Source organism: Plodia interpunctella, chromosome 15, assembly GCF_027563975.2.
Source record: "Plodia interpunctella isolate USDA-ARS_2022_Savannah chromosome 15, ilPloInte3.2, whole genome shotgun sequence".
Lineage (NCBI taxonomy): Eukaryota > Metazoa > Arthropoda > Insecta > Lepidoptera > Pyralidae > Plodia > Plodia interpunctella.
Window position 1 is genome coordinate 8,797,981 of NC_071308.1, and position 1,023,298 is coordinate 9,821,278.

A 1,023,298-nucleotide genomic window follows, 5' to 3' on the forward strand; every position below is an offset into this window, starting at 1 on the left:
GATGCTAAGAGAGCTGCACAAAGCTCAAGGCGTGGCATCGTTGTTGGTTTCATTGGTGCTACTTTATTTTTGGATGCAATCAAGTTAACATATACAACACCATCTTTAGTTATAGAACGAGCGTAAATACACGACCCGTAAGCACGCTCAGAGGCGTCAGAAAAAATGTGTAATTCTACCTTACAGAAATCATCTTGCAGTACCCATCTAGGAATTTTAATATTATTTAAAAAAGTTAACTGTCTTGAGAATGAAGTCCATTGTCCTTTTATATTTTCTGGTACTTCATCATCCCAACCTAACTTTAATGACCATATTTGTTGCAATATTATTTTTGCTTCTACCACTGCTAGGCCCACGAGCCCTAGGGGATCAAAAATTTGACTTATTACTGAAAGAATATTTCTTTTAGTGATTTTATATTTATTTTCAATATTTATTGAAAACGACAACGTATCACACTTAGGGCTCCAAATTAAACCTAAGGTTTTTGATGGAGTATTAGAATATTCAGATATATCTAAAAAATTATTTGAACTTGTTTCCTCTGACAACAATTGGTTTAATATTACTTGACTATTTGATTTAAATTTTCTTAAATTAAATTTTGCTGACGATAATACATTAATTACTGCCTTTGTCTGTTTTACGACGTCCTCTTCAGTAAACCCTCCACTGAGATAATCGTCAACGTAAAAATCCCTTTTTATAGAATTTTTTACAAGTACATCATCAACAGTTTCAGACAGAGAAGAAAGGCACTTGGTCGCTAAATACGGGGAGGATGCAACTCCGTATGTAACAGTATTTAAAGTATATGTCTTAAGAGGTTGGGACGGGTCTGATCTAAATATTATTTGTTGTAACGAGCGCTGAGAAGGGTTAACATCTATAGCCCTATACATTTTCTCAATATCACCCGAAATCACATATTTATGTTGACGAAACCTTATAAGTATAGACACAAGGTCGTCTTGGACAGTAGGCCCTATCATTTGGATGTCATTGAGAGACAGCCCTGTTGTAGTAACTGCAGAAGCGTCAAATACCGTACGTAGTTTAGTAGTGGTACTTGATTCCCTAATTACACCGTGATGCGGTAGGTAATAATTTACAATACTACTATCACGTAAAGACAATGTATTTTCAGTCATATGACCGAGTTCTTCGTATTCACGCAAGAACTCCAAGTATTTATTTTTAAAACCAGGATCTCTACTGAACTTTCTTTCGAGAGAAAGGAAACGGATCTTAGCCATCACGTAAGAATCTCCTAATTCGTGAGGATCCTTTTTTAAGGGCATAGTCACAACGAAACGGCCTTCTTCATTACGGTAAGTATCTAACTTAAATTTATTTTCACAGGCACGTTCTTCAGTCGTAAATGCATATTTAGGCGAAATCGAATCTAATTCCCAAAATTGAGTTATACTATCATCTTGATTTATGAAATTACACTGGTATGATTTAGTTTTGGCACGTGCTACATAACCTGAAACTAACCAACCTAATTTTGTTTCGTATAACTTTGGCATATTTTTACCCAAATCAATAGAATTGTTGCACATGACGTTCCAGAATACCTCTGCACCTACCAGTATGTCTACAGCGGCGGGAATATTAAATGAAGGGTCAGCCAACTGTACACCTGAAGGTATGAGAATGCTATCTATGTTTACAAGTTTGGACGGCAGTGCTTTTGTAATTTCGGGCAAAATAAGACAATTTATATCGGTTTTATAATCACTATGTAAGGACTCAATAGTAAGCTGACACGAGTATGTAGTTTTACACGTTTGATTACAGATACCTGATACCGTGGAGCGTACACCTCGCCTCGACAATCCCAGCTTACCGCATAACTCGCTGGTGACAAAATTTGCTGTACTCCCGTTATCTAAGAGGAGGCGAACAGTGTGTGCGTCGCCCTTGTTATTTCGCACCCGCACGAGTGCTGTTGATAAAAGTACATGCGGAGAAGTATTATATGTAGTGTTAGCCGACAGAACGATAGAGTCTGTCAATTTGTCAGAACCTGACTGAGCAATGTCCGTCGTCAACGCGACAGTCTCTTGCATAGGCATAGATGAAGTTGAAGTTTCATCATGCTTGTGTAAATGTAACAATGTACTATGTTTGTACCTACAATAACGGCAGTGTGAAAGTCTGCATTTTACATGAGAATGGCCTGGGCGTAAACAATTTAAACAAACCTTCAAATCTCTTGCCTTTGAAATACGGTGTTCTATGGACAACTCCCTAAACTTATCACAATGATATAATAAATGACCAGATTTACACATAGGACATAAGTTCTCTTTGCGTGTATTAACTTTATCTGAACCACTGGATACATTTAGGAAAGATTTGTTTTTCGACGTGTCAGGGCATTGACCTTTGTGCATTTTATTATTTTCCTCCAAGGATTCTAGCAGGTCTGCCCTGTTTCGTACAAATGTACAAAATATTTCGAGTGTAGGCGGTTCAGACAAGGTATTCCTGTATTCCTCCCATTTCCTAAGAGTGGTGGAATCTAGTTTCGTAACCATCATGTGAACTATAAGAGTATCCCAGTGCTGGGTAGGTTGCTTCAAAATAGTGAGAGCCCTAATATTTTTATTAGTAACATCAATCAAATAACGCAGTGACTTGCTCGACTCTTTCGTTATTGACCCTATATTAAATAATGCTTGTACATGGTTATTCACCAATAGCCTAGAATTATCATAGCGCGCACACAATAACTCCCAAGCGGTTATATAATTCTCACTTGTGAAGTCAATATTTCGTATAATTATAGCGGCGCTTCCTACTAAAGAAGCTCGCAAATAATGAAATTTACTAATATCATCCAAATCTTTATTAGTATGTATTAAAGAACTAAACGTATCTCTAAATTCGAGCCAATTCTGATAAGCACCATCAAATTTCGGAATATTAATTTTCGGCAATTGAAACCTCGTGTTATGGTTGCAAGTCCCACCTGTTTTGGCGTCGCCGAAGCTCGACACGGAACCTGACCCGCCTCGACGTACTCCAGCGCCGGCTGTGTCGAGCAAGGTGCGGGCGGCCGCGGTCAGTTGGTAGTACTGAGCCTCAAACTTCTCTCGAGCTGCGTACTGCTCCTCAGGGGATTCAGAGAGCGATTCGATCTCAGTCTGCAAATCATCGAATTCCTGGATAATGCTTTCGACACGCGTAAGGCGTAATCGAAGCTCATTGGCATGGACTTCGCTTAGCTCCTTATAGCCTTTAGCTGAATCAAAATATGTTGCGAAATGAGTTAGCTTAGCTTTTATGCTTCCTCTCTTTTTAATAAGTTTGGCAATATTCTCACTAGCTGTTTGCGCCATCATTAAATAAAAAAATAATTTATATTTAAAATAATTAAATTTTGTGAAGCAGAGCAAACAAAGCAAACTGCAAAACTGATAACATGCGATTATGTACCAGGTAATACAGCGCAAACAAAGAAATAGACGTTTTGAAATATGTGAGAGAAACAAGAAATTGAAAAGAAAAATGTGTTGGAATTAATGGAAAATGTAAAAATTTATTTGGGCAAATCGAAATGATGAATTGGAACGAACTCACAGGAGGTGCTCTCGTAGCCGGTGGAATATCACGCCTTTTATTTTCAGAATCTTTTTTGATCTGCCGCCATTGCCATCAAACGCCGTCGCGTAGATATCCATAAATTTTCATTGTTCGTCCATTCGATTGCCTTGCTCGCTTTTCCGCGAAGGACCAAACTGTAGGATCTTGTCTGAGTATATATTTATAAATAATTATAACTCGGTTTTTGACAAAGATTATTTTATTTAAGGGCTGGTAAATTACGAGCAATACATTTCAAACTCCAACAGCCAAGAATCGTCCATGACAGCATTTGTTTTTTAAAGAAAAGAAACATCGCGCAGGCGCGAGCTCGTCGTCACAGCGCATGCGCGTAGACAGGGCATGGCTCAAACCCTCGATATAAGTTGATTTAGAACTCTGGTCATAGGCTAGTCCAGTTTAACCTGGTTTAAACCGGGGCAATATAGTCTGAATATTTTAAAGAAACAAGTACTTAATTTATCGGACAGAGGCAAATTCTAGTTTAAAATTAATTACGACGTTGCTGCCAGTTCGAAAAAATCTGGATTCTTTTTGGACAGAGGCTGGTCCTGGATTCTTTTTGTGAATCAAATCTTGGATATTATTTCTTTTGAAATAATGATATTATGATAGGGTCGGGAGGTTCCCTCTAATGTGGTTGAGCTTCGCGATGGCTGACTCACGCGTCAACTCGTGAACGGGTGCTACTGGGGAAACTGGTCAGCTTGATCTTTTATTAAAAGTTTTTTATTTGGTTAATTATACATATATATACATTTCCTTTCATCAGCACTTGATCACAATCATAATATGTTTCAGTTTACCTTTTGACCATGTACTTTATTGTGTACTCACATTGTTATATTACTGATAAAAAATTATACATGTAATGTAAATGTATTACATTTAAAAAATGGTAAGCCCTTCTGGCATAATTAAGGACCAACACTGTTTGAATGAGTTTCTTTCGGCATTTCTTCTCAGCAGTGGTCGAAATGCTAGTAGTTTGTAGCTTTGGTAAATATCATTTAATTTAGAATATGAAAAAGTGCCTGTAAAGGCCTAATTTCTGAATAAATTATTTGATTTTGATAATGTACCAAATATTGAGGACATTTGATGGATGTTATCCATCTCCTGTCATAAGACTTCATCTCAATTGATTTGGTTAGGATATTAGGTAAATATTTCTTTCTAAGGATAATTAAGTAATGTCATTAATTTCATTACTAAGACAGGAAAGGCAGTAACTAGATATAATTATTAGTCATCATTATAAGTACTGACAGATTTTTTTTATGTTGGGTAGAATTTAAATTGGTCTATTTACATTACATGCAGGCAAGAAAACTATGCGTTTACCTGTGGCATTAGACTCGTTAACCGATCCTGTAAATAGTCGTATGAGACAAGCTCGAGTGGATCTCCTTGAGGTTATTATGTCCTAGTACACCTGCAGCCGCGATCGCGGTCAATGGTTTGCCTTGGAATGGAGCATAGACCAATGTGGAATGGAGTCACACCTCGTTTATAGTTAGATAACTATGAACACAGTGTGCAACTATGTATTAGAAGTGCAAATTATGTATTAACATGTATAGGATACAGGAGACTATAACTCGATCTCTCTTATTCTCATGTGTTCCCGGTTACATTCGGAGCTACGAAGCGCAGGGTGCACGTAAAAAAATGAACCTTAAATTTATAACGACGTCCGGCTGGCTGCCTGATGTCAACACTCTTTGTGGATGCTACTCTTGCCTGTCAGCTGTTAAGGCATGTGTCCCTTAGTCGCCTCGTACGACATCCACGGCAGGATTTGGAGTATAATTAGATAGCTATAGAGTGATTTTGATCATCTCAGTGGTCTAATCGTAAAGTCTCGTTTTTTACATTTTTGAAGATAGTTATAAGTACACAGACGCGAATCAAACAATTCACTTTGGTAATACTGTACAAATAAAAAATGTATCCACAAAACCAAACGCGCAATCTTCTTGCAATGTCGAAACATATAAGCCTCACAAGATTCCTCGGTTAGAAAAACAATAATAATAATAACCTATATCAATTTAAATTAGCTCTTTTTGTAATAAAGAATTTTCCAAAGGGAATAAGGCTGTTTCTCAGGTCTTTCAAATTTCTCACGTTCACCAGTTAGCAATAATAACACACTCGAAAAGAAGACTGTAAAGTTAAATGAAGCAATGCTGTGATATTGAATTTTTAGTGAATAGAAAACGCAGGCGCACACTCGTTTAAGTAGTCGTATAAATGCTTTGTATCTTTCCACTATAAGTGTAATTTTGATTTAAAATATTCACTACTAAACTAGGGAAGATTTAACGTAATTATAAAAGAAATATGGTACTTATCAAAAATATTATTTTGAACATGGAAGAGAGACCGCATGTAATTTTAATACATTTTCCGTTAGCTTAGTATTTGCTTGTATTTTTTTACGGTCTCTAAAACCTTGTCATCATCATCATGGGGTGCCATCTTCGAATTGAAGTTTAGAGGTCAGCATACGGAAACCCTCGCGGCTTTGGGCTGCTATTTTCAGTTGGTTGTATCTAAGTCTGGTCCAATCCTTTATGTCATATATTCACAGTTATAACTTTTCATTAAGTAAATTTATTTAGTGAATTTTTAGCGACTGTGAAGATTATTTTTTTAAAACTTTATACATCCCACTGCTGAGTAAAAGTCTCCCCCAATTCATTTTCTTCTTATAAAGCTTCGCAGATCATCACTCCAGCATTTCATGTTTCTGTAGGTAGCCAGTTGTTCATTGTGGGTAAAATGTCCAACATTCCGCAAACATTAAAAGGATAAAAAGAGGTATTTTGACTGCCGCAGACACGCAAATACACTTTTTGCCTTATTAATTCTGGCAGCGACATCCAGATCGGATCCTCCCGAGCTTGACACAATACTTCCAAAATATACCTACAAAGAAAAAATCTCAGCACCTCCTCGCCGTTGACAATAAGCCAGGTATCATCATAGCTACATAACACACAAAATACTTATTAGCCAAATACTAATAATAAATAAATAATTACACAGCAGAAAACTTGAAGACGACTTCGCTTATAACATAAGCTACCTACTTTATGTATCACGACACCACGCAGTCCACACAAACCGTTACCAGCATCAAGCCTCTACCTTACCATACCCAGTATGCCGCCACAATACTGTAAGTAGGTACATTTATCAAACAATGTGAAAGCGTGGTGTGTGTATAGTGAGCTACATACATTAACGGAGACGCGGCGTTTGCGCGACCGCCCAAAACGTTGGATACAAAGGGGCGCCGACGTAAATGTATTCGACGCTCCCTGTTATCTCAGACAGGACTAAGGTGAATAAACACAGAACCTGGCTGGTTAGTTTTTCCGAATAAGCGTTAGCATCCGTGACGTGGCAGATATAAGTCCAGGAGTGACGTTTGAGCTAATATGTCCACGACAAAATTGATCATACGGAGATAACGTTACGTTACGTTCGTTACGTTAAGTCCGCCTTGTCATGCCAGAAAGGACAACCATCAAAAGAGATGGGTTGATGTCGTCCAGTTTGAAATGCGTGCTAACAACTAGAATGCCGAATACTATGCAAAGTAGAGAAGAAAAATAAGGAAGCGAACCCTGGGCCACGCTTAACAACTGACGAACACACAGAAAAACGTTTAGATGATACACCCGGACTACCTAGAATTACAATTAGGGAGCGCCCCGACATATGTCGCTTAGAGCGATTGTAGTGTTACAACCGGCCTGGCGATCCATAGTAAATAGGAAACATACAACATTTTGAGTTTGCACACGGGTTTGCGTGTCTGACGAGACAAGTAAATATAGAATTAACTTTGTATTTTATGACGAAGCCGATGTTATTTTATTCAATCATTGCTATTATCATAAAATTATTTACTAATAGGTACTATTTTCCCAATTATATATTCTGTCTATTATTATTGTTTTGCTTAAATATTATTTTCAGCTGTACTGTTTCATCATTTGTACTTTTATAGATCGTGAATCGTCGTAAAATATTAAATTCAGAATTCTTTAATATCTATAAAGAATTTCATATTTTAATTGTACCTGAAAAAAGAAAAATGTTTTTAGTTTTACTGACTCGAAGATATTGGTCAATTAATTATTATATATGTTTTTTAATTGAGATCAACATAAAATGCATTCAATCTATGTATATTTTATTTACACTGTACTATATGAGTAATTCATTTAATTTTAAAATTATATCATGAGATAAACAAAAATCTCTCTCTAGCGGATTTCATCGAGTGTTTTCATTTCATTAAATATTTTATAATTCAACCAAAAATCGTATGTACATTACATATTTAATAATAGGTGCTAGGAACTAGGGTAATAGGAACATACATTAAGATAACATTACGTCTCGGTGTGGTTAGAAAAATACAACTATCCACGCTTGAGGAACTGTGAAACAAATTAGTAAACATTGCACCTCTGGAGTGAAAAAAATGTGAAAATAAACGCATAGACATGTATATGGTCAGATGTAGTATCATCCCAAACAATAACCGAGCTAATATATTTCTAGAAGATTATGTGGAATATTATTATTACGTTTCCTGAAGTCGTAAATACCTGTATATTTACGACTTCATTAATACAATTATCAATTTTATCAATTACGTTATTTACTTCATTGAAGGATGTTAGAAAATATTTTTAATTTTGACTCCAATATATGACATCTTTGGAATGTATTTTTTGATTCCGTAGTTATCACTAGAACCTGGTACCTACCTGGTACCCTAAATAAGTGGCATTTATGACAGAAACGATCTAGAAGAATGCGTATTTTTGAAGTAGTCGTAGGAATTTTGGGGCATGGCACATGAATGTTTGTCGCTCAACGTGTCGTACATATGTTAGAGCGCGCTTCGTCGACGACATGTGCTATCTAGCCGGAAACCAATCTGTGTAGAACACATTAGAAAAGCGCTATTTGCGCACTTGCGTAAACGCATCACGCGTTCGTCATAAGATTAATATCTGATTTAAACAATCGATCACGAAGTTAGAAAAACATCGTTTTTAAATTGTTTTCTCCTATTAAGCCGGTTCCGTCGACACTTTTGTATTATACTTAGGTTTTTTCTGCCCGTGTACATATCTATACATAAATACATCTATTTTGTTGTAGTGAAAAGCAGGTGAGATTAATTTGTGGTTTCCGTATAGCTTGGTTCAGTTTTGAAATAATTTCGTAAGAAATAACTGGGTAATCATTATGGCTTGATAACTTTGTATAATGGGAAACACAGCATTTTAGCAGAGTAAATACTCATTATTTTTCTTATTTTAATCAATAACAAAAAATATAGGTATATAGTCAAGATTTAGTTTTTATCTTTGTAATCATATAATCTGTTTTAAAAGTAAATACAAATAAAAGTTCACTAGAACAATATACCATCAGGGTATAAAGAACTGAAAGTAAATTTAAGAAAACGACTGAAAAATAATATTTTAACTTATATTGAAGCTATTTATTTTGTTTTTTGGTTGTAACCATTATAATTAACTAAAAGGTATTAAAGATAGACTTCTCATGTACGCCGGTCCTGCTGAATAATACAAAAACACATGTCTGTATTATGTAAGGATATAATAATAACAACTATTCACCAATCTACACAATAGTAAACACTATATTGCACCAAAAGCTTATGATTCATATTTACATAATTTTTCTTACTCATTTTAATTTCCATGCAGTAACATGATATATACAGTAAAACAAGTAATCGTTGAATATCTAGGCTGTTGAGCCTCACTGGTCGCGATAGATGCATAATTGTTTGACATTATGTAAGCTGTCGTGCTCCAGCGTACCTATTTCTGTGACAGACCGTTATTGACAAATAGTTAATTGTGCCATGATTTAAATAAAATCAGAATCCAGAATGGGGGCCGAATCGTTCATCATTCGTATTATAATTTACATGTTGCAATTGTATAAAAAAAAATTACGTTTTTAATTTAAGCACAATAGCGCCATCTACTTTATAAAGCGCCAGTGACTATTAGAGAAGTGGGCCCTCAGACCACACGCACATTACTTTTTCAATCAAATCTTATAGGAATCACGTACTTTCGAGATAAAAGTATTTTACGTGTAAATACAATTTATCTGCTAATTCAACAGCAAACTTCACAAAACTAGCCCAGCCGTTTGAGCGTGAAGAAGTAATAAACATAGAAACTTTTACTTTTGTAATATTAGTGGGATTTTTACGCGGATCTTGGGCATCTGGGGTCGCAGCCACGAACACAACCACGAAAACACGGAAATGTTAGAAAATAGGCTCTACCTACTCTATCCGTGTTAAAATTTTCACGGAAATCAATTTATTGGACATTTCGAATAAGTTTTAATCATCCCATTTGTCTGTCAGTTATTGTTACAATTTTAGTTAACAACTACGATCATTTTGCTTTGGTTGTTGCGCACAATTAAGTTAAAATTATATAAGGTAGTCGTTCGCCTTACGCTTAACCAACTTTTAATAGGCGCCATTATCTTAAGAAACTGCCATAGAATCATAATAAAAATTGTAGACATGTAGATATAATAAATAGTGTTACAAAATTCCTAATTAAGCGCAAAACTTAACTTTTAACTTAACTAGTAACTACTTAACTTTTGTAGTTCTATAAGTGACAAATACACTTTTTCCCCAAGGGAATCTATAGGAATAAAGAAACTAATATTACATTTTGTAAAATTCTTTTGTTGTTGTCATGGTGGATGGTCAAAATTGACAATGATCTTTTTCAAGGCGATCTGAGTCTGGGATGTACGTGTACCTACATTTTTATGTTATAATGTTATAGGCTAGTTGGTTTCCCATAAAACGAGTTACGAACTTAAATATGTCATCATATACACAATACATTACACATACATACATCATATACAATATCAATAAGTATGTCATCCTTGCATATTATAAGACAAAGTCAAAATACTCAAAAATTTGTCCACGGAATTTCATGTGGTTTTCACCAATAGATAGTGTGATTACTGAAGAATTTATAATTAATTGTTTACCTAAAACTAAAAACGTGCAAATATTCGGAGAGAAATGTAATGTTAAGTACAATAAACATACTTAAATGTCAAAGGACGTACGAAAAGGGCATTCAAAGTTGTTCCTGCTTTCTGTTCACCAATGTCAAGTATTGGGGAGTCCGCGAGAAACTCGACCAGCTCCCCAAGCGCGCTGATAACATAACATCTTCTACTTATCTGTTCTTGTTTTGTACTCAACTAATTACTAGTACCTATGTTGTCAACTTAATGTATAAGGCTGTGTTATCAACAGTATAGTAATACTTATATGTTTTTTTGTTAAGTTTTCGGCAGTGTTTTGTCTAACATGTTATTTTTATTGCAGAATGTTTCTTTTAATCACTGTTTGTGCCAAAATAAGTAGAATATAAATAAGACGGATCGAAGTTGAACTTTGATCGTTCCACTATTTTTTTGCCGTTTCGGTATCGTGAGAGTACAATAAACAGCACATTAAGTTACCCTGCATAAACCTCTATGGCGCGGTAATAGCGGCGAGTTTGCAATAAATTTGGGTAGGTTGATTTGGTGTACTTAATACATTTCTTAGATCAAAACTGATCCGTAGACCAACGTTGCCATAGACAAAACTACAAGAAACTAAAAACTTTAACGACAAAAATGCGAACCAACACAAGTTGTTAGCAAGATTGGGAGCCAGATGGCAGACAGACGGACAGGCCGGACCAGTATGACGGGTTTTTTGTAATCGAACAATCCGCGATTATGGCAGTTCATACTTCATTCTCTCACACGTGAAATTTAATGTTCTGTTCGTCAATTGATTTTGTCGCTAATGTGGCGTTTGTTTTCTAGAGTGTAAGTTTTAAATTTGCATTTAAATTAAAAAAAAAAACGTATATTAGATTTGTAATTTTATTTTATCAGATTACGGTAACAAGTTAAGAATGATTGATTGTTACCTTATTGATACTTACATTATATATTCTACACATTGCCCTTGGTATCTATACCTAGATATCTACAATAATTTAGTAGCTATGTACTAGATCCATGCCTACTACCACTGAAGTTACGGGAAAGCAAAACCTAATATACTTCCAGATATTAACGAAAATATTAAACAGACGATAAAATTACTACAATTATTGAAAGACAGTCGAATAGTTTGCTCTATAATTCTATATCATCGCTAAAATTGCTATGTATGAGGCATGAATCACAACTCCGCCTCAAATTGTGAGAAGCTCATCAGGAACCTGTTTGATTAAAGCTTGGTTTAAATTAGAATCATGTTCAAGCGATAAGCGGAAGCTTCTTTCAAAGAACATTTATTTTTACTATTTGTTTATCTTATATTACTTAATAACACATATATATATTAACGGTACTTAGCTGAAATATCAGCAACATTGAATAAAAAAGGTTCATGCTAAGTCCCGTTAAGGTTATACAGAGGTAGTTGTATCCAAAGCGTGAAAGTTAAAAATCATTATCAGAGGGCTATAAAAGCGCAGTTTATTAATACTGTTTCCATCAATAATTACTTTATTTACAATCTGGGCACAAAGTTCTTGTTGAACTAAATTAAACTGAACTAAATTTAAATGTCAATAAATAAAAAAAACATGCTCACAGACACAATGATGCTGGGATGTAATTCATACGTCTGCTTTACCTTGTTCTGTTTTATGAGATTAGCGAAATAAGGTTAATCTTTTCAGTCATACTCACTAACTACTTTTCGACTTCCCGCTGGGACTGATAAATGTATTAGTAAATTTAACGCTTACGCTTATAAGATGGACAATACTCTCGAGTCGTCGACCGTAGTCTAACTATACTACAATGCATTACATTCCGGGACCACTCGGCCGGCGCGCGCGCACGCTTGCAATCAAACTATTTAGCTCATCGATTAAAATGGATCTAAAAAAATTATGAAATATTTTGTGATTATTAATATATTTTTTATAATCTACATTGAGAACTTTCTTGCTAAATATGTAAAGTGATTAGTGAATTAGCGCAGTGTTTAGTGATAGTGTTCAAGTAGAGGTACCAGGAACGGTGATTTGAAAGGAGATATTGGTTATGGAAGGACATTAAAATAGGACAATTGTGAAAGTGAAGTTATAGAGCGATTTGTGTTCTTTGGATTTATATTAAGGTAAATATAGTTTAATTGCGATGCCTTGCTACTAGACGCGATGGCTAGTCTTAAAAGTCATGTCATATGCCTTTAAAAATATCTGACACCAGTGTTAGCAATTAACATACTCGAAAACAAATAAAGAAGAATTCAATGACAGGAAAGAATAATTTTGTATAAGAAAGAAGACCAAAGAAGAAATTATTTATTATTTCTCATATCTAGAACTCCTAACAATTTTCAAATTACCTAAAAGAAATAAAAAATATGCTACAAACATAATTTTTACATAGTAGTTATATAACTGGTTACAACGACGCACATAAATACAATAATTCTAAACAATGGATAATATTACACTGAAAATTGGATAAGTTCGTATAATTATAAATATATACTTGGTCATAGTTTATCTTTGTAATGGGTACATGAAAGGTTAGTCGTTTATAGATAACCAAAACCGATCAAAACAAGTAGTTCTTTCTGTTTTAAATGCATTTCTAGTATAGAAATCAGTATATATGCAGTGTGCATACAATAAAAATATATAAAAAGGAGTATGGAATACTTAATTCAGAGAACGGTAAATGCATAGTAACGTCTAGGGTAAAATAACGGCTTTTATGCTCTTGGTGTAAAATATGATATTTCCGTTCTTTTCATGTCATTTTCTTGTACGCTTCATCACGCACATTTAATTATTTTTGAACCAGACATAGGAATTTTAAAGCACAAAAGCGGATTTTAATTCAAATTGTTCAGTTATCTATACTATTATTATAAAGAGGTAAGCGTTTGTGAGTTTGTTACTTTGAGGCGGGTAATCTCCGAAACTACCAAACCGATTTCAAAAATTCTTTCATCATTGGGAAGCTACGTTATCCAAGATTGCTATAGGATATTTTATACCAAAATTCCCACAGGCCCCGGGCAACATCTAGTTATTCTATATTTATGGTGTTTACGAATCTTATGCTAAAATTCAAGGAAAACATAGATAAAAATTTCAGTAACCTTAACCACACAACAACAGTATATGCACATTAAAAATTCGTTATAATTTATCCTTATTTTAATACCTAAGGCGGTTATCCAAGAAAATATAACATCAATTTACCTAATTAAAAGTTTGTTCAGCCTAACGAAAACATTTTTTTCCAATGTCGCATAGATAACAATACATGTACTTACGAGTACCTAGCGTTGTTACGAAAAATTATGTGTGTCCTTCTTAAATAGTACAAATAAAGAAGACAATGTCTTACGCAAATAGCCTTAGTAAAAATCTGGTAGTTGAGCACACCATAGTAAAGTGTGTGACGTCATATTTGCATCGTGACAATTTAAAACTCACACTTACGTAAAAACATTAAACTAGTTTACAAAAATGTTGGCCACAAACATTTATAGCCGTTAGAGAGGTCTTGTTACGTTCAAAACGTGCGACAAAAAAAATGATATAGAAAAATTCCAATCTCCGTTAAAGCCACGCAACGTCTACAAATGAGTTGAAGCAAGAAGCGATGAACACTTAAAATGCAATTAGAGGCCCCAGTGTTACTTAATAGACCGTCTTAGAAACTTTGACACTAGTTAAATGATATGCTTAAATGGTAAATGGGTAAATACACAGCTTTCATAGAACTGTGCGTCCCCAAAGAGGTGATATACTCGTAAAAACCTCCAGAGTTGAGTCATGGACAAGACATTACAAACTTTAGGAAGTAAATTTGAGTTTTTTTTCCTATTAATTGAAATGTCCCTTTTTTCATAGCAGCGCCCGACAGGTCCTTAATTTATTCTTATTTTATGCAACAGATTGTTTTTTTTTTGCCCTTTTTAAGATGATTAGGTAGATAAAGAATACTTCTTGTGAATTGATTAATTTGCACTTGATCGGTTTTATTTTTATACGTCATACGGAAATGTTTGTTTTTATCTTTAACTGTTCAATGTTTATGACGGCTCACACGAAGGTGTGTGTGTGTATGTTCGGCACTATAGTTTCTATTTCCGAGCTTGTTTGAACTAAATAACACTTTCACGCTTTATATTTTACTAAATGTTGCCCGGGGTTTCGCTTCCGTGGGAATTTTGGGATAAAATGTAGCCTATAGCAATCTTGGATAATGTACCTTTTTAATGGAGAAAGAATTTTTGAAATCTATTCTGTAGTTTCGGAGATTACCCGCCTCAAACATACAAACTCACAAAGTCACAAACTCACAAACGCTTACCTCTTCATAATAATAAGTATATATTGAGGTGTGAAAAATATTTGAGATTATGCACAAAAAATATAAAGTAGATGTATTAGTTTTTACAAATATTTATAAAGATACAGCCAAATGGATGTTGTGCGTTATTTGTTTTGCGTAAATGTTGTACTCGACGCTAATTTTTTCTGGTAAGATAAGTATTGTACTCCTACTTAACAAATCATACAAATAATCTTAAATATAAAATATGCAAATTTAAAAAATAAAAGTGTTTAAAACATCTGCAGCAGCCACAGTTCGTTAATTTTGCCTACTCGTATTTGCTTTAATATATTTGTTTTACGTGTCCGTCCGTACGTCTGTAGCGACCGGGAAATATTTGTCTATCAACCGGTTCTAGTACCAGAGATTAACACGACTGTATACACCGTAGATATCAATTAGAGTTTTGATAATGTATGTGTGTTTATACATAGAATATCCATCACCTCGCTGCTCGTTTATGCCCATGGCTTTCTACTGCTTCACAATATAATTTATCTAATGCAACTACCAAAATAAGAAACTTTCACACGATACTTTCACTCGACTATGTCACTCCGAACGGTGCATCAAATGGTAGATCTCAATCTTTTATAGTTCGAACATTTATTTTACACCAAAACCTTTGCTCTACCCACGGTCAAAGTATCTAGTACTGAGATCTAGTACATTGCCCGGGGCTTCGCATCCGTGGGAATTTCGATATAAAATATAGTACCTTAATAAGGCTAAAATAATTTTTTAAATCGGTTTGGTAGTTTCGGAGATTACCCGCCTTAAACATACAAACTCACAAACGCTTACCTCTTTATAATAATTTCACTCCCTGAGTGTACCTTTTTTTGTGCACATTTATTTCATTTATTCAGTATGTACATTATGTATCTATGTTGATGTTTACAATATTATAAATAAAGTACATGAACCCGTCGTCTACTGCAGAAACTAAGTAAGATAAAATAATATGATATTATAGATGTTTTTTTTTTCGGCAATAGTGATTATAAATGTATAAATTGTGTGAGTTTCACCGCTGCGCTGTCTGTGATTGTTATATTACTGAGCAAAAAATATATATCTATTTATAATAGTATTTACATAAAAAGTAAATAAAATTATTTTATTCTCATCCACAACTAAGGCCATACCTAATTGTGTAAAGCCTTGGCCGGACATTTGGGTAAAAAGACCGGAACATCCTCATTCATATTCAAACTTTCGCATTTATAATAAATAAATATACTAGGACAAATCACACAGATTGAGCTAGCCCCAAAGTAAGTTCGAGACTTGTGTTATGGGATACTAACTCAACGATACTATATTTTATAACAAGTACATACATAGATAAACATCCAAGACCCGGGTCAATCAGAAAAAGATCATTTTCCATCATGACCCGACTGGGGATCGAACCCGGGACCTCTCGGTTCAGTGGCAAGAACTTTACCAATGCGCCACCGAGGTCGTCAAATATTAGTTGATTTAATAGAAAAATATTTTAATGACCAAGAAGAATTTTTTAATGACCACTTCGATTGGGGTCGCTAGCTAGCTCTTAAACTTGGAGATATTTCCATAGACTTAATAATAAAAACAGTAGTAATTAATTTAATGCATGAGGATATTTGTGATTATTTCGTATTAATTTATAGGCTACTAGCGACCCAACCCCGCTTCGAGTGAGATCTATAAGCCTTCTGTGTGACTGTGTCATAAAAATCCGCAAAAAGAAAGTTTAGAAACAGACAGACGTCGACTTTGTTCTAAACATAGTATTGATATGGTATTGTTTCTATTTTGTCAGAACTGATTATAATAGGTATGATTTATGGAATTATGCACAGAAACAATAGATTTTTTTTCTTCAAACGGAAGATACAAAAATGAATGACAATTTAGTTGTTCGTGTTTTTTGTTAGCCTTATGTTTGTTTCTTATGGAATGTGTTTTTGCTAACACTGGTACCAGAATGTATTCAAGTCGTCTCATGTCGCTCTGATATGACTTACCAGTTATTGTTCCGAGCTTTTACGACTACCTACCGACATCTAGTGGCAAAGTGAACTTAAACTGTCAACCAGTGTGCAGGTTTTCTCACGACGTTTTCCTTCACCGGAAGCAAGTGGCGGTTAATGAAAACTACATTAATACTAGGCAAATGATAAAGCGGGTAAGTTGCAAGCGAACACCGCAGTCCGAAAAAAACCGTTGTTTTTATTTTTTTATATAACTTAGGAATAAAATCAATGTTTAAGTGCAAACAAAACATTATGCGTGCTTGTAAGGCCTTGTGTTTCAACTATTGTAGTGGTATGTATAATAGAAACTTCAAATACTTATCGCATTTTCACGAAATATAATCGTGTGTACATTTTCGACAGACTTCAAAATAGGGGGAGATTTGCTTTCTAACCCATGTCTGTCTCTCATCAAATTATTTTCCCGGTTTCTTCCTCAGCACTAGAGAGTAGGAGCCCAGGGTCCGCTTTTCCACTTTACCATTTTTTCTCCTCCACTTTGTACCGTCTTCGGTAGTTACAAATATAATAAACTATCTTTAGTTTTTAGAATATAGGCACCTATCATCCTTGACGACATCAAGATAACACTGTTTCTCCTTTTGCCAGGATATAAATAATATAAATAAGAATTAATTTAAATATTCTCGGGGGAAATTAATATTAACCTCGCTTCATACAACCGCCATTTAAATAGGTCCAAACGCAATTTGGTAGTGTTACATCATAGATCAACAAAAAGAAAAAAAAAATGTTACACCAAGATTTAATGATAACAATATTATATCCTTTTTTGGAAATAAGTATTCACACCAAAGACCAAGTTAACTAACCAAACTAAATAGACGACGGACGGACCTAGTAGATTTCATGTCTTGGTGTTTGTATACCAAGATAATTTCTTATCTTGGTTACTTATATGTACATTTTATGCAAATGGACATTATGCACTGGATATGTGTAAATGATTTTTTTATTTGATGAATAGGATGTGTTGTATCCCATTTGAAAATACGAAATTACACTGAAACTAGATGTTCAGTGAACAACACGTAACAATTTGATAAACGTATGATAACAGCCGGTGGAAGTGATTCCGACACTGGACTGTGTGGTAACTCGTTAAGCCTGCACCGATCACTTTCAATCCCGGTGGCAACGACTGACTAGCAAAACGATTATTTTCCAAATTGCCCTTTTCATTCTCGTCAAAATAAAATATTTTTATAATTATTAAATTCAAATTATTATTTTTTGTAATAAGACCATATTATAAAGTTAAATAGCTCCTATATATCTATATACCATATGCAATATACATATTATATATGGTAAAGTTCTTGCCACTGAACCGAAAGGTCCCGGGTTCGATCCCCGGTCGGGTCATGATGGAAAATGATTTTTTTCTGATTGGCCCGGGTCTTGAATATTTATCTATATATGTATTTGTTATAAAATATAGTATCGTTGAGTTGTTATCCCATAACACAAGTCTCGAACGTACTTTGGGGCTAGCTCAATCTGTGTGATTTGCCCTAAATGTGTTTAATTATTTTATTTTATTTAATACCCGTATTGTATATATCCTTATATATATACAAAGATATACAATGATATATTGTATATATAAGGCGCCTGTGAAGGCCTACTTTCTGAATAAATGATTTGATTTTGATATACAGTACAGGTATATGGTTGATCTTATTATTGACGAAACACATCGTGAATGTTTGGTTTTTCTCATTTTTATTATTATTTTTTAAAGTGCTTATGAAACTTAGTGAAGTTTTAACGAAGCATGTTGTGGAAATAAACCTGTGAGTATTAAATTTATCATTAAAAATATATAGCTTCATTTATTGGAACTTAAAAGATTTTAATCTTGATTAGATCTTGATAATAATTTCGCCAAAAAAACATGGATAAAATGAATACTTATACTTTTTGCTGAATATTCAATGAATTGGATTCATACATCAACCTTAGAATACATTGTGTTAAACGATTTCAATTAGATATCACGAATCGATCTCACAAGCGTTTTTGTTAATAGCTCTATGAACCACTTTTATGATTGGCTGTCTTCTTCATATTAAAGAACTATGCTCTTGTCGGTGCAGCATTCGCCGCACCTCATCTTCGACTTTACTTTGAAGGTTTCGTCGATACGACACGACGCCTTCTCTTTCAGTTGGTTCGCTTAACACTTGTTACGTCGTCTTGGACCCCTTTCCTTTCACCTTTCCTTCAATAATAGTTTGAAATAAAACATCGTGTAGCCAAATAAACTTTTTCCATACCTATTATATGTTAGTTACTCTTTCACGCAAAATGTACTGGACGGATTGTCATGAAATTTAGTACACCAGTAGAATATGACCTGGAATAACACAAGGTATTTTTATCACGAAATTCCCACGAGAGCGAAGCCCCAGGGCGCAGCTAGTACTTATATAAGTACAGTTGATACTTACGCATGAAAGAAGATCCCAAATAATGTTTCCCAACCGCGAACAATTTACGCACAAACTAGACATTAATCTGCATCCCAGAGGCTGTGGTCCACCTGTGTTTATATTTCTTTGTTAGATTTAATTTACCTTGCACAAGTCAGATGATGTTGGGTAATAAAATTTAACTAAATAAAACTATCTTTGTCGAAGATTTCACCGTTTAAAAGCATAAAATCTCACTCCATGCAGTTATTTCCAAGCATAATATCAAACTTTACGATCAAGAGAAGTGAAAACTAAATTTTTCACCACAGACTCTACTTCCGCAACTATTTATCATTATTATGTACCAATTAAGTAAATTACTTATCAATCAACATTCATTAGCATTTAGTTAATGGGCACAAACACGTTTTTTAGGGTTCCATACCCAAAAGATAACAACGGAACCCTATAAATATTATCCAATTGTCAAACAAAAAGTTTGTATTTGTTAGATTTTTTCGAAGAATTATTACCAACATTAACACATAAATCAAGTAATAATACTTAAGTATTGTATCTAAAAATTTGTTTATGTGTATGTGCAACTCTCGCACTTGGCCAGTTTTTATATACTTATATACTCAGAGATATGTGCCACTTTCATTGGAAAACACTCTTTTGCTTTTACCTAGTGTTGGCTCCACAAGTACGCAGTCGCTTCCAATAGTAATGCTTTTACTGCCTACTTACCGGTAATGTTTGCTTTTAGAGTAAATCTCCATGCCATCGACACGAAATACTGGCTCCTGCTAATGTTTTCGCTTCCTAACACCAGATAATTTTAGAAAAATATTGAATTCAGGGCTATGTAAAAAAAATCAACTTTAAAATTTTGAAGATTCGGTGATGATTTAACAACCGGCCGCGTTACCTATCAGCAGCCACGACTTTGTGTGCCATTAAATCCATACGAATGGATTGAACTTATTTCAGGGCGTAATACACCACACGCAAAGGCCGTAATTGTATCTGTAACAATTTTACAGACAATGCTGAGGTTCCAGGAGATCGCGTTCCAGGCGGAGATGGATCGCCACGACGACCCTGATTCTGAGGAGACGGCGTTGGACCTTTGTAATGAAGACCCTGCTACCAGGAGCAGACATATTGAGGAACTCAGGAACATGATATTTGGTAAGTATTCTATTGAATGTCTTCGTTTGTTTCAGCCTAATGGCTGACACGGCCAACAGGTTGAAACAGAGAGATAGCCGTGAAAATAACTCTGCCACTAGTAGCAGGAATCTTAACCGGCTCCACACTATCGTCGAACAGTTCGGCATACTTTAGTGGATTCAGTATACATTGCTGGTTTTTCATTGCGGTAAATAAAAGCACTCATAGTAACTACGCAATGTTTAATGTGTGAATTCGGCCAGTGTGGAGCTGGCATAGTGAAATCTTTTAAGATATGAGGAATGTCTTGAAGTACTAGGACGGCAGAAGTAATGAGGTGATGGATCGCCGCGACGACAAGGTTTACTTCAACTTGGAACAAATTGGAAAATATCGAAATTCGTACCGTAGTGTTTGAATAGCTTCATACACTTTAAATTCTTGAGTAACGTTTCACAGTCTCTTTTTTATTTGATCGTCACTGTTGACACGATTACACCAACTGTTTGCTTTGCACTGGACTAATATTTTTAGTTTTCAAATTCTTTAGTAATATTTGGATATCTAAGTGCAACTTTAGAAGACATACTTATGTCTTTAGTTTCGAGAAACTCGACGCTTCGAAAATCGATCTATACTCAAGAGTAAATTATGAAATGAAATTGATGTGATAAAATTTTTGTTCTCAATAGAGTACCTATAATTTGAATATTTTTGACATCGCTTGTGCGCCCATATGATTAATTTTATTGATTTTGACATATGGAAAAAGTATTTGATGGCAACTGCCCTATTATTATGCATCAAACGTATTATGTTAATCTTTATAAAAAAGCATTAACCAGACAGACAGAAAACAAAACCTTACTTATATTATTTTATAAACTTTTAATGACACAATTTTATCTTGGCATCAAACCACTGATAGTTAAAGTGCAACGTCCAAAGTGTCCATAAAAAAATCATATCTGAAGCAAGCATAAATTTTATCAGCGCCGTGCATTCGCAATTCGCCTTGGTTTTGGCTATTAGTGGTCACAAAGACTCACACAATGACATACCCGCATATTAGTCCGTCTATTTACCTACATTATTTATCGATCCACCTACGTGGTGTTGACATACGTGTGTGGCTAGGACATCGGACTGTAAACATATATTTAAACAAAGAGACAAGACACACAATCATTACGTACCCAACATCTAGATATCCCATTCATACAGATATGTTTATTGGCAACTACGGTATAAACCGTTTATCGAAACACATAGGTACAAAAACGAATATATAATTGTTGGAATTTGTCGAAAAGACATGAAATGTAATGTTGAAATTGGTAATGAGTTATGTTGTAAGATAGGAAATTCACAATTACAAGAAATTTAATTGATGACTTAAAGCCTGAAGCTCTAGGTTTTTTTCTCTATTCTTATCTATATCTTTTTACCTCGAAATTAAGGCCTTGGAATTTGGTATAGTAACCATAACCATGCAAAAATTTTCGCAACTGCACAGCAATTTTCAAAATTACCCACATTATTTCCACTGCGTTTGACGACGACCATCCGGCGCGCGCGCACGCAATCCGTTTTGCGTATCTCCACCATTAATTTCCAACTGCTTTTTAAATAAAATGCAATTGAAGACCTATCAATTAATTATGACAATAAAAAATATAGTAAAAAAGCTGCCAAGTGCGAGTCGGACTCGCCCATGAAGGGTTCCGTAACATAACATAAAAGTTCTTGTTGATCGCGTATATTTTAGGAAGTTACAGGGGAGGGGGGCACACTTACACCACTTTGGAAGTGTCTATCGTGCTAACTGTTTAGTTTAGAAAAAATATATATTAGAAACCTCAATATCATTTTTGAAGACCTATCCATAGACACCACACACGTATGGGTTTGATTAAAAAAATATTGAGTTTCAGTTCTAATTATGGGGACCCCCAACATTTTTTGTTTTTTTCTTTGCTATTTTCTTCATCTACTTACCATGTTTCGATAGTATAGTTCTTATAATTTCGAAAAAAGTAGCTGTGTCATACGGACAGACGGACGGACAGGCAGACAGACATGAGGGTTCCGTTTTTGTCAATTAGCTACGGAAACCTAAAAATGATGTGACAAAAAAATTAAACTTTATTTATAATTTGTTTTCTGTAACTTATAGTTGGATGTAACATTTTTACAATTTTTGAACTTATTTTATGGAACCAAAAATTCATGTGACTTCATCCGTTAATAGGCGACGTCTACCGCCTCGGAGGACCTTCAGTGTACATATGCATCAAACTTGTTAAAACAGATTGCGATTAAGGAAAACCTTTATTACAAAACTACTTTTAATTGTCAACATAAAATAAAATAAAAATCATTATATAAATAAAATAGAGACAATATAAATTTAGTCGGTTCCATCAACAGGACAACAGCTGTCTTCTGTCCTGTAGCAACGATTGCTCGGCAAGGTCAATGACCAGTAAACAATCGTGGCAAATGGCCACTTAAACGGCGGCAGGTAAACTGCCAAGACTGTCTGACTTTTAAAAACAAAAATAGGTTTTTTTATCTCTTTATAGATTTCAGTTACTTCTAACGTCTCGGGTCTCTACATATACCCTCGTTATCATCATCATGTTATAGCTAACACTGGTGAGTGTGTTATAGCTAACACTGGTGTCAGATTTTATTCAAGCCGCCTAAAGGCATCTGACATGACTTTTACGACTACTTATCTCCATCTAGTGGCAGATAATCGCATACACACTAGGGAACTAAACTGTCAACCAGTGTATGTATAGGTTTCCTCACGTCTATGAAAACTACTATATATCAGTCAGATTGACAGTTATACACACACATATGGCTGAGTAGGATACGAACCTGAGACCTTTCAATCCACAGGCGGGAGTCTTAACTATTACACCAGCACCGCTTCACCCTCGTTATAATCTGTGACTTTCATTTCTCGGTGAACAATGTACTTACTATTTTTTCTCTATAGCATTTCACTCTATGCTCTAGCTTAAAATCTTTTGTTTTCTTATGTAAAATAAAATTTTAGTTTTATTTTACATAAGAAAACAAAAAAATAGCATAAAATGTGAAAGAAATATTTAATTATTCCACAGAAAGAGGAGAATGCAACCCGCCCAGGACTGACGACGCTTTCCTGCTCCGCTTCCTGAGGGCGAGGCGCTCCGTGCCGGCCAGGGCGCACAGACTGGTTGGTACACTGACCATACAATCCACACTAATTTTATAAATAACACACACATGTTACGCCGATTTTTGTGAAATTTGAACCAGGTATAGTCAATGACCGCGGCGTAGCTGCGAGCAATAGCTCCTACATACCATGCACAAGAATCTTTTACCATAGATATCTATTAATATTAAATGAAAAAATTGTTTAATCACCGATTTCAAAAACTACCAATTATTTATAGAAAATTACTTTCTATTGTATCACATATTTAATTAGCAAAGATTTAATTGATAACACAAACCTTTCCTTAGCTTTCCTTTATGTTGATGCATTCCAGATTTACGAGCAATCAGCGACAATAGACGTCATTTATTTTATAGCTGCAATAATTTTATAGATGTCACAGTCTTTCACCTGTTGAATGAAACATATGAATGAAACTCCAACAAAAACATTACAACAAAACATTTTCACACCTCGACACGTAATTCAGAATAATACGGGGCTATCAACGAAGTGTTAAATTGTAATTTTATTGTTTTTACAAAGTAATAATCGTTAAAATTCATGACGTGTTTTCAACCGCCTTTTTATTTTACCACATTTAATAAAAGAACTGAAATAAAATCTTTTATTTCATTACATGCAAATTACGTTTTTTGGATTCACGGGTTAATGTTTATCGCACTCTTAATTTAAATTGTATTGATAGGTTGCGCTTGCGCGGCAAGAATAACAGCAGGCCTACCATCAACTTTTACAGAACGATTCCAATGAAACTCAATTCAATTTAGGCACCTAAAATGAATCGCATTCATGCTAAAAATTAAGTCGATTGTACGAATTTGCGATGCAGTTCAGTTTAGGTCGTAAAGTGGATCGCGATAAGAGATGATGGTAAGCCCCCAGATACCTAGGGTGACATATAACTGCGCGCCTAGCGCCCGCCATCACATTTTTACAAATTTATTTTGTTTATTAGCGAAAACTAAAAAATCCTCTTTCTAAATTATTTTACACTAAATAAAGGAATTTATTGCGAAGTATTATAGTTTTCCATTACACATGGTAGTCACAGTCTACGAACTATTAAAACTATTAAGATTTTGGTGGCCACCGTTTTCAGTTTATTTATTATAATAATATATAGTAATTAAGTAATTGTATGTGATTGTGTACATTGATAAAAGAAATAAGTGTTTTCTTAATTGTTAAGAGCTTATTCATCAAATTCATTGTTTGCTTTTTGAATGACAGAAGGAGGGGAGTTATAACTTTAACGTTTCTGTATATCTGTATGTCTGTCCGTGGCATGACCATTGCAGTAAAACGGCTGAACCGATTTCGAAATCGGTTTAGCCATGTTATGAAAATGATAAATTTTCTTCATATTCTTCCAGTTAGTAAGGTACTGCAACTTCCGTGAACAGAACCCTCACCTGTGGCGGGATGTGGACTGGTTCGGGCTGAGGAGACTGGGCGATGTGTTCGAAGGTGTCCTCTATGACAGACCTGATGTCGGGAGACTCATCATTTGTAGATTAGGTACACCATTATTTGTATTGTAGTGTTAGCTACTACTCTGAAGTGGTGGTGGTGTAAAGGTTAAAACGCCTGTCTGTGCACCGAAAGGTCTCAGGTTAGAATCCTACTCGTGCTACATGAATTTGTATCTGACTCATGTGTAGTTTACATCGACCACCACTTGCTTCCGGTGAAGGAAAACATCGTGAGGAAACCTGCGCGCTGGTTGATTATCAACTTATGAAATGGAGAAGGCAATAGCCACTCCATTATAGTGCCAAGAAAGTCGTTATGTGTGTTTCATTCCACATAGTGACCACGACCCACAGCCATGAGGAAATACGACTATAGAGTAAGCTACTTAACTAGCTTAAGTAGATGTAAGAGTTATATCTAGCTTTTACCCGCGGCTTCGACCGCGTGAATTTCCCACGGGGAATGTACTTTTCCCCATATGCAAAAACCTGCCTTTATTCAACAGTCATGAGCAGTCGCGACTCTCATGGCTCATTTGTCTGTCAAAGAAATTACCGAAATGATATAGTATGACGATTTCCGAGGCGTAAAGATCGCCATGCACGCTGTCCGCTATTTGGAAGTCCTGAATTCGATACCCAGCGTAGGCAAATATCTGTTTCTGTTTTTGTGTCTATCGGGTCTACGTTACAAGTTTCATGCTTATTGTGGACCGTTGAGTGTTGTTCATTTATTAATTACTAGCAGCCCATCCCTGTTTGGTGATTAAAATAAATTATACACCTAATACTTCTTCAGGAGATCTATTATCTATTGGTGAAAACCATAAAATGTTTTCCGGTAGTTTTTGAGTTTATCGCGTTCATACAAACAGACGCGACACGCGGGCTTCATTTTAACATGTAAGGATGACGATTTCCAGGCCAATGGGACCCAGACCTGTATCCAGTGGACGAGCTCATTCGCGGTTGCCTGCTGCTCCTGGAGATCGGCATCATGCAGCCCAAGCTGCAGGTGCTGGGCGGCACCGCACTGATCGACTGCCAGGGTCTCACCATGAGACACATCCGGCATATCACGCCTTCCTCAGCTCTGCACGCCATGAACGTTATGGGCGTAAGTATTTTGTTAATCACATTTGAACACTACTGAAACAAATAGAATTATGGAATGTACAAAATATAACTTTAACAAAGTATTTAAGTATCAGTACTATCAACCTCTTTTTCTCTCAATCTCGTACATCTTCCCGGTTTCTTCCTCAGCCATTGATCGCCAGAGACCTGAGTCCGCTTTACTACTTTTTTGGCATCCTTAGTGACGGCGTGGTATTATTTTTCCACTCGTCCCTAGTCTTAGCCCGTTGTCAGACCATTGAAACAGATATCATCCCTGACGACAGCGAGCCAGCATTTCACTTGAACACAACTACCTATATTGACTACATGTTCTGCAATATCATTCTAATATTTAGATGAATCGAGATGTTTGATCGCGGCCGATGGAGATCGAGAGGATACGAAAGATTAGAATTTTACATCCGAAGGACAAACGTATCCTTCTAAAAAAATCTTATTATCCATATCTCGTCTATGGATTTCATCTCGTATCTGTCTAGTAAATTGTTAAAATATCTGAAATGGTGGTCGAGGCACCCTACCTTAGAAATAGTTTAATATTTGTATTTATTAGAAATCAAATCTTTAACTGGATGTACTTAAAACTCATAGTCATTGCATATCCAGTACGGATTCCCGCTGCACCAACGCGGGATCCACGTGATCAACTGCTCCAGGATCTTCGAGACTGTGTTCCACTTCTTCAAGAGGCTGGCTCCATCAGAAGACTTGTGGAAGAGAGTCTTCTTCCACGGTTATGATCTCAGCTCTCTACATAGGTAAGTTTTATTTTTGTTAACGTGACTTTGCTATTTTCATCTCACGATCGAGTCGATTTGTACACCGTAATTGGTTCGCTGCGTAGCGAATATAATCGAATATATAGTGAGATAGACATGGATGACTGAATATTGTCTTAGTTTAAAGTTTAGCATAGTTAGGAGAAGTACGTTGTATGTAGATTATACAAACAACAGACAGATACTAGATAATGAATAAATTGTAGGATTTATATTGCCTACAATTTATGAATATCTAGTTAAATCTATTCAGGAATATTTACCGTTTTCTCATATTCCTCCCTAATATGATGATTATGATGTCACATTTACATAGAATAGGTAATATTTTTATCCTTGCATCTAACTACACAAGCCACCTCAAATATATGCACGCACAAATAAAAATGTATACTAATCAAAATTACTTTTCCAGAATTACCTCCTTCATATTTAAATTAAAGATTGTAGTTAGCATTTAGTATAATGTAGTATTCTTAATTGTACTGTGATATAATACTAGTTATATTTGAATTGAAGTATGTATTTATTTAAAGTATATTACACTCAAAATTACATTACGTGATGCAATGCGTACAACAATGTTAAGCACTATCTGCCAGTGTACGTATGTTTGATTTCCATTTTTATATTTTTATTTTATTTTCAGGTACATATCTCCCGACTGCCTTCCAAAGCGGTACGGTGGTTACCGCAATGAGGTCACCCTGGAGCTGTGGTTGACCAAGATTAAACAATACAAGAATAAGAGCTTCGATAGTGATATGAGGACTTTAGGCTACTATGTTGATTAGTGTATTTTTATTTAGTTTAGATTTATGAACGTATTAGGAGTTAATGAAGTCGAGAAATTCTTCACAATCGGGTGTGAGGGTGATGTTATTTATGGTTCAGAAGCTCTAAACCAGCTTAAACAGAAGTACATATATATGCTTCTTCTTTTCGAGTGGAAATAGCAAACAAATTATATAAATTTAGATCAGTAGGTACGTAGGCACAATTGCTGTGCCTGTGCCTTTTCATTGGCCTCATTCAGGTCCTCTATGGAGCAGATAAAGGACAGTCTGGGCAAAACAGCAAATAAATATATTATATGTATTTACGTACTTACTTTATATAATGTATTAGCTGTATTAATTGTACATAATGAAGAACTTAGAAAAAGTCTTCACCAATGATTAGGAGAACAGAAACACTAACCGCTCTAGTCAGATCTTGCTTGACTATGGCAATACTCGTATGACATGGTCTATGATATATAACACGAAAATAAACGTGCCTGAAATACAACATCATCTTTACGTATAAATGACAATAATAATAAATAAGTATATAGGGATAAATCACACAGATTGAATTAGCCCTAAAGTAAGTTATCGGATACTAAATCAAAGATACTATATTCTATATCATATACACATATAGATAAACATCCAAGACTCAGGTCAATTTTGAAAAAGATTGTTTTCAATCTTGACCCGACCCGGGATCCCGTCATCTATATACATAAGGTAGTCCTTAATAAAGAAGTTTGAGAATGATATTTTTTGATAACGAAAAAAATATATTTTATTCTATGATAAGAAAACATTTTGTAATGTTAATTTTACTTTGTAACTGCCTTACTAATCTAAATTGTAAAGATGGAAATTCCATGTGATATTTAATGTGTAAGTAGTATATGTTGATAAAATTTACTATAACCTGTTGATAGGTTTGTTGTCAAAATATTTAAAATTTGTGGACGTATTTTTGTAACAATTTATCTGCAGTGCTTATGCATAATAACATTTGACTAACGCATTGTGTTGTGATCATGGGTTTAGTAAGTACTTCGTCGGAGTACCTACTAATTCCTGTGATGTGATAAGTATAAAAACGTACTTTTTGATATGAATCAACTAATTTTAAAAAGTTTAGAAGAAAAGATATTTCTCCACTGATACCTAAATACTTTGTTAAAGTTATATTTTTGTACATTCCATAATTCTATTTATTTCACTATGATAGAGAATAATATTAGAGACATACAAATTAAAGCCGAATTTCTTTTATAAAATACCTACAATAATGCCTTTCTACAAAGTATTAGATTTAATATTAACTGTATCTTGAGAAAATGTTCTATAATAGACTACGCTGACTTTAGTGCTTTTTTTTCTCCTTTATTTTATCGACCTGTACATTTAACCCAACCAAAACTATTTTCAAGCCATATTTTCTCATCACATTCACCATACATTTTGTAATGTTAATTTTACTTTGTAACTGCCTTACTAATCTAAATTGTAAAGATGGAAATTCCATGTGATATTTAATGTGTAAGTAGTATATGTTGATAAAATTTACTATAACCTGTTGATAGGTTTGTTGTCAAAATATTTAAAATTTGTGGACGTATTTTTGTAACAATTTATCTGCAGTGCTTATGCATAATAACATTTGACTAACGCATTGTGTTGTGATCATGGGTTTAGTAAGTACTTCGTCGGAGTACCTACTAATTCCTGTGATGTGATAAGTATAAAAACGTACTTTTTGATATGAATCAACTAATTTTAAAAAGTTTAGAAGAAAAGATATTTCTCCACTGATACCTAAATACTTTGTTAAAGTTATATTTTTGTACATTCCATAATTCTATTTATTTCACTATGATAGAGAATAATATTAGAGACATACAAATTAAAGCCGAATTTCTTTTATAAAATACCTACAATAATGCCTTTCTACAAAGTATTAGATTTAATATTAACTGTATCTTGAGAAAATGTTCTATAATAGACTACGCTGACTTTAGTGCTTTTTTTTCTCCTTTATTTTATCGACCTGTACATTTAACCCAACCAAAACTATTTTCAAGCCATATTTTCTCATCACATTCACCATTGCCATATCCCTCAATCCTTTCACTAGACTCTGATCTCTGTATACATATTTTCGCAGACCTGCTATCCATTCTTCGAAAGCGATCTCAATTTCGCAATGTCCTCCATATGCTTTAGGCAAATGCGATGGATCAATATGTTTATGAAGAGATGTCATGTCATGGCCGTGAAAATGGATGAATTTGTAGCTTCCTGACGGTATGAAAGATTTACTTAGGTATAATATACTACGCAGGATCCAGTTATAGTTGACGAAGTGTACGCCGTGCATCTGAAGAGGCAAGTACATCTGCAATCAAAACACCGACATCATTCTTCCTTACAATATTCTCGTGGCCGAGGGTCGTGCTCGTTAAGTTGAATGAAAACACACAAAGATACTTTTTTGACAATATTAATGGATTGGTATACCTTTACCTTCTCCATTTCAGATACTAGATGATACGTTATTAACTAGAGTGCAGGATTCCTCATTGTTTTCCTTCACTGCTGTAAAAAAATGAATCAGGAAATTTAAACTTGTGTTTTTCGAGAAGATGGCACAATCGGTTCCAAACTGGATATATTAGGTGATGGTGCCTTATGCTTAGCAAATAAAAAAGCTTTTTCAACATGATAAGTGTGCGTACCCCAAACAAGCTAATCAGATGGTGCGCGATCATTGGCGTGAAGTATCTGAGTTTGTTCAGTGTAAGCCCATTCAAATCCACTATCACCGATACACCCACGACCTGGACTTTTGGACTGCATCGCAGATATATCTAACATTGCTAAGGCTGCTTGCAGTTGACCTAAACTTGAAACTGAAGTAACCCAACGTTCTGAAAAAAAAAATTATGTTGCACCTTTTACGCAACTATAAGTATTTATATGATTAAATACTTAGGGAGAAACACTCGAAATCAGTTTTTAATTGCGGCAAATAAAAACACTCATAATAACTACGCAATGTTTAAGACGATAGTTTGGAGTCGGCATATCGTTCGCTAGCAAAACGGTGCAGAGAAACTACGACGCTTGACTGTGTTATTGTCTGTGCGCTTGACACATGTGTGATATTTTGCCTGTCATTTATGAACAGGCGGTATTCGAGCATTCTGTTCTACATTATAGTTCAAAGAAACTATTCAAATAGTAAAAAATCACTGATATTTTGTTAAAATTATAACAATTACAATTTCAAATATTATTAACAATGATCATAGTGAAACCGGAAGTCGTCAAAATTGTAATCAGCATACAAACATCCTGTCGTAGTTACATTTATACTAACATTAATTTATTTTTGTTAAAATTAGTAAGCTTAATTAGGTTTTTGAAACTTTCGCGCTCGAAACACGTAACTACTCTAACTACCATTTTTATTTAATGTTTGTTAATATAATTTATGTAGTTATATGCGTGTATTCGTCGTTAAAATCCCATAGGTACGTTACTTACTAGCTGGCAAAGTCTCGTAGTAAACTTGGTGTAGGTAGGTACGTCCACCACTCTGTCTAAGTTTAATACATCATAGTATTTGTACAATTTGTTCTCGTAACGCACCATTTGAAATTCAGATTGACGAAATTGAAAGCTGATTCCGAAAGGCCTAGTTAGAATATACGAAAGGTACAAGTAAAGTAATCCTATCTTATCCTAATATTATTATAAATGCGAAAGTAAGTTTGTTACCTCGTCTTAATCTTTCTACTCAACCAATCTTCTTTAAATTTTGCATACATGTAGTTTGAAATATGAAGAAGAACGTAGGGTAGGTTTTCATTCTGGAAAAATAGATGTAGCCAATATTGGAATAGATATATAGATAGCCAATGTCGCGAGGCAAATAATATCCTGGGCGGAACTGCGAGCTCAGCTAGTTAATTATAAATCAAATTTCCATATTGTGTCCGATTAATAGTGATCAGGCACTTGGATATGGAGCACATTATATATATCGTAGCATAAGCTGTTGAGAAAATTTGCCTAAGTATAAAAGCAACCCACACATATTTCCCTATTCTGGGTAGCGTTCGGGGCTGTGACACCGCGAAGCCGCAAAAGGCGTTAAAATTTTGAAAATTTGAGTGTAATTTCCCGAGCGTCCTGCTTGACGGAAATTCTCCTTTGGAAAGTTATTGTTGCCTATCAGCTACAAAAACTGTCTTTAAGTCGCCGAGTACGATATCACAGATAGCTAATTAATAAAGTAGGTCAAGGTCCTCTTTATCAAGAGATAAAGTAATTTTTTTGGTCAAGTTCAGAAACAGTGAAACATCTTGTTACTAAAAAAATAATATGAGGTACCTATGTTGTATGAATACTAATAAGATTTAATTTGTATTCATTTATCTCCAATTGTCTATATTGTATTAATACTTGACAAATTGACAATTCAAAGTTAGTGTTTTTGTGTATTTTTTTTTATTGTTTTTGTCGAATCATTTACCTTGAACGATTGTAGTATGCAGCAGTGTTTATCGAATGTGATAGAATTCACTTTCTACTAAAAAAAATATTTTTTAGGAAGAGCAGGTGCGCGGTTCCCCAGACGTGTACATTTGACAGCACATTTACCTACTCAAATTCATTGCAAATTGATGCTATTACCGCTACATAGATGTCGTGACTGGGCTTGACGAGGAGAAGCAACGGGCGAGGACGCGACGGCGCACTGAGTGCATGCGCGATGCACACCAACACACTGGCCAAAGATACAATGGTGAGTACTCACACACCTGCGTTGCTGGGAACATCCCTTTATGTTTATGACTGCCTGGTAGATTTAGCAAAAGACACGTGACTCTGTTGGTGCCTCCCTTAGCGATCGGGGCGCGCGATATAAATTTTGCGGATAGGGTCATTGAACCCCGGCATACTGAATACGTGGAACGAAAAGTTAAAAAAAAATTGAATGTTTTGCATAAATTACTCTTATTAAATAAGGAATATACTTGTTAATACTATTATATTTATTTTAACTTTATACCTTTTTGCCAACTCCCCGAATTCAGGGTCCTTTGTAAAAGTGACTTCGGCTTCAAACCACAGCTCCAAGAAAGGTTTCACAGACATCGCTCACTGTTCACTCTTTGATAATAAATTATTTTTATCTAGTCACTAACGATTTCTGTCGCCTTAAAATGGCAAAATCAAAAAAGTGATACAATCAGCTGATTTCTTCAATCCGCAAGAAATACAAAAAGTTTGCACGATTTGTATTTTTTTAAATATATACTACCAAGCACACAAACAAATAAACAAAAGCATTTTTTAATCCAATTAACACTATGTAAGTGTAAAACAAAGTTAATCATATTTAGACAAATTCACAGTGTTCAAATATAGCCTTGTAAACACTAAACTGAGCTCCTACGAGCATTTCAATTGACGCGGCCGCGCTGTCTTTACTATTTTTCAAATTTCATTACGTATGTTTTATTTGTGGATATAAATTATATGCTTGATTATGAATTGATTGTGTACCTAAGTTCGTAAATGGTTCACATGAGTGATTATTGAAACTTTCATAAGACTTTTAAAAATCATGAAACTGGAAAAACAACACAATTTTTTTATATATTATTTATTTTATAAACATTTTCTAATTTCTAATCTAAACAAAAAAATCTTTAAATAAAAATATTTAAAAAAATTGCGGCGAAATGAGAGACTCCTCCCTTTTTTAAGTTAGTTAAAAATTCACTACCTACTATAAAGTCAACAGTACATATTTGAAATTCACTATAATGTTGTGAGTATAAACTACATGACATGAAAAAAGTGTATTGTGAAAGATCAAGTAAAAGCTTTTGTTATGAAACTGTCCTCATAAACAAAACAAAATTAAGTTGCGCCTGTCAACTTTGTCGTTAACTTTTACAAACCTAAAATGCATACTCTGCGTTGTTCTTGTATTGATTAAAGTTAAAGTCAAAGTTGACAGACGCAATGCCGCCCACCCTAAGTGCAGCATTGCTGTCGTTATGAACCTACTAAGGTAACTGCGGTGCATTGGAATCGTTCCCTAAAAGTTGATGGTAGGCCTTCAGATCTTGTATTCTTGTAAGTAATTCTCTTTTTCATAAAATAATGGGTTGTTATATAAATAATACAAATCAGGCCAAGTTCCAGGTTTTTTTTGTCGATCAATTCACATAAATTCAAACTATACATAAAGAAATACCAGTAATAAACCTCAGGCATGGATTGGCATTTTTATATAGAAACAAACAGCTTCACAGAGACTTGGCAATATGGTTTTTACAGGACGTTTTTGGTGGGATTTCGCGTCGGAATTTTTTTGCAGGAAGCAGTTTTTAACTTGATTAGTTTAGCAGAGCTTTGGAGGCCCATCCATTTCTCGACATTGTTATTCTACTAACTCCTGTTGACATGAACATCACTAGTAATCTTACAAGTGATTCTTCCTTTAATATCGTTTTTAAAGCTCTTCAAATGATAATCTAATAGTCAACTAGTTCATAGCGTCTTTCTCTACATTTATATCATGCTAACATTTCTTCAAGCCATATTCTACTATCACATTTACTATCATCACTTTCAAAACTATACCCCAAGTCTCTCATCTCTCGTTCTAGGAACTCATTTCTATTCATGTACTTCTGAATTCCTGGTAGCCAGTCTTCGAAAGTCACAACATGTCGGCAACATCCCCCATACTCTGGTGGTAAAGTCTCCGGGTCTATGTGTTGGTGAAGGGAGCTCATATCACTGCCATGGAAATGGATCCTTTTGAGGGCTCCTATGGGGATAAACTGCTTGGCCAGGTAGAAGACACTGGTGAGCAGCCAGTTGTAGTTGACCAAGTGGACGCCGTGGATTTGTATGGGGAAGTTCACCTGTAAAGTAATGAAGGGTGGTTTTACTTTTGACGTGGAAAATGTCCCTATCGTAATAACGATCTATTGATCAATCTGTTTTAAAAAATCATTGTCCAATTTCGATGCCTACAAAATTCAGACGAGCAGTGGTGGAAGGGGTTCAAAGACTGCTAATTTCGATTGTCTGACAAACAATAACTATTTTTGGAATCAATATACAGGGTGACTTTTTAATCATTGACTTCCTTTTGTCTACATGCTCAGTCCATGATACTGGTGAATCATGGGAAAGGGCTATAAATTGGAGTTTCCTCTCATAAGATTCACATCAATATATAGATATATCGTTTATCACCGGAATCTCTAGTTAATAACTCGAAAAATGAACTCACCCCCATCAAACTGATAGTCTGGTGCGCGATGTTGGCCGTGAACTGCCTCAGCTGCCGCAGGTGCAAGCCCTCGAGGTCTACTACGATGGAGGCGCCCATGACCTGGATCTTGGGTTGCTGCGATGCTATCTCGGTCATAGCCAGGGCTGCCCGCATCACATCCTCGGCGGTCACGGCGTTCACGTCCCAACGACCTGGAAGACACATGATAAATAGATGGGTTTATGTTTTACAACGGAAGAAAAGTAATGTTTAATTAAATGTGCTCGAGTTTTGAATTGCACAGCAAGAACGCAAGAGTCGATTCGTCAAGAACAATATTTGGGTACCTACGTACCGAACCTCATGAGGATGGTCCGACCACTCTTGGGGCTCTCGGGCAACACACCAGCGTATACGTACTGCACCTTCACCAGGTCGAACAGGTCGCAGTCGTAGAGGGCCGCGTGACGGTGCTGGAAGTCTTGATACCGCAACATCTGGAACAGTTCATTAATTCGCTTTAATCTAATATTATAAACAATGTGCACCCAGCGGTGTTTTCCACGTTATTATTTTTAAAATATACCAAGGTTTTAATACACAGTAAGAGATATTGTCTATCAGACATATTCCGAAATCTGCTTCTCATAGCATTTAATCAAAACGAAATTATGTGGAAAGCGTACTTCAATATCAAATTTCATGAAAACTGGCCCGTACTGGCCGTATGAGTGCGAAGAAATAAAAAAAGTACAAACTTTCACCTTTATAATATTCGAATCTGGGACTTTTCGGTTCACAGGTGGTCACAACCACTGGACTAAGTACTAAGCGGTGGCGCTTCATATGGATTTTATAATGTTAATTAACTTTACCAAATTAAACGACTAATAGGTATTAGTAGTTACGAAATAATAATTAACGTAAATCTCACCAGTTTATGAGTTAGCGCAGGTATGAATCGGCGACAGCGCAAGAATTTCAGAAGGTAGGCATCGTCCAGGCGGCGCGGGTGGCATTCGCCGCGCTCTGAAAAATTGTTCTTATTGTACTAACTAGCTACACGGCCCGGCTTTGTACCGGGAGTATATTGTCTAAATAACAATGAAAACTGCATCAAAATCCGTTGCCTGGTTTAAAAGAAGACAACTTAAACAGACAGAGGCCGTGACTTTGTTTTATACTATGTAAATAGTGATTACCAAGCAGGCGAACAAACAAGCATTCTGCTGACTACATCGCATCTGGGCCAGATGATGGGAAATGCCGATTTTCTGGTCTATGGCCTTATGCCCTGTAATTACACTACCTCTGTCACCCTACCAACCGGAACACCACAAATTGTTTTGATATGCACATAAAAGTTAAAGACCTGAATTCAAACATAAGTTACTTTCTTCAAATTTTTACCCCCTTTGGATTTTTATTTATTAGATTAGAAATGGAGGTGAAAGTTTGTTTGTTTGAAACGACTTTATTGCATATATTTACACACAAAATACAAAACGGTGCAGAAATTAAAGAGTAACTTAAAGGTATCGGTGAACTTATCCCATGAAGGGATCTCTTTCAGTCAGTCGTAAGGCAATAAAGAAATACATACATAAAACCGAAGGTAGCGCAAAGGTCTGGGCAAATAGTAACAACAAAAATATATAATATATGTACAAATAACAAGATAATGTTTATAAGTGGAAAGGGTTTCGAAAGTTCAACAGACCAGAAGGAATGGAAAGATAGAAAGCACTCCATGACTCATCTACTTTACCATTTGGTCTATTTGTAAAATTTGGTCTTGAAAATCACGTTCGTATAACATACGCAATCGATACATTTAGCCGCGGATGAAGCTGCGGGAAACAGCTCACACGGTAATTCGGTAAAAATATTTACCAATGATCATAGAACGTAGTTCCTGAATGACCTTCTGTCTTGTCTCTGGATGCTCGTTACAGTTCCTGCGAGCCACCTCCTCGAAGTCAGGGTCCTCGAAGCGGCTCACGTCGGCTTCGATCGCCACCTCCAAGAAAGCCATTCCTGAACATCAAACAATGTTTATTGGTAACAGTGTAAATAGGTGGTACATGTGTTCTATGGCAGTAAGGCAATCATTGGAATGATCATCATCATCAACAGCCATTTTAATTTCCCTGCTAACTTTTTAACTGGCCTTCCTTATGGAAGGACAAGGATCAAAGGTAACGGGAAAGTATTATTTAGACAGTTTCTGATAATTGGAATAGCAGAGCGTTGTTTGGTGTCTAAAATACCACGATGATTGTCTTTGTAATAATAAAAAATCGTATAATTTTTTTTGACACCAGATTCAATTGCAATTTAAGGTTCATTAGTACCTATTGATGATTTTCTTTTAACAATATAAAAACGATTTCTAGATTTGCATTTAATTCTAATATGTTAGCTTATATTATTATCAAAAAAATCCTAATATACAAATTTTCAAATGTCAAATTCAAGCAACTTGTATCAGATACTTCGATGTTCGAACTTCAAACGTTCAGTCAATTCGTCTATTGTTTCTGCGTGAAGGACACAAGGTGAAGTGGCAAGGATATAAATTTATATTTAGTGGCATTCGCCGCGCTCTGAAAAATTGTTCTTATTGTACTAACTAGCTACACGGCCCGGCTTTGTACCGGGAGTATATTGTCTAAATAACAATGAAAACTGCATCAAAATCCGTTGCCTGGTTTAAAAGAAGACAACTTAAACAGACAGAGGCCGTGACTTTGTTTTATACTATGTAAATAGTGATTACCAAGCAGGCGAACAAACAAGCATTCTGCTGACTACATCGCATCTGGGCCAGATGATGGGAAATGCCGATTTTCTGGTCTATGGCCTTATGCCCTGTAATTACACTACCTCTGTCACCCTACCAACCGGAACACCACAAATTGTTTTGATATGCACATAAAAGTTAAAGACCTGAATTCAAACATAAGTTACTTTCTTCAAATTTTTACCCCCTTTGGATTTTTATTTATTAGATTAGAAATGGAGGTGAAAGTTTGTTTGTTTGAAACGACTTTATTGCATATATTTACACACAAAATACAAAACGGTGCAGAAATTAAAGAGTAACTTAAAGGTATCGGTGAACTTATCCCATGAAGGGATCTCTTTCAGTCAGTCGTAAGGCAATAAAGAAATACATACATAAAACCGAAGGTAGCGCAAAGGTCTGGGCAAATAGTAACAACAAAAATATATAATATATGTACAAATAACAAGATAATGTTTATAAGTGGAAAGGGTTTCGAAAGTTCAACAGACCAGAAGGAATGGAAAGATAGAAAGCACTCCATGACTCATCTACTTTACCATTTGGTCTATTTGTAAAATTTGGTCTTGAAAATCACGTTCGTATAACATACGCAATCGATACATTTAGCCGCGGATGAAGCTGCGGGAAACAGCTCACACGGTAATTCGGTAAAAATATTTACCAATGATCATAGAACGTAGTTCCTGAATGACCTTCTGTCTTGTCTCTGGATGCTCGTTACAGTTCCTGCGAGCCACCTCCTCGAAGTCAGGGTCCTCGAAGCGGCTCACGTCGGCTTCGATCGCCACCTCCAAGAAAGCCATTCCTGAACATCAAACAATGTTTATTGGTAACAGTGTAAATAGGTGGTACATGTGTTCTATGGCAGTAAGGCAATCATTGGAATGATCATCATCATCAACAGCCATTTTAATTTCCCTGCTAACTTTTTAACTGGCCTTCCTTATGGAAGGACAAGGATCAAAGGTAACGGGAAAGTATTATTTAGACAGTTTCTGATAATTGGAATAGCAGAGCGTTGTTTGGTGTCTAAAATACCACGATGATTGTCTTTGTAATAATAAAAAATCGTATAATTTTTTTTGACACCAGATTCAATTGCAATTTAAGGTTCATTAGTACCTATTGATGATTTTCTTTTAACAATATAAAAACGATTTCTAGATTTGCATTTAATTCTAATATGTTAGCTTATATTATTATCAAAAAAATCCTAATATACAAATTTTCAAATGTCAAATTCAAGCAACTTGTATCAGATACTTCGATGTTCGAACTTCAAACGTTCAGTCAATTCGTCTATTGTTTCTGCGTGAAGGACACAAGGTGAAGTGGCAAGGATATAAATTTATATTTATAGGTTGTTACGACTAAATATAGACTAAGTTCTTCCGAGAATCGCGATTCTATAGTATAGTCTTCTTCATTATAGTACTTACCCAACACCCAACCATGTTCACTGAATATTTTTTCGAATTGATTTTATTTCTTTCGCCACCACAGCGGTCCGAAATATTAGAAGTTTTTCGCTTTTAAAATTATCGTATAATAGAAGTAAATACTTACAAATTCATTAAAAATATTTAATAATTAAATAAAGGAAAATTATTATTCTTCGAATGTTAACACCACTAGTGTACTGAACAGTGGACATAGTGTTATTATCTCGTTATATTACCTAAACACATATTTTTATTATACACACAAGAATATATTATTTTAGGCAGAATTGTGTCTGTCTGTTTGTTCAGTATTTCCCCAAGCAAGCAAGAATGCATGAATCTTCGTAATTTTTTGAGTGAGACACATACAATTTTAGATATCCGAAATAAAAAAATATATGTTGTGCTCCTTAACTTTCTTAACCTTACATTGAAAATCTCATTAAAATCAGATAAACCTTCCAAAGATTACCCTGAACAGACAAAAATTCTAAAAATATGTGTTTAGAAAATGGAAACGGATTAATATTATTATGCCAATAAAATTATGCAATTATTTTAGAAATTACAAATAGACAGTGCTTCAATGTTATTCATTTGCATGGAGTTTGGATGTATTGGATTTAAAGTTATATTTTCCATTTGAATCATGGAAAATTCGAAAACAAAATTATACTACTTAATTTGCACATGTCTTGTGATGATCAATAAACTTACTGTGTCTCCTTCAATCAAGTCATTTATCATAATAAATAGTTAATCATCATATATTTATCGTCAAAAATCTTCGAATGAATCAAAGATTTTATTTTAAGTCATGTTGTTACTTATTAGACATTATGAGAAAGATACATATGCGTTTCAAAATCAAAATCAAAATCAAATCATTTATTCAGAAATTAGGCCTTCACAGGCACTTTTTCACGTCATATTCTGAATTAAACGATGTTTACCAAAGCCACAAACTACTAGCATTTCGGAACGACCACTGCTGAGAAGAAATGCCGAAAGAAACTCATTCAAACTGTGTTGGTCCCTATTAAACCAGAAGGGCTTACCATTTTTTTAATATAAATTTATGTATAATTTTTTATCAGTAATATAACAATGTAAGTACACAATAAAGTACATGGTCAAAAGGTATATTGAAACATATTATGATTGTGATCAAGTGCTGATGAAAAGAAAATATATATACCACGACTAGGAAACGTTTTACAAATGAGATCATTTAAATCTTTCTTATCCAGCTATCACAGCTTTCTGACACTGGTAATTTAATTCATGTCGCCTAAACTTATCTGACTGTTGTAGTCGCGAACATGCTTAGGTACGTCTCTCTCTCTCTCTAATCCGAGCATATTCCCGGTTTCTTCCTTAGCCGTTGAGTGTCGGAACCCCGGGGTCCTCTTTCCTACTTTTTCGTCGGCAATCCTAGTTTTCAGACATCAAGCCAGCATCTCCGGCTTCCCTCTTCTGCCAGGTACGTATTTATTGGTACGATTAGTATACAAAGTAAAATGTGCAATGATTGAGCGCATCATTAACCAATAAAAACAAGGCCATGAGCTGCATGCATCTGTAAAAGATGCATTTTAATATGTAATGAATTATGTCCACTAAAGCACAACTAGATTACGGTAATGTCTTATAAAGTAACAAATAAATGGGGAAAGAAATATATAAATGATTGATGCTATGTTTGATTATGTGTCTATAGCAGCTTTCAAGATTGAAGTGAAAGGTGACCTCACAAAAAATGTTTTTAATAATAGTAGAGTCAACAGAACAGGTGAACTCATCTTTTATCAGTCAATCTGTTCGCAATTAACTTTTCATGCGGTTTCACAAATAGTTAGGTTTAAGTATATAATTTATTATGTTTTTACACAAGCGAAGCCGAGACTAGCCGCTAGTTAAAAACAAATCATTTGAAATATCCATAAAGGATATCTACATTCGTTTACATGCCTGTAAGGGTAATCTGTTGAAACTATTGTATGTGCCATCCATGTACTACACAGTTACTGCAATAAAGATGTTTCAGTTCGAGTTTTTTGATTTTGCATAATTCTACTTCAATATATACAAAACTCTTCCGTTACTGAGTGACTGACTGACTGACAGACAACGTACAGCCGAAACTACTGGGCGTAGAAAGCTGAAATTAGGTGTGTAGGTTCCTAGGACAGTGTAGGGGAGCACTAGGAAACGGATTATTACTCACATACGAAGTTGTGGGCAAAAGTTAGTAATATTAGAAATGTGAGAATATAATTGTGTATGTTTGTCTCTCTCACGCAAAATCTACTGGACCGATTGTTATGAAATTTGGTACACGGGTAGAAAATAATCTGAAATAACACATAGAGTACTTTTGATCCCGAAATTCCCACGTGAGCGAAGCCCCGGGGCTCAGCTAACTATATATATTATGTGCAGCCACAGGCCATTTAGTAGGGCTGTATGGTCTGTGGTGTGTAGCACTGCGCTGTGCACGGTACACGCATACTGACATTATGACCTCATACTCATACCCCGTTATTCATAAAAAAAGATAAAGCATCCTATTAATATTATAAATACGAAAGTTTGTAAGGATGTGTGTATGTATGTTTATTACTCTTTCAAGCAAAATCTACTGGACGAATTGTTATATGAAATTTGGTACATGGGTAGAATATAACCTGGAATAACACAGAGCTTTTATCCCGAAATTCTTAATATTCTTAATAACTTATATTATTAAATTTCGGGATATTACGTGTTATTCTTAATAACACTTTTATCCCGAAATTCTTAAGGGAGCGAAGCCCCGGGGTTATGCTGAAGTATGTGTTGTCACTATCGCGCTTTACAAATTTTCGCATTAACAAAACGAGATGAAACATAACTTAGCTTAAAACACGCTTTATGTTTTTAATGAATAACACGGCTTGTTTTTTATGCACAGATAAATGTTGTGTAAAAGCATGGCTAGTTCGAACTAAAGACCCCTAATTTGAGTAAATTATTAACCCGCGTTCTGGCTCTTAGTTTTTGTCCGTCAAGACAAATTTCTAGGCCTGTGGTTATGACTATAATTTACTCTAAGTACATCAGTTATGTGTCATTCGTTACGGGGCATAGTCTCATAAATAGATACGTACAAAGTACTGTCAACTTTGAAATAAGTAGTTGCTATTGTGAAATGTATGTTGACGATTTGATTGTTTCATGTGTTGTGCATTGATTAAGAGATCATTAATACATAGTTATTTGTGATGAAACGGTTAAAAAATGTTTCTGTAAATCTTTATATAATATAAGTTTCCCTGTCGCGTCGATAAACTCAAAATCTTTTATTTTTATACAGATTTATGTATACTATGTTATGGCTTTACCCGAGCGAGAACCGCGCTTGAACTGATTTAATATGTTTAAAAAAAATTGAAATTTAATAATAAAAAAAATAGTGTTGTGTAAATAAATAAAATTAAAAAAAAAATGTTACAGACATATTTTTTTCAGTTTTTTTTTTTATTTTTTTTCATGGTAGTCTCTGGACGGATTTAGATGATTGTGTTGATTGATTGATTGATTGATTGATGATTTTGTTATATAAATACCTATATATACCTTCAGTCTGGGCGACATAGGATGTAATTCATTTTGGAATCTGAAACACCTGATGTTACATCATAACAAAACAACTACGTTAATATTATTACGAGATATATCATGTTCTTTTTTTTGCGTTTCTTTGATCTCTGTGGTTTTAATTTATACTGGCACCAAGAATTAGACAGAAACAAAAAACAATGTTATAAAAATGAACGCTCAATTATCTTACTCCATGATTGTAAATTACAATGATGGAATATGATAACGAGCGATGAATTACAATTCGTAATTAAATAATAACGTTCGAGCGGAATGTATGCCAGAGTCGGTGGAACACATTAATCAAATTCGTCCCGTAGTATGTGCGTGCAATCTCGAAAATTTCGTCATTTTTCATTATTTGTTGCAACTTAAATTTTGTTAAGCCTATCCATTTAACATTCATGTTTAGAAATATATTTCTTATTTAATTAATTACATAGGGTTCTGCCTCACAAAGCTAAAATGGTTGTAAGACACGTTCGTTGTAATATTATTAATTATACTATTATTTAATTGTAATGAAATATGTAAATGTTAAAGAGAATGGATGGATGTTTGTCACTCTTTAACGAAAATTTTATTAGACGCATTTGGATAAAATTTGATATACGTGTTGCTACACGTATATCAAATTTTATCAAAATGCGTCTAAAATAAGCTGCTGCTTATTATAAATTATGACCCGTTATGATATTCACACTTGAACGCAACCTTACCGGTAACTCGCAGATATAACTATAACTACTACTATAAGTATTTTTATTTTTTTATTTTTAGGGTTAGGTATTATAAGTAAGATATAGGTATGTCTATCTATACCTATAATAAAACTGTAAGTGGGCTATGTCTGTACATAGGAGATATTAAAGAACCAAAAATTATAGGGGTGTGGGACTAATAGAAGCCAAAACATAATTTTTTATTTCGTCTGTCTGTATGATTGTCGCATCACGCAAAAACTACTAGATGGAATTGAATGCACTTTTGACAGTTGCACAGCGTATGCGGTCTAACCTAAAATCTGGTGTAGGTTTCATCACAATACGTTGCTTAAATCCCAAATATTAACAATAATTAGTTATGAACGGACGTACAAAATAAACGCGGGCGAAACCGCGGGCAAAAGCTAGTTTAAAATATAAAAGACAAACAATAACAGTAACTTGATGTTTTAATAACGGTATTGTTGAAATGTTGACCTTTCCCGAACGCTTCTTCTAATCGACCCATAGAATTTAAAATCGTGAGCCTAATAGAAGTGCCATGCACATACTGCTGTCTTTTATTTTATGAAGCCTTTGCTCACTACGTTTCCACCAAAGTTTTGTGGCGTCACCCCTAGCATCGAAGCCCTGACGTCAACCCCCTTTGATTTCCCTAATGTTATTAATCAGCTGTCAAGGCGTTTTATTCTTTAGTCGCCTCGCGTTCCCGAGTACAGCACGGTCGATTATCCATGCATCTGCAATAATCTGCATACTGCACCGTCGTCGTCGCTTCAATGTGGCTTAAATGAATTCACATTCTGTGAATACACTACTAACGGACCACATATTATTGTTTCTTATTCTTATTTTATTAGATTTGGATGATAAGATCTATAATTTTGCACTTTCTTTGAGAGCACTAGATTTTTTTTTTGTTAAAAGATTTCGATCACGACTCTCCGGCTTTGTGAATGAAAGCTAGACAAATAAGCTGCCAGTAAATTTTATTTTGAGATATTTAAGAAAAGAACTTGAGATACACACCTGTCTAGGCTGGGCTAGACATAAAAATCTTATGTTTTTAATCGTCATACCAGAATTTCTTGTTCGTATAGTTTACCGTTGCAGAAATCCTCTTGTCATCCTTACACAATTATAAAACAAAGTCGCGGCAGACCGCGTCTGTCTTGTCTGTTCGCGATAAACAAAAAAAAACTATGTAGGTACTGCACAGATTTTCGTGCGGTTTTGACCAATAGTTATTGTGATCCCTGAGGAAGATGTATAATGGGATTATAGTATACCCGAGCGAAGTCGGGATGGGCGGTATATTATGGGATTATATTATAATTTATTATATTTTGATATCATTTTATTCTAATTGTCAAGAATTTGGCGACAGAAATATTGGCCTAAACTGAGAGTCTAATGAATGTTTCAACAGTACATTACACAGAACCTAGTCTCCTTCTACTTAATACTTTCACCTCTTCAAAAAATTATTATTTGACGACCTCGGTGGCGCAGTGGCAAGGTTCTTGCCACTGAACCGAGAGGTCCCGGGTTCGATCCCCGGTCGGGTCATGATGGAAAATGATCTTTTTCTGATTGGCCCGGGTCCTGGATGTTTATCTATATATGTATTTGTTATAAAATATAGTATCGTTGAGTTAGCATCCCATAACACAAGTCTCGAACTTACTTTGGGGCTAGCTCAATCTGTGTGATTTGTCCTAATATAAAAATTAAAAAAAATAAAAAAAATATGAATGTTCAAAATTATTGTATTATACCTAGTTATTCTGAGTTATATCCCAAAAAAATTAACATTTTTAAGTGAAACATCCCACAATCGAAAATCATTTCGTGAATAATTTCCCTTTTTTTGTTGCTTTTGAGCAGATTCACAATAGAAATAGTTCGATCTATAATATTATCGTGATTTTTCGTGAATGCAGATACTTATCTATTGTGCGAACTTAAAAAAATATGGAGAAAAATTAAATTAACTGCAACTGCGTGAGAATCGAGCCCCAGATTGTCAGAATTGAATTGCTTACAGCAATTTATTCATTTATACCTAAAAAAGTTAGTATGTATATACTTTGTAGATTAAATGACTTGTGCAATAAAGGATAATTATATTGCACTCAACATTAGGATTTCAACTCTGACCAACTAAACTGAACAACGGCGACGAGAAAATTTCCTTCGAATTATTTCGATGGCTTGATGAGACGTGTCGAGAAAAAAACAAAGAGGATTTTTATTATTTTACAAGTATGGCCATTCCGTTTCAGCACAGGCCTGGCAGAGAGAGCCAAACAATACTGATTTGAAGAAGGATATGCATGTCAATGGTCTGACTACTAATGATGTCGAGACCGCGTGTGGTTTGGAGAAAAAAAGTAGGAAGGCGGACCCTGGCGGAAGCAATCGAGAAAATAATATGAGAGAGAGATAGAGAGAGAGAGAGACAGAATTAAGCGTCAAAATTCCCGAAAAAGACAACTCAAGAAGTCAATTATTACTGTTTATACAGGTAATGCCGCCAACCAGCGCTGCAGATGCAAGGCCGGTCTTGTTTCAACATTGTAATGCAAGCGAAGTATAGACAAAGATCATTGCTCTCATTTCATTGCACTCAATAAATAATCATTGACACTCATTGCCAATTTCATGCATGTTATACTTAAAAATCTAGGCTATGCTTTGTTTTAGAGGCCCACTCAATTAAGAACAATAGTGTATAATCGGTTAAATAGGTACATAGGGTATTTACTACAAAACTTATATTTTATAAGTCTATAGAATAAAGTATAAACTTTCTATAAAGTATCCTAAATTTAAAAAAGCCGATTTACTCGGTTACCAGAATAATCTAAACTCACCGCTTGCCGCCTAACATAACATTCATTATAACGATTTATCGAGTAATATAGCACTGGCAGAAAACTTAAAAAAAAAAACTCACCATAAATAAAATAAAAAAACCACTAACACATTTTCATTTTAAAATTGGAACGACGTCACTACCGGTCAGACATCCAATGCAAGTGAGCGTTCATTGCACTATGTATCGAGAGAGTAAGAGGCCCTATACCTTAGTGTTAGTTAACTTACGTCTTGCAATCTCGAAGGTCTGTAGGTTTAAAACCTAATATGGTGAATGCAACTAATGAACTGACATAAAATGCAAACTGCAGTAAATATTAATGAACCGACTGGGATGAAATCTGGTATTTCTCAAGAAGCAATTAACGTTATTACCTAACCGAAATATATGAAAAGTAAAATTTAAAGATTTTATAAATTCTTAATTTACATAATAGTTATATTAATCCTCACAATTTAATTTACCTACTTTATCTAAAGTCATTCTAGTTGGATTAATATACCTTGTCTTTGAAACGCCTGATTGTAAAACCAAGGCAAACGTTGTATACAACGTGCAGTCTATTTTACCCGAGTATCCGTCTATTTTACACTATACTTTGACTATCTCCAAGAAAATAAAATTACAACTTACATTATTAAGTTTATTTACTTCTCAAAATAGTTCTATTTTTATCGGTTCTGTAATGTGAAAAGATAAATATCATGTATTTATTAAAGATTAAAATTTCGGCATTGCGTATTATGATTTTTATTTATTTTTATATCATAATTATTATGCGGATTTTACAACATATAGTTACATTGCCTGCATAGGTAAACTTGCAATAATCAATTACATAGTTACGTGTGACTCTGATTATATATTTAAATTTATGAATAAATATAATAATAAACTAATTTTATAAATAACTAAATACCAGGAGATCATGAATGGCTGATACATTGATTAATGTTTACTACGAATTAATTAATTTAAACTCCTCTAGATGAGTAGTAAATTTTATGATGGATCCTCTGTAATTCTTTTTCCACTTCTGCCAAAATCGTTGGATCAATTTCGCTCAGGCTGTCCGCTTCGGTACTATACTGCTCTGGTACTTGCAATGCTTCGTTCTCACCGGGAATGCTCTCTGGTATGTCAAAATAGGTCGTTTCTTCGTCGTATTTATTGTATTCGTCATTGTATTTCCTAGGACCATCTTTCATATGCTCTGGCATTTCTTTTGTACCATGTATAACTAGAGTTAGTGATCCTACTTCTCCCCTGTTGTCTTCATCAGTCTGTAAAAATACAATCTACAAAGTCTGAATTTCAAGGAGAAAGAAGAATGAGCCTTTCGGTTCTTTATTTATAACTAGTACAGTAGTAAAGTCAAGGGTTACTCGTAGAATTTTCTCAACAGTCACAAGAAAACAAAATGACCGATCGTTCCGGAGGGAAAATATTGACGGTGATTATTGTTATTAATGATTATCATCATCAATATTTTGTTCACTTCTTTACAATTGAAGAAATTATGCCTACCGCATCTACTATAACAGCCTTCCACAAGCCCCTAGGATCTTCTCCCCAGGTAGCTACGGAGGTCAGGGGCCAGTCTACGAAACCAGCTGTGGACGCATCCCTGGGCCGAGCACTTAACACCTGGACTTTGGTACCTGCAATACAAGATGAATTCGTATAGATAAGCAACAAAGTGAAGTTTGCGAATTCGTATATAGGTCGTCGCATAGTTGGTGGCATGGCACGTCATTCCGACTGTTTACTGTATTGTAAGTACTAGGACAACATAACTTCAGAGGATGAAATTCTTCGAATTTCATTCTATCACGAAAAATCTGTGCTCGCAAGTCTGTCTTGAGAACAATTTCGGTTGCTACTGTACGAGGAAGACATAACCGATAAAAATATCTCACCCATTGGCGATACGAGATAAATCTGCAGTGCTCCTCTCCTAGTATATTGGACGTTGATGATCATTTCCACGTGCTCGATGTGGTTCACGGAACAACTTTTGTCTACTTCTAATGGTACGACTAATTTGTCCTTTGAATATAACTTTTCCCTATTGTTTTCAGATCTGCAAAGTCATATTACATGAAATTACTATTAAGCTTTATCAGGTATCAGTAAAATCTAACAAAGGTTTATCGGTCTATTAGCGCAACGAACAATAATGACTTTTAACCACGCAGATTAATCCGGCGTCTTTTTAGAAAGAGCAAGAACAACAAGAAATCTTTTAAATTTTACAAAGGGAATCAGTAAGAAAAATTTATAACAATTTAATGAAAACGTATGTATTTCACGTAATTTTTATAAATAAGTTGAGGACGCATCGTCAATCGAAAACTTAACGAATATTTTACTAGGATCACATAACACTTTAGAAGGTTAATAAAGCTTTTTTTATTTTATTCGTCGCAGTTCGACAACTGTTGAGCGACTATATGACTAGGATAACATGATACTCACGAAGATGATTTAACTCTGCATATACTTTTTTCAGGAACAGAAGTCCAGTTGAGAGATGTGGCCACCAGTGCTCCAGCGTTCAGAAGACCAAATCCGAATCGAATATCAAAACGGAATCCAGCCCTAAAAAGTAGGTTATAAATTTTTTTTCAAAACAAATAAAAACAAAGTAGGTACCTATGACCGTTTATTTTTTCTATGTGAAAAAAAATGTTACCCGTTTATTTGCCAGCCAGGATTTGAAGATAAAGGAGCATACTCCGATGTCCAAACAATTAAATGTTGAACGTCGCGCCATGTCAGGTTAGGGCTGTTGGTCACAAAAAGACACTTTAAAAGTATAATCTAAAAATATATAGTCCAAAAACTGGGGATATGTACAGCGAAAGCTAAATGCTTTTATATTCAAGGCTGGTATTTATTTAAGTAAAATCCAAATCGAAAAACATTAATCATTTATTATTATTTATATATTTATAAACTTTAATATTTATAATTTAATATTTATAACTATAACCGATGTAATGTTGAGAAATACTTTACTTGTTTTAATTATTCGAGATTTTAATGCATCGATGTGTCAAGCTAGCTAACAATAATCGAGGAAATATGTTCGAATAGGAGGGGTTTTCAAAACCTACATAGTAACAAACAATCCGATAACAAAGTGAAAAGTCTTTGAGGGCGCCACCGTCCGTGGAAGATCTCTGTAACGTGAGTAGCAACGCTAGTTCATATTGCGCACGTTTATTGTGATCGTTCGCTAATGTCGCTCGGTCGATCGACGAGTCGTCGACATCCAAAGTCTCCGTATTCTCGTATCCGAAACAAACGGACCATACCGATTCTTATACCAGGAGTTCATAATAATTGAGGCGATATAATGAATGTTGTGTGAGTGTATCCCTCACTTTGCTTGTAGAGCGAGAGCGATGATACCGGCAGCCAATGGCGCAGCAGCGGACGTCCCCGTGTGCCCCAGTGTACACGAATCTTTTGTATCAGTAGTAGCCTGTGAAACGGCAAACTATGTTTATCTCTCTTCAACCTTACATTTTTTAAGGAATTGATTGAACGCCCACTTACAATTTTCTGATCTTTGTAAGCACCAGAGGAATATGCAGTGGCTAATGTAGATGAGCAAATCTCGCCGTACCAAGGAAACAGACCGTGCTGAGAAGCACTGCCTATTGATATTGTATAGATGCTAGACGAATATCTGCCAAACAATATAATAAGAAGACATATTCGTTACATTACCCAGTGAGATGTTGCTTAGAATTGTCTATTTCAGGTTTAACAAAACAACTAAATATTTACCCATCACAATTGCAATTGTCGTGATGGCCTCCGCCATTGCCGTTTGCCCAGACATAGATGCAGCCCTTGCCACCTCGACCCTGAAAAAAATTGTTACATGTTATGTTAAATCTGTAAAATATACATTATAAATAATAACATTAACATTATGATTATATAGGTATTAAAAATAATTGTAATATTAATAAAATAAATTTTAGTTATTAATATTACAATACAAATACAATACAATATTATTTATTTTACTAAAATAATACATAATATTTTACCATTATTGCTTAGTCCTTACTGATTGTATTATTTAATTAAATTTCAAAATTGACAAAAAATAATTTTCGTTACAAATATAGAACTTGATATTTAATTAATTTAACTTCACCAACATGAAAGAAAAAGGGACTAAGTAGATTATCTACCAATAATAAAAAACAGAAGGCGTCACGCGCGCAATTGTTGTCCAATAAATGCGCGCGTGTTGCCTTTCGTGCGTGTTGCTTTTTATTTTTCTATTTAATCTGCTCGTATGCTGAAAACAATAACAATTTAGTAAGCAATTATTTTAACTAGGACCTGGATTTGCTTTACCTGCGTGATGCCTCTCTTAAAGGCTTCAATAGCCAAACGACCAGGGCCCTCTACTGTGCGGCCGTCGTCATTGGGTCCCCAGGAAGCGCTGTAAATATCCACCTTGTCCCAAGCATAGCCTGAAATTTATTTAACAAACTGTATTTACACTTTTTTAATCCTTCCAAATCATCAATGTAAGCGGATTTAGTAATTTAAATTAGTAATACCTAACAGTTCTGTTTTATATAATGAACGAATTATATTACTAAAAGTAATTATCGACGACGACATAGCAAGTATAAACAAGTAGGTATATATATATTTTTTCTGCCACAAACTTTTCATGTCGTCAGAAAGATCTTGTTGGAATTTAACTTGTATGTCCGTGCAGTAAACCGTTGAGGAATTCCCGTTGGGAGCCGATTCTGGGTACACAGGTCAAGATATCGATTAATTATTATGTATGCATTACCATTGTCAAAGAAACTGAAGCGACGGAGAATTTCACCTCTGTATGACAAGCGGAAGAAGGTGAAATTTAACTAGCAAGATTTAATTACAGACAAACAAACAGAATAAAGAATAAAAAAACAAATAGAAGCTTGTAAAATGATCTAGTATACATGCAATCGTTATGTTGATATGTATAATATCAAATTTTATCTTTTCTTCTAATTTTCGATATATGTAATCTATGTAAACTACTCAAATATTCTGTTTGATCCATGCAGTCCAGTCACTCTCATATATTCATATTCTCCTAATGCAAGTGACTCAACACTCGATAGATGAAATATCGATACATGTTCATGCATGCAGTTTCCACTCATATAAATACACAGAACACCACATCAAACGTTAGAAAATGAATTTCCCTTAATTTCCTTATATAATGAATATACGATAATTTTCTATTATCGTTTATTAAACTCAATAATAGTAAACATACATACAGACTTCTCTTCCTTATACAAACAGTTCATATGTTTTGGGATGTTTTTTTTTATTATCTAAATCATCAAATCTAAATAAATACGTATTAAACTTCCAACGACTATAAATAAATTAAACGTGAAATATTCATACTTTGATTTAACTAAACGATCTATCTAATCTTCAAATAGTTTTGTATCCCTAGTACTCTGTGTCTTCTATTAACATGTGGCCATCCAGTTATTTATTGGCGGCAGTGGCCATTCAGTTATTGGCACGGTGGCCGTCTCGCTCGGTACTATTTGGCCGTTTGGTTGGTGGCTTTCGTTAATCGTCGTCGTAATCATTATCTTATTGTCATTTCATTCATCCCATAAAAAAAACACAAAATTGATGATGAAATAATTGTGATGTTTGCTTAAGGATCTTACTAAATTGAATAGATAATGATCATGGAATTAGTAAGTAGTTAGTTGTATGGAGTATGGTATTAAGTATGAATTCTTTGGATTATGCAAAAGAAAGAGCAAACAACAAAGGAGACATGAAAAGCACCTCGAGTAACGATCAGTTACGTCATTTCTCACCTATATTACTAGAGTATCATGAATTTTATAGAAGTATCTTGGCCTCGTTACTCCTGCTGGCAAGTGGCACGTGGGTTGCCATGCCACAGACACGAAAACGAAATAAGTCAGAAACGTTTCAAACCAAACTCACAATAGTTATTTAAGCTAGGTATTTATTTAGTTTATTAAATTATATACATACTGAAAAAAAAATATATTGAAAATCTTACATATATTTACGTTTTGATTAAAAAAAAAAATCTTCACTCAGAAATAAGAGTGTATTTATGAGTCGGTCGCCCCGTTTCTCTCTTTACACACAGGGGTTTATTATAAAATTCAGAAATGGTGAGAAACGTCAACTTTGTCGATCATTTCATACGACATTTTGAGCTCAACATGGCGATCAAAATCACTAGGGTATCATGAAACAACAGCAGGCTCACAATTGTATTACCAATAGCTTCGCCTTCAATTCTATCGGTGATTCGTCCATCAAGCATCCGGACCCCGCCTACTTTGGCTCCCCAGGCCACGCCCACTCCACATTTCTTATTATTGGCGGTCATTGCTATCTGAAATACATTTAAAAAAGGTTAGGTTATTTTTATAATTACATAGGTAGTCGAGCTGAAATAACTTTTTACCTCTCCTGCACATCTAGTTCCGTGCGAGTTCTTTTTGATTTCTTCAAATCTGGGTTGAGGATCGGGATCGTTGTCATTACAATCCCAACTGATTTCCGGATCCTGGAAAAACAACCGTTATAAATTCTAATAAAAATAAATATCTAGTAAAGAGTTATTAATACCGTGCATAAAGTATAATAAAAATTTTATAACTTTCAATAACTAAAATAACATACACCTAGCATTGCCTAACAACGTGTTTGTACCTAAACTAATACGTAAATAATATGGTGAGGAAAGGACCTTTTATTTAATTTATAGAGTCGTGGCGCCATCTATGAGTTACCAGTTCATTGATAAAAAGATCACACCGTAGTGAACTGGCAGTACACATGGCCGGGGTGTCGATAACTGGAGCGCTAGGCCCGCTCGATACGCGCGGCGCGTCGCACGGGCCGCGAACTTACCAGGGTAACAAGAGTTGTGTGGAAATCGTTTGGCATCATTTATGAATGGCAACGCGCCATTGATTGCTTAAATGTGAACGACCCGACCCGACTTCAGTCCAGAGTGTTTTGAGGAGAACATAATATTAGATAATTAAAATAATATGTAGTTATTTTGAAATTACATTTCAGATTATTTTTGATTCAATATGTGAGGGAGGATGATGACACTTTTGTATTCGTATTATTGTTATTTAGTAAGTTGTTTACCAAATTTAATTTTTTTGACACGGTACAACTGGGTAGTAATGGCAGCGGACTATTTATTATGTTTGCTTGACGGATATGCATGTAGAAATTGCGAAAAAGGCCGAAAAGGGGAGCTTCTGTTCTACTGTGAGTAGTGCCTTTTCAAAGTAATTCATTTAATTAATGCTGTGGGTACTAATTAGTTTTACACAGCATAACAAAATCTACAAAAAAAAATCAATTTATTTCCATGGTCTATTTCATTGCTCACAGTATAATTCTCAGTATATTAGTATGATAATGATAATAATTCGATAAAAAAATTGTCGATAGTGGACGACGCAGATTAGACGGGGGACGGGTTAACATTCCAACACACCGCCACTAAGGCCACATAACATAGAGTAGTCAAGTCAGACGACGACACCAGAGCCGACGCTACGTCGTCGTTTGCAATTGCGGCCTTTTTGCTTAGTAAATTCCAACCAACTGCTTTCTAGTACTAGGACAGCATGACACTTACGTAGTTAGCGCGCAAGTCGGTATGGTTGTGTTCAATACCATCATCGAGAACAGAAACACGCACACTACTGCCGTTGAACCCCATAGCATAGACAGGTAGCACGTTCAAATCCAAGCGAGGTAGGTTCCTAATATTTCGCGTGTCCTGCTGAAAAACAATAAGTTTTAAATGAAATGTTGCCCTTTTTTCATACTAACTGGTTGTAGGGAGGGATATGCAATCAACACCTGACATTTTTAAGGAGCAATGTCTACGGAGGGAGACGTCACTCTATTAATTTGCATATTGAGTCTCCGGTCCGGCATTACTATTATAATATAATGATTTAAAAAAAACACATCAATCAACATCAATCATAAATAGTATATATAACCAAACAGTAAAAAAGTTTGTCTGTACAGAAACTTAATATGATTACCAAAAAATAATTTAGGTGTTTACGGTTTATTTATTTAACAACATAAGCTGGGAGTACCTAACCTACATGTTGTGAACGCGGTAACAGTTTAGACCTAATTTTCGATAATGACGGTTCTATGATAAAATCCGTCCAGCTGGTTTGGCGTAACTAAGTAACGCAAATAAGTAAAGCGAACAAACATCCTCACTTTCGTATTTATAATTCACTGGAGTCATAAAGTCCACGCGATCGAAATCACGGGTATCAGCTAATATGTAATATATGTATAGAGAGAGGCTACTGATGTATTTTCAACGATTACGTAATAGTAACAATAAAAATGAGACTTTTTAATTTTCAGGCGTGTGGTTCCCGCCCTGAACCACTTTATATCCTACCGTAGATGTTGTATGAGGCGACTAGAGGATTAGAGGCAACAATATTTCCAAAGAGGGTTGACGTCAGGACGTTGTAAAACCACATCCACAAATCTTCGCATAAAGTCTATTTTTGAAGCGTATGGCACGTTCATGAGAAAGAGATATAAACATACCAATTAGAAATATCAGGCAATATTTTTTAAAAACATTAATATTAATATAAATATTATAGTATTAAATAAAAATATGTAGAAATATCAGGCAAATCCTTTGATTGTATCGGAATGTACAATATTTAAGACGTCAAAGTTAAAAAAAAATGTAAAATAAAAAAGTAAATTAGGCAATAAGCTTCTCCTATATGAAATCCTAACTTACCAAATACCACTCCTTGTTCCATAACTCGTCGTTGAACAGCGGACGCCTACTAAATTCTGCTGCCCTGGTGTTCCGAGCTCTGGTGCCGTTAGTTGGCACTCTTTTAACCCTTTCAACAACCCTGTCCGGTTCAGGGGTGGGGTACCGCTTCACTCGAGATTTCAGAAATACTTGTTCTGCCCAGCGTACCTAGTGCCAAAAATATTATTATTTTGTAGGAATGTGTAAATGCTACATAGTTTAACTAGGGTCTTACTTATTTGTCTTATGTATTAACTATATTACAAAAATATGTAGCTTTTTTAACCAGTCAACCAAATTATTTCTTCGATCGAGATTTTTCCTTCATGCAAAAACTAGCGGAGAATTTTTCTAAATCTTCATGGGAATCTTCCCGGGAAAATTTAAAGTTATTTACATTTTCTTTTCTATAATGAATTACCAATAGTAGATCTATTTCATATATTCATTTAAGTATAACGAACACAGACCATTCAGCAAAGAAGAATCTTTGTGAGATGATGGAATTTTAATGATATATTTTTAATGCAGCATAATTTTATTGTTCTTCATCTTAGACTAAAATTAAAGTTACACTACATTGTACATTGATAAATTGGAATAAAATATTACTTGCATTATTACTCATATCAGAGGGGCATACGAGGAATAGGGACTTTTTGCCACCCTACCGGCAAGTGAACCACCCAGTCCGCCAGGGGAGTAGATAAATGGGACACTGACGGAGTCACGTGTATTCCGCTAAATTTACCAGGCAGTCATGAACTATAGAGGGATGCGCCCAACAGTTCATATGTGTACTCACTCACCCTTCTATCTTTGGCCAACGTTCTTGTGTGCGTAGCGGACGGGGTGCGCCGTTGCTTCTCGTGCTCGTATCGCAAAAATGTGTACATGTCTGGGAAACTGCGCACCTGTCACAAAATAGGCTTCATTACAATAGAAGAACTGAATTTTTATTTTCGTGAATTCATTATATTGCTTGCAAACCAAAGTTTTTTGTAACTTTCAAAAGATTTCTGTATGTCTGTCTGTATGTTATGTACCTATGTACTTTGAATGACACCGCTGAAACTATATGAAATCTAAACTATCCGTGAATATTGTAGCAAACACAAGTTTTTAGAACATTTCCGGTCTGAGTGTTCAAAAACAAAGGCCTTGTCATTTAGGGCGTCACAGCCGAAAATTTAACCGGAACCACAGATTATGTATTAAGTACTTCCTCATCTCCTCTACCTCAAATGAGAGAGGGACTAAACTGCGGCTCCGGATGTTATCTGATTACCCAATTTGAATCAGGTACCTACCTACATGATTAGGTACTTCACAAATGAGTAAAGTGTGAGAGCTAATTGTGAATGTATACACACATGTGTGAGATTTTACGTGGGAGGGATGTCTATTTATAGAGGGTGAGTCCAAATGTGGCAAAGGGGAGTGCACCTTAGTGGTACTGATGTAAATTGGTGTAATATTATTTTAATGCTGGTTACTTCTTGCAATCACTATTATTTTATGGAAAACTATTTTCTATAGGTATTCGTTCGTTCCTATGTCCTAGGCTAAGAGTTTAATACTAGCGGCCCGTTCCGGCTTCGCTCGGATATTATAAACCCTCCTCAGGAGAACGGATTCCAATGCGGGTATTTTAATAGATAATGTGATTGTGAAAAAACCCGCAATCAAATCCGTTGCGTAGTTTCAAAGAACTAAGCTACATAAGGACAGATAACGGAAAGCACTTTGTTTATACTATGTAGTGAGAGATAAAGTGGACGTTATGGACTAGCTACTATAATCCGTCATAGCGATTGTAAATCCGTCTAGTCTAGAGTGTATCGAAAGTTATTGGTATATTAATGGAAGTTCTTGTGAAAAATGATATTTATGGCAAGAAAGGGTTTTTATAGACAGATGAACAGACAGATAACTAAGTGTTCTATAAATTGTAGTACTAGTTAAAAAATATCATTCCATGTGACGCCGCGTGCACGCTGGTTACCGCGGGAAAGGTACATTATGCACCCCTCCGTTGCCAAATCACGACACCCCCACTGTAATTAAGTGTGGACCAAAATATTCTCTTATGCAGCTATAATGCCCTGGTAGGAGACGTCGGTAACAATGGGATGTAGGCGGCGCCCTAACAGATTTTCAGGTATTTTTGGGCGGATTTTCTACACGAAATCCGCGCGTCGCGTCGTTGTGTGATTGCGACTGCGTTCCACCAATGGTACAATTCTAAATCCAGCAATATTAGCATTTTTCCTTGCCCTTATTAATAATTAAACCTTTTAGTAGGTCCTTTAAAATAGTTTTTAAAGTATTTTGAAACTTTAACATCCTTCAAATTATTAACAAATAGTAACTTTGCTATCTTAAACACATTAGGCGCTAAATAAGTAACTATCAAAACGAAAGTACGTTATCTACATACGTATCCTTACTTTTTGATTTGCTAAGAGTAAATTAAAACTCGATAAGAAAAGTGCAGGGAAAATTTTCAAAAGTGCAGTATGTAAAGTTTAGTAAAGGTCAAACTAGGTATCGAACTTCTGAACATAAAAATCCCTTCCCTATTTTTTTTTCAGTTGAGCCGAAAGATATAGCCAGAATATAACATTTTTGAAAAAGAAACATTAACGATTTACACCTAAATGTTGAAAATACAATCTTTAATTCGACCTTTTTTTAAGTCAGCCGAGTCACTTTAATTTATATACGATACAAGTAGATATAGTGTATATGCTTTGGTGTGATTGAGTAACCGGATATTTTTTCTTTTTGGTGATCTGTTTTGTCGTGATAAATGTTATTATCTTCTTGTATTTTGTTCAATAAAGGTTAAATAAATAGATACACAGCGATATCACGCTCTCGGTCTTTTTCTTCTACCTATGCTCGCACACACCCACCGTTGATTGATACCTATATTTTGATATCATTGTACACAAATCAGGTAAAAATGAACCCAGTGTACCTACTAATCAATAGTTGAGTCGGCGTTGGTAACCTTGTAACCAAATACGAGTATTATAAATAAAATTACTGAAAATGCAGGCTTCCTGTTTTATCCACAAAAGTTATTGGGGTTCGAAATTGACCTGAATTGCTTCGAGAAAAGGATGGTACGTTCGTGCCCCCGGATGTGCAAGAGGCATACTTCAATAGCAACATGGTGCGCATTTAGGGTGAGATTTAATCAAATCAATCAGATTATATGTATAACATTCTTGAGTGAGATAGCTACAGAAAAAGAATAAAAAAATACTTCTAAAATGAAAATCAAGGTTTAACCATGAAAATAGATAATGCACAATCACCTCAGAATCAACTAACTCAAATTTTAATCTATGATTGCCTGGCCATGTTGTCAATGACAATGTCACTCACTCCATTTTGACAGGATAATGTCTGTCACTCGGAAACAGATTCCGTCATGTGATGTCCAGAACACACGATTGTACTAGGGAAATATGAACTGCAAAGAGATAGTTATATAATCCGAGTGGAGTTTGGCGCCTTTTCGTGTTAGGTATTTAAGAAAACATCTACAGCTCAAATTACAGACTTAAGAGTATATATTGTTAAAATGTAAAGCTGTTGAGTTTAGCAACTTTGTTTTAGTAAACATCTACACATCTGTATTCCACATCAGTATTTTTAGATATAATGTAATAATGTTTGTGTAGGTCTACAACACGCATATAACGTCTAGATTTACTCATGTACTTACGAATTAATATAGTAAGTATTAACTAATATTCCATAACAACACACATGCTAAATGTTTATACAACACCAGCAAAATGTCATACCACAACCTAAGAACGCACATGGATGCACACTAAACTTCGTTGAAACCACACATCCATACATAACCATACAAATATCATCCGTACACATAGATGGAGATTGTACGGTTATCACACGTGTACACCACATGTGTCATGTCGGTTGAACCATGTGAGTTTTCTGAGTCACACATGTACCAGGGCAGCCGAACTGCCGAGGAGGTCGCCGACACATATGCAGACGTGTGGGTTACGATGGAGAAGTATATTTCCCATTCCCACACCCTATGACGGGGTGTGTTTTGTTTGGTTTAGGGCGGAACGACATAAGTTACTTCCATTCGTACTCTGTATTTGTACGATTTTATACTTTACCTTTTGAATTGTAAATACTTATTTATGAAAATTTAATTAAATATTTTAAAAAATATTTATTTTCCTTGAGGATAAACAGTGGAAACGAAAATATACTTAGGACAGCTTTTATATTCACCGAAAACAAAAAAAAATGACAATATATACTAGGTAGTTTACATTCCATCCATGTAGGTAATGCAATTTATGCAAGCCCTCAAATGCAAGTCTATTGGGAATTTGGCAAATTATTTAAATAATTGAAATATATGTAGATTACGACAACCACAACTCTGTAAAATTTCTAACTGATTAACAAAGAAAATAATGATGACATGAATATTTTCTTAGTTAATTAGCAAAAATAGTATTATTAATCTACAAGCACATATTTTTTTGTACCATAAAAAATAGAAAGATATAGTAAAATAGGAAATCTGAACGAAAGCAAAAATTTGCATTGTAACTAAATAATTGTCTGCTTCATTTTACTAACTGCAATAATATCACGAAGAAATAGCAACCCGCACCTTTTTTAAGCTGGTTAAAATTTAATGTAATACTGAAAAACGAAGAACGAACTCGGGAAAATACAATGTAAACATGAACTCATTTATTTTATGCACTCCTATTGCGGAAGATACATTTTCATGTAAACTCTGTTACAGATAAACATGGCTGCCTAGTACCAAACACATTCAAAAAAGATAGGCGTTACCGGCGTTACATTTATCGAATATGTATCGAAAATATGAGTATTATAATACAAACTAGATGTTGCCCGGGGCTTTGCTGCCTTGGGAATTTTGAGATTAAATATAGCCTATAGGAATCTTGGATAATGTACCTTTCTAATGGTGAAACAATTTTTGCAACTTGTAGTTATTTATAGACTAGCGGCCCATTCCAACTTCACTCGGGGTGGCTATAATAAATTACACACCTAAACCTCCCTCAGGAATCACGTGGGGAACCAACCACCAAACAACCACCAACACATGGGGAATTTATTTAATATTATGTAAAGATTTCTAAATAGAACATTTAATATTTTAATATTATAATTTTCATACTATTTTCTTCGATTAGATATGCTTTAAACAAAGAACCCATTGATTGTATCAGTATTAAACTATATGTACGTATTTAACGCCAGCTTTTACATAATATTTACTATAGAAAATAAAGTACTTTAGAGGTGGATATCAATCAGTCCCAACTCTACGTAATACTTCCATCGTGTAATGCTTGTGAAAATATACTGAAATAGAAAATCATGCTATCCCGTTTATTCATGCCCCGCCCGCCCACCTGTTGACTTCAGAAATACGTCGAGGATATTCCTAACTTCTAACTGAAAACTAATCCTATACATTTTCTGGGCGCCTAGTATCGGCGACGCCAATCCTACAGTTAGCGCCGCCTGAAATTCCGCCTGAAATTTCATGATACTTGATGTATTTCTGGCACCCTCTATGCCTGAATATGCATGTATATAAATGAAATTAATTCACTAAAGTTCATATTCACATCGACTGAAGACTTTCCACATGTTTTTTTTTCAGGAACAACATTATGCTAACAACGCCACCTATGAATTTAACGACTAAATCGATACTCATTTCAGTACGCGTTGACGTGTTTCCTTTGTACAAGTCATGCCCCATTGCTCAGTCGTGCTCTGTTGCGACCACGCAGGACGTTGCAGCTCCGTCATGCATTGTTGTTTTATATAGGTTTTGATGGGGCATGACTCAATATAGTTTTTTTTGCAAAAATTACAATCAATGTGACAAATTATCAAAAATACAAAAAAAAATACAAAAACAGACCACACAAAACGAAAACACATGGCGCAACTAGATGTAATTAGAAATGGAAAGAGCGCATATGAAATTAGTTTCCGAAGTTTTGAACATTTAGGGCCTTGCCACATTGCTCAGTTGCGACACCTCAGTGCGTTGCAGCTCCGACGTGCTCCTTTCGTTTTCTATAGGTTTTGACACTGACGTGCGTTGACGTACACCGAAATTTCATGCAATTTCTGCGTTGTCTGTTGACGGACATCAAAGGGACTTACTACAATAGGACTTGCTGTTCCAGATTTTTACTTTCAATATGTGCATGTTCAAATGACAATGTCTGAATCTAATGATGTGGATAATAAAGTTGCTGAAAATAAAATTGGACTCGCTTGATTCATTCAGTGATCCTATATAAACGAACCTCTTTTGAAATATTTTTTGCGAAAATACTCATTAATTGTATGTAAAAAACGCTCTCGATAACTCTCAGCTGTCATTCAAAACATACATAAATTAATTCTTAAAACAGCTTATTTCTAACTTAAGTTAAAAATAACAAATTGTTAAAGAAAACACCGTGGGTAGACCCGCCACGGCTGGTTGCGTCCCAACACTAACCTCTCCTGACATGTGAACTACTAGGGAATTAGAAATGGATGGAATTACAAAACGTAGAGATAAATAAACTTAAATCTCCAAGCTCGAGAATTTACAATAGTTTCTATTTTGATTTTTCATTACAAATTTTCGTTTATTTTTATTTTTATTGGATCGCTTAAATGAAGTAGAAATATAGCGGCACAAAATGGCGGAAAAATATTCAAAGTATTGCATGTGAGTCTTTAAAACATTTCCAATAATGAGGTGGAACGAAAATATTTATTGTTCTCCGGCTCATACATTACTGTATTGTTAACAGTTGTATGCTCATACAATTTGCATAATTTGGAACATTTCCGCTAATATTTTAGAATTGTTACTAAGTTATAATAAAAGTAGAATAATAACATGTACACATGCAGCGATTTATGCCGATCATCATCATAAACATATCGAGTGTGTTCCTTACACTAGTGTCAAATTTTATTCAAGTCGCCTAAAGGCATCTGACATGACTTTTACAACTATCTACCCTGCCATCTAGTAGTAAGTAGTCGGATATACACTAGTGAACTAAACTGTCCACCAATGTGCAGGTTTCCTCACAATCTTTTTCTTCACCGGAAGCAAGTGGTGGTCTATGAAAACTTACTATACACGAGTCAGATTGGTATACAAGTTTGTATACCAATCTGACTCGTGTATAGTAAGTTTGTGGCACGAGTATGACTTGATTTATACCGATTTTTTGCAACAATTGTTACAAATACGAGTACATGTTTACAGCGCAACATTGCTGTAACTGTAACAATTACGAATTTTTATTTATTTAACTTGCAGTGTATGTCCCTATGTCTAATCGGGTGGTGATCTCAATTATGAAGCAGATATCTTCAACTGATTTAGTTGAAATTTTGAACACACGTTTAGTTTGGATGACGATGGTGCACCCAGGAACTGCTCCAGACGTGAAAACTCTTTAGTTGTCATAGCCACGAATGTAACCAAGAATGTATGACAGAGAGGAAGTTAGAGAACCTAAAAATATAACAATCTATTCCCAGTGTATCGAAGCCTTATTAAATAAACGCGCCAGTGATTGACGACACAAACTGTAACAAATGGTAGCCTAATTCCTAACATTTGTCTCCATTATTGAGACTGTATCTCTAGTGTAGCTATCGCTATAGTGTAGCATTTGATTTGGCCAATTATTATACTTTTTTTTCTGTGAATTTTCGTTATGGATGTAAAAAAAAATATTTCCATTCCATACTTTTTAACAGGTTTGGGTCGTTGTATTTCGGGTTTGATTGAGATACGAACTAAACCGCGGCTTCGCCCGCGTCAATTTCTCACGGGAAACGTACTTTTTCTAGTAATTCAAAGTAGCCATGTCCCCGTGCTCTTAACTATAAAAATATGTATGAGAAATTTGTAAAAGATTGGTTGAGTAGTTAAAACATGAAGAGGTAACAAACAAACTTACCTACGTTGGGGAGTTGTTATTGCCACAGGTGTCTTTTTATCCTGAGACTGTCAGTTTGTTATCAAAACTCGACTATGGAAAAATGTCCAGTTGTAAACATTTTCAATCAATGATCAACGTTACTTATCATTAAACTGGAAAGGTTAATTAGCAGTCTTATTTAATTGTTTGCTAAGCCACTTGTATTTCCAATTAAAGGTACGTTTCAGATTGTCCTAATACATTCTCTTTTCGTGTTTCCAGTTTCATCCGCAGCCACAAAGTGGCGGAGCCCACAGCCGCTTTTTTACTCCTTTCTTCACATTGCTTTAGGATTTGATTAAAATCTGACACCATGGTTAGCAGTAACACACTCCATAAGAGAAAGACTTCGCACGGTTTTTGGCATAAATTGATAGATCTTATGCATGCATCATGTCCGCCTTGAAACCAGCAGTTCTTGGCTAGGGAAGAGAAGCCCATTGACCTAACACTACTTAGGTACCTACGTCTTGGAGTCTTTGACCTACTTTTTAACTGTGTTTTAGTACCCATTAGTTTAACCAGTTTTTTAACCAGTTGATACTAAGTAGGTATGTAAATAAAAAAACTATATTTTAGAGATTAATCACGACAATTTCGTGCATTAGGCGCTAGTGATGTTATATTATTAAACATACAACCAAATAATAAATATTCTTGATTAAGGATTATGGAATTACTATTTTTAAGTTTACCGCTAAATAGATTTCATTATTGAATAGCTTGATATGCAATCGGTACCCTTGATAACAGTTATCAATTGACCACTCGAAGTGCGAGCGTCATAATACCTACTTCGAATAAGCATTTAGGATTCCGTAACTCAAACGGAAAATTGGAATCCGTGTTTATAATTCATGTGTCTGACCGTACGTCTCTGTCAACTTGCTCCGAAACTAGATCGAGTTGAAAGTTTGGCGTTCTGTACAGTAGACATTGTAATGCGGTGAATATCATATCAACATAAACCAAATGCATTGCAAATTCACCGCTATCACTCCCAAATAAAGATTGACGAAAGATTTGCAGTTGTATGTACAGTACACGTGTTTACACAACTTACAAACCACATGGTTAGAAACACGAACAGGAACACACCCCATCCGCATCGACGCACACACACACACGGACCAAAGAGAGAGGGTGGGTACTCACCACATGTACAGTGTTGGGCGCATCCCTGTATATTTATGATAGCCTGGTGATTTTAGCGGAATACACGTGACTCCGTCGGTACAGTGCCCTGTCATCCCCTCCACTCTGGTGTGTTGGTTCACCATTCCATCTGTCAATATGGGGTATGGGGGCTTGGGGAATGACTGCACGTATTTAATTCAATTTTCACACTAATGGGTACTAAAATATTTTTAAATGACATCAGAGTATTTTAGGGCAGAGTTTAGTACCTATGTTGTAAGTAGCCAGCTTTTATACCCGTTATTTGTAAAACTATTGGCCCTAAAAATAAAAATAAAATCATTATTTAGAAGTACCTAATAATGAAAATGCCGGGAAGAAAAACGGTGTACAACCACTTCTAGTCGCAGGTTAGTATTAATTGATTGATGATATGTCATATGTCATAGCACGTTGCAGTCTGTATGCTGCATGGATTTTAATATTGATTGAATAAATAATGCTACCTATGTAGCTATTAAATAAAGCAACATAGGCAGAATGGGTCCTTTTCGCTATTACAATATAGACAATATTATAACTATATACTACTTAAAAATATTAGAAAAGAAGAAAAGTACATCTCTATGATCTAAAAGTTAATATGTGCCCAATATTCCACTATTTAATTAAGATAACCCAACACAGCCAGTCCATTCAGATAAGTTTGATATCAATCTGACAGATATCAACCACTCGAGATAGCGTAGCTTTGATTCTCTGAAGCACACGTTGTGTGACAAGCTTTTGAGTTTGGGACTGACGAAAATTAAGGTTTAAAAAAACTTTCTCCATATGTCCTCAATTTTCATTTTCTAACAATCAGACTATGCCATATAGGGTGGCATTTTAAACGCCAGGCAATTTGTCGACCCTTCTAATTGAAACAGATGCATAATTTAAATTAGAGTTTCGCATTTATATTATTAGTATGTATAGTAGAGAGACGTAACAATAAAGATTTACGTCCAGTTTGCTTACGGACAAACCCATCTCAGGGAATTCTCACAAAATGGAAGTTTATTTCATCAATTTAGTCCAAATATTTTTTTAAACAGTTTGAAACGTTCACAAGTAATTATAATCGAAAAAGTTTTATCGATGCCTTCGATTGAAATTTTTCCATTGTTATTAGCTGTACGAAAACAGTTTAAAACCTTTAAACATTTTGGACAAAAATTGATGAAAATTTCGAATTAGAATCGATTCAGCGCATTCGCTAGTGTATCTGGTACCAGAGAAGCAAATAGGTAGTCATTCTATCACTGAGTGAGAATAAACTTTCGCTCGTAAAAATGTTCCTTTACTTACCAACCTACTGTTCATATATAATTAGACCACTTTGGAACATCATTTTAAAATAAATATTGTTATATGTATAATATAAAAGCGAATGCCTTTGAGATTTATAAAGGAAATTTTCATGGCATTGTGTTGAAATTGAAATAGTACTTGGTATTATGGAATCTATTTAATTACTTTTGTATAGCGAAGACTTATTTGTACTTATATGCGTGTGGTTGCCCTAGAATAAGACCACTATATATCTTCCTGTGTATGTCATACAAGGCGACTACGGGACACAAAGTCTTAACAGATTGACGTCACGCACACGGCGGCGGCCGGTTATAAAATGATGGCCAAATCTTCTGAATTTATGGCATTCATAATTTTTTCACGCTCACCCTGGGCTTTTAGGCTTCACAGCTCCGAATGTAACCGCTAACACTCGAAGATAAGACAGAACGAGGGCTGATTTGTACTGAAAATATGGTTGGGTGTCTTTTCGCGGGCAATGTTGAGTTGCAAGTATATATCGCTTAACACACACATATGTTTTTGAGTCGTGTTCAAAAAATAAGCGTTGACACTCACTAGTACCTTTTGCAGATATAATTTAATGCTCGCAACGGAGCACGCCTGAGCAATGTGACATGGCTCTTGGGGTTACGTTTTTTTTGTAGGTCTGTAAACAAAATGTTTCATCTCGCATATTATATTAATGCATATTCATAATGGGACCATGAAAATACAGATTCATAAGGTACTTTGGCTTTGATATGGTAATACATTTATTTATTAATAAGATTGGCTACACAAGCCACAGAGAACAAAATTGTTGGTCGCCATGATCGAAATTTGTCGGATACATAAAATAAATATGGTCGGATATCATCATGCCCGCAGCTTTGCGGAAGCTAAGTTTGACCGCGGATCTGTACTTATTCCACCAAATTTCATCAAAATCGGCCCAGCAGTTTAGGTGTGAAAGCGTGACAGGAAGACTGACTTTCGAGACTTTAATTTTAAATACAATAGTTTAATTTGATTTGATGAATGGAAATTAAATTAAGTATGTTTTTATAATTTCATTGAATATATACCTACCTAATTAACCATATGACAAAGCATACAAGTTTTATTTAAAGTTAGCCACAAGAAGTTCAATGCTAGCCATAAATCTTCTCCTATTGACTGAACTTTGTCGACTTACCGGGCCTCCATAAGCATATCCAAGTTCTAACGCCACCAGCTGCGCGATCTCTTCACCACCTTCTACCTCCACCGTCCACTCATTGACAAAATGTTTAGCGTCTTCAAGGCCATTATGGACTCCATCAAACCCGTGATATCCTGGTTCCCAAGCCTGAGGGTACACCACAGGCTCGTACCACGCTACCACAGACGAAATTAAAATTGTTTTAAAAAGAAAAAAAATAAACATTTTTTATAATTCACTAATTAAAAAAGAATCTTCGTATTATTTTTTAATTTAGTGTCACAACGGCGCGGTGTCTGCACAAATACTAGCGGTCACGCGGAAAACAACAGTAGAAAAAGTGTGATTTTTCCCGCCCAACGTAAACTAGACTTGCGTCCTGGAGTGGTGCGTGAGGCGCATTTTTCTGCGCAAATAAATCTGAATTAATTACAACTTTTATCAAAGAATAGATCAATCTTTATTAACTTAAATTGCACTATCGGTGCCCGATTAAAGTTTCCATTAAATAATTATTTCCATTAATCAACCCCTTAGGAACGTTACGTTAAAAAGAACTTTACGCTGAACTAAAACAAACAATACTCTTACTATAAAAATAAGATTATTTTTCTTTCTATTTTATTTCTTATTCAAACAGTTCATAAAATAGAAAAAAATATATTTTAGTTAAAATTCATATTTTATGAATTCTTATAACGCCTGTCTATCAAACCATAGCAAAATTCTAACGGTGTGGAATTTGAATCGTAAGTAACAAATCTCAGGAGATGTCAATCGTTTATATCCTGAAGGCGAAGGTAAACTTTGCATTATATAGACTATGATAAGTAATTAGCCTATAATACATGTTGGCGAATTCATCCATTATCTAAATACTAAAAATTATGCAAACCTGTAAAATAAAGCGAACGATACTTTGTGGTTTTTGTTCCTATTAATAATTTCAGGGTATCAAAACTTTCAATCCGCTTTGACCGACGAACACCAGGCATTCCTTAGTACTGACACCTGCGTTTGTCTACTGCTAAGTAGCACCCGAAGTTATTTCAAGTGAAGTGATCACCGTATCCTATGGACGGTTGTAAATGAATGAAATGAAGCTCTGAATGATTCTTTTCGCGCCCTTTTTGAAGAACTCCTGATATGTTGTAGTCATTTTTCACAGATATAATATTAACTAATATACTGAACAGTATATTGCATAAACAGCAGTGTGTCAGTAGAGCGGCGCCGACATTGAACGCATCCAAAGTAAACAATCATAGACTAGATAGGGTGACCATCATAGGCATAGAAAAATACATCATACTTTACCTTTTCTTCCTAAAATGGCTATGATAGTGGCGAGACATAGTACATTTCTTGTTTTTACATGTGTTGATACTTTAAAAACCGGCAGTGTAGGTTGATTCGCCATGTTCATGGCCGATAGTGTGTATTGACGACATACGCAGAAGGGCCCTAGATTTTATTATTTGCGAAAGGTATGGAAATTAGAAGTGAAAAGTTATGTAATGGTTTCATATAACACAACTTTTCACTTCCAGTTTCCTCATGTGCGACCTCTACCACAAGTTAGGACTGCAGTTACCTCAGTCTACCTGCGACCACGACTACAAAACGATGTCACAATGTGTTGTATTGTTGTATTTTTATTTTATTTGACAGATAAGTACATCCTATAAATATTCCCGCAAACTACTAATAATTGGTTACCGCATCGGGACGCACATAAAATGAAAATCGTCCCTGGCAACCGAAATACTTGCCCACCCTAGGAACATGGATGTTATTTTTGGCGCAAAACGACTACTTTGAACAGTGGCTTCAAAACTGTAATTGAAAATTTATTATAGAGCGTAATTTATATCTAAGCTATTAAAAGCGTAATTTATATCTAATAAAGTTAAGAGTTTTCGTTTGTTTAGTTTAGACACGCTTATCTAAGGAAGTAGGTACAAAGCTGTTGGATTGGTTGTATTATTCCTAGCTTAGCGAATATAGAATCTACACAAATACTACAGATGTATATACAAATTTTTATTTGTAGTAGGTATTTATTTAGAATTCTTTTTTAATTATTTTTTTTATATTTAGAATTCCCAAAGTTGTTAGCAAGTCCCAATTAATATTATAAATAGGTAAGTTGATTTTACCATTTAACATGTTATCTATCAAATCAACTCATTTTTCTTGAAATTTCGCATTCTTACACTTTGGTGGATAAGTTGTCCTTTTATCTCGGAAAAAGCTCTGCAGCCGGAGGAAATTGAAACGGGCAAATGTACAGGTCTTTTTTGGGTTTTTTTTTTCGGAATTACACATTTACATTTTGCTCATATGTCGTTTCAAACTTAGTCACTGAGTCATGTTTAACCAGTGATTTCTGAATCGCATAATGATTCATTATATAGTACCTACTATTCAATAATTTCCGCATTCTAGATAACCCATTACGATCAAAGAGGACATTGTATAATTTATTATTAACAATAAATAATACACAACGGCACAGATTTATATAAAGATCTCAAAGTAATGACGAAATGGAAATTATACGATACATATTCTACTAATCTTGCTTAGAAAAAAATAAATAAGGATTTTTGTTACTAGTTCACGTTAAATCTACTAAATGTATTGCGATGACAATTTGTGACACAGATAAATAAAAACTATTAAAATCTTAGTTAGTGCGGTGTAGTAATCTGGGAGTGAAGCTCCGTAACGGAACTAATATTAAAACAAAAACAATAGACATACATAAAAAAACTTAGGTCAATAATAATACACTTTACTTCTTGACTCGATCGAAACCATGGAGTTAGTAGGTACTCCGTACAAGGTACTTACTAAATCCATGATCGAAACATAGCCATTTCACTTGATAAATAAGTGAAGTCCAACTCAGTCGTAGAAATTAGTGTCCCACGGCATATTCTTTTCGGTTTGGCCTTAAAAACTAAATACGTTCAATAATTCAGCCGAAGCTTTCAACCTATCAAAACTACTTTGTCGGATACTGGTAATCCAACCTCATTACTGTGAAAATCAAGCCTTACGATTGGCTCTAAAAAACATGGTAGCTAAATAGTCATTTATAACAGCAGATGTCCAACAAAACGCATTCATTCATGCAGCTGTACGGATATAAACAAAAAGTTTGAGCATCACAGGGCAAACGCATCCGCGCACGCGCCAGTCGCAATGCGTGTGCCGGCCGGTCCCGCGGCGTGCGCCGTACTTCTCCTCTTTTATGTTTCCCTGGTACTTACAAGTCATGATGAGACGGGATACTATGTGGAGGAGCCGTTCCATGATGACGTTCTTGACGTGTGAGTGTTGTGATGATGTGAATACTTTGCTGAAAGTGATAAAGTTTTGGTCTAGAAGCTGGTGGGGAAATATGAGAGCTTTTCATGTTCTGTAAATTTGGCATGGAGCAAGTTTTGAAATGGGCTGTCCTTTAATTTAAAGTAATACAAATCAATTTATTAACCAATTTATCTCTACATTCCAAAATTTAACCTGGGTCAAGCAATTATTTTTAAGCAGTTTCCAATAAATATATACCTAGATATGTGACTCTTCACCCGAAATCGAACAAGTCTGAAATATTTAGACTGAAATCAAAGCACCGCAGCACAATCAAATGCATTTATCAGTGTTATCATACAAAAAAAATCCAGTGCTAAGGTCAACGACTGCACGCACTACATAATGCAACACAATTTGATGATTGTTTTGTGTAATGCAGATGTAATGCATTAATGTTTCAAAGGCAACTGATGGAATAAATACGGTTGCGCGTGATTAACGCCTGGATTCCTCTCGAAGGACATAGACAGCGTGGAAGTCATAGACTAGTTAGATGATTAGCGCTTTCTTCAGGAATACACCAAATTTTTTGCCCAGCTGTAGGATATGTTTTAATGCAGCTAAACAGCTAAGCGAACGTGGATCGCTTTCATCCAACTTCCACGAGAAAAATAGTAGGTAGTATTTGGTTCAGAAGATTATACCCTATACGCAAACTTAATTATAATGTAGAAGTGTAGATTAGTTTACTCAAAACTATAAGAAAGAATTAGATCTCCGAATAACCAAGCCTTTGTCGTCACTCTGATCCCTATTACTTACTGAAACTTGAGTAACTTCTCGGTAACAATTAAACTCAATCAACACAATCTAAACTGCCGTTTATTGTTTGTTCTCAGCTGTTAGCGTCGATCTATCACTATCCTCAAGATAAGTCCCAGTTAAATAAACCAAGTTAATCGGTCCAAACAGTAGTCGGAATTACTGCGCATAGGTACTTAGTTTGGAAAATATGAGAGTAATCGAGTAACCTTTGGGAAAATCAGTGGTTGGTCAATTTTTTCATCCATTCTATTCATCATTAATTCCCATTATGACAATGGCTTTGAAATTGAAACCAAGTTTTTCTTAACCTAATACGTCCTACTGCTGGCAAGTCTCCTGAATCTCATTCCAAGCTCGTATATCCAACCTGTGAAACTAAATTCAATATAAATTAAATATATAAAAATTCTCACAATCATCCCCTATCCACTGGTGGATAGACATTGTGATCAATATTTTCATTAAAATCAAAGAGTAATACACGATATTTTTGTCACAACTCGATACTATCGATATGGTGTACCACATACCAGGTAGGTTATCGAGCGAAGCCGCAGGTAACACTAGACAATATTAATTTTATCCAATATTCGAGTAATAACAAAATCACCGTCACCTCAGCTCTTTGAACATTTTTAATAATCTGTCAACACATGACACGGTTTGCCATCATAAAAAATCAGTAAGTAAACCTTATCTAATGAGATCTAAGAGGTTCTAAATACGAGATAAGATAGTAGTTAAAAAATCTAGGATTATGGCATACACAGAATATACGTGCTAATGGTCTGACAACGAAAAATTATCACCCAAACTATGTATCACCCGACTAGTATCAGCTGATCACAAAGAGACGAATTATAGCAAACAGACAACTGTATAAGGTGCGACGGCCACTTAATATCAATGTTGTATAAAAGGCATTGTTTTTGTTGCGCATGATTAGTCAACTACATCATTGCGAAATGTAAGCGATAAGATATCTCTTGGTAGCAAAACAGACGACATTGTCATCATGACATGTTGGGTGCAGCAGGATGCACTATTTTATAGGGTAGCTACTGTAGAAATGAGTATAGCTGTGTCGATTAACGTTCGCGCCTCGACTATTTGTTTTATATAAGTTTATATGAATATTATAAACGCGAGAGTATGTGTGCGTGAAAGATTTTGCGTAACATATACACGTAATGTTGTTATGTGTGTACTATTAAACGACTACTATACTTAGTCGAATTATGACGAAAGGCTGCTTTGGTGTAGAAATAACCTGAAATAGCTCCTCCCTTCTCCTCCTGAAATTCCTAATAAAGAAAAGCCCCGGGGCATAGTTAGTAAGTAACTGTGGGACACTCGAAATTATTCTATTTTTTCTCTTGAAACATAGCTCTATTTGAAACATATCTGAAGAACACCTGTTGACTTCGTCAAGAATAAACAAGAAACTGCGAAGTCTTATTTGATCTTGTCACAACTAGTCGAACGAATCCAACTTACATTTAGAGCCGGCGACTAACATTCGTTAAATAGAACGAATAACAAGATTACAAATTTATCTTCTAATATGGCTATTAGAAGGAAAATTTTGGCCAAAATATATTTGAACTTAAGATAAGTTTGGACTTTTTTATGAATAAGATGAATAAGAGGGTGTATCATCAAGTCTTTAACTATTCCAGAGCTGAGCACTCCGAGTGCCCGACGGACAAGCTGCTGCGCGCGCGACAGATGTGTCACGTTAATGGTGTGGACATACAGTGCATCAAACTACAGTGTTGCGAGACTCATTCTTTGGTAGCTGGACGGTAAGACTTGAGAGACCAGAATATTCCCAGTTTATTCATAAAAAGTCTGCAAACCCAACTTTTTGAATTTTTGGGCAATGGGCTGTGGAAATATTGGACTTGAAACCATCTCTTCTTCAACTATGAATGCTGATTCTACTCAGGTTCTTCTTATCTCGTCGATAAACACGGAACACACAATCCAAGAAATAAACCTTACAATTTCGAAATTTCGACTGTGATTTTACGACCTGCCACTTGCCCGACGTCAACTCTCCTTGACTACTTGGGGAATCTTCTTTCTTAATAATCCTTGTGACCTATTTCAGATGCATACCAAAGTCTATGGATCCTTGTAGCTTGAATATGTGCGAGCAAGCGTGCGACGTTCTCGGGGAAGCCATGCGGTGCTCCTGTTACCAGGGCTACAAGTTCAATCCTGACAATTACAGGAGACGAACCCAGCCGTACTGTGTTGGTGAGGTTTAATTTTCTTGGTTGATAAAAAGTCCATACTCATTAAGTATATTTTTTTCATACATTATTCTTAGTACCACTTACACAAACATTTTCGGGACATCATTCTTAGTACCACTCGAGTGATCGCTCTTCTCATACTGAATGCGACAGTTACACTCAGTTCCAAGAAATCGAAATTAAATCTAAATCTTTCTCAAATACTGATATTATTGCATTTGTTCCTATTATTTTTATCCTATTTCAGACGTGGATGAATGTTCGTCAAATAATGGCGGATGTGATCACCACTGCGTCAACGATCCTGGTGGCTACCGCTGTGCCTGTGATGATCCCCTAGTACTCGCTGCGGACGGGAGACGATGCGAGCGACCTACCCCCATGCCTTTCCCGGTGGGTAATCTCCTTCACCGTTGTTCTTTAAATCTGGTTAAATAATGGTGGGTGGTCACCGCATGACCAACGTATCGTATTCGTAATAGAAAGTTCGGTTAAAAATATATATCTTTTTCAGGCTCCCCTCCCTCTAATCAGATCGTCCTCCCGCTGCTACGCGAGCTGCGACACAGTAGCCTGGCTGACGAAGACAGTGCGAACGCTGACTGAGCAACTGAGAGCAACGCAGGCGCAGCTCAAAAAGATTAGCGACAGCGTCGTTATAAGCGAAGAAGGTACGATTTCAATACATCACAATAAACTTCTACATACCAGTATAAGAGGTTGAAGTGTAACTGGACGAGGATTTTGGAGAGAAAAATACAATTTGTGTAGAAATGTTGTAGTTCCATGGGTTTTTATCACTTAGTTGCCTTATACTACATCAACGACAGGACACGCCAATATTTTACACAACAAATTTTTAATTATTATTTTCACTGTCAACAACCTCAACTTCAGAACAAGATGATCTGACGATTGACGATCAAGATTCAACGGATAATAATATAAGGAGTTGGACAATGGACAGTGATGTATGGCGATGTAGAGGGAGGGCTTTGCCCAACAGTTATATCATAGTATCTAATACAAACAAGTACTGTGCTTTTCAGATGGTAGCTACTCGTACAAGGTGTTAGACTCCGTGGCGCCGATGGAAGGCGGCTACTGTCGGTGCGAGCGAGGACCACGGGTACGTATTTCCCAGTAATTATTCTATTTATATTTAGTTTACATTTAAAATAAGGTCTCGTGGTCTAAGGTTTTCGTGTGGAAAAGACTTTCGTCTTGCCAGTCAAGTGAAGACTTCTTAACCTAGAATATTAATTAAGCTAAACCTACGTCTCGTCGAAGATAAGCAGGCTGTAGCCTGCTTATCTGCACAATAGCGTAACCTAGGTGATTGCCAGACCGGCTGTACCTAGGTCTAGCCGGCTAGACCAAGGTGTAACCGCACTTCGGGATTTAGACTTAACATATGCTTATGTTTAGTAGTTTCTCAAGTTTCTATAAAAGCATTCATCATCACAATATTTGGTACATCGTCTCTATTAAAAAAAATATAATATAACAATTTCAGGGTCCGGCCGGACCACCAGGAGCAGAGGGGCCCAAAGGATCCATGGGGCCGCGGGGCCCTCGTGGCGCCAGAGGTCCGGAAGGTTCCCTGGACTTGATGTTACTACTATTAGCTGACATGCGACACGATATCAACAACTTAGAGCAGAGGGTCTACAAGAGTGGCGAACAGTAAGTAAATAAAATTTAGGAAACCATACAACACTAGTGATTGCGACTGGTTCGCTGTTAGCTCTCGTCATGTCAATATCTGTCTGCAGAGGATGCCTTAAAGCTCACTTTTCAATTAACGTTATCTCGCCGGGGCAGAGCGGTGCGGTAGAAGTGTGCTATGACGCATTTCGTATTGTCAATTTACCAGCAAATCGTAGCCGCCCCAGTTTAGCCAATGATTTAAACCAAAAAGTTGTAGGATTGAGATAAACTGAAAATACAGAAAACAAGCAGATAAATTTCACATGGGATTTATAACTTGATTGAATATTTACATGATTTTTTCTTGGGAACTGGGTAAATACGATGAAGCGTAAACATAGACATTAGACGACTCGACGGAGGTACCTAGTAAATATAATATAACTTCTGAAGGACACATTTTTTTATTTCAAAGCTAGTTAATTAGTGATGAAATTAATTTTCAGACCGGAACGGTTCAACCTGCAAAAGGCGTGGAACTACCAGCGAAGGCAAGAGAGATTGGAATCCGAGCGAAACACAGAACAAGTGTTGGAGGCATTCACCGCGCCACCTGAAATAGCTGCTGAATTTACAGAAGACCACGTACAAATATCATCTAATGGTAAACTTCTTTTCATTTCTGATTGCTTTGTATGGATCGTAAATAGATGGATTCTAAGAGGAAATGCGCGGTCCGGAATTGTTGCTGAAATTTTGATGACTACGGAGAACTCTGTATTTATGTTTGCCTAGTGTAGATATATAGTCAAATGTATTACATACAGAATCTTCAGTCATAAAATTGCCTAACTTTTATAGCCAGTAAAATAGTATGTTTTATAATATGGGCTGCATTGATTTGTCGTGTCGATATACGATATCGTGAAGACATATTTTATCGATAAGTGATTGCATGTTAGGGAAAACGATATATTTCTCTTCGTCGACAAATTTTGTCTTCTCTATCAATAAATGTATCGACTTGTCGCATTTAGAACAGACAAAGGGTATTGTAACTTTTTGGTCGCAAACATGAGATTTACTGTGGGAAATTAGTTTTTAATTTTTAAGAGGTATTAAATATCGAAATCGGTAACATTTTCAGGAGAAACTGGCACGATACCCCACGAAAGCACCACAGATTGGTCCCAACTGAAAGGCGACCTGGATTCCATAGACATACCACGACTAGAAGACCTAAAACTCATAGACGAGAAACTACGACAGTTCTACATATTAGCTAATTCCACTAGGCTGGGAGAAGAGATTGAAGATTTAGATGACTCTGAGTACAATAATTACTAGGAATACATAAACGCAAAAATAACTAATTTTATTTCAAAACTTTCCTGCACATACATATTTTTTAATTAATTTTATGTAATGTTTTGAGTCCTGTTTGCAAATAATAGAACAAATCGAAGTACAAGGAATAATCAGAATCATGAAGAATCATTTCGATTCTCTTTACTACTCGTATTTTTGGATCAATTTTATGCATTCTATCCACTGACCTTTTGAAAGTTAAGAAAAAGAACAGGAAAATGCACAAACTAAAGATTTTTTCACAATTTACACGAAATTAAACAATGACGCTTCCAGACAACATGGCGGCCATTTGCATCTAATGCCATTTTTAGTACCATTCAGCCTCAACGCGGCGCTTCAAATCGGTACAAAAATCTGCTCACATTTTGTATAGAATATGGTGTTGAGGTCAGTGATTACGTCCTAAATGTATATGGCTGCAGAAACAGACCAGACAAAGCACTAAGTACTGAGTACGTAACGAAAAAAACATGCATGCTAGAAATAAAACTACAAATTACAATAATATACTCTGGATTATATTGAACCAATAAAATACTTGCGGCTTTTAAGCCATATCTCCATACACATAGGGTTTAGCTAGCAACTGTAGGTTGGTATTGCGCGGCGAGGCGTTTGAACTCGTTGGTCTTTGCGTTGTATTCCTTCGTGAAAGGGTGCTCGGGGTGGCTGTCTAGCAGCTGCGCTATGTAGCGGCTGGCCACCTGGGGAACAAACATTGATTTTTTTATTTACACCAGATCCACTGAAACTTCGAATTGAGTCCATACAATCATTATAAGACATTCCTGCAAGACAGGCCAAATATAATTGTTTATTTTTTGTGACATTGTTCGTAAAAGTCATTATCTCTGCCGTGAGAGGGGAGCATTCATTTTTTTTAAAATCGAGTTATTTATTTTGTTATTAATGCAAAAAGGCCAACACCCAGTGAGTTTTCGCTTTTGAAAAAAAAATGCTGATGGCTCCTATGTTTGCACATTATCATTAAATTTTTTATTAAAGCTACAGTTTTTATGGTGGTTAAAAACAACAACACATTTCGCGTGTTTTAAAACGTATCATAAATTTAGTCAAATAGCCAATCTGACTCGGCACTACAACGATTTTGATCGCATGCAAAGAAGAATTACGATTTTAAGTAATTGAATAAAAACTTGCCTCTGGAGGTTTAGCACTATGAGTGGCTGTGAGCGCCAGCCCTAACAACAAATCCGGGTGCTGCGGCGCGCGCGACTGCGCCTCCGTCAGCATCTGCTCCGCTTCCTCCCACATGCCTGCAACGTCATAGCCTGGTCACTTGTGTTCTATAATTAACACATTCCTCTCTCTCTCTCATCTTATTCCCGATGACATTCTTGGCAGTGACGCCCCGAAACCCAGAGTCTTTAAAAATAAAGCAATTTTTTAAGATTCAGCTGAGATTTTACGACCGGAAATCTCTTTGGGAATGCTGTCGTTGCTTATCAATATTTCACTCCCTGATACGACTCGCGTGTTTCCAGTTTGATTCGGGACTTTAAAGTAGCTGTCCTTTTCCGACCAGCTTCAGCTGCCAAGGCTATGTGTTGTTTAATCGCCTCGAAGGGGACCTATACTATAGCGGGAGCACGCGCAGGGAGCATACGGATGGAGCTCCATAAGTTCTGGAGTAATATGAATGCAGACTGACCCCTGGCAGCGGCGGCGGCGGCGCCGGCGGCGGCGGGCGCGGGCCCCAGCGCCCCGAGCCGCTCCGACAGCTCCATCACGCCGTAGTGCGCGTCCTGCACGCCCGGCCCGCCCTAACAAACAATACCATATTCATTATTGTACAACGACAAATTAAATATGATTCAGTTAAAATGTATACTTGTAAACTATGATATCTGCGACTCCTATAGGAATCCGAAATTCAGTACTTTCATTATAAATGTGACGTGTTTATTTGTTTGTCTTTCTTTAGTGTCAAATTTGGCTAGTTGCAGTATAAAAATACTCGGTTATCTCAACATGTAGGTTCATCCCAGATATTGAAATCTATCGTAGGTATTTTTTGCAAGACAATAAAAATAAGAAAATAAAATTGTACAGTTTCAGAACACCAGTTTCAAACCAGCAACAAGACAGGTTGCATGTATGTATTATTTTCATGTGATGTAACCATGTGAAAATATTAATTTTAAAAATTTATGAAATGGCAAAATAAATAAAAAACAAAAAAGTCGTGAAACTAGTTAAGGATTTAAATGTAAAAATGTTGTCAAAATAAACATTAATTAAATAAATATAACTATATATATTAGGATAAATCACACAGATTGAGTAAGCCCCAAAGTAAGTTTGAGACTTGTGTTATGGGATACTAACTCAATGATACTATATTTTATAACAAATACGTATATAGATAAACATCCAAGACCCGGGTCAATCAAATGATCAAAATGATCGTTTTCCATAACGTCCCTAATGGGGATCAAACCCGGGACCTCTTGATTCAGTGGCAAAAACTTTACCACTGCACCACCAAGGTCGTCAATTAATAATTAATTCATATAAACCTGTGACAGATTGAGCCAAGCTTGTGCAAGTTGCGTCAGTGTCCCGTCATCCTCAATGTTCTGAAGCAATTTGAGCTGCTTCCGTGCGAGGTCTGGCCGGTTCATGGCTAGCAGACATTGAAGAGTCAATGCATTCAACTCGAGAGACTCTGTTCCATGAAGGATTCTGGAATTTTTGTTTTATTGACACATCAGAAATTACTCCATTCCTCACACAATTAATATTTTAAATCTGTAGCATCTGATTTCAATAAAATTATTATTTTTATTTCATGGAAATGAACAATGCTGTTATGCTGAACGTAAACATGTTAACAAAACAAAACATTCTCACTGAGAATGTTTTGTTAATTTTCAAATTGCAAACTCACACCACATCCTACAATTTAGAATTTTGTATCATTTTACTAGGTTTCATAAAAATGTGTTTGCAATTCAGGTTGTACTTACTTTAAGGCGGCTTCATAGTTGTCCTCATGGTAATAGATTGTAGCTGCTACTACCAGAAACACCTCATTGGATAGTTCCACTCCCTTGGCAACCTGTAATGAAAATGGTTCGGAACACGGGAACACCAGTGCAAGACCAACAGATCACCAGACAGGTGATTGGTCCTGCCATTCTGGGACCATTTCATCCTGTTTTGTTTGTCTCGGATTAATTAGTGTGTAAATTCAGATTTAAACTAATGTTAAATACCAGTGTTGTAATGTTAAATGTGTAATTATACCCTTGCGTCTATGTCAGCTACAATCACAGGCTTGTTGGCTCCTGGAGATAAATATTCCACCAAGCTCTTCAGAGGTTGGAGCATGGGATCAGCCGTTTTCAACTCCTGGAGGACAATCCTGTAGTTCCCCTGCGCGATGTAGGAGCGGTATAGGAAGGCATCTCGTTGAAGTGATACAAGGGGAGTAGAAGCCTGAAAATTATGAATTTTGGTGATAAAGATTAATGTGATATGGTTTTATGTATTATAATATAGTGTTTCCAGTTAATGAACGTCCTGAAATGACTTATTATAAGATAAAAATAGGGAAATACAACAAAACAAGAGCTGAAATTACATTACTCATAACATGAAAAATACAGTAGTTTGAGACTCTTATCCCATAGAAATTTATAAATAATCATTACTTACGTTTACACTGAGTGCTTCGTTAATAGCTTGTTGGTAATTTCCTACGTAAAACGCATTTTTAACATCGAAAAGTTCATCAACATCTTGTTGCTGACGTGCCATTTTGACAGACTGCCTGGCTATGCAGTCATGACAATGACAGTTTCCTTTTTAAAATCTTTTAGTCGAGTTCGCTAACATTAACTACATACGGCAAACAAATGCGTTCATGTTAACCAATTTATATAAAAAATAGACTTTATCAAGGATTTTCTATGAGGATTTACTACTTAATTAATATGCTACTATTTATATATTATATATTTATACTATTATTTATACGACCCTACCTAGTCCCTCGAGAACCAAGCTTGCTTAATCGTAACTAGATGGCGCTTATAGTCTCGTCTGAAAATATATTTACCCGACTGTGGCTAAATTAAATCACACACTCATCCAGCCTACAAGTAAAATCCATTGGAAAGAGACATTGGACATTTCTAGATCTCATAAAAGAAACAAAGTAATAATCAATAATTAATTTTATTTATCCTTTCTCCTAAAGTGGGACCAAATTGAATATATTGGGCCATTGTTTTTCAATTCCATATTTTGTTTTGCTTTTTGAATGATCGCTTTTAAATCCTTTATCTAGCTAGGAAATATGCCTATTGTTTGTGCGAAATGCAAGATAACAAAACCCTTAAGGATAATATAACTACACAACAATAGTCCCTTTTTAGAAAATTCGTATACATTCCGACTTATAAGTTTACCTTCGATGCAATGTTAAAATTTCTTTGTATTTTAATTCATAGTTTTATAGTCTTGGACGATTAAAAATTTTTTTTTTTGGTTCGTCCATGGTACTGTTTTGTATATTTAAGTAAACCTTACACATTTTAGTTTTTTATTCATATCATAATATAGGTAGGGCATGCTACTATTTAGGGTTCCGAATTTCCGATCCACTGTGATTTTTATAACAACCTTTATCAGGCTCTATTAGTTATATCGACACACACCGACATAAAGATTTTTGGTTTATTCAAAAGGCACATATCCAACTAGACTAGATGACTTATGTGCAGTGCACTTGCACTGTCCTGGCTTATACAAATCTCTAGGTCTCAAGCTGAGTTCTGCCTTTTAACAATAACATAACATACCTACAATATTTTTTTGTCATTGGCTTAATTTAAATACTCGAAGGAAACAAAAGCCGAACAAGTTTTAAAACAAAACGTCATCGGGCCGCGTTACCAGGAGGTCATAAAACAAAGGAGTTCGCTTCAGAGGCGGGCGACGACAGTCGGCAACATAAACAATTCTACAACGTGTCGAGATGTAAACTGAAATGTCGCCCTGTGAAGATTATGATATGATTTTGTGCTCATATGATATACTATGCGATACATCAGGTTAGAAAGTTAGAAAAACAAACGAAATTTTTTTCTGAAGAAAAAAGAGAGCGACTACTTTAATTTTTTTTCCGACTGTTTATTGAAGAAAAATATCTAACATAAAAAATGGAAGGCAACTCTCCAAAAATCTAACCAGAAGCGCCATAGCACGAGTGCTTAAAAATACATAATTTATTTAAAATATAATCTGTCCCATTAGAAGTCTGAGAACCATCGACAATAAATCACGGGAACAGGAGCCAGATAAATCAACATAATCAACGCCCTACTTACGTTGGAAAAAAAACCGTCTCGACTGCATTGTGTGGCTCGACGACAGCTGCTTCGCCCTGAGAAAGTGCAGTGCTTATACAATAGAACCTTGGGGTCCGCGAATAAGTTGGTGGGAAAGGCGAATTTTAAAGGCGCATGCGTTTATGTGGGAGTCTCTCAATAATATTGGCAGTAGGTATCTAAGGTCATAGGGCCGCAAAGCATCTGTTGTGGCTTCGCAAAAATATTGGCCATATTGAAAAATAAAGTATGTACCTACATGTGTCTTATAGAATGAAAAACGCGACGGAACAAGGATTTATATGATTTTGCAAAGTCGTTATTTAAAACGAGCAAATATTGACATTATTGAAAGTCTTAATAACAGTGCCAGCTGTTACGTCAACACATATTAAACAAGTTTTAATTTGGGGCTTTTAATGCTTAGCTTTCCAAAAGCTTAAAAAAAACCAATAAATGAACGGTGATTTCAAGTACCTAATGATAAACATTACATGTTATAGTCTAATCTCAGATTGGTTGAGATAAATCACGAGCAAAACCTGTAGAATAGTTGTATTTATTTAAAACATTAATCCCGCGACTTTGTAAACTGTCTGAGAAATTGTCAATTGTGTGTAATCGTCAATGGTTCAATGTAGGCATTTTTCGGTAGGTAGTTCATAATCTATCAGGATTGATCAAATGATACCTGATGTAATAAACGACATAAACCTCGATCTGTATAGGTATCTAATAATATAAACACCCCTTACCTCACCTTCCCAGACTAAGGATTGTAAGTACGTTTTCGCCGGGAAAGCGAAATTAGCGCAAAGGTCAACGAACCTCAGCAGCTGCCGCCGGGCCGTTCTACCCCAAGGGCCCGGAATCTTCCCTTTGCCGAATTCCCAAATCCCTTTTCCGATTCAACTTTCAAATTTTTCTAATTGATCAAACAAAATTTTGTTATGACTTAATTTGTATGGAAAACACGAAAATTGTAACTCAAACTCAAAAAAATTCATAGCTATAACATCGTTACAAAATATAGGTGGTTCATACGAGATATAAGTCTTACAGATTGCCATTCCAAGCATGAAATATTTAAAATTATAAGACAAAATTATACCTACATAAGTAATGTGTTTAAATAGTATTTAGGTTTAGGTACAACAAAATGAAATTCAGTTAAGTTTGCACTAAAAATAACTCCAAAGAGTCTCAACTCAACTCGACGGGCTTGTCGTTTTAGGCTGCTGGGCGGCGCAACCCTAGTTACGTTGTGTAGGAGTCGAATGAACTTGTCTAATCTGCTCGAAAATAATGAACTTACATATCGATCTAGCTAACACTGCGGTGTCAGATTTTCTTCAAGTCGCCTAAAGACATTTGACAAAAGGGTCTTGTAGTACTCAGCTCTGCTTGATTTTACATACATATACGTATAGTGTTTATTTATTATTCATTTGTATATTCTCCACTAATCTTACAATAGTTACTGTCACTACCTATAGTTGTTGTGTTGTCTATTAATTACTACCACCCGACTGAACAGACAACTGAAGACAGAAATCAGAAACTGGTGATAGTAAATCTTAGTACGTAGGTAGTACTTACTTATTTTGAATATTTTAACAATAATAGCAATTTGGGTGGCTGGAACTAACTAACTTGATTAAAACATCGTGTTTACTAAAATATTTAAATTTAGTCCGTATTTATTTATTACTGACAAAACCTCAGCTAAACCGCTCAACGTATGCAAGCCCGCCATTATTATGCATGAGGAGCAGACAGAATAAGCAAAAAAAACTTCGCATCTCTGATTTTTTAACGATAAAACTTGAAACTTCTGTTTGTTTGTAAAGGTGTAAGAATCAAAGCAGGCAGAATCGCATGAAAGCGGTTAAGTAAATATAATGATGTATGGGAATAATATGTGAAGATTTCTCCTTTGCCTGTGTGTCTGTCTGTGCATTCAGAGCGATCGGCAATGAGAGTAGGGTGACCGCTCTGAAGAACAAAAAGAAAATAAGCGGGAAGAAATAAAAAGGAACAAAATATGTTTAATTGCAATTAGATGTTAATTCAAGTAAATTTAAATAAAAAAATATGCTTTACTGAAATTCTATAATAAAAAAAACAACTAAATGTGCCTATTATTATGATTTATTTATTTATGCCATAGATAAAAGACAATATATTTATGCATTGTAAAGAATATTTATGAATAATTCTACTGAGCTGGAAAAACTGAATCTAAAAACTGCAGATATTTTGTTTGTTTCTTTCTTTTTTAAATAATATTAATTAAAATACCAATTCAGAATTTATAGTTCTATCTATCTAAAATATAAAAGTTGGAGAGCTTCGGTACGCAAAGAAGAAGACGAAGTAATAATGTCTTCTTAGTTTGCTAATTATTAAGGAGATAAGTTTTATTCTTCCTAACAGCTGTCAAATATTTAGGGTCATACGTCACAACTTATTATTAAAAACAGTCCGAGCCGTGAGATTGTCCCTGGGGATCCTGCTTCATACGCTCCCTACACTCAAGTTCAAGAATAAGTACGTACGCAACAATGCGCCGGCGCAGGTAGTGATTTTTTAGGCCTTCGAGACATCTGCCTACCCCGGATGGCAGATGCGAACCGTACTATTGTCGTGAACAACTTTTTTTGTTCACTGTACCTCCTTGGTTTCAAGTTGTATGGTGAATCGATTTTAACTTCAGCGCAAGTTTCCGGTGTATGTATGCGTTTTGTTCCTGTCTTGTCTGTCCGTATCAAAGAGGACGTAATATATAAGTAGTCTACTTCCCTTTGATCCCTTTGATTAAGTAAAACATTTTATTGCCCAAAAAACAAGATACAATTTTGAACAAGACAACTAAAAAGATGTGCTTACAATAGGCGACCTTATCACTGATGCAATCTCATATAGTTTTGATTTCGTTTTGGATTTCACAGTTCTGTCGAGTCCAAGAGTAAAGTTATGTCGACCCAGGGTAAGATATGGTTTAAACTGATTCATATGACCCTACTTGCAAAAGGATCTATCGTAATTCTATTGAAGGAGAGAACGGTCCCTCACATTGCCTTTAATTTTAGTCCTAGTAGGTACGAATAGACGAAACATTTCGGCACTATTTCTAGACTAAATATTGATCAACCCACAAGATCCACTTACCTACTATGAAATTTATAAGCCTACTAATGTATTGTCTGACTGTCAAGTTTGTATATTACTTTTATTATAATATTTACAATATTTTAAATATTATCACTAAGCAGTCGTGTTAATGCGCCAATTTTTAATTTATATAGGCAGCATAAAAACTATAAAATTTTGGATTTGGTGTGCGATAATTGGGTCCAGGCCAGTGGCACTTGTCGAAGGCACTGCGGGCTATATTTCTTCAGATATTATGGCCAAAATAATATGTGGTTACCAGCTGCGGGGCTCCGCTAATCCTGGTTATGTTCTGCCCGTGAGCCAGATTTCATGAAAATCCGTCAAGTAGAATTTTCGCTATTGTGTCTATATTTCGCTACCAGACGTGCTCCTAGTATCATTATAGACTCCTACGCTCCGCGAAGCCAGGGGTGAAACATATCATAAATCTTGGAATTTGTCTGGGTTCATCAATCCTCTTTGGGAATAATATTGTTGCGTATCAGTTGGCAAGGCTTTTTGTCACTTTCGCCTTGTACCTACGACATCCGTAGGAGTAGGAGGTAAGGCCCCACACAGGGCGGGAACCACACGCCACAAATTATATGAATAATCATTTGGTTTATTTGACCTAAAAAACGATAGGTATTTGATAACAACCCGGCAGCCACCCTTAGCTAAGGTCGTTCACCCCCGCCGACCTACTGCCCATTCCTTGGCGCAATGACCCTGCGCAATGCACTCTATTGTTATGAGCATAGAGTTCATTTTAAAAGGTCACCGGGTTTGAGGTCAGTGAAGTGAACGATTGAATTTAAATTGCTCATGACGTTAGTGGCAAGGATGGAATCATCACGACACGGCCGGCCAGGTCGCGGGTTCGATTCTTGATATTAAGGATTATCTTTACAAACAGAAGAACGATGTTATTGCTAATACTGGTGTCAAATTTTATTTAAGTCGTCAATTGTACCAAATATCGTTCTAATTACAGTACTATACGGAACACTTGTTACGCGAAGGATCACTCCTTTTTAATTAATTAAAACAAATTTATTTTTTTAATGTTTCCCATCCCTTCATGGTTTCTATTATGCTAAAAAAAAAAATAAACTGTCAACTGTTATCGTGCCAATCTGTGAGCAAATAAAATATTTAACCGACTATCTCCCTTAGAAAATCAATCATTCATACTACATAATAAATATTATGAAATTTGCTAGTTATAGTTAATCAGTGTTTATCAGTTTGTCCAAGGATTTAGTCCCTAATCCATAAATTCCGGAAAGCTCGCGGTGTTCTTTCCATAGAACAGCTGATGACTAGATAAGAAAGCTCTTGGCGTAATTTAAAGCTTTAATTGCAGTAACTTTGGCTTTCAATGCGAAATCTGTTTTAAGTGTATTTTTTAAACATAATTCCGATTAACATTAGTCTCCAACGTATAATAAAATAGATTTAAAATAATGATATGTAGTTTCAATAGTCCGATTAGTTAATGTCGATTAGTTAATCGAATGAAGATTAATCTCGTTCGATCATATGTCATCACATCGAAGGACACAGGCATTCGGAGAGGCACGTGGCAGAGGGTATTTTTCGTATACCAGATTGCTTTGCTTCAATAAGTAAAATTTAAAATTTACCCCATAGTATTGTTCCAAGTTTTATAATAACAGTATTCCAAATAATATATTCCACCAATAAATCTTGTGTGAAAGAAATAATTATATATTATCATGCAATATTACAAACTTTTACCAAAAAGTTTGTAATATCGTTGACGATGGTGTACTTAGATTTGTGCCCTATTATTTAGCAAATAAAGAATCAGATATTTATGTAAATGTGACGTTTACTGTACAATACATAGGTACAAAACATTTTATCCATTAAACATAGACATCGTGCTTAAACCCATTATAATAAACAATTTTGCACGTTGCTTCCTATACAAGTGCTCCAAAACTTTAAATTTTATGGTCACTTGTTGGTAAGTGCCAGTACAGTACAATGTACGTCTCCACCTGCGACGAATTGCAACATTGTTTCTTCTGTTACCCTTTGTTAACCGACAACCAAAAACTATTAGGTAGGTCCAGTGGGGATAGAAACGAATTGGATAAATCAGGTTACGTCACATTACCGTCGATTGATTATACCGGCCGGGCTTCGCACGAATTTTTGTGAATGTTTTGTCGTAACAGTGAAAACTGTATCGAAATCCAATGCATGGTTTAAAAGAGAGCTTAGAAACAGACAGTCGCGAGGACGACTTTGTTTTATAGATAGATAGATAGATAGATAAACTCTTTGTTGCACCATTCACAAAGGAGTCAAGCATACGTTACAACAAGATATTCAAACATAATGAGTGCAAAGGCGGACTTATCGCTAATGCAATATCTTCCAGCCAACCTTTGGATGGAAAGAGACACAAGTAAACTAAGAGGGTGCAGTAAACTTAACAGTTTTAAATAAATAAGACAAAAGATAAAATATTAAAATAAAAAAGATATAGGAGAAATATATAAATATACAGACAAGCACAAATGTTGTTGTTATAGAACAATAAATACTTCACACTCTGTACAAGTGTGCATGCTCTAGTGAATTACTTTTTTAGATTAAAGAAGACTAAAATTATATAGTTCTTGTATAAGCCCTACAACTTTCGAAGTAAATAAGAACCCTCTAATGAGGCCAAATGAATAAATTTTAGCATTCGCAATGTGGCCTCATAACTTTTCTGGCTTTATATAATTTTAAAAAATTCACACTTGTCGACGAAACATAATGTAGTTTTGACATTATAAATACGAATGGTTGGATTTATATTTATGTGACTTGTGGTTAATATACAAGTCTGTGGTGTGTGAGAACATTTGTTACTCAATCATGATCGAATAATTGTCGATGAAAATGTTTTCGATTAAATTTGGTACTATTATATTATTAATAAATCAAAGTTAAACATCAATGTACAAACTAAACCCGTGCACATTGCAATATAACGATGTCAAAAACTTCAAAATGTAAGGTGATATTATTTGACTTGCCATTCTAACTGAATGTCATCTAGCCAATTTGTATTGACCTCAATGATTTAGTCAATTTTCGCTTTAGATTTCTTGGCACATTTGCTCTGTATAGTCAGCCAAACCCGCATGTGCTTAAAGCTATCCTATTTCTTTGAGAGGTTTATTAAATGAAAATACCGGTTCGCAATGCCACCTACCACCACGGGTAAAGCAGAATGATATATTAATGTAAACCTCGAACCCATTAAAAACACCTCGACGTCGTTACGCTATGTATACAAGACTGCAGAGAATACGACGGAGAACGAAAGACCCTGTCACTCATATCGGCTTTACTATACATTATCGGCAAACAGTTCGCCATACTTTGGCGGATACTGCGTACATTGCTGGTTTTTATTGCGATAAATAAAAGCTCTCACACGAACTACGCAATGTTCATTCATTCGCGTCAGCATCTGTTTGAGTTCGACGACAGCTAGCAGGTATTATGCAGGGTATATCTGCGAGCTAGGCAAACTAGATGCGTCGTAGCGTTCTCGTAGCACGCGTACGCCGAAGCACTTTTCTAAGAAGGCAAGATTATTCCGTAGACGTCTCGTAGCAAAATGTAATAGGAATAAAGTAGGATTATTAATTTACTAGATTTTGCCCGCGGCTTCGCCCGCGTGATTTCCCACGGGAGCAGTTGTTCTTCAGGGATGAAATGTACATACCATATGTACTTCCTCGTAATTCAAGCTGTTTGCAAAATTTCTAAAAGTTTGGTTGAGTAGGTAGAGCGTGAAGTGGTAACAAACAAACTTACTTTCGCTTTTATTAGGTAGGATTAAACTTTATTGTTCCAATTAAAAAAAAACATACTTATAAACAATTGGCGAACCTAATGCAAAAATCATTCTCTCACACCTAACTATTAGGAGAAACGGAGTGAGTCGTTTATATATTGAATAGAGATTATAATCACATCGACTGTGAAACGCGTATGCGTTCTCCTTTTTTGTATGGAAGTTTGTCTAAACGTGTGCGTTATTAATTCCTATTAAAAAATATATATTTAGACGTCAACAATTTTCATTGGTTATAACAAAATAACTTATATTATACTCGTATTAACTACACACTTTTATTAAATACCAACCGTAGGAGAAGGACGAAGGGTATAAAGGCTCCTAAGTAGATAGCAGTGAATGGTTAATTAAATCTTTGTTTACATTTTCCTTCCGGCGTCGCTTCTATAACTCTTACTTGTTCTGTTTTAAACGCAATAAATTCAATGTTTACTTCAGCTCTACTATATACGAGCAATAACGACAAGAGATATGAATGGACTCAGTCAGTAAAATAAAAATCTTTCATTTCATTTCAAAAAGGCCAGAGTCATTTTCACGAATTAAGAAAATAAAATCATTGAGACATGATTTTAAGTTTAGCAGAATCGGCTCCCTCGTTCGCACGTGCGTTTGAAAGTAATCGACGTAGGCGCACTTTTAACGCTTTCGTCATTAAACCTACTATTCCAATCACAGCGCTAAATCCCTATATTTCCATCATTTCCTTACATATTATAAAATAAATTCCTCTGCCGTGTATGTGCGGATTTTTCATCCGGTTTTCACCAATATATAGATTAATTCCTGAGGAAGCAATAAATAAATCGTAACGATAATAAAGAGTTGTCGTGTGAACACATACATGAATACTCTTATGTTCGCATCGAACTTTTTAACGTACATACGCGTTGCAAATAAATGAATTATGAATTAACGTATGTTGAAAAACCATATGGCAAGGGGCAAACTCATATGGTCAGGGGGAGGAAAAAGGACAATTGACCAATTCAATTCGAAGAAACTTATCTCAAAATTCGACACTTGCTTATCAGCCGTGTGATGATGCCGCTTCGAGTTCTGCTGACCCGACTTCCGATACGCGAGGCGCCAAATTTCATGTTCCGTCTATAAAAAGGTTAAATGGCCTTAGATAACCGAAATTAATAAGAAATTACTTATCTAAATTTTGTTTGAATACGCGGTCTTTTTATATTTACAACGTTCGTAAGAGCCGTCTAAGGGAATTGATTACCACAGCGATATAACGTGTGACTGTGTGAATATTACTTTCAAGTAAATCAAACGTGAAAAACTTAAGACAAATAGGTAAGCAAAAACCTTACTTTGACATAATATTAGTTTGGTTTGGAATATTAGCAGATAGTATGCATGGATCTACTATATTATGCTTAACTTAGATAGTTAGCAGATATTACGAAATACTTCTGAGAAGGCACGCCGAAAGAATTCGTTAGAGTATATTATTGGCTCCATCATGCGATCCGACTTTATGTAACCGCTATCCGCTACTTCGGAGACCTTCAGACGGTCTCCAATCTCCGACACCTAGATGTGGAGGTCTGTTGACCAGGCCCTTTATCTGTTATTATCTGATAAGAATGAAAACATATGTCAATTCCTAAATATATCGGGAAAAGACAGAGTACATCAGTGGACTAAAACAGCCTAATATAAAACCCCAGTCGCACGTCTAATCACACGGTCGTTTAATTAGACTGTGGATTAATTATAATTAAGATATCTGGCTGGTTACTGATGGATGGAGGAAAACGTGACAATAATTGATAATGTTTGGGAAAATAAAACATTTTTTAGTAAGTAACTAATGTTAATAAAAATGTGCAGTAAATTGGCTTAAGTCAAGAAATGTATGCACGGCTTAAAAAAGATAGACAAGGCAAGTCTCGAGCAAAATCTAGTGATATGATAATAAGGGAATGTATCACATTTAGTCGTCAGGTAGTGGTGTAGTGTAGTGTAGCATACGCTAGGTAAGGTAGGGCGGGCGGAAGCTGGCTGCGTCGTGCGCGCCCTCCATGCAGTCAGCCACCCCGGCGCCCCGCGCCGCGCACCCCGCGCGCACGGCGCCTGCGCCCGCCGGCCGGCCGGCTTCCATCAGTACACCGCCGCGCCGCGACTCGACTACACGCATTCGTGCGTTCATGACCAACCGCGGCGTTTGAGATCGAACATTTTATACCAGTGACCGAGAGGGCAACCTCTCGCTACCCAACAAAATAGCGTCACAAGTGGAAATGCCGTCGAGTCTATTCGGAGACCTGGGCGGTGGCGGCCTGATGGAGGACCAGAGGGCTTACCAACTCGCCCTGGAGTTGAGCTTGCTCAGTTTGGGGGAGAGCCTGCCTACGGCCAATCCTTTAGCCAGCCCTTTGGGATTCGCGCCACCTCCAGATGACAGGGCCAAGAAATCGCAGAACATGACTGAGTGTGTGCCGGTGCCGTCTTCGGAGCATGTGGCCGAGATCGTCGGACGACAAGGTAGGTACCAGGGCTGCCGAACAGCTGTAGAGGTTACACACCCTTATGTAAGGGCGGCACGTGACGATTAGGTTATGTTCGATCAAAGTCACGAAGTTCGCACGCCGCTAAGCATGCGTCGTTTTTATTTTGTATACCCTCGTTTCTGGCTTGTATCCCTCTTTGATGATTAAAATTTCCGTTAAGTATACATTTTGTTGTGTTAATGCATCGAATGCAACACAGCTATTTTAAAGTCGTAAAAGCTCTAACCTGAAAAAGCTCAGTGGAGCCACAAAAACAATTTGCCTATAGTGTTTTCGTGCAGATTGATTGCTTGGTTTATCAGAGGTAGACCTATGTCTACCTACAAACATACATAACACATTACCGGCATGAAAAAAAACATGTCTGTAAAATGCTGCAGATACATATCATTATTTACAGTAGAATAATTTATTTTCTATAACTAATCGTATATACTTAGTAGGTAGGTCTATTTTATGTTTATACTTGTCTTAATTATTCAAGAAAGCTTCGTAAAGGGCCTTTGATATTGCATTAACATTTGCATCAATAGGTAGGCATTTAATTGTTAGATTTTCTTCTATTTGTTTTAGCTAGATGCATTGCACTTTTTATTGTTGATTTATTTTTTAAATACTTACTTAACTCTTACGGAAAATATTTGGAAAAACACAAGATATAGGTAGGTAGGTACCTAGGTACTCACCAACATCCATATTTTCTAATCTAATGAGCCATTTAGGTACCTACATACATGTAGCCAATTATTTTTGTTTATTTTTGTAAATGGCCCATAAAGTTATATCTCCTTGTTACCTACCTACAACGATCCTCAGATCGTACCTCGTACCTAATAGGTACCTTCGTACCTACCTATTCAGATATCATTAGGTAGGGCTATGTACCTATGACATACCTATCTACATACATTTGTATTACACATAAGTTCCTTAAGTAGGCAGCTGCCTACCTTTTCCTAAAAGTTACCAAAATGTTTCCCAAAATTGGGTAATAATTAACACTTAAAAAATTTCCTCCATCAAGGCCACAATACCACACCTTAGGATACCTACCTACAAATTTGACACTCAAAGTTATCACCATTTCAGCAAATCGATAAATCCTGAAACCGTCACTGTATTTAAAATGTCAAATCGTATAATTTTTGATTGCCACCCCTAAATTATCCCCTTGTTAACGTAATCGATTGCTCAGAATCTAGGGTCATAGATTGCCGCTAATCGCATCTGAAATGTCAGTACCCAAGGGCTGTGATTTGGAATTATATAATAGACATACCTAGACATATTTTTTTTATTAAACGCGGCGAAATTTTGTAACAATCTAGTAGATTTTGCGTGAAGGAATAGAATAACAAACATACATAACACATTACTTACATCCTCACAAAATTTCCCATTTACAATATTAGTAAGATCTAGACGTCATGGCGAATCATCAATTTTTTAAATACTTACACTTTAATAATATATTATGACAGATCACACAGATTGAGCTAGCCCCAAAGTAAGTTTGGGACTTGTGTTATGGGATACTAACTCAACGATACTATATTTTATAACAAATACATATAGATCATTTTCCATCATGACCCGACCGGGAATCGAACCCGGGGCCTCTCGATTTAAAGGCAAATACTTTACCACTACGCCACCGAGGTCGCCAATCCAAACAAAGATTTCAAATTATAATCTTGCATAGGCGCATATTAATGAATGCATAGGATATAGTTACATATACTACAACTAAACTTACTGTAAGGCTATCCGAATGAGAATGATAAAAAAAAATCAGTCCAAATGCACATATGACCAACTATGCCTAGGTACCTATGCCTTTACGATCTTTTACGATAGATAATGAGAACGGTCATCAGAGTGGCAACACCGTCCATCTATGTTCGGGTATCTATGTTTGACCCCGGGTCATTTTTTATAACTATTCCAAATATCAAAATCGGCCCAGCGGCGTAGCCGTGAAAGCGTGATAGACAGACTTTTGCAATTGTAATATTAGTAAGAATAATTAGGCATTATAGGTACATGGACATTTCTACAATTATCGGTAGATATCGTTTTTATAATCCCAGAGATATTTTGGAGTCTTAGAAATTATAAGTGACGTAGTGCACGCCAGGATCCGAAGGCCTATAAAAAGTCTGTTAATTAAAAGGTACCATTTGGGCAAAAAAGCGACCCTCAAGGGATGTTGGCATTTTTTCCCATGGGGCAAAAAATACCGACAAAGCTGGCCTATTTCCTATCTGTGCTACAATTTGGAAATGTGCACGCTGGAATTGATTTGGTAACAAATTGATATCATCTAAGAGTAAAAATGACTGTTCATTTAGCTCAACAATTAATATTCAACCAATAACAATGTTTTATATATTCAAAGAAATAAATATAGTCAAAGACCTGAACTCTGTATCCTTGTACTAACTAAAACGCGGACAAAACAGGTAAAGCTACCTATTAATAGTATGCCCGATAATAAATTAACGCATGTTTTTCAAAGTCATGGAAAGGGTTACGCAATGAACCATCAATTGATCTCGCAACCCTTTAAAATGTAAATTCATGGGAATATCGCTTCATCCCTGGTTCGTTTTAGTTTAGATTGCTTCCATTAAGATCAATTATGATGTTATCACAATATTACCACAATATTTGTTGTCAGTGGCGTAAGTAAACCGTTAGACGCCCGCTGCAAGCTTAGCTGATAGGGCCCTTCCTCCCAACAGAGCCAGATGACCAAAAAAATTATCATCATGCTTAGGATCATACAATTTATTTGCAAACTAATATATATACACGTAACACTGAACAGTACGCAAAACCATGGCGGATTTGGCATAAATTGCTGGTTTTTCATTGCTATATTTAATAGCTCTCATACAAACTACGCAATGATTCATATATTCTCGTCGGCATACATTCATGTCTGAATTCCGCGATAGTGTGTAGTCCCATGGAGATCTAGGGGTCTGTGGCATTGTGCCTACATGTCACCCTAGTGATACGGCACTGTGTGTTGTTAAAATTCAGGGTCGCAAAAAAATGACATTACAATTTCACGAGATTCACAATTCCCTTGATCGACTAGTACGGTTTGCGCAGCACGATAATGATATATTACTCTTACAGACCACCTTGAAAGTTATACACATGAATAATAGGATACTTGACCCGGCGAACAAAACTGGAAAATTACGAAACGTCATTTTTTTGTCAAAATTTACACTTGTTTCTCTGTCTCAACATCGTGCTCGTATTTGAAATTACCAATTCAATTCAAAAGAATCCTTGCAGTAGTACCGCTCCAAAACTTTCCACGGCTCCCACTAACTAGAGAACAACAATACATATATCTATACATCATACAGACACACAGTCCCTTGCATTTCCAGACGAGAATCGTAAAACCGAAGCAAAAAAAACGCAGCTGCTCCACTTGCAACCTTGTCTACCAGCCGATCGCTGCTTTCGGCCAACGATCTCAACGGCGATATACGAAGCGCTCAATGCGACAAGGTCCTATCGTGGAACATTTCATGTATTGTTTTGTAGGTTGCGTATATTTAGGGCGATTCGGTTGTGTGTTAGCGTTTTTGTTATAAAATTGTATGTCTAACTAATCAGGGCTAAATCGACGTTTAGTATCAGACCCTATACGAATTTACAAACTGGTTTGGGCTAATTTAGTACTATAAAACATAATGATTATGGCAAACGAAAAAGTTTGAGTAGAACTGAGAAATTAGTGTAGGTAATAACTTGATATAAAAATCATATAGATAAAATACATTTTGTATACAAATAGGTTTTCCTACTTTTTGTCACATACGTGCGGATGTATGGAGTTGTAATCTTGAAACCTTAATCAAACAGTAGCTCATCTCAGCCATAGTTAGTTATAGCCATCCATTCTACTTCTCTATTTTTTTTTATTAGTGTTAGGATAAACGTTCCAGTATCTAGACACATGACCCAGTACACTAGGCCTCTAATATACAGTATCTTCATATTTTGGATTAGCGTAAACGTCCCAATTGTAACACACCGAGCCCAGTACTAGTTACCAGCGTCCGATTACTGTATGCTGTATTATTATTACAAGTATCTGCTTATTTAATACAAACATAACAGCTAAACAATCTTCATGATAAATTGCGTCGACAATAAAATCAACGACAAAAGCTTTCCTTTCAATTTTACTCGCAATCATAACATAATGCGAAAACAAAAAATGGACAAGACATTCTTGGGTATATCTTGGGTTCTTTTTTTTATTCAGACGCGTACAAAAGGCGGTGTCGTAGAAACCCAATACTCTTGCAAACGCACTGGCGTAGAAGGTAGAAGCTTATTGTTCCTACTTACGCTACCTGCCATTGCTATGTAATCTGTACATTCAATAATTCTGCGTACAAATACATTTATTTTTGTCTGCATGCAATGTATGGCTAGAAAAAAGGCTCGAACGTAGAATGTTGAGTCTTATTTTGATCTTTGTTAATGTAAATGTGTGCTGCTGAACATGTTCACGAAGTACAGTCGGCATGAATTTATTTTAATTTTGTACGAAGCTGAAAATTTGAGTTTCATTTATTCATTACATTTTATAGATCATGGATCGTAATAAATTACTGATTTTTTTCAATATATCGTTTTTGAGGCGTTGTAATGTCCGTATTTTAGTAGATTAAACGCCTATTGCCATCTATATGAATTATTATAGCCATCTGTACCATTAATACATATGTTTGTTATTCGCTTATCACCAATCTATTCCGTAAATGACATCACGATATAGAATTGAAAATTCATAAACGAGTACGACCCTTTTAACTACGCATTTACATGAAAAAAAAGACGAGGCCGAATGAATAACCAGGCAGTTTTGAGCTTTATCGTGTCCCAATAAAACAAATAAAAAGCATCATCTTTGTTTGTACCAATGACATCTGTTGAGGCGCAAACCCAAAGCTTGTTTAAAATGGTCGCGTTTACGCATGACGTCATGTCCTGTCTGTCGTCTATCGATGTCGATATGATGTGTCGATGTCGATCGAACCTCCTGTCGGCACGTTTGTTCATTCATTGATAGTACTATCACAGGTACTACTTTGTTTTACATTTATACATTTCGAGATTTTTGCAAGGTAAATCTTTTATCTGCAGACACTGGTTCATTTATAGTCTACACGTGTTTTTATTTAAGCAATTGATTTTTTATTAGCTTATATTGAAATATTTCTAAAAATTGTTAAATCGTATGTAGTTCGTACAACTGGTTAGAATAAGATGGCTCCCAAACGAGGTTTTTCGGGTACGTAATTCATCCCTGTCTGTCATAAGCCGGTTCCTGTGACGAGTCGCTAGGACCGGTTCCACATCAATGACTGCCAGCCCCTCTCCCGGCCTCTATTTACTTCACATCTCTTGATAGCCATGTTTTTTGTCCACAATAACTCTCGATTTTGACGTTACCCGTCCGTTTCAACTCCTCGAGAACTGTGTCTATTTAAACCTGCGAGATGAGCTTATTTATATTTAAACTTCTGTAACTCCTTTGGACGCATGAGAATGTGGTTCTGCGTTTGCATTTTTCATTTTGTAGATTAACAGGGTTGTGAATACTTAAGCTACTTGATACAATTTACTAACGAAAGAGAAAACAATTTTGTAAACACACGCGCCAACGGTATATACTAAGATCACAACACCAACTAGACGGTGCACCAGAATCGGCAAGATTCGCAATGTGGCTCTGCGTGCGTTCCGGTCGACGCCACCGCACAGGGTCAAGGTTTCAAGCTCTTGCACTCTGCTGCATGCCTAGTACGGGCGGGGAGCGCCCCGACGTGGCAGACTTGCTCTTTCCAACAACGGAAATAGGACACTAAAATATTAAGAATTTCTCACATTCTCATTACATTCCTATTACATAAATCAAGATTGATGTCTCGCTAGAATGAATACATTTCCTTATTCATTTAAATCGCTAATAAAGATTACATATTAAATTTAAAGAATAATCAAATTAAAATGTATTTGGTTGATCGGAGCTGTGACAATAAAATATATACTATCAACGGTTTTTGAATGAACGGTAAATTGCTTGTTAAATGGCTAACTGCTATTACTTTAACAAGATTACACAAATCTCCTATCCGTTGACAATTTTTGAATGAATCTACTCGGTGGTAAAAAATAAACGAGCACATGTCCCGGCGCTGCCGAGACGTCCCGGAATTCCAGGGCCCTATTTTTTTCGTGTAACTTGACAGATGCACTCTGGGATGCCGCTAACCGCATCTTGCATCCTTATCGCGCTTTTGGAAATGAAATCTATGGTTTTATCTCTACTACGATGAATTTGAGGGTTATTTTAAGGTGTGCTCTTCTATCCTTGTCGCTCACCGTGGCGCCACCGCCTCAGGAGAAGAGAGCTACACTCGCTTCTGTTTGCATTGCGCGCGTTACCGCAGGAGCATTCTTAAACATGGCTACTTTATGTTTTAAATATTATGGATAAGTTCAGAGAACGACGACGTGAAGTTTAAAACCGTAACGTTGCAAAAGATCTTCGTGACGTCACGGTGCGCGGCACCCCCACGTCTGCGAAACTTAGGGACCCTAATGAATGACTTCCTAATTGCCGCGGCAGCACGAATAAGCCCGTAATCCGGCGCGAAAATTAAAACTTCGTTTAATTATGGACCTTGGGTTCTTTTGTATCTAAGCTTCAAATCGATTGCCTGACTTCTCGCGACAAGTACATCTGGACGCGAGTGGGTAATGTGGAGTCGTCGAAGCGCAAACGACTCTGCACGGTTTGTTGAAAAAGCGTCTTATGATGAGTGATAGTGGATTTAGTTTCGATTGTTTCATTTGTCGCGGTAGGACGTTTCGTCTGAGGAGTTGTTGACTACAGCATAGGGCGACAAGTCGATATGCTCCCGCACTAATGTTGACAACAATCCATCTCTGGCTGTCAGGCGGCGCCGCGAATTAGACTCACTCCCATTTCGATTTACTCTTCACAGGCTGTAATAAGCGGCCTGCAACATTCATTACTGCTGCTCCAAGGGTATTTTCTTCCAGAACTATGCGATAGCTATTTTTGTTCAAGATTAATTTATCTCGGACTACATTATTGTTGGGTACAAAATTACGCGTGCGTTTTTCTCGTAACTAAAGGTTTAATGACAGGATACGATGTAAATATGCTGGGAGTCGAGCGCAGATGTGCGAAATGTCGTCGAAGGTTCCGTTCTGAGTTCTGACACATGTGTGTATTATACACATGTAACTTATACTTTCGATTCTTGATGACAAGAAACCGAGTTAGTTTGAATGTTGAATTAAACTACGACTGGTGTCACCTATTCAAAATATATATTGGTTCTGTCACGTGTCACATAGTTCTGGCTCTGTACTATAGCCTATTTCATCTAACAAATGATAACAGCGACCGGTGAACTTTCCAAGCAGATGGCAGATTGAAGGCTCATTTTTATTAACACGCGAGGGCCATTATCGTTTACCAATTGGAAGAAGTTGGCATCTAATTGCTGATAACGTTGTTACGGCGTACGTTAGGTACATCTGCCGTAACCGACGATGTCTTGCACACCTGCGCAGGCCTGCTGCGCCAACCGTCTTCGCTCCTTGTGTTCATTATTTCCTGGTATTCATAGTACGCAATACTTATCTATTTTACTAGGATATACTAGTGATCTTAGTCGAGTCGATTCGATCTTTTATTTTTTATAATAATAAATTTAAAATGATTTGTTTTTCTTATTAAAAAGACAAAGTAGATTTTTCTGGTCCAATGAGAGAACAATTTGAAATCAACTTAAACTTTAAACTACATAGGTACGACATTTTAAATCACGACATGTGCAAATTACTATTATTAAAGTTTACCACATTAATGAAGAAGTAGCTATTTTTGAAATGTTTCCAACATGTAAGTTAAGTACGCATTTATGCTATGAATGAATTAATTCAACGAGATAATGTTTCTGTAACTGGTCTGGCAAAAAGGATTAAAAATATTAAATAGGTTGGCAGGTGTACACGCCAATACCTTTGTACTCGACGAGTTCGTTTAATGTCAGCACAGGCTTATAGAAAACGCCGTTTCGAAAAGGAATCCAGACATGTCCTTTCAATAATTACTTGTTTTTAACTATGCCGTCAGTAAAGTGAAGTTATTTTTAAAATCTTGCAAAATTAAAATCATTGTTACGTTTCCACGCGTAATAATAAACAATACGTTACACTCTGTGTGAAAATCTGAAACGTTAGTAACACCAAAATCTAAGAACCCTCCATTTTTATTTTAAAATTTACAATAGAGAACCAGTTTGAACCAGTAATTAGGTAGGTAACTGGCACAAGTGTAGCTGGGGTTACCTTATTTCAACCGTCGCGCGAGTTCCCGCGTTTATCCAATGTAGTTTATTGAAGGGCCGCCTAGGCCGCGCCGGCAAGTGGCGGTGCAGCTGTGCTTTCCGTTGGACAACCGTTGGCAACGTGACGATAGGATAGGTGCGTCAATTGTTAAAAGGTAATTACCAAATGTAACGATTTATGGAATTATATATTTATTTAAGTTATTAAAATATGACAAAATATTTTTGAGTATTCTGAAAAATTATTGTTGAGAAATGCCAATTACTGGGACATTTACCTTACCTACTACGGAAATAATTCGCATCCTGTCGCGTATTTGAAGCAAGTCTCCTAGATTTGACCGAATACTACACGTGGTGTGTCTCCATTTACATTTGCAAATGAAGTGATTTATTTCGCAAAGCATGGAAGTTCGCGAGGCTATCTCTGCATGAATCATTACTCATTTGATCCTTACGTAGCGGATGCAGGGTTATCGAAGTCCTTATTATCACAATAAGCGGAAATATAGCTTGTATAGCTTTTGAAGATCAAAGCCACAGCTAAGGGCTATTAAAAATATGAGTTTTATTTGATTTAAAAAGGGCATTCAATTCGTGATGATCCTGACTGATATTAGTAACATTTATTTAATACATTGGTTCAACTTTTTTATTATTATCATGACTTATACATGTAAATACTTGAACAAAAACTACAATTACTACAGTGATTGATTTCGTCGCTTTGTTCGGTCAAATTATAAATTTTCTCCCGTGAAGGAAATTCTTACGTGACTGGACTGGCTGGACCCACCCATTCACAAGTTGTTAAATTTTACACTTCAAAGTTAAAAAAAAAAACTTATCTGTCATTCACTGTACATAATTATTGTTACATACCTTTTACGATCGACAAAAGGACGAATGCTTTGTCCAAAAACATAACTGTACTAAAATTGACCACCGAAAAAAAGGGCGGCAACCGAGCCCGCTGGTCGTTATTAACTTGGGTTCAGAAAATTTCCGTGAAAGGGTCTACCTGCCTTTCGTACCTGCGCTAATCAGCCTTATTCTATTGACGATAAATTAAATGCACTCTTAAATGCATCGAGTGGGATTTATGACCATGTTCAACTTCATTATTTGTGCATTTACATTTGTTTTTTTTTGTCCCGGGTTACTGGTCTTGCATGGGGAATATTTGCGTTTCGATATTAATTGATATTTCATCTGGCAACACTGAAAATTAAAATATTTTTTGTTTTTAACGGCTTTTCATGTACCAGGATTGCAGGCGCATTGCTCTAGTCATGAAAGGCTACGTAGTGGGTGGCGTACAAAACGTGTAAGCTGATCTCTTGTGAAAATGTGTTCAATGGCGGTGTCGTATTGCCCTTCACCAAGTGCGTGTCGACCCTTTAGATTTTCGTCTTGCATGCTGGTACATTATTTCGCGTCATTAATTATTGTGTACAGCTTTTTATATTGAAAGGCTCGCATAAGCCACCTGTCGTAGACTGGCGTACCTACGTAATTAAAGATTGCGCGTAGGCTCGATAAAAGAAGTATCTCCGGTCTCGCCGGTATCGACAGGATTACCTTCAAGAACAAGTGCCTATTAAAGAGGACAATGAGTGTCTATAAAAATATACATGCGTTTTAAGTAGATAAACGACTCGGGTGGATGATGAGATCATGAGACTGAGCGCGTTGCGGTTTTCGGGGTGATCAGCGGGCGAGAGGCGGCGGTTAAACTGGAGCGCTCGGTTCCGCTAGAGGCGGCACAGCTGGCGGAAAGGCGCCATCTGCCGAACGGCGCCCCGGAAACGCAATTTGTTTTGTTTTCGAATTGGTTCGATTCTCCTTATCCACGTTCCTTTGCATATGCAAAGGAACTATGGTCCCGAAGATTGCGGTTTCGGTCACGTGCCACGTTCGAAAATTTAATTATTTTAAACAAGCCGGTCAAATTATCTATGGTCGTTATGGATTCAACAATCGTTAGTTAGAAGTCAATAAAATTAGTGTTAGAAACGCCAGTTGTCGACATGTAGGAACTCAACCGTCAAAAATGAATGTTTCATGGTAAGGGAACCAGAAGGTTGCCCGAATTTCTAACAAGATCCAACAACGTATTTTAGCATAATCGGATCTCTAAGCTTGTATTTATCTCATAAGAAGCCTAATATGCTTAATTTATTCCCTTATTTAGCAGGCTCCTTTAATAAGTATGTTTTTATGGTTTACCAAGCTATCATATGAAGGAAAGAATTACGTAAAACGGAATTAAGGCTATCGAAATGGAACGTCGATGTTTCAACACATCTGCTGTCGCACCTGCCGACGACGCGAACTTAACTTTTTACAATGAGACGCACACATGCATTCCAAAAGGTGCGATGAGACTCCTGATAACTCATATTACCCTGGTACCATTTAAACTCCCTTCGACGTAGTTCCAATTAGAAAGAGATGTTCGCTGCAGATTAAGCCCAAAACAAGATTTATTTTTGCTCGAATCGATGGTATTTTTTTTTATCAATAAGATTTTGCCTTTTGCGATTTTAAATAATTTATGGCTTCTTGTTCTTTTTTCAATTATCTCAAAAAAACTGACAATGAAGAAAGAAAATATGGTCCTGAGGCCATCTTCAGACACGCACGGTCGAAGTCTGTAATTTGGACTTCTGCACATAATCGAGCGGAATGTTGTGATTGCTGCTCGATTTAACGCAACGCATTCTCCAGAAATCCAACGTCTACGAGACAATAAAAATGTCGTCCTGAAACACTAATCGATCGCAGTAAATGATTATCATAATCATGTTTTTAAGTGCGCGATTGTACTCGTAGCTCTAAATAAACTATAAAATCGTGGTGTTTTATGTCGTGGACCGCGTGGCGATGCGTACAGCCGAAAGCAAAAGTTGATCTCGTAATTGAGATGGGATTAGGTACGAGTATATTACGGGTGATGTGGAATATTTTGAAATGTTCATTTTCATAAATATTACTTACAATGATTTTGATCAACCACTGGATTATACCATAGACATCAATACTAGTACTACCTATCTATTATTAAACAAATGTAACTAATTTTATCACTGGCCATCTATAAAAAATAAAGTTCCAAATTAAAAAAAATAATCTGCCGGTGTCAGTAAGAAATGTCTAAACTTGTCTGTACACTACACCGAAGCTCGGAAAGCGAGAGCCGTAGGGTGGCATTCCACAGTAATAATCCTTAGAACGAGCGCCGACGCATCGAGGATCGATCCTTTTGCGACAATCGATTTCGTTCAGGAATCCATTATTCCCGACTTTCCCAAGGCATTTTAATGGCTTTAAAATCAGCCACGGTTTATGTTTTATGGTGACGATGGTGTCATTCCGTCGTGCCATTTAATTTAATACGAAATTGTAATGGTTTCAGGTAGTATTTATAATGCACAGATAAAAGTTAATTAAGGTTAGATTACACCCTGAGTATTTTGGAAAATTGCAACAAATAATTTCTAGTCTGAAAGATGTATGGAAAGAGCAATAGAAGAGGATTCCTAATTATTTATGTAATAACGTTTCTTATTTGCCATGTATATCGAATTCAAATTCAAAATTCTTTATTCAATTTAGGATGATGATATACATCACTTATTGACGTCAAAAAATCGTTTGGCAGTAAACTACTTGTTTGTTGTTTTTACTGTTGTTTGAATTTTTCGTGCTTAGCGTTTCGTTGCTTAATTTTTTGTGTTTAGAGAATTCCAAAATGGCATTCCTCGTTAGTTTAGCACATTGATATATTGTTCTAGAGGATCTGTAACGAGTATTAATAACACAGGACTCCGATATAGCTCTTAGCGGTAACCCATCCCAGTTTAATCCTCACAGCTGTTTCTTGACATGCGTGAACGCTTCGAATAAAGCTATTTTAAACTCGGATAACTACCGAAATGTATGCTAAATTGCTAACCTTTCCGCCGGCGGTATTGAACAACGATTTTATTATAATTGGCAACGCGGTCAACGTTTCTTGGAAATTGGCTTTTTTTCTCCCTTTATTTCCAGCATTTAACCGATCTTGTTTTTGCGTCGGAATCGCTCGAATGGACCTTTGTTCTTGGCCATATTGTTTTTAAAGCCGGCTCGTCAAGGAAACTACGAAAGTGAGCGAAAGTTTGCTGTATCTATTGTTTATACTTATCAAAATAATCGTCACGGTCCATTTTTTAACAAGCGTGTATCCTGGCAACCATAGACAAGTTCGAATTAAGAAATTAAAATTAAAACAGCTCGTTTAAAAAAGAATTCATTCGAAATTCAAAAAATAAACGAATTGGAATGACGTGTATGTTTTTATTGTGTAGTGTTGACATAGAAACACACTCCCCGTAATTAGGGGTACCTAACCAGGGTGAGGTGCGAGGCAGTGTGGAAGCCTGAGGGATAGGCCAGCTGACGGCGGCGCGCCGGACCGTGAACTGGGACTATTCAAACAGAAAATTTTATGCACCGCCACGATATTTACACGTCTACTATAAAATTCTAGAATACCTACTATTTGTAGAACGAATACAGCTTAGTATGTGGGGCACTAGGCAGAAACTTGCAGATATGATTACTAGGATTCAATAGGTTTATATGAGGTATATTTTCTATTATCAAGTTATTTTACAGATAAATAAACATTAACAAAGAACTTTTTACTTACATTCGTCTGCGAAATCGGCAGACAAGAGGTAAATTTATTATCATAATAGTACTTTTTTAATTTTTATTTCAATTAACTTAATTTCAATGTCGACTGCGCATTTAATTAAGTCAATGGCGACTGCGACATGCATAAATCATTAATTTAATTACATATTTTGAAAAAATAACTTTGCAATCGCATTTTATATATTTCACCAAAAGCTATAAATAACAGATTGGATATTTCAGGTATGCCTGAGCAGTCATTAAAATGCCGACAATATATTGTCGAAAACCGCCTTGTATCAGAATCTATTTCTAATTTCTGGCGACTATCTCACGGGTCCCTGCGTCCGTCAAATCTAGTGTTGCCATCGTACTGTGACCCTTCACTTTGTATATTTCCGACTAAAAATAGAGTGCCATTGTAAATCCAAAGGTCAATATTCTTTGGTGGTCTGAATTGTGGAACTGACCGAGACCGTTTGATGTGGCCGGCGTTTCATCGGCCGATTTATTTCACATAAATATCGTCAACAAAACGATTCACAATTCATTTAGATGTTTATACGCTTTTAAGACGAAAAACTAATAACGCTACGCCGCCGTTCAAAGTATTAGCCGACATTAAATTAGTCTTTGAGGTTAAAAAAACAATGAATAGTAACGAAGTTCTTATGGTTAGTCACACAAGTTAATTTGTGTTTTTTTTGCCGAATGTCCAACAAGAATCTAACACACGTTTAAATTAGCTAGTAGCTGGTTAATAAATCTAACAAGAGTCTTATTAGACGACACCACGACGCGTAATAACAAAATCAAATTATCTAATTCATTAACTCGATGAAAAGTCGTGACCGAAGTTTTTTCGGTGCGATTTTCGGCGATCTCGGTCGGTTGCCCCCCGGTCCCACGCCCATCGCCCATAGATCAAAACGTTTAGCCGCCGGTTGACAGATATTTTGATACTCGCAGATTATCTTAATTTATACATCGATGACTTACCGCTTGTTGGTGGCCTGTTTTTTAGCAAAGTTACTTGTAAGTGACATTGTCTCGGTCGCATGGTGGTCTCGCGGCACCTGGCGAGCGAACCCGGAAAGTAAAATGTCAGTTAATACCCCAACAACAATAAAATTTATAACACATTTGAGGCATTTAATTATTTCGCGTCGGTCGATTTGAGTACGGTACGAAAATCGTTAAATTAATTAATAAAGAAATCGTTCGTTTGGTTTCAAATTCTCGGCGTGTGACGATCACGTGGCGTTCAAAATTTGAATAAATGTTTACGGTTCGATTGATTGCATATTTGTCGCGCCCTCTCTGGGTTGCCAACCTTATGCGGTCAATTCCCAGAGCGTTGCACTCGATTCTTTTACAAATAACTTAATTTCGTCTTTCTGCGCCACTTTTTGTAGAACTTTGCCACAATTAAATCTGCATTTTTGGCCCGACCCTCAACTTATTACCATAAGTAATTCATTTGTTTTTTTTTTCTTTTACTGACTTGTCTCTAAGCTTAAGAAATTAAAATTGTTTTCACAATAAACATTTAATACGCACGTTATATTTTTACTTTTATTATGATGTTATAAAAATATCAAGTTATTGGTATTTAATGACCACTAAAATTATGACAGACCGTCAAAATTATTATTATATGTTACAATCAACAAACAAAGCGTTGTAGTATTTTAATAGACCGTTTAGTCTGTGACTCTATCGACCTAAAGACGACCTATCGCAGACAAAAAAATAAAGCCGCCTATTCACAGGCTTGTAACCTTGAACTAGTTAAAAGGGGAACAGAATCCAGACATGGCAACACCGGCGCAGACGGCCGTTTCTCCGTAGCTCGCGCAGACGTATCATTATCCTATTATAATAATATGATAGACTGATCCGCGGTACTCCCTGTACATATGTTTTGATAGTGATGTGATTGTAAAAAAGCATGCATATCTCTGAAGGTTGTTTTCGTTTACAATATGACTACGAGAAGTAATCATCGCTTGGCAAGGCGTCGATGTCCTGTGATGAACTTATCGGCAAATAACAAAAAGTATTATATATATATATATATATATATATATATATATATATATATATATATATATATATAGTCTTTGTAGGTACTAATTTTTGCAACGATTTATTATAAGTAATATTTTATTAATCTAAATGATTCAATAAAGAAACTGTATGACACGTGTCTGTGCAGCTATGCAGTTTTAACGGAGCTTTATTAGTATTGACTTGGAATTGTCGTTCTTATTGGAACGTAAATTAGGTATTATCTACGCGGCTTGCTTGATGCTACTACAACAGTGTTGCTATTTTAATAAAACAGTTTTAAACAAAGTCAGGGCTTACTATAGTATCAACACAACCGTTGTTATTGAAACTTTTTTGCGTGGCATTGCGTCATTCTGCACTGATGCACGCTGGGTCACACGCGACCACTTTGATGTAGGTTCCTAATGACCACAAATCATAATCTTCTTCATCCAACAAAAACTCATATCCATCTTAATTTTACCCTCCCATAAATAACATCATATTTGCAAATTTTTTTCCACAATAACTGTGAGAAACGGGCCGATGAAATATAGCTATATGATATAAATCCGTCCTTTTTTCTGCCACGCCAATTTGCTAATCAATATATAAATTTTCAAATAAGGTCTCGTTTCGGATAGCTCGAATCATATTAACTCACTTACCGCGATTGTATAAATAAGTAGTTATTTGTACAACGTAATCACAGGTTTGGTGATTGCCTCTATAGATATAATTATGGATCATAAACAAAGCGGCCGAGTTTTTCGAGCCGAGAAAAAACCGCCAAAAGCTAATCTGTTCACAGCAATTAACCTATCAGATATTATTTAGTGCTGAAGGTCATCTGTAAATGTCTGTTATACATTAGTGTATCATACATTTCCTATTTCCATCTATCGTCTAGTAATTATAATAATGTGTTATTCAACATGTTAGCAGACTCGCGTGATTGAATAAGTTCATAACAGTTTCAGACTGCTCATTTTTTAAATAATTTTAAATATCGAATAAAGAACTCGAACGGTACCATTATTTTTTAAATTGGTATCGAACAAAGAAGTTGGAAAAGCGAGTTGTTTTGACAACTTTTCATGGTTCTTACCATGTTTAAGGCGAATGCAATTTGGGTGCGGCAGCGCTGAGTCGATTTTGTTTGAGGAATTGTGCGGTCGAGTTACACAAAAGAAGTTGTAAGGTTAATAAGCAGTTTGTATTGGATTCATGGGAGAACGCAATCCTTTCTTTTCGCCTTTTACTGAAATCGTGTAAGTACTGAGGAAACAAAAGCAAGAAACACCTTCTTGCTTGGGCAGAGCATAGACAAACCAGTTCCGCTATGTGCATCTCACACATGTAAGGTTTCCCTGTAAATGAGCCCTGCGGTAACGACCTGTCTGATAGATCGCTTCATTCGATACCTTCGATGACCACTAGCGAACTCATGATGTCCTAGTCATTACCACATAATTTTGTGTAGTGTTACATGGCTCTGCACATGGATGAAGACGATGAGGGACGCCACAATAGTGAAGTGCCAAATTAATTTAATGACTTTTAAAGATATAAATGCAAACCGGTGGTTTCAACACAATTTAATGAAGATCTATCCAGTTTTGTTTTTCTGTTTATTGTGTGGTTTTCAGTATTTGATTACAGTTTTCAGCAATGAATTTTAAAATTTAAATGTATCTCATCTCCCATCTGTCATCTCCCATCAACGCCAATAACTTGTGATAAGATTTCTTTTGTAACATAGTATACGAGTATACACATATTATAGTCTTTTTTCGTTAACCAGAGTTAATCCAATTGTACCAAGCTAATATTGGCAATAACCATACGCACATCAATATCTGCATTACGTGCATCCGGCGAGCTTTCCGTCCGCCGCCGGCCGCCATTGTCCAGCGGATGTCTTGCGGTCACACGCAATTTCACAACCTCTACACTCCCATTGCAGTTCTGGTAGCCTGGTATTCTCTGGCAACTTTAGGTTCGTAAAATTACTCAAAGGAAAGGGAAAATGACCCATTTGAGACTATCATTTCATTGTTAATATTCTTGCACTTTTTTTTTAAGCGTCTAAAATTGTTTTTGAGGCGTAGAGCATAAATTCATTTATTCAGCATTAATTATATAGTCAAGTGTAGACAAAACACAGACATTTCGACAGTTACAAGTACATGCCTTAATAACAATCAATGTTTAATAGAGGTCAAAATGGACTTAGTAATCAAAGTAATCATTCATTCAAAATATTGAGACTTGCAAATTATTCGCACAACATTGGGAGATGAAGCATTCGCTTAAGATTCTCAACTTTAGTCAAATGCTTTTAAAATGTTTAACAAAATCTTCTGAGTTATTATAAAATATACCGTGCAACTTAGGACATAGCAGTTTCTTTCAGATGGTTAATCACTATAATTGAAAGTCCAGTTGCTAAATATTTGTGTAGCCCTATTTTCAGGACTGAAATTAGCAATCCGATTGTTTACAGATATTTCGTTGATTTCAGATAAACATATCGGCTGGCAACAAAATTATTATAATACAGAGAGATTGACAATCAAGCTTTTAAAACGAATAATCTAATACAAATTCGCAATGCCAGAGATCAACAGAATGATCAATCATAAACATTGATGGCTTAAATAACACTCATTTTGGTGTCAGATATCAGATGAGCCGAAATTGTATTTGTTTTTATCCCGACCTACCTCGACGTTCGTTTACGTGGGATGTGGAAACGACCTTCTTTCTGGTTTATGCACTTATAAATAACTTATCATACGCTTTGGCAGCAGTAAAATTATGTATACTTTTGTTAACCATAGAACCTCTACAAACTTCCCACTAAAGTGTTATTAGCGAGCAGTGATCTTAACTATTTATCATGTCTCTTGATCTTGAATTTACTCTCACAGGTTGGCTTAGATATCAGTATAATCTGGTCAATGAAAAAGACAACCGTTTTGACGAACCGGAGAAGACATGAATTATGGAAACGAAACACAAAGAAAAGTTCCAAAAGTTTCAAAGTTATTAGTCACCACAACTAAAAGTGGATAAAGTACTGGCGACTAGGCTATCATGAGTTTATAAGAATCCCCTAATTGTTTGTTCATTGCCTTAGTTTAGCCCGTGAGGTTGATGGCAGGGTCAATGCCGCCCAAGCATTCACGGTGTGCGTCACGCATCACATTTTACGACGTTCGCGGACAAACCGCACATCTTTGGTGAGGGTTCTGGACTACAAAAGAAATTCTAAAACGTATCCTATTATTACCTCTCTTGTTGTTAAAATTTTCTAAATTGCCACTGACTAACAGCTGAAAAAAATTATGTAGCATAAATTATTAAAAAAGGCAGATGTAGGGGATAATGCATTTGTTACTGATATAATAAATGAGAAAGAAAAGAAGGAAGTACCTACTTGTCCAATAAAAGTATGTGATAATTGTATCCAAGGCAATAATTGTGTAACAATTTGATAAGCGAAGAATAAATTTTACTTACGTGGTAGCGGCCGCAATCAGTCGTGTTTCTTTCATTCTGAGTCGTTGACTTATTGCTTTCTCGACCAGATCAATATGTCGCTTGATAACAATGTTATTGTAATTTTATGACTGACCTCACTGGCAATCAATTATACATCAGTTATGTTTAAATATTCTCGAGCCAATATTGAATAAGGATCCATTAAAACATCAAAATATCAAAATAAGTTTTAGCTGCTTGTTTTGGTAAGTCATTGGATTTTTTTTATCACGACACGACTTATTTATTCCTGATACAATATATGTGAAACGGCGAAGTAGAATATGTTAGAAAGAAGAAAGAAAATATGTTTATTTGTCAAAAAATGGATATATGCAGTTTACATTGTTATTATACTAATAGATTTATATCTACACATACATGCATATTGTATCTCATATGTTGATGATCGTGATTGAATCTCGTTATCCGTAACGCATTACGTAATTTAAATTGAGTCTACCTAGAACATCTAGACACGTGCTAGGTATACTCAAGAAAGTAGTTATTTCAAGATTTTTTTGAACCGCCGAATAGCATTGTATTTGTAACAGTAAAGTTCTAAATCGAAAAATAAGAGTTTCGCCCGGAGAAACCTGATGTGTGACCTCCGCGCCCTTGCCCGGTTTAGGGTTAGGTTTTGTAACGGTACAGCGGGCGTCACATTCGTCGCGCTTTCTGCACTGTCATTTCGGCAACTAATAACCTCGAGTTCATAATTTATAAGGCAGTTTGGACCAATGTGGCCGCTTTTTTCCCGCCGCCGCCGTCGTCTGGGAATCTTCAACAAAGAACGACGAAATTCCGTTTTGCATTCCGCCGTGCGTCCGGTGACTGCCGATTTAATGTTTTGAAACGGATCGATCGAGAAACGTGAATCCGAGAATTGTTTTAAAGGGCCGCAAATCTCAGTATAGAAATGGACATTTGTCTTATGCGAATGCTATCTGAAACTATGCTGCCTATAGATATGCAAGTTATATGCAGCAGCTAATTCTAATTTCTGATCTTCTATTCTACTTGAACGAAAGTTATTGCATGTGTATTCTACGAAATGATATCGTCAATATAAAGATCTGCTTGGTTCATTATTCAAGTTGCTCATAGTCCTAAACTAGGATAGAGAATACCCAGACTGGCTTAATTCTTCATAAGCGTTACATCTGTCTCCTCCTTGTTTTATTTATCACTTCAGACTGCTCATTCCAGACGAAGTTAGGCGACGAACTTTTGAGTACTTGCGCACTTAAATCAGTGCTCATGTCTCCGACATTACCTTTGCCGGTGAGAACTGTCGAACGCTGACCTACTTTCGTGCCATAAAGCGCCCCATCAAATTTACCCCAGCATGTTTCGGGTTAAAATTCGCCGCCATTTTTGTTGTTTTTTTTTTACTTTTTAGCAACATGGGCCCGTTGCATTCCCGCGTTTACGACCCTGACTGACCGACGTCTGACAGGAATCGTAAAGGATCAGATTTTATTTCTTATTGTTCGCCTTTCGCGAAATCTAATTGAAGTCTGGGTCGACCCACCGCGGGTTTACAGCTTTTTAATTTTACTGCCGTGGAACGGTGAATTATGTCCTTGCGAGCGATAATGACGAGTAATGAGAATATGTCCATTACTTTTTAGCACTTATTTGTGCCCAGGTTTCCTTCCTATATAATTTAAGAAGGGTTGACTCACGCGGATTAAATAAACCATAGGAAGTCACATATAACTGCCACGAATTCCTATACAAAGAACAATTGTTATGTCATCTGTCTGATATATGTATACCCAGAAGGACCCCAACAAAACAAAACAGCAAAGCTTTATCCATAGCCACATACAATTTATGACTCGAAAATAAGTTTCCATTTTTAATTTGTATGATGTGTTTATATGTACAGTAATATGAGGTAGGTCTGGTGACTTCACTGCGTCTCGAATGCAGCATGTTCTCATACAGTAAACATTATTCGTAGGTAGTCTCTGACCGGCTTGACTTTTATTATTGTTTCCATTGCATCGTCTCATGATTTATGATATCGAAACATATAAAATTTATATCTCCACTCACCTAATTAAAGTATTATTTCGTTATTATTTAAATTAACTAAAATAATCACATTCCGTATCCCCGAAATGCGGTATTTCTTTTTGTATGATTTTTCGTCACAGAAACTCGCTTATAAAACTAGCCGCTTGCTTATGTTCGCAGGTAATGTATATCTGTCAATGAGAAGTTTGTCATTGCCTTGGTGCAAATGTCTTTCACATTCCTCTTCGGGTCCCATCGGGTCGTCTCTAGCTAGAATCTAGCCTCCAAGTATGTGACTCACTTTATATTCGCCATACATCGTCCTGCGTCACGCACGCTCCTATCGGAAACGCTAACGGCCAGTCGCGTATTTAAATACACACCGTCCAGTTTAAAAGACCCTTTATTCCACTCTCAAGCTACTGACTTTTCTAACAAAAGAAGGCAACAGGGTAGTCCCACCAAAAGTGGCAGTTTAATAATGCCTATTCATTCTACATCGCACATAAGAAGCTCGTTATTGTACCTTTTTGGAGACGAATCGCTTGTTCTAAATTGAAATTTGAAAATTCAGCTGAGATGTCCAGATTCGCATCAGTATAATCGTCCAGCCAGTACTTATTGATCGATTCTTCAAATTGCGTTTTGCTTTTTGTTTGTGTTTCACCGCATCTCGCTGTTTACGGATTTTCTGCAGTTTTTCTGAGACAAAGATCGGCGGCTATTTGAAATATTCGTGACGACGTTCGAGCATGTTTTCGAATTTTCGTGGAAACAACGACTTTTAGAACATCTTTGACATCACTCTGCGTTTTATCGCCTACCGGTTTTTCAAGATTTTAGATATAGACATTTGTATACTTGTTCAGTCGCGAGCATTTAATAATTACGATGTTAAGGATATGACCATCATTTTGTGTAATATTAAAAAGGCTTGGTACATTCTTGGCCATTCTTTTGAAACATTGTTGCGAATTAAATTGATACTTTCTACACCATAATTTAAACGTGCTTAAAATATACTCAGTATTACTTTATATGTTTTGTGGTCTGTAAATGTTACTTGTTCTTATTGATATCATTAAGCATAATTGCTAATTACTTGTTTTTTTTTCAGGTAATCTATCGAGAGGAAATTCCGATGTCGATCGAACTGTGAGTTCAATGAATTTGTGCCCTTCATCATTGAAATAATTGGCATTAAGTTACATTGTTGCATTAAGTTCTATTTATAGGAAAAATTGCAAGACGAGCATAAACAAGTTTCCTTCCCGTCTCTCCCTGATCGTCTCATTCTGTCTTAGAAATTGAGTAAAACTGACAATAAGTTATTTGCTTGATTGCTTTTTTTAGGAAAGTGTCAATATTCTGTATTATTACATAATGAAATCACTATATAACTGTAGGTATATATATGTTTTTTTAGAAAATCCTAGATCTATGTAATAATTTCTGTTCAAATAAAGAATGAACACTGGCAACGAACATAAAATATTAAACGAAAGAAATTCGAACGCTGCTCCATTGCATATTTCAATGACATCGTCCATGAGCGAGTCGGAGGCAAATAATTTGTTTATATCGGTGTTGGGAGGTCGCCTGCTTTCCTCCGACCGCTTTTGTTCAACAAGCTTGTAAACCAGAGATATTACTTGTAGCGAAATTAATTTGCGTGCATCAGTACTACTAGATTTAAATTGTTAATAAATAAAACGTTATTTACTTTCTTCATGTTAATACAGAGCAGACTTGCTATTTCATTACATTGCGTTGAAAAAAAAAATCAATTTAGGTACTCTAAAGAAAAAAAACTGTTATTTAATTCACTAAGACTTCATAAAGTGTTAGGTAATTTCTTACATTGATTCGAACTGACCTATCCAACGCTAGAAGCACTTTCTTTTAAACTCAAAATGTAACCGTAACTATGAGCGCACGGTTTCCGGCGCCCGTGACGTCACGGTCGCGCCGGTCGCCGCCCCTACTACGTAACCTTGGCGCGACGCGAGATGCCGCGCACTGCTTAGGGTCACCAACTATAAAGTTAACTAATGAGGGCGCCACTCTCGCTAAACCATTGGCAACATTCGATCTAGTGTAACACACAATTTTACACATGATGATACATCTAAATTTGAAATTGAAATTTTTGTTTTGTGATTTATGAACTCATATTTTTTATTATAGATAGTAGTCGTGTCTCCAGGCATTTAATCGAAATAAAACCACAAATTAAACATAATCCAAATAAATATGAAAACCGTTGTAACCTGGTTACACAAATGGCCACATTTATTTGTCTCAAAATGGCAACGCAATAAAATTAATAATTAAAAATATCTTAATAACCCGGTTAACAATAATATTTATAATTTATATCCATGTCGACATTTGTATCACATAATTAATACAACATTTTACGACACCTATACGGCTTTATAATGAGAAAATGATTAAATGAAATTCATGGCATTCTAAAGGATTTTAAATATATGAAGGTATAGTTTTATTATAAGTATCACAGTCGTAAAGTTCATGCAAACAAACTAAATAAATAATCAGTACAAAACGGAGAATAAGCTTATTGTGATAACCCTGCCCGTCTGCGCCTGCTTCACTATCGTCACTGCCTTCGCTTTCGAAGTTTCGATTTCATTATTCCTTTTCCAAAATCAAATTTCGAACATCGATCGATCTAAAGGTTCAATGATCGTTTGCGTGTAACAAAGGTCTCTTAATATTCGGCCGGATACAAAAATTACATATCGAATGCCACTTATAAGAAACAAGAGCAAAATCAGCGGTAATTTTTCACACGATCCTCTGCATAGTTGCCCTAAGCGCGGCGCTGGGGTGAGCGAACTCGCAACCTGTAATTTTGGACCGCAAAAGGAACAAAACGCATCGAGATCGGTGATTAAAAACCTTTGTCGGTTCTACTAATATTTATATTTTCGCAATACGCCCGACATCTAATTGGCGCTCGTATATTTGATGTAGGTACAAGCTGCGGCCGCGGCGCCGACCACCGCAGCTTCATTAGTTTTCCTGCTAAACAAACCATAAAATACTATTTTTTTATAAATATTAGGGAAATATTAGGGAATAATCGCCAATATTAGAGAAAATCCATTTCCTTTCGCTACAATTCTAATATTCGTGACGCGCTGTAACTATGCCGCTAATACACCTTCTCGTTTTATCAATATAGCTATAAATAGATGCTAAATTAAATAAATATCGCAGGTACAAACGACTAGTTTTAACTGGCCATTGGTTCTCTCGATCGGCCCAAGGTCTGGGATATTGAACCTGCCTCGGAGCAACAGCACGACAAGGTCCGCCGTGAAAGGGACGGATGCACTATCACTCATTGTTATGAGGGAAATGTCGCGGCCGCATGCGCTGCCGGCCCTAGCACTCCTGCCTGACTAAGCCTAAGTCTAATCGGACGGTATGTGATGCAAAACAGCTCTGGAATGACCCCGGCACTTCCTCAAACTTAAGCGAGAGCGAGAGACGTTTCCAGCGAGGATCAAAACTCGCATGTGGTAGAAAAGGATGGCATACGAGAACAAGTACCGCGACAGGGACGGCAGAAGTGCATTGAGCTGACGCATCACGATGTGATCGTCTTTCTTGTCTTTTTATCGACGCTACCCCGCGGCTTTCGGTTTCGTTGTTAACGTCTGTTTCGACGAATGTCGCTCATGCCAATATTAATCAAGGCGCGTAATTAAATCTGCCGGTCGGACCGGTTGTTTGCTTGGCATTTATTAGTTCCCACGCGGTTGATGTCATTTTTGTTATGAATGGCGGAGGAAGGCATGGCGGTCGATCCTGGGTCCACTGACCCACTGCCGGCCGGCTTCCAGGTTTATGCTGCGTCAGCATTGCTCACCTGCATTGCTGCCTTTCAAGTTGAACAGGAAGCGCACAAGGTGCAGCGGCAGATGCGAAGGTAAACGCGCTAAGCGTTCATTGCCATTAGGTATCAAAAATAAATAATGTCAGATTCGGAATGTTAGCCGACGCGTCATCTCGCCCTCCCGCGGAGCTCGCGTGAACTCTTATCGCCGGGTGCGGGCTCATCGTCGAGAAAATTAAAAAGGCAAGATTTATTACTTGGAAATCGACGAAGTTATTGATGATCAGATTTTGCCAAACATTACGCAATTGTACGATCACGTGTTCTATCATATTTATCGCTCCTTATGTGGTAGTTCGTTCTCACGACACCACAGTCCGTTCACACCCATAAAGTTGGATCTATCGAGCGACTCCTCGGTTGATAGTTAGCTTATTTACTGGGCAAACATGAGATAAGCAGTGAACGCCTCGCCTGTGCTTCCCACATCTGCCGCGACCTTGATTCCTTCAGACCCTTGTGTAACCTCCTTATCAGTCACACTCCCCTGGTATTTCACGGCGAATCCCGAGTTTTCCGGTCCAGATAAAGTCCTATCGACGAATTAGACACATTTCGAGACACGTGCGTTATTAGAATCGTAAACTAACTTTTATGAAAGCATCTTTCACTATCGTTTACTTTATGATGGCTAATAAAAATAAATCCAGCCACGTGGATGTTGACTCGTTAACATAATTACAGAGTTTCGGCTGCGCTGACCGGTTTCAAATCGAAAATCTTTATTCTTTTGTGCTTTTTATTGCGCTTCTCTAAATCAATGTTAGTGTTTGTGCGAAACTGAAAGTTGAGATAATCAGCGTTGTTGTAATAAAGTCTCTAACTTCTGAGTGCAGAGCACAAAACTGGTTGTGTTATGTTATTAACGTAAAAAACTGTCTTGCTGAAATAGGGTTATCAAATTTGAGATTCAATAAATTGAACGGGTGAACGGAACATTCACGATGAAGACACCACACCGCAGACGACACCTAAGCATCCGATTATACAAACTAGATTTAAATTAACGTGAAAGATAAAAGAAAGGCGATAGATTTAGGACACGGATAACCATGAAAAAAAAAGATAATTCAAAGGCTGACAACCCTATTCAAAAACTTGAAAGAATAGCGAGGTAAGCTAACCGTTTTGTTGACACTCGCACAAGTTATGAACGATGTGGGTTCATCCAGGGCGGTCTCCCTGAGCCTTTATTATTCCGGTTATAAATTAAACTGCTCGTTAATAGTCCTTTAATCCGTCTGGGCGTTGACTTGTGCCACAGAACAGATTAATATGTGGTCCAAGTCCTTTCTAGCTTTGCGGTATAAAATAATAAACCTCTGTAAAAATGAAGTAGTTGAATTTTTGTTTGACATAGAATTTTTGATTCCATGTAAAAATTTACATGGAATCACGGCAGGCGTTTGTTATGAAATATAAAGAAATTGAATAAATTGATAGAGAAACAGAACTAGTGGTAAATAAAGTACAAACTTGAAAAAAACTCTTTCACATAAATATTTGTATAAATACTTTACTGGACATAAACATAACTGGTATCTAAATAAAGTAACTTTGTATTTCGTCTATGAATTACGATGAATGCCGCACATTGTCCTTAGACAGGACATCGAAAGTTGTAAAATTTAAATGATTCCTTGCATGCGGAGTGCGGGAAACTCTATGGTGGTCTACACGTCATCGAGCAGGAATGTGGTACTGCCTCCGCCGGCAACCTGCAACCAGATATTCGTTTGTTTTTTATTGAAATCACATTTATAGCACGAGCATACCCTCGGACTTTGTGACTAACACGACTAGCTTCTTCCCAAGATTTCTTGCTTCTACCGCGTTAGCAAACTGCTCGGATACTTGTCGTTTATGATTGAAATCACATTTACCTGCTATTAACTGTACGCTTGTTTATACTTTGTCACTAATAGAAATAACTTCAGCCTAGTTAGTTTTTATTAAATTATCACCATTAATTGCTTTGTTGCGCATAAATACTAATAAATAGGCTTTTCTTATGTGCTTATCACATTCATTGATAATATCGTCCAACTATCGGCAACCAATACATCGATTTCTTTTTCTATATTCAGGTCTTTAAAATGAAATAATGGATTTATCAAGCAAATTAGTTCTTATATTTTTACTGTCACATTAATTAATACAAATGTGAAGTAACAGCCAAATGCAATACAAAATTCTAAATCGGGTATCAAACCCGAGACTTTATTTATGACATTTGCCACTACTCTTCACCGTTCATACACAGGCCTCGGATGTCGACAGATAATCTGATCTAAAGTATTTTTTGTGTTATTGTTAACCTCGAGTGATACACTGATAGAATATTTAGCTATATCCGCTGACTTCACTGCTTATAAAAAATGGCGAATAATTAGTCAATAAAAATTCCGCCGATTATATACGTGTATACTCGCTGTTACACGGGTGTTACGTAATTGGAGTAAACGACCTAAGAACTGGTGGTCCAAGCGAAGGTCTTGGACCACGTGGTGCCAGCATGGTTCAACTGAACATTTGTTAGCAATCTGCTTTTTGATCGCACCTTGATAGACCTAAGTTATGGATATTACCAAATATTATTTTATAAACTTGGGTTATTATTTACCATTGGTGTAATGTTCGAGGAATTGGGTATTCGATGACAATAAGCAGGCGGTTACGAAAGGTACAATGAGTCGTTATTTTTGGGTGTATCTGGTTCCCTGGTATTCTTGATAGTTTTACATTGATGACATGATTTTTGGCTCTACTTTTTAGCATTATTCTATGGAGGTGTAAGATCACACTGTAATCAATTCTGATATGATTACGTCGTCTGTTTAAATAAGTACTCTAAATTGTATGTGCAGTTGATTCTGGAACATTACAATGTCTATACCACGAATATGATGCATCATTTATGTAAATGATTCATCATTGAGTTTGTCCAATCAAATAATTAAAATAATTGATGGTAATCAAACAATATCTTTCCCTCTCAGAGTCGTTGACACATTCGGGTCATGGTTTGTATCATATATTTTAAACTTTAATTTGATCTATAAAAAACCGCGTACTATTGTTTACTCCTTTTCGGTATTTGTAAATTCACAACATCAGTAACACAACGCGACTTTATTTACAACTGTGATGAATATAGCTGCTTCGGTTGTTGCCATTTAAATTTGGGTGTCTGTTGAGCGTTCGATGGATTGTGCCCTTGACCGTTGCGAAGCGGCGTGCGCGATGACTCCGTGTAAACAAATTGAATGAATCGCGTACGCTCACGTATGTACTTGGTACTCCATTCATGTGTGAGTTAACGCATGATAATTCAAGTGGTCGTGTGTTTGACTAAACAAGATTACGTACGGGCGTCCCGAGCGGCCGGCTTTGGCGAAAAACCTTCTGGTTTCTTGTTAACCTCACAGGAATGCAGGACTAGTCAGCCATGTTTGTGTTCTCGAACCTGTGAAGTTTGCGTGGAATAATAATGCAGCATTGTTGATCTCAAGTTCTTCAGTTCTACGCAAAAGATATACAATAACGAGCAATAACTCAGTCTGGTCGTGATGTAGGATTTTTTTTATTCTTTTCTATTAGCGTTATCATTAAGATTTATATCATCACGCATAACAAAATGTGCGTATTTCGTTTAGTAATAATTTTGCCGTGGCAACCTTGGATCTAGTCCCGCTCGTTTATCATTTTCTGTCAGTTCTCAAATATTCACTTCACTTATATTGATGTTTCAATTATATGTAGATAGCTCTGTTATAGATAGCGAAATAGTTTTATAATTAAATATGAACTTTTCATATTGTTATATAAACTTAACGTTATAACTCACTCGATGCACTAAAAGTTGCCCAAGGGGTTAGTGCTTTCTTGAACCGTAGGGGTATCGTAGGAACAAGTTGTTTAAATGGCGCAGCAATGTGTCTCAAAGTCAACGGAAATTACAAGCTTTACTGTGGGATCCTTTCGAACATCACAAGTCGTTTAAAATCCTACTCGTGCCTCGTGAGTTTGCAACAAACACTGAGAGGACACATTCTAATTGATTATTATCAGCTAGTGTGCAAACTGTGAAATTGAGAAGGCAATGGTTAACCAAAAGAAAGTATATAATATCCATTTCATCTGTTATTTTTATTGAGATCAAAATTGTGAACCTTGGTCTAATGGAATTAGAACATCGAAAGTGTTAAATTTTCTCTAAAGGTGCTACTTTTTCGCTCAGACTACGATAAATCGTCTCGACGACTAAGCAATGTGTCTCGGGCGAGCGGAAGCGTCGTCACGGGCCGGGAGGCGCCCCTCCGAGACTCCGACATACGTGCCAGCCAGTCACCAACGCAGTTCCATCTCATTTGAAGCCATTTCCTCTTATTTACCAATTGCAATGCGACACTCCGATTGCCTTTCGACTTGAAGACGCTTAATGAATTATTTACGTGCTTGTTTTAAATTGGCACGTTGTAGACGTTGTTGATGGTGGAACCATTGGCTTTATGTTAAGACAAAGTCGTAATTTCTAGTCTGTTATTGTTACTGATACACATATCAGTAAAATATTAGGTACATTTGATTTCGGAACATCTTGTGTGATCTTGTCGGTCAGAGTTTTTACCTATAATACTATTATTTGTCAAATGAGGCCCGCTATAACTTTTTTTTCTTTTGAGGGTTATTTATTATCATCTATCATTAAACTCCTCAAAATATTTACTGGGTAACTAATTTTCCCCGATCCCCAGGCAATCTCACAGGGCATGCGTTAAAAAAAGACAAAAGTCGATCCTGGCACATAATCCTAGGTAATTTGCGGAAGGCATAGTGCAATGGAGTTGGCTCCAGAGAGGCGCGGGGCCGGAGCGGGGCGGCGGGCGCGGGGAGCGGGTGAACGATCGCTCGCCCGTCCGTTCGTAGTCGAAGGTCAAGGCTGATCGAGATGCTATGAGTACGTCCGGCGACCGCTAGCACGCCGACGAAAGAAAAAGTGACAGCCCAAACCTGAATAGAACACGAGGACGTATAAAAATGAAAGCTATCTCGCACGCACCTCGCCCTAAACCGTATCAACGAAAGTTGTGTACGTAGAACGTGTACAACGTAGTAAACCCCTTTTTTGCGCGGTCATTATTCATTGTTATGACTTGCTGTTCCGCGTGCGAAATCTCGAGCAGAGCAAATAGATCCTGGTTGTGGTCTTAGGTCGTTCACACAACGAATATCTGGTCCAATCCTCGATTAACCTATTTCTTATTAGGATGCAACTGAGAATCTGACACCACCGCACCGGCTCAAATTGATTGTGAAGCGCGGGGCGGCGAATTGAGTGCGCGACGGACTGCAAAGAAGATCATATTCGTGCAAAAAATATTGTCTGCTAGCGCATATGTGTCAAGACAGAAATGGTCCCTGATAATAGTTACCGGTTACATATTTTATTTGTTGATTAGCAAATTAATGTAGACTGGAATACATTCTTAAATAAATAAAATTAAAAAATTGCTTAAACATTTGCTACAATTCGTTTAAATTTTTTCATCGCATTGCGGATTGTTCATTTATCTTTCTCTCATCTACTCCAAAGGTCAAATCCCCTTTCCGAAATTTACAAAAAGTTCTAGCAAAATCAGGGCCCCTAGATATCGCCTCTGGATAAGCCGGCCCTGCGCGTTTATTGTCATGCTCCTTTTGTGCGTCTGCGCAGTTCGGAGCATTAATTAAAATGTTCGGAATTGGATCGCCTGTTTACGATCTGTATCATTTTTGTTTAATGAGTTATTTTAGTTGTTTCGTCCGCCAATTCGGATGATGACCTGCAATCATCAATCTGTGACCAACGGACCGACAGACGACGCCTCCAATATCCTTTCTTAGTAGTTTTTGTTAGTATTTGAAACTACGCTAAGGAACTTGCCAGTCAAAGACCTCATTTAAACTTTTAATGCTCTTTGCTTCCTAATGCATAGAATGCAGGCAGGAAATATAAAAAAGAAAAAAGTTATAGCGGGCCTCGTTTGACAAATAGTATTGTAGGTAAAAACTGACCGACAAGATCACACAAGATGTTCCAAAATCATATGAAAATCTACCTAATATTTTCTAATCAAATCGACAGAGCAGATTTACTTAATTTTTCGGCAATTGTGCTTATTTATTTATTAAAAGGTATTGAGTTCTAATACATTACGATAAAATCACGTTTGTTTTCGTTTTATACGTTGACGTAGAATCCGTAAAGACCTATATCCCCTTAGGATCTATATAATTAGGTAACGTCATTTTTTATGTTCGTTAAACGAAAATTGTGATGGAGCTACTACTTACATTCTATTTATTATCTGACATTTGTATAACGTGTGTAATTAATGAGGTTACTCGAATGAAGGTTGTCTGATTTTAATTGAGTCTAAATATAAGAATCGCCGGTCCATCCTTCTAAAATTAATTGGCTTTGTTAAAAATGTCTACAGATATTTAAAAGGAAATCCGATTTTTATTGTTTCAATCCAATTGACACTCATCTTTGACAGAAAATCCTTTTAAACAAAAGGTAAGAGAAAATGTGGAAGTAGAATTTATTATAGATTAATTTGTCTTATCACTTTAAACAGTTTCTTAGTTAATGAACTAAGTTGAAATGAATGCATTTCAAACTACAAACTGATCAGACTTATTTTTTCACAGTTTAATCTGATTTTTCATGCATAGGAATGTCCGTGTTCACATCCTTTTACAACTGGCTGGCACGTTAGGCGATCATAAATTAAAAAAAAAAACTTTTATTGATCTGTTCCGAGCATGGTTAGGTGTTTCTTATTGCTGCTTTTTTAAATTTAACAACCGTGATGTAATTTTGACTAACAATCTGTGGTGCTGGTAATAATATGTTTAAATGTAGAATAGGTACGTTTTCGATGGCAGATTGACTTTTTAGGCGAAGAATCGACACGCAAATATTTTTAATTTGCTTCATCATAATTATACATTTGATTTAAAAAGAAAAACAAGTTAATAAAGTGATATTTATTTCGATAAATTAATATAAAACGAGTATCAGCTACAGCGGACGTTATGTTCCTTGGCATTTTCCGAGACCTTTCGTATAGTCCTATTCATAGTACTGAGTTATCTATACTATTTGATAGTACAGCGAGTGATGCACCTAGTCGTCTAAATGTCACTCGGTGAGCCGCCGCCGCTTTTAGTCGCTCCAAAATAGACCCGCGTTCAACAACCCCTTACATTCGTCATCGGCCAGCCGACACTCCACACCCAATACATTACCACTCTACTTAACTAAAACATAAACACGCCACAAACAAACAGAGTAATGGACATCAAACGCCGCGAACACCACGCCCGCCCAACTCGAAACTTTTCCTGCGTTAAATCTCCTTTTGACGCATCGAGGTTACAAACGTTCGTTATAAAAATAAGACCCCATCTTTATCTGCGTAATTCGATGCTGTCAAATCCGATACCAAATTAATTGAGAATTCGTTCCGATGCAAAATCCTCTAATGATATGACTGCAATTTTCGACCGTCATTATGATGCAGAAAAAACTCTTCACGCCTGATATGCAAAAAACATAACAATCGGTTATTTAATCATAATACCAATTGAATCGGTCTCAAAGCTCCAAACGGCTATATAATCCTGGTAGAAGGATCGTAATCGCCAAGAGCAAAGTCAATGGTCCCATTGTCGAGGTAGACGCTGAACTCCATGTTGAAACTTACAACTGAATGTTTGTAAACATCTCCCGTACAATTTACACTTTTTCGTGGCGTCTCTCCAAACAGCTGGCTTTTATTACACAATCGAGGTTTTATTGAGCCTACGCCATCTATCAAGAATGCAGGAAGTGCCAATCCGCGAATCACTGGCCACTAACGCGACGATAAAAAGTAAAAGATCTTTCTTTACGAAGTGAAGGCTCTTCTTTTATGTTATGATACTGGCGCTTTCTATAGTCGAAATTGTAAATCCGTATGTTCTGTGGTAATTTTTGTTCTTGGCGTGTAATCTTTCACTGTTTGCTTTTGATTGGTCAGTCTGTGCATTGGACATCGACATTTCTACGAGAGCTCTGTTATTTCTAGCTTCGTGAGTGGCGCCAACTTTAGATTAGATGCAGGGCTCATCTGCATTCAGAGGCGTTATTTGTGGAGCTTAATAACGACATCCTCCATTCAGGTCCTGGGGGATGGACGCTCGTAACATTCGGATGGGCTCCGGATTAATGGATTCAACATATTGGTGCCCAAAGTGACTCAACATATTATGTTTTGATTTGGAATATTTTTTAATTTGACAGGTGAGTTGATTAGGTTTTCTAATATTAGCTTCACTGGTGACTAACTATTAAACATTAGAAATTAGCGTTATATTATTTGATGATTTCTATGTTTTTGCTGCTTGTCTGATTAATGATGTAAAACTGGAATATAGAGGAATTCATTAAAAATTTCTTCAGAATAGAAAGAAAATATTTTATCAATGAATTTATTTGTGTGTAAAGGTAACATACAGCTGATGTCTTGATAATGAAGATTTTAGGCTCGGATTTCGCGGCACGACATCGTCGCAGGCGCAGCGTGTGGCTCACCACTCGTGTGTTCAGAGAGGCGGAAAGTTGCCAGTATTTTTAACTTTTTTTCGTCGAGTTTTATACCTCGCTTCTGAAAGGAAACTTTATCCTGCCCGTTGACCTTTATCGCATTGTTGTTTTTGTACGATACTGTTTCAAAATTAATTGTTCTCTATAAATTATATTTTTAATAAAAATTACATCTTGTCACGAGAATTCTTCTTCCTGCATTTAAATAAGATGTTCATTTGTTTGTGTATATTCTCTGTATCATATTTTTAAGATACCTATCTATATATTTTTAATTAAATTATTTTTATCATTCGCAATAGGCACTTTTGGATGAATAGAGTATTTTTTTAACAAACCATCGAAAATCAATTGTCCATAAGCCGACATCTTGGCATATTTTTTTATTCCTTGAGTACGGCCTGCGCACGTGCAGCGTGCTTAGCGGGGGCTTGTTTCCGCCTCATGATATTTGCAAATTAGACGTTTCCTTGTGTATTCATACCGCTATTTAAATTATATGGGGCTTATTTGGTCATATAATAATGAATTTAGCGTTATAACATCTTCGGAGTCGGAATAAACACAAATATATTGATAAAATGCATTTCGTGCTTTATACTTGACCAATTGTCGACGACAGATTTTTTTAAAACTTTTTTCTGTACTTTTTAGGTTGCACAATTTTTTTGTTTTCTTTTTCAAGTGTGATTTTAATAACTATTATTTTTAAAACATGATATATTTTTTTTCCACAACAGTAAGACAAATAATACATTTGCGAGTTCACACATTCATACACAACACATGGACTTTGTGTCAAGCGTGTCTAGTGATTCATACACACACTTAATTTTTTTTGCGATAACCTAAAAATGTCAAATATTGATCTAATTTTGACACTGGTTTCTATATGTAGTCTTTAATTTAATATGAACACACAGTCCCTGCGATTATGTTCATATGTATGTCTTTTATGCATTATAAAAAATTATAACACAATAAACAATTAAACTTCTTATTTACTTATCTGTAACCTATTATAGGAAAAAAAAAGTTTTGCGATTGACTCGAACGAAAGACCTTGTGTTGGTTACGCGTATCGATGGGTTATACCATGTTATAAATAGTGGCAGAAACAAATATTATTATAGGTGTTGGTTTTCTATTATCCTGGTATCAGAGATTCGTAAATCTCAGATGTCATCATCATAATCAATAAAAAATCTATTGACAATCACCAGATAGCGAGGATCTAGCACGGTTAACATCATTAGAAAGACATTACAATACCTACCAAACCAAAATTTTAATTGGTAAACATAAAATCTGCTATAATAACCCACGATCTAGGTGATAAGCTAAACACCTATAAAGTGTGTATAAACATTTCCGCTGACAAAATATTTCATTACCTCGACCTGGATTAACCCTTAACCCGGTCGACGGAGTCAAACAGTTCAAGTGTCCACTCGCGCCGCGCTGGAAGGGTAACCTATCCTAGTCGCCGGGTAGTGATGGACAACCCTTCACGTTTCAAGACAATCTTAGAAAGTATATTGTATACTTTTGCTTTCTTCCATGCTTTTGCATCTAGGAAATGTGCCAGCTGTTTTACCTCCCGCGCAGATTGTAGTAAAAGTCTCATCAGTATTCTCGGTTTCTTCCGTAGCCGTGAAGCCCAGTATCCACTTTCCTACTTTTCTTCTTCTTAGTAATCAGAACACATTCCTTATTGACGACGTCAAGCCAGCACTATTTAGTTTCCTCTTATAGGGAGAAGAAAAGTAGTTTTCCTCTCTGACATTGAGGCCGCAGAATTCGTGCGTTGTGACAGGTTGCAAGCAGACTAACACTCGGCCTTGGCCGGTGCCGTTGCCATCGACGATTACGTGTAGATCCAAAGAAACAACATTCTAATCGTTTTGAAGTTCAAGTTCTTGACTGTGTAGCTATGGTAACCATTCGTTAGGAAAATCCCGAAAAATGTATAATAAAATTATTTTTTGTTTCGTGAAAATCTTCCATCATAAAATTTTACAGCTGTTGTAGGCGGCGGAGTCTCCACGTTTTTTCCCCAATTTTCCTTTCAGTAATTGAAAATAAATAAACTCTTATCTGGTATTCGTAACATGGTTACAAAGCGAATCACCAACCTTGGGAACTCTGTCAGGAGTCCCGCGGGAGGCGACAGCAGATAGCGGTCAGAAAACGGCCTAAATAATTCACAGAGCTATCGACCCGGCTTAAGATTGGTTATTTATAACTGGCTTTCGGCCGCGGCTTTGGCTTATATCCTATTTCTTTCGAACAAAACACTCTTTCTGAAAAGATTTACCAAACTAAAAAACTACGGTTTTAATTTAAAAAAAACATCCACGATCGTATCTACTAACTACATGAAATATTTTTCTAAGATACAATAGATTGGAACAACATGGATACGGTGCAGTTTTGAGAACAGGTTTGAAGTTAAGTGGCATAACCTAACCTCTCAACTCGATCCGAGGCAGACAAAGAGGAAATGGGTTATGTTTGCCTTAGAAGATGTAGGCAATGGGAGTAGATTACTCACAGACTCACTTACATATTAGTGGCAGTACTATATCATAGGTAAATTTAAAAGGTTCACGTCTTCTTATTATATGCTATCCTGGTTAACCTATCCTAGGCAACTAATATTATAGGTACGTGTAATGTTATCAAGGCCCAAAATAAAAATCTATTTCAGTTTACAAATTATTTCGTTTTGAAAAAAGCAGATGTGTGTTATCCTGTAGTTTTTCCAGAATTTTTATCAGACCAGCTAGGTTGCTGGTGAGTCCTAAGGGATTTCAATAATTCGGATGGGTGACCACAAACTTGTGATGGACTTGCATTATATTATGATAAATCTATATTGAAATATATTATGCAAGATAAAGGTATAAACATTATACTATTATATTTTTTTTACGTAACTTTAAATAACAAACAAATATTTTTTCTTTAATACTAGTTTATATTTAGATGTCCTGGTCAGTTGTTTGTCAATTTGGTAAAAAAAACACGATGACGAACATTAGGTTGCCGGTGCGTTGACCGATGACATTACTGTCTTACCTTTTTTTATCGAATAAGTAAATCGACAATTTTGAGACTTTGTTTTACACGTGTTTTCAAATTGTTGCAAAATTGCACAAATCACATTGAGTACCTAAAGAAGGAAAGCTTCAAGAATTTGTGACCCGGAAGTTTTCGTAAAGACAAACAGCAATGTAAAAGAAAATAAATAAATCTGTGTCGTGGTGTCGTGTCGATCTAAATTTGCAAAAATATTGTTGTCGTAGTCCCGTATGTAACTTCACTTTATTTTACTCTCTAGGTTGAATGTAGAGCATTGCACTCATTTACAATTTTAGATTAGATTTCTATTTTATTCTTACTAATTTTACAATATTTGAGATAACACTGGGCAGTTATAAGGTAGTCTACTAAATATTCTCATTTTGCACAAAGCTTTATTTCTATGTCACATTGTGACCACAGACAGTCCTGTCACGGAACAATTTTCAAATGATCTAAAGAGCCCTGAATTTAAATGAGCCACAAACGTATTTAAATGCAATTTGTGATTCTGTACACTGGAGTAAGGCTCCAAGGCTATTTGTATCTTGAGTAAGAAATAAGTTAGGTATCGAACGTCATCGTATCCTCAACAGATCTAATTTTAAAAGAAATTCTATTATTTTAATTACCATCCAGGAAATTTCCAGCCAGAATCAAATCAAACCGCTTTGTTATAATTTAAAAAAAAACGTTAATAGTCAAAATACTATGACATATAAACTGGTCGAGTTATATAAGCCGAAGTGATCTCACGTAGTCTTTAGCCGGAAGCGCGGAGTCGAATATTCGGCAATGAACCAGGTCATAGGCACTGAGTTATCAGCATCTAAACATGAGCTCCGCACCGGTCATGGTGGCCTGGTACGCAATAACATTCCGCAGTAACTTGTACCACTTTGATATTAGCCGTCTCACTCATAAAACTCCTGTGTTTCCTTTCTTAAAACAAAAGTTTCTTGTTTTTATAATTATAACAAATCTAGCTGACGATATACTCAATAAGAAATCTAATCTACTATTGAAATGTAAAATTTTATGCCAATTGAAATATCAAAAATGAAAAACTGCAGTAGTAAACTCCATTGTCATAAGCGACCTAAAATATCAGTGCGTGAGAAACTAGACAAGGTCTATGTCACTGCACTTAGATTGTCGGGTTTACTAACCGATAAGCGTTATCGTTCTTATGTAAAGTCGTACAATACCTCTCTACAAAATAATGAAATGCACCTTTAACATATATTCAGGCACAAAATCAAATAGTTAACTTCCGTACTTTTAAAATGTCAAAGAATTTAATTAGAAAGAAAAAAGAGATAAATTAAGAGTACGATACACTTAGGCGCAATTAAATTTATAAAGTTAGGTTCATCCTCACATATTATAAAAATAAGTCTGTCTTGTCTGTCTGCATGAAGCGATAAACTCAAAAACTACCAAGCAGTTGTACGGTTTTCACCAATAGATAGTGTGATAGCGAATTTCGAATAAAACTAGTACTTTAGACGAGATTACTTCACATTATTACTAAAAATCAAGACGGATGTACCTAGATTACTTTAATCTCAATTGAAAGAAATCAGAATTGTTTTTAATTTGATTACACATGTATTCGATTACGCTAAGCTGTGGCTGCATGTCACAAGGTATATTATGTACTCCTTGCTAGGTACACGGCTTAAGTGTCTACCAGGGAGTTATAAGCTATCAGGAGCTAAGAGTTCAGTGATTAGAAGTATTTACCGTGAGAGTTGGCGACGGGCCAAGCAGGGCACACCGGTGCGTTCACCCACCGGCAACGAAGATAAAGTATATCCATCCACCACGATTGTTTTTATTTTCACTGCATTCGTTCGATAACGCGTTCCAAATATTTTGTTTGAATTTTATCTAATCTTGATGTTAATTCAGGAGTTATCTAATAGATGGCGTTACTATTTTTATGTTTTTTAAAACTCGCAAGCAAAGTTTTTAATAAATAAATCTTGTTGATTTCGTGGCTATTCGTTCTGGTATGTTACGTACGATAGCGACTCGAGAAGGTAAAAAATACACAAAATAGCAAGCGGGGTCGCAAAAAAATGATGTTATTAGTCTGCCGTAGGTAAAGACGTGCTTTATGTATGACAAATAAAGTTATAAAGATGTTATCGCGATGTGATGCGAGTTCTCGCTAGTTCTCGATTTGGAGTTCGATGCACTCGATGCGTTTTGATGAAAAATCGTCTCGTGAGAAAAATTTAATCTTGTCGCTCGTGATTTTTGTTGAGACAGCTATGTTTGAAGGCTTCATTCAAAGTCTCTGTCCTTTTTAATAGCTTCTTGTCCTATTCTGACATATTGCATGAATTGAAGATAAAAATATTGTTATACTTCGCATCTATTTCCTCTGATACCAACCAGTCATTTTCCCATGCTGTTTTGGCAAATTAACAACACAGCATTTAAAATAAAGTCTAAATCCATATCTTAAGAGGCCAACATCACGTTTTATGGCCCGTAAAAACATTACATAAAGTATTAAAACTGTTTTACCATAAGCGCACTGCTTTACACTTAATAAAATCACATATCGAATCAACCATCTATTTATAGCGATTTTATGGGAACCGCGTGTATAAACTCAGAAAAAATTGACAGGCATATGGCTTAATCGGAAGAGATTTAGTGCCACGGTGTTTAAAAACATATCCTATGTATATGACTGCGAAAATTGCCTAGTCCAAAACGTGATGGGACTGTTAGAGTGATTATAGTTGTGCCGAATTTATTCAAAGCATATATACCATCTTTGTTCTGTGACCCTGAATAACCAACGATGAAGTTTCAAACAATAACTAAACGTGTTCGAATTAAAAAATAGATGGCGCTAACGCAGCCTTGATGATGGTCAATATGAATGAACGCACGTGGTTTGACGTCACTGGAACGCCACGATATTACGAATTTTTATTCATAAACGTTTACGTTGGCGATAAATTGTTGTACTAAAAGAACGATTTATTATAATATACATACCTACTCTGTTTATTTGCGGTTGTATTAAAAGATTGAGACACTTGGCGGCTAAGTTCGTTTGAAACCCAATTATGTCAAAATTAGCTGTGTTCCAAATACAAAAAACAAAAGACTTTTGACACAAAACGTACTTCATTTGACAGGTTCGTTTCTACGTTTTTCTGTGGCAAAAACGTTTAAAGTGGGTGTTCCGTAATATCTATTTTTTATTGGTGTCAGGATATTAGTAATAAAGTCGTATAGAGTAACGCGATGCGACAGCACCGGGCCCGCGCCGACACGGTTTTTGCGAAGCGACCTTGCTTCGACTTTTACTTACCTACCTCGATGATTCGGTTTTTATTTATAATTTTTTAATCGAGATGACAACGTACATACAGCCAGCCAGTGATAAAGAGCGGTTTATAGGCAAAGAAATATATGTAAATGCAACCTTTTATTTTTAATTTTTCGAATTCAATATACATTTTATCAATGTATTTTTCTTTCTTTGCAGGTAAATATTTCGCAGACTAATGAACTTCATGGAAACCTGGTAGACCTATAAGTAGAAATAAATACGATTAACACGATTCACAGCGGTTTTTTGAAACAAAATTGGCAGATAATCATGGCTCTTCTAGAGTCAGCACGACACTTGAGGCCGAAAGCACACATTTTCTTGATAATAAAATATAAAAATACCTGTCCGTGCATAACAAGATAAAAATATGTTAATATTTTGCCTATTCCGTTAATTTTCATGTACATCCCATAGAGCGTACTATTTCAAATAAAATAGTCTTTAATACCATACAGCCACAAGCACAAGTAATATTTTACCAGCGTCAAAGTCGACAAAGAAATTCAACACTCGTAATATTACTGGCTGCGCCCGTCTGCGTTTCGTGTCATCGCAAGTCACAAAATTAACACCGTACTAAATATTGCAACACGCATACAATGACTTCTGCATCTACATACAGACAGTCGGATGCATTTGTTTTGTGAGTCACAGTGAAATCATAGCCTTTTTGTCCTTCTCATCCTTTAGAAAACGATTTTTAATTTCACCTGCCCTGGTTTGTATTTGTATTCGACCCAAATTTTTATTGTAAGTCATATAAAAATGCAATATTATTATTAAAGCATAGATTGTGAATGCTACTTCTCATCCCGCGAAGTTAGTAAACTGTGGTTAACGTCCATCCTGGGAAAGGGATATAACTGGAGATTTTTTCCTAGGCGATGGGCTAGTGCCATTAACTGCTTAATATCAATTCGACTAATTTGGTCGCCAAACTGCGAAACGTTGTCTTCGAGTTCCTCAACTCAGCTGTGTCTACCCCGCACAAGATATAGACATGATACCGTACATATGTATACTCTAGTAGCAAGATAATTAAGGCTAGGCAAGGGATTGAGCTTCTCAGTTTCAGTTGATAGTTTCAATAGACTAGGTTGGAATATGTTAAGAGAACATTCTGAAGCATTAAATGTACACGATAATTTGTAGCGCTAATTATATTACATTCAGAATTTCTAAGTAGAAAGATAATCTAGAAAGATTACAAAAAAGCTGGACAACCAAAATAACCGCGACTCGACTTACCATTTCCCTTTCGTCGGAAAGATGTCTATCTCGGGCTATCAGAGAGAGTAGGCCTACAACTCTCTCTTTCACTCCACCGTGACATTCCCTAGACGCCACGTGTCAATCTACAGTCTCATAACGTATCAAGTTGTTGCGGCTGCGTAAATGAAATTAACATTTATTGCTAACTGGACAAGGTCTCTAATTGCTTAAGTGAGTACTCCATGTCACGCTTTCGACCAGAAGGATATCGACATATGTGAGATTTGGTACATTAAAATTTGGTTCTTATGTTGTTTGATATAAGAAACAAAATTCTTGAATTATAATCGTCATTTGTCTTTCAAGACTTTGAACTGTTCCATATTCAAATGTTACTAATTTTGAGCGTAAAGAATTTGTAGTTCTGGACAAGTTCAAAGTATTTGAGAAATAAGCCAGCTGTTTATGCTTATATGAAATCGATTGGTATGAATTAAATTACAGTTATATAAACATTAAATTTCGGGAATTTCTATTCCGAAAATGTCTTAAATTGCCTTTATTATGCCTTAAATTGTAATCTAAATGGGACTATGACAAATTAGTTCGGTAAAACAAATGTCGGCCGGGCGTTGAACGCTGCCAATTTCAGTTCGATCAACCCCAGTCTCCTCACTCCGCCCGCACCCCCGGGTTCACCCAAAAACGCTAAGACGCCTCATTAATCATACCTCAACGCGCATCTCCTTTCCACAAGATGCTTAAAAATATATTCTATTCTTGTAGTATTAAGGCTGTTTTTGATTGGTCGCGGTTGGTTGTTGAGTCCATCTCGATTTGTGAACGGGACCGGGCGTGCGGCCTACCTCCTGTTACCGCTGTACCCCTAGTGTTATGTAAGCTGAGTGCAATGGCCGCCCGAAAACACCAGGAAAGCTATTTTTCCTGCGCTAAATTTCCAAAGGGGGCCATAATTTTAGCATTTCCGTATGATGATGATTCGCATTTCTTAACCATTATGTCCGTAGTCTGGTATAATTTTTTAATAAATATTGTTGTAGGTTGAGAAATTTCTGTTTCATCTTAGTTAAAGAATGTCCTTTTAATCCTATGATGTATGTTTTATAACAAAACCTACCGCCAGCGACTTAAAAAACATACGCATATTTTTAATCTCAGCTCGTAATTAGCCGAAGTAGTGTGACCACGCAGCGCGCAAAAGTGGGTTAAATAGTCGCGGATGTTGCACTGAGCACGGGGTCATTGCCCGGTATCGATCGCGGGGGTGCGACACGGCACGCGCCCCTGCGGCGCCCACCCCTCCCCGCACCTCACACACGCGTTGCCTGAAAACTTCCCGCATGCGACATTTTGGCCATCTTGGGATTACCACGTGATTGACCGCAATTAAATAATGACCGCAGTGAAAATACATATAAATGCCAGCCATTACTTAGATAGTCCTCTTCAAAAAGATGAAAACAGATTGTCATTTGATATAAATAAAGCTAAAAGCTTCAAACTGCATAAAGACTCATATTGTGTGTTTTGTGGCAGGACTCTTACGAAATTATTGGAACTAATACAAAGTCTTCCATTTCAAATGAATGATTCTACCATCATATAAAAAATATTTCCAAACTTATCGATATTTTCACAGAAATTAGCGCGTTTAAAAAATTGTTCAACATGATTATATTGATATAGATTAATTATTGTATTTATTAACTTAAATACACTTTGCTAACAAGCAATAAGCTTTAACTAAAACAAATTCACATGTTATTGTTTGTATCGCAAACAACGCGAGGTTTTTATTTGTACAAAGTTATTGGTGGTCAACATCGGAACTAAGGTACACCATACGAAATTGTATTGCCAGACATCGATTCTAGCGCCGGCACTAAGAAGAATTCATAAATTTGTGGCCAACTTGACACTTTTTACAGAGTTCATCATAGTTCAAGGCTCGTACTCTAAACTGTACGATATCGTCAGGTATTTTCAATTATGGTTCAATTGTATTATTCAACTTTACTTCAATTTTACAAAATCAAGTGCGTATTATATTTAATGTAATTAACTTATTATGACGTATTTTTTATCGTTTTATTATAATATTTATTTATTTATCAATTTATGTAGACAAAACTTAAAATATAAATTACATTATAAATACTCATATTTATTTACAAAGGAGCTACTTATTTCAAATAAAATCTCTTCCAGTAGACCCGTGAGAGGAGATGTGGTACATAGAGGCATCCGCCTGCCGTTCCATATTCTTGTTAGCAAATACTCGACAGGGTTCATATTATACCTATTATGTAAACAGTGTTAGCTAGCTAAGAGAACTGCTGATGTACAATATGAATGGCAATAAACGATTTGAATTAAATAGAAAAATATGAGCAAAAAAAACAAATTTTGAATTGAAAACATTTATGATTTATGATTAAAAATGGATCAAAAAGACATCACTGTTCCGTTGCGATATATGTGAACAATTACCTTGACCGATATCAGGAACGTAAATACGTGACGATATCGTGGAATTCCCGAGAGTACACCCCGTTTTTTGTGAACCTGACGAGATCCACGTCAGCTTGGCTCGCAGCCAAATCCTATGACGAAATGATCAACTTGTATTGACCGAGATACGCCCGGTCCATCATGTACCATCATCCTATTTAGTGCCACTATTTTCATCTTCATAATATTTATCAGTTGCCGCGTGAAAACTTCACTGACGTTGTGTTATTAATTTTTTTTGGTGTTACACAATATTTTAGAAAGCTTTAATTTCTAATAAAATGATTTTTAGATTCAGAACCATTATCTATCGCTTATCCCCGGACAATAGATAGCTTAGTTTATAACAAAAAGTTGATTTGAAATTATAAATATGTACTTATCCTTTTCTGTCCCTTTACGCCTTAAAATCAGATTATGTTAACTCACACAAAATTCATTGTTTACTCACTCAAAGAGATGATACTTGTTATTTTTGTATATTTTATGTTACTTTCAGAAGCAAACAATATCTTCTCATAATAAAATACTGATCGCCAAAAGTACAGTCTTACATTGAATCGAAGAAAATTCCCTGGCATCCAGTATAAGAGAGGTAGTTCTATAGGCACGTATAGGAAACAACTGTAGTAGGGTGCGCGGGAAAACAGACTTTCCGCGCGCCGCGCCGAGGTTGGCCACCCTTGCATCGTTGTTATGGAGACGCCGCCGTTTGATTTATGCTCTCCTAGTCCTTCGTCGCGGTCTTCTCGCTCATTCTATAGACGTATTTGGCAACACTGTCAAAATTTGTAATTTTTTTTCTGGAAATCAGTTCAACAAAATAATTTTCGAAATAATTTGGAGACATAACATTTTTAAAATTAAGTCTTGAAACCATTTGGATACATTGGAACCAAGGTGACTTTGAATTAACGAAAAAGTTGAATCTAGGAAAATTACCAATTATTACACCACTAAATCAATATTTTCGGGTTATGGAACCTTCTGGGTTCTGTAACTCCAGTAGGACGAGAAACCCTCCCTAATCAATACAAAAAAATAAACATTGCATATCAAAATGCGGCTGAACTTTCGAAAGAAAGGCGGAGTGTGCGAACGGGATGGCATTAGGCTTTGTCTTGTTCATTATTCAAGATGACTACGCTTTCCGCTGTTTTCCTTAAGTAGATAATATGTACCTAAAGTTGACCTAGATATGAACAATGCAATAATATGCTTGTTTGAGGCTCTAAGATATATATTTTAGATTGCTTAGTGTTTGCAGACACAGTTTTTCTATAAAATCGAATCAGTCTAATAAAACAAAAAGTAAGGGGAGTAAAAAGTTATTAAGAGCGCTCGCTACTGTTGAACAGAAAGCAAAATTTAAAAAAAAATGTTTTTTTTTTTTTTCAATTTGGCGACCGGTTTTTGTCACTCTGTGGTACATTTAAAAACATAACAAAATTCATGAATGACATTCCCAACATTTTCCTTATTTCCTCCAATAAATTCAAACACTTCAGGCACGAGAACAAATACTAGCCATAGATAATTAAGACGGTTTCTTGCCTACCCTTGTCAATGTCTGACGAATCTCTTTGATGATAGTATTCGTTGTAATCTGAACTTTATTTATAGGGGTATATGACGGATTTTCTATTGATAAATAGTGAAGATACAGTTGTGGAAATTTTATAAATCAATGTTCTGGGGAGTGATTCGAGTTTTGAATTTCGTACATAGATAGATAAACTGTTGAAGGGAAGTCTACTTATAATATCCTTATTTCTAATATACCTTGCCTAGTGTAGGAGCGCGCTAGGTTCCCACTGGATGGTTTATGTTTGTAGGTGATGGAATTGCAAATCGAAAAAGTTGTGGTCGCAATCATCATAATCGCATGTCTGATTTCGATGAAATATATTGATATAGGTATCCCGAAAAAGCTGCAATTTAGAATAGATCTTGGTATCAAAATGTGCAAACAATTTATGTGCCATGAGGAACGGCTAATGAAACACAAAATTATTTCATTAGACAAAGTGTGGGCGAGAGGCTAGTGCAGTAATATTCTCTGTGTTGATCAATGACCTGTTTCCCGCTCACAATGGGCCCCCCACAAAGGAATCTAACGCAGTGTTTTTCCGGAAAACGAGCTTCATGTTCTATTTATGCGGAAAATTCTGCGGGAAAAATAACATTAGCATTAAGCTTTGAAAACTTGGTAATGCTTGATAATCGTATTTACTCGTCGGATTAAAAGTACCAAAATAGGCTTAGTATGTGGTGTCCTAGGTGGGCGATTGAACGCTGCACGGTTCTTTGCTTGCACGAGTATGAAAGATCTTGTAACAACAATATAGACCACATTTAACAATTAATCAATTCGATATTAACGCTGTTGGGTTTTGTGTTGCGCTGTCTTGTCGCAGCTCAGCTAGGACACGGGATATGGTTAATTATCAAAATATATAGTCAACCGCATGTCGAGGTACCCTGCACGGAACTCTATGTGGGCGGTAACAAGGGCGAATTTGCAATGAATTTGGGTAAGTTAATGTGTTGTTGACATTTAGTAATTAGTAGTTGCATAGTAGCGGAACTATTCCCTTTGGTAATGGATAGAAATGAAGTAATTCATGTAGGTACGTGGTATATAACTAATCTTACGTAATTTATTTCGAAATGTGGTTGTGAAAGCCCGACGACTGAGGAAGAATCCGCTCAGATGAAGAACGACTACACCTTATGTCTTAAAGTATTACTGACACGAATTAATAATTATACGAACCTATAATTGGCTTCTTGTAACCCATTGATATATAATTATCTAGTTTTAAGAATGCAAGCTGTTGTTCGTTCTATTGCGTAAAATGATCACTATATTTAAACACCTACTCGTTCATATTTCACACACTTTTTGTACTTACCCACACGCACGTTTTGTTTTTTTATATTAATTTTCTTTTTTGGTTATTTATGTGTGCGTCTGTAGTTTTTTGAATAAACTTATTTCTATTCTATTGATATCAAACCTCTGACAAACTTTATCTACTAACCTTATGTTTTGCGAGCTTAAAACCTCAGCTTTTCGCTAAACTTTGGCAATTGTGGGCGGCTAAAATACTTTCGTCATTGAAGTTTGTGACACACTGAAGTTTAATTTAAATTAACACTTAAACTTTTCTATTGCTACGCTTCATCATGTTATTCCTAAGCTACGAATACACTGGGCAATATTTGACGCGCAACATATGACTATCTCACGCATTACTATTGACTCGAGTGAAATAGCACATAGTCGATCTCACTCATGCAAATTGTAATGAAAAGGAAAGAACTATATGTTGCGCGTCAAATGTTCCCTTGTTTGTGTATTTGTGGCTTTATTTGTTTTTTTAAAAGCTGTTTCTATAAGTAAGTAATTTCGCGGTAAAAGTACACCAAGTGCTACTCCAGGGTAATTTTAGTCTAAATCATTACTAAAAGGGTATCCAACAAAAATCCATTATGCATTATTAAAAAAAAATTAAAAGTTGAATTGCAATTTTTTCCTATTTTTAAACATGTTTGTGAGTGACATCATATTTATGAATATTTTCGCATACATTTTTAATTATAATCTGATACCTTAATTTAATACAAATAACTATACTAGTAATCTCCACAAAAGCATACAGCCAATGTTCAATATACGAACTTAATAAAACGCAGCTACAAAGAGTTTTAAAAATATACAAAGAAAAATGTAATGCTACGAAAATGAACCAACAGAAATAATATGAGTTGTAGCTCGTAGCGGGTGGGTGGTGCCGCTGACCCGGTTGCTACGCCGTAGAGTGCAGTGCCCGTAGCGCCGTAGACACTCGTAGCACGTGCTTATGTACCGTCTGACGCATCGCAGTTTAATGGATCGTTTATTTTATTATTGCCTGGTACTCTTTTGCTGCGTATATTCTCGGAAACAGAATATAGGATTTTTCCTCTCGTAAAAAAAAAACAAATTACTAAGGTCCGGTATTTAACTATCTCCTTATTATTATATATCGGTCTTGGCTGGTCTCCAAATGCAGGCAGTTATCTAGAGGTTGAGTTATATCATGTGGTTCTTTTATGACCTAGGTCCTGGCGTTTCATTAATCTTCAACCGCCGGAAATGGCAAAATTATTTTCTAGAAAAATCTGGTTATTATTTCAACATCTCATAGTAATGGGGGATTTACTTTATCTAGAGATGTATCTTATTGAACTGAAATCTAGTATCATTTCTCGTATAGTCTGGGAGATCTCTCAAAAAGAATGAATAGGCGCCAAATTTTGATGATAAATCATCCAGAAATTAAATTAATTATCCAACCTGGATTTCTGGCATATTAATCAATCCCAACACAATTCAACTAATTTGGATGATATCGAAAAATGATCCCTTTTTGGACACCGTTTTTCTAATTGCTATCCACGCCCATTATATTTTGCACCTTACCACATTTCAAAACAGTTGAAATTCGCAAATTTTCCTGTTCGTACCAAAGAAAAACGCAAACGAATTTAAATCTTATTCGTAATATACATGGATCAGATTATAGCTCACCGCGGCCGAGGTTAACGGCCGAGTTGAATAGCCTGTGATTCACCCAACTACCCTCTATTGTGTTAGGCTTTTCCCATTTGTAATGCCGACATTACACCTGGTTTCCACGCTGAAATGAATGCGCTTATTACTTAGTGTAATGAATTTTTTACCAAACCTTTAGGCACCGCATCTACATATTAGCAGACATTAAGGAAATAAAGGTGACTTTTTAGACGTTGTGAAGTTTTCTTGAGCGTATTATTCTTTCATGGCCTTTTCGTAAATTCAAGTGGAGGTGTACGTATGTTTGTGGATATTAGATGTTCCGTTGCTTTGCCGCAATGGAGTCGTGTGAGAGAGATAAATGTATAGAGGTTACGTGAGTCAGTGCGAGACAGAATGCGAGGATCCACGTGGCAGCTTCCCTAAAGCGATTAAGTACAATGCGGCAACGTTTTATTATTTTGTTACGCCTGAAATTCACTCAAACGTACTGAAACAATTATTTTATTTATGTTAATTTATTGTAGCGCTACAATGTTAATATTCCTCACGCAATGCCGTAGTTAAAATTGAATAATTTACGTATAAATGTAATAATGTATGGACTGCTGAAGGCCTCCCCGCCGACTGCCGGAGTGCGGCTGACGCCGTCCTGGCTCGCAAACTCCAAACCCAAACTGTGAGATGGCCTTCAATATTGTACAATGCCACGACCGCTGTGAATGTGTTGTTTATATAAAGAGAAACCTTGAATACAAAGGATCTCATGTTGGGCGCCAATCTACAAACACGTGTAACCATTTAATTTGTTCTAATCGGCATTTTTCTTTGTTTCAGGGTGCAAGATCAAAGCTCTTCGGGCGAAGACAAACACATACATCAAGACGCCGGTGCGCGGCGAGGAACCAGTGTTCGTGGTGACCGGACGCAAGGAGGACGTCGCGCGCGCCAAGCGCGAGATCCTGTCTGCGGCCGAGCACTTCTCCCAGATCCGAGCGTCGCGCAAGTGCGGCGCCGCGCCCCCGCCGCCCGCCGGCGCGCCCGGACACGTCACCGCACAGGTCCGCGTGCCGTACCGAGTGGTCGGCCTCGTCGTCGGCCCCAAGGGCGCCACCATCAAGCGCATCCAACACACAACGCACACATACATCGTCACACCGTCGCGCGAACGCGAGCCAGTCTTCGAAGTGACCGGATTGCCGGAAAGCGTGGAAGCGGCGAGGAAAGAGATTGAGGCACACATCGCTCTCCGCACTGGGGCGGCCGGCGGAGCCAGCGCGACGCCTGCCGACGGCGAGCCGCTTGCACAACTATACCGCGCGGGCATCGCGTCGCTGCTGCGGCCTGAACAAGAAGCCGCGTTCTCTTCGGCCGGCTCGTGCTCGTCGGGAGGCTCGTCCGCGCGGCTCGGGGACTTGCTCGGAATCTGGTCATCGACGGAGCGCGACGAAGGGCTCGGAGAGTCGCCGTCGTTCGAGTCGCCCGGCGGCGGCGCGGCCGGCGTGTGGGCGTGGGGCCCGACGCGGCCGTCGCCGGCGGCGTCTCCGGCGCGCGCGTGCAACGTGTGTGGAGAGCGCGGCGTGTCGGCGGCGCTGGTGCCGTGCGGACACAACCTGTTCTGCATGGAGTGCGCGCAGCGGCTGGCGGCGGGCGGCGCGCCGTGCCCCGCGTGCTCCGCGCCCGCGATGCAAGCCATCCGCATCATCTCGTAAGCGCCGACGCGCTCCGTGCGCGGACCGGCGTGAGCGGCTCAGCCGCCGCCCGAGCTCGGCCGCGACCACGCACGTTGTAGGGATCGATCTTTTTTACTCGAATCGTTATAAAAATATTAAAAGAATAAAAATCGCGTAATCGAAATCCTGGTGCCAAAAGTCGGCGCCCGCCGGCACGGCCCGTCCGCCGCGCCGCTATCGTAAGTCGGCAGAGTTGTTCACGATATATTTTCTTATTATGAACGTTTTTTATTAGGTCGTCGAGCGCGCAGTGACGCCGTGTTCGACGCCGCAGAGAGAGTCGGAGTACGTTACGATAGAATTTCGAAAAAAAAAGCATAAAATTTAAAAAAAGTTGTATAATTATTATTGATAGCGTAAATGAGAAATCGAAAAATTTATAAAGCTTACCTAACGTAATAGCGTAAAGTATTAAGATATTATTATAATAATATAGGCGAGTGTCCGCGGGCGGCGCGGGGAGGGGGGCGCGGCTGTTGTCTGTTCAGAGTCTAGCTAGTGTAGTGTAGTGTCGTGTCGCGCAGTGAGGCGCCTAGCTAATGTGTTGTTGATAGGTAATGATTGGTTGTGCGCCGCGCCCGGCCGCGCGCCGCCGTGAGACGGGACGGAGCACCGCGGTCAGACTGATCTGGCCGCGCGGGAGAGACGCGTCTGCTTCCCAAGCGCCATGCTCACTATTTTGAATATACGATTATCCGCTTAAATGATATTATACATACGTACACACTATGATTATGATAATATTAATATAATGTTTGTTTTAAGTGTGTTTTAATGTTTAGATTTTTATTGTAATGTTTTTATGGATGATTTTTATCTGTATGATTATTATTATTGATTATTATTTTATGTGTTGACGATGTTTTTTTGTGATTATGTGTGCCCGAAGTCGGGCCGAGGCTGCTGTCTGTTCGTTTACTGGTTATGTACCTATCGAGTAATAATAAATTTAAAGTAATAAATAAAGAACTAATACGACATTCATTATTATAAAATATAGTAGTCTGTAGATCGACATTGACTAAACTAACCATTACCTATTGATACTTATTAAGTATTATTATTATATTATTGAATAAATTTAAAGAATGCATAATTATATTTCATAGGAATCATTATTCTGTATAACTCTAGTTAAATATAACGATATTATAATGAATATGTTTGTATATGTACTCGTTCGGCGAGTGGATCACCGGGGGGTGGTTTTGTGGATTGATATTTTTTTATTTTTTTACCGTTATTAGTTTTGACTTACTCAAGTAAAGAGCGCGAGAGGACTGCCTATTAGATTATATTTTAAAAATAATATTACATGGAACCGCCCCCTGCGTTACGTAGTTCCAGGGATTTCGATAATTTTATTTTCGTAATAAAATGGGTAGACGCTTTAGGTTCAAATGACGTTGTGAAAATTTGTGAAATTTTGTAGACTACATATCTTATTATAAATCTAATATAAACTATAACTTTCGAAATATCATCTTTTATTTTTGTTCCTCCTTCAAAATTGAATTGTACGGTGTAACAACAAGATGTCGGAAATATGTATTTAATTTGTACAAATTGAGATTTTGTAATAGCTTAAACTAAACTTATTTAAATTTTACTGGTTGTTTTCACTCATTCCCATCAAGTTGTTACGCACAATAACTATACAATTGAGACAAATTACGAAACAACAAAAACTTACTACTTCGCTGGCTCTTCAAAAAGGATCTTGACCTCAGATACTGGAATTTCCCCACTCTTTTTTATTCTTCGTGTTGGATGATTGCAGAGGATGGAAGAGAAGGGAAGTTCGCATTTATGAGAAAAGTATGGGTGACAGTATGCGCTGTTTCCCTACTGTCCAGTGCCAGTGCTGATACAATACTTCTACGAATGTATACTATACATACATACCACCTATTTATATATCACATTGGGTTCGACTCCCGGTAGTGCTATATCTTAAAGATTTAAATAATCCGAACCAAATGTAGAATTGAGGCCTGTCGGACCAAATATAGATACCAGTCGCGTTATATACATATATATTTGAGAGTTTTCGAGTGAGTTTAATGCTGGCTGCATCAAGTACAGTTCCACGTGACCTCAACGTCTGGTGCGCACACGCAACATACCCAAATACCTACATAACATATACAACTTTACAGGCATATTATAATCATATTTCTTATCGAGTGTATTGTTGACTGACATCTGTGTTAGATTTTATGCAAAAACTACCTATCGAATCTAATCTATCTCATGGCATGTAGTCGCATACACACTAATAGTAATAAACCAGTGGCGTACAGTAAAACAAGTGATCTATGAAATCTATACAATACTTGCATGAGTCAGATTGACATTTGTATGTCAATAAAACTCATACAGCACGAGTAGGATACGAACTTGAGACCTTTCGATCAGAGAACGGTTTTAATTATTGGATCGTCGCCATTTCGATTTGGGAATGATAAAACTGTTGGGAGAAGAAGATTGTTCTCGGTTGCATCTCCGCTATAAAACTATTAAAATAACCGTTACACAAAGCTGCAAGGAAAAAAAATACTTGGCTAATAAAATTTGTAAGAAAAATAAAAAGTACTCTGGTTCACCGTACGCTTTGGGCAACTGTTAGTAAAATGAGGAACTGTAAAATATAAAAAAGTTTATTTCTCGAAGAACATATCTAAAATATATATATATACTCCCGAACATATAACCTCCTTTTTGGGCAGTCGGTTAAAAAGAGACACGTCCTAGAAAGGCGGGGAGTGTAAACACGCCGGAATAATATTCCTACAGAAATCTTATTTTATTTTGTCTTTATATTAAATTATGTATAAGCACACTACGTAGACTTTGGGAAAATACATAGATAAAAGAAAATACATTTTTTTAATGAATATATAAAATCTTTTGATCTAGGTTCCTACGTCATTTTACCGTTTTATATAAAAAAAATAGCTAACATATGTTTTGTTACATTCTTTCAACAAGTAACGAAAAATGTGAAAGGGACAAAACTTAACTAAAATTGGTTTAAATCAAGCCGTTGAATATTTCATATTTATAACTCGTGAAAGAAAAACAATTATTTACTACAAACGTTTTAATTACAAATAATTTTATTCAGTTAAATGCCAAACAAAACCTAAAGTGCATAAAACTAATAGTACAAAACAAATAAAAGTTTAATTAGAGCGTCGTAGAACGTAACTTCTCGTAGGCCGCTACGAGCTACGAGGTTGGCAGCACGTAGCGCCGCAGCAACGCGACTGCGCCGTCGCGGTGACCGCGCTTATAAAGCCGGTTTCACAAGTGTGTCTCTTTCTCATCTGTGCGTGTTCCCGATATTTTCCTTAGCCGTTGAGCGCGGGAGCCCAGGATCCGCTTTCCCACTTTTTCGCCTCCACTTCGCACGATCGGCACCCCTATTGGTAAGACCATTCACAAGTGTGTATTCAGATGCTAACTCAAGTTCTGCGATGCAATTTAGTTTTAAAATAAATTGGAAAAAAAAGGATTGCATAAATTATATGTTTAATATTTACTATTTTATAATAACTAGGTCAACGTGAGCAAGCGCATAAAAGCCGTGCTTTTTACCGTTCCCGTGGGAATTAAAGAAAATCTCCCAGTGCTCCTCTGCCTACACTCCCCAGCCAACCTTTATACCATTTCAGCTTTCTAGTTATGCTTTTTATGACATTTTGCACGGAGACTAGAGTAACATAGGCACAAGTAACACATAAGTACGAAAAATACAAGTTTATTTGTTAGACAAATTAAAAACATTCAATGTTCATTTCGCTACAACTATTGAACGGTTGAACCGATTTCATGAAACATGGCTAAGAACACTCGTGATAAAATTATCTATGACACAAAAAAAAAGAAAATCGGTTCATCCGTTTGGGAGCTACGATTCCACACGTTTAACTTATAACATCCCTCTTTTTGAGTCGGGGTTTAAAAACAATACAGCTAGACCTTGTGGTCTGGGCTTTATATCTACTAGCAGTGGACTGTCTCGTCGCACTACTAATGCTACTCCAAACAGGTACAATTATGTTTATTTATGAACAACGACATGACGAACGGGCTGTTTAATCATGTACAGTCGACTTTCACGTTGCCCTGCGATCGATTTTATGTCGCGGTAATAGGGGTAGTTTGACGAATTAGTGTAGGTCTGTGTACTGTTAGCTGTACATATATAATGGTAGGATAGTGATAGACTGGTCAATTTTATGTATTTTTTTTTAACAAAAAGGTTCACGACTTATACTTTATAAATATAGTATTACGTCTTTGTCCGTTAAGGAATTGACAGTACCTTCTTTTGTAAAGTTGGACGGCCTAGTTTACCTGTATGACGGACTTTTTGGTGGATTTGAGATTAAATAATTGATTAATGGCTAGCCTATTTTCCCTTGATTCAATTTTGTAATGTGGATGTTATATGAGGCGATTAAGGGGCACGTAGATAGGCGACAACAGCATTCCCAAGTAGGATTGATGTCAGGCAGGCATGTTTAAAATCAGAGCTGAATGTTTAAAATTTCAAGGAAATTTTTTCGTTGATCTCGGGTGCGTCACAGCCCCGAATGCAACGGCAAACATGCGATGATGAGGTTATACTGACTGTAGAATAAACTTCAATTGTTCAGTTAATTCCGAGGTCTAACTTTATAAACACAAAGACAACCACCTGCGTCTTCTGCACCGAGCATCATCCTGTTTGAAAAACGTGTGACGTGCTCAAGAGCCGATCACCGAATGGCAGATGTTCATACATTCTATAAAGTAGCTATTAGCTATAACCAAATCCATTTGCCACTCTGTGAAATAAAGATGCACGACTTTCGCTCTTATTGCTATGATTATACGAGCTTAGGATTGAAGTAGAGATAGTAGGGGTAAATTTGTGAACAAGTGGTGTCAAGTTACAACCAACATCCTGAATTGGTCAGGGTAGAAAATCAAATAAGCCTATTAGTTTGTGTTTCGAAGTAATTTTAAGGACATTAACGTTAATAACCCTTTACATTAAGAGGAAGTTGATATTTCAAAATACCTTGCTTTTGCTTGATACCGCAAAACTTCTTAGTTAGGTACTTCAAAGTAAATGTCTTTTGATAAAAACACTATCCATCATTTTTTGTGGGAAAGATATCGATTTATTTTATCACGGTTATAAAATACTTGTATTAATGATAATTTCTGTAATTTGTAAATTTTTATTTTTTATTTACAGTAATTACTAATCGTTTAACACTTCTACAAACCAAAATAGAATGAATATTAATGGTCAAATCGTTCATAATGTAATATACTTAACATACTTATTTAGGAACTAGGCATCTCGATAGTTAGTTTCCAATTTTAAATTTTCTTCACTTCAACAAAGTTTTTCTTTTTTGACGCTTATAATTTAATATCATTGTTTTTTTTTTGTATTGAAGATAAATTTATAATCTTCTATAGCTATCTAATTTATTTTAACCCATCCAACTAAAACAGTATAATCATTCTACCATAATTATTTCAAAGAGATCAATCTTCATTTAACTTGTGTTTCACGATATGAAGTGCCATACACACACACACTAAAGGGTCAGGGGTTCAACCCCGCTGAGTTTGGGTTGCAGCACAAATATGGAGGGGTACAGAAAATACACAACATCTAAAATGTCATCTCAATAGGTAAGTTCAAAGTATTGAAGAATCGATATTCGGATCTCGCTCAATATCCGTTGCAATTCAGAATTTTGAGCCTATTTACCATTCGAGGTAAAATGATTTATATTTAAACATTAATGCACTGAAATAAAGACGATATTTAGACATTTTAGAATGCGTAATTTAACAATTCTATACGACGTACCAATATTTTTGCATTTTTATGTCACTAATGAAGTTTTCTCCAACTTCGTTATTCGGCGTTATACTAATAGCTACTTACAAAATTAATTCGTGTACCACTGTACTGACACAGAAAGAGTTATGGCCGGGGGTCACGTAGTGATAATGAGAAATATGAATCATTTCTGACGTAGTTTGAGCACTAAATACTATGAAGGGTTAAAGTGATTAGGTCATTTAAACAAGAGCGTAATCGTGTGTTAATATCCATACTATCCGTATAACAATAGTCGTGAACATGTTTTTATTTGTTTGTCCTTATTTAACGTTAAAACGTATATTGGATTGGAATGATTTTTGTTGTGGAGATAGTTGGTTGAAATGATGGCGAGTGAAATAGGTTATTTTTTGCCGCAACAGTTAGTTATCAATATTGTATTTGTTCCAACTTATAATAATATTTATTCCAACTTTGCATAATATACTATTATTGTTTCAATAATGTACTATGGTACAGGAGCGAGAATCACGTCTTTATACTTTATGGGATATAGAGCCAATATAATAAAATTACCGCTCTCTGTCTGAAAGATCGCTAAGCGTATCAATCTTTTAGGCTTTATTAAAATATATTCCCTTTAGAATCATCCGAATTATATTTTTAAATAGCACAAAATTATAATGTTATCCTCTGAGCAGATATATGCTGTCAATTAATCATGATGTTAAAAAATAATAATTTGAAGCGCGCGCGTGCGGGCGGTCTCTGAATATTCAACAGTATTCATGTGTTATCGATACACTTATTAACTTTTTCGGTGAGATGATTGCGCCCGATCCATGCGCATGATTGTGCATACAACATTGTTTTTGTGAATGTTATAATAAAACTATATACTTACTTAAGTTATGAAACCTTTGACATTTGAACTTATGATTTAAGTAAGATCTTTATATAAGGAATTAATTACACATACAAACAAAAACACAGAAGATCGTCTAAGTCTATGGTAACATTATTATCCTTTTTATATTATAAAACCAAATACTCTGCCGCAACTGTCTGTGTGCTATAAACACAAAAAATATTGCACGGATTTTCACTCTGTCTTCACCAATAGATAGTGTGATTCCTGTATAATTTATTGTGTTTTTACCCGAGCGAAGTCGGGACGGGCCTTACTTACTCAATCTGCGTAGAATTTCAAGAGGCAGAAATAGATTTTCTGTATTAAACACAATAATTTCTTAAGTTGGCTAAATTTGATAATTTTCTTGTATATATATATTATTACAAATTATAATACAGACCAGTAATGCAGTCAGCCTTTTGAGCACATTGTCAAAGGGTGACGCCCTCGATGGGCCATTATTTATATATTTATTTTAATGTATATAAACTTTAGTATATTTTACATTTGGGTTTAATTTTATTTAATTTCTTGTCAATCAATGTTTCCTTTATCGAATATAAATTATATATCATTAAAGTATAAGCAAATAACAAATAGACTCATTATTTCCCGTTTATATAATCTGCGTGATGTCGATGTCGTCGCATATGTCTTCAAAGAACAAAGAATTGTTAAAAAGTATTTATATATTATATCAAAGTATTAAAAATAACGACAATAAAGTATAAGCTATTATATTTTATACCATACAAGTACCTATCTCGATTTTAATCTCATTTATTAACCTCGCAAAATCTGTCAAAAGGTTTGCATGCATCCGGTGTACGCACACAAAGCTTTTATGAGTAAACATAATTGGTTTAGAGGTAAAATTTCATATAGAGGGCGCTAGCTGTAACTTTTTATAATATGCTGATATTGTTTTTCAGCATTTCTATATTTAACTATGGTTGGGTATATTAAAAAAAATCTCATGCTAGTTACAGTTACTATATTTATATATTTTTGTTACAGTGAATAAATTCACATGTAATAAATTTAGTAAAAACTGTATCCTAATTGAAAAGGCTTCCTTTTTTACTAAAAGTCCTTTTACATACGGTTCAAGTTATAAACTACTATCGTTTCGATTCGATCAAGTAATTTAAACTAGGCTTTTCAGTATAACTTTTTTATGTATTTTATCAATTATTATAAGAAAGTATTATTTTGCGATGGACTGCGTGCACAAACGAAGTTTACTCTCTGTACCCTCAAATTTTCGGTGTTTCGTGTCGAAGGTTCGGAGGCTGCGGTCTCGCATCCGCTCTCACTTCCGGCGCTCGCGTTACTGTTTTTTTTTTAATTTTTTCGTTCCCATGACCCACCGGAATTCATTTTTTGTAATAAATAAATCGTTATTGATATATGATCGACACTTGCCGACCGATGGTTTGATGCTTTTTTTTGTGGGAATTTTGAAGATTGCTCTGGCGCCAGGATATCAGGATATCTATCTGGTATATTTATTTTTTATTGGTGTTTGATTAAATATCTTTTATAATACTACTTATTATGATTTAAAATGAAGTGTACCTATTTATGGTTAACACTGTGAAAGTATTTGATTTTTAGGAAACGTAAGTTTCGTTTGTCGCTGACAGATTATGGGTTCTAGGCCTGAAATAAACGATTTTTATTTTTATTTATACTCGGACGCATCACAACTCGAGACATCCGAACTATAAAAGGTACGTGTGCGTTTAATAGGTGTTTAATACAGCCAATAATGAAAAGCGAAAGTTTTAAAATTTTTGTTAGTAAATTTGTTTATAATTTCTATGTACAGTTCAAACTGTTATTATGATGATATATTCGTGATGTTATTATGTATTAAAATACAAATAACAAAAACAATCAGCCATTTTAACGTCCCCACTACTGGGATACTGGCCTTCCTATGGATGGATAAGGTAGATGCATAAGGAGCAACCATAACCCACCACGCGGACTCATTGCGGATTGGCGGGTTTTAACGACTGCAAACACAACGGGGACCAACGGCTTAACCCTAAGCACGGAGGAGTTCAACATAATACATTTTTGGTCACCCATCCAATGACCGACCATTGCGAGAGTAACTTAACTGCCATTATCGCAGGCCAAGCGCGCGAACCACTGCTTCATCATTGAGCTTCTCGCTCGAATGTATGATAAATCAAATAATCTTTCTTAATTGCTCTGGCTTTATCCTAAAATGGCTAATTTAAGCATAATAAATGAAGATACAACATTAACGTTTGTCTCAAAACATACGTATAAACTTATTAGCTGTGGCAACAGTTTTGAAGAATAATTTTTATTTGGACGACCTGTTAATTTGACCCATAGATAAAATAAATATATGTTTGACCTTTATTCCCTAATCGTCAAAACCATTCGGCCTCGCCGCGGTGCTGCGGCGGAACAAATAATTGTGGGAAACTCCTATGACTCAGGCGTTTCCTGTCCAGCACACTCATGTCATTAACTCGTAGGAAAGGGTTGTTACCAACGGGTATCGTGTTTACCTTCCTAGTTTTTTCTCTTCCTCGATGCTTTTTGATTTGGAATTCAAATAGCTGGTCTGTTTGAACTACACTATAACGGCAAAAGTTGTTAAGCGTAGTAATTTTAATTATTTCATAGTTGAGGTTTGTGATTTATGATACACAATAACCTAAGCTGGGAGTACCTTCGCATGGTGAAGGCGGTAACATTTTAGGTCTAATTTTCCATGATGAGGGATCATATATAATCATTGATAAAAGCTGATTTAGCATAATTAAATAACAAACTTCCTCACTTTCGTATTTATAATTCACAGGAGTCATAGAATCCACGAGAACGAAGTCGCGGGTATCAGCTAGTTTAAAAAATAGTATTAAAACATTAACTCACAACCGGCAGATTTCGATACACAAGCGTAATCAAATTACATTATAGCACTCCCAACTAAAATGGGACAATGACTCCCGCCCTACCTGTCATCTCTGTATAAGTAACTCCAGCCACCAACCTTAGTACAAACATCTACAAAATCACAAGACATAATATACACTACCTTCTTCGTCAGCAATATTCAGTTAAGCAATCTAAGGTAAGACGCAATGTATAGTGTAGTCGTTGGACAAATGTCGGGAGTCGCATGGTTTGGTACGAGTGGTGGGCCAGTAAGAGTGACGTCAAAAATGCGCGTTTCCATTTGATTGTCTGAGAGTACACACTTCATTCGTTTTAAAGTTTAAAGCGAATGAAGACGGATGTAACAGTTTATAATTTAAAATGTTACAATATGAATACAACCGGCAGAATAAATAAGCACACATTTATAAAATAGTTAAATGAACAACACTCAATGTTTAGTTTAAGTCTTAACGTACATAGGTTTTAGGACTTCAAAAATAAACGTAAGTTTGTGTACTTAGTGAACCAAACCCCTGCATTCGTTTTTTTACTATATTACCAAAACTTTACCACAACTCGATCTATAATAAATCGATATAACGCCATCTTGTACTATATACCTACTTTTTTTCTGACTAATAATCTCTACAACTATAGAAAAAAGGGTACAAGTAGAAATGATCAACGTTAGTTTTTAATCCGTAAAGGTTTGTAAGGATTTTTAATTTCGTAGTTCAAAAAATAAAAAAGCTCCGAATCACTTCTAAACTCATATTATAAACGCGAAACTCTATCTATCTTTCTAACTCTTCTCTCCGTCTGTGATTCTGTCTGTCTGTCACTTTCCAGGCTAAACCGATGGGATTTTAATGTAATTTGCAATAGTTGGCAAAAAAGACAAGTGTCTTTTCGCGCAAAAGGATTCGCGCAAGAGTCTTTCGCGCACGTGTCTTTCGCGCAAAAGTACCAGATCCCTTATATGGAGCTTTGGGGCTCGGAATATTTATAATGTTTTCAGAAAAAAATAATGAGGCTGATAAATTAAGAAATCACTACAAGTGCGCCGCGACCGCTCATTAGCAAAAGGCTCTGGTTGGGTCTGCCATTGGGAATATTATAGTGTCTAAGAAGTTTCATTCAAAATCTGGCTTGGGCATCCTATAAATATCCTCCTGACTTCACTGTGTCGTAAAGAAATACAATGGGAATGAATTCGGTTGAATTGGCATGGTCTCGATAGCTCAGTGGTTAAGAGTAATGTTCCGTGTAGATAAAGGCCAAAAATTATTGAATCGAGCGCGAACTGAACTTATTATTTTCAAAAATACCATGGGGTCACAAAAACAACTGAAACCTTTGTCGTGCCGTGGACGACAATCAATGGACGCGCGCGCTGGTTTGCTGCAGCGAGCCCCGCTCCCAATACGTCAAGACTTTAGGTGGCGCGCAGTCGACGGCTGGATGAATAAAGGAGCCGCACACACAAAGCATTCTCTTTTCTACGTTTTTGTTTATAAAAAATATCGTGAAAATGTTTTTATGCTATTCACGTTAGTATAGTAAATTTGCGGTTAGTATATAAGTCTGTGATAGTAATGCGAGGTCTTCTAGCGCTTCTTATTGTTTGTATACTTTGTGTGTTTCTTCCGCAGCCGAGTCAAAGAATGGCTTTCTTAGTTTTCCTTTTCCACTTCACTTCTCCAATCTTCAACGTCCTCATTCATCAGAAAGTTAATAAAGAATAATTTAAAGTATTGTTTATTTATTTTTTAACTGTGAAATACTTTAAAAATAGTTAAGACAAGATTTGTAGCACAAACATTTGGCTTTATATAATTTTAATTTTACCATTATAAAGTTTTCGGACAGGGGGTGATTAACTAGCACATTTATTTAATGTGCTAGTTAATCACCCCCTGTCAACTAAAAATGATTAGTTTACTACAATTACAACTAAAAATGATTAGTTTACAACAGTGTAGCGGTATCGCCACGATTACATTATATTATGTACATTGGTTTGACAGATGACTAACATCGAGTCACATTTTGCGCATTAGAAAAATGAGTACGTCTGGCTCCGACGGTCTGTGGCTGAGGAAGAACCGGAAAATGGCTCAATAGTATCGTCATGAGAAGCAGATTATAGTTCCAAAAATGTTTTTCCTTCCCATAGTTGACCTCGTTTATTGGGTGTATCAGAGGTAATATTTTACACAACAAAAACACATTTTTTTTTAGTTTTCGTCACATTTCACGTCTTTGTCTAAGTTATTGCCAAATAGGGATAATGTAAATAAAAGATCAATAACGTATCATCAAATCGCCAGCTCACAGAAGGCTGGAGCCATTTATATTCAACATTCATTAAATATTTTCAGTGCTTTGCCAGTCATCAAAATGTTGTCAATAGTACTTCCCTTGTAAAAAACAGAAAATCAAATTTCGACCTTAAAATAACCACATTAGGTTTAATTTTGTAAATTGTTCTTTTCGTTTTACACCCTCTGTTTGCACAACACTGTAATCCTTGCGGGATTTAAAAATCACGGGACTTTTATGTATTGTACTTAATAATTATTATACTTCATAACATTAATTTTAAATATTACAAAACATAGTTATTTACTGGAAAATTATTCTACTATTTCTAGTATACATATACAATCGACCTGAAATATTTGAAATTGAATTTAAATATGCTTAACCCAATGTAAATGAATTTCTAATACATCATTCTAAATCAACAAGCAAATAAAATCCATATAGGTATTTCAAAAAACAATACAAAATGTCATAAATCTATGCTGTAAAGTAGGTTTTTGCGCCTCATGTCGATCATCGCATACACGGCCAGTTCAAAAACCATAACAACAAAACAAACACAATGCTATTCCTGAACGCACAACAATACACAACACACAGATAACCAATTCACAAGTTTCCCGCCGCCGTCGACATTTGGAAATGGAACGCGCCGCTACGTAACACTGACACAACGCGCGCACACATAGAAAACGCCCGGGGAAATTCACTCACACAAACACAATGCTTGCTATAAACTAGAAATTCTAGAACCACCGCTCCTCCTCGGGTCAATAAAACACGTTTGAATTTGGAGCGTAGCTACCTCGTGTCGGAGCTCTCTGTTAAATGGTGCTGCGAGAGAGGGACGGGTGTATCTTTACGCACACAGATGATAGTAGGTTTCCCGGGCTCGGGCGTAGTACTAGAGACACATTGATCCACAGGCTGCGGCGTCTGGCAACATTGATTGTGCAGTTTCCTGCAACCGGCCGTCGCCATGGCGACCGCCCACCTTCAGCACCCCGCTGTATCTATGTACGAAATTTTCCTATAACAAATTGTATTGGTCTTCTTTGATAGATGCCTTTTCTACTCAAAGGATATGTAACGATTTGGTGATCAGAAACTATAAAATAATTTCCATAATAGGTACAAGTTGGTAAGTTCATTAAAAAATTGAAGCATTTTTGAAAATACTTACAGTATGATCACTTTTTTTAAATTTAATTTTGTTTTTTTTTATATTTTTTAAAGAGGCCGTAAATTAATTACTTAACAAAGACCGGCGTCTTTGTTAAGTAAGTACAATAAGTAGTTACATAATAGTTAATTTTCATTATTTCTCTGATGAGTTTAATATCGTTGTACCTAGAATCGTGATCGGTGATGATTGGATGTGTTAACGACTGCACCACTAATGTCGTCTATCTCAAATCCTAGAAAGATCCCCTACAGAGCCGCGCTGAGAGCCCTAATCCTCGCAGCAGGCGCCCAGCAGGGCTACCAACTTAATTAGCTGTGGAGTGCAGTATTGCCAACTCACAAAACAAAATAAATGAAACACAGAAGATTTATTTCTAAATTGGCCACCGATAATCTTATGAAAATAATGCTATTTCAGTCAAATAAATATATACATAAATTTCAACTAAAAAAATTCAACTAAAAAGTCGAATTAGCCCAGCCGTTTGTGTGTGAAGAAGTAACAAACACATTCGCACTTTATAATATTAGTGAGAAGTGGGATGGGATATGAATTCGTAATATATTTAATGTGAACACTGTTATAATATTAAAAAGTTTTAAGAAAATAGGTACTCCACGGAGTACCTACTAATTCCATGGACCGTATCCACACAACCAGCACTTGTGACCGTTGCGTCGCAGGAGTCAGTACTATCTGTTGTTTTTCAATTTACGGCGCAGCCTAAGCCCCGAGGGCTGAGATTTTCAAGGATCTGCTAATTGCTTGAGGATAATTAATTATCCTGTATTTTTAAATATAACCTAGTTACTTTCATGGAAAGTTTTTGTAGGCCACGGGAAATTTTCAGGTAAATGTTGTTTACTTGTTGCGAAAAGATTATTTCAAACGTTATAAAAAAGGGTTAATGGTTCTAACGTGTTTATATCAATATTAATAATAACTTGAATAATACAAAAATATTGGAATCTTCCAGTTGAAAAAAAGAAACTTTTATGTTCTATGGGGTTCTATTTAATTTTAGCTAGAACCCTTTGTCTGTGTTTATATATAGTTTTATAATTACTAGATTAAGCTAACTGGCCACTAGTACATTTTCTTATTTTTAAATTGATGTAAAAATACAAATCTAGTATTTTCCTTCCAATAATATCTGACGAAATGAAAAAACACAATTGGAATTTTAATTTTAGAATACCAATTCCATGTACCCAATCAATTTGCAATCGTCTGAAACACATTGTAATGGTGATAATTGCTAATGTGAACATATTAAAGTCTAGTGCTGCTTCCACTGCGCACCCAGCACTAATGGACTGTGGGGTCATAGATAAATCGTTTATTTACTACTGAAGATAGGTATTTTTTATCTTCTTCCGTAATATGGTATATACGATCACTTTATCTATATATAGGATACTAGTTAAAACTTGTGTTTGAGAGTGTGGTGAGCGAGGCCCCGGGCAAAATTCGTCATAATATTTATGCAGCTTGGTTTAGCTTATTTCATTATATTTTTATGTAAATATTTTATATTCGTTTATTTTGTTGTGGTACTTTTTTGCGCCGCAATTTTTTCTGTTTGTCCTATGGTTAGCTGTGAGAAAATGCTTTTATAAATATGTTTTTACTTGGAACAATATAATTTAATAAATAAATAAATAATGCACTGTTCACCAGCCATTTCTGTTGATCAGATCCGTTAAAAGTCTGAAAATCATAATTCTGTAGCACTACAGACAGGCCCAATGAAAAGTTCAAAAATTCAAATTCCAAAATGGCGGATTCGAACATGCAAACAGCGGTCCAGACGAGCCGGGCCTGGATTAGTAATCAGAAGCCTGCAGCGGGTCGCAGTCGCAGACACAAAAGAACTGCGGTGTGCTGACGGCAGATAAGGCTTGATTCCACCTTGCACTATATTCTGTTGTAGTCGTTCGTACTAATATAGATGTTTGCCCCATGAAATTGATAGGTACTTCGGTAGTACATAATAATTCCATGGTTAGCCCTTAGTGTTAGAAGTACCTTTAATCTGTGCCACTGTAAAGATAGAAAAGCAAGACCACAGACATTAGATACATCAATAACATCGACCGTTATATTTTTAAATAGTTTTAGTTATAACAATTAACATTCTTAAACTATTATGAAACTCCAAAACAAGGTTGATATTCAATATTTATTTAAGAAATTGTAAATTATGTTAATACATAAAAAATCTGCATTTTAACGATACAGCAATGACTTTGAAACAAAATACCTCAATTAACCCCGGGACTCAAAGATGGCCATCCAGCATAACAAAAGAGGGTGTAATCACAGGATCAAAGTGCAAGAACTGCCTCGAATATGACTCTCCCGCCTAATTGGTTTTGGAAAATTCGCAAGGAAAAAAACGAGTTTTCCTAGAACTGAAAAGGATGGAAAAGGATTTAACATTGTTTGAGTATTAAATCGTATCCGTTTCTGAATTATGTTACTAAACTAAAGACTCATAGTTAAATATTTGCTGTCACAATTTATACAAGTCGCCTAAAGGCATCTGCCATGGCTTTTAAGTCATTCACAAACGTTGACACAAAAACTGATCAAAATACAAATTACACTAATTTTGTTTGTACTTAATTTTCAATTAGAAAACTTACAAACTAATCGAATTAGAAACTTACATCATTATTATATCTAAACTAGTAAAAAATCAATAGAGAACGATTAGAATAATTTTTAAATCGTGATAACAATTAACTTAATAATACAACAGTGACCCCACCGACTTCATCACTGTTTGCCCTGCAATACTTATGGTTTATCGGAGCGCTACAGTATTTGTACACTGCTAAGATTTGCATCGACAAATTTGCGCCATACTCTAAGCAATAGAGGGTGTGTGAAGGGGTCCTTTGAAGAAACAAATAAGGGAACTGTTTGTTAAAGGCGAAAAAAGGGGTTATGATTTTGCAATATAGTTCTGCTATTACTTTATTATACAAGCACAGTAATGCTAATCTGAAAATTAGTTACACATAAGCATAATATTTATTGCTTTCTTGTGGAAAGTAGAAATCCATAGTCTCTGGGAAATGGTGATAAATGTATGTATAAAAATTGTTTTCAGTCACTATCCGTCTGTTTTTTCAAAAATGTGCTACTTTCATACTGGACATTTAAATTACGTATGGTGGCGATAATATTTAAACTTGTTATATTTTTACGATTCTCAGAGTCCGTCTATTTTTATACGAATAAACAAAAAAGCGTGTATTTGTGATCTATTCAGAAAGTGCATCAAAGACACCGTTACATGTTTAACAAAATATTTTATTTCGCATTTTAAACTCAACATCAGTCGAACATACCATTAGTGTTAGGACTTAATACATCATTATTATTTTTCTTACCTATTCTCATGACGGTACAAAACATCTTAAATTTTTCCAATTCAATTCTTATGTACAATCAATCTCCATACATTATATACAATGTTCATATACTCAAACTTTGTATTCTTGGAACCATAGATTCAAAATATCGGCGGCGTTATCAAAATCTATGCTTGAAACATCTTAAAATATTTTTTTAATTCATTTCCGTGCGTCATGCATTGCTTACAAATTCGATCCGACCAGGAACATAGGTACGTAGGTATACACAAAGAGATTTCCCGTCGCGTCGGCCCGGACGCGGGCGAGGCGATCGAAAGAGCTGGCGGCACGCACACATGCAATTGCACATGCACTTGTGTGGAATGGCCGCCGAATTGCATTTGCCAGCACCACATTGAGGTAGGTTCAGTGTTTAGCGTATATTTCTTTTTTTTTAAGTCACATTTTCTCGGAGTATATAGCGTCATACTCGAAAGGTAGGTACCAGTATACTGGTGTTTGTTTGACCCGGGTAGGTAGAGTAGTGGATGGGACATGCGGAACCTAACTATCGATCGATAAGAACTCATAGAAAATAAATCTTTCAAGGGCGGAAAGTCAATTTTAATAATATTAGTTAATTTGGTCTCGATTAAGAAAATTATCGTTAAATAATAAGAAAATCCTATGATTTAATAAATATATTAGGACAAATTTTAATAAATATATTAGGATTTTGTTAGCATTTGTTATTATAAATAGCCAGTATATTTAAAAAGAAAAGTAGAGTGTTTAACAGGGTTGGAAAGCATCAACTAGGAATTGATTCCTTTGAAATTTATCTAATAATCTTTTTATTCTATTGTAAGTATCTCATTTGAGCGTGTTCAAAATTTTCATCTCGGTTGTGACGCCCTGAAGTGCGGGCCAAAAATACACCTTTTTGAAGTTCTATCATTTTCCAGGTCTTTATACGCCTTAGTCACCTCGTACGACATCCATAAAGAGCTTTGAAGTGGTCCTATTCTAGGACGGGAACTATTCCGTCGCGTGATACAGGCAGGTGGTGTGGTGATCATATTTAAAATGATTATTTATAAAGCATCTGCGTATAATTATGCGTGATCTTAGACAATAACAATTTTAGCTTCATTATTATAAAATTATAAAGATCACAAAAATATGATCACAATAAATTAAATTGTCCAGAAATAAAATTACATATATTTTATTAACAGGGGGAGTTGGGAGTTATGGTTGATTTCCCAAATCAGATATTACAAAATTTAAAAACTCGCAAACCAATAATTGAAATTTTTATTTTACTTTTGTCTTGGCAAACTTGTTCAAATGTTAACTTTTGGTGGTTTTAAAGATTTTTTTGCTATAAACATAAAATTTTGAGATTATTTTATTGTCAATCAATAGATATGTCATCCGAACGGTAGGACAACGGAAAAAGAAAAAAAAAAGAAAAATTCATCATCACCGTTTTCATCCCACCATCACACAGTGCCAGCTACTGTCTCCACGCAAACCTTCTCTGCTTAAAGTCTTATGACTACAAAATTAGAACGTCAAAATATGACTTCAGTTTGGCTGGATTGTGAAGGGCTTTAATTGAAACTTCGAACGTGTAGGTGTAACAGACAGATCGAACCCCGCCAGACGTTCCACACAGCCATAACTTACAAGTACGGAACCACGCAGACATATACGGCAATACGCGCAGTCTCTTTTTTAAGGATGTTCTCCTGGTAACCAAGCCTCTGTGTCTCACCTGTGCGAAATTCCATTATTTAAATTCAAATTCAAATTATTTGTTAAAATTCATTTGTTAGATTATAATATGTTAAAAAAACGGGAAAACCCGTTTTTTACAACAATTTAGAGATATGTGTGGTCGTGTTCATTCTTATTTTTTGCGTGATATATTCATATGAACTTTTTCGCTTTTCTATGTATAAAAACCCTTATTAGTCAATTATCGTGTTAAACATGATTATGCAATATAAGTATTATTTTGTCTCTTTTGTGTCTGCCAAAGAGTTACCTTAATAAATAAGAGAAATAAATATTTAAATTTATTTTCAAATCTATGAAAAATAAAATATAAATTTAAACTAATAAGATCAACTAAAGTGTTTGATAAACGTGGTCGTTTGTAAAAGTGGTCGTTTAAATCGTCTAAACATCTTCGTCTGTTCTATTCGAAATTCTAAGCAAAGTTTGCTGACCTATTGCTCGAGTTATTGCTTTACGCATTACAAAATAAAACTTTCCTATAAAAATACAAAAGTGGCCTGCTTAAAATGCTGCTCAAAGTATACTAGGCGTCCATAAATCCGAATAAGCGTTGTTAAGTTTGCCGCATGCATGCATATCGTGCTCGGGCCGCGTGAGTAACTAGCCTCCAGGGTTTGTTTTCTTCGCGAAGTCCGATAATTTGGCTGCACCACTACTTACATGCACTTACCAATCACCACTCAAACACACAAATATTGCTTCGCGCTTCAATATATTGCGGCTTTTAAACCAATTCTGGTAACATCATACCCGCGAAAACAAGCAATGGATGCGGTACATAGTAGAAATGTAGACCAACTTGTTGTAATTCACGTTTACATAGTAGCGGCCTCTGTCTCGTCGCCTCCGTATATTGCCGTCCCTGGCCTACCCCAACCCAGGGCGGCTTGCCCCGCCCCGCCCCCCGTAGTGCATCGAAACAACAAAGAAAATGTCACAGTTACAGAAAGGTGAAGAAAAGAATCGATGGAAGTGTAGCTGCTTGCTTACAAAAGATTCCAATCGGACACAAAATTGCTTTTCACGTCACTGAGTTTGTTTTCCAGCTTTCAAAAACAATCAGCTTTGTTTTTACATGAATATTCAGAGTACATTTTTGCCTCACAAAATTTGCCGATCAATATTTCTATACCTTGATATTATAAAGAGTAAAAGATTTTAAATCTTGTTTCTAACTAATAAACTTTTTAAATACTGGACCTATTTTATAACCATTTGACACTCTTTTATTTACCGTGACGAAGTCGCGGACAATGCGCCAATAATTAATAATTCATACGGACGTACTTTCAGCTCAAGTTTCTTCATTAATTTTCTATGTGCCACATTAGCTTTTGCCGCATTTTGGAAAATCTATCACGCAACCAACCATGAATGTAGGTAGAACTAAAAAAATGCGTACTGTAAATAAATAAAAAAATACTGTAGGCATTCGAAGGTAGGTAACTTAGTAAAATCATAATATTCCATAGCTAAATGTAGATTAATAGATATTCGTCTGTCTGGTGTCTGGAGGGAGGATATTTTTAGACGAAGGGCATAATTCGCGAGGGGACTTAGCAAATATAATGTGAAATGAAATTTTACAACACATACTTCTTAGACATATGATATTAAACTGTTTTGGCAAGGGTGCGCTTTCGATAAATAAAAAAAACAATGCAACTTACTTAAAAGTGCGTTAGTCTCATTACAAAAATAAATAAATATTGTAATTTAAATAATACAAATAAAATGTAATTGTTGACATGTGATTATTGTATGTTAAGTACATAAACTACTTACACACAATAGTCACCCAGGGATAAGAACTTTGATTTAATATTAATGTTGAAATATTTGTAAATGAATAGTAAACTGCGATACTTTAGAAACATCTTCCGAACCGAAAGTTTCATATATTCCGAAATTTTATATATTTCTTAAACTTTATTGTTCTATGTAAAAACATACGCGAAATTTATGCCAAGAGCATATTAGGAACAAGAAAAAAGGCGCAAAAAAGTAACACAATATATTATACTTACATATAGGTAGGTACTTAAATATAATGATAATTAAGAAAAAACAAATTACATAAAGTTCATAAAAATCTAATTGAAGATAAAATATGTTCAGCATGGACAAAGGGTGGACGTTAATGATATTCATTCATGACAATGACATCACTAATGACATACGAAAAGTGTTGTGTGGCCGTGTAAAACTATATATTTATAGAAATTTTAATTAAAAGTAAAACTCACTAAAAGTACATTTGTGAAGAAAATTTTACAACAAAGAATAACCGGCAATTGATAGGATTCGTTTTGCACAACGGACTTGTCGGACAAAGTAAGAAAAAACATATTTTTAGTTTATATCCTGGTATTCAGCAAATAGAGCCACGTGATCCGGGCAGCGGTACCAGGTAACTATGAGCGGCGGTAGTCATGGCAACCGCCGGATGCGCCGCCATCGCTTTGCTGCCCTGGGCATTCGGGTGACTATAAGTTTCTGTCATCTATATTAATAATATTTTCGTACGTTACAAGTTCTCAACTTTTTGATGTCCCTCAAGTGACATCTCTTACAGAAGAGTGACGTTTTCTCCCTTTGTACTTGATAAACACCGAGTCATTTTATTGGGTTAGCTCTGTATATCTATCTCCAGCCAGGGTGGTGATGCGAATCGGCATTTTCACTTCTAATAAAGATAATAATGGAAAACTAAAAATACTTTCTAATATAATCCTTTATTGAATCTCGCAAATGAACGCACAACAGGCACAGGAGAATATTCATTATTTCTAGGCAATGTGATAGATAAATAAGGTAGTTCAGTCTAGGATGATTTATTTTGCCAATAATTTTAAAAATGGCTTGTCCATAATCAATGTGCGCGGTCATAATTCCCAAATGGCTGTCAAGTTTCAATGTCAATGGCAGAATAACCTGTGTGCTAATGGCGGATGCTTGTTTTATTGGTCTCCTTCCCGAAACTTAACTGTGACGACGAATTTTACCCACATTCGGAGAGAAAAACTTATATACGATAGCCCAGTGATTTTGTAGTATTTTATCAACTTTTGATCACAACGTAAGCGATTGGTAGACATACACAGGACGTATAATATCAATGGTTCATCGCGAATGACATTACCGGGAAAAGCGATGAGGCGGGAAACGAGAGACGAGCGCAAAGGGTCTTGTCGAAAGTGCCCCATCGCATGGTCACCACGTGCCAACTATGCAACGAGTGGGCTTTGATAGTACCTATTCCGCTTCCATTTACGGCCCGCTAAATACCGTCTGCGTTTCAGCGAACTTATGTAATGAACTACATAATATAAGCGATATTGAATTACCCTGGCCACAGAATATGCAATAGTTCTAGCGTACAGATGGTTTACACAAGAACTACGGTCATTCACAAAAATGAAAATATACGACGTGATTGGCTAACTTGTCGCTATTCGCGAGTGGCTATAATTTCTTCCATTGGCTATGTTGTTCTTACACCGCGCTGACGTAAACGGAATTGACTGTCAGCATTCGAAATGGAGGAGTACATAGTGGAGAAGAAGAAGTAGGAAAGCAGACGCTGGGCTCCGTCTCTGTTTGCGGAAGTATACTTGAAAGAGAACTGTCAGCATAGGAAATCATCTTTTGGCGTCTAAAGTTGGCGCCGATTGAGCATAACGGCGGTCTCTCACTCAGATCTGAGCGTTGTCCCGGTTTCTTCCCTAGCCGTTGAGCGTCGGAGCCCAGGATCTGCTAAAGAGACCGTAGCAGCGGTATTGTGTAAAATAAATTAGATAGTAACTTGATAACGATCGTACCTAATCATTTGGAGCGACTGAGCGGATCCTTGCCGCTGCACGGGAATTATCCAGTTCGAGGAATCTTCTCCCACTCACTCGCACAAAGCGTTAAAGTTAAATTTAATTTCTAATTAGTTTTCAGAATTTTCTGATTTTATAGAAGTATTATTTTATCAACAACAAAAACGAATAGGTAAAAGTAGATTGTAATAAATTATGGAAAAAAGAAGCCAGGAATGTGGTAGACTATGGCACAGTAGAAGAGAGAGGGATGAAGCACCATGATAGCTAGCACTTGCACATGTACTAGATACGTGAAGCCTTATCTTATTACGAAAATTATGGGCGCTGATATAGTTTCGTAACGTTAATATTTATTCGTCATTCGGTCGTACGTTAAGTTTTACAATGCAAGCATTGACATGTTCAATTCACCCTTTATACGTGAAATTTAAAATGAACGCAACTATTTTGATGTCACTAATTATAATAAGTACATTGTTGTACCCATATATATTTCTTTTATCTATGGTTGTACCTAATGAAAATTATGCTTAGAGGGAATGAAAACTTCATTCAATTCACACAGAATACACCTACATACCACCTAAAAATTAAATACCTATCTAGTGGAAACGTTCTTGCCCAAGCCTACATTATTCAGGCATTTAGTCTCTGACTGTCGCATGCGGCGCAGTTTCTATCGATAACAATCCACATACATATATATCATGTAATCCTGGTATTTCACTCCGCCCTGTGTGGACGTGACTGTACGCGGAATGGCGGTAGCCCGGGCAACCAGCTCTATCCGGTTCTGGACATAGATTAAATTAATTTTTAAAATCAGTCAGGTATTTTTTCAGGCTTTCATCAATAATTTTGTAAATTAATCTGTTGTATTTTTAGTTCTTAGGTTTGTTTGGATTTGCTAACTAGGATTTATAATTTTTTTTTTCAAAGTTGATGTTGCAACACTTCTTCATCTTTACATAATAATTTCAATGCGATCAATACAACAGCTATCTTCCAAAATCACATCAGAGTGAAATATATCATTATATTATAAATGTATGATCATAATCAATAAGATAATTAATTTGTTACTTTCCATAGCAAAGAATAAATAAAGCCACTTTTGTGAATTATTTATTGCAAATGTAGGTAACACAGTGATTTTATATAGATAGAAATAGTACCGCTACATTTTACCTTTCGGCATGCAATACTGAAATACTATTTTAATAAAAAAATAAATTCAAATTTTAAGTGTAAGATAATAAGTCAAGTAATGTGCACATTCCATTTCAATTCAGTTATACAATAATTTTATATCAATTTCAAATACATAAAAATAATAATAATTAAAATACCAATTTATAAAATGTCAGAGAGATATTCGTCAATACTATAATATACCTGTTTTTTAGCAAATTTAGGACACAACGTTTGAACTGTACATAACTTAACGACAGTATATCATTTGGTAGATGGTTATATAATCTTGGTGCCTGAAATACGCAGTTGTTATGGAAATATCCAGATTTCCTTATTGGACAACATACTTTGTCAGGATATCTACTACTACGAGTATTACGTTTTGTGTACAAATGAATATTCCTTTTTACAAATGTTACACATTCAAATATGTATAAATATGGGTCTGTAAGTATTCCTAAATCCTTGAAATAGGATTTACAACTGTCGCTAGCAGTGCAGCTGAACAGTTTTTGCAAGCTATGGCGTTCAAAGTACCGAGAGTCCGCTATGGCAGCAAGGTCTTCGAAGGCGACACTAACAATCAAAGTCATTATAATGTAATCTCACCCTTACCCATAACAATCATTTCAACAAATTACAAATAAAAGCAATACTCTCCTTCCCTGATATTAACTGCGTCTTTTAAATATGTTAAAAATAAGATTCGATTCAGAGGTTTTTAGAATTATAAATCGTAAGTATAATTTGTATCAAGATTTATTCCTGTTTAAGTAGTTGTCTCTCTCAAACAGGTAACAAAAGTGACCTACGTCAAGAAACCGTATTGTCGTACGAGAATATGACACACGCTTATTCCATCTTCAGAAAGTTCAAATTGTCTAAAATCGTTGCTAAATGCAGGTTGTGGCCGCCGCGGCTAGCGCATTTCCTCCTCGCCTTGCAGATTTTCCGGGGTAGCTGTCAAAACTGCCGCCCAGACTTCGTCTGTTTCCGCCAACCATCGGTACGCTCCGACACCAGCAAAACCAATACACCATGACCTGCGATAGTCTCGAAAACTCCCCCGCCGATTGTCGATTTAGTATGGAACGACGCGGGAGGTGAAGGTCTTGAAAATTTGGATCATCTTCGTGTGTGAATGCACCGTAATGCGGCTGCGACAATATATATGTGTGCATGGTACTAGTGAACTTTGATAATGAACCGAGGGGCATTTGCCCGGGCACCGGGTGGTGGGTGCAACCCCCCTTTCCCTCTATTACGTAGCCGGGATGTGCAACGACCTGCAGCCACTTCCGTCCAGATATCTAGCCTACCTATTTATCGCCGCGGCATATCGATCGCTTTTTATTAGGCTCGTTAGAGAACTCTTCGGATACTTGCGACCCTAGTAGTAGTGGTCGTCAATCCGGAAAATATTTTTATCATCATATTTCGCTTCTGCTAGCTAGCGGTGTATATTTTCCACACAAGCTTCCACTATTGGAAGTTATTTTGAAACGTCATCTACGTACTGCGCTCGCGTCGTCGTGTAGCGGTTTGTCGTGACTTTGGAAATTACAATAACAAATTAGTAATGGAGTGACGCTGAGTTTGTAGAGATGTTATCACTATACATATGGGGACTAAACTCAAACAATAACATCCTGAAGCTTCACATCACATATTAAACTGGCGGTTCCTGTCAACTATAGTTCATATTACTGATCCTACGTAACACTATGTAATATGTACAGATATTATATAGTCTTACCATTTGGGTGGAAACGCAGCCCATGTTAATGTCTTACCTCACAAAGAGCCTCGTGTAGTCTGGGAGCTGTCCACATCGTCATACGTCTATCATCCAACGTCTCTTCACTCTTGCAAAATAGACAATTTACGAAATAAATGTATTTTCCAAATTTACATTACGATTCATTTAATTTAAAAAAATATATATACATATTACATTATATAGTATAAATCCTTAGGTATTTTTCTTTCAATGTTTAGATTTCATGTCTTTAAATAGAAAGCTAAAAGTATTTCAAAAGAGGATTAAATTTTAAAGCTTGTTGCTGCAGTAGTGAAAAAAAAAACATTTAGTACAATGGAGAAGCTATAGCTAGGCTTACCCTTCGACCAAAACAAATGCGAAATTCCTCTTCAGGCCTGAACGCGTAATAAAACTAGATCTGCCCGGATTCCTATAACTAGTAGTAGTAGGTACTACGTCGGATACCTATAATTCCATCGAGCTTGATCGAGTCGACCGGGCGAATTAATGGTTAGCAAGTGTCATGTCACGATGTTCAATTTTCTGCTGCAAAAAAGAATCAAACGCACAAAAAGATGGTGTTGGCGCAACTTGGCTTTGAAATCTTTCTTGGAGTATAGGCTGGGCAGCCTCGTAACGCTGTTGTGATGTTGTTGATGTTTGTAGACATGTTATTGAGTTCTTCTTTTAGTCCAGTATGTTATTTTGTTAGTAACACTAGTTTGGGATTTCATTCAATTCGCCTAAAGGCATCGAACGTGACTTTTACAACTATCGCTTTTGCTCGTGATACAGATACATTTTATAGGTGTATTGTAAGTAATACCTGTAGGTATTGTAGCTAGTCCCCTGCTAACAGGTCAAAGCGGACACACCGACATCCATACCGACGCCGCAGACCAAAAATAAGCCGTCTCGTCTCTCGTAATTAAAATTCAATCACACATTTCAATCAAAACATTACATTCATCTCCATGAAAGGTTTTCTCAACGTTCAAATTTGAATTTTAAGCCATAAATATAAGAATTGAAATAGTGTATCTAAAAATTAAACGCACACGCATAAGCGATAGGGTTTACAGAGGAGGGGTCCAGACAGAAAAATGCACTTGGTACCCCTCGTCTAGACGGCAGACAGTCTGGGGGACACCACGGTGTGCGGGGACTTGAGAGAAAGACTCAAGGTCGTTGGTTTAAGACGAAATGACAAAATCCCACGGTATCTTGGTATGAAACAGGAATTTCTTGTTGAACATGGGTGGCGTTGATACGTGATATTGCGGTAGAGTGCTACGAAAGAAGACTTTAAATCCAATACTGCATATTTGGGGTTTATGGCCCTAGAAAAGCGCTACTGTATCCTCTCGTGGACGTCGTACAAAGCGCCGACTAAGAGTAATATTATTGACGGCATTTCAAAAGTGCTATACGTTTCTTTTAAGTTATTTTTAACGCGATCTCCGGATTTTAGGGCATCAAGACCAAGAATGCAAATGAGTGAAAGACACGGTGAAAGAGTTTATTAAAGCAATATATATATATTGTTTTGTTATTCTACACTAATATTATCAAAGAGGAAGTGTTTGCAAGTTTTTGTGTAGGGTAATCTTTGGAATTAAAATCGATTTTTATACAAAACATTTTGAAAACACGTCTTCAAATCTTAATGAAAATGAATTGTGATTTGGAACGTAAATACAGGGAATTACATTTCTTACGAAACTCTATAAATATCAGCTTCAATAGCGTACAATCTTATTAAAATTTCAGAATTCCACACAATCAGTGTTCGCCGTCGACAATAAACCTAGTGCTGTATAATTTAGTGCTTGTACTCCAGTCTGCAATCTGTATACTATAGGGATGTATACAACTAGTCACACACCCCGTTGGGGCAGGTCAGGTCTGGACTCGCTGCACCCCGCTGCGTTGCTTTTATTAGGGATTTGTTTGATATTGGTTTGATTCGCTTTGTAGCCTAGTGTTGCGGCCTCTCTACTTTGTAGGCTTTGGGAATTTCGACCATATAAATTTTCCTAAATTTAAATTAAACCGGGCTCCAAAAATAAAAAAAAACTTAGAGCCACTGTAGCCACTTTTTCTATTTCACCATCAACACGTATCACACTTCTTTTCCTATTTTTAACCTCTCGCCATCTTAACTTCTCGTTTTATCTCTCTCTAACGTTATCCTCCTCTCTTCCTAATGGTTGGCACCATTAGGAAGAGAGGAGGATAACGTTACTAAATATCAAATCTATAATCCTACGTAAATATCAAATCTATAATCCCATTAATTAATAATGTACGGGTCACGGAACCAACATTCGGACTTATGCTGTACCTACTTTATTAATGACGGAAATAAATGCATAAGTGTCAACATATATCTCTGATTTTATATCTAAATCTCGTTCACTCATAAACTAATTTAACAGTACGGGCCGCAAACTGTGTCTAGTGCAAACAATAGACGTCCTTGATTATTACGATAACAAAATAATAAAAATTCCTCTTCATGTTCTCGACACCTCACATCAAGCGGTTTCTTACCAACGAAACTAGCTTTACCTTACAAATGTAATCGTAACTACTGAGAAACCGATAACCATGTTGCATTTGCGCCCACGCAATTAAATTGATTCTATTATATGACTCCAACTTAAATGATATTCTAATGACCATCCTACCGGCTTCCGCCCACGGCTTTGTCTGTGTCAATAACTAATTCTGCTACCTAGAAAAATCACTTGAAGCTGTATAACTTAAATAGGTTGAGACACAATTTTTCTTATTGAATTCATTTAATTTTGTAGCCAAGGCCATTATAGTGAAGTTCAGAACTAGGGTTTCTGAACGCCCGCCGTTGAGACGGGCATTCGGAAGACTTTTTATTGTGACTTTTAACTTTTTACAATTACAATAATTATAAAACAAATACGCTATATAAAATAAAACCGGCTAAGTGCGAACCGGACTCGCGCACTATGACTCCGTACCATAATCTATAAAAACGGGTAAAAAAAAAAACGTTTGTTGTATGGCCTCCCTTAGATATTTATTTCGTTATGTTTTTTAGTACTTGTTGTTATATAGTGGCAACAGAAATACATCTGTGATCAACTGTCTCAAAAATAATTCCGTGCTCCTATCACCATGTCCTATAATGAGATTCAGCCTGGTAGACGGACAGACAAACGGACGGACAGTGGAGTCTTAAGGTAAACGGATAAAATGTTTAAAATGTTATACAGTAAAATGTTTCACTCTTTAGGAACGGAATACTAATACACAATACAATTTGAAACCTGAAAGTATAGGTTTACTTAGAACTATTTGCAAGTAAAAATAAACCTTATCAAAATGCTGCTATATACAGAAATCACAAATCCATTTTGGACAGAGCTTTAAAAAAGATTAAAATGTGAATGTAGAAACGAATTAATGAACTCGTAGCTTCGTAGACTGTGAAGTCATCACGCGGCCCGTAGCCGTGCTACGGCGTAGGCACGTAGCGCTACGTGCTACGACACTCCGCCGCAACCCTCTTCATTTTAACCAGGAAATTGTATCAAATGTTTTGAGAAACTAAAATTGTGTAAAAAAAAAATATATTAATTGACTAGAAAAACATGTATAGGACTCAAAAAAAATCTCCCAAAACATAAACTAGAAAATGTCTTTCTTATTTTAAACTAAAGATAATCGATGATAAATTTTGTTTTAATTAATTATCAATTATGTGGAACTTATATACAATATTAGGTACATAAGTATGTTCAGTTAATCAATCTTTTCGTACTTCAAATCTCTTTATGGATAATCTAATTATCGTTATAGCTTAAAGAAATTTTAATCGACTCATTAAGGAATAATTAATAAGTATGTACTTATGAGTAATTAAAAGTGAATAAATAGCAGGTTATTACTATCATATTCATAAATACGCCGTCTACAAAATTAAAAAGGATATTGCTCTCCCGACGATGCATTACAATCGAAAACAATTTGTAAGGTTTGGATTTTCAGTAATTATATTAATGAGTGCAGCATCACAAAGAGATCGTATCAGCTTGCACGAACGTGCGGACCGACCCTCGTCCGGCCAGAAGCTCATTCACATTGCACGAGGCGATTTCTTGGAAACACTGCCAGTGCTCCATTGCAGTGGGCGTCGATTCTCATGCTATCGAAATTCGTTTCATCAATTTCCTCCAATTTTCGATGCGATCGATCCAACTTTCAAATGTGATTTTCAGAAAGTGTGCAATAAAGTTTAAATACATAAATTATTTTATAGTAACATTAAACTATTCAAATCAAGTCGTATTACTAGACAGTATTTATGTTATAACCTGCCTTCAATAAATAAGTGTCGTGGTGGTATATAAACAGAACACAAAATCCACGACACGCCACGTTAATGCTAACTTCGCCTCATACTCGAACAATCTGAATATATACTTTGAACATGTCCTCGTTTCATAGCTCTTCATAGTAATTTCGATTGGAAATATTTAAATATGTTCCGGGAAAATATTTATTTACACAGAGTACTTTGAAGCTTCATATAATTCATCGGAACTGTATTAATATTATATTCGTGAAGTACTTACCTGATTCACGGAATTTAAACAAAGCGATGGGATATATCTAAGATAAGATTTTTAATAAAGCCTTAGTATCCATAATAATTTCTATAGTCAGACATTTTCTTGTGTAGTAAATGTCACTCGTTATTCATATTTTTCTTAAATAGTAACGAAAATTAGGCTTAAATTGATATACAATTAAGGAAACGGTTTCAAAAATGTTTAGAACAAATAACCATTAATTAAAAATAATCTACAAATCTAATTTGAGTTAGAGATTTTTGTCATTCTAAGGACTATTTTAACTTTGCGATAAGTGTAGTTGTTGGTAGGTATGGGTGCAAATAATTATGTAATTATTTAATATCATTAAAGTCTTCTTCACAGTCTCTAGGTCCATTTGTTTTTGAGATTTTTTCCAAAATCAACATCTAGTACTTTCCAAAAAAACTATTTTATTAATCCATCTACCCCGGGCTTACCAGGGTAGCAGAAACTGTGAGTTGTGCACAGCTATAGACGAGGCGCATTGCAGGCGGGTGAACGGCCGCGCATCGATCTAACCCCCCCGCCCCACCGCCGCCTTGCGTAACCCCACCCCCGCGTTATGTAACCATGACGCGCTTTCCGCGATTGTGGATTTTGAGCATTGATTGCATGTGTACGGAAACCATAATTTATGAATGTATGATGGATGTAGAGAATATTTCTTGTTAAGATCAGTTAAGATCACTTCTTATTGCTTGTGATTTTGTTAGTTGTTTCATAAATTAAATAAACAATATAGTTTTAATGAAAACTTATGAAAATCCCTCTGAATTACCTAATAATTAGTATATACATACAATAAAAGTGTAACTGTCATTGTCAAGGTGTTATCAAGGTAAATAAATGCATTATACCATACAACCACTTTCTCGTCCCGTGCTCGGGATCCAAAAACCCTAGCATGGAAGTAGGTTGCGTGTCGCCGGCTTGTGGAGCGAGTGTTGCAAAGGGCGCTACTGCCCTGGTACATTTGTAGGCTTAATAATATTGTAAAAATATCGTGGATATATTTTTAAATAGGTAATTCAGAGGGATTTTCATAAGTTTTCATTAAAACTATATTGTTTAGTTAATTTATGAAACAATTAATAAAATCATTATAAGGTTTTCTGCTTGCAATAGGGAAGCAGAAGCTAAGCAATAAGAAATGATCTTAACTGGATTTTCCTTAACATCTATACAGATGTTAAGGAAAATCCATTCTAATATAATAAAATGCAAAAGTTTGTCTGTCATGCTTTCACGGCTAAACCGCTCGGCCATTTTGATAAAGTATGCAATAGTAATAAATATCGTGAATATTAGAAATTTAAATGAATGATAAATCATTAATTCGTTGTAATGTTTTGATTGTTTACATAATAATCATTCAATCACCAAGGCGATACTGCTGCGCACACGCATGGCGCGATACCTTTTAGTATAATAAAATAATTGAAATTAAACTATGTTATTGCTACATAAACAAGTTTATTTAGTTCATTGATACAATTAACTACTTTAAACAACAAATATGCACGTGGGTAAATCCAACTGGATTCTATTTCTCTACTCTAGTCTCTAGGTTAAATTTTTAAACAAATAGTAGCTGGCACATTTACGTTATCAAAAATATATAGAAAAACATTCAGATAATGATGTATAGAGAAAAAAAGGTATCAGAAATATATGATTATTATTTTAATGATCGTTGATTTTGTCCATTCTGTGACTGGAAGTTTAAATAACATTCTATATTTTTATCTTTTTTAGTCAGTACTACAAGGTCACTATAAACTATATAATAATAATAATAAATATATTAGGACAAATCACACAGATTGAGCTAGCCCCAAAGTAAGTTCGAGACTTGTGTTATGGGATACTAACTAAATGATACTATATTTTATAACAAATACATATATAGATAAACATCCAAGACCCGGGCCAATCAGAAAAAGATCATTTTCCATCATGACCCGACCGGGGCTCGAACCCGGGACCTCTCGGTTCAGTGGCTAGAACCTTACCACTGCGCCACCGAGGTCGTCTATATAATATAAATATAAGTAGATAGTTCTTGTTTATTAGTTATTAGTTATTAGATAGTAGATATTTCTGCTAACTTAACTATTTCAGTTATTAGACTTTTGTACATTAACATTCTATTTGTGCCGTAGTAGTCGGTAAAAAAATATTAAAAAATACTAAAGTCAATACTGCAAAATATGACGAGCCAAATTGCCATCGTTTCTTTTGTAAAATATTCGTTGAGGGCTATCAACCATAGTATATAGTAGTATATGAGGACGGCGGAGGCCGCCACGACCATCATCCAGTACAGCACAGTTCTCGAGAAGAACCGGGACCGTGCCGTAACCGGCGCCCGCGCAGCGTCCGGCAGGTCCAGCGCTGGCGCCGTGTCCGGCATGTCCGGCGCGTCCGTGATATTCACACTCATTCTTCTCACGTACCAAAAAGTCGTATTCGGTTTGAAGGTTTTTGGTGCGAATTTTACTTTGGATTTTCCTAAAAGATACAAATACAAAATATAAACTGTGCCGTATTAAACATGTTTTATGTATACTAGTAATATATAGTTATTGCAATTTTAAGTGTGTTTTTTAAAACGAGTATTTTTTAAATGAACAAAAAGCCTTACTTTGCAAATAAAATATTACAATTTTTAAACGTAAATCCTTTCACATAAAAGCGTTTTAATCTGGATGTATTTTTAATTAAATTAATTAATTAAAACAAAAATAACAAACAAAAGGTGATTCAAAACTCACGGTGTACTCCAGCACTCCACGTGTCAAGCGATTTAAAATCAACCAATAGCAGTCCACAGGCTCGTAGCGCGAACAAAAGAGGAAGCTACGGCGTAGCTCCGTAGCTCGTAGCGGCTGGGCCCGGGCTTGGTCGACGACCCCTGGCCGTGAACGGGGGCGCGCCGGGCTGGCCCCCTGCCCCCCTCGCCCCGCACGCTTCCCCGCACCTACCGCCCCCGGCCCCCTCACGCCGCCGCACACACCCTCTTGCGGCAAACACGTGCGCCGCGCCCGTACATAGGATGTATTTGCATTTAATGTAGCAAACTAAATCCCGGTTCAAAACCTTCGATGTTTCAGGTGCTGTTGAAATGGAATGAAACGTTACAAAAATATTGTGCTCGCAATCTATCCGTCTGCCTGAATCTGACAACCTCGGAAATAATTGATGATTAACTTTTAAATGGAAATTTTAAAATTACTCGTGTATGATATGAAATAAATTTATAAACTCTTTTATATACATAGAAGAGTAATTATATATTTTTCTTTAGGCTTTTCAATGCTTGTCAATAGAGCAGTAAGTAAATCGATAATAAAATACATCAATGGATTTGGTTTTACTGACTTTACATAATTATTATGTTCATCTATTCAGTCATCGAGAGTTAATCAATTCCACTTTAAAACAATGAAAAATAAACAAAGACAAGCATTGTTTCCACGAAGTCCATCCGCAGTGCAGCTATCATCGCCGACCCGCGCTAGCGTTTCCTGACTCCATCTCCCAACACACACACAACTACTATTTACACCACCACACACACACACACAACGTCTCTCTGAAACTCCACGTCGACCGCCACACCCCCAACGTATACGTACAAGGCGGCGGCACTCACACTTCAAAGTCGATCTAGGAGAATCTATCAACGTGTGCGTTATAGACTTGTACCAACAGAGTTTATAGTTTCAATGTGTAAGTGGAAAATGTATGTTAATGTTGTACTTCCGCGTTCGGATTCGTGTCACCCACACATAAAAGATGGGGTGTGTGCGGGGTGCATCGACTTCGCTTCCTGTTTCTGGGGGCAACAACCCCTGATTTACGCTCGTTCGTTTGCGTGCTGTTGTAACATTCAGCCTTCTGATTGATACGATATGCCATTAAGCTGTAATGACGAATCGAATAAAGATTACTATAAAAAAATCGTTTAATTTGGTATTAATCAAATTTAATGTATCATTTCTTTTGTAAAAAAAAAAAAAAATTTTTTACGTTACGACTACGTTTCCATAACCTCAATAACTATTAACCTAAGTCTAAGGTAAAAAAGATTATCTAGACTTTTTACCTTCGCTGCGTCTGACGGAAGAAATACTTAATTTTCGCGCCAACCGGAAAAGTGTACGCTCACGAGCGCGGCAGGTCCAGACAGGGAATCGATATTGCACAGTCGTGACTAAAATACCATTAGATTTGCTCTTGAATTTTAAAAGTCCCTATAGAATTTAAAACAATATTGCCGGTTGGTACGCTACAACTTTATGTAAAAAACATTAACTTTGTATGTCTGTACTACCATGGCCTAAAAGCACAGGCAACAGATTTCTTATTTAACATTTTAAACATTTTATCTCTAACTAAAGGTAAAATTTATTCTCATATAGTTAACTAAACAACGTCTTTCACTCTTGATTAGAATTAGAACTACGTCAATAAATATTTTCGTGAAGGAATCAAATATTTTTTTTCAAATATGGCTCTGTAGTCCCTTTCACGTAGAGGCCAGAGCAACTCGGTTGAAATATAGCTAAAGGCACCCGTCCACGAATCACCCTGAGCGCTCATCCCTCACCGGAGCTGCGCCCAGGCGACCTACTTTGTCCCGCTCCACTCGGCTGAGTGCTTGGCTCTGTGATGACTATATAATTTTTTATATAATAAATTCATTTTTTTTTCATAGATTTTTTTGTAACTAAATAAATCATACATATATACTACTTACTTTTTACATAAAACAAATACATTCACATAATAGGTAAGTGAGAAAGTAATAGGAAGTCGAACAAGTTAATCAAGAATAAAATAATGTATCAAAGACAGATTCGAAGATTATTATACAATATTTGTGAAAGCTCTCAAAAGTTACCATTGAAGCATTATCTTTCCTAAGAACTGGAAACATCTAAATTGGCAGACCTGGACCAATGATTTATCCTGTGCTGCTTTCGTCGAAAATTTCTGCGTGTGCGTGTTTACCAAGCAGAACTTCAAACGCAGGAAAATTAAATCGTAAATTTCTTAGAATTTATTTACTTTTAATTCATGTGAAAATTCAAACTAATTTCTTCAAAAGGAAATGCAATGTAAGGTAGATATTTTGGCTAATATTGTTAGAATTATTATGCGAAAATTATTAATATAACTAACTTTTAAACTTTGGCCTTGCATAATCCAACAGGTATTAAATGCACGCATACCTTTTTTATTCCCCATATACCTGTGTAACAACGGACCTTTGTAACAAGGTCCGAAACGTCTGGGAAAAAATAAGTAATAAAGTAATTATAGTTGTTCATATTTTGTCAGCATATACTTTCTATCTTTCAATTACAATAATTTTTCTATTGTGATATTTGCATAACGTAAGGAAAAGTTAAGACGGTACCTGTGGACATATACTGATACATTCTTGTTGAAAAGAATCCGACCTTTATGTGAGTTTCCCGCGATGGCTTCCCAAACTGTGACGACATCGTTCATCGTCGTATAACTTAAACAAGTTTGGAAACCCAAAGTACAGATCAAACGACTTCTGTTTTTTGTTTGTCTGGAGGCTCAGACGGCTTCAACTTGCGTAACTTGTAAACTTCAAACTTGTAGTTTGTAAATCAAAACAAACTTTTTATGTACAAATATTTTTTTAAATATATCGTGACATATTTTGGATAATTTCATAAGATAATTAATATTGGGAATACGGACTCATTCATTTACTGACGGTGAGCAACATGGGAATTTCGGGATATAAAGTACCTTAAGTGCATGAGTGTTAGAATGAATGAACGTGAATTTCGTTTGTGTAACAATGATAGGCTCGAAAGTGTCTTTCTGTCGTCTGGTATGCGAGATTTTTAATTTTTATTTTTAAACATCCTAGATTATAAAATGGGTAATTGGCACCTCCAAACAAAATTAAGTTATGAATATTAAGGGATATCCCGCAGAGGTAGCCACTATCAAATGTATAACGACGTAATGTATGCCATATTTCAATTATGATGCTAGGCGAGCCATATGTATAAACATATATCTTTACAACATCACCCTCTGAAGTGGCCTGAAAGCCCTTGTCAATCCCTAACAAAAGTTAGACCTTCTCCCGTCTGCGTTGACCATAGACAACGCAGTCTATAGAGCAGATTTAACTGGCAGCGTTAACTATAGATTTTAATTTTTATATGAGTCTTTTCTCATAGGAAACTATGCTTTATTATTAATCCGGAACAAAAAAAATATATCTTTAAAGATTATAAAAAGAATTAAGTGATGAAACTAACTGAATCTATTTGATTTTATTATTGGTACACCTTAAAAAAGGAATATGAGAGAGAAAAACGGAAAACTAGAAATAAGGCCGCTTTTGTGTATATAAATTAATTTTCAAATTTTGTTTTATGTGCAATAAACGGTTATTGTAGGTATTTTTCCTTCATCTAATATACATTATAACTTCTCTAAAATTGATAATGCCAACAAAAAACATACTACTAGCATTAGGTACCATTAAATAATATTACAAAAATTACTAACCGCGCCCCGAAAAGGGAACTCTTGTGGAAATTTCAAGTAGCAGATTTTATTTCAAGGTGAATTATACTCGTATATGAAATTTTGAATTTGGTCCAGTAGTTTTAACGTGAAGGAGTGACAATCCACCCATATCTATTCAACAATAATGATTAACATCGCATTATTGTAGGTTAGATATTGCTTGTGTAATTTTCAACACAATTGTACCTATTGTTATGAAATAAATGAATATGAATATGTGCAAGTTATCTTGTTCTTTTCATCGAATGTATTGCGATCAAATTTCGAACTGCACTTTTACAGTGTCAGTCCTATATCCTTATTATTCTGTCTACAGCCAACATAGCTCACATTTACAGACAGACAGATCAATTTTCGCACTGTGGCCGGAGACTGAGCGGGAATTAAATATTTAATATCGTCGAGGGCGAAGCTAGACGAGCACTTTTATCCACTAGTTTGTTTTAATGGGTTTTTTGCAAGGGTTTGTCGGCTTTGAAGCCTTGCGGTGGTTTTGTTTGGCCCTGGTAGGGGCGGCTATTTTAGGAATATCTACTGTAGGGAGGGTCCTGGTGACGACTAATCATGGGATTTACGATAATATGGTACAAGGAAAAGGATTACTCGAGACGAGTTGTGACGTAGGTGTAAAACAATAACATTTTGTGATCATACATTTCTTAAGACTTTTATGTTCATTTCTGGGTTGATGTAGTCGAGCAGTGTGTGCAGTCTCACAATAAGGTAGGGAAGGAAACAAATATATATATCTATTGCTATCTATTTTATTAATATTGATGAAAAATAATGTAATTGATGCCAATTGCCAACAAGCCGTCAGATTGTCTGTACAATGTTCTGGTGACAACAACCGTCTTCGATGAATAAACTTGAGTGAGACCGTTAAAGCTTTTGCCTTTTATATAGTACTTTGTTATTACCATAAAATAAAAAAGTGTTTCTGTATACACAATACACAACACACCCCGAAAACCAAATAAACGTAGGTACTTCTTATCATGACAAATCTTCTTATTATGCCCGACAGCCACACGATAATATTCCTAATATTCAGGTAATGTGATATAATTTATCAAGGTCGCCCGAAATAATGGCTTGTCCGTATTCAAAGTGTCCCGGCATTATTAATAATTTTCTAACAAATATATCCACCGCAGAATTTATAAACATTTTTTAGTTAAATAACAAACCACAATATAAATAAAAGTGAAAAATTAACTGCAATTCTTAACTTCATTAAAATTATTTATAAAAAAAAACTGAAGGCTGCGTCAACAGATACATTTTAATTTTTGTAATTGTCTATTTTTATTTTCCCACTATGACTTTATCAACATTCCATCAGCAGCAACCATTAGTTTTCACCTGCTGTGCAAAGGACACCCGCTCAAATACCTCTGACCCTAACGGCACAAAAGGTCAGAAGAATGTGGGACAAAAGACAATCGATGTACAAAGAATATTTATTGCTTTTATTTAAGTCGTCTATGGTTTTTTTGGCTAAATGGCCAGCGACATGTGAATTTGGACACATAAAAGTAAAATTTTGAATATTTTTATCATATTCAAAAAGTTATCCTGTACAAAATCCAACCATGTTACAATAAAAAAGTGTATCGCCGCCGCCAGGCTTTCAGACCACCATTATATAGATATAATAATGTTGTATGTATGTCTGTCTGCACTATGTAGCCCGGTGAGTCACGGCAGACAGCGCCAATATTTGATTTGTGCATCCACACCGAGCGTGTGCTGCTTTGAAAGCTATAATATGAAAAATAAAAAAACTGTTTAAATTTCAATATGACTAATATTTAGTCAAGATATTCCCCTTGGACAATAAATATATTGAAATCACATCTTCCTGCGGTCGTTTGCCCCCTCTGATCTCATCATCTTCAACGGTCATTAAAATTATAGCTTATCTCCCAGTGTACCACCAGTTCATAATGTGTAGAGTTGCACTCACTCGGTATCAAAGGGCCGCCAACCCTACGTTTGTTTTGCACACTGTGGCAAATGCGATATGGTTCCCTGGTGAAGATCAATATAAAGCCTCTCCCAACACCTGATCTCCTGGTACCTGTTTTTGTATTGCATAGTTTTGTTTATTCAAAATATTATACGTAGGTACATAACCTGTTTATCAATATATTTTCTAACAAATAAAAAGTTAATAGCAACTTTCGTGTCGAGGAATTGTTATAGTGTAGTGAAATCAAAACATGTAACTGTTATTTGTGGCTGTATCCTCATTATTTTCTAATCGAATGATTATGCAATTTTAGGGAAAAGAAACTTGAGATAAGCTCCTGTAAATTATGACAACTACACAAAACTATACAAATGTAAATTAATGATCACCAAACTTTAATCTCTGTTTTACCGATCTATGAAATAAAATCAAAAATCTTTTTAGTAAAATTTACCGTTCTTGTATTGTCTTCCTGTCGTCGTTGTTTTTCAACTTGAAATCGTATAAAACGGTAACAATAGGGAACAGTTGCACGGTAAATGGTTTGATCACGCATATAATTCATACCTTACCTATCTATTTATTCTACTGGGGGCACCGATTGATCGATATCGTGCGATGATACGTATGGTAAGTAAATAAGGTTATAACTAACGATGTACGCCCACGGGATTACAGACCTATTATCAAATGCAACGCCGCCTGCGTTGCATTTGATAATAGGTCTGTTAGTCTATTTTGCAATGGCATTACAATAAATATTAAATGCTAATAAAAATATTATAAAATGATCAAAGATAAGCTATAGATGACTCGAGTAAAAGTTAATTACGTAGCTATTACTATTACTATACGTTACTCTATAAGTTTCAACTGGCACTTGTACAATTGTACGCGTGGAAATTTAATTAAACAACCAATATCCTAGCTTTATATAGTACACAAAAAGCATCGACGAAATTGGACCTTCGTTACACATATCTTCAACATATACTGTGCACAGCAAGTTATGATTGATCGAGGGGAATGACCCGCGGTTTTGGTTTACATGAACTTACAAGTTACTTCAACTTAGGGACATTATTCATTTCCGTGTCCCAATCAGCATAATTTTGAATAATGTATTTATGTTTTTGGTCCGCAACTTTACGCCGACGACGCGCGACGCCGACATTATGTAATGTCGTATAAAGCTATATTTTATTATTACTGTGAGTTTAAATATACAAATATCTTTCTACACTTCTTCATATAAATAAAACCTATTTTCTTAGTGTTAGTAAGTATTTTAAATATATATATATTAGGACAAATCACACAGATTGAGCTAGCCCCAAAGTAAGTTCGAGACTTGTGTTATGGGATACCAAAACTCAACGATACTATATTTCATAACAAATACATATATAGATAAACATCCAAGACCCGGATCAATCAGAAAAAGATCATTTTCCATCATGACCCGACCGGGGATCGAACCCAGGACCTCTCGGTTCAGTGGCTAGAACTTTACCACTGCGCCACCGAGGTCGTCAAATTTTATATTGAATTTGTTGACTTTAACAACTCTGGATGAAATATGAATAAAAATAGTTTTTCCTATAATTGAAAATTCGCATAAGCATCAATATATTTGCACCTAAGTCCATATTTCCAGAATCGTTATCCGTAGAGGGGAGTCGTCACGGTAATTACATAGAATGAAACAATTTTGGCAACGTAAGGTATGTAATGCGAATAAAATGTATTTATCCATTGAATTGAAAGCACATCTTTCTTTCGAGTGCTTACTTTCATATCATACTTTTCCCCACTTTTTATCACTAAGAGTACTAAGGTAGCATAAAACAGGGAGTGGCAATTTTCTATGTACCGAGTCATTGATTGAACTTCAATCGCTTGGAGGGCATCATTAGGAGAATTTCGGCCAAGGATCCTCGAGGGGCGATGACCCGGGGTCGCATCGGAAGTGGCTCTAACATAGGTATGTACCTACGTACATAAGTGATATAACAGCGATACACAATCACTTCCTATCAGCCAAAAAAATGTATGCTACCAAAATAGGTTGACAATTAACATACATGAATTTTCTAAACAAGTCAAACGTAATACCGTCAGTGGTAGGCGTGAACGTGTAATATGAATATGTATTTTAATAAAACCAAAATTCCTTTCATGCTGGACCAATTTTTCTTAAGTTACAATTTTTAAAGGGCTTTAATATATATATATAGACAAACTAGGCATTCCCGCATAAGCTATTGTATATATTAGTCCTTGACTAGCAACCACTATTTCCGAATCCACCAATACGAGGGCACGCAGACTTGTAGAAGCCTTTTTACCATACTGCTATAAATTATACCTAAGCGACTTGAATATAATCTGACACTAGGGTTCTTACACACTCGATAAGAAAAAAGACTGAAGTCGCGGTAAACAAATGCAAATAAAACAATGATTCAATACGAACCCCACGAACCCTTTGAACGCAAGCTTGATCACGTGGTATCGACTCGACCTGGTTCCGCCCCCGTGACCCGCCTGCCATGAAACGCACGTAATACAATTAGACACCATGGGTGACGTGCTTTTATGATATAGTTGAGGAAAATATTAGGAAAATGCATATAGATATAATTTCCTCATGTTTTGACTTCCTTCCTACTACTACTACTAACTAAAAACGGAACGTAGTGTTAATTTTATTTAGGGTCAGGCTATTCACTGCACTAACACTATTCAGTGTGCTATGCATTTTATCGTATAAATACAATTCCACTTTTCATCTGTCGTAGAAAATAAAATAGAACCCATTTTTCTTCGTATGTATTGTATACAATTTTTAACAACATTTACAAGTAGATTGAGATAATATAGTTACAAAGTGACTTAAATACGAACCTGCGGAATGAAAACCACATTCCGAGTGGGAATTTTAACCCAGAATTTTTTATGTTGGTATTTTTTTATGTATAGAACCTGGAAGCGCTGTAAAAAGAGATTTGGTTTACAAATGCACGGCGCAGGGCTTCTCTGTTTTTCTGCATGTCCCTACTTCATTTTCTAGACATCGACCAGAGATACTACTAACTAGATCATAGGAATCCAAAAAGCTATGGCTATTAACTTGTGTTTAGCGCTCACTGTACCTCCAAAATTTTACTTTACCTACTCTGTAGTGCCAATTCGACCTAAGTGTTTTTCGTTTTTCAACTACCCGAAAGATTCAAAGTATTTACGGTGTGATTGACAGGTCTCATCCAGTAGGATTAAGTCGGATACTTGCTACGCTTCTGGTAGCCTAGTAGCGATGGTGCGAGCTGTGGGGGCACATGACCTAGTTTTGACAAGGGTCTGCACCATCGATCCATGGTTGCTTGGGGCTCCAACACGCTATTTCTATTTCACATAATCGCTTTTGATTTATTTAATGGAGGACTGTGACATTACGTGACCCTACGGCGAGGTAATGTTGGTGCCATGTTGTTTTGTTTACAATATTTTAAACCAAAAATCCAAACGGAAGAAAAATACTTTCATAATGCTTGTTCAATAACGAATAAACCCTAAATAATTTTTATATTACATATGTTTTGAATAAATTAAAGCAAACATTTTTTATCAAAAGCTTACAAAAAACGATTTTGTTGCATTACCTTCAATGAAACCTTCATCTGCTCTGCATAGCTAATTTTTTGCGCAGTCGGTTACATGGTGACGTGACCTGTGTTTGTGACGTTCGCCGTGCACATCGTTGAAGTAAACGCGTTCATTTGTTATGAATTTTTCATACCACAATCTCATGTCGGTTTTCATTTTCATCTAGATCAACAAATAGAAAAAAAATCAACAATTTGCAATTGTGCACAACTCTATCACCAAATAATAATTTTCTTTTTTATATCCAAATGCGCGTAAAAAAAATAACTCTTCGGGCTTTCGTCTATTTGAAAATGAAGTAAATGAAACCATTAGACTTTATTCACACAATAACGTGCGATTTGAACGCTCCAACATCGGATGATTTTGTATCATACAAATTGTCGTCCCTTTCGTTTGATAAATAAATATAACTACTTAGGGAATGAGAAAACGTACTTGTAGATAGATGCCTTTTACGCGAATGAAGCAGCAAACGAAAAGGTATGTCTCATTTTAAAATACTTTTAAAAATATTAACCACATGTTGTGTCACTTTCTTTTAAAATGATAAATTAAGTATATAGTACATAATAGCATTTAACGCGTTCACTAGCAGAACCTTGCACCTTGCAGGCCAGGTATTGACAGTTTGTTGCACATGCACCTGCCGGCCTGCTGCACTTTCGTAATTGCACTCTAATACATTGTCTGTTAGTTTGTGATGAGGGAGCTTTGTGCGGTTGGGAAACATATAGTTGAGCTAAATCCACATATGGTTGGGCCAAAATGTCAAATATTTTTTTCCTTTATTATTTCCGCAAGTATTACAGGCTCTGTCTATATAAATCTGTGGATTCTGTTATGGTTGTAAGCAAATACATACTAATCCATAAAATCATTTTCATTACCCAAAAGACTATACAAATAGACAAAAATATTAAAATGTTTTGGCTTCTATTAGTATAGAAGCCAAAACAATTTTATATTATTGTCTAATAGAAGCCAAAACAATTTTATATTTTTGTCTATTTGTATATTGCATAATTGTTATCTCGTAGAGACATAGCCCACTTAAAGTTTTATTATATGTATATTGATAACATTTTATAATAGAGTTTGGAAGTATGGATATGGATAGTATAGAATTATACTTAGGCCAGTAGGGTAAAGTATGTTGTCCTTGAACCGGAATGACGCCAAGACAACCAGTGGGACAGGCTGGAATTATCCGCAATTACAGAAGCAGGTGACGGCGCGGGATCAACACACTGCCCACTATGCGCAAGCGACGTCGGCCGGTGGATTACTTGGGACGATAATAATAATTTCTTTTGTTTTGAACTGCATAGAGTTCGCGAGTTCGAAAGTTTGTAAACTCCGTCTTTAGGGTTCGGTACTCCTACAGACAAGAAAACCTTATAGTATATACAATTTCACAGTATGACGACATAGGTGATGGCCTCAAGATTCCCTATATTCCCTAAATAATTACTAACTTCGGCCAGACTACCCGAGGCTATGTCTTTGACCCGGTGCCAGGCTGTGAGGTGAGGTAAACAAAAATAAAAGCGCGAAACGCAATTATTACCAAGGTGCGCAGCTGACGGCGCACCTGCCGCCATCTTTACATTTCTTTTTTTCACTTCTTTAACGTCCAAGTTATTGGCCTATTTTTTATGGCGCAAGCTGGTGGGACAGCTGACGGTATTAAAAGCCTTTGTTACCATACGTTGACTGAGAGAGCACCTTAAGCCTCAAGGTATCTAGGATAACAAGGATAACATCTGCGCAGATTGAAAGGTTTAGGCCAGGTGGTGTGAGCGCATCCACGTGGTACGTCTTTTTGTATTTTTTTGGGTTCGACTGCCAGGTTTTTTGCCGGATGCTAACAATACTAACGTAATTTTTTAATTTTATTCAGAACACAATGAGATTTATATAAAAGCGAGTTTGAACCGCGTATCATACTTTTGAAATTTGGTTTGTTATGTATTATAGAAATTATATTCCGTTACATATTATTTTTAAATAAATATAAATAATATAAATTATATTTTAAAAATAGGACAACGTTATCTTTTTATAAAAGATCTTCAATCAATAGTTATAGGACTTGAAGACATGGAACAATAGGTACCTAAGTTATTTACTTCGGCCATAGGAAAGGCCGAAATTAAAGACGGGATTCTATAAATTAAAAACCGCTGATCTTTTTCCTGTATAACGATACCAATAATTCCTTGTGTTTGACCATACCTGGTCGACACGCGCACGTGTCCGCGCATCTGCCTCCCAAATTTACAGACCCCGCATCCTCTTTGTACCTTCTAGCCGCCTGGTACATTTTTCGACCAAATAAAAAATATTGTAATCACCGTTGATTTTATATTGTAATCACCGTTGATTTTTCATTTATTTATCGATTTACTTACTGCTTCGATTTACTTAGAGCTTACTGCCCAATTTTTTTAAAGAGTTTATTTTCATATACAGTCTTTGTTTTCTAGTCCTAGCGAATGTACTATCAGTGCTAAAAAGGACAATAAAATCTTTCAAAATAGCAAAAAAAACGCGACGTTAAGTATGAAAAAAAATCAACTCAACATTTCGATTGCTCAAAGTCGTCCTTTCAGATCTGAATTCGTTTGCACAATCCTAATGTAAATTACCAACCTGATTATTAAAAGTAACTGTACAATACAGGGTAGCAACTGCGTATGACTCCCATAAACTCCCAAACTCCCAGCGTCTGTTCTACAAATTTTGACAATTCGTAATATTTTATTCATACATATTATTATTTTAAGTGGATGCCTTCTAACGTGGCAATGCTACAGGGGTTATAGGCACCTTAGGATCGAACATTTTATTTATTCATTCACAATCGCGTACATGTATAGATGTTTTCCAATGAACACTCGTCAGCTACTGCGAAATCAGTTTTTTTTTATCTAGCCTGTAGGTGATGTGTCCCACTCCTGGGCTAAAGCCTCCCCCTTATTTTTGCGAAAGCAAAGTTATAGACAATTAATGATATCAGATTATATCACATTTACATCATGACATATACGTATTATTTTCATCATATTCAAATAATGATGAAAACAATACATATAAGTTATGATCTAAATGTCAAGATTTAAACTAAATTAGTCAATAAATCTATGATTTAAACACGGGATTGAGAAATTCTTTAAGTGGAGGGTTGGCGGACAATAGATAACTAGTAAGTAAATTTTGTCATTTCCCATAAGTAAATGAGTATACGGTGAAATGTTTTTTTTTCATCGTCCCATCATTGGGACATTCAATGGAACTACGGAAGAAGGGGCCCAAACATAGACGTACGAGAGACAGGGCAATAAATTGAAAAAAGGGCGGGTAGTTTCTTTGCACAAGAGGATGGCCATGACGGCGCAGAGGGGTAATGCTGTCAGCCTTCTGGGAACCATTCCTCGCTGCGACGTGCTGGTATCTTTTTTATTGTTTGATGTTATTTATAGTATTGATTTAATTACTAGTGTAATATGGTAATTATGAAGAAATTGAAAAAAATAACATTTGTTTCTAATGTATTTTGTCGAAATTCATAGAAAAACATTGCTTATGATGTCAGTGTTCTAGTACTTGCAAGTAACCCTGTATGTATACATAATAAAATATAAAGATATATGTAGATTTTCAAGTCACTTTATTATCAATCCCAGCAAGTTTGTACACTTGAGCAAATAATATTACAAATGAAGATTATATGTATGCACTGCTATGCTACTTCCAGTAGATATAATTTTGTCTCATTCACTCGCAACGACCACATCCAATAAATAATTAATGCTTCATTAAATAAGAAATGGATTATATTATCCCAATACATATTTTTAAACTGGTAACATTACTTATTTTTAAAATTTTGATTCAATAAAGTTATGTAAGCGCATAACATTGCTAAGAGTAATTAGATTTTCCCGTGTCATGTCTAGAATGCTGTTGGCTCGGTATTATAAAGCCAATAATTCATTATGCGAACTTATTGCTTTTACAGACTTTATACATATTATCAATATTCATGTCCGATGCTATATGACTAAGTAAAATACCGAATTGGCTACACTTTTATAATAATATGATTCACTATAGCCAAATAAATTAAGTGGTTTGGTTATTCACAATTTAAATATGAATGATAAATTTGTAAGATATCGGAATATGCTCAACATTGAAACCAAGAATTTTGGAACACAACGTCGTGAATTCCAAAATTCGAGAAGCAATATGTTTGCTAATGAATATTATTTTAACGCGACGAATGTATTCGTCTACTTTTATTAACCTTTGATAAATACTCAGGCTTTTTTCCTTAAAATTAACGGAAACACTAGCGCCTAAACAACGCAAGAATCGTAAAAAAATAATAAACTATATTGTTTTTAATAATTTTCCATTATATTTACAAATCACATCTAATAATTTTAAAATAAATTGGACATGTTACCTATAATTTATACAATGCCTAAGAGACTTTAAACTTTATATTACGCTAGTTACAATTATTCCACTGCTGGAATAACCTTGGAACAGGAACAGTTGACGGGTAGGCCCACTGACTTCAAAATCTCGACAAGCTTTTAAGCCAACAATCCGCGCTGCGAACTAAACATCTTTACATAGCATGCATATCTGTATCAGTTTATCTATGTTCCCAACTGATCTGGCCAATGTGCATTAGATGCAAATGTGTCATAAACTGTCCCAGCTATGCAAGGTATATCAGTTCAGTACGGTGAGCATTCATTTTAGCGTTGTGCTCTGAAGTTATCTCAGTTGAAGCGACACTGCTCCCGCAAGCCACAGGAACGAGCATTGTTTGGCTCGTGTTGACACCATAAAACAGCACGCATTGTGGAACGCATACGTGGCACTGTAAAATGAATCTACTGTAAACGGTGTTAAGCCCAAATTCGAATGCTCGTTGTTTTGCTATACAAAAACAGTGTTGCTAAAGGTTTGTAATAAATAATGAAAAACAGATTGTAATGTAGATAAATAAGATTATGTCGTCACCGAAACTGTTCTAGGTAATCTTTCATTATTAATTTCTTCTCTCTTTTTGATTTTGAAAGGAGTTAATTTCAGAGCATTTCTGATAATGTACTGTATGAAGTAGAGACCTTAAATAACTGTCCAGTACACTATGTGCTCCTATTAGGGTATATACTTGAACATGGCACACAGCTAGACCTTGTCTTATCACCAGGTCAGTGGAGACCCTATTTCACAGATTGGAATAAAAGTTGTATAAAATTGGACCTAGCTTGAATTATTTTATGAAATCACTAAACCCATCCTTCCATTACCTCGCCGACGCTAATAAAACCCATGGCGAAAGATTTTGAACCTAATTTCATTAAATTAGCTCTTAGGTTACATCGATCCCTTTCTCTACAAATTTCTAAAATTACTAATTCCATATGTCTTTGCTAAAAAGAGCTTTATTTTAATTGAGCTAAGTATCAAAATCCGCCATGAAATTTGTGAGCGTCTAGCAACGACACGCAGTACATTATCCCTTACTTCTTGATAAAAACGGACAGACCACTCATTAGCATATTATAAAAACGCCTAAATGGAGTTTTGAGTTCTTTGAACCTTCTACTAAAAACCAAGATATACAAATAAAATATTTCATACATGTGACCAATAAATCATATAACGGGCATGAATGGTCATGCACATATAAATGTTTACTCCACTATTAGTTTTTTAACTACACTCAATTTTAATGAATGTACTTGCTCCTAGGCTATATATACACTCACGAGTGGACCAACCGCGGACGCTTCAAGAGTTCCCCTAACAACTTGATGATCAGCAACTAATGCCTAAGTTATGATTTATATTTACAAAATTTACATCAAAACTCAACATAAAACCACTTATCATTGTGAAAAAACGTATAAATTGCTATACAATAAGGTAAAAATCGGTCTAAGTCTGATTGTCCCTATGTAAACCAATGCATTTCTTGCAAACCGATCTTGCGTTATAGTCTATAGCAAAACTCGACAATGCACAAGAGCTCACCTATTCGTTTTTCTCCCGTCTTAAATAAGTTACGTACATAAAGTACGACCTAATAACCGCCTTAGTTGCTAATGCGATTTGGCGACATTTTCGGTCAAAGAATAATTGATAAGCCGAGTTTTATTACAATATGATCCTAAACACATAAGATTTTCAACTTATAGCATTGTGTTCAAAATGTACATGTTACATTCTCAGTGAAGAAAAACAAATAGAAGAACCATGGCCACTGCGACGAGGCATATTAGCAATTCAAAACAAAGGCACACAACTTTCAACAGTTCTTATATATGACATGTGTTATCTAAAGGACTTCAATTATGTTAACTATATATTTTTATACATATTAACACTCGTACAATGGTTGTATTAATAACAATATTTATCATTTCATATTTTACTCATTTTTTCTTGAAACAAATATACAATAACAAGTAGTTTAATTTTATAAAAAATTGTGGATTCATTGACAGGTTATTGGTTAGTATAACATTTTCAGAATAAGAGCTATATTATGATTAGTCGGCCCAAAAATTAGTACAAATACCAGTATATCACTACAGATTTTTATTTATATTAATATCACCCAAGTTTTTAAATAGCAGTATCTTTATTGCTAATTTGTTTCAAGCCAAAATGAATATGCTAGGAAGAGGAAAATATAAACATTTTTTCCATACAAAAATAATATATTTATCAACGAATACTAGCTATACAGTCACTAGATTGGAGTAGTACGACCTCCAACATATTGACACGACTAATATTCCTCATTTACCAGGAGGTAATTACTCGCAGCGGTTCACACAACACTGACACAATCCACAACACAAACATTGCCGAGACGACACGATCACCAGGCGCGCATGAGTTCACAGGAGTTAATCGAAGTCGATGTCCATGTTGTACTGTCGGTCTCTATCGGAGTTGAGGGAGGTGGAGGAGTTGGTGCTGTTGGTGGACGTGGTGGTGGACCTCGTGTGCGGCGCCCACACGCCCGCGGTGACGGACGAGGCGCTGGACATGGACGCGGAGGAGCTGCTGGAGTCCCACGTCTGCGGGGCGCCGCGCAGCGTCGGCCGCAGCAGCACGCGTGAGAACGATGACGGACCTGCGTCAGGGGCATTATATACAGGTATAACCCGTACCACTAATGCTAAAGCACATTAAAATGACAAAGGCATTGTCGACTTATGTGTTGTTTTTTTAACCTGTATTTAGGACATTCACCTTTGACGTTCGATTTCATGAAGACCATCGTTGTTCCGATTATCGAAAAGAAAACAAGAGACGTTTCAGGTAAGGCAAATTATATCTATACCCAGCGTTCCTTGAGCATCCTACGAGTCCAATATAACAATGCCTTCAGGGTGCTGTTGGAGTCGCCACGATTCTGCTATGTGTCATCATTGTTCTCGGAACGGACAGATTTTCATCATAAATTTAGCGTATAATGAATGTATGTTAATGTATGTGAGCAGATTCATGCGTGCATATAGGTAAACACCTATTCGGTCGAAATCCAGCAGTGATGAATACGAGTATACGGAGTTCAATATCCTACCATTATATTCCTAAAGTAATTAAACGATGGCGAACAACTAGTAAAATTTTCTATTACGTGGCGAACAACTGTTCGCCACGAACTTAGACCTCGCGAACACAATATTTTTTTACAAAATTGTGAATATTTCAAAAACGACTGAAACTATTTTAATGCCCCACGAACTTAAAAATTCTATTGGCATATCCTACATACCTTTTAAATTTCATCTAAAGTTATCGCGTTACAAACATACAAACATACATACATACAAAAAGTGTATTTTTGCCCCAAGCAGATTTTGATATTCAGAACATCAGCATCATTTTTGAGATCGAGCAGCTGACGTTCCAGTCAATAAATCATTAAGACAGTAATGTCTGTTAAATGGCTATACATGTTTCATAAAACTCTTCTTTTTTAATCATTCTTTTAAATACATGCAGTAGAATTGATGTGATTATATAACAAACATCCACACACACAAACACTAGAACTATGGCATTTATATTGTTAGCTGTATTTAATTTAGCAATAAGTAATCTTATTAATAGGGATGTTGATTGTAAAGAAATAAAAGTGATTTTAAGTAATTAGGTTATTTTAATGATGGCAATACTGAAAAATACAATGCTTACAATTAACTTCCAAAAAATATTCAACATCCCTATTTATGATACTAAAATATTATTGGTTTAATTCTTCTAATACATTCTACCATGGAAAGCAGTTTAGATTATTATGGCGCGACTTTGGTCAAGACCGAGTGTCCGCTATGCGGCGGGGAGATGTACCAGGAGTTCATAACGTAACACAATATGCTGTAATTAAAAAAATTGGCTTTATTTTTAATTCTTCTCGTCAAATCGAAATGTTTGAACTAAATGACGCGAGAATAATGTATGTACTATCTCGACTAGTTACACCTACAGCTTTCTATGTCTTTTTCACTAAATTGAAACAAAAAACATGGTCAAATTTAAGATATTCGGATTTATTTTTCGTATGAAGAAATACTGATGTAGAGACAATTATATCCAGTTAGATCAAGCTTCAATAAAGCACTAGAGGGAAATAAATATATTATTATACAAAGGAGCAGAACACAAACTACAAAATTATATAATTTGCAGATTCATTTGCGAGAAACATTTGTATTGTAGAGGATTTAGGTGAAGATAACTCTCCAAATATCTTCTGAAGCAAATTTATAGCCATTTGTATCTTCTTCCAACCTCTCTGTCAAACTATAGAAAAATAAATAAAAATAGCAAATTTTCTTTAATTAATTAGTGTTCTCTTTTAACTATATATTGTTCAAGGTACCAGGCGATCATAACATAACAAGAAGCTTTACTAACTGTTCTCGCCGGCGGCGGGGGCTGCGGGGGGCGGTGCTTCCGACGCAGGGGGCTCGGTCAAGAGTGAGCGCCGGCAGATGGGACACGTGGCGTGGAGCTGCAACCAGGGGGAGATACACGTCGAGTGGAATATGTGATCGCATTCCAGTCGGGATACTGTTTCGCCTGGAAATTGAAATATTCTAAGTTAATAAAATGTAAACAAGTAGGTAAATGCAAGGTTATAATACTTTTACTTTATATACAATGACAAAAGACATTGTGTCAAAAGTTATTCCCATTTGGTGTTTCATTGCAATTTAACATTAATAATTGGTGCATTCGAGATCCTCCGTGCTTCGAAAGGCACGTTAAGCTGTTGGTCCCGTCCCGTGTGACATAGGCAGTGGCCGCAACGGAATGGCCGACTCACCAAGCTGGAAGTTCTCCCAGCAAACGGAACACGAGGTGTTGGCGGCGGCCTGCTCCTCAGTCACGGGTACGCTGGGTATCGCCGCTATCTGTTCGCGGGGCAGCGGCGGGGGGCCCGCATTCTCTAGTTGTCCTAACAGCTGCGTCACCACTGCGTCTAGACCTATATAGTACACGGAGTTTATGTTAGCCCAGTATTTTCTTTGATCTCAAACATTTGTAAATCAATCACTCATCACCAGTGAAATAACGAATTAATTTTTTTCTCCCTATACACACACATAATACACGTAAAGAACTTTTTTTCTATACTTTTCTATACCTACCTGTATTATGTTGCTTACCATTTTGAAGGTAGCTTAATAGCCGCTATCGTAGACTGAAGCTAGACCGGATCACCAAGCATACCTTGGAAGCTATATCCAGGGGAGCTGATGATGACGATAATTCATTATTATCGTTATATACCATCAACAACTAAATAGTAACTATTATGTTCAGAATAGAGAAATTTTACTAATTATGTAGTGTTAAAGGCCACTACGTACGAAAATCAAATATTTTTTTGATCACTTCTCTCAAAATATATTGGATTTATGATAAAATTTAACAAATGACTTTATTGAATTAAAAACTAAAAACTTCCATTATGTTCCCATAACTATCGGAATGTGTTTAGAAATTACTCGATCTGAGGCCCTAGTGTGGTTTGCAATAGACTTTACTATATAAAATGTCGTCGCGTTGAGACACTGCTATAGCCGGATAACAGTCGCAGCTCACCTTCGCCGCCGAAGACGTAGTCGCCGGGCGCGCCGACGAGCACGAAGGGCGCGCCGGCGGTGACGGCGCCGGTGACGGGCCTGGCGCCGCCGATCATCCACACCAGCTGCTCCATCAGCGTCTCTCGCCGGCCCGTGCCGCTGTCTGACCTTTTGGAAAAATATTGCTTTAAAACAAACAACATTACAGATAAGGTTACTGAAGGGTTTTAATAATAATGATACTCAACTCGTAGACTCGCCTCTCAAAGAGAACCTTGGTAATAAATTGGGTAATTTATGATAGCACATTTCTGTCATAACATTGACTTAGAGTGAAATAAATACATAGCTTCTACGTGCTATTCGATATGAATAGCACTAAAGGAGAAAGTATATTAAAAACAATATTTTTTGCTACATATATATGCAAATATCCACTTTACTGGGAAAACGTGAGGAAACGTGAGGAGGACAGTTTAGTCCACTAGTGTGTATGCGACTACCTGCCACTAGATGGCGGTAAATAGTCGTAAAAGTCATGTCAGATGCCTTTAGGCGATATGAATACAATCTGACACCAGTCTTAGCAATAACACACTCGATATAATGATGATTGAAAACAAGTAGGTAACTAAAATTTGAATACACGCTTACCGAAGTCGTCCGCCAGACATGAGAAACGCCAGGTCGTTTAACATTGGTAGAGGACTCTGAAACATGACAAAAATAAATAGTTGGTAAAGTTTATAACTATATAATCACATCCTGTTATAGCCTTTGTACAGACAGCTATAAAGAATATCCGTGTGTCGTACCAATAAATAATAATCCTAAAGAGATTGTATAAATGGTAATAATAAATAATAATAAATAAATATATTAGGACAAATCACACAGATTGAGCTAGCCCCAAAGTAAGTTCGAGACTTGTGTTATGGGATACTGAATCAACGATACTATATTTTATAATAAATACATATGTAGATAAACATCCAAGACCCGGGCCAATCAGAAAAAGATCATTTTCCATCATGACCCGACCGGGGATCGAACCCGGGACCTCTCGGTTCAGTGGCAAGAATCTTACCACTGCGACACCGAGGTCGTCGTAATCTCTAGAATTGACTCATCTCCGCATGTTCCCAGTTGCGTTCAAGGTTGTGACGCCGCGAAGCCGGTGGGTCAGCGTACAAAAACCTTTATTTTGTAGATTCGGCTGTGATTTTACAACCGACCACCTTCCTAACGAGAACCCTCTTTGGAAATGCTATTGTTGCCTAGGCCCTGTGTCTCTTAGTCGCCTTGTACGACACCCACGGGAGCATATGAGTGGTACTATTCTAAGGCGGAACCACACGCAACAAACGATGGTTCTCAGAGCGTTTCGACTGCTGCGGCCATGTTGTCATTACGATCCGTAAATTTTGAGGAAGGAGTCATTTCCAAAATCAATCATTCATAAAACTGACATCATCAAATTAATGATTTTGAAGTCAGAAAAACGATATCTTGTCTTTATTAACCACCACCTGATAGTCTGAACTCAAAAATTATATCTGTGTATAACCTAATTCACGAGGATGGCTGGCAATCCAGATCCCCAAAATCCCCACATCATCGAGGCCAAGTGGCACAGCTAGTATTTCAATATGAAAAAAGTTGACACATTGTAAAAATAGCGATATCAAAATAAAACCTAGCACAGAATTGATAAGGCTACTCACAACGTTGATAAGACGCGTGACGTCACCAACTGTTTCACACTATTCATGATACATTATGACAGAATGTTATGCTTATAAAATGGAAAATAATGATGATTCTGTCAAATCTTCCCTGTGTTTCTAGCTCACATAAATTAACAGATGTGTTTGTTTGTGTGTCTCTTGTCTAATAGGACAATGGCAAGGAATCTAAGACCACATTCCATATCATATACCATTGTGAAGCAACTAAGATATGTAACAACAGCATTCCCCAGAGAATGTTCTTTTATTGGTTTATTTAAATCTATAATCAAATGAGTGAGTGAGTTGGTCCTTATAAATAAACTAATTCGTACAGCCTACATCCTACCATCATAGTGCACACATGTAACCTTTTGATAGTATGAGTCATTGTATTATGTGGCCTTTCCCATACATATGCCTAATAAAATTATTATAATATTAGTACAGATTCTTCTATGCCCTTGTGAAAATTAACGAGCAGATTTTTCAATTTAAAACTGACATTATAATTGATTGTGTTTCTGTCTTGCTTTAGTTACTGTTATGAGTCAGCCATATTAAGATTTTTGGAAAGAATCCATGTGGATTGCTCGAAGCATATAAATTAATGTGTATTTAAATGCCAACATTAATACCTATGTGATTGCTTATCACTCCCACTGAATAATATTTAATGAAAGTTTGTGAGAATGTTATGGTCACACAAAGGGTGAAATTCTTGAATGTGCAGAATATTACCTGGAGTAACACTCAATCTACCTTTTAGTCCACAATTCCGACATAAGTGAATTCCCAGAGTGCATAGGAATTAAATAAGAAGGATTAAATAATTTGATGTTCATTACCTGCCGCATGTCGTCCAAATCATCAAGATTGCTGACATCATCAATATTGCTCATATCATCAATGTTACTCATGTCCGCATCACTGAAGTCATCCCCAGACAGGGCCAGCACTTCCGACTCATTCTCCAGCTGTTCGATAAAGCCACTGGCACAGTATGGACATGTGTAATCCTGAAAGAATCATTTATATTAACACATTAGAAAGATAATTTAAAACAACAATTTGATTTCTGATTGTTTGTTCAAATATTTTTTTTGTTATTTTCATAGCTATACAGAATGTCACAAAAACAATAAGAATGTTTATCTTTATGATACATAGCTAGGAAAACATAAAAGGTAGTCTTTTAACACAATTTGAAAATATTGCATACAAATCATAACTTTGGTATATAGGTGTGATTCAGAAACTTGACAAAGACAGTCAAAAGTTTAGCTTTAAGTTTCATAGATTGCAAACATTACGTAAACCCAAAACAAAATCAATCAATACAGTAAAGAGTGTGGCCCGAATATACATATTTACATTGTACTGTATAAAAGCCATTTGATGACATTGTTATCCACAAATACAATTTTATTTAGCACAATGTAAAGTGTTTATGTACATACTTACTGTAGGTAATGCACAGAAGATTTAACTAAAGTAATTCTAAACTAATTCCCTTAAAAATCTATCAATCAATCAAATTGCATCCCAGTAATCTCAAGTCCTATACAGTATTATAGTAGGAATGTATCTAAAAATGTTAAGGCAACGTGATCACGACGTAACGGCAATGTTTACATGAATACCTCTGACATGTCATGAGCCAACTTCCCATTAGCAGAACTCAATGATCCCAGCTCACATGTAATTGATATGATTGATATTAGAAATACGTAGTTACTTGCTGGCCATCCCAAATTGCGTACCGGCTACATTATACCAGATAATTGCACTTTTATTAGTCACATACGCATAATGCAGATTTTACTACCATTCGGCAAATCGATCAATATAATTATATCAAAAAATGACCTTGACATACTATGAAGAAAACTATTTAAATTTTTAAACTTTCCTGGCGTATTTTGGCTAAAATAACTCATTTTATTGATTTTTACCTGCAAAACATCTTCAAATTCTATGTTACACCTGTGGCAGAAGAACCGAGCGGTGGATCTTCGCTCTACCAAAGCATCACCCATTCCTGAGGATTATTCACAGTTTCACACAAACAAATATTTAACGTTTTGAATAAATGCCTGGAGATTGTGCTTTCAAACTCTGAACAAAAATTTACCAATCGCCATTTTCATTTTTTTGAGACATGCACAATCTCAACTTTTTTAGAATTTCACAGACTAAAATATTAATCCATAGACGAACCAGGGTTTATGGCCAAAGCGGTCCACACCACACACTGGTGACTTCATTTCCGATTTACCGATTTATTTACCGATTTTTGTCTTTGACTCCCGAAACAAAATTATTTATTTCATTGGCAACACTTTATGTCCATATTTATATGTGCCAACCATGGCAACACTAATTAATCTGTCGCTTGTCGCCGTGTTGGGTCATGAATTTTCGTAAAATTGTTTATCCTTCGACAAATCATATCTTTTTATGATAATTCCATACATTATCATGACTCGTGAATTAGTTTTGTTGTATACAACTTTAATAGAAGTCTATATTTGAGTATTGAAGTGAATTACAAATACTGAATCAATGTGATTGTTATCAATATAACTGGGGTTGAATAGTCAAATCATGCGGATTTTATTTAATTTGATTAGTAATCTTTCAGTTCATTTGTTAATTTAGGATATTGTAAATATATGGCTAAGCGTGTGTTGTTTAACTGAGCACATAGGTTAATAGGTCAGTGTGAATGAGAGTTATATGATAACAATGAGTGAGAAACTCCCAAATTTCACCAGTTACATCAACTCACCGAAGGTAACCTTTTACTTATCTCTGATATTGATATTTACTCTAATCGACACAGATCATTGTGGGATATGTTTGTCATAATCATGTGAGATTGTCTACATTTAATAATACTGTTTATGGTAAGTTGGTAGTAAACAGTTAAAATTTATCTTCTTTTGAAAATCATCAATACTTCTATAGTGATTTATTTTCCAAAAAAGAAAATTTTGGCGATGTGTTTGTCTTGTAATATATATGTCTAAAAACAATGTAAAGAAAAAGTAGAAAAGCTGAACCAGGCTCAAAATACTTTGTGGCTGAAGAATCTACTCGGGCAATGTTCATGTGAGAGAGATATATGACCTGCACTGTATTTTATCTTTTGTGAATAGACTAGTCAAACAGTCCAATTTGAATAAGATTCACTCATTCATAATTAGTGGCAAAAAATACAATACTCTATTGCACCAAAAGTGAAATATAAAAAAAAAGAAATATCAACATACAAAATAAAAAAGGCAAAGAGGCATAATGTGATTGATTCAGTTAATTTTTTATGTAATACAAAATTATGAGCTTAATTTGCAGTTTTAAATTTTGTATGAACAGGATAATAATTTTTGTGATATTTTTGTAGGATTTTTATAATAATACATTATTTATCTTAAATATATATAACTTTAAATTTATTATTTCTTTTAATTTCGTATGTGGAATAAATACCAACCAGAATTAATCTTTAAGGCAATAAACATTGAATATATTAATGGCTTTATAAAAATTTTAACTGAATCCTTAAGAAAAAAAAATATATTCAAGGAAAATGCATTATAAGCCGGCCCTTAATGGGAGTATTATAGTTATATATTATATGTATTATAGAGTATTATAGTAAACCAGATGGGCCTTATTACATGTTATCACCATATTTTTTTAATAGCTACAAAATGTTCCATTGTTGCCCAAAAGCCTCCAAAAACAATTGCACTTTACAAAATATGTATTTTTTTTATTATTGACTTAATATCATCTGATAGATATAATAATTTTATTTTCAGAACAATGGAGAGAAAAATGGATCGTTACAGGAGGTGAAACCGAGATTGTTAAATGGTAAAAAATACATACTTTATTTATTTTCATGAAAAACTGTAATACATAGCAGTATGCATTTATTGTATGGAATAGTAACATCTCCATACTATGCTATGCATTACACAGTCTGTCAACTCTGACCTTGCTTCATTTTATGTTCATAATTTACAGAATGGGCTATTTGACTGGATAAAAAATTAATACATAAATATGTATTGAAATAACCAAACACAATAATTAAATGGCACTTTAATTGATTTTATTAATAAGGTAATTTACTATTTTTATTATCAAGGAATGCAGTTTGACTCCAATAATTATTACATACTTTACTGTCTTACAAGCTCCATATATTATTTTATTTTCGACATTAGAAAAAACTGATTTGGCTAGTTCTGTACTATGGAAAGTAGCCAATTAAGTAAACAAGTAAATATTATGCTATTCTTAATTTTGGATTATTTATTTAATGGATTTCTTGCAGATGCTAAATGTTTTATGCAGGGTATAATACAACTTTATGATTATCATGTCTATGAAAAATTCAAAGGATAAGTTGATCCATCAACCTCTAATCTACAATTTTCTTGTTGTAAATACTGTTGATGGATTTCATTTCAGTGCTTAATCCCATGGTTTCATCTTGTTACCATGGAAAACATTTTCCTCTGGAACTAGACAAATAGGCCAGTAATAATCTGTAATTAAATCAAATAAACATATTCACTTCACATATTATTTTTATGTTGTAACTTGTAACCTACATAACATACAATACAAGCATATCTAACTTGATATGCTAACTCAGAACTATACTAGGGGTGTGCCTTGAATTGGCCTCTATGTCGTAATATAATGATAATTTTCTTTAAGACGCTTTTCGCTTTTTTAAGATATAATCCCATTTCGGATTTCATAGTTTACACATAGAAAATAATTGATTTGAGACGGGGGCGTAACCGTGGATCTGATAAATACCATAGTAATCGTAGTAATTACTGCATAGTATAAAACAGTCGCCCTCTGCCTGTTTCTAAGCTTTCTTCTTTTAAACTATACAACTTCACGTTTTCACTGCTTATTTAGACAATTTTTTCCATTTGGTATGTATACCTTGTGTGAAATAAATATAAATATAAATGTATCTATAACTTTAATTCTGCAATTGTAAATTTTGCGGTTAATATATATAATATAAATATATACGGACAAATCACACAGATTGAGCTAGCCCCAAAGTAAGTTCGAGACTTGTGTTATGGGATACTAACTCAACGATATTATATTTTATAACAAATACATATATATATAAACATCCAAGACCCGGGCCAATCAGAAAAAGATCATTTTCCATCATGACCCGACCGGGGATCGAACCCGGGACCTCTCGGTTCAGAGGCAAGCACTTTACCACTGCGCTATCGAGGTCGTGAAACCGGGCTGGGTCGCTAGTAAATAATATTCCCCTATATAAAATTAAGTTGTGATACAGAGATGATATCTTATTTACGAGATGATGTCAAAGAATATGCCATAAATACTGCTAATTGGTATTGTTAGTATGTTTCCATCTCTATTCATATGATATCAATTGGCTTTTAGCACTGTTAAGTTCCACAGAGATATACCTACCCCACACATGTGTATAATATAAACAAAAAACCAACGCGTGGGGTCTCGTATTATTAAACTTATCGGGGTCGCATGAACTGATGATGTAAATTATGTCTGATTATGTATGCGTTACGAGCAGGTAACTGTATGCCCATTTATGCAATCCTAGTGACTTTGTTGGGTTCATTCATACCGGCTTTTCAGTCTATGGTGAGTTTGACGTAGTGATGGTTTATGTCGAATTGATGGTTTCGCTACAGACGGGTACGTATATAAATAAACTACACTTTTTATAAAAAAGGGTAAACTGAAATCGATGTGGTTATTGTTTATGTAATTAAATTGATAATGTGACTGTATAAAAATGGGATGACTGACTACTTATAATGATGTTTGCATGCATACCACCTCGTTTCCGGTGTCCTAATTTATAACCGAAGGTTGCAATCAATTATATATGTCTGGCAATCTGATCCTGATTGTTGCGAAGACCACCGTGACAATATCTATTATCTACAGCTTCTGGTGTTATTGCGTTACTGCTTTAGTACCTTAATTTTACCCATCATCTAGGGTCAACGCAGAATGCTTTCTGCCTCCACAATTCACCTTATCACGTCCACTCCTAATACCTTCATATCCTCCCTAATAATTTAAAGTCTTTGTCTTCTAAATTCTTAAATTTTGATAGTGTTTTAAACCTTATGTGGGAAAAATATCTGAAGTAATATTCATAATATTTATCAGTGCTACCCAAATCGCAAAATATATGGCGACTTTTCACGGTCAACGTGTGTTGCGCAAGATTCCTCCAGTTGATGATAAAAAGAGTTTCTGGTTCAGCGCCCCAAGGCTGGAGAAACCTCCGACCGGAGACCTTGTGACCACGTATTGAAGACTTAGTTGTGCTCTGAAGCAAGTAGGAATTTACGATTAAATGCAATGTAGCTAAAAAATATATACAAAAATACCTTTTTAAATCGAACTCTTCTTTTATCATATTCTGTTCGATTTTTATGCTTTTGGGTGAATGTGTTTCTTTTGTTTCGATTTGTGTTCGGCAACACAACTTCCAAAGTCAAAGCACTTATTCAGAAATTAGACCCTCACAGGCACTTTTCCAAGTAAAATTTTAAAATACATAGGGTTTCTCAAAAAGCCACAAACTGGCGTTTCGGAACGAACAACTGCTGAGAATTTAAGAATGCCGAATGAATTTCATCTTGATCCTAACCCTGTCGGAAGGGCTTACTATTATTGTCTTGTTTTCAGTATAACAAAAAGTATACCAAAAAATATATACGATTGTGATCGAGTGCTGATAAAAAAAAGGTTCAAAGTTAAGCTCATTGTCTTCTTCAACCAGACAGACTCTCAAGACTTACGGACATTTTGACTTAAACATATTATTTGTTGATTTTTAGACAAGTGAAATCCCGTGGAATATCTAATTAGTCATTTAAGAATTATTATTGGTGACTGCACCGTAAGGTCGTCACTGACTCACATCATGACAGATCACGGACATATACTGACAGAAATAATTAACACATTACACGTTCTGTCGTATTTTAATGCACAAAACTACAGACTAAAATACAAAATTTAGTACCCAATACTTTTTGTTATATCAATATTAACAGTATTGAAAGACTCTTTGTAAAAGAGCTATCGTTTTAAAGCTTATCGTTATAAATCTGCCTGATGTGATTCGCCAATCCAACTGTTACGAAACATAATTTTTAACGCTGTTGTATATGTTACGTACAGGCTATCAGATATTTGGGCTACTTGAACAAAATCTGACACCAGTGTTAGCAATACTCAATATTTTTATTGCATACCATAAAGTTGACATGGTGTTATAAATTATATAAAAAAGCACATATAATATAGCAATAATAACACACTCGAAAAGATCAGATAGTTTTTCAGCAAGCAGTGCTTATGAGCATATATGTATATTTGTTTCAGGAGAGTTAGTGGTGGGGGCGGCGCACAATGTGATAATGCTGACGCCGCTGAGCGAGCGGGACCGCGGCCGCATGGGCTCTCTCTTCGTCACCAACTACAAACTGTCCTTTGTGCCGCTGGAACTTTGTCCGCACGATGTATGCTGTACTTGTTTATTGCTACTTAAACCCCGCCCGAGGTTTCGCCCCCAAGGGAATATCGGGATAGAAAGTAGAGTAGAATATAGTGTATTTTTTACCAAGTTTCATCATTTGTCAGTGTCAAATTTGACAGTAAGAAGTCAAAAATGTATTTTTAATTTATTTACATAAAATATGTGATAAATCATTGCATGAATTTATTTTCAGGAGAGCGGCCAACGTAACTACTTACTGGGGCCCCATGACGTGCCCCTGACTGGGGTTGGGGCTATATGGATGACGGACGGGGGCCCCGTGCGCCGGAGACGGGTGGGACTCAACGGGGACACCCCGGACAAGGTCAAAGGGTTACAGGTTATATGTAAGGTGAGAATTAAGACCAACTTTTTTATGATACAGAAAATGTTGTTTTTTAAGGTTCCGTAGTGCTACGAAAAGGCAGGGAATGTTATTTTTTATTTGATGACGTACGAAAAAGATGCGTAATAATTTCCTTTCTACAAATATTTTCCTACTGTTTACAGTACTATATGTGAGCGAGATAAAGTTATGAGTTACGAGATTAGTTATCTTACCAGATTTCGAAATAACGAATAACATTGGAGAAGGTTATTTTAAAGCATTTTTTCCATGCATTTCGATAAATTATCGGCATTACCTATATATATATATATAAAATTAAGATTGAGTATTCTAAATGAAGGAACTTCACGGTCTTACTTTTATCCTTTCCATTTCAGAACATGAAAGTTCTAACATTCAGCTTCATCAACTCTTCGAAAGGCAACGGCAGGAAAATCGCAATGGCTCTCGTCCACCACGCATTCCCGAAGCGACACCACCTGCTGTTCGCGTTCGAATATAAAGAGCCTTACTACAGAACGCTACCCTTGGACCTGAACATGTTCGACAGAACAGCCGATTGGCGGAGAGAGTTGGATAGGTGTGATTGTCCTCATTGGAGGATAACACCAATAAATGCCACTTCAGACGCTTTTATGTTAACAGGGAGTCCGACTTTAATAGTGCCTATGTCCGCTTTGGATTGTAATCTGATTGAATACGCGAGGCATTTCAAAAGTGGGAGGATACCCATTTGGGTGTGGGGCCGGGCAGAGGGCGCGGCGCTGCTGCGCAGCGGCGAGCTGCTGCCCACTGCGCAGGCGCTGCAGGCCGAGTGCGTCTTGCTGGAGCACGTATGTATTGGTTGCTTGGTACTCAGGTCCAAGGTAAATTGAATGGACCTAACTCGTGAATGGAGAAATGATCCAAATATAAACCAAAAAGAATTCAGTGGAATTAATAAGGCTTAGCATAACAATGAATTATTGTAAATCAATCTTAACTTTTTTACTGTTTATGATGCCCTGGTACTTTTTACAGAAATTATTTTTTATTAGTCCATTTCTTCCACATGCCAGGTCCGCCGGAGTCACCCCAAACTGACCCCTCCCCGAGTGATATACCTGTGCGGGAACAGCTTCTCAAACACCAGCTCAACCAGCACTCTGCCCCCTCTCGGGATACTGCAGGCCTCGTACAAGAAACTGGCGGAATTATGTACGCCTACTACGCTTGCGGGGTTTTGGGTGAGTTTTAATAGTAATTAAAATTCAAAATTAATTTATTCAGATATAATTTTTAAATTGTTAGAACATATTTAGAAATTTTATTGTAAAGAAAGAAAGCATTTATTTGCATTGAATCACTCATCACTCATCACGTCTCATCCAGCCCAATCTTCAAACCATTTTTATTTCAGGTACAAGATTCACAATATTACTCGATCCTCGATTCGAGTAGATGGCTGCGGTACGTGGCGAACTGTTTGGCGTTTGCTGACGAAGCTGCCGAACATTTGTCCAAGAATGTTTCTGTTGTTTTACAAGAAGGTTATTTATCTATTTAGTATTTATGTCAACCTAGTACATAACATGTGTTTGAAAAGAATATGAGTCGTTTTATAAAAAGTACCGAACTTAAAATCTGATATAGGTTTCATCGCGTTATTACAAGTTGCTCAGAGCCCGCGGGCATCAGCTAGTTTATAATATGACGATCAATGCCTGTGAAGCTCTTAATTTCTAAATAAATGACTTTGATCTTGAAGGATGGAGTCTTTATGTCAGCCTAGTACTTTGAACTTGACAGCATTGTTTTGAGCATCAGTTTTTTTTGTTAAAATCAAGTTGTTCACACATAAGTGTTACCTCCAGGCGACGGCGTGGACTACTGCGCGGTGGTGTCGTCGCTGACGCAGCTGCTGGTGGACCCTCACTGCCGCACGCTGTCGGGCTTCCAGGCGCTCGTGCAGAAGGAGTGGGTGGCGCTCGGACACCCCTTCTGCGACAGGTACTAACAGTTAAAACATCATTCATTTAGCTATTATGTAAACGTGTCATTTACTTTTTCTTATCTGAAAAAAAAAATGCTCAAAATTCAAACGTATATTTTGTTATCAGAAACGTACAGATAACATAGGATAATGTTAATTTAGCTGATGAAAAGATATTATAATAAGCAAAATCAAATTGATCTCATTACTAAAATATCTAAGTTATCTGGATAAAAAATACAACAACTACTTTGACATTGGCGACAATTAAGCAACTCCAAATAGTAAGAAGATTCACATAATATAGTGTAAGATGACGTGATATATGTGTATCGCGTCAGGTTCGGCCTCCCGCGGCCGGGCAGCAGCGCGCCGACGTCGCCCAGCGCGGCGCCGCAAGCCGCGCCCGTGTTCCTGCTGTTCCTGGACTGCGTGTGGCAGCTCACCAACCAGTTCCCCGCGCACTTCCAGTTCACCGAGACTTACCTCACCACCTTGTGGGACTGCACGCACAATCACGTTTTCGACACCTTCCTGTTCAACTGCCCGAGAGATCGGGACCTGCCGCTTGTGAAGGTAAGCTTCTTATACGTTGTGATTGCCTGGTAGAATCTATGCCGGTTGGTTCCTATTTACTCGCCACTGAACCCGAATAACTTGGATATGTAAGGTTACTTGTCATTATTGTCTTATTACACCAGTTTCTATTTCAGCATGTTTAGATCGTTAAAATGCTGGCTGTTTTCTGTTGTTGTTGATAAAACTGTGAGCTTTTAAGCTGCAGCTATACTTTTTTCCTTTTGGTGGAGTTCTTATTTCACCAGAATGTTACATTTCTTGACTGGTTTTTCAAGCATTTCTTCTAAAGGTATTAATGTACACATCCTTTTAACATGTCGGTGTGGGCTAACTATGATTAGGTTGGTTTTTCAACCAATGTCATTGTAGTTTTCGGCTAGTGACGTCGCCTGCTATATCTCTTCTGAATTTCCATCTATTCCTGAACTATCAACTAACAAATCGGTTCCCGAATTAGTTTCAGTGCCCGGAGACCTACCTTTCTTTCTCGGAGGACACAGAAATGGTCCCAAAATATTTTGTTTCCAAACGGAGAGACAGTGAATTGCTGAAAATGAAGGTAATGTTCTTATTGTTTATGATACCCTGGTATGTTTCGTCCGGTGTGAAGGTCTTGTTTGATCAAAGGAAATTTATCGTTTTTGGTTCGTTAGTCTTTTCAAATTCATCATGGTGATGCTTCTAATGGTTGAATTTTGCGATACGATGCTCCTACTTCATATGACTATCCTATTTGGTGGTTAAATGAAATTTTATTAAATCAGCGCAATACCTATGCGTTATATTCATTTATATACTACTAATTCAGTTTAACACGTCCTCGTTCATCAATTTCCTGGTTTGTGTTTGTCTATTTATGTTTCTATACCAGAGTATATCAGCATGATATTTTACTACGTGGACTATTTATACAATACAATAATAATTTATAATTCCATCCATTAACATTTTCAGAATTTTATCCAAAGACCAGTATGGGACTGGAGCGAGCAGTTCTCAGATCAGGACAAGACATTGTTCTACAATCCGTTGTTTTCAATCAACAAGACACCTGCCATGCCCAAACCGAGGCTGTGTAAGTGTTATTAATATTTTCGTTTTATGTACATTTTGTTTCTTATTGCTCTGACCACGTGTGGACTCATGACTAGGGCATAAAATAGAAAGATAATAAAAATAGAACAAATAAACATAATAAATAAATTTCTCATAAATTTTAATTGCAGTCAAAATATTAAACTTGACTCCCTGTAAGTCGATCGACCCTTCGTAATGTCGCTGCTGTAAATAACATTTAATTGATGAATCCGAATCTTTGCAGCACAAACATCAATCAGTATGAAAGCACCGGAATTAGCAAGACTGGAGCCTTGCACGTCCATAGCGGGAACGGAACTGTGGTCGCAGTGCTACGAGCGCTGGCTGTTGCCGCTCGACGCTATGCACTCCGGCGTCGTCCAGTACCACGTTCACAACTACGCGGTGCTGAAGGAGGTGAGCTCCTTTCTTGTTCTGATATCCTGGTCATTTTGATACTATCTCAATCATTTAGGATTCATGTGATTTTTGATAATGTATGTAGGTACGGACAAAGTTGCAGGCCGTTAGCGCACAATATTTACTTGACAATGAAAAATTGTTTTAGTGTTTAGCAGCCCAATTAACATTATTTCACCATAAACTCAGCTAAACATTTCACATAAGCTAATTAACTTGCAAACATTTGTGATACGATCATCTAAAAAAATTAATTAACTAAATGTTTTTACAAAAATTTCATTTTTGATACAAGCTTTTATTGTTGTCAGAGAGATCTTATTGCATTCAATATGTGATAAAAAATTGATATTTTTACTGCGCGACGGTTTACTGCGCGGACATGATTGTCCGCGCAGTAAACCGTTGAGGAGTTCCCATGCCTGAAGCCGTTCCTGGGTGCACCATCAACCATGCTTATCATAATAATATATTGTCATTCAAACTTAGTGTGTACAAAATTTCAGCTGAATCGGTTGTAGATATCTGCTTCAATTTCTTTTATTTTATTATAAGACTAGTCTGTTGTTTCTTTGGTATCTGTGGCAAATTATATAACGAATTATCTAAATTTAGTTGCAAGATTCCACCCGAGACGTAGGGAGGGACATAGCTACATACATTGCAAGCTTGTAATAAAATACTTTACTTTCCAGATCCAACAACTAAACGAGAAACTCTCCCAACTATCAATCCTCTCGAACCGGCAGTCCAATTGTTCAGAAACATCAGAATCGAACCGCGCCGTAGTATCCCGGTTCTACCCGTTCAGCGCGGGGAAAAGAGATGCGCTCACAGGAGCTTTAGATTCTAAGCAGGTGAGCTCCTAGATGTTTCTGGTAGCCTAGTACTCTAAACTAAAAAAATTAAACCGCTCCGCACATTTGCGCAAGCTCATAACCCCGACAGTAAGAAGAAAGAAAAATTTATTCGGCCAAACAAAACATATTTACATATCAAGTTTACACATTATGCCAAGATATACCTAATTTTATAGGAACTTAATAATGGAAATATCGGAAATCGAAGTCGAAAAGGTAACCAGCTCAGCTATGTGCTGCGGCATGAGCCACAGCGCTGATTTTCAGCTGAGTCTGTATAAGTGAAATAAAAAATATAAATAAAAATTAGAAATATAAGGTCAGGTGGGGTAAGAGGGGCTACGGGGGAAGAAAACCAATGTGTTATTACTCGAACACTGTAAGTCATAGCGCCATGATAAGTTAGTCGGTAAAACAGTTCGTATTAACAGTTCATAGTAACAGTAACACGTGTGTGCTCAAGTACTGCCATATTTCTTTCGCACGTATGGTGTGCGACTAAGATAGGCTGAGTGACCGAAATTTAAATTGCGTAAATAATAAAAACATAAAACTTAGTAGCAAAATTGTATATTACTTACATTCTGAATATCCTTATTCTAACTACCCTACAGAATATTCATGATCGCATCATGTACCAGGCGAGCTTAATCGACGCCAGCCAACTTCTGGACTCCCAGTCTTTGCTCAACGCGCCCGACTAACATCAACCCGTCACGCAGTATGTAACACCACTCTTACGCATATTGTGTAACGTTCCTGTGTTCCACCTCTTTGAGCTATGATTCATAGAAAAAAAACACATAAAATATGCTTAGTTAAAGAAAATACAAGGTGGAAATACGACTTAATGCGGCTATCTGTAAAATATATTTGTAATTTTATTTAGTAATTTCTATCAGTTTAGACACGTTAAAAAATCTTAGTGGTCCAACCATAAATTTACTTGGGCTGGGTGTAGTTTTAACTTTACAATGTTTAACTAAAAGTCATTTTAAAACTATATTACTGTTTATTTAACAAATCTTAACATAATTAACATATTGCACACGTAACCGTGAACCGAGATTAGAGTAATTTAGAAAAGTAAACAAATGTTTTTATTTAAAAATAAATTGAACTATGAACAATTCTACGTTCTATTTTAAAGTATTGTAAATTAAGACTGCGATTATATTATTGCCTTTTTAATAGAAATTATCTTATATTAACGAATTCAAAATTTCGCCCTTCAAAAGTGTGGGGTAATGTAACTTTGGCGTTCGAGTTCTTTTAAATGAGGAATTGATTGAAATATTACGTATATTGCTTAGAACAAATTAGTGATATTTATATGTGGTGTAACCATTATTGTATATTTTTTTATTATAGGAGTATTATATTTCCTCGGAAGATTTTTAAGTGTAAATAAATATATGTATTATTAGATAATATAGCCTTCTTTATGAATATATAGATAATAGCCGTACTACGCGACGTGCAGTAGGGGAACTTCCAAGTATACTTGAAATTTTAAAAAGACTAATTATATTTAGATCATTCATTCCATTTACAACTTACAAGAACTTCATTTATCGTTAATTATCTCCACGTTCATTTTAAACAATTTAAAACTGCACTGTCTTATTTTATTGTAACAATACTTTTTCTTACTTGTGCATGTTGAACTGACGAGCACTACTGTTTCACCGACTTATTATACTGAACATTGTATTTTTACGTAAAGGGTGACAGTGGCGCACGTCATTCCAATTTACACCCCGTTTAAGTTGCTAAAAAAGCCTAACATACTTGAAATTGATATTGTCTTTTGAAATATACACTTGGCACATTACAAATTACTAAATAATTTATAATTATTTGCAATGTACAAAGACATATATTTTAATAGAAAGACGTGTCAATATTGAATACTTAAACAAACTAAGTAAGCTTCATTCATGTCATTCGTGTATAATTATCGAGTTTCATTTGAACACATAATTTTCACTGTTTCACACAGTTTAGCAAAACCAGACCGTATAGATACGATCGTTAATGAATAGTGTTACGTTTATGTTACCATATTATACTAAACACTTATAAATACATAAATTAGACCAAATTTACATTTAAGCTTATCGTTGTAAATATGGCAGCTGTCGCTACTTTAATGTTATTCAGTGAATATTTGATTTAATTTATAAATTTTACCTATGACTACAATTTTTGTTAACTTTGTACATAGTTATGGTTTCAAGTAAGGAGATAACACCGCGTTTTGAAATAGAACGTGTAGTGAGTTATACAGGCATATTCGGTAACTAGAGTGTTTAACTTCAATTATGACCGGGGCCACTATAACGAATTACGCATGTTGAAAATGTGTGTTTAGTAGTAACGCACCTACGGGTACTACACACTCGCGTCAACAGCACATCAAGTTACCCTGCATAAACCTCTGTGTCGCGATAATAGCAGCGAGTTTGCAATGAATTTGGGTAGGTCAATGTGCTGTTGACTGTACATTGTACAGTCAACCGCGTGTCAAGGTATCGTGCTTGGCAGTTATGTCTTAAAATTTTGTGTGATCAACTTATAAACGTGTTAATAACATTCTTGTGAATTCACATAAATACTAAATGCGGTTGATTCATTGTTGACTCGGTTATTAGATGTTTAGCATTGTAATATATTATTATAGATTTAAGTTAAACGTAATATTGATGTAATTAATAATTCTATGAAACGTTATTGTATAGCAGATTAATATAAAACAGCGGATATGCTTTTGTACCTTGTTGTATTCTTGTAACTACATGGCATCATTATAATGATTACAACTTCTCGTATTGCCTTATTTTGTTTGGACTTGTGTGGGGATCGACCGATTGAAACTTCTGTGCTTTTAATTATAATATTTTTTTTTACTATGCTCACCGAAGAAATGTTCGCTTAGTCAGTGACCCATAACGCTCCTTGCTTACACGCTGTGCGTACTGTAGCGTACGGCAAGATGTATGCCGTGCACATAACTGTACATCACAGCCAGACTCAGTTCCCCCTAAGCCCTTATAAAACAGGCATATTTCAAAATATCACCAGTGAAAAGGGCGTAAGTCTTATGAATCAAAATATTATAATAAAATCAAAATCCTGTTTTATAAGTTTAAACTTCAATTTGTGTTGACTAAATATATTTTTTTTCTGGTGCTTTTGGGAATATTTTTTTCTTGTGCCATTGAATAACTTTTGCTAGTGTTGCAATTCAATAGATACATTATCCCAGTGTAGAAAATATAATCTCAACCAAATCCTGTTGTTGATTGTACCTGACAACGTCGAATGCAAATGTTCAAACAAGAAATAAATAATTATGGTCGAAATGTGTTTTTTTTTAAATTTGTTCTACACACTACACACGTTTATTATTTTTTACTTATTTCCAAATCCCTTAAAATCGAATGTCTTTTTAATAACATATTTATAAGTTTATTATATATGTTACGGCTAAACCCCCAGTCCGGTTACACCTGGGTTTAGTGGACGAGGTGCAGCCGGTCTTACATGTGTACACCTACGTAGGTGTATCGTTTTTATCTCCGGACTAAAATACGAAAGTACACGAATTAACCTAATCAGATGGTTAAATAACCATCTCTGATCGACTGCAGCACCTAAATCCAGCCGAGGATAAAAACAATACACCTCGGTGGCGCAGTGGTATAGTTCTAGCCACTGAACCGAGAGGTCCCGGGTTCGATCCCCGGTTGGGTCATGATGGAAAATGATCTTTTTCTGATTGGCCCGGGTCTTGGATGTTTATCTATATATGTATTTTGTATTAAAATATATTATCGTTGAGTTAATATCCCATAACACAAGTCTCGAACTTACTTTGGCTAGCTCAATCTGTGTGATTTGTCTTAATATATTTATTTATTTATACCTAGATGTAGCCGAAATGTTAAAGGCTAAACCTAGCGAGCGGCTAAGTTGAGCCGTAAGATATGCGAACATACTAACGTCACTTGACTATTTTGCACTTTTATCAGACTATCTTTTAATAATTTATTTGCCCAATATACAGAAAAAATTAACATACAATATATTTGAAGTACACATGACATGAAAGTGATAAACATACACGAAGGGTTTATGTCTGTCGCCGCTAATTCGCCACGCAGATTCGTTCTCAATGTATAGGAGATACAAATCATAGTCTATACACTGGAAATAAATTTGTCACTCTCACTCAATCCGTTATCTTGACGACTCATTTAATGGAGTTTGAGACACAATCGTCAGATTCCTTTTTCGCCCGAATAAATTATAGGATGGTTATGGCAATTCAACTCAGTGAAGGACAGCCGTCTATCATTGGCACCAAAACCTATATTATTTACACTACTTGATTTTATACAGGGAAGACGATTTGTTATTTAAAAAACTTGATTGTTAAAAGTCACTAGGCTGGCTTGGAGTCGTGGGCAGAGTTTTCCCTCTTCAGCTGGCGGACCCGGTCGAAGTGTTTCTTGGCGACGCGGAGTTTGTTCACCACGAGCGTGCGCTGCCAGCTCCAGGAGGCCCAGCGCTGTTGGCAATGCATACGTGAAACTAAGCCCATCGGCCTTCTGGTGACGAGACAGCCGCCATTGCCCTGATTATGAGCTCCTATGTCGTTCCATAATTTTCAAAAATTAAATTTGAAAATAAGAAATACCCCCTGATGGTGATCATGTCGGACTGCTACACTGGAGGTTCGAACCCAGGTCAGGTCAAGATAGAAAATTATCTTTTTCAGATTGACTTTGGGGCTTACTCAATCTATGTGATTTATCCCTAATATAAAAAAACGATAGCTATCGAGGACAGCACACATTACGACACGTGAGGTGTGCGGGCAGTGGGGGAGATGTCACTCTCTGCTTCAGGACCCGACTGCAGGTGAGCGCTATGCCATTTTTATTTTTAAAAGACAGATAATTCATCGGATTTATTAGATGCTCAGTTCGGTCTTATGGTATACCCATCATAAAGCGGTGGTAGATCATAAAGCGCGTAAGTAAAACTAGAAAAATATTCAACATATCATAACCATTTAATCATGCACCTCGGAATAAGTTAAAACAACAATATTCTCCATCCATAAACAAAATGCGTTCTAAAAAGCGCTCAAACTACAAACTAATAAAATCTCGCGACTATTATATTAAAATTAATATTTTTACCACAACACTTGCCTTGAGCCTCTAGGACTTCGTTCACTCTAAGTACTCTGACTTGTAGCTGAAATGTCGCGTGTCATGTGACTAAGATTTTCTATATTATAGTTGTTGTAGCGCGCGTCATTTCAACTTAGACAAGCAACACTACACTTGCCTTGATCATAAAATACGGGCTTTCTTTACTCGATGGACGACGCAAGTCGCAACATATGTGACAAGGCTTGTCTTAACAGATACTTTATATGCTTTCACGGATTGTTTGGCGATTTTTTGTCAAAAAAGTAACGATTTGTGAATTTTCCTATGTCTCAAGGCGGTTGCATTTCCAAACTAATTACTGATATATAGTAGTATATCATATGAAAATGCAGCGGTTATGTTTATGTTACATGTAAACAGTACTGTGTTATTACAAGCCTAATCTTTTGATACAAGTAAAGATAGCCTAAATCATAATAATTACAGACTTCTGTAGCACTCAGAATCAGCGCCATCTAGGTACAGCGCGAGCAATCAGTTGATGTTCAAACTTTGCTCTCTATCGCATTACAAAAAAGTTTATTTCTCTTTGGGATTCTAGAAAAAATACCTTTAAAGAATCCACAATCCTTAGTCCCAAAACGACAAATTCGTGAGACAGAGAAAACAATACTTCCTTGGCAAAGCAACGGAGATTTCGAAGGAATTTAATTTTTAAATATTTTTAATAACAACTCCCAAGGCAAAATTTCGTATATCTAGTTCTAGTCTAGTGGAAAAACATGTTTTCAAAGTAGATCTTTCGAGTTATCTACAAAATCCACGTTTTACAAGACCTGCTCCGTGACATGCTTATTAAAAAAAGACATAATTAAATTATACAGTTTAAAACTCTCATCACAAAATTTTTGGTAAGTCACAAATACAGGGACTAAAATAATGTAGACTACGTCACGTATTAACGAGAATTAAAGACTAGTCTATCTGTGATAAATATATTAAAATCTCATTACAACCCTTATAATGTGTAATATGGTGCGTGTTATCTTGTTGGATATTTTATCAACAGATTTACCGCACGGGGTCAGTTTTAGAAAACCCTCTTTGCTCAACAATTTTGAAAATATTCGAATGACATTTTTTACCTTTAAACAGTAAGAATTGAGCAAAATTATATTATAACATCAATATCTCTGAAGAGTAAACCAAGAGTTCAGAACAAATTCTTTGAAACCCGCATTGGATTTCAAAGACAAGTTTTCTACACTTCTAATCTGGACCAAAGATGTTAACATTTTTGTAAAATGTGTATTTTAAATTATTTTTATTATTTCAAACTCGAGATTAATGATATCAAGAAAATTAAATTGAAATGATCAATAAGATTATCTTCAAACACAATAGGAATGTTTCTTATCGTTTTGACAAAATCAAGCGAAGCTTTACAAAATTTCTTACGTTTGTGACTATGAAATATGAGAAAAGCTAGCTTTCTATTATAGTTTTATCAGATCCGATGGAACATATTTCGTCAGAAATCAGTCCTTAGAATCGAACAACGTTTCACATCTGTTGGGAAACTATCAGTCTGATAGGTAACAAGCAAATAAAACTACTAAATATTATCCTCTTGAGACACAAAGAGGCTTGCAGGGATGTTGCGGATGCATATTTCTAAAGTGTTTTAAAAGAAAGACTCAGTTTATACTAATGCGGCTGAATACATCAGAATAAATAAGAACTAGAAGTAATGTGAATATATAATAACACAAATTTCGAGTTACGAAAGGGTTAAATGAAGTAATACGCATGGCTGCTACGTGACCAGTTCCTTTAACCTTGGCTGGAGATGCCGCCGCGTGTCTAGATATTCCGCATTTACGGGTGTGTATATCCGTAACACCCCTGAGTCAAAGTATAAAAAGTATCTTGCGTAGTGGTGAGATGCGCAGGCGCACGGCGCCGATCAGCGTCAGTTGTCCTCCTCGTCATTCTCAAACATGTCGCCGTAGTCCCCGGAATGTTCGAAATCTTTCAGGTCCTGCAGAAACGGATGTTGTGAGAATGAGTAGAATGCAACTGGTACGGTTGGAATCACACGAGATGGCGGTACCGAGCTTAGTCACAAGTCGCGTGGCATCGGGCTGGTCGGCCTGAGTCACAGCCTCGCGGCTAAGTTCAGAGCCGCTTCCATGTGAACGCACCATAATACTATACAAGCACTTGTGTACATGCAGTACCCATATTTTGTAAAAGTGTAAATGATCCGAGGTCCAGCACTAAAGTCATGTTTGGCTTTCTATAAAACATTGTAAAAAATATATATGCTCTAGATAAAATAGATATATTTAAGATCATTGTGACACGAACACGAAACGATCCAGCGGCATTGTCACAGACTGTAACAATGCCGCTGGATCGTTATATGAAGATTTTAAGTTGATTGAAAAGTCCATTTAATATTTTTCACTGGTGCTTCTAATAACAAAAAGGCCTTTTAAGTAGTCACCGAAATAAAAAAAAAATCATCAACCCTATCACAGTAACTTGCACAGCACACTTATCACAAACCCTCTAATGTACCTTCATCATATTGCATGCCAATAAATCTTATTGTTGGCAAAGATACTGACATATGTATTGGCCTATATTATGAGCTGTAATTTGCATGCAAAAAATGCAACCTTAATCCAGGACACACACAAGCGAAGCCACGGAGTACAGGGGGCTTACAATCATCTCTTAACGCGATCCACTTTATAGAGAGACCTAAACTGATCGGCATCGCCTTATTTCGTACCATCGACTTAAATTTTTACGAGTAGTATGAATGCGATTCATTTGAAGTTCCTAAATGGAACTGTGCTGCGTGTGTTCCGTAAATGTTGATGGTAGATCTGGAGCTGTGTCAATCGTGGTGAGAACTAACCTGGAACATCCCATTGGCCAGAGCATACCCGGTCATGGCTAGGGCCGCGAACAGAGCGGCCAGGACTTTATTCCTTGTCTGGTTCGGGAAGTTAGCCGCTTCTCGTTCCGATTGTGTGCCCGTTGAGTGTTTTTTAGCATTCAGTCTGTTGTATTCTAAAATACAATGGAGTTTATGACAAATGAATTGACTTGCACTTGCTGACAAGGTACTGGAGGACGTCATAAAGAGTATTGGGTGTTGTGGCAAAAATGTGAATTGTTTTTTGTTATATCTTGGAAAATACTTTGGATAATAAACTGATTTTTTCACTGATGATTTTTTATTTGTGAGGTGCATCCAAGACATTAAATCACAATCTAGCCCTATACTTTTAATGAAAGATATGGATTTTTTAATTTTCATTGACCTGACAATATTTATTAATTTAAACTTAAGTTTTACTTCAGATGTTATGAAATTCAATGACTTTCCTCAGATAAAACCCACAAAAATATTATTAATATGAAATATGTACATGTATTGTTATGAAAATAATGTTTCTACAAGTTTCGCTTTGATAAATAAATTGTTGTCACAAAATATATTTTTGTGATAATTAGTAACTCACCATCTGTCACATGCCTAAAGTTCTTCTGTTGAATTCTAGCCACAAACCTCGACAGATTGGAGATGCCTTTCACATGATTGGACAATGTCGCATTAGGGAATGGTGCTTTCACAAGTGGCGCTAGGTATGCAAAGACTGTTGCATCGAATGATGACGGCCGGTTGCCGAAAAAGTATTCACTTTCACCAAGGCGGTCTGAAAGGGTCTTGAGGCACTTTTCTGCTTCATTGTAAATCTAAAAATCAAAGAACATTTTACTTTATTAGCTGATAGAACATCTGATTTGAACCTGTTACTTAAGACTGTATAGTATGTGTGGCCAGCACTATAAGAAGACTACTCCATATCATCCCATGTATATCATATCATGAGAGGTGACCACTGTACACACAGTTTGGCAGAGTATAGAGAACAATAGCACTTGTATAGTGAGTTAATGTCAGGCAGACAATCTGTTGTAAAATCACTGTGGAACCCCCAACATTTGTTTCTTGCTAGCTCAGCTCAATTCATAATTGATTATTCACACAGATTATTTTAATATAAACCACAAAATATCAACAATTTTAATATCTAGTAAATAATTTATTAAAGAACAATTTGATTCTTACAGTTTTTTCTATGTCTTTGAGAGCAGTGTGCTCTCCATACAATGCATCAATCATTTCCTTAGCAGCACTCTGATATCGTGATGGGTAATAAAAATTGAATGGAACACGTAAGGCCCTAGCATAAGCTGGTCTGGTGAGTTCCGCATAATTCTTCTCATCCACCCACCATGCATACTGAAATGCTGGGTAAAGTTTGTCTCGAAGGTACTGTGTAAATGCACTGGCTTCAGCTGCTTGCATTGTGTTCAAGTGGACATCTGTACTGTAGTGCTGAAAACAAATAAGTTTGATTTTATTACACCAGTGTTTCATCAGATAACAACATATTATGTCAGGTGAATTAAATATATTTAAATAGGTACATAAAAATCAAAGAATGATATAGTCCGTAAGCAAGTGAAGTATTACCAATGACTTCAAATGGTCAACAACTTCTTCAAAACATGTTAGGACTGTGCGTCCATCTCGCATGACTGGAAGTCTCCCTTTTGGTGTAAAGAATGGGTTGTTAGCCTCTCGAACACGCACTGGGACACCAATAAATTTCATGTAAGTCTGTGGGAATATAAATAATAAATATAAGTAGGTAATAAACCGGTAATTACATCGACAACATTAAGGTTATAATAAACTTACCAAAACCTTTAAACATTCTAAGTCAAATGATGCGAGTCCCCATTCGCCTCGCCATATGTCTAATTCTATATTAGCCATTTTTTATTATTATATTATTTTAAAATAAATTTCATACTATTGCAATTCTGTAAATCAAATCGACAATTTTTTCAGATTTTTCGTATTTCGACACTTGACTTTGGTGTCAAATGTGACAGTGACATTTTGTTTTTTTTTTAGGGAAGAAAAGATAATAGTGGGAAAAAAATCCACACTACCTACCTACCTAGTTGTCAATGAGTCAACAATGAGTCAATGTCAAGGAAATTTTATTGTCTTCTGTTTCTGTTTTGCCATGCATGCCAAATGCCAATGTTTCAATGCATTTGGTGGATTGCATTGCATTGCGAAAAGTTTGGGTTGGGAAAAGCGCATTATTTTGTTTTGAGTTGAAGATGTCTGTCTGTACCTACCTATAATTAAATTATCTTTAGTGTAGCTGATATCTATAAAACATCTATTATAAGTATTTCGTAATAATTCGAGGTATTCCTACTAATACTAGTGTCTAAAGAAAATTATAACATTTAAGTAAAAAATGTCTATACAGTGGACATTCATCGCCGGCTACCTTTATTTTGAAATCGCTGTGGTCATCTTAATGATGTTACCTATATTTAGCCCTCGGCGATGGCACCAGTTCTTCAAATCTCGTTTGTTTTTTATGTTCCGGAATCACGCCGCAGTCTACTTCTATGTTCTACTAGGGATTTTGGGAGTATTTCTAATGGATTCTGTCAGAGAAATGAAGAAATATGCTCATTCCCCTGAAGGACATGTCCATTTATCTAGTGAAATGAAGGGAAATGTGAAATTGTTCAGAGCTCAGCGAAACTTTTATATTACAGGTTTCGCTATATTCTTAGCTTTTGTCATAAGACGCCTTGTCACTATGTTGATAATCCAGGATGAGCTGAGTCTCAAAGCTGAACGAATAATTAAACAAGCAGAAGATACAGTAAACTCTGCTAAGACTATGGTATTGAGCAACACCATGCAAGCATCAGAAACTCAGAAACTTGAGGAGATGATTCAGGACTTAGAAAAAGTAAAAAGTGAGCGAGATGAACACAGGGCAAGGGTTAGAGAGTTGGAAGAAGAGGCAACAAAATGGAGGTTGATGTACGAGGAAGTATGTGGTGCTGGAGACGCTAAAACAGAATAAAATTATATGCTATTATAAAAGTGTTGTATTAAGATAACAGATGTCATTTACTAAATTACTAAATTTGTGACCACAAAGTAAAGAAATTATAACTTTCTGTGATGTGCCTAAATTATGGTGCTTGTATTTCAAGATTTCTAAAGTTTTGCATTTGGATGTGTTATGTGTCTAGTCTATTTTTTTTTACAATCTAACAATTGGTTAAATATTGTTATGCCATTAATATAAGTTTTCATTGTCATTCATCTCATAATTTTAAAAAGTTTTATTAAAATTAATGTTACCAAGTTCATCTGGTTTTATTATATCCCTTCAATGTAAATGGCTTCATTCTGATTTTTCATCTTATTGATAATATCCAAAAAGACTTATGTTAACTCAAATTTGTAGTTTCAGGGTTTCATTGATTTGGTTCCAGTAGGAAACTGGAGAACATCTCAACTCAATGTTGAATTAGCAGATAGATAAAGGATTATGATAATTATGGAAAAGTATTGTGAAATTTGCATTGAGTCATAAACATACTATAAAAATTGATACCTGTGTATCAAATTGCATAACAATCCGTCCAGTAGATTTTGTGTGAAAAAGTAATAAACATATATACACATACACACATTCTCACATTTAGAATGTTTTTGCCTTTTCGTAGTACAAAAAAAAATGTCAAAGTCAAAATAATAATATGACATTGAAAATGACAAAAATCATCTGTGATTATCAAATATTTTGTCTATTGTTTTTACAATAAACTATTGAAAGAAGGTATTGCTTTCTCGTTTTTGTCGGCTCGATAATGCTAAGTGGAAAAGAGAAAGATCAAAAGTGAAACTGGTTGGTTTGATACGTATTGGTTGTTTGTTCGTTCAGCTATTATCACAATTCACATTGAATTCTTTAATTTATCTCAAGATTACTAACAAAAACAAAACTTGATTTTTAATGTATTGTTAATGGACACTAGTCAAGAATACTGATTGCATTATTATGTCGGTATTGGTATCGTGACTGTGCTTAAGTTACAAAGTCTTTAAAGTTATTAGTGGCCCTTACAGTGTTTGGGAGGTGGAGTGGTCTAACGGTGCACACCGTTATATTTCTTATTTATGAATGTCGGTATCTTTAACAGAGTTAATCACAAGGTAATTACAATCATCATAATTCAAACAAATTTTATTCCAGCTTCCTTTTACCTATACATTTATATATATATATATATATATTTATTTTACATTCTTTTCCTAAGTCAGTATATGTTTAATTCCTCAAATATTATCCTATTTATGTACCTCCCATCATATTAACATTATTTCACTACACTTGTACGTTAGTCTCCTATCTAGTCCTAATGTTTGCTGTTGTTTGTTTCTGTTTCCGTACATATTATCTTGTTTATTTTGCCACCTTACCTACTTTTGTACTTGGTTCCAGCTGAAAATCAGCACCTTGGCTCGATACCATGGCACCATGCTAAGCTGGTCGCCATTTCAGCTTACATATTATATTCGATCTATATTGGTTACTCTTTTGTACATTACCTTTATGTCTTAATGTTTGGATTGTATGCGTTTGCCGAATAAATGATTTCTTTCTTTCTTCTTTATACAAGTCTTCATGAAATGAACTAGCAGGCACTTTTCATGGATAAAATTTAAAGATTTGGCGTTATTTTTATTTTATGTACACAACAATCAACATTGTACTAGACTAAAAGAAAACCTAATTAAAACTAACTATTCAAAAAAAAAGCAAATTGATTAAATTTTGAATCTTTAGGTTTCGAAATTTGCGGAAGTTTTGATTGTATGAAATTAACACATATTCATGCTTAAACAAAAGTAATTAAATAAAAAACAAAAGTGTTCAATAGCATGTCAAACTACTATAGTAGCAAGCATAGATTAGATAAATAACTATATTGAGAGTTGCAATCATTTTTCACCAGTAAAAATTAGCCAAGACAGAATAGTAGTCCTGCTTCCCTTTCTATTTATTAAATAATAAGGCATGCAGCTGATGTGTCTACATTAGTTAGTGTTGAATTAAATGAAGGAAAAGAAAGTGCTGTTTTTGACACATTGTTCTCTTCTATCCTTTTGCAACATATGACAGTAACTGTATTAAAATAAAATAAACCGAAATTTTAATTGACTGTAGAACAAAGACTGTGGAGGCATGTACTCAGAATGGAGCTCGCTGCCACTGGAGGGCGGCGGGCGCGGCGTGCTGGGCGCGGTCGGCGGCCGCGACGTAGTGCTGGCCGTTGTGCGGCAGTTGGCCAGCCACGAGCCCAGTCCTCTGTCTACTGATGCTGAGGTGACCTATTTTTGTGTGGTTTCTCTTTTACCGACCAGCCTTCTTTTTCAGCCAGCAGTAGATTACATGAATCGTAAAACATTTTCATTATTGGTTAAGTGGGTGTATTACTTCTTATTTTGCTTTCTGTTACCTTTCATATGCTGTTACATGCATTTATTTGTTCTATCCCATGTAACATAAATACGAAAGTAAGTGTTTGTTGGTTCTTCAGTATTAATCTCTAAAGTCACTTTTCATTTCAGAATAAATATAATTGTTTGTTAATTCCAGGTTGAGTGGGTTCTGGAAGTGATCCGCTTCGGTCTCGGTCTCCCGCTGACGGAGCACGAGGCAGTCCGCGACTGCGTGCGCGTGTGCTGCGCGTGGCTGTCGCCGCTGCTGCCCGCGGCCGCGCCGCCCGCGCCGCCGCCGCCCGCTACGCCGCCGCCCGTGCACGCGCAGCCGCACAGATACGCTCGCAAGATACTGAGGCACTTGCAGAACCTCTTCGTGCCTAGACCTGATGAGAGTAAGTTTTTTTTACCTGTATTTTGCATGTTGTAATTTTATATTAAGAAAATTGGACCAGTTTTTAATAGCTGGCAAAGCTTAGGAACATCATTATTTTATCAAAATGGCGTATCATATACTCAAAAATTTTTGGGGTGAATAAATAAAGTATTAAATAAAGGGTTTGTAGTTAAAATCTATCTATGGTAAGGACAAAAGTAAGAAGCTAGAAATTATTTAGAGTTAGAAAGCTGTAATTATATTTTTATAAAAATCGGTATGTTCAGTATTTGTGATTTAGGTTTTTGTTCACCTCGTCATCAGTATCACTGATAAAAATACTGCAAACTGTGTGAGGTTTTCGTCGTAAATATTTTTCAATAAACAATGGCTGTAGAATTTGTAAACAATAAAACAAATGATCAATGCTAGCGTAGGTCTATTGTAGTTTTCATCTATTTCATTGCTAAATGGTACATTGGATTCAAGTAATAATTATGGTTCCTTATTTACAAGCTCTCTCATTTGTATACCAATTGGAATTGGGTAAGTTTAAATGTTTAATTAATGTCGGATGTCTCGCTCGGTCTTGTCTTAAATTTATGTTTAGCGTTTTCTTGCGTAAACAAAAGCTCATGACCCACCCTACTATTAGTGAAAACTAAATATTCCATTACAGTAACTTTAGAGTAAAATTAACAGATAGACAATGAAAAACGCACGTGCGTAAAAACATATGAAGACAAAGATTATTTATTTACAAAAACATGAGTTACAAGGAGGAGTACTTTTTCTTGTATCTGGCTTTTAATGATGTGCGGGCGAAGCCTATTTCTATTAGTGAAAACTTTTAAGTGGTTTCATGTCTAATCTTGTAAAGTCTTAGTTTTCCGAAGCAATAAAATGAAATATATAAACAATGAAAAAATACATTTCAGGCGGTGATTTGATAAGCAAGCAAGCTGTGCTTTGCCACCGCGTGCTCCGTCTCGCTCGCTCTCTGGCCGGCAACGGGAACCTCGGCGCTAGTGAATGGAAAGCTTTATTGTTGCTGCTACTGTCAGCCGCTTCAGCGCTTTTATCGCCGCCAGCGCCGCACCATTCGGCGGCTGAACAGCTGTGTGAGCGAGTGCTGTGTGTGCTTTTTGAAGTATGGATCTTGGCTTGCCACAGGTAATTTCTATTCCATACTTGTCAGCGGGTCTCTCTTTACTTAGCAATGATAGCCTAGTATATAATAGGACCTTTGGTGTTGAAATAGTGCTCGAATAAACAAAATGTAGTCATAATTTACATAAAGTACATTTTTGCAATATTATCTAGTGTGGCATAATCTCCCGTGGTATATTTTTAGTTTTCGCTATATATTAATAGAAATTGATAAAATATGGTGGCAGCGCTCTGACACCGGTCACGTTTGTTTGTTTGTTTGTTTGTTGCAGATGTTTCCCGTCGCCGCCGCTGTGGCGCACGCTGCGCGAGCAGTGCGTGCGCTGGCGGCACCGCGCGCCGCTGTCGGAGCAGTGGACGCGCGCCTCGCTGTGTCTCACCGCGCGCCTGCTCAAGCACATGTACGGCCCGCTCTTCCCGCCTATGCCTATCAGTGAGTTCTGATAGCCTAGTACTTTGTATCGCCGCCGGCGAATACTACGCTCTAATTTTAGAAACAGAAAATTGTAGAAAAGGACAGATTGATGCGGAAAGAGATGGAGAATGAGAGAAAGAGATGGATTTATTTGGAAGAGGACGGACGATGAGTGAAAGAGACAGATTTATACAGAAAGGGACGGAGAATGTTAAAAGAAACAGACTGATATAAAAAGAGACGGAATGCTCTTTCGGCTATCAGTATCTCTTTGGCCGTTCTGATAGCCTAGTACTTTGTACCGCTGGCGGCAAATACTACGCTCTAATTTTATAAACAGAAAATTGAAGAAAGGACGTATTTGATTCACAAACGATGGCCAATTTCACAATACAATATTAATTTTAACATTTTTCTTCTTTTTTGTCGTAGGTGAAGAAGATGCAGGCTTAGTGCCAGCGGATATGAGCGCGGAGGCAGTCATGCAGAGTTGGTACCGCATCCTGCACACCATCGGGAACCCGGTGGACTTGTGCCGCCCGCATCTCATCAGCCAGACCCCAGATTTTTTGCAGGTGAATTATATTCCTACATATATCACTTCTTATGTCGTCTCACTTTATTAAATCTTAAAATGGAACCATATAAGTAATGTGAATCGTAATCCTAACTAATATTATAAATGCGAAAGCAAGTTTGTTAATTCTTCACTCTTTACTTATTCAAATTTTGCATACATGCAGTTTGAAGTGTGGAGAAGAACATAATGTACCTTTCATCCCGGCAAAATAAATGCTCCCGTGGGAAATTCACGCGGGCGAAGCCGCGAGCAAAGGCTAGTAATAGCATAATGTTAATTTTCCACGCAACTGAGCTGATTGGATTTTGTACAAATTTGGAACACTGTAAGAATTGATCCAAAACATTAAGTTTTATTTCGATTTGCATAGCAGTGAAGTTACCAGAAATTTTGTGACTACATTGTTTGTATTTATGTTCGCCTAGTACTCGATAACGTCTGAGGAGGGCGGGCGGGACCCCAGTCAGCACCCGTGCCTGCAGGCGCTGCCCGGGATCTTCCTCAAGGCCATGAAGGGCATCGCGGCTCACGTCGACGCCTTCCTCGGTGAGTACACAACCTGTCTTCAGTTATTAGTGAGTGTTCACTTTATTTTTCGTTTTGAAGCTCTGAGCTCTTATATATGGTGACACAGCAGTTACAAAATGTAAAAGCGCATACTTATCTGCAATTTGACTTAAAGTTGTTGAAAGAAAGAGATGCATGTATATAATAGAGAAGAAAATTTATGTTGCTTTTCATTCTTTTGTATACTTGCACCTCTTTCTTTACGTTCAGTAGCATAACATCGATAGTAGAAAAATAACATTCCATGACATGTATCTTTTGCGATATATTGGGATAATGTTATATGGTACAAATGCTGTCAAATTATTTCGTGTTTCATCGTTTTTTTTCATGATATACAATACAATGGCAACTGTTTATACGTTTCTTGAAAATTTTCGATTTGGTCAAGTACCGTTGTCATTCATTAATTATGCGCAATATGATAGGAGTCGCCTAACGATTTGTCGAAAAGTCTCACAACACTTTGTAATTGCTGTGTGGGAGCAACTTTTCTATTTAAAATTATGGAAATAACAAATAGTAGGAAGGCACTTGGTTTCGTCCTGGGGTTTACTAGATAACCTAATGCGTTCTTTCTGCTCTCAGAATAAGTAGTAATTTCAATTAGTACTTGTTTTCATTGGGAGCACAAACTTCTTTAAGCACATGGTATTGGACCCGGTAACCGGTAAAATTGATGCTTGATATAATTTATTTATTTATTCAAACTTTATTTACGAAAACCTTCGAGAGTAACTAATGTATTACTATTTCGCTCACTTTTAGCATAAATGTCACAAATGTACACAGCTTGAGCTTAATGTATTTATTAGACACTAGAATATGCTCGCGAATTCGCCCGATTGATTTTTACCTTCCAACCTGTGTCATAGATGGTTAGCGGGTCATACCATAGGAAAGGGATAGCGTGATGTATGGGGGGTATTCATTTTGGTTTTGGGCGTGATTTTTTTTGTATATTTTTACTTCTGAGATCGGTGTTTAGAGTGCGCAGGAAATAACCATACACAAATACAAAACTAAAGTTAAAGTTTTGCATATATTTCATTAAATTTAATAATAATACTAGTACATTCACATTTGATTAGATTAGATATACATTATACAAAAACGACAGTACCAAGGGGACCTGGTGGAGCCTCCAGGACTCCTGTAAGTCTATTAAATGTTGCTGTTTTATTTATTAGGTTCTGAAACTAATAAATTATAGTGTTAAATAATAAATTAATTTTGTTTTTGTATATAGAGATCGCTAATAATCACACGTACAAATTTGTATGGAATCACTTGTTCGTGCACGCTCTAAAATATTATTTTCTTTAGTTTCTATATTTTAAAACTTCTCTGCTGGATTTCAATAACACTTTTGGCGGCTGGAATATTGTTTAAGGAGAAAACAAAATTCAATGTTAAATTTCAGTGATTTTTGTTTTCCATTGTTTTTTTACAAATGTCTAATCTTACTATAAAATTTGTTTTTAATTATTATTTCTTCTAAGAAATTATTTGAAACCAATTGCCAGGAGTGTTTATATAGCTGTGTACTTGGTATAGACCAAATAGATCAAACCAAAATTGATATCATACTTTTCATTCCTATATCAATACATATAATAAAACAGTAATTAGACATAAAAATAGTCGTTTCATATAGTTTTCGAGCAAATTTGAGTCTAAGATCAAGTACGCACAATATCTTTTGGTGGATTACGTAATACATTGACGCCACATCGTAAAGACGACATATTGTGGTCATCAGTGAAACTATATCAAAAACACCGCAGCTCCTTAAACGGCTTTTGTTTGTCACTTTCGTATGGGTGATTTTTATGAGACAGAATTTGGGAACAGGAATTGTTCATTTGCCCAATGCATACTGTTACGAAAATGTATGTAAAAAAATAAAAAAATAAATGTAATCAAAATTTGCGCTGTTTCTATCTAGAAATACGTAGCGAAGGAGTGACAGCAAGAAAGTTGAGTACTTGCTTTAAAATATTCATAAATTGGTAATGCGTATGTGCACATATTAAAAAGAATCGATTGCATATCTAGACTTCATAAAGCCTATGTTAATCGAGATAAAGTACCTAATCTAAGAATAAATCAGAATTTAAAAAACTCAAATCACTATATTTTTTAAAATTATAACAATAAGTTGTGTATACTTATCTTTTGTATTTGTGGTCGTTTAAATCAAAAGGAACCTTATGGTGGCTGGCACTTGGGTCTTTATTTGCCGTTGTTTCAATACAAAACAACGGCAATAATGGCGTCAGTGCCGGGCGCCATAAGGTCCATTTTGATTGGGACGGCCACATTTTATTGACAATCGATGTCCATCTACTTACACTATTACAAACATATCTATATTTGATGTAAATCGTGTACATGTAAAAACGAATCTTGAAAACAAAAGCACTCCTTTTTGGGCAATGAACAATATTTTTGCGCCAAATATTTTGGATGTGGTCGTAAATGTATAACGTGCGGCAAGCCAATGGGCACTGAGCACTGAGCACGGGGCGCGGACGGCGACGCAGGGCGCGGCGCGGAGTGGAGCGGCGCGCCGCGCGACGCCGACGTCGGCGACGGCGACACGCCGCCGCAGCACCGCCGGCTGGCCAAGTCCTTCAGCGTCAACGCTGCCAGGCCCCGCGACAAGATGGAGAAAGGTACCTTATTGCCTTGTGTATAGTGACTATTACAGCGTGTTATGGTCATTGTTATTTCCATTTAAGTTTGACTGAACTGACGACGTTCTTATGGTAATACCGATTAAAACGAACGACATTAACAGCTATAACGAACAGAACAATTATTTGTTCTACTAAATAAAAGGTAAGTCATAATTATGTCAAAGGAAAAGTAAATGCCTGAGAATTATTTTCTAGAGTTATGAGTCACATACACGTTTATGTTTTTGGTTGTGGATAGTGAGCACTAGTTTTACCTGTGTATAGTTTTAGATGTATTTTGGGTTGAGGTTAAACACATAACTTTACAAACTCTTACCTTTTTTCAATGCTTTTTGTTTTGTATATTTTTTCTTGTTGCTGCAACCCTATGTGAAACCTTTTATCTTCTACCTTATGTTTATAGTAGATAAACAAAATTAGTAAGTTGCATAAAATTATTATTTTTCTGCTTACTTCTCCTAAGATATAAATATTGTGTGGTCACTCCTTATATAAATTCTATGCCAAGTCAAGAATTCTGTCATATATTTTGTGTTTATGGTTCAAAAATATAGTTTTCTATATTATTTATACGTTTTGTGTACTATAGGTACTCCTAGGACCTCGCTGATTGGTCTGACAAGCAGTCGCCCGCCCAGCGTGGCCCCCACCACTCCGCCCAACTCCATTTCATCTCAAGGTGAGGAATAAGGATTTTAATTCTATTTCTCAGATACAGAAAATATTACTCCAACAAACTTTGCTATAATAAGTATCTGTGACGAGGTTATTTAACTAATTAGTTGGCGCTTTTTATATATGTTGCGAGGAAGTCGTTAAAGTTGCATGCTTCGTATGTAAATATTTTAATTGTCATTTTTTTTGATCATAATTAACCATCTTTGTTTCTTCTTTCCACTGGCGAGTGAGCGTCATTGGCAAAAATTTAGGCTAAAATTTGTCATTCCAATGGAACTTACCTTACTCGACACAAGCGTCTCTGGCGGCAAATTCTAACACGATAGTCCGCATTATAAAATGTTTAATTTTACCGACAGTGGCGGAAGCGGAGAAACCGCCGTTGACGCCGCTGCGCCCGCGCGTCAACTCCATCTTCCATCTGTTCGGAGAGTGGTTATTCGAAGCTGCCTTGTTGGGCACTACGCCTGTCCACACTGGGCCGGGTAAGTTCATCGTGATATTTTTCGAACACTCAAAGCTCGTCGCAGATGGCGGCACTAGCCTCATGCGGTAAACGACCCACTCGTTGTGAATTGTTAAAAGATTTTCATTGCCATAATAAGAGCAAGATCAAGCATGGTTGATAAAATCTGTATTATTCCCAATCAATCAAATCGACTCTTTTCGTATCCTGAATTGTTTGGTTTTTATTAGCTATCTACCATTACATGGCAACATTATCCCCCTTTTTTTCTGCCAACACTACAAATATTATGTATTTGTTTCAGCCCGTGCAGATGGCACACCGCCGCCGCCTTCGCTCTCCGAAGCGCAGTACAAGCTGAACATGCTGGCTTATCAACCGGGTGAGTTTGAGCTTGATGGTCCAGCCGCCCTAGGAACCCCTAACCCAGTCCTCCAGGGGACTGTCATCACTATTCTAGTTCAATCGCCGGGTGGTAATATAATAAACTACGTAACTACGTAGGCAGTGTTGTGAAATACATTAAATTAGGGAAACCTGGGAGTTTTTCTCAGCAGATTAATTCACACAGATCACAATAACTAACTTTTTTTCTTGTTTCTTTCATTCTTTGTCTTGTCTCTTGAACCAGGTCGCGCGGAAGCCTTAGGGACCGTATGCCGCATATTATGCTCGAAGCAAAGTGCCGAAGAAGTCCAAGCTGTATACCTGGCGCGATGTCTGGCGGCGCTCCGCCTCGGGCTCCGAGACTCCGCCACCGCCGCCGCTGTGGTGCTCCACGCGGCCGACCTGTTCCGGTGAGCTCTTTTGTTCTCCTGTCAGCCTAGTAACATTAATCTCCATTTTGCTACAAATAAATCATGTGTTCCACGCGGCGGAGTACTAGGCTCACAGAATTACGAAGGAGCTTCACTCCACCGTACCGTAATTAGTGTAGCAAAATGTTTTAGTGTATTTAGATCGTCGAGTAGCACAATACATGCCTACGCTAAAGTATAGCCATCTCTATCATACAGTTAAGAAGTGTAGATATGTGTTAAAGAGGTGAATATTTATTTAATGTGAAAAACGCGGGATGATGATGAATTCAGTGGCGGCCATATATTATGTACTCGCATCGAGATTTTATTTGATTTCTCTTGACAATTGTAGTCTTTTTTTTTTCAAAGTAAATACATACATATTTTGACGACCTCGATGGCGCAGTGGTAAAGTGCTTGCCTCTGAACCGAGAGGTCCCGGGTTCGATCCCCGGTCGGGTCATGATGGAAAATGATCTTTTTCTGATTGGCCCGGGTCTTGGATGTTTATCTATATATGTATTTGTTATAAAATATAATATCGTTGAGTTAGTATCCCATAACACAAGTCTCGAACTTACTTTGGGGCTAGCTCAATCTGTGTGATTTGTCCGTATATATTTATTTATTTATATTTATTATTTATATTTATTTATCATCCAGGTTGGACTTGGACGGTGTTCTGGTATTAGTGCCAGATTTCATCACGGCACTAGACCGCATACTGTCAGAACGCGAACCGAAGTTGGAGTGCGGTTCTATAGACAAGAGAGAACTGCGCAAGGCCGCCATCAGCGCTCTATTGTCTTTGGTCGCTTTCCCCTACCACTATAAGGGACTGCCGGTTCCTGAGTTCCCAGGGTGTAATGAATAGTAAGTTTTGATTGGTCTACAAGTGTTATCACATTTTAATTTCTATATGTGTGAAATATTGCAGATGTAATTTTATTACAAGAGCTGGATAAACCACTTAAAAATTAATATAATAATAATCTGAACTAATATAATAACAAATAAAATAATAAACCAAATTTTATATTAAGCATAAAAGAAAATCTTTTGCAGCGGAATTTCATATGATTTCAAATTCCAGTTCAGGCATGACATTAGGCGAGCTGATGCGAGGCAAGTTGTCGCTGATTTGCGTGTCGGCCGTGCAAGTGGAGTGGTCTGACGCGCTGGCCGTGCCGCTGTTGTCGGCGCTGTACCTCTGCGTGAGACACAACGCACTGGCTGCGCCCGCCGGCGGCGGCGGCGGCGGCTCCACCTTGTCACATAACACTGATTTTAAAGGTAACCTCCATTGTTCCATAGGTAAAATTAAAATCCATCAAATTTTACTTATTTTGGTGGAAGAAGAAAGTACTAGGCTAACAGAACAACTAAGAAGCTGAACTCCTACGGTCATGTCGAATATTGCAGTTAAAGCAATAAGCATCTATATGCGAGAGAGAAGCAGTTATGTTATATTTCATAAGGAAATAAATTCATTGAACCATAATATTGAATTTGGTGGACCATCACAAAATTCAGGTAATTGACATATTTAATAGACACATTTCATTGCCACTTACATTATGTGAATAAATAAAGCACTATGTTTCCATATAACACGAAAAAGTTCATTAAATTCCTCAATACATTGAACGTCACGCTACCTCACGTTTTGTATCCCACATTAGTTTTACAAGCTATGTTTAATTTGCTATTTCAGACATGCATTTGTTGAAATACATTTAATTATGAATGCACTAGCACCAGATGGGTCTTTGAACATATTTTGCCATCACACATTCAATAGGAGAACAGCCACTTTTTGTGAAAGTCGAAGATGAAAGTCGAACATACGTAGATACATACCGTGTTATACGAACCGAAAACGAAGCTGTGCCGTTGAACAGTAGCCGCCGCCACATAGTATAGCCGCGTCGAAATCAAAAGTTACTATCTCGATGATGGGTATAATTGCTTAACCCATTTTATTAAAAGGGGGGTGTTATAGCTCGGTCGGAGAGCAGTGCGACGGGCAGCGAGGGCCACACATCGTTGGAGGACTTCGCAGCCGATGTTAGGGAGCTTGACCACAACTCGCCACTATTCGGTAAACTACCATTTTGTTTTGTTTGTATGCACATTTAAAATTATGTTTGACAAAATTCTTCAAGTAACTTTTTCTCAATCTATTGAGATTTTAATAATATAAAGTTATCGATGGGAAAACTGTCTAGCTTGTTCTCTAGACTTAAATTCAATCACCTAGATTATATGGAGATTGCGTGTACAAGTTGTTATTTAGAATTTTGTGAGACTTTAACATTAACAACTCTGTTATTTTGCGTCATCTTTCATGTTATTGCTTGCTAATTTTCTTTTAATTTACTATTATTATCATTATTCATTTCCCGTGTAATAAATGACGTAGTTTATTGTGACTCAGTTTTATTTATGTTGAATATCCAAAATTATTCGATCTTCGGAAAACAAAAAATTCTGAACGATTCTGATTCAGAAATTTAGTTGATTTCAATTGAAAATAATGGGGATGGGAACAACAGAATAACGTCTGCTATGAAAATTCGGGTATAATCCGCAAAAGGCATAGACAAAGAAAACTAAATACAAAGAGCTATCATAGCCAAATGAGACATTCAACTTTCTGCCTATAAAACTGGGAACACGTTGAGAAACAAAAGAACTCTGACCCGTTTCTTCTCGTGTATTTTGTAATACTAGTTTCTCTTGTATGAGAAACGAAGGATATAACGATGTCTATAGTTTTCTTTGCCTACGCCAAAAGCCATTGGCCAGTGAGTGAAGGAACCACGAACGCAGGAGCGGCGCTGGTGGTCCGCGCGACGTACCTCGTGTGCCACCGGCTGATCTCGTCGTGGAAGGCCGACCTGCAGGTGTCGCTGGCCGCCCTGGACCTGCTGGCCGGGCTCGCCAAGCTGCACTCCACCAAACCTGGTTAGTGGCACAGATGTCGCTGTTGGAACACCTGATTTTATTTAATCTGCAATGTAACTATGTTTATGTCGATATGTCCCGGGGTGGAATCTTGCAACTCAAGTTTGAAGCAGATATCTTCAACCGATTGAGCTGAAATTTTGATAAAGAATTTTGATTAGGATCTCACTTGACAGAAATAAAAGCTTTAATAAAAATGTTATTATAATCTAGCTATTTCTTATAGCTATTGTTTTGCAGTACAATAAGTATTTATTTTATTTGGCCAAAGGTATACCGAGCCTGGGTGATCTGAATCAAAGCCAAAACTCCCGGAACGTAGACATTTATTATCAATGCATCTTTACACATAGGTATATAGCAAAAACGAAACCATGTCGAGTTCTAATTTCGAACAGCGCCATCTAGACTGAACAAACTAAATTAGTATAGTTATGTAATATTTCATAACTATACGGTTAAGATTAAACATTATTTTCGGGCGTCTCATTTCATTACCAAAAAGTAGGTATTGTTTCTATTTAAGTTTATTAAGACTGAATATATTTAATCTGATTTACCTAAGTATAGACACATATTAAACTATTTAACGGTAGACATTTTTTATTTACACGCTGTCTAGAATTTGTGATTGGTAAGTATCTAAATGCCAGTAAATAGACTAAGTTAAACATAAATGTTTAAAATAGGTAAATTATATACTGTGATACTGCCCCGCCCCATCACTATTATTTAACTATTTATCACATGTCTGTTCAACTTGTTTTTTTATATATACAGAAGCCATCGAGCGCAAGCGGGCGGTCCGTTGGATCTGCGACTACATCAGCGTGCAGTGCTCACGACCTCCTCAAGCCCATTCACGAGATCTACATTCCTGTGTGGTTGCTGCCTACGCTTGTCTAGCAGCTTGGTTATGTCCGGCTTTATTGGCTGACCAAGACTGTCTGGCAACACTCATGGAAGTTGTTGAGTTAGGCATCTCTGGGTCTAAGAGCCAGTCAGGTAATTCTCTTTAGAACTCATGATAGCCTAGTACTTCAGGCGAGTTTCTCAAGATCATTCCGTGTGACTTCGGCCTATAAATTATGTGTTGCGAGGCTATCCTGTGACACCTGCATAGCTAGATAAGTCCCGGGATTGTCTCGCAATGCTGCTGGAAGTCGTTGAATCTCGCCGTCCGCATCTTCGGGATGAGAGCCAGCTAGATAAATCTCTATACAACATATGATAGCCTGGTATTTTATACGTCATCATTGCGGCGTATCTTTGTTATTCGGAAAGTGCAATTATTGCTGTCTGACTTCCAATTTGGCTCTACAGGCAAACCCGGCGACCCTCCAAAGATGAAGGATGAGAAGGAATTAAAGCCTGTTTCCATGCGAGTACGAGACGCGGCCGAATCGCTACTGATGCTTATCTTGGAACAAGTGAGTGTTCATCATTTCCTTCTTCTCAAACCCTAGGGAAAGGTCCGAGAAGTAAATTATTGTCTTTGTAATAATCACGTGATTATTTGAACAACTGTAATTTCTTCTTTTTTTTTTCTTTACTCGGGCTCCAAAAGGTCATACTATTTTTGTTATTTTTATCTGAATATTTATGTAGTTACTCACCCCCCTCGTAATGTACGTTTGAAGTCTGTGACGGGTGGGCACGGCAACGGCAGCTGGTGCAGACTGGACGAGCGCTGGCTGGCGGCGCTGGGCCACGGCCGGCTGCGGCACTACGTGGCCGACGGCAGCGTGCTGCTGTCGCTGCTGGAGGAACCGCTGGCCAACAGCCAGGAACCACAGCCTACGCTTATTGGTGACAATTCAAATTATATAACATTGATACCAACTCTTCGACTAAACGGTTCAACTTATTCGGCTTATTAATCAGTTAAGTCAAAAACGTTAACTGGTTGAATAAAAGGGGAATAAAAATGAAGTGCAATACATTTTTAAGGAAATGAATGAAAAATGCCCATCTATTTTCGTCTTTCCATTGGTAACTTTTTCCTGAAGCTTATGAAAACGTATAGATTCTCCCACAAATGTCTACTATATTATTTTGTGTCTGATAGATGAAAACTTTATTAGAAAATAGCTTTCGCCCGCCTGACCATTTACCGGGATGAAATGTATCTAAGATGTTAACACGGAATATAAGGTACCTACATACCAAATTTCAAGCAAATCGGTCCAGTAGATTTCGAGTGATGCGCGTTCAGACAGACAGACAAAAATTTCCAAAACTATATTTTTGTCATCTATATCAGTAACTAAGTATATTCCATGAAGAATTTAAAAAAATATATTTAATGTCCAAATTTGGCCTCTCTTCAATTTTATTATATGTGTTGATGATGTTTGTATGTTATATGGCAGTGATAATCCGCTGCGGCTGGGGCCGCTTCGCGTGGTCGCTGAGCAGCCGCGGCGCGGCGCGCAGTGCGGCGCGCGCAGGCGCAGCGTGCCCCCGCCCCGTGCCCATCCTGGAGCCCCCGCCGCGCCCGCGCCCCGTCTGTCGTCCGCTGCCCGCAGCCTCCGCCGCGCTGTGAGTGCTCTACTCTACTCTTCCCTTCTTAATCATGGGAGCCTGGTACTACTTTCCGAGTAAGAGCCATGCCCCATTACTCAGTCGCACTCCGACGTTCTGGCGTCCGTTGACAGACAACTCAGAAATTGCATGAAGTTTCGATGTACGACAACGCATGTCAGTATCAATAAATTATTATTTATATAATAAAACAATGGAGCACGACTAAGTAATGGGGCATGGCTCTTACTTGTTTCTAGTCGTCTCTACATAACTTATGCGAGCCTGGTAACCCTGCTCCGATTTGGAGTCCCGAATCACCCAAGAGCAGGCCCAGGGGGCGCCACGGACCCATGTTGGAGCACCCTCTGCTGCATACAGACTATGCACTCGCAGACTCTGCATAGTTTATGCGAGCCTGGTATTTAAGAGTCGCATGTTGAATTTAACGATGGAGACCTACTTTAATTAATTCAATTTAATCTTCAACGGAGCCCTACCAGTTGCCGCAAGACATCCAGCCGCGTTAAGTTCTGTGTTAGAATACTAGTTGTATTTTAGCGACAGAATCGTTTAGATAGCATTTCTCTTTTCAGTGACGCAGCGTTCCCCAGTTTAGAGACGGTCCTCCGCCAACTGAATGACCCCGAGGCGCCCACTTTGTTCAAACTGTTGGAGCAACAAGCCATTGTTGAGAAAGCTGTAAGAGAAAGCGAAGACAATGCGGTAAGTTGTATACTATGTCATGTACACGAAAAATATATGCATAAAAATTATTATCTGATTAAAAATATAATTACTATTATCAAAAACAGGATCGGTTATTTCAAAATTAGCAAAGTCAAGTGATGTACGTCTTCTCCTAGATTCCAGAAGAGTATGTACCACCTGAGCCGGTGACGGAGTTCCAGACGGCGAGACTATTCCTCTCGCACTTCGGATACTTGAACATCGGCGGGGAGAAAAAGGTAAGTCCAGCCACAGGCACAGCTCACTGTCGTAACTTAAATACCAAAAGAGAATCAAGGTTCTTCAATAACGAAACTTTTTTAAATTTCATATTTTGTGCTACTCGAATGACTACGCGTTACGGAACCTCAAAAAAGTTAAATTCTATCTAGACAGGTTTTGTAATTACTTCTTTCGACTCATTACGAAGCAGACTTGAGTTAAATAGAAATAAAACTGTATATTTGACCGTCCCAGGGCCAGCCGCCACGGCTGGTGTCGCTGGACGACACCGCCCCGGGCTTCGCGGCGGCGCTGCGCCGCATCGACGCGTGCGGCGCCAAGCGCCCGCTCACAGTGCACTTGTTCTGCGCTAACGCCGGACAAACTAACGCTAAAGATATACTCGCCAACGTGAACAGTTGTAGCACCGTGGCGCCTGGATTTGTCAGATTATTACGAGGGTAAGTAGATTCTTGAATACTGTGTGGGTGCTAAGGGTCATTCTAATTAAAACGAACGTCTCCAATGAATTTATTGTTGCTTCTGTTTTTACATTTCACATGCATCGTAATATAAATAAGAATTAACGCCATGGTTGATGTGAAGTGCTATGTAATTGCGTTTACGGTTACTACGATCTAGTAAAATATCTATACAAACATCGATACAATAATAAAGAATTAGAACTAACAAATACATGATGTAATATTTGACAATAATATTTTATTACTAAAGAAAAACTGATAATTAATTAAGTTTAGTTTATTAGTGATAATAGAACCAGCACATTACAGACAGAGCAGCGCGGGAAGAGAGACGCAGAAGGCGGGAAAAAAAATACACGACTTGACGTTTATCTATTGTCAGAATAGGGTGCGTTCTATATTTCAACAATTACTTTCAGTCATGTACAACTTTTTTAACATATAATTTGAAGAGCTACTTGTATTTGCAATACCTGTAGAAGGTAACTAAGTTATAAATACATATGTAATAAGTTTAAGACTACCATTTTGTACACTTAGTAAATAAAATAATATGAATGTGACCGTCAGCCTGGGGCGCGCGGTGCGCGTGCGCGGGCACGGCGGCTGGGCCGGCCACGCGGCGCGCAGCTACGACGCCGCGCCGCACGGGTGCGCGGACGCGGACACAGACACAGACACACAAACACCTCTAGCGCCCAGCATCTACGACGGTCGGCAACAGGTAAGAGTTCTATGTAATAATATTTAATGTTTTGATGTTTCATTTGTAACATTTTTAATAATGCCCGGGCACTTTGATTATGGATAAGCTTCTTTTTATAATATGTAAGGGTTTAACTCCATTTTTCTCAAATGGCAATTAAGTATCAAATGGCTTCATTGTTCACCAGATACTATACTGGTCGGACGCGAGCAGTGAGATCGCGTTCGTGGTGCCGTCAGCGACAGAAGATGTCGACCGCAACAACGGCAGCATCAAGTCTGACGTCGACGGCGGCTGCGTCTCTACCACGTATAAATTATATATGTTTTATCAAGTGTGCTTCTCACTTTTTGTGAAACAAAGCACGTTAGTTAGACTCTGTAATTTCGGTCACACAATGAGGGACAAAATATTATAATTGTCTCATTATAAGCGTTTATTTTCTTGTATTTTTAATACACGTTTCTCTTTCTTGTATGAGCGAAACGAAAGATATGACACTGTTTAAACTGTCGTTTTAAGCAGGACCGTGAACATTTTTTTCAAAATTTAGTTATTACATATTTGTTACCAGTGCAAAAAATTCACAAGGAGATCACCTGCCTAAAACATTGGCAGCGTTTCCTCGCTGTATTACGAGACTTGACGCTGAGCAATATTCGAGTATTTTTGTTTTAGATTTGGAAAAAACGTTGGGCGCTCTTGCTTATGACGACAGAATAGTTTAATCAGTGTAACGAATATATATTTTCCAGCAGAAGCGGCGACAAGTCGGGGTCGTGTTGGGACGTGTCACACGAGAGCGCGCGCGCCGCCTCGCTCGACCTCGACAAGCAAAACTCACTCACTGGTGAGATTCTCTATGACTTCATTTTACAGCTTATTGCATTCGGTTTTTAAAGATTACACTGCAAATTAGTGTCCTCTATCTGTCAATACTGGGTGTTTATGAAATTGTCTTACGATTTTCCAAAACGTTACCCCAACAAGAAACTCAGTGTCTGGAAATTTTCAACACCCAATTGTTTTAAAAATTCGTTACAAGTCAATCGTATTTTCTCAAGAATATTAAGTTTATTTTTTTCTGTAGGAAGTGGAAGGCGCAACAGAGATTTCACAACGAAAATTCTCGTCATTTGGCTTGAAGATTTTGAGGATCAGCTTAATTTGCCCATCGGTAAGTGGAATGTAAGACTGTTACGCTGGACTACATTATGTTTGTTATTAATTATTTAAAACTAGCAGTCCGTCTCGGCTTCGCTCGGGTAAAACCATAATAAATTGTACATCTAAACCCTCCTCAAAAATATGAGTATATTTTTACGCTTCGGCTTCGGGGCGTCACAGCTCCGATTGTAGCCGGGAACACATGAGAAAGAGGATTGTTATCTGTTTCCGTTGCAGACGATCTGTTGAAGTACTGCGACACGGGCCTGCCGTGGCGGCGCTCGGAGACGAGCGTCATCTGCCTGAGCGCGGCGCGCTGCGGGCTCGTGCGCGTGAGCGGCGGGGGCGCCGGGGGCGTCGGGGGCGCTGGGGGCGTCGGGGGCGCTGGGGGCGCACTGCCGCACGGCGCGCTGCTGGCCGCCGCGCTGCTGCCCGACTGTCTCGTGCGCGCGGCGCTCGCCGCCGCGCGCAGGGACACGCTCAACACCGACCTGTAAGCTTTTGTTCGAACTTGTACACTAAACAGAAATACGATTTTCCAAAACGAGACAGATTTGAAACTTATACAAACCATTCGCCAGTAGAGCCAACTACTAAGCGAAAAAACATAAAGCTCCGCCCTTTTCATTGTAGCTGTGGCTAAGTAGATGTGGCGTGTCCTCTATATAAGGTGTACTGTGTGCAACAGATACCAGCCGCCGCACGTGCGCCGGCGGCACCTCATCCAGGAGCTGGCGCAGAGCTACAAGCGCGACCTCAGCGAGCCCGAGCTGCTCGAGTCCTTGTTCACGACTCCCGCGTAACACTGCACTTTGATTGTACACGTTATTATTAATTGTCCTATTTCGATTATAGACTAAGTAGAAAAAAGAGCATTTATTCAAAAATTAGACTTAGAAATATTTAGCATTCAACATTACGTAATATTTAGCAAAAATACAAACTATTAGCATTTCAGAATGACTACTGCTGAGAGGAAATGTCGAAAGAGATTAATTTCGACAGTGTCGGCCCTATCATATGCCAAAAGCGTTTATTTCCCACATAGATTAATTTTTGGAATAGCTTGTATTTCATATTGTTTAAACCTATGTGTTTCTTACATAAAAACAGGTTTCTCACTCTCGAAGAGAAACATTACAACATTATTAATAAAGTTCTTCATATGCCGCTATGAGAACCATTTTTTATCTCTCAGTTTGTCTGCTAGTTGACTATAAATTGTGAAACTAAGCTATAGGCAGCTTCTACTACAAAGTTACTACTGACTTTCTTTCAAACTGCTTTCATTCATATAAAGATGATGTATTTTATTAACAATATTTTGTTGTATAATATATGATTATTTATTAAATTATTAATTTTAAGACTGATATAATAAAATATGCTTACATATAAGTCAAAACCATTCCTAATCAAATGTATTACAAAAATGTTTTAATGTATATTTCCAGAATTTAGTAAAAAATATTGATTATTAATAAATAAAATTAACAATGTCAATTTATTTTATTTCTCGTATGTAAAAAGTTACTGTTGTGGTAACTAGAAGTGTAATAAATAACAGAATAATGGGAATAGGAACGAGCTAGTTTCAAATGAAAATCGGCAATAATACTAAAATAGAATGTTTTCCTCTTAAAAATTGTGTGTATTTATAAAAACGTATATTTACTAATAACACTTTAGGTAACTTAACACTTATCTTCATTCCATTAAACAGCTAAAGTATAACGCTTAAATTATTTTATTGAAACAAATCCTTGTTTGTCATTTAAATTTTATACATGAATCAACTTTTAGTAAAAGTGGCATTCAGGGTTTTTACAGTCTGTTAACAACTATGCTCCCAACGATTTTCCGCAAGCTCTAGCATGCTTAACTTTTGGTTACAAGAAACACATCGCCAATCAGGCTCATTGCTGTGAAATTTAGAAAAATGATCTACCATTGAATATTCCAAGTCCATCCCTGAAAATGACTCATTTTTCTCTTTACACAGGCCACATTTCACTGTAATCCAATCTAAATTGTCGGGAAATACATCATCTGTAAACTCAAGTTTACTCAAAACAAATAGAAAACGAGGTGATATAACCTCCTTCAACTGTAAATCATAAACATTACCCTCTATCGGTAAATCACCATCATGCTCAGAGTACAAGTATCTAACATATGGATATGTACTCATGTGTCGACGGAAATCTGAGAATAATCTTATACTATCTGGAGCTCCATTTAAATCTAGAGAAATTTGCTCAAAAACAGCCTCAACCATGACTTTAAATTTGTCTATTTTATTGTAGTGAAGGACTATTCTGCTTATCATCCTTAATATATCAGAGATTTCAACGAAACCACTTTTCTTTGCCCTACATTGCCAATTAGCATTCAATTCTTGTGCATAATTTGGGTCTTTATTCAATTTCTTATTAACTAATGTGTGTTTAAGGTCATGTTGAGTTTCCCGTTTATAAACAAAACAATTCAAATTAATATCAATCTGTACATCCCACCAGTTGAAGATTGATTTGTAAGACAAATTATTTTTAAACACAGGACCGTCAATAATATTGAAAATAGAGTTATTTGAAGTAGGCCTCCTTAGAATAAGTACATTCAGTTGCTCTCGAGAGCAGTACATTTCCATGAACACATTATTATCAGATTTAAATTTTGTGTTATCATTTTTATTTTTTTCTATAGATTCAGCTATCATGCTTTTCATTATAGGTGTAGCTTTATGAAGTATTTCTTTTAAATAGTGTTTTAATTTGAGATGAGTGTCATGCAATAGTGATCTTATAGAGTCATAATCCCTTTGTTCTTTTAACTTGTTGATTGATATATCAAAGGGATCCCATTGTGGCCAGTCTTTTAGAAATTTCTTGACAAGATTCAGATATATCTCCACTTCTAGATCATGCAAGAATGCAACATTAAAGTCAAGTTCTTTTTGGAGGATATTTATAATCTGTGTATTTGTTAACATTGTACTCTGTTTATTGTCACCAATTAGACGTTTGAAAAGATGCATCAATGGTTTATCTGTAAAGTAATATTAATTTTTCTAGGTTAATTTGTTGATGTTTGGGAACAACCTCAGAACAGGGTAGATGACAATTTCTTATTTCTGTCACTATTTGAAAGCCCTAAGTATTATTCATGAGAAAATTACTATAATATTGGTATAGCTTTCAAACATATGACAAAAATTAAATCATACATTTTTAGACTCATCTAAAAGCTCCATTACTAAATGATACTTTAACGTGACATTTGAGTAATATCTTAGCGAAAAAAGTTTTGTTTATTCGACAGCTAGGTAAGTACCTTAATTATTGAGTTTATTATGATGACTTCTTAATAAAAGTTGTTTCAATCAAGGAATTAGTAAGTACTCCATTGTACATAGTACCATGGAATAAGTTTAACACAAACTTTAAATCTTCGTAGGTATACTGAGTTAGCGGCATTAACTGTAAGTCTTAGGTATAAGTAGGTATCTTACAATTTTCTGACCTTGTCATCTAACCTACTTATAAATTCTGAAAAACACTTACCAGCCGGTATTTTGATCATGTTGTCGATTTCGCTATTACTGCTGCTTGTAATAATAACATCATTTGAATTATCATTTTCCATCATTAGTGAGCAGGTTTACATATAAAGTAGGTATCTAGATGATTTTATACATTCGTTTCATCAAAATAAATACCTAAAGCATCAAACAAACACAATCAAAGAAACAAGAACCAACCAAAAAATTACTATACTAACACTACGTTCATGTCAATGTCATAAAATAAATTGTCAAACAGAATGTCATTGACATAACGTAGCAAATTTTCATCTACCCAGCCAGCCCAAACATATACTGTTGTACAGCCTCATCATCAGCCTACCCATCCCACTTTATTTGGGGTCGGTACAGCATGTCAGTCTCCTCCACTTCTCCCTGTCTGATGTTAACCTATCTGTTACTTCCTTTTTGGCCATATCCTGCCTAACGCACTCAATCCACCTCTTCTTCGGCTTGCCCCTATTTCTTTTCCCATTCAATTTCAAATCCATAGCCTTTCTTACAATATTATTTTCCTCCCTTCTCATAACGTGACCATACCATCGAAACCTATTACTTTCCAATTTTCCTATGATTGGTGCTACCTTGAGACGTCCTCTCACATATTCGTTCCTTATCCATCCTTGTCACTCCACCCATCCATCGAAGTCTCATCGAAGTGCAGTCGCCTGTCATCCGTCACCTTAGCCCAACATTCCGAACCATACAAAACAACAGGTTGATCACCGACTTGTAGATCTTGCCCTTGAGTTTGAGTGGCATTCGAGAATCACAGATGATCCCTGTGACCTGCCGCCACTTCATCCAACCTGTGCTAATTCTGCTTTTCACAGCGCGGTCTATATTTACAGCCTATTTTCTACAATTTCTCATTTAAGTATAATGTTTGTGCTGGGATAGGGGATGCCACAGTTATATGCAAATCTCGGATGCAAATGGATGACTGGACTTGACTTCGCAGTAATACAAACAGAACATGCTTTCAAGTTAACAACAATCCGTTAGTATACGAATTAACCGTAATTTGAACTCTCACAGTTTTAGTATTGTAAAAATGACTTGAAATAAGTCCATCTTCCATTTCCTCCCAGATTATCAGGTACCTCATCGAAGTAATAGTTTTATATCTTAGGTATGATTAAATTTATAACCTCGTTTTACACATCACATAGTACAATTCCATATTTGAAACAACTGACACAAATTGACAAAATCCTTCCGATCCATTCGAAAAATGTTGACTTAAAAAAATTCCAATAAAAACGTTTTGTCACTAGTGTTTTTGTAGGCATTGTATTATTTACATTTTGTATCAGTTTGTACGTTTGTATTGAAGTAGTTGGCGTAAATTTATGTATAGAGATATGTTGATCAGCCGGGTGCCTGAGGATGGGGCAGGGGAAGGGCGGGCAGAACCGCGGGAGGACAATTCGCACGAGTATGATACGGCGACCGAGCTATTTGAACTTATAGCGAAGAACAGTTTCATTCCCAACAGTAAGTTTCAAAATTATTCACTATATTCACTACTGTCACTGTTCCAAGTTATAACTGACACCCTTTTATCACAGATGTAAGGAATCAGATCAGAGGCTGATTTATAAGGAGCGTCCAAATTTTCATCTATTTTAGTAGGGTTGGCAAAGGAGCTTTACCTATTAGATTTACATCTCGCAACCTTAATAATTATGCTTTTTTGACTTTATTCTACAAATAACAATTAAAAAAAATTAAAAGTACAAAATGATAAGTTTAAAATTGTACCGAGTACGAGCACGTAACAATGTAACTGCATGCTGCTGCAATATAATAACTAATTATATCGTGTCTGCGTTTCTTCGTGGCATCGTGGCGCCACTGATGAACGAGGTGCTTTTCACTATGGCTGACATTTAGAAAAGCCCGCGTTCTACATTACGCGAATTTGCATTGGACATGGACCTTACTCTAAATCAGACGCCCTGGCGGCGAATTCAATCGCGTTAGCCTTCGTTCATACTACGTGTTTAGTAGAATTTATTCATTAGATACAAAGTAAAAACCCTGAACATTTGACAAAAAAAATATTTGCGACAGAAAAAGAATCTTATTTAAATTTTGAAACTTATTTACAGATGAATCACTAACAAAGAGCGAATTAGTGATTCTGTACAAAAACATTGATTTGGGATCCCGACTAATGCCAAACCCAAACCAACACAAGGCCCCCACACGTGTCAATCAGCGAGTGGAGACTATAGTCCACGCTGGGGAAGACATGGACTCAGACGTTTCCGAAATAGATGACGTCATCAGCAGTCAGGACCTCCCCCCCACAGACATATACCTCATCAACAAAGAAAGACTCGATCTCCTTAACAACCCACCATCGTTAGAAAATACTCTGTGCCACAAATTTGGCGACTTAGAAATCAAATTGTCCACCATCGGAACAGACATTCTCTTCAAGTCCACAACGATCAAAGAACAACTCGATAATTTAAAGCTCATGTCTAGTACTAATGATCTAAACAATACAGTACTCCCTTCATCGTTGCTGGACTACATTTGTTGCAAACGTTTAGAAGAAAACTATACATTTTATATGGAAAACATTATTAGATACGTAAAACATACCATTGATCAACTGAAGCGAATCAGCAACGGGGATTATTTAACAGAAAAGGCTAAAGAGAAATGGAGAGAAATAACCAAAGAAGAAAGGGTCGATGCTGACTCAAATAAAAAAATACTGGCAGCATCCACCAGTATACCGTTACACGTAGAACGGAAGAGCACGGGCAGGACCATCACGTGGGATGACATAGTCCATTCTGAGATGGATATAAGATCGCTGTCTAAAATATTAGAGAAGAAAATTATCTTAGAAGTACCTAAAATAATTTGCGGTTCATATAAGCTGTTCAGTAAACATTGTTCGGATAATCTGATTATAAGCTGCGGGAAAAAAGCGCTGTCTAAGAAAATCGTGAAGAAAGATCCGAGGGTCGACGTGGTGCTGAAACTGAAGAGGTCAAGATCGGGACACGTCGTCAGTAATATAAATTCGATAATGATCTTGCAGACATCACCAAGTTTAACTCACAGTAAGCTCCTTTTTTCTTAGTTACATTGTATTAATAACAAAGTTTAATGTGATTTCAGTTCACATGTTCATTGTTTTTTCATGGTTTTTTTTTACAGAGCCAATTATAGCACTTCCAGTTTCAGAGAAAAAGCAAAATGTTCAAAAAATTATAGAGTTGAATGATGAAACTGAAGAAGCAAATAAAAGCACGGAGACCGACACAACTACAGAACATGAAGAGATATCATCTAGTCCCACGAGAAATCCTTTCACATATAGCGAATGCAGCCCTCAAGAAAAAAGTGATACTAGTGTTCCGCTCAGAGATATATACAACGTTAGATGTGGGAATTATAACCATTACCAGGAAGCTGCTTTCGTAACCACTCCTGACGAACTGTCTTTATCTATGCAAAGACTGGACATACAAAGTTCGCTCCCAGAAGAAAGTACCGAAGATTATCGTGATTCTTCAATGGCCAGAAAAAAATCACCATCAAGAATTCGAATAAAGTCTCCATATGAGAACAAATCTCATTTGATTGACGAGAAAAAGAGAAAAAGGCTTCTCGAGATTCGTGAGAGGCGTGAGAAAAAGAAAATGGCATTGAGCGAGTCATGTAAGATCATGAAGCATCGACACGGCAAAGGCACTCTGACGCCGCAAGCGTCGAGCTCTGTAACCAAACTGTCTATTACCAACAAATCCTTCTACAATTCTATTTATGGGCATTCTGTTTCTGTTGACATTAAACAAAAGAACAAGTTTCGGAGACTCAGAACGAATGATGGTGAAGATCAATGTAACGGGGAAGCAGACGTGCAAACCCCAATAGATAAAAGTAAGAAGTATACGAACAAGACGTATTACTTGGACGAAACTGAGACGGAAATGATGTATATGCAGAAGAAGAGAGAAGAATGCGGGCTCTCGGCTTCTACGTCCTCTGGCTTGACGGCAGAACTAACTGCGAATTTATCGAATATGTCCCAGCAGTTTATACCATCTGTCGCTGATTTTAATGACATCAAAAATACTCCAGTATCACCTGAATCCAGTAATTACCCTGCAGAAGTAGAAAAGTAAGTATTATTTCATGCTCTAGGTATTTGATAATAATAAATTTGCAATAAATACAAAGCAAGTGATTATTTTAAGCTAATATTTAACAATTAATTTACAGATCAGAGACATCGCCTTCACCAATACCCGACGATGGTGTTATAGGGTCTGATATAGATGCTGTGGACAAAAGCGACCACGACATAGTGCCCACTAACAGTCCCACTCGTTTCTCTTCCGGAAACAAACATACAACACCCAACACATCGAGTCTTGAATGCAGAAAGAGCATTGAAAAACTGTACAACTTATTAAAAAACATAGGGAAACCAAATCCTGGTGAAAAAAATTCAAACAAAGTGTGCAGTCCTGGATCTTTCACAGCTGATCCTACGACATTCCGCGAGAGTTCCGACATACAAGGCAGCGACAGCGGGACCAGCTTGAAGCACCATCTAACTTGCTCTGAAACCAGTACCTTCAGCTTCCACAATAAGCCTAACAACAACGTCTCTACTTCATACGAAGTTATACCGCAAATGCAAAATAGATCGACTGAAGTGGAAACAAGTGTGGTCCCCAAAGTTATCATCAGCACGAAATGTCAGACGGCTAAGCCTGAAGCCGAGAAACGTAAAAAAGACCATAAAAGGGTTTGCTTTATGGCGCCAAAAGTAATCCCCGATAATCCTTTGAAAGCCATTTCTCAGTTGCTTCACGAGTTTGATAATGCGCAGAAAAATCGTCATAAAAGTGCGGAAGAGCGTCCGGCTTCTAAGTCCAAGAAGTATGAGAGTAATGCGGGCGGGGACAAAATTGTGAGGCAAAGCCTTGTTAAAGCCCGATCTAGATTGGACCAACATTTGAAGACAGTTGAACCAATGGCGCCAAAAGTTGTCATAACTAGAGATAGAAGGCCGCCAGCCACCGAGACGAGTCGTCTGCCTCACGAGAAGTTCTACGAAAAAATTGTTAATAAAAAAAAGATGAATGAAATAATTGATGAGGTGAAAGAAGCGAGGGGCGAGGCGGTGCGCGGGCCCCCCAAAAGCTCTAGGCTCAATACGTTGGCACAGCCAAAGAAGTCTTATGTGCAGGTAACCAATAATATTATAATATTTAAAATTCATGTCCCTAATCTGATCACTTTTAAACACTATATTCTCACAAATCTTATTTTTTTGCAATTAATAAAATGCAACCATTCGAAATATTATTTAACCATTTTAAATAAAACAAATTCATTCAATTCAGTTTCAAATATTCAGGCTCACAGCGAAGAGTATCAGACAAAGTACGGACGCAACCTCATGGCTGACCGGTTGCAGCGTCTGGCCGCTGCTTCGCCTCCAACTGAGAAGTACACTTCATTCCAGCGAGCGAAGCAAAAGCGAATGGGAAACGACGCCGCCTCTACGGTGTCAGTCAAGCCCGCCCCTCCGGCTCCCCCTATAGGTGTGTAAAGGTGAATTTGTTTTGTATACTCTTACAATTTCCACCAAGGTGCTCCATTATAGACAAAATACATTAATATTCTAACGAAGGCCTTGCGCTTCGTTACAATAAACAGAAGCGCGCCAAGCCATATCCTATGAAGACCTTCCACCCAGCACCGGATGTATTTATAAAGGAAGTGATAAAGAGCATATCTACCTCAAGATAGCTAGCCTAGCTAGATCTAGATCATTCAGAGGTGGTCATTTTTAAGGTTATCGATTTTGAATTGTGAAAAGCAGTAATTGTTGTAGACAGTTGTGGCAAGGCGCGGCGCTCGACAAGCAGCAGCCCCGCCAGCAAGAGGAGCCCCGACCGCAAACACAGCATCGACTGCAAGCAAAGTATCGACCGCAAGCAAGTTATCGACCGCAAGCAAAGCATCGACTGCAAACCAAATACGGACCGCAAGCGAAGCCCCGACATCCGCCAAGATGCAGTCAAGCGGACAGCGCCTGAGGTTCCAGAGACATTGTTAGTCCTCGCTCACATGACTAATAATTCGTGTCGATAAACTAGGTGAATTTAGTCAGATCAGATATTCTTGGCGTCGATAATTAAATTGACAAAAATAACCACTATTCGATATTATACAACACTTATGAATACTCTTATGAATAATATGATTGATTTACACAACACAGACACATTTGCAAGAAATTTGATGCTACAGGAAAGAAAAAATGGTAGCAGTGGAGTCGTATGTGAAAAACCATTACGGTCGCACCGCTTCCGTGAGTCCGGGCGAGTTGCGGGTAGCGAGGAAATCAAGAGTGCCGCTTTTACCTTGCGATATGGAAGGTAGGTGACTTATCTGCGATATTAATCTGGTTGCGTTTTGCTTCTTTAGTTATTTACCTGGTGTTAAAGTTGAAGAGAACATAATGCCAGAGTCTGTTGGAATCGACTCTGACATCCTGTCCTAAAAATATTTTACTGTTACGTAGCCTAAACCTGACTCTGGCCTTTGACTTTGACCTTCTTTCTACTCCTCTTTACTCATTTTGTTCCGTTTCATTTCCAGCTTTATTCATTTTTCTTGGTACAGAGATTTTCTCAGCGTCATTATTTTCAGCTTCAATCACACCGAGCCCGCCAAACGAGGAGTCTACAACAATTGGAAGCCAACTTCATAACATCATTGACACAATGATGAAATCACAAGGCCCGACACTTGCTCCTCTTTCTGAATGCGTTGAGGAGAAAAACACGAATGAGGTGTACATAGAAGATGATTTATCAAAAAATGAAGATCGCTTAATGCCCTTTAACTCCTATCATAGTGGTCTCTTCAAAGATAATATTCATACAGCTGTTGAAGATTGTCAGGGTAAATTTGAAATTGTAGGAAGTACTGCAGATCTAAATGTAAAGCATGACCTAAGACAGTACAGTTCATCGATCGAATTGCAAAGACTGGAAAGTGCATTATATCGTCAAATGTCTATTGGAAATTTACAAAAACGGTTACGAATAAAAAATTTGACCATAACCCCTAAACAGTCTTTACAACATGTGGTGGTGGTGCAATCGGGAGATGTAGGCTCTGTTGTGCTAAAATCGTCGATATCGCAAAACTTCGAACTGAAAAAGTATTCATATACAAATAATATGTCAGAGCTGAACAAAACTATACCCATATTGACGAACCCTGATATGACCTGGCGTAACAGTCCAATACCAATGCAAATTTCGACTATTGGTTACGCTTTTCCACAGTATCATGTTTCTAAAGCCAGAGCAAAAAACCTAAAGTCTTTACCAGATCAGAACAAGAATGAAAATCAAAGGGAATCATCGTATAGCGATAACACCAAGTCGAATAAATCGTACTTGCAAAAAGACTACACCTGCCAAACCTTTAAAGGGCAGCTATCAACTCAAGCCTTACGAACCACTCCTCCCTGCAGCGAGACCAGAGGAACGACTTGCGATGATGAAATTAGTGGCTTATTTGAAAGAGATGACCTTGCATTACTGTCGAATCCTGAAAAGAATTCAAGGAAGAAGAATACACGTGATAATAGTACATTACACGAAAAATACGAAGGTATAAACACGTTACCTGATGAAAACAAAAACAATATTCCAAAAATGGAGGAAGTCAAGCTAGGCGACATTGAAAACTCAACCTCTCTAGATATGCTTGTAGGATTATTGAATGAGATTCAAAAAATTACTCAGGCACAGGTGTTAAACCTTACGGAAAGTTCGCAATGTAGACAGCTGGAGACTATGTTGAACAATGCTGCTACTTTAGAAAATTGTGCAAAAGACCAACCTGAGGAATTAGTTACGATCAGCGCTCTAGACAGGTCAAGGATTCTGGATTCTAGCCCTAGCTGTTGTTCCTTCTACGGTGTAAATAATGAAAAGCTCTATTTAAAGGATAATGAAACCGAAATGTCTGATGTAATATTCGCTAAGGATTTGCCCAAAAATAGAACAAATTACGTTGACAAGGAAGTATCCGTCGACGTGTCCGATAGACAATACCTAAACACATTTACTAATGTACCATCAAGATTTTTGTCTTTCCCTATTACTATAAATACAAGCACCAGTATCTCTAATTCTCTCGTGGGTGTATTGAGCGAACCTTCCGATCAGTCAATGTTCTCTTGTAAAGATATTGTATACGTCGATTCTTTGGCTCATTCCCAGAATAAAATTCTAGAGTTAGATGATCATATTGATGCTCCTTTTATTTCCCACGAAGTAATTAACAATGAAATTATTACAATTGATGAGATGCCTAAATTTAACGTTGGAACTTTAGAAAGTGTAGCAGAAGAAATTGAGACGATTGAAACTAAAAAGTCGAAACTTGTGGAGTTTAGCGCGGCGAAGCAGGAGTTGGATCCCCTACTGAAGTTTAAGCGAGATATCTTGGTGACTGTGTATTCTGTGCTCGTGCTGACTGTGTTCGCAGCGTTGTCCTTCCCGGACTTGATGTATCACACGGACTTGTGATCGTTGGTGCTCGCGAAATTTTGTTGTTAATGTTGTTTTTGGTTATTTATTAAGAAATATACAAGTTTATTTGCCTTGAGATCATTTCTAACAATTGCTGCATTCGTAATATTTTCTTAAATTATGAGACACATACGTACGTTTGGCTGGAATGTTTATTAATGATCATTAATAGTATGATAACAAATCTTGATATTCAACAATAGTTATAATTTAGAAAAATTAGTCATGGATAATTAATTACTTGATAAATTGAACATAGATTACATGTTGATTTTTAACATAATACCAAATAATAACAAAAAAATTCTAGACTAGGGAGGACAAACAAAAAATATGCAAGGACTGGGAATGACGTCGATAACATCTGTGTGTACAGACACTCCCACAAACTGTATAGTATAGCATCGTACGAGTAGCCGGCTCTCCATTAAGCTCACGAGACTGACGAGCCGCTGAATGAAACAGTTGGATCCAATCGTTCCAGTGAGACGCACGGCACCATGGCACAAGATAACCTCTCGGCTCTTCTCGTCAAACCTAAAGATTTGAGATTGGTAAGTTACTATTTTCATAAAAAATCTTTATTACTATTTAGTGGGTATCTATTCAAAGGATAGTTTTTTTTTCACGTCTAAAAATCAATTTTAAAATGTAGTTTTTTTTTAAGTTTTGAATAAGTTGCTTGTTGTCACCGGCAAAGTATAATTTTAGACAAAACGTGTTTAACTTTAGTTTAGCTATATTTTGTTTAGCTCAAGATGTCTAGTTATGTATGTTAGCTTTATCGATCGCTAGTCTGTTAAGTATTTTTCTGGCGTTAGTTTTAATGAACGTCTTCAGAAAATGTTGTGCATATTCTTCGTACCTTCTAACGTTTTTATAAATAAGTAAATAACTAAATAGTTAAAGCTAATGTGTGGTGTAGTAAAGTTCATTTTTATAACACAAAAAAGTATATGAGTTTTGTTTATAGCAAAATATATTTACTTTTACATTATTACCTAGGTAATATGAATCTACTTAAATTGAAAATTTTATCAGGTTAAAAGTTGACATTAGAATTTATCTGAAATGATTTTAAGTTAACCGTTTATTGTTGGTTTATTTGCGACTTTCACGTTTTAATTCATTTACAATCGATCTAGGTAAAATTTAACAAAATATGGCCTACTATGGTAGTCTACTATGAAGATTTTGGTAGCCACCGTTTTTAGTTTAGTAGACTGTGACTACATTGTGTAATGGAAAACTATAATTAACTTTGCAATCTAGTGTAGGATTCATTTAGGTTAGCGGTAATAAAATAAATTGTTAAAAATGCGATGGTCCCCTAGTATGCCGGTATTTATCATAAACTTTTTATTGTACCCTACATTCGAAACAATATCATCAATTAAGGATTTAGAAAAACTGTAATTTGCATTTAGAATAACCTACCACATATATTCGCGGACAAAACTATAACTGTCATATAAGTACTAATATATATAGTAATAGATAAAAACCCGAACTTAATCAATAGGCCAGGTAAATAACTAGATAAGAATAAAAGTATTTTAGTAAAACGTGCGTCATTTTATTATTTAACCATTTTATGCTATTCACGAAAGTCACATCGTGCGTAATGTCTTTGCATGAAAAATACATAAAATATTATTTAATTTTACGAAATAAGTATAACCCTGTTATTCATAAAAAAATAGATAAAGCATACTTTAAGCTAAAGTATGTTTTATCACTATCGCTCTTAACACAATTTGGCATTGAGAAAACCAAACATGTTTTATCTTTATTCTAAACTGTCCCGGCTTCGCTCGAGTAGAACCATAATAAAAACCTAAGTATGTCACTCCAGAAGATTTTGTCTATCTCTGTGCCCAAATTTCATCAAAATCGGCCCAGTAATTTTTGAGTTTATTCATTACAAAAATACAAATCTTTTCTCATATTATGAACATTGGTAGTAAATAAATATGTAAATATATTAAATAAATAAATATAGGTATTACGACAAATCACACAGATTGAGCTAGCCCTAAAGTAAGTTCGAGACTTGTGTTATGGGATACTAACTAAACGATACTATATTTTATAACATATACATATATAGATAAACATCCAAGACCCGGGTCCATCAGAAAAAGATCATTTTCCATCATGAGCGACCGGGGATCGAACCCGGGACCTCTCGGTTCAAGGGCAAGCAGTTTACCACTGCGCCACCGAGGTCGTCAAAATGTAAATAATACCATGTACGAGATTTTTATGAAAATTGGCTGGAAAAATGAGAAAATAATATTAACCAACCATAATGTGTGTGCAGGTGCAGACCCCCATACCCGAAATACAAGAAGACGGTGAGTGACTACAGAATTATATTTATTCAAACTATTATTTATTGTTGTCCCAAAAAATGTTAAACCTCGATGATTGTCGAGGCAAAAAATATAAAACTTTCCACATAATAGAGATAAATTAATTGAAGTAATTCAAGAATTGTTATATAATTTACGTTAAATGCTGGCTATAAACTTATCTAATCTTCAGATGTAAATAACTGGAGATATTAAATTTACACAACAATATTTTATACAACAATAACAACATAGGTACTGTACTTAATAATCGCTTTATGGTAGCTTTCAAGAAAAAATATTATGATTATTTACGTAGGTATTTCCATTTACATACATGTTTTAGACGCGTAATAATCTATACACACGTACTTATTACTTTTTTATTATAAAGTTCAAACGCACTAATATCAGGAATATGGAACTAGATATCATTTGGTACCTTTTGAAAAATCCTGCCAAAACATGCGGAAGAAAGTTTACTGTCTTTTATCTACACACATTAAATCTTGAAATTACACATAACCACGGTTAGTAAAAGCAAGTTCTATATGATTATTATCTATTTGCTGTAGTTTTACAATGCTAATAATAGTCAACAGTTCCCACGTGGCAACTAAGTAAACGGTAAACACTGCTGGTTGCATATAAGGTTTGAAGCCGTGACATTGACCACCATGGGTGTCGAGCCGGGTCGACGACCGATTACAAACGATACTTTGTGTAAAATGATCTTCAAATTTAAGAGCAATGCTCTTCTATCGTTCCGGTCAAAGTCAAAGAAGTAAAATGGCAAGGTTGGCTTTAGCTTAGACTACATAAATTACTTTTGTTTTGTATTCTGAGGGCGAAAGCAATGAAACAGAAATGTTTCAGGAGCCCAGCCCTGATGATGGTGATGTTCTAGCCCAGCTTTGGGACAAAGCTGAAAATGAAAACTAATTAAAGCAGTTTGCAAACGTTAGTCACAGAAATAGACGCAAGGTCGCACCGACAAAGGGACTATAATACCTAAGCATTTTAGTAGAAACTTTATTAAAAAACAAAATTGGTATGTACTTAGCTATGGCGAGAGCTATCAGAGGTTCGTTGACATTACCAACCTCAATTGGACCAGACGCGATCAATGGCATAGGTATTATAAATAGCTTTGTTTCTTGCTTCGATATTAGCAGAATGTCCTCTTAGTATATTTATGTTGCAAACCCGTATTCAAGACAATCCTGGTATTTCGAAATCGGATTTTGACAGGATTCTGGAATTTACAGCTAAGCTAACGAGACGAATCGGAAGTTGTCTTATTCCGACAGAGTTTTCTCCCATTCCAGCTAAAAGGAGACCAACACAAGGGATTGAGAAACCCGATGGGTTAAAATAACCAGATAGGTAACTGGCCAGAAACAAAGTCTACTGAAATACAGACTGCTCTTCTCAAGCGATCCGACGTCTGTCTATAGGACAGAGGTCAGTATTACCTCTATATCCTCTCAACGCTGAGGAAAAAGTTGGGGAAATGTCGAGCTGTGTGTGAGAGAGAGAATACAATAGATTAGAATCTTTTCATAAAATATGGTACAAATGACGATGTGTAATATAATCTGGTTATATTTCCAGAGGTGCTCCTGCGCATGGATAGCGTGGGGATCTGCGGCTCGGACGTGCACTACTGGCAGAGCGGCGCGTGCGGACACTTCGTACTCAAGGAGCCCATGATCATGGGCCACGAGGCCGCTGGCGTCGTCGCTAAGGTCATTTTTACTTTTTATGGCACATTGATATTTTTGACGTGAGATATTTATGACGTGATGACCGATTTTCGAGATCGAACTTGAAGAATTTTGGACGGGGTCATTTACTAGTATGTTGCATTACTATGCCTACTGGCAAGCGAGCGTGCGAGTGCCTGATGGCAAGCATAACGTAAGTAGGTACATGGATTGGATATTAGTAAGTATAGTACTAGTAACAGTTATTTTTCTGCGATGAAAGGCCTACCTTATGTCCTTCTCCATACTTCCTACCTCTCCAACAACATGAATGCAAAATTTCAAGAAGATTGGATAGATGGAGCGTGAAGAGGTAACAAACATTAGTTAGGATTCCTGTATCTATTATTATTGACAGATCTGGCGCATTCCTGGACTCGATGTAAAGATCACAGAATATAAATTGGCCTCATTGGATAGATTGCTGGTTGCATCCATGTGCAATGAGGTGGCAAGGCCGGCTATAAAATAAGACTTCATTACAAAGTCTGCCGTCGACTGAACTATTTAGTGAAAAAGTTCTCATCATTGCGTGTTCCTTTGTGTTAGCTAAACTGACTGCTAAAAACGGAGTATATTTTTTATTATTTATTCAAAGCCATTAGTTTCCCTATTGCTGGGCAATAATATTATACGCATAATTATAGGTATATATTATTGTATTTTTCTAAATTAGCTATATCACAGTAAGACCCCAGCGGTGGCAGTGCATTCCCATAAAACGTGTGAATAAAAATCCTTAATGTCAAAGCAAATTCCGTTTTTATTAAATCTTAACAAAAATAATAATATGTCGGTAGGTATAGTTACACTTGCAAGGTAATAAAGCAACTGATAAGATTTAGTTACGTGTCATGAATTTATCCATTATGTAACAAAACAGTAATAGGTAATAAACTGTTTTAATGAGCGAAAACCAAGATAATACTATCTGTAAGATACCGGTTAAGTCGTAATTGTACCTACACCATCGACAGGTGAGATGATAAAATGTTTTATTGCATGTTTACTTCAAACCATGAAGTCTTTTCAAGATCTTTTTTCAACTTCCAGCGAAGGGCTGCGGTGCCCACTTCCCGTCAGTGGGCCGCATGACCATTTACTGCTTGTTTAGTATAAAAAAGAAATTATTGAGTTTTATTCTATTATTCCATGCTAAAGTAGATATTTCTCTTTTTGAGCGACACTATGCGTACACGACGTGGGGAAAAGAACATGGTCAAAAAGCATGGACGTTGTAACGTGCTACGTGTTATATGTTTCATTGTAGTCTTTTTAGTCGTGCTGCGACGCAGAAGACAGGAAGAGATGATTCTGCTAGAACTAGAACCCAGGAGCCAACAACACGAACGACACATGAGCAAATTGAAACTTTAGATTTATATACTGAATCTTGTTCAAACAAGACTTATTTAGAAAACTGCAAACATTATTGTGCAAACCTGCCATTAACACTCTACTTGGCAAGTACATGATGTGGGTAAATAATAACATAGCTTGATATGAAGGTCAGTAGATAGCGGTCAGCAGATAACCCACGTCACTTGTTGAAATAAACAACCATATTTGATTGAGCTGTTGGAAGTTGAAGCAGCTGACATGGCCCGTCAGATAATAATGGGCCACGAACGTAACGTGTTATTACGTTAACGTGCATTTCTACAAAAATTAGACCTACACAGCTACTTTATCTCATAAAAATTTCTCAAAACGCTACGAACTACTGTCCTTTCGGAACGACCACTGCTGAGAAGAAATGGCGACAGTCATAAGACACTGTGAAAAAAATAAATTGAATGATTATTCCAGAGAAATAGTTACGACATTATAAACAGTTAATATTTTCACATCGCAGACTGGTTCCAAAGTAAAACACCTGAAGGTCGGCGACCGTGTAGCCATCGAGCCGGGCGTGCCGTGTCGCTACTGCGACTTCTGCAAGACGGGCCGCTACAACCTGTGTCCTGACATGGTGTTCTGCGCCACCCCGCCCGTCCACGGCAACCTCTGCCGATACTACAAGCAGGCCGGCGACTTCTGCTACAAGTGAGTGCTAGACTAGCTGCAATTTGTGTCCAGATCCAGACATGGTGTTCTGTACCACCCCGCCTGTCCACAGCAAATGGCCTTCCATACGGGCATACCACTTACTACTAAGCGTTAGCAGCAATAGTAACTAGTAACATACTGTTACATACCATGGTCCAACTAGTTATACGGAGCACCAGTCACTGCCCCGGATTGAATAAAACATGTAAATTAAGAAGAGTAATTTTCCAACTCCTCTTGCAGACTGCCCGACCACGTGTCCATGGAAGAAGGCGCCATGTTGGAGCCCCTCGCAGTGGGCGTGCACGCGTGTCGCCGCGCGGGCGTCACGACGGGCCACACGATACTGGTTCTCGGCGCCGGGCCCATTGGCCTCATGACTATGCTGTCTGCTAGAGCTATGGGCGCTGCTAAAGTACTTATCACTGGTGAGATACTCCTGTATAATGAATTACCCTTGCTGGAAGTCACACGATACTGGTGCTCGGCGCCGGGCGCATTGACCTCATGACTATGCTGTCTACTAGAGCTATGGGCGCTGCTAAAATTATTAATCACTGGTAAGGTTCTTTCCTTCGCGACAGACGCTTCCAAAATGTGTTTGAGGCGCTGGTTCCTACTCTCATATCCACTCATATCCTCCCGTGTATGTCATATAAAACTCGGCTGATAGGTAACGTCTGCATTCCCCAAGACAGCTAGTTATTTTTTAACAGACCCTGGGCTTCGGAGTCTCATAGACGGTATTTTGACATATACTCAATACTACACTTTAGTTAGATTCACTTTGAATAAGTCTATATGAACAGAAAAGTATCATTAAAATAGCATATTTCCGCAGACGTGTTACAATCCCGGCTGGACTTCGCGAAGCAGATGGGCGCGGACCACACCCTGTTGGTCGGCAAGGACTCGAACGAAGCAGACCTGGTGAAGAAGGTCCACGAAATACTGGGCTGCCACCCTGACGTCTCCTTCGACGCTAGCGGCGTCGTGTCCACTGTCAGGCTTAGTTTGTTGGTGAGTTTACTTTTGCTATGTCTCTCTTTTCTTTATCTTTGATTGTCACCTCTCCTGTAAAGAGTAAAGGCTATATATGTATGTATACGTAAGAAGCACAAAGCTGTACATCGTATAAATAAATTTAAAAAATTGTGTGCGGCGATGTCAGTTAAGTCGTACACGGCTATATAACGTACTATAGCGAGAAGTGTGAAGAAAGTTTTTCGTATAAAGAATCTGATCTGAATGGCAACTGCCCAATTGTTATAATACTTCCAAACTAAGGAAACTACGTCTCAAGGCATACCAAAGGGCATACTTCCTCAGTTTGTGGCTGCTCCAGCGTGACCAACAACACAAAGATGTAATAATGATGTTCCGCGTCGGTCCAGGCCACGAAGTCGGGCGGCAAGGCGCTGATGGTGGGCATGGGCAGCCCGGAGGTGGCGGTGCCGCTGGCGGGCGCCGTCGCGCGGGAGGTCGACATCCTCGGCATCTTCCGATACGTCAACGAGTGAGTGCTGAACCCCCAACACTACGAGCTCCTCTCCGAATATTCTTTTCTTCATGTGGTAGCCCCACACCGAAGCCAGAGGTCGGTGTAAGAAATAACATTAAAGTTTTGAAGATTCGGCTGTGATTTTCTAACCGCCCGTCTGCCTGACATCTAACCTCCTTGGAAATGCCATTGCTCCCTATCAGTTTCCATGGCTATGCCTCCCTTGTCCTATGTATGGAAAACATGGAGTCCTATTCTTTACATTTACCAGTTTTTCACCACATGACCTTATTCATAACCCACGGTACACACAGTAAGACACTATCAATATCAGATAATTGTAACAACTGCTCTGTTAATAAAAAAAAATATCGTTTTAGATACCCAATCGCCCTGTCAATGGTGGCGAGCGGGCAAGTGAACATCAAGCCGCTGGTGACGCACCACTTCGACCTGGAGCAGACGCTGGAGGCTTACGAGACCGCGCGGCAGGGTCAGGGCATCAAGGTCATGATCCATGTCCAGCCCCGGAACACCAACAATCCCGTCAAATTCTAGCCTTTGGACGAAAAATACAGTTGTATGTGCGTACGAGGACATTTAGATTTAAAATACAATGATCAAAATGAACAAAAGAATATTTAAAATCCACTACTGAAGCAAATGTTGGAAAATGGGTGTGCCTATCAAGGACATAATATATACGTCCGACCTCGCGAAATTGTAACCTTTACACTAGGGCCTGTTTCACCACTTTTTGATAAACTATTTAAAAAATCTGCCTGAAGTTACAGTGAGCCCTATCCCAAACCAATTTGAAAACCAATTTTTATCTATTTGATATGTGACAAGCATGCACATACTTTATCAGTAAGCGGGGGAACAGGCCTTTAAAGTCATAAAATACCGTCACAAACGGAGAGGTCTTCTGACTAAGCACGGTTGCTCCACTCAATTTTGACGTTAACTTTAACCTGCGCAAAACAAAGTAAAGTACGCCATTTTGTTTTATTGACAGTGGCGCACAGGATTATATTAACGTCTAAGTTGACAGAAGCAATCGAGCCTTAAAATACTTAAATATGAATACTTGAAAAGGGGATAATTTTGCAAAATCTAGATTAGGATAGAATTTCAAATATGGGTCTCATCATATAGGTATATGGAGCATCAATGAGACTCTTTTATATACATTACAGCATTGGACATAAAACATAATAAATGAACTACTCTAGAATTAAATGTACATAACATTTATGGTTAATAAATAATAATATTGAATTTACATTTTAATATGTAATAAATCCTTTTTGTTAATCCTTTTGTACATACAGAGTAAATAAGTAATTAATTCATAGTCAATATAGACTTGATATTCGTGTAAAAACTATTTTTGTATTTTATTTTTAAACTAATAATTTACAGGGATTGAATAAAATTTTGTTTTGTATCAAGTAAGACCAATATTTTATTACGTTCACAAAAAAAAATAATAAACAGGAATTGTAAATAAACAAGTACAAATATACACCGCTGCAGTTTTATTTTCTATACAAGGCCGAATCAAGAATTATTCAGCAAATCAATATATTTATGATTTTTGACTCGTGGTCCCACCAATAAAGTCCCACCAGTCTCATAGTCCCACTATCTGCATAAAAGTGTTACGTTTCATTTCGATTGTAAATAGTATCTCTAGTAGTTACTAGACAAACATTTTTTATAGAAGAAAAATTATAAATACTTATTTACACGCTAGCTTCTTGCGAGGCGACTGGAGGATGGATATAGGAGGCCCTGGCAGCTGATAGACAATGATAACATTCAAAGAGGGGTTGACGCCAGGCAGGCGGCCGGTCGTAAAATCATAGCCAAATCTTTAAAATTTGTAGATTAATGTATTACTGACCTCGGACGTTGCGGCCTCACAGCCCCGAATGCAACTGAACGTGCAAAGATGAGGTTGGAAGGAACTTGTACGCCGACACGTTAGTACGTACATGTAAAACATTTTGTCAATAGATAACACAGATGTGTATTTATTTTTCTTGTTTGTCTTATATCTGTGGAGAGATTACATAGCAAAAATTGTTTTAAGATTGCAATCGTTATGGTTATATATATTTAGTCGTTGCGGTTATATATATTTAGTTCAAATCAAATTTATCACTCTGTGAGACTAATGGTGTTGAGATCTAAGTTGCTACTAATATGGCAGAGAGAAATTATGCCGCTGTTCTATATGGACCCAAGGATTTGAGGGTGGTGAGTACATCCCTATAAAATAAACCATTATGCTTCCTTAAAATCTCTTGAGATGGCGCTGGAATTACTTTAGCTTTGCAATAATAAGTTAGACAAATTAAAAAACCTTCGATATTCATTTCGCTGAACCGCACCGCATAAAAATTAGCTATCAAATACATAAAAAAAAATCGCATCCAAATCGGTTCTATCGTTTATGAGCTACGGTGCCAAGTAGGCAGTCAGACAGACACACTTAGTGGTCAAACTTATAACACCTCTCTTTTTGCGTCGGGGGTTGAAAAGGGAAAATTATCAAAATTCATTAGTGTATCCTCGATTCACGATTCATGAAAAATATTGCATAACTGGGTATTTAGTTTTTCCCTTACTCAGGTAAGACAGAGATGTCTAGGCCCAAGTTCTCGTGGGTCCCCCGGGGGTGTCTCCCAGGGGTTCTTTGGGTTTAGAATATGTATACTGACCGTGTGAGAATTTTTTTTTCATGTTCAAAAACCCTAAATTTTGTTTAGTTTTAGCTACTTTTTTACATTCTAGGTTGAATGGCCCATTCCCGAGATAGGCGATAAGGGTGAGTCTCAAAACAATAATTTCGTGCTTAAGGATTTTTTAATTAATCAAACCTAGATCCGCATATACCGAATTACCTAGATACCGAAGGATTCCGCGCAGATGGCCGCTGCAAGCGGTATTGGATTCAAATAACAAAAGTAATATAACGTACCTACTATGTATATTCAAGAACTCCACGTTACGAAACTTTTTTTGTTTGCGATAAACAACAACTGAATATTTTTTACAAAATAATGAATGGTCAAGGTTTATGAGATAATTATTTTTACATACCTACATAACAATTGTTATCTAAATTAGTTTTGTCAGAACATCGTTTTCTCAAATAAAGATAAAAACACTATCAGCTGTTTACTATTCACCATAAACGATGAAATAATTCCACAATTAATATTGGAGTAAGATATACAAATATATATACTACTAGTGGCCCGCCCCGGCTTCGCTCCGGTAAAACCAAAATAAAACAGCCTAGCCTATGTGCTCTTGAAGGTTTCGTCTATCTCTGTGCCAAATTTCATCAAAATCAGCCCAGTTGTTGTTGAGTTTATAACAAACAAAACAATAAAGAAACAAAAATGCAAATATTTTCTCTTTATAATTAGTATGGACAGTATCGATTGTATGTATCATGTGTTGATAAGCTTATTAGAGTTTCAACTTGACATTATAAAAAAAATATTTTTTAAATAAAGACTTCTAATAGAAAAAAAAATAATAATATAAAAAAATGTTCGATTGAGATCATTTTAAGGCAAATTGAGCTTCCAAATATCCAAGTGAGATCTTGACGTGTAGCTACGCAATTTCAAAGTAATCTTTCAGATGTCCTAATAAAGATGGAGTGTGTGGGCATCTGCGGCTCAGACGTGAAGCTGTACCAGGCCGGCCGCTGCGGCCTCGAGACGCTGGTGGACCCGATAGTCATAGGACACGAGGGCGCCGGTTATGTTGCCAAGGTATATTGACACAATGTAGTTATTTATTCAAAGAATGCAAAATGATTCATGATTAGTACTTAAATAAAGAATAGAATATAGTATGAAATAATGTAATTCCTTGCTCTGAGCCTCCACACGGCTTCTGCAGGTTGTTAGGTAACCAAAAACAAGGTACTCTAATTAGGACTGTAAGGTATCAATATTTTTAACAAATTTTAATAACCCAAGTCAAAATGAACGATCAACTGAAATAGCAAAAAAAATGAAACTATGTTTGGCTGCTAGGACATTATTATTTTGTAGATAATTGAATAACATTTTGTAAATTCAAACAACAGATTACGACCATCGTTTTACTCTCCTCTCTTTCTTATATCTACTATCTCTCTCACGTACTATCACTGTCACACTTAGCATTTCGCTACTTTACACACATTTTGAAGTCCCGTAACCTCTGTCCCACAGGTGGGTTCAAAAGTGGATGCCTTAAAGGTAGGAGATCGTGTAGCCATCGAGCCCACACAGCCGTGCCGCGCGTGTGAGATGTGCAAACAAGGGCGATACAACGTGTGCGACGAGCCTGGCTACTGCGCGACCAGCGGGGGTGATGGCAATCTCACTACTTACTACAAGCATGTGGCAGACTTCTGTCACAGGTGAGTTATTTTACTGTTAACACTGAAATATATAAGCATACAACATACAACGAGCCAGGCTCGTCACACGACGAGCGTCCACGCGGGAAGTGACGGCAATCTCAGTCAACTATAAGAATGTGACAGATTTCTGCTACAGATGATTTATGAAAATCCAGTATTCCCCAATAGTGACAACGTTAGCTTGGCGAAACAAAAAGACTTACTTTACTACATCCGAAATAGGTTCTCTGATAATAAAATATCACGACGAATTGACAACCACCCATATAGGTACCGTCAATATTTCGATGTAATTAGTATAATACTCCTGTTTTAGGTACAATAATTATTGATCGATATTTCGTTTAACTAAAATCAATTGCCATGATTTTATTTTATTTATTTTTATTTTAACATGTTCAAGGAGAACCAACAGCTTGCATTCTTAACTAGATATTTTGTCGTTGAAATACTCGTAATTACTCATAAAATAAACTAAACAAGAAATATAACAAGAAATAAATTATAACTAACCAGGATTTTTTTCAGGATCCCCGAAAACTTGTCAATGGAGGAAGGAGCAGCTGTGCAGCCGGTAGCCATAGCGATACACGCATGCAACCGCGCGGGAATCAAACTCGGGACTGATCTAGTGATATTCGGCGCCGGGCCTATAGGGGTGCTGTGCGCACAGGCTGCTCGGGCCATGGGAGCCACTAAGATCCTTATCACAGGTATATAAGGTATTTTATACCACGTGTGGAGTCCTCGTGACACAATTCCAACACACGTGGTAATGATTAATGGCAAGTTATGTAAACTTGCCAATAACTTGCACAAAATTTTAAAGAAACGGGACAGAATAAATGTAAATCAATTTTTTTCATTTAAAGATCAACAATTTCAGACGTAGTACAATCCCGCCTGGACGCAGCCAAGACAATGGGCGTTGACCTGACGTTACTGACAGAAGGGCAGACGGACAAACAAACAGCGGACACCATCGTGCGCCTGATGGGTTGCCGGCCTCACGTCACTATAGACGCTTGTGGTTTCGCGAGTGCTCAGAGAGTCGCTATGATGGTATAGTTAAAAAATCATATTGATTTAGTTTTTTTTTTTTAAACTTTATTGCACAAAATTTCAAACAATTATGTACAAATGGAGGATTTGGTAATTTTATTTATAGATACTGTATCACGTGTTTATCCCTTACGGGGCAGGCAGAGCCAAGAGTTGCAAAACTCAAAGGTCACGTTAAACAGTAACGTGGACTTATATGTGGAATTCAGATTATTTTATAACCCTTTCCCTTGACCTTTATAACCTTAAAAAGCGCGGATTCCACAATGCATTTAGGACCTTTGACGACAAGAGGACAAAGGAGTTGTCACGCAAAAGCGTTACGTTTCCAGGTAACGCGCACGGGCGGCGTGGTGACCATAGTGGGGATTGGCGGGGAAACGACTGAGCTGCCTCTCAGCGGCGCTGTGCTCCGCGAAGTTGATATCCGAGGATCATACCGGATTGCTAACACGTGAGTACAGGATCCTTTGCTGCACGCACAATACTGTCGGTATACGGAAAAGAAAGACGTATTTTTTGGAAATGTCAGATGCATTATTATTCTTTAAGACGATGGAATTGTAGATAATAATGTACTTCACGTATAAAACTTGTTTGAGAAAAGATGTCCAAAAGGCAGGCTTATTGCTGCACTTATTACGTATGTTTCCCCCTAGAATGTGATCGCTCCATATCTTCGCGTGGATCGAGGGCGCAAAGCCTTAGAAGCTGGTAGGAAACAATAACATTTCCAAGGAGGGAAACGCTACGATACACACAGCTAAACTGTATTACAAAACTTCAAAACAAGAGACAAATATTACATTCGAGCTAACTAATACTAGTCGTATTAGTTAGCTCGAATGTAATATTCTATTCGTTAAGAGCGCTGTAAACAGGTACGTTTGCGTTTGTGACAAAAATTTCATCAGAATTATAATATCTATAATCTAATGGCTTTTGACACTATGTATATAAAACTACTCCATTGCAGGTACCCCGCGGCCCTCGCAGCCGTGTCGAAGGGCGTCATCGACCTGGCTCCCTTCATAACGCATCACTTCCCGCTCGAGCGGGCGCGGGAAGCCATCGATTACGCCAGCACTGGGCAAGCTATGAAGATCATTATACATGTACAGAAGTGAATAAAAATATATACAATCTGGTTCTCTACAGTACCACTCATTCGGAGCTCTGACGCCGCGAAGCTAATGAAAAATAAATCTTTTTTATGATTACTGAACTGCACATTGTGTATGAGTTGTTGAAGAATATTTTCATAAACTTTTACTGGAGACCCTTACCCTTTGCACACTAATGTCAGTGGTAAAGTGCTTGCCTCTGAACCGAGAGGTTTGATCCCCGGTCGGGTCATGATGGAAAATGATCTTTTTCTGATTGGCCCGGGTTTTAGATGTTTATCTATATATGTATTTGTTATAAAATATAGTATCGTTGAGTTAGTATTCCATAACACAAGTCTCCAACTTACTTTGGAGCTAGCTCAATCTGTGTGATGTGTCCTAATATATTTATTTATTTATTTACTATAATGAAACGAAACATTAACAATCAAAATCAATGAAATTTATTATAATATTATTCGTTGGGTTGGTTTTAGAGGTATTATAAATTACAAAATGAATACAAATGTGAACATATTTTTAGCTCGGCCAGCGAGCAATTCTCATAAGTTTGTTAATACATTACTATTTCACAAGAAGACTTCGATATTTTAATATTAGTAGGTAGATTGTCATGTGATATTTTTAGACGTACATTTACTTTACTTTTGGAAAAAACACACATTAATGGTCAATCTCTAGACGGACCTACATTTATGTTACACATGCGCTTTTGGACAACGAGTGATTCAAATTAATTTCACTATACCGTCCATCATGACATGTATAAGTTCACAAAAGCCTTCCTATAAAATTGCTTTTACTAACGTCCCCGGATAAAGTACAAGTAGTTGACACGAGCTCCGTGAATGGGGGACGTTTGAAGGATACGTGATAATGTTGTCACATGGTCCGCGTGTAGCCGCGGCAGTGCGGTCACAGCAGACGCGCGGCGCTCGCGGCCACGCCGGGCCGCGGCGGCGGCATGCAGCCCAGCTTGTTGCCCGGCCCTGGGACAATGTTCTATTTATTTATTTATTTATTTATTTATTACGACCTCGGTGTCGCAGTGGTAAAGTTCTTGCCACTGAACCGAGAGGTCCCGGGATCGATCCAAAGTCGGGTCACGATGGAAAAATGATCTTTTTCTGATTGGCCCGTGTCTTGGATGTTTATCTATATTATATTGTATTTGTTATAATATTATACTTACTTTGGGGCTAGCTCAATCTGTGTGATTTGTCCAAATATGCCAAACAACTATGTTTTCATCAAAGACTAAGAAAAATATAGATAGGCTGCGGTGACCACTTACCATCAGATAGGTCGCAATAATCATCGGTGGTAAGTATAGAAAAAACTACCTTAACTATTATATTCGTCGCAATAGTCTATGTTAGTTTGGAAGGTTCAGTCAGCATCATGACCATTTTTGATAGTCTCACTGCAGGGGCGGCAGCCTAGCTCAAAATTATAAATTTTTGGTCACGCAACCAATGAGCGAACAATTCAAAAGTTACTTAACCACCACGATCGCAAATCAAGCGCATACCACTGCGCCACCAAACTCGAAGCACCAGTGAAACAAGAACATTACCAGCGAAGCCCTTGGAGCCGCCCGCGCTGGATCCGCCCCATCCAGCGCTGGATGCGCCCCTTCCAGCGCTGGATCCGCCCCTTCCAGCACTGGCGGCGCCGCGCCCGCGGCTGTACGACTTCGCGATAGCCTTCTTCTTAGCTGACGAAGTGCCCTTCTTGCGACGGAACCTTCAAAAGTCGAAGAATACATTTCTCCATATGTAATCTATACATATAATAAAACTGTACTGGACTATGTCTGTATATAGGAGATATTTACGAAAAATAAATAGGAGAGGACTATTTACGGTCAATAGAAGACAAAACAATTTTTTTTAGATTTTTTGTCTGTCTGTCTGTATGTTTGTAAGCGCATCACACAAAATCTAATGAACGGATCTGCATGAAATTCGGCACAGAGATAGAATGTGGCCTGGATTAAAATATAGGCTACTTTGTATCCCGAAATCCTATCCCGATAGGTGAGAAATAGGGAGTAGAAGTTAGTATGAAATTTTTGTTATTTTTGAAGTGAGGCACGTACAATTTTAGATTTACGTTCTTATAAGTATCTTTAGGTTGAAGTTTCAAAAACAAGTTTGTATATATTTATTGTCAAAGTATTAATTACGAAAATTTTAGTTAAAATTTCTATAAGAAAAATACAGATAATTAGTTTTACTACCTGATAATAGATGGCGCCACATGTGAACTCATAAAATTGAAAATAAAATCGTCAAATATATAATAATTATAGTTTGACGACGATCGATTTGACTACCTCGGTGGCGCAGTGGTAAAGTTCTTGCCTCTGAACCAAGAGGTCCCGGGTTCGAACCCCAGTCGGGTCATGATGTAAAATGATCTTTTTCTGATAGGCCCGGGTCTCGGATGTTTATGTATTTGTTATAAAATATAGTATCGTTGAGTTGGTATCCCATAACACAAGTCTAGAACTTACTTTGGGGCTAGCACAATCTGAGTGATTTGTCCTAATATATTTATTTATTTATCTAATCTTTCTTCCGTTTCTACGCATGCTTGAGAAGGTTGACAGAAAGTCGACCGGATCGTGATGAGCGTTTAGCTTCACAGCGTTCCAAGATTGCATCGTCTAGATCCCACTATTTGAGACTCTTTTGAAAGGGAATCATGTTTGGATGCTGCCTCTCGATCTATATCAATAAAATATATGACTTTTCTCAACTTGGCTCAATAAACATACTTAATATGCCCGCAATGTCCTGCTTCGGAATGGCACGGAGATCCCAAAGGAATGTGTTGTTCATCAGGCAAAGTTGGACTGCCACTGGAATAGTTGTTATATGGAGAACATCCGCAATCAAAACTAGGTCTACAATAGCGCGCTCTAAACGATGTTTTTTGGAGCCAACTTAATTTTAGAAGGAGCGTTCGTCCTTCACGAGCGTTCGCCTTTAAAATTCATAGCCATGTTTATCATCTAAATAGTTCATTGGTGCGTTCCAAAATTTCTGCAAATATACTCTGTACTTAGACGATTATCAAGACAAGGTAGATTTGAGGCTACTGAGGCAACAAAAAACTATTCCCGTGGCGATTTGCGAAAAACCTGTCGCTTATAGGTGGCGCTACTATGTTAATTTCAAATCAATAAAGATTAAATTTGGCAGGAAGGTAGATTATGGATAGGAGACGTCCGCTGAAAAAGGAATTTTGAAAATTCTTTCCCTAAGGGCGTGAAATAAGATTTGCAAGATTGTATGAAACTTCTTCAATTTAGAAGTATGCGCCATGAAATTTTAGATTTACATTTCCAAACTATCCAAATCCATTGCCGTGGGATTTGCGATAAAAGACTGCCAATAAATATTTTGAATTTTAATATTATAAAAATCAGTAGATGGCGCAGTGTATGTAGGTTTTTGACAGTTCCCGTGATATTTATTGACTCCGAACCCGACACAAAACCGTGAAAGCACGTTTGTTTGTTTGGTAGTTTGTACCTCTTCACACTTTATTTACTTAACAAATCTTGAAATTTCACATATCAGTCGAACGAAGTACGAAGAAGGGCAACTAAAAAGTATTATTCCTGTGGGATTTGCTAGGAATGACTCTGCAATATTGCATTGCTTTATTTATCCATTCATACAGTCGTGGATACAGAACAAAGCACTTCTGGCTTCCAGCCCAATAATTACCATTAATTTTCCATTGAGAAACACAGAAGGTTGCAGAAGTACATCTGAAACGGTCATGCGTTTCCCATGGCCTGTAGTATGTTTGCGAGTGTCCAGTGCTCAGAATTTGTTTAGTTTCCAATTGGGAGAGCAAGCAATATTCCATACAACAAAGTCCTAAAATAATTTTTCAGATTTTTTTCAATCCTATTCCAGTTTATCGATCTCAACTAATATCGTAATATTTATTTTATCTATGATCCCAATCCTATCCTAACTAATATTATAAATACGAAAGTAAGTTTATTTGTTAGCTCTTCACTCCATCTAACTCAACCAAACTTCTTGAAATTTTGCATTTATAGTTTGAAATATAGAGGACATAGGGTGCCTTTCATCTTCATGTTACCGTGAGAAATATACGCGGGCGAAGCCGCGGGCAAAAGCTAGTATGTAAATAAAATACGAACCATCCTATTATCATATGGCGACCTCGCCAGGAAAGCATGCATTTCGACTGCCATTTCGATTCGCAAATAAAAAGAGTATGTTTGGTCCGAAGATTAGGTGGGAGATACGACAGAAATCCCACCAGCGGTCGGGAAAACCTCACAGCTTCCCGATCAATCAATGCATAAATAATTTATTTATCAAATATAGGTACATGCCCGTCCCGCTCAGGTAAAAACATAATAAATTATACCCCTAAACCTTTTTCGGGAATCACACTATTTATTGGTGAAAACCGCATGAAAATCAGTGCAGTTAAGAACGACAGACAGACGCAGCAGTGGACTTTGTCTTATAATATGTAAGGTAAAGGATACAGATGTAACACTATTTGGTATAGTGCGCTGGTGCATGTTTTAAGGGCATTTATGTATGTCAAGGGCAAGAAGTGAATTTAAAAAATAGAAAATAAAAAAATATGAATAAAAAAAATATGAGTTTCCAAATGGCCAGTGTGAATTAGAAAAAAAGCTTAAGACTCGCGTGTTCTTTCAATGCTTTAAGACGTAGCCTATAACCTGTTAACTTACTTCTTTCTAACGCCCCCTCTATAAGTTTTCCTCCCTCTAGTAGAAGTGGTGCTGGTATCCGCACTGCGGCCCAAGCGGCCCCAGTCCGTGTCGGATCCGGATCCGGATCCGTCGTCATCGTGGAAGTCGCTCGTCTTGGGTGAGGGCTTCGCTTGTTCCAGCTCGTCCTGGTATTGCATGAAGAGACCTGGGAGACGAACAAGTTAATATTAAAATTTAAATATAAAATATTTTATTCAACTTAGGATAATAAACATCACTTATTAACATCAAAAAAACTAAGTTTATTGCCGACTTCCAAAGTACATGTGAAGAATACGCGGTGGAATAAACATACAGGATGACACCATTTTTGTTAAAAAAATGGTATTCATGTAAAAAATTAAGTATATTTTACTGATGATTTAATTTTGCATTATATAGACGACATTGCTAACTTAGCGTGTCGACTCTGCCAAATTTGCGTGGGTCAATACTATACCACTGTCGCATTATCAGTGGCGTCATACAGCTCCTTCAGTGCAGGTGTTCGCACCCAAGGCGTCACAGTAAGTGAGCCATGGTTAGAAGAGGCATCACCAGGACACGTCTTCTTTGTTTCGTCCAACTTGTGTCCGGAGCCTAGGCAGACTAGATCCAGGTAAGACAAAGTATTCCAAAAAATAAAACTTTAGAAACGACTATCCGCCCATCCCGGCTTCGCTCGGGTAAAATCATAATAAACTATACCCCTAAACCTTCCTCAGGAATCACTCGTATCTATTGGTGAAAATCGCATGAAAACCCGTGCGGTAGCTTTTGAGTTTATCGCCACTAGACAGACAGACGCGGTGGAGGAATTTCATTTTGTAATATGTAAGGGCGATCTCACCCATTTTCTCGATGGCATAGGCGGAGGTGATCTGCAGCAGCTTGACGCCGTACTTGTGGTAGTTGGCGCGCGTGACGTGCGGCAGCGCGAGGAACTCGTGCTCAGCGTCGGGCAGGCGCCGCGCCAGCGCCCGCAGCGCCGCCTGCGGCAGCACCGCGCCCAGCGAGGCGCCGCGCGCCTGGGCCATCTCTCTGTAGTGTTCGTGTGGATAGGTCATCAACGGGTGAACCGATTTGGATGCGGTTTTTTTATTTATTTGATAGCTAATTTTTGGGCGGTGGTTCTTAGATGTTTTTGATCATAAATCTGTTCAGCCGTTCAAAAGTTCAGGCGTTGTACACTTTTTGTAATGGGTAAAAAATGTTAAACTCGCTCGTCACGAATTTTCTATCAGGTTAGTTACAAATTAATTTTATACATGTAAAACAATGTTACAACATTGCATGTTAAATAAAAGCTTGTAAAACAATGCAAGCCTAAAAATAAAACTTTTTTTATTTTAATATGAGAAATAAATAGTTATAAATTCCGCTTTTCAAACCATTTGTTTACATCAAATAATTTATTTGTTCCCAACAAACCTAACTATCATTGTATTACTTTAAAAAACAATGTTTTATGCATAAATATAAGAAACTAAAATTAATATATGACAACGCCATTGTTGTAGCTATTCAGTCTAAATTATTATATTTTTGTCGACTATTTCGGATCGACATAACAACAACGATAAGATTAGCGAGTGTGTTGAAAGTATAGATCTACAAAAGGTACAAATAGTCTTTCGTGCTTCAACTTTTTCTTTCGGTTCTGAAGTTGTCGCGGCGAGTGTATTTTTTCCCATTTACTTGTTATATATTAGTCACTATATATTAGAAATTCTCTGATAGTGTTTTATATACAAGTTAAGGGCCCTGAATGTATATGTCAGTCGTCTCGATTAAGATTGTTGGAGGCTGAAATAACTGTACTATAATTTGAATTTTTCTACGACGAGAGAATAATGAATTCTTTGAAGATGTGAAAAATAGTAAGTGACCTGCAAGCCTCGACGAGATCAGCGTAGCAGCGGTCCTCCAGCCGGCGCACGAGCTCGTCCACGGCAGACGCGCGCGCGGGCGCGGGCTGCGCCGCCGTTAGCTTCGGCTTCTGCGACACCTTCATCGGGAACAACACCCTCTGACCGCCGTTCATTAGTCTAAAGCCAGAGGTTTTTCATCACATAAGATTGAACATCACATGAGGTTGAACATCACATGACGTTGAACATTACATAAGATTGAACATCACATGAGGTTGAACATCACATGACGTTGAACATTACATAAGATTGAACATCACATGAGGTTGAACATCACATGACGTTGAACATTACATAAGATTGAACATCACATGAAGTTGAACATCACATGACGTTGAACATTACATAAGATTGAACATCACAGAAGGTTGAACATCACATGAGATTGAACATCACATGAGGTTGAACATCACATAAGGTTTTCAATAATGTCTTTTTTTCACACAACAGTCCTACAATTCACTTTTATTTGCTGCGTCAACTACACCGTTTTTTCATCGTCGTTTCCTCCCACCCCAAGGTTGACTGAGATCGCTTTAGCGATAAGTCCGCCTTTGTGCTATTTATTTATTTTGTATGTTGATATTTCTTTTCTGTATATTTCACTTTTAGTGTAATAATGAGTTTTGTATTGTAACTAGCGATGCTGATGACCGTGTGAAGTGGAGACGAAAAATTTGGAAAACGTAGATTGGGCTCCGATACCCATCGGCTGAGGAAAAAATCGAGAAAACGCTTGGATGAGAGAGTCGTCAAGCCGATCCAGTTCCATCTTTAAGTCTTGATCGTTGTGTAAAATGTCAAGACCGTGCATCGCGACTTGCAAGATTTTACCCATCAAATCTTACACTAACTAAATTGCACACTTGCATGCCAGTTTCCAGCTACAAGCTCGTGTAACAGTAGCTGGCACATATTTTCGTTAAAAATTTGAGCATCCGTATTTTAAACATATTCGTATATCATCATATCCGTATTATAATACTCAGAAATGTTATTAACTAACAATATTTAAAATATATGTGATTTAATGATATATTGTTATAATAATAATAATATTTAGTTATACTCACTTGTCAACATTATGCCCCAGTATAAGATAAGCGCTGGCGATGTCGTTGCTGACAACCAGCTTCTCAGCCAGCAGCCCGCGGACCACCATCTGACGCAGCAGCCGCTGAGGGTCGTTGCGTTGCCACGCTTTACAACTGAAAAATAAACCAGAAATTAGTCCTACTTCATGTAATTTGTCATATTTTTTGAACTAGATATTTAAGTCCTACTGTTAGCCAAAACATTAAATTAAAAGAACACAAAAAAAAACCTAAAAAACCTCCTCAAACGCGCCGCACCGAGGCAACGTGCCCAGAATGCTGGCAAAACATTGACAGGTTGCTAGGTGAAACTCCGGTTTAAAGTCCTTTTACTTAGGAGCAGCTGGCATATTCTGTGTTATTCCACTCCCAGACTGGTATGGTTGACAATTGATGTTTATAACTTCTGTGAAAGTAATTTACTAACACACAAGGATCTTATCCGCCGATCTCAGGCATTAGTTCTCTACAGTGTTGGTTCCACAGGGTTTTGCTATGTACCCTAAATGTACCCAATTCAAATATAAATTAGAGAGAAAAATAAACTAATTTTATATATTTACTTTCTAATTTCTTCAATTTGTAATGTGTGAATGAAGTGTATAAGTATACACTTCATACAATACTTCATACGGCAAACATAAGTATGTTTGCCGCATGTGGCTAGAATAGGACCACTCCATATCCACTCATGGCTGTTCTACGATCCACGAGGTGATTAAGAGACATATAGCCTTAACAGCTGATAGGCAATAATAGCATTCTGATAATGGATTGTGGTTGAAAATCATAACAAAATCTTCAAAACTGTATGGTAATTTTTGTCAATCAAATCTTTAGAATAGAATAGAATACGCGAAGATGAGAGAGAAGTGTTCATTCATGTTTCTTGAATAAATATTTACAATTTATTATTTTCTCCATTGAAAATGATCTACGATATATTCTTTAATAGATATTTATATCGTCTCACAAACACCAATAGAGGGGATAGCCGTCGACCGTCAGTACGGATCGGACGTGCGCCTGCGCTCGGCTTGTGTGTGTGTTTCTCAGTGTCCCGGGACAGGATTATCTAACATAAGGACAAGGGTCCTACTGTACGAGTAATTGATTTGAATTTATCTATCTTACGAACCGGTGCAAATGTGTCGGTTAAACAATTGTTCGTTTATCGCGTCCCGATGTTGCGCGATCGACAGATGAAGCAGTAAAGTGAGGTGAGGTGACGTGAGCATTGACTGACCGTCCGTGTATGGGCGTCTGCTGCAGCGGCGCGAGGCGCGCGTGCGCTGAGCCGCGCAGCGCGTCCGCCACGTGCAGCAGCGTGTAGCGCGCGCCCCCCGCCCCCGCCCCCGCCCCCGCCCCCGCCCCCGCCCCCGCACCCGCCACGTCGCGCACTGTGCGCACTATCAACTTGCACTCCTCCGTCACGTCCACGGGCTGGGATTCAAACAACAATATATTGCATGCATGACCTTTCATGAATTTTTGCATTCCATAATTGATAAAACTTTTTTATTATTATTAAAATAAATAGATTAGCTTTCCTGAACGACTGCTAAGCCCCGAATTATACATAATGTATGTATGTTCGTTTCTCTTTTACGCAAAATCTCCTAAATCGAATGTCACGATATTTAGTACACAGGTAAAATATAATCCTGAAATTCCCATGAGAGTGAAGCTTCAGAGCGCAGCTATAAAAAAAGAAGACTATAGATACCTTATAATTCTGTTTCATGAGACAGTTGTCGCAGGCGCTGTTGCGCGCGCGCACACAGAGCTCCCGAGGGAAGCTCTCCCCCAGGTACTGCAGCACCTGCGACCGGCGACACTCCACCACGGACTCGCACACCTCCACCATCCGCAGCAGGTTCTCGATGTGAACCCGCTTCGCTTCCGGGGTCGTGTTGCGTTCCACTATACACAACATATATTCACTTATATCACTTTATTTACGGTGCAGTGGTTAGCGCACACCTGTGATAGTGACGATCAAATCTTGGATGGGTGACCGAAAATGTGTTATCTACAAATACTCCGTACTTCAGAAGGCACGTTAAGTCGTTGGTTCCCGGTTATAATAGCAGTCGTCGAAGCCCACCAATCCGCGTTGACCCTGCGTGGTGTCCATTCTCCTTATCTATCTTTAGAAAAGGACCGTATCCCGATAGCCGTGTAGCAGGATTATTGGTGGAAATGAGATTTAATGGTAGTAGTCGATATGTTGCTAAAATGCGTTGCCATAAAACAGTTTTGGTTGGAACCAAGCCAACCAACATTGGAATCGCTGCTTTTGATTCTTCACTTAATATATTTCAAATTAAAATAAAGACAAAAGCCAAATAGATACTGGCAATATTTAAAAAAACAAAGCCTAATATTTTTTATAACTATTTAAATATATTTTTAGAGACCTCACTTTGTTCTGCGATGTTCACGATTGATTTGCGCAAGTTACGTCGCTAGACGCAGTTGGAGTGTTTTTAAAAACTACAATAATTAAGGATATATAGATTTATTCCGAATAATCACGATCGATTACATGAATAAAACAAAATAAATTAAATCTACGTGACCGCGAGCTTCGGCGGTTGAAATACGACAGCCCGACGATGAGATGAGATGCTTCATTTTCCCCACTGCGGTCCGAGGTGCTGAATCTGCTGTTTCGTAATATCGTCTGTTCGGTTTCGGGAAACTGACTCATTGTTGTACATTTGGGTAAATAAGATACGATGATTCCAATATGTAACATAAACAATCATACAACAATTTTATATTCTTCAAGAAATGGCGTAAATCACAAACGTGTCAACTATTACAATCAATAGAAGTAGTCACGTAGTGGCAATGATAGTTCCCGTGGTCTAACGCTAATACTCACTGTCCAAAAGCCTCCTATACCGGATGACATCAGTGTAGGAGTAGTACAGCACACACGTGGCTGGCTCCCCGTCCCTGCCTGCTCGACCGGCCTCCTGGTAGTAGCCCTCCACGGATTTGGGCATGCTGTGGTGGATCACGAAGCGCACGTCCGCCTTGTCCACGCCCATGCCGAACGCTACCGTGGCGCAGATCTTAAAACAATTAGGGCCTGTTTTATCACTTTCTGGTGATTAGAATCAACAGCCATTTAAACACCCACTGCTGGGGCACTGGCTTTCCTTGGATAAGGAGTTTGGGCCATGACCCACCTCGCGGGCTCATTGTGAATTGGACACTTTCTGATAAAATATACCTATTGTAATCTGACAGATAAACTAAATCCATACTAATATTACAAAAAGAAAAGATTTATATTTTTGTTTGTTGTACTGAATACACTAAAAAACTACTGGGTCAGTTTTAATGAAATTTGGCACAGAGACAGACAATACTTCAGAAGTAACATAGGTTACTTTTTTATTACGGTTTTTCCCGGGCAATGCCGGGACTATACTCTAGTAAATTATATGAATATTGAGACGCTTTTTTGATTAGTTTTAAAAAACATGTGTGACACGTGTAACAACCAAAATAAAATTCTAGTAATATTTAATGAAAATGTAATTTAAAAATTACCACTTTGACCCTATCGGCGACCCAGCTCGCTTGTACCGTCTCCCTCTTCTTGTCACTGAGCCCCGCATGGTAAGCAGCCGCCTGGATGCCCACTTTACGAAGGTCGCCGCTTAGCGTGTCACATTCCTTGCGAGAGAGGCAGTACACTATGCCGGAGTCCCTGAAGACACGAAAGATCTAAGTTTGCAGAAAATAATACTATACCTATCGAAATATAAATATATATATAGCTTAAATAAATAAATAACATAAATGCAGGAATGGTCTACATTCGGTATGTAAAGTACATTTTTAGTTTTTTATTTTATATTTTTTTCTTAAAGAATAATCTATTTTAAGAAACTAATTTGGGTATTTTTTAATTTTCGCTCGCTCGAAAAAGTTCGCTCTAGATATTTTTTTTATTTAATTTAAAAAAAATTAATCGTATTCGTGAAAAGTAGTCAGAACTTGTGACAGCCTCACCTCGCCAATGGAGGCGGACGGAATGACATTGATATTTGTTTGAAGATCAAATCAAGGTTTTGATATTGATAAAATTATTAAGGGAACTTGAGTACTTTTGTTTGTTCTGTGAATTGCTTGATTTGGGAACGGGACCACGAGACGCTATAAAAATGAATCGGTCAAAGACGCTCAATGCTAAATGCTTTGTTCCGACGTGTAGAAATAGTGCTACGAACAGTCGACAAAAAGTGTTTATTTTAGTCAATGAAACTGTAAAAAGAAGATAAAAAGAAGACTGTAAAAAGCAGTAGTCAATGTGTGGGATAAATATCAGTCAGTCCAGGGGGGTAAGCAATGGTCGAATTCAGAGGTAAAATTAATCGTACAATAGCAACAAAGAAACTGTTTTATTTGTGTCAGTTTTTGACACATTGACTTTTTCTTTTTGGAAGGACTTGAAAACTAATGCATTCAGGCTACCTTTTAGAGGTCATTGAGGGTCAACTATTTTTTTCTTTAATGTTAAAAATATATACCATCAGGTGTTTTTCTGGACTTTTAATTGTAAAATATAGTTTACTATGCTAAGATCTCGAAATGGTTTTGGAATCAACATAGTATATATTTTGCTTTACATACCGAATTGTTAATTTTATTTAAATATTAATCTTATTAATTACATACTAACATAGCTTAAGTGTACTAACAAATTTGTGAGTATTGGTTACTTGAATACTTACATAATTTTTCATTCATTCATAAATAGTGACATTTAAAAAGATTTTGAACCACGTAAAAAAAAAACAAATAATATAGGGTAATGTTTCCAATGCCTCGTTAAATTATTGGACCAGATTTTATGTTTTTCAGATTTGAATTATTGATCAAAAATAAATGATGGTGAATTTTATTACGGTTTAAAATCTCGCATTCATCTACCGAAATATTTACCTGAAGAATTTCTCCTTGATGATATTGGCCACTTCCTGGTTGATGCTCTTGGGTTTCTTCTCCAAAATCCTGTACTGCAGGTTGGGCCGGTTGAAGCTGCACAGGAACCATTTGCAGTTCGTCACCTTGAAACATTAAAAATATGAAGTAAATACAGAGATGCCCCCCTACTGCTATTTCTCTAACAAAATTCGTGTGACAAAGACATTTAAACGCATGGGAAACTCCTAAACCATTGGACCAATTTTGATGACATCTGTTATGGGTATACTTAAATACACGATGTCTATAATAGATGACACTTTTATAAAAAAATTAACTCGCAAAGTGCTGCAAATTTTGAAATTACTTTTAACAGTCTGGATGAGGTACCAGGCGCCCATAAGTTACATAGAGATTGCCAATACTAAAAGCGGCGAAGCGGCGATATGAAAGTTGTTACGCTTTTGAATTATGTTTTTTTTCTCTCTTTGATCTTGTCTGACAACGACCGTGCGAATTGGCGTTGAAAAAGTAGGGAAGCGGACCCCGGGCTCAACTCAAAGGCTGAGGAAGAAACCGAGATAAAGTTCAGATGAGAGAGAGAGTGAGAGTGAGAGACGATACCTTGAGCTGATGCAGTATGTCCATGCGTACGCGCGGCGTGGCGGTGGCGGTGAGCGCCATGACGGGCGTGGCGGGGAAGCGCTCGCGCAGCATGAACAGCCGCTTGTAGTCCGGACGGAAGTCGTGTCCCCACTGCGACACGCAGTGCGCCTCGTCTATCACAAATCTGAGCCCGAATCCATGTATTTTGTTACTTGTAAAAAATATTGACCACTTGATACGACGCGACGCTTTATTTAACAAAAAAAAATGCATCGAGTTACTATTTGTTACCGCGACATTTGGCTTTCACGCGACAGGCTTAGGCCTAGTGTAGGGAGTCACAGATCCATTTTTGCGTTTTTGCTTAATTTTCAAAATGTTAATAACAATTAGTTTTTTTTTAGACTAAACAACGTTGTACATGATTCTGGTAAATAAATATGTATTATTATTGAAGGAAAGGGGTCCAAGACGACGTAACAAGTGTTAAGTGAACCAACTGAAAGAGAAGGCATCGTGTCGTATCGAGACCTTCAAAGTAAAGCCGAAGATGAGGTGCGGCGAATGCTGCACCGACAAGAGCATGTAGTGATAAATACATGCATGTGATATACAATTTTCGACTCTAAGTCTATTATAACACTAGTGCTGTCGAATTTGGAGTGGAAAGAAACATTACGTTTCTTCATTATTAATTCCTAAATTCTTCACTATTAATTGAACGAGCGAGCGAAGCGAGCGAGGTCTAAGATTGTACTAAAAAAGGGGCAAAAAAAACTATGTATGTATGTTTGTACACCATAACTTCAATTCGATTTAATTTAAAAGGTATGTAGGATATGCCAATATAATTTTTAAGTTCGTGGGGCAACAAAATCGGTTCAGTAGTTTATGAAATATTCACAACTTTGTAACAAATTGATTGTGTTCGCGAGGTCTAAGTTCGCGGCGAACAACTAGTTACATGCATCCGACTGCGGCCAAACGCATGAAATATTAATAATTTCCTCACCTAGCTATCTTGCCCCTGGAGTAGAGCGAGTCCAGCATGTTCTGGAACTTGGGCGAGCTGCTGATCTTCTCGGGCGTGACGTAGAGCAGCTTGAGCTGCGGCTCCCGCAGCGACAGCTTGTGGTACACGTCCGCGCCCGCCGCCGCCGACACGTCGCCCGACAGGTGGCCGGCGGGGATCTACGTATACAACATGTACGAGGGCTGCTATTTATGTATCCGGAACTGGCCAATAATTCTAGAATATTTAAAAAGTAATTACAACATTTGAAAATAGAACTCTTCGGCTAGAGAATAAATATTTTTCATGTCCCTGTCATTTGTTTTTTTCAATTGGCGCCAATTTTGAAAATAGCTTGTCTTCATTGCCATGGATTTAACTCGTGAACATTTTCGCGCGATGATTTATTATGATTTTCGGCGTGGATTAACTCAAAAACAGTGCATCGAACAACTGATTTTAACTTTTGGAGATGAAGCACCATCGAAAACCACTGTGTATTATTGGTTTAAGGAATTTCAACGTGGACGGTCTATGCTCACGGATGAAATTAAGGAGGGTCGTCCTAAATCGGTAGTGGTACAACAAAATATTGATGCTGTGCGACAATTAGTAATGCAAGATCTTTGCTTTTCCACAGGGTATTATGAGTACAGCCTTATAAATATGTGAACCAGGTTCGATTTTAATCCCTCGTTCGTGCGGGCATAAACGCTTTTTTAACGCACGCACAAACTAAGACCACAATTTAATTGTTAAACATTACGTTCATTACGTTATGCTGTCAAGACGCATACGTCACTTGACAAGACGTGTTTAACCTATTCCTTTTTACAATTACTTAATAAAGAGATTACATCAACTGAATGAATATACATGACCACCTTAGAGCCATGCCCCATTGCTCAGTCGCACTCCGTCGTTTTCATGTCCATCGATAGACAACATAAACATTGTATGAAGTTTCGACAAAAGTTAGAATGAAGTTAGAATGACAGACAGATAAGATTATTAAACAGGATTCGCCACACAACAAATTAATATTTTAACTCAAAAAGTAAAACAAACAGGATACTAACATCGAGCGAGAGCAGCTTGTTGACCTGGTCCAAGATGAGCGACTTCAGCGGAGACACCACTATGGTGACCCCAGGGGTCAGCACTGCAGGCAGTTGGTAACACAAGGATTTACCTGCGAACATAGAGAATTTATTGATTTTTTTATTTCTTTATTTAAGTTACAATATTTTTATATGAAAAACACAAGCACCACCAACAAAAACCTACATAGGTTTATACGTGATACGGCGAACTCATAATACTTAATCATCATCATATCCTAAAAACAGTTTCTGTATATATGTCCCTAGGTATGCTAAAATCTTTAAAACTACGCAACGGATTTTGATACCGTTTTTCTAAATAGATAAAAGTGATTCTAGAGGAAGGTTTAGGTGTGTAATTTCTCATGGTTTTACACGAGCGAAGCAGGGACGGGGCGTTAGTACATGTCACAACATAGATGACAGAAACATGTCTCTCTCTGTCATCTTTGCGTATTCCCGATTTCAATTGGGACTGTGACTCTTTTTTTTTTTTTTAATTCAGTCGTGATTTCAGACGTCAACCCTGACGTCAACCCTCCTAGGAAATGCTATGTTTGCCTCAGACTCAATAAGAACAATTTAAAAAAGCCAATTGCATTTACATCCCAAATATAATATTATAAATGCGAAAGTTTGTTTGTTACCTTTTCACGCATTATATCTACTGAACCGATTGTTATGAAATTTCGTATACGGGTAGAAAATAACCTGGAAGCGAAGTCCCGGGGCGCAGCTAGTTGAACCATAAAGGATGAAGTAGTAAAACTTACCCCCTCCTGTAGGCATGAGCACGAAGCAATCGTTGCCTAATAGAGTAGCATTGATGACCTGCAGCTGGTTGGGGCGGAACGTCTTCAGACCAAACTTTTCCTTGAACATCTCCATCATGAGCTCCGAGTGCGGGTAATTTAAACCGTCGAATTCCCCTGCACAAAATAATGGAACGGTTTAAGATAATTTCACACAGGTCAGACTGTCCCGAAAAAAATTCTAAGGTGTTTAAAAATAGAAGCTTAATTAAATTAAATAAATAAATACATGTATACAGTTATGGGATACTAACTCAACGATGTTATATTCTATACATCCCAGGTCAATCTGAAAAAGACCATTTTCCATATTGACTTGACCGGAGATAGTACCTCCAGTGTAGCAGTCCCGTATGACAATCATTAGGTCGTCATCTTGATTATATTGATAATTGACGAATTAAAAGACACATTTGTAATAAATTTGACAAACTTACCGGTAATTCCATCATTCTTTGTGCCAGCATGAAAATCTCCCATCCCTTCATACTTAGGCTTCTTATCATCACTGATCACAGTCTGCTCCATCAAATTGATCACATCATTATCTTTCTCTTTGCTAGCCAGCTCAAAATCATCCTCAAAATCTTCAATCCTATACTCGGGCCAGCCATCATCATCTATTGGAATCTCTTTATTATTAATCAGTTCAATATTCGAGCTAGCATTCGAATCACTGATATTTATAACACTATCTCTAGTCTGTGTTAACAAGTCCACATCTTCCTCCATATCTACTGGGACTTCATAATCTTCTTCCTCATATTCTGATACTGAATCATCTTTGACTATAGGAGAAACTATTGTGCAAGGTTTATTCAAATTAAGCAACGAACTTTTACTAAACTGTGGAGGTTGGAATTGAACAGAGCTGTTGCCCACCGGAGTTATTTTAGTTGGTTGCTTGTCAACTAGTGGCTTCAATTTCTCTGAAGCATTCTTCAGTCTTTCCAAAGTATTAGAAGGAACATCCCTCGCTGGCGTGGATTTACTGCTAAGTTCTTCCGCTGTCTTTGAAGGTTTTTTAAATACAAATTTGCCTTTGCTTTTATTTGCTTCTGGTGTATCTAAATCTAAAATTCCCGAATTTTTACTTTCCAAATTCACAGTAGAGTTACAAGGTGAAAATGCATCAAATGATAAAGATTTCTTAGCTATCAAGTCTGAGTATATATTCTTGCTTGTGCTAGGCAGTCTGTCGAAATTGATGGGATCAGGTGTTGATGTTTTCATATCCGTTTTATTAAGTGTATCAGTATTTAAATGCTTGGTGCCACGAATGTGATTGGTTTCAAGATCAAAGTCATTTAAATCATCATTACTGTTTAACAGTGAGGGACTTTCATAACCATTTGTTTTATAATCATTATCGTCGTTGACTGGAGAGTCTATTACTTGTGTTAATTCTTCTTCTTCAGGTTTTTGCTCTATTGCGGCCTTTAATTTAGTTTTCAAATGTTTCAGTTTAGCATATGTTCTGCTGTCATAACCAGGAAATTTCTCTTTGATGCAGTTTGGAATTCTGTCGAAGGCATTGCTTATTTTCTCTAAGAGTTCTATATACATTGTTTTGCAGTTGTCTATTTCTTGGTGTTTTAAGGCACTTTTATCCTACAAAAAATATTTTCAAATGTACTTACAGAAAGGAAACAAGCCATTTTTTTCTCAAAACTCCTATGCCTATACACTAGTACACTCATAACACTGTAATATTTTTTAACTAACTAGACTATTCTAGCTAGTCTAAAAATATATTACAGTGTTATAAGTACAAAAAGCATAATACTGTGAATAAAATGGATTTTGTGATATGGAAAAAACATAAAATACAATTAGTACCCAATTTTTGCAAGCATAATTTTTTATATGCTTACCTTTAACTTCTTCAATGCTGGATTTTGTGATACTTTGTTCAAAAACTTAGATATTGAGTCATCAAGTCTCAAGTTCTTCAAGGGATCTTTGTCTCTCTGTGGGCTTATTTTGTCTGGAGTTTTTAAATTCTTTTCTTTTTCTGGACTTACTGTATTCTGTTTGCTTTTAGGAGGAGAGGGTGTGGAACTTATTCTTACAGATCTATCAGATTTCTCAGGTGCAGGTTTTTGATTGGACGGGAACATATCTGGGAGGCAGTTCATTTCATCATCCTGGAAGACAGCATTTTTCATTAGCTAATGTATTTAAAGAGAGCTCTCTTTATCGGGAAGAAGCAAGGTTTGCAATGTATTGCACAGTCAACAAACTTGCTGTGGCATGCGGTTTGCATCCTAGAATATTGAAATGAAATGAAATGAAAAAATTTATTTCAGACTATGCACATATACAATACAAGTCCATATTATATTAGTAAGAAACTTAGACAACTATGTTAGTAGAATTTAAAATGGGGGTTATCGTTTTGGACATGTAACGATGCCCAGGACTTGAGTATTGGGCTATCTACCCTCTTTGACACCACCCTCAGGAGCGTGTTGTTACTGCACCTTACCCGTGACCACAGGGAGGCAACTCTTTTACGAAGCACCGCTTGGAAGCTGTCTGTGCTGTGCTCGGCAAACATTCCTGAGGCACTGCAGCGCCAGTGCAGCCCCAACAGACCCCTGAAGCTGTTGTTGTACTGGACCCGCAAAGCATTGTAGGCTTTTTTGGTATAATTGCACCATAGGTTGCACGTGTATAATGTTTGGCAGTAACTTTTAAAAAGCATAACCTTGACTTCTCGTGAGCAGCGTACAAACCTACGGGACAGCATATTGCCCCTTACCGACAATGCTCTGCGTTCCCTATCAATGTCCATGTCGTCAGATAAATTCTCGGTGACCCAGTGACCCAAGTACTTGAATTTAGGGACTTGCTGTAAGACAGCTCCATTCAGAGTGATTCAGAGGAATTTGGTACGTTTTACTACCTGATTTAAAAACTACTACCTCGCTTTTACTCACGTTGTACCTGAGCCCATGGGTCAGGGCATACTTTTCACAAATACTCAACAGCGTTCTCAATGAGCTGACGGAGGGACCCAGCAGCACCATGTCATCCGCGTAACTAATGTTGTTAATAAAACAGCCATCCACCGAACAACCGACACCCGCGCTGCTGAGTTCCTCAATCAGTCCATTGACATATAGATTAAACAAAGTAGGTGAGGTAAGCCCCCCCTGCCTCACTCCACACATCATTTTATATTCTTCCGAATACTCGCCCGCCCACCTGACAAGATTGCTTTGATTTTCATACCAATACCTGAACATATTAATGATTTCCGGAGGCAAATCAGTCTTGGTTTTCATTTTGTTCCATAGGATATTGTATGAGACCATCTCAAATGCTTTTGACAAGTCCAGGAAGCATGCGAACACAGGTGTATTCCTATCGGTGTAGTACCGGACAGTATGCTTAAGGCACAGTACAGCAGATTCGGTAGACATCCCAGATCGAAAGCCAAACTGAGCATCATGTAGTGACACGTTTTGACTTAAATACCTGTTAAGCACACCATCCAGCACCTTAGCCAGGATCGTCGCAAGTGATATGGGCCTATAGTTACCCTTGTCCGAGGCGTCACCTGTCTTATTTTTAACTATAGGAACTACAATGGTCTTCATTAAGTCAGGAGGTAAGTAGTTATGACGCAGACAGAAGGTAAACAACATGGACAATACTCTGGGTAGGTGAACACCCGCGTGTTGCAGATGCTCGATGCTGAGACCATCATGCCCCGGTGACCTTCCCCTAGACATATGCTTGATAACTTTGACTATTTCAGCATTAGTTATTTTAATTGGAGGGTCATCAGAGGCTTGCTTCCCAGCCTCGAGCATCCGCTCACAGTCCTTCGGACCCAAACGCGGTTCCACCTTAAAATGGCTTCTAAAGAGGTTGGCTACGTCACGAGGCGTACTAACCCCATCCACACTAACTGGAATATTTACTTTAGGAGTAAGTTTATTAGTGGCTTTCCAAAATTCTGAAAAATTTTTAGACTTATGATGGCCAGCTATTATATCCATCTTTATCTGCTCTTTGTGTTTAAGACAGTATTTCAACTTTGATTTAAATTCTCTTCTACTATTACACATCGTTTCATAAATCACCCCCTCCCTTGGTTTACCATTCAGACGCCACTCCCTAAAACACACTCTAGCTTTTTGCTGAGCCTGCCGAACATGTTTATTCCAGCCCGTGACGTAGCTTTCCCTCCTTTTTGCCGCTCCCTTAAAGGAATATACTGAAGCCTCTACAAGCACTGTTACAATTGATTTATACAACTTATCTATCACAGTTCTATGTTCAACGTCATCACATAACTTATCAGCGCAATATGTAAGTTCACTAGGAAAATCAATCATTTTTAATTTGCTATGACATAAATTATGGTATTCATGTATTTGCGACTGATCTCTCTCACCCCATATAACACCTTTTCTTGAATTATTAAGCACATAACTGTCGACTGACACCTTCGGTATACAATGTTGTAGATTACAAACTATTTCTAACGGTAGGTGGTCTGACCAAAAAACGTCATAATGAATTTTTGCACTCTCAACAGTCTGTCTAGCTGCTAACGAAGTCACGCAATGATCAAGCCACCTACAACACCCGTGACTATCACTCACAAAAGTATATGAATCAGGTGGCAGGAGTTCAGTGTCCAATAAACATACTTGTTGCTCCTCACAATAGTCCTTAAGCTCACTGAAAAAAGGCGCGCCGGGATGTGCATTAAAATCGCCCAATATATAAACCAGGTCCACGCTTTCATTTTCTATAATAGCACATATTTCACCTAAAATTGCAACGAACTCGACTAAGTTATTACGTTCGTCAGTAGGCATATACATTGTTATTATTATCATCGAACTATCACACATAGAAACTTTAATACCCGTTAATCTATCACTTTGGCACTGTATTACTGAGACACATGGAAACAGGGACTTACGCCACAGGATCGCCACGCCACCGTACGGCCGACCACGCAGCACTCCCGACGATAGGTCCACCGCTGTTTTTCCGGTGTACTATCCATTTTGTTCTTGTTCCGCCATATTTTTCATTTTGGATCTTGTGAAGTCCACAAAACGCCTAAACAATACACCTTCAGGCCAAAAATTTTCATTTAGGAATATATCCAACTTGTGTTTAGGTACAAAAATTTTGTACGCATTATATCCTCTGTCGTTCTTAAGGGCCAGTTTCTGCAGCGTAATATTAATTTGCGACTTGCTGTATACATGTGACATTATATCATTCACGGTAGTAGACTTGTCTACATTGTAAATAAACAATGGTATTTTTATGTCAGCTGCTCTAAACTTTCCGTCGGGCTCTGTAGTTGCGATCCCTTTTTTGCCCACAATTCTGTTAACGATTCTGTTTCTCAGCCTTTTCTTTTGAACTGTTTTCCATTCTTCAGATAAACTTTCAGCTTTCCATTCACCAGGCGCCTTTACAACTTCAGCTAACGAACAGGAATCTTGTTGGCACATACGCTGTGATGAGTGCGCAATAGCGGTAACTGTATGTGTCATCGGTTCCATTGTACTCGCAATAGTGCACGGTGTCATTTGCTGTTTTGTTTGCGCATCACTTGGAATGCAGTCCTTACCGTTAGTCGTCGCAATCATCGTACTGACCACCTGATCCGACGTTCGCGGTATTGAAGGCGCACTTGACTTATCTTCGTTTTGTCCGTTACGGTTATGACTCACGTTTGTACAGATAATGTCTCTGTATGAATTTACAAACGATTGGTCAGGTGGTCTTGTATTAATTATTGTACTATTATCGTCACCATTTGGACTAGACTCTGGGAAATGATGTATACCCATCGGCCCACTTTCATAGTGATAATCGTTTAAACGATGACCTCCTCTCCTCATATTTATGTTGCAAAAATCGTCACTAATTCCGCTTCCAACTTTCGGGGGTTTTAATGCCTCAACTTGACTTTGTAATATATTGAAGGTGTCCATTGTGACATAGCTGCCCTTTACTGCTATAAGTTCTTCCTTCAGCACCAATATATCTTTAAGTAGTCGGGTCACATCTACGTGGTCGAACGTAATTGGCGGTAGTTTGTGAAGATCACGGGCCACAAAAATAGGAATATTTTCCGGATCAGTCTGCTTTAGAAGCATGATAATATCCTCTATGTCCCGTTGTGTTTTCTTATCTCCTTTATGTACTTTTGGCCGCTTTCCCGTCGGTATGGAGTCAAATAACAATTTCTTTGCACTAAGAAGCTCTTCTGGCGAAAACGCCGTAACACATATTTTACTTAAACTGTCTTCGTCCATCACATCAAGTTTGTTTTTTACAAAAGCCAACACTTCACATATCACCAGGTTACAACCCGTACATTTCATAACATTCGAAGCCATTGTCACAATACGATTAGCGACGCCGGCGCAAACGGAGACTATGCACACGCTCGACCTTGACGACGCGCGCGCGCTGACTGATATTACCAATTCATATTCCCCTGTGGAAATTAAATGCTAAGGGATAAGAATAGCTTTGATAGCAACAACAGCGATAACAGAATTTCCAAAGGTTTATGTCAAGAAGGTGGTCGGTTGTAAAATCATTATAATGTAAAGATTTATTTTTTAAGCTAGGCATATTGGTATGTCACAGCCACAAACTTGAAGAGAGATCTTAGCTTGAAAAAAATGCAGATTCCTTACAAAAGACAATAAATAAATAAGTCTCAACCAATACTAACCACATCCATAGCATCAAATATATCATTACTAAGATCATCATCTTGAATTCTGTTAGTATACTCATTGTTCTTCAAAGCTTCCAGCTTGTTGTTTGACTTTACACTGGGCAATACACTTGGTGATACTTCAACTTGGTTTTCTTTCTGACTCAGTGAGCGCTGCAATAAAAGTAATTTTAGGAAGGCTACTCACACACCTGCTTATCCTAGAGTGTAGAGAAGGGGATGTATGTATTTAATAGAAAAGGAAGGGTGTCCAGCAGGACACCCTTCCTTTTCTAGAAACCACATGGTCAAGAGAAGCATCTCTTCCACCTGTTTTGGTCATGTGGTTTACAAACTTTGTATTTGTTTATTCTATTAGAGAAAATAAAAGTAAAAAACAACTTTTTAAATTATATTATTTTGGCATTTCTTCTCAGCAGTGGTTGTTCTGAAATGCCAGTAGTTTAGGGCTTTATGAGAAATGCTATAGGTATACAATTCAAAATTAAACATGAAACATGGCTTTGACAAATAATGTCATAAATTTATTGTATACTTACAGTAGAATGTGGGTTGTCATTGGTCACTTTCTTGAATGGTGGTGTCCCTAAAAACAATTAAATAAATAAATAAATATATTAGGTCAAATTACACAGAAGTTCTAGACTTGGGATACTAACTCAACAATACTATATTTGATAACATATACATATATAGATAATCATCCAAGACCCAGGCCAATCAGAAAAAGATAATTTTCCATCATGACCCGACCGGGATCGAACCCGGAACCTCTCGGTTCAGGCAAGCACTTTATTACTGCGCCACTGAGGTCGTCAAACAATGAACTTTAAAACAAGCTTCCAAGCTGTTATTATAATTTATTATGTAAGTTGTTTTTACTATTTCATTGGATTTGAGATATAGGTTGCATTGTAAACTTATTTATTTCACACATTTTTACATCTACAGGCTACATAATAACTTAATGTGATATTTATATATAATTTATTTAATATATTTAATTATAGATAGTAAATAGTTTTGGAAGTAATACTTACAGGAATTCGCAGGTGGAGTGGCAGTGACGGAGGATTTTGATTTCCAGACAAATTTAGATTTTTTTTCTGTTGTCGGCTCATTATTGCTACTGAAACATAACGTTTGTTTATTTGAATCATCTTGTGCTTCATAAATCCATAAAAGGTAACACAAATATGTATTCGTATTTTCGAACGTAAACAAAACCTGGGACTGTTGCTTCTGCTAGAATCTCTAGTAGTTTTCTTCACAAAATTCAGTAGAGAATATTTTTTGTCTAAAGCCTTTTGGGACGACATTAATAGGTTTTATTTTAAACCACTAACTAATGATAGCAAGAAAAAAATAATGGATTAAATAAAAATATTCGCGCTATTTATTTCCAGTAGAGCTATGATAATCATGACACATTATTAGTTGATTGACGGATGACTAACAAGACAATAGACATTGACAACAGTTCTTTTTTTCAGAATTAATTATTTTGTCAAGCAAAGGTCAGTGAAATCAGCTGATGTCTATGGTAAAATGTCATTTTAGTTGTTAATGCTGTCAAAACCGCGCTCCCCTCTTCGCTTCTGTCGTGATATTATTCAATTTTTGTTGTGATTGTGAAGTAATTTAATGTGAATTAAATGAATTAAAAATGTCTCTTAGAAAAGCATTTACTTTATCAAAAACTGTGTCAATATATAATCACTCGCCAAAGTTCAATTTAACAAATTCAAAACGTACAAAATGGTTATTTACTGCAGATTCAGTTAGAACTTATTCCACCGAAAATATAGGTTAGTTTTTATTTCATTTCGAAATTACTAAATAAATATAATGTACATCTAGTAAAGTAAATTTACGAAAAGTATAATTTAAAATTAACATGTTTTTTAGTGATTTCGTTCAGTTAGGCTCATTTAGAATAACCAAAACATGCACTGCACCTTCTGGAACTAGTTTTAGCACATCAAACTAAATTCCTGTATGTATATTATCAGCGATAGAAAAAGCTTCATATTTGCACTTGAGATGTTCAAAATGTGCCTGAACCATTTATATTTTATTATTATTTTAAAACACTGAATGCAAAGCACATTGGTTATAGGATCGTAAAGGTATCTCTATCTATTAATTTCAAATTGATGGAGAGCACATTGCCTACACGTTACGTCATATAATTTGGTTTGTCCAATATTTTAAATTAAGGTCTGTATTTATAGGCCGAAGAATATTACTAAACTATGTCGCCTGCAACAAAAATTATCCACTAATTTTAATAGCAGATAAAAAAGACAGACAACCGGAGAAAGTGGACATCCTGGGCCGATTCTTCCCGCAGGCACCTCTCAGCAGTGAGGACGCTCAGACCATCAAGAAAGAGCAAGAGCAGTTTGATAAGGAGAACAAGGAGAAGAATGAAGAAAATGAAAAGAGTTGGAAGCGGATGAAGATTGGGTATACAATAATAACTGATTAAATATTGTCCATGACACATGCCTTGGTGTCCACAGGTTGCAGTGTTTGTTTACCATCAGGCAACCTGCATGCTTGTTTAACCAATGTGCTATAAAATTCACTAATGTGTGTGTGACTATTTGCCACTTGATGGTAGGTAGTCATAAAAGTTATGCCAAATGCCTGTAGGCGACACCATTGCCAGCAATAACACACTAAATAAGAAATAAAGTTTATTATTAGTTTGAGTGAATTTCTGTTTATGCTGTAAATACAAACACTCCATACTAATAAATAAAATTTCTAATATTGTCACCCACCCTAATTACTACTGTGATGGATGGATATTATAGTTTCGGCGTGTTCGGCGGCGCGCTGACGGTGATGGGCGGCTGCCTCGTGGTGGAGATGGGCGCTCCACGGCGCGGCGAAGACGGGCAGCTGCTGGAGGACGAGTTCTCCAATCAGCCGCTGGTGCTGCAGTATCTCAAGAGGACTTGGAAGGAGCTCACTTTCTATGAGAAGGTAAGAAAAGCGCCTGTCATATGTTACCTTGGCCTTGGAGCCGCGACACCATTCAATTGAAATCAATCACTAGCTTATATAATATTAAGTTCACAGGTCTCCTGGACATCAACACAAACTTTGTATTTGAGAAAGTTCCATGGAGTGTCGACATCTATTAGCCTAATGGTCATCATGCCAGACTGCAACATTGGAAATCCTGAGTTTGATCCCCAGTCTATTTTCAGATTAATTTTTCAGTCCATTCATATTTTCACATTACAGAGTCTTGGATGTTTGTCTATATTATATAATGTTATAACTCAATCTGCGTGTGTATTTTAAAAATATCTTTCACCAGATGATCAAAGAGCCATCTCGCGAGAAACTCCTACCAGACCCGCTGCCGGCGCCGTACCAGCCGACTTACACCCTCGTCTTGGAGTTCACCGACGTGCTGGTACACCCCGACTGGTCCTACCAGACCGGATGGAGGTAACTTAGTCTTTGTAAAATATTTTTCCTCTATTTTCAAATTGCTTGCTTCCTCCACCGATCATAATACTCCTTTCGTTTTTTTTATAGTTTTGGTGGTTAATGTTTTATCCCATAAATAAATTGAATGACCAAAACAGTAAATCCCAGTTCCTTGGCCAATTATCTTGCTGTTATAAATTCTAATACATCAAACATTTTCAGGTTCAAAAAACGACCAGGCCTTGACCAGTTCTTGCAAACCGTAGCCAACTCTAATTTTGAAGTGGTCATCTTCACCACAGAGAATGTGTTTATGATCTGGCCAGTCATAGACAAGTTGGACCCGGAGAATAAGCTGATCAATTACAGACTGTTCAGAGATTCCACACATTTCATTGATGGAGTTCATGTCAAGAATCTTGATGGGCTCAACAGGGATCTTTCCAAGGTATGTGGAGGTCCCCTTTTATATCTTATTTTTTACCTATTTGGTCTGGTAAATTTAGCAGTTTCAGGTAAGTTTACCTAGTACATCAACTCAAAACACACCTATATAAATGCGAGGTACCTAAATTTTACCAAAGAAAGCAAACAATTTATGATACTAAACTATTCGTAATTAACTAGCTGGCTGATTTCGCTTGGGTGGCCTTTAGAGGTATTAAAAATAGATAAAAACCTATTCTCAAACATTTAATGAAAAACGGCGAATTTGTTTCGGAAGAGTTTGGTAACTAAAACTGTCACATGAGAATTTTATATATTACATTGATCCATGTGTAGACGATCACAGGTATCAGATTTTAAAATTTGTCACATTATGTAATGTCTTCTCTACACTGTCGCCGAACTCAGACACATGCCGACGCGAATGCGTGAACATTGCGTTATTTGTATGAGAGATTTTATTAACCGCGATGAAAAACCAGCATGTATACCGAGTCCGTCATAGTTTGGCAGAAAGTTCGACGACAGTGTGGAGTAGCCGGCATAATGTGTGTTGGTTGGACGCAGGTAATAGTGGTGGACTGGAACAAGGCGTCGACCAAGTTCCACCCGCAGAACACGCTGATCCTCAACAAGTGGAAGGGCGTCGATGACGACACGACGCTGTTGGACCTCGCCAATCTGCTGCAGAGTGAGCATTTACATGTTTATACTTACTACTTATCGTATACTAGCTAAAGAATACTATAATCTCAAGTATGTTTTATATTGGTACTAGCTCGAATAGTTACCACTAGACAGCATCATAAACATTTTTGTGATTAATGTTTTTATGGAAGCAAATGGTGATCTATTGATAACAGGTTGCGGTGAAGTTTGTTGCGCCGCTTCTTCTTCACCAGCGCTTTGAAAGTCCGCAGTAGACTTAGTTTTAAGTAAATTTTCGACGTCAATAAAAATTTAGAATTTCGACTAGGGTCATTTTTAACATCCTGTATAATTTGAATGGTCAGCGATCGCGATGTCGGAGGTGGCGGACGTGCGCGAGGTGCTGACGTACTACAGCCAGTTCGACGACCCCATCGCCATGTTCCGCGAGAACCAGCGCCGGCTGCTGGAGCAGCTCGAGCAGAAGGAGCGCCAGGCGCAGGACCAGCCGCTCACCAGGAACTGGCTGCGCTCCTTCACCCGCCGCTAGTGAGTGCTGCCTTTGTTACCAGGCACGATGTCTGAATGTGCTCTGACTACTAAGAGGTCTGCGAAAAAGTAGGAAAGTGGACTCTGGCTTCTGACGCTTTATAGCTGCGGAAGAAAAAACGCTCAGATGAAAGAAAGACACATTTTCATCTTCATTTCAAAGTTTATTTTTATGCTGACCTTGGGCTTAGCGACGTCACAGTCCCGAAAGCCGAAAGAATTTAAATCAGCTGGTGTTAAAGAAGCAGATGCTTCTGCATGTTGCAGATGCACCATGTTAAAGAGAAACAAGAGTTCACATTATATTACATAAAACATAACAAATGGAGAAAAAGCGTAAAAAATAAACCTTACCCATTTTTACAAAAATAAAATAAAAAGTATATTATTTAATTTAATTTCAATAAAATTTCTTTATATGTTACTTATTTTTCGTTTATTATCAGGCTTCGGACACCTGTCATTTGCATCATATGGAAATATAACCACCGGCTTCTGAATACTTCTACACTTGTCGACTGACAAACAATGTTATATAGAAAAAGTGTCATTGGTTCGCTGCGTCTCACTTCGAATCGATTCGATGGTGAGAAGTGAAAATGCAAACCCGCACTTCGCCCTCTGATGCCCCTTTTATAATTAATAGACAGCACAAAATCACTTGCCTCATTTGTGACGAAGAAAACTGACAGTCAGAAATCTAATTTAGTAATAAAACTTCTATATTTTGCTGTTGCCCTTTCCATAATTAAAAACAAAGCTAATTAAACCTTTGTCATGTTAAACTAGGCCAACTAATTTCATATTTATTTTCTTGAAATTGAAGAGACTAAACCAATTTAAAACCCTCACTGTACCCTCACGGCAGTACAAAACAATTTTCATTCATTTACCAACTGCTCAATCTTTATGTATTTATGCTAGTATCTATGTATGTATCAGTTATAGTCAAAGTGCTGTTCTAGACCAGTTAATCCAGGAATTAGGACTATTTGTCAAAGTTTATATCGTATTGACTCATTTTCACTTTTTGAGAAGAAATATTATGTAAAACAATAAAATCAAATACCTATAAAGTCAGATATTATTTGTTATTGGAAGACAATGAAATGATAAATTTACTGTTTTTGGAGCGATTATAATTAAACACGTTTTTATTACGTTGGGCGACGTCGACAAACTATTTGTTCCTATCTACTATGTATTGTACAAAGTTAATGCAATTCTTCCTTAAATATTACTCTATTTTTGTTTTGTTTATAATGTAATTATAAGCATGTAAGTACTTATTGTTTTCGGTTGACGTCCCATCGTTCTGTTATATCTACACAAATGCAGTTTTAAACTTACCAGTTCCAGACGATGAGAGACCTTAGTACCGGAAGCGGTAAGATTAAAATCGCATTGGGAAGCATTTGTTATGTTGGTAAATTAATTTTATGTGTAAATGTTGGCATGATTGCTTAGCGTGAGTGTGGGAGTGTTTGTATTGTATCTCAGTCATTATAGATAGGAAATATAGACGTTAATTAATTATTTCGTTTTATTTATTCTCCATCGCTTTGTACATTAATATTTAGATCTAAGTATGATTGGTCAGGGTTGTTGGTGATATCATCCCAAGCATCCAACAGCTCGGGCATTATTTCTTCATTCCTAAATACATCTAATATTTCTTTCTCACTAGGCAAGGGCTTCTCTCTATCTACCTCTATGTTGACACCTTCAAAACTGTCTGGCATCTTTCGTAATTTCTTCCAAATGCTTCTAAAATTATAAATTCCCGTGACTTCAAAAGGTTTCTTTTCAACTTTGTATAATTTCGCCCACTCGTCTAATCGAGGTATAGCATCGTCGTCCATAAGATCTTCCATGTACAAAGGATAAAGTAAATGTGAAGAAATATCGCCTACAGAGTTTTGCATCAATACAGCAAACTTGCTTCCTATATCGACTTCTATTTTGCCACTGATTGAGTACGCCAATCTATTGTCTACAGGATTATTCATGTCCATACATAGTAGCTTCTGTCTTGATTCAGACAAGGTATTGAATATGTTAGGCGGCCTGTAAGGAATCGCTACTCCATCAACATCTGTTATCCTGGTAAGTCTATCAGCATAACTACTAACTACACACATATCTTCACACCATTGACTACTCAAAATTACTAATTCTTTATTCACTTCCGCTTTACGGATTGAAATATATGTCGGAACACATTGCATGCCATGTGTCCATCTTTGAACCACTTTCAATTTATTTTTTTTACTACATCTTGAATCCATAAGGAATAGATGATGTTCAGTTGTAAAATATAAGTTTGGTGAGTCTTCCACTTGAAAAACTGCCGACAAAGCGTTGCAGTCAGTCTCGTCCACAATATCAGCTACTCTATCCCAAGTGTCGATAGGAACATGAGTTCTCTTGTCATATCCAGTTATAGCTTTTTTGTCTACATGCATATAAATACCACGAGATACACCAATCACTGTATTCCAATTATTTACTATTGATTGACTGCATTTTTTCAAATTTACGCATCTTCCCGTAATTCTGTCTATATTTATAATAGTTAATTTGCAGTTCAAATCTGTCACATACAAAATATTTGTGTGAACTTTATCAAATGATATACTTGTGAATGGCAGCTCGGAATCAAAAGACTTAAGTTTTTCTAGCTGTACCTTGCCGTCGTTTTCTATAATTTTTAGGATGAATATTTTAAAAGCAGTCCTGACGGCTACAGTGTTGTTAGAAGAGCATATTGTTTCCAAAATGTTGTTGTTGCAATAGAAAGAAGTAGTGTCATCATAGTCGATAGTCAAATTGTCTTTGTGGAACCTTGTTAATGCTGAAAATATGAAAAATATATTTAAGACATTTATTTACCCATGTGAATTCTACTACTTTAAACTAACTAGAAATAAAATATCTTTGAGCCTTCTGAAACAATTATTAGTTTATTTTGAGGCAATCCAATCTTGGCAATTCACTCATCTTCCGGAATTAGTTAACTATATATTTATAACTATTTCCGGTTCCAGAAATTTGCATAATGTAATAAATTGAAGGTTATTCAATTTGTCAAAATGATACAAAAAAATTGTATCTGTAAACCTCAAAATGCTGCTAGACTTTGGTGGTGCAGTCGGCCTCAGATTAATTATAAACCTATAGGATAAGCAGGCTACATTTAGGTGTAACCATCTAAGGTTGGCCGCACATAGGTCTAGCCAGGATAACAATGGGTAAACCTAGATCTAGCTACACTAAGGATCTAGCTGTAAAATATACTTAAATCAAAAGAATTATACTTACAAACACAATTAAATTCACTATGCAGTAAGTAGTCCATCCAATGTACACAAACAAGCTGCAAATTTCCATTCCCTGCATAGTACCAGTTGTATGAATCTGTAAAATTCTTATCAGGGTCACTGTCGATATGAGCTGCCAAATCTACCAGGTACTGAGGTACCTGCATCACTTCCTCGTTCAAATGTTCGATCTTTGTTTTTTCCTCAGAAACAAAACATACTAAAAAAATTAAAATATTTTTTAGCTTTGTACAATGGGACCAAGCCTACTGGACAAATGACGATTGTCTAATTGGGTTAGCTAAATATTACAAAACTGCATAGCATTTTTTTTACAAATTTAAAAAAAGAATGTGTGTTTACTAAATAATCAAGCCAATAAGATTGTTGTCTTTTGTATTTATTGAGTTATTGTTTTAATTATTGTAATTGGTTGAGTGGAGGTTAAAAATACAGGTAATACTTACAGGTTTTTTGCTTGTGTATTTTATACCTCCATTCATGCTTTCTTTTCAGTAAATCAGTTATGGGATCCTCTTTCTGCTGGTGCTTGATATTTGTGATATATTTTGGCAATAAACTCTTGTATGGAAACTTTTCAAAATAGCAGTAATCAATTTCTCCATCGTAGTTGTCTGTGAAGGCGTTCAATGGGTGTCCGGGGAGTGCGAAATGAAACAAGTCTCTGTTTACTGCCGAAACAATGCCTTTGTACCTGCGTTGGCCCAGCAATTGGTAGTAAAGGCGGTAAGGCTTACTAAATGTAGTTTCCCTGTGGTACAGATCGTGAATAACCTCTGTCAGAGGTGCAGTGTTATCTATAATTACTTTTGAATCCAAATTAGTGTTTCTCTTTCTCTGAAATATTTAAAACATGTTGTCAGGGTTATACATACGTTCTTTTCGTGAGAGTGAGATACAAACGAAAATTAAAAAAATATAATAATATATTGTAATAAAACTTAAGAGGTTAGGATTGTAATCACAATACGTGGATAGGTAATACCTACCTCCACTGTCACGTGCGGTCACATCTTGGACTCTTGGTCATGACAATAAACCACCGACTTTGGTTTAAACATTTTACTAACAATAAACTGATAATTTAGTGATATTTATACTATTTTCTCACTGCAAATTTATAACCTCTAGAACACCGCACAATAATAATATAAATGAATTACCTTTACTCCTTTTTTGGATTCTTCCATTATTATGTTAGAGTTATAGATTCAAGTTGAGAAGTCGTAAAAAAATAAAATTGGACTGGAATAAATTGCTAGTGCAAAACTGTTTTTGTTTGTTTACATTATCACGCTGACAATGTCAATTCTGCACTGTAAGTCAAAGTGAGTGTCATTAATTTGGATTTATTTTTTCTTTTTTTTCTTTAGACACAAATCATTGATGACATGAACCAATGGGTGGTTTGCAGACTTGTAAAAATGTAAATAAATTTGAAAGTTTATCTGTCTGTCAGCCTTCATGGTAGAGTTAATGATCTGACCTTAAACGGATGAACCAATTTTGATCTAGTTTTTTATGAGTGTTCTTAGCTATGTTTGGAAAATGTGCTTTCAAACGTTTGTAAAGGTCTTGTTAGAACTTGTCTATCAGATGAGAGCACGTTTATTATTTGGTTTTAATCATGATTCAACTGTACAGAAGAAGTTTGACTGAGGAGTCAAACTTCAATTGCCTTTTTATACTCTGTACATAATAATATACAGTTTCATAGGAACTGATATTGTAAGCTGCAGTAGCAGTAAATTATAATGCGTCTAAAGGTTCGACCTATGCCTGCTTATGTTCGACTAACATTGTTCTTACGTTTGTGTTAAAATTTAGCGTTGGACACTATTATGTTTATTGTCAGTCATACATACTTAAGTATATTTTTTCGGCATTATATTTATAAGCTTGTTACATATTGGAATCATCGTATCTTATTTACCCAGATGTACAACAATGAGTCAATTTCCCGAAACCGAACAGACGATATTACGAAACCGCAGATTCAGCACCTTGGACCACAGTGGGAAAATGAAGCAACTTCGTCGGGCTGTCGTACTTCAATCGCTGAAGCTCGCGGTCACGTAGATTTAATTTATTTTATTCATGTAATCGATCGTGATTATTCGGAATAAATCTATATATCCTTAATTATTGTAGTTTTAAAAAACACTCCTCCTGCGTCTAGCAACGTAACTAGCTCGTCCGAACATAGCTTAAGTAAGGCACCTGAAGTATATAAAACAAAAACGTATCTGTGACCACGTTCCGAATATGATAACGAAATTATTTATAATCATAACTAATATAGTAACATAGTTCTAATATCTGTGGTTATAGCAGATACACACGACCATGATATTAGTAGGTACTACGGAGTACCTACTAACTCCATGTACAGTACACGACATAACCGACGATACGCAATTAAATACACATTAAGTATAGTCATTGTTACTCTGATCTCATCATTTCAGTTCATTGGTAACATCATCAAATCATGGCCACGTCAATTTTAAGCATCCTCCTATTTAGTATCATTTTTAATGGTGTCATGGGGGACTTAGCTCCCACCAACCTCTTAGCGACCCGCATTGGGCCTTGCTACGCGAACCCCAGTAAAGAAGTCACCGTGTCAGAAATGAGCCTCAATACTAGGCTGTATGATTCGTCTTTGAGTGGGATGATGAATATCACCAACGACGTTGAAAACGGCTGGGTTGTTAAGGTAACACAGTCCTAATGACGAATTCACGAACCCTTAAAGCTTATTTTATATGTTTGCAAATGGCTATCGCGTATGGAGTAAAATTACAAAAATAACAGTCGAATAATAAGTTGTACTCTCCTAATTTGCTGCGGGCTGCGAGTTTATTTTGGCATTTCTTCTTTTAGGGAACCATGCAGAAGTGCCAAGACATACGCAACTTAGATACTTGCGACTATTTTAAAACTTTTACAATTATTTCAAATGGATGCGATGAAGAAGAAGAGAACGAAGAACAGGAGATTTACAGTATGTTTTTCCACCACGTTCATCCAAGGTACCCAAGCGACATGAAATCGTAACTTAATATTAAATTGAGAAATCAAAGTCAAATATAGAATTATCTTATATGTTTATAGGATAACGTGCCCTATAAAAGCAGGCATCTACAAAATAGTAAACTATCCCATATTTACCGAAGACAACTACTTGATCGTGGCAGAATCCAAGATATCCACTAGTGTGTTTGGTTATACTATGCGAATGGAAGGTTACGCTGATACAACCAGGGTACGAATTATTGAGATATTCAGACATTTAGCAACTTCGAAAAATTACCAGCACTGAGTTTCATCCCACATGTCTATTATAATAATCTCGAACTTTGATATTAAGACTTTTTGGGAATGATTTTGCTGTCACGCCTTTTTATCTCTTAGTCACCTCGTACGATATATACGGGAGAACGATGAGTGATTTTTAGGATTGGAATACCATTGTTCACCCTAAATTTTAAAAACCCTGGTACACGGTTTCTGTTCCTTTACTTCTTTGCGAGTGTGTTAACACACCAGTGTCAGATTTTACTCACCTGAAGGCATATGACCTGACTTACGGTTTTCTGTCGATTCATGTCGATATCTTGCAGATTCTGTGCGTCGAAGCCTACCTACAGCTCCTGTACATTCGAGAGTATGAAGAACGTGATGATAGTAGCCAAAAACCGACTGCGGAGCCTTCTAGTGAAGAAGAACGCGTAGCGAGTGAAGAAGAGGAAGGAGAGTGAACTACACACAGATATATAAGCATATCTTGAAGTATGTCTGTGGAACAACGATATTTTCGTTTCTGCAGACACTAATACTATTGGATTTCTGGGATATTAAATAAGGCTGTAAAAGTTTATACTGTAGACTTTAAAAAAGAACAGTGTTGATTGTCAACTTCAAAATTAAAAATATTACGATACGATTTGTCATTTCTTTCCTTTTACCGAAAAACGTGATTTTTGGTTTATTTTGTGCATTTTAGGTTTTAAATAAATATACCTGACTATAATTTAAAATCATTATGGGCAAGTTAGATGTTGTTATATTACGCTATTTAACTAGCGAAGACTTTCGGGTGTTAACAGCGGTAAGGTTATTTTCTTTAAGCTTTCACAGTGTACTTTTTGTATAATGTAAAATAAAAATATTGTGAATATTGTAGGTCGAAATGGGTATGAAAAACCACGAACTAGTGCCTGGATCGCTGGTCGCCTCGATAGCAAACTTGCGCCACGGAGGAGTTCACAAATTGATGAAAGAACTTTGCAAACACAGATTGCTTACATATGAACGTGGCAAGCATTGTAAGACTATTTAAATTTTCTTAAGTATATTTTCATGTTCAAATATAATATTTGATACCTCTGCAAAACCGAGCCTAGCTCATATAAATTTGATTATGTATTATAGTGAATATTATTGATTTATTTTATCACTTACCCTATAGATGATGGTTACCGGCTAACCAACAGTGGATACGACTACCTCGCTCTGAAGGCCCTGACCAACAGGAAGGTGATTGCTTCCTTTGGCAATCAGATTGGAGTTGGCAAGGAGTCCAACATTTACACAGTGGCCGATGAAGACAGAAACCCCCTTTGCTTAAAACTTCACAGGTAGGATTCCAACACATTCTCATCCCATATGGTCAACAGTATTTAAAAAAAAATGCCTTAAAAACACATGATATAGAAAATGCTGAATTGAATCATTTCATTTCATTGACAATAATCTTTGGAGTAGTTTGTTTGAGAATGGTTTATTTTGATATTTAATTTTAGAAGATTTATCTGATTTAACTTCTGCAACCAAGATCACTGATGATCATACCAAATGGAAAAGAAAAGACACAGGGCAAAGTGAAAGTGGTATTAAGCGAGAGATGGAACAATGTCATTTATAAGAACATAAAAATAAAATGTATTTCAGACTGGGTCGTACCTGTTTCCGCAACATAAAAGGCAAGCGAGACTACCATGCGCACCGCAATCGAGCCTCTTGGCTGTACCTGTCCAGGATATCGGCCACAAAGGAGTTTGCTTACATGAAGGCTTTGTATGACAGAGGCTTCCCGGTGCCCAAACCTATTGACTTCAACAGGCATTGTGTGGTTATGGAACTTGTTCACGGAGGTCCTTTGTAAGTTCTCAAGTAAACCTAACCATGATTAGATAACAATTTGTTTATTTAAATTTTATTGTACAACATAAAATGTTAACAATAGGTGGACTTAATGCCATACATATAAGTCATTCTCTCTTAATCCCAAACCTTAGTTTCTAGGGTCGTGCAAATGCGAATTTAATTTCTTCACTTTGGCTTCACTGACCTGAATGAACTTGGAACCTGGAACATGCATAGATAAAACTGTATTTTTATTCTTCTCCACAATTATTGTACAGAACTGTTTTTTTAAACACAATTACAAGCAATTATAAAGATTATGAGAGACTGGTGTCTAAACTATGCAAAGCTTGATGAGAGAGATTCTTTTTTCATCCAGGACACATGTAACAGCAGTGGACGAGCCAGATGTACTCTATGACGAGCTGATGGAGCTTATAGTGCGGCTGGGCAACTGCGGCGTCATCCACGGAGACTTCAACGAGTTCAACATCATGATCAATGAGGAGGGACATCCCATCATCATTGACTTCCCGCAGATGGTGTCCACTTCGCATCCTAATGCCGAGCTGTGAGATTTTTCATGTTATTTTTAAAATGTAACTCTTCCTAAAGATTTTAAACAATTTTTTCATTCTGTAAAATTTATTTAGCAATTTTTTTACTTAATACACTGTTTAAGTATCAGATTTTACATACAGGGTATGAAATGAAAGCCACAAATTATTAATTTTATTCTGATTACTTTTTAAATGAGATAACGGATTTTATTGTTCCTTACGGGCTAAATACAATCTTGACCACAGGAAAAAAAAAACGATTTTCTCATTCCTTTTTTAAGATTTGTGCCTTGAATACAGTTATTTCGACCGCGACGTGCGTTGCGTGCGCGCGTTCTTCAAGAAGCGGTTCGGGTTCGAGAGCGAGACGTGCCCGAGGTTCGCCGACCTCGAGCGGGACGACGCGCTCGACACCGAGGTCGCGTGTTCCGGGTACAAGCGTGCGAGGGAACTTGACGATGATTTGCTGCACGTAGGTTTAACGTTATAGATAATATTACAGCAATATTATCCCGTCAGAGGGCACCACTGATGAATAAATGTATTGGCTTACGTCTAGAATAAATATTCCAGAGTGATGATCGATCAAATAAATCAACGGAGTTACGCCTCCCACATCATATACATGCTAAGAGCATAATCTGACAGTTATCCTTTAGGTCATAGGTTGTTGCAGGAAATGGGCATTGGCCTTGCTGTTAGTGAAGACGAGGAAGATCCAGAAGATGAGCAAGAGATAGACCACAGCAAGTACACCGAGGAGGAGCTAGCGGCGCTTAGAAAAGAGGTAAAAAAACAAATAGGCATAAAAAGCAAATTCTGTTAAAATGAAAAGTAGGATATTCTCGTATACTGTCAACATCATAATAATGCCAAATTAGTAAATATGGCAGTTTCCTGTTTCACCACTCTCTGATGAAATATCATTGTGATCTGACTGCCTGATATGATCTAATAGGGCTAACTAGCCAGTTAGCCCTAACACATGTGAACACAATTTTAGGCTTCAAGAGGGACATAGGCCCTAAATTTTAACTAAGATTTATACATTAGATTTTTTTATTATCAGGTGGATGATTCAATACAAAATGACGAGAAAAAAATACAGCAAATAGCAGACAGAGCGAGAAACCTACAAATTGAAGATGAGCCGCCAACTCTTGTGCCAGCCATAGACAAGACACAACAGGATCATAGAGACGATACAGAGAAACACACTGATATAGAGGACCACAGACAAACAGAGGAACATACAGACAGAACGAGAGAACATGTGGACCCCACGTCACAGAAGTATAGGCTGGCGATGGTTGAGAAGGCTCTGTCAGATGTACGGTCTATGAGGACGTATACGTCTGCTAGCACTATAGCGCCAGAAGTCGTAAAATCACAGGTAAGTTTGTCTTAACAATAATCCTATTGAGATAACGCTACGTATTGAAAAAAGAAAACGTGAATAATTCTGTTATTTTGGGTTGTTCGAAACCACAGACCATTGAACCTTAAGATCGCGCATCACCGGCATATCCATTTGCCAAGCTTATGTCGTGACAGTACATAAGATCGGGCCCCGCCCCTTTTCTTTAGTTATACCGCCGACGAGCATCGAAGCGAAGACTGTGCCAGTTTGCTCCTAAATAAAAACAATATCAAAATAATGATGCCGTATTGTGTGGTGTGAAATGGTGTGGAGTGTAGCTCAACGTTCAGTCTAACGAAAGATGGAATCACTTCACCAACAAGTCATTATTTTTTTATTATAATTTAATTTGATAATTTTCCAAATCATGTTGTTTTAGAAACAATAATATAAGCACAAACAGCAATAAGAAATTTGGTTTTGTGAGGTAGCTACCTCACAAAACCAAATTTCTTATCAATTTCTTTCAAAAAGGTATCAGCTGATACCTTGTATTTTTATCTTTTATAGAGTATTTTATTCCTAAAAGTTTGCGATACTTGTAGGATTTGGTCAAAAAGTCTGATAGTTAATGACGCTTTATAATGTATGAGCAGGGATGCCATGGTTTTTCCTAGAGACTATGCGGTTATTCAAAAAGGACGTGAAAAGATTTACTCGGAGTCATAGTGAAACGTAGACGAAACTTTGGTTAAATATGAAAAAGTATAATTCATCAAAAATTACTGCCTACTATTAGTTAAAATGTCGTTTTTTGTAAATGTCAAATATTGTAAAGTGCTATAGGGACAAAATATAATCGTCAAATAGGGACAAAATAGAACGTCTTTTATTGGGAACTGTATCCGTTTTTATAACAAATTGCCACGGACAAAAAAATTAGAAATTATGTAAAAGAAGTACTTTGTAAAAAGGTATATTACAAGACTAAAAGGCTGCGGTGAAGTTTGTTGCGCCGCTTCTTCTTCACCTGCGCTTTGAAAGCCGGCAGTAGACTTAAGTAAATTTTTTTGACGTCAATAAGTGATGTATATCATCCTAAATTGAATAAAGAATTTTGAATTTGAATAATTTGAACCCTTAAATTTTGAAGATTCGATTCTATTTTTTATGACCGGCGCCTAACGTCAATCCTTTTTGAAAATGTCTAAACAAAACAAATTGTAATATATTGCCTTTTCTTTGTATTATTTTTCTGTTGCAATATTGTATTGTTAGTCATACAGATATATATTTCCCGAGACCTCCCGTACTCTGTTCGAGACAAGAATTTTTTTCTTACTAATGTGGGACATGTGTGTCTGGCCTTAGAAATTCTCGATTTAAGTAAGTTGTCAAAACCTTGTCAATTTTGACGTATTTTTGAACGCTCCAATGAGAGCTAAGTTACCTTCCCCCACACCCAACCACAATTTAGCGATTGCGTTTTCATACTAAAATGTATCTAATCGTGGTCTTAAGGTTAAATGGTCTGTGTTCCAAACCTTCCAATAAAACTGGCAGATATAATGATCGTTTGCATGTAATGTCTATGTCTCATTTAAGTTGTAATAAAAAAAATTAGGTAATTACAAATCCCTTATTTCAGGTGAAGAAAAATCTAGAAGTCCGTCAAAAGAAGATAGAGAGGAAGAAAGCGGTGGCCAAAGGTGAAGCAAGCGCCGTGACGCGCCTGCGACGCGACAACGCGGAGACCGTGCGCGACTGCCGCGGGCTGTGGGGCTGGGGCTGGGGCTGGGGCGACTGACCTCACTGTCTCCTATCGCCTGTCGCCATTGGGACATGTTAGTGTAACAAATATAATACATCTATATATATATTTATGAATGTGGTTTTATTTTAGTCACTTTTTTAGAAACCTATCAAACTATTTTAGTTCGGATCTTGCCACTCAATTCGGAGATATTTTCTACCAATTGAGCTAAACTTTTGTATAAAAGTTTAATTTGGACGACAATGCATTAATGATGATTTGCGTGACCTGACCTACGCGCGGTAAATCCACTCGCGTTACCCCTCATTATTGAGAAACCGCATCTACAACATTACCGCGATTACTAAGAAGTAAAAATCTTAAAGTAATACACATTTATTTATTCATAATATATTTTGTAAAATAAACACTTCTAAAATAGATTGTACACACTTAAATTCAAGACAAATCGTCATAAAAGGAAACAAAAAGTCACTTCCAAAATACAAGAAAATTAAGATTCCTCATTCCAAAAATAATTTTGATAAAAAATATATAGTCCAAATAGTGAGTATCTCATACCTTAAATATATAGTATACTATAACGATTACATCGTATTAATAATTCAATTTATAAAATCATTTCGGTTATACCAATCACAGACACACTAAAAGCACCAGTTTAAAGTACATACGTAAAACAAGCCATATGAAGAAAAGGCGCAACACAGCTACATGTGAAAGGCCAGTTGACTATTCCACTCAATAAACCTTCGTAAAGCAATAATAAAGTATTTTTTTCTTTCAAGTCTTATTGTGTAAACAATCTTTCCATGTCTATATATCATATTTTTTTTAATGTCTCGCTTTCAAATGTATTATATTAGGTTTATAACTGTATTATTTTTTATTATTTGGGTTTTATTTAAGGTGATTGCATACATTGAGTTTCCATACATTTTTTTTCCGCGCTTTGCGGCAAACGTGGTTAGTGTTTCTCATGATACAATTTGATTTGTTTTCAATAATAAGTACTGTGAGGATTGTTTACTACTCGTAAGAAAAAAAATCCGAATGGCAACATTCGTCAATAAAAGCGGGAGATGGACCTTTTAACAAGTAGCTAGTTAGTGTTGCAATCTTCACTTGTAGATAAAACTTATCAAACTACACTAAAATAATTGTTTATTGTGATGAAAATGTCTTCAATTTTTTACATTTAACATAGGATTATAAGCAGTATTCTAGTAAGTTTTGAACTAAAGAGGCGATTATTGGATAATTATAATTTCAAAAAGTGCAATAAACATCAAAATAGTAAACAAATGTGATTTTTTATCCCCCGGATTAGCATGAGTAATATTAAAACATAACCTCATATATTATGTTAAAAATGTGACGTAATTGAATCATCGTACTTAATTCTAACTATTATGTTACTTGTATATAACTAAAAGCGTTTTATTCATAAATGCAGCGTGCGTGCTTGGCAAATATAAATGTCACGACCATATAATATCATACTGTATTTAAAAAAGAAAAACAAAACCAATAATATTTATATGAAATATTAGTACTTATAAGACGAGTATATAACATGTATATTCTAAACAGCCGTTTGCCCAATAAGTATGTGTCCTTGAAATTTAAAAACTGAGATAATATCAATAATCATTTTATAATAAATTCATTCCACAAAACAATATAAGCAATTATCTCATTTCATATAACAAAAAATATTACTCTATAATTTTTTATTACAATTCATAACTCGTGTGTTCGATTGTACATTTATGTGTATTTTCCACAATTTATAAGTTCGACAAGCAGCACGCGAAGCTAACAATAAATCGTCTCAACTCATATTTTGCTTACAAGCTAAAGCCTTAATTTAATTTCACATGTAGACATTGCTATGATAGCTTTAAAATACATGACGGCTAATGCGTTCGCCGCCAGGGCCGTTGGTTTAGTCAAATAAATTTTGAGGTTCGTATGCTGCAAGCATGCGCACAGGAAATCCCGCGCACATGCTTAAAATACAAACTTGAAAATTATTAGAAATTATCCTTTCACTACACCAGCGCCGCTGGCGGTGAATTCAGTCGCGACAGACCTCATTCTAATATAAAAGCACCAGAAACGGTCATAAATGTGGCTCATAAAATATTTTTTGTCTCTTTTAAAGAAAACTGTAAGAAAGGTAACTATATAACCATATTTCCATGGAAGACTATATTTATCGTTAATATTTGTGCTTCGAGGTAGACAATGAGTATTGAGGTAGATGTAATATAACATTTGTAAATATTGTTTGTGTAAATACATAATATTGCAGCCCTGTAAAATGTATATTTGAATAATTCTGTAGACTTACAAAAATAGTCCTCAAAAATATTACACATCGAAGAATTTTAACTTGTATGAAAAAGTATGGCACACTATGAGAGTGGATGAATTTTCTATGCGGTTTAAGCTTTCTAAACTTTTATAAAATCACCAATCAAACTTCAGCAACATTGAACCAAAACTGCCCAATCTCTTTTATATTTTTTTCCGTCTTGTTGGAGATAACGAGGGTGACAGCTTCAGAGCAATGTTTCGCATCACACGTTGGGGTTGTAAGCCGGCTGAGACTTGTCCAGATCTCCATCCATCATGAGGGGCTCTGTGAAAGGTATTGATAAAATTTATCATATTTTTTAGACTATGTAATGGGACTTTTACAGCCCAGTAAAATTATAAACCTTTGCAAAACCTAAATTAGATATCAAAAATGCTTTACTTTTACCAATCAATATTAAAAAATAAAATTTATCAAATCAAATTTATATCAACACAGATGAAAAATGATCTGAAATATATTAAACAGATGACGATACCAGCATTTCTAGTCTAGTCGGCTAACACCACAATAATATTCCTCATGACAAAAGTTAAAAGTAAAATATAAAAAATACAAACTTGTAGCGTCGTCTGGCGTGGAAGGCACCGGAGCACTGGGGGCGTACGGGCTTGCCGTAGACCCGGGCTGGCAAACAAATTAATTATTAAATAAAAAAAAAACAATAATTCCCTCGATATATCGTTGAATAACATATTTTTTAAACTACTTACAGTTGTACACTATTGCGCATGCGCCACACAATTCGTATTGTTAGACATTCACATAGTTAAAATGATATTTATTCGGAGTTTAACCAGAACACTAGCAGCCAGCCCAAGGAGATAGACCAACCTTAGGCAGGGGCAGCAGCGGCGCGCGGGCTCCCTGCTCCGCGCCGCGGGTGAACCCTGTGAATGCTGCTGGATACGGAGAACTAGGCCCTTGAGGTCCGAGTGGATATGGAGAATTTGGCCCCTGAGGTCCAGGTGGGTATGGAGAATTTGGCCCCTGAGGTCCAGGTGGGTATGGAGAATTTGGCCCCTGAGGTCCAGGTGGATACGGACCTTGATTATTAGGATATGAAGAGAGTCCCCCATGAGGGGGATACGGAGATTGAGGATAAGGTGAAGGTTGATTATGTGCCATGGGGTTCGGTGAGGTTTGAAGAGGGATCGATTGTGGACTAGGTGGATAGGGATTGGGTGGGAAGGGGGACGTGAGGTGTGGGTTAGGTGGATAGTTATTGGTTTGAAAACCAGTGTGTGGTGGGTTTGGAGTGGCGTTGGGATATTGTAGGTAGGGGCTGGGATATGGTTGTTGGGTTATTGCTTGGGAGTAAGCCTGAGATTGGGTTATGGTGTGAGGGTTCTGTATAATCTGGGTTCCACCCAAGGGAATGCTACCGAAGATCAAGTTGCAACTGTCTTCGTTGTCGTCGTGGCAACCGTCGGGAGATACGGTGATCTGCAGAATGATGATTAAATCGTGAACTAAAACTATTTCTTCCTATTGCTTTCCGAGATTAATTCTCACATTTCTAATAAATGGTTTTCTTTAATCATTGGTATTCGTAAAGTTTTGAACAGGCTTACAAATTCATGAAATACGGAACTCTGTAAAGGTTTGTTTTCTAATTTTCTCTTGCTCCTAATATCAAGAAATTACCAGGAGATCATAAAACAAATGAAGCCTAGTGCTATGAACGTCTGGGATGCTACGAAAGTAGAAAAAAGGTCAGCGTGGAACAGCGTTCATTTCCCTTTACAAGAAATCGTGATTTCTCATTTTCTCGAATCAGAAAGCATGAGAAATTTAGGCAGAGATTCTCACCTTGAGCTCATACTCGACGCTGATGAACGAGCAGTTCCTCAGGTTATGCACATCCATCTCCGGCACGACGAGCTCTATGGTCCAGCTCTTGGTCAAGTGCGGCGGCACAGGGCCTCGCTTCTCCTCTAGAATCTTTGATTTCTCGTGCTTCGTGCCGGGAGCACTGCGGGCGGTGAACGTTATTTCCTGTGATAGAAATTATATCACACAAATTGGTAGTAAAGTTTCTTTGTCCATCTTTCAGGTCAAAACGGAACGGTTGAGGTGATTTTTGGTATGGATATTAGTTTGAGAGCTAGAGTGTCATAGGCTACTTATGCTAATTATACGTATTATCTTAGTATTAGCTTTGCCATTTGGAAAAGCATATTACCTTCTTAAGAGCGACTTTGATATCAATCTCCTCCGTGCTCCGGTTGATACACTGGACGGCGACGGGGATCACCTGCCCGGGGCAGTAGCCCGAACTGGGCAGCTCCAGCAGGGTCTCCGAGGAGCCGGCGTTCACGCACCAGCAGCAATACGAGTCCTCCATTTTGATGTTGATCGGCTCCTGGAAGATTCAAAAAGTTGCAACCATTCTTCTGTTCCTCTGTCGCGTCTCTCTGTTCGCGACGAATTTTCATGCAGCGTTCACCAATAGATGGTGTGATTCCTGTGGACGATTTAGGTGTAAAATTTATTATCGTTTTACACAAGCGAAGTAGAGTCGGGCCGCTAGTATATATAATAAAATTCTTTTACTGAACTTACGTATAATATTAACTCATGTAGCACAAGTAAGATACGAATCTGGGACATTTCGATTACAGGCGGATGGTATTTACCACTGGACCCCCACCACTTCAACTATTGAATCAAGTAAGACTTACCCTTGCTTTCGGCACCATATTTAAATCCAACGGCGACAGGATTTTAAGCGGCGCACTCAGCTCCTGGTCAGTTTTGAACGCCCGGTCCACCACCACCTTGAGCTCGTAGCGCACATATCCGTATTCCCCCTCGATGGCCGACGGACAGTTGTCTGGAATGCGGATGCTGAAGGGAAGGTCGTGCTGCCCTGCTGGCAACTGGTGGTCGCCTGGGGACGACAGACTGTTCATAATTCATTTATGTCAGACATGAGTTACATAGGTTCCTAAGAATAAATTACACATATAGAATATGCCAAAATATTTTTGAATATGCATGTCAGTTTTAATAATATTTGTAAATACTTAGCTATAAAGATCAAATTGAGTTTACATATTATTATTAATGTCAAATACAGATTAATTCATATAGTCTAGATGGTCATATAAATCTTAGTGTTGTTAGGGATATTTATTAAGATTTCTTTATATAAACTTACGCAAAAGTATTTAAGATTATTAAGACTGATTTAGTTGCATCCTTACCAGCATTGCATCCTCCAATTCCAAATGGACTTTACCTCTAACTGATTGACATTTTTTTCTCCTGATCAAACTGATTAAATCAAAACAAATTAAAAAAACTATGCCTTGCTTGATATTTTTGAAGGTAAGTTCTATTTTTATAGCAAATTGAAAAAATCAGAAATCATTATTATAAAAGGCTATTTTTATGTCACATACAAGATCGGAGAGAGAATAATGTACAGATTCATATTTAATAATAATAATAATAAAGAAACCAGCTTCACTCAGATAAAATCATAATAAACCTTCCTTATTTATACCTTCATCTATCAGACGCGACTTATTATAATATGTAAGGATTGAAATACCCTAAAAAGTTACCTGACGAGCTACCACTGAGGTAAATTTTATGATCAAAGTAATCCTCATAGGAGTCATGGTTGACAGTCCTGTGGCGGTCGTGTTCGGAGTGAGAGTGTGGATTGTGTTCCCGTGACGTCCAGTGGACTTTGCAGTAGCCCCTCATGTGGACATAGATGCCTGAAAAGTTATTATTTTCTATCTTAAATAATTTTTATTATTTCTTCTCAGTTGTGGTCTAAACTGTAGCTTTTCAAGAAATACTATAGGTATAATTTCAAATTGTATGTTCCTGTGAAGATCTAATTCCTGAATAAAAGCTTTGACTTTATTACATTTTACAAGAGATCCCTACATGGATACGTCTGCCATTTTACATGCACCTTGCTCATATCCATTTACTTCTATTTTTTGTAACAAGAAAGTTATTTAACAGTGCCAGAACTAGATTTATTTTCAAAATTGTAATTTCTCTCAGTCTTTCGGTCAAATTAAAAATGTTTTTAATGTTTATCTATTTTGCCTAGATTCTCTAAAATCGATAGGTTATACTTATTATAATCCCAGAAATATTTTGCCAGATTCATTGAAATCTCTCAATACTGACCACATACTTTACAAAGAAAAAACATAAGCTACAGTTAAATAAAATCTGTTCTCCTAAAGTTGTGCAGATAAGATAAATTAGTGCACACATACATATGTAAGTTCAAGGCCAGTATTGAGTACCTAGTTAAAAAAAAAATAGCAGAGTCTACTGAAGTGGTCAATATATGTATACACAAGCAAATAAATATATAATACAGAGCCTTGACATTTGGTTTTAGTGATTAAAGCCTAAAAACTCTAAACGGAATGACTGCTATTTCTGTATGATTATCTAGACACATACATACATATGTGTACATACGCATTTATGTAATTAATCACATTTGTACACTACACTCAGTCTGTTCCACTCTGGGTCTATATCACTTGTTAACCTAATTTGAACCTAGAACGATAAATTTCTAGGTCTAGATTTAAATATGTTGTTGTCAAGGCCGTCAACTATTTTGTATTCATTAGTCTCTTTGTTGCCGAAACGATTCTAAGTTTAAACGTGATTGGTATTTCGGTCAGATATTATCAGATACCTATTCATAAATTCGTCTGTTATGTATTTCACCTAGAAGCATGTGTAAATACATAAAGGAACCATACCTATGAACTTTCATGTTTCTTTCCTATATATTTTTTATGTTTTCATCAGCCAATTTTTTTTGTTATGTGATTATAAAATAACTAAACGACCTCAACAGCATTTAGCAATAGGATTTTTTAATGTGATGGTAATCTTGTGTATGCTACTACCATTAGTACCTAGTAGAATAAACGAGACTCGTCGTTAATATTATTATTTATTTCGATGCTTACCTCTGAATTTTTTGACCTTGTCACTTGAAAACAGTAGCCGCCCATTTAAAGTTTGGCCAGCGTAATAGGTATTGTTAGGACTATCTAATACTATTCGCGCGTTATCGAATCCCATTTCGTATCAATGTAATTTTCTGTACAATTTAAGATACTGTACTAAACCGGCCACTTGCCAAAATAAAACAAACAAAACAAGAAAGAGTACCTATACGATACGACAACGATAGAACGAACTAACGAACTGAGTGGCCATCTAACGTATATAAAAATGTACTCTGTGCTGAGTGACTGAGTGAGATAGAACCATACCATTGGACCTATTACGCAAAGCTCAGCGCAGATGGCGCTACTGGTACAACTAGGTAACAAACATTGCCAATGGAGGTAAAAATTTTCAATATTTTTGAATTCCTTATACGCAATCGTGGTGCAAGTTTAAAGGAAAAAGGAAGGATTTAGTGGATTATTGAATAGGCTTTCAGAACACAAAGTGTTAAATGCAAGACTTGAAAATTTTACAGCGTGAGAGCTACTTTGTTGTATATTTTCACAAACGAATGCTTACATAATGAAAGGATGGAGGAGGAATAAAGTACTCTACAATAAACGTTTAAATTGACATAGCAAAAGGCGGCAAAGCTTTTATTAGTAGGTACTTGTACAACCGAAGTACTTACTAAATCCATGAATGAACTCAAATCATAATTTGTTCGTTCATAACTGTTCTGTCAATTCATTCACTCACTCCACTCAACTAACTCAGTCATTTGTCAAACTTTGTAGTTGAAAGACGTGTTTTGCGGACTTTTGCGTCTTTTGAAATTGGAAACGTAATCTTTTCCGAATTTATTTACGAAACTCATGAGATAAAATTAACTATTTTTCTCTATATTATTCACTAATACAAAATTTTGTCACTTGTGCAGTAAAGTCTTCCAAAGATGCAAATTAGATTTCATGCATTATCAGAAAAATGTACGTGTTCAGTGAAACATGATTGAATTGAATTAACAACTAAAAAAAATACCAGAGACTGAAATTAAAATGGGTTCTCCTCAGAAAGATATAGAGTTAAGTCCAGTGAAGCTCGACAACAAATCTTCAGTGCCGGCTGAGAGGTTAGCGCTGCCATTAAACGATGAGGAAGATATTATCATCGGTAGATTTCGAAAGATAAGTTCAGCCAAGTCGATGGCAGCGACTAATGGAAATATCCAATATCCTACGGAGTTGCCATCTAAGAGCGAGGACGTCGAAGTGGGATTGCAGTTCAGGACGAAAGAGCCTGGAGAAAAGGATCGGCTTCTTGCCGAGGCCCCTATTAACGGACCCAAGATCGTGGCCTCAGTTTCTCCTGTCACTAAGAGCAGCTTCCGAGATGTGGAGAAGCCGTCCAGGTTCAAAGACCACCCTTCTGCCACTAGATTTCAGGTAAGAAAAACTGAGTTTTATATGATGATATTCATAACTTTGTGTTTTAAGCTTTTTATGAGTAGGTAAACATGAAATGGTCTCAGTCCAACCAACTAAGTTATTTGATGCTGTTGTCATATGTTATATAGTTTTGTTTAAACAGTATTTTTAACTATTATAATGAAACAGATAGACTTATATAGCTTGAAGGTTAACAGAACTTGGACTTGAAAGTTAAGTTAACAATTTTTACTTATCAAATATTTAGTTTTGTCCATTGAAAACTGTCATGTGTTGTGAAATTTTCTTCCTCCACATTCTAAAAATTTTATTTGACTATTATTTTATCTTTTATTTTATATAGAATGACTTCTGAACATTGCTTAGTTTGAGACTGTTAATCACACAGCACTACATTATGTCATGTTGTCTTCATGTATACTGTCATCTGGAGCTTCAAAGGTTAATGAAGACATTTAACAAAATCGGCTTGGTAGGAAACTGAGATGCTGAAATTCCTATCTTACAGCTGTTGCATTAGCAGGAATGTTCTGTAGATTAATTTAAAAACATATTTGTGCGAAATTACATTATCACTAAATACAAAAGTTATATTTTCAGTACTAGTTATGGTGACCATGACATATATTTTTTATATTTTATGCTATAAATCAGGTAGGTACAGATAAAGAGACCTGCATACCTGTGTACATAAAGTGTATATAGGTAATGTGCATAAAATTAACATACTAAAATAAAAATAGACAAGCAGTTAACTTCAACAATTCAATTTACTAACAAGTTCCATTAATGCTTGTACAAATTTTAAATATGCCATAATCTGATTTTAAAACATAAAATGTTGTTTTATTCTATTTGTGAACTAATAGTACACAAAGGTAAATTGTAATCTTCATCATGATCACATTGCTGAAGGACAGTATATAAGCCATTATACATTTATTTATTAACTATGTATTATACATATGTGGAATAGCCAGGAACTGTTTTATATGATGACTACAAAAAATGATACTAGTAATTTTGATTGTTGTAAAATATATTTTTGTTTCAGCGTTGTCTTTGTACATAAATATCAAAATTGCTTGTTTGATTGAATTGAAAATTTTTATTAAAGCTTTATTAAAACTTGTAAGAAAGAAAAATATTTCTTACTTAAAGGTGAAAATAAAAATCCTTTTTACTAACAATTTATTTCAAATTGATCAGGAAAGTTGTTGTGTGTGTTTTATTCTACGTTGTGACCATAAGCCTCAGTCATGAAAAGATATGTGTCACCTATAGATAGCTAGTCTTTGAATAACGTTATTTCGCCCGTATCCCATATCTCGATAATCCGCCCCAACCTTGCGGGAATATCCCATCGCAATCTCGGTAATGCTTTAACCGGTAAAATCAAGTTTAAGTAGGGTGTGGTCCAAATGTTGGCGGGAAGCGTGTTATAGCGCGTCATGGAATTAAGGTTGTTATAACTAGGAAATGTAGGGGATAGATGGGGGGTGAAGATCCATAGTACCTGCCAAACCCCATGAGCGGTCTCATGGTAATTTAGGGATAAAAAGTACCTTTCTTTAGTTTTGAAATGCAACTTAACAGAAAGACCCCAGATTTTGGAAAGTTGCGCAAAGCTTTGCAATCTTACTATACTTAATAATTTGTTGTTGGTCTATACTTACACCCTGCCAAATGTCGCCTCCAGCGCGGCGCCAACATACACCTACATTTCCAATGTACGTATAAACTTTCATATGTCTGTTTTGCGTTGAAAGTAGAAAGGTCCAATGCACTACCGAATGGAAATTTTTTTGTTTCGACTTTCCGTCCACACGTCCAATGGCCACGTATAGTATATGGTAGCCCAATTACCTACTGTTTTAGACATATATATGTATTATTGAAATATTGGCACTTTATATTTTGGAAAATTTCTATTTTTCGTGATATTAAAATTTTCCATCATTATAAAAAATACCTACATAAATCTGTATTTTCAATTGTGTAAGTATGCAGTGGCTTCATACACCTATTTTAGTTCTATGAATAACTCCACAATCTTGATAAATTTATTTGCATACCTACTTCATGAATATACATCGCACAATGCCAGGCATTCAATAAAACGGAAGCAGAAAAATAAATCAAAATGGACGATAAACAATTCACAAATCGTCTGTATTCGGGCCGCAGCGGCTTAGTGGAGTTAGCGGTCTAGGTCGGGCGCCTACTTGGGCGCTCCAATAAATCATAATAGCGCTGAATTGGATAAGTGCAGGCCGGCGGGGGCTTCCTATAGCCTCGACGTCTTAGGGTACTCCTTATGGCTTCTGGGCTCTTGGTAGTATTGCGTCATGGCTTAGGAAATTTTTGAACGGGAACATAACCGTGCGTGCTGTGATGTTGTGTCGATGGCTTATAAAGACCAACATTTCCATGTCGATTTTGGTTTTGCTCCATGCGTAGTGCTCCTGGTGGTGTGTTGCATAATATCATATGTTTTTATAGGTATTTTAATTTTTACCCCCGAAAACTGAAGGAAGGGATGTCAAGTTTGGCTGTGTCATTTAATACATCTATGGGCTATGTTGGAAAATGTGTGTTCAGCCGTTTGGAAACAATCAGTTTGACCTCCTAAGAAAAAGTTGAGTTTTTAAATTTTAAATTTAAATATTATTTCTTTTAAAAAAGTGTTTTGTACATACTTACGACGTAAAGTTTAGTTCTTTTTTATGATGTTTTTTATGACTTACAGTTACTTTTCCTTACTAAGTAACTGAAGATGTTTCAAGCTAGTAATTACTCCAATCTTCTATAAATACGCTTACCTTATCTACCGCATAGAGTTAACCACGACCTAATAGACCTTGACATAAAGTACAATCTTGTTTGTTTTCATAGTTAGTAGATACCTATGTTCTTTTTGTCGTAAAACATCTTATTCAATAACTTATTTAGAGTTTTACTACTGGTTCGGTTGAGTAATTTAGGTACCTACCTACTACCTAGCAGCATTGTGGTACCTTGCAGATTCAGTCGAAGTCTTACCGACCACAGAATCAGAGGCGGCGATGGCAAGGAGGAAATGGCGCGTTGACCTCAACTTTTTAAAAGAATATCTGATATGGAACCAGTTCCAGAATATCCAGATATTAATAAGTATCTGGAGATCTGGATATTATTGCATAAATATAATAAATATATGAAGTGACTTTGATCACACAAAGAATTTTACAGGGATGGGTGGAAAAATGAGGGGGAAGCATGCAGTTGCAAAGGAACACATGTGCAGGTTGCTCATAATAAGTTACTTTGTGATCATATACATTTATATGCCATAAACATAATACCATAAATATTTTTTTTGTATATGCCATATTTTTGTATTTTGAGTTACGGAAAGTACCTACCTATCACATAATGTGTTCCGTCGAGATAATAATGTTCTAATGTAGATACTTACCTGTACTAGTAATGTGTTCCAATTTATTGATACATTTCATCTCGAGGAGTAATAATATTCTCAGTTCTATTTTTTTTTGGTTCTAAGTTTTTATATCTTTATCAGCAATTTGGGCGAAAAATGCACCGGTCAGTTTTAAAAAAGACACATCCTCATAAAGCGATGTAAAAATAGTTCCTCTTCAGAAACGGTTATGTATGAGCGCCATGCGTGAGCGGTGCTAAATATAGATTGTTGTACACAAGGCATTTTGGACCCTTTCCTGTAGTAGCAAGGTCGCATTCCATTATCCGTTACAGCTGAGATGATCCACGAGTATCAGTCAGGTATGAACAATCATGGAACACGCGCCGCGAATTAGATTTTGGATACCTATAAAAAGTACATTTGCATATCATATAGTTTTTTGATGTAGTTTTATGTTCGCTTGACTGTTTTGATCTACTAGCCCTCGGGGCCAAATCTTTATTTTTATGAAAATACCTCTACCCTAAGAGATCCCAGGTGAAACACGGGTCTGGACTCAATAATATATATTTTTAAACTTCTATTGTCCCACTGTTGGGCAAAGGTTCCTCACCGCCTTCCGATCTAGAGTTACCTCCGAGTTCCTCTCGAATGACCTCAGATTGACGCTTCACCTAGTCCCCTCTTTTGCCACCTTGAGGATGCCTCTTGTTGGCTAAAATAAAATAAAAAACCAGCGGTCGCAATGTATTCGGCGTTTATGTTACCTACTTCTAACCCCTTCTATCCCTTTTCAACAGAGTTATCAACAGTTTATAACAGAGTATGTATTTCAACCCCTCCGTCGGTTTACGGCAGAATCTTTATTGGCAGATTCGACGTTGAAAAGAATCTTCTTGCAATGCATTTCCACTATGACACGAGTTTAGAAGAACAAAGATTCCGAAAATACAATAAAGGACAAATTCAATACTTGTCTAGGAAACCTTCACCTATAAATCCTCACCAGATTCATCATCCAATTTTATCATTGTGAAGCTCAAAACACCGGACCAGCTATGTCTATTTCCTGTTTAATATCTTTGCCAAAATCCCTGATGAACATTGAGCAAGGTGCTACAGGAAATAACTAACATGAATGAGAATTCCTAGAATTTAGTTAAGGAATGAATTCTGTACTGTTTTCGGGCTGTACAGGGTCTCACCGTGTTGAGCTTTCGAATCTTTGCCAAAATCCATGACGAGTGAAATGCCAGGAAGGAAATGATTAAATGTTTACTATTTCATAGAATTTAGCTGAGTAATCAACATGCCAACCGAGCCAAGTTGTAGAAGTCTGACTTATAGCTATTTCGATCTTTTTCTGTATCCAATATTTCAGTGGGGCTAGCAAGTTTACTAGAACGTAATCATGACAACCTATTTATATGTGCGAGGCGCTGTTCATTTTGCATATAAATATCGATATGATGTTTGCTTACTCGCAAAAATTTGTGCTAAAAGCTGGCATATATAGGTGGAAACTTAAATAAGCATTAAAATACGCATTAAAATATAAAAAAATGTGAAGAAATACTTGTTTTGAAAGCTGAAAAAGAACTACTTTGTATGTACTCGGCGCGTCTCGTTGCCGATTTCATGGTGACATATTGTGTAAATAATTGGAAATCGTGTATTTTTATTTAACGACCGCCGAAACAAGGCGGTGTTATAGTAAATGCGTGATAAATGGCCCATGGACTATTTCACAACTACGTAGTATCTATATGTCATGATTATATGAAACCAATTTCATGTAACTAATTTTTGCACTGTATTACGATAACTTTGGAGGCTTTTATGGGGAGAAGGGTGACTTTGTTTTATACTATGATGTATGTTTGTAGCCGGTGTGTAAGGCCTTTCTACTAAAAACTAAACTTTCTTTCTAAAGACTTCGTTTTAAATAAATGGTTTACGTCAGTAAGTGATGAATTTTGTTTTTATTTCTATTTTGTTACAGATGGAGGATGACAGACAAGACAGCCACGTGACGGAGGACTCTGAAGGTTCGGGCATGGAGAGTGACGACCCCCTTACAGCCACTGACACCAAATATGGCAAAAGTTTTAGGTACATAAGCATTCCATATATAATATACTTTATTGCACAAATGAGTTACATGTTATACATAAGTATAAAATGAATCACACATATGAGTAGTTTATGATAATGATTTTAATTGCGCAAAATCTATGGCGGCCTTATCGCCGTTAGCAATTTCTTCCAGGCAATCTGTGTAATATAACACAAAATGTGGGCGGAGGTGATAGGGATACCTGCCCATTGGTTGACTATTCAGCTCATGCATGCGACTACTTGCCACTAGGTGGTGGTAGTTATTCGTAAAAGTCATAGTAGCAAACCCGTTAACTAAGAAAAAATACTTAGGGCCCGTTTCGTCACGTTCTGATAAGATATCATATCGTGATTTGACAGAAAAACTAACTGCTAGATAAATCTGCCTGATGTATGGCCAGCCCAACACTTGTGAAACACATTTTTAACGCTATATGATATGTCTGATACTTTATCAGCAAGCGGTGAAACAAAACCCAAAGTGTACCTAAAAAATCCGCTTAACCGAGCGCTTAGTGTGCTTTAATGTTTCGAAGTCAACCAATCACATGGTGTTGTAACGTGATGCGAAAAAACTGAGGCCGCTATTGGGGGTGTCGAATGAGGCAACCGCCCGGCCCGCTTCTGCAGATCGTCGCGTTATCATCAGAGTTAAACAAGTATTTTACAAAATATCATTTTTGACACAAGCTTTTATTGTTGTCAGAGAGATCTTATTGCATTCAATGTGTGACAAAAACTCATGTCCGTGCAGTAAAACGTTGAGGAGTTCCCGCGTCTGGAGCCGCTCCTGGATGCACTATCAGGTCAAGCTTATTATAATTATGCATTGTCACCCAAACTAAACATGTGTACACAATTTCAGTGGTTAAATTTCAAGTTTGGAATACGATCGTGTAACTGGAAAAATGGAATACCACGTCCTTATAGGTAGAACAGTGGCGTAATCTCAGATATCATGCCCCTATGCCAGTTAATTATGGAGACTTATGTACTTAGAGTGCGATGTGTTTGTATAATTGTACACACAATTTACGAATAGGATAAATGCTTCGTAAGTATCTACCGCTGTTCGGAGCCACGCAATGACTATGACCGCGCCCCTGATAATAGTGACAATGCCACAATGTGATTTATTGGCTGGCCCCGATATGTTCCCGAGTATTCGATTGGAAATTCGCACTAAGCACCGGTAGAAGACCTGATGATCTTGAACAGATAGAATATAAAGAAGTTTATTTTTTTCACCTTTGTTTATATTATTAACTGTCTCAATCCAGTGCTCTGTTCTTGTATTTGTATGCTACATACTACTATTTATACCAACAAGTGTAATTATTTTACAATGGAGTTTAATTTGCGCAGACATTTCACACGAGAGGCATTACCGAGGCTGGACAACTACAGGAATGTTCTATCTTTACACGCCGCACCACGACCCACCCTGGATGAACTACATAACGCTTCACTTTCTAGGAAGGTTAGTGATCAGACGGTGTACGTACATTGAGTGTGGCAATGGCGCCAATGTCGTCAATGTGGGTATCCGTTTACATTTGCGATATTTTTATAATCTTATTGGACTTCTACATTTGTTCACTAAGTGCTTTAAACGAAAAGGAAGAATAGTTTAATGATCAGATATTATTATGCAATTCAGTTCAATTTGCCGTACGTAAAAAATTGGGTAGAATTAATTACAGACACCGGGACTGGTAAAACTGGATCGATGCTTGTAAAAATGCCGAATAACTTGAGGTGTTATTTCGCGGAACCCGTTTGCTTATACATACCTATCGCAGCATGATAATTACGAAGCATTAGCAGATCTCGGGCCCTTGTGAAAACGGGATGATAACGTCTAGATCCCGTTGTTATACTAACTGTTGCCTGTAGCCCGCCACTGATGTCAATGCTCAGGTTATTAACTACTAGATGTTGCCCGTGGCTTTGCTCCCGTGGGAATTTTGAGATAAAATATAGCCTATAGCAGTCTTGGATAATGTACCTTTCTAATGGTGAAATAATTTTTGAAATCACTTCGGTAGTTTCGGAGATTACCCGCCTCAAATACACAAACTCACAAACACTTACCTCTTTATAATAATAGTATAACATATCTATTCCAATTTTCATCAAAATCGGCTCGGCTCATAAAAATAGTAAAGTTTATCTGCCTCTCAAGTATCACTTGTGTAGTTTAGAAGATCTGCCACGACGATCTGACACATACGTGACACTTTTTCTCATATTTAGTACGCATCGTGTAAAACCAAGAGAGCTGCGCGAGAGACGTGCTAGCTATGTGTTTCATGGTAGCCCTACAAGACACAATAGGGATACTCGCATACCAAGTGGATAATGATCATATAATGATCGATTGCGAAGTAAACAACGGAGTAGATACCCATAAAGCCCAAGTACAATCGTGTTTACCATCACCGATAATTGTCTAATCGCCCTTGTTCATCATTCGGTGCACAGTACCTATACCACTTACCTGTGTTGACACAAGTGCTTGTATGAGTACTTAGATATGCTTGTTTTTGAATTGGAATACCTAGCTGAAATAATGTTATCACTTTGTATGAATATATCTTTAATTAATTGTACCTTGTGAGGTAGCTATTCGAGTGATCGAGACTAATCTCACGTAATGTTTTGCTCGGTAAATAAAACGCTTTCTATATAACGCAAATATTTTTATTGTACATTAAAGTTTCTAAATAATAATTATATCATTTTGTTTTGAAAAATACTTGTTACTTATTTGATTTTATTGCAATTTATGAAACATTTCAATACTTGTCGCTATAAATTATCGATTTATCTTGCAATAGAATAAATCCAACGCATTTATATTATATTAAAAACACATTTTGGCAAATCTCACTTGGGATTTGAGATTTGAGGGTTGGATCAAATCTCTATCTCACGGGGAGAAAATTAAGAAAAAACGTCTCACGTCATTTATCCAAAATATCATTTGTTCCGAAACTATGCACACATTATTGCATCTTAATTCCACCAACAAACCCGCCACACTGCATAATGTGGCCTATGAGTATCGTGACTCTTGGCTTTATCTACCCAGACAGGTCCAGGACTCTGCAAAGGAAGAAGACGCGCTATACCGTATGGACGGTCTGTCAAGAAAATGAAGGAAAACTGATTTCAAATGAACTAATTTTTTTTGTCTTTGCAATACCAAATATAATGGTCACGATTGGTTGATAAACACCTAGTGTTGCCATCCAACTGGAGACAGCGTCCTCATTTATTTACAGCGACCTTTAAAGCTGTGATGGACAAGAAAACATATGCGTACGACTTCAACTGAAGGTGCAGGTTTAATCATTCATAACATTCATCATTCATTTCGGATAACAATCATCACTCACGGTCTATTTGCATCAATTGCACGTATCCAGAGGTTAACGATGCGTGCCTGAGGCACGGGCCACAGGTCAGGATCCCTTAGTTAATGAGTTAATTGTTCATTAGTAAGATCTAGTTGGCATTGCGACACGTGTCAATAGGTACATACCTATTGACAAAACTAAAAACACCACATGGTGTTTTTAGTTTTTAAACTACCTAAACACACCATATGGTGTTTTTAGTTTTTACACGACTACCTAAAGGAGTGTTATGTTTTTAGGTTACATGTCACTCGTCTAAGCGCTATGACGGTTTCTTTAATTATAGAGTGGCTGAATCAAAGTCCTCATCTTTATTGTGTTTTTATTTAATCTTTGTCTTGTAAGATTTATAGGCTATCTGATAATTAGAAAGGCGATTTTCTTTCTTAGATTGGTTCTAAAGTTTTTATCGCTTTACAAAATTCATCAATGTCCATTCAGTAAGGATCTTCAGTAAAGCTTGGTTGATTTAATATTATTATGATGCAAACGTTGTAAGTCCTACTGCAAGGTTTTCCTGTTTCGTTTTATCTCAATGTTGTAATAATACTATTATTACGATCACTCCGCATACTTGCGTACTTATATGTAATTTTATTATAAGTAAGAAATTATAAAAACTGAACCATATTAAAAAACTAAAATTTATTAAGAATTCATCAACATAAACATAATAGGTATAAATAAATAAATATATTAGGTCAAATCACACAGATTGAGCTAGCCCCAAAGTAAGTTCGAGACTTGTGTTATGGGATACTAACTCAACGATACTATATTCTGTAACGAATACATATATAGATAAACATCCAAGACCCGGACCAATCAGAAAAAGATCATTTTCCATCATGACCGGGATTCGAACCCGGGACCTCTCGGTTCAGAGGCAAGCACTTTACCACCTTTTGCACCGAGGTCGTCGATTACAATGTACGTGTCCAACAAACATGTCTTGTAACTAGACTATATAGAGAGTCTTAGTTTCTTTTGGAAGTTGATATACTCCACGTACTGCTACTAAATCCTATATGCACGAAGTATCTATAATGCAGTATGCCATTGCAGCAATAAAATCTAACATTCTTAATTTACTAAGGAGCAGATTACTTGCAATGTAACATGCCTCTGCTGACAGTGCCTGTTTGAGTTATTACAGGTGTGTATCGTCACTGCTCTAATCGTCGCATTATCGAATTGTTCTATGAACGTTACTTATCACAAACGAATTCTCTTCCCAGCCAGGCCAAGCTATAGAGAAAGACCTAGTGACTCCAACGATGGGCAGCTCACAGGTCAAGTTCGGTTGGATCAAAGGTGTGCTGATGAGATGCCTCCTCAATATCTGGGGGGTCATGCTGTTCCTGCGTCTCTCGTGGGTCGTGGGGCAGGCTGGGATTGGTAAGTCTCATGTCCCCATTGAATATGAGTTATCATGGATTATTTTAGGTATAGTAGGCAAACACTGTAGCCTATGAACGCCTGCAATACCACTGTGTCGTATGCGCTTTGTCGCCGTATCCTGTAATTATCTCACTCTTCAAACCGGATCGCAACAATGCAGGTACTGCTGTTTGGCGGAAGAAATATACTAGAGTGAGTTACCCATGCAGACAACCTCTGTAACAAGGTCTACCTCTAGTCTTCTTTTTATAGACCTTTTACCGCTAATGCACAAGCACAAAGGTCGTCACAAATCCGTTACAAATTCCTATGAGGGAAAAACAGTTACTTTTTAGTTAGGGGTGACCTTCCTCGAGCCATACTGGAAGTCTCTAAACAGTCTCCAGGCTGAAGTAGGTGCCTAAACGCCACGAAAACCGAACCAAGTGGGGCTTCTTCAACCGCAGCATGTGTGTCATCCGGTACATTTCGTGTCCGGTACATGTGTGTTATCGTTAACACCGGTGACAGTAATGATCTGGCATGATTTACGATAGCTTTGCCATAATCATAAGCAACTCTTTGTCGGCAGTGCAGTCATTCGTGCTGATCCTCACGACGTCAGTGGTGACCACCATAACTGCGCTCTCCATGTCGGCCATCAGCACCAACGGAGTCATCAAAGGAGGTATGATACGGAGACAAATCACTGAAACTTGCTGATGTGTTTGTCTTATAATTCTAGAAGGAGTCTTCCTCTGGAATCCTAACTAATATTATAAATGCAAAAGTAAATTTGTTTGTGTGTTACCCCTTCACGCTCTATCTACTCAACCAATCTTCTTGAAATTTTGAATACATATAGTTTGAAGTACGGAGAAGGACATAGGGTAAATTAACTCGGGCGAAGCCGCGGGCGAAAGCTAGTAGCTTATAATAATATTTGCTTTAACCGACTTGGATAAAGAAATATGAAAAAGCTCAAAATGTAAAACATTTCGATATTAACACCCACAGCACTGTTTGAATCATACGAAAACGAGTAACGAGTGCTCCATCAAATCATTAATCCACTAGTGTGACAGTTTGTCAAAACAACATCTTTCTTATTGGTGGGCGTTCGCTGTTATACTATTATTGACATAGAGTATATATATACGGCAATTAGAGTCTCTTTATATGTATAGAACTAGCTTCCTTCAGGTAAAACCATAATTAAAAATGTAGCCTATCTTACTACTTTTGTGTCCAGATTTTGTCTGTCTCTGTGCTAAATTTTATCAAAATTTGTGCAATATTTATTGAGTTTATTTAATACGAGTAAATAAAAATATATTTTCTCACTCATTATTATCATGAAAGTATGGATTTGACTCCATCATTCCGGACCGTTACAACGGAGGTACTGCAGGTTCGATTGTCGATCTGGTCAATATGGATAATGATTGGTTATCTGGGTGGATATTTATTTGTATATGTATGTTAAGTTAGTATATCATAACTTAAGTTTTAAACTTACTCTTTGGCTAAATTAATCTATGTTATTGCTTGCTGTATACGAGATAGTTCCCTCGGGATGGCAAATTTTTCGGCACTGTTCTAACTCAATTTTATCCCAGCGTGTTCTTAGTTGGTCACTTTCTAAAAGTTGACACTTTCTTATTATTCAAAGTGAAATCATTTATTCAGAAATTAGTCCTTCCAGGCACTTTTTCACGTCATATTCTAAATTAAATAACATTTACAAAAGCTACAAACTACTAGCACTGTACAGATTAAATCGCGAAGGTCTCAATAATCATAGCCACATTATTTTTACGTCACTCGACTCCGATGAATACGTAAGTACATTCAGGTATATATCATCTTAATTTACCATAGGAAAAATACTCGACGGACTTGATTACAATAATGAATTAACGTCAACTTAATTATCATAAATTTGGGTAGGTACTTATTTATAATACGTTTAATACCGTGCTATGGATTCGGTTCTATAACTAACACATTTAATAAAAATATAGAAACGTATTTACTTCAAGTTTCAAGGTTCGACGAGGACATTTCAAGTAGTTTCTTGAAAAGAGTTAACATTCAGAGGGAATTACAGGCAGAGAGCGACTTTCAATGTATACTTTGTATGATAGTGATCAATGAGGGTAAGGTCAGTCATACTAAGGGTACAATGTATACTTTATAACATGCCGCTTTAGAAGCCAGATGGCAGCCGGTAAAATGTGTACAACATACTACCTAAGTTATCCTTGGGGTTCGACCGGTTTAGTAGGAAACACCTGGCCCTTGGGCATTAATTTCGCTAACCTCAGCAGATCAAATTTTATGATTTTTTTTAAAATTCGAATTCTGAATATGGCGCGCGTCTGACGAATGGGAAATTCAGTTATACATTATATGCTTTCTTGAACCTTGTTCTAAACACTGTTGATTAAAAGATTCGGTAACTTTTTGAAAATAGTCTATTACTACAAGTTTACGAAATAAATTTATATCAACAAGGAAGTACTTTTAACTAATGCTGTATGCATTTTTTCTATGTTCCTTAGTTTTCTTACAAATCATCGATAAAGTATTGAGACTTCAAATTCCGTGTCAAAGCAGTATTATACGCGACAATCGATCGTATTAAGTTTTCTCGCCTCATTATTGATTCTTGTCTTGTATTTTCTTTTCTTTTATGTAATGAATGCGAAACAGTTTCAAATTTATAATGTTACAGGCGGCACGTACTATATGATATCTCGCTCCCTCGGGCCGGAATTCGGCGGGTCCATCGGGCTCATCTTCTCCATGGCCAATGCCGTCGCGTGTGCCATGTACGTGGTTGGTTTTGGGGAGTCGCTGATAACTCTTATACCTGAGACTGCCTACATGGTCAGCAAGAGTTGGGTGAGTAATTAATCCATATGTTGTCCATATATTATAAAAATTATAAATGTGAAAGTCTGTCTGTCTGATTTTGATAAAATATGGTAAGCATTTATACAAAAGCCCTCGTTCAAACATAGGCTAATTATTTTGTTTGAAAGTCTAAATGACTAGTTAATTAACTATTCTACGCTGATGAAGTCGCAGGTAAACTAGTAATTATAACATCGTTTATTTTTCTCCAGCTTGCATTTGAATTGGGTAGTAGCTTTTTCTTTTTCTTCTTGCCGAGTCGGAATGACTATTATAATATTTGACCAATATGCAGCCTCGCTTATGGCTCCACCGTTGTATGGTAGTAGCTTGAAAGAAGGGAAGTAGCTTGAAATACTATGCGTTTCATTATTAATAAATATTGTACATGCGTCAAACGCGCACGTGTCCACGCGTTATTGTAACATGATCCGAAATAAAGATATAAAAAGGCACATACACGTTACATACCTGTACATTATTTATATTTAGTAGCTGTAAAAAAAATATATATAACCGTCCTGTATAAGAGAGCTGTAAAGCCGCACTGTATAAGTGGAGGAGGCAAGTGAGAGTGTAAATCAATTAAAGGCTAGAAAAATGTTGGGTTTGGTCCGTTCTGATTATTAATATATTTTTTATACAACATGACTACACCGTCTTGAACAATATTTATGAGTACTTACTATTACAATGACATATTCGAGCTTATATGAATTGATCTTTAATGGCCCATTCACAGTTCACACATTGATAACTCTACAACGAACCAAATGCGACGCGCAGATGTGCAGGAGCGTGACTTTTTGACCAAATGTTTATCTTTACATGGTAGGAGATTACACGTGCAGTCCCGTAATGGCATAGATCTTTGATTTTTTTATGAGCAATCGAGGATTTTAACTATTTACAAAAGTAATTTAAATGCTAGTCTTCCAAAGAAAGGGAAACATGGAGATTCTTCTAGCAATTAGCAATCTATTCCACTAAGAAGCCGCCATACATCTAACATGGCCTTCGAGTCTCGCAACTCACCGTCTCTAATTTTAAATGATTCAAATTCAAATTCAAATTCAAATCATTTATTCAGAAATTAGACCTTCACAGGCACTTTTTCTCGTCAATTTTTATATTTATAGTTATTTCTCACAAGCTACAAACTACTGGCATTTCGGAACGACCACTACTGAGAAGAAATGCCGAAAGAAACTCGTTTCAACAGTGTTGGTCCCTATCATGCCAGATCGGCTTACCATTATTGTTTCTTACAATGTTTTTTTTTTTCTAATAATATATAAAAGTACATAATGTACATAGTCAAAAGGTATATCAAAACAGGTTATGATTGTGATCCGAGTGCTGATTATAATATATATTTATTTAAACTAACACCGTTTTAGATTTGACCCACCAATGATTGTGATATAAATTAAGACTATTAGAAAAAATAGTCTCCCTCACTTGATGTTCGTTCACAAGAAGTATGTGTGTATGTGTAACGCCAGTGTATGAAATGAATCAAAAGAAATCAAATCTAAATAACTTGAATCAATAAACGCATCGATCAAATGATCGCATTTATGCTTGTTTATTTTGATACGGATTTGACTTTTCAAGGCCGTCGGATCGTAAACGAAATATGTACCTGTTCGTCTGTTCGTATATTTTTTGTTGGTATAAATAGATCAATATGCACTGAGCTAACACTAGAATCTATATTCATATGAACTAGCAAAACATAATTTATGGTTACAATGGAATTTCGGAATCCTAAAGCGTACCAGAAACACACGAGGAGAAAAACGCGCCATTATATTTTGTCCCTTTTCGCGTGTCGCCTTTTACTAGGACTTAACAGCGTTGCACCGGTAAAATTTGTATGAAACAGTTATCACATATGGCTACGCTTACAATAGTTTTCTCTGTCTACCGTGCACTAACATTATTTTACGAATGCCTAATAATTCTATAGTTTTTACTACTGAAATCGGAAAATGTCATTTAAAAATAAATTAAGGTGCTAAATAATTTGTCTCTTCCAGGACCAAGCAATATACGGCTGTATCACGATAGTCTTTCTCACTGGTATAGTGATAGTGGGAATGGAGTGGGAGGCCAAGGCGCAGATAGTACTACTGATCATCTTACTGGCAGCTATCGCAGACTTCTGCATTGGCTCGGCAATCGGACCTAAGTCCGACCTCGAAGTAGCCCAGGGCTTCGTGGGCTATAATAGTGAGTTCCGTATATTTTCTCGCGGCATAAAATACCGGAAAAACCGGATAAATAGCACCGCCGACCAAGTTTGATTGATTACAATCAATCCCCGTTTACTTTGAATATATTTTTTAAACGTAGCTATTTATTTATCGAATAATGTACAGTCCATGTATTACTATAACGATGTTTAATCGATATCCATCCAGATTTTGCCGGGAAAGAGTAACCACAATCAAAAAATTTTTCTAAGAAAATTTCACGTTTACAATATTATTAGGATTACACAGCGTTGATTTTAAACTAGTTTTGTAAAAGGGGAGAATTTGTGAATTGAAGTCAGCACTCGATCTAGCAAAGTTAGGAACAGAACGCTCGAATGCCTAAATGATTATTTTATAGTTATCAAATTCTACTACTTATCAAACAAGCTGATCAATTGTCCATTGTTTCTGACTTTTTAAAGCCTGCTGATCAAGCATACGAATCTTTTTTTATTGGGTCAATCTTTTTTCTTTATTTCAGTGACGGTACTACATCAGAACTTATGGCCGGACTACCGCTTCTTCGAGGGGGTGGAGCACAATTTCTTCTCCGTCTTCTCCATATTTTTCCCCGCCGCCACTGGCATATTGGCCGGCGCTAACATTTCCGGCGATCTCAAGGTAAGACACGACACTCTTAGAATCATCTTATCGAGTGTATAATAGTGGTATTCGATCATTTCGAATCTTTGTGGTGAGACTGTAAAAGATTTTAAACTGTGTTCAAAGTTAAACATTTCCTAACACTACCTAACACATTTGCATCAATTTTTAGATGTTCTTAAATGACCTTTTATAGTCGTCAGTATCTTTTCATTCTTGGCTAATAATGTGTTTAGCTTTTGACTTACAATCTTCTTGTAGTAAGACAGTATTGCTAGCCAACTGGAGACATCGTCTTCATACTATTATATTTACCTAGTATGTAATAAACTATGCTTGATTATTAAAATTTCGCTATAGTTAGCGAGATTCCACAATCATTAAATTCAATGATTCAATAATAAACAAGTTTCCAAACAAAGAAGTCGTTAAATATAATATTTTTTTCACGCCCAGGTTGGTTTAGGCATGTATTTTTTTGGGTTTTCTACATCGATAACGTAGTCGAGTGATAAATTTAAAGTGTAATTGTCACATACAACATTGTAAGAATAGCTTGTTTTTTAAAGTTATTCCTTTCATACAGATGTTCTTCCTGATTTCACCCCGTCCTGTCAGGGGTTGATTTTAAAAGCTTGTCTTCATATCAACTCCATTAATACTGTCCTGGAAGTCTTTGTGTGTGTTACAATCCACATAATGCCCACGATCCTTATGCTCACAGCCATGAGACTAAAAGAACGTTACGAAATGGTAGCTGTAATATTGCACAAAGAATTTAATTAATAATTAATTTAATTAATTAATATGTATGGAACAATCAATTTTGTTTAAATTTATTTCAAAATTTCTCTTCATTTATTTTGTACAATTTATTTTTGCCAGGACCCGCAAAAATCCATCCCCAAAGGCACTCTCCTCGCAATTCTCCTGACAACGATCTCGTATCTCCTCATAGCCTTGATAGCCGGCTGGAATGTGCTCAGAGACGCTTCGGGAAGCATGGACGACCTGGTCTCCTGGACCATGTCGGATTGCAAAGTCAACGGCACGTGCCAGTACGGGCTGCAGAATAGTAATGAGGTGAGTTTTCCTAGCGAAAGGGGTGAATTGCATAAATTGAGACAAGCCTAAACCCAGCGGTGGGATAAAAAAGACTGATGGATGATATACGGATGATAATGAGGTTTTCTTAGTGGTCTGACAACTCTGATTTAGATTGTAAACATATAGATAACTTCCAGTGTAGGTTAAGGTTTTCTCATATTAATATTCATTTATATTGGTGATAAATTAACGTAAATAATTGTCGATAAATAGAAAGTGCGAAGTGGAAAAGAAAAGTAGAAAAGAGAACCCAATGTTCAAGACGCTTTGTTCACAAAATGTTTACATATCATTTAGAAATCTACAAGAATTATGTCGTGAAAAGGCTCTAAACCTAACAAATTCAAAATGTCCATTATTATTGGGTTCACATTACAATGTCTTGTAATATTTACCATTAAAATGACCGATTGTTGCAGGTAATCCGTCTGGTGTCAGGTTTCGGCCCTCTGATCTACGGCGGGTGTTTCGCGGCGACCCTGTCTTCTGCACTGGCCTCGCTGGTTTCCGCCCCGAAAGTATTTCAGGTAATACTTATAACTTACACCGATGTGGTACAGTTTATAACACATCAACCTAATCAAATTCATTGCAATTTCGCCCTTCGATCCTTTATTTCGCTCAACATGCGGTCGACTGTACCCGCCCCCAAATCAATTTTTTCCATTATGACGCATTTGCATGGCCGATATGTATAAATTATTTTATAGGCTCAAATAAATATTAAAATAATTTAATTAACTGTCCGCTATTGGTAGCTACATCAACGTCAATCCTCTATGGGAATGCTATCTTTGCCTATCAGCCGCTTAGGTCCCTTAGTCGCCTTCTACGTCACCCACGGGGTATATAATATAAAGTGGAAGTACAATATAAATAAAGTGGTCTTATTCTAGTGTGAAACCACCACAACAAGTTTATTTTTCACTTAAGATAAAAAAAAAAGTTACAGTTTAAAGTAAATTTTTGATTCTAAATTGAAATAAAGATCTTGATTTAACAGAAATATAAAAAAAAAGTATATTTTCAGGCGCTATGCCAAGACAAGCTGTACCCATATCTGGAGTTCTTCGCGAAGGGCTACGGCAGCAACAACGAGCCAGTCAGAGGATATGTGTTGACGTTCATCATAGCCACCGCTTTCATACTCATTGGTGAGTGGTTCAGTCTCTTTTTACTAATAAAAAATAATAATTCAATGCATAAGTTCACTCTTGCCTTAAGTTTTCTCGTTAATTTACATACTTTTTTGTGTACAATAAAAAGTTTTTCAAACAAACAAATGAAGTACAAAATGTTGTCATTTTATAATTTTCAGTAATTTTTAATTCTAGATGGATAATGTGTTTAGCAAGTTTTTAATTTAAGACATTTTTGTTTTTAATTTAAGACATATGTTGAGAAACGTTGCTTTAGTTGACGAAGAAATTTAAATGTATGGCGAATTTTTTGATGGAATTGAGATTACATAGTGATATGTTGCCAACCTATTCTTTATTCTGATTGGACTTGTCGGCCAGTTATAAATTATGAGTTCACGCCATTTTTTCTTCAATTTTTATATATTTTTTAATTTTTTAAAATTCGAAACTGGAAGTTTCGAAGTTTCGAATTTTCTAATAAGGTTTGGTCATTAGTGGAAATAAAAAAAGATATATATATCGTCAGGTGGCCTGAATCAGATAGCGCCGCTGATCTCCAACTTCTTCCTGGCGGCGTACGCGCTGATCAACTTCGCCACATTCCACGCCAGCCTCGCGCGCCCGCTGGGCTGGCGGCCCACCTTCAGGGTGAGTCTCCACTGCACTCACTCACTACAACCATTGGGAATTCAGAGATAAAATGTATCTTACCTGTTCACTAAAGTTTCCGAATTCCGCTATTTTCTGCGAAATTAAAAACTGTGCAGTGCACGACCTTAAAAAATCGGACATATTAAATTTTGATTATATGAGAATGGGATCCTTGTTTTAGTTGGTCGGAGTGGACATTCTGAAAATTTATTATTAACCGCTTCTTAATATTTAACCGTTGAGTAAGTATCTCATAACACAAGTCTCGAACTTACTTTGTGGCTAGCTCAGTCCGTGTGATCCTAATATATTTATTTATATTAATATTGAACATAACATGCGGCAGCTGTACAACATGTGGCTGTCGCTGGCGGGCGCCGTGCTGTGCGTGGGCATCATGTTCGTGATCTCGTGGCTCACGGCGCTCGTCACCTTCGGCTGTCTGCTGACGCTCTATCTGCTGGTCTCCTACCGGAAGCCCGGTATGTTTTTTTTTGCTAGCAAACTAAGTACTTACCATACATTTATCGATTTATTGGATAGTCATATATCGGTTAGAGATAGATGTATGAACGTACGTATTCCAAATTGAATGTACGTATTTCAAACGCCATTAACGGGAGACTTAAGTAATGTATAAAATTCAGATACGAAATCGAAATCTCTCCGATTGAGATTAGGGCAGACGACATGTATTTTTTTTTATTTGCATATTTATTGAAGAAATAATCAGTACATTGCGGTATCAAATTTTGTCCTTCGGTAAGTTATGAAACAGTTTATCCACAGATGTAAATTGGGGTTCCACTACGCAAGCGCAGAGCTACAAGACCGCGCTATCCGGCGTACATCATCTGAACAGAGTCACGGAACATGTTAAAAATTACAGGTAAAGTTATTTAAACATCTAATTTTGATTACTACGGTGATGTACAACGGCCTTTACACTGATCACGGGCTTCGCGGTGTCGCAGCCCTGTGTCAAACCAAAAACACGGATGATGAGAGAGAGAAAGAGAGATTCAGTGGCATGGACTAATATCACATCAAACTCATTCATTTATAAAGAAAAATAAAGTTGAACTAAATTAATATAGTTATGGTCCTTCTCGAACATGATCCTTCGAGGCGGATATTAGGTATATTTTGATCATTAAAAATATTTCTCCAGGCCTCAAATTCTGGTGCTTACCGGTTTCCCGGCGGAGAGGCCTATCTTGACAGACTTCGCATATCTCCTCACCAAGGGGCTTTCGCTGATGCTGTGCGGGCATATTGTTCAGGTAAACATTTACTTGGTTTATTAATATATAGTAGTGTGTAATTATTTATCGACGACTTAAATAATCTGACACTTTTACTTAAAATGACTACAATGTCTCTGAAAATCCCTTGTCTCGGTCTACTATTTATGAGAAACAGGCGTGATAATATGTGTGTATGTCTGTCCCTTTCTTGTATCTCTGTGTACATATATTGTTATATAAATAATTAAACATTTCTCTCGTTCTCAGTTTTGATTAAAGATAAAAATTTAGTAAAAGGTATTTCTCGCTTTGTCTAGCTAGACTAGCGTCGCGTCCCGGCTTTACTCGGGTCAAACTATAATAATGTATTCAGCTTCCTACGGAATCGCACTATCAATTGGTACACCGTAATAACCGTATAAAAATTCGTCGGTTATGTTTTTGAGTTTCTCGCGTTTATACTACAGGGAGACTTCTTTTTAAAATATGTACGGATGCCAATACTCCTTATCTATCCATAAGAAAGGCCTGAGCTCAGACGGGGACGTATAAATGGCTGTAGATGATGATGGTTGTACTTATTATAAGGGTCAGGTGAGCCACCGCGCGCGCGAAGCGTTGTCGTCCCGAGCGTACCAGTGGTTCACGAGGAGGAAGATCAAGGCGTTCTACACCGTTGTTGACGACTCTAGCTTCAAAAATGGCGCCAGTGCGCTCATACAGGTCTGTTTTACTGTTTGTTCGATACAAAGAACGATGTTCTGTATGACAAGTTAAATCTTTATTATGATATTAGTTTGAATGTGTAGCTTTTGTTTTTTCCACAAGTATATTTTTCTCTTTTTCTTTTCATAAGTTCATAAGTTATTTTTTTTTACTGTTTTGTGTTGTGGTGTTTTAGACTGTGGTCTGGTGTGTTCGACATTTTTTTTTAGTTTATATGTTTTTGTAGACAAGCGGTTTGGGCAAGTTGAAGCCAAACATATTGATGATGGGCTTCAAAGAGGACTGGGTCTCCTGCGACCGGTCGGACATGGTGGACTATGTTGAAGTTATGCAGTAAGTGTTATATATTTATAATAGGATTAGATGTTGCCCGGGGCTTCGCTCCCGTGGGAATTTTGAGATAAAATATATATGCCTATGGCAATCTTGGATAATGGTACCTTTCTAATGGTGAATAAATTTTTGAAATCGGTTTGGTAGTTTCGGAGATTACCCGCCTCAAATATACAAACTCACAAACGCTTACCTCTTTATAATAATAGTATAGGTAGGATTCGTTGTCGTCAAAAGCATGACACTTGAGACTTTTTTATACAAAAACATTCAACTAGTAACCTTGATAGTAAAATCCCTCTTACAGCAAAGCTCTAGACGTTCATATGGCTCTAGCGCTAGTTAGAGTGGAGGGTGGACAACTCGCGGCGGACGCCTTAGATGACGACCTTCAGGCCTTCCTGCAGGACGTGGCCTTACCCGGCGCCGCTACCACGCCTTTGAACATGTCACGTATGTATACTATATTGGCCAAATCCTAAAGCTACCCACTGAAATTAATCGAGAAACTTGAAGTGGCAAAGAGAAATATTGTGAGCAATTATAGGTATTGGAGATCTGGACCAGTGGCCAAATCCTAAATCTACCCAGTGCTATCAGTACGAAATTTACTGAGAAACTTATGTGGCACAGATAAATATTGTGAAAATTTAAAGGTATTGTGTTTAATATTTTGGTAAATGGTACTAGAGACTGTACAGACTGTAGATAAAGTAATATCTATGGCATTAAATATAGCAAATAAATAAATAAATATACTAGGACAAATCACACAGATTGAGCTAGCCCCAAAGTAAGTTCGAGACTTGTGTTAAGGGATACTAACTCAAAGATACTATATTTTATAACAAATACATATATAGATAAACATCCAAGACCCGGGCCAATCAGAAAAAGATCATTTTCCATCATGACCCGACCGGGGATCGAACCCGGGACCTCTCGGTTCAGAGGCAAGCACTTTACCACTGCGCCACCGAGGTCGTCAAATAACAATCAGAGACGCCCATGTATATCGCGTTTGCATATTGTTACTTGATATGAGAGGAGCTAAGACTGAATAAACAAAAGAAGTGAGAAAACTGTGAAGTTTTTTTGAAATAATCCTGTTAATGAGAAACATATAGACAACTGCTGTTTCTCGTTCCAGCGGTGTAATTTTAAGGCTTTTATATTAGACAATTAAATTTAGTATACCTAATTGCATACTCGTTTAGATTGTATTTGTTATAAGTGTTAACAATGTTTGCTGACTCCATTGGTAGTGACTAATTTAGTTTAGTCTGTGTTTATAACAACCATTTGTAATTAAACATTTGTTAATTTACTTTTAAAACATTTTCTAACTTGTAGAAATGTGAGACTAAAGGCAAATATAGTAAATTTTGATATTGAATGTTGAAACTTTTACGAACGGAAATGTATTTAATCTTAAAAAGTTAACAGTTATCATCATCAACAGCCATTTAAAAGTCCCCACTGCTGGGCACAGGCCTTCCTTATGGATGGATAAGGAGACTGGGTTATGACCCATAAAAGTAAATAATAGGTGGATTTAATGCCATATAGCATTCTCTGCCAGTCAAATCTTGGGACCGAATAGAAAAATAATTTTGCCATTAGTCTAACCGTTTATATGTGCGCTTTGATCACCTCACCACTCTGCAGGGTCCATGGGCGATAACTACAAAGAGGCCAAGTCTACTGAGAGCCTAAACCACTCCGTTGGTAAGTCGCTTGTCATGTCAATCATCATTCCTGTTATTTGTTTACTTTATACTTGCTTTATACGTTTCCCTTTACGCTCGCTTTACGCGTATTCTGAGGTTGTGGAATATGGACTTCTTCAAAAAGGGCGTGAATTTATTTAGGGCTGGCAACGCGCGTGTGACACCCCTGGTGTTGCAGGCGCTCATAGGCTGCGGTGACCACTTCCCATCAGGTGGGCCGCATGCCTGTTTGCTTGCTCAGTAGTATAATAATATAAGTTTATTATACAGTTAACCGCATATCAAGTATATAATGAATCTCTATGCAGCTGAAACTGTGGCTGAATTTCAATGATTTTGAGTATATTCATGTACGCGCTAACTATACACAAAACTTACATATTAATGTATATTGGATGTACCTTACTGAAAGTGTTAATTGTGTTTCACACATAATTTTCACTCAATCACATCACACAGTTTTATCTAACTGTTAGTTTTATCTGTCAGATTACAATATGATAGTTTATCAGAAAATGGTGAAACAGGCGATTAATTTATACACCGTATTTTTTCGAATTTATTCGATGGATTGCCGGAATCCATTATAGAAATCTTAACGAAATCTGCAGGAAGCAGTCTATCAGACGTGTCGATGGGGTCCCCGCAGCTGCGGCGCGCGGGCGTGGTGGCCGACCCCGGCGCTGCTCAGGGGAGCAAAGATGCTACCATCATAGAGGAGAGGTAAGTCATTTATCAAAACCGTTTGTTTCTATCATCACAATGTTATTTGTAGTATTTGTTTAACATTTGAAATTGTAGAATTACATTTGGCTATAATCGTAGATGCCAAACAGTTTATCTCGCGCCAAACTAGCGCAATCCAAGGAAGACTTTCGATAGTAATAATTTTAAAACAATGTATTATTTTATGTAATCTTTAATGAATTGAAGTAATTCTGGATGGAACCTATTGATTGAACCTACGACTCTGCCTATCAATGGCAGTGCTCTGACACTTACTCAACTACGACGTAATAACCAAAATTGCAGTCAAGAACACGCGAGGACAAGAGAGCACCTCACGCTTTTCCTCGCGTGTTTCGTACGTTTTCTGATAGCAGTAAGCAGTAGTGTTTTGTAAACTTTCTCGCTTTGAACTGCATAAAATAAATTAACGGGATTTAGCACGGTTAATATTTTTCTGGTAGCAGTTTCCGGTTTAAAAGCAATCGTTGATGCCCTCGCAGTAGGTCGGGCGGGGGCGGCGGTGTGGGCGGCGGCGTGGGCGGCGCGGTGCGCAGGGCGCTGGCGGGCGGCGCGCGGCGCGCGTCCTCGTTCACGTCCGTGGAGCAGTTCACCAAGCGCCAGGCCGGCACCGTCGACGTCTGGTGGCTCTACGACGACGGCGGTGAGTTGCCTATGATGATGGGGGTGTATTAACATTCAGCGGTGTATTTCTAGCGGTGTATACTTCATCATCACCACCTGCAGCTCCGTGACCCACTGCTGGGCATAGGCCTCCTTCCGTCTCCGCCAACGATCTCTGTCCTGGGCCATCGCCATCCAGTTGTTGCCAGCAATTTCCTTTATATCATCGACCCCCTACGCTCCGTTTTCCAGTTCTTGGGTACCACTCAGTTACAGCTTTATCCATTTTAATGTAGCGACTCTGGAGACACAATGTAAAAGTTGTTCGTAAATAAATAAATAAATTAATTAATAGACCACGTCTTAAACTTACAATAACTCAATTTGTCTCTATTTATACAGTGTACTATACAAAAGTTTATTTATTATATTACAACATATGTTTACTCAGGTTTGACCCTCCTTCTGCCGTATATTCTGTCGACGCGGCGAGCGTGGGCTTCGAGTCCATTGCGCGTGTTCACTCTCGCTAACAAGAACACTGAGATGGAGATCGAAGAGAGAAAGTTAGTTGCTCTGCTTTTTTTTTGTTAAGACATTCAAATTTTCGCTTTTTATTCCAGAGTTTGTAAAATGACTATCTTTCAGTATGGCGTCGCTGCTATCGAAGTTCCGGATCGACTACTCCGCATTGAAGATGATCCCGGACATCACCAAGCGGCCGCGGGACTCCACACTCGCCTATTTCGACAGGCTCATAGCGCCTTTTAAGACGAGCGATGACAGTAACGAACATAGTGAGTATCTATATATTTTTTCTTGTTCACAAAAGTCATTATTATTAATTTGAGTGAGTTTCATTTTGATCTAGCCTGATCGAAAGCAAAGATACGGTCCAGGATGTTAACTCAAAAAATGCCTATTCACTTTGGACTATCACTAACACTACATAGTATAAAACAAAGTCGCTTTCCGATGTTTGTCAGTCCCTATGTATGCTTAGATTTTTACAACGACACGATGGATTTTGATGCGGGTTTCTTATTCTTGTAGTGCCGTCAATTCCGCAAACTTATACCTATCCATCACCAGGCGAAACAGGTGTTCCACTCTGTTGAGTCTACCAGCACGTCTTTCTTTGCCCATTATAATAAGTTTTCTTAAAATGAAGAATGGCCGCTAAGAATGGTTATCTAACGCAAACGCCACCCCGCAGCGGGCATCACGCAGGCGGACCTGGCGGCGGCGCGCGAGCGCACGCACCGGCACCTGCGCCTGCGCGAGCTGATCGTGTCGCAGTCGGCGGGCGCGCGCCTCGTGTGCGTGACGCTGCCGCTGCCGCGACGGCGCGGAGTGGTGCCGCCGCCGCTCTACCTCGCCTGGCTGCACGCCATCGCCACCGCCGCCGACCGCGTGCTGCTCGTGCGCGGGAACCACGCCGCTGTCTTGACTTTTTACTCATAACACTTATTTTTTCTGTGAGTTTATTTCGTTTTGGTAGATGTATTAGGTATGTTTCTCATCTGATATATATGTATATATTTTTGGTTGTTATGAGATGGAATAGGTTTATATATACAGGTAATATTGGTCGTGCGAGGTAACCATGTCACTGGGTGCACTTTTTATTCTTGACATTAGTTGTCTTGGACTTGATTATGTTTCTGTTGAATGCGAGAGCATAAGCCTTCAAAATACTCGATTTTCTGATAGGCGTGTTTCTCACATACATAGGTAATATGAGTGATCTATCTTAAAATACCTGTATCTCGCGTAGCTGCACGATATAGCTACTGCCGTCGATGTTTTTCTCGTGCGAGAAAACCACACCGCTTTGTATTTTTATTCTTAACACCGACTTTTTATGTTTGCGTGTTTCTCACATATACAATACACACTTCATTCTCAGAATTTGATTTGTGTAATGAGATATAATTTTCGAGTTTCTCATATATATAGCTCTCATATACTAGCGTTAAAGTACCGGCGTGTTTCTCATATACACAGATATCCTAAGCGAGATTATACCTAGTATTTATTCTGTATTGCGAGAAATAATAGGCTAGTTTCTCATAATAATATACACAAGTAACAGAAGTGATCTATGTAGGAACTAGTGTTAAAGTACAGTCAACAACACATCATGTTGTGTTGTTGACTGTACTGTGTTGTTCACTTGATGCAATGGCAGTATCGGTGATTTTGCAATTATTTTATGTAGGTAGATGTGCGGTTGTCTTTTTGTGGTACCAACTTAATCGTATTAACAAAGCTAAATATATTTTTGTAATAATATGAAATTTAGACAATGAAACTTCGTTTTGACTTGCGTATTTCAAATGTAATTTTAAAATTATTTTATTCATTTTTTGTTGAACCTTTGTTCGTTTTAGTTTAATCGACAGACGAATCTCGTTCAATATTCCATTGATATGTCTAATGTTGTGTTTAAATAAAACAATATAGTTCAATTTCAGTAAATATTACCAGTGAAAACAGGTTTTAGAAATTAAGAAATATAATTTCGTAAAATGAAATATTATGGTATTAACTTTGACTATATGAATCATGTTTTAAAAGTGTGTGTTTGAATATTTAATTGATGTTTTTACAATTCACGTCTGGTGTCGCGTGCGGATTTACAAATATCAAATGTTGATGAAAAATCGTGTTTCGTTGTATGATTTTGGTGTGTAGTGTATTTAAGTTAAAACATTATTTACATTCTAAATAGTGCACTGGTGTATTTGGCAAAAATAATATTCACGATTTTATTCCTTTGACATGATTTATTAAAGTCAACGTATTTTTAATGGTGAAGACGTTTTCTAATTTTCAATCTTAAAATGTTTTCAGTAAGTCATAAAATACAACGGCATAATTATTATGAATTGCATATGTGCATTGTGGGTAAATTAATGTCTTATATAATATTTGATACGTTTATCTGTCTCAAAAATCAGATCGATATAAGTGAAAATAAAATCTAGAATAGCTTTGATCTGAACAAACAAATCTCAATGTTATAATATTTTTGGGAAGTTTACTAAATACCTATTTATTGCGTAGTTAAAAATATAAGTACTAGAACCTCTAAAAGATTTTATAGTATGTGCCTACTTTTACGATTTTTTATGTACATTTTTATATTAGCATTTGACACCATTTACAGAATTTTTAAGTACATTTTATTGTTTAGACAATTTTTACATAACTATCATATATCGACCAATGTTGTAAGTGAAGCGTGAAGTAGCCATATATTTTTGGATATTTTTATTAAATTAAGGTGGATTTGTAAACTATACAAAGATCATAAGAATGTACATACAACATTTTACTGTTTCGACAATTTTACTATTGTATTCACAGAAATGTAAATAATATTGTATTGACGTATGAATTGACTATTAACATGTGTTTTGTTAATATACGCGTAGAGGGTTCGCATGTTTTTCAAAAAGGTACGCGATATCATTTACACTTGTACAACCTTGCAGATTGTTGTTATAAATTGATATTTTGTGTATAGAAATAAATAATATTTAAAAAAACGCACGCAGAATTTGTTAAGTATTTTTTCATGAATATGAAATACGTGTATATGCATTTTGGTTTAAAAAAAAAAATACATTGGATTCTTTTTTTGGAGATGTTAATTAAATAAATGGTTAATTAAAGTTTAATTCTTAGTTCTTTGTGAGTAATCTCAAGCAGTTACGCTTTTTAAGTCGATTAGTGGTCGGTTACCTTTATACATATTATGTGTTTGTCTACGTCTAAAAGGTAGATATTCTTAAAAAAATTGAACATGTCTATACTACGTTCGCTTTAAAATAAAATTCTACCTGACGAACCTTTATACATTCCTTTAGAACTATCACAATAAGAATGCTGCGACAATAATTTAGTATCGTAATAACAAGACGACAATTTATTGGTAAAATAGCGAGTGGTTTTATCAATTCCAGTGTCCACTCATGTTTTGCAAACCCTTTGATAAATAATTTCAATTGAAGCAGTGAATTTTGTATAGATTTTTTTTGTTTCACTTTTTAATTTTTTTATCTTTTTCTTTGATGAAATTTTCAAAACTTTTCTCAATTTTTCAATTATATTGTTTATCAAAAGGGCTAAATTGTTTTGATTGTTTTTTTTTGTTAATGAAGTTGTTTACATTTACATGGTTATTTATATGTTTCACCGATAATTTATGCAACCCTCTTGTTTTATTTATTACAAGCTAGTGATAGGATAAAGCACTTTACGTACTGTACTTGTGAAAAATGGTTTGTTTGAGATTGAATAAATGACGTGATAATATATATTTATTTTATTTCTACAAATGGCTCGACAGCCTTCTTGAAGAAACTTTTATGGCGGGCACTGTTTAAATATGTCTTTCAAGTCCTATGTAAAATGAGTCTATTTGCACGAATTTATGAAGTCAGAAACGGAGTTTTGGTTACCGAGGTGATTACAATATCAGCAGGGCAAAATATTGAAACATTCTGAAACAAATGACAAGCCTATTAAATAATATTGCGTTTTACTCAAATCGACCTAAACAAAAATTTTGTCTAATTAACCCATTAAGTCTTTCTTTTTGTTGATGGGTGTTTTTCAGAGCGTTTCTATCGCTGCGGCCGTGATGTAATTACAATTTTTCAAATTTTAACAAAGACTAGAATTAGTTCTATTATTTTTACTTTATAATAGTTAATCTGTACTGTGGTAATGTCAGTTTTATGAATGATTGATTTTGGAAATGATTCCTTGCGCAAGAAAATTGACGGATCTTAATGACAGCGCGGCTGCAGCGGTCACCTGATCTATGAAAACCTAACATGAGTAAAATGTCTTCTTTACACAACTGCTCGAAAAGTAATGTTAGAGTATTTTCTGAAGCCATCCCGCCACAAGAAACGAGATTTTCCGCACGCTTTCTTGCAGTCCGGCGCTCTTACGCATAATTTATTGACAAACACACTGTGTACACGCGATTTATTCGTTTTCTAACATCGCTCTGTGCGGACACAACATATTTCATGTGCAGAAAAGGTATAGGTAACCATAACTTTTCTGCGCGCTGATAAGGTTTGTAAAACAAGGTGATAATATCACCTCTTTACCACACATTAGCTGCGTCACGGGGTTCGCTCCCGTGGGAATATCAGAATAAATATACCCTTTATTACTTAGGAAACTGGTTGGAAAAAGCATTTTGGAAATCGGTCGAGATGTTACAAAGATTATCCCACAAACTTTCAATAATAGTGATTCGTGTAAAAGTTTAGTTCAGTGTAGGTAGATGAAGATTAACAGAGTTGCTCGGTCGAACGAAGATTATCATAATTATGTAATAATACAATGCGATATGAACGTAAGGCATAAGAATCCATAATATTAAAAATATTAGAACACATTATTTCACATATCGGCGGCTTTGGATGTCTGTGTTAGTGGGCCCATAACACGCGCTTACTAAGCTCGTATCATGGGCCTGAAATTACTTCTGTTGGGTTTCCATTTTCCCTTCATTGAATTTCCATTCTGTTTCCATTTTAATTTACAGCATATTGCAATCATTATCTCGTGCGTGTCGTCTGACCAGTGTTGGTCCACCCACATTGAATTCAGTCGCTTTGTGTACGCCGAGGCGAGCGGACGTGTTGGCCAGACGAGTACACGCGGATAGATATATTTACTAGTGATCAAACTTTTTATTGTGACGTTTGTGTAGTGATATTGTGGATTGTTACTAACGGATCACAACATCAAAGGTTCGTAACACGTGATTTTAATTCAGTTTCATACTTTTATGTCAATGTTTTGCTTCGATAAAGTTTTTTAATTAAATTTGTGATGGCGGGAAACGCTTAGTCGACGTGATTTTTTTTGTAGTTTGATATTCATGTTGGCTAATGTTTAATTGTGATTAGGTGTTAATGTATTGTAACACCTATATCTACTATATCTACGTGTTTTAATTACAAAAGTAATATCTTGATACAAATGTTTTGTAAACACAGATTTTTTTTAGTTACGCATCTACTATACGTATTTTGTCATATTATTTATTTCATTATTTCGTGGTTATATAATAATTCGTCGTAATTTTATAAGATATATTGACGCAATTTATGTGTGTTTTTAAAATTGATCGTCAATTAAATATCCACAGAAACTGCCGTCAATTAATCTCTAGGACAAACAGCTAGTTCTCATTAACTTATTATTTCAATTATAAAAAAATAATAATTATGATTATATTACATCGGGTCTCTCAAATCAAATTGAATTTATAAACCATTGATTGATCTGTCGGCTTTAGGAAACTATTTGATTGTATATCCTTGATTCGCAGTGCAAAAATCCCTTCACCTTTAGGTACCTTAAAGCTAAAATCCACTATGAACTAACTAGTTCGCACAGACAGTTTCCTATATTACATTGCTGAGCAAGGCTTCCATACGGATTTCATCGAGTAGCATAGAAAAAAGTTTCTTTTGAAAATATATATTAAGAAATTCCCAGATCAGAATTTCTTTAGTAAATCTCCAGAATTTTTTGAGGTAAGTTTCCGGCAACGGACATTTTCTGGCCACCTTACTAGCGTGTGTATAGAATTCGATGGTGGATGCACACCCATATAACAAATCTTGCTAAGCTATGCGAGTCAAGTTCGAGGAGGCGGTGGACATTCGGCTTTAAGCTAGAGATTTGAATTGAGATAATGATAGATACAACTAATGATTCATAAAAAAGGCTCAACCTAGCCAAGAATTAATGATTGTTATAAAAAATAATCGACCTAAACAAAAATACATATTATTATAATGAAAGTGTTTGTTTGTCTTTCATTCAAGTTAAAACGGAGAATTTTGCGGTTATTTTTGGTGTGTAGATCTGAAGAGGCTCAAAGATGGGTTTACACCCAGTTTCTTTAGTCTGGCGCAAGTAGAAATAGAAAAGGACCAATAATGGAGCCCTGAGGCACGCCCATATGATTAGGAGCGCTGTTACAACCCAACCTATCTTCTGACTTGGTTTGCATAAGATTTTTTGGGAAGAAACTGAAGTAAATCCATGTATGGTTACTTTTTTGCACAAAGCCGGTAACATCTAGAATTCTAAGTACTAATCTAGCCTCATAATAAGCCCACATTTATTTTACATCCGTTATTGGTAAACGTTAGTGTCATTACATCAAAGTGGCTTTAATACATGTGGACATAATAACTTCTTAGACTGGTATCCAGGTCGCCGGTGCTCCTGCGGTAACCAGGTTACATGCAACTGACTCATGTACCGGTACTGCCAATGATTCCGAACATGTTTACGATCTCATTTCTATAGGGATCCAGAATAATAATGAAAATGAAAGACATCTTTGTTGGAACAGGACAAAAACATTTAAAAACAATGGCATTCGACTTCTTATTTAAAACTGTGTTTAAAACTTCTTAGAAAAACGCCATCTTCGTGTATACCTTGCCTGAGTTGGTTGTGACGGAATAAAATTCTGTGTTAAGATTAAATAATTTCTATCAATTTCGCATTAACGTCAGTATACAATCCCCTACTGTTTTCTTGTGGTCCCATGATTTTCTCCCAATGGAGCGTACGCGGGCGGAGACGCGGGCTACAGCTAGTTTTTTTTCTACAATAATCACCCCCCACTAAAGAAATCAGATATTGAAGTTCTCCCCTCTATCAATTCATATTGACACTTTTACTATAATTGATGAATCTTCGCCTGTATTCGTGATGTTAAGAAAAATCGATCATATATTTAAATATTTTTGTTACAAACAAAAATTGACACAAATCTTTCAGCTCTATAATTTGAGAATAGAAGTATAAATATTACAGAAGATAATATTATAGATAACAGGATTAATCTCAGTCGTGCATAGCATAGGAAAGTTTTGTAGGTATTATTGTGCTGCTGTATTGGCGTTGAGTGGCCTTCTCGAACCAGCCATTGTATGCAAAAAACTCATGAAAGGGAAACTTGTTCGCTAAAAATAATACTAGGAGTACAGATTTATTGTGATAGACAATCAATACAATATTATCTATACATAGTATACATATAATAAAACTGTAACTGTACTGTATATAATAAAACTGTCAAAGGAGTTATTAATGAAAAACAAATATTGACTGATAGAAGCCAAAACTTTTTTTTTTCGAGTTTTTGTTTGTCTGTATTCGCGCATCACGCAAAAACTACTGAATGGTATTTGATGCGGTATTAACAGTTGTATAGCAGATTGTCAAAGTTAAATTCTTATACAGGTTTGATCGATGCTTAGAATTCGTGATATTGACAAAAACATAATGTTAGGTTTCTGTTTATTTCGAAAAATTAGTTATCTTTTTTAATCGTTTATATTCAAAAAGTGTACCTTAGTATGTTCACCTAATGTTGAACTGAATAAAAAAAAATAAATGCCAATAATATAAACTGTGCCGTATCTAATTGGCCACTCGACTGGGTAAATAATAGAAAATATGAAGGTATTTAATTTAATCAAACACGATAATTAATGTCACTTTAATTGATCAGTTTTAATAATTACGAAACTTACTGTTTTTTATAGGAATGCTGTTTGACTCCAAAATCCGTGACAATACATGCTATTATAGACGCACCATAAAAAATTTTGACATTTAAAAAAAGTATCTGATTTGACATATAGCCTATTGTAAAAGCTACATAATTATGCATTTATCTAATAGGTTTCGGTGTAAAATATGTAATATATTTTATAATAATTATTTACCTACCTATCGATAATTACCTAAAATTAATTTATAGAATAAACGCTTTCCAATATATGTAATTATGTAGGTATATATTATAGTTAATTATGTATACTACGCACTCCTGGGCTGCATAAGCTATGCGAAACGAATGACCATTTATTATTGTGAATCACTTAAAGAGATCGACAGAGATTTTATTAAGAAAAGGCTGGTCAAGTACGAGTCGGATTCGCGCAGCGATGGGTCCGTAAATTTCACCTATTTTATGTACACTTGGATTTTTCCTTTTTATACAAATAATGGGAAAAATCTAAGTGTAAGTAGGTATCTATAGGCTGGGATTCCATTGAAAATTGCCTAAAATTGCAAAATATGCTACGTAAATGATTTTATTTTATCCTTCCACATTATAAAACAAAGTCCTCTGCCGTGTCTGTTTGTCTGTTCGCGATAAACTCAAAAACTACATTTTCATGCGGTTTTCACCAATAGATAGTGTGATCCTGAGGAAGGAGGAGGTTTAGGTGTATAATTTATTATGTTTTTACTCGTGCGAAGCCGGGACGGGCCGCTAGTTCGATATAAATTTCAACATGTTGATTTTAAGCGTTCCTGATAAAAGTGCGTTGGCAGACGGACAAGTAAGTGATCCTAAAGCGTTCCTGTTTTAACCTTTATGAGTTACGGATCCCTAAAATGTAAATGTCGACACGTACTACCTATTTCAGGGTTCAATAACCTTGTTGGTCTCAGATTGTTGCGAGATGGCAAGGTGACCAATCGATGATGTTCTACTCAATTTTGCTTTTTCGGCTGTTTAATTGAAGTGTAAATTGCCTGATTAAGTTAAATAAAGTTACGGAATCACTATACTTTTTCTTTGTATTGTAATAAGTCTCCTTCCAACTCATCTCTCCTTTTGGTTAAGAATGAATTCGTCACGCTATTATCGCCTGATCAAAAGTTCTAGTAGAAGCAATCTAATTGTGAGGATGAGCGCAGCGCATTAATTTGCTGTTTATACTTTAAATAAATAAAGCATACAAGTGTATGACACCGCAGATATAAATTTTCTTGACAACCTTTCACAATACAGAATGTTATATATTTTATTTAGTTGTTTAGTGATTTTAAGAAGATTCTAAATGAATCCAAATATAAGATTCAGATTTATTTATTGCAATGTCACAAGTGGAAATGTTAGATGTTACATAGACAATAAGTAAGTACAGGTGACGCCCTGCAAGGGCGCAGCAAGCATCGGGGCAGCTAGATGCCATTTACTTAAATATTGAACATTGTCAATCGTCATGCATTAAATGATATAACACTATGTAGACTTTTTTTTGATCATTCCAAATACTATATCAAATTCTTTGTACTCATTGACTGTATGTATACGAAAAAAAAATCGTTATACCTATAATTATACTTATAGTTTAGTTATAATTCAAAACTTTGCAGTGTGTATTAAAATAAAATCTGTAATCACTCGCTCTGTATACTCTCTAAATGGTGTGTTTATAGTAACCGTCACTGTGTGATTATGACGTTCTTCACAATTAGAGGCACGCGCTCACCCTCTCATCAGCTATAGCGTGTGTCCAAGCAGCGTGGAGATACCACCGTGTCATTCATACAGGCTGATTTCTTCTTAAATACAGCATGTTCTCATATTTCCACGAATAAATAGTTTACAGAAGTTCCAGTTATCTTATTTCAACTTACACATTTGTTTGCATTATTTATCACTAAGTATACTTATTTGGTTTAGCTATATTATATATGTTTGATTTAGTTTAGCTATATCAAGTATTTAGTGACATATACTGTTTTATTTCCTTATTTATTTTCTAAAGAAAACGTACAAATTTTAGTTACAAATACACAAGGAACATATGGCATAGTTGTAAAACTGTTGCCAACAAAACAAAATAAATAAAGTATTCACTATATTATACAAGTAATTTCTTAGTATAATGTATTTGGAGATAAACAACAACAGTTATAGGTCACCAGTTATGGAGACACGTGCGGCTGAATACATTAAATTAACCATTTTAAATCGAGTACATTTTCTGTGTCAAAGTTAAAGTCAAGGACCTTGATTCATATTAAACTTAAATAACATAGCCATGTATATTCACAATAATACGGCATTTACTTGTTTGCAGAAAAAAATACTGACTGCGTTATGAATACTTTACGAGCTATTTGTTACAACTACAAGCTTTAGAACGAGTGTTGAACTCGCTGCTATCAGAATATTTTAATCTTAATTTAATCTTCTGGTGACTGCCACTATCCCACTGCTTGCCAAAGGTGGACACTCAGCAATGCCCCCTATTTTTTCACCCATCTGTCAGGCCTTTTCTTTCAAAATCTTTCAATTTGTTGAGGTCACCCCGCAATCTACTCCTTGATATGCCTATACCTCTTCTGCTCTCAGGCGGCTAATTTTGCCCACCGTACTTAGGGCTTAGTGCGGGTTTGCATTTCACTGGTCATTATCGGGTCGATTCAAAGTGAGACGCAGCGAACCAATCGCATTACGGTGTGGTTGTCGTTGCGACGCAATGGCGCAATGTGATTGGTTCGCTGCGTCTCACTTCGAATCGACTCGATGATGACATTTAACAACATAGTCGCATTACGTACACTGGAGGAGTTTTGACACGTACATAACAAATGAGTTATTTATTTATTATTATTATCTACTACTAGGTGAAATCTGTTGCTCTGCGTCCTATTTTGGTTGGCATGGAGGCGATTCGTTTTCTTCTAATGACATATGAACATACTACACAATAATGAATTTAATTTCAGTTTATTTCGCAGATATTTCTGATCATTTCTCCCCCGCCCTAGACTTGTTGCTTCGAGCACGTGATAAATAAAAACTGATGCATATAGTTCCGGCATCAATCAAACCGGTCTCCGCTCCAGGGTGTTCATGGTCGGCGAGTTGTTCCGCAGTTAACTCCGTTACGTTACGACCAATTAGACTCTGACGGCAGCAGCATCCTTCTCTTCAACCAAGTTTCTGTAAGTACGTGATGCAACCTAGTTATGATGGAATGAAGTAATTGCTCCAAATCCACAGACATAATAAATCTAACTAATATTATAAATGTGAAAGTAAGTTTGTTTGTTTGTTACCTTTTCACGCTATTTAAACCAATGTTCTTAAACTTTTGCATACAAGTAGTTTTAAGTACGGAGAAGGACATAGGGTTCCCAAAGGGGCGACGCGCGTCGCTCCCAAGGGAATATTGGGATAAAAAGGTCTGATACAATCACGAGGTAAATCACGAAAGTGTTAAAAAAAGATTAATTTAACGATTTTACAAATCTAATAACAATTCGCACAACTGCTACGTCTAAATAAGTAACCATATTATAGTTCTCTAATAAAGTTAATCTTATATTTACCCTCTACTATTATAACATAAGCTGGGAGTACCTCCACGTACCTGAAGGCGGAAACAGTTTGGGCTAAGTTTCGATGACAATTGAAGGTATTCGTTGAAAACTTGCCTGAACTGCTACGCGGCTACGCGGGCATCAGCCAGTTATAAAATAAGTAAACGTATATCATTTCCAAATGAGCAGTTTTTCTTGCACATGTGATGTTGTTTAAATAGTAATTAGATACTTTATTAACATCATCAAATGCCTAACAAACATAAGTGTGTAGTCCTATTTGCACAACATCAATGAACCATTATTTCAAACATCGCCAGTAATGGCGCGCTCACTCATTAGTATGCAGCGCGTATGAGAATCGTGACCTACATATGTGATGCTCCATCTGAGTTGCACAATCCATGTATGAGGGCCACGCCACAGCACAAAGTATTAAGGTATAAGACCTTATATCCGTGAGTACCTGTTGCCTGCGGCTTCCCCCGCTGTAAAAGATCAGCGTAAACATATCTTAACAGTTTTGAAGATTCGATTGTGAATTTCACACATAGCAGCCATTTCACGTAAACCCTCTTTGAGAATGCTGAAGCAGTGTAGTTGATTATCAGCTGTCAACGCTGTTCTTATCCTTGAATCGCCTCATACGACATTTATAGTGTGGAATCTCCTCTCAAGGGACGGTTGAAAAAAAATCATTTGAAATAAGTAGAGCCTATGTATATTTCATATTTACTATTCTGTCTTATCACTCCGTGTACATAAACTGTTAAATAAATGTTACAATCCACGAGAAGAGGTATCTTATGGAGGGCAGTGGCTTTCGTGTGTTGGCAAATAACACAGCCATCTGATCTCATGATAACTAACACAACTGCCTCGTTATTTAAAAAACAATTTTGAAAATCTAATGACTTACGCATTAGTGGGTCTGCTCCGGCTCCTAGGGTCGCCTGAGCCCAAGGCCCTATTTGTAAACGGCCAGCAGAGCGTTCACTCAAATCATCCATAACTTTGATTGTAAGATTTTTTGTCCCAATGATTCTCTGCGCTTCAGCTGCTAAGTATTACCAAATAATACCAACCTTGTTCCGTTTTTGTCGAAATAACTGGAAATAATAGAGACATTTTGGAGAAAAAATGAAACTTAATTACAATCGGTGAATAGCTAAATTAAGCATAACGTTAATTCCGGTATTTTTTTAACAATTTAAATGTGCAAAAAATGTTTGAGTTTGAAATACCTAGAATGGGAAAAGAAATACAAGTAGTATAAAAAAAAAGTTTCATTTATCGAGATATATATATAGTATCTTCTTATATGTATTTACTTATTCGTTATTAAAAAAACTAATATTATAAAAATAATTCAAATGTACCTAATTCTTCTCCATGCCTTATTTATTATTATGTTATTTAGGTATATTGTTATTATTATAGAATACCATTTCACTTGTAAGTATTTATTTGCTATAGCGCTGTTCTTAATAAAAATGGTTTATTTTGTTGAAATTAAAAATGTCAGCTAAATATTACGCGTGCGAATTCGAAGGCGCTACTAGTATTTTCTAAATCGTACACGAATCGGAAATCATTCGTTTACAGTCTTGACTGGAATTTGATAGAAAATATTTTTTATTTTAACTGAACTATATGAACATTTTCTGAGCATGCCTGGCACGTTTAGCAAACGTCTGTCTACAATCATCTAGTTCCAAGACGCGAGGTCGTACGTCATCTAAACCTGTTTTCTATTTGCAGGTGATCTTTATCTGGTAAACGAAGCTCCATTCAATTCGTCAGAATCTTTGATACCCGTTTCATTTACTTAGAACCTCTTGATAAGAGGAAAAGGACAACTATCAAATAATTGTAAATATTATTACATTATTGAAACCGGTTTTTGCTTTCGGTCTCAAACACTAGTACTTATTTGAGTGTTTTCCCGGTATAGTATCTTACCGGTCCACGGTCCGGTACTCTACACTAAAGAACCCTACTAGTATTAATAGTTTAGTTCGTTTACACTATATTTAACATTAAAATAGTGATGCTATTGTAAAGGAATACATGCCAATATGTCTCGTGTAGATTTGTAATTGATATCAATTTGACTCCCGTGAATAAAAATCTTGTAGTTCATGGTGAGACAAATATTTGGTTGACAAATATACTAACCTTGGTCATTGTTTATCTTTTGACAAAAAACAAAGATATAAGAGATTGATCAACGTACACAGCTGGGATGGGCAGCACTCAGTAAATTAGCAGACGTTATTAAAAAATAGAAAAGTACCACAAAGGTTAAAAACCCACCTCTTCAACCAGTGTGTCCTCCCTACTATCACCTATGGTGCCGAGACATGGACTCTTACAAAAGGAACGATGTACAAGATTGCGGTTGCGCAAAGGGTCATGGAACGAGTCGGCAATGGATGCTCGGCATCAAATGACAAGATCGACTTCGCAACCTGGAGATACGTCGCCGAACGAAAGTTCAAGACGTGGTCTCCAGAGTCGCGACATTAAAATGGAATTGGGCTGGGCACCTGGCTAGAAGGAATGATGAAAGGTGGAGTAAAGCTGTAACTGAGTGGTACCCCAGAACTGGAAAACGGAGCGTAGGACATCTGGGGTCTAGATGGGTCGATGATATAAAGGAAATTGCTGGCAACAACTGGATGGCGATGGCCCAGGACAGAGATGGTTGGTGGAGACTGAAAGAGGCCTATGCCCATCAGTGCGTCACGGAGGGCTGCCGATGATGATGATGATGAATAAAAATCTCATAAGGAACCCTGTATCTTTTAAAATTGAAATGGAGAAGGCAAATTTAAACTTTACATTAAAATTGTAAGAGAGTTTTAAAATGTATAAATAAATTGTAGCTCTCGAAATAGCGAAATAGTTCTCGTAATGTTGCTCAGTTGATTTAATCACTGTAATAGCATATAATAAAACGGGCCTCGCTGTATACACGTAGTCGGAGCTCTATTGTGAATACATTTGAATAGAATTGGTATTCTGCGATACGCCTTGCTGTTGTTGCAACCCTGGTACGTTGAAATGCAATAGGTTCTAATGTATTGTAAGACAGCAGTACTTTACTATTATATTTCGTTACCAGCCCATGGCAAAGGCCTAATTCCCCTGACTGCTCTCCGTATGTCAAACTATCTCCACATCATAAATTATTTTAATCCAAAGCTCCGTTTTGACGTAAAAAAGGAAAACAAATAAACACACTTTCACATGTTTATGAATTTAAAATGTTGTGACTATCAGGTATCAAATACGCTAAAAGTAATAGAATTTTGGAGGAAGAAACTTTGATTTCTTAGGTCTAAAATTGAAGTCATCATTATCTCAAGATCAAGAAGTTGTCAAAGTTACAGGTATTTCTTTAAGATTTCATTTATAAACTTTGTTGAAAGCAACTAATTAAAGAATTATTAAAAACAAAATCGAATAAGTTTGAAAATACTTTATTTTTGTAAACTAAACATACTATAAATAAATTATGACGTGAAAATGAAAAATCAATTACCAGAATTATGACTATTAAAAATCGAGATGTTTTGAACTCGATTCGAATGAAATTGAGACCGATTACGGCTTGTACATCACTATTGAGTAATCGATTGCACAACAGAGTAGTGTCGAATCGATTCGTACCGACCGACTTGTGAATTGATACGTTATTGTTAAAATTAATATGGCTTACTTTAGAATCTAGTCGTTTTGATCCCACTGCTGGTTAAAGACATCAATTTGGTTAGACAATAATATAACAATATAATTTATTCATAGAGCAATTACGATTTATACAAAGTAAAGAGACATATGTTTTAGGTATCATTATTGCAGTGGCAAAAATTATATCAATAACGAGCGCCACAAATACGTCTAGATATAAAAATTGGAAAAAAAAATTTTTTTTAGCCCATTGATAGGCAAAGGCCGCCCCTTCCTTTTTCCACAAACCTCTGTTGAGCCTGTTGCCACCCCCGTAAAATATTTAATTTATATTTTAATTGCCGTAATGTTAGTCAATTTGAAAATTATTAGTGCTCATACAGCATACACAAACAAAAGTATATCTTTCGTTTGGTTCTATAATTAAAGTTATAATTTAAAAAATAAATTTTAATTTATTATCTGTAGCTATTTATTTTTATTAATTTTTATTTGACATATCTACTTAATGTTAAGGAAGTGAGTACTGTTAATGCTGAACTGGTTATTACCTTGAGTTGACTTCGTCTGCTCATATCTAGATAGATTGCGGCTTTCAATATAATGTACCGAGAGATTAACATTCTGTCAAGCATTAACATTGTCATTAACATTAACACATGACAGTTGTGACTTTCACTCTACTTTAAAAGTCACGCATTAGAGACCGTTATTTTTAGAGTCATTTATAGAGTCACTTAAAAAATAAAATATATACGAGTTTAATATGAGATATGTTATTTTATTTACATGGAAAGGTTTTAAGTAAGATCAATTAGTTATTTTTATGAAATATCTTTCCTCGTAATAACCTAATAATAGAATATAAAGATTTTTTTTCAAATCAGTCCAGTAGATACTCTGTCTTTCATAGATAAGTTCAACAAACTCTTGTATGTAAAAAAAAATTTACTTATTTCGAACCGTACGAAAACGAAGTTGTGGGCACGGTTAGTTCCAACTATATTCCGTGTAATTTACTTACTGAACAAATATTCAAATATGTATGAAATAGAAACTTCAATTTTCAGATTTCCGTGCGAAAACTGCATAAAAATTTTCCACGCATGCGTTGCTATTCAGCTAGTTATTCATAAACATACTCGTAGAACATTAATTCCTTAATCAGGATATTATAAGGTTCTTGGACTTTGTCATCATTGTTCACTTGGTACTAGATGAAAATTTTTCTCGAGAGTTCGAATTTTAATCCTGAGATACATCTAGTCGAGAGAAACTCTTGTATAATAACATTTACACGTACAGAAAAAAGTCGTCAAAGTAAAAATGTATTTGTTTAGAAAATTCATTCACAGACACTTATTCATATAATAATACTCAAAACTGCGTTTGTATAGCATATTAGCACGGCTTTCGGCACTAGTAGTACTCGACCACGTGCTGATACAACAACAGACCTTTCCCACAATGGGAAAAGAAAATGTTGTAAAAACATTTTGACGAGCGAGCACGCTCGGCTAATGAGGCACGTGGCACAAACTGTGTTGTCCGATTGGATTTGTGAATGAATTAAACTCCATGGTTTTTCTCGAAGTATGGATATATGTTGTAGTATTTCGGGGTAAGAGAGAAGAACAAATAGTCAAGTGTGAGATCTTTTGTTGATTATAATGGTTTTGATAATCTTGTTGTCCGTTGTCCGTTGCCTTTTATGGTTATTATTACAGAGTAGTGCAAACTATTTAGATGCATTTGTACTCAAATTCAAATCATTTATTCAGAAATTAGACCTTCAAAGGCATTTTTTCTCGTCAATTTTTATATTTATAGTTATTTCTCACAAGCTACAAACTACTGGCATTTCGGAATGACAGGTTAAAACAGGTTATGATTGTGATACGAGTGCTGATTATAATATATATATATATATATATCGATGTGAAACACAATTAACTTACATAAATATATATGAGAAACGAGATGACCAGTTCCCTCCGGCAGCACCCGTTCACGAGTTGACGCATGAGACAGCTATCGCGTAGCTCAACCATAATAGAGGGAACCTCACGACGCCACTACCAGATTGACCATTTACTCTTTTACCCCGCTGTTAAAGAAGCGAACCTGTGACTGTAGATGTTGTCAGCTACAGTCACAGGTTGTCTTCTTTATACTATATAGATTATATTTCATAATTAAAATTAAAAAATAAAATGTTGTTATCGGCGTGTCTGTTACCCACGTGGTGTCGGTGTTTGGTACAGACGCGCACGGCACGCGTGCGAACACATGAAGTCGTTCGCTGTCAACGTGTGTTGAGGCAGGTTCGATATGTGGTCACCAGGGATGAGTTTTCACCCAGTATTTTTCTAGTCTAAAATCGAGCGATCGAGCGCAAATTTAAGCTTGCGCCAGATATGAGTTATTTTACTATTAGATGGGTTTCAGACTTTTGAGATGAAACTAGTAAAATGCTGAGCCTAAACCCTACTTCTGGGGTGCACTCATGAGGACATTGTCGCAATAATATGGACCCTATGTGCTAGAACAGGTTTTATTTATAAAAGATCTGAAACTCTTCATTACATTGAGATTTCAATTATATCGAGTTTTATGATATACTTAGTCCTTGCACCGTAGCCTGTTGGATCCAGGATTTTGAGGCGCCACAGATGAGTATGTAACCGGAAAGGTTACATATTCATGATATCTGAAGCACATAAGGTGTCTACTCCCTCATCTTTTAAGAGCATTTATACGCAAGGATGAGAGAGATGCTTCTTCGGGCACTACAGCCGTGAATGCAATTGGGAACACACACACGAACATGTGAGAGATGACAAAGCAAATCACCGAAATCAATAAGTGAGACTAAAAATTGTAAACGAGATACTTGCAATGCAGTTCAAAAGTTCTACTCAAACTAGGCATACCTAATTAAAGTCCTAGCGGTGCATTTAACTAGTTTCTAGTCTCGGAATTCAGACCAAAACCCACACGCCCAATCACCAGCCGTTGTGGAACTATTTCGTAATACGGCCAACAGTAAATTGCAAGAAATTGAAGTAGTAAACACGGCCAGTGTGAACTATGGCAAGGTTCTTCACGCCGCGAGCCGTTGACCAATTGCGGCGTATGACAATCTCTGTGCAAATCCTCTCAAGGCTTTTTCGATGCGAATATTTTTTTTAAACTGTTGCTGAGGAATTTATTAGATTTGCTGTTTATTCACCTGTCACAATTTATCAATATACCTTAGGAAAAGGGTCAAGCCGTTAAATTTAATTAATATTTTATCGAGTGTAACGGAAGGCAGTAGCGTTTTGTGCAATGTTATATATGCTTCGAGCTGATAAAAATGAAGTTTGTAAATCAATACAAGTTCTGGTGTTAGTCTGATACCGATAGAGAAACATAGGTTATATACCATCTACTTCTCCTTCCGCGCAGAATGTAAAAGTTAATCAAGGGATAGAGCTATAGAAATTGACATTTTACTTCTGAGTGAAGGGATAGCAATTTGTCACTATTTCAGAGTCCATTCAACAGATAAACCAGCTAAACGTGGCCCTCGAGTTTCGCCACTCATGGCTCTGTCTTCCCCGTAAGACGTGATCTGTAAAAAGACTCACGACTTCTAGAAAAAAAGTCTTAAACTAGTCTAAAATCCAGATAGACCAAGTAGAACAAAATTTAGATTTCAGTCCAATTAACGACGCGATTGTTGAATAATTCTGAGTAATTTCTGCAGGGAGGGAACTCACACTTGACCGCTTTTCTCTCGATGACAGCCATCCGAGCGTTGACTCCTTGAAATCGGCGATGGGCAATCATCATCAATGAAAAAATGAGAGTACTCGCCGTGAAGGCAACTACAATGTAGTTTTAGGGTTCCGTACTGTAATGGGTACTTATTGTAGTTTGTCACAAAGCAAAAATATATCTCTTGTATCAGAATAGGGAGAATTTAAGTTTCCAAGGAGACCTATGATAAAAATAAATGGTTCAACCTCAAAAAAAGGATGATTTTGCCCTTTATATCTATCTCTCTCTCTTTCATCTGAGCGTTTTCCCGGTTTCTTCCTCAGCCGTTGAACGTCGGAGCCTGGCGTCTGCTTTTCTGTGTCCCTAGTTGTCAGACCATTAATTAAACTTTAATCTTCATAAAAATATAAATATTCATGGCTTCTGAACTTTAATAAACTAAATCCAAATGTTCGATAATTCTTAGGCCACACACTGAACTACACCCAAATAATCGGGTGTGAAAGTAATAAAGTAATTTTTTATTTTGTAAATTAGTGTAAAGTGTGTATAGTGTTGTGCGGTGACAGAACCCTTCATCGGCGTGTCCTACTCGCGCTTGGCCACTTTTTTTAAATATCACTGAGTTACATAGCTCTTTTTGTGAGTTGAACAACTCCCTCGCGATATAAGTTATTGAGTGTGCAATACTTGCAACTTCATTTGGTAACATTCAATCTTCATGGTAAAGATATTTTCTTATGGCGTTGCGTTGCTTTGTTATGTAAATTGTATAGTGTACTGTACACCCCAATTGTTCACCTGTTGCATCATAGATACTTATGTATACTTTGTAGTTGATTTGGTATATTGACTGACATACCTAAGCAACCGTATAATTTTCAATGTTGGACATATTTTGAAAGGAATATTGTACTACTAAAAATAACAGTTTTAATTATCAGACTATTTAACGAGACTAATATTTTTTTCGGCTTTTCTCATCTCGAATTAACTAGGAAAGCGGACCCTGGGCTTCGACGCCCAACGGGATGAGAAAGAAACCGAATGAATGAACCGAACCGAAACTTGAGAAGTGTGAAAGTGAAATATCTTTCGGTAACCATTGTTGTCTCCCATCCATACTAATATTATAAAGAAAAAAGGTTTGTAATTTTGTTTTTGTTTAGGCGGCTTTTGCCACAGAGACAGACTAACCCTTCAATAGTACAAGAGAACATAGGCTACTTTTTCATTGTGGATTAATCCGAGCGAAGCCATAACGCGCCGCTAGTCTCTAAATCCATGTGTACAGGCGTTTGTTCGTACAAGACAATCAGATAAATACCCTGTCAACAGTCTCGCATAGATTATTTGTAGTTAGACTATCATGGTGAATCACGGCAATCATTGAACGAAAAGAAACGGTTGCTATATTTATCGCCATTTATAACTGGTACAGTTGTTATTGTATTGTTACAAATAAATGAAACAGTGGAAGGTATCCTTTTGAATCGTCGTTTTAAGTTCAGTGGGTCAGACGAATGGTACTTATTGTTTTATACAGAATTAATATGTAAATATCTATGTAGGTACCTAAACACTATTATAACATTAACGTTTTTTCGATAGGAAAAATGACTATTTAAAAAATTGTATAACATTCAGTGTTGGTCGAATTTTATGGCGGGAACTACACACCGCGTTCATTAAATATATATTAGGACAAATCATACACAAATTGAGCTAGGCCCAAAGTAAGTTCTAGACTTGTGTTATGGGATACTAACTCAACGATACTATATTTTATAACAAATACATATATAGATAAACATCCAAGACCCGGGCCAATCAGAAAAATATCATTTTCCATCATAACCCGACCGGGGATCGAACCCGGGACCTTTCGGTTAAGAGGCAAGCACTTTACCACTGCGCCACCGAGGTGTCAATTATACTTCAAATAATAAAATTTAAAAATATATTAACATTAAGTAAAGTGAATGTGAAGCGAAGAGCAATGACCAATCGGGTCCGGGCTCAGTGTGTCAGTCAGCCGGGAATCGAACCGGTTGTGCTGTGCCACATACTGCACGCGCAACGCACATGGAGGCCGGTCAATGTCAAGTGTAAATAAATTTTATGAAAAAAACATTGTGTATGTATTTAAAAAACATTGGATTCTATATATATACGCTTATTCTATATATATACGCTATAAATGGTCGAAGCACTGGCAGCAATCCGTGCCGGCCAATGTCAAGGCTGTTCGGTTTTCAAAAATAAATTTTGTAAAAAAAAATATGTATGTCAAAATAAGCTGAGAGTGAAAAAAAAACAATTGTTGAATCCCATGCGCGTTGTTGCCTATTATAGCTTAGCTGAAGGCTGTGTAGTGTTGTTCGCGAAAGGTGTGGTCCTATTTTAGGGCGGGGCACAGAACAAGTAATAGTAGTTAGTCTCTGGCAGTCTCTGGTCACTAGATTCAAGAGCACTCGCGAATAAAACCTACACACTTAATGTCGATCGAAAAGGGGTTAGTGCGTGTTAGCATTTCACTTCTCACCATCGAATCGACTCGAAGTGAGACGCAGCGAACCAATGACATTGCAGTGTGGTTGTCGTTGCGTCACAATGGCGTAATGTGATTGGATCGCTGTGTCTCATTTCCAATCGATTCGATGGTGAGAAGTAAAATGCTAACCCGCACTTCGCCCACAGGTCTGCCTCTAACATTTTTTCTAATCATAAAACCCTTATTTAAATCGCTTGACAATTAAATTTATAAGGATTTATTTTATTTGTAAATATAGTTTAAGAGCTAGATCTTTAGATTGGTCTTAAATGCCAGTAATTATTGTTGAGAAATAGGTCAATTCGTTTTGTCTCAGAGCTCTGTCAATCGGTGAGGAAAACAATTAGTTAATGCTGTATTGTGTGCTAATTGTCTTTCTACTAATTCAATTATGACAGCTTTACTCATATTTTATTCAGATAAGCATAAATTGTTTCGTTTTCTTACATTTGTTTTCTTATAGTAAACTAGCATTTGCACGCGGCATCGCCCGCGTTTATTGAAATGCCCGGGATGAAAAGTAACCTATATTCTTATCCATACTTTAAAATACATGTATGAAAATTTTCAAGAAGGTTGATTGAGTAGATGGTACCTGAAGAGGTAACAAACTTACTTTCACATTTATAATTTTCTTTATAGTCGTATTCCTCATGTCTGAGGGTCGTGGTCATTACATGGAATGAAACACACGTAACAAACTTTCTTGGCATTTATTAATGGAGTGGTTTGCCATTGCCTTCTCCATTTCACACACAAGTTAATATAATCAACCAGTGTGCAGGTTTCCTCACGATGTTTTTCCTTCACCGGAAGCAAGTGGTGGTCGATGAAAACTACTATACATGAGTCAGATTGGTATACAAACTCATGTGGCACGAGTAGGATTCGAACCAGGGACCTTCCGATCCACAGGCGGGAGTCTTAACCATTACACCACCACCGCTTCAATATAAATAATATTAGTTTATAATATTAGTTAGGATTAAGATTAGGATAATATCTCACACTAAATTGGAATGTTCTTTGGAGAAAGATTGTAGGCGCAAATAGTGCTACATTGAATAAAGGTACAGGATCCAGTTTTAACTGGTAGCTAAATGAGTGGTGAATATACAGAGCATTTATATAGCCGGTCTGAGACCAGACATAAATGGTTACTTTTTGATCGCTGCTGCAGACAGGCTCCATTCATCTGAACTACCACTCACTAGATATATAGATAACTTGTTGTTCGTATATTGTAAGTAGATCTTGTTTTAAATCATTTATCATTATGTATAGTAAATTGGTAATAATAAATATGATTTATTCTCAGACCAAGGATCCATACAGAAATAAAATTGAGATCATCTTTACATAAAAAATAATCTTTACATTAAAGATATTAACTTGTATGTTTGATGTTGATTTAAACCGTTACTTTAAGTACTAGCTTATTTATAACGAGAGGTAAATAAATACTATCACAGATGATAGTTAAAATGATACCTCGTTAAAACACTTTGTTAAATTAAGAATTCACAAAATACTCGTAGAATAGTTAAGTTAATAAATATTTTTGACCGACAGTTGCTACAACAACTTATGACATAGACACACATTAGATACTAATAAAAACGTAAAAATAACTAATAAAAAACGTAAAAAATGTTTTGGTGTGTATAATGCTCCGGGGGAAATAGAAACGTGTAGGTACTAGAGTAGACTGCAATAATCTCTGTTTCTCTGCGTGTGGTTGAGCGTTTCTCAGTAACCTCGTTATATAAATTGTAGCTATCATACTTGGGGTACATGTATTACACTGAGAAAGTGTAGAAAATCTTTTGTAAACCGAAAGTTTTTAATAAACTTATAACAAAATAGTTAGGTCAATCGGGTTTAGTATGAAAACTCAAAAATGGAACTACTTTTGAAAGTTGTTAAATCCTATTCATGTACCTATATGTTTTTCTCTCTCTGAACTTTTCGTGTTCCGGATTGCTAACGGTGCTGTGACACCGCGAAGCCTGGGGTCAGCGTACAAAATAGACAATTGAAAGCCTGACGTCAATCCTACTTGGGTATGTTATTGTGGTCTATCAGCTGTGTCCCATAGTCGCCTCGTATGACATTCACGGGAGGATGTGGAGTGAAACTATCCTAGGGCAGGGAAACACACCTCACGTACTCATGTAGTACATATGTATATTAATATACCGTCATTGTATCATGGACGATATTGGGAATTGACTATATAGTCAAGCGCTCAATATTTAAGTTATCTTATGTATAATCATTTTGTTTGTAAACAGCTACAAATATTTTGGACCCTAGTTACTGAACCAAGGACTGAACTGATCTAGAAATTATAGCCGCTGTAGTTGATCATACAACATAACAATTAGAAGCACAGTACAACACAGTCAGACAAACAGTTTGTTCCTACGATTGTTAGAGTCAAATACAAGATCCGTAACCTTGCCGGCCGCTCTCCGGCCGTGAGGACAATTGATCAAATTATGTGCCCACTACTATGTTGCTTTATATCTTGAGGTCTAAATGAATGAAAAAAGTGGCACTGGTGTGAATTATTTCACTGTTATTCCGCTATTTGTTTTAGCATCTACGTGCTAGATGATTATTGATGCTTAAAGAAACATTTTATCTTGTATGGTTCCCTCCAGAACGATTATTAGTTTACTTTCCCGTTCGGTCTATTTTGAATGTTTGGTCTATTTTCCCAAACTGTACTTTTATTTTCCTAATCCGTGTATTGAGGCTTGAATGGTATAAATAAGTAGATATATATGAACTCCTTATTGCATAATGTGTCAAGTGTGTATAATCAATTATATGATTACTAAGGCGCGACCGTCTTCGATGTGCGTGAAACCCCGTGTACCCTCTGGTGGTATCTGAAAACCAGTGCCCTGCTCTCTTTGTCGAGCAGAATATGCACTGAGATACTACCCTTTTATATCGCTGCGGCACATGATTGTATAGTTATGTAGAATGTTTCTTGTGTATTTGTCCTTTATTTTAATAGTTTACTGTAAACAAATGTATATTGTGTGTCCTCGATATAAATACACAGTTTATCTATCTCATAATTTACAGAATTAACAGTTATAACTAGGTATTCAAACATAAATGAGCGCAAAAGCGGACTTTATCGCAAATCATCTTTCGGCTAACTTTTCAATGGAAAGGGAAATAATTGCGAACCAACTATGTAAGTAAAGTGAGATTTGTGAAGTATATATTAGGTACTGTATTTGTTGACGTATGTTCAATACCATAATCTATTTTCAAATGAAACTCTGCTTTCATGGAAATTTTGGTATTGATAGGGTTATGCTATCTCTCTCTCTCTCTTACAGTCGTACCTATTCCTAATGCTTAAGGGCTGAGGCCATTACCTATGTGAAATATAACAGACACAACGACTTCCTAGGCAATATTAATAGAATTCTTTTCATTGTCTTCACATTTCACACACTAGCTGATAAATTATCATTTATAGCGTACAGGTTTCCTCAATGTTTTCCTTCACATGAAGCAAGTGGTCTATAGTGGTCTATTAACACTACCTACTTACACGAGTAAGGTTGATATACAAACTCAAGTGGCACCAGTACGATTGAAACCTGAGAACTTTTGGTCTTAACTACTGAATCACCGTAATCTCGATGCATTTACAAACGATTTGTCACAATTACCAGTAAAACTCCAACAAAAGAAACCGATCTGAAACGATCTAAAATTCATATTTTTTCAGCTGCTACACCCGCGCATTGACGCACCAAAAAACCATCTTTGTCATTGATATTTGAAGTGTATGAACTCATTGATGGTTCGCTGAAAACTGCATGACCATTTACAGTGGCAATTAGCTGATCACGGATCGAATCCAGCTCAAATACAGCGGGAGAAAGCTGCATCTATAAATATGCATAGTTGAATGATTTCTCCCACTGCACGCTATGCGCGCGCAGAAAACTCTTGGCCGAATTGAGTACCTAATAGTTCTTTTGCTTTGTGTATTGTCATGTTGTGTTTTTTTTACGGAATCAAGTTATTTTTATTAAAGTCAGAAAAAAATACGTTCATGTAAATGTGTCTGTACATCCTTACATATACATACATATTATAAAATTAGCCCTTTAGAGCCTCTGTTTGTCATTGTTACATGTTACTGAATACAATAAATGCGCAAAAAGTAGTCTTAACATTGTGATAACGCGATCAAGTGACAGCATAAAATGAGGTAATATAGTTCGTTTTTCTTGCTGCCAATATCTAGATGATCTAACATATCGATCTATTTGGCATGCGACACTGTGACACATAAGTGATGTTACGTCACCGATCACTTTCATCGTTCTGCCTGGCGAACCGTGACTGGGTCAAGTGTAAGAACTAGTTTGTGTGACATAAGGTACTTACAGTTTAAACACAAACATTTTTTTTTTCAAACTATTTAGGTATTATATTCAAGATTAAAGATATACTTAGACAAAAACAACAATTGCTGAACTACGGAAAACACGCAGGTTTTATCTGTGTTTCAATTCTTCAAGGTCAGCAGATTTTCTCATAGGAGAATGAAAAAAGTGTTTCTTTTTTCATTCTCCTATGAGAAAATCTACATGATACCTGATGTCATCAGGGATGATATGCGTGTCAATGGTGTGACACGATACCTAGGGATGCCGATAACCGTGCGAAGTGGAGAAGGAAATGTAGCAAAGCGGACCGTGGCTTCGATACTCAACGGCTGAGGAAGAAACCTGGAAAACGCTCAGAAAAGAGAGAGGGAAAACAAAACAAAGAATATCCAAACTTGCATCACTGAGATTGAATATACAATCGAATAGAAGTAGAGAATCAATCAGTTAATTGGCAGTTTGCGACAGCGCAGTGCTCATAGCCGAGGGCGTGGGTTCTGTTCCGGGTTGCACTTCCGTACTTACTAGTTATGTTCCTTTATTTAATTAATAAATTACAGGTCTCGATGCAAACTGCGCTGTGATCTGCTAACTATGTAATTTTGTAGACGGAGAAAGTATAATTCTCTATGATATATTGGCGAAGTGTTTCATTACATTAGATTATCCATGAAGTCATTAACTGTTTCCTAACAGCCGATTATGGCTTGATTGATATTAAGTAATGTTACAATATTGTTATCGTTTGGTACTTTGTATAACATATCATAAAAATTTATACAGAAAATACGTGTTTCGGGTAAAAACAGCGGTCTTAATTTGGAGTCACAATAAAATTAGTTTATTTTAGCGTTGTATTGCTCTCTCTCTCTCATCTTCCCGGTTGCATTTGGAGCTGTGACACCCAAAGCCCAGGTACAACATACGAATTTACCTTTATCTAAATTTCACAATACTATTAAATAGGTATCTAAAACTTAATTAACATAGATTCGCCGTTGAATTTTTGTCCGTCTCTTCTTTTGCATTTTTAAATGCGAAAGTTCATATTATTCTCTACATATATTCCACATTCAATTATGGTCAATGAACTCATAAAATTGAGTTGTCAAGTGTCACCGGAGATAGGACCCGGGGTTAATGGGTTTAAACCAACCTGAGGAACCTCATTACGATATTTTATCATGTCCTGTTTTGCGTGATTGACCTTTTTATACTGGCTACAAGATAGTACCAACTGCACGAAAATCTAAAAAAAATCATTGCATATTCACCTGTATTACCACCTTATAGAGATTAATGTAGTAATTTGTTATATGCGGCTAAGTTTTTGCGTGATTTGCGAATGCGAAAGTTAAATGATTATCTCACAAAATGTAATCATCATAGGCGACTGAACTTTGAAGATGGCAACACCTTCATTTGTGGGCGGGAAACGATAGATAGCCATACCTTGAAGTTCACTCATTTTTTTTTTTATATTTTAGACAAATTGATGTCGAAATGAATTACACCACACACGTTTTACCGAATATAGGTATGCAAATATAAATAAATAAAGAGGAGCATGCTATCCACTACAAATCCAAAACAAAAAAGAACTATAATGTATACTAGCACTAAATTCTATCCGAGTCTATCATTAAAGAAATCATTTAAAGTATAATAATATTTATCAGTTAATAAAGACTTGAGGTGCTTTTTAAATAGATTCAAATTTAAGCTTTTATATTGATTTGGAATTTTGTTGTAAATTTTCGGTGCCATACATACTATGCTATTACCGAGTAAAGCATTTTAAAGTGTATCCGATACTTATCCTTCATTTAACGAGAACAAAGATTACATTACATTACAGGATTATTTCTCGGGATAATATCCTTTTTGTAATTTCAAGAAAATTATTCTAACACCTAAAATTACATGTTAAGTAAAACTGCTCTGTCGATTTTGATAGAATTTGATAATAACGAAGGTTCCTTTTGAGTCTAAATATATCTTACTTGTGAGATAGATCGATTTTCATGATTTAAAAAAGTAATGATGGTTACTTTGGTGACTGATGCCAAGTATATTATTCATTTAGACTGTTAATTTCAGTAGTTCCATCGGAATTGCTTTCATTAAAAGACATTACAATAATTTGTCCATCACAGTCATTGACCTACGCATATTATATGGGCCAATCACCTCTGATGACCAACCCTTTGTCTATAAAGCTTTAAACGGCAATTTAAACCTTATTTTCTAGGTCTTAACATTTAATATTCCATTTTAGGAAATAGCGCACATCTAATTTCAATAGACCCCTCATTATTATGGAATCGTATAGGGTTGATATGTCATGTTATGTTGGCTGTATTGTAATGATAGGGTAAATGTCCCAATAGTTGACACAAGTGAACACGCGAGGTTCGATTTTTAGGCAAAGTTCACGCGATGTTACAACATTTACTAGGAATTTGAATGCTGATAAAATTGCCCTAAATGTTTAATTGTTCTGATTGTTACAGTTAAGAACGAATGATTTTATTGTAGCCACAGTTATTGGGGTACTTTTGTAGGATGGTAATTTAGAAGGATCTCATTGTCGATTTTTGCGTCATGAAATTCTAAATGGCTCCAAAGGTAGAATCAGTTAGTACACATATGAAGCTGCGGTAAAATCATATACACACCAAGTTTTATTATATACTTACTTAAATATTTAATCTACTTATGGGACACTCTTGATTATTGATATCAAATTAATAAAGAAATGATTTTCTTTTGTTTCTAATCACAAAATGAGTGTAACAAATTATATTATTTTCTTAAGTTCACATAGTTTACAAAAAAACACTATTCTCGATTTTTTTTTCAAAAGTAATAAGACCCCTTGGTGATCGAACCCATACATACTAAATGACTAATGGCGTAACCGTTACGGCAAAGGTCAGTATTCAACAAAAACGACTGTAGTTCAGTGATTGGTCCATGCAAAGCAGGGTGTCGAAACATGATTATAATCTAGCGAGAAGGTTGCTGCAGTAACGAGCAATTTCGTTGGTACAGTGGACGGCACATCAACTTATCAAATTTCATTGCAAATCTGCTACTACCGCGGCTAAAAGGTCCATGCGGTCGACTGTACATGCAATGTGCCATTCACAAAAAGTAGCAAAGTCTACCGAAGTTTTTGCGCTTCCATTTACTCTTGTTTATTTATTTTTAAGTATGACATCATATAATTTATTTCGTGACATAGTTTTTGTTATTGACTTGGTTCGCGTGGAATTTACTGCTGTTAATCCGGGACCTATGAAACAGTTTTTAAGTCAGTAATCACATAATAATTGTTATCAATACTGCGAATACAATATCAAATATTACTCAGTCCTGGGTTGATGCGTTTACAAGTCAAGACAGTCTTTGTCCAGAAGTAGTTTGTCTTTTATCAAAAGAGCAGGTTCAGTTTTTTTTTATTATATGTAAAGAAAGATAAGTTAGAGACTATATTGAAAAAGATAAGATAAGAAAGATAAGAGTTAGAGACTATATTGAAAAAGATAAAACTATAAAATTTGTTTCTTTTTGTTACAGGATGTTCGTGGAAGACTGATAGAAAGAAAAAGGTTATTATATACTTAATATTTATTTAATCTTGATCGTGTGAGTACATGGTTGCTTCAATATAAGCAGACAAATTCAGAGTCAACAAGTAGCAATATATAAATCACTAATAGTATAAAACAGTAACTTCCCGGTGTTTGTCTGTCTATCCCTATGCGTGCTTAGATCTTTAAAACAACGTAACGGGTCTTGATGCGGGATGGGTCTTTTAATGAGTGGTCCAAGAGGAAGGTTTAGGATTTTACCCGAGCGAAGACATTAGCGAGCGAAATTATCATCCAGCAGTGCATATGCACGCTTCAAGTGAAGTTCATACCATAAGGTTTCAGTTATCTAAGCAACCATACGAGCGCGATCCAAATGGTTTAGATTAACACGTGCGTGCCATATGCAGATTTATGATAAGAAGTCACATTATAAGAAAATATTATAGAATAAATAAATAAAATAAATAATAAATAAATATATTAGGACAAATCACACAGATTGAGCTAGCCCCCAAAGTAAGTTCGAGACTTGTGTTATGGGATACTAACTCAACGATACTATATTTTATAATAAATACATATATAGATAAACATCCAAGACCCGGGCCAATCAGAAAAAGATTATTTTCCATCATGACCCGACCGGGGATCGAACCCGGGACCTCTCGGTTCAGTGGCTAGAACCTTACCACTGCGCCACCGAGGTCGTCGAGAATATTTAATGTAAAGTATGTGACCGTGCAACAAATTGGTCCCAAGGCAATGGATTGGGACCGCGGTCCCAGACGCCCAGGTTCTGTTTCTTTATGGGTTCACTGGGACAGTGGACTGTACGGTCATAATAGTCACCCAAGAACTTTCTGGAATTGGTCGATCGATACCACATTCTTATGAGAGAAGACATGTACCTAGTTTTATTACACAATTGCTATAATGTCCATCGGCTATAGTAGAACTACTAGAATATAACATCCTACAAGCTCAACATCCCCTATATCCGAACATAGCCCTGCATTCCCCGCTGCAGTCGGGTAAATAGAATCCGTCTCGTAGCCGCTCTGGTGTACAGTCAACAGCACATCAAGCTACCTAAATATATTTCAAATTCGTCGCTAATACCGCCGCATAGAGATCAAAACAGGGTAACTTCACATGCGGTTGACTGTAATTCGTCGCGCTCCGTCTACCATCTTTACGCTTTCGCGGGCTCCGCATCACACGAACGCCAGTGATATGTGCTCCTTCTGCACTCGAGATGAGATGAAATATGTTATTTTATACAGATCCAACTAGGGAATGCAATACCGGGTTATCAATTTGCCGAAATACAGGGATACCGCATACATTTTGCGGGACTAATGTCTACTAATAGTGTAATTCACTATACATCATGTAAAAGTAAATATATAAGGACAAATCACACAGATTGAACTAGCCCCAAAGTAAGTTCGAGACTTGTGTTATGGGATACTAACTCAACGATACTATATTTTATAACAAATACATATATAGATAAACAACCAAGACCCGGGCCAATCAGAAAAAGATCATTTTCCATCATGACCCGACCGGGAGTCGACCTCACGGTTCAGCGGTAAGCACTTTACCACTGCGCCACCGAGGTCGACAAAAGTGAACCAAAAAGACCAGAAAGCAAAAATATGTACCTAATGACAAGGAAACAGTTATTTTCCCGGAATGAAAGGTAGCATATGTACTTCTCCATACTTCAATCTTCAAAAATGTCAAGAAGATTGGTTGAGTAAATAGAACGTGAAGAGGTAACAAACAAACAAACAAAAAAAACGAACTTACTTTCGTATTTATAACATTAGTTAGAATTAGAATTAGGATTACGCTGTTCTAAAGAAAAACTTATGTTCCACATAAAAGTTTTTGAAAATCAATTTAGCATCTACATAAATATATGTCATTATTATCAATCAAAAAGAAAATATGGCTCTATTAAGAATTAAAAGTAAATGGAAATATGGTATAATACACTTCACACTAAACTTCAATTTACTTTCGCGATAATCTAAGATAGACGAACCGATTCTCTCGTAATAGTTTTGTAATGCATATAATTCGTTTTGCTGTATTTCTATGTAAACAGAAAGCGGTTATACTATCACAATGAATGGAGACGACATCGCGGAATCAATACAAAATTGGAATTAAACTTTCGTATATTGATCGATCAGTATTAAACATTTGACTTTATGTTAGTTATTTTAATTATAAAAAAATGAGATTTTTGACAAGCTTTTAATTTCGTCGTACAGTCGCATATTGTTATCAAACTAAACGAATAGGGTATCTATACAAAATGTCACCTCTTTTAGCTAAAGTTTTCCCCCGGTCAAGCTTACATTGCATGTTAAATAAAATAAATAGTGACTTCACACTCACTGTTATAGGAAAAGCTTAATTTATATAACAAGTATTACTTTATTAAATTTATTTCATTATTTAATACAATTTGAAATATCCGCAACATGCTTCGTCAGAAAGTGTACAGAAATGTCAAAGTTTTTACTTTATTAAATATATTATATTATATAAGTAAGTTGTTGTTGTCTGCTCTATTCGAATATCTCAACGGGCAAACAACGGTAATGACAGGTTGTGTGTATGTTTGGCAATCAAACGTTATGTACGCCACAATCTGTGCCATTATCTTGGAGTCTTACGAAACTGGCTTCCTGTTTGCCCCCGGATTTCCTTGCGAGATCTGCGCCTTTGTCTGTGGATGGCCATAGACTTGGGTTTTATTGTGCACTTAAATAAGGCCCAGTTGCACCAGTCAAACTTAACGGGAACACCTCCATTCTCAAACGAGGGAACGTTAACTTTAACCTACGCGCCGGCGATGCGTCGTTGTGCGCAGGTTATAATTGACGTTAAAATTGACTAGAGCAAGCAAGCAAGCAAGCCTAAAACATATTTTAAGATTCGTTTTAGGTTTATAATATGCCTTGAAGTTCAAGTTTTGCTCGTATCACTGATGAATTCGATTAATTAATAGTTTTTTACGCTAGCCTAAATTATTGCGAGCTTTTGTGTGTTAGTAGGGTTCCTTAACGGAGGGTACCTACACGTAGTGCCATGAATAGGGAGAAGTGGAGAAATATTACAAAAGCCGCAACAAGCATAACGGATGAGCCATAACCACGACCACTCCGTCAGGAGTGCACGACTGAGAAGTGTGTTAGTAATGACTTACTATTAAAATTATTCCTTCGTCACCATTGTACTGAACATACTGACGTGATAAGCGTGATACAGAGGCAGACCATTGATCAACAAAAAACAAGGAAATAACACCCGGATAATATAATAATTTCTTGGACGTATGATTTTTTTAAAGTTATCTGTTACCTTTTTTAATAAGACGAGGGTGATCGTTTTCCTTATGGAACTGCGGGAAACTACAAACACAGCACAATTTATTCTCTAATAATACATAAATAACATTTTGAAATAAATTATTCAACGTGACGAACGTAACCTAAATATTACTTGAACATACTTCGCCGGCTCACCAATCCTCAACGTGGCCGAGTTACTCTTAAAATATTTGGGCTCCTATTCTATTCTTTACTAGTTTTTTTTTTCCTTGTTTCTTTCCCATGTTCGTTACCTAATGATGTTAAGTTTATCATCATTATGTTTATATTTATCCGGCCGAGTAAATTGGCTTTCAAATTCAAATTCAAAATTCTCTATTCATCTCAGAATGATATACATTACTTATTGACGTTAACTTACTTCAAATTAAGGCTACTGCCGACTTCCAAAGCGCAGATGAAAAAGAAGCAACGCAACAAACTTCACCGCAGCCTTTTTTCCAAAGATGTCAATTAAGAAAAGTATCTTTAAGATAACTTACCCTAATAAGTTTCCTCATACTGATCCAATGCGTAGTTTGTGGTTTGTAACACGTCGTTGCCAGTTATATAAATATTAATTGTAACATAAACGAATACTTCAAGTCTTCCAAAGCATTTGACAACGATTCTCCACGCTCTTTCCACTCAATTTATTAGACATGGCTGTCTTTTAGTATAAGCCGCGACATCTTATGATAATTTGTGTGACAAACACTTTCTCTATTGTGACTAGCCCATGTGGCATGTATTGGAAGGGATACATTATGTTCCTTGTTACTATACACCGATATTCCTACATAATCTAGGACGTTTAGTAATTATAGAACTCCACGCAATTGCTTCGAACTGTATCTTTCCTAGCTTATTCCAGTTTCCTAGCCTACTCGTGTTAATGTATCTACTTCAAATAAGAAATAGATATAATAGAATTTGTATAGTCTATACAAACTTATGAGGAAGAAATAACAAATGATTATAATCAGAAACATGCAAATCGAGGCATTAATCTGAATCCAAATGACGTCATTTGAAGATGGCGGCGATAGGATAGGTTGACCCAAATGCCCACAGCCTATTAGTCCATGAACTCTGAGTGAAAGTGTTACTATAATTTTCTTGGACTGCCTTTGTGACGGAAGTTGGAAAAGTTCGGGTCGATCGAAATATATGTAAAGTAATTACAGAGCGCGGTGGTGGAATGGTTAGGACGCCCGTCTGTGAACCTATAGGTCCCAGTTTCGAATCCTATTTGTGCCATGTGAGTACCAATCGGACTCATGTATTACTATACATGAGTCTAAATCTACTGATTTCATAGATCATGAACCTTATATGGTTCCTGATTCCGGTAACGGAAAACATTGTGAGGAAACCTGTACTCTAGTCGATAATTTAACATGTGAAATGGAGAAGACAATGTCAAACCACTCCATTAATATTGCCAAGAAAGTATAGTTATGTATGAAAATGTATGAATATGTGCTTCATACTTCTAATTTAGGTACATCTAATTTCGGAGCAGTATCCGTAATGGTTAGGGTCATCAGCCGACACCAATTCCACTTCGACTTATGTATTTGTGTGAGTGACAAAACATTTTCATGGACTGAATTATTTGAAACGCATAATATATATTTTTCCCATAGCATTTCTCGAGTCAAAGAGTAAAAGGTACCTACTATAACCCTATAGCTATTTATGATTGTGTAAGACGGTCTCAATCGTCGCTTCCTTATTAGTTTTGTGTACTCCTTACGGCCACTTTCCTTTTCTTTATCTCTTTTTAATCCATAGGGTTATGTAGGCGTCCCTTTCTATCTTTGTCGACTCACGCGTGGTACCAAATCTAAGGAATTTTTCCCTTGTGTTCTCTTATCCTACTCTTTTTTTGTCTCTGTCTTCCATCTATCTCCATCGTCTGTGTTTTGGAAGGCATGAGTGTCTTTGCATGTTTGTTAGGTGCTCATAAATGAAATAGCTTCATTGTCAGTAGTGATCCTATAGACTTTTCTAACCAACTTTAAATGTCCTTATAATGATCCAGCCGCATTGTTACAATCTATGAATTTCCACAATGGTCTTAAATAGTTATATAAGTATCTAGTTTATCTAAAGCACACATATATTTTTACAATTTTCTGACCCTGTTAACTGCCCTATTGCAGGGTACCGTAGCGTAGTGAGTCAACTGTTATCTCGAATAAAAGTGGGCGGAACCGTCTCTGGTTACAATCTGTTGTGATAACTTGATGAGCTATATAGTCAATAATTTTGTATTCCAGACGTCAATGGGAATTTGGTTAGAAATAACGATACAAATCTATCACTGGACTGTATGACCTTCATTTTCATACAGTTTACTCAATTTACTTACTTTTTTATGTTTTCTTACTTCTTATTAAACATTTAACAGTTTTAAATATTCAATGAAAGTAATCAGTGAAAGGGTTTTATAAAAAATTTGATTGTTTACAATTTGCACTTGGGATGGATCGCAAATATTTCACTTTCGCTCGAGACATACACAGATTCAACAAAAGTGAAATGATACCGTGATTTTTGTGGTTAGCAGAGCGGAAAGGACGGATTCACTTAATGCTGATGAAGCGGTGATGGCCCAGTGGTTAAGATGCCCATCTGTGGTTGAAAGCTCCCAGGTTCTAACCCTACTTGGTAAACATGAGTTTTAGTTTGAAGCGGTGCTGGTAAGATGCCCGCCTGTGGATCCAAAGGACTCAGGTTCATATCTTACTCGTGCCATATGAGTTTGTATACCTATCTGACTCATATATATTAGTTTTCATATCACTTGTTTCCGGTGAAGGAAAACACCGTGAGGAAACCTGTACACTGGTTGACAGTTTAGTTCCCTTGTGAGTATGCGATTACCTGCCACTAGATGGGAGTATGCGATTACCTGCCACTAGATGGCGGTAAGTAGTCATAAAAGTCATGTCAGATGCCTTTAGGCTTCCCTTGAAGGAAAACACCGTGAGAAACCTGAACACTGGTTGACATTTCATTTTGGATGCGACATGAATAAAATCTGGCACTAGAGTTTGCAATAAAAAACTCTTTTTTTCATACAAGAAATATGTAATCGTTCTACTGCAGCAAACTGTAGATTTTTATAAAAGAAAGGCTATTAAACATAATTTATCTTATTATGTAACTAATTTAAGTTATGAAATTACTGTGAAAGTTTAAATTTATTTAAATCTGGCGCAGTCTTCTTTATTTTACCAAAAAAGGAATTACTTTTTTATTATTTAAACGAACTTAGCGTTTTCATCTGTTAGAGTTACCAGAAAATCGAGGTTTTTATAACACTGCGTTAATTACTACTCTGGCAATATTTTTACGCATAATTGCATTTGCAAATGGAGTACAATCAGAGAAAATAGATATTTAAATACTTGTCATAAAGTTTAAATTTGAATATCGAATTTTGTGTTGCCAACCGTTAAAAACTGATTTGCAATAAAGTTGGCACAAATCTTCGTGGTGGAGTAACCATCTGTTTATTTGATTAGGCATTTTCTCAGACCGAATCGAAATCTAGACAGAAATATAAACACTTTTTAGATTAAATTGTTGGCAATACTTTTTGCATGAAGAAACAGATTTATAATTTGAGTATTGCAATTATTGCAATATTGTGAGCTGAAGTAAAATAAATTCTGTTCATACTTCTTATAAAAAAAATTATTTTTTGTACTAAAGACTACTTGACTACTTGAAAACAAGAAACTTTTATTCTACGATTTTTCGTGATTCGTAGTTTTTTTTCCTATAAAAAAAGTAGGTACAATCTAATTTGCGATTCACACATCTTAACTCGCAACACGAGACAGTACAGTAGCGTTATGCAGAGTTTACTTTTTATAGAAATTACATTAAAACTAAAAAAAGGAAAATTTTTGTATTTATTACTTTTAGACAAAGGTAGAACAAAAGATGTTAGACTCTATGTACCTTATGCGCCTTTGGAAGGTTATGCGTTAGACCAGTAACCCTGTACATTAACATTTTTGTTATTGTGTAGTCAAGTAAGTAATTCTTGAGATAAAGACGTAGGTAGCAGTGAGTTGCGAGAAGATAACACGAGTTTATAATTATTGAACGATTACATCATAATGAATACGTGTGTCGGGAATCCCAATATTTTCTTAAATTATGTTATACAACGAATTTTGTTTATTACAAATAAAAAAAAAACATAATCAGCATAAAAGAATAATAAGCATAAGAATGTTCTTAATAAAAAACTGAAGAGTTAAAACGGTCTAAGGGCGTGTTCACATTGCTCAGTAGCGTTGCGACGTAGACGACGGATCAACGCAGAAGAACGTAGACATTGTATAAAGTATCGACGTACAGTCGACAGCATATTAACCTACCCAAATTCATTCGCAAACTCGCCGCTATTACCGCGCAGTAGAGGTCCAAGCAGGGCAACTTGACGTGCTGTCGACTGTACGACGTCAGTATACACGCACAAGAAACACGCTTTAACGCAAAATCTGCATTTATCTCAAAACTTGCACATTAAAGAAAGAGCACTTATTAAAACTGCGTTAAGTGCGAATTGTATATTACGCGCCAGAACCGTTTGAAATAAAATCATTAGAGTTTATTAAAAGACATAAAATTGTGTCAACTAATCCAAATTAAGCAATTATAGTGCTTGTAGTAAGACGTTGGTACACAATTGAGCTTGTTAGAATTCGAGTGCCGGCCCCGTGTGTCGACGTTTTATTGGCATAGTGATGTACTCAGCTATACATACAGACATGACGATGGTTTTTATAATTTTCAATTTTTCAAATTGTCTGTGTTAACCCTGTTAGTATAGGATAATTATTAAATCTATCCATCAAAAATTATCTTTTGACGAATAATTAGACTAAATAATTTTGTACTATTATAAACCTTCTTTATTGTCTAGTGTTTTATTGCTAATATTGGTGACAGATTTTACGTTAGTCTCCCAAAGGCATCTGACATGTATTCAAATAAAATAATGAATCCGTCTAAACAACAAAATATAATTCCTACATAAATTCAAAGCATCTTAAATATTCGTTTACATGCGTTTTATCTCGCGAGATCAATACCACGCGACGCTATTTGTAGAACGACAGCTATATATATATATATATATATATAGCTGTCGTTTACAGGTCGTAAATTATTATGCCAGTTATTCCTGAGTACAATTTTAAACAGTGTACTACTACTTACGTATTTATCGAGAAAATCATCGACAACGCACGCTACATCACTACGTCTCGCGAACGGAGCGCAGGCGCATTCTGTCACGATCTTAACTGCGTGTCTACCATTTAAGGTTTCATTTCCATTGCAACACTATTGCTGACATCGCAATGCATTGCCCATTTCGTACTACGGATATTAAATCTGTCGATACAAATAGAGCAATGGACACTGTTTAATTTGTTAAGAATAATTGCAGCGTTTGGCAATTTGAATAAAATATCAAGCTGTGCACGATTCTAATAATATTTCGTGCGTGCCACGGGTTTTGTGGTAGAAACTTTGTAAAGCTTTTGTATATTAGACGTTAACATTTCAACCAAAATGGAATCCTTTGCCTCTGTTGCAATTAAGACAATCTATGGTTATCATAGCAGTTGACTTAGGATTTTAGAACTAAACACATAAAATTAAACATGTATAATGGGCAATAAAAGGAGCATAAATATTTAAGTTGGGCTTCAATCAATAAAAAATAAACAGAAAATTAAAACACACGTGTTAATGTGTTAGATAATTGATTATATATTTTTTTCTAAGAAAGTTGATAATTTCCTTTATAAAACATGTTTTAAGTATATGTATGTACACATACTTAGGTATAAGTAGTTTGGACTTTGATTTTGTTAAGAATTTATATGTGACGTTCCGAGGGGGCAAAAATATCTCATTGTTGATTTTTTAAAATACGCTTATTACTGTAATCTCTTAGTTTTTAATTTTTAATTTCTCTTAATTTCGATAAAAGAAAAAGTAATTATTGTGTTCTTATTTTAAATATTTTTTTCACTGACAGCTGCTAGCTATGACTGAATATTCCCGCCGACTGCTTGTGTTGTGATGTAAAAGTGATAATTATATCTTTGTTTTATTATAATTAAATTAAATTCCATGTCTATTGGTCGTTAAATGAAACTAGTGAAGTTTTTAATTATTACGACCATACAATTTGGTCAAGTGAGATCATAAATAAAAACACATTATTTAAAAAAAACCGTCCATGAAGTACTTTTACCCGTGCAACGTCACAAATATCGCACTTTTTTAAACATCATCTGTATTCTTCGCAGAAAGAACTAGATAGAGCTATGCCCCATTGTTCCGTTGCGCTTCGTCACATTAAAACGCAGAATAAAACAGAAATTGTTAGGAGAATCGACTTACTTCGAAGCACGTCACGTCAAAATCTCTGGAAAATAACGGAGCACGACTGAGCAATGAGGCATGGCTCATAGGAAAACCAAAACCCAGTTTGGCAATCAAAAGTCCACTATACAACATGGTCAATTAAGGTCACCTTTATGAGTCATGCCCGGCAATGCTGTCCATAGTCCATATTTGACCGTATGACATGCCTTGACATTGCCAATTAATACGATAAACACGAAGACTGTTTACGTATTTAATCTCTGGAAATACCAAGCTGAATAGTATGTAAAAAACATCAACAAAGACCTCCTGGCCGCCCTCGACGAAAGTGGTTTGATGACATAAAGGATTGGACCGGACTTAGATACAACCAACTGAAAATAGCGGTCCAAAGCCGCGAAGGATTCCATATGCTGACCTCCAAACTTCAATTCGAAGATGGCACCCCATGATGATGATGATCGACAAAAAATAAAGAAAAAAATTAAAAGATACACATAGTTTCTTTATCGAAGCATATTTAATTTTCACCGTCGTCTTCGCAGAGAATCGAGACATGAACAATTGCTTGACCGGCGCAAAGTAGACATTATGGAAAATGGAAAAAAACGTGAAACGTATAATCCTTTCCTCGAAGTCGGACAAAAATAAACAAAAACAAGAATAAAAACTCATAACAAGAAGACTTCACAACAGATTTGATTAAATTAATGTTACTTTCACAGTGATACTAATTAACTAGCTATTACTTACATACGTTAATTATTACGACAGCTGCATTCATGAAAACAAATTACAGGCTTCCTAAGAGCTAACAAAAGATATATACCTAGTACTTAGATGACACGGTTTTTCATGAAAAAAATTAGAAGATAAACTTCATAAGTTCCACAGGCTTTGTTTATTTTCGGCCAATTCCTTCGCCCTCCAATCTTCACGACTCTGGAATGCTTTGCCCGCTGACGTTACCGTCTTAAACAGCAGATTTTCTGTCAAGAAAACAGTTCGTGCTCATCTTTTGGACTCCTTTTCCTCCTGATTTTATCTTTTCTGTTTAGCTTTTATCTGTATTTCTTGGACATAATTTTTATTGTTTTGGTTTGTATGATATATATGTAGTCTTATGTTATTGCTTTGCTATTTATATTTTTAGTATATGGTAGTATTTGTGTTTAGGTTACTTTTTTGTGCCGCACAATTTTGAGAATGCTTATAGCATGAAGTTCGCCATTTATTTAAAAGTATATTTTTACTTGGAACAAATAAATAAATAATAAAGTCACAAAAAGGCTATTAAAAATAGATTCTTTTCGCATTTTCCGAACAAAAAGTTGACCAAAACTAGTTGTTACTTGGCCCAAATTCGAAATTACTCCGTTCCGTGTCCTCATCGACCTACTGACTCCTTCTGAACCCCATGTTCTGCCATTTATGTCTAATTATGATAGCCGTCTGTTGTATTGTATTGGTAGGTCAGTACCCTTATGGTGAGGAAGTCATTTGCAGACTCAAAAATTACCTAATGTAAGTTCTAGAACTTCGCTAAAATAATTGGTTCCCGGAAAATTATGATGGGTTTTTGGTCAATATAATTATGTTTGACGGTTTAGTTTACTACAGTGTGTATATATTATTTTGCTCCTACTTTGCCACTAAATATCGGTAGGTAGTAATTAAAGTCATGTCAGATGCCTTTAGGCGACTTGAACTGAATCTGACATTGTTAGAAATAACCACATTTGATGAGAAAGGTCAATTTTTCAATTATACTTATCATGCATGTTATAATACCTTGACCTTGAGTCCTAGATTTATGCACACACATATTTAGCCCTATCGCCATTGCAAAATGTGCTCGACCGCCACCGCGGGAAGACCGCACGGCTCCGACGGTGTCATGTCGGAGGTTGTATTTATGCTTCCAATCAAAAACGCACTGTCTGCGCGGTTTAGGCTTGTTAGCTGTCCATAGTGAGTCGACCGTCGTGCCATCTGTCCGTAGTGTCCTGGATCACTTGTGTGGCTTGTTATTCGTTGCGTTTGGTCGGCTTTTTACATCTGCGCCGTTGTGCATGTGGCGTGGTAGATGTCGCCACAAGTGCTAATTTTCGATCATCAATCTCGGAGGTGGTTTTAAACTAAATAAATAAATAAATATATGATTTAACCCCAAAGTAAGTTCGAAACTAGTGAGAGTCAAATCAAAATGGCGGGTGTACCCAAGGAATAAAATTGTAGTTACTGTTAAAGTTAAATTGACAAGTACAAGTTCACTAGAAGTAGACCTTTGTATAAAGGTCATGTGCACCTCTCATCTATTTCAGCCGCCAAACAGCAGTGCTTGCATTGTTGTGTTCCGGTTTGAAGGGCGAGAGAAGCGGTGTGATTACAGGGTACTGTGGCAAAATATCCAAGGCCACAGAGTAGCCAACGCGTTGCAGGCGTTGATAGGCTGCGGTCATTACTTATCAGGTGGGCTGCCCTGCATGCCCGTTTGTCTGCTTGGTAGTATATAATACAAGAAAAAAGAGTGAAAATTTCCACATTGAAATTAACTATCTGCAACACAGATCCGCAATATCGCAGTTGTCATCAATACCAAGGCTCAGTCACACCGATGTTACGCTGTATGACACCCATTACACCATATTGTTCAGTTTACATAACCCGTTCCCACATAATTAAAATGCACAAAATAAAAATGACATGGATATTTACATTAATAATATGTAAATTAAGCGTACATTTAAAATCTACGAACAGTTTATTTTCTATATTTGGGTCAAACGCGCGTATTTTTCATTTTCCTGTGTTAAATAGCCTAAAAATAACCAAATATGTAACTTTTTTGTAGGTATATTATTATCATCATCATGGGGTGCCATCTTCGAAATGAAGTTTATTATGTGAACAATATCTATGGTCGTAATAAATGAAACTCTTGTGTAGTGGCAATTAAAATGTAAATATATATTGGAAACCAAAAATACAACTCAACTATCGGCGGCAATTTTCTTGACAGTGAAAAATATTTGAAATTATAATAACGTTGTCAACTTATTTCTCTAATACAATTTTCGTGGCCAGTGCAGTTATTTTATTGTTATTTAAATCCTGGACAATTATGTGATTTCATTAATGAACACATACTGATATAATTACAACGGGACAATATTACTGTGATTGATTTACGCATGTATTTACTAAATAGGTGATAAAATGAATATTATACATTATAATAATGTAGAATAATAACATTTTCACTATTAAATGAATTTGAAATATATATAGTCAATTCTGAACAGTTTTTATTTTGCGATAATATTCTCACGACGGACGTGTGAGGTTATCTATCCGTACCTACAATTAAAATAATGAGATTTTTCATGTTTGTGGGATGGTAATAAAGAAACATAATTTACCGCCTGGATACTCGTATAATGAATCGTAAAGAATACAATACAGACACTATAAGCCGTAAAAATATATCACTATCTATTATAACAACAAATATAGACATACGATTAACAAATTAGCAAATTATATGCAGTAGATCGTTGTACAATTGATGCATTGAAAGAAAATGCTGCGGTGACGTCTGTTGCGCCGCCGTTTTATATAGGGATAATTATAGTGTACTTACCATGCGTTCGACAAAATCTTTTGAAACGAACACACTTTTTGGATTTATAAATAAAATGTGCTAATTTCTCCAAACATCTTCAAGATTTTCGATTATTGGTAAGGTTTAAAATATGAATTTATATTTTCAGGGCAAGCCATGCCAAGCACGTGATACTAGCGCGCCACAGACGACATCTACTGGCGACAAAATGAAATAACCATGGAGTCTCCAGTTAGAATATGTTTAGGTAAGTTTACAAAATTCAAAGCCATTATTCTTGACCATATGATTATTTATTATCTTAATAATCATATGTTTAAAATTACATAAAGTTGTGCAGCAATGTTTAAATAAATAAATATCACATAAACTAATATTTCTTATGGCAATATCATTTTTAGATGAAAGTTAGAAATTATAATATATTTTTTTTAATCTGGCCACGATCGAACTCTTTTAAGAAAAACAAAATCTAAAAAAAAAATTTCAATAATCAAATTACAATAATGAAATTTATATATTATATATTTATATCTATAGAAATTTATTAACTTGTTATACAGTTAATAATATACTTAAAAGTGTATAAGAAAAACAACGTGGCTAACAAGGTTTTCAATATATAAAAAATTGCTTACGCAAAGTATTAAGACTTTTCTTATTTTCTTATTTATTTCTCAAATATATAAAATTGAAATTTCAGGTGCAGCATTAGTAGTACATTTACTACTTTTGAGCAGCACATCAGTTAGTGGAAATGCGTTACCTCACGAAACGACCTCGACTACAGTGAAAGACGAGAAGAATCCACGAATAGCAAGAGCAAACACTACCTCCTGGGCGCCCAGGCATAATGTCAGAAGCCCAGATGCATCACTCAATGAACTTAGCCCTAAAGAATCACCCGCTGAAGAAAACACAGAAAAAAATGCTAAATACAAACACAGAGGGAGGGTACGATTCAACACACAAACTAAATCTACAACACAGTCTAGTTTAAGGAGAGTCCGGTCTACAACAGAAACTCCTAATATTATTATTGTAACTCCAACACCTGAAGTTAAAAAACCTGCACAAATTATCGATAGTATGAGAACATACAAAAGGACTAAAATGCCAGTTGTGTCCACGACCGCACCTAGTACAATAAGTTCAAGTTCTGCAACTAGTACTACGACAAGTACAACTACTGAGGCTTCCTCTAAGATCATTAAAAAAGAAACTGAAACTCATAGTGAAGAAGAAGAAGAGTATGAAGACGAAGATGAAGAAGAGAAAGAATCGTTTGAAAAATATTCGTCCAGTGATTTTGATACTAACTTTTTTACTATACCAAGCTATAATGATTTCCCAGGATACAAAGACTCCAAATCAAAAGGAAAAGAAGACTACAGTAGTCCCTCTTTTGGAGGATTTTCTACATTTTTCCCGTCTTTTGGTCCCAAGGATAAGGATCACGAATCATACAGCTCTGATAGTTTCTTTGATTTTGGTTCGGAATTGACAACACCAAAGAACGACTTCTTTGATAAGAAGTTTCAACAAATATCTGAGAGCATACAGAAAAAACTTGCTACAAGTGCACCAAAATCAAAATCTAATTCTACTAATGTTCATTTTATTAAAGAAAATATAGGATTAGAAAAATTAAATAATAATACACCAAGTAATAAATCATCGGTGTACATAAAAAATACCAAAGAAATACGTCTCTTGGACAATGAAGGTGCTGGTAGTGCTAATAAAGAGCTCTCTGATGTTCAGGGTACAAGTATTTACTATGAAATGTCAGTGCTCTCTACAGAAACTTATGCTATAGAAAACTCTGATGATGATTGTGAAAACGACACCTTGCATGTCGAGCCCACAGTCAGCACATCAGCTGAAGAAGAATTGGCGTCATTAAAAGGAATAAAAACTACTTTAACAGGCTCTACAAAACCATCTTATACCGATATAAAACGATCGTACCCTGATCCAGTCGTCAGTTCTAGTAAATTAATAAATTCAGAATCAAGTTCTCTTAAATCAACAAACCAACCAACAATATATTCCAATCAAACTTCCGAGTCTATATCAACATTATCATCTAGTTTCCTACCAGTTTCAAGTTTTGTACCTGATATCTACAATTCAGTCAGTCCAGTGCCTATTTCAACGCAGAACTCTATTTACAGTCAGTCTTCAACTCAAAGTCCTATCAATGGAATATCGTCCACAGATAGAACGATAAAAATTTATTCCTCTTCCTTTACTAGGAATAGAAGTTATTCTAAGCGACTTAATTTGAATGGGACAAGAGATTCTCCGAACAGTGTGACCTCAAGGACAGATACAACATCTGCTTCAAATAAACCACAAACGCGAAGATTCCATCATACAACACCTAAAAATAAAGCAATTTGGATGGCTCCACGAAGGAACATATCAAGAACGTACCCTACACGACCTACCACTATTTACTCCGAACATTTTAATATTAGAGATAAATATTCTTCTACACCAAGATATCGACATCCAAATAGAACGATGCTAACCACTGTATCCTCTGACATTGATCCAGTTTTGCAGACAGATATAGGAGGTGTAGAAAAGGTAGTTCACTCACCATCGATATCTGATAACAGTATTCCATCTGTGTGGAAAAGAGGATCAACAAAATATACGACTACATCAGCTTCTTCGGAAACTGGCGGAATAAGTGATCTAGAGATCCCTCCTACTTTGACAGCGTGGGCACTTGCCAGTCTGAGAAGCCCACCGGTGGCAAGTGCTTCAAATTCAACAGTTTCGACACAGAAAAGTGTTGACGAAAATGAGTTGCAGAAAGTTGGAGAAATCTCAGGTTGGTTTCCATAATGTTTTTAATCTAATTCAAAAATCATTAAATGTAAAATTGGAAATTTTACTACATGAATTATTAATTTGTATGTTATTGTCATTTGATTGAACTTTGACGTTAAAAGTGAATAAGTTTTGTGAATTTCCATATACAATAATTTAAAAAACATCCTTCTATTACTTAGTTTTATATTTACTTTGAAATATTTACAAAAATAATAAAAATTTTCTCGTTTCAGTGAAAAAAGAAACAGAGGTTTCTTCTACAACTTCAGTTTCAAATACATTGAACAATGACATTGATAATAAAAAGATAACAGAAGTTGAGCAAAACAAAATTCCATGGCGACCAATATTCCCAACAAAGCATAAAAATGTCGTCATCACGGATGCTCCACCGAAGAAAACAGAATCCTTGCCTGCTGAAAGTGTAATCTCAGTTCAAAGCAGTGCCACACCTGCTGAAACAACCGAGGCCATGAGTTCTCAAACAACTGAACCGAGTAAGGCTTCAAAGGATACACAAACCTGGGTTCCGGTTACAATGCAAGTAGAGCCTACGACGGAGTCTCTAGAAGTGAAACCCCTTCCAACAGTAGGCGCTACACGAACGACCAGTTTTGAATCTATAACAAAACTACCGGCAGATATTACCACGCCTACAGATGAAACAATTTCTAGTTCCAGCCATCAAAATCAAGCTACGGTTCAGGAAGAAAAACTACCAACAACGACTGACTATGAGATAACTACGATTAGGTTTTCATATGTACCAACTGAAGAGACTACAGAAAGTATTGACAGTAAAGAGACCACAACAACAGTACCTATAACCAATACCAATTGGCATACTGTATTCCCTACGAGGACTAGACAGACTACTACAATTAAAGATGTTCCCATCACCACTTATAGACCATTATATACTACAATAGATGACACTGAAGATTCAACTAGTTTAGAACCCGAAGTTACTTCAACGTCTATAGAAGTTTCATCTGAAGAAATCACTACGACTGAAAAAGCTCTCGATTCTACGAAAGCAATAAAACAAACCATACCAGCTGCTCCTACTACTACCAAAACTGCTGAAACCACTCCAATAGAACTTGAAACCGAAGAATTAACTACATTACCCGTTAATGAAGTAATAATACCAAATGATACTACCACGTCAATGGAGACAACAGTACAACCGGAAACGACCTCCATTGTTACCGAAGTTGTTACAGAGATAAATACGGAAATACAAACAAAAATGACTACAGAAATACCTAGTATTACGGAAACTCCGCCTGCGGAATTGACTGACGATACGGACTGTACTTCCGAAGAAAATAGTGACAGTAATGAAATAATAACTCAAGAAGCTCCTAAATCTACTACAACGCCTGAAATTTCAACTGAAACTATTACTACGATGCATAAGGTTACAACTGAAGTGAAAACTGAGATTTCACAAGAAACTACAACTTTAGATGGAAGTCTAACTACTGATAAAAATGCAAAGATATCTGAGACAACAACAACCGGAGATAATAGTGAAGAATCTACAACAGACATTAGTACAAGATCAGTGAGCGATTTGGAGGATGTTAATAGTTACAACGGGGATATGACGACTGAGGCTAATGCAAGAGTGACGGGAGCAGAGGATGACCCGGGCTCTGGGGCAGCTGTGGCGATTGCGGTCAGCACGATTGGAGTCATAGCCTTGATCCTACTTATTGGTCTATTGGTAAGTTCTTCGTACTTATCTTGGTTAATGGTAGAAACATGTTACAATATAACGTCAATTTCAAAGGTGTAAACTGATACTGTTCTGTAAAACTCATGACAAATAATTTGTGGGAAGAGATTTCTGTGGTAAAAACAAACTACTAAAAGGCTTTCAAGATTACGCAGAGTTCACATTTACATCCAAATAAAAATTAATAAACATTCAAAAGCAATTATATGAACATGAGATAGCAGAATATAATTTTCTTTTCTTCTTTAATATTCTTCTTTTTTCTTTGCATAAAATGTATTTTCCACATCGCTACAATTTTTCTTTTTTTATCTTTTCTCTTGAGTTTCGCAGAGCATTCGCACAACGTATCCAAAGTAATGAGCATAATATCTATTAGTCAGTCTCACGATAAATTACGTTCACTACTTTGGGGTACGTTGTCGACTGACTGGACCGGCAGCTTTCCTTCACTGGAATTAATAAAATTAAAAATTTCAATTTCTTATCATTGTACAGGATGTTTGTATGTACAGTTTTTTAAATCAGAGGTCGTGACAGCCCAAAACGGACGGGCGTCATAACTTTTTGTAGCTTTGATAACTTAATATATGTAATTTAAAATTTAACGTGAAAAAGTGTTTCATATATTAATGTGATAGTTATCTCGTAGTACTTGCCACTGAACCGAGAGGTCCCGGGTTCGATCCCCGGTCGGGCTATGATGGAAAATGATCTTTTTCTGATTGGCCCGGGTCTTGGATATTTATCTATATATGTATTTGTTGTAAAATATAGTATCGTTGAGTTAGTATCCCATAACACAAGTCTCGAACTTACTTTGGGGCTAGTTCAATCTGTGTGATTTGTCCTAATATATTTATTCATTTCGAGATCAACAACAGTCTTTACTCTGTAGAATAAAGAAATAGCGCGGTCTAATAATTTTCCAGTAGATTTTTCTTTGGATCTACTTAATTGTAGGGTAATGATCAGGTTATGTGATTATAAATTAATGACTTTTTGCTGACTTACCATTTTTTAAAACTGGTACATTTAGTATGGAGTGAATGCTGCGTAGTCAACACACCATTTCTTGAGCAATCTGAAAATAAAACAACAGAAAAAAATCGTTAAGTAATGATAGTAATTGTTCATTATATTATATTATAGTATCTTGCACACCAGATGACTGTTTGGTCCACTAGTGTGTATGTGAATCGTGCTGATAGATGGCGGTAGTCGTAAAAGTAATGCCATATATTTTTTGGCGGTGAAATAAAACTAAGACCAGTGTAAACAATAACACACTCGATAGGAAATAATTTTTACATCTTTCATATTCGGTAAGTAGGTCCTTATTACCCCAAAAAGGGGCTTGTAGGTGACCAATAAGCGCACTGGGTAATAATGTAGCTAAAAAAACCCTAGGACTTTAAGTAATTAAAAAACCACTTCACACTCTTTCAAAAAGTTCGCGCACATCTAACCATCATACTGGCAATAGATATCATACATTCCGCCTAATGATCAAAGAGGTTGCTTCGCTATTCAGCCTTGTCTTCGTATGAGTATAACAGTCATCAATTTTAAATATCGAACGGTGCAGCTCAATTTTGTTCTAGAAAAAAAAATTAAAATGTTCTTTACTTGGTTCTTTTTAATGAAAAAAGGCGGGAAAAGATAACTTTTACTTTAAAATGTTATATTCTTGTAATGCCGTTTTTTTCTACTTACAAAGCAGAGCCGTTAAGCTCGGGTGTAAGCATCAATTGCACCCTCGAACTATCTCGAGACTAAAAAATAAAATATCTCGGCCTGCAATTAATGCCTACAGCCGTTGGCTACTAATCTACTATTAAAAGATGTCAGTTCGTTAAATGAGCTCACCGATACCACACAATGAGCCCAGTCATATAACTGTCATCTAAGTCCGGATGTAGCTTAATAAGAATCGTATAACACATACAAAGTTGATTACTTAGAAACCATTCATGATAACAATATGAAACGTTAGCGATAGGGCTAAGTACATAAATATTTTTAGAATATGCGAGATATGGACCAGGGATTATTTATATATTTATATCAATTTCAAGGCGGAGGGGATTTCCCATACAAATCTGATACCAAAATGGTATTCAAGTTAATTTTTTAACATAATTATCTTGGGGTCTCGTTGTAAATCGCATATATTTGTATGTGAAAATATTGGATAAGATGTTTGAATAAAAGAATATACCTCTACAGTTTAAATATTCAACGGGGTTCGCAGCGTCACAGCCTCGAACGCAACCGGAGGAGATGAGAAAGAGAAAATTTACGCTTTTCATTTTATTTTGGTATGGGAATTATACTTAAAGGACTGGTCTGCAGTGAGGTCCTGCCAGATGCAGATAATTGTTGCCTTGGGTCCTGCCAGAAGCAGATAATTGTTGCCTTGAGTCATTGAAATCCAAAGATAGTTGGTTACAATAAATAATATCACGTCTTTATCCCTAACGGGGTAGATAGGGCCTGGAGTACCGAGGTTCCAAGCCCTCGTTCAGCTACATAGCGGGTTAATTAACGGAATTGAGATAGTAACAAATTTCCCTATCAACTTTGAGATCCCTATTTTATAGCCATTTCCCGTGATGAACTTTTACAATCTGAGTGGATGGCTGAAAATATTCCAAAATATTTACAACCATCATATTCGAAACAGGCTTGAAGTCCGACGTTAGATATAAAGCAATAGTAGAACAAGATTTGATTTCATCCAGACAGACAGACACAAGGCGCATACCGGATAGCAACATACAACACCTCCCAACCGATTACTTTTGAATTTGACTCGAGGGCCGCGATATCACCGCCACAGTCTATAAAAATTCCAACGCTCAAACCGACGCGACACCAGACACTGTTTAGCAGAAATGTCGGTCATGCTGGGCTATTAGCTTCGTGTTCTCATGATTAGACTGTGACATAATAGGGGCGCGGACAGATCTGTACACGTAAAGGTTTCATCAAACCGCATGTCAAATCCATTTAAACCGTATATAGTTTGAAGAAAAATAAAATTTTAGTTTCAGTTCCACACGGCGTGTGGCCCATGAATAGGACCTCTTCAAATCGTATCGTGGATGTCGTACGAGGCGACTAAGGGACACATCCTTAATAGCAGATAATAACAGTAATAACATTCCCAAGAAATAAGGTTGATATCAGGTAGGCCGGTCAAAAATCATAGCCAGATCATCAGAATATAATAGTTAATTCTTCACGCGATCCCTGGGCGTCACAGCTCCAAATGTTACCGGGCACTCGCGAGTGAGAGAGAGAGAGTTGTATGTGGGGCGGGGCAGTCCCCTCATATATTTTTTATATGTTTACTTTGTATGTTAATACTTACAAAGATGCAACTGCAAATTAATAGTTTTGCAATGGCTGTTATATGTGGACATAACAAAAACGGCACCCTATAATGTTTTTTTTTCTTGCGGCTACGGAACCCTAAAGTTAGTATTTGATCTCAATCGATAATGATTCAATAGGCATACATCAAAGCCACAATTTTAATGTGTTTGACGCAAAATTAGCATTGCATTTTTGAAAATGTGCATTTATAAAATGATAATTTCATCTTGAAATAATAGATAAAATCGAGCAGTGCCGCCTGCGCTGGTACGGCCACGTCTTGCAAAAACCTAGTGAAAAAATCTGACTATGCCGTTATGCAAACGAAAAAAAAATCAGATTCAAATTCGTTTATTTTGTGAACATAGGTAAAAAAATTAAAATAAAACGTCGGCTTGTTGTCGTCAAGGGGATATGCCGAAGAATAATCGAAGTGGAGAGGAAACAGTAGTTAAGTGAACTCTGGGCTCCGACGCTTAACGGTTAAGGAAGAATTTAACGAAATTCCAGACATGAGAAAGAACGGACACAAATCGAGACGAAAGAAACAAAAGAAATTTTCGTAACTTAAATTATGTTGCGACTCAAGCACCTCGTCAGGTGGGGGCCACCTCGACTGCAGCTCTTGCCGTTTTTGTGTATTGAAATTCAAAGGTATTTATTCAGAAATTGACTGTCACAGGCACTTTTTCACGTCAAATTTTGAAATAAACGCCGAAGTTCAATACATGCGCTAATTTTGGCACTGAATGTATTAAAAAATAATAAATGCTAATTTGGAACCTGAAATAATAGCCATTGGAGTAAAGTTATCAACGTTTGGTAACAAACGTTTTAAGGAAAATATTCAAAACTGCGTCATGAATGGAGCTTTGTATTGAACCTTACATTGAACCCGGAATTCCCGCTCTAAGACTATGATTGTAACGAAGTATTTACTTGATAAAATATCAAGTAATTATGGTACACGTGTGTGTAGGCACAAATAAATTTGAAATAAATATGTACTGAACCGCCACACATATAGATACTGAAATCACGTATTTTTGCTTTTTAAATATTTATTTACGTAAACACTGATTTAAAAAGCGACCAAGAAAACTCGACTCAAACGGCATAGGACCTACCTACTTAACTATAATCTTGTTAAAGTGATACTATGCCTATTCATCTTGGACTAAGAGAAAAGGTAAACAAACCTTGAACAAAAATCATTATTTCTCCTTATTCCTTTGTTAATTTTGTTCTTACTTTCTGTTAATGTTAAATTTTTTGTTGTTGTTGTTTTATGGAGTCATGTCGCTTACTTAAATGTTTGGCTTTTGTTAATTTCTCGTTTCTTTTTTGTTTACTTTTTGTCTCAGTCCAAGATGAATAAGGTATAGTTAATTTATCCGGTTAATTACCCTGTTTATATTGTACAAAAATACAATTTGTAATTATCTAACGTTTGGGTCATAAAAATAAATTTATTTATACATTAAATATAAATAATAGGGTTACAGTTTAGTTACATAATAATAAATAAATAGTGTTCGTTTGTCTATTTATCAAAATAAAGCATTGTACTCGCGTGGGAATATCGAAAAAGTACACTATATCGCTCAGAATTGATTAAGTAGAAATTAATTCCAAAGATTACTAATTAAACACAAACTTGCAAACACTTCATCTTCATAATATTAGTTTAGAAGTATATTAATAATATAATAAAATGCACATTTTAAATTACAAATAAAAAACAATATATTTGTAATTTCTAAAATAAATTTATTTTAAAATGTGTTTTTCAGTAGAAAATATTAGATTTTTCAGTAATTAAGATTATGTATGTTTATATATATTACCTAAACAAACGGTTTACACTCTACTTTAAAATGAACCAGAACTCAAAGACTTGGAACTTTTGCGCCAGGGCTTTGAAAATCTAATCAGCGTAGAGTTCAGTTCGAGTGGAGCGTATTGCGATTGCGCGGCTGGGACTATATCATGTGCTCCAAAATATTTAGTGATCTAAAATTATATAGTTTTGGTTTAGAAAGAATTTTCTAGTTAGACGGACTTCTTTATAGGGACGAAGATTTTCCAAAGGCTGAAACATGTCCATTTTGAAAATCACTGACACTATTTTGGACATTCGTTAAAAAAGAACTTTAAATTTACTAATAAATGTAATTTTCTCACCTGAAAGCCGGTATTTTTATGAATTTAAATCTAAAAAAAAACCACTTAATTTAACAAACCTGATTCTTTAAAATTATTCGTAAATAAAATAAATTAGTTAAGTATCTATAAATAATAATCTAAAATAAAATATTGTCATCAATAATGGAATCTAAATTAAATGTAAACCAAATTGAAATGGTTTTTGAAATAAGAATCAGGTCCGTTGCGCACGCGCACGTGTGTTTCGCGGGCGCGTACGTCACTCGAATGTGAACTGTGACCGGGGCAAGCGCAGGGCGTTGGGCCGTAGGGCTAGGAAATCAGATTGCTTGGCAGTAAGTTGGTAAGGGTGGAAGAAAGTGCTGGATTTACTGATTAAAAAACAGCATCGAACATTGTTCAACAGACGTGTTCTTCGTCGAAGAACACACGACATTCTTCAACGTTATGGTTTATAATAAGTTGGAGGCTCTCTTTTCACTCCTGGCAGTGAATAAACTTTCACTTTGCCTAATAAAACACCATGTGAAAATTTTCGGCGATTTGGTTTGATTGCAATTTGTTCGATTTCCATACAGCTCTTCTTCACTACACGCATATGTATGGCTAGTAGTCTTCCTGTTTCTAAATAATTCTATTCCATTCCTTTCTGCTATCAATAACTCTTACTGATACACTTATATTAATCAGTATACTTCGTAATATTCCTAATTTATGAATTACATAATATATTATTATTTAATTTGGATAATCAAGTAATTCATACTACGTACAAAATAGTTGAGACTAAAAGCACAACTCTTCTAAAATGAAGTAAGTCAAACCGGAACTTTCCACCAGCCGCACACATGGCCATACATTCCTACCAGGGCGTAGGTGTCGCCGTATCGCCGTAGGATGTTTTTACATGCGAATTATAAACAAAGCGACTGATGACGGACCTTCGGTGCGCGGCCCCATTGTCGCGTCATTTGTTAACGGGTGGTTCTCAAAGCGTTTCGACCGCTGCGACCGCGCTGTCATTACAACCCGTCAATTATCTTGAGGAAGGAATCATTTTCAAAAATAATCATTTTCAAATAATATTCTAATATTAAAATGACCTAAGCGTTTGTATGTTTGAGGCGGGTAATCCCCGAAACTAACTAGACACTTTAGTGCCCTATTTCTCTGTCTTAATGACTGTTTTGATTAAATATATTTCGCTAATATTATTCCGATCTAGGCTCATAGCAGGATAGTGAGTAATGTTACTTGATCTTGTTTTACTCGTATAATGTTCATAGTCTAATAATGTCCATCGGCACTTTTCTTACTGTCTCTATAGAATTATTTATAGGCCTATTATTAATATTTTGTGGTTGGCCGGCGCAAGTTTGGCCTAAGTAATACTTAATTATTATGTTAGGACATACAATGCAACCAAAAAAAATTAAGTTCAAATATATTACTTATTATGACCAAAATAAAGCTAAATAACGCTTTCTTTTCATATATCTCTAAATCGTTTCACTAAATTTATTGTGTAGGTAATAATAACAATGCAAAACATATGTGTTCAATTAAATGTGTATGATTATAAAAAACTTACACTACTACTAAACTATTTAAACTAGTAAAAACTTAAAATTAAACCAGAGAACATTTTTTCTTTTCGTTTTTCGCCAAGCCATATGTCTTGTATGTTATTATCGTTGTTGAACGGACCCGCGCACATTCAGAGAGCACCTCGTAAATAAACTTTCAAGTGGACTCGCCAAGAGTGATCGAACATTTTTCGTTGACAGAAAGCTCGAGAGTTGGTTTAGAAATATTGTGGGATAGATCTAACACTTGATTGTTTTATTCCTTAAGTGTTTAGTTTATTTATTTTATCAGGACCAATGGATACAAAAAGGGAAAAGAGCATATTTGCTGCACTCATTGCCCCTATTTCTTATGTAAAATATATCTGCCGAAGACTTTTCCGCATAGTAGTGACTCCGAACAGTACATTGCTGGTTTTCACTGCGTCGATACAAAGCTCACATCAAATACAATATCAGCAATGGTAGTTGACATCTGCATCCCTCTGATTTCGTTGATCCTTGTTACACAGCAATCAATATTTATTTGAACAATTTCTATTTGAACAAAAACTTTTTGTGAAAAGGACAAACAAATACACAGTTATACTATTAGTATAGATGCTATGGATGGCTTCAACAAAAGCAGTAAATTATGTTACTCAAAAACATTTATTTATAAAGAATAAGAAATTGAAAATTATCAGAAAAATAAGATTTATAAAATATTCTACTATAAAGTGTTACTATATAATATTGTTTATTGTATACCTATATATATATTATATAGGTATACAATAAACAATATTATATATGTTTGGCAGAAAATTGTTTTCACACAAAAACCACAAAAATTTTACATGAATAGAACTTTTACTTGAAACATAATTATCTATCTTCCATCTAGGAGCGAAATAAAAGCATAATGCCAGGTTTAATTGCGCGCAGATTAAATATATTAAATATATTAGGACAAATCACACAGATTGAGCTAGCCCCAAAGTAAGTTCGAGACTTGTGTTATGGGATACTAACTCGACGATACTATATTTTATAACAAATACATATAGATAAACATCCAAGACCCGGGACAATCAGAAAAAGATCATTTTCCATCATGACCCGACCGGGGATCGAACCTGGGACCTCTCGGTTCAGTGGCAAGAACTTTACCACTGCGCCACCGAGGTCGTCAAGGTAAAGATTGTTAAGGTAAAGAGCTGTAAACTGGAGATTCTTCTCTTAGGCGATAAGCTAGCCTATGAATATTTATATCCTGGACTTTGAAATTCTCATTCTCAACTCTTGGTTCTGTTTATCCCGTAAAGGATAAAGACGTGATTTTTAGAGTCGATTTTTAGTGTGAAAGAGAGCGATAGAGTTCGTGCTTGAATTTTTTTGATACCAAATAACGTTTCGGTAATAAACATTTTCATTAATTAAATCATCGCAAATTTTCTTCTTCTTAATAAAGTACTAATTTTGTCATATGTGATTTGGGTTTCAATCGTTTTAGCAGTAGTATATTCTAGGATGGTAGAATATTTCTTTTAAATTTTTTAGTGGAGTAATCGCTTTTTTAAAATAAATTGTTGTAATTGTTACACAAACAGCTAACCTTGACGGAGTTTTGACCACATTGTGGGGGATTAACAAATAATAATAATAATTTAATCTGTCTCTTTAACAAAAAGAACCTACTAGACCTACCATTAAACTTAGTCGGTTATGGTGTCAATAACATACGAAAAATATTGAGATCGGATAATATTTCGGAAAACATTTTCTTTTTTCGTTCGTTCTTTTTCTTCTTAAAATGAAGTCTCCCTGTCTGTCTGCATGAACGTGATAAACTCAAAAACCGCCCGGACGGATTTCTGGAAAAATAGATAGTCTGATTCCCAAGGAAGATTAAGGTATTTAATTTATTATAGTTTTACCCGAGCGTAGCAGGGACGGGCCGCTAGTTGGGTAAGTCTTTGTATGTAGATCAACATCCTGTCGAATTTTGGTTACGTTCAGATATTTTAATGAATGGTCATCGACGGACGGACAGGGACGATATCGCTATGACGTCATGACGTGAAGGAACTTATTGTTTTGTCTACGCGAAGTTGCTGACACACACACAAAAGACAAAATAACAACTATTATAACGGTTGGAAAGTTAAATTGGCTATCATATTTAACGCATGCTTGCTCTAATTTAAAATGCATTTTCAAAATGAATTATAAACATGAATTATAAAACAATTAATACATACGATGTGATAAAGTGTGGATGTCGTGCGTGATAAAAATATAAATTTCTGAGAGAGGTCCTGAGGTTATAGTCAGGTACGGCTTTCTATTGTTTCGTTTCCACTGTGCCCAGTTAGCGACATCCTTAAAATATCAAACTTCAAACGCATTTAATGTAAAGAAGACCGTTCGAAGTGAAGAATGCTCAAAGCGAGCTCTTTCTCGCTCAGGGTCGCTTTCCTATTGTCAATGTCGTGAAAACGATCACTTTGTATAAGATCATCCATAAATTTCGGACTGTAAACATAAATGTGACGTGGTATTTCCAGTTGGTTGTTCGCCGCCGCGGCCGTCGAGGCGTGTACGCTCAGCGTTGTACGCCCGTGTCGCTGGACGCTTACAGCTTGGACAGTGTGAGCGTGGGCCACAGGAAGGGCAACCACCGGCTGCGGGCCAGCAAGAGGAGCTATGGCAACCCGGCCTATGATGACGAGGTATGTGTGTAGTCTGGACAGTATGAGGTAGGCCACAGGAAGGGCAAATATGATGACGAGGTAAGTATATGGAAAAGTCCTCTATAGAAGCGACGTCAGTAGAAAGATATCTGTAGGAAAATGATGCTTACAAGAAAAACATTCGTCATAACAATATAAATCAAAGGCAACTTAAATTTCATCAAAATAGGCCCAGCGGGTTATGTAGACAGACAGACTTTCTTCGGTAAAATTTTATTGCGGATATGAATTAAAAGCACAGCATTATTCATGTACCGAATGAAATAAAATTTTTGCGTTGTATCAATTTAAATTTCTCTCTCCACGATCTGATAATTATTGTAATACTATTGTCACACTAGTGTGACACAGAAGAATATTTTTCTTCACAGCGGCGTCACACACATAACCGGGAATACGCGGATGTTTGACATCTCCACTTCCATCTCAAATTCTAAAATCCCTTTCAGGTGACATCGCACCCCATGCAATACGCCGCTCTGGCCAACTTCGCCATGGACGTGGAATCAATATGCGCGGAGTTTGCCGAGATCCCCTCGGTGACCGTCCGCCCTGACGAGGTGCCTCCGGGCTGCGAGGACAAGAACCGCTACTCCAATGTGCTGCCGCTGCCGGAGACCAGGGTGCCGCTGAGGAGGATCGGGAACGATGCGACCACGGAGTATATTAATGCTAATTATATTATGGTGAGTCATAGACTGTTTTCTTTTTTATGTCCCAGAGCTATCCACTCAATACCGGTCGAAGACTTTTATTGACATTTGCAGTTTTATATTTTGTTTAATAATTATCATTTAATTAAATTTAGAAGAAGAAGCATCCATCTTTTTTAAATCTGTTCAACACACGTAGTTTGGCGATTTTTTGTTTATTGATAACCTGTAACTGTTTTTCTGGATAAATAAATAATAATAATAAAAAAACATTTTTTATATTCTTTTTTAAATTCTTTAGCAAAAATAGTATTAAATATAGTAAATCTATTACCTATACACGTATTTAAGTAACTGTATTTTTTTTTTAGTAACAGGCAGTCTAGCAAAAATCTTGCTGATGGGTGACAAATGATTAATTGAATTTGGACCAGATTATAAAAAGTAAAGGTTTTGATGATTAAAAAGCATTTAGATTTCTTTCTGATGTTAGTACAGATTTATTTTCGAAATCATCAGCTAGGGTGCTTTCCTAATGGGTGGATAAAGACAATGGGCTATTCGTCATAGCCTATATAGTCATAATCTAAATCCATTCTGTTGTTAAGGTGTGATGCAAGATCAATAGATGTTCTTGCAAACACTTATTATATAAAAAAATCCCTGCAGGGTCCCGGCAACATCCGCAACTACTACATAGCCTGCCAGGCGCCGCTGTCCAACACAGTGGTGGATTTCTGGCGCATGATCTGGGAGCAGAACTCCAGGCTCATCGTGATGCTCACAGAGTACATGGAGAATGGAGTGGTACTATATTAACATTGATTAATTGATTAATTATTATAAATAGTGTACTGGTATTATATGCGTAAGTAATTCGTTTTTATTAGTTGATGCAAACACACTAAAAGTATTCTCGACAGTGCTAGAATAGGTATGCCATGGCATCTCGAGAAAATCATAAATTTGAGGCAGATTCGGAAGTCCAAGGTGATATCGAAACTAGTGAACATTAGTGTGTTTTTCTACATTACTGTTTGTTTCCTAATTATAAAATTATATAGGTACCTACGTTTCAATCATCACATGTGGATTGAAACAGAAATTCCGACAATAGGGTGCTTGGTCCATGGATCTTAAACTTGCAATGTACCTACAGCTCGGTTTTATCGCTCGTTCATTCCTCGGAATGTCTGGCTGTTCGTTATCGCACGGTCATTTAGGCAGCCGAAGAAATCTGACACCAAGTAGTGTCGCCTTGCACGCGATCCATGAGGCAAGAACAAGAAAATATAAAGTTTTATAAGATGCAGTTCAAATAATGTAGGATTTAGAAGCTTCCGTGTCTATGGTAACTAGTGCGAGTGAGATTTTTTGCTCAACCGCCACAAAGGGAAGATCTTCCCGCTTGTTCATCTCCTGAGATTTTTGCGTCCCACTACATACAAAATTACTGTATTCTAAACAGCACACAATCAGTGCTGGTTTTAGTTCTATAATAAGCGCCTTGGACCAAATTTCAACGGAGGCGCTCCCTAAAAATAGTTAACTTGTAGAAAATAACGTGCGTTCTTTTATATCTCATCTATATGTAATTTTAAGGCGACCTAAAGAACTTTATTGGCAGGAATCATCACAAGCACGTAATATTTGACCTGTGCGAAGATTCACTAGCAGCCACGTCAATCACGTTTGCGCTCATTTTCGTAAGGTCCTTTGGTATCCAGCGTCTAGTACACTGCTCACGCCGCCACTATTAAGTTTACCAAATACATTGATAACTTTACAGGAGAAATGCTACGAGTACCTCCCCCCTTCCGAGGTGTCAGACAATCGGCGCACATTCGGTGACTATCAAATCATCTTGAAGAAGCGTGAGCAACGTGATAAGTACGCCATCTCCACGGTCCAGCTCATCAATCTTGGCACCAGGTGATTCCAGTTGTATTTTTAATAGTCCGTTAATAGTTCTGACGTGTGGTTCACCCTAGGATTGTACCACTTCAAATCATCCCGTGGATGTCGTACGAGGCGACTAAGGGATACATAGCTGATAAGCTTATTCCCAAAATGGGTTGACGTCAGGCAGGCATCACCTGCAAAAATGTTGAAATCGATGGTGTAATTGCATTGTCGAACTTCAAGATAAGACAGACAAAGATTAATTATTTGCAAAAACATGTTTGACCAAAAAGATGTTTTTGACCAATGTGTAAATTCGTAAAAGTGTGCTGTAAGATAAAGTACTCGATTCTCATGTGGTGTGCTACCTTTAATGTAACTGAGTTCCGTAGTTAATAACAACTGATTTTAGGACGTGGAGGGAAATCACTCACATGTGGTACTTCTGGCCGGCGAAGGGAGTGCCTGATGATTATGATTCGGTGATCGAGTTCTTGTTGGAAATGAGGAGCTATATGAAGATCTCGCAGACTGCTAAGGAGTATGACGAAGATGGTATGATTTTAGGTTTTAATTGTGGTGAAGTGTTCGTTTCAAGCATAACAAAAATTGCATGCAAATAAATGTGACACCAAATCCCGGGCTTCCTGGACAATCAGGAACTCTCTCAGATGAGAAAGAGAGAGAAACAGAGAGAGATCTTAATATTACGATTCTTCACCTATGCTTCCTAAGCCTTTGTAATCGGCGTCTTAGGAAAAAGACGGTATGTGGCGTTTATGGGCTGTTTCTTCTATTGAGCTTAAGAAATTGTGGTAAATTAAAAATAATAATTAAATAGTTACATCAATTATGATATATTGTTTCTAAATTATAAACTTTGTAAGCATTCGGCTATAACTCAGTTATTAATTTTAAAGCTTTTTTTGTATGTTATGTACTGGCTATAAATAGTTTTGCACTTCTTATTGCGTAAAATAAATTCTCAGAAATGCGACTTATATTCGATAAAATTCATTCCAGGGGTGGAAGTAATCTACGGGGATATGAACCGGTCTTCCTTCGGGAACTTGTCTAAGCTGCGCAGCGACGACAGCGGCTCCGGGAACGGCCTCAACGTATACTCGCCAGCGAAGGCTGAGGAGCAGATGAGGAGGGGAAATGTTACCAACGGGACGCTGGGCAGGATGAAGACTGCGTCGGAGGTTGAGGGTACGTCGAAAATCTACCTATATCTATTCTTCTATGTCTATACACACGAGTATAATCAAACTGTAAGTGGGCAGGTTTGTTCGCGAAAAAAGTAAAAATGGATGGAATTTAGCGAATTTATTTTTCTTAGTTGCATAGTGGACGGTTTAACCTAAAATCTTGTATAGGTTTCAACGCGATATATTGCTTAAAACCCGTGATAATAGTTATGAGCGGACGATTACATTTCTGAATAATTCTGTTGAGCTTGTATTCGCTAGAGAGGAAATGTCTCCTGAATCTGTATTCCTTGTTGTAGATGAGGCTTTTGTTGAATCCGACGTGGAATTGCACATATTTATTGAGATGAAATTTGTCAGTACGTAACATTATTATATAGTCATTCTACTAGGTTGGCGAATGTAGTGTTAGCTTAGCTGATATAAACTTTTCCTATATTGATTTTCATTTAAGTATGTATTGTGTTTATATGTTGCTTTATTTTTTGATTCATTGAGTTAAACCCTGGACTGTGGGATGACTACTATGCCACTTCGCCAATTTTAAAGTCTGCTATGTTTTGCTTTATGTGCAATTGAGAGTTGAGTTTGTGACTGCTCTTTGGAAGACGGCAGTAGACTTAATTTCAAAAAATTTTTTGACGTCAATACATTTATTGGCGACGTCAAAAGTTTACTTGAACCGATATAATAATCAGAATAACAATGAGTATTGAATGTGCACGTGCAGGTATCCGTCCGTGCGTGGTGACGTGCGCGTCGGGCGCCGGGCGGGCGGCGGCGCTGCTGGCGGCGGACGCGGCGGCGCGCGCGCTGGCGGCCGGCGCGGCGGACGTGCCGCGCGTCGTGCGCGACCTGCGCGCGCAGCGTCCGCACGCGCTCACCAACAGGCACCACTACATCTTCTTGTACAAGGTAACCTTCACCACTTACGCACTATTTACGGGTTTCGTCTATCTCTGTGCCAAGTTTCATCAAAATTGGCCTTACTAGTTGTTCGCCACGAACTTAGACCTCGCGAACACAAAATTGTGAAAATTTCAAAAACGGCTTAACCGATTTTGTTACCCCAACGAACTTAAAAATTCAATTGGCAAATATAGGATACCTTTAAAATTTCATCAAAATCGGACCAACGGTTCGAAAGTTATCGCGTGACAAACATACACACATACATACGCACGTACGTACGTACATACATTAATACAAAAAATGCATTTTTGCCCCAAGTGGAATTGTAGATTGTTTTTACTTGATACAATTAGTATGGATTGTTTTTACCTGAGCAAAGCCGGGACGGGTAGCTAGTGTTATAATAATTTGTACACGTTGTCTTTTATGTTTGTTACAGTTGCTCAGTGAATACGGCAACAAACTCATGGGTGGCGGAGTAGACACGATATAAAAAGCCACGACTACCACCAGGGTCGATGGTGACCCCCTACTTTACTTCAAACTGTAGATAACTACAGTTTCTTCAAGTACATGGACATCGCCTGCAGGTACCATGTGAATTTTGTGCTTTGTACATGAAGGTGAAAATAGGAAGGTGAATATATCAATGGAGTAAAAAATAAATGATATTTGGTCATTTGTTTTGCTCAATAAAAGAGAATATTTATACAACAGTGTTGCGATCTCGATTTCGCCCGCAATTTCGATATGCGAAAATATCTGCAAGGATGTGATAATATCAAATGCAATCATTAACCTCTCATGTGCGCACAGCGTCGTGCAGCATTTCATCGCTCACTTGGGACGCCTGATTAGATTGATCTAAATAGATAGCACAAGTACTCCTTGGTACGTCAGAAATCGCCTGCGAATCAATTGGAATTGAGTTTTAGCTTTACGGTGACAGTTTAGCTTATTTTTAAGAATCTCTATTGGCATAATGTTCCTAGCTTTTTGCTTTAAAAAACTTTATTTTTAACCATAAGATCAGTGTATTATTTACTCATAAGTATAATAATTATCTACTAATGTAATTTGGTGTTTCAGTATGCCTACAAAAAACTAATTCGGTTGCTCAGACCAAGAAAAAAAAAGATTCTTTTTGTTTTTAGTTCGGTTGTTATAGATTCGGTTGTCTTAATATAACTTATCGCCAGAAGAATTAATCTATCATAAATTCGAAACCGAATTCGGTCGTTATCGTACGAAGAGAATTATGCCGTGAGGTAAAAAATCGAAAAAATATATGACAAACTTTTTTTGTCTAATTATTTTTTTAATAGAAGTCAATGAGCGTGTTTGTGGAAAAGTGACTTTTATGAAAATGATTTTAACATATATTTTTTTTTCAATACTTTAGTATTATGTACGTAATGGACATTTGGTGTTCAATGCCTTGCCTGATACATACGTAATTGCCTGTTTTTTTCTATATATATATACACATCTGTTGATTACTTGAACTATATTTTTACTGTTCACAAAATTTTATTCAATAATAATCACAGTACAGGAGAGATAAATTATATGTCTGAGTCTCTCTTTTACTATAAAGTATATTATAGTATATGGATATATATATAATTAATTTTTGACAATCAAATGGAAATGGAAAGAAAACACAAAATTTTAGTTTTAATAAAATAGGTTTTATGATTAAAGATTTGTTAGTTTTTAATACATTTATTATATTACAGATTAATAAATATGTTTATTTATGTATATAATATTTTTTGTTTGTATAATTGACAATCTATACCAAGCCTATAAAATAAATATACCTAAGTATTAGATACATTATATAGTTATATTATATATTATTTTAGTAAAATATTACTATTTGGACTATACCAAAGTTTAATTATGCGATCTCCAAAATTGAACGCTCAAAAGAATTTTGTTACAATTTTAAACCCTGTTGTGTTGGTAAGAAATTTAAATTTATTTTGCTATAGTTAAAGCGAGTTAGATATAGTTAAGGATTGTAGTTAACTATATTTGTATATAAGACAATTTTATTTCGAACAAGATAATCATATTTTTGCGCTAGTCTAATTTATATTTTTAATTATTTCAGATTTGTCTTCATTTGGCAAAACTTTAAATGCATAATTATTTCATAATAATAGTTTATTTGTAGTTATCGAGGTCTGCTGTGATTCCTTGTTTTAAACTTTATACTTATTTAGATACTATATTTATAACTGAAAATATATTTTTCGAAATAGTAGCTAATATATTTTAACGAGAAATACACTTTCATATTTAGATGTCGCAACGAAAATATTCTGCATATTTAAAAATCTGATCGGTAAACCCTCTGATATAAAAACCATTCCGTATTAAAAAGTATATAATCTGTCTTTTATAATTTATTTTGATCAAAATTCAACTGAAGTTTACAATGCATCTGTGCATAGCTTTTTTGTAAATGGGTCCTAATGGATGTCTTTTTTCAAAAACTGCTTTGCTTATTATAAATTACTTTATTAATATCATATTGTTGAATTTACATAATATACATGTTTTATATATTGCAGAACATAATATGAAAGCATTTAAAATATAAAATTAATATTAATTGCACTGTTTTATCCCACACGTTAATATAAGTTTTATTATAAGTGCATTGTATAAATATAGACCAAAAATGAATATAAAATTATTAAATATATATTATAAGTTTTATTTGTTCGATGGTCCAGGACAATTAGGAGTTTTGTAAGCAATAATAGATTGATTATAAGATAATTGTGTTTTATTGACTTCTTAAAAACACTTTAGCACATGAAATGAATCGCAATAAACATAAGTTAAACATTAATAAAAAATTAGTACACTAAAAATAATATGTACCTAGATAATCAAAATTACATCTCAACTCAAAGGATATTCATATTTCTGATTATTTTTGTAACTAAGCGAAAGAAAATAATCGAAAATAAAAATTGTGACAAAAACCCTTCACTGTACATCATTGTCATAATTATTGACATTGACGATTGCAAATTCTTCAATAAGATTTTCTTTTATATCTTCTTGTATGGAATTATCAGACTCGATGTCAGCATCCAACGCTTGGTCGTCAACAACAGTTTGCTCATCGTGTGCTTCATAAAACACAGTTTGTTCATCAATTGAGCTAAATTCATCATAATCAGGATCTTGATCTTGAATCGCTTCTTCATACAATTTCTCACATATCAATGGTTCACGAAAATGTACTTCGGACACATTTGACATTTTTCGTTCGCTATCATTTTCGTCATCCTTTGTGATAGCTTCGTCAGTGATAGACATCACCCGTTTCTCATTTTCATCTTCGTAGTCGATGAATGATTGTACTCTTTCAGGATATTTAAAGTCGTAACTAATTTCTGATAGCATTCGTTCATGACGGGCGATTCTTTCGTGAGAGAGTTCAGCTTCACTAAGAACCATTTGGCTTTCAGTCTTGTGAATACTCACTGATGAGCATCCTTCGGCTGGAGTTGTTTTTGGAACATCTATAAATAATCCAGATGTCGTCTACAATATACATATGACCTCTGCTGTTTTAAATTCTAATGTAATTGTCTCTATTTTAAATTCACAGCTATATACACACATAGCTGAGAATTACGGTTCTGAGGTTTTTAAAAACAAATTCATTTGGATATCAGACATATTGGTAGAATTGAAATAGTGACAGATTGCTATAAAAATTACTAGTTTACAGCCCGTCTCTTTGATTGACTAACAATAAGACGGAAGGGCAAGAAAATGGCATATTCTGTATATGTATTTCTTTCGGTCGTAGACCAGCATTGATGGAAATACTTAGATATAAAGAAACTAAATCCTAGGAACTACATATTCATTATTCCCTTTAAATTTGATAAGTTTTAGAATAACTCAAAGTACAGGGAAAATAAGTAAATAGTGAAACAGTCAAATAGTGGTCATGATATAGTTACAGGATTAATTTACTTGATATACCTGCTTCTGATGTTTGCGAAGCGTCCATTTCCAATGTCTAAACAAAAAAGCAAACATTTTTTATAATTCCTCGTAAATGATAAGTGGTAATACACTAATTACTTAAATATTTTTTTTGCAAATTGGATTTAGCGGATGGAATTACCTAATATACTTCTTTGCAAGTCATAGCTAGGCTATAAAATTATACAGTTGTTGACTTATACTTGGCGATAGTAATCGCCATGTCAAAAGCCTAATTGAGCTCCACCATACAGTGTAGTAGGGGCATTTCGGATATGATAATAGATGAGAAATGATTTGCACAACTCCACAGTCACACGGATTATTATCCGACATACCCCATTTAGCTAAGTTTTCTCGGCTTCTCCGGTGCTGAGGTGAACATAATCTCATCTCTGGACGGGTATTAGCAAATAGACAGTATTTTCCCAATTCATTCCTCAAAATTCGGGCGCAAAACTTTTAAAACATGGAATTTAGAAATTTTAGAGGTTCCAACACTATCCCGGAGTCTATTTAGAGTTATCCAGACTGGCCAGGGTAGATAACCATCTGGTGGAATCTTCTAGGCTGGTGTCTGATCAACTGGCTGCGTTGCGAACCTTTTTTTGTTTTAGCATCCTAGTGTTGGGCAGTTTTCTTGGCGGGTAAACTGCCATATGAAGCATTTGCGACTTCTTAAAGGTATTGGTGGTGGGAATAAATAATGAACAGAGCTCACCTCGGTAGAGAAACGAATATGGTGTCGTACTTTCTTCTCAAACATAGGCTTCGAATGACACAGACGACGCACACCATAGGCGCGATATGCTGCCTGCAGACAATAAAAACTCATAATTATGTTATGGTATGAATTGAAGTAAACTATTGTTTTTCTTTCACATTTAAAATCAGCAACGTATGTCGCCGCAATTTCGACATTACGAGTAGGTATGCCTAATAGCAATTTTTTCTCATACGTGCATTTTTCCCGGCTTTTTCCCCAGCCGTTAAGTTTCGGAGGTCAGGATCTGATTTATACTACGTACTTTATTTCTTTTCCACTTTGCACGGTCTTCAGTATCATACATTCGAGGTCGATACGCATGTACTCCTTGACGACATTACACATACCAGCACTTTGTTGAGCATTAGTGAATGACGTAACACTTATGCCCAAAAAGTGCTGTATGTATATCCAGCAATCTGAAACAGTTTTAATCTGGAATTAATTCGATAATGCAAATACTATTGACGAACCTGTATCCTCTTGGCCTTTTGATCGTAGTCCACGTCAGCAGGTCCAGTCGCTGCATACAGCTGCATTGTGTGAACGGCGGCGTTTGTAATTTCATCATCCTCTGGTTGCATCTGAGAAGAAAATACAGATTTACAGGTTTACTGGGGGAAATTGGATTATTACATAATGACATGTTAGTTGGAATTGGAATAACTTTGAGAAGATCCAAGTACGGTTTATAGTTCTTTAGTTGGATTAACAATTACAATCAGTGCGGGAGATGTTGCTGGCACATTCTACGTTTTTCAAAAAGCATGCAAGCAAAAAGACTAATTATTTTTTGATCAGTTAACTAGTCACTGTTTAGAAAAATCTCTGACGCTCTTTAGATAGCTCTTAGTCTTAGAAATTTTCTAAGCAGTTTTAAAATTCTTTATTCTTCTCGATCGACAATATTGTAAATTCAACCCGTTTTAACGATGACGTAAATACAATAGTCGACAATTTTATACGTAACAGTGGTTTCAAATAAATTATACCTTCTGCCAGGTATCATTAGTTCTTTTGATGTGACGGTAAAGGAAAGCTTTCCGCACCACCTCTTGCACCAGCTCCAAGTGATCCTGTGGGATGCTGAACTTCCTCAGCAGTCTCCCCATAAGGTTACTTTCTTCCACTAAAACATTTATTAATTCATTATTTTTACTTTCTACTTAAAAAAAAAAATACTTGGTCGAGCAGAAGAAATTCACAAAATAAGATCTTTTTCACTGTATCATAATTTCAAAATCAGTCTGTCTCACCGTAATAGTAAATCGACACCATTCGATTTATTATAACAGTGATTAAAAAATTCGTCAAAAAACACTTTTTTCATTCGACTGTTTATAAAGCAGACTGTGAAATTATACTGTTGATGCCACTTCTGGAAATTTAATTTGACATTAGATTCAAACCTCTTCCAGTTTCAAAGTAATCTTGAATGAGCTTCTTAGCCTTAGCTGCATCTTCGTCAACAAGAAAAATGTTCTTCAACTCGTCCTCCAGTTCTGGATGGCATGTGTGGTCACACACTTCTTGGCAAAGTCGACTAGCCACAGACAAATTCTCTCGTGTTACCAACAAGGCAGCCAGGTATTTTTCGATAAACTCGTATAAATGTGGCGGTTGCGCTCGAAGAACCTTAAGAAATGGTTCTTGAATAAGATGTTGTCACTAAAATTGCTATCAGATTTTATTCTTGGCCTATGAATACATACCTAAATATAAAATAAAAACTTACTTCTCTAGATATATCAGACATTAGCTCTTTCAGACCATTAGGTAGAGCGAGCTTGCAGCTCTCCTTAATTTGAGATTGCAATAGATCATCCATTATTATTACTCAAATATCTATATAATTTTGACATAATAATAATCTAGGCAGCTACGATAACAGTGTTTACATAAATACCTTAATAGGAAAGAAAGAAAAAGCAAATATAATTACTTAATTGACACGATCAAATTATTTTAAAACCTTTAATCTAATTCAATCTTCGATCTTTTTTCCCACAACGTGTATAAAACTTTGTAGGAAAAAAAGGATCGATATTTTAATAATAAAGAGGCAATATATGGTCACGTCACGTATCACAGAAGTTATTAAAACAATTGTAAACTAAAACAATATTTAATAGAAGTTGAATATTCTATCGCCCTTTGTCTTTTTATAAAAGTAAATATGTTACTACACAAAACTAACAAAACGCGCTTTTAAGGAAAATAAAAGAAAGCCATTTGTAGTGTTAAAAACATTAATGTGAATAACGTTTACAATGCTTTAAATTCAAAATACAGAGTAGTAGCTCTCAAAATGGAAGTACATGACGAAAAACATAGTATGTGAAACAAAACAGTATTTCATATTTGCATAATAACTCCCATTCACTCCCATTCACTTCGCAGATCTAGAAAGAGATGCATGTAAGTACTTACGCTACACACATAGAAGCAAAGAATTGAAAGGACTTTAAAATTGATTCAAAAATAACGATGTCTTAATCGGGTTAGCGTTTGCCAACCTGTGGTAATACTTTTTTATATTGTAAAATCAAATAGTAACACATGGCTTTTGGAATTGCTGTGAGTAGCAAGCTAAGTAAAATCAAGTGCTCCTGCTCATTCTTCGTCTGTGACGTCTGTGTGAGGCGTAGAAGCCGGTGCAGGCGAGTGTGTGGAGGATGGCGGTGCTGATGATGGCGTGCTTCTCCCATCACCTTCGCTCCTCGAATCTGAAGGATAACCATTCAATAAATGTGAAATTGAATTTGTTATTTCTTCTCGCTTTATCTAATCTTTTTGAAACATTTAAGTACGGAGAAGGACATAAGTATACCTATACCTTATCCTTCTCTTCTTTTTATGTACCTATAAAAATACTGTTTCTGCGGGATAAACATACTACTTAAGGAATTCATAAACTAAGGTCGTCAGTATTAGTAGGTAATAGATATTATGTTTCCATTGAAGCACCATATCCATCTTGGTTTTGCCATTATTCTATTTTCTTAAATTTGTAAATTAATCATTGTTTTATTTATAAAAAAGCGTCGAGGAAACGAGGCCATTCAATAAGGGCGTTAAACCTCGACATTCGTTGTTTGTTCCTGAATAACCCAAATTTGTGGCCATGAATATGTGTGTATTTGTAACCTGGAGCTTCATCTGGAACCTCTGGCGCTATTTCAATCAATGGAGGAACAATCTCTTCAGGTATGTCATCGTCATCAGTATCATCATCAGCATCAACATCAAAGTGAAATGGTATCTGAAATTCATATTTTAAATGTTAATCTGAGTCTAAATGACACGTATTTCACATATTTTTTTTATTTATTTGATAAATACAAATATTTACATTTTAAAACTTAATTTATTTTATATGTTTATAAAGTTTCAACCGAATACGGCAAAAATATATATCATTGAAAAAATATAAAAGTACTTTACACGGAATTTTCAACATTATCATCAAGCATTGATGAGAAAACTTACGCGGGTAATGTTACAAGTTTATGCATTATTCGTAATTTAATGAAATTTATTTATATTTATATAAATTACTGAAATTTATTTATATTTATAAAAACTAAAATATTTCCTTTATAGACAGTTGTGTCAAAGAAGATAAACGTACGCTTGCTGGGGCGAAAGAAATTCTGTGCCCAGAAGGAATTGGCGTAGTCGTTGCGAGCCCACCAGATACCATACTTGGTCTGGATTTCATCGTTGGAGCGATTATACTTGGTCTTGACTTCGCGGTCGAAGATATAATACTTGGTCTAGATTTCATTGTCGGAGCTATTATACTGGCTCTGGGCTTCAACCCACTCGATTTGATTGCTAAAAGGAATTATAAATGATTTAATTTCATGCAAAACCATAGAGAGTTGGCTCCATGAAGATACAAAAACCGATGATGTGGATGCTGGACTCGCTCACCGGTTACGTAAAAATTCAGATTTATTCCTACACATCATGTGCAATGTGCATCAAGCCAATTCCAATCAAGAAGTAAGGCTATTTGTTTTGATACCCCTGTAAAATATGTGACTTATAGTCCTATCCTTTACCACTTAGAAGTATCTTCCTTTCAAATTATTGACTTTGTGAATTATACAAAATAATGTAATAGGGAGGGAAACAATTTGTTTTGCCTCCGCCTAAGATACATACAGTCAGCGACAGAATCTTTCGCCACTACTACAGAAACCCTCCTGGCCATAAGTTCGCTGGGTCTTGCTGAAGGCGTCTTCGACCCATCCGGGATCACTTCCACGTGAGTTAATGTCTTCATTGGGTCATATTGTAGTCCTAATTTCTTACTGGCGTGCTTTTCGTATATTCCCGTGACGTCGTCCTCTTTAACATTTAAAACCTGAAAGTTATAGTTGATAATTTTCAATTATATCAGAGGCATGTCGATTTGAAAAATATCATCTCATTTCTTCCCGTGCTGCGCATAAGATTAAATGCAAAATACTAGATTGACAATCTTTTAGGTAACTATAAATACAATAGTAACTACTATTACATATATGGACAAAGATAGTTGTCTTGACTAGGGTCGTCCAGACAATGTGATCTTGTGTCTGCTTTAATGACTTTCCCATTATCAATGTAGATAAACCTTAAATTTGTAAAAACTATTCAAGCCCAAAAATTAAACACAGCATAACAAATATATCATAAACAAATAAAGCCTTAATCTTTTATAAAGGCTTATGTCTGTTTTGCACATTCACGCAGTAGACAATGAACTTAGTGAGCATTCATATCCATCTCACTAGTTGGTGCTTTTTGACTTGCAGGAAGACGCTCCAGCAGAATGAGCTTCTCAAATCTGAATAATTATAGATCTCGAACTTACTATAACAGGCCCAAGTTCCATGGTCCTTGAACCAGCTACGTCTAACGGTGGTCCTGGCAGATCCACTTTCGGTCCAGTCTTCTTAGGCTTCAACTTCAGGTGGCGTAGAAGGTTCTTGCGGACATAGTAGCCTCGGTAAGCTGCCTGAAAAGGATAGACTAATTTTATTCATTTCTTGAATATGGTAATTGTTAGATACAAGTACTTACGTTACTAGTTTTCAAGAAGAATGAATCTAATAATCAATAAAGAAAACATATATAGGTACATGTAGTAATGACAAGGAAATGTCAACTATGAATGCCGTAACTTGTAAGTACATTACAAGTTACAAGTACAGGCGGCATCTTAGATATGACCCCTATTTACATTGGCATTAGCAGAAGCCTAATTGTGGCGTGTGGTTCCGCCCTAGGATAGTACAGCTCCTTATCCATTAGGATTATAGACATCAGATCGATTGTAACTTTGTAATTTTTTTTCGCTGATCCCGGGCTTCGCGGCATCACAGCCCCGAATGCAAATGGAAATACACAAATGGAGAACACGAGAGAGGTAAGAAGGAATAAACCTGTATCTTCTGAGTAGCTCTGTTGAGTTCAGTATATGAAGGCTTCGTTTTCTTGTAAATCTCCAAAGTTCTTTCAGCCGCAATCTGCCAAGGCTCCTCTGGTTGAGATTTCAGAGCCTGAAATTAGTTCTACTGATATAGTTACGACATAATTTGTAGTGGCAATGAAGCTAGGCTAAAGTATACTGTCAATGAATATTAATATAAAATATTTTGCGAGTCCTTCTTGTTGCAATATTTGCTTTACTTTTTACGTCAATAAATTTTGTTTCGGAGGCGAAGATGCTCTTTTTAAGAGGTTAGAAGAACAATGCTTTAATAGATTTGTTTGAACAATAATACTGTTTACGCGTTGACGGTTATTCATGATCAATTAAAGTATTAGATATCTATTATAATAGCAGAGGCATATTACATTATACGTAGTCACTGTATAAACAAATTAGGCTCATAACTATAAGGTCATCATGTTCAGCCATCGATGTGACTAATTTTATACGAGTATTTATGAAGAGAGTGATGAGTGCTTATAGAGAAAGCAAGTGAAACTCAGATTCGTGGTAAGTGGCTAGTCTCCATGGAAGACAGACAGACAGGCGTGACAATATTTATGTACAGAGCCTTACCTGTTCCATGAGCTTCTTCCGGTACCAGTAGTCACGGTAGGCGTTCCTGCTGACCTGGCAAACCCTCTCCGCCATGTCCTCGTCTAGGTTAACCCGCGCCAGGATCTTCTTCATGATTAGCATCTCTTTTACCTTTTCTGTAACCCATTACAGAACTAATTAGGACAGGATTCTTGACAGTTCGAGAGTAAATAGTAATATAGCTACACAAGTGTACCAGTGGTTCACTATAAAAGATTACATGCCCGCAATGTGTGAGGATCTTAAACATGCAGACGTTCATGTTTTCTAGTGCGTTAATTTCTAACGCTTGTGTCAGATTTTATTCCAGTCGCCTAAAGACATCTGCCACGATTTTTACCACTACCTACTAGATAAGTCCCCACCTAATATTTCTAAATGAACAAACCTTTCCCGTCAACAGGTTCAAAGACCTCAATCTCCTCCTTGATAACCTGAGAGAGGGCCGAAGCCACATCTCGCTCCATGCCGAGCTGCAGCAGATGCTCGGAGACAGTTGGTCGACAATCACACAGATCATCTAGCAGCTTGACCGCTAAAAGACCGTGCTCGCGTGTCAGAATCAAAACTGAGAGGTAGTTGGTTATGTAGTCATATATCTTCTCAGGTTGATCGCGGAGAACCTAAGATAAATAAGTAAATCCATACGTTTGGTTAAACATATTTCTCATCAGTTTCTTATTAGACTAATAATAAGTATTATTCAGACAGTGATGAGGCAAAGGATAGAATCCCATTTGACCAAGCTGCCAGAAAGAAGAGCTGCAGCCAGAAGAGGGAGATACTGTGCTCAGATATTAAATCATCAGATTTAAGACATAACACTAGGGCAGCTACTTAGGTTTTGCAAAGGTACGGATAGATTTAACGGGTCGCCGTAAACATAGGGTTACCAGATAACTTGCATTCCAAAAAAAGATTGCGGGGAAACGGGTGACATTGTGTCAGAATAGGAGGACCGCTGGCGTCCACAAGCAGGAAATAAATAATAACCTCCCGTGTAATATCCGCCATGAGTTCCTTGAGTCCGTCAGGGACGCTGAATACCACAGAACACCCATGTTTTTGCAGTAAATCGTTCATTTTATATATCCTTCCTTTGAGACTTTCAATTTACAGCTGACATGTTGATAATTTGAAAGGATTTGTCAAAAAAGACTTTTTAATAATATTCTTCTTTTAGAACAGCCTATAAGAAGAAGTATCTATATTTTTTCTGACTACACTCAACGGTCCACGCTTAACAGAGTTTATGCCCTGACTGACATTCAAGGTACCTCATTGAGCTAAAAGCATATTTATTTTATCTATGGCTAAAAGGTTTTCTAGTTCTTTCGTGAGAAATCTAAATAATACTTGTAACTACATCAATAACGTCATCGCACGGGTACAATAAATAAACCTTCCTCTTGAATCACTAGATTTATTACAAAAGCCCGCATCAAAATATCTTTAGTAGTTTTAATGATATAGTGTTTTTTTTATTGGTGATCTTTTCGAATTTTTATCTGATAAAATGTATCACTTTTTTTCTCCCACGGGAATATGATAAGATATAGTAAACAATTTGTCAATCTCCAATGTGCTTATTATACAAATATAAACTAAATTATTGTAATTTTACAGTTTAGACATTCGTATAATCAAACGAATCATCCTTTACAAAAAAATGTATGATAAATAAAATCGGTTACAATTTTACTAATACCTTACTACCTGCTTGTATTTATTAAACAGTGTTCTTTGTTTAATAACGTCTAATTTATTAAGACCTTTTCGATTTATATGCATCTTACGTTCTGATGCATATTAACCTGGACGAATAGGTCTTGTTATAATTGCTATCAATATATCAAGTTCATATCCAGAACGTCGTGAATGTGATTTATCTTTAGACAATAATGAACCATAAGCCACAGTTCATAGCACTTAAAATCTAGTTGAAGTAAATCGTTACAAAACCGAAGAAGTGGCAATCGAATCATACATGGCATTCAGACTCAATCAGCCCAGTAGCGCGGTCGTCAACATGTGGATTTAAAAAAAAATTGATAAACACGTGTGTGATAGTGATAACAGTGTAAATAATAAGTGTACATGATTTGTACAAAACGACAGTCTCGCAGATAGACGAAAAACGTTTTTTGGATCAAAATAAGGAAACAAAAATTTACCAAACTCAATTCAGTTGTAAATAATCCCAAATATATTTGAATTTTAGAGTCATTTATGGACTAAGATCATTTAAACGACCCAAAAATAAAATTGGTGAAATTTGAGTTCTTATTGAAGACGATTTTAAAGCGTCAAAATGGAGTCCTCCACAGCAAAGGCAATCGCGATGTTGACATTAGGGTTGGGTAGTTTTATAACGGGTATGCTTCCCGCCTGTTTCTCTGAGAGTGCCAGACAGAGACACCCTCTATTCATATCTAGTCTTCTCTGTTTTGGGGCTGGGGTCCTTCTGTCTACATCTTTAACTCATATGCTGCCAGAAGCGAGAGAGAAGCTTCCAGATTATTCAGAATTGATGCTCTGTGTTGGATTCTTTATAGTCTATTTAGTGGATGAGATTGTCCATTTCTTTTATCAACCAAGTTCTTTACATCAAGAAAGAAGGTCCTACGGTAGCAGTGAAGAAACTGGGCTTTTAAGTTCTCAAAGGGATTCGAGAGATGGAGAATTGAGAGAGAGATGTTGTGGTGATGCAGATAACCCAAGGATGTGTCATGTCAGTCACACTGAGCCTTGTAATAAAAGTTCGTCGGGTGTGATCGGGCTGTTGTGTGCACTTTTCGTGCACAGTTTTCTGGAGGGACTGGCAATTGGTCTTCAGGAAAACGCTTCTCAGGTAGGTACTTATTTACCTCCTTGATTTGTTTATCCTACATTTTCCATTACATAATGTAAGGTCGTGATGAGAATAGAAACAGGAAGATTAGGACAGCTGAATTAAATGGAAAATGGCTAGGACTGATGCTGATTATAATGATAACATATGCAATATTTCAAAATGATAGATAGGTTTTCTATCATGTCTTCAATGGGTTATGAAGTTGGTTACAAATGGGGACTCACCACAGTGAACTTTCTCACTATAATTTTCAGTCGTGAATCATCGAAGTTCAGAATCCTTAGTCCTACTTTTTCTCCGCCACGTTGTACGGTCTTCGCAAGCTTTTGTCAGATCATTGGCACCGTATTCTTCCTGGTGATATCATTTTTTGGGTTTGCCCCCCCTCTGCCAGTTAGAAGTGCCATAACTAGACCTGACTCTAATCGATATGGTTCATTTAATCATGGTTCTTAGTAGAAAAATCCTTCAGACCAGTCGTAGCTTAACATAGGTCTTGTGCCTTTAATGGCTTTTATTGTATTTTTCTTTCTTGGCAATAAAGAATACTTGTATTTTAATGTATTGAATGTAAAAAAAGAAATTTATCATGTCTTTAAAAAAAAATTATAGACACATTAAACTTGATCGGTGTCAACGACTTGTTTTTACACTTTCTTTTGATATGATAATTAAGGATTTTTAGATAAGAATATGTCATACATTATTTACTTTCCTTATCAATAACAAACTAGACCACTTATGCAGTGTTTCCATATTCATCGACCAATATAAATTATCAAAACTTCACATGAAAATCCGTGCAGTAGTTTATGAGTTTATCGCGTACAGACATAGGTACAGACTTTTTATATCATAACCTGTTTTGATATACCTTTTGACTATGTACATTATGTACTTTTATATATTATTAGAAAGAAAATAAAAACATTGTAAGAAACAATAATGGTAAGCCGATCTGGCATGATAGGGACCAACACTGTTCAAATGAGTTTCTTTCGGCATTTCTTCTGAGCAGTGGTCGTTCCGAAATGCCAGTAGTTTGTAGCTTGTGAGAAATAACAATAAATATTGACGAGAAAAGTGTGCCTGTGAAGGTCTAATTTCTGAATAAATGATTTGAATTTGAATTTTATAATATGTAAGTACATCCGGCTTTGCTCCCGGGGAATTCTAAATTTCCATATTGCCTTTCAAGTTTTAAATAAAATAAATTTAACTATTTATAATTTAATTTTCATTGTAGTTATATAGGTCAAGATTAATAATCCTTTATTTTGCACTGAATCCATGGAAAATGTTTAAAAACCGACCGCCGCCTGCTCGACGTCAACCCTCCATGGGGATGCTATTATTGCCTATCAGCTATCGAGGCTATGTGTTTTGTTTGACATCTACGAGAGGGTAGGGAGTCTATTCTAATGCGGAACTTAAAAGTATCCATCAACACTCTGCAAACATTTTAAGGAACAGTTGGATACTTACACTATTTACTAATTTTTAATAATAATTTATAAATTTTCTTCAGTTCGGTAAATTCTCCGGCAGAAGAATTAGCTACCCAAGAAGTACTGGCGTGATGTTGTAACGGATCATGATATGTGTGCCAATGGTCTGACCCATAAATTTATTGCAATATGGTTATAGAAAATGTAAAAAGATGTTACGAATGTGCGGCTAAATCACCTGTCCTTCATCACGACTTTGTGATGGATAAATATCAATGATGCCTACCAATTTATCGATGATTTCACAATACACAAAAAGTGTCTAATTGTCTGGTTATCTTGTCGCTATCTCTATAACCTCTTGTACCAACTAGGCCATTGATAACGGCGTTACTCGGCGTTACGATAAAATTTTACCTAACTAAATAAAATAAATATATAATTAAAGATTTAAAAGACTCTCAATACGTCCCAGTCGTTGAGCGTGCAGGTTCAAAGCCCGGTCCAAATTTTTTTCTCAATTTCGGACGGTCCGAATTCTATTACATCCGCATCTAGTATATACATATAATCTAATAGTTTTCAACAATTAAAGACATTCAATCCACATTTCAATTATAAGTCGTACCTACGCTATGAATCAACTGAGCGGGTTAAATTCAATTGTAAACATTGAAGAAATGTTTTCAAAGTTAATAGTCGATACTTAGCTACCTACTACTTGTTGGTGATTCACGTTTAAGCTTATGAGGTCATCAAAATGTTCATTTAAATGTGTCCACATTTAAATAAACATTTTAACTGGACTGGTCTAATTAGTTTAGAAATAGCAGTGCATTGTTAGATACGGTTAGAAAGGAATCAATTTCACACAAATGAGGTATATACCATATTTGTTTACCAGTTTACTTTGAAAGAATTTTATTTGTAAATATAGATTAGCAGTAATTTTATCTGCGACCTTTGCGGAAACGGACTGATAACTCGGTGAGTTTCAAGGCTGATCGATTGAAATTTTTATTTTAAAATTATGTGAGATCGGCCTCTCCCATTCTGTAATTTCAATTCATTGCATCTCAATGCAACTGAATGAGTGCAGTTCCCCGAGCGAGACCCGTTTTTGGTTAACTGGTACACTTAGGTACTTACAGCCACTAAATGTAACACTCACTGAACCCTGCTTTAATTTTGATAATTTCATGGGATGTCGCTAACATCCCTCGGAGATAGTTCTCAATCCTCAAAAATTCAAAATCCCAATAAAACTACGCTAACTTACTTTGTGCGTTAAATTATTTTCTTTCAAATATTTGGTTGACTGGAAGAAATCCCTTTCTGGGATAAGACCATGGGCCATAAAGAGTTTATAAACAAACAAACAAAAGTTAGATAGAAATCCAATTCAATTTTAATTCCACTTTTATTCAACTTTAATTCAAATCCAATTCAATGCTATTTTATTTGAATCTCTATTTCGTTCGAATTGATCTTAAATGAAACTTTAATTAATTCCAGGTGCTCATCCTCCTCGGTGCAGTATGCTCTCACAAGTTCGTGGTGGGCTTCTGCCTGGGCGCGGAGCTGATGGCGAGCGCGCCAGGGCGGCTGTGCCCGCACATTGTCAGCGTGGCGTTGTTCAGTGGGGGCTCTGTGGCGGGCATCGGCGCCGGCGCAGGTCTAGAGTCTGTCAGCGCGCTGAAGGATTCTGTTGCTGTCTCAATCATGCAGGTAAATTGTGAAATTGAATGGCAATATCGTTCATCGTTCAATTAGAAAAAGTAACTAAGTATTTAGAACATTTCGGAATTGCAAAAAACTTAATTTGTATGAGAGATATAATGAATCCGCCAAAGTTTTTTGGCGAACTGTTCGACGACGGTGCGGTGCTGGCATTTTTGTTTCAGGCCAATTTTCAATTTCAGGCCCTGGCAGCAGGCACCCTGCTGTACGTGACTGTGAGTGAGGTGTTGCCCCGCGAGAGGGCGCGCTGGCACGAGCGCAGGCGCAGCGCGGGCGTCGCTCAGTTCTCCTCCGTCTGTCTCGGGTTCGGGGTCATGTATCTGCTTACGATGTACCTCGGTGAGAATTGACATCGTTGTTGTCAAAGATTTGCTTGTCTGTTATTTATCTGAACAGTCTCTTGACCTGCGTTGTGGAAATCGACGGCAGAATTTAAGTTTTGACGTCAATAAGTGATGTACACACTTACAGTGTCTTGTTACCCATTCGTACCTACTAATTCCATGTGTACACATCATAGAAATTCGAATTTTCTCAAAGTTACTCTCGTTGCCCTCGGTATAAATCAAAAATCAATCGTCATCAGTATGTATACATATAAGTATAAAGTCAATCTGTCTGTTTTAACGTCTTCTAGTATCACAAATCTCTCTCTCATCTGAGCGTGCTTGTAATTATTATTAACGGCTGCCACGCCTCGAATCCAGCTACGTTAAATAAATGTGAGTTTAAATTATGACGATTTGGCAGTATTTTTACAGTTTGACGCCTGCTTGACGTCAACCATCAAAATCTGTTTGCTAATAAGCTTTCTTTATATCCGTTTTTCGCCTCGTACGATATCCTAGAAAGGATTATTAACTAGCCGGCTAAGTCGGCAACCAAACGTCACGTCACAAGCTTGTACCTAGGTACGTCTTAAAAATTATAGGGAACCATTAGTACCTACTTATGAATCCCTTTGCTTAATAGCTTGAGGAACTTGAGGAATAAATAAACTTTTACTGCCTTTTGTGATATTTTTGTTTCTGCTAAGTATGTTTTGTTAATTCTACAACTATTTCGTTACTTGTCAGCCGTGATTTTTATGACATTTATTTGTTTAAATTTCAGATCACGATGCCTAAAACGTTCGAGTAGATAGGTATCTATTAATTTTAAACTTAACAGTGAGTTACTTACAAATAAAAGTAAAATTAGTGGTAAATTTATAATTAGATGAAGACTGCCATATGATTGAATATGATTAGTATGATAATAAGTATTTTATATGACAATAAAACAATTTTAGCTATTTCTGGTTTTTTATTTTATTTAATATTGTTTGATGTCAACATTTGATTTACATTGTCTGAAATATGGGTCTGTAAAAATAATTACATAAATTATAATAACGAACACACAAAATGTCCTGTAAAATTGTGTAAAATCATCACAGATTTCAGAATAGTGATGTCACGTTTTAAATGTAAACGTTGATAACTATGGAATATTAATGAAAATAATGTATATTATTATGTACAAAATGTTACATAGGTATAGCTTAAGAATTTTTTTTTGATAAATAATTTCAGTAAATACATGGCACTGATTATTTTGAGTAGCGACATCTATCTTTGGATGACTTAACCATTGAATGACAATAGGTTGACTATTCAACAACAGATGGCGCTGTAGTCAGTATGTTAATCTATTCGCTAACAGATGGCGTTAATAATGTTTACGAAATGAATAAAATATTTTGCTATTACACATTTAAATGCACAAAATAATCTCAGTCCACAAAATACTATTGCTTTATTACATTATTATACAACAATACAATATGGAAGCGACTTTTGAATACAACTAATAGTCATACTGAATATGGGAATACCTCGTATTATACAGTATAAATAAATGAATTAATTCTTACAATAACTAAAATTTAAATACAATAAAAGTATTACAAAATAGATAATAATACAGATCTTTGACTCGATGTACTTATGTCTAAGAAAAGTAAGTGCCGTTACATTAAGCTTAACAAAAAGTTGAGAAATAAATAAATATTCTTAATTTTTATAGGGGAAAGAGAGCGTGTTTTGAGTTGGCGTTATTTGGGTCCTTGGGCGACTGAGACTGCAACAAATGGGCGAATAGGGCCGCAATCCTTGTTTATTACGGTCCCAGTCGCCTAATAACCCATTATTTCATTGCTTATGTAATAGCGTAATCGAACCCAATCAAAAATTTAAAGGTTAACTCCTAAGAAACCAGATTTTTTTGATAGCCCCATTTTATGATTTACATTTACATGTAAAAAAGTAGGAGAAGGATGTACCTCCTGAAAATAATGTAGATTAACAAGTTTACTTATTACAAAAGCAATGCAGCAGATTCATACGATTCCCGGAGGTAACTATTACATAATACGTATTTCAGGCCACAAATACTGGCGTTAAAACTAAATGGGTCTATGGTTATATGTTTCTTTCCACATTGGTGTTCCACCAATGGGATATGCAAGGGAACTACGGAAAAGGGAACATGGTTTTTTTAATCAAAATTAAAAACAAAACACTACATTTATAACATTTTTTTTGAGGAAATTGTGATTTCATTGTGATTTAAAACCAGATAAGATCGAAATCAAACTGTTTTCGAAAAAGAACCTACAATGTACACTGAATTTATGGCAAATACAAAAGTTTCGGAGAAAAGTTTAAAAATAAAAAAAAAAACATGAAAATAATACTTATTTAAATACATGTACAAAATACGCATTGGAATAGCAATTTACATTTGCAACAATATTTAAGGCACTGTTTTTAAGACACTTTAAACTGTTTACTAGCCAAAATTGTTTTTATCCAACAACTAAATTCCTTCAGGTTGCTGACAAGAAGACTATTGTTTGATCGGACACAACGGATCATAGGTATCTTAGATTTACAGTTCTTTTCCGTTGGATAAAACCAAAATTCGCTTCGGAACAGCACTAGATAATTGTCAGATTCAAACCGACGTTCCGTACTAAAATACTAAAACAAGCGTAATTAATTAAATAGACAAAAAATTTTCAAAATAAATATAGTAAAAATACATCGACCGAGTGAAGACGTGCGCGCGTCATCGGTAACATAAAAGATTCGACGTCACTGACATCTGTTCAAAGCCAGGTATCAGTATCTCCGATCAGCGTTATACTGAACAGGCCGAACCCTGTTCTATTTAAGTTCCACTGGTTTGAAAACACATCACTATTAATCAGGTTTCGTCGTTCTCCTCAAGTTTTTTGTTTTTCCTCCTCTGCCGATGTCGTTCTTTCTTCTTGTGGGCTTGTTTCCTTTTCGGCGTGATTTGGCATTCGCAACCGGCCCTCACTTTAACATAGTCCATGGACCAGTCCCCCGAGCCTGGAACAGCAAAATGTCCTTCTGTTCTGGGATGGGGCATTTCTGTAGCTGTGGTATACCGCACTAGCGCGTAAGAGTAAGAGTATTTTTGCACACATCGAGATTGGTTATACACACGAGGGTCAACGAATCTACAGGGTCTGTCGACGACTTCTGGGGCGCATGAAAGTTCGTAAAGTCGTTGTTTGTTCTCGCCGGCTTCGTACAGCTCGACGTAGAGGCCGCTGTAAGTCCTGCCTCCCTTTTTGGCGACCATCTCGAGGACGGAGGGGCAGCACTCGACCACCTCCTTCTCGCGCCGTAGGATGGAGTTCATCTCGCGCCAGTGGGAGCGCCGCCACGCCACTGTCGCGTCTAGGTCCTCATCGGTCCTGGAATGTTTGGAATGTATGGAAATATCAGTTTCAACGCACGCATTTTTTTTTGTTTGTTTTTAGCAAAAATATCCCTAATTTTGCGGGATAGTTTCACTTGCCTGATGAAACTTCATGCATTACATATACAAATTCAAGTTATAATGAGTGTAGTAATTGGGGAAGCGTTGTGTCAGCTCTTAAAAAGATCATTCTCTCTTTACCACTTAGAAAAAGAGTAAGCAGAAATGATTCTTAATCTTCCCATATTATTTGTTACTGATATCAGTGTTATGATATATTATTCAAGTCATAAAAGCATCAGACATATCTTCGACTATTCACCGTCTACTAGTGGCAAGTAGTATACACGTTATATAACCTAATACCAAACATTAACCACATGCACGGTTCTTTCACGATGTTTTCTTCGCCGGAAGCAAGTGGTGGTGACACTAGAAATATACTTAAGTTTATCGGAGACTTTTAGATGAATATTGAGGTATTTGAGTTAATAAACATCAAACGGTGTTAATGGCGCTGAAACAGCGACAAATTTAACATAATAAAGCAATACATTCATGATACTGTTGAAAGCTCGCGTTATCTCCGATCAAATACCCCATTGGCATTTAGTTAACCTGCCGATGATTGGTCAGGATTAGGTGCAATTTCTGCAATATTTTAGCAGAGGAAATACTTAATGATGAGCTGTAAGTAGCTGTTGATATATTTGGTATGCAAAAATGATGGTTTGGTGCTAGTTATGCCATTTGTGAAAACACAACCTTTGGCCCCTGACAGCGTTTATCATATCCAATGCTTAGAAATCAAAGCTTTAAATTTCATTGGTTTTCTGCACTGATCTTGCTTAATCTATGTTATTTTTATGCAATTATTAAAGCTACATCCAACTATTGATTGACTTAGGGTTTTACGTTAATTGACAGGCTACTCTCCTAGCCTATTATTTAAAGTTTGTATAAAATTAGTTTACTATTCACTTTTAGTTTGAGGTCACATGGAATCAAAGTGATCTGTAAATCACAAGATTAGTTGCGGTCGGCACTAGATTCATGATAGTGATTAGTTTCATTTACCCTTTGATACTTAAGTAGTTGTTGAACTTTAGATAGATAAATTGCCGCCAATTACGCTGTCTGAGATCTACAAGGATATATTTTTATAGAAGTAAGGAATAAAATTGAATTTTGATGTAGTTTTCTGAATGGAAATGTGAACTTGTATATTTATATAGATTCTGGTTAACTTTAGCTAGTTATCTACTAGACAATGCTGTTGACATAGAAGAGTAGAAATTAGTAGTTGCAGGATGCGTCGTGTACAAAATAAAAGAATATTGTTGATATTACACAATGATAAAGATGTACCCGGGGATCAGAACCATGAAGGATATCTATCCTTCTGCTACTCACTGCATTTAGTAGATACTAGAGTTTGATTGCGGAGAGTTCCGGCTTACGAACTGCCTCTTTGAAGATAGGGTACCAGGAGAACAGAATTGCAAAGGAGTACTCACTGTATGCGGTGAGAGTGGTGTGGTTGTGGAGAGCGCCGTACGCGGCTCGTGTTGCTCATCAGCTCGCCCGCGCCCGCCACTGCACCACACAGCACCTGAAAACATTGATGTAATGGTATTTTCATTGATTTAGAGGAAAAATGTTTTAAGGTTATGTTAATCACAGAAGTCACATTCCAGTGTAAAATTATCCTGTGTGTCCGATGGCTTTAATTTCACACTTTAGCCAGGTATAATTCATTATACTTATGACTTTAGACTTGAATCAAAGCTGTCACCAGCGATCATTTAGTTATCTCATCTATTTTTGTAGTCTGATTCAAAGCATAGTACCTAGTAACATTTTCTTAAATATTTTTATCGATTTTATTGATCATATTCTCGTCAGGGTTATGTTCTTTCAATAAAGTAGGTAATTATTGCCATAACGTCATTTATCTGTCGCCGTACATACTGCCTCATTAGTTCGTTTTGGTTTTATTTTATGAAAAATTCTGGTTTTTCTATCTACACGAGCTGTTCAGGTGACCTTGCAAAATGAACATTTTATAATACATTACGAATATATTCAATTAGGTGCCTGATTCAGATAGATATGAAATTTATTGTGTTAACTATAAACATATAGTTTCTATATATTAAAATAATTGATATTAATTAATAATCTTATATATAAAAATATATAATAATAATATTATTATCATATATTTATATATATATATCTTATGATATCATAAGCTTCAGCCTTTGAAATATAATCATCAGAACGCATAATTTGCACTAAAAGTCAATGTTTTACAAGCAATACTGACATTTACCGCAAAATATGTGTATTTATAAAGATAATAACTCGAATAACAACACATTTTACTCCAAGTTTAATGTCAAATTTTATCTTATCTTCGTCTATTTCACTATTTAGTTTTAATGTTGTAACAAACGAAGTATAATCCGAACTTTACAGTTTTGCTAGGCTTTAAACAGTTACGACTCCGGGCGCTAATCCAGTCACAAGTTCATTGAGGACGTTATTTCTGCGTATAAATTGTCGTAAAATTGTAATATAACTTCAGGTTCAATGCACTAGTTGTACAGCCAATTGCACATCAAGCTAGCCAAATTTATTGCAAATTGGATGCTAATATCAAGGCAACTGACCATGAAGTAGATTGTACGCCACCTAACTTCAAAGTTGTAGAAAATAATTAAGATTTATAAGTATTTATAAATAGTATTCATCCAATATTCATGGATGCAACAATGTAGGGAATGCAATCATCAACTCGTCACTGGTGCTGGGTATATAAAGATACTATGTCAGTATAAAGATGTATGAATAAAATAAAAACAAAAATGAGTAGTATTAGGTACAAGATTTCAGGTTTAAGATTAAGATTAGGATAAGAAGAACTCAAGTATAGTTATTGCTATGTATGAATCTCTGATTGCATGACAATATTTTGTCATGCAATCTACAACGGCAAAGCGCTCAACGCGACTATTCATCTGGAAAAATCGGACTTTTGAAATAGTGTTTTGGTAGTCTCCATAGATAAAATTAATATGTTTCTTTTATCTATGGTAGTCTTCGTATCTGATTTTGGAAAATCAGACTCTTGATAGACAGAACGACAGGAAACACATTAATATACATACACAAGAAATGCAGTCAGTTGCACTGTTAAAATCAATTAAATAAGTGTATAAAAAATTATATAAGGTTTTTTTTCATATAGATGAGTGTAAGGTCTTTATGGATCACAAAATTAGCCTACAATTTTAAAATTTCATAGTGTGGGCCGAAATTTGCACCGTTATGTTTGTTCTGTCCATATAAGCGTCGTGTATGGATTGTACGATTGCTACAACCACAAATATATTGTTATTACTTGTTTTATACGGAATTCTTATGTAAATAAGGTAATTTGGTTTTACTGTAACGTCTCAATTTTGTCTGTGTTCATAGCGTATATTGAAACGTTGCTGCCTTTGTGCTGCCTACGATTTGACACTACAACTAATTATATTAACATTTTTTATATTTTCTTTGTTCGCTTTATCATTTTTTTGGTTTATCTAATTGGTTAATGAGGTCTTTCCTAATGTATAGTTTCATTTTTAATATATTTTACAATATATACTACAAGATTTAAAAAATATATGTGAATTAATATATAATTTGAATTATTTTAAACAACGCATAAGATAATAAAGACTTTATTTAAATTAAATATTATCTGGTTGACGACCACGGCGGTGGCGCAGTGGTAAAGTGCTTGCCTCTGAACCGAGAGGCCCCGGGTTCGATCCCCGGTCGGGTCATGATGGAAAATGATCTTTTTCTGATTGGCCCGGGTCTTAGATGTTTATCTATATATGTATTTGTTATAAAAATGTAGTACCGTTCTACCGTACTAGCAATCAATCTGTGTGATTTTCCCTAATATATTTATTTATTTGACAATAAAAATATCACATCAAAAATATCACGATATAAAATTCAGAAAAATGTATTTATTATTTATAATTTAGTATGACGTCACATTTGATAAATCTAGATCTAAAAAAAATCATGAAATGTATTCCTGTGGGTAAAACAAGGCGACAATAAGATATAACAGGTGTATATAGGTACCTAAAAGGTGTAGCGCCTTGTTAATAGAATAGAAATAAGTTTATTCAAAAAACTACAGACACACACATAAAATAACCAAAAAAGAAAATTAAGATAAAAAAAAAAACAAAACGTGGGTAAATACAAAAAGTGATTATGTGTGTGTGTGTGCTGCAGCAATCTAAACAGGCCACAACTCAGTGATGTTATTACTCTAGGAGCAATACACTGATTTTCAGTTGGAGCCTTTACTACTAAGTAGGTGCATCACATACGCTGCAATCATCAAGTCACTGCGATTTGTGACGGTCAATCTTGTCTAAAAAATATTTGTTTTCCTTTGAAACAAAATATATTACAAGAACAATCCATTGAATATTTCCTTTCATTTGTACAGCCAGCTTTCGCCTAAATTCTAGTTGGATCAACGTTAATGCTATTTCAGATACGACCGTCATATTCACAACTGAATCTGCTAGAATAACAAGCTGCATTTAGAATTCACGGTAACGTATCAAGATTGATAGATTTGGGTCGCTGTATGAGGAGTAATCACAGAGTTGTCGACTACTATTGTTTTTAGATAGGACTTTCGAAAGAAAATTAGATTTTCTCTTAAATATCGGCTTGCAATCATAAAATGTCAGTGTTTGCGGGCTATGTTAGTAACGGGCCATCGTATATTATGCGAAAGAAATCTAAAATGATCAATCATTGCAGAGATAATGACAATTTAAAAACGTTACAACCGAAAATCGGTGCCAAATTGTTAAACTTATGAGATAATGGAGTTGTTTCCTTGTATTAATTTAACTGGGCTATTTTAACAATACGTAACATACAATAATTTTCTATCATTAAAAACAAAACGAAACTAGAATTATAAAAGCATGGCACCAAACCAATAACAACAGAGAGTCATAATTTGAAAATATGTCACTTAGATAATAAATTTGTCATAAGTTATTAGCTTATTTTGTTAATTTAAAAATTGGTTTTATATTAAATAGCCTGATAGCAAGAAGCCTACACCAAATGGAGGAGGAGTTTACGTAATAATTAATTAATTAAATAAATAAAACAAATAAATTTATTAGGACAAATCACACAGATTGGCCTAACCCCAAATTATGTTCTAGACTTGTGTTATGAGATACGTACTCAACGAAACTATATTTTATAATATATAGATATATAGATAAACATCCAAGATCCGGGCCAATCAGAAAAAGATGATTTTCCATCATGACTCGACCGGGGATCGAACCTCTCGGTTCAGAGGCAAGCACTTTACCACTGCGCCACAGAGGGCGACAATTTCCAATTTTGATGGCTGGATCAAACTATCTTCGTAACATATTTTATAACCATCACAGCTATCTGGTATCTCAACAGAATATGGTACGGGCAATGTTTTGACGTGAACTGAATCCGCTGCATTGTTTTGTCTGTCAATAACCACTGTAATACTTCAACATGAAAAACCAAGTCTAAATTTAGCTTCTAATCCATTGTACTAAGAAAGATTATTGGGTAACCATAAAGGCGGAATACGAATTGTATCGTTGTAAACTAATTGGGTTTCATAATATTGTTGTTGCGCGCAAAATGTTTGTTATTATGATATTTCATACGATTAATGTGATCAATACGGAAGACCACCTTTGCGAAATCCATGTTGACTTTACGTCTATAAATTGAGTTAGGTATGTAATAAGTTTCCGATCTAAATATAGGTAACTAAGAATTGGGATTCTCATTGAATTATCATCATAGCTTTAAAAATCACATGAAAACATCTAGATGCTCAATATTGGCTGTTTCTTTGTTTTTTCAATCACACAAATTCATATATAAAAGCATATTCATATTTTGTGTAACTTATATATTTTTATATGTATAACAATCAGGTACGTCGTATCACATTTATCTATTTGTCTTGTATATAATATAATACGCCAATGATTCTTTTTTTTTTTCAATTCGCGCGTTTACTGGATTAATTTATATACTTAGAAATTTATAAGAACCTTTGTACTTACTTTCCTATATATTAGTTTTATATTTACACTGTTACGGTGTGTACATAAATAAATAAGCGATCCGCACAGATAGCTAGTAAAATTTTAATTACTTTCTACATCCTCAGAATTCAGTAAATATAATTAGTTTATTTGTAGTATAATGTATTATATTTTTAGACAGTAATGGTGCCGCTTTCAATAATAATTAGCGGGGAGCGGTACCAGGTTAATTTATTGACATAGTGATGAAGTAACGAGGGCTATCTGGACACTACGGGTCGTAAAAATGGAGATTGCGTCGGCGCATCCGAATGGGGAATTATGGACCGGTAGTAAAGGTCTCGTGTGGGCTACACACGGTCAAGGAAATTGGCCAACGTATTAGTTGAAATTATTAAAAATTTGACGATTGCCGAAAATTGCAGCCAGTTAACATAAAATACCTATAGTTATATTTTTTTTAATAAACAAAAAAGAAAGAAAATATACCTAAATACAGCATATCAGTTTAAAAAAATAATGTGTATATTTGAAATATTGATATGGATTGTGTAATTGAATGTGCTGAGAAAGTGGGTGCGTGGCGTTTCATCTGACATAATTACGTCGAAAAGAGCACATTTATTATTTATTCGAAAAGAAAACTCGCAAGGAAGAATAATAGAAACACACGCATATCGAGCAAATCGGACTAGCGTGATCGCTGTGTGTGGCTGTCATTAGATGAATGAATTTACCGGGACCTGAATTTATGCAAACACATTAAATAAAGATGCAGATAAAGCAGGAATTTCAAATAAACAGTTAATTCAGACAGTTTTCCATAAGTAATATGAGATTTGACGGCTTCACGAAATTTGTAATCATAATAACCAAATGAAATGTTAATAGAGTAGACTTCTCATAGACGAAATAAAAAAAAAAGTTTATGGACATGAATAAAGCTGTCATTATAACACTTTAGGGAGATTTCATCAAATGTAAAACGATCGGTTGACAAATATTTATGAATAAAACCAATGATTATACACGTTTTTTTTTTGCTTGTATTAAACATTTAAAAAAATCGTATTTTCCAGTTTTATACAAACTGAGAACGTTTCGAAAGGTCAATGAGGAATAATATGTAAATTATTAAAAAATCGAATGGAATTGATCGGTTTTCGGTTAATAAAAATGCTATAAAACTGCAGAGTTTAATAGAATTATTGTGTTTGGGCACGCAAATTATTATTATTGATAAAAATCATTGAAAAAGTTTAAGAAATAAGATTTAGTTGTTAAAAGAATTTTGATTATAGTTTTTATGGTGATTTCGTGACATAAAAATAATATAAAACTGACAACAACTTTTAAAACGGAAGCAGAAGTAAGTAAGAATATTAATAGATTAATCAAAACACGGAACTATCATTAATAAAGTGATTTTTAAAGAAAAAAAAAATCACGCCAAATAGTGAACATCGTTCAAGTTCCGAAGATTAGTAAAATAAAATCAACACATTTGCGACTTCATAATCTGTGCTTTCGTTTAGTCTATGCCATACTCTATGGTACCTCCTGCGGTGAGCACCATAAACTACCAGCCGCACCCGGCTCCACCTATATCATAAGAACCGGGCCAATAAATGTTAAGAGTAATTGTTGGAATCTAAACTATTTCATGTTTGCAAATTTATTGTTAACTATTTGTAATAATATAATAAATTATACACTGAGGAAGGTTTACCTCAGGAACCACACTATTTATTGGTGATAACCGCATGAAAATCCGTCTAGTACTTTTTGTGTTTATTGCGAATAGACAAGACAAAAGATTTTTTTTTTATAATATGTAAGGAAAATAAATATTTTGTCGGGTAGGGGCATAGATAAAAGAATATAACTATGGGTAGGAGAGTTGCATCGATATATCATATAAATTTCTTACTTAATAATTAATCATCAATTATCAATAAATCGTTATCAGTCGTTTGCTTTACATTGGTAGGTATATGTGCTTGAAACATTTAAGTTATTTGATGACCTGAAGCAATTTAACCATTTTGCTTTACGACAAGGACAAGGTTTCATTCGATGTATTATGATCTAAGCGATATAAAATCAATAAAATAATATTAATACATTAACAGAAATCATAATAGTAGGTACTTTTTATCTTTAAAATGTATTATTTTTATGAAAATCCGTTAAGCCGTTTACTAACAGTGATTTTTTTTTAGAAAATTAAAATCTTCGATCGTCCTTATTTCATCTTTCAAAAAATGTCGCTTAAATAATTTAGCCTTTGAAACTAATAATACATTCTGGTTTAGGAGCGAGAGAATAAAGTAGAATATGCCTGTGTGTTCACCATCCGCACATATTGTAAAAGTTAATCAAGAAAAAGGGCTATGAACTTGCAGGATTAGCAATATGAAATACCTTTGTTGCCATGATTTATATATATGTATGTATCTATTTCAAAATCTGCATGACAAGCTTCACAATCATTAAATAATAATGATTCAACCAGCTTCCGCTCACAGCTGAGAATATTCCCCTCTTTTTGTACGTCACCCTTTTTCATCTTGTGCTGCTCTGATCCAAGTACCTCTAGACTTTGGTTACGTTGTTTTCCCATCTCTGCAGGTCGTCTGCTATTCATGTCTCCTTTTGGACAACTACTTATTCCACCAGCCATCACTCCGATATGTCAAATATTCTGCTAAAATCTATTTAAGCTACACAAGCATGTCTAGAACGTCCTGTATAAGCCTACAAATATAAGCTTAAATACATAAGAATCTCAATTGACTTCATTCAAGAACAATGTAACCGTCAATCGAGTGAAACGATCGATTGTCACTTGAATCGATAAAGTCGACAATCGATTAGAATCGTGAACAGTTTACTTAGATTTATATTCCGTGACCTGTCTTTCGATATTAGCTTAGGGTCTTGTAGTCTATTATGAAATTCTACATGTATGTAATACGCTCTGCGCATCAATAGAAGTGGAGAAGAAACAGAAGGAAAGAAAACCTTGAACTCCGACGCTCTTCGGGTGCGGAGGCAACCCGGAAAGCTCTCACATAAGAGGAAGATATTACTGCAAATAAAGTATATAAGATTCCGGATGGCATTTATACATATCTAGTTATGTAATTAGCATTAATAGCATTTATATTGACGAGAGTGAGTGGTTTGCTTAAAATTTAAATCGTATATATTTTTTGCATAAATTAAATTACATCGCGCATCCTAAATTTATATTTAGAGTTTATTATAAATGTAATGTCACTGTGTGTATAATCTCACGGTTGTTTGACAGTTGATTCTCCACGGCCAGGATTTGTTCTGACGCCTGCGCCGGAGTCGGTCTGATGGTAATCTGACCAGGAATGTCCTACTTAAAGGCTCTAAGGCGTGTATTTCTCTCAAGGATGGTGCAGAATCAGTTAGATATATTCAATTTTTGTCCGTAATATTTGTAAATTTATCAATTCAATAAGCGCATGTTCATCACTTCATATTTTATTTGGAAAAATCTTTGTTTTTTATATGAACACTTTCCAGATTACATCTGTCTTTTATCTTCGCGGGTTCTTGGTAACATTCGGAACTGTGACGCCCTAAACCTCAGGGTTCACATACAAAATTATACATTCAATTTTGAAGTTTTAGGTATGATTTTTCGTCCTGACTTCCTTGAAGCCTTTTTGGGAATGCTATTGTTTCCTATCAGCTGTTAAGGCTGTGTCCCTACGTGTAACATCCACGACAAGATATGGAGTGGTCTTATTCTAGGATAACAAGTCACAAATAACTTTCCCAGTTAAATTATCAACTGAAAATTCTAAAATTAAGTTTTTGTTAGCACTGTGTTCTTTTTATGCTTTATGCATTACGCAGTTACTCTATTACCGTTTTCTCATTGATTTTTAATGCACGGAACCCAAAAAGCAATTGATAGAACAATCTGTTAAAACAATCACAACTAGTCCCTTCCTTCTCCATTACACACGATATACATTCTATGATATTTGAAGCGATTTGACTAATGTCCTCAGATCTAAAAAGCATTGGGTATTTTATCTCATTTACTTACATCCATTAGTCGTGTAGTTCACTTGCTACTTCAATTATAATCATTTTGTCAGGTCGGTGGTGGTCACTTTGATGTGATTGGTCATATCATAAGTAGCTTTCTATTTGAGTTATTGAATACGGTTGCTAGGTGGCGCCACAATTAAAGGAAAAAAACACACGTTCCCAGATTTTATTGACTGTGTATTTCATTTAACGGTGATACTTTCGAAAAGTATATATGTACTACGGTAACGGTGAAAGCTAAATCTATAGCGCGTTTTAATAACAATATCGTATTTTTACAAAATAAGAATAAATATTTTCAACGTGAGTGATAACCAAGTGCAGTTTTGTTAAAATCAATAGTAATATAAATAATAATAATAAATATATTAGGACAAATCACACAGATTGAGCTAGCCCCAAAGTAAGCTCGAGACTTGTGTTATGGGATACTAACTTAACGATACTATATTTTATAACATATAAAGTTAAACATCTAAGACCCGGGCCAATCAGAAAAAGATCATTTCTATCATGATCCGACCGGGGATCGAACCCGGGACCTCTCGGTTCAGAGGCAAGCACTTTACCACACACAATATGACTAGATAATTACAAAACTGGAAACTTCGTTTAGCTTGTCTAAATAAATTTTTATCCAAGACCAAACAAAAACATTATATTTATAAATGCAATGCGAACATTATAACAAACTCACAAGTGTTGCCATGCGTGTACTCCGAAATTGCTACATGTCGAACACGCCATAAACTCTATACAACACTAAAAAGGTTGCCAGATCAAACAAACTTAAATTTACACAACCTGATAAATTACGATCAAAAACAGCGGTTTTCTTGAACCAAACTTTAATTTGCGGTCGTAATATACCTTATAATAATAACAATAAAAGCGACATTGTGTCGCGCTAATTTGCAATGCAAATAACTATTGAACTAAAATATTTGACAGCTGAATGTCTCTGTGACAACTCTATGTGGCAAAGTGTAGGGTTTCCAGACTTATTGTAATTCTATGTTGTATTTATTTGCTACGTGCCAGTTCAGATGTTTATATTTAAGGTATACAGAGGGCCCGAGGCTAAAAAACGTAAATAGATACGTTTTAAGCATCAAATTCGGATGGTGAATGTAGTATTCAATTATCATTTACTCGTGTATTATAAATATATATACAAATATAAATATTAGGACAAATCACACAGATTGAGCTAGCCCCAAAGTAAGTTCGAGACTTGTGTTATGGGATACTAACTCAACGTTACCATATTTTATAGCAAATACATATATAGATAAACATCCAAGACTGGGGCCAATCAGAAAATTATTATCTCTCTCTTACCTGAGCGTTTTCTTCAAAAGTTAAACATCCGAGCCTAGGACCCGCTTTTCTACTTCAGTTCGTTTCCATCTCTAACTCATCATAATTTGTACGATTTAATTGCGGACGGAAAAGGATAAAACAATTAAAAAAGTTATATTATGCAAACAAATCAGTTTATCATCGACATCCTTAGTAGTCAGACCATTACCGAACGCATATTCTACCTTCTCGACATCAAGGCAGGCGACATTTTTCATCAGAAAATGAAGAAAAAATGTCTTTTTTTTTCTAAAATTCCATTGTTGAGACAAATGCACCAATAACATGAATGAACAACTTCTATTTGTTCAAATAATGTTTGCATCCACATCTGATTCAAAGCGCGCCGTCTTGCTCCATCGCTGGGCCAATGTTTGTCAAACACCAAGGTTTATGTAAGACATTTGTCCAACACCTCTTGAATCCATTTCCTGTTTGTTCACGATAAGGGTCTCATCAAATGTTGGAATGTCGGACACCGGTACACTGGTTTCTACCCTTTCGTTGTCCAATTCATGTTTATTTTTGAACCTTGCTTTGTAAAGTCCGTTTTTTTTACACTTTTAGTGTCACTACACACATAATAATTTTTGCCCAACAGTGGGACCTGATAGCTAAATAACATATATGTTTATTTGATTTACTGCATGCATATATATTATTTAATTTGTCTTTTTATTCTTTCTTGGCGATCGTTTTGTTGTAAATACAGGTTTAGCATTTTATTTCAGTCGTCTAAAATCATCTGATGTGACTTTTATTATTACCACTGTTCGCCAATTCAGTAGCAGATGTAGACGCACACAGACTAGAGACTTAACAGTGTGCAGGTTTTTTCAAACTTAAAAAGTACTGGCTTGATGTCGTCGAGGAGTATATGCGTACCAAATGGTCTGACAACTAGGGATGTCGACGACCGTGCGAAGTGGACATTTAGCAGTAAATTTTTGTTTAAATAATTCATTACTTATCATTAAAAAAAGGAAGGAAAGATTGGATTTTTTTATTTTATTTAAAATTACTAATAAACTGATTTGTATGACTGTATATTATATATACGTTTCTAATTGTTTTAACCTTTTCCGTCGGCAATTAAATCGTACAAATTATGTGATTCGGTCTGTTTAACTTAGATTATATATTACCTAGGAACAAGTATTTCCAGATAATTAAAATATTGTTTTGTTTTTTTATTCTTTTATATTTTACGCTCTGTGAAACACATCGTAAGCCAATATATCTTATTCTAATTGATGTAACATAAATATTAAATTTATTTAGGTCTGTTTCGTCCATTCCCTGGTTTGGTTTTGGTATGTCTTTGTATTATAACTTACTAGTTATCTAAATGATATTCTCTCAGAGCATTTTCCCGGCTGCTTCCCAGACATAAAGCGCCGAAGCCCAAGGACTGCTTTGCTCCCTAAAATTTTCTCCTCCACCTCGCACGGGCTTCGGCAACCTTAGTGGTGGGACCATTGGCACATATCGATCGGTATACTTTACAAATAAATAAATAAAGGTATCAGCTACCTCAATTAATATGAAATTTCATAAAAATTTGCCCAGCCGTAACTCAAACATACTCACAAACTATCGCTTATATAATATTTAGTGGTAATTATCCCCATAAATGGTAATTATATACATAAAGAGGCTAAACACAGCCCAATAAAAATGTTCACATTGATTGGTATTATTGTGCTCGTATTGAAAGGGATTTTCACCCAATCACCGCACAAGGTCCACCTTTCGTTTGCGCATGCGTTCTGTGAAATAAAGTAGCCATTTTGGGAATATTTTAAGCTCCGCCTTAATTTTAATTAAAGTAATTTAAATATAAAATATAAATAATTGCATAAATTAAAAAAAAATAATTTTTTTGAGTCCCTATTTACTTCATTCATTGTGTTTATTAGATTTTTTTTTCTTCAGTTCGAATTTCCAGACGATTCTGAATCAATAAAAGTTCAGGAAAATATCAAAATTGGTGTATGATAACACGGTTCAATGTGACCCGTCACAACATACATTTATTGTTTTATTATTAGGTAAAAATAAAGTCGTGTTATCGGTCTACTGAAAGTATTTCCCCACGATTATTGCACCCAATTCCTATCCAATAAATACGCAATATGTGACTTGAATATCACCTGATAGATAGAAAGATTTATTACATATGTTTAACGTGTCGTGTGTATGTATCTGTATGTCTGTCCGTGACATCGTAGCAGCCAAAATGGGTGGGAGCGATTGTGATCTAGTTTTATAGAAAATTCATTCGAGAATTTTCTTAGCTGTTCAGGAAATGTGTGAAAACTTTGCTTTTTAGAAGGCGGATTTTATTTTAATTTTTATAGTAGTAGATTTTATATTTAGGTCTGCTTCTGAGAAAATGATAACTAAGTAACTAAAACTACTTGACCGATTTTGGTGAAATTTGGCACTGAGATAGACGAAACCGTCAACAGTTACAACGGCCACATTTTATTGTGGTTGGACCCGAGCGAAGCCGGGCTGGGCCGCTAGTATACTTGGATTTTATTTTACTGTACAAATTTTATAAGCAAGATTGAATGATGAAATTGAGTTGATTCAAAAATGAATCTTGAACATATTTACACGAACTATATTATTTGTATCTTTATATAATTTCCTGTGGGTGTGTCATATGTGAATTAAGTATTTTATAATCTGATACCAATTATGATAATGAAAATATTCGATAAATGATATAAATAATATTATTATCGAATATAAATAATATTATTATCGAATATTTTCATTATCGTATTTTGTAACGTCGTCTATTCACCGTGAGATAAAATATTTTATTATATTATGGGTTTGTTTCACGGAAAGTTACAGAATGTCAGAACTTGCTTACGTCAAATGAGTCGATATTGCGCTGGAGTTTAAGTGAAATAAGATTATTATTATCTTTATTTATTTAAATGTTATATACCTATAGGTGTTTCAATAAATGATTACATTCCATCAGTGTTACTAATACTTTGAAATTTGTAAAAAAAGTAACAGGATGGTTGAATATTTTTTGGACGTTGTAATTAATACAAATAGCGGGAATTTATGTTGTTACTATCTACACCCCGCTGCTTCGCTTCCGTATGAATTTCGGAATAAAAAGTACCCTACGCATTATTCCAAGTTATATTCTACCCGTGGACCAAATTTCATAGCAATCCGTCCAGTATATTTTGCGTGAAAGAGAAACAAACATTCGCATTTATTATACTTATTTTTCGGATTTAGATTTTTTCTTGAACTTGAATATGTTAATGTAAGCAACGACTTTAGTCAATAATATACATCCATAAACTGACAATTGAAAAGTGTAATGTCTGTCTGGAATTATTTTTTAAAAATATTACTTAATCGATTGAAGCTATAGTTGGCCAGACCTATTTCATATTAATGACAAATTATTTAATACAAATATTGATTAGAACGTAGCTAATTTATCAACTTTGGCCTGACGACCTGTCTCATTTAGGTTAGACTGATTTCTCAATATTTCTCAATTATTTTTCCATTGAAAGGACATTCTTTCATTCTGCGAGCTATTGCAGCATTAACTCAGGAAGCGATTAAGTCGGCTTTGGTCATCCAACTAGAACTGGTTTTTACTAGAGTTATTACATTGTCTGTCAGCGCATATAGGGCAAAACCCTTACAAAATCAAATCGTTTATTCATATCATTTCGTCATATTCTAAATGAAATGGAAACTACTAGCATTTCGGAACGACCACTGCTAAGAAGAAATTCCGAAAGAAACTCATTCAAACAGTGTTGGCATAATAGGGATTATGCCAGAAGGGCTTACCATTTTTTAAATATAAATTTTGTAAAGTAAATCTTCATATGGTCGTCTCTGAAATATCTATTTTCAATTTAGTTGATCGTTTCTGCTCCTGTCGTTCAAAATTTAAAATTCTTTTCTTATTTTTCTTTATTTATTTTTCTGAAAAATATATTTTAACAGAAGTACACAGCAAAGAAAAAAAAATGTTTTGAAGAATGTTCCGCAGCAAGAATCGGCAATACAAATATTATGCCACAGATAAAAGTATAATGATTTATACACATGCCTTTTCTTCAAAGTCGTCTCTCTCTCTCTAAGTGTTTTCCCGGCTGCATTGTAGCCCAGAGTTTCTTAACTTTTCTTCCATAATATCAAACAAAGTGGGTAACATTTTTTTGCTTTAAAAATAGTTTAAAATGCACCAGGAAAACAGGTCAAGATTTGGACCTCCCTGTTCTTGATTTCTTCCTTACAAGAAGCTCATTTAAAGGGTTAAACTTTTGACTGCCATTGTTCCCGACACGGAAGAGTGCATTTTACAGGGAGCAGTTGATTCGATCATTAATCGATTTATAATCGATTCTATTGTTCCGATTTCATGCGTATCGATTTTTGTATTGACATTTTAAAACTTAATTGCAGTTGCATGGAAGACTGAAGATAATTTTGTCATACAGATTTTTTTTATTATAAAGATTGCAATACAAGTACAGAATAAATAATTACTTAAGTAATAAAAAAATGTTTTGCCAATGACGGCTGTAAAATATACTTTTATCATATCTTCCAAAACCTATGATCCAATGAAATAAATGATTAATTGCTCTCGAAATTGGGTCGTCAGGGAAATTTTATTTAGCGGGATAGCGGGTCGTAACATGCCGAGCAGTAGAATCCGGAATCGAAAAAAAAGTTTTTAATTATTTTGCGATTTTATTTTTATAATCGTGAACAAACAGATTAACATAACGACGCAACGGGGGTCATTGTAAAATACTTAATGTGAACCACTTCACACACATTAGGTATATATCAAACAAATCTAAGGAATTTAATCACACCCGCCAATTAATTATTGAATGAATTAAATGGGATCTTTATCATTATCAGTATGGATTAATCTAATAAAACAGTTTGTATCTATTGTTTTCAAGTTTCAATTATTTTTATAATCTACAATTTTGCAATATTGCATTCCTTTGTGATTAGAATTGGCAATCTACCTATTTTCACATCGATTTGTTATTTGACTGGCGGCCCGACTCGGCTTCGTTTGGGTAAAAATATAATAAATTATACATATAATGAAATTGAAACTCAATACCGTGTCATTAAAAAGTTATTTTAATTTAATAATAAAACGCGAAAATATTCAAGAAAACCGCACATTTCATTTAATAGTTTTCCTCACAATAGTGCGATAAAATTATCGTAAAATCTTTATTTCATTACACGAGTGACTCAGTGTTAAGAAAATGGTTTGTGTTACGTTTTAATGACTTTAAACCATAGACATTGGGACATTATTTTTAATTATCTCTGGAGCGAAGTTGTGGTTATACAGAAAATGAAAGATCAACATTAAAAAAGTAACATTACAAAGTTTTATGGCTTTCAGTACTTTTTTATTGTTGCAGTTACTTTTTATTTCAAAAACAGATATTATTTGAATTGATCCCGGCAGGTAGTAATGTCACGATTGTAAGAACGATAATTTTAAAATATTCCATGTTTACCAAGTTATTTTTAAATTTAACACAGATAAAAAAAACTATGGAATTATACTATCTAATAAATAAAGTAATCAAATATCCATTTAATTAAATGGCTTATTAATTTGAATTTAAATGAGACATTGCGTCGTGAATCTTAAAAGCGGCTACGTAAAACGTACGTAAATGTAATTATTAATTAAAAACTCACCATATTAATTGCCGTCAGCAAAATTAAATTTATCCAAGGACTTGAATAAATCATACATAAAATTTGAGGTCACCACAACCATTCATTCGAAAATGTTTATATTCGGAACGATTTTGTGCAACACTCCAACATATTAATTAACACTTTAAAATATGTAACGAATAATCGTTATAACTGTTTAGAACTGGCCATCACTAAAAAGTCGATTTCGAATATTTTAATTTGAGCATTTGTATTCCATTTTCCAATTTGTGGCGCGCGCGTTTTTTGACAGGCCGCCGCGAATGGCCGTAGAGAATACGTGTCTATTTTTTAAGACTAGCGTAGTGCACGGCAGTTGGAAGTATACTGATGCGAAGGAGTTATATTCGATTGGATATAGAGGTTTGATGTGTCGACTCTTTGGTATTCCGTGGATTGTCATCATCATGTCTAGATAAAACTAATTCTGCCACAGTCAATCGGCTAGTTCATAAATTATGCAAAAGGATTTTTGCGGAATCGGAGCGGTGAGAACTTGTTTCAGCGCTAAGTACTTAGTCACTATTTCTACGTTTTATAGTACTTAGTTTTAAACTTGTTCTATTTGAAGCATGCATAGGTAAGACCATAGATAAAAGAAATATATATATATATATATATATATGGTAAGATATATCCTGGCATCGGAAGGTACCCGGGGCACGATTCTCACGCAATGTTCATTTTACCAATTTTTGACAAATTTATAAATGTTTCAAATATATATATATATACATATATATATATATATATATATTTCTTTTATCTGTGGTCTTACCTATGCATGCTTCAAATATAACAAGTTTAAAACTAAGTACTATATATATATATATATATATATATATATATATATATATATATATATATATATATTATAAATGTTTCAAATAGGGTTCTATTTTTGGAAAGTAAGCCTCAACAAAATTATATTTCAGTATTGTGCTGAATAATGACTAATGTACGGTACATTAAGGTGTATATTTTCGGATATGGAGCTATCTTACTTATTAGGATAAAAAGGTATGGATGCCTCAAAAAGGTACCAATGGACCTCCATTGCTAAAAATGCGTACCAACATAATAAGATGTATTTTAAAATAGGTTCCGTCCTTTAATTTTCAATTGTGAATTCACAATATTGTGTAAACCGATTGGTATTTAAAACATGTAATTAATTACTCACTTCTATTTTACGTATTTGACGAGTCAACAGGTAGTCGTTTATTAGTAGTTAAACTAATTGTTTTGTTAATTGCCTGTTTTTCGGAAGTAGGTCGTTTTTTTTTTGAACTGTTGATTTTTGTCGATGAGACCAACCGTTGCGCTTAATTCTTAAACTTATGTTTTTTAAATATTGTTTCACCTTACGTACGTATGTGTTATTACATAGGTATTATATCGCATAAACTCACACATCTCGAAACATAAATTTACGCACATTCGACACACTGAAAATTATACATATTATTATATGATCTGCAACAATAATCTAGTATATTTATCTGCCCATGTTTTAATGTATAATTAGTTATATAAACTTACATTATGTATCTGTGAAAAAGCGAAGTCTCCTAAAACAGGTATTGTATAAGTACTTTACATGTCTCATATTCGGTAAGTAGCTCCTTATTACACCCAAATGGGGCTTGTAAGTGACCAATTAGCGCTCTAGGGTAACAATGTAGCTAGAAAGCCCTTGGGCGGTAAGTAATTAAAAAAAAAACCACTTCACTCTTTCAAAAAGTTCGCGTACATCTAACCATCATACTGGCAATAGACATCATGCATTTGTACATACGTTAAATCTTTATACCTGCCATGTCTTTGAGCAAATAAAAATTATGATTACGATTTTCAAGTTAAGATATTTTCTATATACTCGTATAAAGAATTTTTTCTTCATTTCGAGCCCATGCGCAAAAAAATGTCCGTACAATAACAAATATTAATAATACGTGGTATAATACAGTGCACGGTCGTGCATGAGCCAAGTCACACACAGCGTGGGCCTCACGCCGCACGGCAGTGTGTAAGCCAAGTCTTACCGCGAGCAGAGTGGGCAGGGCGCTTGCCATGCGCATAGTCGCAGCGCGGCGGTGTTGCGGGCGCCGCTATCTGACGGAGGCGGCGGACGGACGGGCGCGCGCGGGCCGCATCCCCCCGCCCTCCGGACCTCTACCACCTTTGCCGACTCATCGTACACCTAGGAACATAAATATGTATTGTTTTAATATATAAAAAAAAGTACAACAGATTTTATAACGGTGTAATTGTTATTGACTGAGTGAGCGGAACTCGCTTTGCTCGCTCACATACATACATACATACATACAACATACATACATACAAAAAATACATTTTTTACTTTCGAACCGTTGGTCCGATTTTGATGAAAATTAAAAGGTATGTAGGATATGCCAATAGAATTTTCGTGGGGCATCAAAATCGGTTTTCAAAATATTCACAATTTTGTAAAAAAAATATTGTGTGCAATAAACTAGTTTTAGTAGAAGTCTATATAGTAGGTTTGCCTACGTACACATGTATCTTTTAGTGGGGAACAAATTCGTAGAACTTTTTACATTAATATTTCTCTGTAAGTCGCCACGAACTATGCAAAAAATTTCATTTGTGGAAGTTACTTTGAGTCATGCTATATAATATAATCAAATGATAAAGATTAAATTAATTATCTGACAGTTTTCAAGGCGGGGTTAATACTTAGTTATTTATTTCATTTCCTGCCTCAATATGCAATTTTTTTTACGAAAACAAAAAAAAAATAAACTAAAATTTACAATAACGTGTCTCCTTGTTTGTTCTCATGCGTGATATTCTGCCTTGCTCAAACTAAACAAAAGTTAAGGCTCCAGTGGGAGGAAGAAAATGAAAGGGCGCATGCGTTAACGAAGACCAATAGAAAATAAGACACATTAAAAACAACAAACATAGGCCGATTATGTAATTCAATATTCTTTATTATGTATTTCAATATTCTTTACTCCGCCATAGATAAAACTATAGAATTTCACGACTGAAGCAATTGCAATTTACCTGAGCGAATTTATCTCTTTCTCTCTCTGTCTCTCATTAGCCATTGAGCGTCGGAGCCCCGGGGCCGTTTTCTTACCTTTTTTCACGTCTCATTTTCCTTATCATATTTTATTTGCTTCCGGTCGATATCTCAATACCTGGTGGTATTGACATAAAAATGAACTCTCTCTCTCACTATACTGAAAGCATTGAAGCACCATAAAACCACAATCTCATTGTGAGAATAACAAATTTGTTTGTAGTAAAACAATCTGTTTGATGTGTAGAGTATTTGACCCGGCGCGGAACGCAGACAAGTGGGTCAATCCATTAGTTTCGCTTTGAACTGTATTTAGAATACTCTTTATGGCGGAAGGTGGTTAAACACACTTTGATTTTTAGCTCCTTTGTTTTTGAAAAGTAACTTTAATTACAGAAGATGTGGCGTGTGGTCCCCGCCTTAGAATAGGACCACTCCATGTCCTCCCGTGGATGTCTTGTGAGACGACTGAGAAACACATAGCTTTGACAGGAAAAAATAACATTCCCTAAGCATTCCCCCGCCTGACGTCTACCCTAGACGTCAGGCGGGATGTTGCCAGTTTTGGCCGCCAATTCAGACAAATATTCTATTTTTTCCTTGGGCATTTATCAATAAAGTTTTATGTAAAAAGATGTGTTTATGATTTCATAATGAGACCAGTGTCTTTGTAAAGTACTTATGTAATTATTCTTACTTTATTCGGGTACTTACTCAAATATTCTCTTTAATTTCTGTTTATTTTTTTGTGTTTTGTAGTATGCAATAAAAGTTATTTCAAAGAAACATATACCTACCAATAGATGTAAATCACGAAGAAATATGTATGTAAAATATGAAAACAGTCGTATAAAATTCTTGTCAAATTAAATAGTTTTGACACCGCAAGTGACATGCCATAAGTACGTAAATAAAATGAGTATTCTAATAAATCAACCCATACCACCTATATAAATAAGTACAATTATTTTCCTCATAACATGGAGAATAACAACGACATTTGCCCGGCGACCAAACTTGGAAATCTAGGTCATTTTTGGAATAATTCAATAGCAGCAACGACACTCTTACTAGACTATATATAATTCCCGCGTGTTTCTGGCATTCGTGGCTGTGACGCCGCGAACCAGGACCGCATGTTTGATGGCAACCCATTTAGAGAATGCTGTTGTTGTTTATCTGCTATCAATGCTTTTATTCGCCTCGTACTGCTTACGCCGTATGATTCTATTCTAAGGTTCCGCATGCACCATCTGGGCCACTAAAGTTGTTCCTCTGAAACCCAAGGTAGACGTCATGCATCGTGACGTCATCAGTCAAAGTCCGCAGAGATTATCGGTCGTCGTTTAAGGTACGTGAGCAATTTTATCAAAAATGATAAGTAGGCGCCATGAAAAAACCAAAATTTATTTGCATTTATGATAAGACTAAGGGTACTTTTGTCATGGTAAAGCTTAGTTGTAAACTTGTATTTTATTATTAATAAATGCTTCAATATACTTAAAAGAATTGGAAAAAATACCCAAATGATAGTAAGTAATGTCTATGTATGTCTTTCAGCTCTCTAACTCTCTCTACACCAAAAATCACCTCAATCCAATGTTCCGTTTTGATGTGAAGGACGCAAACAAAGAAATACACTCTCTCATAAATATTATTAGTATACAATTAATTTATATTTATATTTAAAAATGGTAAGCCCTTCTGGCATAATAGGGACCAACACTGTTTGAATGAGTTTCTTTCGGCATTTCTTCTCAGCAGTGGTCGTTCCGAAATGCTAGTAGTTTGTAGCTTTGGTAAACATCATTTAATTTAGAATATGACGTGAAAAAGTGCCTGTGAAGGCCTATTTTCTGAATAAATGATTTGATTTTGATTTTGATAAGAATCTTATCCGTATTCTTTCTCAATAACACTCATGGATTTTATGGAAACCACCAACTTGAAACCTATGTATGAACAGATAAGTAAATAAATAAATATATTATGGACAAATCACACAGATTGAGTTAGCCCCAAGGTAAGTTCGAGACTTGTGTTATGGGATACTAACTCAACGATACTATATTTTACAACAAATACATATATAGATAAATATCCAAGATCCGGGCCAATCAGAAAAAGATCATTTTCCATCATGACCCGACCGGGGATCGAACCCGGGACCTCTCGGTTCAGAGGCAAGCACTTCACCACTGCGCCACCGAGGTCGTCAAATAAAACAATGATGAAACTGATAAAATAAAATATATTCGCGCCCCGCACCTGTTTGTTCGAGCGCGGACCCTGAATTATCTATTTGCGAATGTAATATATCTCCACTTTTGAATTGATTCAAACACAAATAAATGTATTAGATAAACATCCAAGACCCGGGCCAATCAGAAAATGATCATTTTCCATCGTGACCGACATGATCTGATGAATTATATTATGGTTTATCGTACTGAGTTATGTATGGGTACTGAGTATCATCATTGCTATTTGAACGCCCCTACTGTTGGGGCACCTCGCTTAAGGATGGATACGGAGCATGGACTATGTCAGACCACGCAGGCCCATTGTGGATTGGCTAGCAAACGCCTTAACGTATCTTCCGAAGCACTGAGGGATACATTTTTATTCGCCCATCCATTAACTGACTATTGTGAGAGGTCAAGCGCGATAACCACAACTAGTAATAAGCCAGGTATATAAAAACAAATAAGTTATTTCATCAAATAGACATATGCCCTAACAATCCGCCTTCGATTGAGATCATTGGCGCCATTTAACACCTACAGCTCACGTCAATTCGTTCTTATCAGTCCTATCATGCCATTATCTCAGCGCCGCTTATCAATCAACATACTTGCAATATTAATCATTGACATACGAATCGAATATTGAATAGTGTTGTATTGTATTATATATTATATTAGTATATTATTATTTACTAGCTTTTGCATTTTTTCTTTTGATTAAATTTTTAATTAAATGCTAATCTGTTTTACAACGTGCCAATTGATTTGTCCAAATTGACGTATTTCACAACGACAGGTTTGAACATGTCGCAGGCATTCAGTAGAACTGTTAACGGCGGTTAATTAATTAGCGAGTTTGTACTTCGACATGGACGGACTTAGGAAAGCGTGTTTTAAAAACATTTTTCGACAGAATAATGCTGTGGAATCAATAGTATGTCAGAGTTTGAGAGCAGCCTCACTGCTCCGTCATGCTGCGTTGCGTCGACGCTCCGTGTTTTTACATTTTACATAGGCTTGACATTAATATAAGTTGACGCGTGTAGTTGCGTTACTGCGTTGAGCCGTTGACAAAGCGCAGCGCGATGGAGCGCAATGGTTTAGTGCACTTACAACTACAGGCCTCGCTATAGTTGTAAGTACACTGAAAAAACATTAAATTTAAATTCCAACGCAGTGCAGATCATCAAATTCAATTTCAAATTTACACATAGAAATGTAAACAGAGTGTCAGTGTTCAATCAACTGATTAAGCACCTAAGTCCAGCCCTGTCTATCGAATCATCAATCAATTTGTACATGATGTAATTCATCGACAATGGTGCAACATTCACACTGAATGAAAACTGTAGGATATAAGACATAATTAATTTGAATATTTAACAGTTGACAAATTACAGTAATTTGTAAATCCTTTTGAAACGGATACGTTTGATGAGATCACTAAAACTTGAAATTTGGCAATAAGATTTGGTGGCATGAGTCAATTTTGACAAGTATGCATTTTATATAAAAGATGGCGGCGCGCATGTTAAAGTTAACGTCAAAGTTTACTTGGCTTGAAAACGCTAGTCAAACTTTACGCTCAGTCAAATGTATAACGTGAGTCAAAGTTTGCTAAAACATTTTTTTAATATAGAAAAAACACATTCTTTTAATATATAAAAAATCAAATAAGTGGCCGTATTGGCCATAACATTGTCAATCGTCATTGTCAATACTAGTAGTTTGTAGCTTTGGTAAATATAATTTAATTTAGAATATGACGTGAAAAAGTGCCTGTGAAGGCCTAATTTCTGAATAAATTATTCGATTTCGATTTTCAAAAGCGACGTGACTTGACCGACCATATATTTAATTAGTACATCGTTGTACGGAATACCTACTAATTCCATAGACTTGACGGTTAGTTTACATTCGACAACTTAGACATGGTGCCTAGTATTGATAGAGAAAACGTTATATATCCCTATGGATATATGGATATATTTATCTATATAAAAGATCAATGTTATATTTAGACAAAACAATATTGGGAGATTTTAAAAACAGGGGAAAAAAACTTTTTTCCAAAATTACAAAGAAATATTGGTATTCATAAAAAAATCGCGCAGTTATAAATCAAAAATATTTTCTTATTCTCGCTCACGTTGTTTACTCGATCTTGGTCTATCTAAAAGGGAAGTCGGTGGCTATTTCCTATAGACAAAAATAAATCTTGTTTTTTAAATTTTGCTTCTTCATTTAAATATTAAGATAAATCGACTCATTAACATAGCGTTAGTGTTTAATTTACTTTAATTTTTGTAAAAACTTCATTACATTTTGGATAAATTGATTGCAGACAACTATTAACTGTGATATAAATGATTATATGTAAAATATGATTATGATATATAAGGCCAAAACTCTAATTAAAGTAGCGTTCACTAAGCACACATTACATCAAAATGGTAATAAACATGAGATGTTTGTATAATATTGCGAAGTAGGAGTGTCTGACAGTGTCCTGATTTACGATTGGTCAGAGTTTAATGAATTATTTAATGGACGTCGTAAAATTAGCGCCGCGAAGGCTGACGTCTTACTGCTCGAGGAACGAAATACTCGTATTTGTGGCTCTCACACGCTATCGCTGAACAGATAGATTCTGTTAATGTGTATTGCGTAGTTTGTATTTTTGCTTTTTATTGCTAGGTACATGAAAAAAAAACAACAATATACGTCGAAATTATGGTCTGGAATAATTAAGGTCACAACTGAAAATGAGTATATTGCCCCCCCGGGTAATAGTACCGCTGAGTTGTGTCCTTTTTGTATTGCTGCAACACACTCTTTCTGTATTGTGTGTTATTAATATGAAGAACTTGTATGTGTTGTATATTTTGTTTTGTGAATACAAATAAAGATTTTATCTATCTTATCTCTCTATCTGTCGAATCCTCTAAGTTCGGCGATCTTTTTGCCTACAGTCATGCGAGGTTACAGTGCAGTTTTATTTAGTACAGTGAGTAATTGACATTTCTATTACCTACTCATTTCCGATTAAGTTTATTTAAAAAAAAAAACAAACATTTTGTATCGGCAACAATTGTGTTGCTATGCCACTGAATTCGACAACAATTGCGTTGTCAAATGATGAATAGAAAAATTACCACTTACGTGGTTAGCCCGATTTGGTCTCATACTAAATAACCTAGTTTACTGTATGCGTATTGTAATGTGCATTGTATGTTCTGCATACGTAGTGTTAAAATGGTTTTTCTTGTAATTAAAATGCTTTGGATTGTCTATGGAGTAATGAAATCCTTCTTTTCCACCTCTTATATTCCTGCCTTTTCTATTATCTGCCTATTTGTTCTGCCATTTAGCATTTTTCATTACTATTTCTTTTTTTCTAAGAAATTTTTATTTTTGTTAAACTAAAAATTTCTTAGCTTAAACTAAACTATTTTTTTTTTGTTTGGCTCTATCGTGACTTTCGCTGCACGCTGTCAGTTAGACCGTAGCTTTACTAATACATCATCGGATAATCTCAAGTTCGTTATAAAAAACATACGTATATCTTGTTATAGGAATACAAGAATTGAGCAGAAGTGTCGTTTGCTTATCAGCTTTTAGCTTTGAGAAATAAATCTTTTTTTTTCGTTAGCGTTGAAAGATCTCAATGTGCGAGTTATTTTTGTTCCATGCCAATTAAAAATTGCTAAATATATATTTTTATCATGCGTAGAATATTGACGCCACTAAATTATACCATATACATATATATTACGTTGATAAATTCACGTTAACAATTTGTCTCTAGGCCCTCATTTTGTAAATAAATCTTTTTTTGTGAATAGTTGTCAGTTTATTATTTACTAGTTTTTTCCGCGGCTACGCTTGCGTGAAGTGACGACCTCGGTGGCGCAGTGGTATAGTGCTTACCTCTGAACCGCCTATCGGTTCAGATATATTGACCCCTCCCGGGTTTGGTCCCCGGTCGGGTCGTGATGGAAAATGATCTTTTTCTGATTGGCCCGGATCTTGGATGTTTATGTATATGTATATGTTATAAAATATAGTATCGTTGTGTTAGTATATAACACAAGTTTAGAACTTACTTTGGGGCTAGTTCGATCTGTGTGATTTGTCCTTATATATTTATTTATTTGTAATTTTCATTTAACTTTTCATCTCCTTTTATGGTCATTTGGGGATTTTCGAAAAAAAAGTATTTTGTTAATATAATTTCTCGCAGGAACGTAGCCCCAGGTCTATGTAAAACAGTGCACTTACTTTTTCACTCAATACAACTCTCGCTTTTCATTAGTTAATTTTAATTACACTTAATTTAATTACTTTTTATTATATTGAAGATATCGTATGTGGTTTTATTTGATTATTTTCTGTATCATTCATACTCTCATTTTAAGAGTTTAACTTAAGAAATGTTTACGAGTATTTAGGTACGAAGTATATTGTAAGCCATCAGGACACAGACCACACCCCTATCTTGTAGTCAGATAGCGTCCTACATGTTACGGATATCTTGTCAGAGACGTGGAAAGCGAAGGAGATTATTATTAGAGAATTATTTGATGAGTACAAAAAATATTAAAGTATTTTTTGTACTCATATCTTTAAAGTTACTTACGAATTCAAATTCAAAATTCTTTATTCAATTTAGGATGATATACGTCACTTATTGACGTCAAAAAAATTACTTAAACTAAGTCTACTGCCGGCTTCCAAAGCGCAAGTGAAGAAGAAGCGGCGCAACAAACTTCACCGCAGCCTTTTCTCCAAGGACGTCAATTAACAAATATAGGTCTTATACATATATTAAAAATTAGGAGGACGAATTTACATTATTATTAAAAATGACAAAATTTGAATAAATAAATAAAATAAAAGTTGTATTTCCAATAATTACGTATTTAATTTTATTTATTCATCAAATAATTATCTACGTATAATCTTTGACATATCATATAAATGAGGATCATACATATTTATTGATAGGATTTGGATGAAATTAGTTAAACGGAAAGAATAAAACCTGCGGGCAAGTAACACAATGGCTAAAATATAAAAAGCTTTGATTAATTGAAAGCTTTGAGAATTGAGTGTCCTTCGAATTAATTCGAGATTAGATCGAAGGATAAAAATCGAACAAAAATAAATTAATCGATTAACTTCACACTATGCGCCGGCGCATTATACGAGCCACTGGTCTGTGAAATAGCAACACGTACGCGATTTAGCGCATGTTTAATGGTCAGCCAATGAGCATTTTAGATATTTTTCTGCTGAATTGACATCGAAAATGGCTTCACAAAGTGACACTAACTAGAATTACGATGAGTTTGATTTGATAATGCAAAGACACGCGCAATTATACAAGTATAAAAAATCAGTCTAGTTTTGCCTGGTAAACTATCTGTCTCTCTTTTCTTCGTGTATTTCCGGTTGCATTTAGGGCTGTGACGCTGCGAAGCCTGGGCTGTGTAAAACATAAACTTTATTTTAAAGATCCGGCATAAAATCGATCCGGCTAAGGCCAAATCGCAGGCAAAAGCTAGTTTTGAGTAAATTTTATTCAAATCCGACAATAGTAATGTATTAGCCAATCAAAACAATTACATTTAAATTGAGTCGATTAATTAAAATTAATTAATTCATGACATTATGCCCTGTTATATTAGAATAGTGGGATCATTAACAAACAACTATGGAGTCATTTAATTGTATACTTTAACATAATGGTATGAGGTTTAAAATGCATTGATTAGTAAATTATGGCTTATAAATTACATATTTACATAATGCATCAAAAGGGATAGATTTGTAAGGATAAAACAATCTTAAATTTGTCTAGAATAGAGTTTCTAATCAATTTTACAGTTATTTTCTATGTGTTCCGATATTAGTGATTTTATAGTCAGAATCGAGTTTCTTTTATGATGCATTCATGTAAAGATAAATAAATAAATAAATAAATAATATTTAATGCATTTCGTGGCTTTATAATAAAATCATACACTACTTTTTCATACAGAATACATACTAATATATTAGACACGCGGCAGTGCGTCGAGCCAAGTTCAATAAATAGTATGCTATAACGTCAGACCACAAAGATAGTCTTTCTTGAATTACTGCTAAATATTGACGTCAAACGGGATAAGTAAAAGCCTAATAAATTATCACGTAACGTTTAAAAACATATTGTTCACTTAATTGTCTATTTAATATATCATAAATCATCCTTGTGACACATACACGTGTCGGTCCCACGCAAAACTAATCGTAAAACCAAATGTGTTTTATCCTACGCTTTATTAAGGACCACACAAGTTACTGCGACGTAAAATAAATATTCTATTAAAACGACACTTGTACCACGTACACGGACCTTTATAGCGCTTGTCTAATAAATGGAATAATAAAATGGTCCTATTCAGATGATGGTTAAGCATAAAATAAAGTAACATTTAGTGTTTGTTTATGCTGAAAATAATTTGGAACTAAATACTCTCATACTGGCTGTGAGACACTGATGCTATTTGTACAATAATAAAGATTTATAACAGTAACACAATTTTATCTCCAATGAATTATTAAAAAAAATTAGACCTAACAAGTTTTTGAGGAGATATATGATGGTTTTGAAATCATTTCACAGCCACAAAATTAATAACAAAAATACACAAACGCTTTCTGTTAATTTTCTCGTAATGTCTTTTGCATAAATCAATCGAAATATAATGTTAGGTCATAGTTTGAAATCTAAATCAGTTTACGAATTTACGTCCACCTTGTCACGTAGTTAAAGTTTAAATAATAGTATAATTACAGGCTTACAAAGTTGTTAGTCTTGGCGACACCTAGAGCAATAAATGTCTAATTAATCGAACTGGCTCCTTATAGGCTTAGCATAAACATTGGAACTTTGCGTTATTTATCATTGAAACAATTTTATTGCCGACCTTCGCTTAGCAAGAGAAAGAATATAAGTTGGATGTTATGAAATTGAACCATTACTTGAACGAAGACGTATTTTTCCGTTAAAATCTTTACAAACGTATATTTGCCATTTGATTGTGACTGTTATGATAAATACCAATAATTTATTTATGATAGTTATAAACCAGTAAACTAATGATCGCTTTATATGGTCGATCCCATAAATATTCAGTCATAACTCATGCGTATGCATGCATGCGTGCGCAATAGCCATGCATGCATGCAATAACAGGCGCCATGCAACGAACGACGTAACTAGTTTGAACTTGGACCAATTTTTATAAATACCGTTTTGTAAACTTAGGATAAGTTGCATAAGTAAATTTGACGTTACCTATGAAAAACGTATAGTAGGTACGCCATTTTATTTCAACAATTGCCGCGCAGTTTAGTTATCTTAAAAGTTGACTGAGTTAATCACAATATGCAATCTATTCCTAATGTTACGTTTCTATGGCTGTCATGTAATCAAAAATGTAGATATTTTCAATCGTACTATTTCTATTTATCAGCAAATTGGTGATTTTTTCTTTGAGTGACCAGCTCCGTGTAGCTATTCAATTTAACCATTACATATTTGGTAAATAGTTCTAAATTTCCAAACATAATTAAAAAAGGCTTTTCATAATTATTATATTCATATTACAGTAGTTTAAGTGGTCATCTCGGGGCACTATTAACGGGTAATTAAATTATCTACTAACAAGATAAGGACATGTTCCAGTTGAATTGAAACAGTGGGTTGGTTCGTTATCTATTCGGGCAGTGATGTGATTGACGCTGACACAACAGGCGCCGACTCAGAATTCACTTTGATAACTGAAATAACTTAACTTATTCTACTGTTCATACTTTGTATGAATGGTTTTTAAAGCTTTTACGTAAAAGATCTACTTCGGCACGGAGTTTGACGTATATTTTTTTAAATAAAAATCATCTACTAAATAGTTAGTTTTTTCCATGGTGTCGAATTTAGTGCTAATGAAATAAAAAAAAAATCAAAATCATAATCAAATCATTTATTCAGAAATTAGGCCCTCACAGGCACTTTTTCACGTCATATTCTAAATTAAATGATATTTACCAAAGCTACAAACTACTAGCATTTCGGAACGACCACTGCTGAGAAGAAATGCCGATGATGGAACAATATTCAATGAGATGGAGAAACTAGTGCCAGAGAAACACTCGGTATATCAGAGATTACATGTATCGCAGGCCTTTCCTTGGTATTGAACAATAAATATGCTAATAATAATTAATTAGTAATGTACTTGATGTGGGAAAGGAAAAATTTTGCACATTAGTCGGACCACGTGACCAGAGCGAGTCTATTGTTTTGACTTGATATGGTTTTTTGGGACAAAAAAAATATTCAAATATTCAAAAAATTTTTCCAAAAATGAACGTTCATACTTGCAGTATGTGACTTAAATTAGCAAAATTTTGAAAGTATAAAAAAAAAATTTGCATTATGCGAAGGCTTTTTAAATATATGTCGCATGAACACTTATGCAACGTAATTACAATTCAGTGTTAAGGTGTTAAATCGGCGGTCCAAATGGCCCCCGGCCACCATTGGTGTCGAGCGAAAGCGTGCGAATTCCGAGGGTTTACAACCTTGCTAAAATGCGGGACAGTGGATAGGAAAAGTGTTTAAGTTTTGTGAGATATATAATATATAATTAATATATGATATTTTTAATTTTGTGATTGTGAGATGTTTTCCTTTCTAAAAGATGAAAACTGAAACGAAAAAATAAGAAAACTTTATCAAAATTTTACCACCAAAACAATCATCAATAATCATTCAATCGTAAAACAGTATTATCAAGTCCAGTTTATATAAATAAGATTTTCTGATTGATGTCCACCTGAATACTAAAGTTATACAAGCAAAGATTTTTTTTGGTTTGTTAACTTTTAACGCTCTATCCACACAACCAAAATGTTTCCATAATTATATTATAGTTACTATACTATGAAGGAAGACTTTTGTCCAGGACTAAACGTACTATTCTCGTGAGAAATTGTCTCGGGTGAAGCAGTGATGTATTTTTTATTTTAGTATTATGTTTTCTACACGCTTGTACTTGGAACAACATGTAGAAGCAGGGTTGTCGGTAACTGCTTTGAATATTGAAAAAATCATAAATTGTTACCAAGTAAGTCCAGTCGAGTTGTTTTTAATTTAATGAATTTTATTACGAGGAAAGCCAATTGACGAATACCGTTACTTCTTACTCCAGCAGTTCTGAAACGTTTTTGAATATGGAACGCTATTCGAAAGCTAAGACTTAGAACTTTATAGACAGTCTATCGTCTGTTTTCCGACGCATTTGTCATATTTTTTCATGAGAAACATAAAAAAAAAGCAAAAAATATATGCAATTTCATTTCTGTTACTATAACAGAAACTAAATGTTATACAGAATAATAATATTGTGTTATTTTTCCATATTTCATGAGATTAAGTATATTCTACCTATCAGATTAAATATCATTATAAATTTTAATAATTCTAATTTGACTAAACATACTACCATTTTATTGCTTAACGTTTCCTTCAAAACAATAACAAAATAATTACAACGGGCATTAAAATGCGATTTAACGTTAAAACCTGTCATAGAGACAGACATAAAAGCGAAGAAAATATTAAAATATTAATATGCGTTTTACTAATAAACCACAGATACAGAATGGTAACCTTTACCACAAGAAGGAGTACGAGTACTTTGGCCAGTGTAATTATGTGTGTTGTTAAACCGTGTGACATGACAACTAAAGATGTCTTCCTCTAACGTTGTACTAAATAGCTGAACTTGGCGGTTTCGACCTGTGGGCGAAGTATTGCATTTCATCTCTCACTATCGAGTCGATTCGCGTGACGCAGCGAACCAATCACATTGCGGTGTGGTTGTCGTTACGTTACAATGTCGCGCTGTGATTAGCTGCGTCTCACTGCGAATCGACTCGATTATGGTGAGGTTACTACGCACACTATCTCCCTGTGGTACTAAGTTAGATAGGGTGTTAGGTTTATCTGTCGCGGACTGTTTTACGCCCAGTAATGAAACGCATTAATTACGGGCATTTTGACGGAAATTTTAGTTTTTCGATTTAGATCGACAATTTTCACATAAACTGGAAATTCCACGGGGGCACTGAAAAATTGTTATTGAATCCTTTCAAATTATCGTCAATTGGCAAATTTAGAAAATTAAAATTAAACTCTTTTATAGTATCATTTTGTATGCATGAGCAAGTGAATCGAGTGATATTTGTATGTATGAAATAAAAATTATCCGGTATAAGTACTTTAAAATCAGTTTAACACATACATACAGCCGTGAACCGGCATAATAAACTGCGTCACAGGCAGAGGACAGGACTAGTAATAAAAACGTGTTTTTTCTGCCATAACATTTAAATTGGCGTCGGTATAGGTACTATAGCTCTAATAATACAGTGTTAGCAAGTCCGCAGCTAAATACCCATAATTAAATATCTTTTTTTTTCTGAGTCGGACTGACGCCTGAGCAGTCGAAGTTGCAAGTTGCCAGATACATTTAATTTTTACAAATCATCTTTTAATTTTGGTAACAAAAATATATTTTAGGTTATAACCATATATCCTTATATTTGTATAATAATATGTCTATATAATACTATAAGAAAAAGAATTAATTAGTAGTTATTTAATGATATTTAAAAAATATTTATTTTCTTTTTAATAAAAATTACTGATTTGTTTTTGTGTACAGAACACATTTAAAGAATTTGAAATTTCCCAGGAAACGTTAAAAGCAGTTTATACACTTTTATGACAGTTGTGATGTTTTACAATCCCGTAAATCGAAATGGACAGTTTGACCTCAGTGAAGGCACATATTTCAAGGAATCGTACAGCCAACTGCACACCGGCTTATCTAATGTTCTTTCGGCGTTAACACCGTCACTTACGGTAACTTACGGTAGTTTGTACGTGAATATTACAAGAACCTGCATTTTTTTCCATAAAACGAATAAGTACATAAATAAATAAATATATTAAGACAAATCACACAGATTGAGCTAGCCCCAAAGTAAGTTCGAGACTTGTGTTATGGGATACTAACTCAACGATACTATATTTTATAACAAATACATATATAGATAAACATCCAAGACCCGGGTCAATCAGAAAAAGATCATTTTCCATCATGACCCGACCGGGGATCGAACCCGGGACCTCTCGGTTCAGAGGCAAGCACTTTACCACTGCGCCACCGAGGTCGTCAAGTACATTGGTTAAATACACTTCAATAAGGAGGTTAAATCATAAGTATGTAGTGGAATAATTAGTAAATAAGATAATAGAAAGCAAATAATGCTTAGATTAATTGAACAGACGGGTAAAGTCAAGCGAATTATTTTTGATTCGTTTTCTGTTTTTTTTTTTATATATAGTTAAATGTTTATATATTGTTATATTAAAAACACGAAGAATCCCTACTGAAAAATTCACATTTTTTAAAAATAATTGCATGCATGAAGGAGAACGCAACATCTGAAAAAAAATTCTTCGGATTTCGCAGCGTCACAGTCTCGAATGCAACACGCAAAGATCAGAGTCTACTGGTACTTACCTAGATATTGTTTAGATAACCTATAAAGGTAGCAAAAATAAAGAAAAATGTTTTTAATATCCAATAGCGACGTTCTCGTATGAGCTTGTTTCTCTGTAAATGAATCCAATACAATGTAAAAACAACAATTAAGTAATATACAAAATGGAGTTAGCTAATGAAATAAAAAATTATAAAACAGAGTAATAAGAACACAATCCAAAGACTAAAGAAGTTTAAACCGATTAAAAGTATATGAAACGAGCCAACGCCAGGCTTGCAGTAATTTTTTTGCGGCGCGGCACCCAGCAAATTAGCCAATAAAAGAGATAATTGAGACATCGACTCGAATGATCTTTATCTGTATCTCGATCTGAATGTAGTGTCGGCGAGAAAAACGGCGGGAAATAAATATTTGCACAATTTTATATTCTTGATTTTGATGTTTTTCCAGTTACTTTACTTAAGTATTTTATGCCAATATAATGTACCTACTTAAACTTGTTTTTAAATATACCTTTGAACCACGATAGGCTCGCAACATGGTCACTATTTAAGAATCTTAAATTCGCCATGAAGCCTGTTCTCCAGATAAACGTCGCCAAAAAGTTTCGAGACTAGACTTTCTACTTCGCAAGATTTTAATAGTGAATCTATATTTTTTATTATCATTTTTTCAAAATGCAAACTGATTTAGAATTTAGTTTTTCTTAAAATAAAGCTCTAAATTTCTTAAAATATATTGAGATAAAAATTAACACTTTTGACAGCAAGTTACGTTGTGCATTTATCTGTGTAGCGATACAGCCACACCCCGATGTGTATCTGGCGCAAGCGCAGATTATATACGGGCCGGCACAGGTGACGCAAAGTACAGTTGACGACAGTTAACAAGGGAAAACTGGTAAACAAAAATGTGTGTCGTAAATTACAGAAACTTAACTTATTAATGTCAATATATCTAAACTTTCTAAACAACGACACTTCAACTTCAATGACACCTACACCAGATTTCATGTTAGACAATCCGCTATACAACTGTGAAAACAGCATCTAATTCCATCCAGTTGTTTTTTTGTGATGTTCGACCAAATATACAGAGAGACAAAAATTAAAAAAAAAAAATGTTTTGGACACCCATAATAACTTTTCTTTAATATCTCCTGTGTACAGACATACATCAGTTACAGTTTATATATATAGAGGTTCGTGAGGTTTCGTGACCAAGCCAATCAAATTTCAAGGCCTGGGTTACAATTACAAAAAGTGCACTTGATTCGATGTATGCTGACAAACATTAAAGATAATACAGAATAGACACGCTTAATTCGTTACAACTCTAATATTTACACGGGCGGAACACTGGTAGTATACTATTAATAGTACTGATCCTAGTTCAATCAATTAATATCCTTTTCTTGTCAATGTCTTTGAAGAGAAGTCTGCAGTGTAGTATGTTGCGACGCCGCCACTTTTTCTTTAGAAGTCGGTAATAGTAGTAATTAGTTTTAAATAATTTTTTAACGTCAATAAGTGAACAAAGAATTATTTTTTTTAATAATTAGTACACATACATAAATGCGTTGCACCATAGTCCATTTCGTTGATGTTAACTTTAGACTTTTACACAAGATATTATATACAAATTATGGAGAAATCTGAAATAAATTTATTTTTATTATTTACGCAATAAAACGCCAAGTACGCCATTTTATCTAATCGGCGGCAGCGCGAACGTCAAAGTGATTAATGCAACTTTACTGAAGCTGCACCACGGGAACAGCAGCGATAACTATATTGGGTAATGCGTTCGTTCTTCTGTGATTTAATCATTTTGTCCCGCTACCGGAGGAATCACAATAAAGACGACCATAAACAACGCTCGATGTGGGTGCGGACAGCTCGCGTTTATCGACCGCCGACCACCGGAGGCGCCTCCCGAAATACAACATACGGGTTCAAGTACATAATATAATTTAAAGAAATTCTTTTTATAACGTTTTTATCCATACTAATATCATAAATGCAAAATTATGTCTGTCTTACTCTGTGTTTCTGTATCTCGCCTTCTACGACTAAATTTGGAATAGGTTTAATATAGGCTAATGCGGGCGGAGCTACGGGCAAGAGCTAGTATTACCTACATAGAATTACCTACTAAAACCTGAGTTTGACCTATAAGAATAAACAAAAGTGTGCAAATTAGTGTTATTAAAATGATAATAATTTTAGCATATTAGTTGATCTGCATACATAATGATCTTATATGCCAAAAGTTTTATTTACTTATTTATTTCATCATGTTACTTACTACTACCAGTTCTGTTATATAGCACCAGTTACCAGTTATGTTATAGGTCAATACAACAAATATAAAATGTGAGATGGCCTATAGTGGACTTCTTGTGGCTGAGATGATAAAACATAAAATATCTACATCAAAAAATCCGTGAATATTGTACATAATAAAACATTTTTTCATATTAATATTACCTGGTATCGGGTGGAAAAATTAGTATTTATATATATATAAAAGACACAAGAGTAGGTTCGCCAATTTTAGCAACTCGATAAAAGGTTATTGGGACCGAGCCGTGGCCACGGTTCACTTAGCCGAATCACCAAAGACCATTTCTTTCACCAACAGCTCCGCTGGTGTTCCGCGAGTGAGATTTACGATCGACAGAATTATTTGCGTCAATATTGTGCTGCGCGCTCACCGGGAACATTAGGTTCGGTAAAAAAAACTCACATGTATCGAAAATCAAGCTTTGAAACTTCAAAGATTTGTAAACAAGTAATAAAAATAGGGGATTAAAGAAATTGATAAACAATTTTCGTGAAATTTCAAACTTTTATGGATGCATTAACCTGTTTGTAACTGGGAGCACGGCGGTGCCTCCGCCCAGTCGAGCGCGAGGCAAACACTGCCGTATTATCCTTTACAGGAATCATTTCGTTGTATTCCATTCGTGTCCTTATTTGAGAACCTCTTGAAGATTTGTCTTGGTTTTACTTGAAAAATTACTTTTTATATAGGAACAAACACCATTTTATAGAGGAACAACAACGTGATCCAGTCACTGTTTAATTTAATCATTTGGTTTATTAGCTAGAGAAAATAGTTATCTACATTTTAGGTATTATACACAATGTTCAAACTTCTATTATATTCAAACAATATTTTTGTGTTGTTTTAGTGTTGACTCCAATTACTACAGCTCAATATAGAAATAAATGGAGGGAGAAGCGAGAGGCCTTCGCCTAGCAGAAGGATCTTTATGATTGATAAATAAATAAACAAATATTTTCAAAGTACGTATTCTGTTCTAGTGTGAATGCTCCAGGTCAATACGTAGCTTTATAGAAAAGCGTTTTACCTCAATACCTACTGGTGATAAGTTCAGGAAGCTTTCTGTCTCAAGGTTGATTTCATTTAACAAATGGGTTAGAGAAATCTATGTGGGATTGAGAGGGGGCCGATTGATTTGTGCTCGCCATAAAAATTATGGGACTTTATGCAATGATAGATTGATTTATTTTGAAGAATTCAAGAACTGGCTGTAACAAAAATATAGGTGTTCTTATTCCATTTGGATTAGCTATACCAGACATTGGTAGTACGTTGTTAAAGGCACCTCACTCTCGGCTATGTCAGCCTCCAAACAGCAGTGCTTGCATTGTTGTGTTCCGGTTTGAAGGGTGAGAGAGGCGGTGTCATTACAGGGTACTGTGTACCACAAAGTAGTCAACGCGTGTGTGTTACCTTCGGTGTTGCAGGTGTCCATAGGCTGTGGGGACCTTATGCCTGTTTACCTGATAGGCAGGAGCCTAATTTAGTCGAATAAAACCTTCACTTTCTAGCTTCTGCTATTTTGTTATCGCCAAGGATAACGTACGTGCTAATATTTAGACAATTAAGGATGTCAAAGACTATGCTAAGCTGAGAATAAAAAAGGAAAATGGACTGAAAAGGCTTAGACGCTCTATGGTTGCGAAAGAAACTGGATATTATAAAAAAATCGATTTCAGTCAAGTGATTGACACTTGACTGGCATCGGTTTTTTTATATGACAAACACGGAAATTTTAATTCTATTTTCTCCAACACTAGCGGCCAGTCCCGGCTTCGCTTACCGCTTACCGCACGAGTAGTTTTTGAGTTTATCGCGATCAGACAGACAGACGCGGTATAGGACTTTTTTTTATAATATGTAACGAAAATGATAATCACAGTCAACCGGCTGAAGGCGTTATAATAAATTGTAGCAAAAACGAATTGCCTACCAGATAATTTCACGGCGGCAAATAGCATAGATAATGACACCCAGTGAAATGACAGCGTTCAATCATAGAGCCCACCAATCAAACTAAACGATGTACCGTCAACAGATTATAAACCTACGCAAATTCACTCTAAATTCACCGCTGATACCGCCGCGAAGGTAACTTAATTTTATGTTGACTGTACCATTTAAAATCACGTTTATTTATTAGTCAGATTCATAATTTTCTCGTTCATATTTAGGCAACAGTTGGACTCACTGTTTTTTTTTTATGGAAGGAATACGATATTCAAAATTATTTGCTCGTGTTTAACTTGTTCTTCGCCCAGAAATAACGTGAGTTTTTTTCACCTGGGCACATGTCTCCTACTTCTGCTTGTATTGTTGAAATTTTCCATGTCGCTTCAGTTTCGGAGCATGACCTGATGGTGCACCTAGGATCGGCTCACAACGATAGAACTCCTCAACGATTAACTCCACCAACATAACTTCCCAGTCACGCGCTGATTGCAACAAATGTAAATAATGTAATTTTTGTAAAAAAAACTTGTTAGATTAATAAATTTTTCGTAGGCTGAGCTATACAATGCTAAGTTAGTATAGATCCCAATGGCCGCCTGTCACACTCTGTTCATAATATTGCTATCAATTTGTTCCAATCAACGGCGACCTTAGCAGTGACAGGGGAGAAATGCGCGCATTCGTGACAACGCCCGATTTGGCTTCATCAAGCTGAATGAGACCAATAAATCTAGATACCAAGAGCACAAGGTTGGAAGAAAGAAAGAAACATATTTGCATTATGTCTATGTACGTACAATTGCGGCTTGTGGTCGGCGAGTTAGTAAATTATAAAACGATACAGCGCTTCTGCCTGGCAGAAGGAGGAGCCAGCATTCTTAGGTTCAAAGAATGCTGGCTTTATGACGTTACCGCCAATAAACAGACAAGTTATCTTTCAAATTAAAATAAATCATAAAGGTTCATGTCGTCGAAGGTTCAAATATACCACAGACATACATACAACAATACATACAATAAGACATACAGACAGATATACAGTCACCTCAAACTTAGACCATTATAAAAAGTAAATGTAAGCAAGATGCAGAAATGTAGATAGAAAATAACAAGAACCTCGCTTTCTGATGATCAATATGTCTCTAAGACTAATAGTGAATGTATTAATAACACCCAAGATTTTAGACCGACAGACCTGTGTGGCGCCTTAACTATTACCATTCATATAATTACGTTTGTGCAATATTACATTAAAGTATTCAATACAGCAAAGCATTACGTCAAACACGCGAAATTTATGGATCACTTTGGTTCAATAGTCTACTGTTCAATTCAATACGCTCATGTTATTTCTAATATATTATGTTCAAAGCCGTGTATGGAGTCTGTATGTATTTCCATTGATTTGTATTAATAAAATGCTGTTTCAAATGAATTTTGAATTTTAGTATGACGTATATATAATTCTGGCTCAAAATGATCAGTATTTATGATAGTAGTCTATTTTAAGTCAATGGATAACATAATGTGGGTCACACGTTTATTAAATCATCTATGTAATATTCACGGCTTGGCATATGTGTGCTAAGTATATGTATTTTCGCATTGTATCAAAAGAAACCTTGTATAATTTTCTATATAACGTGTAATAACTTTTCTATAATATTACTAGTCTGGTTGTCGTTCACGTCAAAAACTTCCATTTTATTCTCTTTTTTTAGGTCTTTTTTTATATAGGTGTATTAGATACAATCAAACGAATAAACACGAGCGTTCACTACTTTAAAGGCTAAGATATTACCAGGCCACAGTATCCTGTGATTACACTAGCTCTCTCTCTCATTTCAAACCGAAACACAACAATGCAAGCACTGGTGTTTGGCGGCAGAAATAGTTGACAGTCAACTAAGTCATCATAAAAACCTTTGTCATACTTCCTAACATATTCATTACTCAAAACAAAACACATGCATTGAAAGCAATAAATTCTCACCAACTGCATCTCCCTTCAGGCCACCACTTAAAGTGACAAATGACAATCGCCACATTAAGTTGTCACTTCTTTGTTTTCCGTTATGAAAGACAGCGACATTTTAATTTAGATTTTTAAACGGTTATAAGCGGTTGACAGCGGCACGGTCAAAGGAATGAATGAACAATTCATCTTATTGTTGTCTTTGTTTTTGATGTTGTAAATGGGCGGAGAAATATGTCCTATCTTTAGCTTAAGTCTTTTTTTTTTCAGTTTGACATCCAAGCGTTTTTCTAGTTTTTTTCGCAACCATAGAGCGTCAGACGCTTTATGGTTGCGAAAGAAACTGGAAAAACCTTTTCAGTCTATTTCCTTTTCCTTCTACTTTTTATTCTCCTTAGCATAGTCTTTGACATCCTTAATTGTCTAAACATTAGCACGTACGTTATCCTTGATGATAACAAAATAGCAGAAGCAAGAAAGTTCAATCAAAGCGGGGGTTTTATTCGACTTAATTAGGCTCCTGCCTATTGGACACAATACTAGCACAACCGGTTGGCCCAATATCGCTTTATGTATTTGTCTATTACTCTTTAGTGATTTGACACCCTTCTCTCTTAATTTCTAGCAACAACATTCTGGTTGCAGAAAAAACGCCAGCGCTCATTGACATCAAACCAATTGAAACAATTTCTCGTCGATTAATGATAATGATACGAAAAACATAATTCCTTCAATGACTCGCATCACAGTTTTATTGAAAACTCATATAGATTTATGATCATGGATACGACACTATCTTCTTTATCAATGACATAGCAATTGAGTGTAAAAGTGGTGCAATTTTGTGATATCGTGTACAACGGAATTAAACCGCATTGTCAGGATGATTCAATTAAAATACTTCTAATGAACATTATGGTACCTTGTGATGATGATCTCTGGCCGATTTTGGTTATAGCGACAACTTCAACAATATTGTGCTCGCTTTATATCCGTATATCGAAAGTGTTAGATGCTCGTCTGCCGTCTGCATTATACCTACTACATAATAATATTCATGTAAAATAAGCTAGGTACCTTATTAATATTCGACTGCTTGATTTGTGAAGTTGCCTTGGCGTTGGGCCTGAAACAAACAAACATGAAACTAGTAAGTTACAATTAATCAATTCAGAGTTTCTGAATTACTTAAACATTTAATATATATTTTTTTTTTCATCGCCTATTGTCCTGTATCCCACCGCTAGTCAAAGGCCTCTCCTTTTGTCTTCCATAGGTTTCTGTCTTGAGCCGTTGGCTGTCAACCACGCTGAAACTGGTCTAGAGATCGTCCATGGTCTACCTCAATGCCTGCGCCCTTTGGGAACCTAATATATCGTGTCATAATATACATACAAAGTATATTTTTATCAAAATGGCAGATTTGAATTAAGTAATAGAGCAAGTTTCCTTAAAATCTTATTCATTCAATTTGTTGTTATGGGACGCACATATTAAGTAGGTTCGCTATGTATATTAAGCTATTCTAACTTGTTGTGTTTCTAAATGTTCGCTGCCAACAGCAGGGGGTTTGTACGTAAACGTTACTATTACGGTATTCATTCCATTTACATTATTAAATACTTGTTGATTGGAAGCGGCGTAGTAATAGGTAAGTTATATATGATATATGATGATTAATTTATGTTGGCTTTTAGAATAGTCAGTTCTGAAATTCCAAAGATGGTAAACGAGGTGACTGGTTGCAAAGAGGTTAATGTTGTTGATGATTGTTGAGTATCTAAATGCCTGTAAAGAAAAAGACTGAAAACTAAACCTGAGTCATGGGCACGACGAACAGAAACATAGAAATGAGCATAACATTCACAAAACCGGGGACAAATATCTGTGGAAACAATCACAAATACTCGTACGCGCTGAGAATGCAAGCCACGGTTTCAAAGTGACGGACGAAAATGGTGCTACGCTATGAAAGGTCGTCAAACTAATTACGAGTACTCGTAATTCTTGGTACTACACCAATGAAGATGAGAAAAACAATAAAAATCGCCACACTATCACTATTTTTTAACTTTCGCGTTGCATAATTATGTATATGTAAATATTAAACAGGTTTTGAGTTAAACAGGCTGTGCCATAAGCTGATAGAAATTTGCATGGAAGATTTTTCCTGCGTTAAAAAGTTATAAATGTTGAACATTAATAGTTTAGCAACAGCTCTCTCTCTTCTTCACGTGTTACATTTAAAGCTGTGACGCTCAAAGCTAACCGTCTTTCGGAGTGCTATTGTTACCTAGGCCAAATTTCTGATTTGATTTTGATTTAGAGATACATCTGTTAAGGCCTTAGTAGCCTCGTACATCCACGGAAGGATATGGAAAATCAATTCTAGGGATGAGAATTATGGTAAGTATAACCTGATGGTGCAACCAGGAACGGCTCCAAATGTGGGAACTCAATTGTTTACTATTCAATGCAATAAGATCTCTCTGACAACAATAAAAGTTAAAAATTTCATTTTTGTTAAAACACTTATTAAAGACTAGATTAAAGGTGCCCGAGATTTGACAAACAAACATACTTACTTATAAACCTTTGCATTTATAATATTATCTTAGGAGAATTAGTAGGATATCAGTTCAAACATTGTACTGCATTATTAGATGCAGACAATTTATGATTGCATTACCTCTGCATTTGCATCCAAGTGTAATTATAACAAATCACGATGTTTGAACTTCATTTGGAGTGGTTTGCACTTGTGCATTATTCGCAAAATGATCGTTATTTGCAATTTTGCGTCCAATGCGTTTAGAGAATAGGATCTTTATTTCTTTGTCTGTTTTACTTCCGTTATTATGATTTGATGTGTATGAGTAGAGATGGGAACTCGATTCGTTTTATTTTTCATTAATAAATACATGATTTTACTTTCTCTATTGACCACATTTACTTTTTACTATATTAAACTGAATTTACTGAAAACCTCAAACATCAAATTCCTATTAAGAAACACAATAGCTTAAGAACAATAACTTGAGAAAGACAAAACGTCTGCATAGCTTACAATTTTAGTATCAAAAAAGATATTACGGTAACTGTGTCCGTTATATCTCATGCAAAATATCCTCTTCATAATATTAATGTCCGCGAACAACAGTTTATTTAAAAGAAGTAAGTTATCTATATACCTATTTATCTTTATCAGATCATTGCCGTTGTTCTTAAAAAGTTAGCAATCAGTTACTATTAGTATCATTAAGCCGCAAGTGTCCATAGATTGCTGTGTTAGCTTACCATCAGACAACTTGCATTCTCGTTTACCTACTATACTATAAATGAAGTATCTATATATTAGACCTGATGCTTTTCGATATCTTTACACGCAACAACTAATATTGTTTTTGGTGATGAACGGTTTTGTCATTAACCTTCACCTTCAACATTATCATTATCGTCACCATTTTCTGCCTATATCAACCCACAGATGGGTATACGCCTCCCTTTTCCGCGTCGCTTTTTCGGTCCTGTGCCAATCTCATCCATCACTTTCCCGTGACCCAAACAACGTGTTCTGACTAGCGGGCTGGTCACTTCAGATACTAGGCAATTATCAACTACATAGACTGCAGGTTTCTTCACGATCTTACCCTTCTCCTCACTTAGTTCTCTCTTTACTGCTAAAAAGTTTGTAATAGGACCAATCGACCTCGCATCACTAGCAACGTGAGTAATGTATGGCACCCTGCCGTGTTGTTTGTAGCACCTGTCATGGAGCCATTTCAATTTGCCGGTTGCAAAACCACGCCTGGCGCTTCTAGGAATGTTTTATACCAACGTAACCTTTGATATAAAATCTACATATGTATGCATACTGAACATAAGGTTATTATAGTCTAGGGCAGGCCACCTAAGAAAGCAAAAATTAAAAAGAGAACTCCGATCAAGTTGAAAATGAAGCATAGGAAATCGCCGTGTTTATAGTTTTTCTCCAGCAGTATTAAAGGTATATGAAAAATCAGCAGCGGTCTCTATTTATATAAATAATCATATAATAATCATCTCCATAAATTAGAACGTTTTCGACGTATACTTTAGTTGTATGATCGTATCGTAATGTTTGACGTATATTTCATCATAACCAAACGTATAAAATTACAATAAGAATTTGAAACTAACTCCGTTTAGTTCAGCAGTAAATTTTGTCGATGTCTATCTATTTTTATCTCAATCTTAATGCACGTTATAATACGCAATATTTCCTAGACGATTGCGTTATTTGCGTTCCACGTACATAATCCTGACAAGAGCTCATGCCGACAATAAAGTACGTAAGCTGCATTCAAACACAAACGCCTAAAATAACATTTATCATCTTGGAGATGTTTAACTCCATACAAAACGTTACTAAACCCATGTTTTGATCGAACGTTAAATGCTCAATGGACATTTCAATTTCCCCAACCTCACGCAATCCACTTCGTACACGATAAACAAGGATCAAAAGTGGATAGCGATTACACAAAAATCCAATTCAATTACCACATCTTTTGTGACTTAAAAGCCGCCTTTGTGCCAACAGCCAACTCGAATAATCAGTCCAAATATTTGAACTTCAATTTGTTTACCAAAAATGTTACAGGGCAGGCGCCCAGTGGTGTTACATTCAACAACGAGGGTTTCATTTTACTCCATAACATGAGAAAATCCGTCAGGACACCGTGGGAACGTTGGGGTTACGCAAGGGTCAATATTGGGCTCCGCGTTCATTGTACATGCGCGTCCAAGGTAGTTTTTCGGATGTATTTATCAAACACTTTTGGTACCGCCCGGGAACTCTTACACCTACGATTCTCCTGTGTTTATGTTTGTAATTAGTTTGTCTGTCGCTTGCCGATATATAATAGTAAATAATGCATTGTTGTGGGTCACTTTTATGACTGGAAGCTTGGAATTCGTCATGGGTGGCTTATGGTTGTAGTATGTTTTTTATTTGTTCGCTTTCAAGCCACAAGCGTATTGTATTTCGTTCAATACTCACGGTAATTAGTTTTAAACTGATTTACGACTACTGCTGCGAGTTGCTGCTTTTCAATATTTAGTGAAGGTAGTAAAAACTTTCAGAGAAAATAGTTTTGTTCGCTAGACTTTTGTAGATTCAATTCTTTTTCTTTTATCACTCTTTTATCTATTCTATTATCATATATCTATTATCAAATTAATTTCTAACCATCGCACAAACTCCGCAATATATATATAACATCTCCTTTCTCAATGTTCTCTTTAGTAATCATACTTCAGTCTTACTCCAGGCGGCGAGAGGCTGGTGTAGATACAGGCTCTGCTTAGTTCAGGCACCAGTCTCTCACAATATTTTTTATTGTAACCTATGTACAATGTAATATATCTAGATTATACCATGTCAAGATTTTTAAAACACAAAGAATTTTTGATTTTGAATTCTTCATTCAAATTATAATACAAGTTTGACAAAAATAATTATATATTTACAACAGAGTTCATAGATAATTTTGAAAATAACAAATTTAATATTTTTATTAAATATCTATGAAAATAAAACATAAAACGAATCGTCGTTATATTATAACCGATTTGGGATTCTACAGATAAAATATTTCAACGCTCATTTAGTCAAGCTTAAATAAAGATAATTTATTTCGAACTGAATGAGTAATTAAACAAATTACAATTTAATTATGAAGTTTATTCATTTTACGAGAATGTGGAGGTCTTTGGTAAAAGGAGTACAATTAAGATTGAGAGTTATTTTGTTATATTACTGTCAAACTCAATGTGTCTGCCTAAATTAAATAATCGTGCTGCAAACACACGTACCTATTATAGTTCTATCAAATTTACCAAGATTCCACATAGCAGGTCTTTGTTTGTTACTAGATACCTTTAAAAGTCTTAACAATAAAATATTTATTGATAACAAAACAAACAATTGAAAACGTATTAATATCTAAAACAACAAAATATTTATTGATAACAAAACAAAAAAAATTAAAACGTATTAATATCTAAAATTAAATATGTACTTATCAAATTAAAACGAAATATTCTTAACAATAAAATATTTATTGATAACAAAACAAAAAATTGAAAACGTATTAATATCTAAAACAATAAAATATTTATTGATAACAAAACAAAAAAAAAATTAAAACGTATTAATATCTAAAATTAAATATGTACTTATCAAATTAAAACGAAATATTTAATAACTCAAATAAATAAAATGCATACATACAAAGGTAAATATATAAATAACAGAAAGATCTAGTTAAATATGTAGCTAAATACAACGTTACACGACAATCCTTTGGCCCTTTTAAAGCCTAATAGACAACAGTCATCTAAGTACCTTTTGTATGAAATGAGATCAAAATTTATTTATTGATAGATAAAATATCCAGGAAACCGGCACATAACCGTTTGCCAAAACATAGCTGGTTTTTCATTGCGGTATATGAAACACTCATACTCATTAACATACATAATAAAACAAATTCGCGTCGGCAATGTGTCCGGGCTCGACTGTATGGAGCTGGTAGGTATAACAAATGCAAGAGAATTAAGTATTTTAATGTTTTATTAGTGTCAGCAAAGACAAAGTTTTTGATATAGACTTGGAAAACGTATTTTGCGTGCATGACCTGTGATATTGTATTGTTTTTATTACATTTCAAACAATATGCAGTCTCACTTTCTTACTTTCAGAAGTTTCTTTCGGGTGTTCTCAATCAAATGGAAAAGCTAATTAACCTATACTTGTTCGCCATCATTATGTTCTATCAATTTCTTATATTTCTTAGCGGATACTAAAAAAAAATCACCATTGTATAAAAAAGATAAAAATGTGATATCTATACTATTATTATAAAGAGGTAAGCGTTTGTGAGTTTGTATGTTTGAGGCGGGTAATATCCGAAACTACAGAAGCGATTTCAAAAATTCTTTCACCATTAGAAAGGTGCATTATCCAAGATTGCTATAGGCTATACTTATCTTAAAATTCCCACGGGAGTGAAGCCCGGTGCAACGAGATTTTTGCTCTTGCCCGCGGCTTCTGCGAAAGCCATTCACAAATTTTCACCTCCATTATAGTCAATTGGGGGTTGATTTAAAAAAATCTACCCTAAGTTTGAACGGGAGCGTTTAAGTATGTATACTTACCTAATTTCATCAAAATCGGTCCAGGGGTTTAGCCGTGAAAGCGAACAGACAGACATATAGACAGACTTTCGCATTTATATTATTAGTATGGATATGTATATGCCATAAATAAGAAATTGATAAAACGTAATTGAAGCGCTAAAATACGGGTAATAAATATGTTTGGAGCCTTAAACATACATTTTTCTCATTCAATGCGTGGAAATTTATTTCGTACAAACAAAACCTTACGCTATCTTTTAGTTGTCTGTTGCTTTATATATACATACAAAGTGACATTTATATATATTTAGATATGAGTGTACTACACGAGTGGGTTGCACCAGTTAGCTTTCATGTTAACTTTAACGTGTGCAGAAAAACGAAAAGTACGCCATTTTGTCTAAACAGCGGCGCGTAAGTCAAAATCAGTGTCAATGTTGACTGGTGCAAATGGTGCAACTCACCCAAAATTTATAAATGGAATTTAATGTTATTAAAAATGCGATTGATAAAAACATTCTAATTACGGAATGGTTATAATTATTTAATAAGGTCACCAGGAGCATTACGCACCGGAAACATACCCGATATAAACTCGATTAGTTTACAAATGGCGTAATTTTACTCACATCATAATATTTACGGTAATAAATCTCGAAACGACGTGGGAAGAGAAACACGGGTTTAGTAAGCACTGGACCTCCTTAATTCAACCTTACTTATTGTCTAGTGCGACTGTTTATCAAAAACCTTGACTGGAGATATAAAAAATTATCTGTGCTTACAATAGATCTAATAGGGTAGTTGCCAAGGTCAGACAATTGTCAAAAATATTTAGACAATTGTAAAAAATGTCTACATAAAATAGATATATTTAGGATCATTATTATAATTCATAGACTGTAACAATGCAGCTGGATCTAAATACGAAGATTTAAAGATGGTTGGAAAGTCCATTTTCAAAAATTATGAAATTATAAAAATAAATGTAACAATCATAAATAACAAAAAAATTGTAACAACTTTTATTAAGAAATCATCACCATAAACATAATATTTAATGTAGCTGTCGAACAAACATATCTTTCTTCGTGAACATTTTCGCACGTTGTGACGTCACTTTGTTCATGTCATTTAGTATGGAGCGTTTGGACGAGTCCAAAAATGTGTGATTTTATTTTTGTCATATCTTTGAAAGTATTATAATTATCACAGTATTTTTTTCACTGGGGTTTTTAATGATATAAGAGCCTTCGAATAGTCATTAAAACAAAAATTGGGCAACTAGCCTATTTTAAAGGTTTACTATACCAGTATAATTTATATTATAGTATCAAATGAAACGCAATCAGTTCAGTTTCTTTTTTTATAGTTACTAATAAACTACAGACGACTGCTGTATGGGCTAAGATCCCTTTGCCATTCCACATGAAAAAAATGTCTGTGACATCTAATGTCAATTGTCACTGTTTATTGTTGTGTATCGTTGTTTTGCCGCCAATAAAACAAGGTTATCCGAAATATCTTTTCTTAATTAAAACTACAATATTCCTTAACAAGAAAGGTCGAATGGGATGTCGATTGGGACTTTTTGCATTCGGGTCGTGTGTTTAAGGTCCAATGGGTCCCTAACGATGTGGGAAGAGAGAAACACGGGTATTTCTCATGGTTGTTTGGCATGCCACTTGGACGGCTGAGATCTCGAGCACTTGTTATGAGACAAATAAGTTTTGGATATTTTACATGCAATATTATTTTTTGTTCAATTTTATATACAACTAAATGTTTCCCGGGGCTACGCTCCCGTGGGAATTTTGAGATAAAATATAGCTAATAGCAATCTTGGATAATGTACCTTTCTAATGGTGAAAGAATTTTTGAAATCGCTTCGGTAGTATCGGAGATTACCCGCCTCAAACATACAAACTCACAAACGCTTACCTCTTTATAATAATAGTATAGATTTATGGGTGTTCGGTGAAAAGGTACGAAAATTGATAAAAAATTGCAATATTATTATATAAGCCAAACTAATATAATTCGCTTTCACAACTTAACCGCTGAAATAATATAATGAAATTTGGTACCTATAAAGGCTAGGCGTTTAAACACATAGGTTACTTTTTTCAAAAAACAATCCCCGAAGTACAAATAAATCATCTTGCAACTTTTTAGCCCAACTTTATACTCCTGGGTTAATGCGTTAGCGATAAAACTTTATGGGCATGTATGTACTTTCCTCCACAAGTGCATTAATGTACGCTGACTTTAGGAATTCCTGGCATCGAAATATAAAGAGTCTACAGATTGGATATATAAAATTTTGTGTTCAAACGAGCAATGCTCGCAACGGTAAATGTTTTTCTGGAGAAAATTGGATTTTCTCTAGTAATACCTCTGAATCTGGCGTTAAGATTTCTCGGCATGTAGTTATAGTCTAGACATTTTAATGTTGCATGTTTGACCTGGGCCATAGAATATTTAATCGTATAGAAGGTGATTTCGTATATTTTTGCCACAGAAGGTTCATAACATTCTGTGTTCAACAATAAATTCAAATTCAAATTCAAATCATTTATTCAGAAATTAGACCTTCACAGGCACTTTTTCTCGTCAATCTTTAAATTTATAGTTATTTCTCACAAGCTAGAAACTACTGGCATTTCGGAACGACCACTGCTGAGAAGAAATGCCGAAAGAAACTCATTTGAACAGTGTTGGTCCCTATCATGCCAGATCGGCTTACCATTATTGTTTCTTACAAAAAAATTTTTTTTTCTTTTCTTTCTAATAATATATAAAAGTACATAATGTACATAGTCAAAAGGTATATCAAAACAGGTTATGATTGTGATCCGAGTGCTGATTATAATATATATATATATATATATATATATATCGATGTGAAACACAATTAACTTAAACTTTTTGTGAAACACAATAAACGAAATCAAAACTTACCTAGCGTATAAATTCCATTGTATCCGTTCTTGGCAGTTTAAAAACTATTTTTGACGGACTTCCAAAAAATGAGGTTCCATATTCCAGTTTATATATATTTTTATATAGGAATGTTTTATTTTACGACGGCAGGCAAATATCTGTTCTAATTCATTCTATTATATTTTGCGCTAAGTTCATTTTAACGTACAAGGTTATATAACCTGTAATGTTATGTAATGTTGGATGTAAGATGTATGATAATAAAATAATAATAATAATAATTTTCATCTGTAATCTGTAATCAAATCTTGCAAGTTGAATATCACCTATTTCCGCTTCTCACACAGAGCTGAAAATTTCCATGTCGCTATAGTTTCCATAATAATTTATTATTATTATAAGCGTGACATGATGGTGCATCCAGGATCGGCTTCCAACCAGGGAATCCCTCAACGGTTTACTACACGGACTTGATTTTTGGGTCACGCGTTGAATGCAAAAAGCAAGATCTCTCTGACGACAATAAAAGCTTGCGGCAAAAATTACATTTATCTGTAAACCTTGTTATCCTAAATGTATTTTATTAAAATCCTGACAAATATTTTACGTTACGATTTTAAATGGGGTACAAGGGCGCCCCACAAGGGGCGCTCTAGCCATGTTGCCTACTCTTCTGAGTTACTCCCTGTCTAGACTTGGGTTTATATCAATGTATATATCAACACGCGACTGTGAGACGTAGCTGGAAGCAATGAGATAAATCCTATTTGCAATTCTAACCTGTCTTAACTCTATCAATCATTTGAATAATGAAATTAGCACATTGTAGGAATTCCTGAATTTTAATCAGATTATATTGATGGCGCTCGACACGCATGCGGAATATTTTACTAATAAATATTATTAAGTTATTAATTAACCATGAAATAAGTTAGCAAAATACAGAGAAGTCATTACTTCCATACAATTCATATTTACAGGTTCGGTTGCATCAGTCACTTTTGACGTTAACTTTAATCTGCGCAGAAAAACGCTAATTACCACATTTTATCATGGATTTACTTCGGAGTACCTACTAATTCCGTTCATTTTATCTAAGCAACGATGGCGGCGCGCAGTTAAAAGTTAACATCAAAGTTGGCTGGTGCAACCAACCCATAATATAAGTACCTACTAAATTTGAATATGTGTTTGTTTGTCCTTTTTCCCCGTCAAAATCTAGCATCGAATTGAGGCGATGCTTGGTGTGGAGATAGAAGTGACAGGACTTTTTGCCGCAGGCGGAGTCGCGGGCAGCAGCTAGCTTTTTATTGCCTGACTACGAACGAACAGTATCAGTGGATTCTTGTCAATAATGTTTTTTTAAATTTACACATAACTACATATATAAATTAACGGGACTTCAGAACGTATTTTTATCGCTCTTTAATATACTATATACTATACTATATAATAATATACTATAGAAAGCTCGAGATAAAACGTATCTCGAGCTTTCTATAGTATAGATAATATCGATATGTAGTCCTTTTTAGATGAAAACTATCGATTCTAAAACCATCGACAGTTCGGCAACACTACCACAGCTAATATGGAAAATAAATCAATAAAACTTCTTGGTCAAATTATCGCGTTTCACACTTGGCCCTTTTGGTATAATTACAATGGTTCTCATAGGGACAAGGGTGGGCGAGTGTTAAATAACTTATTAGGCTGTGAGATCGGTAGAAAAGGAGCTGTGTTTATCATTAAATTAAAGAAAAAACTTCAGTTGTATTAGGGGACATGGTTTAACATATTTTTAAGTTACTAATTTATTGATCTCATACGACGCTGGGTTTCAGTATGGCATGGATTGAATAAATCTAATACTTAATATTAAATCACAATACAAGCGGCCCGTCTTGGCTTCGCTCGGGTCAAAACATAATCAATTGACGACCTCGGTGGCACAGTGGTAAAGTTCTTGCCTCTGAACCGTGAGGGTTCGAACCCCGGTCGGGTCATGATGGAAAATGATCTTTTTCTGATTGGCCCGGGTCTTGGATGTTTATCTATATATGTATTTGTTATAAAATATAGTATCGTTGAGTTAATATCCCGTAACACAAGTCTCGAACTTACTTTGGGGTTAGCTCAATCTGTGTGATTTGTCCTTATATATTAAAAAAAAAAAAAATTATACACTACTATATTATATGTAAACATTTCTTAGGAATCACATTATCTATAAAACTTGCATAAAAATTCGTTGCGAAGGTAATATATATTTAGCTCCTGATATAATATATATTTATATATGCTACCATAATTAATAAAATAATGATGTGAACACATCTAATGTTTATTTAACCAAACAACAAAATAGACTAAAAGACTTTACATCGATTAGAGTATCGGCTCCTTTAATGATTGGACCATTACAATCATCGATTTATGATCACAAATCATCGAATGTGTGAGCAATCGACTAATCACCGTTTTATCATCGACTAGTCATTATGTGTTCATGTAATTTGGTCGATTTTTACGACTAAATGTAGGTCAGGGATGTCTAATTATGGTTGTTTAGATAGTTTTACTGGAACGTCTACTATGAAGTACTTCTAGAATAGTTGACTGGGAAAGATCATAGACAACAATAGAATAAAGGCAATTAAGAAGTTTGACAAAAGGATGATTGTATGAATCTTCAAAGTTTTAAAGTTAATCTTTAATGCTGACTTTGGGATTCAGTACGTCACGGCAGGACGTACGCGAGGATGAGAGAGACTGAACAAGTATGAAAAATGAAAATCCGGTATGAAAACGTTTTTCCGTGGATCCCGTCGAAAATTTTCAGGTCTTAAACAAAATATTTATTTATTTTACAAGTCTTATTCCATTATTACAGACTTGCATGTTGGCACCCAATAGAATAGGCCATTTAAATTCAATAAAGATATAATTTAGATTCATAACGTGTGATGTGTAGTGAAACCATTGTGAACTTACGAGAACACTAGAATATGTCACCTCCGAAATTTGGTTAAGAACTCGCAGTATGACAGGATGAAATAATATATATATATATATATATATATTATTTCATCCTGTACATATATATATAATATATATATATATAAATATATATATATATATTTTTTTTAATTAACTCATCCGAAACCCAGTTAGATCTCAAGCTTAACTCGAACCCGACAGTAAACGTTTACAAGCAAAAATAACGGGACATTAACGTTTATTGAGAAGTTGATACGTCAACTTTTAATTGGATTCTGTGAATGAGAAATTCTGGACAAATAAAAATTTCTACTCAAAAATTGATGGGGTTTTCAACAATTTTTGCAGTAATGTAAAGAGAAGTAAACAATAATACAAATATTAAATACTTATATCAGTGTTGTAATGGATTCAGTTAAATTTGAATATTGCAATTTATACTTGTAGTATAAATCGGCTTTATTATCTATTTAATTATTTAATGGTTATAATGTAAACATTAAAAACTAAATTAAACATTTAAGCAGCCCTCTACTCCGAAGTTGCTGGCATAATCTCATCTGCTATTAATGAGCTGATGGTTTCCAAACGGATAAACGCACATTTTTTAAACATAAAAATAAAACTACATTAAAATCGGTTCAACAGTTTGGCTGGTACCATGCAACGGATAGACATACAGATACACAGACAATTAATTAAGCTTATAACTGCCCTCCTACTGTAGTCCGGGATTAAATAGAGAGAGTGAGAAATTTGTAATTATATTGGCAGTTATTGCATGATACTACATATTCTGTGTAATTTAATATTATTTCACAGAAATCAAATAGATACCTACTGGTTCAATTTGTAATTATTATCTTGTGTTTGCGATGTTATTTATAAATCAATAAGATCAAGTTACAACGAATTATCTCTAATTTGAAATTATTATTATGTACCTATTCATAACCAAAGGAAGTTTTCCTTCACTGTCATAACTAAACATGATACTACGTAACTCTCATCTTTATCATGCAAATTGCATGTCCCTAATACACGTCATACCGTGTGTCATGCAGTGCAATGCATATTTATTTATATCTATAAAGTTAGACAAGCAAAACGACGTGGCTGCGGTGAAGTTTGTTGCGCCGCTTCGTATTCACCTGCGCTTTGGAAGTCGGCCGTAGGACTCAGTTTTAAGTAAATTTTTGTCGTCAATAAGTGTTGTATATCATAGGATGTAGTTAGGATATAGTATAGTATAGTGTATTTAGTTTTTTTATTTATTTAAAGAAAAACTTAGCTTCGCTTCTTCTTCCTGATGTTTTTCCACTCATGTGTGATCGGCACAGTATGTTAACTTCTTACGTTTTAGCTCTGTCATTTACCATTTCTCATAAGACGCTTCCAATTAATTATTTATAATAGAAACAAACAGTTTTTTTGCCTGTGGTGTCTCACTGCTAGGCAAAGGCCTCTTTGCCGTTCATTCCTGTCCATTGCGTAACTCCTCCAGTTCATATCCGTTGCATCAAATAATACACAGTTATTTTACATATAATTACGATATAAAGATGGGATAAAATTTAAAAGATAAATATAAATATATCTATCAAATAAAATAAATAAATATATTAGGACAAACCACACAGATTGAGCTAGCCCCAAAGTAAGTTCGAAACTTGTGTTATTGGATACTAACTCAACGGTACTATATTTTATAACAAATACATATATAGATAAACATCCAAGACCCGGGCCAATCAGAAAAAGATCGCTTTCCATCATGACCCGACCGGGTATCGAACCCGGGACCTCACGGTTCAGAAGCAAGAACTTTACCACTGTGCCACCGAGGTCGTCAAAAAAAATGTATTATCGGTTGTAGTTTTCACATAAATTTCACCCTCCATCTTAGAAATTTCAGGTTTGATTTATAAAATATAGCCTTTTATTTGTTTTGTATGTAAAAATCCATTCACGGGTTGAACAGTGAAAGAACATACAGATAGACAGACATAAAGAGAGATAGAATTTAATAGTACAGCAAAGGAAAGTATGAACTGAGTGAAACTTAAGCAAATAAGCTACTTAAACATATCCGACTATAGAGCCCGGTGTAAACTAAAGATCTAACTAGTAATATCACTTGTTACAGTACCAGTTTGGCTTAACGAGGGTTACAATAAATTATGCGCAGATATCATCAGATTTGTAGCCAAATAATGTGCAAATGTTTTGGAGCCAATGCAAGCTACTTACTGGTAATTGACTATTGAATGGTACAACAGCTGATGATATATTCAGTATTCGATAAGACCATTAGTGATTGATGAAGCAATGACGACCTCGGTGGCGCAGTGGTAAAGTGCTTGCCTCTTAACCGAGAGGTCCCCTGTTCGATCCCCGGTCGGGTCATGATGGAAAATGATCTTTTTCTGATTGGTCCGGGTCTTGGATGCGTTTATCTATATATGTATTTATTATAAAATATATTATTATCGAGTTTAGTATCCCATAAGACAAGTCTCGAACTTACTTTGGGGCTATGCCAATAGTTTGTAGCTTGTGAGAAATAACTATAAATATAAAGATTGACGAGAAAAAGTGCCTGTGAAGGTCTAATTTCTGAATAAATGATTTGAATTTTGAATTTGAATTTGCTATCTCAATCTATGTGATTTGTCCTAATATATATATATATATATTATAAAAAATTGCAATCTGCAGACTAAGCACGACTTTTATTAGCAGTATTGTTTCGACAATACTTTTGAATTTGGCACCAGGATATCTATAAAACTATCCTACTTTAGTATTGTAGATACTGATATGGAATGGTATCATGATAAACTTGATGGTTAGCCCCCTGGTGGAGATTAAAAATAAATTAGTTGACTATGAAACTTAACATCATAATAACACGTTTCCTATACCAATGGTTAGAATCTGATGTGTGGGTCCAGTGGTGGTAATTCAGTGTTTAAGTTGCATGCGATCGAATAGTTCCAGGTTCGTATAAGTTTTCATAGACCACCACTTGACTCCGGTGAGGTATATGATGTGTGGGTCCAGTGGTGGTGATTCAGTGTTTATATTGCGTGCGATCGAATAGTTTTATGTTCGAATAAGTTTTCATAGATTCCGGTGAGGGAAAACATCTCGAGGAAACCTGCTGTTTAAGAGTTTACTGCCTTAACGTGGCGGCAGTCGTAAATGGCATGTTAGAAGCCTTCAGGCGACTTGAATAAAATATGTCACGATTAGAAGCACTTGTAGACTTGATAGGAATTTACAAATTTTACATAAGTGATTTTATAGTTTTGCTGTATATATGTATAGGGTTGTATATTATTTATTTATTATTAATAATTTATTGTTAGTTATTGTAAAGTTTTATTTATAAATTATATAGTTTTATTTACTAATTATACTTACAGGGTGATTTCTTATACATTGAAATTATTTTATCTATTTGCTCAGTCCAGGGTACTGAACAACTTTTCTTATGGAAGCAACCTTGAAATCACGAAAAAAAACTCAGCAGATCCATACATTTTCCAGAAGTTAGGTATTTAATTTTGTTTTAACAGCTGATTTCGGAAGTTACCCCCCCCGTACTAAAATATGTTCAGAATCATGGACTGAGCATGTAGACAAAATATTGCCAATGTATTAAAAGTCACCCTGTATATGATTAACCAGTCGAAGATAGTAGAATAAAAAAGACACTGACCAGACACTGTCATTGAAAGGACAGAATCAACGGGTGATGATGAAATGGTCTGGATGCGCGACGATTTTTTCACGATACAACGGGTTAGATGCAGTTCAGCGCGATTTGTTTGACCTCACAAAGGTCTGTAGTCACCCAGCCGCTGAATTTTTTTACGATATGACTTGAAAAAGTAAAAACAAATCAAAATCACCTATGATCAAAATAGTACCTAGTTTTTATTAATTTTCTTTCTATATTTTCTAAGAATAGTATAGCCTTAAAATTTTGAATACGTTTTAAATACAAACAATTATAACCATTTTATTTTCATCAAAATTAGCAAATGTTTTGGAACAATATTAAGCTGATATCTATTCGTTTCCATAGGATATTATTTATTCAACTTTTGCTTGTTTGTCGGAGTCAATAAATGATGCGCAAAACAAAGTGGGCTTTGTACGATATTTCATTGGAATGTTAACTCTTTCTACTTCCTCAAGTAGGTGTTAGACGATGTGTGAAACCGAAACAAACAGTGACTCACTGGCTCCAGGGCGTATAGCCACTGAATGTGTAAGTGCGCTAGTTACCACCTGCTTGCAACGGAATATGTAACGTGTAACTAAAAGTTACAACACGTTTGCAACCAGTCCGTGTGAACTGTCGATCTGTGATGATTGTACTGTAATAACTGTACCATTGATAGATAGTTCTAAATTATTTTTTGCAACGCTAGTGTGTAGGATCAAATCAAATGAAATCATATCATTTATTCAGAAATTAGACCTTCACAGGCACTTTTTCACGCCAATTTTTATATTAAATAGTTATTTCTCACAAGCTACAAACTACTGGCATTTCGGAACGACCATTGCTGAGAAGAAATGCCGAAAGAAACACATTTGAACAGTGTTGGTCCTTATCATGCCAGAAGGACTTACCATTATTGTTCCCCAGCACCCGTTCACGAGTTGACGCACGGGTCAGCCATAATAGAGGGAACCTCACGACCCGGCCCACGATCCGTAAGGTGTACGGAGACAAACATGCTATGTGTAAAAAATCTATCGATGGTATTATCTCGGTCTGATTATAATGTCGATAGCTTAATCTCTCTAAACAAATTCGACATGAAAACTGGCATATGAAAGCGTATTTTTTTAATAAAGTGGTCAGACTTAGACATGCATTTTGGTAATGAACCCTTCCATGACTAGTAGGTCAGTTGCAAGTAGGTCAAGAGTGAATCAATAATAATGAGCCAATAGAACATGCTAATGTCTAACAAGAAATAATGAACTATTCCCATTTATCATAGAAATCAAAATTTTACACGAAAGATCTAGAAGCAGTAACTGATTCTGGCAGAAAAGTGGAGTTGTGGAAACGATTAAGCTTTTGATTTTTGTGTAATTATAAACTTAATATTATAAGGTGGACATAAAATTAACTAAGGATTTATAGTCGATTTGTGTCCACCATGTATACCAATTAACAGTTAATTAGAACAGGTTCACTTCATATTTTATACTCCCGGAATATCGTAAGAGAAGAACAGCTGTGCCAAGGGATAATTAACACCGTTGACATGATATTTTTTTTTATATTTTGTTCTTTAAAACACTCTTTTTGCATTTTTCTGTTTGGTCCTATTATGCAATAAAGTTTTAAAACATAAAATAAATTTGTGGTCTTCGAGTTCTTTGAAATTAGTAAGTTAAGTAATTAAAGTAAGTAAAAGAAATTAGATATTCGAGTATACTTGAATAATTTTAAAATATTTCGTATCAAAATATATTTTCTGTTGTGAAAGTGGAGAGACACTAGTTCCGGTAATTATAGACTATCAAACAGGTCAATTGACTTCTTTACCAGATGTTGGCTGTATTATAAAAAGATGACCGTCCCATAACTTAAACAGCACGGTAGATATTACTTATTAAAGCTAATTTATAAGATGGTCCGATGGCCCAAGCCAGGCGGCTCTTTAAAACTAAAATGTAAATAAATGTATGCCAGTTGATAGCGATGAAAATCTTTAAATGTTGTCGAAAAATGAATACTTTCCAAGTATTAATCAAATGTTGATCATCTGCAAAAGCTATTAAGTGTAGGCCGAAAAACCATAGGAACACTTAAATATCTTATCACCTGCTTCCTGATGAGGAAATGTACACACGGATTGATGGTTGTATATTATTTCAGTCGCTAGATGGCAGTTCTTTCAGTCGCTAGATAGCAGCTTGCGGAAACGTCATGTCAGATGCCTTTAAGCAACTTGAATAAGCTTGACACGAAATAATAACAACTTAATCGATAAGGAAAGAAGTAACACAAATTTAATGTACCGATATATTTAGAATTTGTATTCATACGGGTCTAGCAACCCGCAGTGAAAAACTGTCGCTGTGACAAAAAAGTGAACGTCACAAAAACATCTCAATGTCTGGATGGTTACAGTCCGCGTCGACCTGATCGATTCCGGTTCACACTGGATGCCGATCGCTTCCTGGTGACGAGGGGTCACGAGTCTGGGTGTTTGTCATACCTTTTGTTGCCACGTTCAATGGGTTACATGTGCAATATTATATGGGTCGACAAATTATACATATCAGGTTATGTCGTGTAGTCACGCGCTAGAGTACTCGTATGACCACTCCATGTCTCTTCCCGTGGATGTCGTACGAAGCGACTAAGGTACGAATGGCCTGGGCAGCTGATTAGCTGTAAGGTAACACTGGCATTCCCAAAAAGGGTAGGCGTCAGGTAGGCAGGATGCAAAATTACTGCGAAATCTCCCTAAAACCCTGGAACCGCGTAACAATCTTATGTTTATATTTTACTCTGACTCCGGGCATCGCGGTGTCACAGCCTCGAATTAGAGAATGAGAGAGACAGACAACACATGTGTGACATAGATATAATAGTGATAGGTAAAATGCGGACGATGGAATCACGGAAAAACTTTTAATATGGATTTCTTCAAAAATAACACATAACTGTTTGAATTGCGACACACCTAGAATTGACAATGTTTATGGGTTATGGCGGTGTAATGGTTAAGACCCCGCCTGTGGATCGAAATGTCCCAGGTTCGAATCCTAATCGTGCCACATGAGTTTGTATACCAATATTATGTTTTGATCGACCACCACTTGCTTCCGGTGAACGAAAACATCGTCAGGAAACCTGCATACTTGTTGTTGTATGTGAAATAGAGAAGGCAATGGCAAACCACTTCATTAATAATACCAAGAAAGTTGTTATGTGTGTTTCATTCCACGTAATGACCCCGACCCTAAGTCATGAGGAATACGATTATGAAAAAATAGTTATGGCCATTGCTTTCTATCACATGCAAGAGCAGCTTTATAAACTAATATTCCGAGCATTTTGGGTTTAGAGCAAATACCTTAAATTTAATATGCATGCCATACCAGCATATGGTATATAATTTCATCTGGACAACTCGAGCGCTAAGTAAACACTGCCGCCCTGGAACCATTTCGGAGTTTTTAAATGCCTCTATTTGAGAACCTCGCAATAGATTTAGAACATTTAAATTTTCGTCTTCTAGTAAGTTATCAATATACTCTCAAAAACGTCTCAAGGAGTATTATCTTTCATGTTGATTCATTATTTATTTCATCATTAAGTATTAATGTCTTGTTATTTTTTTCAAATCTTCATATTTCTGGTTGTATAAGTGCTTATGTTTGTGTATGTTTATTTATATTGTATTTATTTGTTTATGTAATCTATTTATGTAAGTAAATATTTATCATTATGTTCATTGTATTTGCCATTTGCTGTGCCCACCCCCTGCTAATTTGATCCTCTTCTCTACCCAAAGGTTGGCTGGAAGAGATTGCTGAGCAATAACTCCGCCTTTGCTTCATATGTACCTAATCTCTATTCTTTGTGTACCTAATGTGTTTATGGGCTATTGCCCATATTATATTATTATTATTATACTATATCAGAACATCAAAATTTCAAACTTATAGGTCATATACATATCTGAAGTTATGCGACAGCTAAGTTTCTCGATTTCAACACTGATACACTAACAGATCATCAAAATAGAACTACGAAGGTAGATGTACCCAACCACAATCATTTCTGTCAGTGATATTACAACTAAATTATTTATAAAGTTATATTGAAAACCGCTTCCAGGCGATCTTTTATATAGGAAATTTATTTCAGAAAGCTTTGTCCTATAGTACACCGCGTATATTGAGTAACAATAAACTTTCACAGTTACACATTGTGAAGAAGATGGGATAGCAAGCAGTTTTGCAGAAAATAACTGTATTTACACTTACCTGAACAAAGGAGACTGTTATGTTCTTAGACTGCTACAAAAGGAACATGTGTGTGCATTTATAATTGTTAATATTGCATTTGGTTGATTCTACTCCGCAACAATTAAACAGACAACATGAATAAATCCTTTTCTTGGATAACTCCGATTTTGTATTGCGTCTCATTGCATTTTCACTGCTTTCCTCCTATGTGTTTTCTTTTTTGCAATATATTTTTTTAATTTCTTGGTCTTTGTAAATATAATTAGTTTTTCATGTTTCTACTGTTGGAAATAGCAACATTTTAGATTCAACATTCATTTCTCCGCTCTCTGTGCTCAAATATTACAGTTTTCCACTAATATTTTCTTTTAGGTATAAACAACCATAGACGATAGTCTATCGTTGAAGTAGTCCATACTTTTTCCTTCCTTTCTTTTTTATGGCTATTATTGTGTTTCTTTCCACGACCCCTAATTTTATTTCTATATTTTCTAAGTAGTTTAAGTTAGACAAAAATGGTTCTTGGAAGATTATCAAAGTTTATGTGGTTATAAATATAATTTGATATTTGAATCATAGGTTGGCATAAGGATCTCATTAATACATTACTACATAGTATAAAACATGGTCGCTTCCCGCTGTCTGTCTGTCCCTATGTTTAGATTTTAAAAACATTTTGATGTTTATTTATTAGATAGTGTTTCAAGAGGAAGACTTATGTGCATATGGTTTTAACCGAGCGAAGACAAGGGGGCCGCTACTTTATTATATACTATATTGTTTAATGGAATTTGTAATTCTCGAATGAGGATTTACATAGTTGGAATAACCCTCATTGCATAATACAAGCAATGGAAAAACAAGCAAACAGATCAGAGACGTTTGTTCTTAAATGCATTGAAACACCCACGACGCGAGATCCTATTTATATGCAAATTCAAGAGAAACAAAGTGACAAACAGACGGATGCCACGTCAAAATTAACGCATAATTCAAGTAAGAATGGCGTATAATTCAAGTGAGTTGTTAGAAACTTTGACTTCTTTATACCAATAACTAGACAGGAATTGAGAAAAAATTTATAAATATTTTATGTATACTTAATAATATTGACTCACAAGTAAACGATTTAATTGATTGATATATAGGTACATAGAATTTAATATATATTGTAATTTTATTTTTATTGAACTTCTATACCAATCCCACATGGAATGGGATAAAGCCGTGCACACCGAATGAGTATGAATATAAATTGGGCGCAATGCGAGAACGCGTGTCTCTAAAATTTCATACAATCATTGCTGCATATGAATTGGATCTTCAAGCAAACATACAAGAAAACATACGAGCTTTTGTATGATGATGCAAGGCGAAAATTAAAACAAAATATAGATGACGCTGCAGCGGTGAAAATTGTTTTGTTACCAGCGATTTTCCATATTATAGTAGTTTCTGAAAATGTTAACCAACGTTTGAGTTTGGCCATACAAAGAGAAAATGTCGCCAGCCTTCTGGGAACTTTACCGCGCGACGACGGCGATTAAGTATCAATTTTTTTAAAATTAATTTAGCATTTATAACTTAGTTTTAATTTTTAATTTAATTTAATTTTTTGTTATAAAATGAAGTATTGTCTCATACTGTAACTTAACTACACTGTTAAGCAAAATGCAACCTAATATCAAAAATAATATCATGAAATTATTCCTTCACTAGTGATAGAAAGTTTGAGGACAAAACCGGGTTATTCCCTATGAAAACACATGGATCTGATCACGCGTGTGGTCAAATAGTTAATTCTCAGTTGTTCAACATTACAGTCACGTAAAATTACGTGTCATGACTCTTATTTACTGATTTTAAAAGGTTACTTTTACTAAATATTTCATGATCAGTTTGTTGGCGACTATATCTTTATAGAATGGTGTCATTAAATGGCGAATTTTTTTTTTCGCAGTTTGACCATTTGACCACACACGTGGTCAGGTGCGTGTGGTTAATGCTGAATAACCCGTAAAGTCTCTGTCTCAGAGCCAATTTAAATCTTGACAAACATTGTTGTAGCGAAATTTATTCAAAGTTACGGAATAACTAGATATTCGTAACTGTTAAGTGGTTCTTAACGTCAAAACAGTCAGTTTACTGTGTTGTTGTTTCGACACAACTCTAATAATACCAAAGGCTGTGGAAAGCTTATTTATTTCTGAATATCTAGCTTCGATTCCACTTAGGGTTGCCACCTTTTCATGTCGACGAAATAGTATTTATTTCTAAATGGCGTTTAAAATAATGTATTTTGGAGAATCCAAGAAAAAAAAAACATAGAACATTTATCTTTTCGTGTACATATGATTGTACAAATTTATTTGTTACAATAAAAAAATTATAGTACAATTTTGTGAAATACAATACAAAGTACAGTGTGCGTAATGCGACTTTGCTATTTACATCTCACCATCGAGTCCAGCTAACCAATCGCAGTGCGTCATTGATTGGTTCGTTGCATCTCACTTCGAATCGATTCGATATCACTTCGCCCTCAGTATACGAGTGGCAACCCTACTCCGTTATCGATTAAGGTTTCTACATATCTAAATGTTGTTAGGTATTTACTGTCTTTCCCTTCACTCATTCTAGAGTGCTCATAATTAAATTCTCGGCTGAGACGCCCCGAATACCAGGGACAGTAAAAAAAACTTTAAATTTTGTTTCAATCCTCTTTGGGAGTGCTGAGAAAAATTAAAATATAGATTAACAAGAATTGTCCTTTCTTTTATAAGAAATAGTGATGTGAATGACGTAGCATAACAGTTATCGTTATAGATTCTCGTGACAAATAGCGACAACGGCTCGTCACAGGTTGGTACTAATCAGTATGTCAACTGTCAACACTTTGTGCTCGCATTGCCGTGGGAACGAGTGGCTTTGTTACTTATACTGTGGTTTTGTTAACCTCACTGATGCTATATCGACGATGTGGTAGGTTAGGTATACCAGGTGATAGTATTTTTTTTAGTATTGTTATTATGTACTGGGCGCGGTGATCCGCTCTCGTGGGATTTTCCCTTTCGGCATCCATGGCTTGCTTAATGTGATTCGAAGTTTTTGATGATGATAAAACTAAATGATGACCTCAGTGGCTTAGTGGTCACCACGTCCATCCGCTATCTGGAGGTCCTGGGTTCGATTCCCAGCGCGGGCGAATATTTGAACGTATGATTATAAATATTTGTCTACGGTTCTGGGTGTGTTGTGCCTGTGTTTGTGTCTATGTGGACTCGCGATACAAGCTTAGCGCTATGTGTGGACCGTGTGTGATGTATGTGAGTGTTGTCCTTTTTTTTCGGACATGGCACATCCTCTTTATAAATAAAGAAGGCTAATGGCCCAGAAGTGGGCACGTTATAGGCTGAAAATGTTGAGAGCTTATTGATTAAAATTTTGACTCATATATTAATAAAGCATCTGCTTTATACCCGCCACCTAATAAATAAAATAACATAAATTTGTAGTCTATCTAATAAAAAAATTATAAAACTTATTTACTTCAGCATGAACGATTTAGTCACGTCAGAACAAATTTATTGTTATACATGTGCGGGCGCGCGGCCTACCCTGTTTTTTGTAGCGGCTACTTACCACGTGTTCGCTAATGGCTTACGATCACTTAGGAATTCCCAGAACATATATTTTGACTGCAACAGTTTAATTGTCTAACATTTTTTTGTACTTACACCAAATCTGAAACCTTTAGAAAGATTACTATGGAATCGAATTTAAGTGGATGTGAGTCATCACTAGCGTCTATAGGTTAGATGCCATAAAGTCAAAATCAGATTATTTTTTTCATGTGTCTAGAACAAAAAAATCTATGGGGCTTGTATTATACAAAACGAAATATATATAAATTAAATAAATATATTAGGACAAATCACACAGATTGAGCTAGCCCCAAAGTAAGTTCGAGACTTGTGTTATGGGATACTAACTCAACGATACTATATTTTATAACAAATACATATATAGATAAACATCCAAGACCCGGGCCAATCAGAAAAAGATCATTTTCCATCATGACCCGACCGGGGTTCGAACCCGGGTCCTCTCGGTTCAGTGGCAAGAACTTTACCACTGCGCCGCCGAGGTCGTCAATAAATAAAAATAAATAAATAATAAATAAATTGATCAATAAAAGTGACATTTGAATATCGTGTTTCATTACGTGAATACATTTGTTACAAACATTGCTAATAGAAGTTAATGATTAACTAGCTTTTAATCGCGGCCTCGCCTGCGTGCATTTCGCGTACATTTTACAACAAATAATCGTTTCGTAGAAAAGCATATCTATAAAATACTAGCAGCGCCCCGGGGCTTCGCTCCCGTGGGAAATTCGAGAGAAAAGGTACCCTATGTGTTATTCCAGGTTATATTCTGCCCATGTACCAAATTTCATAACAATTCGTCCAGTAGATTTTGCGTGAAAGAGTGATAGACACACACATACATCATCACAAACTTTCGCATTTATAATATTAGTAAGAAGTAGGTAGGATTTAATAGATTAGGTATGCGATGAAATAGTAAGTATACATTTCACCGCCTGAAAAGTTACTCTGTATGGGACTCTGTGCAAAGACAATTACACAAATATATATATATATATATTCTTATATAATGTGGATATGGATAACTTGTATGGAGGCGTCACTTGTTTAGGTATAAAAACATAGAGAATGAAGTTTTTCAAGATACTTCTAAATTGTTATTTAATAGTCTTTACTAACCGTCAAACCAGCTGTTAAATTTTCCCTGCTTTCCTGTCAACACGGAAGGTATAAAGGTTATCGATTGACCGATAACGATTGCGTACACGTTTCGAAACGAATCGATATCTCGATTATGGCTTCTCGAATCCAGATACTTTTGAAACCCCGCCGTGTAATAGTGACGAGGAGAAATGATTATTTAAATGGCTAGGTAATTATGGAAAAGTAATTAATAACAGTAAAAAATAGCCATCATCACATTGATCGTTATATTAGTGGCGACGAAGCCTGTTTTGTGGGAGAATCCATTTGATGCAACTTTACTACGACGTTGTTCTATTAGATTCTTTTCTATCAAGTTTTTGTAGTGAAATAATACATTATTATTTGTATTAATAAGTTATATATCTGTAAAATAGTTTTAATTAGCTTTCGCTTTCGGCTTCACGGTCTATTTAGATCTCACCATCGAGTCGATTCGCAGTGAGATGCAGCGAACCAATCACAATGACGCAACGACAACCACACCGCAATTTGATTAGTTCGCTGTGTCTCAAACTCGCATTTCGCCCTCTAATCGCAGTACGTTTGGTGTTTATACAAATACTCACGCATAGCACTGGGTACATTAGATTAATACTTTTTAAGATTCAGATTTTGACCTTGATACAAACATGAGCACAGCCAAAATTAGTCTGCCTTCCGAGAACGGTACTCAAGTTCGCATTCCGAGGTAGGTACTTAGAGGACACATTGTTATAAGAGCTGGACCTTTTGTGTGCCCGAATTATGCCACGACTTCTGTACCACTTTCGTTTATTTTACACAAATTATAAGTTTATATCTTAGGGTGAGTTCACCGTCAAATTTCGTTAACGTTGAAGATTTAGGTAACATTTATTTTATTTGCGCGGGTGGAAATCCGCGCACCGTTGTCGTTTAGACAAAATGGCGTAGTTTGCATCATTTTAGTAATCAATATAGCCGTAACATCAGCTTTCTGGACAAAATATTTTAAAGTAAATGATACATCCAACGTTAGGCGTTCTGGTTTCGATTTTCTATTCTTCTATAAATAAGTCTGCCCGTCTGTCTTCTATACTAAGTATGTATATCTATACCAGTAGTGTAAGTTCTGTTTTCTTTGACCTGTATGTACTATATACATATACATCAAATTGTTTACATTTTTTACCACAAGTAGACCTTGATACAAAATTCGTCTGCATGGATACCACACTCTCATCTAATTAGGTCACTGGATAGCAGTGCTAGCATTGCTGTATTTCAATTTGGTGAGAGATACCGTGTAATCACAATCACGTATGTAATGTAGCAAAAGACATTTGCCTGTGTGACACCTCTAGTGCTGCAGACGGCCATAGGATGCGGTGACTATTTACGATCATATGGGCAATGATTTACAATCATAGTTTTTACAGAAATAAATATTTATTTAACCAGTATATGAGTAGTCGGTGACATAAACCTTTGCCATTTGACTTGTCATTAATAGCCACATTACATTTAATATTTTATGCTTTAGAATTAATAAACGTTTAACTAAATTGATTGCAATCACGATCAGCCATCTTAGTGGCGCCTTTCAGATTGATAGTGTAACAACTTATCTGTAATTATCATCATCCGTCCTAACTTTGTTGTGAACATTGGCTGGAATTTATTTTATTTTTGAATGATATGATTGTCTTTGTAAGGTGGATGTTATGAGCATCCATAACCGGAGAGCATACCTGAAGAAAATTATGAGTGTAGTGGAGACGAGTGACATTTGTCAGGATCGTAGAAATTGTAAATATGCCTATTCTATATCTTTATAACAAAGTGAAAAGTTGAAGTAAATCGCTACATATTTTTCTCTCATCTAAACGCGTACCAGCCTGGGACGCGATCAATTTTCATGATTCGACAGTGATACTTAATGATCAGCCGTTTGCCTAACAAGAAGTTGTAAACCATTAGCTGTGAAGACTTTCTTATCACTTATACTCGTCGTAAGACATCCACGGGAAGAACTGGACTGGCCTGAAGCTGGACAGAAACCACTCGTCAGAATTGCTAATCACTGCATGGTATAAAACAAAGTCGCATGCCGCATCTGTTTATTTCTAAGCTTTTTTCTTTTAAACGGCGCACGCAATGTATTTTGATGCAGTTTTCACTGTTGTTAAGACATTTTATTAACTAAGGTACAAATGAAACAGCCTATTAGACCGTGCGAAGTCGCGATACAAATACATTGAAAAGCATTGATTGAATAAGTATGTTGCTGAAAAGAGATTTTCCTGCAATACATTCACGGCATCGCGACCAGATACGCTTAGTAGAAGAATTATATCTTAAAATTATACCTTAGCCGCTAACTAGGAAATGAATATCTGTTATTTAAAATTACTTAAAGTGACAAATGAAATTAATTTATCAAAATGGTGTAACTATCATTACGACTCCTGTTATTTGGACCAAATCAAGTTATTACTAGATTTGGTGCAAATGACAGGTGAAACAACTATTTATTTTTCATACACCAAATCTGGTATACATTGTCAAAAATAAATGGTTTATAAGTCTATTACATTTATTTCTTAGCGAAAATAAAACAGATTATGCCACATAAATTATTTTAGTAGAAAGTATTATAGTTTGCATAATATTTATTATTATAGAATATAATAAATTATCTAAAGAATAGCGTAATTACTGCATAAAAAGATTTAGTTATGACGTATAAAAATGTAGCTGTATAAACACTGCATGTAACCAAAGTTACACAGACACTAACGTATCAAGTTATTCTCTAGAATATATCAAAACACTTTCTAGCAATAAAAGTTTTAATCCAGCCAGTATTCAAACGTAATGCAATGAAAGAAATATAACACCAAATAATACACCACATAATATAACGATAAAACTATTTAACAGTACAACGAAAGCTACCATACAAGATGGGATAACACAAGTAACCAAGTGTAAATACAACAATAATTTTCCCATAAGAGTCCAACTTTTATATTGAGCAACCATTTATCATGTACGCGACGACGTATCCAATGCGTGTATACAAACACTTAATGAGGCGAAAACTCAAAGAAAACAAGCTATGGATGACGCCTACGCAAATTCCAATGGTGATCTATGGAGATCCACTTACGATTGAGCCCTTGGTGCCTTAAATTTAGTGTAAAGTATAGGTCTTGAATTAGTGAATAGTAATGTCAATGCGTTTGATACATTACTTTGTTCAGTTCCATTATATTAAAGCGATTTGAAAGAGAAAGGTTTAAATGCACTTGTCCCTTACAATTGTTCAGGTGATTCAGAACATATTTTATTATAACTAGGTTGACATTAAAGTACACATTTAATTTATTACTGTAAGGCTAGCATGAAATTTTGCGAGTAATCGTATTGCCAACAACAAAATTTATATGAGCAGGACCGCCTGTGTTATGCTTCTTTTTTCATATAACTTTTGGTGTCGTTACATATCAGCTGACAAGTTTTCTATATCTTTGTCGCCTAGCTTAATCTCGATAGAGAGGTTCAAAGGTCTAGTTGCAGCGGATCACAAAGGTTAATATAAAAATCGCCTTGTGATATCAATTATCGAGTGGTCCAATTCTAAGGCGGGAACCACACGCCTCAGAAAGAAAAAACAACACCCCTGTGATACTTCAACAACTTAAACGAGCAAAGCTGTAGACGATAGTTTAGTAATAATTGCGAAACAATACCATATTAGCTCGGGCCGTCTGGTACTGTTAAATTGACACTTGAGCCTCTATTGTTTCCACAGCCATCGATACCGATTCTTTTATTTTCTCTCGTCTACCTGCCTTTCTCGAAATCTCCAGACCTCTCGAGTGTAGCACCCTTGGAGGCGCCAGACCTTGGAAATTGCACTTGTAGTTATTTAGAATAGGAATGTAACGTAAATATATGTAATTTGATTTTATTGTTGTTACGTGTTGTATACAAATCGATAGAATTAGACTTTGTCTACTAACCAAAAATTTCTGGATAGAACTAGCCTTAAGTTTTTTTTTATAGTAATGGACGGCAAACTAACAAGCGAGTCATTGGATTGTGATCACCGCTGCTCAGAAACAAGTGAAATACTAGTGGTTAAACTGGAGCGTTGCCGACTTTGGACAAAGTTGAAGATTCATTTCTTGAAGGTAGATAGATAAAGGATAAATTTACCAAGTGCAGGTTTTGTTAAGATTTATTCCCTCATTGGCAGAAAGTGGGCGTTGAAAACTACCATAGATAAGATCGGTAAACAAACTCAATTAACATAAGGGACGTTTTAATTCCATGTGAATTGACAGAACAGACGTGCATGTGAATTAAAAAGTCTCACCACAGGATCACCGCTTCTGTTGATAGCTAATGTAATCAAATAACGCCAATAGTAGATATTAAAATATACGTTTATAGATCGTGAAGATGCTATGTCACAATCACAACTCGCATTTGCCATCGATAAATATTGACCGACGATTTCTAGTACGATTCTGCACGCAAAGTATCGATTTGTGTTAGGTAACAATGTTATCGGATCCGATAAAAAAATTACACTTGATCACATAGTAGAATAGAATACAGAGACGAGACTCACACCCACACAGATTACAGAACATAGACTGCTTCATAAAGAAAATCTCAAAGCAATCTCTCTTCTCACAGCCATTGATAGGGTAAGAACATTAAAAATATGATAATTTAATAATGATAAATGTCAACATAAAAAAAGCAAAAATGCTTTCCCTATACTAGAGTTAAGTACATATGAAAAGTGCAGAATGTAACTTTAACAAATATAGTATTGAAAGATGTTCAACACTTGTGTACACAAGCATAATTAACATCCTGAAATAGTAAAAATAGTGAATAATTTGTCCACAAAATATGTGAAGGCACTCAGGTTTTTATTAATGGTAGTCCTGTTTGCCGATGAAGTTGTCGACGAGTTTACTAACGTCGAATTAATTCAACAATCCTTGTTAATTTGCTCACTAATGTGCGTAAGTGTGAATGATCTTTTGGACTAGAGCCAAAGTGATATAGAAATCACTGTGACTGAGAACTCGATTGAAGACGAGACATTTTAAAATAAGACTGAACAAAAACCATAAAAATAAAACAATTGAATTTTATTTTAAGATTATAAAGGTGGTGTGATTTCAAGAATACGCCAGAAAAATGCCCAACAACAACAACAATTTTGAAATTGTCACGACTGTTTAAGAATATTAATTACCATTTAAACGGTATCTTTAGACTCTTTCAATGTGACTAAATGAAACGATTCTTTCACCAAAGTGATCACTCAATCGTTGTCAGTCACAAGATAAAAGACCTTTTAAAACACTTTATGTTAAGATCGAGTACGAAAATCTAAAAGTGTGACGCTGTTAAAAAGAGACCGTACAATTATGATATATGACATATTGAGGCCAAATGGTCCCTGGAGACTTCAAGTGGCAAATATTGTGACTTGTAAAGATGAGAAAAACACTTTAAATGTCGACCAAGATGAACAACATAAATAAACGACTGGCGACAATGTTGTGATTAGAAAATGATGGAGCCTTCCAAGTAAGTATGAAATAATATTCATACATTGAAATGTCAAATAATACTACAAGCGCAATAAATGTGAATTTGCTATATGTAATGTACCTGTTGATATTATGAATTTATAAACGGTTGTGCAATGCCTCAAATCTGGGATTTACCTACTTTGCTAGATTTGATTAATAGAGTAATTCATTTTGTTCACGTGTAGTTGATTTAACACGATTTGAATAATTAGTTATAAATTCTAGGTATGATCATTTCAGATTTTTAGAGATAATTTAAAAAAATAATGTCTACAGCTTGTTTCTTTTCTTTTCATATGTGGTAATTACTAATATTGGTAATAATATTTTATTTAAGTCTCCTAAATTTATAACGATAAATATTATTAATCTCTTCACCGTAATAATGTTAATATATGCCAATAACTACATATTACAAAATAAAGTCTTTGCCTCTATCGATCTGTTTCTAAGCTTTCTTCTTTCCACACAACGGATTCTGATGCAATTTATTCCTGAAGGTTTAAGAATAAAATAATCGTATCACATTACAAAAATCAGAATACAGTTACTAGTTTCGGGATCAATCGCATAAGCACATCCATTTTTTTTGTCAAGTTACCATTAGGTAGTATTGTCGTCGACAGACGCCTGTCCCATTGAGTCATTGAGTGACGGGCAATTTCGTGTTGCTTTTTGAAAGAGATATGATCGTAAAAAAACTTGTCAAAACACCGAAACTGATCGGAGGTCCGTTGGCGCCGCTGATTCTGCTTAAAGCACTTCAATAGCATCACTGGATAGTCCAAGAAATAGTAGAAAAGATGGTTGTTGTTGACTGCTTTTCTGAAAAAGTCTGTCCTGGATTAGGTAAGAAATTCACGTGTCTTTTGGCACGAATTAACCATGTCCTTTCTAATATCCATACTAATATTTAGAAAGAAAAGATATTTGTATGTTTTATTTGTAATGAATAAATTACTTAAATTAATAACCTACTAGATCGATTTTTAAATAATCTAGGAGTAATTTAAGCTTTTTTATTGTTTACAAGCGAATCTGGTATGGATTGCTAATTAATTATAAAAATGAAAAAAAAAAGAAGTATATTTATTTAATGCTGTCTCTCGTTTAGTGAATAGTTGTTTGCTTTAGTATATATTCAGGTGGGTTGACAATTTGTAGGTCAATTCCATTAAAATATTCATTTGTGAACTGAGTCATTCACATTACCATCACCATACCTTATTACTAAAAACTTTCTAAGATAACTCAAAACATGGTGAGCGTAGACGTTATCCTTATGGTTTTAACTTTAGGAAGTTCTGATATTCTAGAAAGGAATCTCAATATTGTTATAATTACTCATCAAGATAGTGACGATGACAAACTTATAGAAAACAATATTCATTGTGATTGTGGGTACGAGTGACAAAACAATTTAAATGATTACTTAAATGGTAACAACAGAGAGGTTAAAACAGCGGTCTCATTTATCTACAGACGTTGTAATGTTGATGAAACGATCATGTTGTGTTATGTAAGCCAATCAACAATCAATTTCTTTATTTTATTGTTCAAATTCAAATCATTTATTCAGAAATTAGACCTTCACAGGCACTTTTTCTCGTCAATTTTTATATTTATAGTTATTTCTCACAAGCTACAAACTACTATTGTGAAAAATAAACAAAATCTCAATAGACATGATGCTACACTAAATAAAGAATTGTTTCGTAGAAAGTATTATAGTTATCTATAGTACAACATGGTCAGAGACGACACAGTTGACTAAATCGAAAACGCTGGCCACCAATATCCATTTAGTTTACAATAACGACTTATCGGTGGTAGAATCGACACACAGAAATTTGTAACAGAAACCGAGAATAAAAATTCAAATTCAAATTAATTATTTCATTGTGAATAATTATGTCATAGGTGAACAAAGATGGTACAACACATTGGAGAGTTCACTATGTCCTGCCACGTGGGGCTTACAATGATATTTAATACTTCTTATTCTTATTTAAGAGCTATGCTCTTGTCGGTGGAGTATACGCCGCGCCTCTCTATCCTCGGCTTTGCTTTTAAGGTCTCGATACGACACAACGCCTGCCTTCTCTTTCAGTTGCTTGCATAACTCTTCCTCGGTCTCCCGGGACCTCTTCTTCCTTTCACCTTTCCTTCAAAAATAGTTTTAAATAAGGCGTCGTGTCGTATCAAGTGGCCAATCATTCTTCCCCTTCTATTTTCTATTTCTGCCAGCAGTCTTCTCTTTTCGTTTACTATTTCCAGCACTTCTTCATTGCTTTAATACAATAATTAAATAATAATTTAACAAATCAAATTTTAACTAGCATATTTATCAACAAAAAGTAATTAAGGTCATTTAGCTTGATAATAAATCAGATTTTCATTGTCATCATTTAGGAAGTCATTTATATGATAGTAACATTTATTTAATAATAAAATGTGTAGGGATATTTTATATAGTTTCAAATCACTCATTGTACGAAAATATTTAGGGAGTTTGTTATATATCTACGGTCAAAGAGGTAAAATATGGTATAAAAGATGGTGAATACGGCGAATATTCTATAGACAGCGGTTCCTTTGAATCGGTGGTGGTATAATGGTTACGACGCCTGTCTGTGGATCGAAATGTCCCAGGTTTGAATCCTAATCGTGCCACACGAGTTTGTGTACTAATCTGACTCAGTACTTATAGTAGTTTTCATCGTCTACCATTTGCTTCCAGTGAAGGAACATCGTGATGACACCTGTACACTGGTTGATATTTTTAATTTAGTGTGAAATGGAGTAGGCAATGGCAAACCACTCCATTAATAGTGTCAAGAAAGTTGTTGTGTGTATTTCATTCCACGTAATTACCACGACCCTCAGCCATGAGGAAATACAACTATGAAGAGAAGAGACTCCACAGGTAAAATTATAAATTTTCAAATTAAAAAGAGACACATGTAATATTGAGTTTCAAACGAAATTTATAGTATTGTTGTAAATATTTAATTTTTAATGTTTATAATGGCTGTTGTTGAGAATAATAATAAAGTTTATAAGCAAATTGCATCTCTCCTACGACCTGATCCTAGTTAGGCGCAGAAGGCGTGGAACCATCAATCAAATAAATTTCAATTAGTCGACGACGCCAGTCAAGCCTTTTATTAAATCGAGTTGCATAAATCTTAAGACGATCATTTCCATACTAGTCAACTTGTTTATGATTTTGATGTATATTTTCTATATTTCTTTCTATAACTTGTACTTTTCCAGAAATCCTTCTCCATTTTGCATGTGTATGTCATTTTTAGTTTTAAAATAGCTTATTGTCATGTCAAAAGTTTAAAATATATTTCAAATGTAGTCGAGGCTGTAGTAATGATGATATTTAATACGCTAGCTGCGCCCTGGAGCTTCGCTCCCGTGGAAATTTCAGAATAAAAAGTACCCTATGTATTATTCCAGATTATATTCTACTCTACACGGGTAACAAACATATGATACATACATACTCACAAACTTTCGCATTTGTAATATTAGTAGGATGGTGTTAACACACCATCCTCCTTTATATCTAAAGATTATAACAAATATGGATTGAAAATTGGGAAAAAGTATTCTAGGAGTGCAGGCAGTGATTTTTGCACAGAGAAGGAAGATTTTTATGCATGCAATAAGGTCAATAAATTCAGAATTTTGCCTCTCTCAGCATCACCAAGACATAACTTGAAAGCGAAATCATATCAGCATTTAATCAATTCATAACCACATTTCCATTTATCGGTCATGTTCCATTGTCACGAACAATTGCTTGCGGTTCACTCAAATGTTGTACATTCTTTTCATTCGTTCGTTTCTCAGAAAACAATAATCCAAGTTGAAAAACAACGTCATTCTCGGAAAGGGTGTGGTTGGTCCTTTCTTTTGTTGGGTGTAAAAAATATTGCATTTGAACTGGAATTTGTAGGTTACTTTGTTAGCAAGTCTACGCTAACACGGAATTCCGTGGTAAAAACAACTATTGATCACTTTTTTGCTTAAGATCTTAATAAAATAAATTGTTGTTGTTCTGTTTCACTGCTTGCTGATAAAGTATCAGATATCGATTAGCTATCAGACACCAATAGCGTTAAAATAGTTTTTCGCAAGTTTTTATGGCCAAACACATCAGGTTAATTTTTCTGTCAGAATAATTATCACAACATAGGTCTTTTATCAATGAAAATAGCTGACAAATCCATTAGTGCTAAACCTTGTCTATTAAAACGTGTAGAAAATTAAATAAATATTGTAATTAATAAAATCAATACTGCTGATATAAGATTTATTGGTCAATTAATATACTCATGAAAATTGACAATATCTTTTAAAACAAACATTATCGTAGTATAGTAAAAACTAAATGCTACAAAATACAAAAAAGACCCCACACGGGACCCGCGCGTGAGCAAGTCTTACTAAACAAACAATATAAGGGAAGAAAAAAGAAATTTATATTTCCGGCCAGTCGAAGTTGAAAGTAAAGATTTTTGAAAATAAAAATTGGAACTCCTCGATCGCCACGTTTTATAGCCAGCCAGCAACAGATAGGAATTGTGGTTAAAATTGTGTTATTAGTGGGGCTAAAATTAGGCAGCTCAATATGTAACGATTGCTTTACACTTCAAAATAAACAAAGGAAGACGGTTTGAAGTTTACTTCAAGTCTGTAGACATCCGAATTTCGATAAAAGGAAAACAGGAATTTTTACACATTATTTACCTACTTTTTATGATAGGATTCCAACGGAAGCAATCCCAATATAAGCTGCATCTGGCACTTGCATACATAGACAAAGGAAATAAGTATCATACTTCAAGTTATAATTATATCACTAAATTGAATCATTTATATTAACGCCAGTTAATTTCAAAATCAGGAGACTATTACTAAGTCGTTGGCGCCAGTGGATAATTACATAAATGCCTACGTTATATACCTACAGTAAATAAGTAATGTAATAGGCGAGAGTTATCTATTAATTTTAATATGTAGTAGGTAGGTACTAGAGGTTCAAAATTGTGTATTTTTGATAATAAAAAGAAAAGAGAAATTTCTCTAGTTAGTATTAAAATATAATTTATACTATACTGTCATACACTGTTCAAATGAGTTTCTTTCGGCATTTCTTCTCAGCAGTGGTCGTTCCGAAATGCCAGTAGTTTGTAGCTTGTGAGAAATAACTATAAATATAAAAATTGACGAGAAAAAGTGCCTGTGAAGGTCTAATTTCTGAATAAATGATTTGAATTTGAATAAATATAAATATCTAAATAAACGTATTTTTACTGTTTGTAAAGTGTGTGGAATTGATGATCAGAAAATATTTATTAATCAACAATGCGGCAAAAAATCCACAATAAGATAATTCTGAATTTAGTCCTGCTCCCCGCTGCACTGGGCTTCAAATATTTGACCCCTGTGATCAAAATTAGACACTTTCAAACAACACAAAAGTTAATAAGAAAAAGAAAAATATTTTTTTGTCCAATTCATTCATCACTAGCAATGATCTCATTGGGCCACAGTTTTATTTTATTTTTTATTATATTTAAGTTTATTCCTTTTGTTTGACATTAAAATGACACTTCCTAGATGTGTCATGTTAATGTCAATTGGTATAACAGTCCATCAACAATCATAACTGTGAATCAAATAGTTAATATCACGATCGTTCGTTAAGTGTATCGTATGAATTGATTAGAATAGCCATGTTTTATGGTATACCATAAAACATGGCTATTTGCAGCTTCCGTGGTCCAGAGCAGTGCGGTGGCGAATTCGTCCAAAAGGCTCAGGTTCAAATCTCAGACGAGAACAAGACCTTTAAACTCCTATATTACTGTTAAGTGATTAATACAAAATATTTTATACTACTGCTGACGTTGATGCTCACTGTGGACTTATATGTGTTCTTATATTATGTACTATATATATTTGTTCTTTATATGTGAAATAAATATATTAAAAAAAACCGGATGGCATTATTTATTGTTCTTTTAAAGGTCATAGCACACTTCCACCGCACCGCTCCCACTCGGCAAGATTACGTTCATTGAAAAGTGAGTCTGAGCGTCCACTGCAGACACACTTTACATTGACACCAAATTAGCGAACTTCTTATTGACAGCTCTCGTTTTGTCAGTGTGTACTATGCCTAAAGGGCTATACTTTAAAGCTCATTTTTCAATAAATGTAATTTTGCTGGGTGGGAGCGGTCCGGTAGAATTGTGCTATGGCGACTTCAAATAAAATACGAAGGAAAACATCGACAGGAGACCATGGGGCTTACCATCATCTCTTAACGCGATCCACTTTACGACCTAAACTGAACTGCATCGCAAATTCGCACCATCGACTTAATTTTTAGTATGAATGCGATTCATTTCAGATTACTAAATTAAACTGCGCTGCATTTGAATCGTTCCGTAATAGTTGATGGTAGGCCTGCAACCTCTAGATAGGAGACTCTGGATAGCAGACTGGATATATAAAGCACACATGAAAGAAAAATGCTTCTTTTCGTAATAGATTGTTGTGGTCATTACGTATTTATAAGTAAGTTCCACTACAAGAATTTTTTAGTCGCAAAAAACATTTGCATTGGCACACACGTCTTTCAATTTAAAATCTACAGTCCATTCAAAAGTGCTCCTTATCCCAACAAGTTTCTAATATTATTGTACTTGCAAACAAATTGACAAGAAACGTGCCTATAACTTTTGAGTTGACCTCACTTCAGAACTGTCAACTGGGCACCACTTGCCCAAAATTGCAAAGTCATTGCATAGAGACAGAGTTATCTCGACAAAGAGTTGCGTGTTTAGAGACAGGAAAAATTATGGAAAATACACAAACTTTGACTGTTAAATAATTGCAAAACAATATTTAATGAGCAAATATTCACTTAAAAGCTATAGCTTCCGGCATCGCTTAGCCCAACTGGTTTATCTAAAGATGGTCAGTAGAATAAGGTCGCTATCCATAGCTGCGTAAAGTATGCAAGATAGTTTTGTGTTTACCTCTGTTTTCATTTCCGCCATTTTCCGCTCCTGAACATAGGCTACTTTTAGATATTAAATTATGCGTGTCATCATTTTAAGGTGTTGTTTTATCAGCTATGTATGAAATGGAGTAGGCAATAGCAAACCACTCTATTAATACCATTATACAAGTTACATTCCACATAAAGGCCACAAGCATCAGCTAAGAAAAATATGATGGATTAAGAAAATAATTTACGCCGAATTTTTAAATAAGAACGAAGAGAAGAAGTTCAATAAATAAATTAAAATAACTCTTTTGTGTTGTTATTAGTAAAAAACATGATGGTCAGTTGAATCTGAAGTGAGTTCACAATTATAGCTTACTGGTCGATATAGCTTAGCAATAGCGACACACAGTAGTGGAGTGACGGCTTTTGCACGGGAGCATTACAACGAATCGCTGGTCAAACATGCACCACTAACACTTGTAACTTTGTAAAAGTTTTCTTCTTAGAAACAATAGCGTGAAATTTGTTTTGTTTATAGAAATTGTAACTATGACTGTTGCTTTGTGCCAAATTGAGGAAACTTGAAGAAAAATACCTTGGCAAACAAAATATTCATCTCTCTCTCATCTGAGCGTTTTCCCGGTTTCTTTCTGAGCCGCTGAGCGTCGGAGCTTAGCGTCCGCTTTCCTACTTTTTACTTCACTTCGCAAAAGTCTGGCTGTTATTTTTTTAGGGTCAGTTGCACCTGTCAACTTTGACGTTAACTTTAACCTGCGCGCCGCCGCCGAATAGTTGAAATGGCGAATTTTACTGGATCAACTTTTAGGGCGAGTTGCACCAGTCAGCTTTGACGTTGACTATAACATGGGCGTCGCCGTCGTTTAGACAAAGTTGACTGTCGTATAAGTTGGCTGGGTCAAGGATTAAAATGTGTTTTGTTTTCTTGTACAAGGGTTACAAGTCTTACGATAGATTGTTTATTTAAACGTAATTTATTATTAAATGTATATAGTGTGTTATGGTTTAACCTGAGCAAAGACGGGACGGGCCGCTAGTAAACTATATGAAATTATTACTTATTAAAACTGAACCCAATATCTAAGAAATTAACACGTATCAACATGATCGGTGTGAAATCAAGTTTCATAATTAATTATGATAAGGTGTGGTCGATTTCCCGTCCATTGATTGGCTGGTTTTAAATAGCTACTTTATATAATGTTGCGTTAACGACACACTTGCAAATATTAATATAATATTCGCAAGTGTGTCGACGGTATACAAATTTCAAATACATAGAGATCTATGTATTTGAAATTTGTGAAATTCATCCTCCTCGGTGGTATCACTGGGGGGATATTTTCTTTTTTTTTTTTTTTTTAATAAAAAATCTACACCTATTTCTTTCACGGTAAAAATTTCTCAAATATTTACCTTCAATTTTGTAATTGACGACAAAAACGTTACAAAATGTAACTACAGTAACAAAAACAAATGAGCTCTGTTTGCCCATTAAAACCCAGTAATGGGCTGTTAATTTTCAGAACCTATAAATGACGCAACAGTCTATGAACAACCCACAATGGAGTGTTATATTAACATTCCAAATCAAACAGAAGCATAAGCAACTAAATATGTTAACTACTTATTTGACAAAGACGTTGTAATTTTGTCATGGTGTGTTCTGACCTTTATGTCGTGTGGCCCATGTCATAAGAGAAAAACGTTTCGTTTTCCGCAAAGTTAAGCAAAAGTAATGAACAAATCTATGATGAACTGCAATAAAAATGGACTTCTAATAATATCACGATGGTCAATTTTAACGATCTCTGTTGCTCGTGATTACGTGGATCGAGATAACGTAATACACTCATAAATATATTAAGACAAATCACACAGATTGAGCTAGCCCCAAAGTAAGTTCGAGACTTGTGTTATGGGATATTAACTCAACGATACTATATTTTATAACAAATACATATATAGATAAACATCCAAGACCTAGGCCAATCAGAGAAAGAACAAATAATAAAAGTAAATAAAAAGTAATTAACCTCTATATAGTAATAGGTAATTAAAACTCGGCCATCTTTTACGGTCAATGAAATGAAGATAGAAAAAAGCCAAGCCACAATTTTCTTAAGTAGATACATATATAAGTGTTTGAAAATACTTATTAATTAAGTCTGTCTATCGTATTCAACAAATTGTGCAAAGAAGCTAAAATAAATCAATAAAAATATTTTTTTAAATAAATAGAAATCGCTAATCGTTTATTTTGGACCACAGCCAAAATGCCCCCGGTAAACCATCAACATTTCAGCGGAGGGCGGCTGGATCCCCTTGATTTATAGACAAAAGCTCAAGTTGTTATTGAAAACCAAATGTGGTAAGCACTGCTGACTACTGCTGACATAACACTCATCTAATTGACTGCTGGAGATTGTAATCTTTTATCTCCTTTTGAAATATATTGAACTATTAATTTTGAATCTTAATAAGCTTTTGTCTCTTTCTATCAATTGACCTGTTTTTACTCAGACATAATTCTGTTTTGACACAATTATTATTAGTCGATGACCCGATGGTGCTTCTAGTTTCGGCTCCCAACTAGAGAACTCCTGAACGGTTAATCTCAACTTCCTAACTATTATTGGAAATGCGAAAACATATTTGTTTGTTACCATTTCAAGCTTTATCTGACAAGATAATTTTCTTGAATTTTCTCATATGTTAAGAAGAACATAAGCTACTACTTTTCATTTTGGGAAAAAGCATTCTTCCCGATGAAAATTCACGCGGGCTAAGCCTCACGTAGAAGCTAGTAATATATATATATATATATATATATATATATATATATATATATATATATATATATATATATATATATATATATATATATATTACTAACTTTTACGTGATTGTGAATTGGATGCGAAAAAATGGTGACCACTCAGTAACAGAAGTCGTAGTCAAGTACTTATACACTAGAGTGAGTTGCACCAGTTAATTTTGACGTTAACTAGAAAAAGAGATAGTACGCCATTTTATATAAACGTCGCGCGTCGGCGGTGCGGCGGCACGCAAGTTTAAATTCATGCCAAAGTTAACTGGTGAAACCGAACTTAAATCTATCCATTAACTTGATAAGCTCATAACCTCAATTAATTGTCGCAAATATCCGTCTTAATAAATTGTAACTTAGAATTGAAATTTTATGTGGTCACTAGCTTCTGTCTGGAATATAGTAAAACTTTCTTAAATAGTTATTTTTCATGGGTTTATTGAAGTGGTGGTAATAAAATGATTAAGACGCCCGCCTGGTGACCTAAACGTCCCAGGTTCGATTACTACTCGGGCCACGCGAGTTTGTATACCAATCTGACTCATGTCAAGTCGTTTTCGTTAACCACAATAAAGTTCCGATGAAGGAATCGTGAGGTAACCTGAAGGTTTGCCTTCTCCAATTCACAAGAGGGTGAATCGAGAAGGCAATGGCAAACCACTCCATTAATATTGCCAAGAAAGTCGTTGTGTGTGTTGATTATCACGTAAGGACCACGACCCTCAGCTATAAGAATAAAGGTTTAAAAAAACGACTGTAAAGAAGGTTTCCTTACATATTTTTAAAAGAAATCACCCTGTCGTGTCTGTATGTGTGAACGCGATAAACTCAAAACCTACCAGGTGGATTTTTATACAGTTTTCACCAATAGATAGTGTTATTCCGAGGATTTAAGTGATGATTTATTATGGTTTAACCCAAAGGTAGCCGAAGAAGAGTAACAGAACAAATGATTATACAAAATCATAATTCATACGAATAATGCCGCGTGCTACAGTTAGTTTAAATAAAGATGAATGGTAATGTAAATTTAAAAGCACTAAACTGTATGATTATCATGGGGGTCAAGTAAAATGTAGGCCAATACAAAACGAGTTTGTCTGTAAGTTTATATGGTAGGTACTATATTATAATGCAATAAGAAAATATGTACCTAATGATTCCTATAACTTTCAAAGACATAATTTACAGTTAAGTTATCAGCAGTAAACATAACTAAGCTTTTCTTTGATTCGAAATTAGTTATTGACATTTTTATACATAGGGTAGATGACAATATAAATAAATAAATAAATATAAATATATTAGGACAAATCACACAGATTGAGCTAGCCCCAAAGTAAGTTCGAGACTTGTGTTATGGGATACTAACTCAACGATACTATATTTTATAACAAATACATATATAGATAAACATCCAAGACCCGGGCCAATCAGAAAAAGATCATTTTCCATCATGACCCGACCGGAGATCGAACCCGGGACCTCTCGGTTCGGTGGCAAGAACCTTACCACTGCGCCACTGAGTTCGTCATAGGTAAAAATACAATAGGTAAGAAAGTTGTAAAAAATATGTATGTTTTACATAAAATATTAAGACCATATTTAATTAAGACCATTGTGATAATTTATATAAAGACTGTAACAATGCTACTGGATACGAATATTTAAAGTTAAACAACAATAAACTCAAACAATACTCACCATCGGAAAAAAACTTCATTTTGAAGAACTTTTATTAAGAAGTCATCAACGTAAACGCATTTTTTTAGGTAGCTGTAGCGAACAAACATGGCTTTTGATATTACTCAATCGTGACGTCACGTTAGAGTATAATTTCGTATGGAACATTTGGACGTAACTATCTTAGACGTAAGAATAATCTTATCTTGGACGTACGAGTATTTCTCCCTCAGGTAGACAGAGCCAATATTTGAGAAAATCGAAGGTCTAGTTTGGTACCTACATCTAGCTTATCCATTACTATTTCACATATATACATATATATGCTAGACATATATATTAACAACCCAACCCATTACCCAACACATTAGTTTAACGTGGTATTTATTTAATAATGTTCTGTGTATTGTCAATTTATATATTACTATGTATCTATTAAGGATACAAATATTTTAAAAAGTAGCTAAATTTCATTGCAAAAAAAAATCAGTTACCTTTATTCGACTGATCATTCAATGCTATTTAATATAAAAATAAAAAAGATTATAAGTTGTAATAAATGTTAAATTTCAGAGTTAATAAATAAACCTTTAAAGGTACCTAAAATACCTAAAATATCCTTTATAGAAAAAAATCTTTAATTTAATTTCAAGCTATAAACGATCAGACTAACCTGTTAAAACAACACACATAACTTTTAAAAAAACCACAACCCTTTTTAACACTTCACGTCACAAAAATTAAAAGCACAATCACTGAATCCGAATACAGAAAATAATTCGCTGAATCCCAATTCACAAATCGATGTATCGACGATCGTAAACAATCGATTATGATCGAGTCCGCGCGTGGTATCACGATGCGCGTGCGCGTCGAACTGGCGTAAGCTCTCGAACGCTATTGAACTTGGCAAGCCTGAAAAGCTTATTGAGCTTTTGACGATTCGATTCGGTCTCATTTGTAATGACTTGGATATATTTGGAAAAATAGAACAATTTTCTATATTTATATATCATTAGTCATTTTGCGAGTAAAAATTTAAATAATATTAGATTATTCCGTGAGATATACTTACCAACAAATATAATGTACGTATACTTATTTTAATTTTGCTAAATTATATTATATATAATATAAATCAAAGAATAATGATAAGACAATATTTTCTTATCACTTAAACTTAGCTAAACATTTTAGATATTGGTTTTCATGAACTCTTTAACTATAGGAACCTTAGCCTTACGACAACTATTGGAGAATTTTCTTGTCAACGGTGGTATCTCTTCCATATATATCTATGTAATACACGTACAGTCAGTAGCACATCAAGGTACCCTGTATGAACTTCTATGGCGTGGTAATAGTGACGAGTTTGCAATGAATTTAGGTAGGTTGGTGTACTTGAATACATATTTAAATCACTACTACAGCTCCTACCTTCAATTTTTAATTTATTCAAACAAGCGTCGTTGAGCGCAAACGGTTGGCACAAAAAATGACCAAACCAGCCATTGTTCCTAAGTCCGTACCTGAAGTAATTGGTCTCATTGTTGTCTTTAAGACTTTCTTCACCTGGTATAAATTAAAGGCTCTAAGCATTTTGAATTAAGGTTGAAAATCGAGTGAGAGTGATAAGACTTGTCTAAAGTGTTTCACAAACAATTGAAAGTACGTCTTCACAAATACTTTATTATCTGTCGTGTCGTGGTGTTTAAATATGGTACTTTGCTTACTATATCTAAGACAATATCATGGATGGTCGTGGTAAAAGTGTCAAACCGTGGTAAAAAGTGCAGTGGTAGGTGTCGTTAACCTAACCCAGTAAGGATAACAAAGACCATGCGAAGTGTAGAAAAAAATAAGAAAGTGGTGCCAAAGAAACCGGAAAAACTCGAATGGGAGACCTTAGAGAACGATGGACCCAAGAAAATTATTAATTATCATTATCAGATGATGATCCTCCTCGACGACAAGCCAGCACTTCACGGGTTTACCCGTTCGCCTGTGCCACGTGGAAGGGACTGATATTTGTTCTCCTAATTCTTAATACGATTAGGTACTTTTCTATTTTAATTTGTGGTAAACTAGCTTTTGCTTTGAAAGGTACCTTGTCCTTCTCCATACCTTAAACTGCATGTGTGTAAAATTTCAAGAAGATTGGTTGATCAAGAAGATTGGTTGACCAGCCATGAAGAGGTGACAAACAAATATACTTTCGCATTTATAATATTAGTTAGGATTACTTATGATCGTCGTTTCTAAAGTATTTTATTATTATCTAGATAATAATGAATTTTGTATCAAACACAGCTATGAATTAATAAAAGCAGTACCTACATGTATATACTTTCAATGAGATTTCCATCGTTTCATCGTTAAGGCACGGATACACCTATTGCAGACCAATTTCATTTAGGTTTTAAAAATACATAATATATTTTTTTACAAAATCAAGTTGCAATCGGGTCATGATGGAAAATGATCTTTTTCTGATTGGCCCGGGTCTTGGATGATTATCTATATATGTATTTGTTATAAACTATAGAATCATTGAGTTAGTATCCCATAACACAAGTCTCGAACTTACTTTGGGGCTAGCTCAATCTGTGTGATTTGTCCTAATATATTTATTAATCACAGCGTGACTAACATAAATAAAAGCTTGTAAAAATGATTTTAAATAAACAATAAAATAGTATGAAATTCGCAAGGTGGACAACCGTCACGATTAGAGATTGAATTACAACTGACTCGGGAAGCGCGGAAGCGATGCCATGGGATTACGTCATATCCGTTTAGCTTGCTTAGCACCTTTACTTAGGGTTGTCAGCCCTTTGGCATACCAAGTAAGGATGTGACGTGTACGCATCTACACAGCCAGCCATGCATACAAAAAAGCGCACGCGTGCACGCGTTGGGTGTGCACCGACCTTAAATATAACTTAAGTAGGTACGTATGTTCATTTCGCACAAACCATTTGTTTTATTACATTTGTTTTATTATTTCAATGATAAAAGTTAGCACGGTGCGTGATCAGGTTCCTAGTTGTGTACTCATTGAAAAATCGAAAGGTATTTTGATATTAAATCAAATTTTATCGTTTTTAAATTCTTTAAAAATAACTCCAAGAATATTTTTCATTCTAAGAATAGTTTAAATATTGCCCTTCCTTATTGCTGAAAGTTATAGTTATAACGAATACGTGGAATGAAATATTAATACTTTTCCTGATAGTAGCGACGGAATAGTTTGCCATTATATTTTCCGTTTCACACATATATAAATAAAACCGGTCAAGTGCGAGTTGAGCTCGCGTTAGAGAGTTACTTACACTTTATAGAATTCCTGTAATAGGTTTTCCTATAATCTAGAAGCTATCAACTTATTATACATATCACACATGGTTTTTAACTTATTTTTGAAAATAAGAATGAGATGAAAAAAATCTGGAATCGAGCGGGAATTGAACCTGTCTATCCGAGACAGTGCCCTTGACCCAGTGGTCGAGAAATCGAACGGCTATTTTTTCATCTAAATAAATAAATAAATAAATTGTTCAAAATCTTTGCCTCAGTAGTTTCGGAGATCAAGAGGGGTCGCCAGCAACGCCAGGGGTGTCACGCACATATAGGTACTCCATACGAGTTTTTTTTTTAGAGATTATAATCTCAAATGTGATATTATAATTGTTGTGATTATTAAACTTTAATTTGCCAAATATTTATAACTTTTATTCTACGAAAGAGAATATATAATATAATCCTATTCATATCACAATTCCTGTTACGATAGGAATTGTCTGTCGGGTCAGGTTAGGAAGCGGGTTAGGTTTATAATAAATATTGTTTTTTTTTTAAGTTCCTAACCTAACCTGCGACCGGGTTACAATTTTAGGTCAGGTTCGGAATAATCGAAAGAAATTTAAACAACATTTTTTTAAATAAATACAACAACACGCAAATTCAAATATTATCCTTCCTTATATTAAATGGGTTTAACGGAACTGTAGTTGTTAGAGCAGTCCGAATTTACCAAAATATTTTGTGTTGCTGCAGAACATGTCAGCCTTTATTAAAAAAAACTTACCTTGTTTTAATGATAAAAGAAAATCAGACAATGCTATTACGTGGGTGGACGGTACATCAAAAGGCGCGTGGACGTCGTGTTTATCACTGGTGTCATCGTAAACACTTGCTTACACCCTCGCACTGTCGCCGTTAAAGCTTAGCAATTTACAACACTATTGTCCCTTAAAACACTATTATAGTACAATAAAGCGCATGTCAAACTACCCAAATATACAAGAAGAAATAAAAAGGAGACGCCTTATAACTAATCTCTAACTAAAGTTATGTGTCGATGCGCGGGGCTGAGCTGAAGCTCACCGTAGTCAGAGAAAGCCATACACTCTGTCATATCTTCCATTTGGATTTACAAGAAAGACAAGACACCTGTTTAGAAATATATGAGAAGAAACAAAAAATAACGCTGATATCTTCTGTCCCTTCAACCAATTGAGCTGAAATGTTATACACACGTTTAGTCTGGATGACAATGCATTGTTATGATCTGATGGTGCACCCAGGTTGGTGGTTGGCATGTTTTCCTTCAAAAGGCCTTCACCGGAAGCAAGTAGTGGGGGTACTATGAGGTAATGAATAGCGAAAACCGTTACTACAAAGCAAACACGAGTCAGATCAGTGTGCGTATAGTGCGCTTATGCTATATCTATCTCACCGTCGTGTCGACTCTCAGAGAGATGCAGCTAACCAATCACAGTGTGTCATTGTGACCCAACGACAACCAGACGTCAATGTCATTGGTTTGCTGCATCTCCCTTCGAATCAATAAGATAGTGAGAAGTGAAATGAAATCCCGCACTTCAGCCTTGTGTGCCACGTAACTATCGATTAAGTTTCGTACGTTGTGTAAAATTTTACAAAATCACTGGCTCAGTCTAAACTTTTACACTTTCTCAGGCGAGCACATAGTACAGACGTAAACAAAAACAAAATGCGTTCACGCATTTGTTCGCCAGTCACGTAACGTCTATTTTTATGTACAGTCGGCACCAAAAGCCTTTTGATTTCGGGTTTTTCGGACACTTTGATCTACACGGTGGCCGGGATTAACGATCTGGAGTGACAAATCGTTCAATTGAATGAATGATTGATCTATGTGTTGATGTTTTTATAGGTTTACTTTAGTGTTTTGTGGTTAACCAATTTTGTTCCGATGGAATTTCTGTAAATTTTTAGTTCTTAGGCATTCTGTGAAAATATCATGATACCTGATATTTTAACATGTTTAATGCCGTACATAAAAGAAGGAAACATAAAAAAAAATACTTTTTTTTACGAAAGGTTATTGCATATTTTCAAATTTATTAATGTTTATATTGATAATAATAAATTAGTGTGTTTTATTACAGTAAAAAATAAGTTTACAAACACAAGCGTTTTCGGCGCCAACAGAGCTAAGAATTTGTTTTCAGGAAAGTTTGTTTTGTCGATAGCTTGCGGGCGGTCGGAAGTTTAGAGCACAACTTGCAAAGTCAAACTTAAGCACGTTAGGTTGCCGAGATTTTGTAAGTCTCTATTTGTAATACAAATGTAGGTGTAATTAGAAATTATTCCATACATATTTTTATTTACAATCAATGTTATATTTTATATATTCGTTCGTAGTTGAGATGAATATTATTTAGGCAATTTAGAATATGATGAGAAAAAAGTTGAAGGTCTAATTTCTGACTGAAATGTGAGAAACGTTGTGAATGAACGTAATGAACTTGTTACAATTACAAATTGTAATTTGCTCATAAGACATTTTACAATTTAATTGTATTCACTTTTTGATTTATATATGTCTGTAATTCGACTATATTTATATAAATTGTTATAGCATTTCTTACAACTATAATAAGTCGAAAGAACCCCGACTACCATAAAATATTTAAAAAAATAAATAAATATATTAGGACAAAGCACACAGAGAGAGCCTAGCCTAGCCCCAAAGTAAGTTCGAGACTTGTGTTATGGGATACTAATACTTTATGGATGCGGACAATTCAATTTTTGAAATATATAATGCGGGAACATGTTCTGAGAGCCATACTAGTTTATGGCTAGCTTACCGAACATACTGTAATTTTGGGGCCATTTTAAAAGATATAATATTAAGTTTTGTCAAGATCATTGAGAACGAAGAACTTACCGTAAAAAATGTTATACAATTATTCATTCATTCATTATTATACAATTATTCTATAACTTATAGATAATTAAGTAAATATATGTAATTACACAGAACTTTGCTTATGGCTCTAATATATTTGTAACTATCATTGCAATTTTTTATTTCGACATAATAATTTAGTTGTAGCTATTTTTACAAATTTAAATGTAAATATCTGAAGAACCCTGATCATAATAAACATTTACAAAGCGGTTTGTAGATAGCATTGCTAAATATAATATCGTAAATAAAATTCGATTTCAAACAATATAAAATTTCTTCAATAATGGTTAAAAGAATTTTATTATAGACGATTAAAGATTTGAAATTTAAGAAGGAAAGCGTAAGTTGCGAGGAAACACAAGAAAAACGCTTAGGTGAGAGAGTAGTTTTTTACAAAAAATATATAATACGTAGGAATATTATAAAAATATTAATTATACACAATCAAAACGATATACACAATTCTCCTTTATTCGCAAAATATGAGATTCTCCGAACACCTATAAGATTCTTGTATTCAGCAATAAATTATGATTTCATATGTACATTAAAATTATTTGTTGATGGAATAATGCAGTGTATATTACTACGTCCCTGACGACTATTACAATAAACTGGGATTTGTGAAATATAAATTGTCTCTTTGGGATTATCGTAATCCACTATTAAGTAGTCCACGCTACGCTTGTGGCGCCCATTTAACATTGCAACACTCTAAACATTGTTACACATTTACATAAATTTTTGCTTGCTTAAATACAATCTATTCAACGAGCAAAATTTCTATTAAGAATAAAATAGAATAAATTTTTGACGCCAACCGTTATATGTATGTCCGTCCGGTGCGTGGCGGCGGATCGCGTGTCTCATTATGACACAAATTATAGCAATTTCGAGATTTTTACTTTCGAATTTCGCTTTGGCGGGACGAGGTTGCTGACCCGTTTAATTTGACATTTTTCCCTGTCTCTCTCTCTCTCTCTCATGTTTGCGTGTTCCCGGTTTCATTCGATGCTGTGACGCTACGAAGCTAAGTTTCAGCGTAAGAAACAAACCCTTAAATTTTGATGAATCACTTGCCCAACTAAACTGACATAAATAAAAACCGGTCAAGTATGAGTTCAACTCGCGTGAAGACAATCCGTACAATTTCTAGAATTCTTATAGATTTTCCTGTAATCTGCAAACAAAGAACTTTAGTACTTTTTTTATTCAAAAATTTAGGCTCAGTGATTTCGGATATTAGGCGGATTTTAGTCGAACAATTTAATATTTTATGCATCTAAAGCAGTCAGTCGTCTTTTTTAATGAATAACACCGAAACTGTTTATATAACAATAATAACAAAAGGCTTTGACAAACGAATGGACAGACAGACGCACGAGTGATCCTATATGGGTTCCGTATTTGAATTTTTTGTACGGAACCCCAAAAATATAATTTTTCATAAATTGTCTACTTAATATAAAAGATATTCATAATTGTGTGGCAACAATAATATTTAGTTCATCACCCCTCAATATTCAAGAGTAAATCCGAAGATGATGTGGCAGCATTCCAATTGCAAATCCCTTGAAAGGTCAAATATAACACCCATGCAATAAACAAACAAACAGACTTAAGATCAGTAAATAAAATAGGAGAGTTATCATCAATATATAGTACGATTTGTGGTTATAATCTTATGCAGTTTCGGCGGCCTGTTTCTATGTGTCTGTTTCTATGTATTTTGTTCAGTTGTTACTTTGTTTTTTTTTTCTAAAGACGTCTCCAACTAGAAAAAGTTAACTATTAATACATATTACTAAGTCTCTTTTGTCTTAAGATTAGTTTACGAGTATAGTTATTGTCATCATGGGGTGCCATCTTCGAATTGAAGTTTGGATGTCAGCATACGGAAATCCTCACGGCTTTGGGCCGCTATTGTCAGTTGGTTGTATCTAAGTCCGGTCCAATCCTTTATATCATCAATCCATTTTCGTCGAGGGCGGCCAGGAGGTCTTTTGCCAGGGATTTTGCCTTCGAGAATCAGTCTTAGAAATTCAAACTGGGGTCCCCTTTGTATGGGGCCAAAGAAACCAGCTTTCCTCCTCCGAATGGTGGTCATCAGATCGCGTTGACACTTAGCTCGTTGCAGTACTTTGACATTATATGTAAAACTGGTCCACGGAATCTTGAATATTCTGCGCAGCAACCACATCTCGAAGGCTTGTAGCCGATCACAGCTGTCTTTTCTAAGGACCCATGTCTCGCAGCCATACAACAGGATGGACCAGACATAACATTTCATAAGGCGATGTCTTAATGGGAATGGGATTTTTAGGTCACACAATACTTTGGTCATTTTGAAGAAAGCCGATTTGGCTTGTCCAATCCTACATTTTATTTCATCTAGCATTTCATATAGTTATTGTGAGTTTACATTATTCACAATTTGGTATTAAAAGAAAACTTAAAACTACATGTTTCACCGGCTATGGGTATGCAAATTTAAAATTCGCTATCCGGTCCATTTTATAATTGAAAAGTCGGAGGAGAAAAAGCGAATGATAAGAATAATTAATACGTTACAAACATTAAAAAATCCATAAAGCGGACTATAACGTAGAGATTTTATATAAATGATTTAAAAAAAACACATTATTTAGTATTTGCATTGTTATATAGCAAACGGAGATCGTAAAATTTTAGAACATTTACGAAATCAATCCGTGAACCAAACTTTTTGAATGTGCGCTCTCATCAGTTAGCGCGAGATGGTATTACTAACATACAAATTATATAATTTAGCAGGACTTCAATGTATACAATATATGCACAAGCAAAATCAAATCTAAGTAAAAAATTTACGAGCAAGAAGTGTAAAGGCAATTAACATTTGAATTCAATAGTGGTGATTACATACATCTAATATGAAAATGGTCTGGTATGTACTACTACCATTCTAGTTGTAATAAACATTTTTCTAACTGCCTTTATCCATAAATGGTGCAATTAAAATTGACTAATTAATGAATGTCTCAATTAAATTTCAAGAATTCCGCTCGCTTACCTCGCACGCACTTAAATCTTGAATAAAATATCAATCAATTGATACTAAATAGCATATCGGTTGAATTATTGTTAATTATTAATATCAAATTAAACTGGAATGTGAAATAACGAAGTTTTCTTGAAAATATCGCTTAAATACAAGCAATACTTCGGATATTTGATAAAATAAAAATTAGAATTATGGCATTATTTTTAGAGTTCCGTACTTAAAAAACGGGACCCTGTTACCTAGACTTTCCGTTCGTCCGTCTGTGTGTCTTCTCGTCTGTCACCAAGTTGTTTCTCATGAACCATGATAGACAGTTTGAAATTTCTGTTGTCGCTTTTTGTGCCATTTGTTTATTAGATAGTGTACGGAACCCATTGTGCCAACAAATGTCGCTTTTTTGCCATTCGTATATTAGATAGTGTACGGAACCCATTGTGCACGAGTCTGATTCGCATTTATTTATTTATATTTATCTAATTATCTAATTTACAAGGATGCTCATTTCAAATTACAGAAACAAAATGTTGATGACTTCACTATATTTAAAAAATGGTAAGCCCTTCTGGCATAATAGAGACCAACACTGTTTGAATGTGTTTCTTTCGGCATTTCTTCTCAGCAGTGGTCGTTCCGAAATGCTAGTAGTTTGTAGCTTTGGTAAACATCATTTAATTTAGAATATGACGTGAAAAAGTGCCTGTGAAGGCCTGATTTCTGAATAAATGATTTGATTTTGATTTTGATTTGATTTTCACGATCGGGCAATGGTGAAGTATAAACATTTTTGACAAATCACCGATCGTTACTGGCAACACCGGCAAAGATAGTCGGTGCGAAACCGATTGGATTCCGATCCGTTTATGGAAACGACATCGAATCCGGTTGGGCATTGACAAGAATTTGCACAAATAACGTTTTGACAGGACTTGTAAAGAACTAGAAACCTATTTGAATATTTCGTTTGAAAAATTCGATTTTCGACGAATTCCGATCACTTTTATCTTCGATACAGGCTGGCCTAGTGAAGAAGACATAGTTAATAAGATTAATTTGTAAAAATTCTGCAATGTATGTATACCTATATTATAAAATGTTATACTTATTGCAGCAAATAAATTCATTTTAACTTTTTTTTTTTTAATTCGAATACTTACAAATATGGACATAAACAATTTAATAAGAGCTGCCATTGCTACGTTAGTAATTTAAAATTTTGTTTACATTCACATTCGATAAAGGATACATACTCGTAATATTTAGTCAGTATAGAAACGTGCGGCAATAAGGAGAGACGCCTTATTATAGAGTTTTAATAATAGAGTTGTCAACAACTTTAGGATAATAATGGATCTCAAATTTAATGTAATCTGTATAGTGTACTTATAACCTTAAGTGTGGCGCCAAAAGCCTGAGAATGGTTGCAGTTTAAATCTAAATCTTAGATAGCGAACACGTTCTATTAGACCTGTATTTCCGCTTTTATATTTTATAATCATAGTATCAATTTACTTCAAAGTAAATAATTTTGATAAGGAAAACTTACACTTGTAAAATTAAGAAGGGTCCAAGTTTTTTTATCATTTAAGTTATTATACAAAATTTAAATTATGTTATATTTAATTATTATAATCACTTAAGTTTAAATGTTTTTATACCGGTTATATATAATAGCGATACAGTTTGCCGAGATTTGTCGGATTCGTAATTCAAGTAAAATTGTGTGATTTTTTGTCACGATAATATTTTAGCCTGCACCCAAATTTACTTATATTAGAATAACATTTGTAATTTCAACTTATTCATTATATTTAGGTATTGTTAAACCGTTTTCTAAATTCCTGTGTCGTCTATTTGACTTCAATGGCCGGTGGCATACTTTGTATTGTGCAGATCCGTTAAAGTTTTATGATAGTAAAATATACTGTGTTATGTTGAATCTATTTTCGCCAAACCCACATCGGGATATCGAATTCCGAAAGTGCGTTTCACCATTGACATCTGCCACTATAGATAACAAATTTGTTTTTTTTGTGTGTGTGTGCGCGTTTGTGTGTGTATGTATGTTTGTTTAACTAAACTAAACATGTAAACTAAGGCAATGACGTAGGAACACTCTGCATGTGCAACCACAAATATTGAAGACTTAATATTGATCATATCAGTGAACACCGGGTTCACTACGGCAAATCGAATCGACCGCACCTCTACACGCGTTATCTACTCAACCAATCTTCTTTAAACGTATTATAATAAGAATATGGAGAATTTTAGGTGGCGCTAAATGCACGTTTTATAACTATGCAATAAAAATATTCGATTGAAAAAAATAAAGTAAAGACATTATGCATTTGTTTGCACCGTAAGAAGCGGTGGTGATGTAATGGTTAAGACGCCCGCCTGTGGATCGAAGGGTCCCAGGTTCGAATCCCACTCATGCCACATGACTTTGTATACCAATCTGACTCATGTATAGTATAGTTTACATCGACCACCACTTGCTTCCGGTGAAGGAAAACATCGTGAGGAAACCTGCACACTGGTTGATTCTTATTAACTAGTGTGTGAAATGTAGAAGACAATGGCAAACCACTCCATTAATAATGCCAAGAAAGTTATTGTGTGTGTTTCATTCCACGTAATAACCACGGCCCTCAGCCACGAGGTATACGACTATGAAGTCTGAATGCATTTGTTAAAGGTGATGAAACTTAACTTCAATCACCTATTTAATTACACGTCTATGATTCACAAGTTGTCCTACTTCGTATGTCAAGGGTACTATTGTGCAGATTTCGTCGTAATATTTCAAGTTTATGGTCAAAAGGAGTTAGTAAGTTACTTAACCGGACAGGCAGACAGACACAGTTACATTTAGAAAGTAAGAAAACAATAAGGGAACTTATTCTACTAATATTTTAAATGAAAATGTTTTGATGTGTGGAGTATTTATTTACCCATACCTTCGCCTGCTATATTTGGTCTCGCGTCGTTAACTATATCCCTTCCAAATTTCATCAAATCCCTTCAAAAATCGGCCCAGCGGTTAAGCCGTGAATGCAGACAGACATGCATTGTAGAAGTAGGAATTTCCACAGCTTGAATATAATCTCTGGAAACAGTAACTTGGAGAGCAGTAAGCACAAATAGATTATGATTAAAATGAAGCGTGGGTAAATTTCACGAGCATTTGAACGCGGCGTGTAGCGGTTCATTAGTGTCCGACATTTTTTTTAATAAAGATTTAAAAAAAAATTAAACATTTATAAAATAAACATTGTACCAGTACTTTACTTATTTATAAAATAGGATAATTTAATTGATTACTGTGTACGGTACAATTGAATGAACACTAATGAGAGCCCGCGGCGGAGTTCAAAACTCGTGAAATTCACCCGCGTGTAATTCCGCCCTAAAATATGACCGCTCCATATCCTCAAGGTCGTCTGCATGGATACCTCACTCTCATCTATTTCAGCCGCCAGACAGCAGTGCTTGCATTGTCGTGTCTCGATTTGATGGGTGAGAGAGGCAGTGTAATTACAGAGAACTGTGACAAAATATCCTAGACCACAAAGTAGGTAACGCGCGTGTGACACCCCTGGTGCAGACGTTGATAGGCTGTGGTGACCACTTACCATCAGGTGGACCACATGTCTGTTTGCCTGCTTGGTATATAATATATTTTAAGGTATATTTTATGCTGACCCTGGGGTTCGTTACAGCCTGGAATTCAACCGGATACACGTAAAGATGAATAAAAAGGAATATATTGTAGACAAGGTTGACTTAACCTAACATTAAAGGCCGATATTCATAACATTTAGATCATAAAATGTGTCAATTAGCCAACATCAAATAATCACGCTATCAATATACTTATGATAATCTAGAACTAATCCTGTTAACCGTTAGCTAACGTGCAGCGTGAAATAATCGCTTGAATTAACTAGTGGCTTTATCTAGCTCTAATGCTCGACAAATGGTCGTCCATTATGGGAGATATTGGAATCACTGAGCTGTTTGAAATTGATACTGTTGAGTATTTTAAGGATATAATTAAACAGTGTTGGCTATAATTAAACAAAGATCTCTACGCCATTCACCTCTAATAGCAATCTAAAAGTTTCAGTCTTTAGTTAGTTGAATACCTTCAAATGAGCTGCATAAAATCTGACACCGGTGTTAGCAATAACACATTCTATAAGAAAGAAATAAGTCTACTTGATTTTTTTGTATAACCGATCACTAAATTACAACTTTTCAATCTAAACAATTACGAGGGCTGCCTTTTAAGTTGTGTCGTTTGAAAAAAGTATAGACAATCTAATACATTATTACTATTTATTGTTTTTCAAAGAATCCTCTCTCCGCGATATTTTATACACTTTTGCATGCGTCCAAACCAGTTTTTAAAACATTTATTACACTCCGAATTGAGGGTAGTCAAAATGGCCGATTTGTATGCGTCAATAGCTACTTCGGGTGAGCTAAAAAATTTACCACGTAGACTTTGCTTAATTTTAGGGAACGTAAAAAAATCGTCAGGGCTCAAGTCACGGCTGTAAGGTAGTGATCTAAAATTTCGACATTTTGGGTGCTCAATCTTTGTTTGGCGGGCGGTGTGCGAACTCATGGTGCGTCTTGTGTTGTTTTTTCGAAATTCTGTGATGACTTGTGGCAAACAAACAGTGGTATACCAGTCAGCGTTAGACGTCTTGCGATCTTCTACAATAGTGGCGACGTGACCACCCTTTGCCACAAACGACGCAACCATTTTTTTTGAAGTGCTCCGTGAGCGTGTGACTTTTGTCGGTTTTGTCTCATCTTGGAAGACCCAGACAGTTGACTGCTGCTTGGAATCTGGATCGTAAGCATATATCCAAGACTCGTCACCACTAACCGTATCATAAACGTGTTTTGACTCTCCTCGGTTGAATCGCTGCAGAGTTTTGCGACACCATCTAATACGGGCTGTTTTTTGGTCGTCGCTAAGCAAATGTGGTATCCAACGAGAGACCAACTTTCTTACGCCAAGTTCTTCGGGCAGGATTTTTTGGTTAGTAGTCCCTGAATGCCCACGGATGCCTCTATTTCTCGGTATGTCACATGACGATCTTCGACGATCAGCTGTCGCACGGCGTCGACATTCTCTTGTGTCATGGCGGTTTTTGGACGACCTTCGCGTGGCTTGTCACTGATACTACAGTGCCCACGTTTAAATTCTAAATATCAGCATTCTATAGTTCTAAGACATGGTACTGCATCACTACACACAGAAGTGATCTCCTCAAAGCACTGATGTCGCGTTAATCCCCCTTGAAAGTTGTAGAAAATTATCGCGCGCATATTTTCCTTTGACATTTCCATTTTGACAACGGACTTGTCACCTTTGAACAGACGCTATAATAAAACTATTCGACTATTCAAAAAACATTCTTTTGTTTTCGAATTCGAAATTCAAAAAGGAGGAAAAAATAATGTTTTATTTTTTAATAATCGCGGGAGGTTTTCAAAAGACACAACTTAAAAGGCAGCCCTCGTATTATAAAAAGGTAAGTTTGAGGCGGGTAATCTCCGAAACTACCGAACCGATTTCAAAAATTATTTCACCATTACCGAGGTACATTATTCAAGATTGCTATAGGCTATATTTTATCTCAAAATTCCCACGGGAGCGAGGCTCCAGGCTTCATCTAGGAAATTATAACCATCCTTGTCATCCCTCGTCGAGGAACTCCCACTGTTATGTTGGTTACATACTATCGTCGAACTCATAATGTATCAAATAGCCTACGCCAATGAATGCCATAGCAGAGTTTGAATGACAGCTTTTATTTACCGCAATGAAAAACCAGCGTTGTATGGCAAATCAGCTAAAGTTTGGTGAACTGATTATATAGCTGGCATCAAAGACGTAATATTCATGGACAAAACGGTCATAAAATCAGCTTTTTGAGCTTTGAAGTTTTGCCGGAGCTGTTTATAGCCTTTTAATTTTGCGGAGATTTTGCTGAGCCAATTGATTCATACAAAATAAGGAGGAGTATTTAATTCTATCACTTTCAACTATTTTCATTGTATTTAGTCACATTCGGGAACATTTTATTAGTGTTCATGTAGTGACCACACCGTTCGTAAATTTTATAAGGTGCTTATCTAAATTGTAATATTTTAGTATTACAATTTAGATCAGCACCTTAAAAAAATAGATTCTTAGATTGCAATCTGTTTTTGTGTGCTAATAAATAAATAAATACTTGCCCATATTAGAAAGATGTAACAGCATTTGTTGATGGAGTGTGCCCGCAACGAGGCACTCCGCCGTACATGTAATCATGTTCTAGCTTCTCCATTATCGGACGATGCAAAAACACTTCATCTAACAATATCATCATATCATTTAATACTATTTGTAGCCTTATGGAAGTGACATAGTCACTGCGTGACAAAATCCCTTTAAATCAATAAAGAAAAAAAAGAATAGGATGAAGAAACAAACGACCACAAAAAACCCTACTAACATAATAGATTGTATTAATGATATTCAAACGCGATATATTTTCATTAGTCCTATGATAATTATTAACGTTTATGACATCAATATTTCTGACTGTCACTAGCCGAGGTTTGGTCTGGCTGCCGCTTGATATGTACCTAACATCCATATTAATCGATTACATTTATCTCGATTAGGTTTCGAGGAAACGATTGGCAATCGTAATTCTGATAGATAACTTATATTCGTGGAAGGAAGTTGTTATTGCAAATTGCCAGAGTGTAACGTGTAGATTAAAAAAAGAAATAATTCTTAATATGTAATTAATAATAAAAAGTTAAAGCATATTTTAAGCTAAAGTATGTCTCGTCACTATCGCACTATACAAATTTTGGCATTGACAGAACGAGGCAAAACATACTTAAGCTTTATCTTTTACGTATAAGAGGGTTAGAATCTGTAAACCTTACAGAGCTGTTTCATATATAGTTATCAAAACTTCAGATTTTGTATTGAACGGGTTTAAAGCAGATCAAATTAATTGAGTACGAGTTCCACCGTGGCACCAGTGCTGCGGAAACGGCTCGAAGGGTTAATGTTGTGAGTGGCGGTCGTGTCGAAAAATAAAATACAGTGCGTTTCTGGTTCCAACGTTTTCGTTCCCTGAAACCCGGATCCCTGTTCCCTGAGGGCCGGAGACCCTAGTTGATAATGAAGAATTGAAGGCTATTGTGGAAGCGGATCCATCGCAAACCACGTCCGAGTTAGCTTCAGGCTTCGGTGTTAGTGATAAAACTATTTTAATCCACTTGAAGCAATTTGGGAAGATTAAGAAACTTGAAAGGTACCTTTCAAGTTTCTTCACCTCACGAATTGAGTGAAGCAAACCGGCAAACGCGTGTCGACTGCTGCGTTACATTACTTAACGTTTTTAAATCAAATCATTACCTGTGATGAAAAGTGGATTCTCTGCTCCAACCGATTACCATTTTCGAAATTTGGATAACTTTTTCCAAGGGAAAAAATTCAACTCCGATAGGGCAGTCCAAACCGCCTTCAAAGATTTTATTGATTCCCGTCCGAATGGTTGTTTTAGTAAAGGGACCAAGGAACTACCTATGAGATGGCAAAAGTGCATAGATAATAATGGTTCTTACTTTGATTAAATAAATATATTATATTAAAAAATATTCGACATTTTGTTTCTCCTATACCAAACGCCAAGTTCATATGTAAGGACCTAATATATAGTATGTACTATAAAACAAGACGCTTCTCTTTGTCTTTCTGCTTATTTTTTTATAGATAGAGTGATTTAAGAGGTAGGTTTAAATATATAGTTTACTAGCTTTTTATCGCGGTATAAATTTCCTACGGGAAAGATTTATTTTTCCGCAATGAAAATTCCCTATGTTCTTCTCCGTACTTCAAACTACATGTCTGCAAAATTTCATGATGATTGGCTCAGCAAATAAAATAGAAGAGGTAACAAACAAACTTACTCTCGCATCTATAATATTTTAGGATTAGGGTTTTACCCGAGCGAGGCCGGGACGGGCCAATAGTATAATATGTAATAGAAATATGATAAACCACGCACATGAACCTTGTTTACGTATCTCGTACACTTCATGAAAATGTAAGTACGAAGTAATGATAGCCGTAAATAACTCAGTAAATAACATATTTAGCCCACTTTACACGGAGGTCAATGTAATCTAGACTATAAATCGGATAATCCTCTATATCCTAATACTGATTTCGTCTAGACACAGATTTATTGTAACACAGTCTAGATCCCTGTGGAAAACTTTGAATGTTCTTACGGAGAGATAAACTACATTGTAACAATCGAATAAAATATCGATTTGAACTCGATGGTCGATTTAATTTTATAGGGAACCAGCTTTTGCCTGCGGTGTCGCCCGCGTGTTGTCCCACGGGAACAGTTCTTCTTTCCGGGTTGAATGGTACATTATCTGTACTATTAATTACATGTATGCGAAATTTCGAAATGAAATAAACGTATTCTGATTTCATAATTAATCCATAATGAATCACTTCGTTACGTTTCTTAGTAATTTCCTTTAACGGAAGCAAGCCGTAGATGAAACCAATGAAAAGGTGCGTGTGATCTGAGGGATGATCTTCAAATTCTAGGAATATATGAACCGTAAAAAAGACCGAAATATAAAGTCCTAAATATTTAGGACTATAATAGAAAGGGAATAACGTCCTTCCCAAACAAATTACTTCATTCGTGCGTACAGCAAACGCGACACATTAGCTCCACAGCAAGAGACTTAAGACGCACAAAAGGATCAAACAAATCTCAATATTGACCCAGACTACTGGAAGTATTATATAATCTGTACCCAGACTCAAACTAATGTTTGAACGTAATGTTGAACGTTGAATCTTAAGTCTTTATAATAAAGTCCAAAATTAAACACGATTCATTCAAAGTATTTCAAGAATTTGTTGCTATCTTTGATTAGTAGTTCGAGCCTTATATCATTGCAATAAAAGCTATTGTGGAAAGGTAACTACAAATTACTAAGATGAACTACGGTTTGTATCCTTATCTTCTAATCCGTGCAAATTATTACACGTCTAAAATTTAATTGTAATCGTTTCACTAAACATCTACATTGTTATTAATGAACATGGTATCCCTTCCGGTACCTTATGATTATTTTGAGGGCTAACCAAATATCATATATCAATGTTATTAGATAAAAATAGAAGGTGATTATCTATGTACCTATTTTTTTATAACAAAAATAAATAGAGATTAACTTTATATTGTGAAAATTATCAATTAACACTATTAATAATTAGCAAACATAACAAATAATGAAATGAAAACAAATAAATATATGCAATCTCAAAAAAATCAAATGTATAAATCAATAGAAAATAAGGAAGGAGTATAAAATGGTAAATCATAAATAAATATCATAAATACGATATTAGGACGAATCACACAGATTGAGTTAGGCCCAAAGTAAGCTCGAGACTTGTGTTATGGGATACTAACTCAACGATACTATATTTTATAACATATACATATATAGATAAACATCCAAGACTCGGGCCAATCAGAAAAAGATCATTTTCCATCATGACCCGACCGGGGATCGAACCCGGGACCTCTCGGTTCAGTGGCAAGAACTTCCGAGGTCGTCGAAAAACACTAGATGACTTAAATAAACAATTATTTATTATGGCATCAACAAAAATCCATAATTCTATACAATTAATATTACAAATGTTTGTATAGAAATATGGATTTTTGTTCCTTTTTCATGTCAAAACGATTGAGGCGATTCTAGTATGGATATCGCTGGCAACGACAATTCTAATATAAGTTAAATAAAATACACAGGTTTTTTGAAGCAGTAATTTACCCTGAAATAATATATTTACTTTGAGCATTTGATATTAAATCAAATAGGACAACTTTCATCTTATCACGAACCTTGAAATTGCAGCAAGCAATTAACAAAGGCGTAATAAATACAGCAAGGAAACTGGAACGATACAGACAGACGAGCATACAGTAATGAAAACAATTTCATTGTGATACGATCGTGGGTGGACACAGATCGACTTTCCCAAACCCGTATTGCTAATAGACAATATAAATTGAGGTTAAGTCTAGATAGATATACGAATCATGGATTAAATAAAATTGATCTTCACGACTTCAAAAAGAAAAAATTAAAAATTTTACAATTTGCAAAATGCTTCATGTTGCAAATTGTTAAAGATTTTTAATTTTAAAAAAGATCTAGCATCTTTTTGGAAAGATACGATTTGACTTGTTCTCCTTGTCAAATGCCATCGACATGCAAAGAACATGAATCAACCAATTTGCCTGGTTGAACGTATAATTATAGGAACGTATAAATAGATGACAAAACAGGAGTTGGTGAAACGTAAAACAATATGTGAGTAAGGGAACCATCGAAGTTGAACAGCTATTTTAAAAGATTTGATAATTGCTTGACTTGATACATTGAAAAGATCTAGTAATGGAGTGAATGACTTACAAAATGAAGCAGATATTTCGACAAGATCTGAACTAGTCAGAACTAAGAAATCAGACGTGATTTGTCGCGCATTTATGAAGTCTAGTCCACGTTACAGCTGTCCAAGCTAATATAAAAAATAAAATTGACACGACATTCTTGGTAATAGAGTGGTTTAAAAGGGCTTCATATGTTTCACACACAGTTGATAATTCAACTGTAGGTACAATGTGAGTACAAGTTTCCAAATTATAGTATTCTTTCACCGGAAGTTCTATTACAACAATTTTAGATTGGTCTTTAAATGTAGATGTTTATGCTGAAGATTTGAACCGAGAACTTTGCGGCACCCGGCCTAGAATAGGTCCATATCCTCACATTGATGTCGTAACCGGCGACTAAATAATAAAAAGTCTTGACAACAAGTTGCTCGTGATAAGACAAACTAAATTTATACATGTACTACCATCTAAAATTAGCAAACTATCACATAAATCATATCATATTGTTTTCGTTGAGGGAATAACTTTCAAAATATTTGCGTCTACTACGTGTTGGAATTGTTTATTCGGTTTTAACGGTATCGAGTTTATTGGACAGTTAACAAACAGTTTCGGGCGATGTACTGCGGAAATATGATTTACATTTAATATCGTACTATTAAACATGTGTTGCATACAAGTATACTTCTATATTATATATATATATATATATATATATATATATATATATATATATATATATATATATATATATATATATATATATATATATATATATATATATATATATATATGTATTTCTATATTAATTATCTCAGCCTCGGATGTGTCCGGTTACATTGGTTGTGACCTGTGACATTATCTTTGCAATTTTGAAGATTCGGCTGTGACTTTACGACCGGCTGCCTGCTTGTGGTAAGCCCTGTCAGGGAATGTTGTTGTTGCCTTTCACAACTAAAACTAATTAAGAGCTTAAATTAATAAAAAAGGTATATTAGATATATTTACAAAAAAGGCCCGCGGTAATAAAATTATTTAATTTGCATTGTATTCTTTGGGTGAGTGGCACCACTCAACTTTGACGTTGACATTACATTGCGAGCCGCCGACGTTTAGAAAAAAATGGCTAAATGGTTTAATCATTTAACGGTCAACGTCAAGTGATAAATAATTTATCGTGAATTCTACGGCGCCTATATATCACTTTGCAAGGGAGGACATAAGCTTTTGTATGTCCTAGTGTAATGTTGATCATTGAATTAACCTGTTCTAATCGGTTGACATGAGATAATTAATCTTTAATACAAATTTAGCTGAAGTAGTGGGTTGATTTACTACAATAGATCTTTAGAAAATTATAGTTTTGCTGACGTTAAGTACTTTTTATGGATATAAATCTATAAATCAACTCTATAACATTATACCATTATATTGGTACATACCAATGACAGAAAATACACGAGTATATAAATAAATATAAATATATTAAGACAAATCACACAGATTGAGCTAGCCCCAAAGTAAGTTCGAGACTTGTGTTATGGGATACTAACTCAACGATACTATATTTTATAACAAATACATATATAATATAGATAAACATCCAAGACCCGGGCCAATCAGAAAAAGATCATTTTCCATCATGACCCGCCCGGGGATCGAACCTGGGACCTCAAGCACTTTACGACTGCGCCACCGAGGTCGTCCAATGTATAAAGTACCTAATATGGAAATTAAGTAGCAAAATAATATAATGGTAAAGGTAAATGTTAAATCAGCTGGTAATTATTTGGGAGGTAGGTATTCTCCAAAGTAATACAAGACGAAATAGAATAGACAAGAATAGAATACATTATATTTTAGGTGGCCTTTAATCTGCAGTGAATGTAATGGGTATACAAAGAAGAATATTTCTCAAAGAACACACAGCGCATCAAAACTACGCAAACAACATTTTTTTAAATGGATTTTCAATTTAATCCAATACATGTCAGAAATCAGACCTAAGCCATGTAGTAACGCGATATAACAACAAAATTGGATTCCACCGGGCCCCGATATCACTTTCACCGAAGTCCGGTGTGGTGTTACCGACATATATTTAAATTTGCTGGACAGACTGTGAATCATTCTCACCAGTTCCACTGGCAAATATTTCCATGAAACAAGTGAGATTTTTTTTCTCAGTATTTTCTCATTGACGCTTCAAAGCCACAGAACTATTTTCCAGTGGAACTGGTGAGAATTCTCCCAGACTACGATTTATGTTGAGACAACGTCTACCCACAGTTCAGTAAACTTTTTTGATAAATAATAAATCATAAATGATAATAAATAATAATAATAATGATAAATGATAATCATAAATTACCAGTATAAAATAAAACAAAGCGCTCCGCTTCCCGCAACGATACCTTAGATATTAATTTAAATTAAAAGACTGTGATAAGGTTTTTGATCACTATCAAAATTACACTATTCTTTACGATTTATGAGATTAAACACAACATCAGGAATTGTTATGTTAAATATTTATTTCAACGATATTGTATCACTTTCTATAATATTTGTAGATCGTTGTGCTCATATGTGTACATTCAAACTTTTGTATTATTCAAGTTCAAGCAATTTATCTATATTTTGTTATTAACCTCTCCAGCATTAGTGGTCAACGTATACTTAAGTGACCAACATAAAAAGTTATTTATTGACTGGATCCTAATTATTCGATGTGTATTCAACACGAGTGATAAATGATTTTAGAGATAATGATCAACTAATAGAGATACAATTTCGTAAATATCTTAGGTATTCATTCATAGATATAAAATTGATTGGTTTTAAAATAGCATGTTCGGATAGGATATTTTATGCTGTTTCAACGACCTCGGTGGCGCATTGGTAAGGTTCTTGCCGCTGAACCGAGAGGTCCCGGGTTCGATCCCCGGTCGGGACATGATGGAAAATGATCTTTTTCTGATTGGCCCGGGTCTTGGATGTTTATCTATATATGTATTTGTTATAAAATATAGTAACGTTGAGTTAGTATCCCATAACACAAGTCTCGAACTTACTTTGGGGCTAGCTCAATCTGTGGGATTTGTCCTAATATATTTATTTGTTTATAATTCAACTGTCTATACTAAACAATATAATCTGTTACAGAAAACACTTTATCATCAATATTTATATCAATTTATGGATGTAGGCCTTCTCCAGTTAACTACAACAAGGGCGGTATCCATTAAAAAATTTATAAACTTTCTTAACACACGGATTTTAGCTCCAAAGTAATTTCGAGACATGTGTTAATAAATTTATTATTTATTTAGATTATTACATTATACAAAGTCTTCCAAGATCCACGCAGGTAAATATTACATTGAATTTAAAGAAGGTATATTTGTTTTCTAATTTTAAAATAATCATAGATATATTTTTAGAGCGCCTGAGTCACTTAGGGACATATAGCCCTAGCAGCTCATAGGCATAAATAGCATTCCCAAGGATAGTTGACATCAGGCAGCCGGTTGTAAAGTCACAGCCGAATCTTCAAAAGTTCTAGTTTATTTTCACGCTAACCTCAGGCTCCGTAGCGTGATAGCCGCGGACGGGACCAGAAATTACTCGTTTCTTTTTTGTCAAAGTTCACGTCTCCCATCCGTATCGAGTTATGCTCCATCAACGTACTAAGTAGTCTATTTTTAACTCATTTAGATACTTACATGTACAAATATAATATAATTAAATAGTAAAACAACGTAAGAAACATAAAAAATCATTTTGTGTGAAAGCAGTATTTGTTTCAACTCCATAACTGTTAAATGAATAATATTTAACATTAGCGATATAAAACAGCGTATTTACTATTAACCAATGATATATTTTACGATTGAGATTATACCAATTACTTGTCTGTACTAAAAGTATAATAATATCGGCTGTTACCTTAAGTTCACCTACTTAACAAGTATAGAAAGTTGTAATTTTATGGTCAAATATATATAGTACTTCTGATTACTATACCATAGATACGTAGACCTGTAGGTTGACCAGACCAGACTTTTTATAGATAAGGCAAACGAGCGGGTGACCATGGTAAGTGACCACCGCTGCCCAGGAACAATACCCCTGGTATTGTTTGGCATTTCTAGAACATTGCCGGGTTCATTAAAACTCCTCAAATTTATTTCTGTACGAGCTTCTCATATAGGGTTGACGACAGATAGGCGGTCGTAATATCACAATCAAATCATCAAAACTTTGGAGTTTAAGCAGACCGTGTATTTTAGGCCATCACAGCCAGACGACGTTCCAGAGAATATTGTCCCATATGTTGGTCCGACCAGCAGGCCTATGACCGGCTTTTACGGGACGATTCAAATGCAGCGCAGTTAAATCAAGGAACCAGAAAGTATTAAAAATATACTTGATGGTACGAAATTGCGATGCATATCAGTTTAGGTCCTAAACTGGATCGTATTAAGATATGATTCACAGGTATTCATATTATTTATTTGCCAACCAAGTGTTACAATGATCTTAAAGTAATTAGATAGTAAGCCCTCAGATACGCTTGACTCCAAGGATCAATCCAAGGCGGAGTACATGCTGGTGGCAGCCTGATGGGTCGACGATGTAAAAGGAAATTGCTGGCAACAACTGGATAAAGACGGCTCAGGACAAAGATTCATTTTTAAGACTCCAAGAATCAAAATCAGTGACGCCATTGGAGCGGCGGAGCATAGTACATGCGGGGGTAAGGGTAAGGATGGCCCAGGACATAGATTTACGTAGACGGAAGGAGGCCTATACACTGTAGTGGATCACGGAATGTTGCAGATGATGTCGATGATGACGGACCATCTTACACAATGAATACGTTGCAAAGAAAGGAGGTGAGCAATAAAAATGTTACTGATTTCGTGAGACAAATACATGATCTATTTCTTAATAAAAAAAAATCATCTGGTATTTAAATAGCAACCCTTAAATGTGTGTACTATAAAAACCTAATACTCGGTCGTAAAAACACGACTAATGCAACTATTCACTCGTAAAAAACATGATTTACTTGCGCTAGTGTCGACGTATTTACACCGATCGCCTCATTTGAAAGTCGTAAAATCTTTTTCATATCGATACGACTTATTGGAGGCAAAATCGAGTTATCTCTCACTCAGTTTATAGGTTGGGGGCGGATGTGAACGTACTTGTATTTTTGGGATTCAGAAAGTGAGAAAAACCTTTTTGGTAGAGTAGAAAAACATACTTGCTAATTCCACAGATTATAGTATAATACATTCAGTACAAATACACATATAGCACTTACAAGTGTTTAGCTTTACGACAATAGTAATGTTATGTTATTAATAATGAACACACAAAACATAACACCCGTTTTTGTGCAGTCATGTAAATAATATGATTAAAGACTAGACAAATCTACAAACAAGCTCTATCTCTGATAATCGCGTGTTTCTCTGATAATCCGGTAGGTATTAACAACACCAATCATCCAACGCCACATGTTCCTTAGTCGCCTCTTACGACATCGGGAGGATATGGAATAGTACGAATCTAGGGCGGAACCACACGCCACGACGTGCAAGCTCACACGTTTTATGGCTATATTCAGTAACATGTGTTCGTGTTGTACCGAGATATTTTCGATGTAACAACAACATTACATTTGGTAGTAACATCGCGTAGAAATATTTTATCATATGTTTGAAGATACCTGTGATTTTATTACATGTTATTTAGCATATTTTGTAATAAACATATATGACGAAATTGAGAACAAATGTCGTTTAGTTTCATTGATTAATGAAAAATCCAAAAAATAAATACTTATCACGTTACTCATAAAAAATACTTTAAGCTAATGTTTTCTCACTATCGCACTTTACAAAATTTGGCAGTGACAAAACGAGACAAGACATACGTTATCCTGAAAGCATGCTTTATCTTTTTTATGAATAACAGGGTTATATGCGAAAGTTTGTGCAAATGGATATAAGCTACATGAAATATCAAATTGCATTTTTCAACTCTGAAGCCAGGGTTAAAAAATAATATAGATAATTTAAAAAAACCGGCTGTGTTTTTATGATCGGCTGCTTGCATAACGTCAACCCTCTTTAGGAATGCAGTTGTTGGAATCAGTTGTTAAGTCGCCGCGTAAGACATCCCCAGGCGGGCGCGGAGTGGTCGTGTTCCAAAGCAGTACATCACACCACACGCCATACTTCGACTATTTTAAAATTAAATCAATGAAATAAATTATCCTGTTTACAAAACGCGTATCAGTCTCGTTAAAGTACCGTTTACGCGTAAAAGTCACAGTTCCTACTGAATATCGATACGAGTACATATTTCATTCCGAGATTGGTAAATTTTATTCGTATAAATTCATATTAATACCAGATTTGTATGTAGGTACCAGTTTATAGCAGAAAGTTAGCCTAATACTAGAACTACTGGACTTATTGGTTTATGCGCAAAATATGGTTTACAATAATAATACTTTTTATTTCACTCCCACGTCTACTTAGACGTCTTTTCTATAATGTGTTTTTCAATTTATGCAAAAAAATTCGTCTAAAATGAATAAAATTCGCCATTGATAGCAAACCGTAAATCTAAAAAACACGGGTTGCACTAAGGGAGTGCCAGCCAGCAGAAGTGAAAACTTGAATATTAACGTTGTGCATTTGCGACGTCTTACGCATTTTCGATCCTGACGCGAGTTTAACATTTTTTACCCATCACAAAACGTGAAAAAAAAACGACGCTAAAGAAATTTTCACTTCAATAATAAAAAGCGCGAATTGTAAAAAAAGTGTAAGAAAAACATTTTACTATCACGAAGATTTACGCCACGGTGTGATCGTAAAGGAACCACGGATTTTGATATATGTAGTATTAAAGAGCATGTCCGAACGTCTTTATGACTGTTTAGTGGGCCGTCGGACGTTTACTGTGGGAACTTTCTTAATATCCCACATCCGCTTTTACGACGTTTTAAGCATTCTCTGAATAATTAGCATTTTGATTTTACTGCGTTTGGGAATTTTTTTTTACCGGATTTTCTCTCTGTTTAGGAAATTAGAGGCGTTAGATTGTTAAAGTTTACTATTTTCCTTCTCATCTTTTTGTTTACTGGCGAACATGTCGAAATCAACTATACGAGTACAGCAAAAAATTATGAATTTAATTGAATCATGAATTATGAGCGCGTACGTTTGTACGTGCGCGTCTTACGTGTTTGTTTTACTGTATTTTTTGTCGAATAAACTTTTTCTCTTTCGTTATTTCTATATCGACAAAATTACGTTGGGAACATCTGTTCCCGATGCCAATCCAATGGAGAGACAGCCGTTGGCCATGCCGTTTCCACCCGAGCCCATAAGAAGAGGCATACCCAAAAAGTGCTGGCTTGACTTTATCAATTAGGATGAGTTCCGGAGATCTTGCGAAGTAGAGAAACAAACTAAGAAGGCGAATCCTTCGTTTCGACCTTTTAAAGGCTGAGGAAACAACTGGAAAATTGTTCAGATGAGAGAAAGAGACATTAAGAAATAAATGATACTGCAAATAACAGGACAAAACAAGCGTGGGATCTTAATGGCTTCAAAATTAATAACATTTATTAATAATGAGTTAACCTCTTCGATTTCAGACAATGATGGTAAAATTTAGGGCATATTCTTGATGAGTCAGTGAGTGATCTAATTGTGGATTGATGTTATTATTCCACCAAATCTATTTGTCGTGATAAATTAACCTTTTGATTTTTCCAATGGCCACAATCAATGGAAAATCAAAAAACTTAATTTTCAACAAATAGCATGTAAACCTAGGTAGGTATTTATTATTTTATATGTCAATCAAAATATATCCCTTTCAATTAAATTGTACAATTTTATTGTACACAAATACATGAATTGCTTCTGTAATGTTAGGATCAGATATAGAATTTATAGACATGTTATACAAGCTATTAAGGATATAATTATACACATAAATCGAACAGACTTATACTATCCTGATGGAATACAGAGACATGTTGTTATTTCGTGAGAAAATGACAAGATTATATAGGAATGCGATTCGTGCGAGTCGTAAATTTATCATTAACTATGGCCTTAATACAGTACAGATACAGTAATCACGTCTTTATTGCTTGCGATGTAGACAGAGACTAGAGCTGCGAAACTCGAAGGCCGCGTTTTGATGTATGGTGGGCTTATGGGTGGGTGCAAATGAGATCACAGTGATAGGTTTTTATCCCATCGTCATAATGTGTCACATACTACAAAGGAAGACATACAATCTTTTTCTATCTCTCTCTATCATCTGAGCGTGTCCCTGGTTACATTCATGGCTGTGTCACCTCGAAGCCCATAGTCAAAATATCTTAGTAAATATTTAAAGATTCGGCACATACGGTACTTTTGCCGAGACGTGACTTTAAATTTTTTTTTTACTATTTAAGTCTTAGCTATAAGGAAGTTTATTTTTTGTGTCTCATTAATTCTATTTTTATGACAATAATTTTTAATTAATAAAGATTTTTTTAGATTTTTTAAAATAATATCTTTAAAAATTCAGACTATACTAGCCATTTGGGCAATGTAATAAACTGACTAAATATGTACGTCTAGTACGTAGATTGTTAAGAAGTATATGCGTGCCAATGGTCTGACAACGAATGATGCGCACGATTGTGCGAAGTAGGGAAGAAAAAGTAGGGAAGCATATCCTGGACGACGACTGAGGAAGAAACCGAGAGGACGCTCATATTAAAGAGAGACATTTTATCTTATTCACTGTTTAATTATGAGTAATAAGGTATTTGAAATCAATCACGTTTCCGCCCAAATACCAGATTCCACTTCTGGCGTCCACAACCACAAAAATTTCGTCACCATCAATTATCCCTGACCGGGCAATAAAAGCTTTATGTGTAACGACATAAAAGTCATTTTCGGAAACACGTCGTAAATTATTTTTTGAATTCTGATTAATCAAACGAATGTCTTTGCCTGTATCGTATTTTACGATGTTTTAATGACTTAGATAAAAAATGGCCACGCGTTGCTACAAATTAGAACTGATATAGAGTCAATGAACCGATGTATGTCATAGAGTTAGTATAATTTTTGGATTAATTTCTACAGACCTCGTTCCCATTTGAGCGGTTTCTTCTTTAGTTGTTGGAAGTCGGGGTCTGTGTCCGCTAAATCAATTTATATCGATATTTCATGACTAAAAAAGTGCGGATACGTTACGTTAACTTATATTTCATGACTAAAAGCCGAAGTGCGGCTACCTCGACCTAAAAACATAAAGCTAAACGTAAGTTTATCTTTTATCATTTCGGCTAGACGTAGGTGCAACCGGTCTTCGTTATGGGTGCAACATGCATGTTCGGGTTCAGCCGTAACACATATATTAAATGGATGAGGCAAAGTAACATACAAAAGAGACCTGATATGATACACAAACCACACCACATTTCCAGCGCCGCTTAAATTGCATCGTTAGTAATGTCTTTGCAAATATTTCCATCAAAAAAAAAAACTATTGAACACTTGAAGAATAAAACTAGAATTAAACCTTACCTAAAACGAAATTCTCGATTCGTTGTTGCTAATGTAAAAAAAAAAATCGTAAATAGCTAGATCAAGGAAACATTGTATGAGCAACTGCTCTATAAAAAAATATTAACTCTGCATATTTTTTTTCATTTATTTATACGCTGTTTCGTATCAATATTGATAAAGATGGATCTATTTAAAAAAATTAAGGCTTTAAAGTGATAAAAACAAGTAATTTGACGATAAGTTAGAGTTAAAAAGTCTGTTAATTTTATTGCTTAGACCCTCAAAATATGGTATCACGATGGTCGTCGTAAAACTTTAATATAAGTATTTAATTACAATATATTTACATTTCTATTTCTAAAATTTAAGTATTTGTAAAATTTAGGTTAAGTTACTTAAGTATTTATCGTTTAATTGGGATGCTGAAATTGTTTTATGCATCACTATATGGCTTTTAATAGATTTGGCTTAATTTAATTTCATCATTTTAAAGCGGTGTAATTGAAGACCCTGTGGCCTGTGGATCAAAAGGTTCCAGGTACGAATCCTACTCGTGCCACATGAGTTTGTATACCAACCTGACTCATGTATAGTTCTCATCGACTATCACTTGCTTCCGGTGAAGGAAAAACATCGTGAGGAAACCTATACACTTGTTGATTATTAACTTGTGTTCGAAATGGAGAAGGCAATGGCAAACCACTCAGTCATGAATACGACAATGAAGAAGAAGAGTTTCATCATCATAAACAGCCATTTAAACGTCCCCACTGTTGGGGTACTGGGCTTCCTCATAACCCGCCACGCCCATTGTGGTTTTAAGGTCTGCAAATAGAACCGGAACTTCCGAAGCACTTATTAAAGTTTATTAGGTACTTGTTTGATTTATTTTGTCTTTGTTAATAATATCCTTCAATGTGAAATCTTCAATTCACCTATTAGATACTGGGAAAAAGGGTATTTACTAGTCCAAGTGGAAATTGAGTCCATTCCCACCTGTAGGCCTACCATCAACTTTTACAGAACGATTCCAATGCAACTCAGTTCAATTTAGGCACCTGAAATGAATCGCATTCATACTAAAAATTAAGTCGATGGTACGAATTTGCGATGCAGTTCAGTTTAGGTCGTAAAGTGGATCGCATTAAGAGATGATGGTAAGCCCCCTGAAATTACAGTTTAGCCTTCATTGAATGGAGGCTAAAGTTTTTCTTACTTTAATTGCACTCCGGGAGTGCCGCCAGAAGTGAAAACTTGAATATTAACGTGATGTATTACGAATTTTAGATCGGGCGAAGTGCGGGTGTGCATGTCACTTCTCATCATCGAATCGATTCGAAGTGAGACGCAACGAACCAATCACATTGCGCCATTGTGACGCAACGACAACACACTGCAATGCAAGTGAGATGTGAAATGCAAATCCGCACTAACATTCGTCACGTGTCCTGACGCGAGTCCAGCATTGTTTACCCATCACAAAAAGTACACAACGCCGCCGCTAAAGAAGTTTTCACTTCAAAAATAATTGATTAATCACTCAGGTTAATTTACTCTCTAAAAAACCCTAAGCGCAATTATTTAATTATTTAGGGTCCTTACTAAAATATTTTTTTATTTTGTGACTGACTGACTACACACAATACAGTCATTCACAAATTCAGACGAATAAAGTATAAATCACCAAAATTGGACGCACCAGTAAGAGTTTCTTGGAATTCGCGGGAACTTTGCGAAAAAAGTTAGGATCGCATTTTAGAGTTCATTCACTTAGGCCTAAGGCTACCAGCACACTGGCTATTAAGGCTACTCAATTTATGATTACGGGTCCTTTGCGGGCGATGTGTGAGACCGCCTTGCTGTGGAAACACACGGGAGATAATACCGACCGCATCTGCTGCGTTTTACAAATATTTTCGTGTGTTGTGTCCTCTATTTATTATTTTGCTGATGGTTATCAATACCTATGATATGATTAAATAAATAAATCACATTATTAATGGAGTATACATTCTGAACCATGAAGCTAAAACAAAGTATATTAAGTGTATATTTAAGATTTTAATAGACATCAAAAACATTATTATGACTATCGGGAGTACTTAATCATAACACATACCTAATTACAACATTGATATAATAATAATGTTTCTCTTTACTTTCCCAATAGACTATTATCAAGTGAAATAAGTTACAAATATTAATATAGGTTGGTAGTATAATATATTTTTGAAAGTAACGCGTCAGGAACGCGCCAAAAATTTGCACTTTAGTCTACGCAGTCACGAATTCACTCGGAACTAGATTCCATGTATTCAATTGTGAAAAAATATATTCCATATTGCATGGTCATAAAGTTGAAAATCGTATAAACGAGTTTGTTAGGAAATTGATAAAGATTTCAGACTTGATATATTTTCATTTTCGTAACAATTGATATTGCATCTAAATATGCAAATAATAAAGTTCTTTTTAGAATACAATTATTGTATCAAAAGGGAGAAGTATCCAAAATTTCTGATATCTCAATTGCTAACGATTATATTTCTGAATTTATGGTTTTGTAACAACCAAGGCGATGTTTGTTAAATCATTTAATATAATGGTTTGGTCTTACCAATTTTTTTAAAAAAATTTTACTTCGTGATTATTACATGACATGATTGTTATATATCAAAAAAGTATTTCTTACATCTTTTCAGGTTTTATCCATGACGATTTTTCTTTATTCTGAGGTACCATTTTCAAATATGGGTTTTAGGTAACAAGTATGAATTTATCTACCAATATAAAAATATAGTGGGGGCGTTATATCTCATGTACTTTTGCGGTTACCACCGAAGCGGTGGTGGTGTAATGGTTAAGACGCCCGCCTGTGGATCGAAAGGTCCCAGGTTCGAATCCAACTCGTGTCACATGAGTTTGTATACCAATCTGACTCATGTATAGTTAGTTTTCATCGACCACCACATGCTTCCGGTGAAGGAAAACATCGTGCGGAAACCTGCACAACTGGTTGATTCTTATTAACTTGTGTGTAAAATGGAGAAGGCAATGGCAAACCACTCCATTAATAATGCCAAGAAAGTTGTTGTGTGTGTTTCATTCTACGTAATGACCGCGACCCTCAGCCATGAGGAATGAACTATGAAGAGAGACCTACTTTTGCATGACAACATGAAAATTGTAACTTGTTAGTTTTAATTAATTTACATATTTTCTGTTATGTTATTTATATCAGAATTAAATGTATCTGATTATAAAATATTAAACCTTACATTATGAAAATAAAATTCTATGAATATGCTCTGTACACGAGAAGCTATTCATAAGTAAATTGAAATATAACTCAGAATATATCCTTATATTGTATATTATATGCCTCGACTATAACTTTTGCCCCTAGCTCTACCCCATATCCTGCAACATACTTCAAACTACATATATGCAAAATTTCAAGAATATAACTTGAAGATATAACGAAACAACAAACTTACTTTAGCATTTATAATATTGCTTAGGATATACACACTTGCGATCAAATCACTTTGCGATCTTTGTCTTTCACGCACTTCTGTTAAGTAAAGAGGAAGACAGCCAACCAATTTAATTCATTATTATTTGGTTAGTGGAGCTTAAAGTTAAATGAAGTGTCTAAGATGTTTCTACAGTATAATACTAAATGTCATCATTTAATATTTTTTTTAGTTAGTTAGAAAATTAAAAAATTAGAAGAAAAAAACTAGCGTATTGATTTTGAAAATTTTTGCTCCAATACATTATTGAGGCCCCTGGAGCCAGCCCTGAAAATATTAGCACTTAATTGGTGTCCACCTTATATGTTTAAATGTAATTCGACACTAAAATTATTACAAAAACCACCATTTAATAATATATGTATATAACTATTCGGCTTGTTCTATTTACATTTAATATGATTTTATCTTGAACATAAATATCTCAACTATAAATATTTACGACGAAACACTTAAATTCCAAAAAAATACCACTTATTCATGACACTAGGTGTGAATAGGCCATTAAAATATTTTATTAATGTGTTATCCCAAAATAATAGAGGGCAAGTCAATATTTTCTTTACTGTTGCTGTGTTCTGTATGGTGTGATCGTATTAAAAATGTATTTTGATAATAAAATACTTGTATTAATGTAAAAAAAAAACATGTTACGGATAAATAGTGATATTAATACAACACATCAAAATTCAAAGTCTTAACATTTATTTAGAAATCCTTTTCATGGAAAATTCTAATTATATGGTATTTTTTTAAAAGCTACAAACTACTGGCATTTCGGAACGAACACTACTGAGATGTATTATCTGAAAGAAACTAATTTGAACAGTGTTGGTCCCTATATGCCAAAATTAATATCAAAAATTCAAAAGAGCTTCTTTACAAAAATATATAAATATTCACTTGCGGAATATTAATTTTTACATAAGTACATAAACTTTTCTATCTGTTTTCTACAAGATGTCACATCAATATAAATCACGTGACTTTATGGAACTATTTTTTTTTGCGTATTTTTACTAATTTGAAAACGAAATGTCTACTTTTGACATTAAAAAATCCAGTTGTATTTTTCGATCTCGAACTGGATCACTAGAAGCGGTTTGAAGCGACCAGACGGGATTCAGTGTCGTATATCTTGTATCTATCTGTCGAGCGGAACAGACTGGCCACTATTAGTCGCCGGCAATCGGCAACTTTATGGCTATTAGTAACATTGTCGAATATAATCCTGGATCCTACCAAAAACAACAAAACAAATAATATCCAAATCAAATCATTCCTTTAGAAATTAGGCTTTCACAGGCATTATTCACGTCACATTCTAGATTCAATATTATCTACCGAAGCTACACACTACTAGCATTTCGAACAACGAAGCTGAGAAGAAATGCCAAATAGCAAAGTAATAAATAAATCTATTCGTATATTCTATTAAAAGTTGACGACCTCGGTGGCGCAGTGGTAAAGTTCTTGCCAATGAACCGAGAGGTCCCGGGTTCGATCCCCGGTCGGGTCATGATAGAAAATGATCTTTTTCTGATTGGCCCGGGTCTTGGATGTTTATTTATATATGTATCTATTTATAAAATATAGTATCGTTGAGTATAGTATCCCATAACACAAGTCTCGAACTTACTTTGGGGCTAAGCTCAATCTGTGTGATTTGTCCTAATATATTTATTTATTTAAAAAAAAAAAAGTAATTAAATCACTAGATAAGGCTAAAGCAAGTCTAATCCTTACTGCGATTACTTTATCAATATAGGTAGAATTATTGTGACCAACCATTGATTTTTTAAGAATAAGTAATTATTCTATCTTTTTAAGAATAAGTAATTATTTATCGTAAGATAAATAGAAGTCAACAGCCAAATTAAGTCGCGCGCTGCAAATTGCAAATACGCGTCTTGTACAACATTCTGAGACAATATATAATATAAATAATATAACAACAACAAATTAATAATATATTTAGCATCTGTGTGATTTGTCCTAATATATTTATTTATTTTTTTAATAGAATTTCATGATCGATTTCCTTTTCTACTCAACTCGTTGTGTTTTTTTTTTAAGTTTTTCGACTAGTTATTATATTATTGTAATACGAAAAAACAAAGATCGATTGATGTTTCGTGTAAAACAAACGACGGATCTGCAACATCAGCAACGCGACTAAAAGCAGAATGTTTATATTTCCTCTTAATGAGATATTTCCATGGTTCGTATGAATGAAATTTCGACCACCTACCAGGTCTCTTAATGAATACAACAAATTAAATATATAAGTATTCTATTTGGTTGTATGTATGTTACTACTATAATGAATTAAAAAAAAAAAACGTGCTATTAATGTTACTGCGAATATTTTTTCATAATAATCTTCATCATCACCAATAAATTTAAGAATGAGGTTCAACTCTGATACGAAAATAATAATCTTGTTTAATTGAATAATATTTTTATTTTATCTATGACAGGACTGGCAGCTAATACTATTCCATTCCTGTATAATAATGGAATACAATTTAATTTAAAATGTAAATGAAAAAATAACATAGAACTGAATTTGAATTCTAACAAAATACGAGGTCAGAAAAACATAAAAAGATTAAAAAAAAAAATTAGAAATCGAATCATGAACTTGTCATTCATAATTATAATTTCTCATTTCAAATATGAGAATAATTAAAATATACATAATTAAGGTCACCCAATACAGATTAACGTATTTAATTTGTGACCTTTAATTTAGGATTAAGATTCATTTTAATGAAACGGGCATATTAAATAGATATTATTTGTATTATAATCTAATTTGCAATAAATAATTATTAAAAATATGATAAAAAAAATAAATGTATAATTTTGTTAAAGCCAAAAAAAATGTCACTATTAGGTACTTGTTGACATCTCAAACTGATATATGAAATAAATATTAATATTATATTTTAAAAAACAGGTTTGTGTATATAAGTAATCTCGTTTAAAATACTATAAACTTAGTTATTTATTGACCTAAGAAATATTAATGAACTTGATATTATACTTTATTAATTAATAGATTATTTGAGATAACACCTATTCGCATAATACGACAATTTTTGAGGTCAAAAGTCCAATTTTAATACGAACAGCTTTTATAAATAGTTAATATTTTCTGTTAGTTGTGTGAATAATATCTACAAATTGTTATTATTTAAAATTATAAATTTAGCCCCCCATGGAAAACGAAGCTCGTCAAAGGTTCCAGGTTCGAATCCTATTCGTACTCATGCCACATGACTTTGTATACAAACCAATCTGGCTTATGTATAGTAGTTTTCATTGACCACTACTAGCTGCACCCCGGAGCTTCGCTCCTGTGGGAATTTCGGGATAAAACGTGCCCTATGGGTTATTCCAGGTTATGTTCTACCCGTGTACCAAATTTCATAACAATCCGTCTAGTAGATTTTGCGTGAAAGAGTAACAAACTTACATCCTCACAAACGTGTAGGATAAATACAAGTACCTACTTAATACAACATAAACGGTAGACTTAAGCAAAAAACTTATTATATATATATATATATATATATATCACGCGTGGATTTTAGGTTAAGTATATAAATATACCTCAAATGATCTTGTTAAGAGTCATCAAGAAGCATCAAACGCGATTTTAGTTAATTTTATTTATATATATATATATATATATATATATATATATATATCACGCGTGGATTTTAGGTTAAGTATATAAATATACCTCAAATGTTAAGAGCCATCAAGAAGCATCAAACGCGATTTTAGTTAATTTTATTTTTTATTTTTATTTTTCAAAATCCAACGAAAATGACGATCCTTTGACATCATTGACACCATTCTTAACTGAAAAATGTCACCATATCAAATAATTTCGAACCTAATTTGTGTCCACATAAGGTTTATAATCGAAGCGAATGAAGAATTTGTGGAGTAAATAAATCTCCGATGAGAAATTTCAGCGATTTGTTACCATACAAGATGCCGAATAGTCGTAAAGTTTGAGATTTTCTGTGGAATGCTTTTCACGTTCAATGTTAGGGTGACCAAGTTCTCTGACACCAACTTCAATTAACACAAAAACCTGATTTCAGACGACAAATTCCACTTGTGTGTAAGCAAAAGAAATTAAAATCTAGAATATTACCTCTCGCAATTATTCAATATGTACAAATAATTTTATTATTTTGTGCGGTTGTCAAATCCGAAAAAACCTTCCCAAAATCACGAACGACTAAAAAGAAGAGTTTACTTAATGAAAATAGTATTGAAAGTAAAGTGTGACAGGCAGCCCATAATACTTGACTAAATATTTGAGAGTGCACAGTCAACTGCATGTCAAGCTATCCAAATTAATTGCAAATTCATCGCAATTACCACGGTGCATAAAAATACTTGTATAACTTGATATGCGGTCGACGGATATATATTGAAAATCATACTGAATAATTTACTAGTGTGCCATTTTCCTCATTTAGACCAAATCTGTAGCCATAGGGAGCACTAAACAAAGAATAAAAGATAAAAAAATAAAACTCACACAGTTGTAGCCCCACATCCATTTACTACAAATAAATACTACAATGATGTAAAATGTGGTCACCCTATTCGGTAAACTAATGGACCGAGGGAACCGCTTTGTCGAACTCAAACGATATATTGACAGACCACTTGTGCACACTATTTCCGGCATTGTTAATAAATAGCCATTTAGTGTACCTTTTATCCTACCGACGAAAATGAGATATAAATGTGTCAAACGGCTGCCATTGTCTGGCTAGGAAATCGACAATTAAACTGATTTGAAATTTTTATTTTTATTTTTATTTATCATAGAATCAACAGCACTTGAACAAAATTACATTTTATCTTACAGGGTGGTTAATCTTAATGCCAATTAATCAAAATCTTGTTTTGTAAATCATAAAGTTATAAACAGCTTAGAACAGAAAGGAAAGAAAACAATAGACAAACATGCATGTTGCCTAGTATGCGACCAATTGTATAAGCAATGTAGCAAAGTTTTGTTTATTTAATAAATATCATTTCATTTTATCTATTTAAAAAGCACCTCAAGTCTTTATTAAACGATAAATGTTATTATACTTTAAATGATTTCTTTAATGATAGACTCGGATAGAATTTAGGGCTAGTATACATTATAGTTCTTTTTTTGTTTTGTATTTGTAGTGGATAGCATGCTCCTCTTTATTTATTTATATTTGCATACCTATATTCGGTAAAACGTGTGTGGTCTAATTCATTTTGATTATTTGTACTCATGTGTTTTTGGCAAATAAATGTTTTCTTTCTTTCTTTATTTCAAACAGGGACGCATCACGTTATGTGTGTAATGGGTATACTAATCAATTAGACCAATGAAATTATCTGTTACGTAGGATGGAAGAAATAAGTTTTTGAAATGCCGCTTTGGAATGAAAGAAAATGTCAACAGATGTTGATATATTATTATAATTATCTAAAGTGCGTAAAATAGTTGAATGACTTGCGTAACTACAGTTGCAGATAGGAACATAGAAAAGATTGGTTTGTCTTGTGCGTTTTACGGATGTTCTAAATTGTAAGAATAAATAGCCATTCAAGAAAATCTTAATTATCCTGATCCTAACTAATATTATAAACGCGAAAGTAAGATTGTTTGTTTTTACCTCTTCACGCTCTGTCTACTCAACCAATCTTCTTGAAATTTTGCATACATGTAGTTTGAAGTAATGGACACGAACACATGGTACCTTTTATCCCGGAAAATTAACGCAGGCGAAGCCGCGGCTAAAAGCTATTAGTAAATAATCACACATCATAGTTTAAATTTCTGTTTTTGCCATGACTTTATTAAAATGAGTGTAAAATCTGCAAGTACATTGGCATAGTGAAATTTAAATAGTATGCCTATAAATAAATATAAATATATTAGAACAAATCACACAGATTGAGCTAGCCCCAAAGTAAGTTCGAGACTTGTGTTATGGGATACTAACTCAACGATACTATATTTTATAACAAATACATATATAAATAAATATCCAAGACCCGGGCCAATCAGAAAAAGATCATTTTCCATCATGACCCGACCGGGGATCGAACCCGGGACCTCTCGGTTCAGTGGCAAGAACCTTACCACTGCACCACCGAGGTCGTCAAATAATACCTTTAAATAATAGGTATAACGTTCCCATTTTCTAGAGACAGTTCTATATATATATATACACCTATGTCTGTCTAGTCTATTCATTACCCAGGACTAGAATAATAGTTGGTTGCAACGTTTACGATAACTTTAACCTGCGCAGAAAAACGCAAAGTACGCCATTTTGTCTAAACGTCGGCGGCGCGCACGTTAAACTCGATGATGACTGGTGCAACTCACCTTAAATCTTGTCCTCGTATTAAAAGACTGTTCTTTTGTCTATTTGTCATTTTGAACAAATCAGCTTTGATCTCACGCTGATTTATTTCGACCAATGAGCGGCGTTAAACAGTTGGGAACGTGATTTATTTTTAAACCCGGTGGCAGCATCGACAGATATGTAATTAAATGCATATGGGATATTCCGTGGTGAAACAGAATAATTCCGTTTTAATAATTCCGTGGTAATCACGCTCAGTTGGTCACCTTATTCAATGGAAATTGCATGCTGTTTTTTAAGTTATTTTGCTAAATTTCCAAATTTTCCGGCCGGCATAGTTTGTTTCTCACTAGTCTGAATTTGAATGTGTGATCATTGATACACTGTATAGCTTTTTACGGCTAAATAAATGTAACTCTCACATTTGTTTATTGACGTATTTAAAAGAACCCTTTCTTGCGGTGCGGTGAAGTTTGTTGCGGCGCCCCACTTTGCGCTTCTTTGCGCGTCCCAATTCTTTGTGGTCCAGTCGCCCAACAACCTAGGCAGGTAAGTCGTTAGGTTACATATAAGCATGTTTGTATATCAATCAATTAGCTATGGAAACACGCTAATATCTTCACGATATTATAACACTTACGTTTTATCGACTCTAAATCGCTTACATTTTGTAACTGGCTATAAAAGTTACTTACATTGTAACTAAGAAGTATATCCTATCATAGTATTGTATGAGTAGTTCAATTACTCATTCTGAAAAGGATGGAAACATTTTGAAGGAAAAATGTTGAAATTACGTATTTATAATGTTAAACAATATCGATGACACACTAATATTCTTCGAAGCGCACTCCATTTTCAGATAACGTACAGTCAACAGCACACTGTGACAGCCTGTTCATGTTACCCTGCATGAATCTCCACGGCGGCGGCGCGATAATAGCGTCGAGTTTACAATGAATTTGAATAGGTTGATGTACTGTTGACTGTACATAGACAGCACATCAACCTAAGGTGACTTGGAATAGGTAGATTTATTTATTTTATTTACGGAAGTCTTATAATATAAGATAGGTAAACATATGTTTCAATATATAAAACTGCTAATGACAACAAAACATTTTTTTCTAATCTCATTCTTCATTTCAATGATTACATTTTGTCCATGTTACGAAACACATTCGTTCAAACTAACCTCGTCTAAAATTCTCATTTTCATGGAATTAGTAGGTACTCCTTACTAAGTACTTACTAAATCCATGCTCATTTTATAAGGAAACTAGGTTGATTTCATCGTCTAAATTTTCTGAACCAAATTCTTCTTATCGTGTGTTTTCTAACACTGGTGTTGGGTGTTAGATATAAAACCACGTACTTTAACACGACCGTAAGATTTTTAAAATAAATTGGAGTTTTCAATTGAAATAAAAAAAAAACCTTTTTGCTTCGTGTCTGGTATGTTTAGAGAGGGAAATTTTGTCTAAAATTATTTGTTAACCGAGTCGCCACTGTTGGAAATCCCAACACTAAATTATATTTTTATTTTTTACTATAGCAACATTTACGCTCACATTTAAAAAAATGCTCCTCTTCCTCTTTGTCTTTCATGACAATAAAAAGTGCTCCCAAGTAATCTCGGCATATTTATTTAACCGGCTCTGAAAAAACTACAATAAATTACAGTCCACTGCACCACGAGCCGTCATTTATACAGCCACTATATTAATAATAATATTAGATTGCCATATGCCGTTAAGCCTTGCCATTTGTACACAATTTGGTTGTAATTTTGTGCAATGAAGTCTTAAATAAATATAATGAATTTAAAGAAAAAAAAATGGATAAGTACCCACATAATCATAAATATATTTTAATTACTTTACCTCTAGTGGCAACATCACTGCTAAATGGAACTTGTTAAGCTGAGATTTTTCTCAGCTTAACAAGTACAGCGTTTTCGCTGTGGGTTGCATAATAATTATTATTATTACAACTATGTATATTATACTTAAACTATATTATATAACTGTTTGTTTTTCCGAAATAAAATTAAAAATAAAGAAGAGGATTAAGATTGCTGTGTCCAAAGATTATACTGTAATGTACTGGCCAACATTTTAAATAATTGGCAAAATATTTTTATATTGTATTTTATGCTATTTTTGACAATAATCGTAAACATATAAACCTCACGACAGAATTTAAAGAATGAGAAAAAATTGTGTGTAAAGCTGTGACAGCAGTCTGTGATACTAGCTTATACATAGGTATGACTCATGCTTACAATGCTCTCAAAGGGTCGCAAGTTACGATTGCTTGTTCCCGCCCACGTGCACAACCTTCCGTGTTGCCCTCATTTCTACCTTATGCCTCTTTGGGAGCTGTAAATCTCTAGACCTTATGTGTCAAGGGTTCACAACGGTATAGAACATATTGTATTGTTATACGTTTTGGATAGTTTTCCGGATTAATGAAATTCTTGGAAAAGGCAATGCAAAAATTGGTATTTACAGGATATTCTTGAAAATTGGGTCACAAGTTCGAATGGTGGAAAATTAATTATTCTATAGTTATATGTATTGAATATTTTAAGGTAGAGTGGATAGCATTAAAATTTGTATATCTCTTTGAATTGAAAATAAACTTACCCTGTATTCTCTCCTTCATTTCAACGTGCTTCTAATCTGAAACAAATGAAACAGTTAATCATAATAAAAAACTTTTATGGGTGAATTCATTTTTGAGAAAGTTTCATTAGCGTCGCAATTTTTTTTTTTAATAAAGAAACATTTGTTTTCTAAATTAAACATTTATAAAATTAACATTGTACCAGTACTTTACTTATTTATAAAATAATATAATTAAATTGATTAGGTACTGTGCATGGTACAATTTAATAAACACTAATGACAGCACGCGGCGGAGTTTGAAACGCTCGTGAAATTCAACCTTGTGTAGACGATTTGATACGAAAAGAGATCTAGAGGTACAATAAAATCATCACGAGCTCACATTGTAGGTATAAAAATGCATTAAATGACACGTTATAGTCATTATAACTATACTGTATTAATTAATTTTGAGATTGATCACAGTATAGTCATTCCGAAACGCAAGTAGTTTGTTACTCAAGATTTTGATATATACAGGGTTACTGGTATCAAACACAAAACCTCCTAAAGACTACTTGGGTTCGTCAAAACAAGAAACTTTTATTCTACGACTTTTCGTGATTCGTAGTTTTTGTTTTCATATTAAAAAATATATACAACCAAACTTGCGATTCTAACAGGCGATTCTACACGTTTTAACTCTGTAATACCCAAGGAACACGAGATAGTACAGTAGCGTTATGTAGCGAAATCGAACATAGAGGTAATGTTGTAAAGAAACGACATTAAACCTCTTTGTATTTATTACGTTTAGACAAAAGGCGTAGAACAAAAGATTAGTTAGTTAGTATAGTACCAGTAACCCTGTATATATATATTTTTAAATTTAGTCCGAATGAATGATTTGATTTGTTATACAAATCTTCGTATTCACTTCATGCCGCCAATTAGATAGGACCATAAAGGATGTAACACACGTCAAGCGTTGCGACGCGACGTGACGCGACGCTGCGTCTAGACGTGAGCTCAGTATGCGAGCTGTTCCGTTTGTTAACACGTGACATGACAGGATACGACTATGTGGAATTAAGGCAAGGGCCTTAAAATATAATTCATATAAAACATTTCAACCATGAGATTTTTAGTCTAATTCCATTTTTTTTTCACTCTGTGTTATTCCCTTCAATATTTACCTAAATAAAAGTCACAATAAAAATATTCTTCTTCAAAAAAATTAAGCGATTTATAGATTAGGTTAATAGCGATCTACAAAATGAAACTCGTTTCCTATGAAATATATCAAATTTCCAATTCCGGAACACAATAATCTAAAAAGTTGTAAAGCCACAAATAATCACGGCCAATGAAAGTACCTATATATTTATATGTAGATATCTATGAGAATTAGATTCAAATGCCTAGCTATATTTGAACAGGATATAAACCATCAAACGCGTGAAAACTCGCGACAAATGACCGTCTAGACTCACGTTGTCTAGACCTGACGCCGCTTCGCTCTCAATATGCGATGTGCGGTGTGTGCTATTACCTTTATAGGACCACCGGCGCAGGCGCGGCACGGTCAAATATTTCTTCGTTTATTGGACACCAGACTAACTTTCTATGAAATAATCTATCTAAAACTTTAAATTTTTTCCAAGTTCAATAAACACTTAAGTCTCAGCTATTCTGTAAATCCTATAAAAAATTTACTCCAAAACGTAAATGCGATACGATTAAATTCGCAACGTAGAATCTTTTTCATAAACATTTCAAACTTTAATGTTGTTCATAATGTGTGCGTTAGAGGCGTTTCGAATATTCGGTTTCAGGTTTTAGTCCAAATTTGACCCAAAATGAGGTTTCGGCCTAAGTTTTAGTTTTGGCCAGTATTCAGCCGGAACTTTCGGCCACGCGAACGATGTCGTGGGCAAAAAAAGGATTAAGAAAGTAAAACGTTCAGATGATAGAGAGCACATACTATAGAATAATGTTCTGAAATTCAACAACAATCCTACTAAGTAATATCATAAATGCGAAAGTTTGTGAGGATGTATGTATGTTTGTTACTCTTTCATGCAAAATCTACTGGACCGATTGTTATTAAATTTGGTACACGGATAGAATATAACCTGGAATAAAATACAGGCTACATTTTATCCCGAAATACCCACGCCATATTTCCGTATTTGCAATATTTTAAAGCTACTTTTACAGCATTTATGCTATGTAGGGCAAGCTCGCTGGTAGCCAGCTTGTAAGGAAGTTTGCTTGTAACACATAATATTTGGAATACGGCGAAGTCAAGCGACGGGGTTCCGGCTATTTATATCAAAAGCGATTCGTTTCTGTAATCCGATTTTGTTTGACGATCTGTGGTTTATTTTGTAATCATTTACAAGATTTGCATGAGCTACATAGATTTTGATTCTTCTAAAAAAGTAGAAGTATTAAGAAGGAATGAAAATAAATTAACAAAATTAGTAAGAAGAAGAAACGCACCTTTTGCCTTGATCGATAGGCGCGAGTTTCTTTAGAAATTGTGGCACTTAACGCGGGAAAGTAATCTCTTCGCATTCTTCATCTTCATCATCATTGACAGCCTTCTTTTTCCCACTGCTGGGAATAGGCAATAATTTAAAAAAATATGACTTCTAATTTTGTTTTTTTTACGCGTAAAAATATTTAATTTGTATACTACACAATAATTGATGACGACGAAAATCTGACGACCTCGGTGGCGCAGTGGTAAGGTTCTTGCCACTGAACCGAAAGGTCCCGGGCTCGATCCCCGGTCGGGTCATGATGTAAAATGATCTTTTTCTGATTGGCCCGGGTCTTGGATGTTAATCTATATATTGTATTTGTTATAAAATATAGTATCGTTGAGTCAGCATCCCATAACACAAGTCTCGAACTTACTTTGGGGCTAGCTCAATCCGTGTGATATGTCCTAATATATTTATTTATTTATTATCAATTAAAATATGGACATTTATAATGATTTGTTATTGAAACTCATTAGAGATTCAAAATAAAATTGCTATTGCAATTAGAGCTAACTTGTGCAGACTGAATTTGGAGATACCTATATCATTTTTATTCTTACTTTATGTCTCTTGTATTTTTCTTTAGCCTGATTGCTGAGCCATCCGTAAGATAAATGAGGTTTTTCCCCTTCCGATATGAATCAGGTAGGTGTACCTATATGTATGCAGACAGCAACTATGATAACCATATGTGTCACACCCCATCCCACTCGAAAACACATAATTCCTATGTAGGAACCATTAACCATTACCATGCACACGCGACAAACAATGGCGCCATCTTTGATAAAAAAAGAACAAATACCTTGCTAACTTCTAAAATTTTAATCCAACCTATTAAGCTACTTATTAGTGTGATTTTCGCTTGTACAACATTCTAAAAACGGCACACTTAAGTTTGTAATCAATATTCGACGCGCCTCAATTGGCGCACGCTCAAAACTTATTGCCTCGTATAAAAGACTCTACTATTCATACAAATAGTCGATTAACAATCGATTTAAACGATGCCTTTCCTTTTCCAATTCGTCATTCCGCGGCAGCAATGAGCGAATTGTTTACGTACGTGAGCGGACAATCGAGTGCGATTATCGATTCAGTATCGAGCGCATTCGATTGATTTGTTTGTCTTCGATGTTAATTGCTCGTTTATGGAGTTTAATCGTGTGAAGGGACCTTACTGATTTACTGGTTCTGGGAAAATGTTATTGTTGTTGAATGCATTTAATTTTATTTGTCTCACGATTGTTTAATAGTTAAAAATATCAATGGGGTCTTTAACGTCTTTGTTTTATTTTTTAAAATCTATGTATCAGCTATTAAATAAATTAAATAAATATATTGGGACAAATCACACAGTTTCAGATATCCCCAAAGTAAGTTCGAGACTTGTGTTATGGGATACTAACTCAACGATACTATATTTTATAACAAATACATATATAGATAAGCATCCAAGACCCGGGCCAATCAGAAAAAAATCATTTTCCATCATGACCCGACCGGGGATCGAACCCGGGACCTCGCGGTTCAGTGGCAAGATCTTTACCACTGCGCCACCGAGGTCGTCAAAGCTACAGTATCCTCATTATTAAGTTTCTTTCCTGAGTACTAATGATTTTTTATATAGTGAACAACAGAAAAAAATGAAGCATCGCCGTCACTAACAGAGGATTGGATTTGCTATATATTTTATATTTAGCACCCAATAGAGCCTTGTAGATTTCATTAGCCATCCACAAGCAATAAAGAAGACTAACAGAGAAAATTCCCGAGAGATAGTTGAGATCATAAAATGTTGTAAACGAAAAAAACTATGCTAAAATCTAGTTTCAATTCAACACATTGACAATTTCGGCTGAATTATATTGGTTGAAATTAGGATTTAATAAGTAATTCGTGAGTACCTACTTATTACATGGTTGTAACCATGTTGAAACATAAATTACGACCGAACTTTTTAAAGATCGAAACCAAGTCACAAAACCTTTAAAAACTCTTTGATTCTACAAAACATCAGCAGTCATATTCCAAAGTTACTCTCGGTTGCTATCCAGATTAATGTCTCAGCTTACACTACACGCAATAACCGAATACACAAATATTGCATATTTATTAACACAACATGACCAAGTTTAAACTACGTTTAAACTTATCAAAGCAAACGCATCCGGGATACTTTATTTATAGCCGATTAATACTCGGATCGTATGAACCCACATTTCAAAAACACCATTACAGCTATAAACTTTCCTATAACAGGTGAGTTAAATTTTTGCCTGTAGGTTTTTTACTTAATATAGCTGCGTCTGGCTACCGTAAGAATAGAAATAGACATACAATACCAATACAACGACTATTAGTATAGGAAGTAGGTAGGTACTGTTCGAGACGATAATCACTGGGCTTGATTTTCTAAAATGGACACTATGACAATCAGATCATTACAACACAACCAAACCACAGATTAGAGAACACTTCCAGTAAAATCTACAGACCCGTTCAGTTTCCCACAACTTGGCACTTATTATAATACTTAATGTAAATAATTTCTCCCATATCACATTCGGTTAGCCCTAATCTCTATTAGAAGAATTCGGGTCAGTTTTAATACCATTAAAACCGTAAACAAAATCTTCAGGTCAAGCACATTTTTATTCAATTTTATTGAATCTTATCGAGAATCTGACAGGCCATCTGATTAGATGACTTAATCAATAATTTACCGATTTCCATCAGCGTCTTTATTTAGATTTTGAGGTGTCATAATATTTGTAGATTGTTGATGAATTTTAATAAAATTTTAATTAGTTAATATATTTTATTTATTTACATAAACAAAACATGTTAACTAATTAAAATTTTCTTTAAAACTTCCAACAGTTCATGTCTTATACCCTCTTCATAGGCCAAACAGTCTTTATTTTCATGTTCATCTGTGTCTTGTTATATTTATTTATGTAAAAAATTTACTAATCAACATTTCCGTCACTTTATATAGTCTATTTTTCATATTTTTTGTCTCTATAATGTCTCTTTTAGTTTGTTATGTTTTAATGTGTTTTAGTTTGTTATATTTTATTTCAGTATTAGTTTAGCTTTCATGTAAGTATATTATGTCAACTTTCCATCTTAGTCAACATAGCTAGATCTGGAGAAAAGTTTGTTGATACTATTTAATTATCGGTGACATGTTACTGTTACTAGTACCTAAGCTGAGTCACTTGGCATGCGGTGTACAGTTTAATAAAAATCTTTTATGTGTTCCTGTAATGAATTGTTTAAGAAGTCTTCATAAAACCCTTTAATGTGTTTGTGTCAAGCAAATAAATATATTACTGAGCTATTAAACTTAGCGGCGCAAGCAAACGCAATAAATTTCACATCTCAGGTTTTAACATCATCGAACTTTTGTGTTAAAACAACAGTCATTAAGTGTTTGCTAACGTTAGAATGCTTAATATCTATGGTGTTTGCCATGCCTTCTTGCCTATTACTAGTTACGTTTATTTTCAAAGCTATTACTTTAGCTGTTAGTTTATTTGTTCAATTATCTGTGAAAATATGTTTTAATTACTTATAAACAAATTTTTGCACTAAAATACAAAGCAATAAGGAAGTTCCATGCAAGTAAACAGAGAGAAGGAATTCGATTCCTTGACCATCAGCTGGTCATAACTTTTCCTTTCAAATACCAGGTGGATATTTCATTTTCTAAAACGTTTTAATTGTTCACTTGCCTTGCTAACTAATTGATATTTACTACCACTTCTTTTGGTAATACAGGATTCATCTAATATTTTCAAAACCGTGGCATTTGTTACAGTAAACACCTCTTCAACACCTCCATAAAGTACTGTATTATCTACATCATTGAGTTCAAAATCAATTGCATCACAAAAAAGGTTATTAACACGAGGTATTATGAAATTAAATGATTACATATTGACTTGTATATAAAGTCTTAATCAAGTTGAACTCGCCATTGTCATGTTCCTCTATTTGTTCTATTCATGATATTTGTTTGCTGGATAGCGTGGGAGTACATTTGTCTATGATTTCGTAATGTTAAATTGCCATTGTATAAGAATTAGCACTGTTGAGTGATTCTTCAATATTCTGTTGGTTCATGTCATATAAATGAATGGGCTTTATAAACGAAATCTGGTACGCGTATTCGATGTTATTTTTAGAATATTGTTTACAAAAAATTTACATATACTTCGATAGTTTACATGTTTTTTTTTTTATAAACAGTAAAAATACAAAATATTGTTTTTTTACAACTTTGTCGACACAATCGCGGACCCGTCGACACTTCTTCATTTTTTTTTAGCATTTCTTTTAAGAAAAATATAAGTATGTAACGAATTGCCTCAAATTCTTGCGAGAACGCTTCCCGAAACACTCGCCCCATGTAATAAATCTCACGAAACTCAAACTTCATCATGTATGTGTAAACAGTCAGATTTCAGATCAAAAGAACTTATCAAAGCCATAAAAAGGTAAGTTTTATAGGTTTATTAGTCGATATACTTCCTCCTTAGTCTTTCGCAACTGCTTTTGATCTCGATCGGAATACATGGTAAATATAAAATTCACTCTCTCATCATCGCATCTTGGTTTAACTCGGTTCAAGAATCAAGAATCAAGAATCATTTATTCGCACAAAATATGGCACAGAAAGATGTTAAAATTAAATAGTATCACATATTTTGCCAAACAATGGCATGCAAGTGTAGGTACATAAATATCAATTAAACTCTAAAATTGTTAATTTCCAAGATTACATTATGTCAACAATAATTGATTTTATAATTTAATTTCAAATAAAAACACATTTTAATTTAGTCATTAGTTAGTCAAGTATAAGTAGCACATTTAAAACATTAGTTGTCATATTTAAAATTTACTGTTTAAAAATTGCTGAATATTATAGAAACATTTGTCTACAAGCAAATCAAACAGTTTATTTTTAAAAGGCCCAAGATTTAGCTCCTTCATTGTGTGGGGTAGTTTGTTGTATAACTGTATGTTGGATAGAAGCAGCTTACATTTATTTCTGGTCAGTTTTGGATGTACGCTAAAATCAACTATTCGTTTAAATAAATTTGGATGTATCTTAGCAAATACACAACATTCGTAGATGTACAATGAAGGAACCGTGAGTATTCTTAATTTAGGGGTTGTGACGCTCCGAAGCCCAGAGACCGCGAAAAAATATTCTATATAAAACTTGGAGATTCGGTTGTGATCTTACGACTGGCTACGTGCCAGACGTCTAGCTTGGAAATGCTGAAGTTATCACATGTCGTCAGCTATCTCGGCTGCTCTTATCCTTTAGTTGCTTCGTACGATATCCTCGAGAGAATTGAATAAATAATTGGCCATATTCATACACCATATATCAACCATTGTATTAGTCAATAATGGTAATATACTTAGATATATATCATGTCTAATTTGACCTGAAAACGTATATGTAAACTTCAAATTTTTTAAAATTAGATTGCGCTTAAAAATTCAAACGAACCCATACAACTGGATATAATCTAGTCTGAACCCATATGTGGAAATCACCATATCAGTCTGTCACTAGACTGCAGGCAGCTATAAATCTGAAATTAGTGACTGTGTATATCTAAACCTATATGTCACAGTCGTGTTTTAAGTGAAAACCGTTGTAGATTTATGTTAAATCGACGTTAATAAATAGAGGCGGTAAATTGGTTCACGTATTTAGGAGTTATATGCCAGTTTTCTATCATGGCACCTAAAAATATAACACTCAATTTTGGGCAGTCATCTAATCTATAATTCTTATCCTTACACATTATAAAACAAAGTCCTGTGCCGCGTCTCTGTCTCTGTCTGTTCACGATAAACTCAAACACTAATGCATTATATTCTGATGAGGTTTTCACCAATAAATATTTCCCGAGGAAGGTTTAGGTGTATTATTTTATTATATTTTACCCGAGCGAAGCCGGGACGGGCCACTTGAACTTAGTAATGTATGGTGTGTTAGTATAAATCTTCAGAGGATTGCACAACATTATATCAGTGTCATTGGCTTCTCTCATAATCTTCCAATCATAATTATAGTTCATACCACATTTTGGCTAATTCATTTTTATTTCACTACTTTCATACCATTTCCCATCATTCGGGGTCGGCGCAATGAGTCTTTTCTTTCAATTTTTTTTTTATTTGTTGTCATACTCACATCCACTCCTTATCCTCCCTCACATCATGTATTTCTTGATCTCCCTCTTCTTCTGTATTTCAACCAGTAGTGTCATACTTAAATCTGCAGATAGGAACTATCTTCACTTAAATATTCTGTGCCATAATGCCAAACAACCTGTCCTCATCCATCCATATTTCAATCGCGGCTGATCAACACATTTATTTACGTAAAGCTTCTCAAAATGTTGGGACTCTAACAGAAATAATAGTAGAACAGTAGTTTTATTACTTCTTACTTAAAGTACTCAAAATAAGCTAAAATATATTACTTAAGAACTTATTTGAGTAGTTATGTTAAGTACTTTATTTCATCATGTCCGAATGTAAGATGTTTAATGTATGTCTGTTGCAAGAACATGATATAAATATGAGTAACTCGGTAAACCAGCACTTAAAATTATCATTATAGCGATGACAGGCTCACCGGACAAACATTTATGGTTTTTGAATACCAAAAAAGGAATATTTTCATTTTACGAGAAAAACTAAAAGTTGTGATTATGATTTCTTAAAATTGACAACTTTATTTATTTATTTATTTATCATACATAATGCTACACTTTAATGCTACACAATCCCAAGTTTCCATAGACCGGACGAAGGAATATTTATTATTATTATTATTTTTAAATTAGGACAAATCACACAGAGTAAGTTCGAGACTTGTGTTATGGGATACTAACTCAACGATACTATATTTTATAACAAACACATATATAGATAATAATCCAAGAACGTGGTCAATTTGAAAAAGATCATTTTCCATGTTGACGTGACCGGGGATCGAACCCGAGACCTCCAGTCTGGTATGATGGGCCTATCAAAAAAATGTCATTTTCCATCATGACCAGACCGGGGATCGAACCCGCGACCTCTCGGTTCAGGGGCAAGCACTTTACCACTGCGCCACTGAGGTCGTAAAATATCTTTAGTTTTTCATTGTGACCTGTTTTGATTTGTTATCTCGTTGATTATTAACCACAATTTAATTCGGAACATGTCGTATATATCAAAAATATAGGCATTATAGGGTTTGCTGGCTGGCTCCATCGGCTGTGTAGCATTGATACCCAGCAAGCTGAAGGAACCCTTGTGGGTATCAATTAGTTACCAGAACCTGGCTACAAAGCCTTACATACGAAGAAACAGAAGTACTGCTTCGGCCTATTATTTAAAATGTTCCAGTGGTAGTGATGATCCCATCACTACTATTCCCAAGAGACAATCGTAGGGCTGATCATATTAAACCTTTTCACCTTGAAAACTAAATATAGAATACCTTGTTTATATTTTGATATTTTGTACTCCTATTGAACCACTTTAATAATTAAGGATTTAGATTCAAGCACTATTTTTGTATAAATTCCCCCAACAACCTAAGTCAGGCTATCTACATCTCTGTCTCTTGTTTGTATTCTTTCTGAGGGGAGGCCTGGTGTCCTGTATGACAGGTTCCATTGTATACCTAGTTCTGGCACCAGTTCTCCACAGCAGATCAATTACAATGTTTTAGTTATAGTGTAGTCTAGAAACCTGTATTGTTGTGGCGAGAAAATAAAGTTTATATTTATTATAATTTTTTTAATTACATTTATGAGTCTTTTATGTAACTTTTACTAAGAAACAAATTAGTATAAATATTATACCCCGCTTTTAGAACCACTGTTCAAAAGCTACACGAACATATTTCACCCAGTCTATTTCGGATTCAAGTAAATTCGTTCCTATTCGGTGTTCTGTTAACGTTAAGAAACCTCACAAGTATAGCTTGTTTTTGTTACGTACAGTTTATCAATTCTGCCGGTCTTAATAGTTTCAGTGATTTACAATAATTAGATATATTTAATTTATTTATGACGATATAAATTCGCTTTACAGCTGTAAGTTAGCGTTATTAACCGGATAGTATTTAACCTACAATCATTTTAGTCTATATATCGTGTAGCTCTATTTGTAATATTTTTATTGCATGACACACACCTTTTTCTTCATAGTCGTATTCCTCATGGCTGAGGGTCGTGGTCATTACGTGGAATGAAACACACACAACAACTTTCTGACATTATTTTGTGGTTCGAAAAGGTAAATTTTATATATAAAATGTTTATTAGTAGTGTTACGTGTGTATCATATGTCGTTTTTCAAAACATTTGAAGTACGACACCTGTAAAGTACCTAGACTGGAATAAAACACCAGTACAATCAACGGCACATCAACCTACCCAAATTCATTGCAAACTCGCCGCTATTATCGTGCCATAGAGGTTCCCTGCATGAATCTAAAACTTGATTGAACTTACTGTAAAATTTCAATCAAAAGTGTTGATTTTTACAATATACAATAAATCACGATAATATCCAAAAATAGACGATAATTCAGTCCATTTTTATGAATTCCGAATGTCAATATACTTTACCTCATAAAGTATCTAATGTTAATTTTGCAACATCATACTTGCTGTATCGACTATCGCTAGAATATCAATTGAATTGATAAATCATGCCTTATACATAATGCAAGTATTTGCGTCTAAATTAGTGACTAAGCAAATATTAGATGATTTAGAAGGCTACCTAATATATTAAGGCGTTGTGCACACTCACGAATCCGTCCCTAAATAATATAAAATCTATATTTCATACTTATTAAAATAGAAATGGGAAACTCTGTGAGTCTGTCACGCTTTCACGTAAATTAATATCTACATTATCAAAATGTATGCTGTTTTGTTCAGAAACATTTTTTATAAAAAAAAAAACACACACTCACACAAAAATATTTTTGTCATACGGCACACTTTAATAGTAAGTGTTCACCACAGCCTATCAACGGCTGCACTACCACGTCAATATTACGCGCGTTAGCTAATTTTTTGGTCTAGGAACTTTTGCCACAGTACCCTATAATCATACTCTCTCCTAGCACCCTCTCCTCCCTCTCAGCCTCTCTCACCCTTCAAATCGGAACACAACAATGCAAGCACTGCTGTTTGGCGACAGAAATAGATGGGAATAACGTGATTAACCCATGCAGACGACCTTTGTACTAAAATACTTACACTACCTCTAGTGTTTTACGATGACTAATATTGAGCATATAAGTATTATATAACATTTGATAAATTCACCATGGTCTTAACAAATTGTTATCAATGCTAATCGCAATCTTGGGTCTGTTCTCCTGCCATTAATTCTTGTCGCAGCAAGTATATCGGTTGATCTTATCGTAATGTTCTGAAGTTGGCGCCTGCCTATCATTGGATAATGTAATCTCAAGCACCGAGAATAATATTGATTGTACAGTATCTGACACAACATATAATAGAACAACAACAGAACAACACTAAAAAGCCTGTCAATTCAGTTAGTGGGTGAAATGGAGAAGACACCGCCAAAATAGATAACTCTAAAAAGAAGAATCTCTTAACATCTGATGAAGAACTTTGAGATGAAACAGTAAAAGACTCACGTAATGCACGTGAGTCTATTAATAATTGAAGTAGAAATTAGAACAAACTTGGATACTTTCAATTAGCTCTTCTGATTAATTTCATTACAAAACCTTTATATATAGTTTAAATAATCCTGTTGACAGCGACATGCTTCCAATTACTGTCAACCAATGTCTACCAAAAGATCAACTTATTGATTTACAATTGAATGTTTCCAACCCGTCGTGATTATGTTTCTATCATATTGTTATTACCAGAATTCTCCGAAATCTAGATCTGACTCGAGATTAGGTTAATAATTCCTATAAATAGGAAATTCCAATCATATATTATAGTAAATATAATAAAGTATACATTTTGTAAATAATGTTTTTGAAGGTAATGTTGCAGTGGAGTTTGTTGTGTCGCTTTCTTTGATTTTTATGGTATTGCATTATGATTATTAAAAATATAAATGAAATTTTCAAACATAGCTTAGAACACTCTTGATCAATTTATCTTTGAAATAAAAAAAAATATACAGATAAATAGAACCCAACCCTTCTCCTATACACTTTCTTCTGTCATCGAGGGTTAAGAAGGCGTTAAGAAGAAATAATGAAAACTAATTTCTAAAATTAGTAGGTACTACTTAATGCAAAAATATTTTTTGCAGACATTAAAAATCCGAGACAGATATAAATCGTCTGGTGGTTTACACGGATTCGCTTTCCAGACAGATTGATATAAATGGCGGCACAGAAAAATACGAAAGTTATTAATATGATGTGGGTTTTAATTGTGCAGAAAATTTCCGCGGACATGTTCAGGGAAGTGATAAATTCGTTTTTGACAAATTTTAGGAACTCAAGTAATCTTTCATTTTTAACTGGCTACATTATAGTTTTAATGAAGCATGAAAATTATAATACGCTAACAATGATAAGTGTTTTATTCTATAGATAACTATCCGGTTATAACGAAATCTTTCTTCGATCGTTTCGAATTGAGAATATTAACTTTCAGATAGATCTCTATTGTGTACGATGATAGGATAACCAATTAAAATGTTAGTTGTGTACCATTATTAATAACTATGTATTACCGTAATCTTTTTCCATGAACATTCTTTGTGAGAAGCCTGTGGCAGGCCATCATGTCGACATCATCAGGAGCTTCATGTAATGTTCCAAATGATAGTTAATAAAGTTCAAATTCAAATCATTTATTCAGAAATTAGACCTTCACAGGCACTTTTTCTCGTCAATCTTTATATTTATAGTTATTTCTCACAAGCTACAAACTACTGGCATTTCGGAACGACCACTGCTGAGAAGAAATGCCGAAAGAAACTCATTTGAACAGTGTTGGTCCCTATCATGTCAGATCGGCTTACCATTATTGTTTCTTACAATGTTTTTTTTTTCTTTCTAATAATATATAAAAGTACATAATGTACATAGTCAAAAGGTATATCAAAACAGGTTATGATTGTGATCCGAGTGCTGATTATAATATATATATATATATATATATATATATATATATATATATATATATATATATATATATATATATATATATATATATATATATATAATGTGATGTGAAACACAATTAACTTACACGAAAATATATGAGAAACGAGATGACCAGTTCCCTCTGGCAGCACCCGTTCACGAGTTGACGCATGGGACAGCCATCGCGTAGCTCAACCATAATAGAGGGAACCTCACGACCCGGTCCACGACGCCACTACCAGATTGACCATTTGAGTGAGCATGACACACTCGATTCCCATGACTTCATATTTACAATTCTTATTCGTCGAAATAGAAATATAATTCAGACACTTGAAGATTACAAATCACGTACATGTTTTACAAATAAAATTTAAATGTCACAATATATGAATTATTATATATATAATAAATAATATTACTTTTTAGTAACTTCTCACCAACAAAACTCTGAGTTTCCAACTGCAAACCCACCAAAATAATACACATTATAAAACTCCACAAACGAGACTTCAAAGTCCTCATAATAAAAGTGTCACCAAAACAATTCGCGAAGTTTCAAATCGCCCATTTTTCTCTCAGTCCCGTCTAGCTTTTTGTAGAAATATCTAGAGGACTTTTCGATGATAAATTACTCAACTATATGGATTTGATCGGGACAGTTAGTGACTAATAAATTATTTAGTCATCTGTTGATAACACTGGAGGAGTAAACACCACGCCAGTAGGAAATTATGCAATAAACTAACGTCTTGACATAAAAAATTAAATCACATTCTTATTATGCGGTTCCTAGCTGCCGAATTACCAGGTGCACAGTATAAAAACAAAGTTCTCTCTCTCCTTCTGAGTCTGTCGGTTTCAAAGCATACTTCTTTTAACATGAAGTTTTAAATGTTTATTTCCAAAGGTTTATACATACATATATGACCACGTGTGAAGCCGGGCCAATTCGCTTGTGGTGTATAAATATGTATGTGATTACGCCTAGTTCTGAAACTAAAGAAATGCTGGCTTGAACAAATATTATATGCGTTAGATGCGTGACAAAGCGCATTGACGGATAAAAGTAAGAAAACAAGCAAAGTAGACAAAATAGGAATGGGGACAATGGAACGATATATTCTATTCATATTATTAATTCGCCAACCAGTGTTACAATGATATTAAAGTAATTACAATTAGTGCTTATTATAACTTAGTCACCTATTCAGGTATTGCGAATTAGCGAATTCTATGGTTGGAGAAGCTTACTTACTACTTGAAAAGAAATCATAGAACTAAAAATATATGTCTCGGAAACCCAAGGCCTCAATACATGGGATATGTTACGTATACTCAACGCACGAAATGGTATATAGAAACTTTCTTAAAACAGAACAAGATAATAAAAAAAAATATTTGAAATCCCTCATTCAACTTTAATCCCACTGGATCCCTTAACTTAATCCCGAGTCCAAAAATACCGTGTCTCGCGTCTCCTCGCGACTTTTGTGGCGCCGACATATTTTGCGAGACACTTGGCAGCGAAGTCGTTCTGTTGATCGACCTTCCACAATCTGTGTGGTCTGCAGGTATATAGTGTAAAAAAATATATATTACGAATCTGATGCAAGATATACGCGTTCAAGACTAAATAATACTAAGGATGTTATACACTAATTTTGAAATGAAATTTAAAGTCAGATGTTATTATTTCTTAGCCGTGTGGCTCCGCCTTAAAATATCCATCCCATACCGTTCTTGGCAGCTGATAGACAATATTAGCATAGACAAGGAGGCATGATGTCAGAATCGGCTGTTTTGTCACAGTCGATTTTTATTTTTTACCCTGACAACGGGCTTTGAGGCATCACAGTCCCGAACGAACGAACGAAATCAAGAAAACGTCAAGATAAGAGAGATATTCTCTTCTCTGTCAACAAACAGAACTAAATATATTTTTTTAATATTAATTGTAATCTGCGTCGATCTCAGAGATGACAAGATAACAGCGCGTTGTAACTCATAAAAAATGAGTTATAAATCATTTCAATTTAGATTTAATCTGTGATGCTTTAATTACAATTAAATTATGTTCAGAGATAAGTACTTTATTTATTAGTTGAGTCATAATTTGTTGTTACTGCTAATGGTTATAATAAGGAATTGTAAATGGTAGGGACGAAAACGGATATAAGAATTATACACTTTCTTATTATAGACATGACCTGATTCTCACCATCGAATCGATTCGAAGTGAGACACAACGAACCAATCACAATGCGGTGTGGTTGTCGTTGCGTTAGAATGGCGCAATGTGATTGGTTGGCTGCGTCTCACCGATTCGATGGTGAGAAGTGAAATGCCTACCCGCACTTCGTCCTTTAGTGGATGATTTATTTCTTTTGAGCATGAAAATGACTTCAAAATAAAAACAAGATAAGATACATGTAGATGCAATATTTATGAAATAAAATGCAATTGTCTATTTAAATATTGTATTACTTAATTAAATTGCTTATGGACGTTAAAAATGTACAAAGAGCTATGTCTACTGACGACATAACAGCCATATACATTATAATAAATATAATAATAATAAATATACTAGGACAAATCACACAGATTGAGCTAGCCCCAAAGTAAGTTCGAGACTTGTGTTATGGGATACTAACTCAACGATACTATATTTTATAACATATAAATATATAGATAAATATCCAAGACCCGGGCCAATCAGAAAAAGAGCATTTTCCATCATGACCCGACCGGGGATCGAACCCTACCTCTCGGTTCAGTGGCAAGAACCACTGCGCCACCGAGGTCGTCATTCATAGAACTGTTAGATGACCTGGAAAAAAACCCTACACAAATACAAACTACATCATAATTATCACAAATACCTCCTCGACGAAGGAAGTATTTGTGAAGTTGCCATCGAACCCGGGACGTTCGATCCCCGGTCGGGTCATGATGGAAAATGATCTTTTTCTGATTGGCCCGGGTCTTGGATGTTTATCTATATATGTATTTATTATAAAATATAGTATCGTTGAGTTAGTAGCCCGTAACACAAGTCTCGAGCTTACTTTGGGGCTAGCTCAATCTGTGTGTTTTGTCTTTGTAAAAAATAAATAAAATAAATACAAACGAAAATAATGCTATCTGTTTCTCCTATCGCGTATATTGTAAAAGACAATCACGGTAATGGGCTATAAACTGGAAACTATTCTCATATCGATGGTCAACCATTACTATTTTACAATCTCAATCCACTAATAAGCTGTAAACTATTTAAACGTGGGCTTCGAATTTCTAACTAATATATATCTCTGTCTACTCCATAAAGATAAAGTGTGATAAGAAGAGGCCGTGCACATTGAATGCATATGCAGCTTGTATTGCATGGAATTGTGGCTACACGCGTTCAATTCCTACCTATTCCTAATTTGCTACGCCCGTTGCACCGCCGCGCCGGCGTCGTTTGATAAAATGGCGTACTTTGCATTCAGCGCAGGTTAAAGTCAACGTCAAAGTTGACTGTAGTAACGTAACCCACCCTTTCTATCTGTGTTGTGTGCTGTATACGCTTTGGTATGCACTAAATATATAGCTTTAAATGTTGAAAATCTTAACAAATGTGCAAAACTGGATTAGTTCACGTATCGAATCAGTGGTGCAACTGGGTGAAGATTACGACGCCATTATGGGCGATATCGGTCGCATAATTAATATAACACGATTTACATTTGTAGATATTAATTCGCGAATCAGAACCGGTCGCCATAATAGCAGAGAAGTTGCATCTTGACAAGCAATAGAATTCATTACACAAGATTTGTCACCTTTTGACTGCGAACGTATTGATGGGCCAAAGAAGACTTAAGGTCGGGTTGCACGTACGAAGTCAGAATAACGTAAAGTACCTACTTTGTATTTTTCTGCGCACGTTAAAGTTAACGCCAAAATCGACGGTGCAACCCACCCAGTCATTAAACACTCAACCATCAGAGGATTTCAACAAACAAAGAAGAACATCAGATAGTCCAATGGGTGAAGTTTTTCTTTGTTATTGAGCGTGTTATTGCTAATGCTGGTGTCAAATTTTATTCAAGTCGCCTAAAGGCATCTCGAATGAAACCCTACCTTTTTTACATCTAGTGACAAGTTTGCATACACACTAATGAACTGAACTGTCGATCAGTGTGCAGTATTCCTTACGCGAATGCAGGACTGAATTACCGAATTCACGAAAGTTCGGCTAACTGTATCGCAATATTTGTAGGTATACAATACATACAAACTCGTGGCACGAGTTGGATTAAAACCTGGGACCTTTCGATCACAGGCGGTCGGTCTTAACAACTGGACCACCAATGTTTAAATGCGCAATGCGTGAAGTTGACATACGATTATAGGCGAGCCTTCAAATTTATACGTCGATGGTCCGGCCGGAATCAAACCCATTACCTCCATATCGAAAATGTACATTAGTGTAGGTACATCATTTTATGCTTATCTTCGATTCTCATACTTTATGGACAGCTAGCTATAAATAAATTTATAGAAACTTCAAATGCGATTCAAATCTCGCTGGTTGATTTCGATGAAATTTTGAGTAGACATATTTATTGACCCAGTATTAAATAATAAAGGCTCAGCAAAGGCGAAGCTACATGCAACAACTAGTTAATTTATAAATTAACTACAACAAACAAACCATACGTCGCAACAACCTGCGTAATATTCATTTTAATTGCAAGTAAAATGTCAAATGTGTAATTTACGTCATTTAGTAACACTTAGTATAATTGCGGTTACCTAACTTCCTATTTTATAAAGATAATAAAATTATTAATGATTCTATAAATCGAGACTATCGTAAAATACTTATTTATTATTCTTGTGGCAGCGGATATATCGAGATCTTTATCAAGAACGTAAGGACTTTATCGTGAATTCAATATTACGTTTTGGTTAATAACCATCAAGTTTCTTTTCTCCCTCTCACATCTGAGCGTTACCAAGCTTCTTCCTCAGCCATTGAGCATATTACCTAGGCCACTTTACCTATTCGTCATAAATAAACGTAGACATTTGGACACGAAGACTAATAAGGGGAGGTAAATAAATAGACCGATTGTTCCGATTGGTATTATAATTATTTACGTCTCCAGTCATTGCATAGCTATTGTCGAACCACGCGTCAAAACTAAGTAATGTATGTCTATTTGTTTGAACTAGCTGAGCAGTGTATATGTATAATACTGTATTATGAGATAAAAATGGCTACTGTAAAGCTTGTTATGTGAAACAGAAAACCCTGCAGTGAAGTCTGCTGCGCCGCTTCTTCTTCACCTGCGCTTTGGAAGTCGCCCGTAGATTTAGTTTAAATATTTTTTTCATGTCAATAAGTATAATACGTCGTAAGTGTAATAAGTAACGTATATCGTCGTTGAATTTAATAAAGAATTTTGAATTTGACTTTCTTATAGTACGTTCTAATTTTCGGGATTCGTCAATTTGGGAATTTGTCATTTTCGGAAATGATTATATAATTTAACATTAAACGTTTTGGGAAGTTGTCGTTTCAAGCCTGAGCGAAATCAAGATAATTCATTTGTACAACAAGTAAATTCAAATTTGGCGTTTAAAACATATACAGACAGGTAGGTGTGTCTGGTATATTATTTATATACTGTTACATGGCGATTACTTATATTCCATCGTGATAATCATGATTAGTTTAATCATTAACTGGCGGTTGGCCGCGAGTTAATTTATACTAATTATGACATACAAATTATTTTTTTTAGAAATGTAATAAGAAAAATGGAATTTATTTTGTTTGTAAATGGAGTTCTTTTTTTTTTCTTTTTTTTTTTTGCGCGCGCGGGCAACCCTAGAGATTGAACGTCAAAAAATCAGCTGTGCAATAAATAATCTAAAATATCGTTGAATATTCGAATTTATAAGAGGCAATAACAGCATTGTCAAAGAGGGATAAAGTATGTACTCATATAAGATAATGAGAGAGAAAAGATGAGAAATCAATGGCAATTTTTTCCTATTTAAATCTCGTGATACATAATGGTATGTGTATCGTGATAAAGTCTATCCTTTCATCACAAAAGTTAAAAAATCCTTTCAAGTTCTTATAAATATAATCCTTAACTTTGCTTCCCTGTCATGTGTTCAAATAATTCCAAACTGAATGCCCTGTTTGAAATAACACATTGTGTCACGCCCCACATACTATAAAAGTTGTAAAAATTTCTCAAAATCAAAATTCTAGTCAGTGCCATCATACTTTAGATACTTAAACTAATAGATTCAATTGTAAGTTTTTTTTTATTAATTACTATAATAAATCACAAGACACAGAAGTAATTTTGATATTTGATAACAAACAATTGATAAGGGCTATCTATAAAACATTTGCATTGTAGAGTATAGAGTAACTATTTTGCAATAGAACTCGCAATGTTAAAGTGGAGTCTATGACATATTATGTGCCTATTTAATAAGAGAGGCAATGTAATTACAGGGCACTGTAGCAAAAAATCCTAGTTCACAAAGTTGGTAACTAACGCGCGTGTGTGTGTGGTGTTGCAAGCGTTGATAGACTGTGGTAACCACTTACTGTCAGATGCGCCGCATGCCTGTACCTGGTACCACAGACTCAATTTAAAATGGGATTGGGTATAGAATAAAAAGAAGACGCCAAATTTAGGGTAAAAAAATGTAATAACCCTTGTTATGTAGTCTTTAACTCTTGAAATACTAAAAGACGAAATTATGTGTCTCATCCTTCAGGTTTCATTCACACGACGTCATGACGCCATGACGCCATGAGGACGGACGTTTGTGTAAAAATAACCCGATAAGCTTTGAAGATTCGATGATTTTACGACTAGCCTGTCTGACGGTCTTCTTTGAAAATACTGTTGCCAAGGAATTTTATATCTTAGTAGCTTTTTATGATATCCACGGGTCAATATGGAATCCTATTCTAGGGCGCAATGACGTGCTGCCACATGATCGGTATTGGCCTATGACATTGACATTATAAGGGCATAGGCCATGGAACGAGCCATGCTCGGCATTAAATTACAAGAGGATTGCGTTGAAGGAGAGTTTTAGACTGGGTCTTCAGATTTTCGGCATGAAAATGGAACGGGGCACATGGCTAGAAGGAACGAGAGAAGATGGAGTAAAGCTATAACTGGTACCCTAGAAACTGATAACGGAACTTTGAACCCGGCAGCTAGATGAATCGACGATTTAAAGGAAATTACTGACAACAACTGGATAAGGATGGCTTGGGATAGAGATGGTTGGCGTAGAAAGACGAAGGCTTACCCAGCGGTGGATAACGGAGCACTGCAGATGATAATGATTTAATCGCGCGCTCTATATTGCACATAAATAATAATACAGCACTCTACGCCTTAAGATTGTGTGACTTGTGGGTTTGTGGGCGGCTGATAAATTTATGTGAAAACAGAAACGCTTGTAAACGTAAGGTTGTAAACTGATATACGCCTTGAGCTTTACAGCTTAATAACGTTAAGTTAGGAGATATTTACACTTGAAATTACATAACCGATAACATAAAATATATACAATGTTAAATTATTTTCAGCCGAATAAGAGCTCCGAATGCGGTGATGAGAAACAAATATTCCAATTTAAAATTCTTTATTCAAGTCTGGGTGCTATATCATAATTTACTAAAGCATAAATAGGACTGCTCCATATCCAGTGGATGTCGTACGTGGCGACTAAGGGACCCATAGCAGCATGACTCAAGACAACAGATGGCAACGAAAGCTTTACCAAGGAAGGTTGACAAGAGGGTTGTATAACCACAGCTGATTCTTCAAAATTTTGAGATTCAATAACTTTTTTTTTGCTACGCAAATCCTGGGCTTCGCGTCGTTACAGCCACCAATGAAACTGAGAACACGCGAGAGCGAGAAAGATACGATTACGGATAAGAACATAAAGTACCTAGTGATCCTGTTGTGGGCTAAAACTAATTCTTAGTATTGTAAGATTTTAAAAAAATATGTCAAGTAGATACGGACATCGAGTTACAAGCTTCTAATGAGCAGAAATTCTCCAACATTCCAACCTACTATGAAGCTTTCTCATGTTTTCCTTCCAATTCTGGTTCATCAAGCATTAAGTATAGATGGTTAATGGATGGTAGCATGTGATGATATGACCAGGTTAGGCTATAAACTATGCCAGACGCTGTCCATAGTCGTCCCCGCCAGACATATTAATACGTTGACGTTAACTTCAAAGTGCACAGAAAAACGCAAAATACGCACGCCATTTTGTCTAAACGTCAGCGGCGCGAATGTCAAATTTAACTGGAGCAATAATAGAATTAGTTGTACGGAGTATCTACTAATTCCATGGGAACAATACACCCAGTTCAACCGTCAACTTCGACGTTAACTTTAAACAATGGCAAACTTTACGGCACGTTAAAGTTATCGTCAAAGTTGGCTTTTGCAACTGTGTTTTACAAAGATGTTATCATGTGATAAAACACTTACCTACGATTGAAAGAAAATAGTTTTGTACCGTTTATGGGATGTGGTAGTGATCATAGTCAGCGCAGTTAAATATTTGTACTTGCTATAACAGAAATTTGTTTGCGGCTCTATATGGAACAAATAGACACAAATACAGAAACGGACAAGTTGTGTCTGTGTTTGTCCGTATCATAGTGGGCCCGCGATCCCAGTCACCTTCTTCTTCTTTGCGTGTCGATGGTAAATCAACGCTCTACCTACTTATTGAGTACTACCTAATTATAAATAAATAAATATATTAATATAAATAAATATATAATAATACAAATAAATATATAAATAAATATTAAGACCAATCACACAGATTGAGCTAGCCCTAAAGTAAGCTCTAGACTTGTGCTATGGGATACTAACACAACGATACTATATTTTATAACAAATACATATATAGATAAACATTCAAGCACTTTACCACTGCGCCACCGTGTTCGTGGTATATGATGGCACCGAGCTATATTCCTGCCAAAACCGAGCCACTTCGATGGCTTCATCGGAAGCTGGCATCAAGTCAGCCCGAGTACAAATGTTTGGACACTCGGGACAGACGAGGAGATGAACCAAAGAATACTATACATAATTGGGGAAAAGATCAAACAGAAAATGTCCGAACAAAATCAATAAATAAAACAATCAACCATCTACATTGTGAACTCGCCTTTACATAACATTATTTCCCTACATTAGTGTACTCAGTAACCTTTGAGACGATTTATTCATCTGTCCTCCCAAACGATTCGTTATCGAGTCGTAAAATCGATTACTAATCTATATCGGTAATCAAAGTGAAAACCTTAAATATTCATCAGGCTTATCATTCAGATCATAATATCATTCGCAATTTATTTAGCCTAGTTATCTACTCGTAATAATGTTTACGTATTTAATTAAATATTGTTTTAAATAAATTTGATTCAAAGTGTAAACATGTGGTAACAATACTCACATTTAAAAAGTTATCTAGGTTACCTGTATTCAACCGATTTTGAAGTCAATATACTGATGTGTATAAATTAAATTGTATCCTATAAATTTATAATTTTGATTTGTTTTAAATTGGATACTAAAATAGTATTAAATATAACTAGTCTATTTCTATAAACTCTCTCACTCTCTCTCTTTCACCTGAACGTGTTCCCGCTTCCTCATCCGTTGAGCGTCGGAGTCCGTTTAACTACTTTTCGTCTCCACTTCGCACGGTCGTCGGCATCCCTTTAGCACTTTAGGATTTGCCTCTTCTGCCAGGGCCAGGTGGGAGCGGCATAGCCAGACATTTGTTCCCTACGTAATTTTCCGGGATTGTTATAGTTGTATGTCATAAAAAAACTCTGTCTGCAATAAAAAGTGACAAAAGTAAACACAGTCACAAAATAAATAAAGTTCTCATGGAAAACCTTTGTCGAACACTTACAAAGTACTGTTTTTATTACGAGAGAATCTGTGGTCAAAAATATACAAAATGGGTCCAACTTGCAAATCATTATTGCGTAATCACACAAATAAATGATGAAGTTAGTAAAAATTTAATCTAATATATTGAAATAAAAGTAACTGATATGGCAATAGGATTACTGCCAAATAACATCTGATATTAGTTTCAGTAAATCTCAATAAGATGAAGGTAAAAATCCGCAAATAACTGCGTCATATATAAATAGCAATACTAGACTACAGACAGACCTACCGGACACCGGAACAGGTGGTAGTTAAACCTTGTAAAACAGATTAGAGGACATGTCACTTAAAGATTCACTACACATAGGGTTGTCTACCATACTACTTTTATTCATTTTTTTTAGTGACACTACTGCAGATAAATGAATATTCAACAGATAGAAAGCGTTGGCAATAGTAAACACGCGCATACTGCAGAACTTCGACCATATCTCTAGACGCGAAAATAATTTAATAGAGCGTGTGGTAGTGCAAGGAAAATTAGGGGGAACCAGATCACGCAGCTATATTATGCGGATAATTTTGTGGCTACTGAATCCAAAAATTGTATAAAAGATCTAATTAAAAGTTCGCAACCCTATCAACATCTGATAACATCAACAGCTTAACAGCAACTTTCTCCCATAACTTCAATATATGCTAATGCATAGACACTAAAAGGCTAGGAAACAATAAATTTGATTCGACGATCGTAATTATAGAGTACACGACTGCTTGACTTCCAGCCAATCAGCTGTTGATGACCTTGCCAGGAGGTTGTCATCGGTGGCCTACGATTGGTTTATAGTTACGTTGACCAGGTGACTTGTAGAACGAGTCTGGTGCTGATACGTTGTCACGGCAATGTATATTGATAATATGCATGTTTATTTTTAAATCACATTATATAAAGGCCGCAGTGGTGTCACTTTGGGCTACATAATTCGTCGACTTGAAATAATATTTACCTATTTATGCCGTATCGACAATATTTCTTGCTAAATATCATGATTGTAAGTCAACGGGAAGTACTCTATAGGTGTTGATTGATATGAAATCGCAAACTTGCGACATAAATGGCCATATCTTATGATTCCAAGTTTATTTTTAACGGCTGAAAACTACCGTAGACGAACAGATGAACAACATAGTGCTGTTGTATGGGTTCTGAATGTGCCTTTTGTATTACACGACTCAAAAAATCAAAATGAATAAATAAATATATTAGGACAAATCACAGATTGAGCTAGCCCCAAAGTAAGTTCGAGACTTGTGTTATAGGATACAAACTCAACGATACTATATTTTATAACAAATACTTATATAAATAAACATCCAAGACCCGGGCCAAACAGAAAAAGATCATTTTCCACCATGACCCGACCGGGGATCGAACCTAGGACCTCTCGGTTTAGAGGCAAGCACTTTACCACTGCGCCACCGAGGTCGTCAATTTGAGAAGTTGCTTAAACGTTAAAAAATAACGAATCATTTATTTGGTCAGCGGAGATTTCTGAATCAACCAAACCGAACAGCGTTTTTACAAATAAGTCAACTTGTAAATCAGGTTTTCATTCACTGCTGTAACTATTACCAACTTCCCGTTCGATTGTTTCGTGTTATCTTACTAATTTATCTGTTAACATGTCATCAACTATCCGGCTGCCGCGGGGAGCCGTAATATATAAATAAATTGATTTGGAAGCCAACAGTCGTTAGTTTGTCGACAATTAAGAATAAATATCATTTATCATGATACCTGTACGTAATTTGGTATGAGAATGTGGATGGAATTTTAAACTGGTTACTATGTGTTGAAGTTCACACCGTGAGCTTTTGATTGAAAGATTGTAATATATTTTTCAAGGTTCCGTTACTTTCCGAAACCTGTCAAAATTTGTGTGTCAAAAATTGTTATAGTTATCCTATCTATTCGTTTTGATTTTCTTTTATTAGCTGTTGGAGTCCCACTTCTGGGCAAAATCCTCCCCTAACTTCTTCCACGCATTCCTAGCCTTTGTGTTCCCTTGCCATTCTTTGTCGAACTTTTTGATGTCATCCGACCATCTCGTCCTAGGCTTCCTCTTTTCCTGTATCCGTCAGTTGTGATCCATGAGGTCAATCCGTATGTTTTGCAATTATATAATTGAATTTCATAATTATTTACCTAGGTAAATAATCGTGAAAAGATTTTTTAATTAGATATTTATGTTTTATAATTGATGATTTATATAGATATTTAGTAAAATTTTAATAATTTTAATCGTCTAACATTTAAGTAATTACAAAGGACTTCACACACGAAGTATAGGAATCTATCCACAGTTACTACAATGACTAAGCGATAAATAACTTGACGATCCCATTGCACACAGAGAGGCATTCAATTGGCGTTCAATTTAGCAAAACCAAGAATCAAATTTACAAGCTTCGTATCAGTAATTACTGTAATAAAATACTAAATACATGTCCCATTTGCATGTAGTATGAATAAAGTAGCTGTCTTTATTACGTGGGCTTAGCCGAGGGTGTAGCAATTACTCCTATGTCCTAAACTGGTATTTAATAATCGGTTGTATTACCATAATTCGCCGTTTTGGATCCGGCGCCATCTTTAATAAGGACATGTGGATGGCGTGAGCGTGACGTGTCTATGTGTAAACCTTTGTCTATATGAATCTACCCTGTATAATAATGTCGAGGATTAAAAAGTGATAATTATATAGTAAAACCTATATCACTTTTTAACACGCGACGACAGATGGAGGGCAGTTATAAGTTTAACGTGTCGTGGCATCAAAGGCTGAACCGATTTTGATTTAGTGTAAAAACACTCTTATAGCTAAGAAGCTATATTATGCTATGTATTGCGTGTAACAAAACTTTCATAAAAAGACGTTAAAAGTTTTCAAACACGCAGACTTATGGGACTCGTCAAAAGATTTAGTATTTATCTCAACGACAAGCTATTTGTCTCTGGCAACCGACCAGAACAGGCAATTGGCACAAGATCTAGACTTCAACACTAATTGATCTTATAATTTAGTGACGAATTTGTAGCGACATGCGTGAGTCCCGATAGTACGGGACACATGTGCCACTGTAATTATACTACAATCTTGCACGTGCAATATCTATCACAGTCGAAAGCACATCAACCCAAATTCATTGTGTAAATACGTCCCAATTAATGTGGCATAAAGATCCATCATAAATATCTTGACATCCTGTCGACTGTACCTACTAAATGACTTTTTTTTTGCTATTATGTAATTACCTAACATTTTAAATCCCGTTTTTTAGCTTGTTCCTTCATTCCTCGTCAAATTATTTCAAATTATCGAACCCCTTTACCTTCTACTTTTCCGTTAGCAGGTTGGAATCCATGAGAATGTGTCTCATTATCATCAACAGCTATTTAAACGTCCCCACTACTGGGGCATCTTATGGTTGGATATGGAGTACGACCCACCACGCGGGCCCATTGCAGGTTAGCGGGTTTTAACGACTGAGAATACATTCAGAACCAACGGTTTAATGTGCTTTCAGAATCATGCGGGTCTAATGAAAAAAATACATATCGGTCCCATCTATCTTAAATGGAGCTAAAAGGACTACAGAAGAAAATGAAACATCATTCTATACTATTATTACAAAGAGGTAAGCGTTTGTGACTTTATGAGTTTGTATGTTTGAGGCGGGTAATCTCAGAAACTATTGAACCGATTTCAAAAATTCTTTCACCATTCTAAAGTTACATTATCCAAGATTGCTATAAGCTATATTTTATCTCGAAATTCCTACGGGAGCGAAGCCCCGGGCAACATCTAGTGATAGTGTAAAAACATCATTATGTTTTTACACTATCAGAAAAGAATCTAAGCCTATGACTTCATAACGAGGAAATCTAGTCAGAACAGGATCCAACGACCAGCCAAACACTTTAGTTTCCCAGACTGGCCATAACAATTTTATATTATCCAATAATACACCATTTGATCCATTGTTGACATGAGAATAAAGTCCCCAGACAATCGATACCGATTCGAATCGCGGAAATGGTATCGATTGTGAAACAATCGATTGCCGAGTTTACGTTTCACTCGGTCGTGTTTCATAACGTCGCACGGTGCTTATGCTAAATACTAAATATGTGCTATAAGGGGAAGTCTGCCAATTATAATAATGATGATGATATAAACCATCCATGATATAAACATTAACAAAAACTTTTGACATTTAGACAGTCACATATTTTAAATTCTCAAAGGCACAAATCACTAGCTTTTAAGAAACTATTGTTTAAGTTTACTTTCTCTACGTGTCGAGTTTATTGCACAGAGTATATATAAATTAAATATATTGTAAATTGTAACAAGGTCAAATGTGGTCTGGTTAATTTATTAGATGTAGTAAAAAATATTGAATTGTTAAAATATATAGAAGATTGAAGTATATAAATATAAAATAGACCGGCGTAAAATTCAAATGTTGGTTTTATTAAAGAGTAAACATACATTATACTCAAGCCCAAGGCTTGTAATTTTTATCGTTAAAAGACGTACTTCTCCTTAACCAAGTACTTAGATTATAATCCGCATACAAACGTGTAGAATTTACTTTGTGACTACCATGTTTCTCCATTCAAATCCGATTCAAACAGCTACGCAATACTTAACTGAATTTTAACTAGGTCTACTTAAGTCATAAAAAACACAATGTAATCAAGCTTTATTTTTATTTAAACGAATAATTTACTGGCCAGTTTATTTTTTCCCTAGAATAATAGAAATCAAAACCGTCCATGCTGCGGCTAAATGCCAGTGCGCCAAACACGTACAAATTTAAAAATAATCCACGTGTCAAAAGGTCGTTCACACCGAACCATAGATTACGGGAGTAATCAACGAATGTCATTTGGATTCTATCTGTAGAGCGGTCACATTAACAGAGAATATATCTCAGATCCGTTTATCTAATCGAACTTTCACCGAAAATCTAATTACAACGCCTACTAACCAAGGGGACATAAACTATAGTGTTTATTGCCCGATTTTTCTGTTTCCCCGTGGCATGAGTATGTTAACCATTCGCTTATGCTTTTAGGGACTAAAAGCCTTTAAAAAAATGTTGACATTGATGAAATATTTTACAAATTTAACCACACATCGCGGGATATCTAAGAGATTGGAACTAAAAGATGCTTCAAATTAATGCATGGATAGTTTAAATAGTAGGATCGTCATTTACGAAAATTCACGACATATTTTATCTTTTGTGCTACTATACTTATAACGGAATGTCAGTACATTAAAAAATTATACATAAATTTATATTTAAATTATGGTAAGCCCTTCTGGCATAATAGGGACCAACACTGTTTGAATGAGTTTCTTTCGGCATTTCTTCTCAGCAGTGGTCGTTCCGAAATGCTAGTAGTTTGTAGCTTTGGTAAACATCATTTAATTTAGAATATGACGTGAAAAAGTGCCTGTGAAGGCTTATTTCTGAATAAATGATTTGAGTTTGATTCATTCATTCGTCAGCATCGATAGGTACCTGGCATTACGTATTAGTAAAAATTATTAATCGTTTGATGTAGATAAGTTTGTTGATATAATTTATCAACACCATTACTAGATGACGCTACCGTGAGTTAGGGTTAAATCACAAATAGATTTTGATACATTTAAAAAATAAAAACCCCACATTTCCAAATTTATGGACACCCTATTGGAACGTGAAATAACGCCGAATATGGATTTATGCAACAACATAAACATTGCATGGTAAGGAATATAGGTAATCAAATGTTGTCTATTAAATTTGTTGTTAATATTAAATCACAAAAATATTAATATAAATAATGCTGATTGTACCACAATTTTTTTTCTCAAATGTTATTTACAATGTACAAAATAATCATTTTTTTTTTCTTTTATCAGTCTTTATCTCTTCTTTGAGAACTTTCCTGGTTTCCTCCTTAGCCGTTGGACGACGGAGCCCAGACTCCGCTTTCTTACTATTTTGTCTCCACTTCCCACGGGTAACCGTGGCATCCCTATTTGTCCCTATTTGTTAAACTATTAACACCAATTTATCGTCTTGTACATTAATATTTTTATATTATTTCAACCAGTAGGTGATCAAAGATAACGGATAAAGAAAAATACATATGTCCAAAACACATATCTTTCATCTTTGCGAGTTCCCGCGGGGCTGTGACACCGCGAATCGCGATGCCAGCGTAAAAAATAACCTCAAAATTTTCAAAATTCGGCTGATGATTTCCCAACCGATGTTTGACGTCAACCCGCTACGCTTTGGAAGAAGTGAAAAACACCAAAGTGATAACATATATTAACTGCTGCACTGTCTACCTCCTACATTGCATTTATTCAAATAAAAAAAGAAAATATTAAAAACAATATATTACCCTGTTCTAATCCACATAATCTTTCAAGAAAGCGCACAGCTCGTCTGCGGTCAATTTCTTTTAAAAAAAAAAACGTGTAAATAGATGTTACTATCACTAGACAATCGTGTTATATGACCATTATTACTTGAACCCTCGAAATAGACAGAGATAGTAGACCCCGCACAGTTTTTGTATGAAAATATACACGTAAAGCTCTTGTTAAATTGGGTGTGGCATTAAAAACTACTGGCCCAATCCCAAAAAAAAATCTTTATCGCAACGTGATGGAAAATAATACGTTGTAGGGCTGTCGACGACTTTGCTTTCTTTTTTTTTAATGTAGGTACCTATGCATTATATGCAAAGTATATTTTAACAGTAATTTAATACAAACAATTTCTTTAATTATTAATATTGTATTTTATGAAGGCATTCCTCGAGACACATCTTAAAAATATTGATGCCATAACAACATTTCTGTGTATCCTAACTTTGTGGTTATGTTAGTGTGGTCAGCTTATGTTTTACAAGCTGCGCCCCAGAACTTCGCTCCTGTAGGAATTTTGGAATAAAAAGTACCCTATGTATTCCACGTTATATTCTAGGTATGTGTACCAAATTTCATAACAATCCGTCAATCTGGCTAGGTGGGGTATGCTTGACCAGTCTCAGAACATGTGCGATTGTGGCTTCTCCCCGCAATCGGTGGCTCATCTCCTCGCCTGTCCCGAACACCTGTACTCGTGCTGACTTGATGCCAGCTTCCGATGAAGCCAATGAAGTGGCTCGGTTCTGGCAGGAATATATTTAGGTGGCACCGAATATCGACACGCTAAGAAGAAGAAGATAGCAATCCGTCTAGTAGATTTTGCGTGAAAGAGTAACAAACATACACATATACCTCACAAACTATATAGGATAGGATGACTATTTTTATTTTTATTTTTCTTGGAAATAATAATAATTAATTAAATCCTAAAATATAAAAACTTATATTCGCCGGCCCTTATTCCGCCAACGGCCGATGGACTTCGATACAGCAGATAGATAAATTAATTTAGCTACTTCTACGAAATACCTATTATTGTATAAATAGTGGACTCTGTGCTATTTTGCTCTGGCAACGAAAATAAATGCGTTTGACTGTCTGACTGACGGCGCAGATAATCCCGCCTTTGATATCGCTATTCGTAGGTAGTTGTTTTCATGAGTTTTGGCGGCAGAATTTTCCGCCACGAACTTTTGGTGTGACAGTAGAGTAGAGCGAACGAGGTCTACCAATCAACTTGGGGCAAAAATACATTTTTTTTTATGTATGTATGTTTGTATAACGCGATAACTTTCGAACCCTTGGTCTGATTTTAATAAAATTTAAAAGGTATGTTATTTATGGGTTTGTCAATAGGATTTTTAAGTACGTGGGGCAACAAAATCTGTTAAGTCGTTTTTTGAAATATTCACAATTTTGCTAAAAAATATTGTGCTCACGTGGTCTAAGTTCGCGGCGAACAACTAATACCTATTAGATAGTAGGTATAATATAAGCATAAGCATTAGATATACTCGTATTTATGTCGATTAAATATTATTTAGATGTATGTCGTATTGGAATATGTTTTCCGTAATGTCGAATTAAGTTTGGACAAATAAATAAATAACATCTCAAAAGGTTCTCAAAAGCATTTCAGAACGATCACTGCTGAGAAGAAATGCCGAAAGAAACTCAAACAGTGTCGTGTCGGTAAACGTGATTCCAACTCATACGCTTCGAGGAATGACTCAAATTATGTTGTAAATTTTCGTCCTAACTAACATATGCTTAAAATATATTATGTATACCGACGTCAATGCTACTGGAATCCATTGGAATTCCAGCCCTGGTACCAATTACTAATTAACATAAAAAATTATGCCACCGAAAATTTGATTAGAAAATTTACAATATCACGAATGAGATCACATTCATTTGTTGTATCGAATTCTTGGAATATTTTCCCAAAATCAATAAATAGATACTAATGAGACGGCATTCTCTCAATAAATTGGATTGAAATTTAGTGACTTCACAAAGATTTTTGTAGCATAAAATATATTTAAATGTTAAATTTAATCGGACTTCTATACCTGTGGTTTATTACAAATTATTTGATCTTGTTATCGATAAATCATTATTTTAGCGGTAGAGTCCTGTAAAAAAAATTAAAACAAATTCTATTAAGCTTTGATAAACATGATGAAAAATATATTTTAAGAGGTATTAAAAACAACGTAATTCTCAGATATGCTTTTTAAAGTAATTTATGACATAATTTACAAAACAAATAGGTGATTTAAACACAAGAATAGAATTCGATAAAAGTGAAGTTATCATAAACAAAATTAATTTTCTTTTATTTATCTTAAAAGTTAAAGCAAAGACAAATTGTGAAGTTAAATAATAAAAAATGGAAAAAATAAACTCGTTGCAATTTAACGTGGGTGTAAAACTATATAAAAGTAAACGGAACTTATGTAAAATTAACAAGGATTAAGAACTTTAAAATTAGCATAGATTCTATCAGCACCTTAAAATATTGCCGTGTCGATTATCTTAAATATACAAAAGAATATTTTTGCCAAATTATTTACCTTTATCAAAAGCTATAAAATATATTTCCATTTTTTTTTCAAATTTATCGGCTACCGTGGGTGGCATATTTGTACAAAATGTACAGTCAGCTGCATGTATAGCTAAACATCAATCCTTCAATCCACAGTAATAGAGGCGAATTTCCAATGAAATTGGGCATATTAATTGTGCCGACCGTCCAAAAAGAGATTAACTATATACTAATTTATTAGCAAATTAAAAAAAAAACTGATTCATATCTTGGAATTTTATAATCGTCAGACGCTCGATACAGAAACTTAATGATGTCAAATCCCACAGACAGACATATAAATCTCTTTATTATAATATATATCGTTATTAGACAAAAATATCGAACGGTAAGAAGATTAAGTAATAAATCTAGATTGACTAGACATTAGACGTTTGCGAAAACGAAAACAGATTTAAGTAATCCAGTGGAATATAATCTATGAGACATAATTTACTATTAGTGGCCACTGTGCCCTTAACCTTTGGGCCGCCCACTGTATCATAAACTCGAGTTGATTTATTCAGAAATACTCATTTAACAACTCGATTTCGCTTGAACTTGTAACGCAGCTAGGCTTTGTTTGGATCTCTTTCGATGTATTCCGTCTGCGCTGGCACATTTGGATCTGCTGTCATAAATTTTATAATTCTAAATCCGCTCGAACACTTTGACGCGTAAACATTACGATCAAGCTAGCGAGGCAACAGGGTGGCCGTGATAAATTTATTAACATTAAATAAAATAATAAGAACAGACCCAATAAGGGTCTTACCTTAAGTTTTATAATAAACTTACTTTACTACCTACTGCCTAGTGCCTATTTACTATCCAAGCCACGATAAAACCCCGACAAGCTACTTCGTGAAAATCTTTGTTAATTAATTTCCTTTTAGTGTGTGGAAAACTTCGTTTTTCATTTAGCTTTTTATCTAAGTTACTTTAGATTATAAATCCCAATGTATGCTTTTTTGTATAAAGAATGTATCGATTTTTTTTTGCTTGAACTTAAATGTACAGGGTTACTGGTATCTAACGCATAATCTTCGAAAGAGAGACCAATATCTTTTGTTTCACGAATTTTGTCTAAACGTAATAAATACAAAAAAATCTTTTTTTTTAGTTTTAATGTCATTTCTATAAAACGTTAACTCTATGTTCGATTCCGCTACATAACGCTACTGTACTGTCTCATATTGGTTGGCTATTACATAGAGTTAGTGTAGAATCGCAAATTAAACTGATTTTTTTAATAAAAAAAAAACTACATACTAATCACGAAAAGTCGTAGAACAAAAGTTGCTTGTTTTGATGTACCCAAGTAGTCTTTAGGAGGTTTTGCGTTTGATACCAAACTGTGATTTCCTTCTGTTTCTTGCCTTTTGTAACTTTTGTTACGTCTTTCTTCAACTAGTCAGCTTAAATGAGTGATGCAGATTTTAAAATAAAAAAGAATAATTCTCAATGGAACAAACTCAGGTTTATTTGTATCAACATTTCCATAGGCATTAATATTTTACATTTAACTTTTTGCATTAATCAAATCATAATCGTTCCCGGTTATGATTTTCGCATAAACCAAAATAATGTATTTTCCCTTAATTTCAATAAATTTCGACTTCATTTACTGTTAAACCCATAACCAGTAACCAGCTAAACAAACCTGCGCACGATTCGGCGGCGCAGCCCTGCAATTACCAGTCGATAACATCGACGGTAATGTAAATAGGGTTGCCAACCGTGATATGCACTTTTACAACAATAAAGCATAACCGATATGATTTTAACACTGTTGTAATGCTAATGGTTAACATCATTTGATCAATGTCATAAGGTAGATTTCATTTTACTTTTTCAAATTGCGAATTATCACTTACACACTATACGTATCCTGTCCTATCGTTAGTCATAATGTTTTTTTTTTCTATAAATTGTTCGTCGTAAAGTAATTTATAACAAAATTCCACAACAATATAAAGATCAGATTTTAAATTTATTTAAAAAGATCCACCAGGCACTGATTGATAAATGTTATTATAATTTGAACGATTTTTTTTAAATGATAGACTCTGATAAAAATGTAGTTAATTTAGTTATTTTTATTTATTCGTTTTTTTTGGTGGGACGATAGCATGCTCTCCATTTAAATTTGCATACCCGTGGACGGTGAAACATGTAGAATTAAATTTTTCTTTTAACACCACATTGTAAAAAAAAAACGTAAACTCATGTTTTTGCAAATAAATAATCTTTATCTTTGTCTTCATAAAGAAATATGATCCCATGCAATCATAACTGGACAATCGGAGCAAATGGGAACATAGAATAGAATAGAATAGAAATATGTTTATTTATTATAACTTAATTGATCCGAAAAAGACAGGTTATGATAGCAAAGCAAATCTCTCTCTCTCTCTCTCCCTCTCTCTCCCTCTTATCTAAGCGTTTTCTAGGTTTCTTCCTCATTGCTATTGAACATTGCGCGAAGGTAATATGAATGCCTTATGAACGTAAGGACCATAACTAAATCAAAGTCACGTTATTAATAAGTATTTAAGATACTAGTATCAGTTTCATTCAAGTAGTCAAAAAGCTTCTGACCTGACATTCACGACTGCTGCATTAACGGTGACACCGAAGACGTAAATGATGGACATTTTTCCCCCCAATTCTATGAAATTTTCACATTGGACAGCACAATCTCGAATAAACCCCGAAACAAGAATCTTCGTCATTGTTCTCTCTCATTTGTATAAGTAATAAACATTACAGTGAACACAAAATAATTAATGATTCAAACACCAGGTTTATGTATACGGCGACAAATCTAAAATATATTAATTTACTGTCATACACTCAGACATTTCATGTGCATTTATTTTGTACACACAAAATTTTCAACACGTAGACTTTAATTTATTATGTTAAAGACGAATTTCATATGACAAAATTTAGATAAACAAGATCAACAAAAAGAAATTCTAATTATTGCTAATCATATTTCGAATGTAGATCATATTACTGGCACGTAATAAGGTGTGAAATGAAATATAATAGTTATTTTACGTGAACAACATTGTAGTATTTCCAACAGTGTCGAGAATACATTGTACGACCATACATATTAAGTTGTATTATTGCTAAAATAGGAAATAAGTGTGTAATATTTAATCGAAGGCAACTTTTTCCATGACTCATATCGTGGCAAAGTAAAAGGGACCGAATTTATTAATGAAAACGTTGAGAGTCATGACTTTCTATATTTGGGAGGGAGAATTATGAAGTATTCCAGTACTAATTCCGTTTAAAGTGATACAAATGGTTCTGTTATAATGACAGTAAGATATTTTAGATCGAAGTTGACGGTTTATGAGGCTAGATTTATAGCTGGTCAGTAACCAGATATAATAGAAGTGAAATTTTAATCCAGAATGTAGATCTATATTGATGTATAGTTTTAGCTTGTAATAAATCTATGTTATAGCAACGTATTTTAGACAGAGTTCATAAAAACAAGGAAGTTGCTATGCTGTTTAAATTTTTATTAGTTTTCTTTATTACTTTTAATAACACTGTTGGCAAAATTCATAGCTCAAATCTGTTTATATCAATCTGATTAAATGTAATTTAGGTAACTATACTACTCGTCACTATTTTTCTAAAGTAAATATTTACATTAATTAGCATGGAATCGACAGGTGAGTTGCATAGCACCGTCTAACTTGACGTCGATTGTAACGGGCGCAACGCCGATGACGTTTCGACAAAATGCCGTACTTTGCGTTTATCTGCCCACGGTAAGGTTAACGCCAAAGTTGACGTGCAACACACCTAGGATAGTGATCCTTCGATTAGTCAGTATCTCTGATTGGTCATTTTCATTAATTCATGTTATTATATGTAACTCAATCAGTAAATAATCACAATAGTTAAAAGAAAAATCCGCTCCGAAAATGTCGTGGGCAAAATATTACGAAACAGTATTGCAATTTTCCTACTCCGTTTCATATTTTTTCCAATTATCAACTAACATTTAGATATTTTTTTTGTTTTTGACCAAGAAAAACATCAAACATATCATAAACAGACAGTCATTACACGAATACTTATCATCTCATACGGACAGCCCTGCAGAAATGATGCCGGTTATAGCAACTCGTGATTACGGACATCCTTCCAGACACATGAATATTACATGAACTGTCGCCTTGTTAAACACGCGTCCATCATCTCCATATTGTTGGTTTTATAAACGTCGTTAATGATAACGTAGACTTCAAAGGTATCCTATCGGTGTTGATCATACTTTATTTTAGTATTGTCAGCATTCCCGTATATTTTTAGATCATTTACAGTTAAGAACAGGAAACAATATTCCTTATATTACTAATTTTCTTGTTCACTTCTCTTTTACTAATACCACTTTAAGGCTGGAAGAGATCGCTTTTATTTTTTGTATATCTTCTATTAACGGTGCAATAAGAACGGTTGTGTTATATGAAATATATTTCACAAGTTATACATACCTATTTCCATATTGGCCACATCTGTTAATGATGGAAGATTTGGTTCATCCTCACTAGTTCCATTGGCAAATAGTTCCATGGAACAAGTGACAATTATTTTTCTCAGTAGTTTCATTGACGCTTCAAAACCAATGGAAACTAAACTGAAAAAAAAATCAGATCAGAGTGACGAATTATTTTTTTTTCAGTAGAAAAATGATCCGTTTATTGTGTTCTAAAATAAAAAGTAAAATCTCCCATAATACCAGTATTATTACCAGTAAAATCTCACATTATTAACCAGTCTCATATGTCTAGACCGATCGAATTACTAACGATTCAATTAAAAATTGCATTGAGTTCATTTTCACCCGATCACAAAACCAGTTCCAGTGGATCCTAGGTTAGATCCTTAAACGATCTAATTCCTAGTTAAAGCAGCTTTTGAATTACATTGTGCTGTATCAACATTAAGTGCTGTATCACATAAGTGAGAAATGACGTTAGTCTTCATCAGAACAACAACCAACTTAATCATCAATATCTTCTAGTTCTGATCAAAACATAGGACCATATAATGGGGTTAGGAGTTAGTTTTGACGACCTCCGTGGCCTAATGGTCATCAAGCCGGACTGCTACACTGGAGGTCCCGGGTTCCATCCCCGGTCGAGCAACATAGAAAATGATATTTTTCAAATTGACCTGGGTCTTGGAAGTTTATCTATATGTGTATATGTTATAGAATATAGTATCTATCGTTGTGTTAGTATCCCATAACACAAGTCTCGAACTTACTTTGGGCCTAGCTCAATCTGTGTGATATATTTATTTATTTTATTTATTTATATTTATTCGCTTGTCGACGACATCACTTAATCTTGTCAAAAAATGTACATATAAGTAAGACCAATACCGATTTACAAAGCACAAGTGAAGACGGAACGCGTTTATAGGTCAAAAACAGATGTTCGACTCTTCGATATCACTATCATTAACATACATAAAATTAAAAAGCCCCTTACTAAACCACTACATACATATCCTACATATTCAACTAACTTATGTCACTTAATTTAGTATTTAAAACTAGAGAACATTCACTTTTTCTTACCTTTGACGACCACGGTGGCGCAGTGGTAAGATTCTTGCCACTGAAACGAGAGGTCCCGGGTTCGATCCCCGGTCGGGTCATGATGGAAAATGATCTTTTTCTGATTGGCCCGGGTCTTGGATGTTTATCTATATATGTATTTATTATAAAATATAGTATCGTTGAGTTAGTATCCCATAACACAAGTCTCGAACTTACTTTGGGGCTAGCTCAATCTGTGTGATTTGTCCTAATATATTTATTTATATAATATACCTTAATTTTTCGAGATTTCGGGTTCGTCAAATGTGACAAAAATAATACGAGGGCTGCTATTTATGTATCCGGAATAACAAAATTAAACAAACATATATTATTACATATGGTTTTATTGTTTCTCGAAGTATTCTCCGCGATGATCTATGCACTTCTGCATACGATGAAACCAATTTTCAAAGCACTTTTTCCATTCTGATTGAGGTATGTCCAAAACGTGTGTTTTGAACGCATCAACGGCCTCTTCGCGGCTCGAAAAACGTTGACCACGTAATTTATTTTTAATGTTTGGAAATAAATAAAAATCATTGGGTGCCAGGTCGGGGCTGTACGGCGGATGACCCGTCAATTCAATCTTTTGACCCTCCAAAAATTATTTGTTTCAGCCGACTTGTGGCAGCTAGCATTGTCGTGATGAAGTATGATTCTGCGTTGTGGGTTGTTCTTTGGTATTTTTTCAAAGACTTCTGGCAAACAAATGGTGGTGTACCATTCAGAATTAACCGTCCTACTATTCTCTAGTGGCACTGTAGCTACATGTCCGTTGATACCAAAAAACAAGCGACCATTTGCTTTAAAGTGCTTCTCGCACGAACAACTTTTGTTGGATTCGGTTCATCTTGAAAGACCCACACCGTTGACTGCTGTTTAGTTTCAGGATCATAAGCATAGATCCAGGTTTCGTCACCTGTGTAGATATTATAAACAGCTTTTGACGTGCCACGGTTGTATTTTTTTATCATTTTCTTACACCAGTCGACACGAGCCTGTTTTTGATCTACGCTCAAGTTGTGCGGAATCCAACGCGAACAAATTTTTTTAACAATTAAATGTTCGTGTAATATCGCGTGTATACTCGTCATACTAATGCCCAGAGACGCCTCTATCTCGCGGTATGTAACATGACGATCTTGCATTACTAATTGTCGCACAGCATCAATATTTTGTTGTACCACTACCGATTTAGGACGACCCTCCTTAATTTCATCCGTGAGCATAGACCGTCCACGTTGAAATTCCTTAAACCAATAATACACAGTGGTTTTCGATGGTGCTTCATCTCCAAAAGTTAAAATCAGTTGTTCGATGCACTGTTTTTGAGTTAATCCACGCCGAAAATCATAATAAATCATCGCGCGAAAATGTTCACGAGTTAAATCCATGGCAATGAAGACAAGCTATTTTCAAAATTGGCGCCAATTGAAAAAAACAAATGACAGGGACATGAAAAATATTTATTCTCTAGCCGAAGAGTTCTATTTTCAAATGTTGTAATTACTTTTTAAATATTCTAGAATTATTGGCCAGTTCCGGATACATAAATAGCAGCCTATCGTATACTGATCTAAAAGCAATATGTCAATTTCATTCGCGAAACTTTTGTCCACCATTTTCTCCTAGCTATCATATCTATAATGTTTATCAATAATTAATAGGTATCTTGTTTTATTTCTGTAGCCCTATATCCCCAGTTTATATCTGAATTAGTGTGCTTCAATTAAGTCTGGTTTTGTATGAATATTCAAGTAGGTACTTTGGGCTCACCCACGCAAAATTATGGTTAGATTACACTGGACATATTTAGTTTTGTCTTATAAATAAATCTGCTTGTCTGGTAACATTTCTTTTAGCAGAGATAATCTTACTTAAACAAACTTATACGAGTATTACGTTAGATATTTACGCGTTAACCGTTATACTTAAACATCCTTATGCCACAATACAATATGCTATATTACATTATGGCTTAAAATTTCTTAAAATGGCTTAAAACCTAACACACAAACATGAGTCCACCGTACAGCGAAACGTTGCTTTCGAGTTTCGCATGATTTCATCCCGGAAAAATAACTGTTAAGTGGGAAATTCGCGCAGGTGAAGCTGCAGACATAAAGCTAGTAATTTATATTTATTTGTGAAGTGACATCTTATATACTTAGATAAATAATCTGTGGCGTTATCTTGGAACAGCGCGAGCCTAATTGCGCTGATTTGACAAAATATTATTGATAATAATCAATAAATCCCTTATGGAACTTAATTTAATGAAATCCATAACTTAAATTAAATTAAGTATATTATATACACTTAATTTCATTTAAGTTCTATAAGGGTAGCCATGTATATATCATCGTAAGTTGAAATAAAGACTTCTTGAGTTTATTTTGGACTGTCACGTGACTTGGGGCCTAAATTCGTGTGACCTAGCCTTTACTACACAAGGATGTGTTAATTTGATAACAATTTCAATACTTACGATTTAATTAGATTTATTTTTTTATAAATGACTACACCCTGCGCCCCGGGGCTTCGCTCCTGTGGGAATTTCGGGATAAAAAGTAGTAAGTAGTAGTAGTATGTGTTATTTCAGGTTATATCCTACCCGTGTACCAAATTTCATAACAATCGGTACAAAAGATTTTGCGTGAAAGTGTAACAAACAAAACACACACCACACATAAGTACATCTTCACCAACTTTCGCATTTATTATAATTAAATAGGATTGAATTTATGTAGGGAATACATATTCAATAAAAGTTTAAATAATGTCCGGTGTTTCTTACACGTTAAATTTAACTAATTAAAATAATACTCCACAATTAGATACAATGAACGGTATTATTTTAATGATACAAATAGCAGGAAAATTAGTCAACTTGCTGTTTTACTATTGATCAATAGCTAGCTTTATCTCACATAATAGTTTTTGGGGGAAAAGTGAAAATTTTCCAGATTTTGACTTGTTAAACAGTAAGCATAACTTGCCCTTCTTAAAGTTAGTTGTATCATCCATTTTCCAGCGTCTAATTGATCTGAGAATACGACTTTACTTTAGATGCATTTCTTCTCAGCAGTGGTCGTTATGAAATGCCAGTAGTTTGTAGCTTGTGAGAAATAACTATAAATATAAAGATTGACGAGAAACAGTGCCTGTGAAGGTCTAATTTCTGAATAAATGATTTGAATTTGAATTTGATGACAATGCATTCGTTATGATGAGTGAACAATGAAGGAAAACGTCGCGAAAGACCTGCACACCGGTTGACTGTTAATGTTATGTATATGCGATTACTTCCTACTATATGCGATTGGCAGTCGTAAAAATTCAGATGCCTTTAAGCGGTTAGAATAAAAAAACTGACTCCAGTATTAGCATTGAACACAGTCGAAAAGAAAGAAGAAGGTTATAATTAATTTCAATACGGTTTAACCCCAAAATTCTAGACGTTTTAGATAGAACATCAATTAATTACAAAGTAGGATTTAATTTAAACATAATTAAAAACATGACAGGCAACAACTACCATATTTAGCAAAATTATAATTGGGTAGCCAATGTACATCTCAGAAATTGATCGATAAATTGTAATTAAACCACAAAATCATCAATATTCAAAGTTAACATCGCAATACGTCTAATTATTACTAAATATTATGGCAAATGATTTTGTATTGAACATTAAAATTGCATAAGTTTATTCAATTATGTTTTATTATCTACATATATATATATATAATAGATATCAAATTATTACTGTCTTTAGCGTATTCTTAAATCTATAACAGGGTGACAACATGACAACGATTTACATTAAAATATGGGAAGATTATTAAACTAACGTGATATACTAACTCAAAGATATTTCACAATATAAGTAGCTTTTGCCCGCGGTTTCATCCGCGTGAATATCTCTGCGAACAGATGCGTTTTTCATGATAGTCATTTGAGAGTTGACTTTTGAAAAAAAAGTAGCCTATGTTTCAACGGGTATTTTTATCCACGTGTATAGCAAATTTCATCAAAATCGATCATCAGTGGTTAAGCCATGAAATCGGAATAGACAGACTTTCGCATTTGGATACATAAATAGATAAACATCCTCACTATTGTTTGTATTTATGTGAAAAAAAAAACAAAATCAAAACTTACTCATCCATATCAAGAAGATAAGTCGTCGAAAGTGAGCGCTTAACTACTTTTCCTTATTTTAATCTAATCCAATCCTCACATTTAGAGTTCTTGTACACTCAGCTACAAGTCAAGTTAATCTGCACCTCTATGCAATGGTAATGGAAGACATTTTGCTTTGAAATCGTGCAGATAGATGTACAGTGTTTTTGCAATGTCTAATTCGAGCCGAGTCGGTCAACATGTCCTTGTGAGGAACGAGACGGGACTGTTTTAAATAGTGTCCACTTATAATTCAATTTACATTCTCTCTCACCGTTGCGGGTTGCGTTCCGGGCTGTGACGCCACGAACCCCGGATTTGGCGTAAAAAAAATAACGTAATCGACGTCTTTACAGCGCTTTTTGTGTCGTGTTTCCATGTACGTTAAAATGACGGTACCCCTCTCTCCCAGTTTTCTTAGAAAATCACGTGTTAAAGGATTTATAGTACAGTTTTTAAATGTCAACACTCACAAGGCTTTTTAATATTCTACAAATAATAGGTAGGTAGTAGTCCTGCTCTTATAATATCAAAATACGAGCGGGTCCACTAAGAATATTGTGAAATTTAAGTATAAAATATTAATAATACGGTACTAATTCTTACTTAATGATCTTCGAAAAACCTGGTGGTTCCCTCATCTTTGGCGTACATGGAAAAACGAGACAAAAAGTGAGAGGTAACACGAGAAAATATCATTATTGCACATTATATATTATATTTATTTACAGTCGCTTTTACACATTATATTAATTACATGCTTTTACATAATTAATTGGCCTGTAAATAATGTTGTAAATTTTCTTAACTCTTCATTTGACATCATTATGATAAACAGGACGTAAACATATAATAAAATCATATTTAATGATTTAAATCATAGTTTTGTTCAACTGTCCATCCATAAATTGCGTAAGGCGTATTTTTAATTTTTTAATCTTTCCTTGGTGAGATTTCATTCAAAATCACACGCTCCTTGTGTAAACGCCTTTTTTGATATTTTAAAAAGAAAAAAACTATATATACTGCTTAACAAATTAGTATTCTCTCGTGATTATGGACGCCCCCTTATAACTTACACTCACCCTATATTCACTCTCTCTCTCTCTCTTTTCTCTATTTCTACACCTTTCACTCAATTTATTTGGATATTAACGCGTTTTTGGCTTACGTAATCACGTGGACTTCATAAAAAATGGTAGCAAATGTGTTATTTTTACGCACATCTATCTAAATTATATTAACATGACGTGAAACTGATCGCTCCGTAAACAAATAGAAAACTAGTTATATTAACATTTATATCTTTTTAGTTAAACAACTTTTTGGTAAATTAAAATCCCGATTTTTCCCACGGGAGCGAAGATACATGACTATTTCTAACTAGCTTTTGCCCGCGACTTCGCCCGCATGAATTTCATAGCAAAATGTCGGTAATTTTATCGCGTCAGCCGTCAGTACTCAAAGAAAGTAACATAATAATACTTCGAAAGAGTTTTATACAGATATATTGATACATACTGCGCCCATTATATCTATATCAGAATCGATAAAAACAATTTGTTTATATTCTGTTTACACCTTTCTACAAAATTGAAAAGTAAATCGGCTGCGTAAAGTAAATAACAATCCATTGTTATTTTAATTTTCCTTCAGGACCCCTCATTTTCTGGGATGAAATGTCTATAAGATGTTAACCCGGGATTCTGAGGCATTGTTGATTCATAATTCATTTTCAATTATCCTACGGGAACCTGACCATTTACCGGGATAAAATGTATCTAAGATGTTAACCCGGTATATAAGGTAAGTATCTACATACCAAATTTCAAGCAAATCGGTCCAGTAGATTTCGAGTGATGCGCGTTCAGACAGACAGACAGACAGACAGACAGACAGACAAAAATTTCCAAAACTATATTTTCGTCATCTATATCAGTAACTAAGTATATTCCATTAAGAATTTAAAAAAAAATATCCAATGTACAAATTTGACCTTTCTTCAATTTTATTATATGTATTGATGATAACTTTACATGTACAAATATGGACAATCGAGTTTAATTTCCCTGCGCGCACGCATGCTGATCTCACCCACTGTCCCGACTGAATTTTACAAGTCAGCGATGCGGCGCAACTAATGTGTGGATGCATTTACTTGTTGCTCATGTTATCGTCGTGATCGTTCATACACGCACAGCATCGTGCAGAGTTTAGTCGCTCACTCAGGACGCCGTTAATTAAATGTCTATTAAAGTGCAAGTTAACAGTTGACGTTCACAGTGCAATAACAAGTGGCGCTAGCGACGTAAAAGCTAAATCTGTTGCGGTGTGTATACTCGTTTTGTTTGAATGGTAATGTCACAGACTAAGTTCTACAGGACAATATTATTACAATGTGGTTCCATTTAGATTTTCGTCTTAGTCTGGAGCTCCAAGCATTACGGGAAAAATACTTCGAAATTATAATTTAACTGGTTGTTGCCCACGGCTTCGCCCGCGTGAATTTACATTCTAAATTTAGTGAAATCTCAGTCATTTAATGCCCGAGATCCCGCATAAAAAATAAATCTTTAAATTTTGAAGATACAACAATGATTCAGTTAATCCTCTTTGGGAAAGGTTATTATACATATATAAAGCTTAACTTTTCTTATTCATTAAGGATAAGAAATAGTCTTAAACTAGGGCGGGAACTACACGCCACTTAAACGTCTCCTTGTATCCCACATAAATCATTTATTAATTGCTTACACCGATCCTGGTGTTCACGATGTAATCACCACACACAATGTCACTGAACATGTAAATTAAAAAACCAATTTCGACTTTACACCCTCAGTAATAGAGGTGACTGATACGCAGACATAATTTGGTAACTTTGGACCCCCTGCTAAGTAATCCCATAGGATTAAAATAATAGTTTAGGAGACACTTAACAGCTTCCTTGTGTGTCCTATCACACATACCTTGCAAGTCTGCATCTTTATATAGAATAACCAGTGTACAGGAATGGAAGAAAAGATTTCAATATTTAAAAGTTAGTTTCTTTTAAATATGTATAAATTACTAATATTGGACAAATTCGCTGGAACGAAAAAGGTCGGAAAAGGAAAAAATCTTGTCTGCGGTATATCTGAGAATGAAAAGCGTATGCGAGAGAGAGAGATAGCACGCATTTAAGACCACAAAACATAAAACATCAACCTACTTTAACTTTAATTTTAACTTAGTAAATAACTATCTATTTCTATTTATTGGATGCGCTTTATCGCACCACAATGCTATTTCTATTTAGTCTTACCCATAGATAACAGAATAATATATTTATTTTATCTATGGTCTTACCGATAACTGGTAGAGAACACCATAAATGGCGTTAAGTCCACCATTTCTACATATTTTTATGTAATTTCGTGTAATCAAGTTTTAAATAAATAAAATAAATAGGTTTCCCTGAAATTTGACTAGACTTGTCGCTTCTTGGTAAATTAAGTTTGAATAAATAAACGCATAATGGTTACAACATAATTGCAACAAGTTATACCTCTACATTCTCCATATTTTGTCTCCGTCTATTAAAATTTAGATATATTTGACACTGAAATAGTATCTGAGAGTTCAGAGTCGGTCCGCAAATGTGTTTGCTTATTAAAGGCATTATAATCTTGGCCAGCTCGGCTATAAAATTTTCAGATAACGGCTTGCAGTGGTATTTACTTGTATACATAATATATCATAACATAAATAAAGTAATTTCCTAGGTACTTCAACTGAAAGTGTTTTCAAATTCAAATTCAAAATTCTTTATTCAATTTAGGATAATATACATCATAATATAAATTACTTAAACTAAGTCTACTGCCGGCTTCCAAAGCGCAGGTGAAGAAGAAGAGGCGCAACAAATTTCACCGCAGCCTTTTCTCCAAGGACGTCAATTAACAAATATAGGTCTTATACATATATTAAAAATTAGGAGGACGAATTTACATCATTATTAAAAATGTCAAAATTTGATGAATAAATAAAATAAAAGTTGTATTTCCAATAAAATTATTGAAAATTGTCACACAAAAAAAATGTAAATAAAAAGCTAAATGTACAAAACGTACGTAATAATGACATAAATCAATTACATATGTTATGAGGATACTGCACCATGCTTGGGCCAGACATTATTGTCGTTCACATATTCATCAGACTTGTAATATGCCTTTTTACAAAGTACTTCTTTTATATAATTTCTTAATTTTTTGTTCGGCAAATCAAGAATCCATTTAGGCAATTTATTATAAAAACGGATACAGTTCCCAACAAAAGACGTTCTAACTTTTGGCCAACCGATGCCCGGGGACATACAATTTATCTTTATTACGTAAGGCTCTATCAGTGTAATCACCAACTTTTTAAATAAGTTTAAAATTTTCCGAACATGCACAATGTTGTCAAATATGTATTGAGAGGAGTTGTTGTTTGCCTTATAAGGAGTAAATCTTGGGATTGACTCTCATAGAATTCTATTTTGATATATATATAATAACGCTGTCTTATGTCAGCGCTTTTCTGGTTTCTTCCTCACGTAACATTTCTCTCATCCAAACTCATCCAAAAAGCGTCGGCGCCGCAGAAAACGAAGCGTCATTTTTGTTCGCGAGCAAGAATGACGTTCTCTGCTCTGTCTCGGTCGGCGCCCAAGATCCAATTATGTACGTTTTCTTCTTCACTTATAATGTTCGGCATCCTTAGGTGTCACGCAAGTCCTTCTTGATGACATCACTATTTAGGTTTATTTTCTTTCATCACAAAACGGTCAATAATTTTGGAAAGTGAAAACTTCTTTAACGGCGTTGTGCACTTTTTGTGATGGCTAAAAAATGTTTATCTCGCGACAGAATACGTGTCTCTGATCGAACATTCATAAGACGTCAAAAGTACACAACGTTAATGTTCAAGTTTTCACTTCTGCCGCCCGGAGTTTTTTTGTGATATTTGTATATTCATACATACGCTATTTTAAATAAACAGAACTAAAAGTTGCGGAGAACAGCATATATCTATTTATGTACCTTATATCATTACAACTATGTTGTGACAGAGCGAGGGAGCAAGACAACCTAGGAGGCAAGTAATGTCGTATTATAAAATTTATTCGCGCCCGTTTCGAACTGGATTCCTTTTAATCAAACTGTATCGAATAAATCTAAGTCTAGGTCGTTTGATATACGATAAAACTGTGGCTGTCCTTGCGTATAAAAGTTGTTGAAATACAACTAACGATTTGTTTACATTACCTTATAATCATTTCGATTAGACGCACGCTTTTTCATTTTTTTTTTCGTAATAAGAGTACTCTTATGAGGTCAAGAGGAAATTTAAATCGAATAAAATCATATTTATTGCTTCTTCAATGTACAAACTTAGTTCACAAATACAGGAACAATTAAAGACCCTGTCGAGCGCTGCAATGGGAAAAGTGCTACGCATTTTGTTAAGTTTTATTATCTATTTTAAGTACTATATATCGAGCGAGGTCTAACATTCTACTTGGGACAATTCTGGTAGTCCAAAGTGGTAATGATATAAACTTGCATACCGGCGCGGGCGCATCGTATCTCGCGGTAACATCAAAGGTGCTATATGTTGCGCCAAACGCGTTTCCTGTTATTGTCCTTCCAGCACTGCTAACGGTGGTTTAGTGGTTAAAACACCTGTGATCGATAGGTACCAAGTTCGAATTGAATTGAAAAAAATTAATTGACTGAAGCGTGAGAACCGGGTCCCAGGCAGGCGCTGGTCATAAAATAAGAAGAGAATCTTTTAATTTTTTTTAAACTTCTATGTGTGGAGACTTTCTCCACACATAGAAGTTTAAAAAAAATTAGATGATTAATAAGATAAATTGGCTGCCTATTTTTAACTTTCATTTCTATTTATTTGCTCTTTAGCTGTAAGTCTTCCTAAAAATAAATAAATAAATTAATGCATTGACAACAATGCATTCATTGCGAACCTTTTTATACAAGCGCATAACAGAGAGCTTTAGAATATTGGTCAATTTTCAATATTTATAGCGATGTGCTCTTCGTAGTGTTGTGGTACATAAACGTTTATTTTTACGCGTACTGCATTTATAAGTCGCCGATAAGTACAGTCGACTGCATAATCTAGTTACCATTGATGGATCTTTATGCCGCGGTAATAGGGGCGAACTTACATTCAATATGGGAAGGTTACGTGCTGTCCACTGTACGCCACACACTAGTCTCGTGTGCCAACATAGAAATTTTACGATTATGACTAAATCTGACTGATTTGTGGCCACAGTGTCTCGCCAGACTAAATGACGTGTTTCCAAAAAAGAAATGCGTTTTGCTTGTTGTGTCTACAAGCCTGTCACTGGGTCACATTTGGCCATTCACGACTAGCTACGCCCCGGGACTTCTGTACGAATTTCGGGATAAAAAGTATCGTATCGTATTCCTGGGTTATTTATTCTTCTTCATCACCCGCTTTGGAAGCCGGCAGTAGACTTAGTTTAAGTAATTTTCTGACGTCAACAAGTGATGTACTCGTATATCATCCTATATTGAATAAAGAATTTGAATTGAATTTGAATTATATCCTATCCTACACGGGTAATAAAACACCAAATTGCATTGAAATCCGAACATTGGATTTTACGTGATTATGTAACTATGTCATATTAATAATAGTATTAATAAAATCTGTTTAGATACATACTTCATACTTATTAAGTATGTCTATTCAAATATTCAATCAAATCAGGCCAAACCGAAGCGATGCCGCTTCGGTTTAGCCGTGAAAGCGTGACAGACAGATTTTCTTATTTATAATATTAGTACATTTTCTTCTATACCTGTGCTTAGAAAATTTATATTTAGTGTGTGACTTCCTTGAGATTAGGCGGAGAGCTATTAGAAAAAAAATATCTCAACATAGTAACAGAAGTAGCGGGCAATTTTGAACCAAACCGAGAATTGATTGACACGTCGGCCCAATTATACAAAAAGTGCTGGCTTCATGACGTCAACGAAATAATTATGCGTGACAATGAAAAAAGTGCGAAGTGCGAAGAGTGAAGTGAGTGTGAAGTGGAAAAGGAAAAGTGGGAAAACGGCCACTGAGCTCCGACGCTCGGCGTTTAAAGAAGCAATCAGCAAAATGCTCAGATAAAAGGGATCGATTATATCGATCGATCGATCGGAATCGATTATACATTTTAGAACCTACCTATTTCATATATGTGCTACAGACAGACATGACGGAGTGATTAGACAGAACAGAACTACATAAATCTAATACAGAGCGAAATATAGAGCTTTAAACGGTGACGTTAAAATTGTACAAGTGCCTTTCGATGTAGCTACAGTCAACTACACATCAAGTTAACTAACATGGTCTTTATGCGAACGCAATAGCGTCGAGTTTTCTATGAGTTTGTGGAGATTAATATAATGTCGGCCGTGCAGTCGAGCAAATAATATTGACTGATATTTGTACAAACCAGATTTTACAAGATAAGTTACTTAAGTTTTGTATAAACTTCTGGTCTGTTATTCCGAATTTGCTGTTTTAATTGAAATTTCGCGCGTCAAAGTCATATTTTAAGTATAAGAACAAGATTTCTTTGGCCTAATGGTCATCATGCCGGACTGCTACACTGGAGGTCCCGGGTTCGATCCCCGGTTAGGTCAACATGGAAAATGATATTTTCAGATTAACCTGGGTCATTGAATGTTTATATAATATATTATATTAGATAATAGTTACAACCCAAGTCTCGAACTTACTTTGGGGCTAACTCATCATCATCACCACCTGCAGCCCTCCGTGACCCACTGCTGGGCATAGGCCTCCTTCCGTCTCCGCCAACCATCTCTGTCCTGGGCCATCGCCATCCAGTTGTTGCCAGCAATTTCCTTTATATCATCGACCCATCTAGCCGCCGGATGACGGGGCTAACTCAATATGTGTGATTTCCCATAATATATATTTGATAATAGTATAGGACCACATCCTTCAGTGGATGTCGTACGAAGCGACTAAGGGATTCACATAGCCTAGACAGCAGCTGATAAGGAGGATAGCATTCCCGACGAGAGTTGTCATCAGGCAGATTTTACAGCAGGCAAGCCGGCTTGTTATGTGTAAAATCACAGCCGAATCATCAAGTTTTAAGGTTATTTTTTACTCTGACCTCGGGCTTCGCGGTGTCACAGCCCCGAAAGTAATAGGGAACATTCGGAGTAAACCAATGCCGTACTGTTGCCGAGAGACGGTGTAGGAATGAATCAAAAATCAAATCATTTATTCAATAAATACGCCTTTTCACGTCATATTCTAAATTAAATAATATTTACTAACCCTAAAAACTACTAGTATTTTGGAACGACCACTGCTGAGAAGAAATGTCAAAAGAAACAGTATTGATCCCTATCATGCCGGAATGGACTCAACTCAATAGTTCGACCTTTTTAGTAAAAAGGTCGAACTATGAGTTGAGTGAGGAAAACAATTTCGTGCCGTGTAAAAACTTTTTACCCGGCACGAAATTGTTTTCCTAATTTCAAGTTTTTTTTTTTTAATTAAATAAAATACGGGTTACGAGTGAATAGGTAATCATTCTATAAATATATGTAATACAGAAATAAGGTTCAGTTCAAAAATATTTATCGATTTTCAAATCATGTGGTTACAAAGTAATTTATGTGTGATTAATGTCCATTTACATATTTTTTTTAAGTTAATTACGAGAATTATTCGTCCCAGATATAAAATAATTTATTGTAATATTTTACGAAAAAGGTAATCACGAATGCCTTCAAACGAAAGTTTCTATTGGAATCCTCGTCACATAAAGTTTTACAAACGATATAATTTACAACACGTCAGTTCTAATGCAATTATGTATATAAAGCACGTAGATTGTATACAGGAATATGCAATATTTATGAGCTTTTGTATGCACTTACAGACTGTTTACTTTTACTAAGCAATAAAACTGGAGTCGGCACTAGAAAGTATCTAATTTAGCCTTAGCCGTTTAGTTAAATGGAAAACTAATTTAGACTAAACACACATCATTGTCTGGCGATTCTTAGTCAAAGGAATCCATTTTATTTCCAATAGGAATTCCGTTCTATTTCAGTGCTAATCTAATTAAATCGTCACCGAATTTAACTTATATAATGCGGCTCGAAGACATGTAATAAAATTATTTGCATACGATTAATAGTTAGGAGTATTAATAAAAGATGGGGACATACCAAAACAAACTCGCATTATCTCTGTCGACCACGTACCAAACAGACACAAAAATATTCAAAAAAAGTTACACTGAAACTCAAACACAGCACAACACTATTAGTCAAACACTAGTAGGTACACTAAAAAAACTAACATCAGTAAAAATTTTTAAATATCGAAGAGTCTTGAGAATTTTCAAAAATGGAACATCACGCGTGGTGGATGTAACTCCAATACGTGAGGCGGGAGCGGGCGCACTCTCTGCCTACAAAACTCGCACTGAGCCACGACACGACTATCTCCCGTGATAATTTTTTTCTTTTTAATTTTATTTTGAAACTGCACGAAAAATCGGTTTTCTTTGACACTCCAACGGCGGCGATTTCAAATCTCGAGCATGTCAAAATTGACGAGATAATCCGCTGCGCCCAAAATGCGCCACGGTATTTTTTTATTGGAAGCCCAAAATTATGCATATCAATTTATTTATACACTGGAAGGATATAATCTCAAAACGGGTAAGTTTACGCGCTCGTTTGGAACACCCACGAGAGATATTGCAACATTTTTTCTTAATTTTGCACGATCACTTATCGTCAAAACTGACTGGCGATTTTTTTTTTTCTTGTTACGACGCTTGATTAAGAAGGTTTGGCCATTATTTGAAGGGGATCTTTTAAACAAATATACTTACGAAACGCTCCTATGAAATTATGTGTTGTATCGTATTTTATTTAATTATCCATCGAATTCTATGGTTTACGGTCTAGTCCGTCTAGCAATGCCAACTTTCTCTGTCCAGGGCCACCCCAATCCAGTTATTACCTTTACATTGTCGACCCATCTAGCTGCCGGACTACCCTCTGTTTTCCGTCTGCGCTTACAGCTTCACCCCACCCGCCATCGTACCTTCTATGCTTCATCTTCTCCTTATGCTTCATCATCATCTCAGCCACAAGAAGTCCACTGCTGGACATAGGCCTCTCCCAAAGACTAGTAGCTACCAAAGCTACAAACTACTAGCTACTATTACCTAATTTAATTTTAATTTAGAATGTGACGTGAAAAGGATGACGATTTGATTTTGATTTTCACTTCCACAAAGACCGACTGAAAGCAGTTTTAGTCTTATATACCTAATCGAAACTACGTAATAAAATTCTTCCAACTATCCCAATCCCATTTTAATACGAAAAAAAAAACTGTTCCCGAGGGCATTAAGCGGACGAAGCCGCGGGTAAACAACTAGTTTCCTATAAGCCATCAGGTGAAATAAAACAGACATATACATAACTCTCCCATATCACCCAGTTGTATATCTAACGAGACACACAGACGGACAGAAACCCAGCAATAGTGAATTTATGTAGTAATTATGTCTAGTTTAATATACGAGAAACTCGAAGAGGTTGGGAAATGTCGCGTCGCCGGACGGCTTGTGGTATGTTACCGTTGATTTTGGTGTTGGAGGCTGCGGTGACCACTTACCATTAGATGGGCCGCATGCTTGTTTGTCTACTTACCAAACAAAGATCTTTGTTAATAACCAAATTTATCTATAGAGAAGGATCCGGTGTAGTCCGCGTCTATGACGTATTTCACATTAAGGAATACCTTTCACGCTCCGTCTGCCTCAACCCCGCGTATGGTCACACAACTGCGAATAAGAAAGAGTCTCCTCTTTGTTTTTACTTTGTGGTCTTTGTAGACACACCAATATTCGCAAACCTAATTTACTATAAGCAAATTAGATTTTTTATACTTACACTAAATGGGTAAAGAAAATCTTGATTTATTCATATGTCAAACTTGTGAATGTAGAACTGATTATATGAAATTTTCTTATTGTAATAAGTTTTCTCTTCACTCTTCACAGTCGTATTCCTCATTGCTGAGGGTCGTGGTATTAAACACACATAACGACTTTCTTGGCACTATTAATGGAGTGGTTTGCCATTGCCTTCACAATTTCACACACAAGTTGATAATTAACCAGAGTGCAGGTTTCCTCACGATGTTTTCCTTACAAAGACAAAAGACAAAGATTATTTATTTGCAAAAACATGAGTTTACATTTTTTTTACAATGTCCTTCACCGGAAGCAAGTGGTGATCGACGAAAACTACTACACATGAGTCAGATTGGTATACAAACTCATGTGGTACGTGTAGGATTCGAACCTGGGACCTTTCGGTTCACAGGCGGGCGTCTTAACCATTACACCACCACCGCACCGCGTAATAAGTTATATTACAATATTATAAACAAACGTACTATGTTTTTTTTGTAGTTGTTTTAGCTCCCCAGCGCCAGCAACTTACTCCTGGGCTCCACATGATCACATAAGTACTGCATTCTTGGGGAAATGAGACGCCTGAATCTTCCTGTTGATTGGAATAACATCGTCTTCGATTCTTGCAAATATCGCCTCTATTACTACAGCATAGAGATTAGCAACTTGACATGCAGTATAATCTGTTTTTACTTTTCTATGTAATATAGTAAGTAATGTAATAGTGAAGCGGTTGTGGTGTAAAGGTTAAGACGCCCGCCTGTGGATCGAAAGATCCCAGGTTCGAATCCTACTAGTGTCACATGAGTTTGTACATCAATATGACTCATGTAGTTTTCATCTACCACATCTTGCTTCCGGTGAAGGAAAAACATCGTGAGGAAACACACTGCACACTTTTTGATTATTACCTATTAACTTGTGTGTGAAATGGTGAAGAAAAATATGGCGAACCACTACATTAATAATGCCAAGAAAGTTGTTGTGTGTGTTTCATTCCACGTAATGACCGCGACCCTCAGCCATGAGGAATTACGACTATGAAAATGAGGAAATTGTGTAATGTTATGTAGTTAGAGGAAAAACTCCTGATTGTCACTCATGCTCAGAACCATAAAAATTCTAACTGATATTATAAATACGAAAGTAAGTTTGTTTGTTACCTGCTTCACGCTCTATCTACTCAACCAATCTTGTTGAAACTTTGAATACACATAGTTTGAAGTATGGAGAAGGACATCGGGTACCTTTGCAAATTACGCAGGCGAAGCTGCAGGCAAAAAACTAGTAGTATTGCAGTAACATAAGATGTAGATTTTCCTGTATATTAGTATAGAATTTTCAATGGAAATGGAAAAGTTATGATTATCCAACTTGACATGACCGAGTCGTAACCTTAAAACGATAATTTGAACAATTAAATTTGTCATTCATTCATTCAGTCAGTTCAGTCCAAGATACAAGCGATGCATGGGTTCTATAGATACTGTAAAAATGTCGTGTGTTTCTCTCAGAAAGCCTATTGAAATAATTTTGACTACAAAGTTTTGGTCGCATTTACGTTGTAGACTTTTTGTAAATGTGTAATTAATTGCATTTAGTAAAAAACGAGACTAAACAAACGCACTAAATGTGTATATATTACTCCAATAAGCAGTCAGTATTCTGGGCACATTGCTTCGATACGGCGCGTTCTAGAAGATTTTTTTATTTATAAGACGCGTATATTTTATTTGTAATTTATTTTAATACATAGCTCTTCCACATTTTCATACAAAACTACGAAACTGAACTGAATACATCATATATATTTTTGTGAAATCTCGTTTGTATAGCAATCAGTACCTCCTACGGAGAGCATGGGATTGGTTATACGTCTTTGAACTATGGAGAAAACTAGAAACTAGTATCCATTTCTAATCGGATGCCATGAAAATATTGATCTCCAATAACAGTAAGTATTATTTAAATCGATTAATTAATTGTCTACATCTCGACTAATGAATACTCGGGAAATTTATATCGTGATCTAAAACAACGAGATTACAGAAAAACTAGTTGAAATTGGATCCTCAGTCCCTTTTATTCGATTTTGTAAAAAATGCCTAATTTTTGGCTTACGATAACGCATTTTGTAGGATATCTGTGACCATAATATTACCAAAATATATTATAGTTACGTACGTATACTGCCATATCCATATTTACTGTCTGTCTATTACACTTTTTAACCGCTGGACTGATTTTAATGAAATTTGAAATAGATACAATTAAATATCCGAGGTCAAACATAGGGTATATTTTTTTCAAAAAATCAACCGTTGAAATGCTATAAGCTGAGGGCGAAAGATTTACATGAAAAACTCGCACGATATTTTCTGAGCTGCGTCTCAACAGTTTTGTTTGTGATATTTTACTACGGAAACAGAACAGCAAATAAAAAAAAGTCAAATATATATTAATTTTAAATTTTTCGCAATACTTACATCAAAATTATCCGCCTTTTCTTCCCGATTTAAACCAAAACAGAAGACAAAAGGAGTCAAAGATCACGCGTCACCCGGGGCTGCTCGCACGCGAGTAGACACTCGATTATAAACCGCCAATTCAATCAAACAGTTCTATCATTGCATTATATCCTTTATTATCGGCTTGTAAAGTTCACACGGGTTGTATTGTAAAGGTTGGTAACGATGCCGACAAAAGATTTATAAGCGAAAATTACTTACAAAAATTGTACAGCTCCAAGCATTCTGTCGTCATAAGTTATCAAATATTCGATTTTTTTTTAAATCAAGTAGTTTTGTTTGGTCGGCTACAATATTGTACAATTATTATATACATAAATAAACGAAAGGTTTACATAAATAAAAATTGTATATTATATAATTAAATAAACATTAAACGGAAGCAGAAGGAGATGGCACATAAATTCTGTTCTTTGTCGTTGTGGTAGCGGACCTGGGCTCCGACACTCAAATGCTGAAATGGGAACCGGAAAAACGCTCAGACGAAAGAGACATTCGATGTTTTTCATGCAATGTACTAGCTAAGTAAATCAAATTGTTTATTTTTAAAAAATACGTAACTTTTGGTTTGATCTAATTTCTTTAGTCCCCAGACTAGGTAGGTACTAAGAAGAGATTAATTATTTGTAACTAGATATAACTAATAGAATGATCACAATAAATGACATTGATTCAACATAATTTTAAAATCCCAATTTACATACGTTCATCTCACTTCCCTCGAAATCGGAATCGATTACAACGAATCAGTCCGATTACGAGTTCCGTATCGGTTTTCTGTCGACATAAGTACCGCATCAATGGGGCAAGTTGTAGGGAAAGTTCTCATTCTGTGAATATATTAGTAAATATTAATATAGTTTTAACCAACATAGTCACATAGAAGTAGAGAAGTGGAATAAAATACCAATTAAAATTAGAAGTATAAAATATATTTGTACGAATAAAATCTTAAGTGTGTTTTTTTTCTTTCGTTTATTTTTATTTTGTTTTTATCACCTGTCACCTGGGCTTGGTTTACGCGTGCAGGTTTTGTATGTCGCGTCGCAGCTATATTGTAGAATTCGGTACACTGAATCGCAAAATTTTGGCGGGCTGTAAAATATATCACTGGTTTTCATTACATTCAAATTAAAGCTCTTATACAAACTATATTCATTCGTGTTAGCAATTAAGTTCGGCGATAGTAGCCGACGTCAAAGCCGAACCGGGCAACTTGGTTTTTTTTAATAGTATAGTGGGCAGCCGCAGGTCGCCTGATGGTAAGCAAACACCACAGCCCATGGACGCCGGCATACAGGTCACTGTTACGTTGCCGACTTTTTAAGTGTCGTAAATATATTACTTTTATAAATTGAGTTTTATAAATTGCTCCAATTCACACAAGTTATAAATCGGGTTTCTTCACCATTTCTAAATATAAACTGCCATACTTAGATTAGTAAGTAGCTATAGAATTACATAAGACACATGTAGGATTCGAACCAAGTACCGTAGCACCTAAGGTGCTCCTTGACCAATCCTACTTAACCACCACACACACGATCATTGTTTATATAACAAATTGAGGTTAATATCTACAAATCAGTGTTCTCATCCTTTACAATGAAGTTCGTAATCTTGTTTATAAAACAATCGTCTGTCTAAAGGTTATTTTACAAAACATATTCATTTTCCTTTACGAAGTAGACAGAGCCAGAGTTGCGAACCGTGGCATGTGGTTCCGCCCTAAAATACAACCACTCTATATCCTACCGTGGATGTCGTATTACGTCGCGTATCATATTTTGTAAGCTGACCTGGCCTCACAACCCCGATCTAGAGTTACGAACCTCAAAGGCAACATTTAGCTGAATCGGACTTATTAGTGGGATTATGTATTAATTAGATTTCTAGTCTATGAGAAGCATCTGCAGTCTTATAAACCTTGATTGACTTTTACAATCTATGTATAAATAGAAGCCGCTAGGATATTCAATGTTTTTCTGTCCCTCGAGAGTCCAGTATTGAGGCAAATCTTGTTCTTCTAGCATATAGATAAATTCATTCTAATACTTACATATATTAGGTATCTAATATACTTGTTTCAACTTTGTAGCTGAAATATATACTTATTTAAATTTACTGGAGCTCCTCGTTGTATAGCAAGTAGTTATCAATCTAATGTGATAGGCTGACTTCTCTTAATATGTTCAGTGTACAGTATACCTTATAAATATGTCAAATGGACCTCTACAGCAATAGAAGCTAATTTTATTACGCATAGAAAGTAGAAAACATAGACCTATCATTCTACTCAAAATTTCATGGTCATCACGCGAATCAAGTCAAGTGCCATAGACTAGGAAATAATGGGGTGTTTCGTCTATGATTACCACAAACAATATTGGAGTACCGTAGTCCAGTTACCAGGGGCGCAGGAAGCGGCAGCGTGTGTTTAGTGATTATGCTGTGACTGATAGATTACATACTACGCACTTTCTACAAGCGCATAGACCACCGTTTTAACCCACTTGGAAAGAGGAGGTTTATGTTCAACTTTTTTTTATTGTACTCCTAGGTGTTACACGCGTCTGGGTGATATTCACGAGCGTTTTGAACGCCGTCGCGGGCTGTCATTAGTGTTTATTAAATTGTACCATACACAGTAATCAATTTAATTATCATATTTTATAAATAAGCAAAGTACTGGTACAATGTTAATTTTATAAATGTTTAATTTAAAAATATATAATATTCTTTATTCAAAAAAAATGAAACGCTACACGCCGCGTTTAAACAGTCGTGAAATTCACCTTTCTACGCTGGTGATAGCCTATGATTAACCTCGGGTCATTAACTGTATGATTCAATATTTCATCAACATCGGTTTACTAGCGAAAACGTGACAGACTTTAGTAATTATAATACTGTACATGTTTCGTTTTGTTCAGATTTTTAGGTTTTTTACGAACGGTACACCTACTTAAGATTTGTACCCACGTGTGGAAAAAATATATAAATATACTTATTTATGAACAAGTAAATTACTATTATTATAAAGAGCGTAAGCGTTTGAGGCGGGTAATCTCCGAAACTACCGAACCGATTTCAAAAATTATTTCACCATTAGAAAGGTACATTATCCAATACGACTATGATTCTTCATAGTCGTATTGGATAATGCAATAATAGCCTATATAATAGCCTATAGCAAGCTATCCTTCTTCATAGTCATATTCCTCATGGCTGAGGATCGTGGTTATTACGTGGAATGAATAACACACAACTACTTTCTTGTTAATGGAGTGGTTTTCCATTGCCTTTTCACACACAAGTTAATAAGAATCAACCAGTATGCAGGTTTCCTCACGAAGTTTTCCTTCACCGGAAGCAAGTGGTGGACGATGAAAACTACTATACATGAATCAGATTGGTATACAAACCATTACACCACTACCGATATAGGCTATATTTTATCTCAAAATTCCCACGGGAGCGAAGCGACGGGCGACATCTAGTTTTTGAATAAAACACGATTACTTTTTGACGACCTCGGTGGCGCATTGGTAAAGTTCTTGCCACTGAACCGAGAGGTCCCGGGTTCGATCTCCAGTCGGGTCATGATGGAAAATGATCTTTTTCTGATTGACCCGGGTCTTGGATGTTTATCTATATATGTATTTGTTATAAAATCTAGTATCGTTGAGTTAGTATCCCATAACACAAGTCTCGAACTTACTTTGGGGCTAGCTCAATCTGTGTGATTTGTCCTAATATATTTATTTATTATTTACTTTGCAGTAAACGGAGGATGCAACACGATCATAACCCGACCATTCGGACACGTATGAAAACGGAAAATGCATCAACGAAGACATTTTTACAATCGTTAAGGCCTGGCGTCTAGACGGGTGTACGTGATGCACATAACATCGGTTGTGTGTGGTCAGTGACATTACCGTGTTTTTGTAATTGTATGACAGAAACATTCAGTATTTCCATACTAATATTATAAAGAGAAAAGTATTTTTATTTATAACGGATAAACTCAAAAACTACTGGTAACGATTTTGATGATATTTGGCACAGAGATAGGCGAAATCTTCAGGCTGACATAGGGTATGGTCTTACTCGAGCAAAGCCGGGGCGAGCCGCATTATTTTATATTTTAAATAGTAGAATGACTATTATCACTTCACCTGGTAAACTTTTCACATAATTTCAAACACGTTAAAATTATCTACTTAGTGAATCGACTCGGGGTTTATTTAAGACAAATCACAACAGATTGAGCTAGCCCCGAATTAAGTTCTAGACTTGTGTTATGGGATACTAACTCAATGATACTATATTTTATAACATATACTACATATATAGTTAAACATCCAAGACCCGGGCCATTTAGAAAAAGATCATTTTCCATCATGACCCAACCGTGGATCGAACCCGGGACCTCTCGGTTCAGAGGCAAGCACTTTACCACTGCGCCACCGAGGCTGATAGGCAATCACATTCCCAAAAACCGTTGAAAGCCAGTCACATTGAACAACTAGCTGTCGAAAGTCGGTAAAATGACAGTCGAATCTATCTATTATTATAAAGAGGTAAGCGTTTGTGAGTTTGTATGTTTGAGGCGGATAATCTCCGAAACTACCTAACCGATTTCAAAAATTCTTTCACCATTAGAAAGGTACATTTTGCAAGATTGCTATAGGCTATATTTTGTATATAATTCCCACGGGAGCGAAGCCCCGGGCAACATCTAGTCTTGGATAAAACTCTATTGAATATATGTAATAGCTCGCTCTTTATGATGTTGTTAACTATATAACAACAGAATATTGCATTATTTCCGTATGGGAAACCCTTGTTACATAATTTACTGTTATGGATATTAAATCCAGGCTATCAAATCCAGTAACCGTTACATTTGATTGTTCTCAGCTTTCTAAGAATACCTAAACTCTTGTACGGTAGCAGTGAGGGGCGTAGCGTGGATCGTTGTCGCCCGGAGAAATCATATTTTGACGCTCATTTGACGGCCTAATTTTCCGCTCAATTGAGATCATCATTTTTTCCGCTATGTCCAAAGCCTTTTTTCCGTATGTAGCATATTTCGGAAGCAGTGGTGCTATCAGACGTGACCTAAAGCATGCCGCGTGTTTCTTGTAATGCCGGTATATCGGCTCCACAGTGTTGCCAAAGAGTTCGCCGAACTATAAGACCTACATTTGTTAATTGACGTCCTTGGAGAAAAGGCCGCGGCGAAGTTTTTGCGCCGTTTCTTCTTCACCTGCGCTTTGGAAGTCTGCAGTAGACTTAGTTTAAGTATTTTTTTTTGACGTCAATAAACGATGTATATCATCCTATATTGAATAAAGAATTTTGAATTTGAAATTTGGCAGATTCAGTATACATTTCTGATCTTCCATTGCGGTGCCTAAATAAAAGCACTCGCTCGGCGTCTGAGTTCAACAGTGTGGAGCTGACATAAGATATAAAGCGGGATATTTCTATCGCCCACCGAATTTTAGCGCACAGGGCGGTCGCCCTTCACGCTTCGCCACTAAGAACAGTATAATAAACTTCCGTTTAAAGACTGAAAGTGCCACGCTATTAGAATCGATAATGTACTAAAGTCTGGTTATGATCAATACCAATTTTCTCCTATATTTACATTTAATAGTGAGTGGTGGCAGAAGTATCTATTAAGTAGCAAAGATTATATAAGTTATGTTAAAGATATTTCATTGTTTTTGTCTCATGAATCCGCCGAGTCTGCATTGAGATTTTGATGATTTCAAAAATCTTGCACGCCTTTAAATTGCCTAATATTTGTGTGAGAAATTACTATTTAATATAAAAATTGACGTGAAAAAGTGCCTGTGAAGCTCAAGGTACAATTTTTTTGAACAGTCAACAGCACATCAACCTACCAAAATCATTGCAAATTCGCTGCTATTACCGCGCCATAGAGATTCACGTTGGGTAACTTGATGTGCTGTTGACTGTACAGCCGCGCGCGAGGCTCTTCTACATCTATGGTTCAAACAAAGAAATGCCTATTTATTTTTATGACGACACAGTAATACAAGATCCTTATACATTTTTGTTGGAGAAAATTACTCCCATGTAACTCTGTTAGTTACTTGCCATCACAGGAACAGGGAGTGTTGAGTCTTATTCATAAACTTTCTTTGACACGATCCATCAACCTCTTCTTGGTTTACCCTCCATTCCATATACATTAACTTTCTTTAACGGTCACAATAAAAATAAATAAATAATTATATGGGTATTAATAGGATATTATTGTCTGTTTTACCCTTACCTTTTATCCAAGATATACGATTAATAAAGGTTGTTTACTTAGAACCGAGATACTAAAATGCTACATATTTACAGAATGGATCATAACATTTGCTTTCACAGTTATATGGTCCAGTTATAGTTATACTATTGTTAAGTTTATGTCAAAGGAAAGTTCCAATAATTCAATGTTTACGTCTGTGTGTAATTTAACAATGTTTTCTGAAAGAGTTTATTGAGTTATTAAACAAAAGTTTTAATGAAATAAAAACTTGATGAACATTGAAAACTTCAGCTCATATTATTTGGAAGAATAGTTAATTAATTGTTAATTTATTTTATGTATTGTTACAAAACACAATGGGTATAAATTTTGTGCACAATTTGATTAGAAATCTGTCTGTCTTCCGCGCTAAAATAGGACCACCTCGACACCACCCGTGGACATTATACGATGCAAATATGCAATAACAGAGACAGAGGGAGAAGACCGAGAGGTTACAACAGCATTTCTGTTCGATGGTCGGACGTTAACCATAAAAAAACCTAACTAGGAAAGGTGTCATAATAAAAATAAATCAGGATCACTCTAGACTAGATGAAAGAGACGGTACAAGCATTAATTAACAAAAACAGATAAAAGTAAACTCTCTTACGTAAGTTAGCAACCCAGATTCCCAGTAACGTTTCTTAGAACCTCGCTACTCAAGCGCAAATAAGCGGAACTCCTCGTTGAAAAACCCTATCTTGACGTGTGTATAACACAGTGACATATTATGATAAACACCGCTGAACATCAATTGCATTGTCCAGAGAATTGAGCACCGACCTTGTAATTACTTCCTGGATAGGTTTTCACTTCGTATTGACTAGATTCATAATAATAAAGACTATTCTATTCTCAAAGTGAATTTATAACATAGGTGCGATGACTACAAAAAAAAAATTATGACTACCACGTGTCATTGACTACCTAATAAGTCAGATTAAGACAGGCACCTAGTATCGAATAAGAATTAATTAATAGAATATAGAAACTTTTTTGATATGGCCATTTAATTCGGCATACCGAAACTGTTGTACGCGATAGTTAACGGGTAGGTACGCGATAGTTGAGAAAGTTTTTGCTTAATCCGATTTAAGCTTAAACGAACATTGCTTTCCAAGTAATCAAAGATTAAGTTTATAGGAAGATAATATAAGTCTTGTCCGACCGGTAGGTCACACCCAGCGGAAGTTACTTGTACATTTGTTCATACAGTACTTACATAAAATTGTGGATTTATACATAGCAAAGGTTTATTGTGACAAGTAACTATTATCTGTGGGTGATCCAGTTAAGTCAACAATCAAACTATAAACTAATAATTGCAAATAAATGGGTAAGGTAGAAAATATGATAATAACTTTGCCTTTGCTGCATCCAGTCAAAATAAGTGACTTAGAAAATAGGGCTAAGTAACGGTATATAAGAGACAAGTCCACTATTTTAAGTACTTACATGTATATGTATTGATTTTAATCTAGGTATGTACTTATTTTCGAACAATAAACTTAATACAAACAAACAAGCAAGTTTACTTTGTGGAAGTTTGGTTTTGAGTTATATTTAATCTAGCACAATGTTGAAGAAGGTCAATGTCGACAATTCGCATCAACAAACTGAAAGAGATGTCAAACACTGGCAATTCCGCATGGACTGTTTTTAAAACTTCAGCCACCATTACATGAAGTATATACTTAATGAAGTTCAGTCACCCTTTACTATAAAAATTATATGAAAAATGTGCCAGAGTACTTCCTAACGAACAAATACATCTTTCATTTTTTGTTCATTTCGGCGTATTATCAAAACGTATCGACGAATTTTACTGCAAAGTTTCGGTTGCTATTCACAATCACAAGCAGTTAAGAAAGTACCTACATAATCCAAAAACTTATTAAAATTCATTTCGCGCGCTTTCCATATGTCACCTCGTATGTCAGCATTGACAATAGAGCGTGATTTTTAAATGCCGAAGGCGAATGCATCTCGCTTTACGCAGCCACGGCTCGGGTGAAAAAAATCGCACGTTACAAAATTTGCATACATGCTGTGGGAATACAAAATAATGCACGATGACGCGTGAATTAATGTGTTCTTTAAGGCGCATACGTTTTTAACTTTACATGTAATAATGTTCTATATATATCTACATCCCTACATAGATTACCTACACAGGCAATCTAATAAAAAAACCGTACTGTAAGATACCATAATCTAGTCCGATGGCTTGATCATGCCAAAGCGTTATCAAAATATTGCATATAGTTTGTAAACTCTTTTTTCACAAAGAAAACATAGAAATATAGTAGGTAGATAGTTATTTTTAGTAGTTATTTATTGTTTTTAGTTATTCTATTAAAAAAATATATTGAATTTAAGGGGCATATTACGCAAAGGTCAGTGCAGATGGCGCTACTGGTACAACTATGACAGGTATGCGAATGGATGCAAAAGGCGACAATTTTCAATACTGTTCCAGATTTACGACCAAAAATACCTTCGACGCAATCGTGGTACGAGTTTAAAGGAAAAAAAGGAAGGATTTAGTCGATTATCCTGAATATCCTGAATAATAACACTATTTTAGGTTATGTTCTGCATTATTTGGTCAACTGTGGTCATAAACTGATATAAACTTGATTTTAACTGAAGATTTTACCTGTATGAAGTCCATATTTTAATAAGTCTTCACGTGTGAAGTGTTCAGAGCTTCTTTTCGACCGTTTACTGGCTCGAAATTTTTACAGTGTGAGGCGTATTCCATAGTTTTCGAAGTTTTTTTAATTTATGGCAAAATATTTTTCCCGATATTTCGGCACCCGAATATGCTACATTGTTGAATGTTTTCACAAACGAATGCTTACATAATAAAAGGATTAATAAAGTACTCTAAAATAAACGTTTTAATCGACATAGCAAAAGGCGGCAAAGCTTTTGTGTAGGTACCTAACATACAGTGCTGTACTCTGGCGGGATAAATATGCAGTAATACTCCCTATTATCGGGTAAGTACCTAGTACCTATGTAGGTACATACAACGGTGACCAAAGAGAAATACAATCACAAATTTTATGGATCAATTATTATTTGTGAATTTATCATCACTAAGTTTGTTGTTTATGAATAAAATATATTGGTTCATAAAACTATATCAATCTATATAATTAATTTAAGAACATTGTTATTGTCGGTGGAGCATTTTCCATCTCATTCTGTCCTCAGCCATTGATTTCAACTCCCTATACGACACGAGCTCTGCCTTCTCTTTTATTTCATCTAGGAATGCCCTTCTTGGCTTTCCTTTTCCTTTTCTTGCTTCGATTTATCTAAAAATAAAAAAACTAAATCACTCATCATTATTTCTAACGCATAAAATCGAAGTGAAAATCAAAATTATGTGACAGATGTCCACTTAAAATATTATTTTTAGGTCGAACACATCGAAATATGCTAAATAGTAGCCGAAATATCGTGAGAACCAAAGCAGAGGCTCGAAGCGACGCGGAATGTTGAGTGGCTACCTACCGCCGATGCAATTGTTCAACATTTAAATGCAATATCCTCATTGCATGAAATCTACCTCATGCTACTAAATTTAGGACTATTTTTGGGATTTTAAATGAACATTTAATTTTCGCACCAAGACTAAACTAATAAACGCGCATCGAAAATTTGAATGCAAATTTATTTTCGCTTTCTACAACCCGGTGCTTCAAACAAGATCTTTATATTCCTCTACACAATATAGGTACAACAAATGCAAATATGGAGAGCATCCAATAGATTTTAAAATACTTATTATAGACTAATTACTTTATCTGTTTTGATTCCTTGTACAATATTCACGGTTTTATGATAATACACCTACATTTACGAAGCAAAATCCTGGGCGTAAAGTTATTCCTTCTCTGTTACTTTGTAGGTTCCACATAGGTATACTTACAAAAAGCAAAAAAAAAAAAAAACAAAAAGCAAAAGGCAAGCTACCTACAAAATTTACTAAATGATCGATATAATTAAAACCTTCCCTTTCAATTCATCTGTCGCCTGGTTTATTTTCGACAAATCGTTCTATTAGCCTAATCCCGCCGATAACTATTCAAGCAGCATTCGTACACAAAGGATAATCGGCTCGTAATGATTCGGACCTACAATAATCAAGTCGTGTTGAAGCTAAGCACGAATCGCGCCGCCAGACCACCGCAGAAGACTCATTAGCATGATTATTTTTGATACCTTTTACTTAATACCTTTAGCCGTAATTTAAAGCACGTCACGGCACAATGCACTAAATTTTGTCGCCATTTTGGATTTAACTACAGTTTTGTTTTTTTAAATCAGCAAAGAAAATTTTGTCATCGCTTTGCACTGTGCGTTGCCTATGCTGTGCCTTATATTTGGACAATGTAGGAATTTCGTTAATGAATATTAATAATCCATTATAAGTTTAATCAATATTCTTCTCATTACAATTTTTTTACAAAATTTTCAGGAAATTTACTTTTTAATACCTTTTGTGACATCTTGTGTTGAATATATGTACTAAATAACTAAAATGAAAGCTTGTCGGCTATTCAATAATAGATGTCACTACAAGTTGATTTTCAGAAATAGGATATGATACATTATAAATAATGTCCATTTTATTAATTTATTATAAAAACATTATTATGACTATTGATAATTTTCGTAAAGACAAAGATAATTTACTTCCAATACACATATAATGCAGATTTTAATGGCAATGATAGCAACATTAACTAGTAACCTGTCATGTCATCCGCCGTTTATTTCTTTTGACGTGCTGTGTCAAACAACAAAAACACGCACGTGTGAAAATGCGTATCGAAACTTGTTATTTCTGCTCTTCCAGGATATATCCTGGACATGGCATTCAGTTTGTGAGAAATGATTGTAAGGTACGTCAAGTTTCACCAATAATTCTCACCATAACTTAAATTATCTAATGTTATGAAACCCCTAACCAAGGAAGTTTTAGATTTTCAGATTTTGCCGTTCCAAATGCCATGCAGCATTTAAAAAGAAGAAGAATCCGCGTAAAACCAAATGGACTAAAGCATACCGTAAGACTGCGGGTAAGGAGTTGGCTATTGACCCATCATTCGAGTTCGAAAAGCGTCGCCATGTTCCGGTGAAATACAGCAGAGAACTCTGGAACAAGACTATAGAAGCCATGAAGAGAGTCGAGGAAATCAGACAAAAGAGGTCGAACAACTACATCATGCAGAGATTGAGGAAGGGACGTGAAGTTGAATGGCAGAGAGATGTCAGGGAAGTCCAGAGGGATATCTCGCTTATCAGGTATGTTTTTAACTCAATTATTGGTCTATATTCTATTTATTTACATTTCAGTACCTTGAATTACTTACACTCAATGTCTAGAGTATTCATGTAGTAATTGCCAGTTGCTGCCAAACATATATTATGTTCATTAGATACTACATACATCTATAATTCATTTCTGATAATTTTGCCTGAAAATCAGTATTCTCTTTATAAGTTTAAATTTCCTTTTCATTATTATAATTTCATCATATACTTTACAAAAATATTTTTCAACATGTTTGTAAACTCTTTAATTCACAAAGTAAGCAAAGAAATGTGTACAAAATAATCTTGCCAAATAATATGTTATGTTGAATAAAATATTTTCTTACATGCAATGAAAGAATGTTATAGAAACAAATTTCTATTGTACATTTCAGATCCCCAGCAGCAGGTCTCAAACAGCGTGCAGCAGAACAAGAAGACGTCGAGATGGTTGAACCGGAAACCATTGAGGTTGTAGACGCTAAAGGCCGTAAGCAAGTCATTGAAGCTCCCGTCATGGTGCCTGCCACGGGCGATATGATCGAAGACGGAGGCGATGTAGAATTATAAGAATTTAGTCTATTATAAGCAAGTTTTGGTTATTATACATATTTTATTTATGTGACTTGTTTTTTATTGTAATTATATCCCTTACAGATTGTTATACATTTATCTAATGCTGGCTACGCACTAACGCCGAACTCAGATGCTGTCGCGAATGCATGACCATTGCGTAGTTGGTATGAGCTGTTATTTACCTCAATGAAAAACCAGCAATGTATGCCGAACTATCTATCTAACTAACTATCGCGATAATGTATAGCCGGCTTAAAATACTTTCGACCTAATGATTTATAAGTAAAAAAATTTTGGATACAGAAAGTATTTTTGAAGCTAATCAGAGAAGTGCTAATTGAACCCCATGTATAGTATGTATGTAAGTATGTCCACACTTCAAATATAATGATTTCCATCTAAATTACTCAATGACAAATCACAATAAAGAATGTATTGATTTTGTACACTAATCCTCTTAACTCTTAGCAGGTATTGTCAACTGTCCTATCGCTTGCTTCCGGTGAAGGAAGACATCGTGAGGAAACCGTACACACAGGTTGACAATTCAAGTTCACTAGAGCGTATGCCACTAGATGTCGGTACTAGGTAGGTAGTTGTATAACTCATGTCAGATGCCTTTAGGCGACTTAAATAAAATCTGACACTACCTAGTATGTACCTATTATGAAAAACACACACGAAAAGAAAGTAAAAATATGAGTACCTAGGTAAGTAATTACCTATAGTTTTATCATGTCCTATGTAAGTGATATGAATGGATGTTGATTTCAAGCCAAAAATCGCTTCTATAGCCGTTTCTGAAAAGTTACATTTTACGACCGCTAATCGTAATCAAAAATATGACATTTGGTCTATAACGGCAACAGTACCTACTTATGTAGTTAAAACCACGCTAAAACGAACAGTTAAAAACAAAACTGTTGCGCACGCCTGCCTAATTCAATTACTCTAGTAGCGTACTACTTTTAGTTTTAGTAGTAATATGATGAAACTACGATCCCATACGTGAAATTGCGTTTAGCGAAGTAATAGTGCATAATAGTTTAAGTTAAAACTTAAGTAGTTTATAAGCATGCCTATTTATTCTTATCTGTTTGGAGTAATTGTCGCATTTATTTCTTACGGCGTGTATCAGAAATATGCAAATGTTTACATTAGTATAAGAGTGAAGATAGAAAAAAGATACGACTACATTATTGGTAAGTTTGATGTTTATTACCATAAAAAATGAAGCGCCTAATGTTTTTAAATAGCAATACTTATTGTTCGCAGTTTTGTAAAATATGTCAGTAAGTTGCAAAAAAATAGTGAGTATTTTTAAAACACACATTTTGTAATAATATCGTTAGAAATAATTCAATTATATTTCGTTTATATTATTTAAGTGTTAGATTGTTTGTTAAAATAGTCACGACACAATGATAAATTATTGCAAGGAGGATTTCATCGTCGTGACACATTGCTATTTATTTACAGTAGGGGCTGGCACCGCAGGTTGCGTGCTAGCCTCCCGTCTCTCAGAAGATCCCAACACGAAGGTTTTGCTAATAGAAGCTGGAGATCACATGGGTTACTTCACTAAGATACCTTTGACAGCGACCGCCGCTCAGCTAGGGCCTAGCGACTGGTCTGTGAGGACGACACCGCAAAAATATTCTGCGTTTGGTATGTTTGATCAGGTAAAAATTATGATTTTTATTTATTTTTATTTGTACAGTCAACTCCAGCAGATCAACTTACACAAAATTATTCCAAATTCGACCTATATTATTGCGTAGAGTTCCATGCAAGGTAACATAACATACGGTTGACTAACACATCAATGTTTTCGAATATTACCTAAGTACGGTAGTACTTAATAGGTAGCACATAATAGGTATATTATGTGCTATAATGTGCAATAAAGAGTTATTTTTGGTCCTATTTATGCTACTGTACATCGTCGCACATAATGATCATAGGATGAAGATACTAAGAAGAACCTCGAAGTGAGATGTTACTGTAACAGTACTGTATACTTAGGTATAGCTTAGTGACTCAAATTTCTTTCAGACTCAAATAATCCCACGAGGCAAAGGCTTAGGCGGTTCAGGTCAGATGAACTTCCTGATGCACGGCTTTGGGCGGCCTGAGGACTACGAGCGATGGGCTCGTCTGGGCTTCAAGGGCTGGACTGCAGATGATTTGAAGCCGTACTTTATAAAAGCGTTTGGTACTGTGAGGAGTGAGTTTGATTCGGAGCATTGCTCGCTCGATGGCGTGTGTCCAGGATCTGAGGTACCTATCTACGCTATAGAACTTAAGTTTATGGCCAGTCGACCATCATGGTTTCGTGTGGTTCCTCCCTAATAGGACTAACTCCATATCCTCCCGTGGATGTCGTACGAGGCGACTGAGGGACACATACCTATAGCCTTGGCAAAGGCAACAATCTGGATGCAAAATCATAGCCCTACCTTAAAAATAGTAGCGTTAGATACAGGGCTTCCTGGGATAGGTACCAGGCTTCGCAGCTTAGTATACATCTCTTGTTGTTTCCAGTCGCCAATGAAGCTAAAACTCATCGACGAACACGACGTCCTAATGAGGACTTTCCGAGAAGCGTCCAGAAAATTGTCAGACAAACACACACTGTTTCGCAAGCCAACAGCGACAATAAGACACGGAATGAGATACGGTACCCTCGATGCATATTTGAAACCAGCCTTAAAGCGAAAGAATTTGCACGTTCTCCTCAATACTAAAGCCATATCGGTAAGCACAGTATTATATTATTCAAAGTAAATGCAACCTATGCATGTAAACCTACCTATTTAAAATTAAGAATCTTAATTTTATAACTGCAAGCGTTCAGGAGGGGAAAAGTTTAGGTATGGTTATTACTAAAACCCGATTGAAACTAGGACGAGCCGCTACGTCTTAGCTTCAATCGAGTAAAATATAATAAGTTATATGCCTAAACCTTTCTCAGGATTCACGCTATCCATTGGTGAAAACCGCATGTTATTCCGTTCAGTATTTTTTGAGTTTATCGCGAACAGACAGAGAGACGCGGTTAAGGACTTTGTTTTATAATAACGTAACGATGTAAGAATAAATATTTGTTACGTATCAGATTTGTCGGGTTAAAAAGGTAAAGGTATTTATTTATCTAAGAGAAAAGAACATAGGTATTTAACGACCGTTATTTAGCGGCAGCGGGCGATAGTCATACATTTGTGTAAAGAAACAAGAAAGTATATGCCGGCTCTTCAAAGTGGATTATTTCTTATCACAGCAATCTCGTCACACTGAGTAAACTATTCTTATTTATACCTATATCTAGGTTGGTACTTATTTTGTTTTTTTGTGGAAAAACGTGACAAATTTCCAGATTCGTTTCGAAAACAACACGGCTTCTTCACTCTACATTCTCAAAAACCACCGTGACCTGGACAACGTTTTCGTGGACAAAGAGATAATTTTGTCGTCCGGGGCTATCATGACGCCGCAGCTGTTGATACAATCCGGGATCGGACCTAGGAAATTGATTCAGAGGTATGCCATATATATGTTCAAACTACAAGCCACCATTACATATATTTTTGTATGCACCTTCGTTGCTAAATTCGTCTAAAAAACAGTGAAAATTGAAACATCAAAATCCGTTGCGTGGTTTAAAACAGAACGCTTATTCACACTGTCGTCGAATTCAAACATACCAAGCGAGGAAGAAGAATAAAAAGCACTGGAATACTCGCATAGTTATCGCATGTTACTTAGTAAGTAGGTTAAGCAATAACATAGGTATATTGAATTCTTATGTGAGTTTAATGGCTGGACATGCTCGCCACGTAGCCTATAATATCCTCAATTTTAACCCCCGATGCAAAAAGTGGGGTGTTATAAGTTTAACCGGTAAGTGTGCCTGTCTCTCTGTCTGTTTATGGGGCACCGTAGCTCATCGACGGGTGAATAGATGCTTTTTTTTATTTAACAGCTACTTTTTACGCGGTGGTTCTTAGATACGAGTATGTTTGATCGGTGATGAAAATCGGTTCAGCCGTTCAAAAGTTGTAGCGAAATGAATATTGATTGAAAGACGGGGTATTTCAATATGTCTACCAAATAAACTTCTACTTCTTCTTCGACTGTCTTTAAACAGTTCCTATACAGTAGTATAGGAAATACATAGTAATGTATATAATATTATCAAAATTCACCATGTATCGCTACAGTCATCAGTGTCGTAATTTGATTTGTCGGTGTGCCTCGTTATCCAATTAAGTTGGTTTAGTACCGTAGAACCGACAATTTCGTGATCACGATTGTGAAATCCGATAGAGAAATACCTACAAAAAAACTGATGAAAGTGACTTCCGCAATGGTCATCATGGAGTTACTATATCAGTTTTTTATGAAAATTATATTATTTTTTTCAGTTAGACCTGAATCTTTGATGTTTACCTATAGATTGGTAATAAATTGCCGCGTGAACCATCGATATAGAATGCCGTGAACTGAGATATACAAAAATATTCAAAAAACGCTTGACTTCTAGAGAAAAGTAGAGAAGAGAGAGAAGGATAAGATTTTTGTATTAAGATCATCGACTTGTTCTCTAACAAGTCTTATCTTATTATGCAAAAATCTTATCCTGTTAAATAATTATATAAACAAATGGTGGACTTAACGCCATATTGCAATCTCTACCAGTCAACCATAAGACCAAACAGAGATAGCATTATAATGCTATCTCTGTTTGGTCGCACTATAGTGCGATAAAGTGAGTGGATCTAGCAGGTAAATAGAAAACAAACTCGCATAAATATAATCCTTTAATACAAATAAATAAACTGAGAAGTACCTTACCTACCTTTTGTGCCTACAACAAATACATTTCGTAAATTATTTAAGTACTTATTACTTCCTTTGGTCCAGAAAAGGGCAGAACCTTTGACGACCCCTGTGGCCTAATGGTCATCATGCCGGACTGCTATCCTGGAGGTCCCGGGTTCGATCCCCGGTCAGGTCAACATGGAAAATGATATTTTTCAGATTGACAGAGTCTTGGATGTTTATATGCATATGATATAGAATATAGCATCGTTGACTTAGTATCCCACAACACAAGTTTCGAAATTACTTTGGGGCTAGCTCAATCTGTGTGATTTGTTCCTATATGTATATTTAATATATGTCTATTTATTACCTAGGATTCCTCTCTCCATCTGCCTCAGCGCCGCGTTTTGTCACACAACAATTGTTCGAGAAATGGCAATAAAGGTCTTACCTTTGTTTTGCTTCGTGAATGTTATAAACCACACGAAATTCCCATCAGGTTAAGGATAAAGCCGGTGGTCTCCAACGAGAGGGTGGGCGAGAACCTACACGACCACATGAACATCCCGGTCTACGTCAGCATCAAGAAGCCGATCAGCCTAACTCTGGCTAAACTCTTCAGTTTCTCCACGTTCTGGGACTATTTCTGGAGAAATCAAGGCAAAAATTATCTCCTTATCACTTGTTTTTATTTCAGCAATCTTTTATCTACTTCAATATGTGGTATTTAACACATCTAATGACTTCACGACGAATTTAACACATTCTTCATAATGTTAATAAAGGGGCCGCTCAATTTCAGCCATTTTAATAAATATTTATATTTTATTATATTCTACCCGCGAATTTCACGACAATCCGTCCAGTGATTTTGCGTGAAAAAGAAACAAACATAAATACTTTCACATACTTTATAATATTAGTAGAATGGTTAACGATGATGGGCAAGGCATGTTTTATCACGATGTTTTTTCTTAACGGGAAGTAAATGGCGGTTTATGAAAACTATCATATCATAAAATACATAAAATACATGGCAGATTTGTACCTATTCAAAATCAAATGACATGAGTAGGATTAGAACCTAGGACTTTAAGTTTGACAGGCGAGCATCTTAACCTCTGGACCAAGCTTCGTTATATATTTATAGATACATTAAAGGTGCATCAGCTTGTTGAACAGAACTAGTTACATCCGTCAGCTTTATCTCCCATTGGCTTCTTTTATACATAAATTCAAATTCAAATTCAAAATTCTTTATTCAATTTAGGATGATATACATCACTTATTGACGTCAAAAAATTACTTAAACTAAGTCTACTGCCGGTGCTGCTATCCAAAGCGCAGGTGAAGAAGCGACGCAACAAACTTCACCGCAGCCTTTTCCCCAAGGACGTCAATTAACAAATATTGGTCTTATACATATATTAAAAATTAGGAGGACAAATTTACATCATTATTAAAAATGACAAAATTTGAATGATTAAAACAAAATAAAAAAAAGTTGTATTTCCAATAAAATTATTGAAAATTGTCACAAAAAAAAAATATAAATAAAAATCTAAATGTACAAGACGTACGTCTAAACGTATAATAATGTCATAAACCAATTACATATGTTATGAGGATACTGCACCATGCTTGGGCCAAACATTATTGTCGTTCACATAGTCATCAGACTTGTAATATGCCTTTTTAAAACGTACTTCTTTTATATAATTTCTAAATTTTTTGTCCGGCAAATCAAGATTCAATTTAGGCAATTTATTATAAAAACGGATACAGTTCCCAACAAAATACGTTCTAACTTTGGCCAACCATATATCATGCTTCATGCTTCTGTCCATAGGTTTATTGTCCTACCCTCCGATTGCTGGCATCGAGTATCAGAACTCGTCTGCTTTGATACTGTTCTCCATGGGTACTGCCAGCGAGACACTCCTCCGAGAAATATCCAATTATAAACACAAGGTATACCACAAGCATTCGAATTGAGCCCTGTAATTCTCATCTAAGAATAACATTTTAATCCTACCGTGGATGTGGTACAAGGCTAAGGAACAATTAGCCTTGACAGTAACTGCATTCCTAAAGAGCATTGAGGTCAGGCAGGCGGTAAAACCGAATTTCCGAAATTTCCTGTCCAAAATTCACGGTCAGGCGTCACGGAAAATAATTGGATACACGCAATTATGAGAGAGACATTATTGAGAAAACTATCGGGCAGTCGAATAATAAAGGAAATACTAAAATTAAGTGTTTATTTTTCTTTGCATGTTGACGGCAAATCTATAAACACTCATATCAATAAATTATATTCTTGTCAAAACCGAGCCACTTCAATGACTTCATCATTAGCTGCCATAAAGTGAGTTTATTAAACCCCTTGTCTGTTTCCCAGGTGTTCCGCTCAACATTCGTGTTCCATAACGACACGAGACGGGAAGGCTTCATGTTCCTGGCGACGTGTGCGCAGCCACGGACCCGAGGGTCCATCAAAGTTGCCGACACCAGTTCCTCCACGCCGCCAGTCGTCGATCCGAACTACTTGCACAATGGTCATGACGTCAGATGCATCATCAAAGGTAGCGTATTTCTGTTAGACTCAATGGTCTGTGGTTCTATCAAAGGGGATCCCTTTCATTGGCATAATGTGTTTTGTCCTAAAATGGATTGGCATAATGAAATTGGCATAATTTATTTAGCATAATATTAATTAGACCGAATTTGGTTTTAGCATAATATGTGTAGGTTTTGGGCCACCCGTAAGCCGTTTTATAATGACCTTACATGAATATGCTTATTGCATTTATGCTAAAAATTGTATGCTAAAAACTGTTGTGCTTATTAGTATTATGCGAAATTATAATTAGTAGTAATTACAATATGCTAACTTATTTTTTGCTTAAAATTTTTATGCTTCTTGACAGTGAACCCTATCAAAGTGCTGTAATCACACCATATGTACAATAGTATTATAAAACACATGACATTTTGTATATTTACACACGATCCATAGCATCTGAGACATGAAATGGTACAACACTAATATACATTTTTTAAATCAATACGGCCTGTTCCGGGTAAAACCCTTATGAATTATACCTATATAAATAAATAAATAAATAAATAAATATAAATAAATATATTAGGACAAATCACACAGATTGAGCTAGCCCCAAAGTAAGTTCGAGACTTGTGTTATGGGATACTAACTCAACGATACTAATATTTTATAACAAATACATATATAGATAAACATCCAAGACCCGGGCCAATCAGAAAAAGATCATTTTCCATCATGACCCGACCGGGGATCGAACCCGGGACCTCTCGGTTCAGCGGCAAGAACTTTACCACTGCGCCACCGAGGTCGTCAAAACCTTCTATATCTAAACCTTCCTAAAAAAAATACACTATCTATTAGTGAATACAATACAAAAATTCGTCCGATAGTTTTTGATTTTATCGAGTTCATACAGACAGACACAAGCAACAGGGGGACTTCTTTTTTATAATAAGTAAGGATCTAGCTTAAGGTGTTCTGGATTTCAATCCCGCTTTTGCCTTCACATTTTGTTGATTATCGACCGATATGATTTTATTTATAACTATATAGAGGTCTTACAATTAATGTTTTTTACAACAAAAATATTTTTTTGCCACAAACATATTTTCAGAGAGATGCATATCGCATTTAACACATGGCAAAAAAATCATGTTCATACCGTTCAACCGTTGGTCTTGGGTGCACTATCGCACTACTATTGTATGGAAACTGAAGCCACTGAAGTGGAAAATTTCTATAGGCCAGCGGAAGTAGGGGAAATTCAACTTGCGAGACAGATGAATTAGTGTAATTGCTTGTATTATACAAAGCATTTTTATTTATACAGAAATATCGCTTATTTTCATTAGCAATGCGTAGAGCTGAGCAGCTGGTGTCATCTGGACCCTTCCAGGACATTGGGGCGAGGATACACTGGCCCAGGCCGGAGCGGTGTCTCTCACTGTGGAGTTACAGCAGGCAGGATTGGACTGGATCGTTACGACGGAATAAGCAAGTGTTCTCTTTTTGAAAGCTAGTTGTTTCGAGGATTTACCTAAGTTTACCCTTTTGAGTTTGAACATTTTGTGTATGGCCGGGCTTCGCTCGGGCAGACCACCCTTAACACTCAGGGGTATAAAAATAGATAACAATAAAAGCTGTGACAATTTTAAATATCAGAAGATGCAATTGTACTTACTTTAGTTTTGAGTGGCCACAATAAGGCGTTGTGTGTGGTTCACATCTTAATATAGACGCATTCCATATTCTCGTACGAGACGATTAAAGTATAAGCGTGAGACTTTCCGGTTACATCTCACTTTTTCATCCCACTTTTGTAAAATTCTGTGTTCATGCCTATACTTAATCCGCTTTCAACACAAGTTTAAAAAATGTTTGTTTGTTTGTTTGTAAACTCTTTATTGCACGAAGAAAACACATACAAAGAAAGCAGTGAAATAAAGAAAGAACGCGTACAAAGGCGGACTTATCCCAGAAAGGGATTTCTTCCAGTCAACCAAGTATTTGAAAGGAAAAAAAAATCAACACACAAAGTAAGGTAGCATAAGATAAACGTGCAAAGTGAAGAAAAAAGAAGTACACGAAACATCAAGTATCAACAAGCAATGAAAACTTAAATAAGTATACTTTATTAAAACTACACACAATAAGTACAAAAACAAAATAATTAAAATATAATAAAACCATATATAAATACTAATATAAATAATTAATTATAACACTCAAATATCTGAGGCCTGTTCAAAGTGTCCCTTCAGCTGGGATTTAAAAGAGGCAAGTGAGGGAGCCACCTTTATTTCAAGAGGAAGACTGTTCCACAGTTTCGCAGCACGCACAGAGAATGAGAGAGCAAAGGTCCGAGATGCACAAGAAGGAATTTGTAACTTAGGAACATTACAAGACCGTAAGCGGCTATCAACATCACGGAAAGAGAATTTTTCATGAAGATATTCAGGGAAAGACGGGTTAAAAAGAACATTGTACAGAAGAGAAAGAATATGTAAGTTATGGCGAAGGCGGATGGGCAGCCAATTTAACTGACGACGAAAGTCAGAAACATGGTCAAATTTGCGAAGACCGAAAATAAAGCGAATGCCCTGATTCTGCAATCGTTCCAGCCTATCATACTGCTCCTCCGTGACATCCAAGAAGGCAACATCAGAGTAGTCAAGAAGAGGAATAAGAAGAGATTGAATAAGGAGAGTTTTAGTGACAGTGGGAAGAAAAAACTGCAACCGGCGAAGAGCATGAAGTGAAGCAAAAATTTTGCGGCTAATCTCATCAATGTGCTGGGTCCAAGAAAGCGTCTCGTCCATGATGATGCCAAGATTCTTAACAAAAGGAGATAAAGGAATGGTTTTGTTGTCAAGAACAAGATCGGGCACCACCAGATCTTTAAATTTATTAATATAAAAAGGACTACCTATAACAATGGCCTGAGATTTTCCGGCGTTAACTAAAAGCCCGAACTGATGAGACCAAGTCGCAATTTTATTCAAGTCCGAATTAATGGTGGAGAAAGCGTCCTGAATGTTTTCTAACGGGGCAGCTGAGTATATTTGAAGGTCATCAGCGTATAAATGAAATTTTGAGGAGAGAGAATTCGTGATGCCATTAATAAAAATCGAGAAAAGAACAGGAGAAAGTATGCCACCCTGAGGAACACCGGCAGAGAGATCATACCAGTCCGATAAACAGTCATTAAGTAGAACACATTGACGACGTCCGGTCAAATAAGACTTAAACCAACTAAGGGATAAAGGAGAAAAATTCAACTTATTCAAGAGGGCGATAAGAATGTCGAAATCCACAGTGTTGAATGCACTGGTAAAGTCTAAAAGAACAAGGACAGTCAGAAATTTCTTATCAATATTTGCCCGAATATCATCCGTGATCTTAACCAGCGCAGTAGTGGTGCTATGACCATTCCTAAAACCAGATTGAAAGGCGCTCAAGTGGTTGAAGCAAGAAAGATGGGAACTCAGTTGCTGATGAACATGATGCTCGATGATTTTGGAAAGTAAAGGAAGGATGGAGATAGGACGAAGGTCACAAGGGCTAGATGGATTAAGTTTTTTAGGAAGGGGAATTATATGGCCGAGCTTCCAGGCGGATGGGAAAACACCAGAAGAAATTGAACAGTTTATTATGTTAGTAATTAATGGGGCAATAAGCAAAGCAATAGGTTTGATCATCTCCAAACATATACCATCATTGCCTACTGCTTTGGACTTAATGGAGTTGATGAATTTGACAACTTCATCACTCGATATGTTCTTAATGCAGAATAGAGGAGAATTAGAGAAAGGTTTAGCAGAGATGCCATCCAAGGTTGCCTGCTTAGTTGTGGAGGAAAGAGAAGAAGGAGGAGTACAGAAATGTTTGTTTAAGTCGTTAACATCAAACACAGAGTCACAACCAGTTTTTTGTTTACCTAAACCTAAGCTCCTTAAGAAGTTCCATACTTTGTTGGAGGGACAATTCAGAACATGCGAATGAATGTACTTTCGCTTCGCCTCCCTACACTTTTTATTGCACAGGTTGCGTAGACAAACGTAATTGGCACGATTTTCTTCAGAAGGGCACTGCCTCAATTTTAGTTTAGCGCGGTCTCTTCTAGCCATGAATAATTTGATTTCTTCCGAAAGCCATGGAGCAGGAGCATGCTTAACCCGAACCGGATGTAAAGGAGCATGTTTATCAAAAAGACGCAAAATAAAAGTATTAAACAATTGGATCTTGGAATCCACATCAGATGCAGACAGCACATCATTCCAGTCAGATACGGCAAAATCTGCCTTAAACTGTTCCTCCAGGATTGCACGAAAATCACGAACCATAACAACTCTGTGTCTATGCTTGGGAGGACGCAACCTGAATGACGCAAAGATTAAGTCATGTGCTGAAAATCCTAATGCGTGAAATTGGCCGTGAGAAGAAACAAGGCTGGGGGAAGACGTTATGATGAGGTCAAGAAGTGACGGAGGGCCGTTGTGGGGAAAGTGTGTGGCGGTCAGGGGAAGGACATGTAAATCCAAAGAATGGAGGAGGGAGTTGAGAGATTTCGATCTAGAGTCATCTTTAATAAGACATGTATTGAAATCACCCATGATGATCAGATGATCAAAACCATTACGAAAGTCGGAAAGCATTCTTTGAAAAGAATCGAAATAATTAATATGAAGTGAAGGGCTATAATAGACCCCAAGAAGTATTTTAGTATGAAGGAGAGAAACTTCAAGAAAAAGGTGTTCAGGAGATTGAAATACGGAAGGCGACAGGGACAAGATTTTACAAGGAATATCGCTACGAAGATAAATAGCTACACCACCACAACGCACCATTTTAGACACTCCATTGCAGGAAGAAATGTAAGTCCTGTCGTTTCTTATAAGGCGAAAACCGGGAAGAGGATACAATGTAGATGGAAGCGAAGGTTTTAAGAAACTTTCCGAAATGAGAATAGCATGAATGCGAGAGGGGGGAAAACTAGACAGCAACTCAGAATAATGATCAGGGATGCTTTGCGCATTTATATGGACAACATTGAAATTTTTGGCTAAAGAGGAGAAAGTTACATTTAAATTATCACATAAAGACGGAGTTAGATCATCATTCGCGCTGAACAGACTATCAGACGAAGAGGATAAGGAGAAGAATTCATCATCAGAGTTATAGCGCAGTACATCAGACATAGAGTGTAAACAAAAATATATTATAGTATAAACCAATAAATAACACAAATATCACTAAATAAAAATTAAAACTTAAATTAAATTTAACCGAAATAAAATTCCCTTCAATTACTTGCCAGACTCAGTCACTTTAGATACAATAGCCAATATAATGACTAACAATATAACCAACATAATAACAGTGTATGTATACTGTAATAAAAATTTGCAAACGGGCATTCAAAAATCAAAAAATCACAGTGGTAAAACATTATAAATTAACGATACATTATAATTAATCGATACGATACAGTTAAGATAGTCGGATAGCAAAAAAAAAAAAAAAAAAGTGAAACGTCAAAGTCAAACTTGACAGCTTATGGCTCAAAATGACTATTAAATGAAGGAGCGTGCAAAAATAACATTACCATGAACTACTAAATTTTGAACGTGACAAAGTGTGTGGGTCAGAATTTAAATGTGTTTACCAGTAAAATATGTATAGAAATACCCGTAAAATACAATCCACAAAAAAAAAAAAAAATTAAAGTACAAAACACCGCTAGTAGAATGAAATATAAAGATACCTACTGAACTCAAGCTAAAAGATACCGGCGACAATACAGCAACGGAATCCCTAGACCCTCGACGGTTTGGAATGAAGCCGGGCACTCGGGGCCCGGGTTGACTTGATGGACGGAGGGCCTGCCTTCTTGCTAGAGGGGGCCGTGTTAGATATATCTTCAACCGCCACCGTCGCCGCTGGCTTATCACTGCACTTAGCGGCCGCATGCTCTTCAATTACCGCTGTTAATTGTGCCCTAGTGGTGATCTTCTTTCTGGAGCCTTTGACAGTCACAACGACAATCTTTCCATCGCTCGTCCAGCAACCGCTAATCCCTAAGGCCTTACGTGCTTCAACAAATACCGCATGCCTAGGCGCCGTTAAGAATTCCGAGAAGGTCAAGCCACTTCCCTTTAAAAGCTTTTTAGCAGACCATATATCACGGCGGAAAGAGATGTCTCCACATCTAAGGAGGATGGGACGCGGTTTATCTGCTTTAGGGTATCCACCCATACGCCAACATGCAGAGAAAGAATTAGAAGTGACCGAAATGTTCAATTTATCACGGCAAAGCTTTATTAGGATGTCTGCAATGTCTTCATCCTTCTCCTCAGCGAGTCCATGAAGAAGCAGCATACTGGATCTTGACCTCATTTCAAACTCATCAAGAGCACATAAAACCAAATCCATCTGGCTGCTAAGACTCGAGACAGCCTTCCAAATAAATGTCTTGAATGTTTGGTACTCACTGTTTGAGACAGAAGAATTGTCCGCAGTAGCTGGGCCATCTAGAGACTGTTCGAATGATGTCATCCTGGAGTTGAACATACTCTTAAGCTCTTCCATGTTTTTGCACAGCTGTGATATGGCGTCCATTATGAGATGACAATGATGAGGTGTAGTGGAAGTCCAGGAGATAGTGATAGTAGTGAAGTGAAAAAGACTGGCAAGTGTACTGAAGTGAACTAATACATAAGGTAATCAGATCCACCCAATAAATAGGTAAAAACTAATTATTCAAGTAAATAAATACAGAGCAATAAATAAGTTGTGTGTATTTTTTGACAGCTACCGCCCAAAAAAAAAAAAAAAACAAAAAAAATATTATTTTAATTCCGTGTTCTACCCAAAATTCAATCCGCTTTCATCCCACCCTGTTTTTTTTAAACAAATTTGTACCTATAGCAAAAACGTACGTACCTACTCAAAAAATAGTATTATTTTTAACTCACTTCGCCTACTTATTATTACCGCGTGGACAGCAGATAGGCAAAAATAGCATTCTCAAAAAAGATTGGCGTCACGGTCAGATCAACAACCAAAGAGATCACAGTTAAACAGGAGATCGGAGTTTTGATAAGTACAATTCTATGCCAACATAACCCGACATGTATTGATATTGACATGACACGACATGATTTCTTACCAGAAATAAATCAATCGTTTATTCAGCCAAGACTTAAACTTCAAATTCAAATTTCTTTATTCAATGTAGGATGATATACATCACTTATTGACGTCAAAAAAAAATTAAAACTATTATAAGAACAAAAATGACCAAAGCCACTAAAAAAACTTTTCGAATCTCTCGCAGAATAAAAGGCAAGACATCACAAGAGCCACAAAGGACTCCACGCCCCTCCCAACCCCCATCCCCCCCGGATGAGTACCTAGAATGCATCGTAAGAGAGCTCGCAGTGCCCGGACACCATGTTGGCGGAACTTGCGCTGGCGGCAGCGTGGTTGATGACCAGTTGAGGTTAGATATTTGACTTTACGTAAGTGCGTTATAACTTGATATAAATGATTTGATTATTATCAAAGACGACTGTAAAAAAATATTTATTTATGTACTAGACGTTTCTATGCTGATGCAGAGAGAACACCAATTCAAGGTCCCGTGTTCGATCCTTGATCAGGTCAAGTTTGATTTTTCCAGATACAGACTGATACTAGGTAGGTACTTACTAATTTTTAATTTAATTCTTGTTACAGAGTGAAGGAAGTCTCGAATCTCCGTGTGATGGACGCCAGTGTACTCCCGTCTCCCGTGTCTCTGTTTCCCAACTCACCATTAGTATCGATGGCAGAGAAAGCTGCAGACCTTATTAAAAACTCCATATAAATAAATACCTAATCGTGTTTCATTGTTTTTCATTTAGAATTTGTAGATAAGGAAGACCATGCTTACTTTTTTCGAGTGTCCAATGGTCAGATAACTAGGGATGCCGACGACCGTGCGAAGTGGAGATGAAAAAAATAGGAAAGCGGACACTGGGCTTCGATGCTCAACGGCTGCCGAAGAAACCCGGAAGCTAAAAAACTAATGTTTTCATTTTTATTTTGAGATATACATAACAGAGATTTGCATATAAAAAAACAGTTTCTTGACAGATAAAAACAGTTTCTTGGAATTTGATGACACAAAAGATTATAATAAATCTCGTAAGTAATTAATAAAACTGATCAATTAATGTGACATTTTATTATGGTATTTGGTTATTTATATATGCTATATGCATATTATTTTATACCTAGTCATGTAGCCAAATATAAAAAATCTTGTTTATGAAATAAAATTACGGATTTACTTGGGTAGACAAAGAAGAACATTGTAACTATCAGACTCAATCATACGTGTATTTTCAAAGAATACTTGACAAGTATATGTTTACTTTCTGTGAGGCTGAAGTATGCAAATATTTGAATATCTCCTTTCGGCACCGGAAAAGGATAGTTTTTCGGGGGTAGCTCCAAGTTGACGGCCGAATATGTTCTCTGAAAGCGATAGCACAGTTTAATAAGTAATAAAGATCTCATTTTCAAATGTTTTGCTTCTACTTCTCGAAACCCTCGAAAACAATAATATAAGGACAGATCACGCAGATTGAATTAGCCCCAAAGTAAGCTTTAGACTTGTGTTATGGGATACTAACTCAACGATACTATATTCTATAACGTATACATAAATAGATGATCACCCAAGACCCAGACGAATCTGAAAAAGATCATTTTCCACGTTGATCTGACCGGGGATTGAACCCGGGACCTCCATTGTAGCAGTCCGGCATGGTGACCATTAGGCCACGAAGGTCGTTAAATATAGATAGAATCATCGCGAAAATGACATGTAATTTTTAAAGATGACGCTTTAAAAATATTATGTCATTATCGTGATTCTATGCGTATTTCAAAGAAATTAGAACTCCGGAGGAGGCGACGCACCCCTCCCCTCTCACACCGCCCAGTGTAGGGAGGGAGTCGACAAATGATGAATGAGAAACACCTCAACAAATAAACAAAAATAATATTTTTGTAACACTTATTACCATTATGATTTATACTTTAAGCCAGCACCACACTGTCGCCAAACTCGGACACATACCGACGCGAATGCGTGAATATTGCGTAGTTAGTTAGCTGTGGTAGTTAATATGGATGACAGGTGCTTTATTTACCCCGCAATGGAAAACCAGCGCAATGCATACAGGATCCTCCAAAGTTTGGCAAACTGTTCGATGACAGTGTGGCCGAAATTATACGTAATTTATACTTATACTAGATTTTGCACGCGGCTTCGCCCGTGCGTGATTTCCCACGGGAGCAGTTATTTTTCCGGGATGAAAGGTACCCTATGCCCTTCTCCATACTTCAAACTGTATGTAAGCAAAACATCCAGAAGATTGCTTAAGTAGATAGAGCGTGAACAGGTAACAAACAAACACACTTACTTTCGAATTTATAATATTAGTTAGGATTACGATATATATAAGAAATAAAATCGAACCGGAGGATAAGGACAAGTTTTTGTGTGAAAATAGGTCCAAATGAATTCTGCCATCCAGGAATGAGACAATGCGTCGCAAACTCTCACTGCCATTATGGGGTCGTTCCCGGTGCGTTTGTGTGACAAAACCAAAGAGAACTGAAAACAAATCAATCAATTAAACACAAGTTTAATTTGTTAACTTATTTGTTATAACTTTCGTATATGTCTTGTGATATAACTTCATATATGTATGAAAGTTATTTAAAGTATATTGTTCTCTTTGTCAATAATATTAATCATGCTGTGCGCACTTCATTCTTGGTTTTTCAACCAGCCTTTGTACCCATTGTATAAACATGTTATGTTGTTAAACTGTTTTGTGTGCCAATAAATAAAATAATAAATAATTTGTCCCAAAAACGTATTTTTTTTTCTGTTCTGTTCTTTTTATTCCGTATTGTGCTGTGGTGTTTTATGTTTTGGTAATAAACATTAGTACACCTAACCTAACCTAACCAGGTCTCAAATCAATACCTATATAATCATTCGAATCAAATCATTTTATGTGCTTAAATAGGGTAATTAGGTTATACAATATCCACATAATGATTTAGAACAAGCCTATTTAGCCAACAGTATGCAAATGTTAATAATAACATTAAAAAATATATAAAATGACATCAGATTAAATTATGATAAAATAAAATGTCACTTACTATCCACACGATGTTTATTATTGTCATTGCAATCAAAAATCTTTGATTGTTACAAACATTTGTCAAGAAGACATTTATTTAATTGTATTTTAAAATGATTAATGGCAATTCGCGTATGAATCGTGTTGAATATTTTTATAACCATAACATATTTTTTTTTTTTATATAATGTTGAGTGGATAATTACCCACTCAACATTATCCAATTGGATAATAAAGTTTAGTTGGATCTCTAGATAAATACCTTTTGTTCTCATTAGCTTTCCTGAACAGTATTGGGTGTTTTTTTTGCAAATATTCCTGCTTCTAATATGTGTAAAGATGTACCACGTTAGAATATTTATTTTTTTAAACAAGGCTCCGCATGAATCCTACGGATATGCCTTATTTATAGTATGAACGAAATTTTTTTAAACATTAAACTTATGAGGATGGGGATATCTAACTCTCATCTAGTAATTTTATCGGTTGATCCAACAGACTGTCGTTTCCGTAACGCTCCAAAACCGGTCACGCTTCGCTGCCATATTGTATGTACGTATTTATTACAGATTTATAGACCTTGCAGTCTATATGTCTTTTATTTATACATGACATCATCTGCACGTACACTTAGCAATCTCAAGTCTACCTCCTTCAAAAACATTTTGCTGTCATGAGGCTATTAAAGATAGATAGTAAGCCTTATTGCGTGTCGATAGCATATCTACAATCGCACTCGTATCGCAATCGCAATCGGGTACTGGGGTACTGGGGTACTGGGGTACTGGGGTACTGGGGTACTGGGGTACTGGGGTACTGGGGTACTGGGGTACTGGGGTACTGGGGTACTGGGGTACTGGGGTACTGGGGTACTGGGGTACTGGGGTACTGGGGTACTGGGGTACTGGGGTACTGGGGTACTGGGGTACTGGGGTACTGGGGTACTGGGGTACTGGGGTACTGGGGTACTGGGGTACTGGGGTACTGTGGTACTGGGGTACTGGGGTACTGGGGTACTGGGATACTGGGTTATTCAAGTCGCCTAAAGGCGTCTGACATGACTTTTACGACTACTTACCTCTACCTATTGGCAGGTAGTCACACAGGCAGGTAGTAGTAGTACAGACTAGTGAACTAAACTGTCCACCAGTTTGCAAGTTTCCTCACGATGTTTTCCTTCACCGGAAGCAAGTGGTGGTCGATGAAAACTACTATACATGAGTCAGATTGGTATACAAACTCATATGGCACTAGTCGGATACGAATCTGAGACCTTTCAATTGAAATAATATTACCGTATTTTCCTGGCAAACGAAGTGAAAAGCCGAGTATATACTAAAGTAAAGCAACATTTAACCATCGATTACTTACGCCCGGTCTAAATTGCTTCACTTTGCTTTCTCCGTGTATTTTTTTACTTTTGATTTACTTTTGATTTTTGTAGACCTGTTACAATTTACCGTGACATTATTCGCCCAAGGATGCAGGGTTGTCGCAGTAAAGTTCGTCCTGTAGGGATATCCCCGTTTCAGTCTGCCGGTGAACGCCTGAGGGTCCTTCACGTAATCTGGATCGTGATAGAGGACCATGGCGCGCTCCTGCACGGCCTGAAGATTCGCAACTCTTTGCATCTGGTAAATGTTTCCAATAAATGCATAAATTTAATGTCGGCTATACACTATCGACGAACTCAAGACATATATTAGATAATATTTCTAACAATCCACGCTATAAGTACATAGCGTAATTTGTTAGATATAACTTTATTGCATATGAAAACACAGATACACAAAAAAGTAGAAAAAAAAAACATTAGCAACGGCGGATTTATCCCATGAAGGGATCTCTTCCAGTCAACCGGCAGGGAAAAAACAGGAAGAAACGTAAAGGGCAAAAGGAGCAATACAACAAAAGAAAGGAAGTTAAAACAAGTGAAAATTTAATACAATTTGAAATCTTTAAAAAAATATTCATTAAACATAGATATATAAATATACTAAGTGAATAGATAAATATATATGAGTCAAGTAGAGGTAAAGTACAAGCGCCAACATTAGGTACAATTTTTGTTTATATTTAGTAGCGAATAAACAATATACCTATTTAATAAAATATATTTTAATCGTATGGATATGCTGCAATCTTTTTGATAACAATAGAATAATATTATTCAAAAGTTGCAAACGATCGACTGTTGGTATGGTCACATTTATAAATACAATATTTAGCGTTTGACAAAGTAAATAAACTAAACGATACCTTAAACTGGGCATCACAAATAAAAACACAAAATATTGTTATGAATAACAAAACAGACATTCTCATATTGAGTAACTTCCCAATGGTATATGTATATATCAAATGGTATATATCCAATTCATATAGGTACACATCGTTTCACCTCTCATGCGTGAAATCGTATCCGATAAAATCAGACAATGACAAAAATATAAATTATTTTATAAGGTGATTTGATAAATCATAAAATACCTATTTTTGATTTTGCGTCATATTTTAACATTATGAAGTTTCATTTTAGTTCGCACTTGATGAATTTCACGATCTAGTGGTGGCAAGGTTTATTCACTTTGTGCACCAGAGGGCGAAGTGTGGGTTAGCATTTCACTTCTCACCATCGAATCGATTCGAAATGAGACACAGCGAACCAATCACATTACGCCGTTGTGACGCAACGACAACCACACTGCAATGTCATTGGTTCGCTGTATTAAAACCACTAGCGCCATCTATCCATGTTTTCTCGAATATATTAAATGCTGTGTATATCAAATGAGACACAGCGAACCAATCACATTACGCCGTTGTGACGCAACGACAACCACACTGCAATGTCATTGGTTCGCTGTATTAAAACCACTAGCGCCATCTATCCATGTTTTCTCGAATATCTTAAATGCTGTGTATATGAATCTGTGTTTTTTAACAATAATATTAAAACTATGTTTAAGATTCTCATAATGAACTTTTTATTTGATATATGAGACAATAGGTTTACTAATTTTTTTTTATCTTCCTATTTACAAGTGAAAATTGCTTTTACTTTTATTACATTTACTTTTGTTATGTTACCTTAAAACATACTTTGATTTATTTATGTGATTCTTCATAGAGGCATCAAACCAAAATTTTGTACGATAGCCTATTGTTTCTTTAAAGCATAAGTAGACAAAATGTAATTATGTAATTATTGGTATATAAATGTTTGCTTTAAACAATAATAAATGAAATATTTTAAAGCAACTTTTTACATTTTATAAAATTTTCACTTTGATGAGAATGTGTAAAACCTTCTTCTTCCCATCCTTCAGTAGTGTTGTGGTGATGACACCTTCTCCTTTCGGAATTGGGAAAGGAAAGTTCTTCGGAGGGAGCTCGAAGTTGTAAACGCCGTAAATCCCCTACAACGGAAAGATACTTTGTAAAACGTACTATTATATTGATTAAACAGGAAACAAATATTATTATAATTGTATAAAATACAAAATGTATAAATTCATTCGCATAATGAGATACGATAATCAAGCCACAATCAATTTTATTTGTAGCAACGATTAGTATTTTTTTGTTCTGATTAAAGTATAATTTAAACTCTTTTTGACTCCAACATTTGCAACGTCACTTGTTCACACCAAGCAATATATATCAACACTATATATTTTTCTACTTTTGATACATAGAAAAAAAATCGAACTTCGCATAGACCCTATTTGTTGGTTGTGTCGAAACGAAGAGTTAACGCGTTATCTACGTATTATAAGGTTGTTATATGTTTATCGTATTAAAAAGTCGCACTATTAGATAACGAATATACTCAACTCACGGGTGGTATAGGACATGCCAGTTTCCTATGCATGTATTTTGAGAAAACCTCGTTCACCCAATCTGTTTTCAATGCGTCACAAGCCTTTTCTTTCATGTATATATCGGTCCCGTAAAGTTTTCCTTTGTAACTTATGGCCACCTAAAAGAAATAATTAAAATGGATTGTCAGTTTCTCAGCATTTACCTTTTTATAATTATGTACGTATTATATATATTTTTAGAAAAGAATACAGTAAAATATGTAATTATGTGGCGTTATTAAAATACATGTGGCATGTGTTTCAATGCACGATACCAATGCGTTGGAAGAGCCACGTTCAATATTGCTCAGTCACGCTCTGTCGTTTTTAGGTCCGTCGACAGACAATGCAGAACTACGCAGAAAGTATGAATTTTCGACGTATGTCAATGCACGTAATTGTCAATACCTGTAGAAAACAACGGAGCTTCAACGTATTGCGTCGTCGCAACGGAGCACGACTGAGAAATGAGACATGGCTCTTATATGGCGGCGACATAAATAATGTAAATAGTGTGTGAGAATTTTGAGTAATAAGTAGTATAAAATCGTTTGAGTAATTCCGAAAAATTACTTCCTACTCACATAGAATCGTCCTGGAATAAGATCAATATATCCTTCTGTAAATGTCGTACGGGGGACCAAAGAACCACTAAACTTGGCAGCTGACAGGGAACAATAGCATTCAGAATAGGATGACGTCAGGCAGGCGGTTAGTTATCACAGGCGAATTTTCAAAATTGTAAGGTTTATTCAAATCAAATCAAATCAATCAAATCAAATCATTTATTCATATAACAATTTAACAATTGTGTTTGAATACAAATAGAATACAAAATAAAAATTACAAAAAAATATACAATTAAACTTAAAATATCTAACAAAACTTCGATATATGCAATAATTTTTTTATTTGTTGAAGAAATCCTCTATGTCGTAAATGTTTTTGGCAAGTAACATATTTTTCAGTTTGATTTTAAATAAATTAAAACTGATATTTCCTCTAAATTCAACTGGCAGTCTATTAAATAATTTAACCCCTTGATAGTACGGACTATGCCTGACAACATTTAGACTGGGTATTATATTAGAAATGAAGTGTTTTCGTCTGGTTCCTTCACGTACGATTTTTTCTTGTTCCGTTTCTAGTTGAGGTAGCTGTTTTTTAAAATCAGTTAAGACCACAAGCAAATACAGACCAGGTACCGTTAGTATTCCCAACTTTTTAAAATGTGGTTTACAAGAATCTTGTGGTGATATTCGTACCATAGCGCGTATAGCCCGCTTTTGAGATACAAAAGCTCTATTTATATTATAGTCATAGCTTTGTCCCCAGTATTTTATGCTATAGCGAAGCCTGGACTCAACTAACGCAAAATATACCATTTTGAGCTTCTCCATACTAATTTCTTCACGAAGGCTACGTAAAGCAAAAGAGGCTGATGAAAGAGCACTTTCAACTGACGACAACTCTTTCTTCCAATTTAAGAATTCATCAATATACGTGCCCAAAAATTTCACATTGTCCACTAAGTCAATTTGCCTATCATTAAATTTTATGTCTAAATTGGAATTATTTCTACTTGTAGATTTAAATAATATCACTTTGGTTTTACTGTCATTTATCATTAAATTGTTGTTGTCAAACCATACATGAAAAGCTTTTAAAGCCTTGTTTATCTTAATGTTTAAATTATTAATGTCATTATCGTGTATTATAGCATTTGTGCCATCGGCAAAATTAATTATTTCTATGTCAGGTATACATTTATTTATATAGTAGATTAAATCATTAGTAAAAATAATAAATAATATTGGTCCTAGAATAGATCCTTGTGGGACACCCCTTTTAATTACTTCAGTTTTTGATTTGACTGTTCTTTCACGTCCATCTTCTATGTCCTTCATTTCAACAAACTGTTTCCTATTTGTTAGATAAGAACGAAATAGATCTAGTCTCTTTCCTCTTATTCCTAGATGCTCGAGTTTATTTATCAATATCCCATGATCAACTGCATCGAACGCGGAACTAAGATCAAGGAATAAACCAGCCACTTTATTTTTATCATTGAGCCTTTTTGTAACCTCTCCAATCAGGTTATCAATTGCATCCTTAGTACCTTTACCCTGTTGATATCCAAATTGTTTGCTACTGAGAATGTTATGTCGATTTAAATGTGATAGCAATCGCTTTTTCATTACTGTTTCAACAATTTTCGAAATTATGGATAGTAGAGATATAGGCCTGAAATTATTTGGGTCCGTTTTAGATCCTTTCTTGTGAATGGGTATTACCTTGGCAATCTTCAGCTGATCAGGGAAAATACCTTCTACGAAGCATTTGTTTATGAAACGGCTCAAAGGCCCTGCTAAAATATTTATATTATCCTTGATAACTGCGATGGGTATCTCGTCATAATCAGAAGATCTCTTTAATTTCATTTTATCAACAATTTTTTTGATTTCGTAAGGAGTTACGGGCTCCCAAGACGCAGCTCCGGCCACTCTGTCTACAGTCATTATTTGTAACGCTTTATCATTATTATTATTAGAAGGTAACTTACTGTCAGTTTTAAAATTATCAGAAAAGATGTCAACAATATCTTGCATATTATTAATTAAGTCATTATTTATTTTTAGATAAATCTTATTATTTGTTAATTTAGACTGTTTGTTTCTGCTTTTATTTACAGCTTTCCAAATGGCTCTGGTGGAGTCTTCTGCCTTATTAATTTCTTGAGTAATAGCCAATTTACGCGCCTTATTAATGACTCGTCTATATAATTTTATGTACGAACATTTATATTTTTTTATAGATTCATCTGTATCTTCATTTATGGAAGTCAGAAAACGCTTCATTTTACTCGATACCTTTAGACCACGTGTCACCCAGTTTAATCTAGAAGTACTACCAAATTTTATTCGTTGCTTCCCTTTCCTGAACGAATCATTAAATATTTTTTGTAAAGTTTTAAGAAAAGTATTTATCCCTAAAATAGTCCAATCTTGTTCTTCAAGTCTACTTTTAAACTTATTTTTGTTATTTGCGTTAAAAGAGCGACGTTCGGTTATGTAATGAGAATAAGAGCTATTTTTTATTTCTTCTAATTTAATAGTACAAAAAGTTGCCGCATGTCCATCTGCCAGTCCGTTGTGATCTACCATGATGTCAGAGATATATTCCTCGGGCACATTTGTCAAAAAGTTGTCAATGCATGACTCAGCAGAATTTCTTCGGAAGGTCGTGGTGTTTATAATTGGCCTATAGTTGTAGCCTTTTAATAGAGATAAAAAGTTATTGCATTTATCGTCGTCAGCCAATTATTATCACGCTGAGCCCTGAGCTTCGCGGCTCGAGGATAAGAGAGTATACAGGGTTACTGGTATCTAACGCATAACCTTCCAAAAGCGCATAAGGATCATACCTTATGCGCTTTTGGAAGGTATATCTAGTCTACTGACTGACTACATCTGACTACATCTTTTGTTCTACGACTTTTGCCTAAACCTAACAAATACAAATTTTCCTTTTTTTAGTTTTAATGTCGTTTCAGCTACATAACGCTACTGTACTGTCTCGTATTGCTTGGCTATTACATAGAGTTAAGATGTGTAGAATCGCAAATTAGATTGTTTTATTTTTATATGAAAAATTAAAATCATAGAATAAAAGTTGCATGTTTTGATGTTAATATTTGAGTAAATATTCTTTAGGAGGTTTTGCGTTTGATACCAGTAATCCTGTAAAGTATAGATAAAAAACAATGCACTCACTGAAATATTATTTCCCCATTCATGGAAGGTAGTGATAGTTACATTTGACTTGTATAGATCCCCTCTCTTTGCCCTGAAGGTGAAGGCTTGGGGGTTCCCCACATACGCCGGATCGTAGTAGTCTACCAACGCCCTTTCTTGTGATACATGCGCCTAGAAAATTACTAAATGATTTAGGCAACGAAGTCATTTGCTCGACGGCCTCAAAAGGGAAGATCCTCCTGTCAGGCTAGATGTGTCGCCTGGCGAACTGCACAGTTCCGGTAGTGTCATAAGGATTTATACATCCAATCTCTCAAAATTTACAAACAAAAAAACACGCAGTGAACAAAACATGCGGCCGAAATGCTCAAATTTCACCTGCGCGTTCCAGTCTTGTCAGTTCGACTATAGTAGCCATCTGTCCGTAGTATTCGCGTACTATTTGTTGCGACTGTTGTGGCTAACACAGGCGTCTTGCGTTTTGTTGACGCGACGATTCGTCTTTGTACATATTTAATGCCAGCTCCACATTGTTGCCGAACTCAGAAACATGCCGAAGCGAATGCGTAGTTACGTAGTTAGTATGAGTGCTATTATTTACCGCAATGAAAAACCAGCAATGTATACCGAATCCGTCAAAGTTCGGCGAACTGTTTGGGGACAGTGGCCGGCATAAAGTCGCCATACTATTGCCGAACTAGGACAGTTGCCGTCCCTAATGCATGAACATTGCATAGTTACGTACAATGTCTTGTCACGGTCGCCAAAAAATTCTAGTAGGCGATTAAAAGGACGAGAATAAAAGAAATTTTAGGAAATATAAAGGTTTACTTAGCAAAGTATACAAAAAAACATTGGAAATAGTAATGCTTAATTAATTACGAGCTATGTACGCGCGTGGCCTATTGCAAAAAACAATTTTAAAAAACTTACTGATCCCAATGCTTTGTATTGATGAAAAACATATGAGAAACATAAAAAGCTGAGAATGTATGTTGTCATGTTTATTTATCTGTATATGTGTGACCTGCGCGTGCGTACCTCTTAAACTCAATTACACAATGCGAGCCCAGAGTATTAAAACTTTAATAACTATAATTTGTCACACGGAAAAGAGTTATATGTCCAAATAATACTTAATTTTATTAGTTTTGGTTAAATTACTCTTTATTAACATTTGGTTTTGAAATTATTTAATTATTATTACTGTACATTTCCGCCCTAACGACTGTGTAATTTACGACTTCCTTTAGGTTTCCCCCTTTTTATTATCAACACAGTGTGACTAGCAAACTAGACAGCGCTGGATAAAGATACTCGTATTAATCATAAACAAAGCTTTTTAAAGTTTGGTTCCCGCCCTAAAATATGCCCAGTCCATATCCATATGAGGCGACTAGGGTAACATGGCCTTAACAGCTGCTGATAATGATATAAGCTAGCAATAATAGCATTCCCAAGGAGTGATAGGGGTGATTAACGTCTCTTCTCAAAAACACAAATCTTCAAGAACTTTACGGTGACCCAGGGCTTCGCTATCACAGCCTCGGATGCAAACGGGAACACGCAGAGATGAAAGAATATAGTGAAGTATCTCATACATCATACTTATTTGGAGAGAGCATTCATTAGCATTTTGCGCGTAATTACTATGGAAACGTACTTCACATTCGCCTTTTTCTTATTTTTTGACGTGACAACGTCTTAAATTAGGTTGCGGCTGGGAGTCACTTATGAAAAAGTGTAACGCCCGGTAACGTTATGATGAGTCACTGAACGAGAGAGAGGCCCGCCGAATGCCTTGCGTCTCTCTCCCACTCAACTATGATCGGTCTGCCGCGCGCGTAAAAAGACGTTGTCACGTAAAATCTTCGCCCGTAAAACCGACTTTACAGGCAACCATTTTTTATACAATTTTTTTATTTAACCTAAATTGTCCCATGTTGTCCCACGCTCTTACCCAATTACATAACTACATCTATCTCTATTCAAAACGACAGTGTGGACCAAGCTCGCTGGAGGGCTTGAGATCATCGCTACGTCTCTTCCTCATCTGAGACGTCAACCATCTTATATAATACTATAGCGACTCGTCTCGGCTTCGTTCGGGTAAAACCGGGTGAAAAGGTAAAAACTGGATAGAGGTTAAACTCTCTATCTGTTCCTACGTTAAAACTACGCAACGGAATTTGATGCGAGTGTTTTAAATAGACAGTGTTATTCCTGAGGAAGGTTTAGGTGTATAACTTATTGTGGTTTAACCCGAGCAAGGTCAAGATGGATTGTTAGTTATAATCTACAATCACGAGGAAACAAGAAAAAATATTATAAACATGTTTGCTATTAATTAATCGTAATGTAATTAGTGAAAAGTACTGTAAATTCCGAGTACGAGTCACAAATCACAAATAATAACTCTTGATTCTTAGAAATCAGTTTTCTGTAAAAAAAATAAAGGTATTAAAAAAAACACACAACGGTCGGTTGAATTAAAAAAAAAAAAACATTTTAGATCATTATATCCTTGTATACTGACTCAGATTGACTGAGCATTCATTTGCGTTAATACGTAGAATGAATTCTAAGCGATTATTAAGTGAGTATTTGTGGTAAAGACGTCAACCCTTTTTGCCTCGGAATGGAAATCAAAATAACTGGTTGAACCAGGATGTTTTGCCTGCAGTCTTGAAGTAGAATCCTTTTTGCGAAGTTGTGTTTGATTTTCAAGTATGTGCAATTTAAAATCAAGGTTAGACGGAAAAGTAGCAGTTGTGACTGGAGGCAGTTCAGGAATAGGATACGAAGCTGCAAAGGAACTCGCAAAATATGGTGCGAAAGTCGTCATAGCAAGCAGAAACGAAACAAAATTAAGGACAGCTAAAGAAAATATAATTAATTCAACAGGTAATAAAGATGTGATGTATAAAATTCTTGATTTGGGATCACTAGAATCAGTGAGACAATTTGCAAGTGAATTATATCTGGAAGATAAAATTGATGTTTTAATAAACAATGCGGGAGCGGTTGGCTTGCCTGATCGATTGACTCTTGATGGTTTAAATCTAACAATGCAAGTGAACTATTTCGGAGTATTTCTTCTCACATATTTATTGGTGCCTATGCTGAAGATGTCTTCGCCTAGCAGAGTTATTATAGGAACAGCAACGTCAATGTATTTGGGGGAAATTAATTTTGATTACTGGAGGAATACTACAGGCAGATATAATTTGGTAACATCTCTAGGAAGCTCTAAGCTGGCAGATGCGTTATTCATGGTGGAACTACATGAGCGAGTGTGGGATAGTGGCATTAATATTAATGGTTTTGATCCTTTTCTTGTAAGAGACACTGATATATTTGGAAATCTTGATAATTTTACAAGTGTAGTATCCCAGTTTCTCGTCAACATGATTGGTCGAGAGAAGACTAATGTGGGCGCCGAGCTGGCGTACTTGGCCGCAAGTCCTGACGTAGAAGATGTCAGTGGGAAATACTTTAAATTTTGTACGGTTTGGTACAATCACTGGTTGGTAAATGATAAGGAATTGAGGAGAAACATTTGGGATAAAACTAAAGAAATTGTGAAGATAACCGCGGTTGAAGAGTGGGATTAGTCTATATTTTAGGTTATGTATTCTTTGTTATTTGTTTTGTTTGGTCGCATTATAATGTTATATAAATTTCACGATATCTTTTGTGATTTTAACATAGACAATCAAGGTGAATAAAAAAAAGATACATTGTCCATGAGTCAGAAAATGTTTAATATACCCCGAAGATTTTACATACATTAATCCTTTTCGAAACGCGTATCATTGTGAACGAATGAAGATGCAACTATTATGCGAATTCTAGTTTAAATGACCGAACACGTAGCAACATAACTTACCACTCCCGTAAAATAAAGAAAAAGAAATAAAGACGCCTTTCTATAACTAAATGTGATGAATCATAAATCTTAATTGATGTATTTAACTATTTACTAAAATATGATGATCAGAATGATTGGCACATTGACGAAAAAGACAAGTGTAAACCACTCCATTAATTGTACCCAAAGATTCGCTGTGTGTTACATTCCATATAATATATTGCCATCTCCACACTGTCGCCGATCTCAAACACATACAAGCCGACGCAAATGCGTAAACATTGTATAGTTCGTATGAGTGCTTTTATTTACCGGAATGAAAATCAGCCAAAATTTGACACTGTTCGACGACATTGTGGATCCGCATCGCTCTGTCTTAACTGTTTTCTAGCATCAACTTGTACAATCACACGCCCCACTTCACAGTATTGTGGTCAGGACAATGTTAACTGCTACATTTTGCAACCTTAGACTAGAAGCAAAGTGCAACTGTCTCACTATTAACTACTGATCATTGTAAGAAAATTAAATTCAGTTCATATTAAATTCCTATGATTTGGTAAGTGGCCAAGGATGGTAAAGTCATTTTCAATTTATTTCGTTTGTTAATTGACAAGGATTCTCTCCATTAATTGATTTAAATATTATATTGGTTTTAATAAGAACTCTCTCTTCTGAATGCTTTCCGATTGATTCTTCAGCATGTCATGCAATATCTAGGATTTCCATTTTTTGTATAATTTCTACGATCGTTAGCAATTTGAGTTATCAGATCATTAGTACGCATACCCTACCGTTAACAACATTATAAAGAAAATAATCTTATAAATAAAAAGTAATGAAATCCAGTAGGTATATCTGGTTATTCACCTCGAAACATGTCGTTTTATTTAAATACTCCGTCAACAAAGGTTGTGTATAATACCAATATTATTGTAACTGCAGTTACGATAGGACGTTTCCTAAGGCTGTCTTGTTATACTAGTTCTGAGTTGTTTCCAAAGGCTTACAAAAAAATAGCATTCTAAAATTAACTTTGCGGCACTTTTGATTAATTGCAAGTTACTTAATCTATCAATTAAATTACAAGAAGTAGTGATTTGTTTCATCACAATTTATATACTTAATCAATAAATAAAGTAGGTTGGTCATATTTGTAATATTTTTCATCATTTATGTTTACATTCATACTGAAACTAGACTTAAAACAATTAATATTTTATCCAAAATATTTAACGTTTTAAAACGAGCAATACTGTCTTTTATATATTGTATATATATCTTTTATATTTTGTATAACGCAGTCAATATGGTGATACGTGATGAATTTTACAAGTGTGAAACTGATGTGACAGTAAAAGGAAAAGTCGCTATTGTCACTGGCGCTACGTCTGGAACTGGACTGGAAGTGGCGAAAAATCTGGTCAAACGGGGAGCCAAGGTTATCATCACTGAACGAGACTCTAAAAGACTGCAGGAGGCCGGAAAGACTATTAGAGAGACTACTAGAAATGGAGAGGTTGTTATGAGGATTATGGACTTTGGAAGGTTAGAATGTTTTGATACATTTTAAGCGACAAATAACGTACTAAATATTAGTACGTCCTTAATAAAGTTTAATTTTACTATCTAAATTAGTACTGATATTGAAAGACCCAAAAAAAATTACATCGTCAAATTATTACATATATTTTTTTTGTTATAAAGTTATTCGTATTACATATTATTATTTTACCACATCGAGCTGATGATGCAGCCAACCAATTGTCAATATAAAATAAAGAAAATAATCTAGACTAGACATTCAATCTCAGATTCAAATTCAAATCATTTATTTAGAAATTAGACCTTCACAGGCACTTTATCTCGTCAATTTTTATATTTATAGTTATTTCTCACAAGCTACAAACTACTGGCATTTCGGAACGATCACTGCTGAGAAGAAATGCTGAAAGAAACTCATTTGAATAGTGTTGGTCCCTATCATGCCAGTAGGGCTTACCATTATTGTTTCTTACAATGTTTTTTTCTAATAATAAAACCAGACAGATAACCATTTATAATAGAATTTCCGAGAATACTTACATCTTGTAACATGAAATACTTTCAAGAAACAATTAAAATGTCATCAATTTTACAGATTGGCAACAGTAAGAGACTTCGCTAGAAAAACAGTTGCTACAGAGCCCAGAGTAGACATACTCATTAATAACATCGGGGCTATAGGACTGCCTGACACCTTGACACAAGATAACCTTCACATGATGATGCAAGTCAACTACTATGGCACTTTCCTCCAGACATATCTTCTATTACCTTTACTAAAATCATCGGCACCCAGCAGGATAATCAACATATCTTCTTTAGCCCTGATTTTAGGTATTATAGACCTAAAACATATGAATGACATTGGAAGATATTCCAATTTCGGGTATTACTGCAATGCAAAACTAGCCGAAGTACTATTCACTGTGGAATTGGATAAACAAATGAAAGGGACTGGTGTTAGTGCATACAGCATGGATCCTGGATTGGGCAAATCGAATTTTTTCAGAAATTTAGACAATGAGACGGTGAAAGCTGTTTTAAATAAAGGGTTACAAATATTTGGTTTGCCTTTAGAAAGAGTGGCTACTTTGCCCGTGTATTTAGCCGTGGATCCAAGAGTGGCGAATTTCAGTGGGAAACTCTTTAGGTATTGCGAAACTTTTTACAGCAGTTGGTTCGCTGACGATGAAAACCTGACTCGGAATCTTTGGGATGAATCAAAAAGACTGTTGAATTTAACAGGTACTGTAGATTTTAATACTTAGATTTTTTGTAATCGAATTTTTATTCGAGATTTAAAACTATTATATATTTAAATACGTATTCTATTCTATTACAAGACAAGAAATTAATCAAAGCGATTTGCCTATTTTTTATGTATAAAGATGAAAGAATCGAATTAAAATACATTTAGTATACAAATTTAATAAAGGGGTATGAGTTTTATTTTTGAAATTAACTCAAAAATTCAGATTTCGTTGTAACATATGGTATTATTGGCAGACAGATATACTAAATCTTCAGAAGGCTATATAGACTCAATTAGTTGTGGATGAAATCGCGGGCTGTCGTTAGATATAATTATACTAGCTACGCCCCGAGGTTTCGCTGTCATATCCTAAAAAGAAGATAAGTAGAAAATAAACTTCCTAAAAAAAAGACTGTGGCCGTAGAGTATTATCTATTTATTAGGGACAGTGGTTATTTATACAAGCCTTCGGTAAAAAGTATTAATTAACCTCGAGCTAACTGGAATGAAGAAACTTTTGTAAACCATTCATCCACGTAAAGTTTACCTTGACCATTAAAACAACTTTGTTACATATGAGGAATGTCGCATACTTTCGCATGATAATGTAAATTATATATTTAACTGAACAGACCGACAAGAATATCGTGCTCGGTGATCAAAATGGAAAACTTTCAATATCATTTGAAATTTATCAGGCAACTGTAACTCTTACCAATTATTTGTCAGATTTTATGTGTGTTCTTAAAATTATACTGGCATGCATTTTTTGACGACATGATGCACTTTTTGATTAAATAAAGGCTTTAATAACGTAGGCTCTGATCATGTTGGAGGTGTAAGTTATAAACAATAAAAATATGAGTAAAAATTTTGAATATGATACAAAGTCGAGAAGAAAAATAAGTAAAGCGAACTCCGATTCTTTACGACTGAGAAAATAACCGGAAAAATGATCACATTGAAGAGAGAAAGCGTCCACATATTCTATATTGCATGTATTTTTTTTTTTGTTGTAGTTTAGTTTATCTCAAAAGTTTTGCATATAACTTATATGTACCTATAGAAAAAACGCACCAAGGGACAAGAAAACCGCTTATGTTTACCACTTAAAGCCTATAAGTTACTGTGTCAAAAGGATTTTGTGGTCTCTGTGAAAGTACACTTTCCGAAGACTTTCTTTAAATTTCTATTTTCTCCACATAATATTACTATGCAATGTATAATTTGCTTAAGTTCACATTTCTTCAAAAAAGTTACTCTTGATTTTACATCTACAAAGTAGTTCTTGATGTTAAGTCATTGTTAGGCTAATTGTTCTTCCTCATAATGAATTTTGTTTTATTTATTTTACTAGTTTTTGCCCGCGGCTTCGCCCACGTGAATTTCATAGCAAAATCTCAGTTATTTTTTTATCGCGTACCTACTCTGTAAGACTGGTAAACATATATGATTCAAATTCGCATTTTTTCTCATCTTTAGTTCAATTTTCTGTTTCCCGAGTGTCTGCGTGTCTCGTCCCGCAAACTTGTCCAATCCCGCTTCCTGCTATGTAATGTAAAGTAGATATCCCGTTCCCTGTCCTACATGTTGTGCCATCATGTTTTTGGCAATGTGTCCCGTCCTGTTTCGCACTACGTGTCTCCTTCCCATTTCCCGCTCCTACTCTCACTCCCGCTTTCTGCAACGCGTGCCGTCCCATTTTCATGCCGTTTGACATCCCGGTTTTTTATTAACCACAAACGTAAATTAAACATTTTTTGTATTTACTATTACTGTTATTTACTACAAAAAGTAAGTGTGCCAATTTTCAGCTTTTTATCTTGAAAATTGTATTAAGTCCCATACAATCTTTCACCCCCCTTATGAAGGGGTTGAGAGTCAATTTACAGAAAAATCTGAAACACGTATTCATTACTTTGTTGTAAACAAATTTTCAAGTCACTAACTTCAACGGTGTAGAACTTTCATATTTACACCAGTTTTTCACCCCTTTCAGCCCCTTCGGAGTAGAATTTGCAAAAATCCTCTCTTGGTGCTCACCTACACTCACCTACATGCCAAATTTCAGCTTCCCGCCCAGCAGTTTTAAGGGTGTATGTTGTCTGTCAGTCAGTCAGTAAGTCACGGAGTTTTATACTGATATATTGATATATACTGCGCCCATTATATCTATATCAGACTTTAAACGATAAAAACAATTTGTTTATATTCTGTTTACACCTTTCTACAAAATTTTAAAGTATATCGGCTCCGTGGATTGTTATTTTAATTTTCCTACAGGACCCTCCTCATTTTCCGGGATGAAATGTCTATAAGATGTTAACCCGGGTTTCTGAAGTATTTTTGATTCATAATTAGTTTTTCAATTATCCTACGGGAACCTGACCATTTACCGGGATGAAATGTATCTAAGATGTTAACACGGTATATAAGGTACCTACATACCAAATTTCAAGCAAATCGGTCCATTACATTTCGAGTGATGCGCGGTCAGACAGACAGACAGACAGACAAAAATTTCCAAAACTATATTTTCGTCATCTATATCAGTAACTAAGTATATTCCATGAAGAATTTAAAAAAAATATCCAATGTACAAATTTGGCCTTTCTTCAATTTTATTACCTATATGTGTTGATGACGATTATGTTGTAGGTACTTAAAAAAACATATCTAAAAAAATTATATAACAGATTTATTTATTTATTTTATTTTATTTTATTTTATTCGGAGAACATACAGTCTTAAATAACAATGCAATTTCTAACTTAGAGTCTATAGACCATTTACATATTCTCGCATGTAAAATGCTAAGAAGCTTGTCTGTTTAAAGAGAAGTAAGAAAAATAACAAATAATTGAATAATTCTTAAAGTTAACACAAAATAACAGTAAGAGCGAAAAAGATTCCAACTCAACTTCAAGTTTGAGAGTCATTAAACCAAGCCCCGGAAACCGTTTTTATAAATTTATTTGGGTTTGAGTTAAACAAATCGAAGATGATCAAATGAATCGAAGATGAACAAATGAAAGATACCAAAGAAAGTTTCTAGGCGATCAATTAGGTTTTTTATTACACAAAATTGCTTGATTTTTATACCAATAATAATATAATTGATATTAATACAGTATATACAATACATTTTATACATCGAAAATCCATCAACGTTATAATTTATCTTATGTAATGTGATTCTTAGTTAAGAGTGCCATAATAATAATCAGTTGTGCCAAGTGTAAATAGGGATGTGAAAAACATATCGATAATATATTAGTAGACAGTAGTATTATTCAAGAGATTGAGCATTTTCTCTAGAACACAGAACTAGAATTTGTGTAATTTATTTCAATTAAATTGTTTTAGGTATGAACAAGAATGTGCAATCAAATTATTATTTATTGGTATAAATGTACCTAGTCAATCAATATTCGTAATTGAAATCTTGTCATATTATTTATAAGATAGATAGATATATAGATAAACTCTTTATTGCACCATTCACAAAGACTTATCGCTAATGCAATTTCTTCCTACTTCCTACCTTAGGATGGAAAGAAACACCTACGTACTTCTATTTTATATTCACTACATAGTTTAAAACAAAGTCGCCTCTCGCTGTCTGTCCCTATGTATGCTTAAATCTATAAAACTACTCAACGGATTTTCATGCGTCTTTTTTTAAATAGATAGTTATTCCTGAAGAAGGTTTATGAATATAATTTATAATGGTATTACAAGGGAGAAACCGGGCGGAGCCGCTAGTCTACTATATATTTGAACGTGTCGTGATCATTTCTAGAATATTTATATTTGTCAAGATGTATACTAATAAAAAAATCTTTATAGAATTACGTAAATCGTGTTTCAATCGAGATAAGTGACTTTTATCGATGTTTTCCCATCACTATTCCTTTGCAGGTCATTGGAAAGTACGCAGCGCACCAAAGGTTGTGGCATCGTCGCTGTAACGAGCAAATTTATCTATCGACATACTGTACAGTCGATAGCACAACCAGTCCAAATTGCGACGCCACTATCCATATATTACACAAAGATCCATATATTATATAATTCTTCATTTGTAGTTGATTTTACTTCAAGACAACTTTTTGTACCGTGCCGACCACACTGTCATATTAACATACTTATTTTAATAAGTACAGTCGGCTGCAAAATTCCATGGAATAAGGTTCAAAAGTATGACTGAACTTTTGCAGCTGACTGTGCATCAGCTTGCTCTTGTCGTTATGCAGAATACCTATAATGTTGCTTGTGGTCCCGCACTAAAAGAGAACCACTCCAAAATTCCTGTGGATGTTGTACAAGGCGACTACGGGACTAAAAACCTTAGCAGCTGATAAGGAACAACAGCATGTCCAAGGAGGTTGGACGTTAGGTTAGAGTCGAAACCTTAAACATTTTGGGATCCTGATCTTCGCCGCGTCACAGCCCTGAATGCATCTGAGAACACGCGAGGATGAAAGTAAAGATTAAATTTAATACCACAAACGCAAAAAAATCTGAGCAATGATAACAAGAGTGGTTTTGCTTTGTCAATTTCACTATAAATAATAAATCTAACGCTACCTGCAGTGAGTTGTCTTCACGTGACCTAGTGGTCTGTGAACTGTGTGACTACCGTGAGTAGGGATCGTATTATTCATAAGGACGAGTAGGATTCAAATTTAGAATTGCAGGCATTTAACCCTTCGATCCTGAAATTAATAAAACAATTGAACAACAATAAGACCGCAATCCTATCGGGGCGCGCGGCAACTAAAAGGTTAACAGATTTATGTAATTTTCTTGATATGTATAAATTAAATAAAAATCTGTCTATATTAAACAATACCTTTCGCTTATAAAACCTAAAATACTAATTCAAGTAGCTCTATGTCGTAAATCATTGAATCTGTTGTCAAGCAATCGTATCAGATTGTCATTCACATTATGTAATGTTACGTAATTCAAATTCAAATTAAAACGTATTCATATTGACAAAATAATAAGAATGAATGCTTCAAGATACACAAAGGTCATTATGTGTACCTCTATTTTTTTTATAGGATAGTACGTAAACGAGCATGTGGGTTGGCTGATGATAAGCAAACACCGCAGTCCATGAACACCAGTAACCTTATGAGAGGCACTGATCATTGCCTTGAGGCTTAGGGTCTTTTGCCACACCATACTGAAATTACATATCGACTCTCACCCTTTAAAACAGAACACAACAATGCAAGCACTGATTATTTATTATTTAGGTAACCATGACTCATATCTATTAGTAACACTAAAAGTTAAAATTAAAAATAAATACTAAATCAATTTAAATAAAAATTTGACACTAAATCGCCGTCGTCGTGCGGTAAAGTTCCCAGAAGGCTGGCGACATTTCCTCTTTGTATGGCCAAACTCAAACGTTGGCCAAAATAGTCACCAGACCTTGGGCCCCCAGAGACACGACCAGGCGTACGGCAAGCACTTATGTTTGGCGGCAGAGTGAGGTACGATGTAAACGACTTTTGTTATAAGGTCTACCTCTGATAAAGTATAAAAATTGTTTGTGAATATGTGTAAGATCACCAGGATAGGCAGTGCGAATTAATACCAAAAGGAGAAGTGATTTGAGGCATGGATCCAGGTCGCGGCAGATTCTATAATCATAGCCGAATTTTCAAAACATTAATGACTCCATAATTAGAGTATCAGGAACACAGGGAGTCCGAGATAAAGGATTTATGCCTCAATCCCTTATCTCGAAAATCCAATGGGTTTTGGAATCACGGAGCATGAAAAGTTATTGAAAAACAAAACCATATTCTCATCTGTGGGCGAAGTGCGTGTTAGCATTTCACTTCTCACCGCCGAATCAATTCGAAGTGAGACGCAGCGAACCAATCACGTTGCGCCATTGTGACGCAACGTCAACCACACTGCAATGTCATTGGTTCGCTGCGCTTCGAATCGGTCCGATGGTGAGAAGTGGAATGCCAGCCCGCACTAACACATCTGTAGTTGAAATAGCATCACTGTCGAAATGCACCTCAATTTATACTCGTTCGACCGAGTGACCCCAAGAACAAAACGAGAGGTTCTGACGAGCAATAGAAGGTCGCATCATATATCACAAAATTTAGCGCTTGGTGCAAGCGAGCAGCGGGAAATACATTCACTAATTAACATACATAGTTTGTAAACAGCAGTTTTATGAAAATCTTTTTTTTTTTTTTTTATATGTGTAAATTTTGTATAAATTATTACTCGGATCACAATCATAACCTGTTTTGATATACCTTTTGACTATGTACATTATGTACTTTTATATATTATTAGAAAGAAAAAAAAACATTGTAAGAAACAATAATGGTAAGCCGATCTGGCATGATAGGGACCAACACTGTTCAAATTACTTTCTTTCGGCATTTCTTCTCAGCAGTGGTCGTTCCGAAATGCCAGTACTTTGTAGCTTGTGAGAAATAACTATAAATATAAAGATTGACGAGAAAAAGTGCCTGTAAAGGTCTAATTTCTTAATAAATGATTTTAATTTGATTTTGAATTTGAATACAACATTCAACGTAAAAATTTGCAAGGAAGTGGCATCTCCCTGGTGATAGCACCCATAAAAAGCACCTGTGATATATATACTATTTTTATGAAATGTAAGATTTATAATCTGTTCACTAAATAACTAGTTATTTGACTAGTAATGGCATTTTGAAAATAAGTATTTCTTAAGTTACATTCTTCAGAAATATGTATGCTTTCACTGCAATAAGACTTGAAATCCCCTACGACATAAGCTATTAACTTGTCTCACACATAATATTATTCGCCTGTCAATCATTCTCAAATTGAAATAGCGTTCACGAACTATAGAAATAATATTTATAGGTAATTTTAATTTACGTGTTACGACTTCTGACTTTATATTCTTTATTTTAATATTAATATTAATTTATTTTCTAAATGTTTAAATTCGAATGCAAACATTTGACAGAATATTTACTACCAAACAGGCACTGTTTTAAGTGGTCACCACACCCTATCAACGCCTGCACACCAGGGGTGTCACACGTCCGTTGCCTACTTTGTGACTATGATTCACGACAGACGTGTAGTCACATCACTAATACATGGATAAGTAACCTAGAAAAGTACTATACAAGAGTACTATTTATATATATATATATATATATATATATATATATATATATATATATATATATATATATATATATATATATATATATAAATATATATGTCGATTATTATCTATATAAAACAATTTCCGATTTGCATAATATAAGATGCATGTCATTTATGTGCCATATTCATTCATATCATACATTTTTATTGCATAAGTATCTTGTTCATGATAAATATCTAAGTTAGCAGATATTGCATAAACATTTTAAAATATTTATCATCTAAAACCAATATAATGTTTAGCTTTACCTCACGCCAGGCGCATCTTAGCTCAAGAAAGACTTCTTCCTATCGAGTAGAAATGGCTATTCAGACGGTGTTCGTCCAGTATGCAGGCACACTGATCGCTCAGTCGTTGGCCTCATTCCAGTCCTCCAGCAGGACGTGGGGCGTTAGGACAGGATATCTGGTGAACCATTGATTCTTGCTGGAGTTACCCAATTGACGGCCACGTTTTACGTTGACCAGAAAATTACGCAGAGACCGTTCCTACCTGGACCTGGTAGACCCAAGAAGTGCTGGCCTTATGTCGTCAAGAATAATATACTTACCTCTGATAGCTAATGCCGATGACCGTGCGAAGTGGAGACGAAAAAGCGGGAAAGCGGGTCGCTCCATGTATGAGGAGGGATCCGCGAGAAAGAAAAAACTCCACTAGGTTTTCACTTAGAGTCAGTTACACCGACAACTTTCACGTTGACTGTAACCTGCGCGCCGCTGACGTACGCTGACTATATAAAATAGCGTAATTTCGCGTTTTCTTCGCACGTTAAAGTTGACGATGCAACCCAACCTTAAAATGATATGCATCTTCATAAACCTGCCAAAAAGACTGTCACCACATTCTATTTGTCCAACCCACGCCGAAATCAATTTTCATAAACAAGTAAAGTGCTGATAAACATGGTGTTAATAACTTAAAATAACTACTTGCATCACTGTTTCAACAGTTCGTAGAAAACAATTTGAACATCAGTGGCCCTTCACTTTTCTGTCAAATGTTGACGACGTCATGTAAATGTGCATTATCAGAGATTGCGATCAGACAAGCAAACTTGGCCGGATTAACTAATATTGGGGCCCTTATAGCGCGGCCCCTCCTCCTATATTTTAGCTCAATGACGAATCAACACAGAATTATGATTGAATTCGTCGAACCTCGACGCACGTCTGTAACATACATTTTTGTTTCGAAGACAATTATGGTATATTCAATGGAAAGGACGTTACTCGGAGGGCAAAGTGTGGGTTTGCACTTCACATTTCACTATCGAGTCGATTCGCAGTGAGACATAGTGAACCAATCGCACTGCAGTGCTATTGTCATTGCGTCACAACGGCTCGCTAGTAATTAGTTAGCTCCGTTTCACTGCGAATCGACTCGATAGTGAGATGTGAATAGCAAAGCACACAGACCTCTTTTGCAATGAAGATCATCAACTCTTTTCAAATCGATGTGAGCGAGAATTTCACATGCTCCCGGCATAATTGCTGTAGGCGTTGACACCGTGTGATTTTAGTGGGTTCGAATCCCACGTTCGACCTCCCGGATGCCGGATGGATGAGAAGAGGGTCTTTCCAAACGAAACAAGTTGGTATATGAGTGTAGTAATTACATTATCCATAAATATCGCTTAGCAAAAATGGCGATTACGAGGTTGTTGAAACGTCAGCGTCTACGTCTAATTTATCTCGACAATCCGCGATCCGCGCAAAACATTTAATATGTTAATATGTAGTTGTGTTATTCTTGAGCGGGATCAGATGGCACAAAGTTTAATTATAGGTTTATACCTGTAATTAAACTCTTCAAATTTAGCTGTAGCTAAGTAAACTCTTCAAATTTTTTATTACATTCTATACTAATATTATAAAGAGGTAAGCGTTTGTGAGTTTGTACGTTTGAGGCGGGTAATCTCCGAAACGACCTAACCGATTTCAAAAATGATTTCACCATTAGAAAGGTACATTATCCATGATTGATATAAGGTATATTTTATCTCAAAATTCCCACGGGAGCCAAGCCACGGGCAACATCTAGTCCTAACATAAAATTGTAAAAATAAATATATCGAGAGTGATCGACTTAAAAGGATATCAGTTCATTAGAACATCACCCAAGGCAACCTCTCACTGCTAATATAAACACTAGATTCACGCTCCAACTGTAATCGACCTTTACGAACTGGTCCTTCACACAGTCTTGATTTATTATGGTTAAGATGGTACTTAGATACAATGTAAGGTTAAACCAAAAACACGATGAATGAAGTCATACGTTAAATTGAACACAAATTTTTGCTCTCCGTGGCGTAGTAGTGATCACGTTCTCACGCTATCTGACGGTCCCGGATTCGATTCCCAGCATGGGCAAATATTTGTAGTTGTCATCACTTATATTTGTCTGCGGTTTTGTGTTCATGTCCGTTGGACATGCGATACTAGTTTATTTATTTACTACCTAGCTTTTGTCGGCGGCTTCACCCGCGTTTATCCCTTCTCGTGTTCGCTCATAACTTATTGTCAATATTTCGGGTTCTAAGCAAGCTATTTAAGAAAGACCATCTGTTATACGACTTCGAAAACCGCATCAAATTCCATCAAGTAGTTGTTGCGTGATGCGCGACCAAACACAAACAGACAAACATTCTAAAAAAATGTTTTGGCTTCTATTAGTCATGTCTATCAGTTTTCTTTTTTCTATTAGAAATTCCTGTAGCATTTGGTCAAAAAGTCTGATAGCCAATGAATGGTGCTTTATAAAGTAGATGGCGCTACTGTGCACAAAAACGTAAGTATTTTACCTCGATATCACCGCGGGGTGCAACTACTTGAGTTGTGAAAAATAACTTAGAAAATTAATTGCAATCTAATTTTACACGTGATCAAGAATTTATTTTTTTTATTGAAAAATAAAATAGCTATATTACTAATCTTTGTAAATGCGAAAGTCTGCCTATCTGTCTGTCTGTTCCGCTTTCACAACTAAGCCGCTGGACCGATTTTGATGAAATTTGATTACATGTAGATTATTTGATAGAAAAGACATCAACGCGTCACAATTAATTTTAATAAAAAAATATCCTTATAGGTATCGATACAGTTATAATATTTTATATTTTTCATTAAACGCAAACAAAATAATAAATTCAATAGATAAATAGAGAGCCAAAAGATTTATTTAAACCTTGAAGTTGGTGGGTTTGATTTATTAAGTGTGCTATTTAACGAAGATAAAATCGCATGTACCTATCCTACAGCCTAAGGGTATCAATAAACCATTTTTGGAAGATAAATATATTTCTATGTCCAGTTGGTTATACAATGTACTAAATAACTGAAGTAAACTAACCGAGGCTTCCTTCCGCTGGAAAATTTACTGTAAGGATAGCATTATTTCATAATATTGACCGTTATACAAAAACAAAATTTAAATAAAAAATATATACAACCCATTTAGTATTTTTTAATTCGATTAAAAATTAAACAGCGCTACTGGCCAGCAATAAATAATAAAATAAATAATAATAAAGTAAAACATCCCACCTTGTTTTAAATTTCGAACAATTCGAAAGCGGCATTCTAAATGAGATTAGAATACCGCCAAAAGGCGTTCTATTCGCAAATATTTAAATTCCAACATATTTATATAACTTGTTTAAATGATGGCGCTGTAATCATACCATTATAAAAGAAATACGTAAACTAAGTTTAGTTCCAAATTCAGCCGCACGTGATGTTATCTTTGCAGTTACAAAACAAAACGTCGTATGAATTCATATTATAGTATTCGGTATTTTCGATCGTATCTGTATTGTAGACACATGTATTGATGCAAATCAGACGTTACAAAATTCGACCTTGATCGCCGGTCATTTTTAGAAATGACTATTCTGCACACGACCTGCGACATGCGATGTGCTGTAACACGAGTTTATTATGAATACAATATTATTAATTAAATAAAGCATACTATTTTGAAAAATGCTAGATCAACTAATATTTTGGAGTGTGTAAATTTGCATGTATGTTTGTCACTTCTTTAAGCTTTATCTATTACTACCGATCAATTAGCATACATATTGTTAGAATCGCGGCGAAGGACATAAGCTACCTTTGATCCCTGAAGAAAATGGTATTCCCTTTTATAATTAACGCGTAGTAAATAAATATTAAATCATTACAGTCGAATTCACACATGGGAAAAATAATTTTACTTATAGTTTTTCCTCAACAAATTAGGCTCGCCGCATATATATAGGGTCATTAAAAAAATTTAATCCGGAGAAAAGGTCCAAATTCCATTGGAAAATGCTGAGGATTTTGCTGCAGTATAAGATTTTGTCGCAATAGATTCTCTAATGCCTGCTCCACACTATCGTCGAAGTCAGATGCGACGTAAATGAATGTATACATAAGCTTTATTAACTCCAGTAATACCAGCGATGTAAATCGAAACCGCTCCAAAAGTTTAAAATAGAACAAATGGAAAAGTAAACCGATCATTCCTGAGGGTAGGCGAAGAGTTTACTGACACTTTTTAAAACATAAATTAAAAATACTTTATCTTTTTACATACTGCGGTACACGGGATCATCGGGCTATCTTCGTTCGAGCTAATTTTCATTGGCATATTTCCTATTTGTTATTGCAAGCGCCCATAGGCTGTGGTGACATCTCCCTACTTTACCAAAATCAAATCATTTATTCAGAAATTAGGTCTTCACAGGCACTTTTTCACGTCATATTCTAAATGAAATGATGTTTATCAAAGCTATAAACTACAAGCATTTCGGAACGACCACTGCTTAGAAGAAATGCCGAAAGAAACTCATTCAAACAGTGTTGGTCCCTGTTATGCCAGGGACTTACCATTAGGGCTTACCATTTTTTAAATATAAATTTATGTATAATTTTTTATCTGTAATATAACAATGTAAGTACACAATAAAGTACATGGTCAAAAGGTATACTGAAACATATTATGATGTGATATATATATTATATATATTATTCCTTTATATATATATATATATATATATATATATATATATATATATATATATAATTAACCAAACAAAAAATCTTTTAATAAAAGATCGAGCTGACCAGTTGGTAGTATGAAAAAAGGTATGGTCTTGTATACGACAACCCTAAGTCGGCCGAATGACCACCGACCACAAATATTGACATTCTTCAAACATGACTATTGACCTACCATGTGTTTGGTGACAATGTTCACCATAGACATACCTTCTGAATTTTGCTACCGGATTCTATTCAAGGTTTTTTTAGGCTGTCTTAGCTATCTATTCTTCCTCAGCCGTTCAGCATCGGAGACCAGAATCCGCCTTTTCTACTTACCTATTAGTCTCCAATTCGCACGGTGATCGGCATCTCTAGTTGTCAGACTATTGGCAAGCATATCATGCTTGACGGCATCAAACCAGCATTTCTTGGGTTTGCCCCTTCTGCTAGGGCCAGGCGTGAGCGACATAGCTAGTTTAACATTTGTTCCCTACGTAATTTGCCGATAGGCTGTTATAGAACTGATGATTATGACGTGATTCCGATACTAAATACAGGAAGGAATTCGCAGGGAGAACGTAAACCTTCGTAAATTGATTACATTCGAGCACCCCGAACGCTCTTCCTTCAGAAGTTAGGACATTCAAAATGGCCGCCACTCTTAAAAGACGCTTATTTTTGGCTCAATATCTTAACCTATTCTGGGTAAAATCTCCCCCAACACCTTCGATGTTTAGTATATGATTGATATTGATCGTTTTCTTTTTAATTATTTAACTATATCTATCTAAAAGTATAAGCTTTCAGCAAATTAAAAAATTATTTATTTGCACAAAGCAGGGTACAGGCGATGTTTATTACAGAAAGAAAATAACAATCTATTTTGCTATATGTAATAGCATGCAAATATTTAGCCAGGATTGCCAGGCTAGGATATGTTGTAGGATATCTTAATAATATTACAAAATAAATGTGTTTATGTCAATGATTATTGGTTCATAACAATGTGTACCAATAATATCACTCACACAATTTTAATTTTATATAAACTAAATGGTCTTAAAACTGCCTTCAATAAAAAAATTCAAAACACTTTATTATGCAACTGTTTACAAAATGCAAGCTCTAATGTATATTTTTTTTTTTATAAAATTTGATTAATCATTACAATCAAATACTTTCTGTATTCGATTTTGAAATAAAATTCTGAATAAATTAAGATTTGCAATAAAAATTATTTAATTATGTCATGCACCGACTTGTCACGATTAAAATTCTGTTTTAGAAAGTTATACTTACAGTAATCACTACATAATATGAAACGAAGTCGCCTGCCGCGTCTGTCTGTTTCTAAGCTTTCTTCTTTAAACCACGATTATGAATCAGTTTTCACTGTGTTTTAGAAAAAAAATTAAGTTGATACCTACGGCGCAATAGACCATGCGAAGTTGGGCCCAATCGCTAAAATAATAATGCAAAATCTCAATACATTCATTATAACCCTAATCCCAACCAACAATCAATTTTAGAATTTACTAAATACTTTTTTATACAATTGCTATATGTCGCGACTGCTGTCTGCTTTCATTCCGAAAATAAGTACTGTTCCGTTGGGAAATCGACGCGGGCGAAGCCGCGAGCAAAAGCCTCACAAACCTCAATATTTGGAGGATCGTGATTACATGTCAATTTCTTAGACAAAAGCTAAATAAATAAAATATGGCGTCTCGTTGAGTAATTATTCCATTTATTACGTAATTAAATTTTACGGTTAACTCAATCTGTGTGATTTGTCCCTACTAATCGTAGCTATTAATCTATTTAAACAAAGTGAAGCCTACTGGTTATTAAGTAACAATTCTATTCTTTACATTCCTAATCTGAACGAGATCATCTTTGATTCGAACAGAATTGCCCAAGTGTTCCCATCGCGAAAGAATTAGGTATAATTGTACAGTGTTTGATAAGTAGCGGAGAATTTCATAAGTCGAAGTGCATGTTAACTGTGTGGTTGGCTATTTCTCTTTAAGTCAGCCTTGGGGTATAAGCTGAAGCGTTTTTGAGCGTTTTATTTGTCAAATTAGTTTTTAGAGAACTCCGCCAAATGACTCCTTCTGACACACAAGATTGACTTCACCAATGTATATGGTTTCGTCCAAATCGAAGGCACGCCATAGAATTATATAGATGCAGTTCTGTCCTAACCTAAATCTTTGTTTGAAATGGCTGTAAGTAATTCTAAGTTTCACAAATTCTTTTCTAAATTGATGAAGCATGTATTTGAAACTTGGATAACAATATTATAAAACTCTCGACTATCAAATATTTTACGAAAATATACTATGCTGAATTCCGTATATCAAATTCAAATTCAAATCATTTATTCAGAAATTAGACCTTCACAGGCACTTTTTCTCGTCAATCTTTATATTTATAGTTATTTCTCACAAGCTACAAACTACTGGCATTTCGGAACGACCACTGCTGAGAAGAAATGCCGAAAGAAACTCATTTGAACAGTGTTGGTCCCTATCATGCCAGATCGGCTTACCATTATTGTTTCTTACAATGTTTTTTTTTCTAATAATATATAAAAGTACATAATGTACATACTCAAAAGGTATATCAAAACAGGTTATGATTGTGATCCGAGTGCTGATTATAATATTATAATTATATATATATATATCGATGTGAAACACAATTAACTATATCAGAAAGCAGACGTTACGCACTGAATTATGCTTGCAATGTGATGACTTTGTATAAACTATTTTAATGCTCGATTCAGCAAGTTAAAAGCTAAAAGTTAAAGTACAAAATGATATTCGCCATCCGCGTTATACTTGCTCCTAAACAAAAAACTCGAATTTAGAAATGCCAGCAATATAACTCTTACACTCAGTTTTTTTTTAACTTTGACCTCAAAAATGATCGCGTGCAATATAATTTCATCTCATACTATTATTACACATGTGAACAAATTAATGAGCAAATAGATGAGTAACTTAGATACATCATCAACTCGAGCAAAACCCAGTGTCTAACCTCTTACAAGTTACGTATATGTCGACCTGTCAACCGAAGCGCTGCAATCGTTAAGAGTACAACATCTAAATATACGTTTTTATTCTAAAATCAAAATCAAATAATTTATTCAGAAATTAGGCCTTCACAGGCACTTTTTCACGTCATATTCTAAATTAAATGATGTTTACCAAAGCTACAAACTACTAGCATTCTAATAAAATAAATAGATTGATTTAACGTGATCGGTCTTGCTTATAGACACACCTGAGTTTGAGAAGATTTGACCCGTGACCTCCGTATGCATACTGTCCATTGACTACACTACTTGGAGCTTGGCCCCATTGCCACGTTGCGCTCCGTCGCGTTGACGGCCGTCGACGAATCAAACCTGAATAACGCAAAAATTGTATGCAGTTTCAACGTACGTCGACGCACATCAATGTCAAAACCTAGAAAACAACAGAGTACGACCGAGCCGACAATGTGCTGCGTTGTCACAACGGAGCGCAACGAAGCAATTATGACTAATGATAACAAATTGTATATATGTGTATATGTATATTCGTAAAAAAAAATAAATTATTGTCATATGTAATTTCTGTACTTTCGTTATTTTCTATCCTTCTATTTAAGTTGTAAAAATCGCATTTAAAACTTTTTGTTGCAATTTACTTAATGTTGCAAATTCATTTTGGTGTTACCTATTACTCTTAAAAGTGCCACAAATTGGCGCGTATCAATTATCATCTGTCTAAAGAGAATTGAGAATGTGACAACACAACACCTATCGCACCATTAATTAATGATCATTAATGATATGGAAAAATAATTAACATATTAAATTAAAAAGTATGTTTTATGCAAATGTCGTATCACATACACACACGACACGACACACACATACGACATTATACTGATTATACTCCTACAACGACTGATTATTGATTGGATTATTGACTGATAAGTATATATATTTTCCTTTCATCAGCACTTGATCACAATCATAATATGTTTCAATATACCTTTTGATCATGTACTTTATTGTGTACTTACATTGTTATATTACTGATAAAATTATACATAAATTTATTTTTAAAAAATGGTAAGCCCTTCTGGCATAATAGGGACCAACACTGTTTGAATGAGTTTCTTTCGGCATTTCTTCTCAGCAGTGGTCGTTCCGAAATGCTAGTAGTTTGTAGCTTTGGTAAACATCATTTAATTTAGAATATGACGTGAAAAAATGCCTGTGAAGGTCTAATTTCTGAACAAATGATTTGATTTTGATTTTGATTGATTTAAGTAATTGTGTCTTGTTCCTATAAGGCCTCAGCCTAAGATCCCACGCATGGGGTGTCCACAATGTTTCGCCATCTCCTGGTCCTGAGCTAACCGCTTCATGTCAGGCCTGATTGAAGTAACTAACACTTTTTAATTATTAATACTTACTATTATTATTATTAATACTTGTGTTTAAATCAAAATACAGGTTTTAACCATCCTAATTGCAACATAAAGTTAGATTATAATGTCTTTTACTTTTTATGTAATTTGCAAAAGCTGTGGTTTTCCAACCAGCCGTCTGTCTGATGAACTCTTTTTGAAAATGCTACTCCTGACGTTAAGGCCCTTAGTACGTCTTCCATAGGAGGATATGGAGTGATACGCCGCCGCATGAAGATAAGTATTGTACAGACAGAGGCTTTGTCCGCATTGTATACTTTCAAGTGCAATAAGTAGTAATATACACCCATTAGACGCAAAGGTCAGGTAGACGAAAGTTGGCGCTGAGCCAAAATTTTCCTAATCTATACGACTTGTATGTATATACAAAAGTTTAAAAGGTCAATGCTTTGATTTTCTTGTGGATCTATATATAAATGTGTACGGAACTTATTATTTTTGAGCACAATGGCGCAATAGTAAGCGCGCCCGACTTTTATAGTTCGAAACGTTCGACACTGGGATGGGTGACCAAAAATGTATTTTCTCGAGTTTTATGGAAGTTTTACAAGGTAACTATGTTTTAAGGATGACGATGAATTTCAAACACAATTTATACAAAGACAGCACCTGTGTTACATGCAAATCAATGTGCACTTTTGCGTTTCAGCTTGTGCGCACACGCAAGTCCATAGTCAACTTGTGTGTAGATTTCTTCAAGCTGTTTTTCTTAGTTTATGTAAATAGTGTTATATATAATAGCTATAGACGTAAAAGTCCTTCCTAAAAATGCTTCTTTTAACAATTTAGCAAAGCGGTTATTAGTGCATACGATGTCTAAGCTATTTATCACTAAGTATCCATGAATTAAAGACAGCAATTCACAAGACGCTTATATAATACTTGTGTTATACAAAATAATGATATTGCAGAAATAACATTTTTGCTTGCATTTGTTACGTTTAAGTACACTATTTCCAAAATAATACATTATTTTCCAAAATCAAACAATGTCTTGACTTTCCAAAATCAAACAATTCTTTGGGAAATAGTGGATTTAACTTAATTAGTCAATCCACTATTTCCCGAAGAATTGTCATTTCATGATAAAATAAGACTTTACCTATCCTTTCTGTTATCTTTAGTTATGAGCAGCGCTTGTTGCTGTGGTAGTACAGACTTCGATAGTCACTATGGGAGCACCAAAAATATTATTATCAAGAGTTATTTATTCTGTTGCTCAAACATTGAATCAGTGAAATAAATTATTCCTAGTTTCTTTGATGTGCTGGCTGAAGAGACTGAAACTGAATCTTTTATCTATACTATTATTATAAAGCGTTTGTGAGTTTGTGACTTTGTGAGTTTGTATGTTTGAGGCGGGTAATCTCCGAAACTACCACACCGTTTTAAAAAATTCTTTCACCATTAGAAAGGTACATTATCCAAGATTACTATAGGATATATTTTATCTGAAAATTCCCACGAGAGCGAAGCCCCGGGCAACATCTAGTACCTGATAATAATATAACGGAAAATAGGTTACAATTTAGTTACCCCATATAATTTATACTCCTCTGTTCATACTATATTTTCGTTCTGTCGGCATGTAGGAGATTGTTTACAGATGTCTTCGCCGGTCACAGAGGGCGGCACTTTCGACCATTAACCGTGGCTTAGCGGTTAATCCACGGTTTAGGTTTGAGTTTATGTCAGTCGTTTAAATATAGTCGTATTCATGTTACATTGCGGTACAAATCTCGTAATACGTGTAATATCTCGTACAATACTGGCGTTGCTAAAATTCGTAATACATTATGCATCTTGTGACATCTTCGTCTATTAAGTCCAATTCAAAGTCGTAATCATATCCCCTAATTTACTAGAAATACTAAAACTTTTTATTTATTAATTTTTACGATAAAAACTAATGTTTCAATTCATTTTCGATAGGGCAAATTCTTTCTTTTATCTCCACGATATTCTATTTCATAGCCATAAAAAAGTACTGCTTTACTTAAAGTAGGTACTTCTAAATTACGTGCTACTTTGTACATGTCCGCCCAACCTAGCGCCGATTGGCTGTGAGATATCCCTTCATAGGATAAATCCGCCGCTCTGAATGTGCCTTTCTTGTAATTTTCATTATACATAAATTCGTCATACAGTCATTACCACATTTATTTTTCGTACAAGTACTCTGTGGCAAAACTATATAGTTTAGTACTAAAATTAATTTTTGACAAAATTAAACATGTTGTGACGACTATTGCTAACAACGCATGCACGATCTTTAAGTATGTCGCTCACATGTCAAGATACCCCTGTATAGATCTTTATGCAATGTGTTAATAGCGACCAATTTCCTACGTATGTAGGTAGGTAAATGCACTTGACTGTATTCATTTACAGGTACTATATTCACCCCTTGCTCCCGTGAGAAATTCGGGATGAAAAGAAAATTTGATAGTAGGTTTTACTCTACACATAATATATCAAACTTCATCTATAGGTATCTAATTAAGTAACAGACAAACATACTTTCTTTTATATTATTAGAAGAATGCGAAAGTTTATGAAGATGTTTAAATATTTGTTTATCATACTTTAAAACCACAGATTTTAGTGAAATTTCGAACTTAGACCAAAATTCATGGAAAGTTGTGTATAGTTCTGGAATAGGACCAGACCATAGCCTCCCTTGGATGTAGTAAGAGGCGACTAAGGGATAACTATACACAGCCCCCAACGCAACCGGGAATATGCGGAGATGAGAGTAAGATAGACAAGTTGACCGGTGCTATCAACAAACTGATAGGTGCTATTCGGATTGGTGCGCAAAACCGCATTCTATATATCATCAGATATAAACTTGTCATGTTCCTTCTGTCGTTGTGGAAGGTGTCAAGCCTCGACCTCCGACATGTAAAATAGATATGCTACGTGTACATAACTTGTTGTTAAATATTAAATACATCAGAATCTACTTAATGTCTAAATGTCACATAGCTTCACGCTTCCGCTTTGAAACCAGTATAATTGTATAAATAAGTTAAATTTACTTTTGATGACACCTAAATTGATACAAATAAGCTAAATTTAAATAACTCATATGCACATAGAAGTAAATAACGAAGAATGAAAATATAAAATGTGTATGTTACTTCTTAGAAGTAAATAACGAAGAATGAAAATATAAAATGTGTATGTTACTTCTACGGATTCACCTATAAATTACGTACGTCACACGTCTCATGCGAGAGGGAGGGGGTTGGTGAAGTGTGACAGGGGTTAAATTAAAAAAATACATAATTAAAATACACGAGTTTGCTGGTTTGAGACTCGTGATACGTTATGAGGTACGTACGTAAATTAATAACAAAGAATATATAAATAGGAATGTACACAATTAACGGGACAGCTCTTTTAATTAGAACAATTGTAAATTAATTATATACATCGCAATATAATTAATCATCTCACAAATACATGACAAACACAAACACAAAAAAAAAAGTCAAAAATTCAGTATTACTCACATTACCATGCCATGGCCATGATAATTAATATTCTCATCAATCCTTTGTGATGTCTCTAGTTCCATTGACTATTCCTGTAACATCAATATTCGGTTATTTAATTTACAGGAGAATTTACGTCAATCAAGTAAATCAAGTGAAAATTATTTACAAGTCAACATCACAAATATCTTTATTTGATTCATATATCCGTTTAACTCATTTAAGTAATTAATGTATGCTTTTAATTACCATTCTGCAATATTTACACAAAAAAATTAGGTAATGATAATTTTAATTACCACGCCAAAACCATCCTAACCTATGACCTTATCATTATTACCTTCAGCCTAAAATTCGAAAAATCTTGCCCTCCAATTAACCAAAACTTCCTATATACATCTCCCTGGCTTGCACAACCTAACCTATCCTTTCGCTGCCCCACCGCGTCAGGTTAGGTATATAGCATCAGATAGCATCCTCAACGACACACAACCTCACAACGACCCGAAGTGACCCAACACTAAGCATCATGAGAGCCTTCGTAGCGGTAAGTCCAGTGCTAAAAGTGCCGTGTAGTGAATTTAAAAAGTTAAAAAAAAAAGTAAAGTGACAGTGCTAGTGACGTTCCGAAATCAAAAATGAGTGACAGTGATCGATAGAACATTTTTTTTTGTTTTTTGAGTTCGGAAATTTGGAAAATGGAACAATGCACTCTTGATTTCCGAACGTCATTAGTGATCGCGTTGATGTTTGATTGGAATCTGGATTGTCAAAAGTGAACGTGCACCATAAATCCCTCTTGGGATCGAAAATATATAATTTTTATTTTTTTTTAAATCATAGTTACCATTTCAATATAATCTGGTAGTAATAGGTTTCATTCTTCTAACGAAAGTATGAAGTATTATTTTCAGTCATCTATGCGATTACATTATGGCAAGAATTCCGATAATCAACGTAATCAGTTTATTTTTCAGTCAAAGTATCATTCAAGTTTTCGTTATTTTATGGTTGTTAGAGTTTCGAATTATTTTTGTTAGAGTTTATTGTAACAGTCATGTGAAAAATTCAGTATTGATTTTATCCAATTTATAAGATAAATTCCCTCTTGCTAGTCACTATCATAAGAAGCAATCACCCAATCATAAGAAGCGAGAAAGTGTTACCAACAATTTTCGCATACAAATAAGAACGCACCAAATATTTCATGATCTTCCATTCAAACGTCTCGGCAATCTCTAGAGATTATCATTCATGTTTTTCTTACGATTAATAGCTTATTGTGAGACGTTCCCATGGAGCATAACATCGATTTTCTTATTATTTCACAGGCGAATAAATTTAAACGTTTGGTTTTTTGGCAATATCCATGTCATAATATTAACTTATAAAGTCATACAAACGCGAACCACATCCCTAATGTAATTAGTTACATATTTTGATTTTATTCTAAAAAAAAAACTGACCGAAATACCAATTTAAAACCAGAGAAAAAGTACATAAAGTAAATATATAATATGAAAATGAAATACTCTTATATATCGATAGAATAAAAGTAGGGAGGTTTTTGTCCAGCTAAGGGATATATTAGAGTAACCCGTTGATTGACCCCCAATGTCCAGTAATGTAATTTGCGGCTACAAAGATGATAACTAGGAAGAACGTCAACAAACTCTCTACTTTGTCTCTTCGCCAATATACTAATCTTACACAGAGTACCAGAGGTTGCCTTCCGAAGCACGAATATAACATTCTTTACGGACGAAATTGATTTAGCTTCCGACGTGAATCTGACTAGCTGTAGTCACGTCTTCCACTGCCCTTCTTCCCATTTTCATTGGGATAGACTCTTCGGGAATCCATGGTTTTTAGTTTGGTAAATAAACGTAATTTCAGTTCAGTCTCACTGAACCTCATTTCTTCCCATGAGGATCGAACTGACCTCCAGATCACATTACGTTACGATTTGATGCCACCTCATCCACCCTATGTAATTATGAAGTAAACAAACATATAATCCTGATTCCTTAACATTTCCCAAGCTTTAGTCGTACTGACCTGTGCCCTCTGCCCACCCATCTTGGCTTGCCCAATCGGAAGGTGTACATACCTTTCGTAATGTAATCAGTAGCAATATATTTATTACTTGAGTAATAATCTAAGTGCAATTTTATAATAATTATATAATATATATATATATATTTTATAATTTTGACGACCTCGGTGGCGCAGTGGTAAAGTTCTTGCCACTGAACCGAGAGATCTCGGGTTCGATCCCCGGTCGGGTCATGATGGAAAATGATCTTTTTCTGATTGACCCGGGTCTTGGATGTTTATCTATTTATGTATTTGTTATAAAATATAGTATCCCATAACACAATTCTCGAACTTACTTTGGGGCTAGCTCAATCTGTGTGATTTGTCCTAATATATTTATTTATTTATTTATAAGGAAACCTTAACTTTAAAATTTTAATCAAATAAATGAAATACGTCTACCCGGATTGTGAAACTGATAAGATCTTTAGCTTTTTTAAAGAAATAATATTTAATATAGGTTACCCATGTATCTTAATAACTCTTTGTACAGACAGCGGCACTTTAATCTATTCAAAGTTATAGCAAAGTCACCATTAATACCGGGGCATATTTAGGGGTCCGGGGGTCCGTGGAGGGTGATGCCAAAAGATAAAAACGCCTTATGAATTGCTTATATAAGCCAGTACGAAACTCAATAACAATATACTTCAAAAATCTGCAAAGGAATTTGCAGACTTTATTTTTTAAATATTTAAATGCAATCTATAAAAAGATTTTATATATTTAACTTTCTAATGTGCATTATGCTGGAGGTAATTATATAGCTGATGTGAAATATTCATCTTTTTTACATAATAAGTTATACAATAATGACTTTATTATTCAAAAATTCGCGCTAATCTGAATAACAAATGTTGAAGCGCCACTGTTATTGAAAAGGAAGAATTCGGAACACAATTTTATTTATGATATATTTTATATATTGTTTAGTAGTCCATACCTATTACAACTTAATTTTTTTCTTGCCTGTGGTGTCCCACTGCTGGGCACAGGCCAGAAATATCTACCAAATCTAGAAAAAAATTTGTCGTCCGCACCTTCGGTGGTGGCACCTCGGATCTTTAACTATATGTATTTCATCCAAATTTCATCAATATCAGATCAGCAATTTAGCTGTGAAAGACTTTGGCATTTGTTATATTAGTATGGAAGTGTGGATATTGCACGGCAATTTTATGTGTTCTATTTATCTCACCAAAGAGACATATTAACGATTATAGCCAATCATTTGGCGTATACATTCCAAACATCTCGTAGCCATCACCTACTTGGAAGCATGACGAGCATACGAAGTGCCCCTTCATTGGCTATATTACTAGTACAGTCGACAGCATAGTCTAGTTACCTTATCTTTATACTGTATAATTTGCAATGAATTTGGGTAGGTTGATGTGCTGTCTACTGTACACGTGTCGCAAAACATTCTAATGCTCGTATTGGATTTCCAAATCGAGTATATATAGAATTCTAAATAAGGACGTAAATCTTACGCGCTTTGGATGTAATAATAAGAATTATTGTGAAATTGTGGTTGTTTCTCACTAAATGACAACGCTTAGTGTACAATAAGTATAAAATGGAATAGAATTTTTCCTAAATTGTTATTTAGTTTTGAATTAACTACACGGATCTTATAGGAATATAAAATGATCGTGATTGTTTACTATATAAAGCACAGATGCCGATAGAACGCAATCTTTTTACCAAAAATACAAAATCAATAATATTTTCTTTCATCTCACACTGTAACAAAATTATTTAAATAGTTCTCTTTTACGGTACTAAAGTTATGGCAAATCAACAAAACCCCATGCAAACAGACATTTACAATTTGGACATTAAACATTAAATTTTTATACTGTGACTTTCTCATATTTCTCATGTATGAATATTAGAAACCAATATTAGCAAATCAAGACTAGAAGCCTGTTCACACCAATAGCTTTTATATTTAGCCAGGCCAAACAACGCTGACATAAACTATGTTTACTGTTTGTCTATTCCATTAGAGGGAAAACACGAAGCTATGAATGTTATATTCAATATTGGAATTAGAGATTTTCATTTATTTTTTGCAAATTCAGCGTGCATCGTCGAGCTTGGTTCAAGTCGCCTAAAGACATCTGACATAACTTTTACGACTGACCGACATCTATTGGCAAGTCTAGAGTGCAAATTTTGAATAAAATCTAACACATTCGATAAGAATGAAATAATCTTGCTTCTCTCTTCTTCATAGTCGTATTCCTCATTGCTGAGGGTCGTGGTCATTACGTGAAATGATACACACATAACGACTTTCTTGGCACTATTAATGGAGTGGTTTGCCATTGCCTTCTCCATTTCACACACAAATTGATAATCAACCAGAGTGTAGGTTTCCTCACGATGTTTTCCTTCACCGGAAGCAAGTGGTGGTCACTCTTGCTTTAATCATGTAATATATAAGAATGATGACTTGATTATTACAAGACTAATCGTAAAATTTACGAAAACCAATTCATCGCTATGTAATCCACTAGCGTGACTCGCAACCTTGAGTCCAGTTCCACTTAAACTAAGCTACATTACTAAAATGTGCCTGATTAAATATATCAATAAAATTACTGTCAACTAGGAGAAATATTGTTTTAATTAAGCAGCACATTTTGTACTTGCTTTCCTATTTACTGTATGTCTCTTTCTTGTATATCTGTGTACAACTGTTAGCTATTAGATATGCCAAGTCTAGTGGAAGTACGGATTATGGATTCGCATGTCATAGTTGAAAGCTTAATGCCGTCGCGTGACTTCCGCAGTCATCGCGGACGTGACGCAATATTCCTCAGATGTAATGTTTCAGTGACATTCTCATTCTTCTATTCCAGGGGCCTGATTCTCACGCAATCGAAGCTCACTCACTTCATCGATTTCCTCCAAGTTTTCTAGATGGTTTTGAGCAAATTTATAAACGAAAAAGTTTTATCTATTGAATGCGTTTGATCGTACTTTTGTGACGGTGATTTTTTGTAAATGCAGGAACAGTGCTTCAGAAAAATAACGGAGAAAACTGATGAAGTTAACTTCGATTGCGTCGGGGCTCAAGATTATATTCTAAATTCGTCCAATATTTGCGTGCCAAACATTGCCAGTTATAATATTAATACTACTGAAGCCTTACATGGAACCTATATCTTATATCTATAGGCTATTTTTAACGATCAATTGAGATACAAAATTAACTGTTGATCAATATATTTCATAACAAGATTTATTGCACAAACATCACTGACAATAAATAATCTACAATCAATATTAGGAGGACATCTGACCCGAGAGCGATAGATCAGAACACTTCTATTAGATCAGAACACTCTATCTAGACGTAATGATACCTTTAGTAACATTTATTGGTTAATGAAATTACAAGTTACACAAAAACACAAGTTGATTTTTATTTGAAATCATTGTAGACGTGGAACAGTATCCTTGTCAGTGGAGATAACTTATTTTACTTACGTCTTATCAATGCTAATTCTTTTATTTTATAAACATTTCTTTTTTTTTTCAATATTAAGCACTAGTAACTTACTTCATTCAACATCATATATGAGCAACTCACTATAATATACCTAATACGATCATCATATTTCTAATAATATCAGCAAAAATATGTGTACCTACTTCCGTGCATAAAATAAATGTAACTAAAAAATGTTGTATTCTTTACTTTATCTTATGACTATATTAAATCTTGATGAACTACTGAATTAATATCATACAATAACATCTTATTACTAGTATTAATAGCTATTTTATCCTATTACAGTGAAAAACCCTTTCTCCTTTTCGTCGACGTTCTGTGGTGTGTATTTATCAAACAAATTCCAATAAAGCCGCGAATCGGGATTCAGTTATATCACAGTCCTAGTAAGGTCAGAGATCAGCTAGCGAGGTAGATTTGTGCGAACCCCAGCCTCCGTGACGCAACCCTTCCCGTTCAACTCTGACCTCGCACTTTCACTCCAAATCATTGTCTATCGAATCATCAAACGTACATTAGACCAGATGAACTGGTCCGGATTAACTGAAACTTGTGAAATAACAGCTATAACTCTTTTTGATGATTAGAAGACTATACTTTCAGTTCTTGCACTAAGACAAGCATTGAAAGTTTTGGTAGATACTAACTTATCTATAGTAGAATAGGATAATGATATCAAAATGTATCAAAATGTAAACGACGAGATTGACAAAAACCAAAATGTAATAAATTAAAGCTAAACTTAACATTACAATAAATTGCAACGAATGAAAATTGACCCTATTCCCACGAGCATAATTTTGGTTGCTTCTCAGTTATCAAACAATCACACGTCGAAAACAAGCGTGATGAGAAAAAAAGTAAAAGTCAGGTAGATCACAAGTGAACTTACAAGTTGACCCACAATTTCAAATTTCACTTTCAATTACTTCGACAGCTAGAAAAATATGCAAAGAATTGGTCAATATAAAAGGTTTTGCGTAACCATTAAATAAGACTGTTATTTACATATATTTCAATACTGAGATGCGAACGCATTAGCAAACAGAGATCGGAGGAGAAAGTAAAGACAATACGTGCATTTATCGTTAGATGTGGCAACAAATGATCGTCAAATTGCCCTATTGTGGTCCGACATGTTTTGATACGGCCATTTGCAAATTCAATGTTGTGTTTCTTGTTACTTTTTAAAAATCGATGGCGATTGTGATTAGGTTATTGCTTTTGAATTTTAAATAAAGTTAGTATTTTTGCTACCTAATATTTTAATTTACAACGTAAAATGAATGTATAGTCAATGAATAATTCTATTTGTACTTTATTTTATTCTATTTCGACTTATATTAAAAATTTCCTAATCGAAAGATGTAGATCCCTATTCAGTAAATTTTAGAACAGTAGCAACCTGCAATAAAATATCCATAAGAGTTAGTTAGCATCAACATAAATAGAGTTTAACTACCGATGATAAAATTCAAGAGGCTATTGTAGACCTAACGACTGTTTTACAACATACAACATAGACACTATCACCCGTAATATAATTCTTTAGAAATTCTTATTAAGGTTCATGAGTGTAGATTTTATTTGGCTTGCAGTAATAGCTCTTCATACGAGTTTACAAACACATTAACCTATTTTATGGGCTTAATACTGAGGGCTCTTAAAGCCATATTCCTTTTATTGCTTTAAAGTTAACATTATGTAAGGTTACGCTTATTTGTTTAGAGTTACGTAATGACTTGGATGCTTATGGAATCTTGTGCATAATTATTAGTATCTTATGAGTAGTAATAAAACTTTGAACCGCTGCATCAAAACAAAAATGTGTTTTTACATTCATATCCAGAAATTTCCAATTTAAAAACATCAATCAATCACTAAAAATGTTTTTTGAATCTTCGAACTCGATTGACAAACCGACTAATTATTTCCTTCTTCCACAGTGCATAGCCCTTGCGTTGGTATCAGTCCACGCCGAGCCCCCATCCGGCTACAACTACAACCGCCCCTCAGGAGGCGGAATCAGCGGTGGCTTCAGCGGCGGCTTCAGCGGCGGCCTGAGCGGCGGCGGCAGCTACCGCGCCGTCTCCTCCGGCTACCAGACCTCCGAAGGCCAGAACGTCGACCCCCAACTCTTGGAACAAGTCCGCCAGATCCTCCTTAAAGAAGAATCTCAATCTTCATCTGGATCAGGATTCGGCGGTGGATACGCCAGCGCTCCCTCTTCGTCCTACGGTGCCCCTGCTCCTTCCTCATCTTATGGAGCCCCATCCTCCTCATACGGTGCCCCATCTACCTCTTACGGTGCCCCATCTGCCCGCGTTGTAGGCATCGACCTTGAAGGAGTCCGTCAGGCTATCCAAGTCGCTCAGTTCGAGCAGTCCGGAGGCTCTTCAGGTGGATACCCATCTGGACCTTCCTCCTCGTACGGTGCCCCCGCCCGCGCCCCCTCCGGCAGCTACGGCGCCCCCTACTAAGTAACCAACCAAAAAAATGACAGGGCAGTTCAGTTTTCAGTCACTAAAAATGAATGATCCCTGTCGGTCGACGTTATTCGTGAGCGCTCTATACATCTGTGGGCGCATGCGAATGTTTAAAAAGTTCGGCCGGTGGCCACGTACAATGTAGGTGGTGCCGGTCCGGCCGAGTCGTTCCACCTTCGGCCAACGCCTGCGACTGTGCACGATCACGGGTTACCAGTTCTCCTGCGAAAGTCACTGCTTAATTTTCATCACTCCGGCTCTTTATCTTTATTATAACAAGAGAAAGATTCAGATAGATGGATGTTACGCAGTGTTTTCGTGGTTGGGCTATAGATGCACCAGCGGCGAGCCAGTCGTGACTTTTCCTGTCGAAACGAAGTGGCTTGTCGCTGGACTCGGCTCATGTCTTGTATAAAGTATCATAAGATAGCATAATTTATATTAATAAGTTTTATTATTTTTGTTTACAAAAAAATAAATACATTTTGACACCGTAATTTGTACTTTTATTTATTGTTATCCTGATTCATCGAATCATGGCAGTTTCATTAATTTCTTCTTTTCTATTGCTTGGTTTATTTTCGAAATACTGACAACTGAGTACTACTATCCAATTGTAAAATACGAGGATATACGACATCTAAGAGACCCTTACCCAATACTTCTGGCTATGTGAAACTCAAACCACTATAATAATTTAGACGACCATTAATTTGTTTTGTCTAAAACACCTTAATTTTTGTACCAATAGCGTACACGTTTAAACTGTGTATCTATTTTTAAAACTTTCAAACCCGTATTAGGTAAAGCTGCGTTACCCATTGACCAACATTATGTAATACAACTAAATCATGGAAGCAATTATGACAAAGGTCAATTTCATAAGCTGAGGCAGTTTAATGGTGGCGATTGAGGTGACGATGGAAACATCTCTAGCCTTTGACTCGTTGCGCAACCAGTCGTGAGGAAAACATTCGAGGGTATATTGGCACAGTAGTAATTACGTCAAGTTGAAGGCAACCCTTATCCGCCATGATGAAAACAAAAACTATTTCCCAGTTCCCAATCAGATTGTGAACTGGCCAAAAATAATTCAAAACTGAACCGTATATATATATAAGAATTCAAATCATAATATGTTCGAAAACAAATGCGAGTGGATCAACTTGAAAATTATAAAATCTATCTAACCCATAATTTTAGAAAATAGGTGTTTCGAATTTTGAACTCCGCCGCCACTTCGCCGCCAATTTTGCGTATGACCATGTAATTAGTAGGTACTCTGTAGTACCTACTCATTCCATGCGTATGACGTTCCAAACAAAGAACCAGTATTTTTACATTCAATAACCAACCCACTATTCCAAATTATTATTTATGATGTCAATTTTTAGCATATACTTAATTATATTAGCTAGTTTATTACACAGCTAGTCTTGTGAAATTCGTACTCATGAAATAACATTACGTCAAAGATTTCTATCAAAAAACGATCGCCTCAGTTTTATGACAATGCAAGAATATATCGTCATCTCGTTGCTTCAGTAATTTCCTCAATCTATCATTAGCAGATGGCTGGACATTATCAAAACGCCGAGTTTCAGCCCCATGAATAAGGCGGAGATTGTGGCTTAGCTATACTAGCTATCAGAATAGCCTTGTTGCCTGAATATTACACCGGACCTACCTCCAGAGAACCCATGAACTCGAAGAGCAATAGCCAATATAATAAGGCCGAAGAATTTGATTGTTAAAACGCGCTGTTTTCTGAAACCTATATCCATATATTATAAGCCTTCGTCTATTCATAAATGAATATAAATAAATGATAATTACGTTGAAAATAATTAAGACTTTTGTAGTTATATGTAAGATAGTCACATTCATGAGAAATGATAAATGCAGATGATATGCTGTAAGGTATTTCAAAATTCCCATACGCAATGGAAGCGAAACCGCGAGGCATAGAAGTATAGCTAGTCATTTCATAATATCATAATTTACAGCCCACACCAATCACATCACTGCCTTTTTTTTCGTCATTTCCTTAAGTCCTGGAGCAGTCTTTCCAAGATTTTCCCGATACGCAAACAATGTCTTCAAACTAGCGGACTGATCTGATAGTTTACCAGCAGTCTCGGCCACCATTTCATTTAACACAAATTATACAATTTAAGTTCTGCTTGATACCAACGTACCAACGCTTTTGGGGTTACCTAGCTACACCACCAAAAAGACTTGAGCTATTGAAAAAGGCCGTTTTAGCCCAGCTATTTTACATCAAGTGATCATTATGAAACTGCGGTCCCACGAATAATCGCGCGAATCTGCCCATAATACACATTATATAAAGTTACGCCACGCAGACAATAGTCGTATTGGACATCGCCCGAGGTGGATTCCGACTGTGATTCGGAGCGCCTATTATGTCGCAAGCATGTGCGATGCTTTAAGAAGGCGTTTAGCACACAACGATTTAGCGGAGAAAGTAAAAATTACAATTAGAATGTGCAAGTTTAGATCTGTCTGTCTGTTCAGCGGTCCAGCGGTTAAGCTGGTAAACCATTGGACCGTTTTTGATGAAATTGCATGGATGGTATCGATATAGTTAATGACCCGTAAAAATATAGTCAACGTTTTTTTCAAAAATCCCAAACGGGGCGAAAATCTAAAATAATCACGCGAGCGAAGCTGCGGGCAACAATAAGTAATAAAATATTCATACAAGCTATCTATACGAAGTCTCCTGCTTAAGATATCTGGTAACTTTAAACAGAGTAAACATGTAAAGTTTAAAGACAAAATCTTACCATAATTTTAACAGTTACTAAATCTCCATTCTTAATTATAGTTAATTATCTAGACATCCTTTCAATCCCATTGTCTTGTCTTGTTACGAAAACTGGTTCCGTTCACACATTTACTATACTAATAGAAGAATCCGCCTCATTTGAATTAAGTAGAACTTATTAAAATAACTAGAGTTTTACCCGATCGATATGTACTTATAATTAACCGTAAATATCTTTAATATGTTTTGTGGTAGATACAAATCTCAATGTAATAGTGGCTTCTCAGAATTCTATCTAGTAATATATATAATTACAAAATAAAGTACGTGATACGTAAGTATCAATGCACTTTTAAACCTTCCTACTGTAATAGTGTCATTTTGCAAATTTGATTTTCATGAAATCTGAGTATGAAAAGCTGAAGGCTCCGCTGAGATTCTGTGAAAGTTAGCTATTGCAAATCATAATGAAGCTTGAAGAACATTATATTTATATATGCTGAATAGATTATATTTTGTCAATCCAATTAGGTTGGTGTAGATTCGGTGTGACATAATAATTCTTATTAATTCAGGAAGCCGTAATAAAATAAAATGTTTTCCATTTGCCAAAAATATATTTTTATTCCTTTTCATTTCACTTGATGACACATCCGTCGCATCACACATCACAATAGCATAATATCATTCAATAAAAACATACTTATAATAATATCGATACCTATAAACTGAAAGATCCATCACAGACCGATATAAATAAAAAATCACTACAATTGAACTTGTATTTTACAGATTATTCTTCATACTGTCGGCAGTTTGATCAGTTTGATAAACTTTCACGATTTCGACGTACATTGCTGTAAAATTTCACATACAAGCTACGCAATGTACAACCAATCGCGTCGACATCTATCTGAATTCGCCATAGAGTGTGGAGTAGATATTGATTTAATGTCAGAATATAATCACGACTAAAATCAATAATGCGTTTATTTACCAAATAAAAGATTTTACTATAACGATTTTCTAAATGGATTTGTTATATACATGGTTTTAACTTAATTTTGAAAATGATAATAAAATAAAAAAAATTGGTATCTAGCGGGAATTGAATAGACTGCGGCGTAGATTCAATTCCCGCTCGAATCCAGATTTTTTTCATCTCATTCTCTTTTTCAAAAATATTTCTGTTTCACAAGTCCATTTCCGCAATTAAGTAAATTCTCTCATTTATTTAGTTAATAATAAAAGAGCAATAAGTACCTAATAAAAAAATTATACAATTTGCATCGATTTGTGCTACCTATATCTTTTTCTATGTTAATTTTTAAATGAATTAGTTATATCGACTTGTGACGAACCATTCAGTTTCACATTTCAAAATTAAAATTTACCTACTTATTGCTAGTAATTGGCACTTAGTGAGCGAAACAATGTACAGCTTTATACATAACTAAGCTTTGTCCCGCGGCTTCCCCGCGTGAGTTTGTCACGGGAACATTTATTTTTCCAGGATGAAAGGTACCCTATGTCCTTCTCCGTACTTCAAACTTAATGTATGCAAATTTTCAAGAAAATTGGTTGAGCAGATAAAGCATTAAGTGGTAACAAACAAATCAACTTACTTTCGCATTTATAATATTAGTTAGGCTCAGGATATTTCACCCTCAATATCAACGGAGAAGTAACTAGTTTCCGAAACGAGAAAATGCTATTTCACCCTCTTCAAAAAGAAAAAACAACTTACAACAAAAATTCTCTTTCAGTCATGAAATAATTTTTTTGCACATTTTTACAATAAGTTTCAATTAACTCCGTTAATTTAATAATGAGGTGAAGTATTTTTTGATTTGTACACAATACGATTTAAACGCTATTTCTGTACATCAGTTTATTACCTACTAGTGAAATTGAAAGTTCACTTTTATTTTTTTTTTATTTAATTAATATATTCTATTGAAAATATATTCTATTGAAAATACTGAATCCAATACATAGAATTATCATAAAACAATTTTTTTTTCTGCAATAAAATTATAATTATTTCTCTCGTAATTTTCAATTCACATTCTTTTCATTTCAATCTCATTATGTACACAACAGAGATATTTTTGATAATGGAATAATTTTCATTAATTCACAACCATTACTTACTATTTTGAAAAAAAATGAGTATTTATCGATGTTTTTTATTTATTTAGAAACCAACAATTTTTTTAGCACCTATGACCAAACAAAACTGACAAGCGCAATAAATAATGTGATTTATTTAATTAATTTAAATAATTTGATTAAAATTTACCACTTGTTGATACCTATTTACATTTCAAATTATTGTAACAATATTCACTGATTTTTTTCCATTAGAATTCCTCAATTATCATAATTATTATTAGATAAAATTCTGCGAAAGGCAACATATTTTTTTGTAAATTTTGTACATTCACGACTTTACTATTTAACTTAGGAACAAATATTAGTAGACTACTAAATGCGTCACATAACATAACTGACCTTAAAATACGCTCAGAAAATAAATACATTATGCATTATTATCACATCGCGATTAAACATCGATTTTATAACAAAATAAAAGCATTTTGAATAATATCAAGACTTCCTCCGCTATTTTATTTTACAGAAGTATTTTAAATTCTAAAAAATCGAGGCTTACAAGACAATTTTGAGGTCTTCAGGTGTGGAAGAGAGCTATAAAATAAGGACTGCGAAACAATCGTACAAAAATATCAAAAATTTAAAAATATTCAATTTCCACAACACTTCAACAACATGATATGTATTGTCAACAATAAAATTGATAAAATCTCATCGCACAATTCAAAACCTACCTACTTGGATTCTGTACTAGCTAGCACCTTTCTCCTCTTCAGGCCAGAGCACCTCCGGGTGATTCAACATATAGTATATCATATGCTTCTCACTCCCATAAGTCGACGCTTTAGTTCCAAGACACATTTTGAACTGACTCTTCACCAAATTCTTATCACAGTCCACAGAATGGAATATGTGCACTAAACTATCATCTGGGGCTCTGTACACAGTCAAATTAGATTTTATAAAGGTTTCAAACAACTGCACGTCTTCTAAACCCCAACCTTTTATTTTCAAATCAAACCCTCCGACCCTTTCCAAATCACGCTTGTATACAGCGAGGATACCAAAACCATATTGCCTGAAGTACCCATAGTCATCATTAATATCGTTGCTGTACTTCAAATTAGCTATCTCTCTATCACTTTTAACGTCGTACTCTGAACTTGCCACGTATTTTCCTAAATTCATATTTAACACAACATTTTCATCCTTGAACTTATTATAGTCTTCGCCATTCACTACTTCAGGGTTATATTCACTGAACACTATCGGGAAGTACACTTGATTGTATTTTATTGTATTTATTCTAATTCTCCTTAAAGTTATATAGTTAAACATCATATCTACATCAATAAAGAACACTAGGTCGTCACTAGAACACATTTTGAGTCCTTCAGTTAGCGCCGCGCCTCGGGAGAAAGTCTTCGACCCCATGTTGACCACTCTGATCTCTTTACCGTACGTTTCTTTATAATAATTAATTAAAGACATTGACTTTCTAAAATCTAGGGGATTTTTGCCATCTAGATATAAAACTACTACAAGTGTCACAGCCTCGTTGGATTTCAAGACGATATCTTCATAATTCTTCATGAATCTTGAGAATATTTCTTGTCTGCCCAGTAAGGGGAGAATGAAGTAGATCATTCTATCATACACTGTATATTCCTCGAACTCTTCAGTATTCCATTTCAGTACATTTGGCAGGTTCTGCAGTTTCATCAGTCCATTTTCGAGTGCTTCTCTCACGCTGCGTTTCCCGAAATCTAGGAAACCTGTTTGCTGTTGGCTCGTCTCGTCAAAGTCATTGTATTCGTTTATAATCTCCTTTATGTTGGCACCTTTTCCAAGTATATCTGGATCCTCAAATGTTGGTGGTTCTCCCATAGGAAGTTCTCGAATCTCCATGCCTGGAATTGGTGAATTTTTATTAAACACACAATACCATAGACGATGTATAGTAAGAAACATTTGTAAATTTCATTTTTCTTTGTATTGAGAATTCTTAAAAATCACATGACGTGATCGTGTAGATAAGATTGATATTAACAAAAGTTCTCTGATTTATTTATTACAAGAGCTGCATCTATAAATTATCTGCTATTGATAATGTTATCATGTTGGTGACACATATTTTATTTGGAATTGCAAAAATATTATTCCCTCCTGACATTTGACGACCTCGGTGGTGCAGTGGTAAAGTTCTTGCCACTGAACCGAGAGGTCCTGGGTTCGATCCCAGGTCGGGTCATGATGGAAAATGATCTTTTTCTGATTGATCCAGGCCTTGGATGTTTATCTATATATGTATTTTTTATAAAATATAGTATCGTTGAGTTAGTATCCCATAACACAAGTCTCGAACTTACTTTGGGGCTAGCTCAATCTGTCCTAATATATGTATTTATGCATTAACCGAGACTGTAACCTTTTTTCAATTACAAACGTTCGATGAGGTGACTCTAAAATACAGAAATGTATACTTATATAATCATCATCACTCAATACATATAATAAAATTAAAGAAAAGCCAAATTTGTACATTGGATATATTTTTTAATTCTTCATGGAATATACTTAGTTACTGATATAGATGACGAAAATATAGTTTTGGAAATTTTTGTCTGTCTGTCTGTCTGAACGCGCATCACTCGAAATCTACGGTACCGATTTGCTTGAAATTTGGTATGTAGGTACCTTATATAACGGGTTGACATCTTAGATACATTTCATCCCGGTAAATGGTCAGGTTCCCGTAGGATATATTGATCTGGGTCTTGGGTTTCTATCTATTATGTATGTATGATAGAAAATAGCATCGTTGAGTTAGCATCCCATAACACAAGTTTCGGACTTACTTTGGGGCTAACTCAATCGGTGTGATTTGTGTCTATATATTTATTTATTCACTTATATTTTATCTAGTTAAATCAATCTAAGATTTTGCTGACTGACATAGAACTGATTTTATGATGATAGCAAAAACGAAATGCTAAAACTCTAGGCCTAGATTATTAGAATGAAATTCTCAAAATGCTACCAAAGAAAATCACACAGCGGGAGTAATTTTCTGGATAATTGAAGTAAAGAAATGGTCACCTGTGAAAGTTTGCTGCAGATACGCATGCCGCCTGACCGCAGCCGTCATCTTCTTCCCCCGGTACCGCCTGTACCGCAGCAGCAAGTCCAGGACGTGGTCGACGCCATGCAGCGGCTGCAGCCGCGTGTACCCGTACAGCAGCTCGTTAAAGTCGATGATGCGCCCGCGCTGGCGGGACGGCACGTTGATGATCTCCATCACCTGAAAATTGATTCAAATGTCAGAGTTTTTAATCTAATTTCAGGGTAATGATTATAAAAATCTAATTTCATATTTTATTTATATTCCTAAAGAGCTGATGGAGAGATTTTCTTAAATTATAGCTAGAGCGGAATAATATCAATTAGGTATTTCCTTTCGCCAAATAATAATCATTTTTTGCTTCAACATTTCTTGTAGCTATAATTTTAATAAGATTATTATTATATATATTATTATTATTATCCTATCCGGAATTGAGAATCATGAAACCTACTTCTCTGATGACATCATCAATGGACTCTTTCAGAGGTGTCTCAATCTTCCTCTTCGGGTTGTTGTGGCTCACGGAGTATATGGATCTGCTGATGAAATCGAATGGCACTATTTCGTCTAAAGTCTTCGGCTTGTAGCGGTCCATGTCAAGGGGAGCACCTGAAACCGAAATACATATAATATCAACTCATTATTAAAGTTCTACGCAATAATTGTTTTGCAATAAATAAATGAATTTAATATTGCAACATTTGCTAAAAAATACATCTATACTATTATTATAAAGAGGTAAGCGTAGGTGTGTTTCTGACTTTGTGAGTTTGTAAATTTGAGGCGGTTAATCTCCGAAACTACCGAACCGGTTTCAATAATTATTTCGTAATTAGAAAGGTACATTATCCAAGATTGCTATATTTTATCTCAAAATTCCCACGGGAGTGAAATCCCGGGCAATATCTAGTCAATAATAATTTCGTTATAATTAAACTGCGATGTTATTATTTGTTATATTAGAACGTCAAAACCTGGAACATGAAAATGGGTTATTCCCCTGTTTCAGATTTAGACCAGTCCGAATTCATACATGAAAATTGAACAAAGTACATAAATATCCTGAACACTGTACGTAGGATTTTGAATACAAAATAGTGTATAGTAGAAGTTAAGACTTATGGCTGAACGTAACAAGAAAAAAAAATGGAGAACCACCTCAATGAGCTGGCATCCAGACTGTTCAAAATCAGCTATGTAAAGAGACTGAAGCGATACGATGTCCAGCAGCTCACCTCCAGATTCTAAGAAATACTGCTACACCAGTTGTAGCAGTATTTCTTAGAAAGGGTGCAAGCGCCCTTAATGCTAAACTCCCACAACGTCCATGACTGATCGCATGTTAAAAACACACAAAAAAAAATTAAGAAGTGAGAAGAACTACTTAAAATCACACAAACATTCAGTGAGTAAATTTGAGAAGACGTGGACATGGTAAAAAACATTATCTTTCACAAGTTTTCCTCATGCAGACTGTAATACAAGGAGGATAAATTGATAGCTTTTTTACTTCCTGTCTGGAAGTGTGGACCGTTAACAAATCAAGTATTCAGCGGCTATGAATAACATTCATCAACTTGCTCCAGATACGTCCATCAAACCTGAAATTGATGTCAACGAAGCAATGCAATGCAATAATGAATCGATTTTGACAATGGACTTTTAAACAATTTTATTTATGTTACTCACGATATCACGGATGTGTTGTGAATAAATTGTAGTAGTTATATTTTGGGTATCTTTTAGGGAGACAATTTTGCTAACAGTTTTAATGCACCATGCAGTTTTTGAAGAGACAAATTTGCTAGCAATTTTACAATAGCCTGAGTAGCCTAACAAAAATATCTGCTTCAAGTAATTTTAATAGACAAGACTAGAAAGAGAGGGATTCCTCGACCGAACCTTTTTGTGTTCAGTTTCCGCTCCTTTCAAGCATCTAATATTGTTTTCAATTTGAGTCTCTCTCCCTTTCATCTGAGCATTTTCACGATTACTTCCTCAGCCCTTAATCACCTGAGCCCAGGGTTCGCTTTCCTACATTTTCGCCTCCACTTCGCAATGTCGTCAACATCCCTAGTTATCTGACCATTACCACGCATATCATCCCTAAAATCCTGTCAAACTCACCTAATATCTTATTGTTCCCCAGATACCCGCGGTCTCCCACCTTGGCCGGGAACAGCGGGATTCCTCCAGGTAGCATGTAGTCCTCTACCTGGTCCTCCGGCACCGCCAGCTCCCTCAATGAAGCGGCGATGTCGCGGTGCAGGTCTACCGAGCGCTCTCTGATCTCTTGGATGCGAAGGTTCTGGAACATGGAAGGAACATATAATTTCTCACTTTAAATGTGACGTATGTTGACTAGAAGAGAACTTACTCTCTGATACTGTGCGTCGTGCTTAAAGACAAAAGGAGATGAAACAATTCAATCGGTCTCGATAGTGATCAGTGGTCATGTGTACTGTCCTGGTTAAGCAGGGGCGATGGGGTCCGATTCCCGCACGAGTCCTGAATTTTTCATGTCCTTATTTATATTCTAAAACCGCATATTAATTCGTCACATTGCATGGCACAAATTCTTGAGTATAATAGTTATTACTTGCTCAGAAATGGACACATTGAGAATCATATAAATATACTACTAGACGAAGTATGTAACTAATATTTTGTCTATTATGAAAGAAATCCTAATCTAATACGCATTTATAAATGCGAAAGTAAGTTTGTTTGTTACCCTTCACGCTTTATCTACTCAACCAATCTTCTTGAAATTTTCAATACCTATAGTTCAAAGTTTGGAGAAGGACATAGAGTACACCTTTCATCCCGGTAAAATAACTGTTGCCGTGTGAAAATTACGCGGGCGAAGCCACGTGCAAATGCTAGTTTCATATAATTTCCTTTAACAATTTGTAATAAGCGTTTTCTGATATACATACGAACTTAACAACACTACTACATAGGTACTTAGAGTAGGCACATTAATTTTTTATTTCGGTGAAACATTACAGCTCATCAAACTTTTTCTAATAATACTTATTGGATTTTTGCAATAACTGTGATTATTATTATCCACAACAAAACAGCAGTAATTGAAAATTGGCTGTTTATGAAAACGTAATAATAATTTATTTTAATTATGCTATAACCCACAGCGTTATCAAGGGTTAAGCTACTGGTAATGTTTACCTTCTAACTTTATCGAGAATTGCTACTTATTTTCTATGAAATTCAACTCTTTTATGACAAAGTAAATAACTACTTACATGCTCGGTACCTACTTGAATATTTTTATGTTAATTTGATGTGACTTTTGTATTTTATTCAAAATTTATTACACAAAAATACAATAAGAGGACTTAATGCTAAAAGCGTTAATTTAATAGTCAACCTTTGTATTTATCGTTAGGAAAAATAAAGTTTTTGAATTTAAACAAAAATATTTCCAAGGCACGCACAACAAAAAAAAATTTCAATCATAATTTACTAAGTATACTTTGCCTGGGATTCTGATACAAAAATAAACCCCATGTGTGGGAATTCTCGTAAACACTCATGATAAAAAATCTCAGTGCTTCGTAATACCTAAGTTTAAAACATGTTTAAAACAAATTAGTATATACTCGAGTGACTAATTCCACGGTACATATACCACCACGAGGCAAAAATTAAACGTCAATATAGATAGGTGTCACTGATGAAGGCGGATTGTTTTGTTGTAAATAATAAAATTTTGCATTTGTTATCATGCGCATGCGCATTGTATATTATATGGATTGCAAATGTGTTCTGGCATTTCTATTACTACTATTTAACAATACCTATAACTTTATAAAGTGCAGTCGGGGACAGATAGATAGATAGATACTTTATATAGATAAATATAAATAATAAATAAATAAATATATTAGGACAAACCACACAGATTAGGCTAGCCCCAAAGTAAGTTCGAGACTTGTCTTATGGGATACTAACTCAACGATACTATATTTTATAACAAATACATATATAGATAAATATCCAAGACCCGGGCCAATCAGAAAAAGATCATTATTCCATCATGACCCGACCGGGGATCGAACCCGGGACCGCTCGGTTCAGAGGCAAGCACTTCACCACTACGGCACCGAGGTCGTCGAAGATACATATGAACTACTTTAGATAAATATGAACCCCCTCATAACTCATTTCCTACCACAGGGGTGTCAGGTTTATCAGCTTTATTATTTTTTTATTTATGTACTCGTACAATGTTTACACTAAATTTATATCACTATCATAGTATAAAACAAAGCTTCCCGCTGTCTGTCTCTATGTATGCTTAGATCTTTAAAACTACGCAACGGATTTTGATGCGGGTTTTTTTAATAGACAGAATGATTTCAGAGGAAGGAGGAGGATATATCCTTACGCCTCTTTACTACATAGATAAGATTACTGGGCGAAGGCTATTATAAGGTTCAAGAAACACGTATGATAATACAATTTACGTAATACGACAATCGTGTTAGCATTAATAGAAGACTTCCTTCTTCATTTACTACGAGACTAAACACACTTGAAACACCTTATTATATTATGGTGCTAAAATTATAATAGATAGACACACATTTTATAAGTACAAATTATTAATTAGTAATGAATAAAAACATATTTTCAGGCGAAAATTGTGTCACTGAGGCGACTAAGGGATACATAATCTTACCAGCGAAAAGCCAAAATATAATTTCCTACGAGTTGTAGCTGAAGTCACAACTAAATCTCCAACATTTCAAGATTTATTTTTAACGTGGACCCTGGACATCACACACTCGTAAGTGAAAAAACGTTAAGACGAAAGAGAGAATGAACAATGTTCGGTTTTGCCGGCTCAACCCGATCCTAGCAAAATGTGTACCTAAGAACAAGAAGTGTGTTGATAATGTCATGAACACAGGTCTCATTGATCTGATAAATAATGATTCCGAAGACGTTACGAAGTTGAGAAGATAACAGGCCTGAAACCAGGCCTTATGGCTGAGGAAACAATCGGGAATACAGTCCACACGAGACAAAGAAAGAGAAATCGTCCGGTAATGTACGAGTAGAGTGCGTAAGAGTGCCGCAGTGACGATCTATTCTATTCTATTCTAGAGATCAATTATATTCATAAAATTTACATTATACAGTACAGATTAATTGATCTAACAATCAACTTGGGGCAAGAATATATTTTTGGTACGTATATATATTTGTTACGCGATAACTTTCGAACCGTTGGTCTGATTTTGATGAAATTGAAAAGGTATGTAGGATCTGTCAATAGAATTTTTAAGTTCGTATAGCAACAAAATCGGTTAAGTCGTTTTCGATATATGCATATATAATTTTGTAAAAACTCATCAAAATTTTATTGTGTTCGCGAGGTCTAATGTCGCGACGAACAACTAATTATTTTAAAGTCAGAACGTAAAATAAATTATTTTCTAAGCTACAATTTTAAAAATTGTAATGACAGCGCGGCTGCATTGTTCGAAACACTCTGAGAACCACCAAGCAGCAACCAGTAAGCAACACCCACAAATTATATCCAAGAAATGATGCGGGATTAACAAAAAAAAATTAAGACTGCAATACGCGTTGTTATAAACTCTTAATATAACTACTCGCTAACAACAGCCCTTAACACTAACCGGCGGGAGATCAAAGCGTCTATCTAGTGGTAACGACCTACTAAAACACCAGTTACTGACTTCAAAGGAATTGTTATTCTCAATCAAAACACATGCGAAAATATTTGGGATAAACATTCATGTTATCCGCATCAAAAACAGTTCACATTTAAAAACAATAATGATTTGCATAAAATAACATACATAGCTTTACATAAAATAATATATATATATATATATATATATATATATATATATATATATATATATATATATATATCCAAATACACTACTTTTAGTTTAAATAAAGATATATAAAAACAAAATGGCTAACCCTTCTGCCACGATAGAAACCAATACATATGAGTTTCTTACGTCATTACTTCTCAGCAGTGCGGTCGTTCCGAAATGCAAGTAGTTTGTAACTTTATGAGAAATATTGAGAAAGAAAGAAAAAGTGTCTGTGAAGGTCTAATCATGCTTTGACTTCGTCAAGCAATGTTACAAATTTGCACATTTACTCATTCAAAATTAGAAAGAAGATTTAGAAAGGAACAGACCCCAGAAATAATTATTCCACTTGAAGCACCCGCCTCAAGCACCCAGGTGATTCCAATCTACTTTTTTGCTGTAAATCGAAAGACAATGTATCATCTGTCTAGAATGTTTTGTATCTAAGAACTGATATACAAATCGACAATTTTAATAAAAACTGTCTAGTCTACATATCAACTGCTTCTGGTATGTGGGTTAAACCCAAATATGTTTGTTATCCAACATTACACTTTGCAATTAGGTATTTAAAACTGATTGATGATTCATCGATTAAATCTAATCAAATATTTTTCCTGGTAAAAAGTAAGATTACATTTAGATATTCAAGTTTTCATTTGCATTATAGGTAATTATTTTAAATATCATCTTTATTTAACATTCGCGACCTGTCCTTTTTTTTTTAGTTTGGTAAATTAATTATCCTGTACAATTACATACTGTTTAGGTTTAATTATAATAAATAAAATTAATTTATTGTCCTAAATATATATTTATTATAAAAATGTTACACGTGCTATAAATGTTACTCAACTAAAGTAAAACCTATATTGGAAAATTGATACCATTTCCTATATCAAGTCCGTAGTCGTGACTAATTGACGTATTATAAAAATTTGAATTCACACAATTTCTGTTTTTCTGTATAATGTCAAAAGGTCATATTTTTCTAACTTCATGGTTCTTATACATATTCTTATATAAACATCGAAGAAAATATTATATATATATATATATTATTCGTAACATATGTTTTCCACATTTATACACATTTGTCTCGACTCGTACCAAAGTCACTTAAGTTTTTATATACTTATATAAATAGCTTTTATTGTTGTCAAAGAGATCTAATTTAATTTAATCTATTGCATTCAATACATGGCAAAAATCGTAAATGACAAAATTATATCTGTACCAATAATAAACCATAATTATTATTCAGAATTTTCCTCGTCGCGCACACCATCAGATCATGTTTAACATAACAATGTATTGTCGTCCAAACTACACGAGTGTACAAAATTTCAGCTAAAATCGTTTTAAGATATCGGCTTCAAATTTAAGTTACTAATTGTTCGCCGCGAACTTGGAACTCACGAACACAATACATTTTGATGAGTTTCTTTACAAAATTGAGAATATTTCAAAAACGACTTAACCGATTTTGATGCTCCACGAACTTAAAAATTCTATTGATAGATACTACATACCTTTTACATTTCATCAAAAACGGACCAACAGTTCGAAAGTTATCGCGTTACAAACAACAAACATATATACATACAAGTCGAATTGTATCCCCCGCTTGCTTCGCCCGCTCGGTCAATAAAAGCTTGTAAAAAGACATTTTAGTCTATGTATCTACCTTATTATGCATAGTAAGTATTCACAGCTGGGGTATATATATTTTTCATGTCGCTATCAATTATTTTTTATATTCCCAAGCAGGTGAACAGCGCATCTGATAGGAAATGGTCACCGCAGCCTATGAACACCAGAGATGTCAGTCACATCACAAGCGCCTTGCCGTCTTTGCTAGGTAAGGACTTCAATCCTACTAATAATATAAATGCGAAAGTTTGTGATGATGTATGTGTGTGTTTGTATTTGTTTCCCTTTCACGCAAAATCTACTGGACAGATTGTTATGAAATTTGGTTTACGGGTAGAATATATTCTGGAAAACAACATAGGGTACTTTTCATCCCGAAATTCCCACAGAGGCGAAGCCCCGGGGCGAAGCTAGTACCCTATAATTACACAGTCTCTCTCACTCTTCAAACCAGAATAAAATATTCCATTATCGACTGAAATAGATGTGAGGAAACTATTTATGCAGACGACCTTTATTCCAAAGGCTACCTCTGGTTTTTAAAGACTAAAGTTTTATGTAAAAGTTACCTTAAAGTAGGAATGAAGACGGTACATATGGCGATAGTTCTTCACCGGATGGAGTGTAATGGCCCGGTGCACCTCCCTCTTCTTCAGCCGCCCTGTGTAAGCATTCTCCCCGCTGCTGTTGTGGTGCAGTATCATTTGCATCTGAAATGTATGATATTAATATTAATAATATTATATATGTATATATAATATCCAGACCGATTTTGGCCAAAGCGACTTGGTAACTGGCTACTGAGACGAACGTTCGTGAGCTCTCAGATGACTGACATAGCCAATTTTAGCAGTGAAAATGTGTCCACGTTCACTGCAAGTCAGCACTCCTCCGACATAATAAATATATTGGATGACCGCTGGTGATCGGGCCTTAAGCTCGTCACGCTATCAAAATGTGATATGCTGTTGTCTAATGACAATCGATTATTGTATTTACGATGTTAAGGAATCAATTGTGCGCTCTACATTGTAATAGTTACTCTAAAGCTAACAGAAATATAGCCAACCTTGGTCTTTAGGTTAATGATACACAAACTCATTACTTCGTGCTCAACACACTAGACTGTGTAGTGTACGATCTAAACAACTTATTATACTATGAACATTTGTAAAATAATATTTATATATGTGTAATATTTTTCTCTGCTAAGAATAAAATATAAATTACGGCAAAAAAGTATAAGAGGGAGATATTCTCTCATTTTCGCGAATCATTCCTGTGGTACACCAAAACCCGCCTGTGTAAAAATAAACCTTTTTTTTATTCGGAAGTGATTTTACTACCAGCCTGATTAGAATTGGACCCCTATTGGATCCCCGTTGTTTTGTCTATCAGCTGCCTCGTCGATGTCCGTGGAAGAATAAAGTGGTCCTATTATAGGGCGGAACCACACGCCTTAAGAAATATCTAGGTGAGTTGTAAGTTTACAATTTACAGCTAGGGTTAAATCACTCATAAATCCGTAAATTTTAATTTAAATTCTAACTGTAAATTGGATAAAACTGTTTTTATGTGTTTTGTTTTATTGTTTATAGCTAAATGGTAGTCGAGGTCATCTGTTGAAGCACGGCCATTATATACTTACTAATCATAAAAACCCTTTGTGCGAAGTCTATAAATGGATATTTATTATTGGCATTAGAAATGAAGAACCAATGAAGAGGTAGATTTCACCTCTTTACAAAAATACTTAATTTCAGAAACTGTCATCCTCAACAACCATTTTGATGGCGCCACTGAGGCACTGGCCTTTCTTGTCAATAGATAAGGAAGGCGGGAAAATGACCTATCACATGGATTTAGTGTAAATTGGTATGTTACTTTGGGACTAGCCCAATCTGTGTGATATACATGTCCTAATATACTTATTATTACTGTAAACACTTTTCGTCTTTTGTCGAAATTTTCGACCATCTCGTCCATGTGTGTCCATGTCCTAGGGACATAAGACCAGAGACAGGGACACATGGAAAGAGAATAGGTAGGGTGGGTTTGCCCAGCAGTGGGACATGTTGCAGTTATCTACTTTAAAAAAACACTTTCCGAAATTCCCTGCAAAGCGTTTTTTCTTGACATATTTTTGAAAATAAAGGTTTTAAATATTACTCCATCTGATATCAAACGTGATAAGCAAGACCTGATGGTGCACCCAGGATCGGCTTCAAACGATATGATTCCTCAATGGTTTGCTACACAGCCATGTGTAATTTGTCACGCGTTGAATGATTAAAATTTACGGGTATTTTTCACATACTACATGTTCACTATCCGATTTTGATACGATACGAGTATGTATCCGATACCTTATCTGAATAATTTATTGGGCAGATAAATTAATTATTAATTAACGAAGTATCGGCCATAGATAACAATCACTTTGCTAACCTCTCGGATTAGGTTTAATTAAACATTGATAACAACAGTAACGTATAAATATTTAACATTATTTACAGAGTGCAGACTTTGTTATCAACAATTTTAGCATTTGTGTGAACTTTATTATTTTAGCAAATCTCTCGAGTTCTAAGCAACATTTGCTATAAAACTGTGAAAACCTCATAAAATCCCACCGAGTAGTTTTTACACAATGCGCGAACAAACATACATACAGACAGAGAGACAAAAATGAAAATAAAATTGTTTTGACTTCTCTTAGGCCCATAAAACCCCCAAAATTATTTTTCTTTAGGATTAAAAGTACTTGGTGTAAACTTCTGGTTTTAGGAAATATACTATGTATATGGAAATATACATAGCACACAGACAGATTATATGATTATAACGTAATATAGTGTTAATCTCATTATTCTTTTATCTATGGTTTTGACAGTACAGTTTCAGCTCAAATCGGCTGAAGATATTGGCTTCAAAATTGATTTACAAGATTACACCCGGACATGCATACTTACGTACATTGCAAGTTTGATAAGAGCTTGTAATAAGACATACATTTAGATACATATATAGAAATGTAGGTAGGTACCATAGAAGGCGAATCGAATTTGTCATTTAATTTTTGAATCAAACAATGGATGAGAATCCATATTCTAGATTTGGCATTTAAAACATTAATCAGATATGAGACAGTTATCTGTCTAGTGTAGGGATGCCGACCCTACTATAAAATAATATTATTACATAGTTCGGTTTACAAATATTCTACTAAATATCATAAATGCAAAAGTTTGTGAGGATGTATGTGTGTGTAAGTTTGTTACTTTTTCACGCAAAATCTACTCGACATATTATTATAAAATTTGGTACACGGGTAGAATATAACCTGGAATAACTCATTGGGTAGGTTCTGTTTATCCCAAAATTACCACGGGAGCGAAGTCCCGGGGCGCTGCTATAACAGCTTAGTTTTCTATATATTTATTTTTCTATTTATTTTCTATATATTTATTTTTATTTAATTATTGAGGGTCTTTATAGAACCAATAGAAGACAAAACATTTTTTTTTTTGTCTACCTATATGTTTGTTTGCGCATCACGCAATAACGACTAGATGGAATTTGATGCAATTTTGACAGTTGTATAGCGGAAGGTCTAACTTAAAATCTGGTATAGGTTTAATCGCGATACGTTGCTTAAAACCCGAGATATCAGTAATAATAAGTTATGAGCGGGCGCACGAAGGCTACTTTTTAGAACGTTTCTTAAAACTTTATCTACCCAATGGTAAAATAGCTTACATACCATTTCACATGTACTCATATGTATAGGTTTTTAGAAATGTTGGCAACCCTAGGGCCGCCAATGTTTTCTAGTGCTAACACGCGCACGTCAACAAATTCACTCTCGCCGGAGAAAGCCTAACAATCCGTCTGGAGATGAGATTTGCAAACAATGGCGCTGGATGGTGGACCTGATAGCAAAAACTAGTCGCGACGTAGTTTCACTTTCAAGGGCTGGGATTGGCGGTTATTGCGAGGTCGGTTTGATACATGAATAACTCTGTTCATTACTTAGGTTCATTGCAAAGACTGTATTGGCTAGATTCCGCCTTAACCCTTTTCCTTCGTAACCTTTTTTTAATCGACGTCAAAAAAAAGATTTTTTTTTATTCATAAAAGAATATATTTTTAATAACTCTACAGGAGTAAATCTTTCGAACCATCCGACAGATAATTCTAAATTCATTGCAACTACAAACATAAATAATTAACTTACTATGATCGAGTTCTTTGGGCATCATACAATTCACGTTGTTTTAGTTTTACAATCCAAAAATGAATATTTACTGCAATAATTATGTTGCGAATAATCCAGCTTACCCATCGAAATCTAGATATTGGACACACCTGGTGTTTCAAGCATTATTAGGCTGTGGTGACCACTTAACATCAGAGTCGCATGCCTGTTTGCCTGCTTGGTAGTATAATATAATATATATGTTATAGTAAAATATAGCACACTATATCTACTAATGTAACATGTGTTTTATTGGACAGTCAACAGCACATCAAATTACCCCCCATTGAAACTCATTTGTGCGGTACAGCGGCGTGAGTTTGCAATGAATTTTGGTAGGATGATGTGCTGTTGACTGTATCTATGTTAGACTTTCGATATGCTGAGGAATCCTAATGATTTTATATTATTTCAGGATTATATTGTAATCCGGCATAATCGATAGAGTATTAGGAAACAAACGTGATAATTAAATTTGTGCGTACCAACGTCACAAGGACGTAAAGTGATCAATTATTTTTCTATGAATTAAGATAAAACAAAAACGATAAATTAATCTATTCCGTCATGGAATAATCCAAATCTTTTGCAGATAGTAATTTGTAGCTGTTAATTATAACTGAGCATATATTTTTAATTACAAAGAATAGAATACAAGACTCTTCTATAGTCACTGAGCCAGCGGAGACAGTATTCCTTTCTGTAATTTTAAATTGCTTACAAGTAAATATAAAAAGATAAATATCCCAATCATTTAAAGTTTTAATACTTTATCATCCGCTCAACCACTACGAATTATTATAAAGATGTAATCTTTGTGTATAGACATATGAAACATAAAATATTGCTACAAGTAAAATCTAATCAAACAACATATAACTTTAGATCCAATAGACTATGATTTTTACGAACAAAATAAAGGATATTACTATTACTAAGAATATATGCATTACGTTGTTACAAACAAAATTATGCTTTTCGGTTTTTTACAGATCGTACTAGACTAGTTTTATGGAAGTAGCCAAGTAAGAGCGTGTATTGTTCAGTTGCGCTTGCGCTGCGTCGTCCTCCGTCATGTTGACATCCGTCGACGGATCAACGCAGAAGAAGGTAGAAATTGTATGAAATTGCGACGTACATCAACGCATGTTAGTGTGAAACCCTATAGAAGACAGTCGAGCACGGCTCAGCAATGAGAATTGGGAACACGCTCTCAAGTACCGTTTAAATTATCCCTTCAAATTAAACTGTATTTTAAATTATTAGTCATTAAAATGTAATTGAAACATTCGGTACTATATTTAATTATACATTAAATTTCTTAACGTAAAAATATAAATTATAATATCAGTATTGAAGAGAGAAGCATCAAGAATCTTCACAGACAAAAAATTCACTATAAAGCGAAACTTTGCCTATCTTAAAGAAATATCCTATAGATATTATCTAGGTTACCCAACTGCATCCTGGAGATAGCTGCGACCTTGTGATAACGCTTATCATGTCCATTTTGAGACGTGTTTGTGTTACTTTCAAAATATACGACTGTACCGTTGATATAGTTTGTAATACTCAGAAATTGTCATATCTTTTATCGTAACGTTAAATGTGCCATATAGATATTGCAAGCCAAAAACTATTACAATATATCCAATGTTGAAAATAAAGAGTGATGAAAGTTTAAATGCATAAAGATTAATGCGAATATCCATGAAACCATTCTAGAAAGAAAAACTTTATTCGGTAAAAATAAACATTTTATACAGTGTTAAGATCGTTAAGATCATAGATAAAAGAAATATATCTATGGTCAAAAGATATTCCACTCATCAATAAAGTAAATAAATAATATGTGCTTTATACATACATAGAGCAAGAGAATAGAGAAATAAAACAAAACGAAAATTGGAAATTAATGAAAAACAACAAACACGACACGATTCAACATTTCGCAATTTTATATAAAAGTATTAATAAATGTACTTATATATTACTTGGTATATACGTAAGCCTGCCTACCTACGGAATAATAGGTGCCTAAGCACTTTCTGAAAGATGTGAGTCTAGAAGACATTATACATTATGTATATTATACTTTCTGACGAAAATAGTTCTTAGTAGCTATGCTCTAACAGACAGACAGGCAGAAAGAGGGAATAGATACGGAATATTTACATTATTTACCAAGCAATCTTCACGTGTAGTAGTAATTTTTAGAAATCCAAACATTGTAAAACGTTTGGATATAGAACGATTCAACCTGCAGCGGCTTTACGCGTTTGTTTGTTCAGTGTATATGCTGTAATTTTAATTTATCTTCACACCCACTCAAATAAAAGTCGCCTTATTTAATTACTAGCTTCGCCCCGAAGCTTCGCTCCCGTGTGGATTTCGGGATAAAAGATACCTTATGTATTATTCCATGTTATATTCTACCCGTGTACCAAATTACATAACAATCCATCCAGTAGATTTTGTGTGAAAGAGTAACAAACATACATACATAATTACACACATCCTCACAAAGTTTCGCATTTGTAATATCAGTAGAAATCAGAGTGGCTCTCTAATCACCCACTAATTTTTCTCAGCGGTATGAGTACTTTATTTCCAGTCACTTAGAGGAATCTGACACGACTTTTACAACAAACTATCGACGTAAACGTGGCAAGAACTCTCAACCAGTGATGGTTTGTGATGTGTGTGTTACGGTACATAGATTTTTTTTGTCGAAACCCAGTTTTAGAATTAGCTCAAGTAGATTTAGGTATGGTCTTGAGTCTAAGATTGACATTTCCTCGCGTGACTCCCGAGGGGGGCAAGTGGGTGCTTCCGGCGACTGTCTGGTGCATAAGCGAATATATTTAGCCATGTGTCCTTCGTTTGGTTGGAATGTATATCCACAGATTAGACAATACTTCCAGTAGTGCAGCTGACCTCTGGCCAGGCTCCTCTATTCCATTTCAACTTACCCTTGTTGGACCTTCATGCCTTAGGTAATAGAGCCGAATTTGCAATTAATATTCTGTTCACTGACATCTTGGTAATAGGAGTACACACTACTGGATTTTTTTTACATCTACGAATTTTTGATTGATTGACTTCAGTTTGACCAAAATAGAAATAAGGGACAACACTCAACGGCTCACACTTAACACTAAGCGTGTATCGCGGTTCCGATGGATACCATAAACGGGCACAACACACCCAGAGCCACAGACAAATATTTGTGATCACAGGCACAAATATTTGCTCGCGGTGGAAATCAAACCCAGGACCTCCAGATAACGGGCGGTGGTGACCACTACGCCACGTAGGTCGTCATTTCATGAAAATTCTATCTAAAACCCTCGCGTGGTTTTGTGGTTTGAAACAGTCACTTTCTATCCAAATTGATTGAAAATGTAGTTTCGATTTTTAAAATGTTGACTTTGAAGAATATACTTGATATTATGTGATACGATATATGAATATAGTTACAAATAATATGAACAAACAGTTATAAGGAAGTATATGAAAATATTTCGTCCCAATCTTTTGATAAGATATTTACCTACATAGGTACTACATATATTTGATTTTAATCAGGTACGTAATGTGAGCTATATCTACGGACAATCATAAATTATGGAATGTAATACATATTTTAAACTTGCTATCAAAATCATGACATTTAAACGTGAGCTGTGAACGGAAAGAACTATTTTTCAATTTATGTAGGTACATAACTATACCCATGCATACTAATAAACACAAATATTTTTTTTGTTTAAATGAATTAACCCAAAAACCACTGGACACAGAGACATACCATACAAACCATCAGAAGTAACATAGGCTACTTTTTTATTATAGTTTTTTGAACCGAGCGAAGCCAGGACGGGCCGTTAGTAACTCCTAAAAGCCTACTAACCAATTTACTTATTAAAGTACCTACTAAAGTTTTCGTCAGCCATTCACTAATCTTCGAAGACCGTTGGTACCTACTGTTTTACTTTTCGACTTCTAAAAAAGATTAGGATATAAAATATATAAAATATTTCAAAATTAGTACCGGCTTCACTGATCAAATTACACAGTTTGCAAAATTACAGTGTTCAAGTCTGGCTAATGGCGATATCCTAACTACAGACTGATAAAAAGAAGAAATAATCGCACTGTGGTGCCGGCGCCGAAAAAATAGGGTCGATGACCAGAGTTTGCGACGCAGGATGCTGTCAAATGTGATTTTGGTTGTTTCTGACAGTCACTTGATGGATGTTGAAGTAGAAAGGACTCCAGTCGAAATTGAAGTGAGTACATAAAAAAATTACAAGGATAACCGGTGATAAAAGTGGCAAACTTGCGTGTAACACTCCTATACCCTAGATCTCACCAGGCTAGATTGAAGTAAAATGCCCTCAAATTAACAAGAAATATGTCATATACATACATGGAAAAGTAATTTTCTTGTTTTTATTCAATAGCATTTATTCACGACCCTCTTAGAGCGTGTTCCCATAATGGAATTAGTAGGTACAGTACTTATTAAATCTATGGCATGTCAGTATCAATCTCTATAGAAAACAGCGGAGGACGTATGAGCAATGGTCACAAATGGCCCAAGCATGGTGCAGTATCCTCATAAGATATGTAATTGATTTATGACATTATTACGTACGTTTTGTACTTTTAACTTTTAATTTATATATATATTTTGTGTGACAATTTTCAATAATTTTATTGGAAATACATATTTTATTTTATTTATTTATTCAAATTTTGACATTTGTAATAATGATGTAAATTCGTCCTCCTAATTTTTAATATATGTATAAGACCTATATTTGTTAATAGACGTCCTTGGAGAAAAGGCTGCGGTGAAATTTGTTGCGCCGCTTCTTCTTCACTTTAAAGCCGGCAGTAGACTTAGTTTAAGTAATTTTTTTGACGTCAATAAGTGATGTAAGTATATCATCCTAAATTGAATAAAGAAATTTGAATTTGGATTTGAACAATAGAAATTTGTTCCTTTGTAATGGTATCCTTTTAACTTTGATTATTATTATTACTTACTAATATTGCGTTGTCAAATTATTAAATGCATGTTAGATAGATATATAGACAAGAAGTTTATTTGCATCGACTATAGAATTATTAGGTACTCCGCATAGCATCAACTGAGACACGTACAAAAAATTTAAACATGCTAGATGCATACGACGACCTCGACGGCGCAGTGGCAAAGTTCTTGCCGCTGAACCGAGAGGTCCCGGATTCGATCCCCAGTCGGGTCATGATGGAAAATGATCTTTTTCTGATTGGCCCGGGTCTTGGATGTTTATCTATATATGTATTTGTTATAAAATATAGTATCGTTGAGTTAGTATCCCATAACACAAGTCTCGAACTTACTTTGGGGCTAACTCATTCTGTGTGATTCGTCCTAATATTTTATTTATACATAAATCATCATTATATTTGTTTATTTATACATAAATACATCTATAAATAACAATAATAAGGTTGTTTCCGTGACATAAACATGTGGCGTAGTGATACAAATTGGCGACAACTCAGTGGTGGAATTGCTCAAGGAGGAACCACTGAGTTTCAGTCATCACCATGAAAGGACACATTAAGCCGCCATCCAGTGGACATGATTCCACGAACAATAATAAAAAATTGAGAAAAAAAATAGTAACATTAATATATTTTATTAGATGATACCTACCTAGTCTAATAAGTACTTCTTAAATACTATTTCGATTTGTGCTGCCGTTTATATATTACGCGTTGCATACTGTCCAGCTTTGACGGTCAAGCGAAGGATCGCAAATTTGTTCTATTCTAATAGCTTGAGGCATTGACACTACCGCAATAGGGGTCACTGACCGACATCAGAAGAACAGTCAACAGAATATTAGTCTATCTAGATTTATAGAAAATACGCCTTTATTACCGAGACATACCTACACAGCTTGCGACGACTTAGCATAATTACAATTCGCGCCAGTCATCACTGAAAAATGCATGTATAACATAGAAAATATAGAAATCTGGATCAGGAATAGATTTAAGTAGGCACTTTTATCCCAAAATTCCCACGGGAACTGAGAAAAGCGATAACGGGAGCTGTGTAAGATTTTATGAGTTTCTTTATAGCCTTATATTGACTGGTGACTATTTTAGATATGTGAGGTATCAATAGAATTCTTCCTTCGTTCCTACAGGTGCCTATATTGCTTCTAATTGAGTTCTGTTTATTGAACCGTACAACATGTTTCCGAGGACGGAGCTGCAATGAAATCACGGACACATAAAAGTCAAATAACTGTTCCTTCAACAAATAAGCTTATGATATGATTAATTGTAAGATTACTGTAGAATTTATTCAAAACACGTTCACAAATTGACAAGCGAATCGACTTCGCGAATCAAAGCAAAGAAATTCAGAGCAACATTGTTTATTAATTTATCTTCGTCCAAAAACTTGTTAACAAAATGTCATTGACATTCAGGTCAATGAACCCGCTTTTGGCAGCTGGTTCCGAATGTTCAGGTAAAACCGAAAGTGCGTTTCGATTCTCGATATGATATGATACTTTTATGAAGAAATCAAAAGTGTGCAGTTAAAACCGAAAGTTCTGTCTTGCCTGTGATAGCTTAAATATTTTCCATTGTTCGTATGTACGGTCAACATCACATAAACATTAACATATTCATTGCAAATTCAACGCTATCAGCACAGCATACCTACGAGTACATGAACTTGGCAGCATGCTTGTCCTACATTTTTTTTTTTTCAATTATACCAAAATTTTAACACTTTATTAAGTAGAATATCTATCTATAAATTGGCAGTACCAACATTGCATCTTAATGATTCAAGAATCATCCGAAAAAAAACATATCATGCGCAAGTTTTCTTGTAATCATCATAAAGATAACAAAAAAACTAATTACAGACAGCGGCCAACTCATATACAACCTGGACCTTTTTATGGCAAAATATTTCACAGAAATTCAATAAATAAGCCTCAGAAATAAGCAAAGTAAGGAAATATTTTAAAAAATAAAGAAAAACCCATTATACTACCAGTATACTGAAGAACTATTTTATTTGTAAAGAAACTTCTGCGAAACTTGGTCAGATTCGGTTTCAATTAAAACCACAAAGATTAATCTGTCTAGAACGAATTCGGATCAATGTCCGCGCTTTTTGTCTCGCCACAACTAATTGACTGTTTGAAGAACTGAATTACTAAATTGCCTTGCAGGCGGAATAAAAATTATTTTGTACGCAATACGATACCGAGTGTGACTCAACTAATAAGGAAAATATTAATACTCAATCTTTAACCCAAAAGGTTAGGTATTTTCGTGGTATTTTGAAAATCACTTCTCGAGAATACGGATACAAGCTTTTGCCCGAAATTCAACGTTCATATAACCTTGTGTATGGATAAGAAGTATGGGCCCTGACAGGTTTTAACGACTGCAATTACAACCGGGGCCAACTCTGAAGGACGCTTTAAACTTGCTTACTTTATGTTGGGCGCCCCAGATACAGCTGAAGCGATACATAGAAGCTGTTCTGCGTGAATAGGGATATGTCAACTGGCGAACCATAGCGCGGTACAGAAGACAGCCACTCTCTCGTTTCGGAGGCCAAGATCCACACTTTATAGCCACTGAGCTAGAGGAGTAGACTACCACAAAATACTTGAAGAGTCTAAGGAGAAAAGCATCCTGCGCCAGGAGGAACTGGTGTGCTATGAAGAGGTCCTTTCATGAGATGTTGACCTCTGACAAACAAAGGCATGAATCAACAAAGTGTGCGCAAACACGAGTGATTCGTGTCGCAATCAGGACAATTCTCTCGAATTAGGAACAATCAGTTGGCACAACTTTCATTGAACCTTGGCCCGCGTGTTACTATCAATTCAACAATTACTGAGATTTACGAGCGAGGTTGACCCCAGACTTACATTGGCTAGATATCGCGACTTCACAAAAAACAAATAAGCGTGTTTTTCTCTCGCCTACAGCGAAATGTAGCCATAGAGTTTTTCAACTTCTGGCTCTATTTGCTAAACATTTACGATAAATTACTGCAAGATTTTTCTTTTTCGACGTCATTTTTGTGTGCTATATCAATATTTCAAGCGCGAAAATGGCACTCACATCCCTGCTCTTCATAGGCCATGAAAATAACAAATCGAATTACATTAGTGTTTCCTTGCGATGATAACTACATAGCTTACAAATAACTGAGCAATCATCATGACCCGTCCGGGCTTCGCTCGGGTAAAACCATAATAAATTATACACCTAAATCTTTCTCAGGAATGACAGTAATATTAAAAAACCCACACCAAAATCCCTTGCATAGTTTTAAAGATCTAAGCATACATAGGGCACGCAGCAGGAAGCGAGTTTGTTTATACTATTTAATGATAGTGCTACCACTACACGCTTGTCTTGTAGCATGCCTATTTAAATTTAAATCTCAGACTTCGCCGCTATACACAGTTCTTAGCGGGTATGTCAGTGGCTAATGTATTAATTATTCTGCAGTACAGTTAAGAATGCGCACGCGCTCCTTGACGTGAGAGTCTAACTCAAGTTCCTTCGTGTATCGAGTCACGTAGAACTAACTATTGATCTTTCGCACTGACCGCTAGATCTGGGTATCAGCTCTGTTAATGTTTATTCATCGTGTCTCCAATTGAAGTTCTTATTACGTTCTTGTTGGAATTACTATTAAAACCCAACTGAGACACGATATTGATATCACATTAGCAAATGACATCAGTATTTCATCTAAATTTTATTAGCAAATGGTTTTTATAAAAATTACTTCCAAAATAATATATCAAGAATAAATTTTTATTACTATACGGTCTTTTCGAGAAGTTACTTCAAATTTACTACAATCTGTACTTCAACAAGAGAGAATTAACAAGACATAAAGTCAAGTATAATGTCAAGTTTTAAGAGCAGTGCACACCGAATACAGTGCACACTGAATGCAGCACGATTATATGGAATTGCATGCAAACTCGTTCCCAATAATAATTCGTAATCTCTATAGGTATATTGTTTTCAGTGTGCACCGGAGTCCTTTATTATAATTTATCTTATCTTATCTAATTTTTAACTTTGATAACTGGTAATAATAATACATATTTTATCATAATTAAAAGATACATATTCACAGTTATTGGCTGAACTATCAAATATTTGTACTTGAACCATCACCGTTGTTGCACGCGTGAAATCGATTGTATATTTTTCTTGGTAATCCGAAGTTACCAAGATAAATAAACTCTTTATGCACTGAAGTAATTGTGCCATGTTTATGGAAAAATTATCAAGCCCATTGCCCTAAAAATAATGCGGTCAGCACTTCATAAACCTATTAGTCAAATGTTAGCATCGACAATGAACATTACGGTGTGCTCATTCCTTAAAACCTTTTCGCTGAGGGCTTCTGAATCATCACACATTTCCATATCATGAGTTTGTGATGTGGTTTAAAGAATTATTGCCCAGGTTTTGAATATTTTTCGAAATATCTCAGGAAATAACAATGGTACGGCCGCGCCGTGCCGCTTTTTTTTGTTCGACTTGCGGGGGTACTGCCGTGCCCCCAGATGTCTATCAGTACTCTAAGGTACCATGCCGTTTAAGGAACTTATAGGACTAGATGACCTCGGTGGCGCAGTGGTAAAATGCTTGCCTCTGAACCGAAAGGTCCCCGGTTCGATCCCCGGTCGGGTCATGATGGGTCTTGGATGTTTATCTATATATATATATTTGTTATAAAATATAGTATGGTTGAGTTAGTATCCCATAACACAAGTCTCGATCTTACTTTGTGGCTTGCTCAATCTGTGTGAATAGGAACTTTTCCATACATATAAACGACAGGAAGGGCTACTGTGTGTACTATGAAACATTGCGTCCACACGTTTACTTTTTTTTACACGATGCGTGCACGATATGTGAAAGAGAGACAGCATGTCGACATTAGTAACGTGCTTACGTGTTTGTATAGATCCACGCTCCAGGTATACGTATGTCCATCCTAACACTTAAATTGAGTAAGTTTATCAGCCAGTGAACCTAAAAACGTCAGGTTAGCTGTAAAGTCTTGATTGATTACCCGGCTGTGGGCGTGGGCCACGGTCGTACAGACAGCATTAGATCAAATCCATATTCATTGGAAATTCGCCTCTATCACCGTTGGATAGAGTGGTAGGGTAACTTGACGACGTTGACTGTACCCAGTGCCTGATTAATATCTATAACAGGAGATGGAACCCATACTTATAAGAAAAAAACAATTAATAAATTCTTGTCTTGTCTGAATCATGAATATGAGATACGAAAGGAGATTGCTGGTAACACAGGATAGGGATAGCCCAGGTCAGAGATGGTTGGTGTAGAAAGAAGGACGCCTATACCCAGCAGTGGGTCGCGGAGGGCTGCAGATGGTGATGATGACTTGACCATCACCAGGGGGGTCAATGAAAAAGACACGGCCGGTGTCGTCTTTTTCAGACTGATTTATAGACTGAACAATCCTTTTTCGGATTTCGTACCCAAAAGGTAGAAACGGGACCCTATTACTAAGACTCCGCTGTCCGTCCGTCTGTCTGTACACCTGTCACCAGGCATTATGTCTAATAACCATGATAGACAATTGAAACTTTCACAGATAAACAAGACAGGATTTTTAAAAAATTGGAGGGCTCCCATCCCATAAAACAAACGTGATTTTTTGGTGTTGTATAGACTAGCGCCCCGTCCCGTCCTCATGAATCACACTATCTATTGGTGAAAACCGAGTTTTTGAGTTTATGAACAAACAGATGCGATAGAGGAGTTTGTTTTATAATATGTAAAGGATAAGGATTTTGCGGAACCTGGCTGGTTTTATTGGGTTAGTTGATTGTGTGCGCCAACAACAAGACCGGTTGCGTTTGATCTCAATCGAACTATACTAGTTTAAGTTACGGCGCGTGGCGACACGTGGCGTACTAATGTGATCGTATTACTATGTCTGGTGTAACATTATGCCGATTTGTGACATTGCCATTGTGTAGATACGACGACAATAATTTAATATGGAATTAGGTATAACGTCACTGCATACTATTAAAATAAAATCCTCTGGCCCGTCTGCCTGTTTGCGATAAACTCAAAAACATGTTTTTTGGACGGTTTTCGTCAATACATAGTGTGATTTCTAAGGTAGGTTTAGGTATAACTTATAATGTTTTACCAGATCGAAGCCGGGACGGATTGGGACACAAATTGGTGAACAGTTATAGAGAAAAAGTTGTTGTTTTAATGATTCATGGTCTTTTTCTTTTCCTAGCTATTTATCTTCCACTATTTCTGGTCGTCTCTCTCCATTCCTTGTCGAATGCCTTAAAATCCGACCGACCAAGATGGTTCCGAGTCCGACCACGGTCACAAACTTTATTAACCTCAAGAACACCGTGGACCACCTCTTTTCCGTTATCTATTCCATCAAATTTACGATAGGATAATTTTATTATATTAAAATATATTCTGGATTCCCAACAATATTTTATGTTTTTATATTTCATCTACGTTCTCAATCATTTCCCGTCGACATACAAAAACGAGCTTGTCTAAAAAGTAAAATCAAATTGTATTGTCACTGAATATATTAGCTTAACAAAATGGCTGTCAATCAACGCACGTTACTTATTTTTGTGCTATTTAATTCCTTGGACCCATCTCTCTCTCATCTGATCGTTTTTCCAGTACCTTCCTCAGTCGTTAAGCGTCGGAGCCCAGAGGACACTGGATTTTCCTAATTATTCGTCTCCACGTAGCATGGTCGTCGGCATCCCTAGTTGTCAAACCACTGACAAATTCGTAGAACCTATATATTATTAAGTAATGTATATCGTAGAGCACTATTTGGCACATAGAATTCATATTATGGATTGTTATCCATACTATTATTATAAAGAGGGAAGCGTTTGTGAGTTCGTATGTTTGAGACGGGTAATCTCCGAAACTACCGAACCGATTTCAAAAATTCTTTTAAAATTAGAAAGGTACATTATCCAAGATTGCTATAGGCTATATTTTATCTCAAAATTCCCATGGAAGCGAAGCCCCGGGCAACATCTAGTTCTTAATAATTGTCATGCTGATCTCGTCAAGGCCTGCATTGGCAGTTTCATATTAAATGCAAATGTTAATGTCCTTCCTTCCTTTAGAGTGTGTTAATTGCATACACTGATGTCAGATTTTATTCAAAGTGAAAATCCATGAAAATAGTTATTGAATTTATCGCGAACAGACAGATAAACATACCCAGTAGAGGAATTTGTTTTATAATATGTAATTATAAGGACTAACTGTTGCCTACAATTGCGCCTGCGGTAGCCTGTTTTTATTTATTTATTTAAATAAAATACTGTATTACTTAAAAATTAACTACAGTTTGATGCCATTCAAATATTTTACATCGAGTCAAACATTTTGCCTGTATTTCATATCAAATTTCATCGATATCGGCTCATCGGTTTAGGCGTGAAGACGTGGCACACTTTCGTTTTATTGGCAAGTTTAAGTATAATTTAAGGTCAGTTTATAGAATTTACAAGAAATATCATTGCTAGTAAAATTAATGCTTATCGTATTTCGTCAGTGTCGGACTCAGGTGTCAAATTTCAACACGCGCCAGTCTAGTGCACTGCTCGCATTGTGCAGGCGGCGCTGCGCCCAATTCTAAACACAATTTGAAATGACCCAGAACTCGTTTGTACTATTGTGCAGTACAAACCAGTGCTAGCAATTATTTAAATCACTAATAGTTATTTTCAATACAAATACAATATGATTGTTTAAGATACTATTATATTTTTATACCAAATAGGTTGAATGTATGGAACTTTTAAAACACAAAACAACAATTTTGTACCCATTCAATGCAAATTAATACTTTCTTTCTTTCTTTCAGTCTATTTGTAGGTATTTGGCAACTTGTTATAAATATTATTAAGTACCTATCAACTAGACCTAAAGTAAGTATATCTATATCAACTATACCTTAAGGTCTAGTTATATGTAAATGATTATTACTAAATAAGTATTTACTTAGTGATAAATAATCAGATAAATAATTTACGTAGGTACTAGACGTAGTTTCAATTGAACAAATAAATTCATTATGTCAGTTTTAATCACGTATTGCTTTATATCAGAGAATCCATTTTTACATGCAACAGTTAATTATACACGGGTCGCGAACATCCTCAAATTTATTATATAAAGAAGTCCTGTCGCGCATATGTCTATCTGTGAACGCGATAAACTCAAAAACGATAGTTTTTATTTTTGTACGGTTGTCTTGTTACCGAGATAATGTGTAATTCCTGGAGAAAGTTAAAGTGTATTAAGATAATAAATATATTAGGACAAATCACACAGAATGAGCTAGTCCCAAAGTAAGTTCGAGGCTTGTGTTATGGGATACTAACTCAACGATATAATATTTTATAATTTATAACAAATATATAGATACACATCCAAGACTAGGACCAATCAGAAAAAGATCATTTTCCATCATGACCCGACCGTGGATCGAACCCGGGACCTCTCTGGTCAGAGGCTGTACCACTGCGCCACCGAGGTCTTCGATTTATTACGGTTTTTACCCGAGGCTATCTTTGTTTAATGTCTAGTCATGACACGGATAAACAATATGATTAGGTACTTATGATTACTTCTGATTTATAATATTAACTGTTCAATATAATTGATAAAACATATGATTTATTTTTTATTACGGATTTATTTCTGTACATTTCTTGACGAAGCGAGTTGCGGATTTTTTATTATTAGACATGAAATAAAAATCATATAAAGTTACAATCAAGTTAGATCAAGATTAGGAAAAAACGTCTGAACATTATCAGTCTACCTTATTCCGTCTCTGCCCTAATTCCCAAATAACTCTACTACTTCACATCTTATTCTAAAGGTATGATAATGAAAGTAGTTGCGGCGAGTGCAGCGAGTTTTAATGAACTATGTATATAACATCTGCCAAGGCAAGTGTAAGGTCAATACTCCAGTTTCGTCACTATAGCTTTTTGCGTCTCATTTTTAACGGATTATAGATAGGACTGATAGGAGAAGTCGAATGCTTGGCGCTTATCGACATAACTATTATGTACGGAATTGATTGGGAAATTAGTTTTATTTACCAGATTTTATCATCGTTAAAACAGCATGAATTATACCCTAAAAGTATAACCTAAAGCATACTAGTATGAAATTAAATTCTCATACGTATTATTACAATATGGACCAATGAATTAATTAACCTGCATATACACATAGTTAAGAACTAAACAAATGAGCCTAAAGGAAATATAGTTACATATTTTATTACTTGCCCATGCTTTTCTGTTTGCCGACCACATTGGCCTTTAAATAATAGGTATTTAGGTTAACTAACAATAATTGCGTGACAAGTAGTCTTGTTTAAAGTTATGAAAAACAACTTTCAATAAAATAGTTTATAGAAAAGATAAACATTCTTAAAGAGAAATTCTATTCCGTTTTTTCAAAGTAATTGGCTGTTTTCTTTGAAAAAAAAAAGTAATTTTCGAAAAAAAAAAGACAAAATAGTGTGTAGATAATTACACGGAACCCTCCAGGCGCTAGGCAATTTTCCTTGGCCATCATTTTAGAAGCGTGTCGAAATAAATCTCCGAAAAAAAAAGGTGAATGTTTACAATGTATTGGTCAATGAACCCGTGCAATTAGTTCATGGCTATAACGCGCTTGGACATGGCTCGGAAGCACTTCTAAATGAGGTTATACATATGAAAAAGAAGACAATAGAACAGTATTAAATTATTCCAGAAAGAATGATTTTACTATCACGGAAAATCTTATGCATAAAAGCATATTATATTATATATATACTTAGAGTGTCTTAGCGTGGCATAATATTTAGCGTATTTTCATCCCATTTCCGCAGGAGCGAAGCTAATTGAAAACAAAATGTTTTAAATCGGGCCGAAACTTAAAAAAAAAAGATACCTATGTGGCCAGGCTTCATTTGCGTGAATCTAACTGCGTCCTACAATGTTAGTTAGTGAGTCATTCCTTTGTAGTCAACTTATAAAATTTTAAACTCCCGTGAGACACGCCCCTGCCGTCACGCGATCCCGAAATTTACAGCTTTGTCACACACGACCGGACACTGTGACGTAACGGAAATGATAACATAATGAGAATATTAATGACGTGTTTATCTGGTGTGGGGAACTCTTTGTACGCCTCCGTTCGACCTGTAATAAGGATGGTTTTAAATTTAATTTTAAGACTGATCGAGGTATCCCGTTACCAAATGGTTGGAAGCTTCTATGGCTAGAGAATCATAACTATTCAAATTAGCAATAGCTACATAAAGAGTACTGACTGTACTTGATGTATAGTTATATGTATGTCAGAGATATTTAACTTAGTCCCCAAGGTCTACACAACTCTGTGACTACTATATGAGGACTAAGTAAGTACGCGACTTTAAAAACAGCATGGCTGTAAGTATATTCCTTTTCTTTGTCCACAGCACCTTAATTATCGTGTTCTTATGTCAAATAGTGGACAAGTGTCAGTCACAAGATCGCCTTAACTAGGGATACTAATGTCGGTTTATGATAAAATCGGATTACAAGATAAGAAACGAGTATGTATGTGTAGTTTTATCATCGCGCGCCACATGACATGCGAGCTTCAGTCTTCCGCTAAGTAACGATTTCGGCAGTATATCTAATCGTATAATATACGAAGAATTATATCATTAATTCGTTTTCGTGACGTCAAACTACAACTTCACGTCCCTAGATAAATGAGATATAGTGCTGTGTTTTTTTTTATTTCATAGATTAAATAATCCTCTCAAATAATAAATGGTAATTATAGATTGACAATAGATACACCAAACTATGCCATCAAACGCATAAACCCTATGCCGTTGTCTAAATTAACCTCCATTTCAAATCCAAACTGTTGCTCTCGCCAGCAGTAAAGATCTGGCTGATATCATATGCAAATGTAGTTTATCTTCTCTGCAGTAACCGGAATCTTATATCAGTTACCTCATTGTGTTTAGATACACTACATGTAACTGTTCGTGTAAATGCTTTGTACGTAATACAGACACATTAAACTGACTTTTACTTCTTGTATGCGTCTACTAAATGAATAATGAAATAAAAATAAAATTAATAAAAGTAATGTCCTTTAGGCGACGTGTGGATTCAACCTAGATTAAGACCGCTCTATATCCTAAGATAGCTCTTTGCTATCTCTAAGACAGTTCTTTCGTGAACGAGGTGACCAAGGGGCACAGCCTTAGCAGATGATATGTAACAGCATTTCCAAAGAGTCGGGGGGGAGGCGGCTGGTTGGAAAATCACAGCCAGATCGTGTTTTTTAAATTTTTGCGTTTTGAACACATCATCATCGCCTTAGCTTGTCCCATCATCTGGGGTCGGCGCAAAATGTCTGTTCCCTCCACAATTCTCTATCTTTTGTTATATTTGCATCCACCCCCAGCAACCCGATATCCTCCCTTACACAATCCATCTATTTAAAGCTTTCCTCAGTAAATGATTCTCTTCATTCCTCATCACGTGTTCAAACCAAACCACATAACTACATATATTATATTAACGGGGCTTTATTTTTAATTAAGGTTTCAACGACCTAGCAGTCGCCGTGGTCGCAGACTGGAATATTTGCGGTGTAAAGTTGTGGTGGTGGATGCAGTTGCTCAACAATCACGACCTCGGTGGCGAAGTGGTAAAGTGCTTCCCTCTGAACCGAGAGGTCCCGGGTTCGATCCCCGGTCGGGTCATGATGGAAAATGATCTTTTTCTGATTGGCCCGGGTCTTGGATGTATATCTATATATGTATTTGTTATAAAATATAGTATCGTTGAGTTAGTATCCCTTAACACAAGTCTCGAACTTACTTTGGGGCTAGCTCAAACTGTGTGATTTGTCCTAATATATTTATTTATTTATTAAAAAAAAAAAAAAAAATCACACTAACCGCACTAGTTCTTATTCAAATTCAATTTAGGCTGCTACACTTATTGACATCAAAAAATTACTTCAACTAAGTCTACTGTCGACTTTCAAAGCGCAGGTGAAGAAGAAGCAGCGCAACAAACTTCGCCGCAGCCTTTTCTCCAAGGACGTCAATTAACAAATGTAGGTATTACAAAGTCACATTAGGGTCGGTGTTAGTCACATTACACTCGCAGTACAACTAAATAATTAATTTTATTAATACTTCTTGCGTGTGAGAATTTAAATTTGCGAAAATCCAACGCACCTGACCGGTTTTTCATATTCTATTACAACCCGCTTATACACAAATTGAAATTCTCACACGCAATAAGTATTAATAAATCAATTATTTAGCTGTAATTACTATTCCTAAGTACCTTTTGTTGATTCGGCTCATATAATTACTTCATTAGTATCATTAGTACCTACGTCCGGAATATCCGGCCAATTCTCATTTTGTTATGCAAAAAAGTACCTACTTGCTCTGTGACGGAAAATATGAAGCTTTTAAAATAAAAATTCTTAGACGTGGGAATTTTGTGACTTTACAGCCCGACCCACTGCTCCGTTGCGCTGCTCCGTTTTCCGTTCTTTTGACATCCGTCAAGAGCAGTTTCAACGTACGTCAACGCACATAAATGTCAAAACCTATAAAAACAACTGGGCCGCAACAGAGCAATGGGGCCGGGCTTTTATGTATATAGCGCTATATAGGTGTACCTACATAAAGTGGAAAAATTCACAAATTCATAAAAAAATTGTCCAGTGCAGGCGTAACAAGTAACGACGTAGTTAGATGTAAATATATAAAATTATACCTAAGTATATGGATGCAAACATAGATAAAATAAATAATGGATGCAACTAATTTTCGATCGTAAAAAAAGAACACATTTTTGAAAATACTCGTTATTAACAAAATTTTTAGGAAGACTTTCAACAAAGAAACAATATGTTTGGCCAACAATAAGAAGAAAACAAAATATATACAGCTATACTAAAGCATGGAACGTATAGATCTCTGTTTGCAGAAATTTTAATATATTGGTATATTAAATTGAATAATTGTATCCAAAGCACATAACATATCACGTTGACACTAAAAGGTGGCTTGTGGAATACCAAGAAGCGTACGAAAGATGTATTGATGATGGTAACACAGTAAGTGATTACGCAATGCTAACAACGACAACTGCAGTATAAAAAAAAAGTTTAAATAAAATGAATAAATAAATATATTAGGACAAATCACAGAGATTGAGCGAGCCCCAAAGGCCAAAGTAAGTTCGAGACTTGTGTTATGGTATACTAACTCAACTATACTATATTCTATAACAAATACATATATAGATAAACATCCAAGACCCGGGCCAATCAGAAAAAGATTATTCTATTATAATACTATATGATATAAAGGATCGAACCCGGGACCTTTCGGTTCGGAGGAAAGGACTTTACCTCTGCGCCACCGAGGTCGTCAAATAGCAACAAAGGTTCTTGCGGTGCTCCTTAGGATCAAAATAATCTGGCATTACCTTAAATCTAAGGAAATTTCTTACGCGACTTAGATAAATATAGCTGAACAGCAGTCTACTCTGAACCAGAGGCTGCAAAAACGTCGTGTTGCAAGACCGGTTCTTTTGGTCGAACTCGAAATCTTTAAATATGCGAGGGTGAATAAACGCAGACAGGATTTTGGGTATACGGTTGGGTTTAAATTGATAAATTGGATACATTTATGCCCAATTCTGATAGTTACAATAGCGTGAGATCCCGAAGGATTTAAGCTTATAATTAAGCAATAAGTTAAGTACATTTTTTTTTTCAAATAATTTAGACACAAGCGTTTATTTTCATCAGAGAGATCGTGTTGCATTCAACGCGTGACAAAAAATCATGATTGTGCTGTAAACCATTGAGGTTTGTTGTTCCTCGTCGGGATACAACATCATCGGTGCACCATTTGGCTTGGTACCCGTGTACATTTCAGCACAATCGGTTGAAGATATCTGTTTCAAAATTGAGATGATTCGACACGAGCAAGCGTACTACTCCACCAAAACAATTAGGCGCATGACAGGAATGCGGTTTCGGCGCCCGTACCTCGTCTCACCTCCCCGCGCTCTCCCTAGTGACGCGCAGTCGTGTACTCGCGCTCTGCAGTTACACCACGTGCTTTCGCGCCTCCTAAAATTTTCGTTGTCAGTTGGGTTTTTGTTGAGTTTGTGTTGTTAATTTTTGTTAAATAATTGTTATTAATTCATTCTGTGTTGTTTAAAAGTCCCGTGTTGTTTTTGTTGTTGATATTTTTTGTTAACCTCATAATGGGTAGGAAAAAAACTATCCGTGGGTCCGAAAGGACAATGATATTAAAAGTATTACATTTTTTTGAGGAAGAAAAGTTGCATGGAATAGCTATTCCAATATCTCAAGTGGAAAAGCGAGTGTGTACGGCTACTGGCATTAGTCGACGCACATTGGCCAGAATAAAAAACGAGGAAAAAGAAGTTTTGGAGAAACTAAGGCTTTCACCACAGCCGGGTACGTCAAGCGAAGCCCCAACAGAGACAGTCAAATTACCCACTCCAGGGAAAAAGCGAAAACAAAAGAAAAAGCTGGAAATTGATGACTTCATGATTTGTGCAATTAAAACAAAAATTGAAAGCTTTTATGACGTGTACAAAGAAGTGCCTACATTGAAAAAAATTTTAAACGTTGTTAAGAGAGATCTTAACTTTCCTGGTCAAAGAGAGACCCTGCGAAAAATTATAACAGAAAGTTTGGGATTTAAATTCAAAAAGTGCTCCAAAAAACGAGACGTGCTCATAGAAAGACCTGAAATAGCAGCGTGGCGTGCACGTTACTTAAGAAGATTAAAAGAAAACGACGACTTGGGCCCGGAAAAAAAACCTGTTATTTTTACCGATGAAACATGGGTCCACTCGCATTACACTGTCAACAAGTGTTGGCAAAGTCAAACGGTCCCAGGCATAAGAAAAAACGATAGTGCTGGCCAACGCTGGATAATCGTTCACGCAGGTAATACCCAATGAGCTGTCTTATTAGGGTTCCATATAATTAATATTTCTGCACGTACGTGATATTCTACTTTAATAATTTAACTATTGTTCATGTCACTACACTGTTTATTAATGTTTATATCTTTGTATTTCAGGAGGAGAGACTGGGTTCGTCGAAGGTGCAGACTTATTATACAAATGTAAAAGTAGTAAAGGGGATTACCACGACGAAATGGACACAGAAAACTACACGAAATGGTTAACCGAAAAACTAATTCCAAATTTGCCACCTAACAGTATTGTTGTCATAGACAACGCGCCCTACCACAGCAAGCAATTAAATAAGCCTCCTACTATGGCCGCTCGTAAACAAGACATGCAGAATTGGCTGAGCGAGAGAAACATTACGTTTGACCCGCGAATGACAAAGGCTGAGTTGAATTATATTATAATTCGCAACCGACCGGAAAAAGAATATTTAGTGGACAAACTTTTAGAGGAGAGCGGTCACGAAGTCCTCAGACTTCCACCATATCAATGTGACCTCAATCCTATTGAGTACATTTGGAACCTGGTCAAACAAAGAGTCGCCGACAAGAATGTCGATCAGTCAGAGAGACAAATCGAAAAACTAGCCAGGGAAGCCATACAATCAATAACGCAAGACGATTGGAAAAAAGAAATTAATCACGTGGACCGGTTACGGAAGGCGTACTGGGAAAAGCAAGGTTTAGAAGACGCAAGAGAGTTAGTCATAAATGTAAATGACGACAGCGATGACAGTGATTTGGAATCACATTCAGATTTTGAAAGAATGTCAGGGATTGAAGAATTAGATTCTGATTAGAACAATTTTTCAAATTATTCCAATAAATAAAGTACATTTAATCAATTAGGAGTTTTATTATTTCCTTTGCACACACAGTTCTCTGTTCCCAAAATAAATAAAGTATAGTTATAATATACACATACTAAGTTGTATTCACAATAGTTACTTACCAGTTTCATACTAGGTATCAGCGAGTCTCGAATATTCCCCTCCCTAGCTACAGTGACGCCATGTTTGCCATGTGCCTAATTGTTTTGGTGGAGTAGTAGCTACAAAAGCGTGTAATAAAATGCGTTTGTCTGGCCACTCTAATCTTTGGAACTTCCAGTCAGATAGAAAAAAATAGTTTTTTTTAAATAAAAATACGATGAAAACTCTGTCTTTGGAATTTGAGCAGAAACCTTTGAAATCAATTTAATTGAAACCTTTGAAATATTGTATTGATATGTATTTTTCTGTATTCCAAATGTTTGGTTTAGTAATTTCTTGGTACAAATATCCACACGTAATCATCATTATCATCATTACAAAGTCGATCATAAAAAAAAAACGACATTGAACTTTTAACCGTTAGTCAGACAAGGACACTAAAACGATGCGTTTCACGAGTTGTCGACTACATGTCAAATTACTTAGCATGCTCCTCTACGAGCAGTAAATAAATATCGCGGCCACGTATAGCGAGATAAAAAATAAAAATTAAAAGGCTGGATTAATATCCAGGCACCTCATGCGTCAATTGTGTGTACTACGAAAGAAAATCTAAGTAAAAAGCTATACACTACTTACTACGAATTAAAATCTGCGCAAAAAAAATATTTTTACACAATTTTAATTCGCAGTAGTGTACAGGTGGATGACACCGTGATAACATGTCTTTATATTTTACTAGATGTTGCCCGGGGCTTCGCTCCCGTCGGAATTCGGAGATAAAGTCGCCTATAGCAATCTTGGATAATGTACCTTTCTAACGGTGAAAGAATTTTTGAAATCGGACCAGTAGTTTCAGAGATTACCCGCCTCAAACAATTTTATTTTTTATAATAATAGTGTACATAGTATAGTTATGGTTGACATTAACTAAATCTATTCCAAATTTCATCGACATAAAAGACAGACAAACCTAATTATATGGATGATGTATCTACGGGTTATATTAGTTACGTGCATACCTTCGCCGAATCTTTTTCGATGAATAGACTAACTAATCACAGGTAGATGGGAGGATTAGTGGGACTTGACAAAGAAGGAAAAGGGGTACTTTATGTCGTATCAAATATGTTACTTTATACGTCTCATACCAACAAAGTTTAGATTATTTAAGTACCAAGTTTTAATAACTTGATAATAAAATGCAATAAAATATCGCGTAAGCGATAACGTTTATTTATTAGGCCAATAAAGTTATCTATCGTGCTACCAAAGTTACAAAAATACTTTTGGATTCCGTAAGTTATAACTTCAAAGTACAACAGAAGATTACAAACTACCTATTTTTTAGTTGGTTGTAGTAGCTACTCAGTAGATATTATTTCTTCGAAAAAATTACTTGATAATTATCACATAAGCAAATCTTGGAATGGAGGATCAAATCAGGTATACACACTCAATTTCACAGAATGCTGATAAATCTGCATCAGCTTGTATCTTACTTGTATGTTTTGTAAATACGTTTTTCTTCAAATTTTTACATTCCTATATCTTATTTTACCAATTTTAAAAACAAAACCAATATGATCTGAACTTGAACTAACGAAAATGTGTGTGAAATAAATTGACACGTGTTCAACAAGGAAATCAATCATCTCCGAACATAGAAAACACTATGTCCTCATTCTGTCGAATTTAATTGGAAATGATGAAGAACAAGAACCAAAGTATATTACGTAGATCGCTCTGCTCTCAGAACCGTAGACAAATATATGTGTAAATTAAATTAGTAGTAGATTATTGCTCACGCTTAGATTTCTACATTACCAATTTTATAAGATTTCAGATGTCGTCATTAGGTATTTGCATGGAACTAATGGAATTACGACAATATTTAGAGCCTTTTTGATAGGGTTGCCATTGCAATCTTCTTGGTGTTGTCAAACAATACATTAAGTTAGTAGTTTGTAGCTTTGGTAAACATCATTTAATTTAGATTATGACGTGAAAAAGTGCCTGTGAAGGCCTAATTTCTGAATAAATGATTTGATTTTGATTTTGATTTGTTATCCAAAAACTGACAAATCGCCGCTCTTTCTATCATATTGAGGTCAACGGTAACTTGTCACGGCTTTTGAAGTTCAAAAGCAAGTCAAGCATTCTATTATTTCGCGTCAAATGTCATGTGTCCGGTCTGTACGCCTTTTGTTGGTGTAATGCCCCTTGCTTTAGCCGTCCCTCGAGATTAAACAGGAATTGTTTGAAAAAATATCCAGTCTAATTCAGCAGTCAAGCATTTTTAGAAGTTGGCAACCCTAGATATGGTGTGAGTGAGACTCGTCGTAGCACTAATTATACAAATATTGACAATAATTACATACGCGGTTATTGATAGGTTTGCCTTTTTCAATATTTTTTCTTTGGCAAATACAAAGATTTCGATTATGTTTATTTAGTCCGTTTAAGCATAGCATAGTTTTGAGTTCGTTGCTCTTGATTTTGCCAACCATATCGTGGGCCGGGTCGTGAGGTTACCTCTATTATGGTTGCTATGGTAGCTACGCGATGGCTGTCCCATGCGTCAACTCGTGAACGGGTGCTGCCAGAGGGAACTGGTCATCTCGTTTCTCATATATTTTCATGTAAGTTAATTGTGTTTCACATCGATATATATATATTATAATCAGCACTCGGATCACAATCATAACCTGTTTTGATATACCTTTTGACTATGTACATTATGTACTTTTGTATTATTAGAAAAAAAAACATTGTAAGAAACAATGATGGTAAGCCGATCTGGCATGATAGGGACCAACACTGTTCAAATGAGTTTCTTTCGGCATTTCTTCTCAGCAGTGGTCGTTCCTAAATGCCAGTAGTTTGTAGCTTGTGAGAAATAACTATAAATATAAAGATTGACGAGAAAAAGTGCCTGTGAAGGTCTAATTTCTGAATAAATGATTTGAATTTGAATTTGAATATCAGATCTGTAGTTTCATGACGTTTAGGTCTGTAAATGTCAGCAAATTTAAGAATGTTAGTTGTTCGCCATGAACTCAGACCTCGCAAACTCAATAAATTTTGGGGAGATTTTACAAAAATGTGAATATTTCAAAAACGATTTGACCGATTTTCATGCCCCGCGAACTTAAAAAATCTATTGATAGATTCTACATACCATTTAAATTTCATGAAAATCAGACCAACGGTTCGAAAGTTGTCGCGTCTTTGTTTTTACTAAATATGTAGTGACTTATGATTTACAATCAGTTTAGTCTCCAAGCGTAGGACCTCGGGCTTCGGCTGTGAAAGAAAGTTCAGTAGAGACAATAGCATCTACAAAACTGGAAAAAATATATACAATTTATAATCTTTTAAATGGTCTAAGATTTTACAATCAAATAATCTCGCATTGGTTTATGAAAAATGCGGTGACATCCCACTAACTTGTTCGATATGACAACAACATGTACACGCGAACCGACTTGCGTCACCTGATGTTATGCTAACAATATTCTTGCAAAGGCTTGCAGATACAGCGTCATTGTAAGTAGGTAAATCAGCATAACGGGCTTTTTTTTTGCTGAAACATGAATGTGTAAACTAGAATTTTGTCATATAGGTTATGTAGTTATACGACGTAGATACAGCATGTGGCCAAAAATAAATACAAATACATACTAAGTAATAATATAAATGCGGAAGTCTGTCTGTTTCGCCTTCACAGCTAAAACCGATTTTGATGAAATATTGTTGCATACAACATTTCATCAAAATCGGTCCAGCGATAGTTAAAGATCCTAAGCCACCTCAGTCCACTCTCAAAGAAACTATTCCTAATTGAAACCCATCAAAATCGAATCATTTGGATCACAACATCGGCAATGGGTTGTGGCACACAATGGTCCCTCGTAAGCGAAGACATTAAATTAATTGGCTTACAGATGTCAGACTGAATATGACCCTGATCGACTGAACAAGGCTATTGGCAAACTGATTGGCGTTACGGTAGTATTTTTTGAAGATTTATTTTACACATTAGTAGATATCAGATCTGAAAATTGAGGTAAGTACCGGGTACAGTCAGCAGCACATCAAGATACCCCGCATGAACCTCTATGGTACAGTAATAGCGGCGAGTTTGAAATGAATTAAGGTAGGTTGATGTGCTGTTGACTGTACTCGAAAAATTTAATTTTCAATTTTAGAAACTTAACAGGTAAGTTCCGCCCATCGACATTCACGTTTTTTCCTCGTAGTTAAATATTGTTGATAATACAATTGTTAGGTAAGTAAGTAGTTTACATATTTCAAAACCGGTTGTTACAACGGGATTTGTAAACCAAAATTTAAATTCTATGCAAAAATATAAAAAAATACAAAACTTACATCATAGCTCCATGTACAGGGAACTCCGGCAAACTTGGCAACACAACGACCCAGCTCCACGTCTTCATGGGTCGTGTACAGATGCTTCAGGCAGTACTTAACATGAGGAGCCACTCTCCTCAAGGTCTCTCGGGAGAACAACACTCCAGGACCGCCCATGCAAAAGTTCTCATTGTAGTCCAAAGCCAAAACATTCCTTTCAGCAGCAGTCCCCCTGCCAGCCTGCCCAATAAACTGCGCCTTCCGACTGTCCACCGAACGCAGGAAATCCTCCAACTTATCAGCTCTCACATAAACGTCATCGTCTGCACGCATAAACCACTCGAATCTATCACCGTATTTCTCATACATGTACAAAATCATCAAGAAAGACTTCTTCTGTGGCGGGTAACTATCGTCTACAGTCTTCAAAGGCACCAGGGGAAGACCTGGCGCGCGCGACACTTCCGAACTAAAGAACGCTATTCGCCCAGGAAGATCCTGCGCCCACGTATCGTACACTGCTTTCGCTCTCGTCCCTAAATATCTTTCCGCTGTCATCACACCCACAAACACTAAAGTCCTATTAGAATTTTGCACTGTCTCTTCAGGTCTGATGTCTATTAACGCTAATGGGTCGGGAGCGACGTATTTGTTGGCCTCCGGACAGGTCTCCAGCGTGGTCCTCGAGGAAGAGCGCAGGCAGAGCTTAAAGAACATCCCCAGCGTGACTCCTGCCACGACTCCTGCCGCCAGATGCATCCACTTGCTCCTCCGAGGCATTGTGAACTGCAGTCTCAATAATGGCACCAAAGATTACCCGGCGTCCACATGTGCGCATTCCAGGAATAGCCTTTTTATCCCTTTTTTGTAGCGGCCGGGAGGGGTAGACATTAGCGGGCGGCTTTTTTGTTCAGTCCTCGCTCCCAGGGGCAGGGAGCGATCACATGGTACGACCGTCGCGGATCACGAAATGCCGTATCGCTATCGCCGGCCTAAATATCGGATTTGCAGATGTTATCGTGCGCGCGAGTGCGGCGAGGCGCGGCGCGAATCGAAATGCGAGCCGTTCATGTTTCACGTGGGAACGCTCGGCTGGAGCGCCGCCGACCAACTGGACCGCCTCAAAACAAAACTCAAGCAGCGGTAATTCAGACTGGCCGCGGCACAGTTCTCTGCCGCGTCTCTTTCTCGCATCTCAGGTAGCGTATTGCCGTCGCTGTCGTCGCTAATGTGGGCCGGATTGGAGTGAACTTGCCCCATTCATAGTCGTCTGTCCCGTGGTGACAATAGACAATGCCGACCACCGGCATTGTCTGCCGGGTCAGTAGCTCGCGGAAACTTAATTTTATGACCCGTTTTGCAAGAGTCAGGGAACCACGCGATTCGCGTTGGGACTTGAGCAGTTGTGCCACTTCCCCTGCATTTCGTCAGTCTTGCTAGATCACTGCATTGTTTGCATTCAATTCAGCAAACATCACGTAAACGAGTGGGTATCAGAGTATATTTAGCTCCGCCAAACTTTATCGCAACCCACACATCCTTGACGTTGGGTAAATATCTGCGATATCTTATACCAAATCCACTTGCGTTGTTTATTTAACAGAATGCAGTTATTTAAGGTTTTTTGATCTTTGCAATAGAAATGGATACAGCTCTGTCATTACACGTGTTACGCGTCTTCCAGCGTGTCTTCCCAAAATTTAATAAATAAATATAGGTAATGTGCTGCTCACATGTAGTGGTCACCCCTTTAGAACAGGTAGGTACTATCTAGTTCAGACACCAGTTTTCCACAACAGATAATCCATGCAAGCCATAATATGACTAAAACTATTTTAGTTAATAAAAGTTACTTCTATTTTTATGGGGAAAATTAATCTATATTTCAGTTTTATAATTAGACGAATAACCTATAAATAGTAAACGTGACAAAATTTATCGATTTTAGGTGAGCTACAACTAAATAACTCGGTCGAGTTTAGGAACACATTCATATAAAATGTCATCTATATTTTCTTGACTAAGTATTCAAACTCGCCAATGGGCCTACTTACTAAGTACAATCAGTATGCAACAGCTGCAGCAAGTTTCGCTTCATAGGTTTAGCATGCGATCATGTTTATTAGTTACAAGGATTATATCACTTATTACAGAACATAAGAATTACGATTTATAATTGGGTACGTTTTACTAGCGGCCCGTTCCGGCTTTGCTCTAATAAAACCATAATACCTGAATGATATAGGTACTAAACCTTCGTCAGGTTAGGTACGCTATCTATTGGTAAAGACCGTAGAAAAATCCATCCAATAGTTTTTGAGTTAAACACGTCAACGTGTTACACATTCCTACCTATCACTATAACTATTCCACAAATACCTACTGACTCAGCCATTCAAATAAACGTGGCCGAACGAGATTCGCAACTCTTTGCTCTGTCTGCACCTGTAACTGTTAAAGACGTCTACCTACCTGTTTCTTTATTTCTTCTAAATCCGTAATAGATACCTATAAAATAATTCCGTCGTGTATTCAATCTACCTAACTTACTCTGTATTTTTGTTTTAAGGTATGTAACCCAAACCAAAAAATATAAGTACCAAGAAAGGAAGGTAATTTAACTACACATTATACTTAGATACCTTGAGGCCTTTTATTGAAAGTACATCTATATACCAACAAATTATTTTAAAAATATATAAAAATGTATTTAAACATACATGATCACTTTGATAGGTCACTGTCATTGAGGAAGATTTATTTTATTTCTGAGGTTCAGGCAAGTTTGAAGTTTAGGTGAGTCATACTTAAACATAATCATTTCTGAACCACCATTCTCATAAAATATTTTCGCAGCTAAAATTTTATAATGACTTTATACTTATTCAAAATACATGTATCTCGTCACTAAAATTAAAAACCGCATCTCCCTTTAGCTCCAGCCAGTAAACAACAGCTCTTTCTCACCTTATCAGAACCGTGACAATGACCGACAAATAGGACTATAGTCTGACATTATAATGACGCTCTTATCGCCATTGCAGTAAGGATTAAGGAGTTCACGTGAGCCCGCCCAGTGATCGAATTTTTAAAGTTACAACGTTTAGAACAAAAATGTTATCGTCATACTTATTATTCATTAGAATTTGTAAAGATTTTCTAATTCGCTAAAATTTGATTACCGGTCATGGCGGTCATTCTTGCCCAGGCTGGGTCCAATAAGGATAATATATTAATATTCAATAAGGATAATAAATCCAAAAAAACAACAAGCACGACGTTGCTGACCCAGCAAATTCGTATATAACAGGCGTAAAATGCGTTTTCATCACCCTATTTCACACTATTATAATATTAATAGGGGATAAGAAACCCTGTTACAACGGTATAACACGGTGTCTCTCATAAATAAAAACAACGGTTATGTACGTTTACCACATGGCTTTATAAATAAATCTACCGAAAGCACTCTTATTTTTTGTGTTTCTCTGAAACCCTAAAATTCGAGAAGTTCGTTACTCGGAAAGGGTTAGTTGGGTTTTGCTATGTTTGAGAGTCTTTTACTGTGTTTATTTTTTAAGAACACTTTATCACGGTGGTGGTGTAATGGTTAAGACGCCCGCCTGCGGATCGAAAGGTCCCAGGTTCGAATCCTACTCGTGCCACATGAGTTTGTATACCGATCTGACTCAAGTATAGTAGTTTAAGTTATATTAATAAGTTTATAATAAGTTTATTTATTCAGTTGTTGGTCTTTAGTCTCTTATTTTTGACAAACATTGGATCCCACAATCTCCTCCGTGTACATTATGTGAATGCAAACTGGAACATTAGAATCTGTTCAGCTGCGAGTCTGTCCACGTGCTTTGGAAGGTTCGAGTTCAAATTCGAGTCAATTCCAATCAAAGTAAGGAATGTTTTGTAGCTAGAAGACGATCGGTTAAAAAAATACCTCAACAAGACAGAATAATGAAATCGCATTTCCAAGAAAAAACTATGTTAAGATTGCCAACACGTGTCTTACACTTCCAAAACATAAAACACAATAGTGAAAATATTTGTTTATTTATAATACATTGTTTTGTGTGAAGCTGTGTAGAAAATTCCCACGACTCCCGAGCGTTCTCTTACGTTTAATTTATCACTCAACGTTATAGCTAGAATAAATTAAATTGCAACAAACCAGATAGTATGTTTCTAGACCAGACGGAATAATTCACCCAATCTACTCTGTTGTTCAGATAAAATTACATTTGCCGTTACGGTTAAACATTATGAGAAAATTGTATGGCCAGTATCCTATACGATTTCCTCTTCTATGACTCATAGATCAGTATAAAATTGTCCCAAATAATAATCTTAGGTCAATAACCCATTTTTCGCTACGTCTAAAAACATACTTTAAACGGAATTATATTTCTCCTTGTTTAAAACCTAGAGTATTTATTTATACAAAAATATTAATATAAAAACACTATGAAGCAACATTTAATTATAATGGTGATTTAAAAACGTTATAATAATAAGTGCTGTGTCTAATCAGGGGACATCGTTCAAAGATAATGACATTTCTTACAAACTAAATGACAATTTTCAGAAGTGGGAGTATCTCTTGGAATATTTCCAAGAAGACATCGACAAGAACATTAAATAGAATCAAATAAATTAAAACATACATTAAGTATATAACAAGTCCATTTAGACTTAAAGGACTGCCTCCGCCTTTTTTTTTTTCATTATTTTTACGGTATTTTGTGAGTAAAATACTCATGAAAATAAAATGTATGCACGTGTTTAAATAATAAAACACAGTGATTTAATGTCACTTAATTGATCAATTTTATTACGTGTTTATTATTTTTTAAATCTCATAGTATTTAAGAATGCATTGGACTGTCAATTTCAAAAACATTATTGTTTTTGACATTGACAAAACGTATCTGATTTGAAGTCCAGTTTGAATTTGATTGGTTAAATGCAGGTGTTAAGTTGAACTACAGAACTTGAACTCGCACTAATCAGCGCCTGTCCAAATTACGCACTTACACCAGCACTAAACACTCGCAGTTAATAGTATCAATCAACGTGAAACGGGCTGGACGTTTTCTGAAATAGTCTAACCACAGATTCTGTGAGTCTTTTGTAATATTGATATATAGATATATCAATATTACAAAAATTGTTCCATAAACTTATATAATTTGTGATAACCCCATAATATCATAGATCATACAAATGAGGATGTCACCCTGAATAGTATCAATTTAAACTAATAGGCAGGTGCAGGCTTCAAAATATACAAAGATATTAAATGCAAATATATTTGTAATATAAAAAAAAATCCATAATGTCGAGTCATGTGTTCACATTTGAATTTTCCAAATTGGTAGTTATTTTCACGAGTTCCAAAGTCGATAAAGATCGATAAAGAAAATAAAACAGGGACAGGTATATTATGTATTATATCTCTGTCCTTTACATAATGTATTGCATTCAATCATTCATCGCTCATTTTTTGTATTACAGTATTTGCTTAAATAGCGATATATTTTGTTGTACGGCGCTAAGGAGCAATCTTCTATGTTTTAAGGCCTGTTTTACCACTTTCTGATTCAATATTATATTTCGATTTTACAGCTAGATAAATCTGCCTGATGTCATTGGCCACAACACACACCATTTTGTTTGATACGTATAGATATAGGATAGGCACATACGTATAGACTATAGGATATTTTATCACCAAGCGTTGATGCAAGTCCTCTATATAATAACACGACAATATAACAATATTCTTTAGTACGTGAAAATAACAGCCAACTTAGAAGAACGCAAATTTAGCAACTTGAAGTAACACGCTGAACACAAATATATTCGTTTTTCGCATTTTCGTGACTCAAAAACTATGTTTTGGCCTTAATTTCTATTTTTTGTATTAAAATAAAAAAATCCATTTTTGGACCGCCCAATAATGAATTTTTGCTTTTGTAAGAGCAATGGATTACGATCGGCTGTGATGATTGATACGAATCTGTTCATTTTCTGTTAAAGATTTTTCAAGTCTTACTTCAAGTTGCTACCTTCTCAAACAATAAAACTATATAATAGCATTATTTAAATATAATTCATATATTTCTATAGCTTTTCTCTACAAGCCACTTAATTTATTTACACTGTGGCCCAAAATCACAAGTTATCTTCAAGGGCTGTCATTATTTACAAAGTACATTATACTGCACAGATTAAATTAAACCAAAGTTAGATACATCACTCCTGCTTTTGCTACAAAGGAAAAAGTACTTAAAATACACGCAGCGAGAATTCAAATTTCTTTGATTGAAGTCATAAATCCGAGTAGGGTTATAAAAATGTTTCGGGTTTCAGAGGCAGTGGATAAATTGACGAAATTGATGTGCTGACTGTATGTAAAATGCGTTTTTTCTTACAAGTCTTATCATGTAAACAATTATACCATGTCTTTTTAAGATTTTACAGCGATATAAATAAAATTAATTATTTTGATTTATTTTCAAAAAAAAACTCAACAATAAGTACTGTAAAAATTGACTACATGTTAGGAATTGTAAGAAAAAACCGAGTGTACGCAGTTATTTTTGCATTATCATGTAAAAAATGGTCCAAACAATAATTAAAAAAGTACGATCTTACGATTGCCATAAGCAATTGTCTTTTTTATGAATAGTATCACTGTGACATTTAAAAATAAATAAACAATTTGAATAACTTTTATAATTCTTTAGTGTTTCTCTCTACTAGGCAGGCAAGATTATCATAATATTGTCTATGTTTAGAGTTTACATTACTCACAATATATCACAAGCCAGCTTAACGCTTATGAAACAAGACAAAAAAAAAGTTAAGGAAACAAAATTATATTTAAATATAACAATTTAAATCTGCAATTCAATCTGTCTGTTGAAAGAGTAAATAATCACCGTCTAAAACTTGATTTTGTTTTTTATTTAATACTGTATTATTGTATGTATTTACAATTTATTATTTTTCAATCTAAAAAGGCAGTGTCCTATCTTCAATGCTTACTCAAAATAGTTTACTGATTGTCAGTAAACTATAGGTTTTTTTTAAATTTCATTTCTTCCACGCCGTTACTTCAAAAGCTTTTCCCGTGAATATAATTATTTTTTCGTGATGGATTTCTAATTCAATCATCAATCCTTATTAAACGCCGTTCATTATTTTTGAAGTCAATAAATTATATTAATGCATTAAATAATTTATTGACTAATTATTGACGCAATTAACAATTAATTTATTGACGCAAACCAAACCAAACCACAAGTTATTTCTCCATATGGATTGCGTTCCATATGGAGAAATAACTTGTGGTTTGGTTTGGTTTGCGTGGATTCAAGTCTGCTATAATATGAGATGTCAGCACTTTATACGCCAGATAGCGCGGCCGAAATAGGAACTAAACGCAAACCGTACTTTTGTTGGAAGAACGTATAGAGGTACGGTCCGCCAAATATCTGTGATCTATGTAACCATAGTGTAAGTATAATCATAAAGTCTCAAGCTATGCGACCATAGACATGAGATTAACCATAGAACAGCCACTCCAGTTCACCCAGAGCCTTGGTGTTAGGAGACCAGTTCGTCTAAGGCCTTGTCCTTGTTAAATTCGTGTTTGGCAAGCGCCGCGGAGACCCGGCCCTCGGAGAAGCCCAGGTCCATCAAGTCGCCGATCATCAGAAGGCCTTCGATTATCTGGAATGAGTAGTTCAAACATCACTGAAAATCACTCATGGAAATTTGGTTCCTGTTAGAATCGAGTCTACAATGATAATGGGGACTATTGAAGTCCTTGAGTAAGTACATCCATACTGGTCCATACTAATATTATAAAGAGAAAGGATTTGTATTTTTGTTTGTAATGAATATACTCAAAAACGGATAGGATGAGATGTTCAGGAACTAACATATGTAACATAATAACATATGCTAATTTTTATGGTTTTACCTAAGAAAAGCTAGGATAATATAAATAAAAAAATAGTTACCTACACGTACCTAAAAGATTTTCATTGTTTTCATCAGGACAACATTAGCTCTATACTAAACAAACATGATAACAAAACAATATGTAAAGAATTACGACTTGTCAAGATCAATAGACCAATAAAAATGATCATAACAACTGTCAGGCTTGGTGACAATTAGCACAGATCTCTCTCCCATCGTATGCAAATATATAATATCTTCACAGAATACAATAAATGGTTATCTATGAAAAATTAGAATTACCTTTTTATCATTATCACCTAAAAGACTACAGACTCTTGCTACCCTGTCCAGAGGAAATCCCATACAGTGTATGTTCTGACAAATATGCTGCAGCTTGGGCGGCAGCTTCTCATATGGATTTGGCAAATTTTCCGGCTTCTTTCTATTTCTTCGCTCATCCTTCTTCTTACAAGATGTTTCAGGGACCACTTTTGGGGCAGGACTTACATTATATGATCTTTCGTTGGCTCTTAGTTTGGCCGAAGCTAATTCTTCATCTAATTCTTTAACAATATCAGGCACACTTCGCGACCTTGACTTCACTGTATGCTGCGATATTGACATCGGACTCTGATTCTGAATTTGATTCGGTGTTGTATTGTATGTCACATTTGGAGAAGGATAAGACATTGACGCTGGTATATTAGGGCTTTGGAAATAATATGGTTGCGGAATGTAAGTTGGTTCATTAGGCATGTGACTAATATCTGATGGCTGCATTTGATTATTATAATAGTTGGTGTCAATTACTGAATATGGATTAGCTGGAACATAGTATTGGTAATTTGGCATGTACATATTAATATTATCACAGGTGTTTTCTGGTATATAATATCCATTTGATACTGGATAGTGTTCTGGGGAATACATCATACTAGGTCCATGGACAGGCTGCTCTATGTAAGTATTGGGTAGATAAGTCATTCCTTCCATTTGTGCTTGAGATGCGCAGTTGGGAACAGAGCTATAACCCTGATCTACAAACACTTGAGGATTACAACTCGTCCCAGAATCCCTCTGACTTTGCAACACTTGAGCTAGTAATTCCATATCATTTATAGTCTTCAATTCCACGTTATCAAAAGGACTTGATGTGTCATTCTCAAAATCTTTATAAGTCAATGTTTCTATGTTATGATTGTAATGTGGTATCCTATTAACTTTTGCACTCTTCTTAATTTCTTGTAAAGGATCCGGATCATCTAAGAGATTGTTTTGTTGATAGTTGGACTGCACTTGTATCGGTTGGAGGATGTTTAATTGGGGATCAGGAGCATTACTAGTAGTTGGTATTTGGATTTCTTGAGTAGCAACATCAACTGATTCGGGGCTCTCGTGTGTCGGTGTCACATCAGAATTAGCCTCAGCTTTTTCGTCGGGGGACAACGCACTTATCTCATCGGTGCTCGGGTACGACACGTCTGACACGCTCAACTGCTTCAACTTTTCCTCAGCCTCGGCAGCAGCGATAGCATCCAATTTTTTTTGTTTCGCCTCTTCCAACAGCTGTAAACGATGTCGCCTCTCGGATTTCTTTATTTCTTTGGCACGCCGGAGCTCCTTGAGTTTGGAGAGTACATTTGTTTCGAAAGTAGAACAATATTTAGCGCTGTCCACTACAGCCTGAGCTCGTAAAGGGCATTCCGTAACGCTGTAAGGCAATTCTATTTTGGGGGGCCGCTTGTATTTTTCTGATATTTTGACGGGAACGCCGTCCATGAAATCACTGAAATGAGACATGACAAACCACTACTTGCTCTTATTAAAATTGGTAATCAAACAATGAGATGACAAAGTTTGTTTCTATTGACTTTTTGCACTTTTAAGGTTACATGATCCACAATCAACGTCATCACTCGATATCTAAATTTTTTTCTACACAAGCTGGTATATGTTCGAACTTTTGTGATGTTCCATGGTCACGAAAAGCTTATATTTTTGATTAAAATTTTATTTTATTGGTGATTTTCCTGACGAAACCCTATTTTGCAAGTGAATGACAATAACTAATAAATGTCAAACTAACATCAACGTCAAAACTTGTTGCAAGACTAAATAATCGTGTACTTTTGTAGTTTATTTTCTAAACTCTGCATCAATTTTATTTCAAAATCATGTTTGAAATAAACAGATGCATTTTTATAAAAAATAGACTATTATTCTCAAGATTAACATTAACTTCGCGTAATCAATTTATTATTAATCATAAATTATTCAATTTAAAAATTTTGGCATAATGCTGGTTGCTTTTAGAACACCCAAAATTCAAACGAAAAAAGTAAAATCACGTGGACGTTTCATGGAGGATCGCCGTCAGATGTCGCTATAGGTATATCCAAAAAGTCATGGCGGATTTCTCAGTGGATTTTTACCGATTTGCAGTGGTAATTTGTGGGTAGAAGTATTATTACCGGCGTAGAAATAATTTGAGCTCGTTCTGTTAGCAAAGTGGTAAATCAGCGACACGCGTCACATTGAAGCCATTGGCCAATTTCGCAAATTACTCTGCTGAAACGTCGGACTTCGATAGATTGACTCGTCTCGGATTTCGGGAGTCCCAGGTTGAATAGATTTTTGTACGTCGCTCCATACTGTAATTAATTTACTACGCCTACGATGACACAGTAGCCGGTGGGAGGCGTAGTCCGCCATCGCATAAAACGTTTCAAATACAGGTTGGTACGCTTAAAAATTATAATTTTGAATATAACCCTGTAAGACCATTTAATTCAAGTAACATTGTTGATATTTTCAACAGATAAGTGGATATAATAATGAACGAGGGAGCGCCGGTAATGTATCATGCGAACGGGGGTTTCGGAGGCCCTGCGCCCGTATATATGGTAACAAATGGCGAGCGGCAGCGGCAGTTCGCCTTGGAGGCGCTGCAGGCCACGGCAGGGTCCGGCGGCCGGAGCGGAGGCTCTCCGGCGCACCAGCAGGGCACGCCGCGCCGCTGGCAGCCGCGCAGGGACCGCCCACATAGCAACAAGACAGAAAACACAGCATTTGGCTATGATTCTGATGATTCAAGTTTATCCAGCAATGCTTCGGGCTCAAACAAATCTGGAGAGAAGGGTAAGTGCTCGAACCTACCTACAATAACTTGTAATTTAGGTCCCTCAAAATGTGTACTTTGACTTTCCTCTCTTCCATTTACTATTTTGCAGATAGGTAAGTTATTTTTTACTATGCATTTACCTCTATATACCAAGGGAAAGAAATTGTTGTAATTTTTTATTTTAATGAATGAATGAATGCCGAAAATAACGACAAATGCCTACCCTCAAAATAAAAATAAACACCTTTGTGTCTATTTGTTTTCTCAAGATATTCAACTCCTATATTAGAATATATATCTAAATACATTACATTTCCACACCAAATGTTGTGGCATTCATAAATGATGTTGGTGACAATGATGCATTGGTCGACTGGCAAAGATATCTGATAGATAGTTTGTAGGTATGTGTTCTTATTTTCTGTGATCTGAGAGTAACAGATTACAGAAATTAATTTAAATTTGAATTCAAGTGTGTTCTCTAGAGTCCAAGTAAAGATTATGGGCTATCTTTGTTTCTTTATTCATATTTTTTTCTAATTTTACCCAGTTCAATGAAATGTTTGTTACATTTCATTTTAATTTTTGCAAATAGAATTGTTTTTGGAATAATTGTAAGAATATCAGTTGCAGAAAGAAAATGAAGATTTTAAAACTTGCTAATTTATTTTGTTTCTTTTTTTTTTGGAGGCTACAAATTGGGATATTAAAGCGACTAGTAAACTAAGCTCATATTTGTTTTTAACTATGCTATTTACAAAATCTAAAATATTTTTAACTAGCTGCCCTGTGCGTTTCCCTCCTGTGGGAATTTCAAGATAAAAGTATCATATGTGTTATTCCAGGTTATATTCTACCCATGTACCAAATTTCATAACAATCGTTGTAATAGATTTTGCGTGAAAGAGTAACAAACATCCTCACAAACTTTTGCATTTATAAAATTAGTAGGATATACAAATCAGTTTCAGTAAACCCTCTGCTGGTCTAGTGATAAATGGGTCACTGGTACAATCACGTGCAATCGCATATATACAAAAGCATTAAATTTTAGACTTTGTATTTAGGTACCTATTAATGCACGTGATTGTACAAAGTGCTAATAGCCGACTACACGATTCACCTAAAAATGTGATAATTGTATTACATAAAACCGTTTTTCTTATAATTTTTTTCTTACTTAAACCATAAAAATCAAATTCTAACATATATTTTTCTATTTTTATTAGCATTATTTAATTAGTAACTTCATAAGCAACACTTGTTGAGTGTCACTCGAGACCTAAACTGATAAACCCTGGTGTAAGAATCGGAACCCTCTTATTAAAAAAAAAGTTACTATATAATGTTTCGTCACTGTCGCACTGTCCAATATTTGACATTGCGAGAACATTCCAAGTATGCTTTATTTTTTTTTATGGTTAAGATAGTTTCTAAACCGTAACAATGACGATTAAATTGACGATCTAAACGTCGTTGTAAATTTGTCTGACAAATGCCATAGCGTCGTAAAATATGTTGCCACCCGTGTTAGGTAATATTGTGTACACGAGTGATGCCACCGTGACGCGATCTTATGTGACGTATGGTATGCGATTAGCTCTGACGTGATTATTATTTTTACACTAGCCGCACCTCTGGATTCCACTCCCGTGGCTATTGTATCTAGATACTTATGAACAAATTTGGATGTGCGTGAGTTTATTGTGTATAATTGATTTTTAATTTTCTTCACTAAAAATTTGTCTTCTTTTGCTTAAAGAAAAATGTAGACTTATTTATACTACCAAGCAGTCAAACAAGAATACGACCACAGTCAATGTGTGAAACGAAATAAGTATCAAACGCGCGTTGCCTAAGTGCCTATTTTGCGGCAGAAGTGGATTGGAGTGGGGTATCCAATCCATGCAGACGACTTTTGTACACCTACCTATCTATCTAGTAAATGACATATTTATCTCAGACGAGGGCACATCGCGCAGTTCAGAGCGCGGCAACGCGGGCGCCGCCGGCGGACACGCGGGGAACTACTCGCGCGAGTGGCGCCCTCGCCATCGCCACTCGCAGCCCGCCCGCCACCGCCGCCTGGCGCCCGACCGCTACATCAGCTCCTACGCGTTCCAGGTCAAGTTCACCCCCGACGATCTGCTCACAGGTGAGTGTTGGTGACTGCAGCTGGCTGTGATACAACTAAGTACCCGCTAGTGGCGTGCCTGTGGTTATTCATTAAATGGTCTTGCAAGGTCGCCATTTGTCTGGATAAATTTAAAATTTAATGATATGAAAATTCTGGATTCGAGCGAAAATCGAACCTAATAGAATCGATAGCTCGATGGTTAAGAGTACTGCCCCGAATAGACAGGGCATACCGTGACTATTCGGACATTGACAAGACATTGTGGATTGGAACGAGAACCAATGGGTTCAATAAATAAACAATAATAATATTGGTTCAATACACGAATAAAAATTCCAAAATGTTTTCATATAAGTACATTTTGAATTTTGTTAAAAAGCATGTGTGGCACAAAAAATATAAAGATACGGTTTTTACACAGATTACCAGTTTGCAAAACTGTCCCAAGTTTTTGAGAAAATACTGCGTCAAGACTGGTTAAACCCATATAAATTTTACCCTCGTTCATGATAACATTGTTCACAGGCTCAAAGTTCGACACACTGTCGCAGGAGATGTGGGACAAGTTCATCAAATCGCAGCAGAGCGAGGAGACCTTCCGGAGGAAGATGACGCTGTGGAGATATCTCTATATTAATATTAAGGTAAGTTCTCCGAGAAGGTAGACATGGAAATCACTCTGACACAAGAACAATATTCTTAAAGTTAAATAAACTGAAAAAGTTATTCAGTGGCTCCAAAAATGTTATGAATCCTATCCAAGTCTTTTATCTGAATATTTTCCTGGTTCCTTGCTTTACCATTTAGTGTCCCCACTCCACTTTGTATGGTCTTCAAAACATGAATATGTGCATCTAGAATGTTTTCAGTCGCTAAAACAAAAAGGTATACTAAAGAAAAAATAGTAAGTACTTCCTTTTCTATTACATACCTGCACCCCTTTCTATTGCAGCTACATACCTTTATCCTTTCCTTCAACAATTATGATGTTTTGCAAATAAAGTAACTGGCAAGAGCGAGAAATAGATTTGTATGATAAAACTTGAACATTTGTCCGCAGCGGATATTCCCCCGCTACTCGCTGTACGTGGTGGGGTCGACCATGTCCGGCTTCGCGCTGGACTCGTCCGACATGGACCTGTGTCTGTACGTGCGTCCGCTGGAGAATGTGGAGCCGCGTGCGCACGCGCTGCTGCACCTCAACTACATACTGAGCTACATCCGGAGCTTTGATCCCAGTGAGTGTTTGTACTGTGCGATATCAAGAACTAGCTTTTGCCTGCGGCTTGGCCCGCGTTAATTTTCCAAGATGATAGGTATCCTATGTCCTTCTCCATACTTCAAATTACAGGTATGCAAAATGATTACATGATACCTTCGTAATCCTTAATCTGATTATATACTATATTTAAATTTTCGTACTTAATGACATTTTATCACAAAGGCTTTATTCAATGAGAGGCTTTATTCAGAGGCATTCTGGAATAGTGGCCACATACAACCTAAGCGCCGATCATTTACCAATCTGATGGTCTGACGATATCGTCAATGTTACAGGAAGACGCTGGACGCATACTGCTTTGAATCGGTCCTTGGAGGCCTATATCCAACAGTGGACTTCTTGTTTTTAATTTGTAGCCTTGTTTTGTGTTGTAATAAGAAATCTTACTATTATTATTAATGTTGAAAGTTTGTGAGGATTTATGTATTTTTGTTACTCTTTCACACAAAATCTACTGGACCGATTGTTATGAAATTTGGTACACGGGGAGAATATAACCTGGAATAACAAATAGGGTATTTTTGATCTCGAAATTCCCGCGGGAGCTAAGCCCGGAGGTCACAGCTGTTTAATAATTTAAGATTTGATTAATTAACCTTAATTTTTAAATTAAGGTTAATTAATAATTTAAGATTGACCTGAAAAAGTTCCTACAAAGGTTGTGTTGTTTGAAGGTATAAAAGGCAGTATAATTTCAGACGCGGAGTTGATCCAAGCCAAAGTGCCCATCCTGAAGTTCCGCGACCCGCGGCACGGGCTGCAGGTGGACCTCAACTGCAACAACGTAGTCGGCGTCCGGAACACTACGCTGCTCAACACCTTCTCTCGGAGTGAGTATAGATATTTCTTGTTTTGTGCACTTTGTGTTTGTGTCCATCGCCCGCGCGATACATTGTGCTTAGTGTGGGCCATTTATTTACATCAATGGACGCACTAGGTGGCGCCACTGATAGCGCAAGTTTCTGTTATTATGACTTGACATTTTAAAAAATCTGCGCACAACGCAATCGTTAAAATTTTTTTTGGAAATGAAATTGGTCGAGTTGGTTCAATATGATAACACTAGTTGGTCCACAGTGATTTTGGTGCCGCCAATAGTATTACTGATTTGTTTGTATGTTGGTTACACAAGGTGCACCAAATTAAAGCAAATTTTATTGACATGTTTAATAGTGAAAACCTTATTGAAATTCATTCACTGGTTTTTGAGTAAATCGCGTTACTATAGTATTCCTGTAGTAGCACGTCGTGAACCGGCCATTAGGCGGATTTATCGCTATAGCGATCTTATACCTTCTCTAGGATATAACAAATTAACGATTAAATATTTTTAATAATTGTTATATGACTGGATACATTCAATGCTTCTGCTTCTTATTGCGAATCAAAATATTCAATTACAATTCAACCCATACTTCTGATCTCCACAATTAAGGCAGTTACTATGGTATTGAATATATCCCTGTGGCGATGTTAATGTGACGTGATGTGTGTGTTGCGGCAGTGGACTGGCGCGTGCGGCCGCTGGTGTCGCTGAGCAAGCTGTGGGCGCGCGCGCACAACATCAACGACGCGCGCGCGCGCACGCTCAGCTCCTACGCGCTCACGCTCATGGTCATACACTTCCTGCAGTGTGAGTACCTTACCTATATCTGTGCCGGTATAAAGTCTCGATTAATTGGAAATATATTTGAACATGTATGATCTGTTTCATCAATTTCTGATAAAATCTCATATTGTGGTCTGACAATCAGGTTGAGGTTGTTTGCTAGTTAGCCCTATCAAATACTTGCGAAATATGTATGTCATTCCAATACTGGCATGCCTACTTGAGCACTTGCTCTTCAGTATTTGACAAATACGGTATAATTTGAGAGACTATAGTGCCAAATGTTAAAAATCAGTTTTCTTTTTGTAAACCACTGTAAAACATATTGAGAAAGTATCGATGACGCGTACAGGTGGCACAAACCCGGCGATCCTGCCGCGCGGCACGGAGGCGAGCGAGTGGGGCGAGTGGGGCGAGTGGGCCCACTGGGGCCGGCACAGCAACCGGTCGTCGCTGGCGGAGCTGTTCGTGCAGCTGCTGCGCTACTACGCGGAGTTCCCGTACTCGCGCATGTGTGTGTCGGTGCGGCTGGGCGCGCGCGTGCCGCTGGCCGAGTGCGCGGGCGAGGCGCAGCAGTGGAAGCTGATCGCGGTGGAGGAGCCCTTCGACCTCAGCAACACTGCGCGCTCGGTGTACGACCCCGACACCTTCGGCCGCATCGTGGCCGCCTTCCGCGACTCTCACCGCCGCCTGGCCGCCGGCCTCCGCCTCGCCGACGCCTGGCCCGAGCGATGACCGCGGCGCCGTCTCATCGACTCCATTTTATTTTCTAGATTTATATTTATTGCGGCGATCCGACGAATCTCGGCTCTCGGGTTTGTCGGCGGGAAAGTTCCGTGGTTCGGTCCGACTCGGCCTTTGACGGCGATAGATATAGCGACCTTGGATTATTAAGTGATTGACGGTGACGACGGTCGTCGAATATATCTACCGCTCTGTAGAAGAGCAAATTTTTCGCTTTATACGATCGGTGTATAAAGAAGGTAAAAGTGTTGATTCGGGCTACGGGAACGTGTACGAAGCGCACGATCGCGTGTTTTTGCAGCTATTTGAGAAATTGAACACGTCACAAACCGTATTCTAAATCTGTCGCATCGCTGTATTGTATTGCATGTGTTATCGCTGCCGTAATGCAACCAAAAACGCTGAAATTAAGACTGAGTCATTTCGCTAGAACTCCACTAAAGAATTTTCTCGGCTGTCGGGACGCGACGGGTAATGAATGATACATAACTGGCAGTTTTGAAAATAAAACACTCACTTTTCGTCTCGATCGTGTACGTCACAACAATCATAAAATTAGATTTGCATTCATTTGCCAATCGGTCACACACTCATATGAATCGCTCTTTTAGATTTTGTTTCCCGAGTTGACATTTGGGATGTGTGACATGCGTCAAATGATGTTTTGATCAAAATTTGGTCCAGTGTTTTATTTTCAAAGCGTTATCAGAATCGGACTAGTCTGTGGAACAAAGCGTCGCCGGCCGAGGAGCATTAGATATATCATGTTAGGTGTGCTAGTCGCGTCGTCTGCGCCCGCTCAAGCGGGCAAGTTCCTATAGTATTGCCGCAGACGTATACCTTTGGCGATGACAATAATGTGAGAAATCCTATTGTTGAGTGACTCGCGTTACGAACCGGCCATCACGCGTCCGTTTTTAATGTTTATATTGTTTATTTATAAGTTATTTAAATAATATGTATTGTACATAGTAAGAATGAAAGTTACCAAAAAAAAAAACATAAATATTGGAATGTTTTAAGACTTTTAAGGTCCTCTGTTTTATGTAAATAGTATGTTGTGAGAGGGTAAATGACAAAAAAATATTATATATACAGTTATATGGTGTATGTTGTTGGGGTAGGCGTAGGCAGTCGCGAAGGAGTTCCGATTCGTGTGCTCTGGGTTGGAGCTACGCGCCGTGTCGACTGGAGGGAAATGTGCCTGGGATGTGGCGATGTCGTACCTTGCTATAGAGGTGAAGCTATTAGGAAGTTCGAGAATCGACCAATCAGCGCATCGTATGCATATGGAGCGGTGATTGGTCGATTTTCACTATCTAGTTCCGCTTCTATGTCGAAGGCAACTAACCCTGCGATCTATGCTAGAACATTCACGGGAATCTAGTATGAGCTTCTGTGCATGTCTCTAGCATAAATATTTAAATTACTCGCTAAAGTTCATTCCATTAAGACACATTTTCTTTGAGTTTCATGGCGACACGCAGGCCTGATATGTTTTCAAAATACTAATATATAATAATAATATAAATAAGTACATTAAGGTGCTATTACAGTAATTTGCTCCAAATTGCAAGTGCAATAAAGTCAGTGGTGCTAAAATATTATGTTGCCTTACGAGCGCTTCCTGGCTTGACGGTCGACGGGGCACGGGGCGATCAAATGTTAAGCATATCTTTTAAAAAATTAACAGAGATTGTACAAATTGTTATATGCGCCCCGTGTTGCCCGTCTGTAGACGTAAAATTTATATATCAAACACTATTTTATTCGTTTCGTGGATGAAGTTAACAGTATTTTTTCCATTAATATTTTTTTAAACCCATGAAATTGTAGTGTTGTCCTGCATTTTTGTAACCCAAAAGCAGTCTGCCAAATTCAAGCATTTATTAAAATTCCTTCTGAAATTATCTAAATTTGGCGGATTTGTATTCGTTTTGTTTTATGAAATTGTATTCGGTCAAGCGTAATGATTTAACATTATATTGCCATTTCCATATCAAAAACGGTGTAATAGCGAACCTTTATTAATCTACCCATCCCTTTCGTGCATAAAAAACACACTTAGGGTCAGTCTCCAACGAAGAAGAGAGCTGTGTTTTAACAGCGAATTTCGTATCGAGATTGTATTGGTTGTTACATCTGAGCACTGCTGAGAGCGGCGCCTCGCGAGTGTCCGCTTCGCTTCCGAACACACCAGCGCCCGGCGCCGGGCGACGCCTGCCGTTTTTATAAGCCTATGTATAAGTTTTATATCAATTTTACATAAGAGGCACTTGTCGCGCTGGAATATTGAAGTACAATAAATAATTTTAAAATGTGCTATATAATAAGAAAACTGATTATAGTTATCGATGCAAAGTGTCTCAAAAACTGTTTAATTTTTGAAAAAAGTTATAAAACTCGAAACCAATACAAAAAAATATATTGAAAAATCCAAAAAAAATATACAAAAAAATATTTAAAAATCACAAAAAAATACACAAAACAAAAATAAAATTCTGAAAAAATCTTTTTATTTTGACTTCTTTAATGTCAGATTTATCGCATGTTTTGACTCGTTTCGGAGCGTACATCTGCTCTGCGCATGTTCATAAGCTATTCTGCTACACACTGTACTTTCGTTCGCACTTTGGCTATCGACTGCCATAGTGTGATCATGTACAACGCTGTCGAAAAACTTTTCTCGTCACATTCGACCATTTTTTGCAACCTCATCCTGCCCCCATAATGCTTATGAAAACTTTAGGGGCTAATTGCTCGTATTCATTTCTGTTTGGGACCAAGGGACGAAAGTCGTAAGTCAATTCTCAGTGTCAGTCTTTAAAAAATAATTTACTACCGGTCCGATAGAATGTACTGAAAAAATATTTAGAGATCTTTAAATTCACACAATGGGTATTTTATGACACTGTGAATTTTACCTGAATAGAAATTATTTCGGGCAAACACAGCAACCAGTCACAATAAAGCACCTCCTAATGTAAAACTCAGAAATAAACTTTAATTTTCAGTTTAATTGTAACTACTCAACAGAACGCCTTGAGAACTGGTTTGCTTTTGTTTTGTTAATTGGTGCTCTTTGGATTTATTTTCAAAATTACTAAATGAGTTGTTTGAATTAACAATATAACATATTCTTAAATTCAAGAATTTGTTTCAATGAAAGGCCTTGTGCGAAGTTTTTTCGAAATCGATCATATTAGAAGATTTTAGTTACCCATTTTTCTTGTGTCAATCATCCATCTTGTAAATAGATAAAGAATAGAAAGAGTACAAATAAATCTTCTGATGTGTTTTAGCTGGCCTCACACAAGTGCCTGGCCACAAATTTCGATATTGCGGTTTGAAATCGTTATTTATATTTAGTATATTATTTGTTTATTTTTGACGCATAATCACTGCCAGACCATAAGAACTGGTTTAATATTTTTGTCAAAAGAAAATTTTCAACAACTTCTCATGTACTTAATGTTACAAAATTGCGATGAAAGTTCAAGTTAATAAAATGCAATTTACAAAACAGTGAACAATTCGGATTTTCATAAATTATGCAAATCAACAAGTGCAACGTTCGTTGTATATTTTGTGTATCATAAATCTGTAAAATATTTCCCAATTCTAAAATTATTTTCGCTGTCTATTTTTTTGATATACATTTTTGTCTTGTGTTGCATTTTATTTTTTGAACACAAGCAGTCGTCATTGTTGTACAAAATATTGTAAAGAAGATATTCTGTAATAGTTAAATATATACAAACTGCCAAAATATTGTTTGATTTTAAGATAAATCAATATTTCTCATAATTGTTTTTGTGCATTCAGCGTTCGATCGGTTTGTAAACTATCGATGTCGATATATCGCGATATAGTCGACATCGACAGTTTTAACAGTTTGGAACACTGCAAAAAAAAACTGTCAGTTTTAAGGAATGACTACCTTATATTGGATGAAACAAGTGTAAGGAAAATCATGTCTGTTATAGTCACAGTTTTGCTGTATTTCATGCTATTCCTCTTTTTGCCCGCTCCAAATTATAATAGACCAATGTGCACACAAAGTTTTAATCGTATTGTCATTAGTATTGTAAACTATTTCAGTGTTGTCACGTAGCGCTGTATATGACGGGTGGAATCAAGGGAGAGTTGATAATACAAAAAAAAATATTTATTTTACTTTTATTTTATTGACAGTTAATTTCAAATACAGTTTACAGAATACAAAACAAAAAGTGACAAAATAATCTTTGCATCAGAACTGTAAGATTCCAATCAGTGTATATTTTACAATATCTATCTAAAGGTCCATATTATATAGAGAACCCGATTCTAATAAATAATATATTAGTAGATCACACCATCTTACATCTTTAACGCGATGTGACTCAAGTAATACTCCATTTGACACGTTGGAAACTAAATTTAGAGCATATAGTCTTAAAATCGATGATTAAATCAATCTATTTCAACAATTTGCTTTGACAGATATATTATCTGTCTTGACCATGATCTACCATGATTTGAGATTATGTATTTCGTTACCTACGAAACGTGTCGAAATGGAGCATTACTATCAATACACATACTCAGATTCCGCGTCACAGGGGCCAACGTCCGACCAGTACCGCGTTAGTAAGGCCCCCAAATTAGTGGCTATTCTAGGATAACTAACACTACGTCACAGACAGACGCGAAATTAATCGCAACGAGCACCCCACCCACCCTCTTACATTTGCCTAAACTTCAATTTTGATAGTTTTCAATGTTTCATAAACACTAATGCAAAATCTGTCTTTCATGCTGTAAAACTAACTATAATTTACCAGATTTGAAGATTAGGCAAATATAATCTGCCATTCATACTGCACATCACTAGAAAACGACCGTTTATCGTGCCACCCTGACGCCTACATACACCTGGTGTCTACATACATTTCAATATACAACTTACTAAACTAATTAGAAAACAAAAAAAACTTAATTGCGCTGCGAAGCAGAAAACGAATGGAGGAACTGAAGTCACGTCAAAAAGTCAAATACTGTTATCCTAAAGATAAAAAGAAACCCTTACGATCCCTAATTCCATACGAGCTACCTACGCTTTCAGCCGCCCGGCGCGGGCTTCCCTGTCGAGTCGTACCGTACATTATACATACTGATCTAGTACATGTTTGGTCAATTCCATTTTACTATTTTGTCACGGGTAATATTTTGAGTTGTATAAACGGAGTACTATGTGCATTTGTCTATCACATATGAATGGTCAAAATCCCATCGACAGCTTGATATCCAGTAGAAATAAACAAATAAGATTTCACACAACACAACGCATGCAACTCGTTTGACCAAATAATAAAATAAAATCCACCAAAATACTAAATCCAAGTAGAACCTACATCTACCTAATTTTAAACGCTAATAAATCGGGACTAACTTGTTTTGGACAGATCAACACCGCGACATGCTATATAAACTTTTGTGTGACAGAAAAATAAACTGTGTACATAGCATACACAAATACAAATGTATTAAAATATTCCGAATCTGGAGAAGGGGGCGCGCGACGGTGTCCGCGGCCAAATCAAACAGCTTCTACTTCTTCCCGCTTGCGTTTTCCGAAGCGTCCATCTTTTCTTCGGTCTTGACCACTTTTCCTTCACCTGGAAAGAGAAGGCGTTGTAGTAGACCTTAGTAACAAAGGTTGGAGTAGTAACACGTATATAATGTATCAGATTGCCATGTCGCCCTAGCGGGACGTGGTCAGTGACGTCACTGGCGGCGCTCAATAACTGAGCGAACGCTTCGTTCGGTCTCCGTCACACGACCGCTCCGACTCGTCATCAGTCTCATCATACAAGTTTACAAGTGGGTTCGAAGTAAGTAGTACACAAAACATTAACTTGTTATGATAAACTAGTGTAGTACTAGATATTTCCCGCGGCTAAATGCATAAGGTGCGTTTATCACACAAAGCTTGGGGTAATGTGTTTTTACAAAATGAATATTCGAACTACGTCTTTCACGGACTGAAGGCTGGTGTATGAACAAAAGAGTGTGGTTACCGTTATGGTCGTTGTCGTGGTCTGAGAGGGAGCGCCTGCGCTTGCGCGGGAACTTCCAGCCGCCCGACAGATGCTTCAGCTTCGGCAGCGGCTCCATGTCCAGCACCTGACACACAAACATACACGAGCATTATTGTTTTATTGTTCTATTTATATAGTTCGATTTGAAATAAGTGATATGATTTGATACACTCATAGCTCTCATGTCAAAAGCTTCAATGGTTACATAAAAGACCCGGAATAGTAAAAGTCACAGGATTCGAATCAGCAGCATTTGGTCTTCATCTCTGCCTCGAACTCTATGCAATATACACAAAATGTCATAGTCTCATTGTTCTAATCATAGTTTATTTGGTGGCACTGTGATCACCGTCTTATTTCGAAATATTAACCACCTACTAGGGGCGATTAAAATGAATCATTTCTAAGAATACATTCAGTTGGTCATATCGTAATAACTGAGACATTCATTTATCTGACTTATATTCCGGTGTAAAAATATTCGGAATTTACTATCAATATTATAAAAAATAAAATTAATACGCCAATTAAAATATCACAATATATATTTAACGAACGCCACATTATTTTTGGCGTCATGTCAGAAATTCATTCACAGAATAAAAACAGTTTTCTATAATTCACAATTACAGTACTTTTTTATGGCAAGTGTTTTAATATAGCCTGGAACCGTATTCTGGGTATCGAAGATGGGTTTTTTCCGACTGAATGATTTTTTATATTATTAATTTGCCTCATAAATAATCGTAATCTACACAACTTTTCAGTAATTGGATCCGTTGTTTATAATCATCGGCAATCATCTAGGGAACAAACAAAAGACAAATTAGTTGAAAAACAATGTTACCTTGTAGATCTGCCTAAAGGCAATCTGCCTGAGGAATTGCTGAGCAGATGCGGTCAGATCTTCACGCTTCTGTGGCGGTAGGTTGCCGAGGGCGTCCTGAAACAAATGTTCAAATGATGTATGGCGGGCCTTGGATTCAGTCAGATAGAGAAGAGAGAAGAGAGGACAGCAGAGACTCACGACTGCGTCCTTCTCGCAGGGGTCGCGCAGCCCCGGGCCGTGGTCCAGCAGCAGGCCGCCGCTCACGGCCTCGCACACGCGCCGCAGCGCTTCGCCGGGCGACAGCGCCGCGCCCGCCGACTGCATCACCCCCGACACCAGCAGCTCCATGGCCTGCGTTTGTACGTTTATTGCAAGCACAGAAAAATAAACTTTCTTATCGTATTTCTTTTTTTCATATATTTATTTATACCAGGAAAAAACAAAAGAATGCAACTTACGTAGGGATTCAACGGCGTCCAGTTGGGAATGCGCCTGCAGAGGTCGCGCATAATGCGAATGATGATAACGCACGATTGCAGGCTCGCCGCTCTAGCCTACAACCATACTACCACGTCAAGAACACCGCAGACCGCGCACAATAAAGATTTATTGCTCCAATCTTGTCAGTTAACTTTACAAAATCCAAAAAAGGAACAGAGCAATAAATTTTAAACTTGATTTAAAACTGCGTTTCCATTTCCTCCCATTAACGGCTTACAAAGTGCGGGAAACGCAGCTTCTTTTGGGACTTTCTCTTAGCACTTGTAGCCACATGTTCATGGGAGCAGTTCAATCAAACTTCAAACAAAGAGTCTACGTTAGATTAAGAATAAAAACAAAAAAAAACAAACATGTGACTAAGTAATAAGCGCGCGCTCCTCAAATTAATTTTAAGTTCGACTCGAATCGGACTGAACTGTATGAAACAGCATTAATTACTCCAGAATTAGACGAAATAGCTTCAACATACTATTCGTTGTCTGCCAATGGCAATACCTATGATGTACGGAAACACCAGGGGATACAAAACTTACTATAATTGAATGCTAAAAGTCGTCTAATTTTGAAATTTATTACCTGTACCAAGAGTTAATTGCATTTTGAAAGATACATATGCATAGCAAAATGGTCTGTATTGCTTTTACATCGTTGAAAACCGTGAAACATATCACGATTATAATTAGTACAACATCTTTATAAAGTGCCACATTTGAGCAGTCTTGCACAATAAATGGCCTCATGAAACAAACAATACAAACATCTAGCTAGATCGGCTTTTCCATTCCTGTTTACATCTATGAATAATCACATGCTAAATAAATCTATCACTAATTTACACGATTTATATTCTGCAATTTTGTTCTCGTGAGAAAAAAATTACAGTTCATAAATCCACTAAGCATTGTTAGTTTTATCGAGGTAACATAAAACTTATTACACGCGAAGTGGTAAGTAGGTGCACTCGACTATCATCTAGCTATATGTACGCTTTCTTAAGGCCAACCTCCACCAAAGAGAAGGGGATGTGTTTTAAAAGTCAATAGAAATACGTTATTTCGAATCGAATTTCGCTAACGTAATTCTATTGATATCTCTGGTGGATATCCATTTCAGGTCGGCAAACGGACAACGATGTAATGTGAGCATAGTAAGTGTCAAATAGCAAGTAAATCTGGACAGCGTCGTCGGGGAGCGCGCGCTGTGTAACATCTGGCGCGGTACCTGGAACCACTTGGCGTGCCTCAGCGCGGCCAACGCGTCCAAACACTTCTGCCGCGGGAGAACGTCCTTGTCGTCGCGCTTTACGTCGCCGCCCTCTAGCGACAACAACACAAAGGGTGTTTGACCATCAACACATCGACGAAAACGGGGCAAACATAACTAGCCGGCCGCCCGCACGCCGCGGCGCCACTTTTTGCTGCGATTAATGATTGCGAGTTGCGCCGCGGTTACTGTGTGCTATTTAGATGTTACACTAGTTATGTAGAAAGATGAGGCATATGGCGCCCAGTTTCTTCGCTATTCAAACAGCTCGAAGATTCGTTGTATTTCATATAGAAATGCTGATTAGGTTTTTCTGCCCAAAATCGACAACTACCTAAAAATAACCTCTTTAATATTTGCAATTTTCTAAGATGTTTTATACACTGAAGTCAATGATCGTCATTAGTACTGAGAATAATGTCGATATGGGCATAAATCCTACTCACCATAACTATATGAAACACAAAAACCATTTCGAGTATTAGGTTCGCGACGAGTCTAGGTTATGTTCTATGAACCGCATCTCTCATAAAAATCGGGAAATAAATAATAATATAAATATACATACAAAAAATAAATATAGAATAATGTTTGCTCCGTTTCAGTAGATAGCATTATACCACTGCGGAGGAGCGCACGTGATATACAAAGATGATCAAAAATCCTTTTCTTCTCGCTGGTAACCCTACACCTAAAAATAAGCACTCAACACATTGCCCAAAGGACGGTTACTGAACAAATTATCTTTATTATTATCTAAATATATTGACAAAAAACAAAAATATGATCAGTAAAATATACATACAAGAGAGGATACATAAAGAATTATATGTTGTAATAGATAGTTTGTTCTGGCAGTTGTAGGGATCGACGAAATCGACAACCAATTTCAACCGATTCTTGATTTTGGTGAAATGCGTGAGCTTCAGCTTTCTCTATAGATATAGTCACTGACTAATATACATACTCGCTGGATAGTTTACTTAAATAGACAGCCAAGTTGTAAAAAAGCTTTTGTTCAAAATATAATTACATCTAAATAAAAATAGTAATGAAATGACACTATGGAATTTGTGGTATTAAAATCGTCAATTTCTTCATGTAGTTCTCTCCAACTATACAAAATATGATATTTCGCTTCAAATCGTAATAACAAAGGGTGCTATTCCCTTAGAATCCTGCTGAGTTTAGCCAATCGTATGTCTATAACCACTGTTTCCACAGAAGCAGAGATTTCAGGCATTCAGTTCAGAAATTATTGTGGAAAAGCACCCAAAGGATAGATGTGATCCAGCGAATATCGATATAAGGTCAGAATATCGATTACACATGACATATTGATATAGTGAAGTGAAATTGGCGTCGTCGCGGATCTGTGCGGCGCGGCGTCTCACTAACCTGTGGGTTCGCGCATCACGGCCGATGTCAGTGACACCAAAACGTTGACGTTCCCGTCAGAGACCTGTACGGCGCCTTCGGCCGGTTGGAGCTCCACTTTGTATTTGGGCTCGTCGCCGGGGCCCTGAGGTTTGGGAAATTACAGCTCATTGTGGCAACAATATTTTACTATGACGCAATATTTAATAATAATTTTATAGGTGCACAGTCTCGCGCTAAGTTCTTGCGAATGAAGTCTGTTGATTTCATGTCTTTTTAAATGATGCACAAAACAACGTAACGCATGCATAAGAAATGGCATAGACTCGATATAAGAATAAGAAACTGTGTAGACATATTGACGACGATTTGTAACACTAACCTTAACCTTGTTGAGATGTGCGGGCAGATCAGCAGCCACCCTCTTGAGCAAGGTGACAGTGGGCCGGTCGTGACACAGCACCACCAGCTGCACGTCGCGGTCCCCCTTCAGCAGCAGCCCCTTGGCCAGCAGCCCCACCCTCATCACGCCCTTGAGCGCGCGGCTTTCCGAAGTGCCGCTCGTGTTGGGCGCCGCGGTACTCTCGCCCTCGCCCACGAATGAGAATCTACGATGGACAATCGATCGAAAAATTACATTTCATATCGATGTTTTGCTATTTAATTAATGTTAATTATGTTTCAAACACAATTGTAAATTGATTTATTCAATAAGTTATTGATGAGAATTGACCATTACTGAAACAGAATCATAATTAGAATTGACGCGAAAGTAACCTCATATGACGTGTGTTGTTTTTAACTACTTACTCTTTTAAAATCACAATCATCGTTACAATCAACATAACGCGCACGCGCACGGTACAATCCATTGTGGTTTAACGCCCGTATTAAATCAACCTACGACACTATTTTTAAACGTTTTTATTTTTGTGAAAAATAAAGTTTGTAGAGCCGCTTCTTCTCCAATTGCACCTTGGAAGCGGTGGTGAAAATAAAGAACATCGAATTGATTTTTTAAATTGAATATAAAGTTAAACTATTACACAGACAAAAGTTTTAGGTTTAGTACCAACTTCTATGACTCAAGCTATTTTTGTAGATAAAAATGACATCACTGATTTTGCCTAAATTTTAAAAGTAAACTACGATGTTTTATCTTCATATTCAGAAAAATATTTCCAGACACTCTACATCCTTTCCAAGTTACAATGTTTTATGTTAACAATGGTCACAAGCCACTAACTAAATTCTAACTACTTCTAAAAACTATGTATGATATCAAAATACTGTATGAACATACTACAATGTTCCCAAGAACCAAATGGCATACAATGTCTTAACTCACGATGTATTATTAGCTCCGTATTCTTGCTTAACCTCAACTTTAGACCCCTTGTTATTAGACTTGGCGCGGCTGTACAAAATTACATACATTTGAGCAACAAATTGGCGCAAAAGCATTATTTTTAAATTTTCTAATGTTTTGCTAAATGCAGTGTTAACACGTAGACTCAAAGGTAAATGCTAAATACTTACTAAACGTGTACATGAAATAAATATTCTAAATTAGTAAAACAAAAAGTACAAGCCACAAATGATATTTATAACACAGTTGGATTTCAAACGAAGTTGGCTCTATAAACCCAATCTTGATCTTTAAATTGAGTAAAATTATATCCAACTATACTAATATTATATTTGTGAAAGTGTGTCCTTTTATTTCAAGACAGCGTGAATTAATGTGATGTTTTGTGTTTAGACAGTTGGGCAGGTGGAGTGACATAGGCTAGTCATCCAAAATCTATTGGGCAGATTTCGATAATATGTTCCGGGGACATATTAAAATATAAATCAATATTCTCGCAAATTTTTAAAAGTTAAGTTACTTACCTTAGTTACTGCATTCACAGATAATCATGATAAAAAAGCGAACCGAATTCAGCGATAGATCATACTTTTTCGAATGTGAATTTGCTTTGAGTCTTCTAAAAATTTGGTGAAAATTGATGAAATAAATTTTGTGTGAGAATCGACTTTAGATTCTGAAATTCTCACGGAAGCCAAGCATCTAGTATTCATGTGACGTTCCACGAGTAAAGAACGTCTTGTGACCATCTTATAATAAAAATGAGCAAGTGAAAAGTCTCAACCAACTTTCCTACATAACTTTTTCGTGGAATGTGACATATACTCAGTTCAAAGGTAATGTTGTGCATAAACAGTGGCACTCACAGTTGGTTGTCGCGACCGTCTTCCTTGCCTTCCTTATCGTCTTTCTTGTCCTCCACCTTCACCGTAGCTTTGCCGGGTTGCGCCTGAGGATGCGATAAATAATAAATACATATACATACATATATGGCCAACCACATCGATATTCAATGACATGGGTCTAGATTAGACGAGACCACAAACGTTGAGAGTTAAATGGAGGAGTTAACTATAAATTGATGTGATATAATAACAGCCGATTATGAAGAAATATATATGGGACCAATTATTAGGTTTGAGATTCGTGTTATGGGATAGTACTATTATATATATAAAAATACTACTATATAGATAAAAATCCAAGTCCCAGGTTAATCTGACAAAGAGAATTTTCCACCATTTTGGACCGGAGCGCATCCAGTGCAGTGGCCGGTACCTTAGCCTTGTTGTTCTGCGCGTGCAGAGCGTCGGAGAGCGACTTGAGCGCCTTCTCCGTGTGCGAGACGCAGCGCTGGATGTCCTGCAGCTGCGGCTCCGGCGGGTAGATCTCCGCATGCTTGGCCAGCACGTGGCGGTCGTCCGCGGTCTCCGGCCGCCGCCCCACCGGCCCGAACCCCATACCCATGCCCATGCCCATGCCCTGCGATGTCTTACTTATCACTTAATCTAGTATGAGAAACTTTTGTCTTCACTTTTTATTGCAATCCGTTCGTTTACAACATTAAACTATGTTTTTATGTTGTCTAAGCGGCTATCGGTCCGAATCCATGGACTTGTCCTCTCCATGAATGTGTAATTTTATTCTACTTATTCGTATAAACTTCGAATTTATTGCATTATGTGCACATATCCAAAGGTGCGAAACGAACTTAATTCGTCTTTCATTCGGGTCGCATCTGAAAATCGGTGTCGAAACTATCATCTCAATCAAATAAAGAAAATTCATTCATTACTATCATTTGGGTCGCATCTGAAAACCCTAGTGTAACCTCAGATGATATGTGTGATATAAACCTTTTTGTATTAACTATTCTTATTAGTTCTAATGTACACAATTTTTGTGGAATGCAACCTAGATTATAAATCCCTGTTTTGTATTTTTTGTTTAATAATAGTTGTGATTTGTTATGTGATATGTGATAATAAATAAAATAAAATAAGTATTGCTGCACAACAAACTCCTACCTCTCAATGTGTCCTGTCTTTTTTGCTATTTATATGTCTTAATGTGTCTGGAGGTAATGTGTGTCGTCGTCATAACAAATAAACAAACTGTATGAATATTTCTTAAAATTTGTAGTTAATATAATTGTACCCAATAAATACTTTTTGTTTGTTTCTTTAACTAATACTTGGGATATTGCTCTGACCACAAATCAAGGTGATATATGTATAAACAAACAGGCGCTAAGCCTCAGTACGAGGTGCGGTAACAATGCTACTCACGTGGTGGTGATGGTGGTGATGCGGCGGCGGCCCGCGCCAGCCCCAGGGCTCCATGCCCTCCCAGTAGCCGCGCTCCTCCTCCTCCATGCCCTGCAACACAACAGACAATCAACATCTATGACATCACGTCGACTTTTAAGAATCACGCTTAAATGCAGAAATGGTGTTACGCTCGCGACGTGTGACTACCAACAAAATTAAATATGTAAACGGCCTTAAAAGTTAGATCGTAATCAGAGATGTAAAATTACAATTTCTTTCTGGAACTTTCATTCTACTACGAACTATTCATCTACCCTCCCAGGGCCTGTATAACTTTAGACGCCATCTTGAATTAAGCCGATAAGTAGACGTAAATGTCTATTAAAACATGCACAGTTATTTCAATACTTAAAATGCAAATTTCTGGATAACGAGACATTAGTGTGACAGAGACGGGTTATCATCCAGTATTTTCCATCCATTTATTTGTGTTGGGATTGAGTCTGGGAGGAGACGGTAAAACTGTCTATTTTGACCCAAATAAAGGAAAAACAAATGTCGTAATATTTGTCGGTCACATATACATACGTCGTGTATGCGTCGGCGCGCCCAGATCTCGTCGCGCACCATCATGCGCTGCGCCTTGGCCTCCGCCAGCTTGCGCTGGTGCATCGACGGCTTCACCTTCACCTCCAGGTCCGGCTGCACCTGCATCATTATACCGTTTGTTCATTCACGTTCTTGAACAAAAGGCTGCGGTTAAGTTTATTGTGCCGCTTCTTCTTCACGTCTGCGTTTTGGAAGCCGGCAATAGACTTAGTTTAAGTAAATTTTCGTCAACAAATGATGTAATATTACCTTATATACCCAATACAGAATTTTTAATTTTTTTACCATCTACTGCAGACTTAAGTGTGACAGAGTCGGACACGTTAGTTAACACACGATATTAGAGAGCAAGTCCTTACACATTCAACTTAATAAATAAACGAGAGATAAAAGCTATATTACCTATTGATATATATAATATCAAATAAAAAGTTTCCTTTCCAATTTGAACTATGTAACATGTATTTTCTCAGTACGTAGTCTGGTAACATATTAGCTTACAATCCAAACGTAATTGTCTTGATCTCCTTAAAGACACGTCTTGCTTGATAAGCTACAATATCAATCATAAATAATCATCCTCATTGAAAGTTGTAATCATTTGACGCCCGGAACTCTTGGCGATCGCTCGCGACCGCCAGGCTCGACGGGCGCCTCAAACCTTTTACTAAGTAATCACTGGATGATCTCCTAAGTGCTTAAAAAAGAAGATCGTGCTAGGGCCTGCTTGCATGTTTATGAGATAAAGTCGGGATAAATATTACCATATCGCGAAAAACTTTTGTAAAAATTTTTGCAGTTAGATATAGGTTTGTCAATATGGAAAAATATGAATTGTGCGCGTAGCATGACTGATTGGATGGGTTAGCAATCTGCAGGTCACAATACAACAATGACCAAAACTGTGATAAACATTGTTATTATAAAGTCAATTAGAAAAGCAATTTATTCAGCAGTAGCGACCGCCCACATCGGATCAGATAAGTTTGTTCCTGCAACCCGATCAGACATGCAAGATTGGCCTAAGACGCGATACCTCAATAATCTATCATTAGCTCAAAAAGTACAACAACGATCGAAGGGTGCAAACAAACAAACCTTCTTCTTGTACTGGAGGCGATGCCTCCTGCCCTTCATGTGCATCTCCTTGGCGTTGGGGTCGTTGAACTTGCAGTCGCACAGCTTGCAGTTGAAGGAGAGCGCCTTGCCGTCGTCGCCGCGGATCTCCTCGATGTAGTCCTGCCCCACCGGCTGCACCTCGGGCTCGGGCTCCGCGTCGTCGTCCTCCTCCTTGGCGGAGTCTGCGGGCGCGTCTTTGTTGGCCACGGTACTGAGCCCTCCCGACGCCACGAACGCGATCTTGGGTGCGCCGGCTACCGTCTTTTTGGCTGACAAAGTCAAATTTTCTCTTAGCACCGCGTTTTTGGGTGACATCGCGGCGGTACGGCTAGTGGCCACCAGTGATTGACGCGTTTTTAACTTGGGACCGAAAATACAGAAATGTTCTTTTTGCACTCAACAAGTTGCTTGCAAGAATCTTGTCGACAACGAAACCATTACTATGTTAATAAAATACACTAAAATAAATTGAACATTTATCTTGACGTTTTTATAGATAAATAAGGTTGAAAATCGTATAGCTACTGCTACCACTAACTTTCAAACGCGTTATTCATTTAAAGCTGGTGGCCACGATAAATTCTGATCACAGCAACGTGTCACAACAGAAACTGAGCCTTTCTCGGCAATCGTCCATATCAAAAAGGCCCAGGGATCTCACACACATATCTGTACCGAGTGCCGGGAATTTTTTACAAGAGAAAATTTGACTCGCACAAGCAACAGCCGACTGATCGCGGGGGATACAGATATGATATTGTGGCGTCGGGTCAGTAGAGGGGCACAAATACGATCTCCATTCGATAGCAAAACTCGGTTTTGGAGAGCATATCTGATTATATAATAAACTAGTAAAGTTTGGGTTTCTTTGAATGTGATACAATATGTCATAGCTAGATTTATGAGAATGTTCCTGAAATATTTGCTGAAACAGAATCTCACAGTGCACCTAAATTAGAATATTTATGAACAATTAATTTAAGAAGTATCTTGCCTTTGCTAAAGTTCTGGCTAACATACCGTTCGGTAAGGCAATGAGAATAGCGACTGACCTCCGCCAATCTTGGTGGGCTCGGTGGAGGGTATGGGCTTGCCGAGCATAGTGTGCAGCTTGACGACCTTCTGATGCTTGATGCCGCGCACGTGCGCTGCGTACGCGTCCGCGCCCGTGCACGTGACGTCACACAGCTCGCAGCGCAGCGCCGCGCTGCCCGCCGCGCGCGTCGCCGCCGCGCATGCGCCCGCCGCCGCCAGCTTCACCGCCGCCTCCTTCTTCTTGTGCTTCTGTCCTTCCAGGTGCTCTTTGTACGTCTGCGACCAGGTCGTTTGTTCGCTTAGTTAGGCTATTTTTTCAATCTAATTAGTATCCATAAGAAAACGAGCGAGTGCGACATATATACCTGCGGGCCGGCGCAGGAGATGCGGCAGACGTCGCAGTAGTGCAGCTGCTGCGCCTTCGGCGGCGGCTTGGAGCGCCGCTGCTGGCCCGCGCCCACGCCACCCTTGTTGTAGTTCTTCCAGCCTCTGGACGACGTTACAATCATCAACGATCGTCGTTTGGCACATAAAAATCTTAATCTCTACGCGTGTCGACCCCATTTCAACGATTTACATGCAATTTGTGTTCCTGGATTGGCCCCTGCGAAGCCTGGGTAATTCTAATGCCTCTCAGTATTCTGTCCCTTCGTAGCCTCGTAAGACATACACGGAATAAAGAGTAATCATATTTTCCCCAAATGGTGATTTGTCCTTTTCTTGTCTGGTGAATGTAATAAACTCAAAAACTACCAGACGGATTTTTGTACTGTTTTCACCAATAGATAGTTGATTCCTGAGAATAGTTTAGGTGTGTATAAAACAGTAGCAGCGCGTCTCGGCTTCGCTCGGTTAAAAAAATAATAAATACACCTTACTAAACCTTCCTCTAGAATCACACTAACCACTGCATGAAAATCCGTGCAAACGTTTTCCGAGTTTATCGCAAGCAGAGGATAAATAAGAATAAATAATAAATATTCTCACCCGCCGCCGCCGGTCTTGGTCTGCTGCGCGACGTACATGGTGGCCGCGTTGTACAGAGCTGTATCGTAGGCAGTGTTTCCTCTGTTAGCTGTCTCTACATCAAGCAAAATTTCACTTCGCTCGCACCCACTTCACCGCACGCATCACCTTGCCTTTCCTTCTCTTTTGTGTCCAGGCGTATGGTTTAGTGGGTGTGAGTTTCATTACTAATCTGATAATTATCCAGCTAGATACCGCATATTCATTCAGTGAATATTCCTAAGTGAACATTTTTATAGCAATACTAATACTTTCTTCTCTGCACTAGTTACTTAAATGGTAGGTTTCAAATAGCATGTTGGAAGCACATGCAATGTCTAGCTAGAAATTACATATTGATAATTTTTTGACGATGATATTATTTTATGTATTACAATCTACTTCTACTGTATAGTATGTATAACATGAAAATTTTAAAACTAATCTAATCAATGCATGAATGACGTTTTGGACATATTAGTGATTAAAAATAAATATAAATTAGTTTTATTGAGGAACAGGAGAGATTCTGCAAAAAGGAAGGAAAGAGTAAGGTTATAGAAACATTTGGTTAAAAATGGTAACAAATTAAATTTAATAATATCAGATAGAAATAATAACAAGTTGAGTAGTCAAGGATGAGGCCCGATCAGGGGAAAAGTCAACTCTCTACCTCACTACTCTTGTGGCCATCTCGTGCTTGTGAAGCAATGCCATGTAACTTTATGGACAATATTAGAATGGTTCACCGTTGTCTTCACAAGCTGATAAGGATTAGGATAAATGTATGAGTGGCGTGCGAAATGATGGACTCACGTTTGGGCGGATGAGGCTGCGGCTGCGGCTGCGGCGCGGTGTAGGTCTGCGCGGGGTAGGAGGCGGCGGGCGTGGTGGCGGAGTGCGAGTGCGCGTGCGTGTACACGCCCGAGTACGCCTTCGCGCCCGCACTCGAGCCCGCGCCTGCGCCCGCGCGCGCGCCCGTCTGAGACCCGAACGCGTGCTGCAACCAACCAACCAACCAATCAACCATTTATATATCCAAAAGAATAGATAGACACCCAGCTAATTTTACGAAACAATTTTTATTCTACATTTATTTTTGACCCATTTTTATAAGTTTTAACATTATACTCATAATAAATAGAGTCACAGTATAAAATAAAACTAAAAATAAACATATTTAAACTAAATAAACATACCTTATTATAAGTCCATAATTTAAATCAAGTATGCGGCATAAACAGATAAGTTTGTGTTATAAATATCCTATTTTTAAAACACATTTTCCTGCTAAGCCTGAATAATATAATTAATTAATTATGCTGACTCCCTTTTTTATTTGAATACTGGTAGGAATCCAAAAACTATCATCAAAATTACATAATGGATGTTAATAATAAATGTACGAAAAATAACATTTTTTAATATAAAAATACTTACTATAAGTTTGAATACATACATGAATACATAAAAATTATGACCAGATCTCAAACTTCTAGGGCTTTGTGGAGTTTCAGAAAAGAAGGACTGATCCAAGGACTGCTGGTTCCATACCAGAAAATAACAAAAAATAAATAAAAAAGCGTTAAGCTAACGCACCTGCGTGTAAGTAGCATTGGTGGAGTAGGCGGGCTTGGCGGCGGTGTCGTAGGCGGGCTGCGGCTGCGGCGGCGCGGCCGCGGGGTACGCGGCCGCGGCCTGCTGGTAGTAGGCGGACTTGCTGGCGTCGTAGGCCGACGCGGCCGCCGCCGCAGCGTGCGCGTGCGCGTGCGCCGCTGCTGGCCAACCACCTTCACATTATTATTAGCAATCTATCTCCAAATAAGAACTCTCGGGGAACTGGGCAAAATAATCCCAGAATGGGGAACTGGGCAAAATAATCCCAGAATGGGGAACTGGGCAAAATAATCCCAGAATGCTGACATCATCATAGCACATCAAACAACAATTATTCTTCTGCCTTAGTGAGAAAAAAATATTGTATGGTAATATAAAAAAATATGAAGTATGGCACAGTTGATTTATGTGCTGACTAGTGTCCGACTGAATATTTGGCTTTGCTAGTTAAAAGTTGCTTTCGACCAACAATTTAGCTAAAACTTGTCATCTACTAACCGATAGCTGGCTACCAGTGTTTATCTATCGCATCTTGAATCTCAACAATCAACAGGTTAAAATTAAATTTAAAAAAATATTGGAGCTGAATTTCAGTTTGGCTGAAACTTACTATTTATAGTTTTAGTCGGACATTAATCAAAACTACATTGATTAAATTGATAATATCAAATATTTAATAACTAGTTCTTTGCCGCGAACATAAACCTGACACAATATTTTTTTACAAAATGTAATTATTTCAAAAAGAAAGTTATCACATTACATACATACATTTGTATTTTTGTTTGGAATTTTGATTAAATTTGGCACAAAGATAGACGACACCTTCAGGATTAACATAATCTACTTTTTAAATTACTAGCTTTCGCCCACAACTTCGTACCTGAGTAAAAACCCGTTTTTGTGGGAATTTCAGGAAATCCCTTCTTAGTGCTCCCCTACACTGTCCTAGGAACCTACCTAAACACCAAATTTCAACTTTCTACGTCACTCAGTAACGCAAGAGTTTTATATAGGTACTATAGATTGTCGAGGTGCTAGAAGTAAGTACTGACCTAAAAACAAGTTTAAATTTATAGAGCAATTAATGTACTTTCTAAACATAACTAAAATAACATGACCCTGAATTTCGGTACCTAGGCAATTCAATTATGCAAAATCACGTCGCCGTATTATTGATTTTGTCAGCAGTTCTGCCACTGTCGCTAGTATTGATTGTTAGATGCTATATTCAATTCTATAACGTAAACAAACGCCAAAACAAGCAATTTTGTCGTATAATTCTACAGATTCCTACCTTGTGTGGCAGCTGCGGCCTGATACGCAGTGTCATACCCGGTGGCTGCTGCACGCTGGGTGCCGTAAGTCGCTGCGGTCGCCGCTGGGGCTACAGCATACCCAGTTTGACCGCCGTATGCTGCCCCAGCAGTTGCCGCGCTGAAAATCACATTTAGATCGAAATATATTAAAAAACTTCTTTGCTTTGCTAAATTTCGCGATCAATACAGTGAAGACGCCATTTTGACTAGGAGAAAGAACACGAGCACAAAAATTGCACCCATCAATCATATTATCAACATGTCTTTTTATAACGAAAATGAAAATTTATAGAGACAAAGTTAAAAAAAAAAACTTACCCGTATTGGGTTCCTCCATGAGTAAACCCAAAATAATTATTTGCTGCCATCATTTACCAATTTTCCGCGTTGAAACAACAGACGCTTCGAGCGAAAAAGACCGGCCTTTTGTCTTTGACCAAAGAAAGATGGCGGCTGAAATGTCATAGACAAATGTCAAAACCAGGAAATGAAATGTGGGTGCGTTCCAAGAACAGTTCATTTCCTTTCCCACACCTCCGTGCGTTCCGTGGGTATCGATTTTTTTTACACCATATATTTTGAACTCGCTAGTTCAAAACCCGTTCCTGCTTCACTTGGTAAAATATAAACTTTTCTCAGGAATTACGGGTAGTTTTTGAGTTTATTGCATTCATGCAGTCACGACAGGGGACTATTATGTAAAGAAGGATAAGTATAATATACCCAGGCTAAATCTGTCCTACCTACCTATTACAATAATGAAAGAATTTGCGCAGTACCCTGTTTAACAGGTCCATTGAGTTAAAAGTTTATATATTGTATACTAGCTGCGCCCGGGGTTTTCGGGATAAAAAGTGCCCATGTTTTATACCAGGTTATATTCTATCCGTGTACAAAATTTTATAAGAATCACTCAAGTAGATTTTGCGTGAAAGTGGATTAAATATACATAGTACATATGCACATGCTCACAAACTATCGCGTTTAGAATAAGTACTTTCTAACAATGAGGGGCCAATCATGTATTTCGGAATTTGGGTTTCAGTTTTTTCAAGATCATAATCCTTTATACACACACTCTTCAAGGGTGAATAGAAAAAAGGTATTTTGAAATAATGTTTATTTACAAATGCCTTAAAAATACTAAGTGTAAAAAATTTAATACATGTAAGTGCAGGTAACATAACATGTATGTACTTGAGGTTTCACATGCTTTCCCCAAACTATGCTATGTTTCCTTCATCCTAACAATAATTTAAAAATTATTGTTAATATATTGAGAATTATAAGTGGAACTGAAACAGAAAAACATACATTGTTAGTATTTTCTATAAATATCTATTTAAAACAAATCCTTATAATTTGCAACATTTCAGCTTGAGTATATGCAACAAAAATTAGTATCAAACTGTATGGGAAAGTACATATTATGCTGCATAATGATATCATAATAAAGTATTCTTATTATGCAAGTGTTAATGACATATCCCCGAAAAATTACTTATTCTTTGTTATAACATGCTTTGTTTGCAAACACTTTGGTTGTAATGTGATTATTACTTATTGTGATTCAAATGGCAGTCAAAATGAAGACGAAGAAGTCAACAATTTTGGGGCAGTGAATACAACAAATAAAAATCTTGTTTGATATTCCATTTCAACCACCTAGTAGGTATTCCACATACTTGCATTACTATGTACTATACATTTGTAACTATATCACTAAGAAATCAGAATAGGTAGTATAATATTGTCCACTTAGAAATGAAAAAAAAAAGAAATAAAAACAAAGAAGATTGCCCTTACTTCTAGTGACTGTTCTAATGGATCTCACTAAGTTCAATATTTGGAATTTTACAGATGACTGGTCCTCAAAACCTTGGTTTGGACTATTGGCACCCCATCCCACTGAAATAAGAAATAATTTACTTTATGTAGTGCCGTTATAGGTTCACGTAAATTCATCTTTACAGTAGCTATGTAGAAAACTGCAATCGAGCCATGAGGTTAGGTACCTACTTTTTTGCATAAACCTCTCTTCGTGTAGTACACAAACTGCGTTAAGGCATAGTAATGAGGCTTCAAATAAATTCCACAACGTTAACATGATGGAAATCAAATGTTAGCCTCTAGCAATTAGATAAAAATAATAATTAGATTTTTAACAAGTTTTGTTGTGATTCCGAATAATCCGAATTGTTTCATTTTGACACTTGGTATAATGACAATGACAGAAAACTGTAACGTCATCTGTCCTGCTGAACATCCGTGACGTGACGTGTGACAAACCGTACGGTCGTCGGGGCTCTTTCTAATCTTGGTATCCAAGGTAATAGGGCATATTACGCAAAGCTCAGCGCAGATGGTGCTATTGGTACAACTAAGGTACACAAACATTGCCAATGGAGTCAAAAAGCGTCAATTTTCAATATTATTGCAGATTTACGACCAAAAATACCTTCTACACAATCGTGGTGCTAGTTTAAAGGAAAAAGGAAGGATTTCGTGGATTATCCTGAAAAGAATAACACTATTTTAGGTTGTGTTCTGCATTATTTGGTCAACTGTGGTCATAAACTGATACAAACTTGATTTTGACTGAAGATCTTACCTGTATGAAGTCCATATTTTAATAAGTCTTCACGTGTAAAGTGTTCCAAACTTTTTTTCGTCTGTTTACTTGCTCGAATCAAATTTTACAGTTTTGAAGCGTATCCCATAGTTTTCGAAATATTTATCTTATGGAAAACTATTTTTCCCGTTATTTCGGCACCCGAATATGCTATATTGTTGTATATTTTTCACAAACGAATGTTTATATAATGAAAGGATTAATAAAGTACGTTTTAATCGACATAACAAAAAGTGGCAAAGCTTTTGTGTACGTAACATACAGTGCTGGCGGGATAAATGTACAGTAATACTCCCTATTGGTACGGTACGTACCGCAGTCCCTTGCCAAATCTAGGGTCCGTGTCCGTACCATGTGCCATGAAAGAAGTCCCGCAAACGTCTCATCTACACAGATATAAGAAAGTTACATTTAATGTTCATAAATGTGCACAGGCCGCGCGTAGGGCCCTTTCTAAATCTATAGCACAGACATTCAATAGGTAGGTACCTACATAGATAAACTATATATCTGTAATTAAATGTGAATCTATAGTTCGTTATGTTTGAGAACATTTCTGAGCTGATACTATCAAAAAACAATTTGGTTGCCAAAATACCATTGTCCAGCCGGTCTAGTAATAGCACACATACGTGTGTTAAAGCGTCTTCTCTCGAACCTTTTGTGATGAGCAAGGGTGGTGAGACTGCGCGGGGTAGCCCAAGAGTAGGGGAAGGTGGCCGCTGGGAACGACGCGACGCATTACGCCAGTCAAACGATGACTCATTTCGAATTAATTTCTTCACTTGCTGTGTTTACTCTTTGAATACAGAAATAATAAAGATTCAGTTCGTTCCCTGCCCGTCTGAGTTGCAAAAAACTCGAGCACATGTATACCCTAAGGTGCTAGCTTGGATGTCGATAAGTACATGATACAGGCATGGATTTAGTAAGTACTTCTACGGAGTATTTACTAATTCCATGGATACTAGGTCAATGATCGATACATACACGTGCCAAGGGTCTGACTATTGGGATACCGAAGACCGTGCGAAATGGAAGGAACCATGGAATTAATAGTTACTCCGTACAACGTAACTTAAATCCATGGAAGGAACTGGGAAACGCTCATATGACAGCTAAAATGTTTATTGGGCGATATGCCAATGTCATCTATGTCAACTGTGGCATACAATGTAAACAATGCAAGAATGGGCCAGCTGCAGGCAGGCTCCGCTACAATTACAAACAATATCTGTACCCATGCTGAATGCTCTATCTAACTAAGCCGTGTGTTGTGTATGTCTTGATTAGTGATCTTGCTGTGTGAAGTGAAGATATTAAGCTTTTTTAAAAGATTGCTCGTCATGGAACTACCTATAAATAATAATTATGACAGTAAAGAAAACAAATCTAAAAGTCCAACACAAATTAGGGAACAGTCTGATGAATCAAATAAATCACAGATTTGGATTGATTCTACAAACCAAAATGAATCTGTTGATCAGACAACTGATCAGTCTCACACTCAAAGTGAAATGGAAACTGAACGGAATATAGAAAACAACAGTACACATGAATCGTCTGATAAAACTTCATCTGAAATTAATTCTGTAGTGACAACTTCAGCGCATGGAATGGAGCGAGTATATACGTTTGTAACAAATGTAACTGGTGAAGAAATAGAAATGGAACAAAATGAAGCAAGCTATGAACCAGCACGGATAAACAGTGCCCCTGAAGACATCAATCCTACTAACGTGATACCTGAAAAGCCTACAACTGATATTAGTGCTTCACATTCAAATCAAGATCAGTCTGAAAATGTAACATCAGTTAGCAACAAAATGGTAACAATACTTGATAGAACAAACAATGTACAAACTGCTAGTTCCGTTGATTGTCAAGTTCCAATAGCAGTGCCATCATGCAGTAACACACAGTTTTTGACCTCAACTTCGCATGAAATTGTACAAGAATCCACAATTTCTAAAAATACTCCAGAGGTAGATACTGAAGTACCATCGACTTCAGGATATAATAAAATATCTTCTGAATCTGAACCAAATGATTTATTGGTTGAAATTGGATCCAAAAATGCATTTGATGCATTTAACATACCTGTGGTGAATATTTATGGTGAGGATAAGGGCCCTAGGTTTTATAATGTCTCAGATAACTTAGTCAGCAAGCCAATAATTCCAAATATGCTAAGTGAAGCATTTAGTGTCTTACCTATTTTCGGGAGACCTAAGAATAAATCTCAGTTGCCTGATTTTCTGGATGAAAAGATTAAGGAATTTGTTGGTTGTGGTTTGGAGAACAGCGAATTTGAGAGACTTGCTGAGTATTGTAGGTATGTCATTTTAGTATTATAATAGGTAGATACAATGTGATGTCAACCTGCTGGCAGTAGCCCGGCAGTCTGGGAAAATATATAATAGCAGCTGTTTCCCATGGCTCTGCTTGTGGCAAAGACCTTGTGTTAGACCTAGGACACAAGCTCTCAAATAATCGCTACATAAAATTCACCTTAATCCAATGCATTTTGATATAAAACCTACTTTCACATCCTTAAAATAAAGTCCTCTACCACATCTGTCTATTTGTCTGTTGTCCGTGAAGTCGTTTTTGAGTTTATCACAAACTCCAAAACTACTGCACAGACTTTCATGCCGTTTTCACCAATAGACAATGTGATTCCTGAGGAAGGTTTAGAGGTATAATTTATTATGTTTTTTCGAGCGTAGCCTGGACGGGCCACTAGTTTATAATATTAGTAGGTATGGATAAAAGAGATTCAACACGCAAAGAAGATGACTGTGCCTTGACCCACAAGGTCCACATTGCACACTCATCGATTTACAATATGCGATTTACAATATGCGCAGGTTTTAAGGGCAGAAAAGGCCCAAGAAAAGATATTATATATGTAAACAATATAATTAAATTCCATATAAGTTATATATTAGTTAAGAATACCTACTACTCTCTCTAATGAAAATACTATACATCGGCGTAAGACGTAAAAGAGATGAATTAATTCAGCGAACTGGCATGGTCTCGACAGCTCAGTGGTCAAAAGCACTGTCCCGGATAGACAGGGGCGCGGGTTCAATTCCCGCTCGATTCCAGAATTTTTCATCTCATTATTAATATTAAAAAATAAGTTATTAAGCATTTGTGACGTGTATAATAAATCCATTTAAATTCCATTTTTCAGCCCTGACAACCTTAGAACTGGTAGGGAGCTGGTTATGGCCCATGGTCCAGGACAAGGGATATTTCCATCGGATGTGGAGAGATTGAATAAGAATACAGGGGACGTTACAACCAACCACGATCTTAATATAGTGAGGAAACACAGGTTGAGAATGGAGAAGGACACCAAAAACTTGTATGCCAAGAGGTTCAAGTACCGAGGGATTCGAATGATGTCTCTTGGAAATGTTGTGAGTACTTCTGTAGTTCAATAGTAATCATCAAGCATTTAAGAATGTTGTTTTTGTCAGCCTAACTTTACATCCATCCTCTTATCATCCATTTTATCTCCCCATGACACACGACCCTTGCCTTTTCTTTCAATTGATCCATCAATGCCCTTTGCGGCTTTCCTTTCCCTTTCCTAGTGAGTTGTGATGTGCCACCAATAGGTATTTTTTCTGTTCTTGATAATTTTAGCTTGTAAAACAATTTAAAAAAATAAACATTTAACAACAGAAATCTGTTGTAAAATGTTCGTTTATTTAAAACTTTATTTCACAACTCAATTTGTAAAAATATAATAGGTAGACACTATCAAATAGTCACTCATTGGGTCATACGAGAATGCTTTAAGTGCAAAAAAACTAAGTAACTTAAGTATTAACTGTGCTATAAATACATTTTAGTAAAAATGTTGTAAAAGTAAAATATATATAGAGTGAGCGAGACATTACATTCTCTGTCCACTTGGTCCTGTCCACTATTCTTATACTTCTTTTTTATTATGAGTCCCAACATGTAAACAATCTTCAGAGTACTTGAATTTTACAGATTTAAATCAAATTAAATTCATTCTAAAGTAAAAAAAAGGAAAAATTATTTCCTAAATAGTATATTTTTGTGTATATTGCTGTAAAATCATTAAAAGACATGGTAAGATTGTTTACATAATAAGAGTTTGGTTTACAAATTTTAGCGAGGCGAATTTTTTTGAGGTTTACATTAGTTTTTCTTTCACAGGAGGATGACCACACCCCGGTAGTGACCCTGGGCATGCCCGTGATGCCCGGCAAAGACCTTATTTTTGTCATCAGATGGTATCGGCCCTTTTCTTACAATCCCATGGATAAGAATGTGAGTTGCACTTTTATTACATTAAAATGTATTCATGATACCAATGACAGATCATCGCGTTATTATTTTCCATGTTGAATGTATATAAATATACACCGCTAAAAAAATATGATTTCTTCGCATGTCCTACTGTGTTTTACACAAATATATGTTTACTATGTCTCAAAAAATTAATTTGGAATCACAGCATTTTGCTGAATTATTTAAAGTTTTGCTCAACAATACACTTTTTAATTAATTTTAAAACGATTAGTAATTTTATATATTTTATATTATTAATTGATTTAAACGTTTAACATTTCAATGCGTTCACATAGTTGACATTATAATAAAAGTTTATTTCTGGGTCCTTTCGCGCACAGAAATTGGGGGTGTTCAAAGCACAAATAGATCGTTTTTATTTTTTAGCAATACCGCACCCGTCACTCGGTGTTCAGCTGCAACATCCTGATGCTGGGCCGCCACAAGCTGAGCGTGCTGCGGGACAGCTTGGTGTGTCCCAACGACGTCGACTTGAGGGTCGACGTCTCCGAAAACCCGGACGAAATCCCGCGCTCCACTGCTAAGGTAATGTGTTCTCTATTGCTGGAGCTGTAAGGTACTCAATCGTGTCATTTGAGTGTGTCCCGACGACTTCGACATGAGGGTCGACGTCTCCAACGATGACACGGACGAAATCCCGCGCTCCTCTGCTAAAGTTATGTGCTCTTTATTGCTGGAGCTATAAGGTTCACAATCGTATGTTATGGTTGACATGAGGTGCAAGCTGATCTTTTATTTTATTTTTTAATTTATTGTTATAACGGCAACAGAAATATAGAAAAATACCCGCTCGATTCCAGATTTTTTTCGTCTCATTATTATTTTCAAAAACAAATACATCTGCAAAAATGTTAACATCCTGGTGACATACGGACGGTGGAGCCAAGTAATGTCCCGTTTTATCTTTCAAAAAAAAAAAACAAACCAAATCACGCTTATTGGACACCTCCAGGAGATGTTCCCGTCAGGGTTCCTGTTCATCAACAACGTGTTCTACGTGGACTACCGGCAGGGCTGCGTGGACTACAGCCTGCCGCTGCGGCGCTGGGCGCGCGCGCGCGGCGCCGGCGACTTCCAGAGCCGCGACATGGCCGTCGTGCGCCTCGACCAGCTCGCCGTCAGGCTGGCGCATCCCGAGGTGTCACTGACTGTTTTCAAGTTTCATAATTAACGAGCTTTTGTCCGTGGTTTCGCCCGCTACAATTTCCCTTCCAAAGAATTCAATTTTCGTACGAGCGACCCGGTCGGGTTTCGCTCGGGTGAAACCGTAATAAAAAAAATTACCTATGTTACTCCTGAACGTTTCGTCTGTCTCTGTGTCTATTATAATATAATATATTAGGACAAATCACACGGCTTGAGCTAGTCCTAAAGTAAGTTTGAGACTTGTGTTATGGGATTCTAACTCAGCGATATTATATTTTATATCAAATACATATATAGATAAACATTCAAGACCCGGGCCAATCAGAAAAAGATCATTTTCCATCATGGCCCGACCAGGGATCGAACCCGGGACCTCTCGGTTCAGAGGCAAGCACTTTACCACTGCGCCACCGAGGTCGAATTGAGGATTTGAATTGAACTTTATTATGGCATATCAGAAAGTCACGATAAGCTTGAAAAATGAAATTATATTTTCTTTAATAAGACTTTCAAGAATAAGTAGTGATTTTAAAATAAATTGTTCTAAATCCTGTTTACACCAGGTGTACGTGCACCAAGGCAACTGTGAGCACTTGTTCACGATATCGGAAATCCGTCTCGTGACGGCGTCGGACCCGCTGCGGCTGTCGTCGTACCCGTGCCACACGGCGCTGTCGCAGAACCAGACCGTGTACTGCACCACGTGCGCTGAATTCGGGGCCAAGTGGATCGTCGTCGGCTGTCCCCGAGTCCCGTTCGACCCCGCGTTCTTCTGCGAGAAGTGCTTCAAGTTGTACCTGTACAAAGACGGCAAGAAAATAGGCGATTTCAAAGCCTATCTGTATAGGGGTAATGAGATTAACGTGTTAAAGCCTCAATGACGAGCCGATATGTGGAAAAATTATGTGAATTTCAACAGTGGTGCTGCGCGGAAAGGACTTTATTTTGACACGCTCACCATGGTAACCAGAGACTATGAGCTAGAGTCGCCGAATGAGACGGAAGATTTTATTTAGTGAAAAGCTAGTATATGGCTATAGTGAAATTATCACATATGTATATAAATCATGGTTTCTCTTGAAATAACTTAGGTATAAGCGCTAATATATTTTAATAGGGTAGATGACTAGGTCAGAAAATTGTAAATAATATGTATACCCTAGATAAAATATATATATTTACAAACATTGTGATTATTCATAGACTGTAACAATGCCGCTGGATCATGGTACGTATATTGTACCGTATCGTGAAAAAAATAAAATAAAAATATACTCGACCATCATAAAATACAAAAAAAAAATAAACTACTTTTATTAAGAAGTCATCACTGTAAACGAACAATAAATTGTTCGTTAGTAGCTGACGAACAAAATTAACTTTTTATATTGCTCAATCGTGGCGTCACGTTAGAGTATCCTTTTAAATTTTCATATTCATAATCTGTGAAACATGTAGGATTAAGTTTTACCACCACATTGTAAATAATGTAAACTCATATTTTTGCAAATCATATTTTAATAAATAAATAAATATATTAGGACAAATAACACAGATTTTCTCTTTGTCGAAAGCTCCAGAAGAATCAAATCTACGAGTTTGACATTGCGAGTCGAATCAAGTATATACCTATTCAATTTACTTCTAGCGAACCATGTATAATTTGTTTTAGGAATCTCGGATATCAGGGTGAATCTTGTATGTTCAACTCATCATCATTAAACTTAAGAGGTGGGCTACGTCTTGTATGACAGATTCTAGTTTCCATCAAGTCAAATCAGATACTTATTCCCATGTGTCAAAAACAAAGAAAAATAAAAATATGGGGCCATGTTGTACGAAGTACTTACATGTAGTACCATGTACCATGGAATTAGTAGGTACTTGTACGAAGTGCTTATTAAATCCATGGTACTTACTAAATCTATGCAGTGGGCACAAGTGACGTCACAAATGTTGGAGACAAAAAGTGTTTAAGAAAGTACTCACAGGCAATTACGAATAATTAAGTTCCTTAGAATCCCACAAGCCAAAGTATTGAATAGTGGTAGTTTTGACCAAAATATACGTTTTTAATAGATGACAATTATCTTTTATTTCGTAATCGCTGTTCTACAATCCATAATAGCATAACAGGTAATGAAATCTTTCCTAGCGGGGAGAATACTCCCCGAGAATAGAAAGATTTCATTTAATGTGTTTTTATAAAATTAAATATTATAATGACAGGGTAATTCTGTCTTTTTGTTGATCTATGGTAATAGGTACAGACAGATAATTAGTATAAAGCATAATAATCAGCCAGATTTATTGTAAAAATCGATAGTGTACTCTATCAATAGTTGACTTTAAAGCCATCTGTATTATGATATGATGTAACAGTGATAAACTGAACAACTACCATATCTATAGCCTATCAATAGTAGGTGGTATCGTCGATGTATGGATGTAGCCAGAGTCGATATGCTAAGAAGAAGAAGGTATCGAGTAGACGCAATATTACATAATACCTTTACATTACGGTAAGTTGCCATAAACATCTACTCTTACATACAAGTACAGATATTTTCCTAATTCCTGTCACAGATTATATAATACCTACTTACTTCCAGTTTCCAGTTAACAATGTGCTGCAAATGGCATACATCTTTAGTTCTATTTACAGCACAAGCGATGACAGAATAAAGTGGTTGCCTGAACCAATCGTTCCATCTCCATTACAACTGATCGGATCGTGAGCTGGCCATCCAGTATTCAGGTCTAGGACCTCTGGGAGACTATTGGCTAAGGTCAGATGAAGATAACGTCTAGCCCACTAAACTAGACTTTTACAAAAGGTCCAATATTGATACCAATGTAGGTACAGTCACGTGCTATGATATGGATATAAAAGCATTCGATTTTATACTTTGTTACATTGGAATGAGAATTGTGAATTAGTTCGCGTGACTGTACCTAATTAGTTGGTGAAGTGAAACCAATTTATTATGGGCACCTGGCATGGAATTTGGTTATGAGCTGGTCATCTGTGTATATGTTGTACGGGATGTCGAAAGAGAAAGAGTTTTTTTTTTAAGTCTGAAAGATTAGCGGAGTTGCCAGATTTGAGAAGAGAAAGATTTGTAACAATTGGTATCCCGTTCAACAGTGGACTCTAATATTAATGTATTTATTTATTTGAAAGAAAACCAAAAGTAATTTATATGTGGACGCTTAAGTTGGAGTAAATAGATTCTGTATTCTCTAGTTGGTGTGGACTTCGTCTGAATTTAATCCAGTGGACTACAACGACTTTTTGAAGTTTGTTATTGGCCCGTTTGCCCAATGAAGATCAGATGATGTGTGGATTAATGAAGGAATTCCTGTGATTACTTTGTATTGCTTCTATACAATGAAAGGTCGTAATTCATTACAACGATTTGAACATAAGTGATCTGCCTACGTTTTGCGCGAATTGAGCGAATTTTAAATATGTCGAATCAAATCAAATCAATCAAATCATTTATTCAGAAATTAGGCCTTCACAGGCACTTTTTCACGTCATAATCTAAATTAAATGATGTTTACCAAAGCTACAAACTACTAGCATTTCGGAACGACCACTGCTGAGAAGAAATGCCGAAAGAAACTCATTCAAACAGTGTTGGTCCCTATTATGCCAGAAGGGCTTACCATTTTTTAAATATAAATTTATGTATAATTTTTTATCAATAATATAAGTAAGTACATAATAAAGTACATGGTCAAAAGGTATACTGAAACATATGATTGTGATCAAGTGCTGATGAAAGGAAAATATATATACTTATATATATATGTATAATTAACCAAACAAAAAAAAACTTTTAATAAAAGATCAAGCTGACCAGTTCCCCCGGCAGCACCTGTTCACGAGTTGACGCGTGAGTCAGCCATCGCGAAGCTCAACCACAATAGAGGGAACCTCCCGACCCGATCCACGACGCCGCTACCGGTTTGACCATTTGAATGTGCATGACATACTCGATCTCCATAATCTAACATAATAGTTACTTTCAGACACTTGAAGATCACAAATCACGTATATGTTTTACAAGTAAATGTCAAAATATATGTAATAAACATGTCAAGAAAATATATAAATAATAATAAAAAAATTAAAATCAAGTGTGAGAGGTGGAAGTTTTAGGAAGGGTCCAAGGTTTTTTATCATTTAAATAGTCGCTAATCGTGTAATAAGCATTAGCCATTAAAGCATTTTTAATATATGATTTAAATTTTGGCATTGGCAAGTTAATAGCCCCTACAGGGAGTTTATTGAACAATTTAACACTTTGACCCACGAAAGACCGCCTAACCTTTTTAAGTCGGAATCTGTTCATACAATGTTCATACATGTCGTGTGACACACGTGTAAATGAATGATTCTATTGGTTCTCCAAAAACACATGCCTCGCTAAACATCCTGGCACATATCTGGTGGAAACACAGGCTAAAGGTATTCTCTTGTTACTTGGTTACTTGGTTCTTCTTGGCTTTGAGCACTTTAATAAATAATTACGCCTGATAAAATTATTATAGCAACAAATCACATTTGAAAAAATTGCTCTAATATTTTGTGCAATTTGTACAGACAATAAAGGAGCCTGAGGTATTCTTACCACACATACTATGTAATCTAATCTAGTTCAATCGAGAATATGGGATAAATGCATTGAAAATTGCAAGATTATGTCGTCAGGTGGTCTTCCGTGGGGGCGGATATGTTATTAATCGCACGTGCACTCGACAACAGTGTAATGTAGGTAAATTATGATTAAAGCAGGATTGAAGTCAATTGAAAGATGCCATTCTTATTTCAACGTTTAATCACGGAATATGCTATAACCAGCAGTAGGTATAATTACATATGCCGTGTTCCTAGTAAAGGTTTTATACTTATATAGGTAGGTGTCGACTGTCGGATCACGTACCTAACTGAAATGCCCAAACTTTCATTAGGTCCTTACTTACTTATGAAAGTTTGGGCATTTCAGCCGTGCGTTTGGGCAATGGTACCTTTACCATTCACATTTTCAATATACCTATGTACTTAGCCAGAATAAAACAGTTAAGAATTGAAGCCCTCGATGGCCTAATGGTTATCATGCCAGACTGCTACGGTTAATATATTAAGTCTGTGGCTACACTGGAGTTACCGGGTTCGAGTCCAGTCAGTTCAGTTCATTTGACCAGAGGCAGACCTTTTACAACATTGTATAAATCAGTTTCAGCTGCCAAACAGCAGTGAGAGAGGCAGTGTAATTATAGGGTACTATGATAAAAGATCCTAGGCCGCAAAGTAGACAACGCGCGTCAGTGTGACACCCCTGTATTGGCGGGATAGGTATTCGCTAAAGTCATGTCAGATGCCTTTAGGCGACTTGAATAAAATGTGACACCAGTGTTAGCAATAACACACTCGATAAGATGATGATTAAAAATCCTAAATGCACAATTAGTTTTAAAAATAATTAATAATAATATTTAATGTTTTAAATGGCGGTTATATTTTTATACGGTGATGGTGAAATTATTTATTATCTCTTTCTCTCTCATCAGACCGTAGTTCAAATGAAAAATTATATTTTTTTTATATAAGAAATTTATATTTTGCAGACTGACCTGGTTCTTGGTCTCGAACCTTGGGGCTAACTCAATCTGTATTATTTGTTCCTATATACTTATTTATATTTAACTTCAATTAAATAGCAATTATCTACACATATCATTTAAAATTTTAAAATATTTGACAACGTTACAATTCGAACACAGGCCTAGTTCTTCTGACTGCAGACGGTATTAAACACTGCGCAGATGATCTACTTACTTAGGTACCCTGTTATTCATAAATTGATGTAGGTATTAGTAGTAAGATGACGAAATACATAACGAAAACTGAATAAAGAAAAACTTACTCTAGGCTAAAATTTGTCATCTGTATATGTGTAAATATATATTCTGTCACATTTGATTATATAATGTGCGATAGTGACAAAACATATTTTAGCTTATTTTGCTTTACTCGATTAACATGGTGATTATCTTAATTTTAAAATCGAGTAATATAATGTTTATTGTAAAGAATGGGAATACCGCGCGTGAGCGTAGGCGCACCCCCAAAGTACATAAATTAGACTAAAGTAATAGACTCTTGACGTTTTAATGGCATTATGTAATAACTTTAATTGATGGATTGCTACAAATAACAACATGTTATCATTACAAATGATTATTATTTTTTAAAATTAAGTAATAGTATTTAGTTTTTGATAACAAAATATATGTATAAATAAAATATAAATAGCATTTTTTTCTATTACAAAACATTATATTATTATAAAACATTTGAGTATAGAATAATTAACATTTATTAAATTTATTAAAAGTATTTTTATATTATTATTTAATTCATAGTAGGCCCCCCCAGCTTCCTCCAATAATCTCTGTCGCTGGATTGTCTCCTCCACCCTGGTCCACATCTTTCCTTGAATACATCTTCCCATCTTTTCTTTGGTCTTATGTATAAATATTGCTCGTTTAATAGGATATGATTATTCTCCCACATTCAGAATGCTAGTAGTTTGTAGCATTGGTAAATATTATTTAATTTAGAATATGACGTCAAAAGTGCCTGTGAAGGCACTATGTGAAGGCCTGTGCCTAATTTCTAAATAAATGATTTGATTTTGGAATATAAATAGACCTGATTACAGGAACGCGACTTTAATAAAGGCAACTTATTAGAAAAAAAAAACAGGTGAATTCCCAACCTTTCTGAACTTGACGAATGTAGAACAAACGATTTTAAAAGATGGGGGAGGCTGGTTATTTATTGCCCCAGGCTTTTGTATAGGTACCTACGAGTAGCTACGCCACTACTGGCTCCAATCGTGGTATACATAATACCGTATTATTTATATCTAGTTTCCGTACTAGGCTGACAGTTAAAAAGATCATCAATCTTAATTATGCATAACAATAAAGAGGTGTGATCAAATCGTCTTATCACGGCTCAGCAATCACATTGATAAGAGCCGGTATGCGACCCACTTTGTGGTTGGTGCATCTCGAAATGCATATCAACTACTGTAAGCAAATAACAATACTATCTTCCTTGTTTTCTATTGCACTAGCTGAGTGCGGTGGCGTCGCTCACGTAGGAATTTTGTGAACGTCAGGTGTATTCCGGTCGAGGTTTGCAGTTCTCTGTCTTAGAATATGGCAGGAGGATAAGTGGATGTCGTTCAAGTTGAATAAGGGATATAAAGCTGGATAATACCACATTTTCACAATTTCGGCCTTCACAGCCGCTATTGATGCATGCATGTGTGAAAAATAACTATTTACGTTTCTTCTGTCGATTGTTTCTTAGTCTTTGTTGATCTATGACTGAACAAAGATACTATGGAATTAATACATACTTCGTACACGAAGTACCTACTTATTATATCCGTGGTATATACCTAAAAGTATTTTTGTCCTTCTTTCATGTCAAAACGGATGCGGTTTTGGCTTGGAGATAGCTAGAGAAGTATTTATAGTACCTACTTATACTATCTAATAACTTGTTGTTACGATTTTTATTAGAGTGATTTCCAACAATAAATTACAATTTCGCGCCTCGTTTATTTTTACAGTGATAAGTAGGTACCTCCAAATATTCTAACTTCTTCTATTTTGTAAAATAAAGTTTCCTATAAGTAACCGGGTTACGGGTTTTTGGGCCACATATTGCATCACTTGAATGTCACAAGTTTTATCTTTTAAAATAATGGTCTCCATTATGTTTGTTTGATCTACGAGCTATAGCCGCGGCACCTACACAGCTTTCAGACGGGTTATTGTGGTCAGTGATGGTCTATGAAAACTACTATTAGGTACCTAATTACCTTATTATTAAACCTATGTGGCACGAGTACAATGAGTCGGTGACCATTACACTAAATACTTTTTTCTAATCTCAAACCATATTTCGTTCTGCATCATAGATATTTTTTTCTGAACGGAACCCTATATTGGACCATTTTTCCTAATAAAAGCGAATGATAAATTGTACGATTTCTAAAAAGCCCCCAAGGTTTCCGAGATAGGGCGATAGAGGCCGTTAACGCGTTAGAACTTTAGATATCACAATTGGTTGCACGAACATTTTCATTAGATCAATTGTTTGGGAGATATGGGAGATTCTTGTGGGTAAGATTCCGTAACCAATCATTAACAATTTATACTTTTATCGAACTGCCCTAAAATAATGCGGCTATTCCCATTTCAAGTAGTTACCAGGTGAACTTGCGAAATTCCGAGTGGCGTAATCGCGTAATTTATGAAGGGTAAATTGGCAAATTCAGTCTTAAGTGCAGAGAGAGTGGAGAGTTTTCCGCAAATTCCTGACGAGGAAAAATTCTATGTAAAAGAAAAAAGAAAAAAAGGAAAAAAGCCATGTAATAAAGTTAAATTAAACATAGCTGGACTAAGGTATTCTCTGTCAGCCAAACCCTAAACAAAGATGGGTGATTCTAGACCAGCTAAAAAGAGTGCACACCGAGAGGTTGTAAAAGGAGTACAGGAAGAACTGGAACGATATACTTAAAGAAATATTTTCGTCAAGAAGGGGAGAAAACTAGACGCAGGGGCATTTGATTCGTCTTGACTTAAAACATTGAAATTTTTCCAATCTTCACGCTGCAGAACTTAATTCTGATACCTCGGCTGAAGGACCGCCATCGGCTACAGGAAACCCACAGTTTCGTGTACCCAGCAGATGCTCTACTTTCAGCCAATTTCAATATTTCTATAAAACAACAGAGATAATTAGGTCAGCAGTAAGGAGGCTGCAAACACAGATTAGATATCCACAACAAACATGGCTGTTGACACGCACAGCGCCGCTTCGTTCGCAATCTACTGATATAGATAATTATAACCAGATTTAGGATATGAATAATAAACTAGAGATTATGTCCTAATTAAGCTTTAAGCCGGAGGTAGACGGGTAGAGTAGACATCAGAGAAAACCAGTAGACGCATCACTATTGATGCGTCTACTGGTTTCTCTAAGTTTCTTAAGTTAACTAATGGGGCAGTTACTGGTCTATACCAGTAACTGCCCCATTAGTTAACTTAGTATGAAAGCTATGTGACTAGATGATATACGGGTATAAAGTACAGTAGCAAGGTTTTTTTTCGTATTACCATACACGCAAACTGGCAAAGTGGTCACAACAGCATATCTACGCCTCCAACACCGGGTGTTTCATATGCGTGTTGCCAACTTTTTTCTTTCGCCCTTCAAACCTGAACGAACACAACAATGCAAGCACTGCTGGTCTGCCGCAGCAGTCAATGAGAGAGAGGTACTGTTACGGACCTTTGTACCAAGATCTACCTCTGCTTAAGGGTCAAAACTTAATGGTAAACGGTAGTTTGTGCTATGAAGTCTCTTCTATAGCTAACTCTACCCGTGTAAAGGCTTTACAGTTTAATTATATATAAAGCAAAATCACAACTTTCTCGTGTTTTTTCCCTAGCTATTCATGAATAGCTAGGGAAAACTCACTGTTGGGTCCCTTAGTTTTTCAAATAAAATTAAAATTACTATTTGGGTTGATTTCCATTAATGTAGGCGAACGGTGTGAAGAATTGATTAGAAATTGTAGGTTCGATTCTAGTAAATAGTTCTTCTTCTGGTTATTTTTTGTCTTTGTGGCATCACAGGCCCAAATGTTACTTTATAGTTATCTAAACAATCGGTTGAGAGCGAAGTCGCGGGCCCTAGCAACTCTTGTGCACAAGAAAACAAAGACACTGTCCCTTGACAGAGGGTGCTGGAAACAACGGACGTTTCCGCGAGCAGTGGTGTTTTTGCCGGTAAGAGTCCGGCGTTACCGGGGCCTCCCTTCCCAGGTGCCCAGGAGGGTTTCACCACCTGCTCACGAAAATAAACATAAAAGAAAACATCTCTTGTGCACTTCCAGAGGAACCTACATGAAGTGAGGTGCGGTACCCTAGAAAATAAATACGTCGCGTACAAAATATATCACTTTTTAAACAGTCGTCGTGTAATAAGCCAATATATAATAATGAGCACCTATATATAATATCTTAGATAGTGTAGGCAGACAGAATGGCATCACTACCAAATACAGTAGTTAATTGAACAATTACAAACACTTGGCAGTAAATGTCTTTATAACATATCGACATAATCATGTGTTATATTGCTCTATATTTATTGGCTCCTTATTTGGAGGTCAATAATAGCTGGCTATTTTAGTTTCAAGTGTAACGAATATATTACTCACAAGTTCGACAAGATTATGCTTAAGTATGACTAGCTTTTGTCCACAACTTCGTATGTGAGTAAAAATTAGTTTCCTAATATACATACCAAATTTCAGCTTTCTACGCCCAGTATAGTTTCGGCTGTGCGTTGTCTGTCAGTCAGTTACTCAGTAACGCAAGAGTTTTATATATAGATAGAAGATAGATGGCCTTGAGGTGCGAGCGTGCGTGGTAATGTATAATAACTCAAACAGTGTACTCTGACCAGCGAGCTGGTGGTTTACCAATTGGTCTCTGTTCCTGCCACCACTTCTGTGCTGCCTCGGTCCATCGATAATTTTCTCTTCGAACCAAGTATGCCTATTCCAACTTTAACTGTGCGATTCATCTACCTAAGCGTTCGACTTTTGTACTACATCAAATTTCTAAGTTTCTTGTGTTATGGCTCCATCGTTCGCTAAAACGATGATTTTTGCCAACGTCAAGGTTAAGAACAACATTAGTAAATAGGAAATTAACATTAATATTTAAATTTGAATATCATCGTAATTTAAAAAAGCTTTTTTACGCGGCTTTCTTTGCGGAGTATATAATGAATAATAAATATAAATAAATATATTAGGACAAATCACACAGGTTGAGTTAGCCCCAAAGTTCGAGACTTGTGTTATGGGATTCTAACTCAACGATACTATATTTTATAACAAATACATATATAGATAAACAACCAAGACCCGGGCCAATCAGAAAAAGATCATTTTTCCATCATGACCCGCCCGGGGATCGAACCCGGGACCTCTCGGTTTAGTGGCAAGAACTTTACCACTGCGCCACCGAGGTCGTCGAGTATAATAATGGCGGAGTAATTAATCAAATTAAATAATCTAATCACAAAGTTTATACTTAAGTATAAATTTTGTAATTAGATTATTTTATACTTAAGTTTATACTTAAGTAAATACTTAAGTATAAATTTTGTAATTAGATTATTTAATTTGAAACGAGCAACGAGTTAAAACACGTAGGTTATGTAATTTAAATAAATGCTTGGGAACATTGTTTGGATATGATTACACGTTAGAATGTTATCTCATCTCTGCTTCTAAGACCACTGTGAGTTGTATGAGCTGTTTCACGAAATTATATTTTGTTCGAATTTGGTTTATTGAAACAAATCGTAAACGGTAGATTATTATTATATACTTACATATATTTAGGTATTTTTTTTTACTAATAGCTCCAGTGCCAGCAAAGAAACGGGCACATTTTTGAATCCATGTATGTACAAATTTTAGTAATGTAGTGTTTGAATGTATTATACAAACATATAGGTAAATCTATTCACTTTAAAATATCGTAAACATATGTTTAGAAATTAAAAAAATATTGTATGGTTTTGTTTCTCTCGTTTCACTCACTCCAATTTTCTTTCTCTCTGCATCACGTACAGTTGACTGGAAAACTCAGGCTTTAAGTCCGCCTTTTACATGTTTTTATAATAAAGATAAATAAATTAATTATAACTTTGATTGCCCTTTTGAGGGGCTACTATGAAACATAAAACACGTAGCACGTTGTTGCGTCCATACGTTCTCTCTTTTTTACACGATATGGGAAAAAGAGACTGTTCATGTGGACGTTAGTTGTAACGTCACAGATTACTAACTTGTTACTTCGGTAAAGTGCTACGAGTTTGTATGTTTCGTGGTAGGCTTTCAGTTTTGTGTTGCAGAATTAATGCAAACGTATAAAACCTTATGATTTGACCAATTTCTTTAAAATATCCTTGCAGTTGTAGGTACCTAAGTGCATCATTACATAATTTTCGCACGTCTCGATGACGTGCCACACAAAAATTCGCCGTCATCACGTGGCTTAATTAGAGATGATAAAAATAAGATTGCACAGTTTCTATGTGATTACCATAGGCATTGTAATGGGTAGTAGACAAGCCAAAACATATTATTTTTTAAAGACATAGATTGGCAGCAGTTAGGAAAACGACTTTATTTTGTTTATTAAATTGTACTTAATATAATTTGTCAGGCTGTGAAGCACGGTCAAAGCAATTTTTTCGTCTTTATTTTTTAAGGTGTCCTTCACCACTTAAAAAATAAAGACGAAACTATATATATATAACTATAAAGACGAACTTTCACCTTAAAAAATAAAAACGAAAAAATTCAAAAATTCGTCTGTGAATGTATAACATTCCGCTCGTTGGAAATGCTATTGATACTTTTCGGCTGCTAAGGATATGTTTATTTGTCGCGTATTCCAGTCCATTACAACATCCACGGTAGGATATGGATTAGGAACGATACGAAACAATAAGAAGGTCTATTTGTTCCTATGTCTATGCAAGGTGAATGGTATGCAATGAATTAGTGAGAGCAAATCCCTGATTAAACAGAGTAAGCCGATGCTGCAGTAAATACCTGCGCGTATTTTGACCGCTTTTGTGTCACCCAGTTGTAAATGAGGAATTTATGTGCTTTGTATTATCACGTTGAGGAGTTTGTGATTTATGTTCGAAGGTTTTAAAAAGTTGTCAACAACAAAAAAAGGTGCTACCGATATTTGAAAGTGGACGAAGGGCGATAGCTACAAACTACTCTCTCTACTTTCTATTCTTCTTACTTTGACGACCTCGGTGGCGCAGTGGTCAAGTGTTTGCCTCTGAACCGTCAGGTCCGAGTTCGATCCCCGGTCGGGTTATGATGGTCACGTTTTTCTGATTGGCCGGGCCTTGGATCTATATATCTATATGTATGTATATGTTATAAAATATAGTATCGTTGAGTTACACAAGTATCTAACATAGATACGCTGCGGCTGTGTGATTGTGAGTGACTTAATCTGTGAGATTTCCCCTTATATATTTATTTATATTACCGGCTTTTAGGAACGATCACTGTTGGGAAGAAATGCCGAAAGAGACTTTTGTCCAATGGTCAATGGACCAATACACTAAGTAAAAGTAAATAAATTAAAACAAAATTAAACAGAAACATTTCACAATAGTGATCGAATGCTGTTAAAAAATATATATACATCATATACTAATCCGAACTAATATAATTATGTGAAATTATTTGTTTTTTTTTTTGTAATAAACTTCATAAACTGGATGGCGAAATTTGGCACAGAAATAGAGAAAAAGTTCAGGAGTAACATAGGTAGCTAGTATAAATATATGTCTAAAGTAGAGTTGATTGTTCCCACAGCAATCAATACACATACAGAGTTGGCAACCGACACCGAACTAGGTGACTTGAAGACAATACCTATCGACACCTGAACACATGTCCATGAGACGAACGATCAACACAGAACCAGATATGGGCCACTCGCATTGTATGGCCATGCACTAAGCAAATGTTGTAGAATAGACAAAAATCAAGCTGAAGATAATGCCTACCTACTATATGTAACGGCAAGAGAACGATAGTACAGAATCGCTTTCATCACAAAATATTTATAATGCAGAAATAAAATCTCGTTCGAGTCATATTCCTATGTGATGTACGAATACGTGATGTGTGATGTACGATGTGTATACTTGAACATAGAAACATAGTGACGATATTTTTTATCCTTCTTCGATTTCATTTTTAGGCCAGATCGCCTTACATAGGAACATACGCTTACATAGGAACTGTAAACAAATTATTTAAGTACATCACGTGAAAATATGATGTCGATGGACGAACAAGAAAATTTATCGTAAATTTTTTTTTAACGTTTAATTTTACCTTTGGTTCCTGTGTGTAAACATTATTATAAGTAAGTATACCTTTACCAGGCCGGCAGTATTCTGAAGTAAGTATTTATAAAAAACAGTGTTTCAAATAAGGAATTTTGCTGTCTCTGTAAAAGCAACTTTTACAGACGGTTGTCTTCCATAAGTACGTATAGTAATAGGCACTCACGTCTCAAATCGTCATACCTGATCGAAATTGATTCTTTGAAATCATATGACTTCTGCCGGTTAAGTGCCAAAAACACATTTTTTAAAACCAACAGTGTTAATAGTTGACGTTGACGCATTTTGCATTACACACCGAGTTGGTATTCGAAGGTCGCCCCAGGGTTGCTTGGTTCACTGCAAATGAATAAATATTTATCAGAAGCATTACTCTTTACTTTAGTGTAATTAAACAGTTTTTTGGAAGAGCTAGGCTTTAATTCTGGATGTGATGTCATAATTGATCAGACAGTATGTGGAACCAAGTGTTAAAAGAATAATAATACTTATGCACATAAAACTCAATATAGAGTTAAGGAACAAATATACCATTACATCATTCCTTGCTTTAAGCAAATGACATTCGACTACATCATTCGATACTTCTTTCATTTCAGAGTTTTCACTGATGTTAATTGGTTCCAATTGTAGGATATTATTAATGTACAAATGATGATTTTGAATTCCCTTTGCATAATTTAGCTTTTGTGTTAGAAGTTATTACAGTACAAATCGTAATGATCACATTTCCTTCACAAAGTAGTCCTAACCAATTACTTGATCCGATACCTATATTATTAGGATCTAATCCAGGACTTACTTAGATTAGAATTGTTCAGGAGTTAGAATAAATACTGAAGTCTTTCATCGACTCTTTTGAAAGAGATCTATCCTTTCTTAAATATCACATATAATATAAACAAACATATATATGTGACAGATTAAACTACGAAGGAAATGGTTACATTTAAATAATTTGGACATTCATAACTTAAAACAGATTAGAAGAAAATAATCGAACATCAACGCTGAATTAGGTCAAAAGGCATCCACGCTTGCAATCGAAAGCACGGGAATAAATGAAGTATCAATATCAAAAGCGAGTACACAAGGCGTTAAAGCGAACGCAATAAACAAACATTTGGGTAAAGAATAACATCCACTAATAACATAACGGAAGCACCATCGATCTAAGTGGTTGGGCAAACGTGCGCGCGCGCTTCATTGATAAAGCTCGCAATTTTGCTTGTCAGTCGGGAGAGTACTGCCGAACGGAGCAGACCTCCCATTGTGCGCTTCTCAGCGCTTATCTTCCATCCGGCGGTGGAAGCAACGCGGCAACCACGCATCTCTCTGGGTGTTCTAGAGGAACCAGTGGCATGGTAAATTGTGATTAATCCCCTTAAGGATAATGTTCCTTTTTCTGGACGGATCCCGCTTGCCGCCTATTGTCTCGAATATAATAAAATTGGTATCGTATTACGTAATGTTAATGAAAATGTTTGGATTAATTTTTATTTGGATTGGAGAAATTTTCTGGTATAGGTGCCAAATTGTCTATTAATTTACTTTTTATTCATGTGAATTGAACTTATTTTTCTTGACATGTGAATAATTTCAGATACAATAATTAATTTGTCTTAGATATAATTTTCTACTAAAATCAATAGTTTGGTTGATGTCTTTCATCATCATCATCATCAACATCATCTGTAACTTTACCAGTTTCAACTTCAAAACTTTTCAAGTCCATTTTGCAACTTCTGGAATTCTCTTCAAATTTGCTTAGAATTCTGGAATAACAAAATCGTGACAAATTCTCACATCCTGATGAAATAGGGCCAGGGTTACCATCGGCTGGTCCTGTTATCAGAGGAGGAACCGCTCGAAGGCTAGTGATTTGCGCAATCGCAGCGAAATATCACGTCCGTAGCTAAATTCAGTTGTGTGGGAATCTTTATGTCTATCGTATCTGCTTTGAAACATATATTGTATGATGTGCTTAATTTGTATGTGTAACATTTAAAAACTACTTTTGCTTAATTTTCAGTAGAGGAATGTTAAACTAGTGAGTCACCGCAGAAACGGGAACCTTATCAATTTGAAAAGTTTTTGCTCAAGAAACAATTTTAGTGTAAAGCTAGATCAGTGATATTCTAGAAAGTATTTAATCACCTGAAATCTGAGTCCATACTAATACTAGAGCAGGAAGTACAATGTCTGATTAAACGTATTACCAATGTTATTAAACAATGATAATAATCCAAATAATAACAAGGTAGATGTTGACAAAGAAGTGATAGGCTAAACTACTTCTGTAGTTTTCAGGTGATTAAAGACTTTCTAGAATATCTAGCTTTACACTAAAATTGTTTCTTGAGCAAAAACTTGAGCAAAAGCTTCTGCTTTCAACTTGTCTAAACGATAGGCTTCTGAAAGCGCCTACTATATTTTTGAATAAATCATGTTCACAAATGTGAAATGTAACTTTACGTTGTTTTGTAAAATTTTCAAACTTTATCCTAGTTTTATGTTCTGAAAGAAAAAATACTACTTTATTGAGACTTATATAATATTTTGATATCAGTTTCATTTTGTTTTGACCATTATTTATTTTGAAATCAGTCTATGCGCTTAATAAACTCTATTACATATAACACATGTTACTGCTAAAAACTGGCATACATTCACATATGAAAAATCCATGCCAATGATTCATGAATAGCCAAAGGTATATTTTCTTCCGTATTTGATGCTATCGCCACCTGGACAAATTTATTGGACAAAGTGATGACATTAATATTTCAATTATTTTGATAACAAAACTATATTACGGCAGTGTCCTATTAGTTCTTCGTTTCCTTACCGAGTAAGATATTTTAGATGTTCCAATCTGTGTCTGAATTTCTAAGGCACCTAAACAAATGTAACAAAATTTGATGACAAGTTACTATAATATAGTAAAAGCAAGTAAATTAAACTGAACGCTTCGCTAGTGCACTAGCAGAACGTTCAGTTTATTGCCGTGGTGCCACGCACACGACGACGGTCGATGAATGTTTCTCGTGTTGTATAAATATGAGATTTTTCCGAACCCAACACAACAGCTAAGCTCAACTGAGAATCTTGTCGATCCAAATGGTTTCAGAAACTCTTGAAAGCTTAAAATGTGAACTCGAATGCAAGTCAAGCGCCTACCTGAATTGGCCACCACGGCTTACAAATGTATGATTGTCATACATTAAGCAAATGCTACGGTATTTTACGACTACGACGTGCCAACAATGAAGTCAGAACCGTTCTAAGCTCAGCGGTTATATCATTTCAGACATCGTCAACATAGTGTAAAACAAGATTAATAGACTTGTCGACATTGGCCCTAAACCTCTCGCAGCTAATTCGCCATTGTGTTGCACTTTACTGTAAGTCGTTATGAATTATAACCAACAGTTAACTGTCCCTTCGGCTGCTATTGTCAGTGCGTTATAAAATTTTAGGACCCAACGTATTGCTTAGGAATAGGAAATTATCGTAGCGGTGAAATGTCGCATGGTCGCAGAATTATCTTAATGTTGTTTAAAAGCAAAAATTTAATATTTACAATATACAGAAACTAAGGTAAATTCCACATAGTGTTTGATTATCAGGCAGATAAAAGACATTAGAAAATACGAGTAAAATACGTCATTTTGTTGTTATGGAAAAATTATTTTTTAGCAGACGTCTCCTAGTTATATTTTTGTATTTATTTTCTTATTTAGTCGTTTGTTTAAATTATATTTTTTTAAATAAACGAGTTCAGTATTAAAATATATAATACTAGCTTTACCGCGGATTCGCCCGCGTTAATTTTCCGGGATGAAAGGGACCCTATGTCCTTCTCACAGGTCCTTCTCCATACTTCAAACTACATATACTTATGCAAAATTTCAAGAAGATTGATGGAGTAACAAACAAACAAAGTTACTTTCGCATTTAATATTAGTTAGGATATCTTAAGCCCTTAAACTGCTAGCTAATTCATAATGATGCCGCGGTCCAAAGTGTAGAGTTTCAGCAATCTATACAGTAAATAGTGCGTGTTTGTCTACACAAGCGTACTTTAAGATTTTATCATATCGCTATGACATAATAAGTACGAACAATATTATCTTCACAACAAAATTCTAGTTAGTATAATTCAGTTCTAAGTATGTTCAGCTTGAACATTTTCTTTGAACGAAATTGAACGAAAGTTCAGGATATCGGAAAACGTGTTGTGGAACTCAAATGTAACTCAGCAGGACACCTGGCAAGCCGAAGTACGATTGTCATGATAGAGAAAGTTGCTAACAGAATGGTGGTCTATAGATGGCAAGCGAACCGTAGGGTATCCCAAGGCAAGATGGGTCGATGACTTGAGAAAGATCGGAGGTCGAAGGTTGAGAGAGGCTTATATTACCCAGCAGTGGGGTTTAAAGGGCTATCGATGACGATTATGATTATTCATTTAATTAAATTAGTTTTATTTTGTTTATTGTATGCATATCTAAATAAAGATTTGCCTTCAAAGTCTTTGTCCTTTAAATAATGACGATAAGAGTAAATTTCGCTTTTGTGAAATGTCTTGGATACAATATCATCAAGCAAAGAATAACTTGATGTTACATATTAACTGGTTTAAGTAAACTATACAATACAGAGACAAAAACGAATTCACTGAAGTTTCAATGTAAATATTACTGTGTTATCTCAAAAATTTGGTGAGAAAACAATGCCGTTTAGAAGTTATATTTGGAAATCTGAGTGGTGGAGCCACAGAGTAGCGTCGTAAAGAAGATTGATAAAATAATAATTATTAAATAAAATACCTAAGATATTTTTTTATTCACTGCACACATTTCACATGATCACATTTAGATAATATAACTGCGTTGGTTTCCGAAGAAATCAATGTCATTTGATTGACAGAAAGCTTTACAAATACTTATAGATTTTCGTAAGGATTTTTTATTACTGTGTGATAAATATATTATTTTTAAAGTTGTGCAATGAAGTTTTAATAAATAAAATCAGTTGTTAAAAGAAGAATTAACTATTGACGATGCTTTGCTCGTGTAAAATCATAATGAATTATATAACTAAACCTTCCTCAGGAATCATACTAACCAATGAAAAAAAAATACCCGAATCAGAATCCAATGCGTAGTTTTAAAGATCTAAGCATAGGAACAGACAGACAGAAGGAAGCGACGTTGTTTTATAAGATAAATCTTTCCGTAGAATCAGGAATTAAGAAAAATAATTATGTATGAAAACGGTACAAGTGATAGTCGTGATAATTTACCACAACAATACATATATAATATCTCATCAGATTAGATATCCCATCGAAGCAACCTATTTGGAACAACGGGCCGTTGAGCCGGTCCGTGCCAGTAGGAAGCGGCGATCAAAGGAGCACTTTGAGATAGTTCTGTCTGTCTGTGAAAGCATATGCGGCTGAAATATGATTAGGCGATGATGAAACGTCCACTTTTGTATTTACAGTATCAAGAATAACGTGTTAGATGTTATGGTAATAGTTGCGCCCAAGAATTTTCAAAAATTTTGACTTGGTACTTTTTTTCGCTACTTGGGGTGCGTCAACGTTTCGTGCTTGAAATGAACATTAATTATGAGAATTCTTTAATTTAGTTTTTTTATCCATCACAAATACAATAGCATTTGAGTAATTTATCACAAAATCTCTCAAATGTTATGTACGAGTATAACTTCAATAAAGTTGTCTAATATTTAAACAAATGTTAGAACTATATTGTCGCACTTGACCTCAATATATTGGTTGTAGGGCGAATCGATTGTTGACATCGGGTCACTTGCATCATAGTATCGATTAACATTTGTGACAACAAGATTCCATATAATATTGTCATTCCATATAATACTGATTTAATTTAGCGGAGATAAATAAAAATAAATATCCTTTAAGCGGAAACCTTCTTTAATTTAAATAGATTGCCAAGAGCCAAGGCGTAAGTAGGAATTACCTCCCAACCTTCACTATACAGGCCTGTAGCTCCCTAACCGAATTAGCTGTACTAATTAAGGACAGTGTCACTAATGTAGTTTAAACGGGGTCGTCGTTCAGAACAGTATTTTGTGATAACAGATAACACTGTCAATCATTTTGATTGATGATTTTTTTTTTAATTTTCGTTCTACATTTTCTAGGACAAGTCTACGAATTTGAAGGTTATTTTTCATGTGATGTTGGATGCTACTGTTCGATGTGAGTTTTTGTATGTCTGAGGGCGAAGTGCGATTTTACATTTCACTTCTCACTATCGAATCGATTCGAAGTGAGACGCAGCGAACCAATCATATTGCGTATGGTATGGTATGGTTGTCGTTGCGTCACAATGGTGCACTGTGATTGGTTAGCTGCGTCTCACTGCGAGTCGACTCGATGGTGAGATGTAAATAGCAAAGTCGCACTACGCACACTGAGCGTGAGTCTCTTTTTTGTTTTTACGATGCAATACTTTAGTTTTTTTTTCACTTTTGTTCTGTATTTAAAAATAAAGGCACTGATTTTTAACTATTTATGAAACTGGCCACTAACAAAAATAAGTAGGTGGAAACAAAAGTTTGAATACATATTAAAATACTATTTTCTATTAAATTTGTACCTAAACTTGTAAATATATAGATACTCTTAAGTTAACCTTCTAATTAGAGACGAATAAAGTGAATAGTATTTGTGTCTATTTAACCAATTAATACACATTCAGCGACAAGATAAAGTAATAATAGCAATGTCTTATCTGTTTAGAAGTTTAGTACAAAATTAGATAAAGTTACATACTTAAATGATTTGTCTTTAGCATATTAAGATTTTAATGTAACTATGTCGAATTTAGTTGGTACATGAGGAAAACGTGAATTGTTTTATAAAAACAAAAATCAAGCCTGACTACTTGTTTTGAAATTTTTGTATAAAATTATTTTTAACTTAATTATTTTTATGTAAGATTACTTTCTGTATTAAACCGTGAATTGTGTTTTTCAAATACTGGTACCTAAAATTTAATCTAAATTCGTCCGGTAAAGTAGGGAACTTCACCCGAAAAAACCATTCTCATTGTTTTGTATATAAGTATATAAATGCTTAATTGTAATTAGCAGTGCCACTCGGCTTTGCTTTCATGGGAATTTCGAGATTCTGGATAGCTATCATTGCTATCATACACGAAGTTCAACCAAACATACATACAACATCTTCACCATAGAAATCCCTAAATATGTTATTATTGATATTTTGTAATGTGAAATCTAGAACATTCTCTCCAACAACCTAATCAAATAAACACAACGAAATTAAACGTGGACACGGCAAGATCGGTCGTTGACCCCGCTGCATTGAATGCAGACGGCAAGGCGCCTCTTGACTCGATGATTGATCGATGATCGTCTATCGGCCATCGCAACTCGTTTCGGTTGCTGTTTAACCGTTGATGTGCATTACTATCGATTTATCGAGATACATTTCAATTTTCAACTTTTAACTATTACTGCTATATTTTTTTTCTAGGATTAAGTAACTGCGTTTTCTAGCTTGAACGAACGAAGAATGCTTTCAGATTAAAATCCGCCAATTGTGCTTTTAAAAATTGTATTTTTGTGCAATAAACCTTAAATAAATAACTGCTATAGTCTAAGTATAACATAAAACAAATAAATATATTAGGACAATCACACAGATTGAGCTAGCCCCAAAGTAAGTTCGAGACTTGTGTTATGGGATATTAATACTAAGTCAACGATACCATATTTTATAACAAATATAAACATCCAAGACCCGAGTCAATCAGAAAAAGATCTATTTCCATCATGACCCGACCGGGGATCGAATCCGGGACCTCTCGGTTCAGAGGCACTTTTCACTTTACCACTGCGCTACCGAGGTCGTCTAAAGATAAGTAGAGTAAAATGTATTTTACTCTACTTATCACGATATGTATATCGTGTAATTATAAAGAGGAGTGTGGTGTCACTAAATAGCAGGAACCTGTGTTATATATAAACAAATTTTTTTAGCGAAAAATTGTCTAAATATTATCGAGAATACGAGGTGAAATTCCAAACTCCATATTGGTTGTTTAATGAACAAAATTTCTTATAAACAAACAAATACAACCTATTCTGGAGCAATCAAAAATAAATAGAAAATAGAATGATTGAAATTACTAATTAACAAAAGACCAAAACATCACATTAGAAATAGTAATAAAACTTGACCGAATATGATAAGTCGAGCTATTCAGTTAAAGTACCATACTAAATGCACTATTAATCTTACTATTAGATCAACTCATTGCACTTGCACTAAATCACTGCGTTCCAAACCTACTATTATTAATTAACCGATAAATAATCTGGTTTCGTGAAACAGTTAATCTATTAAAAGCCCGTAACTGATTATGTGTGTGGTAATTAATAGTTCTGGTGGTGGGCATAATTAGGAATGTCAATTAATAAAATTGGGTCCATTTTGGTTCTGTCCTGTGAGATATAGGGGCCATGTAAGAAGTTATGGGATCAAATAAAAAAATATTTAATGAATGCATTCAGATTTCATTCCAGTCTGTACTTATCACGTATACGTTACCACGCAGGCACAAAATATAATTTGTTGAGTTTATATTTTATTATATTATGTACTAGCCCGGAGCTTCGCTCCCGTGGGAATTTTGAGATAAAATATAGTCTTTAGCCTATGTTGGATAATGTACCTTTCTAATAATGAAAGAATTTTTTGAAATCGGTTCGGTAGTTTCGGAGATTGCCCGCCCCAAACATACAAACTCATAAACGCGGTAATCGTTTATGAGTTTGTATGTTTATAATAATTCTATAGATTTATCTATTTTTGTTGTTGAGGAGAAATTGTGCCAGAAACTTTACAAAGGATTTCAACATCGTCTGTATTTTTATCATTTTTCAGCATTTTACGTACTAAATAAAAGCCAGGATGGTAAAGTTCTGTATCACCGAATGACTAATAGTATACTTGATTAGTTTATCAACCCTAAATAAGTTTTGATTGATTTAAAACCGACTACAAGCCTTCCAATGTGCAAATGGTAAAGAAACGATACAAAAAATCCATTACAATATATTCTCTAACATGTACAATCAACGTTTTAATAAAGGTTTAAAAAATACATGTACCGTCTTTATTACTGGCTCTAATTGTTAACATTAAACCTAAGTCTAATGCGAGATGGTTGCTATCTAAATAAATGATGGCAAGGCGGTATCAAGTTACATTGTATCGAATTGTGGTCACCATATTATAAGGGCCTGTTTACAATATAGCAATAAATAAATAAATATATTGGGACAAATCACACAGATTGAGCTAGCCCCAAACTACTAGGGATACTAACTCAACGATACTATATTTTATAACAAATACATATATAGATAAACATCCAAGACCCGGGCCAATCAGAAAAAGATCATTTTCCATCATGACCCGACCGGGGATCGAACCCGGGACCTCTCGGTTCAGTGGCAAGAACCTAACCACTGTGCCACCGAGAGATGGGACGAGTTGAAATATAAGTAATTTATTGAAATATAAATTTTTGATACAAGCCTTTTCTTGACGTCATGCATTGTCATCTAATCTAAACGAATATACAAAAAAATCTAATTTTAATCGGCAAAATGATGAATCTTTACAGAAATAGCCAAGAAATAGCGATGTTATATTAAGTCAATAATACTAATAATTACATCATCAAGTTGTACCACTGGACAAAAAAAAATCCAATCAAGTGACTCAGTTATTCACTCAGTTAATAAAAGTTTAACTTTTGGATTAAAAATAACATGTTTTAAAAATCTATTTTGTTATACTGATCAATATAACTTGCGTCGTCAATTTAATGGACACATCCATGCAGACAAATAGATTTTACAAGTAGATCAAATTGATGTTCAACTTTTTATGTGTATTATGTATTACCCAAGAAAATCAATGTCGGGATTTTAATTGTTTTTCTTACATTTCTTCGGTTAGTGGAGATCGACCCTAAGGCATTACCGTAAATAACAAATCGATCGACATCATATCTCAGTAGATTAGCTTTAAAGCCTAGCACTTTCCGTCATACATATTACGGTGCGCACTATTATTAAATGGGGAATTTAATTTAAGTTGTTTTATGTTACACGTTACGACTAGTGTTAATTTTAGTTTCGCTCCCGTGGGAATTTACACAAATGCACGATGAACTTGCGATTTTATTTACATTCTAAATGGTAGCGGTGGTGGCGTAATGGTTAAGACGCCCGCCTGTGGATCGAAAGGTCCCATGTTCGAATCCTACTCGTGCCACATGAGTTTGTATACCAATCTGACTCATATATAGTTAGTTTTCATAGATTATCACCTGCTTCCGGTGAAAGAAAACATCGTGAGGAAACCTGCACACTGGTTGACTAATAACTTGTGTGAACTTCATTCCACGTAATGACCACGACCCTCAGCCATGAGGACATACGACTATGAAGAAGAAAATAAATCGTAGTTATATATTCAGCGGAAACTTTTTAATTAATACTACTTCATACATTGGTGCCGATTTACCCGAACGAGCGTTACACATGTGAACGAGACATGTGCTTAGTTTCTTTTTTTTCGAGGGAGTTATTACACTAATTACTAACATTAGTGTTAGGAATCATTCAAGTTGCCCAAAGGCATATGACATGACTTTTATGACTACCTACCGCAAACTTATGTGGCACGAGTAGAAGGCGAACCTGGGACCTTTCGATCTCAGGCGGACGCTCTTAACCACACTAGCTGTATTCAATCAACAGGGAATATGCTCAGATGAAAGTCAGAATGTGTTCAGCGGGTCTAAATAAGTTAAATTCAAAATGTAATGTCCCGAAGTCGGAATGTTTGTTCGTCCGTTCCTCCGGATCGCTGTAACTGTGGACGTTAATAACCGCTCAATTGGGGACACCCGTCGCTTGTTCATGAGAAACGAGCAAATATTTTATAGACCAATAACTTTGAGTGTGCACTCTGTTTTGAATAATAGTTTTACAACTGTTTCCTTTGTAAAACCAAAATGTTCAGAGGTTAGCCAATCAAATTACGTTAAACTACATAATTGTAATTTGCAAAACGCTTTGAACTGATTTCGAATATTTTTGTATGAGATCTGTTTCAATGTTCTTTGATTTAAGTTGAGTAATTTCCTTTATCGGTTACCTTTATGATTTAAGAGCATACTTAACAATTAAAGGCGCGAGAATAACTTATTCCGGTCTGATCCACAAGACCTTTCCACCGCCAATTATTATTATAATTCCGGTCTTATCCATTTATTGTCCGATCCGATCCTTGCATTATTAATACATATAAGTATAGTCAATTGAAAAACAGTTGGCAATGCAAAAATATTAAAAAATAAAATAAAATACCAGTTATTATATAATTATACAAAAACCTAAATAATACCAAAACAATAAAAGTACAGACAAGGCGGATTATTTCAATTCGTAAACAAAGTACTCGACAAACATTACTTGATAAAAATTTTAGAATATAGATAACAAGATAAAAGAAAATCTGATCCCTTATGGATCAGACCGGAATAACTCGCGTGAATGCCTTTGAATACAATATTAAGTGCTTTATATGAAGATTCTTCAAAAAATATGTTATGAGCAGGAAATAATTTGAATCTTGAAGATTTAAGTTCTCCGGCATCCTCGTTATATGTAAGAATAACATTAAAAAATATTTCCTGCAAAGTTAGCAGAACAATCTACTTACATATATACTACTGGTAACCAAAGGCAAATTGAAAGTGGAGGTCAGTATGTTTGTTTGTATACTCTTTATTGCACAAAGAAAGCCTTAAAAAAGAGACATGATGAATGATCATTTAATCATTAAGATGGTTAGTGGCAAAATGGGTGCCTCGTGTATTATTGATAAGATATTAAGAACTATAGCTAACATAACAGTACAGCTCTAAGTTAGCTCGTGTTAAGACGTAATGCGTGCTGCACGAATTAAATCTTATGCAAAATGCGCTTTAGTGGGTCCATTGTACTTTGATACAATTTTGTCTCTGTTTGTATCTGTATTGAAATTTATCGTATCTAATCTGATAGTATCATATCATGATATCAATGAGTTATTTATGCTAAAGATGAAAATAAAAAGCTCTCTGATATTACTATGAAGTACAAAAATAAAATGAATGAATTTCTACAGGAGGAATAAAAGTTAGAGGAATAAAAATTAACATACAGAAACAATGATTACCTAAATTACAATGCTGGCTTTTGTATCCGAGATCGACTCTAAGCACGTGTTGATTAATAAGATGTTTCGTATCTCTCAAGTGGTCAACAAAGTGATCTGTCAACGACCAGTGATGTCACAAATCACAGCGTTATAGAAGTAACAAGTTATAATGCAGTATTTTCACTCCGAACTATTGTTGTGCAGGATTGAGCAGTGATATCAAAAATTACAGGGTTACAGAAGTGACACGTTATGTTACGATCTGAATTATAACTCTGACCAACCACAGGATAGTGCAACATTTTGCACAAACTCCATAACGCAGTGCAAACCACATCTAAAAAGTGAATCATAGATAAATTTCTGCTAACTAAAGCAGATCTTACATAAGTTTAAACAAATAGGTGAACTGAGACATTAGCCTATTGCATATTTCAATGTTTTAAAGTTGATGTTATGTGAATCATCATTTTCAACAATTTGATGTTAATCCATTCGATTACATCTTGTTATTATGATGTACTTTGTTCTTATTTCCATATATAGATTTTGTCATGTGTGTTTTATTTGATTTTTAATAATCTTGATTTGCATTTTCATTAAAGGTCTCAAATTTGATCTTACTCGTGTACTTATAACAAGATATCTTTCTGTATCATTTTGTAACCCCACGGGGTACGCGCTTCCATCGCCGTAATAATAGGAACGCAGGCAAATAGTGCCACTGACTGACCATTAAAAACTTGTTTCTTAGTAGTTAGGACTACATAGCGTCATGATTTTTTTGATTCTATATCATAAATAACCTCATCATTTAGTATTCGTCCGAGTAAGGCATGTGCTATTGCTGCTTCCTATTCTTCTGCCTGTGTACGAACATTGCATTGTACATTTTGCGAATTATTTTCGGAATGTTGAATATTCGGCTGTGGTTTTAGAACAGCATGCCTGATGTCAACCCTGTTTGGGAATGAATATGATTTATATTATAATAGAAATTTCCTTCCGGCCTCTGTCTGCGGTAAAGCAGCCTGTGTCACTCACTAGCTTCACACCAAAAATCACCGTAATCCAATTCACCATTTTGATGTGAAAGTAGGACAAATAAACAAACATACTTTGGACGTATGTTTTGTGAAAAACTAACAAAGAACGGAAATGTACTCACAATATTTGAAACCACGAATTTGTTTGGATTCTGCATGTCTAATGAAATGATTTAAAAAAATATAGAACGCTCTCGGTACATGGGCGATTGCCTAAACAACATAAAAATAGCAATTAAAAATCAGAACGACGGCAAACTTTACAACAACTGCAGTAAATAGAGAGATTTAGTGTTCCAATAAATCTATTTAGATTTATTTATGGCGTTATTTATTACTGGATTACTAAAAGTTGTAAGCCCAGCGTGTATGCCGCTAACACGAAAAACGTGAATAATTTTTACAATTAATAAAGAGTTAAATGCGAAAAAATGTGTTCACGCTCCAATCGATTGCCTAACATAATCTGTGTCTCTGATTTGTCCCTATACATATTTCTTTAAAAATCAGCTGATTCTCTGAAATCTTTAGAAACTTTGATGCAGTATCTTCATTTGAGCCATCTCTAAAATTAGATTACTATGTTTTGTTGACACAAATTGACTTATAAAAGAAAGTGTGGCAACATTTATGATCAAGTAGGCACCTAGTCCTTCAAGTACTTCGTCTATCAAAGCATTTTTAACAGGCTACATAGATCAGTGTTTGGGGAGAGCTCGTTAGGAGCATTCATAACCAACCAGTGTCCAGGATCGGTCCGTTTTTGTGTCATCAGAATTTGATTATCGATATTTAATGAAGGCATTGAAGATTGAGACGCCTTGTCATATATGATTACTAGATTTTAAAAGCCATTATTAATTTATTGTTTAGGATAACATCGATTATTACAGGAACTACTAAAGTTACAGTTATCAGATATCATTGTCAATCATTCATCAATTATGTAAAAAAAATGTGATACTCGTAGCTATCGGACTTAAAAGTGTTTTTGTTGTTTTCGCAATAAAGATATAAGTTGGCAAGGCGTTAGTTTTTATCAAATAATTGTTATAGAACTTAATTAAAACGCGAAACAATTTAGTAATATCCCACAATTCAGTATCAGCTACGCTAGGAGATGCGGTCATATGCGTGGGCGCATGACTCACGCCTGATTGATCGGTCTGAACGATCATTGGCCAGATACAGGATCTGTGTCAGGAGTTTCATTCATATGGTTGCTTTTGTAAACAAAGTCATATTTTGATTAGTGTTATCGATCTAGTACTTGGCCCTTTAATTTCCGTGTCCAAAAGGGGCAAGTAAATTATTTAATAACTTTGTAAGAAACGATTACCACTATCGTTATTCCTCATTTGTTCCTAATTTTTATTTTGTACTTGTGTAAATGTTTTGAGTGAATGCAAGTAAGAGCTTACACGAATTTATTCTGAAATAGTTTTCTTTTCTTATTGTCTCAGATATTATTCTTAAACGCAAAGTAAGTAGTTTAGTAATGATTATTTAGTCAAAGAGTTATCGTTAGTTTTAAAACCAAAAGTAAATAGTTTAGATCGGATATAAAGTCTCAATCTAGCAGGATTTCGCTAACTGACGGGTAAATATTTAATCTGAAAACTCATTTTGCAACAATTACAACGATCATTCGTTGCAGTTGTTTAGTTAAATAGTCAAAATGGCTGCAGTAACGAACCTTACCTAAAAAGTACCAAACCTGACCTAATATTTACCTCCTCATTAGCCACCAAAAGGCCATAGGATGCCCTAAATCAGAATGACTTTATAAATCACATAATATGTTAGATTCTCCAGATATAACTGCAAAATATATGTAGGGTGCGTTGGACGGTCGTCGGCCGCAGTTATCATTTAGCATAGATTCCTTGACCGCATGTAGCTGGGTTCAACATAAGATCAGGACAATAGAGGCAGATCTATTACATCGCTAATCAAGATTTTGTTTCTCAGAAGACGTTACTACAGAGAGTTTGATTTAATATTTGACAATACGGAGGTTTTCTGTAATTACTTCAATCCGGATAAGGCATTACAAAATTTGTCCATAAGACAATATTTTATGGGTTTTATAAGGTAAATTTTAGTCGTTGTAATAGTTGGTTTTCGTGATATAGATATAGGAAGAATTTTTTGTAAGCCACCAAAGAGATATATGAACTGTCATTGATGCTGGCTACAACACTACGATAAATATACAAACTCTACTGCATAACAAATTCGAAATCTCGTGGATTCACTATTTACAAAGATGATAATAAAACTGGGTCACATCGCTTTTGGTTATGACCTCGCGCACCAAAACAATGCACTTCTAGATAAAGAAGAGTACTTTTTTAATTAAAGTTATCAAATCTTTTTTATGTAGGTAAAACTTGTGTTTATCAGCCTTTATTAGTATATCTAAATAGTTTTGATTTACAATTACACTAAAATCATAATATGTTGGTGTAATGTTATTGTTAACAAAATAATAAATAACACAGGTATATTCGTTTTAAGGGTGATGGTTCCAAGATGATATTGCGATGGCTGCTGCTGACGTTGGCCGTGGCTGCGGTGTCAGGAGACCCTTACTACCGCGCCAGCACGCCCCGGACCAGACACTGGCCTCGGATGCGAGACGACAGAGCTATTTCACAATTTGTTGGGTAAGTTATCATGTTAACACTCAGTTGTATGTACAAAGAGGCTACTCGGAAGGCGTAAGGTTTCTTGGTTGGAACATCAGAGTATATCTGGACAGATGTTCAGATTTATGTCGACATTCGTTTAGAGAGACGTTCGTCTCTCTTATCTTTTTTTTTGAGCCGTTGAGCGTCGGAGCTCAAGGTCCGCTTTGCTACTTTTTCTCATCCACTTCGAACGGTCTTTGTCAGATCATTGACGCGCATATCATCATTTACGACATCAAGCCAGCATTTCTTTGGTTTGCCCCTTCTGCCCCCTTCAAGGGTTAAAACAATTATAATTGTGATGAAATTTCAGACATTCTCTAAAACGAAAAGAATCCAAAAGATCCGTATTCTCCTAGCAGGTATACTAAAAGAGATATATAGGGAAGAAATGAGTTCTGTAATAGTGCAATAAGTTAACGTTTGTGGTAGTTATATAATCACTATTAAAAATCTGTATTTCTGGTGACATTTTTTCTTACGTACATACGTATGTACGAGCTTAAAAGTCTACAATACCAGTAGTGCAAAAACTGATGGGCAAGATTGGAATTAAAATAGCTTTCACGTCGACTGGACATTGAGTCATGCAGTTAAGTGGAAGAATGTCGCCAATGTGATTGTTGATCTACCACGTGCGATGAATCCCGCGATATTGCTTCGGTACATTGTATTTTTTGCTTTATAAAGTCAAAGCATTTATTCAGAAATTAAGCCTTTACATGTATTTACTATATTTACCATAGTACGTCTAATCTATACTACTATAATACTTATAGGTTTTTTAGAAAGTTACAAACTACTATCATTTCGGAACAATCAATACAACAGTATTGGTCCCTATCATGCCAAAATTACTCTCTCTCATAATACAGTATTTCTTATGGGGCAATTAGGCCCATAAGGGCCTATATTTAAAGGTCTGCAGCAGATATAGTTTGAAACTGAAATTATTCCAATTAAAAAAAAAAATAAACGATTCCAAATTAAATTAATAATAAATAAAATAGTTATTAATATTAACTTCATGTTAAAATAACTATTCGTATATCTAGTTTGTTATATTTATTGAACTCAAGATATCAAAGTAGAATTGAATTCAATATTTAGCAACGTGACATGTAACGACAAATTTTTGATCAAACAAAAGTTCAAAGGCATCATTGATCCCATCATTGCGTCTCTGTTTACCTGTCGTTCCACACATTCTGTGTACTTTGACGTCACGTTAATTTATATCGTTCGTTGACTCTTGCTGTTTGTTTAATTAAATTGGTGTTACATTCCTCAATTACAGACTTTTTGAAGGCAAACATTCTCTCTATTGTGAATCATCTTCATTGTAACCAATCTGTTTGATTTCTATGGAGGAGCTAACGAACATGTCATGCGATGGTAAGGCCTGAGTTTTGACAATAGGTCTGCTGCTGTGGTTGGCTTTAATGAACGCATGTTTGTAGTAGGTGGAAAAGTTTTGTCGAGTTCAAATATTTCAAGATCTTTTAATAAATAACGTAAAAAATTTTGGCCAATGTTCTTCCGCTCAGTCAGTGTTAGCTCGGAGCAATGTTAGTAAATCCCAATTATTTTCTCGAATTTTGAATACCTAAAAAGTTTCTAAAACATTAAATTAAATGTCTCATCAAGAACATCTATCTGGGAATTTAAAAAGTGCTTAAACTGTCATACTTACATTGTTTGCAATCAGTATACATTATTTACACATAGTTGTTGCTAATGCCAAAATTGAGATACAATTTCGGACATTCCATCAACTAGGAAATATCTGTCAAGCAATACAGTAACCCGAGCCAGTCATAGTAGTGGCCGTGGGTGTCCACGCGTGGGTGAATTTCACGCTTATAAGTTTGGGAGTAGACGGGAGCGGAACGGGTTCACTGGGTGAAGCAAGGTCGGTGGAAGATGCGATTAGCACGCGTGTTAAAGAAGCTGGTCAAGGATGGGATATGCAATGGTATCCATATGTTCAACTAGTAGATTGTAGCTTCTTGATATAGTAATATAGGTATTATTATAATAGTATAAATTTGACGTCATTATGCACGTTACTCTGCAGAAGCCAAATTGTGTATTGTTTCAATGTCTTCAGATGATCATTGATAGAGAGTGACTGATCCGTATATTAATTATTAAATATATCTACATCTACGTTCTATCGAAATAAAAGAAAGGTCTGTGGTGTTGTTTTATCTTTTATGAAACTCAACTCATTACTAGTGTTTTTACGAAGTAGTAGTTTTAGTTTTCAAAATAGCAATGACCAATAAATTCGGAGTATTAAACTATTTAGATTGTTGTAAACTTAAATAATTTATATACAATCATGACGTTCTTAACTGCAACTGCATTACTGTTACAAGGTCTTAAAATAAGGATTTTGGTTCAAAGTCTAAGGACAGCTGATACAGTGCGCCCTCTGACCTGAGAATTAGTTCGTATGAAGAAGCGTTGCGAATCGCTTCGTCCTTTATGTCAGAAATTGCTGTGGCCATTACATCCATGATGAAAATGATGTAATGGCTGCTAAATATATTAATGGTTTTTTTCAAAGACACGAGATCAAGTTTGGTTGAGCTATTTTTGTAAAACTCTTTTAGGGTTGGATAATATGGTGAAAATATAAGTTTGGATATTATTTCTAAACGTCAAGTCTTAACGTCAAGCCTTAAATTATCATCGCGAAAATCATTACCTGTATTTTTATCGCGTATATGGTCAGTCGATGTGTGCAACCTAATATTATTGTGGACAGAAGTTCGCAATAAATTCCTGACAATAAGTAGTTTGTTTAACCTAGTACAATCTCTGTTCCAGTCCACACGTGTGTCGATCCCGCAACAGTACGCATTGCTGTCCAGGGTGGACGTCAAGGCCGAACTCTCTACTATGCGTTGTTCGTAAGTATATCCATAATTTCAAAAATATCGTCGTGTTGCGGTACTAGTTGGCACCGTGTGGTTTTTGTGGGTTCAAGTCCCAAATACCTGTCCGACTTTCTGTTTCGCTCTAAGGTTTTACCGGATTTATGCCTTTGGTCCGTTTTCCTAGTTACGAAAGTTTTTTGTAACCAGTTTATGACAAGCAGTTGCTTGTCATAAACTGGTTACAAAAAAAGGCAATTTCATTTACTGTTTCATATCAATTTATAAATAATTTAACATTATCAATATTCATAATTGTTTTTCAATGTTTACCACATCATTAAAAAAGTAATTGACGACCTCGGTGGTGCAGTGGTAAAGTTCTTGCCACTGAACCGAGAGGTCCCGGGTTCGATCCCCGGTCGGGTCATGATGGAAAATGATCTTTTTCTGACTGTCCCGGGTCTTGGATGTTTATCTATATATGTATTTGTTATAAAATATAGTATCGTTGAGTTAGTATCCCATAACACAAGTCTCGAACTTACTTTGGGGCTAGCTCAATCTGTGTGATTTGTCCTAATATATTTATTATTTATTTATTTATTTTTTTTTTGTCACTCTTTTCTATGATAGAACAACACAGGGAGCGTCCTGTCTTCATCACCTTTTACACTTTACAAGTTAATATTTCACCCATCTAGGTACCACTATATATTGTTGCCTATATTATATATTTTATTATTATATATATATATTTAAATGTGAATAAATAATGTGAAAAAAAAAATTCAAAGAAATCCATCATAGTCATAGACAGGATCGATAAGAATAAAAAAAGGTCAGTTTTTTTAACTTTATTTTTTTTTTTAACATTATTTTGAATTCCAGCACTTTGCCGGACGGACTGCGGGTCTCCAGGGGCCTGTATAGGCCCCAACATGTGTCGGTGTCCAGGAGGCGTTGAGGCTCCCAGTTGTAACCCCAATGGATACCCTTATATGAGTGAGTGATCGATCTTATTGGATGACAAGGATATCTAAATACTATATTTATATGATGTATCAACCAAAATTGTACAATTGACTACGTAAAATAATAAATACATAAAGATATTTATGGCTCCAAAGAGCCATGAATGGAGTATTAGGTATAAAGAGAATGAATCGCGTTCGAAATACCACCTTACGCTCCATCACGCAAATAATTGACGTCGGTAGGAAGTCTGGAAACTGAAGTGGGATTGGGCGGGTCATGCAAGCCGCATGGCGCCGGAATGATGGGCCACAAGAGTGACTACTTGGTTCCCGACTGATGGGAAAAGATCGCAAGGCAAGCCGAAGGTGCGATGGTCCGACGAACTGTCGGCCTTCGATAAGGAATGGCAACAACTGGCGAGGAATGGAAGTGGTTGGAAACAAGGCTCTCTTTGTTTTGGCTGTTGCCCAGCAGTGGGACCTGAGAGCTACATAAAAGAAAAAGATATTTAAATAACTAAACGCAATAATTAAATGTCACTTTAACAGATCAGTTTTATTAATTACGTAATTCACTATTTTATTATTCTCATAGCACATTTCTTGGTTTTGACGTTAGAAAAAAGTATCTGAATTGTATGTTCATTTTTACGCTGAATTTGGGCTTCACGGTGTCATAGCCGCGAGTGCAACCGGGAAGACGTGAGGATAAAATAGGAGCCAACAAGCACACTTTTCACAAGTTCACATTAGCACGTAATAAGGTGCAGGTGGAGCAGAGTGGGTGCATTGCATTATGCAGTCGGTGCATCTCATTGCTCTGGTATTCGTGGCTTATAGCGCCAATTAGCTGGATCTAGTGTAGGATTAACGTTTTAAGTTGTTGTTGTTGTCTAAGGATTAATTGAAGCTTGTTTAGGAGAACGTTGATCTTTCTGTCAGTATTAGCTTTTGCCTGCGGAAATTTTCCACGTGAACAATTATTGTTCCGGGATGAAAGGTACCCTATGTCATTTTTCATACTTCAAATTAGAAGTAGGTACGCAAAATTTCAAGAACATTTGTTGAGTAGATATGTGTGTGTGGTAACAAACTTACATTCGCATTAATAATATTAGTTAGGATTAAAAAAACACTGGCCTTATATTGTAAGTGCAAATATTCAAAAATAATGTTTTGTCGATTTGAAAAAAAAAAAAAAGATTACAGGGGGCTTACCACTGATTACCACTGAACTGCATCGCAAATTCGTACCATCGACTTATTTTTTTGTATGAATGCGATTCATTTTAGGTTCTTAAATTGAACTCAGTTGCATTGGAATCGTTCTGTAAATGTTGATGGTAGGCCTACAGGTCTTTTTTCATAATGGAGAAATACTGGCCACTAATAAACCTTCAAGATCGAAAAATAAGTAAAACTGACAGGTACAGAAAAATCGATTTAAACATTTTATTTTAACTTGGTTGTTGTTGTGTAAAAGTAGTATTATTCAAGATTTATTAGATATATTTATGTATAGATAGGTACGTAATAATTAATTTGATTAATATTGTCAAATCAAAAATGAATTACTATGGCAAACCATAAATACAATGAAACAAATAATTATCTAGATACCGAAACCTGTTACTATTGCAAAAAAATCTTTTAAAATGTGAATTGCAATATAAATTACCTCTAAAAAGACCTTAAAAGTCGATCAACGGATTTAGATAACTAAAGCTATTTTACTTCTTTGCGATACTAGCTGTTGCCCGCAGCGTCGCTCGCAGTACTTTTACTTAGGGAGATTATCTATACACATACACACGTATATATATTTGGATAGTATCTATTCTGAATGTCATTAAAATTGGCTTATAGCGGTTTAGCCCCGAAAGTGTGACAGACAGACTTTCACATCCAAATATGTTTCCAAAATACATTATAATTATTACAGATGCCCGAACGCGCGGTGGGTGTCGTCGCATCTGTATGAATGGTGGGACTTGCACCAACGGAACCTGCGCCTGCGCACCTGGCTGGAGCGGGGAGTTCTGTACTGAACGTGAGTACTTCTAATATATATCTACTTAGTTCCTTTGCTACTAACTATAAGATTGATTTGGATGAATTTTTAGGTACTCTGACAGCATACAACCTGGAATAGCTTAAAAGTATATCAACGACCCGACTTCGCACAGCGTAATACACTGTTTTATATGTATAAAACTTTGTTAATAAATTGTCTAATATGGAACGAACGTTTTAAAGAACAAAGCTTAGAAATAAACAAACGCTATACAATACAGTGATTCTCTCTTCCAGCAATCTGTCGCGAGCCATGCCTCCACGGCGGACGGTGTATCGCTCCGGACCGCTGCGTCTGCTTCCACGGTCTGTCTGGTACCCGCTGCGAAATCGATCGACGAACTGGTAAATTTTGTGTAGCAAACAATTTCTTTTCACTCGTTGCGCTGGCGCATGATATTCCTCGTCTTGTCCTCTGCTTGTTGCAGTTGTAAATAAAAATGTAACGTTAGGACCTGAATCACTGTTAAGACTAGTTGGGCATAAGTAACACCTTTTTTATTAGCTTGCATAGTCGGAAATGAAGTGTACGTGTGTGTAGTTAAAACCGGCTTTTATGTTTACCTATATATTAATTAAAATGTTGAATCTTCTTTTGATGCTGCCACTGGATGGTTTTAGAGACAGGAACGATGAGTGATGAGATGAGGCATGATGAGGAACAATCATTCAAATGTAGAAAATTTCAAAATAACATTTTCATCAATCATAAAACATAACGTAGGATTTTTTAAACATTATACGCGAATTAAACTACGTCTAGTAGTAGCACCACATCTTTCAGTAGCAAAATAGTCAAAATCCAGTCACACATTTAAAACTCCAGTAATAATTTTCTTTATTGTAACTATTGATTGTAAATCATGTAACAGCTACCAATTCAAGCAAATTATAGGATTTTATCAATCAATTACATTTTTTTATTAGTTTATACGTAAAAATTAACTATGTCAATATACAAAAACTTCTCCAGGACCATGTTACACCGACACGCGAGGAGCTCTTTGCACCGGTGCTTTAGAAGGAGTGATGTGTACTAAAGGGCTTTGTTGTGCGACCGTGGGCGTTGCTTGGGGCCATCCGTGCGAACGATGTGGGGAGCTGGACTGCCCTGTGGGACATATAAGGAATCTGGCTACCAAGGAGTGTCAGGTATTTTTGTAACTAGTTGTTCTATTTTATTGTCACAATTGTCATTACAACATTTTACTCCATCAATATATGTTTCAGTTTTGTTAAGATTCACTTCAACATTCAAAGCATTATCATTTTTGGTCCCTAGTTTAATGCTAACATACTGTGTAAGCTTTGTTTAAACAAAAATGTAACGTATTCTAATAATGTTCCCTCTCTCTAGATTATTCAGTCGTAAAATTATAATAAACAATATATGAAGATATTCTAATATAACTTGTTTGCAGGATATCGACGAATGCGCCGCCGTGCCCGGTCTGTGTTCAGGAGGCCGGTGCGTCAACTCCATCGGCTCCTTCTCCTGCGAGTGTCCCCCTGGACAGAGGAGACATCACATCTCTAATAACTGCGAAGATGTCGACGAGTGTGAGGATCCCGACATTTGTCCGGTAAGCTAATGTTGGTTATAAAAAATACGTATGGGTCCAAGGATACGTCCTTGAGGAACCGCAGTAAATTCAACTTAATAAAATTTAACGATTTTGTTTAGACAAATGTCATTGATTGAAAATTATTAATTACATTATTATTACCTATCTGCAATAGAATGATACATCATTAAAAAAAAATGGACTTGAAGTTCTATGGAGTCGAGAGTGGAGTTTAAACTAAGAAAACTGTGTACTAATATAAAATTTGTTACAGAATGGAAAATGTGTGAACACTGATGGTGATTATTACTGCCACTGTGATCCACATTTTATTCCGAGTCCAGATAAGAAATTCTGTATTGGTAAGAAATAGAAACTTTTCATATTAAAAGCGATTTATAATACAACCAGTAATTTACTTTTATCATTATTTCTAAAATAAAATACGAAACGACATCTTATTTTTGAATACGTCATGTTTTTTTTTATTTGAGAAATCGAAAGAATCGAATCTGTCGACAAAGTAATTTTGGTGAAAGGTACAATAACATGATCGGTCTAATTATTTTGCAGATGGCAGAGTCCGCACGTGCTACTCATACCTCAGCGAGACCGGCGAGTGTGCCGACGCCCTGACGATGCCGCTCTCCAACCGCGACTGCTGCTGCGGATACAACATGGGCCGAGCCTGGGGAGACATGTGCACTCCTTGCCCTCCCAGAGGGTCCAGTGAGTATATTATTATCATCTAGCCACCATAATCCGGTGCAGGAAAACATTGTGAGGAAATTTCACTCCAATTGATAATTTATCATCTAGTATGTGATGGTCCGACCAGATTCGCTCGTCTCTGTAGATCAAAGTCAGCGACGCCTTTCGAGTATCGATCATAGATCCAAATATTGGAATACAGTGCATAGGGAGGTGTCACATAAGGATCACCACTTTCAGCAATAATAATACGATGCAAGGTGGAGGTGTGAAAGGGACAACCATTTTATTAATATTGCCAAGAAAGTCGTTGTGAGTGTTTCATTCCAATTAACGACCATAAACACGACTGTAAGAAGAAGAAATTCGAACAAGTGGTGGAGAAACTGAAAGGAAATATGTTACCAAATATGCCCGGATTATGTGTTAAACTTCCAAGAAGTAAAAATACCATTTCTTTCCCCAGCTGAATGGTCACATTTGTGCGGCGGCGGCATCATTCCTAATATTTGGAAGCGCAATCAAACCAACGGTGGCGGTGGAGGTGGAACTGGCGGTGGTGGTTTAGACTACGACGATTTGACTGGAGGGGAGCAGCCGCCACCGAAATTGGCTAAAATCAACGAGTGTATGTTGAGAAGTGGAATTTGTAACCTTGGAGACTGTGTCGATAAAGATATTGGGTGAGTTAGCATTTTTATTTTTCTGATTTTTAATTGACGTCGATACAGTATTTTTGTTCTTACCATTGTGTTCTGTGGCTTGCTATTTCATTTTACACTATCCGTGTATTGATGAAATGTTCAAAGAAGTTCTTCTACTTCTTCACATAATTTTCTATTATATTGATCCTCATTTAATCATCTCCATTCAATATTTAGTTGAGTTTAGTACAAATGGTATTTTTATGTTTAGTGTGAGTACTTAACTGTTGATGACGTCATTTAGATGAAAGATTTCTTTAAAATCTCTAATTGTGCTAAAGTGATAAATAATTTATAATTTTCAGATACGAATGCAACTGCTGGCCTGGCGCTGAGAAGACAGAGAATGATGGCAACCCGAGCTGTATCGACATTGACGAGTGCGCACTCGAATATTGCAAAGGTGGACATTGTGTTAACACGCCCGGCTCTTTCGAATGCAAGTAAGTGTTTGTCTGAAATAACTGTATTGCTCATAAAAAAATAGGTACAAGGAAAATTACAGAAATTGAAGAGAAACCTTAATAGCAACGGAGAACTTATCCCATGAAGGGTATATAATCTCTTTCATGTTTATTAATCTTTATGTCATCATCATAGTCCTTGAAGAATACATACTTCCTATGGATAATCTCATGTCTAGCTTTATATCCGTTTTGCTTAGATGCCCACCTGGATACGACCCCGTGGAAGGAGGTCAACGTTGCAGCGACCAAAACGAATGCGAGATGACCCACGGAGGCATGTGCACCAACGGCGAATGTAAAAGTTATGGTAACAGGTACGTGACTATTTTCTATAACATAACAAAATCCACTAAAGATAATTTCGCAGACACACAGACAGACAATAGCAGAAAGGATTAATTTGAATTTTACACTATGTAGAGATAGATATCATGAATTTGTCGATTAGTAGAGTTCTATACCTTCACTATTTACATTGAAGTTTTCAAAAATACTATATTTTACCCTAGATACGAATGCGTGTGTAACCCTGGCTTCGAGTCCACTCACACCGGCAACGCGTGTCAGGACGTGGATGAGTGTCGCGACAACCCCAATGTGTGTCGACACGGTCACTGCAGGAATACGCCAGGTTCTTACGAATGTCAGTGCGATGTGGGATTCGAGACTACCGCTGGAGGATACTGTGTGGATATCGACGAGTGTTCAGATAGAAGCTTGTGCAAGGTAAGAAATAAAATGTTTTAAGGTCTACTACTTTTCAGATGTGCTATAATTAGTGTATCATCTAGATTATATAAAAAAAAATTGTAACGTTAGGTGTATCACAACTCAAATCACTTGGAAGTATTCAATGTACATTGGCATGTAAAGAGGTTTACCTATTCAATTTGTCTTTACAATTTATATATTTGTGTTCATCGTTCGACAAAACGTCTATTTTTCCAACGTTAAGGAAATGGAATCAATTTTTGTTTCTTGCTCAAGCAAATATTTCCACATTTCTATTTGATGTTCCGTTTGATTAATCAAAACCTGATCTCCTATGTCAGGGCGGTCGTTGCGTAAACAACGAAGGTTCGTTCCAATGCGTGTGCGAAGCGGGCTACCGGCCGACGCCCGAGCGCGGCGCGTGCGTCGACGTGGACGAGTGCGCCGAGCACCCCGACCTCTGCAGGAACGGCCGCTGCCACAACACGCCCGGCTCCTTCAAGTGCGAGTGCAGCGCGGGCTTCACGCTTAGTAATGATGGCAGGACTTGTCTTGGTAAGTTGGAGATCGTTGCGGCCAAAGGCCGGAGATTGTGAATTTTCTGAAATTATTTTGACTAACTAGTCTATTATTTATGTTTATTCAAACTTTATTGCAAAATATACAATTTATTACTAAAACATTATCTAACATTAGTTAACCATTGGGTCAAAAAGAACAGTAATATTATACTTAAGTAGTAAAAGTATTAAAACAGAGTAGACATAAGTTTGAATGAATACATATTTTCGTCTCTTGCAGATGAGATTCAAGATTTGTGCTACGAAAAATATGAAGATGGTCATTGTTCTGGACCTGGTTCTACCCCAGTTACGAGATCTCAATGTTGCTGTAGCTCTAGTAAAGGTACGTATTTTACACTACTCTTCTTCATAACTAATTATTACAAACTCTTCAGAGATACTAATATATTTTTTAATATTACAGGCCTCCATTTAGGTTGGGGAGTTTCATGCAAAGAGTGTCCAAGACACGGAACCAAAGAATACGAAGTCCTATGTCCATCTGGTCCCAGCAAAGACAACGGTGGGGCAGACATCAATGAATGTACTATGATCCCCGGCATTTGCCAACATGGAACTTGCGAGAACCTCGAACCCGGGTACAAATGTATCTGCGACCCTGGTTACCATTCCGATGGAGACAATATTTGTAGGGATATCGATGAGTGCGACATGTATCAGTCGGTAAGCTATTCTTTAATCATAATTTAATTAATCATAATATTTAAAGGTTGTGAGTTTATCATGATTCTGACACCACTTCAATAATATAGTACGGCGTTAAATTATAAGGTCATGAGTTTTTCTCAATTATGTCAGCTTGCAAACAGAACTTATTGTTAATGAATAAATACAGCTTCCATACAGACAGGTATCTTTGGACAATGACAGCATGAGCATTGTTAAATTTAACCTTGGCGTTAAATTATTTTAGAAAATTGTTGGATATATATTTATTTAAATGTTTGATAAATTTGTTATAATATAATTTTGTGTGTTGTTCAGTCAAAACATCCAGATTACTTAGTTTAATTAATTTCCTCTGACAGCACTGCACGGGCGGCCAGTGCCGCAACACGATGGGCAGCTTCACGTGCGTCTGTCCGCCCGGCACCAGGTTCGAGCCCGACGAACAGATCTGCCGAGACATAGACGAGTGTGAGGGTGAGGTTATTTTCATCGTCAGGGATTATGACCGGGGCGACATCCCCCCCATGTACCCCGGCACTGCAGGTTACAACCTTTGATGAAAGAGCATCCAAACGCTGACAATCATTTGGCATTCAAAAGTATGGTTCGCATTGGTGACTTGCTATTGGGAGTTGTACACGTAATTTTCTTCTAATTATTTTTTCCTTCTCCTATGTAGCGAATAACATAATTTGAGGAAATGGGCATCTCTTAGGTCAATAAACCTTAGTCCTCATAAACAAGTAAGCTTAAGAATGATACATTGTGGTACTAGCAATAGAAATCGGTATGATTCACATAAGAAATCATAATGATAAGCATTTTAATGCGGCTACATAATAAGTACAAATCGATGAAACTACTGATCCTTTAGGTTAAAAAGAGAGAAATTTTCCTCTTGCTGATACTGTCAAGCTGTCATTTGCACTAACATCACTCCACTTGACAGGTAGACCAATGTGAACCAATTTCAGCCAAACGACGCTAACATCGAGCTTTGGCGTGACTTCCATATTCTTTCATCTCTCCAACAACTTTACAACATCAGTAATGTTATTAAAATATCGATTTTAAATCACAGCTCATGCAATCGATCACAGCATTGCTTGCAGTTCATTAATAGCTAATTGATTAATTTAAACTTAATCTTAGTAACATGGAAAAATTTACGATCTGGTTTGGTTACTAAATTAATTAGAACAAGAGAAACGTGAAGAAGGAAGTAGAGTAATAATAATAATAAGGGAATATTGTTATTAAAAAGTCGGAGGCATAATAGTATTTTCCAAATTTTTAACAACCAATATCTAATGATAACTGTTTGCTTCTTTTAAGTTGTTACTAAGATATTGCAGCTGAAGCTGTTAGATTGGAAAGATACCAATAAAAGCGAACATCTTGCAAGCCAACTCGGCACCTTCTCACAAATCTAATTTTCTGTTGTTATATCGATGTGTTGTGTTGTAGAGCTGACCAACCCCTGCGACAACGGACGTTGTATCAACACTCATGGAAGTTATGAATGCGAGTGTGAACATGGATTCGTATTGGACGCGACGGCGCAACACTGTCTTGGTAAGTATAATTTTAAAACGCTCAGTAGATTGCTAAATCTTTTAGAAATTATTAAAACACCAAAATAATAATACATCAATATGTAATATATGTGTGTACTCAGACATATTAGATTTTGAAAGGAAAAAAATCAGGACCATACATATCACACAATGTCCCACATCCTATATACGTCCTCTACCTATAATGATCAGACAATCGTCGCGGGTCCTGTTGGCGTCGAGTGGTGGATGGTCAGTGTGAGGCGGCGTCTCCGCTGCCGCTGCTGCGCCAGGAGTGCTGCTGCAGCGTGGGGCTGGCGTGGGGGTCGCCCTGCGAGACCTGCGAGCCTGAGCACTGCCCGTGCGAGAAGGGATTCGCTAAGGTATGCTCATTAATGTAAAAAAATTTAATATGGCATATCGATTCCTTCTTATCGATTTCAATGACGGCGATTTTCGACAATAGTAGAAAGATAAAGTAGTAGATAGATTAAATAATTATACTTTTACATTACTAAAAAGCCAATGGTTCGAAGTGCGATCCCGTATACCCGTTACACATCGGTAACCACTTCCCTTTTTTTAAGTCAGTTAATAAAGATTATGTTGGTTTTGTCGTAGGTGTTTTGCAATTTTAACGTTTAGTGGGTCAATTGAAAAAGCTAAGATTTTAGTGAATTCCACAGTTTGATGGAGCAACCTGCCGCGATGTGGACGAATGCAAGCTGGACCCCGACCTCTGTATCGGCGGGAAGTGTGTCAACACTGACGGCTCCTACCACTGCGAGTGCCCACATGGACTGACCCTTGATTCTACTGGTAAGTATAGTATAACTGATGCTGACTAATGAAACTCTTAGTTTCTCATGTTTTCTTGTTAGAAGGATCCTATAGAGCTTAATCAGCTTGATGTATAACTTTAAATACGATTTTAAGTTGTAGGAGGTTGTTTAAGATTTTGTATGCAATTAAATTAAAAATTGAATCCTAATACCGTAGCATTTTTTGAATTGATTTTTGCCTCAGATATACAGTTCAGTATCAGTACAGTCTGTTATACAGTTTAACCAATTTCCAGGTAACCGCTGCATGGACACACGAGTTGAGTACTGCTACACAGATTACATCGGCGGTCGCTGTGTGAACCCTCTCAGAGAAGTACACAAGACTGTCTGCTGCTGTTCAGCGCTGGGCAAAGCCTGGGGAGATAGCCGCTGTGAACCTTGTCCTAAGAAAGGTAATATTGTTAGACACAATTCCCTGAGACAATATGTGCTGTTTAATGTAGAATTTAAATAATTGAATAGATTGAGAAATTAAATCTGTCAATTATAGATCAAAATACTTAGCAAGCATTCTACTGAGCTAAGTCTAGTTGTAATATTTTATGGTAAACCTTTTTGTGCAGTAAAATGTTATTGAATTCAAAGAAAACCTTTAAATTGTATATCTAAAAAATATTGTTCTATTACAGGAACGGACTCGTATCGAAATCTATGCATGAACACAGACACCGTGCTAGGTCCGTCAGGTCCTGGCGACAGCAGACCCTACGGCAAGAACGACAACATGACAGACCTCTTTAAAGACCTGGAGTTCCCTCCGACGTCTATTGATGGGTATCCTCACAGACCAGGAGGTGGAAATATGAATGACAGGTAAGACAACATTCAAAGAGACAACATTGTAGAAGTCCTTCAATTATATTCCTTGATATTTTTTTTTTATGGTTTGCATTATATTCTCTTTGTATAACTTTTATTTTCAGCTTTTGGAATTCAGTGGACGGCAACTTCATACCAGGTCACGTGGATGTGAACGAGTGCTCAGCTTTCCCTGGTCTTTGTGGTCACGGCCGCTGCAGGAACCTAATGGGATCATTCACATGTGATTGTTATAGAGGATACGAAAAGGTAGATCTAACAGGTTCTCAAAAACTTTGTTAGTCTAACAGAGCTCAAAAACTCCAAAATCAGATGACACATAATTATTCTTATCGATTACCCTAGTCTACACCTGTTAAAGTTTTCAAGACTCTTTACTCGTATCTTTGTTCTACAATAGTAAACTAGAGTTGATACTAGATTTATAAAGTTCGTTTTTGATAATACCGCTACACCATTACTAAAATTCATCATCTTATCGTTTCCTAATATGATCGATAAGATTTATATCTTGTTTTTTGTGTCAAGGGACCCAAAAACCACTCGTGCGTGGACGTGAACGAGTGCGAAATAATCGATGACGTGTGCGGCTCGGGCGAGTGTCGCAACACGGAGGGCAGCTTCACGTGCCACTGCCACCCCGGACACAAGTCCAGCGAGCTCTCCAAAGTCTGTGTCGGTGAGTATTGCATCTTCTGTCACTATATCTCTTTTCTACAAAGCGTCAGAGCCCAGCATCCACATTCTTACTACTTTTTTCATTTCACATGGTCTTTGGTCATCCTCAGAGTCAAAATCAACAAATTTATTCAGAAATAACAACTTTACAGGCACGTTTTCTCGTCAGAACGACCATTGCTGAGAAGAAATGCCAAAAGAAACTTGTTTAATTATCATGTAGTTAGTTGTCAGTTAGCTCGCGTGTCATTTTTGTCGACATCAGAAAGAGTGAAAAGCGTATAAACAGCCACTTGTATTTCCAGACATCGACGAATGTGAAGAAACCCCAAGCCTGTGTCGCGGCGGCCGCTGTGTCAACACTCCCGGGTCCTTCCGCTGTGAATGTGGAGCTGGCATGGAGCTGGCGCCTGACAGGCTCTCTTGCAAGGATGTGGACGAGTGCTCTATTACAAGTGGTAAATATTAATCAGATACATAACACCAATGAAAAAATACTGTGATAATGACAATGCTTTCAAAGATATGACAAAAATAAAATCACATATTTTTGGACTCGTCCAAACGCTCCATACTAAATCATACTATGTTTGTTCGATAGCTATCTTAATTATTAACAACAAGTACAAATATTTTTGCCCGTGATAGAAATCGAACCTAGCACCTCCAGTTAGCGGACGGTCGTGGCTTAGTGGTCTACGCCACGAAGGTCGTTTAATCAATTAGTAATCTTCAGGAACTGTACAAAATTTACAACAATTCCAGGTATTTGCAGCAACGGCGCCTGTGAGAACCTGATGGGCACGTACCAATGCGTGTGCGACGAAGGTTACGCGCAGTCCACGGTGAAGTCCCACTGTGAGGACATCGACGAGTGTTCCGAGGACTCCACCAGATGCCAGCACGAGTGCATCAACACACCTGGATCTTATCACTGCACTTGCAGGTGCGTATTTTGGAGCCTGAGCTTCAAAATAAGTGTATTTTTAATAAAGTAATTCAAAATGTTTCGTGTCAATGAAAAATTTTTAACGTGATATCCTGAATATGATTGTTTTCTATTTAGAAGATGATATAGCGCTCGTGATTGATTATAGTTTCGGTTCATAATAAAAACTAAAAGCATATAAATCAGGGTATAATTTTAATCCGTCTATTGAAATAACAGTCATGTGAATGAAATGTATATAATTCTTTCTATTCCCGTGAGAGAATATTGGCAAAAACCCAAGGGAATTCCGTGAGAGAAAATTGCCAATAAACAGAGAAAATCGTGACTCGTCAAATGAGGAAAAACACAAGGAAGCAAACATAGATACATTAACTTACTTGTGTTTTTATTTAAAATAGAAAATCATCAATAAAACCTAAACGATCATTGTAATGAATCGATATTGTACTATCACCAGAGACGGCTGGCACTTGCGCGCGGACGGGCGCACGTGCCGCGACGTGGACGAGTGCGCGGGCGGCGCGCGCGTGTGCGGCGGCGGCGAGTGCCGCAACACGCCCGGCTCGTACCGCTGCACGTGCGGCGACGGGCTGCTGCCCTCCGACGGCGGCAAGCCTACGTGCCAGGACGTCGACGAGTGTGCCGATGTGAGTGCTGTCTCTGTCTCTCTCTCATTTGATTATATTAATCTAATTTTCTTAATCTAATTTACTTCTAAGATCGGCTTACCAATGTGGTAAGACGATCTTAACAAATTTTCGTCCGAATTTTTCAGATATGAAAGATGACGATGAGTGGAACAAAATGTGGTTACTATGGTGATCTGAAACAAATACACTTATTGTTTACCTACTAGCTTTTGCTCGCGGCTTCGCCCGCGATAATATGCCACGGGAACAGTTGTTTTTTCGGAATGAATCATACCCTATGTCCTTCTTCATAGGTACTTAAAATTATATGTTTGCAAAATTTCAAGAACATTGATTGAATATAGATAGAGCGTGAAGTGGTAACAAAGGAACAAACTTACTTTCGTATTTATAATATTCGTTAGGATTTATTATCCGGTACTTATATTCGCAACTTTTGCTTCTCAATGTCAGATACCGGACTTGTGCGGCGCCGGGGAGTGCCACAACACGATTGGTAGCTTCGTGTGCATGTGCCCGGACGGGTACAGCGTGAAGCCGGAGCAGGGCCCCGCGTGCACGGATGACGACGAGTGCGAACTGGGCACCTGCGACTGCCATCCTGCTGCTGACTGCATCAACTTACCTGTGAGACTTATTTATTATTTATTTGCCAATTTCGATACACATTAAACTTGTAGATTATATGATAGAAATGAGTACAAGGGTGCTACTTATCTACTCGTATATATCTATTATATGTACATATAACAAAATTGTAAGTAGGAGATGTACTATTTCTGTACGTAGAAGAAAAATAATTATGGGGTATTTTTATGGGACTACTAGAAGACAAAGCAATTAAAAAAAAATTGTCTATGTTATAATGCCGACGTGAATATATTAATTCCGCAGCATGTATGACTGCTTTTATTTATCTCAATGAAAAATGCATTAAAATCGTGTATTTGTCCTCCAGGGGTCGTTCCAATGCCGCTGCAGAGACGGCTGGCGCGGCGACGGCTCCGAGTGTGAGGACGTGGACGAATGTCTGACCAATAATGGCGGGTGTCACCCGAGGGCGACCTGTAGGAACACTGATGGATCTTTCATGTGTCTATGCGACACAGGATATAAGGGAGACGGGTAACATACGTATAATTTATTCTAATTTTGTGCCTTGTGTGTCTGATTGATGAGAAGTATTCAATTTTAGTTTCCGTAATTTTCGATTGAAAAAAATTAGATTAGCTTTATTTTAAAGTAAGGACAAGGAGGTCAGCAACAAGGAGGTCTAAATTAAAATTTTAATTGATATTACATTTTATTAAATTAAGTTAATAAAAAGAGAAATGAGTGGATTTAACATTGACGGTTTTGTTGTCATGTAGTGTAGAAGTAGCTTCAGGAGATATTATATTAGATATTATTACATGGCGACCCTGCCAGTCAGCGCAGCGCTGTGCATGAAAGTGATTTATTTATAATTATTGCAAGGTTTTTTTTTTCTAAACAATAATTCCCTTGCTACCAGCTACTCGTGTGTTGACATCGACGAATGCGCCAACGATCCTACTTTGTGTGAGAACGGCCACTGCATCAACACGCCCGGCGGGTACGAGTGTGACTGTGATGTAGGCTTCACCAAGTCTAACGATGGACGCTCTTGTCTCGGTAAGTGTATTTTTGAAAACAGTATCTTCCTTTTTTCGGGTGCGTTGTTGTTAACACTGGTGTCAGATTTTATTCAAGTCTTCAATCAATATTAGATCCCATAAAACTATGGGAGTACAATGAGTTTTTCAAAAAAAATGCTTCAAGGTACTGATCTGCAAAAAAAGTAAAGTTTTTTTAAACTTATTACAAGAAACATGTAACTTCAAGAAGAAATTTAGCTGATTTTTAAAAAGTCTATTCTTTTATGTAATTGTATATTTCAGAAGATTGTTCATTTAATTTCTGCATTATATAATCTGATTGTCGGTAAATTTTATCCTGTTTGTTACAGATATGGACGAGTGTGCGACGTTCCACAACGTGTGTGTGTTCGGTCGCTGCGTCAACACTTACGGCATGTTCAAGTGTCTCTGCGACAAGGGTTACCAATCTGACAGCGTTGATGATTGTGAGAAATTATTCCAAAATTATTTCATCATCATTACTGATTTTACCTTTTATTTTTATATCATCATTATACAATATAAATTAGCTATCAAAGAAAATATTGCATTTTACTACATTTGAAATTCAAGTTTTAACACAATTAAATACTGAAATGCACTATATTTGTTGAACCTGGTGGTTTATAGATTCTTAATTCTTTTCTAGTAATGCCGGGCTTCAACTGCACGGACGTGGATGAGTGCAAGTCGCCGCAGTCTTGCCAGTACGGGGAGTGCGTCAACACTCAGGGTTCCTACATCTGCCGCTGTCCGCCCAACTACGATCTGGTCTCTGAGGGCACTGCTTGCTATGGTATATCTTCTTTAATCAAAGCATTTATTCAGAAATTAGATTTTGACAGGCACTTTTTGAAATCGAATTTTAGATTTTCCTAAGATTCGATTCGAGACTATTGTAAACAAAATGGAGTACAAAAGCAACTGTGTATAGTAATTAATTGGTGTTCGCTAACGGAGTTACTCAAGGTAGACTACTAGATCCACTAATATCTATATTTTTCCAAAGTATACAAGTAATTTAAGATCCTCGATGTATCTCAGACTCCAGGAAAGCTCAATGCTACGGCAAAGTGGATTTGAGGTCGGGCACGGAGAGGTGTCGAGATGGAGACGAGCTCTCTGAAGACGGTACAATGGCTGCTTGCTGCTGTTCTGTTGGTAAGTAGACTGATATATTTTTTTAATTTACTAGTGACACTTATTGTGGAGATTAATGACCTGAATTACTATGATCATCGAATGATTTTATGATTCATAATTTTTCTTGACATCATTATCTAATGAGTCAAACTATTATTAGTGTGTCTTGTATTTTCTTGTGTTTTTGAAGTATTGATATGTTTTGTATCAGGTGCTGCATGGGGTAACTACTGCGATCTTTGTCCCGAGCCTGGATCTGAAGCATACAGACAGCTCTGCCCTGGAGGACCTGGATACCAACCTGTTTTGGAACCGGTTAGTATTCATTTTCTTACATTATTTTATTTATTTGTCTTTTAGGTATAGAAATTCTCCGTTTAATAAGATGTACCATTGAACTTGTATTGTTTTTCTTTTTAGCCATCATACGTAGTAACCCTGGCGGATATCGATGAATGCGCCCAACACCCAGCTCTCTGCGAACATGGAACTTGCACAAATACTTTCGGCTCCTTCGTTTGTACTTGTGGTGATGGTTGGCAACTCACTGAAGATGAACAACGATGTGTGGACATTGACGAATGCGCTACTCCTAACATATGTGGCCCTGGTATCTGCAGGAACATGGCCGGGTCGTACGTCTGTTTATGCCCTGAAGGATATGTGGCTATGCCTAACAATAGTAAGTAACTATATAACTATTACCTAAGAAAACTGGAAGCTGAGGAAAAATACCCAACTGAATATTTCCAATGAAGAGTTTAGTTTAGATCTACGAAAGCGTCATTCCGAATTTATTGATTTGAATTATAAGAAAATGAGCTAAACAAATGCTGAATTAGTAATAAGAGATCCAGGTCTCTCTAGATTTACTTCTACTGATGATGTTTTGTTTCTTTCAGAGGAATGCGTGGATGTACGGCAACGGCAATGCTATCTCGACTGGGACGAAGACAGAGAGCGTTGTTCCAACCCAATTGGAGTTCCGCAAACCAAGCTGGTCTGCTGTTGTTCTGTTGGCAAAGCTTGGGGAGCTCCCTGTGACGCTTGTCCAGAACCATCTTCTCAGGAACACATGGCTCTGTGCGGAACTAAACCTGGATTATATTATAATCCGGTCACAAATGAGACGAAACCGATCAATGAGTGCGATATTATGCCGCAGTTGTGCAAGCCGGGAAGATGCCATGACACGATGAGTGGATTTGAATGTGGTTGCGACCGAGGGTACGTACGAGTTTTGTTTTTAATCTTTCATTTTACCGTCAGGTTATTTATAACGACTTTATACTTTGTTTTCGTTTATTATTTTATATCCTTTTTTCAGTATATTGTTGCTAATTAGTGTATTCATATTTTAATTTAATGGTTACAGCTACACCCACGACAATACCTCCCATCTTTGCCGTGACGTTGACGAGTGCGTGACGGGCTCAGCTCGTTGTCGCGGTCTGGCCCAATGTGTCAACGTACCTGGAGCTTACGAGTGCCGTTGTCCTCCTGGATACCGATTGAGTCCATCCCTGGATGAGTGTGAAGATATCAATGAATGTGATGACTCCAAACTATGTGAACACGGGGAGTGCAGGAATACCGTCGGATCTTATAAGTGAGTATTTCTTATTCTATTTCTATCTATCGAATCTAAGGAAGACTGTGCAGTAGTTCCTCCTCGTGAGTGAATGGAATGCAAAAGTAATGAGATAAAATTAATGAACGAATACATTTTTGGAGGAGTCTGACAGATGACACCATTCAGAAACAAAATAGAAAACCTGATTAATTAATTTTAAGTAAGCGATTAATTCGAAACGTTCTAAAAGAGTACTCTGTCGATCCTTTTCGAAAAACTTGTAAACTTCGTTCCAGATGCGAATGCAAGCCAGGGTACACGCTCCGCGACAACGCTTGTCGAGACGTGGACGAGTGCGCCCGACCGCGCCCGATGTGCCGCAACGGAACTTGTGAGAATCTACCGGGGACTTACATGTGCCACTGCGATGAAGGATTCAAGCCTGGAGCGAACAATGATTGTATTGGTAAGTAAACTGTTAAAGAGACCCTTTGACTGATGAGAATTGTCCGATCAAACTGTGAAATAATCTCGAAAAAGATATTGCATGTTTATCCTTCCTTTTCCGGCTTAAAATTAATATTTGAAAATACTTTCAGATATAAATGAGTGTCGCGAAGGCGGAATGGTTTGCCGCAACGGTCGCTGCCGCAACACAGTGGGATCGTTCCGATGTGAATGCGCTCCTGGATACGTGCTCACTGCGGATGGAAGACACTGCAGAGACGTCGACGAGTGTACAGAGGAATCTCATCCTTGTGGAAGGGAGGGATCTCCATCTTGTACTAATACTATTGGATCGTGAGTAGTTTAACAAATTTTTGCATCATTTGCTGGCTATTTATTCAATGTTCAATCTTATTGTAGTGTCAAACAGAGCTCTGAAATATTTTGTAGTGGTAGAGGTAGTCACAGTTTTCTAGTATATTACCATTCTTTCTGTTATATCAAATTCATCTCTTTCTGCTTCATAGCTATGACTGCTCCTGCGGCAAAGGCTGGCGACTGATCAACAAGCACTGTGTGGACCGCGATGAGTGCAAGGAGCTGCCGTACGTGTGCGCGGGCGGGGAGTGCCGAAACTTCGCCGGCGGGTGAGTCAATGTGTTTATTCATGTCATCTACTTACACGTTTGCCTGTATGGTGGGCATTATTAATTTGCAGATCTTGACTCTGTTTACCCCATAAAGGATATTACTGACATTAAGTAACTCATGGACAAGACTTGACTTTAATTAGCACAATATGAATGGGTTTAATAATAACAACTACTTAATTTGTTTTACTATTTTGAATTTTATTACTACAAACTGAAGTTTTTCCCCCTTCTCAATCTGTTGGGCATGTGTATATATTATTTGCATACATGCTTTTAGATACGTTTGTGACTGTCCATCGGGTTGGCGATTTGACAAGAACCTGGCGGTTTGTGTGGACGAGCGCAAGGAACTCTGCTACGACGAGTGGGAGTCCGGTCGCTGTCACAAGGCCAGGCCGCTGGACTTGGGACGCCCCGAATGCTGTTGTTCAGAAGGTATTTATTTGCCAAAAACATGAGTACAAATAGTCAAAATGAATTAGACCTACACGTTTTACCGAATATAGGTATGCAAATATAAATAAATAAAGAGGAGCATGCTATCCACTACAAATCCAAAACAAAAAAAGAATTATAATGTACTTATACTAGCCCTAAATTCTATCCGAGTCTATGATTAAAGTTAAAGAATAATTTATTTTTCTATCATCAGTGGTAGTTACAAAAATATGTGCCAAGATAATGTTGTTTACATGAAATATAATAAGGCATTCGTATAGAACGCTTACCAAAAAAAAAAAACCGGTCTCTATGTGCATAATTTCTCTACTCATGGGTTGCCGTACCAATAGTCTAAACGACTAATTCGAAACGACTAACAACTAAGTATATTCTGCCAGGTGCTGCGTGGGGCAGGTATTGTGAGCGCTGCCCGTCTCCAGACTCTGCAGAGTTCCTCCGCATCTGCCAAGGTGGAATGGGAAGACCTAATCTTACACAGGTAAATATTTGTTTATATGGAAAATTTATAGAAGCGTTAAGATCTTTTTCGGTTTTAAATTTGCATGTGCGGAAAAATGTAGACAATTGTCTTAATAAACTTCAAGTGGTCACTTTTCTGACTGATCTTAATCTTATGTCTCCAGTTCGCAAAGCTTCATTCTTTTTACCATTATCAGGATCTGGACGAATGCACAGTCCGCCCCGATGTCTGCAAGGGCGGTCGTTGCGTCAACACCGATGGCTCCTTCCGCTGCGAATGTCCTGACGGCTACGTCCTGGACGAGTCTGGTCTCGAATGTGTTGACGCTGACGAGTGTGCCTCAGACCCCAGAATTTGTGGCAATGGAACGTGTTCCAACACTCCTGGAGGATACGATTGTACTTGCAACTTTGGATTCACTGAGGGACCTGATCATGTAAGTATTTATTGTGTAGGATATTTATTGTGAGGTATGGAAGTTAATTTTTCATTAATTCAATTTTTACTGTGTCTCTTTATATTTGTGAATGTGTCCATAAATTTGTACTTAATAAATACAGTTCTGTTATAAGATCTCTGGTTAAACGTTTTTGAAGTAATTAACAATTTATCATCATTTAATCTCTCATGTTAACAGCATGAGACGACCTCAGTGGCGCAGTGGTAAAGTGCTTGCCTCTGAACTGAGAGGTCCCGGGTTCGATCCCCAATCGGGTCATGATGGAAAATGATCTTTTTCTGATTGGCCCGGGTCTTGGAAGTTTATCTATATATGTATATATTATAAAATATAGTATCGTTGAGTTAGTATCCCATAACATAAGTCTAGAACTTAATTTGGGGCTAGCTCAATCTGTGTAATTTGTCCTAATATATTTATATTTATTTATTTAAGAGATATTAAACCATTATTATTTTCTTTCAGACCTGTGTGGATGTAGACGAATGCGCAGAAGGCGCCCTCTGTTCCTTCCGTTGCCACAACACACCCGGTTCATTCCGCTGCACTTGTCCTTACGGCTACTCCGTGGCTCCCGACGGTATCCACTGCAAAGATATCGACGAGTGCGCCTCGGAAGAAAATAAACCGTGTCGACATGCTTGCGAGAATGTGGTTGGATCTTATGTCTGCAAGTGTCCTGAAGGTAAAATTTTCATGTTTCAGATTGTTAGCAATTTAAACTAAATTTTCAGTACTTTAGATTCGACGTGTTTTTCAAAAAGTTTGTCATCTTTAATGTTAATTTGTTTGGGATATGGAGTAGATTTCTTTACTCACTTATACAATGGTTTTGTGTATTTATTGTTGCTTTTTGATATTATACATCCTTTTAATGTTATCAGGTTACAAACGAACGTCAGCCCCACACGATGCCCCCGACGCGTGTGAAGACATCGACGAATGCGCTGAAGACAAACATTTGTGCGAACCCGGAGTCTGTGTCAACACTGATGGCGGCTACGAGTGTGACTGCGATGAAGGATACGAGCGCAGCGATGATGGCATGGATTGTATTGGTAAGGATGTTTTAAAGAGAAGGAGGAGGGGGTTTTAAATGCGAGATGATATCTTGATGTATTTTAGACAGCTTGGCAGGTGAACTATCAAACTTGACGTAGATGACGCAAATGTAATTTGAGGTCATCATATTTTTCAAGATTTTCCAAGACCTTGTGTACTTAGTCACTGCGTAGTGATTAATCTGAAATGATCTCCAGTTTCAGTAGCTTGCAGTAATGGTTTGTGCAATATATTGTAAATAGCTGAATATAGACTATAGTCTATATTCAGCTATTTGCTAAATCTTTCAAAAAATATTTTCTAAGATTTGGGCGATCTTAGCTCTCATTTTTGGATTTACCGAAGTTTTAATGTCCTACAAAAGTTTTATCTTCTATCAAAACTAGTTTGACATATTGTGTTTTAATTCCAGACCGACGGACGGGAATGTGCCACCGCAGCCTGGTGTCCGGGCGCTGCGTGCCGGAGCCTTGGCCGCGCTCCCACTCCTCCACCCCGGCCTCGCCCACACACGTCACCAAGTAAGTTTATAGAATTACTTTTAATTCGAAGGGATTGACATGTCTTAAAGAAAAATGCCCCAAATAAAAGGATAAAAAAGTTTATAGAAATGCAGTACTGGGATAATTTCTAAAGCTGCTGAAAGAAGCGTAGATAAAATATTATAAAAGTAGTGCCATTTTTAACACTCTTCGTCTTTAGGTAGTCCTGAAAATATACAAAGTTTTTACGATCACTGTCTGGAGAATATCATGTTAGTACTCCTAGAAAAGTCATAGCAGCCAGCTTATAATTAGCTTATTAAACTATGCAATCGTCTGATCTTCACAACCGTACTTCTTCCTTAGGGCTCAATGTTGCTGTACTCTTGGAGTAGCATGGGGACCAGAATGTGAGATCTGTCCAGCTCCAGGCACAACTGAAAGAATGGAACTCTGCACTGCTAAAAACCTGGATCTAGACCACGGCGGTGAGGGCGGTGGTGCTGGTATGGGAGGAGGTGGCATCGGAGGAGGAGGGGTCATCGCAGGAGGCGGTACTGGAGGAGGCATGGGCGGCTTCAATGACATTGACGAGTGCGCCGCTATGCCTGATCTTTGTGCACCTGGACGCTGCGTTAATACTATTGGCAGGTAAGTCAATTAACATGACATATAATTTTTTATAAGTTATGTTTCAAATATAATATACAATTTATCAAATAAATTTTGAACCAATATTGTTAGATTTGTAGCAGGTCAAGAGTACATACATCCATAAATAACAGTGTTGTAGCGTAATTATGCTATAGATATTACCTTAAATTCGTAGGAAATAGGACAAAAAATATTTCTAGAGATGAAGAAGAATACTAAAATGAAAACGTATTTCAGTTTCCGCTGCGTCTGCTCCCGCGGCTACAAATCCTCCGGCGACGTCTGTGCAGACGTCGACGAGTGCGCGGCCAGGCCTTCGCCCTGCGAACATCTCTGCAAGAACACCGAGGGCTCCTACGAGTGTCTCTGTCGAACTGGCTACGAGCTTGATGAAGACGGCGCTGACTGCAGGGACGTTGATGAGTGTGAACGCAACACGCATACATGCCAGCAGATTTGCACCAATACGAGAGGGTCTTATGAGTGTTCCTGCGAGGAGGGGTATGAGAAGAAGGGAGATGCTTGTATAGGTAAGTGATTTAAATTATTAATAAAAACGTTAGTGACCTTGATTGTTAAAAGGTCGGAAAAAATATTGACTCGCGTAATTCGTATATCACCAGCCAGGTCCCATAAAGATGATTATGACTCTTTTCCCACCAGATATCGATGAATGCCAAGAGGAAGGCATATGCCCGACCCCTGGTAAATGCGTCAACCTCCTCGGCTCTTACCGCTGTGTGTGTCCGAGAGGGTTCCGCCTAGATTTGACCGGCACCAGGTGTATGGACAGAGACGAGTGTGAAGAAGGAAAATGTCAGTCACCGTGCAGGAACTATGCTGGGAAATATAGATGTGAATGTCCCCAAGGTAAGAGAATTTTGGGATATACATACGGATGAATGGTGTGTAGTTAAATTTTTTGTCTGATGCTTTCAATAGAATACGTGTTATGTCAGTTTCTTGTCTTTAAATTGAGATGCTATTTCCAAAGGCACACAATTTTTTCTCCATAAAAGTCGTCAGCTAAAAAAGCAAGCAATGGGGCCCAGCGTGTGGAAGGTTGGTTTTCAAACAAAATTTAGACGTGTCACGTACATTTTCGTACTGCCATTGATTGATATTGGGGCATTTAACATTTAGCCTTGCTAGCCATATTTATCAGTCCAATTGTTGTCACTAGGAATGGTCCGTGCAGCGAACGGGGTGTGCCAGCCGCAGGACGCGTGCGCGGGCGGCCCGTGCGGGGCGTCGCCGTGCTTCCCGCTCGGCGGCGCGTACCGCTGCGGCTGTCCCGGCGGCTACGGCTGGGACGCGGGACACGGCGTCTGCTTGCAGGTACCGCGGGACTTTTGATATATACTTAGTAACAGATTCTCGAGAGTTTGTGTTTAAATAGAATGCCACAAACATGCACAATCACACTTTACAATATTTGACATTGACAGAAAGAGACAAAAAGTATTAACTTTTTTTATAAATAACAATGTTAGTTTTTATATATTATTCATGGAATTAGTAGGTACTACGTGTACGGAGTACCTACGAATTCCATGGTGTTATTATTTGACTGGTTTCTTCTTTTTACCACGGTCAGTGACATTAGCAGCAACGTTTCAAAAGTTGGTTTGTGTGGACAAATATTATGTTAGGTTATGGTATTATTTCATGACTAGTTACAGCTTAAAAACGCAAGAGTACGGCTGTTATTGAGGCAAAATAACATGTTTGGGAATATTGTCTCGTAGCATGGTCTATTGTGCGTAAACAATTTAAAGTTATTCGATTGGGTCCCTAAAGACTTGTTATCACGATGTCTTGTCAATAGTCCACGGGTGTGTGTACGGGTGTAGTATTTATTAATATTTCATTTGCCATAATTACTATAAATATCAGTAATAATAATATGTTAATAGCTAAATTTAAAGCTTTACAGTGTTTAGTCTTAGTTAGGTGCAACTTTATTTTTACATTCATTATTTACATTCATTATTTAAGTAGTTAATTTTCTACTCCACAAAAGTTTGCTTTAGCCAAAGTTTCATTTTAAGTAAACTAACGTCAAAGAAATAATATATGAGAGATAACTTACTTCATACACGAGAATTTAATAAATTCAACTGAACTAGTTTCCTTTTAGTTTGCAGAATGTTTTTCTTTCTTATTAACCAAATATCAACCAAAAATTAAACGAGGAATATGCTGAGTTAATTGCTACTTTGTTCGTTGCCAAGAAAACAAGGAATGGTAGTATTTCTGACTTTAAAAGTAAGTGTAAATAAAGAAAATAAAATAGGTCACGTTAGCCGCTCGTTTAGGAAATGAGTGCTATTGAGACGTACTTATTATCTACTTCAAGCTCCACCAATCAAGTATTTATTGTAGAAACAATACTTCGATATATTGAACAATGCTTTTCAAATACTTTTTGTATTTGATTTTTAGTTTCGATATTTTTAAAGTATTCTCGTCAGTACAAATTTCTTTATATTTAGGCTTTTGTCCAACAGAAGAACATAAATCGTTTCGTAAGTGAAAAGTTAGCATGAAAATTATCACAAATCTTAAATGCCCTTTAAAAATCTTGATTTTATGAATTTTATATTCCATTGTAAGCATATTAACACTATGTAATAATGTAAAATGTATGTACGTCTTCGTAGCCGATAACTTTACCTAATTACTACATTACACAGATCGTCACTAGAATCTCTAAAGTGTACGGAAACTAACACGGGCCCTTACAAAATGTTTATTTAAATGGATTCGTTATACATGTCACATATGCTTTTTCAATTCCCGCTCGATTCCAGATTTTATCATCTCATTATTGTTTAAAAAAAATATATCATTTATTTTTTGCAGTTGGGTGGTGGCTGCGCCTCAGCAAGTTGTTTGTTCGGCTGTACGCCCATGGGTGACGGCTACCAATGCGGATGTCCGACCGGGTACGCTCTAGTAGGAGCTGGCCACTGTCTCAGTGCCCTGGACGGCGCGTTACCTCCTGGAGACATTGGAGACGCCCCGGTCTTCCCTGTCAGAGACCAGTACAAGATCGGTGGAGACACTGACCTAGTTTCTAACGAAGGATGCTTCAGTTGCAAGGTTGGTTAATTTTCCAATTAGTCTTAATATTTCAGGGTGTAAGAGAACGAACAAAAATACATTACGAAGTATTCGGGTTAGATAATTTCTTATACCTTAAATGCTGACTTTTCAGAACGAGCAGCAATTTAAATAATATCGTGAGCAAACAATATTATTATCACAAGGAGAAAAGTAAAACACATAATTTATTTTGGCAGGTGAATGGTAGAAGAAGAAGAGCTCCAGAAGAAGGTATCGTGTACGCCAATGGAACCACAATCGTCAGAAGACAAAGGAGACGAAGCAGACGTAAGTTCTCTTCAGAATCATTTTTGTACAGTGTGAAGTTTTCTTGAAGGTGAAGTTGAGATTTGACTGAACTGTGAATATAATACCTAGAATAAGGCCACTTTATATTCTTCTACACATGTCGATGCGATTAATGGACACATAGCCTTGACAGCTGATAGGTAACAATAGCATTGTAATAATGGCTAGTTTGTAGTATGTGGATATCTAGTCTAAGCCAAGCAAAGAGAGAAAGAGGTGGCACTAATTGTGTCAAATATATTTGTTAAGATCAGCAACCTGGCGAAAAACCATAAATGAACGTGGCGCGAATTGACTAGGAGACCCAAAACCCAGATGACTTACCGAAAGTTTTGTTTACAGGTCGTCGCTCCCTCCTAGAGCCAGAAGCCGAGTTGATAGTAGTGACCGCGACACCGAGACAGACCTGGGGCAAGGTGCCGCTGCTGCGGTTGGTCCCGGCCGAGGGCGGGCCCCGGCCACACTACAGGATCGCCTACGGAGACGACAACAAGGACTTCACGCTCTCGAAGAGAGACGGCACATGGGCACTGAGGCTGAGGAGGCACCTCAAGTCACAGGTACCCTATTAACTCGCTAAGTTAACATGTATGTGACCCACCTGATGAGATGTGGTCACCGCAGCTTATGGGCACCCAGGGGTGTCACACGCACGTCGTCAGAATTATGAATTATGTTATAATGCGGCTCTTATGTGCTTATATGGGATTTGCGGAACTTCTTGTTGATTCTTTGCATTTTCGAACGAGGGACTCGACTCGACTCTTACGAGTTCACAGAAAGAGTCATGTTAAGAGATTTTCATTTTCGATTGCATAATCTACGTTTGAAATATGTGGTTATGGTCTTATTATCTTCTTTGAAGACAAATGGTTATGAAGTATAGAAGAACTTGATCCTTAATGTGCCCAAACATGAAGATATATAGTAATTTTAGTTTAGTTGTTTATATTTTCAGCAACCATCGATTAAAACTTTCGCATTTTCTTATAGATTTTCATAATCTGCCTTTGACCCCCATCACTAAAACATGTGTCCTTGCAGGCTGTCCTCGAAAAGCAACTGGAGCTGGAAGCGCGGTTTGTGCAGCCGCCAACTCTGAGGAGACGCAGAAGGAACGTTAACATTGAGGTTCCCGCTCCTCTCCGGCTATACGTCTCTGTGAAGATCGCGCCCAAGAAACACTAGCCTTCGGAGTAGAACTAGCCGGTAGACCGATTTAAATCATAACGTTAGAAAAGGACGAAGGAAGCGAGAGAAATATAACATTCGAATTTGAACTCTAAAGTACACGTAAGCATATTACTTCTGATTTAAGCTACAACAGATAATTTTGTACTTTGTCATATTATTTTCTGTATTTTCTAATATTTGCCTCTGACCTTTTGTTTAAAAGAACCATTTACGAATGTGGTGAGAGATTTGAAATGTATAGATTATTTTAGAGTAAAATGAAAAGTTACTTTGAAATGTTACTTCTAGAGTTCAGGACAAAGAATTACACACTTCTTTCTGATAACATTGTACTTGTACAGTTTGTGAATAGAGATTTTTAACGAGACAAGTTTTCAAGTCTGAGTTCAAAGCCAGTGCCGTTCTGTTTCCTGTCGGAATTGTTCGATAAAATATAACGGAGAATATTTCTTCCTCGCGATTAAGGACTCTAATTAAATCACTGCCAAATCAAATCAATCAAACTTTATACTGCCATTGTGTTGTGAAATGACAATGCCTTAATCGAATGCCATAATTTTATATTAAATTTATAGGGAAGCCGATGTGTGGAGTTCAGAAAGGCTAGTCGTACGTAGATAAATTGACGTGTCAATAAGATGATAGACTGGTTCTGTTTATTACGACTAAATATTTTGCTTCAGCGAAATAATTCTCGGTCTATTTTAATCGAATTACATTCCTAATTTTATTATTTTATAATCGCCGTCGCAAAATATTTGTTCGTTCCCATCGGATCGTCCGATTCTAAGACGATCTCGTCGGCAGTATTAAATGTGTGGAATGATTGAATGCATAATACGTAATTAGTTATCGATATGTCGAGGCGCGCGCGCGTCCCTAGACTTTACGTTAGGTTAAGAAATAAAACCAGTTGATTAAGTACATTATGTCGATATTTTTCATTATTTTTACAACACTATTGCCATCGATAGCCAATTTAGGTCTAGGATTTATAAGGATACTATTTATTTTTACTATTTTTCAAATTAATTTTTTAATTTTACTTCTAATTCTTAGCATAAATTGTGAAATGACTATACTTATTGCCGCGGTAGGTATAATAATAATAAACTAATATTTTTTTTGGAATTTAAGTACAAAACCAATGCAATAGTTGTTTTATTTTGTAAATATGTGTATACATAAAAATTAATATAAATATATAGCTTTAGTAATGATTGTAGTTTAACTTACGTAACCACGATGGATTTAATAAAGTGTTAAACAAATGATTTGGCTTTTATTTTAGTGACACGTATTTTCATATCATGATATTGGATGTTGATGATTTTCAGATCAATGATTCCACAGTTTTTATTTATTTTAAAACGTTCATTTGCAATTTGAGTGAAATGTTTATAATATATTAGTCGTAGCGGATTCGCGCGCGGAGCCCTTCTAATTCTATTCTATGAATAGTAGTACGTCAGAAGATAACGACAAGAAATTGGACAAATGATATTTGACCCGGTGACCGAAATGGGAATCTTTAAAAAGTAAATTGTCACCATCGTCACCGCTGTCACCATCATCAGATAAATTTGGTTTCCTACCTACTTACTTTGTAATAAGGAGGTGGGAAAACATGCGCGCGCGGGACACTTTCTAAATCTATGGGTTCTGTAGACAGTGATGTTCACTCGCGTTCACTTCACTTTTAACCGACTTAAAGAAAGGAGGACTCCATTTGTCACGTTATTTTAATTTTAATTTACCCTGCTAAGTATTTGCCATTGAATCAGTACGTAGTTACTTGTACGGAGTACCTACCATGGATTTAACAAGTACTTTGTTGTACGGAGTACCTACTAATTCCATGGGATTTGCTATTTCTTTGTCTATAAAAATAAAAATAATCTCAAATTGTCAAAATCTGTCATCAAAATATGTAGAATTGTCATGGAATTAGTAGGTACTCCGTCGAAGTACTTACTAAATCCATGAGAATTGTAGATTCCATGTTGGATTCCAGAAAACAGTTTCAAAGAAGGCCAGTTTAGTAAAAGAAAAAGAAATAAAGTCGTCAACGTCACATCAAGGGTAAAGAGACAAGAGATCAGGATTAAGGAAAACTGAAGTAAATAGTGACATTTGACTACTTTTGAAATTGTACAAAATTAACAGAGGCAACGACGATCAATATCTTGTTACGATTTAACCATGGATTACTAGAAAAACAGTGATTTATAACTATTGAAAGGGAACACATATATCAAGATGGCGAATAAGAACAAAGAGCAGTTCTCATGTGAGATGTACAGCGACAAATTCTTCATGCTGTGTGCGGCCGGCGGCGCCTGCGCTTGTGGCAGCACACACACCTTCGTCACTCCGCTGGATGTAGTCAAATGTCGCTTGCAAATAGACCCTAAAAAGTACAAGTCCATATTTAACGGTTTTCGCGTCTCCTTGTCAGAAGGCGGCATGGCAAATCTAGTCAAAGGCTGGGCACCTACCCTCTTGGGTTATTCCCTTCAAGGCTCCATAAAATTCTCAGGATACGAGTACTTCAAATACAAATTCGCAAAAATGTGTGACGAAGAAACAGCTTATTTATACCGCACTTATTTATTTTTGGCTGCGTCTGCTTCTGCGGAAGTACTTGCAGATATCGGTTTGGCTCCTTTCGAAGCCACAAAGGTGAGGATGCAGACGACGCCGGGATATACATCCAAAATGCGAGAAGCCATGCCTCACATGATGAAGACTGAAGGTTTTGGAGTTTTCTATAAAGGTTTAACGCCATTATGGGGTCGTCAAGTGCCGTATACAATGATGAAGTTTTCCTCTTTCGAGAAAACGCTGGAGTATTTGTATGCTAATGTGGTGCCAAAGCCAAGAGAACAGTGCACGAAGTTTGAGCAGCTTGTTTTGACGTTTACGGCGGGGTATATAGCCGGGGTGCTGTGCGCGATCGTGTCGCATCCCTCTGACACAATCGTGTCCAAACTGAACAAGGATCCGAGTGCTTCCATCGGTGGGATTTTGTCAGAGGCAGGAATGTTCGGGATCTGGCGCGGACTGGTGGCGCGTATCATCATGATAGGGACCCTCACAGGCCTGCAATGGTTCGTGTACGACGCCTTCAAAGTCTACACGGGCATGCCCCGCCCTCCCCCGGCGCCCATGCCAGAATCTCTCAGAAAGAAAATGGCCGCTCAAAAAAAATAGTATCGTATTTGTGTTACGTATTCCCTTTATTTGTCTTTGTCTTTTGTAATATAAAATTGTATTGTATTCACCTCCGTCATTTTCTTTAAAGATATATTATTACCCTTTTGGGGTAGGAACAAACAATGGTATATCTCAATAAACGCGGTATCCCGGACCCATTCGGATATAAAATAAAACCCTTTTAGTGGGAAGCGATTCCTCACGAGTTATCTACACTATTGGAAATAGGAGAAAAACAGATTATAATGGCACGCGATGATCGTATACAAAGGAGGTTGGTCGGAGGACAGCAATAACAATAATAGGGGATTTATCTCAACATCGTGCCCCACTTATGGGATTTGTCCGGACGACCTCCGCGGGAGCTTGCTTGTCGCCCATACATGTTTATAGATGGCCGCTTTTTTTTATTAAACATTAAAGTTTCAATAACAGAGTTTTTGAAACTTTTAGTCTTTAAGTAAATTAGAGAAGTCTCTATGTAAGTACATGGTCATCATTTTTAAAGAAGACCATTATTAATAATAATAATTGGCGAGTCACCACCTGCCACTGAATAGTCAGTTATCATGATTATGGCAGGTGACCGAACTCTTTGCAATAGCCCATTCTCAGTCCATCCAAATTTCATTCTATAGACCAGTACTTCTATCCATTATTCTGCAATAGTTCACACTCCCGCCGAGACCTGCTCATGGGCATATCATTTCATTGGTATATCCGGGAGCGGGTCTTGGCGGGAGACCTACACAACATCAAAATTCTCTACGTGTTGGATCCATATCCCCACGCAAGCCTCTCAAAGGACCGGACTATGTGCCGTGAAACCCAAAAGGAGATACAAATAATAATAATAACTATCCCTATAATAATTTCGTCCACTGGTGTCATACCCACATCCTTACACACAAGTCTCAATATATTAGATATACATCCATTAACTTTCACCCTACTACAAAAAGCAGTTATACTAAACACTGGTCGTATAGTTCGCAAATTTCTTTCTTCATTTCTTTTTTCTTTTCAATTGCACAAGCTCGCGTATCCAATAAAACTCCTCAAAATTAATTTTGAGTGAAATATAAAAATACAAATAATAATAATAAATCTTTATTGTCTCACCATAACCACTAAAAAGTTTACAAAACAACTTAAGAATTACTTAAATTATGACCTATAGATTGTTATTTTATCCTATACCTTCTATCTAATTCTGTAATTATTCCTAACTACTAACGCAAAATCTCCTACAAGAATGTGTTTGGAGCACGGATAGAATTTAGCCTTAAATAGCACATAGGATATATTCTTATTGCGAAATTCCAACGCAATCTGAGCTCCGGCAATACAAAAATCTGTTTGTATTTTTGCTACTTCATCACGAATCACTTCCAAGTTGGTACAAGGCTGGTTGAGACCCATGGATTTTTATTGCGGGCGTTGAGCTTCGGGCCATATTCGAGAACGACACCAGGAATCAAAACGGAAACACACTCAGATGAGCGAAAGAGGGAGGTAGACAAGGCGATGTTTCAATACAAAAGTAAAGTTAACTCCAATTTAAAATATGAATGAATACGTACAAGTAGGCGTTTGTTGTTGCTCATTAGTACTCGTACATGTGTACATACTTACTTATTTATATTTGAGAACATACAGAACGATAAAATAAATTTGTATGTTTCTCATATTGTGTGTTTGATTTGGCATGTGCCTCGCTTAGAAAAACAAGTTCTTTATAGAATTTTAAACTGAATTTACCGAATTTGTACAAAGGGCGGGCTTAATGCATTTAATGTCAAAAGCAAGCAAAGACAAAATGGACCAGCAAAGCTCCCGTAATATCCGGATTTAAAATCTGCAAGTTTTTTGAGTTCAAAACGATCAACAGTATTCGGTCCTCATATTTTGCATACTAAACTATTGCTCAATGCCCGCCAGCGCGCGGTCTAAACCAGACAACACGCACATAAGAAATGTCTGCAATAATTCCTAACAGCACTTTATATTAAAGATGTTTGCGAATTCGATCGAAAAGTTGTCGAAGTTTGCTGCAGCCGCAACGAGTTGCAATTGAGTTGCTGTCGCCGGCGACTGCAACTGTTCCGCATTAACTTGCGGTTGGAAAAGGCGAAACACTGTTCCAACCACAGACTTATGTACCAAGTTTTGACAAAATATAAAATTAAGTTAAATTCACAGGTCCCAAGAAAAGAATATAATCTTCTTTTTCTTCCTCGATTATCTGGCACTTTACTAGTCAGTCAGAGTAATCTTACCATTGCCGTAGTATTAGAGGCGAATTTGCAATTAATTTGGCATGTTGTGTTTTTGACTGTATATCCATCCTCCTTGATGACATGTTACCCTTAAAGACGACGACCTGGGTGGCGCAGTGGTAAAGTGCTTGCCTCTGAACCGAGATGTTCCGGGTTCGATCCCCGGTCGGGTCATGATGGTAAATGATCTTTTTCTGATTGCTTGGTCTTGGATGTTTATCTATATGTTATAAAATATAGTATCGTTGAGTTAGTAATCCCATAACACAAGTCTCGAACTTACTTTGGGGCTAGCTCAATATGTGTGATGTTGTCCTAATATATGTATTTATCATAAAGACATGCCACCTGTGTTTAGGGTAACTAAAGAAATCGAAACATATTAGACATATTCGCAAGCTGTTTCAATATTGGTTTGGATAGAGACAACTTAAAAACTACGAGGTACCTACATCCGAAAAACGAAGCTACGCTCAAAGCTTTGTAAGACTGTCGATAGCAAGTGACCATTGAACTAAAGACATAAAACATCCTGAATATATAAAAAATCGCTAATATAAATATGAACTAGATATTCGAACTACCAATCCTTTTAGTTATCCTTTGAAATCTTTACCGACATGTACGCGATTATCACTACTTTTCCCTTGGTTTACGAGATAAAATAGTTTCACGTTTGCTTCTAGGCTTTGTTTCTTGAAATATTTGTAATAGTGTGATCACAGAAATGGGAGATATTGCTCTATTTTTGAAATGTGTCATTAATATGAAACTAAGGGAAAAAATGATGGGTAATTACACCTCTCATTTCTTCCAATTTGTTCATGGTATTCCGTATCTTGATGTTTCATCGATAGAAATGAAGAAAGCATTGTGTACAAATATATTGCAAATTTACAAATACATCTTTTTTATTTGTATATCAGAATTACTCTAGAGTTTGCATTACAGGTACTAATTTCAATCTATGCTATTGGTGCAAGATTTTTAAGTCGAATAAGACAATGTCATTTCTAATGAAGAAGGGAATTTAAAAAGACAATGTCATGTAGCTACAATAGTCATTGGAAACAGGCGTGTATGTGCAATTTTTTAACCATCTGCCAGAGCTGCTTTTTTGGAATTTTCGGGATAAAAAAAAGTTACATCTTTTTTTTCCTAGATCTCCGGTAGTAACCTAATTCCGCGCAGTATCCGTCCGCGGTATTCGTCTCTCGGTATTTCGGAACACCGAGCCTCGGGGCCGGCGGCCCGCGCCGACATATCATTTTGATACGCGAAATAGAACCAGCATTTTCATAGGAATTCTGCATGCCTTGGAAGAATTGGAGATAGTATCGGTTATAAGTAGAGGCGGCGGAAAGAAGAATAAAAATAATTGCAAAATTACTTTTACAAGCTCTTGAAAGTAGTGGACAGGATTTTAAAATAAATAAATAATAAATATATTAGGACAAATCGCACAGATTGAGCTAGCCCCAAAGTAAGTTCGAAACTTGTGTTATGGGATACTAACTCAACGATACTATATTTTATTACAAATACACATATAAACATCAAAGACCCGGGCCAATCAGAAAAAAAAATCATTTTCCATCATGACCCGACCGGGGATTGACCCCGGGACATCTCGGTTCAGAGGCAAGCACTTTATCACTGCGCCATCGAGGTCGTCGTAAAAGATTTGGTTAATGAATTTTAGAAATCTATTTACATATTTGTCATTTCAAATTATCTACCTACATTAAGGAATATTTGGCCGGATGATTCTGAGTATCAATACTAATTTAATTATTCGAAGTTAACAGAGATACGATCAAACCATATTTTTTTAAATATCAATGACACCAAAATGATTTTATATTTCTGAAGCTGGGTAAACAGGTATACTCGTACAATATCATCGCAAAACATCGACAGTTCATAACTTTTCAGCGAAACAAAATTCAAAGATGAAATTTTCACTTCATTTCCTTCGAAGTCGCGCGCTATTCGAACTCCCAGTAATTTTTCCGTTTAATCTGACTCTTAATGCCTTTGTGCAAGTTTCTGAGACATTTCTATAACTTGCAAATCTAATAATAAACGAGGCAGGGATCGAATTTAATAAAGTAGAGAGAGGATAATTGAAAAAGTTTTGTTTTAAACGGCGCGCGCTAGTGAACAACAGTTTAGCGATTCTGCGAAATGATAAAGTAAAGGCGGAGTTAGGAACATTTGTCCGTTATCAAAGAGTTTATGTATACTGCTTTTAATGGGCTAGGGAATAAGGAATCTAAATAGCCTGCTTGCTTATGCCCGTTCGCAAGTGATCACTGCCCAGGTACAAATGCAATGCCAGGTACAAGCTCCTGTGACACCCTGTCACAGGAGCTTGTCAGTCTTTCAAGAAGTAATGGACTCGTCTCTTGAAGATTCTAGACTCTTCTCTCTTCTTCTCTTAATGTATCGGAACGGACCGCGTGGATCGCAAGAGGACATATTTTATTTTCATTTCACGCACACTAGCGCCACATCACATTTTTATTTCTTAGCGAAAAATATGAAAAAAAAATTGCTGAACTACTGGAAACTACTGGAAAACTAAAAAAAAGGATTGTGCTACACTAGATGAAGATTTTTTTTAGAAAGTGCCCATCTAAATCCCTTTAATCAACTGTGACCACTTTGTACTATTGAAGATTATAATACTTTTTACTAAAATCTGTAAAAATATATTGTTTTTCGCTAAGAAATAAAAGAAGTTTATAAAAATGTGATGGTGCGGGCACAAACTACAAAGCGCCATGATTATAATCATTGGTCAGACCTCCCTGACGTCAGTCTCTACTTTATCTGGTTGTTCAGCAAGTTTATCGTGGAGAATCGCAGCCCACCGCAGCGGCCCGCGGTCGCTGACAGCAGAACTGAATTAAGACAGCTAGACAGTAGTGAGTTTGTAAACTTGTTAACATGGCTATAGTACACTGGACATGGCAGTTCGAACATTTTCTCGGTTCAATAGTGAGAAACCTGTTCTTATTACAAAGTTAATCTAGTTATAATCCTATAGAGCTGAAATCTGGAAAAACCGTAATAAAAAACAGTCTATGCTACGCTTGAAGGTTTCGTCTATCTCTGTGCCAAATTTACCCGAGTAGTTAAAAAATAATAATACAAATCTGATCTCTTTATAATGAAAAGTATGGAAGGATATGGATGGATAAAGAATTGACTTGTAAAAACTACGACGGATGTATAACGCTCTAAGAAGCAATAGCGAGCAAATTCAGTCGCACAGAACTAATAATCAGAAAACTTCTGAAATAAATTCCGAATCCTTTAAATTTCGCGAAGTGCGAAGCCCCCCATAAAACGTGATAACATCGTCCATAAAACGTAGACTTAGTCGTTGGCACTTGCCAAGAGCACTTCTAGACTTTTATGTCTATGGCAACATCGATGGCAAGTTTCTATTGTCAGTGTTGCGACCGCAGGGGTGGACGGAGGAGAGGTTCACATTGACCGAGTTAAAATCCACATTAATATTATAAGAAGTTTGTTCTCCATCTCAAAAATGAGCTATGATACTGATAATAAATATGGTAAATATGTAGACAAGTGTTAGTTTTCCTACTCCTGGTAGGGAGAGGCTGGTGTTCTGGGACACAGGCTCTGGTGCAGCAGCTGCTTAGTTCAGACACCAGTCTCTCACAACCTTGTTTCGTATTCTTGATACTTGTATTAATTATATTTAGGAACACCGTTCTAGAAAGATTGTGGAGACAAATAAAGATTTTTTTTTTAATTTGAATTTTTGTATACTATGTTTTTCTGCGGGCGGAGCCGTAGGCAACAGCTAGTAACCAGTACTACTACTGAGCACGTGATTTCCCTTGAACCTTTTTTTAACATCTTTGAAGAAAAGGATAAGGTGAAGTGTGTTGGGGCGATCTTGACCTGCACTTTTGATGTCGGTATTTAAACATTTATGACGTGAATAAACGATGTATTTTATTTTATTGAAATTAACATTTTTGAATTGCCTTCAATAATTATAGCATTAAGTCTATTAATATTGTTTCCTAAAGTAATGAAGATTTTAAGTTAAGAAACTCGTCCATTTTGAAATAAGTCAAACAGCTTAGTTACATGCTGAATCGCTTATCTGTAATATCTGTGAGTCGCGAGCTAAATGGCCGGTCGGGGAGCAGCTATTCGAGCTATACAAGCTACTCGAGCTGACCTATTGTAGCTTATCTTGGTTCCATAAGGTGTAAGTGGGAAAGTCTTGAATAGGATTTACAAATTTGTGTACGTTATGGCTTTAGTACGTTATCGTTTAAATATGATATTGTTTTTGTATTATTTTACATGAATGCTCAAAAAAGGAATAATGTGCTTCCAGGGGGGTTTACCATCACCTCTTAACGCGATCCACTTTACGACCTAAACTGAACTGCATCGCAAATTCGTGCTATCGACTTAATTTTTTCTATGAATGCGATTCATTTTAGGTTCCTAAATTGAACTGAGTTGCATTGGAATCGTTGATGGTAGGCCTGCAGGGTTCATGTTAGTTTGTATGTAATGTTATATTTTGTCCTTGACCTTTTGTCTCTTCCATTTGAGTTTCTTTATTCCACCACACGTTCAAAACTATGTTACAGACACGGAACGGATTTGGCACACGGATACCTATGAAAAGACGGACACGGAAAGTACCAATATTGCACTAGTATTAGTCCTAATACAGTATTTACCAATACAATTATCAATACAATCCGGATTAATACACTAGACTATAATAACAGACATATTATTTTTATTTGTTTATGGCATCTTAGTTTTAATGTAAAACGTATATTTTAATATTAAAATTTACCTGTCTAATTTACTTTCGATAAATATATACTCAGTAAATAAAGCGAAAGGACATGAGCTGTGTTGTTAGATCGACTTTAATTACATGCGAGCGACGACGCGAATTAACGGGAGCGCGGTGGAGTGACGGACAAGTTCTACAAAACTGCAACTTTTCTACATAAACTGTCAAATGCATTTTTAGTACTTATTTTATTAAAAAAAAAACTGTTCTGTGTTCCGTTTCCCGAAAAAGCAAAAGAAACTAATATTAACTGGATTAATAAAATAATAACTTTGACTGTAAAACTAAATTGTCAATAAAGTGCAGTTTGCAGTACAATAAATGGTTACCAAAGTAAAAACATGGAAATAATGTAAAAACTTGTCTAAAAGTATAGTAACGACTCGTTATAAAGTGTATAATTTCATTATTATTGTTTTACACGAGACATATGTTTTATTTATTTTATTTTATTTATTCATTCAAATTTTGACATTTTTAATAATGCTGTAAATTCGTCCTCCTAATTTTTAATATATGTATAAGACCTATATTTGTTAATTGACGTCCTTGGAGAAAAGGCTGCGGTGAAGTTTGTTGCGCCGCTTCTTCTTCACCTGCGCTTTGGAAGCCGGCAGTAGACTTAGTTTAAGTAATTTTTTGACGTCAATAAGTGACTTATATCATCCTCAATTGAATAAAGAATTTGAATTATTTTGCTCTACAGATGTGAATAAGTGTGGTACTTAAAATAATAATCGATGACAACTAAATGAAATGTACAAAGTGACTAGTCTGTCATGCAGATATCAATAAAATATACACAATTTTCAACATGTGCCGATGTTCCCTGAGAGTTGTATAGAAAGAAAAAAGGTTTTAGATTATTTGTGTGGCTCATAATATTTCAATTTCAAACTTGACGCTACTGTGTGCACGTAAATTTAGCGTGGAATGTAATTAAACGAAGTAGGAAGTAATTACTAGCTAGCACGGCCGGCAATGAAGCCGCGCGACTACACATGTGTATCACAAAGGGCGAAAATATCCGTCATGAGCCTATTTGTATTAAGGTGATAACACTGCCGCATATTACGCATGTTCTTGGTTAGTTTTCGTGGCGTATGAATCAGATTCAGATTTTATTGCAAGTCACAAGTAATATAGTTTGCAAGGGCACAGCAAACTGGCAACTAGATGTCTGCTTTACTATATATATATATATATATATATATATATATATATATATATATATATAATGAATATACGTATACGATACGAAATACAATAATTTAAATTACGAATACATATGATTACATTTTTCGGTGGAGAAATCAAAACATTAAACATTAATTTTTTGTCGTTATAACATTCTGACAGGTTATAATAACATTTAGTAACGAGGAATGAAATTCTGATAAAACTCTTATAACATTCTTGTTATCTCACGACGCGACTACGATATAAAACCTCGATAGCTCGTCTGACTGCTGACGTCTCGCAGGTGCGGCCGATCCTTAAATCATTTTTTTTTTCATTTTAAGACTTTTAATTGTACTTGGGCTTAGGGTGTCTCAGCCGTGAATGAAACCGTAAACAATCACGGATGAGAGAAAGAGGGAGATGTTTAAACGCAACCGAGCTCACTGGAATTTGGATCGGTATCACAATCAACTATTAAAGTTAGATCCACTTCGGGTAACGACTTTTTAGATATTTCAAAGGTCTTCGTTGGCTGACTTCAGTGCCACTTGCATTAAGCCATTTCGATCTTAGATAGCATTTTGGAACCTTAACTTGGAAGCACAGAAGGTATATAATGTGATTACATTACATAGTATACAAAAAGTTGCTTTTTGTTTGTCCTTATGCACGCTTAGATCTTTAAAACTATGCAGCTGATTTTATGGCGAGATTTTATAACAGATAGAGAGATTCAAGAGGAAGGTTTACATGTATATAACATGGTTAATATTGCACCAGTACGAAGCCGGGGCAGGTCGCTAGTATAATATAATAAATAGTTGTATAATTTCATTTATAGCGAAGTATTTCTGGAACTAATGGACTTAATGAGAAGATAGCATATACGAGTACAGTTGCAATAAATCGGTGTGATTACAGGATATTGAGACAAAAACACCCCAGGCTGTGGCCGAGGAACAACGCATGAAGGGCACTCATGTGTTGTTCCTCGGCTGTTTTGTCTCATTACCTTGTAATCACACCGATTTATTGCAACTCTATATGCTATCTGTCGCCATTGGGTAGAACATGTTGTAAATAAATAAATAAATAATGTATGAACAAATCACACAGATTGAGCTAGCCCCAAAGTAAGTTCGAGACTTGTGTTATGGGATACTAACTCAACGATACCATATTTTATAACAAATACATATATAGATAAACATCCAAGACCCGGGCCAATCAGAAAAAGATCATTTTCCATCATGACCCGACCGGGGATCGAACCCGGGACCTCTAGGTTCAGAGGCACTGTACCACTGCGCCATCGAGGTCGTCAAGGTGTTGTGTTTGCTTACCATCATGTATCCCGCGTGATCGTTTGTCTACCATGACCATGCTATAAAAAACAGGCACGCTATTCAGGACAAATCAAACCATTTTATTTGCTATAAAAATAGTCCCAATATAGCAAGATAAAATTAGCAAATTAATGGAAGTTTATTGTCAAGTTTATTTATGGATGAATCCTTACATTAAAACACCGTCCTCTGCCGCGTCTGTCTGTCTGTTTGCGATAAACTCAGAAACGATTGCACGGGTTTTCATGCGGTATTCACTAATGGATAGTGACGCCGGGACGGGCCGTTAGTGTAATTATAAAATTAATTACGAAGGACTACATTCTAAAATATTAAATTTCAACTCTTTATGCCAAGTAGTTAATAAACTTCCCAATAAAAAATAATGATCGTCATAAAACCAATACCAAACTTGAAATACAGCACATCTATAAAAGATATTTTATTACTTTCAGCAGTTGGTACTGCAGTTCTAGAGAATTCTTATAGATTCTGTAGCAAAAGGAAAAACGCTACAGCTCGAACTGTAAATTGTTGGTAGGATTCAGTGGGTAACTCGGAAATAAATCTTGCTACGTGGTAATAGATGTGAGAATCGCGTGGCCGGAAGAGTTCTGGGATAGCGTTCTGCATAGACGGCGAGAGGATGGAATAGCCGTGATGCATGGCGAGATATATCGAGCGCCGGGAGTGAGTACCTGCGATGACAGATTTTTTATATAAAAAAGGAATTTTTATAAAAAAAAACGGTCAAGGGCGAGTTAGACTCGCGCACTTATGGTTCGCATCAGGCGCGTCAGTACGGTATGCCCCAACTTTTTGCCAAATTTCATGATTCTTGGTCTACGGGTTTTGATTCCCTGGTGAAATCGGTGAGAAATAAACGGTCATATTTTTTAATCGCATTAACGTATAAGTTTGATTTACAGCTGAAAGAGACCGTAGACCTGGGTATTTGCTGTAAATTTCAACTTGATACCTTTACGCGTTGCTGAGAAAAAGGATCTTGATAGACAGACAGACATACGTACAACGAAGTGGTCCTATAAGGGTTCCGTTTTTACCTTTTGAAGTACGGAAACCTAAAAAGACAAAGCAGGACGTAATGTACTTAACTTAGTTTTACAGGTTTAAATATAATTACCTGAAGACGAAAACCTTTTTGTTTTGTTCTTTAGTATTTGACCTAAAAAGACAAAGCACTTACTGATACGCTACAGTCTCTGAAAACTAATTCCGGTGGGATTTTTTTAAAGTCAAAAGGTGGACTTAATGCTAAAAGCATTATGTAATATGCAACCATTAGTTATATAGAGGATGCTATGTGGGTGCTAAAAAATAAAGGAATAACTGCCCCTTTAACTCTTTTTTAAAGTAAGTATTTGTCTGATAAATATTATATTTTTCTCTGTGGAAATTAAAACTTACAACGGTGATATATTTCAACAAAACAAAAACCAGGTAAATCTGAAAACAATTTAACACTATTATTAGCATATTGGTTGCAAGATAAAACCACTTAAATTTATGAGGAGTTTCTGTTTGTTCTTCGTACTCGCTCAGTGGCAGTGTGCACGGTAGGATGTTACGAGAAATATTCCGGCGTAGACATGGTTCACATCATTTTCCATTTTAGGTATTAAGCTGTTACATCTCTCAAAGCATTTCCACGTTGCTATCTACTTAAAGCCCCTTGTACTTTTATATAAATCCCTCCCTTGTACTTTTATATAATATTTACGGAATCGAGTTAGTACAGTAATTCGAATACGAATGAAAATAGTGATTGATGTTTAACATATATTTACAATTGAGTGTATTTCGCTTGAAAGTTTTATAGTTTCGCATATGACATAGTTTACCGTTTTGTACACACAGGAGCATCTTGAAGAAAATATTTTATAATAATATACGTTATTTTTATAGCGCTATCTACTTTATAAATCGCTAATGACTTTATGAAACAAATCCTACGGCAATCGCGTACTTTCGGGATTAATGTCTACATGTTAAAAAGTAATTAAGTAAGTATATAATAAAGTAGAATTCAAATTCAAAATTCTTTATTCAATTTCCTAAATTTGATGATATACATCATTTATTGACGTCAAAAAAATACTTAAACTAAGTCTATTGCAGAGTTCCAAAGCGCAGGTGAAGAAGCGGCGCAACAAACTTCACCGCAGCCTTTTCTCCAAGGACGTCAATTAACAAATATAGGTCTTATACATATATTAAAAATTAAGAGGACTAATTTACTGTAGAAGCGAAAATAGGAAAAGGAAAGCCAAGAAGGGCTTCTATGGACCAAATAAAGGACAGACAATTATTGTTGTCGTACAGGAAGGTCAAAACAATGGCTGAGGATAGAAAGAGATGGAAGGAACTCCTCCGACAAGAATCAGGTAAGTAAAAATTGGCCCAGCCGTTTGAGTGTAAAGACACTCAAACAAACTCACAAATTTTCGCCTTTATTATATTAGTGGGATTTAAATACGTGTGATCTCTTTCTAGCCTGATGGGAAGCGAGAGGGTGATACACTCAAGCTCAAGAAATATTATAGTTGATATAATTCTATTTTTCTATTTAAATTTTGCTACTCCATGGGTATTTTTGTATTCGAATTCTTGTCAGTAATTATTTAGCCATCGTCACTGATCCACAGCTATCGGTCACCCTAATTTTAATACCGTTTCTTAGCAACCTTAATGAATTACCTGCAGGATTCCGACAGACAGATAAAAAACCCATTTGTTAATTATTCACTCCCTTTGAAGTCGTATTCAAATTTCATGTCAAATTTTTTTGATATAAATTAAGAAAATTGGCCACCCGAAACGTATAATCACATAACTTGAATCTGTGAATGAATACCTGTTTTAGACAAATTCATTTTATAATTTGTAATATTAGTTGTGATCGATTAATTATCTTTAATTTTAAACACCTTTATCAAAAGAGAAATAAATACCAAATCATATTCTAACCATTTAAATCCTATCAAATATAATGCGAAAGTAAGTTTGTTTGTTACCTGTTTACGCTTTATCTACTCCACCAAACTTTTTTGCATTTTGCACTCATGTAGTTTGAAAACCGAAACATAATCTTGTTCTACGCGGTCGAAGCCCCGGGCAAAAGCTAGTAATCAAATAAACCAGATATTAAGCTACAGTACAAGCGTCTGTCTCGAGATGAATGCTAATTAAGTTGCACAGCTTTATTTTTGAAGTGATCTTTGAAAACCCTCGCACGCTCCCAATGACTTCGCCCGTCAATCAAACTCGGAATATAAGGAAGCTTCAAGCGCGAGCCACCAAATATGATATTTATAAAAGTGTTCGCTCATTTTGTTAATTTTTACTTAAAATCTGTTTATTATTTATGAGTGGACGCGCTAAAAAAATCTGGCGTAGCCTCAGGCAAATGCTAATTATATAAGCAAATTTTTATACATTTAATATGCAACTATAATTTTTTGAATAAATGAGATTTCGTGTATTTATAAATATATATATTCTTATAATATGATTATGTGCTGTCTGAGGAGGAAGGAAAAACACAAAATCTGCCCGATGCTTCACCTCCCGCGCAGGAAGGGAAAGGACTGTAAATCAAATGGAGCTATGGCTTTTGAATTTCGTTATCGCGAAATTATCTTTCTTTGGTTCTATTACCCCATGAGGGGCAAAGATGTGATACTATATACAGTATATTATATAGCACTTGAATCCATATATTCATACAAATAAATAGACCTGAAATGTCTGTCTATAATTTCAAAATAAAGATTATTTATTTGCAAAAACATTAGTTTACATTATTTACAATGTGACGTCAAAACAAAAAACTAAATTTAAAAAGAGTAACTGCATTTATTAAATTATATGAACCCGTTTCGTATTTGAAATGGGTTATGAACAAACAGTAGAAGGAGATATACTTTATCAATCCTGCATTATTGAATAAAATAATGACTAAAACTGTAATTAGTTACGTAGGTAATAAAATATATTATAGTTAATAGGTATTATTATATATGAAGCTAGTTATAAAGATTGCTTGAAACATAATGATAGCATGATCTAAATAAAATGTCCACGACCAAAGCTCTGAACAGCCTTCGTATTGGATGCTACTGACGTAAAATGCGAAAGCGTAAGAGCTCAATTTATTACTTTGCTAAATTCACAAATGTGAATTAAGTTTTACATAAATGATAGTCGCCTATTTAGTGGCCCCTCACTGATTCGTGAGGTTCGACATTAGATCCGCGCCGCTCGCAGTCGTAAAGCCCGTCTAAGATCGCGCATCTCACTTGTAAAACGCTGAGTTTTTATGTATCGCAGTTTAGAAACATTGGACGTCAACTGAACGTAATTCTTTATGTCGGCTGCTTTGTTTAGCTTCATCGTGGATTGATTACCTGATTGAGACGGGCCGTGTGACTCCAGGAAGGTAGTTTGCGTAAAGTTAATAAAGATATATGAATCGTTTGAAGTTTCGTTTTGTTCATAAAATACTTAACAACCGTTCCTGTGTGCTACATCAGGTCTTACTTACAATAATAATACTTTGTCATTGAAACTATAACATTAATAAATCGGTTATAGATATCTGCTTCAAGATTGAGTTACAAGATTCCACCCGAACATACACACTTGCATACATTGCAAGTTAAATAAAAATAAAATGTATTTATGTCTGCATCTGTATATGTGTATATGTTCTTTGAAGAAATAAACTGAACGTTTGCAGGCCGAATTTCATTTCCACTTTCTGTAAATAACAGTTGAAATCAGTTCAAAAATTCTATCTTAAAATGTTCAGCAAACACCCAGAGTGAACCTTGAAACCGTCACAAAGAGTTTGTATATCGTCCGTTTGTTTATTTAGGATTTCTCCCGAACTCCCGCTGTTATAAGGTCCGCCCTCAAATTAGATTGGGTTAGCACAACCAGCCTTCAATGCCCAGACATACAATTCAAGATAGGATCAATTCTTTGTTCAATTTGTAAGCAAACCCATTAAAATTTTGTCTACGTTTGTCTAAACCTCTTCACGTTTAATAACGAACTTTCTTAGCAATATTATTGGAATAGTTTGTTATTGTCTTCTCGGTTAAACAATCTAGCTGATAAATGATGGAATTGATAAAATAAAATACCTTTTATTATATCAATGATCTCTTTTGATAAATAAATTTAAATTTACATTCAGCTAATTAATTAATGAAAGTTGAATATATTGAGTTAACAACCGCTTAAATCAAAACGAACAAATATTAATTCAAAATAATTTTATATTACACAAACTACATTGTTACTTTGATATATTTAATAATAATAATAATATTTGTCGAAATATTCCATAGTTAAAACCACATAATTAATTGATAATAAATAAAGTAGAAAACGTACACGAGATAAAAGTGTCTTCTGATAAACTTGTAAGAAATTGACAAACAAAAACTTTCCTCGCAAATGCATCCAAAGAATTCAATACCTCACCAGCTCACCGGCATTAAATGACATTTCAAATAGGTTCCAGCATTTCAGGCTTTTTCGTCCGACGACAAAGGAGTTGTCTTTGACTCGAGCACTATGGAATCACTCCCTGTAGATGAGAGAGAAAGGTAGATAGATGTTTATGTGTTATTGTCGCTACAAAATAATACTTACAGCTGTATACTTCGATTCATTTGATTAGGTGCTCTTAAAATCTATAATATATGTATTATTTATAGAATTCTGGTACTTTACTCATTAAAAACGCAATACTTACATATGGGTAGATTGCAAATTGCAACAGTATAAATAAGGATTTGGGTGTCCGAGCTACGCTTGACCCACTTAGTGAGATTACCCCTTGGATTTAGCATGTGACGACAACGTGTACTACGTCATAACACCCCCCCTTTCACCCCGCCCGCACTTTCCCCACCCCTAGCGCGTGCGCTGCGATCGCCATGTCGCGCCGGGCGGCTCGTCCGCTCTTCAGTACGTCTTGGATTTTTAGAGTGACAACACGTGTTCTAATATCACAGTTGGAGGACGAAACGTTCGTCGTATTATTTTATTAACTGTGATCTACGTGTCATATAAATCAAGGTAAGTACTATATCAAAATGGGAAAGCCCCATTTTAGTTATTTTTGTGATTGCCCGCTCAATAGACGGCAAACTCACCACATAATGTTAAAACATCTCAGGAAAGCCCTGGGAGGTCTCATGTGATGCACTTATTTAATGTGCAAATGTCTTCTACTAGAGACTATTTTAGCCGACTGTCGGCTGCTCGCCAGCCGACTGACGCCTCCTCGCCCAGCCGACATGTAGGCTGGGCGGGCGACATGCCGGCTGCACGGTGGACGACACGACGGCTACGCAGCCGACGTGTCGTGTGAGCATGCTTAACCGACACCTGTAATGTCGCTTGACCAGCCGACGGTCATCTGGGCTTACTACCACATGCAAACTAGTACAACAACGCCCGCTATTTTCAGATGGCGCCATGCACCATGGGTGATCTTGCTGACTGGGTGCCACCCGACAAAGAAGAAAAGTTCTTTCACAACATAGTAGCTGTTTTGGATGAACTATACCCAAGCGATTGGAGAGGATGGGTTGTAGAACGTCTCGAATACAAAGACTTGTTTGGGGAGACGATATCGCCAGACCTGGAGTGCAGACTGCGCTTTGCCATTCCTACAACAAGGCTTGCAAAAGCCTACAGTTCAGATCTAAATCTCAGCGAACGCCGTTATAAGCACATTAAGCGCACCATGTTAAGATGGCCTTTAGGCCGGGCTCTCATATACGCTCCATTGTTCATCACATCCAAAATACACCCGACGCCATCGCATTCTAAATTTTTGGATACCTTAGACTCGCTGAAAACTCTGTTCATTTCCCGACATGAGGCCTCTAAGATTTTACGCACAGAAAGGCTCGACAACACAGAGATAGAATCAACCTCGAGTGTCCCATCCACTTCTAAGAGAAGCCACTCCCCCGATCCCTCCGGATTATATAAAGAAGCTAAACTGACGGACTTTATGGCTCATCAGAACGCTATGTTCGAGAAGTTATGCTTTATGGTACAAACCACAAACGAAAATGTGACAAAGATGCTTAATGAAAATGCGAACCCCCCGCAAGTAGATAATGAATCAGTTGTGTCCATGCAGGAAGATCTTGATGATCACATCGAGCAGGATGACTGGGTAGCTCCTCCCCTGGTGGAAGAAACACTAATTGAAGAAGATAACATAGAGCAGGCAGAGCCACCAGAGTTAGAACTTGAGGATTTTACTCCTGGAACCAAAGAATCTGAAGCAAAAATCACAAAAGCCAAGGAAACACATGTAAACCAAGGCATAGCATGTCAAAGGTTTGGATCCGAAAGCTGGCAAAATATACGGTATGCAGAAGTACAGAAATTGTTCCAGGCAACTCCAGTATTCACAGCCCTAAAAGTAAATAGTAATCTTGCTACCGTTACACCCCCGTGGCAGCTTGTATCTGTACTTGAAAAAATGGACTTATGTCTGGGAGCTATAACACATGGGCTGTTACAGCAGCGTGATACATTTCAAGAGATCTACCAAAAGGCTTCGCCACAAGTAAGACGGGAAATTAGTAAAAACTTCTTGGCCCCAGATTCAACATTCAGAAAAACGTCAGATGCTCTCCTACAATACACCTGTGGTAAACGGGCAGAAGTCATCCAACAAAGAAGGGCAATTTACAAACCGGCTAATAAAACTCTAAACGAGTTGCTTCATTCTATCCCTCCTTCGGGTAACCATTTGTTTTCGGAGCCTCAATTAGGAGAGCTTGTAAAAGAACAAGGAGGTGTGTCGAAACTCTTCCCGAGTAAATTTCGTAGACCAACAACTACTACATCCACGAACCGACCAGTTACGAGACGTGCCCCCGCCCCTACCACGTCATCAACGGACAAAGATAGACCACAACAAATTGGTAGTGGCTTTCGGCAAACCGCCAACCGGAAAAGTGGGAAACGATTTGATCGATTTACACCAAAGAAAACAATTACCAGACCTACGAAAAGCAATAGAAAGTATTAACTTTCGCGCAGGACAGGTCAGTAACAAAATTCACACCTGGGAAACAATAGGGGTACCTAAGAATATACTGTCCATATTATTAGGATATCGTATACCTTTCGTTAAACGACCGCCCTGCTACAGGTTCGATAAAAATGTTTGCTTACGCCATCAAACATTAACCAATGATGAAATGTCTCAAGAAATAGATAAATTGTTAGAATCTGGTGCTGCGCAAGTTTGTCAAAGTGAATCTGGTTTCATATCTCCTATATTTCTTCGCCAGAAATCAGACGGATCCAATCGACCCATTTTTGATCTCAGAAATTTGAATTACTTTTTAAAGCCACCGAAATTTCATTTACTGAATCACTTTAAAGTACCATCTTGCTTGAACCGAAATGATTCCATGACAAAAATCGATTTGTCTCAAGCCTATTTTCATATTCCCATAGCGAGAGAACACCGCAGGTTTTTAGCATTTGCTTATAAAGGAGTAATTTATGAAATGACTTGCTTACCTTTCGGCCTAGCGACTGCACCATGTACTTTTGCAAATATATCTAACTGGTTAGCAAATTATTTCAGGCAACAAGGCATTCGAGTCATTGTATATCTTGATGACTTCCTTATAATGCATCCTAATGCGGTAACCCTCGAATTGCACACTCATAAAATACTACAATGTCTCATAGACTTAGGGTGGTGCATAAATATGAATAAATCAATCCTAATTCCGTCAAAAAGTGTAGAATACCTCGGTATTTTATGGAATACAGAACAAAATGTCATGTGTCTACCAGAACCGAAATGCAACAAAGTTTCAAAGATAATAAATACTTTGCTGAAGAAAAACTCTTGGACATGGCATATGGCCAAAGTAATACTAGGATATTTAAATTTTGCAGCGTTTGTAATTCCGCTTGGTAATCTTCATTGCAGGGCAATTCAAATAGAGGCAAACCGTCTTCCAGAGGACCAGAAAAACAAAAAATTCAAACTGACAACGAAAGTGAGTCAAGAGCTGCATTGGTGGGCTTCTCACATAAATCAAGTATCTCCAATTCATTACATAGATCCTACGGTTTTCGTAACAACAGATGCATCAAACCATGGGTGGGGAGCTACAGTGAACGACGAAAAAATAAGTGGGTCCTGGAATGTCAAGCAACTGTCCTGGCACAGCAACCGCAAAGAGCTGTGGACTTTAAAAAAGGTGCTTCAGGAATTCGCCCCAATAATCGCCGAACGGACTATGTTAGTCCAATCGGACAACAAAACCGTTGTAACATACATTGCCAAACAAGGTGGCACAAAGTCGGAACCACTGTTACAGTTGACGATGGATATATTCAAGCTGGCACATCAAAATCAAATTCACCTTATTGCACGGTACATTCCAGGAAGGTACAACCTAGAAGCCGACAGCCTTTCGAGATTTCATCAAGCACCAGAATGGACCCTCTCTCAGGAGGTGATGGACAAGGTTTTCAAGAAGTGGGGCTACCCTTCGATAGACCTCTTTGCGAGCTCCCAGTCTGCTGTTGTAGAACAGTATGCCAGCGAGGATGCTCGGGATCAAGAATGCACCTTTGTGAACGCTTTCAGCAGAACCTGGCACTACAATCTAGGCTGGATATTTCCTCCACCCTCACTGATTCCTCGAGTGCTCAGGCACCTAGAAAAGGGCTCGGGAACATACTTACTTGTAGTACCCAAATGGGAAAAGACATTCTGGAAAGCAGAGCTAATACAGAGAGCTCTGAGCCCACCGTTCACAATTTGGAAGCTACGCAATCACCTAATAGATCTACAAACAGGCTCACCCCCTCCAGCAGTGGAGAAACTCAATTTGCAGGTTTGGAGGGTACGGGCTGGTCCCACTTAGTAGATAAATGGGAAATCAGCAACAAAACCCTGCTAGAATCTTCATGGCGCAGGTCAACTCTGAAAACGTACAGAGCCGCTTGGGAGCGATGGTGTTCTTGGGCCGAGGATAAATGCCCCATAGATAACCCCAAACCTGACGACGTGGCCCAGTTCGTCTGCTATTTGCATAATCATCTTAAATTAGCACCAAGCACTGTTGCAGTTCATAAGTCCGTAGTAGTCACATTTGCGAATCCAGAAAATTCGAGTTGCATAGCAAATCATCCCTTATTGAAACGTATCATGAAAGCAGTTGCAATAAGTAAACCTCCATCTCGAAAACCGTCCACTTGGAAAGTGAGCACTTTAATCGAATATTTAAAAAATTATGAGCTGGATACAGATAGCTTATTTCAAGTCTCCCGCCACGCAGCGGCGCTTTTACTTCTCTGTTCCGGTAGGAGAATACATGACCTCACACTTCTTGATACGAGTGCAGATTGTTTCGAAACTAGTGTAGATAACATAATACTGTGGCCAAAATTCGGATCCAAAACAGACTCTGCCACGTACAGACAAGCTGGATGGCAATTAACTTCTTCAGGACCGGAAAAATTAGATCCAGTGGTTTGGGTTAAACATCTCATTGAGCTGTCAAAAGTTAGAAGGAGTGCCAGGCCGAATCTAACAAGCCTTTTCATTACAACTAGAGGTCTAGTAAATGTAGCTTCTCGGACGGTTATCGCTGGTTGGCTAAAAACATTATTGAGAGAAGCCAATATCTATGACTCCCCGGGAAGTTTCAGGGCTGCAGTTAATACCGATTTATGGACAAATAGTAATACAAATTTAGATGAGGTATTAAAAAGAGGTAATTGGAGGAGTAAAGACACTTTCCTCCAGCATTATTTCAAAGAAGTACGAAATAGGGAAACTAATCGTATCAACAGTGTTTCTGATACATTTACTCCAATATGATTGTATAATGTAATTGATTTCATTGATATTATGTCTGTACTAACACAATTTAAGACTGATTTTCTTGAGTTATTTGATTAAGACAGAGGATATTTTTGTTTTGTTTAGGCCACATGTGTGGTTGTAAGATATTATGATTAATAAATACATTAAAAAAAAAAAAAAAGGTCATTTTACTGTCACAGTACGTCATGCCGCGCCGGCAGAAAATAAACACCTCTCACTAAGTGGGTCAAGCGTAGCTCGGACACCCAAATAACACCGTTTTCCCCCCGAAGGGAAGAAAACGGATATTTGGGTTCCAGCGTAGCTTGACCCACTATATTTTTAGATCCTTGCCGGCCGTGAGATAGTACTGAAGAGCGGACGAGCCGCCCGGCGCGACATGGCGATCGCAGCGCACGCGCTAGGGGTGGGGAAAGTGCGGGCGGGGTGAAAGGGGGGGTGTTATGACGTAGTACACGTTGTCGTCACATGCTAAATCCAAGGGGTAATCTCACTAAGTGGGTCAAGCTACGCTGGAACCCAAATATCCGTTTTCTTCCCTTCGGGGGGAAAACGGTGTTATTTTTACACAAAAATAGCAACGGGAGATAATTCGGCGTCTGATTATAGGTCTACTCTATATCCTCCCAAATATCTCACGAGTCTGGTAAAAGATAACTGGCCTAGCTGAGAGGCAACAAGAGTATTAAGTATTACTGAATACTCTAAAACATTACTCAAATGAGTAATGTTTGTCGTAAAACCACAACAGAATCCTAAAAATTTTAAGGTGTCTTTTAAGCCGACTTCGTGGTTTGGAATCGTTAAAACCGAAGACACGGAAGGGGCTCGTTCAAATAAGAAAAAGAGAGAGCTACGGATGAAAGCATTTAAAAATAATCACGGTTATGTCTCCTAGTATCAGTGATCAGCGACCACTCAGTCACTGCTCAGTGAATGGAAAGAAACAATGGCCGAATTGGCCGGCGCAGACAAAGCGTTAAGTGAAGCAAAATGAATACTAATCGCTTGCATCTATAGTTACATAACTTGCATGCGAACACTATATCAGTAATCATCAGCGCACCAGTAATATAATTGATTAAAATACTTGATGGCGACGGGCTCACCAGTTATCGTGTACTTAGAATTAATAAAACAGCGATGTAAGTAAAGAAAGGAATTAATTACATTTATGCATAACTTATAATGAAAAATATTTTATATATAGTACACCGTGATGGCGGGGAAACAGTATTTGCACGCCCTTGTTACACATACAAGTTAAACAAATGATCAAATGAAGCAAGTAAAGTTTTTAGTTATTTTGCACCCATCATAATTTATGAAAATATTTTAGCTTCTTCACCATGAGTGGGTTGAAATGGGTAACAAATAAATAAGAACCAGGCATGGTTGCCTGGTTCTTATTTATTTGTTAATAAGAACCAGGTACTTTCATACACACACTGGTACACATCACGTATAACAAATACATGAAGTAGATGACGTTTTTAATTAAAATGTCAAAACTTCTTACCAACGATGAATGAACGAACGATGACAAAAAAAAAAACAAATTTCCTCTTATTAATCGATTTAGGTGAAAATAATTGACAATCTTGTATATAGGTTTTGTGTGGATTTGTATACAATTCACCAAAATACCAGGCCATACGTCCAAGCACACAGACGCGTTTGAATTCGCGGGCCAAAACGTCGCAATCAGGTAAAAGCAGCTTCGATACCATCATACTACGTCCGACGCTGTTAGGGCATCTCACACCTGCGACTTTATCGCAGCTGAGCCCTTTCCCCGTACTGCTGGAACGCCCGAGAGGAGTTCCTTCTCCAGCTGCCGGCACTTGGTACGCCATCAGAGTATGCTTATCATAATGATGCATTATTATGGAAACTTTCAAAATTCTAAATGGAAAATTTCAACTTTGTAAGACAAGCGTAAGTATGTTAAATTTAACTTGCAAGTTATGATTACAGACAAAACTACAGACAGACTGGACAGGTGAAGCGTAATAAATGCTTGTAAAAAAACACATTCATATGCTTTCAAAGATAACTACTATGTCATTTCCATTCACGATTGACATGGAAACAAAATCGCAGTTGAAATCGCAAAATTGCAATGCCCTTTATTTGTGCGTTCAATGTGAATGCTTGTGAATTTAATCTTTTACCTACGACAGCATAGACATACCGGCCAGCATCTAGAATACATTGCTGGTAGATTTAGGAACCTTTGAGTTACTGGTTGAACTTTAAAATATATATAGATAAAAGTTGGAAAGAAAGTAAAGTGATTAACTTCTTTTATTTCTCTTGCGCTACATAAGAGCTAAAACCACAGAGTTAAATATACGTACAATATCCAAGATCTCATCTAAACAAATAACTACTTTTTAAAATCTAGGAGTGGGAACTGCTGGGCAATGGCCTTCTTCTAGAGTTATGGAAGCATAACTCTCAATCCAATGCGGTTCTCCGCCATTCTGCCAAGAAGAGCTGGATGTCGTCGCGCCACCTCGGATCTCGTAAACATTAGTCAAATAAATAAATAAATATATTGGGACAAATCGCACAGATTGAGCTAGCCCCAAAGTAAGTTCGAGACTTGTGTTATGGGATACTAACTCAACGATACTATATTTTATAACATATACATATATATATATATATATATATATATATATATATATATATATATATATATATATATATATATAGATAAATATCCAAGACCCAGTCAGAAAAAGATCATTGACCCGACCGGGGATCGAACCCGGGACCTCTCGGTTCAGAGGCAAACACTTTACCACTGCGCCATGGAGGTCGTAACAATTTTTTAAATCCTAAAACCCACTAAATTATATATAATATCAAATACTGTGTTAGAACTAACAAACATTCCAGAGCTTCCAGAAACATTCAGAGAGTACAGGCACATGCATCGTTCGAGCGCAACAGATGTCGCCTTATTGAGTCGGCGGCCGTCACGTGATGCCCAATAACGCCAATATCCTTGTTTTGCGACATTGCCGGGATTCTGTTATGGAAGGAGAAATCACGTTTTCGGACATGTTTCAATTTCGTAATTATGAAACGCCAGCTGATGCTCGCAGCAAAAAGGAGACTATGTCACTCTACAAATCTTCAACTAGGTACCTCCACACCTAAAATCAACGCTCCGCTCAATGCTCCGTTATGACGTGGAAGACGGACAATTTTTCAAATTTGTTTACTATAAGTTTAATTACAAAATACAATCTGTTATACCGCCCAACTACTTGGATTAAAAATAATATATTTAAAAAAATATTTTTTTCGTCGCTTTTTTTGTAAGATTCACAGTCCCCCGCGATCCATTGTAATAGCTTTTCTATCAAACTAATCTAAAATAAATAACATTTCGGGCTTACTGAGTAGAGAAACAAAAATAAACGTCTTACCACGGCGCGAGAACCACATGCAACTTATCTGAAACAAGAGAATATAGAAACACGATGATTTTATTACTAAGCAAAGGTTTAAATATATTGTATAATAGATTGTTATTTCAAAGATTTTGACAAAAAAATATATTTAAAACATTACAATAATATTAATATATTCGCGCTTGGTTTAATAGATTTTTAATAAATAGTATGTACTTATGCTTAACATAACAGTGTTCTTAGTCGTATTTGTGTTTATTTAAGTTATTGCACAAATGGGAGGATTTTTTTGTCATGCATTGAATGCAATAAGATCTCTCTGACAACAAAAAAAGCTTATGTCAAATATGAAATGTTTGCAAAAAACTTATTGTAACCTAAACAATTTGGAAATTTTATTAAACCACGGAGGATTGTTATGTACATAACACTATTATATGTACCGATTCAAGTAAAATATAACTTTATCTCTTTGAAGTAGTTTATCAAACACATCAGAATTTGTTTCCAGTTTCGCAAATATGTGTATACTTTAGGCGAGGATCTCGATCGATCAAATGCGTAGTGATATAACACGGGCTTCAAATTAAATAAATACAGCGTTGATTGATCGTCGGGTTTGTTGAGAAGTTGCTAACGTGTTGCGGGACTCTCGCTTTCCCGCTCCCCTGATTGTTATGGCTAACTTTTTGACCGACTTTGCGAATGGTAATATTGTTTGGTATGGTTTCAAACCCCGATAGAAATTAAGAAATCGTTCTGTGTTTAGCGCGTAAAGATGATATTTCTTAAAAATGTCTGAGGGTGAAAAGAAGCCTTAAATTAAAAAAAAAAAAATACCTTACTACATTCTCGTTGAATTAGAATAATGAGATTTGTCATTTCAAGTAAAATTTGTTAAGAGTTCACTCTCACTATCTCTCATGTCCTCGCGTTACGGGTTGCATTCGGGGTTGTGACTCCGCCACGCTCGCGTAAATCAAGCCAATAACCGGCCGCTTTAACATTAATACTCCTTGGAAATTAATGTTGACACAATTATTTTTTTTTTGTTGAAAAGAAATCGCTTATATTGAGTGCACAAGGTGAACACGTACCAAATATTTAATTACCCTGTCTAAAAACATCAAGGTTTGGTTACAGCTCAAAAATTCCAAATTTTAAGAGTCGTTTTCTAGAATTGTAATGCAGAAACAAACAACACATTTCACTGCACCTGCTTACTGCAGCCTCACACTCCTTACACTCGAAGCCTGAAGCTCAGTATGCATATGTACAGATGGGACGCTCAAGTTTTTATCATTATTATATTTTTCTTTCCTTGTTTCTTTTCATAATTTGGAGTAGTATTTCTCGTTGCATCCTCACTGAGACGAAGCAGCGCGATGTGACTCGACGTGAACATGTCAAATGTATGGATGTATATTATAGTATTCTATACAGAATACAGCCAATGAAGAAACTCGTTTGGTTCGTTCTCTCACGCGAGATTATTTGTTTTTGCTTAGTGGTAGGAGTAACCTGTGTTAATATTGTATAAAAATCACTGCAACCACAAAATGTGTTAGTTTGTTTGAAAATTAAGCAAATGATTCATCTAACAAAATTATTATAGTTCTAACGTATGTAGGTTCTACAACGCTGCTACGAACATGCTACGCCAGCGCTACGTCGTAGCCAGTGCTACGTGTTCAGACTTATATTATGCCACAAGCACTAAGCGAAGGTATAATTATTTAGGGTGAGTTGCACCAGTCAACTTTGACTTACGTTGACTTTGACCTGTGTGCTGCCGACGTTTAGACAAAATAGCATACTTTTTTCTGTGCAGGTTCCAGTTAACGTCAAAGTTGACTGGTGCAACCAACTCTAAATGTTTATATAGGATTAATCATTATCGCGTGGATTACTTCATCCAAATCATCACCGAGGCGACTAAGGTATAGGGTTACATATTTAAATAATTATACCTTCGTGTAGTAAAATTGGCCTTTCTTAAGGCCAAATTTGTACATTGAATATTTTTTTAAAATTCTTTATGGAATATACTTAGTTACTGATATAGACGACGAAAATATAGGTTTGGAAATTCTTGTTCTGTCTGAACGCGTATCACTCGAAATCTACTAGACCGATTTACTTGAAATTTGGTATGTAGGTACCTTATATACCGGGTTAACATCTTAGATACATTTCATCCTGGTAATAGGTCAGGTTCCCGTAGGATAATTGAAAAACTAATTATTATAAATCAAAAATTCCTCGGAATCCCGGGTTAACATCTTATAAACATTTCATCCCGGAAAATTTCCTGTAGGAAAATTAAAATAACAATTCACGGAGCTGATTTACTTTAAAATTTTGTAGAAAGGTGTAAACAAAATATAAACAAATTGTTTTTATCGATTAAAGTCTGATATAGATATAATTAGAATTTTCAATTTAATTTTGTTATATTTTAGTTTTGAACATAAAGACTTTTAAAACGCGCTATGGTTTCGCTCAGACAAAATGATATATATATATTGTACTTCTGAAATAAATCACTAGATGGCGCCGCTAAAACATTTAAATCTCTAAATCACGCTATGGTGTCTCTCTCACAAAATCCATACTAATGTAATCCATAAAGTAATGAATGCGTGTTTCAGATTTTTCTGAAAATTAACCCTCAATCCTTCATAAGGTGAAAGATTGTATGGGACTTAATACAATTTTCAAGACGAAAAGCTGAAAATTGGCACACTTTGTAGTAAATAACACTAATAGTAAATAAAAAAAATGATTAATTTACGTTTGTGGTTAATAAAAACCGGGACGTAAAACGTCATGGAAAATGGGACGGCATGCGTTGCAGAAAGCGGGAGTAGGAGTAGGAGCGGGAAATGGGAAGGAGACACGTAGTGGGAAACAGGACGGGACACATTGCAAAAATTATGACGACACAATATGTAGGAAACGGTACGGGATACACTTTACATTACATAGCAGGAAGCGGGATTGAACTAGTTTGCGGGACGAGACACGCAGCGGGAAACAGGAAATTGAACTAAAAATGAGAAAACATGCGAATTTGAATCATATATGTTTACCAGTCTTACAGAGTACACGATAAAAAAATTACTGAGATTTTGCTATGAATTTCACGCGGGCGAAGCCGCGGGCATAAGCTAGTATAATATAAAACTCTTGCATTACTGACTGACTGATTGACAGACAACACACAGCCGAAACTACCGGGCGTAGAAAGCTGAAATTTGGTGTGTAGGTTCCTAGGACAGTGTAGGGGAGCACTAAGAAGGGATTTTCATTTTTACAGTCGCTTTAACAATTAACAACACGACCCAATGGTCGTAATCGCATCGTCTCGCGTCGCATCGCATCGCTTCACCCCAAAAGAGGTCTCCGAGTGATGCTGAAAACAAAAACAAGGCACATTGAACCATGTGTTATATCCGAGTTGTATATATTTTGTGCTGTTTTATCACAGCATTTGGTGGGGACGTTAGTTGCGGTCGAGCTGCCTGCTGCGAGCTGCTGGATACTATATCCTGACTTGCGACTATGTAGGTGAATACATCTTATAGAATATATCTCGTCTTCAAGTTACCGGACGGTGCGAAGCCCGGGATCAGCGTTAAAAATTAACCTTGACTCGGCTCACTTTAACGGCTGGCTACCTGACGTCTGATCTCTTTAGGAACGCGGCTGTTGTCTATCAGCTGCCAATACTCAGTCGCATTGCATGATTCACGGGAGGATAGGAATGGTCGTATTCTAGGGCGGAACCACTATATTTACAGAGGGGCTCAATAAATATAAATATATTAGGACAAATCACACAGATTGTGCTAGTCCCAAAGTAAGTTCTGGACTTGTGTTATGGGATACTAACTCAACAATACTATATCTTATAACCAATACATAAATAGATAAACATCCAAGACCTGGACCAATCAGAAAAAGATCATGTTCCATCATGACCCGACCGGGGATCGAACCCGGGACCTCTTGGTGCAGAGGCAAGAACTTTACCACTGAGCCACCGAGGTCGTCAATGGCGCAGTAGTTAGCGCGCTGGACTTGTAATACTGGCGGTTAAGTATAAATATATATTTTTTGCTGATCTATACCACCCGTACACCTAAAATAATTGTAAATGAATGAAAATGAAATAATTTCTCACTTTGAACAGACACTGTTATCTCAAACCACTCGCACGCTATTACAGTCGAAACCAAGCTTAATCATACGTCTTTGAAACCCACGAAAGGTATCGCAGGAAGCCACTATCTGTACTAAGATCATACACCGGACGATTAAGACAATATATTGCCTACGGAACCCACACTACGTACTATCGGCTGCACTATAAATCCCATAGACGCTGTTACGCCCCTGGAGATAAGGCGCAAAACACAGATAACGCTTCTCGATTGATCGCCAATGAGTAGAAATTCATTTATCTTTACTAAAACCCCAAGCATAACATATACTACAACGTAAATTCAACCATAAAACAAACTCTTGTAAGTCGCTTTTCGAATATTTAGCTGTGGTGTTAAGGATTAGTTTCATTAATAAGACGAAAGAAATAATATTCATCGGCATCGTAAGTTCGAGTTTCATAATTCATATCTCGTCCATTAGTGAATGTTGAAAATAATTTTCTCTTTTGTTTTACAGACGTTAAGGTTGCATTAGTAATTTCAACCAAAATATAGGATATATCGAAATATAGGATACGTTGTAAGGATCTATAATTATTTAATTGAAAGAGATTCTTGAAAATATTGCTCCAATTGCGTGCCATGTAAATAGTTTACTTTTGAGAACAATAAAATCGATTTCAGTTTCATAGAAATGTTTGTATATCTGTGATTTTATATGATATATATACTCAAATCTTTCTGGTTTTGATCCAAAAAATTAAATAAATTTTAGAAATTTAATAAATTCACAAAATTTAGATCTTCATAGCAAGATTTAGAAGGGCCCCGCGCACGGCCCAGCTTTTTTTTTAACAAATTCTCAACGCTGCTGTCAAAAAAGCAGTATTGGTTACGATCATGCCAGAATGGCTTCCATTATTTCTGTACGCTCTGCCGGAACTGCCCCTATGAGTAAAGGAAGCGCATAATTTGCGACCGCTATCGACAAGAAGATAAAACCGTTCGATTCGGCGCGACTTTAATTTCTTTCTCGCGATAAATGCTTTCCCACACCTCTCTCTCATACATTACTAGGAAGAAAGAGAGCGAACGCGTTTGCAAACAAAGGACTTTAGATACCGAATCGCTGAGAAAATAATATTTTTTTATAGCTACGTTACTGGGCAAACCCAGCAGTGGGAAGCCTCACACTCTCTGTCCTGTCTGTAAAATATAGTGAATGTTTATTAATGTATTGATATTATACTTAATTCCCCGGAGCCCTGTGAATTTCCCGGAAGGATTAGCTGCGCGCCGTGTTTTTCTTCCAAAATATTTCCATAAAAACACCGTTTGAGATAAAAATACCGTATTTGCAGGTATATTCGAGCTGTGTACCGAAACTCTTTGACGTCTGTCAAGCAGCTATTGCATCGGTGACAAACAAACATCGTTACAAACTTTCACATTTATTATTTAGTTGATTAAATTCTCTTTGTTTAGTAGAAATATGTGAAACCACATATATAAGAATATATTATATCTGTGTGTGAAAATAATCACAACTCAATGATAAAAAATTGCCATTTTTTTAGTATCATAAAATAAAACTGAGGTACTGTGATTGTAAAATCGGAGCCGTTGACAGTTGTCGGTAGGTAGGTAGACTAGTAGAGAATACTTTGTACCATTATGCACTTTGGTAAACAAAGTTTGTATAAACAAATAAATAAACACACGAGGATGTTTAAATGGTATCCATTGACCTTCCACCCCGTCCGAGGAAGAAGATATTATTCATTTTACAATTTTGGTATCGTTGTTATTCATTCATTTTTTGTGGAATTTACGAATGTTCTTCCTGTTTACTGGAGGATATAGGGTTCTATTTTCAAAACATATCAGACACAAACTCGACGAATTATAGAAAACTAGCCAGCAACTTTGTTCGCGGTCTGCTTAGGTTATAAAGTTTATTCAAATTATAAAGTTGACGATCTCGGTGGCGCAGTGGCAAAGTGCTTGCCTCTGAACCGAGAGGTCCCGGGTTCGATCCCCGGTCGGGTTATGACGGAAAATGATCTTTTTCTGATTGGCCCGGGTCTTGGATGTTTATCTATATATATTATAGTATACAGTATTTGTTATAAAATATAATATCGTTGAGTTAATATCTCATAACACAAGTCTCGAACTTAATTTGGGGCTAGCTCAATGTGTGTGATTTGTCCTATTTATTTATTCAGTATGTATTCCAAATTTCATTAAAATCGGCCCAGTAGCGGGTTAGCTCTGAAAGCGTGACAGACAAGCAGTCTCTTGGACTTATAATATTGGTATTGAGCGAATGAACACAGGCTGTTAACAATCTTCCAACATTGTTATGTCCACGTTTCACATTTTTCACATTTTTAAATAAAGATTTTTATTTTCTTGAGTTGTTACGTTTCTTAAATATGTATTTTGTCATACTACAGATATGTACGTACACCAATGTTCATTCTTCTCACGATGAGCGTTAAACATTCGTATTCGAATGACTTCCTGGTTTTCGGTGAGTGACGAATTTCGAGAATAGCATATCTGGGTTTATCGTACGATTCAGACGTAATATTACAATAAAGTTGCGACGCCATCGATCAAACCTATCAAGCTGCCAGTACACGGGTTTCACTTTATTTTCAGCTACCAGTTTTCGCCCGGGAAATTCCTTACGATGTACTTTTTTATACCATTTAAAATTTGCAACGGGTTAGACTGGAAACTCGAGCAACCCAGGCCACACTGACGTAAGGACGAAGCGCCGACGTAAGGAAAATGATCTATACTATTTATTATAAAGAGGTAAGTGTATGTTGAGGCGAGTAATTTCCGAAACTACCGAACCGATTTCAGAAATTCTTTCACCATTAGAAAGGTACATTATCCAAGATTGATATAGGCTATATTTTATATCAAAATTCCCACGGGAGCGAAGCCCCGGGCAATAACTAGTCTCTAATAAAGAGGAAAATCACGGACAACGCACCAATAAATACAACAGTCGCCTATTTGAAATCTTCTTATAAATTACTTCCAACATAAATAAATTAGCCACGAACAAGTTAGCTACGAAGTAAATTGAGAATTGTGTTATGAGATATACATCTTAATATCCAATATCCAAGTTAATCCGAAAAATCATTGGCGAACTTGACTTGACCGGGAGTCAAACCGGAGACCACATTTTCTTGGTAACCGATGATCGACAATATCTAGGACCTGCCTAGCGTGAGCTCTTTAGGAATGTTATTGTGCTGCTGGTTGTAAAATCCCAGATTAATGCTAAAATTTAAGATATATTTTTTGTGTACACTATAAATATTTTGTTTTTAAACTGATAGCAGGCTTCGCGGTGTCATAGGCCAGAATGTATTTAGGACCGCACGAAGGTGAGAGAGAGATGCCTATATTGTGTACTTTGTTAAATATATTTCATAAATAATGATTTCAACGAAGCCGAGGACGCTGTAATAATTAAAATAAATGCTTTCAACCGAAACTGCTTTATGTCTCAATATTTAAAACATTGTTACTTTAATTTAAACACAGTCGTATCTGATGAATTCAATTTAATATCAACTACAGGCCGTCACAAAAGGTTTTCTACATCAATAATTTTAGCTCTTCAAATTGGCCGAAATTGATGCTGTTAAACAGAAAAGAGAATATTAATTTGTTGCTGTCTGGCGTGCGGCCAAGCTTAATTAATTAGTCTTAAGCACTTGTTACAATGCTTCAATGCATACACATTTTATATTATAATGTCTTATTTTATAATTTATGTAGCTTATATAATTTATATAGCGGTGGTGGTGTAATGGTTAAGACGCCCGCCTGTGGTTCGAAAGGTCCCAGGTTCGAATCCTACTCGTGCTACATGAGTTTGTATACCAACATGACTCATGTATAGTAGTTTTCATCGTCCACCACTTGCTTCCGGTGAAGGAAAACATCGTGAGGAAACCTGCACACAGGTTGATTCTTATTAACTTGTGTGTGAAATGGAGAAGGCAATGGTAAATCACTCCATTAATAATGCCAAGAAAGTTGTTGTGTGTGTTTCATTCCACGTAATAACCACGACCCTCAGCCATGAGGAATACGACTATGAAGAAGATACTATGTGTTTTTGCCACACAAGTCGCCTAAATGTATCCGACATGATTTTTACAACTATCTATCGCCATCTAGTTTCTTACACGTAAAATTGCTTTGACTTTAGTCAACCAGTGTGCATGTTTCCTCACGATATTTTCCTTCACCAGAAGGTGACAGTCAAACTACGAAAAGTCATTGATGCGATGTAGATGAAACTAAGGATTTAAAATATTTTTAATACACAAAAATGTTGTATACGCTTTATGTACACATTACAACACATAATTTATATAATGTAAGCATTACAAATGAATAAAAATGTATGAAGCATGTTGAGTTTTATATAAATTTATTTGTAGCTGAAGCGCATGATTAAGGTTAATGAATGAATATGAGTTTAGAGACGTACATTATAAAGATTATTATAAAAACTTTAGGACTTGATCATCAATAAAAACACTGTGATTACAAAATACCGGTAAATCAACAATGAATCCCCGGTATTTCAAGTCACAGCGCCGGTTGGTGTCCGATTTACATTTACCTTCGGAATCACATCGAGTTTAGCTCGCAAATTGATTTCAATCAATTCGCGAAACTTTCGTTCGTTAACTGAGTTTTATAACTTTATGATTTTATTCATTTGTCAATGTTACGGTTCCGTGGATTGTGTTACAGCTACAATATTGCATAACTGATTACTATGAAATTCCTCTTAGTTCGATCGATCGATCTACGTGATCGAACGGAGAGTTTTATTTCCAATTAGCTGTGCCACGAGGCTTCGTTCGTGGGAATTTCGAGATGAAACTATGTGTTATTCCAGATTATATTCTACCCGAACCCAAATTTAATAATAATCGATCCAGTAGATTTTGCGCGAAAGAGTATAAACACAAACTTTCGCGTTTATAATATTAGTAGAATTTTTTTTATTAGTAGGATGCTGGGTAAAACCACAGATAGAAAAACATTACTCTGGGTAAAACCTCTTCTCATGTATATCTCGTAGGTATTCGATTTTCACTGTTAACATCAAAAATGTTCTGTGAGTCAGATAATACATTTCCAAAAAAATCATCCCAACTAATATTATAAATATGAAAGTAAGTTTGTTTGTTAACTCTTCACGCTTTATCTAATTAACTAATATTTTTGAAATTTTGCATACATATAGTTAGGAGGTATCCGGTGAAGGTGAACATCGTGAGGAAACCTGCACACTGGTTGATTATTATTAACATGTGTGTGAAATGGAGAAGGCAATGGCAAATCACTCCATTAATAATGCCATGAAAGTTGTTGTGTGTGTTTCAATTTCACGTAAAAACCACGACCCTCAGCCATGAGGAATACGACTATGAAGAAGATAGTTGAGAGTGCGGAGACAGCTATAGCCTACCTTTCTTCCTTACTACCTCACGCGAGCAAAGCCGCTGACAAAAGCTAGTAACCGATAAAGATGTAAATTTAATAAATTATTGAAGTAATACAAAAGTACCTAGAAGAAATTATTTCACCGTTAATATGCAGAAAAAATGGATTCACATAATACACTAATCAATCAGATCATATTTAGTGGCTATCATGTGTAATAACATATTTAGCCCGAAACATTACCCTACATTCACACACTTGCGTAAAAATATATAAATACACGTGACAGTGGACTCGTAGCTTAAAACATCAACGCCTGAATTTGAATTTTTGATTTCAATAATACTTCTTTTAGTTGTGATTCAATTATTATGTCGGCGCCGAGTTTATGATTTGACGTAATTTAATTGTTCGTTGAAACGTTCAATTGTTTCGTGGAATAATCATAATTGTGTTATAATGTTCTCTTAAAAGGACAATGTGCTTTTAAAAGGTGTAACAGTGTAAGTGGGACGGCGGACCCTGGGCTCCGACGCTCCATGGAACTAACAGGGAAAACACTCAGATGAGAGATAGTGCGTTTTGTTAAAATTTAAAATTACAATTTTATTAATCAACCTGTCGGGGCTTGGGCTATCATGATAATCAAATCAATCAACCAATTTTATTAATTTGTGTTGTTATTTAGTAATTATATTTCTTTCGTCCTCAACTTATTACAATAAAGCCCCTCTCTCTACAAACACTTAAATATTGTCAGTTAGGTACCTTGCTACTACTGTTTTATATTTAGGGTTATTGCTTTGAAAAAGCTTCTCTCTGTTATCTTTTATTTTTAATGTCCCTTTTATTTGACATAACATCGTAAAATATAATTGTAAGGAATGAGGGAATGAGAACTCTTTATAAAAGTAGCAAATCTAACAATGGCTTTTTGCAGTCGAAATTTTTAATTTTCTGTATTGCCATAATGTTTTATTCGGAACAAATAAGTTTTGGTTTGTTTCAAAAATATTATTGCAACTTAAAACTTATTCACAGAGTTGTCACCCTATTATTTCAACTAATCGCTTAACGCGTTTCCGGACGAGCGATCGAGTCGCCAACTTTTTGTAACTACACAAACGTACGCGACGATTGTCCCACGAGATCTGCAAACTTTGTCACCGTATAAAGACAGTTACGTAACTCAGCGCAAGCGGGATTCCACCCTGTTGTTTGTGTAATAAAGTTTAGAATTCCGTGAGCATTGGTTCGCGAAGTTACGAAATAGGTCAAACTTACCGGTAATTCCTAATGACGTTAGTGAGGTAGGTGGGAATGGGAACGGGAACTCGAGCCCGTGTTACGCGAAACACAGCCCACGATTTTAGCCACTTATAAGGTAATGATTAGTATAATATTACTTTTTTCGATTTTATATATATTTCTTATTTCTGGATTTTGTAAATAGCTTTTAAAAGAAAGATTAGTTTGATTGTAGCACACAGCATTAGAAGGCCTACCGCGAAACATACTAACACGTAGCAAGTCCGTCCAATATGCTGTCTCTTGTTCCTATTTCGTGTACGTATCGTGGACGAAATAGAGACAACGTGTGGACGCAATGTCGTGCTACGTGTTTTATGTTTCATGGTAGCCCCCCCCAGACAGTTAAGTGTTACTGTCTGGGGTTTCCTGGGGTCAGTTTGTCTATTATATGTTTGTGATATTATAACATGTTTGACTACATGAGAAATGCTGACTTGATATCGTCAAGGATGCGTGCCAATGGTCAGACAACTAGGAATGTCGACGACCGTGCCAAGTGGAGACGAACAAGTAGGAAAGCGGACCCTGAGCTTAGACGCTCAACGGCTGAGAAAGAAACCGGGAAAACGCTCAGATAAGAAAGAGATTTTGATTATTTCTGAAAAAGAAACAAGATTGTTTAGGAAGGCTGTTTATTTTCACATGTCGTTTCGGCTGTATCTTACTTTACTTAGTCATTTAAAATGATTACGCTTGTAACACCGCGCGGCGAAGGTAGTAATTTCTATAAAAATGATATTTCTATAAGAATGATGAATAAAAATCAGCATTAATGTTGGAAAAAAGCTACAATAATGATCAAAAGAGTTCAATAAGAAAGAGAGAAAGCGCGGGAAAGCAGCAAACAAAATGGTATAAAAAGGCGCTTGGAATCAGAACCTTTTGAGGTGCATCTGCGAACGGACACCCGTCAGGAATACTCTTTTGATTCTCCACAAACTTGCACTGCCTTCGAGAACGGAAACAAAAAATGGCCAAGAACGAGTCGAACCCGCTTTCTTTGTTCCGTATGTAGTTGTTGGTGTAGTGTAAGTTGTTGGTGTAGTGTAAGTTGTTGGTGTAGTGTAAGTTGTAAAGAAATCAACAATTCAATAGTTCTGCAGATGAAATTTAATGTAAAAAGTATTTGTGTTTCGTTTTGTCATCCTCAATTATATGATTAGTTGTCAAAGATTGTTTTCTTTGCAAGGGTCAATAAATATAACGTATCTTTTGATTAAATATTGTCTTTTGGCAATAAGATTTTAAGTATCAAAAATACTTGAAGTATTATTTATTTTAATAAATAAAAACGTAGTAACTATAAAAACAGTTTATATTATAATAATACTGTACTGTGTATAAAAACAGTTTATATTATAATAATAATGTATACAAAGTTTTTATTTCAACAGTGATAAGACAAACCAGTGATTAAATCATCGGTTATCGTCTTTTTATCATTTCTCAGTACGGAACCCTAATAATAGACAAAGTTGGAACTGACCCCGACATTTTTACAGTCTTTTTTGGTGTTCAACAGTAGCGTAGTAGAGATCACTTTGTCATATTCCTTTTCTGTTTTGTTTGTAGTTGGTAATTTCTAAATCTGATTTGACTCAACTATTACCATTTAATATTTCGGGAAAATGGCACATAAAATCCTGTTGTTAATACCAGTTAAATATAAGTTATAAATAAATATATTAGGACAAATCACACAGATTGAGCTAGCCCCAAAGTAAGTTCGATAGTTGTGTTATGGGATACTAACTCAACGATACTATATTTTATAATAAATACATATATAGATAAACATCCAAGACCTGGACCAATCAGAAAAAGATCATTTTCCATCATGACTCGACCGGGGATCGAACCCGGGACCTCTAGGTTCAGAGGCAAGCACTTTACCACTGCGCCACCGAGGTCGTCAAATTAAAAGTTATAAAAATAACAAATCATAAAAAATACTATTTTTGATGAAAAATAGATGATATATATTTCTTAAAGTACAAATGTATATACATAGAAATAATGAAAAAAGCCTTGATCATTAAGGTAAATAATGAAGGTAAATAAATAAACCAAAATCGTTTCAATGTTCCTCCAACCCGACCTACAACAACATGAAACTATTCTCTCCACATAAATCGAATCCGTCTAAATCACAGAAATTATATAGAAGTGGTATTTTTCTCCTTTTTTTGCCTTTTCCTCTGCTGAATCAATCACTCAATACTCATTTTAATCTAACTTCCATTAAAATAATTTTCAATTTACATAATGTTTTTTTACAAATATTTAATTTTTACCTCAAGATTTTATTTTGTTGCATGAAATTCAGTGTCATATATAAAATCAAGCCTCTATAGTTAATTGTTGAAAAGTTTCCTCATTAGGAGCCGATCCTCCATGTGCATGCGTTGTCCTGCTTTTGTAATCGAAATTTAAGTGATGTGAAAAATTTATAAACTCTATGCTTGCAAGACTTTATTCTCATATTGTTTTTAATGTACCAAAGAATATTTTTTTCTTTCAGATGTCAGTTCTGCGTGTTATGTTATTCTGGTTTCTCTGGACAAGATCCTGGATAGCAAGAGACTTACTGCACATAATAATGTCATATTCAACATGCGAGTCGCGTCCGGGGAAATGAAATAGTATATATCATTAAATGTTTCGCCACCGACCGCCATTTTTCTTCAGTTATCTGGGCAGTGGAAAGCTGGGTGGTTGATAGTTGCTTGGGAATCTCTAGATGTATGCTGAGGGTTAACGTTGTGAACTGAAGAAGTATTTTTATGTCTTTAGTAAGTACACAAGTAAGATTGCAGTCACTGGAGATAGACCTAATCTATAATTCCGCTGTTTGTGAATTTATTATATTTTATATTATTAGTTGTGTTGTTGTGGTGAAATTTTGAATAGATATAGGTAATGACACGAGGTGGAACACATGCTGGCACGGGCGAAGCTACGGCCAACGGCCAGAATGGAATCAAAAATGTGATTCTGATCTCATTTTTGATTCTATTCTCAGCCATAATGCATTAGGTTACGAACCTGAATGATTTTTTTGTATTTTTTAAAATCTGTTTTATGTTATATCTATACTGGCCGTAGCCCGTAGCTCGGCCCGTGCCAGCCTATGGTTCACCTCGGGTCATTACCAATAAATGATAAAAGAGATAAAGATAAAAGATAAATAAAAAAGATAATATTTCATAGTAGGTGATTCGCAGAGCGTTTTGACCGCGAGCGTGTTTGGCCACGCTGCGCTGTCAATACGATCCGTCAATTTTCTCGCAGAAGGAATCATTTCCAAAATCAATCATTAGAGATTAATTGTTATAAAGTGAGATAGTAAAACTAATTCTTGTTTTTCTAATAAACCGTCACTGGTATCTGAAATACAGGTTCAACAGGCTTCGTTAGTACACCAGTACTGAACTTTACTAAGAGTTTTCAGAATTATTTAGTCTATTGTTTATATAAAATTTGAAAAACTGCAATGACAGCGCGACAGCAGCAGTCGAAACGCTCTGAGAAACACTCAGTACACATAGTAATCCCTTTAGCGACTGTATGTAGTAACTCTGTTATATTCTGTCAATGAAAAGCATGACATTTCTTGGTGGCACGTCCCGGGATTCCTGTGGGAGCCCCGCGACTAGTGTGTAAGTGGCTGTGGATTTATTCGCTATGTTATACGAATTCATACAAAATAATAACCTTGTTTTAAAGTAAATATTGACGTTACATAGTCCGTAAGCCATATAATACTCCTTCTTACCCGATGTTGTTTGCGTTCAGCCCAGAACCAGCTTAAAAATAAACCTTAATATCGTGAAGTTTCTGTGGTGGTTTTACAACCGGCTGCCTGTCAGACTAAGTTGCCTATCAGACTGTATCCCTTAGCAGCGTAACGGTAGTCGTAAGTCATGTCAGATGCCTTTAAGCGATTTGGATAAAATCTGACACAAATGTAGCAAATAACACACTCGAAAAGAATAAAGAATAAAGGCTTACGACATCCACATGAGGGATTGAGTGTTCCTATTCCAGGGCGGGACCACAAGAAGTTATTAAGCTATAAGAACTCATCAAATCCCGGTGGATCCATGCAAGAATAAAGGTATTACGTAGCAGCACGCGCCCGTCTCTCGCGGGACCCTTCAAGTTGCCGCGCGAAGCGACATTTCTCCGGGATTTATTCCCATATTCCAGGCATTACCTGATTACATTGCTTGTAGTTTAATACATTATTGCTAAATGTATTTCTGAGGATATACATATAATATATATGAGTACTTGTGACGGATCGGATCGGTTCAATGACGATTTACTTGACGTAAAATATATAAAAGAGAATGAAGACAAGATTTTTTAAAATTTTACTTACATACGAGTACTCAATTGGCCACTTGACTGGGTATAAAATAAAATGCATATTTAAATAACGAAATACAATAATTAAATGTTACTTTAATTGGTTAGTTTTATTATTAACGAGATTTACAATTTTTCCGGTCTCATTAAAGTATTATTAGAAATGATTTGTGAGTCCTAAAATACGTCACGGATTTTAGAATATATTGATATTCCTTTTATATAAGCTACATTATAAAATTTTGTTTTTGACACTAGGTAAAGTGTGTCATTTGACTAGTTAGCACGTAGTCAATTTAGCTATAATATAAATTGTTATCATGTCTGTTACCCATGAATGTGACAGACAGAGACTTCCACTTGACAGGATCCTGACAAATCTCACTCGCTGATGAAACATTTACCGCAACAAAATCATGACGATAGGTTTTTCTAAATCTCATGAAAAGCAACTAGAATGTGCTGTTAATATTCAATATTTTAGTTTATTTATTATCTTTAAAAAAATTGTCGAGTATTTTGAAATCCCTCGCAAATTATAACTTGGTCCGTGCTAGAGTCCCAGTGCAGCCGCCACGGTATATTTGTATCAAATCGTCTAAATAATAAAAGCCGCATAAAATGCGAGCGTTCGCAGTAGCGCGGAGAGGAGACAGGGTTACCAACCCGAAGTCCGAATATCAATTCGGATTAATGCGAGGGGAACTTCCGCTTGGCCATGATCAGCCCTGGCCATGATCAGCCCACTTGGAAGTCCCTAAACTATCGTCTAGTAATTCTATTATATTTCGATGATATAGGATGGCAAACAGCGCTGCAAGCAAGTCACCTATGTCACGTTTGGTATGGTATTTTCTATTATATTTTCGATGGTATCTAAATTGGCAGTCAAGTAGGTTAGGTGACTTACTTGACTGTCATGTGTGGTACAGGTGTTTAGGCATTTGGGACAGGCAAGCAGGTGAGCCATCGATTGCGGGGAGAAGCCACAAACGCACGTATTACGAAGATCATCAAGCATAACCCACCTAGTCAGATTATCTTTGCGCCAGCCCACTCGAGTGCGATTTAGCGACTTCCAAGTGGGCCAGGGCTGATCATGGTCAGGCGAAAGTTCCTCTCGCGGCGCAACGACATCCGGTACTCCGTGGCGTCTATTCCATGACTTTGGAGTCTGTCAGTTTTGATGTCGAACGAGATCGTGAAATGCACAAACATTGCGCTGGGCGTGGTAAGTTCTTGGTTAAAAATAATTTAGCATGTTGAAAAAAAAGTTTAACATAAGTAAAACGGAATTTAATATTTTCGACAGTTTTTCAGTCTATATTTCTAATTCTTTCTTGAACAGCCCTAAGTCCCGGTATAGAGGCGCGGAGCGCGGGAGCTTAATAAATTGTTCAAATCCAGCACTTGTTTCCGCAAATTGTTGCGCTGCAGTTGCATGGCGCTTAATTTTCTCATTTCCGTCATGCAGCGAGCAATCTCGTCTAAATTATATCGCTTGATTATGAAAAGGGTTTTCAACAAGGTCGGGTCATGTGTAGAACTAGAAGAGAGTATATAAAATAATAGTGTTTCTGAAGGCAAAATTTTTCGGATGTGTTTGAACAATTCAGGAGAGAATGTTTGGAATTGAACGTCTCGAAATTTTTCTCCCAAAATTTCCAATGAGCTGAAGCAGTGTTCAGTCTCTGAGTCGGTCATGCGGTAACAACCTGAAGCTAGCCGATGGTTTCCGGACATTCCCGAGCAGTATCTCTCGCTCTGATTAAATCTCAAGCGATGAGAAGGAATGACCGTGTTCCGCAGTCACAACACCAACACGCTGTTACACCAAAGCAAAACCTTTTATACGACAGCTGCTCAGAAATAATCATATTCCATATTTAAACTTAGACGTGGAAAGTACGTGATTGAAATCGAACAACAAGGCGGGCGGAAGAATTGTATGAAAATCCATTATTCCCGCTTAGACTGGTCCGAGCACAATACTTTCGTGTTACATGAAAATTTAACGATTAAAATCTTATTACAAAAAATTATTTACGATGGAAACTGGCAGAAAGATTCTATTTTTAAAATAAGAAAATACCAGTAATATGCCACTACTTCTTTTTATGAAGGATAACAATATCAAGAAATTATCTTTTATTTATCAATGTACGTCAAACAAAAGCTTTAAATGCTTCTATCGTAACAACGCGAATAATTAATAAGTGATTCTTCATACAAACGGTGAAGACTATGGTGGTGTGACTAAACTCTCCGGTGACGTTTAATCCCGCCGCTACCTAGCGGCCGCTTTAATCCGGCTACCTGCGGTCTGAGACCGGACAATGCCGTCTTCTGATTTACTGCCGATGTCTGCTAGTATTAACTAGTGTTCTGTTAATTAGATTTTGAGTACATTTGGTTTTCGATGAAAATGATAATTTTCAGAATTCTGGAATATTGTCATTAGCTAGAATAACGCATGGAAGTAGAGGCTAAGTATTGCTATTTGTTATATTAAATTGATATTTTTTAGTGTTTTTCCCTTTTTTATATCCTACAAGATGTTTCATTTAAACTTTCATATCAGTTGTTATTATAATATGTGCTCGATATGTTATTACAATGGTAATGCGTAGCTATCAATAAAATCATCTAAGTTAAGTACATCGCAAATAAGATTTATAAAGATTTCTATACAAGACGACTTTCATTGAAATATATTTTAGAATGGAATCTATTGATAAATAATTGATAAATCCGCTTGGATCATAGATCAACAAAAGTATGAAAATTAAGTATGAAAAGAGTGTATACTATAATTATATGAAGTCTAGTTCTATGAAGGCAAAGTTGTTAGTAAATTGCCCGGCTACTTCTAATATAATTACAAGACTGGTCTAGTACCACAGCAATAAATCTAAAAAGCTAAGCCCTAGGTATTAGTTCAAATTGTCTTGTTCACGATTACGCATGCTGCTCGCTCCATAACTCACATTCTAAACTCTAATCCCTGATGCCTAAAGTTCAAAGTTGCTCGGTAACCAACTTGGGGATCTTTAATGAATTCATATTATATTAGTCTAGTCAGTCTGGAAGCGGAAATAGAAGTAATTTTCAAGTAATTTGCCAAATAAATTGCTATTTATCTAATAATTATTATTTATGACTGCACTGTGCGGAGCCGGTGGTGGTGTAATGGTTAAGACGCCCGACTGTGGATCGAAAGGTCCCAGGTTCGAATCCTACTCGTGCCACATGAGTTTGTAAACAAATCTGATTTATATATAGTAGTTTTCATCCACCACCACTTGCTTCCGGTGAAGGAAAACATCGTGAGGAAGCCTGCACACTGGTTGATTATTATTAACTTGTGTGTGAAATGGAGAAGGCAATGGCAAACCACTCCATTAATAATGCCAAGAAAGTTGTTTTGTGTGTTTCATTCCACGTAATGACCGTGACCCTCAGCCATGAGGAATACGACTATGAAGAAAAGTGCAGTACCAATGTACGAGTAGTATCAATGATATGGTACATGGTCTATCTCATTATCATATATATCATATCATTTGTAATTTTTGACGTTAACTTTAACCACAACGACAAAGTACGCTATTTTATCTAATCGCAAGCGGCACGAACGCCATTGGACCATGTGTGTAGCAAGTGTTAAACTTTATGCCGGCTCCACACTGTCGTGGAACAGTTTGCCATCCTTTAGCGGATTCAGTATACATTGCTGGTTTTTTTATAGCGGTAAATAAAAGCACTCATACTAACTACGCAACGTTCACGCGTCCGAGTCGACATGTGTCTGCGTTCAGCAACAGTGTGGAGCTGGCATTAGACATCGCTATATACTTTTGTGAATCGAAAGCACCAGTTTTATGCAAGTATTTAGTATTCGGTTTAAAGAGTTCAACACTTCTTCTTTTCACCTTCGTTCACCTGTTTAGCCGTGAAGAGTTAACAGGCAGTCGGACTTTCGCATTTGTACTCGTAATTGGTTTGATAATTATTAACTTTAGACTTATTACTGTATATTCTTATTGGTGATTTGGTAACTATACTAGCTTAGTTGACAAGTTTATATGTTTTTCATTTTTATTGTGTCGTTATTTGTCTGTGTAACCTGTATGTTATAATATTGAGCTATGTTGTTATTGTTAAACATGATCAGTGAATTTGTAACAAATCAGTGTAAACAACTACTTTGGAGGAGCGGGCTCTCCAAACACAAGTATTTTATACTTAAATGGAGGACCCAATCATATATGAGCTATTGTAAAAAGAGTCTAATAAAGATATATATTATATTATTATATTCTTATTTGGGAATTCTTAAACTAATTTTGATTGTATTCAAATTCAAAATTCTTTATTCAACTTAAGATTATACGCTATCACTTATTGACGTCAAAAATTCAGATAAATTTAAGTTTACTGCCGACTTCCAAAGTGCAGGTGAACAAGCGGCACAACAAACTTCACCGCACCCTTTTCTCACAAGACGTCAATGAACAAATGTAGGTGTGTCTATGAGATAATGATGTAAAATTACCATACAAGACATACGTAGATAGTATATACGTGAGCCCTTTACGTATCTCGTAAGGGAGCTACTTGTTCCGTCTGGCTGCGTCTGGAAACTGCACATTGCCCTACTTAGCGCTTGCCTATTCGTGGTAAAGACAAAAAATTGTGCTACTCTTTATTTTTGAACAATACATTAAAGATGATGTTTTTATTTTAACACTAGCTACGCCCCGGGGCTTCGCTTCCGTGGGAATTTCGGGATAAAAAGTACCCTTTGTGTTATTTTAGGTTATATTCTACCCGTGAACGAACGAACGAACGAACGGACGAACGGACGGACGAACGAACGGACGAACGAACGGACGAACGAACGGACGAACGAACGGACGAACGAACGGACGAACGAACGGACGAACGAACGGACGAACGAACGGACGAACGAACGGACGAACGAACGGACGAACAAACGGACGAACGAACGAACGAACGAACGAACGAATGAACGAGCGAGCAAACAAACAAAATAACTTTCGCATTTATAATAATTAGTTGGGATTACAGTCTAGATACTGGTCAAGGTATCATGTCTTTTCAAGCGATTTCAAATAAGGGGTAGATTGTCATAGGAAATTGTCATTTCATCGAAATCAACTCTTTTGATTGTGTTTTTTATACTGATCAAGATCAAGCAAACAGGCGTGCAGCCTACCAGATGGAAAGTGGTCACTGAAGCCTATGGACTCTGCAACACCATGTATTTTCATTGTCGGAAAAACCAAGGCAGGCTCACTCATTACAAACTCACAATTGGGCCCGCGGGAACAGTTATTTTTCGGGGATGAAAGGTACCATATGTTCTTCTCCGTACTTCAAACTACATGTACCTATGCAAAATTTCACAACAAACTTACTTTCGTTTTTATAATATTTCTTGTGATGGCACGATATATTTTTAATATCTTCATTGGATATTGCATATAAGATTCCAGGCAATAAGCGCTGGTATTTTTATTGAAAATGTGGTTCACAGAGTTCCTAGACGAAGGCCTTGTTTAGCTGTGTGTGTCGGGTTTGAAACTTAGATAAAATAGTGATAAGTTGCTAGCCTGTCACGTATTGGAAGAAGCTAAGTAAATAAATAAATATATTAAGACAAATCACACACATTGATATAGCCCCAAAGTAAGTTCGAGACTTGTGTTATGGGATACTAACTCAACGATACTATATTTTATAACAAATACATTATATAGATAAACATCCAAGACCCGGGCCAATCAGAAAAAGCTTATTTTCCAACATAATCCGGGACCGGGGTTCGAAACCGGGACCTCTCGGTTCAGAGGCAAGCCCTTTACCACTGGGCCACCGAGGCCGTCAAGTTTAAAGCGGTTTCCCTTGGTTGACTTATACAAGTTGCGCAGGAAAAGAAACAGTTATTTTCTTCATATAATATGGAACGAAAAACAAAAACTTAGGTCAGCATGAGCCACTAACTAGAAGGTAATTTTACAAATGGCGACCGCGTATATCACAATTAATCCTAGCCACATTAATCGTCGGATTACTACGGAACCGTTCTGTTTCTGTTGGTGTGTTTGTTTACTCATTTTAAAGAATTCTGTACCTCAAGAATTGAGGTTAAAGAAGAGATTGAAAATCAGTAATAAATGTGTACTGAATCTAATAATAAATAACTAATCATGGAAAAAATATCGTCCAAAAATACCGTTCTTCGTTTGGTTGGAATGTTTGGTTTAAAAAGTATTGATAGTTGTCAGCCGCTTTTTAAACAACATAAAATTCTAACACTTCCTTCACTTTACATACTTGAGGTTGCGATATTTGTTAAGTTTACATCCTTCTAAAACGGCATTACTCAGTAAAAGTATTGTATGTATAGCACCTAAAATTTATAACAAAATTCCACAACAAATTAAAGATCAGAATTTAAATTTATTTAAAAAGCACCTCAGGTCCTTGCTGATTAATAAATGTTATCATAATTTGATTTAGATAAAAATTTAGTTAATTTAACTACTTTTATTTATTCGATTTTGTTTTGTGGGATGATAGCATGCTCTCCATTTAAATTTGCATACCCGTGGACGGTGAAACATGTAGGATTAAGCTTTTCTTTTAACACCACATTGTAAAAAAAATGAAAACTCATGTTTTTGCAAATAAATAATCTTTGTCTTTGTCTTCGGATTTACGAGTATACCGCAAATTAATCCAGTTATCACGATGATATCGAGTGTGTTATTGCTAACCACTGGTGTCAGATTTTATTCAAGTCGCCTAAAGGCATCTGACATGACTTTTACGACTATTTACCGCCATCTAGTGGCAGGTAGTCGCGTGCACACTAGTGAACTAAACTGTCCACCAGCGTGCAGGTTTCCTCATGATGTTTTCCTTCACCGGAAGCAGGTGGTGGTCTATGAAAACTAATATATATGAGCCAGATTGGTATACAAACTCAAATGGCACGAGTAGGATACGAATCTGAGACCTTTCGATCCACGGCGTCTTAACCATTACACCAGCACCGCTTCACCAGTCAGAGGCATCAATTAGGGCATGATTAGTAAGTTCATTATTATGGAGTGCTCAAATATGAGTGTAATTGATCTTGGAGACGTCATTACGGTAATGAGCTACGTGGAATGGGGTCAGATCAAGTTTGGATTCACACTGTGGGTTCATTCTCAGAAATCGGAATTATTATTGTGGTTTCATTCAAGAAAAGTTTTACTCTACTATTATACGAGCAATACCTGTATTCTACCTATATATAGGTATATAAAAGCGAAAAACAGGCACTCACTTACACACATATAAAAATAATATGTGATATCGTACTACAAAGGTCTTGTTCTGTTCTTGTTCTGGTCTTGTCCTCTTATATATAATATAATTTGATTCATGAGTCAAATTTGATCTCAAGTCGTCATCACTCAGGCGGCTACTTGGCCATAAAATTCTCGACATTGAAGTAAATCAAATTTGAGAAATTTATAAAACTTCACCTCTCAAAGTGCAGTAAATAAACATTAAAACTGGGGTTTAATATGATTTCAGCAGCTGACGACTGCAGCTGTACTAATGCACGTAATTTTCTTATTCACTGTCATTCGTGTGGCTCTGTCAACAGCAAACGAATTCATTCACTCATTTTATGGCAAACTAATTTTATCACTCATTCAATAGTCGACGCGGTTTGATCTTTTTATTTGGACGATATTTATATTTAGACTAATGAAGACATCAGTGAATATAATATTGAACTCTAACTTTTTCTATTAACCTTTCAATTAATTTCTCAGCAATAATCTCAGCATAAAACTCACTTTAAAACATTTTGCAGCGGGAAGTGCACTCGAAGTAACTTTCCTCGTAAAAGCTGACGTGTACTTATTTTTGACTTTAAAAGTTCCCGATTCGAAATTGACCGTATTAAGAATTACTGTCAAGAGTTCGCGGCATTTAACTGGGGAACTTGGACTATAAACATTACTTCGTTTGCTACCACAGTACAACTTAATAACCAGAAAGGTAAGATCTAATTAAGTACTTTTGAAAGCCTAAAAAGCCAGCCGCGGGTGTGATGGCTCGTAATGAATAAAATAAAAATAGCAATTGACGAGTTTCGAATAAAAGAAAAACAGAAGGCAATTTAAAAGAAAACGAGTTCATAGTGAAGTATTTGAAATGCAGAAAATAGATCAAGAATAGGCAGACTGCCACGTATTTATATTACGGACTACTAGACAATGTAGTGATCTGCTATAACAAAAATGTACAAACAGAAGGCAATCTAAAAGGAAGGAAAATCTTATTGGAGAATTAGGTCGCAGGGTATCAGAAAGTATCGTATCTGTCTCAAAAAATCTCCATCGCCATACAGCGGGGCAATGCAGCCAGTGTAATGGCAACTTTTGATATTGCTGGCATGATGCGGGGTGGCCTGTTAGATTAATAAAATATTTGACGAAGCATGTGGCGGATATTTCAAATTGTATGAAAAATAAAATGTATTTATCGATTAAATCATTTTTACAATAAAAAAAACTAGATCTAAAAATAAAAAGTCTAAAATGCTCTTTGTTGTTTACCTCTTTGTGTTGCTAGAAAGAGGTAGGTATATTTTACATTGAATTATTGTTGTAAAAAGAACTAATAAGAATGCAAACTAAAAGTATGATTATCAAATATTAGTGTTTTTTATACTAAAAAGACTAAGATGACTCATGACTTCCAACGGTTTTCGTTAATATACTTGATATTTGTGTCTCGTCGACAAATGTTATGCATATAATTTATTCCCAGAGTTATTTATTTATTTATTCTTATTGTCTTGTTTTATTTTCGTGAATATTGTTTTCATTGAAAAACGTGTACGAATTATAAGTGTGAAGTAAGTTATTGGTACATAACTAAGTAAAAGAGAAAAATGATTTGTAATAATTATCTGGAAACATTAAGTTAAATTTTAGCTACTATACAAAGATGATTGATAAACGAGTCGTGAAAAAATTTCATTGAATTGTAGTACTGTTCTTAAAGTTACTGTGGGTTTACGATGTATCTGTCTCGTCGACTCAGGTAACGCTAAATGACAAGCTCATAGCCGTTTTATTCCCCGAGCCCTCCCTCGGGTTTATGACTAAGCGCGATCTTTTGGAAATCGCAGTTGCCAAATTGAATTTTCATGGCCATCATTTTCTCGTGATATTTACTTGATTTCCATATCCTTCCCTAAATGTCGTACCAGGCGACTAAGGGATACATAAACTTGGCAACTAATAGCATTTCCAAGGACGCGTCAAGTAGACGGCCGCTTATGAAAAATAAAAAGTTGGTACAATATATACTAATAATTCTGTGATTGTATATATACAAAGTATAATATGTATGTAAGTTCGTAAGCATATAAATATGTACAAAATTTATACAGGTTACAAAATACAGGTACAGGTTGTCCAAAATTTTTATGTGAATCAAATTTTTTTTATTTTCAGGTATAATAGAATGGAAATATTTAACTTTTTACTTCCATTGTACTTTTACAAGTCTTACTAGAGAACAATGAGTAGTACACATTATCCTGCCATTTTAAGAAGTTACAAGCACTTGCTACAAATTATGTATCTGCGTTTCATAAAACGCATATCCATAACGCAATACCATAGCATTGCATCTTTGTTTAGGCGGGCTGCAGTCATTATGTGTAAAGACATTTTCACAAGAGACATCAAAAATCAAGTAAGATTTAGATTTAGATTTATCTCAATTTGATTTAGTTACTCAAATACATTTAGGAAGCTACATAACATATTTTTTAAACTATATATTCATATGAGATACGTGTGAGATATAATGCGTAATATAATCTAAATTGAGAGTTACACATTGAAAAATACAAGCAGTGTAACACACCTATGCTTCAAATGCTCATAATATTTTATTTCTATGTTTTAAATAATAAAAAATAAAACATAAGAAGTAAATGAAAAGATCCCTTTCCAATTTCACCCCGTTCGCAGGAAAAATAGGAAGAAACCTGAGGTCGCAAACTTTGGCCGTTTTTCTCTGCATTTCCCAAGTTTTGCTCAACGTCAAAAGAATATTTTTATATTTTTGTCTGACCCTTTGTTCCGCAGATGCACCGCTGTGAATTTTAAATTACCTTTTCATCTTGGTTTGCTTGCCGTTTTTTTTTTCGTTTATGCATGAATCATTTTGCATCTGTTATCTCGTAAATGTCGAATATTCTCATAAATTCGTGGACTTACTTGAAGGGTCCACATAATAGTTTTATATTTTATTATACAGAGTTTATAGGGGTATAGTAGTTTAGTATAGTTTTTGTGCTATCATCTAGGTCCCAGCTGAACCTCACGATTCGCACATTGTGTGTAAAATCGTTTGTACGAGAGTAAAATGTAACATTATCAAAATTCTAGCTATTATTAGTTAGCATTTTAATTCTACGAGGTTTGGTGTAGTGTATTGTTATAAAAGCAAACAATATGAAACTAAAGCTATATCCTACGAAGCGATTCTAGTACCTAACAATCTTTCTACACAAAATCTACGTCTATGAGTCAAAGGATAATATCATGTCTCGTTACCTCTGAGTAATTCCAGGATACCTACATCTCAAAGACTTACACAAAGTCAACGGCATACCTTATTATGTCGAGCTTTTTTATTAAGTCTTATCAGGCGTCCTAGTTAAACGACAAAAGCGATAATGCAGCGCAATACAGTCGATAGTATCAGCTTGAGTTGTTGCTGCAATAATACTGCTTACTGCTGATATTAAGAAGAGGAAATACTTGTATCTTTGAATTTGTATTGATAAAAAAAATATTTTAAAACTACAAATCCAATTGTGGTAGAGTTTGGTTTGGCACAAATATAGACAAAATCTTCTAATACAGAGAAATTTTTGTTTACGCGGAAGAAGTCTATGACAAGGAATGCCAGATTAGTCAATGAATTTATCTTTTGTACAGTCAACCGCATTTGAAATTACCCTCCCTAGATCTCTATGCCGCGATAATAGTGGCGATATTTCAATGAATGCTTGATGTGCTGTCGACTGTACATACAGTGGTGTCGTAGTAACAATTTTGATTTTATGTGTGCACGCCATAGGGCTCATGTGTGTAAAAGACTTGAATAGGAAATAATATCAATGCCCAATGCTCTCGATTCTTCTTCTTCTTTTCTTTCGTTTTGTTGATCTATGGGTCCTATTATATTTTTGTTCTATCATGTACTGAGTAATGAATTTCATGTAAACAAATTGTACAACCATTCAAACAGTCATAACCATTTGGTGTGCGGACTGTTCGGTCGCGTACACGATGGTCAGTTAACTGTTTCAAATTACCCCTGGTCATCAAAAACCCCGGCCCCTAATGACGCAGTTATCATAACTGTTGTAGACTGAGTTAGCTAATTACACTAAGTTTTATTTTAACGGAATGTTTTGTGTTGGTTTATATTATTTTTATGGTTCCGTACTTTTTATGGAACACATGTTACCATGTCGCTTATATGGTCAATCTCTGAACGTGTGTAATCTGTATACTCTGAACATTTTTAAACACAATCCAAATTTTTTAATATGCTCAAGTGCTCAGTAGTTCAATCAATAAATAGCGCAACAACGTAGCCAAATTTCTTTATTATTTTAATATTTGTCAAATTCTTTTTATTAATTCTTTTCGTCTCTTGTATTATTAGTGTACAATTAGTTTATTGACTGACGTAAACTTAATTCTTAGTAGAATTTCAAATCTTAGTGGTATGCTAAGTTAATGTTTGTAGGATCTTTTATAAGATAATAAATTTAAAAAATATATATTATTATTATTATTACAGCGGCATTAGTTACTTGATACGCGGTCGACTGTATACGACAATGTAAAATTTACGATTTTTGATTCAAACGGCCTACGGATAAATGATAAATTTACGAGTATTTTTATTGGGGAACTAAATGAAATTCATTACAAAAAGGGCGTAAATATATTTATTCCGGGTCGGCAAACCGCGTGTGTGTGACATCCCTGGTGTTGCTGGCGTCTATAGGCTGCGGTGACCACTTCTCGTCAGGTGGGCCGCATGCCTGTTTGCTGCTTAGTATAAAAAACAAAACATTTAAATTAGTTGTGGCTTCTTTTCAAGCAGTGTCATATTCTTTATGTCGCATTCATCTTTGTTTTTCATTAGACTAGGTTGGGGTCAAACGCACAAAAATATAATTAAATTTCTCTAATAGTTTGGACTCCTTACCAAAAATTGTTCGGCCACGCGAACGAAGTCGTCAGCTAGTAAAGAAAGAAGGCATAAGCTAGTAAATAATAAACAAAATAACATGATAATTGATGCGCGCACACACGTACCTAGTACCTAAGTTTTTCTTCATGTGTATGTTCGTATGCGTGTGTTTCGCAATAAAGATATTCTATTATATTCTATAACATCAAGTAACATTGAATTGTCATCCCAGCAGGAGGGTTTTGTAGCTAGCAAAAAGGAAACACACGAGGATTTGAGAATCGTGAAGTTTTGAAATAGGAGGTTGGAGCTGATGGCTCCATCCACACACTTCAGGTGACCATACCCGGCCGCGCTGGTCCAGAAGAACTACTATCAGTTTATCTTCACCTCTATGGTAGGAACTACATAAGACTGGTCTAAAACTGTTTGCTCGACGAATGTGAGGTTGTGGCCCTGGAGTACTGATTCCAGGTACTATCTCACTTTAGTCGTTTTTTTTATACGTGGGTTGCACCAGTCATCTTTAACCTTTGTCAACACGTCGGCGGAGCGCAGGTTAAAATAAAAAAAAGTGCATTGAGCATTGTGTGCCCAAATAAAAAGAGGCAAGTTGACTTGGATTTAATTCCAACCGCATAATATTTTTTCCAATGATAAAGATTATTTATTTGCAAAAACATGAGTTTCTTGCTTTTTGCTGATCTATGAATTCCTATAAATATTCGAATCAGAAAAATATAATATAATTTATATAATGTGGATCATTGTAGAAGGAAAAGGTGCGTTGAAAAAGTAGGAATTCGGGCCCTGGATCATGGCTGCTCATGCACGCTGATGAGAGAGTGAGAGGGACTGTAAAAGGGAGACTGTAAAATTAAGATATAAAGGGAGCTTTGAGTTTGACATAAAAAAATTAAATAGGAATTGAGATAGGATAATTATACTGCTCTGGCACACCACGGAAGCAGTTCTTCTTGATTCAAAACTTATCAAGGAATCATTTGGTAGGGTCCAGGGCTGGTAACTAAGTGGTCCCTTTTCCGCACGAAGGGACACAATTAGGGTCACTGTTCGTAACTCGGCCCGCGTAATGAAGGGCTCTGATACATGTGTAAGTAGATTTGGACCCGTTGGAATTATACGCAACGTCGTAAAGTATACGGCGTGCTTTTAGCCCGTTTTGCTAAGAAATTCTGAAGGAGAAACATTTGAACAGTTTAGATATCATTTGTTTGCCCGGGTAAAAAAGTGGCATAAAATTGCCTATGTCATTATTTAACTTTCCAGGAAAGTAGCAGTTGAAACAGAAACTAGACATTCACATGTAATTTTCCCGTGAATTTTTCCAAATGTCAATGTCAAACCATCGCAATTTTCTTTGCCTTGTTCAAAAATAATAGTTTTTTTTAATAGACTTCAAGTATGGTTTGTTCTGTTTCCTTTCTGCTTTCACAACTTTCGATCCAATGCGGTTTCCCGCCATTTTGCCACGTAGCGTAGCATGTTGTTGACTCGTTCTAGATCTGCCTCTCCGCCGCCTACCCTCTGGTTCCCAATACGTGGCTGCCATAGCCCATCTATCAGGCGTGATTCTGAACACGTGCAAAAATACATAGCAACTAGATAGAATAAAACACGACTTTGTATTGAGACATTACGATGAATGGACAAGCAATTATCATCAAATTAGACTGAGCAGTTATATTGGCACTTAATATCATACGCCTCAGATTCTCCCTAATAAAGTGAAGTATATAAATAAGCAAAATCGTCAAGTGTTCTTAGAAAACTACGTGGATTTATCCGAGAAGAAAATCTTATCAATATTTTTCAGACGAACTTAAAAATATATTCTATCAGAAGCACTATTTATTTTTAGACGTCATTATGTTGAAGAAAAATAAATTTAAATACTTATTGAAAAAGATTCAAGTTTCCGTGACTGTAGCTTAAATTTACATTAGCTAGCAAGTGGCTGTTATTCTTTTACGTTGTAACCACTTAAAGGTGGATGAACTATGTAAATAGACAATGAAATGAAACTTGGTAACCTATGTTGTTAAGAGTATAGTAAGTAAGTACTTATTCAAATCAAATCACGGATACTAGTACATTTTTATGTTAAATTTTATAGTTAAGCTAAAATTACTAGTATTGCAAAACTACCACTGTTGAGAAGAAATGCAGAAAGATACTCTCATAATAAAGAGTATTGATTCTTATCATACTTTATTATTATTGTTTCTTACATAAATGTATTTTCTTGTTATAACTATTATTGTCAAACTTAACAAGGTAATAAAGGTTTAAGTTAAAAATAAAAACACATACAAAAATGTACGGTACAAGTATATAGTGAGTGATAAGAGGCTCAAGTCCCTTGTCATAAATAATACCTACATTGATTTTATGTCAATTAGTTTAAAGTTATCTAGTTATCCTATTAAACTAAAGATAATATAGTGTTTACTATATTTACTACCTATTTACCAAAAGAAAAATACTAGTAGAATTTACAAGATAAAGGTCTAATTAATCGTTTCTCGTCTGAGCGTCCTTCCGCTAATTTTTGTAGCCTAGCGTTGGAGTCCGTCACAGGTCTAATTCTAGTCTATTCTTTCGCAAGTCTACGCGCTTGCCCCTACAAGCTGTCAATTAGCTGACTTCGGGCGTAAAAATAAATGAAGGAATTCACAAAAGAAACATCGGGAAGTTTCCGGAAGAAATGGGAAAGTTCCCTCATTATATCAAAATTAGAGCTTTTCGGACTTGGCTCCGAGAAGCCCGAGCAAAAGGAACGTTTGTTGGAAATTTCTGACCTTCGGCTTTAAAGTTGCAACTGTGTTTTGAAACTAGTTTTTAGTTTCGTCTGGTCTTAATTTTTTTTTCTTGCACTCTCGTTCTTTTTCTCGTGCTCTAGTGATGGGAAAAATAATCCTGTCTCACTTCCCCACTCGTCTGTTCAGCTCAATTTTGTGTCCATTATTATAATACCAGCTGGTTATCGCAGCTCCAACGGCGTCAAATCTTAAAGTTGCGTTTGTTTATCAAACTTTGACCCTCCATTTCTGGGATTTGAAAAAGCTGTGAAAACATAACAGGCAGAATATCGCATTTATATTTATATCACATTATGTACTTAGTATGTATTTATATAATACTATCTACGTCCCGGGGCTTCGGTACCGGGGGAATTTTAGGATAAAAAGGACCCTATGTGTTATTTCAAGTTATATTGTCCCGTGTAGCAAATTTTATAACAGTCGGGCCAAAGATTATGCGTGAAACAGTAACAAACATACACACATACATCTTTTCAAACTTTCATTTATAATATTACCTAGTTGGAATATAATTTATTAAGTTTGGCCATCCACAAGAGGGACAAAATTAACTAGGCACATTAAATCAATTTTCACCTTTTAATATAATCAATTCCTTTGACTTTTTCGCGTTTCATTCTTCCGGGTCTAAACTCATCGAAGAAGATTGCTTCCCCGAAATCTCATTTCTACTCTTGGAGACGATTTTCGCGAAAAAAATATCCCAAATCCAATTTGGTAAATACACCTTGGCTTGGCTCCGTTATCAGATTTTTCAGAGGATTAAAAAATGTAATAAACACGAGCGTTTATTGATTTTAGCTATGTTTTATTAAAATATGTTTTATTTTATAGTTGAAATCTATTTTATATTTCATCATATAAAAAAGATTTCAACAATAAAATAAAACATTTTTATTTTAATAAGTATTTTTGAAGTGTCAACTAAACAATGTCAAGAATTATTTTGACTTCGAATCTCAACTACTTAGTGAATTCTAAAAATAAAATGGACAGTAAAATCGCGAGGACAGTTAATCGATTATAATATCTAAGACTAAACTAAAATTAAATATACCTACAAGTTATAAAATTAGCCTCATCAAGCTTCAGTTGAACGCATAGATCAATGGCAGTGTACAAACGTAGCTGGTACAAATTGTACGGAACCCCGACATGACGCCGATCACACAAGATGGATGCCGCGGCTTAATCAACAGCTTAAAGTTATTTTTCGTCCGAGGCAGCTCAGAGTGGCTCGCATGAATAAATACTTATTTTGATAAGACTTATGTTAAATTAGTTTAAAGCTGCGGTCGTGGACACAATATCACAAAGCCTGTATAGAAAAAAAAATATATCGTTGGAGAGCGTCGACACGCAAAGAAGAAAAACTCGATTTAAAGCAGTCGTATTCGAGTAGTTTATAGTTACTTCAAGCATTGAAAAGGACCAAAATATGGGTACGAACTAAGATACTATATTTTGAGACCGTCATGACGTATCAATAATTTTAGTAAATAGCAGTGTAGAGAGAGCAATGGAAGGAACTTGCTGACGCGAGTGTTGATGTCGAAAAGTCTTCTTTCTTTGTCTACGTCGAGCTCCTCATATATGGCTGGACTGGCGAGAAGATCGACAGATGGTGGATCTCCCATGGAAACTTGCGCACTCTTGCTCATTTAACGTGTGTGTGATGACATAGTACGAGTCTTGCAGTGTTCACATTTTGTGATAAATTGCTGTATATCAACATCAACTTGCACTGAACTACTAGAAATAAAGAATAGGTAATGAAGCAAAGGTAACATTATATAGCAGAGAGATTCAACTTGATGTCGATAGACTATAGGAAGTTTTTGTCGCTCACAGATCAAGTTAAAATAAATGTTCTATGTAATATTCGAAGCGAAATTAGTGCTCCAGAATGAAGAGGTACCTCATAAGGCTATACAAACTCAGGGCACAAAGTTCCGGTATGGATAGCTTACGAGTTAACTCCGTGAGCTATTTGCGTTCTAATTCTTGGTCCGGATTAAGATAGTGCGAGAGTGCACTTCAGCCATTGTTTGATAGCAGAGTTGCTTTTACTCCAGGATATTATAAAGCTTTTATATACTAGATATTGCCCTCGTTTCCCTTGACGTTGATACATAGCTTGGGTATAGTACTTTCTGCTTTAAAAAGGTCAAATACAAATTCGTTATTCAACTTAAGATGATGTACATCAGTTATTGGCGTCGAAAATTCACTTAAAACTAAGTCTACCTCCGACTTTCAAAGCTTGTTCAAAGAGCAGATGAAGAAGAAGCGACGCAGCCAATTTCACAAGGGTGAAGTTTGCTGCACCACTTTTTCACCTTTCTTCTGCTGCCCGGTTTTATCAGACCACTTTTGACCTTATTTAAAATAAATTGCCAGTGAATAATATTGAATATATTATACTTCTTACACTACTACCCGAAAATTTCATAATAAGTGCATAATATATGCTTATTCATGCAAAAATTCGCAAAATATAGTAAAAACCAAACCACAATATAGAGGTAAAGTGGCGGCGTCGCGTTGTCTTCACACGAGCCGTGGAGTCAGGCATCTGGACAAGTGAGCTTGTCACAGAAATATCGCGTGATAACTTTTTGTTTATTTAAGACAGTGGGAGCAATTACAGGTTTCTTAGGTAAAATATCATATTGTAATTCGACAGATAAAGTAACTGGTACAAACAAAATACTAATGTGATTTTCCAGTTAGTCCTATCAGTTCGATAGGTTACATATCTAATTACTTTATAAGCAAGCGGTGTAACAGGCCCTCAATAGGTTGCACCAGTTCAAATTAAATATGACAAGAACACTAACCTGCGCAGAAAAATCACATCGCGCGAAGGTTAAAGTCAACATCAAAGTTGGTTAGTATTACTCACCCTAAGTCTAACTATTTTACTTATATGATTGTGACCTATATTTAGTTTATAATACAGGAATATACTAGGTATATCCTGTAATTCCAGTCGCTCTAAACAAAGCCAAACTATGTTCGCGGGCGATAAAGCATGCGGCCAATTTGGATAGCTGCCCAGTGACAATTATATCGTTACTAATGTACAACACATTATAATAGCCGGTTATTTATGGTGCGAAATTAGTTCGGACTCAATTTGACGTTAATGAGAATTAAAAATCGATTTAGGAATTGATAATCAGTATTGATGTCATCAGAAAGAGAAGAAAATTGAAGAAGAGGGAGGATGGACCGCATCAAAGAAAGTATGAACAAGAAGGGAGTGTTTAGTTAATATGGCAAGTGACAGAGTTAAATGGAAGGAGTTATATATAGTATGAGTGGGGAAAAGGTCGACAAGAAGAAGAAGCGGTTTGGTATCTTAAATAGTGACAAGGAAAAGTCTTCGTTCTAATCATGTTCGTCGTTATAATAGTTTCGGACATATTGTAGACCTTAATATTTGTGAGATAGAGATAGTCGGTCTGTGATCAAATCTTGCAAATTAAATGTCTCCTACTTCCAGTTCTCCTCTTTCATCATGGCTGAGGGTCGTGGTCATTACGTGGAATGAAACACACGCAACAACTGTCTTGGCATTATTAATGGAGTGGTTTGCCATTGCCTTCTCCATTTCACACACATGTTAATAATAATCAACCATTGTGCAGGTTTCCTCACGATGTTTTCCTTCACCGGAAGCAAGTGGTGGTCGATGAAAACTACTATATATGAGTCAGATTTGTATACAAACTCATGTGGCACGAGTAGAATTCGAACCTGTGACCTTTCGATCCACAGGAGGGCGTCTTAACCATTACACCACCACCGCCAGTTTTCCTACAGAGTTTAAATTTCTCATGTCGCATCAGTTTTCATGATAATGCATTATTAGGATAAGTATGGCCTGATTGGCTCCCAACTTAGGTACTTGTGAACGGTTTTTTGTCAGGCGGTAAATGCCACAAGATCTCTCTGACGACAATGAAAACCTGTGGCAAAAATGACATTTTAGTAAAAAAAAAAGTTAAGCAAGTTGCCTTTTGATAGTTTTTCTAAAATTGGGTTAGTAACTGTAGAAAAACGACCTGTAGGTATTTTTTTTTTTCATTTATTAAAAAAAAAATCTTGACAAAAATAATGTTTGCTTTGATCATTTGTATTTTATGTAATAATCTACTCGGGAGACTGGTCGATGTTGTCAGACACTCTCAAAGGCGCCACTTTCAAAGCCGGGAATATCTTTGTGCCGCTTTGTTCTCGATGAATACCGAGAAATTTTGGTGGTCTTAACTGGAAATTGTTAAGGCCCTGAATTGACTTGTTTTATGTTTCAAATATCACAGTTGCGTCTGTCTGTTCAAGATCAATTCAAAAATACTGCACGGATTTTATTGCGGTTTTCACGAGAAGCTAGTGTGATTCTTGAGGAAGGTTTTAGGTGTATAATTTATTATGTTTTTACCCGAATGAAGCCTTGACGGGCCGCTAGTTTAAAATATAAAACAACAATTTTCCATGTTGTTTGTTGCGGCCGTTTACCTGTCAAATTAAACCTTAGCTTTTGATAGTTTTTTTTTACTGATTCTTCATTAGTCATATGTATTTTGATATACATGTATTATTATTATACATTACGTAATTCCTTACGGGGTATACAGAGCCAAGACTTACGAAACTCGTAGATTTAATTTGATTTTTATATGAAAATAAAAATGCAATGCTGCAATGACAGCCCAAAGTCATTTCCAAAAACAAATGCAAAATGTTTGGTTTTTGGCCGCGCGTCCCGCGGTGAGATCCGCCCAAGCCCGCCAAAATCAATTACGCGGTGCGCGAACACGCTTTTTTGGCGGGAATATTGACGCGTACATCTACACTATCAGAACTAACCTACAATTTGTTTTAGTTATATTTTTAGTTTATTTTACTAACTTGCAGAATGTTTACATAAAATGTTGAAAAAATATAGTTTTATTGTTGTCTACATGTGGTTGAGAGCAGTTATAACACTTTCACTAATAGGAGAAGCATGATGACAGACAGAAATTCGTAACGTTAAAAATACACGTGCTCAGCATTATGTATTTACTTTGTCACATAATACTCATACTATTAAATTACAGTAATGATTAAGAAAAATAAAATAGCCTGTTTACGTGGCACGTCATGTAAAATTACTACAGGGGACGGACGCGTTAATAGCATCAAAATTGAGGAATCAAAATAAACTCACGAATTTGCAACGCTTCTTTTTCGAAATGGGTCAAAAATCCAATACGATGTTAATCACCAATAATATTGACCGACCGCTTCAATATTGTTCGATTTGGGCCGTTTAATCCGCACTGGCTTCCTCAAACATGATTATACGTAAGCTGTTGTGATAGCAAACAGATTGCTGGATATACGCCGCCTGATAAGCTTAACTGCTAGACAGGAGCGAATATGAGGAACATGCGCGAGGCATATTCACCTTCAACGCAGGAAATACCTGATTTCAAAACAAGTACTGCAGACCAACAAAGATAAATTATTTTAAAAAAAAACATGAGTACACATCTTCAAAGCTGAGCTGCAAAACATGTAAAAATGAAACAGCAAATATATCCAAAACAAACCCGGCCATCTCTTCGCAGCCGGAGTAAGAAATAAAATATAAAAATCATCTCAATATAACAGTCATATTCGGGCATCTGGCTTCTGCCAATATCTTACTTTTTCCCGTTTTTCCAATTTTCCCAGCGTTCCCGTTGTATTTATTATTATTTGTTTTCAATTGCGGAGTAATCTCAACAGCTGCGGAACCAGGGACCGGTATTTGGTGGGTAGCGGTTGCCTCTTTAATGAGTTGGGAGCGCAAACGGGACTTGACAATTGTTATAAGTGTGTATACGCTAGACAGAAATGTATTGTTTAAAGTCTGTAAATACTTCGTCTTGTTTATAAATTTTACATCGCAAAATAATAAGATTTGGACAGAAATAAATATTTGTATTTAGGTGCATTTTCATTGTAGTCATCGATTTTGAGAATACTATTATAGCGTGCGTGGGCTTTAAAAATAACTAAATAAGTGATTATCGATCAATTTATTTACATAATCAGTTTTGACCAAGTTTTGATGAAAAGTCATAATGTTTGTATTAATTACAGTTTACTGAACACTAATCGTGTGTAGACGAGTAAAAATTAAAATTTATTTTATATTCTGTTAGGGTGGGTTGCAACAGTCAACTTTGACGTTGATTTTGACCTGCGAGCGGGTCACGTTTAGACAAAATTACTTTGCGTTTTTCTGCGCAGGTTACAGTTAACGTCAAAGTTGACTAGTACAGGGCACTGAGTGTCCGTCTAGTTATTATTGTTACGTAAATATAAAACTATAAAATTATATAATTATGCCTTTTTTGCAAACTATTATTAAAATTAAATTGCATTAAAAATGTAATTGTCCTGATAGCATAATTGAAAAATAACAATATTTCCTTAATCACGCATCACTGCAAATAGGATTTACGAGGATACAAAGTGGAGAAAAAGGTCTTCGTAGGCCACAATGGGGGAAACATCAAGAATATTTGATACAATTTTCCGGCGCAAAATATCAATACAAACGGAATTATCCCCCAAAAGCCTTGAAGTAATTCACGGAGATTGACGTACAATTTTAAAAGCACCTATTTCAATTGCACTCATTCCAATAGCACCTATAAATATATACTTATCTAAAAATATCGATACTTTTTTACAAGTATTCATTTCTGTCTTTCCAATAATTGCAACTTGTCATCAATATCGTCAGCCATTTGAATATACCCACTGCTGGGGTTAGTCTTAAAGGAGGACGGGCTTGGCCCACTACGAGGACCCATTGCTTATGTTAATCCTTGTAGTGATGATAGTATTGTATTTGTTGTTCTTAAAAGCACTTTATTACGATAACCTTTTTTATGCTGATCAGTAGGTGAGGTGATGGCGCAGTGGTTAAAACTATCCACCTGAGATCGAAAGGTCCCAGGTTTTCTACTCGTGGTTTCTAATCATGTGACATGAGTTTGTATACCAATCTGACTCATTTATTAATAGTATCAGTAGTTATTTCACTAGTGTGTATGCGATTAATTGTGACTAGGTGGCGACAGGTAACCGTAGTCGTAAAAGTTATGTCAGATGCCTTTAGACGACTTGAATAAAGATCTGACACCAGTGTTAGCAATAACACACTGGATATTTATGTATGTATGTGGTAGGTTTCGTATGACAACTATCCAAATTTTTGCGCATTTGCAAAAAAAAATATTTATTTTCAATTACAGTCAATTTCTAGTTGTTGAAAGTGTTTTTTATTTGTGTTATACCTAGTATCTGAAAGTTGATAATGTCTCCAAAAAGTGCAGGACTGGATTGCTATAATATTTTTGATTGAATTATTCCACAAACGATTTCTACATTATATTAGTAGAAAATTATTATTATATTAGTGTTGAAAGCTAGGGTGATATCAAGACAGGTGCTATTCAAATCAGTGCTCAAATACGTCTGCAAATCGTATACACAGTCTTCTCGAGTTATGTCAATATATTAATTTTTTCCATCCCTTTCTAATATAAAGAAAAGTGTATTATTATTCTGCTCATTTTCATAATGGCGTTTTATAATATTATTACGCGATGTTGCTATTTACAATGATATTTGATTATCGTGTGGTTTCAGGAAATCAAATATACTTATTTGTGGAATATTTTAATGATGTTTGATTATATATAAAAAATATTCATATTTACGCTTCATTTGATCGCTATTAACACAATATTTGAGATATTGTAATTATGGAGGAGCTCGAAGACGCAGTGATTAGCGCTCTCGGCCAGTGATAGGTGACATTGGTAGGTGACCAACATGTATTATGCTGAACCCCTCCGCGCTTCGGCAGGCACGTTAAGCCGTCGGTTCCAGATGTATTTGCAGTCGTCAAAACTTGCCATGGGCCCAGATGGTGGGTCATAGCCCATACTCCTCTTAAAGAAGGCCAGTGGCCCCAGTAATACTTTCGATTACTAGGAATTTTGTAATTCGATGATAGAAAATAAAATGTTAATATACATTAAGTGTGTAGACACAATTGAAGAAATATTTTCAGTTTATTTCTGTTGAAGGTCGATACAACATGGATATATTTATGCAATAGTCCAGCAAGACCCAAACATTACTCACGAAAATAATAAGCTTTAGCAAAAATAAACCACGCGTTCTCAAACAAAGATGACCAAATAAATCGCAGACATAGAAACAAAGATAAAGCCAAGACAAGGATAAAGCCTAGAGCGAGGAACAAACAATACACCGAAGCAAACATTAAGGTGCGCATTCACCGCACATTCCTCATAATCCGGGGTTATCTTTATGAAAACTATCGGCATCAGTATGCTCGGTGGATCGCTGGCCAATCCGTCAGCGAGACCGCCCGCGCGTGTCTCGCATACTGCGCTACTTGGAGATGTAGATCCAATGGAAGTGATTAATTGCCTGAAATCCCACTCCGTATTTGTCATTATTAATAAAAAATACGGATCAGCTCACATCTGATTAATGACGGAAAAAGTCGACTATAGTTTCAGTCTATACAGTAATAGACCTTTTTCAAGATGAGTGCGACTTGGCCTACGTCGTTCTAAGTCGTAAGTCGTTTTATAAATCAACTAGATTACATTACATTACATATCGACCTTGCTAGATGAAACAGTCGCCATGGTTAGCAATGCACATCATATGAAAGACGAAGTGATAATGTATTCAATATATTTTTTTAAGTTACACAACCGTTGATTTCGCTCTCTCCCTCCCGCAGACCTCATCTCTCCTCCGAATGTCCTGTGTGAAGGCCGAACGCCTTCACACAGGACATTCGGAGTCCTGTGTGAAGGCGTTCGAAACTGTAGTAATACCTAGTAAATACTCGTAGTTCGGTCGGCTGTGCGCTCATGGTAATTGTTTGAAACAAAAAATAGGATCACAGGTTCGGTGTTCACTACGTAACTTGTACCATCCAGTATTTCTATTCTCGAAAGTTATGAAACGTTACGAACATACAATCGTTACGAGCTGACTTAGATTCAATGACGTCAAGGTCCAGCCTGGCCAATAACCGTAATACGTATGTGGGCAGACTACGGAGTATGGGGTAGGATAGACACAGTTGTTGTGTTATGTACATGTTATATTACTGATAAAAAATTATACATAAATTTATATTTAAAAAATGGTAAGCCCTTCTGGCATAATAGGGACCAACACTGTTTGAATGAGTTTCTTTCGGCATTTCTTCTCAGCAGTGGTCGTTCCGAAATACTAGTAGTTTGTAGCTTTGATAAACATCATTTAATTTAGATTATGACGTGAAAAAGTGCCTGTGAAGGCCTAATTTCTGAATAAATGATTTGATTTGATTTTGATTTGATTTGATTTGTTTGGACACACCAGACGAAATTACAACATTGGATTTGGATATCATATGATTTTATTTATTGGGGCTAAAGTCAACCTGAAGAAGCCTTATTATAATCCTGTATCAAACGGATATCTATCTTTGAATAAAGGTACACTTATTAATATCTCAATCAATATTATAAACGCGAAAGTTGGTTGGTAATTCTTCACGTTTTATTTTCTCAACCAATGTTCCTGAAATTTTGCGCAGTTTGAAGTACGGAGAATGCTATAGGATACCTTTCCGTAACCGGAAAAATAACTGCTACCGTGGGAAATTCACGCGGGTGGAGCCGCGGGCAAAAGCTAGTAGCTAGCTTTTGCCCGCGGCTCCTTTATAAATGATTTAACAAAACTTTTCAGTAATCAGGCAATATTCGTTCGTATTCGTAGTTCATAATATTCATTAGAATATAGTGGGAGTGCCGTAAAAGGACAAAGTAGCGTAATGTTTCTACTTATTGCGTAAAATTGAAGGTAAAAGGGTATTGTTTGATGATATTAACATTTATTGGAGTGTACTTCTGTTGTTATGTGATTGTTGTGCCTTCGCTTTGAGCTTCAAGGCGAATAATATTTATTTATACATTTTTACTTTAAGCCAATCATATTCCACTAGATTTTGCCTGCGACTTCGCCTACGTTTATGTCGTGTGTCCGCTCGTAACTTATTATTGTCAATATCTCATATTCTAAGCAAACGTGTCGCGATGAAATCTATACTATTAGATCATCAGCAACAAATTCTATCCAGTATTTTTTGCGTGATGCGCGATCAAACATACAGACACAGGCAGAAAGACAAAAATTTAAAAAAAATTGTTTTGGCTTCTATTAGTCCCATAAAGACGTCCCATACGCCTAATTTTATTTTTATGTAATATTCAATGTACAGAGTTTTTTCTACTGTTTTATACTTATGCATTATTCGTTCAAAAACACTTTTTGTTAGCTGTACCTTTAAAGTACTTACTTGTGAACTGGGACAAAGCAGGAATATGAAAGCGACTGGGACAAACGAAGGTTTGTGGGACAAAATTTCAGGAAGAACGAAGGATGAATCGAATTATCACACGTGTTCTAACAATAATTCGTTTCTTGATCACGTCATGTAGGCTCAACACTATCTCCGAACTCGGACATATACCGACGTAGTTTCTATGAGTGCTGTTTTTTTATCGCAATTAAAAATCAGCAATGTATGCCAAACAATAGTTTTGAGCCGGCGGCATCACGTTCATGATACTACGTGGCTTTATGAGTCTATACCTATTGTGTAGTCAGGTAAACTTGAACAATGGACGCCCGCCCGTAGGCTGCAAAGTATCAGTTTATCCTCTCTGCAGCCAAATTCGAATCAAACTAGTATCAGACTGGTATCTACCTGAGATATCGAATGCAGGCAGCTAATGCTCGCTTCACAAACATAATAACAACTGCAAACAAGATCGCAACTCGATGTTGACACAATTGCAATGCTGTTGTTTATCGATTGTTTGATTATCGTCAATTACAGGCTTGGTACGATGCGAGGCAAAATATGCCGAAATTTCGGACTCATTATGGAAAAGAATGTTTACAAATGTGAGTTTGAAATGCATTAGTTATGTTCAACAGTGTACGCATTCTAACACATAAAGAAATATGTTTGTGAAAAAGAGATGAATGAAAAAATAAGATAATATATTTATTTGTGACAGAACGAATTGCTTCCTTGCATGTGACTATGTGTCTCAACCTATTTCACGATGACTCTAAGTTCCACCCATAGCTAAAGGAAAAATAATGATTTCACCACACTGTCGGCTCAATAAATTATATCTGAGCTCGGATTTGTAAATTATATTTTTATGTAATATAAAATGCGTTATTAGGTACCTTCAATTTTTTATTATTAAATTAATTAGGTCTAAATTAAAACTCTTGTATGTGAATGCACCTAAAAAAAAAAACAATTCATTGAAGTAAAATTTAGAATTTATCCTGTTACTGAAATTTAAATTGTTGTTGGGAACAAAATACGTTAATTAATTCATTTATTTTTTAGGTTAGTAGTTTGTGTCAATTTCTTATTTTTTATGTAAAAAATGTAATTGCTTTGGTAAATTGCTGGCTGCCGTTAAGCGGCCGCAGGTAATTGTGTTGTCATAGTTAACAAAGGCTCGGCCTCGGGGGCACCAGGCTGGTCTAAGAATAACCTTACTATAAACTTATTTTGTTCATTTAAAAAAATTCTCGATATTAGACGTGTTCAATTATATTTACTTGAGCAACGGCAGGGTCAAAGCCGCGATGGTTTCCGTATGCTGATCTCTAAACTTCAATTCGAAGACGGCACCCAATGATGATGATAATGACAGATATATCCGAATGACGAATCACTACTCAGGAAGGTGTCACAATATCACGACTCTCAGCGATGAGTATACGATGCAAGGAGGGATTTTAGTAAATATTTTTTTCTATTGTGGCGTGTGTTCCCGCCTTAGAATAGGACCACTCTAAATCATACATCACTCTATATCACATCGTAGCTTTAACAACTTATAGGCGACAAGAACATTTTCAAAGATGGATGACATCAGACAGGCGGCCGGTTTTTAGGCCTGGACTGTACTGGAACCTGGGCGTCATACTTATAATTGGGCATACTTTTTGTCCGGAAAGTTAGCGATTCCCGTAGGATTAGGTCTCTTCAAAGAAGATGAGAGAATAATATAATACTGAGAATAAAAACGTAATAATTTTCTTAAAATAATTACGCGGGTAACAATAATAAATGTATTTATTTTCTGTATTGAGTTTAATCGCTTCAGTCCTTAGCATTGCACCAAACAGTTCGGCATTTATTAGCCTTATAAAGGGAGATCCACTTTGGTTCGCAAGTAAATAATGAAATATATACGAATTTGATTTCGCTCATAATTGAGTGATCCCTACTTTCCGCACGTTTACACAGCGATCCCTAATCTTAGGCAAAATAAACTCAAACTTGTTAATGTGTAGCTATAGGTATAGTTAAATACATATAGCTAACTGACAAACCCATAATCGAGGTTGAAATTATATCTATATTTTTTCTATTTGAACCATTATCCCAAAAACAAAACTGTTTTTCCATTAGCCGGTTCTGTTACAGTTAAATGCGTATAAACTTAGTGATTATTGGTATTCGGTGCTTATTTCAGGGCAGTAGTACACACTGCGTTGTTCTGCAGTTTAAAGTTAACATTAAAGTTTACTACAATCAAACCTTTTTAGTTTTCACTAAGCACACAGTCATAACAAATTGTGTTTCTGTTTCCACTCCCATATCGACGAATAAAGACAATTTCATTCTATATGCAGGTAGGGGGTTGTCGATCTGAAATTTGGGCACTACGGACTGTGGGACCCCACGGGAGGTATTTTGGAGTATAAATCATATATTTCTCTTTGTTTCACGCATATATTTAAATGTATTTTTTTTATATTAGCCTATGGTGTCCATCTGCTGTGCAAATGCCTTCTTTCTACTTCAACATCCGTCCCTGTCCGTTGTGAAACTCTTTTGATTTTTTTTAATCTCCGACGCAAAAAGAGAGGTGTTATAAGTTTGACCGCTAAGAGTGTCTGTCGTTTGTTTGTGTACGTGGCAACGTAGCTCATCAACGGGTGAACCAATTTGGATACGGTTTTTTTTATTTGATTCTTAGATATATTTGATCAAAATCGGTTCAAACGTTCAAAAGTTGTAGCGAAATTAATATTGAACCCCGGCTTTCAATTTGTTGTCTTTTTTTTAATTTGTTTAACAAATAAACTTGATTTGAATTCAAAAATTAAAATAATATTGAAAAGTCAAAACCGCAAGTGCTTATAGTTTTGACAAAGTAACTGTTAACGGAATATGAATGTACATAGCACGCACGATATGATACATGATACAATATCATAACCTAATGTTCTAGACTTTACCTTCTGTAGGTTAATACTCGTATTTACTTATTCTGAGACCCAGCGAGGCTCGCTCAAACAATGCAAACTTATAAAATGTAGAGAGAATGTAAATTCGAGTAATTTAAGTGCATATCAACATTTGCTTTAAAGAAGCAGGTTTGCGGATACACACGGGTGAAAAGTTTGCCACAAAAAGATATAAATAAATAATAAATAAATATATTAGGACAAATCACACAGATTGAGCTAGTCCCCAAAGTAAGTTCTAGACTTATGTTATGGGATACTAACTCGATGATACCTTACCATTTTATAATATATACATATATAGATAAACATCCAAAACCCGGGCCAATCAGAAAAAGATCATTTTCTACCATAACACGACCGGGGATCGAACCCAGGACCTCTCGGTTCAGAGGCAAGCACTTTACTACTGCGCAACCGAGGTCGTCATTTGAACTAGCTGTTTACCCGCGGCTTCGACCGTTTAAATGACCCCGGGAACAGTTTATACTTCGAATTAATCGGCATAGTTAGCAGACATAAAATATCCATAGCGCATTTAAAATTTTATTTACCTTATGAAATAAATAAATAAAAAAATACACACAGCGTCATCTAGTGATTTTATGCAAAGATTTTTTATTAGAATTCAGCGCCACCTATTATAGAATACAGGTTTTTCGCAAATCCCACGGGAAAAAAGTCTTTTTCCAGGATGAAGGGTACCCTATGTTCTTCTCCATACTCTTAATTATATAACGCCAGAAGAGAAACGAACAAACGAATGATAAACGAACAAACGCTAATTGACACTTGACTACAGTAAAGTAGATAACAGCTTAGAAATGGCACTCATCTGGGCAGAAGCTGTCTAAAAATATTGGAATTTGAGACGAGCGTTTTTGTGCACAATATTCTCCTGTATGTCCCAAAAACTCTCAAATCGCAACATTCTCAAAGGGCCATAGTTCTTCCCAAATTGTGATTTATCGCGCAAACGTCGAAATAAACCGGCGCAGTTTTATTTCAAGCGTGGGCGCGCGTTTTATTGTCTCCGTGTGTCGACTCAATCTCAGGCGTAATATGTCTTCTGTTTCTTAGAGCTTTTTGTGATGAGTCAATTACGTCACAGATTTTTACCTTACTTTTTCTAATTCATGTCAATTGACTGTGTCACTGTTACTACTATGCTTTTTATGGTTTATGAGTAAAGTACTTAAAATAGAAGATGACACAGTGTTAAATAACCAAGAAGCAGTTTGCCTAAAATTTAAGCCAGTAGTTTGTAGCTGTTTTGGAAAACACTACATTATTTGAAATTTGACGTGAAAAAGTGCCTGTAAAGGTGTGACTAAAATCATTGAGGTAACAGGTGACCAAAAGGCTGGCATATATCTAGGTCAGAGATTAAGCATTGCCATTCATCGTGGCAATGCTGTCAGCCTTTTGGGCACGTTACCACAAGGTAACGGATTGCAGGGACTGGCATTTTTGTAAATATATAATATAAATAACTTTTTCTTGTTTTTGTTAGTTTCAATTTATTGCAGCTGTATATAGTAACTTAGGTTAAAATAAATAAGTGTATATTTAGTTTAATAAATTAATAAAAACTAATGAATAAATGAATTTGGCTTTATAATGCGACTGACGGTGCCACAACATTCTAGAAGCAAAGCATTACTTTCCAAACTGCAGCCCTCCCTAGAAGTAAGTATTAATTACAGAATTAAATACATGAACACACATTATTATGGTTGCAAATTGAAAAAGCAACGTGTCAACCAGAGTCAATATGAGTTGCAATATTCTCAATCTTTGATTCCAATTTTTTTTTAGCGACGAGATAAAGATTTAAAATCCCGATATCCTCCCAATTCCATTTCGTTTACAATTTACTGTTATTATCCGTCCGTCCGAGACGTCCCATACAACGTAACGTCACTCATAAACCAGAAGAAACACCAGTAAACACAGGGTGTGCTGGGACGTAAGATCACTGAAACAAACAGATGTATATATGCTCAGCTTGATGCGCTATGTAGCCACGATCCCATTGAAATTTTGATAAAAATGATAAATCCAATTATCTATCCATAATTCTATGTTCTACATAAGACACAATAATGATAAGCCCTTCTAGTGCGATCTGCTTCATAGTCGTATTCCTCATGGCTGAGGTCGATGGCAGAGGCTCGTGGTTATTACGTGGAATGAAGCACATACAACAACTTTCTTGGCATTATTAATGGAGTGGTTTGCCATTGCCTTCTCCATTGCACACACAAGTTAATAAGAATCAACTAGTGCGCAGGTTTCCTCACGATGTTTTCCTTCACCGGAAGTGTAAGTGATGTACGATGAAAACTACTATACATGAGTCAGATTGGTATACAAACTCATGTAGCACGAGTAGGATACGAACCTGGGACCTTTCGATCCACAAGCGGACGTCTTAACCATTACACCACCACCGCTTCGCGATAGCGCGATACCAGTTTAAACGAGTTTCTTTCATCATTTCTTCTCAGCAGTGGTCACACCGAAATGCTAGTCGTTTTTGAGAAATTACCATATAATATAAAATTAGTCGTGAAAAATTACCTGTAGAGGTCTAATTTCTGAATGAATCCTTTGACTTTGACTCTACTTGTATAGAAAAAAATCCAAATCTAAGGGTGGGTTTACCGTCAACTTTGACGTTAAGTTTAACGTGCGCAGAAAAGCGCAAAGAGCTTTATAATATTATAAATATCAGCGAGTTAAACTCGAAACCGCTTAACTGCACACGAAAAATAGCTCTACGAAGACGCTGATGCAATTGGACTATTGAAAAACCATAGTCGGCCGGGGCCCTCGCACAAGATATAATACAGAAAATGACAACATTTAAAATCAAAACAAACTCTCCGCATTTCCTATATCTGCAGAAAGGGCCGTAAGCCTGCTCGTAAAATGTCCAAAATCGTTTATTCATAGCCACATCAAAGGCTGGTTAAAATTCTATTCGTCGACAAGGTTAACGATCTTATTGCCAGTTATAATGTATTGGTTCAGGCTGCGAATCGGAGATAGTTTTTTATGGTTACTGTGTTTACTATTTGGTATATAAGTTGGTCGTGTTATGGCAGGGCTTTATTGGATAGCTTTGTTTGTTCGCTATTAAATTTTATTGCGGACGAGAGTGCTAATGAACGAATATTCTAATGAATTAAACTGTATAAAATGATACTAACTTTCAAAATTACCATGCTGTTTTAACAATTTTTTCTATATATGATCAAATTATTCATGGCTCGTTGGTTTTATATTATACACAATTATTTTCTGGAAAATATTAAAAGTGGTTTTTGCCTTTGAATTCTTTATTTCACTAACTGAGAAACTGTTTAACTTTTCGTACGATGTTTTTTGTTCAGTGCGGGCCTTTGTTATTTTACAGTAACAATTTGGAGAAAAATCACTTTCTGACAATTTACTTTCATTATGATCTGAGTCTGATTTAATGATGAAAATTTTCGTTTCTATTATACAGTTCTATTATCCATATGGGCAAAATCACCGTGGCTAACGATGGTACCACAACATAAGAAAAGATAAAGCAAAAAGTTTTAAAAAAATCTGACTGGACGGATGATAGATATTCTTGGAATCATCAAAGCGAATGTTGCCCAAATAAGTTTATTTATATAGTCCAACAGTTTACACGCAAACATAGTTTAAGTAAACTCAGTGTACCGACTGTCCGAGTCAGTCTGTGGTCGAGTTAGTTTTATGTAATCTGTGGCGATGTGCAATGACCGTTCATGTTAGCTAGCAAATAGTTGTGTGATGTTGTGGAACACACTGTGACCAAAGTATAGCTGCATTACACATTACTCTGTAGAATACACTTGAGTAGCAGTAGTATACAGACAAGACAATTTGATTTGGCAAGAATATTTGATAAGTTTTTACAGAAAAGTAATTGTGGCTTTTCATCATCACCTACCTGCCTAACCTTATCCCACTTTATGTGCGGTCGGTACAGAATGTCTGTCTCCTCCACTTCTCCCTGTCTGATGTTAACCTATCTGTTACTTCCTTATTAGCCATATCCTGCGTGACGCACTCAATCCACCTCTTCTTCGGCCTGCCCCTATTTCTTTTCCCATTCAATTTCAAATCCATAACCGTTCTTACGATATTATTTTCCTCCCTTCTCATAACGTGACCATACCATCGAAGCCTATATATATACATTACACCACCGCCGCTTCTGGGGCGCACTAAGTTTCGTAAATACAATAATGTGTTGTGCTTTTTGTAAAATAATATAAATTTAGATGACTAACATCTAAATTTATATTAAGAGTTTAATTTGGAAATTATATGTAAACCGTGAAGAATTGGAAGATACAAGGCGAAAAAATGTCCTAATCTTTGAATCTCACAGCAGCAAATGCTAGCACACCTACAATAAACAGCGTAATTTTTCAGCAATTTTCACAAACTGAAAAATCCAAAATATTATTGACAAATTGGATTACGCAGGACGAAGACTAACAATAATTGATGGATCCTCTAATCCTCTGCAGGTTTGGAGCTACGACATTTATCAGATAACTCGACTGAAAAAAAATGACGGCCCACCTGTTACTCTAACATTAATCATTGCTGTACATTTTTCTTTGTTAAGATCCGATGTTGCAATCAGGCGTTAAACAATAATAAACAATGTTTTTAGGTATTTTTCTGTATATAAACATTTCAAAATTACTTACAATGTCTAAAATCCGAACAAGTTGACAACTAAACAATACCACTTCTTCTCTCACGGTTATCATATAATCTATATGTATATATAGTGGACATGAATATATAAATTAATTTGTTTCAGGAATATTTTGCTTATGTGAGAATTTTCACTTGACACACGTGAGCGAAGTATGGGTTAGCATTTCACTTCTCACCATCGAATCGATTCGAAGTGAGTCGCAGCGAACCAATCACATTGCGTCATTGTGACGCAACGACAACACACTGCAATGATATTGGTCCGCTGCGTCACACTTCGAATAGATTCGATGGTGAGAAGTGAAAATGCAAATCCGCACTTCGCCCTCTAATCCTTAAACCTGAATCAGTTTATATTTATTAGTAAGAATCTTACTAAAAAAGTACCAATTTTACTTCCATAAAATCAATACCCAGTGGCGTAATTTAGAATTTACGTCGAATGTTACACAAATTTCAATATAGGCCAAGCACAGAGCAATACTGAGTGCACACTCAGAGTGCTGATATTTGAGGACCTCTACCATTGTTTCATAATTTTAATAACCTACGATAAATTTCGCAGGTTCTCGAGCAGAGGATTTTAAATTTATATTCATATTTCCCGTGCCTGAGGATCGTGATCATTACGTAGAATGAAATAAACAAAGTCATGTATATATGGAAATTTTAAAATTGGTTTAATTGGCCTTCAACCTTTCACGCACTATCTCATAAATTTCTTTCATTGTAATTATTACAATCTTCTTCGTTTATAATAGATACGAATTACAGGCAATTAAAGACAACCACAAATAAAAAGTCGAAAAATTAGCTTTGGGTCTTTTAACTTTTTCGTAAAAAAGTCCGTTCCGGAGAGCAACTTGTAAATAATTTAAATCTTATAGCATCATCATCTTGGCATAATTTTATAGTCCACTTCTTTTCGAGTGTGTGTTAACACTGGTCTCCAATTTTATTCAAGTCGCCCAACATGACTTTTACGACTACCTACCGACATCTAGTGGCAAGTAGCGACACTAGTGAACTTACATTGTCAACCAGTGTGCAGATGCAACGTCATAATGTTTTCTTTCACCGGAAACAAGTGGTGGTCTACGAAAATTACTATACTCGTTACGTACGTGTGTCAGATTGATATACAAACTCACGTGGCACGAGTAATATTTGGACCTGGGACCTTTCGATCTCAGGCGGGTGGTCTTAACCATTGGACCATAACAGCTTTCATAGTAAGGGTGCCAGTACGAAATGTATGTGCAGTGTGAGCCCAGGAACATACATCTAGGCTCCAATATTCATCCGGCTTACCGTCTGTATAGTAAATCGGAATTTAGCCTACCGAACATAATTCGGGATTTCCCACATAAAATATTGTCATTTGGGGGCCGAATCTTAGGATTTGCCACTAAGATATGTAAAATTATGTAATATGTTTGAACATGAAAATATGCGTTGGTGGCTATTGTGTTTTGCCGACAGACTGGTACTGAAATATACAATAGGAATCCAAATATAACACGTTATATCATGTACAATAGACATATTTTTCCGTAAATATAGTGGTAAACAAAAAATTAAATATAGATTTTATTTTACTTTAACACCGCGCCGTCGTGGTGAATTCCTAAGCGAAAAGTAAAATAACATTTAGTTTTTAAAATAAATGAGTTTCCATTTTAGCCCATCAGTTTAATTTAATATTAGACTAAGTCTCATAAAAAGTGGAAGGACGCATAATATCACTCCTAGTCTTCCAACAAACCCACGGTCTTCATTATATCTGTTGTTTCACAAAGAAATAATTATTTCTTTCTTGGATGAACATCGCAGAATATTTTTTTGATAAATAAGTAAATTAAGGTAGTCACATGTCACAAGATCTAAATTCATAAATCGTAATCGTAATAGCACCTAGGCATTTCTGGTTGATTGGGACAAACACTGTTTAAGTGAGTTTCTTTCGGTATTTATTCTCAGTAGTGGTCGTTTCGAAATGTCAGTAGTTTGTAGCTTTTGTGATATTACTATAATAATACAAAATTTGACGTGTAAAAGTGTCTGTGTGACGGTCTAATTTCTGGCGAATTAGTAATTGATTGGACCAATATATATATAAGTATCATAACTTTTCTAAATAAAAGTGATAAAATGGAATTCCTCCTCCCATTGCTTCGGATTTTACTTCGTAAAAAAAATATAAGTGTATTTATTTTTAAGGAAAAAAACCAAACACATTTTAATAGCAAACGATTAACTTTAACCGGCCAACATTTTCCGCATCAGAAAGGCTGTTTTGCAACACTGCACCTGTTGCTCCGCAATAAATCACGACCTGCATTAGATTAATCTTCATATAATTTATTAGCCGCTGGCGGTCAGGTCTAAAATCATTTGCCTTCTGAAGCAATGGTCTAGGAAGCGAGAACCAAATCGAAATTTTATTGGAAAAGAAAGATCTTGTAAACAAAGATAATGAAAGTAAACATTCTGCGAATGCATAATTGAAATTACGACTACGAAGTAAAGCAAAAGTACTACTGAGTTTTACAATTGAGTCCAACTGGTAGTACACATGTGTCTTTTAAGTAAAACTAAAACATTCATCGCGCCGAATTTGAATTTATAATGGTCTTTATATAGAGAAAACTTCTTAAAAACACAAGAAACTGTAAAATATATCTTTTACGAGTATACGTGTATAAATGTAAAGTTTCGTCTATTTATCAATTTACTCTATTTAATTCCAGTTTCCTTGATCGTATCCAATGAGGTGACTGTAAAGACTGATTAATGATAATGCTTCACCACGGCGGCGGTTTGCTTGCCGACTTTTAATGTAAAAGGGTTCCATTTTTAAACATTTTACTTTAAGTGTTTGATTTTTGCATTACGTTCGATTAATGAGACAGGAAAATACAGTGAATATGACATGGTAAAAAATAAAAATAAATTCTAATCGAATGGCTAAGGACCGAACTCGAGTCATGTTCTGCTATGCTGTGCTAACTATAGCTAATTTTCGATCGTTCTAAGTGGGCGGGACCTAAACCAAAATAATTTCTTATTTTTTAACAAATTCTATTGGTTGTTAGAAACTTAGCTTCAGTTATCATAGCATAGATACGGCTCCGATCGGCTCTGGCTCTAACTGTTGAGAATAAATGCCAAAATAACACTGTAATTTAAATAACACGTCATTTCAGCTAGGGTGAATGACATAATGGCATAATGAGTGACGATTGTCGACGCAGTGGGATTTAACTATTAATCAGAAGTATTTTGTTGAGCTGACGATCAATCAGGCTATTGTGCGGTCTTTACTTGGCGGGTTATTCCCTGACTGGTCACGAGATTTGGACATGTGTTTGTATGTGGGTTTCCTCACAGTATTTTACCAGTTTCAGTTCCGATGGATCTGAGTCAGATTGTTCGGGAAGAAAATTAGGTGACTTGAATAAAATCTGATACTAGTGTTCAATAACACACTAGATCAGAAAGAAGAAGTAAAAATATTCGTAAAAAAATGTAACAGTTGTGTTCTGTTATCTGCAACAATGGTTTGACATCCTTCAAAGAAAATAAATAAATAAATAAATATATCAGGACAAATCACACAGATTGAGCTAGCCGCAAAGTAAGTTCGAGACTTGTGTTATGGGGATCGAACCCGGGACCTCTCGGTTCAGAGGCAAGCACTTTACCACTGCGCCACCGAGGTCACCAAATGAAATTTTAAATACGATTTTTCTGTCTTCCTAAACTAAAGTATGAATTTACTCATGTAGATTTACTGTCATAGATGATAATCTACTAAAATCTTTTTTTTCGTTCAGTATGAGCACAATTTGCTTGAAATCTTATTATGGAAAGTGTAACTTAGGAAACACATTTAGTTTTACGAAAATTTTCAAATTGCATTTGGTCACGCGTAGAGAAATTGTTTTATCCAGTTGATGAATCAAAGATGAGTTTATTAAACATTTTGATTTTGATAAAGTTAACGGATATCAATATTCTCGTGTCCATTTGGCGAATAACCCTCCCTGATGAAGGGTTAATATTGCAGTATTTACGATGGATGTAACAATATGGCCGGATTTTGTTAATGAAGCGGATTCGCGTGGTTGTTTAATTTATGTTCATTTTGGGGAATTAAATTCATATTGATACTTGTGTGATGATGAAATTTATTGGCCAATACCTGACAAGTGTTAAATTATAAGCCGTTATAGCCGTGTTGTTCAATTAATTAAGTCTAAATTTTCAGTTTATTAGATGCTATTTGGTCTTATGATTGACTAATAGATGATGCCATATAGTGTTTTTGAGTTAATTTTCTGCAATAATGTTTTAAATAAAAAAATAATTTATTTACAATATCTTTTACGTATGCTTCAGGCAAATATTCAACAATATTTTAAAAATATCAAACAAAAATATTAGGTTTGGTTCAGGGAATCTGTTGATTAATAGTTGGCTACGAATAGTTAATTAAATACTTGTTATAAGGCCTGAACATAATTTTGACCACTACATAACCTATATATATATAGTTTATTTCATGCATGCTACACATGACCTGTTTACTTCCATGATTTAAGATTTTAAAAATAATACCAACAAAATATCTTAATTCAACTTCCAGAATAAATGGGTATCGCCGTATAGTTTCACAACTCAGGAGCCACATACTCTACCGTAAATCATAGACAGCAAATAGGTGTCCGTACTTTATCAAACTCTTCGGATATTCGCAATGCATACTTGGGTATATAGCCCAACTATTTAAAACTGTCCGGGATTCAGCCCTATTACAAAGATGTAAGGCTGAAATTGGGCGATTTATAAAAGCCCAATTTTGGCCAGGCTTTTGCCCAAGTCGGATCTCAATGCATTCTTGGCACGTGTGCCCAATATACTTCTTAAGACAAACGATCTGCCTACTTTTCGCAGGGTTAACAACGCTTGCTTTTTGTTTTTGTGTTTTGATATAATAAGATTCTGTAAATTGTGTACCTCTATAACAATTTACGAGTAAATATCATACTAAATACTTTATGCCATTTTTTTCAATTTCACGTGTTTAAAGGACAATTTCTTGTAGACAGTCTTTTCGTTTAGGACTGATTAAAAGTTATTACTTAGCAAGTATTAAAGTATTTTTCACTCGACAGGCCCAGAAAGTTTCGCGGGAAAAAAAATCTATAGAAATTACTAGCACATTGATACTAAGTTTCCAGTTTGTAAGTTTTCTATTTACCCTGTTATGATTAATGAATTTAATTATAATAAATCCATACACAGCTTTATCTTAGTTAGGGAAATACTGGGTATATGTTTCATTGCACATTCTTCGTAATTTTACAGTACATTTCTAAAAATTAATTAATTATGCATTTATTATTAGCTTTCTTCTAGTGGTATAGTTTCCATTACCCTAGTAATTACATATCAATTTAAATAGATGAAATATTAATAAAAAGTTTGTTGACATATATCTCTGGAGAAAAATAGACAGACATATGTCTGATCACGAAAATCAGTAGATTTGATAGCTAAATATACATAGACATATGTCTGATCACGAAAATCAGTAGATTTGATAGCTAAATATACATAGACATATGTCTGATCACGAAAATCAGTAGATTCTATATATGAGGCATCGATACAAAAGTTATTATATAATATTTTATTTCTTTTAAAACTCTTTTACTCTTTTTTTCAGTTTGCGCGTGCGCGTCGTTCGGTACGTACGTGTAAGTGCCGCTCTGCGTGTCTGTGCATAATGGCATCGAATTTGTTGAAATGTTCTAATTGTAACATTGTAATTAACGAAGTGTTGGCGTTCATATCTAACAAATGTGATGTGATGGTCGAGGATAATTTAGTTCGGCTGTGTTCCACAAGTTTCTCTTCGGAGGACATTACGACTGCAAAAAATCTTCTTTTCAAGTCGGTGCCTAAAACCACTAGGCGCAATATCACCAGGAAGAGAGAAGGAAAAACTGAAAGGGAGCTGGAGGACATGATATCCTTTTTTAAAGTAACTGATCCTGACGAAATACCTACATTCGTCGCCCGTGATTTGCAGAAATTGCCGCCCGTTACTTTCGATCACATTGACGTGACGCGGCTGTTGAAAGATCTTGTTTGCATGAAGCAAAGTATAGAAGATATGAAAGAACAATATGTGCCCATGAGTGAGTTTCAACAATTGAAGGATGAGTTGGCTAACCTCAAACAGGCATCGATCGTCAATAATTTTCAGTGTGACAAGTATATCACTAAGAAACGAGGTGCGGCTAATTTAGTGGATAGTTATGACTGTGATAGCGGGCCGTATGGTTTTATAAACGTATCACACAATTCGAAGGAAACTAGCAAACATCCGTTAGATTCATCCTTGGTGAATAAAAACAGTACGCATCTACCGCAAGCGCGGAGTCTGCCATCCCGCTCGCCCGCAAAGGCGGACATATTATCTATCGCTCAAAGTCAAGGACGATTGGAAGCCACCGCCGCAGCAGATAATTTGCACAATATGAATTACGCGTCAATAACAGCTGACTGCACTGATAAACATCTGTTAGAAAGTGATAAGGGGCAGGTATGGATAACGGTCCAGAAGAAAAAACGAAAAAATCGTTTTATCGGAGAAAAGGGGACGTCAAGTACGGACGGAAAATTTAGGGCGGCGGACATGAAAATTCCGTTGTTTATTAACTATGTTCACAAGGACACGTCGGAGGAAGATATATGTACATATATACAAAGCAAAACTAGTATAACTGTGTCATTACAAAAAATAAATACCAAAGAACAACGAGAGTACAATTCATACAAAATCTTTATACCGAAAAATAAAATAACGGATTTTTTGAACAAAGACCTGTGGCCCGAGGGTATAAGTTTTCGACGTTTTATTGAATTTAAATATAGTAAAACAGACAGAGCCCCGGCTCGGAATAGCGAAGCACCGAATAACTAATTATGGATAAGCCCTTTACAATGATATCATTCAACTGCAAGGGAGTTAAACGGTCTACTGATTGTATTGGGAAGCTATGTGCGAATGCGGACATCATCGCGTTGCAGGAGACCTGGGTTATGCCGTATGACGTTGGTTGCCTGGGGCAAATTGATGACCGTTTTGCATTCTTCGGTAAATCAGCAGTGGATATTTCGAGTGGAGTTTTTAGGGGAAGGCCACACGGCGGCGTTGCCCTACTGTGGAGAAAAAGTATACTTGGTTCTGTGAGCGTTATTGAGTGTAAAAGTGTACGGCTGGTCGCGATAAAAGTGATGCAACAGGAGCGTTCTTTTCTTATATTCTCCGTATATATGCCTGTTGATTTACAGGAAAATCTTATTGAGTTTACCAGTGTGTTAAGTGAAGTGAACGCCATAATTGAGACAAATAATGTGGATTCCGTGTTCATATTAGGGGACTTCAACGCACACCCTGGTGAGTTGTTTAACCTTGAACTTTTACATTTTTGCTCTGAACAATCATGGACTTGCGTAGATCAGGAATTATTACCAAAAGACACTTATACGTTCGTGAGTGATGTGTACGGTAGCCTGAGCTGGTTGGATCACTGTTTGGTGACTGACGCTGCGTATTGTACTATTAGTAGTGTAGAAGTTTTGTATGGATCATACTGGTCTGATCACATGCCGTTACAAGTGGTTTGTAATTTGCAATTGTTAAAATCCAAAACGACAATAAATGTGAATAGAATTAATAAAGTAATTTGGGGTAAACGGGACAATGCCCAAATAAATGACTATAATGACTACTGTCACGCACGATTGTGTAAAATTGACTTTCCTTCCGAATTTAATAAATGCAGTGATAAAATATGTACTAATAATAATCATAAGTTAATCTTGAATAGCATATATAATAACGTAATAAAAATCTTGTCGGATGCGGCTGAATATTGTTATGTAAACAAAGGTAGGGCACGTAATAAAAAGAATTACATCACTGGTTGGAACGCTCATGTAAAGCTTGCTCATGGGGAGGCTCGTCTAGCATTTCAAGAATGGTGTCGCCAGGGTAAACCTAAAATGGGATATTTATATGAAAATATGAAAAAGAAACGTAAAATATTCAAAAAAAAGCTGAAATGGTGTCAAGACAATCAGTCACAAATTCAGATGGACAACATAGCTAAATTCCATAAATCAAAAGATTTTGCAAAATTTTGGAAAAGCACAAATAGTTTGAATCCTAAACCGAGCCTTCCCGCGAGTGTGGCGGGTGAGAGTGCGCCAGTGGATATTGCTAATTGTTTTAAGAATCATTTTAAAGTACATTCTTTGCTGGGTCCGTCATCGCCGGTGATCGAGTCTGGGAGGTCGTGTAATGACAATCAGCTGAGTGTCAGAATCTCAACTAAAGAGATATCTGATATTATTAATGGCATGACAAGAGGGAAGTCACCTGGCCATGATGGACTCAGCATAGAACATTTGCAGTACGCTGGACTACATCTGCCCAGAGTTCTATCAATGTTTTTTACATTATGTATAGGGCATTGTCACCTACCCGATGACTTAATTAGAACAGTAGTAGTCCCTGTTATTAAGAATAAGACGGGTGACGCATCTGACCTCACCAATTATAGGCCTATTTCTCTGGCCACCATCTTGGCTAAGGTGCTGGATGGTGTGATTGACCGGCACATGTCTGACCGTATAGAGATACATGATGCTCAGTTCGGATTCAGACCAAATCTCTCTACAGAAAGTGCCATACTTGCGGTCAAGCATACAGTTCAGTATTACACGCAAAGAAAAACACCTGTCGTGGCTTGTTTTTTGGATCTCTCCCAGGCTTTCGATCTGGTGTCCTATGATCTTTTGTGGACGAAGCTGAAAAACGATACACGTGTGGCTAGCGAAGTAGTGTCGATACTCCAATATTGGTATGGTAGACAACGGAACCGAGTGAGGTGGGCAGGGGTCCTTTCTGACGAGTACGACTTGGAATGCGGGGTGAGGCAGGGGGGGTTGACATCTCCTCGGCTGTTTAATCTCTACATGAACGGTTTGATTGAGGAACTCAGTAGGACTGGGATCGGCTGTCATGTTGACGGAGTATGTGTCAATAATGTCAGTTATGCGGACGACATGGTCCTGCTGAGTCCCTCAATCAAAGCAATGAGAAAATTGTTGAGAATCTGTGAATCCTATGCAGAGGCCCATGGGCTCAAATACAATGTGAGGAAAAGCAATGTTCTTGTCTTTCAAGCGGGAAATAAAAAATACTCGGACCTGCCGGAGGTCACTTTAGATGGAGCAACGCTTTCCAGGGTAAACAAATTTAAATATTTGGGCCATTGGGTCTCTGAGGATCTAAGCGATAACTTAGATTTAGAGAGGGAACGCAGGGCGTTGTCTGTACGGTGCAATATGCTGGCTCGCAGATTTGCAAAATGTTCAAGGGAAAGTAAGATTACCCTATTCAAAGCGTACTGCCAATCTTATTACACGTGTAGTCTGTGGGTCAGCTATACGCAGCGGGCATACAACGCCCTGAGAGTTCAGTACAATAACTCGTTCCGAGCGCTGATGGGGCTGTCGCGGCGCTGCAGCGCGTCGGGCATGTTTGCGGAGGCGCACATAGACGGCTTTCATGCGATAATTCGTAAGAGGTGTGCCTCCATGCTTAGGCGGCTACGTGACAGCTCCAACTGCATATTAAAAATGATTGTGGACAAGTGGAATAGTCCATTGCTCATTCACTGGAACAGGTTGCATTGTGGGTAGTTGGACTGTTCCATTTGTTCACCTAATCTATTTTTTCCTAACTTTTTTTAACTTAACTTTTAATATTTTTTTTGTAGCTAAGTTCCGCACTAACCTTAGTATAAGTAAATTGTTACTAACAAAATGGACACATGTCTGAAATAAATGATTATTTATTATTTTATTTTATTTTAAAACAAAAATAAATATTATGCCCTCGAACCAGTGTCACTCGCACCACTGTGCATTAGCGGCTGCTATATATTTGGTCACGTTTGACACTGCGTGGGTAACACGTAATTAGATTGCTTATGCTATGGCGGTAACAGGTAAATATTTTGGAAATATTTTAATTAAAAAATAAAATCACGTTCATTTAATATGAATTGGGAAGTATAAATACGGATGAGCATTCCTCCTCGCTTAAAAATTCATATTTTTTTCTAAAATAAATTGAGTGAAATTGAAATTACTAAAATGACAGGTTTCTTTATAAAACGACATGGACGTGTAACTGCAAACGTTTGAAAAGTATTTTTTTTATTTGATATTAAAATTATGGAATTATTAGGTACTCGTTGTACGAAGTACTCACTAAATCCATGATTTAAATTCAAGAGTAGCGACGATCCCGACTCACCAGACCATGTAAATCTGTTCAAGCATGTGTTATCAAATATTCTGCGTCGTCATATAATCAGTGGAGCCAGCTCAAATATTTTAGAAAACACATTGTACTGAGAACGTTAATTTTACGGAAAAAAAGTAAGTAATTTATGGAATATAGTAATTTTAAACACGATAGATGCGCTGATCACTTTCCATTTAAACTATTTCAATGGCGAAACGAAGCTTAATGTATGAGCCCACAGATCATTTGTTTTTGTTTGTATGGGAGTAAAAATATAAAGAAAAGATATTACATTATATTACATGATATAAAGAAATAAATATTACATTATTATAACTATCAGACGCGTGTGACCCCTCTGTGACCAGTTATTGAATTCTCTTCTGGTCACGTCTGACTGTGGCCGCTGAGCCCTTAATTAGAATCTTCTAGCTGTGGTTGTCGGGGTTTTATCGTGGGTTGGATAGTAAATAGGCACTAGGCAGTAGGTAGTAAAGTAAGTTTATTATAAAACTTAAGGTAAGACCCTTATTGGGTCTGTTCTTATTATTTTATTTAATGTTTATAAATTTATCACGGCCACTCTCTTGCCTCGCTAGCTTGATCGTAATGTTTACGCGTCAAAGTGTTCGAGCGGATTTAGAATTTTAAAATTTATGACAGTAGATCCAAATGTGCCAGCGCAGACGAAATACATCGAAAGAGATCCAAACAAAGCGTAGCTGCGTTACATGTTTACTGAAAAACACGATGAATATCACCAGAAAACGAGATATAATATCAGTAACATCAAACTGTGTGAAGTTTATTTCATAATACAAAATAAAATATAATTTTCGTCACACCAGTCGAATAATCACAAATATAATAATGCTATAAGATGCTATTTAACTGGTAGTCGTTAAAGTAATTCGAAAATAAATAATTCTTCATTTGCCTATATCGCGAATTAGTAATCGACAACGAGAAAAATGTTCTTTAATGATCGACAAGCATCTGTTCCTGACAAATGAAGGACTAGGTAAAATTATGACAACTATGATGTTGTCTGTGCCATAGTACTATGCGTTCAAACAGCATGCGTGACCACGCCTGTTCTGCCATACTTATTTTCATACTAGCTGTTTACCCGCGGCTTCGCCCGTTTAAAAATGGCATTGGAACGGAGCGCATTTAAAATACATACAGAGCGATGAAAAGTACCCCATGTCCGCCATATTTAATTATATATGCGAAATTTCAGAAGATTCGTGAGTAAATAACGCCTGAAGAGGTAATAAATTCATTTAAAAATGGCATTGGAATGGAGCGCATTTAAAATACATACAGCGCGATGAAAAGTACCCCATGTCCGCCATATTTAATTATATATGCGAAATTTCAAGAAGATTCGTTGAGTAAATAACGCCTGAAGAGGTAATAAATTCATTCTTTCTTATAAATTATAACATACCTACTCTCACTAATATTAATTAAGATTTAGAAGAAGACGGTGAAAGTGTCTACCGTATATGATCTTATGTACAACATTCGCGAACACCGTATTACGTCTGATACCAGTATATTTATTCAAATATCCCCCCGAATGGGAATCATTGCTGCACGGCTTCGTATTTCGGATACTAAATGCAAAGTTACCGCATTATTACGTATTTATTCAAGACAGATTTCTTTTTCAAAAGGTAAAAGTCAAATGGAGTTTTCTTTTTTGATATGAAAAATACGCTGTTCTGGAGCGTTAGATACGCTTGAACCGGCGCCTCTCAAACTTTTTTGATGAATATGACGGAGTAATAAATTAAAATTTGTTTCGTGTAGTACTGGCGTAGCAGCCAAGACTGTTCTTAGACTTTTAAGAAAGACAATTGTGTAAATTTATTTTTCTTAATTTTATGTTACCCAGTTAGTATTTTTTAAATGACCAATCTTTTCGTGGAACCGAGTTGTGGCCGAAATTGCAGAACGTGCAAGATATTTTCTAAAAAGAAAATTTACCTTATTTGAAAATATATTCATTTACACTAAACATCTGTGTATTTATTTACACTACACATAGGATAACACCAACTTACCAAATTTTTCGGTCCAGTAGATTCGGAGTAAATTGGCTGTGACAGACGGAGAGACAGATAGACGCAAAAGTTATCCTATAAGGGTTCCGTAACCTTAAAAGGTAGAAAAGCGAACCCTGAGCTCAGTCGCTTCATACCTGATGATGACATTGGACGGATGGTTATGAAATTTCGTACACAAGTAGAATATAACCTGGAATCATACATAGGGTACATTTTATACTAAAGTTCCCACGGATGCGAAGTCCCGGGGCCCAGCTAGTAATATAATAATTCTAAAACACTCAACGGCCTAAAATAAGCACTAAGCTTGTATCCGACCCACAAACACGGAATAGGACACAAGCCAGAACCACAGAATCGCAGATGAACATCTTTGATTACAAATACAATAATATGCTGGCAATCGAACTAAGGTCCTTCAAAAAAATGGACGAGCGGCGTGGTGACCACTACGCCACGAAGGTCGACAAATAGGGAGCTTTATACATGCATTAATAATTAAATTTTTAAAAAGTAATGTTTTACAGAATATTAATATAATGATTATACAAAGCACCAACGTCCACTAGATAACTAAACTTAACAAGAGAAGATTTTTCTTTAGCTGTTTGGTTAGCAAGCAAAATCACTGAAAATTAACATAAAAAATCGATGACCTAATTAGTTTTCTCTGCCACGTGTACGAATTTGCCGACGCGTAACAAGGTTCGGTTCAAAAATAAAGCTACTCAACTCAACACACTCCCTAAATAGAATGCCTCTCAAAATTGATTCCCCAAGCAAATACATCGGACATGACCCTACGAAATCCCCTGATATGTATGATTTTTATTTTAACAAAGCGCGGGTCGGGATGCTATAAAATTGTTAAATCTGCCGTGGATGTCTCTAAATATTTACATAGACCCACTCCGTAGTAATGTATCGGCGATTTTTATTCATGTAGGACCTGTGTACGAAAATATTTTAGAGTGGTGGATTGGCCGAGCGGTTTATAGGGTTGCGATATTTTTTGTTTTACACTTTACTCCATTTATTGTCCCTTTATCCGATCATTCATTATTTCTTGGCTATTTTCTTTTCTTATAACTTCTTCAAACCTTTTTAAATGCATTTAGCAGGCGAGAAAAATATAGAAATAAAAATAAACTATCAAAACATACATACAAAAAAACTTTTTTAAATCGATCAATTACAAGAAAGACGAAATGGAAAATTTTCAACAGGTCGTGTAACAGTTCAACAGCTCGTACTCACGAGAACGTTCCAATTTAGGTGAATTTGAGCGAACTTCCGAATGAAATTTTAAAAAAGTTTCAATAAATAGGGGAAATTACGAGACGGGGCAACTTATGCAAAAGTTCCGCGAGTTCCGCCAATGATTTCGATTTGCGGAATTGCGCGGGAAAATTGCACTAACCGCCCCCGCGGCGGCGACTATGGTAATAGTTTTACTTTTCCTCTTTTCGGTTAGTTTATGTGTGAAACAGAACGTTAGTTTTGTTCTTATTACAAAATATTTGAACCATGTCTTGCTTATACAAGAAAATATGAATACAATCCTTATAGGTCGCCGCTGCATTGAAATATAAATAGAAAAAAAAATAATGGAAAATAATGAACATTTCATTGACAATGAAATTGCCAAAAAAAAACGGTTGAATTTTTTCAACATAATATATACGGATTACCTTACTATGTGTAAAATTCTCATAATATAATAATTTAGACTAACTCGCGTGTGACAGTTTGTTGGAGGCGTCTAACGCTGTGGTGACCACTTACAATCAGGTAGGTCACATATCTGTTTATCTGTTTGGTAACATTAAAAATATGCTCATTCTCTCAGTTCAAATAGAGAGCTACTGCTCTCTGAGGAAAGAACAACAGAACAGCATAGTTTTGTTATATGAAGAGATAAATTGGTTCAGTGCTTTAGTTTTAAAGCACAAACAACTCGACTCGCTTCACTGTTGCCAGTATATCAACATAAACCAACATAGAAACTACATTATCTACTTTAAAAGCACATCACATTAAAACCACACGGCTTTAAATCTTCGCTTTTGTAATAATTAGAATTGCTAATTAACTCCCAGTTACTAATAGTGTTGTGCGAGCGCATATATATATCTGTATCATTTTCAGCTAAGTCGGTAGTTCGGGAGCTCTCAAATGCATTCTAGGGTTTAACACTATGTACTATCATTCTATTAAATTCTAGTAACAAAAATATCATGTGATGTTTGTGTGGTTGCCAAACGGTGGGATGCAGCGTCAAATTTGACGTTAACTCTTACCTGCGTAGAACTACGCACAGTACGCAATTTTATCTCAACGATCGTCGCACGCATGTTAATGTTAACGTCAAAATTGACTTGTTCATCATGTGGGTACATCAAATATAAGTATATATAAGCATCAAATAAGCGTAAAAATACTAATAAAATTAAAATAAAAAGTTAATACAATTAAATTAAAATAAAGTAAAATTAATAACAAAATAAAAATAAAAAGATTTTTGAAGCCATTTTAAGAATAACTGCATAAAGAGATATGTAAAAACCTTGGAAGCATTAAACTCTTTTTCTGGGCAGTCGTGTAAAAATAAATTGCATTCACTTCCACCGTATTTCGTGTCCAAATGCCGCCATCCGTTTAATACAGTTGCGTTTTTCCCCAACCAAAATAACAACGTCCTTGTTGTCAGTACAAAATCCAATTTTGATTAAAACTTTCGAAAAGAGGGCGCCTCCGATTAATTTAACTTTTTTTCGCACTGTCCCGCTTTTGTCCCGTTTTTTGTTCCCGGACAGTTGGCAAAAACACTGCACTCTGCTTTGGTCATTTTTGGAATCCTATTCTCTATTTGCTTACGTTGCGTTGAGGATACAAAGTAATTCATATTTGGTTTAAGTATTTGTTTAGTAATATGGAATACTAGTTTTAAGCTATATCTGAAATAATTCTGTTTTAAATTTCCGTATCTACCGAAAAGGTAAAAAAAGAACTTATATTATTATATGTCTGTTTATAACGACTATTTTTCTCAAGCGCAGAGAGAATATGTGCTATTCCAGGTTATATGTTACCCGTTTGGGTGAGAGAGAACCGTGAATAAAATATTTTACCGAAATCCGGAAATGCGTTCATGAGATTTTCCGTGACTGAGTAACAAACATATTAACACACTCACATACATTCTCACTGACATCGAAACTATTGCATTGATATCTCTCTTTCATCTGACCGTATTTCCGGTTGCTTTCCATTGAGCATCGGAGCCCAGGGTTCTCGATTTTTTTTTGAAATTAAATAATTATAAGTGGGCTAAATCCCAGATAAATATTACAAAATTGTCACATTAAATTACTTAACCATATGCATCATTTCTAGCAAATTGATTTTACGCGGACGAAGCTGCGAACTCCGCACTATCGCTATTAACATCTATTCTGATTACAGCTGAAATTTGTTGGCATTAAAACATCAAAGTCGGCCGTAATCCGCCATATTGAGCCGGCAACCGCACGACACTGCGTATCAATTTGCACCGCATTATATATTAACGTCGTGTTTAAAGTCCTTCCGCTATGTTAGCGATATATTGCCCGTTTAACGAGCAGGAATAACTGTTTAATTGGTGAACTAGCTTCGATGTACGATTCGCTTCTAATGAGAATTTCGGGAATTACAATTATCGCAAATATAATGGCGGTGAAGAAAGGGTCGGAAGATTTTTCTTATTTTAGAATCATTCAATTATAGTCAATTGACATTTAAAAATACTATGAAGATAATAAATAAATAAATATATATATAAGGACAAATCACACAGATAGAGCTAGCCCCAAAGTAAGTTCGAGACTTGTGTTATGGGATACTAACTCAACGATACTATATTTTATAACACCTAGTAATTATATTTGCAATAACGATGTTGTCAAAATAAAGAGAGAATAAGTTTTAGCAAAATCGTTAACTTTTTTTTCTTTGAGAAACTTAAATCATTGGTGTTTCAAATAAGTATTGTTCAATATTCCATTCTATATTGAACAATGAAAACTTCGACCAAGTTTCAACTTATTGTCTCCGCACAATATCAAATTCGGCAAAGATCACGCTCGTGTAAAACTGGCAATAACCTCTAGGAACCGGTTCAATCTCGATTATTTCCGATTATTCTGGCTCGAGCCGGCTCTCGATTATAAACACTCAGTCGACACTAACGCGATTTAGAGCGCCGTGTTGGGGTTTAGGGCGTGGTCTAAAATAGATGAGTTAGCGATACGGGAATGACTGTTAAAATTGTTGGCGCCTTCCTTGGAGTCAGCGACAGGAGGACAGACCGTTATTTTAAATCGCTTTATTAATTTTAATCAGGAAAACTTTTGTACTGTCACAAATATAACATCCGTAGATTTTTCGTCGGTTTTTTTACAGCGAATAAAAATGGTTCGATTTTGAATTACAAACTACCACATTTAACCAGCGGACGAGGGATTATTTTGAAAATGTTCTAAAGACTTTGATGAGATCGACACTACTACACTTTACGGATGAAAATTACACATGAATGACTTGTATTTTTTTCAACCGAAATTTAACCGAATCGCTTCAGTTTCCATGACAGCAGATAAGCATGACCTTGATGGTGCACCCACGATCGGCTCCCAGCGAGAGAACTCCTCAACTGTTTACAGCACGGACATGGACATTTGTCGGGCGTCAAATGCAACACGATCTCTCTGACAATAAAAGCTTGTGGTGACAATGACATTAATGTAAAAAAACTTGTTTGTTTGCGCGTTCATTTTGCACCACAAAGCAAACCAAAGCCCTACAACTTAGACGCACTTCCTTGCTTAATTTCGCGGAATGAGCCCTTAAGCGGCCCATCTCCGACTCCCGTCTTAGTTGGCACCCACCTGAAACTTTCCATACGAGAGTACATAGCTTTTTATGTACTCTAACGAGATTAGTTTGTTCAGATATTTCGAAGGGATTTGGAAATATTTGTTGTTGAAGGTACTTTTGTTCAATTGATATATATAAAAAAAAAAATTTACTACAAAGGCTTTAAGTTTCAAGTAAGATAACAATCTATTTAATTTCGTTAAAGTATAGGTAGTTAATAGTTATGTAAAATATAGAACAGCGTTAAACATGTGTATCACAAGCGTTGGATAATAAAATACAGTGAATGGTTTTCAATCAACTAGAAAGTTTTTTTTATTCAGAAGTACAGGCACAGATAATAAATGTTATACAACCATTACCTTGCATACAGCATATACAGATGGCGCTAGTGGTTATACTAAGTAAGGCTATATATTATATTGTTATTGTTCATTTAACATTGGATAGGTCCAACTGGCCAATCACATTGTGCATATTCTAGTGGTTAGGTTATCTGTCAATATGATATTTTTTTAGAATGTGGTGATGGATCCTTAAAGTTTATAACTAAAATGATTGCAAAGTATCAAAACAAATAACCACCATGGATTCCGACCGGCTCATCTTGATACATTTGCATCGGGTCTAAAATGGGTTCCAGCGCCATTGGCACTCGAGCGTAAAAATTAAGTTGTCCCTCCGCAGTATTGTCACGTACGGGTAGCATCGGTTTGTTTCACGCAGCTTGTATTGATGAGATAGGACTCTGTTCGATGAATATTTATAGGAAAAAAGTATTTTTCTCTTACTGAAATTTCATTTAGAAATCAATCAGTATTAGGTTATCTCTCGTACATTACAAATTAGAGTATATGGATGATCTTATTTTCAGTTCTCGTGATCTACCGACTATCAAATAGCCAGACAAACAGTAATTCTTCATCATAAAAGTCTCGTTCTAAAAATGAGCGTAAAATATAGATAGTACGTAAAGCTGAAAACAGCTTGAAAAAAAAAATTACAGGTAGAATGGAAATACTAAAGAATACATTGATGAGAGAGGATATGATAGAGAAGGGTGTATCCGAAGAGAGACCTATGCTCAGCAGTGGGAAAGAAAAGGCTGAAACTAAAGAGATACTAAAATCTAAAGGAAAATATTCCAATTTTCAAAGTTGAACCTAGATTCCCTTCGTTCCCTTTAACAACTGACGTGAATTTACACTGACAGAATATAAATTCAATAGGTAACGGTAATAAATTACATAGCCTAGAAATTTCAAGCTTGTTGAACGCATATCCAGATTAATCTAAGGCCGTTGATACACTTCAATATTTTCGCGTAAGAAGCATTCTAGCGAGATTTATAGGTATTTATACAACAATGGATATTCTTTGTTGGTATAAAAGACCTGTTACTTGGCATATGCCAGTGGCAATTCTTTTTAAGAAGTCGTGGACTATTAGATTATAGTCAAGTAGATTTTTCTATATAGAGTATGTAATATACCATCTAAAAACGCTGGGCCATGTGCGGAAAGAGGAAACACGAAGACTAAGAAATCATTGGAGTGATGATCTTTATTTATTTAAGATACACATAACAAATTGTCACCAAAATTACACAACTTATATAACACTAATTAGTAAAGCTAGGCAACAAATCAATACGCGTGTAAGAGGCAATTATTAGAGTTAATCAATCATCAAGCTGCGATCTGGAATTGGTTGAAATAGGCATCAGATGGAACAGCTTGGAAGCATTTAGTGGAGACTTATGCCCATGTCATATGTAGGACGGAATACGTTAAAACAGTCTACAGTATCAGTAACATCCAAATGTGTGCGTTAAAAATTTTAGTACCTACCCATTTTAGTTAGTTTTACATATAACATTGTTTTCGTAAAGGAACTATTACACTCAACTAAAGCGTTTGCTATGATCAAGATGATCACGATTAGAAATTTAAAAAACTTGAATGCTTTGTTACAAGTAAACGGATCTATCAGCGGCTTTACATTCAACATCAAACAAGTTCCCTTAGAAACACCGAAGCCCTTAGAAATTCCCTATAATTTAATAATTGTTTGATCTTTTGAGTAACATTAATCCTTCTTGTACAATTGGACCGTTGACTTGGACCCATTTGCAAATTTGATAAATTTAATTGTACTTGTAGACTTTTGAAAATTATCGGTCGCAGACGCGGCTAATGGAAAATTCAACCGATGTTCATATTTTGATACTTTTTACTGAAATATTGTTTTAAATTCGTGTTACTGCAACACGAATTTAAAACAATATTGTATTTTGTGCTCCAGGAATGTGGAACATAAAATAATTTGTCAGTGACTTCACCTGCACTTTGGAAGTCGTTAGATTTAGTTATAGATAAATATTTAACATTATTAAGTGATATATATCATACTAAGTTGAATAAATCATTTTGAATTTGAATTTACTTAGATTTACTAAATAAGTCTACATTAACAATGAAAAATAAATCATGAACATTCTTTACAAAAATATATTTATTAAATTGGAAAAAAATACATGGATATATAGCTTCGATCAGCTGTATAGTTTAATTATTAAAATTACCGTAGCTTATCTATTTATTCGTAAATCTATGGTTGTGCTGCGTCGAAGGACCACCTTTTATAATCAGATTTCACTTAAATTACAACAGTTGTTGAGAATGATTTATTCCGAAAGTTTTGAAAATACGCCTCGTTGATCGGAAACGTAATTTGATTTGGTTTTTCATTGGTTTCTTGGAGTTTTGTTATCCTCCGATGTTTTTTATATTTAATAACAATTTAAACTATGAAATAATTATATTAAAACTTTGATTCATCGGATAGAGTAGACCGAACGACAAGTTATCCTGCATGGATATTTTGGTGATTCGACGTGTAGCTACAGGGCTTAGAGCCATGCCCCATTGCTCAGTCGTGTTCCGTTGTTTCCATTGGTTTTGACATTGACGTGCGTCGATGTACCTACGTCGAATCTTCTGCGTTGTATGTACCATGGTATTCCGTAAAAGATTTAAAGAATTCAAGAATCATTTTTATTATTCATAAATCCAATTCAAATCATTCAAATTTATTATTTATTGACAATCATGTCAGCTTTTATAAATACACTGCTAATATTTGTCAATATTATACATAATTCATGGTACTCCGTACCTACTAATTCCACGATCTGTACACGGACGTCAAAATGATGGCGCGCGACTGAGATTGAGGCACAGCTCATAATGTGCAAGTGACTGTGAAAGAACACTCTCGATAAATAAAATACTTTGAAAAGAATTGTCCATATGAAATGGAAACATTTTAGGAGACAAGTATCAAATGAACAAAAATGATATTATCATCCAGATGCCAAGATAAATATTTCGGTATTAACACGACCGCTCTGATTTACGAGGCTGCAGTAGTGATGGGGTGATTGCGATAAAATGTACTTATCGATATTAAGTTATCGATCCATCATAAATGCCTATTTATTTTATATTACCTACTACTAGCTGCAAGCTACGTTTATTTTCAACCTGTTAAGGAATATTGTCAAATATTAGCTGTGCTTTATAAAAGCTGACATGATTGTCAGTAAATAATGAATTTGAATGATTTGAATTGGATATATGAATAATAAACATTATTTCTGAATTCTTTGAATCTTTTAAAGATGTATTCAAGTTGATATAACAAAAACAATAAATATAAAGTTCCTGGCAGAACTACAATTTTAGCACCACTGATGAAACCAAATGCGGTACCTTTTTTGTTAATTGAGGTAGTCAAATGAACATCAATGTATATGAATGAAGAAAAAACAAACATAAAAATAATGTGGTTTTTCTGATATTTTAAAATAAAATGAAATTATGTTGTATTTTAAATGTAAGGAGATGAAAATTAAATAAATGGATAAAAATAATTCATGACAATTTACACATCATCGTAACACTTTACCATCACTACTAGCCGTGGAAATGTCACAGAGTGAAATTAAATTTACAAATGAAAATTGTTAAGTTATCGACGCCGGCGCCGTAAGAAGATAAATGGTCCTGCATTGGCGTGTAATTACTGCAGCTATGATAAATTGACTTGTTTTCAATTAAAATATATAATTTAAGGTCGGGGAGTTATTTTAATTATAAATTTAATTTGATTTAAAGCTAGTGGCCTAGTTCTAAAAAAAACACGTTCGATTGTTGTTGTTGTTGATATTACTCAGACATCTTTGCAAGCACTAATATTTTTGAAGTTTCGCACACCTCTCTTTCTCTCGATTCTGTCTATTAATTAAGCAACAATGTCCGCCCCTTCAAATCAGTACACATCAATTAATCGTCTGTATGTTCATCAGGGAGAGGAGGACTTCCACCAACTAGATTGTATAAAATAATATCTTCAAAGTCTCTGGACTCAAATTGATTTCAATCGGTCAGTTCTTCTTCACAGTCGTATTCCACGGCTGAGGGTCATGGTCATTACGTGGAATGAGACATACACAACTACTTTCTTGGCACTATTAATGGAGTAGTTTGCCATTGCACACTCAAGTTAATAATTAACCAGTGTGCAAGTTTCCTCACGATGTTTTCCAGAAGTCTTTGGTTTACATAATGTTCAGCGATGCACTTCTTTCAATTCGTATGATGATGCACAAGTGAACCACAAATAGTCACAAGATGAGCAAGCGTCGAAACTCCCATAAAGTAACCATCACGGCACGTTAGTGTACTTGTAATTGAGGAATCTTGCGCGCCAAATTTGAATAACAAAGGCGGCTGCATGCGGCTGAATAATTAACTGCGAATTAGTTGCCTCATGTCTGCCAGGGTGCTCATTGACGAGGGGACAGATGTAGCTGCAACCTCTCTTATGAAGCAGAAGTGCACAGTGCTTCAAATCCTCTGAATGGCCTAAAGGTGGTTACGATTTTCTCTTATAACTATCATCGACAGCAATTTATATGTCCCCACTGCTGGGGCAGTGCTCATTTCGGTTTGGCGGATTCTTATCTCTAACTCCCAAAATTCATGGAAGCCGGCGGCTATGTTTTTTTGACGACCTCGGTGACGCAATGGTAAAATACTTGCCTCTGAACCGAGATGTCTCGGGTTCGATCCCCGGTCGGGTCATGACGGAAAATGATCTTTTTCTGATTGGCCCGGGTCTTGGATGTTTATCTATATATGTATTTGTTATAAAACATAGTATCGTTGAGTTAGTATCTCATAACACAAGTCTCTTACTTACTTTGGGGCAAGCTCAATCTGTGTGATTTGTCCTAATGTATTATTATTATATATATTTTTTATACTATTGAGCAAGCTACTAGGTACGCGGCCAACGTGATGGGAAGTAGTCACCCTATGAACGCAGCCAGCACACGAGCGTTGCCGACCATGAATGAATTTATGTCAGATTTCATCCTTCAAACCTACAAAGCTTTCCGAGGTTCAATTACAACTGACAAAGAAGAAGATACATCAGTGACCTTAATTACAACCCAATTTACATAAAATCACATCCACTCTTAATACTATTGACCGTTTTCTGATATTTCGATGTTTTGTGCTGTTAGTCGTTGTTTTACGGTATCTCATGGAAATTATCGGGAGAGCAACTGAAGACTGTCGAAGATATCAAAGAGCTGGACTGGCCTTGTTGCTTTGTTATAGATTTTGCTTTAATTAATTGTGGATTGAGTTGCAAGTTTTCTTCGCTATTATTATAGAGAACTAGCTGCGCCCCGGGATCTCGCTCCCGTTGGAATTTCGGGATAAAAAGTGGGAAAATACCCTAAATAACCTGGAATAACATCCAGGCTATATTCTACCCGTGTACCATGACTTTGTATGAAAGAGTAACAGACATAGGTACATCCTCACTTTTTTCGCATTAATAATATTAGTGGGATCAGTTAATATATTTGCTCTTAGTAAAATGATTTTAGATTTTATTAAAAGAAAATTATGTTTAGATTAAGGACTTTTAGAATGGGTTGCAGCAGTCAACTTTGACGTTATTAACCTGAGCAATAAATAGCAAAATACGCCATTTTGTCTACGTTTAGCCAACGTTAAAGGTGACTGCTGCAAATCACCCTTGATTTTTTTAAGCACCTATCTACTTTCATGAAAATATTATTTATGTAACAAAACTGATCAACATCTCTCCATGTCTCGTTAGTTTCACAATTTTTAAAATGGAATTAATTATTCAAATATATTTGTATCAGTAGTTCCATCCTGCAAATGATGGTACTATTGGCAACTAACGACTTAACGACCATTATAGTTTTAAAAATTATCTGTCTAGATCCATATTTCTTTAGCATCTGTGTTCGTTGTCTGTATTGTTCCCTCTATGCGTGCTAACAATCACACTAATTTCACTCGGAATTAGAGCCACGGAACGCTGGACGAGATAATTGGTCCAAATATGCAGCTGGCCATTGTCCTGTTTGCATAATGTTTTACTAGTTATGTTGAGCTGTAGGGCGCAATCGCTGGACATGCTTTGAGAAAATATACTATTTAATGATGCTTTGTAATATTTTATTTAAAGAAAATCAATTAAATAGCTATCGACTAATTATATACTAAATAAGCGCTATTTAGTGCGGTGCTGCGGTGACGATGGTGATTGTGACGATAACATTACTGTGCTTTAAAAGTCGGCAGTAGCAGTCTACGGAAGCCTAAAAAGTGTCCTGTTCAATCATTAATTTTGATTGATTTGAGTTGTCATGTTAATTGAATATAATGTAAGAATGAATAGATTTGAACAGATGAATATCATCCTCCCGCGGATGCCGTAGTAGGCGACCAGCCAGGCACCTAATAGGCAATAGCATTCCCAAGGAGGGTTGACGTCAGGCAGTCGCTAGTAAAATCACAGGCAAATCTTCAAATTTTTAAGGTTTTTTTACGCTGTCCCCGGGATTCGCGGCTTCACAACCCCGAGTGAAAACAAGAACATGCAGAGATGAGAAAATATGATTCGACGAGTCAACACGCTAAGAAGAAGACGAATGCCTTAAACCTGAATCAGACCGGTGAACAAATGTATATAATGTATAAAATTACTGAAACCGCGTACTAACAGATGCTATTCAAATCTGTTTTGTGTGCTTTCAAGAATTAAAGTACAGATCCATTGGTCCAAACAACATCAATACATATAATAAAATTGAAGAAAGGCCAAATTTGTACATTGGAATTTTTTTTAAATTCTTCATGGAATATACTTAGTTTTCAAAATGTTTGTCTGTCTGTCTGTCTGTCTGTCTGTCTGAACACGCATCACTCACTCGAAATTTGGTATGTAGGTACCTTATATACCGGGTTAACAATTTAGATACATTTCATCCCGGTAAATGATCAGGTTCCCCTACGGTAATTTAAAAACTAACTAGGTATCAAAAATGCCTCGGAAACCCGGGTTAACATCTTATAGACATTTCATCCCGGAAAATGAGGGGGGTCCTGTAGGAAAATTGAAATAACAATCCACGGAGACGATTTTCTTTAAAATTTTGTAGAAAGGTAGTATATAATAAAACAGAATATAGGTAAACAATTTTTTTATCGATGAAAGTCTGATATAGATATATTTAGAAGATATCAATTTTCAATTTATTTTTGTTATATTTTAGTTTTGAACATAAAGATAATAATAGATGGCGCCATCAAGACTTAAAACGCGCTATGGTTTCGCTCAGACAAAATGATATATATATATATTGTACTTCCGAAATAAATCACAAGATGGCGCCACTAAAACTTTTAAATCCCTAAATTACGTTATGGTTTCTCTCTCACAAATCCATATACTAATATTATAAAGAGGTAAGCGTTTGTGTATGTATGTTTGAGGCAGGTAATCTCCGAAACTACCAAACCGATTTGAAAAATTATTTCACCATTAGAAAGCTACATCATCCGAGATTGCTATAGACATTTGTTTTGAAATAAATTAGTATTCAGCCAGATCAATCAATATTTATAAAGTAATCTGGAAGAAAAAGCGCTAAAGAAAATCTTTACGTTCGTGTGCTGGCCCTACCATTGATTATACGTACATGCAAGCAATGTACTACAAAAATATAGGTTTTTAGTGTATCCATAAAATAGGCCGCGACACAATACTATCTATCTTTTATAATTAAGTATCTATAAGGCATTTTATATGTAAAAAGATATTGTAAATTTAAAGGTGCATTTTTACAATTATTATTATACAAGCATATTAATCTTTATGTTTAAAAGTATTGAGATTATTTCATCATCAAGAGAATTTCAAGACGATAAATTTTGTCCTTTACAGCACATACATTGGATTAATAGATTCTGAAATATCGTGAAATTAAATAATAGGCACGCCGAATTATTTTAAGTAGGTAGAGGATTTTTGGAAATTCTACTACGAAGGGGGTAAAAGGAGTGAAAAACTGTGAATATAAAAGTTGTACACCGTTGAAGTTAGTGACTTGAAATTTTGATTTTGGTTGTTTACAACAAAGTAATGAATACGTGTCTCGGATTTTTCTGAAAATTAATACTCAACCCCTTCAAAAGGGGGGTGAAATATTGTATGGGATTTAATACAATTTTCAAGATAAAAAGTTGAAAATCGGCACACTTACTTTTTGTAGTAAATTACAGTAATAGTAAATACAAAAAATGTTTAATTTATGTTTGTGGTTAATAAAAAACCGGGACGTAAAATGTCATGGAAAATGGGACGGCACGCGTTGCAAAAGCGGGAGTGGGAGTCGGAGCGGGAAATGGGAAGGAGACACGTAGTGGGAAGCAGGACGGGACACATTGCGAAAAACATGATGGTACAATATGCAGGAAACGGTACGGGATATCTACATTACATAGCAGGAAGCGGGATTAGACAAGTTTGCGGGACGAGACACACAGTGGGAAACAGGAAATTGAACTAAAGATGAGAAAAAATGCGAATTTGAATCATATATGTTTACCAGTCTTACAGTGTACGCGATAAAAAATTACCGAGATTTTGTTATGAAATTCACGCGGGAAAAGCCGCGGGCAAAAGCTAGTAAACAAATAAAAATAGGAGTTAGGGCATCACTACTCCAGTCTTTCATTCTTCTGCCTGGTATAGCCAAAACAACTGGGCATAGAAAATATAATGTTATGGATAAATCTTTGAGGAGTTTTGATACCTCACGAGTATAGGAAAAAAATGGCATTTTACACGTGTCGTACGAAGACGTAAGCCCACGCTAGTGTCTTATATATAGAATAAACTAGCTGTTTACCCGCGGCTTTGACCGCTAAAATGCCCTCGGGAACAGTTTTTTCTTCGTATGAAATGCGATTGGGATAGTTGAATTTAAATATCTATAGCGCATTGGAGTAAAATGAAACTATAATTCTATCATTTTATTTTTTAAAATTAAATTAATTTAAAAATTTACTATGGAGCATTTTGGGAACAATTTTAAAAATCCGTGGAGCAGAATGAGAATCTAAAATATTATATTTAAAAATAATAATAATTCTGTGGAGTGTTTTGGGAATTAATGTATGGAATATTAATTTATTCGAAACAATATAATGGAGTACTTTGGGAATAACCCATTAAAAATACACACAGCGCACTTTAGTGCTTTTATTGTAAAGATTTTTATTGGCGTTTAACGCCATCTAGTGTTTTTATATTTGTGGCTATCTATCATAGAATACTGGTTTTTCGCAAATCCCACGGGAACAATAGTTTTTTCCGGGTTGAAAGGTATTCTATGTTCTTCTCCATACTCTTATTATATATATGCGATATTTCAAGAAGATTGGTTAAGTAGATAAAAGAGGTAACAAACAAACTTTCACATTTGGGAGATAAATAATTTTTTTTGTTAAACCTTATTGTCCCACTGCTGGGATAAATACATAAATAAATAAAATCAAGTGCCAATGGAATTGTGCTGTTGACGGAATATAAACTCGGTATAGCACTCGGCTGATGGCTAATGCATAATGATGAGTTGTTGTAAATAAATGATCACTAGTGTTACAGCGTCGCTGTGCGTCGATTGTTCTTTGTTTTGTTTACAGCTATCCTCCCTCAGTTCTGCTTCAATAAATAAAATAAATAAATATATTAGGACAAATCACACAGATTGAGCTAGCCCCAAAGTAAGTTCGAGACTTGTGTTATGGGATACTAACTCAACGATACTATATTTTATAACAAGTATATATATAGATAAACATCCAAGACCCGGGTCAATCAGAAAAAGATCATTTTCCATCATGACCCGACTGGTGATCGAACCCGGGACCTCTCGGTTCAGTGGCAAGAACTTTACCACTGCGCCACCGAGGTCGTCAAAAGCAATTTCGGCAAGTGTCAGTGACGGTTTAGCCACGGATCAGACAAGTCCCAGCTTCAAAAAATTAATGTGATGTATAAATAGTAATTCCTATTAATATTATAAATGCGAAAGTAAGTTCGTTCGTTTTTTCGTTCGTTCGTATAACACATACTTTTTATCCCGAAATTCCCACGGGAGCGAAGTCCCGGGGCACAGTTAGTATGATAATATTTTAAAAAGTATTTCGTTAGTAGTTATATATACTCTTATATCTGGAACTACTAGACAGATTTTGTTTTTTTTTTTATTGTTGAAACTAATAACACTAAACATAAAACCAAACAAACATAAGAACAGCTAACTTATAAAATAGTGCCTTAACTAAAGTTATTCATAACAGATATGCATTTCTGTTCACGTATAAAATTTTTGGATCAGAAATGTATGATGTGTCTAAGCTATATAAGCTCGAGCTCCTCTCTTGGAAGTAATCTGTTTTTATAATATAGGCGACTTCTATATGACTGTACTTTCTGTCTGTTTGTCCCGCTTTCATGCCCAAACCGCTGGACTGATTTTGATGAAATTTGGTATGTATATGCATGTAGTTTCCCCATTTTAACATAGGCTAATTATTTTTCCAAAAGCATGCCCCAAATGAGAGGTGAAAATTGACGCGGGCGAAGCCGCGGGAATAGCTAGTATCAATATAGTTTACAAAATTTCCCTTTTTCTTCATGGATATACGGTTGGTTGAAAACAAGCAATATGATTTTCCGCTAATATGTCAGGAAATGTGGCCAGTCGGCCGCGGCTCCTGTTCGATGAGGGAACATAGATTAATATGATAATGTAAAAGTATTTCGAAAAATTCGCGGTATATGTCTTTGTAAACTGTGAAATATATTTATTATCAAGTGCTATTTAGATGACCGTATCTTCTTCAAAGTCGTATTTCTCATGGCTGAGGGTCGTGGTTGTTACGTAGAATGAAACACACACAACAACTTTCTTGGCATTATTGATAGAGTGGTTTGCCATTGCCTTCTCCATTTTACACACAAGTCAATAAGAATCAACCAGTGTACTGGTTTCCTCACGATGTTTTCCATCGCCGGACGCAAGTGGTGGACGATGAAAACGTATAGTAGTTTTCATCGTCCACCACTTGAGTAAGATTGGTATACAAAATCATGGGGCACGAGTAGTATTTGAACCTGGTTACTTTCGATCCGCAGGCGGGCGTCTTAACCATTACACCACCACCGCTTCGTGATGATGTCCGTATAATAGACATTAATAATGCTTGTATTTTTTACGCGAATCGGACTACGCTTAACCTACGTGAGCTTTCAGGCATCACAGCTCCGAATGTAACCGGGAATACGCGAATATGAGAAAGAGAAAGAGAAAGACTTATAATACAATTGTAAAGATTTAAATAAGTATATTCGATAATAATCGTGTCCAATCATTCTCACCTCCGGAAGTGTGCTCAATGGCGCGCGATTGGGATACATTCGTCCATGAATTTTATTGACTTTTGATTATACCCGTCGACGGCGTTTAGAGCACTGACTTCTAATACGATAGATTAATCAAAAGCATGTCGATTTCATGTAGCGGCTTTTGTTGGCTAGTTGTATAGTCGGAGATAGGGACAATGTATTTTATTCAATTATTTCAGATATTAATTATAATTTCAACTATCTGTTTATTTTATTCATACTATCGCCTTTAATTGTCTTTCAGATTTTCAGTTGACTGGTAGTGTCTACGCGCATGCGCTGTGACGACGAGCTCGCGCCTGCGCGATGTTTCTTTTCTTTAAAAACAAATGCTGTCATCCACAATTTTTGGCTGTTACCACGAGCAATACTTTTAAATGTATTGCTCGTGATTTACCAGCCCTAAATAAACAATCTTTGTCAAATACCGAGTATAATTATTTATAATATACACTCAGACAAGATCCTACAGGTAGAGAAGCTTCTTTGTAACAATTTGGTAAATAAAGTTAAATTATTAGATAATGTCTTGCATATTAGGTAATATTTTTTACTCAACCCGTGACTATCATTTGATTCTCTTGACAACATGCACGTGTATTGTCATAATATAAAACATCAAAAATAAATTAATTATAGTTTAGTTAGCTAAGCTACCGTTATCATATCTTTGTATTTTACGTATAATTTTTTTTAAATTCAAATAATTCCTTTTGACGAGATTTTTTTAAGAACATAAACTTTATAACACATTTATATTATTTATGTTATTGTTTATTTTATTATTATTTATACCTATTATTTATTTTACGTTTCGAAATCAGACGTCTTGAATAGTTTTTAATGACATAATGATTTTCTTCTCTAATCCAGTTTAAAATATAAAAGGTCTATGTTAAAGTGTCGTAATGAGATCTAAAGTGCAATCCCCCAGCAATTGATTCATTCGGACCGTTTCGGAACGATTTTGGAGGGCATTAGCGGATAATAGGTGCTTAATGCTAAAGGTGCTTTAAACGGATTCCCAGTTACCTCCGTGCTTTGTTTTTAGATGATAATTCTTTTAAATTACAGAGATTTTATTGCGCAATGGCTATCCATATTCATCTGGAATTTAGTTAAATTTTTAGGTTGGAAAATTGAGATGAACATTTGATTTTCGGCGTAGCCTAAAGTTAACATCGAAGTTGACTGGTGAAAACCCTTAATTTTTCTCACATTAATCGTTACTGGAGCTTTTCTTATTCAAAAATTATTATAAACTCAATGAGTGGCCTAATTATCCCTCACGATAGTTGTAAACATCGTTTTATTTTCATCAATAAGTACAAAACAGAACAAAAAACATTTTATCTTTTTAAATTATTTTCTCGCGATATGCTGGAATAGATTTTGGATTTAAATTTTTAAAAATGTAATAATGTATCAGTATTAAATATGTATCTACATTCTCGACATTGTTCTAGTTCCAAGAAGCTCACTGCAATTGGCGTGAATAAATTGTTCGGTCCAATAACTGGGTTCTCCGCGGCTTATCAACGTAATTTACAGCCGGACCCGGGCGAGCCGGCCGGCGTAACTATCTTATGAATTTTATTTCGGTTCACAACTTTGTGTTTTTACGAGAGGTAAGGTTTTGAGCGAGGTGGAAACCGCCATAAATGTATTGCTCCGCAACCAAGCCCTGACTTGCACCGTCAACTTTGACGTTAACTTTAACGTGCGCACAAAAACGTAAAGTACCTACGCCATCGTCTGAACGTAACATTGACATGAATAATGACATTGATTAAATTTAACATTGACTTTAACTAGCGCGCTGTCAGCAGCGCGCTAGTTAAAGTTAATAAGAATAGATAAGAATTAAATTTTTATTTTATTTTTATAAAGCATTACAAAATTACAAATTTTACATAAATTATATATTTAATAATGTTAAATTGAAAGGTGATACGGCTTACTACTTTTTTCGATTGTACAAAAGATGTGCTAATTGTTGTTTGCTTAATAAGTAATGCAACAGATAAAAAATACATAGGGTGTAAAAGACACTGTCTTTGAGATGGAGAGTCTCTCTATTTGGCTTTTTGATACGATGATTGACGTGTAGATGTCGGTGGGCAGTGATTAGTTCAGCTGTGTATTAATTGGGTATGTTCTTTTTTCAGAATTAGAATTTTCGTCATTATCATTACACATTATAATACCGTCACTATTGTTTGGATTTATTTACTTTATCGCATGAAGTAAAATTAATAGGAAATATGTTGTCTGACAACTTTTGGACCAATAGAAAGTGTGATTTTGATTTGATATTAGTGGAAATATACACCCAGAAATTTCTGATTGTAGCTCAAGCGTAAGGCTCCATATTTACGACTAATTCCACATAAATAGCTATATCTTCTAGGATGGATACAACCGAATCGCTAAGAATGCAGCTCCTTTCTCAAACCACACATATTTTGGCTCCAGGTGAATCTTGAATTTTTCCGTAAACATGTTTAGAGCTTTAGTGGATGAGTAAGTATACTGCTAGAGGAAAAGCTTGTAAAATTATGTAAGTAATAAAAAAAAGTTCTTCGATAGTACCGTTGAGTCTCAGCTGAGAGAAAAAAAATGAATAATCCCCTTCTGGCATGATAGGGACTGTTCAAATCAGTTTCTTTCCGCATTTCTTCTCAGCAGTGGTCGTTCCATAATGCCAGTAGTTTGTAGCGTTTTCCGAAATACTATATAATTTAAATTTTGACGTGAAAAAGAGCACGTGAAGGTATAAAATCTTCGACTTTGGCTATAACATTACTACAATATCTACTCATGCGGCGGAGTTCAATTTCAACCCAGTGGTTGCATGCTATATGCCTTGTTTGATCCAACAAATGTCAATGCAACAAATTGTTTGAGCAAACATTGGGACGTGTTAAGCAAATATGTAGTTTGTTTTGGAAACGCTGTTGTGTGACTTGGAATGGAAATGTTTGTTTGAATAAAGTTTTCCATGCAACAATGGTTTAAAACATAAAATATTGTTAAGTTTTCTGAATCGATGAAATCTATACTATATTTCATCACGGCAAAAAAACAATTTTCATGTAGGTTTACTACATAAAAAATTGTTTTTTTTTGGGAACTATTTTGACATATTTAGCCGACATATATACTTAGTTATTGGAATTAGTAGGTACTTCGCAGTAGATAGATAACACTTTTTTGTTTTCCTTGCTCTTTAAAATGAGACTTTAATTCCTAATTTGAATTTTAAGATCTTCTGCTTTTGATTTTTTAACACATCTCTGATTGTTTTTTATGTTTATTTCTTGCAGCTAGTGCAATGATAATGACATAAACATTTTATTAATAACAACTATCTTTTCCGCAACGGGTTAAAATCGATATCAAAGCTAACATATCAATCGACATCGCACATAATCAGCCCGCGAGTGAACGCTTTCATTTCGTTGTTTGAAGCTACCCGGGCTCTGCGATCAGCCAGCGGTAGGGTGTCCATAGACCTTCATAATATAGGACATTTCATTACACTAACATTTATTTCAGGTAAAGAAATAGTCATAAAAGAAGGTCGCATCGGCAAGTAAGTCATGATAATGCTAGCTCCACACTGTCGCCGAACAGTTTGTCAAACTTTGCTGGTTTTTCATTGCGTTAAACAAAAGCATTCACACTAACTACGCAATGTTCACGCATTTGCGTCGGCGTGTGTCCGAGTTCGGCGAAAGTGAGAATGTTACATCAACTCGACTACACAAGGTCGTAGTACTTATCTACGGAGTTGTAACAAAGAAAGAAATGTATATTTAGCACAAACACATAAAATAGATAACACTTGCTTAAGTAGTTATAGCTGACGCCTACGAAGTTGTAATACCAAGCTACGAAGTTGCAGCAATAAGCTGCGTGTTGGTAGTTTGTTTACGAGTTTTATAGACTTGGTAGATAAGTATTTTGTTATTTCCTATGTATAGACAATTATTTCATCCGACGCTCAACGTCTGAGGAGAAAAAGGGAAAACACTCATATGAGAAAGAGACAAGTATTATTTACGAATAGTGTAACCGTAACTTCACCAAGAAAATAATTTTATTTGACTAATACTAATAGATGTCTTTTTTTTTGGAAATGTCCTATTAATCAAAAACTAATGTAAACCCTGGTTTCAGATCAAAGTGATTCGCTTTTGTTCCGACTGACGGCGCCCGGGAATCATTCCACGTTAGTTCGGTGATTGCTTTCTGACGTTCTAGTCGCGGTTCGATGCCCGGGCCGTGCATTATGCACGGAAATATTTGATTGCATCCAGTAGGTTTCAGACTTTCGTTATAAGTACACATTGGTTTTTCTATTTTGAAAATTAATCCTTATATTGGCGTGTTAGGTTACATTCGGGGCTTTGACGCCGCCCGGAGTCCGCTTAAAAATAAGTCTTTGAAATTTTGAATTATCAACCGCGTGTCTTATGTCTAATCTCTTGTCTCTAATCTTATGTCTTTTGTCAAATTATATTGTTGCTTATCAAATGCTATATATTATGTCCCTTAGTCACCTCGTACGGTATCCAAGGGAGAAGATATATAGAGTGCTCTTACCTTCTTTGTAATATGTTTCTTCCTCGTTGATGAGGGCCATTTATAAACTTTGGACTCTAAATAATTTATTTCCTGTAATCTGGTCGTCTACCCCGAGTTCTCAAAATAACTGTATTCGGGTTGACTTGACGGCAGCTTCTGATAAAGCTATATAGTTTAGGCACGAAAATAATTATCTTTTCATCATCATATTTGACTGTGTTATTGCTAATACTGCTGTCAGAATTTATTCAAGTCGCCTAAAGGAATCTGTCATGACTTTTACAACTATTCACCGCCATCTAGCGGCAGGTATTCGCATACACACTAGTGAACTAGAAAGAAAGAAAGAAAGAAAGAAATCATTTATTCGGCAAACACATAAAATCCAAACATACAAAAGAGTAACAAATAAATATCGAATAAAATATGTAAGCCGAAATGGCGACCAGCTCAGCATGGTGCCAAGGTATCAAGCCAAGGCGCTGATTTTCAGCTGGAACCAAGTACAAAAGTAGGTATGGTGGCAAAATAAACAAGTTAATATGTACGGAAACAGAAACAAACAAAAACAAACAACAGCAAAACAATAGGATTAAACATATGACTTAGGAAAAAATGTAAAAAAAGGAATAAGGATAAATTACATGGAAGTTATGGAAAATATATATATATATAAAGTATAAATATGAACCTAAAAATAATTCAATGTATTGCCCTCAATTTGCCGCAATAAAGTAAACTCTTTGATGCGCTTACGGAATATTGTGACAGATGACAAATTACGAAGAGGGGGAGGTAAATTGTTCCAGATTTTGGCTGCGGCATACTTGAAACTACCTTTAAAAGCTGTTAATTTGTGACTCTGAACAATGAGAAGGCCAAGACGAGATCTAGAAGACCAGTTTAGCTTTTCTAATAAATATAGGGGTTTACGGTATTTAACAATTCCAAAGAGGAGAGTAGATAGATGAATGTAGCGGCGTGACGACATGTTTAGCATTTTTGCAGAATTGATGAAGGGTGATACATGTTGTCGCGGTGGAATGTTAAAGCAATATCTTGCACAAGCATTTTGAACTTTTTGAATGAGTGCCTTAGTTTTTGCTAAAAGTCGCGGTCCATAAACAGAGTCAACGTAATTAAATTTTGACAAAATTAATGATTCAGTAAGATTTATACGAAGTTTGAGGCAAAGATAATCTCTTATTTTGTATAAAAGTTTTAAACGGTAAAAGCAGTTACGGGAAATTTCTACTATGTATGAATGAAAACGAAGTTCAGAGTCCATCAACAGACCTAGATTACGAGCTTCTGAAGTAGAAGTAATAGACTGTCCATTTATGTATAATTGTGGCGATTGAGATTGAATTTCATTTAATTGGTGCTGAGTGCCTAGTATCATATACTTGGATTTATTTGGGTTTAAGTGGAGGAAATTCAGTTTAGACCATTGGTTCAACCGGTCAAGATCATTGTTTAATTTTGTAACGGCTGAGTTAACACTATCTGGTTTGCATGATATATATAATTGAAGATCGTCAGCATACATATGAAATTTAGCATGTTTTATAGAGTAAGATATGTCTAACATGTAAAGAATGAACAACACAGGTCCAAGGATGGAGCCTTGCGGGACTCCCCTTTTTACTGGGGATGAAGACGAAACCATGGGAGATCCGTTACTTTTGTAGATTTTGACATATTGAGAACGGTCACACAGGTAGCTTCGAAACCACTCGAGAGTAGACGCTTCGAAACCATAAGAAGATAGCTTGTGAAGTAAGAGAGGTATATCAATGCTATCAAAGGCACGAGAAAAGTCAAGAAGAACAAGAAAAGTGCCCATTCCATTATCTTGGGCTTCTAAGATATTACTCGTAACGTCGAGCAAGGCTGTGGCTGTACTATGTTTCTTTCTGAATCCTGACTGTGCTTCTGGGAGAATTTGATTGGTCTCCAGAAATTCAGTTAATTGTAAATGCACTACCTTTTCTAGTATTTTAGAAAGAATTGAAAGGATACTTATTGGGCGAAGATCATTTACGGTGAGAGGGTTTGAATTTTTTGGTAGAGGTCTGACAATTGCAGTTTTCCAGGTATCCGGAAAGATAGAAGTAGATATAGATTCATTGATGATGAGGGTAATAGATTCAAGAGAATAGGGTAGGGTTAGTAAGATCATGTCTAGGGAAATCTGATCAACTCCTTGAGCATTTGATTTAAGATTATGTACTATTTGAGAGATGATTTCAGAACTAACAGATTTAAGTTTGAAAGTAGCGTCTGTTTTAGGTATGTTATTATAAGACGAAGGATTCGATGGATGCAAAACAATATTAGGAGAGGGGTTAAGAAAGTGTTTGTTTATTTCTTCAGGAGAGGAAATGTGATTGGGTAAATCGTTTTCATGTTTGGGTGGCAAGACATTGGATTTAAGGTTTTTCCACAAAATTTTAGGATTATCTAGGTTCTTGTTGATATAAAACTCAAAATATGCTTTTTTTTCCCTTTCAATAGCAGAAGTCACATAGTTTCTTAGTTTTTTGTAATATTCAAGATGGTTATCTTTCCTAGTTTTATAATATCTTTTGTGGGCTTCATTTCTAAGTTTAAACATTAACTTTATATTGTCGGTTATCCAAGGATAATAACGATCTCTAATAACAATTGATTTTAATGGTGCATGTTTATCAAATAGTTGAAGTATAGTGTTATTGAAAGTAGATACCATCTCATTAACGTTATCTGCATCTTTAATAGAATCCCAAGGAACAAGTTTCAAGTCTTGTTCAAATAAGGTAGTATCTATGTCTTTTATAGGTCTATAGGAAATATGTTTGGGACATGGTTTATCTTTTTTAAAATTTAACTCACATGTTATCAGAGCATGGTTGCTCAATTTGCTGCCAATAACGTCAATTGTCACATCTCTAACTCGAGCGTCAGTGCAGATGACGTCAATAAGAGTGGCACTATGATCGGTAAAATGGGTTGGTGATTTCACAACTTGTTCTAGATTGAGAAGCTCAATTAATTCTAACAATTTTGCAGATTCAGGAGATGTTTTATCCAAAAGGTTTATGTTAAAGTCCCCGAGGAGGATAATGTTATCATAATTTACGAAATACTGAAGCGATTCTGTTAAAGCCTCTAAGAACACCCCATAATTGGACCGAGGCGGTCTATAGGCAGTGCCAATAACTACCTTTTTACCTTTGATATTCAATTTTATCCACATTTGTTCTACTTGAGGACATGCAGGAAAATCACAATTCCTAACATATATTCCCTTACGGATATAGAAAGCAAGGCCACCACCGACCCCATTACATATATTTTTAGGACGAGGGACACTGCGAAGCGTATAACCTGGGATAATAGGAGCCTTACTATTATCATCAATGTGTAACCACGTTTCATTTATTGCAAGAATGTCAATTTGATGTTGAGTAGCTGCCAATATTAATTCATCATGGTGAGTGCCTAAAGTGCCTGGATTGTAGAGACCAACTTTAAAGTATTTGTTGTACATCATAAACTTAAGTATATCGCGTGAATATAATTATTGTTATAAGAACAATATTGATTAAGTTTGTGAGTAAGAAAATTCAACGGCGGATTAAACTGTTAACCTATGTGCAAATTTCCTCACGATGTTTTCCTTCACCGGAAGCAGGTGGTGGTCGATGAAAACTACTATACATGAGTCAGATTGGTATACAAACTCATGTGGCACGAGTAGGATTCGAACTGGGACATTTAGATCTCAGGCGGAAGGTATTAACCACTGGGCCAATCCTGTATAAATTTCCAATCTATGTTGGCACAGTGACACCAAAGAAGCCCCGGTTATCGCTGCAGAATGGCGGTGTTCACGTCACCCGTTTACTTAGTGGACTTAGTCGCAACTTAGTGAACTATTCACTTAGTATCAACTACTTCGCTTGGACTTTGTGGTCCGACGCGGCTTAGTAATACACGATATGGTATTTCTAAATCCAAGCTGGTTTGCGAATTATAAACGTATTGTGTTGGTATATTTTTGTAACTGAAAAGTGACGGATGATCGATTGCGATTGTTTGAATTACAACATGATATAATTATCCCAATAAGACGGTCTAAACCCGCGATAAAGTCACACTACATAACGTTGTCTCAAGTTATTCATATTTTCCATACTAATATTATAAATGCTAAAGTCTGTCTGTCTGTTCCGCTTTCACGGCTAAACCGCTAGACCGATTTTTATGAAATTTGGTGAAAGACCTCAATTCAAACGTAGGCTACCAGGCCAGGTCGGCAGTAGACTTAGTTTCAAGTAAATTTTTACGTCCATAAGTGATGTATATCATCCTTAATTGAATAAATAAATTTGAATTAAAAAAAATGTTCAATGAAAGTATGTCTGTATGTTTTTTTATTAGCATAGCGGGATATGCCTCATCCATTACATCTAAATCTCTGGTTTCATTCGGCAAGTTGGTGCATGACGCAGCTCCGAGCGCTATCCACTTATACTTCCCATCACAAGTGCGGAACCACTTCCACCGACATCATACCCCTCACGATGCTAGCAAGTGGTTTTACACTCAAGGTAAATCTATTATCAGCAGTAGACAATTGCATTATCACATGAACTTAAATTATATAGTTATTATATACGTCCAAACTTATAGGATACTCGAATATTAGGCAAATCGTCTTTAACTGTAACCACGTTTGTTATAGACCTACGCCGTGTGGTTTTTGCCCTAGTATAGGAGTCGATATACTTCTGGATGTCGTACGATATAGTAATACAAGATTTGACAGCTGATACAGGCAACATTATTATTGTAATCAATAAGTCAAGCAGGATATTGTGCCAATGGTCTGACAACTAAGATTACCGAATATCATGTAGTGTAGAATAAAATTCGAAGCATTAAAATGTATTTTGTTTTATTCATGTCACATATGCTTTTTATCTTTTTTAAAATAATAATGAGATGAAAATTTTCTGGAATCGAGCGGGAATTGAACCCGCGCCCCTGTCTATCTGGGACAGTGCTCTTGATCACTGAGCTATCGAGACCACGCCACTTCGGCTGAATTAATTCATCTCTTTAAGTCTTACGCCGATGTACAGTATTTTCATTAGAGACTAGTAGATACTCTTAACATACCCCACTGTTTTTTGCACAAGCAAGAAATTATGTTATATGAAAATACTCAAGCATCTATTTAAATGGATATACATGTCACATATGCTTTTTAACTGATTATTGGAAATAATAATGAGATGAGAAAATACGAAGCATTTATTCAGAAATTGGACCTTTAAAGGCTTTTTCTCGTCAAAATGACAATTATACAGTTTTTCTCAAAAAGCTACAAACTACTGGTTATTTGAGAGCTGAGATGAGTGAAAGGAAGAGAGTTATAGACAATAACAGCCGATATCGCTGTCTCCCGGCATATTCGATGTTTTCCTACCGCTCCCAGACTATGTAAGCATGACAGACAAGTACAATCTTATAAAAATAGCATCGCTGCATTGTCAATATTGTTATTGGCACAAACATGAGACGATAGCTAAACAATACAAGCCAACGTGAGGCTGCCGTACTTGTGGAACGTGGATTGATACAATAGTGATTTTTGTAACATACTTTCATCAAGATAAATCCTACTGACATTATAAATGCATATCTCTTCATAGTCGTATTCCTCATGGCTGAGGGTCGTGATCATTACGTATCATTGGTAAACACACATAAAAACTTTCTTGGCATTATTAATGGAGTGGTTTGCTATTGCCTTCTCCATTTCACACACAAGTTAACAATCAACCAGTGTGCAGGTTTCCTCACGATGTTTTCCTTCACCGGAAGCAAGTGGTGGCCGATGAAAACTACTATACACGAGTTAGATTGGTATACAAACTCATGTGGCACGAGTAGGATTCGAACCTGGGATCTTTCGATCCACAGGCGGGCGTCTTACCCACCGCTTCTGCCACCACCACCACCGTTTCATAAATGCATATATACATTGTTATTTGCTTAAAAACTAATACAACAGATAAAGAATATATAGGCGTAAAAGTCATCATCTTTGAGATGGCGTCTTTTACTGAGAGTGTGAGTCACTTTTGGTGATGTTTTAAGAATTTTGTCGACAGACTGTCAAAATGTAAATATCGGTAGGTAGTCGTAATAGTAATGTCATATGCCTATAATGATAATCTCCTCTGTCTAGGATTTATTGGAATAAAACCGCGTGTTTCTGTGAAAAATCAAGATATTTATTTTTATAGCTAAATCAACATTTATAAACTGAATTAAGTTTACCATGAACAAAAAATGTACTCACCTGTGAAAAATCAAGAAACAACATTAAAAGATCCTATTCCAAAGATTGTTTAACTAATTTGTAACAATAATATATGATCTAACAAAAATAAATTCAGATTCTCCTTCATGACATGTATATCTGACAGTGTCAGTACAATTTTTAAATTAAAGAAAATCTTATAACCATAAAGGTTTTCTTTACATGCCGTCTAATAGCGTCTTGTCCGCATAAGCGTCTTGTATAAAATCATAACGTGTTCGCCATGACACACTCGGAAAGAGAAAGAAAGACACAAGAAAATACGTTATTGTATCAAACATGAAAGTAACCGCATTTTTGATAGCAATAAAATGTCTGTGGGATCTGTCAATACTGAATAATTTGTTTGTACACAGATTAGGCACGTGCCTAATAAAATGTGGACAATCTGCAAACATTTCAGCGCAGATCTAATTACGATTAGGCTATATGTAGCTGAATATTTGAATAATACCTAACATGAAAGAAATTATCGGGTTTGTATGAATCTTTATGAACAATAAATATTAGTTTTCTATGTATTTATCAACAATTATTTTTTTTTAACCAACTTTGTATTTTAAATTTGGTTGATGACTTTTATAGTTCGCTGCTTGAAAATTGTTTTTCACAATTTGATATTAGATTTTTGGTGAGCATTTTTTAAATAACATTTTTCATTTATTAATGACCATAATAATAAAATGTACGTTATTTTTGTTCCGTCCTGTGTTAAAAGTATTGTATTGGCAGTAAAGAAAACCTATTAAATTCAATGTATTTCAGAACACCAATGGAGGTCTGTGTCCCGAAATAAATTTATAGTTTCCTACGGCACTAGCTGTCTCCATATATCTTACACGTCCACCTTACACGTATTGCTAGGAAACTATGCACTTTCACCTGTCTCGGGCTGTCTGTATTTCTAAAATGTTTTCTTTCAATGCAGTGGAAAATCAACATGTTAAGTCTGAACCACGGAATTTGCAAAATCATAAGGTTTTGTATTTGTCCACAAACTGCTAAAAGAATAAAAGCTAATTTTTAGAAATAATTATGAGATAAAAAAGTTCTGGAATCGAGCGGGAATTGACTGACAACCCGTCATTCTAGAACTTTTTTCATGTAATTATTGTTTTCAAAAATAATTAAAAAAGCATGTGTGACGTGTATAACACATCCATTTAATAAAAACTAAGTTAAAAATATAAGAAACCTCGACTCCGAAATTACTGGCTATGTACATTTCTCGTGGAAAAGCCACGCGGGCGCAGCCACGGGTCAATATTAGATATTTATAATATTGAAAAATTTTCACCTCGAGTTATTTGAGTAAAATGTCTTACTTTTTTGTTGTTTATAAATCTCTCTCTCTCTCACATAGTGCATCCATAAAATGAATACATAAAACAAAAAAAAATGTAAAAAATAAAAATACATTAAAATTTCAGTGCGTCTTTTGGAAACGATTTAAGAGGACAGGAGTTTCCACCGTGGAAAGGTGCTGTCCACACGACAGCTATTCCAATCGAAGGACTTCTGCGGACCGTGAAATAACCTGTAAATTGAAGATGACCCGTCGACTGAGCGCGCTTCCTGGCGCTAAGTGACTTTCGCAAGTGGTCAAGTGACTTAGATGTTCGAATGGAACGCAATTTATAGTGAAAAGAGTAACTCGCGAATTTACATGTATTTTTTCCATGTACTTAATTTATTTAAATTCCTTCTTGCTTTAATTATTGGATTTTTTTCAAGTTGCTTTCATGTCACGTTCCCCCGGTACTTTTCATCTACATGCATAATAAATTCCGTTAGAATCAGTCGAGCTATTTAGCCGTGAAAGGATAACAGACATACAAACTCTTGTTTTTATGATAATCGCAGTATGCAGCTATATTTTACGTAACAACTATATTTAATTCACGATTTACGACACTTATTAAAACACAAGCAAGTGGAATCATGATTTTGCAGCATAATAGATAGATTTTAGTTGTACAATATTCTAAAATAATCCTTTATTTAATAAATATCAGTATATACATTCTACATTATATATCTAGTCTAAACGACAGATATCGACGTAGTAATGTAATCTTAATGAATATTCAATTACAACAAATTATTACACAGCGCGCATATAACATAATTGTAACACAAAATTTTCTCACGCAAGAATTTTTCATAAAAAATGTGGAAACTTCTCAATTTAAGTATATTTCCATGCCTCGGTTCTGAATCCGGGATGACCCTGGGCCATTTGCGTCTCCCGGGCACTTTCAGAACATTGTAAGGGTGGAACAATACTGTTGTGATATACATCAGAAGGACATCTCACGAAGTACATTTGACATAATGTCTAAAAACGACAGATCCATTTTCATCTCATATTTTTAGCGATATATTTTAATTGAATCTATTAAATTAACATAATACACTAAAAACGACGAATAAATTTAAATGGTTCACAATCATTTAATAAATATTTAAATTATTATTCAGCGTATGTATACACCGTGAAGAAACCTGCACTCCAGTAAATGATTTATCAGCTAGTGTGAAAAAGAGGAGGTATTGGTAAACCACTCTATGGTATCCTGTAATATTATGTAATATTAAAATAAATAACATTAGAACCAATCCGAACGAATTCCATGTAGCTTCTCACAGAGCGTCGATTCGCTTTTCAAATTATTAATCTCATAAACATGGCCGAAATGGAAGGACAAGCTTCTTATCGTCGTCGTCGCATGATTACGAAATATCTTCACAAGAATTCTGAATATAAACTCGACGACAGAATTGCTGCAATATTATAAATACGTTTTACTGTTCTTATTCTACTATGACACTGTGATAGCCCGGAGCCCTGACGCTAATGTTGAATGCTAGACAAATTTTATTACCACTTCTATCACCAACCCTTCAAAATCCGACCTTATCTGAACAGCTACAGGGTTTATCTTTGAATGCCAAGTGATATGGGATAGGAGTTTCATGATGGGGGATTATTACAAAAAGTTTTGAATAGTGCTGTAAGATTTTGACACTAAAGTGGCGATTTGGGCGCAGTGGACCGATTGCGACGGTCGTGCACGTTGAGACGTTATTTCTTCGGGAGCATTACAGTTTCAGAGGATAAATGACACAAATTGTGTTATGCATTGCGTTTTAGTTGAGTTAAATAGAGAAGTTTTATAACTGATTATGTTGCTAAAAGTTTATACCAGTATAAAACATTCAAAATGTTGTATTTTTTGTTGTTGTTGTTTTATAACACAAACACAATTTTAAAAGAAACAAAGCGTTCATAATCTTCCCGCAAGAAAAGAAATATTCTATTAAATAAAACATTAAAATTGACTTGTCTTTTTAAAGAAAGAGAAGAAATTCGTAGAAATGATTATCTTTATGTAAATATTTTAAATTTGGCATAGAATGTTGATTTGAACCATAATATCCCAATACATTCTTGAATGAACGACAAGAATGTATTAGGTTGTTTGATGAATACAAGTATTAGATTGAAATTGAGACAATGATATTGAGAATGCGAACATCCAAAAACATAAGCAAATGTTGCAAAAATCAGTCAAAATTTGTCACTAGCTAACTGTAGAATTCATAAATTGAGATAAACATAAAAAGGAACGAGCGACTAAGTCCGATATTAACTTTTTCCATTCACTTAACTTAAAACCGATCCAACCGCAAGCACTAAACTTACGCGCTAAGTTTTATTCGAAACAAAGCAATAGGATGCAGCATTCTCGTTTAAACTCCCAAACAACATTTTCACATTGCAATTTGTTTGCGAGTATGTGACGATTCATACCCAGTTGCAAATACAATGGAATTTAGACTTTATGTAGTTGAAATGGAGTTGGATTTGGAATAGATGGGACTAATCTGTTTTCTAGCAGTGTACATACACACGCTGTCATGAGAGGACAGTTAAGGCGAAGTGAAATGAATTACTTTGATACTCTTTGATCTGTGTTTGCTTGTCCTGATGAGATGTCTAGTACAGGGTAAATGGTACGAGTATTTCAATTGTAGGGTAGATGGAAGAAGTCCATTGTAATTTTTAACCTCGTGGACTATCCACGACGTTCGTGTAAATATCGGTGTTGATGTTCAAAGCTGTTTAATATTTCTTTGGTATACTAAAGAATGTTGGTGTCAGCTGCTAAACACATATTCACTTGCGCGGTCGACTTGATCTAGCTAAGAATCTGAGAAGATGTAGTTTTATTACCCGTGCAAGCTTGATGCAGCGTGCGTTTCATTTCCAGTATTCGGCCTACTACTAGATATGACAGTGTAAAAGAGGAAAGAACTGAAAAACATGGCCTTAATAGTTTCAATGACATGTATATAACTCAGCCCGCTCCGCAAGGAAACAATTCTAAACACACTCGACTGAGTTATGGCGGATCTCTGTATGTACCGACTGGTTCGAATCTTTACTGGCATAAAAAGGTTTAAAAATTGACATATTATAATAATAAATCTCCAAACGTGTAAATATTGAGATATATATATTGTTATATTTATCTCAACAAGTGGTTGCACCAATAAACTTTGACGTTAACTTCAACATGACCAGAAAAGGGCAAAGTACGCCATTATGTCTAAAAGTTGTCGGTGGCGCGTAGGTTAAAGACAACGTCAAAGTTGACTGGTGCAACTCACCGTAATTGTTTATCGTGTTTTTTTTTAATTAATCGAATTTAACTGTGTAAAAGGAACAGGTAAAGTCACAAGAGACTCAGTCCTAAACATGACTGAATTGCAGGGCCTTTCTCCAAAGCTCACGACCATACTACAACTCAAATACGCGGTCACGCTAAATTGAATCCTCAATCAAAGGCCACAAGGCTCAATTTATCTCAACGTATACTAGCAAGCGTTTACTAAAACGAAACTTCCAGCAAGGCCCTGGTCCTCCGGGAGTCAGCCCAGTTATGTTATCTCTCACAGTGGTTGGTTCACAACGATGTAGTCCCGGAGACAGCGTCGAACAGACAGACAGATAACGGACAGATAGCGTTTAAAATGTATTTTTCCTCGTGAGCGATTTTGGAGCTCGGTCCAACAATTATAATTTTGATATCAAAACTGACTGGCCTATTATATACCAAGTACTGTTCTTGTTGAATATACAGTCGACCGCATGTCACGTCCTCCTGTTTAGTTCTATATGCGGCGGCTAGAAGGGCGAGGTTGCAATAAGTTTGTTTAGATTGATGTGCTGTTGACTGAACAATACGTAGGTGTATATGTGGTCTATTAAACGAATTTGGATAAGTCACAATCTTTGTCATCCGTGATAACAAAGTGTACATTGTTGTAGATTTTCTAGACATGGTCATAATTTAAAAAAATACTGTTATCATACTAATATATCTGTTAATTTTAAAACCAGTGATTATTGATTTAGTTAATAAATAACAATCATGACACGTTTGTCCCGCCCCTATAATTTTAATAAATTTATTTTAACTTATATATTTAAACTTACAAAAATGAGCCCTCTTTAGAAACCAATTTTGTTGGAAAAGAAAATACGTCCACTTTTATTCGAACATTTTGAACCGCACCAAGAGATTTTTCATTTGTATTTAAAACGGAAATTTTCTTAAAGGAAGTAAGAAAAAATAATTTAAGCGTGCACGCATAAATATTCCATTTATATCCAATCGACTTTTACTTTTAACGTATGGATCTACAAAAGACTGCGGGGGTGAGCGGAGAAGATGGGGGGGGGGGGGGGGGCGAAAGCAAACTCATTAATTCTTCCGGAGAGAAATTAAAATCCGATACGACACAAATTTTCCACTGTGCACTTCTTTTTATACAAAATCTTTTAACTTCATAATGTACATTCCGATTTTGACTTTGTTACTTAAGCGTAGAGTTTATTTTCGGTTGTACATGAATGGTACTTGAGTGAAGAGGTACACTCAGTAAGAAAAGTTTCCAATTTAATTTGCCGAACAGTTCTTATCTTTTTTTTTCTAGAATTTATCTCTTTTTGATTACGTTAGGGCAACGGCTTCTCTGTTTACGAGGTTGTGATCTCATATAGCGAAAGTAATTGTGAGTTTAGTGGCCGAGCCTGTGAGATAGTTTCCTTTTCGGTTTTTAGTTTGAGCGGGAAAACTTTTTATTTGCGTTTTGTTAAAAGACTTGTGTTTAGACTATTTTTATGAGATTACCTTTTATTTATTGGCGTTGTTAGCCATCAATTTTTTTATTGTAATAAGTTCTTTATTGTCTTGCATGTTCCATACAAAATACCCCTTGATATGTAATTAGCTTTGTATTTTCTAAAGTTTTTATTCGTCATTTCGTTTATAAAGTTTCTCGAAAAATAACATGGTTAAACTTATAGTAGTAGCGTAAAAAACATATTTATCATTATTTTTGGAAATTATACACATAACGACAGTATAAATATATTTTTTAATACGATCTGTATAGTTAAAACATTTTTTACAAATAAATTAGGAAAGATATCACTACATTTCACTACGAAATACGTTCAATTTGGCCACTTTCCGCCCGAATTTCCATATTCCACCTAAGACGACCAAAACTCTGCTTTATTGGCCTGTCTGCATAAAGTCCGATTTATAAGAATTACAAGCGTATAATGGTGTGTGCCCATTGCGTCTTTCGCGGCTTCTAAAAATCGATGTACATTTACACTAATAGTTGTATGGTTTCGTATAAACAGGGACATTGAATAACACACGCATAGGTTTGGCCTTTTTAACAAAATTCATCACCCATGCATACGTATTAGGTAAACTAAAACAGCACTATTTTATACATTTTATTGTCTAATATTTCTAAGCTTTTGTTAATAACTATTTTTTACACTAACAGGATTCATTATGAACCTTTTAATGTAGCTGTCGTTTTAACGATTTTGCAGTCTCCGTGGTCGCAGCCAAACTAGAGAATTACGGTGTTCAACACATTTTCTCACCAATCACACTAAACGTATTGCTTCTTCTGTAATAAGGAAATTATTCGTTCAGGTGAGTTTGTCATGTTATTTTAAGGCTGCAAGAGGAACACACTAAATAATACGTGTAGCTGAGTCGACACGTGCCCCGTACATCTGTATCATGGCGGCCGCTTTATGTCGCTAATATTCTGTTTTGACAGCGGTTTATAGCGGAGCTGAAACTTGCTTTACTCTTTTTCAAAATAGACTCGATAAAGTTCATAAAGAAGACGTTTGAGAATTAGTTACAAAGTGGCTCTTTGTTTAGAATTAGATCAATTAATTGCATCGCAAGAGATGTTACCTATATCCATGAGATGCGACGAAGACCACGTCGTAAAGAAATGAAAATACTTAGATACTTACCTCGCTGGCTCAGGTCCATATCAACCAGATCAGTACTGCGTCCAGCGGTACCTGAAATTAAAATGAAACGAAAAAAGTATCTGTATATTAGTACATACTTATGTGTGATTTGACAAAGGCGTACTGGAGCCTAAGCTAAGAAAATGCAGTATTTGAGGATTAGGTTACTCGCCTACGATTTACATTGATCAAAAGACTACGATTTCAATTGAATATCAGATGAAAAGGCTAATTGGACAAAGATAGGATATACATTATAGATACTTATTGACTATTACGTAAATGTATGTAGGTATATGCGTGTTGTATGTGCGTGAGTGCGTGCGCAAGCACAAACACTTGTACAGCAATAGCGACCATTCCAATCTCAGAAAGCCCTCGCACTGACAGAGAACAAAAGACATAAATATGAGAAAGTTCAAAAGTTCACAAAGATAATATAGACTTTCAGTTCATGCGAGGCCCGTTCTGATGGCGATACTATTGCTGTTCAATTGTTTTTACTATCATTGAAAACTTGTTATTATTACCAATAGCGACGCTCTCACCAAGTCGTGCGTCAAGTTTGCCAACTAGAAGGAATGAGAAGTCATCACAACACAACTCAGATCCAATATACCTCTCAGCTTTATTTGATTAATATTCCATCTGTCGGACAGTCGATTACGGCCCGGAAATGGCCGAGAGTCGGCCCGGCCAAACGTCAGTCGCGAGCGGCCATTTTGAAAAGGCAAGCAATCAAAATGGCGTCGGTGATCGTGTCGGATGTCACGTCACGCGGGGTAAATCATGATCAAGTGTAATATTACTATCATTTACCTGTTTTGTATCTATTAGTGAAAATTTGACAATAGGTCTTGCCTAGAAAGAATACAAAAAAAGTAATGTAAAAATATACAAGTAAAATCAAGTAAGATTCAACATATCGTGCCTCCACTAATCCTCTAGTTGGGCTCAGGAAACACCTGACCTGAAAAACGCAAAGTACGCCAGTCTAAACGTCAAAGGCGGCGCGCCAGTTAAAATCAACGTCAAATAGGTATCACCCTTAGTAACTTACATTAACTTAGGTAAGTATATTGTTCTTTATTGGAACAAAAATAAAATGAAGTTATTTCGGAATTTCAAAATACAACAATATAAAAAATGTTAAAGTAGTTTCAACGCCCGTCATTCTCCATATTTAAATTATCCTATATCAAATTTGAGTACTTTAAACTTGTAAATAAATAATAGCTAACCAATGAATCCAGCTCAATAGCCCAATTTTCTTAGTTTCTAGGTTTATGAATGCTACCTTACCATCATCAAAGTACACAATACTAAGTACAACTGAGCCATAATCAGGTCGACAATAAAAAGAACAATAAAATCTAAATCAAAAGGAGACCTTTACCCGAGCTGGACCACATCCCGGAAGGGTCATCGCAGTCACATTACCTCATTTCATTAGAGCCATGAAATAAATAATACCGCTTACCACCGCCGGAAACATAGCTAATACTCATAAGAAGAAGGTAAGGTGCACAGATTTTGAGGCATAAGTAATAAAATCAGTGGTTGGGTGCGAACTGCTGTGTGTGGGTGTGGTGGTGTGAGTTTGGAATCTCCCCGCGTCGTATTTCCTGAATCCTGTAACTTAGATATCTTCAAGGAAAGAGGTGAATAGGCATTTTGTGAGCTTGCGTGTAACTCATCTTTACATTTGGCTATATTGAGGTCAAACTCAGTCCAATTATAAAAAGAAAAAATGTATTATAATTTTCATTTTTCTTTTTGATTTGAAACTGCAGACAAATTTTAATTTTGACCAGTCATAGCAACTGTTTTATCAATCATAATTTGTACTAACTAAATGCTTAAGTAATAAAAGATTTTCGATATAACTATCGTGCAGACCACACCATATCCACCCGTGGTGATCATACGAGACAAGTAAGTGAAAAATGGCTAAAACAAGAACCCAAAGAGGGAATATATATCGGGAAGGCTGATCATAAAGTCACAGCCGAATCTTAAACAGAACAAGAAAAAGAAAAGAATTTTAAGAATTTTAAGAAGAACAGAAATAGAGAACCAGAGAATCATAAAAAAATTGCGCTTATTTTTTTAGTTGAGGGTTTTGAGGTGAGTGAGTTTAGTTTCTCTTGTTTTGAGTCTAGACATAGACGAGTGGAGAAAGTTAAGAGCACCTTTTGCTCAGCAGTAGAACAACAAACTGTATTAGTAAGTTTACCTTTTGTTCGTTAAATTTGTTTTGTACATCATAACCACAGCATAATTATACGGAGAAAAATGAACGGCTTTCGTGTAGCGGTGTAACCGTATTAACTTCGGGTCGGGGCGACGTTGGCAATAGTTTACCTACTGATAGATAGTATTTTACTTGGATAAATTGAGACATAATTTATGCCTTTAAAAGGAGCAGTTGTATTCGAGTAATCACAGCTTTAAGATTTGAACGTTAGATATCGATGTGGTCTAAGATCGTGGGTTAGGGTTGCGTAGGGTTGCGTAGGCAGATTCTAAAAACTTTTTCGTTTACAGACTTCTCATCTAATATTATAGAGAGATATATATTGGATTTAAAGTTGCAAATTAAATATTGTAAATAAGAATATAATTTTGCCACTAATAAATAATATCAAGTACATATTTGGACTCTGGATAACTATTCCAATGATTTCCTTCAAGATGTTTTTTATACTGCACACATTTTGTAATCTAACATGGAGGATGAAATCAGTTTCATACCGTTACCGACTCAGGTCGGTATCCAAAGAAATCGATGTTAAAATAGGATGAAGAATGTAGGGGCTCGCATACAGATTGGGTGATCGTCTGAACGAAACAATAGAAAGTCGAAATTTTTCATTCTTATTGCACTGATCTTCTTTTGAGAGTTGTTGTTATTGTTGTACATACTGAGAGTGTTATGTACACTGAATAAAAAATATCCTGTATTATAATGTTTACTTATTAAGTTTTGTTGACCCTAATTAAATATATAGGTGTTTTATTAACACGATGATGTTGTCTACCTACATGAGTCAAATTTAGAATTAATACATTTTATTACAGGCTTTTAATTTTAGTATAATATATAAAGTGCAGTAGCATGACTGGCGAAGCATTTTTAAACTTCAACAATGAATTCAGTTTCATACAACATTTAATTGTTTTCGAATAACTAACAAAGTTGCGGCAGTTAAGACTCAATTTAACTATAAAACTTTTATAGTTCTCACAACTGACTGAAGTAGTTAAGCTATTAAAACTAGTGCAGAGTTCTATAGTTGCTCATTATGTTATAATATTTATAATATTTTGTATTGACAATTGTTATATATATTTTCACCTGAAATAACAAAAAATAAGTTGAAAGTCAAAATATTTATTCACAAATTTTAATCCTTGAATATTTTACAAATTTAATACAAAACGGTCACTTCCGAGAAGAAATGCCAAAATTTACTCCATAAACAGCTTATCGTTTGAATTCTTTGTAATATTTTTTTGTTGATTTTTATTTATTCAGTTACTTGATGTTACACAAGTTATGACGCGTTAATTAACCTTAAATATGGAGGTATTTTATTTAAGAATAGGTTAGCTTTTTCCATAAACACCAACTAAATTCTAGTTAATTACAAAGGACATAAAATCTTTCTAAAATAAATTATTGTACAATTTTCTCCTTCCCATACTAACTCGAATCAGATAGTCCTATTTTTTCAAACATATATATCTCTATTCTTCGTCCAAACCTGATGTAGAAATTCGGATGTTTTTACGCCACTCTCCATGTAAGTATAATATGCCTTTTACAACAATACATAAATAATCATATATAAAATAAGTTCGAGACTTGTGTTATGGGATACTAACTCAACGATACTATATTTTATAACAAATACATATATAGATAAAAATCCAAGACTCGGACCAATCAGAAAAAGATCATTTTCCATTAGGACCCGACCGGGGATCGAACTGGGGACCTCTCGGTTCAGAGGCAAGCACTTTACCACTACGCCACCGAGGTCGTCAAAGGGTAGGTTTTTATACAATGCCAATAAAATACCAGTAATCTGTGCATACTTGCATGAAGATGAATTTGTTGGTAACAACTAACAAAATTCTGTTTGTAACTATAACAGTGCTTTCTTTTATCCAGAAAGAAACAATTAAAAAGCAACAAACGCAAATTACTCCAATTCCTCGGAGTTATGGCCGTTTAAACACAAACAAGTAAGCATTATTGTTAAGCGACCCTTGCATCGCGTTTTTATTCAACACCTTGAGCTATAAAACCCTAATAGAGGTCGCATTAACGTAGAGAAGTAGCGGAAACATTGAGGTAACATGACAAGAAACGTCGTAGAGCTTGGCAAAAATAGTAATGGTAAATAGACAACTCACAAAACATGGGTTGATTCTAATAAAATATTATTTCGGATTGGATGAATCTAAATATTAATTGGATTTAAAATACTAAAAGCCTATTACAATGCTTGTTGATAAATTATCTGATAGCTTCTATAAATCAGACAGAACTGGAAAATAGTTTCAAGTTGATTTATTTAGCATAAAATATCCTATTGTAATCTGACAGATAACAGTTACTAGTTTTGAAGCATTCGAAGTATGAGAATCAGCTGGATGGATAAGAAGACTAACGAGGAAGTTTGACGACCTCTGTGGCGCAGTGGTAAAGTTCTTGCCACTGAACCGAGAGGTCCTGGTTTCGATCCCCGGTCGGGTCATGATGGAAAATGATCTTTTTATGATTGGCCCTAGTCTTGGATGTTTATCTATATACGTATATATTATAAAATATAGTGTCGTTGAGTTAGAGTTTCCCATAACACAAGTCTCGAACTTTCTTTGGGGCTAGCTCAATCTGTGTGTTTTGTCCTAATATATTTATTTATTTACAGGATATGATCATAGATAATCAATCTTTACTGTAGGCAACAGAGACAAGACGATGAAAGATGCTCGGCCACATATACGACTCGACAATGATAAGAAATTCTTGAATGAATGGAAAGTCAACACTAGAGATGGAAAGGAAAGTTACGTGATGATGAATAGAAAGTGGTAAAATCGGCTCTAATTGCGATTGTTACATTAAGTCCCTACATGAGTCTGAGTGAAATCTTTGAGTCTAATGTTCAACCATCAAAAAGCTGCAAACGAACGCACACGCCATAAACGTAATCTTCATTTTAGTGAGTGCCAATTATCCCTACGATACCTTTTCAGGTGATATGTAACTTCTATGCAATATAGCTCAATGCAATTACCCGCGATGTGGTAAAAGTTTACGAGGCAGCGCCAATTTTATGACGTGCTTCATTAACACTGCAGAGACTGGTGGATTAGCAGCCGAACGAGCGCGACTTTATTGACTAATTCCTACTGAATTGGTAGACATGGAGCTTCGTGGAGCTATACTGTAGTTCTCATCAGACATATCAAAGAGTGGAACTGATCATGGACCAAGAATATTAATTTACCTATTGTCCGAACGAATACATCCATCCATTTCCAGATTTAACATAACTTGTTGTATACTTTATTAAATAATATAAATAACAAATGGATAAATGAACTGCTTCAATAGCCGCAGAGCGAGCCAAGGGTATGCTTTAGGTAATTCTATTTTGTTATGATTCTTAATTTTGTAGTTACGGAGACAAAAATCTTTCGTCAAGTTTATTGAGATGTGATAATATATAATAAAAATTATTTATAGTATGAAAAATAAGTGTGGGTGCATAAATTCTATTACAAAATAAACATCTATTACAAAGTTCTGACTATATGGTAAGAGGCGATTAAACTGGACACAACCGATAGAGCAGGCAGCTGATAGAAAACGACAAGTCTTCCCAAGGAGAGTTGACCTCAAATAAGTGCGGTTGTAAAATTATAGCCAAATCTTCAAAAGTATAAGATTATTTTTTACGCCGATCATGGACTTCGTGGAGTCACAGCCCCGAACGCTTCTGGGAATATGCGGATATGAGAGAGAGGGGAACATCTATTACAAAGAAACTAGCAACTGTACGGAAAATTCTCCCAGTTTACTCTAGAACGTTTTTTGCGCGATATATCAAGAGATATTCCATGCACTTCATATCCTGGTGTTTACACAAAAAGACAAACAAACCGATGCCTGTGCCAACGCAATCACGCTCCTTGGCGCGATTCCCACATTAAGAGCAACACCCGACACCCTTCTACAATTTTAGTATATTTGTCTTACAATCTAGGATAGAAACTGGTCAAGAGTGATGTGAAAAGTCCACGAGAATCTAGAAAAAAGTTTTGGCAAAAATGTGATTTATGCTATAAGCTATTGATCATCAGTCATCAGACAGATCTTATGCTTTTAACGCATGATAAAAAAATCATGTACGTGTAATAAGCAATAAAAAATATGATAATAAATACAAATAATGCAGCCAAGTTACACACATTTACAAATTAAGTGACAACATCGTCTAGGTTGTGGTTGTGGTGGTAATTCTACCCTCAGAATTACTAAGAGAGCTGATTCCAAACAAACTGCATATTTATGCAATAAAGCGATCAATTTATCATTATTTTGTTTCATGTCTCTTGCTTGAAGAAGTTAAAAAAGAATGACGGCTTCGTATTCTATCAGCTATGGAGAAAACTATGGAAGGAGCTTCACCGACAAGAGCCTTGACCTTAAATTTGACAATGAAAATCTCTGTAACTCCACTGAAATTCACAAAGTCCTCCCAAAACTTTCCAACTCTGAGCCTAAAGTCCTGGACCGCAGACAAAAACTGGTCATTTAACTAGCGACTGGGTTCGTGATAAGCATCCATTCCGTTGAGGTCCTTCCTAGGAATTTATTACGCAGTTGGCCGTAGTAGCCAAAGAAAGAGGCTCGGCGTACACTAGAGCAAGAAACTGTTTGTTATTGGTAAAGACGATGACGTTTCAGTTCGATTTGGGAGCCATCTTTTTTATATGAAGCTCTCTCTCTCTCTCTCACACACACAAAATTTACTGTGGGGATATAAATATATTAGGAAAAGTCATACAGATGGAGCTAGCCCCAAAGTAAGTTCTAGACTTGTGTTATGGAAAACTCTAACTCAACGACACTATATTTTATAATATATACATATATAGATAAACATCCAAGACTAGGGCCAATCAGAAAAAGGTCATTTTCCGTCGTGACCCGACCGGGGATCGGACCCGGGACCTCTCGGTTCAGAGGCGAGCACTTTACCACTACGCCACCGAGGTCATCAATATGAGGTTGCGAAGACCGGGTTCAGCTTAACAAAGGTTTGACTGTAATTTTACGACCACCATATACCACCTACCCAACTTCAACCCTCATTGGAAATGTTACTTTTGTCTATCAGCTGCCAAGACAATGTCCCTTAGTCAGTTTTACGACTGGAGGATATAAACTAGAAGACTGGACTGTATTTATAATCCCTAATTTTATCTAAATCGGCCTTGCCTTTTAGCTATGAAAGCATGACAGACAAGCTTTCGAATTTATAACATAAAGTATGGAAGTTTCGATTAGCTTCTCCTTGCTTCGGTTTACGCTGAGCCTAAAATTAGGGTCGCCAGCTCCCGCGGGACGGACCGTTCACTTTTACGACTTTCCTTTTAAACTAGCCGATGATACTATCCGAACACTGTCCGATTGCCTACCAACACTCAGATCGACATCGGTGACGATATCGATTTTTTCCCTTCGTCCACTTTGGTTACCAAACTTCTTATTTTTGAGTCATTATGGTTGACAATGATTGTTTGTTTGTTCGTTCGTTCGTTCATCGTTCATTTGTTCGTTCGTTCGTTTGTTCGTCCGTCCGTCCGTCCGTCCGTCCGACCGTCCGTTCGTTCGTTCGTTCGTTCATTCGTTCGCGATATCAAAAATCAAAATCAAATCATTTATTCAGAAATTAAGCCTTCACAGGCAGTTTTTCACGTCATATTCTAAATTAAATGATGTTTACCAAAGCTACAAACTACTAGCATTTCGGAACGACCACTGCTGAGAAGAAATGCCGAAAGAAACTCATTCAAACGTTGTTGAAACTCATTCAGTGTTGGTCCCTATTATGCCAGAAGGGCTTACCATTTTTTAAATATAAATTTATGTATAATTTTTTATCAGTAATATAACAATGTAAGTACACAATAAAGATCAAGTGCTGATGAAAGGAATATATATGTATATGAATATATATATATATATATATGAATATATATATATATATATATATATATATATATATATATATATATATATATATATATATGTATAATTAACCAAATAAAAAAATAATAATAAAAGATCGAGCTGACCAGTTCCCCCCGGCGATGGTGGTGTAATGGTTAAGACGCCCGTCTAGTTGCGAGAAAAGATGTATTTTCCAATTTGCATCTTCTTATTAGTCACATAAAGGTCTCTAAATAGTAACTAGAGATTTTTATTCACTGTGTGTATAAATTGAGAAATACGAACTAATTAATGAATATTAGAAACTTTTAAAGCAGTTTATCATGAGTTTCTTCATGTATATATTCATGTATAATATTCATGCCAAAAATTGTATATAGATATTACAAATATATCGTGCTTACATATTTTTACTATGAATAAATTTGGTCAGAAATATGTTGACAGCAATTTGGACGAAAAGGAAAACCTGAAACAAAACTTGTCACGTTTGTTACTGAAACAACTATGGACACAAATATTTTATACCGTTTATATACACACGCATTAACAATCGGCTTTGAAAAAAAGTAGCAACATATCACACCGAAACAATAAATTCAATAAACCAGCACCATTGACATGCAATTGTAATAAACTGGACAGTCTCAAAATCGTGACGTGACATTTTTAATGCCAGTTGTGTAGTAAGCAAGATTTCAGAATACTCAGAAATATATAAAGCGAAATTAAATTTTTCATTCATGTTTAAAAGGTTTTTGTTTTATATAATTTGTGAAGGAAATATGTCATACATTATTTCGGTTGGGGTTGTTTCTGAGTTTTATTATCCCTCTCAAGGTCGTGTAATGTAATGTTATTGCGAATTAATTATGATTGATTACCCACTACGAATTTCTTAGAAGAGCGAAACTAGGCCATGTCTAATGAAAGAAAAACAATATCTACAAATGGAAATCCTATCTAGCATAAAAACGTCAATTCAGATCAATAACTGGCACATAAAACACAATTCTAAAAAAAAAAAGCAATAAAATCGTTCCTTTGACAATTCGGAGCTAAAATATTTGTATTTGGAAAAACGCGCGATGCAGTTGTCTGCGGTCGTAGTTTTGAAATTTAGCGCAATTTTCATCACAATCGCGCTGATTGCGCGTCAGTTGCGGTCACTGCCCGCCGCATTCACACGTCATTTGCAAAGGGAGAAATTAAAGCCACGGTTTCACTATGATAACAGATGTACCTATGGTTGATACAGAATATAATTGATGTTATGAGGTACATGATAAAACATAACTCTAACATATTTGCAAACCATTGTATAATCACGAAAGTTCGTCTTACATATATTATAAAATGACCCCCTGCCATGTCTGTATGAAAGCGATAAACTCAAAAACTACTAGATCGATTTTTTGTGTATACAGTACGTACCTATTCACCAAAAGATGCTGTAATTCCTAAGGAATAATTAAGTTCATATTTTATTATAGTTTTACCCGATCGAATCCGGGACGAGCCGTTAGTTGCAAATAAAAACTAAATGTTGTATTTAGCTTGACAGACGTTAAAAACATAAATTACATTGTGAAACCAATAAAATACAGGTTGATTTCTTATATTGGCATTGTTTTATCTACATGCTCAGTCGATGGTGCTGAACAACTTTGCGTATGGAAGTAAAAATGGTGATCGCGAAAAATAAAATCAGCAGATCCATACATTTTCCACAACTGAGGCATTTAATTTTGTATATGAACAGCAAAAAATCGTTCATAATCATGGAGTGAGCATGTAGACAAAATATTGCCAATGTATAAAAAGTCATCCTGTATATTACAAAATATTTTTCTCTATTTATTTGTTTTTATCGTATATATATATATATATATATATATATATATATATATATATATATCATTAATATTATATACAAAGCGCAACTTTAATGGCATTAAAAGTCGTAGGTTCTATTAAAAAATTAAAAAAGGCAATTCAACGAACATACAAAATATGCATACTGATAAAAACAATATAAATACCAGTTGAGCATAAATTTCAATTCCGCAACGGAAAGAATCAGTTTGTATGGGCATATCGCCAAAATATAATTACGTTGGCAGCGAACGGACGGACATACTAACCCGCTATACAACTTTTTGCTTCATTTTGTTTACGAATAATTACTAACGCGCAACGCACGTGTCGCAATTATTAATTCGTAGTTAAACAAACCAAAAATATTGTTTAAAGAACACATGTATAAAAATGTATATTATAATCTTGTGAAACACCAGCAACTCTTTCAGATTATGTACCTAGTATCCCGTTATCTATCTGTAATCAAATCTAGCAAGTAATATTTCTCCTACTTCCAGTTGACCTACAGAGTTGGAATTTCCCACGTCGCTTCAGTTTCCATGACCAGTCATGCGTCAACCGGGTTGCACCAAACGAGGGAGCTCAATCGTTTACAGCACGGACATGGGTGTTTCAGGCGTTAAATACCTGCCTACATTAGGCCTCTCTGGTGACGATAAAAGCTTGAGGCAAAAATTAAATTTTTCTAAAAAACTTATTGTGATTTCCTTGAATCTTAATTTTTTTTTCATAAATACCTATTCAGCTTGGATACCAGAATGTCGCAGGCGTCGGGATGTACCATGAACAAGATGGTGGGACAACCTAGAAAACCGTTATTGTAGTTGGCAACAAACGTCAAATAAGTCCCCTGCCTTTGCCATGTAGCACTGAGAATATTTTATCTCTTATCTTGGTCTACATTAATATTTTTAACATAATGTATAAGCCAAGGGTATCAATTTCCGTTTAGATAGTCATCCAAAGCACCTGAGACAAGAAACAGGCAATTTTGATAATCGAAAAAGTCAGCTAATCCCACCTTGAACCCCCACAATAACACCTAAATCACAGGCTGAGTAATGGAGTCTGGGCTCAAAAACATTACCTCTTTAAGCCAAGTTGGCTAAACTTTCTAGAGGTTATCGCCTTTCACGAACAATTTAATAATGGAATAAACCATAGTCTAGCTTCTTATAGAGTTGTTAATACCACTTTAATTAAAGATAGGTAGGTACCTTTTATACTTAATTTCTGCTCACTTGAGGAAAACGGTGTCTTAATATTAAATTACGTTTGTCTTATAAGGACTAGAACGTATTGGTTGGTTATTTCAATGCGAGGGTACATATTCGAAACAGGAAGCCGGAAAAGATGCAAATTTGAATATTGGTAATAACTACATATATTTACATTCGCAGCTCCGCTCGCGTTAGCCTCGGATTATTACCTATGTTTATTCCAATTTTGATCAAATTAGGTCGAGCGGTTTCGGTTTAGCCATGATACTAAATTGACAGAGTTTCGCATTATAAAAAATCTGTGAATGGGTATGGAAGTAAGATATTGCAAGCGGTATTAGCTCTCCTATATAAATACTAAAATAATGGAATAACCCAGTTAAATTAGATTCCCGTTCTTCCTCTTCTTAACCGATGTGTATCTTTTGTTTTGGTCTCATGGCCGCCATCAATTATAAGTTAAAATTTCATTAGCGAAGCCGAAATGTGATTCTTGCTACAAATGGTTTGAGACTGTTAGTGAAATTAAGTTAATTTTATTGAATTTCCAAGAATAGAGGATTGAGATTTCAAATTCTGTTAATATTATTAACATGAAGTTTTGTGAGAAAGGCTGAAGATCATTCGTAGTCATAATTTACGTTATGAAAATGTACGGTAGTAGCTATAATAAAATGAATATAATAAATACCTTTAAATATTTAATTGAATTCTTTTGTAAATTGTTTGAATAAGTGTGTTTGACGACCTCGGTGGCGCAGTGGTAAAGTTCTTGCCACTGAACCGAGAGGTCCCGGGTTCGATCCCCATTCGGGTCATGATGGAAAATGATCTTTTTCTGATTGGCGTGGGTCTTGGATATTTATTTATATATGTATCTATTTATAAAATATAGTATCGTTGAGTTAGTATCCCATAACACAAGTCTCGAACTTACTTTGGGGCTAGCTCAATCTGTGTGATTTGTCCTAATATATTTATTTATTTATTTAAGTGTATTTTTCACTAATTAAACTTAATTTCCACGATAAAGCATTATTATGATAAGCATCACTTAATGATGGGTGGATCATTCAGTCTAATGAGAAAACTTAGCGGATTACTGCAAAGACATGATTATAATTATCGTAACTTAAATGTTAAAATGAATAAAAAAAAACGTGTTAACAATCGAATCAAAATGGTTTTATTCGCATTGTTTAAGTTTTTGTTTGTAAATCATCGATTTCATCAATAAATCCACAGATTTTTAACGACCATGCTTGGTCGGTAAAGTCGATAAAATTTAAACTCCCTTGTTAAAAGCTTGTCGTCCGTGAGGCTCTGAAAATAAAATTCTCCGGCCATTCAGCGGCCCATTTGACGCCCGCCATATTACGGCGACATAGTTACACGGTCGAGGCTTGTCACCTTGGGAAATTTTACACTCTACAGCATATTCTCACCCAGGAAGCAGTGGTATTTCATAGAGAGATGCCGTGCGCTTCCGCTGGTCTAAGTTACAAGAGGCAGCAGAGCTAAGAAAACATATGAATGAAGAAAATTGTCTGAACTTCAACAACTCGCCTCTTATTGGTTTGCTAGAAAATATAAGCAACATCTTTGTGTAGTTTGTTATTATTTGTTTTTTTTTTTATTCTAAATAAACTGGTGAATAAATAAATAGAATAGTTTCAAAATATCATAGTTACAAAATAGAATTATTTACTTTCAGTGTTGGCTGTAATACATAGCTTATTATCATCCAAAAATTGGTAACTATAACCTACTAATAACTTACAAAGAGCAAGTGAAGCAGAAGACAGTGGTCGAAGAAATTTCACCGCCAAATTTTCTTAAAAGCAGTTATTACAAAACCGTTTCCATAAGATATTCCTATATAAAACGCGAAGTTAACTGAATTATTATAGTCACTAAATCATTATAATTATGACCTGTAATCACAAAATTACCCAACTATTGCTCGCTCAATCCCTGTATACTAATTAACCGACATCTAATGTTGATGTATGCCCTCAAGAGTACGCGGGATTCCGGGATTACGAATGTAACCACATGAACAAGGTGTTGGAGTTTGTAGGTTAGTAAATTTTAATTTTTGACTGATTTTTAGTATAAATTTATTCATTAATAAATAAATAGATAATTCAAACAAAATATATACTATATAATGAGCAAGCAAACTGTTATGGGACCCAGTTGAAGGTAAGTGGTCACCGCAAACAACACTAGGACGGGGCCGGGCGGTGGAAATATTTTTCATTTATTATTTTTCGACAGATTGATTTACTTGAGAATTATTGGTTAATACTAACGTATACGTTAAATTTGGTCATGTACTTATCTCAAACATGTTATTCATCATCACATATATACTTGGATATTGGATATGCTGCAGTAATGGCTGTGATTTTTCATTAATTCGTTAAGATAATTCTCTAATTAAGTAAAGAACTTTGTGAAAATAACAGACATCTCAACAAACTTTCACATTTATTCGTATATTTGTGGAATAGGATATTGTATCATATATTATTATAATGAGCTGCTCACTCTTAATGCTAATTGTGGTACAAGTATTGAAAGATGAGGCTGTGTGTAATTTGTGAATTCTTTTCATAACAAAGGCCTGATTATTTGAACTGAATCCAATAGTATTGCTTGTCTGCAGATGGAAACCTTGACTCCAACAAGATCAAATATTTGTAAAAAAATACTTCACATACCGAGGTATGTGAAGTATTTTTTTAATGTCTTGTTCAATCAATGATTGCTAATATTTTAACTAAACTGATATTAGTGACATATTACGGCGTACAGTCATCAGCACATCAACCTACCTAATTTCATTACAACATCGCCGCTTGATGTGCTGTTGGCTGTATCTTAAGATTTTTTTGAGAAATCATTTCAAATAATATTTGTTGAAAATAAGAACAATCCTTGGGAGAGAAAGGATAATTTCATAATCTGTATCCCACCCTGGAAAAATACTAGGAGTATGACTTAATAATAATAAATACCTTATTCCGTCATTACTGGATCATAAAATAAACAAAAATATATCGCTTCATCTTGTGTTTTACACCGCGTTTTAACACGTCCCTCGCGGCGCGCGTTTTGCGCTAGATTCTGATACGCAACTCCCTCGGGCTTGCAAAATAACTTCTAGTAGGAATTTTTATTAACCAACTCTGCAGACTGGCCATTGAAGTGCAAAATAATATATTTGCGGGAAGCAAAATGCTGTTATATCATAGTAGCAGGCAGGCACGAGCGTTTTACAGGGTTTTACACGGTTGAGTTTGGAGATAATTTCTTGAATTCATGACAGGAATTAAAGAGTGGTACAAATTTATTATTCTAATGAAAATCATCGTCTTTTTCCAGGATGATTTAAGCATGGATTTAGTAAGAAATACCTACTAATTCCGTGGATTCTAGAGCGATAGAAAAAAAAAATTGACATGTTGTTTACTCGCAGATTGTAAAAGTCAATCAAGCAAAATGGCTAGTAACTGAAAATTTTCCACATAGACCACGGGATAGAAACTATTTGAGAAAATCAATTTCCCCACTATGCTTGCTATCAACATGGCTTTTGAGTTTCGCGCCTTTTTGCTCTGTCTACCCCGTAACGGATAAATATATGAAATTGTATCTGTATCGTGTTAATTGTCATCTTTAGAGTCTTATATTGCTGCTTTGCCTTATATCTACTGCCGGCCTCTGACTTCGGTTGACTGTGAAAAATAAATTAGACTGCTTTAAGCTTACTGTCACACCTGCAGGGTGTCACTTGTACTATCGACTTGAACATGTAGCCAACCTACGTAACTTGTAACTTGCAACAAAATCCTTAAAAAAGAACAGAATTGGAGCCATTATTAAGTACATTGATGAAAATCTTTATTTATGTTGTTACCCAACTAATATTTTAAATGTGAATGTTCGCCCATTCGCTCGTTTGTTTAATACCTCTTCACGCATTATCTACTGGACCGATTGTTATGAAATTTGGTACACGGGTAGAAAATAACTTGGAAAAACAGTGAAAAAATTTTTTTAAATAAATAAAACACTGATCTCTTACTATGAAACTAAAAAAGTTGAGAATGTAGAAAAGCACACTGAGTTTCTGGTACTCAACAAATCTTTACAAAACGCTTTTACTAGATTTTCACAACTATTCAGACTTCAAAAGATGTGCCAAGAAATTCGTGTAATGAACTTGCAAATATTTTTCAAGTTATCTCTTTATTTTTACTCGACTGTGTAAAAATGGATTATTATGTTTTCAATGTATTTATATCGTAAGTGAAATTTCACTATTAACTTCCCGGAAATGTTTTTCCAGAGTACTTCAGTGTATACATATTGCTACATACATATATATGTATTAAAATGAATTTAAATATAAACATGTTTGGTTGTTTAGAATAAAAACTAAATAAAGCACAGTCCTAAACCAATCATATTTAAGCCTAATCCTTAAGCCTAACTAATATACTAAATGCAAAAGTAAGTTTGTTTGTTTGTTAGCTCTTCACGCTCAAACTTTAACTCCGAAGTACGGAGAAGACGTAGGCTACGCCTATTTATTAGGAAAAAACTGTTACGCGAGTGAAGCCACGTAGTGTAAAAAAAATTTGACTATGTACATTATGTACTTTTATATATTATTAGAAAGAAAAAAACATTGTAAGAAACAATAATGGTAAGCCGATCTGGCATGATAGGGACCAACACTGTTAAAATGAGTTTCTTTCGGCATTTCTTCTCAGCAATGGTCGTTCCGAAATGCCAGTAGTTTGTAGCTTGTGAGAAATAACTATAATAATAACGATTGACGAGAAAAAGTGCCTGTGAAGGTCTAATTTCTGAATAAATGATTTGAATTTGAATTTAAAGATACTGTTTTTATGTCTTCTTTTGTAGTATAATGCCATAAACATTGCATGTATAAATATATATATATATATAACCGAATCCAGGGCTTTCAGGAGGCAACATAAAATCCAAACAACTGCCTAAACCTACGAAACTCCAATATATATGTCGTTATAACACATGGGCAAATCCAATAACATCCATTTACATACAGTTAAAATGTTTGATTGTCTCGATCGAAGTTGTCGATTGCGACCCGAGTCAACTCGAGTTCCCAGCCAATTACACAACATTACACATATTCGCCGACTCACTGTTAACATCGGGAAACTGCTTAAAATTCAGTACAGCTTCCAAATTACTCAGCTTGAATTAATTTAGATATGGTTTTGTGTCGAACGGCTACGATTTAAAAATACGTGATCATGAGAATCATCAAGCACAATAGGAAAGTAATATTTTTTTTTACAAAAATGTCATTTTAAACACAAACGTCACAAGCATTTGTTGTCTTCAAGAGAGTGTCAATCTTCTTGAAATTTTTTATACATATGTAATGCATGAAGTGTGGAGAAGGACATGGAGTATCGGAAAAATAGCTGTTCTTTAAAATTCACGCGAAATTCACGCGGGCGAACTTGTTTTACCTGAGCAAAGCTTGAAATTTCTACGTTATTTGTGATGCAGCTGGTAAAAACAGCTGTTGTACAATTATAAAGATACATATACCAGTTTTGTATATTTTATAAGCATTGGTAGGTGTCATGTGTAAAATATCATAAACGATAATGTTTTCTAAGGAAAACCCAATTTCCGTTCACACCCACGTAATACCGTACTGAACATCAAGTGACCTAAAGGGAATTCTCAAAGGTAATCTAATAGTTACCGGCCAGAAATGGCTTAGCTCGATCTAAAACTAGACTATTACCAGTCATGTACTGAACTATTTGCTGTAAGTTTTGATTGAACCTTCATCATTCTCTCGGACAGTTAACAGTCCACACTAAGCGCTAACCTTGTATCATAGCTCCGATGTACAGCTCAATCACCATTGCTGCCGCCAAATATCTATGCAAATAAGTAGAGAATTCCGTATTAGAATCTACTCTATCTAATCTACACTTATCAATAACATTTAAAAACATTTATTCTTGACATTAGGAAGGTTGGCAAATTATGATATTTGTCTTTTATGTTAACCCCGGGATTCAAGGAATCACAGCCTCGAATGCACCATAAATCAATCACCAATTATTTTTGACTTTATTAATATCTTCTTTTAAACAGGAACTCTTTGTTGGACATTTTGCAGTAAGCCTAATTTCCATGGGCGTTTGCCCGACGACTTCTGGCCACAATATTGGCACTTAAAGTTGCTCGCTCTCGGTTTATATGCATTGCTAATCAGTTCATATCCACACCTCCCTAGAGAGAACCAGTTCACGTTTGATTTTGCATCGATGGGTATCATTTTTGCTTTTTGGAATCCGTTTAACCTACGGTTCTATTTTTTTGCTACAATTCTGGCTTAAACTACAAATTTATTCTATTTATTGTAGATGAAAAATGTTTAGTAAGTAGTAAGTTTACGTGTGTTTCCGCCCTAGAATATGACCACTTCATATTCTCTAATGGATAAAAAGTTACGATGGAGAGCAAGTAGTTTTAACTATCTCCTATCTATCTATATATCTTTCTCCTAAATTTGGAGAATAATGACGTGTGTATACGTAATAACACGAGAATAATGTAATCAATTGCGCCTTTTATCCCGAAACTCTTATGGGAGCAAAGCACTAGGTGTGCAGTTAGTAAATTAAATGCAATGGGCAGAATATAACACCTTGTAATACAAGAACGAAATTCAGACATACAACATATTCCGCATTAGAATTGCAAATATCCCCAGAGAACGTTCTGGAAGTGTCATATCTGGAACCTGGTATCTACCTCGTGATCTAGTTTAGTGCTGCGAATATTGTGAATGCACTAAACTGGAGATTAGATTCCACAAAGCTGACAGTTTAGGTATCAACTGGAAGATATTATTTTACTTATTTATTTTCATGCACTTCCAGTCAATGTGAATGATTCCGTAAAAATAAAGGGTAGCCTGTTATGGTAAATTTAGGCCAAGTGTCAACGACCTTTTTCTTTTCAAAATGAAATATATTATAGCAACTTCACATTTTAAATTTTAAATTTTAGCTACAACAGCACCGATCGGAATGCAGCTAATCCGTATCGACTACATCGAGTTGGAGCAAGCTGGAGCGAGCTATTTGAAATATTTAATATCGCCCGCTCGGTCGACGGTAAATCCTGGGTATAAAGCTAGTTTGACGCGTGGTTGAATAACTCAAACCACCTGGAATTTGGAGTTTTCAGACGAATACAGGTGAGAATGAAGGATATCGATTTATTTTCTTATTACTCTTGGCTCAACATTAGTAGTTTTTGCGTGATGCCCGAACAAACATACAGACAGACGGGCGGACAAAAATTAAAAAATATATATTGTGTTGGCTTTTATTAATAACTAGATATTGTCCGGGGCTTCGCTCCCGTGGGAATTTTAAAAATAATTTTCGAAATCAATTGATAGTTTTGGAGATTACCCGCCTCAAACATACAAGTTCACAAATTCACAATGATGAATTGGGTAAAAAATAATATACTTGACAATAAATATGAGGTGACGGACGAGAATCAATGATAAAAACAAATCTAATGATACAAAATAAAAAAGCATTCATATAAAAGAACAAGAGAGAAGAACAACTCAAGGTTCAACCTACCTTGCGGGGCGCCGTCAGAAAATCGACCAGCCTAATTCTGAGTGGTGTGATCTAGCTGCTGGTTTTCCTCAGGGCGGGATTTTATCTCCTATCCTTTTCTCTATCTTTATTGACGGTATTACGTCATCTCTTAAATCTTCTTACCATCTCCATGCTGATGATCTCCAGATTTATTCAGCCGCCCATCTTGATAATATCAGTCATGCTGTGGACACTGGCAATTCTGACCTCAAAAGTATTGCTAATTGGACGCGCAACTTTGAGCTCAAAATTAACGCTAACAAGTCACAGGCTATAGCGATCGGTAGCCCACATTTTATTAGCAAGTTTCACTCCGGTACTTTTCCTGATGTTGTTCTTGATGGTAAAGTAATTCATCTATCTTCTTCTGTTAAAAACTTGGGTATAGTTTTTGATGAAACTATCTCATGGGCTGCGCACATAAATGAGATTAGCCGCAAAATATTTATGTCCCTCCATTCTCTGCGACGTTTACAGCATTTCCTGTCAATTAAGACTAAGGCCCTGGTAGCGCGGTCTCTTTTAATCCCTATTTTAGATTATGCTGATGTGGCTTTTCTTGACCCCACTGTAGACCTTCTCAATAAACTGGATCGCTTGCAAAACCTTTGCTTAAGGTTTGTTTTTGGTCTCCGTAAACATGACCATATCACGGAGTTTCGTAATAAACTCAATTGGTTACCCATCAGAATCCGGCGCAACATCCACATCCTATCACTCCTTTACAATGTCCTGTTTACTCCGTCTTCCCCTATTTATCTACAGTTCAAATTTTCCTTCCGTACATTAGACAATCGTTTGCGTACGTCTAGAGGCCCTATCTTGGAAATACCTGCCAGCTCTTCTCAAACTTATTCCAAATCATTTGCGGTTTTGGGCGCTAAGCTGTGGAACTCGCTTTCTAAGGATATTAAGAGTGCTCCTTCCTTAAACTCGTTTAAGGAAAGACTTCTTAAGTCCTCTCTTGTCACGTCTAACATTTAGGCTATTATATTATGTATTTATATTTGTATGTAAGTATTAATATATATTTATAATTGTATGTTATTTCTAATATTTTTTGTTATTGTTTATTTATTGTTATTGTTAATTTATATTTTTATGTATTTTTTGTTATTGTTATATATATTTATGTATTTATTTAGATTTTACTTTTCCTAAGTATATTTATTTATTTTCTTATAATTTATAGTCTTCTCTGTTCATGTTGTGCGTTATTACTTCTGACCAGCCTGCTACTGTATACACGTCCTCTCAACCTATCGCCGGTTGACTGTAAGAGATCCCTACATGGGATAAGTCCGCCGTTGTACAATGTACTTTCTTGTATTAATTTTGATTAATGTGCTTATTTTCGTGCAATAAAGTTATTACAAACAAACAAACAAAAGAAGTATATATGAATATATATACATAAAAAGTCTGTTTATCTGTTTATCCATCCTATATATTTGCAATAATTGTAAAAATTAAAACTATTTATAAATAACATTTACAAAATAAGTAACATGCAACAAATTACTAGAATTTTAGAACTGTTGAAAAGAAATGCAGCAAGAAAGTAATCAGCGTTGGTGTCATACCCGGACAGAGGTGGCTGACATTCCTGGCCAGAGGTTTCAGTTAATCAAGACAAGATGGCATACAACCACAGACATATTGCTACCACATTACTTACAGACACTGTATCCCCTACGGGTTGGACAGGGTTCAACAGACTACACTCTAGAGATATCAGTAGTGACAGGTCCAACCAGGCGTATAAAAAGAATCGCCGATTCCAAACATTGATTGATATTAATGTGTTAGTACTTCATATGTAACACATGTCTCGAACTTCAAGATAAGTTCGAGACTTGTGTTATGGCTGACTTAATCTGGGTGATTTATTTATTTATTCAGAATTCACAGCGTTACAGAGCGTTATAATACGTGATACAGATTTACAAGTGAAGTACGGCCAATTAATGAATTCACTTTTTTTTGCGTATTATCAGTCCGTAGCGAGCCAAGAATTAAACCAGGGATAATATCGCCGGAAGAAATTATTACATAACGCGTCGATTTTGTAAGTGCTGCAAAACATTTATTATATTTTATATATGCATTTTTACGTCCAAACCAACAAACTAAATTGATTGTATAACAGAAATCTTATCGATTAGTGTAATCCGTTAGTACGTAGCCTTTGACAGCTGGCAAACAAAATTAGTGTTACTAATATGGCCAGGAACACTGACCACCCGATATATGTTAAATAAGTTTAACAATTAAAAATATTAAATATAAAAAAAAATGATATATATATATTTTTCATTATTAATTAGTGACGTAAAAATATGCAGTAAAAGTCGGCACAGATATACTATATTCCCTTCGCTCATAAACCAGCATGGTAAGGTACATAATCAAATTATATGGCTGATGTTAACTTGAATGCTTCACGTCAAAGCGAGAGAAGCCGCGGTATGCAACACAATAAGGTTGTTAATCGACCACCTGCCGTAATGCGGCAGTCGTGCGTAAAGCGACAGCAATACTTGGCTTAGGGCGACTGAACAACTGCGGACAATTATATATGAGTCACAAATAACGCTGCTGACAATTAATTAAAAGTAAAGTAGAATGTATTAATAAGACATATTCAATATTTAATACAAGACTGAAAGGACAAGGTAGAATATGTAATGTAGTGTAGGTATACCTAAATAAGAAAAGTTGTGTTATCTCACTACGCTATGTAAGAATCTTACCTGTGAGTTGGTGCGCACTTAAGATATTTGATTCAAATATGTGGAAAATAAACGAGTCGGTGCAAAAGCACGTGGACTGTTATTATTATTAATGTAATAGTGAGTAAATGTATTATTAAATTTGGTGGAAAATCGGCAAGTCTCGCTGTGGAGTGAATGAGCATAAAACATTGCCATACGCTTCAGGCACTGTTAATGCAAAAATCAGATTAACTTTTTAGCAAAAATATAGTTTCGTTCAAAATGTATTTATGGTACTTAATGACATAAAAACCTAGCGTAACTTAAAAGAAATGTTGAATTACATCGCCCACCTGCCCATAAATTATGTCTAAAATTCCATGTCGACCCTTACAAATAGTGCTGAATAAACTAAACATTCCAAAACCGCGCAATCGGACCCAAAAACCAAACAATTTAAATTCTTAACAAATCTGTTTGCTCCATCTAATCGCGGCCGCCGGTCTACACGTAGCCTTACTTGTAGGGTTGCCAAATAAGAAAATGTGTTTTGCAATATCCCTAAGCTTGCAACACATTTTTTTTAATTTATTTTTACTTTTTCCTTTAGATAGACAAATAAAAATGCAACTTTTTCCGACAATGAGTTAAAATTCCTGAAAATGTATGCGATTCGGCAACCCTACTATGAGGGCAAATACAGTCATAATGCTTCGAGTGATCGCTATAGGAATTTAACGGGCTAATGAATTGGTAAGCGGCGTAATAGCGTTGCTATGTATTATATAAGGGCTTCTCAATTGGATAGCATTATTTATGTTTTAATGATTTTCGAATTTAAATTAAAAATTCTTATCTTTGGATGATATACATCATTAATTGATGTCAAAACATTTACTTAAGTTTTAAGTAATTTTTTAAAATCAAACAAATCAAATTTAATAATTTATTTGCTGAAATAGGTTAGGCAATAGAGTGTTCAGACAATACTTTGAGTTAAATTTAATTGTATGAATTTCGTATCCACTAAAATAAGTCACTTTGACAATTATCGGCCATTCGAAAGGTGACTCTCTAGTCAATATATCTCTATATATTATTATCTGAAACTCCTCCGTACTTTGAAAGGCGCGACCCGGTTGTATTCGCAGTTGTAAAATACGGATTGGTGGGTCACCAATCCGCAATCAGCCGCGTGGTGGGTTATCCATCCGTGAGGCCAGTGCCCCAGCAGTGGGGACATTTAAATTACACTAAATATTTCCCGGGGCTGCACTCCCGTGGGAATTTTGAGATAAAGTATAGCCTGTGTACCTTTACCTTGTAAATGTACCTTTATATGGTGAAATATTTTTTTTAATTAGTTCGATAGTTTCGGAGTTTATCAGCCTCAACATACAAAGTCACAAAGTACAATAGTTATTACCTCTTTATAATAATAGTATAGATAAGCGGTTGATGATGATATAACTGAAGTTAATATTTGAAATGTCCTTCACATACAGTAGACATCAAGTGGGGTTTTACAAACATAAGTAAATAGGTTATACCATAAGGGGGCGAAGGGGCGAGGGGGTGACATAAAGCCGGCGTCCACTGGCGCGTATTAATTTGGGAAAGAAGGATATTCCACCGGACGCTTTCAAAATTTCCTTCTTATTAAGTTAGTGCCTAATATCACGCCCGGCTATATCGGATTTATGGCAAGATTAAATTTTGAGGGCAATATCTTTTTACAAGGTTGTAAAAGGTCAATGATTTGTTATTGCAAGCTTTTATTTACCTTGCAATATATGTATGGGACTACAGTCCATTTTTTCTCACGAATTCTAATACGTAAACAATATTCACCGTATTTATTGTTGAATTATGTCGAAAATAAATCATATATTCCAAAATAAAGTATTCATCACGAAAGTTATATTCTAAAAAGTCTTTTATAATTTATATTTGCTTTTAAATTATAAAAAGACACGGTAAGTTTATTTACATAATAAGAATTGTAAGAAAAATCGCAGTTTATATTTATTGTCAAGGCAAAACATTTTTAAAGTTGATTTTTTTCAACCGATTGAGATGAAATTTTGTATACGCATTGAAAATGCATTAATATATTTATATACGATCATGACTATACACGATCTAAATTTGTCTTCTGCATTTCATATAATAAATAATCAACGTCAACAGTCAATTACATCTAAGTTTCATGTACACGGAGCAGCAAACTCAATTACTACAAGAAATATTAAGCAACTACTGAAATAGTGGACAGTATATAACTGTAAACATACATTTGACGCCTCGGTGGTGCAGTAGTAAAGTGCTTGCCTCTGAACCGAGAGGCAAGTTCGATGGTTCGATCGAGGGTTCGATTCCCGGTCGGGTCATGATGATCTTTTTCTGATTGGCCCGGGTCTTGGATGTTTATCTATATGTGTATTTGTTATAAAATATAGTACCGTTGCGTTAGTATCCCATAACAAGAACAAATCACACAGATTAAGCTAGCCCCAAAGTAAGTTTACTTTGGGGCTAGCTCAATCTGTGTGATTTGTTCTAATATATTTATTTATATTTAATATTTTTATTTTATAGTTATTTGCATACAGCAAATAAGTATCTACAATACTAAATATTTTACTTTCAGCAAAGATGATAAATACAAACTATTCTCATTAATTTATTTATAAAATCTGTTTCGTTTCCTATAAAGTCGTATTTTTCGTAAATGAATTCTCGCATTTACGTGGTGGAATGAAACACACACAGCTCATGTAACAGACTTTTAGAGGTTTTGACAGAGTAGTTTAATGCATGTTAATTCATGTACATAAAATTCAATAACGTTTGTAAACGCGCAATAATTTTCTTAGTAACATTTTGGAAGAAACCTCAGTTTTCTCTCATAGGCTATTAGACACACAAATCCGTTTTGACCTTGAGGCAATTCTTTCTTAAAGAGGACCTTGTAAAATGAATCATCTATCGCAATTTAAATCAAACGACACGGTACGTAATGACAATAATGCCTAATCGTTCAAAAATTAATCATCATCCCAGCTAAGTAATGGAAGCTCGCCTTAAAACGCTTGGGATTTGGGCAATTAGTGAGGGCCAGTAATTGGCCACCATCTTAGAAACGGCCAACGAGAAATTGTTTTAAATGAAAAATCCTGAAGTACCCCAAAATTTTTCTTTTGTTGGCTCCAATTTGAAAAAAGCTAATTTTAAGATTATGTTTGCTAAGGAGATTACGTTGTGTTGAAGTAAAATTAAATTTATAACAATATCGGATTAAGTCTCGCTTGTTTTGATATTGCTTTAATATTCATTGTTTGGCGAAGCCGAGGTTCTTCTGGTAAAAAAGATCCCTTTAATTTTTTTACAGACAGGAAAATAGACGGACGTGACATTTACATTTTGCGATCAGCGAATTATTTTATTATTCAAATTAGCAAAGTGAAAAATAAAATATTTTTATTCAAATATTCAAGTAATTCACACTGGCTAATATCAATGATTTTCTGAAAACAGTGTACATCCAAAGCGTAAATAGAGAACATATGAAATTTTGTGTTTTGTGTTGTGCTTAGATATCAAGTTATGTGTTTGCCACACATTAAATAGAAGCAGTTTCTATCAAATCTCATTTATTTTTGTCTCATTTTGTCAATGAGCGAACGTTTATGCGTGAATCGGAATTGACTTCAATAAGCGACTACTGCAAGGTTCGCAATTTTTTTTAAACACATAAATCATAAAGCCCGCACTATTCGCGAAAGTAACATAACAAATAAATTATTAATATAACACACAAAATTTGTTAATTTCAGAAACAATTTTAACCGAAACTACTATCATACAAGTTTGCCATAATTTCAGACAAAATTGTTAATTTTGAAATGCGTGTAGATAGATTATTCATAACGAAACTTCTGGAAGATTTAGAAGTTTATGAAACAAGATCAGTTGGAAACAAAGCTGTTAATGGATGTTTGGAGTCGGCCGTAATTTAAATTTTAATTTCTCTCAAATGTAGGCCAAGGCGCCACGATGTTCCCTTTGATGTAATGGAGCAATTTGTTATCCTGTTTTTTAGAGCTCTGTTTTTATTAAATTCGTAGGAATATTTATAAAGACGTAATTAAAACTATTGCTTGAAACGATTACGCCCATGTGGCATGATATGATTGGCGTAATGATTAAGAGCTATACTGGAATATATATCCATACAATAATAATTATTATTTAAATTTAATTCGACAACTAAAAAGTCAAATCTTAGGCCAAACAGAAAATGACAAAAGGGTGACAGAAATGAAGGTTACACTGACATTATAAATGTGATTGTTAGGAGCGTTTTAATGGAGCATTGGATTGAGATGTTTTATAGGTAGTAACCAGTCTACAGTGAATGAATATGCAGTTGTCCGATGGTAAGCAAATATCGCAACCTATGGTCACCAGCAAACCGATATATTGTTGTATAATTGCAAAGCTGGAGAATGACAAATACATTTGTAATAACCGCTAATCTCTGGATATTAGCGAGTTATTACAATAGTATAGTTCAAGTATAACACGCCTGGTCATTACTCTCGTAGTGGCATCGTATATCTTACTGCTGAGCTGATGACATATGGCGCTTGGCCAGATAAACTTAGATTACCAGCTTAGTGCAGTTAGCTGCTGTCTTGTGCAATCAAATTTAGCTTACTCAACATTTGAATACTTGTTTTTTGAAGAATTAAATGGTTTAGAACAGTTATAAAAGGTTGTGCAATGTGGTTCAAGATCGCTAAGAATAGTAGTGAGGCCTTTTCTCACTGGAATATTATATAGCTGTTAAATGAATATTAAATGTATAAAGTGAGGACGAAATCACATATTTCGATTAATCACGCAAAACGACCACACAAATTATAATGATATAAAGTAATTATAAAATACTAAATTAAAATTATTGGACATTCGATAATGCTACATCGTCTCGTATGTCTGATAGTCATAAACGCCACAAATGTCAGTGAAAACAAGTGTAAAAATGTTGTGGATGTGGATGATAAGTGCTCAAAACTGTAAGGGATGACGTGTGCATGAGGAGACTCTGTAGTATGTGTACAATGAATGTTGAAGATTTAGAAAGTGTGTACAAGAAAGCTAAAGAAGAAGAAACGGATAGAATGTATTTGGCAGGATATGGATGAATGTAACACATTGGTTAACATCAAACAGGGAGAAGTGAAGGAGACAGACATGTTGCAGCGATATCGCATAATGTGGGATAAGGGTAGGTGGATGACGTCATGAAAAGGACGAAGACAGAAAAGTGGGAAGTGGAGACCAAAAAGTAGGAAACCGGTCCCTGGGCTCTGACACAACACCTGAGGACGAAACCAGGAAAACGTTATGAGAGAGAGAGAGAGAGATATGAAAAGGACAAATATTTTCCCGCGCTAAACAGGTTACTTTGAATTTTTTTGGTTGAAGCAAGTGGCGGACAAAATGTAATCACTATATAATACAGAGTCGCCTGCCGCTATCTGTTTCTAAGCCTTCTTTTTTCAAACCACGCAACGGATTTAGATGCAAATTTCAGTTTTGTTTAAACTATTTATTAACGAAGATTTCTACATACAAATAGCGTAATTAACCATGCGATACCGGACCTGGGGGGGCTACATAAAAGATGTGGCATGTCATTGCGTCCATACGTTCAAGTTTTTACCCTATGCGTACACGTCATGGGGAAAAAGAGACAAAATGTGGATGTTAGCAACGTGCCACGTGCCTTTCTGGTCGCAAGTAAATTACATAAAGTCTAAAGTCTGTTATTTTTGGGAGACCCCGAGACAGTATTACGTGGTGCTTGAAGAGCCAAACTTTAGAATTGGTTAATAAATTCCACGCCTAAACACATAAACATGAACCGCGCTAATCTCCTGTGATGAGGAAAGTTCGGGAAAGTTGAAAACTCCAGCATATGTTGCCGGTTAGGGTTTAAAAGGTACAACGTTTTTATTACTGAGTATATAGCTAACTTGTCCATACTTGCATAATTACTAGAGGTATATTAAAAATGCGAAGTCTGCCTGTCTTTCTGTCTGTCTGTCACTGTCTTCTTTCATAGCTGAACTAATTGTTTTGACATTTGGAATTCAAATAAAGTAAAAAATCCGACTTTAAACACTGAATAGTGTTTATTTTCAAATTTCTACCTTCAACGTCCGGTAATAAGGGGTGAAAATTTGTATGACAACCATTGTCATACAAATTTTCATCGTTGCTCGACACGTTTTGCTACGAGCTGAGCGGGCCATATTTTAATTATTCTAAACCATATTTTAATTAGTCTTTAGATAACAGTATCTTTTGTAAAATCGTGGCACAACTCTCAAAGTGTACAGAATCAATAGAAATCCCGCTCCGGCCGTGCACGTTGTCATGAATTTTGACAAACAACACCGGCTTGCGTTGTACCAGCATTTGCATCGCATTGGACTGTCACGTGGCTTCTTAGAATGGATATGACGTATTTTATTTCGTTCTTTTTCTTACGTACACGTGCGTAAGTTTCATCGAAATATGGTCAGTGGTTTTTGCGTGAAAGTTGAACAAACATTTATTATATAAATGAATCTTCTGGTCTTGAGAACTCTGAAAAACTGCTGGATACTTTTCAAAGAGTATATGAAAATGAGTGGTTCTCGGAGCAGTAGGTGTGTCAGTCGCTAGGTGGCCAACGACACGTCCAAAGAATAAAAGGTACTGATTGATAGATAGATAAAACATTTATTTGTAAAAACAACAACACAATACACAACCAAATAAAACACAGTATTCATAAGCACAATTCAAGAGCAAGTGTTCTGTGTTGCAGCAATACAAAAAGGCCCATCTCAGTACACATATACCCAGAGGGGCGATACACTAATTTTCAGATGAGACCTGAATCAGTGTGCGAACGGTGTTTGTGTATATTAACAGTGAGTAAGGAGATATATAACTACGATTTATGTATTACTTACATTACTATACATTGACTATAGCTACATACATGTACCCAACATAATAAATAAAGAAAAAAAATACTACATAGGAAAATACGACCATTAAAGGATAGAAGTAGACAGAAGGAGTACTGCGCGTATAATACCAGTATTGAACAATTAAATATAGCTTTCTCTGTCTACGATTCTAAACATCAATGACATAATGTATTCATAGCCAACATAGCCTTTGAAACTGTAGAAATAAATGATTCGCACATAAATATTGCCGCGTCTGTTTCATTCCTAGCTCTCGACACCCCACCTCGGCTGAGTATAGCATGCAAATACTGAAATGTGTTACTTCACTGCCGTTACACGAATATGTCGGATCGCGTGCGACTGCCATTTGTTATGCATGTCGTGGACGAATTACAGGTAAAGATGCATTAAAATGCATATTTATCCATACTTAATGTTATAAAGAGAAAATATTTGTATTTTTGTTTGTGATGTATTCATCACACTCAAAAACTACTGGACCGATTTTGTTGAACATGGCTCTACGTTGTCACGGAATTTGTCCACTCAATAAAAATAACAAAAATAGAAAATTGAAATAACTGTCCTTGTCATACAAAATGTCATGACATATGTCATGGCAAACATGATCCAGAAGTTGCCCCTCGTCCGATCGCAACCCTTTAGCAATTAGTCGCCCGGCCGTAATTTTCCGGACCGCTTGCCTTAATCAGAGTCTAACTATAAAATGTGGTAATGCGCAGAAAGGAAGCTATGTACCCTTTAATTTATTTATTTTGTATTTTCTCCATCAAATTTGACGTTGATTTTAACCGGCGCGCCTCTAAAGTTTAGACGAAATTGTTAGAATAATGTATCAAAATAAAAAAGAAAAATAAATTGTTTATTTGCAATCTCATAAGGCATCTGTGTTTCTATTAGGTTATGGCCCAGCACGCTTCCATTGCTTAAAAATGACGTATTGGTTGGATGCTTAAACTTGACGTTGGGTTTTTCTTCTTTAAAGTTAACATCAAAATTGACGGTGCAACCCACCTTTTTAAATAGTTTTACTGACAGGTTTATTTATTTATGTTTTATTGAGGAAATTTATATTAGTATATTTTAATCAGAATATATGATGAAAGAAAATACTGAACCACGATAAAAGCGGAGAGTCGATTGAAACGTTTGAATGAAAATTGTGTTGCGTTCCTCAAGTCTCCTCTTCACTTGCTCAAATACATCATGTTAAGCGATAAGCTAATGTCATTTCATAAACAACAGGCAGCTAATAATGGCTTTTAGTATATGACAAGTTTAGACATTGTGACAAGTTTGCGTTAAGTTTTTTCGTTTTTTTTAGCAATTTGCAATATGTTTTTCTTTAATTTCTAAATGGATTAATTTTTGGAAGCCTCTAGATAAGATTACAAAAAAGATCGGATGAAAAACTTGATTCAAAAAGGGGATTAAAGGGGATTACTCACTTTAGCCAAATACAACTACTACCTATTGTGCATTTACAGAGTATTGTGTACTATAAAGATTAAAATAAAACAACGGGTTGAATGTTTGTATCTTCCCCATTTTGAGACAAGGACGCGACTTTAAGATCCCGGGGACGATAAACTTGCACGTCTTACTGGATCACGTTTATGAGGCCCAGGGTTTAGTTCCGAAGAGGTCGTAATGGACTATATCGCCTCTGGATGCAAATCAAAGCATTAGCTTTCTGATTATTTCATTCTTTTAAGAAAAAGCACTTAATAATACAACAGAATATTATACCATTTACATCGCAGGTAGACCTTGGTAAAAAGGCATGGATTTAATTTTAAAAAACCTTTATTGCATTTCGAACGAAGAACAGAAAAACCAATAAGATTTTATTTAAGTGACGTAAGTTTGAGGCAGTCAGCCCCAGAGCTGAACAAGATTACCTGTGTTTAAAAAAAAGTATTAAATGTTATCTGATAATAATATATTTTAATTAATAAGCGATCCCAATCGTTACAGTAAGTACTTCGTACACATAGTACCTACTAATTCCATGTACAAAGGTCGTCTACATGGGTACATCACTCTCATCTATTTCTGCCTCCAAACAGCAGTGCTTGCATTATTGTGTTCCGGTTTGAAGGGTGAGAGAGGCGGTGTGATTATACAGGGTACTGTGGCAAAAGATCCCAGGACACAGATTAGTGACATCCCTGGTATGCAGACGTTGATAGGCTGTAGTGACAATCAGGTGGGCCTCATGCTTGTTTACCTGCTTGGTAGTATAAAAAAAAAACCTTAGATTTACCATTGTAAGGGAAGATGGAATTGAAAATTGGGATTTAGGCGCTTGCAAAAAAAAAAACCGAAAAGTGAGAGTGACATCATAAAATTGGTACAGAAATAATCATGTTACAATAGCTGGTCAAACAGATAAACGTAAAGTAAATTACCGGTTTCATTGATCTACAATGTATAAGACACCATAGGGAATAATATGGATTTCACTTATCAAGCATCTCCCGTCATATATCCTACACGCACATCATCAGTTTTTCTCTCAATTGAGTGTTCTCCCGGTTTCTTCCTCCGCCGTCGAGCCTTGGAACCCATGGTCCGCTGTAACACTTGAGCAACAGTTTCATTCCACATAATCTACTAACGCGATCTGCATAGAAGGCAATGCCACACTAAACGATTTTTCTCCGCTTTCTCGTAAGAAGATTTAAATTTCTTTTCAAAGGGAATGTTCTGGATATTTCCAGCAATAATTGTAGTGCGCGTCGATCAGTCGCAGCTGCAGATTGCCAATGGATAAAGTAGACAACACCATTGGAGAAATTTGTTGCGTTTGAAGCTAAAGCACTGCAGAGCCCGAGGTTAGTCTTAAAAATAATCATACAAAAAAAATTGTGCAGTAAACTGTTGATGAGTTCCAAGTCATCAAGTCATGTTTATCATAATAATGCATTGTCATGCAAACTTAACATGTGTACAATATCTCAGCTCAATGGATTTAAGATATTTGCTTCAAAATGGAGTTGGACAATATTCCACCGAAACATTATGTATGTTTGGATTAGATTTGTTACACTGCGAGTTAAATAAAAGCTGGTAAAATGACGAAATACGATCAGAATATTAATCCTAGCATTACAAAGAACGTTCTAGATATTTCCAGCAACGATTGCAGACGCCGTTGTTGCATCTGTGTCCGATTGCGAATGAATAAAAGCGCACTACAGAGAATAGACAATTGTATTTTCTGAAATTATTTCTGTAGTTGTCCTTTACTTTGTTGGGTTTTTAATTGAGGAAAAAGTCTAGAAAATGGGTGATAATTATGATGGACTGGAGCGTTACTGAAGCAAGTTGTGTCTGAGAAACTGGAAGTATAACAAAAACGGTTGAATTTTTTGTTGTTAAATAAATTTAATTTTTGCATCTTATCCTTTGCAAGGTAGATATTTATATTAAACTGCACAATTATGAGCAGATTTAAGAAATGAAACTGCCTGTTTCATTCTGCAAAGAAACATCTGTCATCATAAGTCATATATTTTTTAATCTATCATAATAATTGTTTTTTCTGCTGATCCTAGTTTGTATGGAAAGTCGAAATTTTATGTTCTTTCATAATGAATTTTTATGCATGTCATGTTATTTCATGCACTGAAAGATATTTTTTTAAACTGCAGTCTTGAAAAAGTACTCCTTAGAAGAAAAAAACCAGACACATTGCTTTGGGGGTTTCAAAATCAATCGACGACGGTATTATAGATATTTAGCAAATTAATATCAATAAAAAAACATATATATAGGTATATAAAATAGCCATTTGCTATATTGGAAATAATTTATATAGTTTTAGAATAAAAAGTGCTTTACAAATATAATTTGGTAGATTTACTTAATTGCAAACATTTGCCACATTTATGATCATGCAAATTCGGACAATATACTGTTTCCATACATTGTTTTAATATACTGTGATACCTCAAACTATTATCACATATTAATGTTTCGACTTTAGACCAAATAAGTGTATGGAAAACTAACACATTTATTTAGTATTTTTTAACAAAAAAACTCTTTTAACGTTAAATTAAAACGATTCAATTTTAATCTCTTCTTACTAATTTGTAGAAAAATAACCTCAACTTCAGTTAATAATAGATTAAAATTTTAATAATATGCAGGGAATTGCATATGGAAAAATGCATTGAATTTAGTAAAAAAAATCACTTAAAATACAAAAATACAACCAAATGTTTTTGCACCTTCTGATTTCTACATTAATGTATATTTATGTATAATTTAAATGATATTACATGCAGCGTAGTTTAGTAATTAATTCTAAGCACATTAGTCGGCGAGCTAGGTACAATTTCGGCAGCTCCAAATTGCATGCAGAGTCTCGGCGGCAAACGGCCCTTGTTTTACACACAGATTTATGTAGATACGTGAAGTTAAACGTTACGGAATTGAATTTTATAACATTAGGTGTTGCAGGTTAGTAATAAGATTTGGAGGAGGGGAGAGAAATTATTTATTCGTAAAAATCAGTTTAAGCGATTGGAATAATCGATTGACATAATAATAGACATCATTTAAATTATCAATTAGATACAATATTAATTAATTAGTAATAAAAAAAAGTATGGTGTGGCTGAGAATTCATTTTAGTCTCGCCTTAAATATCGATATTAAAGATCTCGATCTTATATCGAGCCAATTCACTTTGTTGTATCCATGGTTAATACAAGTCACACAAATTATAAATCATACATGAAACCTAACTACTACATTAAAAATATAGAAAGAAAATGAGAAGGTTTTGATAAATTAAAAATACAAAATTGATAATAAATAAATAAATAAAATAAATAAATATATATATTAGGACAAATCACACAGATTGAGCTAGCCCCAAAGTAAGTTCGAGACTTGTGTTATGGGATACTAACTCAACGATACTATATTTTATAACAAATACATATATAGATAAACATCCAAGACCAGGGCCAATCAGAAAAAGATCATTTTCCATCATGACCCGACCGGGGATCGAACCCGGGACCTCTCGGTTCAGTGGCAAGAATCTTACCACTGCGCCACCGAGGTCGTCAAAATATAAATATAATAATAAAACCAAATGTCAAATGTCAGAATGAAATAATAAATTCAATGAAACTGTTACAACGCCATTAATACAAGTGGAATTAAATAAAACAGACAGCTTATTATAAACCCGCGACCCGATCACACATATACATGACTGCGTTTAATTTTTTTCTATCAATCTGCATAATCGCCAAATAATAAAATATTTTAGATTAGGGTTTAAATTTCTTACAACCTCTTTTGACGACCTCGGTGGCGCAGTGGTAAAGTTCTTGCCACTGAACCGAGAGTGCCCGGGTTCGATCCCCGGTCGGGTCATGATGGAAAATGATCTTTTTCTGATTGGCCCGGGTCTTGGATGTTTATCGTTGAGTTAGTATCCCATAACACAAGTCTCGAACTTACTTTGGGGCTAGCTCAATCTGTGTGATTTGTTTTAATATATTTATTATTATTATTATTTTAATATATTCGTTACTCGGGTAAAAACATACCTACTCTTAATAAATGATATACCCGAAGCGCCTGAAAGGAGTTTTTGATTTTATTGCTAACAGACAGACAGTAGAGGTAGAGGACTTTTGTATAATATTTAAGGAAGGAAAGTACATATGACGCCCTGCAAGAGCAAACCAGAACAAATGAAGGAGGCTAATGTGTAAAATTAACATGTTTATCATGGGAAAGCTAGTTACAAAATAAGTGGAAACCAGGCCTTATCCCCACCACTTTGAACTCATTTTGTGCGATTAGCTAATGAAAATGTAATTGTGATTTGTAGGACTTCAGTACCGGCACCAACTCACGCAAATCTCGACTTTAGTATACAGGTATAAACTCTCTATTCGCGTGGGTAGATATCTGCCTGTATATATTATGTACAGTCAGTTTGCTTAATTAAGAATTCACTGTGGCCCACTCTGCCTTACGTGAAACCTCTCAAAATGATTTAAGGTTTTATTGTTAGGTTTGGGTTTGCGAACAATTATTGTTTGCCAGGCGCCTTTACCTGTCTTAACTGTTCTGTCTTGCTCGCAACATATGAATCGATACATGGATGTTCTATTCGCGAAAATCGAATTGATTAAAGGTTACATCGTAACTGTATGCATGCGGCGCGTAGTAATTGCAATTAACTAACAATAAACTCCTTCTTCGTGTAGATTGCTTAATAATATGCACTGTATCAGGACACCTAGTGTGTATGAGTCTGAGCAGGAAGGGTTATCGATGAGGTGAGACATTGTATGATGTATATTTCCATTAATAAATTGAAGAAATCGATAGATAAATATTCTATTCGCCAAAATATAGCCTCTCCTAGGCAGAGCCAAGAATCGAGAATCAATCTATTACGCCACAGTGAGATGGGTCCATTACCATAATGTGATGGTCGGCCGCTCATACGATTTCAGTTTTCGTCGCCCGCTATATAAAATACTATGTATATTTTGGCAGCTTCTGCCTTAACCCTCGATGAAAATGAGTGTATGTAGTAAATAGACTATTTTTTGGCCTGTGAAAGATGCTGTGAATTTGTCGCTACTGTGGTGGACCCAATAAAACAGGAAATGTGGCGTTTGTATCTACGACTTTTTTTATAATATGTCAGGCATTGATTCCGTGATGTAGTCCTTAGGATTTTCCATTCGGTGGTTGTCTTTGAAAGAAAGAGTTTTCAATTGGACCTGATTCCTGAAATAAGCGCATCCGAACGAAAAAAAAATCATTACAATTTTTAAAGATTTTGTGTCGCTGTTGTATATCGATTCTAAACATCTAGACCACCGTCTGGGGAAACCAATCGAGTTCGCCTCGTTGAGTCAACACTATCCGATTGGAATGTCCCGAATGTTTGTCCCATGTCGCACAAACGAGGTTCTCTTTAATCAACCGGCTTCGCTTTGACTATACTTGAGTTCGACCAACTGTTTGGTTTCATAGCACTTTAATCAAGTTAACTGCTGATTTATAATAAAAATTTCACATTTGACGTAAGTATTGGATTCCTCTTACTAGTTCTCGCTCTCTCTCCCTCTCCTCTCCCTCTCCCTATGATAAGTTACTATTGCTCAGTAGAACTACTGGAAACAAACCTAAGTTTTTGCTTGTGTATATTTTAGCATTCATTTAACCGGCGCGCCGCTGACGTTTAGACAAATTGGCGTACTTTGCTTTTTTCTGCGCAGGTCAAAGTTAACATCAAAGTTGACTGGTGAAACCTACTCTCAAACGTTGTAGGACAGGAAAAATAGGCAATTCAAATTTAAAAGTTTTTATGACAGATATACAAAACAACTGAAATTATGAAAACATTTGTAATATTGGAGAACAGCGGCTAGCAAGCTTACACTGCCTAATCTCAATTTAAAAAGAGTTTTGCAATTCTTCGCTCTGTCTACCTCGTAAAGTTATAACAGAGATGTAATAATGTAAGTTTCATCAAGAATCCCAGATAATACACAATTTACAGGCACATCAATAGCCTTACCCAATCAAAACTCATCAATTAGACCCCATCGCATAATTTTCCACGTCAGTCGTTAATCAGACGACCTTTGACTTGAGTTCAAGTGTCCGCGGGGATCCAAAGTTTCTCATATTACCGTCCTCACTGAGCGATGGAGCGCTGTACGAATACGATGTGATGCGATGTGTGTAAGATTACCGACACCACTATTGCAAATACATAAACGATGGATCATCGCGCTGTCTCGTTACATTTATAGCTTAGCTAGGACGCGAGTGTCAGGGGTTGTACTTCAGTAGGTAATCAGATTTATGTTTTGATTTCGGTGATTTGAAGGTTGTTACAGCGCGCTAGCTGCTTCAAAGACTTATCTTAAGAGTATTACTTTTTGCAAATAGTAGTGAACATGTTATGTAAATGTAAAAAGTGGTATTTCAATTTGCAATTGAAATAAATATATAGTGACAAATCAGGAAAGAAAGTAAATTCAAGACTTGGGTTATGCAATAATAAGTAAATACTATATTCATAACATATAAATGTATAGATATAATCCAAGACCTAGGTCAAACTAAAAAATATCATACCTGACCGGGTTTCGAACTCGGGACCTCCAGTGTAGCAGTCCGGCATGATGACCACGAATGTCGTTGTGTCATTTAAAGGTACGCAGATTTTTTAAAATAATTCTAGATGTAACAATGGAACGGGTCTTTAGTCGTTTCGCACCACAAGCGATTCGCACCGTGGTGCGAATCGACCAAGAGCCGTTTTTAAATGGGTTCTTCAGTACCGCAGTCGTTGGAGCGGTGCGAATGGCCCAAGGTATATATTGGAATGTGTCGATTCAGACCGTGGGACGAATCGATTCAATACTCCATGGGTCCGATTTAGACTCATATTAAAGATTAAAGTATTCGAATTATTTATTTGTACAGATAAGAAGAAAAATGGGTAGGTAACGAAAAAAAAACTTGCGATATATTATGTTATGATTATATTTCAAAAAAGTATAAAAAAAGTATGAAATTTAACTATGTCATAATCACAGATTGAATCACTAACAGTCTAATAATAACATCACGTACAGCCACCCTTCATCCAACAAGTCTGGAGGTAGAGGCGACAATACTGTACATAATTTGACATGGATTTTACCCAATTTTAATTTTACTACTCCTATTTGCTTAGCTTTTCGCCATAAACTCCGACTGTAGTGAAAATAACACCCAACTATTTTCACTTCTGGAAAGAAATCTTTTATGGCCGAAATCGCAGTCACTTCAAAGTCCATTGAAATTTGCGTAGGCTGCCAGTCTTTGACCAGTCTTCAAATAAAATTTCATATGTTGCCCTTGTTTTGTCAGGGAGCAAAGCATAAAGCACAGGAACCACATTTACATATTCTTTATTACTGCCAATATCTGCATGGATTGTGTACACTTGACAGAAACACTTCGGGCAAATTTTGAATGTACCGTCGACAAGAAATCTTGTCGATTCTTTCGAATACTTAATCATTTCTTTTTTTGCAAAAACAAGGATTCGCTTATTTTTGTCGTTATATTCTGCAAACAATAATTTATCATACATTTTTGGTACTTTAAGATCACAGGCTTCATGAAAAATAAGTTTTTTAGCACCTTGCGACTTGTTTCTGATTTTGTAAAGTTTTTTCTTGATATTATCAAATTTAGGTAATGGAGTCAATAAATCTATTCCCTTATTGACAAGATTTTCTTCTGCATGCCGGAAAATTTGCGTAACTGGCTTCTTTAAGTCTTTTTGCAGTGCTTCAGTACATAAATGCAGATGTTGGTCTATTTCTATCTCTGCATCTCCTCTAGGTGGATGGTTATGGGCAGTCTCGTGCAGTATTAAAAATTAAAATGTTTAATACTTAAATTCTTGGAATGTATGTGTGTTTATAGGCGTGTACCTTTTTGCGTCTATTTGAGGCGGCGGCGTTGTTCTAATAGAAAAAAAAAATACTTGGTGGGCTTGTGATATTAATTGGTATCTGAAGAATTATTTTGGTTGTCCTGTTATTTTGTGACTGGCTGTACAACCTACGTAAGATGTTTAATGAAACTACAGTATTTTTGTCCGAATTCACCAATCCAACAAGAAAACTGTTTTGTTTCACTACGGTCCGAATTGACTCATTCAAATAAATATTTGGGCGATTCGCACCGCGGTGCGAAAGATCCTATTCAAAAAGGGCTTTGGGGCAATTCGCACTGCGGTTCGAATCGCTTGTGGTGCGAAACGACTAAAGACCCAATGGAACTTGGAATTGTCTTCAAATAACAACAATGTAGACAAGATAACCCCTATAATTTCACACTTTTAATTAAAATTCCAACAACCACACACACCTACAGATATTTCTTTCAGACAAACGAATCGATCAATAAATCCAGCAAATTATCCACATTTATTCATTTAACGGCAAGGTTGGTCATTAAATGGAAATATCGGGCATCGAAATATAAAATATTTAGAATATAGATGTGTCACTTCGAGGGTCTGCACATATTTGTTAGTATCACCATTGCATTCTTGCAGGTTGATGTTATAGCTGCCAATATCTGCAACATCAATCTTCTTACATAATATGGGACTGTTAATTTTCAATCAGGAACTATCATTATAATATCTTTGTTTATAACGCATTAAACTGAAACACAAGTGTGCTATTGGTTTGGCAGCAGAGATAAATGAGAGCGGGGTGAGCTGTACTATCAATTTAATTTTTTGGACATAAAGTTTTTTGATAGTTAGATACATAAAAAGTTTACCGAAGGTGTCAAATTCTATTTTTTTATATTTTTTGCATAGGGACGGAATAAATTGAGACTCGGATGGGCCTTGAAACGAAAGTGGCGCAAACAAATTGACCATGATATTGTACTGTGTACACCACAAAGCGGTTTTTGCCTAATATTTAGACAAATAAGAGAAGAGAAGTTAAAAAATAATTTTCTTTAATTCAAATTCTTGAGCACAGCAAACGTCACTGGGCTGTATCAAATATAAATAAATAAAATAAATTCGTAGTGACTACATAACCTAAAAAAACATAATGGACATTGTAAAATATATTATACCTTCGTTAATTAATTGCACAATTAATCTTTATTTCTCTATTTCATATGAATATACCATCTTCTAAAATCTAAATCTTGTTACAGAGAAACTCAATTGGGTTTGATTGATTCCGATTTTTTATACGGTGATTGTGTCTCACAAACACATTGTATGATCCTGAAAATATATTTTGCGAAATGGACGGGAGAGGACAGAGGAGTGTGACGTAAGCGAAGAGAGGCCAGGTCCAGTGGACAAAAAAGGGTGTAATGATCAAATGTAAATGGCTAATAAAAAATCGGTTTCATGCCGGAGATAGTATCGTAATAACTTAATACTTTCACGACGAGATACAAAGGAAGTTTAATTATTACGACTGCTATAGCTGTCGTGCGTCCGCGAAAGTGTTAAATTAATTGCTTTCTAGAGAATGTTCGGTCCAAATTGTTCCTAATGTAACATGTAGCATTTTCAATTGACCCTTTACACTTTCTAAGCTAAATTATTTAGATCGATTGTCATCGAAGCAGGTTCGACTTGTGTTAATTATTCAATTCAATTAATGGAAATTTAGTTCGGATCACGAACAATTTAGGTAATCCATTGAAAATTGTAAATTCAGGAAACCCTTTTAGGTTGAAGTACTGTTTTGCCACAAATACTTTATATTAGAGATTTACAATTATTTAGTTGTAATTTAGTGTTAATTGTAACTTGCGTGTAGTCAAAGCAAATTTTGTATTTGCTTATTAAACATTGAAAGTACTAAATATATATTAAAAAAATCGGAATTAAACTAAACTTTATGTTTTTCTGACATAAAAGCAAGCAGTAGAACTATATTTTTTTAAGGTAAGGAATTATCAGTAGTCGCGGTAAATGAGTTATTTATTAGTCTAGCTATTAATTCATGTATCGGCAGTTATAATACTCGAAATGTTTAAGCTTTTAAAATGTCAAGGCCGAAAACAAAAAAAAAAGGCATTTGAAATAATCTATTCATCTTAGGACATTTAGATACGTAACAGATATCTAGAAATGAATTTATTTTTTCTCACTCTCATCTCTGCCTGTTTCGGTTGTGAGTCTCGTTGGTCAGCGTAAAAAAAAAAATTAAAAAATTAAAATTTTTAAAGATTCGACTGTGATTTTACAGCCGGCCGCCTGTCTGACTTCAATCCTTTTTGGTAATGCTATTGTTACCTATCTGTGTGTCCCTTAGTCGTACGGCATCCATGGGAGGATATGGATTGGTCTTATTATAGGGGCGAAACCACACGCCATAAATCACACACCACAGAAGAATTTATTCAATCAGATAATATCAAATGTACTCAACTTCGCTCGTTACCTATCAGCCTACAATGACCGAACAGGCGGTACAGCTACCGCCTTACAAGTAACCAGGTCAATTTAAATGTATCTCCATGGCTTCAATTTAACGGTTACAGGGTCTCGGGAAATCCCCTTTCCGGCTGGTTCGGGCCCTCACGTTACTCATTTCCGTTCCAAAGAGCATCCTTCAGGCTTGTTTCCAACCAGCGATGTTGAGCTCAAACTTGAGATAGAAAGTCACGGATATCCGAAAGAATCTATCCATAATTGCTTGCTAAGTAAAAAAGTTTGCTCGCTCGGTCGCCCGTTCGTCGTCGGTTCGTCGGTTCGTCGGTTCGTCGGTTCGTCGGTTCGTCGGTTCGTCGGTTCGTCGGTTCGTCGGTTCGTCGGTTCGTCGGTTCGTCGGTTCGTCGGTTCGTCGGTTCGTCGGTTCGTCGGTTCGTCGGTTCGTCGGTTCGTCGGTTCGTCGATTCGTCGGTTCGTCGGTTCGAACGGACGAACCGACGAACGAGCGATAAAGCGACCGACCGACCGAGTTTATTTTTAAAATATAATGTGATTATTGAAGACGGTTTAGTTGTATAATATTTTGTGATTTAACTCGAGCGAAGCCGGGACGGGTCACTAGTCCGATAATATATCCAAATTGAAATCCTAAAAAGTCATATCCGCATCCCCCCTGTTTCCGACCTGTATTTTTTCAGGGCTTAGTGGATAAAATAAATTAACTTGTTTGCACCGATATTAAAATTCGGACGACTCTCGGCTGCTTCGTAAAATTGAACTTGATTTTGTTAAGTTGTTTATAATCTTTTTGAGCAGGTCCAGATTGAAGAGCACAGAATAAATTGCTCGAGATTTGAATTAATATACCAAGCGTTGAAGCAATTTGGAATAACTTTATGTATTCTCTAATATTTAAGTATTTCCCTACATATTTGTCATACAGCTTTATACAGCAATAGCTCTTTAGAATTTTTATTAACACTTTAAACATCACTACAAAACACCAACAAAGGGGCAGGTTAACAGTTTTTTAGTAGGTAAAAGTTGAAAATGTATTTCCATACTGAGGTATCACAGGAGCATTGCCGGTCTTTTGATTAGTATAGTATCACTAAGAGTATAATAATAGAGGAAGTCAATAAGAGACGAATAGTGACATATAATGATTTAAAATTAGAAAAGGAATGTACCTACTTACTGTGGTAATAGATCTAAAGTAGTATTAAAATTATTTTTATCTTGTTTATGTAAAATATCTACCGTAATGAATTAAATAATAAAATAAGTATGATTTTGTAGATTACAATTTAACAGTCACGCAATAAAATAATCGTAATAAAATACAATTTCGGCGAAGTAATAAAACCACACAATTTAACATTGAATGTGAAAAACACTCAATTCATATACAAATCAAATCATTTCGAGCGAAATATTCTCGAGCGCGCGTGAAATGGTGCGCCATTTCGTGAAAGTGATTTTTGTGGCGTTATCAAACCGTGTGCGATGAATTATTTTTCTAGAGCCAATATCAGACTGGAGTGATATTTTTAACCCCCGACGACAGAAGGAAGGTTATAAGTTTATCTATATGTCTGTCGGTGGCATCATAGAAGCCAAACGGCTGAACCAATTTTGATCATTTGTTTTTTATTTGAAAGAGAATTTAATCGAGAATGTTCGTCTATATTTTAATCACTATCGTTTCATACAACATTAAGAAAAAGGGGAGGCTTTTGTTCGACAAAATAGTGGAGCACAATAGCCTCAAGGTAGATAAATATAATATAAGGGACAATAAAAATAATATCAAATCAGAAAAGTCAGACAAGGGCCCTCACCACAACCAGCAATTTAGTTAAACTAGCGAGAGCTCAGATCGGCCGTTAAAAGCGTCGGCAATTGGTCACACTCAGACACAATAAACTTAAATAAAGCTCTGCTCGCCGGAAATCCATTCGCTCGAAGCTCCAGGCTCTAATTTCCGGCCGCGGACGAGCCTGGATTCTTACAGTATTTTTATTTGCAGGTGTTATGGTCTTTTTTCTTTGCAATTTTCATAAAAATCTGTTGTTACTACGCTACACAGACATAGATAAAGCGTATGTGAATAGATAAAAAAATCGCATTTTTATTAGGTGTAAGGTTTTTTCCTTATTTAACTTCTTGTGAACTATACTGAAGGCAACGTTGCGTAACGGAGCCCGCTCTCTGAAGGTCCTGGGACCGATTCCTAACGCGAGAAAATATTTAAGCTTGAGATCATAGATATTTGTCTACGGTTTTGGATGTGTTGTGATAGTTTTGTGTGTGTTTGTTCATCGGATCCACGATATAAACTTAGCTCGGTGCTCAAAACGTGCTCAGTGTGGGCTGTTGTCCATAGTGTTTATTTGCAGTTTTCACCTTTGCTTTGGGTAACGGGAAATATCGCAAGGAAACCTGCACACTGGTTAACTATATTAATCACTCATCACACAAATGTGACAACATTATTTGCTATAACATACTCAATAAAAAAGAAATACGGCCATTTCTTAACATACTACAACCGATCGAGTTGTCTATTGTGGCCAAGAAAAAAATATTATTAATTAACGCTAATTATTGCTATCTTTTTCACTTTCTATGAAAACAAAAGAGTATGCAATAGTTCATGATACGCTGTGTGATAAGTTGCGCGACAAATGCAGCCGCGGAGTAACAAGATTTAGCAAGAATAAACACATTATAATCTTAAAATTTCAGAGCAACCGCGCGGCGCACCTACCATGAATATTGTATGGAGAAGTCGCATTCCGCATACATTAGGCCCGGGCATATTGTGGTTGCCCGGTTGTGGGTAAACTTTATTATTTTTTACCGACGACGTTTAAAAATATGGTGTTTTAATTTGAGCATCTGAATTTGTGACTTGTTACAAAACTTTGTTGGGAGATTCATTACTTGATTACAAAAATATATTTAAAGCTCGCTCGTAGTCATTACAACATTAATATGTTACGTTGACTTGCCTGGCGTTGTTTAATATTTTTGTAAAAAATCAAATCTTTATACCTATACATGTAATATATAAATAAATAAACAGACATATCGAAGTGGTATAAAAATGTCATTTTTATACTCGTAATAAATCACTGCTATACAATTTATTGATACAGCAACTTGACACACAAACTCAAATTCAAACAATACAATATGCAGAAATATTTCAGGTCCTGTTCTACACGTGTTCAACTGAACACTTTTCCCAATAAACATTTAGGTTCCGGAGTTTCCGCAGAAATGGGAAATTTGAGTTCTGAAATCGACAAAATACTTTTTTTTAATTCATAAATAAATACTATCGATCAGCTAATTAAATTTACAATAGAATAGATCCTGTTTTTTAAAAAAACACATGTATTACGAAATATATTCCAAGTTGAACTATTTTGAACCGATTGATGGCATAACGTATAATATTCCGCAACGCGGCAGCCGCCACATAGCGGAGATGCATGTTAAAAAATTCAATTAAAAACCTCATTTGTGTTTTTCATCAGGTTAAAACTCTAGTCGTGCCTGTTCGAGGCCGAATTATTAACTTATGGTCCAAGTGGTAAGCGAAGCAATCTGTCTGCTCTATTACTGAGACAAAGATTGCCGCGAATGCGTGAGTTGACCCATAGATAAAAGAAATATATGTAGGACCGCACGTGAGTCCACCACACATAATATATCTATCATCGTAACTTGCAACTTGCTTTAAGTTATGAAAAAGTTTCAATTTCCATAGTATCAATCAAACTGTCCAGTCAGACAGAAAGGGCAAACTTTATGATTGAAAAAAATAATAAAAAATATACTCTAACGAGAGACTTGTGTGTAATTAAAATAGCTACACCTTGTAACTTGGCCAATACTGTGAGCTCGGCAAAACTCGACTCTTTGACTTCGAAACAAATAGTTAATTACCTAGAGAGCTCGTTACGCGCAGATTGTAGCGGTATGTCCCGCTGTTTTCACTTTGTTCTTAGCTTTAAGAGTTGCCGAGATCCCAACCGGCGGGTATTCAGCGTTTTGCTTTTATACAGGTCTCATCTTCAAATTAAAAGTGATTAAAAAGTTCATCTGTTATAGAAATATTCGAGATGAATTATATGGGTCAATTTGATTAAAATGTGATGAAAAATGTATGTGATAGATCCATCTGCATCATCCATACGGAGACACGAGTTGCCTGATGGTAAGCAAATAGACAGCCCATGGAAGTGGCAATCCGATAGTGGTCACCACCGGTGCGCTGCAGACTTTTTGACATATCGATTTGAACTCCTTATTCAAAATTGTAGTAAAATATAAGAGTTTAGTGTTCCTCCATATCGGGACCTATACCGACAGAGGGTATATCTTGAAACGGTTGCGTTTTAAATCGCATTAGAGTCGTGCGAGAGTAATAGTGGTTTTATTGTAGCGCACGTGGGCGGAACTGCGCCATATATCTTCGGCCGGCTGCTGTCACGAAATTTGTTTCGTTATTCTGCGGTTGTGCTGTATGAGAGATTGTCTTTCGGGATTATTTTTACTATTGAAACATTTGGTGACTGGACGCCTGCACAGGCAGAGACAGAGCAAGAAAGAGATGGCAGGAAGAAGACAATTTTATAAAAGAAAAACAGAGAAAAGTAAGGAGTCCTTTGCCCGGCAGTGTGGAACACGTCACCTATAAGTTAAAAAACATTACAATATTCATAAAAGAGTAACAGGTTGCTGTTTATTAACAGAGATGTTTCTCTTAATGCATCGTTGTCACTTGCAATATTGTGAAAGTTGGCAAACCGAATTAAAATTGCGACGCATGCAACTCATCAGACCTCATTCAATGTAACTTCTTAATTAATGAGCCTTATTATTCCCTGTTGAATACAAGAATACATCCTTCCAATTTAAAATAGTGGTTGAAACTTAATAAAATTGTATTCTGCATGGCAACACGACTCTAAACTAAAAAGGAGTTCGTATAAGACGAAAATTTTAAAAAAATCGGCTCGTACATTATTCATAAGCGCCACGTCACGCCATGAATGGAGTCTTCACGACACCAATGTAAATTCGAGACGGTTGATTTCAATAAAAACTACAATTCTACTTTTATTGCGTTTATGTAGTCGCCTTTTTATGGCAGGGGATTGGATCGCGTTTGATGTTCAGTCAGAGGGCGATATTGCTCGCACAATGTATGCGTAACACTTTATTTTTCAATATTGGCTTGTGGCGGATGTTTATTGCATTTTAAATCTGGTTTTCATTGTCACAAAAAATTGTTATAAGATCATTACGTATATTAAATATATTTATATAAAAATATTTTTTTATAATATTTACTTTTCCTATGTTCAAAATAACAGTGTTGAAAAAACTAATGGGAAATTTATGCGATAATTTTGTCATTATAGATGTAAACTGACGAGTAACAGTTTGTATTTTACTCACAAAAATATTATTTTCCCTATATGCGAATGAATATTGAAATGGGATACTTTCCATTTAAGGTGCCGCGCGTGACGGGACTCCTGATAGCGCCTGTCGCGGCGTAACATGCCACTTTTAATTTGTATTTTGATATCAGAAACCTTCAGTTTTGACGACATAAATTACGTTCTACCAGCAGGTTACAATACTAATATTCTTTATTGTCAAAAGAGAGAAATATACAAAAAAATAAAAACGTTAAAAGTACAAGGCGGACTTATCTCTTCCAGTCAACCTTAAAGAGGAAGGAGAAAATTTTCCTAAAATAAATAAAATGGATAACTGAAAATCATTTACTAGTACGTAATAAAAGCATTAAACTTTTTTTTTTATTTAGTATAGGAATATAATATACTTATGTATGTAGGTACTATATTACGTAGTGTTTTTATTAAATAAAAATATTTTAATGGCTGAATAGTTCAACCCATTCTAAATAAGTAGCATGTTAAAATTATATAATTTTGTACATATTACCTCTTGCGGAGGTATACAAAATTACATTACATAAAATAGAGAAAATTCATAGTTATTATAGAGTATTATAAAAATGAAAAAAACTAACCAACCACCACATTAAAAATTCATTCAATATTATTTATTTCTAATAGTTAATAATTCAGTAAGTCACAGAAAGAGAAAAAAAAGTCAAATATTGATGCTGGTAGTTTAAATTTACATGTCATTTAGATAATCTGTGACAGAGTAATAGCATTTTTCACACAATCAATCAAATAATTTATTTTTAAACATATTATTTCTATTTAAGTTTTTTATATCTTTGGGTATATTTGGTATTTTTTCTGATCGTCCTTAAAACTCCCAAAAAAGTAAACAGAACTGCTAAAAGTGAAATACAAACACGATTTGGGGATAAAAACCTCAAGTTAACCGAAGTGGGGGTCGAAAGTTCCGCGGTGATTCATCACAGCTTGAAGTGTGGCGAGCTGACACTTCTGGATTAGGAAACAACTCTACTGGACTTTAAGGTCATTATAGACCACTGGGTTTTTTGAATAGACCATTTGAACCTGTGCCCTTTAACAAAATCCATTATTTTCAGGAATAAATTTAGAAATACTAAAATAATGTAGACTAGTAAAAGAAAATATAAATGTGGCTTCGTACGTATTTATATAAGACTTCATATAATTTTGAATCGACGCCTTTGATGCACAGAGGGGTATTGTAAAGCTTCACTTGCCATTTCGAAGTCGGCCGTAGACTTTTTTGACGTAAAATGAGATGTGAAATATTGAGAATATGTATTTGAACTTTGATCTCAGAAATTAACAATGAATATATTCAATAATATAATAATATTCATTATAATTTATGTAGTGTATGTTATGTACACTAAGGAGTGTTTGCGTGTCGATGGCATTTGACAACGAGAATGAGTCAGATCTTCCTAAGAATGCTGGCTATTCACTAATGTTAACATATGTAATACTATTGAAAAGGTTGGAAAAGAACAACAAGAGACAAAATAAAATACTAAAGACTGGATGTTGTTTCTCTCATGTGGGAATTTTGAGGTAAAATATAGCCTATAGCAATCATGGATAATGTACATTTCTAATGGTGAAATAATTTTTGAAATCGGTTTGGTAGTTTCGAAGATTAACTCAAACATAAAAAATCATAAACTTACAAAATCACAAACGCTTAGTTCTTTATAATAAGTAGATGAAAAAAATTCAATAAGTCAAGATCTACCAAAAGGTCATCATACAGGCTAACGACTTACTCAATTCATTCCAATCCAATCGGATAATAATTACGAAGCGCTATAGGAATTCTCGTCCCTCGACACAGATACAGGGGATTAGGGACGGCCGAATGTCCCGACTACGCCCGAATTTCCCCGAGCACAATGGCTCGTGATGACGTAAAATTGTGCGCACCTTCCATTAAATTTGACAACAATACGAAACGCGATGTTATCCAACTGACCGCGGTCTTCAATCCGATGGTTTACGAGTTATGAGAGAATGGCGAGCAGAGTCATTTTTATACTTTTAAGCAGGCAAATAGGTTAAAACAACTTCGGGGGAAAGAGGTGTATTCCACTGTAATTCCACTGGAAACAGGCATGAGACAGGGCTATCATTATAGACCCGCAGATTATAAGACGCCTTCAGATTTCTCAATTAGAAAGATTCTGAATTCATTTCCATCACCTTTGACGTCAGTCATGATTCTTTCTCTTTTTAGATTTTTTCTTCCTTTCTCTCTCTGATCTCCGCGTCTTCCCGGTTGCATTTGGAGCTGTAACGTACCAATCCCTGCATACAAAAACAACCATTAAATTTTAAAGATTTGGCTATGATTTTATAAGCGGCCATTTAGAATTCAATTTTTGCCTATCAGCAACATATAAAAATAAGAGAAAGATAGATTTTCCTCTGTTTTTTTTCAATTTGCACCACAACCAAGGTCCAGATTAGCATCAGGGTGCCCTTTCGTACCTTTGCCCTTCAATCATATCTCGCGTACCTTTTTGCCACTCGATATATATATTTGCTAACCCTACGTTGCGTGTAGTTAAGATCCGAGATATCAACCATTCACGTTTTTCACTGATGAGTTTTTTGTGCCGTTTCTGTAGCTGTGTACCTGCTGATTGTCTGGATATTTTTCCAATCCAATTCAAAATTCCAAATCAAACTTATGATGTATTAGATTTTTCCCGCGGCTTCGCCTGCGTGTGTTATCACCCATCAATATAATCATTAGGGGGTTGTTTTTTTTAAATATAAGTAGCATTTGTTTGAACGCAGATTTTTAAGTACTATGCATGTACTTAAAAATCCAAATTTCATCGGACATTCATTCAACGGACAAACAGACAAACTTTCGCATTTATAATATTAATATGGATATAACTCATCTTGCGTAAAATACGTCTATAAGAGAAATAGTACCACATTATCAAAGCTATTCCTTGAAATAGAATATTATGACATGATAGAGCGCAATCTTCATAGTTTTTTTCACAGACATGAGAAAGCGCAGACTCGGAGGTTTCGTTTTTGCCTTTTTATGTACGGAACCCTGAAAAGAAAACATTCTGCATTTTAAAACTATTTAGAATTCAGTCCAAATAAAAAGTCAAATTAAACTAAAGTGTCAACCACCCACAACTGGGCGCGCGGCGAGTGAGTTAACTAGCCGTTTTACAATTTGACTCAACTCACTTATTAACTCGACGGGCGCAAGCTACCGGACTAATTAATAGAGTATTAAATAAACTTTTTGTTGAGCAAGCGCTTGTATGCGCGGATTGCGTTCTAGACATTTTATTTTCGGGGTTGTATGTAACTTTGTTTGCTTTTTCAAAAAATATTGTCAATTGTAATTCCTTTTTATGTTAGTCGGATGCAACTAAAATGATGATAATCAAAGGGCGAAGTGCGGGTTTGCATTTCACTTCTCACCATCGAGTCGATTCGAAGTGAGACGCAGCGAACCAACCATATTGCGTTACGTCACACTGGCGCACTGTGATTGGTTAGCTGCGTCACGCACATGTAAATAGCAAAGTCCACTATGCGCGCTCAGAACTCATGTTTACGTGTATCGGTTCTTGTAAGTCCATTTCTTTACCAGTGTTCTAATAATTACGCAAACAGGACGCGAAACAAAAGTTTCAATGAATAATTATGTTAATCTAGAGGAACGAATTAGATTGGAATCTGCTGCTGGCGGCTTTTTGCGAGAAAGTTTATTTGCATAATAATATAATTATGAGATACTTTTTTTAATACTGTTAGCAAGATAGCTGGTACGGCTAAAGATCGAAGTCTGTTATAAAAAGGATCCAGGATTTTTTAAATCAGGGTTAATCATCTGCAGAGTTTCAGACATCAGACTCATACTATTGCAAATGCATTGTTAATGTTTGTAGTTTTAGTTATATTATTAATATGTGATAGACACGTCAGAAATAAATACAATTTTTGTCATTTACTATAGCGAAACCGCGTGAAAATCCGTGAAAAAATATGAATTTATCGCAAACAGACAGACAAACAAATAGACGCGGTAGACGACTTTGTTTTAAAATATGTATGGGTAAGGATAAGGATGTAATTTATTATCGTCAATATTTCTATCGCGATGAAACCTATACCAGATTTTACGTTAGACCATCAGCTATGGAACTGTGATCGCAAGCGCATCAAATTCCATCCAATAGTTTTGACGTAATATGCGAACAAACATCGACCACTTACAGTTTTTTTTATATGTATAGATGTGGATCTAAGAAGAAAGCGAAAAGAGTATTACTTATATTATACATTTGACACACGAGCTAACGATCACCCACCTCAACCTACAAATATTATAAATGCGAAAGTTTATGTATGTTCGTTACTGTTTCACGCAAATTCTACTAAATTTGGTATACGAGTAGAACTTAACCTGGAATAACACATAGGGTATTTTTTATCCCGAAATTCTCACGAGAGTGAAGCCCCGGAGCGGTGCCAATCATACTAATACATGTCACTACGAAAGTCATGCTTCTGATAAGAAACCAGAATTGTATATAATGATAACGAATGTATTTTATTTAGTATACAAATTCTTGCAAGGTCAATGCACTGTATCCTCTTTAAAACAACTAAGTTCTGTACTGGCATGATCATTAATTTGCTGGTAAGCCGGCCAGACGTTAAAATATGGGGTGTAAGCAAAAACGGCTGGTCCGACGATAATTAGCGTGCGATAAGAGACACTTTCACGTTAAATAGATTCCGACTCTACTGTATTAATGTGAAATTAAAAGGAATTTATGTATGTCCGTTCACAACGTGACTCGTCGTCGTCCAGCAATTTCTCCTTTACGAGTGGGTCACAATAATGTCAGATTGTATTCAAGTCGCCTAAAGCAACAGTAATTGACCATGCCTTTTACGATTACCAAAGTAATCGCATACACACTAGTAAACTGTCAACCAGTGTGCAGGTTTCCTCACGATGTTATACTTTACCGGAAGCTAGTTTCTTTAGGAATTTCAAAATCAAAATCAAATCATTTATTCCAAAATTAGGCCTTCACAGGCACTTTTTCACGTCATATTCTAAATTAAATGATGTTTACCAAAGCTACAAACTACTAACATTTCGGAACGACCACTACTGAGAAGAAATGCCGAAAGAAACTCCTTCAAACAGTGTTGGTCCCTATTATGCCAGAAGGGCTTACCATTTTTTAAATATAAATTTATGTATAATTTTTTATCAGTAATATAACAATGTAAGTACACAATAAAGTACATGGTCAAAAGGTATACTGAAACATATTATGATTGTGATCAAGTGAACTGATGACAGGAAAATATATATACCTATACATACATATATATATATTATATATGTATAATTAAACGTTTTAACCAATGGACCAACAACGCTTCTGAATGAATATATTGTTCTCATTAGTAAAATATTTTGTAGATTTAAAAAATTGCAATAGTTTAAGTGTGAGTTGCACCACTCAACATTGACGTTGGTTTTGATCTGCGCGCCGCTGAAGTTTATAACACGAAATGGCGTACTTTCCGTTTTATTGCGAAGGTAAATGTCACCCACAATAAAAGTTAATAATTTGATTATTTTGAATACCTTTGAAGTCTTATATCAAATTAAAATTCATTAAATAAATGCTTCGACTTTGATTATTCCACTTCTCTACCCGAAGGTCGCCCGGAAATGATTGCTTAATAATAAATCCGCCTTTGCATCATACAATTAAGTTTTGAGTTGTTTGTGGATGTACATTTAATGATTTTATTGAATTCTTGTAAATATCAACAAGAAATTTTCTCGAAAATAATATCTAGATTTCACCTAATCTAGCATTTAGGTGAAAAAGTATTAAATGTCAGAAACCAAAACGTTTTCTATTGCACATTTCCACAGTTCAACTATCTGTCAGAGGAAATTATGTGTGTATGTTTGTGCAGACAATACGTCGCGGTGTCGGAGTGGACACGGCAAATGTTTGCTCGCGGTACGTGACGTCACAGCACCGCAGACAGCCCACAGCCAGCCAAAGAATAGCAAACAAATACAGAAGGATCAATCGACATGGATAAAGGTACAGTCTGCTGCTTGTCAAGTTACCCTGCTCTGGATTTTATGGTATGGCTATAGGGGTTAGTTAATTTGCAACTGTACTTATGTTGGCTTCAGAATTATGCCGTGTTTTGTAAATTACGTTAGTGTTATAATAATTTCAAAAGCTATTTATTTCAAAAAAATAAACCTTTACTGGTGGAAACATACACACATACACACATTTTAATGCATTCAGAACAAATGGATAGTATTTTACTTAGTGAGCTAAAGTTTTACCTGTTGAAGATAAGGGGGCAAAAATTTAGGAGACACGAGAGAACTGTGTTTTCAACATTCCTAATACTTTTCTTTCTGTAGGCAGTATAAGTAATATAATCTACTAATACTTAATGAGCTGTCACTTCTGTACGCTGAAACGCTGTGCCCATGCCTCTGTGACACGAGCAAATAAACCTTTCAGCGATTAAGCCTTCGTGCGTGAAATATTAAACGAATGTCCAGGAACGTGAATGCTGTGACCCGTCTAGGTGGACCATATCTAGGTAATTGTTTAAATAACATGACTGCACAAAAATAGAGAACCTTTACTTACATACTAATATTATAAATGTAAAAGTCTGTCTGTCTGTCACGCTTTCATGGTTACACCGCTTAATTTTTATGAAATAATTGGAATAGATAGGTACAGTCAATAGTAGAGTTAGAGTATGAGGAATTCGTATGGATAACACAAAATATCCGATACAAGCGGATCCTTTTGAAGTATTCATATCGAGGAGCCGGGAGTTGAGCCTGCATATTTGTGACGCAATATCTCATAAATGTTTATAAGTAGACTAGATTTTGGTCCGCAGCTACTTCCGTGAGTCCGCTCATAACTTATTATTAATAAACATATTTTTATTTTTTATTTTTATTATTATTATCGATATCTCGGGTTCTAAGCAACGTATCGCGATGAAACCAGATTCTAAGACTTTCCGCTATTCAATTTATTTACAACTCAATTTTTTGCGTGATGCTCTAACAAACTTACAGACAGAGAGACAAACAGACAAAAATTCAGACGGGAGAGACTAGTAGAGGTCCATATACCCAGCAGTGGATTGTAGGCAGAATATTATGAATTATGATTATGAACATAATACATTAAAACTATATGAACCCTGAAAGTACAACACTTCTTTTTAGACAGTCGTGTAATAAATAAAAGCCATATTAAAACCTATTTATTTAAGCGTAAACATAATCAAGGAAAAACTCTTAAGACATTATCCTGTTCCAGGGTTCTTGCCCTCGGGCTAGTGATTGTGTCTATAATTATGTGCTTATTTTTGTATAAGAAATTCTCGTAATTTTAAATTAATATTTAGGACTCGTGTATATTGAAGTGCGAGTGTGTGAATTTTTAATATATAATTTTTATTAAAACTTACTGAATCAAACATGTAGTTTCTATATAAATGATATCCTAAAGAGATTGGAACCCTCGTCGATGTATTTTTTAATATTACTTTATTAAGCTTTCTAATTACGCTTTTTAATTACGCAGTGCACTGATAAATGCCTATATAAATCTTACTTTTAAAATAAAAAAAAAACTAAAGAAAAAAATATTTAATCTAAACCGATTTCCATGGATGTGGTGTTTACCTAAAAAAAATCCAGGAACATAGTGAAATATTATATCTTTTCCTGTTTACGAAAGCTACTAGCTACCGTTCCGTCACGCCTAATGAAAAGTATACGTGTCCTCTATTATTAATGTTGTACAGCGTAGGCTTCCTACGCATTTTAAGATATTGTTAATGTAGATGTCACGGATCACTCCGCTGACCCTGGTAATAGACACAACAAAAACTAAACAGAAATTGTAAAAGCTAACTAAATTCCTATAAACTTAGCTTACTTTAGCTGGCACATAAATTAAAAGAAATATGATCTTTAAATAAGGTTTAACTTGTGTGTGTGTGTGTGTGTGTGTGTGGCCCCGCCCGACTTCGCTCGGATAAAACCATAATAAATTACGCATCGAAACCAGGAATCACACTATCTAAAAATGAAAACCGTACAAAAGTCCGCTCAGTAGGTTTGAGTTTATCGCGTTTGTACAAACAGTCAACAGGAAATTCATTTTTATAATATATAAGGATAAAGCGGATAAAGAGAGGTTATTATAAAAAATCCTTTTTATATAACATTACAAAGCAATAAAGATGGTGGCGAAAAAAACTGAACAGTCGCAGTCGAAATTGAATCGAATCATCCCGAACAGGAAGACGATCTAATAGGCGACGATAATAGCAGAATGAGGCCTAAAAATTATCATAACCCTTACACTGTCGTCTTTGAAGAAAACCCCAACAAAATATCAGAGTATGATAAAACAGGGAAAAATGATTCTTATGTTGAAGACGTAAAAACTGCCAAAGATGAAAATAGAAAGTTGTCAGACCAAAATTCCGGAACGTATATCGATACTGCAAGGATCGGCCGACTCGATTCATCTTTTATTCATGATTCGATTGCTGTTTGTCTAAATTTGACGTACCATAGCTCACAGTCGAGATTGAAATTTTGCCAAAAAACTTGTGTTGTTCAGTTCGCTCCAAGTATACTTGGTTGTAAATGCGTTTTCTTAACAAATAAAAGTTTTCTTATTATTTTCATTCTTCCTTCCTAGTTTGCGAGAAGAGGCTTTGTTCTTAAATTTTACTAAAATTACGTAACAAGTACAATGCTATCATTTAGATCTGATGTAACTTTGGCTATCAAGCAAAATATTTAATCGTAAGTAGTGAATAATCTAAAATCTACTTTTGAATTCGTTATTTTTCTTTGTACGTACAGTTTTTCAACAAGTCCTGGGGCCTCACTCTCATAGGAATTCCGGTATGAAAATCACCCCATATGCTTTTCCAAATTGTATTTTTCTTCTGTTCCAAATTTCATCAAAATCCGTAAATATTGTATCACTTAGAACAAAGTTTCTAACAAAGACATCGTCACGTCCTCGCTCACATCCAAACTTTTCCATTCGTAAAGCGCTAGAATCCTTTCTAGGATAATAGACCAGAATATTAATAGGATTTAAATGAATTCAATATACCTATTCGTGAGATAAAAAACTTTGTTTGTTTGTTTCCAAATTAAGTTTCCGAACATTAAAAGACGCCAATTCAGAAAAAAATCATAGCTCCATTTTCGCTAGAAAAATAAGCCGATGCGGAAACGTCCCCATCGATATTTCGTCAATAACGCCGCGCGATGGCCCGGAATGAAGACAAATAGTCGCTTGCATTTCGCGATGCGATGCGACCGTCGCGCGTGACGCGAATACGGACGAATAAAAACATAGCCGAATCTCGAAGGCTATTGGAAGAGATGAGACTGAGTGGCGTTGTGTTTTAATGCTGGCCAGTAAGAGTTTTGTTTAAAAATATAAATAAAACTGTTGAATTTTAAAAAGAAAAGATAGATATATAGATGAACTCTTTCATGCATCATTTACATATTATAGTAGTCATAAGTTACAACATCATATAACATTCAAACATAAATTATCTGTAAATGTTTTTTCCAAATTAGATAGTATCCTTGTCACACTATACTGTATTAAAATTTGGTACTAGTATTTTAAATTTTAAACGATATTCGCAGAATTGGTTAATTTTTTTAGAACCCATAATACCAGATTAACGGGTAGACCCACGATACAAATATGAATGCTCGAATCCAACCAGAAAGATTCATAGATTTATATCTATGTAATAATGAACATAACAAAACACATTTTACTTTTATCTCCTAGCGTGGCGTCTTTTTTTGTTTTTTGATCCAAAAGGGAATTTAATTCAGTTGCGCAATGAATAAGGTGATTAGAGGATTCGGTTTGCAGGATTGACGATTTGTAATGGTACTGAAAAGAAAATAAATGCCCCTTTTAAAATCAATCTTACATAAAATTCAATTTGCCCGAAAAATTTATTCAAAGAGAAATTAATCAACAGAATTTAGAAAAAGTGGTTTCTCGTAAATACAGATTCCACAGTAAATGATAACATCCTTAAAGCTACTGAAAGTTATTGTGAGAGACTGAAGGTCCATTCAAATGAACTGGCTGGCAAGCTAATGAAACTAGCACAAAAGCGACCGAAGAGGAAGAATATAATAAGTTCCCGAGAAACTGATCCAAAGGGAATAAGCTGGAGGACACACTCGACATATTGATTAACTTTCAACATATCTGTTTAAAGCGTCGTACATAGCTGATTGCAGGAAAGCCCAGAAAAAAAAAGAATATACAATCTTTTTTCGGCGTCGTCAGTGAAACAAAAACAACGTAACTCGTACCGCAATCCTTTCAAGTATCGTATCTCCGATTTTCCAAGTTAAAAAGCCACACTCGATCCAAACCAAAATACGAGTGGGGATAGCCACTCCCCGTATTCAATTTATTTCTAACTACAGCACTGTGACATCTACAAAATCGGACCTATACACGCCACATCCTAAAAAACTTCAGTAGCTATCTATTCTCATCTGACCAATAGATTGAAATTTTGTTAGGTGTATTTTTAGTCTGTGTCTAAGAAAATAGGTTGCATTACGGTTGTGAGCAAGGATCCACAGGGGACCTCTACTGATTGAAAAAGAAAACAGCTTGCCCGATGTCCGATTGATTCTTGTGTCCCGACGGTATATCTAGTCCCAGTAGTCAAAGAGCTGACGTCACGTTTTCCTTTAATCTTAGAAACCTTTACTGTAAATTAATAATATATTGTCATTATTAAAGTGACAATATTTTATTTAATTCTCCAGTCCTGTAAGTAAGCTAATCTTTCTATTTAAATTCACTCTGTCAGTACTACTAGTCATTTGTTTAATCCTATTGTTTGCTGTTATGTGTTTCTGTTTCCGTACATATTAACTTGTTTATTTTGCCACCATACCTACTTTCGTACTTGGTTCCAGCTGAAAATCAGCGCCTTGGCTTGATACCTTGGCACCATGCTGAGCTGGTCGCCATTTCGGCTTACATATTTTATTCGATATATATTTGTTACTCTTTTGTATGTTTGGATTTTATGTGTTTGCCGAATAAATGATTTCTTTCTTTCTTTTCTTTTCTTTCTTTCTTACTATGAAATTGAAGAATTCCACATGAAATTATTGTAAAAAAATACTTGTTTGTTGTTATTTTTTTATTTTTACACTAGGTAATAAAGGTAAACATGACATGACATCCACGTCACATAAGAAAAATATGTATCTTTATATAATGATGCATAAACACATTGTCTGTTGGAACATATATATATATATATATATATATGTTTTTGCATCATGATATTTATTCACTATAATGAAATTCCATCTATGGAAGCAGCTGCCATAAATCTTGCGAGATACAAAAACAACTTAACAAAAATACAAAGGCATTATTTATTTTATTAAAAAAGTAATGTTTACATTTTTACAACTCCTAGTTTTCAGAGTATCAAGGTGTAATTCCACAACAAACAACAATCTTAACTATCCCCTTTGCCATTTCTATTGCGGGAAAATAATAAAAATCCTGCAAGCTCCCGGACTAGAGTCCTTCGTCTAAAACAAACTGCGCGTTCCGGTCTCTTCGTTACCGTTCGATGTGCACAATGTTTATTTTTTTTATTTAAAAAACATTATTCACTTATTCTTTTTAAAAGCGAAAACAATAATTTAACAGCAAGCTGTAATTACTTCAATACAGACAGTATGAGACAGAATATTTAAATAGAGAGAGTAAATGGATAAGCTAACAATAGAACACCACATCCACTTATATGCTTCAACTATGGAATGGTCCAAAAAGGGCCAATTTCCATCCACGTCCGCTATTGCAGCAAGATGGCAGCCGATCGCAACATTACGTGGACAGCTTGCTGATGTCGGCTCTAGGCATGGACATGTGGAATATCAAAGGCCGTACTGCAAGTTTGCAATTCACTTTTCGCTATCGAATCTATTCGCAGTGAGACGCTGTCAGCCAACCACAGAGCAGCACTCTAACGAGACAACTTAAATGCTGACAAGGATTTGTTGTTTGAGTGGCTCTATACTAGGGCGAGAACCATTTTTAACTCATAGCAGGGTACAAGTATGTAATCCATTTGCATCTAAGCTCACGACATACTCCATTTGGATCTGTGCCGCGCGGAGCACCGTCACTGCTGGCATATTTTATTCATGCTCAGAACCAAGCTCTCTCAAGGAGATTTGAGTATAAGTCTGAATTCTACCCTGAAGCGTAACAATAGGAAGGCAGATCGGGCAAAATGCCCCGGGCTCTCGGACTAATGGGCCCCGACACAAGAAGCCTGACACTTACATATATGCGGAACTTAATAATATACATATATATCTTATCTATCTTTCTAATTGCTTTTTGTACAATATATCTCTCTCTTATGTGAGTATTTTCAAATTGCTTCCTTAGCTGCTAAATGTCGGAGTACAGGGACCACTTTCCAACTTTTTCCATTGGAACGAATCCTTGCTTGCCTAATTTCAAACCCTGGGGACGCTATTGTTGCCTATCAGTATACGAGGGCGGCATTTTATCCCTTAGTCGCCTTGTATGACATCAAGAAAAAGATATAGTGCGGTCTTAAAATACATACCACACGAATCTACGTAAAATTTATTATGAATTTTAAATTTTAACACCTCCTGTGTTTTTTGTAAAATGTTAAAAACTAAAATAGTTTGAAAATTAAACTAGACCTGCTAGCTGTTTTATATTAGCAAAGCGGGGGCCACATACTATAGATTTGCCAAGGGCACCAAATGGTGTAGTTACGCCGCTGATTCTACCTTCATCTCACTAATTCACTAAACCCACTTCTGTTGTACAAAGTTTAATTAATAAATAAATGATATTTTCAGTCCAGTAATTTTTAAAAACATAATAAATGAATCTTCTTTTTAACCTTCAATTTAGCTTTGTCACGTTATACCACTTTACTTAAAACATTTGATTTGGGTGACGTCAGAGAAGGTAGGAAAGGGAAGGGATTACATACACACCTTCTGTGACGCAATTTTTTCATATTCTTCTTTATTCCTTAAACATTTATCTTACGTTTTCAGGATCCTTTTCGTATCTGGGTTTTCTTCGTGTCTCAAAATAAATGTAATCACCATTAATTATTTTTATCTTTTACAAAATATATAATAAAGACAAAAATGTGCAAAGATATGTACTTGCACTTTGTAACATGCTACATTAGTTAATTTTTTTGACAGTCCAGCTCTATTTATGTTTGTTTGTAACACAGAAATAATATGTCTGAGGGTCGTAATCCTAACACCAAACCCCACACTGGAGCATTTCGAACCCTTTGGCATGATATAATAAACGCGGGAAACCGCGGGAAACAGAGTAAACAGGACATCCGGTTTGGAAACAATGTGCGTACCGCGAGAAAATAAAAATAAAAATGGCGTATTTTTTCGTCAAATGAATTTAGCAGCTCAAACAAAGTTTGGAGCAGACGCTGGACGCCGGCGCCGCGGGAACGTGGTGGGACGAGGGGCGAGGGACGAGGTTAGAATTTGATGGAGTTCTACAATACTAGCTTTCGCCTGCGGTTTTGCCCGCATGTAGATAAAGCACAACAAAAAAAAATTATAAGCCACAACATTCCACTTTACTTCATTTTCTTATTCAAATGAGTTATTCCAAAATTATGTCCTTCACAGAATTCACAATATATTCGAAATCATTTGCCTATTTCAAACATCGGTTTATCACACATACCAATACAAATAATCATAGATAAAAAGTAGAAGTAACTGACTTCTATACTGTTATAGTCAGTTTCTTCCATTGACGAGTATACCCATTTGAAGCCTATGCAGTAATGTGATAGATATGATGAAAACTTTTGTTTTAATGAATCAACGTCACTGTAGAAAATTTCCGCGTAGCACTGAATTTAACATTAGGAATAGTGTAAACTCCATTGAAATTGCAGGTCGTGGCGAAAACGGATGGTCTCGAACAGAAATGTGGGGCAGAATCGGAATGCGCTTTGTGCATTTGGTTAAAAATTCGAGGTGAAATTATGAAAATATTCAAGTCAATATTTGCAGAAAATTTTTCACCGAGTCCTTGTGGAAGACCTTCGCTTTATTATATTAAGATAACCTTTTTCAATCGAATAATGAATTTTTCACAGTCTGACCTCTTCGGGATAGCTCAGCGTATGGTTGTATTAAGTGACAGTCTCTAAAACTGAGTTGTAAAGTCCATTTGCTAATGTAATACCAGCGTCATTCATAGTCCTATTCTCATCGCTGAGGGTCGTGGTCATTACGTGGAATGAAACACACACAACGACTTTCTTGACAATAATAATGGAGTGGTTTGCCATTGCCTTCTCCATTTCACATACAAGTTAATAATCAACGAGTATGCAGGTTTCCTCACGATGTTTACCTTCACCGGAAGCAAGTGGTGGTCGATGAAAACTACTATACTTGAGTCAGATTGGTATACAAACTCATGTGGCACGAGTAGGATTCGAACCTAGGACCTTTCGATCCACAGGCGGGTGTCTTGACCATTACACCACCACCGCTTCCATTACCGTATAGCAGACATTTTAAATTTTTTTTTTACCAATTTTCATATTATATAATCAATATTAATATCACATTAATTGTATGTTCTTATATCTCTTACAAATAAAGCATACTTTAAGCTAAAAAATGTTTTATTTTGTCAGGGCAAAGTAAAAAGAAATTCTTAAAATACCTATGTTTTAACTTTTTTACAAATCCAAAAGTTAACTTTTTAACTTTTTAGTTAATGATGACTACTTTCTACTAAAAATGTAAATGTTTGTGTGACTGTCACTCAGAATTGTTAAATCTAGTGAGTTAATTTCCATAAATTTTATTTCAATAAAGGGTTCCTTTTATCCTGAAATTCTTATCTTCTTAGGATTATCCAACAAGTATCAACGAATATCAAAATAGAATATAAATTATGTCGACATTATAAAAAACCCTTGTCAGTTAAGCTCTATTCGCGGCCAAAGTGTGTTAGTTTCTCAGATGAGTAATGAAATTCGTGATGTTCAGGTGACATTAAATTTCTAGCTCAAAGACTATAAAAATTTACATGACTTGAGTTGTCAGCGATATAAAGTGATTATTAAATGGAACACCTAATTTTCGGCTCCATATTTTAAATCAAGGATAAAATAATATTTAAATATTTTTGGCATCTTTGGTAACCTTAGATTGAAAAATCGTTGTCAATTTATGTTTATAATTTACACAGGTAGGTGTAGTATTTTGTGCTGCCTATATACATATATAAAACAGTTCGCAATCGTTTTTCATTGCTGTAAATAAAAGCGTTCAAACAAAATACGCAATGATCATGCATTAATCATACATTTGAGTTCGGCGAAGTTGTTTAACTGGCCTTAGACTTCATGATTCTTTAGAAAGAAATCGCTGGCCGTATATGTACGCAAAAAATATTATTCCTTACCAAGTCGCCGTCGCATCATACGAGACGCAACTCCACCATTTGATTGGTCCATTAAACCCCTATAAACGAAAAAAAAACTATGAAAACTTTACGACTTGTCACCACGGACTGAGATCTGCAGAATATTCGCGAAAAAATCCTTGCAATAAAACGCCTTTTACGGCCGCCACTCTAATCTTTGCGATGTTCGCACAATTCAATCGAATACTGCTCTAAAGTTGAGTGAGGAGTGAGGTTACGTCATAATTGGATTAAGGCCTACGAAGACAAGGCTCTTGTCTCGAACCTCTGGAGTTCCCACAGGGCTTAAATCATTGTCGTAAAAGTGATTTCTTTGAGTGACATCCTTACGAGTGCTGTTACATCGCGCGTTGTAATTAAAGCGTTTGAATGGAGCACATGAGATCCAGTGCAACTGTACACAGTTCAGCGCTATTATAACGCGACGTCTCGTCAAGGACGCCATGCATATCAATGAATTGGCGACTGGCGACTGGGAATAGCGACGACTGTGCGAAGCGGAAAAGAAAAAGTAATAAAGTAAATCCTGGGCTCTGAAACTTAACAGCTAAGGAGGAAACCGTGAAAACGCTTAGAGGAGAGAGGGTTTATAGCGCTGAGCACGCTCGTGCAGACGAGGTCTTACAGAAATATTAGTCTGAGAATCTTAACTTATTCTACATTATAAAAGATACTTAATCTTTTATTGACACAGTTAAAGTACCTTTTTCCTTTACTAATTTATGATCTTTCAAGCACGAATCAACATAACGGATTTAGGATAAAATTTCTACTTCATCTCGGGCAATTGAAACCGTATTTTAAAGAAGAAGAGCAATCTGTTAATCCTAGCAGCAATTATTATTAGAATTAGAGAAAAAACTTTCTTCAGAAAATTATAGGACAACAAAAACAAAAGTATAGAACTTGACTATACCGTCACGTACGTAACTATATTTAGGAAAGTTATTAATTACAATCCCAAAGTTACGTTCAGAATAAATACTTTTTGCGGCATCTAGAAAAAAAAAGATACTTATCCCACAAAAACAACACCTCCAGCTCCGTCAATTCACATCACTTACGTCAAAATGTCGTTCACGCTTATTTTACAAGAGTGACATACGATAAATCCATAAGAGATTACAGGCGTCCCAGGCCCGAGCATCGTTTGTGTAATGTCGTGGAAAATTACGGTGTTTGATTCTACTCAAATTGAATTTCTTTCGAGCACTTAGCAGGTCGATATTTTTGAATAACTCAAATTGAGTGAGATGATGAAGTTGACGTTTTAGGGGGTGACGCCCTCTCTTGTTTAAGTACTGTTTCACTCTAGATTTTGATATTACATTTTTGAGTAATAGGCTGAATGAGGACAAATTGGACGGAATAATTGATAAAGCTTTTACAGTTCTTACAAAAAACCTAATTTGGATTAAGTTCGACATGGAAACAATAAAATGATGTTTTACCACAGATTTTCTAGGATGAAATGTAACCTATGTACTATTCATCCTCTTAACTATGTTTATATGTGGCGGTCACCACTTACCATCAAGTAGGCCGCTTGCCTATTTGCATGCTTGGTAGAATAAAAAAAACATTTTGTTTCAAAGATTTGTGGAGTATATTAAGCTCGAAAAGATAAAAAACCAACAAATAAGCTTACTTCCACATTAGTAATATTAGGATAGTTGCAATTCTAGTCTATCACATATTCCAGGTTTACAACATACATTTCCAGTCTGGATTCTCCGATTTAATTCTAGGTAAAGTGCAACATTGGAGCATGCACTTCCTGTAATTGGTCTTGAGACCGCCGCCAGTCAAGATTAATGCGAATTTAAGATATTGCGTGTTGTGTCGTGGTTATGTCGGAAAATCATTCAATTTTTTTTTGTTTTGCGAATAATAATTAGAATATAATATACCAACAAAATAATCAATTAAAGTTAAACGCATTCGAATCTTTACATACTATAAAATGTAGTGTCGAGTCTGTCTGTATGAACGCGATAAACTTAAAAACTACAGAGCGGATTTTAGTGCGGTTTTCACTAATAGATAGTGTAATTTTTGAAGAAGTTGTTGTTGTATAATGTAATAGAGACGGGGTGCTAGTTATACCTTTACCTAGTTACACCTAGTTTACCTAGTTACACGTTTCGAGTCAGGAGATAATAAACACAGTAGAACAACAGTAGGATCGCAGTCTGATCGGGCCGCGAGGGAACTGAGTAGTTAAAAGATACAAATAAATACGATTTCTATAACTTGATGAAACTTAGTATATGGGTAAAATTAGTGCAACACTTTTCCCTCATATTTTGAGCAAAACCAAAACTAACAGGCAAATACACACAAGTGGCCATAAAATGTTGTATGTGCATACATATCCCGGTTCACTAAATATTGCTTCAACTGAATGAAACACTTAAATCTCCATTTTCAATTCAGTACAGGACGACAAATGTCACCGTTTAAGCAATTCTTGACAATAAACAAGTCGACTTTAAGACATGTTCTGCCTTCAGGATACCACAACTGGGACCAAAGACAGGCGGAGACATGTCTAACCCAGTTCATTAAAAACACCACCTTATTTATAGTGTGACATAGTTGAAATTTCTTTAAAATTTCAAACGGCAGATGGAAATTTCACGCAACGCCGAAATTTAAACTTTATCTATATTGAAATAGAGTAGAAATATGTTCGAGATTTGGAGCTTTCACAAAGGTATGGTTTTAACATGTGAAATGCTTGCGGTGAAAGCTTTCTTGGCAGAGCTTTGTGCTTAGCGTTTTATTTTAAAATTGCGATTTATGTTACAACGGACATGTACTTGAATTACTTTGCTGAATCGAATACGAGGGAAACATGTCAACAAAATAAATCCTGGGAAATTAGTTCGTGTTGCTACACAATTAAACTGGGGCGATGGGGGCGGATGGTTGTCGTTCCAAAATGTAGTTTGTAGCTTTTTAGATATTACTATATAAAATTTGACGTAAAAATTACCCATGAAAGTCTACTAATTTCTGAATAGTGTGCAGGTGTCACGACGTTTTCCTCCACCTAGAGCCAGTTGTGGTCTATGAGAAATATTATATATGAGTCAGATTCAGATTGGTAAACGAAATGGTACGAGAAGGATTATCATCTGAGACTGTTCTATCACACAGAGGTAACATAAGCTTCAAAATTGCATACACTGTTTGATTATAACCTTGTATAAAGTATAAAAGTGTATAAAAATATGATCCAAATTTAAAATTTGGAGTTGCCAACTTTTCTTGTTTTTTTTTCTTCATTTATTATTATTATATGCGTCCTTTGTGACATGAATAAATAATGTTATCAATTTGATAGTGATATTACCCTGCGGTATAACATAAATTTGATATAACCTTGGAGACTGAACTCCGAGTAAAGTTTAAGTTGGTCCTAGTTACTGTTTTATGATGCCCCTCGTCAATTCAGTTCAGTAGTCACTGTAGGTATGTTTGTGGGCCAGTCACAATGAATAGGCTTCCAAAATAAGTTTTTCATTGGTAGCTGCAAGCTATTTACTTATTTATTATTCAAATATATAGTTATTTTTGCGTCTGTTAAAATTATGCTAAGTGGTGGTTAAAGTGTATAAAAAGTATATAAAAGTGTGTAATGTTCGATTTTATACGTGTGTGTTGTATACTTTAATGGCGCGGCGATTGCTCCTTCGTCATCCGTTAATTTGACGTCATAAAATCTTCAACGTACATACGTATAGATATACAAGTACAACACACGTGCGTATAGATACAACGTACGTACGTATAGATATTCAACGTACGTCGCTACACGTTAAGGTCAAAACCTATATGGAAAACAACGGAGCACAATGAGCTGCCATGCGCTATGTCGACGCAACGTAGCAATGGGTCTGGCCCTAATAGAGAAATATTATGCTAACAAAAAAAATTAAAGAACTTTTCTGATTTTTAAAACAGATTTTTAACCAAGCACCGTGGTTCATTAAGTCTACTCACGTAATTTGCTAACATCGTGTAACGATCAAGCCGTCCTTTTGTTCCCAAAAGCCGCATTACAATACAGCTATGAAAATTTCACGCCCTACGCGTTCATAACTCTTAAGCGATCTTAATCGCTGCCACTTGTCGTGTGTACATTATGGATATTGGGGTGGCGTGATGTATAAGCGGTAGCGTTTTAGAAAGTTTCAGTGAGTGTGCTCAGGAATCGCATGATTGGCTCTGCAACGTTTCCCTATCGAACGACACGGCGTTGTCAAATTCCCCTATCGAAATATCAAAAACAAAAAGTACTTAAAAGGCAAAATGCGGACTTATACAGGGCAACTGGTATCTAACGCATAACCTTACAAAGGCGCGTAAGGTACATAGAGACTTTTTTGTTCTTCGACTTTTGTCTAAACGTAATAAATACAAAAAAATGTTTTTTTTTAGTTTGAATGTCGTTTCTATAAAACGTTAACCCTATGTTCGATTCCGCTACATAAAGCTACTGTACTGTCTCGTGTTGCTTGGCATTAAATAGAGTTACGATGTGTAGAATTGCAAATTAGATTGTTTTTTTATCTAAAAAATTTAAATTACGAAACACGAAAAGTCGTAGAATAAAAGTTACTTGTCTTTAAGAGGCATATTACCAGTTTGATACTAGTAACCCTGTATATTATGTTCGATCTATTCTAAGGAAAAATATATTCGACTAAACCTTTCTGGTATCTATCTACGGATATTAACAGAAGTTTATTTAGCTTATGTTTGATTCAGAAAATTAGCTTAGTTCTTTGATTTTGGTTTATAAAATTTGTACCAAAAAGAAAATTTATTTTCATACAAAGTTCTCATACATCTATAGGTACATCATCGTCATACCTCATCTCATACTAGCAATCGCTCTAAATGGAGCGCCAGAAAACAGCTTAATCTCGTAACTTGAACTGCACACTGGAAGAAGTTAACAGGTTCGAAGGTCCGTCGCGTTAATAATTAACGAGTTAATCAAGAGCTGCTTGTTAACGCGTTATTACGTTGCGTTACTGAACCTCATTTGTTTACGTTAGCGGCTGATTAGCCACCTATGTTGATTGTAACGAATGTCCTAACTAACATTGTAAATGAGGAAATTTGGTAAACACAAGTTAGTATATCTCACAAAAACAGTATTTTTAGCAAGATTTTTTTTATTTCATAAATAATGTTTCATTTTAGTTTTCAAATTAAATAGATTTTCTTGAAAGCTACAAATTCAAAGTTGATTTTCTAAGTAATGTTATATATAAAAACATTTCTATATATCCAAACGTAATTGTAAAACCAAATTAAGATTTGGTTTTACAATTACGTAAGGCATTACGCTAGTTTCTTTCGTCTTGGCGCAAAATGTCCTTCTCTTACAATGTCCTTTCTTATAATGTCCTTTTCTCGAAATGTCTTTACATTATAGGACATTATAAGAAAAAGACGCAAAAGCCCTTTGAAAGTCCCAAAATGTCCTTTTCTCAAAATGTCTGAGAAAGGTCTTAGAATGTCCTTTCTCAAAATCTCCTTTTCTCAAAATGTCCTTTTCTCATAATGTCCTTAAATTATCTCATAATGTCCTTAAATTATCTCATAATGTCCTTTTAATAAAAAAAACTGTTGTAATCAGTTTTTTATCTAAATTATCATCAAAAACACACAAGGACATTATGAGAAAAGGACATTTTAAAACTTTCAAAGGACTTTTACATCAAGACAGTTTCTTTGAATAAAGCCCAAACGAAACCAAAATTAAAATGATTTCCCAAACCCAAGCCGGTCACAACAAGTCAGTCACGTAGATCTAACAAAGAAATGAGTAAAATTAACACTATGTTCTTTCTCATCGCTGTACATTTTCATAGCTCCATAAGCCGAGACTGTGCGTGAGCTGAATTCATTACGAAGCTGTTGGTTAGCTGAGGAAGGTATTAGTTACCATGCTAAATGTTCCAGAGATTCCGCGCAGACCTATTTTTGAGAATAATCTGAATTATGAAAGCGTCGCCATAAAATATGTTCACTTCCGTAGATGTCGTACGAGGCGATGGAGAGACATCGTCTAGAAAGTGCTCAGTCGTGCTCCGTTGCGATGATGCAATACACGTTAGCATTGACGTGCGTTGCTATACGTCGACTTCATACAATTTCTGCGTTGATCTGTTGACGGATGCCAACATGGCGGAGGGCGACGCATCGCGACTGAGTAATGGGAACACCCTTCTAGGTAATTAGTAGGGAGATAGCAGAGAGAGACACGTATGTTATAAATATAGAAAAAACAAACAGAAAAGAAAGGCAGAAAAAACCGTACTTTAATCCGTACCGTACTGCTTCATAAATATTAAAATACCACATCAAAGTAACGCAGACAGATTATCTTGTAACCACTAAGCGTATATTGCGGCTTTTTCGGGAAACTCCCAGGAAGAATGCGAATGAAATTTCTTAGTGTTGCGGAATTTGTGCAGATTAATTATTGAAGTTTCCGATATGAATTAGAATAAGGCTTTATGTCAAAGGGCGAGCTGGTGACGCCTTCGCTGAAAAGTTAAATTGATACATTTTTAACAACTTTTGGCCCGTCTACTTTACCCTGTGCTTAAGTTGGAAGATTAAGGCGGGTAAAAAAATTAAATTGCGGTTCTTTGTTTCATTGACAAATGGCTAAATAATTTTCCATAACTTAATTAACATGACACTTTAAATTATACAAATTAACTTCAATATTTAGCCATGTATATTATATATTACATAGAAAAAAATATGAAAATATAAGCTAAGTACCTATTGATAAATAATTGAACAAGCTGTGGTGGTCCTGTGGTTAGGATCATGTGTGCCTGTGATCTGTAATCGAATGGTTCGTAAAGAATGTCCATCATGTATGCGACTATTTGTCACTAGAGGTCAGTAGGTAGTGGTAAAAAAAGTCTTGGCGACTTAAATAAAATCTAACACCAGTATAAGCAATAACACATCACTCAATATTTAAAAAATGCATATTACGTACCTTAATATTCTTTAATTACATACAATTCTTCTATATCTACAATTTTCAATTCGCTTATGACTGAAACTTGCACCACATCTCATGTCAAAGAGTTTTTTCATAACTTTTAATCAAAATATTCCTTGCCACGTGGCGGGCGACCCATTCTGTTTCTATTAACATAATTCGCGAAATGTTTTCGAAAATGGTACCGCTTGCATTGCTTTGTTTACAAACTTGTGATATTAACATATTTTTTTGTACTTAACAAAATATTATGTTTTCTGATAAATGGAGTATGATTGATTATTGCAACATATTTAACACATTGGCGAGATTCAGTTAAATCTCTGTCTGGTGTTAGTGTGGTTTAGACAAAATTTTATACATAAAAATCATGGTTAAAAATCGTTCAAATATACATATGATTTAACAATACTAAAACTATTGATATCAGGCTTCAATAGTGTAGTTATTTTCAACTTTCTCAAATTGAGGTTTACCCTGATAAGTTTATAATTAGTAGGTAGCTGTTCACCGGCGACTTCGTCGGCGTAATATAGTTACTTCTAACAGTATCATAATTTTTTTTGTGTTTTCCCGTGTTAGGTTACTCGTCTTTGGACGTCTTTTCAATATGATTTTCATACAAACTGTCACCCATCATTATGGAGCTTGATTTTTGAAGAATATTAATAGCTTTTTTGAACGGGATATTTAACTACGCGCATACCAAATTTCATCAAAATTACTCCAGTGGTTTACCTGTGAAAGTGGTACAGACAGACTTTAGCATTTATAATATTAGTATGAATTTTGATCTACCCACAAAAACATACATTTGACTTTTAAACATCATAAAATGCTAATATCTTTATTAAATTTAAAGTCTAATTCTCACTTAACATTTCTCATAATAAAAGAGGAGAGGCGTTACAGATATAAAACAAGCGTTTGTTTTTATTATACCCACGTTTTACAACGGGTGTACAGAATATATGGACGAATTAAACTTCACCAACCATTTTATGATCTTTTAGGTATGAATATATTCTATATGTTTTATTATACTGTAATATTAATTTAATTTTGTTATATGTATGTTTTGTTGCATATTGTAGCTTAGTATTTCACTAGCTACCAACCGCGGGTTCACACGAAGTTATTTTCCAGCTCCCCGATTTAAAAAAAAATCACCTCGATTCAATGCTCCCTTTTTGTGAAAATGGATAAATAAACTAGCTTTTACAAATATGAATATATTTGTATAGTGTGGATGTGGATTTATCAAATGAATAGAAATTTAAATAAGACTATACCAACAATACATTGCACGTGTATAAAATAAAATGTATAAAAAATGCATCCAGAGAAGCACGATAACCAAATATCACTTTAATTGATAAATTGTATCGTTTAGTATTTTCTTGTTCTCATTAAAATAAATAATAAATAAATATTAGGACAAATCACACAGATTGAGCTAGCCCCAAAGTAAGTTCGAGACTTGTGTTATGGGATACTAACTCAACGATACTATATTTTATAACAAATACGACAGATAAACATCCAAGACCCGGGTCAATCAGAAAAAGATCATTTTGCATCATGACCCGACCGATCGAACCTGGGACCTCTGAATTCAGGGGCAAGTACTTTACCACTGCGCCACCGAGGTCGTCAAAATTAAAATCTTAATAAATAGCTTTTCGACTCCAAAATGTATGACACCATACAAGCCCGATATAATATTTGACACATGGAAAAAGTATTTGATTTGACTTGACGGCAACTACCGACTATTGCTACGATCATAATATTGTGACACAAGGATTCAGGGCTTCCACAGCCGCGAATGAAACTGGAATACACGAGAATGAGAGGTGAGGATATATTTTAAAAAATGGACTATTAAACCGTGCTCTGTAACTTCATATTTTATTTCAACCCGAACGTTGCGGAAATTGGTGCGCAGTGTAACAATAAAACTGAGCTGTACATAAAACTACATTGTTTTTCGCACAGTGGACCGATAGCATATGTTGAAAGATTAAGTGATGCTAACAATTTAATCTCTTCATCAACGATGATTTTATTTTCACTGGAACCCCTGGGCTCGGACGCTCGATGGCTGAGGAAGCAATCGGAATACCTTTACATGAGAGGGAATTTTCATTGAAATAATTAAGTTTTCATTTATTTAACAGTTTACATATACAGAGATACAAGAAAAAGAAAGAGTCAGACAGTAAATAGGAAAGTAAATATTTATTTATGTAGTGGTGCTGCATATTATTTATTTATGTAGTGGAATTGCTGTCATATTTCAATATATCTGATAGCTAAGGCAATAACAGAATTTCATATAGTTAACGGTGAACTAAATAGTAAATTTCAAAAAAGACAACCAACGTGTATGTTTCCTCGCGATGTTATCCTTCACAGGAAGCAAGTGGTCATTGAAAATTACTGTACATTACTCCACTCTCATCTTAGCATGTTTGAGGTTGTGACGCTGAGAATCCCGGGGTCAGCCTAAAAATATGAAACTTCGAAGTTTTGACTGTTATTTTATCAAGCGGCAGCGCTCCTTGGGAATGCTACAGTTGCCTATCAGCTGCCTAGACTATATTACACCTATTTTTATTCCAGTCCAATTTACCCGAACTATTCCAGCTCCAATTGTAAAGATTAATTTGTAGTCCAGCGAATTTAGCTCAGCGTATTTGTGCATTGCGTTGGTTTATTGCAGTTTTATTATCAAGTGAGGTTGAACTTGCAGTCCTGCGATAGTTGTCGTTGTTTATAAACAAAGTTGCATTTTTACGGTTTT

At 35.7% G+C, this 1,023,298-nt stretch overlaps 43 protein-coding genes and 1 long non-coding RNA gene across 77 annotated transcripts; 25 read left to right on the top strand and 19 right to left on the bottom strand.

The window, feature by feature from the left end:
* The first annotated feature begins 12,554 nt into the window (after positions 1 to 12,554).
* Positions 12,555 to 29,532, top strand: LOC128675961 (clavesin-1-like). 2 transcript variants are annotated; one of them, XM_053755817.2, is made up of 7 exons: positions 12,555 to 12,874; positions 20,623 to 20,770; positions 23,890 to 23,984; positions 25,367 to 25,511; positions 26,389 to 26,582; positions 27,212 to 27,363; positions 28,034 to 29,532. In XM_053755817.2, exons 2-7 carry the CDS (start codon positions 20,626 to 20,628, stop codon positions 28,176 to 28,178), a joined length of 876 nt encoding a protein of 291 aa, XP_053611792.1. In that variant the 5' UTR covers positions 12,555 to 12,874; positions 20,623 to 20,625; the 3' UTR covers positions 28,179 to 29,532. The 2 variants fall into 2 exon arrangements, with proteins under 2 accessions (XP_053611792.1, XP_053611791.1); XM_053755816.2 differs by lacking the exon at positions 12,555 to 12,874 and adding an exon at positions 17,149 to 17,290.
* A 4,845-nt stretch (positions 29,533 to 34,377) lies between these two features.
* On the bottom strand, positions 34,378 to 37,559 carry LOC128676106 (clavesin-1-like). Its single transcript, XM_053756050.2, has 5 exons — positions 37,366 to 37,559; positions 36,407 to 36,501; positions 35,828 to 35,969; positions 35,491 to 35,684; positions 34,378 to 35,116 (listed from the first exon to the last, which is right to left on the bottom strand). The coding sequence occupies exons 1-5, from the start codon at positions 37,505 to 37,507 to the stop codon at positions 34,763 to 34,765; spliced, it is 927 nt and encodes a 308-aa protein (XP_053612025.1). The 5' UTR covers positions 37,508 to 37,559; the 3' UTR covers positions 34,378 to 34,762.
* A 502-nt stretch (positions 37,560 to 38,061) lies between these two features.
* LOC128676107 (uncharacterized) lies at positions 38,062 to 47,233 on the bottom strand. Its single transcript, XR_008405363.2, has 3 exons — positions 47,050 to 47,233; positions 38,943 to 39,086; positions 38,062 to 38,078 (listed from the first exon to the last, which is right to left on the bottom strand). It is a non-coding gene; the product is annotated as an uncharacterized LOC128676107 (long non-coding RNA).
* Positions 47,234 to 47,631: 398 nt separating this feature from the next.
* Positions 47,632 to 67,920, bottom strand: LOC128676056 (neuroendocrine convertase 1-like). 2 transcript variants are annotated; one of them, XM_053755990.1, is made up of 15 exons: positions 67,601 to 67,920; positions 56,674 to 56,778; positions 55,844 to 56,032; positions 54,686 to 54,829; positions 53,486 to 53,587; positions 53,296 to 53,413; positions 51,355 to 51,473; positions 50,770 to 50,849; positions 50,536 to 50,668; positions 50,361 to 50,461; positions 49,667 to 49,759; positions 49,450 to 49,572; positions 48,891 to 49,054; positions 48,499 to 48,632; positions 47,632 to 48,254 (listed from the first exon to the last, which is right to left on the bottom strand). In XM_053755990.1, exons 1-15 carry the CDS (start codon positions 67,829 to 67,831, stop codon positions 47,946 to 47,948), a joined length of 2,145 nt encoding a protein of 714 aa, XP_053611965.1. In that variant the 5' UTR covers positions 67,832 to 67,920; the 3' UTR covers positions 47,632 to 47,945. The 2 variants fall into 2 exon arrangements, with proteins under 2 accessions (XP_053611965.1, XP_053611964.1); XM_053755989.2 differs by having other exon boundaries at positions 47,633 to 48,254; positions 54,686 to 54,832.
* Positions 67,921 to 70,784: 2,864 nt separating this feature from the next.
* On the top strand, positions 70,785 to 77,361 carry LOC128675998 (collagen and calcium-binding EGF domain-containing protein 1-like). Its single transcript, XM_053755881.2, has 9 exons — positions 70,785 to 70,944; positions 73,432 to 73,557; positions 73,866 to 74,014; positions 74,261 to 74,406; positions 74,528 to 74,684; positions 75,063 to 75,142; positions 75,530 to 75,699; positions 76,170 to 76,327; positions 76,811 to 77,361. Exons 1-9 carry the CDS (start codon positions 70,817 to 70,819, stop codon positions 77,008 to 77,010), a joined length of 1,314 nt encoding a protein of 437 aa, XP_053611856.1. The 5' UTR covers positions 70,785 to 70,816; the 3' UTR covers positions 77,011 to 77,361.
* Positions 77,362 to 77,530: 169 nt separating this feature from the next.
* Positions 77,531 to 80,846, bottom strand: epsilonCOP (Coat Protein (coatomer) epsilon). Its single transcript, XM_053755882.1, has 7 exons — positions 80,716 to 80,846; positions 80,305 to 80,496; positions 80,025 to 80,116; positions 79,575 to 79,740; positions 78,707 to 78,818; positions 78,196 to 78,311; positions 77,531 to 77,738 (listed from the first exon to the last, which is right to left on the bottom strand). Exons 1-7 carry the CDS (start codon positions 80,815 to 80,817, stop codon positions 77,610 to 77,612), a joined length of 909 nt encoding a protein of 302 aa, XP_053611857.1. The 5' UTR covers positions 80,818 to 80,846; the 3' UTR covers positions 77,531 to 77,609.
* A 10,700-nt stretch (positions 80,847 to 91,546) lies between these two features.
* Positions 91,547 to 143,229, top strand: LOC128675988 (uncharacterized protein). The gene is made up of 2 exons (XM_053755863.2): positions 91,547 to 91,941; positions 140,856 to 143,229. Exons 1-2 carry the CDS (start codon positions 91,698 to 91,700, stop codon positions 141,728 to 141,730), a joined length of 1,119 nt encoding a protein of 372 aa, XP_053611838.1. The 5' UTR covers positions 91,547 to 91,697; the 3' UTR covers positions 141,731 to 143,229.
* A 44,210-nt stretch (positions 143,230 to 187,439) lies between these two features.
* Positions 187,440 to 197,849, bottom strand: LOC128675843 (E3 ubiquitin-protein ligase RNF115-like). Of its 2 annotated transcripts, none has more exons than XM_053755547.2 (7): positions 197,608 to 197,849; positions 196,501 to 196,671; positions 194,580 to 194,635; positions 193,945 to 194,093; positions 193,163 to 193,324; positions 192,751 to 192,915; positions 187,440 to 190,957 (listed from the first exon to the last, which is right to left on the bottom strand). In XM_053755547.2, exons 1-7 carry the CDS (start codon positions 197,689 to 197,691, stop codon positions 190,728 to 190,730), a joined length of 1,017 nt encoding a protein of 338 aa, XP_053611522.1. In that variant the 5' UTR covers positions 197,692 to 197,849; the 3' UTR covers positions 187,440 to 190,727. The 2 variants fall into 2 exon arrangements, with proteins under 2 accessions (XP_053611522.1, XP_053611523.1); XM_053755548.1 differs by lacking the exon at positions 197,608 to 197,849 and adding an exon at positions 197,117 to 197,215.
* A 191-nt stretch (positions 197,850 to 198,040) lies between these two features.
* Positions 198,041 to 211,880, top strand: LOC128675774 (uncharacterized protein). 4 transcript variants are annotated; one of them, XM_053755433.2, is made up of 14 exons: positions 198,041 to 198,448; positions 199,480 to 199,534; positions 203,105 to 203,241; positions 203,452 to 203,610; positions 203,985 to 204,440; positions 204,666 to 204,833; positions 205,007 to 205,136; positions 205,461 to 205,596; positions 205,921 to 206,155; positions 206,616 to 206,717; positions 207,113 to 207,233; positions 207,480 to 207,652; positions 208,351 to 208,512; positions 209,130 to 211,880. In XM_053755433.2, exons 1-14 carry the CDS (start codon positions 198,392 to 198,394, stop codon positions 209,217 to 209,219), a joined length of 2,181 nt encoding a protein of 726 aa, XP_053611408.1. In that variant the 5' UTR covers positions 198,041 to 198,391; the 3' UTR covers positions 209,220 to 211,880. The 4 variants fall into 4 exon arrangements, with proteins under 4 accessions (XP_053611408.1, XP_053611409.1, XP_053611412.1 ...); XM_053755434.2 differs by having other exon boundaries at positions 209,157 to 211,880; XM_053755437.2 differs by lacking the exon at positions 206,616 to 206,717.
* LOC128675775 (uncharacterized protein) lies at positions 211,874 to 218,678 on the bottom strand. Of its 2 annotated transcripts, none has more exons than XM_053755439.1 (6): positions 218,488 to 218,678; positions 218,260 to 218,406; positions 217,852 to 218,121; positions 217,241 to 217,475; positions 216,631 to 216,785; positions 211,874 to 213,088 (listed from the first exon to the last, which is right to left on the bottom strand). In XM_053755439.1, exons 1-6 carry the CDS (start codon positions 218,563 to 218,565, stop codon positions 212,963 to 212,965), a joined length of 1,011 nt encoding a protein of 336 aa, XP_053611414.1. In that variant the 5' UTR covers positions 218,566 to 218,678; the 3' UTR covers positions 211,874 to 212,962. The 2 variants fall into 2 exon arrangements, with proteins under 2 accessions (XP_053611414.1, XP_053611415.1); XM_053755440.1 differs by lacking the exon at positions 211,874 to 213,088 and adding an exon at positions 213,575 to 215,742 and having other exon boundaries at positions 218,488 to 218,676.
* A 130-nt stretch (positions 218,679 to 218,808) lies between these two features.
* Positions 218,809 to 219,976, top strand: LOC128676041 (B-cell receptor-associated protein 31-like). The gene has a single exon (XM_053755941.2). It carries the CDS (start codon positions 219,065 to 219,067, stop codon positions 219,689 to 219,691), a length of 627 nt encoding a protein of 208 aa, XP_053611916.1. The 5' UTR covers positions 218,809 to 219,064; the 3' UTR covers positions 219,692 to 219,976.
* Positions 219,977 to 220,458: 482 nt separating this feature from the next.
* Positions 220,459 to 240,175, top strand: LOC128675817 (uncharacterized protein). Of its 5 annotated transcripts, none has more exons than XM_053755506.1 (30): positions 220,459 to 220,833; positions 221,849 to 222,007; positions 222,281 to 222,518; positions 223,016 to 223,045; positions 223,438 to 223,672; positions 223,942 to 224,102; positions 224,517 to 224,659; positions 225,090 to 225,210; positions 227,778 to 227,909; positions 228,523 to 228,612; positions 228,971 to 229,096; positions 229,382 to 229,459; positions 229,709 to 229,874; positions 230,541 to 230,750; positions 230,971 to 231,170; positions 231,880 to 231,978; positions 232,710 to 232,844; positions 233,625 to 233,849; positions 234,168 to 234,274; positions 234,485 to 234,653; positions 235,217 to 235,385; positions 235,964 to 236,093; positions 236,234 to 236,335; positions 236,574 to 236,779; positions 237,374 to 237,527; positions 237,697 to 237,818; positions 238,265 to 238,359; positions 238,600 to 238,686; positions 238,914 to 239,169; positions 239,365 to 240,175. In XM_053755506.1, the coding sequence occupies exons 1-30, from the start codon at positions 220,798 to 220,800 to the stop codon at positions 239,477 to 239,479; spliced, it is 4,296 nt and encodes a 1,431-aa protein (XP_053611481.1). In that variant the 5' UTR covers positions 220,459 to 220,797; the 3' UTR covers positions 239,480 to 240,175. The 5 variants fall into 5 exon arrangements, with proteins under 5 accessions (XP_053611481.1, XP_053611482.1, XP_053611484.1 ...); XM_053755507.2 differs by having other exon boundaries at positions 238,268 to 238,359; XM_053755509.1 differs by lacking the exon at positions 227,778 to 227,909.
* Positions 240,176 to 240,306: 131 nt separating this feature from the next.
* Positions 240,307 to 242,462, bottom strand: LOC128675819 (uncharacterized). The gene is made up of 2 exons (XM_053755511.2): positions 242,240 to 242,462; positions 240,307 to 241,724 (listed from the first exon to the last, which is right to left on the bottom strand). Exons 1-2 carry the CDS (start codon positions 242,322 to 242,324, stop codon positions 240,511 to 240,513), a joined length of 1,299 nt encoding a protein of 432 aa, XP_053611486.1. The 5' UTR covers positions 242,325 to 242,462; the 3' UTR covers positions 240,307 to 240,510.
* Positions 242,463 to 243,447: 985 nt separating this feature from the next.
* Positions 243,448 to 250,935, top strand: LOC128675975 (uncharacterized). Its single transcript, XM_053755841.2, has 8 exons — positions 243,448 to 243,756; positions 244,374 to 245,345; positions 245,443 to 246,409; positions 246,511 to 247,486; positions 247,658 to 247,844; positions 248,138 to 248,357; positions 248,557 to 248,684; positions 248,959 to 250,935. The coding sequence occupies exons 1-8, from the start codon at positions 243,612 to 243,614 to the stop codon at positions 250,854 to 250,856; spliced, it is 5,493 nt and encodes a 1,830-aa protein (XP_053611816.1). The 5' UTR covers positions 243,448 to 243,611; the 3' UTR covers positions 250,857 to 250,935.
* Positions 250,936 to 251,256: 321 nt separating this feature from the next.
* Positions 251,257 to 260,057, top strand: LOC128675980 (sorbitol dehydrogenase-like). The gene is made up of 8 exons (XM_053755853.1): positions 251,257 to 251,413; positions 253,183 to 253,216; positions 254,828 to 254,961; positions 256,835 to 257,025; positions 257,272 to 257,456; positions 257,870 to 258,048; positions 258,423 to 258,544; positions 258,910 to 260,057. Exons 1-8 carry the CDS (start codon positions 251,360 to 251,362, stop codon positions 259,085 to 259,087), a joined length of 1,077 nt encoding a protein of 358 aa, XP_053611828.1. The 5' UTR covers positions 251,257 to 251,359; the 3' UTR covers positions 259,088 to 260,057.
* A 606-nt stretch (positions 260,058 to 260,663) lies between these two features.
* LOC128675981 (sorbitol dehydrogenase-like) lies at positions 260,664 to 265,259 on the top strand. The gene is made up of 8 exons (XM_053755854.1): positions 260,664 to 260,794; positions 261,332 to 261,365; positions 262,193 to 262,326; positions 262,774 to 262,964; positions 263,496 to 263,680; positions 263,854 to 264,029; positions 264,362 to 264,483; positions 265,006 to 265,259. Exons 1-8 carry the CDS (start codon positions 260,741 to 260,743, stop codon positions 265,154 to 265,156), a joined length of 1,047 nt encoding a protein of 348 aa, XP_053611829.1. The 5' UTR covers positions 260,664 to 260,740; the 3' UTR covers positions 265,157 to 265,259.
* Positions 265,260 to 265,576: 317 nt separating this feature from the next.
* On the bottom strand, positions 265,577 to 289,627 carry Blm (Bloom syndrome helicase). Of its 4 annotated transcripts, none has more exons than XM_053755843.2 (21): positions 289,405 to 289,627; positions 289,218 to 289,303; positions 288,717 to 288,763; positions 288,172 to 288,330; positions 283,316 to 283,588; positions 281,879 to 283,052; positions 281,403 to 281,558; positions 280,606 to 280,718; positions 279,527 to 279,705; positions 278,533 to 278,698; positions 277,927 to 278,051; positions 276,529 to 276,688; positions 275,852 to 276,044; positions 274,688 to 274,884; positions 274,208 to 274,404; positions 272,941 to 273,075; positions 271,826 to 271,984; positions 270,787 to 270,977; positions 269,916 to 270,102; positions 266,733 to 266,902; positions 265,577 to 266,145 (listed from the first exon to the last, which is right to left on the bottom strand). In XM_053755843.2, exons 1-21 carry the CDS (start codon positions 289,494 to 289,496, stop codon positions 266,072 to 266,074), a joined length of 4,233 nt encoding a protein of 1,410 aa, XP_053611818.1. In that variant the 5' UTR covers positions 289,497 to 289,627; the 3' UTR covers positions 265,577 to 266,071. The 4 variants fall into 4 exon arrangements, with proteins under 4 accessions (XP_053611818.1, XP_053611817.1, XP_053611819.1 ...); XM_053755842.2 differs by having other exon boundaries at positions 289,218 to 289,306; XM_053755844.2 differs by lacking the exons at positions 288,172 to 288,330; positions 288,717 to 288,763; positions 289,218 to 289,303; positions 289,405 to 289,627 and adding an exon at positions 286,387 to 288,151.
* Positions 289,628 to 289,741: 114 nt separating this feature from the next.
* On the top strand, positions 289,742 to 294,805 carry LOC128675979 (mitochondrial import inner membrane translocase subunit TIM50-C-like). Of its 2 annotated transcripts, none has more exons than XM_053755848.2 (8): positions 289,742 to 289,985; positions 290,472 to 290,646; positions 291,000 to 291,171; positions 291,512 to 291,645; positions 291,850 to 292,075; positions 292,642 to 292,765; positions 293,088 to 293,271; positions 293,718 to 294,805. In XM_053755848.2, coding segments are annotated over exons 1-8 (1,158 nt in total). In that variant the 5' UTR covers positions 289,742 to 289,843; the 3' UTR covers positions 293,719 to 294,805. The 2 variants fall into 2 exon arrangements, with proteins under 2 accessions (XP_053611823.1, XP_053611826.1); XM_053755851.2 differs by having other exon boundaries at positions 290,475 to 290,646.
* LOC128675978 (uncharacterized) lies at positions 294,800 to 297,933 on the bottom strand. Of its 2 annotated transcripts, none has more exons than XM_053755847.1 (4): positions 297,776 to 297,933; positions 297,059 to 297,449; positions 296,593 to 296,688; positions 294,800 to 296,125 (listed from the first exon to the last, which is right to left on the bottom strand). In XM_053755847.1, exons 1-4 carry the CDS (start codon positions 297,800 to 297,802, stop codon positions 294,819 to 294,821), a joined length of 1,821 nt encoding a protein of 606 aa, XP_053611822.1. In that variant the 5' UTR covers positions 297,803 to 297,933; the 3' UTR covers positions 294,800 to 294,818. The 2 variants fall into 2 exon arrangements, with proteins under 2 accessions (XP_053611822.1, XP_053611821.1); XM_053755846.1 differs by having other exon boundaries at positions 296,593 to 296,811.
* Positions 297,934 to 298,308: 375 nt separating this feature from the next.
* Positions 298,309 to 300,433, top strand: LOC128675982 (uncharacterized). The gene is made up of 4 exons (XM_053755855.1): positions 298,309 to 299,331; positions 299,499 to 299,647; positions 299,730 to 299,880; positions 300,239 to 300,433. The coding sequence occupies exons 1-4, from the start codon at positions 299,104 to 299,106 to the stop codon at positions 300,374 to 300,376; spliced, it is 666 nt and encodes a 221-aa protein (XP_053611830.1). The 5' UTR covers positions 298,309 to 299,103; the 3' UTR covers positions 300,377 to 300,433.
* A 122-nt stretch (positions 300,434 to 300,555) lies between these two features.
* Positions 300,556 to 305,566, top strand: RIOK2 (RIO kinase 2). The gene is made up of 9 exons (XM_053755536.2): positions 300,556 to 300,726; positions 300,802 to 300,943; positions 301,087 to 301,255; positions 301,569 to 301,778; positions 302,143 to 302,334; positions 302,624 to 302,795; positions 303,000 to 303,110; positions 303,393 to 303,716; positions 305,332 to 305,566. The coding sequence occupies exons 1-9, from the start codon at positions 300,661 to 300,663 to the stop codon at positions 305,488 to 305,490; spliced, it is 1,545 nt and encodes a 514-aa protein (XP_053611511.1). The 5' UTR covers positions 300,556 to 300,660; the 3' UTR covers positions 305,491 to 305,566.
* A 250-nt stretch (positions 305,567 to 305,816) lies between these two features.
* On the bottom strand, positions 305,817 to 313,060 carry LOC128675833 (arrestin domain-containing protein 17-like). Its single transcript, XM_053755535.2, has 8 exons — positions 312,808 to 313,060; positions 311,413 to 311,571; positions 310,525 to 310,733; positions 310,026 to 310,205; positions 309,653 to 309,838; positions 308,675 to 309,286; positions 308,401 to 308,467; positions 305,817 to 308,104 (listed from the first exon to the last, which is right to left on the bottom strand). The coding sequence occupies exons 1-8, from the start codon at positions 312,920 to 312,922 to the stop codon at positions 308,043 to 308,045; spliced, it is 1,590 nt and encodes a 529-aa protein (XP_053611510.1). The 5' UTR covers positions 312,923 to 313,060; the 3' UTR covers positions 305,817 to 308,042.
* Positions 313,061 to 313,579: 519 nt separating this feature from the next.
* Positions 313,580 to 342,977, top strand: LOC128675835 (bumetanide-sensitive sodium-(potassium)-chloride cotransporter). Of its 2 annotated transcripts, XM_053755538.2 has the most exons (24): positions 313,580 to 314,238; positions 319,668 to 319,777; positions 321,149 to 321,263; positions 324,444 to 324,603; positions 325,178 to 325,273; positions 327,323 to 327,492; positions 329,547 to 329,739; positions 330,247 to 330,386; positions 331,254 to 331,451; positions 331,895 to 332,002; positions 332,506 to 332,629; positions 333,144 to 333,265; positions 333,615 to 333,750; positions 334,058 to 334,157; positions 334,440 to 334,551; positions 335,104 to 335,238; positions 335,468 to 335,574; positions 335,882 to 336,027; positions 337,243 to 337,302; positions 337,916 to 338,027; positions 338,534 to 338,694; positions 339,106 to 339,220; positions 339,303 to 339,451; positions 339,871 to 342,977. In XM_053755538.2, the coding sequence occupies exons 1-24, from the start codon at positions 313,852 to 313,854 to the stop codon at positions 340,116 to 340,118; spliced, it is 3,504 nt and encodes a 1,167-aa protein (XP_053611513.1). In that variant the 5' UTR covers positions 313,580 to 313,851; the 3' UTR covers positions 340,119 to 342,977. The 2 variants fall into 2 exon arrangements, with proteins under 2 accessions (XP_053611513.1, XP_053611514.1); XM_053755539.2 differs by lacking the exon at positions 337,243 to 337,302.
* A 1,302-nt stretch (positions 342,978 to 344,279) lies between these two features.
* LOC128675754 (mucin-2) lies at positions 344,280 to 404,269 on the top strand. 2 transcript variants are annotated; one of them, XM_053755405.1, is made up of 13 exons: positions 344,280 to 344,437; positions 368,880 to 368,911; positions 382,488 to 382,586; positions 383,043 to 385,184; positions 385,420 to 386,918; positions 396,613 to 396,777; positions 397,248 to 397,484; positions 398,121 to 398,258; positions 399,241 to 399,383; positions 399,766 to 399,908; positions 400,377 to 400,565; positions 401,295 to 401,479; positions 401,916 to 404,269. In XM_053755405.1, the coding sequence occupies exons 3-13, from the start codon at positions 382,559 to 382,561 to the stop codon at positions 401,967 to 401,969; spliced, it is 4,923 nt and encodes a 1,640-aa protein (XP_053611380.1). In that variant the 5' UTR covers positions 344,280 to 344,437; positions 368,880 to 368,911; positions 382,488 to 382,558; the 3' UTR covers positions 401,970 to 404,269. The 2 variants fall into 2 exon arrangements, with proteins under 2 accessions (XP_053611380.1, XP_053611381.1); XM_053755406.1 differs by lacking the exon at positions 368,880 to 368,911 and having other exon boundaries at positions 344,281 to 344,437.
* Positions 404,246 to 408,167, bottom strand: LOC128675756 (uncharacterized). The gene is made up of 7 exons (XM_053755408.2): positions 408,001 to 408,167; positions 407,675 to 407,900; positions 407,258 to 407,394; positions 406,739 to 406,849; positions 406,221 to 406,313; positions 405,497 to 405,533; positions 404,246 to 405,024 (listed from the first exon to the last, which is right to left on the bottom strand). The coding sequence occupies exons 1-7, from the start codon at positions 408,091 to 408,093 to the stop codon at positions 404,483 to 404,485; spliced, it is 1,239 nt and encodes a 412-aa protein (XP_053611383.1). The 5' UTR covers positions 408,094 to 408,167; the 3' UTR covers positions 404,246 to 404,482.
* Positions 408,168 to 408,416: 249 nt separating this feature from the next.
* LOC128675755 (uncharacterized) lies at positions 408,417 to 413,498 on the bottom strand. Its single transcript, XM_053755407.1, has 9 exons — positions 413,341 to 413,498; positions 412,736 to 412,970; positions 412,327 to 412,463; positions 411,701 to 411,817; positions 411,130 to 411,273; positions 410,436 to 410,637; positions 409,897 to 410,102; positions 409,413 to 409,527; positions 408,417 to 408,991 (listed from the first exon to the last, which is right to left on the bottom strand). The coding sequence occupies exons 1-9, from the start codon at positions 413,428 to 413,430 to the stop codon at positions 408,879 to 408,881; spliced, it is 1,359 nt and encodes a 452-aa protein (XP_053611382.1). The 5' UTR covers positions 413,431 to 413,498; the 3' UTR covers positions 408,417 to 408,878.
* An 831-nt stretch (positions 413,499 to 414,329) lies between these two features.
* Positions 414,330 to 419,683, top strand: Zip88E (Zinc/iron regulated transporter-related protein 88E). Its single transcript, XM_053755528.2, has 4 exons — positions 414,330 to 415,198; positions 418,165 to 418,377; positions 418,572 to 418,728; positions 419,503 to 419,683. Exons 1-4 carry the CDS (start codon positions 414,659 to 414,661, stop codon positions 419,514 to 419,516), a joined length of 924 nt encoding a protein of 307 aa, XP_053611503.1. The 5' UTR covers positions 414,330 to 414,658; the 3' UTR covers positions 419,517 to 419,683.
* Positions 419,684 to 419,695: 12 nt separating this feature from the next.
* LOC128675832 (uncharacterized) lies at positions 419,696 to 600,070 on the bottom strand. Of its 6 annotated transcripts, XM_053755532.1 has the most exons (7): positions 599,787 to 600,070; positions 591,106 to 591,140; positions 547,882 to 547,917; positions 463,843 to 463,891; positions 441,590 to 441,747; positions 423,681 to 423,775; positions 419,696 to 422,158 (listed from the first exon to the last, which is right to left on the bottom strand). In XM_053755532.1, the coding sequence occupies exons 5-7, from the start codon at positions 441,623 to 441,625 to the stop codon at positions 421,639 to 421,641; spliced, it is 651 nt and encodes a 216-aa protein (XP_053611507.1). In that variant the 5' UTR covers positions 441,626 to 441,747; positions 463,843 to 463,891; positions 547,882 to 547,917; positions 591,106 to 591,140; positions 599,787 to 600,070; the 3' UTR covers positions 419,696 to 421,638. The 6 variants fall into 6 exon arrangements, with proteins under 6 accessions (XP_053611507.1, XP_053611508.1, XP_053611505.1 ...); XM_053755533.1 differs by lacking the exon at positions 591,106 to 591,140 and having other exon boundaries at positions 547,882 to 547,912; XM_053755530.1 differs by lacking the exon at positions 591,106 to 591,140.
* A 15,112-nt stretch (positions 600,071 to 615,182) lies between these two features.
* RpL24-like (Ribosomal protein L24-like) lies at positions 615,183 to 616,374 on the top strand. The gene is made up of 3 exons (XM_053755505.1): positions 615,183 to 615,342; positions 615,423 to 615,745; positions 616,150 to 616,374. Exons 1-3 carry the CDS (start codon positions 615,262 to 615,264, stop codon positions 616,322 to 616,324), a joined length of 579 nt encoding a protein of 192 aa, XP_053611480.1. The 5' UTR covers positions 615,183 to 615,261; the 3' UTR covers positions 616,325 to 616,374.
* A 949-nt stretch (positions 616,375 to 617,323) lies between these two features.
* Positions 617,324 to 631,605, top strand: ninaG. Of its 2 annotated transcripts, XM_053755753.1 has the most exons (12): positions 617,414 to 617,532; positions 617,606 to 617,640; positions 617,810 to 618,012; positions 618,386 to 618,610; positions 618,875 to 619,087; positions 619,707 to 619,870; positions 621,654 to 621,814; positions 623,004 to 623,125; positions 623,556 to 623,739; positions 625,073 to 625,214; positions 631,057 to 631,221; positions 631,458 to 631,605. In XM_053755753.1, exons 3-12 carry the CDS (start codon positions 617,899 to 617,901, stop codon positions 631,585 to 631,587), a joined length of 1,620 nt encoding a protein of 539 aa, XP_053611728.1. In that variant the 5' UTR covers positions 617,414 to 617,532; positions 617,606 to 617,640; positions 617,810 to 617,898; the 3' UTR covers positions 631,588 to 631,605. The 2 variants fall into 2 exon arrangements, with proteins under 2 accessions (XP_053611727.1, XP_053611728.1); XM_053755752.1 differs by lacking the exon at positions 617,606 to 617,640 and having other exon boundaries at positions 617,324 to 617,532.
* A 338-nt stretch (positions 631,606 to 631,943) lies between these two features.
* LOC128675934 (uncharacterized) lies at positions 631,944 to 636,864 on the bottom strand. Of its 2 annotated transcripts, none has more exons than XR_010370086.1 (4): positions 636,419 to 636,864; positions 635,389 to 635,559; positions 633,250 to 633,387; positions 631,944 to 632,240 (listed from the first exon to the last, which is right to left on the bottom strand). XR_010370086.1 is itself a non-coding variant. In XM_053755754.1 (4 exons), exons 1-4 carry the CDS (start codon positions 636,251 to 636,253, stop codon positions 632,094 to 632,096), a joined length of 522 nt encoding a protein of 173 aa, XP_053611729.1. In that variant the 5' UTR covers positions 636,254 to 636,403; the 3' UTR covers positions 631,944 to 632,093. The 2 variants fall into 2 exon arrangements, 1 of the variants encoding a protein (XP_053611729.1); XM_053755754.1 differs by lacking the exon at positions 636,419 to 636,864 and adding an exon at positions 636,188 to 636,403.
* Positions 636,865 to 637,164: 300 nt separating this feature from the next.
* On the bottom strand, positions 637,165 to 642,684 carry LOC128676119 (uncharacterized). Its single transcript, XM_053756064.1, has 4 exons — positions 642,480 to 642,684; positions 641,565 to 641,717; positions 637,770 to 637,910; positions 637,165 to 637,347 (listed from the first exon to the last, which is right to left on the bottom strand). Exons 1-4 carry the CDS (start codon positions 642,546 to 642,548, stop codon positions 637,201 to 637,203), a joined length of 510 nt encoding a protein of 169 aa, XP_053612039.1. The 5' UTR covers positions 642,549 to 642,684; the 3' UTR covers positions 637,165 to 637,200.
* Positions 642,685 to 644,275: 1,591 nt separating this feature from the next.
* On the top strand, positions 644,276 to 645,466 carry LOC128676048 (retinol dehydrogenase 13-like). Its single transcript, XM_053755951.2, has one exon. The coding sequence runs from the start codon at positions 644,276 to 644,278 to the stop codon at positions 645,158 to 645,160; it is 885 nt and encodes a 294-aa protein (XP_053611926.1). The 3' UTR covers positions 645,161 to 645,466.
* A 423-nt stretch (positions 645,467 to 645,889) lies between these two features.
* LOC128676047 (retinol dehydrogenase 13-like) lies at positions 645,890 to 650,979 on the top strand. Of its 2 annotated transcripts, none has more exons than XM_053755950.2 (3): positions 645,890 to 645,976; positions 646,722 to 646,965; positions 647,558 to 650,979. In XM_053755950.2, the coding sequence occupies exons 2-3, from the start codon at positions 646,727 to 646,729 to the stop codon at positions 648,228 to 648,230; spliced, it is 912 nt and encodes a 303-aa protein (XP_053611925.1). In that variant the 5' UTR covers positions 645,890 to 645,976; positions 646,722 to 646,726; the 3' UTR covers positions 648,231 to 650,979. The 2 variants fall into 2 exon arrangements, with proteins under 2 accessions (XP_053611925.1, XP_053611923.1); XM_053755948.2 differs by lacking the exon at positions 645,890 to 645,976 and adding an exon at positions 646,419 to 646,556.
* Positions 650,980 to 668,886: 17,907 nt separating this feature from the next.
* On the top strand, positions 668,887 to 677,057 carry LOC128675992 (uncharacterized protein). Its single transcript, XM_053755873.2, has 2 exons — positions 668,887 to 668,998; positions 676,021 to 677,057. The coding sequence occupies exons 1-2, from the start codon at positions 668,981 to 668,983 to the stop codon at positions 676,552 to 676,554; spliced, it is 552 nt and encodes a 183-aa protein (XP_053611848.1). The 5' UTR covers positions 668,887 to 668,980; the 3' UTR covers positions 676,555 to 677,057.
* Positions 677,058 to 681,312: 4,255 nt separating this feature from the next.
* Positions 681,313 to 723,011, bottom strand: Chsy (Chondroitin sulfate synthase). The gene is made up of 6 exons (XM_053755414.2): positions 721,902 to 723,011; positions 692,695 to 692,835; positions 686,718 to 686,898; positions 685,042 to 685,199; positions 684,566 to 684,767; positions 681,313 to 683,376 (listed from the first exon to the last, which is right to left on the bottom strand). The coding sequence occupies exons 1-6, from the start codon at positions 722,661 to 722,663 to the stop codon at positions 682,217 to 682,219; spliced, it is 2,604 nt and encodes an 867-aa protein (XP_053611389.1). The 5' UTR covers positions 722,664 to 723,011; the 3' UTR covers positions 681,313 to 682,216.
* Positions 715,699 to 717,422, top strand: LOC128675761 (uncharacterized). Its single transcript, XM_053755415.2, has 2 exons — positions 715,699 to 716,549; positions 716,686 to 717,422. Exons 1-2 carry the CDS (start codon positions 715,835 to 715,837, stop codon positions 717,375 to 717,377), a joined length of 1,407 nt encoding a protein of 468 aa, XP_053611390.1. The 5' UTR covers positions 715,699 to 715,834; the 3' UTR covers positions 717,378 to 717,422.
* A 2,921-nt stretch (positions 723,012 to 725,932) lies between the features above and the next one.
* LOC128676039 (uncharacterized protein) lies at positions 725,933 to 731,958 on the bottom strand. The gene is made up of 2 exons (XM_053755938.2): positions 730,170 to 731,958; positions 725,933 to 729,632 (listed from the first exon to the last, which is right to left on the bottom strand). The coding sequence occupies exons 1-2, from the start codon at positions 731,667 to 731,669 to the stop codon at positions 729,507 to 729,509; spliced, it is 1,626 nt and encodes a 541-aa protein (XP_053611913.1). The 5' UTR covers positions 731,670 to 731,958; the 3' UTR covers positions 725,933 to 729,506.
* Positions 731,959 to 732,245: 287 nt separating this feature from the next.
* On the top strand, positions 732,246 to 742,569 carry LOC128676040 (poly(A) RNA polymerase gld-2 homolog A-like). The gene is made up of 8 exons (XM_053755939.1): positions 732,246 to 732,604; positions 732,688 to 733,007; positions 734,954 to 735,145; positions 735,653 to 735,771; positions 736,188 to 736,365; positions 737,108 to 737,239; positions 737,914 to 738,042; positions 738,371 to 742,569. Exons 2-8 carry the CDS (start codon positions 732,704 to 732,706, stop codon positions 738,751 to 738,753), a joined length of 1,437 nt encoding a protein of 478 aa, XP_053611914.1. The 5' UTR covers positions 732,246 to 732,604; positions 732,688 to 732,703; the 3' UTR covers positions 738,754 to 742,569.
* Positions 742,570 to 742,929: 360 nt separating this feature from the next.
* Zn72D (Zinc-finger protein at 72D) lies at positions 742,930 to 759,628 on the bottom strand. Of its 6 annotated transcripts, none has more exons than XM_053755934.1 (20): positions 759,477 to 759,628; positions 759,137 to 759,276; positions 757,822 to 757,997; positions 757,039 to 757,222; positions 756,205 to 756,298; positions 755,583 to 755,706; positions 755,235 to 755,493; positions 754,162 to 754,451; positions 753,043 to 753,162; positions 752,473 to 752,562; positions 751,463 to 751,666; positions 751,051 to 751,133; positions 749,198 to 749,423; positions 748,837 to 748,960; positions 747,397 to 747,491; positions 746,133 to 746,228; positions 745,873 to 746,025; positions 745,693 to 745,788; positions 744,825 to 744,930; positions 742,930 to 744,422 (listed from the first exon to the last, which is right to left on the bottom strand). In XM_053755934.1, exons 1-20 carry the CDS (start codon positions 759,527 to 759,529, stop codon positions 744,355 to 744,357), a joined length of 2,781 nt encoding a protein of 926 aa, XP_053611909.1. In that variant the 5' UTR covers positions 759,530 to 759,628; the 3' UTR covers positions 742,930 to 744,354. The 6 variants fall into 6 exon arrangements, with proteins under 6 accessions (XP_053611909.1, XP_053611908.1, XP_053611910.1 ...); XM_053755933.1 differs by having other exon boundaries at positions 757,822 to 758,000; XM_053755935.1 differs by having other exon boundaries at positions 757,039 to 757,204; positions 757,822 to 758,012.
* A 630-nt stretch (positions 759,629 to 760,258) lies between these two features.
* LOC128675950 (uncharacterized protein) lies at positions 760,259 to 761,386 on the bottom strand. Its single transcript, XM_053755782.2, has 3 exons — positions 761,178 to 761,386; positions 760,965 to 761,066; positions 760,259 to 760,453 (listed from the first exon to the last, which is right to left on the bottom strand). The coding sequence occupies exons 1-3, from the start codon at positions 761,263 to 761,265 to the stop codon at positions 760,398 to 760,400; spliced, it is 246 nt and encodes an 81-aa protein (XP_053611757.1). The 5' UTR covers positions 761,266 to 761,386; the 3' UTR covers positions 760,259 to 760,397.
* A 1,559-nt stretch (positions 761,387 to 762,945) lies between these two features.
* Positions 762,946 to 769,119, top strand: Pbp49 (PSEA-binding protein 49kD). Its single transcript, XM_053755781.2, has 6 exons — positions 762,946 to 764,125; positions 764,993 to 765,221; positions 765,994 to 766,107; positions 766,516 to 766,674; positions 767,102 to 767,287; positions 767,859 to 769,119. Exons 1-6 carry the CDS (start codon positions 763,137 to 763,139, stop codon positions 768,174 to 768,176), a joined length of 1,995 nt encoding a protein of 664 aa, XP_053611756.1. The 5' UTR covers positions 762,946 to 763,136; the 3' UTR covers positions 768,177 to 769,119.
* Positions 769,120 to 782,605: 13,486 nt separating this feature from the next.
* LOC128675740 (fibrillin-2-like) lies at positions 782,606 to 829,185 on the top strand. 3 transcript variants are annotated; one of them, XM_053755343.2, is made up of 55 exons: positions 782,606 to 782,727; positions 797,234 to 797,382; positions 800,242 to 800,324; positions 801,180 to 801,293; positions 803,208 to 803,315; positions 803,576 to 803,683; positions 804,312 to 804,490; positions 804,760 to 804,921; positions 805,178 to 805,265; positions 805,477 to 805,632; positions 806,081 to 806,297; positions 806,624 to 806,761; positions 806,983 to 807,099; positions 807,295 to 807,511; positions 807,838 to 808,051; positions 808,298 to 808,402; positions 808,484 to 808,743; positions 809,109 to 809,292; positions 810,217 to 810,324; positions 810,519 to 810,688; positions 810,992 to 811,124; positions 811,384 to 811,542; positions 811,780 to 811,963; positions 812,074 to 812,218; positions 812,498 to 812,648; positions 812,953 to 813,105; positions 813,413 to 813,593; positions 814,057 to 814,246; positions 814,703 to 814,876; positions 815,208 to 815,374; positions 815,763 to 815,902; positions 816,237 to 816,353; positions 816,557 to 816,703; positions 816,952 to 817,068; positions 817,262 to 817,365; positions 817,471 to 817,732; positions 817,953 to 818,277; positions 818,426 to 818,659; positions 818,920 to 819,089; positions 819,223 to 819,424; positions 819,598 to 819,717; positions 820,001 to 820,158; positions 820,563 to 820,663; positions 820,842 to 821,081; positions 821,571 to 821,790; positions 821,990 to 822,163; positions 822,580 to 822,688; positions 823,016 to 823,300; positions 823,541 to 823,833; positions 823,967 to 824,173; positions 824,487 to 824,641; positions 826,169 to 826,408; positions 826,609 to 826,699; positions 827,063 to 827,280; positions 827,765 to 829,185. In XM_053755343.2, exons 1-55 carry the CDS (start codon positions 782,725 to 782,727, stop codon positions 827,906 to 827,908), a joined length of 9,090 nt encoding a protein of 3,029 aa, XP_053611318.1. In that variant the 5' UTR covers positions 782,606 to 782,724; the 3' UTR covers positions 827,909 to 829,185. The 3 variants fall into 3 exon arrangements, with proteins under 3 accessions (XP_053611318.1, XP_053611317.1, XP_053611321.1); XM_053755342.1 differs by having other exon boundaries at positions 782,720 to 782,816; XM_053755346.1 differs by having other exon boundaries at positions 782,720 to 782,816; positions 809,109 to 809,223.
* Positions 829,186 to 829,976: 791 nt separating this feature from the next.
* Positions 829,977 to 831,197, top strand: LOC128675741 (solute carrier family 25 member 3-like). Its single transcript, XM_053755347.1, has one exon. It carries the CDS (start codon positions 830,174 to 830,176, stop codon positions 831,125 to 831,127), a length of 954 nt encoding a protein of 317 aa, XP_053611322.1. The 5' UTR covers positions 829,977 to 830,173; the 3' UTR covers positions 831,128 to 831,197.
* Positions 831,198 to 1,023,298: the final 192,101 nt, after the last annotated feature.

What these genes read in the sequence shown, in the direction of transcription:
- RpL24-like (XM_053755505.1), top strand. Translation starts at nt 615,262, where the DNA reads ATGCGTATCGAAACTTGTTATTTCTGCTCTTCCAGGATATATCCTGGA. An exon ending in TTGTGAGAAATGATTGTAAG is followed by an intron (nt 615,343 to 615,422) that starts GTACGTCAAGTT and finishes AGGAAGTTTTAG; the next exon opens with ATTTTCAGATTTTGCCGTTC. An exon ending in AGGGATATCTCGCTTATCAG is followed by an intron (nt 615,746 to 616,149) that starts GTATGTTTTTAA and finishes TGTACATTTCAG; the next exon opens with ATCCCCAGCAGCAGGTCTCA.
- ninaG (XM_053755752.1), top strand. Translation starts at nt 617,406, where the DNA reads ATGCCTATTTATTCTTATCTGTTTGGAGTAATTGTCGCATTTATTTCT. An exon ending in TCAATACTAAAGCCATATCG is followed by an intron (nt 619,088 to 619,706) that starts GTAAGCACAGTA and finishes ACAAATTTCCAG; the next exon opens with ATTCGTTTCGAAAACAACAC. An exon ending in GGATCGTTACGACGGAATAA is followed by an intron (nt 625,215 to 631,056) that starts GCAAGTGTTCTC and finishes AATCTCTCGCAG; the next exon opens with AATAAAAGGCAAGACATCAC.
- LOC128675978 (XM_053755846.1), bottom strand. Translation starts at nt 297,802, where the DNA reads ATGGAAGAATCCAAAAAAGGAGTAAAG. An exon ending in AATCCAAAAAAGGAGTAAAG is followed by an intron (nt 297,450 to 297,775) that starts GTAATTCATTTA and finishes TAAATATTTCAG; the next exon opens with AGAAAGAGAAACACTAATTT. An exon ending in TAGTGAATTTAATTGTGTTT is followed by an intron (nt 296,126 to 296,592) that starts GTAAGTATAATT and finishes TCATATTTTCAG; the next exon opens with CATTAACAAGGTTCCACAAA.
- LOC128675975 (XM_053755841.2), top strand. Translation starts at nt 243,612, where the DNA reads ATGTATAGAGATATGTTGATCAGCCGGGTGCCTGAGGATGGGGCAGGG. An exon ending in ATCACCAAGTTTAACTCACA is followed by an intron (nt 245,346 to 245,442) that starts GTAAGCTCCTTT and finishes TTTTTTTTACAG; the next exon opens with AGCCAATTATAGCACTTCCA. An exon ending in TACCCTGCAGAAGTAGAAAA is followed by an intron (nt 246,410 to 246,510) that starts GTAAGTATTATT and finishes ATTAATTTACAG; the next exon opens with ATCAGAGACATCGCCTTCAC.
- LOC128675741 (XM_053755347.1), top strand. Translation starts at nt 830,174, where the DNA reads ATGGCGAATAAGAACAAAGAGCAGTTCTCATGTGAGATGTACAGCGAC.
- LOC128676048 (XM_053755951.2), top strand. Translation starts at nt 644,276, where the DNA reads ATGTGCAATTTAAAATCAAGGTTAGACGGAAAAGTAGCAGTTGTGACT.
- LOC128675843 (XM_053755547.2), bottom strand. Translation starts at nt 197,691, where the DNA reads ATGGGTGATGCTTTGGTAGAGCGAAGATCCACCGCTCGGTTCTTCTGC. An exon ending in AATTTGAAGATGTTTTGCAG is followed by an intron (nt 196,672 to 197,607) that starts GTAAAAATCAAT and finishes TGATTCTTTCAG; the next exon opens with GATTACACATGTCCATACTG. An exon ending in ATGTCTGGCGGACGACTTCG is followed by an intron (nt 194,094 to 194,579) that starts GTAAGCGTGTAT and finishes TTTTTCCAAAAG; the next exon opens with GTCAGACAGCGGCACGGGCC.
- LOC128675775 (XM_053755439.1), bottom strand. Translation starts at nt 218,565, where the DNA reads ATGGCTAATATAGAATTAGACATATGGCGAGGCGAATGGGGACTCGCA. An exon ending in TAGAATGTTTAAAGGTTTTG is followed by an intron (nt 218,407 to 218,487) that starts GTAAGTTTATTA and finishes ATATTCCCACAG; the next exon opens with ACTTACATGAAATTTATTGG. An exon ending in TCAAAGACATAGAAAAAACT is followed by an intron (nt 217,476 to 217,851) that starts GTAAGAATCAAA and finishes TTTGATTTTTAG; the next exon opens with ATTTACAATGAAGCAGAAAA.
- LOC128675754 (XM_053755405.1), top strand. Translation starts at nt 382,559, where the DNA reads ATGGAGTCTCCAGTTAGAATATGTTTAG. An exon ending in CTCATCAATCTTGGCACCAG is followed by an intron (nt 399,384 to 399,765) that starts GTGATTCCAGTT and finishes AACTGATTTTAG; the next exon opens with GACGTGGAGGGAAATCACTC. An exon ending in GACTGCGTCGGAGGTTGAGG is followed by an intron (nt 400,566 to 401,294) that starts GTACGTCGAAAA and finishes GTGCACGTGCAG; the next exon opens with GTATCCGTCCGTGCGTGGTG.
- LOC128675979 (XM_053755848.2), top strand. Translation starts at nt 289,844, where the DNA reads ATGTCTCTTAGAAAAGCATTTACTTTATCAAAAACTGTGTCAATATAT. An exon ending in TCAACAGGGATCTTTCCAAG is followed by an intron (nt 292,076 to 292,641) that starts GTATGTGGAGGT and finishes GGTTGGACGCAG; the next exon opens with GTAATAGTGGTGGACTGGAA. An exon ending in CCTCGCCAATCTGCTGCAGA is followed by an intron (nt 292,766 to 293,087) that starts GTGAGCATTTAC and finishes TTGAATGGTCAG; the next exon opens with CGATCGCGATGTCGGAGGTG.
- LOC128675934 (XM_053755754.1), bottom strand. Translation starts at nt 636,253, where the DNA reads ATGAGAATGTCTGTTTTGTTATTCATAACAATATTTTGTGTTTTTATT. An exon ending in TTTGTGATGCCCAGTTTAAG is followed by an intron (nt 635,560 to 636,187) that starts GTATCGTTTAGT and finishes AACATTTACCAG; the next exon opens with ATGCAAAGAGTTGCGAATCT. An exon ending in AAACTTGTCCTTATCCTCCG is followed by an intron (nt 632,241 to 633,249) that starts GTTCGATTTTAT and finishes TATCGCTTTCAG; the next exon opens with AGAACATATTCGGCCGTCAA.
- LOC128675774 (XM_053755433.2), top strand. Translation starts at nt 198,392, where the DNA reads ATGATAACAATGAGTGAGAAACTCCCAAATTTCACCAGTTACATCAAC. An exon ending in TGGAACTTTGTCCGCACGAT is followed by an intron (nt 203,242 to 203,451) that starts GTATGCTGTACT and finishes ATTTATTTTCAG; the next exon opens with GAGAGCGGCCAACGTAACTA. An exon ending in TTCTGTTGTTTTACAAGAAG is followed by an intron (nt 205,137 to 205,460) that starts GTTATTTATCTA and finishes TGTTACCTCCAG; the next exon opens with GCGACGGCGTGGACTACTGC.
- LOC128676040 (XM_053755939.1), top strand. Translation starts at nt 732,704, where the DNA reads ATGAACGAGGGAGCGCCGGTAATGTATCATGCGAACGGGGGTTTCGGA. An exon ending in ATCTCTATATTAATATTAAG is followed by an intron (nt 735,772 to 736,187) that starts GTAAGTTCTCCG and finishes ATTTGTCCGCAG; the next exon opens with CGGATATTCCCCCGCTACTC. An exon ending in GGTCATACACTTCCTGCAGT is followed by an intron (nt 738,043 to 738,370) that starts GTGAGTACCTTA and finishes TGACGCGTACAG; the next exon opens with GTGGCACAAACCCGGCGATC.
- LOC128675835 (XM_053755538.2), top strand. Translation starts at nt 313,852, where the DNA reads ATGGGTTCTCCTCAGAAAGATATAGAGTTAAGTCCAGTGAAGCTCGAC. An exon ending in CTTCTGCCACTAGATTTCAG is followed by an intron (nt 314,239 to 319,667) that starts GTAAGAAAAACT and finishes ATTTTGTTACAG; the next exon opens with ATGGAGGATGACAGACAAGA. An exon ending in GGCTGCAGAATAGTAATGAG is followed by an intron (nt 331,452 to 331,894) that starts GTGAGTTTTCCT and finishes CGATTGTTGCAG; the next exon opens with GTAATCCGTCTGGTGTCAGG.
- LOC128676041 (XM_053755941.2), top strand. Translation starts at nt 219,065, where the DNA reads ATGTCTATACAGTGGACATTCATCGCCGGCTACCTTTATTTTGAAATC.
- LOC128675740 (XM_053755342.1), top strand. Translation starts at nt 782,757, where the DNA reads ATGTTCCTTTTTCTGGACGGATCCCGCTTGCCGCCTATTGTCTCGAAT. An exon ending in ACGTCGACGAGTGTGCCGAT is followed by an intron (nt 814,247 to 814,702) that starts GTGAGTGCTGTC and finishes TCTCAATGTCAG; the next exon opens with ATACCGGACTTGTGCGGCGC. An exon ending in GAAGGGAGATGCTTGTATAG is followed by an intron (nt 823,834 to 823,966) that starts GTAAGTGATTTA and finishes TTTTCCCACCAG; the next exon opens with ATATCGATGAATGCCAAGAG.
- LOC128675832 (XM_053755529.1), bottom strand. Translation starts at nt 439,577, where the DNA reads ATGATTTATTCAAGTCCTTGGATAAATTTAATTTTGCTGACGGCAATT. An exon ending in TGCTGACGGCAATTAATATG is followed by an intron (nt 423,776 to 439,523) that starts GTGAGTTTTTAA and finishes CAATGTTTTCAG; the next exon opens with GTGCTGTGTGGTGCAGTGGC. An exon ending in CACCACTCTCACCGCATACA is followed by an intron (nt 422,159 to 423,680) that starts GTGAGTACTCCT and finishes CAAACATTCCAG; the next exon opens with GACCGATGAGGACCTAGACG.
- LOC128675981 (XM_053755854.1), top strand. Translation starts at nt 260,741, where the DNA reads ATGGCAGAGAGAAATTATGCCGCTGTTCTATATGGACCCAAGGATTTG. An exon ending in TCCCGAGATAGGCGATAAGG is followed by an intron (nt 261,366 to 262,192) that starts GTGAGTCTCAAA and finishes GTAATCTTTCAG; the next exon opens with ATGTCCTAATAAAGATGGAG. An exon ending in CTCAGAGAGTCGCTATGATG is followed by an intron (nt 264,030 to 264,361) that starts GTATAGTTAAAA and finishes TTACGTTTCCAG; the next exon opens with GTAACGCGCACGGGCGGCGT.
- LOC128675817 (XM_053755506.1), top strand. Translation starts at nt 220,798, where the DNA reads ATGAATGTCGGTATCTTTAACAGAGTTAATCACAAG. An exon ending in CTTCCCGCCTATGCCTATCA is followed by an intron (nt 224,103 to 224,516) that starts GTGAGTTCTGAT and finishes TTTTTGTCGTAG; the next exon opens with GTGAAGAAGATGCAGGCTTA. An exon ending in TTCCCAGGGTGTAATGAATA is followed by an intron (nt 230,751 to 230,970) that starts GTAAGTTTTGAT and finishes TTCAAATTCCAG; the next exon opens with TTCAGGCATGACATTAGGCG.
- LOC128675833 (XM_053755535.2), bottom strand. Translation starts at nt 312,922, where the DNA reads ATGGGATTCGATAACGCGCGAATAGTATTAGATAGTCCTAACAATACC. An exon ending in CAAGGTCAAAAAATTCAGAG is followed by an intron (nt 311,572 to 312,807) that starts GTAAGCATCGAA and finishes ATAACTTTTCAG; the next exon opens with GCATCTATGTCCACATGAGG. An exon ending in CACGCCAGACGACGCTACAA is followed by an intron (nt 308,105 to 308,400) that starts GTTTGTATTTTT and finishes TACCTTTCACAG; the next exon opens with AGCCCCTCATGATGGATGGA.
- LOC128676039 (XM_053755938.2), bottom strand. Translation starts at nt 731,669, where the DNA reads ATGTCTCATTTCAGTGATTTCATGGACGGCGTTCCCGTCAAAATATCA. An exon ending in TAGGTGATAATGATAAAAAG is followed by an intron (nt 729,633 to 730,169) that starts GTAATTCTAATT and finishes TACTCATTCCAG; the next exon opens with ATAATCGAAGGCCTTCTGAT.
- LOC128675961 (XM_053755816.2), top strand. An exon ending in ACTCAGGAACATGATATTTG is followed by an intron (nt 20,771 to 23,889) that starts GTAAGTATTCTA and finishes ATTATTCCACAG; the next exon opens with AAAGAGGAGAATGCAACCCG. An exon ending in ACGCCATGAACGTTATGGGC is followed by an intron (nt 26,583 to 27,211) that starts GTAAGTATTTTG and finishes TTGCATATCCAG; the next exon opens with TACGGATTCCCGCTGCACCA.
- LOC128676056 (XM_053755989.2), bottom strand. Translation starts at nt 67,831, where the DNA reads ATGTTTATTTTTTTTCTTTTTAAAACAATTTTAATTTCGTCTGTGGTA. An exon ending in GCTCTCGCTCTACAAGCAAA is followed by an intron (nt 49,760 to 50,360) that starts GTGAGGGATACA and finishes TGTGACCAACAG; the next exon opens with CCCTAACCTGACATGGCGCG. An exon ending in TTATCTCGTATCGCCAATGG is followed by an intron (nt 48,633 to 48,890) that starts GTGAGATATTTT and finishes CTTGTATTGCAG; the next exon opens with GTACCAAAGTCCAGGTGTTA.
- LOC128675998 (XM_053755881.2), top strand. Translation starts at nt 70,817, where the DNA reads ATGCGTGTGCCGGCCGGTCCCGCGGCGTGCGCCGTACTTCTCCTCTTT. An exon ending in AACCCAGCCGTACTGTGTTG is followed by an intron (nt 74,015 to 74,260) that starts GTGAGGTTTAAT and finishes ATCCTATTTCAG; the next exon opens with ACGTGGATGAATGTTCGTCA. An exon ending in GGTGCGAGCGAGGACCACGG is followed by an intron (nt 75,143 to 75,529) that starts GTACGTATTTCC and finishes TAACAATTTCAG; the next exon opens with GGTCCGGCCGGACCACCAGG.
- LOC128676047 (XM_053755950.2), top strand. Translation starts at nt 646,727, where the DNA reads ATGGTGATACGTGATGAATTTTACAAGTGTGAAACTGATGTGACAGTA. An exon ending in AGGATTATGGACTTTGGAAG is followed by an intron (nt 646,966 to 647,557) that starts GTTAGAATGTTT and finishes TCAATTTTACAG; the next exon opens with ATTGGCAACAGTAAGAGACT.
- LOC128675761 (XM_053755415.2), top strand. Translation starts at nt 715,835, where the DNA reads ATGGGTAGGAAAAAAACTATCCGTGGGTCCGAAAGGACAATGATATTA. An exon ending in CTGGATAATCGTTCACGCAG is followed by an intron (nt 716,550 to 716,685) that starts GTAATACCCAAT and finishes TTTGTATTTCAG; the next exon opens with GAGGAGAGACTGGGTTCGTC.
- LOC128675988 (XM_053755863.2), top strand. Translation starts at nt 91,698, where the DNA reads ATGCCGTCGAGTCTATTCGGAGACCTGGGCGGTGGCGGCCTGATGGAG. An exon ending in CGAGATCGTCGGACGACAAG is followed by an intron (nt 91,942 to 140,855) that starts GTAGGTACCAGG and finishes TCTTTGTTTCAG; the next exon opens with GGTGCAAGATCAAAGCTCTT.
- Blm (XM_053755842.2), bottom strand. Translation starts at nt 289,496, where the DNA reads ATGTCGTCCCAAAAGGCTTTAGACAAAAAATATTCTCTACTGAATTTT. An exon ending in TATTTGATGCTATGGATGTG is followed by an intron (nt 283,589 to 288,171) that starts GTTAGTATTGGT and finishes GCTGTCTTCCAG; the next exon opens with GATGATGAAATGAACTGCCT. An exon ending in GATCTCGTCGAGGCTTGCAG is followed by an intron (nt 270,978 to 271,825) that starts GTCACTTACTAT and finishes CGAACACTACAG; the next exon opens with AGAGATGGCCCAGGCGCGCG.
- Pbp49 (XM_053755781.2), top strand. Translation starts at nt 763,137, where the DNA reads ATGGAACTACCTATAAATAATAATTATGACAGTAAAGAAAACAAATCT. An exon ending in ACAATCCCATGGATAAGAAT is followed by an intron (nt 766,108 to 766,515) that starts GTGAGTTGCACT and finishes TTTATTTTTTAG; the next exon opens with CAATACCGCACCCGTCACTC. An exon ending in TCCCGCGCTCCACTGCTAAG is followed by an intron (nt 766,675 to 767,101) that starts GTAATGTGTTCT and finishes GGACACCTCCAG; the next exon opens with GAGATGTTCCCGTCAGGGTT.
- LOC128676106 (XM_053756050.2), bottom strand. Translation starts at nt 37,507, where the DNA reads ATGGCTTTCTTGGAGGTGGCGATCGAAGCCGACGTGAGCCGCTTCGAG. An exon ending in GACCATCCTCATGAGGTTCG is followed by an intron (nt 35,685 to 35,827) that starts GTACGTAGGTAC and finishes TGTGTCTTCCAG; the next exon opens with GTCGTTGGGACGTGAACGCC. An exon ending in AGACTATCAGTTTGATGGGG is followed by an intron (nt 35,117 to 35,490) that starts GTGAGTTCATTT and finishes ATTACTTTACAG; the next exon opens with GTGAACTTCCCCATACAAAT.
- RIOK2 (XM_053755536.2), top strand. Translation starts at nt 300,661, where the DNA reads ATGGGCAAGTTAGATGTTGTTATATTACGCTATTTAACTAGCGAAGAC. An exon ending in CTTTGCTTAAAACTTCACAG is followed by an intron (nt 301,256 to 301,568) that starts GTAGGATTCCAA and finishes AATGTATTTCAG; the next exon opens with ACTGGGTCGTACCTGTTTCC. An exon ending in TTGACGATGATTTGCTGCAC is followed by an intron (nt 302,796 to 302,999) that starts GTAGGTTTAACG and finishes AGGTTGTTGCAG; the next exon opens with GAAATGGGCATTGGCCTTGC.
- LOC128675819 (XM_053755511.2), bottom strand. Translation starts at nt 242,324, where the DNA reads ATGATGGAAAATGATAATTCAAATGATGTTATTATTACAAGCAGCAGT. An exon ending in CATGATCAAAATACCGGCTG is followed by an intron (nt 241,725 to 242,239) that starts GTAAGTGTTTTT and finishes ATTACTTTACAG; the next exon opens with ATAAACCATTGATGCATCTT.
- Zn72D (XM_053755932.1), bottom strand. Translation starts at nt 759,529, where the DNA reads ATGATGGCAGCAAATAATTATTTTGGGTTTACTCATGGAGGAACCCAA. An exon ending in ATCACCACCATCACCACCAC is followed by an intron (nt 751,667 to 752,472) that starts GTGAGTAGCATT and finishes AAGACATCGCAG; the next exon opens with GGCATGGGCATGGGCATGGG. An exon ending in CGTGATGCGCGAACCCACAG is followed by an intron (nt 747,492 to 748,836) that starts GTTAGTGAGACG and finishes TGTTGTCGCTAG; the next exon opens with AGGGCGGCGACGTAAAGCGC.
- epsilonCOP (XM_053755882.1), bottom strand. Translation starts at nt 80,817, where the DNA reads ATGGCACGTCAGCAACAAGATGTTGATGAACTTTTCGATGTTAAAAAT. An exon ending in AACTATGAAGCCGCCTTAAA is followed by an intron (nt 79,741 to 80,024) that starts GTAAGTACAACC and finishes CAAAAATTCCAG; the next exon opens with AATCCTTCATGGAACAGAGT. An exon ending in ATAGTGCTAAACCTCCAGAG is followed by an intron (nt 77,739 to 78,195) that starts GCAAGTTTTTAT and finishes TTTGTTCCCCAG; the next exon opens with GTGGCCAGCCGCTACATAGC.
- LOC128676119 (XM_053756064.1), bottom strand. Translation starts at nt 642,548, where the DNA reads ATGACAACATACATTCTCAGCTTTTTATGTTTCTCATATGTTTTTCAT. An exon ending in AATACAAAGCATTGGGATCA is followed by an intron (nt 641,718 to 642,479) that starts GTAAGTTTTTTA and finishes GTAATTTTCTAG; the next exon opens with GCGCATGTATCACAAGAAAG. An exon ending in AATGGGGAAATAATATTTCA is followed by an intron (nt 637,911 to 641,564) that starts GTGAGTGCATTG and finishes TATTTCTTTTAG; the next exon opens with GTGGCCATAAGTTACAAAGG.
- LOC128675982 (XM_053755855.1), top strand. Translation starts at nt 299,104, where the DNA reads ATGGCCACGTCAATTTTAAGCATCCTCCTATTTAGTATCATTTTTAAT. An exon ending in TTCCACCACGTTCATCCAAG is followed by an intron (nt 299,648 to 299,729) that starts GTACCCAAGCGA and finishes ATATGTTTATAG; the next exon opens with GATAACGTGCCCTATAAAAG. An exon ending in GTTACGCTGATACAACCAGG is followed by an intron (nt 299,881 to 300,238) that starts GTACGAATTATT and finishes GATATCTTGCAG; the next exon opens with ATTCTGTGCGTCGAAGCCTA.
- LOC128675755 (XM_053755407.1), bottom strand. Translation starts at nt 413,430, where the DNA reads ATGAACGATTTACTGCAAAAACATGGGTGTTCTGTGGTATTCAGCGTC. An exon ending in GGAAGAAGCTCATGGAACAG is followed by an intron (nt 411,818 to 412,326) that starts GTAAGGCTCTGT and finishes AACTAATTTCAG; the next exon opens with GCTCTGAAATCTCAACCAGA. An exon ending in GAAAGATTCTGTCGCTGACT is followed by an intron (nt 410,103 to 410,435) that starts GTATGTATCTTA and finishes AATTCCTTTTAG; the next exon opens with CAATCAAATCGAGTGGGTTG.
- Zip88E (XM_053755528.2), top strand. Translation starts at nt 414,659, where the DNA reads ATGGAGTCCTCCACAGCAAAGGCAATCGCGATGTTGACATTAGGGTTG. An exon ending in TTCAGGAAAACGCTTCTCAG is followed by an intron (nt 415,199 to 418,164) that starts GTAGGTACTTAT and finishes AATTAATTCCAG; the next exon opens with GTGCTCATCCTCCTCGGTGC. An exon ending in TTGCTGTCTCAATCATGCAG is followed by an intron (nt 418,378 to 418,571) that starts GTAAATTGTGAA and finishes TTTCAATTTCAG; the next exon opens with GCCCTGGCAGCAGGCACCCT.
- Chsy (XM_053755414.2), bottom strand. Translation starts at nt 722,663, where the DNA reads ATGCCTCGGAGGAGCAAGTGGATGCATCTGGCGGCAGGAGTCGTGGCA. An exon ending in GGGGAACAATAAGATATTAG is followed by an intron (nt 685,200 to 686,717) that starts GTGAGTTTGACA and finishes TTTCGGTTTCAG; the next exon opens with GTGCTCCCCTTGACATGGAC. An exon ending in TTGATGATGTCATCAGAGAA is followed by an intron (nt 684,768 to 685,041) that starts GTAGGTTTCATG and finishes ATCAATTTTCAG; the next exon opens with GTGATGGAGATCATCAACGT.
- LOC128675980 (XM_053755853.1), top strand. Translation starts at nt 251,360, where the DNA reads ATGGCACAAGATAACCTCTCGGCTCTTCTCGTCAAACCTAAAGATTTG. An exon ending in ACCCGAAATACAAGAAGACG is followed by an intron (nt 253,217 to 254,827) that starts GTGAGTGACTAC and finishes TTATATTTCCAG; the next exon opens with AGGTGCTCCTGCGCATGGAT. An exon ending in CTGTCAGGCTTAGTTTGTTG is followed by an intron (nt 258,049 to 258,422) that starts GTGAGTTTACTT and finishes GCGTCGGTCCAG; the next exon opens with GCCACGAAGTCGGGCGGCAA.
- LOC128675950 (XM_053755782.2), bottom strand. Translation starts at nt 761,265, where the DNA reads ATGTTAACGTTGTGGAATTTATTTGAAGCCTCATTACTATGCCTTAAC. An exon ending in AGAGAGGTTTATGCAAAAAA is followed by an intron (nt 761,067 to 761,177) that starts GTAGGTACCTAA and finishes TTCTTATTTCAG; the next exon opens with TGGGATGGGGTGCCAATAGT. An exon ending in CATTAGAACAGTCACTAGAA is followed by an intron (nt 760,454 to 760,964) that starts GTAAGGGCAATC and finishes TTTCTGTTTCAG; the next exon opens with TTCCACTTATAATTCTCAAT.
- LOC128675756 (XM_053755408.2), bottom strand. Translation starts at nt 408,093, where the DNA reads ATGGATGATCTATTGCAATCTCAAATTAAGGAGAGCTGCAAGCTCGCT. An exon ending in TTACTTTGAAACTGGAAGAG is followed by an intron (nt 407,395 to 407,674) that starts GTTTGAATCTAA and finishes TAAATGTTTTAG; the next exon opens with TGGAAGAAAGTAACCTTATG. An exon ending in CTAATGATACCTGGCAGAAG is followed by an intron (nt 406,850 to 407,257) that starts GTATAATTTATT and finishes TTTTCTTCTCAG; the next exon opens with ATGCAACCAGAGGATGATGA.